This window comes from Pleurodeles waltl, chromosome 11, assembly GCF_031143425.1.
Source record: "Pleurodeles waltl isolate 20211129_DDA chromosome 11, aPleWal1.hap1.20221129, whole genome shotgun sequence".
NCBI classification, from domain to species: Eukaryota; Metazoa; Chordata; class Amphibia; order Caudata; family Salamandridae; genus Pleurodeles; species Pleurodeles waltl.
Window position 1 is genome coordinate 382,501,286 of NC_090450.1, and position 1,153,433 is coordinate 383,654,718.

The window sequence follows — 1,153,433 nt, forward strand, 5'->3', positions numbered from 1 at the left end:
GAGGGAGACAGTGTGCCTCTCCTCTTACTTTTCATCTATTCCTTGTATAGCTGTTATCATGCTGGGCAACAACTGTAAAAACAAGTGGACTATCAAGTAATGGATACCTAATGCACACAAGAACATTTATATGGTGAACTGAAGTGCCTGTGACGCTATTGCAGCTATATGGAAATTAAGCGCTCCAGTTCAGGAAGTTATTTATATGGAACTGTGCATTATGGGATTTGGAGTTTGGTTATTGAAGTCACATGACTGTGTATTTAAAAAGCAGTGGCTCACTCACACCTGCTCTTACTTACCTGTGAACAAGGCATGCTGTTGCTGAAACGCGTCAGGATTTTTTGTCTTGCTGCTCAGAAATGCTATTAAATGCTTGGATTTTAACATGGACTGGTGCCTGGGCTTTTCGTTTTTTGGAGATATTTTCTGTGGGATGCTTCGCCCCAGTAACCCAGGCCGCCCTGCAGGGTCTGTGGCCCCTTACGGAGCAGGAGGTGCCAATGATAGTTTTATGGAAGGGGCCCGACCCGCTCTCCTTCATGCAAACGAGGCATTTATCCGAGAAATATATTGTGATGGAGGTGAGCAAGGGATAGGAGGGAGACAGTGTGCCTCTCCTCTTACTTTTCATCTATTCCTTGTATAGCTGTTATCATGCTGGGCAACAACTGTAAATGCAAGTGGACTATCAAGTAATGGATACCTAATGCACACAAGAACATTTATATGGTGAACTGAAGTGCCTGTGACGCTATTGCAGCTATATGGAAATTAAGCGCTCCAGTTCAGGAAGTTATTTATATGGAATTGTGCATTATGGGAGTTGGAGTTTGGTTATTGAAGTCACATGACTGTGTATTTAAAAAGCAGTGGCTCACTCACACCTGCTCTTACTTACCTGTGAACAAGGCATGCTGTTGCCGAAACGCGTCAGGATTTTTTGTCTTGCTGCTCAGAAATGCTATTAAATGCTTGGATTTTAACATGGACTGGTGCCTGGGCTTTTCGTTTTTTTTAGATATTTTCTGTGGGATGCTTCGCCCCAGTAACCCAGGCCGCCCTGCAGGGTCTGTGGCCCCTTACGGAGCAGGAGGTGTCAATGATAGTTTTATGGAAGGGGCCCGACCCGCTCTCCTTGATGCAAACAAGGCATTTATCCGAGAAATATATTGTGATGGAGGTGAGCAAGGGATAGGAGGGAGACAGTGTGCCTCTCCTCTTACTTTTCATGTATTCCTTGTATAGCTGTTATCATGCTGGGCAACAACTGTAAAAGCAAGTGGACTATCAAGTAATGGATACCTAATGCACACAAGAACATTTATATGGTGAACTGAAGTGCCTGTGACGCTATTGCAGCTATATGGAAATTAAGCGCTCCAGTTCAGGAAGTTATTTATATGGAACTGTGCATTATGGGAGTTGGAGTTTGGTTATTGAAGTCACATGACTGTGTATTTAAAAAGCACTGGCTCACTCACACCTGCTCTTACTTACCTGTGAACAAGGCATGCTGTTGCCGAAACGCGTCAGGATTTTTTGTCTTGCTGCTCAGAAATGCTATTAAATGCTTGGATTTTAACATGGACTGGTGCCTGGGCTTTTCGTTTTTTGGAGATATTTTCTGTGGGATGCTTCGCCCCAGTAACCCAGGCCGCCCTGCAGGGTCTGTGGCCCCTTACGGAGAAGGAGGTGTCAATGATAGTTTTATGGAAGGGGCCCGACCCGCTCTGCTTCATGCAAACGAGGCATTTATCCGAGAAATATATTGTGATGGAGGTGAGCAAGGGATAGGAGGGAGACAGTGTGCCTCTCCTCTTACTTTTCATGTATTCCTTGTATAGCTGTTATCATGCTGGGCAACAACTGTAAAAGCAAGTGGACTATCAAGTAATGGATACCTAATGCACACAAGAACATTTATATGGTGAACTGAAGTGCCTGTGACGCTATTTCAGCTATATGGAAATTAAGCGCTCCAGTTCAGGAAGTTATTAATGGAACTGTGCATTATGGGAGTTGGAGTTTGGTTATTGAAGTCACATGACTGTGTATTTAAAAAGCACTGGCTCACTCACACCTGCTCTTACTTACCTGTGAACAAGGCATGCTTTTGCCGAAACGCGTCAGGATTTTTTGTCTTGCTGCTCAGAAATGCTATTAAATGCTTGGATTTTAACATGGACTGGTGCCTGGGCTTTTCGTTTTTTGGAGATATTTTCTGTGGGATGCTTCGCCCCAGTAACCCAGGCCGCCCTGCAGGGTCTGTGGCCCCTTACGGAGAAGGAGGTGTCAATGATAGTTTTATGGAAGGGGCCCGACCCGCTCTCCTTCATGCAAACGAGGCATTTATCCGAGAAATATATTGTGATGGAGGTGAGCAAGGGATAGGAGGGAGACAGTGTGCCTCTCCTCTTACTTTTCATTTATTCCTTGTATAGCTGTTATCATGCTGGGCAACAACTGTAAAAGCAAGTGGACTATCAAGTAATGGATACCTAATGCACACAAGAACATTTATATGGTGAACTGAAGTGCCTGTGACGCTCTTGCAGCTATATGGAAATTAAGTGCTCCAGTTCAGGAAGTTATTTATATGGAACTGTGCATTATGGGAGTTGGAGTTTGGTTATTGAAGTCACATGACTGTGTATTTAAAAAGCACTGGCTCACTCACACCTGCTCTTACTTACCTGTGAACAAGGCATGCTGTTGCCGAAACGCGTCAGGATTTTTTGTCTTGCTGCTCAGAAATGCTATTAAATGCTTGGATTTTAACATGGACTGGTGCCTGGGCTTTTCGTTTTTTTTAGATATTTTCTGTGGGATGCTTCGCCCCAGTAACCCAGGCCGCCCTGCAGGGTCTGTGGCCCCTTACGGAGCAGGAGGTGTCAATGATAGTTTTATGGAAGGGGCCCGACCCGCTCTCCTTGATGCAAACAAGGCATTTATCCGAGAAATATATTGTGATGGAGGTGAGCAAGGGATAAGAGGGAGACAGTGTGCCTCTCCTCTTACTTTTCATGTATTCCTTGTATAGCTGTTATCATGCTGGGCAACAACTGTAAAAGCAAGTGGACTATCAAGTAATGGATACCTAATGCACACAAGAACATTTATATGGTGAACTGAAGTGCCTGTGACGCTATTGCAGCTATATGGAAATTAAGCGCTCCAGTTCAGGAAGTTATTTATATGGAACTGTGCATTATGGGAGTTGCAGTTTGGTTATTGAAGTCACATGACTGTGTATTTAAAAAGCACTGGCTCACTCACACCTGCTCTTACTTACCTGTGAACAAGGCATGCTGTTGCCGAAACGCGTCAGGATTTTTTGTCTTGCTGCTCAGAAATGCTATTAAATGCTTGGATTTTAACATGGACTGGTGCCTGGGCTTTTCGTTTTTTGGAGATATTTTCTGTGGGATGCTTCGCCCCAGTAACCCAGGCCGCCCTGCAGGGTCTGTGGCCCCTTACGGAGAAGGAGGTGTCAATGATAGTTTTATGGAAGGGGCCCGACCCGCTCTGCTTCATGCAAACGAGGCATTTATCCGAGAAATATATTGTGATGGAGGTGAGCAAGGGATAGGAGGGAGACAGTGTGCCTCTCCTCTTACTTTTCATGTATTCCTTGTATAGCTGTTATCATGCTGGGCAACAACTGTAAAAGCAAGTGGACTATCAAGTAATGGATACCTAATGCACACAAGAACATTTATATGGTGAACTGAAGTGCCTGTGACGCTATTTCAGCTATATGGAAATTAAGCGCTCCAGTTCAGGAAGTTATTAATGGAACTGTGCATTATGGGAGTTGGAGTTTGGTTATTGAAGTCACATGACTGTGTATTTAAAAAGCACTGGCTCACTCACACCTGCTCTTACTTACCTGTGAACAAGGCATGCTTTTGCCGAAACGCGTCAGGATTTTTTGTCTTGCTGCTCAGAAATGCTATTAAATGCTTGGATTTTAACATGGACTGGTGCCTGGGCTTTTCGTTTTTTGGAGATATTTTCTGTGGGATGCTTCGCCCCAGTAACCCAGGCCGCCCTGCAGGGTCTGTGGCCCCTTACGGAGCAGGAGGTGCCAATGATAGTTTTATGGAAGGGGCCCGACCCGCTCTCCTTCATGCAAACGAGGCATTTATCCGAGAAATATATTGTGATGGAGGTGAGCAAGGGATAGGAGGGAGACAGTGTGCCTCTCCTCTTACTTTTCATCTATTCCTTGTATAGCTGTTATCATGCTGGGCAACAACTGTAAAAGCAAGTGGACTATCAAGTAATGGATACCTAATGCACACAAGAACATTTATATGGTGAACTGAAGTGCCTGTGACGCTATTGCAGCTATATGGAAATTAAGCGCTCCAGTTCAGGAAGTTATTTATATGGAATTGTGCATTATGGGAGTTGGAGTTTGGTTATTGAAGTCACATGACTGTGTATTTAAAAAGCACTGGCTCACTCACACCTGCTCTTACTTACCTGTGAACAAGGCATGCTGTTGCCGAAACGCGTCAGGATTTTTTGTCTTGCTGCTCAGAAATGCTATTAAATGCTTGGATTTTAACATGGACTGGTGCCTGGGCTTTTCGTTTTTTTTAGATATTTTCTGTGGGATGCTTCGCCCCAGTAACCCAGGCCGCCCTGCAGGGTCTGTGGCCCCTTACGGAGCAGGAGGTGTCAATGATAGTTTTATGGAAGGGGCCCGACCCGCTCTCCTTGATGCAAACAAGGCATTTATCCGAGAAATATATTGTGATGGAGGTGAGCAAGGGATAGGAGGGAGACAGTGTGCCTCTCCTCTTACTTTTCATGTATTCCTTGTATAGCTGTTATCATGCTGGGCAACAACTGTAAAAGCAAGTGGACTATCAAGTAATGGATACCTAATGCACACAAGAACATTTATATGGTGAACTGAAGTGCCTGTGACGCTATTGCAGCTATATGGAAATTAAGCGCTCCAGTTCAGGAAGTTATTTATATGGAACTGTGCATTATGGGAGTTGGAGTTTGGTTATTGAAGTCACATGACTGTGTATTTAAAAAGCACTGGCTCACTCACACCTGCTCTTACTTACCTGTGAACAAGGCATGCTGTTGCCGAAACGCGTCAGGATTTTTTGTCTTGCTGCTCAGAAATGCTATTAAATGCTTGGATTTTAACATGGACTGGTGCCTGGGCTTTTCGTTTTTTGGAGATATTTTCTGTGGGATGCTTCGCCCCAGTAACCCAGGCCGCCCTGCAGGGTCTGTGGCCCCTTACGGAGAAGGAGGTGTCAATGATAGTTTTATGGAAGGGGCCCGACCCGCTCTGCTTCATGCAAACGAGGCATTTATCCGAGAAATATATTGTGATGGAGGTGAGCAAGGGATAGGAGGGAGACAGTGTGCCTCTCCTTTTACTTTTCATGTATTCCTTGTATAGCTGTTATCATGCTGGGCAACAACTGTAAAAGCAAGTGGACTATCAAGTAATGGATACCTAATGCACACAAGAACATTTATATGGTGAACTGAAGTGCCTGTGACGCTATTTCAGCTATATGGAAATTAAGCGCTCCAGTTCAGGAAGTTATTTAATGGAACTGTGCATTATGGGAGTTGGAGTTTGGTTATTGAAGTCACATGACTGTGTATTTAAAAAGCACTGGCTCACTCACACCTGCTCTTACTTACCTGTGAACAAGGCATGCTTTTGCCGAAACGCGTCAGGATTTTTTGTCTTGCTGCTCAGAAATGCTATTAAATGCTTGGATTTTAACATGGACTGGTGCCTGGGCTTTTCGTTTTTTGGAGATATTTTCTGTGGGATGCTTCGCCCCAGTAACCCAGGCCGCCCTGCAGGGTCTGTGGCCCCTTACGGAGCAGGAGGTGTCAATGATAGTTTTATGGAAGGGGCCCAACCCGCTCTCCTTCATGCAAACGAGGCATTTATCCGAGAAATATATTGTGATGGAGGTGAGCAAGGGATAGGAGGGAGACAGTGTGCCTCTCCTCTTACTTTTCATGTATTCCTTGTATAGCTGTTATCATGCTGGGCAACAACTGTAAAAGCAAGTGGACTATCAAGTAATGGATACCTAATGCACACAAGAACATTTATATGGTGAACTGAAGTGCCTGTGACGCTATTGCAGCTATATGGAAATTAAGCGCTCCAGTTCAGGAAGTTATTTATATGGAACTGTGCATTATGGGAGTTGGAGTTTGGTTATTGAAGTCACATGACTGTGTATTTAAAAAGCACTGGCTCACTCACACCTGCTCTTACTTACCTGTGAACAAGGCATGCTGTTGCCGAAACGCGTCAGGATTTTTTGTCTTGCTGCTCAGAAATGCTTTTAAATGCTTGGATTTTAACATGGACTGGTGCCAGGGCTTTTCGTTTTTTGGAGATATTTTCTGTGGGTTGCTTCGCCCCAGTAACCCAGGCCGTCCTGCAGGGTCTGTGGCCCCTTACGGAGCAGGAGGTGTCAATGATAGTTTTATGGAAGGGGCCCGACCCGCTCTCCTTGATGCAAACAAGGCATTTATCCGAGAAATATATTGTGATGGAGGTGAGCAAGGGATAGGAGGGAGACAGTGAGCCTCTCCTCTTACTTTTCATCTATTCCTTGTATAGCTGTTATCATGCTGGGCAACAACTGTAAAAACAAGTGGACTATCAAGTAATGGATACCTAATGCACACAAGAACATTTATATGGTGAACTGAAGTGCCTGTGACGCTATTGCAGCTATATGGAAATTAAGCGCTCCAGTTCAGGAAGTTATTTATATGGAACTGTGCATTATGGGAGTTGGAGTTTGGTTATTGAAGTCACATGACTGTGTATTTAAAAAGCAGTGGCTCACTCACATCTGCTCTTACTTACCTGTGAACAAGGCATGTTGTTGCTGAAACGCGTCAGGATTTTTTGTCTTGCTGCTCAGAAATGCTATTAAATGCTTGGATTTTAACATGGACTGGTGCCTGGGCTTTTCGTTTTTTGGAGATATTTTCTGTGGGATGCTTCGCCCCAGTAACCCAGGCCGCCCTGCAGGGTCTGTGGACCCTTACGGAGCAGGAGGTGTCAATGATAGTTTTATGGAAGGGGCCCGACCCGCTCTCCTTGATGCAAACAAGGCATTTATCCGAGAAATATATTGTGATGGAGGTGAGCAAGGGATAGGAGGGAGACAGTGTGCCTCTCCTCTTACTTTTCATGTATTCCTTGTATAGCTGTTATCATGCTGGGCAACAACTGTAAAAGCAAGTGGACTATCAAGTAATGGATACCTAATGCACACAAGAACATTTATATGGTGAACTGAAGTGCCTGTGACGCTATTGCAGCTATATGGAAATTAAGCGCTCCAGTTCAGGAAGTTATTTATATGGAACTGTGCATTATGGGAGTTGGAGTTTGGTTATTGAAGTCACATGACTGTGTATTTAAAAAGCACTGGCTCACTCACACCTGCTCTTACGTACCTGTGAACAAGGCATGCTGTTGCCGAAACGCGTCAGGATTTTTTGTCTTGCTGCTCAGAAATGCTATTAAATGCTTGGATTTTAACATGGACTGGTGCCTGGGCTTTTCGTTTTTTGGAGATATTTTCTGTGGGATGCTTCGCCCCAGTAACCCAGGCCGCCCTGCAGGGTCTGTGGCCCCTTACAGAGCAGGAGGTGTCAATGATAGTTTTATGGAAGGGGCCCGACCCGCTCTCCTTAATGCAAACAAGGCATTTATCCGAGAAATATATTGTGATGGAGGTGAGCAAGGGATAGGAGGGAGACAGTGTGCCTCTCCTCTTACTTTTCATGTATTCCTTGTATAGCTGTTATCATGCTGGGCAACAACTGTAAAAGCAAGTGGACTATCAAGTAATGGATACCTATTGCACACAAGAACATTTATATGGTGAACTGAAGTGCCTGTGACGCTATTGCAGCTATATGGAAATTAAGCGCTCCAGTTCAGGAAGTTATTTATATGGAACTGTGCATTATGGGAGTTGGAGTTTGGTTATTGAAGTCACATGACTGTGTATTTAAAAAGCACTGGCTCACTCACACCTGCTCTTACTTACCTGTGAACAAGGCATGCTGTTGCCGAAACGTGTCAGGATTTTTTGTCTTGCTGCTCAGAAATGCTATTAAATGCTTGGATTTTAACATGGACTGGTGCCTGGGCTTTTCGTTTTTTGGAGATATTTTCTGTGGGATGCTTCGCCCCAGTAACCCAGGCCGCCCTGCAGGGTCTGTGGACCCTTACGGAGCAGGAGGTGTCAATGATAGTTTTATGGAAGGGGCCCGACCCGCTCTCCTTGATGCAAACAAGGCATTTATCCCAGAAATATATTGTGATGGAGGTGAGCAAGGGATAGGAGGGAGACAGTGTGCCTCTCCTCTTACTTTTCATGTATTCCTTGTATAGCTGTTATCATGCTGGGCAACAACTGTAAAAGCAAGTGGACTATCAAGTAATGGATACCTAATGCACACAACAACATTTATATGGTGAACTGAAGTGCCTGTGACGCTATTGCAGCTATATGGAAATTAAGCGCTCCAGTTCAGGAAGTTATTTATATGGAACTGTGCATTATGGGAGTTGGAGTTTGGTTATTGAAGTCACATGACTGTATTTAAAAAGCACTGGCTCACTCACATCTGCTCTTACGTACCTGTGAACAAGGCATGCTGTTGCCGAAACGCGTCAGGATTTTTTGTCTTGCTGCTCAGAAATGCTATTAAATGCTTGGATTTTAACCTGGACTGGTGCCTGGGCTTTTCGTTTTTTGGAGATATTTTCTGTGGGATGCTTCGCCCCAGTAACCCAGGCCGCCCTGCAGGGTCTGTGGCCCCTTATGGAGCAGGAGGTGCCAATGATAGTTTTATGGAAGGGGCCTGACCCGCTCTCCTTCATGCAAACGAGGCATTTATCCGAGAAATATATTGTGATGGAGGTGAGCAAGGGATAGGAGGGAGACAGTGTGCCTCTCCTCTTACTTTTCATCTATTCCTTGTATAGCTGTTATCATGCTGGGCAACAACTGTAAAAGCAAGTGGACTATCAAGTAATGGATACCTAATGCACACAAGAACATTTATATGGTGAACTGAAGTGCCTGTGACGCTATTGCAGCTATATGGAAATTAAGCGATCCAGTTCAGGAAGTTATTTATATGGAATTGTGCATTATGGGAGTTGGAGTTTGGTTATTGAAGTCACATGACTGTGTATTTAAAAAGCACTGGCTCACTCACACCTGCTCTTACTTACCTGTGAACAAGGCATGCTGTTGCCGAAACGCGTCAGGATTTTTTGTCTTGCTGCTCAGAAATGCTATTAAATGCTTGGATTTTAACATGGACTGGTGCCTGGGCTTTTCGTTTTTTGGAGATATTTTCTGTGGGATGCTTCGCCCCAGTAACCCAGGCCGCCCTGCAGGGTCTGTGGCCCCTTACGGAGCAGGAGGTGTCAATGATAGTTTTATGGAAGGGGCCCGACCCGCTCTCCTTGATGCAAACAAGGCATTTATCCCAGAAATATATTGTGATGGAGGTGAGCAAGGGATAGGAGGGAGACAGTGTGCCTCTCCTCTTACTTTTCATCTATTCCTTGTATAGCTGTTATCATGCTGGGCAACAACTGTAAAAGCAAGTGGACTATCAAGTAATGGATACCTAATGCACACAAGAACATTTATATGGTGAACTGAAGTGCCTGTGACGCTATTGCAGCTATATGGAAATTAAGCGCTCCAGTTCAGGAAGTTATTTATATGGAACTGTGCATTATGGGAGTTGGAGTTTGGTTATTGAAGTCACATGACTGTGTATTTAAAAAGCACTGGCTCACTCACACCTGCTCTTACTTACCTGTGAACAAGGCATGCTGTTGCCGAAATGCGTCAGGATTTTTTGTCTTGCTGCTCAGAAATGCTATTAAATGCTTGGATTTTAACATGGACTGCTGCCTGGGCTTTTCGTTTTTTTGGAGATATTTTCTGTGGGATGCTTCGCCCCAGTAACCCAGGCCGCCCTGCAGGGTCTGTGGCCCCTTACGGAGCAGGAGGTGTCAATGATAGTTTTATGGAAGGGGCCCGACCCGCTCTCCTTCATGCAAACGAGGCATTTATCCGAGAAATATATTGTGATGGAGGTGAGCAAGGGATAGGAGGGAGACAGTGTGCCTCTCCTCTTACTTTTCATGTATTCCTTGTATAGCTGTTATCATGCTGGGCAACAACTGTAAAAGCAAGTGGACTATCAAGTAATGGATACCTAATGCACACAAGAACATTTATATGGTGAACTGAAGTGCCTGTGACGCTATTGCAGCTATATGGAAATTAAGCGCTCCAGTTCAGGAAGTTATTTATATGGAACTGTGCATTATGGGAGTTGGAGTTTGGTTATTGAAGTCACATGACTGTGTATTTAAAAAGCACTGGCTCACTCACACCTGCTCTTACTTACCTGTGAACAAGGCATGCTGTTGCCGAAACGCGTCAGGATTTTTTGTCTTGCTGCTCAGAAATGCTATTAAATGCTTGGATTTTAACATGGACTGGTGCCTGGGCTTTTCGTTTTTTGGAGATATTTTCTGTGGGATGCTTCGCCCCAGTAACCCAGGCCGCCCTGCAGGGTCTGTGGCCCCTTACGGAGCAGGAGGTGTCAATGATAGTTTTATGGAAGGGCCCGACCCGCTCTCCTTGATGCAAACAAGGCATTTATCCGAGAAATATATTGTGATGGAGGTGAGCAAGGGATAGGAGGGAGACAGTGTGCCTCTCCTTTTACTTTTCATGTATTCCTTGTATAGCTGTTATCATGCTGGGCAACAACTGTAAAAGCAAGTGGACTATCAAGTAATGGATACCTAATGCACACAAGAACATTTATATGGTGAACTGAAGTGCCTGTGACGCTATTGCAGCTATATGGAAATTAAGCGCTCCAGTTCAGGAAGTTATTTATATGGAACTGTGTATTATGGGAGTTCGAGTTTGGTTATTGAAGTCACATGACTGTGTATTTAAAAAGCACTGGCTCACTCACACCTGCTCTTACTTACCTGTGATCAAGGCATGCTGTTGCCGAAACGCGTCAGGATTTTTTGTCTTGCTGCTCAGAAATGCTATTAAATGCTTGGATTTTAACATGGACTGGTGCCTGGGCTTTTCGTTTTTTGGAGATATTTTCTGTGGGATGCTTTGCCCCAGTAACCCAGGCCGCCCTGCAGGGTCTGTGGCCCCTTACCGAGCAGGAGGTGTCAATGATAGTTTTATGGAAGGGGCCCGACCCGCTCTCCTTCATGCAAACGAGGCATTTATCCGAGAAATATATTGTGATGGAAGTGAGCAAGCTATATGAAAATTAAGCGCTCCAGTTCAGGAAGTTATTTATATGGAACTGTGCATTATGGGAGTTGGAGTTTGGTTATTGAAGTCCCATGACTGTGTATTTAAAAAGCACTGGCTCACTCACACCTGCTCTTACTTACCTGTGAACAAGGCATGCTGTTGCCGAAACGCGTCAGGATTTTTTGTCTTGCTGCTCAGAAATGCTATTAAATGCTTGGATTTTAACATGGACTGGTGCCTGGGCTTTTCGTTTTTTGGAGATATTTTCTGTGGGATGCTTCGCCCCAGTAACCCAGGCCGCCCTGCAGGGTCTGTGGCCCCTTACGGAGCAGGAGGTGTCAATGATAGTTTTATGGAAGGGGCCCGACCCGCTCTCCTTGATGCAAACAAGGCATTTATCCCAGAAATATATTGTGATGGAGGTGAGCAAGGGATAGGAGGGAGACAGTGTGCCTCTCCTCTTACTTTTCATGTATTCCTTGTATAGCTGTTATCATGCTGGGCAACAACTGTAAAAGCAAGTGGACTATCAAGTAATGGATACCTAATGCACACAAGAACATTTATATGGTGAACTGAAGTGCCTGTGACGCTATTGCAGCTATATGGAAATTAAGCGCTCCAGTTCAGGAAGTTATTTATATGGAACTGTGCATTATGGGAGTTGGAGTTTGGTTATTGAAGTCACATGACTGTGTATTTAAAAAGCACTGGCTCACTCACACCTGCTCTTACTTACCTGTGAACAAGGCATGCTGTTGCCGAAACGCGTCAGGATTTTTTGTCTTGCTGCTCAGAAATGCTATTAAATGCTTGGATTTTAACATGGACTGGTGCCTGGGCTTTTCGTTTTTTGGAGATATTTTCTGTGGGATGCTTCGCCCCAGTAACCCAGGCCGCCCTGCAGGGTCTGTGGCCCCTTACGGAGCAGGAGGTGTCAATGATAGTTTTATGGAAGGGGCCCGACCCTCTCTCCTTCATGCAAACGAGGCATTTATCCGAGAAATATATTGTGATGGAGGTGAGCAAGGGATAGGAGGGAGACAGTGTGCCTCTCCTCTTACTTTTCATGTATTCCTTGTATAGCTGTTATCATGCTGGGCAACAACTGTAAAAGCAAGTGGACTATCAAGTAATGGATACCTAATGCACACAAGAACATTTATATGGTGAACTGAAGTGCCTGTGACGCTATTGCAGCTATATGGAAATTAAGCGCTCCAGTTCAGGAAGTTATTTATATGGAACTGTGCATTATGGGAGTTGGAGTTTGGTTATTGAAGTCACATGACTGTGTATTTAAAAAGCACTGGCTCACTCACACCTGCTCTTACTTACCTGTGAACAAGGCATGCTGTTGCCGAAACGCGTCAGGATTTTTTGTCTTGCTGCTCAGAAATGCTATTAAATGCTTGGATTTTAACATGGACTGGTGCCTGGGCTTTTCGTTTTTTGGAGATATTTTCTGTGGGATGCTTCGCCCCAGTAACCCAATGCGCCCTGCAGGGTCTGTGGCCCCTTACGGAGCAGGAGGTGTCAATGATACTTTTATGGAAGGGGCCCGACCCGCTCTCCTTGATGCAAACAAGGCATTTATCCGAGAAATATATTGTGATGGAGGTGAGCAAGGGATAGGAGGGAGACAGTGTGCCTCTCCTTTTACTTTTCATGTATTCCTTGTATAGCTGTTATCATGCTGGGCAACAACTGTAAAAGCAAGTGGACTATCAAGTAATGGATACCTAATGCACACAAGAACATTTATATGGTGAACTGAAGTGCCTGTGACGCTATTGCAGCTATATGGAAATTAAGCGCTCCAGTTCAGGAAGTTATTTATATGGAACTGTGTATTATGGGAGTTCGAGTTTGGTTATTGAAGTCACATGACTGTGTATTTAAAAAGCACTGGCTCACTCACACCTGCTCTTACTTACCTGTGATCAAGGCATGCTGTTGCCGAAACGCGTCAGGATTTTGTGTCTTGCTGCTCAGAAATGCTATTAAATGTTTGGATTTTAACCTGGACTGGTGCCTGGGCTTTTCGTTTTTTGGAGATATTTTCTGTGGGATGCTTCGCCCCAGTAACCCAGGCCGCCCTGCAGGGTCTGTGGCCCCTTACGGAGCAGGAGGTGTCAATGATAGTTTTATGGAAGGGGCCCAACCCGCTCTCCTTCATGCAAACGAGGCATTTATCCGAGAAATATATTGTGATGGAGGTGAGCAAGGGATAGGAGGGAGACAGTGTGCCTCTCCTCTTACTTTTCATGTATTCCTTGTATAGCTGTTATCATGCTGGGCAACAACTGTAAAAGCAAGTGGACTATCAAGTAATGGATACCTAATGCACACAAGAACATTTATATGGTGAACTGAAGTGCCTGTGACGCTATTGCAGCTATATGGAAATTAAGCGCTCCAGTTCAGGAAGTTATTTATATGGAACTGTGCATTATGGGAGTTGGAGTTTGGTTATTGAAGTCACATGACTGTGTATTTAAAAAGCACTGGCTCACTCACACCTGCTCTTACTTACCTGTGAACAAGGCATGCTGTTGCCGAAACGCGTCAGGATTTTTTGTCTTGCTGCTCAGAAATGCTATTAAATGCTTGGATTTTAACATGGACTGGTGTCTGGGCTTTTTGTTTTTTGGAGATATTTTCTGTGGGATGCTTCGCCCCAGTAACCCAGGCTGCCCTGCAGGGTCTGTGGCCCCCTACGGAGCAGGAGGTGTCAATGATAGTTTTATGGAAGGGGCCCGACCCGCTCTCCTTCATGCAAACGAGGCATTTATCCGAGAAATATATTGTGATGGAGGTGAGCAAGGGATAGGAGGGAGACAGTGTGCCTCTCCTCTTACTTTTCATGTATTCCTTGTATAGCTGTTATCATGCTGGGCAACAACTGTAAAAGCAAGTGGACTATCAAGTAATGGATACCTAATGCACACAAGAACATTTATATGGTGAACTGAAGTGCCTGTGACGCTATTGCAGCTATATGGAAATTAAGCGCTCCAGTTCAGGAAGTTATTTATATGGAACTGTGCATTATGGGAGTTGGAGTTTGGTTATTGAAGTCACATGACTGTGTATTTAAAAAGCACTGGCTCACTCACACCTGCTCTTACTTACCTGTGAACAAGGCATGCTGTTGCCGAAACGCGTCAGGATTTTTTGTCTTGCTGCTCAGAAATGCTATTAAATGCTTGGATTTTAACATGGACTCGTGCCTGGGCTTTTCGTTTTTTGGAGATATTTTCTGTGGGATGCTTCGCCCCAGTAACCCAGGCCGCCCTGCAGGGTCTGTGGCCCCTTACGGAGCAGGTGGTGTCAATGATAGTTTTATGGAAGGGGCCCGACCCGCTCTCCTTGATGCAAACAAGGCATTTATCCGAGAAATATATTGTGATGGAGGTGAGCAAGGGATAGGAGGGAGACAGAGTGCCTCTCCTTTTACTTTTCATGTATTCCTTGTATAGCTGTTATCATGCTGGGCAACAACTGTAAAAGCAAGTGGACTATCAAGTAATGGATACCTAATGCACACAAGAACATTTATATGGTGAACTGAAGTGCCTGTGACGCTATTGCAGCTATATGGAAATTAAGCGCTCCAGTTCAGGAAGTTATTTATATGGAACTGTGCATTATGGGAGTTCGAGTTTGGTTATTGAAGTCACATGACTGTGTATTTAAAAAGCACTGGCTCACTCACACCTGCTCTTACTTACCTGTGATCAAGGCATGCTGTTGCCGAAACGCGTCAGGATTTTTTGTCTTGCTGCTCAGAAATGCTATTAAATGCTTGGATTTTAACATGGACTGGTGCCTGAGCTTTTCGTTTTTTGGAGATATTTTCTGTGGGATGCTTCGCCCCAGTAACCCAGGCCGCCCTGCAGGGTCTGTGGCCCCTTACGGAGCAGGAGGTGTCAATGATAGTTTTATGGAAGGGGCCCGACCCGCTCTCCTTCATGCAAACGAGGCATTTATCCGAGAAATATATTGTGATGGAGGTGAGCAAGGGATAGGAGGGAGACAGTGTGCCTCTCCTCTTACTTTTCATGTATTCCTTGTATAGCTGTTATCATGCTGGGCAACAACTGTAAAAGCAAGTGGACTATCAAGTAATGGATACCTAATGCACACAAGAACATTTATATGGTGAACTGAAGTGCCTGTGACGCTATTGCAGCTATATGGAAATTAAGCGCTCCAGTTCAGGAAGTTATTTATATGGAACTGTGCATTATGGGAGTTGGAGTTTGGTTATTGAAGTCACATGACTGTGTATTTAAAAAGCACTGGCTCACTCACACCTGCTCTTACTTACCTGTGAACAATGCATGCTGTTGACGAAACGCGTCAGGATTTTTTGTCTTGCTGCTCAGAAATGCTATTAAATGCTTGGATTTTAACATGGACTGGTGTCTGGGCTTTTTGTTTTTTGGAGATATTTTCTGTGGGATGCTTCGCCCCAGTAACCCAGGCTGCCCTGCAGGGTCTGTGGCCCCCTACGGAGCAGGAGGTGTCAACGATAGTTTTATGGAAGGGGCCCGACCCGCTCTCCTTCATGCAAACGAGGCATTTATCCGAGAAATATATTGTGATGGAGGTGAGCAAGGGATAGGAGGGAGACAGTGTGCCTCTCCTCTTACTTTTCATGTATTCCTTGTATAGCTGTTATCATGCTGGGCAACAACTGTAAAAGCAAGTGGACTATCAAGTAATGGATACCTAATGCACACAAGAACATTTATATGGTGAACTGAAGTGCCTGTGACGCTATTGCAGCTATATGGAAATTAAGCGCTCCAGTTCAGGAAGTTATTTATATGGAACTGTGCATTATGGGAGTTGGAGTTTGGTTATTGAAGTCACATGACTGTGTATTTAAAAAGCACTGGCTCACTCACACCTGCTCTTACTTACCTGTGAACAAGGCATGCTGTTGCCGAAACGCGTCAGGATTTTTTGTCTTGCTGCTCAGAAATGCTATTAAATGCTTGGATTTTAACATGGACTGGTGCCTGGGCTTTTCGTTTTTTGGAGATATTTTCTGTGGGATGCTTCGCCCCAGTAACCCAGGCCGCCCTGCAGGGTCTGTGGCCCCTTACGGAGCAGGAGGTGTCAATGATAGTTTTATGGAAGGGGCCCGACCCGCTCTCCTTGATGCAAACAAGGCATTTATCCGAGAAATATATTGTGATGGAGGTGAGCAAGGGATAGGAGGGAGACAGTGTGCCTCTCCTCTTACTTTTCATGTATTCCTTGTATAGCTGTTATCATGCTGGGCAACAACTGTAAAAGCAAGTGGACTATCAAGTAATGGATACCTAATGCACACAAGAACATTTATATGGTGAACTGAAGTGCCTGTGACGCTATTGCAGCTATATGGAAATTAAGCGCTCCAGTTCAGGAAGTTATTTATATGGAACTGTGCATTATGGGAGTTGGAGTTTGGTTATTGAAGTCACATGACTGTGTATTTAAAAAGCACTGGCTCACTCACACCTGCTCTTACTTACCTGTGAACAAGGCATGCTGTTGCCGAAACGCGTCAGGATTTTTTGTCTTGCTGCTCAGAAATGCTATTAAATGCTAGGATTTTAACATGGACTGGTGCCTGGGCTTTTCGTTTTTTGGAGATATTTTCTGTGGGATGCTTCGCCCCAGTAACCCAGGCCGCCCTGCAGGGTCTGTGGCCCCTTACGGAGCAGGAGGTGTCAATGATAGTTTTATGGAAGGGGCCCGACCCGCTCTCCTTGATGCAAACAAGGCATTTATCCGAGAAATATATTGTGATGGAGGTGAGCAAGGGATAGGAGGGAGACAGTGTGCCTCTCCTTTTACTTTTCATGTATTCCTTGTATAGCTGTTATCATGCTGGGCAACAACTGTAAAAGCAAGTGGACTATCAAGTAATGGATACCTAATGCACACAAGAACATTTATATGGTGAACTGAAGTGCCTGTGACGCTATTGCAGCTATATGGAAATTAAGCGCTCCAGTTCAGGAAGTTATTTATATGGAACTGTGTATTATGGGAGTTCGAGTTTGGTTATTGAAGTCACATGACTGTGTATTTAAAAAGCACTGGCTCACTCACACCTGCTCTTACTTACCTGTGATCAAGGCATGCTGTTGCCGAAACGCGTCAGGATTTTGTGTCTTGCTGCTCAGAAATGCTATTAAATGTTTGGATTTTAACCTGGACTGGTGCCTGGGCTTTTCGTTTTTTGGAGATATTTTCTGTGGGATGCTTTGCCCCAGTAACCCAGGCCGCCCTGCAGGGTCTGTGGCCCCTTACGGAGCAGGAGGTGTCAATGATAGTTTTATGGAAGGGGCCCGACCCGCTCTCCTTCATGCAAACGAGGCATTTATCCGAGAAATATATTGTGATGGAGGTGAGCAAGGGATAGGAGGGAGACAGTGTGCCTCTCCTCTTACTTTTCATGTATTCCTTGTATAGCTGTTATCATGCTGGGCAACAACTGTAAAAGCAAGTGGACTATCAAGTAATGGATACCTAATGCACACAAGAACATTTATATGGTGAACTGAAGTGCCTGTGACGCTATTGCAGCTATATGGATATTAAGCGCTCCAGTTCAGGAAGTTATTTATATGGAACTGTGCATTATGGGAGTTGGAGTTTGGTTATTGAAGTCACATGACTGTGTATTTAAAAAGCACTGGCTCACTCACACCTGCTCTTACTTACCTGTGAACAAGGCATGCTGTTGCCGAAACGCGTCAGGATTTTTTGTCTTGCTGCTCAGAAATGCTATTAAATGCTTGGATTTTAACATGGACTGGTGTCTGGGCTTTTTGTTTTTTGGAGATATTTTCTGTGGGATGCTTCGCCCCAGTAACCCAGGCTGCCCTGCAGGGTCTGTGGCCCCCTACGGAGCAGGAGGTGTCAATGATAGTTTTATGGAAGGGGCCCGACCCGCTCTCCTTCATGCAAACGAGGCATTTATCCGAGAAATATATTGTGATGGAGGTGAGCAAGGGATAGGAGGGAGACAGTGTGCCTCTCCTCTTACTTTTCATGTATTCCTTGTACAGGGAGTGCAGAATTATTAGGCAAGTTGTATTTTTGAGGATTAATTTTATTATTGAACAACAACCATGTTCTCAATGAACCCAAAAAACTCATTAATATCAAAGCTGAATATTTTTGGAAGTAGTTTTTAGTTTGTTTTTAGTTTTAGCTATGTTAGGGGGATATCTGTGTGTGCAGGTGACTATTACTGTGCATAATTATTAGGCAACTTAACAAAAAAAAATATATACCCATTTCAATTATTTATTATTACCAGTGAAAGCAATATAACATCTCAACATTCACAAATATACATTTCTGACATTCAAAAACAAAACAAAAACAAATCAGTGACCAATATAGCCACCTTTCTTTGCAAGGACACTCAAAAGCCTGCCATCCATGGATTCTGTCAGTGTTTGGATCTGTTCACCATCAACATTGCGTGCAGCAGCAACCACAGCCTCCCAGACACTGTTCAGAGAGGTGTACTGTTTTCCCTCCTTGTAAATCTCACATTTGATGATGGACCACAGGTTCTCAATGGGGTTCAGATCAGTTGAACAAGGAGGCCATGTCATTAGATTTCCTTCTTTTATACCCTTTCTTGCCAGCCACGCTGTGGAGTACTTGGACGCGTGTGATAGAGCATTGTCCTGCATGAGAATCATGTTTTTCTTGAAGGATGCAGACTTCTTCCTGTACCACTGCTTGAAGAAGGTGTCTTCCAGGAACTGGCAGTAGGACTGGGAGTTGAGCTTGACTCCATCCTCAACCCGAAAAGGCCCCACAAGCTCATCTTTGATGATACCAGCCCAAACCAGTACTCCACCTCCACCTTGCTGGCGTCTGAGTCGGACTGGAGCTCTCTGCCCTTTACCAATCCAGCCACGGGCCCATCCATCTGGCCCATCAAGACTCACTCTCATTTCATCAGTCCATAAAACCTTAGAAAAATCAGTCTTGAGATATTTCTTGGCCCAGTCTTGACGTTTCAGCTTGTGTGTCTTGTTCAGTGGTGGTCGTCTTTCAGCCTTTCTTACCTTGGCCATGTCTCTGAGTATTGCACACCTTGTGCTTTTGGGCACTCCAGTGATGTTGCAGCTCTGAAATATGGCCAAACTGGTGGCAAGTGGCATCGTGGCAGCTGCACGCTTGACTTTTCTCAGTTCATGGGCAGTTATTTTGCGCCTTGGTTTTTCCACACGCTTCTTGCGACCCTGTTGACTATTTTGAATGAAACGCTTGATTGTTCGATGATCACGCTTCAGAAGCTTTGCAATTTTAAGAGTGCTGCATCCCTCTGCAAGATATCTCACTATTTTTGACTTTTCTGAGCCTGTCAAGTCCTTCTTTTGACCCATTTTGCCAAAGGAAAGGAAGTTGCCTAATAATTATGCACACCTGGTATAGGGTGTTGATGTCATTAGACCACACCCCTTCTCATTACAGAGATGCACATCACCTAATATGCTTAATTGGTAGTAGGTTTTCGAGCCTATACAGCTTGGAGTAAGACAACATGCATAAAGAGGATGATGTGGTCAAAATACTCATTTGCCTAATAATTCTGCACTCCCTGTATAGCTGTTATCATGCTGGGCAACAACTGTAAAAGCAAGTGGACTATCAAGTAATGGATACCTAATGCACACAAGAACATTTATATGGTGAACTGAAGTGCCTGTGACGCTATTGCAGCTATATGGAAATTAAGCGCTCCAGTTCAGGAAGTTATTTATATGGAACTGTGCATTATGGGAGTTGGAGTTTGGTTATTGAAGTCACATGACTGTGTATTTAAAAAGCACTGGCTCACTCACACCTGCTCTTACTTACCTGTGAACAAGGCATGCTGTTGCCGAAACGCGTCAGGATTTTTTGTCTTGCTGCTCAGAAATGCTATTAAATGCTTGGATTTTAACATGGACTGGTGCCTGGGCTTTTCGTTTTTTGGAGATATTTTCTGTGGGATGCTTCGCCCCAGTAACCCATGCCGCCCTGCAGGGTCTGTGGCCCCTTACGGAGCAGGAGGTGTCAATGATAGTTTTATGGAAGGGGCCCGACCCGCTCTCCTTGATGCAAACAAGGCATTTATCCGAGAAATATATTGTGATGGAGGTGAGCAAGGGATAGGAGGGAGACAGTGTGCCTCTCCTTTTACTTTTCATGTATTCCTTGTATAGCTGTTATCATGCTGGGCAACAACTGTAAAAGCAAGTGGACTATCAAGTAATGGATACCTAATGCACACAAGAACATTTATATGGTGAACTGAAGTGCCTGTGACGCTATTGCAGCTATATGGAAATTAAGCGCTCCAGTTCAGGAAGTTATTTATATGGAACTGTGTATTATGGGAGTTCGAGTTTGGTTATTGAAGTCACATGACTGTGTATTTAAAAAGCACTGGCTCACTCACACCTGCTCTTACTTACCTGTGATCAAAGCATGCTGTTGCCGAAACGCGTCAGGATTTTGTGTCTTGCTGCTCAGAAATGCTATTAAATGTTTGGATTTTAACCTGGACTGGTGCCTGGGCTTTTCGTTTTTTGGAGATATTTTCTGTGGGATGCTTTGCCCCAGTAACCCAGGCCGCCCTGCAGGGTCTGTGGCCACTTACGGAGCAGGAGGTGTCAATGATAGTTTTATGGAAGGGGCCCGACCCGCTCTCCTTCATGCAAACGAGGCATTTATCCGAGAAATATATTGTGATGGAGGTGAGCAAGGGATAGGAGGGAGACAGTGTGCCTCTCCTCTTACTTTTCATGTATTCCTTGTATAGCTGTTATCATGCTGGGCAACAACTGTAAAAGCAAGTGGACTATCAAGTAATGGATACCTAATGCACACAAGAACATTTATATGGTGAACTGAAGTGCCTGTGACGCTATTGCAGCTATATGGAAATTAAGCGCTCCAGTTCAGGAAGTTATTTATATGGAACTGTGCATTATGGGAGTTGGAGTTTGGTTATTGAAGTCACATGACTGTGTATTTAAAAAGCACTGGCTCACTCACACCTGCTCTTACTTACCTGTGAACAAGGCATGCTGTTGCCGAAACGCGTCAGGATTTTTTGTCTTGCTGCTCAGAAATGCTATTAAATGCTTGGATTTTAACATGGACTGGTGTCTGGGCTTTTTGTTTTTTGGAGATATTTTCTGTGGGATGCTTCGCCCCAGTAACCCAGGCTGCCCTGCAGGGTCTGTGGCCCCCTACGGAGCAGGAGGTGTCAATGATAGTTTTATGGAAGGGGCCCGACCCGCTCTCCTTCATGCAAACGAGGCATTTATCCGAGAAATATATTGTGATGGAGGTGAGCAAGGGATAGGAGGGAGACAGTGTGCCTCTCCTCTTACTTTTCATGTATTCCTTGTATAGCTGTTATCATGCTGGGCAACAACTGTAAAAGCAAGTGGACTATCAAGTAATGGATACCTAATGCACACAAGAACATTTATATGGTGAACTGAAGTGCCTGTGACGCTATTGCAGCTATATGGAAATTAAGCGCTCCAGTTCAGGAAGTTATTTATATGGAACTGTGCATTATGGGAGTTGGAGTTTGGTTATTGAAGTCACATGACTGTGTATTTAAAAAGCACTGGCTCACTCACACCTGCTCTTACTTACCTGTGAACAAGGCATGCTGTTGCCGAAACGCGTCAGGATTTTTTGTCATGCTGCTCAGAAATGCTATTAAATGCTTGGATTTTAACATGGACTGGTGCCTGGGCTTTTCGTTTTTTGGAGATATTTTCTGTGGGATGCTTCGCCCCAGTAACCCAGGCCGCCGTGCAGGGTCTGTGGCCCCTTACGGAGCAGGAGGTGTCAATGATAGTTTTATGGAAGGGGCCCGACCCGCTCTCCTTGATGCAAACAAGGCATTTATCCGAGAAATATATTGTGATGGAGGTGAGCAAGGGATAGGAGGGAGACAGTGTGCCTCTCCTTTTACTTTTCATGTATTCCTTGTATAGCTGTTATCATGCTGGGCAACAACTGTAAAAGCAAGTGGACTATCAAGTAATGGATACCTAATGCACACAAGAACATTTATATGGTGAACTGAAGTGCCTGTGACGCTATTGCAGCTATATGGAAATTAAGCGCTCCAGTTCAGGAAGTTATTTATATGGAACTGTGCATTATGGGAGTTGGAGTTTGGTTATTGAAGTCACATGACTGTGTATTTAAAAAGCACTGGCTCACTCACACCTGCTCTTACTTACCTGTGAACAAGGCATGCTGTTGCCGAAACGCGTCAGGATTTTTTGTCTTGCTGCTCAGAAATGCTATTAAATGCTTGGATTTTAACATGGACTGGTGCCTGGGCTTTTCGTTTTTTGGAGATATTTTCTGTGGGATGCTTCGCCCCAGTAACCCAGGCCGCCCTGCAGGGTCTGTGGCCCCTTACGGAGCAGGTGGTGTCAATGATAGTTTTATGGAAGGGGCCCGACCCGCTCTCCTTGATGCAAACAAGGCATTTATCCGAGAAATATATTGTGATGGAGGTGAGCAAGGGATAGGAGGGAGACAGAGTGCCTCTCCTTTTACTTTTCATGTATTCCTTGTATAGCTGTTATCATGCTGGGCAACAACTGTAAAAGCAAGTGGACTATCAAGTAATGGATACCTAATGCACACAAGAACATTTATATGGTGAACTGAAGTGCCTGTGACGCTATTGAAGCTATATGGAAATTAAGCGCTCCAGTTCAGGAAGTTATTTATATGGAACTGTGCATTATGGGAGTTCGAGTTTGGTTATTGAAGTCACATGACTGTGTATTTAAAAAGCACTGGCTCACTCACACCTGCTCTTACTTACCTGTGATCAAGGCATGCTGTTGCCGAAACGCGTCAGGATTTTTTGTCTTGCTGCTCAGAAATGCTATTAAATGCTTGGATTTTAACATGGACTGGTGCCTGAGCTTTTCGTTTTTTGGAGATATTTTCTGTGGGATGCTTCGCCCCAGTAACCCAGGCCGCCCTGCAGGGTCTGTGGCCCCTTACGGAGCAGGAGGTGTCAATGATAGTTTTATGGAAGGGGCCCGACCCGCTCTCCTTCATGCAAACGAGGCATTTATCCGAGAAATATATTGTGATGGAGGTGAGCAAGGGATAGGAGGGAGACAGTGTGCCTCTCCTCTTACTTTTCATGTATTCCTTGTATAGCTGTTATCATGCTGGGCAACAACTGTAAAAGCAAGTGGACTATCAAGTAATGGATACCTAATGCACACAAGAACATTTATATGGTGAACTGAAGTGCCTGTGATGCTATTGCAGCTATATGGAAATTAAGCGCTCCAGTTCAGGAAGTTATTTATATGGAACTGTGCATTATGGGAGTTGGAGTTTGGTTATTGAAGTCACATGACTGTGTATTTAAAAAGCACTGGCTCACTCACACCTGCTCTTACTTACCTGTGAACAATGCATGCTGTTGACGAAACGCGTCAGGATTTTTTGTCTTGCTGCTCAGAAATGCTATTAAATGCTTGGATTTTAACATGGACTGGTGTCTGGGCTTTTTGTTTTGTGGAGATATTTTCTGTGGGATGCTTCGCCCCAGTAACCCAGGCTGCCCTGCAGGGTCTGTGGCCCCCTACGGAGCAGGAGGTGTCAACGATAGTTTTATGGAAGGGGCCCGACCCGCTCTCCTTCATGCAAACGAGGCATTTATCCGAGAAATATATTGTGATGGAGGTGAGCAAGGGATAGGAGGGAGACAGTGTGCCTCTCCTCTTACTTTTCATGTATTCCTTGTATAGCTGTTATCATGCTGGGCAACAACTGTAAAAGCAAGTGGACTATCAAGTAATGGATACCTAATGCACACAAGAACATTTATATGGTGAACTGAAGTGCCTGTGACGCTATTGCAGCTATATGGAAATTAAGCGCTCCAGTTCAGGAAGTTATTTATATGGAACTGTGCATTATGGGAGTTGGAGTTTGGTTATTGAAGTCACATGACTGTGTATTTAAAAAGCACTGGCTCACTCACACCTGCTCTTACTTACCTGTGAACAAGGCATGCTGTTGCCGAAACGCGTCAGGATTTTTTGTCTTGCTGCTCAGAAATGCTATTAAATGCTTGGATTTTAACATGGACTGGTGCCTGGGCTTTTCGTTTTTTGGAGATATTTTCTGTGGGATGCTTCGCCCCAGTAACCCAGGCCGCCCTGCAGGGTCTGTGGCCCCTTACGGAGCAGGAGGTGTCAATGATAGTTTTATGGAAGGGGCCCGACCCGCTCTCCTTGATGCAAACAAGGCATTTATCCGAGAAATATATTGTGATGGAGGTGAGCAAGGGATAGGAGGGAGACAGTGTGCCTCTCCTCTTACTTTTCATGTATTCCTTGTATAGCTGTTATCATGCTGGGCAACAACTGTAAAAGCAAGTGGACTATCAAGTAATGGATACCTAATGCACACAAGAACATTTATATGGTGAACTGAAGTGCCTGTGACGCTATTGCAGCTATATGGAAATTAAGCGCTCCAGTTCAGGAAGTTATTTATATGGAACTGTGCATTATGGGAGTTGGAGTTTGGTTATTGAAGTCACATGACTGTGTATTTAAAAAGCACTGGCTCACTCACACCTGCTCTTACTTACCTGTGAACAAGGCATGCTGTTGCCGAAACGCGTCAGGATTTTTTGTCTTGCTGCTCAGAAATGCTATTAAATGCTTGGATTTTAACATGGACTGGTGCCTGGGCTTTTCGTTTTTTGGAGATATTTTCTGTGGGATGCTTCGCCCCAGTAACCCAGGCCGCCCTGCAGGGTCTGTGGCCCCTTACGGAGCAGGAGGTGTCAATGATAGTTTTATGGAAGGGGCCCGACCCGCTCTCCTTCATGCAAACGAGGCATTTATCCGAGAAATATATTGTGATGGAGGTGAGCAAGGGATAGGAGGGAGACAGTGTGCCTCTCCTCTCACTTTTCATGTATTCCTTGTATAGCTGTTATCATGCTGGACAACAACTGTAAAAGCAAGTGGACTATCAAGTAATGGATACCTAATGCACACAAGAACATTTATATGGTGAACTGAAGTGCCTGTGACGCTATTGCAGCTATATGGAAATTAAGCGCTCCAGTTCAGGAAGTTATTTATATGGAACTGTGCATTATGGGAGTTGGAGTTTGGTTATTGAAGTCACATGACTGTGTATTTAAAAAGCACTGGCTCACTCACACCTGCTCTTACTTACCTGTGAACAATGCATGCTGTTGACGAAACGCGTCAGGATTTTTTGTCTTGCTGCTCAGAAATGCTATTAAATGCTTGGATTTTAACATGGACTGGTGTCTGGGCTTTTTGTTTTTTGGAGATATTTTCTGTGGGATGCTTCGCCCCAGTAACCCAGGCTGCCCTGCAGGGTCTGTGGCCCCCTACGGAGCAGGAGGTGTCAATGATAGTTTTATGGAAGGGGCCCGACCCGCTCTCCTTCATGCAAACGAGGCATTTATCCGAGAAATATATTGTGATGGAGGTGAGCAAGGGATAGGAGGGAGACAGTGTGCCTCTCCTCTTACTTTTCATGTATTCCTTGTATAGCTGTTATCATGCTGGGCAACAACTGTAAAAGCAAGTGGACTATCAAGTAATGGATACCTAATGCACACAAGAACATTTATATGGTGAACTGAAGTGCCTGTGACGCTATTGCAGCTATATGGAAATTAAGCGCTCCAGTTCAGGAAGTTATTTATATGGAACTGTGCATTATGGGAGTTGGAGTTTGGTTATTGAAGTCACATGACTGTGTATTTAAAAAGCACTGGCTCACTCACACCTGCTCTTACTTACCTGTGAACAAGGCATGCTGTTGCCGAAACGCGTCAGGATTTTTTGTCTTGCCGCTCAGAAATGCTATTAAATGCTTGGATTTTAACATGGACTGGTGCCTGGGCTTTTCGTTTTTTGGAGATATTTTCTGTGGGATGCTTCGCCCCAGTAACCCAGGCCGCCCTGCAGGGTCTGTGGCCCCTTACGGAGCAGGAGGTGTCAATGATAGTTTTATGGAAGGGGCCCGACCCGCTCTCCTTCATGCAAACGAGGCATTTATCCGAGAAATATATTGTGATGGAGGTGAGCAAGGGATAGGAGGGAGACAGTGTGCCTCTCCTCTTACTTTTCATGTATTCCTGGTATAGCTGTTATCATGCTGGGCAACAACTGTAAAAGCAAGTGGACTATCAAGTAATGGATACCTAATGCACACAAGAACATTTATATGGTGAACTGAAGTGCCTGTGACGCTATTGCAGCTATATGGAAATTAAGCGCTCCAGTTCAGGAAGTTATTTATATGGAACTGTGCATTATGGGAGTTGGAGTTTGGTTATTGAAGTCACATGAATGTGTATTTAAAAAGCACTGGCTCACTCACACCTGCTCTTACTTACCTGTGAACAAGGCATGCTGTTGCCGAAACGCGTCAGGATTTTTTGTCTTGCTGCTCAGAAATGCTATTAAATGCTTGGATTTTAACATGGACTGGTGCCTGGGCTTTTCGTTTTTTGGAGATATTTTCTGTGGGATGCTTCGCCCCAGTAACCCAGGCCGCCCTGCAGGGTCTGTGGCCCCTTACGGAGCAGGAGGTGTCAATGATAGTTTTATGGAAGGGGCCCGACCCGCTCTCCTTCATGCAAACGAGGCATTTATCCGAGAAATATATTGTGATGGAGGTGAGCAAGGGATAGGAGGGAGACAGTGTGCCTCTCCTCTTACTTTTCATGTATTCCTGGTATAGCTGTTATCATGCTGGGCAACAACTGTAAAAGCAAGTGGACTATCAAGTAATGGATACCTAATGCACACAAGAACATTTATATGGTGAACTGAAGTGCCTGTGACGCTATTGCAGCTATATGGAAATTAAGCGCTCCAGTTCAGGAAGTTATTTATATGGAACTGTGCATTATGGGAGTTGGAGTTTGGTTATTGAAGTCACATGACTGTGTATTTAAAAAGCACTGGCTCACTCACACCTGCTCTTACTTACCTGTGAACAAGGCATGCTGTTGCCGAAACGCGTCAGGATTTTTTGTCTTGCCGCTCAGAAATGCTATTAAATGCTTGGATTTTAACATGGACTGGTGCCTGGGCTTTTCGTTTTTTGGAGATATTTTCTGTGGGATGCTTCGCCCCAGTAACCCAGGCCGCCCTGCAGGGTCTGTGGCCCCTTACGGAGCAGGAGGTGTCAATGATAGTTTTATGGAAGGGGCCCGACCCGCTCTCCTTCATGCAAACGAGGCATTTATCCGAGAAATATATTGTGATGGAGGTGAGCAAGGGATAGGAGGGAGACAGTGTGCCTCTCCTCTTACTTTTCATGTATTCCTGGTATAGCTGTTATCATGCTGGGCAACAACTGTAAAAGCAAGTGGACTATCAAGTAATGGATACCTAATGCACACAAGAACATTTATATGGTGAACTGAAGTGCCTGTGACGCTATTGCAGCTATATGGAAATTAAGCGCTCCAGTTCAGGAAGTTATTTATATGGAACTGTGCATTATGGGAGTTGGAGTTTGGTTATTGAAGTCACATGACTGTGTATTTAAAAAGCACTGGCTCACTCACACCTGCTCTTACTTACCTGTGAACAAGGCATGCTGTTGCCGAAACGCGTCAGGATTTTTTGTCTTGCCGCTCAGAAATGCTATTAAATGCTTGGATTTTAACATGGACTGGTGCCTGGGCTTTTCGTTTTTTGGAGATATTTTCTGTGGGATGCTTCGCCCCAGTAACCCAGGCCGCCCTGCAGGGTCTGTGGCCCCTTACGGAGCAGGAGGTGTCAATGATATTTTTATGGAAGGGGCCCGACCCGCTCTCCTTGATGCAAACAAGGCATTTATCCGAGAAATATATTGTGATGGAGGTGAGCAAGGGATAGGAGGGAGACAGTGTGCCTCTCCTTTTACTTTTCATGTATTCCTTGTATAGCTGTTATCATGCTGGGCAACAACTGTAAAAGCAAGTGGACTATCAAGTAATGGATACCTAATGCACACAAGAACATTTATATGGTGAACTGAAGTGCCTGTGACGCTATTGCAGCTATATGGAAATTAAGCGCTCCAGTTCAGGAAGTTATTTATATGGAACTGTGCATTATGGGAGTTCGAGTTTGGTTATTGAAGTCACATGACTGTGTATTTAAAAAGCACTGGCTCACTCACACCTGCTCTTACTTACCTGTGATCAAGGCATGCTGTTGCCGAAACGCGTCAGGATTTTTTGTCTTGCTGCTCAGAAATGCTATTAAATGCTTGGATTTTAACATGGACTGGTGCCTGGGCTTTTCGTTTTTTGGAGATATTTTCTGTGGGATGCTTCGCCCCAGTAACCGAGGCCGCCCTGCAGGGTCTGTGGCCCCTTACGGAGCAGGAGGTGTCAATGATAGTTTTATGGAAGGGGCCCGACCCGCTCTCCTTCATGCAAACGAGGCATTTATCCGAGAAATATATTGTGATGGAGGTGAGCAAGGGATAGGAGGGAGACAGTGTGCCTCTCCTCTTACTTTTCATGTATTCCTTGTATAGCTGTTATCATGCTGGGCAACAACTGTAAAAGCAAGTGGACTATCAAGTAATGGATACCTAATGCACACAAGAACATTTATATGGTGAACTGAAGTGCCTGTGACGCTATTCCAGCTATATGGAAATTAAGCGCTCCAGTTCAGGAAGTTATTTATATGGAACTGTGCATTATGGGAGTTGGAGTTTGGTTATTGAAGTCACATGACTGTGTATTTAAAAAGCACTGGCTCACTCACACCTGCTCTTACTTACCTGTGAACAAGGCATGCTGTTGCCGAAACGCGTCAGGATTTTTTGTCTTGCTGCTCAGAAATGCTATTAAATGCTTGGATTTTAACATGGACTGGTGCCTGGGCTTTTCGTTTTTTGGAGATATTTTCTGTGGGATGCTTCGCCCCAGTAACCCAGGCCGCCCTGCAGGGTCTGTGGCCCCTTACGGAGCAGGAGGTGTCAATGATAGTTTTATGGAAGGGGCCCGACCCGCTCTCCTTGATGCAAACAAGGAATTTATCCGATAAATATATTGTGATGGAGGTGAGCAAGGGATAGGAGGGAGACAGTGTGCCTCTCCTTTTACTTTTCATGTATTCCTTGTATAGCTGTTATCATGCTGGGCAACAACTGTAAAAGCAAGTGGACTGTCAAGTAATGGATACCTAATGCACACAAGAACATTTATATGGTGAACTGAAGTGCCTGTGACGCTATTGCAGCCATATGGAAATTAAGCGCTCCAGTTCAGGAAGTTATTTATATGGAACTGTGTATTATGGGAGTTCGAGTTTGGTTATTGAAGTCACATGACTGTGTATTTAAAAAGCACTGGCTCACTCACACCTGCTCTTACTTACCTGTGATCAAGGCATGCTGTTGCCGAAACGCGTCAGGATTTTTTGTCTTGCTGCTCAGAAATGCTATTAAATGCTTGGATTTTAACATGGACTGGTGCCTGGGCTTTTCGTTTTTTGGAGGAATTTTCTGTGGGATGCTTTGCCCCAGTAACCCAGGCCGCCCTGCAGGGTCTGTGGCCCCTTACGGAGCAGGAGGTGTCAATGATAGTTTTATGGAAGGGGCCCGACCCGCTCTCCTTCATGCAAACGAGGCATTTATCCGACAAATATATTGTGATGGAGGTGAGCAAGGGATAGGAGGGAGACAGTGTGCCTCTCCTCTTACTTTTCATGTATTCCTTGTATAGCTGTTATCATGCTGGGCAACAACTGTAAAAGCAAGTGGACTATCAAGTAATGGATACCTAATGCACACAAGAACATTTATATGGTGAACTGAAGTGCCTGTGACGCTATTGCAGCTATATGGAAATTAAGCGCTCCAGTTCAGGAAGTTATTTATATGGAACTGTGCATTATGGGAGTTGGAGTTTGGTTACTGAAGTCACATGACTGTGTATTTAAAAAGCACTGGCTCACTCACACCTGCTCTTACTTACCTGTGAACAAGGCATGCTGTTGCCGAAACGCGTCAGGATTTTTTGTCTTGCTGCTCAGAAATGCTATTAAATGCTTGGATTTTAACATGGACTGGTGCCTGGGCTTTTCGTTTTTTGGAGATATTTTCTGTGGGATGCTTCGCCCCAGTAACCCAGGCCGCCCTGCAGGGTCTGTGGCCCCTTACGGAGCAGGAGGTGTCAATGATAGTTTTATGGAAGGGGCCCGACCCGCTCTCCTTCATGCAAATGAGGCATTTATCCGAGAAATATATTGTGATGGAGGTGAGCAAGGGATAGGAGGGAGACAGTGTGCCTCTCCTCTTACTTTTCATGTATTCCTTGTATAGCTGTTATCATGCTGGGCAACAACTGTAAAAGCAAGTGGACTATCAAGTAATGGATACCTAATGCACACAAGAACATTTATATGGTGAACTGAAGTGCCTGTGACGCTATTGCAGCTATATGGAAATTAAGCGCTCCAGTTCAGGAAGTTATTTATATGGAACTGTGCATTATGGGAGTTGGAGTTTGGTTATTGAAGTCACATGACTGTGTATTTAAAAAGCACTGGCTCACTCACACCTGCTCTTACTTACCTGTGAACAAGGCATGCTGTTGCCGAAACGCGTCAGGATTTTTTGTCTTGCTGCTCAGAAATGCTATTAAATGCTTGGATTTTAACATGGACTGGTGCCTGGGCTTTTCGTTTTTTGGAGATATTTTCTGTGGGATGCTTCGCCCCAGTAACCCAGGCCGCCCTGCACGGTCTGTGGCCCCTTACGGAGCAGGAGGTGTCAATGATAGTTTTATGGAAGGGGCCCGACCCGCTCTCCTTCATGCAAACGAGGCATTTATCCGAGAAATATATTGTGATGGAAGTGAGCAAGCTATATGGAAATTAAGCGCTCCAGTTCAGGAAGTTATTTATATGGAACTGTGCATTATGGGAGTTGGAGTTTGGTTATTGAAGTCACATGACTGTGTATTTAAAAAGCACTGGCTCACTCACACCTGCTCTTACTTACCTGTGAACAATGCATGCTGTTGACGAAACGCGTCAGGATTTTTTGTCTTGCTGCTCAGAAATGCTATTAAATGCTTGGATTTTAACATGGACTGGTGTCTGGGCTTTTTGTTTTTTGGAGATATTTTCTGTGGGATGCTTCGCCCCAGTAACCCAGGCTGCCCTGCAGGGTCTGTGGCCCCCTACGGAGCAGGAGGTGTCAATGATAGTTTTATGGAAGGGGCCCGACCCGCTCTCCTTCATGCAAACGAGGCATTTATCCGAGAAATATATTGTGATGGAGGTGAGCAAGGGATAGGAGGGAGACAGTGTGCCTCTCCTCTTACTTTTCATGTATTCCTTGTATAGCTGTTATCATGCTGGGCAACAACTGTAAAAGCAAGTGGACTATCAAGTAATGGATACCTAATGCACACAAGAACATTTATATGGTGAACTGAAGTGCCTGTGACGCTATTGCAGCTATATGGAAATTAAGCGCTCCAGTTCAGGAAGTTATTTATATGGAACTGTGCATTATGGGAGTTGGAGTTTGGTTATTGAAGTCACATGACTGTGTATTTAAAAAGCACTGGCTCACTCACACCTGCTCTTACTTACCTGTGAACAAGGCATGCTGTTGCCGAAACGCGTCAGGATTTTTTGTCTTGCTGCTCAGAAATGCTATTAAATGCTTGGATTTTAACATGGACTGGTGCCTGGGCTTTTCGTTTTTTGGCGATATTTTCTGTGGGATGCTTCGCCCCAGTAACCCAGGCCGCCCTGCAGGGTCTGTGGCCCCTTACGGAGCAGGAGGTGTCAATGATAGTTTTATGGAAGGGGCCCGACCCGCTCTCCTTAATGCAAACAAGGCATTTATCCGAGAAATATATTGTGATGGAGGTGAGCAAGGGATAGGAGGGAGACAGTGTGCCTCTCCTCTTACTTTTCATGTATTCCTTGTATAGCTGTTATAATGCTGGGCAACAACTGTAAAAGCAAGTGGACTATCAAGTAATGGATACCTATTGCACACAAGAACATTTATATGGTGAACTGAAGTGCCTGTGACGCTATTGCAGCTATATGGAAATTAAGCGCTCCAGTTCAGGAAGTTATTTATATGGAACTGTGCATTATGGGAGTTGGAGTTTGGTTATTGAAGTCACATGACTGTGTATTTAAAAAGCACTGGCTCACTCACACCTGCTCTTACTTACCTGTGAACAAGGCATGCTGTTGCCGAAACGCGTCAGTATTTTTTGTCTTGCTGCTCAGAAATGCTATTAAATGCTTGGATTTTAACATGGACTGGTGCCTGGGCTTTTCGTTTTTTGGAGATATTTTCTGTGGGATGCTTCGCCCCAGTAACCCAGGCCGCCCTGCAGGGTCTGTGGCCCCTTACGGGGCAGGAGGTGTCAATGATAGTTTTATGGAAGGGGCCCGACCCGCTCTCCTTCATGCAAACGAGGCATTTATCCGAGAAATATATTGTGATGGAGGTGAGCAAGGGATAGGAGGGAGACAGTGTGCCTCTCCTCTTACTTTTCATGTATTCCTTGTATAGCTGTTATCATGCTGGGCAACAACTGTAAAAGCAAGTGGACTATCAAGTAATGGATACCTAATGCACACAAGAACATTTATATGGTGAACTGAAGTGCCTGTGACGCTATTGCAGCTATATGGAAATTAAGCGCTCCAGTTCAGGAAGTTATTTATATGGAACTGTGCATTATGGGAGTTGGAGTTTGGTTATTGAAGTCACATGACTGTGTATTTAAAAAGCACTGGCTCACTCACACCTGCTCTTACTTACCTGTGAACAAGGCATGCTGTTGCCGAAACGCGTCAGGATTTTTTGTCTTGCGGCTCAGAAATGCTATTAAATGCTAGGATTTTAACATGGACTGGTGCCTGGGCTTTTCGTTTTTTGGAGATATTTTCTGTGGGATGCTTCGCCCCAGTAACCCAGGCCGCCCTGCAGAGTCTGTGGCCCCTTACGGAGCAGGAGGTGTCAATGATAGTTTTATGGAAGGGGCCCGACCCGCTCTCCTTCATGCAAACGAGGCATTTATCCGAGAAATATATTGTGATGGAAGTGAGCAAGGGATAGGAGGGAGACAGTGTGCCTCTCCTCTTACTTTTCATGTATTCCTTGTATAGCTGTTATCATGCTGGGCAACAACTGTAAAAGCAAGTGGACTATCAAGTAATGGATACCTAATGCACACAAGAACATTTATATGGTGAACTGAAGTGCCTGTGACGCTATTGCAGCTATATGGAAATTAAGCGCTCCAGTTCAGGAAGTTATTTATATGGAACTGTGCATTATGGGAGTTGGAGTTTGGTTATTGAAGTCACATGACTGTGTATTTAAAAAGCACTGGCTCACTCACACCTGCTCTTACTTACCTGTGAACAATGCATGCTGTTGACGAAACGCGTCAGGATTTTTTGTCTTGCTGCTCAGAAATGCTATTAAATGCTTGGATTTTAACATGGACTGGTGTCTGGGCTTTTTGTTTTTTGGAGATATTTTCTGTGGGATGCTTCGCCCCAGTAACCCAGGCTGCCCTGCAGGGTCTGTGGCCCCCTACGGAGCAGGAGGTGTCAACGATAGTTTTATGGAAGGGGCCCGACCCGCTCTCCTTCATGCAAACGAGGCATTTATCCGAGAAATATATTGTGATGGAGGTGAGCAAGGGATAGGAGGGAGACAGTGTGCCTCTCCTCTTACTTTTCATGTATTCCTTGTATAGCTGTTATCATGCTGGGCAACAACTGTAAAAGCAAGTGGACTATCAAGTAATGGATACCTAATGCACACAAGAACATTTATATGGTGAACTGAAGTGCCTGTGACGCTATTGCAGCTATATGGAAATTAAGCGCTCCAGTTCAGGAAGTTATTTATATGGAACTGTGCATTATGGGAGTTGGAGTTTGGTTATTGAAGTCACATGACTGTGTATTTAAAAAGCACTGGCTCACTCACACCTGCTCTTACTTACCTGTGAACAAGGCATGCTGTTGCCGAAACGCGTCAGGATTTTTTGTCTTGCTGCTCAGAAATGCTATTAAATGCTTGGATTTTAACATGGACTGGTGCCTGGGCTTTTCGTTTTTTGGAGATATTTTCTGTGGGATGCTTCGCCCCAGTAACCCAGGCCGCCCTGCAGGGTCTGTGGCCCCTTACGGAGCAGGAGGTGTCAATGATAGTTTTATGGAAGGGGCCCGACCCGCTCTCCTTGATGCAAACAAGGCATTTATCCGAGAAATATATTGTGATGGAGGTGAGCAAGGGATAGGAGGGAGACAGTGTGCCTCTCCTCTTACTTTTCATGTATTCCTTGTATAGCTGTTATCATGCTGGGCAACAACTGTAAAAGCAAGTGGACTATCAAGTAATGGATACCTAATGCACACAAGAACATTTATATGGTGAACTGAAGTGCCTGTGACGCTATTGCAGCTATATGGAAATTAAGCGCTCCAGTTCAGGAAGTTATTTATATGGAACTGTGCATTATGGGAGTTGGAGTTTGGTTATTGAAGTCACATGACTGTGTATTTAAAAAGCACTGGCTCACTCACACCTGCTCTTACTTACCTGTGAACAAGGCATGCTGTTGCCGAAACGCGTCAGGATTTTTTGTCTTGCTGCTCAGAAATGCTATTAAATGCTTGGATTTTAACATGGACTGGTGCCTGGGCTTTTCGTTTTTTGGAGATATTTTCTGTGGGATGCTTCGCCCCAGTAACCCAGGCCGCCCTGCAGGGTCTGTGGCCCCTTACGGAGCAGGAGGTGTCAATGATAGTTTTATGGAAGGGGCCCGACCCGCTCTCCTTCATGCAAACGAGGCATTTATCCGAGAAATATATTGTGATGGAGGTGAGCAAGGGATAGGAGGGAGACAGTGTGCCTCTCCTCTTACTTTTCATGTATTCCTTGTATAGCTGTTATCATGCTGGACAACAACTGTAAAAGCAAGTGGACTATCAAGTAATGGATACCTAATGCACACAAGAACATTTATATGGTGAACTGAAGTGCCTGTGACGCTATTGCAGCTATATGGAAATTAAGCGCTCCAGTTCAGGAAGTTATTTATATGGAACTGTGCATTATGGGAGTTGGAGTTTGGTTATGGAAGTCACATGACTGTGTATTTAAAAAGCACTGGCTCACTCACACCTGCTCTTACTTACCTGTGAACAATGCATGCTGTTGACGAAACGCGTCAGGATTTTTTGTCTTGCTGCTCAGAAATGCTATTAAATGCTTGGATTTTAACATGGACTGGTGTCTGGGCTTTTTGTTTTTTGGAGATATTTTCTGTGGGATGCTTCGCCCCAGTAACCCAGGCTGCCCTGCAGGGTCTGTGGCCCCCTACGGAGCAGGAGGTGTCAATGATAGTTTTATGGAAGGGGCCCGACCCGCTCTCCTTCATGCAAACGAGGCATTTATCCGAGAAATATATTGTGATGGAGGTGAGCAAGGGATAGGAGGGAGACAGTGTGCCTCTCCTCTTACTTTTGATGTATTCCTTGTATAGCTGTTATCATGCTGGGCAACAACTGTAAAAGCAAGTGGACTATCAAGTAATGGATACCTAATGCACACAAGAACATTTATATGGTGAACTGAAGTGCCTGTGACGCTATTGCAGCTATATGGAAATTAAGCGCTCCAGTTCAGGAAGTTATTTATATGGAACTGTGCATTATGGGAGTTGGAGTTTGGTTATTGAAGTCACATGAATGTGTATTTAAAAAGCACTGGCTCACTCACACCTGCTCTTACTTACCTGTGAACAAGGCATGCTGTTGCCGAAACGCGTCAGGATTTTTTGTCTTGCTGCTCAGAAATGCTATTAAATGCTTGGATTTTAACATGGACTGGTGCCTGGGCTTTTCGTTTTTTGGAGATATTTTCTGTGGGATGCTTCGCCCCAGTAACCCAGGCCGCCCTGCAGGGTCTGTGGCCCCTTACGGAGCAGGAGGTGTCAATGATAGTTTTATGGAAGGGGCCCGACCCGCTCTCCTTCATGCAAACGAGGCATTTATCCGAGAAATATATTGTGATGGAGGTGAGCAAGGGATAGGAGGGAGACAGTGTGCCTCTCCTCTTACTTTTCATGTATTCCTGGTATAGCTGTTATCATGCTGGGCAACAACTGTAAAAGCAAGTGGACTATCAAGTAATGGATACCTAATGCACACAAGAACATTTATATGGTGAACTGAAGTGCCTGTGACGCTATTGCAGCTATATGGAAATTAAGCGCTCCAGTTCAAGAAGTTATTTATATGGAACTGTGCATTATGGGAGTTGGAGTTTGGTTATTGAAGTCACATGACTGTGTATTTAAAAAGCACTGGCTCACTCACACCTGCTCTTACTTACCTGTGAACAAGGCATGCTGTTGCCGAAACGCGTCAGGATTTTTTGTCTTGCTGCTCAGAAATGCTATTAAATGCTTGGATTTTAACATGGACTGGTGCCTGGGCTTTTCGTTTTTTGGAGATATTTTCTGTGGGATGCTTCGCCCCAGTAACCCAGGCCGCCCTGCAGGGTCTGTGGCCCCTTACCTAGCAGGAGGTGTCAATGATAGTTTTATGGAAGGGGCCCGACCCGCTCTCCTTCATGCAAACGAGGCATTTATCCGAGAAATATATTGTGATGGAGGTGAGCAAGGGATAGGAGGGAAACAGTGTGCCTCTCCTCTTACTTTTCATGTATTCCTTGTATAGCTGTTATCATGCTGGGCAACAACTGTAAAAGCAAGTGGACTATCAAGTAATGGATACCTAATGCACACAAGAACATTTATATGGTGAACTGAAGTGCCTGTGACGCTATTGCAGCTATATGGAAATTAAGCGCTCCAGTTCAGGAAGTTATTTATATGGAACTGTGCATTATGGGAGTTGAGGTTTGGTTATTGAAGTCACATGACTGTGTATTTAAAAAGCACTGGCTCACTCACACCTGCTCTTACTTACCTGTGAACAAGGAATGCTGTTGCCGAAACGCGTCAGGATTTTTTGTCTTGCTGCTCAGAAATGCTATTAAATGCTTGGATTTTAACATGGACTGGTGCCTGGGCTTTTCGTTTTTTGGAGATATTTTCTGTGGGATGCTTCGCCCCAGTAACCCAGGCTGCCCTGCAGGGTCTGTGGCCCTCTACGGAGCAGGAGGTGTCAATGATACTTTTATGGAAGGGGCCCGACCCGCTCTCCTTCATGCAAACGAGGCATTTATCCGAGAAATATATTGTGATGGAGGTGAGCAAGGGATAGGAGGGAGACAGTGTGCCTCTCCTCTTACTTTTCATGTATTCCTTGTATAGCTGTTATCATGCTGGGCAACAACTGTAAAAGCAAGTGGACTATCAAGTAATGGATACCTAATGCACACAAGAACATTTATATGGTGAACTGAAGTGCCTGTGACGCTATTGCAGCTATATGGAAATTAAGCGCTCCAGTTCAGGAAGTTATTTATATGGAACTGTGCATTATGGGAGTTGGAGTTTGGTTATTGAAGTCACATGACTGTGTATTTAAAAAGCACTGGCTCACTCACACCTGCTCTTACTTACCTGTGAACAAGGCATGCTGTTGCCGAAACGCGTCAGTATTTTTTGTCTTGCTGCTCAGAAATGCTATTAAATGCTTGGATTTTAACATGGACTGGTGCCTGGGCTTTTCGTTTTTTGGAGATATTTTCTGTGGGATGCTTCGCCCCAGTAACCCAGGCCGCCCTGCAGGGTCTGTGGCCCCTTACGGAGCAGGAGGTGTCAATGATAGTTTTATGGAAGGGGCCCGACCCGCTCTCCTTCATGCAAACGAGGCATTTATCCGAGAAATATATTGTGATGGAGGTGAGCAAGGGATAGGAGGGAGACAGTGTGCCTCTCCTCTTACTTTTCATGTATTCCTTGTATAGCTGTTATCATGCTGGGCAACAACTGTAAAAGCAAGTGGACTATCAAGTAATGGATACCTAATGCACACAAGAACATTTATATGGTGAACTGAAGTGCCTGTGACGCTATTGCAGCTATATGGAAATTAAGCGCTCCAGTTCAGGAAGTTATTTATATGGAACTGTGCATTATGGGAGTTGGAGTTTGGTTATTGAAGTCACATGACTGTGTATTTAAAAAGCACTGGCTCACTCACACCTGCTCTTACTTACCTGTGAACAAGGCATGCTGTTGCCGAAACGCGTCAGGATTTTTTGTCTTGCTGCTCAGAAATGCTATTAAATGCTTGGATTTTAACATGGACTGGTGCCTGGGCTTTTCGTTTTTTGGCGATATTTTCTGTGGGATGCTTCGCCCCAGTAACCCAGGCCGCCCTGCAGGGTCTGTGGCCCCTTACGGAGCAGGAGGTGTCAATGATAGTTTTATGGAAGGGGCCCGACCCGCTCTCCTTAATGCAAACAAGGCATTTATCCGAGAAATATATTGTGATGGAGGTGAGCAAGGGATAGGAGGGAGACAGTGTGCCTCTCCTCTTACTTTTCATGTATTCCTTGTATAGCTGTTATAATGCTGGGCAACAACTGTAAAAGCAAGTGGACTATCAAGTAATGGATACCTATTGCACACAAGAACATTTATATGGTGAACTGAAGTGCCTGTGACGCTATTGCAGCTATATGGAAATTAAGCGCTCCAGTTCAGGAAGTTATTTATATGGAACTGTGCATTATGGGAGTTGGAGTTTGGTTATTGAAGTCACATGACTGTGTATTTAAAAAGCACTGGCTCACTCACACCTGCTCTTACTTACCTGTGAACAAGGCATGCTGTTGCCGAAACGCGTCAGTATTTTTTGTCTTGCTGCTCAGAAATGCTATTAAATGCTTGGATTTTAACATGGACTGGTGCCTGGGCTTTTCGTTTTTTGGAGATATTTTCTGTGGGATGCTTCGCCCCAGTAACCCAGGCCGCCCTGCAGGGTCTGTGGCCCCTTACGGGGCAGGAGGTGTCAATGATAGTTTTATGGAAGGGGCCCGACCCGCTCTCCTTCATGCAAACGAGGCATTTATCCGAGAAATATATTGTGATGGAGGTGAGCAAGGGATAGGAGGGAGACAGTGTGCCTCTCCTCTTACTTTTCATGTATTCCTTGTATAGCTGTTATCATGCTGGGCAACAACTGTAAAAGCAAGTGGACTATCAAGTAATGGATACCTAATGCACACAAGAACATTTATATGGTGAACTGAAGTGCCTGTGACGCTATTGCAGCTATATGGAAATTAAGCGCTCCAGTTCAGGAAGTTATTTATATGGAACTGTGCATTATGGGAGTTGGAGTTTGGTTATTGAAGTCACATGACTGTGTATTTAAAAAGCACTGGCTCACTCACACCTGCTCTTACTTACCTGTGAACAAGGCATGCTGTTGCCGAAACGCGTCAGGATTTTTTGTCTTGCGGCTCAGAAATGCTATTAAATGCTAGGATTTTAACATGGACTGGTGCCTGGGCTTTTCGTTTTTTGGAGATATTTTCTGTGGGATGCTTCGCCCCAGTAACCCAGGCCGCCCTGCAGAGTCTGTGGCCCCTTACGGAGCAGGAGGTGTCAATGATAGTTTTATGGAAGGGGCCCGACCCGCTCTCCTTCATGCAAACGAGGCATTTATCCGAGAAATATATTGTGATGGAAGTGAGCAAGGGATAGGAGGGAGACAGTGTGCCTCTCCTCTTACTTTTCATGTATTCCTTGTATAGCTGTTATCATGCTGGGCAACAACTGTAAAAGCAAGTGGACTATCAAGTAATGGATACCTAATGCACACAAGAACATTTATATGGTGAACTGAAGTGCCTGTGACGCTATTGCAGCTATATGGAAATTAAGCGCTCCAGTTCAGGAAGTTATTTATATGGAACTGTGCATTATGGGAGTTGGAGTTTGGTTATTGAAGTCACATGACTGTGTATTTAAAAAGCACTGGCTCACTCACACCTGCTCTTACTTACCTGTGAACAATGCATGCTGTTGACGAAACGCGTCAGGATTTTTTGTCTTGCTGCTCAGAAATGCTATTAAATGCTTGGATTTTAACATGGACTGGTGTCTGGGCTTTTTGTTTTTTGGAGATATTTTCTGTGGGATGCTTCGCCCCAGTAACCCAGGCTGCCCTGCAGGGTCTGTGGCCCCCTACGGAGCAGGAGGTGTCAACGATAGTTTTATGGAAGGGGCCCGACCCGCTCTCCTTCATGCAAACGAGGCATTTATCCGAGAAATATATTGTGATGGAGGTGAGCAAGGGATAGGAGGGAGACAGTGTGCCTCTCCTCTTACTTTTCATGTATTCCTTGTATAGCTGTTATCATGCTGGGCAACAACTGTAAAAGCAAGTGGACTATCAAGTAATGGATACCTAATGCACACAAGAACATTTATATGGTGAACTGAAGTGCCTGTGACGCTATTGCAGCTATATGGAAATTAAGCGCTCCAGTTCAGGAAGTTATTTATATGGAACTGTGCATTATGGGAGTTGGAGTTTGGTTATTGAAGTCACATGACTGTGTATTTAAAAAGCACTGGCTCACTCACACCTGCTCTTACTTACCTGTGAACAAGGCATGCTGTTGCCGAAACGCGTCAGGATTTTTTGTCTTGCTGCTCAGAAATGCTATTAAATGCTTGGATTTTAACATGGACTGGTGCCTGGGCTTTTCGTTTTTTGGAGATATTTTCTGTGGGATGCTTCGCCCCAGTAACCCAGGCCGCCCTGCAGGGTCTGTGGCCCCTTACGGAGCAGGAGGTGTCAATGATAGTTTTATGGAAGGGGCCCGACCCGCTCTCCTTGATGCAAACAAGGCATTTATCCGAGAAATATATTGTGATGGAGGTGAGCAAGGGATAGGAGGGAGACAGTGTGCCTCTCCTCTTACTTTTCATGTATTCCTTGTATAGCTGTTATCATGCTGGGCAACAACTGTAAAAGCAAGTGGACTATCAAGTAATGGATACCTAATGCACACAAGAACATTTATATGGTGAACTGAAGTGCCTGTGACGCTATTGCAGCTATATGGAAATTAAGCGCTCCAGTTCAGGAAGTTATTTATATGGAACTGTGCATTATGGGAGTTGGAGTTTGGTTATTGAAGTCACATGACTGTGTATTTAAAAAGCACTGGCTCACTCACACCTGCTCTTACTTACCTGTGAACAAGGCATGCTGTTGCCGAAACGCGTCAGGATTTTTTGTCTTGCTGCTCAGAAATGCTATTAAATGCTTGGATTTTAACATGGACTGGTGCCTGGGCTTTTCGTTTTTTGGAGATATTTTCTGTGGGATGCTTCGCCCCAGTAACCCAGGCCGCCCTGCAGGGTCTGTGGCCCCTTACGGAGCAGGAGGTGTCAATGATAGTTTTATGGAAGGGGCCCGACCCGCTCTCCTTCATGCAAACGAGGCATTTATCCGAGAAATATATTGTGATGGAGGTGAGCAAGGGATAGGAGGGAGACAGTGTGCCTCTCCTCTTACTTTTCATGTATTCCTTGTATAGCTGTTATCATGCTGGACAACAACTGTAAAAGCAAGTGGACTATCAAGTAATGGATACCTAATGCACACAAGAACATTTATATGGTGAACTGAAGTGCCTGTGACGCTATTGCAGCTATATGGAAATTAAGCGCTCCAGTTCAGGAAGTTATTTATATGGAACTGTGCATTATGGGAGTTGGAGTTTGGTTATGGAAGTCACATGACTGTGTATTTAAAAAGCACTGGCTCACTCACACCTGCTCTTACTTACCTGTGAACAATGCATGCTGTTGACGAAACGCGTCAGGATTTTTTGTCTTGCTGCTCAGAAATGCTATTAAATGCTTGGATTTTAACATGGACTGGTGTCTGGGCTTTTTGTTTTTTGGAGATATTTTCTGTGGGATGCTTCGCCCCAGTAACCCAGGCTGCCCTGCAGGGTCTGTGGCCCCCTACGGAGCAGGAGGTGTCAATGATAGTTTTATGGAAGGGGCCCGACCCGCTCTCCTTCATGCAAACGAGGCATTTATCCGAGAAATATATTGTGATGGAGGTGAGCAAGGGATAGGAGGGAGACAGTGTGCCTCTCCTCTTACTTTTGATGTATTCCTTGTATAGCTGTTATCATGCTGGGCAACAACTGTAAAAGCAAGTGGACTATCAAGTAATGGATACCTAATGCACACAAGAACATTTATATGGTGAACTGAAGTGCCTGTGACGCTATTGCAGCTATATGGAAATTAAGCGCTCCAGTTCAGGAAGTTATTTATATGGAACTGTGCATTATGGGAGTTGGAGTTTGGTTATTGAAGTCACATGAATGTGTATTTAAAAAGCACTGGCTCACTCACACCTGCTCTTACTTACCTGTGAACAAGGCATGCTGTTGCCGAAACGCGTCAGGATTTTTTGTCTTGCTGCTCAGAAATGCTATTAAATGCTTGGATTTTAACATGGACTGGTGCCTGGGCTTTTCGTTTTTTGGAGATATTTTCTGTGGGATGCTTCGCCCCAGTAACCCAGGCCGCCCTGCAGGGTCTGTGGCCCCTTACGGAGCAGGAGGTGTCAATGATAGTTTTATGGAAGGGGCCCGACCCGCTCTCCTTCATGCAAACGAGGCATTTATCCGAGAAATATATTGTGATGGAGGTGAGCAAGGGATAGGAGGGAGACAGTGTGCCTCTCCTCTTACTTTTCATGTATTCCTGGTATAGCTGTTATCATGCTGGGCAACAACTGTAAAAGCAAGTGGACTATCAAGTAATGGATACCTAATGCACACAAGAACATTTATATGGTGAACTGAAGTGCCTGTGACGCTATTGCAGCTATATGGAAATTAAGCGCTCCAGTTCAAGAAGTTATTTATATGGAACTGTGCATTATGGGAGTTGGAGTTTGGTTATTGAAGTCACATGACTGTGTATTTAAAAAGCACTGGCTCACTCACACCTGCTCTTACTTACCTGTGAACAAGGCATGCTGTTGCCGAAACGCGTCAGGATTTTTTGTCTTGCTGCTCAGAAATGCTATTAAATGCTTGGATTTTAACATGGACTGGTGCCTGGGCTTTTCGTTTTTTGGAGATATTTTCTGTGGGATGCTTCGCCCCAGTAACCCAGGCCGCCCTGCAGGGTCTGTGGCCCCTTACCTAGCAGGAGGTGTCAATGATAGTTTTATGGAAGGGGCCCGACCCGCTCTCCTTCATGCAAACGAGGCATTTATCCGAGAAATATATTGTGATGGAGGTGAGCAAGGGATAGGAGGGAAACAGTGTGCCTCTCCTCTTACTTTTCATGTATTCCTTGTATAGCTGTTATCATGCTGGGCAACAACTGTAAAAGCAAGTGGACTATCAAGTAATGGATACCTAATGCACACAAGAACATTTATATGGTGAACTGAAGTGCCTGTGACGCTATTGCAGCTATATGGAAATTAAGCGCTCCAGTTCAGGAAGTTATTTATATGGAACTGTGCATTATGGGAGTTGAGGTTTGGTTATTGAAGTCACATGACTGTGTATTTAAAAAGCACTGGCTCACTCACACCTGCTCTTACTTACCTGTGAACAAGGAATGCTGTTGCCGAAACGCGTCAGGATTTTTTGTCTTGCTGCTCAGAAATGCTATTAAATGCTTGGATTTTAACATGGACTGGTGCCTGGGCTTTTCGTTTTTTGGAGATATTTTCTGTGGGATGCTTCGCCCCAGTAACCCAGGCTGCCCTGCAGGGTCTGTGGCCCTCTACGGAGCAGGAGGTGTCAATGATACTTTTATGGAAGGGGCCCGACCCGCTCTCCTTCATGCAAACGAGGCATTTATCCGAGAAATATATTGTGATGGAGGTGAGCAAGGGATAGGAGGGAGACAGTGTGCCTCTCCTCTTACTTTTCATGTATTCCTTGTATAGCTGTTATCATGCTGGGCAACAACTGTAAAAGCAAGTGGACTATCAAGTAATGGATACCTAATGCACACAAGAACATTTATATGGTGAACTGAAGTGCCTGTGACGCTATTGCAGCTATATGGAAATTAAGCGCTCCAGTTCAGGAAGTTATTTATATGGAACTGTGCATTATGGGAGTTGGAGTTTGGTTATTGAAGTCACATGACTGTGTATTTAAAAAGCACTGGCTCACTCACACCTGCTCTTACTTACCTGTGAACAAGGCATGCTGTTGCCGAAACGCGTCAGTATTTTTTGTCTTGCTGCTCAGAAATGCTATTAAATGCTTGGATTTTAACATGGACTGGTGCCTGGGCTTTTCGTTTTTTGGAGATATTTTCTGTGGGATGCTTCGCCCCAGTAACCCAGGCCGCCCTGCAGGGTCTGTGGCCCCTTACGGAGCAGGAGGTGTCAATGATAGTTTTATGGAAGGGGCCCGACCCGCTCTCCTTCATGCAAACGAGGCATTTATCCGAGAAATATATTGTGATGGAGGTGAGCAAGGGATAGGAGGGAGACAGTGTGCCTCTCCTCTTACTTTTCATGTATTCCTTGTATAGCTGTTATCATGCTGGGCAACAACTGTAAAAGCAAGTGGACTATCAAGTAATGGATACCTAATGCACACAAGAACATTTATATGGTGAACTGAAGTACCTGTGACGCTATTGCAGCTATATGGAAATTAAGCGCTCCAGTTCAGGAAGTTATTTATATGGAACTGTGCATTATGGGAGTTGGAGTTTGGTTATTGAAGTCACATGACTGTGTATTTAAAAAGCACTGGCTCACTCACACCTGCTCTTACTTACCTGTGAACAAGGCATGCTGTTGATGAAACGCGTCAGGATTTTTTGTCTTGCTGCTCAGAAATGCTATTAAATGCTTGGATTTTAACATGGACTGGTGCCTGGGCTTTTCGTTTTTTGGAGATATTTTCTGTGGGATGCTTCGCCCCAGTAACCCAGGCCGCCCTGCAGGGTCTGTGGCCCCTTACGGAGCAGGAGGTGTCAATGATAGTTTTATGGAAGGGGCCCGACCCGCTCTCCTTCATGCAAACGAGGCATTTATCCGAGAAATATATTGTGATGGAGGTGAGCAAGGGATAGGAGGGAGACAGTGTGCCTCTCCTCTTACTTTTCATGTATTCCTTGTATAGCTGTTATCATGCTGGGCAACAACTGTAAAAGCAAGTGGACTATCAAGTAATGGATACCTAATGCACACAAGAACATTTATATGGTGAACTGAAGTGCCTGTGACGCTATTGCAGCTATATGGAAATTAAGCGCTCCAGTTCAGGAAGTTATTTATATGGAACTGTGCATTATGGGAGTTGGAGTTTTGTTATTGAAGTCACATGACTGTGTATTTAAAAAGCACTGGCTCACTCACACCTGCTCTTACTTACCTGTGAACAAGGCATGCTGTTGCCGAAACGCGTCAGGATTTTTTGTCTTGCTGCTCAGAAATGCTATTAAATGCTTGGATTTTAACATGGACTGGTACCTGGGCTTTTCGTTTTTTGGAGATATTTTCTGTGGGATGCTTCGCCCCAGTAACCCAGGCCGCCCTGCAGGGTCTGTGGCCCCTTACGGAGCAGGAGGTGTCAATGATAGTTTTATGGTAGGGGCCCGACCCTCTCTCCTTCATGCAAACGAGGCATTTATCCGAGAAATATATTGTGATGGAGGTGAGCAAGGGATAGGAGGGAGACAGTGTGCCTCTCCTCTTACTTTTCATCTATTCCTTGTATAGCTGTTATCATGCTGGGCAACAACTGTAAAAGCAAGTGGACTATCAAGTAATGGATACCTAATGCACACAAGAACATTTATATGGTGAACTGAAGTGCCTGTGACGCTATTGCAGCTATATGGAAATTAAGCGCTCCAGTTCAGGAAGTTATTTATATGGAACTGTGCATTATGGGAGTTGGAGTTTGGTTATTGAAGTCACATGACTGTGTATTTAAAAAGCACTGGCTCACTCACACCTGCTCTTACTTACCTGTGAACAAGGCATGCTGTTGACGAAACGCATCAGGATTTTTTGTCTTGCTGCTCAGAAATGCTATTAAATGCTTGGATTTTAACATGGACTGGTGCCTGGGCTTTTCGTTTTTTGGAGATATTTTCTGTGGGATGCTTCGCCCCAGTAACCCAGGCCGCCCTGCAGGGTCTGTGGCCCCTTACGGAGCAGGTGGTGTCAATGATAGTTTTATGGAAGGGGCCCGACCCGCTCTCCTTGATGCAAACAAGGCATTTATCCGAGAAATATATTGTGATGGAGGTGAGCAAGGGATAGGAGGGAGACAGAGTGCCTCTCCTTTTACTTTTCATGTATTCCTTGTATAGCTGTTATCATGCTGGGCAACAACTGTAAAAGCAAGTGGACTATCAAGTAATGGATACCTAATGCACACAAGAACATTTATATGGTGAACTGAAGTGCCTGTGACGCTATTGCAGCTATATGGAAATTAAGCGCTCCAGTTCAGGAAGTTATTTATATGGAACTGTGCATTATGGGAGTTCGAGTTTGGTTATTGAAGTCACATGACTGTGTATTTAAAAAGCACTGGCTCACTCACACCTGCTCTTACTTACCTGTGATCAAGGCATGCTGTTGCCGAAACGCGTCAGGATTTTTTGTCTTGCTGCTCAGAAATGCTATTAAATGCTTGGATTTTAACATGGACTGGTGCCTGGGCTTTTCGTTTTTTGGAGATATTTTCTGTGGGATGCTTCGCCCCAGTAACCCAGGCCGCCCTGCAGGGTCTGTGGCCCCTTACGGAGCAAGAGGTGTCAATGATAGTTTTATGGAAGGGGCCTGACCCGCTCTCCTTCATGCAAACGAGGCATTTATCCGAGAAATATATTGTGATGGAGGTGAGCAAGGGATAGGAGGGAGACAGTGTGCCTCTCCTCTTACTTTTCATGTATTCCTTGTATAGCTGTTATCATGCTGGGCAACAACTGTAAAAGCAAGTGGACTATCAAGTAATGGATACCTAATGCACACAAGAACATTTATATGGTGAACTGAAGTGCCTGTGACGCTATTGCAGCTATATGGAAATTAAGCGCTCCAGTTCAGGAAGTTATTTATATGGAACTGTGCATTATGGGAGTTGGAGTTTGGTTATTGAAGTCACATGACTGTGTATTTAAAAAGCACTGGCTCACTCACACCTGCTCTTACTTACCTGTGAACAATGCATGCTGTTGACGAAACGCGTCAGGATTTTTTGTCTTGCTGCTCAGAAATGCTATTAAATGCTTGGATTTTAACATGGACTGGTGTCTGGGCTTTTTGTTTTTTGGAGATATTTTCTGTGGGATGCTTCGCCCCAGTAACCCAGGCTGCCCTGCAGGGTCTGTGGCCCCCTACGGAGCAGGAGGTGTCAACGATAGTTTTATGGAAGGGGCCCGACCCGCTCTCCTTCATGCAAACGAGGCATTTATCCGAGAAATATATTGTGATGGAGGTGAGCAAGGGATAGGAGGGAGACAGTGTGCCTCTCCTCTTACTTTTCATGTATTCCTTGTATAGCTGTTATCATGCTGGGCAACAACTGTAAAAGCAAGTGGACTATCAAGTAATGGATACCTAATGCACACAAGAACATTTATATGGTGAACTGAAGTGCCTGTGACGCTATTGCAGCTATATGGAAATTAAGCGCTCCAGTTCAGGAAGTTATTTATATGGAACTGTGCATTATGGGAGTTGGAGTTTGGTTATTGAAGTCACATGACTGTATATTTAAAAAGCACTGGCTCACTCACACCTGCTCTTACTTACCTGTGAACAAGGCATGCTGTTGCCGAAACGCGTCAGGATTTTTTGTCTTGCTGCTCAGAAATGCTATTAAATGCTTGGATTTTAACATGGACTGGTGCCTGGGCTTTTCGGTTTTTGGAGATATTTTCTGTGGGATGCTTCGCCCCAGTAACCCAGGCCGCCCTGCAGGGTCTGTGGCCCCTTACGGAGCAGGAGGTGTCAATGATAGTTTTATGGAAGGGGCCCGACCCGCTCTCCTTGATGCAAACAAGGCATTTATCCGAGAAATATATTGTGATGGAGGTGAGCAAGGGATAGGAGGGAGACAGTGTGCCTCTCCTCTTACTTTTCATGTATTCCTTGTATAGCTGTTATCATGCTGGGCAACAACTGTAAAAGCAAGTGGACTATCAAGTAATAGATACCTAATGCACACAAGAACATTTATATGGTGAACTGAAGTGCCTGTGACGCTATTGCAGCTATATGGAAATTAAGCGCTCCAGTTCAGGAAGTTATTTACATGGAACTGTGCATTATGGGAGTTGGAGTTTGGTTATTGAAGTCACATGACTGTGTATTTAAAAAGCACTGGCTCACTCACACCTGCTCTTACTTACCTGTGAACAAGGCATGCTGTTGCCGAAACGCGTCAGGATTTTTTGTCTTGCTGCTCAGAAATGCTATTAAATGCTTGGATTTTAACATGGACTGGTGCCTGGGCTTTTCGTTTTTTGGAGATATTTTCTGTGGGATGCTTCGCCCCAGTAACCCAGGCCGCCCTGCAGGGTCTGTGGCCCCTTACGGAGCAGGAGGTGTCAATGATAGTTTTATGGAAGGGGCCCGACCCGCTCTCCTTCATGCAAACGAGGCATTTATCCGAGAAATATATTGTGATGGAGGTGAGCAAGGGATAGGAGGGAGACAGTGTGCCTCTCCTCTTACTTTTCATGTATTCCTGGTATAGCTGTTATCATGCTGGGCAACAACTGTAAAAGCAAGTGGACTATCAAGTAATGGATACCTAATGCACACAAGAACATTTATATGGTGAACTGAAGTGCCTGTGACGCTATTGCAGCTATATGGAAATTAAGCGCTCCAGTTCAAGAAGTTATTTATATGGAACTGTGCATTATGGGAGTTGGAGTTTGGTTATTGAAGTCACATGACTGTGTATTTAAAAAGCACTGGCTCACTCACACCTGCTCTTACTTACCTGTGAACAAGGCATGCTGTTGCCGAAACGCGTCAGGATTTATTGTCTTGCTGCTCAGAAATGCTATTAAATGCTTGGATTTTAACATGGACTGGTGCCTGGGCTTTTCGTTTTTTGGAGATATTTTCTGTGGGATGCTTCGCCCCAGTAACCCAGGCCGCCCTGCAGGGTCTGTGGCCCCTTACCTAGCAGGAGGTGTCAATGATAGTTTTATGGAAGGGGCCCGACCCGCTCTCCTTCATGCAAACGAGGCATTTATCCGAGAAATATATTGTGATGGAGGTGAGCAAGGGATAGGAGGGAAACAGTGTGCCTCTCCTCTTACTTTTCATGTATTCCTTGTATAGCTGTTATCATGCTGGGCAACAACTGTAAAAGCAAGTGGACTATCAAGTAATGGATACCTAATGCACACAAGAACATTTATATGGTGAACTGAAGTGCCTGTGACGCTATTGCAGCTATATGGAAATTAAGCGCTCCAGTTCAGGAAGTTATTTATATGGAACTATGCATTATGGGAGTTGGAGTTTGGTTATTGAAGTCACATGACTGTGTATTTAAAAAGCACTGGCTCACTCACACCTGCTCTTACTTACCTGTGAACAAGGCATGCTGTTGCCGAAACGCGTCTGGATTTTTTGTCTTGCTGCTCAGAAATGCTATTAAATGCTTGGATTTTAACATGGACTGGTGCCTGGGCTTTTCGTTTTTTGGAGATATTTTCTGTGGGATGCTTCGCCCCAGTAACCCAGGCCGCCCTGCAGGGTCTGTGGCCCCTTACAGAGCAGGAGGTGTCAATGATAGTTTTATGGAAGGGGCCCGACCCGCTCTCCTTGATGCAAACAAGGCATTTATCCGAGAAATATATTGTGATGGAGGTGAGCAAGGGATAGGAGGGAGACAGTGTGCCTCTCCTCTTACTTTTCATGTATTCCTTGTATAGCTGTTATCATGCTGGGCAACAACTGTAAAAGCAAGTGGACTATCAAGTAATGGATACCTAATGCACACAAGAACATTTATATGGTGAACTGAAGTACCTGTGACGCTATTGCAGCTATATGGAAATTAAGCGCTCCAGTTCAGGAAGTTATTTATATGGAACTGTGCATTATGGGAGTTGGAGTTTGGTTATTGAAGTCACATGACTGTGTATTTAAAAAGCACTGGCTCACTCACACCTGCTCTTACTTACCTGTGAACAAGGCATGCTGTTGCCGAAACGCGTCAGGATTTTTTGTCTTGCTGCTCAGAAATGCTATTAAATGCTTGGATTTTAACATGGACCGGTGCCTGGGCTTTTCGTTTTTTGGAGATATTTTCTGTGGGATGCTTCGCCCCAGTAACCCAGGCCGCCCTGCAGGGTCTGTGGCCCCTTACGGAGCAGGAGGTGTCAATGATAGTTTTATGGAAGGGGCCCGACCCTCTCTCCTTCATGCAAACGAGGCATTTATCCGAGAAATATATTGTGATGGAGGTGAGCAAGGGATAGGAGGGAGACAGTGTGCCTCTCCTCTTACATTTCATGTATTCCTTGTATAGCTGTTATCATGCTGGGCAACAACTGTAAAAGTAAGTGGACTATCAAGTAATGGATACCTAATGCACACAAGAACATTTATATGGTGAACTGAAGTGCCTGTGACGCTATTGCAGCTATATGGAAATTAAGCGCTCCAGTTCAGGAAGTTATTTATATGGAACTGTGCATTATGGGAGTTGGAGTTTGGTTATTGAAGTCACATGACTGTGTATTTAAAAAGCACTGGCTCACTCACACCTGCTCTTACTTACCTGTGAACAAGGCATGCTGTTGCAGAAACGCGTCTGGATTTTTTGTCTTGCTGCTCAGAAATGCTATTAAATGCTTGGATTTTAACATGGACTGGTGCCTGGGCTTTTCGTTTTTTGGAGATATTTTCTGTGGGATGCTTCGCCCCAGTAACCCAGGCCGCCCTGCAGGGTCTGTGGACCCTTACGGAGCAGGAGGTGTCAATGATAGTTTTATTGAAGGGGCCCGACCCGCTCTCCTTGATGCAAACAAGGCATTTATCCGAGAAATATATTGTGATGGAGGTGAGCAAGGGATAGGAGGGAGACAGTGTGCCTCTCCTCTTACTTTTCATGTATTCCTTGTATAGCTGTTATCATGCTGGGCAACAACTGTAAAAGCAAGTGGACTATCAAGTAATGGATACCTAATGCACACAAGAACATTTATATGGTGAACTGAAGTGCCTGTGACGCTATTGCAGCTATATGGAAATTAAGCGCTCCAGTTCAGGAAGTTATTTATATGGAACTGTGCATTATGGGAGTTGGAGTTTGGTTATTGAAGTCACATGACTGTGTATTTAAAAAGCACTGGCTCACTCACACCTGCTCTTACTTACCTGTGAACAAGGCATGCTGTTACCGAAACGCGTCAGGATTTTTTGTCTTGCTGCTCAGAAATACTATTAAATGCTTGGATTTTAACATGGACTGGTGCCTGGGCTTTTCGTTTTTTGGAGATATTTTCTGTGGGATGCTTCGCCCCAGTAACCCAGGCCGCCCTGCAGGGTCTGTGGCCCCTTACGGAGCAGGAGGTGTCAATGATAGTTTTATGGAAGGGGCCCGACCCGCTCTCCTTCATGCAAACGAGGCATTTATCCGAGAAATATATTGTGATGGAGGTGAGCAAGGGATAGGAGGGAGACAGTGTGCCTCTCCTCTTACTTTTCATGTATTCCTGGTATAGCTGTTATCATGCTGGGCAACAACTGTAAAAGCAAGTGGACTATCAAGTAATGGATACCTAATGCACACAAGAACATTTATATGGTGAACTGAAGTGCCTGTGACGCTATTGCAGCTATATGGAAATTAAGCGCTCCAGTTCAAGAAGTTATTTATATGGAACTGTGCATTATGGGAGTTGGAGTTTGGTTATTGAAGTCACATGACTGTGTATTTAAAAAGCACTGGCTCACTCACACCTGCTCTTACTTACCTGTGAACAAGGCATGCTGTTGCCGAAACGCGTCAGGATTTATTGTCTTGCTGCTCAGAAATGCTATTAAATGCTTGGATTTTAACATGGACTGGTGCCTGGGCTTTTCGTTTTTTGGAGATATTTTCTGTGGGATGCTTCGCCCCAGTAACCCAGGCCGCCCTGCAGGGTCTGTGGCCCCTTACCTAGCAGGAGGTGTCAATGATAGTTTTATGGAAGGGGCCCGACCCGCTCTCCTTCATGCAAACGAGGCATTTATCCGAGAAATATATTGTGATGGAGGTGAGCAAGGGATAGGAGGGAAACAGTGTGCCTCTCCTCTTACTTTTCATGTATTCCTTGTATAGCTGTTATCATGCTGGGCAACAACTGTAAAAGCAAGTGGACTATCAAGTAATGGATACCTAATGCACACAAGAACATTTATATGGTGAACTGAAGTGCCTGTGACGCTATTGCAGCTATATGGAAATTAAGCGCTCCAGTTCAGGAAGTTATTTATATGGAACTGTGCATTATGGGAGTTGGAGTTTGGTTATTGAAGTCACATGACTGTGTATTTAAAAAGCACTGGCTCACTCACACCTGCTCTTACTTACCTGTGAACAAGGCATGCTGTTGCCGAAACGCGTCTGGATTTTTTGTCTTGCTGCTCAGAAATGCTATTAAATGCTTGGATTTTAACATGGACTGGTGCCTGGGCTTTTCGTTTTTTGGAGATATTTTCTGTGGGATGCTTCGCCCCAGTAACCCAGGCCGCCCTGCAGGGTCTGTGGCCCCTTACAGAGCAGGAGGTGTCAATGATAGTTTTATGGAAGGGGCCCGACCCGCTCTCCTTGATGCAAACAAGGCATTTATCCGAGAAATATATTGTGATGGAGGTGAGCAAGGGATAGGAGGGAGACAGTGTGCCTCTCCTCTTACTTTTCATGTATTCCTTGTATAGCTGTTATCATGCTGGGCAACAACTGTAAAAGCAAGTGGACTATCAAGTAATGGATACCTAATGCACACAAGAACATTTATATGGTGAACTGAAGTACCTGTGACGCTATTGCAGCTATATGGAAATTAAGCGCTCCAGTTCAGGAAGTTATTTATATGGAACTGTGCATTATGGGAGTTGGAGTTTGGTTATTGAAGTCACATGACTGTGTATTTAAAAAGCACTGGCTCACTCACACCTGCTCTTACTTACCTGTGAACAAGGCATGCTGTTGCCGAAACGCGTCAGGATTTTTTGTCTTGCTGCTCAGAAATGCTATTAAATGCTTGGATTTTAACATGGACCGGTGCCTGGGCTTTTCGTTTTTTGGAGATATTTTCTGTGGGATGCTTCGCCCCAGTAACCCAGGCCGCCCTGCAGGGTCTGTGGCCCCTTACGGAGCAGGAGGTGTCAATGATAGTTTTATGGAAGGGGCCCGACCCTCTCTCCTTCATGCAAACGAGGCATTTATCCGAGAAATATATTGTGATGGAGGTGAGCAAGGGATAGGAGGGAGACAGTGTGCCTCTCCTCTTACTTTTCATGTATTCCTTGTATAGCTGTTATCATGCTGGGCAACAACTGTAAAAGTAAGTGGACTATCAAGTAATGGATACCTAATGCACACAAGAACATTTATATGGTGAACTGAAGTGCCTGTGACGCTATTGCAGCTATATGGAAATTAAGCGCTCCAGTTCAGGAAGTTATTTATATGGAACTGTGCATTATGGGAGTTGGAATTTGGTTATTGAAGTCACATGACTGTGTATTTAAAAAGCACTGGCTCACTCACACCTGCTCTTACTTACCTGTGAACAAGGCATGCTGTTGCAGAAACGCGTCTGGATTTTTTGTCTTGCTGCTCAGAAATGCTATTAAATGCTTGGATTTTAACATGGACTGGTGCCTGGGCTTTTCGTTTTTTGGAGATATTTTCTGTGGGATGCTTCGCCCCAGTAACCCAGGCCGCCCTGCAGGGTCTGTGGACCCTTACGGAGCAGGAGGTGTCAATGATAGTTTTATTGAAGGGGCCCGACCCGCTCTCCTTGATGCAAACAAGGCATTTATCCGAGAAATATATTGTGATGGAGGTGAGCAAGGGATAGGAGGGAGACAGTGTGCCTCTCCTCTTACTTTTCATGTATTCCTTGTATAGCTGTTATCATGCTGGGCAACAACTGTAAAAGCAAGTGGACTATCAAGTAATGGATACCTAATGCACACAAGAACATTTATATGGTGAACTGAAGTGCCTGTGACGCTATTGCAGCTATATGGAAATTAAGCGCTCCAGTTCAGGAAGTTATTTATATGGAACTGTGCATTATGGGAGTTGGAGTTTGGTTATTGAAGTCACATGACTGTGTATTTAAAAAGCACTGGCTCACTCACACCTGCTCTTACTTACCTGTGAACAAGGCATGCTGTTACCGAAACGCGTCAGGATTTTTTGTCTTGCTGCTCAGAAATACTATTAAATGCTTGGATTTTAACATGGACTGGTGCCTGGGCTTTTCGTTTTTTGGAGATATTTTCTGTGGGATGCTTCGCCCCAGTAACCCAGGCCGCCCTGCAGGGTCTGTGGCTCCTTACTGAGCAGGAGGTGTCAATGATAGTTTTATGGAAGGGGCCCGACCCGCTCTCCTTGATGCAAACAAGGCATTTATCCGAGAAATATATTGTGATGGAGGTGAGCAAGGGATAGGAGGGAGAAAGTGTGCCTCTCCTCTTACTTTTCATGTATTCCTTCTATAGCTGTTATCATGCTGGGCAACAACTGTAAAAGCAAGTGGACTATCAAGTAATGGATACCTAATGCACACAAGAACATTTATATGGTGAACTGAAGTGACTGTGACGCTATTGCAGCTATATGGAAATTAAGTGCTCCAGTTCAGGAAGTTATTTATATGGAACTGTGCATTATAGGAGTTGGAGTTTGGTTATTGAAGTCACATGACTGGGTATTTAAAAAGCACTGGCTCACTCACACCTGCTCTTACTTACCTGTGAACAAGGCATGCTGTTGCCGAAACGCGTCAGGATTTTTTGTCTTGCTGCTCAGAAATGCTATTAAATGCTTGGATTTTAACATGGACTGGTGCCTGGGCTTTTCGTTTTTTGGAGATATTTTCTGTGGGATGCTTCGCCCCAGTAACACAGGCCGCCCTGCAGGGTGTGTGGCCCCTTACGGAGCAGGAGGTGTCAATGATAGTTTTATGGAAGGGGCCCGACCCGCTCTCCTTCAGACAAACAAGGCATTTATCCGAGAAATATATTGTGATGGAGGTGAGCAAGGGATAGGAGGGAGACAGTGTGCCTCTCCTCTTACTTTTCATGTATTCCTTGTATAGCTGTTATCATGCTGGGCAACAACTGTAAAAGCAAGTGGACTATCAAGTAATGGATACCTAATGCACACAAGAACATTTATATGGTGAACTGAAGTGCCTGTGACGCTATTGCAGCTATATGGAAATTAAGCGCTCCAGTTCAGGAAGTTATTTATATGGAACTGTGCATTATGGGAGTTGGAGTTTGGTTATTGAAGTCACATGACTGTGTATTTAAAAAGCACTGGCTCACTCACACCTGCTCTTACTTACCTGTGAACAAGGCATGCTGTTGCCAAAACGAGTCAGGATTTTTTGTCTTGCTGCTCAGAAATGCTATTAAATGCTTGGATTTTAACATGGACTGGTGCCTGGGCTTTTCGTTTTTTGGAGATATTTTCTGTGGGATGCTTCGCCCCAGTAACCCAGGCCGCCCTGCAGGGTCTGTGGCCCCTTACGGAGCAGGAGGTGTCAATGATAGTTTTATGGAAGGGGCCCGACCCGCTCTCCTTAATGCAAACAAGGCATTTATCCGAGAAATATATTGTGATGGAGGTGAGCAAGGGATAGGAGGGAGACAGTGTGCCTCTCCTCTTACTTTTCATGTATTCCTTGTATAGCTGTTATCATGCTGGGCAACAACTGTAAAAGCAAGTGGACTATCAAGTAATGGATACCTATTGCACACAAGAACATTTATATGGTGAACTGAAGTGCCTGTGACGCTATTGCAGCTATATGGAAATTAAGCGCTCCAGTTCAGGAAGTTATTTATATGGAACTGTGCATTATGGGAGTTGGAGTTTGGTTATTGAAGTCACATGACTGTGTATTTAAAAAGCACTAGCTCACTCACACCTGCTCTTACTTACCTGTGAACAAGGCATGCTGTTGCTGAAAAGCGTCAGGATTTTTTGTCTTGCTGCTCAGAAATGCTATTAAATGCTTGGATTTTAACATGGACTGGTGCCTGGGCTTTTCGTTTTTTGGAGATATTTTCTGTGGGATGCTTCGCCCCAGTAACCCAGGCCGCCATGCAGGGTCTGTGGCCCCTTACGGAGCAGGAGGTGTCAATGATAGTTTTATGGAAGGGGCCCGACCCTCTCTCCTTCATGCAAACGAGGCATTTATCCGAGAAATATATTGTGATGGAGGTGAGCAAGGGATAGGAGGGAGACAGTGTGCCTCTCCTCTTACTTTTCATGTATTCCTTGTATAGCTGTTATCATGCTGGGCAACAACTGTAAAAGCAAGTGGACTATCAAGTAATGGATACCTAATGCACACAAGAACATTTATATGGTGAACTGAAGTGCCTGTGACGCTATTGCAGCTATATGGAAATTAAGCGCTCCAGTTCAGGAAGTTATTTATATGGAACTGTGCATTATGGGAGTTGGAGTTTGGTTATTGAAGTCACATGACTGTGTATTTAAAAAGCACTGGCTCACTCACACCTGCTCTTACTTACCTGTGAACAAGGCATGCTGTTGCCGAAACGCGTCCGGAGTTTTTTGTCTTGCTGCTCAGAAATGCTATTAAATGCTTGGATTTTAACATGGACTGGTACCTGGGCTTTTCGTTTTTTGGAGATATTTTCTGTGGGATGCTTCGCCCCAGTAACCCAGGCCGCCCTGCAGGGTCTGTGGCCCCTTACGGAGCAGGAGGTGTCAATGATAGTTTTATGGAAGGGGCCCGACCCTCTCTCCTTCATGCAAACGAGGCATTTATCCGAGAAATATATTGTGATGGAGGTGAGCAAGGGATAGGAGGGAGACAGTGTGCCTCTCCTCTTACTTTTCATGTATTCCTTGTATAGCTGTTATCATGCTGGGCAACAACTGTAAAAGCAAGTGGACTATCAAGTAATGGATACCTAATGCACACAAGAACATTTATATGGTGAACTGAAGTGCCTGTGACGCTATTGCAGCTATATGGAAATTAAGCGCTCCAGTTCAGGAAGTTATTTATATGGAACTGTGCATTATGGGAGTTGGAGTTTGGTTATTGAAGTCACATGACTGTGTATTTAAAAAGCACTGGCTCACTCACACCTGCTCTTACTTACCTGTGAACAAGGCATGCTGTTACCGAAACGCGTCAGGATTTTTTGTCTTGCTGCTCAGAAATGCTATTAAATGCTTGGATTTTAACATGGACTGGTGCCTGGGCTTTTCGTTTTTTGGAGATATTTTCTGTGGGATGCTTCGCCCCAGTAACCCAGGCCGCCCTGCAGGGTCTGTGGCCCCTTACTGAGCAGGAGGTGTCAATGATAGTTTTATGGAAGGGGCCCGACCCGCTCTCCTTGATGCAAACAAGGCATTTATCCGAGAAATATATTGTGATGGAGGTGAGCAAGGGATAGGAGGGAGAAAGTGTGCCTCTCCTCTTACTTTTCATGTATTCCTTGTATAGCTGTTATCATGCTGGGCAACAACTGTAAAAGCAAGTGGACTATCAAGTAATGGATACCTAATGCACACAAGAACATTTATATGGTGAACTGAAGTGCCTGTGACGCTATTGCAGCTATATGGAAATTAAGTGCTCCAGTTCAGGAAGTTATTTATATGGAACTGTGCATTATGGGAGTTGGAGTTTGGTTATTGAAGTCACATGACTGGGTATTTAAAAAGCACTGGCTCACTCACACCTGCTCTTACTTACCTGTGAACAAGGCATGCTGTTGCCGAAACGCGTCAGGATTTTTTGTCTTGCTGCTCAGAAATGCTATTAAATGCTTGGATTTTAACATGGACTGGTGCCTGGGCTTTTCGTTTTTTGGAGATATTTTCTGTGGGATGCTTCGCCCCAGTAACACAGGCCGCCCTGCAGGGTGTGTGGCCCCTTACGGAGCAGGAGGTGTCAATGATAGTTTTATGGAAGGGGCCCGACCCGCTCTCCTTCAGACAAACAAGGCATTTATCCGAGAAATATATTGTGATGGAGGTGAGCAAGGGATAGGAGGGAGACAGTGTGCCTCTCCTCTTACTTTTCATGTATTCCTTGTATAGCTGTTATCATGCTGGGCAACAACTGTAAAAGCAAGTGGACTATCAAGTAATGGATACCTAATGCACACAAGAACATTTATATGGTGAACTGAAGTGCCTGTGACGCTATTGCAGCTATATGGAAATTAAGCGCTCCAGTTCAGGAAGTTATTTATATGGAACTGTGCATTATGGGAGTTGGAGTTTGGTTATTGAAGTCACATGACTGTGTATTTAAAAAGCACTGGCTCACTCACACCTGCTCTTACTTACCTGTGAACAAGGCATGCTGTTGCCAAAACGAGTCAGGATTTTTTGTCTTGCTGCTCAGAAATGCTATTAAATGCTTGGATTTTAACATGGACTGGTGCCTGGGCTTTTCGTTTTTTGGAGATATTTTCTGTGGGATGCTTCGCCCCAGTAACCCAGGCCGCCCTGCAGGGTCTGTGGCCCCTTACGGAGCAGGAGGTGTCAATGATAGTTTTATGGAAGGGGCCCGACCCGCTCTCCTTAATGCAAACAAGGCATTTATCCGAGAAATATATTGTGATGGAGGTGAGCAAGGGATAGGAGGGAGACAGTGTGCCTCTCCTCTTACTTTTCATGTATTCCTTGTATAGCTGTTATCATGCTGGGCAACAACTGTAAAAGCAAGTGGACTATCAAGTAATGGATACCTATTGCACACAAGAACATTTATATGGTGAACTGAAGTGCCTGTGACGCTATTGCAGCTATATGGAAATTAAGCGCTCCAGTTCAGGAAGTTATTTATATGGAACTGTGCATTATGGGAGTTGGAGTTTGGTTATTGAAGTCACATGACTGTGTATTTAAAAAGCACTAGCTCACTCACACCTGCTCTTACTTACCTGTGAAAAAGGCATGCTGTTGCTGAAAAGCGTCAGGATTTTTTGTCTTGCTGCTCAGAAATGCTATTAAATGCTTGGATTTTAACATGGACTGGTGCCTGGGCTTTTCGTTTTTTGGAGATATTTTCTGTGGGATGCTTCGCCCCGGTAACCCAGGCCGCCATGCAGGGTCTGTGGCCCCTTACGGAGCAGGAGGTGTCAATTATAGTTTTATGGAAGGGGCCCGACCCGCTCTCCTTCATGCAAACAAGGCATTTATCCGAGAAATATATTGTGATGGAGGTGAGCAAGGGATAGGAGGGAGACAGTGTGCCTCTCCTCTTACTTTTCATGTATTCCTTGTATAGCTGTTATCATGCTGGGCAACAACTGTAAAAGCAAGTGGACTATCAAGTAATGGATACCTAATGCACACAAGAACATTTATATGGTGAACTGAAGTGCCTGTGACGCTATTGCAGCTATATGGAAATTAAGCGCTCCAGTTCAGGAAGTTATTTATATGGAACTGTGCATTATGGGAGTTGGAGTTTGGTTATTGAAGTCACATGACTGGGTATTTAAAAAGCACTGGCTCACTCACACCTGCTCTTACTTACCTGTGAACAAGGCATGCTGTTGCCGAAACGCGTCAGGATTTTTTGTCTTGCTGCTCAGAAATGCTATTAAATGCTTGGATTTTAACATGGACTGGTGCCTGGGCTTTTCGTTTTTTGGAGATATTTTCTGTGGGATGCTTCGCCCCAGTAACACAGGCCGCCCTGCAGGGTGTGTGGCCCCTTACGGAGCAGGAGGTGTCAATGATAGTTTTATGGAAGGGGCCCGACCCGCTCTCCTTCAGACAAACAAGGCATTTATCCGAGAAATATATTGTGATGGAGGTGAGCAAGGGATAGGAGGGAGACAGTGTGCCTCTCCTCTTACTTTTCATGTATTCCTTGTATAGCTGTTATCATGCTGGGCAACAACTGTAAAAGCAAGTGGACTATCAAGTAATGGATACCTAATGCACACAAGAACATTTATATGGTGAACTGAAGTGCCTGTGACGCTATTGCAGCTATATGGAAATTAAGCGCTCCAGTTCAGGAAGTTATTTATATGGAACTGTGCATTATGGGAGTTGGAGTTTGGTTATTGAAGTCACATGACTGTGTATTTAAAAAGCACTGGCTCACTCACACCTGCTCTTACTTACCTGTGAACAAGGCATGCTGTTGCCAAAACGAGTCAGGATTTTTTGTCTTGCTGCTCAGAAATGCTATTAAATGCTTGGATTTTAACATGGACTGGTGCCTGGGCTTTTCGTTTTTTGGAGATATTTTCTGTGGGATGCTTCGCCCCAGTAACCCAGGCCGCCCTGCAGGGTCTGTGGCCCCTTACGGAGCAGGAGGTGTCAATGATAGTTTTATGGAAGGGGCCCGACCCGCTCTCCTTAATGCAAACAAGGCATTTATCCGAGAAATATATTGTGATGGAGGTGAGCAAGGGATAGGAGGGAGACAGTGTGCCTCTCCTCTTACTTTTCATGTATTCCTTGTATAGCTGTTATCATGCTGGGCAACAACTGTAAAAGCAAGTGGACTATCAAGTAATGGATACCTATTGCACACAAGAACATTTATATGGTGAACTGAAGTGCCTGTGACGCTATTGCAGCTATATGGAAATTAAGCGCTCCAGTTCAGGAAGTTATTTATATGGAACTGTGCATTATGGGAGTTGGAGTTTGGTTATTGAAGTCACATGACTGTGTATTTAAAAAGCACTAGCTCACTCACACCTGCTCTTACTTACCTGTGAAAAAGGCATGCTGTTGCTGAAAAGCGTCAGGATTTTTTGTCTTGCTGCTCAGAAATGCTATTAAATGCTTGGATTTTAACATGGACTGGTGCCTGGGCTTTTCGTTTTTTGGAGATATTTTCTGTGGGATGCTTCGCCCCGGTAACCCAGGCCGCCATGCAGGGTCTGTGGCCCCTTACGGAGCAGGAGGTGTCAATTATAGTTTTATGGAAGGGGCCCGACCCGCTCTCCTTCATGCAAACAAGGCATTTATCCGAGAAATATATTGTGATGGAGGTGAGCAAGGGATAGGAGGGAGACAGTGTGCCTCTCCTCTTACTTTTCATGTATTCCTTGTATAGCTGTTATCATGCTGGGCAACAACTGTAAAAGCAAGTGGACTATCAAGTAATGGATACCTAATGCACACAAGAACATTTATATGGTGAACTGAAGTGCCTGTGACGCTATTGCAGCTATATGGAAATTAAGCGCTCCAGTTCAGGAAGTTATTTATATGGAACTGTGCATTATGGGAGTTGAAGTTTGGTTATTGAAGTCACATGACTGTGTATTTAAAAACCACTGGCTCACTCACACCTGCTCTTACTTACCTGTGAACAAGGCATGCTGTTGCCGAAACGCGTCAGGATTTTTTGTCTTGCTGCTCAGAAATGCTATTAAATGCTTGGGTTTTAACATGGACTGGTGCCTGGGCTTTTCGTTTTTTGGAGATATTTTCTGTGGGATGCTTCGCCCCAGTAACCCAGGCCGCCCTGCAGGGTCTGTGGCCCCTTACGGAGCAGGAGGTGTCAATGATAGTTTTATGGAAGGGGCCCGACCCTCTCTCCTTCATGCAAACGAGGCATTTATCCGAGAAATATATTGTGATGGAGGTGAGCAAGGGATAGGAGGGAGACAGTGTGCCTCTCCTCTTACTTTTCATGTATTCCTTGTATAGCTGTTATCATGCTGGGCAACAACTGTAAAAGCAAGTGGACTATCAAGTAATGGATACCTAATGCACACAAGAACATTTATATGGTGAACTGAAGTGCCTGTGACGCTATTGCAGCTATATGGAAATTAAGCGCTCCAGTTCAGGAAGTTATTTATATGGAACTGTGCATTATGGGAGTTGGAGTTTGGTTATTGAAGTCACATGACTGTGTATTTAAAAAGCACTGGCTCACTCACACCTGCTCTTACTTACCTGTGAACAAGGCATGCTGTTGCCGAAACGCGTCAGGAGTTTTTTGTCTTGCTGCTCAGAAATGCTATTAAATGCTTGGATTTTAACATGGACTGGTACCTGGGCTTTTCGTTTTTTGGAGATATTTTCTGTGGGATGCTTCGCCCCAGTAACCCAGGCCGCCCTGCAGGGTCTGTGGCCCCTTACGGAGCAGGAGGTGTCAATGATAGTTTTATGGAAGGGGCCCGACCCTCTCTCCTTCATGCAAACGAGGCATTTATCCGAGAAATATATTGTGATGGAGGTGAGCAAGGGATAGGAGGGAGACAGTGTGCCTCTCCTCTTACTTTTCATGTATTCCTTGTATAGCTGTTATCATGCTGGGCAACAACTGTAAAAGCAAGTGGACTATCAAGTAATGGATACCTAATGCACACAAGAACATTTATATAGTGAACTGAAGTGCCTGTGACGCTATTGCAGCTATATGGAAATTAAGCGCTCCAGTTCAGGAAGTTATTTATATGGAACTGTGCATTATGGGAGTTGGAGTTTGGTTATTGAAGTCACATGACTGTGTATTTAAAAAGCACTGGCTCACTCACACCTGCTCTTACTTACCTGTGAACAAGGCATGCTGTTACCGAAACGCGTCAGGCTTTTTTGTCTTGCTGCTCAGAAATGCTATTAAATGCTTGGATTTTAACATGGACTGGTGCCTGGGCTTTTCGTTTTTTGGAGATATTTTCTGTGGGATGCTTCGCCCCAGTAACCCAGGCCGCCCTGCAGGGTCTGTGGCCCCTTACTGAGCAGGAGGTGTCAATGATAGTTTTATGGAAGGGGCCCGACCCGCTCTCCTTGATGCAAACAAGGCATTTATCCGAGAAATATATTGTGATGGAGGTGAGCAAGGGATAGGAGGGAGAAAGTGTGCCTCTCCTCTTACTTTTCATGTATTCCTTGTATAGCTGTTATCATGCTGGGCAACAACTGTAAAAGCAAGTGGACTATCAAGTAATGGATACCTAATGCACACAAGAACATTTATATGGTGAACTGAAGTGCCTGTGACGCTATTGCAGCTATATGGAAATTAAGCGCTCCAGTTCAGGAAGTTATTTATATGGAACTGTGCATTATGGGAGTTGGAGTTTGGTTATTGAAGTCACATGACTGTGTATTTAAAAAGCACTGGCTCACTCACACCTGCTCTTACTTACCTGTGAACAAGGCATGCTGTTGCCGAAACGCGTCTGGACATTTTGTCTTGCTGCTCAGAAATGCTATTAAATGCTTGGATTTTAACATGGACTGGTGCCTGGGCTTTTCGTTTTTTGGAGATATTTTCTGTGGGATGCTTCGCCCCAGTAACCCAGGCCGCCCTGCAGGGTCTGTGGCCCCTTACGGAGCAGGAGGTGTCAATGATAGTTTTATGGAAAGGGCCCGACCCGCTCTCCTTGATGCAAACAAGGCATTTATCCGAGAAATATATTGTGATGGAGGTGAGCAAGGGATAGGAGGGAGACAGTGTGCCTCTCCTCTTACTTTTCATGTATTCCTTGTATAGCTGTTATCATGCTGGGCAACAACTGTAAAAGCAAGTGGACTATCAAGTAATGGATACCTAATGCACACAAGAACATTTATATGGTGAACTGAAGTGCCTGTGACGCTATTGCAGCTATATGGAAATTAAGCGCTCCAGTTCAGGAAGTTATTTATATGGAACTGTGCATTATGGGAGTTGGAGTTTGGTTATTGAAGTCACATGACTGTGTATTTAAAAAGCACTGGCTCACTCACACCTGCTCTTACTTACCTGTGAACAAGGCATGCTGTTGCCGAAACGCGTCAGGATTTTTTGTCTTGCTGCTCAGAAATGCTATTAAATGCTTGGATTTTAACATGGACTGGTGCCTGGGCTTTTCGTTTTTTTGAGATATTTTCTGTGGGATGCTTCGCCCCAGTAACCCAGGCCGCCCTGCAGGGTCTGTGGCCCCTTACTGAGCAGGAGGTGTCAATGATAGTTTTATGGAAGGGGCCCGACCCGCTCTCCTTGATGCAAACAAGGCATTTTCCGAGAAATATATTGTGATGGAGGTGAGCAAGGGATAGGAGGGAGACAGTGTGCCTCTCCTCTTACTTTTCATGTATTCCTTGTATAGCTGTTATCATGCTGGGCAACAACTGTAAAAGCAAGTGGACTATCAAGTAATGGATACCTAATGCACACAAGAACATTTATATGGTGAACTGAAGTGCCTGTGACGCTATTGCAGCTATATGGAAATTAAGCGCTCCAGTTCAGGAAGTTATTTATATGGAACTGTGCATTATGGGAGTTGGAGTTTGGTTATTGAAGTCACATGACTGTGTATTTAAAAAGCACTGGCTCTCTCACACCTGCTCTTACTTACCTGTGAACAAGGCATGCTGTTGCCGAAACGCGTCTGGACTTTTTGTCTTGCTGCTCAGAAATGCTATTAAATGCTTGGATTTTAACATGGACTGGTGCCTGGGCTTTTCGTTTTTTGGAGATATTTTCTGTGGGATGCTTCGCCCCAGTAACCCAGGCCGCCCTGCAGGGTCTGTGGCCCCTTACGGAGCAGGAGGTGTCAATGATAGTTTTATGGAAAGGGCCCGACCCGCTCTCCTTGATGCAAACAAGGCATTTATCCGAGAAATATATTGTGATGGAGGTGAGCAAGGGATAGGAGGGAGACAGTGTGCCTCTCCTCTTACTTTTTATGTATTCCTTGTATAGCTGTTATCATGCTGGGCAACAACTGTAAAAGCAAGTGGACTATCAAGTAATGGATACCTAATGCACACAAGAACATTTATATGGTGAACTGAAGTGCCTGTGACGCTATTGCAGCTATATGGAAATTAAGCGCTCCAGTTCAGGAAGTTATTTATATGGAACTGTGCATTATGGGAGTTGGAGTTTGGTTATTGAAGTCACATGACTGTGTATTTAAAAAGCACTGGCTCACTCACACCTGCTCTTACTTACCTGTGAACAAGGCATGCTGTTGCCGAAACGCGTCAGGATTTTTTGTCTTGCTGCTCAGAAATGCTATTAAATGCTTGGATTTTAACATGGACTGGTGCCTGGGCTTTTCGTTTTTTGGAGATATTTTCTGTGGGATGCTTCGCCCCAGTAACCCAGGCCTCCCTGCAGGGTCTGTGGCCCCTTACGGAGCAGGAGGTGTCAATGATAGTTTTATGGAAGGGGCCCGACCCTCTCTCCTTCACGCAAACGAGGCATTTATCCGAGAAATATATTGTGATGGAGGTGAGCAATGGATAGGAGGGAGACAGTGTGCCTCTCCTCTTACTTTTCATGTATTCCTTGTATAGCTGTTATCATGCTGGGCAACAACTGTAAAAGCAAGTGGACTATCAAGTAATGGATACCTAATGCACACAAGAACATTTATATGGTGAACTGAAGTGCCTGTGACGCTATTGCAGCTATATGGAAATTAAGCGCTCCAGTTCAGGAAGTTATTTATATGGAACTGTGCATTATGGGAGTTGGAGTTTGGTTATTGAAGTCACATGACTGTGTATTTAAAAAGCACTGGCTCACTCACACCTGCTCTTACTTACCTGTGAACAAGGCATGCTGTTGCCGAAACGCGTCAGGAGTTTTTTGTCTTGCTGCTCAGAAATGCTATTAAATGCTTGGATTTTAACATGGACTGGTACCTGGGCTTTTCGTTTTTTGGAGATATTTTCTGTGGGATGCTTCGCCCCAGTAACCCAGGCCGCCCTGCAGGGTCTGTGGCCCCTTACGGAGCAGGAGGTGTCAATGATAGTTTTATGGAAGGGGCCCGACCCTCTCTCCTTCATGCAAACGAGGCATTTATCCGAGAAATATATTGTGATGGAGGTGAGCAAGGGATAGGAGGGAGACAGTGTGCCTCTCCTCTTACTTTTCATGTATTCCTTGTATAGCTGTTATCATGCTGGGCAACAACTGTAAAAGCAAGTGGACTATCAAGTAATGGATACCTAATGCACACAAGAACATTTATATGGTGAACTGAAGTGCCTGTGACGCTATTGCAGCTATATGGAAATTAAGCGCTCCAGTTCAGGAAGTTATTTATATGGAACTGTGCATTATGGGAGTTGGAGTTTGGTTATTGAAGTCACATGACTGTGTATTTAAAAAGCACTGGCTCACTCACACCTGCTCTTACTTACCTGTGAACAAGGCATGCTGTTACCGAAACGCGTCAGGATTTTTTGTCTTGCTGCTCAGAAATGCTATTAAATGCTTGGATTTTAACATGGACTGGTGCCTGGGCTTTTCGTTTTTTGGAGATATTTTCTGTGGGATGCTTCGCCCCAGTAACCCAGGCCGCCCTGCAGGGTCTGTGGCCCCTTACTGAGCAGGAGGTGTCAATGATAGTTTTATGGAAGGGGCCCGACCCGCTCTCCTTGATGCAAACAAGGCATTTATCCGAGAAATATATTGTGATGGAGGTGAGCAAGGGATAGGAGGGAGAAAGTGTGCCTCTCCTCTTACTTTTCATGTATTCCTTGTATAGCTGTTATCATGCTGGGCAACAACTGTAAAAGCAAGTGGACTATCAAGTAATGGATACCTAATGCACACAAGAACATTTATATGGTGAACTGAAGTGCCTGTGACGCTATTGCAGCTATATGGAAATTAAGCGCTCCAGTTCAGGAAGTTATTTATATGGAACTGTGCATTATGGGAGTTGGAGTTTGGTTATTGAAGTCACATGACTGTGTATTTAAAAAGCATTGGCTCACTCACACCTGCTCTTACTTACCTGTGAACAAGGCATGCTGTTGCCGAAACGCGTCTGGACATTTTGTCTTGCTGCTCAGAAATGCTATAAAATGCTTGGATTTTAACATGGACTGGTGCCTGGGCTTTTCGTTTTTTGGAGATATTTTCTGTGGAATGCTTCGCCCCAGTAACCCAGGCCGCCCTGCAGGGTCTGTGGCCCCTTACGGAGCAGGAGGTGTCAATGATAGTTTTATGGAAAGGGCCCGACCCGCTCTCCTTGATGCAAACAAGGCATTTATCCGAGAAATATATTGTGATGGAGGTGAGCAAGGGATAGGAGGGAGACAGTGTGCCTCTCCTCTTACTTTTCATGTATTCCTTGTATAGCTGTTATCATGCTGGGCAACAACTGTAAAAGCAAGTGGACTATCAAGTAATGGATACCTAATGCACACAAGAACATTTATATGGTGAACTGAAGTGCCTGTGACGCTATTGCAGCTATATGGAAATTAAGCGCTCCAGTTCAGGAAGTTATTTATATGGAACTGTGCATTATGGGAGTTGGAGTTTGGTTATTGAAGTCACATGACTGTGTATTTAAAAAGCACTGGCTCACTCACACCTGCTCTTACTTACCTGTGAACAAGGCATGCTGTTGCCGAAACGCGTCAGGATTTTTTGTCTTGCTGCTCAGAAATGCTATTAAATGCTTGGATTTTAACATGGACTGGTGCCTGGGCTTTTCGTTTTTTGGAGATATTTTCTGTGGGATGCTTCGCCCCAGTAACCCAGGCTGCCCTGCAGGGTCTGTGGCCCCTTACTGAGCAGGAGGTGTCAATGATAGTTTTATGGAAGGGGCCCGACCCGCTCTCCTTGATGCAAACAAGGCATTTATCCGAGAAATATATTGTGATGGAGGTGAGCAAGGGATAGGAGGGAGACAGTGTGCCTCTCCTCTTACTTTTCATGTATTCCTTGTATAGCTGTTATCATGCTGGGCAACAACTGTAAAAGCAAGTGGACTATCAAGTAATGGATACCTAATGCACACAAGAACATTTATATGGTGAACTGAAGTGCCTGTGACGCTATTGCAGCTATATGGAAATTAAGCGCTCCAGTTCAGGAAGTTATTTATATGGAACTGTGCATTATGGGAGTTGGAGTTTGGTTATTGAAGTCACATGACTGTGTATTTAAAAAGCACTGGCTCACTCACACCTGCTCTTACTTACCTGTGAACAAGGCATGCTGTTGCCGAAACGCGTCTGGACTTTTTGTCTTGCTGCTCAGAAATGCTATTAAATGCTTGGATTTTAACATGGACTGGTGCCTGGGCTTTTCGTTTTTTGGAGATATTTTCTGTGGGATGCTTCGCCCCAGTAACCCAGGCCGCCCTGCAGGGTCTGTGGCCCCTTACGGAGCAGGAGGTGTCAATGATAGTTTTATGGAAAGGGCCCGACCCGCTCTCCTTGATGCAAACAAGGCATTTATCCGAGAAATATATTGTGATGGAGGTGAGCAAGGGATAGGAGGGAGACAGTGTGCCTCTCCTCTTACTTTTCATGTATTCCTTGTATAGCTGTTATCATGCTGGGCAACAACTGTAAAAGCAAGTGGACTATCAAGTAATGGATACCTAATGCACACAAGAACATTTATATGGTGAACTGAAGTGCCTGTGACGCTATTGCAGCTATATGGAAATTAAGCGCTCCAGTTCAGGAAGTTATTTATATGGAACTGTGCATTATGGGAGTTGGAGTTTGGTTATTGAAGTCACATGACTGTGTATTTAAAAAGCACTGGCTCACTCACACCTGCTCTTACTTACCTGTGAACAAGGCATGCTGTTGCCGAAACGCGTCAGGAGTTTTTTGTCTTGCTGCTCAGAAATGCTATTAAATGCTTGGATTTTAACATGGACTGGTGCCTGGGCTTTTCGTTTTTTGGAGATATTTTCTGTGGGATGCTTCGCCCCAGTAACCCAGGCCGCCCTGCAGGGTCTGTGGCCCCTTACGGAGCAGGAGGTGTCAATGATAGTTTTATGGAAGGGGCCCGACCCTCTCTCCTTCACGCAAACGAGGCATTTATCCGAGAAATATATTGTGATGGAGGTGAGCAAGGGATAGGAGGGAGACAGTGTGCCTCTCCTCTTACTTTTCATCTATTCCTTGTATAGCTGTTATCATGCTGGGCAACAACTGTAAAAGCAAGTGGACTATCAAGTAATGGATACCTAATGCACACAAGAACATTTATATGGTGAACTGAAGTGCCTGTGACGCTATTGCAGCTATATGGAAATTAAGCGCTCCAGTTCAGGAAGTTATTTATATGGAACTGTGCATTATGGGAGTTGGAGTTTGGTTATTGAAGTCACATGACTGTGTATTTAAAAAGCACTGGCTCACTCACACCTGCTCTTACTTACCTGTGAACAAGGCATGCTGTTGCCGAAACGCGTCAGGATTTTTTGTCTTGCTGCTCAGAAATGCTATTAAATGCTTGGATTTTAACATGGACTGGTGCCTGGGCTTTTCGTTTTTTGGAGATATTTTCTGTGGGATGCTTCGCCCCAGTAACCCAGGCCGCCCTGCAGGGTCTATCGCCCCTTACGGAGCAGGAGGTGTCAATGATAGTTTTATGGAAGGGGCCCGACCCGCTCTCCTTCATGCAAACGAGGCATTTATCCGATAAATATATTGTGATGGAGGTGAGCAAGGGATAGGAGGGAGACAGTGTGCCTCTCCTCTTACTTTTCATGTATTCCTTGTATAGCTGTTATCATGCTGGGCAACAACTGTAAAAGCAAGTGGACTATCAAGTAATGGATACCTAATGCACACAAGAACATTTATATGGTGAACTGAAGTGCCTGTGACGCTATTGCAGCTGTATGGAAATTAAGCGCTCCAGTTCAGGAAGTTATTTATATGGAACTGTGCATTATGGGAGTTGGAGTTTGGTTATTGAAGTCACATGACTGTGTATTTAAAAAGCACTGGCTCACTCACACCTGCTCTTACTTACCTGTGAACAAGGCATGCTGTTGCCAAAACGAGTCAGGATTTTTTGTCTTGCTGCTCAGAAATGCTATTAAATGCTTGGATTTTAACATGGACTGGTGCCTGGGCTTTTCGTTTTTTGGAGATATTTTCTGTGGGATGCTTCGCCCCAGTAACCCAGGCCGCCCTGCAGGGTCTGTGGCCCCTTACGGAGCAGGAGGTGTCAATGATAGTTTTATGGAAGGGGCCCGACCCGCTCTCCTTAATGCAAACAAGGCATTTATCCGAGAAATATATTGTGATGGAGGTGAGCAAGGGATAGGAGGGAGACAGTGTGCCTCTCCTCTTACTTTTCATGTATTCCTTGTATAGCTGTTATCATGCTGGGCAACAACTGTAAAAGCAAGTGGACTATCAAGTAATGGATACCTATTGCACACAAGAACATTTATATGGTGAACTGAAGTGCCTGTGACGCTATTGCAGCTATATGGAAATTAAGCGCTCCAGTTCAGGAAGTTATTTATATGGAACTGTGCATTATGGGAGTTGGAGTTTGGTTATTGAAGTCACATGACTGTGTATTTAAAAAGCACTAGCTCACTCACACCTGCTCTTACTTACCTGTGAAAAAGGCATGCTGTTGCTGAAAAGCGTCAGGGTTTTTTGTCTTGCTGCTCAGAAATGCTATTAAATGCTTGGATTTTAACATGGACTGGTGCCTGGGCTTTTCGTTTTTTGGAGATATTTTCTGTGGGATGCTTCGCCCTGGTAACCCAGGCCGCCATGCAGGGTCTGTGGCCCCTTACGGAGCAGGAGGTGTCAATTATAGTTTTATGGAAGGGGCCCGACCCGCTCTCCTTCATGCAAACAAGGCATTTATCCGAGAAATATATTGTGATGGAGGTGAGCAAGGGATAGGAGGGAGACAGTGTGCCTCTCCTCTTACTTTTCATGTATTCCTTGTATAGCTGTTATCATGCTGGGCAACAACTGTAAAAGCAAGTGGACTATCAAGTAATGGATACCTAATGCACACAAGAACATTTATATGGTGAACTGAAGTGCCTGTGACGCTATTGCAGCTATATGGAAATTAAGCGCTCCAGTTCAGGAAGTTATTTATATGGAACTGTGCATTATGGGAGTTGAAGTTTGGTTATTGAAGTCACATGACTGTGTATTTAAAAACCACTGGCTCACTCACACCTGCTCTTACTTACCTGTGAACAAGGCATGCTGTTGCCGAAACGCGTCAGGATTTTTTGTCTTGCTGCTCAGAAATGCTATTAAATGCTTGGATTTTAACATGGACTGGTGCCTGGGCTTTTCGTTTTTTGGAGATATTTTCTGTGGGATGCTTCGCCCCAGTAACCCAGGCCGCCCTGCAGGGTCTGTGGCCCCTTACGGAGCAGGAGGTGTCAATGATAGTTTTATGGAAGGGGCCCGACCCTCTCTCCTTCATGCAAACGAGGCATTTATCCGAGAAATATATTGTGATGGAGGTGAGCAAGGGATAGGAGGGAGACAGTGTGCCTCTCCTCTTACTTTTCATGTATTCCTTGTATAGCTGTTATCATGCTGGGCAACAACTGTAAAAGCAAGTGGACTATCAAGTAATGGATACCTAATGCACACAAGAACATTTATATGGTGAACTGAAGTGCCTGTGACGCTATTGCAGCTATATGGAAATTAAGCGCTCCAGTTCAGGAAGTTATTTATATGGAACTGTGCATTATGGGAGTTGGAGTTTGGTTATTGAAGTCACATGACTGTGTATTTAAAAAGCACTGGCTCACTCACACCTGCTCTTACTTACCTGTGAACAAGGCATGCTGTTGCCGAAACGCGTCAGGAGTTTTTTGTCTTGCTGCTCAGAAATGCTATTAAATGCTTGGATTTTAACATGGACTGGTACCTGGGCTTTTCGTTTTTTGGAGATATTTTCTGTGGGATGCTTTGCCCCAGTAACCCAGGCCGCCCTGCAGGGTCTGTGGCCCCTTACGGAGCAGGAGGTGTCAATGATAGTTTTATGGAAGGGGCCCGACCCTCTCTCCTTCATGCAAACGAGGCATTTATCCGAGAAATATATTGTGATGGAGGTGAGCAAGGGATAGGAGGGAGACAGTGTGCCTCTCCTCTTACTTTTCATGTATTCCTTGTATAGCTGTTATCATGCTGGGCAACAACTGTAAAAGCAAGTGGACTATCAAGTAATGGATACCTAATGCACACAAGAACATTTATATAGTGAACTGAAGTGCCTGTGACGCTATTGCAGCTATATGGAAATTAAGCGCTCCAGTTCAGGAAGTTATTTATATGGAACTGTGCATTATGGGAGTTGGAGTTTGGTTATTGAAGTCACATGACTGTGTATTTAAAAAGCACTGGCTCACTCACACCTGCTCTTACTTACCTGTGAACAAGGCATGCTGTTACCGAAACGCGTCAGGCTTTTTTGTCTTGCTGCTCAGAAATGCTATTAAATGCTTGGATTTTAACATGGACTGGTGCCTGGGCTTTTCGTTTTTTGGAGATATTTTCTGTGGGATGCTTCGCCCCAGTAACCCAGGCCGCCCTGCAGGGTCTGTGGCCCCTTACTGAGCAGGAGGTGTCAATGATAGTTTTATGGAAGGGGCCCGACCCGCTCTCCTTGATGCAAACAAGGCATTTATCCGAGAAATATATTGTGATGGAGGTGAGCAAGGGATAGGAGGGAGAAAGTGTGCCTCTCCTCTTACTTTTCATGTATTCCTTGTATAGCTGTTATCATGCTGGGCAACAACTGTAAAAGCAAGTGGACTATCAAGTAATGGATACCTAATGCACACAAGAACATTTATATGGTGAACTGAAGTGCCTGTGACGCTATTGCAGCTATATGGAAATTAAGCGCTCCAGTTCAGGAAGTTATTTATATGGAACTGTGCATTATGGGAGTTGGAGTTTGGTTATTGAAGTCACATGACTGTGTATTTAAAAAGCACTGGCTCACTCACACCTGCTCTTACTTACCTGTGAACAAGGCATGCTGTTGCCGAAACGCGTCTGGACATTTTGTCTTGCTGCTCAGAAATGCTATTAAATGCTTGGATTTTAACATGGACTGGTGCCTGGGCTTTTCGTTTTTTGGAGATATTTTCTGTGGGATGCTTCGCCCCAGTAACCCAGGCCGCCCTGCAGGGTCTGTGGCCCCTTACGGAGCAGGAGGTGTCAATGATAGTTTTATGGAAAGGGCCCGACCCGCTCTCCTTGATGCAAACAAGGCATTTATCCGAGAAATATATTGTGATGGAGGTGAGCAAGGGATAGGAGGGAGACAGTGTGCCTCTCCTCTTACTTTTCATGTATTCCTTGTATAGCTGTTATCATGCTGGGCAACAACTGTAAAAGCAAGTGGACTATCAAGTAATGGATACCTAATGCACACAAGAACATTTATATGGTGAACTGAAGTGCCTGTGACGCTATTGCAGCTATATGGAAATTAAGCGCTCCAGTTCAGGAAGTTATTTATATGGAACTGTGCATTATGGGAGTTGGAGTTTGGTTATTGAAGTCACATGACTGTGTATTTAAAAAGCACTGGCTCACTCACACCTGCTCTTACTTACCTGTGAACAAGGCATGCTGTTGCCGAAACGCGTCAGGATTTTTTGTCTTGCTGCTCAGAAATGCTATTAAATGCTTGGATTTTAACATGGACTGGTGCCTGGGCTTTTCGTTTTTTGGAGATATTTTCTGTGGGATGCTTCGCCCCAGTAACCCAGGCCGCCCTGCAGGGTCTGTGGCCCCTTACTGAGCAGGAGGTGTCAATGATAGTTTTATGGAAGGGGCCCGACCCGCTCTCCTTGATGCAAACAAGGCATTTATCCGAGAAATATATTGTGATGGAGGTGAGCAAGGGATAGGAGGGAGACAGTGTGCCTCTCCTCTTACTTTTCATGTATTCCTTGTATAGCTGTTATCATGCTGGGCAACAACTGTAAAAGCAAGTGGACTATCAAGTAATGGATACCTAATGCACACAAGAACATTTATATGGTGAACTGAAGTGCCTGTGACGCTATTGCAGCTATATGGAAATTAAGCGCTCCAGTTCAGGAAGTTATTTATATGGAACTGTGCATTATGGGAGTTGGAGTTTGGTTATTGAAGTCACATGACTGTGTATTTAAAAAGCACTGGCTCTCTCACACCTGCTCTTACTTACCTGTGAACAAGGCATGCTGTTGCCGAAACGCGTCTGGACTTTTTGTCTTGCTGCTCAGAAATGCTATTAAATGCTTGGATTTTAACATGGACTGGTGCCTGGGCTTTTCGTTTTTTGGAGATATTTTCTGTGGGATGCTTCGCCCCAGTAACCCAGGCCGCCCTGCAGGGTCTGTGGCCCCTTACGGAGCAGGAGGTGTCAATGATAGTTTTATGGAAAGGGCCCGACCCGCTCTCCTTGATGCAAACAAGGCATTTATCCGAGAAATATATTGTGATGGAGGTGAGCAAGGGATAGGAGGGAGACAGTGTGCCTCTCCTCTTACTTTTTATGTATTCCTTGTATAGCTGTTATCATGCTGGGCAACAACTGTAAAAGCAAGTGGACTATCAAGTAATGGATACCTAATGCACACAAGAACATTTATATGGTGAACTGAAGTGCCTGTGACGCTATTGCAGCTATATGGAAATTAAGCGCTCCAGTTCAGGAAGTTATTTATATGGAACTGTGCATTATGGGAGTTGGAGTTTGGTTATTGAAGTCACATGACTGTGTATTTAAAAAGCACTGGCTCACTCACACCTGCTCTTACTTACCTGTGAACAAGGCATGCTGTTGCCGAAACGCGTCAGGATTTTTTGTCTTGCTGCTCAGAAATGCTATTAAATGCTTGGATTTTAACATGGACTGGTGCCTGGGCTTTTCGTTTTTTGGAGATATTTTCTGTGGGATGCTTCGCCCCAGTAACCCAGGCCTCCCTGCAGGGTCTGTGGCCCCTTACGGAGCAGGAGGTGTCAATGATAGTTTTATGGAAGGGGCCCGACCCTCTCTCCTTCACGCAAACGAGGCATTTATCCGAGAAATATATTGTGATGGAGGTGAGCAATGGATAGGAGGGAGACAGTGTGCCTCTCCTCTTACTTTTCATGTATTCCTTGTATAGCTGTTATCATGCTGGGCAACAACTGTAAAAGCAAGTGGACTATCAAGTAATGGATACCTAATGCACACAAGAACATTTATATGGTGAACTGAAGTGCCTGTGACGCTATTGCAGCTATATGGAAATTAAGCGCTCCAGTTCAGGAAGTTATTTATATGGAACTGTGCATTATGGGAGTTGGAGTTTGGTTATTGAAGTCACATGACTGTGTATTTAAAAAGCACTGGCTCACTCACACCTGCTCTTACTTACCTGTGAACAAGGCATGCTGTTGCCGAAACGCGTCAGGAGTTTTTTGTCTTGCTGCTCAGAAATGCTATTAAATGCTTGGATTTTAACATGGACTGGTACCTGGGCTTTTCGTTTTTTGGAGATATTTTCTGTGGGATGCTTCGCCCCAGTAACCCAGGCCGCCCTGCAGGGTCTGTGGCCCCTTACGGAGCAGGAGGTGTCAATGATAGTTTTATGGAAGGGGCCCGACCCTCTCTCCTTCATGCAAACGAGGCATTTATCCGAGAAATATATTGTGATGGAGGTGAGCAAGGGATAGGAGGGAGACAGTGTGCCTCTCCTCTTACTTTTCATGTATTCCTTGTATAGCTGTTATCATGCTGGGCAACAACTGTAAAAGCAAGTGGACTATCAAGTAATGGATACCTAATGCACACAAGAACATTTATATGGTGAACTGAAGTGCCTGTGACGCTATTGCAGCTATATGGAAATTAAGCGCTCCAGTTCAGGAAGTTATTTATATGGAACTGTGCATTATGGGAGTTGGAGTTTGGTTATTGAAGTCACATGACTGTGTATTTAAAAAGCACTGGCTCACTCACACCTGCTCTTACTTACCTGTGAACAAGGCATGCTGTTACCGAAACGCGTCAGGATTTTTTGTCTTGCTGCTCAGAAATGCTATTAAATGCTTGGATTTTAACATGGACTGGTGCCTGGGCTTTTCGTTTTTTGGAGATATTTTCTGTGGGATGCTTCGCCCCAGTAACCCAGGCCGCCCTGCAGGGTCTGTGGCCCCTTACTGAGCAGGAGGTGTCAATGATAGTTTTATGGAAGGGGCCCGACCCGCTCTCCTTGATGCAAACAAGGCATTTATCCGAGAAATATATTGTGATGGAGGTGAGCAAGGGATAGGAGGGAGAAAGTGTGCCTCTCCTCTTACTTTTCATGTATTCCTTGTATAGCTGTTATCATGCTGGGCAACAACTGTAAAAGCAAGTGGACTATCAAGTAATGGATACCTAATGCACACAAGAACATTTATATGGTGAACTGAAGTGCCTGTGACGCTATTGCAGCTATATGGAAATTAAGCGCTCCAGTTCAGGAAGTTATTTATATGGAACTGTGCATTATGGGAGTTGGAGTTTGGTTATTGAAGTCACATGACTGTGTATTTAAAAAGCACTGGCTCACTCACACCTGCTCTTACTTACCTGTGAACAAGGCATGCTGTTGCCGAAACGCGTCTGGACATTTTGTCTTGCTGCTCAGAAATGCTATTAAATGCTTGGATTTTAACATGGACTGGTGCCTGGGCTTTTCGTTTTTTGGAGATATTTTCTGTGGAATGCTTCGCCCCAGTAACCCAGGCCGCCCTGCAGGGTCTGTGGCCCCTTACGGAGCAGGAGGTGTCAATGATAGTTTTATGGAAAGGGCCCGACCCGCTCTCCTTGATGCAAACAAGGCATTTATCCGAGAAATATATTGTGATGGAGGTGAGCAAGGGATAGGAGGGAGACAGTGTGCCTCTCCTCTTACTTTTCATGTATTCCTTGTATAGCTGTTATCATGCTGGGCAACAACTGTAAAAGCAAGTGGACTATCAAGTAATGGATACCTAATGCACACAAGAACATTTATATGGTGAACTGAAGTGCCTGTGACGCTATTGCAGCTATATGGAAATTAAGCGCTCCAGTTCAGGAAGTTATTTATATGGAACTGTGCATTATGGGAGTTGGAGTTTGGTTATTGAAGTCACATGACTGTGTATTTAAAAAGCACTGGCTCACTCACACCTGCTCTTACTTACCTGTGAACAAGGCATGCTGTTGCCGAAACGCGTCAGGATTTTTTGTCTTGCTGCTCAGAAATGCTATTAAATGCTTGGATTTTAACATGGACTGGTGCCTGGGCTTTTCGTTTTTTGGAGATATTTTCTGTGGGATGCTTCGCCCCAGTAACCCAGGCTGCCCTGCAGGGTCTGTGGCCCCTTACTGAGCAGGAGGTGTCAATGATAGTTTTATGGAAGGGGCCCGACCCGCTCTCCTTGATGCAAACAAGGCATTTATCCGAGAAAAATATTGTGATGGAGGTGAGCAAGGGATAGGAGGGAGACAGTGTGCCTCTCCTCTTACTTTTCATGTATTCCTTGTATAGCTGTTATCATGCTGGGCAACAACTGTAAAAGCAAGTGGACTATCAAGTAATGGATACCTAATGCACACAAGAACATTTATATGGTGAACTGAAGTGCCTGTGACGCTATTGCAGCTATATGGAAATTAAGCGCTCCAGTTCAGGAAGTTATTTATATGGAACTGTGCATTATGGGAGTTGGAGTTTGGTTATTGAAGTCACATGACTGTGTATTTAAAAAGCACTGGCTCACTCACACCTGCTCTTACTTACCTGTGAACAAGGCATGCTGTTGCCGAAACGCGTCTGGACTTTTTGTCTTGCTGCTCAGAAATGCTATTAAATGCTTGGATTTTAACATGGACTGGTGCCTGGGCTTTTCGTTTTTTGGAGATATTTTCTGTGGGATGCTTCGCCCCAGTAACCCAGGCCGCCCTGCAGGGTCTGTGGCCCCTTACGGAGCAGGAGGTGTCAATGATAGTTTTATGGAAAGGGCCCGACCCGCTCTCCTTGATGCAAACAAGGCATTTATCCGAGAAATATATTGTGATGGAGGTGAGCAAGGGATAGGAGGGAGACAGTGTGCCTCTCCTCTTACTTTTCATGTATTCCTTGTATAGCTGTTATCATGCTGGGCAACAACTGTAAAAGCAAGTGGACTATCAAGTAATGGATACCTAATGCACACAAGAACATTTATATGGTGAACTGAAGTGCCTGTGACGCTATTGCAGCTATATGGAAATTAAGCGCTCCAGTTCAGGAAGTTATTTATATGGAACTGTGCATTATGGGAGTTGGAGTTTGGTTATTGAAGTCACATGACTGTGTATTTAAAAAGCACTGGCTCACTCACACCTGCTCTTACTTACCTGTGAACAAGGCATGCTGTTGCCGAAACGCGTCAGGAGTTTTTTGTCTTGCTGCTCAGAAATGCTATTAAATGCTTGGATTTTAACATGGACTGGTGCCTGGGCTTTTCGTTTTTTGGAGATATTTTCTGTGGGATGCTTCGCCCCAGTAACCCAGGCCGCCCTGCAGGGTCTGTGGCCCCTTACGGAGCAGGAGGTGTCAATGATAGTTTTATGGAAGGGGCCCGACCCTCTCTCCTTCACGCAAACGAGGCATTTATCCGAGAAATATATTGTGATGGAGGTGAGCAAGGGATAGGAGGGAGACAGTGTGCCTCTCCTCTTACTTTTCATCTATTCCTTGTATAGCTGTTATCATGCTGGGCAACAACTGTAAAAGCAAGTGGACTATCAAGTAATGGATACCTAATGCACACAAGAACATTTATATGGTGAACTGAAGTACCTGTGACGCTATTGCAGCTATATGGAAATTAAGCGCTCCAGTTCAGGAAGTTATTTATATGGAACTGTGCATTATGGGAGTTGGAGTTTGGTTATTGAAGTCACATGACTGTGTATTTAAAAAGCACTGGCTCACTCACACCTGCTCTTACTTACCTGTGAACAAGGCATGCTGTTGCCGAAACGCGTCAGGATTTTTTGTCTTGCTGCTCAGAAATGCTATTAAATGCTTGGATTTTAACATGGACCGGTGCCTGGGCTTTTCGTTTTTTGGAGATATTTTCTGTGGGATGCTTCGCCCCAGTAACCCAGGCCGCCCTGCAGGGTCTGTGGCCCCTTACGGAGCAGGAGGTGTCAATGATAGTTATATGGAAGGGGCCCGACCCTCTCTCCTTCATGCAAACGAGGCATTTATCCGAGAAATATATTGTGATGGAGGTGAGCAAGGGATAGGAGGGAGACAGTGTGCCTCTCCTCTTACTTTTCATGTATTCCTTGTATAGCTGTTATCATGCTGGGCAACAACTGTAAAAGCAAGTGGACTATCAAGTAATGGATACCTAATGCACACAAGAACATTTATATGGTGAACTGAAGTGCCTGTGACGCTATTGCAGCTATATGGAAATTAAGCGCTCCAGTTCAGGAAGTTATTTATATGGAACTGTGCATTATGGGAGTTGGAGTTTGGTTATTGAAGTCACATGACTGTGTATTTAAAAAGCACTGGCTCACTCACACCTGCTCTTACTTACCTGTGAACAAGGCATGCTGTTGCCGAAACGCGTCTGGATTTTTTGTCTTGCTGCTCAGAAATGCTATTAAATGCTTGGATTTTAACATGGACTGGTGCCTGGGCTTTTCGTTTTTTGGAGATATTTTCTGTGGGATGCTTCGCCCCAGTAACCCAGGCCGCCCTGCAGGGTCTGTGGACCCTTACGGAGCAGGAGGTGTCAATGATAGTTTTATTGAAGGGGCCCGACCCGCTCTCCTTGATGCAAACAAGGCATTTATCCGAGAAATATATTGTGATGGAGGTGAGCAAGGGATAGGAGGGAGACAGTGTGCCTCTCCTCTTACTTTTCATGTATTCCTTGTATAGCTGTTATCATGCTGGGCAACAACTGTAAAAGCAAGTGGACTATCAAGTAATGGATACCTAATGCACACAAGAACATTTATATGGTGAACTGAAGTGCCTGTGACGCTATTGCAGCTATATGGAAATTAAGCGCTCCAGTTCAGGAAGTTATTTATATGGAACTGTGCATTATGGGAGTTGGAGTTTGGTTATTGAAGTCACATGACTGTGTATTTAAAAAGCACTGGCTCACTCACACCTGCTCTTACTTACCTGTGAACAAGGCATGCTGTTGCCGAAACGCGTCAGGATTTTTTGTCTTGCTGCTCAGAAATGCTATTAAATGCTTGGATTTTAACATGGACTGGTGCCTGGGCTTTTCGTTTTTTGGAGATATTTTCTGTGGGATGCTTCGCCCCAGTAACCCAGGCCGCCCTGCAGGGTCTGTGGCCCCTTACTGAGCAGGAGGTGTCAATGATAGTTTTATGGAACGGGCCCGACCCGCTCTCCTTGATGCAAACAAGGCATTTATCCGAGAAATATATTGTGATGGAGGTGAGCAAGGGATAGGAGGGAGAAAGTGTGCCTCTCCTCTTACTTTTCATGTATTCCTTCTATAGCTGTTATCATGCTGGGCAACAACTGTAAAAGCAAGTGGACTATCAAGTAATGGATACCTAATGCACACAAGAACATTTATATGGTGAACTGAAGTGCCTGTGACGCTATTGCAGCTATATGGAAATTAAGTGCTCCAGTTCAGGAAGTTATTTATATGGAACTGTGCATTATGGGAGTTGGAGTTTGGTTATTGAAGTCACATGACTGGGTATTTAAAAATCACTGGCTCACTCACACCTGCTCTTACTTACCTGTGAACAAGGCATGCTGTTGCCGAAACGCGTCAGGATTTTTTGTCTTGCTGCTCAGAAATGCTATTAAATGCTTGGATTTTAACATGGACTGGTGCCTGGGCTTTTCGTTTTTTGGAGATATTTTCTGTGGGATGCTTCGCCCCAGTAACACAGGCCGCCCTGCAGGGTGTGTGGCCCCTTACGGAGCAGGAGGTGTCAATGATAGTTTTATGGAAGGGGCCCGACCCGCTCTCCTTCAGACAAACAAGGCATTTATCCGAGAAATATATTGTGATGGAGGTGAGCAAGGGATAGGAGGGAGACAGTGTGCCTCTCCTCTTACTTTTCATGTATTCCTTGTATAGCTGTTATCATGCTGGGCAACAACTGTAAAAGCAAGTGGACTATCAAGTAATGGATACCTAATGCACACAAGAACATTTATATGGTGAACTGAAGTGCCTGTGACGCTATTGCAGCTATATGGAAATTAAGCGCTCCAGTTCAGGAAGTTATTTATATGGAACTGTGCATTATGGGAGTTGGAGTTTGGTTATTGAAGTCACATGACTGTGTATTTAAAAAGCACTGGCTCACTCACACCTGCTCTTACTTACCTGTGAACAAGGCATGCTGTTGCCAAAACGCGTCAGGATTTTTTGTCTTGCTGCTCAGAAATGCTATTAAATGCTTGGATTTTAACATGGACTGGTGCCTGGGCTTTTCGTTTTTTGGAGATATTTTCTGTGGGATGCTTCGCCCCAGTAACCCAGGCCGCCCTGCAGGGTCTGTGGCCCCTTACGGAGCAGGAGGTGTCAATGATAGTTTTATGGAAGGGGCCCGACCCGCTCTCCTTAATGCAAACAAGGCATTTATCCGAGAAATATATTGTGATGGAGGTGAGCAAGGGATAGGAGGGAGACAGTGTGCCTCTCCTCTTACTTTTCATGTATTCCTTGTATAGCTGTTATCATGCTGGGCAACAACTGTAAAAGCAAGTGGACTATCAAGTAATGGATACCTATTGCACACAAGAACATTTATATGGTGAACTGAAGTGCCTGTGACGCTATTGCAGCTATATGGAAATTAAGCGCTCCAGTTCAGGAAGTTATTTATATGGAACTGTGCATTATGGGAGTTGGAGTTTGGTTATTGAAGTCACATGACTGTGTATTTAAAAAGCACTAGCTCACTCACACCTGCTCTTACTTACCTGTGAACAAGGCATGCTGTTGCTGAAAAGCGTCAGGATTTTTTGTCTTGCTGCTCAGAAATGCTATTAAATGCTTGGATTTTAACATGGACTGGTGCCTGGGCTTTTCGTTTTTTGGAGATATTTTCTGTGGGATGGTTCGCCCCAGTAACCCAGGCCGCCATGCAGGGTCTGTGGCCCCTTACGGAGCAGGAGGTGTCAATGATAGTTTTATGGAAGGGGCCCGACCCTCTCTCCTTCACGCAAACGAGGCATTTATCCGAGAAATATATTGTGATGGAGGTGAGCAAGGGATAGGAGGGAGACAGTGTGCCTCTCCTCTTACTTTTCATCTATTCCTTGTATAGCTGTTATCATGCTGGGCAACAACTGTAAAAGCAAGTGGACTATCAAGTAATGGATACCTAATGCACACAAGAACATTTATATGGTGAACTGAAGTGCCTGTGACGCTATTGCAGCTATATGGAAATTAAGCGCTCCAGTTCAGGAAGTTATTTATATGGAACTGTGCATTATGGGAGTTGGAGTTTGGTTATTGAAGTCACATGACTGTGTATTTAAAAAGCACTGGCTCACTCACACCTGCTCTTACTTACCTGTGAACAAGGCATGCTGTTGCCGAAACGCGTCAGGATTTTTTGTCTTGCTGCTCAGAAATGCTATTAAATGCTTGGATTTTAACATGGACTGGTGCCTGGGCTTTTCGTTTTTTGGAGATATTTTCTGTGGGATGCTTCGCCCCAGTAACCCAGGCCGCCCTGCAGGGTCTATGGCCCCTTACGGAGCAGGAGGTGTCAATGATAGTTTTATGGAAGGGGCCCGACCCGCTCTCCTTCATGCAAACGAGGCATTTATCCGATAAATATATTGTGATGGAGGTGAGCAAGGGATAGGAGGGAGACAGTGTGCCTCTCCTCTTACTTTTCATGTATTCCTTGTATAGCTGTTATCATGCTGGGCAACAACTGTAAAAGCAAGTGGACTATCAAGTAATGGATACCTAATGCACTCAAGAACATTTATATGGTGAACTGAAGTGCCTGTGACGCTATTGCAGCTATATGGAAATTAAGCGCTCCAGTTCAGGAAGTTATTTATATGGAACTGTGCATTATGGGAGTTGGAGTTTGGTTATTGAAGTCACATGACTGTGTATTTAAAAAGCACTGGCTCACTCACACCTGCTCTTACTTACCTGTGAACAAGGCATGCTGTTGCCGAAACGCGTCAGGATTTTTTGTCTTGCTGCTCAGAAATGCTATTAAATGCTTGGATTTTAACATGGACTGGTGCCTGGGCTTTTCGTTTTTTGGAGATATTTTCTGTGGGATGCTTCGCCCCAGTAACCCAGGCCGCCCTGCAGGGTCTGTGGCCCCTTACGGAGCAGGAGGTGTCAATGATAGTTTTATGGAAGGGGCCCAACCCGCTCTCCTTCATGCAAACGAGGCATTTATCCGAGAAATACATTGTGATGGAGGTGAGCAAGGGATAGGAGGGAGACAGTGTGCCTCTCCTCTTACTTTTCATGTATTCCTTGTATAGCTGTTATCATGCTGGGCAACAACTGTAAAAGCAAGTGGACTATCAAGTAATGGATACCTAATGCACACAAGAACATTTATATGGTGAACTGAAGTGCCTGTGACGCTATTGCAGCTGTATGGAAATTAAGCGCTCCAGTTCAGGAAGTTATTTATATGGAACTGTGCATTATGGGAGTTGGAGTTTGGTTATTGAAGTCACATGACTGTGTATTTAAAAACCACTGGCTCACTCACACCTGCTCTTACTTACCTGTGAACAAGGCATGCTGTTGCCGAAACGCGTCAGGATTTTTTGTCTTGCTTCTCAGAAATGCTATTAAATGCTTGGATTTTAACATGGACTGGTGCCTGGGCTTTTCGTTTTTTGGAGATATTTTCTGTGGGATGCTTCGCCCCAGTAACCCAGGCCGCCCTGCAGGGTCTGTGGCCCCTTACGGAGCAGGAGGTGTCAATGATAGTTTTATGGAAGGGGCCCGACCCGCTCTCCTTCATGCAAACGAGGCATTTATCCGAGAAATATATTGTGATGGAGGTGAGCAAGGGATAGGAGGGAGACAGTGTGCCTCTCCTCTTACTTTTCATGTATTCCTTGTATAGCTGTTATCATGCTGGGCAACAACTGTAAAAGCAAGTGGACTATCAAGTAATGGATACCTAATGCACACAAGAACATTTATATGGTGAACTGAAGTACCTGTGACGCTATTGCAGCTATATGGAAATTAAGCGCTCCAGTTCAGGAAGTTATTTATATGGAACTGTGCATTATGGGAGTTGGAGTTTGGTTATTGAAGTCACATGACTGTGTATTTAAAAAGCACTGCCTCACTCACACCTGCTCTTACTTACCTGTGAACAAGGCATGCTGTTGACGAAACGCGTCAGGATTTTTTGTCTTGCTGCTCAGAAATGCTATTAAATGCTTGGATTTTAACATGGACTGGTGCCTGGGCTTTTCGTTTTTTGGAGATATTTTCTGTGGGATGCTTCGCCCCAGTAACCCAGGCCGCCCTGCAGGGTCTGTGGCCTCTTACGGAGCAGGAGGTGTCAATGATAGTTTTATGGAAGGGGCCCGACCCGCTCTCCTTCATGCAAACGAGGCATTTATCCGAGAAATATATTGTGATGGAGGTGAGCAAGGGATAGGAGGGAGACAGTGTGCCTCTCCTCTTACTTTTCATGTATTCCTTGTATAGCTGTTATCATGCTGGGCAACAACTGTAAAAGCAAGTGGACTATCAAGTAATGGATACCTAATGCACACAAGAACATTTATATGGTGAACTGAAGTGCCTGTGACGCTATTGCAGCTATATGGAAATTAAGCGCTCCAGTTCAGGAAGTTATTTATATGGAACTGTGCATTATGGGAGTTGGAGTTTGGTTATTGAAGTCACATGACTGTGTATTTAAAAAGCACTGGCTCACTCACACCTGCTCTTACTTACCTGTGAACAAGGCATGCTGTTGCCGAAACGCGTCAGGATTTTTTGTCTTGCTGCTCAGAAATGCTATTAAATGCTTGGATTTTAACATGGACTGGTACCTGGGCTTTTCGTTTTTTGGAGATATTTTCTGTGGGATGCTTCGCCCCAGTAACCCAGGCCGCCATGCAGGGTCTGTGGCCCCTTACGGAGCAGGAGGTGTCAATGATAGTTTTATGGAAGGGGCCCGACCCTCTCTCCTTCATGCAAACGAGGCATTTATCCGAGAAATATATTGTGATGGAGGTGAGCAAGGGATAGGAGGGAGACAGTGTGCCTCTCCTCTTACTTTTCATCTATTCCTTGTATAGCTGTTATCATGCTGGGCAACAACTGTAAAAGCAAGTGGACTATCAAGTAATGGATACCTAATGCACACAAGAACATTTATATGGTGAACTGAAGTGCCTGTGACGCTATTGCAGCTATATGGAAATTAAGCGCTCCAGTTCAGGAAGTTATTTATATGGAACTGTGCATTATGGGAGTTGGAGTTTGGTTATTGAAGTCACATGACTGTGTATTTAAAAAGCACTGGCTCACTCACACCTGCTCTTACTTACCTGTGAACAAGGCATGCTGTTGCCGAAACGCGTCTGGATTTTTTGTCTTGCTGCTCAGAAATGCTATTAAATGCTTGGATTTTAACATGGACTGGTGCCTGGGCTTTTCGTTTTTTGGAGATATTTTCTGTGGGATGCTTCGCCCCAGTAACCCAGGCCGCCCTGCAGGGTCTGTGGCCCCTTACAGAGCAGGAGGTGTCAATGATAGTTTTATGGAAGGGGCCCGACCCGCTCTCCTTGATGCAAACAAGGCATTTATCCGAGAAATATATTGTGATGGAGGTGAGCAAGGGATAGGAGGGAGACAGTGTGCCTCTCCTCTTACTTTTCATGTATTCCTTGTATAGCTGTTATCATGCTGGGCAACAACTGTAAAAGCAAGTGGACTATCAAGTAATGGATACCTAATGCACACAAGAACATTTATATGGTGAACTGAAGTACCTGTGACGCTATTGCAGCTATATGGAAATTAAGCGCTCCAGTTCAGGAAGTTATTTATATGGAACTGTGCATTATGGGAGTTGGAGTTTGGTTATTGAAGTCACATGACTGTGTATTTAAAAAGCACTGGCTCACTCACACCTGCTCTTACTTACCTGTGAACAAGGCATGCTGTTGCCGAAACGCGTCAGGATTTTTTGTCTTGCTGCTCAGAAATGCTATTAAATGCTTGGATTTTAACATGGACCGGTGCCTGGGCTTTTCGTTTTTTGGAGATATTTTCTGTGGGATGCTTCGCCCCAGTAACCCAGGCCGCCCTGCAGGGTCTGTGGCCCCTTACGGAGCAGGAGGTGTCAATGATAGTTTTATGGAAGGGGCCCGACCCTCTCTCCTTCATGCAAACGAGGCATTTATCCGAGAAATATATTGTGATGGAGGTGAGCAAGGGATAGGAGGGAGACAGTGTGCCTCTCCTCTTACTTTTCATGTATTCCTTGTATAGCTGTTATCATGCTGGGCAACAACTGTAAAAGCAAGTGGACTATCAAGTAATGGATACCTAATGCACACAAGAACATTTATATGGTGAACTGAAGTGCCTGTGACGCTATTGCAGCTATATGGAAATTAAGCGCTCCAGTTCAGGAAGTTATTTATATGGAACTGTGCATTATGGGAGTTGGAGTTTGGTTATTGAAGTCACATGACTGTGTATTTAAAAAGCACTGGCTCACTCACACCTGCTCTTACTTACCTGTGAACAAGGCATGCTGTTGCCGAAACGCGTCAGGATTTTTTGTCTTGCTGCTCAGAAATGCTATTAAATGCTTGGATTTTAACATGGACTGGTGCCTGGGCTTTTCGTTTTTTGGAGATATTTTCTGTGGGATGCTTCGCCCCAGTAACCCAGGCCGCCCTGCAGGGTCTGTGGCCCCTTACTGAGCAGGAGGTGTCAATGATAGTTTTATGGAACGGGCCCGACCCGCTCTCCTTGATGCAAACAAGGCATTTATCCGAGAAATATATTGTGATGGAGGTGAGCAAGGGATAGGAGGGAGAAAGTGTGCCTCTCCTCTTACTTTTCATGTATTCCTTCTATAGCTGTTATCATGCTGGGCAACAACTGTAAAAGCAAGTGGACTATCAAGTAATGGATACCTAATGCACACAAGAACATTTATATGGTGAACTGAAGTGCCTGTGACGCTATTGCAGCTATATGGAAATTAAGTGCTCCAGTTCAGGAAGTTATTTATATGGAACTGTGCATTATGGGAGTTGGAGTTTGGTTATTGAAGTCACATGACTGGGTATTTAAAAATCACTGGCTCACTCACACCTGCTCTTACTTACCTGTGAACAAGGCATGCTGTTGCCGAAACGCGTCAGGATTTTTTGTCTTGCTGCTCAGAAATGCTATTAAATGCTTGGATTTTAACATGGACTGGTGCCTGGGCTTTTCGTTTTTTGGAGATATTTTCTGTGGGATGCTTCGCCCCAGTAACACAGGCCGCCCTGCAGGGTGTGTGGCCCCTTACGGAGCAGGAGGTGTCAATGATAGTTTTATGGAAGGGGCCCGACCCGCTCTCCTTCAGACAAACAAGGCATTTATCCGAGAAATATATTGTGATGGAGGTGAGCAAGGGATAGGAGGGAGACAGTGTGCCTCTCCTCTTACTTTTCATGTATTCCTTGTATAGCTGTTATCATGCTGGGCAACAACTGTAAAAGCAAGTGGACTATCAAGTAATGGATACCTAATGCACACAAGAACATTTATATGGTGAACTGAAGTGCCTGTGACGCTATTGCAGCTATATGGAAATTAAGCGCTCCAGTTCAGGAAGTTATTTATATGGAACTGTGCATTATGGGAGTTGGAGTTTAGTTATTGAAGTCACATGACTGTGTATTTAAAAAGCACTGGCTCACTCACACCTGCTCTTACTTACCTGTGAACAAGGCATGCTGTTGCCAAAACGCGTCAGGATTTTTTGTCTTGCTGCTCAGAAATGCTATTAAATGCTTGGATTTTAACATGGACTGGTGCCTGGGCTTTTCGTTTTTTGGAGATATTTTCTGTGGGATGCTTCGCCCCAGTAACCCAGGCCGCCCTGCAGGGTCTGTGGCCCCTTACGGAGCAGGAGGTGTCAATGATAGTTTTATGGAAGGGGCCCGACCCGCTCTCCTTAATGCAAACAAGGCATTTATCCGAGAAATATATTGTGATGGAGGTGAGCAAGGGATAGGAGGGAGACAGTGTGCCTCTCCTCTTACTTTTCATGTATTCCTTGTATAGCTGTTATCATGCTGGGCAACAACTGTAAAAGCAAGTGGACTATCAAGTAATGGATACCTATTGCACACAAGAACATTTATATGGTGAACTGAAGTGCCTGTGACGCTATTGCAGCTATATGGAAATTAAGCGCTCCAGTTCAGGAAGTTATTTATATGGAACTGTGCATTATGGGAGTTGGAGTTTGGTTATTGAAGTCACATGACTGTGTATTTAAAAAGCACTAGCTCACTCACACCTGCTCTTACTTACCTGTGAACAAGGCATGCTGTTGCTGAAAAGCGTCAGGATTTTTTGTCTTGCTGCTCAGAAATGCTATTAAATGCTTGGATTTTAACATGGACTGGTGCCTGGGCTTTTCGTTTTTTGGAGATATTTTCTGTGGGATGGTTCGCCCCAGTAACCCAGGCCGCCATGCAGGGTCTGTGGCCCCTTACGGAGCAGGAGGTGTCAATGATAGTTTTATGGAAGGGGCCCGACCCTCTCTCCTTCACGCAAACGAGGCATTTATCCGAGAAATATATTGTGATGGAGGTGAGCAAGGGATAGGAGGGAGACAGTGTGCCTCTCCTCTTACTTTTCATCTATTCCTTGTATAGCTGTTATCATGCTGGGCAACAACTGTAAAAGCAAGTGGACTATCAAGTAATGGATACCTAATGCACACAAGAACATTTATATGGTGAACTGAAGTGCCTGTGACGCTATTGCAGCTATATGGAAATTAAGCGCTCCAGTTCAGGAAGTTATTTATATGGAACTGTGCATTATGGGAGTTGGAGTTTGGTTATTGAAGTCACATGACTGTGTATTTAAAAAGCACTGGCTCACTCACACCTGCTCTTACTTACCTGTGAACAAGGCATGCTGTTGCCGAAACGCGTCAGGATTTTTTGTCTTGCTGCTCAGAAATGCTATTAAATGCTTGGATTTTAACATGGACTGGTGCCTGGGCTTTTCGTTTTTTGGAGATATTTTCTGTGGGATGCTTCGCCCCAGTAACCCAGGCCGCCCTGCAGGGTCTATGGCCCCTTACGGAGCAGGAGGTGTCAATGATAGTTTTATGGAAGGGGCCCGACCCGCTCTCCTTCATGCAAACGAGGCATTTATCCGATAAATATATTGTGATGGAGGTGAGCAAGGGATAGGAGGGAGACAGTGTGCCTCTCCTCTTACTTTTCATGTATTCCTTGTATAGCTGTTATCATGCTGGGCAACAACTGTAAAAGCAAGTGGACTATCAAGTAATGGATACCTAATGCACTCAAGAACATTTATATGGTGAACTGAAGTGCCTGTGACGCTATTGCAGCTATATGGAAATTAAGCGCTCCAGTTCAGGAAGTTATTTATATGGAACTGTGCATTATGGGAGTTGGAGTTTGGTTATTGAAGTCACATGACTGTGTATTTAAAAAGCACTGGCTCACTCACACCTGCTCTTACTTACCTGTGAACAAGGCATGCTGTTGCCGAAACGCGTCAGGATTTTTTGTCTTGCTGCTCAGAAATGCTATTAAATGCTTGGATTTTAACATGGACTGGTGCCTGGGCTTTTCGTTTTTTGGAGATATTTTCTGTGGGATGCTTCGCCCCAGTAACCCAGGCCGCCCTGCAGGGTCTGTGGCCCCTTACGGAGCAGGAGGTGTCAATGATAGTTTTATGGAAGGGGCCCAACCCGCTCTCCTTCATGCAAACGAGGCATTTATCCGAGAAATACATTGTGATGGAGGTGAGCAAGGGATAGGAGGGAGACAGTGTGCCTCTCCTCTTACTTTTCATGTATTCCTTGTATAGCTGTTATCATGCTGGGCAACAACTGTAAAAGCAAGTGGACTATCAAGTAATGGATACCTAATGCACACAAGAACATTTATATGGTGAACTGAAGTGCCTGTGACGCTATTGCAGCTGTATGGAAATTAAGCGCTCCAGTTCAGGAAGTTATTTATATGGAACTGTGCATTATGGGAGTTGGAGTTTGGTTATTGAAGTCACATGACTGTGTATTTAAAAACCACTGGCTCACTCACACCTGCTCTTACTTACCTGTGAACAAGGCATGCTGTTGCCGAAACGCGTCAGGATTTTTTGTCTTGCTTCTCAGAAATGCTATTAAATGCTTGGATTTTAACATGGACTGGTGCCTGGGCTTTTCGTTTTTTGGAGATATTTTCTGTGGGATGCTTCGCCCCAGTAACCCAGGCCGCCCTGCAGGGTCTGTGGCCCCTTACGGAGCAGGAGGTGTCAATGATAGTTTTATGGAAGGGGCCCGACCCGCTCTCCTTCATGCAAACGAGGCATTTATCCGAGAAATATATTGTGATGGAGGTGAGCAAGGGATAGGAGGGAGACAGTGTGCCTCTCCTCTTACTTTTCATGTATTCCTTGTATAGCTGTTATCATGCTGGGCAACAACTGTAAAAGCAAGTGGACTATCAAGTAATGGATACCTAATGCACACAAGAACATTTATATGGTGAACTGAAGTACCTGTGACGCTATTGCAGCTATATGGAAATTAAGCGCTCCAGTTCAGGAAGTTATTTATATGGAACTATGCATTATGGGAGTTGGAGTTTGGTTATTGAAGTCACATGACTGTGTATTTAAAAAGCACTGCCTCACTCACACCTGCTCTTACTTACCTGTGAACAAGGCATGCTGTTGACGAAACGCGTCAGGATTTTTTGTCTTGCTGCTCAGAAATGCTATTAAATGCTTGGATTTTAACATGGACTGGTGCCTGGGCTTTTCGTTTTTTGGAGATATTTTCTGTGGGATGCTTCGCCCCAGTAACCCAGGCCGCCCTGCAGGGTCTGTGGCCTCTTACGGAGCAGGAGGTGTCAATGATAGTTTTATGGAAGGGGCCCGACCCGCTCTCCTTCATGCAAACGAGGCATTTATCCGAGAAATATATTGTGATGGAGGTGAGCAAGGGATAGGAGGGAGACAGTGTGCCTCTCCTCTTACTTTTCATGTATTCCTTGTATAGCTGTTATCATGCTGGGCAACAACTGTAAAAGCAAGTGGACTATCAAGTAATGGATACCTAATGCACACAAGAACATTTATATGGTGAACTGAAGTGCCTGTGACGCTATTGCAGCTATATGGAAATTAAGCGCTCCAGTTCAGGAAGTTATTTATATGGAACTGTGCATTATGGGAGTTGGAGTTTGGTTATTGAAGTCACATGACTGTGTATTTAAAAAGCACTGGCTCACTCACACCTGCTCTTACTTACCTGTGAACAAGGCATGCTGTTGCCGAAACGCGTCAGGATTTTTTGTCTTGCTGCTCAGAAATGCTATTAAATGCTTGGATTTTAACATGGACTGGTACCTGGGCTTTTCGTTTTTTGGAGATATTTTCTGTGGGATGCTTCGCCCCAGTAACCCAGGCCGCCATGCAGGGTCTGTGGCCCCTTACGGAGCAGGAGGTGTCAATGATAGTTTTATGGAAGGGGCCCGACCCTCTCTCCTTCATGCAAACGAGGCATTTATCCGAGAAATATATTGTGATGGAGGTGAGCAAGGGATAGGAGGGAGACAGTGTGCCTCTCCTCTTACTTTTCATCTATTCCTTGTATAGCTGTTATCATGCTGGGCAACAACTGTAAAAGCAAGTGGACTATCAAGTAATGGATACCTAATGCACACAAGAACATTTATATGGTGAACTGAAGTGCCTGTGACGCTATTGCAGCTATATGGAAATTAAGCGCTCCAGTTCAGGAAGTTATTTATATGGAACTGTGCATTATGGGAGTTGGAGTTTGGTTATTGAAGTCACATGACTGTGTATTTAAAAAGCACTGGCTCACTCACACCTGCTCTTACTTACCTGTGAACAAGGCATGCTGTTGCCGAAACGCGTCTGGATTTTTTGTCTTGCTGCTCAGAAATGCTATTAAATGCTTGGATTTTAACATGGACTGGTGCCTGGGCTTTTCGTTTTTTGGAGATATTTTCTGTGGGATGCTTCGCCCCAGTAACCCAGGCCGCCCTGCAGGGTCTGTGGCCCCTTACAGAGCAGGAGGTGTCAATGATAGTTTTATGGAAGGGGCCCGACCCGCTCTCCTTGATGCAAACAAGGCATTTATCCGAGAAATATATTGTGATGGAGGTGAGCAAGGGATAGGAGGGAGACAGTGTGCCTCTCCTCTTACTTTTCATGTATTCCTTGTATAGCTGTTATCATGCTGGGCAACAACTGTAAAAGCAAGTGGACTATCAAGTAATGGATACCTAATGCACACAAGAACATTTATATGGTGAACTGAAGTACCTGTGACGCTATTGCAGCTATATGGAAATTAAGCGCTCCAGTTCAGGAAGTTATTTATATGGAACTGTGCATTATGGGAGTTGGAGTTTGGTTATTGAAGTCACATGACTGTGTATTTAAAAAGCACTGGCTCACTCACACCTGCTCTTACTTACCTGTGAACAAGGCATGCTGTTGCCGAAACGCGTCAGGATTTTTTGTCTTGCTGCTCAGAAATGCTATTAAATGCTTGGATTTTAACATGGACCGGTGCCTGGGCTTTTCGTTTTTTTGAGATATTTTCTGTGGGATGCTTCGCCCCAGTAACCCAGGCCGCCCTGCAGGGTCTGTGGCCCCTTACGGAGCAGGAGGTGTCAATGATAGTTTTATGGAAGGGGCCCGACCCTCTCTCCTTCATGCAAACGAGGCATTTATCCGAGAAATATATTGTGATGGAGGTGAGCAAGGGATAGGAGGGAGACAGTGTGCCTCTCCTCTTACTTTTCATGTATTCCTTGTATAGCTGTTATCATGCTGGGCAACAACTGTAAAAGCAAGTGGACTATCAAGTAATGGATACCTAATGCACACAAGAACATTTATATGGTGAACTGAAGTGCCTGTGACGCTATTGCAGCTATATGGAAATTAAGCGCTCCAGTTCAGGAAGTTATTTATATGGAACTGTGCATTATGGGAGTTGGAGTTTGGTTATTGAAGTCACATGACTGTGTATTTAAAAAGCACTGGCTCACTCACACCTGCTCTTACTTACCTGTGAACAAGGCATGCTGTTGCCGAAACGCGTCTGGATTTTTTGTCTTGCTGCTCAGAAATGCTATTAAATGCTTGGATTTTAACATGGACTGGTGCCTGGGCTTTTCGTTTTTTGGAGATATTTTCTGTGGGATGCTTCGCCCCAGTAACCCAGGCCGCCCTGCAGGGTCTGTGGACCCTTACGGAGCAGGAGGTGTCAATGATAGTTTTATTGAAGGGGCCCGACCCGCTCTTCTTGATGCAAACAAGGCATTTATCCGAGAAATATATTGTGATGGAGGTGAGCAAGGGATAGGAGGGAGACAGTGTGCCTCTCCTCTTACTTTTCATGTATTCCTTGTATAGCTGTTATCATGCTGGGCAACAACTGTAAAAGCAAGTGGACTATCAAGTAATGGATACCTAATGCACACAAGAACATTTATATGGTGAACTGAAGTGCCTGTGACGCTATTGCAGCTATATGGAAATTAAGCGCTCCAGTTCAGGAAGTTATTTATATGGAACTGTGCATTATGGGAGTTGGAGTTTGGTTATTGAAGTCACATGACTGTGTATTTAAAAAGCACTGGCTCACTCACACCTGCTCTTACTTACCTGTGAACAAGGCATGCTGTTGCCGAAACGCGTCAGGATTTTTTGTCTTGCTGCTCAGAAATGCTATTAAATGCTTGGATTTTAACATGGACTGGTGCCTGGGCTTTTCGTTTTTTGGAGATATTTTCTGTGGGATGCTTCGCCCCAGTAACCCAGGCCGCCCTGCAGGGTCTGTGGCCCCTTACTGAGCAGGAGGTGTCAATGATAGTTTTATGGAACGGGCCCGACCCGCTCTCCTTGATGCAAACAAGGCATTTATCCGAGAAATATATTGTGATGGAGGTGAGCAAGGGATAGGAGGGAGAAAGTGTGCCTCTCCTCTTACTTTTCATGTATTCCTTCTATAGCTGTTATCATGCTGGGCAACAACTGTAAAAGCAAGTGGACTATCAAGTAATGGATACCTAATGCACACAAGAACATTTATATGGTGAACTGAAGTGCCTGTGACGCTATTGCAGCTATATGGAAATTAAGTGCTCCAGTTCAGGAAGTTATTTATATGGAACTGTGCATTATGGGAGTTGGAGTTTGGTTATTGAAGTCACATGACTGGGTATTTAAAAAGCACTGGCTCACTCACACCTGCTCTTACTTACCTGTGAACAAGGCATGCTGTTGCCGAAACGCGTCAGGATTTTTTGTCTTGCTGCTCAGAAATGCTATTAAATGCTTGGATTTTAACATGGACTGGTGCCTGGGCTTTTCGTTTTTTGGAGATATTTTCTGTGGGATGCTTCGCCCCAGTAACACAGGCCGCCCTGCAGGGTGTGTGGCCCCTTACGGAGCAGGAGGTGTCAATGATAGTTTTATGGAAGGGGCCCGACCCGCTCTCCTTCAGACAAACAAGGCATTTATCCGAGAAATATATTGTGATGGAGGTGAGCAAGGGATAGGAGGGAGACAGTGTGCCTCTCCTCTTACTTTTCATGTATTCCTTGTATAGCTGTTATCATGCTGGGCAACAACTGTAAAAGCAAGTGGACTATCAAGTAATGGATACCTAATGCACACAAGAACATTTATATGGTGAACTGAAGTGCCTGTGACGCTATTGCAGCTATATGGAAATTAAGCGCTCCAGTTCAGGAAGTTATTTATATGGAACTGTGCATTATGGGAGTTGGAGTTTGGTTATTGAAGTCACATGACTGTGTATTTAAAAAGCACTGGCTCACTCACACCTGCTCTTACTTACCTGTGAACAAGGCATGCTGTTGCCAAAACGCGTCAGGATTTTTTGTCTTGCTGCTCAGAAATGCTATTAAATGCTTGGATTTTAACATGGACTGGTGCCTGGGCTTTTCGTTTTTTGGAGATATTTTCTGTGGGATGGTTCGCCCCAGTAACCCAGGCCGCCATGCAGGGTCTGTGGCCCCTTACGGAGCAGGAGGTGTCAATTATAGTTTTATGGAAGGGGCCCGACCCGCTCTCCTTCATGCAAACAAGGCATTTATCCGAGAAATATATTGTGATGGAGGTGAGCAAGGGATAGGAGGGAGACAGTGTGCCTCTCCTCTTACTTTTCATGTATTCCTTGTATAGCTGTTATCATGCTGGGCAACAACTGTAAAAGCAAGTGGACTATCAAGTAATGGATACCTAATGCACACAAGAACATTTATATGGTGAACTGAAGTGCCTGTGACGCTATTGCAGCTATATGGAAATTAAGCGCTCCAGTTCAGGAAGTTATTTATATGGAACTGTGCATTATGGGAGTTGAAGTTTGGTGATTGAAGTCACATGACTGTGTATTTAAAAAGCACTGGCTCACTCACACCTGCTCTTACTTACCTGTGAACAAGGCATGCTGTTGCCGAAACGCGTCAGGATTTTTTGTCTTGCTGCTCAGAAATGCTATTAAATGCTTGGATTTTAACATGGACTGGTGCCTGGGCTTTTCGTTTTTTGGAGATATTTTCTGTGGGATGCTTCGCCCCAGTAACCCAGGCCGCCCTGCAGGGTCTGTGGCCCCTTACGGAGCAGGAGGTGTCAATGATAGTTTTATGGAAGGGGCCCGACCCTCTCTCCTTCATGCAAACGAGGCATTTATCCGAGAAATATATTGTGATGGAGGTGAGCAAGGGATAGGAGGGAGACAGTGTGCCTCTCCTCTTACTTTTCATGTATTCCTTGTATAGCTGTTATCATGCTGGGCAACAACTGTAAAAGCAAGTGGACTATCAAGTAATGGATACCTAATGCACACAAGAACATTTATATGGTGAACTGAAGTGCCTGTGACGCTATTGCAGCTATATGGAAATTAAGCGCTCCAGTTCAGGAAGTTATTTATATGGAACTGTGCATTATGGGAGTTGGAGTTTGGTTATTGAAGTCACATGACTGTGTATTTAAAAAGCACTGGCTCACTCACACCTGCTCTTACTTACCTGTGAACAAGGCATGCTGTTGCCGAAACGCGTCAGGAGTTTTTTGTCTTGCTGCTCAGAAATGCTATTAAATGCTTGGATTTTAACATGGACTGGTACCTGGGCTTTTCGTTTTTTGGAGATATTTTCTGTGGGATGCTTCGCCCCAGTAACCCAGGCCGCCCTGCAGGGTCTGTGGCCCCTTACGGAGCAGGAGGTGTCAATGATAGTTTTATGGAAGGGGCCCGACCCTCTCTCCTTCATGCAAACGAGGCATTTATCCGAGAAATATATTGTGATGGAGGTGAGAAAGGGATAGGAGGGAGACAGTGTGCCTCTCCTCTTACTTTTCATCTATTCCTTGTATAGCTGTTATCATGCTGGGCAACAACTGTAAAAGCAAGTGGACTATCAAGTAATGGATACCTAATGCACACAAGAACATTTATATGGTGAACTGAAGTGCCTGTGACGCTATTGCAGCTATATGGAAATTAAGCGCTCCAGTTCAGGAAGTTATTTATATGGAACTGTGCATTATGGGAGTTGGAGTTTGGTTATTGAAGTCACATGACTGTGTATTTAAAAAGCACTGGCTCACTCACACCTGCTCTTACTTACCTGTGAACAAGGCATGCTGTTGCCGAAACGCGTCAGGATTTTTTGTCTTGCTGCTCAGAAATGCTATTAAATGCTTGGATTTTAACATGGACTGGTACCTGAGCTTTTCGTTTTTTGGAGATATTTTCTGTGGGATGCTTCGCCCCAGTAACCCAGGCCGCCATGCAGGGTCTGTGGCCCCTTACGGAGCAGGAGGTGTCAATGATAGTTTTATGGAAGGGGCCCGACCCTCTCTCCTTCATGCAAACGAGGCATTTATCCGAGAAATATATTGTGATGGAGGTGAGCAAGGGATAGGAGGGAGACAGTGTGCCTCTCCTCTTACTTTTCATCTATTCCTTGTATAGCTGTTATCATGCTGGGCAACAACTGTAAAAGCAAGTGGACTATCAAGTAATGGATACCTAATGCACACAAGAACATTTATATGGTGAACTGAAGTGCCTGTGACGCTATTGCAGCTATATGGAAATTAAGCGCTCCAGTTCAGGAAGTTATTTATATGGAACTGTGCATTATGGGAGTTGGAGTTTGGTTATTGAAGTCACATGACTGTGTATTTAAAAAGCACTGGCTCACTCACACCTGCTCTTACTTACCTGTGAACAAGGCATGCTGTTGCCGAAACGCGTCTGGATTTTTTGTCTTGCTGCTCAGAAATGCTATTAAATGCTTGGATTTTAACATGGACTGGTGCCTGGGCTTTTCGTTTTTTGGAGATATTTTCTGTGGGATGCTTCGCCCCAGTAACCCAGGCCGCCCTGCAGGGTCTGTGGCCCCTTACAGAGCAGGAGGTGTCAATGATAGTTTTATGGAAGGGGCCCGACCCGCTCTCCTTGATGCAAACAAGGCATTTATCCGAGAAATATATTGTGATGGAGGTGAGCAAGGGATAGGAGGGAGACAGTGTGCCTCTCCTCTTACTTTTCATGTATTCCTTGTATAGCTGTTATCATGCTGGGCAACAACTGTAAAAGCAAGTGGACTATCAAGTAATGGATACCTAATGCACACAAGAACATTTATATGGTGAACTGAAGTACCTGTGACGCTATTGCAGCTATATGGAAATTAAGCGCTCCAGTTCAGGAAGTTATTTATATGGAACTGTGCATTATGGGAGTTGGAGTTTGGTTATTGAAGTCACATGACTGTGTATTTAAAAAGCACTGGCTCACTCACACCTGCTCTTACTTACCTGTGAACAAGGCATGCTGTTGCCGAAACGCGTCAGGATTTTTTGTCTTGCTGCTCAGAAATGCTATTAAATGCTTGGATTTTAACATGGACCGGTGCCTGGGCTTTTCGTTTTTTGGAGATATTTTCTGTGGGATGCTTCGCCCCAGTAACCCAGGCCGCCCTGCAGGGTCTGTGGCCCCTTACGGAGCAGGAGGTGTCAATGATAGTTTTATGGAAGGGGCCCGACCCTCTCTCCTTCATGCAAACGAGGCATTTATCCGAGAAATATATTGTGATGGAGGTGAGCAAGGGATAGGAGGGAGACAGTGTGCCTCTCCTCTTACTTTTCATGTATTCCTTGTATAGCTGTTATCATGCTGGGCAACAACTGTAAAAGCAAGTGGACTATCAAGTAATGGATACCTAATGCACACAAGAACATTTATATGGTGAACTGAAGTGCCTGTGACGCTATTGCAGCTATATGGAAATTAAGCGCTCCAGTTCAGGAAGTTATTTATATGGAACTGTGCATTATGGGAGTTGGAGTTTGGTTATTGAAGTCACATGACTGTGTATTTAAAAAGCACTGGCTCACTCACACCTGCTCTTACTTACCTGTGAACAAGGCATGCTGTTGCCGAAACGCGTCTGGATTTTTTGTCTTGCTGCTCAGAAATGCTATTAAATGCTTGGATTTTAACATGGACTGGTGCCTGGGCTTTTCGTTTTTTGGAGATATTTTCTGTGGGATGCTTCGCCCCAGTAACCCAGGCCGCCCTGCAGGGTCTGTGGACCCTTACGGAGCAGGAGGTGTCAATGATAGTTTTATTGAAGGGGCCCGACCCGCTCTCCTTGATGCAAACAAGGCATTTATCCGAGAAATATATTGTGATGGAGGTGAGCAAGGGATAGGAGGGAGACAGTGTGCCTCTCCTCTTACTTTTCATGTATTCCTTGTATAGCTGTTATCATGCTGGGCAACAACTGTAAAAGCAAGTGGACTATCAAGTAATGGATACCTAATGCACACAAGAACATTTATATGGTGAACTGAAGTGCCTGTGACGCTATTGCAGCTATATGGAAATTAAGCGCTCCAGTTCAGGAAGTTATTTATATGGAACTGTGCATTATGGGAGTTGGAGTTTGGTTATTGAAGTCACATGACTGTGTATTTAAAAAGCACTGGCTCACTCACACCTGCTCTTACTTACCTGTAACAAGGCATGCTGTTGCCGAAACGCGTCAGGATTTTTTGTCTTGCTGCTCAGAAATGCTATTAAATGCTTGGATTTTAACATGGACTGGTGCCTGGGCTTTTCGTTTTTTGGAGATATTTTCTGTGGGATGCTTCGCCCCAGTAACCCAGGCCGCCCTGCAGGGTCTGTGGCCCCTTACTGAGCAGGAGGTGTCAATGATAGTTTTATGGAACGGGCCCGACCCGCTCTCCTTGATGCAAACAAGGCATTTATCCGAGAAATATATTGTGATGGAGGTGAGCAAGGGATAGGAGGGAGAAAGTGTGCCTCTCCTCTTACTTTTCATGTATTCCTTCTATAGCTGTTATCATGCTGGGCAACAACTGTAAAAGCAAGTGGACTATCAAGTAATGGATACCTAATGCACACAAGAACATTTATATGGTGAACTGAAGTGCCTGTGACGCTATTGCAGCTATATGGAAATTAAGTGCTCCAGTTCAGGAAGTTATTTATATGGAACTGTGCATTATGGGAGTTGGAGTTTGGTTATTGAAGTCACATGACTGGGTATTTAAAAAGCACTGGCTCACTCACACCTGCTCTTACTTACCTGTGAACAAGGCATGCTGTTGCCGAAACGCGTCAGGATTTTTTGTCTTGCTGCTCAGAAATGCTATTAAATGCTTGGATTTTAACATGGACTGGTGCCTGGGCTTTTCGTTTTTTGGAGATATTTTCTGTGGGATGCTTCGCCCCAGTAACACAGGCCGCCCTGCAGGGTGTGTGGCCCCTTACGGAGCAGGAGGTGTCAATGATAGTTTTATGGAAGGGGCCCGACCCGCTCTCCTTCAGACAAACAAGGCATTTATCCGAGAAATATATTGTGATGGAGGTGAGCAAGGGATAGGAGGGAGACAGTGTGCCTCTCCTCTTACTTTTCATGTATTCCTTGTATAGCTGTTATCATGCTGGGCAACAACTGTAAAAGCAAGTGGACTATCAAGTAATGGATACCTAATGCACACAAGAACATTTATATGGTGAACTGAAGTGCCTGTGACGCTATTGCAGCTATATGGAAATTAAGCGCTCCAGTTCAGGAAGTTATTTATATGGAACTGTGCATTATGGGAGTTGGAGTTTGGTTATTGAAGTCACATGACTGTGTATTTAAAAAGCACTGGCTCACTCACACCTGCTCTTACTTACCTGTGAACAAGGCATGCTGTTGCCAAAACGCGTCAGGATTTTTTGTCTTGCTGCTCAGAAATGCTATTAAATGCTTGGATTTTAACATGGACTGGTGCCTGGGCTTTTCGTTTTTTGGAGATATTTTCTGTGGGATGCTTCGCCCCAGTAACCCAGGCCTCCCTGCAGGGTCTGTGGCCCCTTACGGAGCAGGAGGTGTCAATGATAGTTTTATGGAAGGGGCCCGACCCGCTCTCCTTAATGCAAACAAGGCATTTATCCGAGAAATATATTGTGATGGAGGTGAGCAAGGGATAGGAGGGAGACAGTGTGCCTCTCCTCTTACTTTTCATGTATTCCTTGTATAGCTGTTATCATGCTGGGCAACAACTGTAAAAGCAAGTGGACTATCAAGTAATGGATACCTATTGCACACAAGAACATTTATATGGTGAACTGAAGTGCCTGTGACGCTATTGCAGCTATATGGAAATTAAGCGCTCCAGTTCAGGAAGTTATTTATATGGAACTGTGCATTATGGGAGTTGGAGTTTGGTTATTGAAGTCACATGACTGTGTATTTAAAAAGCACTAGCTCACTCACACCTGCTCTTACTTACCTGTGAACAAGGCATGCTGTTGCTGAAAAGCGTCAGGATTTTTTGTCTTGCTGCTCAGAAATGCTATTAAATGCTTGGATTTTAACATGGACTGGTGCCTGGGCTTTTCGTTTTTTGGAGATATTTTCTGTGGGATGGTTCGCCCCAGTAACCCAGGCCGCCATGCAGGGTCTGTGGCCCCTTACGGAGCAGGAGGTGTCAATTATAGTTTTATGGAAGGGGCCCGACCCGCTCTCCTTCATGCAAACAAGGCATTTATCCTAGAAATATATTGTGATGGAGGTGAGCAAGGGATAGGAGGGAGACAGTGTGCCTCTCCTCTTACTTTTCATGTATTCCTTGTATAGCTGTTATCATGCTGGGCAACAACTGTAAAAGCAAGTGGACTATCAAGTAATGGATACCTAATGCACACAAGAACATTTATATGGTGAACTGAAGTGCCTGTGACGCTATTGCAGCTATATGGAAATTAAGCGCTCCAGTTCAGGAAGTTATTTATATGGAACTGTGCATTATGGGAGTTGAAGTTTGGTTATTGAAGTCACATGACTGTGTATTTAAAAAGCACTGGCTCACTCACACCTGCTCTTACTTACCTGTGAACAAGGCATGCTGTTGCCGAAACGCGTCAGGATTTTTTGTCTTGCTGCTCAGAAATGCTATTAAATGCTTGGATTTTAACATGGACTGGTGCCTGGGCTTTTCGTTTTTTGGAGATATTTTCTGTGGGATGCTTCGCCCCAGTAACCCAGGCCGCCCTGCAGGGTCTGTGGCCCCTTACGGAGCAGGAGGTGTCAATGATAGTTTTATGGAAGGGGCCCGACCCTCTCTCCTTCATGCAAACGAGGCATTTATCCGAGAAATATATTGTGATGGAGGTGAGCAAGGGATAGGAGGGAGACAGTGTGCCTCTCCTCTTACTTTTCATGTATTCCTTGTATAGCTGTTATCATGCTGGGCAACAACTGTAAAAGCAAGTGGACTATCAAGTAATGGATACCTAATGCACACAAGAACATTTATATGGTGAACTGAAGTACCTGTGACGCTATTGCAGCTATATGGAAATTAAGCGCTCCAGTTCAGGAAGTTATTTATATGGAACTGTGCATTATGGGAGTTGGAGTTTGGTTATTGAAGTCACATGACTGTGTATTTAAAAAGCACTGCCTCACTCACACCTGCTCTTACTTACCTGTGAACAAGGCATGCTGTTGACGAAACGCGTCAGGATTTTTTGTCTTGCTGCTCAGAAATGCTATTAAATGCTTGGATTTTAACATGGACTGGTGCCTGGGCTTTTCGTTTTTTGGAGATATTTTCTGTGGGATGCTTCGCCCCAGTAACCCAGGCCGCCCTGCAGGGTCTGTGGCCTCTTACGGAGCAGGAGGTGTCAATGATAGTTTTATGGAAGGGGCCCGACCCGCTCTCCTTCATGCAAACGAGGCATTTATCCGAGAAATATATTGTGATGGAGGTGAGCAAGGGATAGGAGGGAGACAGTGTGCCTCTCCTCTTACTTTTCATGTATTCCTTGTATAGCTGTTATCATGCTGGGCAACAACTGTAAAAGCAAGTGGACTATCAAGTAATGGATACCTAATGCACACAAGAACATTTATATGGTGAACTGAAGTGCCTGTGACGCTATTGCAGCTATATGGAAATTAAGCGCTCCAGTTCAGGAAGTTATTTATATGGAACTGTGCATTATGGGAGTTGGAGTTTGGTTATTGAAGTCACATGACTGTGTATTTAAAAAGCACTGGCTCACTCACACCTGCTCTTACTTACCTGTGAACAAGGCATGCTGTTGCCGAAACGCGTCAGGATTTTTTGTCTTGCTGCTCAGAAATGCTATTAAATGCTTGGATTTTAACATGGACTGGTACCTGGGCTTTTCGTTTTTTGGAGATATTTTCTGTGGGATGCTTCGCCCCAGTAACCCAGGCCGCCATGCAGGGTCTGTGGCCCCTTACGGAGCAGGAGGTGTCAATGATAGTTTTATGGAAGGGGCCCGGCCCTCTCTCCTTCATGCAAACGAGGCATTTATCCGAGAAATATATTGTGATGGAGGAGAGCAAGGGATAGGAGGGAGACAGTGTGCCTCTCCTCTTACTTTTCATCTATTCCTTGTATAGCTGTTATCATGCTGGGCAACAACTGTAAAAGCAAGTGGACTATCAAGTAATGGATACCTAATGCACACAAGAACATTTATATGGTGAACTGAAGTGCCTGTGACGCTATTGCAGCTATATGGAAATTAAGCGCTCCAGTTCAGGAAGTTATTTATATGGAACTGTGCATTATGGGAGTTGGAGTTTGGTTATTGAAGTCACATGACTGTGTATTTAAAAAGCACTGGCTCACTCACACCTGCTCTTACTTACCTGTGAACAAGGCATGCTGTTGCCGAAACGCGTCTGGATTTTTTGTCTTGCTGCTCAGAAATGCTATTAAATGCTTGGATTTTAACATGGACTGGTGCCTGGGCTTTTCGTTTTTTGGAGATATTTTCTGTGGGATGCTTCGCCCCAGTAACCCAGGCCGCCCTGCAGGGTCTGTGGCCCCTTACAGAGCAGGAGGTGTCAATGATAGTTTTATGGAAGGGGCCCGACCCGCTCTCCTTGATGCAAACAAGGCATTTATCCGAGAAATATATTGTGATGGAGGTGAGCAAGGGATAGGAGGGAGACAGTGTGCCTCTCCTCTTACTTTTCATGTATTCCTTGTATAGCTGTTATCATGCTGGGCAACAACTGTAAAAGCAAGTGGACTATCAAGTAATGGATACCTAATGCACACAAGAACATTTATATGGTGAACTGAAGTACCTGTGACGCTATTGCAGCTATATGGAAATTAAGCGCTCCAGTTCAGGAAGTTATTTATATGGAACTGTGCATTATGGGAGTTGGAGTTTGGTTATTGAAGTCACATGACTGTGTATTTAAAAAGCACTGGCTCACTCACACCTGCTCTTACTTACCTGTGAACAAGGCATGCTGTTGCCGAAACGCGTCAGGATTTTTTGTCTTGCTGCTCAGAAATGCTATTAAATGCTTGGATTTTAACATGGACCGGTGCCTGGGCTTTTCGTTTTTTGGAGATATTTTCTGTGGGATGCTTCGCCCCAGTAACCCAGGCCGCCCTGCAGGGTCTGTGGCCCCTTACGGAGCAGGAGGTGTCAATGATAGTTTTATGGAAGGGGCCCGACCCTCTCTCCTTCATGCAAACGAGGCATTTATCCGAGAAATATATTGTGATGGAGGTGAGCAAGGGATAGGAGGGAGACAGTGTGCCTCTCCTCTTACTTTTCATGTATTCCTTGTATAGCTGTTATCATGCTGGGCAACAACTGTAAAAGCAAGTGGACTATCAAGTAATGGATACCTATTGCACACAAGAACATTTATATGGTGAACTGAAGTGCCTGTGACGCTATTGCAGCTATATGGAAATTAAGCGCTCCAGTTCAGGAAGTTATTTATATGGAACTGTGCATTATGGGAGTTGGAGTTTGGTTATTGAAGTCACATGACTGTGTATTTAAAAAGCACTAGCTCACTCACACCTGCTCTTACTTACCTGTGAACAAGGCATGCTGTTGCTGAAAAGCGTCAGGATTTTTTGTCTTGCTGCTCAGAAATGCTATTAAATGCTTGGATTTTAACATGGACTGGTGCCTGGGCTTTTCGTTTTTTGGAGATATTTTCTGTGGGATGGTTCGCCCCAGTAACCCAGGCCGCCATGCAGGGTCTGTGGCCCCTTACGGAGCAGGAGGTGTCAATTATAGTTTTATGGAAGGGGCCCGACCCGCTCTCCTTCATGCAAACAAGGCATTTATCCGAGAAATATATTGTGATGGAGGTGAGCAAGGGATAGGAGGGAGACAGTGTGCCTCTCCTCTTACTTTTCATGTATTCCTTGTATAGCTGTTATCATGCTGGGCAACAACTGTAAAAGCAAGTGGACTATCAAGTAATGGATACCTAATGCACACAAGAACATTTATATGGTGAACTGAAGTGCCTGTGACGCTATTGCAGCTATATGGAAATTAAGCGCTCCAGTTCAGGAAGTTATTTATATGGAACTGTGCATTATGGGAGTTGAAGTTTGGTGATTGAAGTCACATGACTGTGTATTTAAAAAGCACTGGCTCACTCACACCTGCTCTTACTTACCTGTGAACAAGGCATGCTGTTGCCGAAACGCGTCAGGATTTTTTGTCTTGCTGCTCAGAAATGCTATTAAATGCTTGGATTTTAACATGGACTGGTGCCTGGGCTTTTCGTTTTTTGGAGATATTTTCTGTGGGATGCTTCGCCCCAGTAACCCAGGCCGCCCTGCAGGGTCTGTGGCCCCTTACGGAGCAGGAGGTGTCAATGATAGTTTTATGGAAGGGGCCCGACCCTCTCTCCTTCATGCAAACGAGGCATTTATCCGAGAAATATATTGTGATGGAGGTGAGCAAGGGATAGGAGGGAGACAGTGTGCCTCTCCTCTTACTTTTCATGTATTCCTTGTATAGCTGTTATCATGCTGGGCAACAACTGTAAAAGCAAGTGGACTATCAAGTAATGGATACCTAATGCACACAAGAACATTTATATGGTGAACTGAAGTGCCTGTGACGCTATTGCAGCTATATGGAAATTAAGCGCTCCAGTTCAGGAAGTTATTTATATGGAACTGTGCATTATGGGAGTTGGAGTTTGGTTATTGAAGTCACATGACTGTGTATTTAAAAAGCACTGGCTCACTCACACCTGCTCTTACTTACCTGTGAACAAGGCATGCTGTTGCCGAAACGCGTCAGGAGTTTTTTGTCTTGCTGCTCAGAAATGCTATTAAATGCTTGGATTTTAACATGGACTGGTACCTGGGCTTTTCGTTTTTTGGAGATATTTTCTGTGGGATGCTTCACCCCAGTAACCCAGGCCGCCCTGCAGGGTCTGTGGCCCCTTACGGAGCAGGAGGTGTCAATGATAGTTTTATGGAAGGGGCCCGACCCTCTCTCCTTCATGCAAACGAGGCATTTATCCGAGAAATATATTGTGATGGAGGTGAGCAAGGGATAGGAGGGAGACAGTGTGCCTCTCCTCTTACTTTTCATCTATTCCTTGTATAGCTGTTATCATGCTGGGCAACAACTGTAAAAGCAAGTGGACTATCAAGTAATGGATACCTAATGCACACAAGAACATTTATATGGTGAACTGAAGTGCCTGTGACGCTATTGCAGCTATATGGAAATTAAGCGCTCCAGTTCAGGAAGTTATTTATATGGAACTGTGCATTATGGGAGTTGGAGTTTGGTTATTGAAGTCACATGACTGTGTATTTAAAAAGCACTGGCTCACTCACACCTGCTCTTACTTACCTGTGAACAAGGCATGCTGTTGCCGAAACGCGTCAGGATTTTTTGTCTTGCTGCTCAGAAATGCTATTAAATGCTTGGATTTTAACATGGACTGGTACCTGAGCTTTTCGTTTTTTGGAGATATTTTCTGTGGGATGCTTCGCCCCAGTAACCCAGGCCGCCATGCAGGGTCTGTGGCCCCTTACGGAGCAGGAGGTGTCAATGATAGTTTTATGGAAGGGGCCCGACCCTCTCTCCTTCATGCAAACGAGGCATTTATCCGAGAAATATATTGTGATGGAGGTGAGCAAGGGATAGGAGGGAGACAGTGTGCCTCTCCTCTTACTTTTCATCTATTCCTTGTATAGCTGTTATCATGCTGGGCAACAACTGTAAAAGCAAGTGGACTATCAAGTAATGGATACCTAATGCACACAAGAACATTTATATGGTGAACTGAAGTGCCTGTGACGCTATTGCAGCTATATGGAAATTAAGCGCTCCAGTTCAGGAAGTTATTTATATGGAACTGTGCATTATGGGAGTTGGAGTTTGGTTATTGAAGTCACATGACTGTGTATTTAAAAAGCACTGGCTCACTCACACCTGCTCTTACTTACCTGTGAACAAGGCATGCTGTTGCCGAAACGCGTCTGGATTTTTTGTCTTGCTGCTCAGAAATGCTATTAAATGCTTGGATTTTAACATGGACTGGTGCCTGGGCTTTTCGTTTTTTGGAGATATTTTCTGTGGGATGCTTCGCCCCAGTAACCCAGGCCGCCCTGCAGGGTCTGTGGCCCCTTACAGAGCAGGAGGTGTCAATGATAGTTTTATGGAAGGGGCCCGACCCGCTCTCCTTGATGCAAACAAGGCATTTATCCGAGAAATATATTGTGATGGAGGTGAGCAAGGGATAGGAGGGAGACAGTGTGCCTCTCCTCTTACTTTTCATGTATTCCTTGTATAGCTGTTATCATGCTGGGCAACAACTGTAAAAGCAAGTGGACTATCAAGTAATGGATACCTAATGCACACAAGAACATTTATATGGTGAACTGAAGTACCTGTGACGCTATTGCAGCTATATGGAAATTAAGCGCTCCAGTTCAGGAAGTTATTTATATGGAACTGTGCATTATGGGAGTTGGAGTTTGGTTATTGAAGTCACATGACTGTGTATTTAAAAAGCACTGGCTCACTCACACCTGCTCTTACTTACCTGTGAACAAGGCATGCTGTTGCCGAAACGCGTCAGGATTTTTTGTCTTGCTGCTCAGAAATGCTATTAAATGCTTGGATTTTAACATGGACCGGTGCCTGGGCTTTTCGTTTTTTGGAGATATTTTCTGTGGGATGCTTCGCCCCAGTAACCCAGGCCGCCCTGCAGGGTCTGTGGCCCCTTACGGAGCAGGAGGTGTCAATGATAGTTTTATGGAAGGGGCCCGACCCTCTCTCCTTCATGCAAACGAGGCATTTATCCGAGAAATATATTGTGATGGAGGTGAGCAAGGGATAGGAGGGAGACAGTGTGCCTCTCCTCTTACTTTTCATGTATTCCTTGTATAGCTGTTATCATGCTGGGCAACAACTGTAAAAGCAAGTGGACTATCAAGTAATGGATACCTAATGCACACAAGAACATTTATATGGTGAACTGAAGTGCCTGTGACGCTATTGCAGCTATATGGAAATTAAGCGCTCCAGTTCAGGAAGTTATTTATATGGAACTGTGCATTATGGGAGTTGGAGTTTGGTTATTGAAGTCACATGACTGTGTATTTAAAAAGCACTGGCTCACTCACACCTGCTCTTACTTACCTGTGAACAAGGCATGCTGTTGCCGAAACGCGTCTGGATTTTTTGTCTTGCTGCTCAGAAATGCTATTAAATGCTTGGATTTTAACATGGACTGGTGCCTGGGCTTTTCGTTTTTTGGAGATATTTTCTGTGGGATGCTTCGCCCCAGTAACCCAGGCCGCCCTGCAGGGTCTGTGGACCCTTACGGAGCAGGAGGTGTCAATGATAGTTTTATTGAAGGGGCCCGACCCGCTCTCCTTGATGCAAACAAGGCATTTATCCGAGAAATATATTGTGATGGAGGTGAGCAAGGGATAGGAGGGAGACAGTGTGCCTCTCCTCTTACTTTTCATGTATTCCTTGTATAGCTGTTATCATGCTGGGCAACAACTGTAAAAGCAAGTGGACTATCAAGTAATGGATACCTAATGCACACAAGAACATTTATATGGTGAACTGAAGTGCCTGTGACGCTATTGCAGCTATATGGAAATTAAGCGCTCCAGTTCAGGAAGTTATTTATATGGAACTGTGCATTATGGGAGTTGGAGTTTGGTTATTGAAGTCACATGACTGTGTATTTAAAAAGCACTGGCTCACTCACACCTGCTCTTACTTACCTGTAACAAGGCATGCTGTTGCCGAAACGCGTCAGGATTTTTTGTCTTGCTGCTCAGAAATGCTATTAAATGCTTGGATTTTAACATGGACTGGTGCCTGGGCTTTTCGTTTTTTGGAGATATTTTCTGTGGGATGCTTCGCCCCAGTAACCCAGGCCGCCCTGCAGGGTCTGTGGCCCCTTACTGAGCAGGAGGTGTCAATGATAGTTTTATGGAACGGGCCCGACCCGCTCTCCTTGATGCAAACAAGGCATTTATCCGAGAAATATATTGTGATGGAGGTGAGCAAGGGATAGGAGGGAGAAAGTGTGCCTCTCCTCTTACTTTTCATGTATTCCTTCTATAGCTGTTATCATGCTGGGCAACAACTGTAAAAGCAAGTGGACTATCAAGTAATGGATACCTAATGCACACAAGAACATTTATATGGTGAACTGAAGTGCCTGTGACGCTATTGCAGCTATATGGAAATTAAGTGCTCCAGTTCAGGAAGTTATTTATATGGAACTGTGCATTATGGGAGTTGGAGTTTGGTTATTGAAGTCACATGACTGGGTATTTAAAAAGCACTGGCTCACTCACACCTGCTCTTACTTACCTGTGAACAAGGCATGCTGTTGCCGAAACGCGTCAGGATTTTTTGTCTTGCTGCTCAGAAATGCTATTAAATGCTTGGATTTTAACATGGACTGGTGCCTGGGCTTTTCGTTTTTTGGAGATATTTTCTGTGGGATGCTTCGCCCCAGTAACACAGGCCGCCCTGCAGGGTGTGTGGCCCCTTACGGAGCAGGAGGTGTCAATGATAGTTTTATGGAAGGGGCCCGACCCGCTCTCCTTCAGACAAACAAGGCATTTATCCGAGAAATATATTGTGATGGAGGTGAGCAAGGGATAGGAGGGAGACAGTGTGCCTCTCCTCTTACTTTTCATGTATTCCTTGTATAGCTGTTATCATGCTGGGCAACAACTGTAAAAGCAAGTGGACTATCAAGTAATGGATACCTAATGCACACAAGAACATTTATATGGTGAACTGAAGTGCCTGTGACGCTATTGCAGCTATATGGAAATTAAGCGCTCCAGTTCAGGAAGTTATTTATATGGAACTGTGCATTATGGGAGTTGGAGTTTGGTTATTGAAGTCACATGACTGTGTATTTAAAAAGCACTGGCTCACTCACACCTGCTCTTACTTACCTGTGAACAAGGCATGCTGTTGCCAAAACGCGTCAGGATTTTTTGTCTTGCTGCTCAGAAATGCTATTAAATGCTTGGATTTTAACATGGACTGGTGCCTGGGCTTTTCGTTTTTTGGAGATATTTTCTGTGGGATGCTTCGCCCCAGTAACCCAGGCCGCCCTGCAGGGTCTGTGGCCCCTTACGGAGCAGGAGGTGTCAATGATAGTTTTATGGAAGGGGCCCAACCCGCTCTCCTTAATGCAAACAAGGCATTTATCCGAGAAATATATTGTGATGGAGGTGAGCAAGGGATAGGAGGGAGACAGTGTGCCTCTCCTCTTACTTTTCATGTATTCCTTGTATAGCTGTTATCATGCTGGGCAACAACTGTAAAAGCAAGTGGACTATCAAGTAATGGATACCTATTGCACACAAGAACATTTATATGGTGAACTGAAGTGCCTGTGACGCTATTGCAGCTATATGGAAATTAAGCGCTCCAGTTCAGGAAGTTATTTATATGGAACTGTGCATTATGGGAGTTGGAGTTTGGTTATTGAAGTCACATGACTGTGTATTTAAAAAGCACTAGCTCACTCACACCTGCTCTTACTTACCTGTGAACAAGGCATGCTGTTGCTGAAAAGCGTCAGGATTTTTTGTCTTGCTGCTCAGAAATGCTATTAAATGCTTGGATTTTAACATGGACTGGTGCCTGGGCTTTTCGTTTTTTGGAGATATTTTCTGTGGGATGGTTCGCCCCAGTAACCCAGGCCGCCATGCAGGGTCTGTGGCCCCTTACGGAGCAGGAGGTGTCAATTATAGTTTTATGGAAGGGGCCCGACCCGCTCTCCTTCATGCAAACAAGGCATTTATCCTAGAAATATATTGTGATGGAGGTGAGCAAGGGATAGGAGGGAGACAGTGTGCCTCTCCTCTTACTTTTCATGTATTCCTTGTATAGCTGTTATCATGCTGGGCAACAACTGTAAAAGCAAGTGGACTATCAAGTAATGGATACCTAATGCACACAAGAACATTTATATGGTGAACTGAAGTGCCTGTGACGCTATTGCAGCTATATGGAAATTAAGCGCTCCAGTTCAGGAAGTTATTTATATGGAACTGTGCATTATGGGAGTTGAAGTTTGGTTATTGAAGTCACATGACTGTGTATTTAAAAAGCACTGGCTCACTCACACCTGCTCTTACTTACCTGTGAACAAGGCATGCTGTTGCCGAAACGCGTCAGGATTTTTTGTCTTGCTGCTCAGAAATGCTATTAAATGCTTGGATTTTAACATGGACTGGTGCCTGGGCTTTTCGTTTTTTGGAGATATTTTCTGTGGGATGCTTCGCCCCAGTAACCCAGGCCGCCCTGCAGGGTCTGTGGCCCCTTACGGAGCAGGAGGTGTCAATGATAGTTTTATGGAAGGGGCCCGACCCTCTCTCCTTCATGCAAACGAGGCATTTATCCGAGAAATATATTGTGATGGAGGTGAGCAAGGGATAGGAGGGAGACAGTGTGCCTCTCCTCTTACTTTTCATGTATTCCTTGTATAGCTGTTATCATGCTGGGCAACAACTGTAAAAGCAAGTGGACTATCAAGTAATGGATACCTAATGCACACAAGAACATTTATATGGTGAACTGAAGTGCCTGTGACGCTATTGCAGCTATATGGAAATTAAGCGCTCCAGTTCAGGAAGTTATTTATATGGAACTGTGCATTATGGGAGTTGGAGTTTGGTTATTGAAGTCACATGACTGTGTATTTAAAAAGCACTGGCTCACTCACACCTGATCTTACTTACCTGTGAACAAGGCATGCTGTTGCCGAAACGCGTCTGGACATTTTGTCTTGCTGCTCAGAAATGCTATTAAATGCTTGGATTTTAACATGGACTGGTGCCTGGGCTTTTCGTTTTTTGGAGAGATTTTCTGTGGGATGCTTCGCCCCAGTAACCCAGGCCGCCCTGCAGGGTCTGTGGCCCCTTACGGAGCAGGAGGTGTCAATGATAGTTTTATGGAAAGGGCCCGACCCGCTCTCCTTGATGCAAACAAGGCATTTATCCGAGAAATATATTGTGATGGAGGTGAGCAAGGGATAGGAGGGAGACAGTGTGCCTCTCCTCTTACTTTTCATGTATTCCTTGTATAGCTGTTATCATGCTGGGCAACAACTGTAAAAGCAAGTGGACTATCAAGTAATGGATACCTAATGCACACAAGAACATTTATATGGTGAACTGAAGTGCCTGTGACGCTATTGCAGCTATATGGAAATTAAGCGCTCCAGTTCAGGAAGTTATTTATATGGAACTGTGCATTATGGGAGTTGAAGTTTGGTTATTGAAGTCACATGACTGTGTATTTAAAAAGCACTGGCTCACTCACACCTGCTCTTACTTACCTGTGAACAAGGCATGCTGTTGCCGAAACGCGTCAGGATTTTTTGTCTTGCTGCTCAGAAATGCTATTAAATGCTTGGATTTTAACATGGACTGGTGCCTGGGCTTTTCGTTTTTTGGAGATATTTTCTGTGGGATGCTTCGCCCCAGTAACCCAGGCCGCCCTGCAGGGTCTGTGGCCCCTTACGGAGCAGGAGGTGTCAATTATAGTTTTATGGAAGGGGCCCGACCCTCTCTCCTTCACGCAAACGAGGCATTTATCCGAGAAATATATTGTGATGGAGGTGAGCAAGGGATAGGAGGGAGACAGTGTGCCTCTCCTCTTACTTTTCATGTATTCCTTGTATAGCTGTTATCATGCTGGGCAACAACTGTAAAAGCAAGTGGACTATCAAGTAATGGATACCTAATGCACACAAGAACATTTATATGGTGAACTGAAGTGCCTGTGACGCTATTGCAGCTATATGGAAATTAAGCGCTCCAGTTCAGGAAGTTATTTATATGGAACTGTGCATTATGGGAGTTGGAGTTTGGTTATTGAAGTCACATGACTGTGTATTTAAAAAGCACTGGCTCACTCACACCTGCTCTTACTTACCTGTGAACAAGGCATGCTGTTGCCGAAACGCGTCAGGAGTTTTTTGTCTTGCTGCTCAGAAATGCTATTAAATGCTTGGATTTTAACATGGACTGGTACCTGGGCTTTTCGTTTTTTGGAGATATTTTCTGTGGGATGCTTCGCCCCAGTGACCCAGGCCGCCCTGCAGGGTCTGTGGCCCCTTACGGAGCAGGAGGTGTCAATGATAGTTTTATGGAAGGGGCCCGACCCTCTCTCCTTCATGCAAACGAGGCATTTTTCCGAGAAATATATTGTGATGGAGGTGAGCAAGGGATAGGAGGGAGACAGTGTGCCTCTCCTCTTACTTTTCATCTATTCCTTGTATAGCTGTTATCATGCTGGGCAACAACTGTAAAAGCAAGTGGACTATCAAGTAATGGATACCTAATGCACACAAGAACATTTATATGGTGAACTGAAGTGCCTGTGACGCTATTGCAGCTATATGGAAATTAAGCGCTCCAGTTCAGGAAGTTATTTATATGGAACTGTGCATTATGGGAGTTGGAGTTTGGTTATTGAAGTCACATGACTGTGTATTTAAAAAGCACTGGCTCACTCACACCTGATCTTACTTACCTGTGAACAAGGCATGCTGTTGCCGAAACGCGTCTGGACATTTTGTCTTGCTGCTCAGAAATGCTATTAAATGCTTGGATTTTAACATGGACTGGTGCCTGGGCTTTTCGTTTTTTGGAGAGATTTTCTGTGGGATGCTTCGCCCCAGTAACCCAGGCCGCCCTGCAGGGTCTGTGGCCCCTTACGGAGCAGGAGGTGTCAATGATAGTTTTATGGAAAGGGCCCGACCCGCTCTCCTTGATGCAAACAAGGCATTTATCCGAGAAATATATTGTGATGGAGGTGAGCAAGGGATAGGAGGGAGACAGTGTGCCTCTCCTCTTACTTTTCATGTATTCCTTGTATAGCTGTTATCATGCTGGGCAACAACTGTAAAAGCAAGTGGACTATCAAGTAATGGATACCTAATGCACACAAGAACATTTATATGGTGAACTGAAGTGCCTGTGACGCTATTGCAGCTATATGGAAATTAAGCGCTCCAGTTCAGGAAGTTATTTATATGGAACTGTGCATTATGGGAGTTGAAGTTTGGTTATTGAAGTCACATGACTGTGTATTTAAAAAGCACTGGCTCACTCACACCTGCTCTTACTTACCTGTGAACAAGGCATGCTGTTGCCGAAACGCGTCAGGATTTTTTGTCTTGATGCTCAGAAATGCTATTAAATGCTTGGATTTTAACATGGACTGGTGCCTGGGCTTTTCGTTTTTTGGAGATATTTTCTGTGGGATGCTTCGCCCCAGTATCCCAGGCCGCCCTGCAGGGTCTGTGGCCCCTTACGGAGCAGGAGGTGTCAATGATAGTTTTATGGAAGGGGCCCGACCCTCTCTCCTTCACGCAAACGAGGCATTTATCCGAGAAATATATTGTGATGGAGGTGAGCAAGGGATAGGAGGGAGACAGTGTGCCTCTCCTCTTACTTTTCATGTATTCCTTGTATAGCTGTTATCATGCTGGGCAACAACTGTAAAAGCAAGTGGACTATCAAGTAATGGATACCTAATGCACACAAGAACATTTATATGGTGAACTGAAGTGCCTGTGACGCTATTGCAGCTATATGGAAATTAAGCGCTCCAGTTCAGGAAGTTATTTATATGGAACTGTGCATTATGGGAGTTGGAGTTTGGTTATTGAAGTCACATGACTGTGTATTTAAAAAGCACTGGCTCACTCACACCTGCTCTTACTTACCTGTGAACAAGGCATGCTGTTGCCGAAACGCGTCAGGAGTTTTTTGTCTTGCTGCTCAGAAATGCTATTAAATGCTTGGATTTTAACATGGACTGGTACCTGGGCTTTTCGTTTTTTGGAGATATTTTCTGTGGGATGCTTCGCCCCAGTAACCCAGGCCGCCCTGCAGGGTCTGTGGCCCCTTACGGAGCAGGAGGTGTCAATGATAGTTTTATGGAAGGGGCCCGACCCTCTCTCCTTCATGCAAACGAGGCATTTATCCGAGAAATATATTGTGATGGAGGTGAGCAAGGGATAGGAGGGAGACAGTGTGCCTCTCCTCTTACTTTTCATGTATTCCTTGTATAGCTGTTATCATGCTGGGCAACAACTGTAAAAGCAAGTGGACTATCAAGTAATGGATACCTAATGCACACAAGAACATTTATATGGTGAACTGAAGTACCTGTGACGCTATTGCAGCTATATGGAAATTAAGCGCTCCAGTTCAGGAAGTTATTTATATGGAACTGTGCATTATGGGAGTTGGAGTTTGGTTATTGAAGTCACATGACTGTGTATTTAAAAAGCACTGGCTCACTCACACCTGCTCTTACTTACCTGTGAACAAGGCATGCTGTTGCCGAAACGCGTCTGGACTTTTTGTCTTGCTGCTCAGAAATGCTATTAAATGCTTGGATTTTAACATGGACTGGTGCCTGGGCTTTTCGTTTTTTGGAGATATTTTCTGTGGGATGCTTCGCCCCAGTAACCCAGGCCGCCCTGCAGGGTCTGTGGCCCCTTACGGAGCAGGAGGTGTCAATGATAGTTTTATGGAAAGGGCCCGACCCGCTCTCCTTGATGCAAACAAGGCATTTATCCGAGAAATATATTGTGATGGAGGTGAGCAAGGGATAGGAGGGAGACAGTGTGCCTCTCCTCTTACTTTTCATGTATTCCTTGTATAGCTGTTATCATGCTGGGCAACAACTGTAAAAGCAAGTGGACTATCAAGTAATGGATACCTAATGCACACAAGAACATTTATATGGTGAACTGAAGTGCCTGTGACGCTATTGCAGCTATATGGAAATTAAGCGCTCCAGTTCAGGAAGTTATTTATATGGAACTGTGCATTATGGGAGTTGGAGTTTGGTTATTGAAGTCACATGACTGTGTATTTAAAAAGCACTGGCTCACTCACACCTGCTCTTACTTACCTGTGAACAAGGCATGCTGTTGCCGAAACGCGTCAGGATTTTTTGTCTTGCTACTCAGAAATGCTATTAAATGCTTGGATTTTAACATGGACTGGTGCCTGGGCTTTTCGTTTTTTGGAGATATTTTCTGTGGGATGCTTCGCCCCAGTAACCCAGGCCGCCCTGCAGGGTCTGTGGCCCCTTACGGAGCAGGAGGTGTCAATGATAGTTTTATGGAAGGGGCCCGACCCGCTCTCCTTGATGCAAACAAGGCATTTATCCGAGAAATATATTGTGATGGAGGTGAGCAAGGGATAGGAGGGAGACAGTGTGCCTCTCCTCTTACTTTTCATGTATTCCTTGTATAGCTGTTATCATGCTGGGCAACAACTGTAAAAGCAAGTGGACTATCAAGTAATGGATACCTAATGCACACAAGAACATTTATATGGTGAACTGAAGTGCCTGTGACGCTATTGCAGCTATATGGAAATTAAGCGCTCCAGTTCAGGAAGTTATTTATATGGAACTGTGCATTATGGGAGTTGAAGTTTGGTTATTGAAGTCACATGACTGTGTATTTAAACAGCACTGGCTCACTCACACCTGCTCTTACTTACCTGTGAACAAGGCATGCTGTTGCTGAAACGCGTCAGGATTTTTTGTTTTGCTGCTCAGAAATGCTATCAAATGCTTGGATCTTAACATGGACTGGTGCCTGGGCTTTTCGTTTTTTGGAGATATTTTCTGTGGGATGCTTCGCCCCAGTAACCCAGGCCGCCCTGCAGGGTCTGTGGCCCCTTACGGAGCAGGAGGTGTCAATGATAGTTTTATGGAAGGGGCCCGACCCGCTCTCCTTCATGCAAACGAGGCATTTATGCGAGAAATATATTGTGATGGAGGTGAGCAAGGGATAGGAGGGAGACAGTGTGCCTCTCCTCTTACTTTTCATCTATTCCTTGTATAGCTGTTATCATGCTGGGCAACAACTGTAAAAGCAAGTGGACTATCAAGTAATGGATACCTAATGCACACAAGAACATTTATATGGTGAACTGAAGTGCCTGTGACGCTTTGCAGCTATATGGAAATTAAGCGCTCCAGTTCAGGAAGTTATTTATATGGAATTGTGCATTATGGGAGCGGGAGTTTGGTTATTGAAGTCACATGACTGTGTATTTAAAAAGCACTGGCTCACTCACACCTGCTCTTACTTACCTGTGAACAAGGCATGCTGTTGCCGAAACGCGTCAGGATTTTTTGTCTTGCTGCTCAGAAATGCTATTAAATGCTTGGATTTTAACATGGACTGGTGCCTGGGCTTTTTGTTTTTTGGAGATATTTTCTGTGGGATGCTTCGCCCCAGTAACCCAGGCCGCCCTGCAGGGTCTGTGGCCCCTTACGGAGCAGGAGGTGTCAATGATAGTTTTATGGAAGGGGCCCGACCCGCTCTCCTTGATGCAAACAAGGCATTTATCCGAGAAATATATTGTGATGGAGGTGAGCAAGGGATAGGAGGGAGACAGTGTGCCTCTCCTCTTACTTTTCATGTGTTCCTTGTATAGCTGTTATCATGCTGGGCAACAACTGTAAAAGCAAGTGGACTATCAAGTAATGGATACCTAATGCACACAAGAACATTTATATGGTGAACTGAAGTGCCTGTGACGCTATTGCAGCTATATGGAAATTAAGCACTCCAGTTCAGGAAGTTATTTATATGGAACTGTGCATTATGGGAGTTGGAGTTTGGTTATTGAAGTCACATGACTGTGTATTTAAAAAGCACTGGCTCACTCACACCTGCTCTTACTTACCTGTGAACAAGGCATGCTGTTGCCGAAACGCGTCAGGATTTTTTGTCTTGCTGCTCAGAAATGCTATTAAATGCTTGGATTTTAACATGGACTGGTGCCTGGGCTTTTCGTTTTTTGGAGATATTTTCTGTGGGATGCTTCGCCCCAGTAACCCAGGCCGCCCTGCAGGGTCTGTGGCCCCTTACGGAGCAGGAGGTGTCAATGATAGTTTTATGGAAGGGGCCCGACCCGCTCTCCTTCATGCAAACGAGGCATTTATCCGAGAAATATATTGTGATGGAGGTGAGCAAGGGATAGGAGGGAGACAGTGTGAATCTCCTCTTACTTTTCATGTATTCCTTGTATAGCTGTTATCATGCTGGGCAACAACTGTAAAAGCAAGTGGACTATCAAGTAATGGATACCTAATGCACACAAGAACATTTATATGGTGAACTGAAGTGCCTGTGACGCTATTGCAGCTATATGGAAATTAAGCGCTCCAGTTCAGGAAGTTATTTAATGGAACTGTGCATTATGGGAGTTGGAGTTTGGTTATTGAAGTCACATGACTGTGTATTTAAAAAGCACTGGCTCACTCACACCTGCTCTTACTTACCTGTGAACAAGGCATGCTGTTGCTGAAACGCGTCAGGATTTTTTGTCTTGCTGCTCAGAAATGCTATTAAATGCTTGGATTTTAACATGGACTGGTACCTGGGCTTTTCGTTTTTTGGAGATATTTTCTGTGGGATGCTTCGCCCCAGTAACCCAGGCCGCCCTGCAGGGTCTGTGGACCCTTACGGAGCAGGAGGTCTCAATGATAGTTTTATGGAAGGGGCCCGACCCGCTCTCCTTGATGCAAACAAGGCATTTATCCGAGAAATATATTGTGATGGAGGTGAGCAAGGGATAGGAGGGAGACAGTGTGCCTCTCCTCTTACTTTTGATGTATTCCTTGTATAGCTGTTATCATGCTGGGCAACAACTGTAAAAGCAAGTGGACTATCAAGTAATGGATACCTAATGCACACAAGAACATTTATATGGTGAACTGAAGTGCCTGTGACGCTATTGCAGCTATATGGAAATTAAGCGCTCCAGTTCAGGAAGTGATTTATATGGAACTGTGCATTATGGGAGTTGGAGTTTGGTTATTGAAGTCACATGACTGTGTATTTAAAAAGCACTGGCTCACTCACACCTGCTCTTACTTACCTGTGAACAAGGCATGCTGTTGCTGAAACGCGTCATGATTTTTTGTCTTGCTGCTCAGAAATGCTATTAAATGCTTGGATTTTAACATGGACTGGTGCCTGGGCTTTTCGTTTTTTGGAGATATTTTCTGTGGGATGCTTCGCCCCAGTAACCCAGGCCGCCCTGCAGGGTCTGTGGCCCCTTACGGAGCAGGAGGTGTCAATGATAGTTTTATGGAAGGGGCCCGACCCGCTCTCCTTCATGCAAACGAGGCATTTATCCGAGAAATATATTGTGATGGAGGTGAGCAAGGGATAGGAGGGAGACAGTGTGCCTCTCCTCTTACTTTTCATCTATTCCTTGTATAGCTGTTATCATGCTGGGCAACAACTGTAAAAACAAGTGGACTATCAAGTAATGGATACCTAATGCACACAAGAACATTTATATGGTGAACTGAAGTGCCTGTGACGCTATTGCAGCTATATGGAAATTAAGCGCTCCAGTTCAGGAAGTTATTTATATGGAACTGTGCATTATGGGAGTTGGAGTTTGGTTATTGAAGTCACATGACTGTGTATTTAAAAAGCAATGGCTCACTCACACCTGCTCTCACTTACCTGTGAACAAGGCATGCTGTTGCCGAAACGCGTCAGGATTTTTTGTCTTGCTGCTCAGAAATGCTATTAAATGCTTGGATTTTAACATGGACTGGTGCCTGGGCTTTTCGTTTTTTGGAGATATTTTCTGTGGGATGCTTCGCCCCAGTAACCCAGGCCGCCTGCAGGGTCTGTGGCCCCTTACGGAGCAGGAGGTGTCAATGAGAGTTTTATGGAAGGGGCCCGACCCGCTCTCCTTCATGCAAACAAGGCATTTATCCGAGAAATATATTGTGATGGAGGTGAGCAAGGGATAGGAGGGAGACAGTATGCCTCTCCTCTTACTTTTCATGTATTCCTTATATAGCTGTTATCATGCTGGGCAACAACTGTAAAAGCAAGTGGACTATCAAGTAATGGATACCTAATGCACACAAGAACATTTATATGGTGAACTGAAGTGCCTGTGACGCTATTGCAGCTATATGGAAATTAAGCGCTCCAGTTCAGGAAGTTATTTATATGGAACTGTGCATTATGGGAGTTGGAGTTTGGTTATTGAAGTCACATGACTGTGTATTTAAAAAGCAATGGCTCACTCACACCTGCTCTCACTTACCTGTGAACAAGGCATGCTGTTGCCGAAACGCGTCAGGATTTTTTGTCTTGCTGCTCAGAAATGCTATTAAATGCTTGGATTTTAACATGGACTGGTGCCTGGGCTTTTCGTTTTTTGGAGATATTTTCTGTGGGATGCTTCGCCCCAGTAACCCAGGCCGCCTGCAGGGTCTGTGGCCCCTTACGGAGCAGGAGGTGTCAATGATAGTTTTATGGAAGGGGCCCGACCCGCTCTCCTTCATGCAAACAAGGCATTTATCCGAGAAATATATTGTGATGGAGGTGAGCAAGGGATAGGAGGGAGACAGTGTGCCTCTCCTCTTACTTTTCATGTATTCCTTATATAGCTGTTATCATGCTGGGCAACAACTGTAAAAGCAAGTGGACTATCAAGTAATGGATACCTAATGCACACAAGAACATTTATATGGTGAACTGAAGTGCCTGTGACGCTATTGCAGCTATATGGAAATTAAGCGCTCCAGTTCAGGAAGTTATTTAAATGGAACTGTGCATTATGGGAGTTGGAGTTTGGTTATTGAAGTCACATGACTGTGTATTTAAAAAGCACTGGCTCACTCACACCTGCTCTTACTTACCTGTGAACAAGGCATGCTGTTGCTGAAACGCGTCAGGATTTTTTGTTTTGCTGCTCAGAAATGCTATTAAATGCTTAGATTTTAACATGGACTGGTGCCTGGGCTTTTCGTTTTTTGGAGATATTTTCTGTGGGATGCTTCGCCCCAGTAACCCAGGCCGCCCTGCAGGGTCTGTGGCCCCTTACGGAGCAGGAGGTGTCAATGATAGTTTTATGGAAGGGGCCCGACCCGCTCTCCTTCACGCAAACAAGGCATTTATCCGAGAAATATATTGTGATGGAGGTGAGCAAGGGATAGGAGGGAGACAGTGTGCCTCTCCTCTTACTTTTCATGTATTCCTTGTATAGCTGTTATCATGCTGGGCAACAACTGTAAAAGCAAGTGGACTATCAAGTAATGGATACCTAATGCACACAAGAACATTTATATGGTGAACTGAAGTGCCTGTGACGCTATTGCAGCTATATGGAAATTAAGCGCTCCAGTTCAGGAAGTTATTTAAATGGAACTGTGCATTATGGGAGTTGAAGTTTGGTTATTGAATTCACATGACTGTGTATTTAAAAAGCACTGGCTCACTCACACCTGCTCTTACTTACCTGTGAACAAGGCATGCTGTTGCCGAAACGCGTCCGGATTTTTTGTCTTGCTGCTCAGAAATGCTATTAAATGCTTGGATTTTAACATGGACTGGTGCCTGGGCTTTTCGTTTTTTGGAGATATTTTCTGTGGGATGCTTCGCCCCAGTAACCCAGGCCGCCCTGCAGGGTCTGTGGTCCCTTACGGAGCAGGAGGTGTCAATGATAGTTTTATGGAAGGGGTCCGACCCGCTCTCCTTGATGCAAACAAGGCATTTATCCAAGAAATATATTGTGATGGAGGTGAGCAAGGGATAGGAGGGAGACAGTGTGCCTCTCCTCTTACTTTTCATGTATTCCTTGTATAGCTGTTATCATGCTGGGCAACAACTGTAAAAGCAAGTGGACTATCAAGTAATGGATATCTAATGTACAAAAGAACATTTATATGGTGAACTGAAGTGCCTGTGACGCTATTGCAGCTATATGGAAATTAAGCGCTCCAGTTCGGGAAGTTATTTATATGGAACTGTGCATTATGGGAGTTGGAGTTTGGTTATTGAAGTCACATGACTGTGTATTTAAAAAGCACTGGCTCACTCACACCTGCTCTTACTTACCTGTGAACAAGGCATGCTGTTGCTGAAACGCGTCAGGATTTTTTGTCTTGCTGCTCAGAAATGCTATTAAATGCTTGGATTTTAACATGGACTGGTGCCTGGGCTTTTCGTTTTTTGGAGATATTTTCTGTGGGATGCTTCGCCCCAGTAACCCAGGCCGCCCTGCAGGGTCTGTGGCCCCTTACGGAGCAGGAGGTGTCAATGATAGTTTTATGGAAGGGGCCCGACCCGCTCTCCTTCATGCAAACGAGGCATTTATCCGAGAAATATATTGTGATGGAGGTGAGCAAGGGATAGGAGGGAGACAGTGTGCCTCTCCTCTTACTTTTCATCTATTCCTTGTATAGCTGTTATCATGCTGGGCAACAACTGTAAAAGCAAGTGGACTATCAAGTAATGGATACCTAATGCACACAAGAACATTTATATGGTGAACTGAAGTGCCTGTGACGCTCTTGCAGCTATATGGAAATTAAGTGCTCCAGTTCAGGAAGTTATTTATATGGAACTGTGCATTATGGGAGTTGGAGTTTGGTTATTGAAGTCACATGACTGTGTATTTAAAAAGCACTGGCTCACTCACACCTGCTCTTACTTACCTGTGAACAAGGCATGCTGTTGCCGAAACGCGTCAGGATTTTTTGTCTTGCTGCTCAGAAATGCTATTAAATGCTTGGATTTTAACATGGACTGGTGCCTGGGCTTTTCGTTTTTTGGAGATATTTTCTGTGGGATGCTTCGCCCCAGTAACCCAGGCCGCCTGCAGGGTCTGTGGCCCCTTACGGAGCAGGAGGTGTCAATGATAGTTTTATGGAAGGGGCCCGACCCGCTCTCCTTCATGCAAACAAGGCATTTATCCGAGAAATATATTGTGATGGAGGTGAGCAAGGGATAGGAGGGAGACAGTGTGCCTCTCCTCTTACTTTTCATGTATTCCTTATATAGCTGTTATCATGCTGGGCAACAACTGTAAAAGCAAGTGGACTATCAAGTAATGGATACCTAATGCACACAAGAACATTTATATGGTGAACTGAAGTGCCTGTGACGCTCTTGCAGCTATATGGAAATTAAGTGCTCCAGTTCAGGAAGTTATTTATATGGAACTGTGCATTATGGGAGTTGGAGTTTGGTTATTGAAGTCACATGACTGTGTATTTAAAAAGCACTGGCTCACTCACACCTGCTCTTACTTACCTGTGAACAAGGCATGCTGTTGCCGAAACGCGTCAGGATTTTTTGTCTTGCTGCTCAGAAATGCTATTAAATGCTTGGATTTTAACATGAACTGGTGCCTGGGCTTTTCGCTTTTTGGAGATATTTTCTGTGGGATACTTCGCCCCAGTAACCCAGGCCGCCCTGCAGGGTCTGTGGCCCCTTACGGAGCAGGAGGTGTCAATGATAGTTTTATGGAAGGGGCCCGACCCGCTCTCCTTAATGCAAACAAGGCATTTATCCGAGAAATATATTGTGATGGAGGTGAGCAAGGGATAGGAGGGAGACAGTGTGCCTCTCCTCTTACTTTTCATGTATTCCTTGTATAGCTGTTATCATGCTGGGCAACAACTGTAAAAGCAAGTGGACTATCAAGTAATGGATACCTATTGCACACAAGAACATTTATATGGTGAACTGAAGTGCCTGTGACGCTATTGCAGCTATATGGAAATTAAGCGCTCCAGTTCAGGAAGTTATTTATATGGAACTGTGCATTATGGGAGTTGGAGTTTGGTTATTGAAGTCACATGACTGTGTATTTAAACAGCACTGGCTCACTCACACCTGCTCTTACTTACCTGTGAACAAGGCATGCTGTTGCTGAAACGCGTCAGGATTTTTTGTTTTGCTGCTCAGAAATGCTATCAAATGCTTGGATTTTAACATGGACTGGTGCCTGGGCTTTCCGTTTTTTGGAGATATTTTCTGTGGGATGCTTCGCCCCAGTAACCCAGGCCGCCCTGCAGGGTCTGTGGCCCCTTACGGAGCAGGAGGTGTCAATGATAGTTTTATGGAAGGGGCCCGACCCGCTCTCCTTCACGCAAACAAGGCATTTATCCGAGAAATATATTGTGATGGAGGTGAGCAAGGGATAGGAGGGAGACAGTGTGCCTCTCCTCTTACTTTTCATGTATTCCTTGTATAGCTGTTATCATGCTGGGCAACAACTGTAAAAGCAAGTGGACTATCAAGTAATGGATACCTAATGCACACAAGAACATTTATATGGTGAACTGAAGTGCCTGTGACGCTATTGCAGCTATATGGAAATTAAGCGCTCCAGTTCAGGAAGTTATTTATATGGAACTGTGCATTATGGGAGTTGAAGTTTGGTTATTGAAGTCACATGACTGTGTATTTAAAAAGCACTGGCTCACTCACACCTGCTCTTACGTACCTGTGAACAAGGCATGCTGTTGCCGAAACGCGTCAGGATTTTTTGTCTTGCTGCTCAGAAATGCTATTAAATGCTTGGATTTTAACATGGACTGGTGCCTGGGCTTTTCGTTTTTTGGAGATATTTTCTGTGGGATGCTTCGCCCCAGTAACCCAGGCCGCCCTGCAGGGTCTGTGGCCCCTTACGGAGCAGGAGGTGTCAATGATAGTTTTATGGAAGGGGCCCGACCCGCTCTCCTTAATGTAAACAAGGCATTTCTCCGAGAAATATATTGTGATGGAGGTGAGCAAGGGATAGGAGGGAGACAGTGTGCCTCTCCTCTTACTTTTCATGTATTCCTTGTATAGCTGTTATCATGCTGGGCAACAACTGTAAAAGCAAGTGGACTATCAAGTAATGGATACCTATTGCACACAAGAACATTTATATGGTGAACTGAAGTGCCTGTGACGCTATTGCAGCTATATGGAAATTAAGCGTTCCAGTTCAGGAAGTTATTTATATGGAACTGTGCAGTATGGGAGTTGGAGTTTGGTTATTGAAGTCACATGACTGTGTATTTAAAAAGCACTGGCTCACTCACACCTGCTCTTACTTACCTGTGAACAAGGCATGCTGTTGCTGAAACACGTCAGGATTTTTTGTCTTGCTGCTCAGAAATGCTATTAAATGCTTGGATTTTAACATGGACTGGTGCCTGGGCTTTTCGTTTTTTGGAGATATTTTCTGTGGGATGCTTCGCCCCAGTAACCCAGGCCGCCCTGCAGGGTCTGTGGCCCCTTACGGAGCAGGAGGTGTCAATGATAGTTTTATGGAAGGGGCCCGACCCGCTCTCCTTCATGCAAACGAGGCATTTATCTGAGAAATATACTGTGATGGAGGTGAGCAAGGGATAGGAGGGAGACAGTGTGCCTCTCCTCTTACTTTTCATCTATTCCTTGTATAGCTGTTATCATGCTGGGCAACAACTGTAAAAGCAAGTGGACTATCAAGTAATGGATACCTAATGCACACAAGAACATTTATATGGTGAACTGAAGTGCCTGTGACGCTATTGCAGCTATATGGAAATTAAGCGCTCCAGTTCAGGAAGTTATTTATATGGAACTGTGCATTATGGGAGTTGGAGTTTGGTTATTGAAGTCACATGACTGTGTATTTAAAAAGCACTGGCTCACTCACACCTGCTCTTACTTACCTGTGAACAAGGCATGCTGTTGCTGAAACGCGTCAGGATTTTTTGTCTTGCTGCTCAGAAATGCTATTAAATGCTTGGATTTTAACATGGACTGGTGCCTGGGCTTTTCGTTTTTTGGAGATATTTTCTGTGGGATGCTTCGCCCCAGTAACCCAGGCCGCCCTGCAGGGTCTGTGGCCCCTTACGGAGCAGGAGGTGTCAATGATAGTTTTATGGAAGGGGCCCGACCCGCTCTCCTTCATGCAAACGAGGCATTTATCCGAGAAATATATTGTGATGGAGGTGAGCAAGGGATAGGAGGGAGACAGTGTGCCTCTCCTCTTACTTTTCATCTATTCCTTGTATAGCTGTTATCATGCTGGGCAACAACTGTAAAAGCAAGTGGACTATCAAGTAATGGATACCTAATGCACACAAGAACATTTATATGGTGAACTGAAGTGCCTGTGACGCTATTGCAGCTATATGGAAATTAAGCGCTCCAGTTCAGGAAGTTATTTATATGGAATTGTGCATTATGGGAGTTGGAGTTTGGTTATTGAAGTCACATGACTGTGTATTTAAAAAGCACTGGCTCACACACACCTGCTCTTACTTACCTGTGAACAAGGCATGCTGTTGCCGAAACGCGTCAGGATTTTTTGTCTTGCTGCTCAGAAATGCTATTAAATGCTTGGATTTTAACATGGACTGGTGCCTGGGCTTTTCGTTTTTTGGAGATATTTTCTGTGGGATGCTTCGCCCCAGTAACCCAGGCCGCCCTGCAGGGTCTGTGGCCCCTTACGGAGCAGGAGGTGTCAATGATAGTTTTATGGAAGGGGCCCGACCCGCTCTCCTTCATGCAAACGAGGCATTTATGCGAGAAATATATTGTGATGGAGGTGAGCAAGGGATAGGAGGGAGACAGTGTGCCTCTCCTCTTACTTTTCATCTATTCCTTGTATAGCTGTTATCATGCTGGGCAACAACTGTAAAAGCAAGTGGACTATCAAGTAATGGATACCTAATGCACACAAGAACATTTATATGGTGAACTGAAGTGCCTGTGACGCTTTGCAGCTATATGGAAATTAAGCGCTCCAGTTCAGGAAGTTATTTATATGGAATTGTGCATTATGGGAGCGGGAGTTTGGTTATTGAAGTCACATGACTGTGTATTTAAAAAGCACTGGCTCACTCACACCTGCTCTTACTTACCTGTGAACAAGGCATGCTGTTGCCGAAACGCGTCAGGATTTTTTGTCTTGCTGCTCAGAAATGCTATTAAATGCTTGGATTTTAACATGGACTGGTGCCTGGGCTTTTTGTTTTTTGGAGATATTTTCTGTGGGATGCTTCGCCCCAGTAACCCAGGCCGCCCTGCAGGGTCTGTGGCCCCTTACGGAGCAGGAGGTGTCAATGATAGTTTTATGGAAGGGGCCCGACCCGCTCTCCTTGATGCAAACAAGGCATTTATCCGAGAAATATATTGTGATGGAGGTGAGCAAGGGATAGGAGGGAGACAGTGTGCCTCTCCTCTTACTTTTCATGTGTTCCTTGTATAGCTGTTATCATGCTGGGCAACAACTGTAAAAGCAAGTGGACTATCAAGTAATGGATACCTAATGCACACAAGAACATTTATATGGTGAACTGAAGTGCCTGTGACGCTATTGCAGCTATATGGAAATTAAGCACTCCAGTTCAGGAAGTTATTTATATGGAACTGTGCATTATGGGAGTTGGAGTTTGGTTATTGAAGTCACATGACTGTGTATTTAAAAAGCACTGGCTCACTCACACCTGCTCTTACTTACCTGTGAACAAGGCATGCTGTTGCCGAAACGCGTCAGGATTTTTTGTCTTGCTGCTCAGAAATGCTATTAAATGCTTGGATTTTAACATGGACTGGTGCCTGGGCTTTTCGTTTTTTGGAGATATTTTCTGTGGGATGCTTCGCCCCAGTAACCCAGGCCGCCCTGCAGGGTCTGTGGCCCCTTACGGAGCAGGAGGTGTCAATGATAGTTTTATGGAAGGGGCCCGACCCGCTCTCCTTCATGCAAACAAGGCATTTATCCGAGAAATATATTGTGATGGAGGTGAGCAAGGGATAGGAGGGAGACAGTGTGAATCTCCTCTTACTTTTCATGTATTCCTTGTATAGCTGTTATCATGCTGGGCAACAACTGTAAAAGCAAGTGGACTATCAAGTAATGGATACCTAATGCACACAAGAACATTTATATGGTGAACTGAAGTGCCTGTGACGCTATTGCAGCTATATGGAAATTAAGCGCTCCAGTTCAGGAAGTTATTTAATGGAACTGTGCATTATGGGAGTTGGAGTTTGGTTATTGAAGTCACATGACTGTGTATTTAAAAAGCACTGGCTCACTCACACCTGCTCTTACTTACCTGTGAACAAGGCATGCTGTTGCTGAAACGCGTCAGGATTTTTTGTCTTGCTGCTCAGAAATGCTATTAAATGCTTGGATTTTAACATGGACTGGTACCTGGGCTTTTCGTTTTTTGGAGATATTTTCTGTGGGATGCTTCGCCCCAGTAACCCAGGCCGCCCTGCAGGGTCTGTGGACCCTTACGGAGCAGGAGGTCTCAATGATAGTTTTATGGAAGGGGCCCGACCCGCTCTCCTTGATGCAAACAAGGCATTTATCCGAGAAATATATTGTGATGGAGGTGAGCAAGGGATAGAAGGGAGACAGTGTGCCTCTCCTCTTACTTTTCATGTATTCCTTGTATAGCTGTTATCATGCTGGGCAACAACTGTAAAAGCAAGTGGACTATCAAGTAATGGATACCTAATGCACACAAGAACATTTATATGGTGAACTGAAGTGCCTGTGACGCTATTGCAGCTATATGGAAATTAAGCGCTCCAGTTCAGGAAGTTATTTATATGGAACTGTGCATTATGGGAGTTGGAGTTTGGTTATTGAAGTCACATGACTGTGTATTTAAAAAGCACTGGCTCACTCACACCTGCTCTTACTTACCTGTGAACAAGGCATGCTGTTGCTGAAACGCGTCATGATTTTTTGTCTTGCTGCTCAGAAATGCTATTAAATGCTTGGATTTTAACATGGACTGGTGCCTGGGCTTTTCGTTTTTTGGAGATATTTTCTGTGGGATGCTTCGCCCCAGTAACCCAGGCCGCCCTGCAGGGTCTGTGGCCCCTTACGGAGCAGGAGGTGTCAATGATAGTTTTATGGAAGGGGCCCGACCCGCTCTCCTTCATGCAAACGAGGCATTTATCCGAGAAATATATTGTGATGGAGGTGAGCAAGGGATAGGAGGGAGACAGTGTGCCTCTCCTCTTACTTTTCATCTATTCCTTGTATAGCTGTTATCATGCTGGGCAACAACTGTAAAAACAAGTGGACTATCAAGTAATGGATACCTAATGCACACAAGAACATTTATATGGTGAACTGAAGTGCCTGTGACGCTATTGCAGCTATATGGAAATTAAGCGCTCCAGTTCAGGAAGTTATTTATATGGAACTGTGCATTATGGGAGTTGGAGTTTGGTTATTGAAGTCACATGACTGTGTATTTAAAAAGCACTGGCTCACTCACACCTGCTCTTACTTACCTGTGAACAAGGCATGCTGTTGCCGAAACGCGTCAGGATTTTTTGTCTTGCTGCTCAGAAATGCTATTAAATGCTTGGATTTTAACATGGACTGGTGCCTGGGCTTTTCGTTTTTTGGAGATATTTTCTGTGGGATGCTTCGCCCCAGTAACCCAGGCCGCCCTGCAGGGTCTGTGGCCCCTTACGGAGCAGGAGGTGTCAATGATAGTTTTATGGAAGGGGCCCGACCCGCTCTCCTTCATGCAAACGAGGCATTTATCCGAGAAATATATTGTGATGGAGGTGAGCAAGGGATAGGAGGGAGACAGTGTGAATCTCCTCTTACTTTTCATGTATTCCTTGTATAGCTGTTATCATGCTGGGCAACAACTGTAAAAGCAAGTGGACTATCAAGTAATGGATACCTAATGCACACAAGAACATTTATATGGTGAACTGAAGTGCCTGTGACGCTATTGCAGCTATATGGAAATTAAGCGCTCCAGTTCAGGAAGTTATTTAATGGAACTGTGCATTATGGGAGTTGGAGTTTGGTTATTGAAGTCACATGACTGTGTATTTAAAAAGCACTGGCTCACTCACACCTGCTCTTACTTACCTGTGAACAAGGCATGCTGTTGCTGAAACGCGTCAGGATTTTTTGTCTTGCTGCTCAGAAATGCTATTAAATGCTTGGATTTTAACATGGACTGGTACCTGGGCTTTTCGTTTTTTGGAGATATTTTCTGTGGGATGCTTTGCCCCAGTAACCCAGGCCGCCCTGCAGGGTCTGTGGACCCTTACGGAGCAGGAGGTCTCAATGATAGTTTTATGGAAGGGGCCCGACCCGCTCTCCTTGATGCAAACAAGGCATTTATCCGAGAAATATATTGTGATGGAGGTGAGCAAGGGATAGGAGGGAGACAGTGTGCCTCTCCTCTTACTTTTCATGTATTCCTTGTATAGCTGTTATCATGCTGGGCAACAACTGTAAAAGCAAGTGGACTATCAAGTAATGGATACCTAATGCACACAAGAACATTTATATGGTGAACTGAAGTGCCTGTGACGCTATTGCAGCTATATGGAAATTAAGCGCTCCAGTTCAGGAAGTTATTTATATGGAGCTGTGCATTATGGGAGTTGGAGTTTGGTTATTGAAGTCACATGACTGTGTATTTAAAAAGCACTGGCTCACTCACACCTGCTCTTACTTACCTGTGAACAAGGCATGCTGTTGCTGAAACGCGTCATGATTTTTTGTCTTGCTGCTCAGAAATGCTATTAAATGCTTGGATTTTAACATGGACTGGTGCCTGGGCTTTTCGTTTTTTGGAGATATTTTCTGTGGGATGCTTCGCCCCAGTAACCCAGGCCGCCCTGCAGGGTCTGTGGCCCCTTACGGAGCAGGAGGTGTCAATGATAGTTTTATGGAAGGGGCCCGACCCGCTCTCCTTCATGCAAACGAGGCATTTATCCGAGAAATATATTGTGATGGAGGTGAGCAAGGGATAGGAGGGAGACAGTGTGCCTCTCCTCTTACTTTTCATCTATTCCTTGTATAGCTGTTATCATGCTGGGCAACAACTGTAAAAGCAAGTGGACTATCAAGTAATGGATACCTAATGCACACAAGAACATTTATATGGTGAACTGAAGTGCCTGTGACGCTATTGCAGCTATATGGAAATTAAGCGCTCCAGTTCAGGAAGTTATTTATATGGAACTGTGCATTATGGGAGTTGGAGTTTGGTTATTGAAGTCACATGACTGTGTATTTAAAAAGCAATGGCTCACTCACACCTGCTCTCACTTACCTGTGAACAAGGCATGCTGTTGCCGAAACGCGTCAGGATTTTTTGTCTTGCTGCTCAGAAATGCTATTAAATGCTTGGATTTTAACATGGACTGGTGCCTGGGCTTTTCGTTTTTTGGAGATATTTTCTGTGGGATGCTTCGCCCCAGTAACCCAGGCCGCCTGCAGGGTCTGTGGCCCCTTACGGAGCAGGAGGTGTCAATGAGAGTTTTATGGAAGGGGCCCGACCCGCTCTCCTTCATGCAAACAAGGCATTTATCCGAGAAATATATTGTGATGGAGGTGAGCAAGGGATAGGAGGGAGACAGTATGCCTCTCCTCTTACTTTTCATGTATTCCTTATATAGCTGTTATCATGCTGGGCAACAACTGTAAAAGCAAGTGGACTATCAAGTAATGGATACCTAATGCACACAAGAACATTTATATGGTGAACTGAAGTGCCTGTGACGCTATTGCAGCTATATGGAAATTAAGCGCTCCAGTTCAGGAAGTTATTTATATGGAACTGTGCATTATGGGAGTTGGAGTTTGGTTATTGAAGTCACATGACTGTGTATTTAAAAAGCAATGGCTCACTCACACCTGCTCTCACTTACCTGTGAACAAGGCATGCTGTTGCCGAAACGCGTCAGGATTTTTTGTCTTGCTGCTCAGAAATGCTATTAAATGCTTGGATTTTAACATGGACTGGTGCCTGGGCTTTTCGTTTTTTGGAGATATTTTCTGTGGGATGCTTCGCCCCAGTAACCCAGGCCGCCTGCAGGGTCTGTGGCCCCTTACGGAGCAGGAGGTGTCAATGATAGTTTTATGGAAGGGGCCCGACCCGCTCTCCTTCATGCAAACAAGGCATTTATCCGAGAAATATATTGTGATGGAGGTGAGCAAGGGATAGGAGGGAGACAGTGTGCCTCTCCTCTTACTTTTCATCTATTCCTTGTATAGCTGTTATCATGCTGGGCAACAACTGTAAAAGCAAGTGGACTATCAAGTAATGGGTACCTAATGCACACAAGAACATTTATATGGTGAACTGAAGTGCCTGTGACGCTCTTGCAGCTATATGGAAATTAAGTGCTCCAGTTCAGGAAGTTATTTATATGGAACTGTGCATTATGGGAGTTGGAGTTTGGTTATTGAAGTCACATGACTGTGTATTTAAAAAGCAATGGCTCACTCACACCTGCTCTCACTTACCTGTGAACAAGGCATGCTGTTGCCGAAACGCGTCAGGATTTTTTGTCTTGCTGCTCAGAATTGCTATTAAATGCTTGGATTTTAACATGGACTGGTGCCTGGGCTTTTCGTTTTTTGGAGATATTTTCTGTGGGATGCTTCGCCCCAGTAACCCAGGCCGCCTGCAGGGTCTGTGGCCCCTTACGGAGCAGGAGGTGTCAATGAGAGTTTTATGGAAGGGGCCCGACCCGCTCTCCTTCATGCAAACAAGGCATTTATCCGAGAAATATATTGTGATGGAGGTGAGCAAGGGATAGGAGGGAGACAGTATGCCTCTCCTCTTACTTTTCATGTATTCCTTATATAGCTGTTATCATGCTGGGCAACAACTGTAAAAGCAAGTGGACTATCAAGTAATGGATACCTAATGCACACAAGAACATTTATATGGTGAACTGAAGTGCCTGTGACGCTATTGCAGCTATATGGAAATTAAGCGCTCCAGTTCAGGAAGTTATTTAAATGGAACTGTGCATTATGGGAGTTGGAGTTTGGTTATTGAAGTCACATGACTGTGTATTTAAAAAGCACTGGCTCACTCACACCTGCTCTTACTTACCTGTGAACAAGGCATGCTGTTGCTGAAACGCGTCAGGATTTTTTGTTTTGCTGCTCAGAAATGCTATTAAATGCTTAGATTTTAACATGGACTGGTGCCTGGGCTTTTCGTTTTTTGGAGATATTTTCTGTGGGATGCTTCGCCCCAGTAACCCAGGCCGCCCTGCAGGGTCTGTGGCCCCTTACGGAGCAGGAGGTGTCAATGATAGTTTTATGGAAGGGGCCCGACCCGCTCTCCTTCACGCAAACAAGGCATTTATCCGAGAAATATATTGTGATGGAGGTGAGCAAGGGATAGGAGGGAGACAGTGTGCCTCTCCTCTTACTTTTCATGTATTCCTTGTATAGCTGTTATCATGCTGGGCAACAACTGTAAAAGCAAGTGGACTATCAAGTAATGGATACCTAATGCACACAAGAACATTTATATGGTGAACTGAAGTGCCTGTGACGCTATTGCAGCTATATGGAAATTAAGCGCTCCAGTTCAGGAAGTTATTTAAATGGAACTGTGCATTATGGGAGTTGAAGTTTGGTTATTGAATTCACATGACTGTGTATTTAAAAAGCACTGGCTCACTCACACCTGCTCTTACTTACCTGTGAACAAGGCATGCTGTTGCCGAAACGCGTCCGGATTTTTTGTCTTGCTGCTCAGAAATGCTATTAAATGCTTGGATTTTAACATGGACTGGTGCCTGGGCTTTTCGTTTTTTGGAGATATTTTCTGTGGGATGCTTCGCCCCAGTAACCCAGGCCGCCCTGCAGGGTCTGTGGTCCCTTACGGAGCAGGAGGTGTCAATGATAGTTTTATGGAAGGGGTCCGACCCGCTCTCCTTGATGCAAACAAGGCATTTATCCAAGAAATATATTGTGATGGAGGTGAGCAAGGGATAGGAGGGAGACAGTGTGCCTCTCCTCTTACTTTTCATGTATTCCTTGTATAGCTGTTATCATGCTGGGCAACAACTGTAAAAGCAAGTGGACTATCAAGTAATGGATATCTAATGTACAAAAGAACATTTATATGGTGAACTGAAGTGCCTGTGACGCTATTGCAGCTATATGGAAATTAAGCGCTCCAGTTCGGGAAGTTATTTATATGGAACTGTGCATTATGGGAGTTGGAGTTTGGTTATTGAAGTCACATGACTGTGTATTTAAAAAGCACTGGCTCACTCACACCTGCTCTTACTTACCTGTGAACAAGGCATGCTGTTGCTGAAACGCGTCAGGATTTTTTGTCTTGCTGCTCAGAAATGCTATTAAATGCTTGGATTTTAACATGGACTGGTGCCTGGGCTTTTCGTTTTTTGGAGATATTTTCTGTGGGATGCTTCGCCCCAGTAACCCAGGCCGCCCTGCAGGGTCTGTGGCCCCTTACGGAGCAGGAGGTGTCAATGATAGTTTTATGGAAGGGGCCCGACCCGCTCTCCTTCATGCAAACGAGGCATTTATCCGAGAAATATATTGTGATGGAGGTGAGCAAGGGATAGGAGGGAGACAGTGTGCCTCTCCTCTTACTTTTCATCTATTCCTTGTATAGCTGTTATCATGCTGGGCAACAACTGTAAAAGCAAGTGGACTATCAAGTAATGGATACCTAATGCACACAAGAACATTTATATGGTGAACTGAAGTGCCTGTGACGCTCTTGCAGCTATATGGAAATTAAGTGCTCCAGTTCAGGAAGTTATTTATATGGAACTGTGCATTATGGGAGTTGGAGTTTGGTTATTGAAGTCACATGACTGTGTATTTAAAAAGCACTGGCTCACTCACACCTGCTCTTACTTACCTGTGAACAAGGCATGCTGTTGCCGAAACGCGTCAGGATTTTTTGTCTTGCTGCTCAGAAATGCTATTAAATGCTTGGATTTTAACATGGACTGGTGCCTGGGCTTTTCGTTTTTTGGAGATATTTTCTGTGGGATGCTTCGCCCCAGTAACCCAGGCCGCCTGCAGGGTCTGTGGCCCCTTACGGAGCAGGAGGTGTCAATGATAGTTTTATGGAAGGGGCCCGACCCGCTCTCCTTCATGCAAACAAGGCATTTATCCGAGAAATATATTGTGATAGAGGTGAGCAAGGGATAGGAGGGAGACAGTGTGCCTCTCCTCTTACTTTTCATGTATTCCTTATATAGCTGTTATCATGCTGGGCAACAACTGTAAAAGCAAGTGGACTATCAAGTAATGGATACCTAATGCACACAAGAACATTTATATGGTGAACTGAAGTGCCTGTGACGCTCTTGCAGCTATATGGAAATTAAGTGCTCCAGTTCAGGAAGTTATTTATATGGAACTGTGCATTATGGGAGTTGGAGTTTGGTTATTGAAGTCACATGACTGTGTATTTAAAAAGCACTGGCTCACTCACACCTGCTCTTACTTACCTGTGAACAAGGCATGCTGTTGCCGAAACGCGTCAGGATTTTTTGTCTTGCTGCTCAGAAATGCTATTAAATGCTTGGATTTTAACATGAACTGGTGCCTGGGCTTTTCGCTTTTTGGAGATATTTTCTGTGGGATACTTCGCCCCAGTAACCCAGGCCGCCCTGCAGGGTCTGTGGCCCCTTACGGAGCAGGAGGTGTCAATGATAGTTTTATGGAAGGGGCCCGACCCGCTCTCCTTAATGCAAACAAGGCATTTATCCGAGAAATATATTGTGATGGAGGTGAGCAAGGGATAGGAGGGAGACAGTGTGCCTCTCCTCTTACTTTTCATGTATTCCTTGTATAGCTGTTATCATGCTGGGCAACAACTGTAAAAGCAAGTGGACTATCAAGTAATGGATACCTATTGCACACAAGAACATTTATATGGTGAACTGAAGTGCCTGTGACGCTATTGCAGCTATATGGAAATTAAGCGCTCCAGTTCAGGAAGTTATTTATATGGAACTGTGCATTATGGGAGTTGGAGTTTGGTTATTGAAGTCACATGACTGTGTATTTAAACAGCACTGGCTCACTCACACCTGCTCTTACTTACCTGTGAACAAGGCATGCTGTTGCTGAAACGCGTCAGGATTTTTTGTTTTGCTGCTCAGAAATGCTATCAAATGCTTGGATTTTAACATGGACTGGTGCCTGGGCTTTCCGTTTTTTGGAGATATTTTCTGTGGGATGCTTCGCCCCAGTAACCCAGGCCGCCCTGCAGGGTCTGTGGCCCCTTACGGAGCAGGAGGTGTCAATGATAGTTTTATGGAAGGGGCCCGACCCGCTCTCCTTCACGCAAACAAGGCATTTATCCGAGAAATATATTGTGATGGAGGTGAGCAAGGGATAGGAGGGAGACAGTGTGCCTCTCCTCTTACTTTTCATGTATTCCTTGTATAGCTGTTATCATGCTGGGCAACAACTGTAAAAGCAAGTGGACTATCAAGTAATGGATACCTAATGCACACAAGAACATTTATATGGTGAACTGAAGTGCCTGTGACGCTATTGCAGCTATATGGAAATTAAGCGCTCCAGTTCAGGAAGTTATTTATATGGAACTGTGCATTATGGGAGTTGAAGTTTGGTTATTGAAGTCACATGACTGTGTATTTAAAAAGCACTGGCTCACTCACACCTGCTCTTACGTACCTGTGAACAAGGCATGCTGTTGCCGAAACGCGTCAGGATTTTTTGTCTTGCTGCTCAGAAATGCTATTAAATGCTTGGATTTTAACATGGACTGGTGCCTGGGCTTTTCGTTTTTTGGAGATATTTTCTGTGGGATGCTTCGCCCCAGTAACCCAGGCCGCCCTGCAGGGTCTGTGGCCCCTTACGGAGCAGGAGGTGTCAATGATAGTTTTATGGAAGGGGCCCGACCCGCTCTCCTTAATGTAAACAAGGCATTTCTCCGAGAAATATATTGTGATGGAGGTGAGCAAGGGATAGGAGGGAGACAGTGTGCCTCTCCTCTTACTTTTCATGTATTCCTTGTATAGCTGTTATCATGCTGGGCAACAACTGTAAAAGCAAGTGGACTATCAAGTAATGGATACCTATTGCACACAAGAACATTTATATGGTGAACTGAAGTGCCTGTGACGCTATTGCAGCTATATGGAAATTAAGCGTTCCAGTTCAGGAAGTTATTTATATGGAACTGTGCAGTATGGGAGTTGGAGTTTGGTTATTGAAGTCACATGACTGTGTATTTAAAAAGCACTGGCTCACTCACACCTGCTCTTACTTACCTGTGAACAAGGCATGCTGTTGCTGAAACACGTCAGGATTTTTTGTCTTGCTGCTCAGAAATGCTATTAAATGCTTGGATTTTAACATGGACTGGTGCCTGGGCTTTTCGTTTTTTGGAGATATTTTCTGTGGGATGCTTCGCCCCAGTAACCCAGGCCGCCCTGCAGGGTCTGTGGCCCCTTACGGAGCAGGAGGTGTCAATGATAGTTTTATGGAAGGGGCCCGACCCGCTCTCCTTCATGCAAACGAGGCATTTATCTGAGAAATATACTGTGATGGAGGTGAGCAAGGGATAGGAGGGAGACAGTGTGCCTCTCCTCTTACTTTTCATCTATTCCTTGTATAGCTGTTATCATGCTGGGCAACAACTGTAAAAGCAAGTGGACTATCAAGTAATGGATACCTAATGCACACAAGAACATTTATATGGTGAACTGAAGTGCCTGTGACGCTATTGCAGCTATATGGAAATTAAGCGCTCCAGTTCAGGAAGTTATTTATATGGAACTGTGCATTATGGGAGTTGGAGTTTGGTTATTGAAGTCACATGACTGTGTATTTAAAAAGCACTGGCTCACTCACACCTGCTCTTACTTACCTGTGAACAAGGCATGCTGTTGCTGAAACGCGTCAGGATTTTTTGTCTTGCTGCTCAGAAATGCAATTAAATGCTTGGATTTTAACATGGACTGGTGCCTGGGCTTTTCGTTTTTTGGAGATATTTTCTGTGGGATGCTTCGCCCCAGTAACCCAGGCCGCCCTGCAGGGTCTGTGGCCCCTTACGGAGCAGGAGGTGTCAATGATAGTTTTATGGAAGGGGCCCGACCCGCTCTCCTTCATGCAAACGAGGCATTTATCCGAGAAACATATTGTGATGGAGGTGAGCAAGGGATAGGAGGGAGACAGTGTGCCTCTCCTCTTACTTTTCATCTATTCCTTGTATAGCTGTTATCATGCTGGGCAACAACTGTAAAAGCAAGTGGACTATCAAGTAATGGATACCTAATGCACACAAGAACATTTATATGGTGAACTGAAGTGCCTGTGACGCTATTGCAGCTATATGGAAATTAAGCGCTCCAGTTCAGGAAGTTATTTATATGGAATTGTGCATTATGGGAGTTGGAGTTTGGTTATTGAAGTCACATGACTGTGTATTTAAAAAGCACTGGCTCACACACACCTGCTCTTACTTACCTGTGAACAAGGCATGCTGTTGCCGAAACGCGTCAGGATTTTTTGTCTTGCTGCTCAGAAATGCTATTAAATGCTTGGATTTTAACATGGACTGGTGCCTGGGCTTTTCGTTTTTTGGAGATATTTTCTGTGGGATGCTTCGCCCCAGTAACCCAGGCCGCCCTGCAGGGTCTGTGGCCCCTTACGGAGCAGGAGGTGTCAATGATAGTTTTATGGAAGGGGCCCGACCCGCTCTCCTTCATGCAAACGAGGCATTTATGCGAGAAATATATTGTGATGGAGGTGAGCAAGGGATAGGAGGGAGACAGTGTGCCTCTCCTCTTACTTTTCATCTATTCCTTGTATAGCTGTTATCATGCTGGGCAACAACTGTAAAAGCAAGTGGACTATCAAGTAATGGATACCTAATGCACACAAGAACATTTATATGGTGAACTGAAGTGCCTGTGACGCTTTGCAGCTATATGGAAATTAAGCGCTCCAGTTCAGGAAGTTATTTATATGGAATTGTGCATTATGGGAGCGGGAGTTTGGTTATTGAAGTCACATGACTGTGTATTTAAAAAGCACTGGCTCACTCACACCTGCTCTTACTTACCTGTGAACAAGGCATGCTGTTGCCGAAACGCGTCAGGATTTTTTGTCTTGCTGCTCAGAAATGCTATTAAATGCTTGGATTTTAACATGGACTGGTGCCTGGGCTTTTTGTTTTTTGGAGATATTTTCTGTGGGATGCTTCGCCCCAGTAACCCAGGCCGCCCTGCAGGGTCTGTGGCCCCTTACGGAGCAGGAGGTGTCAATGATAGTTTTATGGAAGGGGCCCGACCCGCTCTCCTTGATGCAAACAAGGCATTTATCCGAGAAATATATTGTGATGGAGGTGAGCAAGGGATAGGAGGGAGACAGTGTGCCTCTCCTCTTACTTTTCATGTGTTCCTTGTATAGCTGTTATCATGCTGGGCAACAACTGTAAAAGCAAGTGGACTATCAAGTAATGGATACCTAATGCACACAAGAACATTTATATGGTGAACTGAAGTGCCTGTGACGCTATTGCAGCTATATGGAAATTAAGCACTCCAGTTCAGGAAGTTATTTATATGGAACTGTGCATTATGGGAGTTGGAGTTTGGTTATTGAAGTCACATGACTGTGTATTTAAAAAGCACTGGCTCACTCACACCTGCTCTTACTTACCTGTGAACAAGGCATGCTGTTGCCGAAACGCGTCAGGATTTTTTGTCTTGCTGCTCAGAAATGCTATTAAATGCTTGGATTTTAACATGGACTGGTGCCTGGGCTTTTCGTTTTTTGGAGATATTTTCTGTGGGATGCTTCGCCCCAGTAACCCAGGCCGCCCTGCAGGGTCTGTGGCCCCTTACGGAGCAGGAGGTGTCAATGATAGTTTTATGGAAGGGGCCCGACCCGCTCTCCTTCATGCAAACAAGGCATTTATCCGAGAAATATATTGTGATGGAGGTGAGCAAGGGATAGGAGGGAGACAGTGTGAATCTCCTCTTACTTTTCATGTATTCCTTGTATAGCTGTTATCATGCTGGGCAACAACTGTAAAAGCAAGTGGACTATCAAGTAATGGATACCTAATGCACACAAGAACATTTATATGGTGAACTGAAGTGCCTGTGACGCTATTGCAGCTATATGGAAATTAAGCGCTCCAGTTCAGGAAGTTATTTAATGGAACTGTGCATTATGGGAGTTGGAGTTTGGTTATTGAAGTCACATGACTGTGTATTTAAAAAGCACTGGCTCACTCACACCTGCTCTTACTTACCTGTGAACAAGGCATGCTGTTGCTGAAACGCGTCAGGATTTTTTGTCTTGCTGCTCAGAAATGCTATTAAATGCTTGGATTTTAACATGGACTGGTACCTGGGCTTTTCGTTTTTTGGAGATATTTTCTGTGGGATGCTTCGCCCCAGTAACCCAGGCCGCCCTGCAGGGTCTGTGGACCCTTACGGAGCAGGAGGTCTCAATGATAGTTTTATGGAAGGGGCCCGACCCGCTCTCCTTGATGCAAACAAGGCATTTATCCGAGAAATATATTGTGATGGAGGTGAGCAAGGGATAGAAGGGAGACAGTGTGCCTCTCCTCTTACTTTTCATGTATTCCTTGTATAGCTGTTATCATGCTGGGCAACAACTGTAAAAGCAAGTGGACTATCAAGTAATGGATACCTAATGCACACAAGAACATTTATATGGTGAACTGAAGTGCCTGTGACGCTATTGCAGCTATATGGAAATTAAGCGCTCCAGTTCAGGAAGTTATTTATATGGAACTGTGCATTATGGGAGTTGGAGTTTGGTTATTGAAGTCACATGACTGTGTATTTAAAAAGCACTGGCTCACTCACACCTGCTCTTACTTACCTGTGAACAAGGCATGCTGTTGCTGAAACGCGTCATGATTTTTTGTCTTGCTGCTCAGAAATGCTATTAAATGCTTGGATTTTAACATGGACTGGTGCCTGGGCTTTTCGTTTTTTGGAGATATTTTCTGTGGGATGCTTCGCCCCAGTAACCCAGGCCGCCCTGCAGGGTCTGTGGCCCCTTACGGAGCAGGAGGTGTCAATGATAGTTTTATGGAAGGGGCCCGACCCGCTCTCCTTCATGCAAACGAGGCATTTATCCGAGAAATATATTGTGATGGAGGTGAGCAAGGGATAGGAGGGAGACAGTGTGCCTCTCCTCTTACTTTTCATCTATTCCTTGTATAGCTGTTATCATGCTGGGCAACAACTGTAAAAACAAGTGGACTATCAAGTAATGGATACCTAATGCACACAAGAACATTTATATGGTGAACTGAAGTGCCTGTGACGCTATTGCAGCTATATGGAAATTAAGCGCTCCAGTTCAGGAAGTTATTTATATGGAACTGTGCATTATGGGAGTTGGAGTTTGGTTATTGAAGTCACATGACTGTGTATTTAAAAAGCACTGGCTCACTCACACCTGCTCTTACTTACCTGTGAACAAGGCATGCTGTTGCCGAAACGCGTCAGGATTTTTTGTCTTGCTGCTCAGAAATGCTATTAAATGCTTGGATTTTAACATGGACTGGTGCCTGGGCTTTTCGTTTTTTGGAGATATTTTCTGTGGGATGCTTCGCCCCAGTAACCCAGGCCGCCCTGCAGGGTCTGTGGCCCCTTACGGAGCAGGAGGTGTCAATGATAGTTTTATGGAAGGGGCCCGACCCGCTCTCCTTCATGCAAACGAGGCATTTATCCGAGAAATATATTGTGATGGAGGTGAGCAAGGGATAGGAGGGAGACAGTGTGAATCTCCTCTTACTTTTCATGTATTCCTTGTATAGCTGTTATCATGCTGGGCAACAACTGTAAAAGCAAGTGGACTATCAAGTAATGGATACCTAATGCACACAAGAACATTTATATGGTGAACTGAAGTGCCTGTGACGCTATTGCAGCTATATGGAAATTAAGCGCTCCAGTTCAGGAAGTTATTTAATGGAACTGTGCATTATGGGAGTTGGAGTTTGGTTATTGAAGTCACATGACTGTGTATTTAAAAAGCACTGGCTCACTCACACCTGCTCTTACTTACCTGTGAACAAGGCATGCTGTTGCTGAAACGCGTCAGGATTTTTTGTCTTGCTGCTCAGAAATGCTATTAAATGCTTGGATTTTAACATGGACTGGTACCTGGGCTTTTCGTTTTTTGGAGATATTTTCTGTGGGATGCTTCGCCCCAGTAACCCAGGCCGCCCTGCAGGGTCTGTGGACCCTTACGGAGCAGGAGGTCTCAATGATAGTTTTATGGAAGGGGCCCGACCCGCTCTCCTTGATGCAAACAAGGCATTTATCCGAGAAATATATTGTGATGGAGGTGAGCAAGGGATAGGAGGGAGACAGTGTGCCTCTCCTCTTACTTTTCATGTATTCCTTGTATAGCTGTTATCATGCTGGGCAACAACTGTAAAAGCAAGTGGACTATCAAGTAATGGATACCTAATGCACACAAGAACATTTATATGGTGAACTGAAGTGCCTGTGACGCTATTGCAGCTATATGGAAATTAAGCGCTCCAGTTCAGGAAGTTATTTATATGGAACTGTGCATTATGGGAGTTGGAGTTTGGTTATTGAAGTCACATGACTGTGTATTTAAAAAGCACTGGCTCACTCACACCTGCTCTTACTTACCTGTGAACAAGGCATGCTGTTGCTGAAACGCGTCATGATTTTTTGTCTTGCTGCTCAGAAATGCTATTAAATGCTTGGATTTTAACATGGACTGGTGCCTGGGCTTTTCGTTTTTTGGAGATATTTTCTGTGGGATGCTTCGCCCCAGTAACCCAGGCCGCCCTGCAGGGTCTGTGGCCCCTTACGGAGCAGGAGGTGTCAATGATAGTTTTATGGAAGGGGCCCGACCCGCTCTCCTTCATGCAAACGAGGCATTTATCCGAGAAATATATTGTGATGGAGGTGAGCAAGGGATAGGAGGGAGACAGTGTGCCTCTCCTCTTACTTTTCATCTATTCCTTGTATAGCTGTTATCATGCTGGGCAACAACTGTAAAAGCAAGTGGACTATCAAGTAATGGATACCTAATGCACACAAGAACATTTATATGGTGAACTGAAGTGCCTGTGACGCTATTGCAGCTATATGGAAATTAAGCGCTCCAGTTCAGGAAGTTATTTATATGGAACTGTGCATTATGGGAGTTGGAGTTTGGTTATTGAAGTCACATGACTGTGTATTTAAAAAGCAATGGCTCACTCACACCTGCTCTCACTTACCTGTGAACAAGGCATGCTGTTGCCGAAACGCGTCAGGATTTTTTGTCTTGCTGCTCAGAAATGCTATTAAATGCTTGGATTTTAACATGGACTGGTGCCTGGGCTTTTCGTTTTTTGGAGATATTTTCTGTGGGATGCTTCGCCCCAGTAACCCAGGCCGCCTGCAGGGTCTGTGGCCCCTTACGGAGCAGGAGGTGTCAATGAGAGTTTTATGGAAGGGGCCCGACCCGCTCTCCTTCATGCAAACAAGGCATTTATCCGAGAAATATATTGTGATGGAGGTGAGCAAGGGATAGGAGGGAGACAGTATGCCTCTCCTCTTACTTTTCATGTATTCCTTATATAGCTGTTATCATGCTGGGCAACAACTGTAAAAGCAAGTGGACTATCAAGTAATGGATACCTAATGCACACAAGAACATTTATATGGTGAACTGAAGTGCCTGTGACGCTATTGCAGCTATATGGAAATTAAGCGCTCCAGTTCAGGAAGTTATTTATATGGAACTGTGCATTATGGGAGTTGGAGTTTGGTTATTGAAGTCACATGACTGTGTATTTAAAAAGCAATGGCTCACTCACACCTGCTCTCACTTACCTGTGAACAAGGCATGCTGTTGCCGAAACGCGTCAGGATTTTTTGTCTTGCTGCTCAGAAATGCTATTAAATGCTTGGATTTTAACATGGACTGGTGCCTGGGCTTTTCGTTTTTTGGAGATATTTTCTGTGGGATGCTTCGCCCCAGTAACCCAGGCCGCCTGCAGGGTCTGTGGCCCCTTACGGAGCAGGAGGTGTCAATGATAGTTTTATGGAAGGGGCCCGACCCGCTCTCCTTCATGCAAACAAGGCATTTATCCGAGAAATATATTGTGATGGAGGTGAGCAAGGGATAGGAGGGAGACAGTGTGCCTCTCCTCTTACTTTTCATCTATTCCTTGTATAGCTGTTATCATGCTGGGCAACAACTGTAAAAGCAAGTGGACTATCAAGTAATGGGTACCTAATGCACACAAGAACATTTATATGGTGAACTGAAGTGCCTGTGACGCTCTTGCAGCTATATGGAAATTAAGTGCTCCAGTTCAGGAAGTTATTTATATGGAACTGTGCATTATGGGAGTTGGAGTTTGGTTATTGAAGTCACATGACTGTGTATTTAAAAAGCAATGGCTCACTCACACCTGCTCTCACTTACCTGTGAACAAGGCATGCTGTTGCCGAAACGCGTCAGGATTTTTTGTCTTGCTGCTCAGAATTGCTATTAAATGCTTGGATTTTAACATGGACTGGTGCCTGGGCTTTTCGTTTTTTGGAGATATTTTCTGTGGGATGCTTCGCCCCAGTAACCCAGGCCGCCTGCAGGGTCTGTGGCCCCTTACGGAGCAGGAGGTGTCAATGAGAGTTTTATGGAAGGGGCCCGACCCGCTCTCCTTCATGCAAACAAGGCATTTATCCGAGAAATATATTGTGATGGAGGTGAGCAAGGGATAGGAGGGAGACAGTATGCCTCTCCTCTTACTTTTCATGTATTCCTTATATAGCTGTTATCATGCTGGGCAACAACTGTAAAAGCAAGTGGACTATCAAGTAATGGATACCTAATGCACACAAGAACATTTATATGGTGAACTGAAGTGCCTGTGACGCTATTGCAGCTATATGGAAATTAAGCGCTCCAGTTCGGGAAGTTATTTATATGGAACTGTGCATTATGGGAGTTGGAGTTTGGTTATTGAAGTCACATGACTGTGTATTTAAAAAGCACTGGCTCACTCACACCTGCTCTCACTTACCTGTGAACAAGGCATGCTGTTGCTGAAACGCGTCAGGATTTTTTGTCTTGCTGCTCAGAAATGCTATTAAATGCTTGGATTTTAACATGGACTGGTGCCTGGGCTTTTCGTTTTTAGGAGATATTTTCTGTGGGATACTTCGCCCCAGTAACCCAGGCCGCCCTGCAGGGTCTGTGGCCCCTTACGGAGCAGGAGGTGTCAATGATAGTTTTATGGAAGGGGCCCGACCCGCTCTCCTTAATGCAAACAAGGCATTTATCCGAGAAATATATTGTGATGGAGGTGAGCAAGGGATAGGAGGGAGACAGTATGCCTCTCCTCTTACTTTTCATGTATTCCTTATATAGCTGTTATCATGCTGGGCAACAACTGTAAAAGCAAGTGGACTATCAAGTAATGGATACCTATTGCACACAAGAACATTTATATGGTGAACTGAAGTGCCTGTGACGCTATTGCAGCTATATGGAAATTAAGCGCTCCAGTTCAGGAAGTTATTTATATGGAACTGTGCATTATGGGAGTTGGAGTTTGGTTATTGAAGTCACATGACTGTGTATTTAAAAAGCACTGGCTCACTCACACCTGCTCTTACTTACCTGTGAACAAGGCATGCTGTTGCTGAAACGCGTCAGGATTTTTTGTTTTGCTGCTCAGAAATGCTATTAAATGCTTAGATTTTAACATGGACTGGTGCCTGGGCTTTTCGTTTTTTGGAGATATTTTCTGTGGGATGCTTCGCCCCAGTAACCCAGGCCGCCCTGCAGGGTCTGTGGCCCCTTACGGAGCAGGAGGTGTCAATGATAGTTTTATGGAAGGGGCCCGACCCGCTCTCCTTCACGCAAACAAGGCATTTATCCGAGAAATATATTGTGATGGAGGTGAGCAAGTGATAGGAGGGAGACAGTGTGCCTCTCCTCTTACTTTTCATGTATTCCTTGTATAGCTGTTATCATGCTGGGCAACAACTGTAAAAGCAAGTGGACTATCAAGTAATGGATACCTAATGCACACAAGAACATTTATATGGTGAACTGAAGTGCCTGTGACGCTATTGCAGCTATATGGAAATTAAGCGCTCCAGTTCAGGAAGTTATTTAAATGGAACTGTGCATTATGGGAGTTGAAGTTTGGTTATTGAAGTCACATGACTGTGTATTTAAAAAGCACTGGCTCACTCACACCTGCTCTTACTTACCTGTGAACAAGGCATGCTGTTGCCGAAACGCGTCCGGATTTTTTGTCTTGCTGCTCAGAAATGCTATTAAATGCTTGGATTTTAACATGGACTGGTGCCTGGGCTTTTCGTTTTTTGGAGATATTTTCTGTGGGATGCTTCGCCCCAGTAACCCAGGCCGCCCTGCAGGGTCTGTGGCCCCTTACGGAGCAGGAGGTGTCAATGATAGTTTTATGGAAGGGGTCCGACCCGCTCTCCTTGATGCAAACAAGGCATTTATCCAAGAAATATATTGTGATGGAGGTGAGCAAGGGATAGGAGGGAGACAGTGTGCCTCTCCTCTTACTTTTCATGTATTCCTTGTATAGCTGTTATCATGCTGGGCAACAACTGTAAAAGCAAGTGGACTATCAAGTAATGGATATCTAATGTACAAAAGAACATTTATATGGTGAACTGAAGTGCCTGTGACGCTATTGCAGCTATATGGAAATTAAGCGCTCCAGTTCGGGAAGTTATTTATATGGAACTGTGCATTATGGGAGTTGGAGTTTGGTTATTGAAGTCACATGACTGTGTATTTAAAAAGCACTGGCTCACTCACACCTGCTCTTACTTACCTGTGAACAAGGCATGCTGTTGCTGAAACGCGTCAGGATTTTTTGTCTTGCTGCTCAGAAATGCTATTAAATGCTTGGATTTTAACATGGACTGGTGCCTGGGCTTTTCGTTTTTTGGAGATATTTTCTGTGGGATGCTTCGCCCCAGTAACCCAGGCCGCCCTGCAGGGTCTGTGGCCCCTTACGGAGCAGGAGGTGTCAATGATAGTTTTATGGAAGGGGCCCGACCCGCTCTCCTTCATGCAAACGAGGCATTTATCCGAGAAATATATTGTGATGGAGGTGAGCAAGGGATAGGAGGGAGACAGTGTGCCTCTCCTCTTACTTTTCATCTATTCCTTGTATAGCTGTTATCATGCTGGGCAACAACTGTAAAAGCAAGTGGACTATCAAGTAATGGATACCTAATGCACACAAGAACATTTATATGGTGAACTGAAGTGCCTGTGACGCTATTGCAGCTATATGGAAATTAAGCGCTCCAGTTCAGGAAGTTATTTATATGGAACTGTGCATTATGGGAGTTGGAGTTTGGTTATTGAAGTCACATGACTGTGTATTTAAAAAGCACTGGCTCACTCACACCTGCTCTTACTTACCTGTGAACAAGGCATGCTGTTGCCGAAACGCGTCAGGATTTTTTGTCTTGCTGCTCAGAAATGCTATTAAATGCTTGGATTTTAACATGGACTGGTGCCTGGGCTTTTTGTTTTTTGGAGAAATTTTCTGTGGGATACTTCGCCCCAGTAACCCAGGCCGCCCTGCAGGGTCTGTGGCCCCTTACGGAGCAGGAGGTGTCAATGATAGTTTTATGGAAGGGGCCCGACCCGCTCTCCTTCATGCAAACGAGGCATTTATCCGAGAAATATATTGTGATGGAGGTGAGCAAGGGATAGGAGGGAGACAGTGTGCCACTCCTCTTACTTTTCATGTATTCCTTGTATAGCTGTTATCATGCTGGGCAACAACTGTAAAAGCAAGTGGACTATCAAGTAATGGATACCTAATGTACAAAAGAACATTTATATGGTGAACTGAAGTGCCTGTGACGCTATTGCAGCTATATGGAAATTAAGCGCTCCAGTTCGGGAAGTTATTTATATGGAACTGTGCATTATGGGAGTTGGAGTTTGGTTATTGAAGTCACATGACTGTGTATTTAAAAAGCACTGGCTCACTCACACCTGCTCTTACGTACCTGTGAACAAGGCATGCTGTTGCCGAAACGCGTCAGGATTTTTTGTCTTGCTGCTCAGAAATGCTATTAAATGCTTGGATTTTAACATGGACTGGTGCCTGGGCTTTTCGTTTTTTGGAGATATTTTCTGTGGGATGCTTCGCCCCAGTAACCCAGGCCGCCCTGCAGGGTCTGTGGCCCCTTACGGAGCAGGAGGTGTCAATGATAGTTTTATGGAAGGGGCCCGACCCGCTCTCCTTAATGTAAACAAGGCATTTATCCGAGAAATATATTGTGATGGAGGTGAGCAAGGGATAGGAGGGAGACAGTGTGCCTCTCCTCTTACTTTTCATGTATTCCTTGTATAGCTGTTATCATGCTGGGCAACAACTGTAAAAGCAAGTGGACTATCAAGTAATGGATACCTATTGCACACAAGAACATTTATATGGTGAACTGAAGTGCCTGTGACGCTATTGCAGCTATATGGAAATTAAGCGTTCCAGTTCAGGAAGTTATTTATATGGAACTGTGCATTATGGGAGTTGGAGTTTGGTTATTGAAGTCACATGACTGTGTATTTAAAAAGCACTGGCTCACTCACACCTGCTCTTACTTACCTGTGAACAAGGCATGCTGTTGCTGAAACGCGTCAGGATTTTTTGTCTTGCTGCTCAGAAATGCTATTAAATGCTTGGATTTTAACATGGACTGGTGCCTGGGCTTTTCGTTTTTTGGAGATATTTTCTGTGGGATGCTTCGCCCCAGTAACCCAGGCCGCCCTGCAGGGTCTGTGGCCCCTTACGGAGCAGGAGGTGTCAATGATAGTTTTATGGAAGGGGCCCGACCCGCTCTCCTTCATGCAAACGAGGCATTTATCCGAGAAATATATTGTGATGGAGATGAGCAAGGGATAGGAGGGAGACAGTGTGCCTCTCCTCTTACTTTTCATCTATTCATTGTATAGCTGTTATCATGCTGGGCAACAACTGTAAAAGCAAGTGGACTATCAAGTAATGGATACCTAATGCACACAAGAACATTTATATGGTGAACTGAAGTGCCTGTGACGCTATTGCAGCTATATGGAAATTAAGCGCTCCAGTTCAGGAAGTTATTTATATGGAACTGTGCATTATGGGAGTTGGAGTTTGGTTATTGAAGTCACATGACTGTGTATTTAAAAAGCAATGGCTCACTCACACCTGCTCTCACTTACCTGTGAACAAGGCATGCTGTTGCCGAAACGCGTCAGGATTTTTTGTCTTGCTGCTCAGAAATGCTATTAAATGCTTGGATTTTAACATGGACTGGTGCCTGGGCTTTTCTTTTTTTGGAGATATTTTCTGTGGGATGCTTCGCCCCAGTAACCCAGGCCGCCTGCAGGGTCTGTGGCCCCTTACGGAGCAGGAGGTGTCAATGATAGTTTTATGGAAGGGGCCCGACCCGCTCTCCTTCATGCAAACAAGGCATTTATCCGAGAAATATATTGTGATGGAGGTGAGCAAGGGATACGAGGGAGACAGTGTGCCTCTCCTCTTACTTTTCATGTATTCCTTGTATAGCTGTTATCATGCTGGGCAACAACTGTAAAAGCAAGTGGACTATCAAGTAATGGATACCTAATGCACACAAGAACATTTATGTGGTGAACTGAAGTGCCTGTGACGCCATTGCAGCTATATGGAAATTAAGCGCTCCAGTTCAGGAAGTTATTTATATGGAACTGTGCATTATGGGAGTTGAAGTTTGGTTATTGAAGTCACATGACTGTGTATTTAAAAAGCACTGGCTCACTCACACCTGCTCTTACTTACCTGTGAACAAGGCATGCTGTTGCCGAAACGCGTCAGGATTTTTTGTCTTGCTGCTCAGAAATGCTATTAAATGCTTGGATTTTAACATGGACTGGTGCCTGGGCTTTTTGTTTTTTGGAGATATTTTCTGTGGGATGCTTCGCCCCAGTAACCCAGGCCGCCCTGCAGGGTCTGTGGCCCCTTACGGAGCAGGAGGTGTCAATGATAGTTTTATGGAAGGGGCCCGACCCGCTCTCCTTGATGCAAACAAGGCATTTATCCGAGAAATATATTGTGATGGAGGTGAGCAAGGGATAGGAGGGAGACAGTGTGCCTCTCCTCTTACTTTTCATGTATTCCTTGTATAGCTGTTATCATGCTGGGCAACAACTGTAAAAGCAAGTGGACTATCAAGTAATGGATACCTAATGCACACAAGAACATTTATATGGTGAACTGAAGTGCCTGTGACGCTATTGCAGCTATATGGAAATTAAGCGCTCCAGATCAGGAAGTTATTTATATGGAACTGTGCATTATGGGAGTTGGAGTTTGGTTATTGAAGTCACATGACTGTGTATTTAAAAAGCACTGGCTCACTCACACCTGCTCTTACTTACCTGTGAACAAGGCATGCTGTTGCCGAAACGCGTCAGGATTTTTTGTCTTGCTGCTCAGAAATGCTATTAAATGCTTGGATTTTAACATGGACTGGTGCCTGGGCTTTTCGTTTTTTGGAGATATTTTCTGTGGGATGCTTCGCCCCAGTAACCCAGGCCGCCCTGCAGGGTCTGTGGCCCCTTACGGAGCAGGAGGTGTCAATGATAGTTTTATGGAAGGGGCCCGACCCGCTCTCCTTCATGCAAACGAGGCATTTATCCGAGAAATATATTGTGATGGAGGTGAGCAAGGGATAGGAGGGAGACAGTGTGAATCTCCTCTTACTTTTCATCTATTCCTTGTATAGCTGTTATCATGCTGGGCAACAACTGTAAAAGCAAGTGGACTATCAAGTAATGGGTACCTAATGCACACAAGAACATTTATATGGTGAACTGAAGTGCCTGTGACGCTCTTGCAGCTATATGGAAATTAAGTGCTCCAGTTCAGGAAGTTATTTATATGGAACTGTGCATTATGGGAGTTGGAGTTTGGTTATTGAAGTCACATGACTGTGTATTTAAAAAGCAATGGCTCACTCACACCTGCTCTCACTTACCTGTGAACAAGGCATGCTGTTGCCGAAACGCGTCAGGATTTTTTGTCTTGCTGCTCAGAATTGCTATTAAATGCTTGGATTTTAACATGGACTGGTGCCTGGGCTTTTCGTTTTTTGGAGATATTTTCTGTGGGATGCTTCGCCCCAGTAACCCAGGCCGCCTGCAGGGTCTGTGGCCCCTTACGGAGCAGGAGGTGTCAATGAGAGTTTTATGGAAGGGGCCCGACCCGCTCTCCTTCATGCAAACAAGGCATTTATCCGAGAAATATATTGTGATGGAGGTGAGCAAGGGATAGGAGGGAGACAGTATGCCTCTCCTCTTACTTTTCATGTATTCCTTATATAGCTGTTATCATGCTGGGCAACAACTGTAAAAGCAAGTGGACTATCAAGTAATGGATACCTAATGCACACAAGAACATTTATATGGTGAACTGAAGTGCCTGTGACGCTATTGCAGCTATATGGAAATTAAGCGCTCCAGTTCAGGAAGTTATTTAAATGGAACTGTGCATTATGGGAGTTGGAGTTTGGTTATTGAAGTCACATGACTGTGTATTTAAAAAGCACTGGCTCACTCACACCTGCTCTTACTTACCTGTGAACAAGGCATGCTGTTGCTGAAACGCGTCAGGATTTTTTGTTTTGCTGCTCAGAAATGCTATTAAATGCTTAGATTTTAACATGGACTGGTGCCTGGGCTTTTCGTTTTTTGGAGATATTTTCTGTGGGATGCTTCGCCCCAGTAACCCAGGCCGCCCTGCAGGGTCTGTGGCCCCTTACGGAGCAGGAGGTGTCAATGATAGTTTTATGGAAGGGGCCCGACCCGCTCTCCTTCACGCAAACAAGGCATTTATCCGAGAAATATATTGTGATGGAGGTGAGCAAGGGATAGGAGGGAGACAGTGTGCCTCTCCTCTTACTTTTCATGTATTCCTTGTATAGCTGTTATCATGCTGGGCAACAACTGTAAAAGCAAGTGGACTATCAAGTAATGGATACCTAATGCACACAAGAACATTTATATGGTGAACTGAAGTGCCTGTGACGCTATTGCAGCTATATGGAAATTAAGCGCTCCAGTTCAGGAAGTTATTTAAATGGAACTGTGCATTATGGGAGTTGAAGTTTGGTTATTGAATTCACATGACTGTGTATTTAAAAAGCACTGGCTCACTCACACCTGCTCTTACTTACCTGTGAACAAGGCATGCTGTTGCCGAAACGCGTCCGGATTTTTTGTCTTGCTGCTCAGAAATGCTATTAAATGCTTGGATTTTAACATGGACTGGTGCCTGGGCTTTTCGTTTTTTGGAGATATTTTCTGTGGGATGCTTCGCCCCAGTAACCCAGGCCGCCCTGCAGGGTCTGTGGTCCCTTACGGAGCAGGAGGTGTCAATGATAGTTTTATGGAAGGGGTCCGACCCGCTCTCCTTGATGCAAACAAGGCATTTATCCAAGAAATATATTGTGATGGAGGTGAGCAAGGGATAGGAGGGAGACAGTGTGCCTCTCCTCTTACTTTTCATGTATTCCTTGTATAGCTGTTATCATGCTGGGCAACAACTGTAAAAGCAAGTGGACTATCAAGTAATGGATATCTAATGTACAAAAGAACATTTATATGGTGAACTGAAGTGCCTGTGACGCTATTGCAGCTATATGGAAATTAAGCGCTCCAGTTCGGGAAGTTATTTATATGGAACTGTGCATTATGGGAGTTGGAGTTTGGTTATTGAAGTCACATGACTGTGTATTTAAAAAGCACTGGCTCACTCACACCTGCTCTTACTTACCTGTGAACAAGGCATGCTGTTGCTGAAACGCGTCAGGATTTTTTGTCTTGCTGCTCAGAAATGCTATTAAATGCTTGGATTTTAACATGGACTGGTGCCTGGGCTTTTCGTTTTTTGGAGATATTTTCTGTGGGATGCTTCGCCCCAGTAACCCAGGCCGCCCTGCAGGGTCTGTGGCCCCTTACGGAGCAGGAGGTGTCAATGATAGTTTTATGGAAGGGGCCCGACCCGCTCTCCTTCATGCAAACGAGGCATTTATCCGAGAAATATATTGTGATGGAGGTGAGCAAGGGATAGGAGGGAGACAGTGTGCCTCTCCTCTTACTTTTCATCTATTCCTTGTATAGCTGTTATCATGCTGGGCAACAACTGTAAAAGCAAGTGGACTATCAAGTAATGGATACCTAATGCACACAAGAACATTTATATGGTGAACTGAAGTGCCTGTGACGCTCTTGCAGCTATATGGAAATTAAGTGCTCCAGTTCAGGAAGTTATTTATATGGAACTGTGCATTATGGGAGTTGGAGTTTGGTTATTGAAGTCACATGACTGTGTATTTAAAAAGCACTGGCTCACTCACACCTGCTCTTACTTACCTGTGAACAAGGCATGCTGTTGCCGAAACGCGTCAGGATTTTTTGTCTTGCTGCTCAGAAATGCTATTAAATGCTTGGATTTTAACATGGACTGGTGCCTGGGCTTTTCGTTTTTTGGAGATATTTTCTGTGGGATGCTTCGCCCCAGTAACCCAGGCCGCCTGCAGGGTCTGTGGCCCCTTACGGAGCAGGAGGTGTCAATGATAGTTTTATGGAAGGGGCCCGACCCGCTCTCCTTCATGCAAACAAGGCATTTATCCGAGAAATATATTGTGATGGAGGTGAGCAAGGGATAGGAGGGAGACAGTGTGCCTCTCCTCTTACTTTTCATGTATTCCTTATATAGCTGTTATCATGCTGGGCAACAACTGTAAAAGCAAGTGGACTATCAAGTAATGGATACCTAATGCACACAAGAACATTTATATGGTGAACTGAAGTGCCTGTGACGCTCTTGCAGCTATATGGAAATTAAGTGCTCCAGTTCAGGAAGTTATTTATATGGAACTGTGCATTATGGGAGTTGGAGTTTGGTTATTGAAGTCACATGACTGTGTATTTAAAAAGCACTGGCTCACTCACACCTGCTCTTACTTACCTGTGAACAAGGCATGCTGTTGCCGAAACGCGTCAGGATTTTTTGTCTTGCTGCTCAGAAATGCTATTAAATGCTTGGATTTTAACATGAACTGGTGCCTGGGCTTTTCGCTTTTTGGAGATATTTTCTGTGGGATACTTCGCCCCAGTAACCCAGGCCGCCCTGCAGGGTCTGTGGCCCCTTACGGAGCAGGAGGTGTCAATGATAGTTTTATGGAAGGGGCCCGACCCGCTCTCCTTAATGCAAACAAGGCATTTATCCGAGAAATATATTGTGATGGAGGTGAGCAAGGGATAGGAGGGAGACAGTGTGCCTCTCCTCTTACTTTTCATGTATTCCTTGTATAGCTGTTATCATGCTGGGCAACAACTGTAAAAGCAAGTGGACTATCAAGTAATGGATACCTATTGCACACAAGAACATTTATATGGTGAACTGAAGTGCCTGTGACGCTATTGCAGCTATATGGAAATTAAGCGCTCCAGTTCAGGAAGTTATTTATATGGAACTGTGCATTATGGGAGTTGGAGTTTGGTTATTGAAGTCACATGACTGTGTATTTAAACAGCACTGGCTCACTCACACCTGCTCTTACTTACCTGTGAACAAGGCATGCTGTTGCTGAAACGCGTCAGGATTTTTTGTTTTGCTGCTCAGAAATGCTATCAAATGCTTGGATTTTAACATGGACTGGTGCCTGGGCTTTCCGTTTTTTGGAGATATTTTCTGTGGGATGCTTCGCCCCAGTAACCCAGGCCGCCCTGCAGGGTCTGTGGCCCCTTACGGAGCAGGAGGTGTCAATGATAGTTTTATGGAAGGGGCCCGACCCGCTCTCCTTCACGCAAACAAGGCATTTATCCGAGAAATATATTGTGATGGAGGTGAGCAAGGGATAGGAGGGAGACAGTGTGCCTCTCCTCTTACTTTTCATGTATTCCTTGTATAGCTGTTATCATGCTGGGCAACAACTGTAAAAGCAAGTGGACTATCAAGTAATGGATACCTAATGCACACAAGAACATTTATATGGTGAACTGAAGTGCCTGTGACGCTATTGCAGCTATATGGAAATTAAGCGCTCCAGTTCAGGAAGTTATTTATATGGAACTGTGCATTATGGGAGTTGAAGTTTGGTTATTGAAGTCACATGACTGTGTATTTAAAAAGCACTGGCTCACTCACACCTGCTCTTACGTACCTGTGAACAAGGCATGCTGTTGCCGAAACGCGTCAGGATTTTTTGTCTTGCTGCTCAGAAATGCTATTAAATGCTTGGATTTTAACATGGACTGGTGCCTGGGCTTTTCGTTTTTTGGAGATATTTTCTGTGGGATGCTTCGCCCCAGTAACCCAGGCCGCCCTGCAGGGTCTGTGGCCCCTTACGGAGCAGGAGGTGTCAATGATAGTTTTATGGAAGGGGCCCGACCCGCTCTCCTTAATGTAAACAAGGCATTTCTCCGAGAAATATATTGTGATGGAGGTGAGCAAGGGATAGGAGGGAGACAGTGTGCCTCTCCTCTTACTTTTCATGTATTCCTTGTATAGCTGTTATCATGCTGGGCAACAACTGTAAAAGCAAGTGGACTATCAAGTAATGGATACCTATTGCACACAAGAACATTTATATGGTGAACTGAAGTGCCTGTGACGCTATTGCAGCTATATGGAAATTAAGCGTTCCAGTTCAGGAAGTTATTTATATGGAACTGTGCAGTATGGGAGTTGGAGTTTGGTTATTGAAGTCACATGACTGTGTATTTAAAAAGCACTGGCTCACTCACACCTGCTCTTACTTACCTGTGAACAAGGCATGCTGTTGCTGAAACACGTCAGGATTTTTTGTCTTGCTGCTCAGAAATGCTATTAAATGCTTGGATTTTAACATGGACTGGTGCCTGGGCTTTTCGTTTTTTGGAGATATTTTCTGTGGGATGCTTCGCCCCAGTAACCCAGGCCGCCCTGCAGGGTCTGTGGCCCCTTACGGAGCAGGAGGTGTCAATGATAGTTTTATGGAAGGGGCCCGACCCGCTCTCCTTCATGCAAACGAGGCATTTATCTGAGAAATATACTGTGATGGAGGTGAGCAAGGGATAGGAGGGAGACAGTGTGCCTCTCCTCTTACTTTTCATCTATTCCTTGTATAGCTGTTATCATGCTGGGCAACAACTGTAAAAGCAAGTGGACTATCAAGTAATGGATACCTAATGCACACAAGAACATTTATATGGTGAACTGAAGTGCCTGTGACGCTATTGCAGCTATATGGAAATTAAGCGCTCCAGTTCAGGAAGTTATTTATATGGAACTGTGCATTATGGGAGTTGGAGTTTGGTTATTGAAGTCACATGACTGTGTATTTAAAAAGCACTGGCTCACTCACACCTGCTCTTACTTACCTGTGAACAAGGCATGCTGTTGCTGAAACGCGTCAGGATTTTTTGTCTTGCTGCTCAGAAATGCAATTAAATGCTTGGATTTTAACATGGACTGGTGCCTGGGCTTTTCGTTTTTTGGAGATATTTTCTGTGGGATGCTTCGCCCCAGTAACCCAGGCCGCCCTGCAGGGTCTGTGGCCCCTTACGGAGCAGGAGGTGTCAATGATAGTTTTATGGAAGGGGCCCGACCCGCTCTCCTTCATGCAAACGAGGCATTTATCCGAGAAACATATTGTGATGGAGGTGAGCAAGGGATAGGAGGGAGACAGTGTGCCTCTCCTCTTACTTTTCATCTATTCCTTGTATAGCTGTTATCATGCTGGGCAACAACTGTAAAAGCAAGTGGACTATCAAGTAATGGATACCTAATGCACACAAGAACATTTATATGGTGAACTGAAGTGCCTGTGACGCTATTGCAGCTATATGGAAATTAAGCGCTCCAGTTCAGGAAGTTATTTATATGGAATTGTGCATTATGGGAGTTGGAGTTTGGTTATTGAAGTCACATGACTGTGTATTTAAAAAGCACTGGCTCACACACACCTGCTCTTACTTACCTGTGAACAAGGCATGCTGTTGCCGAAACGCGTCAGGATTTTTTGTCTTGCTGCTCAGAAATGCTATTAAATGCTTGGATTTTAACATGGACTGGTGCCTGGGCTTTTCGTTTTTTGGAGATATTTTCTGTGGGATGCTTCGCCCCAGTAACCCAGGCCGCCCTGCAGGGTCTGTGGCCCCTTACGGAGCAGGAGGTGTCAATGATAGTTTTATGGAAGGGGCCCGACCCGCTCTCCTTCATGCAAACGAGGCATTTATGCGAGAAATATATTGTGATGGAGGTGAGCAAGGGATAGGAGGGAGACAGTGTGCCTCTCCTCTTACTTTTCATCTATTCCTTGTATAGCTGTTATCATGCTGGGCAACAACTGTAAAAGCAAGTGGACTATCAAGTAATGGATACCTAATGCACACAAGAACATTTATATGGTGAACTGAAGTGCCTGTGACGCTTTGCAGCTATATGGAAATTAAGCGCTCCAGTTCAGGAAGTTATTTATATGGAATTGTGCATTATGGGAGCGGGAGTTTGGTTATTGAAGTCACATGACTGTGTATTTAAAAAGCACTGGCTCACTCACACCTGCTCTTACTTACCTGTGAACAAGGCATGCTGTTGCCGAAACGCGTCAGGATTTTTTGTCTTGCTGCTCAGAAATGCTATTAAATGCTTGGATTTTAACATGGACTGGTGCCTGGGCTTTTTGTTTTTTGGAGATATTTTCTGTGGGATGCTTCGCCCCAGTAACCCAGGCCGCCCTGCAGGGTCTGTGGCCCCTTACGGAGCAGGAGGTGTCAATGATAGTTTTATGGAAGGGGCCCGACCCGCTCTCCTTGATGCAAACAAGGCATTTATCCGAGAAATATATTGTGATGGAGGTGAGCAAGGGATAGGAGGGAGACAGTGTGCCTCTCCTCTTACTTTTCATGTGTTCCTTGTATAGCTGTTATCATGCTGGGCAACAACTGTAAAAGCAAGTGGACTATCAAGTAATGGATACCTAATGCACACAAGAACATTTATATGGTGAACTGAAGTGCCTGTGACGCTATTGCAGCTATATGGAAATTAAGCACTCCAGTTCAGGAAGTTATTTATATGGAACTGTGCATTATGGGAGTTGGAGTTTGGTTATTGAAGTCACATGACTGTGTATTTAAAAAGCACTGGCTCACTCACACCTGCTCTTACTTACCTGTGAACAAGGCATGCTGTTGCCGAAACGCGTCAGGATTTTTTGTCTTGCTGCTCAGAAATGCTATTAAATGCTTGGATTTTAACATGGACTGGTGCCTGGGCTTTTCGTTTTTTGGAGATATTTTCTGTGGGATGCTTCGCCCCAGTAACCCAGGCCGCCCTGCAGGGTCTGTGGCCCCTTACGGAGCAGGAGGTGTCAATGATAGTTTTATGGAAGGGGCCCGACCCGCTCTCCTTCATGCAAACAAGGCATTTATCCGAGAAATATATTGTGATGGAGGTGAGCAAGGGATAGGAGGGAGACAGTGTGAATCTCCTCTTACTTTTCATGTATTCCTTGTATAGCTGTTATCATGCTGGGCAACAACTGTAAAAGCAAGTGGACTATCAAGTAATGGATACCTAATGCACACAAGAACATTTATATGGTGAACTGAAGTGCCTGTGACGCTATTGCAGCTATATGGAAATTAAGCGCTCCAGTTCAGGAAGTTATTTAATGGAACTGTGCATTATGGGAGTTGGAGTTTGGTTATTGAAGTCACATGACTGTGTATTTAAAAAGCACTGGCTCACTCACACCTGCTCTTACTTACCTGTGAACAAGGCATGCTGTTGCTGAAACGCGTCAGGATTTTTTGTCTTGCTGCTCAGAAATGCTATTAAATGCTTGGATTTTAACATGGACTGGTACCTGGGCTTTTCGTTTTTTGGAGATATTTTCTGTGGGATGCTTCGCCCCAGTAACCCAGGCCGCCCTGCAGGGTCTGTGGACCCTTACGGAGCAGGAGGTCTCAATGATAGTTTTATGGAAGGGGCCCGACCCGCTCTCCTTGATGCAAACAAGGCATTTATCCGAGAAATATATTGTGATGGAGGTGAGCAAGGGATAGAAGGGAGACAGTGTGCCTCTCCTCTTACTTTTCATGTATTCCTTGTATAGCTGTTATCATGCTGGGCAACAACTGTAAAAGCAAGTGGACTATCAAGTAATGGATACCTAATGCACACAAGAACATTTATATGGTGAACTGAAGTGCCTGTGACGCTATTGCAGCTATATGGAAATTAAGCGCTCCAGTTCAGGAAGTTATTTATATGGAACTGTGCATTATGGGAGTTGGAGTTTGGTTATTGAAGTCACATGACTGTGTATTTAAAAAGCACTGGCTCACTCACACCTGCTCTTACTTACCTGTGAACAAGGCATGCTGTTGCTGAAACGCGTCATGATTTTTTGTCTTGCTGCTCAGAAATGCTATTAAATGCTTGGATTTTAACATGGACTGGTGCCTGGGCTTTTCGTTTTTTGGAGATATTTTCTGTGGGATGCTTCGCCCCAGTAACCCAGGCCGCCCTGCAGGGTCTGTGGCCCCTTACGGAGCAGGAGGTGTCAATGATAGTTTTATGGAAGGGGCCCGACCCGCTCTCCTTCATGCAAACGAGGCATTTATCCGAGAAATATATTGTGATGGAGGTGAGCAAGGGATAGGAGGGAGACAGTGTGCCTCTCCTCTTACTTTTCATCTATTCCTTGTATAGCTGTTATCATGCTGGGCAACAACTGTAAAAACAAGTGGACTATCAAGTAATGGATACCTAATGCACACAAGAACATTTATATGGTGAACTGAAGTGCCTGTGACGCTATTGCAGCTATATGGAAATTAAGCGCTCCAGTTCAGGAAGTTATTTATATGGAACTGTGCATTATGGGAGTTGGAGTTTGGTTATTGAAGTCACATGACTGTGTATTTAAAAAGCACTGGCTCACTCACACCTGCTCTTACTTACCTGTGAACAAGGCATGCTGTTGCCGAAACGCGTCAGGATTTTTTGTCTTGCTGCTCAGAAATGCTATTAAATGCTTGGATTTTAACATGGACTGGTGCCTGGGCTTTTCGTTTTTTGGAGATATTTTCTGTGGGATGCTTCGCCCCAGTAACCCAGGCCGCCCTGCAGGGTCTGTGGCCCCTTACGGAGCAGGAGGTGTCAATGATAGTTTTATGGAAGGGGCCCGACCCGCTCTCCTTCATGCAAACGAGGCATTTATCCGAGAAATATATTGTGATGGAGGTGAGCAAGGGATAGGAGGGAGACAGTGTGAATCTCCTCTTACTTTTCATGTATTCCTTGTATAGCTGTTATCATGCTGGGCAACAACTGTAAAAGCAAGTGGACTATCAAGTAATGGATACCTAATGCACACAAGAACATTTATATGGTGAACTGAAGTGCCTGTGACGCTATTGCAGCTATATGGAAATTAAGCGCTCCAGTTCAGGAAGTTATTTAATGGAACTGTGCATTATGGGAGTTGGAGTTTGGTTATTGAAGTCACATGACTGTGTATTTAAAAAGCACTGGCTCACTCACACCTGCTCTTACTTACCTGTGAACAAGGCATGCTGTTGCTGAAACGCGTCAGGATTTTTTGTCTTGCTGCTCAGAAATGCTATTAAATGCTTGGATTTTAACATGGACTGGTACCTGGGCTTTTCGTTTTTTGGAGATATTTTCTGTGGGATGCTTCGCCCCAGTAACCCAGGCCGCCCTGCAGGGTCTGTGGACCCTTACGGAGCAGGAGGTCTCAATGATAGTTTTATGGAAGGGGCCCGACCCGCTCTCCTTGATGCAAACAAGGCATTTATCCGAGAAATATATTGTGATGGAGGTGAGCAAGGGATAGGAGGGAGACAGTGTGCCTCTCCTCTTACTTTTCATGTATTCCTTGTATAGCTGTTATCATGCTGGGCAACAACTGTAAAAGCAAGTGGACTATCAAGTAATGGATACCTAATGCACACAAGAACATTTATATGGTGAACTGAAGTGCCTGTGACGCTATTGCAGCTATATGGAAATTAAGCGCTCCAGTTCAGGAAGTTATTTATATGGAACTGTGCATTATGGGAGTTGGAGTTTGGTTATTGAAGTCACATGACTGTGTATTTAAAAAGCACTGGCTCACTCACACCTGCTCTTACTTACCTGTGAACAAGGCATGCTGTTGCTGAAACGCGTCATGATTTTTTGTCTTGCTGCTCAGAAATGCTATTAAATGCTTGGATTTTAACATGGACTGGTGCCTGGGCTTTTCGTTTTTTGGAGATATTTTCTGTGGGATGCTTCGCCCCAGTAACCCAGGCCGCCCTGCAGGGTCTGTGGCCCCTTACGGAGCAGGAGGTGTCAATGATAGTTTTATGGAAGGGGCCCGACCCGCTCTCCTTCATGCAAACGAGGCATTTATCCGAGAAATATATTGTGATGGAGGTGAGCAAGGGATAGGAGGGAGACAGTGTGCCTCTCCTCTTACTTTTCATCTATTCCTTGTATAGCTGTTATCATGCTGGGCAACAACTGTAAAAGCAAGTGGACTATCAAGTAATGGATACCTAATGCACACAAGAACATTTATATGGTGAACTGAAGTGCCTGTGACGCTATTGCAGCTATATGGAAATTAAGCGCTCCAGTTCAGGAAGTTATTTATATGGAACTGTGCATTATGGGAGTTGGAGTTTGGTTATTGAAGTCACATGACTGTGTATTTAAAAAGCAATGGCTCACTCACACCTGCTCTCACTTACCTGTGAACAAGGCATGCTGTTGCCGAAACGCGTCAGGATTTTTTGTCTTGCTGCTCAGAAATGCTATTAAATGCTTGGATTTTAACATGGACTGGTGCCTGGGCTTTTCGTTTTTTGGAGATATTTTCTGTGGGATGCTTCGCCCCAGTAACCCAGGCCGCCTGCAGGGTCTGTGGCCCCTTACGGAGCAGGAGGTGTCAATGAGAGTTTTATGGAAGGGGCCCGACCCGCTCTCCTTCATGCAAACAAGGCATTTATCCGAGAAATATATTGTGATGGAGGTGAGCAAGGGATAGGAGGGAGACAGTATGCCTCTCCTCTTACTTTTCATGTATTCCTTATATAGCTGTTATCATGCTGGGCAACAACTGTAAAAGCAAGTGGACTATCAAGTAATGGATACCTAATGCACACAAGAACATTTATATGGTGAACTGAAGTGCCTGTGACGCTATTGCAGCTATATGGAAATTAAGCGCTCCAGTTCAGGAAGTTATTTATATGGAACTGTGCATTATGGGAGTTGGAGTTTGGTTATTGAAGTCACATGACTGTGTATTTAAAAAGCAATGGCTCACTCACACCTGCTCTCACTTACCTGTGAACAAGGCATGCTGTTGCCGAAACGCGTCAGGATTTTTTGTCTTGCTGCTCAGAAATGCTATTAAATGCTTGGATTTTAACATGGACTGGTGCCTGGGCTTTTCGTTTTTTGGAGATATTTTCTGTGGGATGCTTCGCCCCAGTAACCCAGGCCGCCTGCAGGGTCTGTGGCCCCTTACGGAGCAGGAGGTGTCAATGATAGTTTTATGGAAGGGGCCCGACCCGCTCTCCTTCATGCAAACAAGGCATTTATCCGAGAAATATATTGTGATGGAGGTGAGCAAGGGATAGGAGGGAGACAGTGTGCCTCTCCTCTTACTTTTCATCTATTCCTTGTATAGCTGTTATCATGCTGGGCAACAACTGTAAAAGCAAGTGGACTATCAAGTAATGGGTACCTAATGCACACAAGAACATTTATATGGTGAACTGAAGTGCCTGTGACGCTCTTGCAGCTATATGGAAATTAAGTGCTCCAGTTCAGGAAGTTATTTATATGGAACTGTGCATTATGGGAGTTGGAGTTTGGTTATTGAAGTCACATGACTGTGTATTTAAAAAGCAATGGCTCACTCACACCTGCTCTCACTTACCTGTGAACAAGGCATGCTGTTGCCGAAACGCGTCAGGATTTTTTGTCTTGCTGCTCAGAATTGCTATTAAATGCTTGGATTTTAACATGGACTGGTGCCTGGGCTTTTCGTTTTTTGGAGATATTTTCTGTGGGATGCTTCGCCCCAGTAACCCAGGCCGCCTGCAGGGTCTGTGGCCCCTTACGGAGCAGGAGGTGTCAATGAGAGTTTTATGGAAGGGGCCCGACCCGCTCTCCTTCATGCAAACAAGGCATTTATCCGAGAAATATATTGTGATGGAGGTGAGCAAGGGATAGGAGGGAGACAGTATGCCTCTCCTCTTACTTTTCATGTATTCCTTATATAGCTGTTATCATGCTGGGCAACAACTGTAAAAGCAAGTGGACTATCAAGTAATGGATACCTAATGCACACAAGAACATTTATATGGTGAACTGAAGTGCCTGTGACGCTATTGCAGCTATATGGAAATTAAGCGCTCCAGTTCGGGAAGTTATTTATATGGAACTGTGCATTATGGGAGTTGGAGTTTGGTTATTGAAGTCACATGACTGTGTATTTAAAAAGCACTGGCTCACTCACACCTGCTCTCACTTACCTGTGAACAAGGCATGCTGTTGCTGAAACGCGTCAGGATTTTTTGTCTTGCTGCTCAGAAATGCTATTAAATGCTTGGATTTTAACATGGACTGGTGCCTGGGCTTTTCGTTTTTAGGAGATATTTTCTGTGGGATACTTCGCCCCAGTAACCCAGGCCGCCCTGCAGGGTCTGTGGCCCCTTACGGAGCAGGAGGTGTCAATGATAGTTTTATGGAAGGGGCCCGACCCGCTCTCCTTAATGCAAACAAGGCATTTATCCGAGAAATATATTGTGATGGAGGTGAGCAAGGGATAGGAGGGAGACAGTATGCCTCTCCTCTTACTTTTCATGTATTCCTTATATAGCTGTTATCATGCTGGGCAACAACTGTAAAAGCAAGTGGACTATCAAGTAATGGATACCTATTGCACACAAGAACATTTATATGGTGAACTGAAGTGCCTGTGACGCTATTGCAGCTATATGGAAATTAAGCGCTCCAGTTCAGGAAGTTATTTATATGGAACTGTGCATTATGGGAGTTGGAGTTTGGTTATTGAAGTCACATGACTGTGTATTTAAAAAGCACTGGCTCACTCACACCTGCTCTTACTTACCTGTGAACAAGGCATGCTGTTGCTGAAACGCGTCAGGATTTTTTGTTTTGCTGCTCAGAAATGCTATTAAATGCTTAGATTTTAACATGGACTGGTGCCTGGGCTTTTCGTTTTTTGGAGATATTTTCTGTGGGATGCTTCGCCCCAGTAACCCAGGCCGCCCTGCAGGGTCTGTGGCCCCTTACGGAGCAGGAGGTGTCAATGATAGTTTTATGGAAGGGGCCCGACCCGCTCTCCTTCACGCAAACAAGGCATTTATCCGAGAAATATATTGTGATGGAGGTGAGCAAGTGATAGGAGGGAGACAGTGTGCCTCTCCTCTTACTTTTCATGTATTCCTTGTATAGCTGTTATCATGCTGGGCAACAACTGTAAAAGCAAGTGGACTATCAAGTAATGGATACCTAATGCACACAAGAACATTTATATGGTGAACTGAAGTGCCTGTGACGCTATTGCAGCTATATGGAAATTAAGCGCTCCAGTTCAGGAAGTTATTTAAATGGAACTGTGCATTATGGGAGTTGAAGTTTGGTTATTGAAGTCACATGACTGTGTATTTAAAAAGCACTGGCTCACTCACACCTGCTCTTACTTACCTGTGAACAAGGCATGCTGTTGCCGAAACGCGTCCGGATTTTTTGTCTTGCTGCTCAGAAATGCTATTAAATGCTTGGATTTTAACATGGACTGGTGCCTGGGCTTTTCGTTTTTTGGAGATATTTTCTGTGGGATGCTTCGCCCCAGTAACCCAGGCCGCCCTGCAGGGTCTGTGGCCCCTTACGGAGCAGGAGGTGTCAATGATAGTTTTATGGAAGGGGTCCGACCCGCTCTCCTTGATGCAAACAAGGCATTTATCCAAGAAATATATTGTGATGGAGGTGAGCAAGGGATAGGAGGGAGACAGTGTGCCTCTCCTCTTACTTTTCATGTATTCCTTGTATAGCTGTTATCATGCTGGGCAACAACTGTAAAAGCAAGTGGACTATCAAGTAATGGATATCTAATGTACAAAAGAACATTTATATGGTGAACTGAAGTGCCTGTGACGCTATTGCAGCTATATGGAAATTAAGCGCTCCAGTTCGGGAAGTTATTTATATGGAACTGTGCATTATGGGAGTTGGAGTTTGGTTATTGAAGTCACATGACTGTGTATTTAAAAAGCACTGGCTCACTCACACCTGCTCTTACTTACCTGTGAACAAGGCATGCTGTTGCTGAAACGCGTCAGGATTTTTTGTCTTGCTGCTCAGAAATGCTATTAAATGCTTGGATTTTAACATGGACTGGTGCCTGGGCTTTTCGTTTTTTGGAGATATTTTCTGTGGGATGCTTCGCCCCAGTAACCCAGGCCGCCCTGCAGGGTCTGTGGCCCCTTACGGAGCAGGAGGTGTCAATGATAGTTTTATGGAAGGGGCCCGACCCGCTCTCCTTCATGCAAACGAGGCATTTATCCGAGAAATATATTGTGATGGAGGTGAGCAAGGGATAGGAGGGAGACAGTGTGCCTCTCCTCTTACTTTTCATCTATTCCTTGTATAGCTGTTATCATGCTGGGCAACAACTGTAAAAGCAAGTGGACTATCAAGTAATGGATACCTAATGCACACAAGAACATTTATATGGTGAACTGAAGTGCCTGTGACGCTATTGCAGCTATATGGAAATTAAGCGCTCCAGTTCAGGAAGTTATTTATATGGAACTGTGCATTATGGGAGTTGGAGTTTGGTTATTGAAGTCACATGACTGTGTATTTAAAAAGCACTGGCTCACTCACACCTGCTCTTACTTACCTGTGAACAAGGCATGCTGTTGCCGAAACGCGTCAGGATTTTTTGTCTTGCTGCTCAGAAATGCTATTAAATGCTTGGATTTTAACATGGACTGGTGCCTGGGCTTTTTGTTTTTTGGAGAAATTTTCTGTGGGATACTTCGCCCCAGTAACCCAGGCCGCCCTGCAGGGTCTGTGGCCCCTTACGGAGCAGGAGGTGTCAATGATAGTTTTATGGAAGGGGCCCGACCCGCTCTCCTTCATGCAAACGAGGCATTTATCCGAGAAATATATTGTGATGGAGGTGAGCAAGGGATAGGAGGGAGACAGTGTGCCACTCCTCTTACTTTTCATGTATTCCTTGTATAGCTGTTATCATGCTGGGCAACAACTGTAAAAGCAAGTGGACTATCAAGTAATGGATACCTAATGTACAAAAGAACATTTATATGGTGAACTGAAGTGCCTGTGACGCTATTGCAGCTATATGGAAATTAAGCGCTCCAGTTCGGGAAGTTATTTATATGGAACTGTGCATTATGGGAGTTGGAGTTTGGTTATTGAAGTCACATGACTGTGTATTTAAAAAGCACTGGCTCACTCACACCTGCTCTTACGTACCTGTGAACAAGGCATGCTGTTGCCGAAACGCGTCAGGATTTTTTGTCTTGCTGCTCAGAAATGCTATTAAATGCTTGGATTTTAACATGGACTGGTGCCTGGGCTTTTCGTTTTTTGGAGATATTTTCTGTGGGATGCTTCGCCCCAGTAACCCAGGCCGCCCTGCAGGGTCTGTGGCCCCTTACGGAGCAGGAGGTGTCAATGATAGTTTTATGGAAGGGGCCCGACCCGCTCTCCTTAATGTAAACAAGGCATTTATCCGAGAAATATATTGTGATGGAGGTGAGCAAGGGATAGGAGGGAGACAGTGTGCCTCTCCTCTTACTTTTCATGTATTCCTTGTATAGCTGTTATCATGCTGGGCAACAACTGTAAAAGCAAGTGGACTATCAAGTAATGGATACCTATTGCACACAAGAACATTTATATGGTGAACTGAAGTGCCTGTGACGCTATTGCAGCTATATGGAAATTAAGCGTTCCAGTTCAGGAAGTTATTTATATGGAACTGTGCATTATGGGAGTTGGAGTTTGGTTATTGAAGTCACATGACTGTGTATTTAAAAAGCACTGGCTCACTCACACCTGCTCTTACTTACCTGTGAACAAGGCATGCTGTTGCTGAAACGCGTCAGGATTTTTTGTCTTGCTGCTCAGAAATGCTATTAAATGCTTGGATTTTAACATGGACTGGTGCCTGGGCTTTTCGTTTTTTGGAGATATTTTCTGTGGGATGCTTCGCCCCAGTAACCCAGGCCGCCCTGCAGGGTCTGTGGCCCCTTACGGAGCAGGAGGTGTCAATGATAGTTTTATGGAAGGGGCCCGACCCGCTCTCCTTCATGCAAACGAGGCATTTATCCGAGAAATATATTGTGATGGAGATGAGCAAGGGATAGGAGGGAGACAGTGTGCCTCTCCTCTTACTTTTCATCTATTCATTGTATAGCTGTTATCATGCTGGGCAACAACTGTAAAAGCAAGTGGACTATCAAGTAATGGATACCTAATGCACACAAGAACATTTATATGGTGAACTGAAGTGCCTGTGACGCTATTGCAGCTATATGGAAATTAAGCGCTCCAGTTCAGGAAGTTATTTATATGGAACTGTGCATTATGGGAGTTGGAGTTTGGTTATTGAAGTCACATGACTGTGTATTTAAAAAGCAATGGCTCACTCACACCTGCTCTCACTTACCTGTGAACAAGGCATGCTGTTGCCGAAACGCGTCAGGATTTTTTGTCTTGCTGCTCAGAAATGCTATTAAATGCTTGGATTTTAACATGGACTGGTGCCTGGGCTTTTCTTTTTTTGGAGATATTTTCTGTGGGATGCTTCGCCCCAGTAACCCAGGCCGCCTGCAGGGTCTGTGGCCCCTTACGGAGCAGGAGGTGTCAATGATAGTTTTATGGAAGGGGCCCGACCCGCTCTCCTTCATGCAAACAAGGCATTTATCCGAGAAATATATTGTGATGGAGGTGAGCAAGGGATACGAGGGAGACAGTGTGCCTCTCCTCTTACTTTTCATGTATTCCTTGTATAGCTGTTATCATGCTGGGCAACAACTGTAAAAGCAAGTGGACTATCAAGTAATGGATACCTAATGCACACAAGAACATTTATGTGGTGAACTGAAGTGCCTGTGACGCCATTGCAGCTATATGGAAATTAAGCGCTCCAGTTCAGGAAGTTATTTATATGGAACTGTGCATTATGGGAGTTGAAGTTTGGTTATTGAAGTCACATGACTGTGTATTTAAAAAGCACTGGCTCACTCACACCTGCTCTTACTTACCTGTGAACAAGGCATGCTGTTGCCGAAACGCGTCAGGATTTTTTGTCTTGCTGCTCAGAAATGCTATTAAATGCTTGGATTTTAACATGGACTGGTGCCTGGGCTTTTTGTTTTTTGGAGATATTTTCTGTGGGATGCTTCGCCCCAGTAACCCAGGCCGCCCTGCAGGGTCTGTGGCCCCTTACGGAGCAGGAGGTGTCAATGATAGTTTTATGGAAGGGGCCCGACCCGCTCTCCTTGATGCAAACAAGGCATTTATCCGAGAAATATATTGTGATGGAGGTGAGCAAGGGATAGGAGGGAGACAGTGTGCCTCTCCTCTTACTTTTCATGTATTCCTTGTATAGCTGTTATCATGCTGGGCAACAACTGTAAAAGCAAGTGGACTATCAAGTAATGGATACCTAATGCACACAAGAACATTTATATGGTGAACTGAAGTGCCTGTGACGCTATTGCAGCTATATGGAAATTAAGCGCTCCAGATCAGGAAGTTATTTATATGGAACTGTGCATTATGGGAGTTGGAGTTTGGTTATTGAAGTCACATGACTGTGTATTTAAAAAGCACTGGCTCACTCACACCTGCTCTTACTTACCTGTGAACAAGGCATGCTGTTGCCGAAACACGTCAGGATTTTTTGTCTTGCTGCTCAGAAATGCTATTAAATGCTTGGATTTTAACATGGACTGGTGCCTGGGCTTTTCGTTTTTTGGAGATATTTTCTGTGGGATGCTTCGCCCCAGTAACCCAGGCCGCCCTGCAGGGTCTGTGGCCCCTTACGGAGCAGGAGGTGTCAATGATAGTTTTATAGTAGGGGCCCGACCCGCTCTCCTTGATGCAAACAAGGCATTTATCCGAGAAATATATTGTGATGGAGGTGAGCAAGGGATAGGAGGGAGACAGTGTGCCTCTCCTCTTACTTTTCATGTATTCCTTGTATAGCTGTTATCATGCTGGGCAACAACTGTAAAAGCAAGTGGACTATCAAGTAATGGATACCTAATGCACACAAGAACATTTATATGGTGAACTGAAGTGCCTGTGACGCTATTGCTGCTATATGGAAATTAAGCGCTCCAGTTCAGGAAGTTATTTATATGGAACTGTGCATTATGGGAGTTGGAGTTTGGTTATTGAAGTCACATGACTGTGTATTTAAAAAGCACTGGCTCACTCACACCTGTTCTTACTTACCTGTGAACAAGGCATGCTGTTGCTGAAACGCGTCAGGATTTTTTGTCTTACTGCTCAGAAATGCTATTAAATGCTTGGATTTTAACATGGACTGGTGCCTGGGCTTTTAGTTTTTTGGAGATATTTTCTGTGGGATGCTTCGCCCCAGTAAACCAGGCCGCCCTGCAGGGTGTGTGGCCCCTTACGGAGCAGGAGGTGTCAATGATAGTTTTATGGAAGGGGCCCGACCCGCTCTCCTTCATGCAAACGAGGCATTTATCCGAGAAATATATTGTGATGGAGGTGAGCAAGGGATAGGAGGGAGACAGTGTGCCTCTCCTCTTACTTTTCATCTATTCCTTGTATAGCTGTTATCATGCTGGGCAACAACTGTAAAAGTAAGTGGACTATCAAGTAATGGATACCTAACGCACACAAGAACATTTATATGGTGAACTGAAGTGCCTGTGACGCTATTGCAGCTATATGGAAATTAAGCGCTCCAGTTCAGGAAGTTATTTATATGGAATTGTGCATTATGGGAGTTGGAGTTTGGTTATTGAAGTCACATGACTGTGTATTTAAAAAGCACTGGCTCACTCACACCTGCTCTTACTTACCTGTGAACAAGGCATGCTGTTGCCGAAACACGTCAGGATTTTTTGTCTTGCTGCTCAGAAATGCTATAAATGCTTGGATTTTAACATGGACTGGTGCCTGGGCTTTTCGTTTTTTGGAGATATTTTCTGTGGGATGCTTTGCCCCAGTAACCCAGGCCGCCCTGCAGGGTCTGTGGCCCCTTACGGAGCAGGAGGTGTCAATGATAGTTTTATGGAAGGGGCCCGACCCACTCTCCTTCATGCAAACGAGCCATTTATGCGAGAAATATATTGTGATGGAGGTGAGCAAGGGATAGGAGGGAGACAGTGTGCCTCTCCTCTTACTTTTCATCTATTCCTTGTATAGCTGTTATCATGCTGGGCAACAACTGCAAAAGCAAGTGGACTATCAAGTAATGGATACCTAATGCACACAAGAACATTTATAAGGTGAACTGAAGTGCCTGTGACGCTATTGCAGCTATATGGAAATTAAGCGCTCCAGTTCAGGAAGTTATTTATATGGAATTGTGCATTATGGGAGCGGGAGTTTGGTTATTGAAGTCACATGACTGTGTATTTAAAAAGCACTGGCTCACTCACACCTGCTCTTACTTACCTGTGAACAAGGCATGCTGTTGCCGAAACGCGTCAGGATTTTTTGTCTTGCTGCTCAGAAATCCTATTAAATGCTTGGATTTTAACATGGACTGGTGCCTGGGCTTTTTGTTTTTTGGAGATATTTTCTGTGGGATGCTTCGCCCCAGTAACCCAGGCCGCCCTGCAGGGTCTGTGGCCCCTTACGGAGCAGGAGGTGTCAATGATAGTTTTATGGAAGGGGCCCGACCCGCTCTCCTTGATGCAAACAAGTCATTTATCCGAGAAATATATTGTGATGGAGGTGAGCAAGGGATAGGAGGGAGACAGTGTGCCTCTCCTCTTACTTTTCATCTATTCCTTGTATAGCTGTTATCATGCTGGGCAACAACTGTAAAAGCAAGTGGACTATCAAGTAATGGATACCTAATGCACACAAGAACATTTATATGGTGAACTGAAGTGCCTGTGACGCTATTGCAGCTATATGGAAATTAAGCGCTCCAGATCAGGAAGTTATTTATATGGAACTGTGCATTATGGGAGTTGGAGTTTGGTTATTGAAGTCACATGACTGTGTATTTAAAAAGCACTGGCTCACTCACACCTGCTCTTACTTACCTGTGAACAAGGCATGCTGTTGCCGAAACACGTCAGGATTTTTTGTCTTGCTGCTCAGAAATGCTATTAAATGCTTGGATTTTAACATGGACTGGTGCCTGGGCGTTTCGTTTTTTGGAGATATTTTCTGTGGGATGCTTCGCCCCAGTAACCCAGGCCGCCCTGCAGGGTCTGTGGCCCCTTACGGAGCAGGAGGTGTCAATGATAGTTTTATGGAAGGGGCCCGACCCGCTCTCCTTGATGCAAACAAGGCATTTATCCGAGAAATATATTGTGATGGAGGTGAGCAAGGGATAGGAGGGAGACAGTGTGCCTCTCCTCTTACTTTTCATGTATTCCTTGTATAGCTGTTATCATGCTGGGCAACAACTGTAAAAGCAAGTGGACTATCAAGTAATGGATACCTAATGCACACAAGAACATTTATATGGTGAACTGAAGTGCCTGTGACGCTATTGCAGCTATATGGAAATTAAGCGCTCCAGTTCAGGAAGTTATTTATATGGAACTGTGCATTATGGGAGTTGGAGTTTGGTTATTGAAGTCACATGACTGTGTATTTAAAAAGCACTGGCTCACTCACACCTGCTCTTACGTACCTGTGAACAAGGCATGCTGTTGCCGAAACGCGTCAGGATTTTTTGTCTTGCTGCTCAGAAATGCTATTAAATGCTTGGATTTTAACATGGACTGGTGCCTGGGCTTTTCGTTTTTTGGAGATATTTTCTGTGGGATGCTTCGCCCCAGTAACCCAGGCCGCCCTGCAGGGTCTGTGGCCCCTTACGGAGCAGGAGGTGTCAATGATAGTTTTATGGAAGGGGCCCGACCCGCTCTCCTTAATGCAAACATGGCATTTATCCGAGAAATATATTGTGATGGAGGTGAGCAAGGGATAGGAGGGAGACAGTGTGCCTCTCCTCTTACTTTTCATGTATTCCTTGTATAGCTGTTATCATGCTGGGCAACAACTGTAAAAGCAAGTGGACTATCAAGTAATGGATACCTATTGCACACAAGAACATTTATATGGTGAACTGAAGTGCCTGTGACGCTATTGCAGCTATATGGAAATTAAGCGCTCCAGTTCAGGAAGTTATTTATATGGAACTGAGCATTATGGGAGTTGGAGTTTGGTTATTGAAGTCACATGACTGTGTATTTAAAAAGCACTGGCTCACTCACACCTGTTCTTACTTACCTGTGAACAAGGCATGCTGTTGCTGAAACGCGTCAGGATTTTTTGTCTTGCTGCTCAGAAATGCTATTAAATGCTTGGATTTTAACATGGACTGGTGCCTGGGCTTTTCGTTTTTTGGAGATATTTTCTGTGGGATGCTTCGCCCCAGTAAACCAGGCCGCCCTGCAGGGTGTGTGGCCCCTTACGGAGCAGGAGGTGTCAATGATAGTTTTATGGAAGGGGCCCGACCCGCTCTCCTTCATGCAAACGAGGCATTTATCCGAGAAATATATTGTGATGGAGGTGAGCAAGGGATAGGAGGGAGACAGTGTGCCTCTCCTCTTACTTTTCATCTATTCCTTGTATAGCTGTTATCATGCTGGGCAACAACTGTAAAAGCAAGTGGACTATCAAGTAATGGATACCTAATGCACACAAGAACATTTATAAGGTGAACTGAAGTGCCTGTGACGCTATTGCAGCTATATGGAAATTAAGCGCTCCAGTTCAGGAAGTTATTTATATGGAATTGTGCATTATGGGAGCGGGAGTTTGGTTATTGAAGTCACATGACTGTGTATTTAAAAAGCACTGGCTCACTCACACCTGCTCTTACTTACCTGTGAACAAGGCATGCTGTTGCCGAAACGCGTCAGGATTTTTTGTCTTGCTGCTCAGAAATCCTATTAAATGCTTGGATTTTAACATGGACTGGTGCCTGGGCTTTTTGTTTTTTGGAGATATTTTCTGTGGGATGCTTCGCCCCAGTAACCCAGGCCGCCCTGCAGGGTCTGTGGCCCCTTACGGAGCAGGAGGTGTCAATGATAGTTTTATGGAAGGGGCCCGACCCGCTCTCCTTGATGCAAACAAGTCATTTATCCGAGAAATATATTGTGATGGAGGTGAGCAAGGGATAGGAGGGAGACAGTGTGCCTCTCCTCTTACTTTTCATGTATTCCTTGTATAGCTGTTATCATGCTGGGCAACAACTGTAAAAGCAAGTGGACTATCAAGTAATGGATACCTAATGCACACAAGAACATTTATATGGTGAACTGAAGTGCCTGTGACGCTATTGCAGCTATATGGAAATTAAGCGCTCCAGATCAGGAAGTTATTTATATGGAACTGTGCATTATGGGAGTTGGAGTTTGGTTATTGAAGTCACATGACTGTGTATTTAAAAAGCACTGGCTCACTCACACCTGCTCTTACTTACCTGTGAACAAGGCATGCTGTTGCCGAAACACGTCAGGATTTTTTGTCTTGCTGCTCAGAAATGCTATTAAATGCTTGGATTTTAACATGGACTGGTGCCTGGGCATTTCGTTTTTTGGAGATATTTTCTGTGGGATGCTTCGCCCCAGTAACCCAGGCCGCCCTGCAGGGTCTGTGGCCCCTTACGGAGCAGGAGGTGTCAATGATAGTTTTATGGAAGGGGCCCGACCCGCTCTCCTTGATGCAAACAAGGCATTTATCCGAGAAATATATTGTGATGGAGGTGAGCAAGGGATAGGAGGGAGACAGTGTGCCTCTCCTCTTACTTTTCATGTATTCCTTGTATAGCTGTTATCATGCTGGGCAACAACTGTAAAAGCAAGTGGACTATCAAGTAATGGATACCTAATGCACACAAGAACATTTATATGGTGAACTGAAGTGCCTGTGACGAAATTGCAGCTATATGGAAATTAAGCGCTCCAGTTCAGGAAGTTATTTATATGGAACTGTGCATTATGGGAGTTGGAGTTTGGTTATTGAAGTCACATGACTGTGTATTTAAAAAGCACTGGCTCACTCACACCTGCTCTTACGTACCTGTGAACAAGGCATGCTGTTGCCGAAACGCGTCAGGATTTTTTGTCTTGCTGCTCAGAAATGCTATTAAATGCTTGGATTTTAACATGGACTGGTGCCTGGGCTTTTCGTTTTTTGGAGATATTTTCTGTGGGATGCTTCGCCCCAGTAACCCAGGCCGCCCTGCAGGGTCTGTGGCCCCTTACAGAGCAGGAGGTGTCAATGATAGTTTTATGGAAGGGGCCCGACCCGCTCTCCTTAATGCAAACATGGCATTTATCCGAGAAATATATTGTGATGGAGGTGAGCAAGGGATAGGAGGGAGACAGTGTGCCTCTCCTCTTACTTTTCATGTATTCCTTGTATACCTGTTATCATGCTGGGCAACAACTGTAAAAGCAAGTGGACTATCAAGTAATGGATACCTATTGCACACAAGAACATTTATATGGTGAACTGAAGTGCCTGTGACGCTATTGCAGCTATATGGAAATTAAGCGCTCCAGTTCAGGAAGTTATTTATATGGAACTGTGCATTATGGGAGTTGAAGTTTGGTTATTGAAGTCACATGACTGTGTATTTAAAAAGCACTGGCTCACTCACACCTGCTCTTACTTACCTGTGAACAAGGCATGCTGTTGCCGAAACGCGTCAGGATTTTTTGTCTTGCTGCTCAGAAATGCTATTAAATGCTTGGATTTTAACATGGACTGGTGCCTGGGCTTTTTGTTTTTTGGAGATATTTTCTGTGGGATGCTTCGCCCCAGTAACCCAGGCCGCCCTGCAGGGTCTGTGGCCCCTTACGGAGCAGGAGGTGTCAATGATAGTTTTATGGAAGGGGCCCGACCCGCTCTCCTTGATGCAAACAAGGCATTTATCCGAGAAATATATTGTGATGGAGGTGAGCAAGGGATAGGAGGGAGACAGTGTGCCTCTCCTCTTACTTTTCATGTATTCCTTGTATAGCTGTTATCATGCTGGGCAACAACTGTAAAAGCAAGTGGACTATCAAGTAATGGATACCTAATGCACACAAGAACATTTATATGGTGAACTGAAGTGCCTGTGACGCTATTGCAGCTATATGGAAATTAAGCGCTCCAGATCAGGAAGTTATTTATATGGAACTGTGCATTATGGGAGTTGGAGTTTGGTTATTGAAGTCACATGACTGTGTATTTAAAAAGCACTGGCTCACTCACACCTGCTCTTACTTACCTGTGAACAAGGCATGCTGTTGCCGAAACACGTCAGGATTTTTTGTCTTGCTGCTCAGAAATGCTATTAAATGCTTGGATTTTAACATGGACTGGTGCCTGGGCTTTTCGTTTTTTGGAGATATTTTCTGTGGGATGCTTCGCCCCAGTAACCCAGGCCGCCCTGCAGGGTCTGTGGCCCCTTACGGAGCAGGAGGTGTCAATGATAGTTTTATAGTAGGGGCCTGACCCGCTCTCCTTGATGCAAACAAGGCATTTATCCGAGAAATATATTGTGATGGAGGTGAGCAAGGGATAGGAGGGAGACAGTGTGCCTCTCCTCTTACTTTTCATGTATTCCTTGTATAGCTGTTATCATGCTGGGCAACAACTGTAAAAGCAAGTGGACTATCAAGTAATGGATACCTAATGCACACAAGAACATTTATATGGTGAACTGAAGTGCCTGTGACGCTATTGCTGCTATATGGAAATTAAGCGCTCCAGTTCAGGAAGTTATTTATATGGAACTGTGCATTATGGGAGTTGGAGTTTGGTTATTGAAGTCACATGACTGTGTATTTAAAAAGCACTGGCTCACTCACACCTGTTCTTACTTACCTGTGAACAAGGCATGCTGTTGCTGAAACGCGTCAGGATTTTTTGTCTTGCTGCTCAGAAATGCTATTAAATGCTTGGATTTTAACATGGACTGGTGCCTGGGCTTTTAGTTTTTTGGAGATATTTTCTGTGGGATGCTTCGCCCCAGTAAACCAGGCCGCCCTGCAGGGTGTGTGGCCCCTTACGGAGCAGGAGGTGTCAATGATAGTTTTATGGAAGGGGCCCGACCCGCTCTCCTTCATGCAAACGAGGCATTTATCCGAGAAATATATTGTGATGGAGGTGAGCAAGGGATAGGAGGGAGACAGTGTGCCTCTCCTCTTACTTTTCATCTATTCCTTGTATAGCTGTTATCATGCTGGGCAACAACTGTAAAAGTAAGTGGACTATCAAGTAATGGATACCTAACGCACACAAGAACATTTATATGGTGAACTGAAGTGCCTGTGACGCTATTGCAGCTATATGGAAATTAAGCGCTCCAGTTCAGGAAGTTATTTATATGGAATTGTGCATTATGGGAGTTGGAGTTTGGTTATTGAAGTCACATGACTGTGTATTTAAAAAGCACTGGCTCACTCACACCTGCTCTTACTTACCTGTGAACAAGGCATGCTGTTGCCGAAACACGTCAGGATTTTTTGTCTTGCTGCTCAGAAATGCTATAAATGCTTGGATTTTAACATGGACTGGTGCCTGGGCTTTTCGTTTTTTGGAGATATTTTCTGTGGGATGCTTTGCCCCAGTAACCCAGGCCGCCCTGCAGGGTCTGTGGCCCCTTACGGAGCAGGAGGTGTCAATGATAGTTTTATGGAAGGGGCCCGACCCACTCTCCTTCATGCAAACGAGCCATTTATGCGAGAAATATATTGTGATGGAGGTGAGCAAGGGATAGGAGGGAGACAGTGTGCCTCTCCTCTTACTTTTCATCTATTCCTTGTATAGCTGTTATCATGCTGGGCAACAACTGCAAAAGCAAGTGGACTATCAAGTAATGGATACCTAATGCACACAAGAACATTTATAAGGTGAACTGAAGTGCCTGTGACGCTATTGCAGCTATATGGAAATTAAGCGCTCCAGTTCAGGAAGTTATTTATATGGAATTGTGCATTATGGGAGCGGGAGTTTGGTTATTGAAGTCACATGACTGTGTATTTAAAAAGCACTGGCTCACTCACACCTGCTCTTACTTACCTGTGAACAAGGCATGCTGTTGCCGAAACGCGTCAGGATTTTTTGTCTTGCTGCTCAGAAATCCTATTAAATGCTTGGATTTTAACATGGACTGGTGCCTGGGCTTTTTGTTTTTTGGAGATATTTTCTGTGGGATGCTTCGCCCCAGTAACCCAGGCCGCCCTGCAGGGTCTGTGGCCCCTTACGGAGCAGGAGGTGTCAATGATAGTTTTATGGAAGGGGCCCGACCCGCTCTCCTTGATGCAAACAAGTCATTTATCCGAGAAATATATTGTGATGGAGGTGAGCAAGGGATAGGAGGGAGACAGTGTGCCTCTCCTCTTACTTTTCATCTATTCCTTGTATAGCTGTTATCATGCTGGGCAACAACTGTAAAAGCAAGTGGACTATCAAGTAATGGATACCTAATGCACACAAGAACATTTATATGGTGAACTGAAGTGCCTGTGACGCTATTGCAGCTATATGGAAATTAAGCGCTCCAGATCAGGAAGTTATTTATATGGAACTGTGCATTATGGGAGTTGGAGTTTGGTTATTGAAGTCACATGACTGTGTATTTAAAAAGCACTGGCTCACTCACACCTGCTCTTACTTACCTGTGAACAAGGCATGCTGTTGCCGAAACACGTCAGGATTTTTTGTCTTGCTGCTCAGAAATGCTATTAAATGCTTGGATTTTAACATGGACTGGTGCCTGGGCGTTTCGTTTTTTGGAGATATTTTCTGTGGGATGCTTCGCCCCAGTAACCCAGGCCGCCCTGCAGGGTCTGTGGCCCCTTACGGAGCAGGAGGTGTCAATGATAGTTTTATGGAAGGGGCCCGACCCGCTCTCCTTGATGCAAACAAGGCATTTATCCGAGAAATATATTGTGATGGAGGTGAGCAAGGGATAGGAGGGAGACAGTGTGCCTCTCCTCTTACTTTTCATGTATTCCTTGTATAGCTGTTATCATGCTGGGCAACAACTGTAAAAGCAAGTGGACTATCAAGTAATGGATACCTAATGCACACAAGAACATTTATATGGTGAACTGAAGTGCCTGTGACGCTATTGCAGCTATATGGAAATTAAGCGCTCCAGTTCAGGAAGTTATTTATATGGAACTGTGCATTATGGGAGTTGGAGTTTGGTTATTGAAGTCACATGACTGTGTATTTAAAAAGCACTGGCTCACTCACACCTGCTCTTACGTACCTGTGAACAAGGCATGCTGTTGCCGAAACGTGTCAGGATTTTTTGTCTTGCTGCTCAGAAATGCTATTAAATGCTTGGATTTTAACATGGACTGGTGCCTGGGCTTTTCGTTTTTTGGAGATATTTTCTGTGGGATGCTTCGCCCCAGTAACCCAGGCCGCCCTGCAGGGTCTGTGGCCCCTTACGGAGCAGGAGGTGTCAATGATAGTTTTATGGAAGGGGCCCGACCCGCTCTCCTTAATGCAAACATGGCATTTATCCGAGAAATATATTGTGATGGAGGTGAGCAAGGGATAGGAGGGAGACAGTGTGCCTCTCCTCTTACTTTTCATGTATTCCTTGTATAGCTGTTATCATGCTGGGCAACAACTGTAAAAGCAAGTGGACTATCAAGTAATGGATACCTATTGCACACAAGAACATTTATATGGTGAACTGAAGTGCCTGTGACGCTATTGCAGCTATATGGAAATTAAGCGCTCCAGTTCAGGAAGTTATTTATATGGAACTGAGCATTATGGGAGTTGGAGTTTGGTTATTGAAGTCACATGACTGTGTATTTAAAAAGCACTGGCTCACTCACACCTGTTCTTACTTACCTGTGAACAAGGCATGCTGTTGCTGAAACGCGTCAGGATTTTTTGTCTTGCTGCTCAGAAATGCTATTAAATGCTTGGATTTTAACATGGACTGGTGCCTGGGCTTTTCGTTTTTTGGAGATATTTTCTGTGGGATGCTTCGCCCCAGTAAACCAGGCCGCCCTGCAGGGTGTGTGGCCCCTTACGGAGCAGGAGGTGTCAATGATAGTTTTATGGAAGGGGCCCGACCCGCTCTCCTTCATGCAAACGAGGCATTTATCCGAGAAATATATTGTGATGGAGGTGAGCAAGGGATAGGAGGGAGACAGTGTGCCTCTCCTCTTACTTTTCATCTATTCCTTGTATAGCTGTTATCATGCTGGGCAACAACTGTAAAAGCAAGTGGACTATCAAGTAATGGATACCTAATGCACACAAGAACATTTATAAGGTGAACTGAAGTGCCTGTGACGCTATTGCAGCTATATGGAAATTAAGCGCTCCAGTTCAGGAAGTTATTTATATGGAATTGTGCATTATGGGAGCGGGAGTTTGGTTATTGAAGTCACATGACTGTGTATTTAAAAAGCACTGGCTCACTCACACCTGCTCTTACTTACCTGTGAACAAGGCATGCTGTTGCCGAAACGCGTCAGGATTTTTTGTCTTGCTGCTCAGAAATCCTATTAAATGCTTGGATTTTAACATGGACTGGTGCCTGGGCTTTTTGTTTTTTGGAGATATTTTCTGTGGGATGCTTCGCCCCAGTAACCCAGGCCGCCCTGCAGGGTCTGTGGCCCCTTACGGAGCAGGAGGTGTCAATGATAGTTTTATGGAAGGGGCCCGACCCGCTCTCCTTGATGCAAACAAGTCATTTATCCGAGAAATATATTGTGATGGAGGTGAGCAAGGGATAGGAGGGAGACAGTGTGCCTCTCCTCTTACTTTTCATGTATTCCTTGTATAGCTGTTATCATGCTGGGCAACAACTGTAAAAGCAAGTGGACTATCAAGTAATGGATACCTAATGCACACAAGAACATTTATATGGTGAACTGAAGTGCCTGTGACGCTATTGCAGCTATATGGAAATTAAGCGCTCCAGATCAGGAAGTTATTTATATGGAACTGTGCATTATGGGAGTTGGAGTTTGGTTATTGAAGTCACATGACTGTGTATTTAAAAAGCACTGGCTCACTCACACCTGCTCTTACTTACCTGTGAACAAGGCATGCTGTTGCCGAAACACGTCAGGATTTTTTGTCTTGCTGCTCAGAAATGCTATTAAATGCTTGGATTTTAACATGGACTGGTGCCTGGGCGTTTCGTTTTTTGGAGATATTTTCTGTGGGATGCTTCGCCCCAGTAACCCAGGCCGCCCTGCAGGGTCTGTGGCCCCTTACGGAGCAGGAGGTGTCAATGATAGTTTTATGGAAGGTGCCCGACCCGCTCTCCTTGATGCAAACAAAGCATTTATCCGAGAAATATATTGTGATGGAGGTGAGCAAGGGATAGGAGGGAGACAGTGTGCCTCTCCTCTTACTTTTCATGTATTCCTTGTATAGCTGTTATCATGCTGGGCAACAACTGTAAAAGCAAGTGGACTATCAAGTAATGGATACCTAATGCACACAAGAACATTTATATGGTGAACTGAAGTGCCTGTGACGAAATTGCAGCTATATGGAAATTAAGCGCTCCAGTTCAGGAAGTTATTTATATGGAACTGTGCATTATGGGAGTTGGAGTTTGGTTATTGAAGTCACATGACTGTGTATTTAAAAAGCACTGGCTCACTCACACCTGCTCTTACGTACCTGTGAACAAGGCATGCTGTTGCCGAAACGCGTCAGGATTTTTTGTCTTGCTGCTCAGAAATGCTATTAAATGCTTGGATTTTAACATGGACTGGTGCCTGGGCTTTTCGTTTTTTGGAGATATTTTCTGTGGGATGCTTCGCCCCAGTAACCCAGGCCGCCCTGCAGGGTCTGTGGCCCCTTACAGAGCAGGAGGTGTCAATGATAGTTTTATGGAAGGGGCCCGACCCGCTCTCCTTAATGCAAACATGGCATTTATCCGAGAAATATATTGTGATGGAGGTGAGCAAGGGATAGGAGGGAGACAGTGTGCCTCTCCTCTTACTTTTCATGTATTCCTTGTATACCTGTTATCATGCTGGGCAACAACTGTAAAAGCAAGTGGACTATCAAGTAATGGATACCTATTGCACACAAGAACATTTATATGGTGAACTGAAGTGCCTGTGACGCTATTGCAGCTATATGGAAATTAAGCGCTCCAGTTCAGGAAGTTATTTATATGGAACTGTGCATTATGGGAGTTGAAGTTTGGTTATTGAAGTCACATGACTGTGTATTTAAAAAGCACTGGCTCACTCACACCTGCTCTTACTTACCTGTGAACAAGGCATGCTGTTGCCGAAACGCGTCAGGATTTTTTGTCTTGCTGCTCAGAAATGCTATTAAATGCTTGGATTTTAACATGGACTGGTGCCTGGGCTTTTTGTTTTTTGGAGATATTTTCTGTGGGATGCTTCGCCCCAGTAACCCAGGCCGCCCTGCAGGGTCTGTGGCCCCTTACGGAGCAGGAGGTGTCAATGATAGTTTTATGGAACGGGCCCGACCCGCTCTCCTTGATGCAAACAAGGCATTTATCCGAGAAATATATTGTGATGGAGGTGAGCAAGGGATAGGAGGGAGACAGTGTGCCTCTCCTCTTACTTTTCATGTATTCCTTGTATAGCTGTTATCATGCTGGGCAACAACTGTAAAAGCAAGTGGACTATCAAGTAATGGATACCTAATGCACACAAGAACATTTATATGGTGAACTGAAGTGCCTGTGACGCTATTGCAGCTATATGGAAATTAAGCGCTCCAGATCAGGAAGTTATTTATATGGAACTGTGCATTATGGGAGTTGGAGTTTGGTTATTGAAGTCACATGACTGTGTATTTAAAAAGCACTGGCTCACTCACACCTGCTCTTACTTACCTGTGAACAAGGCATGCTGTTGCCGAAACACGTCAGGATTTTTTGTCTTGCTGCTCAGAAATGCTATTAAATGCTTGGATTTTAACATGGACTGGTGCCTGGGCTTTTCGTTTTTTGGAGATATTTTCTGTGGGATGCTTCGCCCCAGTAACCCAGGCCGCCCTGCAGGGTCTGTGGCCCCTTACGGAGCAGGAGGTGTCAATGATAGTTTTATAGTAGGGGCCTGACCCGCTCTCCTTGATGCAAACAAGGCATTTATCCGAGAAATATATTGTGATGGAGGTGAGCAAGGGATAGGAGGGAGACAGTGTGCCTCTCCTCTTACTTTTCATGTATTCCTTGTATAGCTGTTATCATGCTGGGCAACAACTGTAAAAGCAAGTGGACTATCAAGTAATGGATACCTAATGCACACAAGAACATTTATATGGTGAACTGAAGTGCCTGTGACGCTATTGCTGCTATATGGAAATTAAGCGCTCCAGTTCAGGAAGTTATTTATATGGAACTGTGCATTATGGGAGTTGGAGTTTGGTTATTGAAGTCACATGACTGTGTATTTAAAAAGCACTGGCTCACTCACACCTGTTCTTACTTACCTGTGAACAAGGCATGCTGTTGCTGAAACGCGTCAGGATTTTTTGTCTTGCTGCTCAGAAATGCTATTAAATGCTTGGATTTTAACATGGACTGGTGCCTGGGCTTTTAGTTTTTTGGAGATATTTTCTGTGGGATGCTTCGCCCCAGTAAACCAGGCCGCCCTGCAGGGTGTGTGGCCCCTTACGGAGCAGGAGGTGTCAATGATAGTTTTATGGAAGGGGCCCGACCCGCTCTCCTTCATGCAAACGAGGCATTTATCCGAGAAATATATTGTGATGGAGGTGAGCAAGGGATAGGAGGGAGACAGTGTGCCTCTCCTCTTACTTTTCATCTATTCCTTGTATAGCTGTTATCATGCTGGGCAACAACTGTAAAAGTAAGTGGACTATCAAGTAATGGATACCTAACGCACACAAGAACATTTATATGGTGAACTGAAGTGCCTGTGACGCTATTGCAGCTATATGGAAATTAAGCGCTCCAGTTCAGGAAGTTATTTATATGGAATTGTGCATTATGGGAGTTGGAGTTTGGTTATTGAAGTCACATGACTGTGTATTTAAAAAGCACTGGCTCACTCACACCTGCTCTTACTTACCTGTGAACAAGGCATGCTGTTGCCGAAACACGTCAGGATTTTTTGTCTTGCTGCTCAGAAATGCTATAAATGCTTGGATTTTAACATGGACTGGTGCCTGGGCTTTTCGTTTTTTGGAGATATTTTCTGTGGGATGCTTTGCCCCAGTAACCCAGGCCGCCCTGCAGGGTCTGTGGCCCCTTACGGAGCAGGAGGTGTCAATGATAGTTTTATGGAAGGGGCCCGACCCACTCTCCTTCATGCAAACGAGCCATTTATGCGAGAAATATATTGTGATGGAGGTGAGCAAGGGATAGGAGGGAGACAGTGTGCCTCTCCTCTTACTTTTCATCTATTCCTTGTATAGCTGTTATCATGCTGGGCAACAACTGCAAAAGCAAGTGGACTATCAAGTAATGGATACCTAATGCACACAAGAACATTTATAAGGTGAACTGAAGTGCCTGTGACGCTATTGCAGCTATATGGAAATTAAGCGCTCCAGTTCAGGAAGTTATTTATATGGAATTGTGCATTATGGGAGCGGGAGTTTGGTTATTGAAGTCACATGACTGTGTATTTAAAAAGCACTGGCTCACTCACACCTGCTCTTACTTACCTGTGAACAAGGCATGCTGTTGCCGAAACGCGTCAGGATTTTTTGTCTTGCTGCTCAGAAATCCTATTAAATGCTTGGATTTTAACATGGACTGGTGCCTGGGCTTTTTGTTTTTTGGAGATATTTTCTGTGGGATGCTTCGCCCCAGTAACCCAGGCCGCCCTGCAGGGTCTGTGGCCCCTTACGGAGCAGGAGGTGTCAATGATAGTTTTATGGAAGGGGCCCGACCCGCTCTCCTTGATGCAAACAAGTCATTTATCCGAGAAATATATTGTGATGGAGGTGAGCAAGGGATAGGAGGGAGACAGTGTGCCTCTCCTCTTACTTTTCATCTATTCCTTGTATAGCTGTTATCATGCTGGGCAACAACTGTAAAAGCAAGTGGACTATCAAGTAATGGATACCTAATGCACACAAGAACATTTATATGGTGAACTGAAGTGCCTGTGACGCTATTGCAGCTATATGGAAATTAAGCGCTCCAGATCAGGAAGTTATTTATATGGAACTGTGCATTATGGGAGTTGGAGTTTGGTTATTGAAGTCACATGACTGTGTATTTAAAAAGCACTGGCTCACTCACACCTGCTCTTACTTACCTGTGAACAAGGCATGCTGTTGCCGAAACACGTCAGGATTTTTTGTCTTGCTGCTCAGAAATGCTATTAAATGCTTGGATTTTAACATGGACTGGTGCCTGGGCGTTTCGTTTTTTGGAGATATTTTCTGTGGGATGCTTCGCCCCAGTAACCCAGGCCGCCCTGCAGGGTCTGTGGCCCCTTACGGAGCAGGAGGTGTCAATGATAGTTTTATGGAAGGGGCCCGACCCGCTCTCCTTGATGCAAACAAGGCATTTATCCGAGAAATATATTGTGATGGAGGTGAGCAAGGGATAGGAGGGAGACAGTGTGCCTCTCCTCTTACTTTTCATGTATTCCTTGTATAGCTGTTATCATGCTGGGCAACAACTGTAAAAGCAAGTGGACTATCAAGTAATGGATACCTAATGCACACAAGAACATTTATATGGTGAACTGAAGTGCCTGTGACGCTATTGCAGCTATATGGAAATTAAGCGCTCCAGTTCAGGAAGTTATTTATATGGAACTGTGCATTATGGGAGTTGGAGTTTGGTTATTGAAGTCACATGACTGTGTATTTAAAAAGCACTGGCTCACTCACACCTGCTCTTACGTACCTGTGAACAAGGCATGCTGTTGCCGAAACGCGTCAGGATTTTTTGTCTTGCTGCTCAGAAATGCTATTAAATGCTTGGATTTTAACATGGACTGGTGCCTGGGCTTTTCGTTTTTTGGAGATATTTTCTGTGGGATGCTTCGCCCCAGTAACCCAGGCCGCCCTGCAGGGTCTGTGGCCCCTTACGGAGCAGGAGGTGTCAATGATAGTTTTATGGAAGGGGCCCGACCCGCTCTCCTTAATGCAAACATGGCATTTATCCGAGAAATATATTGTGATGGAGGTGAGCAAGGGATAGGAGGGAGACAGTGTGCCTCTCCTCTTACTTTTCATGTATTCCTTGTATAGCTGTTATCATGCTGGGCAACAACTGTAAAAGCAAGTGGACTATCAAGTAATGGATACCTATTGCACACAAGAACATTTATATGGTGAACTGAAGTGCCTGTGACGCTATTGCAGCTATATGGAAATTAAGCGCTCCAGTTCAGGAAGTTATTTATATGGAACTGAGCATTATGGGAGTTGGAGTTTGGTTATTGAAGTCACATGACTGTGTATTTAAAAAGCACTGGCTCACTCACACCTGTTCTTACTTACCTGTGAACAAGGCATGCTGTTGCTGAAACGCGTCAGGATTTTTTGTCTTGCTGCTCAGAAATGCTATTAAATGCTTGGATTTTAACATGGACTGGTGCCTGGGCTTTTCGTTTTTTGGAGATATTTTCTGTGGGATGCTTCGCCCCAGTAAACCAGGCCGCCCTGCAGGGTGTGTGGCCCCTTACGGAGCAGGAGGTGTCAATGATAGTTTTATGGAAGGGGCCCGACCCGCTCTCCTTCATGCAAACGAGGCATTTATCCGAGAAATATATTGTGATGGAGGTGAGCAAGGGATAGGAGGGAGACAGTGTGCCTCTCCTCTTACTTTTCATCTATTCCTTGTATAGCTGTTATCATGCTGGGCAACAACTGTAAAAGCAAGTGGACTATCAAGTAATGGATACCTAATGCACACAAGAACATTTATAAGGTGAACTGAAGTGCCTGTGACGCTATTGCAGCTATATGGAAATTAAGCGCTCCAGTTCAGGAAGTTATTTATATGGAATTGTGCATTATGGGAGCGGGAGTTTGGTTATTGAAGTCACATGACTGTGTATTTAAAAAGCACTGGCTCACTCACACCTGCTCTTACTTACCTGTGAACAAGGCATGCTGTTGCCGAAACGCGTCAGGATTTTTTGTCTTGCTGCTCAGAAATCCTATTAAATGCTTGGATTTTAACATGGACTGGTGCCTGGGCTTTTTGTTTTTTGGAGATATTTTCTGTGGGATGCTTCGCCCCAGTAACCCAGGCCGCCCTGCAGGGTCTGTGGCCCCTTACGGAGCAGGAGGTGTCAATGATAGTTTTATGGAAGGGGCCCGACCCGCTCTCCTTGATGCAAACAAGTCATTTATCCGAGAAATATATTGTGATGGAGGTGAGCAAGGGATAGGAGGGAGACAGTGTGCCTCTCCTCTTACTTTTCATGTATTCCTTGTATAGCTGTTATCATGCTGGGCAACAACTGTAAAAGCAAGTGGACTATCAAGTAATGGATACCTAATGCACACAAGAACATTTATATGGTGAACTGAAGTGCCTGTGACGCTATTGCAGCTATATGGAAATTAAGCGCTCCAGATCAGGAAGTTATTTATATGGAACTGTGCATTATGGGAGTTGGAGTTTGGTTATTGAAGTCACATGACTGTGTATTTAAAAAGCACTGGCTCACTCACACCTGCTCTTACTTACCTGTGAACAAGGCATGCTGTTGCCGAAACACGTCAGGATTTTTTGTCTTGCTGCTCAGAAATGCTATTAAATGCTTGGATTTTAACATGGACTGGTGCCTGGGCGTTTCGTTTTTTGGAGATATTTTCTGTGGGATGCTTCGCCCCAGTAACCCAGGCCGCCCTGCAGGGTCTGTGGCCCCTTACGGAGCAGGAGGTGTCAATGATAGTTTTATGGAAGGGGCCCGACCCGCTCTCCTTGATGCAAACAAAGCATTTATCCGAGAAATATATTGTGATGGAGGTGAGCAAGGGATAGGAGGGAGACAGTGTGCCTCTCCTCTTACTTTTCATGTATTCCTTGTATAGCTGTTATCATGCTGGGCAACAACTGTAAAAGCAAGTGGACTATCAAGTAATGGATACCTAATGCACACAAGAACATTTATATGGTGAACTGAAGTGCCTGTGACGAAATTGCAGCTATATGGAAATTAAGCGCTCCAGTTCAGGAAGTTATTTATATGGAACTGTGCATTATGGGAGTTGGAGTTTGGTTATTGAAGTCACATGACTGTGTATTTAAAAAGCACTGGCTCACTCACACCTGCTCTTACGTACCTGTGAACAAGGCATGCTGTTGCCGAAACGCGTCAGGATTTTTTGTCTTGCTGCTCAGAAATGCTATTAAATGCTTGGATTTTAACATGGACTGGTGCCTGGGCTTTTCGTTTTTTGGAGATATTTTCTGTGGGATGCTTCGCCCCAGTAACCCAGGCCGCCCTGCAGGGTCTGTGGCCCCTTACAGAGCAGGAGGTGTCAATGATAGTTTTATGGAAGGGGCCCGACCCGCTCTCCTTAATGCAAACATGGCATTTATCCGAGAAATATATTGTGATGGAGGTGAGCAAGGGATAGGAGGGAGACAGTGTGCCTCTCCTCTTACTTTTCATGTATTCCTTGTATAGCTGTTATCATGCTGGGCAACAACTGTAAAAGCAAGTGGACTATCAAGTAATGGATACCTATTGCACACAAGAACATTTATATGGTGAACTGAAGTGCCTGTGACGCTATTGCAGCTATATGGAAATTAAGCGCTCCAGTTCAGGAAGTTATTTATATGGAACTGAGCATTATGGGAGTTGGAGTTTGGTTATTGAAGTCACATGACTGTGTATTTAAAAAGCACTGGCTCACTCACACCTGTTCTTACTTACCTGTGAACAAGGCATGCTGTTGCTGAAACGCGTCAGGATTTTTTGTCTTGCTGCTCAGAAATGCTATTAAATGCTTGGATTTTAACATGGACTGGTGCCTGGGCTTTTCGTTTTTTGGAGATATTTTCTGTGGGATGCTTCGCCCCAGTAAACCAGGCCGCCCTGCAGGGTGTGTGGCCCCTTACGGAGCAGGAGGTGTCAATGATAGTTTTATGGAAGGGGCCCGACCCGCTCTCCTTCATGCAAACGAGGCATTTATCCGAGAAATATATTGTGATGGAGGTGAGCAAGGGATAGGAGGGAGACAGTGTGCCTCTCCTCTTACTTTTCATCTATTCCTTGTATAGCTGTTATCATGCTGGGCAACAACTGTAAAAGTAAGTGGACTATCAAGTAATGGATACCTAATGCACACAAGAACATTTATGTGGTGAACTGAAGTGCCTGTGACGCTATTGCAGCTATATGGAAATTAAGCGCTCCAGTTCAGGAAGTTATTTATATGGAACTGTGCATTATGGGAGTTGGAGTTTGGTTATTGAAGTCACATGACTGTGTATTTAAAAAGCACTGGCTCACTCACACCTGCTCTTACTTACCTGTGAACAAGGCATGCTGTTGCTGAAACGCGTCATGATTTTTTGTCTTGCTGCTCAGAAATGCTATTAAATGCTTGGATTTTAACATGGACTGGTGCCTGGGCTTTTCGTTTTTTGGAGATATTTTCTGTGGGATGCTTCGCCCCAGTAACCCAGGCCGCCCTGCAGGGTCTGTGGCCCCTTACGGAGCAGGAGGTGTCAATGATAGTTTTATGGAAGGGGCCCGACCCGCTCTCCTTCATGCAAACGAGGCATTTATGCGAGAAATATATTGTGATGGAGGTGAGCAAGGGATAGGAGGGAGACAGTGTGTCTCTCCTCTTACTTTTCATCTATTCCTTGTATAGCTGTTATCATGCTGGGCAACAACTGTAAAAGCAAGTGGACTATCAAGTAATGGATACCTAATGCACACAAGAACATTTATATGGTGAACTGAAGTGCCTGTGACGCTATTGCAGCTATATGGAAATTAAGCGCTCCAGATCAGGAAGTTATTTATATGGAACTGTGCATTATGGGAGTTGGAGTTTGGTTATTGAAGTCACATGACTGTGTATTTAAAAAGCACTGGCTCACTCACACCTGCTCTTACTTACCTGTGAACAAGGCATGCTGTTGCCGAAACACGTCAGGATTTTTTGTCTTGCTGCTCAGAAATGCTATTAAATGCTTGGATTTTAACATGGACTGGTGCCTGGGCGTTTCGTTTTTTGGAGATATTTTCTGTGGGATGCTTCGCCCCAGTAACCCAGGCCACCCTGCAGGGTCTGTGGCCCCTTACGGAGCAGGAGGTGTCAATGATAGTTTTATGGAAGGGGCCCGACCCGCTCTCCTTGATGCAAACAAGGCATTTATCCGAGAAATATATTGTGATGGAGGTGAGCAAGGGATAGGAGGGAGACAGTGTGCCTCTCCTCTTACTTTTCATGTATTCCTTGTATAGCTGTTATCATGCTGGGCAACAACTGTAAAAGCAAGTGGACTATCAAGTAATGGATACCTAATGCACACAAGAACATTTATATGGTGAACTGAAGTGCCTGTGACGAAATTGCAGCTATATGGAAATTAAGCGCTCCAGTTCAGGAAGTTATTTATATGGAACTGTGCATTATGGGAGTTGGAGTTTGGTTATTGAAGTCACATGACTGTGTATTTAAAAAGCACTGGCTCACTCACACCTGCTCTTACGTACCTGTGAACAAGGCATGCTGTTGCCGAAACGCGTCAGGATTTTTTGTCTTGCTGCTCAGAAATGCTATTAAATGCTTGGATTTTAACATGGACTGGTGCCTGGGCTTTTCGTTTTTTGGAGATATTTTCTGTGGGATGCTTCGCCCCAGTAACCCAGGCCGCCCTGCAGGGTCTGTGGCCCCTTACGGAGCAGGAGGTGTCAATGATAGTTTTATGGAAGGGGCCCGACCCGCTCTCCTTAATGCAAACATGGCATTTATCCGAGAAATATATTGTGATGGAGGTGAGCAAGGGATAGGAGGGAGACAGTGTGCCTCTCCTCTTACTTTTCATGTATTCCTTGTATAGCTGTTATCATGCTGGGCAACAACTGTAAAAGCAAGCGGACTATCAAGTAATGGATACCTATTGCACACAAGAACATTTATATGGTGAACTGAAGTGCCTGTGACGCTATTGCAGCTATATGGAAATTAAGCGCTCCAGTTCAGGAAGTTATTTATATGGAACTGAGCATTATGGGAGTTGGAGTTTGGTTATTGAAGTCACATGACTGTGTATTTAAAAAGCACTGGCTCACTCACACCTGTTCTTACTTACCTGTGAACAAGGCATGCTGTTGCTGAAACGCGTCAGGATTTTTTGTCTTGCTGCTCAGAAATGCTATTAAATGCTTGGATTTTAACATGGACTGGTGCCTGGGCTTTTCGTTTTTTGGAGATATTTTCTGTGGGATGCTTCGCCCCAGTAAACCAGGCCGCCCTGCAGGGTGTGTGGCCCCTTACGGAGCAGGAGGTGTCAATGATAGTTTTATGGAAGGGGCCCGACCCGCTCTCCTTCATGCAAACGAGGCATTTATCCGAGAAATATATTGTGATGGAGGTGAGCAAGGGATAGGAGGGAGACAGTGTGCCTCTCCTCTTACTTTTCATCTATTCCTTGTATAGCTGTTATCATGCTGGGCAACAACTGTAAAAGTAAGTGGACTATCAAGTAATGGATACCTAATGCACACAAGAACATTTATGTGGTGAACTGAAGTGCCTGTGACGCTATTGCAGCTATATGGAAATTAAGCGCTCCAGTTCAGGAAGTTATTTATATGGAACTGTGCATTATGGGAGTTGGAGTTTGGTTATTGAAGTCACATGACTGTGTATTTAAAAAGCACTGGCTCACTCACACCTGCTCTTACTTACCTGTGAACAAGGCATGCTGTTGCTGAAACGCGTCATGATTTTTTGTCTTGCTGCTCAGAAATGCTATTAAATGCTTGGATTTTAACATGGACTGGTGCCTGGGCTTTTCGTTTTTTGGAGATATTTTCTGTGGGATGCTTCGCCCCAGTAACCCAGGCCGCCCTGCAGGGTGTGTGGCCCCTTACGGAGCAGGAGGTGTCAATGATAGTTTTATGGAAGGGGCCCGACCCGCTCTCCTTCATGCAAACGAGGCATTTATGCGAGAAATATATTGTGATGGAGGTGAGCAAGGGATAGGAGGGAGACAGTGTGTCTCTCCTCTTACTTTTCATCTATTCCTTGTATAGCTGTTATCATGCTGGGCAACAACTGTAAAAGCAAGTGGACTATCAAGTAATGGATACCTAATGCACACAAGAACATTTATATGGTGAACTGAAGTGCCTGTGACGCTATTGCAGCTATATGGAAATTAAGCGCTCCAGTTCAGGAAGTTATTTATATGGAATTGTGTATTATGGGAGTGGGAGTTTGGTTATTGAAGTCACATGACTGTGTATTTAAAAAGCACTGGCTCACTCACACCTGCTCTTACTTACCTGTGAACAAGGCATGCTGTTGCCGAAACGCGTCAGGATTTTTTGTCTTGCTGCTCAGAAATGCTATTAAATGCTTGGATTTTAACATGGACTGGTGCCTGGGCTTTTCGTTTTTTGGAGATATTTTCTGTGGGGTGCTTCGCCCCAGTAACCCAGGCCGCCCTGCAGGGTCTGTGGCCCCTTACGGAGCAGGAGGTGTCAATGATAGTTTTATGGAAGGGGCCCGACCCGCTCTCCTTGATGCAAACAAGGCATTTATCCGAGAAATATATTGTGATGGAGGTGAGCAAGGGATAGGAGGGAGACAGTGTGCCTCTCCTCTTACTTTTCATGTATTCCTTGTATAGCTGTTATCATGCTGGGCAACAACTGTAAAAGCAAGTGGACTATCAAGTAATGGATACCTAATGCACACAAGAACATTTATATGGTGAACTGAAGTGCCTGTGACGCTATTGCAGCTATATGGAAATTAAGCGCTCCAGTTCAGGAAGTTATTTAATGGAACTGTGCATTATGGGAGTTGGAGTTTGGTTATTGAAGTCACATGACTGTGTATTTAAAAAGCACTGGCTCACTCACACCTGCTGTTACTTACCTGTGAACAAGGCATGCTGTTGCTGAAACGCGTCAGGATTTTTTGTCTTGCTGCTCAGAAATGCTATTAAATGCTTGGATTTTAACATGGACTGGTGCCTGGGCTTTTCGTTTTTTGGAGATATTTTCTGTGGGATGCTTCGCCCCAGTAACCCAGGCCACCCTGCAGGGTCTGTGGACCCTTACGGAGCAGGAGGTGTCAATGATAGTTTTATGGAAGGGGCCCGACCCGCTCTCCTTGATGCAAACAAGGCATTTATCCGAGAAATATATTGTGATGGAGGTGAGCAAGGGATAGGAGGGAGACAGTGTGCCTCTCCTCTTACTTTTCATGTATTCCTTGTATAGCTGTTATCATGCTGGGCAACAACTGTAAAAGCAAGTGGACTTTCAAGTAATGGATACCTATTGCACACAAGAACATTTATATGGTGAACTGAAGTGCCTGTGACGCTATTGCAGCTATATGGAAATTAAGCGCTCCAGTTCAGGAAGTTATTTATATGGAACTGTGCATTATGGGAGTTGGAGTTTGGTTATTGAAGTCACATGACTGTGTATTTAAAAAGCACTGGCTCACTCACACCTGCTCTTACTTACCTGTGAACAAGGCATGCTGTTGCTGAAACGCGTCAGGATTTTTTGTTTTGCTGCTCAGAAATGCTATTAAATGCTTGGATTTTAACATGGACTGGTGCCTGGGCTTTTCGTTTTTTGGAGATATTTTCTGTGGGATGCTTCGCCCCAGTAACCCAGGCCGCCCTGCAGGGTCTGTGGCCCCTTACGGAGCAGGAGGTGTCAATGATAGTTTTATGGAAGGGGCCCGACCCGCTCTCCTTCATGCAAACAAGGCATTTATCCGAGAAATATATTGTGATGGAGGTGAGCAAGGGATAGGAGGGAGACAGTGTGCCTCTCCTCTTACTTTTCATCTATTCCTTGTATAGCTGTTATCATGCTGGGCAACAACTGTAAAAGCAAGTGGACTATCAAGTAATGGATACCTAATGCACACAAGAACATTTATATGGTGAACTGAAGTGCCTGTGACGCTATTGCAGCTATATGGAAATTAAGCGCTCCAGTTCGGGAAGTTATTTATATGGAACTGTGCATTATGGGAGTTGGAGTTTGGTTATTGAAGTCACATGACTGTGTATTTAAAAAGCAGTGGCTCACTCACACCTGCTCTTACGTACCTGTGAACAAGGCATGCTGTTGCCGAAACGCGTCAGGATTTTTTGTCTTGCTGCTCAGAAATGCTATTAAATGCTTGGATTTTAACATGGACTGGTGCCTGGGCTTTTCGTTTTTTGGAGATATTTTCTGTGGGATGCTTCGCCCCAGTAACCCAGGCCACCCTGCAGGGTCTGTGGCCCCTTACGGAGCAGGAGGTGTCAATGATAGTTTTATGGAAGGGGCCCGACCCGCTCTCCTTAATGTAAACAAGGCATTTATCCGAGAAATATATTGTGATGGAGGTGAGCAAGGGATAGGAGGGAGACAGTGTGCCTCTCCTCTTACTTTTCATGTATTCCTTGTATAGCTGTTATCATGCTGGGCAACAACTGTAAAAGCAAGTGGACTATCAAGTAATGGATACCTATTGCACACAAGAACATTTATATGGTGAACTGAAGTGCCTGTGACGCTATTGCAGCTATATGGAAATTAAGCGTTCCAGTTCAGGAAGTTATTTATATGGAACTGTGCATTATGGGAGTTGGAGTTTGGTTATTGAAGTCACATGACTGTGTATTTAAAAAGCACTGGCTCACTCACACCTGCTCTTACTTACCTGTGAACAAGGCATGCTGTTGCTGAAACACGTCAGGATTTTTTGTCTGGCTGCTCAGAAATGCTATTAAATGCTTGGATTTTAACATGGACTGGTGCCTGGGCTTTTCGTTTTTTGGAGATATTTTCTGTGGGATGCTTCGCCCCAGTAACCCAGGCCGCCCTGCAGGGTCTGTGGCCCCTTACGGAGCAGGAGGTGTCAATGATAGTTTTATGGAAGGGGCCCGACCCGCTCTCCTTCATGCAAACGAGGCATTTATCCGAGAAATATACTGTGATGGAGGTGAGCAAGGGATAGGAGGGAGACAGTGTGCCTCTCCTCTTACTTTTCATCTATTCCTTGTATAGCTGTTATCATGCTGGGCAACAACTGTAAAAGCAAGTGGACTATCAAGTAATGGATACCTAATGCACACAAGAACATTTATATGGTGAACTGAAGTGCCTGTGACGCTATTGCAGCTATATGGAAATTAAGCGCTCCAGTTCAGGAAGTTATTTATATGGAACTGTGCATTATGGGAGTTGGAGTTTGGTTATTGAAGTCACATGACTGTGTATTTAAAAAGCACTGGCTCACTCACACCTGCTCTTACTTACCTGTGAACAAGGCATGCTGTTGCTGAAACGCGTCATGATTTTTTGTCTTGCTGCTTAGAAATGCTATTAAATGCTTGGATTTTAACATGGACTGGTGCCTGGGCTTTTCGTTTTTTGGAGATATTTTCTGTGGGATGCTTCGCCCCAGTAACCCAGGCCGAACTGCAGGGTCTGTGGCCCCTTACGGAGCAGGAGGTGTCAATGATAGTTTTATGGAAGGGGCCCGACCCGCTCTCCTTCATGCAAACGAGGCATTTATGCGAGAAATATATTGTGATGGAGGTGAGCAAGGGATAGGAGGGAGACAGTGTGTCTCTCCTCTTACTTTTCATCTATTCCTTGTATAGCTGTTATCATGCTGGGCAACAACTGTAAAAGCAAGTGGACTATCAAGTAATGGATACCTAATGCACACAAGAACATTTATATGGTGAACTGAAGTGCCTGTGACGCTATTGCAGCTATATGGAAATTAAGCGCTCCAGTTCAGGAAGTTATTTATATGGAATTGTGTATTATGGGAGTGGGAGTTTGGTTATTGAAGTCACATGACTGTGTATTTAAAAAGCACTGGCTCACTCACACCTGCTCTTACTTACCTGTGAACAAGGCATGCTGTTGCCGAAACGCGTCAGGATTTTTTGTCTTGCTGCTCAGAAATGCTATTAAATGCTTGGATTTTAACATGGACTGGTGCCTGGGCTTTTCGTTTTTTGGAGATATTTTCTGTGGGATGCTTCGCCCCAGTAACCCAGGCCGCCCTGCAGGGTCTGTGGCCCCTTACGGAGCAGGAGGTGTCAATGATAGTTTTATGGAAGGGGCCCGACCCGCTCTCCTTGATGCAAACAAGGCATTTATCCGAGAAATATATTGTGATGGAGGTGAGCAAGGGATAGGAGGGAGACAGTGTGCCTCTCCTCTTACTTTTCATGTATTCCTTGTATAGCTGTTATCATGCTGGGCAACAACTGTAAAAGCAAGTGGACTATCAAGTAATGGATACCTAATGCACACAAGAACATTTATATGGTGAACTGAAGTGCCTGTGACGCTATTGCAGCTATATGGAAATTAAGCGCTCCAGTTCAGGAAGTTATTTAATGGAACTGTGCATTATGGGAGTTGGAGTTTGGTTATTGAAGTCACATGACTGTGTATTTAAAAAGCACTGGCTCACTCACACCTGCTCTTACTTACCTGTGAACAAGGCATGCTGTTGCTGAAACGCGTCAGGATTTTTTGTCTTGCTGCTCAGAAATGCTATTAAATGCTTGGATTTTAACATGGACTGGTGCCTGGGCTTTTCGTTTTTTGGAGATATTTTCTGTGGGATGCTTCGCCCCAGTAACCCAGGCCGCCCTGCAGGGTCTGTGGACCCTTACGGAGCAGGAGGTGTCAATGATAGTTTTATGGAAGGGGCCCGACCCGCTCTCCTTGATGCAAACAAGGCATTTATCCGAGAAATATATTGTGATGGAGGTGAGCAAGGGATAGGAGGGAGACAGTGTGCCTCTCCTCTTACTTTTCATGTATTCCTTGTATAGCTGTTATCATGCTGGGCAACAACTGTAAAAGCAAGTGGACTATCAAGTAATGGATACCTAATGCACACAAGAACATTTATATGGTGAACTGAAGTGCCTGTGACGCTATTGCAGCTATATGGAAATTAAGCGCTCCAGTTCAGGAAGTTATTTATATGGAACTGTGCATTATGGGAGTTGGAGTTTGGTTATTGAAGTCACATGACTGTGTATTTAAAAAGCACTGGCTCACTCACACCTGCTCTTACGTACCTGTGAACAAGGCATGCTGTTGCTGAAACGCGTCAGGATTTTTTGTCTTGCTGCTCAGAAATGCTATTAAATGCTTGGATTTTAACATGGACTGGTGCCTGGGCTTTTCGTTTTTTGGAGATATTTTCTGTGGGATGCTTCGCCCCAGTAACCCAGGCCGCCCTGCAGGGTCTGTGGCCCCTTACGGAGCAGGAGGTGTCAATGATAGTTTTATGGAAGGGGCCCGACCCGCTCTCCTTCATGCAAACAAGGCATTTATCCGAGAAATATATTGTGATGGAGGTGAGCAAGGGATAGGAGGGAGACAGTGTGCCTCTCCTCTTACTTTTCATGTATTCCTTGTATAACTGTTATCATGCTGGGCAACAACTGTAAAAGCAAGTGGACTATCAAGTAATGGATACCTAATGCACACAAGAACATTTATATGGTGAACTGAAGTGCCTGTGACGCTATTGCAGCTATATGGAAATTAAGCGCTCCAGTTCAGGAAGTTATTTATATGGAACTGTGCATTATGGGAGTTGAAGTTTGGTTATTGAAGTCACATGACTGTGTATTTAAAAAGCACTGGCTCACTCACACCTGCTCTTACTTACCTGTGAACAAGGCATGCTGTTGCCGAAACGCGTCAGGAATTTTTGTCTTGCTGCTCAGAAATGCTATTAAATGCTTGGATTTTAACATGGACTGGTGCCTGGGCTTTTCGTTTTTTGGAGATATTTTCTGTGGGATGCTTCGCCCCAGTAACCCAGGCCGCCCTGCAGGGTCTGTGGCCCCTTACGGAGCAGGAGGTGTCAATGATAGTTTTATGGAAGGGGCCCGACCCGCTCTCCTTGATGCAAACAAGACATTTATCCGAGAAATATATTGTGATGGAGGTGAGCAAGGGATAGGAGGGAGACAGTGTGCCTCTCCTCTTACTTTTCATCTATTCCTTGTATAGCTGTTATCATGCTGGGCAACAACTGTAAAAGCAAGTGGACTATCAAGTAATGGATACCTAATGCACACAAGAACATTTATATGGTGAACTGAAGTGCCTGTGACGCTATTGCAGCTATATGGAAATTAAGCGCTCCAGTTCGGGAAGTTATTTATATGGAACTGTGCATTATGGGAGTTGGAGTTTGGTTATTGAAGTCACATGACTGTGTATTTAAAAAGCAGTGGCTCACTCACACCTGCTCTTACGTACCTGTGAACAAGGCATGCTGTTGCCGAAACGCGTCAGGATTTTTTGTCTTGCTGCTCAGAAATGCTATTAAATGCTTGGATTTTAACATGGACTGGTGCCTGGGCTTTTCGTTTTTTGGAGATATTTTCTGTGGGATGCTTCGCCCCAGTAACCCAGGCCGCCCTGCAGGGTCTGTGGCCCCTTACGGAGCAGGAGGTGTCAATGATAGTTTTATGGAAGGGGCCCGACCCGCTCTCCTTAATGTAAACAAGGCATTTATCCGAGAAATATATTGTGATGGAGGTGAGCAAGGGATAGGAGGGAGACAGTGTGCCTCTCCTCTTACTTTTCATGTATTCCTTGTATAGCTGTTATCATGCTGGGCAACAACTGTAAAAGCAAGTGGACTATCAAGTAATGGATACCTATTGCACACAAGAACATTTATATGGTGAACTGAAGTGCCTGTGACGCTATTGCAGCTATATGGAAATTAAGCGTTCCAGTTCAGGAAGTTATTTATATGGAACTGTGCATTATGGGAGTTGGAGTTTGGTTATTGAAGTCACATGACTGTGTATTTAAAAAGCACTGGCTCACTCACACCTGCTCTTACTTACCTGTGAACAAGGCATGCTGTTGCTGAAACGCGTCAGGATTTTTTGTCTTGCTGCTCAGAAATGCTATTAAATGCTTGGATTTTAACATGGACTGGTGCCTGGGCTTTTCGTTTTTTGGAGATATTTTCTGTGGGATGCTTCGCCCCAATAACCCAGGCCACCCTGCAGGGTCTGTGTCCCCTTACGGAGCAGGAGGTGTCAATGATAGTTTTATGGAAGGGGCCCGACCCGCTCTCCTTAATGTAAACAAGGCATTTATCCGAGAAATATATTGTGATGGAGGTGAGCAAGGGATAGGAGGGAGACAGTGTGCCTCTCCTCTTACTTTTCATGTATTCCTTGTATAGCTGTTATCATGCTGGGCAACAACTGTAAAAGCAAGTGGACTATCAAGTAATGGATACCTATTGCACACAAGAACATTTATATGGTGAACTGAAGTGCCTGTGACACTATTGCAGCTATATGGAAATTAAGCGTTCCAGTTCAGGAAGTTATTTATATGGAACTGTGCATTATGGGAGTTGGAGTTTGGTTATTGAAGTCACATGACTGTGTATTTAAAAAGCACTGGCTCACTCACACCTGCTCTTACTTACCTGTGAACAAGGCATGCTGTTGCTGAAACACGTCAGGATTTTTTGTCTTGCTGCTCAGAAATGCTATTAAATGCTTGGATTTTAACATGGACTGGTGCCTGGGCTTTTCGTTTTTTGGAGATATTTTCTGTGGGATGCTTCGCCCCAGTAACCCAGGCCGCCCTGCAGGGTCTGTGGCCCCTTACGGAGCAGGAGGTGTCAATGATAGTTTTATGGAAGGGGCCCGACCCGCTCTCCTTCATGCAAACGAGGCATTTATCCGAGAAATATACTGTGATGGAGGTGAGCAAGGGATAGGAGGGAGACAGTGTGCCTCTCCTCTTACTTTTCATCTATTCCTTGTATAGCTGTTATCATGCTGAGCAACAACTGTAAAAGCAAGTGGACTATCAAGTAATGGATACCTAATGCACACAAGAACATTTATATGGTGAACTGAAGTGCCTGTGACGCTATTGCTGCTATATGGAAATTAAGCGCTCCAGTTCAGGAAGTTATTTATATGGAACTGTGCATTATGGGAGTTGGAGTTTGGTTATTGAAGTCACATGACTGTGTATTTAAAAAGCACTGGCTCACTCACACCTGCTCTTACTTACCTGTGAACAAGGCATGCTGTTGCTGAAACGCGTCAGGATTTTTTGTCTTGCTGCTCAGAAATGCTATTAAATGCTTGGATTTTAACATGGACTGGTGCCTGGGCTTTTCGTTTTTTGGAGATATTTTCTGTGGGATGCTTCGCCCCAGTAACCCAGGCCGCCCTGCAGGGTCTGTGGCCCCTTACGGAGCAGGAGGTGTCAATGATAGTTTTATGGAAGGGGCCCGACCCGCTCTCCTTCATGCAAACGAGGCATTTATCCGAGAAATATATTGCGATGGAGGTGAGCAAGGGATAGGAGGGAGACAGTGTGCCTCTCCTCTTACTTTTCATCTATTCCTTGTATAGCTGTTATCATGCTGGGCAACAACTGTAAAAGCAAGTGGACTATCAAGTAATGGATACCTAATGCACACAATAACATTTATATGGTGAACTGAAGTGCCTGTGACGCTATTGCAGCTATATGGAAATTAAGCGCTCCAGTTCAGGAAGTTATTTATATGGAACTGTGCATTATGGGAGTTGGAGTTTGGTTATTGAAGTCACATGACTGTGTATTTAAAAAGCAATGGCTCACTCACACCTGCTCTCACTTACCTGTGAACAAGGCATGCTGTTGCCGAAACGCGTCAGGATTTTTTGTCTTGCTGCTCAGAAATGCTATTAAATGCTTGGATTTTAACATGGACTGGTGCCTGGGCTTTTCTTTTTTTGGAGATATTTTCTGTGGGATGCTTCGCCCCAGTAACCCAGGCCGCCTGCAGGGTCTGTGGCCCCTTACGGAGCAGGAGGTGTCAATGATAGTTTTATGGAAGGGGCCCGACCCGCTCTCCTTCATGCAAACAAGGCATTTATCCGAGAAATATATTGTGATGGAGGTGAGCAAGGGATACGAGGGAGACAGTGTGCCTCTCCTCTTACTTTTCATGTATTCCTTGTATAGCTGTTATCATGCTGGGCAACAACTGTAAAAGCAAGTGGACTATCAAGTAATGGATACCTAATGCACACAAGAACATTTATATGGTGAACTGAAGTGCCTGTGACGCTATTGCAGCTATATGGAAATTAAGCGCTCCAGTTCAGGAAGTTATTTATATGGAACTGTGCATTATGGGAGTTGAAGTTTGGTTATTGAAGTCACATGACTGTGTATTTAAAAAGCACTGGCTCACTCACACCTGCTCTTACTTACCTGTGAACAAGGCATGCTGTTGCCGAAACGCGTCAGGATTTTTTGTCTTGCTGCTCAGAAATGCTATTAAATGCTTGGATTTTAACATGGACTGGTGCCTGGGCTTTTCGTTTTTTGGAGATATTTTCTGTGGGATGCTTCGCCCCAGTAAACCAGGCCGCCCTGCAGGGTGTGTGGCCCCTTACGGAGCAGGAGGTGTCAATGATAGTTTTATGGAAGGGGCCAGACCCGCTCTCCTTCATGCAAACGAGGCATTTATCCGAGAAATATATTGTGATGGAGGTGAGCAAGGGATAGGAGGGAGACAGTGTGCCTCTCCTCTTACTTTTCATCTATTCCTTGTATAGCTGTTATCATGCTGGGCAACAACTGTAAAAGTAAGTGGACTATCAAGTAATGGATACCTAATGCACACAAGAACATTTATATGGTGAACTGAAGTGCCTGTGACGCTATTGCAGCTATATGGAAATTAAGCGCTCCAGTTCAGGAAGTTATTTATATGGAACTGTGCATTATGGGAGTTGGAGTTTGGTTATTGAAGTCACATGACTGTGTATTTAAAAAGCACTGGCTCACTCACACCTGCTCTTACTTACCTGTGAACAAGGCATGCTGTTGCTGAAACGCGTCAGGATTTTTTGTCTTGCTGCTCAGAAATGCTATTAAATGCTTGGATTTTAACATGGACTGGTGCCTGGGCTTTTCGTTTTTTGGAGATATTTTCTGTGGGATGCTTCGCCCCAGTAACCCAGGCCGCCCTGCAGGGTCTGTGGCCCCTTACGGAGCAGGAGGTGTCAATGATAGTTTTATGGAAGGGGCCCGACCCGCTCTCCTTGATGCAAACAAGGCATTTATCCGAGAAATATATTGTGATGGAGGTGAGCAAGGGATAGGAGGGAGACAGTGTGCCTCTCCTCTTACTTTTCATGTATTCCTTGTATAGCTGTTATCATGCTGGGCAACAACTGTAAAAGCAAGTGGACTATCAAGTAATGGATACCTATTGCACACAAGAACATTTATATGGTGAACTGAAGTGCCTGTGACGCTATTGCAGCTATATGGAAATTAAGTGGTCCAGTTCAGGAAGTTATTTATATGGAACTGTGCATTATGGGAGTTGGAGTTTGGTTATTGAAGTCACATGACTGTGTATTTAAAAAGCACTGGCTCACTCACACCTGCTCTTACGTACCTGTGAACAAGGCATGCTGTTGCCGAAACGCGTCAGGATTTTTTGTCTTGCTGCTCAGAAATGCTATTAAATGCTTGGATTTTAACATGGACTGGTGCCTGGGCTTTTCGTTTTTTGGAGATATTTTCTGTGGGATGCTTTGCCCCAGTAACCCAGGCCGCCCTGCAGGGTCTGTGGCCCCTTACAGAGCAGGAGGTGTCAATGATAGTTTTATGGAAGGGGCCCGACCCGCTCTCCTTAATGCAAACATGGCATTTATCCGAGAAATATATTGTGATGGAGGTGAGCAAGGGATAGGAGGGAGACAGTGTGCCTATCCTCTTACTTTTCATGTATTCCTTGTATAGCTGTTATCATGCTGGGCAACAACTGTAAAAGCAAGTGGACTATCAAGTAATGGATACCTATTGCACACAAGAACATTTATATGGTGAACTGAAGTGCCTGTGACGCTATTGCAGCTATATGGAAATTAAGCGCTCCAGTTCAGGAAGTTATTTATATGGAACTGAGCATTATGGGAGTTGGAGTTTGGTTATTGAAGTCACATGACTGTGTATTTAAAAAGCACTGGCTCACTCACACCTGCTCTTACTTACCTGTGAACAAGGCATGCTGTTGCTGAAACGCGTCAGGATTTTTTGTCTTGCTGCTCAGAAATGCTATTAAATGCTTGGATTTTAACATGGACTGGTGCCTGGGCTTTTCGTTTTTTGGAGATATTTTCTGTGGGATGCTTCGCCCCAGTAACCCAGGCCGCCCTGCAGGGTCTGTGGCCCCTTACGGAGCAGGAGGTGTCAATGATAGTTTTATGGAAGGGGCCCGACCCGCTCTCCTTCATGCAAACGAGGCATTTATGCGAGAAATATATTGTGATGGAGGTGAGCAAGGGATAGGAGGGAGACAGTGTGCCTCTCCTCTTACTTTTCATGTATTCCTTGTATAGCTGTTATCATGCTGGGCAACAACTGTAAAAGCAAGTGGACTATCAAGTAATGGATACCTAATGCACACAAGAACATTTATATGGTGAACTGAAGTGCCTGTGACGCTATTGCAGCTATATGGAAATTAAGCGCTCCAGTTCAGGAAGTTATTTATATGGAACTGTGCATTATGGGAGTTGGAGTTTGGTTATTGAAGTCACATGACTGTGTATTTAAAAAGCACTGGCTCACTCACACCTGCTCTTACTTACCTGTGAACAAGGCATGCTGTTGCCGAAACGAGTCAGGATTTTTTGTCTTGCTGCTCAGAAATGCTATTAAATGCTTGGATTTTAACATGGACTGGTGCCTGGGCTTTTCGTTTTTTGGAGATATTTTCTGTGGGATGCTTCGCCCCAGTAACCCAGGCCGCCCTGCAGGGTCTGTGGCCCCTTACGGAGCAGGAGGTGTCAATGATAGTTTTATGGAAGGGGCCCGACCCGCTCTCCTTCATGCAAACGAGGCATTTATCCGAGAAATATATTGTGATGGAGGTGAGCAAGGGATAGGAGGGAGACAGTGTGCCTCTCCTCTTACTTTTCATCTATTCCTTGTATAGCTGTTATCATGCTGGGCAACAACTGTAAAAGCAAGTGGACTATCAAGTAATGGATACCTAATGCACACAAGAACATTTATATGGTGAACTGAAGTGCCTGTGACGATATTGCAGCTATATGGAAATTAAGCGCTCCAGTTCAGGAAGTTATTTATATGGAACTGTGCATTATGGGAGTTAGAGTTTGGTTATTGAAGTCACATGACTGTGTATTTAAAAAGCACTGGCTCACTCACACCTGCTCTTACTTACCTGTGAACAAGGCATGCTGTTGCCGAAACGCGTCAGGATTTTTTGTCTTGCTGCTCAAAAATGCTATTAAATGCTTGGATTTTAACATGGACTGGTGCCTGGGCTTTTTGTTTTTTGGAGATATTTTCTGTGGGATGCTTCACCCCAGTAACCCAGGCCGCCCTGCAGGGTCTGTGGCCCCTTACGGAGCAGGAGGTGTCAATGATAGTTTTATGGAAGGGGCCCGACCCGCTTTCCTTGATGCAAACAAGGCATTTATCCGAGAAATATATTGTGATGGAGGTGAGCAAGGGATAGGAGGGAGACAGTGTGCCTCTCCTCCTACTTTTCATGTATTCCTTGTATAGCTGTTATCATGCTGGGCAACAACTGTAAAAGCAAGTGGACTATCAAGTAATGGATACCTAATGCACACAAGAACATTTATATGGTGAACTGAAGTGCCTGTGACGCTATTGCAGCTATATGGAAATTAAGCGCTCCAGATCAGGAAGTTATTTATATGGAACTGTGCATTATGGGAGTTGGAGTTTGGTTATTGAAGTCACATGACTGTGTATTTAAAAAGCACTGGCTCACTCACACCTGCTCTTACTTACCTGTGAACAAGGCATGCTGTTGCCGAAACACGTCAGGATTTTTTGTCTTGCTGCTCAGAAATGCTATTAAATGCTTGGATTTTAACATGGACTGGTGCCTGGGCTTTTCGTTTTTTGGAGATATTTTCTGTGGGATGCTTTGCCCCAGTAACCCAGGCCGCCCTGCAGGGTCTGTGGCCCCTTACAGAGCAGGAGGTGTCAATGATAGTTTTATGGAAGGGGCCCGACCCGCTCTCCTTGATGCAAACAAGGCATTTATCCGAGAAATATATTGTGATGGAGGTGAGCAAGGGATAGGAGGGAGACAGTGTGCCTCTCCTCTTACTTTTCATGTATTCCTTGTATAGCTGTTATCATGCTGGGCAACAACTGTAAAAGCAAGTGGACTATCAAGTAATGGATACCTAATGCACACAAGAACATTTATATGGTGAACTGAAGTGCCTGTGACGCTATTGCAGCTATATGGAAATTAAGCGCTCCAGATCAGGAAGTTATTTATATGGAACTGTGCATTATGGGAGTTGGAGTTTGGTTATTGAAGTCACATGACTGTGTATTTAAAAAGCACTGGCTCACTCACACCTGCTCTTACTTACCTGTGAACAAGGCATGCTGTTGCCGAAACACGTCAGGATTTTTTGTCTTGCTGCTCAGAAATGCTATTAAATGCTTGGATTTTAACATGGACTGGTGCCTGGGCTTTTCGTTTTTTGGAGATATTTTCTGTGGGATGCTTCGCCCCAGTAACCCAGGCCGCCCTGCAGGGTGTGTGGCCCCTTACGGAGCAGGAGGTGTCAATGATAGTTTTATGGAAGGGGCCCGACCCGCTCTCCTTCATGCAAACGAGGCATTTATCCGAGAAATATATTGTGATGGAGGTGAGCAAGGGATAGGAGGGAGACAGTGTGCCTCTCCTCTTACTTTTCATGTATTCCTTGTATAGCTGTTATCATGCTGGGCAACAACTGTAAAAGCAAGTGGACTATCAAGTAATGGATACCTATTGCACACAAGAACATTTATATGGTGAACTGAAGTGCCTGTGACGCTATTGCAGCTATATGGAAATTAAGCGCTCCAGTTCAGGAAGTTATTTATATGGAACTGTGCATTATGGGAGTTGGAGTTTGGTTATTGAAGTCACATGACTGTGTATTTAAAAAGCACTGGCTCACTCACACCTGCTCTTACGTACCTGTGAACAAGGCATGCTGTTGCCGAAACGCGTCAGGATTTTTTGTCTTGCTGCTCAGAAATGCTATTAAATGCTTGGATTTTAACATGGACTGGTGCCTGGGCTTTTCGTTTTTTGGAGATATTTTCTGTGGGATGCTTCGCCCCAGTAACCCAGGCCGCCCTGCAGGGTCTGTGGCCCCTTACAGAGCAGGAGGTGTCAATGATAGTTTTATGGAAGTGGCCCGACCCGCTCTCCTTAATGCAAACATGGCATTTATCCGAGAAATATATTGTGATGGAGGTGAGCAAGGGATAGGAGGGAGACAGTGTGCCTCTCCTCTTACTTTTCATGTATTCCTTGTATAGCTGTTATCATGCTGGGCAACAACTGTAAAAGCAAGTGGACTATCAAGTAATGGATACCTATTGCACACAAGAACATTTATATGGTGAACTGAAGTGCCTGTGACGCTATTGCAGCTATATGGAAATTAAGCGCTCCAGTTCAGGAAGTTATTTAAATGGAACTGAGCATTATGGGAGTTGGAGTTTGGTTATTGAAGTCACATGACTGTGTATTTAAAAAGCACTGGCTCACTCACACCTGTTCTTACTTACCTGTGAACAAGGCATGCTGTTGCTGAAACGCGTCAGGATTTTTTGTCTTGCTGCTCAGAAATGCTATTAAATGCTTGGATTTTAACATGGACTGGTGCCTGGGCTTTTCGTTTTTTGGAGATATTTTCTGTGGGATGCTTCGCCCCAGTAAACCAGGCCGCCCTGCAGGGTGTGTGGCCCCTTACGGAGCAGGAGGTGTCAATGATAGTTTTATGGAAGGTTCCCGACCCGCTCTCCTTCATGCAAACGAGGCATTTATCCGAGAAATATATTGTGATGGAGGTGAGCAAGGGATAGGAGGGAGACAGTGTGCCTCTCCTCTTACTTTTCATCTATTCCTTGTATAGCTGTTATCATGCTGGGCAACAACTGTAAAAGTAAGTGGACTATCAAGTAATGGATACCTAATGCACACAAGAACATTTATATGGTGAACTGAAGTGCCTGTGACGCTATTGCAGCTATATGGAAATTAAGCGCTCCAGTTCAGGAAGTTATTTATATGGAACTGTGCATTATGGGAGTTTGAGTTTGGTTATTGAAGTCACATGACTGTGTATTTAAAAAGCACTGGCTCACTCACACCTGCTCTTACTTACCTGTGAACAAGGCATGCTGTTGCTGAAACGCATCAGGATTTTTCGTCTTGCTGCTCAGAAATGCTATTAAATGCTTGGATTTTAACATGGACTGGTGCCTGGGCTTTTCGTTTTTTGGAGATATTTTCTGTGGGATGCTTCGCCCCAGTAACCCAGGCCGCCCTGCAGGGTCTGTGGCCCCTTACGGAGCAGGAGGTGTCAATGATAGTTTTATGGCAGGGGCCCGACCCGCTCTCCTTGATGCAAACAAGGCATTTATCCGAGAAATATATTGTGATGGAGGTGAGCAAGGGATAGGAGGGAGACAGTGTGCCTCTCCTCTTACTTTTCATGTATTCCTTGTATAGCTGTTATCATGCTGGGCAACAACTGTAAAAGCAAGTGGACTATCAAGTAATGGATACCTAATGCACACAAGAACATTTATATGGTGAACTGAAGTGCCTGTGACGCTATTGCAGCTATATGGAAATTAAGCGCTCCAGATCAGGAAGTTATTTATATGGAACTGTGCATTATGGGAGTTGGAGTTTGGTTATTGAAGTCACATGACTGTGTATTTAAAAAGCACTGGCTCACTCACACCTGCTCTTACTTACCTGTGAACAAGGCATGCTGTTGCCGAAACACGTCAGGATTTTTTGTCTTGCTGCTCAGAAATGCTATTAAATGCTTGGATTTTAACATGGACTGGTGCCTGGGCTTTTCGTTTTTTGGAGATATTTTCTGTGGGATGCTTCGCCCCAGTAACCCAGGCCGCCCTGCAGGGTCTGTGGCCCCTTACGGAGCAGGAGGTGTCAATGATAGTTTTATGGAAGGGGCCCGACCCGCTCTCCTTGATGCAAACAAGGCATTTATCCGAGAAATATATTGTGATGGAGGTGAGCAAGGGATAGGAGGGAGACAGTGTGCCTCTCCTCTTACTTTTCATGTATTCCTTGTATAGCTGTTATCATGCTGGGCAACAACTGTAAAAGCAAGTGGACTATCAAGTAATGGATACCTAATGCACACAAGAACATTTATATGGTGAACTGAAGTGCCTGTGACGCTATTGCAGCTATATGGAAATTAAGCGCTCCAGTTCAGGAAGTTATTTATATGGAACTGTGCATTATGGGAGTTGGAGTTTGGTTATTGAAGTCACATGACTGTGTATTTAAAAAGCACTGGCTCACTCACACCTCCTCTTACGTACCTGTGAACAAGGCATGCTGTTGCCGAAACGCGTCAGGATTTTTTGTCTTGCTGCTCAGAAATGCTATTAAATGCTTGGATTTTAACATGGACTGGTGCCTGGGCTTTTCGTTTTTTGGAGATATTTTCTGTGGGATGCTTCGCCCCAGTAACTCAGGCCGCCCTGCAGGGTCTGTGGCCCCTTCCGGAGCAGGAGGTGTCAATGATAGTTTTATGGAAGGGGCCCGACCCGCTCTCCTTAATGCAAACATGGCATTTATCCGAGAAATATATTGTGATGGAGGTGAGCAAGGGATAGGAGGGAGACAGTGTGCCTCTCCTCTTACTTTTCATGTATTGCTTGTATAGCTGTTATCATGCTGGGCAACAACTGTAAAAGCAAGTGGACTATCAAGTAATGGATACCTATTGCACACAAGAACATTTATATGGTGAACTGAAGTGCCTGTGACGCTATTGCAGCTATATGGAAATTAAGCGCTCCAGTTCAGGAAGTTATTTATATGGAACTGAGCATTATGGGAGTTGGAGTTTGGTTATTGAAGTCACATGACTGTGTATTTAAAAAGCACTGGCTCACTCACACCTGTTCTTACTTACCTGTGAACAAGGCATGCTGTTGCTGAAACGCGTCAGGATTTTTTGTCTTGCTGCTCAGAAATGCTATTAAATGCTTGGATTTTAACATGGACTGGTGCCTGGGCTTTTCGTTTTTTGGAGATATTTTCTGTGGGATGCTTCGCCCCAGTAACCCAGGCCGCCCTGCAGGGTCTGTGGCCCCTTACGGAGCAGGAGGTGTCAATGATAGTTTTATGGAAGGGGCCCGACCCGCTCTCCTTGATGCAAACAAGGCATTTATCCGAGAAATATATTGTGATGGAGGTGAGCAAGGGATAGGAGGGAGATAGTGTGCCTCTCCTCTTACTTTTCATGTATTGCTTGTATAGCTGTTATCATGCTGGGCAACAACTGTAAAAGCAAGTGGACTATCAAGTAATGGATACCTATTGCACACAAGAACATTTATATGGTGAACTGAAGTGCCTGTGACGCTATTGCAGCTATATGGAAATTAAGCGCTCCAGTTCAGGAAGTTATTTAAATGGAACTGAGCATTATGGGAGTTGGAGTTTGGTTATTGAAGTCACATGACTGTGTATTTAAAAAGCACTGGCTCACTCACACCTGTTCTTACTTACCTGTGAACAAAGCATGCTGTTGCTGAAACGCGTCAGGATTTTTTGTCTTGCTGCTCAGAAATGCTATTAAATGCTTGGATTTTAACATGGACTGGTGCCTGGGCTTTTCGTTTTTTGGAGATATTTTCTGTGGGATGCTTCGCCCCAGTAACCCAGGCCGCCCTGCAGGGTCTGTGGCCCCTTACGGAGCAGGAGGTGTCAATGATAGTTTTATGGAAGGGGCCCGACCCGCTCTCCTTGATGCAAACAAGGCATTTATCCGAGAAATATATTGTGATGGAGGTGAGCAAGGGATAGGAGGGAGACAGTGTGCCTCTCCTCTTACTTTTCATGTATTGCTTGTATAGCTGTTATCATGCTGGGCAACAACTGTAAAAGCAAGTGGACTATCAAGTAATGGATACCTATTGCACACAAGAACATTTATATGGTGAACTGAAGTGCCTGTGACGCTATTGCAGCTATATGGAAATTAAGCGCTCCAGTTCAGGAAGTTATTTATATGGAACTGTGCATTATGGGAGTTGGAGTTTGGTTATTGAAGTCACATGACTGTGTATTTAAAAAGCACTGGCTCACTCACACCTGCTCTTACGTACCTGTGAACAAGGCATGCTGTTGCCGAAACGCGTCAGGATTTTTTGTCTTGCTGCTCAGAAATGCTATTAAATGCTTGGATTTTAACATGGACTGGTGCCTGGGCTTTTCGTTTTTTGGAGATATTTTCTGTGGGATGCTTCGCCCCAGTAACCCAGGCCGCCCTGCAGGGTCTGTGGCCCCTTACAGAGCAGGAGGTGTCAATGATAGTTTTATGGAAGTGGCCCGACCCGCTCTCCTTAATGCAAACATGGCATTTATCCGAGAAATATATTGTGATGGAGGTGAGCAAGGGATAGGAGGGAGACAGCGTGCCTCTCCTCTTACTTTTCATGTATTCCTTGTATAGCTGTTATCATGCTGGGCAACAACTGTAAAAGCAAGTGGACTATCAAGTAATGGATACCTATTGCACACAAGAACATTTATATGGTGAACTGAAGTGCCTGTGACGCTATTGCAGCTATATGGAAATTAAGCGCTCCAGTTCAGGAAGTTATTTAAATGGAACTGAGCATTATGGGAGTTGGAGTTTGGTTATTGAAGTCACATGACTGTGTATTTAAAAAGCACTGGCTCACTCACACCTGTTCTTACTTACCTGTGAACAAGGCATGCTGTTGCTGAAACGCGTCAGGATTTTTTGTCTTGCTGCTCAGAAATGCTATTAAATGCTTGGATTTTAACATGGACTGGTGCCTGGGCTTTTCGTTTTTTGGAGATATTTTCTGTGGGATGCTTCGCCCCAGTAAACCAGGCCGCCCTGCAGGGTGTGTGGCCCCTTACGGAGCAGGAGGTGTCAATGATAGTTTTATGGAAGGGGCCCGACCCGCTCTCCTTCATGCAAACGAGGCATTTATCCGAGAAATATATTGTGATGAAGGTGAGCAAGGGATAGGAGGGAGACAGTGTGCCTCTCCTCTTACTTTTCATCTATTCCTTGTATAGCTGTTATCATGCTGGGCAACAACTGTAAAAGTAAGTGGACTATCAAGTAATGGATACCTAATGCACACAAGAACATTTATATGGTGAACTGAAGTGCCTGTGACGCTATTGCAGCTATATGGAAATTAAGCGCTCCAGTTCAGGAAGTTATTTATATGGAACTGTGCATTATGGGAGTTTGAGTTTGGTTATTGAAGTCACATGACTGTGTATTTAAAAAGCACTGGCTCACTCACACCTGCTCTTACTTACCTGTGAACAAGGCATGCTGTTGCTGAAACGCATCAGGATTTTTTGTCTTGCTGCTCAGAAATGCTATTAAATGCTTGGATTTTAACATGGACTGGTGCCTGGGCTTTTCGTTTTTTGGAGATATTTTCTGTGGGATGCTTCGCCCCAGTAACCCAGGCCGCCCTGCAGGGTCTGTGGCCCCTTACGGAGCAGGAGGTGTCAATGATAGTTTTATGGAAGGGGCCCGACCCGCTCTCCTTGATGCAAACAAGGCATTTATCCGAGAAATATATTGTGATGGAGGTGAGCAAGGGATAGGAGGGAGACAGTGTGCCTCTCCTCTTACTTTTCATGTATTCCTTGTATAGCTGTTATCATGCTGGGCAACAACTGTAAAAGCAAGTGGACTATCAAGTAATGGATACCTAATGCACACAAGAACATTTATATGGTGAACTGAAGTGCCTGTGACGCTATTGCAGCTATATGGAAATTAAGCGCTCCAGATCAGGAAGTTATTTATATGGAACTGTGCATTATGGGAGTTGGAGTTTGGTTATTGAAGTCACATGACTGTGTATTTAAAAAGCACTGGCTCACTCACACCTGCTCTTACTTACCTGTGAACAAGGCATGCTGTTGCCGAAACACGTCAGGATTTTTTGTCTTGCTGCTCAGAAATGCTATTAAATGCTAGGATTTTAACATGGACTGGTGCCTGGGCTTTTCGTTTTTTGGAGATATTTTCTGTGGGATGCTTCGCCCCAGTAACCCAGGCCGCCCTGCAGGGTCTGTGGCCCCTTACGGAGCAGGAGGTGTCAATGATAGTTTTATGGAAGGGGCCCGACCCGCTCTCCTTGATGCAAACAAGGCATTTATCCGAGAAATATATTGTGATGGAGGTGAGCAAGGGATAGGAGGGAGACAGTGTGCCTCTCCTCTTACTTTTCATGTATTCCTTGTATAGCTGTTATCATGCTGGGCAACAACTGTAAAAGCAAGAGGACTATCAAGTAATGGATACCTAATGCACACAAGAACATTTATATGGTGAACTGAAGTGCCTGTGACGCTATTGCAGCTATATGGAAATTAAGCGCTCCAGTTCAGGAAGTTATTTATATGGAACTGTGCATTATGGGAGTTGGAGTTTGGTTATTGAAGTCACATGACTGTGTATTTAAAAAGCACTGGCTCACTCACACCTCCTCTTACGTACCTGTGAACAAGGCATGCTGTTGCCGAAACGCGTCAGGATTTTTTGTCTTGCTGCTCAGAAATGCTATTAAATGCTTGGATTTTAACATGGACTGGTGCCTGGGCTTTTCGTTTTTTGGAGATATTTTCTGTGGGATGCTTCGCCCCAGTAACCCAGGCCGCCCTGCAGGGTCTGTGGCCCCTTCCGGAGCAGGAGGTGTCAATGATAGTTTTATGGAAGGGGCCCGACCCGCTCTCCTTAATGCAAACATGGCATTTATCCGAGAAATATATTGTGATGGAGGTGAGCAAGGGATAGGAGGGAGACAGTGTGCCTCTCCTCTTACTTTTCATGTATTGCTTGTATAGCTGTTATCATGCTGGGCAACAACTGTAAAAGCAAGTGGACTATCAAGTAATGGATACCTATTGCACACAAGAACATTTATATGGTGAACTGAAGTGCCTGTGACGCTATTGCAGCTATATGGAAATTAAGCGCTCCAGTTCAGGAAGTTATTTATATGGAACTGAGCATTATGGGAGTTGGAGTTTGGTTATTGAAGTCACATGACTGTGTATTTAAAAAGCACTGGCTCACTCACACCTGTTCTTACTTACCTGTGAACAAGGCATGCTGTTGCTGAAACGCGTCAGGATTTTTTGTCTTGCTGCTCAGAAATGCTATTAAATGCTTGGATTTTAACATGGACTGGTGCCTGGGCTTTTCGTTTTTTGGAGATATTTTCTGTGGGATGCTTCGCCCCAGTAAACCAGGCCGCCCTGCAGGGTGTGTGGCCCCTTACGGAGCAGGAGGTGTCAATGATAGTTTTATGGAAGGGGCCCGACCCGCTCTCCTTCATGCAAACGAGGCATTTATCCGAGAAATATATTGTGATGGAGGTGAGCAAGGGATAGGAGGGAGACAGTGTGCCTCTCCTCTTACTTTTCATCTATTCCTTGTATAGCTGTTATCATGCTGGGCAACAACTGTAAAAGTAAGTGGACTATCAAGTAATGGATACCTAATGCACACAAGAACATTTATATGGTGAACTGAAGTGCCTGTGACGCTATTGCAGCTATATGGAAATTAAGCGCTCCAGTTCAGGAAGTTATTTATATGGAACTGTGCATTATGGAAGTTGGAGTTTGGTTATTGAAGTCACATGACTGTGTATTTAAAAAGCACTGGCTCACTCACACCTGCTCTTACTTACCTGTGAACAAGGCATGCTGTTGCTGAAACGCGTCATGATTTTTTGTCTTGCTGCTCAGAAATGCTATTAAATGCTTGGATTTTAACATGGACTGGTGCCTGGGCTTTTCGTTTTTTGGAGATATTTTCTGTGGGATGCTTCGCCCCAGTAACCCAGGCCGCCCTGCAGGGTCTGTGGCCCCTTACGGAGCAGGAGGTGTCAATGATAGTTTTATGGAAGGGGCCCGACCCACTCTCCTTCATGCAAACGAGGCATTTATGCGAGAAATATATTGTGATGGAGGTGAGCAAGGAATAGGAGGGAGACAGTGTGCCTCTCCTCTTACTTTTCATCTATTCCTTGTATAGCTGTTATCATGCTGGGCAACAACTGTAAAAGCAAGTGGACTATCAAGTAATGGATACCTAATGCACACAAGAACATTTATATGGTGAACTGAAGTGCCTGTGACGCTATTGCAGCTATATGGAAATTAAGCGCTCTAGTTCAGGAAGTTATTTATATGGAATTGTGCATTATGGGAGTGGGAGTTTGGTTATTGAAGTCACATGACTGTGTATTTAAAAAGCACTGGCTCACTCACACCTGCTCTTACTTACCTGTGAACAAGGCATGCTGTTGCCGAAACGCGTCAGGATTTTTTGTCTTGCTGCTCAGAAATGCTATTAAATTCTTGGATTTTAACATGGACTGGTGCCTGGGCTTTTCGTTTTTTGGAGATATTTTCTGTGGGATGCTTCGCCCGAGTAACCCAGGCCGCCCTGCAGGGTCTGTGGCCCCTTACGGAGCAGGAGGTGTCAATGATAGTTTTATGGAAGGGGCCCGACCCGCTCTCCTTGATGCAAACAAGGCATATATCCGAGAAATATATTGTGATGGAGGTGAGCAAGGGATAGTAGGGAGACAGTGTGCCTCTCCTCTTACTTTTCATGTATTCCTTGTATAGCTGTTATCATGCTGGGCAACAACTGTAAAAGCAAGTGGACTATCAAGTAATGGATACCTAATGCACACAAGAACATTTATATGGTGAACTGAAGTGCCTGTGACGCTATTGCAGCTATATGGAAATTAAGCGCTCCAGTTCAGGAAGTTATTTATATGGAACTGTGCATTATGGGAGTTGGAGTTTGGTTATTGAAGTCACATGACTGTGTATTTAAAAAGCACTGGCTCACTCACACCTGCTCTTACTTACCTGTGAACAAGGCATGCTGTTGCCGAAACGCGTCAGGATTTTTTGTCTTGCTGCTCAGAAATGCTATTAAATGCTTGGATTTTAACATGGACTGGTGCCTGGGCTTTTCGTTTTTTTGAGATATTTTCTGTGGGATGCTTCGCCCCAGTAACCCAGGCTGCCCTGCAGGGTCTGTGGCCCCTTACGGAGCAGGAGGTGTCAATGATAGTTTTATGGAAGGGGCCCGACCCGCTCTCCTTCATGCAAACGAGGCATTTATCCGAGAAATATATTGTGATGGAGGTGAGCAAGGGATAGGAGGGAGACAGTGTGCCTCTCCTCTTACTTTTCATGTATTCCTTGTATAGCTGTTATCATGCTGGGCAACAACTGTAAAAGCAAGTGGACTATCAAGTAATGGATACCTAATGCACACAAGAACATTTATATGGTGAACTGAAGTGCCTGTGACGCTATTGCAGCTATATGGAAATTAAGCGCTCCAGTTCAGGAAGTTATTTATATGGAACTGTGCATTATGGGAGTTGGAGTTTGGTTATTGAAGTCACATGACTGTGTATTTAAAAAGCACTGGCTCACTCACACCTCCTCTTACGTACCTGTGAACAAGGCATGCTGTTGCCGAAACGCGTCAGGATTTTTTGTCTTGCTGCTCAGAAATGCTATTAAATGCTTGGATTTTAACATGGACTGGTGGCTGGGCTTTTCGTTTTTTGGAGATATTTTCTGTGGGATGCTTCGCCCCAGTAACCCAGGCCGCCCTGCAGGGTCTGTGGCCCCTTCCGGAGCAGGAGGTGTCAATGATAGTTTTATGGAAGGGGCCCGACCCGCTCTCCTTAATGCAAACATGGCATTTATCCGAGAAATATATTGTGATGGAGGTGAGCAAGGGATAGGAGGGAGACAGTGTGCCTCTCCTCTTACTTTTCATGTATTGCTTGTATAGCTGTTATCATGCTGGGCAACAACTGTAAAAGCAAGTGGACTATCAAGTAATGGATACCTATTGCACACAAGAACATTTATATGGTGAACTGAAGTGCCTGTGACGCTATTGCAGCTATATGGAAATTAAGCGCTCCAGTTCAGGAAGTTATTTATATGGAACTGAGCATTATGGGAGTTGGAGTTTGGTTATTGAAGTCACATGACTGTGTATTTAAAAAGCACTGGCTCACTCACACCTGTTCTTACTTACCTGTGAACAAGGCATGCTGTTGCTGAAACGCGTCAGGATTTTTTGTCTTGCTGCTCAGAAATGCTATTAAATGCTTGGATTTTAACATGGACTGGTGCCTGGGCTTTTCGTTTTTTGGAGATATTTTCTGTGGGATGCTTCGCCCCAGTAAACCAGGCCGCCCTGCAGGGTGTGTGGCCCCTTACGGAGCAGGAGGTGTCAATGATAGTTTTATGGAAGGGGCCCGACCCGCTCTCCTTCATGCAAACGAGGCATTTATCCGAGAAATATATTGTGATGGAGATGAGCAAGGGATAGGAGGGAGACAGTGTGCCTCTCCTCTTACTTTTCATCTATTCCTTGTATAGCTGTTATCATGCTGGGCAACAACTGTAAAAGCAAGTGGACTATCAAGTAATGGATACCTAATGCACACAAGAACATTTATATGGTGAACTGAAGTGCCTGTGACGCTATTGCAGCTATATGGAAATTAAGCGCTCCAGTTCAGGAAGTTATTTATATGGAATTGTGCATTATGGGAGTGGGAGTTTGGTTATTGAAGTCACATGACTGTGTATTTAAAAAGCACTGGCTCACTCACACCTGCTCTTACTTACCTGTGAACAAGGCATGCTGTTGCCGAAACGCGTCAGGATTTTTTGTCTTGCTGCTCAGAAATGCTATTAAATTCTTGGATTTTAACATGGACTGGTGCCTGGGCTTTTCGTTTTTTGGAGATATTTTCTGTGGGATGCTTCGCCCCAGTAACCCAGGCCGCCCTGCAGGGTCTGTGGCCCCTTACGGAGCAGGAGGTGTCAATGATAGTTTTATGGAAGGGGCCCGACCCGCTCTCCTTGATGCAAACAAGGCATATATCCGAGAAATATATTGTGATGGAGGTGAGCAAGGGATAGTAGGGAGACAGTGTGCCTCTCCTCTTACTTTTCATGTATTCCTTGTATAGCTGTTATCATGCTGGGCAACAACTGTAAAAGCAAGTGGACTATCAAGTAATGGATACCTAATGCACACAAGAACATTTATATGGTGAACTGAAGTGCCTGTGACGCTATTGCAGCTATATGGAAATTAAGCGCTCCAGTTCAGGAAGTTATTTATATGGAACTGTGCATTATGGGAGTTGGAGTTTGGTTATTGAAGTCACATGACTGTGTATTTAAAAAGCACTGGCTCACTCACACCTGCTCTTACTTACCTGTGAACAAGGCATGCTGTTGCCGAAACGCGTCAGGATTTTTTGTCTTGCTGCTCAGAAATGCTATTAAATGCTTGGATTTTAACATGGACTGGTGCCTGGGCTTTTCGTTTTTTTGAGATATTTTCTGTGGGATGCTTCGCCCCAGTAACCCAGGCCGCCCTGCAGGGTCTGTGGCCCCTTACGGAGCAGGAGGTGTCAATGATAGTTTTATGGAAGGGGCCCGACCCGCTCTCCTTCATGCAAACGAGGCATTTATCCGAGAAATATATTGTGATGGAGGTGAGCAAGGGATAGGAGGGAGACAGTGTGCCTCTCCTCTTACTTTTCATGTATTCCTTGTATAGCTGTTATCATGCTGGGCAACAACTGTAAAAGCAAGTGGACTATCAAGTAATGGATACCTAATGCACACAAGAACATTTATATGGTGAACTGAAGTGCCTGTGACGCTATTGCAGCTATATGGAAATTAAGCGCTCCAGTTCAGGAAGTTATTTATATGGAACTGTGCATTATGGGAGTTGGAGTTTGGTTATTGAAGTCACATGACTGTGTATTTAAAAAGCACTGGCTCACTCACACCTCCTCTTACGTACCTGTGAACAAGGCATGCTGTTGCCGAAACGCGTCAGGATTTTTTGTCTTGCTGCTCAGAAATGCTATTAAATGCTTGGATTTTAACATGGACTGGTGCCTGGGCTTTTCGTTTTTTGGAGATATTTTCTGTGGGATGCTTCGCCCCAGTAACCCAGGCCGCCCTGCAGGGTCTGTGGCCCCTTCCGGAGCAGGAGGTGTCAATGATAGTTTTATGGAAGGGGCCCGACCCGCTCTCCTTAATGCAAACATGGCATTTATCCGAGAAATATATTGTGATGGAGGTGAGCAAGGGATAGGAGGGAGACAGTGTGCCTCTCCTCTTACTTTTCATGTATTGCTTGTATAGCTGTTATCATGCTGGGCAACAACTGTAAAAGCAAGTGGACTATCAAGTAATGGATACCTATTGCACACAAGAACATTTATATGGTGAACTGAAGTGCCTGTGACGCTATTGCAGCTATATGGAATTTAAGCGCTCCAGTTCAGGAAGTTATTTATATGGAACTGAGCATTATGGGAGTTGGAGTTTGGTTATTGAAGTCACATGACTGTGTATTTAAAAAGCACTGGCTCACTCACACCTGTTCTTACTTACCTGTGAACAAGGCATGCTGTTGCTGAAACGCGTCAGGATTTTTTGTCTTGCTGCTCAGAAATGCTATTAAATGCTTGGATTTTAACATGGACTGGTGCCTGGGCTTTTCGTTTTTTGGAGATATTTTCTGTGGGATGCTTCGCCCCAGTAAACCAGGCCGCCCTGCAGGGTGTGTGGCCCCTTACGGAGCAGGAGGTGTCAATGATAGTTTTATGGAAGGGGCCCGACCCGCTCTCCTTCATGCAAACGAGGCATTTATCCGAGAAATATATTGTGATGGAGGTGAGCAAGGGATAGGAGGGAGACAGTGTGCCTCTCCTCTTACTTTTCATCTATTCCTTGTATAGCTGTTATCATGCTGGGCAACAACTGTAAAAGTAAGTGGACTATCAAGTAATGGATACCTAATGCACACAAGAACATTTATATGGTGAACTGAAGTGCCTGTGACGCTATTGCAGCTATATGGAAATTAAGCGCTCCAGTTCAGGAAGTTATTTATATGGAACTGTGCATTATGGAAGTTGGAGTTTGGTTATTGAAGTCACATGACTGTGTATTTAAAAAGCACTGGCTCACTCACACCTGCTCTTACTTACCTGTGAACAAGGCATGCTGTTGCTGAAACGCGTCATGATTTTTTGTCTTGCTGCTCAGAAATGCTATTAAATGCTTGGATTTTAACATGGACTGGTGCCTGGGCTTTTCATTTTTTGGAGATATTTTCTGTGGGATGCTTCGCCCCAGTAACCCAGGCCGCCCTGCAGGGTCTGTGGCCCCTTACGGAGCAGGAGGTGTCAATGATAGTTTTATGGAAGGGGCCCGACCCGCTCTCCTTCATGCAAACGAGGCATTTATGCGAGAAATATATTGTGATGGAGGTGAGCAAGGGATAGGAGGGAGACAGTGTGCCTCTCCTCTTACTTTTCATCTATTCCTTGTATAGCTGTTATCATGCTGGGCAACAACTGTAAAAGCAAGTGGACTCTCAAGTAATGGATACCTAATGCACACAAGAACATTTATATGGTGAACTGAAGTGCCTGTGACGCTATTGCAGCTATATGGAAATTAAGCGCTCCAGTTCAGGAAGTTATTTATATGGAACTGTGCATTATGGGAGTTGGAGTTTGGTTATTGAAGTCACATGACTGTGTATTTAAAAAGCACTGGCTCATTCACACCTGCTCTTACTTACCTGTGAACAAGGCATGCTGTTGCCGAAACGCGTCAGGATTTTTTGTCTTGCTGCTCAGAAATGCTATTAAATGCTTGGATTTTAACATGGACTGGTGCCTGGGCTTTTCGTTTTTTGGAGATATTTTCTGTGGGATGCTTCGCCCCAGTAACCCAGGCCGCCCTGCAGGGTCTGTGGCCCCTTACGGAGCAGGAGGTGTCAATGATAGTTTTATGGAAGGGGCCCGACCCGCTCTCCTTAATGCAAACAAGGCATTTATCCGAGAAATATATTGTGATGGAGGTGAGCAAGGGATAGGAGGGAGACAGTGTGCCTCTCCTCTTACTTTTCATGTATTCCTTGTATAGCTGTTATCATGCTGGGCAACAACTGTAAAAGCAAGTGGACTATCAAGTAATGGATACCTAATGCACACAAGAACATTTATATGGTGAACTGAAGTGCCTGTGACGCTATTGCAGCTATATGGAAATTAAGCGCTCCAGTTCAGGAAGTTATTTATATGGAACTGTGCATTATGGGAGTTGGAGTTTGGTTATTGAAGTCACATGACTGTGTATTTAAAAAGCACTGGCTCACTCACACCTGCTCTTACTTACCTGTGAACAAGGCATGCTGTTGCCGAAACGCGTCAGGATTTTTTGTCTTGCTGCTCAGAAATGCTATTAAATGCTTGGATTTTAACATGGACTGGTGCCTGGGCTTTTCGTTTTTTGGAGATATTTTCTGTGGGATGCTTCGCCCCAGTAACCCAGGACGCCCTGCAGGGTCTGTGGCCCCTTACGGAGCAGGAGGTGTCAATGATAGTTTTATGGAAGGGGCCCGACCCGCTCTCCTTAATGCAAACAAGGCATTTACCCGAGAAATATATTGTGATGGAGGTGAGCAAGGGATAGGAGGGAGACAGTGTGCCTCTCCTCTTACTTTTCATGTATTCCTTGTATAGCTGTTATCATGCTGGGCAACAACTGTAAAAGCAAGTGGACTATCAAGTAATGGATACCTATTGCACACAAGAACATTTATATGGTGAACTGAAGTGCCTGTGACGCTATTGCAGCTATATGGAAATTAAGCGCTCCAGTTCAGGAAGTTATTTATATGGAATTGTGCATTATGGGAGTTGGAGTTTGGTTATTGAAGTCACATGACTGTATTTAAAAAGCACTGGCTCACTCACACCTGCTCTTACTTACCTGTGAACAAGGCATGCTGTTGCCGAACCGCGTCAGGATTTTTTGTCTTGCTGCTCAGAAATGCTATTAAATGCTTGGATTTTAACATGGACTGGTGCCTGGGCTTTTCGCTTTTTGGAGATATTTTCTGTGGGATGCTTCGCCCCAGTAACCCAGGCCGCCCTGCAGGGTCTGTGGCCCCTTACGGAGCAGGAGGTGTCAATGATAGTTTTATGGAAGGGGCCCGACCCGCTCTCCTTAATGCAAACAAGGCATTTATCCGAGAAATATATTGTGATGGAGGTGAGCAAGGGATAGGAGGGAGACAGTGTGCCTCTCCTCTTACTTTTCATGTATTCCTTGTATAGCTGTTATCATGCTGGGCAACAACTGTAAAAGCAAGTGGACTATCAAGTAATGGATACCTATTGCACACAAGAACATTTATATGGTGAACTGAAGTGCCTGTGACGCTATTGCAGCTATATGGAAATTAAGCGCTCCAGTTCAGGAAGTTATTTATATGGAACTGTGCATTATGGGAGTTGGAGTTTGGTTATTGAAGTCACATGACTGTGTATTTAAAAAGCACTGGCTCACTCACACCTGCTCTTACGTACCTGTGAACAAGGCATGCTGTTGCCGAAACGCGTCAGGATTTTTTGTCTTGCTGCTCAGAAATGCTATTAAATGCTTGGATTTTAACATGGACTGGTGCCTGGGCTTTTCGTTTTTTGGAGATATTTTCTGTGGGATGCTTCGCCCCAGTAACCCAGGCCGCCCTGCAGGGTCTGTGGCCCCTTACGGAGCAGGAGGTGTCAATGATAGTTTTATGGAAGGGGCCCGACCCGCTCTCCTTAATGCAAACAAGGCATTTATCCGAGAAATATATTGTGATGGAGGTGAGCAAGGGATAGGAGGGAGACAGTGTGCCTCTCCTCTTACTTTTCATGTATTCCTTGTATAGCTGTTATCATGCTGGGCAACAACTGTAAAAGCAAGTGGACTATCAAGTAATGGATACCTATTGCACACAAGAACATTTATATGGTGAACTGAAGTGCCTGTGACGCTATTGCAGCTATATGGAAATTAAGCGCTCCAGTTCAGGAAGTTATTTATATGGAACTGTGCATTATGGGAGTTGGAGTTTGGTTATTGAAGTCACATGACTGTGTATTTAAAAAGCACTGGCTAACTCACACCTGCTATTACTTACCTGTGAACAAGGCATGCTGTTGACGAAACGCGTCAGGATTTTTTGTCTTGCTGCTCAGAAATGCTATTAAATGCTTGGATTTTAACATGGACTGGTGCCTGGGCTTTTCGTTTTTTGGAGGTATTTTCTGTGGGATGCTTCGCCCCAGTAACCCAGGCCGCCCTGCAGGGTCTGTGGCCCCTTACGGAGCAGGAGGTGTCAATGATAGTTTTATGGAAGGGGCCCGACCCGCTCTCCTTCATGCAAACGAGGCATTTATCCGAGAAATATATTGTGATGGAGGTGAGCAAGGGATAGGAGGGAGACAGTGTGCCTCTACTCTTACTTTTCATCTATTCCTTGTATAGCTGTTATCATGCTGGGCAACAACTGTAAAAACAAGTGGACTATCAAGTAATGGATACCTAATGCACACAAGAACATTTATATGGTGAACTGAAGTGCCTGTGACGCTATTGCAGCTATATGGAAATTAAGCGCTCCAGTTCAGGAAGTTATTTATATGGAACTGTGCATTATGGGAGTTGGAGTTTGGTTATTGAAGTCACATGACTGTGTATTTAAAAAGCAGTGGCTCACTCACACCTGCTCTTACTTACCTGTGAACAAGGCATGCTGTTGCTGAAACGCGTCAGGATTTTTTGTCTTGCTGCTCAGAAATGCTATTAAATGCTTGGATTTTAACATGGACTGGTGCCTGGGCTTTTCGTTTTTTGGAGATATTTTCTGTGGGATGCTTCGCCCCAGTAACCCAGGCCGCCCTGCAGGGTCTGTGGCCCCTTACGGAGCAGTAGGTGCCAATGATAGTTTTATGGAAGGGGCCCGACCCGCTCTCCTTCATGCAAACGAGGCATTTATCCGAGAAATATATTGTGATGGAGGTGAGCAAGGGATAGGAGGGAGACAGTGTGCCTCTCCTCTTACTTTTCATCTATTCCTTGTATAGCTGTTATCATGCTGGGCAACAACTGTAAATGCAAGTGGACTATCAAGTAATGGATACCTAATGCACACAAGAACATTTATACGGTGAACTGAAGTGCCTGTGACGCTATTGCAGCTATATGGAAATTAAGCGCTCCAGTTCAGGAAGTTATTTATATGGAATTGTGCATTATGGGAGTTGGAGTTTGGTTATTGAAGTCACATGACTGTGTATTTAAAAAGCACTGGCTCACTCACACCTGCTCTTACTTACCTGTGAACAAGGCATGCTGTTGCCGAAACGCGTCAGGATTTTTTGTCTTGCTGCTCAGAAATGCTATTAAATGCTTGGATTTTAACATGGACTGGTGCCTGGGCTTTTCGTTTTTTTTAGATATTTTCTGTGGGATGCTTCGCCCCAGTAACCCAGGCCGCCCTGCAGGGTCTGTGGCCCCTTACGGAGCAGGAGGTGTCAATGATAGTTTTATGGAAGGGGCCCGACCCGCTCTCCTTGATGCAAACAAGGCATTTATCCGAGAAATATATTGTGATGGAGGTGAGCAAGGGATAGGAGGGAGACAGTGTGCCTCTCCTCTTACTTTTCATGTATTCCTTGTATAGCTGTTATCATGCTGGGCAACAACTGTAAAAGCAAGTGGACTATCAAGTAATGGATACCTAATGCACACAAGAACATTTATATGGTGAACTGAAGTGCCTGTGACGCTATTGCAGCTATATGGAAATTAAGCGCTCCAGTTCAGGAAGTTATTTATATGGAACTGTGCATTATGGGAGTTGGAGTTTGGTTATAGAAGTCACATGACTGTGTATTTAAAAAGCACTGGCTCACTCACACCTGCTCTTACTTACCTGTGAACAAGGCATGCTGTGTCCGAAACGCGTCAGGATTTTTTGTCTTGCTGCTCAGAAATGCTATTAAATGCTTGGATTTTAACATGGACTGGTGCCTGGGCTTTTCGTTTTTTGGAGATATTTTCTGTGGGATGCTTCGCCCCAGTAACCCAGGCCGCCCTGCAGGGTCTGTGGCCCCTTACGGAGAAGGAGGTGTCAATGATAGTTTTATGGAAGGGGCCCGACCCGCTCTGCTTCATGCAAACGAGGCATTTATCCGAGAAATATATTGTGATGGAGGTGAGCAAGGGATAGGAGGGAGACAGTGTGCCTCTCCTCTTACTTTTCATGTATTCCTTGTATAGCTGTTATCATGCTGGGCAACAAATGTAAAAGCAAGTGGACTATCAAGTAATGGATACCTAATGCACACAAGAACATTTATATGGTGAACTGAAGTGCCTGTGACGCTATTTCAGCTATATGGAAATTAAGCGCTCCAGATCAGGAAGTTATTGATGGAACTGTGCATTATGGGAGTTGGAGTTTGGTTATTGAAGTCACATGACTGTGTATTTAAAAAGCACTGGCTCACTCACACCTGCTCTTACTTACCTGTGAACAAGGCATGCTTTTGCCGAAACGCGTCAGGATTTTTTGTCTTGCTGCTCAGAAATGCTATTAAATGCTTGGATTTTAACATGGACTGGTGCCTGGGCTTTTCGTTTTTTGGAGATATTTTCTGTGGGATGCTTCGCCCCAGTAACCCAGGCCGCCCTGCAGGGTCTGTGGCCCCTTACGGAGCAGGAGGTGCCAATGATAGTTTTATGGAAGGGGCCCGACCCGCTCTCCTTGATGCAAACGAGGCATTTATCCGAGAAATATATTGTGATGGAGGTGAGCAAGGGATAGGAGGGAGACAGTGTGCCTCTCCTCTTACTTTTCATCTATTCTTTGTATAGCTGTTATCATGCTGGGCAACAACTGTAAAAGCAAGTGGACTATCAAGTAATGGATACCTAATGCACACAAGAACATTTATATGGTGAACTGAAGTGCCTGTGACGCTATTGCAGCTATATGGAAATTAAGCGCTCCAGTTCAGGAAGTTATTTATATGGAATTCTGCATTATGGGAGTTGGAGTTTGGTTATTGAAGTCACATGACTGTGTATTTAAAAAGCACTGGCTCACTCACACCTGCTCTTACTTACCTGTGAACAAGGCATGCTGTTGCCGAAACGCGTCAGGATTTTTTGTCTTGCTGCTCAGAAATGCTATTAAATGCTTGGATTTTAACATGGACTGGTGCCTGGGCTTTTCGTTTTTTTTAGATATTTTCTGTGGGATGCTTCGCCCCAGTAACCCAGGCCGCCCTGCAGGGTCTGTGGCCCCTTACGGAGCAGGAGGTGTCAATGATAGTTTTATGGAAGGGGCCCGACCCGCTCTCCTTGATGCAAACAAGGCATTTATCCGAGAAATATATTGTGATGGAGGTGAGCAAGGGATAGGAGGGAGACAGTGTGCCTCTCCTCTTACTTTTCATGTATTCCTTGTATAGCTGTTATCATGCTGGGCAACAACTGTAAAAGCAAGTGGACTATCAAGTAATGGATACCTAATGCACACAAGAACATTTATATGGTGAACTGAAGTGCCTGTGACGCTATTGCAGCTATATGGAAATTAAGCGCTCCAGTTCAGGAAGTTATTTATATGGAACTGTGCATTATGGGAGTTGGAGTTTGGTTATTGAAGTCACATGACTGTGTATTTAAAAAGCACTGGCTCACTCACACCTGCTCTTACGTACCTGTGAACAAGGCATGCTGTTGCCGAAACGCGTCAGGATTTTTTGTCTTGCTGCTCAGAAATGCTATTAAATGCTTGGATTTTAACATGGACTGGTGCCTGGGCTTTTCGTTTTTTGGAGATATTTTCTGTGGGATGCTTCGCCCCAGTAACCCAGGCCGCCCTGCAGGGTCTGTGGCCCCTTACGGAGCAGGAGGTGTCAATGATAGTTTTATGGAAGGGGCCCGACCCGCTCTCCTTAATGCAAACAAGGCATTTATCCGAGAAATATATTGTGATGGAGGTGAGCAAGGGACAGGAGGGAGACAGTGTGCCTCTCCTCTTACTTTTCATGTATTCCTTGTATAGCTGTTATCATGCTGGGCAACAACTGTAAAAGCAAGTGGACTATCAAGTAATGGATACCTATTGCACACAAGAACATTTATATGGTGAACTGAAGTGCCTGTGACGCTATTGCAGCTATATGGAAATTAAGCGCTCCAGTTCAGGAAGTTATTTATATGGAACTGTGCATTATGGGAGTTGGAGTTTGGTTTTTGAAGTCACATGACTGTGTATTTAAAAAGCACTGGCTCACTCACACCTGCTCTTACTTACCTGTGAACAAGGCATGCTGTTGACGAAACGCGTCAGGATTTTTTGTCTTGCTGCTCAGAAATGCTATTAAATGCTTGGATTTTAACATGGACTGGTGCCTGTGCTTTTAGTTTTTTGGAGATATTTTCTGTGGGATTCTTCGCCCCAGTAACCCAGGCCGCCCTGCAGGGTCTGTGGCCCCTTACGGAGCAGGAGGTGTCAATGATAGTTTTATGGAAGGGGCCCGACCCGCTCTCCTTCATGCAAACGAGGCATTTATCCGAGAAATATATTGTGATGGAGGTGAGCAAGGGATAGGAGGGAGACAGTGTGCCTCTCCTCTTACTTTTCATCTATTCCTTGTATAGCTGTTATCATGCTGGGCAACAACTGTAAAAACAAGTGGACTATCAAGTAATGGATACCTAATGCACACAAGAACATTTATATGGTGAACTGAAGTGCCTGTGACGCTATTGCAGCTATATGGAAATTAAGCGCTCCAGTTCAGGAAGTTATTTATATGGAACTGTGCATTATGGGAGTTGGAGTTTGGTTATTGAAGTCACATGACTGTGTATTTAAAAAGCAGTGGCTCACTCACACCTGCTCTTACTTACCTGTGAACAAGGCATGCTGTTGCTGAAACGCGTCAGGATTTTTTGTCTTGCTGCTCAGAAATGCTATTAAATGCTTGGATTTTAACATGGACTGGTGCCTGGGCTTTTCGTTTTTTGGAGATATTTTCTGTGGGATGCTTCGCCCCAGTAACCCAGGCCGCCCTGCAGGGTCTGTGGACCCTTACGGAGAAGGAGGTGTCAATGATAGTTTTATGGAAGGGGCCCGACCCGCTCTCCTTGATGCAAACAAGGCATTTATCCGAGAAATATATTGTGATGGAGGTGAGCAAGGGATAGGAGGGAGACAGTGTGCCTCTCCTCTTACTTTTCATGTATTCCTTGTATAGCTGTTATCATGCTGGGCAACAACTGTAAAAGCAAGTGGACTATCAAGTAATGGATACCTAATGCACACAAGAACATTTATATGGTGAACTGAAGTGCCTGTGACGCTATTGCAGCTATATGGAAATTAAGCGCTCCAGTTCAGGAAGTTATTTATATGGAACTGTGCATTATGGGAGTTGGAGTTTGGTTATTGAAGTCACATGACTGTGTATTTAAAAAGCACTGGCTCACTCACACCTGCTCTTACGTACCTGTGAACAAGGCATGCTGTTGCCGAAACGCGTCAGGATTTTTTGTCTTGCTGCTCAGAAATGCTATTAAATGCTTGGATTTTAACATGGACTGGTGCCTGGGCTTTTCGTTTTTTGGAGATATTTTCTGTGGGATGCTTCGCCCCAGTAACCCAGGACGCCCTGCAGGGTCTGTGGCCCCTTACGGAGCAGGAGGTGTCAATGATAGTTTTATGGAAGGGGCCCGACCCGCTCTCCTTAATGCAAACAAGGCATTTATCCGAGAAATATATTGTGATGGAGGTGAGCAAGGGATAGGAGGGAGACAGTGTGCCTCTCCTCTTACTTTTCATGTATTCCTTGTATAGCTGTTATCATGCTGGGCAACAACTGTAAAAGCAAGTGGACTATCAAGTAATGGATACCTATTGCACACAAGAACATTTATATGGTGAACTGAAGTGCCTGTGACGCTATTGCAGCTATATGGAAATTAAGCGCTCCAGTTCAGGAAGTTATTTATATGGAACTGTGCATTATGGGAGTTGGAGTTTGGTTATTGAAGTCACATGACTGTATTTAAAAAGCACTGGCTCACTCACACCTGCTCTTACTTACCTGTGAACAAGGCATGCTGTTGCCGAAACGCGTCAGGATTTTTTGTCTTGCTGCTCAGAAATGCGATTAAATGCTTGGATTTTAACATGGACTGGTGCCTGGGCTTTTCGCTTTTTGGAGATATTTTCTGTGGGATGCTTCGCCCCAGTAACCCAGGCCGCCCTGCAGGGTATGTGGCCCCTTACGGAGCAGGAGGTGTCAATGATAGTTTTATGGAAGGGGCCCGACCCGCTCTTCTTTAATGCAAACGAGGCATTTATCCGAAAAATATATTGTGATGGAGGTGAGCAAGGGATAGGAGGGAGACAGTGTGCCTCTCCTCTTACTTTTCATCTATTCCTTGTATAGCTGTTATCATGCTGGGCAACAACTGTAAAAACAAGTGGACTATCAAGTAATGGATACCTAATGCACACAAGAACATTTATATGGTGAACTGAAGTGCCTGTGACGCTATTGCAGCTATATGGAAATTAAGCGCTCCAGTTCAGGAAGTTATTTATATGGAACTGTGCATTATGGGAGTTGGAGTTTGGTTATTGAAGTCACATGACTGTGTATTTAAAAAGCAGTGGCTCACTCACACCTGCTCTTACTTACCTGTGAACAAGGCATGCTGTTGCTGAAACGCGTCAGGATTTTTTGTCTTGCTGCTCAGAAATGCTATAAATGCTTGGATTTTAACATGGACTGGTGCCTGGGCTTTTCGTTTTTTGGAGATATTTTCTGTGGGATGCTTCGCCCCAGTAACCCAGGCCGCCCTGCAGGGTCTGTGGCCCCTTACGGAGCAGGAGGTGCCAATGATAGTTTTATGGAAGGGGCCCGACCCGCTCTCCTTCATGCAAACGAGGCATTTATCCGAGAAATATATTGTGATGGAGGTGAGCAAGGGATAGGAGGGAGACAGTGTGCCTCTCCTCTTACTTTTCATCTATTCCTTGTATAGCTGTTATCATGCTGGGCAACAACTGTAAAAGCAAGTGGACTATCAAGTAATGGATACCTAATGCACACAAGAACATTTATATGGTGAACTGAAGTGCCTGTGACGCTATTGCAGCTATATGGAAATTAAGCGCTCCAGTTCAGGAAGTTATTTATATGGAACTGTGCATTATGGGAGTTGGAGTTTGGTTATTGAAGTCACATGACTGTGTATTTAAAAAGCACTGGCTCACTCACACCTGCTCTTACGTACCTGTGAACAAGGCATGCTGTTGCCGAAACGCGTCAGGATTTTTTGTCTTGCTGCTCAGAAATGCTATTAAATGCTTGGATTTTAACATGGACTGGTGCCTGGGCTTTTCGTTTTTTGGAGATATTTTCTGTGGGATGCTTCGCCCCAGTAACCCAGGCCGCCCTGCAGGGTCTGTGGCCCCTTACGGAGCAGGAGGTGTCAATGATAGTTTTATGGAAGGGGCCCGACCCGCTCTCCTTAATGCAAACAAGGCATTTATCCGAGAAATATATTGTGATGGAGGTGAGCAAGGGATAGGAGGGAGACAGTGTGCCTCTCCTCTTACTTTTCATGTATTCCTTGTATAGCTGTTATCATGCTGGGCAACAACTGTAAAAGCAAGTGGACTATCAAGTAATGGATACCTATTGCACACAAGAACATTTATATGGTGAACTGAAGTGCCTGTGACGCTATTGCAGCTATATGGAAATTAAGCGCTCCAGTTCAGGAAGTTATTTATATGGAACTGTGCATTATGGGAGTTGGAGTTTGGTTATTGAAGTCACATGACTGTGTATTTAAAAAGCACTGGCTCACTCACACCTGCTCTTACTTACCTGTGAACAAGGCATGCTGTTGACGAAACGCGTCAGGATTTTTTGTCTTGCTGCTCAGAAATGCTATTAAATGCTTGGATTTTAACATGGACTGGTGCCTGGGCTTTTCGTTTTTTGGAGATATTTTCTGTGGGATGCTTCGCCCCAGTAACCCAGGCCGCCCTGCCGGGTCTGTGGCCCCTTACGGAGCAGGAGGTGTCAATGATAGTTTTATGGAAGGGGCCCGACCCGCTCTCCTTCATGCAAACGAGGCATTTATCCGAGAAATATATTGTGATGGAGGAGAGCAAGGGATAGGAGGGAGACAGTGTGCCTCTCCTCTTACTTTTCATCTATTCCTTGTATAGCTGTTATCATGCTGGGCAACAACTGTAAAAACAAGTGGACTATCAAGTAATGGATACCTAATGCACACAAGAACATTTATATGGTGAACTGAAGTGCCTGTGACGCTATTGCAGCTATATGGAAATTAAGCGCTCCAGTTCAGGAAGTTATTTATATGGAACTGTGCATTATGGGATTTGGAGTTTGGTTATTGAAGTCACATGACTGTGTATTTAAAAAGCAGTGGCTCACTCACACCTGCTCTTACTTACCTGTGAACAAGGCATGCTGTTGCTGAAACGCGTCAGGATTTTTTGTCTTGCTGCTCAGAAATGCTATTAAATGCTTGGATTTTAACATGGACTGGTGCCTGGGCTTTTCGTTTTTTGGAGATATTTTCTGTGGGATGCTTCGCCCCAGTAACCCAGGCCGCCCTGCAGGGTCTGTGGCCCCTTACGGAGCAGGAGGTGCCAATGATAGTTTTATGGAAGGGGCCCGACCCGCTCTCCTTCATGCCAACGAGGCATTTATCCGAGAAATATATTGTGATGGAGGTGAGCAAGGGATAGGAGGGAGACAGTGTGCCTCTCCTCTTACTTTTCATCTATTCCTTGTATAGCTGTTATCATGCTGGGCAACAACTGTAAAAGCAAGTGGACTATCAAGTAATGGATACCTAATGCACACAAGAACATTTATATGGTGAACTGAAGTGCCTGTGACGCTCTTGCAGCTATATGGAAATTAAGTGCTCCAGTTCAGGAAGTTATTTATATGGAACTGTGCATTATGGGAGTTGGAGTTTGGTTATTGAAGTCACATGACTGTGTATTTAAAAAGCACTGGCTCACTCACACCTGCTCTTACTTACCTGTGAACAAGGCATGCTGTTGCCGAAACGCGTCAGGATTTTTTGTCTTGCTGCTCAGAAATGCTATTAAATGCTTGGATTTTAACATGGACTGGTGCCTGGGCTTTTCGTTTTTTTTAGATATTTTCTGTGGGATGCTTCGCCCCAGTAACCCAGGCCGCCCTGCAGGGTCTGTGGCCTCTTACGGAGCAGGAGGTGTCAATGATAGTTTTATGGAAGGGGCCCGACCCGCTCTCCTTGATGCAAACAAGGCATTTATCCGAGAAATATATTGTGATGGAGGTGAGCAAGGGATAGGAGGGAGACAGTGTGCCTCTCCTCTTACTTTTCATGTATTCCTTGTATAGCTGTTATCATGCTGGGCAACAACTGTAAAAGCAAGTGGACTATCAAGTAATGGATACCTAATGCACACAAGAACATTTATATGGTGAACTGAAGTGCCTGTGACGCTATTGCAGCTATATGGAAATTAAGCGCTCCAGTTCAGGAAGTTATTTATATGGAACTGTGCATTATGGGAGTTGCAGTTTGGTTATTGAAGTCACATGACTGTGTATTTAAAAAGCACTGGCTCACTCACACCTGCTCTTACTTACCTGTGAACAAGGCATGCTGTTGCCGAAACGCGTCAGGATTTTTTGTCTTGCTGCTCAGAAATGCTATTAAATGCTTGGATTTTAACATGGACTGGTGCCTGGGCTTTTCGTTTTTTGGAGATATTTTCTGTGGGATGCTTCGCCCCAGTAACCCAGGCCGCCCTGCAGGGTCTGTGGCCCCTTACGGAGAAGGAGGTGTCAATGATAGTTTTATGGAAGGGGCCCGACCCGCTCTGCTTCATGCAAACGAGGCATTTATCCGAGAAATATATTGTGATGGAGGTGAGCAAGGGATAGGAGGGAGACAGTGTGCCTCTCCTCTTACTTTTCATGTATTCCTTGTATAGCTGTTATCATGCTGGGCAACAACTGTAAAAGCAAGTGGACTATCAAGTAATGGATACCTAATGCACACAAGAACATTTATATGGTGAACTGAAGTGCCTGTGACGCTATTTCAGCTATATGGAAATTAAGCGCTCCAGTTCAGGAAGTTATTAATGGAACTGTGCATTATGGGAGTTGGAGTTTGGTTATTGAAGTCACATGACTGTGTATTTAAAAAGCACTGGCTCACTCACACCTGCTCTTACTTACCTGTGAACAAGGCATGCTTTTGCCGAAACGCGTCAGGATTTTTTGTCTTGCTGCTCAGAAATGCTATTAAATGCTTGGATTTTAACATGGACTGGTGCCTGGGCTTTTCGTTTTTTGGAGATATTTTCTGTGGGATGCTTCGCCCCAGTAACCCAGGCCGCCCTGCAGGGTCTGTGGCCCCTTACGGAGCAGGAGGTGCCAATGATAGTTTTATGGAAGGGGCCCGACCCGCTCTCCTTCATGCAAACGAGGCATTTATCCGAGAAATATATTGTGATGGAGGTGAGCAAGGGATAGGAGGGAGACAGTGTGCCTCTCCTCTTACTTTTCATCTATTCCTTGTATAGCTGTTATCATGCTGGGCAACAACTGTAAAAGCAAGTGGACTATCAAGTAATGGATACCTAATGCACACAAGAACATTTATATGGTGAACTGAAGTGCCTGTGACGCTCTTGCAGCTATATGGAAATTAAGTGCTCCAGTTCAGGAAGTTATTTATATGGAACTGTGCATTATGGGAGTTGGAGTTTGGTTATTGAAGTCACATGACTGTGTATTTAAAAAGCACTGGCTCACTCACACCTGCTCTTACTTACCTGTGAACAAGGCATGCTGTTGCCGAAACGCGTCAGGATTTTTTGTCTTGCTGCTCAGAAATGCTATTAAATGCTTGGATTTTAACATGGACTGGTGCCTGGGCTTTTCGTTTTTTTTAGATATTTTCTGTGGGATGCTTCGCCCCAGTAACCCAGGCCGCCCTGCAGGGTCTGTGGCCCCTTACGGAGCAGGAGGTGTCAATGATAGTTTTATGGAAGGGGCCCGACCCGCTCTCCTTGATGCAAACAAGGCATTTATCCGAGAAATATATTGTGATGGAGGTGAGCAAGGGATAGGAGGGAGACAGTGTGCCTCTCCTCTTACTTTTCATGTATTTCTTGTATAGCTGTTATCATGCTGGGCAACAACTGTAAAAGCAAGTGGACTATCAAGTAATGGATACCTAATGCACACAAGAACATTTATATGGTGAACTGAAGTGCCTGTGACGCTATTGCAGCTATATGGAAATTAAGCGCTCCAGTTCAGGAAGTTATTTATATGGAACTGTGCATTATGGGAGTTGCAGTTTGGTTATTGAAGTCACATGACTGTGTATTTAAAAAGCACTGGCTCACTCACACCTGCTCTTACTTACCTGTGAACAAGGCATGCTGTTGCCGAAACGCGTCAGGATTTTTTGTCTTGCTGCTCAGAAATGCTATTAAATGCTTGGATTTTAACATGGACTGGTGCCTGGGCTTTTCGTTTTTTGGAGATATTTTCTGTGGGATGCTTCGCCCCAGTAACCCAGGCCGCCCTGCAGGGTCTGTGGCCCCTTACGGAGAAGGAGGTGTCAATGATAGTTTTATGGAAGGGGCCCGACCCGCTCTGCTTCATGCAAACGAGGCATTTATCCGAGAAATATATTGTGATGGAGGTGAGCAAGGGATAGGAGGGAGACAGTGTGCCTCTCCTCTTACTTTTCATGTATTCCTTGTATAGCTGTTATCATGCTGGGCAACAACTGTAAAAGCAAGTGGACTATCAAGTAATGGATACCTAATGCACACAAGAACATTTATATGGTGAACTGAAGTGCCTGTGACGCTATTTCAGCTATATGGAAATTAAGCGCTCCAGTTCAGGAAGTTATTAATGGAACTGTGCATTATGGGAGTTGGAGTTTGGTTATTGAAGTCACATGACTGTGTATTTAAAAAGCACTGGCTCACTCACACCTGCTCTTACTTACCTGTGAACAAGGCATGCTTTTGCCGAAATGCGTCAGGATTTTTTGTCTTGCTGCTCAGAAATGCTATTAAATGCTTGGATTTTAACATGGACTGGTGCCTGGGCTTTTCGTTTTTTGGAGATATTTTCTGTGGGATGCTTCGCCCCAGTAACCCAGGCCGCCCTGCAGGGTCTGTGGCCCCTTACGGAGCAGGAGGTGCCAATGATAGTTTTATGGAAGGGGCCCGACCCGCTCTCCTTCATGCAAACGAGGCATTTATCCGAGAAATATATTGTGATGGAGGTGAGCAAGGGATAGGAGGGAGACAGTGTGCCTCTCCTCTTACTTTTCATCTATTCCTTGTATAGCTGTTATCATGCTGGGCAACAACTGTAAAAGCAAGTGGACTATCAAGTAATGGATACCTAATGCACACAAGAACATTTATATGGTGAACTGAAGTGCCTGTGACGCTATTGCAGCTATATGGAAATTAAGCGCTCCAGTTCAGGAAGTTATTTATATGGAATTGTGCATTATGGGAGTTGGAGTTTGGTTATTGAAGTCACATGACTGTGTATTTAAAAAGCACTGGCTCACTCACACCTGCTCTTACTTACCTGTGAACAAGGCATGCTGTTGCCGAAACGCGTCAGGATTTTTTGTCTTGCTGCTCAGAAATGCTATTAAATGCTTGGATTTTAACATGGACTGGTGCCTGGGCTTTTCGTTTTTTTTAGATATTTTCTGTGGGATGCTTCGCCCCAGTAACCCAGGCCGCCCTGCAGGGTCTGTGGCCCCTTACGGAGCAGGAGGTGTCAATGATAGTTTTATGGAAGGGGCCCGACCCGCTCTCCTTGATGCAAACAAGGCATTTATCCGAGAAATATATTGTGATGGAGGTGAGCAAGGGATAGGAGGGAGACAGTGTGCCTCTCCTCTTACTTTTCATGTATTCCTTGTATAGCTGTTATCATGCTGGGCAACAACTGTAAAAGCAAGTGGACTATCAAGTAATGGATACCTAATGCACACAAGAACATTTATATGGTGAACTGAAGTGCCTGTGACGCTATTGCAGCTATATGGAAATTAAGCGCTCCAGTTCAGGAAGTTATTTATATGGAACTGTGCATTATGGGAGTTGGAGTTTGGTTATTGAAGTCACATGACTGTGTATTTAAAAAGCACTGGCTCACTCACACCTGCTCTTACTTACCTGTGAACAAGGCATGCTGTTGCCGAAACGCGTCAGGATTTTTTGTCTTGCTGCTCAGAAATGCTATTAAATGCTTGGATTTTAACATGGACTGGTGCCTGGGCTTTTCGTTTTTTGGAGATATTTTCTGTGGGATGCTTCGCCCCAGTAACCCAGGCCGCCCTGCAGGGTCTGTGGCCCCTTACGGAGAAGGAGGTGTCAATGATAGTTTTATGGAAGGGGCCCGACCCGCTCTGCTTCATGCAAACGAGGCATTTATCCGAGAAATATATTGTGATGGAGGTGAGCAAGGGATAGGAGGGAGACAGTGTGCCTCTCCTTTTACTTTTCATGTATTCCTTGTATAGCTGTTATCATGCTGGGCAACAACTGTAAAAGCAAGTGGACTATCAAGTAATGGATACCTAATGCACACAAGAACATTTATATGGTGAACTGAAGTGCCTGTGACGCTATTTCAGCTATATGGAAATTAAGCGCTCCAGTTCAGGAAGTTATTTAATGGAACTGTGCATTATGGGAGTTGGAGTTTGGTTATTGAAGTCACATGACTGTGTATTTAAAAAGCATTGGCTCACTCACACCTGCTCTTACTTACCTGTGAACAAGGCATGCTTTTGCCGAAACGCGTCAGGATTTTTTGTCTTGCTGCTCAGAAATGCTATTAAATGCTTGGATTTTAACATGGACTGGTGCCTGGGCTTTTCGTTTTTTGGAGATATTTTCTGTGGGATGCTTCGCCCCAGTAACCCAGGCCGCCCTGCAGGGTCTGTGGCCCCTTACGGAGCAGGAGGTGTCAATGATAGTTTTATGGAAGGGGCCCAACCCGCTCTCCTTCATGCAAACGAGGCATTTATCCGAGAAATATATTGTGATGGAGGTGTGCAAGGGATAGGAGGGAGACAGTGTGCCTCTCCTCTTACTTTTCATGTATTCCTTGTATAGCTGTTATCATGCTGGGCAACAACTGTAAAAGCAAGTGGACTATCAAGTAATGGATACCTAATGCACACAAGAACATTTATATGGTGAACTGAAGTGCCTGTGACGCTATTGCAGCTATATGGAAATTAAGCGCTCCAGTTCAGGAAGTTATTTATATGGAACTGTGCATTATGGGAGTTGGAGTTTGGTTATTGAAGTCACATGACTGTGTATTTAAAAAGCACTGGCTCACTCACACCTGCTCTTACTTACCTGTGAACAAGGCATGCTGTTGCCGAAACGCGTCAGGATTTTTTGTCTTGCTGCTCAGAAATGCTTTTAAATGCTTGGATTTTAACATGGACTGGTGCCAGGGCTTTTCGTTTTTTGGAGATATTTTCTGTGGGTTGCTTCGCCCCAGTAACCCAGGCCGTCCTGCAGGGTCTGTGGCCCCTTACGGAGCAGGAGGTGTCAATGATAGTTTTATGGAAGGGGCCCGACCCGCTCTCCTTGATGCAAACAAGGCATTTATCCGAGAAATATATTGTGATGGAGGTGAGCAAGGGATAGGAGGGAGACAGTGTGCCTCTCCTCTTACTTTTCATCTATTCCTTGTATAGCTGTTATCATGCTGGGCAACAACTGTAAAAACAAGTGGACTATCAAGTAATGGATACCTAATGCACACAAGAACATTTATATGGTGAACTGAAGTGCCTGTGACGCTATTGCAGCTATATGGAAATTAAGCGCTCCAGTTCAGGAAGTTATTTATATGGAACTGTGCATTATGGGAGTTGGAGTTTGGTTATTGAAGTCACATGACTGTGTATTTAAAAAGCAGTGGCTCACTCACATCTGCTCTTACTTACCTGTGAACAAGGCATGTTGTTGCTGAAACGCGTCAGGATTTTTTGTCTTGCTGCTCAGAAATGCTATTAAATGCTTGGATTTTAACATGGACTGGTGCCTGGGCTTTTCGTTTTTTGGAGATATTTTCTGTGGGATGCTTCGCCCCAGTAACCCAGGCCGCCCTGCAGGGTCTGTGGACCCTTACGGAGCAGGAGGTGTCAATGATAGTTTTATGGAAGGGGCCCGACCCGCTCTCCTTGATGCAAACAAGGCATTTATCCGAGAAATATATTGTGATGGAGGTGAGCAAGGGATAGGAGGGAGACAGTGTGCCTCTCCTCTTACTTTTCATGTATTCCTTGTATAGCTGTTATCATGCTGGGCAACAACTGTAAAAGCAAGTGGACTATCAAGTAATGGATACCTAATGCACACAAGAACATTTATATGGTGAACTGAAGTGCCTGTGACGCTATTGCAGCTATATGGAAATTAAGCGCTCCAGTTCAGGAAGTTATTTATATGGAACTGTGCATTATGGGAGTTGGAGTTTGGTTATTGAAGTCACATGACTGTGTATTTAAAAAGCACTGGCTCACTCACACCTGCTCTTACGTACCTGTGAACAAGGCATGCTGTTGCCGAAACGCGTCAGGATTTTTTGTCTTGCTGCTCAGAAATGCTATTAAATGCTTGGATTTTAACATGGACTGGTGCCTGGGCTTTTCGTTTTTTGGAGATATTTTCTGTGGGATGCTTCGCCCCAGTAACCCAGGCCGCCCTGCAGGGTCTGTGGCCCCTTACAGAGCAGGAGGTGTCAATGATAGTTTTATGGAAGGGGCCCGACCCGCTCTCCTTAATGCAAACAAGGCATTTATCCAAGAAATATATTGTGATGGAGGTGAGCAAGGGATAGGAGGGAGACAGTGTGCCTCTCCTCTTACTTTTCATGTATTCCTTGTATAGCTGTTATCATGCTGGGCAACAACTGTAAAAGCAAGTGGACTATCAAGTAATGGATACCTATTGCACACAAGAACATTTATATGGTGAACTGAAGTGCCTGTGACGCTATTGCAGCTATATGGAAATTAAGCGCTCCAGTTCAGGAAGTTATTTATATGGAACTGTGCATTATGGGAGTTGGAGTTTGGTTATTGAAGTCACATGACTGTGTATTTAAAAAGCACTGGCTCACTCACACCTGCTCTTACTTACCTGTGAACAAGGCATGCTGTTGCCGAAACGCGTCAGGATTTTTTGTCTTGCTGCTCAGAAATGCTATTAAATGCTTGGATTTTAACATGGACTGGTGCCTGGGCTTTTCGTTTTTTGGAGATATTTTCTGTGGGATGCTTCGCCCCAGTAACCCAGGCCGCCCTGCAGGGTCTGTGGCCCCTTACAGAGCAGGAGGTGTCAATGATAGTTTTATGGAAGGGGCCCGACCCGCTCTCCTTAATGCAAACAAGGCATTTATCCGAGAAATATATTGTGATGGAGGTGAGCAAGGGATAGGAGGGAGACAGTGTGCCTCTCCTCTTACTTTTCATGTATTCCTTGTATAGCTGTTATCATGCTGGGCAACAACTGTAAAAGCAAGTGGACTATCAAGTAATGGATACCTATTGCACACAAGAACATTTATATGGTGAACTGAAGTGCCTGTGACGCTATTGCAGCTATATGGAAATTAAGCGCTCCAGTTCAGGAAGTTATTTATATGGAACTGTGCATTATGGGAGTTGGAGTTTGGTTATTGAAGTCACATGACTGTGTATTTAAAAAGCACTGGCTCACTCACACCTGCTCTTACTTACCTGTGAACAAGGCATGCTGTTGCCGAAACGTGTCAGGATTTTTTGTCTTGCTGCTCAGAAATGCTATTAAATGCTTGGATTTTAACATGGACTGGTGCCTGGGCTTTTCGTTTTTTGGAGATATTTTCTGTGGGATGCTTCGCCCCAGTAACCCAGGCCGCCCTGCAGGGTCTGTGGACCCTTACGGAGCAGGAGGTGTCAATGATAGTTTTATGGAAGGGGCCCGACCCGCTCTCCTTGATGCAAACAAGGCATTTATCCCAGAAATATATTGTGATGGAGGTGAGCAAGGGATAGGAGGGAGACAGTGTGCCTCTCCTCTTACTTTTCATGTATTCCTTGTATAGCTGTTATCATGCTGGGCAACAACTGTAAAAGCAAGTGGACTATCAAGTAATGGATACCTAATGCACACAACAACATTTATATGGTGAACTGAAGTGCCTGTGACGCTATTGCAGCTATATGGAAATTAAGCGCTCCAGTTCAGGAAGTTATTTATATGGAACTGTGCATTATGGGAGTTGGAGTTTGGTTATTGAAGTCACATGACTGTATTTAAAAAGCACTGGCTCACTCACACCTGCTCTTACGTACCTGTGAACAAGGCATGCAGTTGCCGAAACGCGTCAGGATTTTTTGTCTTGCTGCTCAGAAATGCTATTAAATGCTTGGATTTTAACCTGGACTGCTGCCTGGGCTTTTCGTTTTTTGGAGATATTTTCTGTGGGATGCTTCGCCCCAGTAACCCAGGCCGCCCTGCAGGGTCTGTGGCCCCTTACGGAGCAGGAGGTGTCAATGATAGTTTTATGGAAGGGGCCCGACCCGCTCTCCTTCATGCAAACGAGGCATTTATCCGAGAAATATATTGTGATGGAGGTGAGCAAGGGATAGGAGGGAGACAGTGTGCCTCTCCTCTTACTTTTCATGTATTCCTTGTATAGCTGTTATCATGCTGGGCAACAACTGTAAAAGCAAGTGGACTATCAAGTAATGGATACCTAATGCACACAACAACATTTATATGGTGAACTGAAGTGCCTGTGACGCTATTGCAGCTATATGGAAATTAAGCGCTCCAGTTCAGGAAGTTATTTATATGGAACTGTGCATTATGGGAGTTGGAGTTTGGTTATTGAAGTCACATGACTGTATTTAAAAAGCACTGGCTCACTCACACCTGCTCTTACGTACCTGTGAACAAGGCATGCAGTTGCCGAAACGCGTCAGGATTTTTTGTCTTGCTGCTCAGAAATGCTATTAAATGCTTGGATTTTAACCTGGACTGCTGCCTGGGCTTTTCGTTTTTTGGAGATATTTTCTGTGGGATGCTTCGCCCCAGTAACCCAGGCCGCCCTGCAGGGTCTGTGGCCCCTTACGGAGCAGGAGGTGTCAATGATAGTTTTATGGAAGGGGCCCGACCCGCTCTCCTTCATGCAAACGAGGCATTTATCCGAGAAATATATTGTGATGGAGGTGAGCAAGGGATAGGAGGGAGACAGTGTGCCTCTCCTCTTACTTTTCATGTATTCCTTGTATAGCTGTTATCATGCTGGGCAACAACTGTAAAAGCAAGTGGACTATCAAGTAATGGATACCTAATGCACACAAGAACATTTATATGGTGAACTGAAGTGCCTGTGACGCTATTGCAGCTATATGGAAATTAAGCGCTCCAGTTCAGGAAGTTATTTATATGGAACTGTGCATTATGGGAGTTGGAGTTTGGTTATTGAAGTCACATGACTGTGTATTTAAAAAGCACTGGCTCACTCACACCTGCTCTTACTTACCTGTGAACAAGGCATGCTGTTGCCGAAACGCGTCAGGATTTTTTGTCTTGCTGCTCAGAAATGCTATTAAATGCTTGGATTTTAACATGGACTGGTGCCTGGGCTTTTCGTTTTTTGGAGATATTTTCTGTGGGATGCTTCGCCCCAGTAACCCAGGCCGCCCTGCAGGGTCTGTGGCCCCTTACGGAGCAGGAGGTGTCAATGATAGTTTTATGGAAGGGGCCCGACCCGCTCTCCTTGATGCAAACAAGGCATTTATCCGAGAAATATATTGTGATGGAGGTGAGCAAGGGATAGGAGGGAGACAGTGTGCCTCTCCTTTTACTTTTCATGTATTCCTTGTATAGCTGTTATCATGCTGGGCAACAACTGTAAAAGCAAGTGGACTATCAAGTAATGGATACCTAATGCACACAAGAACATTTATATGGTGAACTGAAGTGCCTGTGACGCTATTGCAGCTATATGGAAATTAAGCGCTCCAGTTCAGGAAGTTATTTATATGGAACTGTGTATTATGGGAGTTCGAGTTTGGTTATTGAAGTCACATGACTGTGTATTTAAAAAGCACTGGCTCACTCACACCTGCTCTTACTTACCTGTGATCAAGGCATGCTGTTGCCGAAACGCGTCAGGATTTTTTGTCTTGCTGCTCAGAAATGCTATTAAATGCTTGGATTTTAACATGGACTGGTGCCTGGGCTTTTCGTTTTTTGGAGATATTTTCTGTGGGATGCTTTGCCCCAGTAACCCAGGCCGCCCTGCAGGGTCTGTGGCCCCTTACCGAGCAGGAGGTGTCAATGATAGTTTTATGGAAGGGGCCCGACCCGCTCTCCTTCATGCAAACGAGGCATTTATCCGAGAAATATATTGTGATGGAAGTGAGCAAGCTATATGAAAATTAAGCGCTCCAGTTCAGGAAGTTATTTATATGGAACTGTGCATTATGGGAGTTGGAGTTTGGTTATTGAAGTCCCATGACTGTGTATTTAAAAAGCACTGGCTCACTCACACCTGCTCTTACTTACCTGTGAACAAGGCATGCTGTTGCCGAAACGCGTCAGGATTTTTTGTCTTGCTGCTCAGAAATGCTATTAAATGCTTGGATTTTAACATGGACTGGTGCCTGGGCTTTTCGTTTTTTGGAGATATTTTCTGTGGGATGCTTCGCCCCAGTAACCCAGGCCGCCCTGCAGGGTCTGTGGCCCCTTACGGAGCAGGAGGTGTCAATGATAGTTTTATGGAAGGGGCCCGACCCGCTCTCCTTGATGCAAACAAGGCATTTATCCCAGAAATATATTGTGATGGAGGTGAGCAAGGGATAGGAGGGAGACAGTGTGCCTCTCCTCTTACTTTTCATGTATTCCTTGTATAGCTGTTATCATGCTGGGCAACAACTGTAAAAGCAAGTGGACTATCAAGTAATGGATACCTAATGCACACAAGAACATTTATATGGTGAACTGAAGTGCCTGTGACGCTATTGCAGCTATATGGAAATTAAGCGCTCCAGTTCAGGAAGTTATTTATATGGAACTGTGCATTATGGGAGTTGGAGTTTGGTTATTGAAGTCACATGACTGTGTATTTAAAAAGCACTGGCTCACTCACACCTGCTCTTACTTACCTGTGAACAAGGCATGCTGTTGCCGAAACGCGTCAGGATTTTTTGTCTTGCTGCTCAGAAATGCTATTAAATGTTTGGATTTTAACATGGACTGGTGCCTGGGCTTTTCGTTTTTTGGAGATATTTTCTGTGGGATGCTTCGCCCCAGTAACCCAGGCCGCCCTGCAGGGTCTGTGGCCCCTTACGGAGCAGGAGGTGTCAATGATAGTTTTATGGAAGGGGCCCGACCCTCTCTCCTTCATGCAAACGAGGCATTTATCCGAGAAATATATTGTGATGGAGGTGAGCAAGGGATAGGAGGGAGACAGTGTGCCTCTCCTCTTACTTTTCATGTATTCCTTGTATAGCTGTTATCATGCTGGGCAACAACTGTAAAAGCAAGTGGACTATCAAGTAATGGATACCTAATGCACACAAGAACATTTATATGGTGAACTGAAGTGCCTGTGACGCTATTGCAGCTATATGGAAATTAAGCGCTCCAGTTCAGGAAGTTATTTATATGGAACTGTGCATTATGGGAGTTGGAGTTTGGTTATTGAAGTCACATGACTGTGTATTTAAAAAGCACTGGCTCACTCACACCTGCTCTTACTTACCTGTGAACAAGGCATGCTGTTGCCGAAACGCGTCAGGATTTTTTGTGTTGCTGCTCAGAAATGCTATTAAATGCTTGGATTTTAACATGGACTGGTGCCTGGGCTTTTCGTTTTTTGGAGATATTTTCTGTGGGATGCTTCGCCCCAGTAACCCAATGCGCCCTGCAGGGTCTGTGGCCCCTTACGGAGCAGGAGGTGTCAATGATAGTTTTATGGAAGGGGCCCGACCCGCTCTCCTTGATGCAAACAAGGCATTTATCCGAGAAATATATTGTGATGGAGGTGAGCAAGGGATAGGAGGGAGACAGTGTGCCTCTCCTTTTACTTTTCATGTATTCCTTGTATAGCTGTTATCATGCTGGGCAACAACTGTAAAAGCAAGTGGACTATCAAGTAATGGATACCTAATGCACACAAGAACATTTATATGGTGAACTGAAGTGCCTGTGACGCTATTGCAGCTATATGGAAATTAAGCGCTCCAGTTCAGGAAGTTATTTATATGGAACTGTGTATTATGGGAGTTCGAGTTTGGTTATTGAAGTCACATGACTGTGTATTTAAAAAGCACTGGCTCACTCACACCTGCTCTTACTTACCTGTGATCAAGGCATGCTGTTGCCGAAACGCGTCAGGATTTTGTGTCTTGCTGCTCAGAAATGCTATTAAATGTTTGGATTTTAACCTGGACTGGTGCCTGGGCTTTTCGTTTTTTGGAGATATTTTCTGTGGGATGCTTTGCCCCAGTAACCCAGGCCGCCCTGCAGGGTCTGTGGCCCCTTACGGAGCAGGAGGTGTCAATGATAGTTTTATGGAAGGGGCCCGACCCGCTCTCCTTCATGCAAACGAGGCATTTATCCGAGAAATATATTGTGATGGAGGTGAGCAAGGGATAGGAGGGAGACAGTGTGCCTCTCCTCTTACTTTTCATGTATTCCTTGTATAGCTGTTATCATGCTGGGCAACAACTGTAAAAGCAAGTGGACTATCAAGTAATGGATACCTAATGCACACAAGAACATTTATATGGTGAACTGAAGTGCCTGTGACGCTATTGCAGCTATATGGAAATTAAGCGCTCCAGTTCAGGAAGTTATTTATATGGAACTGTGCATTATGGGAGTTGGAGTTTGGTTATTGAAGTCACATGACTGTGTATTTAAAAAGCACTGGCTCACTCACACCTGCTCTTACTTACCTGTGAACAAGGCATGCTGTTGCCGAAACGCGTCAGGATTTTTTGTCTTGCTGCTCAGAAATGCTATTAAATGCTTGGATTTTAACATGGACTGGTGTCTGGGCTTTTTGTTTTTTGGAGATATTTTCTGTGGGATGCTTCGCCCCAGTAACCCAGGCTGCCCTGCAGGGTCTGTGGCCCCCTACGGAGCAGGAGGTGTCAATGATAGTTTTATGGAAGGGGCCCGACCCGCTCTCCTTCATGCAAACGAGGCATTTATCCGAGAAATATATTGTGATGGAGGTGAGCAAGGGATAGGAGGGAGACAGTGTGCCTCTCCTCTTACTTTTCATGTATTCCTTGTATAGCTGTTATCATGCTGGGCAACAACTGTAAAAGCAAGTGGACTATCAAGTAATGGATACCTAATGCACACAAGAACATTTATATGGTGAACTGAAGTGCCTGTGACGCTATTGCAGCTATATGGAAATTAAGCGCTCCAGTTCAGGAAGTTATTTATATGGAACTGTGCATTATGGGAGTTGGAGTTTGGTTATTGAAGTCACATGACTGTATTTAAAAAGCACTGGCTCACTCACACCTGCTCTTACGTACCTGTGAACAAGGCATGCAGTTGCCGAAACGCGTCAGGATTTTTTGTCTTGCTGCTCAGAAATGCTATTAAATGCTTGGATTTTAACCTGGACTGGTGCCTGGGCTTTTCGTTTTTTGGAGATATTTTCTGTGGGATGCTTCGCCCCAGTAACCCAGGCCGCCCTGCAGGGTCTGTGGCCCCTTATGGAGCAGGAGGTGCCAATGATAGTTTTATGGAAGGGGCCTGACCCGCTCTCCTTCATGCAAACGAGGCATTTATCCGAGAAATATATTGTGATGGAGGTGAGCAAGGGATAGGAGGGAGACAGTGTGCCTCTCCTCTTACTTTTCATCTATTCCTTGTATAGCTGTTATCATGCTGGGCAACAACTGTAAAAGCAAGTGGAGTATCAAGTAATGGATACCTAATGCACACAAGAACATTTATATGGTGAACTGAAGTGCCTGTGACGCTATTGCAGCTATATGGAAATTAAGCGATCCAGTTCAGGAAGTTATTTATATGGAATTGTGCATTATGGGAGTTGGAGTTTGGTTATTGAAGTCACATGACTGTGTATTTAAAAAGCACTGGCTCACTCACACCTGCTCTTACTTACCTGTGAACAAGGCATGCTGTTGCCGAAACGCGTCAGGATTTTTTGTCTTGCTGCTCAGAAATGCTATTAAATGCTTGGATTTTAACATGGACTGCTGCCTGGGCTTTTCGTTTTTTGGAGATATTTTCTGTGGGATGCTTCGCCCCAGTAACCCAGGCCGCCCTGCAGGGTCTGTGGCCCCTTACGGAGCAGGAGGTGTCAATGATAGTTTTATGGAAGGGGCCCGACCCGCTCTCCTTCATGCAAACGAGGCATTTATCCGAGAAATATATTGTGATGGAGGTGAGCAAGGGATAGGAGGGAGACAGTGTGCCTCTCCTCTTACTTTTCATGTATTCCTTGTATAGCTGTTATCATGCTGGGCAACAACTGTAAAAGCAAGTGGACTATCAAGTAATGGATACCTAATGCACACAAGAACATTTATATGGTGAACTGAAGTGCCTGTGACGCTATTGCAGCTATATGGAAATTAAGCGCTCCAGTTCAGGAAGTTATTTATATGGAACTGTGCATTATGGGAGTTGGAGTTTGGTTATTGAAGTCACATGACTGTGTATTTAAAAAGCACTGGCTCACTCACACCTGCTCTTACTTACCTGTGAACAAGGCATGCTGTTGCCGAAACGCGTCAGGATTTTTTGTCTTGCTGCTCAGAAATGCTATTAAATGCTTGGATTTTAACATGGACTGGTGCCTGGGCTTTTCGTTTTTTGGAGATATTTTCTGTGGGATGCTTCGCCCCAGTAACCCAGGCCGCCCTGCAGGGTCTGTGGCCCCTTACGGAGCAGGAGGTGTCAATGATAGTTTTATGGAAGGGGCCCGACCCGCTCTCCTTGATGCAAACAAGGCATTTATCCGAGAAATATATTGTGATGGAGGTGAGCAAGGGATAGGAGGGAGACAGTGTGCCTCTCCTTTTACTTTTCATGTATTCCTTGTATAGCTGTTATCATGCTGGGCAACAACTGTAAAAGCAAGTGGACTATCAAGTAATGGATACCTAATGCACACAAGAACATTTATATGGTGAACTGAAGTGCCTGTGACGCTATTGCAGCTATATGGAAATTAAGCGCTCCAGTTCAGGAAGTTATTTATATGGAACTGTGTATTATGGGAGTTCGAGTTTGGTTATTGAAGTCACATGACTGTGTATTTAAAAAGCACTGGCTCACTCACACCTGCTCTTACTTACCTGTGATCAAGGCATGCTGTTGCCGAAACGCGTCAGGATTTTTTGTCTTGCTGCTCAGAAATGCTATTAAATGCTTGGATTTTAACATGGACTGGTGCCTGGGCTTTTCGTTTTTTGGAGATATTTTCTGTGGGATGCTTTGCCCCAGTAACCCAGGCCGCCCTGCAGGGTCTGTGGCCCCTTACCGAGCAGGAGGTGTCAATGATAGTTTTATGGAAGGGGCCCGACCCGCTCTCCTTCATGCAAACGAGGCATTTATCCGAGAAATATATTGTGATGGAAGTGAGCAAGCTATATGAAAATTAAGCGCTCCAGTTCAGGAAGTTATTTATATGGAACTGTGCATTATGGGAGTTGGAGTTTGGTTATTAAAGTCCCATGACTGTGTATTTAAAAAGCACTGGCTCACTCACACCTGCTCTTACTTACCTGTGAACAAGGCATGCTGTTGCCGAAACGCGTCAGGATTTTTTGTCTTGCTGCTCAGAAATGCTATTAAATGCTTGGATTTTAACATGGACTGGTGCCTGGGCTTTTCGTTTTTTGGAGATATTTTCTATGGGATGCTTCGCCCCAGTAACCCAGGCCGCCCTGCAGGGTCTGTGGCCCCTTACGGAGCAGGAGGTGTCAATGATAGTTTTATGGAAGGGGCCCGACCCGCTCTCCTTGATGCAAACAAGGCATTTATCCCAGAAATATATTGTGATGGAGGTGAGCAAGGGATAGGAGGGAGACAGTGTGCCTCTCCTCTTACTTTTCATGTATTCCTTGTATAGCTGTTATCATGCTGGGCAACAACTGTAAAAGCAAGTGGACTATCAAGTAATGGATACCTAATGCACACAAGAACATTTATATGGTGAACTGAAGTGCCTGTGACGCTATTGCAGCTATATGGAAATTAAGCGCTCCAGTTCAGGAAGTAATTTATATGGAACTGTGCATTATGGGAGTTGGAATTTGGTTATTGAAGTCACATGACTGTGTATTTAAAAAGCACTGGCTCACTCACACCTGCTCTTACTTACCTGTGAACAAGGCATGCTGTTGCCGAAACGCGTCAGGATTTTTTGTCTTGCTGCTCAGAAATGCTATTAAATGCTTGGATTTTAACATGGACTGGTGCCTGGGCTTTTCGTTTTTTGGAGATATTTTCTGTGGGATGCTTCGCCCCAGTAACCCAGGCCGCCCTGCAGGGTCTGTGGCCCCTTACGGAGCAGGAGGTGTCAATGATAGTTTTATGGAAGGGGCCCGACCCTCTCTCCTTCATGCAAACGAGGCATTTATCCGAGAAATATATTGTGATGGAGGTGAGCAAGGGATAGGAGGGAGACAGTGTGCCTCTCCTTTTACTTTTCATGTATTCCTTGTATAGCTGTTATCATGCTGGGCAACAACTGTAAAAGCAAGTGGACTATCAAGTAATGGATACCTAATGCACACAAGAACATTTATATGGTGAACTGAAGTGCCTGTGACGCTATTGCAGCTATATGGAAATTAAGCGCTCCAGTTCAGGAAGTTATTTATATGGAACTGTGCATTATGGGAGTTGGAGTTTGGTTATTGAAGTCACATGACTGTGTATTTAAAAAGCACTGGCTCACTCACACCTGCTCTTACTTACCTGTGAACAAGGCATGCTGTTGCCGAAACGCGTCAGGATTTTTTGTCTTGCTGCTCAGAAATGCTATTAAATGCTTGGATTTTAACATGGACTGGTGCCTGGGCTTTTCGTTTTTTGGAGATATTTTCTGTGGGATGCTTCGCCCCAGTAACCCAATGCGCCCTGCAGGGTCTGTGGCCCCTTACGGAGCAGGAGGTGTCAATGATAGTTTTATGGAAGGGGCCCGACCCGCTCTGCTTCATGCAAACGAGGCATTTATCCGAGAAATATATTGTGATGGAGGTGAGCAAGGGATAGGAGGGAGACAGTGTGCCTCTCCTTTTACTTTTCATGTATTCCTTGTATAGCTGTTATCATGCTGGGCAACAACTGTAAAAGCAAGTGGACTATCAAGTAATGGATACCTAATGCACACAAGAACATTTATATGGTGAACTGAAGTGCCTGTGACGCTATTGCAGCTATATGGAAATTAAGCGCTCCAGTTCAGGAAGTTATTTATATGGAACTGTGTATTATGGGAGTTCGAGTTTGGTTATTGAAGTCACATGACTGTGTATTTAAAAAGCACTGGCTCACTCACACCTGCTCTTACTTACCTGTGATCAAGGCATGCTGTTGCCGAAACGCGTCAGGATTTTGTGTCTTGCTGCTCAGAAATGCTATTAAATGTTTGGATTTTAACCTGGACTGGTGCCTGGGCTTTTCGTTTTTTGGAGATATTTTCTGTGGGATGCTTTGCCCCAGTAACCCAGGCCGCCCTGCAGGGTCTGTGGCCCCTTACGGAGCAGGAGGTGTCAATGATAGTTTTATGGAAGGGGCCCGACCCGCTCTCCTTCATGCAAACGAGGCATTTATCCGAGAAATATATTGTGATGGAGGTGAGCAAGGGATAGGAGGGAGACAGTGTGCCTCTCCTCTTACTTTTCATGTATTCCTTGTATAGCTGTTATCATGCTGGGCAACAACTGTAAAAGCAAGTGGACTATCAAGTAATGGATACCTAATGCACACAAGAACATTTATATGGTGAACTGAAGTGCCTGTGACGCTATTGCAGCTATATGGAAATTAAGCGCTCCAGTTCAGGAAGTTATTTATATGGAACTGTGCATTATGGGAGTTGGAGTTTGGTTATTGAAGTCACATGACTGTGTATTTAAAAAGCACTGGCTCACTCACACCTGCTCTTACTTACCTGTGAACAAGGCATGCTGTTGCCGAAACGCGTCAGGATTTTTTGTCTTGCTGCTCAGAAATGCTATTAAATGCTTGGATTTTAACATGGACTGGTGTCTGGGCTTTTTGTTTTTTGGAGATATTTTCTGTGGGATGCTTCGCCCCAGTAACCCAGGCTGCCCTGCAGGGTCTGTGGCCCCCTACGGAGCAGGAGGTGTCAATGATAGTTTTATGGAAGGGGCCCGACCCGCTCTCCTTCATGCAAACGAGGCATTTATCCGAGAAATATATTGTGATGGAGGTGAGCAAGGGATAGGAGGGAGACAGTGTGCCTCTCCTCTTACTTTTCATGTATTCCTTGTATAGCTGTTATCATGCTGGGCAACAACTGTAAAAGCAAGTGGACTATCAAGTAATGGATACCTAATGCACACAAGAACATTTATATGGTGAACTGAAGTGCCTGTGACGCTATTGCAGCTATATGGAAATTAAGCGCTCCAGTTCAGGAAGTTATTTATATGGAACTGTGCATTATGGGAGTTGGAGTTTGGTTATTGAAGTCACATGACTGTGTATTTAAAAAGCACTGGCTCACTCACACCTGCTCTTACTTACCTGTGAACAAGGCATGCTGTTGCCGAAACGCGTCAGGATTTTTTGTCTTGCTGCTCAGAAATGCTATTAAATGCTTGGATTTTAACATGGACTGGTGCCTGGGCTTTTCGTTTTTTGGAGATATTTTCTGTGGGATGCTTCGCCCCAGTAACCCAGGCCGCCCTGCAGGGTCTGTGGCCCCTTACGAAGCAGGAGGTGTCAATGATAGTTTTATGGAAGGGGCCCGACCCGCTCTCCTTCATGCAAACGAGGCATTTATCCGAGAAATATATTGTGATGGAGGTGAGCAAGCTATATGGAAATTAAGCGCTCCAGTTCAGGAAGTTATTTATATGGAACTGTGCATTATGGGAGTTGGAGTTTGGTTATTGAAGTCACATGACTGTGTATTTAAAAAGCACTGGCTCACTCACACCTGCTCTTACTTACCTGTGAACAAGGCATGCTGTTGCCGAAACGCGTCAGGATTTTTTGTCTTGCTGCTCAGAAATGCTATTAAATGCTTGGATTTTAACATGGACTGGTGCCTGGGCTTTTCGTTTTTTGGAGATATTTTCTGTGGGATGCTTCGCCCCAGTAACCCATTCCGCCCTGCAGGGTCTGTGGCCCCTTACGGAGCAGGAGGTGTCAATGATAGTTTTATGGAAGGGGCCCGACCCGCTCTCCTTGATGCAAACAAGGCATTTATCCGAGAAATATATTGTGATGGAGGTGAGCAAGGGATAGGAGGGAGACAGTTTGCCTCTCCTTTTACTTTTCATGTATTCCTTGTATAGCTGTTATGCTGGGCAACAACTGTAAAAGCAAGTGGACTATCAAGTAATGGATACCTAATGCACACAAGAACATTTATATGGTGAACTGAAGTGCCTGTGACGCTATTGCAGCTATATGGAAATTAAGCGCTCCAGTTCAGGAAGTTATTTATATGGAACTGTGTATTATGGGAGTTCGAGTTTGGTTATTGAAGTCACATGACTGTGTATTTAAAAAGCACTGGCTCACTCACACCTGCTCTTACTTACCTGTGATCAAGGCATGCTGTTGCCGAAACGCGTCAGGATTTTGTGTCTTGCTGCTCAGAAATGCTATTAAATGTTTGGATTTTAACCTGGACTGGTGCCTGGGCTTTTCGTTTTTTGGAGATATTTTCTGTGGGATGCTTTGCCCCAGTAACCCAGGCCGCCCTGCAGGGTCTGTGGCCCCTTACGGAGCAGGAGGTGTCAATGATAGTTTTATGGAAGGGGCCCGACCCGCTCTCCTTCATGCAAACGAGGCATTTATCCGAGAAATATATTGTGATGGAGGTGAGCAAGGGATAGGAGGGAGACAGTGTGCCTCTCCTCTTACTTTTCATGTATTCCTTGTATAGCTGTTATCATGCTGGGCAACAACTGTAAAAGCAAGTGGACTATCAAGTAATGGATACCTAATGCACACAAGAACATTTATATGGTGAACTGAAGTGCCTGTGACGCTATTGCAGCTATATGGAAATTAAGCGCTCCAGTTCAGGAAGTTATTTATATGGAACTGTGCATTATGGGAGTTGGAGTTTGGTTATTGAAGTCACATGACTGTGTATTTAAAAAGCACTGGCTCACTCACACCTGCTCTTACTTACCTGTGAACAAGGCATGCTGTTGCCGAAACGCGTCAGGATTTTTTGTCTTGCTGCTCAGAAATGCTATTAAATGCTTGGATTTTAACATGGACTGGTGTCTGGGCTTTTTGTTTTTTGGAGATATTTTCTGTGGGATGCTTCGCCCCAGTAACCCAGGCTGCCCTGCAGGGTCTGTGGCCCCCTACGGAGCAGGAGGTGTCAATGATAGTTTTATGGAAGGGGCCCGACCCGCTCTCCTTCATGCAAACGAGGCATTTATCCGAGAAATATATTGTGATGGAGGTGAGCAAGGGATAGGAGGGAGACAGTGTGCCTCTCCTCTTACTTTTCATGTATTCCTTGTATAGCTGTTATCATGCTGGGCAACAACTGTAAAAGCAAGTGGACTATCAAGTAATGGATACCTAATGCACACAAGAACATTTATATGGTGAACTGAAGTGCCTGTGACGCTATTGCAGCTATATGGAAATTAAGCGCTCCAGTTCAGGAAGTTATTTATATGGAACTGTGCATTATGGGAGTTGGAGTTTGGTTATTGAAGTCACATGACTGTGTATTTAAAAAGCACTGGCTCACTCACACCTGCTCTTACTTACCTGTGAACAAGGCATGCTGTTGCCGAAATGCGTCAGGATTTTTTGTCTTGCTGCTCAGAAATGCTATTAAATGCTTGGATTTTAACATGGACTGGTGCCTGGGCTTTTCGTTTTTTGGAGATATTTTCTGTGGGATGCTTCGCCCCAGTAACCCATGCCGCCCTGCAGGGTCTGTGGCCCCTTACGGAGCAGGAGGTGTCAATGATAGTTTTATGGAAGGGGCCCGACCCGCTCTCCTTGATGCAAACAAGGCATTTATCCGAGAAATATATTGTGATGGAGGTGAGCAAGGGATAGGAGGGAGACAGTGTGCCTCTCCTTTTACTTTTCATGTATTCCTTGTATAGCTGTTATCATGCTGGGCAACAACTGTAAAAGCAAGTGGACTATCAAGTAATGGATACCTAATGCACACAAGAACATTTATATGGTGAACTGAAGTGCCTGTGACGCTATTGCAGCTATATGGAAATTAAGCGCTCCAGTTCAGGAAGTTATTTATATGGAACTGTGTATTATGGGAGTTCGAGTTTGGTTATTGAAGTCACATGACTGTGTATTTAAAAAGCACTGGCTCACTCACACCTGCTCTTACTTACCTGTGATCAAGGCATGCTGTTGCCGAAACGCGTCAGGATTTTGTGTCTTGCTGCTCAGAAATGCTATTAAATGTTTGGATTTTAACCTGGACTGGTGCCTGGGCTTTTCGTTTTTTGGAGATATTTTCTGTGGGATGCTTTGCCCCAGTAACCCAGGCCGCCCTGCAGGGTCTGTGGCCCCTTACGGAGCAGGAGGTGTCAATGATAGTTTTATGGAAGGGGCCCGACCCGCTCTCCTTCATGCAAACGAGGCATTTATCCGAGAAATATATTGTGATGGAGGTGAGCAAGGGATAGGAGGGAGACAGTGTGCCTCTCCTCTTACTTTTCATGTATTCCTTGTATAGCTGTTATCATGCTGGGCAACAACTGTAAAAGCAAGTGGACTATCAAGTAATGGATACCTAATGCACACAAGAACATTTATATGGTGAACTGAAGTGCCTGTGACGCTATTGCAGCTATATGGAAATTAAGCGCTCCAGTTCAGGAAGTTATTTATATGGAACTGTGCATTATGGGAGTTGGAGTTTGGTTATTGAAGTCACATGACTGTGTATTTAAAAAGCACTGGCTCACTCACACCTGCTCTTACTTACCTGTGAACAAGGTATGCTGTTGCCGAAACGCGTCAGGATTTTTTGTCTTGCTGCTCAGAAATGCTATTAAATGCTTGGATTTTAACATGGACTGGTGTCTGGGCTTTTTGTTTTTTGGAGATATTTTCTGTGGGATGCTTCGCCCCAGTAACCCAGGCTGCCCTGCAGGGTCTGTGGCCCCCTACGGAGCAGGAGGTGTCAATGATAGTTTTATGGAAGGGGCCCGACCCGCTCTCCTTCATGCAAACGAGGCATTTATCCGAGAAATATATTGTGATGGAGGTGAGCAAGGGATAGGAGGGAGACAGTGTGCCTCTCCTCTTACTTTTCATGTATTCCTTGTATAGCTGTTATCATGCTGGGCAACAACTGTAAAAGCAAGTGGACTATCAAGTAATGGATACCTAATGCACACAAGAACATTTATATGGTGAACTGAAGTGCCTGTGACGCTATTGCAGCTATATGGAAATTAAGCGCTCCAGTTCAGGAAGTTATTTATATGGAACTGTGCATTATGGGAGTTGGAGTTTGGTTATTGAAGTCACATGACTGTGTATTTAAAAAGCACTGGCTCACTCACACCTGCTCTTACTTACCTGTGAACAAGGCATGCTGTTGCCGAAACGCGTCAGGATTTTTTGTCTTGCTGCTCAGAAATGCTATTAAATGCTTGGATTTTAACATGGACTGGTGCCTGGGCTTTTCGTTTTTTGGAGATATTTTCTGTGGGATGCTTCGCCCCAGTAACCCAGGCCGCCCTGCAGGGTCTGTGGCCCCTTACGGAGCAGGAGGTGTCAATGATAGTTTTATGGAAGGGGCCCGACCCGCTCTCCTTCATGCAAACGAGGCATTTATCCGAGAAATATATTGTGATGGAGGTGAGCAAGCTATATGGAAATTAAGCGCTCCAGTTCAGGAAGTTATTTATATGGAACTGTGCATTATGGGAGTTGGAGTTTGGTTATTGAAGTCACATGACTGTGTATTTAAAAAGCACTGGCTCACTCACACCTGCTCTTACTTACCTGTGAACAAGGCATGCTGTTGCCGAAACGCGTCAGGATTTTTTGTCTTGCTGCTCAGAAATGCTATTAAATGCTTGGATTTTAACATGGACTGGTGCCTGGGCTTTTCGTTTTTTGGAGATATTTTCTGTGGGATGCTTCGCCCCAGTAACCCAGGCCGCCCTGCAGGGTCTGTGGCCCCTTACGGAGCAGGAGGTGTCAATGATAGTTTTATGGAAGGGGCCCGACCCGCTCTCCTTGATGCAAACAAGGCATTTATCCGAGAAATATATTGTGATGGAGGTGAGCAAGGGATAGGAGGGAGACAGTGTGCCTCTCCTTTTACTTTTCATGTATTCCTTGTATAGCTGTTATCATGCTGGGCAACAACTGTAAAAGCAAGTGGACTATCAAGTAATGGATACCTAATGCACACAAGAACATTTATATGGTGAACTGAAGTGCCTGTGACGCTATTGCAGCTATATGGAAATTAAGCGCTCCAGTTCAGGAAGTTATTTATATGGAACTGTGCATTATGGGAGTTCGAGTTTGGTTATTGAAGTCACATGACTGTGTATTTAAAAAGCACTGGCTCACTCACACCTGCTCTTACTTACCTGTGATCAAGGCATGCTGTTGCCGAAACGCGTCAGGATTTTTTGTCTTGCTGCTCAGAAATGCTATTAAATGCTTGGATTTTAACATGGACTGGTACCTGGGCTTTTCATTTTTTGGAGATATTTTCTATGGGATGCTTCGCCCGAGTAACCCAGGCCGCCCTGCAGGGTCTGTGGCCCCTTACGGAGCAGGAGGTGTCAATGATAGTTTTATGGAAGGGGCCCGACCCGCTCTCCTTCATGCAAACGAGGCATTTATCCGAGAAATATATTGTGATGGAGGTGAGCAAGGGATAGGAGGGAGACAGTGTGCCTCTCCTCTTACTTTTCATGTATTCCTTGTATAGCTGTTATCATGCTGGGCAACAACTGTAAAAGCAAGTGGACTATCAAGTAATGGATACCTAATGCACACAAGAACATTTATATGGTGAACTGAAGTGCCTGTGACGCTATTGCAGCTATATGGAAATTAAGCGCTCCAGTTCAGGAAGTTATTTATATGGAACTGTGCATTATGGGAGTTGGAGTTTGGTTATTGAAGTCACATGACTGTGTATTTAAAAAGCACTGGCTCACTCACACCTGCTCTTACTTACCTGTGAACAAGGCATGCTGTTGCCGAAACGCGTCAGGATTTTTTGTCTTGCTGCTCAGAAATGCTATTAAATGCTTGGATTTTAACATGGACTGGTGCCTGGGCTTTTCGTTTTTTGGAGATATTTTCTGTGGGATGCTTCGCCCCAGTAACCCAGGCCGCCCTGCAGGGTCTGTGGCCCCTTACGGAGCAGGTGGTGTCAATGATAGTTTTATGGAAGGGGCCCGACCCGCTCTCCTTGATGCAAACAAGGCATTTATCCGAGAAATATATTGTGATGGAGGTGAGCAAGGGATAGGAGGGAGACAGAGTGCCTCTCCTTTTACTTTTCATGTATTCCTTGTATAGCTGTTATCATGCTGGGCAACAACTGTAAAAGCAAGTGGACTATCAAGTAATGGATACCTAATGCACACAAGAACATTTATATGGTGAACTGAAGTGCCTGTGACGCTATTGCAGCTATATGGAAATTAAGCGCTCCAGTTCAGGAAGTTATTTATATGGAACTGTGCATTATGGGAGTTCGAGTTTGGTTATTGAAGTCACATGACTGTGTATTTAAAAAGCACTGGCTCACTCACACCTGCTCTTACTTACCTGTGATCAAGGCATGCTGTTGCCGAAACGCGTCAGGATTTTTTGTCTTGCTGCTCAGAAATGCTATTAAATGCTTGGATTTTAACATGGACTGGTGCCTGAGCTTTTCGTTTTTTGGAGATATTTTCTGTGGGATGCTTCGCCCCAGTAACCCAGGCCGCCCTGCAGGGTCTGTGGCCCCTTACGGAGCAGGAGGTGTCAATGATAGTTTTATGGAAGGGGCCCGACCCGCTCTCCTTCATGCAAACGAGGCATTTATCCGAGAAATATATTGTGATGGAGGTGAGCAAGGGATAGGAGGGAGACAGTGTGCCTCTCCTCTTACTTTTCATGTATTCCTTGTATAGCTGTTATCATGCTGGGCAACAACTGTAAAAGCAAGTGGACTATCAAGTAATGGATACCTAATGCACACAAGAACATTTATATGGTGAACTGAAGTGCCTGTGACGCTATTGCAGCTATATGGAAATTAAGCGCTCCAGTTCAGGAAGTTATTTATATGGAACTGTGCATTATGGGAGTTGGAGTTTGGTTATTGAAGTCACATGACTGTGTATTTAAAAAGCACTGGCTCACTCACACCTGCTCTTACTTACCTGTGAACAATGCATGCTGTTGACGAAACGCGTCAGGATTTTTTGTCTTGCTGCTCAGAAATGCTATTAAATGCTTGGATTTTAACATGGACTGGTGTCTGGGCTTTTTGTTTTTTGGAGATATTTTCTGTGGGATGCTTCGCCCCAGTAACCCAGGCTGCCCTGCAGGGTCTGTGGCCCCCTACGGAGCAGGAGGTGTCAACGATAGTTTTATGGAAGGGGCCCGACCCGCTCTCCTTCATGCAAACGAGGCATTTATCCGAGAAATATATTGTGATGGAGGTGAGCAAGGGATAGGAGGGAGACAGTGTGCCTCTCCTCTTACTTTTCATGTATTCCTTGTATAGCTGTTATCATGCTGGGCAACAACTGTAAAAGCAAGTGGACTATCAAGTAATGGATACCTAATGCACACAAGAACATTTATATGGTGAACTGAAGTGCCTGTGACGCTATTGCAGCTATATGGAAATTAAGCGCTCCAGTTCAGGAAGTTATTTATATGGAACTGTGCATTATGGGAGTTGGAGTTTGGTTATTGAAGTCACATGACTGTGTATTTAAAAAGCACTGGCTCACTCACACCTGCTCTTACTTACCTGTGAACAAGGCATGCTGTTGCCGAAACGCGTCAGGATTTTTTGTCTTGCTGCTCAGAAATGCTATTAAATGCTTGGATTTTAACATGGACTGGTGCCTGGGCTTTTCGTTTTTTGGAGATATTTTCTGTGGGATGCTTCGCCCCAGTAACCCAGGCCGCCCTGCAGGGTCTGTGGCCCCTTACGGAGCAGGAGGTGTCAATGATAGTTTTATGGAAGGGGCCCGACCCGCTCTCCTTGATGCAAACAAGGCATTTATCCGAGAAATATATTGTGATGGAGGTGAGCAAGGGATAGGAGGGAGACAGTGTGCCTCTCCTCTTACTTTTCATGTATTCCTTGTATAGCTGTTATCATGCTGGGCAACAACTGTAAAAGCAAGTGGACTATCAAGTAATGGATACCTAATGCACACAAGAACATTTATATGGTGAACTGAAGTGCCTGTGACGCTATTGCAGCTATATGGAAATTAAGCGCTCCAGTTCAGGAAGTTATTTATATGGAACTGTGCATTATGGGAGTTGGAGTTTGGTTATTGAAGTCACATGACTGTGTATTTAAAAAGCACTGGCTCACTCACACCTGCTCTTACTTACCTGTGAACAAGGCATGCTGTTGCCGAAACGCGTCAGGATTTTTTGTCTTGCTGCTCAGAAATGCTATTAAATGCTTGGATTTTAACATGGACTGGTGCCTGGGCTTTTCGTTTTTTGGAGATATTTTCTGTGGGATGCTTCGCCCCAGTAACGCAGGCCGCCCTGCAGGGTCTGTGGCCCCTTACGGAGCAGGAGGTGTCAATGATAGTTTTATGGAAGGGGCCCGACCCGCTCTCCTTGATGCAAACAAGGCATTTATCCGAGAAATATATTGTGATGGAGGTGAGCAAGGGATAGGAGGGAGACAGTGTGCCTCTCCTTTTACTTTTCATGTATTCCTTGTATAGCTGTTATCATGCTGGGCAACAACTGTAAAAGCAAGTGGACTATCAAGTAATGGATACCTAATGCACACAAGAACATTTATATGGTGAACTGAAGTGCCTGTGACGCTATTGCAGCTATATGGAAATTAAGCGCTCCAGTTCAGGAAGTTATTTATATGGAACTGTGTATTATGGGAGTTCGAGTTTGGTTATTGAAGTCACATGACTGTGTATTTAAAAAGCACTGGCTCACTCACACCTGCTCTTACTTACCTGTGATCAAGGCATGCTGTTGCCGAAACGCGTCAGGATTTTGTGTCTTGCTGCTCAGAAATGCTATTAAATGTTTGGATTTTAACCTGGACTGGTGCCTGGGCTTTTCGTTTTTTGGAGATATTTTCTGTGGGATGCTTTGCCCCAGTAACCCAGGCCGCCCTGCAGGGTCTGTGGCCCCTTACGGAGCAGGAGGTGTCAATGATAGTTTTATGGAAGGGGCCCGACCCGCTCTCCTTCATGCAAACGAGGCATTTATCCGAGAAATATATTGTGATGGAGGTGAGCAAGGGATAGGAGGGAGACAGTGTGCCTCTCCTCTTACTTTTCATGTATTCCTTGTATAGCTGTTATCATGCTGGGCAACAACTGTAAAAGCAAGTGGACTATCAAGTAATGGATACCTAATGCACACAAGAACATTTATATGGTGAACTGAAGTGCCTGTGACGCTATTGCAGCTATATGGAAATTAAGCGCTCCAGTTCAGGAAGTTATTTATATGGAACTGTGCATTATGGGAGTTGGTGTTTGGTTATTGAAGTCACATGACTGTGTATTTAAAAAGCACTGGCTCACTCACACCTGCTCTTACTTACCTGTGAACAAGGCATGCTGTTGCCGAAACGCGTCAGGATTTTTTGTCTTGCTGCTCAGAAATGCTATTAAATGCTTGGATTTTAACATGGACTGGTGTCTGGGCTTTTTGTTTTTTGGAGATATTTTCTGTGGGATGCTTCGCCCCAGTAACCCAGGCTGCCCTGCAGGGTCTGTGGCCCCCTACGGAGCAGGAGGTGTCAATGATAGTTTTATGGAAGGGGCCCGACCCGCTCTCCTTCATGCAAACGAGGCATTTATCCGAGAAATATATTGTGATGGAGGTGAGCAAGGGATAGGAGGGAGACAGTGTGCCTCTCCTCTTACTTTTCATGTATTCCTTGTATAGCTGTTATCATGCTGGGCAACAACTGTAAAAGCAAGTGGACTATCAAGTAATGGATACCTAATGCACACAAGAACATTTATATGGTGAACTGAAGTGCCTGTGACGCTATTGCAGCTATATGGAAATTAAGCGCTCCAGTTCAGGAAGTTATTTATATGGAACTGTGCATTATGGGAGTTGGAGTTTGGTTATTGAAGTCACATGACTGTGTATTTAAAAAGCACTGGCTCACTCACACCTGCTCTTACTTACCTGTGAACAAGGCATGCTGTTGCCGAAACGCGTCAGGATTTTTTGTCTTGCTGCTCAGAAATGCTATTAAATGCTTGGATTTTAACATGGACTGGTGCCTGGGCTTTTCGTTTTTTGGAGATATTTTCTGTGGGATGCTTCGCCCCAGTAACCCATGCCGCCCTGCAGGGTCTGTGGCCCCTTACGGAGCAGGAGGTGTCAATGATAGTTTTATGGAAGGGGCCCGACCCGCTCTCCTTGATGCAAACAAGGCATTTATCCGAGAAATATATTGTGATGGAGGTGAGCAAGGGATAGGAGGGAGACAGTGTGCCTCTCCTCTTACTTTTCATGTATTCCTTGTATAGCTGTTATCATGCTGGGCAACAACTGTAAAAGCAAGTGGACTATCAAGTAATGGATACCTAATGCACACAAGAACATTTATATGGTGAACTGAAGTGCCTGTGACGCTATTGCAGCTATATGGAAATTAAGCGCTCCAGTTCAGGAAGTTATTTATATGGAACTGTGCATTATGGGAGTTGGAGTTTGGTTATTGAAGTCACATGACTGTGTATTTAAAAAGCACTGGCTCACTCACACCTGCTCTTACTTACCTGTGAACAAGGCATGCTGTTGCCGAAACGCGTCAGGATTTTTTGTCTTGCTGCTCAGAAATGCTATTAAATGCTTGGATTTTAACATGGACTGGTGTCTGGGCTTTTTGTTTTTTGGAGATATTTTCTGTGGGATGCTTCGCCCCAGTAACCCAGGCTGCCCTGCAGGGTCTGTGGCCCCCTACGGAGCAGGAGGTGTCAATGATAGTTTTATGGAAGGGGCCCGACCCGCTCTCCTTCATGCAAACGAGGCATTTATCCGAGAAATATATTGTGATGGAGGTGAGCAAGGGATAGGAGGGAGACAGTGTGCCTCTCCTCTTACTTTTCATGTATTCCTTGTATAGCTGTTATCATGCTGGGCAACAACTGTAAAAGCAAGTGGACTATCAAGTAATGGATACCTAATGCACACAAGAACATTTATATGGTGAACTGAAGTGCCTGTGACGCTATTGCAGCTATATGGAAATTAAGCGCTCCAGTTCAGGAAGTTATTTATATGGAACTGTGCATTATGGGAGTTGGAGTTTGGTTATTGAAGTCACATGACTGTGTATTTAAAAAGCACTGGATCACTCACACCTGCTCTTACTTACCTGTGAACAAGGCATGCTGTTGCCGAAACGCGTCAGGATTTTTTGTCTTGCTGCTCAGAAATGCTATTAAATGCTTGGATTTTAACATGGACTGGTGCCTGGGCTTTTCGTTTTTTGGAGATATTTTCTGTGGGATGCTTCGCCCCAGTAACCCAGGCCGCCCTGCAGGGTCTGTGGCCCCTTACGGAGCAGGAGGTGTCAATGATAGTTTTATGGAAGGGGCCCGACCCGCTCTCCTTCATGCAAACGAGGCATTTATCCGAGAAATATATTGTGATGGAGGTGAGCAAGCTATATGGAAATTAAGCGCTCCAGTTCAGGAAGTTATTTATATGGAACTGTGCATTATGGGAGTTGGAGTTTGGTTATTGAAGTCACATGACTGTGTATTTAAAAAGCACTGGCTCACTCACACCTGCTCTTACTTACCTGTGAACAAGGCATGCTGTTGCCGAAACGCGTCAGGATTTTTTGTCTTGCTGCTCAGAAATGCTATTAAATGCTTGGATTTTAACATGGACTGGTGCCTGGGCTTTTCGTTTTTTGGAGATATTTTCTGTGGGATGCTTCGCCCCAGTAACCCAGGCCGCCGTGCAGGGTCTGTGGCCCCTTACGGAGCAGGAGGTGTCAATGATAGTTTTATGGAAGGGGCCCGACCCGCTCTCCTTGATGCAAACAAGGCATTTATCCGAGAAATATATTGTGATGGAGGTGAGCAAGGGATAGGAGGGAGACAGTGTGCCTCTCCTTTTACTTTTCATGTATTCCTTGTATAGCTGTTATCATGCTGGGCAACAACTGTAAAAGCAAGTGGACTATCAAGTAATGGATACCTAATGCACACAAGAACATTTATATGGTGAACTGAAGTGCCTGTGACGCTATTGCAGCTATATGGAAATTAAGCGCTCCAGTTCAGGAAGTTATTTATATGGAACTGTGCATTATGGGAGTTCGAGTTTGGTTATTGAAGTCACATGACTGTGTATTTAAAAAGCACTGGCTCACTCACACCTGCTCTTACTTACCTGTGATCAAGGCATGCTGTTGCCGAAACGCGTCAGGATTTTTTGTCTTGCTGCTCAGAAATGCTATTAAATGCTTGGATTTTAACATGGACTGGTACCTGGGCTTTTCATTTTTTGGAGATATTTTCTATGGGATGCTTCGCCCCAGTAACCCAGGCCGCCCTGCAGGGTCTGTGGCCCCTTACGGAGCAGGAGGTGTCAATGATAGTTTTATGGAAGGGGCCCGACCCGCTCTCCTTCATGCAAACGAGGCATTTATCCGAGAAATATATTGTGATGGAGGTGAGCAAGGGATAGGAGGGAGACAGTGTGCCTCTCCTCTTACTTTTCATCTATTCCTTGTATAGCTGTTATCATGCTGGGCAACAACTGTAAAAGCAAGTGGACTATCAAGTAATGGATACCTAATGCACACAAGAACATTTATATGGTGAACTGAAGTGCCTGTGACGCTATTGCAGCTATATGGAAATTAAGCGCTCCAGTTCAGGAAGTTATTTATATGGAACTGTGCATTATGGGAGTTGGAGTTTGGTTACTGAAGTCACATGACTGTGCATTTAAAAAGCACTGGCTCACTCACACCTGCTCTTACTTACCTGTGAACAAGGCATGCTGTTGCCGAAACGCGTCAGGATTTTTTGTCTTGCTGCTCAGAAATGCTATTAAATGCTTGGATTTTAACATGGACTGGTGCCTGGGCTTTTCGTTTTTTGGAGATATTTTCTGTGGGATGCTTCGCCCCAGTAACCCAGGCCGCCCTGCACGGTCTGTGGCCCCTTACGGAGCAGGAGGTGTCAATGATAGTTTTATGGAAGGGGCCCGACCCGCTCTCCTTCATGCAAACGAGGCATTTATCCGAGAAAGATATTGTGATGGAAGTGAGCAAGCTATATGGAAATTAAGCGCTCCAGTTCAGGAAGTTATTTATATGGAACTGTGCATTATGGGAGTTGGAGTTTGGTTATTGAAGTCACATGACTGTGTATTTAAAAAGCACTGGCTCACTCACACCTGCTCTTACTTACCTGTGAGCAATGCATGCTGTTGACGAAACGCGTCAGGATTTTTTGTCTTGCTGCTCAGAAATGCTATTAAATGCTTGGATTTTAACATGGACTGGTGCCTGGGCTTTTCGTTTTTTGGAGATATTTTCTGTGGGATGCTTCGCCCCAGTAACCCAGGCCGCCCTGCAGGGTCTGTGGCCCCTTACGGAGCAGGAGGTGTCAATGATAGTTTTATGGAAGGGGCCCGACCCGCTCTCCTTGATGCAAACAAGGCATTTATCCGAGAAATATATTGTGATGGAGGTGAGCAAGGGATAGGAGGGAGACAGTGTGCCTCTCCTCTTACTTTTCATGTATTCCTTGTATAGCTGTTATCATGCTGGGCAACAACTGTAAAAGCAAGTGGACTATCAAGTAATGGATACCTAATGCACACAAGAACATTTATATGGTGAACTGAAGTGCCTGTGACGCTATTGCAGCTATATGGAAATTAAGCGCTCCAGTTCAGGAAGTTATTTATATGGAACTGTGCATTATGGGAGTTGGAGTTTGGTTATTGAAGTCACATGACTGTGTATTTAAAAAGCACTGGCTCACTCACACCTGCTCTTACTTACCTGTGAACAAGGCATGCTGTTGCCGAAACGCGTCAGGATTTTTTGTCTTGCTGCTCAGAAATGCTATTAAATGCTTGGATTTTAACATGGACTGGTGCCTGGGCTTTTCGTTTTTTGGAGATATTTTCTGTGGGATGCTTCGCCCCAGTAACCCAGGCCGCCCTGCAGGGTCTGTGGCCCCTTACGGAGCAGGAGGTGTCAATGATAGTTTTATGGAAGGGGCCCGACCCGCTCTCCTTCATGCAAACGAGGCATTTATCCGAGAAATATATTGTGATGGAGGTGAGCAAGGGATAGGAGGGAGACAGTGTGCCTCTCCTCTCACTTTTCATGTATTCCTTGTATAGCTGTTATCATGCTGGACAACAACTGTAAAAGCAAGTGGACTATCAAGTAATGGATACCTAATGCACACAAGAACATTTATATGGTGAACTGAAGTGCCTGTGACGCTATTGCAGCTATATGGAAATTAAGCGCTCCAGTTCAGGAAGTTATTTATATGGAACTGTGCATTATGGGAGTTGGAGTTTGGTTATTGAAGTCACATGACTGTGTATTTAAAAAGCACTGGCTCACTCACACCTGCTCTTACTTACCTGTGAACAAGGCATGCTGTTGACGAAACGCGTCAGGATTTTTTGTCTTGCTGCTCAGAAATGCTATTAAATGCTTGGATTTTAACATGGACTGGTGTCTGGGCTTTTTGTTTTTTGGAGATATTTTCTGTGGGATGCTTCGCCCCAGTAACCCAGGCTGCCCTGCAGGGTCTGTGGCCCCCTACGGAGCAGGAGGTGTCAATGATAGTTTTATGGAAGGGGCCCGACCCGCTCTCCTTCATGCAAACGAGGCATTTATCCGAGAAATATATTGTGATGGAGGTGAGCAAGGGATAGGAGGGAGACAGTGTGCCTCTCCTCTTACTTTTCATGTATTCCTTGTATAGCTGTTATCATGCTGGGCAACAACTGTAAAAGCAAGTGGACTATCAAGTAATGGATACCTAATGCACACAAGAACATTTATATGGTGAACTGAAGTGCCTGTGACGCTATTGCAGCTATATGGAAATTAAGCGCTCCAGTTCAGGAAGTTATTTATATGGAACTGTGCATTATGGGAGTTGGAGTTTGGTTATTGAAGTCACATGAATGTGTATTTAAAAAGCACTGGCTCACTCACACCTGCTCTTACTTACCTGTGAACAAGGCATGCTGTTGCCGAAACGCGTCAGGATTTTTTGTCTTGCTGCTCAGAAATGCTATTAAATGCTTGGATTTTAACATGGACTGGTGCCTGGGCTTTTCGTTTTTTGGAGATATTTTCTGTGGGATGCTTCGCCCCAGTAACCCAGGCCGCCCTGCAGGGTCTGTGGCCCCTTACGGAGCAGGAGGTGTCAATGATAGTTTTATGGAAGGGGCCCGACCCGCTCTCCTTCATGCAAACGAGGCATTTATCCGAGAAATATATTGTGATGGAGGTGAGCAAGGGATAGGAGGGAGACAGTGTGCCTCTCCTCTTACTTTTCATGTATTCCTGGTATAGCTGTTATCATGCTGGGCAACAACTGTAAAAGCAAGTGGACTATCAAGTAATGGATACCTAATGCACACAAGAACATTTATATGGTGAACTGAAGTGCCTGTGACGCTATTGCAGCTATATGGAAATTAAGCGCTCCAGTTCAGGAAGTTATTTATATGGAACTGTGCATTATGGGAGTTGGAGTTTGGTTATTGAAGTCACATGACTGTGTATTTAAAAAGCACTGGCTCACTCACACCTGCTCTTACTTACCTGTGAACAAGGCATGCTGTTGCCGAAACGCGTCAGGATTTTTTGTCTTGCTGCTCAGAAATGCTATTAAATGCTTGGATTTTAACATGGACTGGTGCCTGGGCTTTTCGTTTTTTGGAGATATTTTCTGTGGGATGCTTCGCCCCAGTAACCCAATGCGCCCTGCAGGGTCTGTGGCCCCTTACGGAGCAGGAGGTGTCAATGATAGTTTTATGGAAGGGGCCCGACCCGCTCTGCTTCATGCAAACGAGGCATTTATCCGAGAAATATATTGTGATGGAGGTGAGCAAGGGATAGGAGGGAGACAGTGTGCCTCTCCTTTTACTTTTCATGTATTCCTTGTATAGCTGTTATCATGCTGGGCAACAACTGTAAAAGCAAGTGGACTATCAAGTAATGGATACCTAATGCACACAAGAACATTTATATGGTGAACTGAAGTGCCTGTGACGCTATTGCAGCTATATGGAAATTAAGCGCTCCAGTTCAGGAAGTTATTTATATGGAACTGTGTATTATGGGAGTTCGAGTTTGGTTATTGAAGTCACATGACTGTGTATTTAAAAAGCACTGGCTCACTCACACCTGCTCTTACTTACCTGTGATCAAGGCATGCTGTTGCCGAAACGCGTCAGGATTTTGTGTCTTGCTGCTCAGAAATGCTATTAAATGTTTGGATTTTAACCTGGACTGGTGCCTGGGCTTTTCGTTTTTTGGAGATATTTTCTGTGGGATGCTTTGCCCCAGTAACCCAGGCCGCCCTGCAGGGTCTGTGGCCCCTTACGGAGCAGGAGGTGTCAATGATAGTTTTATGGAAGGGGCCCGACCCGCTCTCCTTCATGCAAACGAGGCATTTATCCGAGAAATATATTGTGATGGAGGTGAGCAAGGGATAGGAGGGAGACAGTGTGCCTCTCCTCTTACTTTTCATGTATTCCTTGTATAGCTGTTATCATGCTGGGCAACAACTGTAAAAGCAAGTGGACTATCAAGTAATGGATACCTAATGCACACAAGAACATTTATATGGTGAACTGAAGTGCCTGTGACGCTATTGCAGCTATATGGAAATTAAGCGCTCCAGTTCAGGAAGTTATTTATATGGAACTGTGCATTATGGGAGTTGGAGTTTGGTTATTGAAGTCACATGACTGTGTATTTAAAAAGCACTGGCTCACTCACACCTGCTCTTACTTACCTGTGAACAAGGCATGCTGTTGCCGAAACGCGTCAGGATTTTTTGTCTTGCTGCTCAGAAATGCTATTAAATGCTTGGATTTTAACATGGACTGGTGTCTGGGCTTTTTGTTTTTTGGAGATATTTTCTGTGGGATGCTTCGCCCCAGTAACCCAGGCTGCCCTGCAGGGTCTGTGGCCCCCTACGGAGCAGGAGGTGTCAATGATAGTTTTATGGAAGGGGCCCGACCCGCTCTCCTTCATGCAAACGAGGCATTTATCCGAGAAATATATTGTGATGGAGGTGAGCAAGGGATAGGAGGGAGACAGTGTGCCTCTCCTCTTACTTTTCATGTATTCCTTGTATAGCTGTTATCATGCTGGGCAACAACTGTAAAAGCAAGTGGACTATCAAGTAATGGATACCTAATGCACACAAGAACATTTATATGGTGAACTGAAGTGCCTGTGACGCTATTGCAGCTATATGGAAATTAAGCGCTCCAGTTCAGGAAGTTATTTATATGGAACTGTGCATTATGGGAGTTGGAGTTTGGTTATTGAAGTCACATGACTGTGTATTTAAAAAGCACTGGCTCACTCACACCTGCTCTTACTTACCTGTGAACAAGGCATGCTGTTGCCGAAACGCGTCAGGATTTTTTGTCTTGCTGCTCAGAAATGCTATTAAATGCTTGGATTTTAACATGGACTGGTGCCTGGGCTTTTCGTTTTTTGGAGATATTTTCTGTGGGATGCTTCGCCCCAGTAACCCAGGCCGCCCTGCAGGGTCTGTGGCCCCTTACGAAGCAGGAGGTGTCAATGATAGTTTTATGGAAGGGGCCCGACCCGCTCTCCTTCATGCAAACGAGGCATTTATCCGAGAAATATATTGTGATGGAGGTGAGCAAGCTATATGGAAATTAAGCGCTCCAGTTCAGGAAGTTATTTATATGGAACTGTGCATTATGGGAGTTGGAGTTTGGTTATTGAAGTCACATGACTGTGTATTTAAAAAGCACTGGCTCACTCACACCTGCTCTTACTTACCTGTGAACAAGGCATGCTGTTGCCGAAACGCGTCAGGATTTTTTGTCTTGCTGCTCAGAAATGCTATTAAATGCTTGGATTTTAACATGGACTGGTGCCTGGGCTTTTCGTTTTTTGGAGATATTTTCTGTGGGATGCTTCGCCCCAGTAACCCATTCCGCCCTGCAGGGTCTGTGGCCCCTTACGGAGCAGGAGGTGTCAATGATAGTTTTATGGAAGGGGCCCGACCCGCTCTCCTTGATGCAAACAAGGCATTTATCCGAGAAATATATTGTGATGGAGGTGAGCAAGGGATAGGAGGGAGACAGTGTGCCTCTCCTTTTACTTTTCATGTATTCCTTGTATAGCTGTTATCATGCTGGGCAACAACTGTAAAAGCAAGTGGACTATCAAGTAATGGATACCTAATGCACACAAGAACATTTATATGGTGAACTGAAGTGCCTGTGACGCTATTGCAGCTATATGGAAATTAAGCGCTCCAGTTCAGGAAGTTATTTATATGGAACTGTGTATTATGGGAGTTCGAGTTTGGTTATTGAAGTCACATGACTGTGTATTTAAAAAGCACTGGCTCACTCACACCTGCTCTTACTTACCTGTGATCAAGGCATGCTGTTGCCGAAACGCGTCAGGATTTTGTGTCTTGCTGCTCAGAAATGCTATTAAATGTTTGGATTTTAACCTGGACTGGTGCCTGGGCTTTTCGTTTTTTGGAGATATTTTCTGTGGGATGCTTTGCCCCAGTAACCCAGGCCGCCCTGCAGGGTCTGTGGCCCCTTACGGAGCAGGAGGTGTCAATGATAGTTTTATGGAAGGGGCCCGACCCGCTCTCCTTCATGCAAACGAGGCATTTATCCGAGAAATATATTGTGATGGAGGTGAGCAAGGGATAGGAGGGAGACAGTGTGCCTCTCCTCTTACTTTTCATGTATTCCTTGTATAGCTGTTATCATGCTGGGCAACAACTGTAAAAGCAAGTGGACTATCAAGTAATGGATACCTAATGCACACAAGAACATTTATATGGTGAACTGAAGTGCCTGTGACGCTATTGCAGCTATATGGAAATTAAGCGCTCCAGTTCAGGAAGTTATTTATATGGAACTGTGCATTATGGGAGTTGGAGTTTGGTTATTGAAGTCACATGACTGTGTATTTAAAAAGCACTGGCTCACTCACACCTGCTCTTACTTACCTGTGAACAAGGCATGCTGTTGCCGAAACGCGTCAGGATTTTTTGTCTTGCTGCTCAGAAATGCTATTAAATGCTTGGATTTTAACATGGACTGGTGTCTGGGCTTTTTGTTTTTTGGAGATATTTTCTGTGGGATGCTTCGCCCCAGTAACCCAGGCTGCCCTGCAGGGTCTGTGGCCCCCTACGGAGCAGGAGGTGTCAATGATAGTTTTATGGAAGGGGCCCGACCCGCTCTCCTTCATGCAAACGAGGCATTTATCCGAGAAATATATTGTGATGGAGGTGAGCAAGGGATAGGAGGGAGACAGTGTGCCTCTCCTCTTACTTTTCATGTATTCCTTGTATAGCTGTTATCATGCTGGGCAACAACTGTAAAAGCAAGTGGACTATCAAGTAATGGATACCTAATGCACACAAGAACATTTATATGGTGAACTGAAGTGCCTGTGACGCTATTGCAGCTATATGGAAATTAAGCGCTCCAGTTCAGGAAGTTATTTATATGGAACTGTGCATTATGGGAGTTGGAGTTTGGTTATTGAAGTCACATGACTGTGTATTTAAAAAGCACTGGCTCACTCACACCTGCTCTTACTTACCTGTGAACAAGGCATGCTGTTGCCGAAACGCGTCAGGATTTTTTGTCTTGCTGCTCAGAAATGCTATTAAATGCTTGGATTTTAACATGGACTGGTGCCTGGGCTTTTCGTTTTTTGGAGATATTTTCTGTGGGATGCTTCGCCCCAGTAACCCAGGCCGCCCTGCAGGGTCTGTGGCCCCTTACGAAGCAGGAGGTGTCAATGATAGTTTTATGGAAGGGGCCCGACCCGCTCTCCTTCATGCAAACGAGGCATTTATCCGAGAAATATATTGTGATGGAGGTGAGCAAGCTATATGGAAATTAAGCGCTCCAGTTCAGGAAGTTATTTATATGGAACTGTGCATTATGGGAGTTGGAGTTTGGTTATTGAAGTCACATGACTGTGTATTTAAAAAGCACTGGCTCACTCACACCTGCTCTTACTTACCTGTGAACAAGGCATGCTGTTGCCGAAACGCGTCAGGATTTTTTGTCTTGCTGCTCAGAAATGCTATTAAATGCTTGGATTTTAACATGGACTGGTGCCTGGGCTTTTCGTTTTTTGGAGATATTTTCTGTGGGATGCTTCGCCCCAGTAACCCATTCCGCCCTGCAGGGTCTGTGGCCCCTTACGGAGCAGGAGGTGTCAATGATAGTTTTATGGAAGGGGCCCGACCCGCTCTCCTTGATGCAAACAAGGCATTTATCCGAGAAATATATTGTGATGGAGGTGAGCAAGGGATAGGAGGGAGACAGTTTGCCTCTCCTTTTACTTTTCATGTATTCCTTGTATAGCTGTTATGCTGGGCAACAACTGTAAAAGCAAGTGGACTATCAAGTAATGGATACCTAATGCACACAAGAACATTTATATGGTGAACTGAAGTGCCTGTGACGCTATTGCAGCTATATGGAAATTAAGCGCTCCAGTTCAGGAAGTTATTTATATGGAACTGTGTATTATGGGAGTTCGAGTTTGGTTATTGAAGTCACATGACTGTGTATTTAAAAAGCACTGGCTCACTCACACCTGCTCTTACTTACCTGTGATCAAGGCATGCTGTTGCCGAAACGCGTCAGGATTTTGTGTCTTGCTGCTCAGAAATGCTATTAAATGTTTGGATTTTAACCTGGACTGGTGCCTGGGCTTTTCGTTTTTTGGAGATATTTTCTGTGGGATGCTTTGCCCCAGTAACCCAGGCCGCCCTGCAGGGTCTGTGGCCCCTTACGGAGCAGGAGGTGTCAATGATAGTTTTATGGAAGGGGCCCGACCCGCTCTCCTTCATGCAAACGAGGCATTTATCCGAGAAATATATTGTGATGGAGGTGAGCAAGGGATAGGAGGGAGACAGTGTGCCTCTCCTCTTACTTTTCATGTATTCCTTGTATAGCTGTTATCATGCTGGGCAACAACTGTAAAAGCAAGTGGACTATCAAGTAATGGATACCTAATGCACACAAGAACATTTATATGGTGAACTGAAGTGCCTGTGACGCTATTGCAGCTATATGGAAATTAAGCGCTCCAGTTCAGGAAGTTATTTATATGGAACTGTGCATTATGGGAGTTGGAGTTTGGTTATTGAAGTCACATGACTGTGTATTTAAAAAGCACTGGCTCACTCACACCTGCTCTTACTTACCTGTGAACAAGGCATGCTGTTGCCGAAACGCGTCAGGATTTTTTGTCTTGCTGCTCAGAAATGCTATTAAATGCTTGGATTTTAACATGGACTGGTGTCTGGGCTTTTTGTTTTTTGGAGATATTTTCTGTGGGATGCTTCGCCCCAGTAACCCAGGCTGCCCTGCAGGGTCTGTGGCCCCCTACGGAGCAGGAGGTGTCAATGATAGTTTTATGGAAGGGGCCCGACCCGCTCTCCTTCATGCAAACGAGGCATTTATCCGAGAAATATATTGTGATGGAGGTGAGCAAGGGATAGGAGGGAGACAGTGTGCCTCTCCTCTTACTTTTCATGTATTCCTTGTATAGCTGTTATCATGCTGGGCAACAACTGTAAAAGCAAGTGGACTATCAAGTAATGGATACCTAATGCACACAAGAACATTTATATGGTGAACTGAAGTGCCTGTGACGCTATTGCAGCTATATGGAAATTAAGCGCTCCAGTTCAGGAAGTTATTTATATGGAACTGTGCATTATGGGAGTTGGAGTTTGGTTATTGAAGTCACATGACTGTGTATTTAAAAAGCACTGGCTCACTCACACCTGCTCTTACTTACCTGTGAACAAGGCATGCTGTTGCCGAAATGCGTCAGGATTTTTTGTCTTGCTGCTCAGAAATGCTATTAAATGCTTGGATTTTAACATGGACTGGTGCCTGGGCTTTTCGTTTTTTGGAGATATTTTCTGTGGGATGCTTCGCCCCAGTAACCCATGCCGCCCTGCAGGGTCTGTGGCCCCTTACGGAGCAGGAGGTGTCAATGATAGTTTTATGGAAGGGGCCCGACCCGCTCTCCTTGATGCAAACAAGGCATTTATCCGAGAAATATATTGTGATGGAGGTGAGCAAGGGATAGGAGGGAGACAGTGTGCCTCTCCTTTTACTTTTCATGTATTCCTTGTATAGCTGTTATCATGCTGGGCAACAACTGTAAAAGCAAGTGGACTATCAAGTAATGGATACCTAATGCACACAAGAACATTTATATGGTGAACTGAAGTGCCTGTGACGCTATTGCAGCTATATGGAAATTAAGCGCTCCAGTTCAGGAAGTTATTTATATGGAACTGTGTATTATGGGAGTTCGAGTTTGGTTATTGAAGTCACATGACTGTGTATTTAAAAAGCACTGGCTCACTCACACCTGCTCTTACTTACCTGTGATCAAGGCATGCTGTTGCCGAAACGCGTCAGGATTTTGTGTCTTGCTGCTCAGAAATGCTATTAAATGTTTGGATTTTAACCTGGACTGGTGCCTGGGCTTTTCGTTTTTTGGAGATATTTTCTGTGGGATGCTTTGCCCCAGTAACCCAGGCCGCCCTGCAGGGTCTGTGGCCCCTTACGGAGCAGGAGGTGTCAATGATAGTTTTATGGAAGGGGCCCGACCCGCTCTCCTTCATGCAAACGAGGCATTTATCCGAGAAATATATTGTGATGGAGGTGAGCAAGGGATAGGAGGGAGACAGTGTGCCTCTCCTCTTACTTTTCATGTATTCCTTGTATAGCTGTTATCATGCTGGGCAACAACTGTAAAAGCAAGTGGACTATCAAGTAATGGATACCTAATGCACACAAGAACATTTATATGGTGAACTGAAGTGCCTGTGACGCTATTGCAGCTATATGGAAATTAAGCGCTCCAGTTCAGGAAGTTATTTATATGGAACTGTGCATTATGGGAGTTGGAGTTTGGTTATTGAAGTCACATGACTGTGTATTTAAAAAGCACTGGCTCACTCACACCTGCTCTTACTTACCTGTGAACAAGGTATGCTGTTGCCGAAACGCGTCAGGATTTTTTGTCTTGCTGCTCAGAAATGCTATTAAATGCTTGGATTTTAACATGGACTGGTGTCTGGGCTTTTTGTTTTTTGGAGATATTTTCTGTGGGATGCTTCGCCCCAGTAACCCAGGCTGCCCTGCAGGGTCTGTGGCCCCCTACGGAGCAGGAGGTGTCAATGATAGTTTTATGGAAGGGGCCCGACCCGCTCTCCTTCATGCAAACGAGGCATTTATCCGAGAAATATATTGTGATGGAGGTGAGCAAGGGATAGGAGGGAGACAGTGTGCCTCTCCTCTTACTTTTCATGTATTCCTTGTATAGCTGTTATCATGCTGGGCAACAACTGTAAAAGCAAGTGGACTATCAAGTAATGGATACCTAATGCACACAAGAACATTTATATGGTGAACTGAAGTGCCTGTGACGCTATTGCAGCTATATGGAAATTAAGCGCTCCAGTTCAGGAAGTTATTTATATGGAACTGTGCATTATGGGAGTTGGAGTTTGGTTATTGAAGTCACATGACTGTGTATTTAAAAAGCACTGGCTCACTCACACCTGCTCTTACTTACCTGTGAACAAGGCATGCTGTTGCCGAAACGCGTCAGGATTTTTTGTCTTGCTGCTCAGAAATGCTATTAAATGCTTGGATTTTAACATGGACTGGTGCCTGGGCTTTTCGTTTTTTGGAGATATTTTCTGTGGGATGCTTCGCCCCAGTAACCCAGGCCGCCCTGCAGGGTCTGTGGCCCCTTACGGAGCAGGAGGTGTCAATGATAGTTTTATGGAAGGGGCCCGACCCGCTCTCCTTCATGCAAACGAGGCATTTATCCGAGAAATATATTGTGATGGAGGTGAGCAAGCTATATGGAAATTAAGCGCTCCAGTTCAGGAAGTTATTTATATGGAACTGTGCATTATGGGAGTTGGAGTTTGGTTATTGAAGTCACATGACTGTGTATTTAAAAAGCACTGGCTCACTCACACCTGCTCTTACTTACCTGTGAACAAGGCATGCTGTTGCCGAAACGCGTCAGGATTTTTTGTCTTGCTGCTCAGAAATGCTATTAAATGCTTGGATTTTAACATGGACTGGTGCCTGGGCTTTTCGTTTTTTGGAGATATTTTCTGTGGGATGCTTCGCCCCAGTAACCCAGGCCGCCCTGCAGGGTCTGTGGCCCCTTACGGAGCAGGAGGTGTCAATGATAGTTTTATGGAAGGGGCCCGACCCGCTCTCCTTGATGCAAACAAGGCATTTATCCGAGAAATATATTGTGATGGAGGTGAGCAAGGGATAGGAGGGAGACAGTGTGCCTCTCCTTTTACTTTTCATGTATTCCTTGTATAGCTGTTATCATGCTGGGCAACAACTGTAAAAGCAAGTGGACTATCAAGTAATGGATACCTAATGCACACAAGAACATTTATATGGTGAACTGAAGTGCCTGTGACGCTATTGCAGCTATATGGAAATTAAGCGCTCCAGTTCAGGAAGTTATTTATATGGAACTGTGCATTATGGGAGTTCGAGTTTGGTTATTGAAGTCACATGACTGTGTATTTAAAAAGCACTGGCTCACTCACACCTGCTCTTACTTACCTGTGATCAAGGCATGCTGTTGCCGAAACGCGTCAGGATTTTTTGTCTTGCTGCTCAGAAATGCTATTAAATGCTTGGATTTTAACATGGACTGGTACCTGGGCTTTTCATTTTTTGGAGATATTTTCTATGGGATGCTTCGCCCCAGTAACCCAGGCCGCCCTGCAGGGTCTGTGGCCCCTTACGGAGCAGGAGGTGTCAATGATAGTTTTATGGAAGGGGCCCGACCCGCTCTCCTTCATGCAAACGAGGCATTTATCCGAGAAATATATTGTGATGGAGGTGAGCAAGGGATAGGAGGGAGACAGTGTGCCTCTCCTCTTACTTTTCATGTATTCCTTGTATAGCTGTTATCATGCTGGGCAACAACTGTAAAAGCAAGTGGACTATCAAGTAATGGATACCTAATGCACACAAGAACATTTATATGGTGAACTGAAGTGCCTGTGACGCTATTGCAGCTATATGGAAATTAAGCGCTCCAGTTCAGGAAGTTATTTATATGGAACTGTGCATTATGGGAGTTGGAGTTTGGTTATTGAAGTCACATGACTGTGTATTTAAAAAGCACTGGCTCACTCACACCTGCTCTTACTTACCTGTGAACAAGGCATGCTGTTGCCGAAACGCGTCAGGATTTTTTGTCTTGCTGCTCAGAAATGCTATTAAATGCTTGGATTTTAACATGGACTGGTGCCTGGGCTTTTCGTTTTTTGGAGATATTTTCTGTGGGATGCTTCGCCCCAGTAACCCAGGCCGCCCTGCAGGGTCTGTGGCCCCTTACGGAGCAGGTGGTGTCAATGATAGTTTTATGGAAGGGGCCCGACCCGCTCTCCTTGATGCAAACAAGGCATTTATCCGAGAAATATATTGTGATGGAGGTGAGCAAGGGATAGGAGGGAGACAGAGTGCCTCTCCTTTTACTTTTCATGTATTCCTTGTATAGCTGTTATCATGCTGGGCAACAACTGTAAAAGCAAGTGGACTATCAAGTAATGGATACCTAATGCACACAAGAACATTTATATGGTGAACTGAAGTGCCTGTGACGCTATTGCAGCTATATGGAAATTAAGCGCTCCAGTTCAGGAAGTTATTTATATGGAACTGTGCATTATGGGAGTTCGAGTTTGGTTATTGAAGTCACATGACTGTGTATTTAAAAAGCACTGGCTCACTCACACCTGCTCTTACTTACCTGTGATCAAGGCATGCTGTTGCCGAAACGCGTCAGGATTTTTTGTCTTGCTGCTCAGAAATGCTATTAAATGCTTGGATTTTAACATGGACTGGTGCCTGAGCTTTTCGTTTTTTGGAGATATTTTCTATGGGATGCTTCGCCCCAGTAACCCAGGCCGCCCTGCAGGGTCTGTGGCCCCTTACGGAGCAGGAGGTGTCAATGATAGTTTTATGGAAGGGGCCCGACCCGCTCTCCTTCATGCAAACGAGGCATTTATCCGAGAAATATATTGTGATGGAGGTGAGCAAGGGATAGGAGGGAGACAGTGTGCCTCTCCTCTTACTTTTCATGTATTCCTTGTATAGCTGTTATCATGCTGGGCAACAACTGTAAAAGCAAGTGGACTATCAAGTAATGGATACCTAATGCACACAAGAACATTTATATGGTGAACTGAAGTGCCTGTGACGCTATTGCAGCTATATGGAAATTAAGCGCTCCAGTTCAGGAAGTTATTTATATGGAACTGTGCATTATGGGAGTTGGAGTTTGGTTATTGAAGTCACATGACTGTGTATTTAAAAAGCACTGGCTCACTCACACCTGCTCTTACTTACCTGTGAACAATGCATGCTGTTGACGAAACGCGTCAGGATTTTTTGTCTTGCTGCTCAGAAATGCTATTAAATGCTTGGATTTTAACATGGACTGGTGTCTGGGCTTTTTGTTTTTTGGAGATATTTTCTGTGGGATGCTTCGCCCCAGTAACCCAGGCTGCCCTGCAGGGTCTGTGGCCCCCTACGGAGCAGGAGGTGTCAACGATAGTTTTATGGAAGGGGCCCGACCCGCTCTCCTTCATGCAAACGAGGCATTTATCCGAGAAATATATTGTGATGGAGGTGAGCAAGGGATAGGAGGGAGACAGTGTGCCTCTCCTCTTACTTTTCATGTATTCCTTGTATAGCTGTTATCATGCTGGGCAACAACTGTAAAAGCAAGTGGACTATCAAGTAATGGATACCTAATGCACACAAGAACATTTATATGGTGAACTGAAGTGCCTGTGACGCTATTGCAGCTATATGGAAATTAAGCGCTCCAGTTCAGGAAGTTATTTATATGGAACTGTGCATTATGGGAGTTGGAGTTTGGTTATTGAAGTCACATGACTGTGTATTTAAAAAGCACTGGCTCACTCACACCTGCTCTTACTTACCTGTGAACAAGGCATGCTGTTGCCGAAACGCGTCAGGATTTTTTGTCTTGCTGCTCAGAAATGCTATTAAATGCTTGGATTTTAACATGGACTGGTGCCTGGGCTTTTCGTTTTTTGGAGATATTTTCTGTGGGATGCTTCGCCCCAGTAACCCAGGCCGCCCTGCAGGGTCTGTGGCCCCTTACGGAGCAGGAGGTGTCAATGATAGTTTTATGGAAGGGGCCCGACCCGCTCTCCTTGATGCAAACAAGGCATTTATCCGAGAAATATATTGTGATGGAGGTGAGCAAGGGATAGGAGGGAGACAGTGTGCCTCTCCTCTTACTTTTCATGTATTCCTTGTATAGCTGTTATCATGCTGGGCAACAACTGTAAAAGCAAGTGGACTATCAAGTAATGGATACCTAATGCACACAAGAACATTTATATGGTGAACTGAAGTGCCTGTGACGCTATTGCAGCTATATGGAAATTAAGCGCTCCAGTTCAGGAAGTTATTTATATGGAACTGTGCATTATGGGAGTTGGAGTTTGGTTATTGAAGTCACATGACTGTGTATTTAAAAAGCACTGGCTCACTCACACCTGCTCTTACTTACCTGTGAACAAGGCATGCTGTTGCCGAAACGCGTCAGGATTTTTTGTCTTGCTGCTCAGAAATGCTATTAAATGCTTGGATTTTAACATGGACTGGTGCCTGGGCTTTTCGTTTTTTGGAGATATTTTCTGTGGGATGCTTCGCCCCAGTAACGCAGGCCGCCCTGCAGGGTCTGTGGCCCCTTACGGAGCAGGAGGTGTCAATGATAGTTTTATGGAAGGGGCCCGACCCGCTCTCCTTGATGCAAACAAGGCATTTATCCGAGAAATATATTGTGATGGAGGTGAGCAAGGGATAGGAGGGAGACAGTGTGCCTCTCCTTTTACTTTTCATGTATTCCTTGTATAGCTGTTATCATGCTGGGCAACAACTGTAAAAGCAAGTGGACTATCAAGTAATGGATACCTAATGCACACAAGAACATTTATATGGTGAACTGAAGTGCCTGTGACGCTATTGCAGCTATATGGAAATTAAGCGCTCCAGTTCAGGAAGTTATTTATATGGAACTGTGTATTATGGGAGTTCGAGTTTGGTTATTGAAGTCACATGACTGTGTATTTAAAAAGCACTGGCTCACTCACACCTGCTCTTACTTACCTGTGATCAAGGCATGCTGTTGCCGAAACGCGTCAGGATTTTGTGTCTTGCTGCTCAGAAATGCTATTAAATGTTTGGATTTTAACCTGGACTGGTGCCTGGGCTTTTCGTTTTTTGGAGATATTTTCTGTGGGATGCTTTGCCCCAGTAACCCAGGCCGCCCTGCAGGGTCTGTGGCCCCTTACGGAGCAGGAGGTGTCAATGATAGTTTTATGGAAGGGGCCCGACCCGCTCTCCTTCATGCAAACGAGGCATTTATCCGAGAAATATATTGTGATGGAGGTGAGCAAGGGATAGGAGGGAGACAGTGTGCCTCTCCTCTTACTTTTCATGTATTCCTTGTATAGCTGTTATCATGCTGGGCAACAACTGTAAAAGCAAGTGGACTATCAAGTAATGGATACCTAATGCACACAAGAACATTTATATGGTGAACTGAAGTGCCTGTGACGCTATTGCAGCTATATGGAAATTAAGCGCTTCAGTTCAGGAAGTTATTTATATGGAACTGTGCATTATGGGAGTTGGAGTTTGGTTATTGAAGTCACATGACTGTGTATTTAAAAAGCACTGGCTCACTCACACCTGATCTTACTTACCTGTGAACAAGGCATGCTGTTGCCGAAACGCGTCAGGATTTTTTGTCTTGCTGCTCAGAAATGCTATTAAATGCTTGGATTTTAACATGGACTGGTGCCTGGGCTTTTCGTTTTTTGGAGATATTTTCTGTGGGATGCTTCGCCCCAGTAACCCATGCCGCCCTGCAGGGTCTGTGGCCCCTTACGGAGCAGGAGGTGTCAATGATAGTTTTATGGAAGGGGCCCGACCCGCTCTCCTTGATGCAAACAAGGCATTTATCCGAGAAATATATTGTGATGGAGGTGAGCAAGGGATAGGAGGGAGACAGTGTGCCTCTCCTCTTACTTTTCATGTATTCCTTGTATAGCTGTTATCATGCTGGGCAACAACTGTAAAAGCAAGTGGACTATCAAGTAATGGATACCTAATGCACACAAGAACATTTATATGGTGAACTGAAGTGCCTGTGACGCTATTGCAGCTATATGGAAATTAAGCGCTCCAGTTCAGGAAGTTATTTATATGGAACTGTGCATTATGGGAGTTGGAGTTTGGTTATTGAAGTCACATGACTGTGTATTTAAAAAGCACTGGCTCACTCACACCTGCTCTTACTTACCTGTGAACAAGGCATGCTGTTGCCGAAACGCGTCAGGATTTTTTGTCTTGCTGCTCAGAAATGCTATTAAATGCTTGGATTTTAACATGGACTGGTGTCTGGGCTTTTTGTTTTTTGGAGATATTTTCTGTGGGATGCTTCGCCCCAGTAACCCAGGCTGCCCTGCAGGGTCTGTGGCCCCCTACGGAGCAGGAGGTGTCAATGATAGTTTTATGGAAGGGGCCCGACCCGCTCTCCTTCATGCAAACGAGGCATTTATCCGAGAAATATATTGTGATGGAGGTGAGCAAGGGATAGGAGGGAGACAGTGTGCCTCTCCTCTTACTTTTCATGTATTCCTTGTATAGCTGTTATCATGCTGGGCAACAACTGTAAAAGCAAGTGGACTATCAAGTAATGGATACCTAATGCACACAAGAACATTTATATGGTGAACTGAAGTGCCTGTGACGCTATTGCAGCTATATGGAAATTAAGCGCTCCAGTTCAGGAAGTTATTTATATGGAACTGTGCATTATGGGAGTTGGAGTTTGGTTATTGAAGTCACATGACTGTGTATTTAAAAAGCACTGGATCACTCACACCTGCTCTTACTTACCTGTGAACAAGGCATGCTGTTGCCGAAACGCGTCAGGATTTTTTGTCTTGCTGCTCAGAAATGCTATTAAATGCTTGGATTTTAACATGGACTGGTGCCTGGGCTTTTCGTTTTTTGGAGATATTTTCTGTGGGATGCTTCGCCCCAGTAACCCAGGCCGCCCTGCAGGGTCTGTGGCCCCTTACGGAGCAGGAGGTGTCAATGATAGTTTTATGGAAGGGGCCCGACCCGCTCTCCTTCATGCAAACGAGGCATTTATCCGAGAAATATATTGTGATGGAGGTGAGCAAGCTATATGGAAATTAAGCGCTCCAGTTCAGGAAGTTATTTATATGGAACTGTGCATTATGGGAGTTGGAGTTTGGTTATTGAAGTCACATGACTGTGTATTTAAAAAGCACTGGCTCACTCACACCTGCTCTTACTTACCTGTGAACAAGGCATGCTGTTGCCGAAACGCGTCAGGATTTTTTGTCTTGCTGCTCAGAAATGCTATTAAATGCTTGGATTTTAACATGGACTGGTGCCTGGGCTTTTCGTTTTTTGGAGATATTTTCTGTGGGATGCTTCGCCCCAGTAACCCAGGCCGCCGTGCAGGGTCTGTGGCCCCTTACGGAGCAGGAGGTGTCAATGATAGTTTTATGGAAGGGGCCCGACCCGCTCTCCTTGATGCAAACAAGGCATTTATCCGAGAAATATATTGTGATGGAGGTGAGCAAGGGATAGGAGGGAGACAGTGTGCCTCTCCTTTTACTTTTCATGTATTCCTTGTATAGCTGTTATCATGCTGGGCAACAACTGTAAAAGCAAGTGGACTATCAAGTAATGGATACCTAATGCACACAAGAACATTTATATGGTGAACTGAAGTGCCTGTGACGCTATTGCAGCTATATGGAAATTAAGCGCTCCAGTTCAGGAAGTTATTTATATGGAACTGTGCATTATGGGAGTTCGAGTTTGGTTATTGAAGTCACATGACTGTGTATTTAAAAAGCACTGGCTCACTCACACCTGCTCTTACTTACCTGTGATCAAGGCATGCTGTTGCCGAAACGCGTCAGGATTTTTTGTCTTGCTGCTCAGAAATGCTATTAAATGCTTGGATTTTAACATGGACTGGTACCTGGGCTTTTCATTTTTTGGAGATATTTTCTATGGGATGCTTCGCCCCAGTAACCCAGGCCGCCCTGCAGGGTCTGTGGCCCCTTACGGAGCAGGAGGTGTCAATGATAGTTTTATGGAAGGGGCCCGACCCGCTCTCCTTCATGCAAACGAGGCATTTATCCGAGAAATATATTGTGATGGAGGTGAGCAAGGGATAGGAGGGAGACAGTGTGCCTCTCCTCTTACTTTTCATCTATTCCTTGTATAGCTGTTATCATGCTGGGTAACAACTGTAAAAGCAAGTGGACTATCAAGTAATGGATACCTAATGCACACAAGAACATTTATATGGTGAACTGAAGTGCCTGTGACGCTATTGCAGCTATATGGAAATTAAGCGCTCCAGTTCAGGAAGTTATTTATATGGAACTGTGCATTATGGGAGTTGGAGTTTGGTTACTGAAGTCACATGACTGTGCATTTAAAAAGCACTGGCTCACTCACACCTGCTCTTACTTACCTGTGAACAAGGCATGCTGTTGCCGAAACGCGTCAGGATTTTTTGTCTTGCTGCTCAGAAATGCTATTAAATGCTTGGATTTTAACATGGACTGGTGCCTGGGCTTTTCGTTTTTTGGAGATATTTTCTGTGGGATGCTTCGCCCCAGTAACCCAGGCCGCCCTGCACGGTCTGTGGCCCCTTACGGAGCAGGAGGTGTCAATGATAGTTTTATGGAAGGGGCCCGACCCGCTCTCCTTCATGCAAACGAGGCATTTATCCGAGAAAGATATTGTGATGGAAGTGAGCAAGCTATATGGAAATTAAGCGCTCCAGTTCAGGAAGTTATTTATATGGAACTGTGCATTATGGGAGTTGGAGTTTGGTTATTGAAGTCACATGACTGTGTATTTAAAAAGCACTGGCTCACTCACACCTGCTCTTACTTACCTGTGAACAATGCATGCTGTTGACGAAACGCGTCAGGATTTTTTGTCTTGCTGCTCAGAAATGCTATTAAATGCTTGGATTTTAACATGGACTGGTGCCTGGGCTTTTCGTTTTTTGGAGATATTTTCTGTGGGATGCTTCGCCCCAGTAACCCAGGCCGCCCTGCAGGGTCTGTGGCCCCTTACGGAGCAGGAGGTGTCAATGATAGTTTTATGGAAGGGGCCCGACCCGCTCTCCTTGATGCAAACAAGGCATTTATCCGAGAAATATATTGTGATGGAGGTGAGCAAGGGATAGGAGGGAGACAGTGTGCCTCTCCTCTTACTTTTCATGTATTCCTTGTATAGCTGTTATCATGCTGGGCAACAACTGTAAAAGCAAGTGGACTATCAAGTAATGGATACCTAATGCACACAAGAACATTTATATGGTGAACTGAAGTGCCTGTGACGCTATTGCAGCTATATGGAAATTAAGCGCTCCAGTTCAGGAAGTTATTTATATGGAACTGTGCATTATGGGAGTTGGAGTTTGGTTATTGAAGTCACATGACTGTGTATTTAAAAAGCACTGGCTCACTCACACCTGCTCTTACTTACCTGTGAACAAGGCATGCTGTTGCCGAAACGCGTCAGGATTTTTTGTCTTGCTGCTCAGAAATGCTATTAAATGCTTGGATTTTAACATGGACTGGTGCCTGGGCTTTTCGTTTTTTGGAGATATTTTCTGTGGGATGCTTCGCCCCAGTAACCCAGGCCGCCCTGCAGGGTCTGTGGCCCCTTACGGAGCAGGAGGTGTCAATGATAGTTTTATGGAAGGGGCCCGACCCGCTCTCCTTCATGCAAACGAGGCATTTATCCGAGAAATATATTGTGATGGAGGTGAGCAAGGGATAGGAGGGAGACAGTGTGCCTCTCCTCTCACTTTTCATGTATTCCTTGTATAGCTGTTATCATGCTGGACAACAACTGTAAAAGCAAGTGGACTATCAAGTAATGGATACCTAATGCACACAAGAACATTTATATGGTGAACTGAAGTGCCTGTGACGCTATTGCAGCTATATGGAAATTAAGCGCTCCAGTTCAGGAAGTTATTTATATGGAACTGTGCATTATGGGAGTTGGAGTTTGGTTATTGAAGTCACATGACTGTGTATTTAAAAAGCACTGGCTCACTCACACCTGCTCTTACTTACCTGTGAACAAGGCATGCTGTTGACGAAACGCGTCAGGATTTTTTGTCTTGCTGCTCAGAAATGCTATTAAATGCTTGGATTTTAACATGGACTGGTGTCTGGGCTTTTTGTTTTTTGGAGATATTTTCTGTGGGATGCTTCGCCCCAGTAACCCAGGCTGCCCTGCAGGGTCTGTGGCCCCCTACGGAGCAGGAGGTGTCAATGATAGTTTTATGGAAGGGGCCCGACCCGCTCTCCTTCATGCAAACGAGGCATTTATCCGAGAAATATATTGTGATGGAGGTGAGCAAGGGATAGGAGGGAGACAGTGTGCCTCTCCTCTTACTTTTCATGTATTCCTTGTATAGCTGTTATCATGCTGGGCAACAACTGTAAAAGCAAGTGGACTATCAAGTAATGGATACCTAATGCACACAAGAACATTTATATGGTGAACTGAAGTGCCTGTGACGCTATTGCAGCTATATGGAAATTAAGCGCTCCAGTTCAGGAAGTTATTTATATGGAACTGTGCATTATGGGAGTTGGAGTTTGGTTATTGAAGTCACATGAATGTGTATTTAAAAAGCACTGGCTCACTCACACCTGCTCTTACTTACCTGTGAACAAGGCATGCTGTTGCCGAAACGCGTCAGGATTTTTTGTCTTGCTGCTCAGAAATGCTATTAAATGCTTGGATTTTAACATGGACTGGTGCCTGGGCTTTTCGTTTTTTGGAGATATTTTCTGTGGGATGCTTCGCCCCAGTAACCCAGGCCGCCCTGCAGGGTCTGTGGCCCCTTACGGAGCAGGAGGTGTCAATGATAGTTTTATGGAAGGGGCCCGACCCGCTCTCCTTCATGCAAACGAGGCATTTATCCGAGAAATATATTGTGATGGAGGTGAGCAAGGGATAGGAGGGAGACAGTGTGCCTCTCCTCTTACTTTTCATGTATTCCTGGTATAGCTGTTATCATGCTGGGCAACAACTGTAAAAGCAAGTGGACTATCAAGTAATGGATACCTAATGCACACAAGAACATTTATATGGTGAACTGAAGTGCCTGTGACGCTATTGCAGCTATATGGAAATTAAGCGCTCCAGTTCAGGAAGTTATTTATATGGAACTGTGCATTATGGGAGTTGGAGTTTGGTTATTGAAGTCACATGACTGTGTATTTAAAAAGCACTGGCTCACTCACACCTGCTCTTACTTACCTGTGAACAAGGCATGCTGTTGCCGAAACGCGTCAGGATTTTTTGTCTTGCCGCTCAGAAATGCTATTAAATGCTTGGATTTTAACATGGACTGGTGCCTGGGCTTTTCGTTTTTTGGAGATATTTTCTGTGGGATGCTTCGCCCCAGTAACCCAGGCCGCCCTGCAGGGTCTGTGGCCCCTTACGGAGCAGGAGGTGTCAATGATAGTTTTATGGAAGGGGCCCGACCCGCTCTCCTTGATGCAAACAAGGCATTTATCCGAGAAATATATTGTGATGGAGGTGAGCAAGGGATAGGAGGGAGACAGTGTGCCTCTCCTTTTACTTTTCATGTATTCCTTGTATAGCTGTTATCATGCTGGGCAACAACTGTAAAAGCAAGTGGACTATCAAGTAATGGATACCTAATGCACACAAGAACATTTATATGGTGAACTGAAGTGCCTGTGACGCTATTGCAGCTATATGGAAATTAAGCGCTCCAGTTCAGGAAGTTATTTATATGGAACTGTGCATTATGGGAGTTCGAGTTTGGTTATTGAAGTCACATGACTGTGTATTTAAAAAGCACTGGCTCACTCACACCTGCTCTTACTTACCTGTGATCAAGGCATGCTGTTGCCGAAACGCGTCAGGATTTTTTGTCTTGCTGCTCAGAAATGCTATTAAATGCTTGGATTTTAACATGGACTGGTGCCTGGGCTTTTCGTTTTTTGGAGATATTTTCTGTGGGATGCTTCGCCCCAGTAACCGAGGCCGCCCTGCAGGGTCTGTGGCCCCTTACGGAGCAGGAGGTGTCAATGATAGTTTTATGGAAGGGGCCCGACCCGCTCTCCTTCATGCAAACAAGGCATTTATCCGAGAAATATATTGTGATGGAGGTGAGCAAGGGATAGGAGGGAGACAGTGTGCCTCTCCTCTTACTTTTCATGTATTCCTTGTATAGCTGTTATCATGCTGGGCAACAACTGTAAAAGCAAGTGGACTATCAAGTAATGGATACCTAATGCACACAAGAACATTTATATGGTGAACTGAAGTGCCTGTGACGCTATTCCAGCTATATGGAAATTAAGCGCTCCAGTTCAGGAAGTTATTTATATGGAACTGTGCATTATGGGAGTTGGAGTTTGGTTATTGAAGTCACATGACTGTGTATTTAAAAAGCACTGGCTCACTCACACCTGCTCTTACTTACCTGTGAACAAGGCATGCTGTTGCCGAAACGCGTCAGGATTTTTTGTCTTGCTGCTCAGAAATGCTATTAAATGCTTGGATTTTAACATGGACTGGTGCCTGGGCTTTTCGTTTTTTGGAGATATTTTCTGTGGGATGCTTCGCCCCAGTAACCCAGGCCGCCCTGCAGGGTCTGTGGCCCCTTACGGAGCAGGAGGTGTCAATGATAGTTTTATGGAAGGGGCCCGACCCGCTCTCCTTGATGCAAACAAGGCATTTATCCGATAAATATATTGTGATGGAGGTGAGCAAGGGATAGGAGGGAGACAGTGTGCCTCTCCTTTTACTTTTCATGTATTCCTTGTATAGCTGTTATCATGCTGGGCAACAACTGTAAAAGCAAGTGGACTGTCAAGTAATGGATACCTAATGCACACAAGAACATTTATATGGTGAACTGAAGTGCCTGTGACGCTATTGCAGCCATATGGAAATTAAGCGCTCCAGTTCAGGAAGTTATTTATATGGAACTGTGTATTGTGGGAGTTCGAGTTTGGTTATTGAAGTCACATGACTGTGTATTTAAAAAGCACTGGCTCACTCACACCTGCTCTTACTTACCTGTGATCAAGGCATGCTGTTGCCGAAACGCGTCAGGATTTTTTGTCTTGCTGCTCAGAAATGCTATTAAATGCTTGGATTTTAACATGGACTGGTGCCTGGGCTTTTCGTTTTTTGGAGGAATTTTCTGTGGGATGCTTTGCCCCAGTAACCCAGGCCGCCCTGCAGGGTCTGTGGCCCCTTACGGAGCAGGAGGTGTCAATGATAGTTTTATGGAAGGGGCCCGACCCGCTCTCCTTCATGCAAACGAGGCATTTATCCGAGAAATATATTGTGATGGAGGTGAGCAAGGGATAGGAGGGAGACAGTGTGCCTCTCCTCTTACTTTTCATGTATTCCTTGTATAGCTGTTATCATGCTGGGCAACAACTGTAAAAGCAAGTGGACTATCAAGTAATGGATACCTAATGCACACAAGAACATTTATATGGTGAACTGAAGTGCCTGTGACGCTATTGCAGCTATATGGAAATTAAGCGCTCCAGTTCAGGAAGTTATTTATATGGAACTGTGCATTATGGGAGTTGGAGTTTGGTTACTGAAGTCACATGACTGTGCATTTAAAAAGCACTGGCTCACTCACACCTGCTCTTACTTACCTGTGAACAAGGCATGCTGTTGCCGAAACGCGTCAGGATTTTTTGTCTTGCTGCTCAGAAATGCTATTAAATGCTTGGATTTTAACATGGACTGGTGCCTGGGCTTTTCGTTTTTTGGAGATATTTTCTGTGGGATGCTTCGCCCCAGTAACCCAGGCCGCCCTGCAGGGTCTGTGGCCCCTTACGGAGCAGGAGGTGTCAATGATAGTTTTATGGAAGGGGCCCGACCCGCTCTCCTTCATGCAAATGAGGCATTTATCCGAGAAATATATTGTGATGGAGGTGAGCAAGGGATAGGAGGGAGACAGTGTGCCTCTCCTCTTACTTTTCATGTATTCCTTGTATAGCTGTTATCATGCTGGGCAACAACTGTAAAAGCAAGTGGACTATCAAGTAATGGATACCTAATGCACACAAGAACATTTATATGGTGAACTGAAGTGCCTGTGACGCTATTGCAGCTATATGGAAATTAAGCGCTCCAGTTCAGGAAGTTATTTATATGGAACTGTGCATTATGGGAGTTGGAGTTTGGTTATTGAAGTCACATGACTGTGTATTTAAAAAGCACTGGCTCACTCACACCTGCTCTTACTTACCTGTGAACAAGGCATGCTGTTGCCGAAACGCGTCAGGATTTTTTGTCTTGCTGCTCAGAAATGCTATTAAATGCTTGGATTTTAACATGGACTGGTGCCTGGGCTTTTCGTTTTTTGGAGATATTTTCTGTGGGATGCTTCGCCCCAGTAACCCAGGCCGCCCTGCACGGTCTGTGGCCCCTTACGGAGCAGGAGGTGTCAATGATAGTTTTATGGAAGGGGCCCGACCCGCTCTCCTTCATGCAAACGAGGCATTTATCCGAGAAAGATATTGTGATGGAAGTGAGCAAGCTATATGGAAATTAAGCGCTCCAGTTCAGGAAGTTATTTATATGGAACTGTGCATTATGGGAGTTGGAGTTTGGTTATTGAAGTCACATGACTGTGTATTTAAAAAGCACTGGCTCACTCACACCTGCTCTTACTTACCTGTGAACAATGCATGCTGTTGACGAAACGCGTCAGGATTTTTTGTCTTGCTGCTCAGAAATGCTATTAAATGCTTGGATTTTAACATGGACTGGTGTCTGGGCTTTTTGTTTTTTGGAGATATTTTCTGTGGGATGCTTCGCCCCAGTAACCCAGGCTGCCCTGCAGGGTCTGTGGCCCCCTACGGAGCAGGAGGTGTCAACGATAGTTTTATGGAAGGGGCCCGACCCGCTCTCCTTCATGCAAACGAGGCATTTATCCGAGAAATATATTGTGATGGAGGTGAGCAAGGGATAGGAGGGAGACAGTGTGCCTCTCCTCTTACTTTTCATGTATTCCTTGTATAGCTGTTATCATGCTGGGCAACAACTGTAAAAGCAAGTGGACTATCAAGTAATGGATACCTAATGCACACAAGAACATTTATATGGTGAACTGAAGTGCCTGTGACGCTATTGCAGCTATATGGAAATTAAGCGCTCCAGTTCAGGAAGTTATTTATATGGAACTGTGCATTATGGGAGTTGGAGTTTGGTTATTGAAGTCACATGACTGTGTATTTAAAAAGCACTGGCTCACTCACACCTGCTCTTACTTACCTGTGAACAAGGCATGCTGTTGCCGAAACGCGTCAGGATTTTTTGTCTTGCTGCTCAGAAATGCTATTAAATGCTTGGATTTTAACATGGACTGGTGCCTGGGCTTTTCGTTTTTTGGAGATATTTTCTGTGGGATGCTTCGCCCCAGTAACCCAGGCCGCCCTGCAGGGTCTGTGGCCCCTTACGGAGCAGGAGGTGTCAATGATAGTTTTATGGAAGGGGCCCGACCCGCTCTCCTTGATGCAAACAAGGCATTTATCCGAGAAATATATTGTGATGGAGGTGAGCAAGGGATAGGAGGGAGACAGTGTGCCTCTCCTCTTACTTTTCATGTATTCCTTGTATAGCTGTTATCATGCTGGGCAACAACTGTAAAAGCAAGTGGACTATCAAGTAATGGATACCTAATGCACACAAGAACATTTATATGGTGAACTGAAGTGCCTGTGACGCTATTGCAGCTATATGGAAATTAAGCGCTCCAGTTCAGGAAGTTATTTATATGGAACTGTGCATTATGGGAGTTGGAGTTTGGTTATTGAAGTCACATGACTGTGTATTTAAAAAGCACTGGCTCACTCACACCTGCTCTTACTTACCTGTGAACAAGGCATGCTGTTGCCGAAACGCGTCAGGATTTTTTGTCTTGCTGCTCAGAAATGCTATTAAATGCTTGGATTTTAACATGGACTGGTGCCTGGGCTTTTCGTTTTTTGGAGATATTTTCTGTGGGATGCTTCGCCCCAGTAACCCAGGCCGCCCTGCAGGGTCTGTGGCCCCTTACGGAGCAGGAGGTGTCAATGATAGTTTTATGGAAGGGGCCCGACCCGCTCTCCTTCATACAAACGAGGCATTTATCCGAGAAATATATTGTGATGGAGGTGAGCAAGGGATAGGAGGGAGACAGTGTGCCTCTCCTCTTACTTTTCATGTATTCCTTGTATAGCTGTTATCATGCTGGACAACAACTGTAAAAGCAAGTGGACTATCAAGTAATGGATACCTAATGCACACAAGAACATTTATATGGTGAACTGAAGTGCCTGTGACGCTATTGCAGCTATATGGAAATTAAGCGCTCCAGTTCAGGAAGTTATTTATATGGAACTGTGCATTATGGGAGTTGGAGTTTGGTTATGGAAGTCACATGACTGTGTATTTAAAAAGCACTGGCTCACTCACACCTGCTCTTACTTACCTGTGAACAATGCATGCTGTTGACGAAACGCGTCAGGATTTTTTGTCTTGCTGCTCAGAAATGCTATTAAATGCTTGGATTTTAACATGGACTGGTGTCTGGGCTTTTTGTTTTTTGGAGATATTTTCTGTGGGATGCTTCGCCCCAGTAACCCAGGCTGCCCTGCAGGGTCTGTGGCCCCCTACGGAGCAGGAGGTGTCATTGATAGTTTTATGGAAGGGGCCCGACCCGCTCTCCTTCATGCAAACGAGGCATTTATCCGAGAAATATATTGTGATGGAGGTGAGCAAGGGATAGGAGGGAGACAGTGTGCCTCTCCTCTTACTTTTCATGTATTCCTTGTATAGCTGTTATCATGCTGGGCAACAACTGTAAAAGCAAGTGGACTATCAAGTAATGGATACCTAATGCACACAAGAACATTTATATGGTGAACTGAAGTGCCTGTGACGCTATTGCAGCTATATGGAAATTAAGCGCTCCAGTTCAGGAAGTTATTTATATGGAACTGTGCATTATGGGAGTTGGAGTTTGGTTATTGAAGTCACATGAATGTGTATTTAAAAAGCACTGGCTCACTCACACCTGCTCTTACTTACCTGTGAACAAGGCATGCTGTTGATGAAACGCGTCAGGATTTTTTGTCTTGCTGCTCAGAAATGCTATTAAATGCTTGGATTTTAACATGGACTGGTGCCTGGGCTTTTCGTTTTTTGGAGATATTTTCTGTGGGATGCTTCGCCCCAGTAACCCAGGCCGCCCTGCAGGGTCTGTGGCCCCTTACGGAGCAGGAGGTGTCAATGATAGTTTTATGGAAGGGGCCCGACCCGCTCTCCTTCATGCAAACGAGGCATTTATCCGAGAAATATATTGTGATGGAGGTGAGCAAGGGATAGGAGGGAGACAGTGTGCCTCTCCTCTTACTTTTCATGTATTCCTTGTATAGCTGTTATCATGCTGGGCAACAACTGTAAAAGCAAGTGGACTATCAAGTAATGGATACCTAATGCACACAAGAACATTTATATGGTGAACTGAAGTGCCTGTGACGCTATTGCAGCTATATGGAAATTAAGCGCTCCAGTTCAGGAAGTTATTTATATGGAACTGTGCATTATGGGAGTTGGAGTTTTGTTATTGAAGTCACATGACTGTGTATTTAAAAAGCACTGGCTCACTCACACCTGCTCTTACTTACCTGTGAACAAGGCATGCTGTTGCCGAAACGCGTCAGGATTTTTTGTCTTGCTGCTCAGAAATGCTATTAAATGCTTGGATTTTAACATGGACTGGTACCTGGGCTTTTCGTTTTTTGGAGATATTTTCTGTGGGATGCTTCGCCCCAGTAACCCAGGCCGCCCTGCAGGGTCTGTGGCCCCTTACGGAGCAGGAGGTGTCAATGATAGTTTTATGGTAGGGGCCCGACCCTCTCTCCTTCATGCAAACGAGGCATTTATCCGAGAAATATATTGTGATGGAGGTGAGCAAGGGATAGGAGGGAGACAGTGTGCCTCTCCTCTTACTTTTCATCTATTCCTTGTATAGCTGTTATCATGCTGGGCAACAACTGTAAAAGCAAGTGGACTATCAAGTAATGGATACCTAATGCACACAAGAACATTTATATGGTGAACTGAAGTGCCTGTGACGCTATTGCAGCTATATGGAAATTAAGCGCTCCAGTTCAGGAAGTTATTTATATGGAACTGTGCATTATGGGAGTTGGAGTTTGGTTATTGAAGTCACATGACTGTGTATTTAAAAAGCACTGGCTCACTCACACCTGCTCTTACTTACCTGTGAACAAGGCATGCTGTTGACGAAACGCGTCAGGATTTTTTGCCTTGCTGCTCAGAAATGCTATTAAATGCTTGGATTTTAACATGGACTGGTGCCTGGGCTTTTCGTTTTTTGGAGATATTTTCTGTGGGATGCTTCGCCCCAGTAACCCAGGCCGCCCTGCAGGGTCTGTGGCCCCTTACGGAGCAGGTGGTGTCAATGATAGTTTTATGGAAGGGGCCCGACCCGCTCTCCTTGATGCAAACAAGGCATTTATCCGAGAAATATATTGTGATGGAGGTGAGCAAGGGATAGGAGGGAGACAGAGTGCCTCTCCTTTTACTTTTCATGTATTCCTTGTATAGCTGTTATCATGCTGGGCAACAACTGTAAAAGCAAGTGGACTATCAAGTAATGGATACCTAATGCACACAAGAACATTTATATGGTGAACTGAAGTGCCTGTGACGCTATTGCAGCTATATGGAAATTAAGCGCTCCAGTTCAGGAAGTTATTTATATGGAACTGTGCATTATGGGAGTTCGAGTTTGGTTATTGAAGTCACATGACTGTGTATTTAAAAAGCACTGGCTCACTCACACCTGCTCTTACTTACCTGTGATCAAGGCATGCTGTTGCCGAAACGCGTCAGGATTTTTTGTCTTGCTGCTCAGAAATGCTATTAAATGCTTGGATTTTAACATGGACTGGTGCCTGGGCTTTTCGTTTTTTGGAGATATTTTCTGTGGGATGCTTCGCCCCAGTAACCCAGGCCGCCCTGCAGGGTCTGTGGCCCCTTACGGAGCAGGAGGTGTCAATGATAGTTTTATGGAAGGGGCCTGACCCGCTCTCCTTCATGCAAACGAGGCATTTATCCGAGAAATATATTGTGATGGAGGTGAGCAAGGGATAGGAGGGAGACAGTGTGCCTCTCCTCTTACTTTTCATGTATTCCTTGTATAGCTGTTATCATGCTGGGCAACAACTGTAAAAGCAAGTGGACTATCAAGTAATGGATACCTAATGCACACAAGAACATTTATATGGTGAACTGAAGTGCCTGTGACGCTATTGCAGCTATATGGAAATTAAGCGCTCCAGTTCAGGAAGTTATTTATATGGAACTGTGCATTATGGGAGTTGGAGTTTGGTTATTGAAGTCACATGACTGTATATTTAAAAAGCACTGGCTCACTCACACCTGCTCTTACTTACCTGTGAACAAGGCATGCTGTTGCCGAAACGCGTCAGGATTTTTTGTCTTGCTGCTCAGAAATGCTATTAAATGCTTGGATTTTAACATGGACTGGTGCCTGGGCTTTTCGGTTTTTGGAGATATTTTCTGTGGGATGCTTCGCCCCAGTAACCCAGGCCGCCCTGCAGGGTCTGTGGCCCCTTACGGAGCAGGAGGTGTCAATGATAGTTTTATGGAAGGGGCCCGACCCGCTCTCCTTGATGCAAACAAGGCATTTATCCGAGAAATATATTGTGATGGAGGTGAGCAAGGGATAGGAGGGAGACAGTGTGCCTCTCCTCTTACTTTTCATGTATTCCTTGTATAGCTGTTATCATGCTGGGCAACAACTGTAAAAGCAAGTGGACTATCAAGTAATAGATACCTAATGCACACAAGAACATTTATATGGTGAACTGAAGTGCCTGTGACGCTATTGCAGCTATATGGAAATTAAGCGCTCCAGTTCAGGAAGTTATTTACATGGAACTGTGCATTATGGGAGTTGGAGTTTGGTTATTGAAGTCACATGACTGTGTATTTAAAAAGCACTGGCTCACTCACACCTGCTCTTACTTACCTGTGAACAAGGCATGCTGTTGCCGAAACGCGTCAGGATTTTTTGTCTTGCTGCTCAGAAATGCTATTAAATGCTTGGATTTTAACATGGACTGGTGCCTGGGCTTTTCGTTTTTTGGAGATATTTTCTGTGGGATGCTTCGCCCCAGTAACCCAGGCCGCCCTGCAGGGTCTGTGGCCCCTTACGGAGCAGGAGGTGTCAATGATAGTTTTATGGAAGGGGCCCGACCCGCTCTCCTTCATGCAAACGAGGCATTTATCCGAGAAATATATTGTGATGGAGGTGAGCAAGGGATAGGAGGGAGACAGTGTGCCTCTCCTCTTACTTTTCATGTATTCCTGGTATAGCTGTTATCATGCTGGGCAACAACTGTAAAAGCAAGTGGACTATCAAGTAATGGATACCTAATGCACACAAGAACATTTATATGGTGAACTGAAGTGCCTGTGACGCTATTGCAGCTATATGGAAATTAAGCGCTCCAGTTCAAGAAGTTATTTATATGGAACTGTGCATTATGGGAGTTGGAGTTTGGTTATTGAAGTCACATGACTGTGTATTTAAAAAGCACTGGCTCACTCACACCTGCTCTTACTTACCTGTGAACAAGGCATGCTGTTGCCGAAACGCGTCAGGATTTATTGTCTTGCTGCTCAGAAATGCTATTAAATGCTTGGATTTTAACATGGACTGGTGCCTGGGCTTTTCGTTTTTTGGAGATATTTTCTGTGGGATGCTTCGCCCCAGTAACCCAGGCCGCCCTGCAGGGTCTGTGGCCCCTTACCTAGCAGGAGGTGTCAATGATAGTTTTATGGAAGGGGCCCGACCCGCTCTCCTTCATGCAAACGAGGCATTTATCCGAGAAATATATTGTGATGGAGGTGAGCAAGGGATAGGAGGGAAACAGTGTGCCTCTCCTCTTACTTTTCATGTATTCCTTGTATAGCTGTTATCATGCTGGGCAACAACTGTAAAAGCAAGTGGACTATCAAGTAATGGATACCTAATGCACACAAGAACATTTATATGGTGAACTGAAGTGCCTGTGACGCTATTGCAGCTATATGGAAATTAAGCGCTCCAGTTCAGGAAGTTATTTATATGGAACTGTGCATTATGGGAGTTGGAGTTTGGTTATTGAAGTCACATGACTATGTATTTAAAAAGCACTGGCTCACTCACACCTGCTCTTACTTACCTGTGAACAAGGCATGCTGTTGCCGAAACGCGTCAGGATTTTTTGTCTTGCTGCTCAGAAATGCTATTAAATGCTTGGATTTTAACATGGACTGGTGCCTGGGCTTTTCGTTTTTTGGAGATATTTTCTGTGGGATGCTTCGCCCCAGTAACCCAGGCCGCCCTGCAGGGTCTGTGGCCCCTTACGGAGCAGGAGGTGTCAATGATAGTTTTATGGAAGGGGCCCGACCCGCTCTCCTTCATGCAAACGAGGCATTTATCCGAGAAATATATTGTGATGGAGGTGAGCAAGGGATAGGAGGGAGACAGTGTGCCTCTCCTCTTACTTTTCATGTATTCCTTGTATAGCTGTTATCATGCTGGGCAACAACTGTAAAAGCAAGTGGACTATCAAGTAATGGATACCTAATGCACACAAGAACATTTATATGGTGAACTGAAGTACCTGTGACGCTATTGCAGCTATATGGAAATTAAGCGCTCCAGTTCAGGAAGTTATTTATATGGAACTGTGCATTATGGGAGTTGGAGTTTGGTTATTGAAGTCACATGACTGTGTATTTAAAAAGCACTGGCTCACTCACACCTGCTCTTACTTACCTGTGAACAAGGCATGCTGTTGCAGAAACGCGTCTGGATTTTTTGTCTTGCTGCTCAGAAATGCTATTAAATGCTTGGATTTTAACATGGACTGGTGCCTGGGCTTTTCGTTTTTTGGAGATATTTTCTGTGGGATGCTTCGCCCCAGTAACCCAGGCCGCCCTGCAGGGTCTGTGGACCCTTACGGAGCAGGAGGTGTCAATGATAGTTTTATTGAAGGGGCCCGACCCGCTCTCCTTGATGCAAACAAGGCATTTATCCGAGAAATATATTGTGATGGAGGTGAGCAAGGGATAGGAGGGAGACAGTGTGCCTCTCCTCTTACTTTTCATGTATTCCTTGTATAGCTGTTATCATGCTGGGCAACAACTGTAAAAGCAAGTGGACTATCAAGTAATGGATACCTAATGCACACAAGAACATTTATATGGTGAACTGAAGTGCCTGTGACGCTATTGCAGCTATATGGAAATTAAGCGCTCCAGTTCAGGAAGTTATTTATATGGAACTGTGCATTATGGGAGTTGGAGTTTGGTTATTGAAGTCACATGACTGTGTATTTAAAAAGCACTGGCTCACTCACACCTGCTCTTACTTACCTGTGAACAAGGCATGCTGTTACCGAAACGCGTCAGGATTTTTTGTCTTGCTGCTCAGAAATACTATTAAATGCTTGGATTTTAACATGGACTGGTGCCTGGGCTTTTCGTTTTTTGGAGATATTTTCTGTGGGATGCTTCGCCCCAGTAACCCAGGCCGCCCTGCAGGGTCTGTGGCTCCTTACTGAGCAGGAGGTGTCAATGATAGTTTTATGGAAGGGGCCCGACCCGCTCTCCTTGATGCAAACAAGGCATTTATCCGAGAAATATATTGTGATGGAGGTGAGCAAGGGATAGGAGGGAGAAAGTGTGCCTCTCCTCTTACTTTTCATGTATTCCTTCTATAGCTGTTATCATGCTGGGCAACAACTGTAAAAGCAAGTGGACTATCAAGTAATGGATACCTAATGCACACAAGAACATTTATATGGTGAACTGAAGTGACTGTGACGCTATTGCAGCTATATGGAAATTAAGTGCTCCAGTTCAGGAAGTTATTTATATGGAACTGTGCATTATGGGAGTTGGAGTTTGGTTATTGAAGTCACATGACTGGGTATTTAAAAAGCACTGGCTCACTCACACCTGCTCTTACTTACCTGTGAACAAGGCATGCTGTTGCCGAAACGCGTCAGGATTTTTTGTCTTGCTGCTCAGAAATGCTATTAAATGCTTGGATTTTAACATGGACTGGTGCCTGGGCTTTTCGTTTTTTGGAGATATTTTCTGTGGGATGCTTCGCCCCAGTAACACAGGCCGCCCTGCAGGGTGTGTGGCCCCTTACGGAGCAGGAGGTGTCAATGATAGTTTTATGGAAGGGGCCCGACCCGCTCTCCTTCAGACAAACAAGGCATTTATCCGAGAAATATATTGTGATGGAGGTGAGCAAGGGATAGGAGGGAGACAGTGTGCCTCTCCTCTTACTTTTCATGTATTCCTTGTATAGCTGTTATCATGCTGGGCAACAACTGTAAAAGCAAGTGGACTATCAAGTAATGGATACCTAATGCACACAAGAACATTTATATGGTGAACTGAAGTGCCTGTGACGCTATTGCAGCTATATGGAAATTAAGCGCTCCAGTTCAGGAAGTTATTTATATGGAACTGTGCATTATGGGAGTTGGAGTTTGGTTATTGAAGTCACATGACTGTGTATTTAAAAAGCACTGGCTCACTCACACCTGCTCTTACTTACCTGTGAACAAGGCATGCTGTTGCCAAAACGAGTCAGGATTTTTTGTCTTGCTGCTCAGAAATGCTATTAAATGCTTGGATTTTAACATGGACTGGTGCCTGGGCTTTTCGTTTTTTGGAGATATTTTCTGTGGGATGCTTCGCCCCAGTAACCCAGGCCGCCCTGCAGGGTCTGTGGCCCCTTACGGAGCAGGAGGTGTCAATGATAGTTTTATGGAAGGGGCCCGACCCGCTCTCCTTAATGCAAACAAGGCATTTATCCGAGAAATATATTGTGATGGAGGTGAGCAAGGGATAGGAGGGAGACAGTGTGACTCTCCTCTTACTTTTCATGTATTCCTTGTATAGCTGTTATCATGCTGGGCAACAACTGTAAAAGCAAGTGGACTATCAAGTAATGGATACCTATTGCACACAAGAACATTTATATGGTGAACTGAAGTGCCTGTGACGCTATTGCAGCTATATGGAAATTAAGCGCTCCAGTTCAGGAAGTTATTTATATGGAACTGTGCATTATGGGAGTTGGAGTTTGGTTATTGAAGTCACATGACTGTGTATTTAAAAAGCACTAGCTCACTCACACCTGCTCTTACTTACCTGTGAACAAGGCATGCTGTTGCTGAAAAGCGTCAGGATTTTTTGTCTTGCTGCTCAGAAATGCTATTAAATGCTTGGATTTTAACATGGACTGGTGCCTGGGCTTTTCGTTTTTTGGAGATATTTTCTGTGGGATGCTTCGCCCCAGTAACCCAGGCCGCCATGCAGGGTCTGTGGCCCCTTACGGAGCAGGAGGTGTCAATTATAGTTTTATGGAAGGGGCCCGACCCGCTCTCCTTCATGCAAACAAGGCATTTATCCGAGAAATATATTGTGATGGAGGTGAGCAAGGGATAGGAGGGAGACAGTGTGCCTCTCCTCTTACTTTTCATGTATTCCTTGTATAGCTGTTATCATGCTGGGCAACAACTGTAAAAGCAAGTGGACTATCAAGTAATGGATACCTAATGCACACAAGAACATTTATATGGTGAACTGAAGTGCCTGTGACGCTATTGCAGCTATATGGAAATTAAGCGCTCCAGTTCAGGAAGTTATTTATATGGAACTGTGCATTATGGGAGTTGGAGTTTGGTTATTGAAGTCACATGACTGTGTATTTAAAAAGCACTGGCTCACTCACACCTGCTCTTACTTACCTGTGAACAAGGCATGCTGTTACCGAAACGCGTCAGGATTTTTTGTCTTGCTGCTCAGAAATGCTATTAAATGCTTGGATTTTAACATTGACTGGTGCCTGGGCTTTTCGTTTTTTGGAGATATTTTCTGTGGGATGCTTCGCCCCAGTAACCCAGGCCGCCCTGCAGGGTCTGTGGCCCCTTACTGAGCAGGAGGTGTCAATGATAGTTTTATGGAAGGGGCCCGACCCGCTCTCCTTGATGCAAACAAGGCATTTATCCGAGAAATATATTGTGATGGAGGTGAGCAAGGGATAGGAGGGAGAAAGTGTGCCTCTCCTCTTACTTTTCATGTATTCCTTGTATAGCTGTTATCATGCTGGGCAACAACTGTAAAAGCAAGTGGACTATCAAGTAATGGCTACCTAATGCACACAAGAACATTTATATGGTGAACTGAAGTGCCTGTGACGCTATTGCAGCTATATGGAAATTAAGTGCTCCAGTTCAGGAAGTTATTTATATGGAACTGTGCATTATGGGAGTTGGAGTTTGGTTATTGAAGTCACATGACTGGGTATTTAAAAAGCACTGGCTCACTCACACCTGCTCTTACTTACCTGTGAACAAGGCATGCTGTTGCCGAAACGCGTCAGGATTTTTTGTCTTGCTGCTCAGAAATGCTATTAAATGCTTGGATTTTAACATGGACTGGTGCCTGGGCTTTTCGTTTTTTGGAGATATTTTCTGTGGGATGCTTCGCCCCAGTAACACAGGCCGCCCTGCAGGGTGTGTGGCCCCTTACGGAGCAGGAGGTGTCAATGATAGTTTTATGGAAGGGGCCCGACCCGCTCTCCTTCAGACAAACAAGGCATTTATCCGAGAAATATATTGTGATGGAGGTGAGCAAGGGATAGGAGGGAGACAGTGTGCCTCTCCTCTTACTTTTCATGTATTCCTTGTATAGCTGTTATCATGCTGGGCAACAACTGTAAAAGCAAGTGGACTATCAAGTAATGGATACCTAATGCACACAAGAACATTTATATGGTGAACTGAAGTGCCTGTGACGCTATTGCAGCTATATGGAAATTAAGCGCTCCAGTTCAGGAAGTTATTTATATGGAACTGTGCATTATGGGAGTTGGAGTTTGGTTATTGAAGTCACATGACTGTGTATTTAAAAAGCACTGGCTCACTCACACCTGCTCTTACTTACCTGTGAACAAGGCATGCTGTTGCCAAAACGAGTCAGGATTTTTTGTCTTGCTGCTCAGAAATGCTATTAAATGCTTGGATTTTAACATGGACTGGTGCCTGGGCTTTTCGTTTTTTGGAGATATTTTCTGTGGGATGCTTCGCCCCAGTAACCCAGGCCGCCCTGCAGGGTCTGTGGCCCCTTACGGAGCAGGAGGTGTCAATGATAGTTTTATGGAAGGGGCCCAACCCGCTCTCCTTAATGCAAACAAGGCAATTATCCGAGAAATATATTGTGATGGAGGTGAGCAAGGGATAGGAGGGAGACAGTGTGCCTCTCCTCTTACTTTTCATGTATTCCTTGTATAGCTGTTATCATGCTGGGCAACAACTGTAAAAGCAAGTGGACTATCAAGTAATGGATACCTAATGCACACAAGAACATTTATATGGTGAACTGAAGTGCCTGTGACGCTATTGCAGCTATATGGAAATTAAGCGCTCCAGTTCAGGAAGTTATTTATATGGAACTGTGCATTATGGGAGTTGAAGTTTGGTTATTGAAGTCACATGACTGTGTATTTAAAAACCACTGGCTCACTCACACCTGCTCTTACTTACCTGTGAACAAGGCATGCTGTTGCCGAAACGCGTCAGGATTTTTTGTCTTGCTGCTCAGAAATGCTATTAAATGCTTGGATTTTAACATGGACTGGTGCCTGGGCTTTTCGTTTTTTGGAGATATTTTCTGTGGGATGCTTCGCCCCAGTAACCCAGGCCGCCCTGCAGGGTCTGTGGCCCCTTACGGAGCAGGAGGTGTCAATGATAGTTTTATGGAAGGGGCCCGACCCTCTCTCCTTCATGCAAACGAGGCATTTATCCGAGAAATATATTGTGATGGAGGTGAGCAAGGGATAGGAGGGAGACAGTGTGCCTCTCCTCTTACTTTTCATGTATTCCTTGTATAGCTGTTATCATGCTGGGCAACAACTGTAAAAGCAAGTGGACTATCAAGTAATGGATACCTAATGCACACAAGAACATTTATATGGTGAACTGAAGTGCCTGTGACGCTATTGCAGCTATATGGAAATTAAGCGCTCCAGTTCAGGAAGTTATTTATATGGAACTGTGCATTATGGGAGTTGGAGTTTGGTTATTGAAGTCACATGACTGTGTATTTAAAAAGCACTGGCTCACTCACACCTGCTCTTACTTACCTGTGAACAAGGCATGCTGTTGCCGAAACGCGTCAGGAGTTTTTTGTCTTGCTGCTCAGAAATGCTATTAAATGCTTGGATTTTAACATGGACTGGTACCTGGGCTTTTCGTTTTTTGGAGATATTTTCTGTGGGATGCTTCGCCCCAGTAACCCAAGCCGCCCTGCAGGGTCTGTGGCCCCTTACGGAGCAGGAGGTGTCAATGATAGTTTTATGGAAGGGGCCCGACCCTCTCTCCTTCATGCAAACGAGGCATTTATCCGAGAAATATATTGTGATGGAGGTGAGCAAGGGATAGGAGGGAGACAGTGTGCCTCTCCTCTTACTTTTCATGTATTCCTTGTATAGCTGTTATCATGCTGGGCAACAACTGTAAAAGCAAGTGGACTATCAAGTAATGGATACCTAATGCACACAAGAACATTTATATAGTGAACTGAAGTGCCTGTGACGCTATTGCAGCTATATGGAAATTAAGCGCTCCAGTTCAGGAAGTTATTTATATGGAACTGTGCATTATGGGAGTTGGAGTTTGGTTATTGAAGTCACATGACTGTGTATTTAAAAAGCACTGGCTCACTCACACCTGCTCTTACTTACCTGTGAACAAGGCATGCTGTTACCGAAACGCGTCAGGCTTTTTTGTCTTGCTGCTCAGAAATGCTATTAAATGCTTGGATTTTAACATGGACTGGTGCCTGGGCTTTTCGTTTTTTGGAGATATTTTCTGTGGGATGCTTCGCCCCAGTAACCCAGGCCGCCCTGCAGGGTCTGTGGCCCCTTACTGAGCAGGAGGTGTCAATGATAGTTTTATGGAAGGGGCCCGACCCGCTCTCCTTGATGCAAACAAGGCATTTATCCGAGAAATATATTGTGATGGAGGTGAGCAAGGGATAGGAGGGAGAAAGTGTGCCTCTCCTCTTACTTTTCATGTATTCCTTGTATAGCTGTTATCATGCTGGGCAACAACTGTAAAAGCAAGTGGACTATCAAGTAATGGATACCTAATGCACACAAGAACATTTATATGGTGAACTGAAGTGCCTGTGACGCTATTGCAGCTATATGGAAATTAAGCGCTCCAGTTCAGGAAGTTATTTATATGGAACTGTGCATTATGGGAGTTGGAGTTTGGTTATTGAAGTCACATGACTGTGTATTTAAAAAGCACTGGCTCACTCACACCTGCTCTTACTTACCTGTGAACAAGGCATGCTGTTGCCGAAACGCGTCTGGACATTTTGTCTTGCTGCTCAGAAATGCTATTAAATGCTTGGATTTTAACATGGACTGGTGCCTGGGCTTTTCGTTTTTTGGAGATATTTTCTGTGGGATGCTTCGCCCCAGTAACCCAGGCCGCCCTGCAGGGTCTGTGGCCCCTTACGGAGCAGGAGGTGTCAATGATAGTTTTATGGAAAGGGCCCGACCCGCTCTCCTTGATGCAAACAAGGCATTTATCCGAGAAATATATTGTGATGGAGGTGAGCAAGGGATAGGAGGGAGACAGTGTGCCTCTCCTCTTACTTTTCATGTATTCCTTGTATAGCTGTTATCATGCTGGGCAACAACTGTAAAAGCAAGTGGACTATCAAGTAATGGATACCTAATGCACACAAGAACATTTATATGGTGAACTGAAGTGCCTGTGACGCTATTGCAGCTATATGGAAATTAAGCGCTCCAGTTCAGGAAGTTATTTATATGGAACTGTGCATTATGGGAGTTGGAGTTTGGTTATTGAAGTCACATGACTGTGTATTTAAAAAGCACTGGCTCACTCACACCTGCTCTTACTTACCTGTGAACAAGGCATGCTGTTGCCGAAACGCGTCTGGACTTTTTGTCTTGCTGCTCAGAAATGCTATTAAATGCTTGGATTTTAACATGGACTGGTGCCTGGGCTTTTCGTTTTTTGGAGATATTTTCTGTGGGATGCTTCGCCCCAGTAACCCAGGCCGCCCTGCAGGGTCTGTGGCCCCTTACGGAGCAGGAGGTGTCAATGATAGTTTTATGGAAAGGGCCCGACCCGCTCTCCTTGATGCAAACAAGGCATTTATCCGAGAAATATATTGTGATGGAGGTGAGCAAGGGATAGGAGGGAGACAGTGTGCCTCTCCTCTTACTTTTTATGTATTCCTTGTATAGCTGTTATCATGCTGGGCAACAACTGTAAAAGCAAGTGGACTATCAAGTAATGGATACCTAATGCACACAAGAACATTTATATGGTGAACTGAAGTGCCTGTGACGCTATTGCAGCTATATGGAAATTAAGCGCTCCAGTTCAGGAAGTTATTTATATGGAACTGTGCATTATGGGAGTTGGAGTTTTGTTATTGAAGTCACATGACTGTGTATTTAAAAAGCACTGGCTCACTCACACCTGCTCTTACTTACCTGTGAACAAGGCATGCTGTTGCCGAAACGCGTCAGGATTTTTTGTCTTGCTGCTCAGAAATGCTATTAAATGCTTGGATTTTAACATGGACTGGTGCCTGGGCTTTTCGTTTTTTGGAGATATTTTCTGTGGGATGCTTCGCCCCAGTAACCCAGGCCTCCCTGCAGGGTCTGTGGCCCCTTACGGAGCAGGAGGTGTCAATGATAGTTTTATGGAAGGGGCCCGACCCTCTCTCCTTCACGCAAACGAGGCATTTATCCGAGAAATATATTGTGATGGAGGTGAGCAATGGATAGGAGGGAGACAGTGTGCCTCTCCTCTTACTTTTCATGTATTCCTTGTATAGCTGTTATCATGCTGGGCAACAACTGTAAAAGCAAGTGGACTATCAAGTAATGGATACCTAATGCACACAAGAACATTTATATGGTGAACTGAAGTGCCTGTGACGCTATTGCAGCTATATGGAAATTAAGCGCTCCAGTTCAGGAAGTTATTTATATGGAACTGTGCATTATGGGAGTTGGAGTTTGGTTATTGAAGTCACATGACTGTGTATTTAAAAAGCACTGGCTCACTCACACCTGCTCTTACTTACCTGTGAACAAGGCATGCTGTTGCCGAAACGCGTCTGGACTTTTTGTCTTGCTGCTCAGAAATGCTATTAAATGCTTGGATTTTAACATGGACTGGTGCCTGGGCTTTTCGTTTTTTGGAGATATTTTCTGTGGGATGCTTCGCCCCAGTAACCCAGGCCGCCCTGCAGGGTCTGTGGCCCCTTACGGAGCAGTAGGTGTCAATGATAGTTTTATGGAAAGGGCCCGACCCGCTCTCCTTAATGCAAACAAGGCATTTATCCGAGAAATATATTGTGATGGAGGTGAGCAAGGGATAGGAGGGAGACAGTGTGCCTCTCCTCTTACTTTTCATGTATTCCTTGTATAGCTGTTATCATGCTGGGCAACAACTGTAAAAGCAAGTGGACTATCAAGTAATGGATACCTAATGCACACAAGAACATTTATATGGTGAACTGAAGTGCCTGTGACGCTATTGCAGCTATATGGAAATTAAGCGCTCCAGTTCAGGAAGTTATTTATATGGAACTGTGCATTATGGGAGTTGGAGTTTGGTTATTGAAGTCACATGACTGTGTATTTAAAAAGCACTGGCTCACTCACACCTGCTCTTACTTACCTGTGAACAAGGCATGCTGTTGCCGAAACGCGTCAGGAGTTTTTTGTCTTGCTGCTCAGAAATGCTATTAAATGCTTGGATTTTAACATGGACTGGTGCCTGGGCTTTTCGTTTTTTGGAGATATTTTCTGTGGGATGCTTCGCCCCAGTAACCCAGGCCGCCCTGCAGGGTCTGTGGCCCCTTACGGAGCAGGAGGTGTCAATGATAGTTTTATGGAAGGGGCCCGACCCTCTCTCCTTCACGCAAACGAGGCATTTATCCGAGAAATATATTGTGATGGAGGTGAGCAAGGGATAGGAGGGAGACAGTGTGCCTCTCCTCTTACTTTTCATCTATTCCTTGTATAGCTGTTCTCATGCTGGGCAACAACTGTAAAAGCAAGTGGACTATCAAGTAATGGATACCTAATGCACACAAGAACATTTATATGGTGAACTGAAGTGCCTGTGACGCTATTGCAGCTATATGGAAATTAAGCGCTCCAGTTCAGGAAGTTATTTATATGGAACTGTGCATTATGGGAGTTGGAGTTTGGTTATTGAAGTCACATGACTGTGTATTTAAAAAGCACTGGCTCACTCACACCTGCTCTTACTTACCTGTGAACAAGGCATGCTGTTGCCGAAACGCGTCAGGATTTTTTGTCTTGCTGCTCAGAAATGCTATTAAATGCTTGGATTTTAACATGGACTGGTGCCTGGGCTTTTCGTTTTTTGGAGATATTTTCTGTGGGATGCTTCGCCCCAGTAACCCAGGCCGCCCTGCAGGGTCTATGGCCCCTTACGGAGCAGGAGGTGTCAATGATAGTTTTATGGAAGGGGCCCGACCCGCTCTCCTTCATGCAAACGAGGCATTTATCCGATAAATATATTGTGATGGAGGTGAGCAAGGGATAGGAGGGAGACAGTGTGCCTCTCCTCTTACTTTTCATGTATTCCTTGTATAGCTGTTATCATGCTGGGCAACAACTGTAAAAGCAAGTGGACTATCAAGTAATGGATACCTAATGCACTCAAGAACATTTATATGGTGAACTGAAGTGCCTGTGACACTATTGCAGCTATATGGAAATTAAGCGCTCCAGTTCAGGAAGTTATTTATATGGAACTGTGCATTATGGGAGTTGGAGTTTGGTTATTGAAGTCACATGACTGTGTATTTAAAAAGCACTGGCTCACTCACACCTGCTCTTACTTACCTGTGAACAAGGCATGCTGTTGCCGAAACGCGTCAGGATTTTTTGTCTTGCTGCTCAGAAATGCTATTAAATGCTTGGATTTTAACATGGACTGGTGCCTGGGCTTTTCGTTTTTTGGAGATATTTTCTGTGGGATGCTTCGCCCCAGTAACCCAGGCCGCCCTGCAGGGTCTGTGGCCCCTTACGGAGCAGGAGGTGTCAATGATAGTTTTATGGAAGGGGCCCAACCCGCTCTCCTTCATGCAAACGAGGCATTTATCCGAGAAATACATTGTGATGGAGGTGAGCAAGGGATAGGAGGGAGACAGTGTGCCTCTCCTCTTACTTTTCATGTATTCCTTGTATAGCTGTTATCATGCTGGGCAACAACTGTAAAAGCAAGTGGACTATCAAGTAATGGATACCTAATGCACACAAGAACATTTATATGGTGAACTGAAGTGCCTGTGACGCTATTGCAGCTGTATGGAAATTAAGCGCTCCAGTTCAGGAAGTTATTTATATGGAACTGTGCATTATGGGAGTTGGAGTTTGGTTATTGAAGTCACATGACTGTGTATTTAAAAACCACTGGCTCACTCACACCTGCTCTTACTTACCTGTGAACAAGGCATGCTGTTGCCGAAACGCGTCAGGATTTTTTGTCTTGCTTCTCAGAAATGCTATTAAATGCTTGGATTTTAACATGGACTGGTGCCTGGGCTTTTCGTTTTTTGGAGATATTTTCTGTGGGATGCTTCGCCCCAGTAACCCAGGCCGCCCTGCAGGGTCTGTGGCCCCTTACGGAGCAGGAGGTGTCAATGATAGTTTTATGGAAGGGGCCCGACCCGCTCTCCTTCATGCAAACGAGGCATTTATCCGAGAAATATATTGTGATGGAGGTGAGCAAGGGATAGGAGGGAGACAGTGTGCCTCTCCTCTTACTTTTCATGTATTCCTTGTATAGCTGTTATCATGCTGGGCAACAACTGTAAAAGCAAGTGGACTATCAAGTAATGGATACCTAATGCACACAAGAACATTTATATGGTGAACTGAAGTACCTGTGACGCTATTGCAGCTATATGGAAATTAAGCGCTCCAGTTCAGGAAGTTATTTATATGGAACTGTGCATTATGGGAGTTGGAGTTTGGTTATTGAAGTCACATGACTGTGTATTTAAAAAGCACTGGCTCACTCACACCTGCTCTTACTTACCTGTGAACAAGGCATGCTGTTGACGAAACGCGTCAGGATTTTTTGTCTTGCTGCTCAGAAATGCTATTAAATGCTTGGATTTTAACATGGACTGGTGCCTGGGCTTTTCGTTTTTTGGAGATATTTTCTGTGGGATGCTTCGCCCCAGTAACCCAGGCCGCCCTGCAGGGTCTGTGGCCTCTTACGGAGCAGGAGGTGTCAATGATAGTTTTATGGAAGGGGCCCGACCCGCTCTCCTTCATGCAAACGAGGCATTTATCCGAGAAATATATTGTGATGGAGGTGAGCAAGGGATAGGAGGGAGACAGTGTGCCTCTCCTCTTACTTTTCATGTATTCCTTGTATAGCTGTTATCATGCTGGGCAACAACTGTAAAAGCAAGTGGACTATCAAGTAATGGATACCTAATGCACACAAGAACATTTATATGGTGAACTGAAGTGCCTGTGACGCTATTGCAGCTATATGGAAATTAAGCGCTCCAGTTCAGGAAGTTATTTATATGGAACTGTGCATTATGGGAGTTGGAGTTTGGTTATTGAAGTCACATGACTGTGTATTTAAAAAGCACTGGCTCACTCACACCTGCTCTTACTTACCTGTGAACAAGGCATGCTGTTGCCGAAACGCGTCAGGATTTTTTGTCTTGCTGCTCAGAAATGCTATTAAATGCTTGGATTTTAACATGGACTGGTACCTGGGCTTTTCGTTTTTTGGAGATATTTTCTGTGGGATGCTTCGCCCCAGTAACCCAGGCCGCCATGCAGGGTCTGTGGCCCCTTACGGAGCAGGAGGTGTCAATGATAGTTTTATGGAAGGGGCCCGACCCTCTCTCCTTCATGCAAACGAGGCATTTATCCGAGAAATATATTGTGATGGAGGTGAGCAAGGGATAGGAGGGAGACAGTGTGCCTCTCCTCTTACTTTTCATCTATTCCTTGTATAGCTGTTATCATGCTGGGCAACAACTGTAAAAGCAAGTGGACTATCAAGTAATGGATACCTAATGCACACAAGAACATTTATATGGTGAACTGAAGTGCCTGTGACGCTATTGCAGCTATATGGAAATTAAGCGCTCCAGTTCAGGAAGTTATTTATATGGAACTGTGCATTATGGGAGTTGGAGTTTGGTTATTGAAGTCACATGACTGTGTATTTAAAAAGCACTGGCTCACTCACACCTGCTCTTACTTACCTGTGAACAAGGCATGCTGTTGCCGAAACGCGTCTGGATTTTTTGTCTTGCTGCTCAGAAATGCTATTAAATGCTTGGATTTTAACATGGACTGGTGCCTGGGCTTTTCGTTTTTTGGAGATATTTTCTGTGGGATGCTTCGCCCCAGTAACCCAGGCCGCCCTGCAGGGTCTGTGGCCCCTTACAGAGCAGGAGGTGTCAATGATAGTTTTATGGAAGGGGCCCGACCCGCTCTCCTTGATGCAAACAAGGCATTTATCCGAGAAATATATTGTGATGGAGGTGAGCAAGGGATAGGAGGGAGACAGTGTGCCTCTCCTCTTACTTTTCATGTATTCCTTGTATAGCTGTTATCATGCTGGGCAACAACTGTAAAAGCAAGTGGACTATCAAGTAATGGATACCTAATGCACACAACAACATTTATATGGTGAACTGAAGTACCTGTGACGCTATTGCAGCTATATGGAAATTAAGCGCTCCAGTTCAGGAAGTTATTTATATGGAACTGTGCATTATGGGAGTTGGAGTTTGGTTATTGAAGTCACATGACTGTGTATTTAAAAAGCACTGGCTCACTCACACCTGCTCTTACTTACCTGTGAACAAGGCATGCTGTTGCCGAAACGCGTCAGGATTTTTTGTCTTGCTGCTCAGAAATGCTATTAAATGCTTGGATTTTAACATGGACCGGTGCCTGGGCTTTTCGTTTTTTGGAGATATTTTCTGTGGGATGCTTCGCCCCAGTAACCCAGGCCGCCCTGCAGGGTCTGTGGCCCCTTACGGAGCAGGAGGTGTCAATGATAGTTTTATGGAAGGGGCCCGACCCTCTCTCCTTCATGCAAACGAGGCATTTATCCGAGAAATATATTGTGATGGAGGTGAGCAAGGGATAGGAGGGAGACAGTGTGCCTCTCCTCTTACTTTTCATGTATTCCTTGTATAGCTGTTATCATGCTGGGCAACAACTGTAAAAGCAAGTGGACTATCAAGTAATGGATACCTAATGCACACAAGAACATTTATATGGTGAACTGAAGTGCCTGTGACGCTATTGCAGCTATATGGAAATTAAGCGCTCCAGTTCAGGAAGTTATTTATATGGAACTGTGCATTATGGGAGTTGGAGTTTGGTTATTGAAGTCACATGACTGTGTATTTAAAAAGCACTGGCTCACTCACACCTGCTCTTACTTACCTGTGAACAAGGCATGCTGTTGCCGAAACGCGTCAGGATTTTTTGTCTTGCTGCTCAGAAATGCTATTAAATGCTTGGATTTTAACATGGACTGGTGCCTGGGCTTTTCGTTTTTTGGAGATATTTTCTGTGGGATGCTTCGCCCCAGTAACCCAGGCCGCCCTGCAGGGTCTGTGGCCCCTTACGGAGCAGGAGGTGTCAATGATAGTTTTATGGAAGGGGCCCGACCCGCTCTCCTTGATGCAAACAAGGCATTTATCCGAGAAATATATTGTGATGGAGGTGAGCAAGGGATAGGAGGGAGACAGTGTGCCTCTCCTCTTACTTTTCATGTATTCCTTGTATAGCTGTTATCATGCTGGGCAACAACTGTAAAAGCAAGTGGACTATCAAGTAATGGATACCTAATGCACACAAGAACATTTATATGGTGAACTGAAGTGCCTGTGACGCTATTGCAGCTATATGGAAATTAAGCGCTCCAGTTCAGGAAGTTATTTATATGGAACTGTGCATTATGGGAGTTGGAGTTTGGTTATTGAAGTCACATGACTGTGTATTTAAAAAGCACTGGCTCACTCACACCTGCTCTTACTTACCTGTGAACAAGGCATGCTGTTGCCGAAACGCGTCTGGATTTTTTGTCTTGCTGCTCAGAAATGCTATTAAATGCTTGGATTTTAACATGGACTGGTGCCTGGGCTTTTCGTTTTTTGGAGATATTTTCTGTGGGATGCTTCGCCCCAGTAACCCAGGCCGCCCTGCAGGGTCTGTGGACCCTTACGGAGCAGGAGGTGTCAATGATAGTTTTATTGAAGGGGCCCGACCCGCTCTCCTTGATGCAAACAAGGCATTTATCCGAGAAATATATTGTGATGGAGGTGAGCAAGGGATAGGAGGGAGACAGTGTGCCTCTCCTCTTACTTTTCATGTATTCCTTGTATAGCTGTTATCATGCTGGGCAACAACTGTAAAAGCAAGTGGACTATCAAGTAATGGATACCTAATGCACACAAGAACATTTATATGGTGAACTGAAGTGCCTGTGACGCTATTGCAGCTATATGGAAATTAAGCGCTCCAGTTCAGGAAGTTATTTATATGGAACTGTGCATTATGGGAGTTGGAGTTTGGTTATTGAAGTCACATGACTGTGTATTTAAAAAGCACTGGCTCACTCACACCTGCTCTTACTTACCTGTGAACAAGGCATGCTGTTGCCGAAACGCGTCAGGATTTTTTGTCTTGCTGCTCAGAAATGCTATTAAATGCTTGGATTTTAACATGGACTGGTGCCTGGGCTTTTCGTTTTTTGGAGATATTTTCTGTGGGATGCTTCGCCCCAGTAACCCAGGCCGCCCTGCAGGGTCTGTGGCCCCTTACTGAGCAGGAGGTGTCAATGATAGTTTTATGGAACGGGCCCGACCCGCTCTCCTTGATGCAAACAAGGCATTTATCCGAGAAATATATTGTGATGGAGGTGAGCAAGGGATAGGAGGGAGAAAGTGTGCCTCTCCTCTTACTTTTCATGTATTCCTTCTATAGCTGTTATCATGCTGGGCAACAACTGTAAAAGCAAGTGGACTATCAAGTAATGGATACCTAATGCACACAAGAACATTTATATGGTGAACTGAAGTGCCTGTGACGCTATTGCAGCTATAAGAAATTAAGTGCTCCAGTTCAGGAAGTTATTTATATGGAACTGTGCATTATGGGAGTTGGAGTTTGGTTATTGAAGTCACATGACTGGGTATTTAAAAAGCACTGGCTCACTCACACCTGCTCTTACTTACCTGTGAACAAGGCATGCTGTTGCCGAAACGCGTCAGGATTTTTTGTCTTGCTGCTCAGAAATGCTATTAAATGCTTGGATTTTAACATGGACTGGTGCCTGGGCTTTTCGTTTTTTGGAGATATTTTCTGTGGGATGCTTCGCCCCAGTAACACAGGCCGCCCTGCAGGGTGTGTGGCCCCTTACGGAGCAGGAGGTGTCAATGATAGTTTTATGGAAGGGGCCGACCCGCTCTCCTTCAGACAAACAAGGCATTTATCCGAGAAATATATTGTGATGGAGGTGAGCAAGGGATAGGAGGGAGACAGTGTGCCTCTCCTCTTACTTTTCATGTATTCCTTGTATAGCTGTTATCATGCTGGGCAACAACTGTAAAAGCAAGTGGACTATCAAGTAATGGATACCTAATGCACACAAGAACATTTATATGGTGAACTGAAGTGCCTGTGACGCTATTGCAGCTATATGGAAATTAAGCGCTCCAGTTCAGGAAGTTATTTATATGGAACTGTGCATTATGGGAGTTGGAGTTTGGTTATTGAAGTCACATGACTGTGTATTTAAAAAGCACTGGCTCACTCACACCTGCTCTTACTTACCTGTGAACAAGGCATGCTGTTGCCAAAACGCGTCAGGATTTTTTGTCTTGCTGCTCAGAAATGCTATTAAATGCTTGGATTTTAACATGGACTGGTGCCTGGGCTTTTCGTTTTTTGGAGATATTTTCTGTGGGATGCTTCGCCCCAGTAACCCAGGCCGCCCTGCAGGGTCTGTGGCCCCTTACGGAGCAGGAGGTGTCAATGATAGTTTTATGGAAGGGGCCCGACCCGCTCTCCTTAATGCAAACAAGGCATTTATCCGAGAAATATATTGTGATGGAGGTGAGCAAGGGATAGGAGGGAGACAGTGGGCCTCTCCTCTTACTTTTCATGTATTCCTTGTATAGCTGTTATCATGCTGGGCAACAACTGTAAAAGCAAGTGGACTATCAAGTAATGGATACCTATTGCACACAAGAACATTTATATGGTGAACTGAAGTGCCTGTGACGCTATTGCAGCTATATGGAAATTAAGCGCTCCAGTTCAGGAAGTTATTTATATGGAACTGTGCATTATGGGAGTTGGAGTTTGGTTATTGAAGTCACATGACTGTGTATTTAAAAAGCACTAGCTCACTCACACCTGCTCTTACTTACCTGTGAACAAGGCATGCTGTTGCTGAAAAGCGTCAGGATTTTTTGTCTTGCTGCTCAGAAATGCTATTAAATGCTTGGATTTTAACATGGACTGGTGCCTGGGCTTTTCGTTTTTTGGAGATATTTTCTGTGGGATGGTTCGCCCCAGTAACCCAGGCCGCCATGCAGGGTCTGTGGCCCCTTACGGAGCAGGAGGTGTCAATTATAGTTTTATGGAAGGGGCCCGACCCGCTCTCCTTCATGCAAACAAGGCATTTATCCGAGAAATATATTGTGATGGAGGTGAGCAAGGGATAGGAGGGAGACAGTGTGCCTCTCCTCTTACTTTTCATGTATTCCTTGTATAGCTGTTATCATGCTGGGCAACAACTGTAAAAGCAAGTGGACTATCAAGTAATGGATACCTAATGCACACAAGAACATTTATATGGTGAACTGAAGTGCCTGTGACGCTATTGCAGCTATATGGAAATTAAGCGCTCCAGTTCAGGAAGTTATTTATATGGAACTGTGCATTATGGGAGTTGAAGTTTGGTTATTGAAGTCACATGACTGTGTATTTAAAAAGCACTGGCTCACTCACACCTGCTCTTACTTACCTGTGAACAAGGCATGCTGTTGCCGAAACGCGTCAGGATTTTTTGTCTTGCTGCTCAGAAATGCTATTAAATGCTTGGATTTTAACATGGACTGGTGCCTGGGCTTTTCGTTTTTTGGAGATATTTTCTGTGGGATGCTTCGCCCCAGTAACCCAGGCCGCCCTGCAGGGTCTGTGGCCCCTTACGGAGCAGGAGGTGTCAATGATAGTTTTATGGAAGGGGCCCGACCCTCTCTCCTTCATGCAAACGAGGCATTTATCCGAGAAATATATTGTGATGGAGGTGAGCAAGGGATAGGAGGGAGACAGTGTGCCTCTCCTCTTACTTTACATGTATTCCTTGTATAGCTGTTATCATGCTGGGCAACAACTGTAAAAGCAAGTGGACTATCAAGTAATGGATACCTAATGCACACAAGAACATTTATATGGTGAACTGAAGTGCCTGTGACGCTATTGCAGCTATATGGAAATTAAGCGCTCCAGTTCAGGAAGTTATTTATATGGAACTGTGCATTATGGGAGTTGGAGTTTGGTTATTGAAGTCACATGACTGTGTATTTAAAAAGCACTGGCTCACTCACACCTGCTCTTACTTACCTGTGAACAAGGCATGCTGTTGCCGAAACGCGTCAGGAGTTTTTTGTCTTGCTGCTCAGAAATGCTATTAAATGCTTGGATTTTAACATGGACTGGTACCTGGGCTTTTCGTTTTTTGGAGATATTTTCTGTGGGATGCTTCGCCCCAGTAACCCAGGCCGCCCTGCAGGGTCTGTGGCCCCTTACGGAGCAGGAGGTGTCAATGATAGTTTTATGGAAGGGGCCCGACCCTCTCTCCTTCATGCAAACGAGGCATTTATCCGAGAAATATATTGTGATGGAGGTGAGCAAGGGATAGGAGGGAGACAGTGTGCCTCTCCTCTTACTTTTCATCTATTCCTTGTATAGCTGTTATCATGCTGGGCAACAACTGTAAAAGCAAGTGGACTATCAAGTAATGGATACCTAATGCACACAAGAACATTTATATGGTGAACTGAAGTGCCTGTGACGCTATTGCAGCTATATGGAAATTAAGCGCTCCAGTTCAGGAAGTTATTTATATGGAACTGTGCATTATGGGAGTTGGAGTTTGGTTATTGAAGTCACATGACTGTGTATTTAAAAAGCACTGGCTCACTCACACCTGCTCTTACTTACCTGTGAACAAGGCATGCTGTTGCCGAAACGCGTCAGGATTTTTTGTCTTGCTGCTCAGAAATGCTATTAAATGCTTGGATTTTAACATGGACTGGTACCTGGGCTTTTCGTTTTTTGGAGATATTTTCTGTGGGATGCTTCGCCCCAGTAACCCAGGCCGCCATGCAGGGTCTGTGGCCCCTTACGGAGCAGGAGGTGTCAATGATAGTTTTATGGAAGGGGCCCGACCCTCTCTCCTTCATGCAAACGAGGCATTTATCCGAGAAATATATTGTGATGGAGGTGAGCAAGGGATAGGAGGGAGACAGTGTGCCTCTCCTCTTACTTTTCATCTATTCCTTGTATAGCTGTTATCATGCTGGGCAACAACTGTAAAAGCAAGTGGACTATCAAGTAATGGATACCTAATGCACACAAGAACATTTATATGGTGAACTGAAGTGCCTGTGACGCTATTGCAGCTATATGGAAATTAAGCGCTCCAGTTCAGGAAGTTATTTATATGGAACTGTGCATTATGGGAGTTGGAGTTTGGTTATTGAAGTCACATGACTGTGTATTTAAAAAGCACTGGCTCACTCACACCTGCTCTTACTTACCTGTGAACAAGGCATGCTGTTGCCGAAACGCGTCTGGATTTTTTGTCTTGCTGCTCAGAAATGCTATTAAATGCTTGGATTTTAACATGGACTGGTGCCTGGGCTTTTCGTTTTTTGGAGATATTTTCTGTGGGATGCTTCGCCCCAGTAACCCAGGCCGCCCTGCAGGGTCTGTGGCCCCTTACAGAGCAGGAGGTGTCAATGATAGTTTTATGGAAGGGGCCCGACCCGCTCTCCTTGATGCAAACAAGGCATTTATCCGAGAAATATATTGTGATGGAGGTGAGCAAGGGATAGGAGGGAGACAGTGTGCCTCTCCTCTTACTTTTCATGTATTCCTTGTATAGCTGTTATCATGCTGGGCAACAACTGTAAAAGCAAGTGGACTATCAAGTAATGGATACCTAATGCACACAAGAACATTTATATGGTGAACTGAAGTACCTGTGACGCTATTGCAGCTATATGGAAATTAAGCGCTCCAGTTCAGGAAGTTATTTATATGGAACTGTGCATTATGGGAGTTGGAGTTTGGTTATTGAAGTCACATGACTGTGTATTTAAAAAGCACTGGCTCACTCACACCTGCTCTTACTTACCTGTGAACAAGGCATGCTGTTGCCGAAACGCGTCAGGATTTTTTGTCTTGCTGCTCAGAAATGCTATTAAATGCTTGGATTTTAACATGGACCGGTGCCTGGGCTTTTCGTTTTTTGGAGATATTTTCTGTGGGATGCTTCGCCCCAGTAACCCAGGCCGCCCTGCAGGGTCTGTGGCCCCTTACGGAGCAGGAGGTGTCAATGATAGTTTTATGGAAGGGGCCCGACCCTCTCTCCTTCATGCAAACGAGGCATTTATCCGAGAAATATATTGTGATGGAGGTGAGCAAGGGATAGGAGGGAGACAGTGTGCCTCTCCTCTTACTTTTCATGTATTCCTTGTATAGCTGTTATCATGCTGGGCAACAACTGTAAAAGCAAGTGGACTATCAAGTAATGGATACCTAATGCACACAAGAACATTTATATGGTGAACTGAAGTGCCTGTGACGCTATTGCAGCTATATGGAAATTAAGCGCTCCAGTTCAGGAAGTTATCTATATGGAACTGTGCATTATGGGAGTTGGAGTTTGGTTATTGAAGTCACATGACTGTGTATTTAAAAAGCACTGGCTCACTCACACCTGCTCTTACTTACCTGTGAACAAGGCATGCTGTTGCCGAAACGCGTCTGGATTTTTTGTCTTGCTGCTCAGAAATGCTATTAAATGCTTGGATTTTAACATGGACTGGTGCCTGGGCTTTTCGTTTTTTGGAGATATTTTCTGTGGGATGCTTCGCCCCAGTAACCCAGGCCGCCCTGCAGGGTCTGTGGACCCTTACGGAGCAGGAGGTGTCAATGATAGTTTTATTGAAGGGGCCCGACCCGCTCTCCTTGATGCAAACAAGGCATTTATCCGAGAAATATATTGTGATGGAGGTGAGCAAGGGATAGGAGGGAGACAGTGTGCCTCTCCTCTTACTTTTCATGTATTCCTTGTATAGCTGTTATCATGCTGGGCAACAACTGTAAAAGCAAGTGGACTATCAAGTAATGGATACCTAATGCACACAAGAACATTTATATGGTGAACTGAAGTGCCTGTGACGCTATTGCAGCTATATGGAAATTAAGCGCTCCAGTTCAGGAAGTTATTTATATGGAACTGTGCATTATGGGAGTTGGAGTTTGGTTATTGAAGTCACATGACTGTGTATTTAAAAAGCACTGGCTCACTCACACCTGCTCTTACTTACCTGTGAACAAGGCATGCTGTTGCCGAAACGCGTCAGGATTTTTTGTCTTGCTGCTCAGAAATGCTATTAAATGCTTGGATTTTAACATGGACTGGTGCCTGGGCTTTTCGTTTTTTGGAGATATTTTCTGTGGGATGCTTCGCCCCAGTAACCCAGGCCGCCCTGCAGGGTCTGTGGCCCCTTACTGAGCAGGAGGTGTCAATGATAGTTTTATGGAACGGGCCCGACCCGCTCTCCTTGATGCAAACAAGGCATTTATCCGAGAAATATATTGTGATGGAGGTGAGCAAGGGATAGGAGGGAGAAAGTGTGCCTCTCCTCTTACTTTTCATGTATTCCTTCTATAGCTGTTATCATGCTGGGCAACAACTGTAAAAGCAAGTGGACTATCAAGTAATGGATACCTAATGCACACAAGAACATTTATATGGTGAACTGAAGTGCCTGTGACGCTATTGCAGCTATATGGAAATTAAGTGCTCCAGTTCAGGAAGTTATTTATATGGAACTGTGCATTATAGGAGTTGGAGTTTGGTTATTGAAGTCACATGACTGGGTATTTAAAAAGCACTGGCTCACTCACACCTGCTCTTACTTACCTGTGAACAAGGCATGCTGTTGCCGAAACGCGTCAGGATTTTTTGTCTTGCTGCTCAGAAATGCTATTAAATGCTTGGATTTTAACATGGACTGGTGCCTGGGCTTTTCGTTTTTTGGAGATATTTTCTGTGGGATGCTTCGCCCCAGTAACACAGGCCGCCCTGCAGGGTGTGTGGCCCCTTACGGAGCAGGAGGTGTCAATGATAGTTTTATGGAAGGGGCCCGACCCGCTCTCCTTCAGACAAACAAGGCATTTATCCGAGAAATATATTGTGATGGAGGTGAGCAAGGGATAGGAGGGAGACAGTGTGCCTCTCCTCTTACTTTTCATGTATTCCTTGTATAGCTGTTATCATGCTGGGCAACAACTGTAAAAGCAAGTGGACTATCAAGTAATGGATACCTAATGCACACAAGAACATTTATATGGTGAACTGAAGTGCCTGTGACGCTATTGCAGCTATATGGAAATTAAGCGCTCCAGTTCAGGAAGTTATTTATATGGAACTGTGCATTATGGGAGTTGGAGTTTGGTTATTGAAGTCACATGACTGTGTATTTAAAAAGCACTGGCTCACTCACACCTGCTCTTACTTACCTGTGAACAAGGCATGCTGTTGCCAAAACGCGTCAGGATTTTTTGTCTTGCTGCTCAGAAATGCTATTAAATGCTTGGATTTTAACATGGACTGGTGCCTGGGCTTTTCGTTTTTTGGAGATATTTTCTGTGGGATGCTTCGCCCCAGTAACCCAGGCCGCCCTGCAGGGTCTGTGGCCCCTTACGGAGCAGGAGGTGTCAATGATAGTTTTATTGAAGGGGCCCGACCCGCTCTCCTTAATGCAAACAAGGCATTTATCCGAGAAATATATTGTGATGGAGGTGAGCAAGGGATAGGAGGGAGACAGTGTGCCTCTCCTCTTACTTTTCATGTATTCCTTGTATAGCTGTTATCATGCTGGGCAACAACTGTAAAAGCAAGTGGACTATCAAGTAATGGATACCTATTGCACACAAGAACATTTATATGGTGAACTGAAGTGCCTGTGACGCTATTGCAGCTATATGGAAATTAAGCGCTCCAGTTCAGGAAGTTATTTATATGGAACTGTGCATTATGGGAGTTGGAGTTTGGTTATTGAAGTCACATGACTGTGTATTTAAAAAGCACTAGCTCACTCACACCTGCTCTTACTTACCTGTGAACAAGGCATGCTGTTGCTGAAAAGCGTCAGGATTTTTTGTCTTGCTGCTCAGAAATGCTATTAAATGCTTGGATTTTAACATGGACTGGTGCCTGGGCTTTTCGTTTTTTGGAGATATTTTCTGTGGGATGGTTCGCCCCAGTAACCCAGGCCGCCATGCAGGGTCTGTGGCCCCTTACGGAGGAGGAGGTGTCAATTATAGTTTTATGGAAGGGGCCCGACCCGCTCTCCTTCATGCAAACAAGGCATTTATCCGAAAAATATATTGTGATGGAGGTGAGCAAGGGATAGGAGGGAGACAGTGTGCCTCTCCTCTTACTTTTCATGTATTCCTTGTATAGCTGTTATCATGCTGGGCAACAACTGTAAAAGCAAGTGGACTATCAAGTAATGGATACCTAATGCACACAAGAACATTTATATGGTGAACTGAAGTGCCTGTGACGCTATTGCAGCTATATGGAAATTAAGCGCTCCAGTTCAGGAAGTTATTTATATGGAACTGTGCATTATGGGAGTTGAAGTTTGGTTATTGAAGTCACATGACTGTGTATTTAAAAAGCACTGGCTCACTCACACCTGCTCTTACTTACCTGTGAACAAGGCATGCTGTTGCCGAAACGCGTCAGGATTTTTTGTCTTGCTGCTCAGAAATGCTATTAAATGCTTGGATTTTAACATGGACTGGTGCCTGGGCTTTTCGTTTTTTGGAGATATTTTCTGTGGGATGCTTCGCCCCAGTAACCCAGGCCGCCCTGCAGGGTCTGTGGCCCCTTACGGAGCAGGAGGTGTCAATGATAGTTTTATGGAAGGGGCCCGACCCTCTCTCCTTCATGCAAACGAGGCATTTATCCGAGAAATATATTGTGATGGAGGTGAGCAAGGGATAGGAGGGAGACAGTGTGCCTCTCCTCTTACTTTTCATGTATTCCTTGTATAGCTGTTATCATGCTGGGCAACAACTGTAAAAGCAAGTGGACTATCAAGTAATGGATACCTAATGCACACAAGAACATTTATATGGTGAACTGAAGTGCCTGTGACGCTATTGCAGCTATATGGAAATTAAGCGCTCCAGTTCAGGAAGTTATTTATATGGAACTGTGCATTATGGGAGTTGGAGTTTGGTTATTGAAGTCACATGACTGTGTATTTAAAAAGCACTGGCTCACTCACACCTGCTCTTACTTACCTGTGAACAAGGCATGCTGTTGCCGAAACGCGTCAGGAGTTTTTTGTCTTGCTGCTCAGAAATGCTATTAAATGCTTGGATTTTAACATGGACTGGTACCTGGGCTTTTCGTTTTTTGGAGATATTTTCTGTGGGATGCTTCGCCCCAGTAACCCAGGCCGCCCTGCAGGGTCTGTGGCCCCTTACGGAGCAGGAGGTGTCAATGATAGTTTTATGGAAGGGGCCCGACCCTCTCTCCTTCATGCAAACGAGGCATTTATCCGAGAAATATATTGTGATGGAGGTGAGCAAGGGATAGGAGGGAGACAGTGTGCCTCTCCTCTTACTTTTCATCTATTCCTTGTATAGCTGTTATCATGCTGGGCAACAACTGTAAAAGCAAGTGGACTATCAAGTAATGGATACCTAATGCACACAAGAACATTTATATGGTGAACTGAAGTGCCTGTGACGCTATTGCAGCTATATGGAAATTAAGCGCTCCAGTTCAGGAAGTTATTTATATGGAACTGTGCATTATGGGAGTTGGAGTTTGGTTATTGAAGTCACATGACTGTGTATTTAAAAAGCACTGGCTCACTCACACCTGATCTTACTTACCTGTGAACAAGGCATGCTGTTGCCGAAACGCGTCTGGACATTTTGTCTTGCTGCTCAGAAATGCTATTAAATGCTTGGATTTTAACATGGACTGGTGCCTGGGCTTTTCGTTTTTTGGAGAGATTTTCTGTGGGATGCTTCGCCCCAGTAACCCAGGCCGCCCTGCAGGGTCTGTGGCCCCTTACGGAGCAGGAGGTGTCAATGATAGTTTTATGGAAAGGGCCCGACCCGCTCTCCTTGATGCAAACAAGGCATTTATCCGAGAAATATATTGTGATGGAGGTGAGCAAGGGATAGGAGGGAGACAGTGTGCCTCTCCTCTTACTTTTCATGTATTCCTTGTATAGCTGTTATCATGCTGGGCAACAACTGTAAAAGCAAGTGGACTATCAAGTAATGGATACCTAATGCACACAAGAACATTTATATGGTGAACTGAAGTGCCTGTGACGCTATTGCAGCTATATGGAAATTAAGCGCTCCAGTTCAGGAAGTTATTTATATGGAACTGTGCATTATGGGAGTTGAAGTTTGGTTATTGAAGTCACATGACTGTGTATTTAAAAAGCACTGGCTCACTCACACCTGCTCTTACTTACCTGTGAACAAGGCATGCTGTTGCCGAAACGCGTCAGGATTTTTTGTCTTGCTGCTCAGAAATGCTATTAAATGCTTGGATTTTAACATGGACTGGTGCCTGGGCTTTTCGTTTTTTGGAGATATTTTCTGTGGGATGCTTCGCCCCAGTAACCCAGGCCGCCCTGCAGGGTCTGTGGCCCCTTACGGAGCAGGAGGTGTCAATGATAGTTTTATGGAAGGGGCCCGACCCTCTCTCCTTCACGCAAACGAGGCATTTATCCGAGAAATATATTGTGATGGAGGTGAGCAAGGGATAGGAGGGAGACAGTGTGCCTCTCCTCTTACTTTTCATGTATTCCTTGTATAGCTGTTATCATGCTGGGCAACAACTGTAAAAGCAAGTGGACTATCAAGTAATGGATACCTAATGCACACAAGAACATTTATATGGTGAACTGAAGTGCCTGTGACGCTATTGCAGCTATATGGAAATTAAGCGCTCCAGTTCAGGAAGTTATTTATATGGAACTGTGCATTATGGGAGTTGGAGTTTGGTTATTGAAGTCACATGACTGTGTATTTAAAAAGCACTGGCTCACTCACACCTGCTCTTACTTACCTGTGAACAAGGCATGCTGTTGCCGAAACGCGTCAGGAGTTTTTTGTCTTGCTGCTCAGAAATGCTATTAAATGCTTGGATTTTAACATGGACTGGTACCTGGGCTTTTCGTTTTTTGGAGATATTTTCTGTGGGATGCTTCGCCCCAGTAACCCAGGCCGCCCTGCAGGGTCTGTGGCCCCTTACGGAGCAGGAGGTGTCAATGATAGTTTTATGGAAGGGGCCCGACCCTCTCTCCTTCATGCAAACGAGGCATTTTTCCGAGAAATATATTGTGATGGAGGTGAGCAAGGGATAGGAGGGAGACAGTGTGCCTCTCCTCTTACTTTTCATCTATTCCTTGTATAGCTGTTATCATGCTGGGCAACAACTGTAAAAGCAAGTGGACTATCAAGTAATGGATACCTAATGCACACAAGAACATTTATATGGTGAACTGAAGTGCCTGTGACGCTATTGCAGCTATATGGAAATTAAGCGCTCCAGTTCAGGAAGTTATTTATATGGAACTGTGCATTATGGGAGTTGGAGTTTGGTTATTGAAGTCACATGACTGTGTATTTAAAAAGCACTGGCTCACTCACACCTGATCTTACTTACCTGTGAACAAGGCATGCTGTTGCCGAAACGCGTCTGGACATTTTGTCTTGCTGCTCAGAAATGCTATTAAATGCTTGGATTTTAACATGGACTGGTGCCTGGGCTTTTCGTTTTTTGGAGAGATTTTCTGTGGGATGCTTCGCCCCAGTAACCCAGGCCGCCCTGCAGGGTCTGTGGCCCCTTACGGAGCAGGAGGTGTCAATGATAGTTTTATGGAAAGGGCCCGACCCGCTCTCCTTAATGCAAACAAGGCATTTATCCGAGAAATATATTGTGATGGAGGTGAGCAAGGGATAGGAGGGAGACAGTGTGCCTCTCCTCTTACTTTTCATGTATTCCTTGTATAGCTGTTATCATGCTGGGCAACAACTGTAAAAGCAAGTGGACTATCAAGTAATGGATACCTAATGCACACAAGAACATTTATATGGTGAACTGAAGTGCCTGTGACGCTATTGCAGCTATATGGAAATTAAGCGCTCCAGTTCAGGAAGTTATTTATATGGAACTGTGCATTATGGGAGTTGAAGTTTGGTTATTGAAGTCACATGACTGTGTATTTAAAAAGCACTGGCTCACTCACACCTGCTCTTACTTACCTGTGAACAAGGCATGCTGTTGCCGAAACGCGTCAGGATTTTTTGTCTTGCTGCTCAGAAATGCTATTAAATGCTTGGATTTTAACATGGACTGGTGCCTGGGCTTTTCGTTTTTTGGAGATATTTTCTGTGGGATGCTTCGCCCCAGTAACCCAGGCCGCCCTGCAGGGTCTGTGGCCCCTTACGGAGCAGGAGGTGTCAATGATAGTTTTATGGAAGGGGCCCGACCCTCTCTCCTTCACGCAAACGAGGCATTTATCCGAGAAATATATTGTGATGGAGGTGAGCAAGGGATAGGAGGGAGACAGTGTGCCTCTCCTCTTACTTTTCATGTATTCCTTGTATAGCTGTTATCATGCTGGGCAACAACTGTAAAAGCAAGTGGACTATCAAGTAATGGATACCTAATGCACACAAGAACATTTATATGGTGAACTGAAGTGCCTGTGACGCTATTGCAGCTATATGGAAATTAAGCGCTCCAGTTCAGGAAGTTATTTATATGGAACTGTGCATTATGGGAGTTGGAGTTTGGTTATTGAAGTCACATGACTGTGTATTTAAAAAGCACTGGCTCACTCACACCTGCTCTTACTTACCTGTGAACAAGGCATGCTGTTGCCGAAACGCGTCAGGAGTTTTTTGTCTTGCTGCTCAGAAATGCTATTAAATGCTTGGATTTTAACATGGACTGGTACCTGGGCTTTTCGTTTTTTGGAGATATTTTCTGTGGGATGCTTCGCCCCAGTAACCCAGGCCGCCCTGCAGGGTCTGTGGCCCCTTACGGAGCAGGAGGTGTCAATGATAGTTTTATGGAAGGGGCCCGACCCTCTCTCCTTCATGCAAACGAGGCATTTATCCGAGAAATATATTGTGATGGAGGTGAGCAAGGGATAGGAGGGAGACAGTGTGCCTCTCCTCTTACTTTTCATGTATTCCTTGTATAGCTGTTATCATGCTGGGCAACAACTGTAAAAGCAAGTGGACTATCAAGTAATGGATACCTAATGCACACAAGAACATTTATATGGTGAACTGAAGTGCCTGTGACGCTATTGCAGCTATATGGAAATTAAGCGCTCCAGTTCAGGAAGTTATTTATATGGAACTGTGCTTTATGGGAGTTGGAGTTTGGTTATTGAAGTCACATGACTGTGTATTTAAAAAGCACTGGCTCACTCACACCTGCTCTTACTTACCTGTGAACAAGGCATGCTGTTGCCGAAACGCGTCTGGACTTTTTGTCTTGCTGCTCAGAAATGCTATTAAATGCTTGGATTTTAACATGGACTGGTGCCTGGGCTTTTCGTTTTTTGGAGATATTTTCTGTGGGATGCTTCGCCCCAGTAACCCAGGCCGCCCTGCAGGGTCTGTGGCCCCTTACGGAGCAGGAGGTGTCAATGATAGTTTTATGGAAAGGGCCCGACCCGCTCTCCTTGATGCAAACAAGGCATTTATCCGAGAAATATATTGTGATGGAGGTGAGCAAGGGATAGGAGGGAGACAGTGTGCCTCTCCTCTTACTTTTCATGTATTCCTTGTATAGCTGTTATCATGCTGGGCAACAACTGTAAAAGCAAGTGGACTATCAAGTAATGGATACCTAATGCACACAAGAACATTTATATGGTGAACTGAAGTGCCTGTGACGCTATTGCAGCTATATGGAAATTAAGCGCTCCAGTTCAGGAAGTTATTTATATGGAACTGTGCATTATGGGAGTTGGAGTTTGGTTATTGAAGTCACATGACTGTGTATTTAAAAAGCACTGGCTCACTCACACCTGCTCTTACTTACCTGTGAACAAGGCATGCTGTTGCCGAAACGCGTCAGGATTTTTTGTCTTGCTACTCAGAAATGCTATTAAATGCTTGGATTTTAACATGGACTGGTGCCTGGGCTTTTCGTTTTTTGGAGATATTTTCTGTGGGATGCTTCGCCCCAGTAACCCAGGCCGCCCTGCAGGGTCTGTGGCCCCTTACGGAGCAGGAGGTGTCAATGATAGTTTTATGGAAGGGGCCCGACCCGCTCTCCTTCATGCAAACGAGGCATTTTTCCGAGAAATACATTGTGATGGAGGTGAGCAAGGGATAGGAGGGAGACAGTGTGCCTCTCCTCTTACTTTTCATGTATTCCTTGTATAGCTGTTATCATGCTGGGCAACAACTGTAAAAGCAAGTGGACTATCAAGTAATGGATACCTAATGCACACAAGAACATTTATATGGTGAACTGAAGTGCCTGTGACGCTATTGCAGCTATATGGAAATTAAGCGCTCCAGTTCAGGAAGTTATTTATATGGAACTGTGCATTATGGGAGTTGGAGTTTGGTTATTGAAGTCACATGACTGTGTATTTAAAAAGCACTGGCTCACTCACACCTGCTCTTACTTACCTGTGAACAAGGCATGCTGTTGCCGAAACGCGTCAGGATTTTTTGTCTTGCTGCTCAGAAATGCTATTAAATGCTTGGATTTTAACATGGACTGGTGCCTGGGCTTTTCGTTTTTTGGAGATATTTTCTGTGGGATGCTTCGCCCCAGTAACCCAGGCCGCCCTGCAGGGTCTGTGGCCCCTTACGGAGCAGGAGGTGTCAATGATAGTTTTATGGAAGGGGCCCGACCCGCTCTCCTTCATGCAAACGAGGCATTTATCCGAGAAATATATTGTGATGGAGGTGAGCAAGGGATAGGAGGGAGACAGTGTGCCTCTCCTCTTACTTTTCATGTATTCCTTGTATAGCTGTTATCATGCTGGGCAACAACTGTAAAAGCAAGTGGACTATCAAGTAATGGATACCTAATGCACACAAGAACATTTATATGGTGAACTGAAGTGCCTGTGACGCTATTGCAGCTATATGGAAATTAAGCGCTCCAGTTCAGGAAGTTATTTATATGGAACTGCGCATTATGGGAGTTGGAGTTTGGTTATTGAAGTCACATGACTGTGTATTTAAAAAGCACTGGCTCACTCACACCTGCTCTTACTTACCTGTGAACAAGGCATGCTGTTGCCGAAACGCGTCAGGATTTTTTGTCTTGCTGCTCAGAAATGCTATTAAATGCTTGGATTTTAACATGGACTGGTGCCTGGGCTTTTCGTTTTTTGGAGATATTTTCTGTGGGATGCTTCGCCCCAGTAACCCAGGCCGCCCTGCAGGGTCTGTGGCCCCTTACGGAGCAGGAGGTGTCAATGATAGTTTTATGGAAGGGGCCCGACCCGCTCTCCTTCATGCAAACGAGGCATTTATCCGAGAAATACATTGTGATGGAGGTGAGCAAGGGATAGGAGGGAGACAGTGTGCCTTTCCTCTTACTTTTCATGTATTCCTTGTATAGCTGTTATCATGCTGGGCAACAACTGTTAAAGCAAGTGGACTATCAAGTAATGGATACCTAATGCACACAAGAACATTTATATGGTGAACTGAAGTGCCTGTGACGCTATTGCAGCTATATGGAAATTAAGCGCTCCAGTTCAGGAAGTTATTTATATGGAACTGTGCATTATGGGAGTTGGAGTTTGGTTATTGAAGTCACATGACTGTGTATTTAAAAAGCACTGGCTCACTCACACCTGCTCTTACTTACCTGTGAACAAGGCATGCTGTTGCCGAAACGCGTCAGGATTTTTTGTCTTGCTGCTCAGAAATGCTATTAAATGCTTGGATTTTAACATGGACTGGTGCCTGGGCTTTTCGTTTTTTGAAGATATTTTCTGTGGGATGCTTCGCCCCAGTAACCCAGGCCGCCCTGCAGGGTCTGTGGCCCCTTACGGAGCAGGAGGTGTCAATGATAGTTTTATGGAAGGGGCCCGACCCGCTCTCCTTGATGCAAACAAGGCATTTATCCGAGAAATATATTGTGATGGAGGTGAGCAAGGAATAGGAGGGAGACAGTGTGCCTCTCCTCTTACTTTTCATGTATTCCTTGTATAGCTGTTATCATGCTGGGCAACAACTGTAAAAGCAAGTGGACTATCAAGTAATGGATACCTAATGCACACAAGAACATTTATATGGTGAACTTAAGTGCCTGTGACGCTATTGCAGCTATATGGAAATTAAGTGCTCCAGTTCAGGAAGTTATTTATATGGAACTGTGCATTATGGGAGTTGGAGTTTGGTTATTGAAGTCACATGACTGTGTATTTAAAAAGCACTGGCTCACTCACACCTGATCTTACTTACCTGTGAACAAGGCATGCTGTTGCCGAAACGCGTCTGGACATTTTGTCTTGCTGCTCAGAAATGCTATTAAATGCTTGGATTTTAACATGGACTGGTGCCTGGGCTTTTCGTTTTTTGGAGAGATTTTCTGTGGGATGCTTCGCCCCAGTAACCCAGGCCGCCCTGCAGGGTCTGTGGCCCCTTACGGAGCAGGAGGTGTCAATGATAGTTTTATGGAAAGGGCCCGACCCGCTCTCCTTGATGCAAACAAGGCATTTATCCGAGAAATATATTGTGATGGAGGTGTGCAAGGGATAGGAGGGAGACAGTGTGCCTCTCCTCTTACTTTTCATGTATTCCTTGTATAGCTGTTATCATGCTGGGCAACAACTGTAAAAGCAAGTGGACTATCAAGTAATGGATACCTAATGCACACAAGAACATTTATATGGTGAACTGAAGTGCCTGTGACGCTATTGCAGCTATATGGAAATTAAGCGCTCCAGTTCAGGAAGTTATTTATATGGAACTGTGCATTATGGGAGTTGAAGTTTGGTTATTGAAGTCACATGACTGTGTATTTAAAAAGCACTGGCTCACTCACACCTGCTCTTACTTACCTGTGAACAAGGCATGCTGTTGCCGAAACGCGTCAGGATTTTTTGTCTTGCTGCTCAGAAATGCTATTAAATGCTTGGATTTTAACATGGACTGGTGCCTGGGCTTTTCGTTTTTTGGAGATATTTTCTGTGGGATGCTTCGCCCCAGTAACCCAGGCCGCCCTGCAGGGTCTGTGGCCCCTTACGGAGCAGGAGGTGTCAATGATAGTTTTATGGAAGGGGCCCGACCCTCTCTCCTTCACGCAAACGAGGCATTTATCCGAGAAATATATTGTGATGGAGGTGAGCAAGGGATAGGAGGGAGACAGTGTGCCTCTCCTCTTACTTTTCATGTATTCCTTGTATAGCTGTTATCATGCTGGGCAACAACTGTAAAAGCAAGTGGACTATCAAGTAATGGATACCTAATGCACACAAGAACATTTATATGGTGAACTGAAGTGCCTGTGACGCTATTGCAGCTATATGGAAATTAAGCGCTCCAGTTCAGGAAGTTATTTATATGGAACTGTGCATTATGGGAGTTGGAGTTTGGTTATTGAAGTCACATGACTGTGTATTTAAAAAGCACTGGCTCACTCACACCTGCTCTTACTTACCTGTGAACAAGGCATGCTGTTGCCGAAACGCGTCAGGAGTTTTTTGTCTTGCTGCTCAGAAATGCTATTAAATGCTTGGATTTTAACATGGACTGGTACCTGGGCTTTTCGTTTTTTGGAGATATTTTCTGTGGGATGCTTCGCCCCAGTAACCCAGGCCGCCCTGCAGGGTCTGTGGCCCCTTACGGAGCAGGAGGTGTCAATGATAGTTTTATGGAAGGGGCCCGACCCTCTCTCCTTCATGCAAACGAGGCATTTTTCCGAGAAATATATTGTGATGGAGGTGAGCAAGGGATAGGAGGGAGACAGTGTGCCTCTCCTCTTACTTTTCATCTATTCCTTGTATAGCTGTTATCATGCTGGGCAACAACTGTAAAAGCAAGTGGACTATCAAGTAATGGATACCTAATGCACACAAGAACATTTATATGGTGAACTGAAGTGCCTGTGACGCTATTGCAGCTATATGGAAATTAAGCGCTCCAGTTCAGGAAGTTATTTATATGGAACTGTGCATTATGGGAGTTGGAGTTTGGTTATTGAAGTCACATGACTGTGTAATTAAAAAGCACTGGCTCACTCACACCTGATCTTACTTACCTGTGAACAAGGCATGCTGTTGCCGAAACGCGTCTGGACATTTTGTCTTGCTGCTCAGAAATGCTATTAAATGCTTGGATTTTAACATGGACTGGTGCCTGGGCTTTTCGTTTTTTGGAGAGATTTTCTGTGGGATGCTTCGCCCCAGTAACCCAGGCCGCCCTGCAGGGTCTGTGGCCCCTTACGGAGCAGGAGGTGTCAATGATAGTTTTATGGAAAGGGCCCGACCCGCTCTCCTTGATGCAAACAAGGCATTTATCCGAGAAATATATTGTGATGGAGGTGAGCAAGGGATAGGAGGGAGACAGTGTGCCTCTCCTCTTACTTTTCATGTATTCCTTGTATAGCTGTTATCATGCTGGGCAACAACTGTAAAAGCAAGTGGACTATCAAGTAATGGATACCTAATGCACACAAGAACATTTATATGGTGAACTGAAGTGCCTGTGACGCTATTGCAGCTATATGGAAATTAAGCGCTCCAGTTCAGGAAGTTATTTATATGGAACTGTGCATTATGGGAGTTGAAGTTTGGTTATTGAAGTCACATGACTGTGTATTTAAAAAGCACTGGCTCACTCACACCTGCTCTTACTTACCTGTGAACAAGGCGTGCTGTTGCCGAAACGCGTCAGGATTTTTTGTCTTGCTGCTCAGAAATGCTATTAAATGCTTGGATTTTAACATGGACTGGTGCCTGGGCTTTTCGTTTTTTGGAGATATTTTCTGTGGGATGCTTCGCCCCAGTAACCCAGGCCGCCCTGCAGGGTCTGTGGCCCCTTACGGAGCAGGAGGTGTCAATGATAGTTTTATGGAAGGGGCCCGACCCTCTCTCCTTCACGCAAACGAGGCATTTATCCGAGAAATATATTGTGATGGAGGTGAGCAAGGGATAGGAGGGAGACAGTGTGCCTCTCCTCTTACTTTTCATGTATTCCTTGTATAGCTGTTATCATGCTGGGCAACAACTGTAAAAGCAAGTGGACTATCAAGTAATGGATACCTAATGCACACAAGAACATTTATATGGTGAACTGAAGTGCCTGTGACGCTATTGCAGCTATATGGAAATTAAGCGCTCCAGTTCAGGAAGTTATTTATATGGAACTGTGCATTATGGGAGTTGGAGTTTGGTTATTGAAGTCACATGACTGTGTATTTAAAAAGCACTGGCTCACTCACACCTGCTCTTACTTACCTGTGAACAAGGCATGCTGTTGCCGAAACGCGTCAGGAGTTTTTTGTCTTGCTGCTCAGAAATGCTATTAAATGCTTGGATTTTAACATGGACTGGTACCTGGGCTTTTCGTTTTTTGGAGATATTTTCTGTGGGATGCTTCGCCCCAGTAACCCAGGCCGCCCTGCAGGGTCTGTGGCCCCTTACGGAGCAGGAGGTGTCAATGATAGTTTTATGGAAGGGGCCCGACCCTCTCTCCTTCATGCAAACGAGGCATTTTTCCGAGAAATATATTGTGATGGAGGTGAGCAAGGGATAGGAGGGAGACAGTGTGCCTCTCCTCTTACTTTTCATCTATTCCTTGTATAGCTGTTATCATGCTGGGCAACAACTGTAAAAGCAAGTGGACTATCAAGTAATGGATACCTAATGCACACAAGAACATTTATATGGTGAACTGAAGTGCCTGTGACGCTATTGCAGCTATATGGAAATTAAGCGCTCCAGTTCAGGAAGTTATTTATATGGAACTGTGCATTATGGGAGTTGGAGTTTGGTTATTGAAGTCACATGACTGTGTATTTAAAAAGCACTGGCTCACTCACACCTGATCTTACTTACCTGTGAACAAGGCATGCTGTTGCCGAAACGCGTCTGGACATTTTGTCTTGCTGCTCAGAAATGCTATTAAATGCTTGGATTTTAACATGGACTGGTGCCTGGGCTTTTCGTTTTTTGGAGAGATTTTCTGTGGGATGCTTCGCCCCAGTAACCCAGGCCGCCCTGCAGGGTCTGTGGCCCCTTACGGAGCAGGAGGTGTCAATGATAGTTTTATGGAAAGGGCCCGACCCGCTCTCCTTGATGCAAACAAGGCATTTATCCGAGAAATATATTGTGATGGAGGTGAGCAAGGGATAGGAGGGAGACAGTGTGCCTCTCCTCTTACTTTTCATGTATTCCTTGTATAGCTGTTATCATGCTGGGCAACAACTGTAAAAGCAAGTGGACTATCAAGTAATGGATACCTAATGCACACAAGAACATTTATATGGTGAACTGAAGTGCCTGTGACGCTATTGCAGCTATATGGAAATTAAGCGCTCCAGTTCAGGAAGTTATTTATATGGAACTGTGCATTATGGGAGTTGAAGTTTGGTTATTGAAGTCACATGACTGTGTATTTAAAAAGCACTGGCTCACTCACACCTGCTCTTACTTACCTGTGAACAAGGCATGCTGTTGCCGAAACGCGTCAGGATTTTTTGTCTTGCTGCTCAGAAATGCTATTAAATGCTTGGATTTTAACATGGACTGGTGCCTGGGCTTTTCGTTTTTTGGAGATATTTTCTGTGGGATGCTTCGCCCCAGTAACCCAGGCCGCCCTGCAGGGTCTGTGGCCCCTTACGGAGCAGGAGGTGTCAATGATAGTTTTATGGAAGGGGCCCGACCCTCTCTCCTTCACGCAAACGAGGCATTTATCCGAGAAATATATTGTGATGGAGGTGAGCAAGGGATAGGAGGGAGACAGTGTGCCTCTCCTCTTACTTTTCATGTATTCCTTGTATAGCTGTTATCATGCTGGGCAACAACTGTAAAAGCAAGTGGACTATCAAGTAATGGATACCTAATGCACACAAGAACATTTATATGGTGAACTGAAGTGCCTGTGACGCTATTGCAGCTATATGGAAATTAAGCGCTCCAGTTCAGGAAGTTATTTATATGGAACTGTGCATTATGGGAGTTGGAGTTTGGTTATTGAAGTCACATGACTGTGTATTTAAAAAGCACTGGCTCACTCACACCTGCTCTTACTTACCTGTGAACAAGGCATGCTGTTGCCGAAACGCGTCAGGAGTTTTTTGTCTTGCTGCTCAGAAATGCTATTAAATGCTTGGATTTTAACATGGACTGGTACCTGGGCTTTTCGTTTTTTGGAGATATTTTCTGTGGGATGCTTCGCCCCAGTAACCCAGGCCGCCCTGCAGGGTCTGTGGCCCCTTACGGAGCAGGAGGTGTCAATGATAGTTTTATGGAAGGGGCCCGACCCTCTCTCCTTCATGCAAACGAGGCATTTATCCGAGAAATATATTGTGATGGAGGTGAGCAAGGGATAGGAGGGAGACAGTGTGCCTCTCCTCTTACTTTTCATGTATTCCTTGTATAGCTGTTATCATGCTGGGCAACAACTGTAAAAGCAAGTGGACTATCAAGTAATGGATACCTAATGCACACAAGAACATTTATATGGTGAACTGAAGTGCCTGTGACGCTATTGCAGCTATATGGAAATTAAGCGCTCCAGTTCAGGAAGTTATTTATATGGAACTGTGCATTATGGGAGTTGGAGTTTGGTTATTGAAGTCACATGACTGTGTATTTAAAAAGCACTGGCTCACTCACACCTGCTCTTACTTACCTGTGAACAAGGCATGCTGTTGCCGAAACGCGTCTGGACTTTTTGTCTTGCTGCTCAGAAATGCTATTAAATGCTTGGATTTTAACATGGACTGGTGCCTGGGCTTTTCGTTTTTTGGAGATATTTTCTGTGGGATGCTTCGCCCCAGTAACCCAGGCCGCCCTGCAGGGTCTGTGGCCCCTTACGGAGCAGGAGGTGTCAATGATAGTTTTATGGAAAGGGCCCGACGCGCTCTCCTTGATGCAAACAAGGCATTTAGCCAAGAAATATATTGTGATGGAGGTGAGCAAGGGATAGGAGGGAGACAGTGTGCCTCTCCTCTAACTTTTCATGTATTCCTTGTATAGCTGTTATCATGCTGGGCAACAACTGTAAAAGCAAGTGGACTATCAAGTAATGGATACCTAATGCACACAAGAACATTTATATGGTGAACTGAAGTGCCTGTGACGCTATTGCAGCTATATGGAAATTAAGCGCTCCAGTTCAGGAAGTTATTTATATGGAACTGTGCATTATGGGAGTTGGAGTTTGGTTATTGAAGTCACATGACTGTGTATTTAAAAAGCACTGGCTCACTCACACCTGCTCTTACTTACCTGTGAACAAGGCATGCTGTTGCCGAAACGCGTCAGGATTTTTTGTCTTGCTACTCAGAAATGCTATTAAATGCTTGGATTTTAACATGGACTGGTGCCTGGGCTTTTCGTTTTTTGGAGATATTTTCTGTGGGATGCTTCGCCCCAGTAACCCAGGCCGCCCTGCAGGGTCTGTGGCCCCTTACGGAGCAGGAGGTGTCAATGATAGTTTTATGGAAGGGGCCCGACCCGCTCTCCTTCATGCAAACGAGGCATTTATCCGAGAAATACATTGTGATGGAGGTGAGCAAGGGATAGGAGGGAGACAGTGTGCCTCTCCTCTTACTTTTCATGTATTCCTTGTATAGCTGTTATCATGCTGGGCAACAACTGTAAAAGCAAGTGGACTATCAAGTAATGGATACCTAATGCACACAAGAACATTTATATGGTGAACTGAAGTGCCTGTGACGCTATTGCAGCTATATGGAAATTAAGCGCTCCAGTTCAGGAAGTTATTTATATGGAACTGTGCATTATGGGAGTTGGAGTTTGGTTATTGAAGTCACATGACTGTGTATTTAAAAAGCACTGGCTCACTCACACCTGCTCTTACTTACCTGTGAACAAGGCATGCTGTTGCCGAAACGCGTCAGGATTTTTTGTCTTGCTGCTCAGAAATGCTATTAAATGCTTGGATTTTAACATGGACTGGTGCCTGGGCTTTTCGTTTTTTGGAGATATTTTCTGTGGGATGCTTCGCCCCAGTAACCCAGGCCGCCCTGCAGGGTCTGTGGCCCCTTACGGAGCAGGAGGTGTCAATGATAGTTTTATGGAAGGGGCCCGACCCGCTCTCCTTCATGCAAACAAGGCATTTATCCGAGAAATATATTGTGATGGAGGTGAGCAAGGGATAGGAGGGAGACAGTGTGCCTCTCCTCTTACTTTTCATGTATTCCTTGTATAGCTGTTATCATGCTGGGCAACAACTGTAAAAGCAAGTGGACTATCAAGTAATGGATACCTAATGCACACAAGAACATTTATATGGTGAACTGAAGTGCCTGTGACGCTATTGCAGCTATATGGAAATTAAGCGCTCCAGTTCAGGAAGTTATTTATATGGAACTGTGCATTATGGGAGTTGGAGTTTGGTTATTGAAGTCACATGACTGTGTATTTAAAAAGCACTGGCTCACTCACACCTGCTCTTACTTACCTGTGAACAAGGCATGCTGTTGCCGAAACGCGTCAGGATTTTTTGTCTTGCTGCTCAGAAATGCTATTAAATGCTTGGATTTTAACATGGACTGGTGCCTGGGCTTTTCGTTTTTTGGAGATATTTTCTGTGGGATGCTTCGCCCCAGTAACCCAGGCCGCCCTGCAGGGTCTGTGGCCCCTTACGGAGCAGGAGGTGTCAATGATAGTTTTATGGAAGGGGCCCGACCCGCTCTCCTTCATGCAAACAAGGCATTTATCCGAGAAATATATTGTGATGGAGGTGAGCAAGGGATAGGAGGGAGACAGTGTGCCTCTCCTCTTACTTTTCATGTATTCCTTGTATAGCTGTTATCATGCTGGGCAACAACTGTAAAAGCAAGTGGACTATCAAGTAATGGATACCTAATGCACACAAGAACATTTATATGGTGAACTGAAGTGCCTGTGACGCTATTGCAGCTATATGGAAATTAAGCGCTCCAGTTCAGGAAGTTATTTATATGGAACTGTGCATTATGGGAGTTGGAGTTTGGTTATTGAAGTCACATGACTGTGTATTTAAAAAGCACTGGCTCACTCACACCTGCTCTTACTTACCTGTGAACAAGGCATGCTGTTGCCGAAACGCGTCAGGATTTTTTGTCTTGCTGCTCAGAAATGCTATTAAATGCTTGGATTTTAACATGGACTGGTGCCTGGGCTTTTCGTTTTTTGGAGATATTTTCTGTGGGATGCTTCGCCCCAGTAACCCAGGCCGCCCTGCAGGGTCTGTGGCCCCTTACGGAGCAGGAGGTGTCAATGATAGTTTTATGGAAGGGGCCCGACCCGCTCTCCTTCATGCAAACGAGGCATTTATCCGAGAAATATATTGTGATGGAGGTGAGCAAGGGATAGGAGGGAGACAGTGTGCCTCTCCTCTTACTTTTCATGTATTCCTTGTATAGCTGTTATCATGCTGGGCAACAACTGTAAAAGCAAGTGGACTATCAAGTAATGGATACCTAATGCACACAAGAACATTTATATGGTGAACTGAAGTGCCTGTGACGCTATTGCAGCTATATGGAAATTAAGCGCTCCAGTTCAGGAAGTTATTTATATGGAACTGCGCATTATGGGAGTTGGAGTTTGGTTATTGAAGTCACATGACTGTGTATTTAAAAAGCACTGGCTCACTCACACCTGCTCTTACTTACCTGTGAACAAGGCATGCTGTTGCCGAAACGCGTCAGGATTTTTTGTCTTGCTGCTCAGAAATGCTATTAAATGCTTGGATTTTAACATGGACTGGTGCATGGGCTTTTCGTTTTTTGGAGATATTTTCTGTGGGATGCTTCGCCCCAGTAACCCAGGCCGCCCTGCAGGGTCTGTGGCCCCTTACGGAGCAGGAGGTGTCAATGATAGTTTTATGGAAGGGGCCCGACCCGCTCTCCTTCATGCAAACGAGGCATTTATCCGAGAAATACATTGTGATGGAGGTGAGCAAGGGATAGGAGGGAGACAGTGTGCCTCTCCTCTTACTTTTCATGTATTCCTTGTATAGCTGTTATCATGCTGGGCAACAACTGTAAAAGCAAGTGGACTATCAAGTAATGGATACCTAATGCACACAAGAACATTTATATGGTGAACTGAAGTGCCTGTGACGCTATTGCAGCTATATGGAAATTAAGCGCTCCAGTTCAGGAAGTTATTTATATGGAACTGTGCATTATGGGAGTTGGAGTTTGGTTATTGAAGTCACATGACTGTGTATTTAAAAAGCACTGGCTCACTCACACCTGCTCTTACTTACCTGTGAACAAGGCATGCTGTTGCCGAAACGCGTCAGGAGTTTTTTGTCTTGCTGCTCAGAAATGCTATTAAATGCTTGGATTTTAACATGGACTGGTACCTGGGCTTTTCGTTTTTTGGAGATATTTTCTGTGGGATGCTTCGCCCCAGTAACCCAGGCCGCCCTGCAGGGTCTGTGGCCCCTTACGGAGCAGGAGGTGTCAATGATAGTTTTATGGAAGGGGCCCGACCCTCTCTCCTTCATGCAAACGAGGCATTTTTCCGAGAAATATATTGTGATGGAGGTGAGCAAGGGATAGGAGGGAGACAGTGTGCCTCTCCTCTTACTTTTCATCTATTCCTTGTATAGCTGTTATCATGCTGGGCAACAACTGTAAAAGCAAGTGGACTATCAAGTAATGGATACCTAATGCACACAAGAACATTTATATGGTGAACTGAAGTGCCTGTGACGCTATTGCAGCTATATGGAAATTAAGCGCTCCAGTTCAGGAAGTTATTTATATGGAACTGTGCATTATGGGAGTTGGAGTTTGGTTATTGAAGTCACATGACTGTGTATTTAAAAAGCACTGGCTCACTCACACCTGATCTTACTTACCTGTGAACAAGGCATGCTGTTGCCGAAACGCGTCTGGACATTTTGTCTTGCTGCTCAGAAATGCTATTAAATGCTTGGATTTTAACATGGACTGGTGCCTGGGCTTTTCGTTTTTTGGAGAGATTTTCTGTGGGATGCTTCGCCCCAGTAACCCAGGCCGCCCTGCAGGGTCTGTGGCCCCTTACGGAGCAGGAGGTGTCAATGATAGTTTTATGGAAAGGGCCCGACCCGCTCTCCTTGATGCAAACAAGGCATTTATCCGAGAAATATATTGTGATGGAGGTGAGCAAGGGATAGGAGGGAGACAGTGTGCCTCTCCTCTTACTTTTCATGTATTCCTTGTATAGCTGTTATCATGCTGGGCAACAACTGTAAAAGCAAGTGGACTATCAAGTAATGGATACCTAATGCACACAAGAACATTTATATGGTGAACTGAAGTGCCTGTGACGCTATTGCAGCTATATGGAAATTAAGCGCTCCAGTTCAGGAAGTTATTTATATGGAACTGTGCATTATGGGAGTTGAAGTTTGGTTATTGAAGTCACATGACTGTGTATTTAAAAAGCACTGGCTCACTCACACCTGCTCTTACTTACCTGTGAACAAGGCATGCTGTTGCCGAAACGCGTCAGGATTTTTTGTCTTGCTGCTCAGAAATGCTATTAAATGCTTGGATTTTAACATGGACTGGTGCCTGGGCTTTTCGTTTTTTGGAGATATTTTCTGTGGGATGCTTCGCCCCAGTAACCCAGGCCGCCCTGCAGGGTCTGTGGCCCCTTACGGAGCAGGAGGTGTCAATGATAGTTTTATGGAAGGGGCCCGACCCTCTCTCCTTCACGCAAACGAGGCATTTATCCGAGAAATATATTGTGATGGAGGTGAGCAAGGGATAGGAGGGAGACAGTGTGCCTCTCCTCTTACTTTTCATGTATTCCTTGTATAGCTGTTATCATGCTGGGCAACAACTGTAAAAGCAAGTGGACTATCAAGTAATGGATACCTAATGCACACAAGAACATTTATATGGTGAACTGAAGTGCCTGTGACGCTATTGCAGCTATATGGAAATTAAGCGCTCCAGTTCAGGAAGTTATTTATATGGAACTGTGCATTATGGGAGTTGGAGTTTGGTTATTGAAGTCACATGACTGTGTATTTAAAAAGCACTGGCTCACTCACACCTGCTCTTACTTACCTGTGAACAAGGCATGCTGTTGCCGAAACGCGTCAGGAGTTTTTTGTCTTGCTGCTCAGAAATGCTATTAAATGCTTGGATTTTAACATGGACTGGTACCTGGGCTTTTCGTTTTTTGGAGATATTTTCTGTGGGATGCTTCGCCCCAGTAACCCAGGCCGCCCTGCAGGGTCTGTGGCCCCTTACGGAGCAGGAGGTGTCAATGATAGTTTTATGGAAGGGGCCCGACCCTCTCTCCTTCATGCAAACGAGGCATTTATCCGAGAAATATATTGTGATGGAGGTGAGCAAGGGATAGGAGGGAGACAGTGTGCCTCTCCTCTTACTTTTCATGTATTCCTTGTATAGCTGTTATCATGCTGGGCAACAACTGTAAAAGCAAGTGGACTATCAAGTAATGGATACCTAATGCACACAAGAACATTTATATGGTGAACTGAAGTGCCTGTGACGCTATTGCAGCTATATGGAAATTAAGCGCTCCAGTTCAGGAAGTTATTTATATGGAACTGTGCATTATGGGAGTTGGAGTTTGGTTATTGAAGTCACATGACTGTGTATTTAAAAAGCACTGGCTCACTCACACCTGCTCTTACTTACCTGTGAACAAGGCATGCTGTTGCCGAAACGCGTCTGGACTTTTTGTCTTGCTGCTCAGAAATGCTATTAAATGCTTGGATTTTAACATGGACTGGTGCCTGGGCTTTTCGTTTTTTTGAGATATTTTCTGTGGGATGCTTCGCCCCAGTAACCCAGGCCGCCCTGCAGGGTCTGTGGCCCCTTACGGAGCAGGAGGTGTCAATGATAGTTTTATGGAAAGGGCCCGACCCGCTCTCCTTGATGCAAACAAGGCATTTATCCGAGAAATATATTGTGATGGAGGTGAGCAAGGGATAGGAGGGAGACAGTGTGCCTCTCCTCTTACTTTTCATGTATTCCTTGTATAGCTGTTATCATGCTGGGCAACAACTGTAAAAGCAAGTGGACTATCAAGTAATGGATACCTAATGCACACAAGAACATTTATATGGTGAACTGAAGTGCCTGTGACGCTATTGCAGCTATATGGAAATTAAGCGCTCCAGTTCAGGAAGTTATTTATATGGAACTGTGCATTATGGGAGTTGGAGTTTGGTTATTGAAGTCACATGACTGTGTATTTAAAAAGCACTGGCTCACTCACACCTGCTCTTACTTACCTGTGAACAAGGCATGCTGTTGCCGAAACGCGTCAGGATTTTTTGTCTTGCTACTCAGAAATGCTATTAAATGCTTGGATTTTAACATGGACTGGTGCCTGGGCTTTTCGTTTTTTGGAGATATTTTCTGTGGGATGCTTCGCCCCAGTAACCCAGGCCGCCCTGCAGGGTCTGTGGCCCCTTACGGAGCAGGAGGTGTCAATGATAGTTTTATGGAAGGGGCCCGACCCGCTCTCCTTCATGCAAACGAGGCATTTATCCGAGAAATACATTGTGATGGAGGTGAGCAAGGGATAGGAGGGAGACAGTGTGCCTCTCCTCTTACTTTTCATGTATTCCTTGTATAGCTGTTATCATGCTGGGCAACAACTGTAAAAGCAAGTGGACTATCAAGTAATGGATACCTAATGCACACAAGAACATTTATATGGTGAACTGAAGTGCCTGTGACGCTATTGCAGCTATATGGAAATTAAGCGCTCCAGTTCAGGAAGTTATTTATATGGAACTGTGCATTATGGGAGTTGGAGTTTGGTTATTGAAGTCACATGACTGTGTATTTAAAAAGCACTGGCTCACTCACACCTGCTCTTACTTACCTGTGAACAAGGCATGCTGTTGCCGAAACGCGTCAGGATTTTTTGTCTTGCTGCTCAGAAATGCTATTAAATGCTTGGATTTTAACATGGACTGGTGCCTGGGCTTTTCGTTTTTTGGAGATATTTTCTGTGGGATGCTTCGCCCCAGTAACCCAGGCCGCCCTGCAGGGTCTGTGGCCCCTTACGGAGCAGGAGGTGTCAATGATAGTTTTATGGAAGGGGCCCGACCCGCTCTCCTTCATGCAAACAAGGCATTTATCCGAGAAATATATTGTGATGGAGGTGAGCAAGGGATAGGAGGGAGACAGTGTGCCTCTCCTCTTACTTTTCATGTATTCCTTGTATAGCTGTTATCATGCTGGGCAACAACTGTAAAAGCAAGTGGACTATCAAGTAATGGATACCTAATGCACACAAGAACATTTATATGGTGAACTGAAGTGCCTGTGACGCTATTGCAGCTATATGGAAATTAAGCGCTCCAGTTCAGGAAGTTATTTATATGGAACTGTGCATTATGGGAGTTGGAGTTTGGTTATTGAAGTCACATGACTGTGTATTTAAAAAGCACTGGCTCACTCACACCTGCTCTTACTTACCTGTGAACAAGGCATGCTGTTGCCGAAACGCGTCAGGATTTTTTGTCTTGCTGCTCAGAAATGCTATTAAATGCTTGGATTTTAACATGGACTGGTGCCTGGGCTTTTCGTTTTTTGGAGATATTTTCTGTGGGATGCTTCGCCCCAGTAACCCAGGCCGCCCTGCAGGGTCTGTGGCCCCTTACGGAGCAGGAGGTGTCAATGATAGTTTTATGGAAGGGGCCCGACCCGCTCTCCTTCATGCAAACAAGGCATTTATCCGAGAAATATATTGTGATGGAGGTGAGCAAGGGATAGGAGGGAGACAGTGTGCCTCTCCTCTTACTTTTCATGTATTCCTTGTATAGCTGTTATCATGCTGGGCAACAACTGTAAAAGCAAGTGGACTATCAAGTAATGGATACCTAATGCACACAAGAACATTTATATGGTGAACTGAAGTGCCTGTGACGCTATTGCAGCTATATGGAAATTAAGCGCTCCAGTTCAGGAAGTTATTTATATGGAACTGTGCATTATGGGAGTTGGAGTTTGGTTATTGAAGTCACATGACTGTGTATTTAAAAAGCACTGGCTCACTCACACCTGCTCTTACTTACCTGTGAACAAGGCATGCTGTTGCCGAAACGCGTCAGGATTTTTTGTCTTGCTGCTCAGAAATGCTATTAAATGCTTGGATTTTAACATGGACTGGTGCCTGGGCTTTTCGTTTTTTGGAGATATTTTCTGTGGGATGCTTCGCCCCAGTAACCCAGGCCGCCCTGCAGGGTCTGTGGCCCCTTACGGAGCAGGAGGTGTCAATGATAGTTTTATGGAAGGGGCCCGACCCGCTCTCCTTCATGCAAACGAGGCATTTATCCGAGAAATATATTGTGATGGAGGTGAGCAAGGGATAGGAGGGAGACAGTGTGCCTCTCCTCTTACTTTTCATGTATTCCTTGTATAGCTGTTATCATGCTGGGCAACAACTGTAAAAGCAAGTGGACTATCAAGTAATGGATACCTAATGCACACAAGAACATTTATATGGTGAACTGAAGTGCCTGTGACGCTATTGCAGCTATATGGAAATTAAGCGCTCCAGTTCAGGAAGTTATTTATATGGAACTGCGCATTATGGGAGTTGGAGTTTGGTTATTGAAGTCACATGACTGTGTATTTAAAAAGCACTGGCTCACTCACACCTGCTCTTACTTACCTGTGAACAAGGCATGCTGTTGCCGAAACGCGTCAGGATTTTTTGTCTTGCTGCTCAGAAATGCTATTAAATGCTTGGATTTTAACATGGACTGGTGCCTGGGCTTTTCGTTTTTTGGAGATATTTTCTGTGGGATGCTTCGCCCCAGTAACCCAGGCCGCCCTGCAGGGTCTGTGGCCCCTTACGGAGCAGGAGGTGTCAATGATAGTTTTATGGAAGGGGCCCGACCCGCTCTCCTTCATGCAAACGAGGCATTTATCCGAGAAATACATTGTGATGGAGGTGAGCAAGGGATAGGAGGGAGACAGTGTGCCTCTCCTCTTACTTTTCATGTATTCCTTGTATAGCTGTTATCATGCTGGGCAACAACTGTTAAAGCAAGTGGACTATCAAGTAATGGATACCTAATGCACACAAGAACATTTATATGGTGAACTGAAGTGCCTGTGACGCTATTGCAGCTATATGGAAATTAAGCGCTCCAGTTCAGGAAGTTATTTATATGGAACTGTGCATTATGGGAGTTGGAGTTTGGTTATTGAAGTCACATGACTGTGTATTTAAAAAGCACTGGCTCACTCACACCTGCTCTTACTTACCTGTGAACAAGGCATGCTGTTGCCGAAACGCGTCAGGATTTTTTGTCTTGCTGCTCAGAAATGCTATTAAATGCTTGGATTTTAACATGGACTGGTGCCTGGGCTTTTAGTTTTTTGAAGATATTTTCTGTGGGATGCTTCGCCCCAGTAACCCAGGCCGCCCTGCAGGGTCTGTGGCCCCTTACGGAGCAGGAGGTGTCAATGATAGTTTTATGGAAGGGGCCCGACCCGCTCTCCTTGATGCAAACAAGGCATTTATCCGAGAAATATATTGTGATGGAGGTGAGCAAGGAATAGGAGGGAGACAGTGTGCCTCTCCTCTTACTTTTCATGTATTCCTTGTATAGCTGTTATCATGCTGGGCAACAACTGTAAAAGCAAGTGGACTATCAAGTAATGGATACCTAATGCACACAAGAACATTTATATGGTGAACTTAAGTGCCTGTGACGCTATTGCAGCTATATGGAAATTAAGTGCTCCAGTTCAGGAAGTTATTTATATGGAACTGTGCATTATGGGAGTTGGAGTTTGGTTATTGAAGTCACATGACTGTGTATTTAAAAAGCACTGGCTCACTCACACCTGCTCTTACTTACCTGTGAACAAGGCATGCTGTTGCCGAAACGCGTCAGGATTTTTTGTCTTGCTGCTGAGAAATGCTATTAAATGCTTGGATTTTAACATGGACTGGTGCCTGGGCTTTTCGTTTTTTGGAGATATTTTCTGTGGGATGCTTCGCCCCAGTAACCCAGGCCGCCCTGCAGGGTCTGTGGCCCCTTACGGAGCAGGAGGTGTCAATGATAGTTTTATGGAAGGGGCCCGACCCGCTCTCCTTCATGCAAACAAGGCATTTATCCGAGAAATATATTGTGATGGAGGTGAGCAAGGGATAGGAGGGAGACAGTGTGCCTCTCCTCTTACTTTTCATGTATTCCTTGTATAGCTGTTATCATGCTGGGCAACAACTGTAAAAGCAAGTGGACTATCAAGTAATGGATACCTAATGCACACAAGAACATTTATATGGTGAACTGAAGTGCCTGTGACGCTATTGCAGCTATATGGAAATTAAGCGCTCCAGTTCAGGAAGTTATTTATATGGAACTGTGCATTATGGGAGTTGGAGTTTGGTTATTGAAGTCACATGACTGTGTATTTAAAAAGCACTGGCTCACTCACACCTGCTCTTACTTACCTGTGAACAAGGCATGCTGTTGCCGAAACGCGTCAGGATTTTTTGTCTTGCTGCTCAGAAATGCTATTAAATGCTCGGATTTTAACATGGACTGGTGCCTGGGCTTTTCGTTTTTTGGAGATATTTTCTGTGGGATGCTTCGCCCCAGTAACCCAGGCCGCCCTGCAGGGTCTGTGGCCCCTTACGGAGCAGGAGGTGTCAATGATATATATATATATATATATATATATATATATATATATATATATATATATATATATATATATATAAAATGTGTTTTTAATTGTTCAGGAGGAGGTGAAAATACCCATTGCCCCTTTGATACTTCAGTTGCGCTCACATGACTTCAACATACTGCATGTAATGCAGGCGGTTAGACATCCACTTGTGTTATTTTGTTTTAGGTACTCATTAAGTGAAAGAATCAATGTTACTAGTATGTCATGCATCATTATTATTATTACACTAATATATGTTTAGTATGAATATCAATACACCTTAGTAGAAGTATGTTATCACAGAACTAACTCACTCTACCTCCCAACAAAAACACTAATGTTGTATATCTATGATATAATTTACATTTCAGCACAAAGTAATTCTTCTGTTAATGTCTAGGTGTTTTCCATAATTGAACATGACTAAATTACGTGTATGTACTCTATAGACCTATGAAGAAATACACAACCAGGGGTATGGAATTACCGTAGACTGATGCCCAGCACATATTGTTTGGGGGCAAGGAAAACACGTTTTCGTATTTATTTTGTCCTTGTGAAACGTAGGCCTCAACCCCCCTGCATCAAAAACCCTTTGGTTGCTAGTTAGCAGTACCACGATCGGTAAAGGGCATTGTCTGCAGTTAAGGTAATGTTTGCCCAAATGTTAATGCTATTTGAACTTGTATTAATTGTTCAATAATGCAAAGCCTTTATTATTAGGATGAGCGCACTAAGAAAATGTGAGCTCTGACTGAAAGCAAAATCTTCTATTCCTGCCTTCAAAATATGTTCACAAAAAATGTATCGAGGAAAGAAACATTTTGCTAAACTACTATGAAATTTTAGTTGCCATTTCTTTGAAGGATCGTTTAGTGAAATGTGTGGATGCATGGTAGTATTTCCAAAATGTATATTCATAATGGAAAAATCAATGTAACTATTTTCAGCAAAGTTATCAGAAACCTGAAAATAAACAAGCATTGGCAAAAGCAAAAATATTTTTTCGGTCCTCTAAAAGCACACATTGCCACAGTAGTTCCCGGCACGAACAAAACTACTTTGTGCCAATATACTTCTTATGGAAAACCGGAATGGTGTCACTTACAGTGAAGCCAGTCGATAAATTGAGAGACAGAGTTCAAATAACAAAAGGTCTTATATAACCACTTAGGGGCAGAATTCTTAAAGAAAATCACAAAAGTGCACCCATGGTATCAGTCCTTGCATTAGCGCAGATTTACAGCTTTTATGAATGAGCAAGCATGTACAGGAGCAGACCAGAAAATCGGACTACTAGACAATATTTGTAAACATCATTTTAGCAGGAGAAAATATGCATGTGTTTTTACAGGACAAGTAGATTGATGACACAAACTGTCCCATGGACGAGTAGACATTTTATAAAATTTCACACTCATGACAACATATTGTTAACTGCTGCAAATAAATCCTCTGTTCCCTCAAGACAAAGTTTGTTCATTGTAAGAATTTTGAAAATCTTTGCATGGATGAAATATTTTTAAATGTAATCCCTACATAAGAAAGTTCTTATTTGTTGTACACTATCCACAGCTGTACAGTAAAACTCCCCTCTGAGGATCTTAACCTAACAAGTAATAAAGGGGCACATGTACGTACCATGTTTCCTGTCGCAAACGGCCCGATTCGCAGAATCAGACTGTTTGCAACAGAAAAAAACATTTTGGTATGTACAGAGCCTATTTTGCGATTCGGTAATCTATTTACTGAATCGCAAAATAGGTTTGTGAGTCGCAGTTAGGAAGGGGCGTTCCCTTCCTAATTGCGAGTCGCAGTGCAGTGTAGGATTGTTTTGTGACTGTGAATGCAGTCACAAAACAATCGCACTTAGCACCAGTTTCAAACTGGTGCTAACCCATTCACAAACGGGAAAGGGGCCCCATGTGACCCCTTCCCCTTTGTGAATGGCAATGAAAATATTTTTTCGGAGCAGGCAGTGGTCCCATGGACCACTGTTTGCTCTGACAAAATGAAAAGAAAACTTTTCTTTTTTGTTTTTGAAATGCATTTTGTTTTCCTTTAAGGAAAACGGGCTGCATTAAAAAAAAAAAAAAAACTGCTTTAGCTAAAAGCAGTCACAGGCATGGTCTGCTGACCCCAGCAGGCCACCATCCCTGTGAGTGCCGCCATTCCCAAAGGGGTCGCAAATTGCGACCTACCCCATGAATATTCATGAGGTAGGTAATTTGCGACCCCATTGGGAATTGCAAACAGTGTAAAGTACACTGTTGTACATCCGGTTTTGCGACTCACAGTTTGCGAATCACAAAACCGGATCTTTGTACACGTGGCCCCAAGTCTTCTTATGTGTGATGACCTAACACTTGAACTTAAATTTTCTACAGTGTGTAAGCATGTTACAGCCATGCCTTGTCTACTTGCAAGCCTTCCCCATACTTAGTCTACTGCCAAATGTTAGTGTAGTAATTGCAGAAGTGGTCACATATTTCAGGCCAGTGTATCACTTTCTTACAATCCTCCCACAAATATCTTGTTACAATAATGCTAAACAATGTATCCAGATCCGTCCAAAGCAGCCCCTCGATGGCTATTATTCTATTTAACTCTGTACATTTTTATGTATGCTGAGAGACTATGGCCCTCATTATGACCTCCGCCAATGCAGCCACACTCCTGCCGCGGCCATTGGGAGATCCCCGCTGGGCGGTGGGCGGAAACATAGTTTGGCCAAGGGATATTGGCCGCAACACAGGAGCCGGCTCCAAATGGAGCCGGCGGTGTTGCGGCTGTGCGATGGGTGCAGTTGCACCCGTCGCAATTTTCACTGTTTGCATAGCAGACAGTGAAAAGCTGCACAGGGCCCTGTCAGGGGGCCCATGCACTGCCCATGCCAGTGGCATGGGCAGTGCAGGGGCCCCCAGGGGCCCCGTGACTCCCCGTACCGCCAGCATTTTCCTGGCGGTTCAAACCACCAGGAAAAGGCTGGCGGTAGGGGACTCGTAATCCCCTGGGCAGCGCTGCCCTGGCGGATTAAAACCGCCAGGGCCATTGTGGTGGGAAACCGCCGGCCCCGGCGGTGCGACCGCAGGGCTTTCGTCGCGGTTGTAATGCCCAGTGAAGCACCCCCAGCCTGTTGGCAGTGCTTCCTCCGAAACAGCCCTGGCGGTCTTGGACCGCCAGGGTTTTAATGAGGGCCAATGTCTTGTAATCTCCAGCTGTGTGTTTCTATTGCTGAGCACCTCCTTCCACAACTTGATGTTATGGGTTGTGTGATGTGCATACGTGGACATATCCCATAATAAACTGTGCAACCCCTCAAGCCCCTTGCCAATACACCCTTTCATTCCATTTGATATCTGTTCGTACTTCTGTTCATGTTTTTTTTTTTTTTTTTTTTTCACTTCCTCATCCTCATCCATCAAATGCCATGCTAGGGCGCGGCTTCCACATTCCATCTCTGCCTGCTGCTGTGCAGTCCGCTCAGAGTATTTGGTCCCTGTGGTGGTGCCCTCAGGCTGTAGTGTATTTCCTATCCTGCCTATCAAAATGTCCTCAAGCAAAATCAATGTGTTTTTTCCTGTGACTGTGCCCTCGCCACAGGAAGAGAGCTTGGGAAGCCCCTATTATCTATAATTGTTCCTTCCTCCAATCTTTCCTGCCCCTGCCACCCCACACACACACTGTGCAGGACACCATCCTTCAGTTCAGGCATTGTTTTATTTTTATCTTATCTTCCACATATAGAACAGCGCCTGATTCAAGCAACATATGCTACTAGAATGTAGGCGGCATTGTAAAGCACAAAACATGTCCGCAAAGACACAGTAACTGTACTGTCAGATTCCTTGCAATGTCGAAATACACCCTCTTTGAAGAGGCCCTTACCAGAATAGAACAGACGTTCAAAACTGAAAAGTATGGAAAACAACAGAATGCTACAATGTGATAAATGGCAACATGCAAAACACAGGAACAATAAAACAATCTACTTAATCCTCCCGCCACCCACCTCTTGTACCCAGGGCCCGGAGGCCCCCTGGGCACCCGGCATCCAGGAGAGTGGTTCACAGAAGAACCAAACCGAGGAGGTGACAGGCAAATCAGCAGCGCACTACCCTGCCTGCTGTACCGGGGCAGACCACTACTGTCCCCCTGGCCAGATTTCCCCCACAGCCCCTCCAGCTGGGGACATAACAGTCACAACCCCTCCGGCTGTGACCAGAGACCACCCCACTGGGCATCCCGGAAAACACGCGCCTCAGCCCCACCGGCTTACCGCTTCACTGTTACAGTCCCTCAGGCCACAACCCTGGACAAGCCTTCGAGCTGTCCCGAAAACCACACAGCAGCCCCACAGGCTACACACATCTATAAAAACATGACACCTGCTCGCATCCCCAGAGCAGAGGAAACAAACACCAGTATTAGCCCAGAAAGAAAGGAGTAAGGAATTGATAAGTGAAGAGGGAAAGCAGCACACAACCCCAGAATCTGACACGTAGTGGACGGCCAGCAATGGAAAAGCAGGAGTAGCCACCTGGACAGGGGTGGCACCAGGGGCATGCCAGTGAAGGCAGAGCAAAAAAAGAGCTGGAGACAAAAAGAAATACTCAGGGGGAGGAAGATGGGAAAAATCTGAGCAAATACGGAATCTATGTAAGCAACTTCACCCCTTATCACTCCACTCCCCACTGAGTGGGACACAGCCAAAGCATATAAGCAAAACTAGAGGGGACCAGGAAGTGACAGAGACTCACCACAGCACCCTTCCCAGGGAGGGTCACTCTGAGCATGGCAGAGAAACCCACAAGAGCCGGGGTGCCCCAAAACAGCTGGGAGCCAGGCAGGTGAGACCGTCAATCCAAGCACCGCATTCTGCACCAAGATGTTGAAGCTTCCTTTAGCTCAGGAACAAACCAGAGACCAGCCAGCCTCAAGGTACAAGCAAAAATATTTAATAATACGTGCATGGAGACTGGCTTGATAGGCCAAGTCCAAGCAGTCTGAATTGCAGAACTCAAATACAATCTTTTATGCAAGAAAACCACAAAAGGGTGAAAATACATCACCCAATCAGAACAACTGAAAGATAATTTCTTCATCAAGTACATGGTGTGATGTTGATCAGGAGATGCATGGTATTACACATTTATTAGGCATCTATCAAATCACAGTAGAATAACATTTCATGGTGACAGCGTGATACAAGATGACCACAAGTGTGACCTTCACATTTCTCAGACGGTTGGACTTTCCAAGGCATCATCAAACCAGTTTCTTCATAACCTCTCCTCAGACCTATGTGGACATCCAGATGTCTGTCTGTTGCTGGGCGAATGAAGCAATGCATGTCGCATGAGCTGTCTCTTTTAAGCAAGCCTTGCATTACAACCTGCCTGTCAGGGTTTATTTATTGAAGGTCATTCAACCTTTTGCATATGTTTTTTAGGCCTGTACATCATTGAGTATCGCAGGATGAGGTCAGGCCTGGGGGAATATTAAAATGAATTCCTATAAGGATTGCCCCTCTGCTGGACTACTGCTCTGCCCGGCTGTGCTGACCTGCTGCATGCTGCCCTCCTTGCCTTGGTGAGAAGGACTGAACCTGCAACTCTCCAACCCAGAATCCCTGAGTGACTCCAAGGGCCAGCTGTCAGGTCCCCTAATCTAAGGTCTCAGGGACATAAAAGACTTCCATCCAACCCAACACTGCAACTGGACTCTGCCAGCTGTGAGCATGACCTCCCAAGTGGTGCCACTCCAGTGCCGGGCCCTTGGAGGTAGATCTCCAGCAGAACCACTGTATCAATGCGGGAACATAACCGGCACATCCCTGCTGTTGTGTGGATAAAATCAGTGCATTGCATTCGGAGCCAGCACTGCTGTGTTTCTCTCAGTGTAAGATCCCTGCATCTCCATCGAATACAGCCTCGACAATGATGCCGATCTCTGCATCACAGCCACTGTGCTCATCGGAATCAACACATTGCCTCGATGTCGATGAAGCTGGCATCCACACCCAAATCTCACCTCAGCGCAGGTGCATCACCACTGCTGCATAGGAAACTTCGAGGCATCTCCTCTACTGCGTAGGGAGAATCAAGTCATCTCCTCAACAGCATGGTTCGGAACCAGTGCAAGGCTCACACACTAGGATTTAAGGTACTTTGGTTCAGCCTGTAGCTGGCCTGCACTCCATAGCGGTCAGCCTGAACTTCGTCCCTCTCCAGTGTGACCAGATAGGCCCATTTGGTGTTTTTTTGCTTCTAAGCGCTTTCCTACAGTTTATTCTTTAAAAAATCATAACTCAAGTTCTACTTATTGCATTTTGGACATTGTTGGCTTGTTCTATTTTTAAATTAAGTGCTTTTTTTTATTCAGGTGTGAGATCTTTTTGTGTGTTTTTTTTTCACTGTTTTACTGTTTGAAGTGTTGCACAAATACTTTCCACATTGCCTCTTAAGTTAAGACTGACTGCTCTTTGCCAAGCTACCAGAGGGTGAGCACAGGTTAATATAGGGTGTGACTTACCCTGTCTGAGACTGTGGTTCCTGCTTGATCAGGGTGCATACCTCTGTCAACCAGAAACCCCATTTCTAACAAAGAGCATACAGTGGAGTGCAATAGAGTGGAGTAGTGTATAGTGGAGAGTCCTTAACTGGATTGGAATACAGTGGAGTGGGGTAGAGTGGAATAGTGTACCGTGTGGCACCGAATAGCATAGTGGCAGAGACTGGATTGGCATTCAGTGGGATATAGTACAGTGGGGTAGCATACAGTGAAATAGCATACAGTGGAGTAGTGCAGAGATAAATAGTATATAGTGGAGTGGTGTACTCTATAGTGGCATACACTGAAGTGGCATAGTGCACAATGGAGATGCGTAGAGTGGAGTGGTGTATAGTGGAGTGGGGTACAGTGGACTACTGTACAGTGGGAGAGCATCCAGTGGAGTTGACAGTGGCATAGGGTCAAGTAGCATACAGCTGAAAGGCATAGAGTGTAGTTGGGCACAGTGGAATAGTGTATAGTGGAATGGTACAGAGGGAAGTGGGGTACAATGGAGTGGTGTAGAGTGGAATAGCATACAGTGGAGTTTTGAAGAGTATAGTGGGGTAGAGTGGAGTCGTGTAACATAGAATAGCATGTTCAATGTAATGGCAAAGTGACTGTATGCCATTGCAGTCTACCCTACTACACTCTATCCCACTCCACTCTACAACATTCCACTCTTGGGTATGCTACTCTACAGCACTCCATTCTATGCTTTTCTAATGTATGCCACTACACTGTACCTTACTCCACTGTATGCTGCTCCACTCAATGATAGGGCACTCTACACTACTCCACTGTATGCTATTACACTCTACCACATTCCATTCTATGCCACTCCATCCTTTGCCACCCCATTGTACGCTGTTCTACTATATGCCACTCCACTACATGGCACTCCACTCTACAACACTCTACTGTAAGTTATTTCACAGTACACAAATCCAGTTCATGCCACTCCACTCTATGCTAATTCACTCTGTCGCGTAGGCTCTCATTATCCTAATGAGACTACTGGATTTTTGGGGCGGCAAGATCGTTCACAGTGTGGGGGACTAAGTCTGACCCACGGCTAAGGACCCTTGTCACCCCAAATCCGGGTTGAGCTCCGGCTAACTAGCAGTGCCTTATCTCTCCCAAAGGGAAGAGACAATTGGGCAGCCGAGCGCATGACATCTTAGTGCTTCCCAGGGAAGTCGTGGTCACTCAGGTCACAACCAGTTCTCTCATACACAGTGTGGTCTCATATATAAATGACAAAGGCAGTTTGAGTTTTAAAGATTGGTTTAATAAAACGACTGCATTTTAGATAACAAGGCGTGAGCCGCAATAACCAGAACCATACAACACAGTAGGATAGAAATAGTAACAAGGAGAGTGAAACATAAGAATAATGCTATCATAGTGCAACTAGAGTACGTTCCCTCTCTAAGTTATATTTTGAGCACAGCATGTGAAGCTCTAAGCCTGCCTTTCAGGTTCCCCCGGGAGGACATCGAATACTCATACCTGAGCAAAGGCCTGTGATCTGGATCAGCATCTGCAACAGGGCAGTCAGCATCTAGTTGTGGGTTCCTGGTCGGAATCTCTCTCTTACGTGTACCAGGACTGGGAAGTGTTTTTATAACTAACACGCCGGTGTTCTAAGAAACGTCCCTACGTAAGAATGTGTACTTTCTACAAACCCTAAAGACTAAACTTCTACCACGTCTATCGGCAATGTACCAGACTGTATCCTTGACTGAAGCACAGAGCGAGCAAGAATGTATTGTTTGAGAACTTCAGTGCTGAAGTAAGCTAAACAGTGTGATAGAAGAAAATAAAACAAGACAGTGAAACTGGTTATTGTAAAATAACAGTGCTGGGCTAAATAAAATGCATCTAGGGCACAGTGCACAGAGGCCTAATACTTTAAGCAAACATGCAGAAAGCTACATTTAAAATAGCTACACTACAACTCTACCCTACTCTACTGTATGCCACTCCAGTGTATGCCACTACAGTGTATGCCCCTCAACTGTGTGCTACTCCACTGTACACTATTCAACTCTACAGCACTGCCATGTACGCCACTCCAATTTATGCTATTCCACTGTATGCCACTCTACCTGACTCCAGATATGCTTCCACTTTATGGCATTCCACTGTACTCTAATCCAATGTATCTCACTCATCTGTATACTATTCCACTCAAACCCACTCCACTGAACTCCAGTCAAGTCAAAGACACTCCACTAAATTCAACTCCACTGTACACTCTCCAATGTATGCCACTCCAGTCCACACCGCTCCATTGTATGCTATTTCATTAGATTTCACTCCACAACACACCACTTTGCACAGTTGCACTGTATGCAAATCGACTGTATGCCGCTCCGCTCAAAGGCACTGTATGCCACTACACTCTACAATACTATATGCAACTCCACTACAGCACATTGTACCATTCTCTAGTCCACTTTACTTCACTCCACTAAACTACACTTTATTTCTGTTCTTCACTCTATGCCACTACTCTGTACTCCACTCTATGACAGTTTCACACACTCTACAAGGCATGCCACTAGGCTGTATGACATGCCACTCCTCTCTAATCTATAACACTTTATTTCAGTGTACGCTAAGCCACTACAGTATACTACACTTCACAGCATTGTACTATACGAGCCGCCACTCCACTATATGACACTTTAGTCCACTCTGCGCTACACCACTACACTTGACTACACTGTATGACAGTTTAGCCCACTGTACTCCACTTTACAACACTCCAATGTACGCCACTCCACACTACAACACTCTTCTGTACTCTATAAAACTGCAGTCTACATCACCCTACTACACTTGATGCCAGTATAAGACACGGTACTAGACTATATGCCTCTAGACTGCACTGTACAACACTACTCCATTCTTGCCATTCTACGACACTCTATTCAAGTCTATGCCACACAACAACACTACATGACACTTGAAACTACAGTTGACTATCCCCCACTGTACAACACTCAACTGTACTGTAAAACATGCCACTCCATGTAAAACACACCACTACACTCTATATACTCCACTATATGACACACCGCGCTACACCACTGGATACTTTTTTACTCCACTATATGCAGTGTCACTCCCCCGATGTATTTCACTCCACAACACTAGATTCTATGATACTACACTGCATGACACTGTCCTTTACTATACTCTACGACACTGTTCTCAATTAAATAACACTTGATTGATTTGCTAAAGCAGCTTCCTCTCTGTGAGAGCAATTGTTTCCTCTGTCTCCCTGCCTGCATCTCCATGGACAGGAAGACAAAGGAAACCTCTGCTCCCAATGAGGGAGAGCTGTTTGACAGCTCTCCCTCACTACGAGCTGAGTGTTTGCTGTGGCTTGGTGGCAGCTATAAAGCTGCCGCCAAGCCACAGCATTGTCCTGGGGATGGGCACCCCAGGACATCGCAATAGCCGGCCCAGGTGGGTGGTGGTCCCCAGGGCCATCAGTGGCTCCTCAAAGGGGGCCATGTAGCCCCCCTCCTACTAAAACAGCCCCGGGGAGGTGGTGGTACCTGGGGCTGCAAGGTCTAGAAACGGGCCCTCTTTTCTTTTTTAATTTTTGCCCCAGACAAATCTAGTTCCGGGGACTATTGGGGGGCCCCAGCACACAATTTCTGAAATGCCCCAGGGAGATTTTGGTCCTCAGGGCTACAGGGGTGGCAGGGGGCCCACCTGCATTACTTTAGTGTTTGGGCCCGTGGGAGGTAGCAGTCCCGGGGCTGCAGAGGGGGTGGGCAGCCCCCCACAGTCCCCACCTTGGCCCCTTTTGTTTTTTTTTACACTTTTACACTCTGAAGCCAAGTCCCAAGATGGCTGCCAACACTTCCTGGTATGAAGTGTTGGCAGCCGATCAGAGCTGTGCATTTGCCTTGCATGAGCTCTTAATCTTCGAAAAGTTGTAGCTCCCAGAGATATACACATTTGTTTTCCTTTAATATATCAAAAACTACTAAACGGATTTACACTAAATAAGCAAAAGCACAATCTGTGTACCGAAAGCTAACCTGCCAAATTTGGTGTAATTCCGTTCAGTAGTTCGGGCCTGTAGTTGTGTTCAACAATCCGATGGGAATTATCATGGGAAACACAACTTTTTGACCCCCTCTTTTTCACGGCCCCGCTTGATGGATCACCCCCATATTTTCAGTGTGTAACAAGAGTCGCTGGCACATTTTGTTTTGCAAAATGTTGTGAAGATTCATCAAACAGTGCCAAAGATATAGGCAAGTAAAATAAATAAAATTCTATGGAAACATGGTCCCAACTATACCTAGTGGTGATGGCCACTGGGTAATATATATATGTATGTGTATATATATATATATATATATATATATATTCACCACCAATTTGAAGAACAGAACACCAGCACTCTGCTTGTTTGTATCAGCTGATGCGTTTCAACCATTACGGTCTTCTTCTTAGCCCAGAAAAAAATCTGGGCTTAGAAACCGCAATAGTTGAAACGCATCAGCCGATACAATGTTACTAACAAAGGATAAGATGGCTACTAAATAAACTTTGGAGACAAGAGTTGTTGGGAGTGCCAGCGTTCTGTTCTTCAAATTGGTGGTGAATATTGAGCATCGATCCCGCTTGGCGAAGGTCAGGAGGGAATGCAGGGACTGTTCTGTGAAATATATATATATATAGAGAGAGAGAGAAAGAGAGAGAGAGAGAGCGAGAGAGATAACTTCAAAGTCCTGCTTCTCATGCGCTTCCAAAGAATCAAGGGCAGCACTCCTGGTGGTAGCGGCAAGTTTATTTTGCAATTGATCAGGCAGAAAACAACGTCAATGCATTTCAGCCGTACCTGGCCTTGTTCACAACGTTGACTTTCAGAAGTTACACACATTTAAACTCCCTCACAGGACTTTAAATATTAGAATGCCTAGGCACTGGCATTGTGGCGTGCACACCCGGCGTTCAGGAGTCGGCTAAAGATGCACAAACATATATATATATATATATAATATATATATACAAAACCTAGTGACGGTCACCACTAGGTAGTTATAGTTGAGGCCACGTTTCTAAACAAAAAGCGTTTTTTTACTTGACTGTATCTTTGGCACTGCTAGACGTATCTTCATGAAACCTTCCCAAAAAAAACAGTACTGTCAGTTGCTGCCTGGAAAGTTTTGGGAGGATTCATGGGGGGGGGGTGAGAAAAAAGGGGGTCACAAAACACGTTTTCCCCAATAATTTGCCCATAGGGATTTTGAACAGCAATAGCGACAAAACTACTGGATGGAATTACACCAAATTCTCGGCCCCTGCTTGACGGATCACCCTGAAATTTTCCGTGCACAACAAGAACCACGGCCCACTTTTTTGGAAAATTTCATCGAACAGTGACAAAAATATAGGCAAGTCAAAAAATGCTTTTTCTATGGAAACATGGTCCTAGCTATACCTAGTGGCGACGGCCACTAGGTAATATATGTATGTGTGTGTGTGTGTGTGTGTATATATATATATATATATATGTATATATATATATATATATATTTTGTTTTTTTCAGAGTCCTGCTTCTCATGCATTTCAAAGCAACATATTCGGCACTCCTGGTGGTAGCAGCAGTTTATGTTGCTATTGATCAGGCAGAACACAACGTCAAACCGTTTTGGCCGTACTTAGCCATGTTCACAACACTGACTTTCAGAAGTTACACACATGACTTAAACCCCCAGTGCTGCAGCCAAGCCACAGCAAACACTTCAGATTTTGATAGCGGGACCTTTAAAGCAGGTCCCACTGTGAAAATCCTAAGTTTCATCTCTGTCCTCTGCACGCGTGTAGGGGACAGCAATGAAATGCTTTAGCAAGCACGGAGCTGATGTCAAGGCAGCTCCATGCTTGCTGAAGCATTGGCACTGCGAGGGAAGTCTTAAGGCTTTCCCCGCACTACTAGGTAGCCGTATTAAAAAAATAAAAGTAGGGACCATGGAGGAACCTTTGAGAGCTCCCTCGCGGTCCCACATAGCCCGCAAAGGGCTTTTGATTATTTAATTTTTTTAATTAAAAAATAAAAGAAAAAAAAAGAAAAAATAGGGACCGTGGGGGAGACCTTAAGGGCTCCCTCTTGGGCCGTGAAAGCCCATAAAGGGCTAAAAAAAAAATAGATGGACTAAATACACTTTTTTTTAATAAAAAAAATTATACTTTAAAAATAATATTAAATAGGTTTTTTGTTGAATCCAACAAAAATATCTCATTTTAAGCATATGAGATATTAAAGCCTAAAAACTCTCTCTCTCACTTTCTCTCTTTCTGTCTTTATTTCAATCAATTTCTCCCACTCACACACCCACTTAGACACTTAGGCAACCACTCACAGACCCACTCAGACAGTCACGGACGGCTGCCCACTGGGGCTGCTGCTGCTGGCAGTGGTGCTGGTGGCGGTGCAGGCAGTGGTGGGGGGAGGCTCCAGCCCTTCCCCTGCAGCCTCGGACGGCTGCCCACTCGGGCTGCTGCTGCTGGCAGTGGTGTTGGTGGCGGGGATGCCAGTGGTGGGGGGAGGCTCCAGCCCTTCCCCTGCAGCCTCGGATGGCTGAACCGCCATGGTTAGTGGTGGGGGCTCAGAATCACCTCCAGCTACAGGCCTCCTGTTCTTCCTGCCTGCAGCTGCAGGCCCCTTGCCCTTCCCCTTGGCAGCTGGTGGTGCCTCCTTGCACTTCCCATTGGCAGCTGCTGAAGGCACACTGTCAGTGTTGATGGCTGGTTCCCTGGAGCCTCTCCCAGCTGCAGTAGCTGCAGACACTACTGTGGCTGTGGACTGGGTGGCTGAGGTGCTCGCCTGGGTTCTGACCACCCTGGCCCGATGTGAAGGACGGGGGTGGAGGGGTAGCGAAGACGTTAATGGCAGAGAGGAAAAGCTTCTTAGGGACATTGGGGTGGGAAGAGGGTGAAGGTTTGGGAGTGGAGGAAGAGGGAGTAGTTGTTGGAGGTGTGCTGTGTTTGGGTGCAGGTGCATGGGCTGGATGCTGTTGTGAGGTGGATGGCTGTTGGGTGCCTGAGTGCTTGCACTTGTGTACTTTGGGAGGAGGGGGCACAGACATAGTGGGAGAGGACACAGGGGACGTGTGCATAGATGTGGGGGTGGTGACTGCCACTGAGGAGTGTGTAGTGTTGGCGTGATGGTGATGGGGTAGTGGATGAGGATGTAGTGCATGCAGGTGTGAGTGGAGACGCTACTGGGAGGGTGGTAGACGAGGAGGAGGAGAGGGACACAGTGGAGGCAATGGATGTTGGTATGCCTGCATCTGGATGGTGTTTGTGTGAGTGCTTGTGGGATGATGTGTGGTGCTTGTGTTTGCCTGAGCCACTCCTATGTGTTGCCTTGGGTGCGTGCTGGTCTGCCTGTATGCTTGGGATAGGTTGGGGTTGAGGGGAATGGGACTGGGTAGAGGAAGTTGGAGGGGGGAGGCTAGAGACAGGGACCATGGCTGCCATCAGGGAGGAGGCCAGAGCCTGGATCTATCTCTGTTGGGCTGCCATGCCTGACTGAATGCCCTCCAGGAATGCATTAGTTTGTTGCAAATGGGCTGCCAGCCCCTGGATGGCATTCACTATGGTTGACCGCCCAACAGAGATGGATCGCATGAGGTCAATAGTCTCCTCACTAAGGGCAGCAGGGCTAACTGGGCCAGGGCCTGAGGTGCCTGGGCGAAGGAGATGCCCACCCTCCTGGGTGAGCGGGCATGGGAGACTCGCTCAGGGGCTGCAGGGAGGGCGGTACTGGTACAGGGGCAGTGGCTGTACCTGTAGTTGGAGTGGGCATAGAGGTGTCCACCACCAGCAGGGAGATTCTACCGAAGGAGGTATCACTGTCCGAACGGTCCCCCTCCTGTCTCCGCCGTGGTGCTCCCCTCGCCCTCAATCCCACTGGTGCCCTCACCGTCGGTGGATTCGCCATCCTGGGCCCTGTGGGATGCAGCTCCCTCAGTTGCCAGTTCCTCTGCTCCTCTGCCAGATGATGCTAATGCACATAAGGACAGGGTGACAAAACAAAAAGAGGGGAATAGACAAAAGATACACTTGGTCAATGGCAACAACAACACCACTGTTGCCGTACACCACACACACACACACACACACACGGAACAGCCCTACGCCCTAGGCAAAGCACTACCAGTCACAGTGCTAGTCACCAGGTCTTGAACAAGAATACCTAACGCCAATAGCAGCATACCTGACACTCACAGACCCCTGCCCAGTAGTGGATGCCTACTGGCTTGGTAGGCGGTGGTGTTCATCAGCCCCTGCCCAACCTGAGACCTACACTGTAATGTCCGGCCTGGCCCACCCAGAGACCAACCCACCATGCACAAGTAGTATATTGGGAAATTGTACTCACCCTCCTGTGGCTGTTTTGATGCCCTCAAGCGCCCATCTAGCTCCGGATAGGCCACTGCCAGTATGCGGGCCATCAGGGGGGTCAGGGTTCGACGGGCACCACTTCCTCGTTGGGAGGCTAGCCACAGCTGGGCATCCGCCGTCTTCCTTGCTCAATGTCTCAGGTCCTCCCACTGTTTCTGACAGTGGGTGCCCCAACTGCCATAGACCCCCGGGGTCTGCATGTCCTTGGCGATGCCACTCCATATACCTTTTTTCTGATGGGCGCTGACCTGCAGAAAATAAAACATAGAAAAAGGTATCAGTCATACCGTCCAGCCTGTTACGCTCATGGCCCACCATAGCCCTCACATCCCCTTATGCACAGACACTGCCCACCATACATGCAGCACGCTGCCCAGAACCCTTCCACCAACCCCCCCTTCATGAGGCCCTCACACACAGCACTCCATGCATCCATGCCCCTTGCATCGTGCTCACAGTGTACTCACCTGTTGGTCTGGAGGCCCATACAGCATTCAGTACTGGAGTAGGACCCCATCCACCAGTCTCTCCAACTCCGCAGCGTTGAAGGCAGGGGGCCTCTACCCAGTGATACAAGCCATGGTAGGTTCCAGACACAGGTCACAGCAGCACTTGCAGTGTGGCTCCTCTCCTGTTGAAGGTCAGGTAGCAAGTGAGTGAACAGATAGAAAATGGCGGTCACATCCGCAGCGGTGCGTACCATCACAGCTGGCGTACATCACCATTGGCCACTGTAACCCATAGGGCCCAATGACAACCAATGAGGAGTTGCACGGCGGTACTCGACCGCCTCCCGCAACGGCATACAACGTCAGCGGAATTACGTCATTTCCACATGTCCATCCACACAGGACAGGTGGATGCAATTTCGGGGGGGGGGGCAGGCCATGGCACCTAACTGCGTCACAGTACACATAAGCACCATTTGGGCCCATCCAACAACATACTGTTACAGTCACAACATGCAATGCAGTTAGTGTTTGGAAATGTGGTATACTGACCAGCTGCTCCCTGTTTTGCCTCCTAGTTTACAACTGCTGCAGATGAATAGGAGATGGAGACATCCCCCCCCGAATACAGACCCCTGGTGGACTTGGCAACAATGGAGGACAGGCACATCATCCTTACCTATAGACTGGACAAGGCCACAATCAAAGAGCTGTGTGCCCAATTGGAGCCTGAGCTGATATCTGCTATCCGTCAGCCCACTGGGATCCCCCCTCTTGTGCAAGTCCTATCTGTGCTCCATTTTTTGGCAACTGGCTCCTTCCAAGTGACAGTGGGCTTGGCAGCAGGAATATCTCAGCCAATGTTCTCATTAGTGCTGACCAGAGTGTTGTCTGCCCTGATTAAACACATGCGCAGCTACATTGTTTTCCCCCAGGTGGAGGATTTGGCCACAGTGAAAGCTGACTTCTATGCAATGGGACATATCCCCAACATTATTGCGGCTATTGATGGTACACATATTGAATTTGTCGTCGTCCCCCAAGAAATTAGCAGGTCTTCAGAAATCAAAAGAGCTTTCACTCGATGAATGTGCAGATAGTGTGCCTGGCGGACCAGTACATCTCCCATGTCACTGCAAAGTATCCTGGCTCTGTGCAGATGCCTATATCCTGAGGAATAGCAGCATCCCATATGTGATGGCTCAACTCCTGAGGCAATGGGTGTGGCTAATAGGTGAGCCCTGGTTCCCACCCAGTGGATGTTGGTGTATGGGTATGGTGTGGGCCCTAAGGGTTAGTGTGTGGCTAACAGTTGTCCCTCGATATTTGCAGGTGACTCTGGTTACCCCAACCTCTCATGGCTACTGACCCTTGTGAGGAATCCCAGGACAAGAGCAGAGGAATGTTACAATGAGGCACATGGGCGAACAAGGAGAATAATAGAGAGGACATTCGGCCTCCTGAAGGCCAGGTTTCGTTGCCTCCATCTAACAGGTGGATCCCTGTACTACTCACCCAAGAAGGTGTGCCAGATAATAATGGCATGCTGCATGTTGCATAACCTTGCCTTGAGACACAAGGTGCCTTTTCTGCAAGAGGATGAGGCTGGAGATTTGTGTGTGGCAGTAGTGGACCCTGTAGACAGTGAAGATGAGGAGGCAGAGGATGAGGACAACAGAACAGCTATTATATGACAGTACGTCCAGTGACACACAGGTAAGACACTGTAACTTTGCTTTGCATTGGCAGTTTTGTATTTGACATTGTACATGGCAGGCAGATTCTCCCAATTCTATGGCCACTTACTGTACCCTTTGGCATCTCTATTTTCAGATATCTGTGCCCCATTCTGGCACCTCGTGTGTTGACTGCAGCCAACTACAGGTCATTCCTATATATACATTACTGTACAGTTGTATTGCAGTGTTTAAACCTTGTTAAACGAATACATAGTTAAACCATTTGGCATACTCCATACTTGTATTTTTTCAAAGGGTGTTAATTTAAGTGCTAATAAGTAGAGGGGTATGTGCAATGGGCTGGGGTGATGGTGGAGGAAAGTCCAGGATAGAGTCCAATCTATTTGTATCACAGGTGCATTGTCCAAGAGGGGAATAGGAAGGGGAGCAGGGTAACAGAGTGGGACACAAGGGTGACAATCAGGAGTGTCTTTTTTCCTGGGGGGGGTCTTGGCAATGTTCTCTGGCTTCTGTCTGGATCGCAGGGACCATTTGCTGGGTGGTTCTCCTGGGGGGTGCTGGTGGCCTGTTGTTCCTGTGGCAGGGCCTCCTGTCAACTAGCGGCAGCGGAGGTGGAGGGCTGTTCATCGGTAGTGTCAGGGGCCCTGTGGTGTGCCACTGCCTCCCTCATGGTGTTGGCCATGTCTGCCAGCAACCCTGCAATGGTGACCAGGGTGGTGTGGATGTCCTTCAGGTCCTCCCTGATCCCCAGGTACCGTCCGTCCTGCAGCCGCTAGGTCTCCTGCAACTTGTCCAGTATCTAGCCCATCGTCTTCGGGGAATGGTGGTATGCTCCCAGGATGTTGATGAGTGCCTTGTGGAGAGTCGGTTCCCTGGGCCTGTCCTACCCCTGTCGCACAGCAGTCCTCCCAGCTTCCCTGTTGTCCTGTGCCTCTGTCGCCTGAACAGTGTGCCCACTGCCACTGACCCCAGGTCCCTGATCATCCTGTGCTTGTGGGTTGCCTGGGGTCCCTGTAGTGGAGGACACACTGCTGATTGACGTGTCCTGGGGACAGAGGTATGGGCCCGCTGGGTGGGTGCGGTGGCATTTCCTGACGGGGGAGGCTCTGTGGTGGTATGGGACTGTGCCTGGGTACCCTGGGTGTACGGAGATCTCTAATGAGCCAGGTTGGTCATCCAGATCCAGGCGACCAGAGGTGCTGTCAGCACTGAGGGCCTCTTCTGTGGGGGGATTGGATGTTGCTAGCACCTCGTCTTCGGTGACGTTATGTGGGGGATTGTGGGGATGTAAATGCTGTGTTATTGTTTCTGCGTATGACATCTTGTGCATGGGTGTGTTGCCCTGTATAGTTGTGATTGCCCTGTCAGCTTTGCCTTGAGTGAGTAGTGATTTTATGGGCTAGATGATTCTCTCTAATGTGCATGCTTATAGTGATGGGTGTCCATCCAGGGCTGTGAGTGATGTCCATGCATTGGTGGTGCATGCAGGGCTTGGTATTGGGATGGGTGGGTTGTGATGGTGGGGTGTATGTGAGTTAGTGGAGTGATGGGGGTGAGGGTAGGGGTGGGGGTATGTGAAGGCATGCAGGTGGGGGTGATAGTAATAGAGATTTGACTTACCAGAGTCCAGTCCTCCTGCAACTCCTGCCAGGCCCTCAGGATGCAGTATTGCCAAGACTTGCTCCTCCTATGTTGTTAGTTGTAGGGGAGGCGGTGGGGGTCCACCGCCAGTCCTATGTACAGCTATCTGGTGTCTTGCTAACACGGAACGCACCTTCCCCCATAGGTCGTTCCACCTCTTCCTGATGTCTTCCCTTGTTCTGGGGTGCTGTCCCATGGCATTGACCCTGTCCACGATTCTCCGCCATATCTCCATCTTCCTAGCAATGGATGTCTGCTGCACCTGTGATCCGAATAGCTGTGGCTCTGATTTCCTTCATCATGACCCTTAGTTCCTCCTCTGACAACCTGGGGTGTCTTTGTGGTGCCATGTGTGTAGTGTGTGTGGTGTGTGTGAGGGTGTGTTGGGTGATGTGTTGGGGTGTGTGTTGTAAGGTTTGTGGATGGTGTATGGGTGATGGTGTTCTGTGGCTCTGGTTCTGTGGGTGCTCTTGGTATGTCTCTCAGTTGTCAATTTTTTTGAGTCATAAAGGGTTGTGGGTAATGTGTGTGTGTGTGTTTTATAGTGGTGTGGGTGTGGTGTGTGTACGCGTGTCAGGTGTGTGTAGTTTGAATTGTCCAATGTAGTGTTGTTTTGTTAGTGTGTGTATTTTGAGCACGGCGGTATGTACCACCAATGGTTTACCACAGTTGAATGTCCGTCGTGGTGATTTGTGAGTCATAATACTGTGGGCGTAGTTCTGTTGGCGTAACTGTGTGGGTTTGGATACTGTCAGTTTATCACTGACCTTTGGGCTGGCGGACTTGTGTGTGTGTCTGTATAGTGACGGATTGCTATGTGTGGGTCATAATACAGGTAGCGGGAAACCGCTGCGGCGGCGGTATGTTGGCGGCAGTTGGCATGGCGGTAAGCGATACTTACCGCCAATGTCATAATGAGGGCCTATGTTAAAAAAACATAGAAATTCACTGAAAAAAACAAAGGTTACAGGGACGTTATAGTTAGAAAATAGAATTTAAAAAAACCCATAGAAATTCACTTAAAAAACAAAGGTTACAGGGAATTTATAGTTAGGCTCCCATTTTAAACGTACAAACCCATAGAAATTCATCAGTTATAGTTAGAGTTACCTCAAGTAACCATAACTCGTGCCCTAAGGTAACTATAACTCACACCCTTGCCATGCACTGCTAATTAACCCACACATTACGGCACTGATGACATCTTTGATAACATCATTCATGATAACAGTTCCCTTAGGGCACAAGTTATAGTCACTTGAGGTAATCTATGGTTTTGTACGTTTAGAAAGTGAGCCTATCTATACACTCCCTGTCACCTTTTGTTTTTTTAAGTGAAAAAAAAAAATATATATATATATATATATATATTTTTTTTTTTTTTTCCCAGTGGATGTTGTCACTGCGTAGTTATAGTTAGTTAAGTCATAGGAAATGCATTTTTTGGATTGGTAATAACTTTGCGCCATTAGACGAATCTCCACGAAGCTTAAAACAAGTTGCTGTTTTTTTTACTAGTGTGTGCTTGTTAAGTTTCTGGGTGATCCATGAAGTGAGGGCCAAGAAAAAAGAGGAGACCAAAAATGAGAAATCACAATGTGTGTTCCTTAGACTTATTTAGGCAGGGCTACAGGAAAAACAGCTGAACAGAATTACACGAAATTTGGCAGGAAGCTAGATGCTGGTCTGCAGATTGAGCCTTTTGAGATTTGGTGTAAATCCATTTAGCAGTTTCTGAGAATTCAGGGCTAGAAAAGAACTGTAAATCTGCATGGTTGGGTCCGTGAGAGCCTCACGAAAGTCGTATGGAAGCGCCAGTTTAAAATTAGGGCATTCTGATTGGCCCAAGGAACTTATTTTCCCTATTCCCATCTTGCTGCTGCAGAAGTCAGACTCCTAAGGGAGTGAGCGCTCTGTTTGGCTGCAAGAAACATGAAATAAATGTTTGCTGCACTCATTACAAAACTTGGGGACTTAGGCCCATATTTACACACACACACATTGCTCACAACCCTTTATGAACAACAATATTCACCACAAGACTAACACGAAGACCACTGAGACAACTATACATACACACCACAAACACCCATCCATCCGTCACACACCCCACATCCCACTCCCCACCACATCATTCAACACCCTCTGCACAACACACACTACATAACACCCATGTCCCCACTAAGGCACCCCCGTTTCACTGATGAGGTGTTGCAGGTCATGTTGGAGTAAATAGTCAGGTAGAGCCACAGCTGTTTGGAGCACAGGTACAGCAAATATCCACTGCAAGGAAGATCGTGGACAGTGTGAACGCCGTGGGACAGCATCCAAGAACAAGGGACTAGATCAGGAAGAGGTGGAACGATCTACGGGGAAAGGTACATTCCATAGCAGCAAGGCACCAGCTTGCCATCCAGAGGACTGGCGGTAGATCCCCACCTCCTCCCCCACAGCTCACAGCATGGGAGGAGAAAGTCTTGGCAATACTGCATCCTGAGGGACTCACTGGGGTACCCAGAGGACTGGACACAGGTGAGTCAATATTTCCTACTTATCATCCCCCATAACTGCATGCCATCACACCGCCTCACCCTCACTCCCATCACTCCACTACATCCCGCACCCTGCACCTACACATCTGACTAACCCCAATGCCAAGCCCTGCATGCTTTACCAATGCATTGTCAGCCCTCCCAGCCCTGCATGTACACCCATCACCAAAGCATGCACAGCATGGAGAACCAACAATCCCACAATACATCACCATACACAAACAAAGGTGGCAGGGCAACAGCAACAATAGAGGGGAAGCTAGGGATGTACAATATGTCACAGACATGAAGCATAATACATCACTTATAGCCCCACAGGTGCCCCAGCCAATGTCAGTGGTGTGGAGGTGCCGCGAATATCCAGTCCCCCAACAGAAGATGCCCCCAGTGATGACAGTAGCTCTGGATTTCATGATCTGGATGAACTACCTGGCCCTTCAGGGACCACTGGTCAGTCAGCCACCACAGCCCACTCACAGTCCACCACAAAGCCTTCCCCATCAGTATCCAGCACCACAGAACCCACCCAATGTCCCCACACCTCTGTCCCCAGGACACGTCAATCAGCAGTGTGCCCACCTGTACAGGGACCCCAGTCCACATCTCACCCCCAAGACAATCAGGGACCTGGGGTCAGTGGCAGTGGGCAGAGGCACAGGGGAACAGGGACACTGGGAGGACCGCTGTGCACCAGGGGGAGGACATGCCCCGGGATCCGACTCTCCAGGAGGCACTCACTAATGTCCTGGGGGCTTTCCAACAATCCCAGGACAACATGGGACAAATACTTATCAACGTACAGGAAAACAAGCGGCTGCAGGAGGAACACCACCAGGAGATCAGGGAGGATTTGCAGGCCCTCACCACCATGGTCTCCATTGCGGGGTGCTGGCAGATACGCCAACATCATGAGCGAATGGACAGCACACCAGCTGGCCCCTACCACTAGCCAGTCTACTGACCAGCCCTCCACTTCTGCTGCAACTAGTGGGCTGGAGGCCCTACCACAGGACCCACAGGCCACCAGCACCCCTCCTCCTGCAGAAGGTGAACCACCCCGCAAACATTCCCTGCGACCCAGATAGAAGCCAGAGACACTTGCCAAGACCAAGACCACCGCCAGGTCCTCCTGAATGTCCCCATTGTGTCCCACCCTGTCACCTTGTCCACTTTGAACTGCCTTTGCACCCCTTCCTATGGCCCCTTGAACACTGGACCTGTGCTACAAACAGACTGGAACAATACCCTGGACTTTCCTCTATCATCACCTTATTCCATTGCACTTTTCTGCCAATTATTTGAACTACAATAAACACCCTTCAACACAACTTGAGTGATAGTGTTTTATGTGATGAAAATGTGCATTTATGGAAACAGTCACATCTTGTGCAAATGAACTGAACACTGTGATAGCATACAATTAATGACCTGTAGCTGGCTGTAGGCATCACATCAGTACACAGTTGTTATATCACCAACATCTGCAAAATGAGAAGCCGTAGGTGATAGTAAGTTGAGATGCAAAGGAAGTGAATGCCATCCTGCTTATAGCCACACAGAAAACATCAATATTCAAAGGAATGGTCAATTACACTGTCTCAGCTCTATGTCACTGGAGGTATTGATGTATAACTGATTTTCTGTTGTCCACAACCTCATCTTCTGCCTCCTCATCCTCACTGTCCTCAGGGTCTACTGCTGCCACAGGGGCAGTCTCCTCCTCCTGTAGTTGAGGCACATGTTGTCTGAGGGCCAGGTTGTGCAACATGCAAGATGCCACTACTGTCTGGCAGACCTTCTCAGGTAAGTAGTACAGGGATCAGATGGCGGCATCTGAACCTGGCCTTCAGGAGGCCGAAGGTCCTTTCAATAATTCTCCTGGTTCGCCCATGTGCATCATTATAATGATTCTCAGGTTTTGGTAGCCAGAGTCAGCTGCAAGTATTGAGGGACAAACATTAGCCTTACACAATGGTTTGGGGTTAACACCAGAAGGCATACACTGACATACATTGGGTGGGGAGTTAGGCTCACCAATTAGCCTAGCCACACCCTGTGCCTCTGTAGCTGTGCCATCACATTTGGGATGCTGCTATTCCTCAGGACGAAGGCGTCATGCACTGACCCAGGATACTTGGCAGTGATGTGGGAGATTTACTGGTCCGCCAGGCACACCATTTGCACATTGAGTGAGTGAAAACTCTTCCGATTTCTGAACACCTGTTCATTCTGGGGGGGGGACAAATGCAATATGTGTACTGTCAATCACCCCAATAATATTGGGTATATGTCCCATTGCATAGAATCCTGCCTTCACAGTGGCCAAATCTTCCACCTGGGGAAAGCAATGTAGCTGCACATGTGTTTGACCAAGGCAGAGAAAACCCTTGCAAGCACGATTGAGAACATTGGCTGTGACATTCCTGCTGCCAAGCCCACTGTCACTTGGAAAGAACCAGTTGACAGGAAATGGAGCACTGATAGAACCTGCACAAGAGAGGGGATCCCAGTGAAATGTCGGAAAGCTGATATCAGATCAGGCTCCAGCTGGGCACACAGCTCTGTGATTGTGGCCCTGTCCAGTCTATAGGTGAGTATTATGTGCCTGTTCTCCAGTGTAGCCAAGTCCACAAGGGGTCTGTACATGGGGTCTTGTCTCCTCCTCCTATTCATCCACAGTGGTAGGTATCTAAGGGACACAAGAGTGAGTAGGCTGTCACAATTTGAACAATGCAACCACTACCTCAGTGTACATTGAGCATTGATGTGATGGGACAATGGGAATGTCAATGTATGTGTAAATTGTAGCAATGATGCAGTTATGGATTATCTGAATGTAGTCCACCACCATTAAATGGCGACCGCCTGTCCTGTATCTAGGGACAGGTGGAAGTGAGGTAACTCCGCCAACGTTGGGCGTTATAGCGGAGGGCTTTCTTGCACCACCGTGCAATTCCTCATTGGCTAATAGTGGACTCTATGGAGTACGATGGCCAATGGTGATCTGCGGCGGCAGTGACGGTGTACACCGCCGCAGACGTGACCACCATTTTCTATCTAAATCCTCACTTGATTCCTGACTTTCCACAGGACAACACCAACACAAGTGTGCTGCTGTGACCTGTGTCTGGATCCTGCCAGGGCCCATGTGACCGGGGAAAGGGCCCCTGCCTTCACTTCGGAGGAGTTGGAGAACTTGGTGGATGGGGTCCTACCATAGTATGGACAGCTGTATGGGCCTCCAGACCAACAGATGAGTACACCTTGGGCACGCTGCATTTGACAAGTTTGCATGGAGATGTGTGTGCAAGCATTGTGTCTTTTGGGGGGGTGGTATGTCTGGTGGTAGCATACACGATGGGCGCTGGGTGATGTGTGTGCCAATGAGGATGGAAATGGGATTTGTGGGCCATATATGTGACAGGCTGGATTGCATGTGTAATGGTGTCCTCCTGTCTGTGTTTCCTCTGCAGGTCTGCGCCCATCAGAAGTGATTATGGCGTGCCATCACCAAGGACGTGCAGACCCTGGGGGTGTACAGCAGGCAGAGCACTCACTATAGGAAAAGGTACGAGGACCTGGGACACTGAGCCCGGAAGACTGCGGAGGCCCAGCTGGGGATGGCCTCCCCACAAGGGCGGGGTGCCCGTCAGAACCTGTCCCCCCTGATGGCCCGCATACTGGCGGTGGCCTACCCAGAGCTGGATGGGCACTTGAGGGCATCACAGCAGCCACAAGGGGGTGAGTACAGTGGACGTTACAACTATAATTGGTAGGTGGCTTGGGATCCTGGTGGTGGGTTTCAGTTAGTGAGTGCCCCTTAATGCCAGCTCAGACACTGCAGTGTGATCCAGCTTAAGGGTAATGGATGTATTGCAAAACCAGGTAACCTAGCTAGGTTGCATTCCATTTCAGACAGGGCTTAGTGGCTCCCAGAAGGGGTGCAGTTGGCGGTGGTTGGCTCTCATCTTGCTGTGGTACCTATCCAATGGAATGCCAGTGCGATGCATGGTGCTCAATCCTGATCCCTGTGTGTGACGGTAATATGTATGCCATCTGTGGTGTTGTTGCTGTAATTGACCCAGTGCTCCCTTTCTCCATCCCCCTCTTTTTTCTTCTGTCATCCTGTCCATGTGTGCATTAGCATCATCTGGCGGAGGAGCAGGAGCACTGGCGACAGAGGGAGCTGCATCCCACAGGACCCAGGAGGCAGAGTCCACAGACACAGAGGGAACCAATGTGACGCAGGCCGATGGGAGCACCACGGTGGAGACAGGAGGTGACAACACTGACTCTGATTCCTCCTCCAACAGAAGTTCCCTGGTGGTGGCAGACACCTCTGGGACCACCCCAGCTACAGGTACAGTTGCCACCCCGTACCAGCACCGCCCTCCCAGTAGCCACTCACAGAGTTGTCCGTGCCCGCTCACCCAGGAGGGTGGGCATCTTCTTTGCCCCAGGCCCTGCCCCAGTCAGCCCTGTTGCCCTCAGTGAGGAGGCCATTGACCTCCTGAGATCCAATCTGTAGGGCAGTCAACCATTGTGAATGCGATCAAGGGACTGCACCCAAGTCCAGCAGACATACACCTCCAACAACCACTCCCTCAACCTCCACTCCCATCCCTCCTCCCTCATCCCGCCCCACCGTCCCTAAGAAGCTTTACCTTGCCCAACTTGACCTCTACCCTTCCCCTCCACCCCCCGTCCTGCCTGTAAGAGCAGGGTCACAACGACCCAGCCCAGCACCTTAGCCAAACAGTCCACGGGGACAGTGGAGGCACCTCCTGGTCGTGGAGGCAAGAAAGGAAAGGATCCCACTCCACCACCCAAGAGAGGGAAGGATCCCACTCCACCACCCAAGAAAGGGAAGGTTGCCACTCCACTACCCAAGAAAGAGAAGGTTCCCACTCCACCAACTAAGAGAGGCTAGAGGCCCCCCTCCAACAGCAGTGAGAAAGGAGCCCTCACCTCCAGCAGAGGCTGGCAGGGGTTCCCCTCCAACAGCAATGGGCAAGGAGCCTTCACCTCCAGCAGAGGCTGGCAGGGGTTCCCCTCCACCAGCAGTGGGCAAGGAGCCCTCACCCCCAGCAGAGGCTAGCAGGGCTTACCCTCCAACAGAAATGGGCAAGCAGCCCTCACCTCCAGCCAGCAGAGGCTGGCAGGGTTTCCCCTCCAACAGCAGTGGGCAAGGAGCCCTCACCTCCAGGTGGGACAGAGCAGCCCTCACCTCCAGCTGGGACACATCAGCCCTAACCTCCAGTTGGGACACAGCAGCCCTCACCTCCAGCAGAGGGCATGTAGCCCACCCTCCAGGGACTGTTGTACAAGGAGCCCCCTCCAGAACCAGTGGGCAAGTTCCCCACCTCAGGGACTGTGACCTAGCACTCCCCAGCAAAGGATAATGGGCATGGAGCCCCCTCCAGAACCAGTGGGCAAGTTCCCCACCTCAGATACTGAGAGCTTGCACTCCCCAGCAAACGATAATGGGCATGGTGCCCCCTCCAGAACCAGTAGGCAAGTTCCCTACTTCAGCTGAGGTGCCCCCCCTTCTCCCTGAGGTGCCTGGCCATTTCCAACATGATTCTCCTGCACAGTGTAGTGAAGATTTTGTCAGGGAACAAGTTGGGGCTTGGACTGTGCCCTGTGCCCATGTGGGCCTTTTGTAATGTGGACTGGCCATTGGCCCTTTCTGAACATTTACTCACATTTATCTGATCACATGGACAATATGGTGGCTGTTGGCATCAAATTACAATATCAGTGATAGCTAAATGTTGTCCTTGCATTATTATGACGTGGGTCCTGTGATATTGTTTTTCCTCTGCAGCTGGTTGTGTGTATGGTGTGTGTGTGGATGGTGTGTGTTATGCGTGTGTGTCACTCTCCTTTTCCTCCCTCCCTCTCTTGTGTGTTAGGTGGCTAAAATCACCGTTGTCGTCTTCGTCGGCATTGGTGTTCCATGTGGAGTATGGCGTAGAGGAGTATTGGGAATACTTGAAGTTCCGGTTCCATGGCGGCGTTGATCTTCTCTGTATCTCTGATGGTGAGTCTTTTGTCTTTCGTCTTCTGTGTTCTGTTTCCGCCAGGCTTTTGATGGTGTTGGTACCGCCCCGGAAATCATAGCGGTTTGTTATGTCATAATATGGTGGGCAGTACCTTCTCTTCCATCTGGCTGTTGATGGCTGCTGCCGTGGGACAGTGGTGTTAACACCCTGGCGGTTGGTGTGGTACATTGGCTGTCTATGGGAGTTATCACCTCCACGGTCATAATTTGGCAGTAATTACTGCCACTTTAATAGTGACCGCCATTGTCATAATGACCGCCAAAGTCTGTTCCCAGGAAGCGGGAGCATTGAAAATGCTCCCACTAGCTGGCAGCATACTTATGATCTGTTTCGCTACTCGCACTGATGAGGGCAGGGAAAGAGATCAAATATTGCTCCTACCTGGAGGAAGCAGCATAAATACCTGCTCCCTTTAGGCAGGAGCATTGCTGGCTCCTGCACCATGCAGGGAGCTTGTTGGGGCTGCGGGGTCTTAGGGCTGCCCCTGCAGCTCCCAGTGTGTGTATGGTGTGTGCCCTTGATGGGGACCAGGGCCCCCACCTTTAAATAATGTGGAACCTGAGGATGGGGTGCCCGGGGCCATAATAGGCTCAGGGAGGGGGCCATGTGGCCTGCCTCCCCTCTAAACAAAATAGAGCCCTGGAGGATGGGGTTCCAAGGGCCTTATGAGGCTCAGGGAGGGGACAATGCAGCCCACCTCCCTTTTTAAAAATTTAAAAGCAAGTTTGTCTCCCTGCATGTAGGAAAGTACCCTCTTTTTGGCATGTTACCCCCAATTTCTGCCTGATGTCAGTGTGTTTTTGACAGTGTCACTGGGATCCTGCTAGTCAGGACCCCAGTGCTTATGGTTTGTGGCCTACTTGTCAGTATGTTTCACTGTTTTCCTCAGTATGCTTTACTGTGTCACTGGGATCCTGCTAACCAGGACCCCAGTGCTTATGCTTTTTCTGGTTCCACATTTTTCCTTGCATACTGGTAACCCAGTATTTCACTCCAAATTGGCATACTGGTCCCCTATTATAAGTCCCTAGTATATGGTACCTAGGTGCCCAGGGCATTGGGTTTCCAGGGGATCCTTATGGGCTTCTACAGAACTGCCATTGCAGCCTTTGTGAAATAGTGCATGCACGTTTTCACAGCCATTTTCACTGCACCAGGTCACTTATAAGTCACCTATATCTCAGGCCTTCAGACCCTGAAGGCTGGGTGCAAATTACCTATGTGTGAGGGCACCCCTACACTAGCAGAGGTGCCCCCACATTGTCCAGGCCCATTTTCTCAGACTTTGTGAATACAGGGACTCCATTTTAAGTGTGCACTGTACATAGGTCAATACCTATGCACAGCTTAACAATGGTAACTCTGAATATGGCCATGTAAGGTGTCTAACAACTGGGTATTGTACCCCAATACTGATTCCAGTATTGGTTGCACAATTCCATACACTCTGGGTGCTCCACAGTAGACCCACACTACTGCCATACCAGCCTTCTGACGTTTTCGCTGCAGCCCCAGCTGCTGCCACCTCACAGACAGGCTTCTGCCCTCCTGGGGCTTGGGCAGCTCAATCCCAGGAAGGCAGAACAATGCATTTCCTTTACACCCTCTCCCTTTGGAAATAGGTGTTACATGCATGGGTGGGGTATCCTCCCAGAGCCTCTGGAAATGCTCTGAAGGGCACAGATGGTGCCCTTCTTGCATAATCCAGTCTACATTGGGTCAGGGACCCCCAGTCCCTGCTCTGGCACGAAACTGGACAAAGGAAAGGGGGGTGACCACTCCCCTGTCCATCACCACCCCAGGGGTGTTGCCCACAGCTCCTCCACAGTGTCCCTGGGTTTTGCCATCTTGGATTCCAAGTTGGTGGGGCACTCTGGGAGCATATGAATGTCCAGTGTCAGCAGGTGACATCACAGACCCCTCCTGATAGGTGCTTACCCGGTTGGGTGACCAATCCCCCTCTCAGGGCTATTTAGGGTCTCTCCTCTGGGTGTTTCTTCAGATTCGGATTCCAAGACTCCAGCAGGAATCCTCTGCATCCTTTACTTCATCTTCTACCAACGGATCAACCGATGACTGCTCCAGGAACTCTACAAAACTGCAACAAAGAAGCAAAGACGACTTCTTCAACATTGTATCTTCAGCTCCTACCAGCAACTGCAACAGTTTCCAGGTTGTGCATCCTCTGAGGACTGTCTGTATTCAACCTGCACCAGAAGAACCAAAGGAATCTCCCGTGGAGTGACAGAGTCACTTCCCTGCTTCAGCAGGCACCTCTCTGCAGCGATGATCGGTGGCTTGGGTCTCCTCACCAGACAACAGGTGTGGATCCAGCAACACGGGTGGTGGACTAAAGTGACTCTGGCAGTCCCAACGTCCTGCTGTCCAATTTTGGTGGAAGTAAGAGCTTGCCACCCCTCTGTGCACAGTGTGAATTGCAGTTGCCAAGGCTTGTGTGCAGTTGTCAAGGCTTGTGTGTGACCTTCCAAGAAGTTCTTCGTGCACAGCACAGCTTAGGCTCATAGCACTCCATCCAGCGACGCACAGTTCCTGAGTGGTTCTCCAGTGGCGTTGGGATCCTTTGCGGCGTGCTGTATGGGCCTCCTTTTACACCTCCTTTGTCCCTGTGCTGTGGGACTTCTGTGCATGCTGCCTGGTCTTCTGAGAGCTCTTTGAGTTGCTGAGAGCCCCCTCTGTCTCCCCCTCCTGGGTAGAGGCCACCGGGTCCCTCCTGGTCCACGGCAGCGCCATTTTCCGCTAACAGTTTTGCGTGTGCCAAGGCTTGATGGTGGAATCCAGTGACACAAACCAGACTGCATTCATCCACCCGGCTTGGGACATCTTCTGCACCAACAAGGAACCCACATCAGTCTTCTGTGGTGCAATACTGACTTTGTCTTCTCACTGGTGGTTCTTCTTTTGCACCTTCATCCGGGTTAGCAGGGGCTACTGTTCTCCCTGGACTCTTCAGTACTTCTTGGACTTGGTCCCCTTCTTCCAGAGGTATTCAGGTCCAGGAATCCATAGTTGGTGTCTTGCAGTCTGTTCTGGTTCTTGCATTATCTTCTATCACAACTTCTAGTGTGTTTTAGGAAACTTGTTGTGTTTTATTCCTGCTTTCCGGGGCTCTCGGATGGGGCACATTACTTACCTTTGGTGTTTTCTTACACTCCCAGTGCCCCTCTACACACTACTCTTGCCTAGGTGGGAAACCAACTTGTGCATTCCACTATTTTAGTATATGGTTTGTGTTTCCCCTAGGCCCATTGCAACCTATTGTGATTTTCACTATTTGCACTGTTTTCCTACTGTGTTCTGGTTACTAGTGTATATATTGTGTAATTTACTTACCTCCTAAGGGAGTATAGTCTGAAAAGTATTTTTGGCATTGTGTGACAAAAATAAAGTGCCTTTATTTATGTAACACTGAGTATTGACTTTCATGTGTGTAAGTACTGTGTGACTATAGTGGCATTGCAAGAGCTTTGCATGTCTCCTAGTTCACCCTTGGCTGCTCTGCCTACAGCTACCTCTAGACAGCCTGGCTTCTAGACACTGACTACATTTCGCTAATAAAGGATAACTGGACCTGGTATAAGGTGTAAGTATCTTTGGTGCCCACCACAAACCAGGCCAGCCTCCTACACTACATTTGTACGTTAAAAAGCTATCTGAAATCCTAGATGGAGGTGGTGACTGCATTATTAATTTATTGGAGCACAATCTCTCCCGTAGTGACTGTCCAAGATGAGTAGGTTGTTTGCTGTCCTTCCAAGGTTTGACAGCAGAGTCCACAGTTCTCCCTTTTAATTGCTGTAGAGTATACAAAGGTGCTAAATCACCTACAAGCTCTGCCTGTTTGGCCCTGCCCCTTTCATGTTAGTAGTATGCAATGATGTTCCTCCCGTTTTCCAGGCTGATAGACAGCTCAACTTACCAAGGGGACCGAGGGCGTTTCCCACAGATTTTTATGGCACATTCTTGATGCAGAGGAATTTGAGGACATCTCCACTAAACAACTTTAAAGCCTCACCATACAGTGCTATCAAATACATGTCTACACCAAATGAACTATAACTTGCTAATCTACCTACATATAATTATATACATAGTGTTATTAAAGCTTCAATAAGGGGGTCATTACGACCGTGCGGAAGACCGCCTGTGCAGGCGGTTTGCTGCTCGGCGTATTATGACTGTTGGCTGCTCTCCGTCGTTATTCCGACGGAGAGCCGCCAACAGCCATACTTGCGGTCGGCGGGGAAGTGGAGGTTGCTCCACCTCCACGCCACGCCACGCCAACAGAACACCGCCCAGCGAATAACGTCCTGTGATTCGCTGTGGCGGTGTTCTGTTGGCGGTGTGGTGTTGGTGGAGCTGCCCCCCTGGCTCCCGTCCCCTCCCGGAGGATCAACGGACCAGGTAAGTCGATCGTCCGTTAGGGGAGGGGGGTGGGGGGGTGTTGGGTGTTGTGTGCGTGTGTGTATGTAGAGGGGGTGTGTGAGTGGGTGTCTACTTGCGGGGGTGTTGTGCGTATGGGAATGAGTGCGTGTATGGCTGTGGGTATGTCTGTATGGATGTGTGCGTGTAATTGTGAATGTGGGTGTGCGTGTCTGACTGTGTGTGTGGATGTAGGCATGTATGTTGGGGTGTGTGCGTGTGTGTGTTGGTGGTGCCTGCATGCGTGTCGGTGTGTGAGTAATGGTATGTTGGGGGGTCGGGTGGGGAGGGGGGCCCTGCCACCTTTGTGGGGTGGCAGGTGTGGTGGGGGTGTAGGGGAGGGAGTCAGTGTGGGGGTGGGGGGTGGGGGAGACCCCTATCAGTACCAGGGAAGGAATTCCCTGGCACTGATAGTGCTTACCGCCATGGATTTCATGGCGGTTGAAACCACTGGAAATCCACGGCGGTAAGCCAGGTCTAAATACCACCGGCGGTATACTGATGGCTGCTGGGCTGGAGACCCAGGTCTCCAGCCCGGCAGGCGGGGCGGAGAACCGGCGGATGACCATGGCGGTAACCGCCATGGTCATAATATACCAAGGTAAGACCGCCAGCTTGTTGGTGGTCTTACCGCCGGTTCCCCGCCATCCGCCAGGGTTGTAATGACCCCCTTAGTGTTATAAGAAATGGGCATACTGACATAGTACTGATGATGCCATACGAAATAGTTTAGACACTGCATGTAAGAGGGGCGAGTTATAGTTCATGTGGTGTGTAAACATTTTTGATAGCACTATATCATGAGGTTTTAAAGTTATACTATTGTTTGGACGTGGTAGAAGATAAAATGCATAGTTATAACTATGATTGTGCACTTTGTAACGGTTGTTGAATTTATAATAAATACCATATTACTAACTATAACTAAGCTTCAACTCATGTTTCCTTTGTGAATATATATATATATATATATATATATATATATATATATATATATATATATATATAGACACTAATGGCAGTCGCCACTAGGAAGTTTTATTTAGGACCTAGTTTCTATAGAAAATATAGAAAAAGCGTTTTTGTTTTGCTAATAACTTTGGCACTGTTTGATGAATCTTCCCCAAAGTTTCCAAGAAAATACAACACTGACTTCAGCGTCTTTCTGGAAAGTTTGGGGATGACCTGTCAAGCAGGGGCCAAGAAAAAGGGGGGTCCCAAAATGCTTTTTCCCCATTCATTTTTCCATAGGGATTTTGAACAGCAATAGGGCCAAACTACTGGACGGATTTACACCAAATTTGGCAGAAAGGTAGCTCTTGGTCCAGAAAGCAACCTTTTTTTTTATTTGGTGTAAATCCGTTCATTAGTTTTAGAGGAATTAAAGAAAATCCTAATATTTATATACAGGGACGGGAAGGCTTCGCAAACCCTCCCAGTCACGTGCTGAGATCTGATTAGATGCCAACACTTCTATAAGGAAGTGTTGGCAGTAGTATAAGGGGATACCTTCCATCAAACTATTTTTCACAGTTGCCACGCCCCATGATGACATAAGCAGTGACATAAGTAGTGACATAAGCAGTGACGTGTATGACCTGCCCATGGGTTGTCAATCAATCACTGTGCCTGTCATATGTCTGTGTGATTGACAGCCCTAAGAGCCTTTGTGTGGTTGTGTGCCCAGACATGTTCAGGTTGTCAAAGGGTTGTGAAAAATTTAAGCCCTAACAGTTTCCATAGTGTGTGGACCTATCAAGGTAAATATGGCTGTGTTAAGGTATGTGTAAAATTAAAGCCCTAACATTTTGCGCAGTGTGTGAGTCTAATAGGGGTTTGTTGGGGCATGTTAAGAACTGTGCTGGCTGTCTTTTTTTTATAGATGTTTATAACGCCAGTTATCATAGGACCATCAAAATGGCTCCCTTGGAGGTAACAGCGGATAATTTGTTAATGGTATGGAGAAGTGTACGGGAGTCATTTTGCAGCGCAGGTCAAGAAACCTCCTTTAAAAGAAGGGGATCATGTCAGGGTTTCAAAGTTGAAGGGTGTCTTTACCAAAGGCTACCAACAGACATTTAGCGATGAGATATTTAAGTGGAAAGTGTAGAGTTTAAAGAAGGGGTGTATATTTACAAGTTGAAGGACTACGATGGGGAAAAGTTAGCGGGCTTCTTTTACAACGAAGAGTTGCAAAAGGTGCCCTACGATCTGGACAGGGTGTACAGGGTTGAAAAGGTTCTGAAAAGGAAAGGCAGCGGAGCTAAGAGCCAGGCGCTGGTGAAATGGCGGGGGTGGCCCGAGCAATTTAACAGTTGGGTTTTGGACAGCTCGCTGCAAGGTGTGTGAGGTTGCGCTGTATACGTTGAGATGGAGACCGCACCTTTTTATATTACGCTACTGTCCAACGCCTCGAAGGACATGTTCCCCGACAATCAGATTTCTAATTATACAGTGAAACTGGCTAAACTGGTGGACCTGAAAGGGTCCTGGGAGGTGGCCCGAACAGAGATACAGTACCCTAGAACGTGGAATACATTTACAAAGCACAAAGCTAAATTTAATATAAAGCGTGAGCAGGATCCTGTGAGCATCCACGTCGGATTTCCTCACGGCTATTACCCAACCGTTACATTGGTCATCGACCCCATCAACAAATCTATAAGTAGCATTGAAACGTATGCAAATATATATCTAGTGTCGGATAACGTTAGAAGAAAAGTGTTTCTGAAAGCTCCGGAGCTCAGTACAGTATTTAACTGTTGGGGTAAATTACATAGGGTTTTAGGGACCGTACAACATGTGAAAAGACAGGTTGATCCAGACTCTACGTGCCCCGATATTAACGGAGGCTTTTATACACTATACGTGTATAGCGACATCGCCAAACCTCAGAGGCTAGGGGATAGTTATTCGCCATTGTTGAGATGGGTCCCGGTGAAGGAAGAAAATAACACAATGGTTAATATACAACATCACACACTCGACTACGTGGCAGTTTCTAAAAACTATTTTGACACTATAACCATCATGGTCTACGACGATCAGTCAGAGCCTGTGGTCTTTAAATACGGGAAAGTTATTGTCAAGCTTCATTTAAGGCTGCGCCGTGACAGTGACTATTAGACAGTAGCAATGGTCGTTGTTAAAACATACAGGGACCTCTCTATGTACAGCTCGATATTTCAAACTTTCAATCCTTCGGCGGTTGTCGGCGTTACTGACGATAGTGGAAGGAATGTTGAGTTCCGCAGAAGCACGTAGGAACTGCTCCCATCCTCTAGGAGGGTTTTGGGTCGATAGAGTTTTGTTGTGTGTGAGACCTCTGACCAGATCGTACATGTGTGATCCAGCAACCGGTTATCCCTTGTAAACGAGTTTACCTCGCTCGTTCCAAGAGGTCAGATCTTTAGTAGCAATCGTTTTACTGAGCAGTATTTGCGCCCCCCCTCTATACCTCTGACTCATATTTTTTAAAAGGTCTTCGACAAAGGCATCCGTGGGGGCTGGGGGTCCTGGGTCTTGAGGCTCTATAGGGTCTGCTGGCAGCTGTTCTGTGTAGGGTGAATGTAGAGTCAGTTTCTTTTTTTCTGCGTTCCATTGTTTGTAATACTGTAAAAAGTTTTGAAGGGCTCCTGAGTAAAGCCCCGCTTTGTCTTGTGGTTTTAAATCAGTTTTCGGTTCAAAATGGCTTTGATCTCAGCATCGACATGCTGCATCTTTTTTCTGCGTATGTCCCAGACGTCGGTTGTAGAAGGGCCCAACTGTTCAAGCTGTTGGCGTCGTACAAGATACATTTTTTGGCCGTGCTCCATCAGGTCCTCAACAGGAGACCGGTAATTAGTGATATAGCTATACCCAACAGCGACCCTATAAAACCTCCAGACTGTTTGACCAGTTTCTTTTTAGAAAGGAGCAACGCCTTCTTATTGCTGAGCTTCCTAATAATGTGGTGCTTCTTCTTCAGCACGAGGAACTGTCTCGTTGATATCGGGACATTACCTTTTAGGGTGTTTAGGGCTATTTCTGAAATGGCAGCCACTAAATCGTCCGAAGCAACGCACAGGATGGCCTTTTTTTTTCAGGGGGCTGCCCGTGACCAGCAGTTTTAGGACGTCTAAATTACGCCGTAGCCGTGCAGACATGGTAGCGATTAGAGTGTAAATGTTATAAAAGTCTTTTTAATGGGTCTTTTTATAGGCTTTGGGGACTGTTTTAGGTGTGTAAGCGACTGGGAAGTCAGGTGGGAAAATACCGGAGCGTAGTCTGTACTCTTCTAGAGTATTGGGTTTTAAATCTACCAGTAAGTAACGGTGGGGTTTTGCGGTAGCATCGTTAAACGCTTTCATAAAAAACTGTGTGTTTCCGGGGTACATCTGTTTAGCTATAATTGATATCTGAAACTTGTCACAGGGGTTTTTAAACAAGACCAGATATGAGGCGTTGAGAGTTATAGAACGGCTGCTCTTACCCTTGTAAAACAAGTTCTGCACGATGTAGCATATGCTTAGATAACGATGATGTGAATATTGAGTAAAAGCCCTCTCGATCTCAGGATGGTCCCTGCCTTCGTGCACGAGATCGTCCACAATGACCATGTTAATAAGGTGCTTAGGTAACATGTCGTCGTCGTTGAGATTACTGGGGATGCCTTCTATAAATCTGGGCCCATATTTATACTTTTTGACGCGAAATTGCGCTAACGCAGTTTTGCGCCAAAAAAATTAGCGCCGGCTAACGGCATTCTGAAGCGCCATGCGGGCGCCGTATTTATTGAATGGCGTTAGCCGGCGTTAGCCGACCGGCGCTGCCTGGTGTGCGTGAAAAAAAACCACGTACACCAGGCAGCGCCGGCGTAGGGAAAAATGGCGTTTGGGCGTCCAAAAATGGGGCAAGTCAGGCTGAGGCAAAAAAATCGTCTTAACCCGATTTGTGCCATTTTTTTACGACGCCCATCCCCCATTGAAATGACTCCTGTCTTAGCAAAGACAGGAGTCATGCCCCCTTGCCCAATGGCCATGCCCAGGGGACTTCTGTCCCCTGGGCATGGTCATTGGGCATAGTGGCATGTAGGGGGGCACAAATCAGGCCCCCCTATGCCACAAAAAAAAAAATAATAATACTTACCTGGACTTACCTTAATGTCCCTGGGGTGGGTCCCTCCATCCTTGGGTGTCCTCCTGGGGTGGGCAAGGGTGGCAGGGGGTGTCCCTGGGGGCAGGGGAGGGCACCTCTGGGCTCATTCTGAGCCCACAGGTCCCTTAACGCCTGCCCTGACCCAGGCGCTAAAATCCGGCGCAAATGCAGGTTTTTTAGACCCGCCCACTCCCGGGCGTCATTTTTGCCCGGGAGTATAAATACGACGCATATGCATCGGAGTCATTTTTTAAGACGGGAACGCCTATCTTGCATATCATTAACGCAAGGAAGGTGTTCACGCAAAAAAATGACGCTAATTCCATGAACTTTGGCGCTAGACGCGTCTAACGCCAAAGTATAAATATGGTGTTAGTTTTGCGTCGAATTTGCGTCTAAAAAAACGACGCAAATTCGGCGCAAACGGAGTATAAATATGCCCCCTGATGTGCAGAAACTTTAGGGATAGTTCAGTGTAAAGATCTTGCTAGCAGGAATAAAGCAATACAATGTTGTTAGGGATCTGAGATAAAACACAGAGCATTTTCTAACAGTTTCTTTATAAAATAACTTTTACCGCTATTCGAGGGACCTGCTAAAACGCAGGAGAATGGGTGTTGCAGCCTGGTTTCCATAGCGGTTGGGTGTTTGCCCCTCTAATGTCTTTTAATAACCGTATTAATAAGTGTTTTGTAGTCATCGGTCAGGACCCTTTTATCAAACACTACTCGTAGGGTTTTATATAACGGCTGTGTTGTAATTTCCCATTTTTTCTTGGATCTCACTATGCTGGGGTGATTTAGGACTATCGCTTTATTATTGTCGTGATCGTTTGATGCGTAGTACTTGTGCACCAGACCCTTCAAACTGTCAAAATGTATTTTAACTGTATTGCTTACGTTTAAAGTGATACCTTTGACTTTCATGCAAACCCTGTTCTTGGAGGTTTTGTAACTGTAGGTCTTGGGTACTCAGGAGGTGTACTCGAGTATGTATTCATCCTTTTTGAGCTCGCTGGTCAAATCACCAAGATAATCACTTAGCGCAGGATCCTTATCACCCTCTTTACTAACAAAAATAACAGAGTCAGTGTTGTGGTACAAACAGCGGTCCTGAAGCTTATCCAGCAACCTGTAAAGCTCTAGACGAGTGTGAGTGGTTGTGAAGCACGCTATGAAAATGTTTATATTGTTACAAGTTGCGGGTACTCTTTGGCATATTTCCAGCATAGAACGGCTGTCTCATCGTCGATAAATTCGCAATTGGACACATCGTAAGAAGGAGCAAATAGATACTTAAAGAGATCGTCTGGATCTGTGACAATGGATGTGTTTGACAAGTTAGTATGCTGTGCGAATTTTCCCCATAAAGAACTGAGAAAGAGCTTAGCTAACTGTCGTCTGGCGGGGTTAACCTTAATGAACTCCGGTCTCAGCGTAATACCCTTGTGATCGTGGTAATCGGCAATGTACTTTTGCTTTGAGGCCTCATCGACGCACCAGTCAGGATACCCTGATGCCTCCTGTTTGTCTCTGACAAACAAGCTGATGTACTCAGAAAAGAGCTGGTTTGTTGTGTGAGGAAAGTGCCAAATTTCCAGTATTTTACAGAGGCGGTACCCTTTCTCAAGGGCCTTTTGTACCTCGATGGTACACCACGTCCCCTCCAGGAGCCTTTGCTCATCACTCTGTCTACACTCGCTAGTCTGTTTACTTTCAACGCATGTTCGACATAGGGGGAACATTAGCTTACTGTCGACTCTGTACGGAAGCACCGGGAAGTAAAGCTTTCACATAGGGTGGATTTGACACGTAACGAGACCAAAGTACTCGTCTAGGGACTTAAAGTTCCTATATATGATCTTAGGATGCCCCACCGGGTACAACTGCACCTCGTTCACATACAGATACAGACTGGTGAAGTCAAAGTACTGTATTTTCTCACCCTCACCAGCGACCCTGTACAGCTGTATGGTGTTTGGACGACCTCCGAATAAGGCGTCGTGGGGTTCCAACGGTGCTGGTAACTGACGGCTCTTAATGAAAGCGCTGAGTTCCACATCTCTTGCTAAATCGTCTAACCACTCGTGCTCCTAGAGGGTTCTCAGAACAAAGCCGCTGTTTTCAATATACTGTGCCTTCGCCAGAGTACGACGATGCAGATGTTCAAACGTGGTGCCCTGCAACCTGTTAAACTCATGGGGTTTGTAACAACGAGGACACTCATGGTAAAAGCAATCGTTGAACTCAAAGGAGGTTGGTACTCCGTTAATTAACACATACCCGTCTAGGTAGTAACGGCTCAATCGGTATTCACCACCTTGCAACGCGTGTTGAATTAAGATGTTCTCTTTCTCCAAGACGTACATGAGCCACTGAATAGACTGGGTGGTGTAACGTTTCTGTTTACCATTATAGAGGTCAGGGGGTACTAGAGCTATGGTTTCAGGTTTTAAAAACATGTGCTGATAAATAGACATGCATATGGAAGCCAATGTAATGTTCTTAAATGGGTCTAGGTATTCCACGATTTCTTTCCTCTTAAGGGATTTGGTTTTGATAACCCTGAACCGTTTCGTCATCTCCACCACAACGTCTCTGAAAAGGTTGCACGCTTTTCACAACATCATTACATCCGCCTGACAATAAGCTTTAAATTCCGATTGAAAATTAAACTGATTTTCACGATTCTCATCGTACCATTGTAGAAAGCTCTCTTTTTCAGACGGCATCCTGTACTCAATGCCATAACTGTTGGGCGGAGGCATAGGACCAATGTAATTCTGATTAGCACATCTGTTAAAAAAGTGCAGGAAATATCCTTTACAGCCTTCAAAACCAAAGGCTTTTGGCAACTTACTCAACTTCATGGTTAGAAAATTCAAGGTGTCTGTGAACCTAATTTCAAAAGGTACAACCTTTAGCAGCATCAGTTTGGAGCCCTGCGTGATGAGCTCTAGGGCCATCTTTTCATGAATCAGGTCCTGGAGAATAAAGAACAAATTGTATGCTTTCGAGTTGTGAGCCAGCATGGTATACTCGTAGTATTTCGGCTGCATGAGCATGTTGAGGAAATCATTCACGCACGACCTGCCTTCAAACTCCCAGTTTTCATCGGCTGTTAGCTGATGAGCATAAATGTAGTTAGGCTGGTGCACACCTGTCTCCTGCGTACACTCTATATCGAATGCGATATAGTCTTCTGTTTTTTTCTGGGGTAAGCCTTCGAGCATGTAACACTTGTATGCGGTTCCGGCTATAAAATACGCTTTACACCTGGGAAACTGCATTCCTTTACAATTGTGTTTGGAGGCCTTGTAGCGCCCGCAAGTCCAGCAGTCCGATTTACGTTCACACTGTGCGGCGCTGACATGTACGTTCAAACAGTCTTGCAACCTACAAAACATCTTACATGTCGAACAGTTAACCTTTTGAGAGGCGTCATCGACGCACCCGTCACTCTGACACATTTTACAGTGCATTTCACACTGGTGTCTGGTCCTGTTGTTGTATATGTGGTTGCAATGCTCGCACAGGTACTTGGCTCCTAGAAAACCCTTCAGGTTCAAGATACCGTAAACGTGGTTATCATGATGGAGCACATAAACGGTCTTGTTTTTCACACACTCATCGGTAGTGAAGTACTTACAAGAACCGCTGTGGTATAAAACTTTTACCGTAACGGAAAAATGATTCTCAAAAAGTCCCAGGTCCCCAAAACCAGCCAGTCTGTCGGGCTGTATTCAGAGCGCCTCGTGGGCGTCCGCCACCATAGACAAAATTACGTGGTCTGGGGTAGCTCTGTCCATCAACAAACCTGTGATGCTCGCCGCCAGGCACATATTGGTAGCTCCGGTGTTAAAGTCGAGCAACCACCAATATTTCTTGCCGATGATTTTACTATACATGATGCTCTTTAAGGTTCTAGAAGCACCACCCTCACGACCCCTAACAATGAGGGCGATGATTCTGAAGGTCCCGTAAGCCAACAATTCAGCGTTGCTCTGTAAAAGCTTAGACAGGTTTTCTAGAAACGTCACAGCGTCAAACACATCTCGAGACGAACGTCTGGTGAACAGAGGACTGTTGAGACCCTTCCCCTGAAAACGCAGCTGGAAGAAATCGTTAGGCCCCACATCGTGTAACAATCGTTCTATGAGCGTTTGTACAGCCTGGTGGATAGCTATAACACCCTGATCAGACGAGTTCATACGATCTAGGTTAACAAACCTAAACTCCTCATAATGCTCTGTAGCTTTAAACCGCTCTACGTTGTGACTATAACGTCTCACGCTCTCTAGAAACATTATATCGGAAGTCCAAGGTTGAGGATCTATACTAGAGGGGGGACTCTCTGGAGGGTCATTTTGGGGGGTCAGACCATTGTTTAGGGAGCCTGTATTGTTTAGCCTCCGCACTGTGCATATTCTGGCTTTCTTTAATTTACTTAATAAAAGCCGCCGCTGTTTGGTGCTATCAGCCCACTTTTGCTTCTTAATGCAAGCTGCTTTTAGGGAGTCTCCCACCGCCGATTTGAACGATCTCAGTGACACACTCTGGAGCTGAACCCTCTGAGGACAATACTATAGGTCCCTCCGATGTATCTTTTAAGTGTTTGGGGTCTTTGAGTCGTCCTACCTGTCGCAGAGGGGGTTTGAAGTTTGTGACTGTCCCTGTGTTCTCCATGAAATGTATCTTTTCTGAACATGAAGGGTGTGTTTTAGACGCTGCTGGCAATGTCTTTGGAACTTGAAGGTGTTCTATATGATTTTTAGTTTTGATAGTGCGTAAGAAACGCAGGGCTTTAGTTAGTACAGCCCCTACCTTTTTGTTATATTTGGGACCCCTGAATGTTGAACCATTGCCCATAGAACGCTTCTCGGTCCTAGTCACGCCGGCATCACCCCTCTGTCCCTAGCGGCTGCTCCACAGGCCTGGATAACCTCCTTCTACACCGCTCCAGCCTCTGGATTACCTCTCTCGGAACGACCCTCAGGGGTCGCTTCCCTTCTCCAACATGCCTCGGTTTTAACGCTTTTAGCTTTCTGACAACCCCTTGGATGTCTTTAATGTATGTCTCTAGTACATTCTTAGGGTGTAAAATATCAAGTTTAGGGATGTCTGCTGTCTTACTGTTAACCATGCCATTGTGTAGATTGGGACCAAGTGTCCCAGTGTGAACACCCTGAGACTTCAGAGATCTGAGAGTCGCTAAAAGACGTGTCAAAACTATGGTTTTGACCTTCGCTCCAACCTATGCTACTATAGGGGTATGTTGAGGCTGGTGACATTATTATTACCCTCGACACGGGCTGGTAGGGTCAAATGCTCCAGGAGGTGTGGGAGGTGACAACAGGTATTAGAAACTTAATTGGTTATCGTTGTAACCCAAGGCTGCTATGGTGTAGGCTTTGTAGGGACTGTGGACCTGTGTTTGCCCTTGTTCGTGGTCTACAACGTACGTGGCTACTTTTGGGGTTTCAGAACTCTCCGGACCACCCTCCAACCCTTTGAGAAGGTCAATACATTGGAAGTAAGAGGTCTGCTCTTCCTGGTCTGTTTCAGAATCGCCACCCTCGGGTTCTTGATCGTTATTTATATATGGTTTTGGGGATACTCCCCCGGGAAGGACGTAGGTATTATCAGCAACAGCTGTTGAACAATTAGAGAGTCCCTGGTTCTGTGCGTTTGCCTCAATGGTTATGTCCTTTTTTAACAATGAGTCTAGAGGATCTGTTTGTAGAACCGTCAGCGTATGCTTCTGCCTCCTACACTTCCGGGAAAGTTTGTTCACTTTTGGTTGTACTTCTGGTTAGAGACCCCCTTCAAAGGGTTTACAATGTCCTTGTTGATGTATGACGGCGCTTGGTAGCGCACGTTCTTCGGAACCCTTAGAGGGTTGCTGAAGTGTGAAACATGTAGGAGTGTTTAAAGGGTCTTGTGTAGGCATCACACGGATAACAGTGTTGTTGCTGCATGATGTACCTGGTTCATTTAGAGTTGCGTCGCTCTCAACGCTAGCCGGTACCAGGACGTTTTGAAGCTTCATGGTGATATCCTCGAGCAGTGTCACCGTACGTTTACGCTTACGCCGGTCCCCTTCAGCGTTCTCTTGCAACGTCACTTATGATTACCACACCCTATCTACATGCACAGCACTTCTAACTTTTTACAAAACATTTTTACAACCCTTACAATATACCCGATTAGTAACCTGTTGAGAGATAAAGATGTTAGGGTTGTTTTTAACTCTACAGTTGTGAAAGACAAACCTGTTTTGTTCCCTAGAGGCTTTCCTTTCTTTGCGGATGGCCCTTCGTCAGTCGCCTTGTACTTTCTTTTCTGACTCTTCTTTTTTGCGACGGGGTCTACCTTTAAAGGTCCTACGCGGTCCAGGTACACTTCCATGGCGACTGTAAAGGAGGAAAAAAAAGACATCAGCGCAGCGTTTACAATATAATAACAGGTCTGGTTCCAATAGACCGTCTGGGGGTTTCAACCTTGACTACTCTAATGTTAACATAACATTTGCAACAAATCCCTATTTTATTTAGCTGCAAGAGTTGTAATAGGCGACACTGTGTTTACGGCGTCTTGAGTGTCTAGGATTTGCTGCAGAGCATCCACAGCATCCACAGCAACCTGTACTTCGGCGTTGTAACCTGTAAAGACATTTTAGAAAAAATACCAAATAAAGCACCTAGGGTAAAACACTGAGGGTTGCTGATTGGTCTCTAAGCTATAAAGCTCTACATACTTGTACCTTGTTGGAAGGCTTCAGTTTGTTGAAATGTCCAAGCTCGTTCTGGGATATCCTACGTACAGACCAGACATATTGACATTAAAATAATATCTAACGAGAGCCGTAGGTTTTAGGTCTCAACACACTTTGACAACCCATCATTTATAAAAACCTAGGCACTAGTCATGAGTAAAACAAGCTATAAACAATAACCGTACATAGGGCTATGCTGTTAAGTAAAACATTTTAAAAATAGAAACATCAGAACCCAAACGAGTCGTGTTACAACATTTGCGCAGAATTTCAACATTTATTTTGACCGGCTCTAAACATGGTTTACAGCATTGAAAATTGAAAATGCCCTCAAAACTTTTACAACATTACGCAACTTGCAAGCGCTAGCTAAAGTTGCAAAAGCGGTTGTAATGCATTAGAAAAAGACCACATGCGCATTTCATATTAACATTGCACAATACACTTCACACCATTAATTAAATATCACAAACACGTGTTTCACAAGTCTCAGGGACACCATCACTTTTCAACAGGGGCAATTTACAAGTATTAAAACAAACTGATGGGTAGTTTGAAAACTGCGCAGAATACAACGCTACAAAACAACAAGGGTTGCACTACTTAGAAATTTTTTTAGCACATTGGTACTTACGCCATAAGCAGGCCTTAACATTATTAACCCTAAACAACGTATTTTTTATACATTTAGACGTTTACAACACGCATAAAATACACACTTGGGAACAGTAAGGGTATAGGAGAGTCAGAGAACAAACATTGTGGTTCATATTGTAATATTTAGGATTAGCAACACAATTTTTCAATATTGTAACACAGCGGCAGATTACTAATATTACCCATTCCCATTTTAGGGTTAAAATATGGACGGTGTACGAAACATAAAAACACATTTCTCTGCAAAAACGTCTGTAATGCACCCTCTCCCACAACACTACCAGATAACAACAAAATAAGGGCAACACCATTTAAAAAACGATTAATTTAATTTAATCAGACTCTGATCCAAAGCTGGTCTGTATTTTTGGGTGGCTTTTAAAAAGTGCTACTGGCACCCTAATGTATTTTATTTAAACATATGTTTTTTTTTGTTTTGTTTTTTATTTTATTTTATTTTTTTTTAAAAATCATGTGTTTATTTAATAATGTTTTTATTTTATTTTATTGTTAAAAACAAAAGAAAAACAAAAACAAAAAAACATGTGTTGATTTAAACACAGCGCGATCGTACGCACTGTGTTTATTTAGCCCCAATGTTCGACATAGAGAGACAATGCTTTTAAACATCATCGCTCTAACCTTAAAGGGGATAGTCCAGCCCCTTGCACTACCGTGTGGCAAGGGGCAGGGCCATACCCACAGACAACCCAAACCGGGCTGGAAACTTTTTCCAGGGCGGTGGCCATGTTTTTTAGCTTGACGCCGCCCTGTATGTTGCAGGGAGCCCTCCTGGAGGGCACTGGACTAGTGCCGACCATCCACCCCCACCACTCCCCCGGACAGCAGCAGGTAGGAGACAGCCGCTTCGCATGAGAGCGAAGCGGTGACTCCATACATTATTCTAATAGCAACAGGGCCATTGTGGTCCCGCTGCTGTATTTTTACGGGACCGCGAGGGTCCCGTTGCTATTAGAATAATGTCTAAAGCCGCTGCTTCGCTTTCATGCGAGGCAACAGCTTTAGACATTATTCTAATAGCAACGGGGCCCTCGTGATCCCACTGCTGTATTTTTACAGGACCGCAATAGTCCTGTTGCTATTAGAATAATGTCTAAAGCCGCCACTTCGCTTTCATGCGAGACAACAGCTTCAGACATTATTCTAATAGCAACGGGGCCCGCGAGGGTTCGATACTATTAGAATAATGTAAGGAGCCGTCGCATTGCTCCTAGAGCTCCAGGAGCATGCAACGGCTCCTTACATTATTCTAATAGCAATGGGACCATCGCAGTCCCGCTGCTGGGGTATTTTTATTTAAAAAGCTTCAGGGGGGTCACCGCCTTTCTCAGAGGTGAGGCTATGGTCCCCTGAGGCTTTTTAAATAAAAGTACAGCAGTTGGCACCAATGCGCTTCCACTGCTGTTGTATTTTGATTTAAAAAAGCATAAGGGAGCACGACGGTGGCTCCCTTATGCTTTATTAAATAAAAATACGACAGCAGTTAGGTCAAGGTCTTCTGAGGCACCATGATTTGAAGTCCATAGCATCTATACCTTTCCTGAGTAATACAGACCAATTGTCCCTTAAACTGCTTAAAAAAACATACACAATTGTTCTCTCCCAGTTGGTATGTTACAATATGCCAGCCCTTTCCCACGCCAAACACTAGTACAATCATTTAACAATGCCAGTGCATGCAGGTTTGTCCTGTTGTAATAAGCATCATGAAACATAATTCCACATTCCCCCCAACCCACAAAGTCCTGTTCTATACAGACTGCTCTCTGAAGTATATTAATTAAATAAAAGTCATAACCTGCGCAAAAACCTAAATATAAAAATGCATTGTAAATATGTGGCAGTTACTTACCTGTAGTATCTGCTGTTCTCCCCCTACGTTCTGGGCTACGTCCTTCTGGGCCATGTTAGGTGTCTTGGGGGTAGGGTCCTGGAATAACTCTGCGCTGGGTGTAACTCCAATTTGGTGGGGACTTAAAATTGTCCAAGATGGGTCTGGGCCCAGAGTTACTGGGGTTTTTCTATATCTATAACGACTGTTAATTATTCGCATATAATGCTTTAGAGAGTGTCCGGTTAACCATGCTATGGGAATAGTGGTGCCTGTCAGAGAGTCATATCAAAGGGTGTCTTGTGACACAAACCTCACAACCTCTGGTCATAAATTCCAACCTTCCTTGACATTTTGACAGCTCTGGGACCCTTCAGGTTCATTTGTGTAGATTTGATGCTTTGACAAATACTCTCTGATTTAAATCATCCTCAGGCATTGTGTTTGTTACAACTGTTTACGTAAGACTTTCAAGGGTCCATTCAAAGTTTTCAGCTCGACCGCCGTGGAGTGTCTCTGACATGTTGGGACTGATTTACAGCTACCTCCCACAGTCTGTTTGTTGTAGCTGTTTCCACTAGGCTTTCAAAGGTCCATTCAAAGTTTTCAGCTCTACAGCCATGGAGTGTCTCTGACATGTTGGGACTGATTTACAGCTACCTCCGACAGTCTGTTTGTTGTAGCTGTTTACACTAGGCTTTCAAGGGGACCAATCAAAGTTTTCAGCTTGACAGATGTGAAGTGTCTCTGACATGTTAGGACTGATTTACAGCTGCCTACGACAGTCTGTTTGTTGTAGCTGTTTGCATGGTGATTTGACACTATTGTTTGACTCTGCCCTTTCCTAACTCTGTGTTACTCATTCTGTGACACTTGATAGGAAGCTTTGACAGGTTTGTGCATTTTGTTTATGGGTTCCTTTTTAAACCAGCCCACTTCTTTTTTTTTTTAACTCCCAATGCCAGTCCCCACCTCCGTGTTAGTCAGTCCTGAGGCATTGTGCCCATTCACACATACCCTTTGCTCTGCTGAGACAGCCAACACAGCTCTTAACATGCCCCAACAAACCCCTGTTAGACTCACACACTGCGCAAAATGTTAGGGCTTTAATTTTACACATACCTTAACACAGCCATACTTACCTTGATAGATCCACACACTACGCAAACTGTTAGGGCTTTAATTTTTCACAACCCTTTGACAACCTGAACATGTCCGGGCACACAACCACACGAAGGCTCTTAGGGCTGTCAATCACACAGACACATGACAGGCACGGTGATTGATTGACAACCTAGGGGCAGGTCATACATGTCACTGCTTACGTCACTGCTTACGTCATCACGGGGCGTGGCACCTATCAAAAATAGTTTGATGGAAGGTATCCCCTTATACTACTGTTGGCACTCTGCTTCAGCTGTGTCATAGAAAGAAGTGTACAAAATAAATAAAGGGTCCAGGGTACCGTCACTAGGGGCCAGGGTAGAGTCAGCTCTGGTGCTGGGGTCCCAAAGGGACCTCCAGAGTGAAAAAGTTTGTTTTAATTTTTGCGGTGAATCATGGAGGATCAGCGGATCTGGTGAAAATGTTTAAAAACACAAAGCCCTGCACTTCCTAATTCTGAAGCTACTGAGTGGGCCAAGTCCTGGGGGCATTGCTAGGTATTAGTGTGAGGGGGGTTGCTTGGTCCCCCCCACAGCCCCGGGGACCCCCATCTACCTGGACTTTCATCCAAATCAATGTGTAGGTGGTGCACGGCACCCCGCAGCCACCTTACCAGGGATTCATTACAAATCTGTGCGGGGGGTTGTGCAACCCCCTGAAGCCCTGGGGACCCCCATCTCCATGAAGCTGTATTTAAATAACATGGGGGGACTGTGCAGCCACCACGCAGCCCCAAGGTCCACCACCTCCCAGGGCTATATTTAAATAGAGTGCAGGGGCTGTGCGGACCCCCCGCAGCTCCGGGGACCACCACCTCCCTGGGTCTATAATAAAAAGAATGATAGGAGGTCAGTTTCAGATCCCCGCAGACCTTGGGACTACCACTTCCCTGGGGCTATACTTGTTGGAGGGGGGCAGCATTGCCCCCCTCGAGGAGTTACAGATGGCCCTGGGGACCGCCACCCCTTAGGTCGGCTCCTGCTATGTCCCGGGGTTCTCACCTCAGGACAAAGCTGTTTGCTCATGCTTGGTGGGAGATTTGACAGTTCCGACCAAGCAAAAGTAAGTCTGCTTTCTGCAAGAGAGGGCCATCAAACAGCTCTCCCTTGCAGAAAGCAGAGTTTTCATCTGTCTTCCCATGACAGATTAAAAAAATGCTCCTGTATGCAGGGAGCTGCTAATAGGGAACCCATGCTGGCTCTAGCAGAATGTAAGGAGCAGGCAAGGACCAAGGCGGCCTTGTGGCTCTCCCCACGATCCTGTCACTCTCTCTCTCCCTCTCTTCCATCACATAATGGGATGGGAGAGAGAGAAAGAGATTGTCATTGCATGGTCTCTCCATGCAATGACTTCAAAGTGTTAGACTAGCAAGATGTTTGGTACAAAGGTTATAAGCAAGTTTTGATGCACTCCAGAACAGTATCTCTTCTGGCCTACTGGTAAAGGTCTTGGTCAGCTACACAGTAGGTGGAAGGTTCATACTCCGGTGTTACAAGTGCCTCTGTTTATTTATTAGTGTTTTGAGTTTCAAATGTTCCTTGTGATGGGAAATGTATGTCCTTTTGCATTCAGATTCTTTTGGTTGAATGTCAATGTTTGTATTCTGCAACTGGAGTCTCTTGTTGCCTAGTGGTTAAGGTCTCAGACCCCTATACCGAAGTTTGAAGGTTCACCCCAAGTGTGTCTCTGATCACTTATCTGCTTTAAATAGTTAAGGTGCATACTGAAAGGTGATCTCACTCTTTTTAATTGCCAAATACTTTTTTCTTTTCAATGTGTCCAGAAATATCTCATTCTAGGTTTATCATTCATCAAAGCCTAAAAAACTCTCCATCTCTCTCTCTTTTTCAATCTATTTCTCCCACTCACACACCCAGTCAGACCCTTACACACCCACTCACAGTCACACTCAGACACTCACACACAGAACCATTCACACCCTCAGGCACCCACTCACAGCCACACTCAGACACTCACGCACTCACAGACCCACTCAGACTCTCACACACCCACTCACAGACCCACTGAAACTCTCATGCACCCACTCACAGACCTATACAGACACTGACGCACCCACTCACAGACCCACTCAGGCTCTAACACACCTACTCAAAGATCCACTGAAACCCTCACAAACCAACTCACAGACCCACTCAGACGCTCTTGTACCCACTCACACACACACTGTGATGCTCATGTACCCACTCAAATACCCACTCAGACCCTCACGTACCCACTCACAGACCAACTTAGACACACATGCACCCAGTCACAGACCCACTCACACCCTCACACACCTAGTCACTGACCCTCTCAGACACTGACACACCCACTCACAGACCCACTCAGAAGGTCACATATCCACTCACAGAACCACTCAGACCCTCACACACCCTCTCTCACACCTGGGCAAACACTCTCACACTCAGAGACATCCTTTCACACCTATTCTCACACCCAAAGAGACAGACCCTTTGGCCTTGCATGGTGCGGAGTTGGGTGGTTATAGGGGGATGGCTGCAGGGCCTGCTTTCAGGCCAGGCTCTGCAGCCAACCCCACTTCACACAGCTGAAGGCCTTGCACATTAGTGATTGGATTAACGTATAGTAATTACAATTACTTTACATTAGAGAAATCATAAAATCCATTGAAAGAAAACAAAGGTTACAGGGATATTATAGTTAGGAAATAGAATTTAAAAAAACATAGAAATTCATTTAGAAAACCAAAGGTTACAGGGATGTTATAGTTAGGCTCACATTTTACATGTACCAAACATAGAAATTCACCTGTTATAGTTAGAGATATTTCAAATAACTATAATCGTGCCCTATGGTAACTATAACCCGCGCCCTCGCCATGCACTGCTAATTACATCACTCATGACATCTTTGATAACATCATTGATAAAAATCAATGTAACAATTGCAGTAAAATTACTTAGCTGAAAACTGTGCATGGAGGGGGCGCGAGTTAAAGTTACCTTAGGGTACGAGGATTCTCAAAGCCTCCCAGTAGTGTCTAACACCCAAAAGCTTCCTGGGTGGCTGTGAGTACTGAGGGCCAAAAAACATAAAATGCTCTTCAGTTTCTTTTCTTTGGGGGCAAAAATGACAAAAAAGTTGAGGAGCCTAGCTTGTCCCATTTAGCTGTTAGGGGTCTTAATGGTAGGGACATGTGCCTGAATTGGAGGTACAGCTGCTTAGCAATGGGTGAATAGATTTCGTCCATAAAATCTTCGTAGGATGGGGAGCATTTGCTATTTAAATAATGCCCAGTCAACTTCTCCGTTGTTCAACCAGGTCTGTTCCAGAACATAGTTCCAGTAAGCTCTCTTCACTGTCTGTCTAGCCCCCTTTGGGGCCACTGCTAGCGAAATCCAAAGATCTATCATTTTCAGTTTCTCACACTGCATCTTAATGTTTTTTCACCAGGGCGAGTCTAACTGTGTATCACAGGAAATTAGATTGCTTAGAGGATCCCTATAATGTGTCAACTCCTCAATTGACCACAGCCTCACACAGTACAATAAGGGTTTTAGTGGCACCACCAGATTTTTAGGGTTGGGAGCCAAATCCAGACTCAATGGAACCAGGAGGGGGTGCCCTTTGGTAATTTGAGAAAACCCTTGTTAAAGTAATACTCAACTGTTAAAAGGGCGGGGAATCTGCAGAACCCTATATCTGTGCCCCATAAGTGGCTGCAATAGAGCAGTAGCTTTGTAAATCTGGAGGACGGAGACACTGCACCTCCACCAGTTGCCCAGTGTTTCCTACTGATTTGGTATGCTCTCTGTTTAAGAAGATTTTTACTCCTTTCCATCTGATGGGCCCAGGTCATTGCTTCGGACAACCACAACCCTAGATAGTCGAAGTGTTTGAGCTGTTTGATTATGAAGCCATCAATTGCCATTCTCCCCCTAAATGACTTGTGGGTGTTTATCCCCTTAAATTTTGTTTTTGATGGGTTAATTTCATGACCCTTCATTTTCCAATAGGCCGAGAAGGAGTCCAATTCTGCCTGGAGCCCCATAGGAGTTCTAGAAATAAGGAAGGTGTCATCAGCGAACATTAATATCGGTAGTGCAGTTCCAGCCAGCTTGGAAGCATCATGCATACATTGGGAGAGCCATTTGACTGCCCTATTAATATAGAGGCTAAAGAGTGTTGGGGCCTGTACGCAACTTTGCTTGACTCCCCGGCAGATGGGAATTGCTTCTGTTAAGTCCCCACCCATATTCCACCTCACGTTAGCGTAAGTATTTGTGTGGAGAACTCTTAAGATCTGTATTAGATCATGTGATACCCCATAAGCTTTCTGTGTCTTCCACAAGCTATCTCTTGGGACCAGGTCAAAGGCTGACCTTAGGTCTATGAAGGCAACATACAAATGATCCCTCTTCAGAGTAACATACTTCCAGCACAGCAGCTTGAATAGGAAAACTTGGACAAGGGTGCTGATGTTGTACCTAAAACCTGCCTGAGCATCCTCAAGGATGTGATTATCTGTAGCCCAGGATTGTAATTTGGCCAAGACCTGTCTACAAAAATATTTTAGGGAGTTATCCAACAAACTTATATGTCTACATTTAGAGGGTAAGTCCCTTCTTCCTTTCTTGAAGATTGGTACGATAACAGCACCCAGCTAGGTAGACAGGATTTTCTTACCCTTCATGATAGCACTGCTCAGTGCATTAAGATACAGAGTCACACAGCTGGCTGTGATAGCAAGAGATCACCAGGGATGCCATCCAGCCCAAGAGCCTTTTCCTTCTTCATTTTCTTTAAAGCTAAGATAGTTTCAGTAAGGGAAAACTATGGGCACTCTGTCTCTTCGTTGGTCACCTTCGCTAGAGAATTAGAAATGGCAACTGGTCGTACCCAGCTATCCCTCTCAGAGAACTTCTCGACTGCACTCCCAGTCTGTTCTTTCCCCCTCTCACTATTCAGGGCCCTGAAGTGCTCAACCCAACCACCAGATTGCACTACAGTTTCTAGGTGATTATCTATTGTCTTTGTGCTAGCCTTGGTTAGAACAGCCTTATAGTTTTTCCTTGCGTCTGTTATTTGCTACTTGATACCAAGAAAACCATCCTGGGGCAATTTTGAAGAGGGATCCTCTTTTCCTAACCTTGGTGAACAAGGGCCTTAATCGCTCCATTAGCTGGCAGTGCACCAAGACCATGTCACGCTTATATCCACTCAAGTCTGTTACCTCAACTAGGTTAACCACGAAGAGTTCATAAATTTGGGTTTGGATATCTATGTTATCCACAACTTTTGCACATTTAACATTCCTTCTACCATTAACTGTTTCTAACAAACTCATATTGTAAATTGGAGATGTTACATCTTGTAAACATGACAGGAGCAAATTTAGCACCTAAGGCGTTGTGGTCACTATCTACTCTAGGAATAACAGCCATGTCGGCCAAGGAAGGCCACATATCCTGATCCACCAAAAGATAATCAATATGAGTTTTCACAATACCTCTTTTAAAGGTCGGCTGTTGGGGTGAGTCAGAGCTAGTGTTACCATTAGCAATACTTATGCTGTTCTCTATGATCAGAGCTTCCATTTGCCATGCAACTGCACTTGTTTTTTCTATAGTTTGATCTGGCTCCTAAGTCCCAACCGAGGACACCCTCTGTCCTCTTCCGAGACTCCTATTACAATCACCTGTGATGAATTTTAAGATGCCAGCTGTAAAGCATTAGAGAGAAGAACCACTGTGGGGGAGCATATGTTTAAGGGAACGATCTAATGTAAGCATTAATTATAACAATGTATCTCACCCCTATGAGGGGGGTGTTACTTTTACTTCTACCCCCAGTAAGTCTTTGGTCCCCATTGTGATTAATTTCACTAGTGAAAAAAGATCTAGTTTCAGCCAAATGAGAAGGCTCCCAGAGGCTCTTCCCGAAACGGAAGGAACTGCATTAGCAGCAAAAATAATTTAACCACTTCTATAACTCGAGCCACTGCCCACATCTCCTGGATGAATATCATCTGGTGGTGATCTATAAACTCTCCCCACTCTGGGTCTGTGAGCTTTGCTCGCCACCTGTCACATTGCAAGATAGTACTCTAATGAGAGTTTCACCATTTGGTCCGCTATCAGTCCCAAGCCGTACGCTGATGTCCCCCTGGACTACCAAAGTAGGGTTTGTCTTGGTTATTGAGGCAATGCTCCTAATACCATCTCTCGTAGCACTTTCCACTAGATCCTGTGGGGGCGCTTCTCCACTTCACTTAGTCGTCACCCCATGGACAAATAGTAGAAGCAAGATATGGCCTTGTACCTCTCTGCTGTCAATCGACCCCTGCTAGATTGGAGCACTCATCCATTGTGAAGGTGCGGTGTGAGTAAGCTAAGGATTTACAAACTACTTTTGTCAGAGGTTCCCCAAGGGAGTTAGGGGCACTGAGTTTAGGCCTGACTTGAGAGCTTATGTTGGGCCTAAATCTAAGCTCCATGGCTACCAGCTCCTCTGCCAATTTACGGCTCTTAAGTTTTAACCCTATGTAATCCTGTTGGGATCCAGTTAGACTACAGCAGGTGGCATGTTTGATATTGTCCCTAATTATAGAAGTACACCCCCTAGCATAGCGAAGCCAATGAATTGCTTTAGTGGCACAGAAATCTTGTGTTTTTCTAGCTCCACACGGGGGTCTAGGGACATTTATCAGGTAAATGTCACCAGTCAAATGCGTAGCCTCATTGATGGTATTTGGGCCTTGATTCCCATAAGGATTCTGGCCTCTCTGACTGGGGGGCTGTACACTGTGCTGCTTAAGAATGTATCTCCCCTCAACAAGTTCACCTCTTAAAAAGCTAAAGGTGATTGCGGGTACTTTACTGGGGTAGCCTTCCTTGCCGACGGCTGGACCTATGCCCATTTCAAGCTGGGGGTTTATAAAATAAGGTTGGCTACTGTGCTGGACAGTTAATTTAACTTCACTTACTTTGGTGTATAGGTTTTCTACCATTACAGAGAGTTTGGCCACCTTTTCGCCTAGTTCGGTAGCCAGTCTGCTCATTTACTCCCACAAGCCCTGTATCTCTCCCCTTAATAACTAAAGCTGTGTCAGGGGCTCCCCAATCATAGCATGGGTAACTTTTGTCAAAGCTACAGACTTTACCAGGTCGGTTGACAATTGGCTAACAACTGTCATTGATTCTTCAGAGGCTAGAGGAGCAAAATGGTTGGAACATTCAATATTAATCACAGGTGTACTTCCCACCTGTGTTTGCACCTTGCAAGAGTCCTGGTTAGCTACTGGTGTACTGTCTTTTAATAGCTCTTCACAAGAAGTGGGGCTGGCAATGTACCTTAGGCCTGCCACAATACCACCACCTTCAGAAGTTTTTAAAAATAAGATTGGATACCCTTAGGTGGCGAGACTCTCTTCCTCTTACACTGGGGAAAATCCAATGTATTTGTTGCCAGTAGGCCACTTCCACTATTAAATTATCTATTTCGTTCAAGGGGCAGTTTTCTGCACAGTGCCTAGGAATCTTACTTATACCGACTGCCCCCAGGGGTTTCTCCATAGCTTTACCCTAGCCCATAATGGTTGACAATAGGGATAAAAGATATAGGAGTGATAATAAAAGGAAAAAAAGAAGAAAAAAAGACAAACAAAAATAAGAAAAACAACAAACACTTTCAATTGCAGAGTCTAGAAGTGCTGGCTGGCCACTCAAAAATGGCTGCAACCAATGTGTTTCCAGCATAGGAATGGAGAATAGTGTATTGCAGCCTTGCCCCGGGTGCAGACTCTTATAGGCAATGCCGTAAGAGGTGTTAATTAAAATTGACCTGCAGATCTGGTGTAATATAGCACTAAGTCAGTACTTCATGCCTTGCATAATATTCCAGTGTGTTGGCATTGTATTGCCATGCCACTAAAAGCTGGCTAACCCAAGATATTCAACAATGTTGGGAATCAGAAATAACTTGTATTAATAGGCATTGTGAGAACAGTATAGGCACCTCTGCAAAATGGTGCCTTTTTAATATCCGGGACCCCACTGACCTTAGCTGCATGGATCGTATTTCATGGCGATGGTGGCCAAGGGCAAGATTGTGGAGGGTAGGTCTGGTACCAGAGCTCAGAGACTGGAAGCATGATATGGTGCATTTTGGTGGAAAAAGTTGTCTATAAAGGTAGAGCGGCCCAACTAAATGATCCAAAATATCGGGGAAATGGAGTGACCACCGAGGTAGTGTATGTGCCTCCACTGATTCTGCTGGTCAAGATGCATTGTGTGTGGCTCACTCTGGTTTTCACAATGTCAGGTGAGATGTGGAGGGGGAGGTAGGGAAATGGGGATTCCTCATGGCTGAAGGGATTCTGTTTCTATTGGATTTTGACTCAGTGCTGCATTGTGATGTGTCATTTGTCATGACATTTTTTGTATGTTTTGCTTGCAATAAAAATAATTAAAAAAAGAATTAGAAAAAATGTGCTTCATTTGTGTTTTCCTAACTGTGGATATATTTTAAGTATTTGCACAGACCAATTACAGGTATTTAAATGTTGTTATGTGTTAGAAAAAACTGACATCCTACAGCCTTTCTAATTAGTCGCGCTGTAGCCCAGCAAGATTTTCAGATAGTCGAATTTACAAAATCCTCTAACTTCTCAGCCAGAGAAAGAAATGTAAACACACATCTCTATGTTAAAACAATAAGTAGCAATTTGCCAGAAGACATAGCCTGATATTTTACCTGTCTTTGAAGAAACTGAAAATGTGACAAGATAAAAACAAAATTTAAAGGCATCTTTATTGCTCATTCACTTTCTGAACTCCAGCATGGTTATTTTGGGGGTGCCACAGCACCTCCTGCTCCCCAGTTCCAGCGCCTGTGAAAAAAACATGATCACATCTGAGCAGGGCATGTACGTCATCTGCACATACCTTGTATATGTTCCTAGGTGGTATTCTGTCGGGACAGATATTGCTTACAAAGCAGAGGGTGAGTGCGTCAATGCTGCAAATCCACTGTAAAGTCTGTTCAGCATTCAATTTGGGGTAATGTACTTAACTGCAACACTTTGGTAAATGTGAGGGAATTGGCTAAAATGCAACTAAAGAGGTGTCAGTGTCATAGAACTCACTGAAGCTAGTGAATGGGAAAATGCCACATTAGTAGTGTACGCAAGTGCTTATGGCAAATGTACATATTCCAGGGGTACCAATGAAGTTACCATTGAATGTGCTTCCAGGTTGATCATGAAGCTTAATTTGGATATATGTTTATGAAGAAAAAGTGCATGCCAGTAACATAGGCAATAGTGCCCCCCAGATTATGTGAGCCCTCGGCAGCCCAGAGAGTAAGGACAGATCAGGTTGGTAAGCGTAGGTGGCTTGTGGTGTGCAATTTCATATTTGAATCTGCTGTTTGTGTGTGTACCTGTTAACCTAGTTTCTCTTTCTCAAAACTGTACTAAAGTGACAAAAGACAAACCCCCTCCCAAAAAATAAAAAAAAGGTAAATTCAAATCTCTTGTGTAAAAGCTAAAAGCTGTTTAATCTGTACTGGGTTTTGTGTGATAACATTTTTAGTGGTTAGGTTGTCCGATGGCCTTAGGATTTAGTGCTTGGCTTCCCACAGGTTCCCAGGACTAGGGCTCCTTTTGGCTCTATGGCTTAGGTCATGGTCTCTCTTTGGTTCCTAGGGCTAGAGTTCCTATTGGTTAAGGATTAGGGCGTGGGCTCATATTGACTCGTAGGACTAGGGTTCGAATTGGCCCAAGTTCCCTGATCACTAGCTTTATTTAATCTGTGGGCTTAGGGCATTCAGGCCCGGAATACAAGTAAAGGTTGTAAGGTTAAGGGTGCTGTCTGTTTGGGTCTGTTAGGGTTTGGAAAAGGCCTGGGGCCAGAAACTCTGCATCTTCACCATACAAACGTCAAGTAAGCAGCCACTTAACAAAATCTGTATCCGTCATTATTCCCCAGATACTACCTATATTAAAAGCACACCCCTCATATACATTCACTGATTTACTATAGCTACTACTACACTACACCCATCAACTATACAACCTCTATATAACCTATTCAAATGTAAAATCAATCGCTACACCTACATTACACCTCTTAAAAACAGCACACCAACTTTAAAGCCACAACCCATAGAATTGACAAATGCAATGTTATTTGCCTGAAGGAAACTCAAAATCAAATGAAGGGACAAACCTATGACCATTTGGCTCCCTGATTGTACCTTTCCCCCCAGGACATTTAACACACAATGCAAACCAACAAACAACAATTACAACACGACAGCCCACACAATGACCTCAATGCACTTTAACTTGAAGAAGAAAGAAACAAAACATTTACAGTGCTTACTCATCAATGCAAGATCCACAATAACAGTTGCTTCAAAGTTTTTAACCTACTCACACAAACCACACCAGACCTCACCTTCATTCCAGAAAGACTTTGCACCCACATGTCACAAAGCCATTCCACCAGATTTTCATGTCGTCAACAAAAATTGTATCAATGAAATTGAAAAGACCTGCCCATCATCCATAAAAAAAACAATAAAAATATCACAAATTCAAATTCACAACATGGACATCTTTGATGATAAGATGTCACCTCGCTCCACTTCCTCTTAATATACAGACCACAACCCAATAATATATTCTTTAAAGATGCCTTACTAGATACAGTGACCGCCCAAACCTATACATTCTAAAAGGCCGCAACATATGTTTTGACAAGGAATATCTAACCACAACCATAGATATCACAACTAACCATGAAGCATTCAATCTCCAGCAAACTGTGTCTGGCCCAACTCACTCTCACTGGACACTCTCTAGATGTCATATTTTCACCCTTAGAACACACCTCAGTTACAGACAACACCCCAGTAAGCTGTAGTGACCACAACATAATCACTTTCAAGATCAGCACACCTATCAATAATACCACTTCAAAGACACCAAAAACCAACAACAAATGCTCATACAGAAAATAGAAAACACTAGACAACCACAAACTCAACATCCCCGTCTTGAAAGTACCCCAATAAACATGTGACTAAAAGACATACACACTTCATAAAATGAAAAGACAAAAGAATCCTACACCTTCTAGCTCCACAAGATTCTAGCAGAATTCTGCAATGCTGAGTGCCAAAACACAGAAAAACACAGTCCAAGATTTCTGAGAGAAAATCTCTGTGGAATTGATCTAAAAAAATTAAAAAAAATTGAAATTTATCTTAAGGCAAACACAAACAACACCACACCAACACATGATCCAACCAACATAGAAAAAGACAAACACAATCATCCATCACTACATACTTTCAATACCATCTCAGAAAAAAGATTTCCTTAGCATTCCCCATGAAGGCAGACCATCAGGTTCATTTTCAGATGGCCTGTGCAAGGGTGGTAGCTAGATGCTTTCTTAACAGGTACCTGGAACTAGATTCATTCCTACCTGAGCAGAAACCCCCATACGATTGACCACTCTTCAGAAAGAAACCTTGTCCCATCCAACCAGAAAAAACCTACAGGGCTATTCAAAATTGACCAATCTTAGGAAAATTATTTGAAAGAGCAGTGTTTACTGAGCTTTCAAACTTTATGTCAGATCAACAGTCTGGCTTCAGATCAGACAGAGGCACAGAGTCACCAATAATATCTGTTTGGGATGATCTAAAACTCATAGTTGGCAAAAGCAGAGTGGCCACTGTATTGCTTTTGGATTTATCAGCGTATCTGACACTATCCACTACCACACACTGCTCCAGAGACTAAATCATCTTGGAGTATGTGACCATGCTCTAGAATGGGTTACTTCTTATCTCAGAGACAAAGTTTAGTTTATTTACCAACTTTCAGATCAGCTGTCCATACCAAGCACTATGACATTCCACAAGGGACCATCTTATCTCTTCTATTATTCAACATCTACCTAACCCCTTTATCAAACCTGATTAAATCATTCAATCCCATCCATTACAACTACGTCATATGGCTGAAGCAACCTGAGGCCCCTACAAACAACATAGAGAGAAGTCAGAAACCTAGGGTTAACCATGTATTCAGACCTATCCTGGATACATGTTAACATCACAAAGAGTGCCTTCTATGCAATGGAAACACTGTGCCACATCTTCCCATACCTTGGATGCCAAAAGAAACAGCAGGCCATCCTCAAACTCATAACCTCCAATCTTGACATACATTAATAGCCTTTACTTTGGTCCACCCAGATTCATTATATGCAAAATATAACAAATCTAAAATGCTCCCACAATACATATTCTCCGTCTTCACTGAAGAGATGGCATGCCTCCAGTCCAAATGATGCTTAAATTAGAAGGACAATGTTCTAGGTTCTCAGGACTGTTCACAGAGATTTTCCAAGGAAAATAACCTCTGGACCTATAAGTTATTCATGCAATACAAACAAAACAGCACCACTTACCATCATACTACATTACAATTAGAAATCCATAGGAGGGACTGCTTTCTCAGTACAAGCTGCCAAGCACTGGAACTCACTACCCGCCAATATTCAAAGCATCCAAGAACATACACACTTCAGGAGACAGTTGAAAACACAGCTATTTCCAAGTTAGTTACAGAAGTTCAATCTTCAAGCTTACAACCCATAAATAGGGAACAAACTAACCAGCAAACTACTTTCTACACACAGGTAAGGTAAAAAGAGCTGACCTATGGGTCACCTAGGTATTGTTTGGATACGTCAATGCATTTTTTGATTTCTGTTACACACTAATACTAACAAAAAACTGTTGTTGGAAGCCAACTATAAGTTACACCCCTTATAGTCACAGAAGATGTATCTGCTACAGGGCTTGTCCATTGCCAGTACTGTACCAGCCAATAAACCAGCCATCACCAAATAAACAGGCATGGAATAACTGAGGAGATCTACCACATAATACTGGTCAAACAGAAGATTTTAATCTAGTCCATCATGTCACATCCAATATAACTATACACTATAACCAATTCTTTAATCTCAGAATGGCACTCAGATATGGGAAATAATAACAAAGCCCTTCACAGCAGATCTCTACACTCTTTTTCTCTCTCCAAGCACGTTATCTCAGAACCAAAACTATAAACAGAATTTCAGTGGACAACCCAGTGCAGTAAGCACCTAAGTAGATTATGATCATAAGAAATACCATAAAAGCATCTGCAGTGCTGCTCAAAGCTGCCAACATACTGAAAAGCATAAACTGCCCATATATCACTCTCATGCACCAAACTGCTAAGCGATGTCTCCCAGAACACAATTACCGCACTTTGGTGGTCATTATGGATGACATGGAAACACATCCCACAAAGGACTACAAAACAAAACAACAACACATTCTACATGGCTTAGCTCGCCCTCAAGTAGATCAGTGCGTCAGTGCCCACAGGGGAACTAAGTGCTATGTAAATGCTGCAAATACAAGACAATACAATAAAGTACAATACAATACAATAACATTTTAGCATGTATGTGTGGTGAGTGTTTCCTAATAAGACTGGGGATGCACAAATGCTGAAGCATACATTCACAGTGAAGCTTGAGCTTGGAATGAAGAGCTTTCAGGATGATTCTAAATCAAGGCTGGCAAATAGTGAGAATGAAGATGGGAGATGGAAATGAATTGTGGCTACACTTTACTCATGTCTGCTGCATCTGATGTTGAAATGAACGAAAACAAAACTATTTTGAAGGGGTGTTTATTTGTGGATGGTGATTTGCATAGAACAAAGTGAAGAGTAGGGGTTTATGATGGGGATAAATTAAGTGTCATGGATGGTACACTTTATCGAGACGAAAATGTGTTTTAATGGATGATGTCAGGGCAACATTGGCAAAGATATCCTATGCTGGACACTTTGAAATAATTAAAACGTAATAAAGACTTAGGGAAGACTTTTGCTTGCTGCATCTTGCCCAACAATTCTAGTGGTCTGTGAGGTTGATCTTATAATATCCAATGATCTTTTAGGGCCAACAGGAATACTAAAATTAACCCAGTAAAGATTTGGTTTTAGTGATCTATTTGGTACCTTGAGGACTCTTCCATAGTAACGTGATACTGCCAGACCATTACTTAAAGTAGCCTGATTCTGTTTCTACAACAAGTGGATTACAATATAAACGTTTATGGTAAGGTAGGGTATCTTACGTTTGTTTTGCTTTCCAATTGTAACCAACTGATGTAGCGGAAGCAGAAATGTATCTGCAGTCAGTGGCAGATATACACTCTGTGTTAATGTTGAACATTTCAAAAGAATGCCTTAACAACATGTGCAGAAGTGGCTAATATGTGGATATGTAATATTTAGATACACCTGGGGTGGATAAGCAGGATTAAGAGAGGGGCGAGTGTAAAGTTTTCCTGAGGGCACCTAGTGTGCAAAAACAAACAAAACAAATATTGTGTGCGACAGAAAGAAATTTGCAATACAGCAAAAACAATGGTAAGTGATATGCTGAAGATGACATTTTGCGAGAAATGTGAAGAAAGGATTATCCAATTGTTCAGAGAGTAGACACAACGTTGTGTAATATAGCCTTAGAACCCGACGTAGCGGGCTCTACCGGCTATTAAAGGCCCGCTCCCCGCGTTAAATGCCCGAGCCGAAGGCGAGGGCATTTAACAAGGGAGAGGGACTTTAATAGCCGGTAGAGCCCGCTACGGCGGGTTCAAAGGCTATTAGAACATTCTGCCACACAGGGCAGAATGTTCTATTAAAACAAAAAATGTTCACGGAGCCCGAGGGCATTAAAATCCCCTCGGGCTCCGTGAGGCTTTGTTCACAGCTGTTGCGAACATTGGAATGTTGGCGCTGCGGGCTTTTACCGGCCTGTAAAAGCCCGCAGCACTTCATTGTTTTCAATGGAGCCCCAAGCATTCCAATGTTCTAATCTGATTTATCATATAGAATGGAAGGTCTTAACAATGAAAATAGTTTCCATTGTTGAAGGTCTTGTTAGAGGGACGGACATTTGTACAAGTAAAGAGTAACTGGAAAAGATGTATGCAGAAGAGATGGAGATGCTGGGATGAAGAAAGGTTAATGGACAATGTAACACCGATTACCGATTATGCTTCAGCAAATTCACTTTTTCTGATGCCATTTTATCTGATACCAACAGGTCATCGGGGTAAAACGGTGTATAATATAACCTCTGAAACACTTGGCATTGTGCTGAGTTGACGTTCAAGTTAAACCAACACGTCTTGATGTAGTAGGAGCAGCAGTGCATGGCTTTGTTTCTGAGTTTGTGTGTCAGTTCATGCGAAGGCTCTCCTCGACCAGGATGATGCCAGTCCTGAAACTGGATTGTATATGTACACTGCACATAGTTGCTGGATACGTAAGGCAAGAACCATCTACTTAAGGTGCATTTGGCACACCCACAGCTATCTAAAGGTATAAAACGGGCACTTATGTTTTGCTAGGAGGTTAGAGAAAGGAATGTTTTCATGAAATATTTATTGATTTGAAAATTTTATAGCAACATCACACTTTAAAAAAAGAAATACAAAGAAGTTCTGGGCGCTTTCATTCAAATATAGCACAGCGTTACAAATATGATGCAGCAGTACATTAGCAACAGGCAAAATAGTTCATGATTTTATTTTACAAAATTGTGCTTTGCATTAGTCTGTGGTTTACTTTATAAATGTAATCAATCTCGTTAGTCTCTGCTTCTAAGCACTCTTGCTTTTGTCACTGCATTTTGAATTGATTGGTCAGTTTGATTACACACCCATCGCCTCAAAACATGTAAGAGAACACATTTTACTACCATAAGTGACACAATCCATTAGATATGAACCTCCGATTTAAGATTTTACCTTGGCTGAAGTTGCTATCAGTTAAATGCCAATTTTTGTCTTAGGCAACTATTTCAAGCTATGCCTGTTTGACAAACACATGCAAAAACATTGCATTGTTTTCGCATTTTTAACAAATACCTCATGTAAAAAATCTTCTTAATGTGAGCTACGTTAATGGTGGAATTGTCAAACAATTTCCTGATTGGACAGCTATGGGTGCAGGAACTTGGGAATTTTGTCAGCGTGAACCAAAAAGCTAATTTGCTGACTGCAAGGCTTTTCTCATTGTGATCACAAACTGCGTAGAAAACGTCTTAAGGCAAATACACCCACTTTTTAATGATTTTTTAGTTTATGTTGTCTCCTACACATATCCACAAGTATTGGTGATGTATATCTGTATTAGTGTCAGAGATCTTACTCTGAATTACCTAGATTCATAGACCGATGGAAGCAAGTAAGATATGCATCTAGGTTTAATCCTATGCTTGGTATAGGTGTCTACTTTTATTGTATTCACAAAGAATTCCAAGAGAACTCCAGAAAAATCTATGACATTTGTAGATCTCTAGGAAGGCTGACATTTGTGAAAGGTACTGATACAGATTTTCTTCTTGGGGAAAATCTGCATCAGCAAATCATACCTTTTGCGTTTACAGAATTAGTTATTTTCCCCTGCAGAAAAACCATTTTTAATTGTCAGACAATCCTTCTCCTGAATCCTAATTATACATAGAGGTGTTCTATTCCCTTTCTCAGTCTGGGAGGCATTAACTTCAGCTAGTCACATACGTACATGTGCATACCTGTCAAGAAAGTGATAAAGCACTTGCAGGAAGTATTTTAATACTCAAGAACTAGAAACATGTGAATTTAGGGGAGGATGCAACTCTGAAATGCCCTTTGTCCTGCCCCTAACTGTAAATTTAGGGCACTGAAACAATCCCCTATACTAGTTAGTGCATTTTCCACAATTGAAAGCTGACTCTACAATTGTAAAATGTCACAAATCATAATTCTGTTACTATTGCAGTCTTAGCCACAACGTACATACACACAAGAGTTTGTGAAATGAGGAATACATAGTTTAAACAATGTATTGGACTGTATCCTTTTCTATATCTACTGACAGATTTATAAAACCATGTCCTATGTGACTGATTTCATATTTACTTATATTAAGAAAGCTATGCCACAATGCTGCCTATTTTCTACAATAGGCCTCTGCGTTTTACATGAATGTGTAAATTTTTGGAGAACACGCTATATTTATCTGCTATTTGCTTGTCACAAATGCTAAATGTTGTGTTGACCTCATAGTTGTATTGTGCTAGTGCAATAGCATCTTTCTGATAAGAATTTGCCTGACAGTGTTTCGCATTTCTAGACCTGCCTTGTTGGGAGTAATTAGGAAATGGCAAACACAAAAGTATTACATATGTTTTTCCCAAGACTGAGGTCGAAAACTGAGTGCAGAATACTGTTTTACTGTTTCAAGTATTTTCAAGGTAGCAAGGGACATGGGAATCCCTTTTACATGTACAGTCTTCAACTTCAATCTTGAATACACTCAACATATAGAGTCTGTAAAAAAAGCTCAATAAGCAGCATCGTAGATATTAACAAAGAAACCTATACACTGACAGAATTGAGCCTAAACAGGCTCTATGCAAGTGGTTCTATTACATGCCATCAAAGTGGCACAAAACATCAACATAGAAGCAATGCATGCATGTAATGCTCTCCCAGCAGCATCAAACTGTGTGTGCTGCATGGCCACTGTACTAGAAAGGATGCTTTCTGCGGGAAGCTAGAGTTGCAAGTAGCTGAAACTACAAATATTCTGTGCTACCGGAATTACTTTCCCTAGATATTGTTTACAAGGGACGCCTGTGCTTGCTTGGTAGACTCTGCTGATCTTGATCTCATCCCTCGCTTCTAGACCACCGATCTGGTAAAACGTCCACCACCCATTAAAGAAAAAAAATTCTATAAGGAAAATCGTAAAACGAAAGACTGTAGATATTCACAAATCACAGATATATAAAACCAGTAAGCTAACTCTCTGAACCTGGATTTTAGCTCAATGTGTGCAAAATGACAGATTAAATGTGTGCACTAAATATATATACACACACACACGCAAACATATATTTTTTAAGGAGATTTTGTCATTGTATTTATACATTTTTTGTTACAAAGTTACAGATATCTGTATGATTTTGGAAGTGCTTTGGGAGCTACTTCGTTTCTAGAATTGGAGGAGCTCTCATCATCAGGGTAAGCATTGAATTCCTTTAATTTACTTTAAAGATAAGCAAACTGCCAGTAGCTCAAGAACTAGGTACTGTGCATCAGCACTTTCTGCACAACATGCTCTGTTGTTTTTATGACCTATTTTCAATTCTGCTTTTTGTTGCATCAGTCCTTGAATGTCGACTTTTGCACATTATCCCATAGGCATGATGTTTGTTTCCATTCTCGTCATAGCACTTGTGTGTCTTGTTTTTACTGATGCGTATAGAGAGTGACCACTTCAGAATACTCCAAATATCTCCACATCAAACACTGTTTTTCTTTCTAGCGTCCTTTAAGGGACATAAGGCTCTCCTCTCCCACTACTCATTATGTTACAAAAAAAAACAAGTCTGAGTAACGTTGGTCTGACCAGTGCTCCTCGGGGTCAGAAAACATGGATGCTACACTAATCCAGACTCTTCAGGGTGAGTACAAAATTGAACTGAAACTGTGTTTCTGCAAAATATGGCCAGTGGTATATTACTCTGGATATTTTACAACAGCTGTGATGTGAAAAGTGAAAATTAAAATAAATATTGTTTTGAAAAAAGGCCTGGATAATGCAGATTTCCTGAAAGTGATTTATAAAGTATATTTACGCAAAATCATTAGGCCAGACCAATGTTTGTAAAATAAAACAAAACAAAGCAAAACTAACTTTCTATGCCAAGTCTGTTTCTGAGACATTGAGAAGTAAATAAAGTATGTCTCTGTCCTAGTGCAAACTATATAGGGAATCTGACCGAACTAGGAGGCACATTCAAAAGACAGTTTGACTCATAGTATTCAATCTGAACATTATTTTGTGGAAAATATAGAGTAATGACCACACCCAAGCGTAATTTTATAGATGATTTACAAAAATCAAAGTCCCCAGTGGAAGACTTAGGGGGTCATTACGGCCTCGGCGGTCTTGGAAAAAGACCGCCGAGGCCGCGGGAGACAGAATACCGCCATTGCCGGCGGTATTCCTGTCTCCCTATTATGACATTTCCGCTGGGCCAGCGGACGGTAACACTGTTGCCGTCCACTGGCCCAGCGGAAATGTCACATCAACATTGCAGCCGGCTCGTAATAGAGCCGGCGGCAATGCTGATGTGCAGCGGGTGCAGTAGCACCCGTCGCGCATTTCACTGCCCGAAATTCGGGCAGTGAAATGCGCGACGGGCTATGCCTGGGGGCCCCTGCACTGCCCATGCCAAGTGCATGGGCAGTGCAGGGGCCCCCATGGGCACCCCAAGTCCCCTTACCGCCAGCCTTTCAATGGCAGTGTGTACCGCCACGGACAGGCTGGCGGTCGGGGACTCATAATCCCCAGGGCAGCGGTGCTTCCACCGCTGCCCTGTGGATTATGACCGCCAGGCGGAATCCTGGTGGTATATTGGAGGGGCCGGCGGTATGGCCGTGGCAATTCCGCCACAGTCATAATTGCTGGCGGAACACCGCCAGCCTGTTGGTGGTGTTACCGCCAACTTACCGCCGCCCGCCAGGGTCGTAATGACCCCCTTAGTTATCTGTTCCTATCACATGCAAGTGCTTATCATCCTTCCAAAAAGCCTCAGAAATTCACAACATTGTTCACATAATAATGTTGTTAGTAGAATCCCCCAAAGAGGAGACAGACCCTCTCTGCTCGATTTCCCATTTGAGACCAGCAGTGTCTGGACATGATTGAAAGTCTGAGCTTAACTCCAACTTGTACAAGGTTTTAGCAAAACACTAAATAGACCAGACACTGTTCCTACTGTGAAAGAGAGCGGGGATGCTCCTACAAATCGAAGACTGACATACCGTTGTATTCATTGTAGGAACAAAACATCCACAAACTTCAAAGAAAGCTGATTCTATGCCAGAAGTGGTTGGCTGGTGTTCATGCCAACATTATCCACTTTGACTTTGTAATTCTTACAAGTACACAGGATTGTTGATGCTGAACTGGCAGGCATTCCTCCAAAAACTAATGTCTTTGTTGCTTTCTTCTTCCTCATCCTATTCCCTACACACAATATGGAGGTCCTCTTTTAACCAAAGGGAGAAGAACCTGCTTACTGGCAACAGCTATAATTGCTACAGGACTATACATATAGGGGGTTATTACAACTTTGGAGGAAGTGTTAATCCGTCCCAAAAGTGACGGTAAAGTGACGGATATACCACCAGCCGTATTAAGAGTCCATTATATCCTATGGAAGTCGTAATACCGCTGGTGGTATATCCGTCACATTTGGGACGGATTAACACCTCCTCCAAAGTTGTAATAACCCCCATAGTGTCAATGCACTAAACAAATGGCATTAACAACACTTCGAAGCCTACCCTAGATTATAATGAGATGAGGCACAAATTCAATCTCAACTAAAAGCCACAAACATATACAACAGTTTTCTGGGTAACATGCAAAGCAGTTGACGTTCCTTCGATTTGAGCATTTTACTACCACAAAAAAGACCATATGTCAAAAATTATTAATTTATCTTTGTAATACCTAAAGTAAGCTTAGGAATACCAGCACAAGCTGCCATGCACAATATAACTCCACACCCACTCAATATGGCCAATCCAGGTGACCCCCCAATAATTTGAAGTAAGTGGAAAAAAGTATTTAATAACTATGTGGCTGTATGTGGTCCAAATTTGGGTATGAAAGGGGAAGGTAGAACTCCTTCTACACTGTTTAGTGACTGAAGGGCAGGAAATATTAGAACACTTACCGGAGTAAAGTGGGGAGGACTCAAGAGGGTTGAATGCATTTGAAATCTACATGAAGAAATTAGATAATCACTTTCTACCAAGGCTAAGCACAATTGTAGAAAGATACCAATTTAGGAAGAGGTTTCAGAAGGATGCGGAGACAGTAAAAGAATATGTCTCTGCTCCTAAAAAAGTAATGGCTACATGTACATTTGGCGCAGCACCAGTTGCACAAATACATAACCAATTTTTATTAACCTGCAATATAGACATAATTGGTGAACTATGGTTGAAAGACGACCCTCCTCTGAGTGAAGGTGTTATTGTGATGAAACAAGTAGAACATATGCTGTTCTGTGTGAAAGAAATAAAGATTGAATGTAAAAGTAAAATGAGTGATGAAAACGGAGAAGTGAATGTGGTCAAAGAAACAAAAGATTACACTAAGTCAAGTGAGTGAGTGATGTGTGGCATCACTGGACACATGGCTAACTGGAAAGTGTGTCCTGCACGGAAAGCCACATGCAATAGGTGAGGGAAAAGAGGACATTTCATGGCTTGTGGCAAATGTCAGAAATGTCTCAAGACAAAATAACAGTCAAAAGGTCTCAGAGGTGTGTGAGGAGATAGTGCAACAGATAAGCAATTCCCATGTAGATAATTCCAAGGATGTTATAAAGAATAATTATGTAGAAATTGAAGTGCTATTTGATTCATGTTCCTGGCTGACAATAATATCTGGAAAGATTTTTAAGGAAGGATTTGAGAGCAAAGTCCATTTACATGAAATGGACATGCAACTGGGAGGGTATGGAGGCCAACTCATCAGTATGAAAGGATATTTCCACAGGAAAAGTAAGTACAAGGGTAAGAGGCACACTCAAAAACATATGTGTCTGTAAGGGGGACAAAATCTTGGGATGGCCTGTGCAAAAAGACTTAAGTGTATATTAAGACCCTAATGCATATCTACAAATTCAGATACAGACAGTACAAGATTACACAGATTTTGTAAGTTCCTTGATGTTTTCTGTGATAAACCTGGCTGTCTCAAAACAAATGGTCATAGGTTTAAGCTAAAAGAATGTGCTGCACCCATAGTCTCGAAGTTTAGGATAGATGCAGTAAGGGAAGAATTGGAAAATCTGTGCAACCAAAATATCATAGGACTGGTTGAAGCCACTGAAAGGCTTGCATCAATAGTAGTGGTAATAAGGTAGATAATAAAATACGATTGAAAGTTGATCTGAGGGCCCTATATAAAGAAGTGATTGTTGAGAGATTTCCATTACCCAGTATTTCAGAAATGTGCACTACACTTGCGGGTGAAACATTTTCTTAACATTTGACCTTGGCTGTGCATATTATCAAGTGCATCTACACTCGGACTCTCAAGACCTCACTGCCTTCAATTTAAATGTATACCCTTTGGGTTAGTGTCACCAGCATACGTCTTCCAAGGAGCCATGACCTCCAGGTTGAGCCCCATACCTGATGTTCTTTATGATCAGGAAGGTTTATTAGTTTGTAGCAACACAAGATCAGAACATGATGAAAGAGTTAATTCAGTTTTAGACAAATGTAGAGAGTACAGACTAACAGTGAAAGCAGCAAAATGCAAGTTTGTGTGTGAACAAATTACATAACTAGGAAATAAAGTCAGTGGTGGGGGAATAGAACCAGAAAAAGACCTTGTGAATACAATCTTAAAGTTGGCTGCTCCTAAGAATAGGGAAGAACTTTAATAATTTTGGTATGACTGAATGTTATAGTAAATTCATCAAGAATCCTACAAGTAGGATTTTCCAGATGAGGACACTGTTACAGACCAATGTAGCTCTCAAATGGGGTAAAGAGCATGACAAGGAATTTCAGAACATACAAAACAGTTTGAATAATGCACCCAAGTTAGGATTGTTTGTTCCTGGGAACAAAATCCTAAAAAACCAAAGATGCAAGCTCAAAAGGGCTTGGTGCAGTATTGTCCCAAGAAGCCAAAAGAGGAGAGAACACTATAGCATTTGCCTCCAGACCACTACGGGTGCGGAACTACATTACTCAGTAATTGAGAAAGAAGCCTTAGATGTATTTTGGGCTGTGAAGAAGTTTAGGATTTTTGTTTGGGGTAAGATCTTAAACATATGAAATGACCACAAACCACTTAAAGAAGTTTTTGAAAGAAAAGGCCTAGATTCCATCCCTAGCTCCATCAGAAGAGGGTCATTACTTTGTACAAATGCACTTTTAATGCAGATTATCTACAGGGATGAAAAACATAGCAGCTGTCAGTCAGCAGCTGACTGTCCTTTAAGGTTGGTAGATGGTGAAGCCCAAATAGAAAGTCAAGTGGGTTTAAGGGAAGATAATGAAACAGCCACAGTAAGTGTGTATGCAGTAAATGATGCTGGAATTACAGAAACTGATTGGAGAGAAGTACTGGAGAAAGATGAAGTTTTACTCAAAGTGAGACAGTTTATTATAAATGGGTGGACTCGTTTGGAATGTCATGGCTCTACATAACCAACTACAAATGTTAGTGTAGGATCTTGTAACAGTGAGATGGGAGATCCAGAACCCACAATCCTGTGTCTCCCAAGCTCTGTTACCACTAGAGGAATATGCCACTCTCCAAGTCACAACAGCACCCAGGGGAAAGGGGAAATGGATGAAAAAACAACATATGATAATTCAGAGCCCGCACAGGATGTCCACTTGAGACCTGTGTGGGTAATGGAAGCTCCTATACAGCAGTAGATCTGAAAAACACAGAAAATAAATCTTGTTGCTCTATCTCAGTCTTTCTCGCTACTAGAAGTTGGTGGAATATGCACTGAGTAGGAAACAACTATTAACTCTTACCCAGAATTCCCTCTTTCTTCACTAAAAGAAACCAAGTACACTTAAGGATGGTGATTCCTAAGGAGGCAATATGAACGTTTTCTTAAAAATATGTATATATAATTATAATAGACATATAGATTTGAAGACCGCCATTCCTCCCTCGTGCCAACCCCTCCCAATAACAACTATCTTATGAAGCGCTTGCACTGTGGAATTACTTAATTCCCAAAGGCTATATAACAAGAGAAATGAGAAACTGATTTGCAAAATATCAATATCTAAAAAGAGTTAAAAAGTCCGAAAATAAAAAAATAAGGAAGTTTAATTACTCAAAATAGTTTTGGGGGAGATGAGTTTGTAAAAAAAAAAAAGAAGCCTTTTCATAAATATAGAGTCTCTTCCTTTTTTTTGGTTCTATTATGTACAACAGATTTTACAAGATCCAAGACTGAAGATCCGCAAAACAAATTCCACAATGGAACCAAAGAAAAGATGGTAAGTATATTCTTGATTTATGTAGGAGCTTGCATCTTACCTCAATTTTGTAACGAGTGGATGTTGTTGAAATGTCTCTCACTTGTATTTTGCAGGAGAAGATGGTTAAGAAAACGCTGACCTGAAGTAGGAGATACCACGAAAATGCCCAGGAAACATGTGAGGACTCCTCCAGAACATGAAGAAAGATAAGCAGAGAAAAGAAGCCAGCCAGGAATTCAGGTAAGCGCCATGTTTTTTTGTGTTCAAAATTCATCAATTGCAGGCTATGGTGGGCTACCCAGTAAATTTTTATAAGCTTGCACTCGGGAGCTCATAGCGCATTCAATGAGGCAACTGGGCGGTGGGACTGACGTGGAGGACAGGAAAATAACTAGACTGTATCGTCTGTGCTGTCCTGTCTCGTCCCAAGGGCCATGTTGACTGTGTCACGAGCCCGAAAGAGGGAAGCGCAGCAGCAGTTCTGACAGGGGCATTGATTTGAATAAGATCAAACCATTTTGTTTGATCAGAGATGTGTTATCAGAAATGCAAGGATGTTTATTCAGAGGCACCAATACAGGAAAAAATACAGGAAAAATCTCTTGAAAAAGCAGCACATGAAGGACACTTTGGTGACTGTGAAATGGAAGAAAGACTCAGATTATATTTCTGGTGGCCAAGAACGGACATCCAAATAGAGAGACTAATCAGAGATTGCATGGTCTGCAACAAGTGATATTATTCTCATCAGAAGGAAACCTCTGATACATCTCCAAAAACTTCAAGAGCAACATTGGAATGATATTGCCATAGACTTTGTAGTCCCACTGACAGGAAAAGTTCACACCCCGTAGATAATAGTTTTGATAGATTTATTCTTCTGGTGGCCAGAAGTAAAAATTATTTCTGACATTGGCTTTAGGAGCATCATAACATTTCAAGAGGAAACATTTGTGAGGGAACTTTACCATCCTGTTTTCTGTCTAATAATGGGGTACATTTTTTTTCAAAAGAGATTCAAGAGTATTTAAAGAATAATGTAATTAAACATCACTTATATGCTTGTTATCATCCTGAATCTAATGGGACAGTAGAAAGATTTCGAAAGCATTAAAAGAAGGGTTTTAGCTTGCCACAGTCATTGTCATATGCCGGAAAGAGCAGTATTTAGGAGGGTGGAAGTTTTCACCTCACACCACACCAAAGGACGTACAGAACTCTTTTTGAACTACTGAGGGAAAGGAGAATTAATTTAAAATTAGTCCCTGCCCAGATGAAATGGCAGAAGGGCGGGATAGATGTTAACACTAGACAATCCTGGAGAGAAAGAGAATTAAGGCTTCAAAGTTTATAGAAAAGGAGGTATTATCAAGACCATCAAGCAGAGTTGCTTCATCTGAAAGTAGGTGACTGGGCACAAATCAAGTGCCCTGTTGGAAATATCAAGTGGTTGAAATTCTCAATAGCCATAAGAGTAAAGAAACAGTTTCCCAATGCTGTAAAAACATAGGATGGGAGTAGATGGAATTTAGGGAGAGCAGTTAAGCATGATAACTAGAGCAGTGAGTAGTGACGTCAAGTTTCCGAAGCCAATGATTAACTCTAACCAAAACAGTGAATTTAAAAAAAGTAGTGACAGTAAAAAGATGAGTGATGGGATGAATGGAATTTCCTCAGAAGATATACTGTACAGGGAAAGAACATGGCCATCCCAGCCACCTAGACACTTAAAAGGCTATGTCAACATTTAGTTTTAAAAAAAAACTACACACACACACACACATATATATATATATATATATATATATATATATATATATATATATATATATATATAAAAAATAAGTTTGTGATTCTACTCTAAATCTATTCTCATTTAATCTCTATTGAGTGATACTGTATTATAGTTGTTCTAATCTGCAAAATTTTATTTTTTGCCTGTCTTGTATCTTGTAAAACAGACTTTTGACATAGTTCCTGGCCGTTCAGATTATATCATCCAGTTACTTTTTATACCAGTCATTTCTAGCTATACCCGTTTTCTTTAGTTTTGTATAAGAGGAAGATGTGTGGTATCTTCTCATACTACTACGCTTTTCCCCTTCTTTTCTTCCTACTTCCCATTCAGAAATATGTAAAACCTTCTTATCTCTGGCATAGAATGTTGTGAGGGGGATCTGACAGTTTGAGTCAGAATTAATGGTGACTGTTCCTGTCATGCTGTGGCTAGGGTGTTTCTCCAATAAAACCTGCAGTATTGTTTCATCTGTGCTTTCTCGTGGTGATTTGCTCTCCGAGCTCACTCCTTGTGCTGGAGTTGGTGCATTGGACAAGAAGTTTAAATGTACAGTTTTGTTTATTGAATCTCCTCATGACAGCTGCCGTAAATCTACAAAACTCCGTAAGTGCCATTGAGTTTAATATCTCAATGCACAGAAATCCAGTTCTACAAGTGTTACACTAAATATTACTAAAATATAAACTAATATACTTCCACACAAGGGAATCTTTCAAGCCATAAGCATTGCCCAACACACAACCGTGCATTTTGTACAGCATACTCAAATTATGCAAAAACAGAAAAATAAAATTATATTTTAACTACGCACATTTTGAGTTCATGCTATCACTGCTCACAGTCAAAGCTGCTACAGTACGAAAAACATAGCTGAACAAGCATTGACGTTCTCTTCACAGACAGATTTTTGTTCGTTAACAGATGTTTATAGGAGATCTAGTGCTAATTTTGTTCCTCATTGATCCTAAGAGTTAACTTTACTGATGCAGTAAAAACAATAATTACCAAGGCAACACTCATATTTGACAGCCCATATATACTCACAGTATACAGGAAGGCAGAGTCCAGGGGAACTGCAGTGTTTCATCCTTAGGTGATTTAGGCTATTTTTAAAAAATGTAGCACTCCCTGAGTTGCAAGAATAATACGCACAGAGCACCTACAATTCTTTGCTTAAAGATTCACCTTCCAACAGAGTCATGTGCATGTGTTCCACTGCGCAGAGAAACCAGGGCCATACTTTTGAGTGTTGGAGATCAATATCTGACCATGGACCACTTAAAAATTTCACAAAAATGTCACGATTTTTGTTTGGAGTGATACAGGCCATGAAAATACCTCATAACTACCCACGAAAATGTCAGTGCTTTGGAAAGAACTAAGTACTCACAAAAAAAGGGAACTGCCTAGAGCATTACACAGCGCAAAATTACCAACCCTGCAAAAGCTCATTAACAAAAAAAATAAAATCCTCATTGACCAATTCAAACAGTCCTTCATATTACCCCATCTCATTAACTAATTTGCAATACTTTTTTAACTGAGGGCTGGATATCTACATTTATTTGTGAAAGTACAAGATCGGGCTCAGGTGAGGGCTTCAGGAGACAAGAGCAATAATCCATTAAGGCTGATGCAACACCAGACACAAAAAACACTAGGGAACTCATTTACAAGAATCTGACGCATCGGCCTGATGCATCAGATTTTTTGTGCTGCCCTGCGATCATTTAACAACATCATGGATGCATTGTATTTACAATACAGAGCTCCACGGTACACGTTTTTATAGATGCATCAGAAAGTCTGACAAATATGACAAATCTGTGGAGCTAAACTCACGCATTGCTGGACTAGCATCAAAAAACTTACGTTACTCCAGCAATGTGAGGTGGCCCTCGTTGAGAAAAGCCCTGTGTCAATTTTATGCCTACTCTGAGCAGGCGGTAAAATCTGACTCAGTGAAGTTGCAGAATGACGCATTGAAATGTTAATTTCACTCTGTCAGTTCTGCGTGGCTTTTCTTGTGGAAACGTCTACCTTGCATACATTATACTTGCCACAGGTATAATGCGATGCTAGAGTTAGAGGGTAGAGCTCTGCTAGCGCCACCGTTGTGTCAAAAACAAATGATGCAATGGTCTCATTGTTAATAACTTGAAATATGTAGAACATTCACCTTGTAAGGTATGAAACAATTACTTTGACAGCCTGTTAACTACCCAATTCTCACCTAGCATGATACCTGAGTGCCCCAACATCTGCCAAGAACCATTCCACAATCTTATTAATTTAAACGTAGCTCCTAGATAAAAATGGAAACTAAAGCATAATGGGGGTCAGTACCGCCGTCAGAACACCGCACCGCGGTCGAAAGACCGCGGCGGTGATTCTGACATTTGCCCTGGGCTGGCGGGCGGCCGCCAAAAGACCGCCCGCCAGCCCAGGGCAAATCGACCTTCCCACTAGGATGCCGGCTCAGAATTGAGCCGGCGGAGTGGGAAGGTGCGACGGGTGTAGTTGCACCCGTCGCGTATTTCAGTGTCTGCTGGGCAGACACTGAAATACTTTTTGGGGCCCTCTTACGGGGGCCCCTGCCGTGCCCATGCCATTGGCATGGGCACGGCAGGGGCCCCCAAGGGCCCCGCGGCACCCCCTACCGCCATCCTGTTCATGGCGGGAGAGCCGCAATGAACAGGATGGCGGTAGGGGGTGTCAGAATCCCCATGGTGGCGGAGCGCACTCCGCCGCCATGGAGGATTCAGACGGGCAGCGGAAAGTCGGCGGTACACCGCCGACTTTCCGTTTCTGGCCGCGGCTGAACCACCGCGGTCAGAATGCCCAGCGGTGCACCGCCAGCCTGTTGGCGGTGCTACCGCCGACCTCCGCCATGGCGGTAATTACCGCCATGGTCAGAATGACCCCCAATGTGTTGTATAGGGAGTACGACTATCATACCATTGGAATCCAACATAAGGAACACTCTCACTAGGATGCATTCATATTACTGAAGCGGTACTTGAAGCACTGATGGGCAGCGAAATAATGGAGCTTGTCATGAGGCTCTTCAATGGTCAAGGCCACAGAGAATGGCCTCAACATCGATTGTAGACCCATCAAAGAGAAGCTGAGAGTACAGCCATCAGGAAGCTGTTATAGAGACCTAGGCTTACTGGGCAAACGGCGTACAATCAGTGGAACAGAAAGCCTAAAAGGTTAAAAATGTATTGATGTCTAAACTTCCTATCATGAACAGGATGAGATGGTGTAATAACCATATCCAGCTATTATCCTTCTCCCTCTCCTGCTCTTGATTTCAGCTCCTTAAAAATCCAGATGTATTCAGGGTTCTAAGGTTCAAGAATATGCAAACTGTAGGGTCATGGAAAAGGGAAGGCTTCGGTACTCACGGAGAACAGAGGAGACATCTGTAAGGGGAAAAAACTCCATAATGCCACACCAAGAAATGAACAAGTGTCATCTCCGTGATACCCACCCTTAGTGGAAAGCATCCAGTACCATGAGGCTATATGGGTTTTTCAGTGAACATTCTGAACTACTAAAGAACTCAAGTTCTCCTTTGGCCCTGACATTCCATTATTAATTGAATTAGATACGTCTGGGCTTTGGCATGAACTGACTGCATGTAATTAGCAAGTACTAAATACACTGCATTACATAGAGACTGCCTGTGATGAGGAATCGGGTTTATGTCTAGAGCCAGTAAACATATTTCTTCAGACACTCTTCAATACGTATTAATCATACAGAAAACAATATTGATCAGAAGCCATGTTGTCATAAAAACATGAAGGGAAATTAAATAATTGGTCATTATAACGTTCCAGTATGGTCTGCAAATGTTAAAACCGTTAGCACAGGAGCGTGGATTGTTTTTCCCTTTTCCAAAACATTTGAAGATGATGTTACTCGCTGCAGTTCCAAAATCTACAGCTTCTTTAAAATGTTCTGTACGTTTCTGGCAGTACATTTCATTGCAGGTTGCCCAATATTTATCGCTTGCAGGCTTTCTCATTAAATCGGTGGATTGTGACGCAGCCATGATAGGATACAGGCCGAGGCATGGCTGCTACTCCGGTGATAATGCCAGATGCTGGATCGTAGCACAGTATTGTGTCTGTGGCCTCTCCATTCTCTCCTCTCCCACCCAAAATGAAGATTTTTCCATTGCATACTGACATGCCACAGTTTTCCTGTTGAAAAGAGGAGAAAATGACATATGACTCACAGGTTTCACTGCATCTAAATGTTAAGAACCTCATGTGCATTTAAAATGTATATTAACTTGTCACAGAAACATACTTAGCGCACAAGCCTATTTAGGTGTACTAGATTTAAGGTTGACTCACTGAATACAATTGAAAGAACAAACAAGCGTGGCTCGATGAAACCTCAAAGCTTTGGATGACGGAACCACAAATGCTTTTATCACAAATGCCTTTGGAACGTGGTTTAAGCAACAAATGTGTTGTTACGTCACATTCCTTTACCATGCAAGTTGTTTCAACGACATGCCATAGGGAAGCACTAGACTTTGTAATGATCCACACTCCAGCCCAACTCCGTTCTGTGCACAGTTGGAAATGTGTTGGAAGGGGCGGCTCCTCCTCTATGGCAGAGGAGCGTCATCCCTCCCCCTGTGTTTTATTTGTAAACTGTCAGGCCATGGGGGTGATGAGCAGTGAGGGGAAAGCACAGAGCACTCCCCTCAGTGCGCATGTATGTTTGGCTGGCCGTCTCGAGCCGTCCAAACACATGCGCACAAGGGCTCTCTCCAATCCGGCACTATGCTTCCGGGTTGGAGAGATCAAGCGAAAGATCCCAGACTGCATTATAGCGCCCAGCCAGGGCACTCCAGCCAAACATAACGCTGCTTTGAGCAGCATCATGATTGGCCGCAGGGCAGGCTGGGAGCCTGCAGTGCAACGGAGAGCGGCGGAGAGGCTGAGGTAAGGTTTTTTTATTTTTTATTCCCCCACCCCGCCCCACCACTTTTCCAACTTGCCAGCAGTGACTGTGTATTGGATTTTAAATCCAACACTAGTCCATCTATACGTTACCAAAAGCAAGCCTTGCATGGTTCAAGAATGCGTAAAAGGCACATTCATTGGTGAGACTGCGTTCTAAAGGCTCTGCGTGGTAAAGGCTGTTTCCTACAGATTTAGCTTTTCTTTAACCCCTGAAAATCTCACCCCTCCTTATTGCTGTATGCTTATGAAATTACTTAGAGTAAAATGAAGCGTTCCCATCCCCCAAGAAAATCCATTTTCACTGGTAATTGCAGCTATTGCTTGCAGCTATTACTTGGGAAAAATTGTACTTTCCACATTTTGGGCCAGATGTAGCAAACGATTGCGACTCGCAAACGGGCCGAATCGCAATTTGCGACAGTGCAAAATCGGAAATGGGATGCAAAAAGCCCATTTCCGACTCGCAAAAAGCGATGGGACCCGTTTGCGAGTCGCATCCGTTGCGACCCCATTTTGCGACCCACAAATTGCAAGTCGCAATTTGCGAGTCGCAACCCATATGCAATTGCAACTCGCAAATTGCGACTAGTCGCAAAAAGCCCAGTTTGCATGTCCCATTTACCACTAACTCAGAGCAGGTGGTAACCATTACCAAAGTATAAAAGGGGACCCAAAAGGCATCTGGGTTACTCAAGATTGCGGAAATATACCGGATAGCAGTGAGGAGGAGAGTCTACGCAGCCCAGCAGAGGAGGAGGAGGGGCCACAGACAGGAGAAGATATATAAAACCAGGCAGACTCTTTTTCAGCAAACTGAAGAGGAGATCTATGACAAATACCGCCTTAGCAGCGCAGCCATTCTAGAATTAATAGATTTACTGAAACCACAGCTAGAACACAAGACTCTGCGTGGCTGCACCATCCCTACGCATGTGCAAGTACTATGCGCACTGCACCTCTTGGCCTCAGGGAGCTATCAGGGGGTCATTGCCGTGGCAGGTGGGGTATCCCAAAGTGAAGTGTCAAGGTTCCTCAGGGCATTCCTAGATGCCTTAGTCACGCACATGTCTCACTTCATATACTTACCAAGGAATGAGGCAGAAATTAACAGCACCAAGCTGGACTTTTACCGCATTGCCCACTTTCCTCATGTCATAGGGTGTGTAGATGGGACACACATTCAAATATGCCCCCCTGCTAATCTGGAACACATTTTCCGCAACAGGAAGTGTACCCACTCACTCAACATACAGGTTGTTTGTGATGCCCATTATGTCATCACGGACATCGTAGCTAAGTTTCCTGGCAGTACCCATGACTCATACATTTTTAGGCATAGTGGGATACATCAACGCCTGGAACGTGGGGAATTTGGAGACGGTTACCTCCTAGATAGAGCCACAGACACTTGCAGACATACACACAGGTCACTGTGCACGACAATCTGGACTTCCTAACCGTGTACTTTTGTGCCCAACAGGTGACAGTGCATATGCTCTCAGGCCTTGGATCATGACTCCGTTTTTAACACCCAGAACTGAATCTGAGAGGCAATACAACAGTGCGCATAAGAGGACCAGGAACCTGATCGAGCGCACCTTCGGACTGCTGAAGGCAAGATTCAGATGCCTCCACCGCAGTGGAGGCACCCTCCAATACACCCCCATTACCGCTTTCAAAATTGTGGTCGCATGCGCCATCCTCCACAACATAGCCACCCGACGTGGGCTACCTCTCACCCCTGCAGACCCAGATCCTGATGATGAAGAGCAAGAACAACCACATCGCCATCATGGGGATAGGAGTCTAGCTAATCAAGGCAGACTGAGACGGGACCACATTGCAACGCAATATTTTGGACGGTACGTGTCAACTCCCACCATGCTCACCTATTAACCATTTGTTAAGTGGAACAAAAATAACTGTTTTATTAATGTCATGAAGAAACTATATACAAGTTGAAATTGTCCATGGGCAGGAAATGCCAACCAGTCATGTGGCACATTAACGCGATGTGCCACATTAATCTGTCCTGGCTGTTATCTATGATCTCCTGCCTCCTCCCAGGTGTATTTGTTAACTTCCTGGCTGTGATGTCATCATCATGTGCCAGGAAGTGTTTCCAGAGTGTTCTGGTATGCTTTCTGGAGTGTTCTGCTGCACCTGCAAGCAATTTTGAAGGTAATCGCAATTTGCGACACCCACTCGCTAATTGCGAGTTCGTTTTTGCACACTCGCAAACAGCGACCTCGTAAACTGCGGACTCGCACACAGCGTTGCGAGTCCGGCTGCGAGTCGCAAAATCGGATCGCTTTTTTTTCTGACATTCCAATTTGCGACTCGCATTTTGCGAGTCGCATCAACTTGCAAAATGCGAGTCGCAATTTTTATTTTTGCTACATCTGGCCCTTTGTGTTTGTACCTGATTCACAAAGGTAAACTTACACTTTTGTGTCAATTTACAATTGTTTACTATTGACAAAGGTATTTTTTTTACTAGTAGTATCTTTACAGCTGCGGAGCCTCTGTACATAGAAGATAGGACTGCCATATTTTTTTATGTGTGGAGACTCTGAAATTGTAATGATACTACTAGTAGAATACCTTTGTGAATAGCAAACAATTGTAACTATACACAAAAGTGTAGGTTTACCTTTGTGAATTAGGCCCCTTGTTTTTTATTTGGTTTTTAAGCATAGGAAGTATCTGTATTGACAGCCAGCCTTTTATACAACTTCTATGCACAAGGTGTATTTTCTCACATGGGACCAATGGTATACATGTATCAGTATAATTTTTGATTTGACACCCTTTGTATCCTCCAATGTTACTGTTTGTGTTCTAAAACATCATCTGTATCCATGAAATGTATACTGTCTGTGAAACTTGGCACTGTTCAATGTCTCCACAAGGTCATTAAAATACTACAAGACAGGCATTTGTTTGTCATAGTCCTGCTCAATTCCCAAGGGGATGATGAATTTTTGCAAGCTGCTGATCCTTTTACAGCCTGCTGAACTCCTAGGGGGAAACGCCCTAAGGCTTTAAAACCCCTTTGCAAAAATCCTTTTTGTATTTTACATAATGAATTGATTCTTTAATCTATTTTTTTTCCATCTTTGTTTCATTTAGTTATTGTTTATCTCAGCATATTGTGATTTTGGACTGCCCACCTACAGCAATACACCTTACCCCACCACTTACAGGAAAAGGCAGCGGTTTGAGGTGGTGAGAAGTCTAAAGCATTGTGTGTGGTAGGTGTGATTTTATTCCCTAGTTCCAAATGTTAGTCAGCCCCTTCTGTCCTACTCTAAGCAATGCTCCACCGTAATGAAGACTGCACACGTAGGAGGGACTTCTCCATGGGGAAATAGAAGCAATGTGACTTCACAAAAAAGGTTTAAGTTAAAACAATCTACAAACATAGTCTTGGTCAAAGACCTTGTGTGTGGTAACGGCACGTTCATTATTTAGACTACGTTCTAGAGGCATGTGTGATAAAACCATGGGCAGTTCCTTCATACAACAAAATCTGTAATTAATTCTATTACTGGCGTAGCAACCAAGTATTTCAAGTCCATGCATGACGAGCTGTTTCAGTGCAGGCTTTTTCTTTGCATCCAGGGACTTATACACCTGATATTGTTATGGAATATTCTGAACTGCATCCCAGAATGACTGCATCCCAGAAAGAAGAAAACAGGACTTGAGTGGCCAGTCATGGATGAAAAACCTGGAGGGATGTGCTGGCATTAGTGTAGATTCATATGATGATACTAAATGGCATCTCATTTGAGATACTTTCTTTATTGCACCATAAAACAGGTAACAGTGAGAATGGCCAGAAAGGTGGGAACAAGGTTCTGCTATAGTTCTGTTTTCACATGGAAGTTGAAGGTGAAGGGCTTTGAGAATCAACCTTTTTTTGGATATCCAATTTGAATAATAGCTGTGATATAAGTGGAATGGAGAAAGCATAAAGAAGAATGTTATGTTATGTTAATAGTTTATAGAGTGCACAAATACCATTTGGCTTGTTGGTGCTATATGTCCACACAGGGTATTAAAGAAAAGAACAATAAATCCTCATTAGCAAAGGAATGAAAAAGCCAGGTTTTAAGTTGTTTCCTAAATATTAAAAGATTTTGCTGACATCTGAGCATCTCTCTAGTGACGTAGTATAAGCCTGGATGTAAAGCTTCAGCATTTAATTTTGTTTTTTGATTTTGACTTTATTAAGTGTAGATTTTTTCAAACATCGATGACTCCTTCAAAGTCTTCTGAAAGAAGTTTGCCTAAGTCATCTACGGACAAGTAGAAGGGAACACTGAGCAGATCTGTCCTTCTAAAATGGTCACAATAATTGGAAAGTTATCAACAAGCAAGCCTACTTTTTAGGTAGCAGGAAAGGAAAAAATGTATGGTGGTCAATATTCTTCAAACAGGTTTCTAGAGGGTGATGGGCTCATGGTTTGCTAAATCGGCAAAAACAGGTGAAAGCTGCAGGATTTAAAGACAGATGAGGCAGTTAGGGAGAAGGCAATGGTGAGAGGTGCAGTTACAGAGATGAAGATTAGAATCCATCTGAATAGCATAGCAGTTAGGGAACAAGGTCTTCATCCTTACCATCTCAACTAATATCACTCTATTTTACTGTCCTAGATAGATTTGCCCCTCATCTTTGGGGACAACACCTCACCATGGACTGACACATGGTGGCCTGCAGAGCTAGTCACACCTCCTGCCCCAACAGACTATGCTTGCAACCTCAGCATCATCCTGGACAGCAAGTTATCCATGAAGAAACAGGTTGACGCAGTCTAATCCGCCTGCTGTAAACAGGCCTGTTTTTCAGAATTTGCAGAATCATAGTAATTAAAATAATTTAAGTCCATTTAGAATTAATGTACACAAATGTAAATGAGGGCAGATTACACTGTAAAGAAACACAGTCGCTTTGAAGTTCTCAAGTACTAAATTTGGTCTACATCTCCTCTCTACAGTCACATTTTTCAAGATAGAATGAAGATAAATGGATCTTCCATCCGTAGCGGACTGGATGAAGGACAACTGTCTCAAACTCAACACCAAAAAAACTGAAGTCCTCATCTTTGTAAACAACACCTGGCTATGGACTGACATATGTGGCCCGCAGAGCTCAGCACAGCTCCCGCCCCAACAGACCATGTCTTCAACTTCGGTATCATCCTGGATAGCAAGCTATCCATGAAGAAGCAAGTAAATGCAGTCTCATCCACCTGCTTCCATGTCCTTTGTATTCTCCGCAAGACGATCAGGTGGCTCCTAGCAAACACCAGAAGGACCATCACACAGGTCCTCATCCTCAGCAGACTGGGCTACTGAAACATGCTCTATGTAGGAATCACGGAATGCCTCCTGAAGAGACTCCACACAATACAGAACTTGGCGACAAGATTCATACTTGACCTCCCCATAAGGACCCACATATCACCCCATTTCAAGAAACTAAACTGGTCCCCGATTCAGAAGAGATGGCAGTTCAAGATGCTAAACCAGGCTTAAAAGGCCCTGCACAAAGAAGGACCAGCATATATCAACAAAAGCCTGAACTTCCACCAAATGACTCAACAACTCTGATCAGCTTCCCTTCCCCTCGCAGACACCCTATGGGTCCGTCGAGCCAACATTGGAGGATGCTCCTTCTCAGACCTGGCAGCCAAGGCTTGGAACAACTTCCCCCTTCACCTCAGGACCGCACCATCACTCCGGCGATTCAGAAGAGAAATAAAAACCTGGATGTTCGAATGATCATACTTCCATGCAGCAGCATACAGCTCCACACCTCAAGACCCTCACAAGCGATTTGCAGAGCTTTATAAATGTTTGATTAATTGATTATGAGTGTGCCTACAGGTGTCTTAGTCACAATGCTAGCAGAGTCACACAAGATGGAATATTTTAAAAAATAAGGTAAGAATTCCTGCTCAATGGTGTAAGCTGTAGGAAGGATGCATAAAAACAAGATAATAAATAGACAGATACCAACAAGTTAAGATGCTTTCCCATTGTTATGTAATATTTTGTCAGCCACTCTGTGATCTAAATAGGCATGGCTATTCTGCCTGTAAGATGCCACTTTAATCACATATCAAAATCCGATACAGGATGCTAACCATTTTGCAAAAGAAATTATGGCAGTCATGCCTGGAGCATTTTTGATGCCTGGTTAGCAGACGAGCGACATTTCATAGCCTATGTTTTAGCAATGTAAAGTCACATCCTAAAGCAACGACTGTTTAGTGTCTCTTCTGCAGAACTAATTGTGAGGCCTGGAGAAAAAAATACAAGAATGTCTGTAAGAAGCGTAGTAACCCCTAAGCAGTGTATGCAAAGAACCCCTTTGCCTTGTGGAGCATGTTAAGAGCACTGAACCACACCATAAGGCTGTTCTGGTACAGGAAAGTTGTTACTAAGGCGAAATTCAGTGTTTAAATAAATTGACTCAAGGAGGTTATGAACGAGAATTTTAGATGGTGAATAATGAAAGAGAGCTCATAATTCTTGGTGGGGAGGTGGAGACCCTCGAAAATCATTGAGTTTGAAAAAATATTTAATAGACATTTATCCTTTGGAGCTTACTGTGCTTTCGGAACATTTAAAAACACTCTTTTTTTTAATTAAAAAAACACGGTTCAACAAGTTCAGAGAAACACCATGGCTTGTGGCACTGGATGAGAGGCAGGAAAACTAGGCATCATAAGAAAATAGTCATATTTATGCAATAAGGCATCTTTTCCAATGTCAATGTCCTTTTTAGCCAATCTGTTTTAGAATTATTGTGCAATTTCTCTCCACTTAATTGGGAGAACCTCTACTACTTTAATTTGAGTCAAAGATTACAGGCTACACCTGGTGTAAAAAAGTGTGTGATATGGCTCCCGGGATCCTTATGATTTTGATCAAACTATATATGAGAAGATTTAAGGTCCATAACAAAGTAGCCATTCTATGTAGAATTTAGTAGACCAAGAGAAGGTTAGAAGTTTTGTAATCGTATATTACTTGTTCACACTTTAACTCTCATACTCTGATAGGTAGTATCCCCTGAAGCAGAGCTGCAACTCTTTTCCATCTTCTAAGCTAATATTTTCCTTGTGCTACTGGTCTGGTTAAGAGTAGCAGAGGAAATAGAATTGGATTTGTAAAGTAATCTCAGAAAGAAAATAAGTCTTCCTGTTATCTGTGCAAGTGCTGGGATCTGCAATAAAAAAAGCATCTGTGGAGATATTGCCATGTCATAGTTTGGGGAAGTTTGATCCCAGGATTATGCTAAACTATGCCATCTGTTAGGGGGGTTCATGATGATGCCACTTCGTCACAGAAAGATTCCACCCTAAAAAGGTTCCATCCCGAAAATCTTCCCAAAAACTATGAGTCAACGTTCTTTATGATCATGTAGATTCTTTGACCCTGATGGGCTGCTTTTTGCCAGCATCTTTGTTTTCTGCTTCCTGCACACAGTTGCAAGTGTCTTATTAAACCACCCCTTATGAGACATGGATGTTTATGCATGAGGAACAGTGTCTGCCACTAAGGTGAAGGTTCTTAAACGTCACAGGGTGTTTTGACATTTAACATGGTGCTTGTGTTGAGGATAGTTTTAGAAGTCAATGGGAGTATAAGTATTTTTTTTGCAATTTTGACATTTTGAGGAGGACAATTTTTGCATGGGTGTTGCCAAAAAAAGAAGTGACTTTGAGTTTATGTTAAGTGATTGTCTGATTGTCTCAGACAACAATTGGTGCTTGCAAATCAAATAAGTATAATAATACACGAGAGCACTGCTGTATCAGAGCACATCTTTTTATCTTTAGTATATTAGAAAGATGCTACAAGTCTTTTTTAAAGGGTCTGTTGATATCGCAGTGGAACATTTATTTGAAAAATAGTGAATAGTGCATTCTTGAACAACGTTCATTAAGAAACACAGGCTGAATGGAATTAAGGAAACACTTGAGACAAAATGATGATCATCAATGGCGTGGTCATTTCCTTTTCAAATTGATACTATGCAGGAGAAACTACAAACACAAAGAAAAAAAGAGAAGAGGGGTGGGCTAACATTGCGCTGTGGGAAACACAATCTACAAGCAGTGTCTCAGATAATGCCAAAGTAAGCCCATATTGTCCCCCCCTAGCTGGATCTCCAACAACAGGGCCGCCACTAACAGAAGTGTCACTTGGACACTAAGCAAACGTGGCTTTGATGGGTGAGGCTAGATTTGAAAGGTGCTCTCTGTCCAGCTGGTGCTCTGACTTCTCAAGTTCTTGTTTCACGCATCAAGAGGATCTCGAGCAACCAGCTGGGAGGGTGGGCCAGCAGTCAGAAACCATGCTGCAAATAGCGGCAGTTGCCAATATTAATAACACACTCCAAGCTATGGCTAAAGCGGCATGCATGCCTACATGCAGATAAGCTGGAAGGGCAAATCTCCATCTTGCAAACGATTGCTACGTTAATCACAAAATTGATGGTAAATTGGATGCCTTAAAAAATGTAATCACCAGAGCTCAAGACTCAGTTTGAAATGAATCAAAGCAAGAGTTGTGTGCTTGTGGGCCAATAACAGAAAAACTGTCATCTCTACCATCTGTAATAACTATATTGATCGATGAATTGAAAAAGTTGCCCACTTTCAGAACAACAGCAATGACCTGCCTCACTACCAAAGCCAAGGAGCCTGGAATTCTACCATGAAGATAATCTTGCCAGTCAGCAAGGAGATACAGGTGGATGAAGATTCACCTCAAATAACTCAGATAGTAGAAAGGATGTGTCGCCGCTTCCCCCGGGGATCATCCCAGGACCGAAAAGACCCCACTCCTGCTTGGCAGTACCTGGAACCAGTCTAGTCTTGTGCAGGGAACTTTTCATTTAAAAAACAATGGTTCAACAGATAATTTGTTGTCACCAGAGGACTTGAAGCCGCCCCTGTCAAGGAAAAACAAGAAAAGATTAAGGAAATTAAATAAAGACAAGAACAACAGAAGATCAACTCTCTGTCAATGGCTAAGAGCAGAACCTATGGAGGTGCCAAAAGATAAAGAGGATGGCAAATCCACACAAGTGGCAAACAGTGCCAATTGGGGCGGCCTCGCTCAAAGGCAAACATCAAAGCCCATTGAAGCATCAAAAGGGTCCGCAACGCCAGGAGAAGCCAGTGTTCCAACAAATTCGTGAGGAACATTTTTTGAAATTTTTGAAACTCATCCAACTCAGATAACACATCTGAAGGAAATGAGCCTTGCGGCCACCTCAGGCTCTCAGCAGGGCTGCAAACAATGCAATCAACATAAAAAATTGAGGGCCCGGGAGATGAAGGGCACCAGGAAGGCACAGGTGAGTCAACCATCTACCAGGTGCTGCAATCTGCTCTCTCATCAAAACTGGAGGTCCCAACAGGCGGGACCGAGAACCAAGGGGATGGCAGACTGGACATGGAGTCTGCCCGTTTATAAACAGAGCAATCAAATGGGCAGGGGAACTCTCGGAAGGCTCCTGCAGGAGTGGCTATGCCCCAGAAGCAGAGGAAAACAAATTTGGAACAGATCAATCAATAATCAACTGCTCAGAATATGTATCACGGGGAACATGGGATATCCTTAATATTGGAAATTTCCTGAAACTATGTGCAAATATACCAGGTTTGGAACAAATTATGTTCTTACGATATTGAAGGTGTAGCCTTCCTTCCTCCTGGGATAAGAAAGACCAACGAGCATACCAAAATCACCTTCAAAATGCCCAACCATAGTTAACGCATTAAGGAAAAGCAAGAAGCAGTTTGAATGATGGGGCAAAAAACTTGCTGATCCTGCAGTACCTAAGTTTCCCACCTGCTTTCTGAAACCAGATACCTGTTTAAATGAAATAACTGGCCAGGAGAGTAAATTAAAAAACAGGAATGAACTTGTAAGTGGATCAGTTCTAAAGGGCACCACAAGGGGCAGCGACACCCCGGAAATGGAGAAGAAATCAATAATCATGGTAAATAGACCTGGTGAAGGCCGGCTGTGCATATCCCAGCAGCGCGCTCCAATTGGGTGTGCATGTTTCCAAGTGCAATAAATTCTCATCCTTAGCCCAGGATCCCAAAATAGTAAAAACAGTAAAAAAACAAACTGGAGTCCCCCACCTGAAAATAAGCTTGTGGCACATAAGAGGGATAACTGACTGTACAGCCAAGGAAAAAATTATCACTGTGACATTATCGCTCTTCAAGAAACATGGGTTATAAACACCTCCCCTTGGCTAGATTTCACATCATCTGAATCCTCAAAAATGGCCTCACAAGTCTGGGGGCACTCCTCAGGTGGGGTGTCTATCTATGTAAAGAATGAGTTAGTGGCAACAACTAAGGTACTAAATGCACAAAGGGGGGGATTACATTATTGTTAAAATAACCCTAACCTGTAGTGGGCGTACAAGCTCAAGCCAATCCCTCATTGTAGGAAGCATATATTTACACCCCTCCATGTCAAGAAGGGATTTATCCCTGATGTTACTACTACCAATTTTACGAGATCTCTGCACATCATATCCTGATGATATGTGGATTATGGGTGACTTTAACAGCAATTTAATGTAAGAGGATCTGAACAACAGCCTTGTAGGACTCATTGATGAGATCTGGGACATTCAGCCACTCAATGCATAATATGAAAGGAGCATTAAGCAAGGTAAAGAGCTTGCAGTGCAATTAAATTAATTGGGCCTTTAAATCATAAATGGCAGAGTAGTACCAGACATTCCTGCGGCCTTTACACATGCCTCTGCCTTTAGAATGCCACCCAAGATATCTGGGTGTCCCTGGCCTACTTCCATCCTTTAGGTAATTTTGAGGTACGCATGACTTTGGCCAGCGACCATACTATTCTCACTTGTGAATTCACAACTCTGCGACCCTGCTGCCCTAATGCAATCCTTATTGGAACGTAAGATTACTTTGATCAATAGGGTGAGGTGGAACATGGAAAATCAAGAGGAATACAGACCGTGTGTGGATGATTTCCTCGAGGTGATCTTGGCTGAGGGCAAGGAATATTCTAACTCAAACCTCTATGGGCGCCTGGCCACATTCTTAAAGGAGATAGATAACTCGCACACAAGAAATGCCAGCTGTAAGGAATCACTCCAGTTGACCTCCATAAAAACATGTAAAGATAAAATACGGGCCCTAAAACAGCAACTAAATAAAGACCTTAAAGTCCAGGAGTCACAACAAGGGTGAGAACAAGTGGTTGCAACTCCAGATCACCACATTAAGGAAAAAATATAGGAAGGCCCTCCATACACAGAAAGAAAAGAGGAGGAAGTAAGAAAATGGGTTGACTCACACAGTTACTCAAATCAAAGAACCAAAGGAAATTCTGGAGGTGGATAAACAAAGACCTTACCCCAAAATCTTTGGCAAAGGGTGGCAATGTCGCCCCATCCAACTGGGAACTGTATGTCTGAAACTTATATAGGAAACATGCGGAAGACATCATCACAAAGGAAAATAAAAGCGAGGATTCCGGCAAGACTTTGGAACTGCCCCCAAGATCACCTAGAGCTGCGGCCGGCAACCCACTAATAATCAGCCCAGCGGAAGTAACGAAGGCAATCAAAGCAATGTGCCCAAGAGGCGCTCCTGGTCTAAGTGGCATCCTGGCTGCAGTATACAAATGGGCTCCATGAGATGGACCTCAGTTGTGGCCCCTCCTTCAACAATATTTGCTGGGTTCAGCCATTCCTGAGTCATGGTGCTGCTCACTTTCAGTACTGCTACACAAAAAGGGTCCCCGGTCATCTTCACCAAATTACAGATTAATTGCGCTCCTTGACGTAGAAGGGAAGTGTTTTGCCAGTACTTTAAACATCGAGCTCCATGCCTGGGCAGAAAGTAGCAACTTAATCCCATTTAGCCAAACAGGTTTTCAAAGGGGTTGCCACATCGAGGATAATCTCTTTTGCCTGGCACACTTGAGTGACGTAACTATGGCCGCAAAGGGAAAGGCTCTATATGCAGACTTCGTAGATTTTCAAACTGCTTTTGACACCATTTCAAGATCGCGGCTCTGGACAAAATTCCAGGCCTGGGCAATCCCAACTAACTTACTAAATACCATGATTGCACTTTATACAGATACATGGGTTAAAATAAAGGTCAGACCCAGATGGACCACACCAGCAAAAATCATGGCAAATAAGTGCTCAAAACAAGAATGTTTATTGGCACCATTGTTCATTAATTTATATCTGGCTTACCTGCCAAACCACCTAGAAAGGACAAGGGCTTTTCCACCAAAAATTGAAGGCACTAAAATACAATCACTAAAATATGCAGATGACATTGTGCTTCTTGATTAGACACCTATCGGGCTGTAGTGACTCTTTAATGCAGTCTACTGCCAAAATAACAGCCTGAAGACAAATGTTACAAAAGGAAAAGTTTTGATAATTTCACCCAACATGAAAAAGCGTGGGTCCTGGTCTGTTGAGGCGAGCACCGTGGAAGTTGTGGAAGTCTATAAATACCTAGGGGTTTGGCTGGACCATAGGGGTCACACTTCAGCTCATAACTGCGTTAAGCAGACATCTGCAAATTCATTGGAGTGGGCCTTCCATAAATTACAGAGGTCATTGGTGAACCTCGATTTAAGGCCATTGCTAAAGGGCTGTAAACCACTCCCAACTATAACACATGGTGCAATTGTATACAGACAGAGAATGGCCAACTAGCATGTAGGATGCAATCTATTTGCTATCGGAGAGTTTATTCCCTTCCTAACTGCACAGCACACACCAAAAATCGTCAGGAGTTGTGTTTGATTTCCCAGCATTGGGCCCTTAAAGTAAAAATGTTAATATCCTGTGAGGAAACAAAACAGGCAAAAGAAATTATGCTAAAAGTATAATCTGGGAAACAATAAACAACCCTCAATGTAATTGGTTCACATTTTTCAACCATGCATTGGATACCCTCAAGGCTCGGGAGATCTGGTTAAGTGGCCTTCCAGTGCCAATAGTTTTGAGATTGATAACTAGGCAAGCAAAGTTAATCTTAAGGGACCAGGACTCCAATTCAGTCAAGAAACTGGCTCATGGCAGGAGGTAATGAGATTGCGTCTGGGGCAAATTCCACTAAAAATGTTGGTAGGGCCAGAGAAATTCAGAAGCTCAGGACACGCATTGCAGATTTTGCACTGTGCAGGGGGAATTATTAATCCATATCCTTTGTGTATGCGAAAAGCTTCTCCTCCTCAGAGTTTTCTGGCTGCGCCCAATATGGCGCACACTGCACATCTGTACTTGCAGTGCGGCTGTGGAAGCATGCTTGAAAAGTGAGTCCTCACAGTTGTCAGCCAGATTTAGGAAGTTTTTGAGACCAGTTTGGGTTGTACCATTAAATGCACCAGACAATATACCTCACACTTTTGACTAGACTCGTGTCTGCCTCTGGGATTTCCTAGAGACCTGACGCTCAGACTGAGACCTGTCTGATACCCAATTCAGGGGCCAAAGCTGCACTTTAGACTCCTTATTTTTAGCTTTATTAATATTGATCCACTTTTTGAAGTTATTATCTTTTTAAATTCTTCTTGCATGTCATGATTGGCTTGGGATACTGGCCACTTAGGCCTACGCAATCATTGCTTTAATCGTGGTCACAAAAAAAGAAAATATATGCTTCATTGATTTTACTGTAATGGTTTTAAATAACTGCACAATAAAGAAGTATCTATCTAACCATTTTTGAACAAGGTTCATTAAGAAACTCAGGCTGAACGGAATTAAGGAAACACTTGAGACAAAATGATGTTCATCAAGGGCTTGGTAATTTCCTTTCCAAATTCATGCCATGCTGGTGCTGGTCTACGTTATGATCTTTCTGTTTGAAGTCCATGAGAGCTATCAGGGTAAGAAAGAAAGGCCCCTTCAGTATAAACATCTCTCTTACAGGGTTGACGTGTAAAGAATATTACGAGAGTGCCGGTTTTGATAGAGAGGGGCATCAGTAAACAACAATAGGTTGCAGTGATTGTGAAAGGCAAGAAGAGGAGATGGTACAGGGTTGTCACAGTTGCCTTTATTCAAAGAGCAACTGAACCATGTGATCAAACATAATCTTGTCTCATGTCCTTCCTTACAACAAGGGCATAATACACACTGTTCATCCACGTTACTCTCGGTGGTGACTTAGGGCCAGATGTAGCAAAGGTTTTTCCCCATTCTTTGTCTATGGAAAAAAGTGTTCGTACATATGGCCCTTAATTCCTTCTCAGCGTCATAATTTGAAAGAAGAAGTACAACTTTTCTTTACAGATAAGAAAAATTAAGGTAAAAATATGATATATAATGAGAACCAGAAGGTGCTAGCACAGCGGACGCGTGCAGTGGGCGCGCCAGGAGCATGCCCGTCTGCACCCGCCCACGCCTGGACCATGCCCAGTGCCAGTCCCCCTGCCCCTCGCACCTCCCACGCCGCCAGACGCCACTACACCACTTCAGAACTCCTCAACCCCGGCCGCCCCACCGCCTTTATCCAGGCCTCCCCAGGCACCACCAGGGACCTTTTTCCTGCCACACGTGCCACTTTACCTGCGCTCAAGCCACCAAGTACCACAACAACGCCACCCACCTCAACCACCTCAGCTGCATCCTCATCAACACCCACTCCGTCCACAAGCACGCCATCGAACTCTGGGACCTGCTCACATCAACCTCCCCAGACATCGCCTTCTTCACCGAAACCTGGGTGAACTCCTCATTGGAACCAGACATCGCCATAGCCATCCCTGAGGGCTACAAGATCACTCGTAGAGACCGTACCAATAAACCAGGAGGAGGAATCGCCATAGTCCACAGAAGCGCCATCAGGATCTCAACCGACACCCACAACGCCCTAGATGCCGCAGAAAACCTGCACTTCCAGATATACATCAACGCCAACACCACCCTGAGAGGAACCCTCGTCTAAAGACCCCGGGCCCCCGCTCTAAATTCTGCGACGCCATCGCCGACACTATCAGCTCCCACGCCCACACCTCCACACACTACATGCTCCTCGGCGACCTGAATTTCCACCTGGAGAACACCAGCGACAGCAACTCCTCAGCCCTACTGGACAACCTTGCCAACCTCGGCCTCAAGCAACTGGTAACCTCACCCACCCACTCAGCTGGTCACACACTCAACGCAATCTTCTCCTCCAGCAGCCATGCCACCTTCACTCACACCACCAAACTCCATTGGACCGACCACCGTTGTGTTCATTTTTCCTTCCTGAAACCCACCACCAACAGCATCGGATCCCTCAACCGCAAGTGGAACAAGATCCCCAAGGACCAATTGATCTCCAATCTCACCCACACCCTACCACCCAAAACCAACGACCCCAACACCGCCGCCCTCAACCTCAAACAATGGCTCGATGACTGCGCCAACACCCTCGCTCCACTCAAGAAAACCACTATCACCTGCACCAACAAGAAAGCTCCCTGGTTCACCGCAGACCTTCAGGCCTCCAAACAAGAATGCCGGAAAGCCGAGAACAATCAGAAAGTAACCACACCGCCCTCAAATCAGCCATCCGCAAACATCACAAGCTCATCAGGACCACCAAAAGAACAAATTGACAACAACGCACACAACAGCAAGGAGCTATTCAGCATCATCAAGGAACTCACCAACCCCAAGTCCTGCTCCGCCGACCCACCCCACTCGCAAGACCTCTGCAACTCCCTCGCCACCTTCTTTCACCGCAAGATCACAGACATCCATGCAAGCTTCGCACCGCCGTCCCCCACCACCACCACTGCCAAGGTCAAGCCCAACGCACCCTGTCACACGAATGTACTGAGCGCCTGGACCCCCACCAACAATGAGGAAACCACCAAGACCATGAGTACCATCCACTCTGGCTCTCCCGCTGACCCCTGCCCTCACCACGTCTTCAATAAAGCCAGCCAAATTATCGCTCCCATTCCGGACCATCATCAACAGCTCCTTCGAGACCGCCATCTTCCCGGAGAGCTGGAAACACGCCAAAGTCAACGCCCTGCTCAAAAAGCCGACCCCGAAGACCTAAAAAACTACCGACCTATCTCCCTACTCCCCTTCCCTCCGAAGGTCATCGAGAAGATAGTCAACACACAACTTTCCCGCTTCCTGGAGGACAACGGCCTACTCAACATCTCCTAGTCCGGATTCCGCAAGAACCATAGCACCGAGACCACCTTTATCGCCTGCACTGACGACATCAGGAGCAGGCTCGACAAAGGTGAAACCGTTGCCCTCATCCTCCTTGACCTTTTTGCAGCCTTTGACACCGTCTGTCACCGCACCTTTCGCACATGCCTCTTCGACACCGGAATTCGCCACAGAGCCCTGGACTGGCTCACCTACGTCCTCTCTGGAAGAACCCAAAGAGCCCGCCTTCCTGTCTAAGGCCACCAAGACCATTTGCGGAGTTCCCCAGGGATCCTCACTCAGTCCCACCCTCTTCAATGTCTACATGGCTCTGGTCACCAACCACGGCCTCAGCATCGTCTCCTATGCAGACGACAATCAGCTCATCCTCTCTCTCATGAAGAACCACGCAACCGCTAATAACAACCTCCACACCGGACTCCATGCCATCACCAACTGGATGAAAGCAAGCCGCCTCAAGCTGAACTCGGAGAAGACCGAGATCATCATCTTCGGACCCAACAGATCAGCAAGGGACGACTCCTGGTGGTCTGCCACTCTGAGGTCGGCCCCAATGCCCACCACCCATGCACGAAACCTCAGCTTCATACTGGACTCTTCGCTCTCTATGACCCAGCAAGTCAACGCCATCTTGTCCTCATGCTTCAACGCCCTTTGCATGCTCCGCAAGACCTTCAGATGGATTACCGTGGAAACCAGAAGAACGGTCACCCACGCCCTCATCAGCAGCAGACTGGACTACGGCAACCCCCTCTATGTGGGAACAACGGCCAAGCTCCAGAAGAAACTCCAGCGCATCCAGAACGCCTCAGCACGACTCATCCTCAACCTCCCTCACCACAAACACATCTCAGCCCACCTCAGAAACCTCCACTGGCTACCCGTCAACAAAAGGATCGTCTTCAAACTCCTAATCCACGTTCACAAAGCTCTCCACGATGCCGGACCGACCTACCTTAACGAGCGTCTCAACTTCCACATCCCGACATGCCAGCTTCGCTCCGCCAACCTCGCCCTCGCAACCTTCCCCCGCATACACCGTACCACAACCGGCGGCAGATCACCTTGCCGCCAAAACCTGGAACTCCCTCCCCGTCAACCAACGTCTGACCCAAGACCTCCTGTCCTTGAGGAAGCACCTCAAGACCTGGCTCTTCGAGCAGTAGCACCCCCCCCCCAGCGCCTTGAGACCCTTCCGGGTGAGTAGTGCCCTTAACAAATTGCTGATTGATTGATTCTGGGGCTATAACAGGAACTATACGTTTTTAATTTGGCTTATGCTATAGGTTCTAGCTATTCTGTAGAACAGCCCCTGTGGCCAATGTTATAATAAGGAGCTGTGCTTGGGAACTTTGGAACTGTCAGATCTGTAAATTTCTGCAATGAACCTTACCCTTGTTGGATTCAGATTTGTATTAGTGATACAGGGTCAGATAACAGTGGGCTGAGGCATCCACTTCTGAGTTTCCAACACCAGAAATAACTCAAACAGCCCCTAGGCCCCAAAACTGCACATCCAAAATATCAATGACCTCCGGCCAGTGAAGTCACTGGTGCAGATCGTGGTCCTCCAGAGGTACGATGTTCAGCTCACTGACCCGAGAGCCAGTCACAATTTTTCAGTTCAGAACTAAGTTCGCTGAACTTCGACAATAAATATGGATCATGTGGATTGTTATGTTTTCAACAGGGGAATTGCAGTAGTTAGCTGGCACACACTAGGTTGATTAATGAGGTAACCACACTTAGAATCATATATTGACATTTTCAGATTACAATTAACATATTATGGTGATGAAGGCATCCATCGGACTTGGGGCACTCACTGACTTCAACGACTTCACAAGTTTGTACTGTGACTTACACATCAATTTTAGGACCTGACTGGAACTTAAAAAGTTATCTCCAGAACCGTACTGACTATAACAATGAACCGTACTGACTATAACAATGATTCGACTGCTGCACAATGCAGACACACTCTTTTAAGATAGAAGAACCAAACCTCACACCAGAATGTTGAAAGACCACTTCTTGTTCCTTATGGGAATAAGGACATACGGGCACCCTCATGCTAAAAGTAGGTAAGGGTCAGTGGAGACACACCAGCTTTTGGGGAAATGAGACATTGGAACTCCTTAAACCACATGATGCAGATGTTTAACTTTATTTGTTTTGTCATTGCAACAAATGTGACATCTGCACAAACCAGTGTGGCATTCTGAAGTTCAGTGCTCTCCTCAAGTAGAATACATTTCATACAGAAATTGTACAATCTTATTACACCCAAGTTGTAGTCCTCGGCTGCTGCCTGTGTTCCGAGGAAGAATGCTAGCACTGGGAAAATTCAGATACCCCTCTTCCTTCAATATAGTGAGGGTGGCTACGTGCCATGCTGTAAGTTCTGTGGGGCATGAAATGCAGCCCTATACCCCTTCGGAAGAAGAGTACATTTAGGACCGAAGAAATGTTTCCCACCTTGATAGCCTTTTCAAAAGTTCTCTCTCAAACAAGCGGAACTGAGTTTCAAGAGGCTCCCTGACTTTTTAAAGAAAATACCATAAGAACAGTTCCATACCTTTCCACTGCAAGGCCAGTTTCATTGTATACTCTCAAAGGCAAGGTGTTTCCAGTACCATCACCCAAGATAAATACAATTATGACCACAGCAGTGATGCAGTGATTATGTACTTTTTACAATTAATTCATATAAGCAAAATAATACACAACTACCTCCTCTTCAGGCAAACAACACATAAACATACTTTTTATGTAATTAGACTGTGTGATGGGACCCATTTTCTGTTTAGCGCTGAACTTGTTCAAATTATAGGGGTCATTATGACCCCAGCGGTCGGCTGTAATATGGAGGAAAGTACTGCCAACAGGCTGGCGGTACTTTTCTCCATATTATGACATTGGCAGTTTTGCTGAAGCCAAACCGCCAATGTACCACACTGACCGCCACAGCAGTAACGGCCTTTGGGCTGGAGAAAACAATCTCCAGCCCGGCGGCCGTCACTTGCGGGATTACGACCCTGACTACCACCATGGATTTCGTGGCTTCCTTACCACCACGAAAACCATGGCAGTAGGCACTATCAGTGACAGGGAATTCCTTCCCTGTCACTGTTAGGGGTCTCCCCCACCCCTCTCCCCCTCCACAGGTTCCCCCCAACCCCTTCCTCTCCAGACCCCCTTCATACATGCCCCTCCCTTCACACATGCACACACGCATACAAACACCCATTACCACATACATCCATGCATGCATTCATCCATTCCCACACACATCCACACACACTTACATACATACACACATACACACATTCACACTACTCAAATTAGACACACTCACACACCCAAACATGCACCCACACGCAACACACACCCGCATAAACGCACGCACAGACATACACACACACACCCACACACACACAACACCCCGCCCCCCTACCCTGTCAGAGCACCCACTTACCTGTGTCCAGTGGGTCCTCCGGCCGGTGCCGGGACGGGGTTCTGCTTCCAGCAGCATGGACCGCCAGCAGAACACCGCCAGGCCGTATTATCCTCATAATACGGCTGGCGGCTGTCTACTGGCGTGGCACTGCTGCTGGCAGCAGCGCCTCCTTTACACCATCTGCCAGCATGGCCACAGCTGGATTTCCGCCACCGTTCTGACGCAAATCCAGCTATGGTCATAATTTGGCGGATGCTGATAGCCGTGGCGACGGTCTTTTGGCGCCCGTCACCGCGGCAGTAGGTGGTTTTTACCACCGGGGTCATAATGACCCCCTATGTCTCTTACAGCCAAATATATTCTTATGAGTGTCTATCCCACATGTTTCGCATTGTCAACTTTGTCAAGACCCAGCATGTCCCAAAGTAGAAGAGAATCATCATCGCTTTATACAAGGTTGGCTTTTTTTTGGCAGGTGACAGAGTAACAAGGGCTTCATCGAGCTCAAGTAGACCCTATATCATAATAGTGATTCAATGAATCTTTATGTACTGGTACTATTGCTGAACATGTTCTCACATGCCACAGCCATGTTGCTTTATTGTAAATGTTCTAAGAGTGGTATCAAGCTTCTAATTCAAACTAACCACTGTGATGTTGATCAATCACAGGGGAACAGACACCCAAGCCAAAGTGTGTGAAAGTGATGTGTTGACTAGATAATTAATAAAGGCCTGATTTTGAGTTTGGCAGACAGGTAACTATGTTGCAAACACAACAAAGTACCCTGTCCCCCAAATTCTCGGTCCTCCCACCTAGAGACAGGCGGGCCATCAGCTTTTTATCAGTAGAATACCTATTTGCTCTGTTGACTGAAAGCTTCCTCTGACGGCCCCTACTCATACAATTTTGGAAGGATGGTGTAATGACCTCTTTTTTCTGTCACCACCCGTTAACAGCTGGTGGGGAGGGACAGAAAAAACAAGGGAGAAGCCTTCCTGGATGTGGCAGTCATTATTATTTTGTTTTTCAGAAACAAACTTCCACTTTGGAAGTTTCTCAAAAAACAAAAAAGTGAAATGTTTGGTGAACAGCCATCAAAAAGGACAGTGGCTGTCCACTAAATGTTTTGTACCTTGAAGGGAATCACCATGACAGTGGTTCCTTGCAAGGTACAAAGAAGACTGCTGGCATCTCTAGATTAGGTGGATAGTAATCCGTCAGGCTGGTGTAGGTAATGTCCTCCTCCACACTGATGGACAGACTACTGTCCGTCAAGCCTAAATCAGGCCTTTAGTTAGTATCTAGCTCCATCTCTAATTCTGAATAACCTTGTAAGTATATCCATGCTCCACTGACGGCCCCTGCAAAGACGTATCTGCAGAAGCCAAAGGGTGCAGTCCATGTGTCACCAAATCTGCTCATATCTCCAGCTGTGAGTTAATGTTTTAGTTCGGTCCCATCGTACAATGCCAGTAGGTTTCTCCCCCAAAAGGGTACATATAAATAGGGATATGCCCCTGTAAAATTAATCAACTTTCAGCGCAGCCAGTCACTTACAGCCTGGTTTAAAGGCATATTAACCACATTCACTTTGAACAAGGATACAGTTTGGGTGTCTCAAATATCATAACACAGATCTGATGACTGAAAATTAAAAAAACAGATTCAATATCTCCATCAGACGAGAATGACTGTCCTATTCATTATGGAGGTGACACAGAGCTAGACAGAAACTATGGAAGGGACATGATGGCACACCTTTACCAAACCATGCAATCAACTTACGTTCTAACAGGGTCAGTAGTTTGATTGCTGTAGCACAGCATTCATATGTAGCCCAGTGGATCGATGTTAACAGACAGAGAATGCAGCTCTGAGGAATAAGAAATATTAAGGAGACTTGGATGTCTGACAGATCTTTTCTAGCTTTTATATGAATCATTAGGATAGGTTATGGGAGTATCATGGAGTATGAGGTGTGGGTTTAATTTTCTTGATGCACAGTGATGGAGGCTATTCAATTGTCTAAGGTGGCAAGTAATCATGGTCAGCTGGCGGGAATAGATTGACAAATCAGGACATTTGCAGGTAAAAGCTGGCATGACGGGCAATATCAAGTCAATACTGTTTACCCATATTGTGGATGGCGACTGTAATGTGAGAAGTATAGCTGAGTGAGGGTGAACGATTTACAACAAGAGTTGCTCACAGTTTTGGGGAACTGGCTGTTTGGAAAGATAGAATCACCTGGGTGAGTTGTGAGTCCATTGTTGGCAGAGTGAGTCTCACTGACTGAAAACCCTACAACTGCCAAGATGAACTTCCACAATCAGATGGAAGCTGTAGCAGCTTGGATGGAGGAGAGCTGCCTCAAGCTCAACTCAGACAAGACCGAAATCCTTTTCCTGCGACCCTCCACATCTGCCTGGGACAACTCCCGGTGGCCTGCAACACTCGGCACCCTCCACCCCAACCAACCACGCACGCAACCCCGGCTTCGTTCTGGATTCATCTCTTACAATGACCCACCAAACCAACTCTGTTGCATCCTCCTGTTTCCACACACTCTGACTTCTCCAGAAAATGTTCAAATGTCTCCCAAACGACTGCTGCAAAACCTTAACCCATGACCTGGTCACTAGCAGGCGCAACTGTGACAACGCCCTCTATGCTGGCACATGCAGAGGAATATGAAGAAACTACAGCACATACAGAACGCCTCCGCCAGACTCATCCTGAGCATCCCCCACCACAAACACATGACAATTCACCTGAAAGACCTCCACTGGTTCCCTATAGAGAAAAGGATCAACTTCAAACTCCTGACCTACGCATACAAGGCTCTCCACGACTTAGGACCTACCAACCTAAACCTCCGCATTGCCTTTTATTCCCCCGCCAGACCTCTCCGTTCCGCTCAACAGGCACTGGCCACCGTACCCCGCATATGGAAGACCTTGGCTGGAGGAAAATCCTTCACCTATCTTGTGGCAAAGAGCTGGGACACCATGCCTCTTCACCTCAGGCAGTCGCCATTGTTACCTCAATTCAAGAAGGGCCTTAAAACCTGGCTCTTCAACTGAATCACAGTGGGCCAAACCCCCACAGCGTCTTGAGACCCTTACGGGTGAGTAGTTGCGATTTACAAAAGCAGATTGAATTGAATTGAATGTTTATGAACAGAATAATCACTGATGAGCATCAAAAGGGCATGGTAAAGGTAATGGGGTTTTGAGTGACGTTATGGATCAGGACTGAGAGTGGGTGATTGTGTGTGTCTGGCATTTCGAGAAAACATTCAGGGGCTTATTTACGGTGTTGTGATGCAAGGCAGCACAGCAAGTTACCTACATCACAAGGAAAGGGCAGGAATGCACCATATCTATGGAATTCTGTTAATTCCTTTCCTTTTCCCCTGCAACTGTGCCATTTTTGTAGTCCATCGCCAATGCAGGCACCCTTGCACCATGGTGCAAAGGTGTCTGCATTCATGCAGGTCTGTTTTTGTGCAAGAAGGGACACCTTACTGCACAAAAATAATCCCCTGAGTCATTTTCCTCTTTCTATGTGTGCTGCAAAATGCAGCACACATAGAAAGAGGAAAAACAAGGAGAAAAAGATATTTCTCTTTGTTGTGCCTCCCCTGTGGAGGTATAAGGTTTTGGCGCATCCCCACGTTTACAAGGTCTTGTAAATATGGGGATGCACCAAAGCCCATGGGTGTTGCATGGGAACACCCATCATAACACCCATGGAACTCCTACCCAGGGCCGAGAGGCCCAACGCAGAAACCTGCATTGCGCTATTCCAGATTTATGAGGCCACTCAAAGCCAAACAAAGAGAGCCTTGCATTACTACTTGGGCCTCAGTGTACACCTTGTTCTCTATTCTGTTGAAGACATTTCCTCTATAACACCTTGCCACCAACAATGCAAACTCTTCCAATAGTCGTAGAAGGTTAGCATTGTTGGTTCTGTCCATTAGTGGTGTATACAGATATATCCATTAGAGGTGGATGTGGTATGTATTCATATTCGATGCAGTGCCTATCAATGATAGCAATTCAGTTCAAGGTACATTTCTGACATAAATGAGAAAAAAACTGCACTTATCCCAAAACAAGTGTTATGCAGTCAGGAAAACGTGAAAATAGCCATTAGTTAGAAGCAGTGGAATTTCCTAAGGCCCTGTTGCTCCAGTTTGCCTCAGATTGTATCTCTGATATTTTGCTGAGGTTGTTGTAACTTGGAATGTCTGCTGTTGAAACACCTGATGGAGCTGATCCTGTAATCTTGTTCCTGCTGCATGGCGCCTGCCTATTGAGTGTCTGAAGTTTGGTCTACATTGCTGAAAAGCCCTTAAGACTTTATTGTTGCCAGGTGTTTAATTTTTTACAGCATCCCGTCTAACTTAGGAGAGAAAAGATGCTCAAAGCATATCATTGTGCTAAGTAAATGCACCTGGGCTTCGGCTGTGAACAGATGTGGCTGCTGCCAGAAAGGGATGGTGGGGCAGGGAGCGGATCGAGGGAAGGGGGATGGAGGGAGGCCGGTGCTTGCCTTGCTCCCCTCCCCACCTAATCAAGATGCTTCTCTCATGCTGTTATACAGCATGAGAGAAGCGTTGGGATAGGCCTGAGCAGGCTGAAGTGCCGCTCACTGAGGGAGTGGGAGCCTGGGCTTGGTCTCCACCGGCTGTGCAACACAGCCTGTGGAGAGTTCTAAGTGCGCATGTTGGTTTGGCCGGCTTCAGATGGCCGGCCAAACTGACATGTGTACTTTACAGTGCACCTAGCACTCCTCTTAACCCCTGCTGATGTGGATATGCTGGCCCTGCCCCGCCCTACCTAAGCAGAAAAATACAATGATAATAAAATGTCTTTATTTCAATTTTATTTTTCTGCTGCCTTTCAGCAAGTGGACACACTCCTCCGCCTTAGTGGAGGGGCCACCCCTGGCTGTGAAGTCAGATATCCTACAGTCTGCCTGGAATAAATTTGTCAGCAGGCAGTTTGCCATTTCTAAGGTTCAGTGAATGTCAGCATTAGAAATAAAGTTACATTTCTGATTTATATCCTGAGCTATGTTCCTATCAAGTACAGGAGGATGGCAAGCAGTCTGATGTTTGCAGTCCCACTGCCAATCTAGACTCTGCTATGTCCACAAGTCACTCTTCTTGTTGAGTGGAGGTTTAGTTGTGCCCACTCCATTTAAGGCAGGCTTATGCTGTCTCAACAAACATTGAGTCCAGCTGAGCAGACCCCTAAACATAAATAGAATCTTGTGGGTCAGCCTTAAGCGAAAGTCTATTCTGAGAAGATAAATGTATTAGTTACACATTCAACCCTTCTTAATGGAGGGAAATAGGTTGATAATTAGTCCAAGTAATTTTGTCCTCCCCTTTTGTATTTTTTTGCTCTCTTTCCTCCTGTCTCCAAATCAGTTTGAGCCGTGGTTAAGGCTGCCTTTACAGGTATCTAAAGGTTTTATCTCTTCAGTAACATGTCTTATAATCATCCGAGGGATTTTGCCATCCGTCCGAGATGACTAGCAGGAATGCATGACAGTGTTTCAAATCCTAGGGCTGGCTGGGTGCCAACGCCTGATAACCAGTACTTAATTTGTGCCGGTGGTTTCCGGTGCTTGGCACTGGCACTTAATTGTCAACACTGGCACTTCTGACAGCCTGCCAGGTGGTAGCACTGTTTGTGTAATGTATACACAAGCACAACAGCTGTTTATGAATACATTACACATTAAAAAATACTACTACCAGCGTTTCAAGCTATTACTATAGCTCTGGGAGCCTGGAATATTCTGATTTGTCACACTTCTATAAGTTGGATGGTAAGTATTTGGTTGTACTGTAATTGGCAGCACCAGGGGAAATGGGTAGTGCCAGCTGCAGGGGCCTCCTGATAAGGGCTCTGGCACTTTAAAAAAAATAAATTAAGTACTGTTGATAACTATGGCCCTCATTACGAGTCTAACGGCCAGACCCGCAGTGGTGGTCTCACTGCCGACAGGCCGGCAATGAAGACCGCCAAATTACGAGTTCTGAAGTTTGGCCTAAGACAAACTGCTGATATGCTGCCCATCCCATTGCTTTTCCGCCGTCCGCCGGGCTGGAGGTGAGCACCTCTGGCCCAGCCGACACCATAATACCGCTAGCGGTATTACGACATGGAAGATCGCCAGCATTTTTCTGCATTCCTGCCTCTGGGATACTCCAGCACACACGTCCACATACCAACACACATGCACCCACTTACTCCCACAAACACCCGCCCACTCACCCATGCACTTGCGTCATACACCCCTATTCACACTAACATACATACACAAACACCGCACTCAAACACGCATTCAACCCCTCCCCCTTGTATCGCATACAGGCACTCACCCAATCTCCCTGTCCACTGACACACACGCACCCGCTCTCCCCGTTCACTCAAACAAACATGCACCCCCTCCCCGTCCATTCACACACTCACCCCTTCCCCATCCACTTACATACACACGCACACGCATACACACATTCACCCCTTCCATCTGCTCCATTTCACTCACGCACTCAATTGCTCACAAACACGCACTCACCCCATCCACAAACACTGACACATCCCCCTCACCCCATCCACAATCACTCACATACACAGACACACACCCACAAAACACTCCACACACATTCAAGACATTCACACACGCACTCAAATAAGCACGCCCCTTGAGTCAGACGATCTAATTACCTCATCCGTCGAGGAGGTCGTCTGGGAGAGAACGGGTCCCAGCACTTCTCCTGCCGGCAGTGCCCCGCCATCAGGACCCCGCCAGGCCGTATTACATGTTGTAATATGGCGTGCAGCATCCTTTTCACCACTGACTGCCAGCACAACTGGTGTCTGAATTCCGCCCAGTCTCGGGCAGAATTCCAAAATCAGTCGTAATAGGGCGGTCTTAAGACCGCCAGCACTAGCGGTCTTACTAAAAGACCGCTGAAGTCATAATGAGGGCCTATATGTTGGCCTGGTGACAGACAGGGGTGGCTCAAAGGAACATGCTAAGCAAGACACAATGGGGACTGTGAGGATAAACTGAGTGCACTAGAATGGAAGACAGCATGAGAGCAAGTAAAATTGGTATAGCCGAATGCAAGGTTTAAGCTCAGACTGCTACACTTTTTGCATACGCCCTACAAACTAACCAAGATCTACCCGATAGGCAGGCAACCTGTTTGTGGTGCAAAATGCTCACTGCAGATTTGTTACACATGGCCTGGGCGTGCAACGTGTGATTGATCCTGAACCAGATCAATCACATAACGGGGCTGGAGCTGGACGGCTCAGTAAAACTACGCTTATTAGGACTGGTACCACAATGGAAACTCTCAAAAATACAGACCCACATGGTGGTGCTGGGACTGGCCCTGACACAATGACTAACTGTGATACATTGGGTGGTGACTACAGTGCTGCAACCCAAACTCTGGGTAACTGATCTGCAGGAATGGGGACTGCAGATGAACAACATATAAAGCTCACATGTAGGGATGAGAAAGTGGCTGAAGATTTGATGTGCTTGGGGACCACAATTGACAGAATATCTGAGATGCATAGTCTCTCTGAGACACCTCACTGATAAGGAAAGTGAGACAGGGGTGCAGTTGATGTTTCTCAGTTGACAGTGACGATGCCGACAGTGGATGGCTTCGGGCAATGCCCACTGGATGTATGGAAATGGTATTGTGTATGAGGTACATGCCTGCCTAAATGGAACAGATTGTTATATATATTAATATTTCTTCCCTGCGCTTTGGGGCTGGCATAGTCTTCCAATCAGTGACTAAGGGCCTGATTTAGATCTTGGTGGAGGGAATACTACATCACAAACATGACCGATATCCCGTCCACTGTATTATGATCTCCATAGGATATTATGGGATCATAATACAGCAAACGGGAGATCGATCACGTTTGTGACGGAGTACTCCCTTTGCCACGTTCTAAATTAGGCCCTAAGTGTTTAATGGGTGAATAGCTTCATCCTGGTAATACCCAAAGACATCTCTGGTGAAAAAGAAATCTGAGAACAGATCTGTGTCGTCGATTGGCACACAAAGAGACACAAAAAAAGGTCTGAAATCGGCTATAATAACAAGTCCATGTTCAGCACTGCCCACAGATAAAGCATATATTTAATTTACTGTGTAAGCAGAGGGTGGGATCATGGTACAGAGATAAAGAAGAATGGTGTTCCTCGCTGAAGAAGTATGTCATGAATAAAAGGCGCCTTGCAAATTCATTGAGGCCCACTCTTTATGGCACTTGCATTGCTTCCGATTTTTGCCAACCATAGCCGTTTAATGTTAGAATCTGAAAAAGAATTGGTACTCCATACCAATAAAAGAACAAAGTGCTCCAGCAACAAATGTGTGCAGCTGAGGTCCATTGATCCATTGCTCACCTTCCACTCCCATCAATCACATTCTCTATGCTCTTCTTAGCCACCTTGCTGGGTCAAAGTCAATCAGGAGCACATCTACTGTAAGTGGATCACCTCAGCAACACTTGTGCAAAGCTGAGGTGATGATGCCCACCACTGAGCCTCGAACCACAGTGAGTCAGCGTGCCCTAGGCCATTCCTATTGCCTAACTACATTTCTGTTCATCTACACCCCTCCCTGTGGAACAGGAGAACTTAACCATCACTCACACTTCCAGTTAAGCAGTTTGTTTAGCTAAGGACAGACAGACACATGGGGATCAACTGAATGAGCCTTACAGAGTCTGGCAAGATCTTAAGGGCCAGAATCTCTGGGCCCCTCACCCTACACAGCACAGCGCAACAACACCCCTGAAAACACATTAAAACCATCTCCCACACTCACTCATGTCACAAGCAATGTATCTACATAACCCACATCTCCAAACTGAACAACCTCATTAAAATTCCTCTCACTGCTGCCTACATCCAAAACATTGAACAGTCACACCATGTTTTGCTCACCTTCATGTGCTCAGCAATCTGACATAGCTGATCACATAAAAACAATGGCCCTGGTGCCTTTTTCATTACTAAAACCTTGCTCATTCCAGCTTCCTCTCACAACCTCAGTGACCTACTTCCTCAAATTGATCCCATCCAGCAAATCGTTTGCCTGCTATGATACTTGACTATCATGGCGTAACTATCATCTGGCATAAATATTGGGTTCTGAATATTGTTTACAAACATACTGCCAAACTGTAGTTACTCAATGAAAATATACACCCAATGGAGCAATATTTTGGTAAACAATGTTTAGGCCACGATATTTATGTCAGACGATATTTCCGTATCAATATTTTGATATTTGAACGATTAGCTAAACTGTCTAGAAGGAAGAGTCACAATCAACTATTCAACAGCATGATCCTCACACCCAAGCAGCCTTTCCCCTACCACCATGCAGACCATCACACTTCCTCTCATCCACTGATCACTGAGGTGGTCATTACAACCCTGGCGGACGGTGTTAAAGCGGCGGTAAGACCGCCAACAGGCCGGCGGTAAAAAAAATTGGAATTATGACTGTGGCGGAAACCGCCAACAAAGACAGCCACTTCAACACTCAGACCGCCACGGCGGTATAAACAAACAGCGCGGCAGTCACCGCCAACAGACAGGTGGAAGACAATGTACCGCCCACAGTATCACAACCTACCAATCCGCCACCTTTTCCGGGGCGGATTCACCGCGGATAAAAACACAGCAGAAACAGCCATTTCAAAGGGAAAACGCTCACCTCTACACACCCCACGAGGAAGGAGGGCACCATGGAGCCGGAACTCCATATTCTGCCAGCGCTAGTCTTCCTGCTCCTCTACGAGGATCATCAACGCCGGCGGCGAAGACCATAGTGAGTACTGCACCTACGACATAGGGGAGGGGGAAGGCAAAAACACAGGGACACACACAACCAACATCCCAACCCCCACCCCGACCCTCACCCACTACAACACACACACCAATGCATATCCATACATTACAGTAACACCCCCCAACCCCCCGGGAAGAATGCAAAGACAAAAGGAATTGAGTGGAACCATTGTAATATATCAAAATACAGTAAGCAAATATATACATATATATATATACACAATAAACAAAATATACACCACGATTAGTAGTGCAGGTATTGCACCATTCATACTCCATGGACCACTGGGCCCAAAATGCATGGGCGAGGCCCACACAAGATACCCGATCCAAACGGAGAGAACACTGCAGGGGCATCAGATAGAAATACAACAGGCACCTCAGGGGGAAGGGAAGGGGGGTCACCTCAGCCAGATGAGTGCAGCACGCCAGATCCACGAGGGGGCTCCATGCCCATTGATGTATCCTGGGGAGTGCAAAGCCACAGTCTCTCAAGTCTCTACAGTGGGTGGGTTGCCCACTGTTCAATCCTGGGGAGTGCAAAGCCACAGTCTCTCAAGTCTCTACAGTGGGTGGGTTGCCCACTGTTCAATCCTGGGGAGTGCAAAGCCACAGTCTCTCAAGTCTCTACAGTGGGTGGCTTGCCCACTGCCATATCTTGGGGAGTGCAAAGCCACAGTCTCTCAAGTCTATACAGTGGGTGGGTTGCCCACTGTAACATCCTGGGGAGTGCAAAGCCACAGTCTCTCAAGTCTATACAGTGGGTGGGTTGCCCACTGTAACATCCTGGGGAGTGCAAAGCCACAGTCTCTCAAGTCTATACAGTGGGTGGTTTGCCCACTGTAACATCCTGGGGAGTGCAAAGCCACAGTCTCTCAAGTCTATACAGTGGGTGGGTTGCCCACTGTAACATCCTGGGGAGTGCAAAGCCACAGTCTCTCAAGTGGATGCTGTTCTCCACTGGTTCTGGAGGGGGACTGGTGCCCAGAGTGCTTCATCCTGCCAAGTATAGACGGAGTGGATGCTGTTCTCCACTGGTTCTGGAGGGGGACTGGTGCCCAGAGTGCTTCATCCTGCCAAGGACAGACGGAGAGGATGCTGTTCTCCACTGGTTCTGGAGGGGGACTGGTGCCCAGAGTGCTTCATCCTGCCAAGGAGAGACGGAGTGGATGCTGTTCTCCACTGGTTCTGGAGGGGGACTGGTGCCCAGAGTGCAGCACACACCCCGTGACGGTCCCAGTTGCGTCACTGCCCCTGCCGCTAATGGGCTAGCGGTGCTTTCCATGGCGGTCTTTGCCCTGTTCAGCGGTTCTTGGCCTGTTCAGCGGTGCTTGAGTTGCCAGTGTCAGACCTGTTCAGCAGTGCTTTCCATGGCGGTCTTTGCCCTGTACAGCGGTCCTTGGCCTGTTCAGCGGTGCTTGAGTTTCCAGTGTCAGACCTGTTGAGCGGTGCTTTCCATGGCGGGCTTTGCCCTGTTCAGCGGTCCTTGGCCTGTTCAGCGGTGCTTGAGTTGCCAGTGTCAGACCTGTTCAGCGGTGCTTTCCATGGCGGTCTTTGCCCTGTTCATCGGTCCTTGGCCTGTTCAGCGGTGCTTGAGTTGCCAGTGTCAGACCTGTTCAGCGGTGCTTTCCATGGCGGTCTTTGCCCTGTTCAGCGGTCCTTGCCAAGGTGGTCCTTCATTGCCCAGCAGGGCTGTGGCTGGCGGTCCTTCATGGGTCAGCTGGGCTGTGGCTTGCGGGGCCCTCCTGGCCAGCTGGGCTGTGGCTGGCGGTGGCCTCCTGGGCAGTGACTCTGGCGGTGGCCTCCTTGACAGTGACGATGGCCTCCTGGCCAGTGACTCTGGGGCTGGCGTGGCCTTCTGGTCAGTGACGATGGGGCTGGCGGAGGCCTCCTGGGTAGTGACTCTGGCGGTGGCCTCCTGGGGAGTGACTCTGGCGGTGGCCTCCTGGGCTGTGACGATGGCGGTGGCCTCCTGGGCAGTGACTCTGGGGCTGGCGGTGGCCTCCTGGCCAGTGACTCTGGCGGTGGCCTCCTGGCCAGTGACTCTGGGGCTGGGGGTGGCCTCCTGGGCAGTGACTCTGGGGCTGGCGGTGCCTCCTGGCCAGTGAAGATGGGGCTGGCGGTGGCCTCCTGGGCAGTGACTCTGGCGGTGGCCTCCTGGCCAGTGACTTTGGGGCTGGCGGTGGCCTCCTGGGCAGTAACGATGAGGCTGGCGGTGGCCTCCTGGCCAGTGACTCTGTGGCTGGCGGTAGCCTCCTGGCCAGTGACGATGGGGCTGGCGGTGGCCTCCTGGCCAGTGACTCTGGGGCTGGCGGTGGCCTCCTGGCCAGTGACGATGGGGCTGCCGGTGGCCTCCTGGGTAATGACTCTGGCGGAGGCCTCCTGGCCAGTGACTCTGGGGCTGGCAGTGGCCTCCTGGGCAGTAACAATGAGGCTGGCGGTGGCCTCCTGGGCAGCGGGGATGATGGCGGTCTTCTCCGCTGTTCTGCTCCTCTCAGAGTTTGGAGATTTCTTCTGCCCCTTCCCCACCTTGGGAGGAGTCACAGCTGAGTCAACACTCCCCCCGGGACCCCTGTGAGCGGCTTTGCTGGCTGGAGTCTTCCCCCTCTCCTGCTGGGCACTGTCCAACTTCTGGTGCTTCACAGGGGGGGGACTGCTTGTGCTGTGGCTCCGTGCCACACTGGCTGGCCTGGTGGCCGGTGCACTCCACATATCTGTAACAACAGGCACCACAATTACCGGAGATATTTTGGCTGAGGTGCTAGTACGGGACCTATGAGTTGGTCGGGGTGGGGGGAAATAGGTTAAGGGTGGACAGGAACATTTTTGGAAGACACTAGGACAGGTAGCTGGAGGGGGTTTGGGAGTGGAGGAAGAGGTTGTGGTTGTAGGAGGTGTAACTTTTGTGGATTTGGGTGCAGGTGCATGGGCTGGAGGCTGTCGTGAGGTAGATGGCTGTTGGGTGGGTGTGTGCCTGCATTTGTGTATCTTCGGAGGGGGCGTCACAAACACACTGGGAGAGGACACAGTGGACGTGGAAATGGTAGTGGTGGTGGTGACTGCACGTGAGCGGGTGTGGTGGTGGGTGTGCTGGTGCAGGACGTAGTGGCTGTAGTGGTAGTGCATGCAAGTGTGAGTGTAGACAAGACTGGGAGGGAGGAGGGAGACGAGGAGGAGGGGGACACAGTGGAGGCAGTGGATGTTGGTGTGTCTGTATGTGTGTGATGCTTGCATGAATGCCTGTGGGATGTGTGGTGCTTATGTTTGCCTGAGCGTCCCTTGTGTGGTGACGTGTGTGCAGGCTGGTCTGATGGTGTGCTTGGGATAGGCTGGGGTACAGGGGATTGGGTCTGGGTGGAGGAAGTTGGAGGGGGGAGACTAGACACAGGGACAACGGCTGCCATCAGTGCTGAGGCCAGAGTTTGCAGGGTTTGATGAAGGGCAGCCTGACCAGAATGAATGCCCTCCACTCCAGGAATGCATTTGTGTGTTGCAACACCCTGGATGGCATTCAAAATGGTAGACTGCCCAACAGTGAGGGACCTGAGGAGGTCAATGGCCTCCTCACTGAGGGCAGCAGAGGTGACAGGGGCAGGGGCTGAGGTGCCTGGGGCGAAGGTGATGCCCACCCTCCTGGGTGAGCGGGCACGGGGCGAAGGCTGAGGGGCTGCTGGGAGGGCGGTGCTGGTAGGGGGGGTGGCAGCTGTACCTGTAGAAGTGGGGGGCACAGGTGTTGCTGCCACCACAAGGGAGCTCCCATCGGAGGACGAGTCCGTGTCGCTGGTTGCAGATCCTGTAACTGCCGTGGTGCTCCCCTTGCCTTCCGTCCCACTGGTGTATTCTGAGTCCGTGGTGTGGCCCTCCCTGGCCATGTGGTGCCACATGTGGAGTGACTCCGGTGCCACTATACCTCCGCCTGATGATGCTAATGCACACAAGAACAGGCAGACCACAAAAAGGGGGGGGCGACAAAAGAAAGACAGGTTGAGTGCATGGCTTACCACTACCATTGGCGGACAATACAGACACAGCAGCCCCCTGCACTACCTCGCGCAGTTGGGCTCTAAAGATGCAATTCCTGGGAAATGGCCTACATGGCTATGGCCGACATCTGCACACATAGATGATACAGGGGCATGAATACCTGTACTTGGCACTCTACAGAGGTGGGGTGGGGTGCCACATGGCCTGCCTTACGGAGGGGCCTAGCCTATGAAACTCACCCTGGCCTAGGGAAACCCACAGCCCTCCTCCTCCACCCAGACACCTTCACTGCATGCAAAGTCCACTGAATGATAGTGTACTCACCCCCTTGTGTCTGCTGTGATGCCCTCAAGCGCCCATCCAACTCAGGGTAGGCCACTGCCAGGATCCGGAACATCAGGGGGGTCATGGTTCGACCGGCACCCCTCCCACGTTGGGAGGCCATCCCCAGCTGAGCCTCTGCCGTCTTCTTGCTCCAGCGGTGAATGTCCTCCCATCTTTTCCGGCAGTGGGTGCTCCGTCTGTGGTGGAATCCCAGGGTCCGGACGTCCTTGGCGATGGCATGCCAAATATCCTTCTTCTGGTGGGCGCTGACCTACATGACATGTACAGGGGAAGAAGAGAAGTCATTACCAACTGCACCCTCAAAGTGAGTGGCCCCCATCCCTACCCTTGCCATGTGGCACATGCATTCACAGTCCTTCATGCACGCAGAACTGTGCCCCCTTCCTTCTTACACCCAGCTCTCTCCACACAGGCATAGCCCATACAACATGCTCCCTGTGTACTTACCTGTTGGTCTGGAGGACCGTAGAGTAGCGGGTACTGGGGGAGGACCCCGTCGACGAGCTTCTCCAACTCCTCTGCAGTGAAGGCAGGGGCTCTTTCCCCAGACGCACAAGCCATTGTCTCTTCCAGACCGAGGTCACAGCAGCACTTGCAGTGTAGGTCCTCTCCTGTCGAAGATCAGGCATCGAGTGATTCAACAGATAGAAAGTGGCGGTCTCGTCCGTGGCGGTGACGTCCGCGGCGGTGCGTACCATCACCGCCGGCGTACATCGTCATTGGCTCCCGGGACCCATAGGGTCCAATGTTAACCAATGCAGCATTGCGCCCTGGTCTTCGACCGCCTACCGCGACGGTGTACAACGCCAGCGCAGTTACCTCACATCCCACTGTCCCACTTTAGAGGTCAGGCTGCCGGCATTTCAGAAGCCCACATGGCCTAATTACCAACTGCATCACACATACCTAGGCCTTGTCTCACAACACAAATACAGGCCACATTTTGTGTATGAATGGTGTTCTGTGTAGACTGTGGGTACATACCTCTGAGTTGTTTGACTCTGTGGTCGCTGTTGTCCTTCATAGGCACCGTCCGCTGGGATATGTGAGGAGATGGCAGAATCCTCCGGTGTACCAACCGCTGGTGGACCTGTCGACAATGGAGGAAAGAAGTTTGATCATCACCTACAGGTTTGACCGTGCAACAATCCAGGAACTGTGTACCCAGTTGGAGCCTGACCTGATGTCAGCAATCCGCCATCCCACAGGAATCCCCCCTCAAGTGCAGGTGCTATCAGTGCTCCATTTCCTGGCACATGGGTCATTTCAAACAACAGTGGCCATGGCATCAGGGATGTCCCAGCCTATGTTTTCCAACGTGTTGTCCAGAATGTTGTCTGCCCTTCTGAAACACATGCGGAGCTATATCGTTTTCCCTCAGGTGGAGGACTTGCCTACAGTGAAAGGTGACTTCTATGCCCTTGGACATATCCCCAACATCATAGGTGCCATTGATGGGACCCATGTAGCTCTGGTCCCCCCCGCCCCCACAGGAGTGAACAGGTGTACAGGAACTGGAAGAGTTATCATTCCATGAATGTACAGATGGTATGTTTGGCAGACCAGTACATCTCCCAGGTAAATGCTATGTTCCCTGGCTCTGTGCATGACGCCTACATCCTGCGGAATAGCAGCATCCCTTATGTGATGGGGCAACTCCAGAGGCACCGGGTGTGGCTATTAGGGGACTCTGGTTACCCCAACCTGTCATGGCTACTGACCCCAGTGAGGAATCCCAGGACCAGGGCAGAGGAATGCTACAATGAGGCCCATGGGCGGACTAGGAGGGTGATCGAACGCACCTTCGGCCTCCTGAAGGCCAGGTTCAGGTGCCTCCATATGACAGGTGGTTCCCTATTCTACTCACCAAAGAAGGTGTGCCAGATCATCGTGGCCTGCTGTATGCTTCACAACTTGGCTTTGCGACGATAGGTGCCTTTTCTGCAGGAGGATGGTCCAGATGGCGGTGTTGTGGCAGCTGTGGAGCCTGTGGACAGTGATGAGGAGGAAGCAGAGCAAGAAGACATTGACAACAGGGACTCAGTCATCCAGCAATATTTCCAGTGACACACAGGTGAGAAAACATTCCTGCCTACTACAAGTACTTTAACACTTTTACCTCTATCCTGTCTGTCGATTTCAACCAGTATATGGTCACTGAGTAGTACATTTCCCTTACGGTTTCACAGGTGTGGTTTCCAACGTGTGTCATCTGCTTAGATTCCTCATGGACTTGAGATGTGTGACATAGGTATGTTGACATTACATTTGAAAAAGCATTTTGTCACTGTCATTGCTAATACACAATTTTTAAATCACAGACTGATTCGAGATTGTTTTGTGCTTCAAGGGTGTTTATTGAAGTGCTCAATATTGGAGGGGGTTGTAAAATGGTGAGGGGTGATGGTGGAGGAATGTCCATGGCAGAGTCCAGTCTATTAGTCTCACAGGTGCATTGCCCATATGGGCATAGGAAGTGGAGCTGGGGCAGTTCCAATATGGACAGGGTTACAAAGTGGGACAGTGGTTTGACACAATCAGGGTGGTCTCATTTCTTGGCGGGGGTCTTGGCATCGTGCTCTGTCTTGTTCCTGGATCTCAGGGACTGCTTGGGGGGTGGTTCTCCATCTGCAGGGGGGGGTGCTGGTGTTGTGGTCCTGTGGCGGTGCCTCCTGTCCACTAGTGCCGGCGAGAAGGTGGTGGGCAGTTCATCGTCCATGATAGTGTCAGGGGCCCCTTGTAGTGCCACAGTGTCCCTCCTGGTGTTAAGTATTTCCTTCAGCACCCCTACTATGGTGCCCAGGGCAGAGCTGATGGTTCTGAGTTCCTCCCTGAACCTCAAATACTGTTCCTCCTGCATGCTCTGGGTCTCCTGAAACTTGTCCAGGACCGTTGCCATCGTCTCCTAGGAGTGGTGGTATGCTCCCATGATGGAGGAGAGGGCCTCATGGAGAGTGGGTTCCCTGGGCCTGTCCCCCCCGTCGCATGGCAGCCCTCCCAGTTCCCCTGTGTTCCTGGGCCTCCGTCCCCTGGACCGTGTGCCCACTGCCACTGCCCCCAGGTCCCTGTTGTTGTTGGGGTGGTGGGTTATCCTGCGTTCCCTGTAGTGGTGGACACACAGCTGATTGACGTGTCCTGGGGACGAAGGTATGGGCCCGCTGGGTGGGTGCTGTGCTGGTGTTACCGGAGGGTGGAAGGTCTGTGGTGGGCTGTGCCTGTGTGAGGGGAACCGACTGTCCTGAGGCCCACGATGGTCCGAGCTGGTCATCTGGATCCAGTTGGACAGAGCTGCTGTCATCACTGTGGGCCTCTTCTGTGGGTGGGGTGGAGATGTCTGGGCCCTCCTGTCTGGTGACGTTGGATAGTGGTCCTGCGGGGGTGTAAAAGCATGATTATTGCATCTGTGTGTGTCATGGTGTGCAATGGGTGGGTGACCGTGTACCCCAGTGCTAGCATTCCTGTGTGGGGGCTTGTGTGATGATGGTTGAGGGGGGTGTTATGGGTATGTGCAGTGGGCATGCTTTAGTGATGGGTGTCCATGCTTTGTTGTGTCATGCAGGGCTTGGTGTTGGGATGTGTGGTTTGTGTTATTAGTACATTTGTGAGGAGTTGGAGTGATAGGGGAGGAGGCGAGGGTGGGGGTCTGTGATAGCATGCAGGTAGGGTGGGGGATATGATAGTTAAAGGTTTGACTTACCAGAGTCCATTCCTCCACCGACTCCTGCGAGGCCCTCAGAATGCAGAATCTCCAAGACCTGCTCCTCCCATGTTGTTAGCTGTGGGTGAGGAGGTGGGGGTCCGCCGCCAGTCCACTGTACCGCCAGGTGGTGTCTTGAGACCACGGAACACACCTTCCCCCGTAGGTCGTTCCACCTCTTCCTGATGTCGTCCCTATTTCTTGGGTGCTGTCCCACTGTGTTGACCCTGTCGACTATTCTTCGCCATAGCTCCATCTTCCTGGCTATGGAGGTGTGCTGCACCTGTGATCCGAATAGCTGTGGCTCTACCCGGACCATTTCCTCCACCATGACCCTGAGCTCCTCCTCCGAGAACCTGGGGTGTCTTTGCCGTGCCATGGGGTGGTGTGGGTGATGTGTGGGGTGGTGTGTGTGGTGATAAGTGTGGTGATATGTAGTGGTGTGTGGTGTTTTGTGCGTGGAAGTTGTGTGGGTGATGGTGTTGAGTGCCTGTGGCTGCTAGTTTGTGGATGGTGGTGTCTCTCTCTGGCCTTCTTTCGGAAATATTTGGTCGTAGGGGTTTGTGGGTGATGTGTGTGTGTGTGTTTTATACTGTATTGAGTGTGTGGGAGTGGTGTGTATATGTGTATCAGGTGTGTGTATTTGGAATTGTCCAATGTGGCGGTGTTTTGTATGAGTGTGTGTATTTTGAGCACGGCGGTGTGTACCGCCAATGGAATACCGCAGTTGAAAGACTGCCGCGTGGATTCGTGGGTCGTGATAGCATGGACGTATTTCTGTTGGCGTGACAGTGGAGGTTTTGTTTTCGCCAGTTTATCACTGACCTTTGGTGTGGCGGACTTGTGTGGGTGTCTGAATTTTGTCGGATTTCGAGATGTGGGTCTTAATAGCTGTGGCGGAATTCTGCGGCAGCGGCGGTGTGTTGGCGGTCTTCTGCAGGGCGGTAAGCGGCTTTTACTGCCAATGTTGTAATGACCCCCTAAGTCTTCAATCAGCATTACAAAGCAAAATATCAAAACTTTTCACAGTAGTTTCCATTAGCTTTGGAAGCACCAGCTTTGTTTGTGTCTCCAACCCCTAAGTGAAAGATCTACAATGATTTTGAAGCATGTCCTTTTTGACCTCAACACATACACCAATATTTCAAAGCTCATCACGTAGCCAACCTAGAGCACAGAAAATGCCCTGGCCATTGACTGCATTTTTATGGTAATTATTAGATGCCTTTTCCCCTCCCCCAGGCCCTTGATTGAACCTACCTTGCAACCATCGCAATTGACTTAATATATACCAATCCATTACCTCAAGATCAACAAAACATGGTAATGACAATGAGCAGATTCACTCAAAACACATTGGACAAGTACTTATCAGTCCAGGCAACCTCATTTGACTCTAGAACTGATGTTGAGACCCTCCTACCGATCCTAAGCATTACCATCTCATGGTTTTGCTACTGCCATGGGCGAACCTGCTGAAACCTATAAATCATGTGTGGCTGAGATTTTATGGCTCAATCATGCAATTGGCCACACATGGTTTCAAATATTTTGATTTGCACTTAAAAAGTCTATACTTAAACTGCATGTGGTTCTCAACAGAACAGTCAGTAGATGTGTGGAAATATTGAAATCTGCACACTGAGCAGACGATTCTTTATTAACAAGCCTTGATCAGTAAACTGGCTTCTAGCATTATATGGAATCACATCACTATAACCATATGAATATATCTCACCTTTAGAATGAGGATTGTACTATTAGCAACAATAACTGCATGGTAGATCAACTCTAGTAATGTGCAAGTGGGCTTACCCTGTAAACTCGATGGACTATCACAGGAGACTCTGACACAATTATTTGTGTTTATCTATCTTATGTTAGATGAAGGACATACAGTCTACATCACATCACCACTTTGGGTAAGAAAAAATAAAGGACCTGGAGAGTTTTTAGCTAACGCGGCCTGTAATATTTTCCTGTAAATTTCAATTTGTGTATTTTATATATTTTTTGGACTTCTTTATTGTTTCATTGTATTGAACGGTTTACATGAATATTTGTTTTAGGTCTACCCTCGCTTTTAAGATGTGTTTTTGTGGTAATTATATTAACTTGTACCCACAAGTGCATATTTATTTTTATTTGAACATATTGTTACCGAAAGAGAACCCTTTCTGAGTACAGCAGACATAATCTCGTATGAAATGCTGTTACAGAAATGCCAAGCCATCGTCTATAAAGAGGTCATCAATAGCTAATGCAACATCAAACACAAGGAAGAAGAAGAAAAGTACACAACTATCATAAAACTTCACAAATATTAATTATAAATCAACTTTTCATGGGGGCATTTTTGGGTTCACGTTTGCAAGATGACAAGGATATGCACTGAAATCTATTCTTCTATTTCAAAATATTCTATTATCCTTAAATGATAAATTGATCTCAACCTATAAGAAACAACTGGCTAGATTTACATGTTCTGCATTATTCTGCCATCTAGTGATTGGATCCAGAAATAAACTAAACAGTAAAACAAAGCGTTTGTTTATGGGAATTTAATGTAGGAGGTATCAGTATGGCCCATTACGATGTCGAGCATAAGCCTACATTGCCCCAGTAAATAACTCCATCTTCAGATAATTTTTTTGCTTATTTTACAAACATTCACAGAGATCTTTTAGTGTTTGGAGGGTCGACTGAAGGTCAAGAAGAGTTTAAGTTGCAAAACTGTTGTTACAGGTTAACTAGTTTATTTTGCAGTTTTTACCTATTCTGGATTCACAAACTGTGTAAAGATTATGCAGCAGTATTTTCACTATAAAGGAGAGTATGAAGTGTGAGTAGTTTCAAATAAATTTAAATTATCTGACCTACTTGTAGTTCTCGAGATGTATGTAGTTCTACATAGGTAAAGCTATGTACAGATGCAGCTGAGCAAATGTCATGAATCAAACATTTCCAATTGTTGAGTTTTTCTGCTTGTGTTTGTTGCCTACATATAGTATATAACCACCTTTCTGGCTTTAGAAATAAGTAGAGCTCTTTATTTATGCATACTTGGATTTTGCAAGAATGGCAGTACCTGAATGGTGTCATTCCCATGAAAATGAGACACAAACTTTGGAATGCTTTTTTGGGGTTTGATGTCATAACTAAATTATCTCTATGAATCTGTAAATAAGGTTCTTTCTTTTATTGTTGGTTCTTGAGTGTCCCTAACTGTACGTAAGGATGTACTGTGCTATTAGAATAGCTGCATTTAATGTTGAATTTTTAAGCATTGCCTAATGCATTGGTTCAAATACAGTCACTTTTGTGTTCCCTCCAGCAATCTCTATGAAAGTGGTGGGGTAAACTGCTGTTTTCCACTGACTTTCCTTGGTTGCTGTGTGATTACAGACACATTTACTGGTACCTAGGCAAATGTTATTTATAGTCTAGTAAACACATCACCTATAGGATGAACATTGTCCACTTTGTTGCATAAAACACTACAGTGTTGCTGGTTTCTTGCCTTTATAATCACTTCCCCATCCTAAAATTCTGTACACGGTTTAAGTGCTGAAATCTGACTTCAAGGGTAATGCTGCTATGGTAAACATATTTGTGATCCGGGTGACAAACATTACCCCTTCCCCATTGTCAGTAGTGTGGAAAATGCCACAGCTGCTGCACATTTTACTGTTGTTAGGTGTGAATTGCATGTCTATTGAGTCAACTGCGGCGTTACTTATATCATGCTCATAGGTGGGACTCTACGCCTGCTGATAATCATTGAATCAATTAAACCCGTATGCAAATGCCCTATGAATTTAATGATAGTGCATCCCCCACCAATTGTGGGAGCAAGGATGTAAAGTTCTGGCATTTTGCGTCATCACTGACAACAAATAAACTGATGTTTGCTATTCCCCATGTTTTGAAGGTGCCTTTGACAACTCTGTGACCTTAATCTTGCTAGTGTGAAACGTCTGTCCACAGCACCAAGCATCAATATCTGTATTATTTCTCCTGGCAAAAGGTGCACAATTAATTGTATGTAGTATTGCATTTAACAGTGCCAAATGTATTGAGCAAGTTTAGAAATTCTGTAAGATAGTAATTCTTGTGAAAATTATCGTTTTGAGAATATGGAAGACCAGCAAACTCCTTACCTAGGATGAACAGATTATTGATTAGTGTCCGTGTATGTATGTATCTTTTTTGTTCTCAGCATATTCTGAACAATAGTACAAATCTGCAATTGAGTAACAAGTTTAAAACAATGCTTTGGTCCCTGTAGGTTAATTCACAATAATAGAAAAAACTCTTTCTATTAAAAGTATTTATAACATTCAACAAATAAAATACATTTATTGTTCAATACAGTAGTTACCACATATACGAGTCTTGTCACATTAAAATACACACTAATACATACACTGCTATCACTACAAGCAGCAAGTTCAAGACAACAATCATCATACTGCAGAACAGATTTTTCAAAAGCTTTAGTTTCAATAGATGCTCTTCCACCTACCAGGTAAGCAACCATGAGTGTCAAGTATATAAAAACAATTGATGCTTGATTGGTAATAGCATGGTGAGCAATTATTTGCTATGGATTGTAGCTAATTAAATACCCCTGCATTACTATCACAAACCCATTATTGAATTTTATCTGATCCTATTCGGCATGATAGGCTCTAACAGGAAGGATTTCAAGTATGCTTGAATTTGTGGTACGGGACACAGCATGCTTTAGGTTACATTCAGATTAAACAGGATTCAAAGCAATATTTTGCACTCATCCAAGGTATAAACTCACCTGTGAATTCCTGTGCAATATAATATAGGGAAATAAGTGCAATGATGTCAGCTATTGATTTAAATGCCAAGCTTCAACCATAGGGGTACCAGCAGACAACCAGATCCCAGCTGCCCGCGTGACCTTACTACAACTTTCAATTATTTGCAGCTCTTGGCTTCCACATAGGTTCACAGTTCTACCCCATGGATTGCTGCTGCCTTCATACTATATGCTTGCAAAAATTATACTTAGGCCCTCGTTATGAGTCTGGCGGTTATGAGTAGTGGCGGTCCGACTGCCACATTACAACCGTGGCAAAGCCACCAAAAGGTTGCAGCTAGCTGGCAGACTGGAGGTCTCGGCGACTGTAATCCACCAGTGCAGCGCTGCAAGCAGTGCTGCCCTCTGGCTTCCGAGTCCCCATACAACCAGCCTTTTGATGGCAGTTCCACTGCCATGGAAAGGCTTGGGAAATGGGGGTGTCGGGGCCCCTGGGGAACCCTGCACTGCCTATGCACTTGACATGGGCAGAGCAGGGGCCCCCATGCACAGCCCTAATTATGGGCAGTAGAGTGCACAATGGAGGCTGCTGCACCCGCCGCACCACCACATTGCCTTCGGCTCGATTACGAGGCAGCTGCAATGTTAAGGCCCTGTTTACCGCCAGGCTGGCGGGTGGAAACGCTCTTTCTGCCAGCTGGCCCTGTCGTGAACTCCAAGTATGGCCGGCGGTCTCTTGGTGGTATGAGTTTGGCAGGCAGCGGAGGCCATGCACCAAACTCCTAATGAGGGCCTTAGTGTCTGGCTGCTAATTTTTTGCTTACATATTAAGATTGGCCCTCTGGATTGTCTTAGTATTCGAGCAGCCTCTCACACTGCATGACCCAATTTAACATTAAGTGAAAACGAATACCTTGGTAGTAGGATTGTGAACATATTAATGCAGATGGCTAATAACAGCAAACTATCTTATTGTAGGAAAGCTCTTTAAGACCTTAACTTTAGATACATTAGATACATTAATAGCCAACTTCTTAATCCTAACGTTCTTTGTGAAGCTGATAATTAATTTATGCATAGACAGTTCCTTGCTGTTAAGGAAAGCAGAGAAGCATCATCTGCATAGGAAAGGTTCAGTGTTTTAGGGTGTATCTAGATTGAACCATCCCAAGTGCTCTATAACATTATTAGAGAACAAGCTGAAGAGTGCCGTTCCTCTTTCAATAATCAGAAGATCAGGGAGAGTATAATCAAGCATAAGAGATGAGTGATGACACAAAGTCATCATTGTTTGTTTGCGTTTAACAATACATTTATACATTAACTAAAACATGCTCAACCATTACTTATATGTGTGCATGAGTTATTTTAAACTTAGACTTAGTGAAACAGGTGATTTATATGTTTTCGATTTAGCTATGGTTGGTATATATGCATCTTAACATTGACATGAGTGGCCTAAGGTACCTGACTCCATTTTAAGGTCAAAGTTGTATATTTGCTTGGTGTGTATACCTTTCTTTTTGTTTCAGACACCAGAGTCAGTGTGTTCTCATTAAAACTTATTTTTTGCTAGCTTGCTATGTGAAGGCCGTATTTGTTGAAATTAATTGGTTGTAGGACGATTCTCAGCCCCTGCACGGACTGGGAGGCAGAGGAGGTGGACACTCTGTTGCGAGATATCGTGAAGGCAATGATGGACGAATCTGGCACTGTATTATTCGTGCGAAGGAGGCCGACACCAAGTACAGCAGGAACAGTGATTTTTGATTTGTTCTTTCTCAATGGGAACTGTGGAATGTATCTTTTTGACTTAGTGTTATGTTTTAACTGTGTAAAAATGTTTTGGTTAGTAAGAGAGTTGACCCGTCCATATTTGCAGGTACACACCCCCTTTCTTGATACTTCTGTTCCCTGTAGCGGTCGTGCTCGTGCTTATACCCAACATTTCCAGAGCGCAGTGTCTATTGTGAAGCTTTCACACGTCACACAGAGACAATTTGCAGCTGTTTCTAAAAATATGAGCAGTACGGTGACTTATATGATGGAAAAGCACAGAGAGCAGCGGTTGTCATCTTGCGTGGAACAGCAGAGCAGTGTGGAAGAGGAGAGCAGCAGTTTAGCATTCCTCTTCCACAGCAGTGTGTGGGGTTACAGACGGTCAAAAGTTGCGAAGCAAGTGGCGGCGGGGATACATGGGCATATAAGCAGCAGCAGAGCCTTTAAAGAATGTACTTTTCCCGGCAGAGCACTAATCGCACTGATTACCAGGGATCGTGTCCGAGCATGACGCTCGTCATTACCTCGGTTTGTGCTTAAAATAGAAACACTTATTTGTTTGACATGGGATGTTTTACATCTTGTAATGTCTGTGCTCTGGGGATTGTTTGTGTTTACTAGCAAGCAGCTGATGCAGTTCTGGGGCCACCCATTCCACTCCTGGGGTTGATACTGCAAAAGATAAAGATCAGCCTGCTCACACACACCCCTGCATTATATCGCTGCACTGTGAGACACTTCCTAAAAGAGAAAGTTTTTCAACATGAACTTAAAACCATTCCTACCCTGCCCTGGTAACAATGCTGTCTGAAACTAAGAGGCAAGTAAGTTTTCATGTGCACTATGTATGTGAACTACATACCTACAGAGAGAGCTACATTATTGTCTATTACATTAAAAATTAGATGTGTATATACACCTCCTATTTTGAACTCATGTTTTTGAAGGTACTTCCTATGCGATAATGAAAAAAATGCTGAAATAAAATATTTGCCAAACGTCACAAAATGTAGGTAAGTTCTGGTTTCACTTTGTACAAATCAGCCACTAAATAGGTTTTTTATTTGTTTCTTCTTTTTTTACCTCAAATGTTAATGTTTTGTTTTAACCTCTTTGTGCATAATTTGCACATTGCTTATGAAGCACTGGAGATATATGCATGCTGTTTCTTTCCCTCTTCCCATCTTGTTTGTCCAAGTTTATACTGAGAGGGAAAGTTAAATATCTCAGATTGTTAGACTGATTGTTAATTTTGTTCCTACGATTATCTAAGAATGCCAAAGGAATTTGCTTTGATGCACAGTACAATTTGTATAGCCAGTTTGGCATGGGACCGAGAGAAAGGAGGAAAATGAGCATATTGGCTGTTGCCTGAATCGTGAAATACAGCAACAATCAGTATGAAGTGGGAACGTCAGATCTTCATGCCCCAGTGTCACTGCATCTTACTGCCCCAATGGAAGCTAAGCATATGCACAGCACTAATTGTAGCATTTTGTTTTGGGGGCACCTGTTCGCTCTTTTTATATACTGTGCGTGAGCCACTTCTAGTACCAGCGGTGTCCCTACCATTCGTGCAGCAAGTGCAGTGCCACTGAGTCTCATTGCACAATATAAATTGTAGGAGTGAACGTAACTTGCACAATTTGCTATAAAAGAATTACAGCAAGATCACACAAGATTATGCAGATTACACAAGAAGTGTAACCAAGCATGTAGCACTATTTTCGCAGCAAAACAAATGCACCCTCATGTCCAAAATGGACCTGTGGATGCATTTGTGCTAAGAAATATTGTTAAATGCAAGAAAACACAAATAACGGCATGAGCAGCTGCTCACCAAAATTGCTCTTGATGTAGGATTTTTCTCCAATGTACTCCCAACATTAAGTGCTATTTTCTTAGCACATAATACACACTTGCATCCCAAATAGATCAGAGGATGTATTTTGCGCTTAGAAGATAGCGCTAAATGTAAAAGAACGCAAACACTAGCACAAGCTGGCACTTTGTAAATTAGCTGTTTAGCTTTCCATTTTCTCCTTAAATTACTCTTAATTACTTAAGCAAATGTAATTGAGTAATTAGCGCGTATTTCACATCTCAAGAGTATCACAAGATTAATGCAGAATTACTGAAATTACTCGGATTATTCTAGCGTAATTAAAATGTCACCAGGGTCTTGTAAATTGCTGTATTTCACTACCCAACAGAAGTCAAAGGAGCTAGTTTCCTTGCTTGCACCAGGGCTCATGGCATCCTTGCTATGGTATTTGCTAATGCTACTCTGCATCCTTGTCGTTCTAACAATATGCATCAACCCGAGCTACTTGTCACTTCTTGCATTGATGGAGGATTGTATTTTTTGGATTTGCTCAGTACCTCGCACAGACAACAATATAATTCTTACAAGTCACTGCAACACCACTGTCTAAGCATGAATGAACCCTTCGTCTACTTCTTGGTTCATTTATGCTTCTCTTTCACTTAAAATAAGGTTGTACATTTGTTTCATAACGAACACAGTTTTTCTTTACAGATGTAGAAGTAACAATAGATTTTAGTGTGTATGATTTTAGAATCTCTGTACAGTACATACATTACAAAATGAATGGGGTTTGGAAATACAAACCACACACATTTTCACTTCAACAGTTTTAAATATATCACGTCCCTTTATCAACTATACTCTAGTCCATGTAATGTTCAAGATTGACTAGGGGGTGTAGAGAACACTTTCACAAAAGTAAGGGTCCACACTGAGTTACATTTTAAAAGAGATCTTGATACTAGCAATCTTCAAGCCTTGGACCTGCAAACTACACATCTCTGCAATGGCAGAATAATACTTTTATTCGGTATGAAAAAAATTAATCCATTACAATAAATAATCTCCAATACATTTGTTAAAATTAGCAATAAAACCATAAATAATAAGAACACCCATCAGAAATAAAAACATATGTAACCACATGCATAGAAACAATAAAATAAAAAGATTCATTCAAAAAACTCTACATTGTTACGCCAAGTAATAGCTTCCTTCAGGAATGACCCCAGCCCCTTCCACACCAATACATCTGAGGCCATCTGCAGCCACATAAAAGCAGGACGATATTGCACAAAACCCTTAGGCCTTAGGAGAGGTAATAAAAAACGAGTTCTGAATGGTGCATAAAAAACACAAAACAAAGTAAAATGGGGCAAGGTCTGTTGGGACACCCCATCACAGGGGCAGGGTCTAATACATTTGTCCCCATACTGACCTAACGAGAAACACAGGGAAGCACAGGTTACTTCTGATGATCCTCAAACGGAAACGGGTTATGAGAGACCTTTCCCTCACATCTTTTATCTCTAAGAGATAGCGCTCAGGGCCTACCCACATCTTTAACATAATGAAATCCCTGATCGATTTTTTCCCTAAGGCCTCCCCCTCCCTCCTATTCTTCTGGATTCTTAAAAAAATCTCCTTAACCCATTTCTTACCACACTTGGTCAGGCCTTCAGGATGATCAACCAAATCAGGCCGCCCCAAATCACGAGCCATCTTCCTTATGTGCATCAACCAGGGAATATTCTTTACATTGTCACAAGCCAGACAATCCTTTAAGATATCCCTATTCAGAGTGGCATGTTCGTTAGTCCAAATTGAGATCCATAGCAGAAGGGGAGCCAACTGAATAGTGTCCTGGACAAACTCAAGCTCCAACTCCAGATGAAGGCTAAAACCAGGGATATTTTGTCCAACTCCCAATAGCCTTCTACAGAACCGGTTTTCTTCCACCGTAAGGGCTCGGGAGTCCCCATACCCCCAAAGTGCAGCACCATACAGCAGGACGGGGAGGCATTTCCGCCTATAAATTTCAAGCAAAGGCTTGATGGGTTTACTACCTACCCTAACAGCAAAGTCAAAAGTTGTGCCAACTGCTGCATGAAAAAACGCACCCCTTCTGGCAATACAAGGTTTCCAAGATCCTTTCTCATCAAAAATAATCCCTAGGTATGGAAACTCATGGACCCTACTAATAATTTGATCCTCCACCCTTAGCTCCCCCACCCTACTCAGGGGTTTTCCGCACACCATAAAATGAGATTTCTTAAAATTGACCTCTAAACCCAAAGCTGACATAAAGGAGGCATAAGCTCTAACTAATTCCCGGTGACCATTCATAGTATGGGCCATGAGGACTGCGTCATCCGCGTACGTTAGCACAGGGATATCAGTACCATTCACCTTTGGAACATCCCTACAATGTTTCATCAGAAAATCAGACAATCCATTTGTATATAGAAGGAACAAAGTAGGAGCCAGAACACACCCCTGGCGCACACCCCTTGAGAACTTAAAGGCCTCTGAGCATTCCCCATTCGACCCCACCATCACATTTGCAACCGTCCCAGAATGTAGATATCGAAGCAACTCTACAATATTAGGATCCAGCCCTAACTGATTTAATCGTTACCATAATATAGACCGGTTCACCTTATCAAAGGCACAGCTAAGATCCATAAAAGCAAGATAGAGCGTACCTTTCCTAGCCTGCGTGTATTTGCCGATCAACATCAGTAGGTTGAGACATTGGTCTCGCGTGCCAAGGCCTTCCCTGAAACCATACAGGTCCCGGCTTAAGATATCATTCCCTATCATCCAGGACTCCATACGCCTTAAAATAATCCGTCCCAGAATCTTCACCGAAGAGTCCAGTAGAGAAATAGGGCTGTAGGACTTAGGATCATTTTGGTCGCCCTTTTTAAACACTGGGACAATACATGCCAGTCTCCAAGAGGCAGGGGTACCCACAGTAACTGCTGCATTAAGGACATTTAAGAGAACAGGTGCCCATAACTGGGGGTTCGCTTTATACAAGTCCATAGGGATTGAATCCGGGCCCGGAGCTTTATTGCTCGCACTACTCTGTATCGCATCCATAACCTCCTGGAGCGAGAACCTAATTGCTAGGTTAGGAGCCATCTCATACTCGTTCTCCCGGTTATTTCTTAGTGGAGAACCCTCAAAAATACTACAAAAGTGAATTATCCATGCTTCCGGAGCGATGTTACAGCCAAGGCCCTCAGTTGTATCTGTTCCAAAGGAACCTCTATTTACCACTTTCCAAAACAGGCCAGGATCCTTCAGAGCTATGGCACGTTCTAATTCTTCCCAGGCTTTATCTTTATGTTTTATCTTGCTATCCCTCAGGGCCCTCTTATATTTCAGTCTAGCTTCTTTTACGAGGACCCAATCTCTAGGGTGTTTCTTAGTGGCCATCCTCAGGTTTGCCCTTGCAACATAGCAGGCCTTATCGTACCAACCACAATTACGTTTGCTAGGTTGGCTGCTTACTGAGAAACTCTTGTTATTGCATTCATAACAGTTTTAGGATTAGGAGCCTCTATCAAGAGTGTGTCCATAAATAAATGTAAATGTTCCCCCACCACCCTTTCTACCACTTTTAGGGAATCCACTTGCTTCCACCCAAGCCGCCTACGCTGGTCCTTTATCTCCACTACTACCGGCCTACCTCATCCTAAATTACGTAGGGCCCCAGGGAGTTTAAAGGATACTATAAGGGGATTATGATCACTGAAACTCTCACCCATCACCTCCCCCCCAGTCACCAGGTCTTTCAAAGTTGGAGACATAAAAATATAGTCAATAGTGGATTCAGATCCTCTTCCCACATAGGTTGGGAGTTGATGAGTGCCAACGGCTTCTATATCACACACATTCAGAAGGCCCATCTTCCTGAGTTCCTTAATTAGAACCCTGCCTCTGGAGTCCTGCAGACCATCCACTGAATAATCCTCGCAGTCAAAAATAAAGGGATTAACCACAGTACTGAGCCCCCCCAATTTAGCATTAAAGTCTCCAGAGACAATAACACAGAATTCTAACCCCATCTCCTTCATTCTGAGTTTCAAAACCTGAAGAACGGAAAACAGGGCCCCAATTTGGCATCCCACATCCCACACAGCGTTATAAAAGTTAACCAGTAAAATATTAAAATTATTAGAGAAAATTACTCATACCAGCAATATACCTTGGTGATTGCAGTTAATTTGAAAAGCACCCACTATCTTAGAGAGGCGGATTAGGGTAACCAAGCCACCTTTTGAGCGGCCACCAAGAGACTTCACAGCTGGAATTGCAAATCTGTGGTACCCATCCCACACAGACAACCCCTCTGACCAGGTTTCCTGAAGCATGATCACATCAAAATTAGTCACACACCTAATCCACGCCTGATCAGATAATTTAGCATCATAGCCCGCAATATTCCATGAGATAAGTTTACACTGTGGGGGCACCTCTTCTTGTATAGCCAAGGTCTTGGCGCATTGTCAGTCCACCCCTTCCAAGGATGCAATGGCAGAAGCATACCTGTGTTTCTGTGTCCCTTTTTATCTGCAGATTACCAAACTTTTTGGTTTAGTAGGTCCAAGCACTTTTTTTTGTTTATAACAATGCACTATGTATTATTTTTGCTCATTATGTTGCGACCAGGTGCGGACTGACCTATAGGGCAATCAGACAGTGCCTCATGGGCTGGTCTAACAGGTCAAGCTGTGGGCCAGTTTTTGGTCTGCTTGTGGACTTATTTTTTTCCAGTTTTTACTGTTGATTTCCCTGATATTAAAACAAATATTGCCTGCAGGAAGTTCAAATCCATGTAGTATTCCATACCATTAAAAACATGTATACAGCATGTCTTTCCAAGTTCAACACTACCCCAATTTGCAGACATTCCAGTTTTGTAGCTTTAACATTCACTAATGTGGTCCACTTTTGTTGTCGTGCCTGGGCATATTTCCTCTCCCAGTCCGACTCTGGTTGTGACTCACCATAGGAACAACTGTGGATCGTACAGTGCTGCAGTGCTCCTATCTTCTCATTACCAGCCCATTCATAATAAAGTACACTGTAGTTTTTGTTATGCAACATATGACCATTATTCAGTGCATGCTGTAAACTAGTCACATTCAGGTGTCTTACTAAGTACAAAATGTGGGTGTGGGCTTATGATGGGAAGTGATTCAGAGCTCAGGGGTTGAGGCAGAATGCAGTGCCACTTTTTCACGGTGCCTGTCAGTGGCTCCAAAAGGTGTTCATACTACATGCACCTCTGATCTTTAGCCTTTATACATGCCACAGAGAGCAATGGCCACATTTATACAAATTGTAACAGTGGGAAAATGTGTGGAGGAGTTACATAACTAAATACAAAATAAGACATCACCAAACGCAAACACAATGCAGTGAATACAGCAGGTGATTGGGTAGGTGGTGTTTGATGAATGTTGAAGTACAGAAGATCAATGAAAGTATGTGCAGGAAAGAGTGAAAAGATGGTGCTGAAGAGGAAAGAGATAATGTGAGATATGAATATAGAAGATTTCCGAAAGATTTGAGGAGAATAAGGGTGCAAGTGTCTAACAGAGTGAGGGACTGCTGACAGAATTGGTGTAATGAGCAGAAATTTTCAGTTTACATTATCACAACATAATCATTGTTAATCATTTATTTGATACAGCTAAAAAGCACTGGCGAAGCCAATAAGTCTGGTGTGCTTTAGGCATAGGTTCATTGTTGTGTAATGTCTAGGTGTAGTAACAGAAAACTCTGAATTCACCAGAATATTGGTTAGGTTGACCGCTGTGTGAAGCACATGATTCTGGTTCCTTTGTTTTCAGTCATACCCCTCGGAAAGGATTCTCAGTTATACGTCTTTGGCCATGCCCCTTTTAGAGATCCCTCACAAATTTCAATCCACTTAAAGCACTGCTGCATATGTTCAATGCTGTAAGGACTCCCTGTAAACTGGCATTACACGGAATGGTACCTGCATATTGTCTGTAACTTCCCCAACGGCCCACAAAGTGTGTGCACTTATTCTCAATTCCTCCACGCATGTACACGCAGGAACACAGGATCAAACAATCCCTCTACATACCGATGGTGGGAAAGTACCTTTTGTGATATACCACATTCTCTATTATTATGGTATGGTCTCGGGAACCTGGGGTGACTTTAGTCTCTCTGGCCTCTAGAGTGATGTTTCAATATGAAGAATTTACTCTTGGGTTTACAATATGATGCTGCATCTTTGGTGCAATGTCAAAGGGGTTTGACAGTCTGCTGCCCATTTCTTACGGGGTTGTCAAAGTCTGTCAGCCTTATTTTGCAGTGCTATCATCTATTGTACTACAAGTAAAATGCACCTTTAGAGAAATAACCTATTTAAAAAAAATAAAGACTCTTTATCACATTTTTTGCAGGCCACTTGCTGTATCATTTCATGTGGGATCGTCTAAAGGATTGTATCTGGCTCAGTCCTTCATTTGAAATTCCTAGCTCTCCCAGCTCTACCACTTGTCGACTTAACATAACATAACATAACTTGTGAAGTATGAGTGCCAGGAAAAAGCTGCATCACAGAAGGTTTAACACACAATGCAGGTTTATAAGCCTGTTTAGCATAATTAATGCTAGTAAATAAACATTTCTAGATAAAAGTCTGGGTGACCGTTATCTATCTGAACCAGAAGTGTGATGTGTTATCCTTAATCAAAGTTTTAATACAATTCTAAAGGGGGCTGAGTTCCCCTACACTTGGTTGGGAGCTCAGGTAGTCCCTGTCTTTAAAAAAAGTGACAAAGGGGATCCATCAAATTATAGGCCTATAAACCTGGTTTACATCTCACATAAATTGTTCTGCATGCACTTGCTAGGGAGGTTAAAAGAGTGGATGCACAAGAATAAGATATAATTGACCCTACAAGCTGGATTTAGAGAAGGCACGTGTACCTTCGATCAAATATCTAGATTCTTATGAATTTTATGGAAGTACGTGCTCATTAAAAGAAAGCACATGGTATTCCTAGACTTAAAAGTTGCTTTTGATTGTATGCCCAGAGGTTTTTTACTCTCTTGTGAGAGACTGGGGCTGGAAGTCAATGTAGCTAAAACAAAATGTATGACTTTCAACCCCCACAGATCGTTTAAAGGGTGGGTCAAACTGGGCAATATTTAGTTGGATCAAGTCAAACAACTTGATTACCTAGGGGTTAGGTTGACATATACAATACCAGGGACACCACAAATAACCAAGAGTCAGCTGACACTCCAACATGTAAGATCTGCTTTATCTAAAAAGTTGAAAACCTCAAATTTCAGGCCAATTTTACTGGCAACTGAAATTTATCGGCAAAGGGAATTGGGGCTGCATTGTGTGTTGCAGAACTGTGGGGCTTGAACAGTATTGGAGTAATAGAAAGGGTCAAGAAAGTTTTTATGAGATCTGTGCTTGCACTTTGCGGAAATGCGCCCCTAATTCCCATAAGATTGGATCTCGGCTTAAAAATCATCGCTCATGTGGTGGCATTTCCGCCCCTAGCTTTCTGGGTCAGAAAATGGACTAATGACTTCCCACATTTCGTAAGATAACTAAATTGGACTCCAAAGGGAACATACCATGGTTAAAATATGTCAAGCAATGGCTAACCACACTAGAGATGACTGAATTGTGGCCTAACCCAGAGCATATTCAGAAAAAATCTCTAGCTTCTTTGAAAATAGATACCAGGATTACATCATTGACCACTGGCTAGGCCGCACTAATATATGGGTGCTGTCCAGCAGATTCAAGGAATTCAAGGATAAAGTTATTGGAGGAGTTTTTTTTATCAAATTGAGTCCCCACAGGCAAAATCTCTGATTTTGGGATTTAGATATGGCATTTTATCAATAAATACATGTAGTGAATGGCAGGTAGTAATATTTCTCTAATTTGTCCTGGTTGTTTGTCCAACCAAGAAACCATGAATTATTTCTTGTTTTTTGTCCTAAATACACCGCTATCAGGAAAACATGGCTAGTTCCGGCCTGCTGCATTTTATTAGTAAAACACCTAAAGGATGCTGTTAGAATCTTTAAGAGCGACAGTATGGTCTTGATAGTATTTGCTCTACCTAGGTATTTGTTGCACGCCTGGTGGCAAAGACAGAAAAACAGGATTTAAAATTGCAATAATGTGAATTTGTTTATATATTGCCTCAATGGTTTCTGGTCCCCTTGCATCATTGAGGGGAATAACACAGTTTTAAGGAATCAGTCAAAATCAGAGAGTTTCTCTCACAAATTTGATTTTGGTTAAAATACATGAACCTGCACTTTAAGGCTCAGATAGAATCATTGAGAGACGATTTACTGCTGGTTGTTAATTCTTAAATCTGTGATTGAGTTGTAGTGAGGGGAAATTATTTGACTAGAGGGGCTGGTTTTACATGAGGTTCATTATTTATTAGTACACTCACACTTTTGAGTCAAATTGATGGATGATGACTGTAACCTGAAGTATAATGTTGTATGCATTTGCAGAATTTAATTGCCTGGATTATATTCAAACACAGTGTATTCAAGTGACTGTTGATTTATGTTTACCTGATTAACTTTGAAACTGTATCTTTACTAATTTGTTAATAAATCTTCATGATTTGCAATATTACTCTTCTCTGCTGTTCCTTGTGGGGAACATTTTGCTTCACTGTCATTGATATATTGTTGAATATATGATTTGGCCTCAGTTTGAGGTAAAGGTCCATCCCCGTGGACGTAGAGGAGATTCAAGTTTGAACTAAGTCTGCGCAGTGGAAACATAAGCCTTATCTGTTGGAGGGTAGAAGAAGATGGTTCTCATTGAGGCGTGGATAGTTAGAATTTGTCCCAAAATCTGTTATAATCTGCCCCAGACTCATCCGCTTCCGGGCGGTTCTTGTGGTTTAGTTTGGAGAACTGATGGTGTTCCGGGATTCCTGAGCAGATGCAGTATTCTAGGAGTTGCTAGTTGTGCATCCCTGATTGTGTTGTCAAGCATTGCTGTGTTTGTGGGTTTTGATAAGTTAGTGTGCTGTGTGGTGCTGTGTCCTGTTTGAGTTCAGGAAGGCTCCTTGTTGTCTTGAGATTGGTGATGCTACCTTATGTATTTTGCTTGCTCTTTTGAAAAGAAACGCTTTTGCTGCAAGAGTTGAAGTTGTTATAGGACTCGGCCAAGTCTAAGGGCTGATTCACAAATGGCCTCTGCACTTGTACTAGAGGCCCTGCAGGCGTGGCGGGCAGTATCACACTTGTCATGGGGGAATGCACTCATGGCTGGACTCCACAAAGGGAAAATGCAGTATGGAGGTCCTACCAAGAGTGTGGGACTCCTATTACAATTGCGGGACCCCCAGCCACAAATGCAGGGTGTCCCCTGCCACTAGTGCGGGGCCCTCTGTGAATCAGGCCCCAAGTTCCTGGAATTATTATTCAGCATGTTATGTTGTAACTTGTCTGTTAAGGGTTGTGGTGTTGCTTTTTACTGTCCCTCACTGCCTGGGTTTGCCGGGTGGTGACAGACATAAAAAATAGCTACATGTCTGCCCATCCTAACTAGACGGGCGGACATGTAGCCATAGGGGTGGCTATGGCAGTGATGGAGCAGTCACCACCGTAGCCAAACCTATGGTCCACCTGCAATTAAATCAGGTGTGTGAACCATCATGTTTGCGGTGTGTATACTCCATCATCTTTGCATCAGAGTATACATACATTGCCAACATATAAATCAGGCCCTAACTTTTTGAAAACTAAGTTTCCCCAACAGGAGGTTAATTGGCTAAAAATGTCAAGAACTACTTGCGTTCAAAGAGTCACTGCATGCCCCTACTTTGAACGGCTTATGCTATATTTTTGTCAGCAAAGTGGCGTAAAAAATCCAGAGTTATGAAATCTCAGTAACTTCTTGTCATAGTATGTTCTCGGGGTGCTTCCAGAGATTAGTTTACACATCCTGCAGACTGTGATTTGTTGGCGGTCCAAGCCTTTTTTGAAATCCTGTGATACGCTAAGTATTGCACTGAGGATTTGGAAGCCAGACAAAAGAATATTAAGGAGAAATTTATGCTGGCTCAGACAAAGTTAGCCCAGAAGGAGGTTTGGAGTGGTCCATACCCGGCTAAATCTGGCTAAAGACCTTCAAGTGGATTCCAATAGAAACCAGAAGAACGGTCACCCATGCCCTCATCAGCAGCAGACTGGACTATGGCAACGCATTCTACGCAGGGACCACTGCCAAGCTTCAGAGAAAACTCCAGCGCATCCAGAACGCCGCTGTACGTCTCATCCTCAACCTCCTTCGCCACAAGCACATCTCCGCCCACGTCAGATACCTACACTGGCCGCTCATCAACAAAAGGATCATCTTCAAAATCCTAATCCACGCTCACAAAGCCCTCCATGACACCGGACCGGCCTACCTCAACGAACGAATCAACTTCCACATCCCGACCCGCCAGCTCCGCTCCGCCAACCTCGCCCTCGCAACAGTCCCCTGCATCCAACGCACCATCTCCGGCGGAGATCCTTCTCCCACCTTGCTGCCAAAACCTGGAATTCCCTCCCCACCAACGTACGCAAGACCCAGGACCTCCTAACTTTCAGAAAGCACCTCAAAACAAGGCTCTTCAAGCAGTAACACCCACCTCCCCACAACCCCAGCGCCTTGAGACCCTATCTGGTGAGTAGCGCGAGTAAGAAATTTGATTGATTGATTGATTGAAAGTTCTAGCTGTGGTAATGGAAGGCGAGGAGGTGAATATCAAGGTGGTAGTAAGATGATGCAGCGTGGGAATGGTGTCCCACTCAGTAGAGGATGAGGCGTGCCTGTTGATTCAAATTAGAGAATGAACCCACTGCTTAACTGAAGAAATCCATGCCATGTCATTATTGTTATAGGTGGGCCATTGGAAGCGTGAGTGCTGATCGAATCCAAATCGAATACAGTTTGATCGCCAATGGCCTAATATGAATGCTATGCCAGCTTGAAATATGCAAATTCAAAGACATCCTAATCCTAACATGCCCCAAGCCCACTTGATGTAGCACATTCTGAATACTCCAAGATTTAATGTGATTGCAAGTGTCCGACCTCTACAGAATCCCTTCCTGAGTCTGAAGACTTTCCAACAGTTCCTGGTCTTCAACACTTTCGGAGATCAAGGAGGTCATTCTGACCCCGGCGGTCATGGACCGCCGGGGCCAGGGTTGGCGGGAGCACCGCCAACAGGCTGGTGATGCCCCGCAGGGCATTCTGACCGTGGCGGTTTGGCCGCGGTCAGAAGTGGAAAACCGGCGGTCTCCCGCCGGTTTTCCGCTGCCCAATGGGGATTCTGACACCCCATACCGCCATCCTGTTCCTGGCGGCTCTGCCGCTAGGAACAGGATGGCGGTATGGGGTGTCGTGGGGCCCCTGGGGGCCCCTGCAGTGCCCAAGCCAATGGCATGGGCACTGCAGGGGCCCCCGTAAGAGGGCCCCACTTTGAATTTCACTGTCTGCATTGCAGACAGTGAAATTCGCGACGGGTGCAACTGCACCCGTCGCACCTTCCCACTCCGCCGGCTCCATTCAGAGCCGGCGTCCTCGTGGGAAGGTTGTTTTCAACTGGGCTGGCGGGCGGCCTTTTGGCGGTCGCCCGCCAGCCCAGTGGAAAACCCAGAATCACCGCAGCGGTCTGACGACCGCGGTGCGGTGTTCTGGAGGGGGTACTTTGGCGGGCGGCCTCCGCCGCCCGCCAAGGTAAGAATCACCCCCCAAGTGTCTGACCAATGACAATGCCTGAGAGGGGAGGAAGATTGTGTGCTTGGCACAGTCTTGGAGGTAGACCAGAGTGGCCCATATGTAGAAGAAGAGGTGAATGGACACCCAGTGTCCTTTTTTATTGACACTGGTGCTACCAGTTCTACAGTAAGTACAGTGAAAGTTCCACACCTATCCCTCTTGGAAAAACAAGGTCAAGTTGTAGGTGTTTGAAACAGACAGATAGTGAATCCTGTTTCCGTCAATGTCGTTGTGAAAATAGGCCCTCTTGAAGAGGATGACCAAGTTGTGATATGTGACTATAGCCTACATAATCTGTTTGTGTAAACTCAACTGTGTGATTTACTGTACACCAGATGGTGTTGAGTTTCAAACATGTGATGAAGATGCTGATTTTAATTCAAGTGCTCAGATGTCTGTTGTTGAGCTATTCCCTGTTTTGAAAGAGGACTTGCCTTCAGACTTAAAAGACTCTGTAAAGAAGGAAGTATAAGATTATCCGGCCAAGGTGTTGAACTTGTAAGGATTACTATTAAACATAATGCTGAATTCCCCTGAATGCCCCCAAAAAATCTCTCACCAGAACAGGTGCCTAGAGTTACCCCTGCAATTGAATACATGTTGGGGCAGGGCATTTTAAAAGAGATTTTAGGCAGTCTCTGTAATTCCCTGATCATGGGGATACAGATACATAACAAAAGTGGCTGGTACTATAGGACCTGCGAAAGATTAAAAATACTGTTGTCCATTGTTGTCCTGGGGTACAGAATCAAGCTGTACTACTGTTACAGATTCCCTGTGATGCTGAGTAGTTCACGTTCATCTACCTGTTCCAAGCATTCTTTTCCTTTCTATTGCATGAAGACATTGAGTTCCTGTTCACATTCCAGTTATAAAATAAAGGCAAGGTGCTGAGTTCCTCAAGGGGATACAGAGAGCACCTCAATCTTCAACCAGATATTAAAAAAGTATCTGGAGACCCTACAGCTGCCATGTAACTTAGTTTTCATCCAATATATCAATCACCTATTGGTGGCATCAACAATACAAGAGGTGTTCAGGCAAGATACCAGAGCCATGCTAAATCACTTAGCTGAAAATCTACATAAGGTGCCCAAACTGCAGAACTGCCAGAAAGAAGTACTGTATTTAGAACATCACATTGAGAAATGAGCAAGAAAAGTGTCTCAAGAGATCATTTCTGCCATATTGCAAATGAAACCCTACCAAACATCAGAGAAAAGCCAGGATGTTCCTGGGAATGGTGAACTACTGTCGTCAGTGAACTTACAACTTTTCTCTAGTGGCTAAACTCTACAAAAGCTTACACACAAAAATGTGTCAGATCTGCTACCATGATACGAAAAGCCTTCCTCGAGCTGAGAGAGAATCTCTTCCATGCCCCTGCTGTAGGAATGCCAGAAGACGAGAAACCATTTGTTTTGTATTGTTCTGAGATGGTAGGGTGCTCCCTATCAGTGCTAACTCAAATCCATGGACATTTCAAATGCCCTGTTGCCTACTTTTCAGCCATTCTTGGTGGTGACCACAATTGGTGTCAGCATTCAACAATGTGAGCGGATCGTTATGGGTTACCCTCTCACAGTCATGGTCTCCCACTCTGTTGAGATCTTACCGACTTATACTCAAACTCAACACATGACCATCAATAGAGCGACCAAGTATGTACATGTTATCCTTGTTAAACAGAACATTACCTTGTGGAGGCGCTCATGTCTCAGTTCTGCCATAGTGTTGCCTTTACCTGTTGCTGATGAAAATGATGACGGTTTAAAGCATGATTGGCTCGATGTGACATAATTGTGTACCAAGCCAAGACCAGGTAATCAGAAAGGGGGGAAATACTCTGGAAGAGTCTGATTATATGTTGTTTGTGGACAACTCTTATTTAAGAGAAGAAAGAGGGATTTTTAAAGCAACATTTTGAAAGCAGCATTTGCTGTTTACACTTTAGACAGTGTAGTGAAAGCCTCCTCTTTGTGTAATGTAACCTCTGTACAGGTGGCTGGCCTGGTCATTCTTACTGGAGGCTGCCGTGTCTCTGACAATCTAAGAGTTACTCTTTAAACCAACAGTCAGTACAGATTTGGCGTGGTCCATGATTTTGGGCAGTTGTGGTCCCAGAAGGGTTTCATGACCTCATCTGCCCCCCCATTAGGAATGGGCATTGTGCTATAGGACCTCTTCATGCATTGCAAATGCCGGTTGACGTAGCCATTATAAAGTATGCAGCACAATAGAGCGGAAATTATTTTGTGAACACTGTCAACCGCTATGTGGATGAGACAGCCAGGTATTAAGCTCAAAGGTCTTGCTCATTGGATAATTTTCAAATGAATCTGAGTATGACACATCTATGAATCTTTTGTTGACTTTTGGTGACACGTGGGAAGAGGTGAAGAGATTGCGAAAAGTAGCACAGAGTGTGAACAGGAGAGGTGGATCAAATCAGGATGGAAAAGAATGAGGATTAGGTTTGGGTCTCTGTAGATGGTTGTCCTGTGTTACCTGACTCTATGCTGCCCTTTGTGGCATGTTATTTAAATTATGCTACCCACATAGACCGGGATGCAATCGTTCATCTCTACTGCACATATTGGTTTAACCCCAGGTTCCGTGTAATTGCAGCTGAGTTATGTCACAGGTGTGGTACATGCCAACAGCTGAATACAGGAAGGAGATCTCTAGTTCTTACAAGTAACATAGGGATAACAGGTGATCCCTTTAATCACATGCAGCTCACTTTTGCTGAGATGCCTGTCTGTAAGGGGCTCTACTACATTTTGGCAGTGGAATGTCTCTTTTCCTGATGGGTGGAGGGTTATCACACGAGAAGAACTGACAGTATTAGTGTAGTCAATCTATTGCTGAGAGAGTTGATTCTGAAGTTTGGAATACAGGTTTCTCTTGAGTCAGATGATGGCAGTGACTTTAAGAATGAGTGTTGCAATTGCTGTGTGCAGAAATGCAGGTGGATCAGAGGTTTCATAGCAGTTACTGGCCTGAAGCTTTTGGTTATTGTGGAGCAGATTAATGGGACGCTGAAATGCTGTCTTGCTATTGTGTGTTCATCCACATCTGGAAATGACCTTCCACTGAGTGTTTATGAGTCTGATAAGCTTTCTGGATCAGAGGACAGGACTGTTCCCCTAAGAAATTCTCACTGATAGTGCCATGAGACTTCCTGTTGTGCCTGCTACATGGTTCTTTGACTACTGTAATGGCCTGGCTTATGTGGTGCGTTCTGTCTGTCACCAGGTTGAGTTGGCCACTCCCATTTGAAGGAAAGAACAGTTCAATAACCTTTGTCCTTGTGACTGGGTTCTTGTAAGAAGCACATGAGGAAGCTCTTCTTGGATCCTTCATTGTGTGGTCTGTACCAGGTGAATTTCATCACAACCATTGCTGTTAAATGTGGAGGCCTTCCGAATTGGAGTCATGCCTCGCACACCAAGAGAATGAGACAAGCTGGTGACAACAACAACTGAGTTACAGAGTCAAACTCCAGTACAACCTGAGTGTTTAGAGTGAGAGGAATTGTGTGCGAGAGTGTCTCAAAGATAACCTGAGATTACTGCAGAGCCTATTGTAAATGACCCAAGAGTAGCCGTAGTGAAAGAAGCTGAAGGAACTATAAGTGCACACTTTGAGCTTGAAGAAGGGGAAAGCAGTTTGTTCCGAGGGGGATCCAGAAACGAGGCATAGCCTAAGAAGGATAAGAGATTGAGAGCTACTGTGTTCTAAGAACGCATTCCTGAAACCATCAGTCAAGAGACAGACACATATGAGCAAAGTAAAAGAGAACAGCCAGTAAACAGGAGATCAAAGAGAACAAGGGTGCCTAATCGAAGGTACCCAGCTCTTGAACTGACAAACTTTCCTGAGAGTGACGCTGACTTAAGGACACATGAGACTGAAACTCGAATTAACATTCTTTAAAAAAAGGCTTGATCTGAGCTGTAACAGTGAAGATTAAATGATTTATGTTTTGACTGAACAGAATTTAACTGATGATTTCTGACGACTGAACTGTCATACTGAACTTGTCGAACTTCTTAGGGCCGAAGCTCCTGTAAAAAGACTAAGGAGCATATTTACAAGCCCTTTGTGTCCCTTAACGCCGCCGTAGCGTCATTTTTTTTAATGCTAGGGTAGCGCTATCTAGTCCCCCACCCTGCTCAATTTTTGTAAACCTGTTTGCCACATATTACCTGTACCAGGTATAATGTATGCAAGGTGGGGCATTCTCCCGCTGTTTACAAGATTTCACTCAGCCATTCTAGTGTCCTTTTTAATGCCTGCTCAGGGCAGGCGTTAAAGTGATGCTAGGCTATTTCCTATGTGTCTCCCCGAGCTTGATGGACTGTTTGGCGCTAGTCCAGCAAAGCGCCACAATAGCGTAAAAAATGTTGATGCTATTGTGCTAACATGCACAATGGTACGCTGTATTGTAAATACAGTGCTACCATTGTGCCATTAGGGGCGTAAGGTGACGCAAAGAAACTGGCGCATCGGAGCCATTGCACCAGTTCCTTGTAAATATGCCCCTAAGCATATCGTTTTAGAAGAAGCTGACGTATGGTTAGCGTCTACTTCTGAAGTAACTGACTTTGATGTATTCTGCTTGAATTAATTAACGGTAGCAGACTTGTGCAAGCAGAAGTAACAAAGTTGTGCCTTTTCCTTTCTGAGTAAAGAGGAACCACAGTGATTCTTTCATTGAATCTCATTACAGCACTAGTGATTGTTGTATCAATGGTTTCTATTATTCTTCTGATTGCTGTATTAGTACTTTTGACTTACCCTGCTGAGGATGCGCCTATCCAAGCTAAATCTTAAACTAATCTTACTCACACAGAAGAGCACCAAACGTTTAATTAAGAGCATCTGCATAGGAAAGAGTAAGAGCATACATTTTCTAATAACATTTTATTCAAGCAGCTGCGTAGTTATTCACAACTAATAGATGCTAAAGGGTGCTATGTTTGTACATATTTGCAACCATCTGTTGCTGGTGGTGTGAACTACCACCAGTGCTTAATTTGGGGAGGTGGTTGCAGGTGGGGGCACTGACACTTATTTGTGGGGACAGTCACTTATTTTCCCACACAAGATATTTACTGAAGTGCAAGAGAGGGAAAAAAAACACAGATCGGACAGACAGAGGAAGAACAACATGGCAAATCCATCACAAATAGACAGCAGGAACCTGCAAGAGCAAGAAAGGGGGTAGGCGTGTCTGATAGAGGAGTAAAAGTACAAGGCCTTGGTGTTTGGTGCGCCAACATTTAATTGCTCCAGCCACCGGCTTCTGAGCAGAGCTCTGGGCACCTGCACTCTTTCACAAACTAAGCACTAACTACCTCCATGTTCCACTACCTTATCACATAGCGTGTAGCATTCTCTTGAGTCTGTTTTATGAACAAGGTAGGCTTTTATGGGAGAATTGGAGGCAAAAAGGGACGCATCCAAGAACACATCAGAGCCATCAGGAATTACAACTCTGGTTATCCTCTTGCTGTACATTTTAACTCACAACATGACAAATCAAACATTCTAAACATTAGATTACATGGCATAACCCAAGTCACCACCCCGCTCAGACTGGGTGATAGGACTAAAGAACTGCGAAAATGTGAAGCTAAATGGATACTCAAACTACGGGCTGTAGAAAAAGGCTTAAATATCAATAGGGAACTCCATGTGTTCCTGACCTAGAAACGCTCCAGAGTGGAGCTAATTATATGGATATTTCTCTGTTATGATTTGTATCTCTTCTCATTTTGTGGGATGCAAACATTTTTGATAACTGACTTTCCTTGATTGTATTTATGATTACAATACAACATCACATTGTAACTACTCATAATGCTGTAATGGAATATTTTCAGTATTGTATTTCTTGACATCTGTATGCTTCCTGGTTACTCCTGACCAAGTAACTATAATATGGGACTTTATTTATGTACGATGCAACATCTATTTTTTGCTGTAAATCTTCCTCTTACCACTACACTTAAGGATGCAGAAATTCTACTACGAAACACATGTGTGTTTGATTTTTTGTATACTTCCTGAATCTGTACCTGATATTTGCATTTTTATATACATTGAAGTTATTCTATATCACAGGCTGTTGGTCACATACACCATGTCTCTCGCAATATTCTTGGTAATAGATTAACTATTTATTACATTTATTCTGTGTAGTCCGTTTGCAGGTTCAGCGTCACTTACTATCAGCCGGTACTTCACTTGCGGCATTCTTTCGTTGTGGGTTACTCCATTACTTTGGAAGCACCTCTTACTACTTGACTTTGAAGAATGATTTCCTGGTATTCCTAACTATGAGGAGTTCCAAGTTCCAATCAGCTCCAAGTTGCTATTTTATATCTGCTTTACACTTCCTCTACTTACCAAAGTTCATCTATACACCACATGACCTATTATTTAGTTGTACAAGTCGGCACTTCCCTCTCAACACTTTAACGTAATTTATACCTATATAGGAGCTCCGTTTTCTTTTAAATATGGCCACCGCTCCAGCCCTTACTTTCTGGGTTCCTTCTACGCGCCAGATACAACCAAGTTTAGTTTTTGCTAGTCCTTCCGTCATTTCTGTGACTTCAGCTGCTATTTAGACACCACGCAGCCCGGGCGCTGCCAGAACTGTTTAGAACCTCTTGAATTGGGAGGTGCGCGCCCAATACAACCCTAAGGTAAGAGACTGCTCACTGTAGGACCTAAAAGCCAGTTTTAGCGGCTTTGCTGCATAAGCCCATTAATGGCTTATCACTTGATTCACAAGAGTGTTGACACATGTGGAACTTCGGCACTCATATGCATACCTTCTTCGGGGAACAGCCCGAGTCCTTAACACTATCTATAGTTCAGAATCTCCTACTCTGTTTACTCCATTACGCCATTGCCGATAAACAAAGCTTCCCAGGACTCTTTAACTAGTTGTTACGACCTGTTTGGGTTCCACCCTTTTGGGTCACGTTACATGTAAAATAATTTTGGGAAATATTCAATATAATTTCTCTGACACCTTAATTTTATCCTAAATTGGATACATATGGATCATATAATACGGTTATATGACGGAACCCCGAATTTTAAACTACTACTAACCTTAAAAACGAGGTCGGAACACCGACCTCGTCTTTACTACTAATGATTTTACCATGAATGCCTTAACAACGATATTTCGTTGTAAAGGCATTCCTGATAAAATCATTAGCAATAGGCACCATTCACCCTACATCCGTCACCCCAACCCCCCCAACCCCACCCCAAAACCTAAAACCCCCTGACCCCCCACCCACTCCCCAAAACCAAAAACGCCCCACCCCCCCAACCCCACCCTAAAACCTAAAACCCCCTGACCCCCCCACCCACTCCCCAAAACCAAAAACGCCCCACCCCCCAACCCCACCCTAAAACCTAAAACCCCCTGACCCTCCACCCACTCCCCAAAACCAAAAACGCCCCACCCCCCCAACCCCACCCTAAAACCTAAAACCCCCGACCCCCCACCCCCTCCCCAAAACCAAAAACGCCCCACCCCCCCAACCCCAGCCCAAAACCTAAAACCCCCAACCCCCCACCCCCTCCCCAAAACCAAAAAAGCCCCACCCCCCCAACCCCACCCCAAAACCTAAAACCCCCTGACCCCCCACCCCCTCCCCAAAACCTAAAACCCCCCACTTACCGGAGTCGTCACCTTGTCATCTGCGTCGTCCTCCTCAGCCGACTCCCTTGTTTGTACCTTAACCATGCATGTTCGTTGTTCAGGACATGCGTGGTTAAGGCACAAAATAACGAAGTCGTGGTTAAAGAAAGCGTTGTTCCGCTTTCGTTAACCAGGACTTGGTTATAAAAAATTCGGCATAAAGGATGTTTACCATGTAATACTACTACTTGTTCATGTACCTGCTACATTATTCCGGCACTCAAACACATAACCCCATTTTTTGTAGGACTTACCAAGGTCACCTGATTCTTCGCTCTTAGATGACTCCTCTTTTTCCTGTACACACAGTACATACTGACCCATGGTGGTTTTCTACTCTATGTTACCGAAACAACATACTTCCTTTGCTCACCTAATCAGGATATAGGTACTTTTAACAGTAGGTATTTACCGGTATGTACTTTTTCATTAAGTTTACTTACCTTCACTTCCCACTCTCATTTGGGCTCTTTGCTCTGTTTCCGCTACAGCTCCCTTACTCCTTATTTTCTAGCTGGATAACTTGTTTACTCGTCTCCAGTCTATGTAGGTTCCATATTTCGGAATTTTATCTACTTCCACACATGCCAGTTATATCCACACACTTGGTTTCTTAACTATCCATATTTAACCTATGGGGTGCTGCTCTCTTCGAACACATTGTGTGTCTTTGGCTGCACAACATGGACATTTGGAATTAGTTTACTCTCTTACCTTCTTCACCTTATCACAACTTTTACTGTACTCACAGTTTTACATTTACATCTCTCCACAATTATATAATCAGTCACTTCTGTCATGTCTGCAACTTCTCATGTCTTATATAATCTCTACATGTGCCTTTTTTATGTACTGACGCAAAGTTAAAACTTATGTATACCATGTTTCTTACAGCCTTGAGAAAGTCACTGTGTGACGAAACATGTGTTGGCTGTGCTTGAACATACACAAAACTGTTAAAAGCTATCACTATACATGGCCTTTGAAGAATCCGACTATTGATCCAAATAAATATTTTTCTGGAACACGAAGAAGAGTGCTGTGGTCTTATCTGTTTTCTGGAGGCAAAAAGGGAACAGATTGCAAGAGATTCAATGAATAGTAAGGCTACTAGTTGGGAAAAGAAAGAACAGGAATTAAAAGATGCAGGAATACACCGTAGATTGAGTGGGGCTATGGAAAAGGAAGGGAAGCTATGTTTCATAAGATCGAAACAAAGGGTTAAAAACCTACTAGAAGTAGAATGGAGTGAGTATGTACCAGGAGTAGAGATGCAGTCCTTTTTCCTGCCCTGAAGAATTATATGCATCTGTTTTTAGACACTGCTAGAATATATTTAGAAATTATTTTGAGTTTCTCCACTTTATAGGATATCTCAACTTTGATGTCAAGGACTTGAAATTCTTCCCTGTGCCTTTTGTGTGCCATTCGACCCTTCCAAGCTCTGATCTTCAAAGACCTCTTAATCATACTTAGAAGGTTGTTTTACGTCTGCCAACTTCTACATCAGAGCGTGCCGAGTCCTGCACTGTTTCTTTCTTTCTTTCTTTCTTTCTTTCTTTCTTTCTTTCTTTCTTTCTTTCTTTCTTTCTTTCTTTCTTTCTTTCTTTCTTTCTTTCTTTCTTTTTATTACTTTAGCAACACAAAAGGATAATGGACAGAGTGCTGAAACTTTTCAAATACTCACCCCCAGTCACATATCTGGGTTTAATCCATTGCTCTTTTGCGCACCATGTCACCCCAGTTTAAGTCTTGACCCTGACCCCGATGGGAACAGTTCAGCCCAAACTGCAAGGCCAGGTCCTCCATGGATTGAAAACAAGCATCTTGGTGCCGGTTTTAGGGTATCACCCTTTATCAGCCAGGCTAGTTCGAATCCAGTGGCACAGTGAGCAATGGACCCGCGTCTGGGCATACCCCTCCCACTTAGGGCAACTTTAGAAACACAAAAGCATGATGGACAGAGTGCTGAAACTTTTCAAACATTCTCCCCCAGTCACAGATCTCGGTTTAGCCCATCGTTCTTTTGCTCACCATGCCACCCCAGTTTAGACCCAGCCATATGCAAATCAGTCTTGAGCCTGTCTGCCATGGGAACAATCTAGCCCGAACTACCAGGCCAGGTCCTACCTGGACCGGAAACAAGTATCCTGGGACCGGATTAAGGGTATCACCCTTCATCAGCCAGGCTAGTTTAAATCCGGTGGCACAGTGAGCAGGGGACCCAAGTCTGGGCATACTTTTCCCACTTAGGGCACCTTTAGCAGCACAAAGAGATGCTAGGCGGAGTGGCAAAACTTTTAAAACACTCACCCCCAGTCACAGATCTGGGTTTAATCCATTGTTCTTTTGCTCACCATGCCACCCCAGTTTAGAACCTGCAAATTTGCACATTTTCAATGGCAGTCCAGGCATAATTTAAAAAGGGTATTATCTGTACATTATCCACACAGAATAGCAGTCAAGGAACCAATGGAAATCAATAGCCCCTGAAAGATGCGTTTTGTGACCTAATTCTCCTACGGTTCCCCTATAGTTCCCCAGCCTGGCTATTTTGAAACAATTGTCAATCAATTCCTTGCTACTTCTTTTGCTAACAAATGCAACTTGATGCTGTCTGGTTTCTATTTCCAATTAAGACTGTTGATCCGCAGTGCACCTTCTTGATTTTATCTCACTGACGGCAAAAATAACCTAAAGATGGAGACTATGTATTTGTATGAATGCACATCATGTGAATTCCAGAAATCTGTGTGTATGTTGTATAAACATGTATTCCATCATTACAAGCTGCTCACCTGTCTGCTGAAAGTGTTCTGCACATGGATCCAGTAATCCTCAGCAGGGTCGTAGCAGTAGATGGCCTTAGTCAGCCCTCCTGCCACATAGATCAAGTTGTTCAGAGACACGGCTGTAATGCACCTCTTAGCAATAGGGATGGAAGCACGAAGTAACCAAGTATTGCTATCGGGGTCGTAGCACTGTACCTGCAAACAAAGGTCCTGATTAGAACATGGATATTCTATACACTGTACAGAGAAGACCTACATGGCAAAGAATCCAAGTTACTTCCTTGTCATATTGGCTTCCACAGAAAGCCTTAATCGTTAACAATGGGATTTTAATCTGGGTTTTCACTGGAATGCTGTCACAACAGTGGTTACCTGAAGTGGTTAATCACTGCTGTGAATTCATCTGAGGAAGTGCTTGCTTTCCCTCTATTCTGCTGCCTTTCCCAGGTCTCCATAGGGGTGAGCACGGCAGTACAAAGGAATTTGGCAGTCACACTTGACCCAGGTAGCTACAGGTTTACCTGAGGGAGACGGTGGAACAAGGGTGGTGCCTTTTCATCCACTAACACGACTATGGAACCTACGCACAAACATTTTAATGCATGGCACAAAAAGAAGATCACTGTTGAGGAGAAGAGGGAAGCAAAATAGGCAAATACACCATGTTGTATTATGACATGCCTCCTGGAGAGGCATTGCCTGGATATTTTCAGTAGTGTAGATCTCATCAGGCCCACCATGAGAGATTTGCATCTGTGGTGACAAGCAGCTCTCACAGCCCAGTGTTGCCTCTCCACAGCCTTTAGCATAGAGGGAAAGGATTCCACAGAGTGTGGTTGCGGTGAGTAGCAGGAGCCCACATATTCATTTTTTGCATTTGGGTGGACAGGGAGGTTCTGTAGCGGGTGGTGGGGTGGGTGGCAGGAGGTCACTTATACATTTTTAAAATTTAAGGGTGGGAAAGGTTATTGAGGGTGGTGGGGAGGGTGACGGCTGGCAGGTTTTTTAACATTTTTATAATACTTGCTGCATATGTCAACCCCATTACTCCTCTGCCCCTGCATAGATGTTAGAAGCAGGGTTAGATAATTTTGGGAGGAATAGACAATATAAAATTACAGATGCGTAAAATTTGAATAATGGGGATGTTATTTATGTTAAGGCTTTGAGTGATATCAAAGCCAACTTGTGCTTCGCTCTTGTTGTCTATTTGATGTCACACCCCAATATTCATAGTGCCCATCTATAATTCCAGATGCTCTTATAGAGAGCCATCAGCATGGATAACTGGATTCTAAATCTAGAAATTTGCTGGTATAATGTAGCAACAGGGGTTAACAGAACGTGTTACCCACTGTGCTACATCATAAAGGAATTCCAGGATGCTCTGAAAGGCCTCTCCTGTGGGCATTATCGAAAATTTGAGTTTGCTCTGGAAATCTTTTGACGCATTCACCATCTTCAGATTCTTTTTTCTTTCCTTGATTTGACAGTATTCTTTTTAGTCGAGTTTGTAAATACACCTCTACTGGTGGAAGTGGGTGCGTCGCATGTGAATCCAGAACATTCTTCAAGCTGCAAAACTACTCCTACAGGTAAGAAACCATTTCATTTTGCAGGGTGAATCTTTTCTGAATTCATCTGCTGTGTATCAAATGCAGAGTTGTTTTTCCTCAAGGGGGTAGGTTGACTTCTTTAGAGTGAGTATTTATAAACAAATACTTAGACACACTTCTGCTTCCCTGTTGATTTGACTGTTATTAGACCTGGGGTCTCTAGCTGGACGTTTTTTGTACCCTATCCAAATAGGAACCCTCACTCTAGTCAGGGTAAAGGAGCCATACAGCTAAGGTAACCCTGCCCACTCTTTTGGCAGCTTGGCACAAGAAGTCAGGCTTATCTCAGAGGCAATGTGTAAAGTACTTGTGCACACAACACACATACACAAACAGTAACACAGTGAAAACACCTCAAGAGTAATCCACACCAGTTAAGAAAAAAAGCCAATATTTATCTGAGTAAAGCAAGACCAAAACAACAAAAATCCAACATACACAATTAAAGATATCACTTTTTAAAGGTTGAAATGAGTCTTAATACATAGGAATCAATGATTATACCTTTTTAGAACAAAGTACCTGGGCTGCATCAAAAACAAAGACGCTGCGGACTGCAGGGGAGGTGACATGCGGAATAGCAAAGCGATGCATCAGTTCCTTACTGCAAAGAAGGTGATGCGCCAATTCTTTCCTGTGGAGGAGAGGCTATGCCTCAATTCCATACTGGTAGGGGAGGTGATGCATTGATTCTTTCCTTGCAGGAAAGGCGATGCGCTGACTTCTATACACGCAGCCTCGGTTCCTTACTGCAGTGTGGATCAATGAGAAATTGATGCCCCTGGGACGATGTATGGAAAATCCAGACGTGCTGTGTTGATGGAACGGCGGTAAAACAGGTGCTGCGTCGATTGTGCAGCTGCGAGACAGATGCTGCATCGATCCTCCAGCCATGGGACAGCTGCTTTTTGATTTATTTTTCCACTGCAGAGCGTCAGAGCGTGGATTTTCTCCTTCAGGTCACCAGCTTACACTTTCAAGGGCCCAGGGACTGGAGTTGGCACCACTTGGCAAGTCAGGACTCTCAGCAGAAGAGCCCAGGCACTGGTAGATGAAGTCTTTGATGTCCCTGTGACTTCTTATCATGAGGCAAGCTCAGTTCAAGCCCTTGGAGAACCTTGGAAAGCAGTATGTAGAAAGCAAAGTCCAGTCCTTCCACTCCCAGGACAGAAGCAGCAAGCAGCAGGCCAGCAAAACAAAGCAACAGGCAGAGTGACAGTCCCTCCTAAGGCATCCAGCTCTTCTTCCTGGCAGAATGTCCTCAGTCCTGAAGTGTTCTAGCCTTGTGGGGTCAGAGGTCCAGTACTTATACCCATTTCTGCCTTTGAACTAGGCAAACTTCAAAGAAAAGTATTTGTAGAGCACAAGACCCTGCCTTTCCTGCCCTGGCCCCAGACACACTCCAGGGGGTTAGAGACTGTTTTTTGTAAGGACAGGCACAGTACCATTCAGGTGCAATAGTCAGCTCCTCCCACCACTCTAGCTCAGAAAGACCCATCAGGATGTGCAGGGCACTTCACCTCCATTTGTGTGACTGTCTAAGGTGAATTCACAAACAGTCCAACTGTCATCCTGACCCAGATGTGTATTCCACAGACAGGCAGAGGCACCGAATGGTTAAGCAAGAAAATGCCCACTTTCTAAAAGTGGTATTTTCAAACTTCCAATTTAAAAACGAACTTCACCAAAAGATGTATTTTAAAAATTGTGAGTTCGGAGACCCCAAACTCCAGATAGATATCTGCTCCCAATGGTAAATTACACTTAAAAGATATTTCAAGGCAATCCCCATGTTAAGCTATGGGATAGATAGGCTTTGCAATAGTGAAAAACAAATTTGGTACATGTTCTACCTTTTAAATACCCTGCACCTTGCCCATGGGGCTGCCGTAGGCCTACCTTAGGGGTGACTCATATGTAATAAAAGGGGTGGTTTGGGCCTGGCAAGTGAGTGCACTTGTCAGGTCGACAGGGCAGTGTAAATCTGCACCTAAAGGCACTGCAATGGCAGGCCTGAGACATATTTGCAGGGCTACTCATATGGGTAGCACAATCAGTGCTGCAGGCCTACTAGTAGCATTTGATTTACAGGCCCTGGGCACACATGGTGCACTATACTGGGGACTTACCAGCAAATCAAATCTGCCAATCATGGATAAACCATTCACCAATACCATTTAGACAGAGAGCACTTGCACTTTAGCACTGGTCTGTACTCATAAAGTGCCCAGAGTCTTAAAGCCAGCAAAAATGAAATGCAGCACAGCCAAAAATAGGCAGTCAAAGGCAAAAAGATTGGCGATGACCGTGCAAAAAGGGACATTTCCAACAACTATCCACACAGTAGTGTTGTGAAGGTATGTACCGATGCCCATGTGGCACATGCACAAATGGCTTCTAATGCTACACTGTCTACGAAGGCAAGTGTTGCTCCTTGTTTCCTCCTTAATTTGTTTTTGGCATTTCTGTAAGGGTTACTCCCCTTATCTTGTGACAATATTGTATTGTTTGCAATATTCATCTTGTGATGGTTCCTCTGCTGACTGGAAGTCCCTTCCTTGCATGGGCATACGATACAAAGAATTGTTATTGTTTCTTGATGTCCTTTGTTCTTTCTAAATAATACATAATTGCACTTTGGACATTTAGGGGGTCATTACAACCTCGGCGGTCTGAGGTTGCGGGTGCCAGAATACCGCCATTGCTGGCGGTATGGCTGGCTCCCTATTTTGACATTTCCGCTGGGCCAGCGGAAATGTCACATCAACATTGCTGCCGGCTCGTAATTGAGCCAGTGGCAATGCTGATGTGCAGCGGGTGCAGTAGCACCCGTCGCGCATTTCATTGCCCGAAATTCGGGCAATGAAATGCGCGACGGGGCTCTGCTTGGGGGCCCCCTGAGTCCCCTTACCTCCAGCCTCTTCTTGGCGGTGCAAACCACCAGAAACAGGCTGGCGGTAGGGGAGTCATAATCCCCAGGGCAGCGCTGCTTGCAGCGCTGCCCTGGCGGATTAGCACCGCCGGGGCTAAATTGGCGGTATACCGCCGGCCCCGGCGGTGCGACCGCGGCTCTACCGCCGCGGTCCAAATACGCAGGGAGGTACCGCCAGCCTGTTGGTGGTGCTCCCGTCGTTTTGGCCCTGGAGGTCATAATACCACCAGGGTCATAATGACCCCCTTAGAGTGTGCAATGCTCTCTCAGCCTAGGTTTTAGGCAGCTGCAAAAAAAGCTGGCAGGTGCATAGCATGGTTAACATGGAATTTTGATACCATCTTTGTTAAGAATCTTGTTTTTTACTAATAACTTTGTCTATATGTATCCATAGGCATGGTTCCTTATTGGTAAGCACATGTATCTCACTTACCCTCTTTAGGGAGGTGATAGCAATGAGCAATGTGGTTTTGAGGGTTAGAAAAGTTGTGCATTTTCCAATGGTCTGAAGGGTGATGTTTTCAGTTGGGTGAGTACTAAATTCAGGTTCCATGTAAGCACTGGCGTGCTTCTTGGGGATGCTACTTTTTTGCTCCTTCCAGGAAGCACTTTACCCCCAGTGTGGTAGAGAAACTTCCACCTAGTATGCCTCTTGTGTACACTACAGTGGCTGCTAAGTGGACCTTGATAGAGGCTTATGAAAGCTGTTTGTCAGTAGATGCATCAGGTATCAAATGCCTGTGGCCTCTCATGTCCAGTCTCCGTGTTTTCCAGGCCTGTTACACAATTGTTGGAATCTCTTACGTTTGTTGCTGTAACATTTCCTTGTTGGTGATTGCCTCGCTTCCATTAGAATCTCTATCGCCCTTCTTGGCAACTTGAGGTGGCCACATTTTAAGTCTTCAGGAGCTAGGTTGCCAGTTTGAGGGTGCCTTACCTGTACCCCTGTATCGTAAATAGGTTTCTGTGTGTTGGAGGTGGAATGCAATGCCCTTGGGATATTTCCATGAGGTCTCAAAACCATGTCTGTTGAGACCATTGTGGGTCTATCAGGATCAGGTGGACTTGCTCTTGCCAACACTTTTAGAACACCTTTGTTAATACTTGAATCAATGGAAAAGCATAAGAAAATCTCCTGGACCATTTTATCAACATTGTTTTCGCTCGTGACTCTGAGTGGTAGAACCTGGATGCAAAGATATGTAATTTCACATTCTTGAGTGTTGCAAATATGACTACGTATAGTGTCTGCCAGTTATGCAAACTCTGCCTTGACACTTTTTGTTTTAGTTCCCATTCATGTGTGGTGTTTGCTTTTCTGCTTAGCCTATCCGCTTCTGTATTTTCTTTCATAGTAGGTGTATTGCCACTACTCATAACTTGTTCATTATCGCCCATCTCCATATATCCTGAGCAAAGGTTGAAAGCTGGTAGGATCTTGTTCTGCCTTGTTTATTCAAGTAGTGCATTGTTGCTGTGTTGTCTGTTGAATTAAAACTGTCCTCTGCGTTTCTGGAAGGCCTTTAGTGCCAGACATAAAATCTTCAGCTCCAGCACAGTTATGTGTTGCACTGCTTCCTTGGGGTTCCAGAGTCCTCTAATGTTCAGCTTGTCTATGTGAGCTCCCCATCCTATGTGGGATGCATCCGTTGTGATGGTCAATGAAGGAGTTGGTGGTTTGAGTGATTTCTCACTGTTAAGTTTTTTAGGTTCCACCATCTCTCTAAACATTGTCTGTAGTAACACAACTGTTAGGAATCCCCAAGGTGCCTCCTGCGTTATCTGTCAGCATCACCAGGGATTAGGGTTAAATCATATCTCTGTTCTTGGTTAAACATTCATGTATCTAAGTAAACATAATGTGCTGTGTTACACAATTGGTTTTATCAATGCTTGTTTTACCAATGCTTGTTTGCTAATGTGAGCAGGTGTAGACATGTGCTTCTAATTGGGTATGGTGTAGACATGTGCTTCTAATTGGGTGTGGTGACTCATCCACATGTGGAAACTCAACTGCCTTCCTGATTGGCTTTACATAGCAGAGTGAAGCATGCCTCCCTGCTTGGCTTTGTTTTGCTTCCTGTTGTAGTCATTGTTGTTCATCTAACTTTATCCTCTTTATCTTTTAAACTAAAAAGGTCTTTGAGCCCAGCTGTTTCTCACCATTGGTTGGCTTCATTGTCACTCTCATTGCCTTGCTTCTCATTGGTCAGTGCATTGCAGTTTCACTTCCTCCCCTGGTGTGTCTCTTTGATGGAGCATGATCCAAGTACTGATTAATGTCTTGATTTGTGTTCTTCCACTGCTCACGCATGAATTCAGGTGCTTTTCCTTTTGTTGTTATCTGCCCTGTCATCGTTGCTCCCTTGTCATTGTTGCATGCAGGCTCCCACTGCCCAGCGTTATTGTTTGCCCTCTCACGTCATTGTTGCTTGGTATGCTTTTATTCAGACACCAGTGAGCATAGTGTTTTTTTTTTTACACACTTTCCCTTCTGTCTGTTCTGCTATTAACCTATTACACTTTCCATTGTGGAACTTGACTTTTTTCCCCTTTTATAAATCTTGATGTACAAGTCCTACTCTAAAAAGTGAGGTTAGTTTACGTAAAATGTCTGCTATCACACACGGATATGACAAGCACGAAGACAAAACAAAATTCTAAATTTATGTCAGCTCTTGATCTGTCCAGGAGAACCATGTCCATGCTCTACTGGTTTTCCATTCTGCAGGTGAAAGTGCTGGAGTATACCAGGAATGTTTGTGTCTTATTTTGCTACGCAAAGAAGTGAGGCATTAATAGTAGCTGTTGTCTAAGTAGGTCAAGCTGCCAGTTGCTAAGGGGGAGACAGATTCGAGTTTTATCTTTATTGCCTACTGCTGTTAGAGAAAGCACATCTGTTGGCCCACCACCGCTCCTTGTAAATTACAAAAGTTCACTAGCACCCTTTTCTCAACCATATTCATCACACACCCGTTCCTCTTTCCTTGATACTCTTTCCCCTCGCCCTCTTCTTCGGACTCCAGACTTGCCATGAGTTCTGCCAGTGTCGGAGGGGCCAGCATAGTAGGTCAGTGTGGATCAGTGACAGAGTTCAGCAGAGTGCCTCTAAAGTACATCTTCTAAAAAGTTGATTTTCCTCTCACTATTTTATAAAACAAAAAACTGTACAGACAACATTGGCAACTGTGCAGTCTTCACATAATTAAAATACGCTTTCCTCCAGCAATCTTATTCAACACAAAGTTTAAAGATTTTAGGGCCAGATGTAGGAAAAACCAATTTTGCGACTCTGACCGACTCGCAAATTGCAAGTTGCAAAATCGGATGCAGAATGGTGTCTCGCAAAGACCCACTTCATCAATATTCATGAGGTGGGTCGCATTTTGCGACCCCATAGCGAGTCCCTGCACTCACAGGGATGGTGGCCAGCTGTGGTCAGCAGACCTCCATGTCTGTGACTGCTTTATAAATAAAGCAGTTTTTGTTTTCATTTTGCAGCCCGTTTTCCTTAAAGGAAACGAGTTGCAAAATGAAAAATAAACCGAAACCATTTGGTTTCGTTTTTTTCAGAGTAGGCAGTGGTCCATAGGACCACTGCCTACTCTGAAAAAATATTTTTGTCGACATTCACAAAGGGGAAGGGGTCCCATGGGGACCCTTTCCCTTTTGCGAATGAGTTACCACCAGTGTGACACTGGTGGTAACTGCGAGTTTGTTCGCGGTCACAAAGCAACTCTGAATTGCGATGCGAGTCGCAAATAGGAAAGGAACACACCTTCCTATTTGCGAGTCGCATTCCCAAATTGCAAGTCGGTACCGACTCGCAATTTGGGAATGAGCATCGCGTTCGGCCATTTGCATGCCGCAAACTGCGATTTTTGCAGTTTGCGACATGCAAACGGCTTACTACATCTGGCCCTTAATTCTGTCAGGCTAACAGTGACTTACAGGTTTCATTGTCCGTAGAAGTTAAAACGAGCATTGACAGAGCCAATCGATTGCACCTACACAAAAGCTATTGGCTTTGTCAATATTTTGTTTAGCCTAGTTTTGAGGCGCGCATCTTTTCTGCAGTCACATGCTGTGCATTATTCCATCTAGTGGTTGGGTCCAGAAAGTCTCTTTGAAGTGTCTTTTTCTTTTTCTTTTGTGGGCATTGTTGACCATTTGAGTTTAAACCTCTCCTTGTGTGATGTCAGACATATGTCACGAAATCCCTCGACGCAGTTGCCATCTTCCAATTCTTTTTTCCCCTGTTGGGTCTGGAAGCCTAGTAGAGAGTAGCAGAGCCGAGGAAGAAGGAATTGTGAAAAAAACTGTATTTCCATTGAGTATCATCATCTTGGAGGGAACAGGATTGGCAACGACTGATAGAACGTAGGACACAGAAACAACACAGAGAAAACACCAAAGATCACTGAGTGACACCAAGATAATAAGACTGACACAAGACTGACTGACACAAGAAGACCACAAGGACATAGAATGATAAAGGGGCATGGAGCACACCCCTTTTGAATTTTGCCTCAAGGTCCACCGCAAGTGCACACAGAAGGACATGCACGAGGGTTGTAACCTGTGCCTCCCTTAGGACAACAGCACAGAGGACTGCGCAGGGTGCACAGAGTGTTGGTGTGCGACGGTATTGGCCTCAGAGCCAAGACCAATACCATAGCACTGTTCCTGCTGGTCAGCCCAGCTGGAACGTCATATTTCTTGAAGTGCAGATTTTCCTTTATTTCCAACTCAAGAGCAAACGCCTTACTCCCAAATATAGTTTATTTAACCACTAGCTCAGATTTCTGATGTTTGGCTCTTTAATGCAGCAGTTTAAGTATTCCAGATGGTTGCTTTACAATCCCTACGTACTAACTTTCCTGAAACAATTCATCATTTTTTGTAAGGGTCTATTTGCAGATTATTTTATGACATTTCTCACGCACTCTGTTTCATCACTGTAGTCAAAAGCACTTTTGAGTGCAGTAACCTTATTCTAGGTTTCCTCCACAGACCGTTTAACACTATTCCTTGGAATTCAGAACACTTTTTCATAAAGGCTCGCACTACCTTTAACTGCAATTAAACATAAAAACATATAATCAACCTTTCACTCGAATACTTACATGATTAAACAATAAATTATTAGGCGCTGATTTTATGGTTCACACATTCGAGATTCAATAGGACAAATGCTTGTTTTTCATGCCTTTAGTACATGCAAAATGGCCACCCCTTTTTGAAAAAAATGTTATACTATCTCTTCCTTCTTCTGGGTCTTGCGGGTCACACCTGCTGAGTGTCTCTTCTTCCTTTCAATGTGCATGTCTCTGTTAGTGTATTACTAAGCTATCTTCATGCAAGATCATTAACAATTAATTCCCTTTATTTGTTCCAGATCTCAACATCAGACCTATTAAGTGTCTGTCATTGCTTTTACTGTATTTCACCTTCTTGGTCTGTATTTTATTTTTAGGGTAGCTCTGCCTTTTTCAGAATACTGTAACTTTATTTACAGAAAGCAAGAAAAGTCTTAAATTATTGCTTAATCAAATTATTTGTATAAAACATATAAAAATACATTCAACAACATTCTCCAAGCAATAGCAGGTTTTACATATTGAAAACACATTTGTGCTAAAGAATGGGCATTTCAACAACAGTGTTTGGATAAAATAGACTTCACGTCTCCATTTCTAATTCATTTGCGCTCATTTAGGCTTATTATCAGTGGTCGCCATGTTTGCCCTAGATACGTCTTTCCACAAGGGTATTTTTATAACGTATGTCGCATTGTGGCTGTTGCCTGTGAAGCATCCATGTATCAGAATTTCTTCACTTGAGACTTAAAGATTAAAATACACCAACAGGTTCATTGATCTGGCTCTTGTATCAGCAAAAGGAAGAATTACTATGGTATGCAAGGCCCTTACAGCCCCTTGGCTGAAATATCTAAAGTAAAAAAAAGATGACCACTGCCAAAAATAATCCCCTAAATAAAATATATAAAAACAGAGGGGAGGGTGTTCAATATACGGGAAACGATTTTAAAAGTGGTAGAATCAAAACAAGCATTGGCAAAGCAAATAGGTCTCTGCAATGGGTGACCTACTGCCTTTGGAAATGGGATGGGGTGGGGGTGGTGAACAGGAAGGTGGGTAGGGGTGGGGAATGGGATGGCAGGTGGGGGTGTGAGAAACCAGCAGCTCACGTCCTTTGCTGGTGCAGTGGTGAGGGCGGAGAACAGATGGGGCAGCGCACCATATATTTTACACAGTGGTAATTGTTGATGTTGCTGTAAAATTTGAAAGTAGACTGTGCAAGAATAGCTTGCGCATTTAGTTTAGCTATAAAAAAATACGGGATCCTTTGCCCTCAAAAGACGACATGGCGTTTTTAGATTAAAACAGAAGGTGAAAGGAGACCAGAGGGTTGCGTTATCCAACTCCATCCATTTTGTCAAATTTTCTACTTAACAAGATGCAGTACAATAAAATATCAACATCAGTGCTGGTCCAGTATATGGGAAGCAGCGAATTTACAAAGTGTCTACAAAGTGAAGTGAAAGTTCTAGAAGTGCCACTTTAGCTACATGTAAGCATGTATAAATAAACCAACCATTATAACTTCGAACAAGACGTAACTAGCACTCCACTTTTATCCAGCGTAACCTGCGGTATCACTTGTAAATCATATGCTTGCAAGATTTAAACGATATGATGTTTTAATTCAGGCCTTAGACTAATGGAATGTATTAAAACAATATTGAATTTCTAATTATTAATGATTTAAATATGTGTGCAAAAATAGAGAACTGCAGTTACACGTTATAGCGATTGAAAAGCATCAGTGGGGTCTTTTGTCATTTAAAATGAATGTAACATGCATATTATTGAAGCATTATTAGTTATGAATTATTAGGTTTGCATAATAACAGTGTGTTTCTTAAAACTTATTGATTAAATGTACTGCTTTCATTCACTTGTGTTAGCCTAACTGAAGCCTACTAGCTATGTATTTCGTGATTGTGCAGGAAATGCAGATTCATTTTTTCATAATGTGAGCTTTCTTTCAGACTTCATTCCCATGAGAAAACTAGCTTTGGTAAGAGGCCCTATTGTTTAGACACAGAGAGAAAGTGTAACTGTATCCTTGAAACCAGAACACCCTGAATAGATAGACTAATAAACTATACAAATGTTTCAATCCTGTATGGAGCTTTCAATCCTGTGTGGCGCTACATGGATGGATGAGGTTCCCATGACAGACCTGGGAATGGAAGTAAATGTTTCAACTTGGAGTAGTGTGATCAATTACTATTGGATGATGCCCCTTCAATGTAATATGGGCTGCTTTTTGGAGCGAATCAAATTGCTTTATGATCTTTAATAAACTGATGACCAGTTGGACTTAGGTCAGATGTCAGATCTCTGGCAATTCTAAACCTTGGCTGATGAAGAATCCATTAATGCTGAGCCCCCTGGAGTGTATTCTCCCAAAAGCTGAACCCTTTGGAGTGGTATCTTCCTCTTTGCTTGCTCCTTAGAGATGCCCCACTGAGATTTAGAGGATCTTTCCTATCCCCCTTTAGAAGACTCTTGACCGAGCTTCTGATATGCTGATGCTTTACCTTTTTACCTATCTTTTGCCCACCTTAGTTAGTACCTTGTTGCCTGAGATTTCTCTTTCCCAAATTCTTTTTGCCTTCTTTGTTCTTTTTGCCTTTTGCCTCCATGTGTTCCACCCCAAACATGTTAATCCAAATAGTGCTTAGTTTTATTAGTTTTATTAATGTTAGTTCACCTGAATCTATATTGTCACCTTGGACAGCCCCTGGTGATACTGTGTCTTTATAACTTTGTCTTGAGAGTAATTTACATGACTTTGAGCTTGGGTTTGTAATAAATCCCTTAGCTTTATTTCTGACTGGAGTTTTTCTTGTATGGTCAAATGGGTTATACTGTTTAACTTAATTGGTCTGTATTGAAATTAAATTGAATGGTTCTATCACACCCTGTCGTAGGGACCAAAGGTCCGTCAGCCTCAATAAGCATTGAAACCTTAGAAGGATGAAAATGCTCCAGCACAGATTAGGTGGCATTAATGCCTTTCAACGTTCCATTCAAGCCTTTATGATGGGCATTTTTAAAACTGATCCATGTTGTTGGTTTTATACGTAGACAACTATTGCTGCTAAGAGTACTTATCTAAATGTGAAAGCAAAGTCTGACGTTTGTAACATAAGATTATATTTAATTACATCTTGGACTGATGCTTTTAAGGGAATCTGGATGAACAGCAACAAAACACTGTTAAACCATTTGCATTTTTCAAGTTAACATTCTCTATTTATAAGTTGTCTAACTTTTATAAGAAGAGCCTCAAAACTTGGCTGTTCTCTGCACCTAATGACTAGTGTCATGGATGAACCTAATTCTCACCTCTCGTCTGCATCGAACTACTCAATCAGGACATGTACATGAACTTAGCGCCAGGATGCTCAGAATGAGAGGTAGTGCTCTTTATGAGTTCCTATTTCATTCATTCATAAGGGGCATCTATTTCTAAGGACATATGAGATAACCAAACTCTGATATCTCAGAGGTTAAACCACTAGAATGTGTGCCCATGAATTGGGGTGTAAAAGCTGCACCCTTGCTGACTTAGCAAGCTTGCCTCAAGTGACAACTTGCTGAATGTATTTAATGACATCTCCAATAGAAGTGAATATCAGAGAGTAACAAGCCGATGAAGACTACTGTCATTGATATTTGATGTAACTCGCAAATAACAAATTGAAGCAGTGAAAGAGGGGAGAATGCCTGACCAATCTATGACCGGAGCAGTGGGTACTAGTCATAATTTTGTCCGTTTTGTTAATGTAGGCAGCAAATAGATTTTTGTGTTGAGTACCCAATTCTTGTGGGCAACCATGTGCTGATCTCCCACTGACAACTCTCTTGGTGATCTATGCTCATGAGATCTACAAACTTTTTCATCACATTTTTCCACAGAAGATATATTTGATAACATTGTCCCAAAGGCAAAGTCTCAGTGCCACTTTGGACACCAGAAGGGATCAGGTGCTGCTCTGTTTCTTAATTTAATACACTGTGGTCATGTTGCCTACTACCGCTACCTTGTTGTAAAATACCTTGTGAAATATTTTAATGCAAGATCCACTGCTGTCAATTCAAACAAACCTATATGCTGTTGGGCTATCATCTCTGTCCACTTACCATGAATGGACAATCCAGTCATGCACAGCCCCACCCTTGCAGTGCATGTGGTGGTGGTCACCTGAAGCTCAGAGTCTGCCCTTCAATAAATGTTTTTTGTTCTACCACTTAACTCTGAGCTGCTTATTGGGTGCCACAAATTCTAGATTCTACTAGACCCCAATCCTTTGAGATGACACATATGTAATCTTTCATTTAGAACAATTGCCTCCAGTAACTTCATCGCTTCTCACTATCAAACCTGGTTAGTTGCAGTGTTTGGACAAAATAACATTTTAAGAATTACTGAGTTGCAGAAATATTGAGTTATAAATATTGTGACAATGAAATTTAGTGAGCAAAAATATAATTGACAAAAACATTGAAGTTTTAAGGTAAAAATATAGTTTTTTAAGTTTCTCAATGTTTTAAATAATATTTTAATTGTGTATATTTTATATGTTTGTATAATTGTTGTTAATGTTTTTAAATATAGTTTGTCATTTTAAGTTATTTATATTTTGAATTAAATTGTAAAATAGTAATTTACAGCATTGCAGTGGGTTCTGAAGTTTGTAGGGGAGCAGGGTGGGATGTTAATTACCTAAAATTATTTGATATATTTTTTTAATTAATATAAATTTTGCATTTCAATATTAAGTATGTAAATTGTGCAAATAATATTTTTCAAAGTTATATTTTAGGTGCAGGTTGTAGGGTTTGTAAGGTTATAGGGTGGTAAGTTAATTAACTGATAAATTATTAATTATGTATTTCTTTCATAATTCATTAATTGTTGACTAATTTCGTAAATTGTGTAAATATAATAATTTTAAAATGTAGAGATATGTTTAATGTGCTGCTACAGTGTGGGAATTTAATGAAAGAATTATTAAATAACTTGTTCTTATATTAATTATTAAAAAATTGATTATTTAATTGTTTAATATCTTTTATGTATATATTTTATGTTAATAGTTTTATAATTGTATGAAATTAATACTTGTATTAAAATAAGGTATGTGTTTGAAGTTAAGTGCTTTCCCTACTTTTGCACAGACTGGAGTGGGAATAGTAGATGTTAACCCTCCTGTGTACAGTGGGAATAGTACATTTTCTCCCTTCTGAGCTTAACGCTTTCCCTACTGTTTCACAGACTGGAGTGGTAATAGTAAACGGTACCCCTCAACAGTCCAACACTTTCCTTCCTGTTGCACCAAGAGTAAATTTTACCCCTCCTGTGTCCAACGCTTTCCCTACAGTTGCACCGATTAGAGGGGGAAAAGTAAATTTAACCCCACCTGAGTCCAATGTTTTCCCTACTGTTGCATAGACTTGAGTGGGAATAGTAAATATTCCCCCTTCTAAGATTAACGCTTTCCCTACTGTTTCACAGATTGGAGTGGAAATAGTAAATGTCACCCCTCCACAGTCCAACACTTTCCTTACTGTAGCACCAACTAGAGTGGGAAGAGTAAATGTTACCCCTCCTGTGTCCAACGCTTTGCCTACTGTTGCACCGACTGGAGTGGGAATAGTAAGTTTAACTCCACCTGAGTCCTATGTTTTCCCTACTGTTGCAGAGACTTGAGTGGGAATAGTAAATGTTACTCTTCCTTAGTCCAACGCTTTCCTACTGTTGCACCGACTGGAGTGGGACTAGTACATTTTATCCCTCCTGATTTCAATGCTTTATTCATCATCATCATCATCATCTCAGATCGCCTGAGATAATAATACGATATTTAGAACGAAGGTCAGATATAAGATTGTGCAGGAGATCTATGGTAGCTGACTGATAATTTGAAGGGCCTGGTCTATTGTAGATGTTAATACATAACACAGGAGTGCCCGAGTTTTGCTGTATTTCTATTGCCAATCTCCTTGACTTTTCCCACCTCAGTCATCTTAACCCAGGTACATAAACCCCCTATTGCCCTGCCCGTAGAAGACTGCATGGCATTTTTAGTGAAAGAGCAAAAACCTTGCCTGTACACACAATCCGTGGCCCATGTTTCCTGGAACATGCTTATAGAGAAGGATTCAACATAAGCCCCCCACTCGGGATCAGCTAATTTATTCTTGATACCTGCCACATTCCAAGACAAGAGTTTCCCTGTGACATGCATAGTACTGCAAGAAGCTTCACAAAAACCAACATCCAATACTGGGTTGGAGTTCACAATAGCAATTCTAGGTTGATCCCTTAAAGTGTTCACACCCAAGCTTAGCAAAGGTCTTTGAAGTGACAAGGCCTGAGAATCATGACTAGCACTGGATTTGCAAGGACTAGGGGAGCATAGAATAAGATTGGATGGCTGTCTTTTAGATTCAGACCTCCTCAAGTATATTTATTGTACCCTGGTGTATGATATTAGCTGACATTTTATGGGTTTAGAGGTGTTGTCTTTTATACTATTGGAGTAAGAAACATCTTATATTTATACTGCTATGGTTTTAACTTCTTCTCTAAAAAGTTTTACCACTTATTTTATTGTGTTTTTTTATATTCTCTTTTATATGTATTGTACTTTTATGGTATGTTTCTCTTACCGAAATAAAGCAAATGATGATGATGATGACAATGCTATATTTATTGTAGCACGGACTAGAGTGGGAATATTAAATGGTACTCCTCTTGAATCCAACGCTTTCCCTACTGTTGCAGAGACTGGAGTAGGAATAGTAAGTTTTACCCCTCCTGAGTCCAAAGCTTTCCCTACTGTTCCACAGACTGGAGTGGGAATATTATATGTATTATTCCTAGAAATGTATAGTTTTGTTTATATTGCTTAAAATTATATTATTATTATATTCCTGTGCATTTTAAATTGTATTTTTAATAAGTAATGTTTGTAATCTATAATATATTTTTAGTAAAAAACGATTATTTTATTTGTTACAGCTTTTAATTTATTGTGTGTATATATATATATATATATATATATATATATATATATATATATATGAGAAAACAAACTGGTCCTGCTTCTGGCGCGCTCTTTCATGTTGGTGCAGGTGTGAGGAATGGACCATTTCCTCTCATGAATCCAAAAACAAACAGTTGCAAGCAACTTCACCACCGCACTCCAGGAGGAATTTATTTCTTTTTATTGCAGTCAGGATTAAATCACCATCCTTCACCACTGACGCGTTTCGACCTACTGGTCTTGATCACAGTAACTTAGTCCTATCTCCATGTCCCCTATTTATAGTGTCTCTCCTATGACCCCTATTGGTGCATTGTGGGACATGTAGTCTATTAAAAATAAATTAAATGTTGTGCATTATAAACCAAGCTCCCCACCACCACAGAACGTGCCCTACGCTACACAAATTGTCTAAATGAATATGTGCAAAGAATATCACTATTCACAACAAACATTATGTCCATTTCTATTTTGTTGGTACTATTAACCTTGCTTAATACAATTACCTCTGTGGTTGCTATATGTACCTGATAATAGATTGGTGCACTTATCTATTATTGTTTTCATACTTTCTCATATACATCCTAAATTTACCTCATTTTCTCCTTGATATTTATCTATAAATATCCTCTATCCACACATCCACAGGTAATCTTATCTAATAACTGTTAGCAAGAGCGTTATATATCCTCAACCTACAGATGATAATGTAATTCTTCATCCCCATTCAGACCCCTCGGGCTTTTGGTTTTGAGCTGTATTATGAACCGTGACTCCAAATGTCTCAGTTGTAACTCTCTATCTCCTCCCCTTTCATTTCTCTCTACCCTCGCAATACCAAAAAATCTCATGTCTGTCCATTTAGCTCCATCATGAGTCATAAGGTGTTTTGCAATAGCATAGGTTGTATCCTTATTTTGAACGGCTCTAATGTGTTCCAAAATGCGTTTTTTCAAAGGACAAATTGTACTGCCCACATAACGCAGACCACATGTGCATTGAATCACATATACCACATAATTGGAATTACATGTGATCTTTTTGTTGATAGTCATCTTGTTGCCACCAGAGTCCTCGAATTCCTTCACATTCATCCCAATGCGACATGCTTTGCACTTCTTACAGCAGACAAAACCATTTGTTTGGCTCGAGAGCCAGTTTGACTGTTCTTTGATCTGAAAGTGACTATTAACCAACAGGTCCTGTAGAGATGGTACTTTTTTATAAGTAACCATAGGTTTCTCCCCAACCAACTTTCCCACCTCTGGGTCCTTCCTTATAATGTACCAATATTTCCTCAGAATTTTCGAGATTAAATAGCTCTCCTTGGTGTATGTCATTACAAATCTAATAGTTATGTCTTCCTGAGGTTTTTTCATCATTGTTTTGTTCAATATATTATCTCTGGTTCGAGCTCTTGCTTTTAGTTCCCCAGCTCTAATATCTTTGTATTTGTATTTTCTTTGAAGAAATCTCTGTCTCGTTTCGATGAATTTTTGTTCCATTTCACTTTTCATGGAACAATTACGTTTTATTCTGACAAATTCTCCATAGGGTATACTCTTTTTCAATGACATTGGATGGAAGCTCTCTCCATGCAAGATGCTGTTAGTTGACGTTTCCTTCCGGAATAGAGTTGTCTGAATCCGATTGTTCTCTACATACACCATCACATCCAAGAACTGGACCCGTTCTTCACTTATATTATATGTGAATTGGAGGCCCATATCATTTTGATTTAGTTTTACAAAGTATTGCAGGAATTCATTTTCTGTCCCATTCCAAATGATGAAAAGATCATCTATAAATCTTAACCAGATCACAGCTTTCTCCGCTAGTTTCTCATTCTCACCTCCCCAGGCTATCTGTTTCTCCCACCGGCCCATGGTCAAGTTGGCATAACTCGGTGAGAAGGAAATGCCCATTGCTGTCCCGCGGATTTGGGCAAAGATTTGATGATTGAATAGGAATATATTATTGTTCAGACACAATTCTATCATCTTCAACAGCATTTGAGAGTGTTTTAACAGACTAATGTCACGTTGTTGTAAAAAATATTGCACTGCTTTCAGTCCAATCTTGTGGTTAATAGATGTATAGAGAGATACCACGTCAATAGTGACCAGTTTATAGCCTTCTTCCCATCCAATGTCAGCAAGAATCCTCAGGAAATCACCAGTATCCTTAATATAAGAACTCAAATTTTGTACTAACGGTGCCAGAAAGAAATCCACATACGTAGAAATATTTTCATACAGTGCTCCGCAACTCGAGACAATTGGACGCCATGGGGGATTTTTTAAGCTCTTGTGTATCTTCGGGAGGAAGTATATTGTAGGAAGTGTCGGATTTTCATTTCTAAGGAATGTTTTTTCATCATCATTTAACAAACCAGCCTCATGCCACGAGTCCAGATATCTATTCAACTCAAAGATCAAATCATTTATGGGATTTCTTTGCAGTTTCAGATAGTGATTTTTATCATTTAATTGACGGTATGCCTCCTGCATGTACTGCTGCTTTTCCATAATCACTATGGGGGTCATTCTGACCCCGGCGGTCCAGGGTCGGCGGGAGCACCGCCGACAGGCCGGAGGTGCCCCGCAGGGCATTCTGACCGCAGCGCTTCGGCCGCGGTCAGAAGAGGCAAACCGGCGGTCTCCCGCCGGTTTACCGCTGCCCTTTGAATCCCCCATGGCGGCGCAGCTTGCTGCGCCGCCATGGGGGATTCTGACACCCCCTACCGCCATCCTGTTCCTGGCGGTTCGCCTGCCAGGAACAGGATGGCGGTAGGGGGTGCCACGGGGCCTCTGGGGGCCCCTGCCGTGCCCATGCCAATGGCATGGGCACGGCAGGGGCCCCCGTAAGAGGGCCCCGCAAAGTATTTTAGTGTCTGCTAAGCAGACACTGAAATACGCGACGGGTGCAAACTGCACCCGTCGCACCCCTGCAACTCCGCCGGCTCAATTCTGAGCCGGCGTCCTCGTTGCAGGGGCATTTCCTCTGGGCCGGCGGGCGCTCTTTTGGAGAGCGCCCGCCGGCCCAGAGGAAATGTCTAAATGGCCGCCGCGGTCTTTTGACCGCGGTGCGGTCATTCAGCGGCGGTAGCTTGGCGGGCGGCTCCCGCCGCCCGCCAACATTAGAATCAGGCCCTATGTTCCCACCTTTGTCGGCTGGTTTAATTTCCAAGTTGTTATTCTCCATGAGTGCCTTCAGTGCCTGCCGTTCTCGTATAGTGATATTTTCACTTTTATTATTCTTGATTTTAACCATCTTCTCAAGATCCTCGATTACCAAATCATGAAATATATCCATTCTATTACCTGGTGATAAAGCTGGACAGAATTTAGATCTGGGCTTAAAGTCTGTCCGACAATGTTTAGATGTTTCAATCCGCAGCTCCTCTAATATCTGTGTCTCTGTGAGCTGATCGTCTTCAAGATTGTGCATCAAATCAAATGCAGTTTTAATATCAGATTTTTGTTGAATGGTCAGACTGGGGCTAGTCGCACCCCCATCATTATTGGTCACTTTTTAGGTGTACTCTTTGCAAAGAATTTCGCCAATTTTAGTTTGCGTACATATTTATATAAATCCACTCTGGTTTCTACATAGTCATAATGTTTTTCGGGACAGAACGTTAATCCCCTATTTAATAGAGTTCTCTCATCTTGTGTCAATTCATGGTTGGAGAGATTAACTATTAAGTATATATATATATATATATATATATATATATATATATATGGAAAATGTCACTTACCTAGTGTACATCTGTTTGTGGCATGTAGTGTTGCAGATTCACAAGCTTTGCATAAGTTTGCCATCTAGTGTTGGTCTCGGAGTGTTACAAGTTGTTTTTTTTTCGAAGAAGCTTTTCAAATCACAAGATCGAATGTCTCCTCCTCTTGGTGATAGTGCACATGGGCATCGAATCCTTTGTTTGATTGTTTTCCCGCAGGAGGGTAAAGGAAGGAGTGAAGAAATGTATATGTGTATATATATATATATAGTAAGTAAAGAAGATGTCCATGCACTGTATACACATATTTACATAATAAAGTACCACAACGGCTACAGGCTTCCGTGAAGGAGGGAGGGCGCATGTAAATCTGCAGCACTACATGCCACAAACAGATGTTTTCTAGGTAAGTGTCATTTTTAGTTTGATGGCATGTGCAGCTGCAGATATACATGTTTTGCATGGACTGAAAAGCCATCCACTCCTAAAATAAGCGGTGGATAGCCTGTAGGAGTTGGAGTAGTTTGAAATAGTGTTTTAAGCACTGCTTGACCAACATTTGCTTGTCGGCGAGACAACACATCCACACAATAGAGTTTTGTAAATGTGCATGGTGTAGACCATGTGGCTACTTTGCATATGTCTGCCATTGGTATATTTCCTAAGAATGCCATTGAAGCTCCTTTCTTTCTAGTAGAATGTGCTTTAGGAGTTACTAATAGTTGCCTTTCAGATTCGAGATAGCAAGTTTGAATACACTTTACTATCCCTCTGGCTGATCCTTGTTTTCAAATGGGATTACCCGTATGAGGCTGTTGAAAAGCCACAAAAAGTTGTTTCGATTTTCTGAAATCCTTTGTTCTGTATATATATATATATATATATAGTACATAAGAGCTCTTTTAACGTCAAGAATGTGCAATGAGATCTTTCAGCAACTGAATCGGACTGTGGAAAGAAGACTGGCAATTCCACTGACTGATTGATGTGAAATGGTGAAACCACTTTGGGTAGAAATTTTGGATTTCTCCTGAGTACTATTTTGTGCTTGTGAATTTGGAAGAAAGGTTCTTCAAAGTGAATGCTTGACTTTCACTAACTCTTCTTAAGGAAGTAATTGCTACCAAGAAAGCAACTTTCCAAATTGAAATTGAAATTGAAGAGCGCAAGAATGCATGGGTTCAAATGGTGGACCCATAAGCCTTGTAAGCATAATGTTAAGATTCCAAGCCAGAGCTTGTGAAGCTCTAGGTGGAATTACTCTTTTAAGCCCCTCCATAAAAGCTTTTTAGACAGGAATTCTGAACAAAGAAGTGTGCTGTCTGTTTTTGAGGTAGGCTGATATTGCTGGTAAATGAATTATAATAGATGAATTTGCAAGATATGCTTTTTGTAAATAAAGCAAATAACATACAAAATCCTACACTGATGGTTTGAGTGGATTAATGTTTTTGAGTTGACAGTAACATTTAAAACATTTCCATTTAGCTGCATAGCATTGCCTATTTGTAGGTTTACGTGCCTCCTTCAGAATGTCCATACATTCTGATGGAAGTTGTAGATATGCAAACTCTATGGCCTCAGGAGCCAAATCGCCAGGTTGAGAATACTGAGATTGGGATGCCTGATCTGACCTTTGTTTTGAGTCAATAGGTCTGTTCTGTTTGGGAGTTTGTGATGTGGTACTACAGGCAGATCCAACAGTGTTGTGTACCAGTGTTCATGTGCCAAGGTGGGAGCTATGAGTATCATAGTAAGAGAGGTGTGACGAATCTTGTTGACCAGAAATTGAATTAGTAGGGGGGGGAGCGTAAGCAAATATCCCTGATCAATTGATCCATAGAGCATTGCCCCTGGATTGAGGGTGTGGGTACGTGGACGCGAAGTTTGGGCATTTTACATTTTTGCTTGTTGCGAAAAGGTCTATGTCTGGTGTTCCCCACATGTGAAAGTAGTGTTGAATTACTTGTGGGTGAATCTCCTATTTGTGTATTTGTTGCTGAGTCCTGCTTAAGAGGTCCGCTAGTTGGTTGTGTATCCCTGGGATGTACGCTGCTAATAGGTGAATGCCATTGTGAATCTCCCATTTCCAAATTGTCTGTGCTAAAAGGGACAATTGAGATGAATGTGTGCCCCCTGTTTCTGTAGATAATACATTGTTGTCATGTTGTCTGTCCTTATTAACACTGTTTTGTGTGTGATCTGTGGTTGGAATGCTTTGGTTGCTAGGAACACTACCAGAAATTCCAAGTGGTTTATGTGGTAAGTCTGCTGGTTTGAGTCCCTTTCTCCCTGTATTGTAAGATTGTTGAGATGGACTCCCCAACCTGTCATTGATGCATCCGTGGTGTTTATGGTCTGTGGCACAGGGTCCTGAAATGGCCACCACTTTGATAAGTTGGTGTGATTCCACCATTGCAGAGTTGTAAGTGTGGCTGTCCAACAACACTAGAACATGAAGTTGACCCTGTGTCTGAGACCATTGTTGTGACAGACACTGTTGCAGGGGTCTCATGTTTAGACGAACACTGGGCACTATTGATATGCAGGATGCCATCATTCCCAAGAGTTTCATGATAAATCTTACTGTGTAAGTTTGATTGTATTGCAGTTGAGATATGAGCCTGTAGAACGCTTGAATTCTTTGTGGGTTTGGGTAGGCTAATGCTAACTTAGTGCTGAGAATTGGTCCCAGATCTGGTTGTATTTGACCTAGCTGAAGTTGAGTCTTCTGGTAATTGATTGTAAACCCTAGACTGTGTTGGTTATTGATTGTGTATTGTGTGTGATGTTGACAAGTTTGAATGGTACTGGCTTTTATTTGCCAGTTGTCTAGATAGGGAAAGGCTTATATTTACTGACTTCTGAAGTCTGCTGCAACCACTGATGGGCATTAGATAAATACCCTTGGTGCTGTTGTTACTTTAAAGGGTAGCATTTTGAATTGGTAGTGCTTGCCTGCTATTAAAAACCTTAAGTATTTGCGGTGTGCTGGATGTAAAAGAATATGGAAGTAAGCATCTTTTAGATCTAATGTTGTCATGTAGTCTCGTTTTTGTAAGAAGGGGATAACATCCCGTAGAGTGACCATGTGGAAATGCTCTGAGAGAATGTACTGATTGAGAGGTCTGAGTTTGAGAATTGGTCTGAGAGTGCCACCTTTTTTTGGTATGAGGAAGTATAGAGAATATACTCATGTTCCTTGTTGATTGATGGGTACTACCTCTGTTGCACCTTTGAGCAGAACAGATTCTACTTCTTGTTTTAGCAGAACAATGTGTTCTGGAGAGAGCCTGTGTGAACGAGGGGAAATGTTTGGTGGAGCAGAGATGAGTTCTAGGCAATAACCATTGTGGATAATTGACAATACCCATTGGTATGATGTAATTTGTTGCCAATGATGGTGGAAATGTTGTAGTCTTCCTCCCACAGGAGATGTGTGCTGTGTGGGGATGCAAAGAAAGTCACTGCTTTGATGAGGTCAAGGCACCTCTTGTGTCAGTGGATTTGCCCCTGCCTCTGAAATTGTGTCCTCTATAGAAATCCCTGAAAGATCCCCTAGAATAATACTTTTGTCCCTTTTTTTGTTGGGAAGTAGAGGCCTCTGATGTTTGAAGCCCCCTCTGAATTGGGGCTTATGAAAAGTGCCCCGAAAAGCTGTTGTGTACAGGACACCCATGGCATTTGCAGTATTGGAGTCCTTTTTTATTTTTTCAATGGTGGTATCCACTCCAGGCCCATATTGTTGTTGTTTATTGTATGGCATATTAAGGACCGCTTGCTGTATCTCAGGTTTGAATCCTGAGGACCGTAACCAAGCATGCCTTCTGATCATCAGGCTAGTATTTATTCGCTTAGCTGCTGTGTCAGCTGCGTCTAGGGCAGATCTAATCTGATTGTTGGCAATTACTTGTCCTTCGGCCACAGCCTGCTGTGCCCTTTTTTGGTGGTCTGTAGGCAGATATTAAAGGAACTCCTGCATTTCGTCTCAATGGGCCCTGTCATACCAGGCTAAAAGAGCTTGGGACTTGGCAATTCTCCACTCCACTCCCCTTTGGACTGACTATTTGCCCTTTTCCTACCTGAACTGACCACAATGGAATCAGGTGGCAATTGTTGTGTTATAAAAATTGGATCTGATAGTGCAGCTTTATATTTTTTATCCACCCTAGGTGTTAGCACCCTAGCTTTTGCCGGCTCTTTAACAATGTTATTAGCATGTTTTAGCATGCCTGGTAGCATTAGCAAACATTGATACTGTTTGTGTATAGAGGATAGGGTGTTGAATAGGAAATCATCCTCTATGGGCTTGGAGTGCAGCTGCACATTGTGGTATGTGGCTGCTCTAGCAATGACCTGATTATAGGCCGTGGTGTCTTCAGATGGAAATGGCCTTGTGGGATTCAGATCAGGGTCATCAGGTGGAATTGGGTCAGAATCGTATATATCCCATGGGTCTATATTATAGGGATTGTCACCCATATAATCCCCATGTAAGGAGACAGGAAATTGTGCAAAAAACTGTGTGGGTGAAGGTGGTGGTGGTGGAGTGTCAGGTGGCACAAAGTAGGAAGGAAAGGCAAATGCGGTGGAGAAGGCTGATGCACTGACTTTGGCTTATCCTTGTGCTTAAATATTTTCGCCAGTGAAGGCCCAGATTCCAAACCTTCTTGAAATGACAGTTTCCTCTTGGTTACAGGAGGAGGAGAGGCAAGAATTTTCCCTGTCTCCTTTTGGATTTGGATTTTCCTCTGTTTATGGTCCATGACCTCAAGAATGGGCCTAATGTCTGTTGACTCCTCTGAAGATGGAACATGTTTGCTTCCCACAAATGTATGCTCCGAAAGCGTTTGTTCTGTCAACTTCGTTGTCATCTCTAGTTATCGCGCTCTTCGATCCCGCAGAGTCTTCTTGGATCAGTATGATCAGCACGCTATGCAGGTTTCCTTCTTATGATCTGGAGAGAGGCAGAGGTTGCACACAAGGGTTGGTCGGTGTAGGGGAACTTGGCGTGGCACAGAGGACAGAATCAAAATGGAGTCTGATCCGTGAGCCTGTGACGCAGTAGGCCCAAGAAGGCCTGACGCTACAATCGGATTGAGTGTAGTTAGAAAAACGCGTTTGAAAACTATACCAACGTTGAAGGAAAAGATAGAGAAGGTCAGATAGTACCGAACCGAGATCTACTGGAGCGAGAGGGAACACGTCCGAACCTGACAGCGGAAAGAAACCAATCTAACAAAGGACTTAATGCCCATGTGTACTATTACTGAGAGGAGGAGTCACACGATCTTGTGAATCGAAAAGGTTCTTGGAAGAAAAAAAACTTGTAACACTCCGAGCCCAACACTAGATGGCGAACTTTGCAGCTACACATGCCATCGAACATATATATGTTTGTGTATATATATATATATATATATAAATAAATGTGTGTGTGTGTGTCTTATATTATTAAATTAAAAAATAGTAAATTATAATATAAATTAAAATTATTTTAACAAAAGTTTTACATTAAATATGTGTAAACATACTCACATACGTATACATATGTGTGTATGTGTGTTTGTTTTAATAAGTATATATTTATATATTTTTATATTATTTAAATATATTTAATTGCCATATTACTGTTACATGTTAATATATTTAATGTTTACTATTTTTAATTGTATATATTTTAAAAAACAATATTTTGTATATATTTTTCGATATTAGTGTAAAACAACATTTTTCTCGATATTTTTTCATTTTCAATTATAAGCATAGATTAACAATATTTTTGTGCTCGATATTTAGGGTTTTGATATTTTGTTAGTGAACAGGTAGTTGCACTCAGATGTTTAACCCGTTAAGTGTGACGCCCGCACTACCTCCCTGGTGCAGGCCACGACCAGTGGCCGACACCAGAGAGGGGGTTAAAAAATCCTCCAGTGCAATGCACTGGAGGATTTTTGTTTTTTTTGGGCTCGGAAACGAGGAACAACTTCTGTGTCTCCCCCCGCCCCCCACCCCTCTGTGGCGCAAGACGCACGGATGTCACATTTTTCTCCACCGGAGCAGAAGAGGAGCAGATAAGCGTCCTCTCCCTACTCCGGTGGGGAAAAAAAGGCCAAAACTCCCCAGATGCCAGGGAGGCATCGATCGAAAGGGGAGACTCTTCCCTTTTCATCAATGCCTCCCTGGCACCATTTCCTGGCCATGGATCCCAGCGCGGCTGCGATCCATGGCCAGGAAACGCCCCTAGGCACCAGGGATCTTCTTTGGGGGGGTCGGCCCCCTTGTAAATGGGCTGCCCCCTCCCGTGCGGGCAGTAATAAAAAAAATAAGTTGGGGTTGCTTTGGGGGGCGATCGCGCCCCCAGATTAAAAAGAAAATAGATGATTTTTTTAAAATGGCGGGGTCGGCCCTCTGAACACAGACCGACCCCTGGGGAATGACAAAAGATTCTAGTTTTCCCTGGTGGGGTGATCGGGCCCCCCCAGGGAATATAAAAAAAAAAAAAAATAGAAAATGTTGGGGGTCAACCCTTAGGCTGACCCTCTATGGGGCCATTTTATTTTTACACATGTGTGCTTTGCCAAGGAAAAGCATACATGTATGAAAAAAATAAGTGAAGTAGAGAGTTACTCTCTCTCTCTCTCTCTCAGTCTCTCTCTCTCTATATATATATATATGTATATATATATATATATATATATACATATATATATATATATATATATACATATATATATATATATATAACAAATCTTTCTAGATATGTGTGTGTATATATATATGTATATTCTTCCTTTTTCATTTGCGTCGGTCTGCGCCCATACGGCAGACAGAGACGGGATCGCGAATCCCTTAAATATGCATCCTCATGTTTTCTTCCATAGAAAAAACGTCTCTGTCACTCAATGTCATCATCCAAAATCAGTTCATTCTGGCAAATCTACAAATCGCCCAACGCGTTTCGGGAGTCCAAGCTCACTTGATCACTAGCAATCAAGCCATAAAGTAGCAGAGATAGTTTATTGTCCTGCTGAAAAGGATATACATTTATATGTATTTAGCTGAGTGGATTAGTGAAGGCAAGCGTTACCTGCACTTTAAGACAAATGATATGCGAGGGGGACTATGGAGATATTAGGGGCACTTTTGCTGGGTGGTACTGAGGGAATTAGAAAAGGAGGTAATGGGAGGCAGAGCACCACAAATGACTGTCGCACTGGGTGCCACCAGCACTAAAGGCTGTGATGATGGGTATGTGGTAAGGTGAAGTAATACGTGCTAACTACAATTCAGGATGAGAGCAATTCCCCATCACAGTTTGGGGTCAGATGGCCGAAGTCCACAAGCCCATCTGTATACTTGATTACAATAAGTACATGGGCGGAGTGGACAAGAATGACCAGGTTCTTCAACCATACAATACGTGTCGTAAAACTCGCACTTGGTACAAGAAACTGTTTACCCACCTGATTCAGATGGCAAAATATAATGCGTATGTTGTTTACCGTCAGACAACCACAGGAAGACTCATGACTTTCCTTGACTTCCAGTTGTCTGTAATTGAAAGCCTCACTACTGTTACAGAAGCTGCAGCAGCCTCCACATAATATGTTCTGGAGGATGTGGCAAGGCTGCAGGATCGACACTTTGCTGATCGCATTCCTAAAACACCCAAAAAGGATCGTCCATGTTGTCGCTGTAAAGTGTGCTTGAAGCATGGAAAGTGGCAGGAGAGTCGGTATTACTGTCCCCAGTGTCCATCACAACCAGGCCTCTGTATCCCTACTTGCTTTACGTTGTATCATACTAAAGCAAAGTTCTGGGAAATTGACTGAGGTTGAGCTGCCGTTGGGTAACCCTTTCAGTGGTAGTGCATGAATACCGAACGTCCATGGGCCACTGCTTTGTTAGGCAAGGAGCCACAGAATTTTACTTTATCTACTTCATCATGGACTTCCTTATCGACTACTTGAGAGCTAAATCCACTGTCAGAAGGTGGTAGGTGTTCTGTTCAATTAACGTGCATTATATTCCCCCACTGCATATAAAAGTGGACAGAACATATGCCACATTGTCACAAAGTACCCTTTCTTCACCAGCATGTCTACCTTAGTTTCACCCGTAGATATGCTCAATCAGTCAGAGGAATCGCTTTGTGCGACATCCTTGGACACCCCCAACTTGCATCCACAAACTAGTATAGGTTCACTTGGCAATTATACAGGATTAGTCAGGACTCTGATGAGAACAGAGACATGAATGGGTAAGGAAAGCTTATGATAGGTGTGCCTTCACAGGGATATTGCACAGGTAGAAGGCAGATAGTAAAGGTAGTACAGATGTACATCATCTACACCTATGGATTCAAACCCATTGGTGCCATCCCAGCACTGAAGGAGAATGACTTGTATAGGTCAGTGTTTGACCTGCTTTTCATGTTCATCCTCTATCAGAACTTAGTAGATGTTCAGTTTGCTGTATAAGTGCATTACAGTCACATCACTGTACATAATGTTGGCTGGGACATATGCTACGTTCTCATGGATTCCCCTGTATGCCAAACACTAACCTTTTTCATAGCCTAATACCCAGCATGTCTCCCTTAGTTTCAAAGGTAGATATGCTCACTCAGTTCGAGGAATCACTTTGTACGCTTCAGACACCCCCAACTTGCATCCACAAACTGGAAGGAGTTGGATTTAGCACAGTGAGTGTGTTAACGGCGCATGAAAAACATGTCTTCCTGAGCCTCCGGTGGCTGTCAAGAGAGTCAATAGTAAAGGTTTGTTACGCAGCATTTGGTAATGTTAAGGAAGAAGGAGGCAGTTACTTGACAGGTGGGAAAATTTAGTCAAACTTATTCCATTCTGTGGCGTGTGAATGTTATGGGCCCTTGTCTGGCAGCGGTAAGTTAATGTGAGTGCAGTGATTGGTTGGATTGGGCCCGTGGCTGGCGGTATCAAAGGGTTGTTTGTTGTACGTGAATGGCGTGTGAATGGACCATAAACAGATTGGTGCCTGGATGCGGCTTTATGGCCCACCTTCAGAAGGCTTGGTTTCAATATTCAGATACTTTGATAAGTATTCATGCTTTGAAACCATAATTTCTGGAGGTGCTGAAACCAACCAGTGTGAGTGGTGGGTTAACTTTAACAAACTAGTACCAGGGGAGTCCAAGGATGCAGGACTTGCGTGGCTCGCACCAGTTTTCCTTCACCCAGAATCCCCTTGAAATCACAAAATGTGCTTAAAAAACACATTTGCCTTGCATTTCAATGAGCAGATGTCCAGGGATCTGCAGGCAGCCACAAATTTTCTACCACTCAGCGTTCCACTAAGTCTCCAGTGAAAAACTGCCTCACTTTAGTGAGTGGGCAAGTGACCACAACAGGGAAATACCCAAAACGGATTGTGGAGACAATAAAATTACCTACCACAAAACAGCCTTGTTTTTTAAGACAGTCACCTAAGTATTTGGTCCTAGGCTCGGCAGCCATATAGGGAAACCTACCAACCGCAGACATTTCTGGAAACTAGACACCCAAGGCAGTCCATAAGTATGGCGTGTTTGGATTTCACAAAGTTTTCTTATCCCGAATACCCTGCAAAAGTGAAACGTTGATTAAAACCACTATTTTTCCTTTCTTTTTTATCACAGAAACTACATGAAGGTGCAGGGATCCTCAAAATTCCTACCACCCAGTGTTTCTCCACTTGTCCTGATATAAACACAACCCCACTTGTGTGCTTGTGCCTAGTGCCTGCGTCAGGAATGGATCATGCAAGGACTACTATTGACCCTTGTGAGGAAAAAGTGTTTTTTTTGCCACATTTTGAGGTTTGCAAAGGATTCTGGGTATCAGAACCTGGTGAGAGTCCCACAAGTTACCCCATGCTGGATTCCCTTAGGTGTCTAGTTTTCAAAACTGCACAGGTTTGGTAGGTTTCCCTAGGATGTGCGGTTGAGCTACAGGCCAAAATCCACAGCCAGGCACTTTGTAAAAAACAGCTCTGATTTCTTTTGGAAAATGTGATGTGTCCACATTGTGTTTTGGGGCATTTCCTGTCGCGGGCACTAGGCCTACCCACACAAGTGAGGTACCATTTGTATCGGGAGACTTGGGGGGAACGCTGGGTAGGAGGAAATGTGTGGCTCCTCTCAGATTCCAGAACTTTCTGTCACCGAAATGGGAGGAAAAAGTGTTTGTTTGCCAAATTTTGAGGTTTGCAAAGGATTCTGTGTATCAGAACCTGGTGAGAACCCCACAAGTCACCCCATGTTGCATTGCCCTAGGTGTCTAGTTTTCAAAAATGCACAGGTTTGGTAGGTTTCCCTACGTGGTGGCTGAGCTACAGGCCAAAATCCACAGCTAGGCATTTTGTAAAAAACAGCTCTGATTTCTTTTGGAAAATGTGATGTGTCCACATTGTGTTTTGGGGCATTTCTTGTTGCGGGCACTAGGCCTACCCACACAAGTGAGGTACCATTTTTATCGGGAGACTTGGGGGAATGCTGGGTAGGAGGAAATATGTGGCTCCTCTTAGATTCCAGAACTTCCTGTCACCGAAATGTGAGAAAAAACTGTTTTTTTGCCACATTTTGAGGTTTGCAAAGGATTCCTGGTAACAGAACCTGGTGAGAGCCCCACAACTCACCCCATGTTGGATTCCCCTAGGTGTCTAGTTTTAAAAAATGAACATGTTTGGTAGGTTTCCCTAGGTGGCAGCTGAGCTACAGGCCAAAATCCACAGCTAGGCACTTTGTAAAAAACAGCTCTGATTTCTTTTAGAAAATGTGATGTGTCCATGTTGTGTTTTGGGGCATTTCCTGTCGGGCGCACTAGGCCTACCCACAGAAGTGAGGTACCATTTTTATCGGGAGACTTGGGGGAACGCTGGGTAGGAGGAAATTTGCGGCTCCTCTCAGATTCCAGAACTTTCTGTCACCGAAATGGGAGGAAAGAGTTTGTTTTTTTTGGCCAAATTCTGAGGTTTGCACAGGATTCTGGGTAACAGAACCTGGTGAGAGCCCCACAAGTCACCCCATCTTGGATTCCCCTAGGTGTATAGTTTTCAAAATTGCAAAGGTTTGGTAGGTTTCCCTAGGTGGCGGCTGAGCTACAGGCCAAAATCCAGAGCTAGGCACTTTGTAAAAAACAGCTCTGATTTCTTTTGGTAAATGTGATGTGTCCACGTTGTGTTTTGGGGCATTTCCTGTCACGGGCACTAGGCCTACCCACACAAGTGAGGTACCATTTTTATCGGGAGACTTAGGGAAATGCTGGGTAGGAGGAAATGTGTGGCTCCTCTCAGATCCCAGAACTTTCTGTCGCCGAAATGGGAGGTAAAAGTGGTTTTTTTTGCCAAATTTTGAGGTTTGCAAACGATTCTAGGTAACAGAACCTGGTGAGAGCCCCACAAGTCACCTCATGTTGGATTCTCCTAGCTGTCTAGTTTGTAAAAATGCACAGGTTTGGTAGGTTTCCCTAGGTGGCGGCTGAGCTACAGGCCAAAATACACAGCTAGGTACTTTGTAAAAAACAGCTCTGATTTCTTTTGGAAAATGTGATGTGTCCACGTTGTGTTTTGGTGTATTTCCTGTCACGGGCACTAGGCCTACCCACACAAGCGAGGTACCATTTTTATCAGGAGACTTAAGGAGATGCTGGGTAGGAGGAAATGTGTGGCTCCTCTCAGATTCCAGAATTTTCTGTCACCGAAATTTGAGGAAAAAGTGTTTTTTTTTGCCAAATTTTGAAGTTTGCAATGGATTTTGGGTATCAGAACCTGGTGAGAGCCCTGCCCCACAAGTCTCCCCATGTTGGATTCCCCTAGGTGTCTAGTTTTAAAAAATGCACAGGTTTGGTAGGTTTCCCTAGGTGGCGGCTGAGCTACAGGCCAAAATCCACAGCTAGGCACTTTGTAAAAAACAGCTCTGATTTCCTTTGGAAAATGTGAGGTGTCCATGTTTTTAGGGCATTTTCTGTTGGGGGCACTAGGCCTACCCACAGAAGTGAGGTACCGTTTTTATCGGGAGACTTGGGGGAACACTGGGTAGGAGGAAATGTGTGGCTCCTCTCAGATTCCAGAACTTTCTTTCACCGAAATGGGAGGAAAAAGTTTTGTTTTTTGCTAAATTCTAAGGTTTGGAAAGGATTCTGGGTAACAGAACCTGGTGAGAACCCCACAAGTCACCCCATGTTGGATTCCCCTAGGTGTATAGTTTTCAAAAATACACAGGTTTGGTAGGTTTCCCTACGTGGTGGCTGAGCTACAGGCCAAAATCCACAGCTAGGCACTTTGTAAAAAACAGCTCTGATTTCTTTTGGAAAATGTGATGTGTCCACGTTATGTTTTGGGGCATTTCTTGTCGTGGGCACTAGGCCTACCCACACAAGTGAGGTACCATTTTTATCGGGAGACTTGGGGGAATGCTGGGTAGGAGGAAATGTGTGGCTCCTCTCAGATTCCAGAACTTTCTGTCACGGAAATGTGAGAAAAAACAGTTTTTTTGCCAAGGTTTGAGGTTTGCAAAGGATTCCTGGTAACAGAACCTGGTGAGAGCCCCACAAGTCACCACATCTTGGATTCACCTAGGTGTCTAGTGTTAAAAAATGCACAGGTTTGGTAGGTTTCCCTAGGTGGTGGCTGAGCTACAGGCCAAAATCCACAGTTAGGCACTTTGTAAAAAACAGCTCTGATTTCTTTTGGAAAATGTGATGTGTCCTCCTTGTGTTTTGCTGCATTTCCTGTCATGGGCACTAGGTCTACCCACACAAGTGAGGTGCCATTTTTATCGGGAGACTTGGGGGAATGCTGGGTAGGAGGAAATGTGTGGCTCCTCTCAGATTCCAGAACTTTCTGTCACAGAAATGTGAGGAAAAGTGTTTTTTTTGCCAAATGTTGAGGTTTGCAAAGGATTCTGGGTAACAGCACAGGGTGAGAGCTCCACAAGTCACCCCATCTTGGATTCTCCTAGCTGTCTAGTTTTAGAAAATGCACAGGTTTGGCAGGTTTCACTAGGTGGCGGTTGAGCTGGAGGCCAAAATCCACAGTTAGGCACTTTGTGAAAAACAGCTCTGATTTTTTGGGAAAAATATGATGTGTCCACGTTGTGTTTTGGGGCATTTCCTCTTGCGGGCACTAGGCCTACCCACACAAGTGAGGTACCATTTTTATCAGGAGACTTGGGGGAACACAGAATAGCAAAGCAAGTGTTATTGCTCCTTGCCTTTCTCTACATTTGTTCCTTCCAAATGTAAAACAGTGTGTAAAAAAAGACGTCTATTTGAGAAATGGCCTGTAATTCACATGCTAGTATGGGCACCTCGGAATTCAGTGATGTGCAAATAACCACTGCTTCTGAACACCTTATCTTGTGCCCATTTTGGAAATACAAAGGTTTTCTTGATACCTATTTTTCACTCTTTATATTCCAGCAAATTAATTGCTGTATACCCGGTATAGAATAAAAACCTATTGCAAGGTGCAGCTCGCTTATTCACTCTGGGTACCTAGGGTACTTGATGAACCTACAAGCCATATATATCCCCACAACCAGAAGAGTCCAGCAGACGTAACGGTATATTGCTTTAAAAAATCTGACATCACAGGAAAAAGTTACAGAGTAAAACATGAAGAAAAATGGCTGTTGTTTTCAGCTCAATTTCATAATTTTTTTATTTCAGCTGTTATTTTCTGTAGGAAAACCTTGTAGGATCTACACAAATGACCCCTTGCTGAATTCAGAATTTTGTTTATTTTTCAACAATATTTAGCTTTCCGGGATCCAGTATTGGTTTCACACCCATTTCTGTCACTAACTGGAAGGAGGCTGAAAACACAAAAAATAGTAAAAATGGGATATGTCTCAGTAAAATGCCAAAATTGTGTTGAAAAATGTGATTTTCTCATTTAAGTCTGCCTGTTCCTGAAAGCTGGGAAGCTGGTGATATAGCACCACAAATCCTTTGTTGATGCCATTTTCAGGGAAAAAACACAAACCTTCTTTGGCAGCCTTTTTTCCATTTTATTTGAAAAAACGATTTTTTTGCTGTATTTTGGCTAATTTCTTGGTCTCCTCCAGGGGAAACCACAAACTCTGTGTATCTTTAGAATCCCTAGGATGTTGGAAAAAAAGGACGCAAATTTGGCATGGATAGCTGATGTGGAAAAAAGTTATGAAGGCCGATGCGCAAACTACACCAAATAGCCAACAAAGGGCTTAGCACTGGGGGGGAAAAGGCCAAGCAGCCAAGAGGTTAAGAACCACAATTCTCTGCTTGTTGATTGATATGACTTGGCTGCAACCAACTTGAGGATGAACCCTACAATGTTCTGAATCGGTTGAGACTGTAATTGAGACTTCTTTACATTGACTGAAAACCCCAAGTCACTCAGCAATTGGTTGGCTTACACCTGAGTTCTTGCACTATGCAACTATTCTCTCTTTTGCCAATAAGCCTTCTATATATGAGTACATAAATATTCTGACTATGCAGGTGTGCTGACACAACAGATAGGCATGTTATGAACACCCTCAGTGCCTACTTGGTGCTGAAAGGCAGTACTGTGAAAAGCTAATGATTACCACTTACCTGAGGTAATGTCGATATGCTGGATACACTAGGATGAGAAGTAGGCGGTATTCAATGAAGTCCTAAAGTGTTATAATCAAGAAATGTATTGTTGTAACATATTTGTGCCAAAGATGTAAATAAAGATGGGTCATAGAGTGCTGACATTCATGGGAATGAGAATCTGTATTGTGAATGTGATTGCTTTTGTGCCTATAGCATTATCTCACTTGCATTCTTAGCTATTAAGGTAGCAAACCCTTCCAGGCGCAAAAGTGGATGGTCTTTGTCCTATCTTTGTGGTGGGTGATTTAAAGGTAACTTCCACCGGTGTGGAAACAATCTCAGCCTTCCCCTGCCAGTTGTGCGATTGGGCGCATGTAAGTAAAAACACTGTTTCGAGGCAGAGGTTGCTTTCCCCTGTGGATCTCTGCCTATATTGTTAAGGCTGATTGAATTGCTGCTTCTTAGTCTGTTAATAAGTCCGATGGTTTTGATAGGCCTGTCTTTGGCCTGTAGATGGCCTGCATGCCTGACTTTCTTTATACTGTGGGAACCACTCCTGCAAAGGTGGTTTCTTTATTTTTTCAAGATTTTATCCACTTTCAACCCCAGTAAATGCTCACCATCTAAAAGCATTCTGTATTCCTTTGCAGCAATGACTTTGCATTCATTTGCCTACAGGATGTAACTGCTTCTTGTAATACACAGTGTATTCCTAAATTTGAATAGCTCTTTCTCTGGTGTATGAGATCTGCTCCGGTTATTTTAGAGAATATTTTCAGTATACTCCTAGTAAAACGTATTAAAGCAGCTCAACAGTATTTGTGATTTTGCAGTGCGCTAATTCATGGCAAGCCACACAGCCACTCTTTTAAGTTCCTTGTCAGAAGAAGTTCCATCCCCTTTCTCTACACGAATGTTCTCTTACGAGCCATGTGTACTGCCACTGATTCCTGTGGAACCTGACCCTGAATGTACATTGGGTCTTGTGCGGCCAGTGTAAATTTCCATTTTATTAGTTCACCATTCCTGATTTCAACAGAATCTTTCAAATTCTCCTATTTTTATTTCATTATACTCGTTAACATGCAGAGATATTCTCATATGGTGGTGACGCTTTAGTAGGATCAAGATCTAGTTAATTCTCCTGCATGAATCCATTTTGTACATCTTTTCCCGACACCATCCCACAATCCCAATATGCACCCTACTGATCTTGTTTCACACCTTTCTGTTCTGAATTAACTTTGCAAATTGCAGTAAAGGAACTACACTTTCTTGTTCCCAGGTCTTCTTCTAGGTGATCAAATCTGTTCAGAGATCTCCTGATATGGCCTTGTCAAAAGTCAGCTTTCTCTTTTTTCTCATGTGTTGCACCAAATGGGGGTACTTAGCTGCAATAATATCAACTGTTTAAGAGTTAATATGAACTGTACGCTGGTACACAACAACTCAGCAAACCATGTTGGTGCTGTGTATTGTAAAACGCCCTCTTTCTCTACTCATTATCAATCCTTGTTTGTTTGTCAAAAGGGTTTGAAAGTTTAGAGTTGAAACTGAACTTGCAGTTTTTGTGCCCTTTTTCAAAGTCAAAGATCTTCAAATATTGCCATGATGCTTCATGGCTGACGGTCTTCTTGAAGTCAATCATCTTTCTCTGTATTGAAAGAAGGTAGAAGTTGCATCTTCATTTTATAGCTGATCCTTGCTTTGATGCTAAGACTTCTTTCAAGACTGATCGTCTAAAGGTTCGTTCTTAAATTGTCTTTGAGAACTCTTGTAGTGAGTATTTTTCTTTTCGACCCAATGGTGTTGATACATGCTGTTATACCAACTTTGGTGCAGTGCTTAGCCAAACAAGTGTAGGCTGTAGGTGGACAGCTAAGGATCACAATTCTCCAAGGTTGGAATTTTCAGCTTAGAAAGGGGGATTGACTATGATCATCTTTTTCCAAATCAATAATAACGCTTAGTTCCATATCTCGCCCCGTTTTGCTGTCTTGGTAACATCGTCACATTCTTCTTTAAGAGTTCCTTGCAGTGGCTTGGTAAAGTCTCAGTAGGCCATTATGGCATAGTGTGCCTGTTTCTCTGGTGCAGAATAGTTTTATTGAAACATATTTTTATTTGATTTAGACCTGGATTCATCATGATTCCTAAGCAAGCACATGCTCCCGACCTCATAAAGGTCTGCCCAAGAGAATTTAGAGTTACACTCAGGATTGAATTTAAAAGTTGTGTGTTTCCTTGACCACCGCCACTCAATCAATGTCAAGTAACCTGCCTCTGCAATTTCGGTCTCAAACCTTTTCGTATTTCATTATTCTGCTACCCTCCTGTTTCAGTGAGCGTTATTGGTCTGCTGAGTGTTTTCTCCCAGTGTGCAGATTTAACCCAGAGTAAACAACCACATGCCGTATTGCACACAAAAAAACAAGGTGAGGCCTTAGTCCTGGTATATTTATTGTGAGTTTCAGGGAAGGGATCATGAGTAATTTAATGCACTTCTGAAACGGGAACAAAATCTTTGAAAGAAATCAAGTTGTCATATTACAAAACCAACATTTGATGGTAGCAGAATGTACATCTTGCATGATCTACAATTTCACAAACTGCAAAACAGTCATTACCAAAAAATAAACTTTCTTACCTGCTCATACTGTATTGTAAATGTATTTATAAAGCACTCACTACCCCGATGAGGCGCGGAAGCACTTTTCAATGAGTAGCCAGCTACTCCCAAACTCAAAAGGATTAGTGGTGGTTTAGTATAGGGAAATATGATTTTATTTGAACGGTGGAAATGTGAGTCTGGTAGCTGGATTAAGTAGAATAATTATGGAAAAGAAGAGGGAAGAATATAGAAAGTGTTAATTGGCACATCATAGTAGTAAGATGGCATCTGGGATGAGTAAAAGGAGAGTTGGAGGAGGGAAGAGACTGTAGAGAGAGATCACAGTAGTAAAAAGAGGTTTGGGATGAGTCAAAGGAGGAATACAAGGGGGGACAATTTAGAAGGGTTGTTTGGTAGATATTAGAAGTAAAATGAGGTTTAGGGTGAGCCAGGAGGGACAGAGGAGGTAAGAGTCTAGAAAGGGTTATTATCCACAGTAGTAGAATGAGGTTTGGGATGAGACAGAGAGTGGAGCTAGAGGACAGATTGGAAGAGGCATAGAGTGAGACATAGTAGTGCATCTGAGAGAGTGAAAGTTGTTTTTTGCGTCTACAGTAGGAGTAAAGTAAAAATATATATATATGTACATGACTACATAGAAAGGGTATATATATATATAAGGAAGATAATATATATTGAGATTTAAAGTTGTATTGAATAAATGCAGACTTTCAAGTGTTGCAGTAGTTGAAGGTAATTTATTTATGTATTTTTTAAAACAATGTTTTTTTATTTATTCTTTTTTTAAATTTTATCGTTTTCTCAGAATTTCAATAGTGATGTGCTTGTCGATAAAATAGTTATGATAATATTTATCTATTGTCATAGATGAATAAAAGATAGACCCATAAGCATCTAATCGAACAATTTATATAAAAAACTATCCATTGATCTATAAACATGTTAAGCATAGAATAATATATTTATTTAGCCATACGTAATATGTACATTTGTTCAGCAAACCTAAAGTGTATCTATATATTTTAAAAACCATAGTTATTACACATACTTGTACAAAGAAATACACACACACACATATATATATGTGTGACTGCACTCTATACCTCCATCAAACATGAGTATGGTATTCAAGCATGTTGTAATTTTTTGGGTACTCGTAAAATTTAATTCCTTCAACACACCAACATGCTAGTTAGCATGTTAAGCTTCTGTCTCACCCACAATGCCTTTCTATTTGATAATCAATATTATCTGCAAAAACAAGGGACTGCAATGGGAGCTTCATTTGCTCCCACGTACGCTAACCTTTATATGGGCTGGTGGGAGAAGGAGATAGCTTGGTCTGACTCCAATAGTAAATATATGGAACAAGTGATACTATGGGTCAGATATATTGATGATCTTTTTCTTATTTGGGATGGTGATGAAGGTTCCCTCAAACAATATGTCAGCATTTTGAACAACGAGTTTAACATTCATTTAGATTTAAAATATAGTGCCCAAACTATAGAATTTCTTGATGTCCAGATTTCTGTACAAAAGGATGGTTTACAGACAACCATCTTCCGCAAACCAACAGCCTGCAATTCTATCCTGCATGGTAATAGCGGCCATCCAAAAGCTTTGAAATGGAGCATTCCATATAGTCAATTCTTACGGGCTCGTAGAATCTGCTCTAACGATGAATGCTTCAATACTGAAATTGTCACTATGACTCAGAGATTTCTGGAGAGAGGGTACCCCTTGAAGATTCTCAAAGATGCCCATTTGAGGGTCTTGAGTATGTCCAGAGAAAAACTGCTCTTTAAATCTGGTAGTATCAATAATCAAGATCAAAATGAGGGATCGTCACCTAGATTGTTTCTGGAATTAAATTCCCAACATTCACATTTAAATAACATCATTAAAAAAAAGTGGCATGTTTTGAGACATGATTCTGCCATAAAGGACAGTATAGGTCCTCATCCACATATTACATATCGTAAAACTCAATCATTGGGTGACCATCTCACCAGAAGTTTATTTCAGAGTCCCAAAGCTAATGTGTCTTGGCTAGCTAAGAAAAGTCTGGGCTTTTGGAAATGTGGACATTGTAAATCTTGTTTATATGCACAAAACACTCACACATATACCACCTTTGAAGGGAAAATCTGTGATATAATAGACCGTATCACATGCGAAACTGAATACGTCGTATATGTCATTGAATGTGGTTGTCACAAAAAATATGTAGGCAGTACCATTCACACATTGAAAGTCAGGTTCTTACAACATGTTAGAGCTATCAAGAATCATGATCCATCTTACCCCTTAGCTAAACATTTTTGGGATGTACATGAAGGTAATTGCAGCTCTTTAATATTCTATGGTGTTAAAACCATTGCTGCCCATCCCCGAGGAGGGAACAGAACTGCGCATTTGAGACAAACTGAGTCGAAAATGATTTTACTTCTAGGCACAGAACACCCCTGGGGTCACAATTTGGACGCAGAGCTTCATGTCTATCTGTGAGACTTTTGATCTCTTTTTATATATATATATTTATATATATATATTTTTTCTAGTAGAAAATATGAAATTCATTTGATTTTTTAAATATTGCTTTTTAGGATCCCTTATTGGTTTATGACATTTCCGGATTGTAATTTAGTTTATTTTGTTATTTTAATTTTTATATATTAATTCACTTTAGGGTGTTACACTCATCTAATTTATCTTTATACTGTAATATATGCCCCTGGGGGAGGCTAGCGGTGTGTATATATATTTTCCTGTTGCTGAATTTGTTGGGTTTGTTTGCAATTTTCTAATTAATGATAGGTTTGCCTATGATATGGATATATTAACTTTTTTCCATTTTAGAATATATTAACATTCAGAGGATTAGGATTAATTTAATGAATTGTATTATGATCTATTTAAAATGAAATTTGATATTGTTATTAAGAGTAATGGAGATATTTATATAAATTGTACAGAATTTTGGTTATTAATATCTATTTATATATTTGTCCGTCCTGGACATGACTTTTATTGGTATCTCCCTCTTAGAATTGATTGAATGTATTCTATCTATTTAGTCACCTATTTATAGCTTGTATATAGATTGAATATATTGTAATTAATTGACAGTATATATATTTATATATTTATTTATTTATATATCAGGCTTTTAAAACTATTAGGTAAAAAGTGGATAATATGTTGATATTAAAAGTAAAAAGGAAAAAGGAAGAGAAAAAGAGAAAAAACCTCATATATAGGACATTCCTTTCCTTGTATTTAACAATCATCAATTGTGATTATAATTACTTTTCATGTATTTATAGGCGACCAGACCATATATGTGATATTGCAGTACAACATGAAAGAAATATATAATGTCATATTTGAAGTCTTTATCCCAATCAGAGCACAGGATTAGCAGTCTTTTATTTTCAAACATAGAATTGCCACGTTACAAAATGGCCGCTCTGTTTGTACTTCTCTTGAGTTATGCAGTTAACAACAAAGAAGGACCATATGGTTTAAATAGTTGAGTGTAAAAATGGTTGCCAATGTCCTGTTGAAGGCTTCGGCCGAAACGCGTAGACATTTGGTTGGGACAGCGTGTGTTTGTTTATGGTGGGCACATTATTGATTTTCTTTTTGTGCCTGTGTACCACTTTTTGCGGGTCGAATTTACCTGCATTTAAATTCTTTTCAATAAATAGCAGCCGATGAAATTATTTGTTAGTGGTTTTTGACTATTTTTACGAGCCTGTCTTTGGATGATGTGCAGCCCTTGGTGTGCGATTATAATGCACCAGTTTTCTTGAATACATCTATATATATATATATATATATATATATATATATATATATATATATATATATAAAATATCAAATAATTTTTTTTTACCTACACAGGGATATGCTGCACATTAGTATTTGCGTATGGTGGTTATGTAGGAAAGATTCAACTCTTGAGTAGCCTTCTTAAGATAAGATAGTTATCTGTGTATCTTATATTTTGGGGTAATGAATTCCATAGTTTGGCTGCTTGAACAGAGAAAGAAGTACCACCTATTGCCTTTTTCCTGTATGTTGGGGTTTTGAGGCGAGGTGCCAATCTTGAGCGGAGGTTTCTTTGTTGAATGTATGTGGTGACTTTATTCCTGATAAAAAGCAGTCCTGTTCCAGGTATTGTTTTGTGATTGATACAAACCAGCTTGAAAGTGGGTCTTCTGGCAACTGGTAACCAATGAAGGGCCATCAAGGCAGGTGAGATGTAGGCTTGTGGCTTTACATGAAGGAGTAGTCTGGCAGCAGAAATCTGAATCTGATGTAGTCTTTCATAGTTGATAGAGTTTAGACAGCACAAGAGAGATTGTAGCATGGACACTGTGTGGAAATTTCAGGTGGGGGAAGATGCGTCACAGAGTTTTCATGATGATGAAACGTGATCTTGCTAATTTGACTCCTTGAGCATTCATTATTAATTTGGAGTTCATGGTAATTCCAAAGTTTCTTACTTCCTTAGCTACTTTGGGAGATGGCCCCAGATCGTCAGGCCAGGCGCAGAGTGGGTCATAATTTTTCCAATCACCACATGCAAGTATTTCCGTTTTAGAAGCATTCAATTTGAGATGGCTCCATGTCATCCCCTGATCAACGGCTCTGAGGCAACTGAAGATTTTTGTGATTCCAAAGTCTTTGGAGCTTTACATTTTAATGAGTATTTGTGTACCATGTGCATAGTTGTAGCAGTTGAGCTGAAATTCATTGATCATTGCCGGTCACAACTTCATGTAGATGTTGAAAAGCAAGGGTGAGATGATTGAGCACTGAGGGACCCCTGCTTTTGTGAAGTACGGGGGAGTATGGATGGCATTTGTTTTGTTTTGAAGGTAGGATGTGATCCAGTTGAGAGCCATTCCCCCGATATCGGCTTCGTAGAGTCTTTGTATTAGGTTGCATGGTCAACTGTGTCAAAGGCAGCTGAGAGGTTCAAAAGAAGTAGTGCAGCAACCCCATTGGGGTCTATTGTTTTTCAAGGTCTTCTCAGAAGGCAATGGGGGCAGATTCTGTGTCTCTTTGTGGGTGGAATACAGTTTGGTGGTCTGAAAGTATGGAGTTATCTTCAAAGAACTGCAACATTTGGACGTATGCTGCTCCATCAGTTTGCCCAGGAAAGGTCCATTTGTAATTGGTCTGTTGTTGTTGGGGTTATGCGGGTCCAGGTTTGATTCTCTAATAATGGGTGTATGTAGGCCTTTTTTAGGTCTTCTGGAAAGATTATCGTAGTTAAAGAATTATTGATGATTCTTCTTACTGGTGTGGCTGCAGAGTTAGATAAATGATTATGTTACTTAGCCTGTAAGCATCTGTTTGTGGCATGTAGTGCTGTAGATTCACATGCCCTGCATACGTCTGCCATCTAGTGTTTGTTCCGGAGTGGTGCAAGTTGTTTTTCTTTGAACAAGTGTTCCAAGTCACGAAATCGAGTGACTCCTCAACTCGGTGATATTGCACATGGCCATCGATTCCTTTGATAGACTGTTTTCCCACAGGGGGGTGAAAAAGGAGTGGAAGGAAGGAAAGTGTACAAAAAGGATGTCCATGCAATTTATCAATAAATATGTACAAATATATGCAGGAGTATAGTAACTGCAAGAGCCACAGGTGTACGGGGAGCAGGGAGGGTGCATACAGGGTTAGTAACATAATCCGTTAGATGGCATGTGTGGCTGTAGATACACATGCTCTCCATAGACTGTAAAGCAGTCCCTCCATAAAAGCAGTGGCTAGCCTGTAGGAGTTGCAGTTGACTGAAAAAGTGTTCACAACACAGCCTGACCCACATTAGTTTGGTGGCAAGCTAGCTTATCCATACAGTAGTGTTTGGTGAATGTATTTGGTGTTGACCAAGTAGCTGCCTTACAGATGTCAGCTATAGGATAGTTTCCAAGAAAGGCCATAGTAGCATCTTTTGCCCTGGTGGAATGTGCTCCAGGTTTAAAAGGTAATGGTCTTTTAGCTTTAGCATAATGAGTCTGAATACATTTAACTATCCATCTAGCTATGCCAGATTTGGATATTGGGCTGTCGTGTGAGGTGGTTACTCCTAGTAAGCCTAAACTCTTGGTCCTATCCATGCAGAACATGAGTGCTCTTTTAACATATAGAGTGAGGAGAGCCCTTTCTGCAACAGAGTCAGGTTGCAGAAAGAAGACAGTAGTTTCATAGACTGATTTATTTGAAACTGTGAAACCACTTTAGGGAGGAACTTAGGTTTAGTACGAAGGACTACCTTATCTCTATGAATTTGGAAGAACAGTTCTTCCAAGGTTATTGCCTGGAGCTCACTGACACGCCTGGGTGAGGTAATGGCAACTAAGAAAGCGCCATTCCAGGAAAGGTATTTTAGAGGACATGAATAAAGTGGCTCAAAGGGAGGACGATGGTGCAGGGGGTATCCTGGGTGGAATTATTCTTTTAAGGTCTTATATGAAAGTTTTAATTACTGTGTTTTTTAACAAAGATATATGTTGTCTGTTCTGTAGATATACAGCTATAGCTGCGAAATGTAGGCATATGGAAGTGTAGGCTAGATTTGCTTTCTGTAAATGGAGCAAATAACAAATGATCTCTTGAACAGTAGCCTTCATAGGGTCAATACGTTTGGGCTGACAGTAACAAGTAAAATGTTTACATTTTGCTGCATAACAGGCTCTAGTTGTAGGTCTACAGGCTTTCCTGAGAATATCAATATATTCCGCAGGCAATCCTAGGTAACCAAACTTTATGACATCAGGATTTATATGACAAGGTTGAGTGACTTGGGGTCTGGATGTCTGATTTGTCCTTGATGTTGGGTGAGAAGGTCCGGCCTGTTGTGGAGCTTCTTGTGGAGGACTACTGTGAGGTCTAGAAGTGTTGTGAAAAATGGCTGACGCACCCAAGTGGGAGCCTCTATGATCATGGTGAGAGATGTTTGCATGATCCTCCGAACTAGAAATGGAATGAGAGGGAGAGGTGGAAAAGCATAAGCAAATATCCCTGACCAGTTTATCCACAGAGCGTTGCCCTTGGACAGAGGGTGTGGATAACTGGAGGTGAAGCGTGGGCATTTTGCATTTCTGCTGTGGCGAAAAGATCTATCTGAGGAGTTCCTCACTTGACAAAGTAAGGTTAAAAGACTTGTGGGTGGAATTCCCACTCGTGAACTTGTTGCTACATCCTCCTGAGCAGGTCTGCAAAGTCGTTGTCTATCCCTGGGAGATACTCTGCCACAATGTGAATGTGGTGGTGGAGAGCCCACCTCCAAATTGTCTCAGACAGTTGTGACAGTTGGGACGACCATGCGACCCCCTCAACTCAGTTTCTGCAAATAGTAAACGGCTGTCATGTTGTCCGTGTGGACTAAGACAACCTTGTGAGATAGGTGACGGAAAAATGCTTTGAGGGTTAGAAACACTGCTTGAAGCACTAGGTAACTGATTTATATTGAATGGTGACTGGGATCCCAGAGGCCCTGTACTGTGAAGTCTTGATGGTGAGCGCCCCAGCCAGTCAGTGATGCGCCTGTGGTCAGAATAACCTGAGGAACAGGGTTCAGAAAAGGTTGTCCCTTCAAAAGGTTGGTGGTGTTCCACCATTACAGAGAGCAGTGAGTATGTCGGTCTAACAATATTAGGTCTTCCAGGTGACCCTGTGACTGACACCACTGACGAGGCAGACACTGCTATCGTGGACACATGAAATCCGGCCTGGGGAACGATGGCAATGAAAGATGCCAACATTCCCAACAGCCACATAATGGTCCTGATGGTGTAAGTATAATTCTCCTTAAATTAAGAGAGAAGAGATTGAAAACTCTGGACATGGGCCAGGTTGGGGTTTGCTAACCCTAACTCTGCATTCAGGATGGCGATTGAAGATAGAACTTGGAGAAGTTCAGGGTGAAACCCAGTGTGTTAAGAAGGTCCACTGCCAATTGGGTGTGATGTTGGCACTGTTGTAATGTATTGGCTTTGAAGAGTCTGTAGTCTAGATAGGGGAACACGTGGATGTTCTGCCTTCTGGGGTGTGCGGCAACTACTGCTAAACACTTTGTGAAGACTATGGGAGTAGGAGTGACCCCGAAAAGCAGGACCTTGAACTGGTAAAGTTTGTCTGCAATAACAAACCTTAGGTATTTTTTGGTATGCAGGGAAAATGGGAAAATTAAGGTAAGCGTCCTTTAGATCTAAGGCTGTCATAAAGTCACCTTGCTGTAAAACAGGGATAACATCCTGAAGGGTAACCATGTGAAAGTGTTCTGACAGAATGTATTTGTTTAATGGTGACAATAGGCCTGAGAGAACTGTCCTTATTGGAAATCAGGAAGTATAAGGAGTATACTCCTGTCCCTTGGTGTTGTAGTGGAAAGGGAACTATGGCCCCTTTGAGAAGAAAGGATTGGACCTCTTGCTTGAGAAGGGTTAGGTGTTCCTGAGATAGCCTGTGACTGCAACGGGAAATTCTGGGAGGAGTGGTAATGAGCTCCAGACAATAACTATGTTGGATAATAATGGAGGGGACCCATTGGCCCATGGTAATAGTGTCCCAATATGAATAAAAGTGTTGTAGTCTTCCCCCAACAGGTGTTGGGTGAGCAGGGGGGTGGGGAGATGGAAGTAGTCACTGCTGTGCAGTAGAGGAATGGTGTCTGAGGTGGGACTCTTTCCTCGTCCCTTAATAATGTGTTGCCTCTATAGAAGCCTCTGTAGAAGCACCTAGAACAGGTAGTTTGAGGCTGTTTGGGGTGTGATGTAGACGCCTCAGATGAGGTGGTCTTGAAAGAGCCTCTAAGCCTGGAGTGACAAAAAGTGCCTCTGTGTGGTGGACTGAGGGGCACCATAGCTTTTTTTGTCTGTGTCCTTTTTGAGCTTTTCAAAGGTAGTGTCCACTTGAGGCCCAAAAACATGCTCCTTATCTGAGGGCACATTAAAGACTGCTTGCTGGAACTCTGGTTTGAAAACAGAGTAGCGCAGTCAAGCGTGCATTCGGAGAAGGGCGCTGATGTTAATGGCGGGTTCAGCTGTGTCAGAGTCCGTGGCACAGCGAATAGAGTAATTAGAAATTGTCTGCCCCTCAGCAACTGCTGTCTTCTTTTTCGGTGCTCATCTGGTAACAACTGGAGGAGCTACTACATTTCGTCCGGTCGTACCTGGCCAACAATGCTTGTGAGTTGGCAATACCCCAATGATTGGTTGCCTGTGCATCAACCCTTTTGCCCGCATCATCAATTTTCTTACTCTCCTTTTCAGGTGGGGGAGAGTCTCCAGTGGCCTGGCTGTTAGCACGTTTTCGGTCTGTGGTAGCAACAATTGAGTCATGGGGGCTTGAGACCTAATGTATATAGGGTCAGAAGGAGCAGATTTTTATTTGTTGTCAACTCTAGAAGTAATAATCCTAGAGTGGACAGGCTCCTTAAAGGTTCCATCTCGTGTGACAAAGCATGACAGGGAGCACTGGGAGGAACTGAATATGCCTATGTGTAGAAGTAAGGGTTTCGAAGAGGAAGTCCTGTTCGATACTGTCTCCATGAAATTGTACTTTATGAAAAGCAGCAGTACGTGCCAGTACTTGTTGGTAAGACGTAGTGCCCTCTGGTGGTGAGGGGTGTGCAGGTTAGAGGGGATAGGGTCAGGATCATAAGTATCCCAAGGGTCTGGGTCCTGTTGTGGCCCACCTAAATCCCCCCAACAAATAAAGGGAAACCCTGCAGAGTATAAACTCCTTGTGTAGGTGAAGCAGGAGAATGAGGAGGTGAGAGAGGTGGAGGGGAAAAAGGAGGGGGAGGAGGTGGAGAAGGTGGAGGAGGAGGTGGAGGAAGAGGTGATGGAGAAGGCCTACGAGGAGGACCAGTGGCTGGGTACTTTGTTCTCTCTGGAAACAAAGCTTCCTTTTCAAAAGTACAGGTAATGATGCAATTATACTTCCTGTCCCCTACTGAATTTTAAAGGGGCGCTGATGAGCGGCCACAGTCTCCGGTATAGGTTCCACAGGAGAAGGGGTAGCAGAAGACTGACCCAACTCCCTCTGCTCTGACGATCTTGGCTTCGTGTGTTTCTGCACCGAAGATTTTGGTCAGTGCGATTTGGTCAACACTGAAGTGGAGGATGGAGGTGTGTAGCTTGGAGCCAAAGCTCGGATTGAGATGGAGATGATCTCTTGGTTCAATGAAAGGGAGGTCGAAGCTGAGGACGCTGCCTTGGCCTTGGTAGATGTTTTCGGGGCCGAGTGGCAGTGGCGGACCGGAGACCTCGACAAGGGGCCTTTCAAGAGTCTTTTGGTGGGGAGGAGGGCTCACAGTACTCACAGGTTGCACAGAGGTGATGTTGTGGCTTTCAATGTCCGATTAGACATCAGAGTCCGCAGACTCCTGAATGGAGAGGGCCTCCTCCTCCTGTGCAGGCTCCTCATGTGCGTGATCCTCCCCAAAGATGTCCGGGGTGTCATCTGGAGTCTTGTGCGCCATTTCCAATTGACATGCTCTTTGGTCCCGAAGCGTCTTCTTCAAACGGAAAGGTTTGCAGGCGTCACAGGTAGCCTCTTGATAATCAGGGGAGAGGCAGAGATTAAACAGCGGATGCTGGTCGGTGTGTGGAAATTTTGCTTGGCACTGAGGGCAGAAGTGGAAAGGAGTCTGTTCCATCAGGTTGGCCTGTCCGTCAGTGCTGCGGGGAAGATAGGCCTGAGTTGGGCATAGACACCCCAAAGGGTGCGCGGTCGGTGCCCGAACAGACGAGTCGAGACAAGCGCTAAAGTGGAAGAAGCGTGAGTGAGAACAATACCACCGGAAGAAGGTAAAGAAGATGAAAGATTTTGAACCAGAGCGAGTCGCAAGACGGAGCAGAGACACACACGTCCGAACCTGACGGCAGTGAGAAAATAATCTAACAAAGGAGTCCATGCCCATGCCCAATATCACTGAGAGGAGGAGTCACTCAATTTCTGACTCAGAACACTTCTTCGAAGAAAAGCAATTTGCACCAATCCAGACCCAACACTAAATGGCAGGTGTATTCACAGCACGTGTTTCTATAGCCACAAATGTCATCGAACAGCATGTTCCTTAACATGTGTGGTTGACAAGGGCCTGAGTGCTTTGACCAGATTCATAAATTCACTTTTTGATATTTATTTGAAGTAATGCAGAGGGTGGGTGAGGTTACTATTGGAGGGGATTTTTAAATGGGTTGGTGCTGATGCTTTTCCTTTGCTTTCAATCCAACGTGTCTGCTTTGGTTGTGTAATGATTTGCCAATTTGTCTGTGAATTATTTAGTGATGGAATTAGTTCCTTCCATGCATTTAGGTTAAGGAAATTCGGTGAGAATTTTATAAAATGCTTTATTTGAACATTTAGTATTTTGAAGTCTGTCTGAATAGTACCGTTTGTTAGCTGTTCTGATTGTTGATTTGTATATTCTGTTAAGTTTGCATAGGTAAAGTTTATTTTGATGGCTGTTTGTTTCGAGCCAGGTTTGTTGCAGCCTTCTGATTTGGTGTGTTATCTTTTTTAATTCTGTATCGCTCCAAGGTGCTTGTTTTCTTTTGTCCTGTTTTGTTGTGTTGTCCTTAGTGGCATTAGGATATCATAAGCTTCCTGTACCCACTCATAAAGTTTTTGAACTGAATGTATTGTGTCTAGATCTGTGTTGACTGTTAGGTGTGTTTCTAAGGATTCAAAATTGAGTTTGTTCCATGTTCGATCGGTGGTTGCATGTAAGATGGTCTTGGGTGTGTTGATTTGTGGTGTTTTATGTTGGAAAGCTACCAAATGGTGGTCTGACCATGTGACTGGATTTGCAAAAATGACATTTAGGATGTGTCCAGCTATATGTGTGTGTTTGTGTATGATCTGATGTAGGTTCAGTGTGACTAGGTCAGTGATGATAGTTTTTGGATGGGGCACATTGGATTTGTCAAACCAAATGCTTAGGTCACCAAGAATGCAGTTTGGAGTGTAGTGTTATAAGGTTTGAAACTGCTTCTAGAAATGTGTCTGAGAATGTTGCATTGGTAGGTGGTGGTCTGTAAAGGATGAGGGAGTAACAGGAGGAAGTTGGTATATGGTTGCATCGAGTGATGAGGGCCTCACAGCCTTGTATGAAAATTTCAGTTTTGGTGAGATTTATTGTTTGATTGAATATAATAGCTAGTACACCTCCTCTTTTGCCTATACGATTTTGTGTGATAATTTGAAAGCCTGGAAAATGGCTTTATGCAACACTGGAGCCATGTTATCTCCCAACCATGATTCAGTTATGAAGAATAAGTTGGGTTGTGTGTCAGTGAGAAGGTTGTAGATGTTGTGCTTGTTTTTAGACAATGGTCATGCATTTTTAGGAGGCAGTTTAGAGACTGTGTTTTGGTGGTCGTATGACTTGTTTGTAGAAGAGTGAGCAGTATATTTTGAACTTATTGCAGGTGTGTCATTAGTGCAGGTATTAATTGTATAAGGGTCCCAATAGGGTTATTTTTCTTTATTGTATTCCTTGCTAAGCAGGCTTAGTAGGCATTTTTTTAGGTCTGTGTGTCTGTGGTGGAGATGGTGTTTGAGAGTGGGATGGTGAGTTGTATTGTTTTTTGTAGAGTAGTCTTGATGTTTAACCCCTTCGCTGCCAGGCCTTTTCCCCCTCCTGTGCCGAGCCTTTTTTTGGCTATTTGGGGCAGTTCGCGCTTAGGCCCTCATAACTTTTTGTCCACATAAGCTATCCACGCCAAATTTGCGTCCATTTTTTCCAACATCCTTGGGATTCTAATGGTACCCAGAGTTTGTGGTTTCCCCTGGAGGAGACCAAGAAATTAGACAAAATACAGTGAAAATTTCGTTTTTTTTTTAAAAATGGGAAAAAGTGGCTGCAGATGAAGGCTTGTGTTTTTTCCCCTGAAAATGGCATCAACAAAGGCTTTGCGGTGCTAAAATCACCAGCTTCCCAGCTTTCAGGAACAGGCAGACTTGAATCAGAAAACCCAATTTTTCAACACATATTTGGCATTTTACTGGGACATACCCCATTTTCACAATTTTTTGTGCGTTCAGCCTTCTTCCAGTCAGTGACAGAAATGGGAGTGAAAACAATGCAGGATCGCAGAGACCTAAACATTTCTGAAAAGTAGACAAAATTCTGAATTCAGCAAGGGGTCATTTGTGTAGATCCTACAAGGGTTTCCTACAGAAAATAACAACTGAAAAAGAAAAATATTGAAATTGAGGTGAAAAAAACACCACTTTTTCTCTACGTTTTACTTTGTAACTGTTTTCTGCAATGTCATATTTTTGAAAGCAATATACCGTTACGTCTGCTGGACTCCTCTGGTTGCGGGATATATAGGGCTTGTAGGTTCATCAAGAACCCTAGGTACCCAGAGCCAATAAATGAGCTGCACCCTGCAGTGCGTTTTCACTCTATACCGGGTATACAGCAATTCATTTGCTGAAATATAAAGAGTGAAAAATAGCTATCAAGAAAACCTTTGTATTTCCAAAAAGGGCACAAGATAAGGTGTTGAGAAGCAGTGGATATTTGCACATCTCTGAATTCCGGGGTGACCATACTAGCATGTGAATTACAGGGCATTTCTCAAATAGATGTCTTTTTTACACACTCTCTTATATTTGGAAGGAAAAAATGTAGAGAAAGACAAGGGGCATTAACACTTGTTTTGCTAATCTATGTTCCCCCAAGTCTCCCGATAAAAATGATACTTCACTTGTATGGGTAGGCCTAGCGTCCGCGACAGGAAACGCCCCAAAACGCAACGTGGACACATCACATTTTTTTTAAAGAAAAACCTGTCGATTTTGGCCTCTAGCCCAGCCGGCACCTAGGGGAACCTACCAAACCTGTGCATTTTTAAAAACTAGAGACCTAGGGGAATCCAAGATGGGGTGACTTGTGGGGCTCTGACCAGGTTCTGTTACCCAGAATCCTTTGCAAACCTCAAAATTTGGCTAAAAAAACACATTTTCCTCACATTTTGGTGACAGAAAGTTCTGGAATCAGAGAGGAGCCACAAATTTGATTTCACCCAGCATTCCCCCAAGTCTCCCGATATAAATGATACTTCACTTGTATGGGTAGGCCTAGCGTCCGCAACAGGAAACGCCCCAAAACGCAACGTGGACACATCACATTTTTTTTAAAGAAAACAGAGGCGTTTTTTGCAAAGTGCCTACCTGTAGATTTTGGCCTCTAGCCCAGCCGGCACCTAGGGAAACCTACCAAACCTGTGCATTTTTTAAAACTAGAGACCTAGGGGAATCCAAGATGGGGTGACTTGTGGGGCTCTGGCCAGGTTCTGTTACCCAGAATCCTTTGCAAACCTCAAAATTTGGCTAAAAAAACACATTTTCCTCACATTTTGGTGACAGAAAGTTCTGGAATCAGAGAGGAGCCACAAATTTCCTTTCACCCAGCGTTCCCCCAAGTCTCCCGATAAAAATGATACCTCACTTGTGTGGGTAGGCCTAGCGCCCGCCACAGGAAATGCCCCAAAACACAACGTGGACACATCACATTTTTTGAAAGAAAACAGAGGTGTTTTTTGCAAAGTGCCTACCTGTAGATTTTGGCCTCTAGCTCAGCCGGCACCTAGGGAAACCTACCAAACCTGTGCATTTAAGAAAACTAGAGACCTAGGGGAATCCAAGATGGGGTGACTTGTGGGGCTCTGACCAGGTTCTGTTACCCAGAATCCTTTGCAAACCTCAAAATTTGGCTAAAAAAACACATTTTCCTCACATTTTGGTGACAGAAAGTTCTGGAATCAGAGAGGAGCCACAAATTCCCTTCCACCCAGCGTTCCCCCAAGTCTCCCGATAAAAATGATACCTCACTTGTGTGGGTAGGCCTAGCGCCCGCCACAGGAAATGGCCCAAAACACAACGTGGACACTTCACATTTTTTCATAGAAAACAGTGCCTACCTGTGGATTTTGGCCTCTAGCTCAGCCGGCACCTGGGGAAACCTAGCAAACCAGTGCATTTTTGAAAACTAGAAACCCAGGGGAATCCAAGATGGGGTGACTTGTGGGGCTCTGACCAGGTTCTGTTACCCAGAATCCTTTGCAAACCTCAAAATGTGGCTAAAAAATGATACCACACTTGTGTGGGTAGGCCTAGCGCCCGCAACAGGAAATGGCCCAAAACACAACGTGGACACATCACATTTTTTCATAGAAAACAGTGCCTACCTGTGCATTTTGGCTTCTAGCTCAGCCGGCCCCAGCGGGGGCAGAAATGGCCTAAAATAAATTTGCCCCCCAACCCCCCCCTGGGAGCGACCCTTGCCTACGGGGTCACTCCCCCTGCGTGACATTGGCAACAAAAAAAAAAATCCCTGGTGCCTAGTGGTTTCTGCCCCTTGGGGGCAGATTGACCTAAAACCGGCCAATCTGCCCCCAAGGGGGGCAGAAATGGTCTAAATACAATTTGACCCCCAGGGGACCGACCCTTGCCTAATGGGTCGCCCCCAATCTCTGAAAAAACAAACAAACAACAAAAACACACAAAAAAAAAATGTGCCCTGGCGCCTAGAGGTTTCTGCCCCCCCGGGGGCAGATCGGCCTAATAACAATAGGCCGATCTGCCCCCAGGGGGGGCAGAAATGGGCTAAAATAAATTTCCCACCCCCCAACCCCCCCCCCCCCCCGGGAGCGACCCTTGCCTACGGGGTCGCTCCCCCTGCGTGCCATTGGCACAAAAAAAAAATCCCCGGTGCCTAGTGGTTTCTGCCCTTTGGAGGCAGATTGACCTAAAATCGGCCAATCTGCCCCCAAGGGGGCAGAAATGGTCTAAATACAATTTGCCCCCCAGGGGAGCGACTCTTGCCTAATGGGTCGCTCCCCATCTCTGAAAAAACAAACAAACAAAAAAATACACAAAAAAAAAATTGCCCTGGCGCCTAGAAGTTTCTGCCCCCCCTGGGGTCAGATCGGCCTAATAACAATAGGCCGATCTGCCCCCAGGGGGGGCAGAAGTGTCCTAAAATAAATTCCCCCCCCCACTCCCCCAACCCCCCACGGGAGCGAGCCTTGCCTACGGGGTCGCTCCCCCTGCGTGACATTGGCGCCAAAAAAAAAATCCCCAGTGCCTAGTGGTTTCTGCCCCCTTGGGGGCAGATTGACCAAAAATCGGCCAATCTGCCCCCAAGGGGAGCGACCCTTGCCTAATGGGTCGCTCCCCATCTCTAAAAAACAAACAAAAAAAAATAATAATAATTTGCCCTGGCGCCTAAAGGTTTCTGCCCCCCCGGGGGCAGATCGGCCTAATACCAATAGGCCGATCTGCCCCCAGGGGGGGGCAGAAATGGCCTAAAATAAATTTGCCCCCCCACACCCACCGGGGAGCGACCCTTGCCTACAAGGTCGCTCCCCTTGCGTGACGACGCTGAAATAAAGATCCCTGGTGCCTAGTGGTTTCTGCCCCCAAAGCGGGCAGGAATGGCCTAAATACAATTTACCCCTCCAGGGGAGCGACCCTTGCCTAAGGAGTCGCTCCCCATCTCTAAAAAAACAAACAGACAAAAAAAAAATTGCCCTGGCGCCTAGAGGTTTCTGCCCCCCCTGGGGGCAGATCGGCCTAATAACAATAGGCCGATCTGCCACCAGGGTTGGCAGAAATGGCCTAAAATAAATTTGCCTCCCACCCCCCCTGGGGAGCGACCCTTGCCTACAAGGTCGCTCCCCTCGCGTGACGGCGCAAAAAAAAGATCCCTGGTGCCTAGTGGTTTCTGCCCCCCTTGGGGGCAGATTGACCTAAAATCGGCCGATCTGCCACCAAAGCGGGCAGAAATGGCCTAAATACAATTTGCCCCTCCAGGGGAGCAACCCTTGTCCAAGGGGTCGCTCAGCATCTGTAAAATAAAAAAATAAAAATAAAAATCCCTGGTGCCTAGTGGTTTCTGCCCCAGCCTAATCAAAATAGGCTGATCTACCCCCCAGGGGGGCAGAAATGGCCTAAAATAATTCCCCCCCCGCCAGGAAGCGACCCTTGCCTAAGGGGTCGCTCCCCTTTTACGTAAAAAAAAAAAAACTCCCTGGTGTCTAGTGGTTTGGGGCAGATTGGCCTCATCAAAATAGGCCAATGGCCTAAATATAATTTTGCCCCCTAGGGGAGCGACCCGTGCCTAAGGGGTCGCTTCCCACCTAAAACAGACCCAAAACAAAAACAAACAAAAAAATGATCCCTGGTGCCTAGAGGTTTCTGCCCCCAGGGGTGCAGAAAAGGCCTTCCCAAAAAAATGCCCCCCCCCCGGAGCAACCCTTGCCCAAGGGGTCGCTCCCTTATGTCAATATCCCAAAAAAAAATCCCTGGTGTCTAGTCGGGTTTCAAAAGCCGGATTGCAAGCAATCCGGCTTTTGAAACCCTAGGAGAGACTTCAAAGGGAAGGAAATAAATTTCCTTCCCTTTGAAGCCTCCCCGGGCCTCCCCCACGTGATTGAAAGAGAAATGCTGAGACCCTGTGACTAATCAGCGCGCGCTCACAGGGGGGGTGGTGGGGTTGGGGGTGGAAGGGGAAGGGCTTCCCCTTCCATCCCTTACTTTGGGGAGGTGGGGGGAAGCACACAGAGGGAGCGAGAGCGCTCCCTCTGGGCTGTGTGCCGAGGACGTAGTGGTTATGTCCTCGGCACAGCAGCACTGTGCCGAAGGACGTAACCACTACGTCCTCGGCACAGAAGGGGTTAATAGATATGGAGATACGAGGTTGTGAAGAATGGCATGTTGTTTATTTTGTTTGCCTCTGTTTAGAGTGGACGGTGTATGAGTTAGGGGTGATGGTGGAGCATGTGGGTCACATTTTAAGGCTCTAAAGTGTGCAATGGATGAGAGGCGGGTAAATGAGAATTGTTGTGTTTGTGTATTTGTGGATGGTAAAGAAAGAAACTTTGGGAGTAAAGATGGTTTAGGATGTGTAACCATAAGGGTGGGATTGGGTGTACGTTTCTAATTTGTGAAAGAAAGTTATGAAACTGTGTGTGTGTGACATTTTGATGTACTGGTGTGTGTCTTATATTTTATTTTTGTGGAATAGTGAGAGGGGGTGTTGGTGGGGTGGTTTTCTGAGAAGGAATTGTATGTAAAGTAACGCCGGTTAGTGGAATTTGAATGGTAAACGGGGTGGTGATGTGTTTTGGAAATTAGTGTATGTGGTGTGTAAGAGGAGATGAACACGAGTTATGAGTGTCTGTATTAGATTTGATCACTTGAAGAGGTGAGGTAATATATGTGGTGAAGAGGAGTGTAAGGATGGTTTGGTTGTGTGTTTTTGGTAAAAGGAGGAGAGTGTTGGTGGATGATGTGATAGAAGGCTGAGTATAGATTTGGTGGTGACAGAAAGGGGTCTGTTAGAAGGAAGGTGTTTTATGTAAATAGGGAGTGTGTGCCTGGGTGCATTAATGTTAAGTATCATTTGCATTTGTGTTGTGTTTGTGATGTGTGGATTTGTTAGTGGCATAGGACAGAGTGGTATTTTGTCTGAGAATTAAGGTGTTATAGTGTGGTAGCTGGGGTAGGAGGGTGTATTGGTGTGGTTCTTGTGGGGTTTTGTAGTGGTTGTTGAGACATTACAGTGTAGATAGTGTTTATTTGTGGTAAGTGAGTAGTGTGCATTTGTTGACAGAATGTTAATATGTTTGTGGATGTGGACGCCTTAAGGTGGTGGCTGGTGAATGGCAAAATAGGCAGCATCTCTGGCTCTAGGCCCGAACAAGCACAAACAGGCAACTCCCCTTGTCCTCTCTGCCCTTAGCCTTGACGCCCGGGCTGAGGCTCTCTGAACCCTAGGCTTAAATTGTTTTATTGGCCAATCAGAACCCTAGCCCTAAACCCTAGAGCCAATGGGAGACCTGGCCCTATTAACTAACCACAGCCCTAACCCTATTAGCTAATCAAAACTCAAACACTAAGTCCTAAGTCCAATAGAACCCCTTTCCATAGGAGCCAACCAGATCTCTAGTACTAACAGGCGATCAGAACTAAAACCCTAAGCCCTTTGACCAATGGAAACCCTAGCCCTAGCAACCAATCAGAACCCTAGCCTTAACAGCCAATCAGAAGTCAAACCTTACGCCCTTATTCCAATAGAAATCCTAGCCCTAGCAACCACTCAGAGCACAGATGCAACAACCAGTAAAAACATATAAAAAGGACAAGTAACCTTAAGCAGAGGCTGCTGGGCAGGGGGCAGGGAGGTGCTCCTGAATTCAGAATCTCCTGCCTGGGATACCGACAGACTCAATCCACACTGTTTAGCTTCCTATTCAGCTCTGCAGGTAAGGCCTAATTCTGAAGCCACAAAAATACTGTTTTTGGCAAACCTAAACGAATCACTTTTCAAGGCAAAAACGAGTGCTATATACACTTTCCAAACACAGTTTAAACCATAAAGCAGATTAAGGAGTCTCTTAAACATGCTCTGGTTAGCTTCTGAAGTGTGTTTTGACTTTTTACCTTGTTGAGAGGGGGGCCTTAGTACATTATAGGGGAAAAAATAGGAGAGAAGTTTAAACAGACATAGGTAGAACCACACAGCAGTTTTTAAAGTACACAATGCATAGACACCAATAAGTCAATTTAAACAGTAAAAGGTAGGGGCAAAAGCACTTTTAAAATCTCAAGAGTACACAAATTCTGTGTTCTTACCACCTTCCTTGTTTTTTGCTCACTGGGCTGTTATGGCACAGAGAAGCTAGGGTCACAAAATGGAGGTATAACATCATATGAACCAAGCAAATCAAAATTCCACCACGCACAAAAAAAGAGGGAGCGACTCAGGAGAGAAAGAAAATGGAGGGAAGTCCAGGGGGATATGAAAGAGAATGGTGAGAGGAGCTTTGAGAGGAAAGAAGGAAGTTAGAGAATTGTAGAGTGAAGATGAGAAGGGAGCATAATGAAAAATAGCAATGCTGGAGTGTAGTGACATTGAGGAAAATGTGTGATTCATGCGGAGTTGTGGAAATGTCCAGTGATAATTGGTAGATTGTCTTTAAAATGTGCCATCTGACTCTGGCTTTTTTAATATGGCTTTGAAGGAGAAATCTGCTCCCCCATAAAGTAGATTTTAAAACCTTAAAAGATTATGAGCAATGGTCAAATGTATATACACCTTTACCAGCTGATCAACTGAGAAACACCATCTAAACTGAAAGCATAAATGTAGCAATGTAGACCAGGGAAACCTGTTTGCGATGGGATAGGTCGACTTGAAAAGGCATCTTGCCATGACTTTTCAAATCTAACCTATTTTAGCCAAAGTACTTGGAAAAATGGCTCCGGAAAGTGCCACTTGTCTCCTTGAAAGGACTGGTTTGCTCCCTGCCTTTGCTCACTCTTGCTTAGTTAGACTCAAAGACCTCTCCAATTTCCAAATTCAGTTTAAAACCTGAATGAGAGACAAGATTTGTTCATCAAAGGTATGAGATATCAATTGGCTTTCGCATGCCTCATTCAGGTGTATCATGGAGCATGGGCGAACGTAGCAACATTACATATCTTACCTTATCCGAGCAGGTGTTGTCATCAGGACCACCACCAATAACAAACAGTTTGCTCACGCAGCTGGTTACCGCTGGGGAACTGACTGCCTCCTTCAAAGGGGCTACTTCTGTCCAACGATTTGAAAATGAATCATAGCACTCCACACTGCTCAGTCGATTCTGTCCATCGTATCCTCCAACCACATACACCTTGAGAAAAAACAGAAACACAGGTCAGACAGTTCTCAACTCAATATACTCAATGTGTTCGGGCAAATACATAATAGCTTGGATTCTTGTAAATGCAGGTATATTTTAACCACGTAAACCTTGAAAAATGAACCTTCACAGATTTGTAACTCCAGCAGCCCCCTCCCCACCTTTGTCTTGTAACAATAACCTCGCAGGGCCTCTGAGAAATAGAATCTAACATTAGGTAAGACGAAGTATGCGATAAGTGGTTCTGGAAAATGGACAAGAAAGACAAAACAAAGGATAGCTTTTTCAGCTGGTACATTTCGGGTGATTCCGTACAATATTTAGTATGGGGAATAATAATGTTTTGCAATCCTCTTACTCTGTCCTTCACACAATATACTCCACTGTGCGCGTGCCTCAAGAAAATGTTTGCAGATTGTTGGTTCTATTGTTGGAGGGGAAAATTCAGATTTAGGTACTGGTCAACGAAACAGTTATCAAGACAAATTTTTAATTCTATTTGCTGTGTCCAGATTCTTACTTAGAACATGAAGTAGCAAGGAGCTGGAACTGGTAAGCCTGAGCATGCACGAAGAGTGTCAACATGTAGCATAGGATTTGTAGTGCATGATGCCAATAAAAAGTTCTTTGGTGATAGCATGGCATTGCGGGCTATTCTGAAATACGAAAATGTAACAGCTGTCTGTTTAAACTCCACATCAATCGAGACATGTTCTGTAGAGGGTTCCCTCCCATCCAAGCATGTTAGCAGTTTTTTAACAATTTCAATAACTTATTTGCAGTACATAACGTAACCAGCAGAATACCCTAGAGTGTGGCGGACATGGTACTAGTACCCTACCTGCCAAATTCTGGGTCCGCCTGCACTATTTTGAGTTAAACAAATCGCCAGTTTTCTCCAGACGAAGTAAAACTTACCAGTCGGCGCAAACCTTGATTTGACTGCCTGCGAAAGTACGGGCCATAGGGGGTAAGCAATCCGACCATTTGCCTTTTGAGATCAGATGGCTTTTTTTGTTTGTCCTAGTGGTGAGGAAGGAGTAAAAAAAAATGACATCCACTCCGTGGGCGAAAACTCCTTTGGAAGTGTGTTTTTGGAAGTCTGTTTCATTTTGCGGACCCTTTGTAGAAGTAGATTATCTAAGAATAACAAGCGTTTCCAAAACCATTCTCTTCTTTGGACTTATTACCTTTGTAGATAGTGCTTGCTGATGGGGCGCAGCATCGGGAAAAAAAACAAAATGCTTTCTGCTGATGCTGTGCAGCACTGAGAAAAAATGAGAAAATAAAAATAAAAGCAGCAATGACGCGGCCACTGTCATTCCGCTGGTGTGCAGGCCCTCGCATGCGTCATGACATGGGCACATTTTCTTTGCTTTTTTTGTTTACTTATCCAAGATGGTGGACATCACTTGAATCGGAAAATATAAAATTAAATGTATTTGGTGTGTACATGCTTTCTGTAATGTGGAGTAGCCTAGCAGAGAACAGCAGCCGCTACAGCCTGAAAAAATAAAATAATCTCTAAAAAAATAAAGTAGTCAGCACAGGGTGTAGCAGTAGTGGAGGAGCTAATGGGGAAAGGAACATGGGCAGAGGGGAGATTGTCAGAACCCCGTTCAGAGGGCCATGGGGCAAGAAGGAGGTAATGGGCCAAACCAGGTGTTTGAGGCCTTTTACTCATGATGTCCCAGGACCTGAACTACTGTGGATCGTGAGCAAGCCCTTCAGCACTTGACTCTCAGTGGCAGCGCGAGTCAGGCAGTCCACGACTTTTTGGGGTATTAGGTACACAGGGGCTGAACACAGGCTTACAACTCAAAATATGTGCAGCAATAAATGATTGTCTAGTCAAATACTTGCTTTTAGGAAAAATGGGAGTGTTCATATATACAACCACAAAGTAAAATACGACATTGACAAACAATACACACAGTCCCCTGAGGTCAGGAATCTAGTGTTTCATAGGTCGGCTCTGGGTCCCACTCCTCTCTATCTAGTTACAGTAGTTATTACCCATTCACTAAAGGTGACATTCAGGTTAAGCCCCACTAGTAATCCGAATCTCAGGAGTCTCACTCTGATGCTCAAATAAAGCCAAAAATGTTCCAGCGCTGCAGTGCTATCTGGAAAGCAAGTTGCCTCAGGGTCGTTTGGCCCAAAAATCAGTCTTACCTACACTAGCAGGATTCAACCGACTGCAGACTCTGAGCATGCCATCTTTGCAGAAGATGAAGCTGCTGCAGATACCTCAAGTAAGTCTTTAACAAGCAGCTCAGGAGTGCTGCAGTTGAGTGTCCTTGAGTTCCTCACATGTCAACAGTGGCTGGGGGATTTTTCTATGCTCCTCCGATGCTTGGTAAGTTCCTCTGGTTCCTTACCACAGATGGAAGGGGGGAGGGTGATGATCCTGGTGCTGATCCTCAGTCATAGTGTGGGCCTGCTTGGGCCACCACAGCAGCCTTCTTCCTCTGTCGAGGTCTAGACCATTCCACGATTCTTGCTTTATAACGGTGCCCCCCCTGGCATTGGGGGGCACACAGGCTATGGCCTGATTGGCACTGCAATAATTTTCATAGTGGCCCCACTTGGCATACAGATCCATTGACTAGATATTGAACACTAATATTGGCCCGATCAGCACAGCAGATATCTTCACAATGGGCTCACCTGGCATAAGGGATCACCGACTTGGAACTGCACACAGGCGTTGACCTGTTTGGAGCAGCCACCATCATGGCTCACTTCACGGCGGCCATCCTCTGGCACACCAGGTCAGCTAGCTTTTCCCTGCACATGGGCAACACCCGATCAATACAGCAGCTGTCTCCTCACATCTGGCTATGTGATCCACTCTCTACGGTCCTTTCAATGGACCTTGCTCTCTCCAACACTCTCCTCTCCTTACAGGGCACACTGGTCTTGAAAAGCATCCGGGCGCCGGTGCTCCAGGCTCGAAGGGCAAGTTGTCTTGAATTCCGTGGGTGATGTCCCAGCTGCGAGACTAGCAGGTCTTGGCCCCCAGTCCTGGTCACAGGCAGAAATCTTACAGAGTTTTGCCTCCTCATATAGCCCATTTTTGGAGTCTCAAGCTTCCCTTCCTATAGTCCATTTCCAAACATCAAATGTGATTTAGAGTCTGAGTCTTCTAAGTTTATGTTAGGGGTTTGCTTTCTTTTGAAGTGCCCTCTCCTCTGTTCTCTCTTCCTACAGAAAGTAATCTCTCACAAGAGTGACACCAAATCTCGCAGCCCTGAAACCCAGGTCATGGGTTTTACTCGAGGTTCGCACCTGAATGTCAGCCACAGCACTATTTGTGTCAAAAGGTTATCCAAGGGCCTCCGATCTGTTCTTTATGATTCTCATTTCAGCCTCATCTCCTTTCTGAGTTGTGCCCAAGCCCTTCCCAAGAGACCTCTCACTGAATCAAAGATCACCACTTGAAGTGTACAAAGAACCTGGCTCTCCCTTCCTCCAGTGTAACCCACCCTGCATACAGGAATGCAGTAATTAGCAAGTCTGTCAGGGGGGATTCCTCTACCTACCTCTCCTTATGTTCCTCCAGTCAGACCTGGGTCTCTCAAAACTGAACTTACAACCTTGCAAGTATAGTACTAGTAACAGGCACACATAGACACAGCCCATACATATAGTATGCATGCATGGCACAACAATACATTCTTTATGTACTGTACTATTCACAGGCACACATAAACCCAGCATATGCACAGAGCATACACACACTGCACATCACTACACACCAACTTTCTACTGATCACTGCATGGTTTGCTGCCATCACCGTCCTTGCGCTCTTTAAGTCCCGGTAAAGGCAGTAGCCTTTCACCACTATGAAGGTAGCACTTTGGACACCTGGCCAGTTCCAAAAAAGACATCAATATGTGAGACAGGCCTATGCTATGGTCCATGCTCACCCATGACAACAAAAATTAGCATCATGGATATTAGTCCAGTTGGGGTACTCAGGCAAGGGATGCATGTCTATCACTATGGGAAGGACTTTCCGTCCCAACAGAGACAAAACAAAAATAAAGCTGGGTGGGGAGAGGAGTTTTTAAACATATGCAGTAGGCATTAACAGCATAATGTAAGAAAAAGTAAGACATTTGCAGAAGCCAATTGTGAAAGACAGTGCCACTTAAAAAGACCAATATTTGAAGAGGGCTAAACGAAAGCCCCTGTATGAATATACATGTATCTTTATTCTGAATGTTTTGAAAACATTAGGCAGGCAATAAATATTAAGCTGTCTATAAGCCAGACCTAACATCATATTGGTTTGTTCGCTCCACAACAGATTTTAGGGATTGAGAGAGGATCACAATGTAGATGCAACTGTTAATATGATATAAGCACACATTAACTCACTTTAACATTGACATAGCCTGCCATCTGAGCACTGAGATTTTATGGAAAAGTTGTAAACGCCACCAATGCCTTCTTCTGGCAACTCAAAGGTGATAATTGCAGGGCATTAATGTGGCAGAGTTCAAAACCACTGGCAAAGCCAATAGGTCTTGCCTTTGGGACCTACTGGCTTTGGCAACACTTTTAGCAAAATATACACAATTTTCTGTTTACACAGTGCATATTTTATGTAGGCAAACACTTTGGATTGGTTAAAATGAGTAAATTATCCTTGTTTTAGTGCAATTTTGTATTGTAATTGGTTTTACTATTTTGGCAAAACTGAAAGTCTTGGCTCTACAAACCTGAGTTTTGGGGTTTTCCAATGCTTGTGTTTTACATGTGAACTGAGTTGCATTTAAGTGTCCGCGTAAGTTCTGGCTGTGTGAGGGTGTTCATAATGGGGTACTATTGTGAGCTCTGGAGCTAAGCTGAAGGCAATGTAACTCAATGGGCCATAAAAGTGTTCATACTTCATGCTCATCCAATCCTTGGCCTCTTTCCATTATGCACACAGTGATGATCACATATATACCCCTTGTAATTACCTTCTAATTATTTACAACAAAATCATTGTTATTACTCATTTGTATCAAACTCATTTATGCTAACAACTACTTGCAAGCCAATAGGTCTTGCTTGCTTAGACATATGTTGTTGTGTGATATATTTGGGGGTAACAGCAGAAACCTCACAAAAAGCCACCTAAATGCTGGTCAGCCAACATTTTGTGTATAACACAGGATTGTTTTTCACAGGTTTTAGGCCACGCCCTAAATTACTTAGGCCATCTCTCTTTTAGAGACCCCACTACCACCTTTTGCATCTCACATAAAGCACTGTGGTCCACAATGGGCTTTTCCCTATAGACAGCTGAAAGCTGTCTCATACGTAAGGCCTAAAAATTAAGATGTTGTAAGGTGTGGAGTCCTAGTAGTCAAATCTAAAACCTGTGGAGCAGAAAGAGGGAGTGACTGTATTGCTCCTACGTGGCACTAACCCTGCATCATCTCTGGAAGGGAAAGAGCGCAGCTGGTGTTAATTGTCGGGAGGGAGTTGTGTACTGCAGAGAAAAAAGCTGAGGGCCTCACCTACACTGTGACACCACATGCTGTGATTGTAGGTCCTGTGGCTCTCAGTGCCACTCTGTCTTTTTCCAAGTGGATCTGCCATAATTGCTCTTGGATGAAGTTGTTCCAAAAGTCGTGCCAGTCATTTGCTCGCTGGTGAAGCAGATCCAAATATTCTCAGCTTCTCTGGGAGTCACGATTTTGTAGGCATGTGACAACACACATGCATATGCCTACAAAATGATGCAAAAGGTTAACAACAAATGGGTTTCTTCAGATTAATTAGTATCCTGTAGGAGATTGGAGTATTAGTTGAGGGGGGAGAGACCGCACCTCAAATACAATCACAATCCTTTTCAAGGTGAACCACAAAAGTCACTAAATAAACCATCCAACAAGAAAAACTGGAGACATGAATTTTCATCGGACACAAGGACCAGTTTCTTTCCGGTGGAAAGTTTACCTTCTGACTACAAACCTTTCCTGGACAAAAAGTGGCTGTTGACGAGTCGTTGGCAGGGCAGGCTGCAAGCTGGATCCAACGCAGGACTTGTCAATGGTGGGTTGCTGAAGAACACGGTCCGTGGTATAGTCGTTGATACATTCAAGAAAGGTCCAAGTGGGTGAAATCAGAAGTCTCTACTTAGGCAAGCCTCAATGTTGATGGGTTGCTGCTCGATGTCAGCCCCTTTGGAGCACTCTATGTTCAGACTCTTAGAAACATTTCTGGAAGCCAGCTCTCCTTCAGTGGGGAAAAACAGAAAACTGAGGCCGACTGGCAATTCAATGTCTACAGCTTCAATGGCTATCCCAGTCTCCATTGGTTCTCTAGACAGAAAGCTGGCCAAAAAATGTCAAAGATCCAGTATTTGCAATGTGGACAGGAGGGGTACATGTTAATACCAGCCAAGGGTCCGGAACCTGGGGGGAACTACCTGGTGGTTAGGATTCACTCCAACAGAGGCCAGCAGGAGGGTTCAGTCCATTTGGAACTAGTCAGCTGGGCAGTTGCAGGGGCCTCTGGAAGCTTGTTGTGTTCCTATAGTTCAAACAGGAGGTCAGCCAAAGGACCCTTTGAGTCACTTTTGGGGCCATGGGTTCAAGGCAAGCAAGTCTAGTCTTTCTTCAGGTTCTTCAGATACCAGGGCAGCTTTTCGCCTGATTCTCCACAGGTCCAGGAATGTTCTCTGGAGGGTACTGGGAATGCCACATTTATGCCCAGTGCCAGTCTGTAGGTAGTGAAAAGTCCTGGATACTCCATAGCCAATAGAGTATAAGTTTCCAGGGTGACCCTACCCACATTTCAAATACTTCCTATGTGTTTTACTATTAGCTATCCCACAGAGCCACTCACTACCAAAATCTAACATGGCAGTTTCTTTCTTTCCTATTCAGAGATGCCTGTGCCCACCCAGAAGTGTGGCTATGGTAATTGGCAAACCCTCCTTGCGGTCACTCAAAACCAATTCTGGGAAAGTTCCACCCTCCCAAGAGGTTTGGAGCCAAGCTGTCTAAGAAGACAAAGGGAGGCAGGCCTAGAGGAGGTGAGCTATGCCTGCCAATGACAGAGTAGGCATCTATTGAAGCTCAGGAACGGGCTGAGTACAGCTCCCAGCCTACCCTGCTGAAGGACAACTCCCCCACCCTTTGTCTACTCTCTGGGTGCAATCCACGCCTCACCACAGGGGAACAATCAGCCGTTACATGACACTGGAAACTGGAAGAAAGGCCTTTTTGGCTTATGCAGGAAAATGACAACTTTCTAAAAGAGTAATTTCAAAAACAGTAATATAAAAATCAAGGTGACCGTTAAGTTGAGTTCGAATTACTATTAAAAGAAATCCCACATCCAGTTTTCTAGCTACTTCCAAATGAAAGTTAGCACGCACTTAGTGTAATAGTATAAACTAGTGTTAGCCTATGGGCAAGGCCACCTTGCCACAGTGAACAAGCATTTGCAATGCAATAGGTCTCGCATTTGCATGAGTTATAGCTATTGGCGTTATAAATGCATAACTGGACTTTTCTTGCCACATAAATTGGTCAACACTGCAACATAATTTGGTGCTATCTGTCACATAATTCCAGTGGCCCTCCATAGAACTAAAGAGCTTCCATTTTCTGTGGAGAGTCTTGCCCTGGTGACCACTGCAGAGGGTCTTGCCCTGATGACCTTTGAACATTTCTTAGATTGTTTTTAGTACTGTTTTCTTGTGAATGTTCACATATGTTAATGGACGTGAGGACAGGAACCTGTGTCACCAGATGTAATGTATGCAGCCTTACCTTCATTTTTTTGTGAAATGGAAAAGCACATGATGACTAATCTTGTTTTTTAAAACTATTGTGGTATTTTAAAAGGAAAGTGCCGTACCATTGAAGGACGTGCTCCAACCAGTGCTTGTGCATTTCCCACATCGCTGTTGACTTTCAAGCAATACAATTTGTGTTGTTGTGCAAAACAAACTTGATACTTGTGTTTGCGTTATGCTTAAAGCAATAGAGTAAGCCTGACTATAACCTGGGATGTTAAAGCAGCCAAAACTGAACCCCAGGAAACACATTCAGTCTCACAAGCAACAAAGTCACATGCCCATATGTCTTTGTTGTTTATTGCTTCCTAACAAATATTGTAAAACTTACCAAAACTGCATTTCAGCACTTTACCATGTGGAAAACTTTAAAAGCTATTTCTGGGCACACTTCTTTGCGACCTCTAGAGAGGATTGATACTGCCTTCTTTTTTTTCTTCAAATAAAGTTTCTTAGTAAATGCATTTTAAATCCGTAATCTCGTGCTCTTGCAGTCTCAGAGTGCAGCGCTAAGCCAGCAACCATCAGCTGAGGTTGTATAAAACTTAATAACCAGGGAGATGACATACCATGTAAAAGTGGCTACTGCAGTCGTACTACCACCAAAACAAACACATTTTGAGGGAGTTGCTCCTGCTCAGTGCATGTTATGAGTGCCTTGATAAGCCAGCAACCATCAGCCGATGTTGTATAAAACGTAATAACCCGGGAGATGAAGCACGATGTTAAAGCACCTACTGTGGTCATACTACCACAAAAACAAACACACTTATAGGGAAGTGCTCGATGCATATTCAGAGTGCCTTGAAAATCCATGCCAAGGAACGCGGGAGCCAGACAGTGGAGAGAGGGTGCAGATATCCGACAAAGCCCAAAAGTGACCAGGATAACAGCCTGATTTATAGCCTTGTTTACAACTAAGCTAAATGGAAAGAAAGAATGCTCTGCAAATGAAAAGGGAAGCTTCCTTGTATTTACCTCCTTTGGGTTCCCATTATCTCGAGGGAAGATCTCAGATCACGCTACCAACAGCCCTCATAGTCCTTGGGCTCGACAGGCCGGGGATGCTCTGTAATTCACGCAGGGCGGAGTAAGGCAGAGGGCAGGAATGCCAGGGGCACTCTTCATTTGAAGCAGTCGTGAAGTGGCAAAGTAAGGGAAACAAGCATTTGGAATGCAATGGTGTCGTGTTTGCTCAGTTAGAGCTCATAGCATTGTAAATTACTGACTGGACTTTCATTGCCACACAGACTTAAAATAACAAGAGGAAGAGAGCGAGCGCAAGCTGGCCCTGGAAAAGCCCCCCTCTGATGTTGGTTTATGTTTACAGAGGGAGCTGGTGGGAAGGAGGGACTGAACACACACCGACAGTGCAAGGCAAACAGGCCAATACTGAAAGAAAAAGTCCCTTACAGAAGAGATAAGAAGGACACAGTGTAATTACACAGTACTTTGTGCTGCTCCCAAAGTGAAAAAAGGTAGGACAAAGAGGCAGAACTGACCACTAGCAAGCAAGGATTTTTGATGGACACTGCAACTAACAAATCAAAACGCTGGAACTCACTCTATTGTATACTTTAGTATACAGCAGGCCTGAACGCTAACGCTCGACCCAAAAATGATTTGGAGGTTTGCCCTGTTTTTTAAATACCATGCACCCCGCCCTGTGGACATTTAGGGACTACCTTAGGGGGGGACATTTAAGTATTAAAAAGCAATGTTTAGCTCTGGCAAAAGGTTTACTTTGTCAGTTCGAAATGGCGGTTTAAAACTGCACACCCAGGCTGCAGTGGCAGGGGACGGGAGATATGCTTTACCGTTCTATTTTTAGTGGATGGCACAATGAGTACTGCAGCCTACTAGTAGTATTTAATTTACATGCTCTTGGTAAAGGTAGTACCATATACTAGGGACTTATAACTAAATTAAATGGGTCATGTCAATCAGATGTACAACACTTTTACCAGGTTTAGAGAGGAAAGCACATGCACTGCTGGTTAGCAGGAATGAAGCACACATATGGCCAACAAAAATAGGTTCAGCAAAAGAGGGCAAAACATTTGGTGGAATGCCACAAAAAGATAGTGATCTCCAATATTTTCCAATAATCGTTCAAGGGGGCTTAGTTACACGGTGGAGCAGCCTATCATTTGAAAAGACATTATTTGATAGTTGGTGGTTCTGGTGAAGGTGTAGTGCATATAAAAAGTAATAAAGTGACAGGTGCACAGAAGACAAATGCAGTAGTCACTAGTGCAGTTCTTTTAATCCTTGACATCCATCAATGTTCAGAAGTATAGTGTCAGAATATTGCATTCATGACCAAGAAAACTGTGGGCGTTTCAACCCTCACAAATAATTTAGGAAGGGTCTTTCTCAGGACAAGACAACAGTGTCTCTGATGGCCAGTACCAAAGCATCTAACCTGTTTTATCAGTCATTAGTAAGTCTGTGGTGAATAACCATTGCACCTCAAAACAATCCTTCCTGGGCAAGGTCTTTGATATCTCCCTGAATACCTAGTCTGATACTGTACCACAAAATTAGGCTAGTATTTGTTTATTTATATTTACCAATCTGAGATGGCTGGTAATTAAAAAGTAGCACCAAAAGTGCCTTAAAAAAACCTTTATGTATGCTGCTCAAAGGTGTTCTTGAGTTTTCTTTTTTCACACTAGCACACATAAGAGATGTTCAGTGTCTGACTGGTCAGTCAATGAGATTTTTTTTCCAGAGTCAGGGGACATCTGTGGTGAGACCCGTTAAAAACAAAGAAATTGAGGCAAGTGTGTGGGGGAAGTACATGAGAGAGAAACACAGAATGGAGAGAGGCACATGCTGGAGCACACAGGGGAAAGAAGGATGGAGCTGGAAAACACATGCACTCTCATGGATAGCTTAAGCAAAAAGAAAAAAGTAGTTCCCTAAAGGTGAATGTGGAAGGACAGAACCCAGTCAATAAGAGAGGTGGTGCAGAGGCAATGCTCCAGGGTAGAGACAAACACCAAATGGACAGGCTAAAACAAATAAAGCTAATGGATAGAGAGCAAGTAAATAAGAGAGATAGTAAAGCCAACCAATGATAAGCAAAGGGCAAGATGCAAACACCGCAATGTTCTTGGTAAGCCCACTATGTGTTTTGCAACCAAAGAGCTTGCGCTGTCTGGTGTGCTCGACCTAAGAATCAACTTCAAAGAGTTTTTCTGCTCCTGGTACAGAGCCCTTTTAAGACATAGGCCCTCATTACAAACCTGGCGGTTGGTGTTAAAGCGGCAGTAATTCCGCCAACAGGCCGGCGGTAAAGAAAATGGGATTTGGACCCTGGCAATTACCGCCATCCAACACCGCCACTTTAACACACTGACCGTCAGGGCGGTAACAGCTGCTGGGCTGGAGACTTCGGTCTCCACCCCAGCAACGGTCACATCCCCACCCTCGGGATTACGACCCCGCCTACCACCATGGTTTTCGTAGTTTTTGTACCGCCACGAAAACCGCAGCAGTAGGCACTATCCGTGCCAGGGAATCCCTTCCCTGGCACTGATAGGGGTCTCATCCCCCCACCTCCTCCCCAGAGTCCTCCCCCACCCTCCCTCACCTGCTCCTGCCCACGCACATACACACACCCACAAGTGCACCCATATACACATATGCACACACGCATACCCACCTCCACCCACACATGCACACATACATACACACACACCACACACTAACATACCTTGTCACACGCATGCATCCACAACACTCAAAATCACTAATTCGCGCATCCATCCAACGCGACTCACACCCGCAAGCACGCATCCCAAAACATACACCCCCCCCCCCCACATACACACAACACCCCCCACCACCCTCTCCGGTCGGAGGGGTCCTCTGGCTGGAGACGGTCCGTGGTGCTGCTGTCAGCAGCAGCGTCCACCAGCAAAACACCGCCAGGCCGTATCATTGCTCATGATACGGTCAGCAGTGTTTTGCTGGCATGGGAGTGCTGCTGTCAGCAGCAACGTCCACCAGCAAAACACCACCAGGCCGTATCATTGCTCATGATACGGTCAGCGGTGTTTTGCTGGCATGGCGGTGCTGCTGTCAGCAATGCCGCCTGGCGGAATACCGTTGGTGGTCATGATACGTGTTGCCGGCTGGTCGCCACGGCGGCGGTATGTTGGCGGCCGTCGCCGTGGCGGTAGGCGGTCAATACTGCCAGTGTTGTAATAAGGGCCATAATTCTCAGTATGTATTGGTGCTACCTCTGCTCTTAAATCGACACTATTGATATAGTAGACAACAAAAGCATTACATCATAGCAAATAGATAAGCTCTTATGAAAGAAATGTTCCTTTAAGCACATTAAAGTTGATAATTTGCAGGGAACACACAACGCCGAAATCCAGTTCAAGCACGTCATAACATGCATTCACAGTTTCAAATTGGATTCATAAGGTGGAGGAAAAGATTTTGGTGTCAGGATTGTCACCACCGTGCACGGCTCTATGTAATGGGCCTTTTAGAGGTAATCTGCCCCCCTTTTCTGTCCACACCCTAAAGAGGTGCCTACTATTGTGCTCATGTAGCAGTAATTCTGAATACAAAAACTTGCTTATTGAAGCAGTTACCCGAGTCTTGAACGAATTACTTTAATGTTAGTGGTTGCATGGTTCTATTTATTACCAAGGTGTTGCACACAACCTCAGAATAGCAACGGTATTACAACACTGTGCTTACCTTTCCCAGCAGGACTGCCATTTTGTGACGCCATCTGCCTTTGTTTAAAGAGGCAACTCGGATCCAAATGTTAAGCTGGGAGTTGTAAATCCAGACATCGCGGCTGTTGATCCTGCCCCCTGCAATTAGAGTATCGAGTATTACTTTTTAAATTTGAAAGACTGTAGCATGTATTCAAACTAACCCACAAGCAATTATAACATAAAATCTAGAAAAAACTATGTCTACAACAAACATAAGATTTAAACTGCTCGCTGAGATGCATTACAGAAAATGTGATCTAAAATGGACAAAGCAAACAAGTAGTCATTGTTTGCTTAGAAAATGAGGATATTACCCAAATGAGGGCTTGGACGGATCCTTTGGGAGCTTCATTATCATAATTTGCTAATTTTGCATCAGCTTCTGCCACTCACAGACAGGTCTGTCAGACGACAAGAAAAGGACAGCAGGACCAGATAAAATGGGTAAGGGGCATTTGTAAATATTTAGGGGGCCCCAGGTGGGTGAGGGTGTTCAATAAAGTGAATGTGGTTACTTGGCCTAAACAGTATTCTGTAGATGGGATCAAGCCTATACACCTAATCAGCCCTGTCCATGTTTTCTCTTCTGCAGGCATTCCATTGTTAGAAATAACTGCTGAACTAGGTAGGTGGAAAACTACAAGATTAGGAAGGATACAATTCAACATAGGGGTATAACTTAGTTAAAAGCAGGGTATTTATTTCTGTTGGATAATAAGACACTGAATTGTAGGCGCTGGAGGTAGGGGTGTGGGGCGGGTGGTGTCTGCAGTACTTGCAAAATAACCATGCTAGAGTTTAGGAGATAAAGGTGCATTAAAGGTGCCTTTAAATGTTTTATGTTTTTTATTTTTGCCACAGAGGTTAATGACAGGCTATGTCTTCTGATACTTGTTCTTTTACCATGGTAATTGGGGTTTACTTTTCTTTCTCTAACTGCAAAGTTAAAGGATTTTGCAAATACACAAATTGAAGCAAAGGTCCTCCTTAAGAAATGCAGCCAGTTTGAAACGTTTACACTAGTGGATAGTTCCTGCAGGGTTTTAACATCATTAGCCAGGGTCAGGGCCTCAGAAAGTTAACAGTGATTTGAGCTAAATCCATCCGAAACCAACTTCTAGTTCTGTGAGTACAAGGGAAATTTCGGAATAACATGAAGAACAACAAGAACACATTATAGTATCAGAGAATGATGTGGAGAATTACATCAGACTATTTACACTGAAAATGACGGTTCATTTCGAGTCACAAGGCAGTTTTCAAATAAACACTTTTTATACAGTGATGGATCGACTCCAGAAACAATTGAGATACTGTGGTAGAGCCTACACGGAGCTGATTGAAACATATGGCTTACAGAAGCACCTGGAATAGAAAACAAAGCACAGAGCGCACAGAAAGAGGCAGGTTACAAAGGAGATGACAGATACAGTCAACGTGCTTTTGTGCATACTTTTGTCTGCGTGAGTGAGCAAGTAAAAGCCAGATCTGTTGGCTTTGCCAATGCTTTTTGTCACTGTTTTTGCAGTCTTTACATTTTACCAGTTCCATCCCCAGTTAGCATGGGGAGGGCGTGTTTAGATCAGGATTTTGAATAGTATAAAAAAAGATAAATGAGCAGTCCAATTTGAAATGGTTATAGATGTATAGGTTATGGTTCCTTATGGAAATTGGGTATAGGGCTGAGCCTATATTATGAGTAGGCATTGAACAATGTTGTAGTAGGGTACTGGTCCCTAGGAAGGATTTGAGGAGGGACATATGTATGTAGCTTTCTTTATCAAAAGGGGATTTGAACTCTCCCAGGCAAATCTGATCGCAAGAGGTGGTTAATCAGCGCAATAATCAAGCAAACGATTAATAAAACAACTTTTGCTGCCAGATGAGAGATATGAGAATATTACTTATCTGTAATCAAATGTGTTTAGAATATTTGAGATCACCTAGTTGAAACTCGCAATGCCTCATTACACAAATGCCGCCTAAGATTCTAGTAATTTATCTCCTCAAAATAGGTGTACAGGAAATAACAGTTTCTGTCTGTAGCATGTGTAGTTCTCAAATTTTGCACTTACTGAAAAGCAGTGCCCAATCTCACATGACCAAGGCGAATGGAAATTACAAGTAACTGCGATAAATTACGTTTGTTTTTAAAGCTGTTTGCCTCCTGACTGACGATTTTTGTTTTTGGATGAATGTTGGCACACTATTGTTTTATGAATGCGTGAAGAAATGACCACATTGCTAACTTGCAACTATTTAGAAGTGGGATTTTGCTCTAGAAAGCACTAGCCCCTCCCTTTTTATTCTGTGTAGAGTGTACCAGTGGGATATATGTAAGCAGTCTATGTGAACAGTCATAGCCATTTGCTAGATCTATAGGGGTATGGCGCCTTTAGAAATCGTTTAACCAAGATGTGTGAGGCAAAGGAAACAAATATTTTATTTTATTTTGCGTAAATGTTTGGTTCAATCTGTATTGTACTTGAGTGCTTGCTTGACATCCAAAGAATACAGTGCTCTTTCTGCTTTGCTTGTAGGATTTTAAAGACTGTCAGGAGCTCAGTAGTTAGAGGTGAATAGGAGATGCAACCTTTGGAAGGAATTGTGATGTGCATCTGGGACTATCTTGTATTTCTGGGATTGAATAAATAGTCCTTTTACTGATATCACCTGGAGTTCGCTAACGCTACCTACAATGAAGTGATTGATACCAGAAATTCAACTTTCCCTATAAAGGCTTGCAGTGACCGAGTGAAAGGTTTCAAATGGGAGACACATACCATTTGTTAGAACAATAGTGAGATCTCAAACAGACACAATGAGTGTTTTATGGGGATAATCCTTCATAACCCTGCCATATTCAATGACAGGGATTTTGCAAAGAGAAATGTACTGTCTGTTTTGTAAACAGATGATTATTTTAGATACATGTTCTCTAATAGAAGCATAGGCTAGATAACGATATGGTAATATGTGTGGAGGAGTTGAGGTGAACGTAGATACAGAAGCAGTAGATTGTTCACAGAAACGAAAAAGTGTTTCGGCTTTGCCATTTGGCATGTTTCCGGTTTTGGGTGTTTGCTTTATCAAGAATGTTCATACAGTCATAAAGTTCAAGTGAACACATTCTATGGCCCCAGGGGCCAAACTGCTGTATTGCGTGTCTGGATTTCTGTGGTAAATTTGCCTATTGAGTACTGTCAACAAGTTTAGCAACACTTTCAGCTTGCAGTGCAGTTCCAGCAAGATTTCGAGCAACTAGGAGTAATATACCTTGGCTCATGCTGGTGCGACTAAGATCATTTTTATGGCACGTTGCATTGTTCGCATACTGCTGAGATACATGAAAGACAGAAAACTGTCTGCAAATATCCCTAACCAATTTATTCATAGAGCATTCCCTTAAGATTGGGGTTATGGAAACCTAGATGTGACGTGTATGAATATCTTGTTTTGATTAATTTCCCGCTTATGTGTGTTTTCATTGTGGCAGGCTGAGCAAGTCTGACCATGCAATACGTTCTGCCAGGAGAATTAAGTGACACTGTGTCCAATGCCACATCGTTCATGTGATGTGAGACAAGACTAGGGACCGCGAGCCTTCGCTGTTTTTAAATGTGTCATGGTTCATGGTTGGCATGTTGTCGTTGTGTATCAGCAAAGTCTTGCCTTGCAAATCAGTTTGGAAAGCCTTCACAGCTAGAAATGATGCTTTGAGATACGCGTATTGATGTGAACTAGTTGTTCTGCATTGCCCCATTTCTCCAAGACTTTTAAATGAGACAGATGTGCTCGCCATCCCAGAAGGGTGATGTCCGTTAAGTGACTCATTCTCACTGTCAGAAACAGTTTCGCTTGAAAATTTGGAATTCGTTTCTGAAATGGCTATAGTATACGTTGGCCAAAATTGAGAAGTTGCAGTGGATGTAATTGCACTTTATGACATTGTTGCGAACACTCACTGATGAGCTTGGGACAATGTTGTTTTTATATGAGACAGACATTACTGAGCTGTCTTCTCTTTCATCAGACAATTCTCAAGATAAGGGGACGCTTGAACACCCTCGCAGTGAAAGTGCACCGTCGCCTTTGCACAACATTTTGCACACTGCAGATTTCATACCGAATGGTAAAACTATGCACTGATAAAATCTTGCACTCACCATCCACTCATGGCACTTGTAATGATTAAGTAGCATTGTGACATGAAAACAGACATCCTTAAGGGCGAATCCCACTATGAAGTCACCTCTTTCTAGAAGCGGGATCACTTCCTACAACACTGTTATCATGTATGGTTTTTAGGAAGGTTTTTACGATTCGAAGGTCTAAGATGGAATGTTGTATGCCATCCATATCTGTTTTAAGGAGGTACAACACAGTACACTCCCAGGCCTCCTTAGTGTAATGGTGCCTATCTGCTGTCTCTTCCATTCCAGGGAGTAGTACCTTATCCTTTGCATGAGGTGACTTGTCATCAAGTGGAATACACACAGAGCCTCTGACTGAATGCTGAGGAAACAGCATGTGGATGTGAGACTTTGCAGCAGCCTTTGCCGTTAACCCAGAAATCCTCCCCTCTGAAACGATTTACATTGTGGTTATAGTTAAAGTTGCATGAAGTGCCTTAAAAGGCTTGTCAGTTTGGAGGTGCAACGTGCAGTTTGTTGATGGCATAAATGCTAAAAGACGCCCACAGACTTGGCTGTCAGTATTTGTTTTAGTTTTTAAGGTGTGCGAAAGCACTTTTAGGAGCCAAAATTACATTTGGGTACGAAAACACTTTTAGGTGCACAACCACATTTACAGGGAAATCAACATTTTGGTGCAATTCCTCTGTGTGCAACGTAAGGAAGATGGTGGAAACATGTTAGGGTAAAAAACGCATTCAGGTACAACATTCCACAGAAATGCAACATTAATTACACTCCAGACAAAGTCTTTTGGTGAAAAATCAATCAGAGAGAAAATGTAGTAATTATCTTTGAGGCAGCACATTGAGATGCAACAACAGCATGATAGTGAAAAACATTTAGCAGCACAAATGACGTTTAGGTTTAAAATCACTTTTAGGTGAACAGTCGCCCTTGGAGTAAAGTAAGAAGTATTGTGGTTCCACATTTTGGTGCAAAATTACATTAAGGTGTAGTAAGAGGTATTGTGGTTCCACATTTTGGTGCAAAATTACATTAATGTGTAAACTACCTTTGATGTAACATCAGCAAGATTGTGAAAACATTTAAGCATTTAACATTTCGCATCAAGGTGCAAAAGAACACTTAGTTGCTGTTGGTGAAGCACCAACAGTAGTGATACACTTTAAGGAGCATAAATGTGCCCTTATTTCACTTCATAGATGTTTCGCTTCAGTGTTTCATGTGCTGCAAGGAGAAGCACTCATTTAGAAGGCGAACTAATGCACCAGTGGTGTAACATAAAATGATGGAGTTCCAATGCAGAATATTGGGAGGGGCTCAAAGACTTGATATGTCATACATGTTCCTCGGCTTTGAGCTGAATGGAGGGCGATCCGAAGGGTTAGGCCACCCTGCACCTCAAGAGATGTGGTGGTCCAAGTTATCCCCTGCAATACAGCTATTGGCTAAAAACACGAGGATGAGAGTGAAATAATCTACTGGCCTGATATAAAAAGCGAATGACATTTTCTTCAAACAATGGATGAAGGCTCTGTCCGAAAGCTCCTCTCTGTGTAGGTTTTGGTGTTGATGGCAGGTTCTGTCAACACTTAAACCTGTATGGAGCCAAAATCATGCGCCAGTGGCTGTGTCCCACATTTTAACATTTGTCAAACGTTTGCTGAAAATTTATTCAAATGTTTTTAAAATTACTCTTAAAGATGATAAAGCTGGAAGAGCCACGTCGGTTAAAATTGGACCCTAAGGAGAGCATGCACGCAAACGGCAAGTATGAATGTAAAATCAGAAAGAAATGCAAACCAAAAGTAAAATAAAATTCGTTCTAAAATGGACGTGCTGGGATGGAAAAGTCCTCTGCATGGTAAAAGACCTGTACCCCTGCTCTGAGTGCCCAACTGTACTGTTGTCTGGATCCCTAATGCTGTTTTTGTTTCTGACAGGCATACAAGCATCATGCACGTGCACAAAGACCTGTCTCACAGACAGCCGTCTTGTTGACCATGGAGGGTGCCCAAAGCACTACCCTCATACTGGTGGAAGGCTACAACCTTCACCAAAAGTTAAGCAGCACAGTCACAGTCGTGACAGTATAGCATGAAGTGAACAATAGGAGTGAACAGTTCCTTCTTACTCTGTGTCACCGGAGTGAGCCCTACAGGCTCATTCCTCTTTTTGAAGTTTTGCTGTTGTGTGCATAACTCACCCTCGGTCTACAACAGGGACAGTTGCGTAGCACAGGAGTAATGACTGCGCTCAATGTATGTGTGCCAAGGAAGGGCACCGAACAGGGTTAGAGCAGTAGTGTGCAGTGTATGCGTGGTCAGTCCATATACCGGGTATGTATGCCTGCGAGGAATACAATATATGAGAGATTTATTGTCGTGCAGTGCACAAAAAAGTATGTGCTGGGATGGTGTGTGCTTGTCAGAAGTACAATACATGCAGGGTGAAGTGCTGTGAGGCGTGCACATGGTGAGTGTGTGTGCTGGCTGTCTGTGTGTTTGCACATAGCACACCCTGATACAATACACAAAAGCTACAGTACTGATAAGTACAAACTTAAGGTGTGTGCTGAACCTATTTGTGTATTGCTCAGGATGATTAATCTATGGGAGCGTGGGGACAGACTCCTTTTTAACACATTCCTTTCTTATTTTTTTCCACTGAACTAGCATTAATTTTTTTCCTACTAGGGGTGGGGCTACAGTGCTCTTTCCCAGAAAAGATAGGCTGGGTCAACCTCTAGAAGCTGAGGCAGTGTAAACCATACTGCACATGTCATACTGTCCGGTGTTTTCACTGTGGCCAGCCTAACATGCGCAGTTCACTATCCAGAAGCAATGCAACAAGGGAGGTGACACAGTAGAGACACAGCCCCATCATTCTCTGATGGAGCGTTGTCTTTGCCTGACCCTGCCAACCATGGCACTGCTCTTATGCTGTTTAGTATTATAAGCAGCATGCAAGGGAGCAGTACTTGGATTGGCTGGGCTGCTTGGGGCTCATCTTGTGTGGGACCAGCATGCACACAACAGGCGCTGGACGGCATGGATAAGGCTGAGCTGATGCTGCCCTGGCTGTACTGTAAAGATGGTAGCTCCGGGGTAGGTATTTTAGCACCAGCCGTAGTGGAGTAACAAAGGCCCTGCAGCCCCTGCGTAGTGGGTGGCCCTGAGCTCCGGGAGGCCCCATCAGCACTGAACAGTGTGCCCAGGCGGCAGGCTTCTGACTGGGTCCAGGTGGAAAGAGGCCCCTTCCAGGTACTTTGCAGAGGGCCCCCTCAACATTAGTTACGCCACTGGGCGGCAGTCAAGTGTCCTGTCGGGCCTGCCAGGAGCAGTGATTGCAGGGCGAGGTGGTGGGTTTCAACTACCAATCCAAGAAGCTGGCACTCAGTATCCTTTGACAATGTGCAGGGAGCAGATGGGAGGAAAGCAGTAGGCATCTGGTGGCTGCTTGGCCTTGCCGCCAGGAAATACCAAACCTTCAGACAGGCCTACCTACATTGGGGATGTGGTTCTTTTCACTTAAACAGCAGAAGCTAGTACTGCTGATCATGTCTTGGAATATAAAGAAAATGCAATGCCTAAGTTAACACACGTTGCAAACTTTCAGCAACATTCTTTATTTGGAATGGCAGGGTTGTTGTGTTTCAAGTGGAGGGTCTTGCTGATTTGTCTTGTTGCCCAATGTCTTTCAGGTGACCTCATTATGTAGTTGGGCTCTGGAGGGATTCTATTTGAATGGTGCAGCTGGAAGGCTAACTCTCTCATTAAGGTAAGGTAGGTGTACATGTATGTACTGTTGTAGGTTTATTTTCTTGCTCCGCACCAGTGGGATCTATTGGATTATAGCCATGTTGCTGCTGCTATTATGCAGTGCTGTAACATTGATGCTGCTGTTTGGTAGGTTGTCTATCTCGTAGGTGTGTATAGCAACTGGTATGTGATATGCTGCATAGCAGGGCATTTCAAATCACTTAACCAGCGCTGCTTCTGAGATAGCTTTATGTGCCCTGCACAAGTGCAGGGTAGCTTGTTAATGTGACTACTGTATTTTATTTTGTCAGGCTTATGTCTGTGCTTAAATGTAGTGTCACCGTAGGACCCTATCACAACTTGGGCCAGCTGATTCAGTTCTGTTATGCTTAGTGTGTTATTTGCACAACTGAATGACATAGTGTGGAATCTCAATCCATCTAACCGTCGCATGTCCAACGCTCAAATTAATTCATACACGCTCCACCACTTTCAGAATTTGCCAACCGCCCCTGGTATTGCTTCATTCCTGTGAGCTGGGTGGGACACACACTGGAGGAAGGGAGAAAGAGGCTCCTCCTTTACACTTTAAAAGGGTGCTCCTTGTTCAGTGATAATAATAATAATAATAATAATAATAATAATAATAATAGCTTTATGCTGTCTTTGAGGCCATCAAAGCATAAAAAATACATACATAGCAGGATTTAAAAAACATAAGATAAAAAGATACAGGCTGGCTTAATAACTTAATATATATATATACAATGATTAAAACATGACAAGAAAAAAATACATCCCTTTACCTCATACCTTCTAATTTCTACATCCTAAAGTAGTTAATAGCAAAAAATAAAGAATTTATTTCAGTGAGCGATGTCGTATACGCTAAGCGGTCACAAGGAACTTGCTAACCACGAGGATTACAAATTTCGAAGTTATCACTCTTTAGGATCCAAATAGCTGTAGAACACTGACTCAATCCCAAGTCTTGACAGGTTGCACAAATCCATTTTGACCTTGGGGTAGTATAAGCAGGGCAAAAAAACATAAAATGTTCAATGGTTTGAGTGCAGCCAAGACAAGCTCAGCAGAGATCAGTAGATGAGGGGTACCCCAGCTTTTCGTTAAGGATAACCGCGGGAGCCTTCCAAAACGGAAGCGTGCATAGAGACCCTTTCCCAATAAGTCAGGAATCAGATCGAGGTATTGTTCATACTGGGGATACCACTTGAAATCAGTGAATGAATTGGTCAACCGGCCATAAGACATACAACGGATCAGGTTACTTTTTACGTGGGACCAATATACTGTCTTCAAGAGGATCTTATCAGATCTCTCCAGATTGTGTGGCTCTTCCCAAAACCTTTGTAGACCCAGGGTACAGAACCAATTAGATACGTGCTTAACCCATGGTATAGTGGCCGCTTCTGGCCTCCTTAGTAAATCAAGTGCTGAATCTCTATATACTATAAGTTCCAGGACAGTCCAAATCCTTTCCCAAAGGTCTTAAAGCTATCAAGTCAGCTATACGGTTGAAACCTAGGTCCAAAAAACATAGGGATCAAAGGAGTACTATGGGGGCACACAAGTACAACCCTGGCAAAGTTGTTTTCTCCTACTACTAGTCTTTTACTCTAAAAAAAAACCCCATAGTTCAGCACCATAGGCGGCAGCACCCTGCGCCTTTGCCAGGTAGATTTTAATAGCTGGAGATACAGCTTTAGATAAAGAATTCCTGTAAAAGTGCAGGATAGCAGCCGCTCTGTGCTGAAGAAGCCCCGTACTTTTACTGATTTGTTCCTCCCAATGCAACTTATTTGATAACCTCACACCGAGTAATCTATGGTCTGGACTCTCCTCAATAGGGCCCCATCCAAGGTGATGGTGCATATCCGACAAGAGCCGGGGGTGAACACCATCAATTTTGTTTTATTAGCATACCATGGTCGTCACAGAAGGACTTGAATCTATCCACAAGGATTTGGAGGCCCATAGGGGTCTTGGAGCTAAGAAGAGAATCATCAGCAAACAATAGCATAGGGATCTTCTGCTCGTTCAGAGTGGTAGCATCATTAGAACATGAGGACAAAATTTGTACCACTTTGTTAATAAATAAAGTGAATAGTATAGGAGCCAAGACGCAGCCCTGGCGTACTCCCCTCCGTATGGGGATTTTGTCTGTCAGTTCTCCTTGGTCGCCCCACCTCACTTGTGCATACGTGTTAGCATGTAGCCGCTGTAAAAGAAAAACTAGATTGGTGGGAACGCCCATCTGAAGTAATGCTTCCCAAAGCTTTTCTCTGGAAACCAGATCGAAAGCAGATCTATGGTCCACGAAAACAACTATTGTTTAGTGGGAACCACATGTTTCCAGCACAGAAGAGTCAGTCTAAAAACGTGATCTATCGTGCTAGTTTTGGAACGAAAGCCCACTTGCAGCATGGAAAGGGCCTGATGGTCTTGAACCCAGCTAGTTAACCTCACTAGCAGTTGTTTGGCAAACATTTTCTGCAGGTTATCAATCAAACTGATAGGTCTGTAGTTGGCAGGGGAATTTGCGTTGCCCTTTTTGAAGATGGGAATTATTTCAGCTCCCTTCCAGGTGCTAGGGATTGCACCACCGGCAGCGATTCTATTTGAAATCAAATTAATGTACCAGGACCAAATAGTTATTTCTGATTTATATAAATCACCTGGTATCTTATCAGGCCTGGGTGCTTTTCCTGATTTTGAGGAATTCATTGCGGTTTTAGTTTCTTCTATGGAGAAGACAAGTGGTTCAAAACAATCACCCAGGCTAACCAGCCGTGGGGTAATCAAATCATGTGCTGGAAAATGTCCAGCTGAGGGATTATGAGGGGCAGCATAGAGTTGGGTAAAGTGGTCTACCCAAATCTCAGGTTGAATAAGGTTCCTTATTCATCTCCTGCCCCCTCCTTGCCCTCTGGACAATAATTCCCAAAACATCACATTATTGTTGTTTTCCGTAGCAAGAATCAAACCCTGCCATATAGAGTCTTCCCATAACTTTTTTGCTAACGTTTGAGCCTTCTTATATGATTGCCTAGCTGGTTGAATCTCTACTAGGGAGCCTGTCTTAATAGCATCTTTTAGTTCAGATATGGCCCTGCTGCAGTCCTCATTGAACCATCATCTATCACCCTTGGGAAGGTCGTCACCTAATTTAGCACTAACCTTTTTGTCGAAGAACCTCTGCAATCCCTTCAACATTTCTTGATGAATATCCAAAATAGGGATGTTGTCAATTTCATAATCCTCATAGATTGCCAGCTCGTCAATAAACAATTTATAAATCCCAATTATCGAATACGAACTAGACAGAAACTTGGGCCAGGAGACCCTAGCGTAATTATTATTCAACAATGGGGAGGGAACCACTGTATGTTGTGTATTCAGAGTTCTCCTAAAAGTATCCCCGTCCATGGATAGTAGCAAGGGATTGTGGTCACTTTCACATCGAGATTCTACCTTCATGTCCTTTAGTAGAGGCCAAAATCTGACATCAAGTAAAAAATAATCTATTACACTTGAGGACATCCCTCGTTTAAAGGTAGGTGCCATGTTTAAATCTGAGGGTGTACGTCCATTGCAAGCCCTGAGTCCATACTTTAAGCATAGCGTAGCTAGCTGGAGGGCTACGCGGGAACGAGTGCATGGGTGAATGTTCGTTAGCTGTGGGATTCCCCACATTTCATCTTCCTCATCTGTTAATCCAGTAAACATATGGGAGGGTTCAAAGGTACAGTTTAAATCTCCTGCTATTATTAAATAGAACGGGGGATGTATAGTTCTGTCAACTGTATCAAAGTTTGAGATCCAAAGCCCCTTGGAGCAGATCTAGCGTATACATTAATGACAATCATTTTAAATTCCAGATGAAAAATAAATTGAACTCCCATTAAATCCACTGAATCTGTTTTTAGCAAAAGATGTTCACATTGCAAATCCTTATTAATGAGCATTAGTAATCCCCCTTTGGCACGGCCTTGGCCCTTCTCTGGTAGCTGAGCGGGAATATTATAAGAAAAAAACCTGTCAATATAAATTTGCCCATCAGCCCAGGTCTCTTGGAACAAACAAATGTGGAAATTATTAATAAAGGTAGCCCTCTACGAGTCCCCCAGCTTCTTACGAAGACCGGCTACGTTCCATGTTAGAATTAAAAGCTTGGGGTTGACTATGTCATTACTGTAAGCGGGGCTGGATCCCTCTTCCATACAATTGTCCCCAATGATAGCACCAGACTGCACTTCCTGATTGCTATTTAGTCAATCAATAGCATCCAGGGAGTGAAAAGAGTTGTGATCCACAGGGGGTTCGCATCCCAGGGCCGGGGCTAACTCACTAATGTTCCTTCCTGTACAAGTGCAGGGTAGTTTTAAGGAGAGGTTAATACCAACCCTTCCAATGATCCGCAAATCACATGTTCGGATTACAAACTCCATGAGTTGGGCCACCATAGCTTTTTTAATAAAGCAAACAGAGATATAATCATGATTTAGCCCTGGTTGACTGTGTCTTCCCACCTCAAGGATGTCAGAGCGGATAACCGAGAGGCAATCGCATCTAAAGCGTAGCCAGTGGATGACCTTATTGGTCAAAGACTCATGATCCTCGGGGGAACCAGGTGGCAATTTGAGAACATTAATCATGTAAACAGTACTATCTCTACTTGTTTGGCCCGAATGTTGTGTCTGTCGTGCCTGCCGTGGAATGCCAGTCAGGGGCATACCTAATCCAATGGGGATCCCTTGAAGGCCAGCTGCTCCACCTGAACCTCAGGATGCGGCAGCCCCCTCGAGTACACCTTCCACGGGGCAAGGCAGTATCGCAGTGTGAGCACCCCCCCCTGGCACCCCTAATATTGGAAGCTCCAGTATGCTTCTGCCATGACCTTGCGAATTCTGGCTGGTTGCTCTCAGCATGGGACAAGAGGGGATCGAGTAGAAGAGGATTCATAGCTACCTTGGCGGGAGGAATAACTAATTGTAGTCCTAACTTGGGCACAGTTGTTCCCCCACCCATTCCCACCTTCTTTTTAGTTGTCTGGCAGCTACAACCATATTTTGGCACCAGATTCTCTCTCAACAGCCCCATTAGAGATACAACCAAGGTCTTAACTTCGTCCACCTTTTGTAAAACAAGGGCTAAAGTAACGTTCTCATGAGGAATTTGCAAGCCATCAGAAACGTGGACATTATTTCGCTGAATATTATTCTCAATGACATCTTCATGCAGGACATGTGTTACACAGGCAGGCAAATCTCCCTCTTCCTTCAATAGCCCAAATCGATTAGTACACAGGATATTAGGAATCACCACAATCTCTGGGCTTAGTGGGGGGGGATTAGCCCTGATACCCATGGAAAGAAAATCCGAATGGCTGAGTGGAGCGTCAGGAGTGCTGCAGGGAATTGCTTGCTCTCATATGCATAGTTTTACACTTGGGGGCAAGAGAAGCCTCACTTTGAGAAGTCAAGAGTGAGGAATGTGTTGTTGGTGTCTTCCTCTTCCTGGCGAAAATTTCCAGTAATTTTCCCTGCCCCTAGAATTTCGCTTTTTTTTGTAGGTGGATGAGAATTGCTTTTCAAAATTTCATCAACCTCCTTGAATAGCAAGTCAATTTCATCCAAGGGATTAATTCCTTTACTAGTTGCGGGACTCGTTAGGTTTTTAGTGAGTTTTTTTCAATTTCTTAGTGCCATTCTGGCGGGCTGAAACATCCACAGCTTTGCGTTTTCCAATTGCTAGGTGCTGACAGTATACAGATCACAAAATTCAAGAAATAATAGAGATTGTCCAGTACACTTGTTTTTTATAAAAGGGAAGTAATAAAACTTGTCCAGCCTCTTTCGCTTGGTGAAAAACCTGACACCGCCACGGACTGATCTAGCGGCCTAATTGTTTAAATAAGGTGTTCAGCACTCAAAATATCGCTTTAACAATCACAGGGCAGAAAGGGCCCAATGTCGTACCTTAGAACCCAGAGGGGGGGCCCAGCCCAGCCTCAGACAGGCTCTGACGGGCGCAGACGGGCCCGCCCTTGGCCCGGGCGCGTCCCTGCGCAGCGGGGATGCGCGGCGCGCTTTATAGTGCCTGCGTTGTTGTAGTAGTCCCCAGGTGTGAGGCAGCACCAGTGGAGCCTGGGACTTGGAGTCCCACCAGGCAAGGAGGAGAAAGCAGCAACTGTGGTCGGCAATGCGCGGCGCGCTTTATAGCACCCCCGTTGTTGTAGTAGTCACCAGGTGTGAGGCAGCACCAGTGGAGCCTGGGACTTGGAGTCCCACCAGGCACGGAGGAGAAAGCAGCAACTGTGGTCGGCAATGAGCGGCGCGCTTTATAGCGCCCGCGTTGTTGTAGTAGTCCCCAGGTGTGAGGCAGCACCATTGGAGCCTGGGACTTGGAGTCCCACCAGGCAAGGAGGAGAAAGCAGCAACTGTGGTCGGCAATGCGTGGCGCGCTTTATAGTGCCCTCGTTGTTGTAGTAGTCTCCAGGTGTGAGGCAGCACCAGTGGAGCCTGGGACTTGGAGTCCCACCAGGCAAGGAGGCGAAATCAGATTCAGTGATTTATCACAAGGTAGGGTCCTGGACATATCTCAGGAAGGAGATGGGCTTATTGATAAGGAAAGCATAAAGAGAAGGGCTGGCAGCAGAGGAGTAACCGTTTGAAGCATGTATCACTGTGGCTGACATCCAGGTGTGAACTGTGGTCACTCTGATGAGCTGTGCTGTGGGTCCATCAATTTTGGAGTCTTTCTGCTGTGATAGACAGCCTTTCAAGAGGGAAGAACAGAAGGATAAATGTACACTTCAATGAAGCAGAACCACAACATATAACTTCAAAGATTCAGATCCTACATCAAATTTGGTATCTGGAAAAGGACTGTTTGAAGTGGAGGTTGATACCCCAAAATTTGTCATTTGCTAAGCAGCTGATGGGGTTTGTGAGAAGGGCAAACTTTGCAAGACATCTATCTGCAACCAGGACTGAAAGACAAGGCCTGCTAGTCTCCCTGCTCGGTGAGGGGACATCACCCAGGGAAACCAAGACGACCTTCTCCCGAGCCTGAACCACTGGCACTTGCCTGCTTGCCCTGACTAGTGGAGTAGCCTAATTGTGGCTTTACCCCTACATGTTACAGAAGTGACGCAAAGATGTAATCCGCACCATATATTCTGTGTGACTTAACATTATTAATGTAAATTGAAGCATCAAACTAAATTATTGAATGTGCATTCACTGTAGAAATTAGAGTTCATTTATACGTGTGAGTTCTAATGTGTAACTTTAACATGAAAATTTGTAGATCTCATTCACAGTTACACTTCTATTTTGAAATATCATACTTACTTTTGTATATTACATTTGTAATCATGAATTCATGTATTCATGTTTTGCATTTATTCTGACATTATGCTTGCAGTTATAACTGAGTTTTGAAAGTGGACACTGACAATGATTTGCTAAGTTAGCATGAATAGGCCTTCACTTTAACGTGAAAAGTATTTTCCATGCTCTGCATGTTCTTCTTTTGTGGGTTTGCATTTGTGATGTCTTAGCTAGAGATAGGAAATTGTGTATTAAAGAGGGAGAGGCCTGTGAAGAGAAATTTTGGCATGGAATGGACGATTTAATGAGCAGAAGAAACCCCCTATTCATCGCATATCTGAAATGGAGATACTCAAGGTCAACCTGGTCATTGGAGCTCTCTGGGTTGGGAGATTCGTCCAGTGCTGCAAGTGCACTTTGTGAGAAAGAGAATTAATTGGGCTTTTGGTGACATGTTGAGAGCTACAGATGCTCCTGGAACTTTACATCTTAAGTTAGTGTTCACATCGTTGAGAGTTGCAGCAAATTCCTTTAGACTTGGGGAGGTGCAGGCCTCTCACACCCTCTTGCCCTTATAGTGCAAAGCTTCATGCTAACACTGGTTTCTTTATTTCTGAAGAGTTCTACTGGAGTCTTTATGTTGCTGACACCTACCTAGCTCTATCCCCAAAACCCTTGAGGCCTTATCCTACTTAGTTTAGAACCTAGCTAGATTTCCTTATTTCTGTTTATGTTTAGGAGGAGCAATTCAAAAGGCATGTCAATTCTTATTTCTTGGTATTTGTATTGCTATGACTGTAATCCTCGTGTGCTTTATGCTATGGCGACTGAAATTATTCCAGAGTTTCAGCTTGCTGGTTCTGATTTTGTAACTTTACTATTTGATTTTAATATGGATCTATATTGGATTGATTACTAATTTGTAATGAACCAACTAAACTTCAATATTGACTCCTGGTCGTCTTTGTGTGGCCAAATTGGCTTCATGAACTTAAATTTGTGAATTTATTGCTAACTCCTTAGCCTACCAGTATGCTGCAAGATTCAATAGATGGAGATCACCGTCTGCTTCCATAGGCCCCCTCTCAGATGGTAGCTTGTTGGGTGGTCAGTTACTGTGGCTGGGAGTTAGGGTTCTCCATTATAGATTTGCCCAAACCCAGTCCAAGCCCTTAAAGCCCATGGTTCAAGTTGGAGGACTGATGGAGTGCCAGCCGTTCAGGAGAGAGTTGTAACAGTGGAGGAGTGAATATTAATAAGGTCACATGTTGTAATGGCTTATGTGTTGCTTGCAGTGTTTGCAGAGATTGTGTGGTGTGATGCAGTAATATTTAAGTTGTTCTGTGAGTCTGGCCTTTGATGCAGAGAAGTTGAAGCTGTTATCTGGCTCGACATAGCCTAAGTTCCTGGGATAGTGATAAGTTATTGGTGTCAAAGACACTGTGTTGCATTTGTCTGCTAAGTTTGGTGGTGCTTGTCGTGAGATGTCGTTGGCAGCACAATTTAGTTAGGGACATTTATCTATGCATGAAAGTAAGGTGTGGTTAGCATGGTGAAATCCTAGTGCACAGGGAGAAGCTACACCAATACAGGTGATTCCAGGCTGGTTGAGGTTTCATTGGAGTAAAAGTCTGAGATGGTAGCAAAGAGTCATTCCAAACCATTTCTTGTGTGATTTGTTACTTCAATTTCTTTAGTGGAGCAGGCAAAGGGCCTCATTATGACTTTAGCAGTCCTAAAAGTGGACTGCCAAAGCCGCGAGGAAGATGCCACCATCATACTGGTGGCATTCCCCCCAAGCGTATTGCATTGTTCCCTCCGGGCTCACTGGCGGAAACATTGCAATACTCATTCCTGCCAGGCTGACTGGCGGGAACAGTGCTAGAATATTGGCCTCAGCTCCCTTAAGGGAGCCAGGGCCAATAGTCCAAGCACTCCAGCACCCTCGAAATGCACACATACAACGATGCTGGGCATGAGGGCCCCTGCACTGCCCATTGCATAGGCATGGGCATGCAGGCCCCCCCCGCAGCCCCCAGCACTGGCTTTCTGCCAGCCTTATCATGGGGGCGTCTCTGCCATGCAAAGGCTGGGAGGAAAGAGGGTTGTAATCAGCCAGGCGGTGCTGAATTCAGCGCCGCCCTGGCTGGTTACAACTCCAACCAACATCACCACGTCAGAAACCATGTTCCCGATGGGGATGGCGGTTCCCTGGTGGGTCTGCCCTCCAGGGTCTTAATGTGGTGGTCGGACTGCCACAGTTGCAGCAGTCTGACCATCACCGTGAGGCTGGCAGTCCTGGGACCGCCAGACTTGTAATGAGGCCCAATGTTATATGTTGCAATTGTCTTGCGTTTTGTCAATCGTGTTTAGTGTTGGAAAGAGTGCATTCATGAAAAAATTGCAAAGGAGGATGAGCCGCTATGAGGAGTGAGACTGTGCCGCTCTTATATCGGTCAGTTGGTGTTGAGCTGCACTTGTATTGGAAGACTACATCAAAGAGTGTTGAGCTGCTACTGGCTGTTATTGTTAAATGAGAACAGTGGGTGAAGAGTTAATTCTTAATTCGAAACTGATTTCAAATTGTGATTGCTGAAAATATTATTGAAAAATGAAATTTCTTAAGGCAATACGAGATCTTGTGAAGGGAGATGTTTGAAAAGGGGAGGAGGCACCACCCCAAGATACACCAGTTCATTATATGGTCATTAATGTGGGCCATCAAACAAGTATTTGGATAAATAAATGACATAAGATCACAGAGAAAGAAGGTGCATTGAGGTTCCCATGCTATGGCACATTTAATTTGAGAATTATTGAAAATTTAAGGAGAGTATTGTACGAGATAAAACCACAACCTAGACCCGCACAGTATGAAGCATTAATGCTTGGGAATCTGCAGCCCATGCTTGGCAGAGAGAAAGATATCAGTGAAGGGTCCAAAAGGCAATGCATACGTGTGCAGATGTTAGATGGAATGTGGAACAAAAGAGATGGAGGACTGATATGACAGAGGGAGCTAGATTGTACCAAGCACTGATGAGTGAAGTGATAGATAAGGAGAAAGAGAATAGAAAGACATGGAAACTGAAAGAGGAGAAGACAAAGGACACAGAGAATTTAGATAAAGATAGTGATAGAAAATCTAGAGATTACATTTTAGATGTGTTGCTATCAGCAGGTCTACCCCCATATAATGAGCCCCAACTTGGAGGTATGAGTGGTGCAGTTCCAGATGGAAATCCAGAAGAATCATCTGCACCTGTAAATATGGGAGTAAATGTGAGTCCAAACCTGATGGGACGGAGTCCCGAGAGTAATACCCCTTTTAACCCTACTGTTCATAGTGCCCCAGATGCAAATCCTTTCCAGTCACTATTGGTCCCAGAGGGCTATTATATAGACCTGAGTCATCAGGGGCTGCAACACATGTTTTGACGGTTCCTACTAGAATGAATTTGTCAAATGCTGTACTTCTAGTCCTCGGAGAGGGAGGGATTGTAACATACCCCTTTGATTCAGACAAAGGTGACTATTTCAAATGGCACTTCTGGACCTTCAGTAGCGAATTAAGCAGGAACTTCCTCTATAAGAGAACCAGCCCAAAGATCATAACTTTTTGACATATCCTTTTGGAACTCACCTCCGAGTATTAACCATAGTACCCCCAGAGAAGAGATACAGTCTTATGCCTCTGCAACACCGATTGGTCTCAATGCTAAATAAAATGAGGAGTGGCTTAGAAATGTAATCAAGACTTCGGGAGGGGTCCTGGCCCTGGAACACATGTATAGATATCTCAGTTTGTGGACAGAATGTAAATTGGCTATAGAATGGCCGGACAAGAAGCCACCAAGAAATCCAGTGACAAATGTTTGGTCACCAATAGTGATGAAAATATTTCAGCAGGGGCTGGCTTTCTTGAAAGGGAAGGTACCAGTTAAAGATATTGATTTGGTCAAGATTGACAGGATAAACCATGATCCTAAGGAGTCAGTTCCTGCTTTTTATGAGAGATTTTTGTTGGTGTTTATGCAGCATAGTGAAACAGAGACTCTTGAGGCGAAGGACATGGGAATTTTTATGTCTACGTTTGTGACCGGATTGAGATCTGAGATTAGTTTGATGATTTGGCAGTATTTGATATGTTGGCGGAATAAATTGATTGATGAAATTTTAAAGTATGTGAAATACTGCAGTGATGAATTGGAGATGAAGCAGAAGAGACTTAAAAAGAAATTGATGGTGGCTCAATTGAAAGCTGCACAGTGAGGAGGAGGACAGAGTCAGCCTTTTGTAGGGAATGTTGGTCCTATGCAAGGAGTGTATCAGCAGGGAATGCCAGTGATGCAAGGTGGAAACAAATTCCCACAAGAAAGTACAGGACGTGGTGTTCTGATTAATCTGAATACTGGAAATGATGTAGCCATTTTGATAAAGATGAATCCTTGTAATTACCTCAATAAATTGTGGCATTTGGAAATGAGAATGCCATCTAAATCCTCAAAATTCAGGGCTTACAAAACCACACCCCTTGCAGTCACAAAATGTACAGAAACAGAGAATTAAATTTTTTAATGTGCCCCGACCTCAGTGATGCAGGTTCAACAAGCCCCAATGTCACAGAAAAATATAAATGGTTGAATTTGAGTCAGGTCCTGAATCTGAACCACAATTCTTCCCAAAATCAGGGTGAACTCCAACAGTTCCTTACGTTTGAAGTGTTTGAAGACTATGGTTCTGAGCTGCCCGAAGATTGCGTACTTGGCAGAGTCTTAGAGTTAGATCAGAATGGTCCATTCGTAGATGGTGAGGTGAATGGCCACCCAGTATCATTTCCTACACCCTCTACTGTTAGGACAGTGGAGGTTTCAGACCTATTCCTCTCAGGAAAAATAATCAATCAAGTAATTTATAATGCGCGCTACTCACCCGTCAGGGTCTCAAGGCGCTAGGGGGTGGGGGAGCTACTGGTCGAATAGCCATGTCTTTAGGCGTTTCCTGAAAGTCAGGAGGTCCTGGGTCTGGTGTAGGTGGAGCGGTAGGGAGTTCCAGTTCTTGGCGGCGAGGTGAGAGAAGGATCTTCCTCCGGCAGTGGTGAGGCAAATGCGGGGGACGGAGGCGAGGCCGAGGCTGGCGTAGCGGAACTGGCGTGCAGGAGTGTGGAAGGTGAGTCTGTCGTTGAGGTAGGCCGGACCTGTGTTGTGGAGGGCTTTGTGTGCGTGGGTGAGTAGTTTGAAGGTAATCCTCTTCGATACGGGTAGCCAGTGTAGGTCTCTGAAGTGGGCAGAGATGTGGTCGCGGCGTGGGACATCGAGGATGAGTCGGGCGGAGGCGTTTTGGATGCACTGCATTTTCGTTTGTAGTTTGGCCGTGGTTCCTACATGGAGTGCGTTGCCATAGTCCAGTCGGCTGATGACCAGGGCGTGGGTGACTGTCTTTCTGGTTTCGATGGGAATCCACTTGAAAATCTTGCGGAGCATGTGAAGGGTGTTGTAGCAGGAAGAGAAGACTGCGTTGACCTGCTGAGTCATGCTGAGTGCTGAGTCCAAGATGATTCCCAGGTTTTGTACTTGGGTGGTGGGTGTGGGTGCAGCTCCTAGGGATGTAGGCCACCAGGAGTCGTTCCAAGCGGAGGGGTTGCTGCTGAAGATGAGGATCTCTGTTTTGTCTGTGTTTAACTTGAGGCGGCTTGATTCCATCCAGTTGCCGATGGCGTGAAGTCCATTGTGAAGGTTGTTTCTTGCGGTTGTAGGGTCTTTCGTGAGGGAGATGATCAGCTGGGTGTCGTCTGCGTACTATGTTGATGTGGTGGGATCGTGCGATGTTGGCGAGAGGAGCCATGTAAACGTTGTAAAGTGTTGGGCTGAGGGAGGATCCCTGGGGGATGCCACAGATGGTTTTGGAGGATTCGGACAAGTAAGGCGGAAGGCGGACTCTGCGTTCTGCCAGAGAGGAATGAAGAGATCCAGTCGAGGGCCTTGCCGCGGATCCCAGCGTTGTGGAGGTGTGTTCGAAGGGTGTGGTGACAAACAGTGTCGAAGGCTGCGGAGAGGTCAATGGAGGATGAGTGCTGCAGTTTCGCCTTCGTCGAGCATGGTCCTGATTTCATCTATATCAGCAATGAGTGCGGTCTCAGTGCTGTGGTTCTTGCGAAATCCGGATTGGGAGGTATCGAGCGCTTTGCTGTTTTCCAGGAAGCAGGATAGTTGGCTGTTCACGATTTTCTCAATGACCTTCGCTGGGAAGTGGAGGAGGGAGATGGGCCGGTAGTTTTTGGGGACATCTGGGTCCCCCTTGGGTTTCTTCAACAGGGCGTTGACATCAGCGTGTTTCCAGCTCTCAGGGAAGGTGGCTGTCTCGAAGGAGCTTATGATGGTGGCGCAGGGGTGGGGGGCGATGATGTCGCTGGCTTTGTTGAAGATCTGGTGTGGGCAGGGGTGCGAGGGGGAGCCGGAGTGGATGGAGGCCATGGTGTTGATGGTGTCTTCATTGTTGACGTGGGTCCAGGAGCATAGAGGGTTGATGTTGCTTGGTGCATTGGGTTCGTGGCTGTCTGTGGTTGGCTGGTGGGTCTGGGGTTTGAAGCTGTTGTGGATGTCTTCGATCTTTCGACAGAATTAAGGGGCGAGGGAGTTGAAGAGCTCCTGTGATGGCGGGGGTTCGTAGGAGCAGGGCCTGGGGTTGGAGAGTTCTTTGATGATGCCGAAGAGCTCTCTGTTGTTGTGAGCGTTGGTGTCTATGCGGCTTTTGTAGTAGGTTCTTTTGGTGGTGCGGATCAGCTGGTGATGTTTGCGGATGGCAGTCTTGAGGGCGATGTGGTTGGATTCTGTGGGTACAAGGCGCCAGGTCTTCTCCATTCTTCGGCATTCCCGTTTAGAGGCCTGTAGGTCAGGGGTGAACCAGCTGGCCTTGGATCTGTGGTGGATGTCCGAGGGTTGTTTGAGTGGCACAAGAGTGTTGGCGCAGTCATCTATCCATTGATACAGGTTGTAGGAGTTGCAAATAAACAAATGACAAACCCCCAGAAGAAGTTCTTGTCAAAAGAGGGTCCTTTGAAGAGAATCACCAATTTGGGATATATGATTCTAGTCCAGTGAGACTCTTCAGAAGAGACCTCTTGTGCAAGCTGAACTGTACCATCTATTGCACACTGAGAGGTGTTGAGTTGCAAACTCATGACAAGAACATTGCCTTTGAAATGGCAAGAGATGGTCTTTATGTTGCACTGATCTCCATAATGACAAGTGATGAGTTACCGCCGGATATTAGCGAGACAGAGTATCTAGAAGTCAGGGACTTTTCAGCAAACGACATAGGTCTCATCTAAGGTGCTGAACCTGTCTGCATTAAAGTGAAACCAAATGTTGAGAACTTAAGGGCACAACAGTACAATTTGACCCCTGAAATGATTGCGAGGACTACTCCAGTGATTGAATCTATGATACAGAAAGGCATTTTGAAGGAGATAATGGAAACCCCATGTAACTCACCTTACCGAAGCCTACTGGTAAATACTGCATTGTCCATTATTTCAGAAAAATAAACTCAATTTTTATCCCATGTTGTCCCGTGGTACTGAATCCAGCTACAATTATATTAAATTTCATGTTAGGCTGAGTGGTTCTCCATTATCAATTTGTGCTAGGCCTCCTTTTTCATACAATTGCACGAGGACAGTCCATTCCTTTTGACTTCCAGTTTTAGAAGCGTGTTTTGGCATGGTGCCAGTTCCACAAGGTTACACTGAGAGTCCCTCGATTTTTAATCCAATTCCTAAGAATCTGGAGTTCTCATCCATGTCCTGTAGCTCAGTCCTAGTGCAGTATACCGATGATCTTTTGGCGCCGTTGGATACAAAGGAAGCTTGTAAGCAAGACACCATTGCCCTGTTGAACTTCCTGGCTGAGAATGGACATAAAGTGCCCCTGAGTAAATTGTGATACTGTCAAAAGCAGGTACAGTATCTTGGATATCACATTGAGAAAGGTGCAAGGAAGGCGACACCAAAAAGGATTTCAGTAATCCTGAAAATGAATCTGTCAAGTACTCAGAGTGAAGTCAGGGAATGGTGGGCTACTCTTGCCAGCGGATACCCAATTGTTCCCTAGTGGCCAAGCCTTTATAGAGGCTGACACACAAGGGTGTATCTGATCCGGTACCCTGAAAAATGATTGCTTGACTTCTTTCCTAGAGCTGAGAGAAAGTCCCTGTCATGCCCCAGCACTGGGAATGCCTGATTACAACAAATCATGTGCTCTCTTTTGAAGTGAGAGGGAAGGCTGCGCTCTCTCAGTGCTTACACAGATGCATGGGAATTCACGGAGGCCTGTGGCCTATTTCTCTGCTACTCTTGACCCCGTAGAAGCAGCGCTGCCAGGCTGCCTCAAAGCAGTGGCAGCTGTGGGTGTCATCATTGAGAAATGTGAGAATACTGTGTGGAGGGCTGTTGTTGACCCATACCCAACATTTCACAAATATCAGGTTAACACGCTATGAACACATTTATTTGGCCGCAGAGAATGTGAATGTTAAGCATTGTGCTACTTTGAACCCTGCTAAACTGTAGCCCATTCCTGAAGAAGAGGGAGAAGTAGAGCATGACTGACTAGATGTCACTGAACTATGCACCGAGCCAAGACCAGTCATTCGAGATGAGCCACTATCTGAGTCTGACTTCATACTACTTGTTGATGGGTCATGTCTTAGAGACCATGGAGGAAATCTGAGAGCTGCCTATGCGGTTTATACAGCCTTAGGGTTAGTTGAAGTCTCCTGGCTTTATGGGGTACTCTCTGCACAAGTGGCTGAATTAGTCGCTCATACCAGAGCATTCTGTGTCTCTGAACAGCAGAGAGTGATGATTTTCACTGATAGTCCGCATGTCTTTGGTATGGTACCGGAGCTATGGGCCACCCCTTATCACTATATTCTAATGGCTGTACATTACACGCATTTACGGCGACCCCGCATCGACTACTTACACGGACTGTCCATGCACTCAGCCTCATGTCTGTCATCTAATGCGTATTTTTTAAAAGGGATATAGGGGGTGATTTTAACCTTGGCGGACGGCGGAGGCCGTCCGCCAAGGTACCGCCGCCAAATGACCGCACCGTGGTCAAAAGACCGCGGCGGCCATTGAAACATTTCCTCTGGGCCGGCGGGCGCTCTCCAAAAGAGCGCCCGCTGGCCCAGAGGAAATGCCCCTGCAACGAGGACGCCGGCTCAGAATTGAGCCGGCGTAGTTGCAGGGGTGCGACGGGTGCAGTTGCACCCGTCGCGTATTTCAGTGTCTGCAAAGCAGACACTGAAATACTTTTTGGGGCCCTCTTACGGGAGCCCGTGCAGTGCCCATGCCATTGGCATGGGCACTGCAGGGGCCCCCAGGGGCCCCGCGGCACCCCCTACCGCCATCCTGTTCATGTCGGGTTTCCCGCCATGAACAGGATGGCGGTAGGTGGTGTCTGAATCCTCATGGCGGCGGAGCGCGCTCCGCTGCCATAGAGGATTCACTGGGGCAGCGGTAAACCGGCGGGAGACCGCCGGTTTACCCTTTCTGACCGCGGCTGAACCGCCGCGGTCAGAATGCCCTCGGGAGCACCGCCAGCCTGTTGGCGGTGCTCCCGTGGTTGGTGACCCTGGCGGTCACCGGCCGCCAGGGTCAGAATGACCCCCATAATGTGTTTGTAGTTTTAGCACTTACGGATCACATACCAACCAATCCCACAGCTAAACATTTCAGGACATTGCCCCAGAGCAGATCATACTGCTAATGTGTAAGGTGACTTAGGATTCAAGCACTGGAGGCACTCCAGCCAATCATAGTGCGTCATACAGAAGTAATTGGCTGTGGAGTCTGCACATGCTTTGTGTGATCCACCCTTTTACGGCAGCGAATACCATCCCTCCTGCATGGAGATGCATTGCATGTATTCATTTCTTGGGACTTTGCAAGAACAGCACCGCCTCCCAGAGCATCAGAGCAGGGAGAGGAGAGCTGGAGAGTGTACAAGGAAGAACAGGATGGGGGATAAAGCAGGAGAGGGTGGGGAGCTGGGAGGGGAGAAGAAGATCAGGGCAGTCAGAGGCAGGGATGGTTGGCCAGGGTAGTGGCGCGTGCCTCCTGATTAAGTCCTGCACTCTGGGTCAGCTGGCTGCTTAGTTCTGGCTGTTACCTTTTTGTATGAGCAGTCTTCTATCCCTTGGGCCCTCTCTGATAGATCCTGCTACCTCCTGGCCACCTTCTGAAACCATGACCACTCGCATGCTGTTCTGGGCAGTAAACATGAACCCCTCCGGCTCCGGGAATGGCAATGTGTCTGACGGGATTGTCAAGCACTTCGGCATCTCTCCAGTGGGGACCCGCTGCGTGCAGACCAACATGCAGAGGAGCACAGGTGAGGGCGAGCTGGGGACAAGCCTGGTCTCTCAGATTGCAGTAAAGACCAGCTGCATGACGCCACCCCCTGCAGCCCATACCTTCCTCAGCACCCTAATGAAAAGCAAGGGGCCTGACTATTACACTACATAAAACAGACGCTGGGGAACAAAAGCACTATTTTAAGTTCAGAAAGACAAAGACTGCCTTTATAAAGGATGCCCCCTCCTCCCTCCCCTAACTGCCCCCACCTGCAGAGCCTGGTCACTCATTCACAAAAAGGCCTTTTTCAAACATCTCCTCTCACTGTCAGCTTAATTTCAGCACCGCAGCCCAGGATGGTGGCAGGTCTCCTGAAATAGAGACCAGCCTGTTCCCCACTTCCCCCCAATCCACAGACTGCCACCAGCTGATCTGGCTGGGCATCGCTAGAGTGCATGAGCTTGGAGCTTCTGTGGACAAGAGGAGCTGAGACCAGACACCTCAACGCAAAGGCTCTCTGTAGGATGTGGAGTTTTTCCCCTTGGGGGATTTTTTGCCCCTCAAGCTAGGCCACTCCTGCCCAGAAAGGGGCAATTATTCTCTTTAACCTTATGCATCCCTATCTGAGTCCTGTCACCCCTTTGAAAACATCATACCTGCACTGTTTATGTTTATGTATTAGTTTCTGCTGTAAATGTACTTGGTGAAGAAAAATGTACAGCGCTGTATACATTAGTGGTTCATAAATGACCAATACTCCAAGCAGTTAAACCACTTGTGCAACCACACTTTATACTTTTGTCAGACGACGGAAGCATTCTTCTAACACACGAAATGTGGAGTATGGCAAAGCTCAAGTTTATCCTTCTCTCAGCAGTGCAGAACCTACTTCCATCCACAGTCCGTTGAAAGTTAGCGGTGGGCGGAAATCCACAGAATCTTGCTGAGTTTTTAAGTAACTCTGCAGAATTCCACAGGTAAACCCGTAAGTTCCACCCACCCCTAGTCAAAATTGAAACTGATGCAAGAGAGTTTCATCCTGTGGTGGCGAATGAGTCAGAGTCAGCCTCTGACGAACAACCTAGTACTGTGAGAAAACGAGAGGTAGCTGGAGACAACTGGCCAAGAATACAGGAGAGAGAGAGCGAATGAGCCTGCCAAGAGGACGTGTACCTGAAACTATTACAGAGGATAATGAGGATTCTGGCTTGAGTGACAGTGAGGATGAAGGATTCCCAATAAGGAGTTCAAAAAGAGCAAGGGTACCCTGCCGGAGGTACTCTTCATCTGAATGGACATACTTTGCTGCTAATGCCGGAGAGAGTTAATTTTTGTACTTTGAAAATAACAATCTAAACACAATTGAACCTCCTTGAACTGACCTTTGTGTGGCTGTACTGTGTTTTGAAATTACTTTGCCACTGAATTGACTGACTTGATGTGTTATTACTGTGACTTCTGAGCTGTGTACGTATTAAGAGACTTTAGATTCATTTTGGTAGAGAATTAAGAAGATTACCAAGGCCCAAGGCAGCTGAAGGAACGTAAGTGAGTCAATTAGAAGAAAACAGAATAGGGCTAAGGAAGTGTAACAAAGATTTTGTAAATAAATCATAATATTTACTGGACTTATCTTTCCCATTTGCATAGCTGAACCCAATAGAGAAGACTCTGCTACTGCTATTTTCCACCAAACTGTCTGGTTTTAGAGAAGTTGTGGAAACTAATAACCCAAGTAGACGTAGATACATATTAGTAGGCACAATAATAGTTGTAGTTGTCATTTTTAATTGTTTGGTTTGCTTGTAGGATTATGCCAACATACATTTAGTTCAGAGGAGGACAAGCCCAAAGTAAATTTCAAACACTCACACCCTGCCGATAAGAGTTTGTATTTGCTTGATGACAAAGAACTACATGTAGATTTATCTTGAGGAGACTATTCTTTAAATGCTTATATTAAACTGCTTTATGAATATGAGGACACTATGAACACAAAGGACTGTTAAGTCTGTATGTCGTTACCCTCATATGTTGCAGAAGGTATCACTTATGACCACATACCTTTAACATATGGTGAAACTTGTAGTCTTTTGTTGAGTCTTATCTATGAACAGGGCTCCTGCCAATATGGGTTTCCAAACTATGATTTAGTCCTTTCAGATGTTTCCTTGTTTTAACATTTGAACATACATCCTTTCACCAAAATCACTAATGCAGCTAAAAGGTATTTTACATCTACCATGACACTAGATAATGCCTATGCTCATAGTTGTAGCTAATAACTTGTAAACTGACAGAAGTGGAGAAGAAATGTTTTAATCTGGTGGAAGATAGGAGGAGAGAGGTAGAAGTTGGAGCAACAAATCTAACTATGATACCTAAGTAGACAAAAGAAGAGATTGATCATCAAGCAGCAGGAAATCAAGCCACATTAAATTTAGACTGGCAAAATAAAGGAAAATTGTGTGTGTAGACTGACAAGAATAAATATGGCATTCTATTTGTGGGAAAGAGTGAATGCAACCACACTTTTGAAATTAGAGGAAAATGGGAACTATTTTTAGATCCTGTGATTCATTCAGTTTATTTTATTTGTGGACAATATACCTATTTCTGGGCTTATCAAGGCTGTGGACACCAACTGCGTGCACAGATCTTTCAGGATTTGTTATAACAACCTAAGATTCAGGCTGATTCACCAACCAATATACCTCCCAACATTTCTTGGACATCTCAATTGACTTAGATTTGTGGTATATTGCTCTCGGATTTTTCCTTAATTGCCACTCAATCGTATTATTTTTCCCTACTCCTACATGGGGTCCTCACTTAAGATTTTCTTACATAAAGCATGCTTACACGCATTTCTTTCTCACTTCACCTGATGGGGTTATCAAACATGATATTGGCATTTTGGGCCAAGCAAGTCGGCATATTAAATACCGACGTTCATGTGCACATGTGCCTTTTGCAAGGAATACATAGTACATTGGAAACACACATGTTACACCACTTAGGGTGCGTTTGGCACGGTTTTTGGTTCAGTCACTCATGACCATTAGTTCTCCTGTTATCATATAACAATTTTGACTGTATTCCTTTACTGTATGTCTACTTCACAGCCTCGAGGATGTCTTGTTGACAAAACAAGTGTTGGCTGTTGTATCTCTGGATTTGCATCGGATTAATACAATCTGTTGACATATACTCATGTGCAGTCTGAACCATGATTGCTTTAAAACCATGAGGAATGGACCTTTATGATCATTTTTGAGTGCCTTGGCATAAGAATATATGCCTATTTCTAACTGCCCCAAAAATGGTATGGTACATGCTAAATACAGCAATGGCATCTAAGTATGCTGCACTAAAAGCTTCCAAACCTTGGAGGACTGTATTCACCAGCCTCTGGAAACCAAAGGGCATAACTGTGAATTGGTAATGCCCTCCTATGGTAGAAAGTGCAGTTTTTGCTTTAGCATCCTCTTGATCTGCCAATACCCTGCAGTCAGATCAAAGGTGCTTAGATACTTGGCATCTGCCCTGGGTATAGGGTGAGCATCAGTTTTGGTTACAGTATTAAGTCCTCTATAGTCCACACAAAACTGCATTTCTCTATTTCCTTCTTTGAAATGAGGTTTGGGAACAAGCCCTACTGGGCTGGCCCAGGGGCTATCAGAGGGCTAAATAACTCTTAAGTCTAACATTTTCTGCACCTCCGATTAAATACAGTCTCTGACATGGTCAGGCTGCCTATAAATCTTACTTTTGACAGGCAAACTGTCTCCAGTATCAATTGTATGTTCACACCAGGTAGTTTTACCGGGTATGAGGGAAAAGAGGTCAGGAAATTGCCCAATGAGGTTTTCGCAGTCCTCCCTCTGCTCTGCTGCGAGGCAGCCTGCAAGCACCACTCCTTCCACTAAGCCAGTGGTTCCCAAACTGTGCGCCGCGGCTCCCTGGTGCGTCGTCAAAACTAGCCAGGGGCGCCGCACACAGTCTGGAAACCACTCGGAGGTGCTTTAAATCGGTAGCTTTTCCTCGTGGTATTGGAAAAAAATACCCTGCATTAATTATTCTGACCAGCGGAGGGCGCCAAAGTACCATTAATAATATCCCTGTAACAAAAATTGTTTCCAATAAATGGTTTTCAGCAACGTGAAGGAGAGAATAAAGAAGACAAACGGTAAATAGTGTAGGTACAGGTACAGGCTGGGATTACGTTCCCCCACCCGCCCAAAAAAGTAACATAACGGGGAGCCGTGGCCAACACGGCCAATAGGTCAAAGGAGCCGGGGATCAAAAAAGTTTGGGAACCACTGCACTAAGCCATCAGCTGTCAGTGTTGGAGAAGAGGTCAGGGAGAGGGTCACTCTCTTCCTCCTGCCCCTCATCCGTGGCCATGAGTAGGGTTAAATCAACCCTATCATAGTAAGGTTTAAGGCGGTTGACATGAAGTACCTTCAGGGGACATCTGGCAGTGCCCAGGTCCACCAGGTAGGTGACCTCACCTTTCTTCTGCACAATGAGATGGGGTCCACTCCATTTGTCCTAGAGTGCTCTTGGGGCCACAGGCTCCAATGTCCACACCTTCTGTCCTGGGTGGTACTCTGTCAGGACAGCCTTCTGGTCATGTCACTGCTGTTGGAGCTCTTGGCTGGCCTGAAAGTTTTTAGTGCCCTTTTTCATGTACTCAGCCATTCTGGATCTTAGGCCAAGTACATAGTCCACAATGTCTTGTTTAGGGGGCTTCAATGGTTGCTCCCACCTCTCTTTCACAAGAGCAAGGGGACACCTAACAGGGTGACCAAAGAGGAGTTCAAAGGGGCTGTAGCCTACTCCTTTCTGGGGTACCTCCCTGTAGGCAAAAAGGAGGCATAGCAAGAGGACATCCCATCTCCTTCTGAGTTTTTCAGAGAGTCCCATGATCATGCCTTTGAGAGTTTTATTAAACCTCTCAACCCATCCATTTGTTTGTGGATGATAAGGGTTGGTGAATTTGTATGTTACACCACACACCTTCCACATAGCTTTGAGATATGGAGACATGAAGATACTACCTCTGTCTGATACAACTTCCTTAGGGAAACCCACCCTGGAAAATATTCCCAGGAGGGCCTTTGCCACTACAGGTGCTGTAGTGGTCCTTAAGGAGATAGCTTCTGGATACCTTGTGGCATGGTCCACTACCACAAGGATGAACCTATTGCCAGAAGCTGTTGGAGGGACAAGGTTGTCAACACTCTCAACCCCTACCCTCTCAAAGGGCACCCCAACCACTGGCAGTGGGATTAAGGGGGGCTTTGGGGTGCCACCAGTCTTGCCACTGGCTTGGCAGGTCACACATGAGCGAGAAAACTCTTTAGTGTCCTCTGACATATGAGGCCAGTGAAAAAGAGGAACAAGCCTGTCCCATGTTTTACTTTGCCCCAAATGTCCAGCCAATGGAATGCCATCTGCCAGAGCTAGGAGGAATTCCCTATACTGTAAAGGGATGACCAGTCTCTTGGTGGCACCATGTTTAGGGTCCCTTGCCTCAGTATAGAGGAGAGTATTCTCCCAGTAAACTCCGTGGGCATCACTGACATCCCCATTTTTCTGCTGAGACCCTCTAGTGTGGGCCAGGTCTGCTGTGCCACACTCAGTTTCTCCCTGGCAGGCCCCCCTGCACCCAAAAACTCAGCTGTGTCAGCTTCAAGCTCCTCTGGTGTAGGTTCTGCACAGGGAGTAGACTCCTCCTCATCAAAAGGGGAATCTTCTGGAGAGGGAGGGACAGTGGACAAGGGTTTGCCCTTCCTACCCCTAGTTTTTGGGAGCACTTGGTCCATTGTTCTAGGATCCAAGTTTCCCTGTCATCTTTGCTTCTTGAGCTGAGCCCTAGTAAGAGCAAAGATATGCTTTGGAATGCCCACCATTTCTGCATGGGCCTCCAACTCCACTTCAGCCCAAGCTGAAGTCTCCATATCATTCCCTAAGAGACACTCTACAGGTAAGTCAGGGGATCCTACAAATGTCTTTGGACCAGTAAACCCCCTCTCCCCCAGTTGAGATTCACATCAGCCATGAGGTGGTTAACAGTGTTATTATGGGCATCTGTCACTTGGTACTGATGACCAAGTAGGTGTTGCTCAGGAGCTACCAGTTTCTCCATCACCATAGTGACACTGGCACCTGTAGGCCTCAACCTGAACACCATTTATGAGGGGTAGTTGATTGTACTTATCCATATTAAGGGGACAAGCAACCAAGGTGGCAAGGTCAATGCCACCATCAGAGACTAAAACAGCCTCAGTGGTTTCCCTAACTATACCAACACCCACTACATTACCAAAGGTGAGCCCAGCTACACCCTTTGATTGGCTATTAGTAGTGTTTTCCCACCACCACTGCTATTACTAGGGGCACTAGTGGAAGCAGTGGGGGTTGTGGTGGTGGGAGGCTTGGTGTTTCTCTTTGGACAACTGTGGTCACTTGCCCAATGGCCTTTACTTTTACATAAATAACACCATGGCTTTTTCTGATCATCTGAAGAGGATTTGGACCCGCCTCCTCCAGAAGATTTCTGTGGGCCTGATGAAGACTCTGAAGATTTTTTATCTCTGTCCCCACCCTTGTCATGAGACTTACCATCCTTCTTCTTGCTGTCCTTGTCACCCCTTGTATGAGCTTTTCTGCTCACCCTTGTTCTAATCCATTTGTCTGCCTTCTTTCCCAATTCTTGGGGAAAGGTCAGATCTGAGTCCACAAGATACTGGTGAAACAAATCAGACACACAATTGTTCAATATATGCTCTCTCAGAATTACGTTATACAGGCTTTCATAGTCAGTCACCTTACTGCCATTTAACCAACCTTCTAGGGCCTTCACTGAACAGTATACAAAGTCTTTCAAATCCTGTGAAGACTCCTTTCTGGGCTCTCTGAACTTTATTCTATATTGTTCAGTGGTTAAGCCCAGACCATCCAAGAGTGCACTTTAGAGAATGTGGTAGTTGTCTGAGTCATCCTCCCTGAAAAATAAGGAGTCTGTCTCTCCCCTTGCCAGTGAAAGACAACCACAGGATAGCAGCTCACTGTGCTGGAGGGACCCTCTCAACTTTACTGGCCCTCTCAAGTGCAGCACACCACTTATAAATGTCATCCCCATCCTTGGAAGGGGGAATAACCTTGTGCAGATTTCTGGAATCAAATGTAGGTTCCCTAAAACTAGAGTTCCTGAAATTACTGCTGCTGCCACCATGGGGAACTAACCCCAACCCCTGCCTTTCCCTGTCTAAGGCCAACTGTTGCTTCTTTAGCCTCAGACTGGCCTCCTCTAACCTCCACTTTCTGAGTTCCCTATCTAGGGACTGGTCCTCAGGGTTAGATGTGTGTGACAACCCTGAGACAGAACTGACATTGGAATTGGCAGAGGCAGATCTTTCCCTAACTTGAGTCACCCTAGTTACCTGGCCTCTAGGTGTGAAAGGAGCCCTACCTGTGTGTGACCCCTTCCCACTCCCAGCTACACTAGGGGGTTTGTTGATGGACCCTCCCCAGGATTATCAGAATGCTCTCCTGAGTCCGTCTGGTTGGAATCTTCCTCTACCTCTCCCTCTGACTGTACCTGACCAGTGCTAAGGGTTACTGTTGCAAACCGGGAAGGCAACCTCTTACCTCCACCAAATTTGGACAGCTGGACCTTAGGACAGTCTGGGTCGAAGGGGTCCACCACCTGTGTTCCAGGGAGCACGCTCGTCGTCAGGAGAGGAGTCCCAGAGAACCGGTCATCGTCTTGGAAGGTGCCTGCTGGAGCAGGGAAGTGACTCCGACATGGGAGATTCCTTTGGTTCTTCTGGTGCAGGGTGAAGGCAGAGAGTTCTCAGAGCATGCACACCTTGGAAACTGTTGCAGTTGCTTGCTGGAGCTGAAGTTGCAGGGTCACAGTAGCCTTTCTGGATACTTTGTTGCAGTTACAGCGGTTCCTGGAGCAGTCTGCAGTTGATCCGACGGTCAGAAGCTGAAGCAGAGGATGCAGAGGATTCCTGGTGGAAACTTGCAAGCTGAGTCTGAAGAGGAACCCAAAGGAGAGACCCTAAATAGACCTGAGAGGGGGACTGGCTACCTAACCAGGCATGTACCTATCAGGAGGGGTCTCTGATGTCACCTGCTGGCACTGGCCACTCAGAGATCTCCAGAGTGTCACTACACCATGGAAAACAAGATGGGTAACACCAGGGACTCACTGGAGAAGCTCTGGGCACCACCCCTGGGGTGGTGATGGATGGGAGAGTGGTCACTCCCCTTTCCTTTGTCCAGTTTTGCGCCAGAGCAGGGACTGGGGGTCCCTCAACCGGTGTACACTCGATTATGCAAGAAGGGCACCATCTGTGCCCTTCAAAGCATTTCCAGAGGCTATGTTTAGGAGGAGTAATTCAAATTTTTACAATGAATGTCAATTCTTATTTCTCAGTGTCTGTATTGCTCTGACTGTAATCCTTGTATGCTTTATGCTATTGAGACCAAATTTATTGTGGCGTTTCCATTTGTCGATTCTGATTTTATACCTTTAAAGTTTGATTTTGATATGCAACTAAATTGCATTAATTTATAACTTGTACTAAATCTAGAAAATTTCAATACTGATTCCTGGTCCTCCTTGGGTTGCCATATTGGCTTCACTAACTTGAATTTGTAAATTTATTGCTAACTCCTTTGCCTCCCAGTACACTGCAGGATCGATCAGATGGAGACCACTGTCCGCTTCCATATGTACCTCTCACTAGTGTACCCTTTGAAGAAGAGGAGAGTGTTTGGCGGAAGCGGGGTACAGTGGGGAGCCCTACCATGAGGACTCTCTGTGTGAGGAATGAGAATTCGGCTGTGCTTAGATTGGGTCATAGCCTGTGTGCAAGATTGTTTTCGGTGAACCCCATATGGAAGGAAAGCACCACCGTAGACTGAGCCATGCATAGAGCACTGTACGGGGAGTACCAAGCCCATGATGTGTGGTGACCTCGTATACCAGAGGGAACCACCGTTGAAGTAACTGTGTGACCAGCATGCCAGGGTTCGTGAACACATTAGTGGCAACCCTGTATGCCAGGAGGGGCCGCCCTGGGGTGGGCGACTGAACTGGAGGCGTCTACATTGTGTCTGAAGGTACTGCAGCAACCCTATATGGCAAGATGAGCTGCTGGTACTAGGTTACTAAAGATTTCAGGTCGTCGCCTGGGACTCAAATGAGGGTTGTGACCAGTGATCAAACCTGCACAACGAGGTCTGTCCTGACTATGTGTGTGTATAAATATATATATATATATATGTGTATGTATGTGTATATGTTGTTTCTGTGCTTGGCATGTTTGTGGATCATTGCATGGCTCCTGGTTTTTGGGTTGTTATACTAGATATCTATGATTTTCTGCTCTCATTTTTCATCACTCTTATGTCATGTCTCTATCAATCCATCCTCCATTCTCACTCTGACTCATCCCAAATCCCTTCGACCACTTTCATCTCCTAAATATCTCTGCCTAAGCTCTTCCCTCCACCTCCACATCTAACTCACCAAACCTCACTCTACCTCTGTGACCTCCCACACAACCCTACTAAATTCTCCTGCATTCATCTCACCCTGCTACTATGCTCTCCCTAACCCTTCCACATACTCTTCCCCCCTCCGCCCCCCTTCATTCATCCCAAGCCTTTGGATTGAGTAAATGAAGGATATACTCCCAATTAACACTTCTGGATTTCTTTCCTCCTCCACCCCTCCATTACTCCAGTCAATCTAACTAACAAACTCTCATATCCGCGGCTCAAATTAACTCATAATAATACTAAAACTGTACTCATTATTAAATGATACTAATCCATCACTAATTCTTGTTGGGTTCCGGAGTAGCGTGCTACTCATCGAAAAGCGCTTCGACGCCTCGTCAGGGGTAGTAAGCACTATATAAATACGATTACAATACAATACAATACAATACATTGCATCCTCACTGGGCTCTAGTCGGGAGGCGAAGGATAAAATTCCTATCTGACCCCCCCAGCTGGGGAGAAATTCACTTACTATGTCTTCACAAGTTGGAAGTTGCTCCAATAACTGTCAGCGCCGCTCATGAGAGGGAGGTTGAACCTTTCAGGTGCTGCAGCTTGTACCACAAGCAGCCGACTTCTCCAAGCAGAATCACAACTCATAAGTGCCTGCGCTCAGGGCACCTGCTAAAATGCAGATAAGACTTGAACTAGGCCTGTGGGTCCCAAGGGGATACGCTGCTGAAGATGTTGCAACTTTTAAATATTTTTTAAGAGACAAGGGGGAGCATTTAAGTACAGCCTACTAGTGAGCATTCCCTGGATGCAACCACCACTGAATGGGGAATAATCCTGACCACACTACGTGGAAGATGGTGGGACAGCGATTTGCCTGACAAACACTAGAGTCCCTACCTCAATAGGATTGCATTATTGCTTATTGTTGTACTTATACCTTTGCATCTGTAGAATTAAAAATAAAATACATATTTTTGTTAAACAAGCAAATATTTGATTGGACATTGATTTATGGACGTCCTGTGCGTACTTCAAGTTATAAGTTGTGTTCTCCTACCTATATCTACACTCCCATGCGTTAACATGTGTTATTTACTGCACTTTTTGCAGTATTAATTGCTGTCACAGATACATTATTGCTATAAAATAAAGGGAGAGTTTTTGTGCACATGCAGGCCAGACAAAAATGTCATAAGTGAGTGTGCACTTTTAATGGTCTAAAATGCGGATTTTTTTTAACTTGAAATGGAAAAATTACTCATGAATGAACATCCACAAAATAAAAATGCTCTCCGTTTCGTGATATGTTGCTTTACACCACAAAACTCCTAAGTACAGTAACCTAAAAACATTTGGCCAATATGGCGAGCAGCAGTTGTGAGGATTTTTATATGTTTTACTGTGGCTCAAACCCTTATACACCCATTTTCATTTTCAACTATCTGCATTGTACATCTACTACCACATACTCTGCACATCAACATCCTATATGTCTACTTGAACCTCCACCTAAAGCTCCAAGACCCCACAATAACCTTGCTCCTATCTGACCCACTATATCATATTTAATGACACACTCTACCCCACATTTTACAACACCTAACATGCCATCAACACAACTTTACCACCATCTGACACGAGTACTCACAAAATATATCACCGCCTATTCCATATTTAATTACCTACCTCACAATTTAGGCCGAACACAGGTGTCACCTACATACAACCCACCTTCTACACCACCTATGAAACTAATCTATATGCTCTACAATACCCCTAGGCCCCACTCTCTGCATCAACTACACCTTATACTTCCCTGTGCACAACCCCCTACACGGTAGACACTACACTTACCCCATCAGTGCATGTTGCCCTCCCCCCACTTCTTCTCCCTTATTTAGATCCCTGATTAGATCTAATACAGATAGAAACTCATCCCTACAGTCCCCTCCTATTGTGCTTTAATTTTCCCATCTAATGACCCAGACCATCATTTAACACCACCCACACCTCAACCTATATTCTACACAACCACCTTCACTCTATACGTCCTACGCTCTACATACTACCAATAATTACACCTCACAGATACAATACCTTAGACTTACAAAACCAAATACACATTTTATATGATCACATACACCCCACAGTACCAGTGACAACACCACCAGCTGCACTCTACATCACCAACTGCACCTCTATCATATTCATATTACACCAGCGACATACAGTATACAAATGCTACATGCACTTCATACAATACCCTATGTATAACCACATATACACACCTACACTGCCACATTTACATGTTCTTTTAAAACGTGCAATGGAAGTAAGTGCTTTATTTTCCTTTTTATATCTGGTGATTCACATGTTATAAAATGTTTGTTAGCCAAAACGGGGCTTACAGTATTCCTTGCAGTACTTTGATATAACTATCATTCGAGGATAGCCAACTAAATAAGGCCACACAGCAGAGAGATAATAGATAACAGCTGCCATTCACATACATGCCAGCGTCATTGAAAAGAAAAGTGGGAGATTTCTAGAAAAAAATTGAGAGAATGTATTTCTCCCACTGACTTCTAATGGGGCCTGCATCGGGTTACTGTTATGTATGGGATTTGCAAGTCTGGTGCTGCAGGATCGGATATTAGATACACAAAAGTACGTTTTTTAGGGGCGAGCCCAAAGCACTCCGTCCTGTGTTGTAATCTCTCTTTGGGCTTGAACCACACCCAGTCACGTCAGTCTCTTTCATTGGTTCGGGGGCTTGCCTGTTAAAATCTGCTTGCTTTCATTAGTGAAAGGCATGCATAAGTCATGCCTTTTCCAGTGTTTAGCCCTCCTCGAGCGCAGCTTGCAAGTACTGAAAACACACGTTTTCCAATCAGTTTCTGGACTACTTTTTCTTTTTTTTCGCAGCCCGATCTTGCTGGGCAGAAGTCGAGCGCTTCGCATGACATCGACCCTGTTACATAGTTAATTGCACTTTTGCCGCTTACCTAGATAATTGCACTTTTGCCGGTTACATGGATAATTGCACTTTTGCTGATAGGTTTCACTACGACTTTTATTTGCACTGATAGTGGCCGTCAGCTCGCTTATGTGAAAACTTTTACTTTTCAGTCTATATGGCAAGAAAGGTCCAGTCAGGTATGTGAAACTATTGTATTTTCATTTTCAATCTATGTGGCAAGAAAAGTCTGGTTACGAGTTCACAATGATAATTGCTCTAGCTCAAGCAAACGAGACCCATTGCATTGCAAATGCTTGTTTCCTTACCTGTCAGGAGCACGGAGAAAGCGCTATGTCAGGCAACGAGAGCGTGATGCAATTGCTGTGCACTGGCCTGCAGAAGCAGTTTATTGGCAGTGCATTTTCTGAGTTACGAAAGACCAGGCCCTGTCAGCTGAAGCCTGCAGAGGAATAAGGTTTTTACATGCAGGAAAGGGGAGGCAGGAGACTAGCCTTGAAATCGCTAGTCTCCCACCTTAATCGGAAGGGTTGGCATGCATGCATTCACATTGACGTTTATCTGTTCTGAAATCAAGAATCAGGAAAATGCAACTGACTCAGCTATCAGGCTAATCTCCACACAGAGTTGAGGGTGAGAACAAGCATGAGAAACATTTGCTGATCTGATGGTGGATATGAACATGTATTTGTGAGTAAGATCAAATACCTGGTGTGTTTTGCACAAGAAAACCAGCCCCTTTTCACCATATTCTGCTTCCTGCCATTTGTATGTCACACTAGAGAAGCAAAGGCTGTCCTTCAACATCAGTGTTTTCAATATCCTTACCAGGGCAACTCTTGTGAAACTTAAAGCCAGATTTCATCTCTTGTACCATTGATGTTTTTCCTTACACCAGTGTTTTCTCCATGGCTCTGATGGTCTACAAAACATCTCCCCCTTATCCACCTACCAGGTTCTTCTGTTCTGATGTTCTGCTCCTACCAGAGCTGTATGTGCTGTATGTGAGAGACTCTTGCACTGCTGTTGTACTAATTGTATGGGGATGTCTACCCCACACTGCTGTTGCCTATGCAGTTCAGGTTCTGTATGTGAAGGTAACCAGTAATGCCATTGTTTGTGCAGTGCTGCATCTCCCCAGTGCACTGGGACATTTTCTACTGAGGCTGCCAATGTTTCACCTGCATTGTTATGAAGTTTGAAAATAACATTTCAATATCCATGATCCAATAAAAATGGCTCTGTCAATACTTGTTTTTTCACTTGCCATAACTTTATGCTAAACAGTACTCAATGCCAATGCCGTATTAAATTCCTTTACAATTGAACTATTCGGTTCATATAGAAAGAGAGCATAGTGAAAACAGAATGTCCAGACTGCCGTAGACCACTAGCTCCAATGCCGAGTAGACAGACTCCACCTTGCACTCTCCTGAGGTTAATAATAAAACTAAATGACTCTAAGTTAGTGTGAGCAATTACCATCTGCCGTAAAAATCATCAACTTAGTTGAATTTCAGCCGGCAAAAAACTGCTGGAATTAAACAAAAAGAAATGCCTACTATTTACCACACCAAAATCTACATGTTATTCCCAAAAAAGTCATATCAGGTAATAATTATTGCATCTGATAAATTCTGAACATCTCAGAGTTGTATTTTTATCAGATAAGATCATTATCATGCACTCTTAATTAAGACCTTAGCTGAGATTGGATTAAGTAGTCATTGTTTTGGAGCACATACACACAACTGTAAAGTATGAACCCCTCAACAAAAGTAAGGGCAGAAGTTGAATAGATTAATGGTTCTGTTCTAGCCTGGACTCTATCTCCAATTCTTAACTCTGATTAATCTGTTCTTTCTCTGCTCCAAGAGGTCAGGAGACTCACATCAAATATTTAGATTCATTACAGTGCAACCGATGGTCACACATTCAGTCTCGGAGACTAACTTAAAGTTTCAAAGTTTAAAACAGAGGATCAATACGAATCTTCACTCCGGCCACTCTAAATTAACACAAATACACTTTCATATGCTTAAATGCTTCTATATGCTTCTATACGTCTCTCATGTCGGACATAAAATGATTATAAAGAATATTTCTAAAATACTATGACAAAAACATCCTTTCAAAACGATGATTAAATGTGGCATACATGAAACATTACATTCATCTGAGCACCTCACTCATATGCAATTCAGTGCACTACGTTTAAATAGAAAACATTTCTCACATTACACAGGAAAATAATCATGCTTTCATTTCATGTTTTAAAAGACATAAAGGCACAGCCAAATAATGTTCTCTCAATCTGGCCTCTGATGACTTTTAGAGTCATCATAAACCCACTTCATTCTTGAATGAGACTCCTAGTTGTTTTAAACAACTTTCGCCTAGACTCCTCCAAACTGACTATCCTCCATCTTAACCTGAGCTCTCCTTCTCTTTCTAACTTTTTGAATTTTCATTCTCTGAAAAACCATGTATCCAACCAACCGCACTAGTCCCACTACTGAAATATTCAACAATGGTCTCAGCACAAAGCCAATAATTCCACTTCCCAAATTTCCAAACTATCTGGTTTTAGCGGAAAATCCATTCCCAATCGCTTCTCCGGCACCAGTTGCCTCCAACTCTTTCAAATCATTAGTCAACCCAGAAATATTCCAGATATACTTCTACAACTCGTTACTCTTATTTGGATAATAGGTACAGCCTTGTTGGACCTTCCGCATCCAACAGATTTGCCCTTTTTTGCAAGCAACAAATCTAGTGCAAGTCAATTTTGCAATACCACTAATCTTATAGCTACCATCTCTGTGTTTACCAACAACAATGCTTTGCAGTGCTAGTAACTAACGTATGCACTACTGTAGACACCTTTCTGATCCTCAAGTCATTCAGAATCAGTCACACTGACAGAATCAACACTCCAAAGACATCCCCTACCATTTCAGCAGCACTTGCTCCTTTCATCTAGCTCTATATTTCATCTTCCACTCAGGAGCTTTAAGATGTCCCACATGATAGATCTTTGGAAACACTATAGCTAGATAACACATACCATTCCAACCTTTTGGCAGCTTAAAATATGCATGCTGTCCACAAATAAAATACACTCCAGGGATCATAGGATCATTTCCATCCAAAAATAATTAACTTTTTCCCCTGACATCAAAAACATGTTCACAGTCACTCTTCCCTATAAACAATGGATCTAAATAACTTTAATCATTGTGTATACACAGTTTCCCTTTATGCTGCCAGTCTAAAGTCAAAGCTGGTAAATTTCCATGCACTTGATGTTCTATTTCTTTCTGCTACCGTTTGTGTTGTGCTCTAAGATCTTTATCTGTTTTCAATTTGGCTTCTAATTCCCTCCTTCTTTCTTCTATAAAATCCAGAAAGTTATTTTCTACCTCAGTCATTGAACAGATCAAATTATGTCTAAGTGCATATGCAGTGCCTAAAAGCTTTAATTATGCAAAATATTTCCCTGCAATTTCTGCATCCTTAAAATAAGGATTCTTATTCAGATGCTTAAACAAGGGAACTTCTGGCAACACTAGGTCATAATTTGAAAATAATATTGAAAACATCCCTCATTATCAAATATACTCAATAGCAAATTTCAAGAAATACCATATGTTAACGGAATGTGGTAAGTGATACCCTCAGATACAGAAGAGGGTGACTGTGTACAGACAGCAGTTTTGTTACATCTATTGTATTGCTATATTCATATAGCAGTTTAAAATATACATTGGCTGAATAATCTCTAGACTCATCTAAATGTAATGTTTCTCATTTAACATATAATGATTATCATCCTTAGGACTATGAGTTAACAGGGAAATGCTAGAGTATAACTTCTTCTCTTCAGAACGTGAACAGAAAAACGTCCCTATTAACAACACTACTAATATTACAAAGGAAAAAAGTAATAAAGCAACTATTATGTATTAACATATGATTTACCTCCAGTTTGTCTTTATAATCAGATCGATTATCAGATAAGAACAGCGGCAGCAAAATATTATTTGCTGATTTCATCAATGCAAACAGCAAAGAGAGTTCAAAAGTTCAAAGTTCATTGATTAACACAACAGCATGCAATCTTTGTGAGTCTTCCCTAGCCCTACCCTGTGTTCTTTTGAGTGACAACCCTCTTTCTTCTTCTACTAGGGCCTAGGAAATCTTCCAAATTTGTGACTCCGGTCAATGTAAAAGTCTCTAGTGTACTCACAAACTAAACTCATAGATGACAACAAAAATTCAAGTCACAGTTCAACCACAAAGTTCAGTTCATGGCGGTTCAGCCAAACCTGTATATTGATCCCAATATTCCCAGAACTTTTTATTTGTGACTGTGTTATCTGCAAAATAGGTCTACTCCAGTGAAGAATACCTATGAGTAGGTACTCTTGTTCTTTCGCTTATGACAGAATTCTTGCTTTCTTCAATGATTCTTGATGGCACATGTTCTTTAGGCAAACTCACTTTTCCCCAGTCTTGTCTTCTGGGCCAAAGGTCTCCAGCTTCCACTCGTTTTCTTCCAGCACTCATTCCTTCTCCAGGATCTGATTCGGAGTCTGACTTGTTCACTACAGGACAGGACTCTATGGTTTCTGTTTCAGAGTCAATCATGAATTGTTCAAGACCCTCTTCAGCATGCTCGGGTGCTGTTTCAGGCTCAGTTTGGTTCTTGGCAGCTTGAGTAGCCTGCCCGTGTTGTCTCTCTTGCACCGCTGGTTCTTCCGGTACAGGCAATGTCATATCAGGGGGACATTTAACTCTGCGAGTATGGGAAGCGTGTATACAGTTGGGGAGACCTCCACATTTCACAGCAGTAGTCGTAACCAGGATCACCAGATATGGCCCACACCAACGGGGTCCCAGACACGTCTTCCTAACAGGCTTCTTCAGCAAGACCCAGTCTTCAGGACTGAGGTCATGGCACTGTTCTTGTTTCGGGGAGCTTCAGGACTGAGGTCATGGCACTGTTCTTGTTTCGGGGGTGGAGGTTTTGACTGCTCCAATCTGGTGAGACACAGAATGCACCACATTAGCTAGTCCCTTGCAATAGTCTAGGACCATATCATCTGTTATATTCATAGGTGCATTCGCAGGAATCACCGGCAGTCTCATCACCCTTCCCATCTGGATTTTGTCAAGGGCAGTCCAGACTTTCGATCAGGTACACCCCGAGGACTCAAGACCCATCAACACAAGGGGAAAAGCATTAGGCCATTTCGAAGCTGTCGAAGCACACACTTTTGTCAGTCTTGACTTCAGCATGCCATTCACCTGCTTCACAATAACCGAAGCCTCAGGTCTATAACTACAATGCAATAGCTGCTCCATTTGCAATACTGCACATAGTTTCAGGACTTCATTGTTAAAATGAGTTCCTCGATCTGATTCCAAAGGGGTCGGAAAGCCAAATCTGGGTATGGGTTTCCTCAACAGAAGTTTGGATACAGTAAAACTATAGTTTCTTTCAGTTGGGTAGGCTTTGACCCAATAGGAAAAGATGCATAGAACGGCCAAAACATACCTCTATCCATTGCACACAGGCATTTCAATGAAATCCATCTGTATCCTGTTAAAAGGCCGTCCTGACCTTGCTATGTGACCCAATGTGACTGCAGTTCTCTTTCTAACATTGTTCTGTTGACATGCAACACACCTGTGACACAACGCTTGAGCCATAAATCTGAATTTAGGACTGAACCTAGTCAGTCTAAACAACGTAACCATAGCATCTCTACCAATATGAGCCATACCTTGGAAATGTCTAGCCATGGGAGGTAACAAGCTATTTGGCAATACTGGTCATCCATCCATTGAAACCCAAAGTCATAATCTCTTGTAACACAACCTGTTATAACCCAAATCTGTTGTTCCTCTTCAGACACTTCCTTTTGAAGCCTTTTCACCTCATTGCAAGTATCAGCTGTTGTCAACAAGAGGTTAAAGTTAGTCTCATCCATTCCCTCTTTTGTGAATTCACCATTAAATGTACAAGCATTATGAGTGCAGTACTTAGCAACCTCATCGGCCTACCTATTGCCCAAAGTCATATGATCATCTCCAGAACGATGGGCAGGGCACTCGACCACAGCGACTTGTTCAGAACTGTAGAGTATTAAGGAGGTTTCTCAGTTGTTCGCCATTCCAGATCGGAGATCCAGAGGACATCATAGGCCCTCACTGAGGCCACCGTTGTCCGAAGTCATCAACAACACCACAGACGCATTGAACGTTGGTAAAAATTGTCACTTTCAATTCATCGGAAATGCAACATGCTCAAGTAAGAGCAATCAATTTGGCTACTCAGGCAGAGAATATTCCTTGAAGTCAGGAAGCTTCAACATCTCTAGAAAGGGTATAGACAGCATAGGCTGCTCTGAAACTTCCTCCACTTTCTCTCAAGCATGAACCATCAACATAGATAATCAGATTTGAGTAATGGCTCGTTTTGTATGTCTGGTACCGGCTTGGTGCACAGTTCAGTATTATCAAGACAATCGTGGTTCCGTTCACAAACTTCAATGGTTCCTTGACCCACTAATGACCCACTATTGGCAATAGAGTATCAAGAGTTAAAATCCTGCAATATTTGATTGTCACATTCTCTGCAGCCAAGATCACTTGCTCATATTTAGTAAGTTGACAGCGTGTTAGGTGTTGGGTCCTTGTTCTAGTCAATAAGAGTTCTACTGAGTGGGAAACGTACACAGTTAATGGGTGACTCATAACAATATTTTCCCACCTTTCTATACTTTTGCTGACCACAGCTACTTATTTGAGAGATCTAGGCAATGCAGAAGCAACAAGATCTAATATGGCAGAAAAATATGTCACTGGTTTTTTAGCATTTCCTTTTGTTTGAGTCAGCACTGAGAGAGCGCAACCCTTCCTCTCACTGTAGAAAAGTGCATACGATTTGTTATAATTGGGCATCCCCAGAGCTGGGGCACCAGAGAGATACTACTCCCTCAGCTCTAGGAACGTGACAAGGCAATCACTGTCCCACGGTACCGGATTAGACACATCCTTATGTGTCAGCCTCTGCAAAGGCTTAGCCACCAGGGAAACGTTAGGTATCCACTGCCTACAGTAGTCCACCATTCCAAACAACATGCTGACTTCCCTTTATGTAGCTGGCAGACGCATTTACAGTATGGCTGAAATTCTCTCTTGTGACACTTTTCTCACTCCTTTCTCAATGTGGTGTCCCAGATACTGGACCTCTTTTTTTTGTCAATATTGTACCTTTCCTGGGGATACTTAGGCCCTCATTACAACCCTGGTGGTCGGTGGAATAGTGGAGGTATTACCGCCAACAGGCTGGTGGTACCTACCTCCACTATTAGGACATTGGCGGTTTGGCCAAAGCCAAAACGCCAATTTACCACACCGACCTCCAAGGCGGTAATGACCGCCGGGCTGGAGACTTCAGTCCCCAGCACGGCGGCCATCACTAGACCGCCCATGGCATTATGACCCTGCCCATTGCCATGGTTTCAGTGGTTTCGGTACCGCCACTGAAACCATGGCGGTAGGCACTATCAGTGCCAGGGAATTCCTTCCCTGGCACTGATAGGGGTCTCCCCCGCTCCCTCCCCCTCACCAGAATCCTCCACCACCCTTCCCCTCCCTCTCCTGACCCACGCATTCATACATTCATACACACTCACAGCAACACTCACGAACATACATCCAGGCACACACGCATTCTCATGACACAACATGCACGTACACTCACACCCACTCATGCACACACGCATTACACACGCATACACGCATTCACACACAGTCACACATCTCCCCACTCACGCACACAACACCCCCCACCCCCCTCTCCTGTCGGAGGTTCTCCAAGTTACCTGCTTGCAGGGGGTCCTCCGGCAGGAGACAGGACACTGCGCTGCTTCCAGCAGCAGCGTCCGCCAGCAAAACACCGCCAGGCTGTATCATGGAACATGATACGGTAGGCGGTGTTTTGCTGGCGTGGCACTGTTTCTGGCAGTAGCGCCACCTTACCGCTGTCCACTGCCATGACCGTTGGCGGAATTCTGCCAGCCTTCTGGCGGTATTCCATCTACGGTCATAATGCCATGGACAGTAGGTAACCACGGCGACGGTATGTTGGCGGCCGTCGCCGTGGCGGTAGTCATAATGAGGGCCTTTATGTCCATTCTCAGCTAAGAGGTTCAGTAATTGTCAACACCAGGGCAGTGCGCGCTCTATTGGCGACTAGAATGCAAAAACCCAGCACTCTCAAAACAACGTAATTTATGCATTGTGCTGATATGTTGTTGTTTAACCTTTTGCATTGCAGAGTTCAATCCTGAAGACTTATTTTTAATGTGCTTACAAATTCTGTTCATTTGCAATGTATTGCTGCAGGCTTTCAGAGCGTGTTAGGGTGTGGTCCCTTTCCAGGGCCTTCTAGAGACTTTCCCTGCAACATGCCTGGGTGTGGTTGTGGGCTGGGCCACGACTCTATAAAAAGAAGCCAGCCCAGCTCCAAGAGCTCACTATTCAGAGGTCCCGGTGCAGAGCAGTAGCTACTTCCTGAGCTCCTGTCCCGGTGGCCTATTTGATCTTCCAGACATCTGACTTTCATTCTTCATTTGGAGATCCTTGTTCTGGGCGGTAAGACGGTGGTTGGGCTGGCCTCACAACGCCGTTATTGAGAACTCTCATGTTCTTGGGCCTAATTCTTTTATGATTTGACAGAGTACTTTGCGCGTGTGAAATATGCGCTTGAGTGTTTGTGGCATGTGCAGGGTGACTTGCGAATCGGCAAGACGCGCGATTCGTTTCATGATAATTTAATCTTGTTATTCATTGCACGCTATCATTTCTTGACAGTTGCATGGTGGCTTAAGAATCGGCAAGACGCGCAGTTTGTTTTATGGTGTTTTAACTTTGTTGTTCATTGCGCGCTACCATTTCTTGACATTTACATGGTGGCTTACGAATCGGCAAGACACGCGATTCGTTTTATGGTGTTTTAACTTTGTTGTTCATTGCGCGCTACCATTTCTTGACATTTACATGGTGGCTTAAGAATCGGCAAAAGACGCGCTATTCGTTTCATTGTAGTTTGATCTTGTTATTCATTGTGAGCTGTTATTTCTTGGCATTTACATTGTGGTTTATGAATCTGCAAGACGCGCGATTCGTTTAATGATGATTTAACTTTGATATTCATTGCGTACTACCATTTCTTGGCTTTTTACATGGTGACACTCGAATCTGCAAGACGCACGCTTCTCTCCTCGAGTTTAATTCATGTTGTTTATTGTATGCCACTATTCTAAGATATTTATCATGTAATATTCGAGTTGACAAGTTATGTGATTTGTTTTTCCTGAATCCATATTCTGTTATTCATGGTGCACAATCCTTTTATGGTGTTTACTATATATATATATATATATATATATATATATATATATATATATATATATATATATATATATATATATATGTATATATATATATATATATAAATCTACAATATGTGCAATTTGTGTTGAAACATTTTAAGAGTACACAGAAGATCAGAGTTTCTAGATGCAATATTGTATGGTCCTAGTATGCATTCTTAAAAAAGGATTTATATGACTGGTTTAAAATTTAGTCAGAATGTTTTTCTGATTCTAATGTAAAGGAAAGTACTTGAATAAGAACGTTTTCATTTAATCCATCTTGATTCCCTTACAGGTATCCGGTCATCTTGAAATTTAGTCATTTTAAACTTAATTCTTAGATTGTTCATGTTTTCAGAATAACTATGCTTAGAATCATAGTCTAGTATTGATTTCAGGAGAAATAATTTTCATATTGTGTGTTCTAACCTTTTTCTTGCTACAGGTCTCCTTCCCAGCTGTTTCCCTTCCTAATCCCCTCTTCCCCTCTTGAACTCTCTTAGCCTCTGTGATTTATCTAACATCTATCTTGGAGCTGTTCAGTGGTGGACGTGTTGGGAATGTGCGCAGACCCCGAGGATCTGGTGACTCTGACAGTAATGCAATGGAATTCTGTTTGCAAGCTTCTTGAGTATTCAACGCCACCATTAGGTCATGGATGTACTGAATCAGGACTGAACTGCAAGGCACAACCAAAGATTCTATGGTTTTCTTTAGTATCTGGTTGAAAATCAATGGAGATTCAGTATGCCCTAGTGGATCTTAGCACCATGCCAAAATCCTGTTTCCGAGCCGAAATGCAAAGAGGTATTAGCTATCCTCATGCAGTGGTATCAAAGAACACAAGTCAATGACAGTGACCCACTCAGCCTCACATGGAATCTGAAACACTACTACAGCTGGATTCAGTATCACAGGGCAACAAGGTACAACAACGTTGTTTATTTTCCTAAGTTCCTGCACAATTCTGTACTTGTCACTAAGTTTCTGAATATATAATGGGAGAATTACAAAGACTTCCCATTACCTCCTTCAGAATTCCCTGCTGTATATATTCCAGCAATTGTTTCAGGGGTAAAATTGTACTATGGGGTTCTCAGGAATTCAGCATGAGGTTTAACAGTTATTCGGACAGGTTCTACACCTTTTATCAATCTGATACTTTTCCCGGGAAATCCCACACTTCATGTTTGACAGTTTCTTTCATCCTGGTTCTGAATCTCAATTCTACCTGGGATACAAAAAATAACACTTTTCAGCTTTGATAGCAAATCTCTTCCCAGGAGATTCACTGGGCTGCGATCACACGCTATAGACTTTTGCTTGTCCTCAAAAGATCCTCACTGTGACTGAAGCACTTTCTTGAACTGTCATTTGTTCACTCTCCACACCAACAACTTGGACTGTTTTTTTACTTCTACTTTTCTTAGATTAGAAAGGGTAGCACCAGTGATGAATAGGAATGACACGGGATGGCCATCCACTTCACTACATATAAATGGTCCACACTGGCCTACCTCTAAGGCTGCACCAATTATGCAGTCTTCCTCCCCTCACAGGCACTGTCAGGCTGACTGATCTGAGCCATTTCCTTCTTTGGAATCAAACAAGGGAAATTGTTAAAATGGATTATTATCCTGTGTCTGATTCACATTCTTCCTCAAACCCTGATTCATACTCTGTCACAACCTAACAGCATTTTGCTGTGGCACTGGAGGTTGAAGTACTTGCATTATTGGGGCTTGGGGCACATTAACATTTTGGCTCCTGGGTCGTTGAACACCCTGCATCTGATTGAGATTATTATTCTGAGAAGGCACAAACCTTGCGTTTTGGACCTGGTTAGCTGGATTCAAATGATATTCCCGCCTCAATTGTCCCAGCCTATTCCGGATATGACAAGGTGATGATCTTTTTAGATTATTTAAATCCATTCCTGTACTTGGTTCTATAGGAACTCCTCAACCTCTACCTTTCATTGGATTTGTGGAAGTTGGTATACCCCTTGAATTATACCAACATTATTTACAGCTATGGACATGTGGCTAGATCTTTGAGCTGCTTTCATTTGAGAGTCCATCAGTTTTTCTTTAAGCTTTTTATGCTTCATCTCCATCTCATCATGGCAGTATTTTGCACAGCGCAAAATGTTGTCAATAGAATTATTCTGCCAACAAATCAGATGTTGCTGGATCATCATACTTATCTCTGGCCTCAGCCCTGTCACAAACCGCAACACAAAATGTCCCATATCCTGAGCCTCGAAGGTCTCCACACACCTATACTGTTTGAATGCCTGTAACAACCTTTCATACTAAGTATGGTTCCACTCCATTGACTCTTGAGTCGTCCTGTCAATCTTGACCCAATCAACATCTTGTGGAGGCAGCTTCCTTTTCAGGAATGCCATGACCTCCTGATATTTCTTCATTAGCAGCAGTGAAGGACCCCTGCTTATTGCATTAGAAGTTGATTCCATCTCTGGCCATCAAACAGCTATTTTACAGTCAGTCCACACGTCACTCAGAGAAACAATGTCAAATAACATAGTCAAATCAACCAACAACACATGCGAAACATTTACAAACCTTTCAACCTGATGATACCATTCCACTGGCGTCTCTCATAAATTTGGAAAATCATTGGTAAATGACACAAGGGCACTTCTGCTCCACAGCACATGAACATAACCTCCACCAGGCACTTCTGTCAGGAGGAAGGCTTTAACACCTCCTTCTGATCCATTTGAAGGCAGTTCACCTGAAGGTTCCAGTGAACGGAGGGCTGTCAGTGCCCTAAACACAGAGGACGACATGGCAAGCCCGAAGCCGTCCAACCGGCCCCCAGGGGCATGCCAGAGAGCATCTCACCCTGAAGTCACTATAACTTCCGTGAGGAGATCGGAGAGATTAACGCCAGAGAAGAGGAGGAGAGGGCGCGAGATCAGGAGACACCGGAGACTGGCGAGAGAAGAGACGAGGTGAGGAGCAAAAGGAAGGAGAGCCAAAAAGAGTGCTTCGAGGATGTGAACAGAGAGGGAAAAAGACAGATTGGGCGGAGCTTGGAGGAGAAGGGGATGAGAGATGGAGCAGCACCCTGAAGGAGACTACAGGTGCCACGCTCCAGCCTCGTTTTAGAAGGAACATGGCTAGACAAGGTGACGCTCTCTGACACAACCCTGGGAAGAAAGGAAGGCAAAACTTGATTATACCTAAAGATGCAGCCCAGAGGAAAACCCCTATAATCGGATTGTTGTTTAAAATGAATTCCACAGATAATTGACTCTTAAATAAAAAGGGGTTAAGTCATTGAACAGCGTGGAGTAGTTTCATATTTATCATAAAAAGCCAGAAACCTCCAGGACACGATAATACCTTACAGTTCCGTTACCTCCTTCTTTTGCACCCATTTAGTCTCCCACTTATGTAATTCATTTTATTTTCTAATGTTCTGAATTTGTTCTTTGATCTGAGTTTTCAATCCTGTAGTTCTCATGTCAGCAATATCTTTCTCACTGAAACACACTCAATAGGTTCTCTGCAAAGTCCTAGTCTTGTTTAGGTCTACCTCATATCTGAGCCAATTCTGCCAATTTATCATGAACTTAGCCTGTTCGCTTAGTGATATCCTTCCACATAAATGCAAGTTCATCCTTTTGCTAAGGCTGCAATTGTTCTAAGCTAAGATTTTCAACAATCATGGCATCTAATTCTATTGTCAGCCTTGCTACATCCAAAGTCCTTTCTTTCGGGGTTGAAGGAATTGCTCCCTGACTCAGTTTTGTGATTGTACTCTCTCTAGATGGAGTACTTCCATTAAAGAATTGTACCCATCTCCTTCACATTGATGGATCAAGTCACCATGGGAACCCTAGGTGTGGAATAATTTCCCTGAGCACCATTCCCTAAATTGAGAGGTGGTTCCCACACAGGAGTAGTATGTGTGGGCATCTTCTGATAAGTACCTATTGAGATGCATCCCAACATATTCAGAGTTGTATCTGCACTTGGTCCACATGGAGTAATAGTGTGTGTTGACATTAAAGGGACAAAGTCCCTAGTATCCGGACTATTTAGAACTCTGGTTCATCCTCCAACATTATAAGGTACAGCCAAATTGTACATATTTTTCCTGAAGCTTTCAGATATACACATAGGAACTGCTCTGCCAACAGTAACTGAAACTATGAGAGCATCAACAGTACTCACGGTGGGATCAACTGGAATGCACTCTCTTAAACCTTTGCTTCTTGGTTCACAAGGCAGAATAACTGGAATGGATCCCTCAGGACTAGAGCCATCTTAGCGGGGGCAGTAGGAAAGATAATTATGCCACTGACACCAGTACCATTCCAACCCCTTCACTTCTGACTTCATTATACCGGGATGGACGTTCAGACAGTAACACATCTAAAGGACTGTCTCCAGAATCATCCTCTCTGTCTAGACTCATGGCATCATGCTCTTTTGGTTTCTTCTCCCTTTGTTTTTGAATCATTTTCTTTTCCCCTTCTCCCTCATCCACATCGGTAGCCAAAGTTGAGTACAGCTCAACCCCCTTCTATCATGTTGGCTCTCCACCTTTTCTGCTCAGCATCCCATCTAGCATCTGCTATGTATGTATAGCTTTCTTAGCTCTACCCTGGTATTTCTCCTTTTCTCAAGCATAAGCAGCTCACTGTGCAGGTCTAGGAGGTGGCTTAATTTTGTACAGTACCCTCCTCCAATTCTCAACAATCTGCAATTTAAATGTCTCATACAGGGAGTGCAGAATTATTAGGCAAATGAGTATTTTGACCACATCATCCTCTTTATGCATGTTGTCTTACTCCAAGCTGTATAGGCTCGAAAGCCTACTACCAATTAAGCATATTAGGTGATGTGCATCTCTGTAATGAGAAGGGGTGTGGTCTAATGACATCAACACCCTATATCAGGTGTGCATAATTATTAGGCAACTTCCTTTCCTTTGGCAAAATGGGTCAAAAGAAGGACTTGACAGGCTCAGAAAAGTCAAAAATAGTGAGATATCTTGCAGAGGGATGCAGCACTCTTAAAATTGCAAAGCTTCTGAAGCGTGATCATCGAACAATCAAGCGTTTCATTCAAAATAGTCAACAGGGTCGCAAGAAGCGTGTGGAAAAACCAAGGCGCAAAATAACTACCCATGAACTGAGAAAAGTCAAGCGTGCAGCTGCCACGATGCCACTTGCCACCAGTTTGGCCATATTTCAGAGCTGCAACATCACTGGAGTGCCCAAAAGCACAAGGTGTGCAATACTCAGAGACATGGCCAAGGTAAGAAAGGCTGAAAGACGACCACCACTGAACAAGACACACAAGCTGTAACGTCAAGACTGGGCCAAGAAATATCTCAAGACTGATTTTTCTAAGGTTTTATGGACTGATGAAATGAGAGTGAGTCTTGATGGGCCAGATGGATGGGCCCGTGGCTGGATTGGTAAAGGGCAGAGAGCTCCAGTCCGACTCAGACGCCAGCAAGGTGGAGGTGGAGTACTGGTTTGGGCAGGTATCATCAAAGATGAGCTTGTGGGGCCTTTTCGGGTTGAGGATGGAGTCAAGCTCAACTCCCAGTCCTACTGCCAGTTCCTGGAAGACACCTTCTTCAAGCAGTGGTACAGGAAGAAGCCTGCATCCTTCAAGAAAAACACGATTTTCATGCAGGGCAATGCTCCATCACACGCGTCCAAGTACTCCACAGCGTGGCTGGCAAGAAAGGGTATAAAAGAAGGAAATCTAATGACATGGCCTCCTTGTTCACCTGATCTGAACCCCATTGAGAACCTGTGGTCCATCATCAAATGTGAGATTTACAAGGAGGGAAAACAGTACACCTCTCTGAACAGTGTCTGGGAGGCTGTGGTTGCTGCTGCACGCAATGTTGATGGTGAACAGATCAAAACACTGACAGAATCCATGGATGGCAGGCTTTTGAGTGTCCTTGCAAAGAAAGGTGGCTATATTGGTCACTGATTTGTTTTTGTTTGTTTTTGAATGTCAGAAATGTATATTTGTGAATGTTGAGATGTTATATTGGTTTCACTGGTAATAATAAATAATTAAAATGGGTATATATTTGTTTTTTGTTAAGTTGCCTAATAATTATGCACAGTAATAGTCACCTGCACACACAGATATCCCCCTAACATAGCTAAAACTAAAAACAAACTATAAACTACTTCCAAAAATATTCAGCTTTGATATTAATGAGTTTTTTGGGTTCATTGAGAACATGGTTGTTGTTCAATAATTAAATTAATCCTCAAAAATACAACTTGCCTAATAATTCTGCACTCCCTGTAATGTGGAAATCTCAATTGACCATCCTTTTCTGTGATCTTGTACCACTGACTAATCCAAACAAGCCCTACGTTAATCACCATATAACGCCTGGTGTACCTTTGGGCGACGCTACTTCACCTCTTCTACTGGGATTATGAACATCACCTCTGAACAAGTCTTGTATAACTTTAAAGCATTTCATTTCTCAAAAATTTCCACAAAGCTTCAATTCTATCCAAAACAATGCTGCATCCACAATCCCTTGCTCTACCACAACTACCAATCCCAGCGCAGCACCATATAAAGTTGTCCACCAATAGCAGCGCGGTTCCACACAACTGACCTATAGCAGTACTGCATACTGTGACATAGATCTCGCTCCTCGCAGCAGTTCCCTTCCTTTACAATCTTCACGTACACTCGCTCTGCAATATCACATAAATATATCATATACAAACCCTTTGTCTATTAAGCGAAAGAATGAACAGCTTCAAACACACAAGAAAGTTTCCAATCACTTCTAATGAAACCTCGACCTGCAGAGTGTCATCTAGATCAGTACAGCTTCACTATACGCAATACGTTCCACTATACCAATCACCTCACATTCACACAAAGTAAGTCCCTATCTGAAATGTGCCATTGACGACGTCTCACAACGAACACAACATTTTTGCTGACAATATAATATGACGTCTTTTACACCTTTTAAGTTATCCCGCGATCTTAGGCCACGTCGGCCGATAACCATTTGAACTCCTTTACAAATCACCACACTCACACAACATACAAAACATCTCCGCAAGACACCATCAAACCTCACAATCACCGCAACTTAGACATGAACTACTACAATCTGCAATCCTAGTAATACTCAGTTGTCTGCGGCCAGTACAGCTCTCCTCCAAGTCACTGCAATACCACCAAATTCCAAATCTGGATAGGGGCATCAACGGTTGGGCACTGTGGACTAACTATGCTACAACATGGTTACAGTTGTCCTCATTTCGGAAAGAGACCCATCATCATCGCTACCATCTGATCTAGCCTGGAATCTATCTCCAATTCTTAACTCTGATGAATCTTTTCTTTCTCTGTTCTGAGAGGTGGTGAGCCTCACATCAAATTATTTCAAATGATTACAGTGAAACCAATGGTCACACATTCAATCTTGGAGACCAACGTAAAGTTTCAAAGGGCTACAAGTACGTAGCATTTTGCACATCGCAAACAGCAAATTGGGCTGTTTGCGATGTGCAAAATGCACTTTGGCATGTTCAAACTCATTTTTGCGATTCGGTAAACTATTTACCGAATCGCAAAAAGGGATTTTGAGTCACAATTAGGAAGTGGTATTCCTTTCCTAATTGCGAGTCGCAGTCCCATGTATGATTGTTTTGTGACTGCAAATGCGGTCGCAAAACAATCGCAGTTAGCACCCGTGTCACACTGGTGCTAACCCATTCGCAAGTGGAAGGGGTCCCCATGGGACTGTGAATGGCAGTAAAAACTTTTTTTCAGAGCAGGTAGTGGTCCTACGGACCGCTGCCTGCTATGAAAAAATGAAATGAAAATGTTTCATTTTTTTTGGTTTTTGAAATGCATCGTGTTTTCCTTTAAGGAAAACGGGCTGCATTTAAAAAAAAACTGCTTTATTTAAAAGCAGTCACAGACATGGTATTCTGCTGTCTACAGCAGGCCACCATCCCTGTGAGGGTGGCCATTACCAAGGGGGTCGCAAATTGCGACCTACCTCATAAATATTCATGAGGTAGGGCATTTGCGACCCCCTTGAGAATCGCAAATAGTGTCATTGACACTGTTCAACATGAGGTTTTGCAACTCGCAAAATGTGAGTCGCAAAATAATTCTTTCATACATGTAGCCCTAAATTCCTAACTATTCTAATATTAGAGGGGTTTCAGAAAAAAGGTCAGAATAACATAACTTCTGTAGAAGATTCAGTCAAGAGAGGTGGGTGCAGCATAAAGACGCTAAATGTTTAAGAATTAGAGGTCTGCACCTCAGAGTGGTCAGCTCTGCACAGAGGAATAAGGGGGTCTTAGTCTTTCACCCTGTAGACCACACTTACACCTCAATCCTTCCAAATATGATATCATTACCAAACTCTTCCACTGACATACAAAATTGTAAATTAGCATTTAATTGGCAATAGTATCTCCTTTAAGTCTCTTCTACGTGGTCTGGGTGCACCCTCGCGCTCTGGAATTTGAAAGTGATAACTGCCAATTAAGGATACTCCTTTCAACATTGCAGGGCTTCTCTCAGGCTCTCATCTCTCACGCACATTAGGCCCCTTATTAACTTCAATGCCTGCAGCTTCAGAAAAACAGGCAAAAAACAAACTTCACATTGAAGGTTAGAACGCTCCGGCCAAGCTAAATAAACATGAATACACTTTCAGTTGAAATGCATCTAAATGTCTCTCATGTAGAATATAAAATGATTATAAAGAACGATATTTCTAAAATACTATGAGATAAACATCCTTTCAAAATGATGATTAAATGTGGCATACATGAAACATTATATTAATAAGCATCCCTTCATTTAATATTTTAAGAGACATAATGGCACAGCCAAATTATGCTCCCTCAGTTCATTAATTAAAAATGAATGTTCTCAACCCAAGAATGATGGCTTAACACCTGATACAAAAGATGGATCGCTGAATAGCAAGTTGTAGTTCAAACTCTAAAAAGACAGACTCCCTCACTCTCAATAACCACTAAAACTGCAATAGCAGTCGATCAAAGAGAGTTGGCATTCATGCATTTTAAATAAGTAAACCATAGAATTTTATCAGGCTGCATTTAATGCTGCAACTTCAAACTGATTTAGACAGATTCTTTTAAAAAATCAAGAACATGTTAGCATTTTTTTGAATGAGAGACAAAGATTTTGCTTTGTTGGCTCATTTGGTGAAGATATATAAAACCACCAATCAATCGTTTAATCTTAATTACCTGAAACCAGGATGTCATTACGAAGTGAACACACAGCATACTCAGATTTGGTGAACTCTGGAAGTTTTGCCAAAGACTTCCATTCGCCTGTAACGGGGTCATAGCATTCAGTATATGGCAGGTTAAAGCCCCCAACTCGCTCACAGCCTCCGACAACCACTATCACCTCTGAATACCCAGTCGACCTAAAAAAGAAACCAAACAACCAACAATAAGACATCAACATCATTACATCTAAGAGTCAGAACATAAGTGCAATTCAATGCAGCATAGAATTTGTTTTTATTTTGACACAGGAAGCGTATGGGATCTGGTTAACATATCTGATATCGGTTATAGCCTAGAGTTGGAGAGCAGTTCTTTGGATGCACAAAGAAATGCACAAATAAATGTGAGTAAATTGTACCTTTACATTATGCAATATCAACACATTCAAGAACCAGTAAGTAGTAACAACAGCTGTACTGGAGGCAAATGATGTACAAACTACTGATTACCCCCCATTTAGGCCCGGTTCTCGGACTTCTGGGGCCCTGGGTAGAAGGGGAATGTGTGAGGCCCCTCTTATGTGCATACAACATGAAATCACAGGCATTGACATCACAGGAAGTGTCATCAATTGACTATTGTTGAGCGACTTTACAAAAAGCAACTTTCATGGTTTGGATATCAGTAAAACAATAAAAACAAATATTAAAATTAATAAAATAGGTACATATATATTATATTTTGATTAACTATAAAAACATTATATTAGTCACACTGGATGGAAAGGCTTGGTCTGGGTCTCGCCAAAACTTATATGTTTATTCAAATGTTAACAAATTTTCCAATGTTCCAAATTAGTGCATCAGATCTACATGTGTTTATGCTGAATTTATATAGCGCAAGCCTAGCCGAACGCTGTGAAGCGCTGTAAGGGTAAAAGACACAGTCAACAAATAATAGGAGGAATAGATGGTTTGTGGACAGTAACTGCATTATCATGTAGTTTTTTTAAACCTTTGAGTATTCATCTGTTAACTGTGTTTGGGCTGTCCGGAATGGTATGGGGGTATCATTCCAGCTACTTGTTGCATAGAAGGGAAAGGCCTTTTGCTTGCTTTTCTCTTTTTAGCACATCTTATTCTGTCTGAAGGTGCCCTTGCTGCAGGTATATAGAGACCCACAGGAGATGGCAAGCTTGTCATCAAAGAAGGCAGTTGCATAGTGCAAACATAGCCAAAAGGCAGCAGAGCACTGTGCAGAGTCAATGACAAGCATAAAGTCAAGGTGTCATAGGAAAGGTAGCTGGCTGTTGACTGTAAATCCATTGTGATGGCTTTGCAGATGATGCAGCTAGGTTTGAAGATCGTGCAGACATGTAGAATGCCCTTAAGGGAAGGGCAGTGTGGATTAAAATTCCAAGATGGTTTCCCAGATACCCTGGTCAAGATCAAGGATATGAAAGAGAGACATGAAAGCAAATACAACAGTTGAAAACAGCTTGACATATATATTACCCATCACCCAAGTCACTGTAAAATACTAGAAACTACCACAATACAACCATATGAAGGCTAAAATGGATTAATGCCATGCACCATGAGTTATGGGTGCAACACAAATCAAAGTCCTCTGAATTCTTTACATGTTTTAATACTAATAATAAGCATACACTTACATGATTCCAGAGAGAATTTCATTTGGTAAATTAGCAGGAAGCAGATTCCATTAACATATTTCAAATACAACTTATTTCATTTGATTTCTCATAATTTTGAACAGCACCTGGAAAGCACATGTTCAATACAATTAAATAATGCTATCAGCCTGGCCCACTGACCTGCTCATAACCTTGGGCCTTGCATTGCTGGACTATGGCTGCAAGGCACAAGGGAGGGAGGTCAGGCCTCAGTGGCTGTATCTGGTCAGTACTGTACCACCCTGGACAGTATTTTCATGTCTAAACAAGAGCAAAGAAAATCTCAACAGAATTTCTTGGGATATAACAATATGTACCAAAAATGCCTTGCTCATCAACTAGGTATAATCTCTCATATTGGAAGTGCACAAAATATAAAGACAAATGGTGGAAGCAGAGGTCTTCAACCTGGGGATGGGGGGAGCGCCACACCCACCCCCTCAGGTATGCCTCAACTGATCTCAGGGAGACACCATACTCAGCAGTTGCTGAGATTAGTTGAAGAATTCAACTGATCACTATTTTGTGTACTTTAGTGTGTAGCCCTAAGTGGGATGGGTATGCCAGATGTGGAACCCGTGCACACTGTGTCACTGGAACCAAACTATATCTGGATGATGAACCCTAACTATGGCAACCCAGTCTTGCATTGCTTGTGTTCTGTTCACGGACATCCTGGCCTGGAAGTTCGGTCTTGTCTGTTTCCATTGGAGTAAGGTCAATCTGATTTTCACACGGCTGGGTGTAAACTAAGGTGGCATGACGTGCAAAATAATGATGGACAGGGATGCAGGCTGAATAATGACCAGCTGCTGAGATTAATGTAAGCATTCCATCCATCACCTCTTATATACTTTTTTGTGGACAGTAAAGTATAGCCATAATTTGGGCGCTTACTGCACTGCCCTTCAGAGAGGCCTCTTGCCATGAGCTTTGCACCCATACATTTTAAGTAGGGAACTAGGATATTTGACAGCTCTTCTCAGTTTATGATGGAAATAAACATCTTGTTCTAAAGCTGGACAGTGCTCATAAAAGAGTAAAAATCCCCTAGGAGGGGGCAGCCCCTTTGTCCTGCCATTAAAATTTCTGACACCCCAGTTGTGGTCTAGTGGACTAGCTGGAAATATGGAACCAGGGCACACCATTTTTAAACCTGGCCTCCCATTTGGCCAAATAGACTGCTCTTGGGCACCCACTTTTCTAAATTTATTGCAAGGGCAACTATAAGTGTGGGATTGTGCGGCGTGGTGTTTTTTCATAATTATAGATTTGCCACATTTGCTTCATAATCCACTTCTGCTGCATAATCTGCAGATTTTAACAAAAACATTTTGATTGTAGATCAAACGGTTCAAACGTTACTAAAAATGCAGCAACACGTGTTTCCACACAGTCAAAGACCCTTTTCAAAGCTTGCCTTGTCAATGTTCTGTTCCCTATTGGTATGTGTGGAGGTTAAACTGGTGCTAATGAGGTGCAACAATGCCCAGGTGGTGGTAACAAGTGAAGTAAGCACTGGCAAAGCCAATAGGTCTGGCCTATGGAAGAGCTATTGGCTCTGCCAATTTTAGCTAGGGGTGGGTGAAATATTATGTTCTGCTGGCGGAATTGGCAGAACTTTGCCTACTCCACTTTACGCTTGTAATGCAGAGTTCTGGCAAAATTCCACCAATTGCCGTGTGGCAGAATTGTTTCTTTCACGTGGCTCCAAAACAGTAAGTTGGTGAACTTGAGCGAGTTTTGCTGTTCCCTAGCACAATTTTCGGTTGCTAGGAGGATGTCGGTCAAGATTCTTCGAATGCAGGCAGTCGCAACTGTTCACGTTCAGAAGGCTGCTGCTTGAGTAGAAAATCGACTTGAGCTGCATAAAATTACCTCAAATAGCTGCGTCTTCTGGCACATCATGTGGTGCCATCTAGAGTAATTTTGCAGCATTTAACGAGCTCCAGGTGCTAAATCACAGCACAACATGCCTATTTCCAACTGCTGGTGAAACTCTGCCAAGTCTTGCTGAGTTTTAACTCCGCAGAATTCCGTGGAGTCAAATTCTGTGAGTTCCACCCGACCTTAGTTTCAGCCATGTGGTACACCAAGGTGGCTGATGTTGAGCATGGTTAAAAGTTAGTGGTGTAGAAGACAGTGTTGTAAAGTGGAGTGGCATAGAGTGGAGTGGTGAAGAGTGGAGTAGAGTGGTGAAGAGTGGCAAAGAGTGGATTCGAGTGGTGAAGAGGGGCATAGAGTGGCAAAGAGGAAGTACAGTGTCATAGAGTGGAGTGGAGGGGCACAGAATTGAGTGTCATAGAGTGAAGTGTTCTAAAGTTGAGTGGCACAGATAGCGTATAGTAGTGTATCGTAAAATTAAGTGGCATAAAGTCTTAGAGTTGAGTGGTGCAGATTGGAGTAGAGTGGAGTATAGAGTGGAGTGGAGGGGTGCAGAGTGGAGTGTTCTAAAGTGGAGTTTTGCAGAGTGGCATATGGCACAGTAGAGTGGTGTGGAGTGGCATAGAGTGGTGCTGAGTCATAGAGTGGAGTCGAGTAGAGTGGAGTGCCATAGAGTGGCGTAGAGTCACCTAGAGTGAAGTGGTGTATAGTGGCATAGAGTAGAGTAGTGTTGTAGAGTGAAGTGTAGTAGAGTGGGGTAGAATGCCATAGAGTGGAGTGTCATAGGCTGCAGTGGAGTGTCCTAGAGTTGAATGGTGTACAGTGTCATAGAGTCGAGTGGCGTAGAGTGTCAGAGTGGATGGATGTAGGGTTGTGGGGCACAGAGTGGAGTGCAGTGTCCTAGAATGGCATGGCATGGAGTTTCACTAAGTGGCATAGAGTGGAGTGGAGTGTCTTAGAGAGACGTAGAGTAAAAATGCATAGTGAAATGGAGTGTGGTGGAGTGTCATGAGTGACAAAGAGTGGAGTGGTATAGACTGTTGCAGAGTGGAGTGGCATAATATGGAGTATGTATGACGAGGTAATGCACTGCCATTAGACCACACATTTTCAATTTAGTCTGTAAGATTGGGGGGGTGGTGTTAGCTTCAGTCTTAACCACGCTGGCAAATAATGTTACAACTTATTATGTGACAAGCAGAGTGCATGAGAGGGGCCTAAAAGGCAGTGGAAAAGAGGAGGACTGCGGATTGGTAGGCGTACTAAGTGAGAGAAAACCTAATATTTTGTAAAATTACTAACATTTTTCCTAGTGAAATCCGACAGCTACCTCACCATACTCGACTGAAAGCCCCTGCAGCCACCTTTTTATCAGGTAATACATTTATTAGGGGGGATGTAATGCCCCAAACACCCCTCTGGTGCCATGTATCTGACAGTTTAAGTGATAAAACTATACAGCGCACAAACAATATTGTGTGGAAATTGCATCACCTAGTGTACTGATTTGTTCTGATCGTATTAAAGTATTTGTTACCACCACACTTCTGAATTTCAAAACAATATTCTTCATTTCTGCCTTCCTAGTTCTGATATATTTTAAATATTTGCACAGTTCATTTATAGACATTTAAATTTTGTGTGTTAGAAAAAAACTTTTCATTCCCAACACCAATGACATTGTTACATAAATCCTCTCACTTGGAAGTCAGAGAAAGAAAATTTAACACCCAGCTCCCCAGAAAGATATGGCCTGACATTTGACCTCTGTCTTTGAACGCCCAGCAAAAAGAACACATAATTTAAAGGCCTGGTTACAGAAAGTGAGAACCTGTGGAAGAATACAAGGAGCAATGGTAAACAATCTTAACTCCTCGGAAGAGACAAAAACATGATGGACAGCCTAAAACAAATGAAGTTAGCAAATTGAAAGTTAGAAAATTAAATGTGAGTTAAAAACCACAAAGCCAGTGGTCTGCATTCTCAGGGAAGCTTTCAGAATGCCCACAAGAAGTATTTTCACAACCTCTGCCCTAAAACTGAAAATGTAGTAAAGTGACACTATCATAAAATGAGCTGCATTAGGCTACATAATTTGCCTTTTTTACAGCATAATTTACTCAACCCTGTTGAATAACTTGGCCCTCAAGTGCAGCATAATTTCAGTGGCCCTGCCTATTACTCTGCTGCTCTCTTTTTTGCAAGATTCGAAGTATTTTATTCAATGTAAAAACTGCTAGTCAGCGTGATTTAAAAAAAGGAATGAGTAGTCAGTCAGTCAATCATTCTTTATTCAGCATTTGCCATGGAAACACGTAACAACACATTTACATTTAAATACACTTAGAATTCTGATAGCATATAGCTCCACAATAAAACCTAATAGTGTTATAAAAGTTTTGAGCTAAAAGTACAAAAATCTTAAAAATAAAATAAAACCCTAAAAGAGCATACCCTTTCTTGCTCACTAGAAACTTGACGTTGTTGTAGACTCAGAAGGTGACCATAAAGCAATTATTTAAAAAAAATCAACCCTTTCATAACGTTTCCTAATAGCTAAATCAGATTTAATAAAATCTAAAATGGAGAGGCAGGATTTAATTGATGACAATGTTTGTATATAGGTTATTGCTTCCTTATAATGCCTAACCTTTGCCCTACACAGTATTGACAATATAAAATCTGATCTCGGATCAGCATATAAAGGGCAAAATAATATAAAGTGACTTGTGCTCTGCTTTAATTTTGTGTCACAAGGGCATTGGGGGCACCTCTCTGTGCCAAGTACCCTGTTTGGGAAACGCGAATTAAAAAATGGATTAGACTTAACCTGAACAAGGTTAAAAGTAAGAGTACTGCTGAACTTTTTAACCAGGCTTAATAGGGCTCCATGGCATCTGTAGTTGAGATCTGGCAATATGGATCAAAAGACCTCAAATTAAGCGCATCCTGGAGTCTCAAGGTCAGTCTAAGCTCTCTAAAGCATGATTTTATGACTTCTTTTGCGTTACTCAGTAAAGATCTGGGGTCTGTAAACATTGTTTCAAGCCCCAACTTTTGAAAGGACTTTTTTAAGTAGGACAACCATGGGATCCTATATGAGTCGGCCAGTTGTAAGCAGTCAGTCAGACAGTCCTGGACCAAAGTAGCCTCTGGATTTCACCATCATCTAATCCACAATAGAAGTGGAGATACAGCAATCGAATCCTTTAAGTACTGCAACCCCAGTTCCTCAGGGCAAATAATATTTGCTACATTTTTAGGTACAGAGAGTAGTCTATGTACAAATTTGTTCTCGATACGTTGCAAGGGATCAACTTTGCCATGACCCCACAAACTCGCCCCATACGTGGTTCCCGTTAAACATTTAGTATTATAACGAGTCACCATCTGTGGTATAGGTTTATGACTCAATTTATGGGTCGAAACGGAAAATCACCTCAATATTCCTTTCCAGCTGTTGGGACTTAACCCTTATATGGGAGTTCCATAGGAGGGAGGAGTTTAGAGGCATGCCCAAATAAAAGAAGTACTTCACCTTATTGAGAATTTGGCCACCCATTCTAAATTGTTTAGACTTTGTGTTCAAGGGGCAACATGTTATCACATAAGATTTAGCAAAATTTAACTTCAAGTCAAGGTCCTGTATGAAAGATAAAAAGAGATCTAACAAGCCTTGAAGGCCATTTGTAATACGCACAATTAATACAGCATCATCTGCATATAATAAAACTGGAAGCTGTCTCAGACCCATCTTAGGGTAATATTTCCTACGGCTAAGTAAAAAATCTTAAAGCTCGTTTATGTATAGTAGATATAACAAAGGAGCTAGGATATATCCCTGTCTTACTCCTCGTTTGGAGGGAATTGGGTGAGTTCTCTCTCCGTTTGGGCCATACCTAATGGTCACGCAAAGGTCCGTGTGTAAGTGTTTGATTAAGTTTAACAGCTTTGGATCAACACCCAAAGATTACATTTTCTGCCAAAGCTTCCTCCTCCGTCTCATTACCAAGTCGAAAACACTAGAAAGGTCAACTAATGCCATATGAATGGCTCCTTTTTGAACTGTTACATATTTACTGCAGCTGAGCTGTAGATTTAAAACTTTGTCTATTGTACTTAGAGATGGCCTAAAACCATAATGAATAGGGGAGAGGATATTTCCCTCTATTACCCACTTCTCCAGTTGTGAAAGAATGACTCTTTCCTAGAATTTTGGCAGTGAAATCTATAAGGGAAATAGGCCTATAGCACATTGGATCCTGCTTATTTCCTTTCTTAAAAATTGGTAGTATAATGGCCATTTTTCAAGAAGGAGGGAAATGGGACATTGTCACACTTCTCAAAACATTTGTGACTAGGGACCCCCACAGATGTGGCAGAGTTTTGAATAAATCCACAGGGACTCCATCTGGCCCCAGTGCTTTTCCTGCCTTGGAACGATTAATTGCTGTTAAGACCTCCTGTACATCATTGGGGGATCTAATGATACTGGGTTTAATTCCACACTGTTTGAGTTTGAACCATCAATAACAACATGGGGTTGTTCGTTTTCCTCTTGAAAGACCTTTTCATAATGTTGTACCCAGACATCCTCTGCAATCAAACAGGCATCACATTCAATGTTTTGCTCAGAGAACGATGGGTGATTTATCACCCCCCAAAACTTAGAGCTATCCTTCAGTTGGGTAGTAGCCATAAGATCAGACCAAGCCTTGGTTCTAATGTCTAATGCTGCTTTAGACTGGCTCCTAGCCCTTTTAATTTGATCACAAGAGTGTGGAACCTCTTTTAGAGCTTTTTTAAGGTTAAGATGGGCAGCCATACATGCAGAATTAAACCAACGCTGTGCTGCTGGGACTGGTCTTGTCCTGTCAGTAACCAAGACCATAGAAATGGCACTGCACAACTGCTCATATTCCTGCAATATAAGCTCATTATTTGGTCTAACAGCTAAGCAAATATTGATCGATTCTAGCTTCCCTTTATACATCTTCTGATTAAAGCCAAATTGGTCAACCTTTTCCCATTTAATGTGCATACCCTTATTTCTATTAAAATGTAAGCTGCTACTTCTGTTCCTTTTCTTAGCGTTTAATTCAGCATTATAAGCTAGATTAACACATAAGGGTTGCGGTCACTGGCGCAATGGGCGATTATGTTAGAATTGAGAATTAGATAGGAGTCAGCAGAACTAATAAAGATACAATCTATAAAACTCGATTTAGTGTTTCCTGTGACTGTGGGGATTTTCTGTGAGCTCTGTGAGCTTGACTCACTGGTGAACATAAAATCAATTAATAAAAGAATTCAGCGTATCCCATGCTTCTGAATGTCTAAAATGAGTTGATGTTTCACGGCCCTCTGGAACAAAACTGCACCATTTTGTGTCTGCTACGTGACATACATACATATTAAAATCTCCTAGCCAGAGCGTAATGACATCGGTATCTTGAAGCAGGGTAGAAGAATCACGAAAGTCCATTACCTCCTCAAGAATTTTCTTTAGGGAACCATAAGGGGCATTATTGTAAAAATAAATTATTAATAGGATAGCTTTACTACCCACAGTCATTAATAAAACAATAATGAAATGAGGAGAGGTCCATTTTAATAATGCCCTTGTCCTGTGTAAATTCAGTGAGATGAGGACCGCAAGACCCCCACTGGCCCTTCCTACTGTGGATGGGATCGCCGGTTGGTGTAAGGTTAGAAAACCATCCAGATACAAGGGGTCAGTCGACCAAGTCTCCTGAAGGCAAATAATATAAGAAGACACAACATTTAACCAGTCTGAATTTTGTAATTTAACCCAGACTCCCGCGATGTTCCAGCTAATTAAGGATAAAGATTTAGTGCTTGTTCTGGGGTTTGTTTCTTCCAGTAAAGGGGGCACAGCAAGGACCCAAAGCGGTAGGATCGGGACAGTCATCTCTCCATATTGGGTAGTTAATTCTTGAATTACTTCTCCTCCTAGATTCCCTAGGGCTTCCCTACCATGCAGGGGTTCTTTGCCATTCAGTCGTTTTCATCCAATAAGTTCAAAGGCTCATAACGATTTGCAGTAGAAACACTGACCTGTACTAGAGGATCTGGCTTATTTTGTAGCACCTTTAAGTTAACCGAGGATAGAACAGATGGGTCATAGAAGTGACTAAGCGGATGCACCTTGATTTCTCCGATCGACCCTTCTGGGTGGCTCAAAATCCCCACCAAACGTCTCACCATCCTAGGGTCTTTAAAATTTAACAGGGGCCGTGGTCAAGATGGCGGAGCGCTAAGACGTTCCTTACTGCGCTCCGCCGCTTCGGCCTGAAGTAGTGACCTTTGACCAGCCTGGGGGAGGCCTGGAGGCTTCCCCCGTGTAGTGCGGCTTTCCCTGGGTGTCCCAACCGCAGCGGTGCCGGTCGGAGCCGGGTTCTGCCGCGTCGGCGGGAGGAGCGGGGCTCGGCCTGACAGCCTGGGCGCAGCCGCAGCGCGGCGTGGGGCGCTGCCTGAGGAGCGAGACGGGCATTCTCCCTGGGGTCCCCTGGAGCCGGGGCCCTGGGGTTTGAGAGTTTGGGAGCCCTCCTGGGGCCCTCTGATGACCGGAACGTGCTGAGGGGCCTGGCGCTGGATGCTGGTGGCGCCTGAGCGCGAAAGGGGTTTCTGGAGCCCATCTAGACTGGCGGTGACCGGTGGAGACTTCATTATTGGGAGCCCTGGACTGAGGTTGGTGAGCTGCGAGAGTTGGTGGACGGCCGGGACTTGGTTCCTGGACTTTTGGGTTGTACACCCCAACATCTGAAATTTTGCCTGGGCTGGCCTGCAGTTCTGTGCCTGGGTGAACGGAGAGGCCCGTGGTGCCTGGTGGCGGCTGGAAGCTGTGCCCTGGTGTCGTTCCGAAGGGAGTGGTGCACTATGACCGGCTTTGGTAAAGTGATTTTGGTGGTCCCACGGAGTTGAGCTGGTGAGTTGAGATCAGTCCGGCGCGCCATGGCGACATCAAAGCCCAAACGCAAGCGCTCAGTGCGGGACATGTTGGCAGGGGTGCTTCCACGCCGGGGCCTGTGATGGAGGACTTACCTGAGACGAGGGCCTTGGAAAGTCGAATTGAGACGGAGCCAGAGGAGAAATCTTCAGTGACGAAGGGTTTTCTGACCTCCCTGTTTGAGTCGCTTCGGGGGGACATACAGGAGCTGCGAAGGGACATCTCACGGGAGGTAAAGAAGATAAGAGGAGAAGTCGCCTCCCTGGGTGAACGGGTATCGCAGCTAGAAGATAGTGAGATCCCTCGTGGCGAAGAGGTTGCGGGCCTGCAACAGGAGGTAGTCCGCCTCCGAGAACAACAGGACCTCCTCCAGATGGCGGTTGAGGACTTGGAAAATCGCTTGAGGAGACAAAATATCTGTATCCGGGGGGCCCCGGTGGGCGCCGAAAAGGGGGACATTGGGGGCTACGTGATGGATTTGTTTCGCTCCCTGCTTGGCACGGAAGAGACACAGGAGGTAGTCTTGGACCGCGTGCATCGTGCTGGGCGCGCAGGGGCCCCTGGAGACCGCCCCCCAGACATTTTGGCCTGTATCCACAATTTTGTCCTCAAAGAAAAGATTCTACAGCGGGCCAAGATGGGTCTTTCGAGGGCATGAGCTCCAGCTCTTTCAGGATCTATCAGTGCGGACTCTGCAGAGGCGGAGGGAGTTCAGGCCGATCACGGATCACTTGAGGGCACATAATGTGTCCTATTCTGGGGGCCACCCGTTTTGCCTGGTCTTTCACTGGGAGGAGCAGCTTCGGCAGGTGAAATCAGTCGCGGAGGCTGGTCGTGTCCTGGGCCTTGAGGACCCAGGCCGGGAGTCGAGTGAGGGGGCGGCTCTATCGGTGGGGGGCCCCCCTCGATGGCGGACCCCCCTCGGTGGCGGAGAAGAGAGAAGAAGAGGAAGTTGCAGCGCCCGGTGGCATTGGAGCAGCGCTCGGAGAGAGAAGCCGCCTTGAGCAGCGTGGCGGCTGGCACGTCGGCCTAGTCTGGGTGCCCGGGGGCGCCTGGCAGTACTGTGAACCACAGTTGTCATAATATGTTGATGTTTGCAGAGGGTCGGGCGGCGGGGGCAATGGATCGAGTTACTGATAGTATGGAACTTACTGCCCCGTGTAGATTTTGCCTCACGAGGATGGACGACCGAGGACTTTTGTGTCACATGTACCCATTGTGCTGTTTGTTTTTTTGCTGTTGGTTTTCACTGTGATGCTGGTCTTCTGAGAAGGCATCTCTAGGCCTGCTTGCACTAGGCGGTCTAGATGTTCCTGTGAAAGGTAGTCCCAGGCTGTGCTCTTGTCTCCCTGGCATGGTTTTTCAGTCTAGGTTATGACCATCAAATGTATAAGCTTAAATGTTAGGGGGTTAAATAACCCTACTAAGAGGCTAGCTATTCTCTCAGCCTTAGAGAGATCTGGAAGTCATGTATGCCTCCTGCAAGAGACGCACCTTGTCCTTAAGGATACCTTCCGTATGCATTCCAAGTGGTTTCCCAGGCAGTTTTGGTCCTCCCTGCCGTCAAAGCATGCAGGGGTGGCGATACTTTTCTCACGCACATTCCCCGGGGAAGTAATATCCAAAGCGCATGAGGTCCCAGGGAGGCTCTTGTTCTTGCAGATCCGATTAGGGGGTTTCACTCTCATGATCGCTTCCCTATATGCACCCAATTCCCGTCAGGAGGCCTTCTTGAAACAGTCTTTGACACCGATTTTGCAGTCCCCGGACTGTGCCATACTGCTGGGAGGTGATTTTAATTTGGTAATGGATGGGGACCTGGATTGCTCAGGTCAACGGTATGGTCAGACTCGGTCCTTGTCGGATGCTGGGCGGCAGTGGCTTAAGGAGTGTGGGCTGGTGGATGTGTGGAGGAGGGTGCACCCCACGTTGAGGGATTACTCCTTCTACTCACTGGCAATCAAAACATACGCTAGACTAGACCTCTTCCTGGCATTCCAGGAGCTTCTCCCCAGGGTTAGAGACCCGGCGATTGAGCCGCGGGCCTTGTCGGATCATGCTCCGATAACAGTCGAGATTCAAACAAACATGGAAAGGATTGGTCCATCAGGATGGCAATTTGGAGATTCAATGCTTCAGAATGGAGAAATGGTTGAGGCGATCCGAAGGGCTATAATAGATTACCTTAGCTTTAATGACAACGGGACAACAAGCATTGCAACACTGTGGGAGGCGTTGAAGGCTGTCCTGAGGGGTGAGGTGATGTTGCTCTCTTCTAGGGATAACAAGGCGAGGACCCGACTCCGGGGGGATCTGGAGCAGCGGGTGAGGTTGTTGGAGTGCTCACATAAGCATACCGGCGCTCCTAGAATATGGCGAGAGCTAGAGAGGGTCCGGAAGCAGCTGAGCCGGTTGGATTGGGACAGGGCAGAGTATGCGGTAGTCCGACTCAAGCAAAAGTATTATGTAGGAAGCAATAAGGCCGGCAAGCTACTGGCGCATAGGTTGAGAGCACAGCGCGCAGCGTCTTTGATAAAAATGGTAAGACCCCCTTAGGGGGCGGAGGCACGTACGAGCGACCAAATAGCGCAGGCTTTTGCGGAACTCTATCGAAGTCTGTATATGGCTGAGATGCCCGGTGACGTAGCCCCAGAATCCTTCTTAGAGGGCATAGCAATCACACCTTTGTCGGCGACGGACTCTGCCTCGCTAGATCATCCTATAAGGGCTGAGGAGGTTATATCTGCGATTGCTCGCTTGCAGATTGGGAAGTCACCTGGCCCTGATGGCTTTTCTGCGCTTTTCTATAAATCCTTCTGTGCAGAACTTGTTCCCGTCCTTGTGGGACTTTTTAACTCTTTTCGGCAGACGGGTGTGCTTTCGCCTAGTATGTTAGATGCCACTATTGTAGTTATTCCGAAACCGGGGAAGGATCCAGAGGAATGCGCTTCGTATAGGCCGATCTCCCTCCTGAATATTGATGCCAAACTGTTTACCGGTATTTTGGCACACCGTCTGAATTATTACATGCCGGGGCTTGTGGACCCCGACCAATCGGGATTTATACTTCATAGGCAGTGCAGCGACAATACCAAGCGATTGCTTCATCTCTTGGATAAAACGGAGCGTTCCCGTAAGGCAGCGCTCTTCCTGTCAGTTGACGCTGAGAAGGCCTTTGATAGGGTCCATTGGCCATACCTGTTCAGGGTGCTCGAACTCTATGGATTGGGCTCAGGTTTTTTAACATGGTTTCGATGTATTCATCAAGAACCTAGGGCAGCGGTCCGGGTCAATGGGACTCTTTCTTTGCCTTTCACTGTCCAAAGAGGTACCAGGCAGAGGTGCCCTCTTTCGCCCCTTTTGTTCGCGCTTTATATGGAGCCACTGGCGCAGAGGCTCCGGGACAATCCTCTGATCAAGGGCATGAGGTTCGGGGGGGATAAGCACCTCATCTCGCTGTATGCGGACTATGTTATTTTTACTTTGGCGGAGCCCGTGAACTCACTACCGACACTAATGGGTGTTATTGAGGAATTTGGGCGGGTTTCGGGGTTCTGTATGAACATGCTTAAATCGCAGGCCCTGGGCCGGTTTATCCCTGCGGAGCATGAAAGGGACTTGAGCGCCGGTTTCTATTTCACATGGTCCCCCTCGGGGCTCCCATACCTGGGGATTGAGCTGGGTGCCACGGTTGCCAGTACGGTAAGGTTAAACTATTCAAAATTAATGCGGGAGGTGCAGCGTGACTTGGAATTATGGGGAGGCTTAAACTTTCTTGGTTGGGTAGGGTTGCGGCGGTGAAGATGACCATTCTGCCGCGTAAACTTTATTTGTTCCAGGTGCTCCCGCTGGAACCGCCCCGAGGACGATAGCATCCCTCCAAACAGCGGTCTTAAGATTTATTTGGGACGGGAAGGAGGCACGGGTATCACGGCAGGCTCTGTACCGTCCTAAGAGGGAGGGGGGGCTGGCGGTCCCATGCCTCCTTCGATACTTTCAAGCAGCACAGATACGCTTTCTTTTGGAATGGAGCCGGCCAGCCTCGGAGAAGCATTGGTGTTTCATGGATCAAGCAGTGGCGGGCTCTCACATATGGAAGGAACCTTGGCTTAGGCGCCGTCATAGGGCGCAGGGGCTATATATATCCCCGATCACAGAGGTTACGATGAGAGTGTGGGATCGGGTGGCCGGCAGAGCGGGCCTGATGATTTTCCCGTCCCCGCTGACTCCACTGGGCGCAAACCCTGACTTTGGCCCGGGCTTACAGCCGGAGGCATTGCGTCGGTGGTATGAGGGGGGATGCAAAAGGGGAGGAAACTTATTCGACGAGCATGGGGTTATCCCCTTTGATCGGCTCAGGGAGCAATATGGCCTGACTGAAGCCGATAGGATGATGTACTATCAAGTAAGACACTGGGCACTGCTCCCGGCCAATAGGATATTAATCGACAGGACGTTAACCCCATTTGAAAAATGGATTCTAATGAAAAAGGACGATAAGCGCGTTGTCTCAGAACTCTATGCCCTCCTGCGGGGAGAGACCCGTCCAATCAAAACTAGGGGTCAATTGAGATGGGAGAAGGAGCTTGAGAGGGAACTATCGGAGGATGAGTGGGAGAGTGTTTTTTATAGGGTGCATCATACAGCATATAATGCAGCAGGTGCAGAGACAGCTTACAAGGTAGCCTACTACTGGAGGGTAAATCTGGATTTGTAACACATGATATTAGAGCCTGAGATCGTTTGATTAACATATATCCAACCAGCAGTGGGGAAACATAGTTGTGTTCACTGTATTATCTTTTTTCTTGTTTTTTCTTTCATTGTTTTGCATATAATATGCTAACGAGGCGCCTGTTCGCAATATAGTGATGTAGTATAGGTATAAGTGCGATGTTCTAAAATTGAAAACTTAATAAACAGATTTGATCTATCAAATTTAACACAACACAGTCTCCCTCAGCCGATTTCCTTGAAGGCCAACCCAGTTCACTCTACGTGCAAAAAGAATCATATTATTTAGGTCAACAAGATAGCCTGTTTTGACAATCAGACAGTGTGCGGCCTTACTTTTCAGGGCAGTTGTATCCTCTTTAGTACCCTCTGTCAGGAGGGGCACGTTTTCCAGTACCAGGACAAACGGCTGGCTTTCAGGAGGTAGGTGTAGAACCCCTTCTGAGTTAGCATTTCTAGTAAGGTGAGAAAGATTCTTTTGGCGCTCAGAACAGGGCCAGGTCTAATTTCCTAGAGTTCTGGATTGATCTAGTTGTGGACACTAGCACAAGAACGAACTGTGTGTAAACCAGGCACCACAGAGCCTTGGGTGTTGCCTATTCATTTTCGCTCTAGAAAGGACTTCCAAACTGTGCATGTCACATTGCAAGGGTAACTCTGGGATGAATGACTTCCCATGTATTAATGGCTCAGAGTTGATTGTCTTAGGGACTAAACTAGCCAAGTTTGCATGACAGCATTCAATTTTTTCAGAAGTCAGTTTGGTAAGTTTCTCCTCCAGAGTTATACAAAACGCTTTCAATATATAATCAATTTTATTGCAAAATTCATTTAAAATACCCTTTCCATTTTAAAAACCCTTCACCATATCCTCAATCATTTGGGCATCCTTAGTTTCATTTGTAAGTGTGAAAAGAGTGCGTCCCTTTTTCTTTACTGTAGTCGACTGCTTCTTTTGGTCCCGCCCTTCTTTTCTTCAGTGGCAGAGAAGCCACAGGGGAGGGATCTGTTGTTGAGGTCTTCAGCAGATCCCTTATAAGGCTCCCGTCCTGCAGGGTGGAAAACAAGGGGTGAACTTATGAACCATTCTGGATAAAATCTCTGACCTGTAAATTCCACAGTAAAGGCTCTGGTGCAGAAGACTTAATTAAAACTTGAGGTTCCAGAGGGGGCCTCTGTGTCAATTTCTGGATTGCCCCAATCTTGACCTTGATTTGCTCTAGTTCAGACTCTATAGCCCCCATGACAGATGATAAATAGTTTGTGATGGATGGGCAGAAGGACCCGGTCTACAGTTCTCATTTTGCACTATTGTCTTCCTCTTCCCCATTCTGCGGGACTGCGGCACAGGTTTTTTAGCCGCTGGCCCGCCTCCTCCTCCACTCCCACGGTGTAGTCTAGGGCTTGTGGTCCTGCCCCCATGTCACCGTGCTACAGCAAGGCATCCCACGCTGCAGGACTGTGGCACAATTTTTCTAGCAGCCTGGTCCCGCCTCCTCCTCCACTCCAGCTGAGCAATCTCGGGCGTGTGGTCCTGTCCCCGTGTGACTGTGCTACAGCAAAGCGTTCTGTGCTGCAGGACTGCGGCGCAGGTTGTGTAGCCGCCTAGTCCCCGACTCCTCCTCCACTCGTGCTGAGTAGTCTCGGGTTTATGGTCCTACCCCTGTGTCACTGTACTATAGCAAAGCGTCCCATGTTGTAGGACTGCGGCACAGGTTTTGTAGCCACCTGGTCCCTGCCTCCTCCTCCTCCTCCACTCCCGCCGAGTAGTCTGGGGCTTGTGGTCCTGCCCCCGTATCACCATGCTACAGCAAAGCATCAAGGGATAAGTATTACCTTGGAGGAGAGAGGTGCCCAGTCACATGGTATAGTCACATGTACGGCTCCTCCTTAGTTAAAGGGGCAGGGCCACGGTCTCTGACGAGCACTGAGGGGGAGTGAGCAGCACTCCTCCTCAGTGAGCATGTATGTTTGGCCAGCCGTCTCAGGTCGGCCAAACATACATGCGCAGTAGGCTCTTTTCAGCCCAGCAACACAGTTGCCAGGCTGGAGAAAGCAGGCACAGGCTCCCATTCTGCCTGGGAGTGCCCTGGCTTGCCGCTTGCAGAAAGGGGGCCGCTGGTGATCTGGGCCCCCCTGCCCTAGGCAACTCTGAAGATAAATCCTGGAATAAACTTTTAATTGAAATGAGTGACTTGCTCATGCCACTTAAAGATAGGTTGGACAAATAAGAAGGGGAGGTTGGGAAGGTCATTGCCTTATGTCAGAAGCTACCCTTGCCTACTTTGGTCTCGAACTGTTCAGCAGGCACGTTACAAAATGGGCAAGGTCATATTACAACACTGCAGGTTGTAGATACTGTACTTGGTAATAAATGAAGGGGGCCAGCCAGAGGGCCTCAGATATCGGGCAACTAAGGGAGGAGTGCGGAGTAGGACAAACCACAAGGCGGTGTACGACTTCTTGCGAAAAGCTGCATGGCCCAGCAGTGGGTAATTCCAGACCTAGTATGATTCCCACAAAGAGCACCTCACTGCAGCCTCACAACAGAGAGGAGACTGGTCCTATTGCTAAGCCCCCCCTTGGGTGAACCAACTACCATTGATTTACCACCAGCCTATTGCCCTTATGTAACTATTATGGTAAATGTGCCGCCTTTGCAGCCAAGTCAGATTGAATCCCTTGAGACTCTGAAGAATAAAGTTATGCATTCACCTGATAGAGCACATCAAATTCTTTTAACAAGGAGATTGGGTTGGGTTGGCCCTTTAGTGAAAAATTTTGGGGGTGATTGTGCAATTGTTAATTTTTGGAGCCCTAGATTTGTGAGGGAAATTCTATCCAAGGCAGTATCATGCTCACTATGTGGCACTTCTCTGTTGCTGTTGCCCTTGGGTTTCTTTTATCGACACCTGCAATCCCCGCAATCCCTGGCCCATTCCTGCATTGAGTCATTCACCATTCCGTCTGTGCCCACAAGTAATAGGTATCAGGTTTTGGGCTTGCTATCAACTAATGAATGACAAAGCCATAGCGGTCAGGAGGATAATGAAGTGGAGGGGTTTACTCCTGAGGGGCCTATAAGGGGTATAATGACTAGTGGTCATGGAAGGGCCCCCACAGTTTCCCCGGGGATGTCAGTACGTCATGTATCACTAGCATTGTTGGGGAAGCAATAGAGGGGAATTCGCCCACCACTAGTTTTCTAGAGGTGCTATCTGGGGGCAGGGAGCATAAGAAGTGTATGGATGGGAGCTATAAAATTGCCATGTGGAGTGTGGGAGGCCTCGGCAACAAGTTAGGGACAGAGGAGTGGTATAATATTGTTAACGATCTTGATATCATCTGTACCCAGGATACGTGGTGCCTTATCCCCATACATGTACAAGGATTTACCTCACACTTCTTGTGTGCCACTTCTTCTCAGTCAGGGAGGGCTAAGGGTGAGCTTCAGGTACTTACTTCAAACAAAATGCCTGTAGTAGTTAAAAAGTCCTCTTGGGTGGGTCATAACTCTCAATTGCTGTGGCTAACTTCTAGGACTATGGGGTTAATCAGTTTTTACAATAATGTCTTCAATTCAACTCATAGCGGAGTAGCCTACGCATTGGATCATGGCCTGCATAAATTCTTGCGCCCAATCCATTCAACCTTCATTATATTATGGGCTGGAGATTTTAATATTCAGACCTGTTTTGCCCCAGCATCCCATGTCTGTAGGCTCAATAGTCAGGATGGGATGGGCTATGATGACTTTTGCCACAACGACTATGAAGATGTTCTAAATTCAATTTTATCTAAATATTATTAATGGGGAAGTGATCTCATCCTTCAGGGGTAATAACTTCTCATCTGTTATAGATTACGTCTTAGTGGTTTCATCCGCCAATAAAGTGACACCCCTTATATTGTACAATCCTCATTGAGTGGCTATGGCCCCATTATCTTCCCGTCCTTACTCTGGGGCCCAAAGTGAGGGTCTTATACTACAACGAACCAGGTTGATGCATATAGGGCTAATGGGATTAAAATAGAGAGATATTGACCCAGATGGCCTATTACAGAACATTGTGCTGGGGAGTCTCTATAAGCTTAATTATTGTTTACAAGATAAAATTTACCCTAAAAGGTTGCTTAGCTGTTTTGAACATTAAGGTTCTTTTGACATGTCAATCAAAAGAGTGGAAGTCTGAGCTGAAAAGAGGGTGGTTTGATAATGCATGTACAAAAGCTCTGATGGAACTTAAGTCAGCTCTACATAACTCTCCCGGAGGCCCTGTGGCTATTAGCACATTACGCAATAAATATAGGGAGGCCCTGGAGAGAAGGAAGAAGTTGTTGCTGGAGGAAGCTTGGTCAAAATTAGCCTTGGCTGCAGAAACGGAAGATAATTAACTGTTCTGGGAAACAGTTAATGAACCTTTTTTCTCCAATTAGGCATCCCCTGAGATAGATTCCAGTGTTCCCTTCTCAGCTTGAGAGGCCCTTTTCTCAGAAGTTTTTAAACATATGAGGGGGGTTGCTGACATAGCTGGGTTTGAGGAACTGAGGTATGAGAACCCCATCCATCTAAATATTACCATTGATGAGGGTCTTCTGGCACTCTATGCTAGGGCTGGGGGCAGGGCCATCACGGTCCTGATGGGGTACCTGTGTATGTTTTTAAATCAACTATTAACCTCTGGGGTCCAATCCTTACCAGGGTGTTTAATACGGTTCTGGCCAAAGAGATTCCATTATCCTGGACCTTCTCTATCAGTGTAGCAATATGTAAAAAGCGAGCTAAATTAGACCATAAAAATTACCAGCCAATATCGCTATTGGACTTGTCTATGAAAATATTAAGCAGGATTTTATTGGCAAGGCTTGATGAGTGGGTACTGGATAATAACATTCTATCACCTATCCAATTCAGTAAAGGACTAGGAACCATTCAGCAATGTGTAAACATAGACTTGCTGATAGGGAGAAATATGAGGGCTAAATCAGGGGCTTTGTACCTCTGTCTTGTTGATTTCAGCAGTGCCTTCGACCTAGTAGAGCATGCTATTTTGTGGCCTACATTGCTGGAATTGGGTGCTCTGAAGGAAACTATAGGCTTTCTGATCCACCTGTATGAAAATCTAACATGCACAGTCCATTTGGTCTAAGGGGAGAATGTACTCCTTCTTTCAAGGTTGGAGAGGTATTCGCCAAGGTTGTGTTCTCGCCAGTTGCTATTCTCTTTATTTATTAATGGGGTGGATAACTCCTTGCCGACCATTCAAGCAGGGCACCTATACCTGTGTTTTTATATGCAGATTATTCCATCCTGATTTCTAGAACTCTGCTGGGACTCCAGAAACTAACAAATGGCTTTGAGGAATTCTAACTTTAAAGGGTATGATGATTAATAAATCAAAAACATTTACGATGGTTTGCGGGCAAAAGTCCCAGAAATATAGCAGCATTTTTATACAGAACACACCAATTGCTACCGTTAGTTCCTTTAGTTATCTGGGGGTCCAGGGAACAGCACATTTCCACAGGCAGAAACAAAATGTGTAGGAGCTCATGTGGCATCTTCAGATTTGCTAGCACAATAGGTCATTGTCCTATAAGAGCAATGGTGGACATCTATAGGGCCAGAGTCTTCCCTGAGGCCGCATATGGGTCTGGGGCACAGGAATACACTTAAAGCACTCATCTGCAAATGGAGGAAAATAGTTTTTTTAAACGGTTGTTATGTTTACCTACCTCAGCATCTAATTGGATTACACATCAGGAGGTGGGTCTACAGTATTTGGAGGATGTGCTGCAGATGAGCCCCGTTTCTTTTGCACAGCATCTGAGCCAAATATGACACTGCCTTTACTAAACAAAGTATTTTAGATTGTTTAAATTTGGATAATGCCTCTTGTATCCCCTGGCTTGCTACATTGATTCTTCCTTCAATACCATGTTCAACATATCTATTAAATAGGACCAGGAACGAGTTTTGACACTTTAAAAAAAAAATGAATTAAGGATACGTTCCTGCAATATAGGTTGGACAGCAGGAGAGCCACTGAAATTATGAAATCTACAGTTGGTGTATATACGTCCCTTTCTCTTGAGGAAAGCTATAAAGATTATTTATCTAGTGTAGTGGTCTTCAAACTTTTTTATGCCGCGCCCCCCCCCAGTTGAAAAATAAAAATCACTGGGGCCCCCTTCAGAATTTTTCACAATTATTTTTAGAAAGATGGCAATGTTTAAATAGGTCTAAACCTATTTAAACATTGCAGTTAAGTAATGTTACCTTTTTAAAACTGCAATAACATGCTTCTGCTTAAAACAAAGGCATGTTATCTGTATAATATTTCTTTTGGACAGAGTTTGGCGCCCCCCCGTGGGATCACTTGAGGCCCCCCAAGGGGGGCCCGTCCCCCAGTTTGAAGACCTCTGATCTAGTGTCACTAATATGCAGCACCGATTTGTCTTGATCAGATATAGGCTGGGAATGGTGCATCACATAGTAGCATTCCCTAAAATGAGGTCTTGTCCTACTGAAACAGTTTGTTACCCTTGTGATGGGTTCAGCAAACAGAGGACCTTGCACTTTATGCTGTTCCGTACATTTTATGTACAACTTAGCATCTCTTATCTTAAACCTTTTCTTATTGCCCAGAATATAAGAACATCAAGCTGCATTGGAATTTTTATCTGATTTAAATAATCCTCACCTGTGTTATAATGTGGTGCTATATATTTTAAATGCTATTTATGTAAGGAAAAGTCCTATTTATTAGATATGTATTGACCTGATATGAGCAACTGCATGTGATGTGCTCTGTTTTTATTTGTTTGAATTATTTATGAATGTTGATATTGCGACTAAGGCTTATGTATAATGATTTATTTATGTATTTTTATGCTACTCTGTATTTTCCAAATAAAGTTTACAAACCGAAACAGAATTGACTAATGATTGTAAATTTCGAGCAGCAAATAATATCTGTGTCTGAGATATTCTTATTGATGTTATGTATTATTCTTCTTGAATGCTTAGTTTTATAAAAGTTAGTTCGCCTGAATCTATTTTGATGCCTTAGGCAACCCTTGGTGATTACGTATCTTTATAGCTGGGTTTTGCACAATGTCTTTATGATTTTGAGAGTGTGGTTGTAATAAATGACTGGTGTTTTTTTTTCCATGGCTACGTTGGTCACAGTGTCTAAATTGATTGGGTGTTTGTTGAAATTTTGTTGATGGTCCACCACACTAGATTCTGGGTCCAAAGGTCCGTCGACCTCGGTGAGCATTTGATTCCTGCGAAGGATGAAAAACGTGTCCACAGATGTAGCACAGACTGATGGATTCGCTACAAGAGGGGGAACCATATTTTTGTATAGTGCTAGGGAGTTAGGATTAATCCCATGTTATTGCCCAGTCCATAAATTGCCCACCCTGTAACTCGTCCCGTGGTCCATTCCAAAGATGATGAAGTTCCAGCGCAGCATCTACACGTGACGTGTTGAGGGAATATAAATAGGGTTTGGTTCTTGCTATGCTTTTCACTTGAAGTTTACGGTGAAGTGTGATGTTGTGAAGTCTTTTGCGTAGTCTTTGTACTCAAAGTGATTGTGATGCTTTGTGCCAAAAAATGTCCGTGGTTGTTGTGGTTGACGGCTCCGTCGTGGCCTAAGATCCCAGGATAACAAACAAGTGTATTGTCTGCAGTGAGGTACTTGTCATGAGACATCATTGACCGTGTCAAAAGTTTTTCGTTGAGTGAGTGTGAGTTGTTGGTTGGAATTTAGTGAATACTGAGTGCACATGGAGGAGCTATCTCAACCAGAGTGAGAATTGCTGGTCATGTTTCACTCGTTATATAATTGTAAAAGCTACAGTCGGAAGAGTAGCATGTACAACTTTTGAAGTGTTTGAATTCCTACCCATAGTGGACAGACAGACTTGTTTTTTGCTCGCAATATTTTGAATTTAGGGTGTGAATGAGCTATTGTTACAGAGACAATTGCGAAACGACTGCAGCTGCTGAGAGAAGTGAGCGTGATGTAATTTTGTGCTGCGCTGGTATAGGTCGGTTAGTGTGAAGCAGCGCTTATATTGATGGACAGAATCACGTTGCTATTGGTTGAGAACAGCTTGCAAAAAGGATTGTGGGACTGAAATTACTACCTGATTCGTCTGAAAATCACTGTGGGTAATTTAATTTGTGCAAAAATGAAATTTTTCAAAGCATTAAGAAGTTCACTAAGAGGAGATGTGTTTGTTAGAAGTGAGAGAAGGTGCAACATTCCCACTCAAGAAACCCCGGCCAATCATGTGGCATCATTAAAAGGAGTTTCTACATGCCTAAGGCTTGAACAATGATGTGAAATGAAGGAGAAAGAGGGTGCATTAGCTTTTCCTTGTTTTAGAACATTCAATTTAAGAGTATTAGGCAATTTGAGGAGGATAATGTATGAGTCAACGCCACCTCCAAGACCTACACAATTTGAAGCCCTTCGTATTTGGGAACTTATTGCAAGACAGAGAACAATGATGACATTCCAGAATAGAATGCAGAAGGCAATTAAGACATTAGCGGAAGCTAGATGGGATGCAGAACAAAAAATGTGGAGAGCAGACATATTAGACGGAGTGAGAATGTTTCCAGCTATTACAGAGGAAGGTGATGGGAGTATAAAACCTAAGACTCTAAGGAAAAAGACAGCAAAGGCAAAGTAAACAGCATAAGTTGAGGGCACAGAGATTGTGGCATAAGAGAGTGATTCAGTAGATGAGTTCCTAAATCACCTTTTGATTATTTGTCCCCCACCATATCATTCAGTTGAGGCAGAAACGAGTAGTGAACCACTACAGAATGTAGACCCAAATGTGCGAACTACTCCAGTTGTAGAGATCCCAAATCATATAGTTCCAAGTACACCTGCAAATTCAGTGACTCAAGTGCATGTGGTTTATTCACCAGTTCCGACTGTTAATGCAGCCCAGTCCATTTCACGTCCAGGGGTATTTCAAGCAGTGTCGAGCACAATTATGAATCAGGTAATGTCAAGTCCTAATGAAAATTAGATAATACAGACATCTAATATGATTACGCCTGTGCAGAATTTTAATCAATAATAATGCCTATGTTTACAGCAGTGCAGACAATGTTAGATGTTAACCCGAATCAAACAGGACAGACTTTCAACACCATTTTAACAGGTCAAAGTGCTGGAATGTCAGTTCCACAGAGACAGACAAATCTTATGGGTCCCGATGCACTAATGGTTCCTGTGACTATAGGTCCTGTTGTTCCCTTGTATGCTTCAGGTAATTCTGGGAGTAATACCCATTCAGTGAATGTTTTGCATTTCTTGCTGGAATCTGTATCTGCTGGAATATCACCAATTGGTATGCAGAGATCCGTTCTTTTCAACAATTCAGGGATGGAGAGATCAGCTTCTTTTGGTCCACCTTTGACTGTTACACGAATTTCAGAACCTAAACAGATGTTAAAACAGGCAGGACCATTTCTTGAAGCAAGGTTTCCACAGAAAGCCCTGCTCCTTACATACTCACACCAGATCAGATTATGAATGTACATTGCAGTACCCTGCAAGATGTGCTCTGAAGAAATAACATCAGTTTGCACGGTCTTTCAGCACAACGGTTAACGGGCTGGTTAAACAATCTGAGCCAGCATGGTGCAACAGGTGCAACAAATGGTAACATTAGATCAGAAGCCATACCAGCGCGAGACAGGACAGTGATTATGTCTAGAATTAAATTAGAATTAAATGAAATAATTTTGGGAACATGAGACACACAGCAATTGGAAACATTCACAGAAGCTGAACTGCGATTCATGTATAAAGATATTACTAACTGAGCAAGACAGGCATATGAATAGACATTATTCTCAAGGAATCACCCGGAATGAGAATCCACATCATGAAATTAATTACATACATTCAAACAAGGGGAGCATTGGATAAGTGGGAAGGCAGATGGGCAAAGAAAAGAGATTAGAAGATAGTAAAGCAGAATTTGTCTCTGGAAGGAGCAAATCAAGCTGAGGCCAATGTTAAGATGATGCCTATGAGAGAAATACCAGGTGGAGGTTATGTCTATGTACCCTGGAGGAGAAGTAATATATTGTCATTCACTAATGATTACCCAAGATTAAGAGAGAAGCCAGTGGAGTGGTACAAACAGACAGAAAGGTTTGTGAAAGCTTCAAAATGCCTGTGGGAAGATTTGAGTACATTGTTTGACATTGTGGTACCAGCTGACTTGTAGGTCAGAGTGGAAATTTGGTTGATACTCCAGTCATTGAAGAAAACAAATCCTTGTCATACTTGGGTAAACCTTGGTCAATGGCGGAGGCAATGTCCCTATAATAATGTGAATAATTTTGTACATAATGCTAGAGTCACTCAGACTCAAGGTAATAATCAGGTTCAAATTCAGACAGTCCAAAGACCCTGAATTCCAAATGTACAAGTGTCCCCGGGACAACAAATGCAGGTACCACAAGGCCCGATGACACAGCAGCAGGTAATTGTTTCTCAGCAAAACATGCGCCAGATGGCGAATGCAAACATAAATCAAATAGCATCACAATTTCCCTTATTTTATTTAAGTGATGAGGAATTATTAGAGACCTTTCCCAGTGATAGTTCCTATGATGAGGATTGCATGTTAGCTGCATCCTTAGAGGTAGATCAACATGGTCCCTATGTAAATGCCAACATTATTCGACACAATGTGTCATTCTTGTTTGAAGCTGGAGCTGCATGTTCAACTGTCAGACAGCAGAAGTGCCAGACTTACCCCTATCAGGAAGGAGACTTCAGGTAGCAGGGGTACCAAATAAGCAGTTGACAAATCCTGTTACAGAACATGTTCCAGTAAAGATAGGTCCATTTAAAGTTAAGCACAAATTTGTGGTTTGTGATTCAAGTCCAGTAAACCTGTTAGAACGTGAGCTGCTGTGTGAGCTAAACTGTTCAATTATCTGCACACCTAAAGTAACAGAAGCCCAAACACATGAGGAAAAAGATTTCCTTTGTAAAATTGTAGAACAGTTCCCCACTTGTCTCGCTGTATCCAGTGATGACATGTAATGACTCGCCCGAAGAATTTCAGGACAGTTTTTTCTGAGGTTTTGAGTTTTTTCAGGAAAGTATATAGGACTTATAAAAGGAGTTGATCCAGTCAAAATAACAGTGAATCAAATGCAGTGTATCCGAGGATACCACCATCCAATATGACACCCAAGACAATCGCAGGAATACCACCCTTGCTTGAGAGACTGATTGAGCAAGGAATTTTAAAGGAAATTTTTGGAATCCCTTGTAATTCCCCTATTTTAGGATTGCGGAAGCCCAATGGAAAATACTTCATAGTTCAGGATTTGAGAAAAGTGAACATGATTGTCGTTCCAAGTTGTCCTGTGATACTGAATCCAGCAGTGATTTTATTTGAAATCCCGTGTGAAGCAGAGTGGTTTACAGTCATTGATTTGTACCAGGCATTTCTTCTCTATTCCTTTGCATGAAGACAGCCACTTCCTCTTTGCCTTTAAATTTGGCAGTCATATTTTAACATGGTGCCGTACACCAAAGTATGCAGAATTGCTTTCAAATTTTAATCAGATATTGTAGAAGAATTTGGAAACCCTTAAAATGCACTATCATTCAGTCTTAGTGCAATACACTTACAACCTTTTGGTTGTGTCAAATACCACAGTAGTATGCAGAAGAGATATCGCAGCTCTCCTGAATCATTTAGGATTAAATGGACATAAAGTTTATCCAGCACAGTTGCAGAACTGCAAAAAAGAAGTTTGATTTTTGGTCATTGCTAAGAGAAAGGTACAAGGAAGGTGTCACAAGAGAGAATTTCAGCAATCATGCAGATGAATCCCCTAGTTACCCAGAGGGAAGTCAGAATGTTTCTGGGAATGGTTGGCTACTGCTGACAATGGTTCAAATTTTCTCCCTTTTGTCCAAGCCCTTAAAAAGGCTTACACACAAGGATGTGTCTGATCAGGTACCATCTGATGGCGAATGCATACGTGGCCTCACTGAGCTGAGAGGAAGCTTGTGCCGACCACCAGCTCTGGCAATGCCCGACTGCAATAAATGTTTTTCTTTGTTTTGCTGTGAGAGGGTTAGATGTACTCTCTCTGCTTTTACACAGCTACATGGAAATGAAAACAAGCCTGTAGCATATTTTTCAGCCACAGTTGATCTTGTAGCTGCAGCATTGCCCGTTTTTTTTAGAGCCGTGGTAGCCCTTAGAGTCAGCATAGAACACTGTGAAGGCATTGTTATGGGGCATCCACTGAACATTTTTATACCCTTTTCAGTGGATATTTTGTTAACCCGCACCAAGACTCAATACCTGACCAATGCACATTTGAACCGTTATGAGCAAGTTATATTGGGCTCTAATTCAAAGAGATGCAATCTATTAAATGTAGCTACCCTTTTGACAAATCCAGTTGAAAATGCAATTGACCACGAAGATGAGGATGAGCATGACTGTGTCAATGTAACTGAACTGTGCAGCAAACCATGACCCCAATATTCAAGGTGTCCCCTTGGATGAAAAAGGACAACATACCTGATGCTTTCCTGCCTGCCATCATTGTGGCTGGGGTGGGACTTCGTCCTCCACCCTTCAAAGAACTCCAGAGGGCGAGCCCCTTATAAGCCTCCTGTCACGCGCTATTAAAGTGCAGAATTTCTCCTGCAGCCTGGGACAACATACCTGCTGCTTTCATTCATGCCATTGTCACGGCTGGGGTGGGACTTTGTCACCCAGCCTTCAGAGCACTCCAGAGGGGGAGACCCTTACAAACCTCTTGTGACGCACTATTAAAGCACAGACTTTCTCCCAAGCAAAGAGCAGGCCAAGAGCAGGCTCATCTGCGCCCACCTGTGGCCAGACGAGGCTGGGCCACCCCTCTTGGCCCTGCTTTCTTTTACAAGTTAAAACCACTCTATGATGTCGGGACTACTGATCTGTGAGTAACCCTTATTTTTCTATAATTTTGCAATACAATGGGGAAAAGGAATGCTACTGAGCCCAGCAGGGGGACTGGAAAGGAACCTAAATTAAATATAAAACATGTTGCAGAGAATTGTACACTAGCTGAAATTGGCACTTTAATTGAAGAGTTTGAAGAGCTATTATGTCAGGGCAAAGTCAAAGTGGGGAGTAAGTGTGCTGAATCCAAAATAACATACTTTTTATCAAATGATGCTCACAAATCTGCTGAGTGTCCTTCAAAAGTATCTCAGGAGTCAGAAGCTCAAATTATTCATTATAGTGCATCTTCGCCTTCATACCAACCCAGCCCTTATTCCCCTCTTCATAGCACGTCCCAAGGAGATGGCCAGTTGGATAACCACTTAGCTTCCACCCCAATAGTGCCTGCTCAAATCGTTATGCCCTCCTGTTCGACCTACCCTCTTATTCGCCAAAACAGCTTACTTGCAGAATATCATCACCAATCCAGAACAATAAAACTCTGTCTGAGGGATCATATTCTAAATCAGGTGATCAAGGAGCTCTGGGCAAGTTAGTTGTGCTCATTACCATGTTATTGAATGATATCACAGATATGAAGGCTCCCATCAAGTCAACTAATGCAAAAGTCCAGGAACTAAGTGAAACAAAGGCAAATTCTATGATAGTGTAGTGGATCCTATTTAGTTTTGATGGGAATCAGGAGTTTAGCTTAGCCTTTGACTTGCAGGGCTGTGCCCCTGTTACCTAGTGACTTTTAACCTACTTAGTTTTTTCTGTTTTAGCACATTTATTTAATTATATCTTCCAAAATGTCTGCCATGTTTATAGTTAAGAAAATGAAGATAAATGAGATACGTAGGTATTCACATCATGTACTTTCCCACTTTCGTGTGACAGTAACATAATGTACCTTTTCAGGGAATTGTTTATGTAATTGTCGCCCCAAGCATACTTTCTTATCTATGTTTGGGAACATACCTGTGTCAGGGGTCCCACAAGATCTGTATAAATACATCTCACACAGACAAGATAATCAGAGGGATTCCTACCAGATGCCATCAAAGCTATCTATGCTACACGTCCCCCTGATGCTGACCCGATCTTTGTGTCACCACTGAGTCTGATCTAGAGAACTCATTCCTAGGTAACAAGGGTTGTGAGGCTCTTCTAGTGGACATGGTACTGGCAGATTAGGTTTAACACACCTAGCTCTCTTTCGGTTGGAGATTAGGTTCATCATGTTAGGATAGTAGGGCCTATTTCACATCTATTTCATATTACATGTTATTGCAAGATGGTTGGGGTCTTTGTATTCATGACTCTTGTTTTTACCATTCTGTTTCTTGCATTGTTCATTATCCTAATCATTGCAGCCCATACAATTTACAGTAGATTGCAGTTTTGTTAATAAAACCTACTGAAAACCTCACTGTAGCTCTTTCATTGCCTCTATGTGAACCAGACATATTGTTCATGTGAGAAAAGGGTCATTTCTGTTTAACCACGACCTCCCTGAGATGTTGCACTCTTGAGTCCATGCTTAAAGGCTGCCACAAATCACCTTTTACTGTTTGGGTTTTTTATGAGGTACTGCTTGTGAGACTGGAGGGTTGGGCCGACAGTTGTGACTTTTTGGAGGACTGGCCTAGTCACCTACAAACAAAAGTGCTATCATCCTTAAACCAGCAGTCTTGCCTAGAGCAAGAGTCAAACTTTGACAATAGAACCTACATCTGCATTAGAAGGCCCACAAAAATTAACTTACTGCTGTTATGCCTGCGGGCAACCTGCCCTTGCAACAGGGACAGAAAGACCAGTGTCTAGCCCCCTTTTGGAGCTATTCCAGTCAGTGGAATCCATACCTTCTAACGATGCTGGTCCAAATCCCGCTACTCACCATAAGATTCCCGGTCCAGCTAACAGATATGTTTCACAGTAAGGAATATACCATACCTTGTCACCTCCTCACGGCATCCAAACCAGGCCTACACTTAGCCTCACCTCAGTCCCTCTGACATCAACAGGATCATCGACAACAACAAATATCACCCTACCACAGCCAGCATTATAAAAGCATTTATATTCAAGTAGCCTTCCCAATCATGGCACAGTGTTTAAGAGAAATGTGCCAAAACTTAAATTGAGCGAAAGAGAGTCTGTTGAATCCCTTGTGAATAAAGTGACTCACTGGATCAGACACAAAAGGAAATATCTATCAATAGTTCACTCTGAGATAATTATGGCTGAACGTATAATGATTCCTACAGCGGATTGGGATGCAATAAGGGACCTTTCATTAATTAATGGGTTACTGGCAATGGAAACACGCTCCTATCCAGCCTTAGGATCCAAAATCCAATTCAGAAGTATTAAGGGGTTTCACTTGTTGTATATGCACCCTCTGTCATCTACAAAATGTTTGGCCTCCCTATCTACAGCTGGTCCAAATGTGAGCGAGAGAGTCCAAAAATCAACATGGCCAACTAACTCTCTTATTCCAGAGAGGTCCTGCTTGAACAAATTGGACTGGCTAAGGGAAGGGCCTGCTTCCAGACTCGTAACCCACAATTATAGTATCCAAGGTTTGTTTCCAGCTGTAAACCCTGTGAATATGAAAACTAGAGTCACACTGCTTATGGTGCATCCTCTATTACGGAACAACACTTAATTACCTTAAAGCCATTTTTGTCTGTTTCGTCCTATGATCCTTTAATTCCCTAACTTACTGATGGCATACTTTTCTGTGAATCCATCTGTAATCATACGTTTATGGAAATTACAGATATTAATCAATCAGGCAATTGCTGTAATGAAAGTATTTTTTTAATTATTTCCTGGAATATTGCTGGCATGAGAGGGAAATTGTTAAATCCTGACTGGGGAAAATTCATTAACAGGTTTGATATTGTATTTATTCAGGAAACATGGTCTCTGGAGAATGTTTTTAGGCAAGGGTGTTCTAATTTCAGCATAGAAGCGGTTCCTTGAAGGGCAGGACGTCCATATGGCCACCTTCTAATATGGATTAAAATCATGCCATGTGTTTTTGCCAAAAGACTAGATAGACATAGCAATGATATCTTGGGTATACAAATCAGCAGACAGAATGGGTACAAGCTTAATGAATTTAAAATCTATAGTCGATCTGTGGGCAAGAACAAAGACTCACCTACCTTAAAACTTCTAGCCCTACTCCTTAATGAGTCTACAGACAATGTCCCAGCTCTGGTTGCAGGAAATTTCAACACTAGCTCAGAGCCTCATCGAAAGGCCTGTCAATGGGCACAGAATCCTCAATCTACAACAATACTGATGCTTGCTAATAATAGAAAGGCGATAAAGTGGCCCAAGCTTAGTCTTAACCATGATATACTTACACAAATTTATATCACGTTTAACACTATAATGGGCCCCTATGAGAAAACTCCACTAAATGAAATCCCTCTGGGTAACCTTCATACTGCTCTGTTAAATGTTCTACATACCCTATGCACTAAAACTGAGAGGGTTTTTAGGCAGGGGTGGGTCCTTCCTGGTATACTAGGTAGTGCCATTGTGTTAAGGATTTCTTTCTAAATACCAATAAACTGGCAATCGTGATTTAATCAGACAACATCGTGCAGGATACAAAAATAGTAGCAACACTTCCAAACAGGAATGAATAGGTTTAGGGTGGCTGGCCCTGATCGATGGCCCTTAACAACAAAGATTATCGCCTTTTTTGGCAGATTTGCTCTCAAGGGGACACTGTTACCAACAGTTCCACTGAATGTATGGTTCAACCTCAGCAATGGGTAGATCATTTTCCAAGCCTATATGCTGCACCATTTTTATCAGCTTCCCCGAATAAACTATCTTATCCAGTTTTGTATAATGTAGCTGGCAGCAGAGAAGGTAATTTTATTTGATTCAATTTGAATAAGACTGTAGCGGCTATCAATTCCTGGTAAGGCACCTGGACCAGGTACAGTCACAGGGGACCTTTTTTGTCCATAGCCCAATGTCTGGGGGCCCTACATCAATGCCCTCTCTAATAAGAAATTGGAAGGTGGTGATATACCCAAATCCAGGCAGGCTGCAGAAATAATTCCAATCTTTAAGAAGGGGACTTTCCTAGGTAATTACAGGCCCATAAGCCTGATTGATAACCTTCAAAAGGTTTTCTGCCACCAGATCTTATGGAGGGTCCAGGACTGGATGGATGAGAAGAGGATTCTTTCCCCCTACCAAGCAGGGTTTCGTTTGAAAGTGAGCACCATCGATCAGGTGTTTTAATTAAATCTTTTGAGATGGAACTTCTTGAAATACCACTGGTGCATTGCTTTTGTTGATTTGATGGCTGCCTTTGATATGTCCTGTCATCTGTCCTTTCTAATATGGGTATTGAATCTTATCTCTTACATGTCTATATAATGACCTGGTGGATCACTTACTAAAAGCCATTCATGACTGCCCTGTGGGGGGGTTCGCTAGACCTGTTCTATTATTAGCAGATGATACTGTACTACTCTCCCATATTCCAAGGGGTTTGCAGAACTTATTGGCTTGCTTTGTGGAGTACTGCAAATCTAGAGGTTTAGAAGTTAACACTTCTAAAACCAAGATCATGTTGTTAAATTTGCATAAATATTTTAATCTGGGGTTCCTTAAGTGTAGTACAGAACTATAGTAGGTGAACCAATTTGATTATTTGGGGGTAAGGTTTGATACATTCTCTATTTGGAAGGCTCACATTCTAAAATCTGAACTCACCTTGCTTCATGGCACAACCCCAGTCACTAAACAGTTCAAAGCTTCTACTCCTAAATCTGTGTCTGCAGTTATTGAAATTTATAGAGCCATGGTGCAGTCAGCAGCCCCATATGGGGCAGAGGCATGGGGAGTGGAGAACATGCAAGGGCTGTCAGCTAAAGAAAATTGCTTCATCAAATCATTGTTCTGTTTACCAAAAATTACATCATCTGCCCCCTTGTTCTTTGACACCGTCCTTAAAAGAATAGGGGACCTCGCAAAGTTGAGACCATTTTTATATTGGTTCTGATTATGGTCCACTCCTGAACTGGCCATCTATAGGCCTCCTATGAGTAAGTATCACACCTAGTGAATAGTTTTTCTATCCCTTGGGTGAAACAAATAAAAACTTATCCTAACTTGTTAGGCCTGAACATACTTTGGTCAAGCCCATCTCAAATTAACCGCAACTCCAAGCTCATCACAAAGAGAAAAACTGGGCTAATGTAGTGGAGTCACACTATGGCAGCGGTAAGCCAGGCGGTCTGCTCAAGGAATTTATGATCTTCAAACCTGTTCCCGCATTTGAATCATACATGGATGCATTTGTTCCACTTTTAACACGTACCCTGCTAATCAAATTCAGACTTGGTACCTTGGTGGTAAATAAATGTACGCACAAGTGGGATCCTGCTAGCAATAAAACACAGAATTGTCCATTTTGTACTGATTGTTTTAAGGATGTCGAACATTTACTTTTTTTCTGGTCAACTTATACCAAACCTAGGAGGTCCTGGTAAAGGCTTTATGCATTTCTCTAGATATAAGGCATTATACCGAAGCCTACAGACTTTTTAGTTTAGGTTGCAGCACCTCGATGGCCTTTAACCTTGGATGCTACCTTGTAGCAGTGAGGCTCATAAAGCTAAAAGGGTTTTATTGTAGTTGTTTAGATGATGCTTTGCTTGATAATCGAGGTGTAGGATTGTTCTTATTAAAAAAATGTAATAATTAGTTTACATTTCTTGATTGATGTTTTAATCTTTACATTGCTTGCAATAAATGGCGGTCAGTTTTAATTGTCTTTTCTTTTTCTAATTTTTTGGGCATTGTTATATATACACTACTTGATTGATTATTACCTTTATAACTGCTATATGCCAATTGCTCTCATTATCCCACAAAGCAACCATAAGTGAATATCTCTGGCTGCCCTGATGTATTTAGGATTTGCACTATGCACTAGCACTAGCACTTTGTCTTATATTATTACATTATTATTGTTTTAATTATGTATTTCATGGTTTATGGGCTTTGTTCCCAAAATAAACAATTTTGACTGACTGACTGAGCCACGTTCGCTGAGGGCTCCTGTTTAAGAGATTCTGATGGTCCTCTGAGAGCAGGTTATGCAGCTTGCATTAGAGTGATAGAGACCTCCTGGCTTTGAGGAGTCTTTTCTGCCCAAGTAGCCAACTTGATTGCTCTTTACTGGAGCATGCTGTGTTTCTGAACAGCTCAAAGGGACCATTTTCACTAATAGCCAATATGGGTTTGGTGTCGTTCATGACTTTGGACAGTTGTGGTCCCAAAGAGGCTTCATGACCTCTTCTGGATCTCTTATCCGAAACGGTGACAAAGTTTATCCATTGTAGAAAGCATTACAGTTACCTGTGAAAATTGCAGTAGTAAAATGTGCTGTTCACCAAAAGTCAAATGATTATGTATCCTTGGGCAATACCTATGCAGACAAAGTAGTGAGGTATTGTGCCCTGCATTGCACTCCCTTTAATGAGGAATGAAGTTATAGAAATTCTAAGAGACAAGTCAAGTTGTCTTCATGACAGTCATTGATACTTGGGAAAACGTTGAAAGAATGCAGGAAGAAGTAACAGAGGAAGAAAAACAGGGTCAAGTTAGAGCACAATGTGTCCATGGGAATGAGGATGATATTTGGGTGTCGAGTGATGATAAACCAGTATTGCCAAATAGATTATTGTCCCCGATTGGAAGGTATTACCATGGACAGGCTCATTTTGGTAGAGTTGCGATGATCAGAACATTCATGCAAACATGGTACAACCCCAGATTTAGATTGTTTGCTGAAGCAATGTGTCACAGATGTGTAAAATGTCAGCAGATGAATCTAGGGAAACACACAGTTGTATTATTGAGCCATACAGGCAGATCAGAAGGACCATTCAACTGAATGCAGCTTGATTTCATGTATATTTTGGTTGTGGTTTGTGTATTATCCCACTGGTTTGAGACTTACCCAACTCGAAGGAATGATAGACTGACAGTTGCAAAGCTGCAATTGAGAGAGTTGATACCTCAATTCGGTTTTCTGACTTCTCTGTAATCAGACCCAGGAACTAATTTCAACAGTAAGATCTTTAAATTATTGTGTGCAGCATTACATGTTGTGCAAAGATTGCATTTCAGTTACAAACTAGAAGCTTCAGGACTGATAGAGCAGATAAATGGAACACTGAAGTCTCGACTGGCGAAAGTCTGTGCGTCAAATGTATTGCTTCTTGTCCTGATGAGTATGCGCAGCCCACCTGGCAGGAAGGCTTGTCACCACATGAGATCATCATGGGGCACACTATGCAATTGCCAGCAGTGCCTGGAAATGCTCTTGTGAACATTACAGATGACTTAGGACTGGATTATTGCAAAGGACTAGCTGATGTGGTGCATTCTTTATCTCGCCAGGTTGGAGAAGCAACTGCACAACTGCAACAAGAACTTTGTCACGACCTGAGTCCTGGCTAATGGGTGTTGGTGATAAAGCATGTAAGAAAGACATGCTTAGAACCGCGTTAGAAAGACCTTACCAGGTTTTTCTAGTGACAACAACAGCTTTGAAGTGTGCTGGTCTTTCAAACTGGATCCATGAAAGCCACATGCGCAAAGTTCCATATCTTCTGGATGAAACAGCGCCTGTTCCCAAAAGGTTCAGTTACAGTGAGAAGGAGAGTCCAGGTTAGCCAAACTGGGGGACTGGACAAGTGGTTAATGCAGAGCATGCACGGTCTGGTGAAATTCTGAGCGAGTCAACAGCAGTTTAAGGTACAGAAGGGTTGAGACAGAGTCAGGTGACGCCTGCTAGCTCAGATCATGTAGAAACCACAGTTGTGCCAGAGAAAAGAGTTGTACCCAAAGATCAGTAGCCTGAGAAAAGCCCAGAGCTAGTGATAAAAGTGCCTTCTACCATTGCTGAAGTAACTAAAGAATCAGATCAAAGTGACAGTGAAAGAGTGCTAAGTCGAAGATACTCTGCTCCCGAATGGATTTATTTCCCAACTGATGACTGGGAGAAGGAGTTTGTTGCATTTTGTGTTAAAAATTCAACTTCAGCTTAACATTTTGGAACTTGAAATTGCTTTGGAACTGACCTTTGAAATCTCATTGCAGCTTGCTGAACAAAGACATTATTTGATGGGGGTGCTTATTAGTGATTATCAGATGCTTTATTATTAGACGTTTGAACTTTTAGTAGAAGCTTTCGGCTTTTTGTAAATAAGAGAGGCTCTTGATTTTTGGATTTGTTTTTTTAAGAAACTGTTTTTGATTTGTTTTGCTCAAACCAAGAAAAGCCTGTAAGTGAAATAATTAAAATCTGCTTTTGCATTTTTTATTTTAGATAAAAGAACATGATGTGGCCTGAGTCTGGACAAGCCATGAAAACCGATCCAAGTAAGAGGGGTAAATGTAAGTTTGTGCGTATTTTAGCAATAATTTGTGCCATTGTGATCATTTTGATGATTGTTGGTTGAGTTTGCCTGTTAAGAATGAGATTGAGAAAACATCTGTCAGAAGTGCCCCGAATTTAGAAGATTCATTCATAGATCAAGATTATCTGTATGAAGATGAGAGACTATTACACACTGATAGTTCTAAGGGAGATTTGACATCAAATTAGTCTGTTACTAACTCTATTGTAGGAGCGGGAGTACTATCAATATTTCTATTCTAATTATGACTTAGTATTTTCTTTCATAAAGCACCTGAGTAGCATTGCTAAGGTGAAAACCATTGACACTGTGGGAGGATTTTTGGACCTACTCTGACATTTAGAATAGTATATGCCCACAAGAATACTTTGACCTGCATAAAAGACCAGTAGAGAAAGAGTTTATTGGAAAAGTTTAGGAAAGAAGGAAGGCAAAGAAGGACAAATTGAAAAAGGGAGTTGTAGTATTGGATTGGGAGAGAGACTCCACACGTACCACAGTAAAGAATAGTCAATGATTCTTAACCTTAGATTGGCAACATGTGGGGAATTATGTGTACATAGACCAACTTCAAAGACAGGCACTCATTTTGTAGGTACCAGTAAATGTAGACATGTTTTTGTGTTTAGAAGGACACATACCTTTCTGTTAAATGGCACGGATCCCGCCATACCAGGTGTTTATTTCATATGTGGGAAAAAGGCCTAATAAAGCTGTTGAAAGGCTGGTATGGAACATGTTACCTGGGAGTAGTTTTTCTGAAAAAGTTTCATGTGGACAATATTAATGATCCAGTCTGGGACAAGAAATCAAACTCCAGAGTTAAAAGATGAGCAAGTGCCTCCAAGGTAGTGGGTGATATTTTTCATGCCGATATTTCATCATTGGGAGTTATCTTGAATGATCTCAAATTTAGAGAAGTTATCAACAATAGTAGACAAACTATCTACTGACACACCAGGAGCTATGTTGTTAATAGACACGGAGATGGTTGCTGTGAGAACAATGGTTTTCCAAAATTGTCTTGCATTAGACATTCTGCTTGCAAAGGACAGCAGAGTCTGTAAAAAGTTACATGCGCAACATTGTTGCACACATATAGCTGACAATAGCAAGGAAATAAGAAAGTACATTGCAAACATGACTTATTTGAAAAGAGATTTGAAAGAGCTGACAGCCACTGGTGCATGGGAAGCTACTGGAAGTGCTGTATTTCAAAGTTCGACTTAGGTGCCTTTTGAATCAAATCACGTTAGAAGGGTAAAATTGGTGCTAAAATGTCATTCAGACTCTAGGCTAACACGGTATATAGAAATAATATTGAATTTCTTGTGATAAATGAGTTTAAAAAATATGAGCAAAGTGAGAAAAATGCATTGCTATGTTATACTTAAAGAAATGCAATAACAAGCTTTTTCATTTGAAATGAAATGTATTATACATACTGACAGAATATTATTAATGCTGAATTTATATGTTTTCATATTATATGTGTTTTACTAAAACATATTAATTAAATGCTTTTCACACTTTTTATTCTGTTAGCATAAGTTAGGCCTTCAGAGCTTGTACTTTGCAATTATGTAAATGGATTGAATTATTTGTTCAAAACATGAAGTCTTCTTTCAGATTTCGTTCCCATGAGAAGCAAGGTTCTTTTGTAATAGACCCATTGTTTAAATGTTGAAGGATTCATTCTTTGGCCCTTGAGAAAGAAGATTTCAGGAACATGGACTGAGATCATGTTATTGTGTCAATTTGGAGTCTTTTAATTATCCGTCATTGGTTGATGCCTACTCAACGTGACATAAGCTGATATATTTGGTGAATCAAATTGGTTTGTGTAATTTCAAATACCCATGGACATTGGAACTTTATTAAGTCTTGAGGAGACTTCAGCATCTTGCAGAGAGATCCTGATGCTTGCAGATGCCTTGCTGATTTTGATGCTTTGCTGATGAAGATTCCCTGAATGCTAAATGCTGAACCCTTGGAGAAGTATCTTCCTCTCTGCCATTTGCCCTTATCCTTGAAATGCCCTTTTTAGACTTAGTAATCATTTTATTTTGCCCTTTCAGAAGACTCGGGTCTGAGCTTCTGATATGCTGACGCTTTCTCTTTTTATCTAGTTTTTGCCTAACTTGGTGTTCCGCAGTCTGAGGTTATCTTTATCCAAATTATTTTTGCCCTTTTGGCACTTTATGTAATTTGTCTGCATGTGTTCCTCCCCAAACATGTATTTCCCTGATTTGGGTAGCTGAAGGTTGACCTGAACCCGGCCAAAGATTATTGACTCTGCTAAACTTGAATTGACTAATGATTGTAAATTCTGAACAATGAATAATTTCTATGTCTCAGATATTCTTATTGATGTTATGTATTATTATTATTGAATGCTTAATTTTCTTTATGTTAGTTCACCTGAATCTATTTGGATGCCTTGGGCAACCCTTGGTGATTATGTATCCTTATAACTTGGTTTTGTACACTGTCTTCATTACTTTGAGCTTGTGGTTGTAATAAATCTTTTAACTTTATTCCTGATTGGAGAAGTTCTTCTGTGGCCATATTCGTCATGGTGTCTAAATTGATAGGGAGTTGTTGAAATTTTGTTGATGGTTCACCACAATCCTTTCTGGGTTGACCTCAGTGAGTTTTTGATTCCTGCAAAGGATGAAAAATGCATTCACAAATCTAAAGGAATCATAGTCTGACCTTATATAGTGCACAGCTCCGTTGTCAGGTCTTATTTTATATGGCAGCACCACCTCTGGACCAACCTAAAAAATGTTGTCAAGCAGAAATCTTTCTTTATTGGTGAAAGTGCTCTGTGGCCCAATAATTTTCTTAGCCTGCTCTGCTACTCTTGGAAAGTCTGGGTATTCCCCAGCTTCAGATCCCACCTATAACAAATCCAAAGTGAAAGGCATGATTAAAAAGGATGTGGAGGCAGTGCCAGCTCTAGAGTTTTTGTGGTCTCCGGCACGATGGGAATCTGTTAGGCTTCTCTAATTTGCATAAAGTGTCACATGAAGGATGTGCTATCAACTGGCTGTTGTTGAAGGGACTTTGCAAGAAGCAACTTGGTGTAGATATCAGTCAAACAATAGAAAAATAACACAAATAAATAACTTCAAGTTCTTTTAAGTGGAAATTCTTTATATTAGTCACACTGGGTGGAAATGCTTGGCAAAGGTCTCTCAAAAACAATGTCTTTAATCAAATGTTAACAGATGGGTTCCAAGTTAGTGCATTATGTATATGTGGCTTATTTATATAGCATGAACCTAGCCGAAAGGCTGCAGAGCGATGTACAGGGTCAAAGAGAAAGTCAAAATGTGATAGGAGTAGATGGTGGACTGTTACTATATCACAATACAGTGTAGTATTCTGATGTTTCTTTAACTGCTGCTGATCCCGGCATCCCAATGGGTATGGGATATTGTTTTACATTCTTAGTGTGTAGATGAGAAAGGCTTTTAAACTTGTTTTGTTTTTCTTTTTAACACTTCTTCCATCTGAAGGTGTCCTTGCTGTGGGTCTGCAGGGAGCCACTGGAGATGGTGAGCTTGTTGTCCACGTAGCCAGGACCGCCACTCATATGTATGTGGCATTTCAATAGTGTGTATCTAGCCACAATGCAGCAGAGTGCAGTACAGAGTCAAAGAAATGCACAAAGTCAAAGAGTAATAGGAGAGGTAGATGGTTTTTGACTTATAATACTTATTCTATTATTCTATTAATTTAATTCTATCAAACACATCACCCAAGTCACCGTAAAGTACTAGAAACTACCAGAATACACTCATATGTTGACTAAAAGGGTCTGATGACATGTACACTGAGACATGGCTACTAGACACTCATCAACGCCCTCTCAAGCCTTTAGAAGTTCTGATACTAATTATTAGTATATACTTACATGGTGCCAGAATACATTTCCTTCTGTAAAGTAGCGTGATGCAGGTTCAATTAACAGGTTTGAGATATATCTCCTTTCACCTGCATATGATGATTTCTCCCGATTTAGCATATCACCTGCACAGTACCGGCTCGCAGGTCACTTAAGGGTTGGGGTGGCGGGCGAGGGGGAATAAACATTTATTTAATGTTAAAAAAAAAAACAAAAAAAAAAACAACACTTACCTTTCCTCCCTGCCGTGCCAGTCCTCTCCATCACCGGATGCTGCAGACACAGGCTCCTAGCATACTGCCTGAGACGGCCAGCCAAACATACATGCGCAGTGAGGGGAAGTGCTTAGCACTGCTCCACGCTGCTCTTCACCCCCGTGGCCCCGCCCATTTACCAGAAAACGATCATAAACAAAGTTTATGATAGTTTTCTGGTAAAGGTTTTGCAGCTGCCACTGCTGGCAGGGGGCAACACTCCTCTGGCCAAATGGAGGAGCCACCACTGCACCTGCATAGCTCACATCTCAAATGCAATTAAATGATGGTGTGTGCCGTCCTCATTGGAAATTCAATAAAAACAATTATAAAGAAAAAATAAGTTGGTTCAGGTTCAACAAGAATTGTCTTTAAGGAGAGTGCTCCCTTAAGGATGGCAGTTCAAATGTTGGATACAGTTGAGGCTAACATAATGGGGGTAATAGTTACACATGTAATTGATTCATAGATGTTGCAGTATATTGACATCAGTTGGAGGTCTTATTAGAAATTGAAGATTACAGTTATATGATGCCAAATATCAAGATGTAAAAAGGACATGCATTAAGCCAGCATGGTACGGAAAGCTCTACAACAAGTACAATTTTCTTCCAAATCATAATTATTCAAGTATTTGTAGGTTACTTGTAATATGGCAAGATGTATGGTCCAGGTGTTAAGTAGCTTTCAAACCATGTGCTGACACGGCATAAGCACATGTGCTTAAAAGAGCTAGGCAAATTTTAAGTTCTGTTTAAAACATCAAAAAATGTGCGCAGGAGTACAAAGACATCTAATGCCATAATAAAAGCTTCAGAAATAAAATATCTACTAAAGAAAACCATTCACCTGCGAGGCCGAGTCCTTGGCGACATCATTTCGTTCCCAAGGATGTGGTAACGTCTTGCTTCATGAAGCAGCTGATAACAATCTGGAGAATTTTGGATGAGCTGGTCTACCTCCACAGTCTGGACAAAATAGTTGGGATGCAACAACGGCAGTCTCACGTGCATCATCAGTTCTGGCAGCATGGGCCTTCTCACATCAACATGGTGGTAGACCCAGCGCATGACTGCTTCAAACACCATCTCCTCCTTGCTGATAACCAAATCATCACTGCTAATATAATCAATAAGCTCGGCCTTACCAAGCTCTAAAAACTCCTCATGTTGAGACACAATCTCAAAGGTTTGCTGAGCAAAGTTCCTACATTTGGTGAAAAGAGTTTTTAGCGAATGAGTATCAGCAAATATCTGGATACCTAGGCAGTTGCAAGGATCAAGTTGCTCTTCAAGAAATTTGGCACAGGCATCTCGTAGGACACCAGTCTGAAAAAGGCTGGATGTCTCAAAGAGATATTGCACGTTGTCTGTGGTGATTTTTACTTTCCCTGTGTAGACGTACTGCAGAAAGCAGTCCATGGCTTCCGCGAAAATCCCATTGATTTCCACCAACATCTCCCTGCTTTCTCTGTGATCATTGCAGAACATGGCTCTGAAATAGCTACTGCAGGCTGAAAGGACCGCTCGGTGACAAGGGAATTCTCGTCCCTCTACGCAGATAATAACGTCAGTAAATAGGCGACTGTCCCGGAACTCGTTGAAAGTATAAAGGATGCTCTCTGCATGAGACGACCCTGAGGAAAATTCAAAAACTTCATGGCATGTCAGTGGCTTTGCCTCCATTTCAAAAACTTTGCGCTTGGTTGCTGGAGAGTCACGGACTCCGCCATTTTCTCTGTTAAGTCTTCGGCCCAGAATGAGCACCATTTTAAGATGTGGTAAACACTAGATTATTCAGATAAACTCCAATACTTCCACTGAGCAAAACTGTAGAAAAAAAGAGAAGAGATGTAAATATTCAATTAATCAAGTTAGATGTGGGTCAGGTACCAAGAACACATTTTTAAAATGTTGGTACTATCTTGTTACATCAACGTTCTGTTGCAACAAATCTGCCTAACAATAGGCTCAAACTGGAACCTGGATGAGGGCATTGCCAGGGACCTAAAGGTGTTCCATGTCAGGAACGAGAAGTTCATGCCCTATTGTTTATTTCTTTGGATTCTGCTACTTGCACTCTTGTTGAGTGGCTTAAAATTTTGTTTTTTTTTCAGTGGAATAATATAGTCTTTGATGTTTGTAAAACGGAGATGAGTATTTGGGTTTATTTCCTTCTTCGTCACATTTTTGGAATTGAAAGAAACGTCCTGCAATCATTTCCTCCCACACCATGCTTGCACTTTTTACTTCAGTTTTGAATGTTTTGCACTTTGTAATTTTAGCTCAATTTAGACCATCTCCTACTTCTCCTCTCATATTTCAGCAACAGTAATGTTAATTTAGATTTTTCGTGTTTTTCAATGTTTAGCTCAATTCAGACCCTCTGTTTTTCCCTCTTATATTACAGCAACAGTAATGCTATTTTGCAATTTCCTCACGCCTTATGGAAACTAAAACCCTGAAAGAGAAACATTAATTTAAAAAAAGATGTCTGCTGTTCTATTGCCAAGCCTTGAAAGTACAACTGAAATCTAAGGTCTTCATGAGCTTCTCCCCCCTGGTATGGAATACTGATACTTTTTAGAAGAGCACTCTATGATTATCTTAAAAGGTATCAAGAAAGGAAGGAAGTAGTCTTTTTTTCCTATTATAAGGGAGCCGAGACAGGAATACTTCAATTTCGACATATGGTCCTTCAGCGGACTGGCTCATTGGGTGAAGATCTTCCCACTGCACCTGATGTGACTAGGCAGCACTATGAACCCAGAGGAGCAACAAGGTGTGTCTATGCAGGATGGTTCAAGAGTTTGAAGCCCTATGCACTACACCATGCTTGGTGACTACAGTCATCTGATTTCTTTCTCATTTTCCAATGGATTTTTTTACTTGCTCATGGGTGGACCCCAGTTCTCTGTGCACTGCTCAATGGGGCTTACCCCGAATTTGGAGGACTTTTCCAAACAAGATGCCACTTATAGAGCTGAAACAGAGGGAAGCCCGGATTAAAAATTACTTTTTTGCAACTCGGAGGCCTTCTTCCTCCATGGGAAAGGGGAAGGTAAGTGACAGAGTCGATCACTGTTCTACCAACATGTCTCAGGATCCATCATTAATATGCTACTTACTGAGCTGTACATGCAGTCACCAGAGTCAGTGATCAAAAGGTATCCTTCAGTGATGGGAGCTTGGTTTGGAGGCGCTGAATGGAATGGTGGGACAGACAGAAGGAAAGATGGGGGTAATTGAAAACCGAATGTCAAAATCAGAGAGCCTCATATAGAGTGAAATGGAGACTCTGGCAAGGCATAGTGAATTTAGAGACTGTAGCCTTCAATTATGAGTGTTGTGGTCTGAAGACGGCAACACTCGCGGTGGCAGTCTTACTGCCACGGGCCCAGCGGTAAAGACCACCCTATTATGATACAGCCCCCCACTCACTCAAGCACTTCCTGACACACACCCCCACCCGTCCACATACATTCACACCCCACCCCCTTCCACATACTTACACCCCCTCTGCATACTTACACACCCCCACCCCCTCCGCATACTTACACCCCATCACCCCCACTTTTGGTTGGTCCATCTACCTGTCTGCGTGATGTGGTTGCCTGGGAGGGGATGGGTATCCACGGTTCTACCGCCAGCACCGCACTGCAGTGCAGGGACCACCGTGCCCTATTACGTCTCGTAGTATGGCAGGCGGAGTCCTTGCGGCTTGGCGGTGCTGGCAGTTGAACTGCCTCTTATCTGCCATCAGTCAAGCCGTGATGTCGATTTCTGCCTGTCAATGGGCGAAAATTAATTGGTGAGTTATTTACAGCAGTTTTCAGACCTTTTGTTTGCGGTCTTTTGGCATCTGCGCTGACAGCCAATGTCATAATGAGGGTCTATGTGTCCTATGAGTCGCCTGGAACGTGAATGAAAATACTGTATAACGCAACCTGAGCTGTGTAAAAGTGACAGTCCTGGGCATTACCCCCGCTACCTGAGCATGAGGATGCCAGAATATTGATATTGCCTTTGAGGTCCATAAGATACACAGAACTGGAACTAAAGGGTTGGGAAGGGGAATACTTCTTTGGCTAGTGCCAAGTTAGTAGAAGTGGGCTCCTCATACCACCATGAGGTAGTGAAGTGTGCAGCCTCCGAAAATCAGGAAATTGATCTTCAGAGGCTATAGGTCTGTGTGTTCTTGGACCTGAGACACACAGGGCCTCTCTTTGCTACTTTGCTGAAATCCCTAAACACAAGTGGAAAACCCATAAGCAGCATGTTTTTGTGACTGCAAAAAACTTCACATCCCAGATGGAAGGGACTGGAACAAGTCGTGTCTCTGCAGAATAGTGTTATAATCTTGTCGTATGAAGTACCAACTAGTTGCCTTTAGAGGCTGAGGGACTATTTGGGTACTTCTTATGCATATCTTGAAGCGTGGTTTCCTTGGGCTCTTCTATCCTACCTCTATAATGACAGTGTTACACCCTGAGTTTAATCAGAGAAGGAAAGTGTTTGATTAATCGACTGGTGTTCTGTATTGATCGGATGGAAAGTTGCTCTAAAGAATCATAGTGGTTTACTATTTCTAGTTCAAATGGCGGAAGTGCATTATAAAAAGGATTTAAACTAAAAGCAGACATTCTAAGTGTGTGCTTTACCACGGCCCAGAAACCCTGACTTCTGGGTATGCTCTGAGAGTTGGACATCAATTGGTTTCAGCTTCATCGCATTTCGATAATACTGTAAAACATAACAAGACAGTACTTTATTGATGCTCTTTTATGACCTCAACATCGTTGTTAAACATTTGGAGCAATGAGTCTCTATAGCTGAATGTATGTTCTGTGTGATATGGGTACATAGACCTTCCTCTTTGAGGAAAGGTTACTTAATGATGGTAAAAAAAGTTTTTTATTTTAATTTATTGATCCCATCTTCATAGTATTTGCAGCTGAACCTTTTAAACAGAATACCACTTTTTATTCAAAACAGACCAGAATTTTTTTATTTCAAGCTTTGTTGAGTCCCGAACTCAATACGGATCAGGATGGGAGCCGGTGCTCTCTCTCGCTGGCTCAGCACACTTTTTTGAGATAAAAACACAACACATAAGTCATATGTCAGAGCTCGACTATGGCAACGCACTCTATGCTGGCACCACAACAAAAACAACAGAAAGCTGCAACTTATCCAAAACACCACCGCCAGACTCGTCCTGAACCTCTCCCGCCAGTAACATTTCTCTCAGCACTCGAGGACCCTCCACTGGCTTCCGATGGAGAAATGAATCATCTTCAAGATACTCTCCCACGCCTACAAAGCCATTCACAACATTGGACAGGCCTACCTAAATCACTGCAACTCCTTCCACAACCCTGCCAGACCCATCTGCTCTGCCCAGCAGGCACTGGCCACCATCCCACACATATGGAAAACCACAGTTGGAGGAAGGTCCTTCACCTACCTCGCAGCAAAGAGCTGGAACAACCTACCCATGCACCTCAGACAAAGCCCATCGCTCACCATCTTCAGGAATAACCTCAAGACGTGGCTCTTCGGATGAGGCTCTCTCCATCCTCCTGCCTTTAGACTCTCAAGGGTGACTAGTTGCGATCTACAAAACTAATTGATTGAGTGCTTCATATGTTTCCTCCAAACAAATCTGATCAGGTCAACTATTCGGGTCAATCTCAAATGACCACACTCAATGGATAAGAGATCTAATACCGATGGACAGGAAATCCAATATCTATTTTCCCAATGGCAAGAACGACAAGAAACGAGGATGTCATTTCCACTAATATCTTATTGTCAAAAGTATATAAATTAGGTTGTATACACAGGTCGCCATTACATCAACATACTGTGAAAGCTACAAGCAATTGTTAATGAAAAACACAGTTGAAAAATAAACAACAGAATCAAATGTTATACTATCATCCAGGTAGAAACTACAGAGTTGTCTTAAAAAAAAAAAAAAATGAAGCCGGCTGCAAAGTAATAAAGGCCAACAGAAAAGCTCACAGAACACATCCAGTGCATTGGCTCCAAGTAAAATCCTTGATGACCTTTATCATACTCTCTTCATCGTAGCACTCCAAGCACTGCAATCTCTCTACTTCCTGAGTTTAGTCACAAGCATCAAACAGCCCCCCAAGTCCATGGATACAAAAGCCATAATTTGAGGCAGATAGTGGTCTAGTGAATGGATCAAGTTCCCAAAAAGCATCTACGTGCATCTTGATCTCCCTTTTTTGCAGATCTCTGCTTTTGGCTTGGGTATAAGCAGTAGAAAAACAATGATAAAATATGCCTTCCTATCACAACTTGCGATTACACTTTTCTTTACCAGAGACAAGTCATTCATTCAACTCTTACTTTTCCAAAGGTTCAGGCCTCAAAGTAATAATTAAAACTGAGGTCACTTTGGTGTGAATGTCTGCTTTTTATCTGTTTAATCGAATGTGTCCTCTATGGTACAGAGACTGAGGGGGTCATTCTGACCTTGGCGGACGGCGGAGGCCGTCCGCCAAGGTACCGCCGTCAGAACACCGCACCGCGGTTGAAAGACCGCGGCGGTGATTCTGACATTTGCCCTGGGCTGGCGGGCGGCCGACAAAAGACCGCCCGCCAGCCCAGGGCAAATCAACCTTCCCACTAGGATGCCGGCTCAGAATTGAGCCGGCGGAGTGGGAAGGTGCGACAGGTGCAGTTGCACCCGTCGCGTATTTCAGTGTCTGCTGGGCAGACACTGAAATACTTTTTGGGGCCCTCTTACGGGGGCCTCTGCCGTGCCCATGCCATTGGCATGGGCCCGGCAGGGGCCCCCAGGGGCCCCGCGGCACCCCCTACCGCCATCCTGTTCATGGCGGGAGAGCCGCCATGAACAGGATGGCGGTAGGGGGTGTCAGAATCCCCATGGCGGCGGAGCGCGCTCCGCCGCCATGGAGGATTCAGACGGGCAGCGGAAAGTCGGCGGTACACCGCTGACTTTCCGTTTCTGGCCGCGGCTGAACCGCCGCGGTCAGAATGCCCAGCGGTGCACCGCCAGCCTGTTGGCGGTGCTACCGCCGACCTCCGCCATGGCGGTAATTACCGCCATGGTCAGAATGACCCCCTGAGTCTTTTTGCAAGTTAAAATGTATTTTGCAACATTAAGACCTAAAAAAAGACACAGTCTGTGTTCCATAGAACAGATAAAAAGCAGACATTCACACCAAAGTGACTGTTTTAATTATTTCTTTGGGGTCTGAAAACTGTAATCACAAGTTGTGATAGGAAGGCGTATTTGATTATTGTTTAGAATAGTAGCGCTCACTACTAGAGATAATGATCTTAAACGTAATACGAATGTAGAGAAAATATTGGTCTAAGTGGTTAATGGAGTATGTATCTAACATGTATGTTATCAATAGTTGCCTCGGGTCATTACAATTCTCTCTAGCCACCAAGCCAAATGAATATGGGTCCATAGTCCTCCCAAACCCTAACAACACTAATGTTGTGCACTGCACATATCAACCCCTTTCAAAATGTTGGTCATAGGAATCCAATGAAGCTACCTAAATCTAGAACCAGGAGATGCTCAGGTGTAAACAAACACAGAAAGTGCTTGGAGGTGACTGGAAGTGAAATCCATGTCAAATCGGTCTTTTTGCTTTGGCAAAAACCCTTTGGTAAGTGTTAAGACAGTGGATGGTCGAGTGCAGTGATCACCAGGCTGCAGTATCTATTTTTAAATATTTGTATTTTATTCTTTTTGTTTTTTAAAGTCCTTGTCAATCAACCAATATGCCTAGCTAAAGATGAACCAGAAAACTGGGCAGTGAACACATGGAAAGTACTGTTGAGAACTACATCAATTGCATCAAAAAAATAATATCCATGCATGGATCCTGAATGGACATGGGGCAGTCACGTTCATACATATGAATGCCATACGTGAGAGATAAGTGCAATTTGGATGCAGTTAGAAGCCATTATAGAGATCTCTCCTCACTGGATTGTGAGCATGCTTTGTAAGCGCTAAACAGTTTAGACTGACTGGTGTGTTCTAAATTTACTCTACAAATCAAAAAAGGTGAAAGAAAAAGAAAGGTACAACAATGTAAGGAAAAAACAAATGTAATTATATCAAAAATATTTTAAACCACTAAACAAGGTTCCACAACAAACACAACAAAAAATATATACAGAGTCAATAGTGTTAGAATATAAAGACGATGGACCCACAGTATAAATAGCTATAATCACACAGGGTCCATTTAAATACAAAGCAACCAGTCATATTCAATTACCGTTCAAAAAGTGTTGATGGTGTATCGACCCCTTGTGGTTTATAGGGTCATCATCAGGACTTTTGATTAATGGAGCTTATATGAATATTAGGGCCAGAATATATATTCCTCCACAGGGAATAAATCTTGTATCATGAACAATACTTCAGTCTAGACTCCAAAAGGCTAGTCAATCATATCGCTTATAAATCCAATCAACAATGCGTGCATGCTTCAACCAAAGAGACGGCAAAGAAATCTGACTTTGGTGTTGGAATCGCTATGGATACTGCTTCATTCACTGCTGTTTGGTAGCTGTGAGATAGCCTCCATTGTCAGGGGAACCCAAGAGACGGACCACAGGGATTTACGGGAGAGTCAAAGCAGTAAGTTGCCAGACTTCTGCAGAAGCAGTAGTGGGCCACTTGAAGTAAGGGTATAGAAGGGTGGGTCAGGATTTGTATCAGGAGGAAAAGACACAGAAGGCGTGCTAACCACCAGGGAGGTTAGGCAGAGGTGGTATTTTCAAAGAGGCACTTGGAAAGCCAGAGAATCACCAATTGTAATTGTGCTGCAAAGTAGTATTGCTCATAATTAGGAGCTCCAAGTCCATCCATCTCTGTGGGTTGCCCCATGGCACCCTATGAAGGGCTTTGCACCAGATCAGGCCTCCCAGCAGTAACTTTAGTGCAAGGTAAAAAGCGACTGGCAGTTTGACAAGGAGGATAGTTAAGTGGTACAAGAGATGCTGAAGAATAACCATTTTTATGAGAGCTATTCTTCCAATGAACAAGAGCGGCAGAGATTTCCAGAATGCAATTTGGCTATGGAGTGTCATCATTGTTCTGGTAAGATTTCCATCAAGCTGGCCGGGTTTCCTCCTGGTATATCCTAGATGGCAAGATATCGGAACATGTGGGGTTGCCATCTGAGTGGACACCCACTAATATTGAGCCCAGTTTCGTCTGATCCACCATAGAGAGGAAGGAGCAAAAGATTTTACCCAGTTGACCTGATGGGCCAAGATTTTAGCGATGGGGGGAAGGGTGGTAGCAATATTGGCCTGGTCAACTGCCATATCACAGGTATATATCAGAATGTAGTCAGTATATAAGGAAGCATCATAGGACTTATCCAAAATTAACACAGCAACGGAGCAGAAAGAATCAATTAATCAGTCAATCAAGTATTTGTAAAGAGCGGCATGCCACCTGTGAGGGCATTCAGGCGCTTGGAATAGGTCTCAATCAAAAAGCCAGGCTTTGAGCCCTTTCCTGAATTCAGTCAGAGAGGGGGCGGTGTGAAGGGGAGGGTGTTCTAGGACTTGGTGGCGAGAAAGGAGAAGGAGCGACCTTTGTTGCAGCAGCAGCGGGTGATCTGTGCGAGGGAATGGTGTGCGGAGGAGAGGTTTGTGCAGGGGTGGTAGAAGTGCAGGCGCTGGTTCAGGGAGGCAGGTCCTTTGTCGTGGAGGGCTTTGTACACGTGGATGAGGAGCATGAAGTGGCATCTCTTCTGGACCGGGAGCCAGTGGATGGCTTTCAGGTGCTGGGAGATGTGGACTCTCTTGGGCAGGTCGAGAACCAGTCTGGCTGCAATGTCCTGTATTGTTTGGAGCTTTTGCATGAGTTCCGTGTTGACACCTGCATAGAGTGTGTTGCCATAATCTGATAATGAGAGCATGAGTAACTGTCTTTCTTGTGTTGATGGGGAGCCACTTGAAAGATTTTCTGAGTATGCAAAGCGTGTGGAAGCAGGCTGAGGCAACAGAGTTGGCCTGATGTCTCATGGAGAGTTTGCTATCTAGGATGATGCCGAGGTTGCGGGTGTGAAGAAGGAGGAAGGCAGCAGGCAGCCCTATTTATTTGGTACCTCCGTGAATTCCTATCACCTCCAACAAAAGTCTGTCCATTGTGGGACCCGTACCAACAGTACTCTGGACAGACTATAGCCTTCTAGCAGATAGAAGCAGTGTGGCCAGCTCAAATGCTAATTCAAGATCAAGGACTATGCATGCAGCTTAAGCCATGGGTCCGAACTGGATTGTGAGCATGCTTTGTAAGCGCTAAACAGTTTAGACTGACTGGTGTGTTCTAAATTTACTCTACAAATCAAAAAAGGTGAAAGAAAAAGAAAGGTACAACAATGTAAGGAAAAAACAAATGTAATTATATCAAAAATATTTTAAACCACTAAACAAGGTTCCACAACAAACACAACAAAAAATATATACAGAGTCAATAGTGTTAGAATATAAAGACGATGGACCCACAGTATAAATAGCTATAATCACACAGGGTCCATTTAAATACAAAGCAACCAGTCATATTCAATTACCGTTCAAAAAGTGTTGATGGTGTATCGACCCCTTGTGGTTTATAGGGTCATCATCAGGACTTTTGATTAATGGAGCTTATATGAATATTAGGGCCAGAATATATATTCCTCCACAGGGAATAAATCTTGTATCATGAACAATACTTCAGTGTAGACTCCAAAAGGCTAGTCAATCATATCGCTTATAAATCCAATCAACAATGCGTGCATGCTTCAACCAAAGAGACGGCAAAGAAATCTGACTTTGGTGTTGGAATCGCTATGGATACTGCTTCATTCACTGCTGTTTGGTAGCTGTGAGATAGCCTCCATTGTCAGGGGAACCCAAGAGACGGACCACAGGGATTTACGGGAGAGTCAAAGCAGTAAGTTGCCAGACTTCTGCAGAAGCAGTAGTGGGCCACTTGAAGTAAGGGTATAGAAGGGTGGGTCAGGATTTGTATCAGGAGGAAAAGACACAGAAGGCGTGCTAACCACCAGGGAGGTTAAGCAGAGGTGGTATTTTCAAAGAGGCACTTGGAAAGCCAGAGAATCACCAATTGTAATTGTGCTGCAAAGTAGTATTGCTCATAATTAGGAGCTCCAAGTCCATCCATCTCTGTGGGTTGCCCCATGGCACCCTATGAAGGGCTTTGCACCAGATCAGGCCTCCCAGCAGTAACTTTAGTGCAAGGTAAAAAGCGACTGGCAGTTTGACAAGGAGGATAGTTAAGTGGTACAAGAGATGCTGAAGAATAACCATTTTTATGAGAGCTATTCTTCCAATGAACAAGAGCGGCAGAGATTTCCAGAATGCAATTTGGCTATGGAGTGTCATCATTGTTCTGGTAAGATTTCCATCAAGCTGGCCGGGTTTCCTCCTGGTATATCCTAGATGGCAAGATATCGGAACATGTGGGGTTGCCATCTGAGTGGACACCCACTAATATTGAGCCCAGTTTCGTCTGATCCACCATAGAGAGGAAGGAGCAAAAGATTTTACCCAGTTGACCTGATGGGCCAAGATTTTAGCGATGGGGGGAAGGGTGGTAGCAATATTGGCCTGGTCAACTGCCATATCACAGGTATATATCAGAATGTAGTCAGTATAAAAGGAAGCATCATAGGACTTATCCAAAATTAACACAGCAACGGAGCAGAAAGAATCAATTAATCAGTCAATCAAGTATTTGTAAAGAGCGGCATGCCACCTGTGAGGGCATTCAGGCGCTTGGAATAGGTCTCAATCAAAAAGCCAGGCTTTGAGCCCTTTCCTGAATTCAGTCAGAGAGGGGGCGGTGTGAAGGGGAGGGTGTTCTAGGACTTGGTGGCGAGAAAGGAGAAGGAGCGACCTTTGTTGCAGCAGCAGCGGGTGATCTGTGCGAGGGAATGGTGTGCGGAGGAGAGGTTTGTGCAGGGGTGGTAGAAGTGCAGGCGCTGGTTCAGGGAGGCAGGTCCTTTGTCGTGGAGGGCTTTGTACACGTGGATGAGGAGCATGAAGTGGCATCTCTTCTGGACCGGGAGCCAGTGGATGGCTTTCAGGTGCTGGGAGATGTGGACTCTCTTGGGCAGGTCGAGAACCAGTCTGGCTGCAATGTCCTGTATTGTTTGGAGCTTTTGCATGAGTTCCGTGTTGACACCTGCATAGAGTGTGTTGCCATAATCTGATAATGAGAGCATGAGTAACTGTCTTTCTTGTGTTGATGGGGAGCCACTTGAAAGATTTTCTGAGTATGCAAAGCGTGTGGAAGCAGGCTGAGGCAACAGAGTTGGCCTGATGTCTCATGGAGAGTTTGCTATCTAGGATGATGCCGAGGTTGCAGGTGTGAAGAAGGAGGAAGGCAGCAGGCAGCCCTATTTATTTGGTACCTCCGTGAATTCCTATCACCTCCAACAAAAGTCTGTCCATTGTGGGACCCGTACCAACAGTACTCTGGACAGACTATAGCCTTCTAGCAGATAGAAGCAGTGTGGCCAGCTCAAATGCTAATTCAAGATCAAGGACTATGCATGCAGCTTAAGCCATGGGTCCGAACTGGCCTCCACAATCTTGAAAAGCCAGTGAATTCTAAGTGACATGTTCAGACTGGGCTCAAAACTGTTCTGATCTGTGGTATCAGTCGCTCTACCAATATCTTGCTAAAGGTTTTGTAGTCTATGTTGAGAATTGTTAACGGCATATACGAGGAGAGATCAGATTCTTCTCTGCCCGGCTTTGGGACAGAAAAAAGCAGGGCCGCCATCAAAGATTTTGGAAGGAGTCCATCCTCCAAAACACCTGCATATAGTTGCTCCAAACGCGGGGACAGGAGGGGAGCAAATGTACAACAGAACTCTAATGGGAGTATGTTCGAGCCTCGGGCTTTATTAGTAGCCATAAATAGTATGGCTGCTGTTATTTCATCTCACGAAATAAGGAGGCCCAGATCATGGCTATGCTCCAGAGTGATCCCAGGAAATGAGATATCAGACAAAAAGGCATATGTCACCTCTTGGGGTGAAGGTGGCATAGCCCCATAAGGAGTCATGTAATAATCTACGAAAGTGTTGCATATTTCTGCTAGAGTATGTGGGTATGCACCCTGTAGGAGTCGTATTCGTATGGAAGGGAAGGGGTGGTGGGGTGATTCTTGCTTGATGAGCCAAGCAAGGAGGGCGCCTAATTTGTCAGCCTCTCTGACACATTTGCTCAAGTAGTTCGGAATATTTTGTATGGGCAGCCAAGAGTGCCAGTTGGTGGGTAATGTCCCTGATTGCCCTACTCTCAAACGGGGGCACGGACTGCTCAGTAGCGTGCAGATCTTTGTCTAGTACTCCCTGATACCCCACCACTGTCGCCATGCTGGGCCCTTGGATTTTAACTTTGAATGGATCTCACTCCAAGGCTTGAGTAGAGGCCAGACTGTGGTTGCGGCGAAGTACTCAATTATGTTGTCAGAGATAGTGGAACAGACTACCAGGCCGCCAATAAGGAGGGATGGAGCTTCCATAAGGTAATGGGGGATGTGATTCATCCCAACTGAACCCTGCAACCAGAAGATTATGGTTGGAATCTGTCCTACTCCAGTATTCAGCATGTGTAAACAAGGAACGTTTAAAAGTGGTGCAGACAATCCTGTTCTCCTGTCTAGTTTTCCCTCCACCAAGATGTATCTCTCATCCTTATCCAGGACAGTTTTGTCCAGTAAAAACGGGACCCATGCACTTACCAAAATTAAAGTACCCTAGGAGTAAGCGGAGCAGTTGGTAGAAAAGAGCTAATCTCGCCATCGTTTTTTAGGCAGGCTACTTGCGGGTCAGTCATATCAGTGCCCTGTAGGAGTGCTATTTGTTTCCCACAGCCCCTAAGGTAATTGTGTATAGCATAACACTTACTTGCTGAGCACATCCCGCTAATATTCCACATAAGGAGATTATAGTCAAAGGCTGGCATTGCAATAATGTGATGAAGGCAGTGAGGGTCAGCAGTGAGGGTGTTACATTGTGAGAAGGACGTATAGTGTGGTGCTCCGATAAGGGTTCCCTACAAACATAATTTGAAAAGGCCTGCAGGGAAAAATATTTTAAAAACATGAACAGAAATACAAAGGGCAGGGAGCAGTCATTCCCCCATCCAAACTATATAGGAACAGTGTGAGTCATCTTGCCTGAGCTTAGGCTAGGGTAGGTATCGGCAAGTTAGCTATAACAGGCCCATGCAATTTGAGTTCAGGTTCAGGGAAGGTTGCATTGAAACAAGACATTGGGTTCGGAGCCGCCAATTACCAGAAGAAGAGTTCAGCAAGGAGAGGGGCAAGCAAACAGTACGCAGGACGGTCAATAAATTGTGAGCCCAGGCAACAGTACAGGGAGTGCAGAATTATTAGGCAAGTTGTATTTTTGAGGATTAATTTTATTATTGAACAACAACCATGTTCTCAATGAACCCAAAAAACTCATTAATATCAAAGCTGAATATTTTTGGAAGTAGTTTTTAGTTTGTTTTTAGTTTTAGCTATGTTAGGGGGATATCTGTGTGTGCAGGTGACTATTACTGTGCATAATTATTAGGCAACTTAACAAAAAACAAATATATACCCATTTCAATTATTTATTATTACCAGTGAAACCAATATAACATCTCAACATTCACAAATATACATTTCTGACATTCAAAAACAAAACAAAAACAAATCAGTGACCAATATAGCCACCTTTCTTTGCAAGGACACTCAAAAGCCTGCCATCCATGGATTCTGTCAGTGTTTTGATCTGTTCACCATCAACATTGCGTGCAGCAGCAACCACAGCCTCCCAGACACTGTTCAGAGAGGTGTACTGTTTTCCCTCCTTGTAAATCTCACATTTGATGATGGACCACAGGTTCTCAATGGGGTTCAGATCAGGTGAACAAGGAGGCCATGTCATTAGATTTCCTTCTTTTATACCCTTTCTTGCCAGCCACGCTGTGGAGTACTTGGACGCGTGTGATGGAGCATTGTCCTGCATGAAAATCATGTTTTTCTTGAAGGATGCAGACTTCTTCCTGTACCACTGCTTGAAGAAGGTGTCTTCCAGGAACTGGCAGTAGGACTGGGTGTTGAGCTTGACTCCATCCTCAACCCGAAAAGGCCCCACAAGCTCATCTTTGATGATACCAGCCCAAACCAGTACTCCACCTCCACCTTGCTGGCGTCTGAGTCGGACTGGAGCTCTCTGCCCTTTACCAATCCAGCCACGGGCCCATCCATCTGGCCCATCAAGACTCACTCTCATTTCATCAGTCCATAAAACCTTAGAAAAATCAGTCTTGAGATATTTCTTAGCCCAGTCTTGACGTGTCTTGTTCAGTGGTGGTCGTCTTTCAGCCTTTCTTACCTTGGCCATGTCTCTGAGTATTGCAAACCTTGTGCTTTTGGGCACTCCAGTGATGTTGCAGCTCTGAAATATGGCCAAACTGGTGGCAAGTGGCATCGTGGCAGCTGCACGCTTGACTTTTCTCAGTTCATGGGCAGTTATTTTGCGCCTTGGTTTTTCCACACGCTTCTTGCGACCCTGTTGACTATTTTGAATGAAACGCTTGATTGTTCGATGATCACGCTTCAGAAGCTTTGCAATTTTAAGAGTGCTGCATTCCTCTGCAAGATATCTCACTATTTTTGACTTTTCTGAGCCTGTCAAGTCCTTCTTTTGACCCATTTTGCCAAAGGAAAGGAAGTTGCCTAATAATTATGCACACCTGATATAGGGTGTTGATGTCATTAGACCACACCCCTTCTCATTACAGAGATGCACATCACCTAATATGCTTAATTGGTAGAAGGCTTTCGAGCCTATACAGCTTGGAGTAAGACAACATGCATAAAGAGGATGATGTGGTCAAAATACTCATTTGCCTAATAATTCTGCACTCCCTGTATACCCCAGAGGACAAGGCCAGAGACATCTGAGATTGGGATCTATACGTCCTCATGGTCTCAGCAGGCAACGCTCAAAAGGGGCATCACAGTTCACAGTAATTCATCGGCAGTAAGGGGCGTAACATGTGGCTGGATCACCAAATATGCCGGGGAATGCAGGCAATGCAGATAGGTTACTGTCTCTCAAAGATCCTATCTTGTCAAGAATGTGTGGGGAACCATAATTGCATAGGGATACCACTGCCTTCAAGGACGAGCACCTATCATCATCCATTAGTGGCTCAGAGGGCACTGAGACTCCAGTAGTGGTGCCAGTCATTCTTCAGGTGGGTTGTCGACATCTTCTTCGCTGGATCATCTGCTTCTCACCCAGTCCAATGACTCCACTGGATCATCAAAGAAGTATGTTTTATGCTTAGCTATGAGTCATAGGTGGGCTGGAAATGAAGCATCTAGGAAAGAACCAGCGTGCAGAAATTGCACCTGATGCCTGTGCAGAAAGCTCATTGGCGCTGCATTGCTATATTGTAGACTGGAAATAACAAGTATTTTTAAGTTCCAGTGAGGCCAGTCGATGTGCCTCAAGCAGAATGTTGTCACAATTGATGTAGTGAAGCAATTTAGCGACCATCAGGCAGGGCGTTGATTTAAGAGGGGGTCGCCATGTCGGGACGTAATGTGTCGTCTAAAATAGTGGTTTCCAACCTTTTGATTTCTGTGGACCCCCACTTTATCACTACTGGAACCGGGGGACCCCCACTGAATTAATATTGGAATCCGGGGACCTCGGGCTAAACATAGTTGCTGATTTGAACTGCAAAACAAAACACAAAAGATATAGAAACAAGCATTCCATTAAACACATACGCAGATGATAATACTTTTTATTTAATTTGCAAACAAATAAAATTAAAAAAATATACATTTTAATTTTAACAAGAAGGTTGGAGCTTTTCTAAATTCAATTGGAGCCACACATCAAAAGGAATGGCACACAGTCCTTGTCTCACCCTCCTTGGAGGCAATCACATATGATCTGGGTGTTAGATAGGTTCATAAATCAATTCAGCATTGAAATAAAAAATCTTCTGCCTTGTCTTCTTCTCCAACTTCTCCACTCCTGCTTTGATTCAAATGTTTTCTGATTCCCCAAGCTTGGTCATGAACCATTCCCTACATGTGCAAAACCATAACAACACTTCGAGGAAAAACATGTTGCAGTATTTTGAATCCATCATTGGATTGTCGAAGAGTGCACAGCGTGTAATTTACGACAACACATGATGCAAGTACACATTTAGCAACCGCACTGTTGCAAGTTGTTTTTGTTCGTAGAATCTTTTCGAGTCACGAGATCGAGTGACTCCTCCTCTCGGTGATACTAAGCATAGGCATTGAGTCCATTGTTAGGTTGTTGTCCCGTAGGCGGGATAGGTAAGCAGTATATATATCGAAAGCAAGGAAATTAGATATCCATGCAGTGCATATACATATATACAATACTTATATACAGATATCTACTGAGTAACATTTTCTGTCCAATGGCATGTGAGGCTGTAAATACCCATGCTTTGCATAGACTGTAAAGCAGTTCCCTTCAAGTAAGCGGTGGCTAGCCTGTAGGCTTTGAGTAGCTTGAAAAAGTGTCCTGAGCACAGCTTGGCCAACATTAGCTTGTTTCTGTGCTAAAACGTCTACACAATAGTGTTTAGTAAATTTATGTGGTGTAGACTAAGCAGCAACCTTACAAGTGTCTGCTATTGGAATGTTACCTAAAAAGCCATTTTTTCTTGTGGAATGTTCTCTGGGAGTACTAGGAAACTGCCTTCTGGCTTTAAGACAGCAAGTTTGAATACACTTAACTATCCATCTGGCTATGCCAGTTTTTGAAACTTGATTGCCTTTATGAGGCATGGAAAATGCTACAAAGAGCTGTTTAGATTTCCTAAAGTTTTTAGTCCTATCAATGTAATACATAAGAGACCTTTTAACATCTAGTGTGTGAAAAGCTGACAGACTGATTAATGTGAAATGGTTAAACTTCTTTTGGAAGGAATTTAGGGTTTGTCATAAGAACTACCCTATCTTTATGTAACTGGAAGAATGGTTCTTCTAAAGTTGAAGCCTGTATTTCACTTGCACGTCTTAGAGAAGTGATAGCTACTAAAAAGGAACATTAAGGTTCAATGATGGCACTGGGGGAACCATCCATGAAGGCTTTGATAACTGGAATCTTGAATAAAGAGATATTTTGTCTATTTTGGAGGTAAGCAGCTAAAGCTGTTAAATGGAGTCTAATAGATGAGTATGCCAGGTTTGCCTTTTGTAAATGTAGGAGATAACAATGTCCTGAATTGCGGCTTTGAGTGGTTTATGTGTATAGGTTGACAGTAGCAGATAAAAAGTTTCTATTTTGCAGCATAACACTGTCTAGTTGTAGGTTTACATGCCTCTCTAAGAATTTCCATACATTCTGAGGGAAGATTCAGATAACTAAACTCTAAGACTTCAGGAGCCATATCGCAAGATTGAGTGTTCTGGGGTCTGGATGTCTGATTTGATCTTGCCTTTGAGTGAGAAGGTTGAGGCTGTTGGGGAGTTTCTCGTGAGGAACTACAGACAGATCCAACAGTGTTGTGAATCAAGGTTGACTTGCCCATGTGGGTGCTACCAGGATCATGGTAAGTGACGTTTATCTCATTTTGCGAACTAGGGATGGAATGAGTGGGAGAGGTGGAAAACCATAAGCAAATATCCCTGATCAATTCATCCATAGTTCCTTCCCTTAGACTGAGGGTGTGGGTATCTGGACGCAAAGTTTTGGCATTTTGAATTTTCTGCGGTGGCAAAGAGGTCTATTTGTGGTGTTCTCCACCTTTGAAAGTATTGGTGAAGTACTTTTGGGTGAAGTTCCTATTCGTGGACTTGCTGCTGCATCCTGCTGAGGAGGTCTGCAAACTGGTCGCCCATTCCTGGAAGATATTCTGCAGTAAGTGAATGCGGTGGTGAATTACCCTTTTTCAAATTGTCTGAGCAAGAAGGGACAATTGAGAAAAATATGTCCCTCCCTCTTTTTGTAGATAATACGTGGGTGTCATGTTGTCTGTGTTGGTGTGAGAAGTGTGTTGGATGGGATCCCACATATCTTGTAGTGTGAGGCTGTTGAGGTGAGCTCCCCAACCTGTCTGTGATGCATCAGTGGTAAGAGTGACTTGAGGCACAAAGTCTTGAAAGGGCTGCCCTTGGAAAGGTTGGTGGGATTCCACCAATGCAGAGAGCAGTGAGTCTGGCAGTCCAACAACACTAGATCTTGGAGATGACCCTGTGACTGAGACCACTGACAAGATAGATACTGTTGTAAGGGACGCATGTGTAGTCTGGCATGGGGGACGATGTCAATGCAGGACACCATCATCCCTAGTAACTGCATCATTGTTCTCCCTGTGTAATTGTGGTTTTCTTGTAGTTGGGAGAGAAAAGTTTGAATTTGAGAGACAGACCCTCTAGAGGTGGACGCCCATCCACTACCTTTATTATTTGCACCTCTTTAGGAAGCTCTATTATAGTAATGGGTGCCTTACTTGGTTTGGGAGTTGGAAAGCTCAGTAGATGATGATTTGAAGACTCCCTTGAATTTTGGGAGTAACAAATTACCCATTTGTGGTGCGGTGAGTAGGGCCCCCATTGCCTTTGCTGTTTCAGAATCCTTCTTGAGCTTTTCTATGGTGGTGTCAACCTTTTGCCCAAACAAGTGTTCCCTGTCAAAAGGTATGTTGAGAACTTCCAGCTGAATTTCTGGCTTGAAGCCTGAACATCTAAGCCAAGCATGTGTTTTAACAATAATACTGGTATTAATACCACATGCTTTGGTATCAGCTGCATCAGTGACAAACCTAATAAACTAGTTTAAAATAGTTTGGCCTTCAGAAAACATTTCCTGTCCCCTTTTGCAATGCTCCTCTGGCAGGTACTGGAGAAGATCCTCCATCTCGTCCCAGTGGGCCCTATCGTACTATGCTAAAAGCGCCCGTGAATTAGAGATACGCCAATGACTGGTAGCTTGTGCAGCCACTCTTTTCCCTGATTCATCTAGTTTTTTGCTCTCCTTACCAGGGGGAGAAGCATCTCCTGTTGATTGCCTGTTAGTACGTTTCCATGCTGTGCTGACAACTATAGAGTGAGGAGGTATTTGTGATCTAATAAATATGGGGTCTGTAGGTGCTGCCTTATATTTTTTATCGACCCTAGCGTACCGACTCTTGACCTAATCGGCTCTTTAAAAATGTCTGTGGCAAGTCTAAGAATACCTGATAACATAGGCAAAAACTTTCTTTTTTTTGGGTGGTAGTCAGTGTATTGAAGAGAAAATTCTCTTCAATATGGTCAGTGTGCATTTGTATGTTGTGATAGTCAGCTGCCTGTGCGATGACCTGCTGATATGAAGTTGCATCTTCAGGAGGTGAAGGGCGTACAGGGTATAAATCAAGGTCATTTGGTAATATGGGATCTGGACCGTATGAATCCCATGGGTCAAGATCATGTGGAATGTCCCCTGAATCATCTCCCTGAGGTGGTGGTGAGCCTTGTGGAGAAACTTGTGGCTCAACAATAGGTGGAGGAGATTGGGAGGTGGTGGAGGAGTAGGGGGAAGTACAGGGGAGTGAGGTGGAGATGGCTGAGGTCAAACTGAAGCCTTGTTTTTGTAGATCTTTTTAGGAGGAGGAACAGTGTCCAAGGTCTAATAAAAGTAAGTCTCCTCTTTATTGGGACGGGGAAGAAGCAATAATTCTTCCTGTTCCCTTTTAGATGTGGAGCTGGTGCTGACGAACGTCCATTATTTCAAGGATTGGCTCCACTCGTGAAGCTGCTTCCGAGGAATAGGTGGAGTCTCTGGAAGAAAGAATCTTTGGTTCAGAAGTTTTCGGAGTGGAAACTTTGTGACGGCTCGAAGATGTCAGCTCCGAAGCAGATGTGAAAGGCTTCTTAATCATAGCCGAAACGCTCAGATCGAAAGGTTTGCTCGATCCCGAGACTGTGTGAGATGCTGCCGAGCTAGAAGTTGATGCCGAAGATGACTTAGTCTAGGCTATGTTTGGTGCTGAGCCAGAAAGCGGGGCATCCGAAAGCAACTTTCAGATCCAACCATGGCCCGAAGGCAGTGGTGAACCAACAAATTGTTTGTGGGGCTTCTTTAGAGTCTTTATATGAGAGGTCAGGGGTGATATACATAAGGGTTGCGCTGAGGTGAGAGGCTGACTTTCGATGTCAGATTTAGCCGTCCGACTACAAATCTTCTATGGAGAAAGCATCCAACTGGTTGACCTCCTCTTGTGCAGGCTATTCCCCAAAAATATCAGGAGTGTCATCCGGTGTCTTCGACGACATCTCCAATTGAAGCCCTCTTTGGTCTTGGAGAGTCATTTTTGGATAAAAAATACCATCAGGCATCATAGTTTTCTTCTTTTTGATCCAGGCACAAACACAAGTTACACACCAGGTGTTGGTTGGTGTGTGGGAATTTCAAACGGCATCAAGGGCAAAACCGAAATGGAGTCTGTTCCATCAGCCCTGTATATCCCGACACGATGTGGAGGAGTAGGCCCGAGAGGGGCGCTGGTGCCCCAAAGGGTGGTAAGCCGACCCCTGACATAGGACTTCGGATTGATTATGTTAGATTGTGAAAACGCAACTGAAATACAATACCGTGGTTGAAATAAAGATGGAAAAGAAGAGTTCGGAATAGACCAAGCTGAGGAATACCAGAGCAAGAGGAAGACACGTCCGAACCCGACGGCAGAGAGAAAACAATTTAACAAAGGACTTGATGCCCATGTGCAGTATCACCAAGAGGAGGAGCCACCCTATCTTGTGATTCGAAAAGATTCTTCGAACAAAAACAACTTGCAACACTCCGAGCCCAACACTAGATGGCGGACTTATGCAAAGTATGTGTATCTACAGCCACACATGCCATTGAACATGTATTTTTCCGAAAAGCTGTTCAATGTGCTATCATTAAAGCTGTGGATTCTGCCTAAACGTTAAACAGAGAGTGAAAGTTATTTAAATAAAGGGCCCTCCAATCAATCTGACACAGTCATAGTATAGCAAAATCCTGAAAGCCTTGTTTTTCATAGGATATTCAACATCCTCAGTATGTCATAATGCAGTATTCTTCTACAATCTGCGTTGGGTTCAATGCATTGTATTTCCAGCATGCCACTAGCTCTATTCACCTTCTAACTTACCGACCTCTTCTTCTCCCTATCCTAGTGCTCCTACAAATCCTATCCCATCAACCTTTGTGTGCCAGTTTCCCCAAGGCTCAGACTCTGGAGTGGCTTTCATCTCTTCAAACCATACATGGTCTCTTTCAGGTAGATGATCTCCTCCTTTGGAGGCTTGTACCGTCTGACTCTTGATGAGAACAAAATCATCATTCCACCTGAAGTGCAGGGTTTTCACAGATATGAGGGTGTTATTTCAGGGCCAGGGCTAAGAATGCTTAAAACAGAAATGAATACCACCAGTTCTCATTCAGGAGTCGGACATCATTTGTACTGTACACAAAGATTAAAAGATTCCCTTTACACAACACACTCCTATCACCCAGAAAAGGATGGGAAGATGGCTCAGGATGAAAGATTAAGACCTAGCACTGGGCGATGGACCAAAAGAAGTAGATCCTCTTGGTGTTTTACCTACTACAAAGAGGATTTCAATTTGCACCATCACTACTGAAGTCCAGCAGCCTTGGGAAAGAGAAAAGTCCTGATTTAGATCTTGGCAGTAACGGTCCTGCCATCGGTTTTCCATCTGAAAACCCATCTGCCACCAAGACAGTCCGCCTACCCTATTTAGATGTCAGCAGGACTATAGGCGAAAGACCGATGACGGTCCCCCATCACCACCAAGAATCTCTACCTGGGTCGACGGCACCATGGGCTAAAGCAAATAGTGGCGAGACTCAAGCCCCTTTCGCCGCCAAGCCAATCACGATTTGCATTTCTGCCAACGCAACTGTGGCAGCTAAACCTCCACACCCAAGTTGGTGGATTAGGAGGCATAGAAGGATGAAACTCACTCTTTTCCACTTTTCCCATTTCCTGCCACCATGAACCCAGTCATAGTAGTCCTGCTGTTGCTCCTGGACCACAATCAAAACGGACACCGATGTTGGCGCAATAGAAGGAAAGTCACTGTTTTACCTGTCATCCTCAGAATTGTCGCTGTACAGAAGCACTGAACTTGAGTTTATTTAACAAAGGTTTGCAAACAACAGTACAGTGATGTGCCATGCATATGTCTTTAATGCTGTACTTAGAAAAATGTCTATAAACACATCCTGAGAAATTAGCAACACCCACCAATCCAGTACTAACTGCCTTCATGGCAATGGACACTTTTAACATAAGTCACAGCAATCCCAAATAAAAATGTGACCATAAAGGTGTGTACAATAATGTCCTCTAAACTACCATAACATATACATTAACAGTATACCCAATAGGAACTACTCAAATCGATGATACTGTAGCAATTGCTTTACAAAATGCAACAAGTGGGTATACATAGAATGTACAACCAATCTTACCTCTAACTGCAAACATGTCAAAGATGTATGACGGTCATATGTACCCCTGATGTGTGCTACTTATGACAAACATGAGATACCATTTAACTCTAAAGTGTTCTGTTACCTGTGTAATGCATACATGTATATTATTGACACATCATGTCAAAACAAACACACCTGAATCCTCCAGCCAAAATAACAGAAGCACATATAATTTTGGTGTTAGTGTCCGGTAACATGTTGAATGCTTGCACCAAAATTAATACAGTATGTCCATCACAAATTTACAGCACTAACATATGCATTAAAAAAATAACTAAAATATACAACCTGTGCTTGTAACTGTCACAAATGAGAGTAAGTGCATGGCACACATATTAGCAGAAATACTATCATCAGCAAACAATTTGTAAAAACCAAGAAATAAGGCCAGGACAAAGATATGCTAAAAATACAAATATTTTATATAAATTAGATAATTCTCTCATGAGTAAAACAAAAATCAGTGCAAGAAATAAACAAAGGCACTAGGCCATTACTTGACAGTATGGATTGCATGCTCACAACTTACCTCTGCCAAAACAAACCTCTTCTGGAAGGGGAGTCTATGTGGCAGATAGCAGGCACCTCAATGATCTTACTCTGGGGGGGTCCTTGGGTTTAGGAGGGGTAGGTTTGGTTTAGGGAGGTAAGGGTTGGAATTTGGAAGGGGTGGGTTGGGATTTGGCAGGGGTACAAAGAATTTTGGGTGGGGTGATCTGAGGTTTGGGAAGGGTGGTCTAGGATGAGGAAGGGACAGAGCAAACATAAGGTCCTCCATGGGGAAAAAGGTAGGTTGACTGGGACAGAGTAGGGGTTGGGAGGTAGAGGGAATGTCAGTGGCTGTTGTGCATGTGTTTGTTGATGGTGGGGGTACCTGAGGGTCTGGTGTATGTGGTGTAAGTTCTGCTTAATGTTTTTACTGGGTGTCTGTTGTGTGCGTGAGTGTGGGCATTTGTGTTCCGTATGTGTCTGTGTGTGGATGTGTGTCTTGTGGGGGTGGTGTGTGTGGGTGTGGTGTCTGTGGGTGTGCTGGTGCATGTGTGTGTCATGGTGGGTGTGGTGACTGGGGGTGTGCTGGTGGTGTGTGTGGGTGTTTGTGTAGTGGCGTGTGTGGAGTCGGCTGGTAGTGAGTGCAGATGTCTTTCATAGTGGGTGTGGTGTCTGCATGTGTGCTAGTGGTGAGTGTGGGTGTTTGAGTTGTAGTGGGTGTGGTGTCTGTGGGTATGCTTGTGGTGGTGGTGGTGAGGTGTGTGATGTCTGCATGTGTGTGTCTTTGTTTCTTGTTGTGAAGGTGTGAGTATGTGCTGCTTGTGGGTGTTGGAGTGGGTGCATGTGCTCTGGATAAGGCTGGAAAAGGGATTTGGGATGGGGTTGGAATTGGGGCACGAGGTGGGGGTGGGTGGGAGGCTGCGGTCAATGAGGAAGCCAGACCCTGGAATGACCGTTGTAGGCCAGACAGGGCACTGTGAATGGCATCCAGGTAAGCCACATCTGAGTATTTTGACCAGCAAGCCCCTGGATGGCATTCAGTACTGCAGTCTGGCCTACAGCGATAGTCCTTACAAGATGCTATGCTATGGGATTTATAAAGGACTTGGTGATCCATAGGCATCCCAGTGCTAGTTGAGAAAGGGCATATTGCTGAGGTCAGAGGTGCCACCTAGCAGATCAGAACTTAAAAAGCCAGGTCTTGAGTTGCTTACAGAAGCAGAGCTCCTTGTCTATGGATCAGATAGTCAGAGGGAGGGAATTCCAAAGTTTGGTCACGTTAAAGCAGAAAGACCATCCTCCACTTCTGGCTATTCTAACGAAGGGAACAGTGGCCAAGTGAGAGTATGTAGATCCGAGTAACCTTTTAGGGATACAGGGGGTAACCAACTGGCGTCGAATGGGCGGTACCTGCACATGTAAAGATCTGTGAGCAATGCACAAGCCTTAAATTCAATTCTTTGGGCCGCTGGGAGCCAGTGGAGGTCCACCAGGCCTTGTCTGGCAGATTAGTGTCTAGGAATACCCAGCAGCATGCGCGCACCTGCATTCTGCACAACTTGTATTTTATAAATGACCACTTTGGGAGCACCTAGGTAAAGAAAGTTGCCATAATCCATTTGGAAAATAATCAAAGCCAGCCTTGTCGAGGACTTGAGGAGGAGGGGCAGAATCTTCTCCAACATGTGCAGGATTTTGATGCAGCTCGCAGAAGGTTTTGTCACCTGGGTTTCCATGGACAAGGATGTCTCTAGCCAAACTTCAAGACTTTTGATTACTATTGTAGGAGGCGGAGAAAGCAGAGACATGCCAGCCAGCCCAAGGCCCGTTGAGGAACAGGATTACTCCCAAGAATCATAAACTCAGTTTTTGCACTGTTCAGCTTCGGGCAGGATTTGTTCATCCAGCTGGCTACTATTTCCATGCATGGTTCCAAAGTAGGAGCTACCATGTGTGAGTCGGGGACAAGCGAAATAACCAGCTGGGTGTCATCTGTGTAGGAAACAACTGAAATCCAAAAAATGGTTACAATATCAGCCAGAGATTGCATATACACGTTGAACAGCATAGGGCTAAGAGATAAGCCCTGCGGGACCCCGCACGTTACCGGCCAAATATCTGAGGAACAGACCATGTCAAAAAACTGGAAGGATCTGTCCTTCAGGAAGGAGCTTAGCCAGCTTAGGGCTTTCCCTTAAACACAGACTTTGAGAATCCTGTTCAGGAGAATGCCATGGTCCATGGTATCAAAGGCCGCACTGAGAGCAAGGAGAATGATGGCGGCCAAACCTCCTTGGTCAAGTCTCATTTTGGCATCCTCTACCCCTGCTAAAAGTGTTTTTTTTGTACTATGTTTAGGTCGGAAACTGGTTTGAGTATGGTGTACAAAGAAGTATGCCTCAATAAAATTGGAAAGATGATTATTAAAATATTTTTCTGTTACTTTGGTTATGCCCGGGAGCATGAATATTGTGTGCCAGCTACCCAAGCATGCAACATTCAGATTAAGCTTTTTCAAAATAGCTTTAACCATGGTGTGCTTTCAGGACTGTGGAACCACTCCTTTCTCCAAGGAGAGATTAACCATATTAAGACGGTGTAGGAAAAAGGATTTCTTCTTCTGACTAGAATTCTGGGAGGAGAGGGATCGAGTGGGGAGCCCAATTTTATTTTGCTAAATAAATCAAAAAAGTTTCCAAAGTAAGATGGGGACAGGAAGGTTAGGCAAGGTGGTCTGATTACGGTTAGTCAAGGAGATGAAAGTGGGCTTTTTTCCACCTTTTGGAAGGAGGAGTAAATTTCAGAAATATTAGATGCAAAATAGATGGCAAGGGTGTTACCCCTGTCATTTGAGGGTTCCGCAAGTGATCCATTAGGGCAGGATTCCAGTAGAGCTTCAGTGATTTTAAACACCCCCCTGAAGGAGCTAACAGCTTTGTTGATTCTTGTCTCGTAATAAATGGCTTGAGCAGATCTGGTTTCTGCATGGCAGGACCTAACTGTCTCCCAGTATTGTAATTTCTCTTGTCCCCTGTAGTCCTTTCCCCAGTCCCTTTTAGCCTTCTTACAATTTGTTTTAATAGTTTAAGATGGGGGGAGTACGAAGGAACCAACTTATTTTTGACTTTCTGTAGGACTGTTTTCTTAGGGATTTTATGATCAAGTGAGTGGTTTATCCAGTCTGTGTTCTTCCTGTTGGCCACCTGAGGATCGGAGACCAGGAAGGGTATGGAATTTCTGAGTGTACATATCCAATTTTCATCATTTAAGTGGGACTAGCGCCGGTCTTCCTAGACCGCTGCTGTAGGGAGCGATTTCCAACCTGGTGTTATAAGAAGTATAGGGATCAGAGAGTGATCGATCCATAAAATGGGTAATGGATCTAGAGCCTGAAGTTAGGAGATATTAGTAATAATGACATCTAATATATGTCCTTTTACATGAGTGGGACTTTCTTAGTTGCCTGGCTAGCAAGGACCTCAGGTAATAATTGAGCAAAATGACCTGCCGATCCAGGGGGGCTGGTATTTCAGAACTCCAGTGAATGTGTATGTATGGGACAACGTAATAGAAAATGCGACTTTCACATTAATGAGTGGGAGTGAATCAATTTGGCACCTGGGATTGAACTTGAATATAATAGCTAGCCCACCACCCTTCGTACCCTCTCTATCTTTACATAACATGTAGTACTTGGACGGTAGGGACTTGACAATATCAGGTCCTGACTACTCATGGAGCCAGGTTTCTGTGAGAAAGACCATCTCAGGATTTGCTGCTTGTAAAAACAGTGCTTACATTTCAAGTTGCCCTTCATTGGGTCAATGGAACGGCAGCATTTATCATTGCAGGCCCCTCTTAAACGCATGTTCCCCGGGTCGGACCCAGCCTGTCCCAGATGTAAAACACCAGCAGCACAGTTCTATCACATGGTCTGGGAGTGCCCGCGGTTACGGGGGGAATGGGAAGGGGTGGTCACAGCCTTAGCGGAAATCACGGGGCTCAACCTGGACACGAATCCCAAATCCTGTCTACTCGGATTAAGGACAAGGACGAAAAGAAATAAACACTTGCACAGGTTTGTAGATCTAGCGTATGCAATGTACAAAAGATTGATAGCAACGAACTGGAAGGCTCGCAACGCGCCTGACTTAAAAGTCTGGCTTGCTCTTACGCTACGTTGGGCTCGAGCTGAGCATCAGGTATTAACAAACTTAGCTCGTAGGGGACTGCGACAGGCGGGCTGCGAGGCCTGGGGCGTCTTAGTGTCTAGGCTAGAAGCCAAAAATGATGAAAGACCCCCCTGAATCACAGATAGCTGTATCCACCTGGAAGGCCGTGGGCCCCGCCCCCGGCAGAAAGGCAATACTACACCTGGGGACGCATACATATCCATCATCAATGCCTCGCCAACACTGATAGCTTAGCAGCCCATCCCCCCATGCAAGCATGCCACAGCACCAAAAGGCCTGCATACTCAACCAATAGACACCAGCGCTAAGATCTACTGTGCCATAACCCTCCGCCTTGTCCCCCCCCCTGTTTCCTCTGCCCCCCGACCTCACCCGTGTGGACACGAGGGCCCCTGTCGCCAATGGCAATAGAACCACATTGCAGCTGAAAGCTTTGCCCTACGGGGTGGCAACCTCGGAAGTGATGGGCAGAGTTAGCGGACCGGGAAGTGCACTAAAGTTCTTAGAAGTTTGTTATATATATTGACCTTAATATGGGAGAGCCAGACGACAGATTGTAACCAATGACAATTTGCTATCAATGACTTTGTATGCCAGAAAATGTATGGCTTTCGTTTTGAAAAATCAATAAAAACATGTTTAAAAAAAAAAAAAATCATTGCAGGCCCCTCTGAGCTTGAGTAATTGCTGTCTAGAGTAGGCCCTGGTATGGGAGTTGGAAGGGGAAGGGTTTCTGGCCCCTGGCCCCTTTCAGGCATGGACGGGCGCAGACGGGCTTGCCTTTGGTGCACCAGCAGCAAGCCTGCTGCATGAGTTCACTGCGCACCCTCTGCCCTGCCTTCATTATATGTGTTCCAAGTCCAATCACTAGAGCGCCGACCTGCTTGGCAACTTTAACGTTGAAGACTCTATGGTAATGTGCCCGTGCATGATGCTTTTCCCCCGGTAGTTACCGGTACAAAAATCCTAAGTAGCCATAGAAATCCGCTAAATGAATGCATAAACGTTCTTTAAAAGCGTCACAATTTTAAAAGCATCATAGATAAAAAAACATCCAACAGAGCTATTGTACTTCTGCCTCATGCTGCAAAAAGCCCTTTCTCAACAGCCTGCCCGATGACCTGGCTTTATTATATCTGTTCAGAGATTAACACCCTCCTGAATGATCGCAGCATGGGTGACCAAGGCAGGGTGGAGGTCCCTGCAGCGAAGGTGACGCCACTTTTTCAAGGGAGTGACTACGGCCAAATGGGGAGGCAAGAAGGAGCGTGGAGATTGGAACGCGGGTGATAGACAATGATGCAGATGGAGTAGTTGCACTAGGGTCCGCCACCACGAGGGATTGGTCATCTGCGGAGGCCTCCGAAGATGATGAGTCACACGTGGCCTCCGCGCCAGTCCCCTCAACCTCACTGGCACTGTGTCCCTCTGTGGTGTCTGCACCAGGGCCAGAGTGCCCAGCTCCTTCTCCACCACCATGGCCACTGTAGCCTTCACCTGGATACATTCCTAAACCACTGCAGTACAGAGCAAAAACGTTTCAACATATTCAAAAGAGACATATTTTGGGTCAGATATTGTTTCATCAAGATAGGAAACACCATTTATGTGATGGAACCTTCCATCTGAAATTGCCATTTCAAGTATCACTTTGCTCACCATCATTGCTTTCGCATCTGGACATAACTAAGAAGACTTACATGCATTTTGGCTATGTGTAACTATGTCACCAACATGTACGTATTCCTGTCTGTTTCAATCAATACATTCTGGCATGAAAAGTCATGTTGGTTGACACAGGCTGGCTCACACCACATTTGGGAAGGACTGGGGCTTCATGACAACCTGCTACTGTCTACATGAAATTAATTGAATTGTAGTATTGAAACATTTCTCAAACAGATTTCAGATAAGTAATGATGCCATTGCATGCATGTATTCAGTCCTTTTGGTGGTGTTGCTCATGATCATATTTTCATTGTACTAACTTACCAATGTACAGTCTGAAACTACAACTTTCTCACATGTGCTTACTATGCCTTGTTAAGGTCTACATTACCTACTCACATCTGTGATGGAGCATTTCACCTGACCCAATCCTCAAATGAGGCATGTTTGATACATATGTCTCTCATAACATGGAGAAAACGCAGGTACCTCTTTTTCCGCACACTGCTATTTGTCTGCTGTAGATAGTATTTGGCTTGTGATGAGGAATCTATTGACAAACTCTGACACAAAAATACATTCCAAACATAGCATCAGACCCCGTCTGAAAAACGTACACCCCCAGAAATGCTCATCTGCGTTGGATGTGCGTGATCCATCATGTTGATGCTAAACTACATTGCTGTAAATGAAAAAGGTCTAACAACAAGAATAACTACATACAATACCTCACTCTCTTGATGCTGCTGTTGGGCTCTCAACATCCCATTAAGTTCTGTGTTTGGCACCGCAGGAATGCAGGCTATTAGGGGGTTCAGGCTGTGGCACACACACTTGTCTTACTGGGAGGCCTGGCTGAGCTGGACTTGTTCTGACTTTCTAGTCCAGCAACAGAGGCCCTCTTACCTCTTTTTGCAATGCAGGCTGCACCACGTGAAGACCCCCAAGGTCCACACCTTCTTCACAATGGCCTTCCACAAACCATGCTTCTAATGGGCATTGACCTGTATGGATGAGAACAAATGACAAGTGGTTTTGATTGATTTTGGTTGTCTGTAGTGCAGTCACACAATTTAGTAGCAGTTCTCACAAGCATTCCCAGAACAGACCGTGCAGGTTATCTGCAAACATTTCAAGGTTCCTTAGAAACACTAATTTGCAGCGACCTGTAGAGCAGCCTCACATTTTTTTACCTCATGTTACCAATACAGGACACACACACCATCTAAGCCAGGGATAGGGAACATGTCATGTAGTGAGACCCACTCCAGATAAGTCTAGCTCACTGTGAGCTACCTACTAAAGGCTAAACAACCTGTACATTATATACACATAACCACATGCACAGCTGCATTGGCTTAAAGCCTAACCTTCCAAGTGTCAGATACTATGGTTTAAACCACATACAGTGACTAAGACCAGTACGGGAGGACTGCCATGTGTCAGTGAGAGCATGGTTTGGGTGATGTATGAACAAGGGTGTGTAGTAATGGGATGTACTTGTATGGCTGATTGTGTGCTTGTGTCATTTAGACTGGCAGCACAGGCAAAAACCTTTCCCATATGTGGCACCATGACATGAGTAAAACAAACAGCTACTCCAATTTCCAAATATGGCCTGTACATTCATTTGACCGAACAGCATCAGACAACCCCAGAACTCTGAAAATTCTACTTGGCTTTCAAATACCTACCATTTTGACCTGGGCTGTATGTTTCCACTAGTGGTACTGTGCCTACTAGCCACTGTAAGTAAGGGGCCTGGATTTTGTTTCATTAAACCTGGAATTGTGAGCAACATGCACTAAAAACTCAGCTAATTCTTACAGTTGGCATTTCATTTCAATGCCCAGACATTTCTAACATCCTCAAACAACACCCTGTACCACTTTACTACTGTCAATGGAATGACTTTTAAGAGTTTTCATATTGTGAACTACTGTAGATTGTGTATTGTCTGTGTAATGGTTTTAAACTATCGGCACACTGTTAAATAAATAAAAGAAAATACAAACACCCAGTACCCAGCTAAATCATTCAGTTCACTACCCTGCCATCACAACATGTCAGTCATGAACAAAAAGGGACCAAATAGCCTGTGGACAAAGAGGGATCAAGTTCCTTTGGCAAACATTTCCCATTCAAACATGTACCTGTTCCTCTCGTGTCCCATACAGCTGGCTATACAGGGACAGGACCTCCCTGGTGAGGATCTCCAGCTCCTCATAGGAGAAGGAAGGAGCCCTGTCACCTAATTTGCCCGGCATCCTGGCTCCCATAGGTCAGTAACAGCAGCAAAAAATTGAGGAGGTCCTGTTGGCTGCAGTGTTAGGAGGCAAGTGAGATTTTTTTCAATACTCGCGTACAAGTACAAGGCAGACATGATACATAACGGAGATCAACACAACTATTGCTTTTTGTGTGTAGCCATTGCATATTTTAGCCTATGGCAGGAACTGACTGTTCCACTTACTATGCTGTCAACGTCTGCAGACGGCTGTCGGGTTGCCAATTTCCTGACTGCAAGGTCAGGTAGCTGCCAGTTCAAGGTTTGAAGCTGTGTATTTTTAAATTGCTAGTGCTTCACCAGCACTCAAAATGGAGGCTAGTGTCTATAAAAATGACAGATAAAAACAACAGTGTTTTTGGCAAGATATGACACATCAAAAAGTGAACCATGATTGGGTTTGACATTGAATGTGCTGCAGGGGAAGTAATACCTCAGTTGACAGTATTTTGTAAAAATAATTAAGTGTATATCATACATTTTAAATGTATTCTTTGCACATAATTAAAAATAGACATATAAAAAAGTGAGCTTTGAAGTTAAAAAAATCTGATAACAATATGTGTACATGTATGACACAATGACATTCCTAATGTTACCAAGACTTAAGATGTGTGTTGATCATTTAAGCGTGGTGTGACCATTTAAGCTGATATTTTTTTTTCCATACATGCAGACTTTTGAGCCCAGGCATGGGTAGGAGACGACGGCCTCAGGCCTTCAGGCCATTTCCAGACCTTGCCAACATGGAGGAAAGGGATGTAATTTTGAAGTTTTGGTTAAATAGGCAAACTATCCTGGATTTGTGTCACCAGCTGGAGCCTGATCTCCTGCCTCACAATATGAATACAACAGCAATAACACAAATAGTGAAACTCATGGCAGTACTTCATTTTGTGGCCAATGGCTCTTTTCAATATATTGTGGCAATATCTGGAGGCATGTTCCAACCAATTTTCAGTAGTGTGCTACAAGAGGTCCTTTCTCAATTCTGAAACACATCAACAGCTACATCGAGTTCACACAAAAACAGGATCTGGCCAATGTGAAGCGAGATTTTTATTCTTTGGGTAGGCTACAACAAGTGGTTGGAGCAATAGATGGAACGCATATTGCCTTGGTGCCACCACACGCAAGGAAACAGGCCTACCGCAACCGGAAGAACTTCCATGCCATCAGTGTGCAAGTTGTCTACTTACCGGATTTATACATCTCAAATGTGTGTGCCTGCTTTCCTGGGTCAACACGATTCATTTGTACTACGAAACAGCACCATACCCCTGCAAATGTCACAACTTGGACCTGAGAGGGCCTGACTTATTGGTAAGTACAATATGACTTGATGATCATTTGCCTGAATCCTAGTTTAGGAAGGTCCAATGGCTTGATATGATATTAATCAACTGATATATTGCGTCCATGTAGGAGACTCAGCTTATCCTGACAGACCATGGTTGTTAGCACTGCTGATGAATCCAACAACACCATGGGAAGTCCACTTCAGTGAGGCCCAAGGAAGAACACAGAGTGGAGTGGGCTTTTGGGCTTCTTAAGGCCAGGTTTAGATGCCTGGACAAGACAGGTGGAGCCTTCCTCTACTCACCCGATTAGGTGTCCCAAATCAAAGCTGCCTGCTGCAAGCTCCACAACATCACCCTGCATCGGAACATCCCCATCATCGCAGAGGATGGAGACCATGAAGAGCCACCGGGTGAGGATGCTGATATGCCCAATGAAGATGACAGTGGTGAAGAAGGAATTGACCTACTTCAAGTTGTCATTTGGCAACTTCTTCAACTGAGTGCAAGTGTACATTTATATACTGTAACCTCAAATGTCAGACTAACTTGTGACATAGGGAACATATCAGTCTGCAATGGTAATTTGGTAGGAATGATCAGTTCAGAAAAGTCCAAAGTAATACTTTTTGTGGATCAGAGTTTCCCACCATTGACTACTGTGGGTATTGGCATCAATTAACTTTTCTTGTGCTGAGTATCTGTGTCCTCCATATGTTGGTGTTGGTAAATTACAAAGTGAGCGTGTTGATCCTGACACAGACACTTAATTGGGATGCACAGAGCTTGTATAGAGACATCTTGCACTGTGACGGAATTGAAGTTCTTGAGATTGTATCAAACCTGGTTTCTCTGGGATGTTGCTATCAAGACAATATGTGCCATTTAACTTGGTCAAATCACATGCATATGTCATGCCACAGCATACTGTTCTTCCTTCAAATTAGTTAAATCTTCAATTTGTGTTAGCGTATGTAGCTATTGATGTGTACCTCATAGTTGATAGAACTTTTTTTATCACACTACCGAATGTTAGCTATGCTATTGCACCAGATACTGCCACAGTGTCATGTATTGGTCATGTTGTCTCAAATTGTGTTACTGCCATGGTGAAGACTATTGGTGTTATTGATGTGCAATTCTTATTGTGAGGGCAGGATGTATGGCTCCAGCTGAGGTCATGCATTAATGATAGTTTGCCTATTTAACTTGGTTTCATGTAATATCCCTTTCTTCCATGGTGTCACGGTTGTAGAGTATCCACCTCTGTATGGCCCAGACTATTGGAGTTATGCATGGCTTGTGAAACAGGTCTGATTTCCAGACTTGTTACCTGCATATGTATGACACTAATACATTGGGATTCTGATTTGTTTGGTTTGAATGAAATTGGTAACACATTACCTCTTTGTCATTTCTAATATTCCTTTGCAACTAATTGTTCAAAAGATTTGACAAAATGATGGTGGAAGACAGACATGAAAAATGAAATGCCACAGTGACTGCAACAACAGTCTTGTAGTTTGTGTCCATATCATTTATTTGCATGACACAAAGGAACAGAAAAGTGTTTTAAACAATGAGAAAATGAACTAAAAAAAAGTCCATCAGCGGGTAAAAGTATAGTAGTAGAGGCAAAAATATTCTGGAGTCCAATGTACAAAATACAACTTTCCTCAAAAAAGGTAAATGTGTTCCTTAAATAGTCCATCGAGTGAATGGTAGACACACACTGGAGGAAATTAGGATCTGCGTGTCCTGGAGGTGGTGGTGAAGGTCTTGCCATACTCTCCGGGGAGGAGAGGGGGGAGTCCAGGTGCAGGGACTTGGGTGCGAGGAGCAGGCTCATCATGTAGCAGGGTCTCCCTGTCTGTGGCTGATGTATGTGTATTTTGTCCAGATGTAGAAGGACCACAGACAGGGGTTGATGATACTAGAAAAGCCCTACACATATGACGGTAGATGTCAAAAACCACCCCAGTCAGGGAGCTCAATTTTGTCGTTGTGATTACGTATTTGTAATATGAGCTCCCTCTGCACCTCCTTGATCTCCCGGAGGTCAGTTACAACCTGGCTCATCAAGTCTTGGGACTATTGTATTGCTCCCAAGACTTGGTCAATTGTGGTCTGGCTGACAAAGATGCCAGTAGCCTCACTTTACTGGCCCAAATATTCCTCCCCAAGACCTCTACCCTAACTACCCTGTGCCCTGGAGGTAGTGTGCCCCATCCCACTGGGTCCTGGCACAACTGGAAGCAGCGTAGGTGTTATCTCAACATCAGCCAGGACTGGGGGGCATAAGACCGGTATGTAGTTCCTTGGTACACAGGAACAGTAGGCATCCTGATGTGGTTGCAACAATGGGAGATGTAGGTGTGGGCTGAGTGTGACTCACTGGAGCTGTCTGGTCAGACAGGCAAGATGGACCAGGTGGCTCCTAATCATTTGGACTTACAGGAGTGGAGTCCTCACTGCAAGCTTGATCGTGGTCTGAAGTTGAGGTGTCTTGAGAAGCAGACCGTGGTCCCCTGGCCTGGGGGTTGGACCTGAGAAGAAAGCAGGTTTTAAAATCTGGTTTGTACTTCATAGGTGTCTTTAGCTACAAATGGGGCAACCTAAAAAAGTACAATTAAACTGACAGAATGATTAGGCCTTTGTGTGATTGTCATTGGTTTACACATGCAGGCTGATTTACACAGATGACAACTCCAGTGATGATGTAGAGATGTCCTGAAATACAAAATGTTATTTTTGAATTGGACATTACATGTATCTGACATTCAATCCAACAAAGTAGTGAGTAGATTAGAGCACGGGACCATTCTAAGGACTAGCAGGCTAAAACAACATTGGACTACTTCAACATAATAGTAAAACCACCATTGGTCATCACTTGGACAGTGCAAAGTAAATTGTGTGTGACAACTATTTATGTTCAACATGCACATCACAAGGTAGGAAATCGTAGATTCAACAGACTATGAATTAGGTCACTTACATCACTTTAATGTAGCAATAAGAAGGAACACAACAACTGACATTTTCATCCATAGCATGACATGGTGACAGTCAAATGCACATGTTATTGAGATGTGTGCACATATGGAAGTAAAGGAAAGGAGAGCAACATTACATTGCACCACTATTTTGCAGATACAAAAACAGGGCACCGTGGTAGTTGTAGTCATCTGTTGACACCACAGTCAATAATAGTTGTTAAAAAGTGAGTTACACATATCTATTTCAATAAGTATGCTGGAGATGAACACACTATTATAACATGTACACACATATGGGTATGATGTGAATCAGTGAAAATACTACTTACAAGCAGTGTACCTTCATGTGCAAATGGACGGGGTTTGGACCTATTTTTGGGGGAACAACAACATGCATTGATGGAAAGCAAGGGATTAAGCAAATGCAAGGGACGATCCGTGGAGTACAACACACAATCTGACTAAACATATGTTGTTAAAAAGGGAGATACAACTATGATGCTAGTAATTGGTATGAAACAATATAATTTTTGGAGTCAAGTTTAGCTTTATCTGTTTTGATAAGGGTGTTGAACCATTCTAAACGTCTAATTCAAGGACAGAACTCCATTTGTGACTGTTGAGATATTGCTAAGTGCAACCTACCAGTCTCCACTCCACCAGGGATTCCTGTCAAGCCTTTAGGGTGTAGGATCTGCAAGACCTTTTTCTCCCAGGGAAAGAGTTGTAAGAGGGACTGGGAGAACCACCACCAGTTTTCTGGGCCTCCAGGTGTTACTTGGAGGTCAGGGAATGTATTCTACCCCACAGGTCTTTTTCCTCTTCCTAACTCCCTTCTGTGTGCGCAGGTTGTTAACTACAGCATTTACTCTGTCAACTATTTTGGCCCACATTTGCCTTTTCAGAGAGGAAAGAATCGACGCACAGCCTCACTTGCAAGTAAGGAATCGATGCATCACTTGCTTTTCTGATGCATCACCTCTCCTGGGGCTTTATTTTTGAGGCACACCAGGTTTTTTGTGCTAAAACAAATCATTCATTGATTCCTATTGACTGAGACTCTTTTAACTGAAAAAATGTATATCTTTTCTTGCGTATATTGGATTTTTTCTGTTTTGGTCTTGTTTTACTCAAATAAATATTGGCTACTTTTCTAAACTGGTATTGAGTACATTTGTGGTGTTTTCACTGTGTTACTGTGTGTGGGTACAAATACATTCCACATTGCTTCTGAAATAAGCCTGACTGCTTGAGTCAAGCCACAAAGGGGGTGAGCAGGGGTTATTTTAGGTGTGTGACTCCTTTACCCTGACTAGAGTGAGGGTCCCTACTTGGATAGGGTGTAAACAGACAGCCAACTAGAGACCCAATTTCTAGCAGAGTGGAACAGAGTTGAGTGGCACAGAGAGGCATAGAGTGTTGAAGATTGACACAGAATGGAGTGGAGTGACTAGAGTGGTGTAGACTAGATTGGCACAGAGTACAGTGCTACAGAGTGGCATTGTGAGGAGTGGAGAGTGTGGAGTGGCATACAGAGGAGTGACAAGAGTGGACTGGCATGGAGTAGAGTTCCACAGAATAGAGTGGATTGGCATAAAGTGGAGTGGCTTAAAGTTGCGTAGAGTCAAAAGGCATAGAGTAGAATGCCACAGAGTAGAGTAGTGTATTATGGTGTAGAGTGGAGCGGAGTGGCTTAGATGGAGCAGCACAGAGTAGAGTGTATAGGATAGTAAAGTTGTGGGTGTAACTGAAGCCTTGATAGAGATGGAAGACATGGAAAAGCAGCATAAATATGAAGCTGTATGCCTTTGTTAAAAGTAGGAGAGCACACTGCACGTTGAGAAATAACATGAAAAACGTATAAAAGAAATAGTGAGATGCAAAAGAGATGAGGAAGAAAAAGGACAAGGAAGAACACATCCACTTCATCCATGCTCCAGGGAGGACCTAACACAAGAAAGGAAGGAAAGCCTACGAGAGTTAAGCAATTGAATGATTGCAAATGAGAGTGGCAATGACAACAACTAATAGTATGCTGTGGGTGGGTTGTAATCCCACTGAATTTTAAGCAATATGTGTTGCAGCACAGAGCATGTGCTGTGTGGGCATGACCTACACAAGTTCAGACATGGATCTTCTTTTATGCCTTTTGCCTATTCACTGGTTGCAAATTTGCAGCTTTAATTTAATTCATCTTGTAGTTTTGCCAGTTCCGTTTCCTTAGGCTAAGGTCTAGGCAAAGGTTTGGTTGTAGCTGCAGCATTTTTTAATGGTTAGTGACCACTCCCCAGGCATATATGGCCATAAATGTAATCTCTTTAGCACCGCCCTTGATTTATCTTCAGTTAAGAGAACAATTATTTCACAGACGTCCTTCCAAAAATCTAACACTTTTTAGCAATACATTAACAAACAACTTACATGTGAGTCAGATAACCCGTTTTTAAATTTTTTTAGGCGGGTACGGTAAAAGGGAAACGTTGTTTTGCTCGGATGATATGCACTGGAATAGAAGCTAATATGTTCTTTCACTTCATATCAGGGTAGACACTGCTATTCAAACTTTTACCCGAGAGATTCTTGGTGCTGCAGGGCAATCTTAAGTCTGTTCCTGAAGATTTCCTAGAAAAATGCCAAGTTGTTGGCAGCATAGAGGTCCATATTTTGTTTTCCTGCGGGATAGGTATGCCCAGATCTAGGCCCAGTGGCTTGTGGGGTCAGAGGACTCAAGGCGTACCGTAATGAGGAGAGCTGACAAGGCTAAAGCAAATCTGTGGTTGCTGCCATCCCTGTGCAGGGTGGATGTGTTTACGCAGCTTGGGATGTGCTATTCCTTTTTGAAGAGGATAGCGAGTGATTGGGTTAAAACTGATTTTAATATAGCTGTTCCCTATCTTTAGTGGCACAGTGAATAATGATACAAAGGAATGCTTGCTACCGTAATTAACTGTGTCTGAGATTAATTCAAGAGATTCTAGTCAGCATGATTATGTTTTTCTCTTGAATAACACTGGCTTGCCCATCTAGAGAGATCAGGTTCTCACAACGTCTGTTAGATTTTTAGATAAAATTTCCTTGGATTCCACTTTTATTTGGTTCGGTGAAAATATCTAGGCACAAGTATATTGCTAACATTAATGAGATGATACCATGCAAAACAAAAAAAAAAAAAATTATACCTTCACTCTTCCTCTAAAGGTAGAAACGTAAATTATTTTAACCAGATATGCTGAAAAAACGGCCAAGCATCATCATTACGTGACCCAAACAATTCGTTTTCACAAAACAAAATTTTAAAGTGCTCTAAGCGATGATAGACACGCGATGTACCATCACTGTATTTTTACCGGCTCTGGTTCCTGGTACTGTTGCCAACGCCTTGCACATGCTAGCCCAGAGCGACAGCTCTTGGCTGACTTCAAACAGGAATCACCTGCTCCAAAGCCTCGCCCCCTTCCTATGGAAATTATAAACCGAAGCAGAGTGAAGAAACACTTTTTATGCACATGGTGGCGGGCAGTCTATTTACTCATCTGGGGCTGGATGGTGATTAGGTCTCGCCCGCATGAGCATGCACTAGCACATGCGCTCTAGCTTGTGAGGCTCTTGTGTGTAGTAATGGGCTTGGAACCTGCCCATTGCTGACCATTTGTTGACATGATAGTCACTCTTCTTTGCTGTCTTCTAATTGGGCAGGAATTGCAATGCGTCACTTCCTTTTCTTTCCTTGGCGCACAGAGGAAGCACAAATTAATTATGCTTGATTAGTGTCCCTCTGCTGCCCAACAGTTGCTCGCGCTGTGACTCAGATATTATTTCATCTGAAAATAGGTGCTGTGATGCAGTCAATGCTGGCCACTTCATAGCGCTTTTTAACCTTCTTCCACCCCGTCCTGGTTTCTTCTTCCCTTCCCACATACCCTGTCTCTACTTATTCTCCCGACAGAATGAAAAAAAAATATGACTTGTACAGCACTGACTGCTTAACTGAGCTTTCTCAAATCATTCACTTATGTACCCCTAGCTGCCCCTCTGTTACTCACCCCCATCCGCCTTCCGTTACCCACCGCCACCCAACTGCCAAAGCCAATAACTCGCTCCTTGGAAAGACCTATTTGCTTTGCTAATGCATGTTTTTCCCATGTGATGAGCAAAAAAACTTAATCCGGAATGGCGAAAATTGTAATTTCTAGGCTCATCCTATGGTGTGCTTTGATTATGATGTTTTTTCAGACCTTGAGAAATCTGAAAATGGGAGATCCGTAACAAAGGCACACAAAGCAGCTAATCATATGGTGGGGCACACTGAGCTGAAAGGCTCTCTCAGATGTAAGAATGCATCATCAGGTGCTGGCCAAGCACAGATGCATGAGAGAGAGACATTATGAAAAAGAGCATAGTTCAAAAATGCCCCCCAATCAGAAAGTACATGCTGATAATGAGACCTAGAATTTGTGATGCTGATGTATTTATTTTTCTTGATGTATTTTCCTTCTTAGTGTCTTGCAAAAGTACAAGTTCCCAATGAGTTCCAGTGTAGAGATGGAGCCCGTTGTTCATTTTGCCCCGCAAAACACTAAGGGCCTGATTTAGATCCTGGTGAGACAAATATCCTCTTCCCCACCTTATTACGATCCCATGATTTCCTACGGAGATCGTAATAAGGCAAGTATTCCCTCTGCCAAGATCTAAATCAAGCACTATGATAACAATTCCCACTTCAGGCAGGCGAGGGTAAAATATGGCTCACTAGGTCATATAAACCCATTTAACAGGCAGCAGGTGGTCAAATGCCTGGATCAAACACTTTGTTGGAGAGAACTGGGATCAGGTAGTTTGGAAGAGCAGATACTTCAGCTTTTGCTAAAAGAGAGCAATAGAACGATAGATGAATGGAAAGTCGCTAGTAGAACCGTCAGACTTGAATGGAAACAAGTTTCTCCTCTCTGGAATTGACTTAGGCCTGAGGAGCCCTGAAAAGCAACCAGTTAGCACTCTAGGGTTTGTGACAGAACATTAAGAAGCAGAAATATGTATAGACAGTGCTTTCAATGAGAAAACATAAGTACAGCTACTCTTCAAATTGAGCTAGGGGTGTGGCTAGTGAGCTGAGCTATATGCAGGGCTAGAGTGGGACATAATTTAAAGACACCTCTGCCACGTGTTGAACATTTATTTTGCGCTTGCATTGTCCTTGTTAGTAGTTTCTAGTTTCCCATATGTGCAGATTCCTTCTGCACATGTGGCAGTACACATACAGAATAATTAATAGACAGGTTGCTGCTATGACCCACTAAAGTATGTATGCAGCCCATTGCACTTAAAATGATCTTGACCTATGCTGTGTGGTCTTTGGCCAGAAATGTGTGCACGCAGCTTAGCACTGTGATTTAAAGCCATCCTTGCCTGATCTGGAGCCATTGCTGTGATTTAGGCCAGCATTGTGCAATATCAGTGCACCAATGTACTATCTTGTGCCAGTGATGTGGGGTCTTGGTTCAGCCCTGCCTGACCTTTCCTCTTCCATTTCAGATCTTTGCTCGGTGCCCTGTTCCCTACAGAGACACAGACTATGAAAAGATCATGATCAGCTCACAAAGACAAGCATTTAGTTCTTAATGGCATGCATGCAAAAATGCCTTAAGTAGGTGGGAGACTTTTACCTTACAATTATATTGTAACTTTCTGACCCTTTTTCCATTTGGAAATTGAAATGTATATCTTTAAAACTACACTTTAGGTATGCCCCATACCTGCGATGTATATGACAGCGTCTGTAAAGTAAGTGACCATGGTCCTTTCACGTACCTTTACTACATGGAAGGAGACTGAGGGAAGGCTCCAGTCCAGCAGCTTCAGCACATAACACATGGAAATATGATTGAGGACTCAAATATTCAAGACAGACTGAGTCGTGGTGTCTTCCGGCATGAAAGAAATCTCAGCACACAACTCACAAAATGCAATTTCTTTTTAGGTTAGCAATTTAACATAGGTGTGCTGCCCACCGAGAATGGGCAGCCTAAGAAAAGATCTCTCTGGGTACAATGGACGGATTCTGCAAGTCTCTCTGTCGGCTGGACATGTCTTGGAAAAAATCAGAATTCATCCATTGCTCCTCATACAGATTCATACAATGGCAATATATAGAGCAAATGATCCGTCCCTTATAACCTATTGCACCCCTCTTCCGCAGTCATACCAGATTCTATTCATTGCCATCCCTTTCCCACTCTCCCACCCACACCTATGCAGTACCACTAATCTTCTATCACCTTAACTTGAGACAACAGAAAACAATAATAAAAGAGAAAAAAGTCACAGGTCTATCTTTCTTCAGCTCCTTACTGAAAATTTACCCTAGCTAATCCCTTTTCATTTCTAGGCTTGGCCAGGGACAACTTTAGCTATCTCATAAGCCTTAAGAAATCAAAATGCATGCTTAAATACAAATTAAAAAAACATACATATGTACAGGGGCTTTTACTCAACCGTCTTCATTCATGGGTCTGTTCAACTATCATTCACACTCTGCTTCCACTCACCACAAAATAAAGCATGGGTAAAGGGTCAGCCTTCGAAAGTCATTGGGCATTTTGCATTGTGAGTGACAGCATTTTTTCTGATTACATTGGCAAATTTGCCTTAAGAAGTGAAATTCAATGACAGGCTGCTGAGTCAATACTTTACTTTGGCAGTGCGCTTTTTCTTTCCACTTTTTATCATTTATTTCAGTCATTGTGGGTGTTTAGCAGTTAATAGGGACATGCACCACTTAACAGTTTGTATACCATTACCCATCAGACCAACTATCACAAATATTTTGGTGGTGCAATGACAAATGCAGTGCTTAGACCCCCAAACCACTAATAACACACAATGACCCTTGTCGGTTAGCCCTGGGACTTCCTTTAAAAAACACAAAGAACATTATGTTATGTCAATGGCAAGACTAATGAAACTTACTAATGATGAATTAATAATGTACTAATGTTATGAATTTGTATTAGCATATTATAATTAAGAGTTATGTATAGGTTTTGCTAAATTAATCACTAGGCCTTAGTAGGTGAGGGTCTGGGCCTTGCTGCCTGGTCTCATATTAAACTATGTTTTTCTAACATGCAATGTGCTGCTTTCCTGAAGGACACGAAACTGTACTTTTCCAGAAGCTAGAGAGATGTGTGTGTAGCAGTAGTAAATTCTTTCTCATGGGACCCGACTTGCTCAAGGAGACATTCTTGCTAAATCCAACAGTGTAATTCATAACAGGTGCAAGGCTGCCTAGACTAGGAGAAGACAATGGGACTACTGACTGGAGCATAAAGTGTAACTTTTCTTACCTGACATTCCACCCGATGAAGACGTCAATAACATGGGCCAATCAACTGCATGAGAACTGTGTTTTGTGGAAAATTCTAGCAAGGTGTGTGAAGAATTATTGGACAGAGATAAGGATGCACCAAAATTGATCCAATAGGGAATTAAGGGCTAGTTCGACTGTTTGATATAACCACAAGAACTGAGAAGAAATCAGCTATTACTGGACATTCCATCAAGCCATACACTGCCATTATTCTTTGAGACTTTGCTGTTTATTCTTCTGATATCTTAACTATCCACTATTAAATCCTTACCTGATACTTACTTCTCCTCCTTATGAGGGAAGAGCCTTATTCTTAGCTATGCCATACTGAGACTTTGCCCTGTCCTGTCTTTGCTGATGCCGAATTGACTGATGTCCTGAGGACGAAGACTGATGCTGCTTGCTGATTCGTTGGAGGGGTAACTATCTGATGATAATTGTAATTGTCTGTTTGCCTTTTCTTTCTAGGTACCAACTGCTCTTTTGATAGAGGCCATAGCTAGATGTTTTCCAAATTTGTGATTGCTAAATTGTTTTGCATGAAGCCCAACATGCTGATGCTAATTCGAGGTTAGTTGAGGTGTTCACAAATATTTGACGCAAATAGGCAAATGGCTGAGTTCTTGCTTTGTTGAACCTTGTACTCTGAGACTTTGCTAAACTGCTTTTTATTAGTGATGTGTTAAGGCTTAATGAATATACACTATGTGTGGATTAACTGTGTTCAAATTATGTATTGGAAGAGTTAATAATGAGATTGATTGCTAATGGAATTAACGAAGATGACTATTAGATTGTAATCAATAGGGAATAAATATCCTAACATTTAACTAGATTTGTGTGGTTATTCTTATTAAATGTTATTGATTATCCTGTTGATTAGGTATTGCGAACAGTGATTGAGTTATTGATATATTGATTTGTGATGTGAAAAAGATATCTCGTACTGGGAAGTCTCCAAATGTGGTCAAAAGGTTCATCGGCCTAGGCGTGTCTCCTTGTAAGTTTACTTATCAAGGTTCTGAAGCGCTATCACACCCTAATTATGCAACAGTCCTGGTACTAGCTAGCAGGACCTTTGCTGATTAACACGGCCCTTTAGTACAAGCAGGCAGCTCTCTTTTGCATGAGAAGCTCCTACTTTAAATAAGATACTGCTCACTTCTCACCGCCGACAATCAATCTCGAATCAGCAATCCACTGCCTGCTAGAGGTGGGACCTCTTGCATCAAACATTAACAACTTTTTGTACCTGTTTTGAAATGTTTGGTGAAGATAATAGAAGTTGATAAATGTGATATAGAGGCGATGCTTTAGGATTTTTCCCATTCAAATTTGCAAATGTGATTCTTCAACGGTAACTCAAAAAGGAAACAAAAGTTTGCAAAATTAATACCCCTCTAGGGCGAGCTTCAGTTTACTATCTTTTGAGTGAATGGTACAACTCAATTCAGCAGTTTAAGATGAATCACATTCATAGACCACAGTTGTAGCTAGCTGCCAAATAAATTAAGCCACAAGATGGCATCGATGCTCAATACAAAAAGATGAAACAACATCAATACAAACCCGTAAAATTCCATAAACATACTTGTATATTGTGGTTAAAATACACCAGAGGTGAGGAAATTCCCAAGAAAGAAATACACAATTCAAATATTATTGTGAGAAGAAACCAGACGTAAATATCAAGGCATTTACAGATGACATCGCACATGAACAACGGTTTATGTTATAATATTATTCTATCATATTTCCCTCACTGTGCACAGTGGAGGGGGAATCTCTGTGCTACCTACGCTAAGTCCTCTTAAATTTCAACCTTTGATTTAGTAAGATTTATTTCTCAAGTGATCATCTTGGCATTTAACTACAACTATATATATTCACTTCTTGATACCAATTTAGGTAGGCTTCATCAATTCTAGATTGAGTGAAGGAAATTTATTTTGGAGCAACAACCGTAGGTTATCTATCAAGTAAATTAATAAATATTTGCTATATTTTGCTGTGTGATATTTCATAATACCTCAATACAGCTGCAAGCAAAGACAAAAGTTCCATTGTGGGGATGTGTACCCTGCTGAAACTTTGAAATTAAACTTTCATTACACTCAAACAAATATTTAATTGAAAACAGAAACAGGTGGTATATACAAGCCTGTCAGACCTGTTGTAGCATGAGAACCTCGTTCAAAATTAAAACAATGTCTTGGGCCCCACTGAGGCAACCACCCGGGGCTGCAAAAGACCTTGATACACGCCTGCTAGGGCTTTGTGGTAAGCAGCTAATGTTTTAATGGGCTGGCCCAAGTGTCATCTTAAGGTTCTTTGAAGGCCCGGGCAAGACATATTTTTGGGACCCCTGTAAGGAACAAACTTGAATTTTAGTACCTATTTCCTGATAATTTGTGCCCTCTGTGAGGCCAAACAATAATTAAATATATGTTAAACTTTAAAATGGCCACACAACAAATATATCTTGCCCGAGACCCCAAAATCCTTAAGGTGAATTGGGAAGAGAGGCTGAGTCAGGAGTAGAGGAAGACAAAGAGAGAGAGAGGTTCAGAGAGCAAGGGAAATATAATAGACAGAGGTAAAATAGAGAGACAGTTCACTTTCTCAGGGCGGCTCTTAGAAAGTGGAAGAGCTGGGCATCTGTCCACTTTGCCCACGAGGTAACATGTCTCTGGCTGGCCCAACTCACATCTTCTGCAAAGCAAGAAAGAACTCTCGCCCGCAGACAAGGCAGCTTTTCTTAGCAGAACTCCTAACATTTGTGCTATGGGTCAGTAACCTTGATTTACAGGACTTGCTTCATGCTATAGTTTGACCAAACAGGGATAATATTGCAAGTCACAAGAAATTAAGTGGCCACATAGAGTAACAAGGAAAACAGTGGAGTTCCTTTACAAGTTTAGAAACACTGATGCCAATTACATTACCCTTTAAACATGTCAGAGTGTATTTTATGCCTTATAATACAAGGTCACTCCATTACCTTGATGCTATAAAAGCTTAATTCATTGGTCTCTAGCTTCTTTAATGAAACAGAAGGGTTGTAGATATGTAGAATAAATATTAACTCTGTAGTGTGTAATTAAATACACCAATATGGAGCTATTGATCTGTAACAAAACATTCTATAATCAGTTTAAGGTACTTTTTCTAATGGTTGTAGTTGACAATGTGTCCTAACACATAGAGCACAGTTTCCCAAACTGTGGGTAATGACCCACTAGTGTTGCAAGCATGTTTTAGGTGGGTCATGAAAGTTCAAGCAATGAATAAAGATTAATAAAGACGTCTTTAAATGCTTAATTTAGCTTGTCAAATTTGCCAGCTTCAAGACAAAGGTCAATTGTCCAGCACCGTCATCTGACAAATTGCTGCTTATGCTTTTTAACATGGGAACTGGTATTTTCAAACTCCTCTCACTTTGCAGTCAGATAAAGAAAAATAAAGTGAATTATGTGACAGAGTTGCTGGGTACCGGAAGTATGAAAAGAAAGGCGATAGGTATAACACACAACAAAATGTACACATAAGTAAATGAACTGTACACATTCAGCAGTTGGAAAAGCAAAAATTAAGCACATTTTTGTAATTCTGAAGTGTGATGAAGCAAAGATTTTAATAGGATCTAAACAAACAAATCAAGATACTTTACTTGGTGATGCACAAATTAAAAACATTCACTAAAATCCTATCTCTACACATTATCATTTGTGTGCAATATAGTTTTATTAGTAAATGTGTATGTCTGTGCAAAGTTACGGACCCTTTCAATAGAAAACGTGCTGTCTGTAAATTACAGTGTGCTACCACATAATGCGTTATTTACATTACAAATATCACCTGCCTCATGTCCATTACAGCTGGGTGGGTTACGAAAGATTGTAATTCTAACAACTGGGCTGTTGTTCTGAAAAGCACTGACGTAGAGAGCTACACGATTTAGTGAAATGAACTTCAGTTGCACAAAAATGAAACATGCTCCAATAACTGTCTTCTTTCAGCTTGTGACTGTACACTGCAGGCAAACAGATCAAAAGTGCAGAAAAGCTTAAACAACAGCTGTAATTCTGGTCTGTAAACTGCTTTCATACCGTCTGAGAAAAACATTGTGTCATCATGAATTAGCTTTAATAAGTTATTCCGGTTGTGCAGCTATGCTTTTTTCATATTACAGAAGACTACTGATATCACAACTGTAATAAAAACAGAGATAGGTTTTATATAGGGATTATTGGCTACCTTTTGTCAAATGGTCATATATTGCCATTTAAGGGCTCTGATAACATTGTACTCTACAAGCCCGAAGGGCGAATGGTTTGTAAATGTCACTACAATCCAAAATAGCAATTTAATACTATATCACTTGTTACTCAATATGTATCTTTATATATAATAATGTGCGTCATTCAGTGCAATTAACATGAAAATGTGTTTTTCCAGACATAGTTTGCTGTAGGTAGTAAAATAAAGAGAACAAATATATGTAGTTAAAAATGTAGGGTTTTAGAAACAACACAATTTCCTTTGTTAAATACAACCACACTGTCTCAAAAGGGTCTTTCATTGCACTTAAATTGTTCAGGTTTGATTATCTTTCATGAAGGGCATGTTTGTTCAAACAAGCACTGGCAAAGTCAAAAAAGCATTGCCTCTTTGACCTATTAGCTTTAGTTATATAAAAACAAGTTTTTTAAAGGAACACAATGGGATGTCTGGTAGCAACAGAGGGGTGGGTTTGTGGAGTGGATACTGTAGAAGTCAATGCAAAGGGACAATGGGGAATGGAGGAGTTTGAGTTGGGGGACATAAAAAATAAAATGCAAAAAAAGCTGTATTCGGGTAAGTAATGGACAAACTAGTTTGGGTAAGGGGCAACCACATGGAGTGCGGGGGATGTTTACGGTGAAATGCAGCACACAAGGGGAAGAGAGACAGCAGGAAAACATATGCACTCTCTTTAAGTGCCGACAGCAAAAGGAAAAAAGTAGTTCTCTGAATGTGAGCAGTGGAAGGATACAAGTTATCCAATGACCAGTGGGGTAAAGAAGCCATAATGCAGGGGAGGGACAAACACAAGAAGAGAAAAAAATGAATAAAAAGCAAGCAATTGATAGCAAAAAAAAACTCGGACTATGTTTCTTTTAGGACAAAATACATGTTTCAAAGGAATGATGAAATAACTGTAAAATATGGAAAATATCTCACAGATGTGGTAGAATCCCTGTGAACTATGGCTTTTAAAACCACTGCTTTTTTAAACAATAAAAGAAGCCAAACACACAATATATAGAAAAATCCCATTCTCTATCAGAAGCAAACGCATCAAGTACTTAAAGATTAGGACCTATCTTTAGTTTGGTGGATGGCACTCTACCATCAGAGTAGTGGAGGACATTGCATCCACCACTCCAACAGACTATTGTCTGCCAAATTTAGAGATCACCACTGACCTACAGGGGACCTCCGTACCTTGACGGTTCCTGCCAAGGAACAAAAGGTTTGGAGGTCTGCTGCCAGACATTAGTCAAATGTTTGTCTTTCAAAACCAAACTCCCAATGTGGGATAGCTTAAATTGAAGGACTGGCAACATCTTCTAATGCAGATGTCTTGGTAGGTAGATATTAGCCCCTTGGGTGCCCAGAACATACCGGTTACATCCTTGTTTGCACCGCTCGGGAGCGGAGGATGTAACCGTTACGTCCTGCTATGGACCTAGCGCTCCCCCCGATGACCAAGGACCCACCTTCCATGGGCAGGGATGGAAGAAGAATCACTTCCCCTTCCACCACTGCCCCCCAAGCCCCCCAGTGACGTCCGATGACATCAGCACTGGAACGCACACTGACCTTATCAAAGGCTGCCACCACCACTGTGGAAGCTCAGCTTTCTCTTCCGATCACGTGGTGGAGGCGGGAGAGGCATCAAAGGAAAGGAAAAGCCTTTCCTTTCCTTTGATGTCTCTCTGAGTATTTCTGCTGCCCGACTGTGAGGTGATCGGGCAGCAGAAATGCCCACTAGACACAAGGGATTTTTTTTTTTGTTATAGACAAGAGAGGAGCGACCCCTTGGGCAAGGGTCGCTCCCCAGGGGGGCAAAATATTTTGAGGCCATTTCTGCCCCCCCCCCCCATGGGGGCAGATCGGCCTATTCTAATTAGGCCAATCTGCCCTCAAAAGGCCAGAAACCATTAGACACCAGGTATATTTATTTTTTTGTATAAATTTCACGCAAGGGGAGCAACCACTTAGGCAAGGGTCTTTCCCCTGTGGGGAAAATTTATTTTAGGCCACTTCTTCCCCCCTTGGGGGGCCAATCGGCCTATTTTTATTAGGTCAATCTGCGCTCAAGGGGGGCAGAAACCACTTAGGCAACAGAGATGTTTTTCTTTTGCGCCAATTTCACGCAAGGGGAGCGACCCCTTAGGCAAGGGTCATTCCCCTGGGGGGCAAAGTTATTTTAGGCCCTCCCCCCCTTTGAGGGAAGACCAGTCTATTTCTATTAGGCTGATCCGCCCCTGGGGAGGTGGCAGAAACCACTTAGGCACCAGGGATTGGTGTGTGTGTGTGTTTTGTTTGGGGGCCAGCCCCTTGGGCAAGGGTCGCTCCCCATGGGGGCACATTACTGTTGGGGGCAGATCAGCATATTTTTGTAAAGCCCATCTGCCCCCAAGGGGGGCAGAAAGCACACGAGAAAGACCAGGGATTTTTTTTTAATCAAAAAAAGAGGGTGGGGGTGGGGCCATAACCCCACCCCAAATAAGTGGGGACAAAGTTGTTTTGCCCACCGATACACCCACCCCAACTGAAGGGGTAACTTAACAGTCTTTCATTCTCTCCCCCGGCACACTAAAACATCTTATCCCACGGCAAGCAAGAGGACATTCGATTATTTGGGGTTTTGGTTTTACATTTAGGCCATGAGCTTGTCTAACTCTCACAATCGTCCCACTTGGAATGGTGAGGGCTGCAGTTTTTGGAATTTGGGACGCTGCCACATAGAAAAATCTACACGATCTAGACACATCTGAAAACATCTGGGTGAGTCCAGCGTGAGTCCAGGGTGGTGTGCTTCACATGCACCCGCACCATTTTCTTACCCACAATGCCCTGCAAACCTCCAACTTTGCTGGAAATCACAATTTTTCCCACATTTTTGTGATGGAACCTTTCAGAATCTGCAGGAATCCACAAAATTCCTACCACTCAGCATTGTTGCATCTATACCAATAACAATTCTGCCCCACTTGTCAGCCTAAAAACATTTTTTTTCACACTGCCCTTTTGGACCCGCTTTGGTTCCCCCTCAATTTTGACATGTTTTTGTCTCTTCCCTATCACAGGCACTTGGCCTACCTACACAAGTGAGGTATCATTTTTACCGGGAGACTGAGGGGAACGTTGGGTGGTAAGAAATGTGTCCCGGTGCGGTAATCCCACACAGAAATGTGGGAAAATGTGATTTCTTTAGCTAAATTTGAGGTTTGCTGAGGACTCCGGGAAAGAAAACATTGGCGGATCCACGCAAGCCACACCTCTCTAGACTCCCTTGGGAGTCTAGGTTTCAGAAATGTTTGGGTTTGGTAGGTTTCACTATATGGCTGCTGAGCCCAGGACCACAAACGTAGGTGCCTCCCGCTCACCCCCAAAAAACAGGTTGTTTTGTATTTGATAATTTTGGAGTGTCCACATAGTATTTTGGGGCATTTCCTGTCGCGGGCACTAGGCCTACACACACAAGTGAGGTACCATTTTTATCAGGAGACTTGGGGGAGTGCTGGGTGGAAGGAAATTAGTGGCTCCTCTTAGATTCCAGATCTTTCTATCACCAAAATGAGAGGAAAAGGTGTTTGTTTACCAAATTTTTAGGTTTGCAAAGGATTCTGGGTAACAGAACCTGGTGAGAGCCCTACAAGTCACCCTATCTTGGATTCCCCTAGGTGTCTTGTTTTCAAAATGCACAGGTTTGGTAGGTTTCCCTAGGTGCCGGCTGAGCTAGAGGCCAAAATCCACAGCTAGGCACTTTGCAAAAAACACGTCAGATTTCAATGTAAAAATGTGATGTGTCCATGTTGCGTTTCCAGTCGCGGGCACTAGGACTACCCACACAAGTGAGGTACCATTTTTAACAGGAGACTTGGGGGAACACAGAATAGAAGAACAAGTGTTATTGCCCCTTGTCTTTCTCTACATTTTTTCCTTCCAAATGTAAGACAGTGGGTAAAAAAGACATCTATTTGAGAAATGCCCTGTAATTCACATGCTAATATGGGGATCCCGGAATTCAGAGATGTGCTTCTCAACACCTTATCTTGTGCCCATTTTGGAAATACAAAGGTTTACTTGATACCTATTTTTCACTCTTTATATTTCACCAAATGAATTGCTGTATACCAGGTATACAATGAAAACCCATTGCAAGGTACAGCTCATTTATTGGCTCTGGCTACCTATGGTTCTTGATGGCCTTACATGTTCCCGCAACCAGAAGAGTCCAGCAGACGTAACAGTATATTGTTTTCAAAAATCTGACATTGCAGGAAAAAGTTACAGAGTAAAACGTGTAGAAAAATGGCTGTTATTTTCACCTCCATTTCAATTTTTTTTTATTTCAGCTGTTATTTTCTGTAGGAAAACCTTGGAGGATCTACACAAATGACCCCTTGCTGAATTCAGAATTTTGGCTACTTTTCAGAAATGCTTAGCTTTCCGGGACCCAGCATTGGTTTCACACCCATTTCTGCCAGAAACTGGAAGGAAACTAAAAGCACAAAAAATAGTAAAAATGGGGTATGTCACAGTAAAATGTAAATATTGTGTTGAAAAGTGTGGGTTTCTGATTCAAGCCTGTCTTTTCCTGCAAGCTGAAGATAGTGAATTTAGCACCACAAACCCTTTGTTAATGCCATTTTCAGGGGGAAAAAACACAAGCCTTCTTCTGCAGCCCTTTTTCCCCATTTTTGTTTTAAACGAAATTGTAGCTGTATTTTGTCTAATTTCTTGGTCTCCTCCAGGGGAACCGACAAACTCTGGGTAGCTCTAGAATCCCTAGCATGTTGAAAAAAAGGACACAAATTTGGCCTGGGTAGCTTATGTGGACAAAATCTTATGAGGGTCTAAGCGTGAACTGCCCCAAATAGCCAAAAAAGGCCTTGCACCTGAGGGGGGAATAGGCCTGGCAGCAAAGGGGTTAAGTGAATGTTGTCAGTACTTCAGTATTTTGGAAGATACATGTGCGTGGATGTCAATACCCCAAAATGCTATGGGGAAGAACAAGTGGCATCACAACCCTTTCTCCTCAATGACATCAGAGGAAGTGACATCATATGACCTGTGGCTGTGACCCTTCCTAGGAAGCGATGTCACAGGTCCTTAACCTTGATCACATTACAATAACTGACATTGCTAAAGTTCCATATTAACAGCATAATGAGTATAATAACACCATAAAACTACCAGCAGATGTCACTAGAGGTGTGTGTGTGGTAACACCTATCTATTTTTTTGTGAATTCCTTAGTCCTACACATATTGAGAGACACAATATGGATCAAAAGGGCTCCCAAATAAAAGTTCAGTTTTCTATAAGTGAGTTCCCTTGTCTCTTTGAGACTAGCCATGTTTTCTGATTGCCTCTTGACATATAGAGGGGGAGGAAGCAAACGTTGACACCGTTTTCCTCTGTCACCTTGAACCTACTTCCACATTAGGAAATCAGGTCCATTTATTTATAGATAATATCATAACACGACACAGATAAATATCTATTATAGATGCCACTTATTTTTTAATTAGGATGCTGACATGATATGCCATAGGAATATTAATCAGTGATCTTTGCATTACATATACGTTTTCATTTGAAGAGGGGATATAGTGCAACAAAGTGCAGAACAGCACCAGGAACCTAAACTATTGATACCGTAAACTGTCATGATCTAATAGTTCCACAAGTGTACACCTCAACAATCAATGTATTGATAAATGATAGAAAGAGGTGAAAAAAAGATCTGAAAATCATTGGTAGTTATTTCCACTTGTATTAATTAATATGGACAATATCAACTATGTTATTACCGTAAAGTGAATCCTTATTAATAATACATTTGGAGTTATGTTCTTTTACAAGGCAGTATCACAAAGGTGAAGGTTTTATTGAAATACATCATTTTTCATGTATTCCTAATGATTAAATATGATACATTATTTTAAAAAAGTATTTTCTTTTTTATTTCATATTTGTATTTAAACATTAAAGTGTACATTACACTGCCAAATTTAAATGTTTTACAAAACCTACATGTTAATTTTAAGATCCATTTGAGAGCTGTAGAAAGTACAGTGCTCGTCAAGACAATATTTCCCTTCTGTTCATGGCACTGATTTTGCCCCTATGAGGGCACAGGGGATCACAAATGCAGTGCCACCTGCGACCCATTGAAGCCTCGAGATGACATCATTGTATATGTGTACTAGACAGTATTGCTGTCAAATTTCTAATTGGAAACAATACCTTGTTGTATGTCAGTGGCCTGTGTAGCAGAACCAGAGAAAATGATGCATTTTTTTAATGTTTGGCGTGGAGACAGCTTTTGTTGCACAAAACTAACGTTTTCCCCAAAAGTTATAAAAATATATGCATAAATACATACATTGGCTTTTGTTAAGCTATCTTTATTCTTAAGGCTGTTCAGATGTCACTCACATTTTGTTTTATCCACTACAGCATAAAGCACTAGGCAATGGGTCAGCAAGCTTCATCCATTGACTGTCTTGCATTGTGAGTAAAGGCACCTGGGCACAGGTGCCTAAAAGGAATGCAAGTCCGTGCCAGGGCAGCTGAGTTTGGACTGGCAGGCCATTGATTTATTTTTACAATTTTTGCCATGTTTATGCCCACTGCGTGTGGTCGCAAAAAATACTTTCTAAAAAAATGAACAAGGCTAGAACTACTGGCTTTGCCAAATGCTTGTTTAATACATTAACTGAATGTAATGACTATTCTTTCCCACAACAGATCAGGGAGCGCAAAAGGTATTTGTGCATTCAATGCTGTGATTAGCTAAACAATTTTACTCAAAGTTTGTTTTTGTCATTCCAGGATGATTCACCATTGAGGTTTCTGTGTTGTAAATTCATTGCTACGGACTTCCAGAGCCGTCCAGCCTATGTAATTAGCTGCCTGATTTAACAAAACATACTCTGTTTAGGCATCTGTTCCTTTTATTTTTTGATGATTATTGCCTAACAACTATGCTCTGTGTGGACCGTTTAATGTTTTTTTACTTTCTTTTCTTTAGGGTCGAACCTTCGAGTGCATATATGCCTCTCGCTTGCGAGACTCTGTTGTGTTCGGTAAAGGGCTTGGCGCCTGCTGTTGCTCACCATTTGTTGGTTTGCATGGCACTCTTATTTACAGCCTCATAATTCATTAAGGCATTGCTGGCATCATTTCCGTTTCTCTGTGTGGAGGAGGGCTCAAGCACTAATTTATTCAACTTAATAATTATTGCCCGTCCACTGTTCCCGACGTGATCAAGGTACTATTTGTTGTTTTTAACTTCAAGTACCTTGCAGACAGAAGGCTTGTGACTGGCAAAAACGTGCTTAGCAGGCACAAAATTGCCAAGTTTTATTCTTTAAAGCCAACTTTATTTTATTTTGTCAAGTCGTCTTTTCTCGGTTTATCCTCATGTTTTCTTTAGTTTTTGCTCGTGGGCGCTGTTGTCAAAAGATGACAATTAACGTGTTCGGAATATGCGAGTCCTATTGGATTGAAAATGCTTGGTTTGTTTTGTGGCTGGGTTTTGCGATGAAGGCGTGCATGCACTCTGTGCTAATCAGAAGGTTGTTCTTGCTCTGGTAGTCAGCTAGGCAATTAGTGTCTGTACGTTTACCTCACCTCGCAGGGTGCACCTTGCGTGTTTTCGTGCCCTCTCCTGATGCAGATCATGACAGTTGCAAGATATTATTATTATCTATAAACACGTTCGTAGTTCCTGGACCAGGGGCCCACCACGGGGCTGGGAAACAACAGCACGCCACCTCCCATGGAAGCCCTCGGAACACCTTATGGGCTGAGTCACGCTATTGATGTCAAGTTTACTTCAAACAGCTTGGGGCCTCTTGGTTAACAGTTGTTCCCGTCAAGGCCAGACTTCCTTGAAGGTCTGTGAGGCTGTGCTGCACACGTTAACAGTTTATTTGACAGGTCTTATTAGACAAAGGCTCAACTATCGCCTTTAGTGTAGAACCCCCAAAACATACAAGATACAAGATAGCTGTAGGGTTTGATTCTTCAGATGTGTTTACAAACTACGGATGAGGTTTCTTCGTTTAGAAATGACTGGATTCGGATTCTCTGATCCTGTTTTAGTAAGTGCTTTGTGTTCAAGATCATATATTGGGGGGGGGGGAATACATTTCCTTACAGCTTTTTTCCGACCACCAAACAGTATTAGCATTCTATTTGATAATCTTCGGCCAGCACCCTAAAATTGCCACTGATTTGTTTGCTGACCCATCACTGGTTCATGTGAAACAAACATTTCTGAAAACTTTCTACAGGATATGCATTTCAAGCATTTGAATTTAACTGAATTATACCTTTACCTCCCAGGGAACTGAAGTCAGTGCTTAATTTGTAAATAAAAAGGTACTGGTGCCCAAAGTACTTCTCTTAAACACGCTGCTGCAATTAAATGTGTGAACACGGAATACTGAGGCGGCGTAATCCTGAAGCCATCTCGGGCCTCTTTAATCCATATAAAGCCACTCCCTACCCCTTCAACTCACTCTTGCAGCTTTCTACTTTCTCCCTTTGTGACGCTTTTTCGTTTTTCCCCTTCTCCGTCTTTACCATATGTGTCTTTTGCTCGCAGCAAATGCTTGAGGCAGAAGAATAAGCCTCGGCCCTCAAAAATAAGTGACGGTGCACAGCACCGGAAACAAGCACAAATTAAGCACTGACTGAAGGGTTGCTTGCCTTAAGGCAGCCTGAGAATCCGAAAGAGGCCTAACCTCGATTTAAATTGTGCATGTGGAAAGAGTTCTAGGAATATCTATGAATGTATTTATAATACGTGGGATTCTGCAATCCCTGTAAAAATGCATATCTCTAATTTCTTTATAATCAGCGCTTTGTGACCCACTCAGTCACCGATTATAAATAATACATTATTACTGCCTGTAATAAGTTACTGGAGTCGAGTTTTGACATTCCAGTGCCTGCTGCCAGCAGCCGAGGTCAGTGCTTAACAGGTCAAGAAGCAGCTGTTCAAAGCAGCGAAATTATTTTTCTATTTGAGTTACTCAGATGAGTATAGAAAAGTTAGAATCTGTCTACATGTTTCTACACATTCTGAGTCACTGCAGATTTATTTTTTTAACAGACTTGTATTGAATTGTTTTCAATACTTTTTTGCAACACATATCAACAGGTTTTTGATGTGGTTAATTTTGCAATAGAGGTTCTATTTTTCTTCTTCATGTTTTCAAACATGCTTTCTATTTCTGAAAGACCTACACAACAAGGTTTTATTTGGTTTGTGGGAAAGGTGATAGTGTGACCATCTATTATATGGGATAAAGTAGCCCCTGCTGTACATGATAAGGATATTGCAACTCACCTCATACTTCCATTTTGTCCATTAAAATGTGTGCCTTCAAAGAGATCCTTGGCTAGACGAGTGCCAGTGAAGGATATTTAGTCTTGTGCTGGCAGGCTACCTGCGTATTAATCCTGACTAGAGTCTGGTTGCATATTTGTGGCTCTGCGAAGCATCCTGAACGTAAGAGATGGTATGGATTATAATGGGGCACTATCAGGGACTAGCACCAGGAGATTTTTTGTTAGGGCATTACATTTGAGACTTATAGAAGGTCATCATTGTCTTATCTAAATAGTTGATTTGTTGCTTTCACAATAATCACATAACTATACAAAGCTATGTCATCCATAATAAAAGAATTACCAAACATTACAGAAAACCATTCAAAATCTATTTACCTAAAATTATACCCTAAGACAATCATATCAATAAGAACAATTTTATAATAAATCGAGTTTTAAAGGTTTCATAAGTGTTGTCATTGTTTTTCCCTATTACAAACGCAATCAAGTGATATTATATCTTTAAACAACATACCCCGATAGGCTCCTTCTTACTGCAGCGGCATACATTTGATCAAGCGTTTTAAAGACTTCAGAGCGTAAACTGCAAGTACACGTATTCTCTTCTTTCTCGCTGTAACATTAGTGATCAACTGATAAAACTTGAATCTCTCGAAATCCAATTAACAGGTGTGTACGACTATTTGTGATAATTCTGGGCCCTTTCAAGCTTCGCACATTTCACAGACTTTGGCAATGTTGAACACTTAACATTAATTCACTAGCACTGTAATAAGTATTAAATCATATGCATTGCTTTTCACACTAAGTCAAAGGGTAATTTGGTGATAAGGTCTGTTGTTAAGCATATGCACCAAATACTCTATAGCCCACTCACTTACAGCAGCTGGCACAAGGGTTTGTGGCCAATTTGCACAGTCGTTTCACAACATATTAGTTTTAATACCTTTCAATTTTTTTGATGGAAAAGATGCCCAAAAATGACAGATCAGCAACTAAAGAACTCTCACTCACACAGGTCTGGGTTAGTTCCACACAAACCGTGAAGGATGATGTTGCACATGAAAGCCTAACACTATTGTCTACAATTTACCTTCTAATTTATCAAGCACGAGCCTTTCACAAGGCAGTCAGGCTGAGAACCTGTAATATCACCCACGATTTTTTTTTTCAGCCTTTGGCCAGAAGAGGCAATCAAGTTGGTTTTCTTCACCTCTTAAGCACTGGCTTAGCATCTCTCAGTTTTCAGAAGAGCAAAAGTACAGGTCAATCTCATCTGCATAAGTGAGTTATTGAATGAATTCTAGGAGTGGTGAGGACCAGATATTGAATAGAAATTTCAGACCGTGTCAAACTAGTAAACCGATTACTATGTAAAACCCTTAGCATAAGGAACAAGATGTTACCTGTCACTGCCCATTGTTCCAGTACGAACAGGACTTCTCTAGCAACTGGGAGAAGTGCTTATGGTTACAGCTAGCAGGCCCAGGTAACTCAGGAAAACCCTTCTATTAATAGAAAAACACGCTGACTAGACAGAGACATAAGAGAATGAAAAGAAAACTACAACAATACAGAAGCTAAACCATTCAGCCAATCAGTAAATTGACCAACTGAAGCAAACAAAAAGGCAACATAAAATGATCCAAATACACAGTATAATATTCTGCATATATGCTTTCGTTTTCAAGAAACTAGTTATTTCCAGGTCACAGACAAAAAAGTTATGGAAAACATTGGTACAAATGTTACCCAAAGCACACAGTAAAGAAGAGACCAAAAGGCATGCGCTTAGGGTCCTTCAGCAGACTCAGAAAATGTCTAGATCTTAGACTTGGCAAAGCGTGACAAAGAACACCGAGATTTCAACAATACTGACATGCCTAAAACAAAGCACATCATATGCGAGTCTAGCTAAGGAAAACTAGTGCCTCAAAAGGGGCAGCACATTCCGAATTTGATTTCACTGCATGAGGAGTTGTTTGAAGAAACACACTAGCAACGATATTCTGCAGTCTTTCCCAATAGATGTTTCTGGAAGTAAACTGCAGGACCTGTCCGGCAAACTTTCAGTCTGGACTTTCCTTGCCACCTCATCCACATAAGGGGTGTACATCATTTTTATTACCTGAGCTTTGTCTTACATAGATATCAATGACCGGACTACCTGTCCTAGATGCGGTTCCCATTTTTCATAACGACGCAGAGAGGGTAATTTTCTTTTGTGAGACTTGTTTTCAAGCCGATGTGTCTAGTGAGGACACTGAAACTGGATGTGTGCCACCTCTTTTTCTCTCGCTACAAGTCTAATTGGCTAACTACCAACCATATTGTCTGCGAGTACAGACCTCAGTACTTTTTCACTGGTGAGTAAAAGGACACAGGGGGCCTTACATACCACATGTAACTTTCATAGTTTTGCGGTTGCGAGAATTACGGGTGGTATGTGAGGAAAACTATGTTGCTTGGCACATTCCTAATCCCATTGACTACTGGCTGTAGGGTGAGGGTATTGAAGTGAGAAGAAACTGATTTATCCTACTATTAGATATACAGATAAATAGTTCTAAAATGTTTTTGTTTAATTGTTTTGTGAAGCAAAACAAATGACTGTCATACTCATCTCAATTTAATTCAAAGTAATGGCTTACCTGTTTTTGACCAACAAATAAACACCGTAAACGTTAGTTACAGTTGTTAAAAATTATTATTCCTTTCAACTCTATTTCACCCTCGTAGGCAAGAGATAAAACGGATAGGAATGTGGGAATCAGCAAAGGAAACAGTAGATAAGAGAAAATATTTGTTTGACCTCATACATGGATATTCCTCTACTGTAGCAGAAGCCTCATTGGTCTGCAGGCAGACACTATGGAGCAAGATATTATGTGAGCCCCAAACATTTTATAGTGAATCCATAGAAACTCAACCAATTCGAAAGTACTGATTACTCTCGTTTTGTATGCCTCCCATAAAAGTTGGAGAGGCATCTACCTGGATATACATGTACAATACGGATTGCCCTACAGGACCATTCAAAGTCCACTGTGATACAAAGTGACAGTTTGTAAAATGAATGGTCTAGGAATGAAATGTGCCTGTTTCACGTTTATTCACAATTTGCTATGCATTTATCATTAACAAAGCAATTTAGCAAATAATGTTTGCATTCCACTTGCAAGATAGTGGTTAGACATGCGTCCCCAGCTCTCAATGTAAAGCTTTATCATGGGTCGTCTTGCTAGGATAAGTGTCCAAATCTGCTTTCTATGCCAGACTGTAGACATCATCTTTGTGCAAATGACATGTTGTAGTTCTTCAAATATCATCTTTGAAGTTGGACTTTTTTTTGCAAAGACATAAACAATAAGTGAAAACATTAAGGACAACCACAGTATGGTCTATAGGAATTCCCAAAACCATCCAAACATCTTCTAGATCGAAGTAATGAACCAATGTAACAGGACTAGGCCATTTCAGTTATTTTGAGTTGAATTATATACTTGTAAAAAAAGGTTTATAGCATTTTATGTTTCAGATGGCAAACAGAACCATGCAGAGACATTAAACGGTTTCTTTTATTTGTTGTTTTCCCCCTTTCAGTTGGATCATTTATGGGTTGTGAGTGGTACCTAACGTTTTGGCATGTACAAGACCAAATGTAAATATTGGGGCCCATTCAATTCAAGTCCCTAAGCTCCTGTGTTTTAGGAATGTGTTATACCCTGAAGACTGAAGAGCCTCTTTTCTGAAGATAAATGAAACCATTGAGGGCTACAACAGGGGCTTGGTGGAAGGGAGTAAGAAAGGGAAATTTGAGGCTGTCTTAAAAGGAATGTTCACTGTACCAGACACAGACTTTTCCTGACTTGCCAAATACCAATTAGGCTTGTGTTCACACTGCAGGAATGACCTTCCAACTTTCATATAGTGGATAGTATTCAACATAATCTGGACAAAGGTAACAATCGTCTCTCCTCCCTTCTTGATCTTTCTGCGAATTTTGGTCCCACTGTCCATAGAAGTCTATTTTGGACCCTGGAATGCTATACTGATTTTGGGTAAAGTGAGTGAAATGGTATACATTAAGTTTTAAACAACAACTACAAACCTTCTAAAATATTGCCATCTTGGATAACAGGCACCTTTCTTCAGTTCCACTCTACAAACTTTTAATTTGAGCTATTGTTACCAAAACAAATGTTAACAAGTTCCATCTAGGCTAGTTTGTTGCCAACATGGTGACTGCACTCCATCAAGACAAAAGAGGGGGGAGAGGGACTGGGAGGTTAATGGTTCAGTGTACAGTCTTCCAATAATGACAGTCACAAAAAAGTAAAAGGGTACACTGTTCCAAGATACGGAAAAGTTCCAGGGGACCTAGTGCCTCAGGAGCAAGAGCCCTCATGCATCACAATGGATGACTGGCTTCATCATCGGGAATGCTCCTCGCCAGGCCGGCGCTGCAATGCCGGACGGGCTCCCTGAAAGGGAGCTCTAAGCCGTACTGCTCTTATAGTGACTGGTGGGTTCAAACTATATAGAGATGGATACCTTAATCCAGACACCAGCACAAACAGGAGAGAACAAAAAAACTTTACAATTGGTTATTCATCTCAAAAACACATCATAAATTTAATCAGTACGTATGAGATGAAGCCCAAGACCAAAACCAAAGTGAAAGTAAAGGGTTGAGTGATGATGCTCAATTACTCTCAAAGAACAAACAACATAAGATGACTATAACTGTTATGGTACCTCTGATCATGGGTCAACATGTTTCGCGTCTAGTGGTCCAGCCGGATCCGTCGACGCTTCATCAGGACCAAAAAGAAAATAGCAACTTCTCCAAATAACACAACAAAAAAATAAACCCAAAAGTGGGGTTAAGACACAGTCACTTACTTTAAGTCAACTGGCTAAGTCAAAAAAGGTTGCCCTAGAAAGCAAGAATGTACAAACATCAATAATACCCAACCTGTGGTGATAGAAGTGCACTTGTGAAAAAAGTGTGTAGTGAGTAATCACAAAATAAATTAAAAAATTAGGCTTACCATCCCCAAATTTGAGATGAAGCTCCTTGGGAAACGCATGCCAAGGACTAAGGCTGGCACTGTTCATAATAATCATAAACACAGTGGAATATTATCACAAAAATACATTTTAAAACAGATTAACAACCATTCTTGCTTCATCTTATCATGTGTAGATATATAAGTGTTCATAAGGACTGGGAACCTCAGGCACTTTGAAAAATATATATAATACGTTTCTGTATCTAGATAGATACAGTGTACCCTTTTACTTTTTGTGACTGCACTCCATCAACATTGGCACAGGCAAAACCAATGGAATTAATTCGGACACTGAATTACAACTGGATGTCCACGGCAGAGAGTACAGTTGGCTACATACAACCTAAAAGCCCATCAGAAAATGAGGCACCCCAAACCAACCAGTTCTTTTCACATAGCAGCCCAGTACTTAGGCATATTGCACGCTGATTCAGGCAGCACAGTGGCCTTGGGTGAGCAACACTATTGCCTTTAGACATTAACTTTTACTCTGCCGACAGACTCAATATTGTCATGAGAAAGCTCATCCACAAGACAGCCATCATCATATATCTTATGTTACTTATCCTCTAAGCCAAGATTAATTACCAACTGAGATGTCTCTCCCAAAAGAGCGACCTCACCATCTAGGAGGACTAAAGAAGACCCAGAAACAGATGCTCACGTCTTGAAATATTCAAATTTTAAAACCAAATTTGCTCAGAGGCAATCGTTCACTGGGACAGCAGCTGAAATCCAGAATCCAATGTCAATAAGTTGAGATTCCACCTGCAACCAAAACTTCCTGCGAGAGCAACATAAGCTGTCAACCATGAAACTATTTTTACTGTGTGCTTCATTTCTTCGGATGTTTATACCAGACTGAAGTTGCCAGTCTTCTTTTCCTGTCTACTCTTTCTTGAACAGCCACTCCCTTGCTCTGATCACACTTACGCTCAAAATATTATCGGTATGGATTTGCTCTCCTCACCCATCCAACATGTTATATAAATCGCTCTTATATTCTAAGGGGTGGATCAAGCTACATAAAACTAACAAACAGGAAAAAACGAAAACTTTTTCTTGCATCTCCAGCTTCACAAATTGAAGAGTTTGTTGTCCTCTACACATATTTTAATGTTTGATTTTCTTGTCACCTGATTCGCACTTTCAGTAGTAAAATAAAAGCAAGCCTCTGGCGAGGCCTTGATGTTCATACTCTAGCTGTTTAAAACAAAGAACCCGGACGGTTGTTTTCATAAGGATGCGTTTCTTAGAATACGCCTGAGGCCATAAAGTATTTTCAAGGTGTACCAAATACGCTTGAGTACAGTGATTGCAGGTTTACAGTTTCAAGCTTTAAAATCATTATTTTATCCTCCAACTTTTCAAAAAAATATTCCAGCACCGCAAACACGACTTGTCTTTTGAAGTGAACTCAGCAAAGTGCCAAATGCCACCAAAATATCTCAAAGCCTTGTGTACAGCCTCCTCCTTTTACACCTGGTTTCTTCACAGATCATCTACCTCATGCGGAGGCTGAAGGACGCGAACACAACCAGACAGACAAACCGCGCCAACCTCCAAGTCTCGGCCCTTGGGGCGGTAAACACAAAGCAGAACATTTGTGGCAGAAAACTGGTGCGCTTTTGAACCAGTCACCTTATCTCAAAAGCACAGTAATTACGTTCGTTCCTCCCTGGAGGCTAACTGCTGTCTCTTAACTGACTCTTATTTATTCATCCACAAAATAGCTGTCAGTTAAATGCAGCTGAGCGCCTTCTCCCGCCCTTTCTCTCTCTAAATTTAAAACTCCCCTCTGAAAATACAGAATAGGTAAGGTGAAATACCATAAACCGACGCTGATTCACACAGTCTATATGTATTTTTATTGGACGTGTGCAGAAGGCCGTTGGTGATAATTAATGTTTTAAACTCAAATTGTACATTGCATTGTCAGCGCATTGAGAACTTGTTTGCTGGATCTTGCGCAGGGCACTGACTGAGCCTGTCCGTATCTTATTCTAGCTCTCCCTTGGCCTGTACGTTTGAAATTTTACAGTTGAACGCAGCCACAGAGATGGGCTAGTATTCGCTGCCTTACATCCACCTAGCATCTTACTTTACACAAATCCTGTCTTCCCTCTTCAGGAAAGCACATCGAATAATTGTATTCAAAAGAGCACATCCATTGCCCCATCTTTCACTCTTAGACAGTCTGCACAGGACTCCTGCCCTTTTGCTGTGGTTCGGATTGGCTCATGATGCTTGCATATTGCTAGATGCTGCTTGGCGCTCTGGCCCATTCCTCTTTGAACTGAGTTAATTATGTTAAAGCACGCTCTTACAAAAGGTTTCGTGGGTCTGTGAGCCATAAAGGACACTTCTGAAAAAGATAATCAAACAAGTGACTATTGAGGGTTTTGCTTAAGGGGAGATGATGTGAGGTTTGTCTTAGGTCTAGAGGTCGTTGATCCCACAACGTGACTCCTATTAGTTTAAAGGCACAACCGACATCTGAGTTTTTTTCAGTCACAGGAATGTAAAGCATATATTTTCCTTCAGAACGTATGGGGACGGCCGGCTTGTGGGATTCTTTTAGGCTAGTTAGGTATTAAGAGAATTAGGGCCAGATGTACCAAAGGGTTTTTCCCATTCTGTGTCAATGGGAAAATGTGTTCATACATATGGCCCTTAGTCAGTAAGAGGCCCCCAGTAATAAGAATGAGATATAAGGATTTAAACGGAATTCTCTGTTTAATCGGTGGGCAATAGAGGTGTCTGTGCGCTTCAGATACATGATCAAATTTCTTCGGCAGCGGAACAGAAGGACTGTTGCATTCTGTACTTTCTTCAGCAAAACAGTTGAAAGGCCTATGTAGAGAGTATTCCAGTAGACCACTTTAGATAAAACGCGAGTACAGACAATATTGTAATGCGTATTTTCAGATAAATACTGTAATTGTTACCCAATTAACCATCTGACTGGGTCCCCTGCTAATCCTATTTTTGATTACCAGCTGATTTTCAGACACTTATCCTCGTGAAAAAGGACCGACATTTGCTTCTCCAATATCTACCTGCTGACCAGTCCTTTTCTGCTGCCATTCTCCTCCTCAAGTCTCCTCCTCAAGTCAAAAGGAGGTTCTTACACCTGATCTCTATTCTTAGACAAAATAGTTAGGCCACTATGATAAGCAGATATCTGGCTTAATGTGAGCCTCAATGTTAGGGACTTCTGTATGTCCTAAAGCTCTTGATGTTGAAAGTACATAAAACATGACTACACAGCTAAAAGAGGAGCCCAGGCATGTGGGTGACATAAAGAGCCTAGCAAATCTTTGATGCCTCCAGTAGCCCAAGCAGTTTAGTCTAATGGTGCAGTAGAGTAGAAGGAAAATGTTACTTACCCAGTAAGCATCTGTTTGTGGTATGTAGTGCTGTAAATGTGTTATTCTTTGAAGAAGTCTTTCGAGTCACAAGGTTCTGTGACTCGATGGCCGGAAGGAATCCATGACCAAACGGAGCACCATTAAAGTGTCAAACCAGAGCACATGAGCACACATCCGAACCCCACAGTGGTAAGAAAACAATCTAACAATGGAGTAGATGACCATATGCATTAACAGCAAGAGGTGTCACAGTACCTCATGACTCGAAAGACTTCTTCAAAGAAAAACAACTTGCACACACCCAGGCCCAACCCTTGATGGCAGAAGTATGCACAATATGTGAATCTACAGCCACACATGCCTCAAACATATTATTTTAAGTAAGCCACAGAGCAGAGGGCCAGTGGGGAAAAAACCTATAAAGATTTGCTTTGTTTTTCTCTCCCCAGGCAACAGGTCATCAGGCTATATTGAGAACTTGGCTTGAGAGGTGAATTTTACTCCAACCTGTGCACTGAAAAGAACAAAGACCCTTGGGCCTTTTAACTTTGTGGGCCAGTAAGGCCAATGTATACCTTAAGTGTTGCATAGGTTTGAGCCCTGCTTTGCCCTCATTGGATCATTGAAAGTTGCACCCAATCCGTTCCTCGGGGTTTCGCATGCTTCACCAGGCAAGGGGAGGGAGAGCAGCAGTGGTTGCCCACCAGTTCCCGCTATTTGTTCCTGCGCCTGATCCCCCCACAGCCTTGCCTCCACTCCCCCTGTGCCTCATTCATTCTGTCCTTTTAGGGGGGATGTGGGGAGAGGTCCTGGCCTCATGGTCTCCTGAGCCCATGGGCCTTCGCTTGTCCTGGTCGGTGCCTGGCCCTCACGCTGTGCTAGTCTCGGTCCCGGAAGTGACCTACACCAACCGGACTTGCATGCACTGTTTTCCTAGGCCACCCGGTTATCAGACTATATTGAGAACTCACTCACTATGTGGTGCGAGTTCCACTCCAACTCGTGCACAGAAAAGCAGAAAGACACTTGAGTCATTTGGTTGTAAAAAAAAGTATGTTTTATTTTGTAACATGGCTGTTACAGAGTGATACTGTAACATATGTTTTACCCCAGGCCAGAGACACGTTGTGTCCTCAAACCAGTACCAACCACCCACCCCAGAGTACTGCACAGATAAAAATACCCGCTTTCTTTGCACAGGCACCAAGGATACATATGTGTTTTAATCAATCAATCAGGGAATTTTTAAAGAGCACTACTCACCCGTGAGGGTCTCAAGGCATTGGGGGGGGGGGGCTGCTACTGCTTGAACAACCATGTCTTGAGATGTCTCCTGATGGTAAGGAGGTCATTTATCTTATACAGGTGGGTGGGAAGAGTGTTCCACATCTTGCTGGCGAGGTGTGAGAATGATCTGCCGCTGGTGGTTGTTCTGTGGATGCGTGGGATGGTGGCGAGGACAAGGTTGGCGGAGCGAAGCTGTTTGGTCGGGGTGTAGAAGGAGAGCCGTCTGTTGAGGTATTCTGGTCCGGTGTTGTGCAGTGCCTTGTGAGCATGGGTGAGGAGTTTGAAGGGGATTCTCTTGTTGACTAGGAGCTAATGCAGGTCTCTCAGGTGGGCTGTGATGTGGCAGGAAATGTCCAGGATGAGGCATGCAGAGGCGTTCTCGATGCGTTGCAGTCTCTTCTGGAGTTTGGCCGTGGTTCCTGCGTAGAGGGCATTGCTGTAGTCCAGTTTGCTGCTTGCCAGGGCTTGGGTGACTGTTCTTCTGGTTTCAGTGGGCATCCATTTGTAGATCTCCCAAAGCATGCAGAGGGTGTTGAAGCATGAGAAGATGGTGTTGACTTGCTGGGTCATAAATAGTGAATTTTCCAGGATGAATCCTAGGTTGCATGCGTGGTCGTAGGGTGTAGGTGCCGTTCCCAGTGTGGCACTCCACCAGGAGTCATCCCATGCGGAGGGGATGGAGCCGAAGATGAGGAACTCAGTCTTGTCGGAATTCAGTTTCAGGCAGCTGTTCTTCATCCATTCGGAGATGGCCTTCATTCCTTCGTGGAGGTTGGTCTTGGCGGTGTCCTTGGTGAGGGAGAGGATCAGCTGGGTGTCATCGGCATATGAGATGATGTTGAGGTTGTGAGATCGGGTGATGTTAGCGAGCGGAGCCATGTAGACGTTGAAGAGGGTCAGGCTGAGGGATTAACCCTGGGGTACGCTGCAGGTGATTTTGGTGGCTTTAGAGCAGAATGGAGGGAGACAGACTCTCAGAGTTCTGCCAGTGGGAAAGGAGGTGATCCGGTCCAGGGCTCTGTTGCGGATTCCTGCATCGCTGAGGCGTGTGCGTAGGGTGTGGTGGCAGAGGGTGTAAAATGCGGCTAAGAGGTCCAGGAGGATGAGGGCTGCGGTATTGCTGTTGTCCAGTATGGTTCTGATATTGTCGGTGGCAGCGATGAGAGCAGTTTCAGTGCTGTGGTTGCTGCGGAATCCGGATTGGGATGGGTCCAGAGTGTTGTTCTCCTGGACGACACGGGTCAGTTGTTTGTTGACAATTTTCTCTATGACTTTTGCCAGGACGGGAAGCAGGGAGATGGGCCAGAAGTTCTTGAGGTCCTTTGGGTCCGCCATAGGTTTCCTGAGGAGGGCACTGATCTCAGCATGTTTCTAGCTCTCCAGAAGGTGGCAGACTTGAAGGAACTGTTGCTGATCTTCCGGAGTTGGGGTGCGATGACAGAGCTTGCTTTGTTGAAGATGTGGTGAGGACAGGGGTCGGATGGTGAGCCGGAGTGGATGGTGTTTATGATTTCGATGGTGTCGTTGATGTTGTCCTGGGTCCAGGAGAGCGGGAAGCTGGTGGGTGGCGAGTCTGTGGTGTCGGTGGTTGACGGGGGGGGGTCTGAGTACTGAAGCTGTCATGGATGTCTGCGATCTTGCGGTGGAAGAAGGTGGCTAGGGAGTACTAGAAGTCTTGTGATGGCGGGATGTCATTGACGTTGGAGCCGGGGTTGGAGAGCTCCTCTTATGACATAAGCTGGCATCTAAATAGGAAGTGGTAGTTAGTACAAAACTGTTAGACCCAACAGCCTTAGGGTGGTCAGCCCCAAACTTTTTGCCTGCCTCCCTCCACTTTTCTGACACTGTTTGTGCTGGTTTTAGGACTCTGCACACTTTACCACTGCTGTCCAGTGCTAAAAAGCATATGCTCTCTCCTCCAAACATGGTAACATTGGTTCCTACCCAACTGGCATATTTAATTTACCTGTAAGTCCCTAGTAAAGTTTATTACATGTGCCCAAGGCCTGTAAAATAAATGCTACTAGTGGGTCTGCGACAAATAAACAGGGTAACCCAATATTCCCCACATAACTGGGTAATCTAAACTGTAAAGCACATAATGTTCATGGGGAAATGTGGGCGATTTACTTGCATGTAAAGCGTGGTTTGGTATTCTGCTGCCTTCTAGTGTTGTTTAGCATTTTATTAATGTGGGTTATTTATTGTGTTGTAAAGAAACAAGTATTGTGATTTAATCCACTTTGACACATTGTCCTGAGGAGGGTCTCATGGACGGTTTGAGCCTTTGGAGACTGAAACGTCGACCTTATACTCTACATGATGCAATTCTTCGAATGAGCTGCTGGGGTCCCTTAGGAGTGATTTCTGATTGTTTGAAAGACTGCATATAAGACTCAAACCTTTTGTCGTTGGAGAGTCAGGAGGGTTGGTTCTCTTCTTCTGATCCTTGGATGTAAAGGGATTGTGGTCTAGAGGGGTCACCAGTGCATTTGTATAAAAACACAAAACATCTCTTTGCTGCTTTGCTATATTGATGGATATATTATTAGTGAATATATAAAAATTCTTAATTTTCACAGAAACAAATTACACACTGTTTGAAGATTTATTCATTTATGGAAATTGATCTATGGTTAATTACAACATTAATAGTATTTAATATCGTTGAATTATTTGTATGCAAATGATTACTCCATAAACCTTGTGTGTTTTACTAGTGGGCCTGCAGCACTGATTGTGCCACCCACATAAGTAGCCCTTAAACCATGTTTCAGGCCATTGCAAGGTCTGTGTGTGCAGTTTCACTGCCACTTCGACTTGGCATTTAAAACTACTTGCCAAGCCTTAAACCCCCATTTTTCTACATATTAGTCACCCCTACGGTAGGCCCTATCTAACCCATAGGGCAGAGTGTTATGTAGGTAAAAGGCAGGACATGTTCTAATGTGTTTTACATGTCACTGTAGTGAAAACTCATACATTTGTTTTCCACTACTGTGAGGCCTGCTCCTCTCATAGACTAGCATTAGAATTGCGTTCATAAACCTTTGAGTGGCAGATTCTGATCTGGAAGGAGTAACCCTCTCATGTTTAGTATTGCCAGAATGGTAACTGAAAAATCCTGCTTACTTGTGAAGTTGGATTTAATATTGCTATTTTAGAAAAGCCACTTTTAGAAAGTAGGCATTTCTCTGCACGTACTGCCATCTGTGCCTTACAGCCTGTCCCCACTTCACATCTGGTCTTTGCTGGTTGACAGCTTCCCTTGTGCATTCCACCCAGACAACCACAACACAGGACACTCATTCACATCTGCAGTCATCTGCTTACTGAATAGGTCTTCCTGGGCCAGAAAGGTGGAGGGTTTACACTTACATTTCAAAGGCCAGTGGCCGGCCCTCACACAAAGGACTGATAACCCCCCCCCCACGGGGATCCTGGCAGACAGGACTGGGATGAAAGGGGAACTTTTGCACTTCAAACCACTCTTTGAAGTTTCCCCCACTCCAAAGGCATTTTTGCTTATATAAACCGGGTCTCTGCCCCCCCCCAAATCAGACACTTCTGGCCCTACACCTGCACTCTGTCAGAGGAACTGCCTGGCTTCCCAAATAACTCATCTGCACTGCTTTTTTGAGAAGGACTGCTGAACAGCAGTCAGGATGGGGAGCTGCTGTCAGCCAAAGAAAAGAAACAGGCGAAGCAAGAAGATGAACGAGCAGGACAGGTGAAAGTAGCAAAAAGACAAGAATGGAAAAAAGGAGAGGGCACGAACAAGCAGGATAGATCAAGGAAGAAAGTAAAATGGGAGTGAAAGAATTAAGATGGGAGATACCAAATCAGACACTTCTGGACCTACACCTGCACTCTGTTAGAGGAACTGCCTGGCTGCCCAAAGAAGTCATCTGGGCTGCTTTGCTGAGAAGGACTGCTGCCCTGCTTGTTGCCCTGCTGGCCTTTGACTCTGCTGGAAGGACTCACTCTGCCTTCCTCCTGAAGTGCTCTCTAAGGGCTTGGATTGAGCTTGCCTCCTGTTTCTGAAAACATCTTCAAGAAAATTCTCGTGCGTCAAAAATCGACACAACGCCTGCAGAAATTGACACAAAGCCTGCACCGCGGCGGGAAAATTGCTGCACCACTGACCAGAACAACGCAGCACTAACTTCCCGATGGAAAATTCAACGCAGCGCCTGCTTTGCGACAGAAAATGTGATGCAACACCTACCAGATTGGTGCAGGCCTGCTCCTTCTACCTGCACATCACGGATTTTCAACGCATCATCACTGGGTGTAAAAATATCCCCACATCACAGTGAGGAAGCTAGACTGTGCACCTGAAAAACGACTCAACCCCTTGCAGCATTGAAAGAAACAATGCATAGTCTGTGCCACGCCGGAAAATCCAGCGCAACGCCTTTTTTTCCATGCATCTCCTCCTCTGCGGTCTCTGCATTGTTTCTTTTGATGCATCCCAGGTACTGTGTGTTACATAGAAACATCTATTGATTTCTAAGGATTGAGACTCTTTTAAACCTTTAAAAGTGATATTTCAACATGTGCTTATTAGATTTTTGTCGTTTGACCTTATTTTATTTGGATAAATAATATATATTTTTCTGAACCTGTATGGTGTATTTTTGTGGTGTTTTCACTGACTTACTGCATGAGTTATTGCACAAATACTTTACACATTGCCCTATAAATTAAGCCTACCAGAGGGGGGTGCACAGGATAATTTGGATTGTGTTGTGACTTACCCTGACTAGGACTGTGGTCCATACTTGGACAAGGGTATATACCTCTGCCAACTAAAGACCCAATTTCTAACAAAAACTGTTCAAGTTCTGGACACAAATAAATTAATAGGACACAAAAGAAAGTTAGCAACAATTTCACATTATTTCGGGGAGAAAAGAGTGTGACTTTTAGAAGGCAGTGACTAGAATCACCTTCATGAGAAACGAAAACCTTTTTGTCACTAAAACCATGAGAGATGCTGACAAACAGGTCCATCTCCAGCCATGTACAATATTGATTCCAGATTACCTAACCTGTTCCTCTGTGTTCAGTAGAATTCTAAGTAACTAGTGAATTAGAGATTCTGGAATTGAGTTGTCTTCTTGTAAGATAGAAGTCTCCTTCCTTCCCAAAGTGAACTATATAGACCTTCCCCTTGGTGAAGCCCTAGGTTTGCAGTAGAGGAACCGTTGTATGCCTTAGTTTAAGCCCATGGCGACCGTCCATTCAGCACCAGGGTTGTCAGGCATGAGCATTTATCCTGTCAGATTTTTAAGAGTCCATACACAATGAAATGTTGGCCCAAATTAATATGTAGCACTTCATATTGCCCTCCTGCCATTTAAAAATGTCCATCTAAGACTCAAAAGGATGTTAACATGGGAACATGGAATGAGTGACATGGCATTACTGTCAGTACTGCCTTCTACCCTTCTGAGAGAATCTCAGCTGCACAGATACATGACACATCAATGCAGGTAGCTGTTGTAGGAAAGTACCATCTTTCTTGGCATGTTACCCCCAATTTTACATGTATGTCAGTATGCTTTTACCTGTCTCACTGGGATCCTGCTAGCCAGGACCCCAGTGCTCATAGTTTGTGGCCTAAATGTGTATGCCTGTGTAGTGCCTGACTGTGTCACTGAGGCTCTGCTAATCAGAACCTCATTGCTCATGCTCTCTCTGCCTTTAAGTTTCTCACTATAGGCTAGTGACTACATTTACAAATTTCAATTGGCATACTGGACCCCCCTTAAAAGTCCCCAGTATATGGTACCTAGATACCCAGGGCATTGGGGTTCCAGGAGATCCATATGGGCTGCAGCATTTCTTTTGCCACCCATAGGAAGCTCAGACAAACCCTTACACAGGACTGCCATTGCAGCCTGTGTGAAATAACGCACATGTTATTTCACAGCCATTTTCACTGCACTTAAGTAACTTATAAGTCACCTATATGTCTAACCTTCACTTGTTGAAGGTTAGGTGCAAAGTTACTAAGTGTGAGGGCACCCTTGCACTAGCAAAGGTGCCCCCACATAGTTCAGGGCCATTTCCCCGGACTTTGTGAGTGCGGGGACACCATTACACACGTGCACTACATATAGGTCAATACCTATATGTAGCTTCACAATGGTAACTCCAAATATGGCCATGTAACATGTCTAAGATCATGGAATTGTCCCCCCATTCCAAATCTGGTATTGGGGAGCCAATTCCATGCATCCTGGGGGCTCCACTATGGACCCCAAGAACTGCCAAACCAGCTCTCTGAGGTTTGTACTGCAGCTACCGCTGCTGCCACCTCACAGACAGGGTTCTGCCCTCCTGGGGTCTGGGCAGCCCAGTCCCAGAAAGGCAGAACAAAGCATTTCCTCTGAGAGCAGGGTGTTACACCCTCTCCCTTTGGAAATAGGTGTTACAGGCGGCTGGGGAGGGGTAGCCTCCCCCAGCCTCTAGAAATGTTTTGAAGGGCACAGATGGTGCCCTCCTTGCATAAGCCAGTCTACACCGGTTTAGGGAACCCCAGTCCCTGCTCTGGCGCGAAACTGAACAAAGGAAAGGGGAGTGACCACTCCCCTGTCCATCACCACCCCAGGGTTGGTCCCCAGAGCTCCTCTAGTGTGTCTCAGACCGCTGCCATCTTGTTTTCAGAGGTGTGGGGACACTCTGGAGGCCTCTGAGTGGCCAATGCCAACAGGTGACGTCAGAGACCCCTCCTGATAGGTGCATACCTGGGTAGGTAGCCAAACCTCCTCTCAGGGCTATTTAGGGTCTCTCCTGTGGGCTTCTCTTCAGATTATGACTTGCAAGAATCCACCAGGACTCCTCTGCACTTCTCTCTTCGACTTCTGCCAAGGATCGACCACTGACTGCTCCAGGATGCCTGCAAAACTGCAACAAAGTAGCCAGAAGACTACCAGCGACATTGTAGCACCTAATCCTGCTGGCTTTCTCAACTTTTTCCTGGTGGTGCATGCTCTGGGGGCTGCCTGCCTTCACCCTGCACTGGAAGCCACAAAGAAATCTCCTGTGGGTCGTCTGAATCTTCCCCCTGCTCCAGCAGGCACCAAACTACAGCCTCACCGGTACTCTGGGTCTCCTCTCATCCTGACGAGCATGGCCTCTGGAACACAGGTGGTGGACCCAAGAGACCCCGACTGTCCAATGGTCCAACTGCCCGAATTTGGATGAGATAAGTCCTTGCCTTCCCTCCCCAGACAGTAATCCTGTGCACTGTGTGATCTGCAGCTACAAGGGCTTCTGTGCACAGTTCCAAGAAATCCTGCATGCACAGCCGAGCCTAGGTCCCCAGCACTCCTTCATGCGATGCTCAGCTCCCTGAGTTGACCTCCGGTGTCGTGGAACCTCTCTTTGCAGTGTTGAGACGACCGCCATGTTCAGTCTTCTTGAACCCATGTTCCAGGACTCCTGTGGGTGCTTCCCTCCTTCCAGTGGGCTTTCTACGTTGCTGAGGGCTGACTCTGTCTCCCCTCCTGAGTGGTGACATCCTGGTCCTTTCTGGGCCCGGGCAGCACCCTTTTTCTTCAACTGTGACTCTTGCAGGTAGCAAGGCTTGTTTGCAGTACTTTGCTGAGGAAACCACCCTGCATCCACCAGCACACCGTGGGACATTTTCTGCACAAAGCAGAACCTCCCACCTCATTTCGTTGGTGCATAACCAGCATCTTCTTCCAACTGGTGTCAGTCATTTTGCACCTTCATCCGGGGTTTAGTGGGCTCCTGCCCCCCCGAACACTTTAGCGACTCTTGGACTTGGTCCCCCTCCTTTACAGATCTTCAGGTCCAGGAATCTGTCTTCAGTGCTTTGCAGTCTGGTGTGGTCCTTGCGAAATCCTCTATCACGACTTTAGTGTGTTTTAGGGGAAATAGTAGTACTTTACGCGTGCTTTCCTGGGTCCTGGGGTGGGGTCTCCTTTACACCCTTGGTGTTTTCTTACACTCCCAGCGACCCTCTACACACTACACTTGTCTAGGGGTGCATTTGTGGTTCGCATTTCACTTACTTAGCATATGGCTTGTGTTGCCCCTAGGCCTATTGCATTCTATTGTGTTTTACAGTGTTTGCACTACTTTCTGACTGTTTTACTTACCTGATTTGGTTATTTGTGTATATTTTGTGTATGTTACTTACCTTACGAAGGGAGTATATCCTCTGAGATATTTTTAGCACATTTTCACTAAACTAAAGTACCTTTATTTTTTGTAACCATGACGATTGTCTTTCTTTTGATATAGTACCTATATGATATAAGTGGTATTGCATAAGCTTTGCATGTCTCCTAGTTAAGCCTTGGCTGCTCTGCTATAGCTACCTCTATCAGCCTAAGCTGCTAGAACACTACTACACTCTTCTAATAAGGGATAACTGGAACTGGTATAAGGTGTAAGTACTATTGGTACACACTACAAACCAGGCCAGCCTCCTACAGCTGTACCAGGGCCTCTGATGCACACTAGCCTCATCACTCACCCATCTCATACTCCGGTTAGTAATCAGCGCCATAGGCAGGCCTGTGACAGGGAGACCCCGTGCTGAACAGCAGTCAGCATGGGGAGCTGCTGCTGACCGAAGAAAAGAGATAGGCAAAGCAAGAAGATGAACGCGCAGGACAGATGGAAGTAGCAGAAAGACAAGAATGGAAAAAAGGAGAGGGCACAAACAAGCAGGAGAGATCGAGGAAGAAATTAAAATGAGAGTGAAAGATTTAAGATGGGAGACAGGAGTATGTTTAATATTATAGAAAGAAAGGTGAAAGCAGGGAAGAGACACGTGTGATGAGAGGGAGTGAAATTGATTATGCTGTAGAAATAAGGGAAAGAACAAACAAGGCATTGTAATATGAGCCTGGACCAGTTTGCCAAGTGAGAACTCCTACTGGTGTGCACTGATAAAAAACTGAAAACTCCAATATGGTTAGCTCTTGATTGCCATTCCACTATTCTTCTATTCTCACTGTCTTCTTCAGTGTTTGCATGAATGTTTCTGCTTCAAAATGACTAGAGGTCAGCCTTGGGTAATTCAGCTGTGCTTACTCCATAGCCGCTTTGGGCATTAATGAAGATCTCTTTTGTAAAACGGGGCTGTTGTTAGCCATGTGTTTGGAATTCCTTGAAAAGCTATAACCTTTGCTAATTTGGATATGACTCTTTGGTTGCAGTGGTACTCATATCACACTTTCTGCTGTTTAACAGCAGGAGCCTTGGTTAACTACAGGTAGATATGGGTGTGTGGACTAGGTGGAGGCCAAAGCAGATGTCTCTGTCTGAGCTCCTACCCTTCTTTGGCTGAAATCCATCATCATTCCGGGTGCCTGAGATCGTCTACACCTGTTGCGGTGCTGCATCCCCATCGCCCCCATGTTGCCTGATGCAGTGAGGTCTGCAATGTGGTGTGATCGATCTACCAGGGGAATGGGGAATTTCCCATCAGGCCGACCCCATGGAGTGGCTCCCAATGTCAGAATGCCCTAAGTGAGGCCTCCCTGGGGTGCAGATGGACAGAGGTATCTCCAAGGGTCCAGGCCACCTCCTAGTGATAACTTTGGCATTGCGGTGCCGTCGGACCCTGCCTACTGTCACAGACGAGTTGGGTACAGCGATGTTGAGCGGGGCCCACTGCGGCCAATTCAACTGGGAGCAGTAAGCAGTATGGAGTCTAAGTTCCCTGAAGGTCCCTGCCAGAAAGTAAGGAGCAGTGTTGTAGGGCTGGGGGCCTGTCCTGTGCTCCAGTTGGAGTGTTAGGCCTGGGGAGAGTCCAGGCCCTTGCGTGCTGGGCCCTGCTTGGCGATTGGCCCCAGACAAAGAAGTTTGTGCAGTTGACACTGTGCTGTGAGCTGTGAGCCTGTGGTGGTTGGCCCAAGTGGGGGAGGTTTCTCTACTTGCCCGTGGGGCTTTGAGAGAGTTGAGGCCTGCCCAGGGGCCAGGACTGGAAAGTGGAGTAGCAGCAAGAGTAGACAACCCACTGGAGTACCGGGTGCGACATGGTGCGCTGGTGTGACACTTGGCGCCTTGGGCCTGGGTGGCTGAAGGGGCCCCATGCTTGCAATCAGAAACTTGGTGACTACTGTACTGGAACCGAGATGTCTCCCGCTACAGGTGAAGGGGGCAGGATGGGGCCGTGGCTGACTAGAGTCCTGGAGATGCATTGGCCAGCAAGTAGGGGCCTGATTTATTGGCAGCCTTGGGTGCGATTGGGAGGGGGTGACGCCATTGTGGGCTGCCTAACCTCAAAGCCATCCTTGACAAATATTCTGGCCAGTTTGAACGGATCTTGAGGCTATTCTGGACTCAAAAAACACCCAGGAATCTAAAATAGACGGGGTCTACCTGGAATGCTGGTCTGCTCCATGCGGATCATCAGTGGTAGGCGGAGAGGATGGATGACACCGAGCCCTCCTTGACTACAAAGCACCCAATGCTGCAAGATCTACAAACTCATCTGCAGGGGATGAGGGCTGACATCATCTCCTTCTAACAAAAAGCAATGGATGCAGAAGGGAGCTTGACGCACAATAATGTCTGCTTCTTGGGCTTCCCTGAGCACTCTGAGGACCCGAACATGGAACTTTTCCTTAGAAAAACTGATCAATGTCTACAGTTTTGTGTCGTATGGTGTCTAAATAGTTTTTGCTAAAGAGTGCACACTGCCTGGTGGGAAGTCCTCCTTTGCTGGGGGATCAGCTGCGGCCAGTGATAGCAAAGCTATTGAATTAACAAGACAGGGACATGATTCTCAAGTTCTTCTGAACGAAAGGCCACTGGCAGCTCGAGGGCAATACCATCACTGCGTATCTAGATTTCACTGCGGAGGTGCAGCTTGCCACAATTCTTATAAAGGGGTCAAATAGCAATTGCGGAGCTTAGGGGTGAAATATGTTCTTCTGTTGCCTGCTGAGCAGGGCGATTGATGGGTATTCCACTTCTTTCTAATTCTCAAGAATAACTCTGGTTGCACCCCAAGTGTCTGGAGGAGTGGCCTGCGATGGACTAGGGCCCCAAGGACTGGTTAGACCAGAGGTCGAACTTCAGGCATTCTGGAGAATGCGCAACAGGCCTAAGACTGAACAGGCAGCTAAGGAACGTGCACAAGAGGTGGAGGAGGTGTTGCAGCAGGCCCACACCCCTCTGCAATGTTGCATTCGTACTGAGCCTCCAACAACAGTTTGGACACCAATGAAACTACTGTATCCGTCAGTAATGAACCCCACGGCCCGGAGCTGACACCACGATTGGCAGATGATCTGTTATGATAAACCCTGACTCACAGGTGGTAAGCCTCGCACATACTTCCATGGGCCGGTCAAACTATTGGGGATTAAAGGGGGTTGAGGGTGATGGGAGGTGGCCACCTAGTTCACTACAGCTTGAGGGCCCAATATCATTGACTATAGTTTACCACACCCCTGTTCACTGTAATGGACTTGAGTTCTACACTTATTCTATTGTTCTTTTCCATTTGTTGCATTTATGTGGTGAGGCATTAGGGGTTTTCTCGGCCAAGAGGATGGGGGAGGGTTATTGTTTTTGCTGTTAGTATGGTATTGGAGCTGCACATGCATGCTTGCCTGGCTGTCATTCACACTATGGATATTCATTTACATGCTGGGGGGGAGGGAGGGAAAACCCACTATGAGGGGCTGACACACACTTGGGACACGACCTCCTCACTCTGAATGGCACTACACACTCTGCATGGGTAAACTTGAGAGGGCTGCGACTCCTGCATACAAACTCTTGACATGGATGTGCGGGCATGGCCACTCGAGTCAAGCAGTACCACATTCATACTTATCCTAAACGAGATGCAACTATGCAGCCTTCATGAAAGAGATGCACTTGACTTAAATGAAACTGCACAGACAAAATGGAGAGGCCAGGTTTATGCCACCACAGCCTTAGCATTTGCTAAAGAGGTTCTAGTCTGGATAGTCCCAGGAGTTCAATTTGTAGAGGAGTCACATAGGGTAGACCCAGAGGACAGATATGCAGTGGTGAAGTGATGTTTGGACCGCAGGCCTCTTGCAATGTAAGTTATTTACAATCCCAATACCGGTCATTCCACTTTCATGAACCTGCTGACGCCAGCTCTTTTACAAGATCCACATACTCCTACCATTTGGGGTGGGGATTTTAACTGCTTGTGAGGTATTAATATGGACCGCTCAGTCCCATGTCGGAGGGAGCCACCTGTTGCAGGACCATGCGTCACTTTCATGAATGGTTGACTAGTCGTAGAGTGTGTGATATGTGATGCCTCCAGCATTTGGAGAGTAGTGAGTTCTCTTTTGACTCCTCGGTGCACAATGTCCCACCCAACTTATAGCGGGCCCTGGCCTCAAAGCTGCTGGAGCTCTATAATGAAGAGTGGGTATCTTCCAGAAACACTCCATGAAGCTCTAATAGTGGTGCTTTCCAAACCAGGTGAGGACCCGCTGGATGTTCGCTCTTACTGCCCGCTATTATTATTGAATCCTGACTACTAGATCTTGGGGAAGGTTCTCTCAAATAGATTCCTCCCCATTGTTGGTAGGTTGGTCCACACTGAACAGAACAGGTTTATTTCTGGCCATAACACCTTCATTCATATTAATATCCATCTGCTTCTTCGTCGGGTGACAGCTAACCTGAAGAGTACAGAGCTGCAGGGGGAGATATCGCTTGATATCAAAAAAGCGTTCAATACCCGGGAATGTGACTATTTATTTGCAAACCTGAAGGAGATGCATGTGAGTACAGGATACCTTGGCTGGATCCGGGCCCTATATGGGCAGCCGTTGGCGAGAGTTAAGACAGGGCAACTGATATCTGACAGTTGCGATATTCAATGGGGCATCAGACATGGTTGCCCTTTTCACCATTGATCTTTGCCTAGGCCATAGAACCGCTAGCTTGTAAACTACACATGCAGGTGCAGCAGTGGGAGATTGAGGCGCAGGGGTTCATCATATGGTCTCCTTGTATGTTGATGAAGCTCTAGTCCACTTGCACGACGTCGGTGACTCGCTCCCAGTGCTGATGGAACAGTTGGATGATTTTCGGACAGTGTCGGGCCTCACAGTGAACTGGGCCAAGTCCTGCCTGTTCCCCCTACACTCGATTCCTGAGCACGATAGGGGGGGTCCCCAATCCCAGCTCCTGTGGCAGTTTGACACCTTCACATACCTGGGTATACAGATTTACCACACTGATAATGATCTCACTGATGTTTTGGGGTTGGTTTGAAGATCCATACCATCCTGGATGTCGCTCCCGTAATCTCCGCTGGGAGGCAATTTCCAAGATGCTTGTACTACCATGGCTCTTATACTTTTTTGCAGTCTTTCCACTTGCTCTTCCCATGCGTTTTTTTCACTGATATGAACACGTTTTTTACTGGAACTTATATGGGCTACGGGTAGGCGGCGAGTAGCTCTTGAGAAACTATACAGGCTGCCACATGAAGGTGGTCTCTGTGAACCCAATTATGAACTATACTATGTGGCAGCTCAGTTGCAGTCATGGAGGTTTGGCGCCTCCCGGAGGGGTTACACATCTATACTTAGTTGCCAACTCCCGCCTTCCCAGGCGAGACGTGCCATATGTGGGTCGCCCTGCGCTGCTGGCAGAAATACGTCCATGGTAAGAGAGACCACCCATGCACTCACCTTTGATCCTTGTTTGACATATAACAGCTCTATAGGGTGTTGGTAGTCATCACGACCTAGCATGCTGGAGGGAGGCGGGATTAGTACACATGGGAGACCTATTTTTTGAGGGAAGTCTGTAGTCCTTCCAGGAGCTCACTGATGCATAGGGTTTACAGTTGGGACAATTTCTAAAGTACAATGCTGTATATTATGCAATCACCTTGTATTGGAGCAGGGGCACACTGAGCCTTCCGGTGCATTGCCTCTCTACACGATGCTGTCTTATGGTGGCAAGCGCAAAGTTATAATGGTCTTTTACACAGTCTTGCTGGCTCACTGGCAAACGCTAACATTAAATTCAACAACCACTGGATGCTGGCCCTTCAGACGCACTTCTTGGACACACAGTGGGCCCAGGCCCTGCAGCAGGTTAAGTGGGTCTCCTGTAAAATGTGCTTTTGCTTCATCCAATTTAATTATCTGCACCAAACATATCTCACATGGTACCACACTGCACGCATTTATTCCACCACTCCTTCTGGATGCCCTAGATGCTAGATGTGTGATGCAGGCTTTCTCCATATGGTGTGGGAGTGTCCAGTGATGAGGCGGATGTGGGTAGAGATTGCTAGGACTACACCTGCACTGGCTGATTGTATACTTTTGGCCACCCCAGAATCTTGTTTTTTGGGCATTAGACCCAGGGCCAAGGGTGATAAATATATTTCATAGATTAACTGACTTCACAGTTATCCTATACAAGCGGCAAATAGCAATGGTGTGGAAGACCCCGGCTGCCCTGGATGTGCAGGGCTAGGTCCATATGTTGTTAAAGTGGTAAGGACCAAGGAAGACGTTCTAGCTGATCCCGCAGGTAGGTGGCTCTGGATAGAAGGTGAAGGCCTGTGATTCATAGATTCAGAACCTGGAAGTGAAGAACGACATGAGACCCCCTGAGGCACCATGTAACACACCTCTTCATGTCTTCCTTCCCCCAATTAGGCACTTGGGCTTTTAGTATTGAGGTATTGCGATCGCAACAGTCTTCAGGGAAGGGGGGGGTGACATCTCGGTATGGTGAGTTGATATGGATAAGTTGTGAGTGTGATTAGTAAACAGCTAGGGGCCAATGGGGTACCCTAGAATTGACTACCCTCTACATGGCACTTGTTGGTTATGGATGTGGTGGTATCTGATGGGTTGAGACTACATGCACACTCTAATGTTGCATATTCAATATTGGGGGCGGGACGGGTGTGTTAATGTGACTCCATTGGGTTTTTTCTTGTGTTGTATATTGTAAAACCAATAAAGAAATAGAAAAAAATACAGGTCGCTCCTCTCTTGTTTTATAGGCTATACTGCAAATTGTCTGAAAGATATTGCTCAGCAAGTTGAAGCAGAAAAGATGTATTACCTGAGGTGTATGTCTCTATAGTGGGAATCAAGTAAGTAGGGCTCAGTTTGGGACGGGAGCTCCTTATTATTTCTAGAAAGGGTACACCTATCCATTCTAACCCAAGGGGAGAAGCCCGAGTCCCTGCATCATTTTGTGACCCCGAACACAAGCCGTTTGCAACTGCAATCACTATGCTGTCGCATAAACTTACAATGTGACTTTTAAGGGTGATGTAGAATGCCCTTAGCAACATTCTTTTCATCGCAGTGGCCTTTAGAGTTCTGATCTGCAGAAGGGTCCTGCCACCATTTACACATTCATTTCTTAACAAGATGAGAATCTCTCCAAATAGGTTGGCACAGGCAAGGTCATTTAAACTCTGCAGGTGGCCTACCTTCCTGTCAGGTCAGCAGAGGTTGCGTCCTCTGCTCCTTTGAGAGTGGTTTGCACACGATATTACAAGATTCCTGTCTGCCTGATGGAGATTTCACTGCTACCAGAGCCTCTACCAGTGCGCCAAAGCAAAAATCTATTTTTGAAAAACAAAAAAATGGCTCTGTGACATCACAACCCGTGTGAAGGGTTACCACAAACAGAACGCACTAAGGTTCTGCTGGTCTAATACAAAAAGTGTATTTCCCCACCTCTGTGGGGAGCGTAAAGTTTGCATGGTAGCAAAGGATTTTTCATTATGGCACGTGCCAAATGACCGCCTGAGCAGTGTGTACTATGACTTTGTTTTAACCCCTTCGCTGCCAGGCCTTTTGCATCTCCTGTGCCAGGCCTTTTTTTGGCTATTTGGGGCAGTTCGCGCTTAGGCCCTCATAACTTTTTATCCTCATAAGCTAGCCAAGCCAAATTTGCGTCCTTTTTATCCAACATCCTAGGGATTCTAGAGGTACCCAGACTTTGTGGGTTGCCCTGAAGGAGGCCAAGAAATTAGCCAAAATACAGTGAAAAGTTTGTTTTTTTAAACAAAATGGAAAAAATGGCTGCAGAAGAAGGCTTGTGGTTCTTTCCCTGAAAATGGCATCAACAAAGGGTTTGCGGTGCTAAAATCACCAGCTTCCCAGCTTTCAGGAACAGGCAAACTTGAATCAGAAAACCCAATTTTGCAACACAAAATTTGCATTTTACTGGGACATACCCCATTTTTACAATTGTTTGTGCTTTCAGCCTCCTGCCAGTCAGTGACAGAAATGGGCGTGAAACCAATGCTGGATCCCAGAAACCTAAACATTTCTGAAATGAAGACACAATTCTGAATTCAGCAAGGGGTCATTTGTGTAGATCCTTCAAGGGTTTCCTACAGAAAATAACAACTGAAAAAGAAAAATATTGAAATTGAGGTGAAAAAAACTGCAATTTTTCTCTACGTTTTACTCTGTAACTTTTTCCTGCAATGTTAGATTTTTTAAAGCAAGATACCGTTACGTCTGCTGGACTCTTCTGGTTGCGGGGATATATAGGGCTTGTAGGTTCATCAAGAACCCTAGGTACCCAGAGCCAATAAATGAGCTGCACCCTGCAGTGCGTTTTCATTCGATGCCGGGTATACAGCAATTCATTTGCTGAAATATAAAAAGTGAAAAATAGCTATCAAGAAAACCTTTGTATTTCCAAAATGAACACAAGATAAGGTGTTGAGGAGCAGTGGTTATTTGCACATCTCTGAATTCCGGGGTGACCATACTAGCATGTGAATTACAGGGCATTTCTCAAATAGACGTCTTTTTTACACACTCTTTTATATTTGGAAGGAAAAAATGTAGGGAAAGACAAGGGGCAATAACACTTGTTTTGCTATTCTATGTTCCCCCAAGTCTCCCGATAAAAATGATACCTCACTTGTGTGGGTAGGCCTAGCGCCCGCGACAGGAAATGCCCCAAAAAACAACGTGGACACATCACATTTTTTTAAAGAAAACAGAGGTGTTTTTTGCAAAGTGCCTACCTGTAGATTTTGCCTCTTAGCTCAGCCTGCACCTAGGGAAACCTACCAAACCTGTGCATTTTTTAAAACTAGAGACCTAGGGGAATCTAAGATGGGGTGACTTGTGGGGCTCTGACCAGGTTCAGTTACCCAGAATCCTTTGCAAACCTCAGAATTTGGCCCAAAAAAACACGTTTTCCTCACATTTCGGTGACAGAAAGTTCTGAAATCTGAGAGGGGCCACAAATTTCCTTCCACCCAGCGTTCCCCCAAGTCTCCCGATAGATGATACCTCACTTGTGTGGGTAGGCTTAGCGCCCGTGACAGGAAATGCCCCAAAACACAACGTGGACACATCACAATTTTTGACAGAAAACAGAGGTGTTTTTTGCAAAGTGCCTACCTGTAGATTTTGCCTCTTAGCTCAGCCTGCACCTAGGGAAACCTACCAAACCTGTGCATTTTTTTAAACTAGAGACCTAGGGGAATCTAAGATGGGGTGACTTGTGGGGCTCTGACCAGGTTCAGTTACCCAGAATCCTTTGCAAACCTCAGAATTTGGCCCAAAAAAACACGTTTTCCTCACATTTCGGTGACAGAAAGTTCTGAAATCTGAGAGGGGCCACAAATTTCCTTCCACCCAGCGTTCCCCCAAGTCTCCCGATAGATGATACCTCACTTGTGTGGGTAGGCTTAGCGCCCGTGACAGGAAATGCCCCAAAACACAACGTGGACACATCACAATTTTTGACAGAAAACAGAGGTGTTTTTTGCAAAGTGCCTACCTGTAGATTTTGGCCTCTAGTTCAGCCGGCACCTAGGGAAACCTACCAAACCTGTGCATTTTAGAAAACTAGAGACCTAGGGGAATCCAAGATGGGGTGACTTGTGGGGCTCTGACCAGGTTCTGTTACCCAGAATCCTTTGCAAACATCAAAATTTTGCCAAAAAAACACTTTTTCCTCTCATTTCGGTGACAGAAAGTTCTGGAATCTGAGAGGAGCCACAAATTTCCTTTCACCCAGCGTTCCCCCAAGTCTCCCGATAAAAATGGTACCTCACTTGTGTGGGTAGGCCTAGCGCCCACGAAAGGAAATGGCCCAAAACACAATGTGGACATATCACATTTTTTCACAGAAAACAGAGGTGTTTTTTGCAAAGTGCCTACCTGTGGATTTTGGCCTCTAGCTCAGCCGGCCCCGGGGGTGCAGAAATGGCCTAAAATAAATTTGGGAACCGGTGCCTTGGACGAGGTCACCTCGTCCAAGGCACCTGAGAGGTTAAAAACAATATCATTGATGATACACGTTAACACTCAGAGCTTTAACTTTAAAAATGCACTCAATACATTTGATTTGCTAAGTGGAAATTGCAGTATTTACTTGTGCATATACTTTTATCGATTCAGTATGATTAAAATGATATCACGTGTAGCTATTTTAAGTACAGTTAACAGTTTCAAAGTGAATTGTAATTTACAAAAAGTAATATCACCAGCCTTTAATATTTCTAAGTGTGAGTATATTTATGTATTTGTTGTTTTTGCATAGATTTCATGCAGTATGAAAAACTCTTCAGAACGTTAATAGAGATGGCAAAGAAGCCAAGTAATTCGGTGATACGACACTGTACAAATAACAGAGCCTGTTACCCAAACACACGTGTTTTTGAGAAGACCTGGAATACTAAGATTTAGAAACAGGTACAGAAATAAAAGGGAACAGGGGATACGGTGTTAGGTACTTCACCAGGATAGTATTGCCTGGAGCAAAGAACAAATAAAGACTGACGTAAGCAACAAATTAAAACACTTACTCAAGGATTACAAAGATGACTCACCCACTCGTCTGAAATCAGAATCAACTTAAAACAAACTTTCATTAATGAAATCAGCCCCATACATCTAACACCATTACTGTCCACGAAAGCCTTTCAAGACAAAGTTCTGCCCCATATGCTAATGGATCTACCAACACCCATGTGGAAATAACGGACGCAGGACAGTTGAGAGGTCAGTTCAGCCACCCCCCAAATCAACAGACCTGGCAGAGAACCCTAAAATACTTCACCTCCACACTGGACTGTTGGCCAGTTATCATAAACCTATCCCTAATGGGAAAACAACTGTAGAGAAAACCCCATGTCGGGATGGAGAAAGGCTCCATGCATGACTCTGGAGAGTGTGTGTTTTGCCTGAAGTTTCCCATAGCAAGCTGTAGTGTTTTGACCCTCACCTCAGCATACATGATCAGAGAGAGCCCAGACAGCTGATGTGAAATGGAGGACTATTACAAACGGTCTAGGGTTCTTTGTATTGGGCCAGGTGGGACAATTTATAAGAGGAGGTAGGGGGTCCCTCTGAAGCTACATAGTTCTCCCATGCCCTTCCCTGGCCCACTATTCTCTGAAAGTGCTACTCTAACACGCTAACAGGTAGTTGAGTGGGACAGCATGCATATCTTTTGTGCCTTTGTTTTAGGTTTGTAAAGCACATAATGTTCATGGAGGAATTATTTGCATACAAATATTTCAGCAATATTAAATACAGTTAATGTAATTAACCATAGATCAAATTCCATAAATGAATAAATCTTCAAATAGCATGTAATATTTTTCCAGGAAAATGAAGTATTTTTATATATTCACTAATAATATATCCATCAATATACCAAAGCAATAAAGAGATGTTTTTGTGTTTTTATACAAATGCACAGGTGATCCCTCTAGTCCACAATCCCTTTACATATAAGGGACAGGAGGAGAGCACCAACACTCCTGACTCTCCAGCAACAAAAGGTTTGAGTCCTATGAGCAGTCTTTCAAACAATCTGAAATCACTCCTAAGGGACTCCAGCAGCTCATGCGAAGAATTGTGTCATGGAGAGTATAAGGTCGACGTTTTGGTCTCCCAAGGCTCAAACCATCTATGAGACCATCCTCAGGACAATGTGTCAAAGTGAATTAAATCACAATAATTGTTGCTCTACAACACAATAAACAACCCACATTAATAAAATGATAAACAACACTAAAAGGCAGCAGAATACCAATCCACGCTGTACATGCAAATGAATCGCCCACTTACAAGGCACCCCAAAAAAATAGCCTACATAAACCTCAGTGTAAAATGTGCATTTTTCACATCGTCTTAACATGCAGCACCAAATTTATATACACATATTTATATATGGAAAATGTTACTTGCCCTGTGTACATCTGTTCGTGGCATGTAGTGCTGCAGATTCACATGCTATGCATAGCTCTTCCGACATCTAGTTTTGGGCTCGGAGTGTTACAACTTGTTTTTCTTTGAAGAAGTCTTTTCGGAGTCACAGGATCGAGTGATTCCTCCTCTCGGTTACAGTGCGCATGGGCATCGACTCCATTGTTAGATTGTTTTCCCGCAAAAGGTGAAGGAAGGAGCGATAGAGTATAAGAATATAAAGAGATGTCCATGCAAGTGTAAATGTATCTACATATGTACAAATTATAAACTTAAACGACTACAGTCTTCTGGGGAGGAGGGAAGGTGCATGTGAATCTGCAGCACTACATGCCACGAACAGATGTACACTGGGTAAGTGACATTTTCCGTTCAATGAAATGTGTAGCTGCAGATGCACATGCTATTCATAGACTACAAAGCAGTCCATCCTCCCCAAAAATAGCGGTGGCTAGCCTGTAGGATTTGAAGTTGTTTGAAATAATGTTCTTAAGACAGCTTGGCCTACAGTGGCTTGTTGCTGTGAGAAAACATCAACACAATAGTGTTTTGTAAAGGTATGAGGAGAAGACCATGTGGCAGCTTTACATATATCAGCCATTGGTATGTTTCCTAAAAATGCCATTGACGCACCTTTCTTTCTTGTAGAATGTGCTCTAGAAGTGATCAAAAGGTGTCTTTTTGCTTTGATGTAGCATGTTTGTATGCATCTAACTATCCATCTTGCTAAGCCTTGTTAAAATATAGGATTGCCTTTATGTGGTTGTTGGAAAGCAACGAAAAGTTGTTTTATTTTCCTAAAATCTTTAGTTCGATCTATATAGTACATAAGAGCTCTTTCGAGATCTAGAATATGAAGAGCTCTTTCTGCAACTGAGTCTGGCTGTGGAAAGAAGACTGGCAATTCCACTGTTGGGTTGATGTGAAAAGAAGATACTACTTTTGGCCGAAATTTTGGATTTACTTTATGTTTGTGTACTTGGAAAAAAGGTTCCTCAATAGTGAACGCTTGTATTTCACTAACTCTTCGTAATGAAGTAATAGCGACAAGGAAGGCAACCTTCCATGTTAAAAGCTGAATTTGACAAGAGTGCTTGGGTTCAAAAGGTGGGCCCATGAGTCTGGTAAGTACAATATTTAGATTCCAAGAAGGAACAGGTGGTGTCCTAGGTGGAATAATGTGTTTTAATCCTTCCATGAAAGCTTTAATAACAGTGACTCTGAATAGAGAAGTGTGTTGAAAAGTTTGGAAGTGTGCAGATATTGCAGTAAGGTGGATTTTGATGGATGAGAAAGCTAAATTAGATTTTTGCAAATGAAGAGGGTAGCATACAATATTTTGTATAGATGCTGTAAATGGATCAGTATTTTTAGAATGACAGTAGTAAACAAATCTTTTCCATTTGTTAGCATAACATTGTCTGGTAGTAGGTTTACGTGCCTGTTTAAGCACTTCCATACATTCTAATGGAAGTTTTAGGTAAGTAAATTCTATGACTTCAGGAGCTAAATCGCTAACTTGAGAGCATTGGGGTGTGGGTGTCTGATTTGACCTTTGTTCTGTGTTAACAAATCTGGTCTGTTTGGTAGTTTGGAATGAGGTAGTACAGACAGGTCTAAGAGTGTTGCGTACCAATACTGACATGCTCATGTTGGGGCTGTGAGTATCATGGTGAGTGATGTTTGACGTAGTTTGCTGACCAGAAAGGGAAGGAGTGGGAGAGGGGGAAAAGCGTAAGCAAATATTCCTGACCAATTGATCCATAGAGCATTGCCCTTGGATAGGGGATGTAGGTGTCTGGATGCAAAGTTGTGGCATTTTGAGTTTTTGCTTGTTGCAAATAGATCTATTTCTGGTGTTCCCCACTTTTGAAAGTACTTTTGAAGTACTTGTGGGTGAATCTTCCATTTGTGAGTGTGTTGGTGATTCCTGCGTAGGAGATCTGCCAGCTAATTGTCTATCCCTGGAATGTATTCTGCTAATAAGTGAATGTGATTGTGACTTGCCCATTTCCATATTGTTTGGGCTAGTAGGGACAGTTGTGATGAATGTGTCCTGCCCTGTTTGTTGAGATAATACATCGTCGTCATGTTGTCTGTTTTTATTAGAACAGTCTTCTGTTTGAGAAGAGGTTGAAACGCTATTAGGGCAAGAAATACAGCTAATAATTCTAGGCGGTTTATGTGAAGCTGTTTCTGTTTGGGATCCCATTTCCCTTGAATGGTATGATTGTTGAGATGAGCTCCCAAACCTATCATTGATGTGCCTGTTGTGATTATGGTGTGAGCACAGGGTCTCAAAAGGGTCTTCATTAGATTGCTGAGATTCCACCATTGAAGGGACATATGTGTTTGGCGGTCCATCAACACTAGATCTTGAAGTTGACCGTGTGCCTGAGACCACTGTTGTGAGAGGCACTGTTGTAAGGGCCTCATGTTTAGTCTTGCATGTGAAACTATGGCTATGCAAGATGCCATCATCCCTAAAAATGTCATGATAAAACTTACAGTATATTGTTGATTTGGCTGTATGTGTGGAATGAGATTTTGGAAAGCTTGTATCCTTTGTGTATTTGGATATGCTAGGGCTTTTCGAGTATTTAAAATAGCACCTAGGGTAAGGTGCTGGTTGAAGGTGTGATTTTTGGTAATTGAGAGTGAACCCTAGTGTATGCAGGGTTTGTATCACATACTGAGTGTGTTTTTGGCATTGTGTAAAATTGCTTGATTTTATTAGCCAATCGTCTAGATATGGAAAGACGTGAATGTGTTGTCTTCTTAAGTAGGCTGCTACTACTGCTAGACATTTTGTGAACACCCTTGGAGCTGTTGTTATGCCGAATGACAAAACTTTGAACTGGTAATGTTTTCCTGCTATGACGAACCTTAGGTATTTTCTGTGAGCTGGATGGATGGGTATATAGAAATACGCATCTTTGAGGTCTAAAGCAGTAATGTAATCTTGTTTTTGAAGTAGTGGAATGACATGCTGCAGAGTTACCATTTGAACATTTTCTGACAGAATGTATAGACTGAGAGGGCTGAGGCCCAAGATGGGCCTGAGGGTGCCTTCTTTTTTAGGAAAGCGGAAGTATAGTGAGTATACTCCTGTTCCTTGAGAATGTGGAACTAATTCTATTGCTTGTTTTAATATTAGAGATTGTACCTCTTGTAGTAACAGAAGATTGTGCTCTAGGGACAATTTGTGGTAATGTGGTGGAATGTCTGGAGGGGTGGAAATCAATTCTAGGCAATAGCCATTGCAGATAATTGATAGTACCCAATTGTCTGTGATGATATTTTGCCAAAGAGAGTGGAATTGCAGTAGTCTTCACCCCCACAGAAGATGTGTGGGGTGGAGGGGTGGGAAGGAAGTCACTGCTTGGATGGTGTAGTGGCTTGCTTTGAGGCTTGGAAATTGCCTCTGTTTCTAAAATATTGTCCTCTGCAGGACCCTCTAAATCCCCCACTTTGATATTGTGTTTGTTGTCCCTGCTTTGCCCGGGAGGGGGAAGCTTCAGAGAATTGTGGATTAAATCCTCCTCTAAACAGAGGCTTGTGAAAGGAGCCTCTATATGGTGTGGTATATAGTGCCCCCATTGCCTTTGCAGTATCTGAGTCTTTTCTCAGTTTTTCTATAGTGGTTTCTACTTCAGGCCCAAATAAATGCTTTTTATCAAAAGGCATGTTAAGTACTGCCTGTTGATTTTCTGGTTTAAAACCAGAGGAGCGTAGCCATGCATGCCTTCTAATTGTAATGGCAGTATTAACACTCCTTGCGGCTGTATCAGCAGCATCGAGGGCAGACCTTATTTGATTATTACTTATAGCCTGTCCCTCTTCTACAACCTACTGTGCCCTCTTTTGATGCTCTTTTGGGAGGTGCTGTATGAGTTCTTGCATCTCATCCCAATGGGCTCTATCATAGCTGGCAAGAAGTGCTTGCGAATTTGCAATTCGCCGTTGGTTGGCCACCTGTGTGGCTATTCTCTTGCCAGCAGCATCAAACTTTCTGCTTTCTTTATCAGGAGGAGGGGCATCTCCTGATGACTGGCTGTTAGCTCTTTTTCTAGCCGCACTGACTACTACTGAATCTGGAGGGACCTGATGTAGTCTGGATCTGTAGGGGCAGGCTTGTATTTTATGTCAATTCTAGGGGTAATCACTCTAGCTTTGACAGGCTCATTAAAAATGTGGTCCGCATGTTTGACAATTCCAGGCAACATTGGGAGACAGTGGTATCTAGAATGAGAAGAACGGAGTGTTGAATAAAAAATCTTCTTCCAGGGGTTCAGAGTGCATAAGCACCCCATAGTATTCAGCTGCTCTAGAAACTACTTGAGTGTAGGCAGTAGTGTCTCCTGGTGGATAAGGCTTGGTTGGGTATAGATCAGGATCATTGTCTGGAATGGGATCAGGATCATACAGATCCCAAGGGTCCACTTTATCTCCATGCGAGTATAGTGAGTGTGTTGGAGAAGGCAATGGTGGTGGACTATTTTGAAGAGGTTAAAAAGAAAGCTGTGGAGAGTGAGGAGGAGAGACAAGGAGAGGTGGTGGTTTCTCCTTCAGTTTCTGAACCTTTGCTGGTGGTTGAACAGAGTCTAGTTCCTCTTGAAAGGCCAGCTTTCTTTTAGTTTTTAAAGGAGGTGTTGTTAGAATTCTGCCAGACTCCTTATGTATATGGATTCTCGATTGTCTTTCATCCATCAAATCAAATCAAATCAAATCATTAGCATTTATAAAGCGCGCTACTCACCCGTGCAGGTCTCAAGGCGCAAGGGACAAAGGGGGTGGTTATCGCTGCTCGAACAGCCAGGTCTTTAGGAGTCTCCGGAAAGCGGAGTGGTCCTGGGTGGTCCTGAGGCTGGTGGGGAGGGAGTTCCAGGTCTTGGCCGCCAGGAAGGAGAAAGATCTCCCACCCGCCGTGGAGCGTCGGATGCGAGGGACGGCGGCGAGTGCGAGGCCAGAGGAGGGGGCGGGTGGGGACGTAGAAGTTGAGCCGTCTGTTGAGGTATTCCGGTCCCTTGTCGTGGAGGGCTTTGTGTGCGTGGGTGAGAAGTCGGAAGGTGATCCTTTTGCTGACTGGGAGCCAATGCAGGTGTCTCAGGTGTGCGGAGATGTGGCTGTTGCGGGGTACGTCGAGGATGAGGCGGGCTGAGGCGTTTTGAATGCGTTGCAGGCGATTTTGGAGTTTGGCGGTGGTCCCAGCGTAGAGGGTGTTGCCGTAGTCCAGGCGGCTCGTGACGAGGGCGTGGGTCACGGTAACCTCCAATATTGGCTCAATCTCAGTCTCTTCTTCAGAAAGTTTGTGATGTTCTTGCATGGGTTTTGAGATTTGCTTAAGTTTACTCGAAAGTCCTTGTTCCTCTGTGTATGAGGATTTTTTCGGTTCCGACGTTTGAATCTTTCTCGGTCCCGCAAAAGAAGTCGGCTGTTTTGGTTCCGAAGCAGGACGTCAAATTTTTGACTCCGAACAGTGAGGATGCTTACTGGAGTCCGAGGTGGACGTTTTAACCGACTTGCTCGACTCCGAAGTAGACGGAGGAGTGGCCTTTTTCGGCACCGATCCGGAAGGTCGGTCGCCAACAGTCTTTTTTAGGGCCGAACCATGGCCTTCCAGCAGTGGTGTACCCAAGGCCTTTAATTGCTGTTTTTTATACATGGGTGTAGAGGCAGACGTACTCACCTGCTGGCCAGCAGTGATGGGTCTATCATCTTCCGATTCTTGCTCGGAGTCGCTGTCCTGGATGGAGACTGCTGTCTGCGCCTGCTCTTCCTCCATGACGTCAAGACATTCAGTGCTTTTCTACGCCATTTCTAGTCTTCGGGCCCTGCAATCTCTTAAGGTCTTCTTCGATCAAAATGATCGACAGGCTTCTCAATCTTCTTCTCGATGGTCCGGAGAAAGGCACAAATTACAAACCAGATGTTGGTCTGTATATGGGTACTTTGCGGGGCACCAAGGGCAAAATTGAAATGGAGTACGATCCATCAGGCTTCCACGCGGTAGACCTGAACAGGCCAGAGTCGGGCGCATGCGCCCCGAAGGCCAAAATGAAGATTCCAACAGTACTACCGGTTGGATGCAAGATGGAAAACGCAATCGAAACAATACCGACGATTAAATAGGTTTTCTAAGGTTTTCCGATTCGAAATCTCGGAGCGAGAGGAAACACGTCTGAACCCGACAGCGGAAAGAAAACAACCTAATAATGGAGTCAATGCCCATGCGCACTGTAAACGAGAGGAGGTGTAACTTGATCCTGTGACTCCGAAAATACTTCTTCGAAGAAAAACAACTTGTAACACTCCGAGCCCAACACCTGATGTCGGAAGAGCTAAGCATAGCATGTGTATCTGCAGCTAAACATGCCATCGAACATATATATATATACTAACATGCATACACACATACATAAACACATACATAAAATCAAATCAAATCACCCGCCAGTGCTCCTCAAACAACTTACAAAAGGTAAATACCTCCAAGCAAAGTGAACCAACTTGTTTTAAGTTTGTCATGCTTGGAGAAACCCAGCTCCACTGCACCTTCCTGCTCACACTCTGGACAAACACCATAGCTGGACCAGCCTGCATGGAAATAAATGTGCAGACCTGTGCTAAACCGGTAATGGTAGGTAATTGTAACAAAACTGATCTGCTGAAATGCACCAAGCCTATCTGCAAGTTGGGTACAAAGATGAAGCACAAAGTTCAGTAAGCCAAGATTTCCTGACCAGAAGCTTGCAATACCACACAAAGCATGTCTACTTTGGGACCAGAATAAAATGTAAGCTTATCTTGATCACATTCAAAGTCCTTTACCAACTGAATGTGAGTACCTCAGATCATCCCTAATTTCTCTAGTGGCAACAAAATCTGAGAAACCTAGAGAGATTAAAACTCAAACAAAATAATATCAGTGAAACACACACGCCTGCTACTCAATCTTCTTCCTAAGCAAACCCCACGTTTTGAAATCTACCAGTTGAACTGAGATGGTCAGATGATCTTCTATTATTCCATAAAAAATTAAAAAGGTAGCTCTTTGAACTTAATTTTAACTAATACCGTTGTAGATTGTATAGCCTCTATTTTCACATGTGTTTTCTTCAGCTCTCCTTGGGCTGCAAGTGTTTCTCTCCTTGCCCTACTTTTCCTCAAGCTACAATCTGAACATAATTTCCCCTTACCACCAAATCTGGCTTCCTTTATTGTTTTCATCCATTGTCCTATAACACATTTACCAATTTTAGATTTCCTGCCTCAATCTTTTTAATCCCTACCAAACACCTTAGATGTTTCTCTTCATTCTGCTTGTAAATGATCTCCTCTTGCACTTCTCTTCCTTGCTTGAATCAACCCTATTTGTCACAAGAAGATGTTCTTGGTGATGTGGTGTCTGTTCTTGTTTAGGTCTGGCCTAGAGAAGCAGCTTTAGCTGTCTTGACAGCTTATTGTAATCTCAAAGTTATTATATCATATTCTTAGTAAGACTACATAACAAGGGCGTTGATTCAGCCTCCTGCAGCCTTTGTTTGTTGGACTGCCAATATCACAGTATTTCAGCCCAAAGTATAACACACATACAGTGAGTCGGTCCACAGCATCCATTGTCTCAATTTCTAGTGTCAGTCCCATTTTGGATCAACCCAAACAACAGCAATTTGGTAATTGTGATGTCTGTCATTTTAATCTACACCTTTTGCCCCTTTTCATGTGCTTCTGCTTTTAGGAGGGGATCACAATGAAAAATATATTTTCACCGTATCACTAGTAGTGAGGCCTAAGACTCTGCCAATAGACTGTTTGTGAGTACAGGTCAGGTGTTCTGCAACTGGGCAAACGCTTTGGTGAGCGTGACGCAGAAGCAGAGCCGTCAGCAGACGCAGCGCCGGGTGGCGATCGGTGAGGTGCAGTGAGAGTGATGTGCGCCGTATAGAGAGGTGTGCGCTGTCGAGAGACGCCAGAGGCCAGGCGAGGCAAAGCGAGGCCTATTCTACCATTACTGCTGGATGGTGGTCAGAACCCAGGAAGGAGGCGCCCCATCAGGAGACATGCAATACCGGGAGGCGCCATTGAAGAGACGTCGGGAGAGGCGAGGTGAGACGAGGTGAGGCGGGGGATGGGAGTGGAGATGGTTACGTGGTACCGCTTGTCCTCAACCTCCTTTTTGCTGCTCTTTCTCTGGGCTACTATCAGGACTAACAGCAGCAGCTTGCAGTCTAACAGCCTGGTGCCCAGTGAGTAGTGGCACAAAGACGTGAGGGGCAGAAGAAAAAACTGGTTGGTGTATGGTGGAAAGATAAAACCCCCCACAGTGCCCTGTAGTGCCTCTTGGGCAAAAACGTTGCCTTTGCCTAGGAGGATGGAGGAGGTAGGAAGGAGGAGGGCAGGCGAGGGAAGGAGAGAGAGAAGGAGAAGGGGTAGGGAGGCAAAGAGGGGGTAAGGAAAAGTGACCCATACGCATGCAGATTGCCTCTGTCTGAACCTATGTAGCCTGTAGCTCTCAATACCACCCACTGCACCCTCTGCTCTTAGTCCCTAGTCCTGGACCCTGTGACCCTGTGATTGCCTCTGGATCTGCACCTGTTTCTATAAGTGGTACAGCAGCAGTATTTAGTAGTTCTGTAGCAGCTGCTGTGAGATGCGAAAAAAGCTGCACTTGTCTGGTGTTTAATGGAAGTTCGGGACTCCGACAAGGAGCGCAGCCAAGGATAAGGATGATGGCTAAACATTTTCGAAGGAGCAGTACTTTTCTTAGTCATGCATGTAAAAAGACTAAGTCAAACCCCTTAAGGAACAATAGCATGCCTCACCTGAATATAAAAAGTATAAATTCTATTTTGCCTTTCGTTCTAAAGGAGCCATTTGAAGAATCAGTCCCTAACGACTGCATTGATTTATCAGCTCACAGTGCTAATGATAGGGGGAAGGAGGTGGTCTCTACCCATAGGAGAGGGGTTTTGGAGACTCAAATGCTTCCTCAAATGCTTCCCCAGGAAAATCAACTGCAAATTTCGACAACAAATGTGGAGGGTGTTGTGGGAACTAAAGTGGGAGCAGAGGATTTTACTCTTCCTGATATTGATTTGAACTACGCACATGGAACAAAATCTCTTTCGACAGTCATCCAAAGATTCATCTGGACAGTAACCTCAGACTCAGTACACCAGGTCTAAGGCTGTTTAGTAGTACGCCTTCTGACCATTCTCTTTCCCCACAACTATCCTCCCTGATGCCAGATCTTATGTGCTCTTTGAATCTACAGAGTGCCCCCCCAGAGCAAAATCTAATATTTTCTGAGTCTTTTAAGTGTCTTGAAAGAATCTTGTCCTCAATCCTGGTTCTTCTAGAAAAATCAATCACCAATTCTGATCATACCTAAGACTTATTATTATCTATATTGAAAACCTCTATAGATCAAAAGGACCTTAAATTTGGACCTGATGGGAAATCTGGTAGGGCTACTAAGGTTGCTCCCCTAAAGACAGGGTGTCAAGACTCACAATCGTTTTTGTGCTCGTCAACCCCCTGCGTGTCCGTGATTCCACCTTCTTGGCTTTCCTGTTCTGATCAGGGTACGCAGATGGGAAAGCCACGAGTCCATTGGGATTCTTTAAACACACAGGATCCTTCCACGCAAGAGAGTATTGTCTATTCTCTTGAATATATTTTTTCTACTCCTTCCCCTACAAGTGATATGGCCCTTATGGATCTTGAACCTGCTATGTCAAAAAATGTGTCAAATCTTCCAGTGACCCATTTTCCCACTTTCTTGCCTGAAATACAGGGAGTGCAGAATTATTAGGCAAATGAGTATTTTGACCACATCATCCTCTTTATGCATGTTGTCTTACTCCAAGCTGTATAGGCTCGAAAGCCTACTACCAATTAAGCATATTAGGTGATGTGCATCTCTGTAATGAGAAGGGGTGTGGTCTAATGACATCAACACCCTATATCAGGTGTGCATAATTATTAGGCAACTTCCTTTCCTTTGGCAAAATGGGTCAAAAGAAGGACTTGACAGGCTCCGAAAAGTCAAAAATAGTGAGATATCTTGCAGAGGTATGCAGCACTCTTAAAATTGCAAAGCTTCTGAAGCGTGATCATCGAACAATCAAGCGTTTCATTCAAAATAGTCAACAGGGTCGCAAGAAGCGTGTGGAAAAACCAAGGCGCAAAATAACTGCCCATGAACTGAGAAAAGTCAAGCGTGCAGCTGCCACGATGCCACTTGCCACCAGTTTGGCCATATTTCAGAGCTGCAACATCACTGGAGTGCCCAAAAGCACAAGGTGTGCAATACTCAGAGACATGGCCAAGGTAAGAAAGGCTGAAAGACGACCACCACTGAACAAGACACACAAGCTGAAACGTCAAGACTGGGCCAATAAATATCTCAAGACTGATTTTTCTAAGGTTTTATGGACAGATGAAATGAGAGTGAGTCTTGATGGGCCAGATGGATGGGCCCGTGGCTGGATTGGTAAAGGGCAGAGAGCTCCAGTCCGACTCAGACGCCAGCAAGGTGGAGGTGGAGTACTGGTTTGGGCTGGTATCATCAAAGATGAGCTTGTGGGGCCTTTTCGGGTTGAGGATGGAGTCAAGCTCAACTCCCAGTCCTACTGCCAGTTCCTGGAAGACACCTTCTTCAAGCAGTGGTACAGGAAGAAGTCTGCATCCTTCAAGAAAAACATGATTTTCATGCAGGACAATGCTCCATCACACGCGTCCAAGTACTCCACAGCGTGGCTGGCAAGAAAGGGTATAAAAGAAGGAAATCTAATGACATGGCCTCCTTGTTCACCTGATCTGAACCCCATTGAGAACCTGTGGTCCATCATCAAATGTGAGATTTACAAGGAGGGAAAACAGTACACCTCTCTGAACAGTGTCTGGGAGGCTGTGGTTGCTGCTGCACGCAATGTTGATGGTGAACAGATCAAAACACTGACAGAATCCATGGATGGCAGGCTTTTGAGTGTCCTTGCAAAGAAAGGTGGCTATATTGGTCACTGATTTGTTTTTGTTTTGTTTTTGAATGTCAGAAATGTATATTTGTGAATGTTGAGATGTTATATTGGTTTCACTGGTAATAATAAATAATTGAAATGGGTATTTGTTTTTTTTTTGTTAAGTTGCCTAATAATTATGCACAGTAATAGTCACCTGCACACACAGATATCCCCCTAACATAGCTAAAACTAAAAACAAACTAAAAACTACTTCCAAAAATATTCAGCTTTGATATTAATGAGTTTTTTGGGTTCATTGAGAACATGGTTGTTGTTCAATAATAAAATTAATCCTCAAAAATACAACTTGCCTAATAATTCTGCACTCCCTGTATACCCCGATACATCATCGGCAGAGCAAGAAGGCATCCTGCCTGTAAAATCTCCAAAAAATAAGATTTTAGGAAAAAAAACAATACTAAAGGGGAAAAATGGAGAAAAAAAGAGAATCTCTAATAAGAATCCATGAAGGGTTAAGTTTGAGGTTAAGGGCCAAATTGGGGCCTCCTCCCAGCAAGAAGAACATGAATTGGTACAGAGGTTGGAGAGACCCAAGGTGGTGAGAACAGGCCGGTCATCCAATTTCACGAGGAGAACAAGACTTTACTACACCCCCGGAGGTGCAACAGACTCCCTCCCCTGACCCTATGAGTCTGTTACCTAGCTTAAAATCATGCAATATTGTTATATTCAATTAAGGTTACCAGAGGGGATTGCTTTAAGGAATGTTGTGTGCGGTGGGATGTGGAAGCCGGGGGGGAGGTCTATGGAATGTGGGAGCGCAAGAGGTTCATTGTACGGTTGATCTTAAGAAGATGTAGACGTGTTTACCTGTGGTCAATAAACTTTTAAAGTGTACCTGGTTCCTGAGTAGTTTGAAACTCAACAATTGGCGACGACCGCGGAGAGGACCTTTCTGTGTGTGGTGTCTTGCTGGATGCTGTTTTCACGTTCCTGGTTTCCTGTAATTTTTCGGAAGGACGCTCTTTACGGACGCTGGATTGCCGCTTGGTGAAACACGCTGGTAGACGCGGCAAACAACTGACTACTTACTGGGCAAGTACATTGAGTATGCCCATTTGATTTTTTTGTTTTCTTCGTCAGCCACTGCGTATTTTTACAAGGAGCGGTTGTAGTTGCCTAGCAACAACAACCTCGAAAGAACGTGAGCTCTTTTGTAAACGCTCAGCCCCGAGGAAGCGCGTGTTCGCTTCGTAAGACGCACACAGCATATACACGCTGCATTCGGTCTTCTTCCTGTTTGGAGGCCTGAATGTTGCTTAGCAACGGAATAAATTATCTGTGTGAGCGCGTTGGGAAGGACGTTCACTGCTGGAGTATTTTGAAATGCTTGGTGTATTGAAATCACCTAAGTGAATGGTAAAACGACAGACGACATTAATGTATACCATTTGCTAGTACCCTTGAACTCTGGTTGAGCTCTAAAGACTACGTTTTGAATCCTGTAAACCGGCTACTTTGAGTGATATTATTTTTTGTACTTTCCTTCTTAAATAAATATGCAATTCGATCCTCCTGCAAAATTTTTACTACTAAAAGGGGACCCACCTATACCGTGGTCTAGGTGGAAGGAGTAGTTTTTAACGTTTTTAAAAGCTATTGACGAAGATGGTATGTCACAAGAAAGAAAGAAGAACATTTTGTTACATTGTTTAGGTTCAGAAGGGCAACTTATTTTCAGGACATTACCACCAGTGAACATTCAAGATGAAGAGATTGATGTTTTCAAAGATGCCCTATGTAAACTGGAGAATAGATTTAAACCAACCACAAGTATAGCGTTGAATAGATTTAAATTTTATACTAGAACTCAACAAGATGGTGAAACATTTGATGATTTTTTTATAGGATTGCGCAGTCTATCCGTGCACTGTAATTTTGGGCCCATCACTGACGAGATGATCAGGGATCAGATCATCGTGCATGTGAGAAGCAGAAGAATTCAGGAGCAATTATGGGTGATCCAAAATTACAGGACGTAATCAAAATGGCAAAAACATTGGAACTATCAGAAAAGTGGATGAAGACGGTACAGGACACAGAAAAAAGTAAAATAACGGACTGGGATGTGGTTGGAGCTGTTGGGAACAATAATGTCTCATATAGAGTCACATCGCGGAGCACTACAGGAATTAAGAAAGATGAAAGGAATAAGAAAACTGATTGGTGTCTTGTTATAGATGTGGTAGTTTAAATCACATTGCAAATTCCTCATTTTGTCCTGCTATTGGGAAAGAATGCAACAAATGTGGCAAACTAGGGCACTTTGCGAGAGTATGTAGAGAGGCCAAAAGTGGCGAGGGTAGAGAGAAAAAGAAGATCTCATGTGTGCAGGAAGAGAGAGAAAAGGGGATTGTCTTGTCTGTCAAGAATGATCTTATTGACAAAGCTGGGAGGGAGCTGAAACAGCCCAAGTGTACTGTACTTATTGAAGGTCAGGAATTAGAACTTATGGCTGATTCTGGTTCCCCTTGGACAATCATCACATGTGATTATTTTGTTGAGAAATTAATTTTTTTGGGAGTGTATCAGATTTGGCTCCATCAGATATTATGGCAGAGGGATTTGATGGTACAGCGATTAATGTTGTGGGGTACATGAAAACTACTGTGAGTTTTAAAGAACGTACTGCTGAAATCAAAATGTATGTAGCTGAAAAAGGGGTCAATGTCTTGGGGTGGAGAGACCAAGCAGAATTGGGGATAATTGTGAATCCTAGAGCTGTTGAACCTGTGATGTTGGTGGGGGATGGTGATAAGACAGATTGGATTTCTTCCAAATTCACACATGTGTTTTCTGAAACCCTGGGTAAATTGAAAAATTACAGCCATAAGATTAGACTGAAAGAGAATGCTAGACCGATGGTACAAAAATTAAGGAATGTTCCCATTGGTGTGCGTGAGGAGCTGAAGGGTATTTTGGAAGATATGGTTAAGGATGATGTTATTGAAGAGGTGGAATCCTCTGAGTGGGTTTCACCCATCGTCTTAGCTCGTAAACCGGATAAATCCTTGAGACTCTGTGTGGATTTGAGGGCATTAAATGCTAGTATTATAGTCAACTGCCATCCTTTACCCAACATTAATGAAGTGGTAAGCATGCTCGATGGAGCAAAGATTTTTTCTACGTTAGATTTGAGGTCGGCGTATCACCAGATTGAACTCACGGAAGATTCTCGTCACCTACCTGCATTTATTACTCCACAAGGATTATACCAGTTTAAACGTATGCCCTTTGGATTAGCGTCGGCGGCTTCTGTTTTTCAGAGGGCTATGTTCATAATGTTTAAAGGTATGGACAAATTTGTTAAATGTTTTCAAGATGATGTGTTGGTCTATTCAAAAAATGAAGAGGAACACAAAGACCATCTACTTAAAGTATGTGATGTGTTCAATAGGAATGGGCTAACCTTGAAATTCAAGAAGTGTTGTTTCTTTGCTCAATCTGTTGATTACCTGGGACATACTGTTTCTGGTAATGGTGTGGTACCAAAAAGCTCTCTGGTTAAAGCCATTACTGATGCACCAACGCCAGATAATCGTGAAAAACTTTTGTCTTTTGCTGGGTTATGTGAATACTATAGCAAATTCATTGAGAATTTTGCAACAAAAATGAAACCTCTAAGGGAGTTAACCCGGAAAAATGTGGAGTTTGTTTGGTCAGAAAGGCAGGAGTGTGCATTTGAATCTATCAAAAAGGAAATTGCATGTGCACCTACCTTTATGCCTTTCGATATCAGAACTCAATGCGTTGTTACAGTAGATGCCAGTATGTATGGTGTGGAGGGTGTATTGTCTCAAAGACGTGGCAGAGATGAGTGGAATGTTGCATTTGCCTCTCTCACTTTGAATGATGCTGAGAGGAGGTATGCGGTCATCGAGAAGGAGTTGGTGGCATGTGTTTGGGCTATTGAGCACTTTCGTAACTATATATGGGGTTCGCGATTTGTGCTTCGCACTGATCATAAACCTTTGGTGGGCATTCTGTCTCCAGGTGGTGGATGGAATGCTACAGCCCGTATTGCAAGGTTAGTCTCGAGACTGCAGGAGTTCTCCTACCAAGTGGAATATGTGCCCGGGAAAAGTAATTCTGTGGCCGATTGTCTATCACGACTTCCTCAAGAGATTGCAGGCAACTTAGATGGAGATTCAACGGGTGATTCGGACATAGTGTCTGTTGTGTCTGAGTTAATTGCGGATGAATTTAATGCGATTAAGGAGAAAGAATGGTTTGAAAAGGATCAGGAGGATTTAATGTTGCAGGAGGTCAAGGCTTATGTGAGTTCGGGTTGGCCAAAAAAAGAAAGACTCCTAGAGGAAGTGACTCCTTTCTTTAAAGTGAGAAATTAGTTGGAAATTGAGAATGGCCTGATATTTAAGGAAGGGAAGTGTATTCCCCCTAGAGGCGTGCAATCCATAATTTTAAAATTGGCTCATGTGGGACATCCGGGTATGTCATCCATGAAAAGGCTGATCCGCTCCTCTTTTTGGTGGCCAGGCATGGATAAAATGGCAGAGAGGACAGTTAGGGAGTGTGGTGTATGTGTAAATGCTGAGAGAATGTTGAGGACGGTACCAGCACCTTTGCGTCCTGTTCCGTGGCCTGATTCTCCGTGGCAAAAGTTGGGATTGGATATTTCAGGTCCTTTCTTGTTTTTGCCACATGAGGCGAGGTTTGACATAGTATTAGTGGACTATCATTCCAAGTGGCCAGAAGTCAAATTGGTGTCACAGGTCACCACGGCGGTGGTCATTGAGTTTTTACAAGAAGTATTTGCTAAGGAGGGTATCCTGAGATTCATGTATCAGATAATGGTGTTCAGTTGGTGTCGAAGGGGATGCAGAGCTTCCTTAAACACTATAACATCAAACATGTAACTACTTCGTTATATGAACCACATGAGAATGGTCAGGTTGAGAGGTTAAATCGTGTTCTAAAGGAGTGCATTAATTGGGCAAGGAGTTTTGGAGGATCTTGGAAGGAGAAAGTGAGAGAAAAGTTATGGTATTACCGTATCACTCCTCATAGCACCACTGGTGTTAGTCCGTTTAGATTATTAAGAGGTAGAGATCCAGTGTCCAAACTTTCTCCCTGGTGGTTTCAGAAGAAATGTGTCAAAGAATCTGATGGGTTGGATCTTGAGGAAATTAAGGATTGTGTGAGAGTAAAACAAGACAAGAGTAAGGAGTCGTATGATACCAAGTGGAAAGTGAGAGAGCCAACATTTTGTGTAGGTGATTGGGTTAGAGTGAAGAAACCCGGTCTGGTAAGGAAGGGTTTACCAAGGTTTGGAAAAGCCATGAAAGTTGTAAAGGTGTTTAATAAGAGAGTGATAACACAAGATGGCAGAGTTTGGAATTTTGACAGACTAGCCAGGTGCTCGTCTGAGCATGATGATGTGTTGTGCGGAGATCCTACCGGGTCGGGACATTTGTTGTCTGAGAGGTTGCTAGAACCCACTCGTGAGGGTGTAAATGAGCATGGGGCAAGAAGTATGGTTAGTGAGAGTGAAGATAATGAACCGTTTGGAGGCAGGGACAGTTGTATGTGATGTAGCATGGGTGAGGGTGTGCGAGAGGATTCCATAGCCACAATAGTTAAATTTGAAGGCCGCACTAGGCAAAGATCTTCACGATTGACTGAGTTTGTGTAAAAGGGGAAAATAAATATACCCCTACATTTACTTAATATTGTTATATTTTGTACTTAAGATTTACTTAAGATTGTTATATTTTGTACTTAAGATTGTTATATATATATATTTTTTTTTTTTATTAAGGGGGGAAATGTGTTATATTCAGTTAAGGTTACCGGAGGGGATTGCCTTAAGGAATGTTGTGTGCGGTGGAATGTGGAAGCCGGGGGGAGGTCTATGGAATGTGGGAGCGCGAGAGGTTCATTGTACGGTTGATCTTAAGAAGATGTAGACGTGTTTACCTGTGGTCAATAAACTTTTAAAGCGTACCTGGTTCCTGAGTAGTTTGAAACTCAACAAATATCTCTATCTGCAATGTAAATGCAAATGTAGCGGCAGTAAACTGTATTTCAGATCCACACAAAGGAAGGGAAGAATATAACATGGAGGAAGTATCTCAAGGCAAGATAGAGACCCCTGAATGTCTAGAGTTCTCTGTTTTATTCCATTCAAATTTAATCTTAAATCGCTTTATATTTTAATTTCTTGCCTTACAGATATTGACAAGCTAAAGTTTATTGAAAGCTGTGATATTTCTTGTGTTTATCTTGAGCCTAGTATAGCGGCGATAAAGACAAAAGCCTGGTTTGTTTCTAAAACTGTTTTAAATTTGATTTTAGTTAATTGCGAGCCGTTACAGTGTAGAGGTATAGATGTGGTTACAATTTGATGTTAGGGAGCTCACCGTAATCGGATACAGCCCCTCTTTGCCCGAGGTGCGAATGGTACTAACTTGTATCAAAGATCTGCTTATAATGCTCCCTCCCGGGAAATGTAAAAATGTATGTTGCCCATGGTGAAACAGTGGTGAAGATTAATGCCCCCCCACATTTTTCAGGTCCCAAAAAGGAAAATTGGAGTTGGTTGGCGGGAGCTTTAAATAACACTCTAAACTGCACCCAGGTAAAGGGTACATCCCCACAACCCTGTTACTAACCAGAGTTTCTCCATGGTCTCTTGGAATGCTGCAGGTTTAGGGAACCTTTCTGAAAAATTTGATCTTATTTGTTCTATACATGTGGACGTAATTTGCATTCAGGAGACCTGGAGCGAATCGGATTTCACCTGTTCTGGGTATTTGGTCCTAAGTACAAAGGCACAGCCCTCAAAGAAAGGGCCTGCAAAAGTAGATATTGCTATGCTTTTATGTAATAAATATAAATGGGAATATGTTAGTCTGCCTGTCCCCTGAAATTTCTTCCAGATAGTGAGAGTGCATCCAATTTTGGAGAATGGCAGAAAAACGTCCCTGCTTATTGTTAACGCTTATATCCCTCCAGATAAGGCATTTGATAGAGATTTATTGTTCATGCTTATAATGGGAGATTTAAATTGTAAAATTTCCAATTTATCCCTTTCTATTTTTGGGGACTTAGAGAGGGAAACTGCCTTAAATATTCAGCCGATCTTATTTCTCCCTAGAATCAGGACGGATAAAAGGGGCTACACATTATTGAAAGTCTTGAGGGACCTATGCTGCATTATCCTAAATGGGCATTTCCATTCTGACTATCCAGCAGCTTACACACATAAATCTCCACAGAGTAGTTCAATTATTGATTACATGTTAGCCTCTTACAATATTGCCCAATCAGTGGAGGATATGCGAGTTATGAATACGTCTTTTAGTGATCATAAAATTTGCATTCTTTCATTAAAAATGCAGTTCTTCCCCATTGATTCCTTGAATCCTTAGGGCAAGATTATTAGCTTTTGTGGGAAAACAGGTAGGTTTTTTAGACCCCCGCAAAAATGTATTTTGTAAACAAAGCTCTTGAATGCTTAGTGAGAGATGGAGGTGAATGGAATGTGGATCAACTAAATTATTTCTCTAAATGTATTAATTACATAACCCAAAGCGTTACGTATCAACGTCCTAAGCCTCCACAAAAGAAAGTAAGGCAATCCATTTTATTGTTAAATAGAGAAATTAATAAATTTGTAAGGAGACAGCATGAATCGGAGTCCAAGGACAGTAGGAAGAGAATATCCTTATTGAAAAGAAGAAGAGCACATGTGAAGTTAGGTATAAGGAGGGAAGAGGCGGAGCAGATGTGGATAGCAGTGAGGGAAGCAGCTGCGACAAAAAATTCCCGTAAATTTTGGGCAATTATTTCTAAAGGCTGTGGAAAGCGTAAATCACCCAGCACCGCCCCAATAGCAGAGGCCGATTGGAAGAATTACATATTGCCCCTTTATGCAGGAAATGAGGTGAGAGAGCCACGGGAAATAGATTGGAGTAAAAGTAACAGATCTGAAAAGAACTGTTGGGGTCCACCCTCCGTGACTGAAATTGAGGGGTTTATTAGGTCAAGGAGGAATTCAGGAGCAATGGGCCCAGATGAGGTCCTGATGGCCTTAATCAAACTAGAACCTCTGCTTTGGGCAAAAATTCTTCACCAGGTTTTTCGTGCCTGCTACTTAAAAAGTAGAGTTCCTGACTCCTGGACAGGGAGTGTCATAGTCCCATTATATAAAAAGTATCATAAATGTCTGCCCATAAACTACCACCAAATCATACTATTGGATGCAAACGGCAAAATATTCGCAAAAAGTATATTAGCACACCTAGCATCTTGGGTCGAGGATAACAAGATACTTCCTCTGGAACAAGCAGGATTCAGAAAGGAACATAGTACTCTGGATAATATTTTATTGTTGCACACTATAAATGAAAAATATGTTCAGATAAGGGGGGGAACAGTATATGCAGCGTTTATAGATTCTCTACGGCCTTTGACAGAGTGGAGAGGAAAACACTGTGGAAAAAACTATATGAGCTAGGTGTTCCCCTAAAACTGCTACGCTTGGTTATAGTTTTGCACTCCTCTACTTGGTGTAAAATTCTGTTAGGAGGAGAACAGGGCTTGTCAGCTAAATTTCCTATAAAAAATGGCTTGAAGCAAAGCTGCTTGTTGGCACCATTGTTATTTTCCTTATATATTTATGATCTGCCCAGTGTCTTGCAAAATGCGGACGGTTTTTAACCTAAAATTGGAGGATATCCACTGTCTTGTCTTCTATATGGAGATGATATAGTTGTGATTGACCTTACGCCAAAAGGCTTAAATCAGTGACTGGCAGCGTAAAACCTATATTCCGCACAGCATCATCTGGAGATTAACCAATCTAAATCCCAAGTAATATGTTTCCTTGGGAAAAAACTGGGTAAAAAAAGTAACTTCTCCTGGTTCTTGGGCCAACACAAGGTAGAGCGGGTAAAATATTATTGCTTCTTGGGGAAATTTATTTCTTCTTCACTCAGTGACAGAGACCACATGCGTAATAATGCCTCTAAGGCCTTATCTCAAGCACAAGGTTTAGTTGCCTTTTTTACAGCAGTTGGCTGGTGTCACTTTCATCATTTATTAACAGCTTATTAAATAAAGATCCTGGCCACTCTCTTGTACGTTTTAGAGGGCACAGAGATCTCTAATTGGAATTTTCTGGACAAGATGGAAGGGCAGATATTAAGACGCCTTGCTTTCTGTAATAACTTGGCCTCAGTGGCAACTTTAAGGCTTGAATTTGGTATTAAGAACATTTTTGTATTGGGTCTTGTGGCTGTGGTTAGGAGGGCTTATAGTTTAGCCCATAGTAAAGAATTTACCCTAAGAAACGTAGCTGATACAGAAATGTTTAGTAGACTAAAAGAAAAATCTAAGTTTTAAAAAAATTATAATCGCTCTTTACAGTTGCTTGAGCTAAATCAAACTTTGATTCTATCGTCTCCGCCCACCACTTTTACATTCATTTTAAAATAAGTGTCTTGGTCGAAAGGTTTCTCTTCACACTTACAGTTCTGCAGCAGTAAGAGGAGACTGACCAGGTTAACTGAATCAGTAATTTTTAAACAACCTCAGCCCTATCTTGCCTGGAATCTTCCTCATGGGATAAGGCTCCTGTACCTTTTGCTGAGATTAGATAGATTGCCTCTTAGAGATTTAACCTCTAAGTGGGATGGATCTGATAATAATTGTGATCTCTGTCAACTGGGTGTACAGAACTGTAAGCATGTTCTATTTGCTTGTCCGGCTTTAGCCATGGCCAGGAAAAAACAATGGCTGAAGCCCCTTTATCTGTATTTCAATATTCGTTCTGCTGAAGAAGCCTTGAAAGCTGTACTTAATCCTCCCAATGAATTATTTTTTTTTAGAATTTTTATTTTTTTTCAGTCTTTCTGAAATGTTTTTGAGTCTTTCTGCATTGGTGATAATTATGATGGTCGAAAATGAATTTTTTGGGCCCGATTTGAGGATTATGTTAAGATCTTTTGGTGCTTTATAATGTCTTCCCGTGATGCTAAGGGTTGATTGTCCAGGATCATACTGAGAAGTTTCCTTAGGGTACCACGCTACACTGTTTGAGGCACTTTGTGTTTTTTCTCTCTTTTGTATATTAATGTTTTACTCTTAAGAGGCTAGTTTGAATAATTTGAACAATTTTAGATTTGCTTCTGCGATATATTATGTGAGTATTGTATTTGTATAATTCTATATCCTTTTATTTTCCCTTGGAATTTTATAATGAATATTTTTATGCTGCTCTATGCTACCTTTAGGAATTGGTTTAGTATGTGGACTTTCTCAAAGTTCCAATTCATGAAATAAATAAAACTTGAAACTTGACTCTGATACTGCCCCCAACATACATCTGCCTCACTATCTTTGACACACATACACTTCACAGACATGTCTGGGTCTCAGCTAGAGGTGGCCTGTGTTTAAGGGTGGGGGGGCCACCTACCCACCTTTTTCTCAACATGAAGAGTGTCTGTCATGCTGAGCAAAGATCAGTCTGACAAGACAGTCTTTTTGTTAAGGTCAGGTAGCCAGGACCTGTACATGCGCTAAATGCACAGGTGGCTGGCTGCCTGAGCTGAACTTTGTTGGGCTGACGATGTCACAGCCCTGTGGGCGTGACCTCCTGAGTCCGGCAAAGTGTTTGGTGGTCCTCCCGTCCAACAAGGGGCAGCACCACTGTTAGCCTAGAATCTGGGTGCTTCAGTTTTAATCCCTGAAGTGGCCTGGTCCGAGTGTCCATCATGAAGCCTCATCACAGATCTGTGACTGGGGGTGAATGATTGATTCTGCATTCGGTCCATCATTTGTGTTTGTTTGCTTTTGTCGCCCTAAGTGCACCGGGTATGCCACTGGATTCAGGCTAGCATGGCTAATGAAGGGTGATACTCTGAACCCGGTCCCAGGATGCTTGCTTTCGGTCCAGGGAGGTCCTGGCCTGGCAGTTCGAGCTGGACCGTTCCTATGGGGAACAGGGTCAAGTATGATTTGCAAATGGCTGGGTCCAAACTGGGGTGGCATGGTGAGCAAAATAATTGACGGATTAAACCCAGATCTGTGACTCAAGGTGAGTGTTTGATTGGTTCTGCATTCCATCCATCATTTGTGTTTGTTTGCTTTTGTCGCCTTAAGTGAGCCAGGTATGCCCAGATGTGTGTCCCAGGCTCACTATGCCACTGCATTCAAGCTAGCCTGGCTGATGAAGGGTGATATCCTGAAACTGGTCCCAGGATGCTTGTTTCTGGTAAAGGGAGGACCTGGCCCTGGCAGTTTGGGCTGGACTGTTCTCATAGGAAACAGGGTCAAGGCTGATTTGCATATGGCTGGGTCCAAACTTGGGTGACATGGTAAGCAAAAAAATTGATGGATTAAACTCAGATCTGTGACTGGGGGTGAATGTTTGACTGGATCTGTATTCCGTCCACTATTTGTGTTTGTTTGCTTTTGTCATCACAGAGTGAAATATGGTCACCAGTCTAACTGACCCCATCCCACTCTGTGACGCGTGAGGGACTGATGCCTCCTCTTATTGGCGGACCCATAACAAGGTCAGCCAATGAAAGGACAAGGCAGCCCCAAACCTCCACTGAAGCTTCTCCCCCACCATCCAATGTCACTGCCAGAGGCCCAGTAAGTTTTATGTTTTTTAAATGTTTGGTGCTTGTATGTATGTATGTATGTAGGAATGTATGTGTGTAGTAATTGGGTGTGTGTATGTGCTTGTGCATACATGGGTGCGAGTGTACATGTGCACCTCTTCCCACTCAAATTACTTGCTGCCACTGACTGTAGCATAGGGGGCTGCAGCATTTAGTGCTCTGGACTGCTGCTGTGTACCCAGACTGTATACCATAACGATGTAAAGCTCTGTAACAAGCAATGAAGTGATGTCTGTCCTGATGGTATACAATTTTGGGGGCATCAGCATGTAATCCATCAGTGATGTAACATAAGCCCCCGCATGTCCCCGTGGTGTGGGGGGACCTGAGCTCCAGGAAGCGCCCTCAGCACAGCCAGCACTTCGCATAGGGGTGGGGGCCTCTACTGGCCAGGTCCTGATTGGGTCTAGGGGAAAGGGGGCTCTCCATGTGCTTTGCAGAGAGGGCCCTCAAGTTTCGTTATGCCACTGTGATCCACAGCCCTCTCTTGCAATGCAGCTACAGAAGTTTCCTAGTACTGGAACTTCACAGGTGTGCTTGCCTCACCTTTCCAGATTTTCTTCATGATTACAAAATGTAAATGTACCCCCCCCAACGCAACTTACAAAGAACAGTTGTTTTTTTCTACGAAAAGGTTTTACTTTGCCGAATTTATAGACCCCGAATCGTCCCTCCAAAAGCTGTAGAGGACCCTTTGTTGTAATTATCCGAAAAGCAATAACAGTAGCTCTTTGAACATCCTTCAATGAAGAATTCCATTTAAAGCATCCACCCAGCTTCTTTGCATACAATACACGTCAGCTAAAATAGAATAATTCTGAATGCTGGCTAATTCAAATACGCAATTCCATACATCCATCTGGTCATATTTGCGTCAATGGTAATATTGTTACATTTAACTTTTCAGGTTCCTCCCAGACAGAGTAATGCACGTAAAGTGTGATGAAGACGTGTTGAATTTAGGGGACTGTTCAGTAGATGTACACATTTCTATTTATGCAAATGCATGGCCCCGTTGAGATTTATAATAAGTATGTTTAAATACTGCAGAAAAACGGGCATTAAACCCATTTCTGACATTCTCTTTGCTGTTTCTGGACTGTTCAAAACAAGGGTCCCCTTGCCAAATGTTATCAAGGCTTTATTTTCTCCCATGTTTAACACAGTGCGCTCTTGTTTAATAAGAATGGACGCAAAGCATAATTCAGATGCTGACTAGAGGCTGGATTTGATTAGTTGATAAACACAGTCTGTGTCTTATCAGCGGGATTTGGGTCCAATCAACGCCTCGTCCTGTTTCACTTTCTTTCTCTGTGCCTCGTTCCGTACCTGTTTTACAAACGCTTTTCAAATATTTGCTCCTTTCGACCTTTCTACTTATACATCTTATGTCCCTTCTCTTTTAAAAGGTACTTTTTTCCCCTACTTTCGCATTACACATTCCGTCTCACTTCCACAAGCTGTTTAGGTCAAAGCTTACCAGACAGCACAGCTGTCTGTTTTGCTAAAGGCAACTTGGGGAGAATTGGAAAGCTTCCTTGGGAATGCATTCCACTCATTGCGTACTAGTGGTTTTGTGGTTTGTAACTCACATTTGCTTGCTTTCTATTTGCTGGTTTTATTTGTTTTAGGCTTTGCTTTGTAAAGAGCATTCCTTATTTACTGTATTTTTCCAGGTGCTCCATTTCTGTAAACAGGCCTTTAAATCTTGCTCTTATCTTGGCACATTTGCTGTGCATTCAGACAGAGGCTTGGTTCTTTGAGGGAGCTTGGTGTTTACTTTTCTTTCTCTGACATCAAAGTGACAGGATTTATGTGACAATCTTGCAGTGAAAGGCTTTTTTGCCTAGCACACAACAAAGTTTAAGTATCTGTAATGAACTGTGCACACATTTCAGAACATATCTGAATTAGTAAAGCACCAAAAAAGAATTTTTTTTTGTAATTCTGAAGTGAGGTGAAAACAAATATTTTAATATGATCAAAACACATCAATACACTAAGACATGACATTTCCACACATTATTGTTTGAGTGCTGTATACATTTATCAGTTAAACTATATGTCTGTGCAAATCTAATGGTCATTTCAGTTGAAAATGTGTTGTCTCTTATGGTAGTGCGTTACCACACAATGCATACTCCATTTTATGCCACTCCACTCGACGCCTCTCTACTCCACTGTGCACAACTCTACTTTATGCCAATACACTCTATGCCACTCTGCACCACTGTAGTCTTTGCCACTGTCCTCTACACTCCTCCAGTCCAGGCCACTCCTCTCTACTCTGCACCACTCCACTCTATACCACTCCAGACCACACTACTTTGTAACATTGCACTCTATGCCACTGCACTCTTCTATGCCAATGCCCTCTACACTGTACTACTCCACCCTATGCCATTGCACTCTACACCACTGTAATATACTCTGCATCACTGCACTCTACTCCACCCTACTTTCTACCCTACTCCACTCCACTCCACCCTATGCTGCACGTCTATACTCTACATCACTTCACTCTACTCTGAAACAATGTATTGTATGCCACTGCACTTTATGCCACTCTATTCCACTCTGCACCACTTCACTCTAAGCACTGCACTCTAGGCCACTCTACTCTGCACCACTCTACTTTATGCCACTGCACTCTACGCCACTCTACTTAAAACCACTGTACTCTATGCCAATGCACTCTACACCACTCTACTCAAAACCAATGCACTTGACGCCACTTCACTCTAAGCCAATCTACTCTCCACCACTGCACTCTATGCCACTATTTTCTACTCTGCAATGCTCTACCCTACATCACTGCATTTTGCGTTACTCAATTCTACACCATTTCATTCTACGTCCACTGCCTACTACGCTACTCTATATGACTGCACCACTGTACTCTATAGCACACTACTCTACTCTGAACCACTCTACACGATGCCACTGCAACTCTACACTTCTCTGCTCTACACCACTGCACTCTACACTATACTCTGCAACACCTTACTCTCTGCCACTAACTCTATGCCACTCTACTCTGCACCACTGCAATCTACAACATTGCAATATACTCTGCATCACTGTACTCTACACTACCCTATTGCACTCTACACCGATGCACTCTGCTGCACTCCACTTTACGCCTCTGTACTACAATATTCTATGCCACTCTACTGCACTCTATGCTAATGCACTCTGCAGCACTCCACTCTACTTTGCACCACTATATTATATGCCAGTCTACTCTATGCCTCTGCACTCTACGACAATGCACTCTACGACACACTAATCTCCACCCCTCTATGCAGCTGCACTCTCCTCTGCCCCACTGAACTCTATGCCGCTGTATTGTATGCCACTGCACTCTATGCCACTCTGCTCTACACCACTGCACTCTATGCCAATGCACTTTAGGCCAATCTAGCCTACTCTACGTCACTACATTCTATGATGCTCCAAAACACCACTCTACAGCACTCTATGATACTCAAGTCTACGACACTCTATGCCATCTCATGCCACTCTATGCTACTCTCCTCTGTACCACAAATGTTTAGCCATGCTGAACAGTAGCCACACTGGTGTACAACATAGCTAAAACCCACTGGGAAAGACAATAGCTCTTGCATAGACAAGATCGATTGCCTTTGTCAATGCTTATTTTACCTTCTCTCTGCCTCCATTCCACTTTGTTCTACTCAGCACCACTGTACTCTATACCACTCTGTTCTACACCACTGCAATCTATGACACTCTACTCTGCAACACCTCACTCTCTGCCTCTGAACTCTAAGCCTTACTTCTCTGCACCACTGCACTCTACTCCGCACCACTCTACGCAACTCTATGCCAATGCACTCTGCAACACTCCACTCTACACCACTGCACTCTATGCTGCACCACTCTACTCTATGTCAATTCACTCTACACCACTCCACACTACTGCACTCTATGACACTCTTCTCTGCACCACTCGATGCCACTGCACTCTACACTACTGTACTCTATGCCACTGCACTTTGTCACTCTACTCTACACCACTGCACTCTATGCCAATGAACCCTACGCCACAGCAGTCTAGGTCAATCTGTTCTACACTACGCCACTGAATTCCATGATGCTGCGACATTCCACTCTACGACACTTCACTCTATGACACGCTACGACACTCAATGCCATCTCATGTCACTCTTTGCTGCTCAACACCACTCTCCTCTATGCCACAAAATGTAAGCCATGCTGAACAGCAGCCACACTGGTGGCTCTTGTTAATTTTATTCCCTTTGCTTTCCCCTTTTTTCCCTTTGCTTTGGTCTTTTATTCTCTCACATGTGTTCGCTTTTCACTTTCCACTTTCTTCTCTTTGTCCTTTCTGGTGCTCTCTTCCTACTAGTCCTTTAGGCTAACTCACTTCCCTCCTATTACACAATAACCTGCACAGCTGACCAGTAGCTCATTGGTCTAATTAGCATTAGGTAAAACTAGCACCTGCTATAACCAGCACTTAGTCAGCAAATATGGTGTTGGACACTATGGGCCTGATTACAACTTTGGAGGAGGTGTTAATCCGTCCCAAATGTGACGGATATACCACCAGCCGTATTACGAGTTCCATAGGATATAATGGACTCATAATATGGCTGGTGGTATATCCGTCACTTTTGGGACGGATTAACACCTCCTCCAAAGTTGTAATCAGGCCCTATGAGCTTTATCACAAGTGTGGCATTCTTGAGACTGACACACTCGCGGTGGCGGTCAGACCGCTACCAAAGTGGTGGTCCGACCACCATATTCCAACTGTGGCAGAGCCGCCACTGTTGGACCGCCGCCACCATCAGGTTGCCACCAGCCATCAGCCTGGCTGTGCCGGCGGTCTTAATCCGCCAGGGCACTGGGGATTATGAGTCCCCTCTCCGCTGGCTTTTGCATGGCGGTTCCACCGCCATGCAAAGGCTGGCAGAGATGGGGTGCCCCCATGGACAGCCCCGTCGTGCTTTTTAGTGCCTGAGTTACAGGCAGTGAAAAGTGCGACGGGTGCTGTGGCACTCAATGCACCATAACATTGCCGCCGGCTTGATTATGAGCCGGTGTCAAGGTTGTGGCCTGTTTCCCACTGGGCCAGTGGGAAACTCATAATAGGGCCAGTGGGTGGGAAACCGAAGTGACAGTTTACCGACCCAAAGAGTTTTGCGGGCGGTGGAGACTCTTAATAAGGCCAATATGACAGAAAGGATTGGCAAAGCCATTGGATCCGGCCTCGGTGTGCCAATACGTACTAATGTATCTTTACTCCGCAAACTTCCTGTGCTGCATGGCACAAGTCTGTGAATAAAAACACCGGAGGCATAGGAGCCACAGAAAGAGAGAGACTGCATAGAGACAAAGAAAAACGACTTTGTGTACATTTAAGCATGTCTTTGCAAGGTCACAATGGTGCCAGACGTGATTATGTGCCTTACTCTTGGCTTAAGTGTGACTTAATGCTGATAGAAAATGCTTTGTGAATCAAGCCTGGATTTGCAGGCATAACATGTTAAGTCTAGATTAAGAGACAATGATGCCACAAACCCGGGTAGAAGGTGGTGTCTGAAAAGAGCTAAGTTACAATCTGCATTTTCCTGGCCAATAATATGCTTCTGGCCTGGAATCAATCCTTCAGAAAATCACTGGGGCGGCTGTGCTGAACCCCCTGGAAAATAGGTTTCTGCTGATTGGTTACACTGAACTGCTCTAAAGATACAAGGCACCAGCAGCTGGTATACAAGGGAATGCACTGCATTATGCCAAATGGGAGGCTGGTGTGTTGGCTGACAGTGGGAGTGAGGCGGGCCTGCGAGTCAACTGAAGTAGTATACACTCCGTCAATGTATAAGTAAATTGGGTACAATGGATATTCAGCTGCCGAGCTACTAGGAACCGCAAGTTCTTGAGACCGGGAGACGGGACGAGAGGCTACCCACCATACAAGGAGGACTTGAAAGTCACCATCTTGGCTGTTAATAACAAACATCCGCACTGCAATTGGAATTTCAGCCACGCCTAAGAAACTTATCTCTCCAACTCTGGTTCCAAACCCTCAAGGTCTATATTCCTAACGTTATAAGAGGAAGGGGGCACAGCAATTTTGAGTGACATGCAAGGACACATCAGATAAGCTAGTGTGATAACCCAACTCCAATCAGGATATGCCACTGAAACAGGGGCAGAGAGTTCTGAAGCGATCCTGCAGATAGAAGGCCCCTGCCCAAACCCCAGTGTCTGGAAAGATAGTGGGATCTATGATAGGATGTTCTTGGTTGTTTTAAATGCTCCTTTTAGAAACTGAGGGCCCGATTTAGAGTTCGGGCGATGGGTTACTCCATCACAAATGTGACAGATATCCCACCCGCCATATTATGATTCCATTCTATCCTATCGACACCGTAAAATGGCAGACGGGATTTCCGTCTTGTCTGATGGTGTAACTCGTCTGCCAAACTCTAAGTCAGGCCCTGAGTCTTAGCATCTCACAACTGTTTTTTAGTTGATACTGGCATGCACAATTTGGACAGTTGGGCTCTGTACTTCTACTACCTCCCCCCAGATGACACCTCTTTTGGACAGCCAACTACTTTTGTGGAGATTTACAAGCATTCGTAACCAACCGCCGCAGGACTATAGCCCTAGTATACACCCGGAAACCTACAAAACAGGACAATATGTCCAAATCATCACGACAATTGATGTTCACAGAAGCCATATCAGGGAAGATGTCCAAGAAAGGCACTGACTAGGAAGCACTACTGGCAAAATCAAAGCAGGATGCAAAAATGAAAGAACTTACAGTGCTCCGGATGCCTAGGGAAGCGATGGAGAGTAAAACTGTGAAAACAGCTATTGACATACTGTCTATCAGGGCTGACCATGCCTCTTTTAAAACCCATATGGAGCAGACTGAGGACAGATTGTACCTGGTGGAACATAAAAATGTAGCCTCCTTCAACTGGGAACAAGATAACTGATTCTTGCAATGTAAAGTAACGGAGCTGGAGGATAGAAACTTCACGGACAATCTTCACTTCTCTGGTAGCCAGGAGCAGATGTAAGGCACAAATATCTTTACTTTCTTGACACAGTTTATCCCAGAGCTTAAGAAACGTACAGTTACGTTCCAGGAGACCCATAGACAAAGACAGACTGCACTAGATAATCACCAGCTTCTTGACGTACCAAGAGGTTCAGCAAATCATTCAAGCACCCAACGGCCACTGCTCTTTCATACATGACAGTATGAAAATCACACAAGACTTTTCACATGATACCCTTCAGCTTAGGAAGAGATTCCTTAACATCCGAATACAATTCAAGAAACTGGACATGAGATTTGTCCTTTTTAGACCCTGCTATCATGCATGGTTGTATGGGACAACAAAATCACAGGATTTGATGACCCTGGCCAGCTGGAAGGCTGAGTGGACACCCTGGATGAAAGAGAGACGGATAGAGCTTAAATAGGAGGCACGCACTGAACACTGGATCACTAGTCCAATATGAGGACTCGCAAATGAAAGAACTGAGCCACTTGGAGGAAGTCACTAAGCAATGGCCTGGGGATACCAGACAAAAGCAGGCACTGAAACACCAACAGCAGAGGGACAAGTCTAGATCACGTTGAAGCCTTTCTCCTATTACAGGACCTTGATTATTCTCTCACTTAAGAAGATGTTTTGTTTGTTATGACTGCTGAAATTAATGTCTAGGGTCAGGGGTATACTTTTAGGGGACAGGGACTACACTCTTAAACACCAGAATATATGCATCACAACATCTGCATCGTTTTTTCAGTCCCATGTAGTCCATATGCATCCACGGTGACTGCAAACCATAACATGCATTTCCTATTCAGAAATAACAGCCTGGGCGACAACCCCAGCATGACAGAACTGCAACATTTGGCACGGGATGGGGGTACAAAATGGCATACATCAATTGCAGCAAGGTCTCTGTACTAGGTCTTTTACTAACCCGAACACAGCATATGTTCACTCTGTGATATCCGGAGACACCCCCATAGCATCTGATAGTTGTACAACCCAGCAATATTACCACGGGCTCGCATACACAGCCAGAGGAAGTTGAGGGTGGGCTTCCTGGGGAGCTAGCTACCACCTGGCACAGCTCTTAGAGTGTTAGTTAAATAAACTCTGACATGTGTGTCAAGCATCACTGGTACCTACGTAAGTGAAACAGGACAGGGCATACTTTTCAGCTCTTATATACAAATAGTACTTAATCAGCATCCTTCAGTAGTAGACAAAAAGCATGTATGGTATGTTACTTTATGCTATGTTGATTTGTAAAGTGCACTAAACACCCGAAAGGATATCCCGGTGCTTGGTCAAGGTGTGTAGGTGTGTGGTCCCAAGGTGTTTATATGAAGAGCCAGGTCTTCAGGGATGTGTGATGGAACATCGCATACGTATTTTATGTATGCCTTTACAACACGGACTCTACAACGACCGTGTCTTTACCGCACATGCCTTTACCACGCATACCTTTACAACGCAAAAGCATGTTTGTGAAGGAACATGTGTGGTAAATTCTCTCCTGCCCCCTACACCTGACACCATACTCCACCAGCTCAAACCCTTAAAACTGCCCCTTCCACCCCCTGCCTTGAGCCCTAACCTCCACCCTACCCTGCCCTGTCAAAAAACAGACCCTGTCCTATAAACTACCCCCACCCTATACTCTAAAACCTGCTCTCTCCTGAAAACTACCCTGACCTAAACCCTAAAACCTATCCTGCTCTGTCCTAAAAACTATCCTGACCCCTCCACCCCACCCTAAAAGCTACCTGCCCTGTCCTAACATCTACCCCGACACCGCCCTAAACCGTAAAACCTATCCTGTCCTAAAAACTAACCCATCCTAAAAACTACCCCGACCCCTCTGCCCTTAAACCTATAACCTACCCCACCCTATCCTAAAAACTACCCCGACCCCTCCACCCTAAACCCTAAAAGCTACCCTGCCCTGACCTAAAACCTACCCGGCCCTGCCCTTAAAACTACCCCCACCCTAAACTCTAAAACCTGCCCTGTTCTAAAACCTACCATGACCTGTCCTAAAAACTATCCAGAACCCCCCTTCCCGCCTAAACCCTAAAACTTACCCTGTCCTAAAAACGACCCCACCCTGTCCTGAAAACTACCTTGACCCCGCCCCTAGGTTAAACACTAAAATATACCCGAATCTGTCCTAAAAGCGGACCCAACATCCCTCCCTAAACCTTAAAACCTACCCTGTCCTAATAACTCCTCCTCCGCTGCCCTTAAACCTAAAAGCTACCCTGCCCTGTCCTAAAACCTACCCCGCCCTGTCCTAAAAATGACCCCGAAACCCCATCCCACCCTAATCCCTAAAACATACCCTGTCCTAAAAACTACCCCACTCTGTCCTAAAAACTACACCGACCACCCGCCCCCACCCTAAACCCTTAAACATAACCTGCCCTGTCCTAAAAACCAACCCTGACCCCGTCCCCACCCTAAACCCTAAAAGCTACCCAGCCCTGTCCTAAAATCTACCCTGCCCTGTCCTGTCCTAAAAACTACCCGAACCCCCTGCCCTAAACCCTGCTATGTCCTGAAAACTACCCAACCCCGATCCGCCATAATCCCTAAAACCTACCCTGTCCTAAAAAATACCCCACCTTGTCTTTAAAACTTCTATGACCACCCTAAAACATACCATGTCCTGTCCTAAAAAATACCCGCCCCCACCCTAACCCCGACTCCCTGCCCTAAACCCTAGAACCTATCCTGTTCTAAAAACTAACCCACAGTGTCCTAACTACCCCGATCCCCGCACCCACCCTGAACACTAAAACTTGCCTCACCCTGTCCTAAAAACTACCCCAACCCCCTGCATTTGCCCTAAACCCTAAAAGCTACCCTGCCCTAAAACCTACCCCGCCCTGTCCTAAAAACTACCCCACTCCTGCCCTAAACCCTAAAACCTACCCTCTCCTCAAACCCCGCCCTGTCCTAAAAACTACCCCAACGCCCCCATCCAGCCGTAAACCCTAAAACCTATCCTGCCCTATCTTAAAAACTACCCCACCCTAAATCCTAAAAGCTACCTTGCCCTGAGCTACAACCTACCCCGCCCTGTCCTAAAAACTATCCTGACCTACCGCCCTAAAACATACCCTGTCTTGAAAATGACCCCGACCCCCCCACCCTGCACCCTAAAACCCACCCCACCCTGCCCTAACAACTACCCGATTACCCGCCCCTGCCCTAAACTAAAATACCTACCCTGTCCTAAAACCTTCCCCGCCCTATCCTAAAAACAACCTCGACCACCCGCCCCCACCCTGAGCACTAAAACCTACCCCACCCTGTCCTAAAAACTACCCCGAACCCCCATTCGCCCTAAACCCTAAAAGGTACCCTGCCCTGTCCTAAAACCTACCCCGTCCTGTCCTAAAACTACCCCGACCGCCCACCCTAAAACCTACCCTGTCCCAAAACCCCACCCTGTCTAAAAAACTACCCCAACCCCGCCCCACACTAAAACCTACCTTGCCCTATCCTAAAAACTACCCCACCATATCCTAAAAATGACTCTGCCCTAAATCCTAAAAGCTACCTTGCCCTGTCCTAAAACCTACCCCGCCCTGTCCTAAAAACTACTTCAACCACCCCCCAACCCTAAAACCTACCCTGTCCTAAAAACTACCCCGACCCCCCACCATCAACCCTAAAATCCACCCTGCCCTGTCCTAAAAACTACCACGACCCCACCCTCCCCGTCCTAAGAACTACCCCTCACTCTGCCCCACTTACTTCTCTCTCCTCTGGTCGCTGCTCCTTCCTGTTCTGCCCCGACTGCTCTCTCTGCCGTTACCTCACATTTGCGTGGTAAAGGCATGCGCGCTAAATGCATGTGTAGTAAACGCCTACGCGTGGTAATGGCGGCGTGGTCAATGCATAGCGTTGCATTGACCGCGTTGTTAGTGATGTTTCCCGTCTTCAGCTTCTTGAGGAACACAATAAGTGAGGAGGAAGCTCAGATGTGTTGAGGGAGGTCGTTTTATGTCTTGGGTGCTATGTAGGAGAATGAGTGCCCTCCAGTTTTGCTTTTGCGGATGTGCAGAGTGTGCGCGAGTAAGAGTGAGGCAGAGCACAGGTGTCTGGTGGGTTGGTGACGGTGTATGTGGCTGTTCCAGTTTTCTGGTCCTGTTTTGTGTTGGGCTTTGTATGTGTGCGTGAAAAGTTTGAATTGGCTGCACTTGTGAAAGGGGAGCCAGTGAAGCTTCCGGAGGTGCAGTGTGATGTAGGAGGTAGAGTATGAGTCTTATGGCTACTTTGTGGGTGACCTGAAGTTTCTGCAGGAGTTGTTTGGAGATTCTGGCATAGAGTATGTTTCTGCAGTTCATCCTGCTGATGATGAGCAATTGTGACTGTTCATCTGGTGTTCTGAGGCAAACGTTTGAAGATCTTTTGCAACATGCATAGGATGTGGAAGCAGAAGTTTACATACTGCGTTGACTTGAGCTGTCATCTTAGAGGATCCCTTGATTTCTTGTGTGGTCTGTGGTTAGCCCTAGCTCCAATGGCCACCAGGTGGAATCCTACAGAAAGGTTTTGTTGCCGAAGACCAATACTTCTGTCTTGTCAGAGTTGAGCTTCAGGCAACTGGCTTGCATCCAATTTCTACCATGGTCATGAAGTTGATGAAGTTGGTTCTGGCAGTGTTTGTATTGTCCGGTGGGTGTCATCAGCACAGGAGTAGACGGTGATGTCTTGTGATAGGATGATGTTGGTGAGAGGTGTCATGTATATGTTGAAAAGAGTGGGGCTGAGGGACGATCCCTGCGGGGTACCACATATCAGTTTCTTGGTCTCTGATGTGAAGGGCAGCAGCATGACCCTTTGGTTTCTTCCAGTGAGGAAGGAAAAAATCCATTTGAAAGTGGATTCTTGTATGCCAATCTTGTGTAGTCTTCTGGTGATGGTATTGTGGGAAACAGTGTTGTATGCCACATAGAGGTCGAACAGGATGAAGGCCGTTGTTTCTCCTCGGTCCAGGATGTTTTGAATGTCGTTGGTGGCCACGATGGGTGCTGTTTTGGTGCTGTGGTTCTTTCTGAATCCTGACTGTGTGTTGTCTAGAAGATGGTGAAGTTTGAGGTTGGTTGTGAGTTGTTTGTTAATGACCTTCTCAATCACTTTGGCTTGATAGGGGAGCAGGGAGATGGGTCAGTTGATTCAGGTCTGTCATGGGGTTCTTGAGGGGGGGAGTTGATTTCTGCAAGTTTCCATTCATCCAGGAAAGTGGTGGATGTGATGGAGACGTTGATGATGTGGGTGAGAGTAATAGGGACTGGTTATGTGGTGGGGGCATGGGTCTCTTTGGAGCCCCTGAGTAGATGGTCTGCATGACTGCTACTGTGTTGTTTCTGGTGAGGGTTGTCCAATTGGTCAGTTAGCCGTCTGGGTTTGTGGTGGGTAGGTTAGTGATGTGTTCTCAGGGTTGGTTTGTCATGCACAGTTGCCATAGATGGTTGAGAGTTTGCTGTGGAAGAAGTTGGATAGGTTGTCACAGAATTGTTGGGAGTCAGCAATGTTGTTGGCAGGGGCAAAGTGAAATACTTGAGGATTAAGAAGATCTCCTTGCAGCTTTTGGAACTTCTTTCAATTCAGTACATTAATGCTTTTTTCTTAGGGTCTCTAACTTGCTAGTGATAGCATCTGCAGCCTTGTTGGGGGTGCCATAGCTGGCTCTCCATTTCCTTCCTACCTGTTTACAGTGTTGTCTGGTGTCTCAGAGGTCTCTTGTGTACCAGCTTGCCTGCTTGTTTAATATACTATGCTTGTTGAGTTTGATGGGTGAGAGGGAGTCCGCACAGTTCTTGATCCAGTTGTTGAAGTTCTGACGACCTTGTCGAGGTTGTCTGTGGGGCTAGACTGATCACTGGTGAGGACACTGAGCCAGTCTGCTTCTGTGATTTTGCTGCAGCTTGGAGTGCTGAACCTGGTAGCAGTGTTGACTTGAGGAACGTTGATTGGGAATTGAATAATGGAGTGGTCAGTCCATGTGACCTATGTGACAGGTTTGTATTTGATGATGTCACTTGTGGTGAAGATGGGGTCAAGTGTGTGTCCTGCTGCGTGTGTTGTTTCTGGGACGAGCTGGGTGAGTCTGATGTTGCTCAAGCTTTCGAGGAGTGGTGTGGAGTAGGGGTCGTTTCTGTCTACCAGGTGAAATTCACTGAGGAGAATGTAGGCTCTGGAGTCGATGGTGAGTGGAGCAACAGTCAATGACGAGATTGTTAAAGGTGGCTCAAGGTCCTGATGGTTGGTAGGCAAGTGTTCAGTTCAGGGTGAATTTTTCAGAGATTTGCAGCTTGAAGTACAGGTGTTCCGGGAACAGGGTAGCATTCTATGTGGATGTTAAACACTTGGTGGCTACCTTGCAGATGATAACGAGTCTGTCTCCTAGCTTGTGAAAGAAGTCCTGTTGGGCGATCTTGTAGACTGCTGGGATTGCTGTAGTGATGTCGGGAGCTGATGAGGGGTTGAGCCAGGTATCTCTGATGAAGAGGATGTCACTGTATTGCTATTCAAAAGGTCCCATGTTTCAGTTCTGTGTTTGCTGAGTGATCGTGTGTTGAGAAGCATGCGTACGAGTGAAAGTTGACATGCGGATTTGCTAAAGCACGTGGTTTAACAGTGGGAGTGTAGGCATTGGTGCTTGTGTGGTGTGTGTGTGTGTTGGGAGGGGGTGTTGAGGGCATTGTTAGTATCTGTGTGAGAGGGTGTGGGTGGGTGGGCGGCTGCTGGATAACCGGCAGTGGGTACAGGTGAGAGCTCCTACTGTGGTGTGAGGTGTGGGGCGGCAGCAGTTGAGGGAACCGCATCTGGGGTCTAGCGACCTAAGGAGTGATGCAGAGTATTGCTGGCCTAAGACTGTACCTTAACATTGTTTCTTTGAATGCAAATCGACTGACACATTTTCTTAAGCTGAAGAAAATTTCAAATTACCTTCATACATTGCACCCAGATATTGCCCTTGTTCAGAAAAAACTCCTATCAGACAGTGAAAGTCAAAAATTACACAGAGATTGGGTAGGCATGGAGTACCATGTCTCGAAACAGCCCCCCATACCCGATTATCCCATCTTCCACCAAACCTTATTGTAAGGGTGGAGTAGCCATCCTTATCAGAAAAAAAGTCTCAGTTAAAGTACATAAAAATGGACTGACTCAGTCGCCCACTACATCATACTCAATTAACAATGCAGACACACACACACTCCTCCTAGGGTCCATTTATGGCCCCCTAAAGCATAAAAGAGATACTTTCATGGACTTACCTTGTATTCTGCTACAACATTTTGCTTTGAGGAGGTTGGAATGTACAACCAGAACCACATTTAGACAAATCGCACAATCTAAGATCATATAGCATTTCATATAGCATACTGGACAGCGATATCCTTCGAGATCTTCAGACAGATTTCTCTCTCCGTGATCTGTGAAGACTGTGGCATCCCACTGAAAGAGGATACACCTTTACGCCACTCCCCCACTGGACAAGTTCCCTTTACTATTTTCTGACTTCGACGCCACTACTGACAACGATAGATGACACCATCATCAGACCTAACAGAGTGACAGATCACAAAATGATTTGAATGAAACTACTGGGGCCACCGGAGGAACGCAGACTCAAGGCAATGCTACACACATACTTAGAGGAGAATGGAGAAACAAATACATCAGCGCAAATGGCATGAACGGCAAGGAAAGGAAGCGTGTGGATGGAATTAATGAGGGACTCGATCAATTGTAATACGAGAGTATATAACATAACCCGCCTGGAAGCTCAGGTCAAACTGCAAACGGTCAGATTAAATAATGCATGCACACTGTCCTCCATGCATGACCTGATGCAGGAAAAACAGGAATTAAACCAACTTTGTACATCTCAGGCTGAAAAGGCTTTATTTCAATTATGGCAGAGCCACTATGAACAAGGAGAAACACCATGGAGGCTTTCAGCATGTCAGTTGAGAAGGCAAGAAACAGACAATCCCTGCGATCAGAGACGGGGAAGGACAGATGACAACTCACTCATTAGAAATTCTACCAAAAGGTCTACACAGCTGACTGTCAAGGCTCTAATCAAGAGGAGGAAAACTGTTGACGAAAAGCAGAGCCTTGATCAAGAAATATCAGAGGCAGAGATAAAACAGGTAATTAAGGATCTCCCATACAACAAAACACTGGGACTGGACTGTTATCCGGTGGAATACTATTGACTTAACTAAAATCTTCTAGTATCCCTACTGTGCAAAATATTCCAGGAAATAAAAGATTGCAAACCACCCAGCAAGAAAGGAACCAGGCCAAGATTACAATATTTGTAAAACCAAGCAAAGACCATCTAGATTGCGCTATTTAGCCAATTTCCCTCCTGAACACAGGCATGAAGATACTTGCAAGACTATTAGCCAATCACCTTAAACAAGTATTACCCATTTTGATACAGAAGGCTCAGACGGGGGTTGTATGACATTGCTCATCTGCATCCCAGTTAAGAACACTAGCCCAGATACTTTGGCTTGTGAAGGACAATGTTGATGAAAAGGTAGTACTTTCGTTGGATGCAGAGACAGGAGTTCAACAGGAGCAGTGGCTATACCTGTTCTATGTATAAAGACTCTTTGGTCTCCAGGACTAGTCCTTGAAAACAGTTGAAGGGCTATGCACAAACACCACAGTGGTAGTGGGTTGCAATGGACACACATTCACAGACTCTGAAATATACAGAGGAACGAGGAGGTGTGTCCAGTGTTTCCACTGCTGCTTTTCCTAGCACTAGAACCACTAGCAATAGCCATTTGACAAAACAGAGACAAGGAAGGCATTTGGACTAAAGCCAGGGAATTGCAAACTCTCTTATACACAGATCAATCAATCAATCAATCAATCAATCAGGGATTTGTAGAGCGCGGCTACTCACCCCTGAGGGTCTCAAGGCGCTGGGAGAGGTGGGGGGGGGCTGCTGAGGATCAGTCAAAGAGCCAGGTCTTGAGGTCCTTCCTGAACTGTGACAGGGTGGGGGATTGCCTAAGGTGGATGGGGATCTTCCTCCTGCTGTGGTTTTCCGGATACAGGGGACATTGGGGAGGGCCTGGTCGGCGGAGCGGAGTTGTCTGGCGGGAGTGAAGAAGGCGAGTCTGTGATTGAGGTAGGCTGGTCCCACATCGTGTAGGGCTTTGTAGGCATGGGTCAGGAGCTTGAAGGTGATTCTCTTGTCGATAGGCAGCAAGTGTAGGTCTCTCAGAAGGGCGTAGGTGTGGCTGTGTCATCGGGCATTCTTGATGAGACGGGTGGAGGCGTTTTAGATGCGTTGTAGTCTTTTCCAGGTCATTGCGGTGGTTCCGGCATAGAGTGCATTGCCATATTCGAGGTGGCTGCTGACGAGGGCCTGGGTGACTGCCCTTCTGGCTTCGGTGGGGATCCACTTGTAGAGTTTTAGAAGCATGCGCAGGGTCTGGATGCAACCCGATGAGATGGAGTTCACCTGTCAGTCAATTGAGAATGATGAGTCTAAGATAATGCCGAAGTTGCAGGAGAGGTTGGTAGGGGTGGGGGTGTTTACAATGGCAGTGGGCCACCAGGACTCAATCCAGGCGGAGGGTGTAGAGCCGAGGATGAGGACTTCTGTTTTGACTGAGTTCAGTTTGAGGCAACTATCTTTCATCCAGGCGGCAACTGCTTTCATTCCTTTGTGGAATTTGTTCTTGGTGGTGGTCGGGTTGTTGGTGAGGGAGACTATCAGTTGGTTGTCATTGGCGTAGGAGACGATGTTGAGTGTGTGGCTTCTGATGATGGTGGCTAGTGGGGGTCATGTAGAAGTTGAAGAGGGTGGGACTCAGCGAGGATCCTTTGGGGGACGCCACAACTGATCTTGGTGGCTTCCGAGAGAACGGGGTGGGAGTCGGACCTTCTGTGTTCTGCTGGTGAGGAACAAGGAGAGCCATTGCAGTGCTGAGTCTCGGACGCCGGCATCATAGAGACAGGTGCGTAGCGTGTTGTGCGAGACTATGTCGAAAGTGGCAGAAAGGTCCAGGAGGATGAGGGCGACGGTCTTGCCTTGGTCGAGTAGGGTGCGGATGTTGTCTGTGGTGGTGAGGAGGGCAGTCTCTGTGCTATGGTTGCTTCTGAATCCTGACTGAGAGGGGTCCAGGATGTTGTTGGCTTCCAGGAAGGTGGTGAGTTGTTTGTTGACTGCCTTCTCAATGACTTTGGGCGGAAAGGGGAGCAGGGAGTTGGGCCGGTAGTTCTTGAGGTCTGTCGGGTCAGTGGGATTTTTCAGTAGAGGATTGATCTCAGCGTGTTTCCAAATCTCTGGGAAGGTGGCAGTTTCGAAGGAGCGGTTGATGGTATCCCGGAGTTTGGGTGCAATGATGTTGCTGGCTTTGTTGAAGATGTGGTGAGGGCAGGGGTCGGTGGGTGCTCCTGAGTGGACGGTTGCCATGATGTTGCAGGTCTCATTGTTGGTGATGTTGTTCCAGCAGAGCAGGGTGGGGAGGCATGGTGAGAGTCGTGGGGGGGCCCTGGGTGGTGAAGCTATCATAAATGTCTGCGATCTTGCAATGGAAGTAGTTGGTGAGGTATTCGCAGAGTTCTTTCGACGGGGGGGATGTCGGTGGAGTTGGAGTTGGGGGTTGGTGAACTCTCTGATAACATAGAAAAGTTCCTGTCTGTTGTGAGAGTTTTTATTGATGCGTTGCTGCAGGGCGAGTGTTTAGGTGTTCCTAATGAGCTGGTGGTGATGTTTGACAAAGTTTTTGAAGGTTTTGTGATTTGCTGGACTCTTGTCGGTGCTCCATTTCCTCTCTAGACATCTGCAGACCTGCTTAAATTCTTTGAGTGCGGGGTGAATCAGTTTGCTTTCTTGACTGTGCCTCTGTAGTGGGGTGTCTTGAGGGGGCGAGGGTGTTGGCGCAGTCGGTGATCCATTCGTGGAGGTTTGGTGCAGCAGTGTTGACGTCATCGTCGGCCTGGGGGGTGTTAGTTGAGGGTGGCAGTGAGCTGGGCTTCAGTGACCTTGTTCCAATTTCTGCGGGGAAGTTGGGGAGCGTGGTGGCGATGGGTTTGTTGAAGGTGAAGTGAATGCAGCAATGGCCGGTCCATTGGAGTTCCTTGGTGTGGCTGACGGAGACATGTTTACTGGTGGAGAACATGGGGTTCAGTGTGTGACCGGCCGAGTGAGTGGGTGCGGTGATGAGTTGCTTGAGTCCGAGGTTGGCGAGGTTTTCGATCAGGGTGGTGGAGTTGTTGTCATTTGATGATATACAGGTTACACTTTCCAACCAAAGATGATCTATAGCGCACCTTCTACAGTGTATCTCAAAGTTTCCAGTCTTCTCTGGATATAAAACTAAATGGAGCAAGTTTGAAGTGCTACATTTACACATATTCTTCAACACTAGCTTCAATAATGGAGCAATTTTTGCATTGGAGGCAGACTAATATGAAATACTTGGGTGTCCTCAAAAATACAGTGCTAGCCAATATGGTTGAGGACAACCTCAAACCCCTGATCTGTAAGATCAAGATGGATATACAAAGATGGTCTGCACTCAACCTGTCCCTACGGGGTAGACCGCAGGTGTATAAGATGAACATTATGCCATGTATCAATTACTTATTTTCAATGTTACTTCCATACCTACTTGTAAACGTGATCAAAAAACTTATGACCACAATGAAATAATTCATCTGGGTGGAGTGAATACCCCAACTAAAAATAGATAAACTGGCAGCTGCAATGGAGGGTGGCAGTCTGTGGCTCCCACATATAGAATAGTACTGACTTGGCCAACAACTGGCTCCAATACTTTATATGCTGCATGCAACCCTCAACATGCCACTTATAGGTTTCCCTGGAGAGAACGCTCTGGAAGGCTGCATGTCCTTTATAACTGTGCGTGAGGAAATGGGTTGTTGGTAACCTGTGCCTAACTCTGGTAGCTTGCCACAAAAGCAGTCAGGCTTAATTTGGATGCAATGTGATAAATATTTATGCAGCACACAAAAAGCAATAAAGTGAAGCGACAAAACAAAAAACATCTCACACTAATTTAGAAACATATAGTAAAATTTACCAAAACAATAAAGAAACAATCAGTAGAATCGAGGAAAGTAATTTCAAAGTTTTAGTTAAGTATAACACCTAAAAGCACAAAGCACCATTTGCAGTAAACTGGTTGTGCTAAAAAGGGAGAATGTCACAATTTCAAGCCAACCATGATGGAGTGCGGGCCAGATCCTAGGATAAGGTTAGTCCCACTGAAAAAGTTTCCTTCTCCAAGTCTGGCACGAAGAGTCCAGTTTGCGGTGGAGGAGGCAACGAGGAGCAGGAGAGCATTGCTGATGGCCATCGCTATAAGTCAAATAACAGGCCAGTCGCCACGGATGGTCATCTCTGTAGCTTGAAGATCCAGTCAGGCATTGTGGACAGTTGTTGCTGGAGTTTTGCGTTAGCATTCACCACAGGCTGTCAATGCTGAAACACTAAGTGGGGATCTCAAGTTGCTGGTCATCGCTGGCGGTTGCTGTAGCACAGTCGGGTCCACTGGTGCTTTGCACTGACAGTTGTCACAGGCGGCACGATCTTGGTGCAAACGGTCCCATTTGAGTTTTCAATAATCCCAAAGCTTCAGGATTTCTCCTTCTTCTTCAGAAAAGTGCACTTGGATGTCAACGAAGGACCCAGGACCTAGGGACACACTGTTTGGGAATCAGGGTCTCACTCTTGCAGAGGCCAGCAGAGCTCGAGGAGGTCCAGTTGCAAATCCAGGCAGGTCCAGTAGCTGCAGGTCAACTGGCCAATAACAAGGAGGTCTCTGGAACTTGTTATGTCCCTTGAGCTATGAACAGGAGGTAGGTCAACTGACCCTCGGAGTCACTTCAGGTAGCCTGAGATGAGGAAAGCAGGTCTAGTCTTTCTTCTCAGACCACAGGGCAGGCCTCAGACAGCAGGGCAGTCCTTCCTCTGTAGTATCCACAGGTCCAGAAGGGTACTAAAGAGTGGGTCTGAGGATCCTAATGTTATACCTGGTGCCAGCTTTGAAGTGGAAGAAACTTCTAGTTTTCTATCACAGATAGAGATGGAATTTCCTTCCTCCCTGCCCTAGGCCCAGGCCACGTAGAGGCATAAAAGGTTAGTGGGAAGTCCTTTGTGTGTGGGCTATCAGCCTTTTTGAAGTGCAAGTGGGGCTGTGCACAGCTCTACCTCTCCCATGCTGGCAGGATGGCTCATCCTGCCAAGAACCAGCCCAATTGTTTTGAGTGACTGCCTGGTTGGAATACACAAAAGCCACATACACCTAGTCATGTGAAGTAGGAACAGGCTGCAGGCACAAAATGGTTAAGACATGAAAATCCCAACTTTTTAAAAAGTGGCACTTTCAGAACTGAGACTTAAAATCCAATTTTCCCATTAAAGAGGGTTTAAAATTACGAGCTCTTAGACACCAAATATGATATCCTTATGCCAAACATACATTATCCCTCATTAAAGGTAATAAAGTAACCCAATGTTATCTTATGAGAGAGGTAGGCCTCGAAGTAGTGAAAACAAAATTGTGAGTTTTTCACTACCAGGTCATGTAAAACTTAATCGTACATGTCAAAGTTTCTAAATGCAGTACACCATGCCCCAGAGGCTGTTTCGGGCCTATCTTAGGAGCACTCTAGCACTGGTTAGCAGTAGTAAAGTACACAGAGTCCTAAAAGCCAAAATAAACGGGTTCAGAAAACAGGAGGAGTGAAGGCAAAACGTTTGGGTGTGACCTTGCAGAGAGGGACAAGTCCAATACCACTATATAAGGGCACGCTGTCACTGACACACACTAATCCCATTCTACAAACCACAGTATATGGTTGGGAACGGGGGCATGCAATATTCAAAAAGACTCAAACCTACACAAGAAAGACCCCATTTGGGGTAACCGTAAGCAATGCATCGGGTTAGTAAACCTACTTGGAAGACCTTCATTGATAAAGGTATTCACATTATTGACCAAATCGTACAATAAGTCAGGCTGAAAATCTTTACAGAGGCAAATAACACATTTGAATTGCCCGATTATCTTTTCTAGGATTTCAAGAGTATTTACCATTGCATACACATGTGCATTTACACACATGTGAGAACAATGACAGCCCCTCAATCTCAATGTACTTATACAAATAGGGGGTGTTTAAGGAGTGATGTCGGGCCTATACTGAACAATTAGTGACTATGGTTTTTCATGTCCCTAATCACAACATCTAAAGGAATTGTAAACCAGGTGACTGCACACTGACTTCACTAAGGAAGACTGGAGGGACTGACTCTCTTGTCATTACTAAAAACTGAGAGAAGCCCACTTAAAATTCAGTTATTTTAAGATAATTCATAAGTGGCACTGGACTCCCAAGAGACTCCATCATATACGCTTATAGCCTGGTGAAAAATGCTGGAGGTGTAAAGGCCCAGGGTGTGATATAGTGCATATTCCTTGATAGGATATTGGAGGGAGGAGTAGGTCTAAATGCAGAAAATGCAATGTAGATTAACAAGCCGAGCAGCCCTTCTTCATGATATCACAGACTACCAAGCAATCACACACCAGATGATGTGGTGGTTTGCAACCGCACTTGCAATAGCCAAGCTATGCAAACCACACTAACGAGGAACTCTCCGTAGTCCAGACATTCAATCATGGGTATGAGTACATGACATGAACGCGTATGAACAAGTGATTTACCGTTTAAAGACCAATTAGCCAAATTCAACCTTTGCTGGGGCAACTTCATGGCAGACCATTTGAGATTAAATGAGGGAATGTCCAAGCACTTTGACAGGTTCCCTCTGAGGCACAAAACTCCAATGGAGGAACTGTTTGGCTATATGCTGATCTTTCATGGAACCTTCTTGTGTTCTCATTTTTCATTCTTCATTAAGATTTGAATTTTAAGAACAAGGGGGGACCAGGGAGGAAGGAAGGAAATGAACGTTAAAGGAAAAATCACAAATAGGATGGTGCATAGTGTCTTGTGAAACATGTATAGTACAAATGCACAACTGGGAAGACAAAATGCCACCAGTACTTACTAGGGATGCTTTTGTAATAGAACGTGGATGTCCCTGTGGATACCGTAGTAGCTGTTTTGTTATGAATGATATGACTTACAATATGTACTTTGTAATTCAGCATGCACATTCTGAAGGATTAATGTGTATATTGCTTGTTAAAATGCAGATTTGTTTCAAACAATTAAAATAAAGAATTGATAAAAAAAAAGACTAAGACACAACTCATAGTAAAAGCTTTTTGAGTAGGTCTTTAAATGTATTTTAGAAAATACTGGCATGATGCGTCACATATTATATATACACGCACCTGTGACTCAGGAACACTTCAAGTCATCTTTTGAATACTTTGTGCCCTAAAGTCCTGGCCTAGTCAGAAAGAATCTGTCTCGAAAGTCTATTGTAATTTCTAAAGTGAGTTTATCACACTTTTGGGGATCATATAAAAAGAAAGGGCCTTGGGTCAGCCTACTTTCACCATAGCTCAGTTGAAGAGTCCATCCATTTTTAGGCAAGCCCACAGGACAGCTAAGAAAATGGGAGGCTGGGGAGACACTTTCAGTCACTGGCATGCAGACAATCTAGGTTGCATTTTCTTGTCAATGAGTGGCAGCATTTTGCTGCTTAACCTCCGTATCCACGTTGGGAAAGTGTGGTAGTAACACATACAATTAAATGTCAAAACAAAGTTAGTATGTGATAGATCTTTATTGGCCACAGTCATCGACCACTCTCTACAACTGTCGCTTCTTGAATCGCCCGAGGTGTCTGTCCACAGTGACATGTAGAATGACCGAGATCATCACAACATCTCCCTTCTCTATATAAAATGATACGAGCAATTAGGATAAATCTTAACATATACCATTTATTTTTTTTAAAGATAAAGCAAAAGACAAATGAATGTAAATACACTTCAAACTACATAAACTTACACGTCACAATATCTAGCAGGTTTCTAAACAATTCTTTTACTTCTGTGACTCATTAGTTCTCTATTGCTCCCTTTCTAACCACTTTTGTTTTTTGATTCTTATTAACCATGATTTTTTAGTCACAGTAGTCTCTTCAATAACATCAGGAATTTTCATGTCACTTTCATAATCTCCCACAATTTTCACCAATCTGCTTTTATTTCACCATTCATGACCTTTGATGCGTACCGTGTTCTTGGAAACCGCATCTACTCTCTCTGGACTTCTGAATTTGGACAACCCCTTACCCACATGAGGGGGATCTTTTACTCGTACCCAGTCACCTAATTTAATTTCAGTACTTTCTACCCTTACCTTATGCTTTGCATCATATTTATCTTTCACTTTATTTTGAAACTCCTGAACACGCGGTCTTGTGATCTGATCTAAAGACTTGACACTATCAAGATTAGCCTTGACTTCTTTCAACCAACAACACAGCTTAGAGGCCCAAGCACGACCTCTCATCATTTCAAACTGACTCACTCCCATAACCGTCTTTGGAGAGGAGAGATGTGACCACAACATGCCCTCCACTGCTTCATTCACTTTCATTTTGTTTTGAATTGACCGTTGTATGCACTCAACTCGCGTTGGATTCATTTTTCCACCAGACCATTTACTTGTGGATGATACAGACCTACCTGTTTGTGTTGAATGGCATACCTTCCCAAGAATTATTTTATTTCTCTGGAGACAAATTGTACCCCATTGTCTGATACTATTTCCTTAGGAACTCCTTCCCTGGCAAAGAATCTCTTCAAGCTATTAATAACAGCATTAGTATTAGGTTCCTCCATAAACTCTATTTACCGCCATTTGCTATAGTAGTCCACCACCACAAACACAAACCTGAATCTTCTTGCTAGAATACTAAAAGGACCAACAAAATCAATGGCCAATTTAATCCAAGGTTCCACAGGCAAAATACTCAGTGACAAAGGTGTTCGCTGAGTTTTCAACACTTTGGGGGTCATTACAACTTTGGCGGGCGGCAAGCGCGCCCGCCAAGTTGTAACCGCTGGGCGGCCGCCAATGCAGCCGCACTCACGCGATGCCCATTTTGACATCCCCGCTGGGCCGGCGGGCGGAAACCGAGTTTCCACCCGCTGGCCCAGCGGGGATGTGGGCCGCAACATGGAGCTGGAAATGGAGCCAGCGGTGTTGCGGCCGTGCGACAGGTGCAGTTGCACCCGTCGCGCTTTTCACTGTCTGCATAGCAGACAGTGAAAAGCTGCATGGGGCCCCCAGGGGCCCGCAACTCCCCGTACCGCCATCCTTTTCCTGGCGGTTCAAACCGCCAGGAAAAGGATGGCGGTCGGGGACTCGTAATCCCATGGGCAGCGCTGCAAGCAGCGCTGCTCTGGCGGATTACTACCGCCGCGGTCGTAATCCCCCAGGAAGCACCGCCAGCCTGTTGGTGGTGCTTCCGTCATTTTAGCCCTGGCAGTCTTGTACCGCCAGGGTCAAAATGACCCCCTCTGTCACTATTTGCACAGATCACACAACTTCTCACACACGTAACTATTTCAAGATCCATTCCTGGCCACCAGTAACACTCTCTTATCTTCCTCTTAGTAATGGTTTGTCCTAGATGTCCTTTATGGGCAAACGCAATAATCTTGTCTCTTAAGCCTCTAAGTGGAATTAATTTATGGTTCCTCATCAACATACCATTGTTCTTGACCGATGCTTCATCTGCCACCTAGAACCTTAGTGTAAGCTTGTAACCTTGTGGGTAGTGAACTTTCCTTAGGCCAACCATGGGTCACATTGTTCCTTATACATACAACATCTTCATCTTTCAACATTTCTTCGTCTCCGTAAAAGTGTTCCCATCACACACATCCACAACAGCAATCAAACACTCTTCATCCTCCTCATCCACAAATTCTGTTTCGATGTCCGATCTGAATGGTGAACAAGACAAATAGTCAGCCCTGATGTTTTTTCCACCAGGAATATAATCCACTATGAAATCATAATGTAATAGTTTTTAACTCAGTCTAGCAATTCTCGGAGTATGTTCTTTGATAACTTCTCCACTAAGGATGTTCACTAAAGATTTCGGATCAGTCTTAAGTGTGAACCTTTTCCCCCAAATGTAGTTCTTGAATCACTCTACAGCCCAACAACAAGCCAGTAACTCCTTTTCTATCACATAGAAAAGCTTTTTGTTAACTCTCAAAGAGTGAAACGCAAAGCCTATAGTCTGTTCCTTATTATTTTTGTCCTCTTGGGATAATGTTGCCCCCAAACCATTGTTGCTAGCGTCAACTCTGACAACGCAACGTTTAGCAGGATCAAATGGCACTAAAAGTCCTGCCTCAACTATGTCATTTTTAAGTGCTCTAAACGCTTCCTCACCCTTAGCCCTACCACATTGGGAACGAGTAGCTGGCAAGAAGTGTGAGGTAAATCCTTGCATATGGACCGGTGAAACACACCATGTTTCTTGAATACATATCAGGTCAAGCTTGTTGATGATATTACCCCACTTCTCTGTCTCAATCTTACTCCGTAGACCTTGGACATTCTATGTAGCAATGATGGCGCTCGTTAATATTTCTAATAAACTCATTATCGCCATTCCTTGCTTTTATTTGGCTATTGGTACTTTAAAGATTTCTGATTAATTCTCTATGGGAGTTATTAGTACAGGCCTCGGAGTCCGACCGTTCTGTCCCCTGGGTCTCTGTGGGGACAGTACTATGGCCAGTAAACTTTATCTTTCAGTGAATCCCACCATATTGCCCCACTCGTTAAACTATTCACGTGTCCCTTATACTTTTGTCAATTCTTATCTTAAAGTGTACTCAAGGCCTGATATCTATTGCTTAATGGGACTGGGAGGCTATGGTAAAAAATGTTAATTGGCTCAGAAAAGTGATGTATTTGGGGGGGGGGTGCCCTGATTATGCAGGTTGCAAATGTCAATAAAATGCACCCAAAGGGATGAATGATGCAGTATTAGCATGGTGTGGGTGGAAGGTAGCCCTAAACAGAATGTCCCTCACAAGTCTAGGGCTCCCTAAAGTTAATAATTATACAATTTCCCCCAAACTCTTTCACTAAAGGATCCACCCAGGTTACTCATCGAGTTAGGATGATCTGGTGGGCACTATCTATTGTAAATAAGTTATTTTGGACTAACCAATGCAATACTTTGTTCTTCAGAGTCCCTTGGGGTTCATTCTGACCTGGACGTAAAGGAGGAACATTGGCCATGATAATTACATAGGGGCTGCACTCTGGTGGTAGATTAATAGTTGAAGGATACTTCCTCACTTGCAACGGGGCTGGTGCAGTGCATGTTGAGTTCAAAATGTGGCCTGGCTGTGGCATACTAAATGCTTTAGAAATTATAGTGGATCTTGAGCCATCCGGGAACAAGCTGTGCGGCTTCTTACTAATAATTATACACTGTCCACTGGGTTGGCCTTCGCCATAGGCCACCCTTCACTCTTCTATAGTATTTTGCCTCCACCTATGGCTCAGGACTAAACCAACTTCATCTATAGGCTCTATGCCCAGCGCTATAACTATGGGACCTGACTTGTTTGTGCAACATTCTGTACAACAAGTTGTATGGGGGATAGGAGCCACCAAGGGCATAGAAAGTTTCTGACACATAGCAATTAGTTTCCCAACCTCCGCTTCGATTTTATCCAATTTGTCTCTAAGTGGTTTGACCAGATAATTAAAGGCAGATATAAGGTTATTTTGGTAAATGGGTTCAGCATTAGCTGCCATTACAGGGCCCAGTTCGCTATTAGCCCCTTTTCTGCATTGGTTCCTCCTTTTAACAATGGGTGAGTGATTAACTGATATAGGGTAGCAGTAACTGTATCCATACACCCTGTGTGGTCATTACCATTCCTTATGTCCTCCTATTCTAGAGTGCGATTAGTATCAGTTACCAGGTCTATTGGTCTGGGGGGGTTGCAGACCAATAGACCTGGTAACTGAGTGTACCTTCACTCGATCCAACTGCCCCCAGAGATAGACGGCTTTCAGCAAGATCAATTTCCTTGGAACTAACTCCCACCGCCCGTACGGAAAATGAATCAATTGTTGAACAGCGTGGTTCAGAATCTACCTTCTGAGCTATAGTTTTCCGTTTAGTTTTAAAATATATATTAACACCCACATCAATAATTCAGTTTGCAGCTGCAAAGGGGCAGGCATCCAATATAGGGAAACAATAATAGCACACTTAAATGTCTCACATACTTGCCCGGCAAACCTTATGGTCATACACCGTTTTATAAACAGCCTAATCAAACATTAATGGATCCTAAGGACAAGAAAGTAGGCCCAGCCAAGCCTCGTTTGCCCGCGGACGAGTGCAGAGGGGACTGCTCTTGGCCCGGTCTTTGACCAGGCACGCGCCCGGGCGCGTTCCGCACAGCAGAAAGTTTGAGTCAAGTTTATGCGCCTTCGGGCACTGCAGAGCGTTGTAGGCGGCCTCCTCCCGCCGGTATGCCTGGCAGGTGTTGTCTGTTTGAGCCCTTCACCCCATGTGGCCAGGAGCAGAGTGTTGCGCGCACTGTATAGTGCAAGTCAAGTTTATGTGCCTTTGGGCGCTGCAGAGCATTGTAGACAGCCTCCTCCTGCTGGTATGCCTGAGAGGTGTGGTCTGTTTGAGCCCTTCGCCCCCTGTGGCCAAGAGCAGACTGTTGCGCGCAGCAGAAAGCACAAGTCAAGTTTATGTGCCTTCGGGCGCTGCAGAGCGTTGTAGGCAGCCTCCTCCCGCAGGTATGCCTGGGAGGTGTGGTCCCTTTGAGCCCTTCGGCCCCTGTGGCCAAGAGCAGAGTGTTGCGTGCAGCGGAAAGCGCGAGTCAAGTTTATGAGCCTTTGGGCACTGGAGAGCATCGTAGGTGGCCTCCTTCTGCCGGTATGCCAGGGAGGTGTGGTCCGTTTGAGCCCTTCACCCCCTGTGGGCAAAAGCAGAGTGTTGCACGGAGCTAGAAGCGCAAGTCAAGTTTATGTGCCTTTGGGCGCTGATGAGCGTCATAGGCGGCCTCCGCTCGCTGGTATGCCTGGGAGGTGTGGTCTGTGTGAGCGCTTCGCCCCCTGTGGCCAAGAGCAGAGTATTATAAAGGTCAATGCAATTAGATTCACCACTTTGGAACACTAGTATAACATCTTTCTTGGTGTTCACCTCATCACTTGAACTTTCATTTGCATCAAGTTCTTCAATCACATTCACTTTATCAGATTTTCTCCCACTTTGACATACTTTGGCAAAGTGTCCTAATTTTCCACATATGCTACACTTCACATTTTTGGCTGGACATGGGGGAGTGCTGTTACCATGTCTAGGATTACCACATTTGAAACATATGTTCCTTCTGTTGAAAAATTGCTCTTTATCTTTGTTCTGTGATCTCTTGGTTTGTTCTTTAACGTATGCACTGGAGTTCCCTTTATTTGTGACTGCACTTACTGCAATGTGTTCTTTTTGTGAAAATTCCTAGCATGCTTTGTGGAAAATTGCTATACTTTTTACAATTTTGATTGTTTCTGTCAAAGAAGGATTTGTTAATGTAAGCAGATTTTCTTGAACTTTCTTATCCCAACAGTGTACTACAATTTGATCACAAACGAGTTGAGCATTAAAGTTTTCAAACTCAGATTCCGAAGCAAGCGTGCGTAACACTGCTACACACCTGTCAATTGATTCATCTTGATGTTATGCTCGTGTGAAAAATGTATGTCTATTTACTATCAAATTTGGTTGGACATCAAACTGCTTTTCTAGTTTTCATAAAGCAAGTTAATACTCATCAATATCATCTTCTTCACCGCCCGTTAATTTCTAGGTTGGTCAATGTTCATAGACAGATTGACCTTCAAACCTCAAACTGTGCTCCAATAAAAATCTTTTCCTTTCTTGGCCATATCTGTTACCACCAATACCTCCTAAATATTTAGTAAAGGCCCTATACCAACTTTGTCAAGGTGTTGTTGGATCTCCAGGTGTCTGTAAAAAATGGTGGTGGAGCTGACACTCTGCATGATGTAAAAAGGAAATGGAAAAAAAACACATTTGAACAACACTTGTCAGCTTGGGAACTGAACACTGTATAAAACAAATATTCAATAGTAGTGTGCAGATCCGTACTCAGTTGAAAAGTTTAAATGTAACTAGCGATCAGCAATTTAAATATTGACAATCAAGCATGCGGATTGCTGTAGGTTCCTCAGTGCAATTCACAACCTGAACCGTAGCGTGCCAGCAATTTGAATACTGAAAGTCAAGCATGCGGATTGCTGTAAATTTCTCGATGCAATCCACAACCTGAAACATAGCGTGCAGATCACTCGGAAGAACTGAACAGTTCTCCCAAAATATGGCTGCCGCACATACTGTATGTGTTATATGTGTTTGAACGTGAACATTTCAGTGCGCATGAGGGTGAATGTGCGTGAAAGCCTCACAGCAGTTGCAGAGTACAGCTGAACACGTTGGAGAGCGGAGTGAAATGTAACGACCATTGAAATGTGGAACGAGTTAAATAAATAGCCCTGACAGTTCTTTATCAGAACGTTAAATTAATCCTTGGTCGAGGCGTAAAATCGGAAAACAATGTAACTGGCCTGAATGTATGCAGAATATCCTGTAAATCCGTCACGACCTTCCATCAGACATCGCCCCTCGGGTTCCGGAAACGCTGCACGTGGGTTCTTGACTGTGGCCAGTTTGTCAATTTTGTGGTAGTAACACATACAATTAAATATCAAAACAAAGTTAGTATATGATAGATCTTTATTGGCCACAGTCATCGACCGCTCTCCACAAGTGTCACTTCTGGAATTTTCTCGAGGTGTCTCTCAGCATTCAACATTCCACATTCCACAGTGACATGCAGAATGACCGAGATCACCACACAAAGCATAAGCAATAAGAGGAAAAGAAGTATGTCTGCTCCTGAGTCACTCACTGTTCTGTACCTACGTCATGCATCATGACAGCCTGAAAGTTTAGAAAAAAACACTTTCAATGTCTGTTCGCTTAACATAACTACACTTAGCAAGCAATTGAGTTTTCCATTCCAAAGTGATGTGAGGGCAGGATAGTCTGATACTTTTAGCAGCACTGTCTGTAGAAGTGCCTCTGATGGTCGCCTTCAGTTTGTCAAACAAAGCACACAGTTTTGTTGCATGTCATCATCATGTTAACCATCAGTTCCTACTACATCTCATGCACTTTCCCATGTGGTATTCATCCCGAAAAAAATAAGTCTGGTTGAATGGAAGAGTGAGGACGTTGCATTAAAGTTTATGAATGGAGCTGGACTGTAACATCCGAGGAACCGCTTTTTTGTGCATGTGCAGTAAATTGCTCAACTTGACTGAGGTTAAGAGCCCTCTTCTTTAGCATTTGCATAATAATCAGCTAGAACAGAGTGTATTTCTAGTATAAATAAATGGAAATAATTAAACCAGTTGTTTGTTTAAGCTTAACAAATAAATGATCTACATAAGTATGTAAATGTTGTTTTAACATATTTTTGTACATTGGATTACAATTATAAACCAGTCTTTTGATAGTGGCCCTCATTAAGACATTGGCGGTAAGTCCCCCTTACCACCATGCCGACTGCTGCCAACATACCACGGCCACGCCGGTATACCGCTACCCATATTATGACCCACACATACCAATCCATCACTATACAGACACAAACACAAGTCTGCTAGCCCAAAGGTCAGTGATAAAATGGCAATAGCAAAACCCACACCGTTACGCCAACAGAACTACGCCCACTGCATTATGACCCACGAATCACCGCAGCGGACATTCAACCATGGTAAACCACTAACGGCACATACCACTGCGCTCAAAATACACACACACATACAAAACAACACCACATTGGACAATTCACTACACACATCTAACACTCATACACACACCACATCCACACTACTATAAAACACACACCCACACTACCCAAAACCCTTTACGACACAAAGAAATTGACAACTGAGAGAGAGACACACCAAGAGCACCCACAGAACCAGAGCCACAGAACACCGTCACCCATACACCATCCATGCATCTCACAGCACACACCCCAACACATCACCCCACACACCCTCACACACACCACACACATTACACCCATGGCACCACAAAGACACACCAGGTTCTCAGAGGAGGAGCTAAGGGTCATGGTGGAGGAAATCATCCGGGTAGAGCCACAGCTATTCGGATCACAGGTGCAGCAGACATCCATTGCAGGGAAGATGGAGCTATGGCGGAGAATCATGGATAGGGTCAACGCCGTGGGACAGCACCCCAGAACAAGGATGACATCAGGAAGAGGTGAAACGACCTATGGGGGAAGGTGCGTTCTGTGGTTGCAAGACACCAGATAGCTGTACAGAGGAGTGGCGATGGACCCCCACCTCCTCCCCCACAACTAACAACTTGGGAGGAGCAAGTCAGGGCAATACTGCATCCTGAGGGCCTGGCAGGAGTAGAAGGACGACTGGACTCTGGTAATTCAACTCTTTACTCCTTTCACCCCCCCCCTACCTGCCTGCCATCACATACCCCCACCCTTACCCTCACCCCATCACCCCACCACCTCACATACGCCCCACCATCACAACCCACCCATCCCAGTACCTAGCACTGCATGCACCACCAATGCATGGACATCACTCACATCCCTGCATGGACACCCATCACCACAGCATGCACGGTAGAGAAAGCCATCTAGACCATAAAATAACTACTCACACAAGGCAAAGCTGACAGGCCAATCACAACCATACAGGGCAACACACCCATGCACAAGATGTCACACGCAGAAACATTAACACTGCATTTACATCCCAACAGGTCCCACACCCAACGTCACCGGAAAGGAGGTGCCAGCAACAACCAGTCCCCCCCGAAGAGGGGTCCACAGTGATGACAGCAGCTCTGCTCGCCTGGATCTGGATGACCTACCTGGCCCATCAGAGACCTCTGGACAGTTGGTTACCCAGCCACAGTCCCATACCACCACAGAGCCTCCGCCCTCAGGAAACACCGCCACAGCACCCACCCAGCGGGCCCATACGTCTGTCCCCAGGACACGTCAATCAGCAGTGTGTCCACCACTACAGGGACCCCAGGCAACCCCACAAACACAGGACGATCAGGGACCTAGGGTTAGTGGCAGTAGGCACACGGTTCGGGGACAGAGGCACAGGACAACAGGGAAGCTGGGAGGACTGCTGTGCAACAGAGGGAGGACAGGCCCAGGGAACCGACTCTCCACAAGGCACTCACCAACATCCTTGCAGCATACCACCATTCAAAGGAGACGATGGGTCAGATACTGGACAAGTTGCAGGAGACCCAGCGGCTGCAGGAGGGACAGTACCTGGGGATCCGGGAGGACCTGAGGGACATCCACACCACCCTCGTCACCATTGCAGGGATGCTGGCAGACATGGCCAACACCATGAGGGAGGCAGTGGCACACCAACGGGACCCTGACACTAGCCACACCGATGAACAGCCTTCCAACTCCGCTGATGCTAGTGGACAGGAGGCCCGCCACAGGAACAACAGGCCACTAGCACCCCTCCCCCTGCAGAATGAGAACAACCCCGCAAACGGTCCCTGCGATCCAGGCAGAAGCCAGTGAACATTGCCAAGACCCCCACCAGGAAATAAGACTCTCTTGATTGTCACCCTGGTGTCCCACTCTGTCACCCTGTCCACCTTGAACTGCCATTGCACCACTTCCTATGCCCCCTTGGACAATGCACCTGTGATACAAATAGACTGGACTCTATCCTGGACTCTCCTCCACCATCACCCAAGCCCACTGCACATCCCCATTACATTTTCAGCAATTAAATTAACACCCTTTGAAAAAAATCAAGTATGTAATATGTCACGATTTAAGTATGCATTCCTTTAACAATCTGTAGACATTGCAAGTAGACTGTACAGTAATGTATACATAGGTATGACCTATACTGTGCTGCAGTCAATACACCAGGAGCCAGAGTAGGCACAAATATCTGTCAATAGACATGTCAAAGGGTACAGTGAGTGGCCATGGTAGTGGGAACAGCAGCCTGCCAGTGAAAATTTACAACACAATACTGCAATGGAAGTTGAAGTTACAGTGTCTTACCTGTGTGTCACTGGAAGTACTGTCGAATTATAGATGTTCTGTTGTTCACATCCTCATCCTCTGCCTCCTCTTCGTCACTTTCCACAGGCTCCAACGCTGTAACACACCCATCTCCAGCCTCATCCTCCTGCAGAAAAGGCACCTGGCGTCTCAAGGCAAGGTTGTGCAACATGCAACATGCCTTTATAATCTGGCACACCTTCTTGGGTGAGTAACACCTGTTAGATGGAGGCACCGAAACCTGGCCTTCAGGAGGCCAAAGGTTCACTCTATAATTCATCTTGTCTACCCATGTGCCTCATTGTAATGTTCCTCTGCCCTTGTCCTGGCATTCCTCACTGGGGTCAGTAGCCATGAGAGGTTGGGGTAACCAGAGTCACCTGCAAATATCGAGGGATACCTGTTAGCCCGACACTCACCCATAGGACCAACCCGACACCCATATACCAACATACACTGGGTGGGGACCATGGGCTCACCTATTAGCCACACCCTGTGCCTCTGGAGTTGAGCCATCACATATGGGATGCTGCTATTCCTCAGGATATAGGCATCATGCACAGGCCCAGGATACTTTGCATTTACATGGGAGATGTACTGGTCCGCCTGGCAAAGTGTCTGAACATTCATCGAGTGAAAGCTCTTTCAATTTCTGAACACACCTGTTCATTTCTCCGGGGTTGGGGGGGCAAAGGCAATATGCGTACCATCAATTGCCCCAACAATGTTGGGGATATGTCCCATTGCATAGAAGTCAGCTTTCACTGTGGCTAAATCCTCCACCTCGGGGAATACGATGTAGCTGCGCATGTGTTTCATCAGGGCAGACAACACTCTGGTCAGCACTATTGAGAACATTGGCTGGGGCATTCTTGCTGCCATGGCCACTGTCACTTGGAAGGAGCCACTTGCCAAGAAATGGAACACAGATAGGACTTGCACAAGAGGGGGGATCCCAGTGGGCCTACTGATAGCTGAGATCAGGTCTGGCTCCAATTGGGCACACAGTTCTTGGATTGTGGCCCTATCAAGTCTGTAGGTGAGGATAATGTGCCTGTCCTCCATTGTTGCCAAGTCCACCAGGGTCCTGTACACGGGGGATGTTTCCATCTCCTAATCATCCTCAGCGGTTGTAATCTAGGGGGCAAAACAATGAGCATCTGATCAGTTTTCAACATTTCCTCAATGTACAATGCATTGCATGTTGTGACAGAAACAGTATGTTGTTGTTTAGTCCCAAAATGTGCTTATGTCTGCTGTGATGCAGTTAGGTGCCATGGCCTGCCCCCCCCCCCCTGAAATGGTGGATGCCTGTCCTGTGTTGAGGGACAGGTGGAAATGAGGTAATGCCGCTGACGTTGTGCGCCGTTGCAGGAGGCGGTCGAGGACCGCCGTGCAACTCCTCATTGGTTATCATTGGGCCCTATGAGTTACAGCAGCCAAAGGTGATGTACGCCGGTGGTGATGGTACGCACCGCCGTGGACGTGACTGCCATTTTCTATCTGTTCACTCACTTGCTATCTGACCTTCAACAGGAGAGGAGCTACACTGCAAGTGCTGCTGTGACCTGTGCCTGGAACCGACCATGGCTCCAGTCACTAGGGAAAGGGCAGCCTTCACCGCTGCGGAGTTGGAGAGACTGGTGGATGAGGTCCTACCCCAGTACCAATTGCTTTATGGGCCTCCAGACCAACAGGTGAGTACACTGTGTGCACGATGCATGGGGCATGAAAGCATGGAGTGCTGTGTGTGAAGGCCTCGTGTAAGGGGTGGGTGGTTGAGGGGTCCTGGGCAGCGTGCTGCATGTAGGGTGGGCAGTGTATGTGCGTAAGGGGATGGGAGGGATATGGTGCGCCATGGGTGTAATAGACCGGAAGGTATGACTGATCCCTTTTTTCTATTTTCATTTTCTGCAGGTAGGCGCCCATCAGAAAAAGGGTATATGGCGTGCCATCGTCAAGGACGTTCGGACCCTGAGGGTCTACGGCAGTGGCAGCACCCACTGCCCCAAACGGTGGGAGGACCTGAGACGCTGGGCAAGGAAGACGGCATAGGCCCACCTGGGGATGGCCTCCCAACAAGGAAGGGGTGCCCGTCGAACCCTGACCCCCTGATGTTCCACATACTGGCGGTGGCCTATCCGGAGCTGGATGGGCGGTTGAGAGCACCACAGCAGCCACAAGGGGGTGAGTACAATTTCCAAATCTGCAAATTGCACGTGGTGGGGTGGTCTCTGGGTGGGGGATGTGCGCCTGTGGGTACCCCTAGGCCACGCCGGACTTTGCAGGGTAGGTTCCATGTTGGGCAGGGGCTGGTGCACTCCACCCCAAAACATGCTAGTGGGCATCTACTACTGGGCAGGGATCTGTGGGTCTCAGGTATGCTGCTATTGGCATTAGGTATTACTGTCCATGACTGGTAGTGCATCACCTAGTGCGTAGGGCTGTCCCCTGTGTGTTGTGTACGCCAACGGTGGTGTTGTTGCTGGCACTGACCAAGTGCATCCTGTCTCTCCCCCCCCCCTTTTTAGGGTTGAGCCTGCGTTGCATGCGCTCGCGCATGCGTATCGCAGCGAGGCGCTTTTGTATTTAGAAAAGGGCTCGGAGCCCTGTCAACTTCACGTCAGTGTTTTTTATTGGTTCGTGGGCTTGCCTAATAAAATCTGCTTGCTTTCATTGGTCGGAGGCAAGCATAAGTCATGCCTTTTCCAGTGGCTAGCCCTCCTCGAGCGCAGCAACCAAGTACAGAAAACATGCGAGGCTCGCTGTTTTTCATCGGGCTCGTGGACTTCTTTTTCTCTAATTTACGAGCGCTATCTCGCTTAGCAGAAGTCGAGCGCTTTACATAGTTAATTTCACTTTTTCGGGTTGTGTACACAAATGCACTTTTGCCCGATAGGTGAAAAGTCGGGTTAGGAGTTTACAACGCGATCAGCTCTAACATGAGCAAATGCGAGACCCGTTGCATTGTAAATGCTTGTTTGTTTTGTCACCCTGTCCTTCTGTGCATTAGCATAATCTGGCGGAGGAGCAGAGGCACCGGCGAGGGAGGGAGCTGCATCCCACATGGCCCTGGGGGCCGAATCCACGACCGTGAGGGCACCAGTGGAATGGAGGGCGAGCGGAGCACCACAGCGGAGTCTGGAGGGGACAGTTCAGACAGTGATACCTCCTCCGATGGAAGCTACCTGCTGGTGGCAGACACCTCTGTTACCACCCCAACTACAGGTACAGTCGCCACCCCCCGTACCAGCATCGCCCTCCCAGCAGCCCCTCAGTGAGTTTCCCGTGCCCGCTCACCCAGGAGGGTGGGCATCTCCTTTTCCCCAGGCACCTCAGGCCCTGCCCCAGTTAGCCCTGCTGCCCTGAGTGAGGAGGCTATTGACCTCCTGCGATCCATCTCTGTTCGGCAGTCAACCATAGTGAATGCCATCCAGGGGCTGGCAGGGCATTTGCAACATACAAATGCATTCCTGGAGGGCATTCACTCTGGTGTGGAGGGCCAACAGAGATCATTCCAGGCTCTGACCTCCTCCGTGATGGCAGCCATTTTCCCTGTCTCTAGCCTCCCCCCTCCAACTTCCTCTACCTAGTCCCATTCCCCTGAACCCCAGCCTATCCCAAGCACACAATCAGACCAGCAAGCACCCAAGACAATACACAGGAGTGGCTCAGGCAAACACAAGCACCACACATCATCACACAGGCACTCACACAAATACCATCCAGAAGCAGACATACCAACATCCACTGCCTCCACTGTGTCCCCTTCCTCATCCACCTCCCTCCCAGTAGCGTCTACACTCACACCTGCATGCACTACATCCTCATCCACTCCCACCATCATGCCTATCAGTACACGCCCCTCACTGGCAGTCACCATCCCCACATCCATGCACACGTCCCCTGTGCCCTCTCCCACTGTCTGTGCCCCCTCCTCCCAAAGTACACAAACACAAGCACTCAGATACCCAACAGCCATCCACCTCACAACAGCATCCAGCCCATGCACCTGCATCCAAACACAGCAGACAGACACCTCCTACAACCACTCCCTCTTCCTCCACTCCCAAACCTTCACCCTCTTCCCACCCAAGTGTCCCTAAGAAGCTTTTGCTCTCCACCCTTGACCTCTTCCCTACCCCTACCCCTCCCCCCGTCCTTCACTTCGGGCCAGGGTGGGCAGAACCAAGGCCAGCACCTCAGCCGCCCAGTCCACGGACACTGTAGTTTTGGCAGCTACTGCAGGTGTGAGAGGCTCCAAGGAGACACCTATGAGCACTGGCAGTGTGCCTGCACCAGCTGCCAAGGGCAAGGGCAAGGAACAACCACCAGCTGCCAAGGGGAAGAAGGCACCACCAGCTGCCAAGGGCAAGGAGGCACCACCAGCTGCCAAGGGCAAGGAGGCACCACCAGCTGCCAAGGGCAAGGGCAAAGGGCCTGCTCCTGCAGGCAGGAGTGACAGGAAGCCTGGTGCTGTGACAGGATCTGAGCCCCCACCACCAACCCTGGCGATTCAGCCGTCTGAGGCTGCCGGGGAAGGGCTGGAGCCCCCCCCCACCACTGGCAGCACCACCACCAGCACCACTGGCAGCAGCAGCCCCAGTGGGCAGCCGTCCAAGGCTGCAGGGGAAGGGCTGGAGCCTCCCTCCACCACTGCCAGCACTGCCACTAGCACCAGCACTGCCACCACTGTGCAGTGTCGCCGCCGGCGGATGGACTATAGTCCTGCCTCCATGGACTGTCAAGCATCCTGCTCACAGCAAATCTCGTGGGTATGATACCCAGGTGAGAGACTGTGACCTTGCACTCCCCATGTGCTGCATCACTGGGCACAAAGCCCCCTCCAGAACCAGTGGAAGAAGCACACCGGGCACAAGGCCCTCTCCAAAACCAGTGGAAGAATGCATCCACTCACCCCCTCCTTGCCAGGATGAAGCACACTGGGCACGAGGCCCTCTTCAGAACCAGTGGAAGAAGGCATCAACTCACCCCCCCCCATGCCAGGATGAAGCACACTGGGCACAAAGCCCCCTCCAGACCAGTGAAAGAAGGCATCCACTCACCCCCTCCTTGCCAGGATGAAGCACACTTGGCCCCAAGCCCCCTCCAGAACCAATGGAAGAAGGCATCCACTCACCCACTCCTTGCCAGGATGAAGCACACTGGGCACAAAGCCCCCTCCAGAACCAGTGGAAGAAGTCACCCACTTGAGAGACTGTGGCCATGCACTCCCCAGGACAAAGCAGTGGGCAAACCACCCACTTGAAAGACTATGGCCTTGCACTCCCCAGGAGCAAGCAGTGGGCAAACCACCTGCTTGAGAGACTGTGGCCTTGCACTCCCCAGGACCAATCAGTGGGCAAACCACCCACTTGAGAGAATGTGGCTTTGCACTCCCCAGGACCAAGCAGTGGGCAAACCACCCACTTGAGAGACTGTGGCCTTGCACTCCCCAGGAGCAAGCAGTGGGCAAACCACCCACTTGAGAGACTGTGGCTTTGCACTCCCCAGGACAGAGCAGAGGGCTTGTAGCCCCCTCCAGGAGCAGTGGCGTTATACCATCTTCCGGCTGAGGTGCCACTCCTTCCCTTCCCCCTGATGTGCCTGTGTATTTTCGACCTGATGCCCCAGCAGTGTTCTCTCCATGTGGAGGCAGGAGTCAAGTGGGGCCTTGGCCTATGTGATATGGCCCTGTGGCCCACGGACATTATGGACTGGGCAGTGTCCCTATATTTGTATATCTGTAAATACTGTTTTGATTTTTGAGGACGTATTTCTAGTATTTTATCTTATTACACTCTTTTTACTCTATTTTAGTTGTCCTTGCATTATTCCTGAGGGGTACGGGTGAATATGTTATGTCACTGCATCTGTTTGGGTGTATGGTGTTGGGGGTGGGGGTGTTGTGTGTTGTGTGTGTGTGTCACTCTCTTTTTCCTCCCCCCTCTCCTGTGTGCTAGGCAGCAGTACTCACCGTGGTCGTCGTCGCCGGCGTTGGTAATCCTGGAGGAGGTAGACCAGCATGGGGAACACGTGTAGTTTAGGCTCCATGGCGTAGTGGTTGTTTCCTGAGTCTCCATAGGTGAGTCCTTTGCCTTCTGTGTACTGTTTCCGTCATGCTTTTGATGTGGTTGGTACTGTCCTGGAAAAGGTGGCGGATGGGCCAGTTGTAATATTGTGGGCGGTACATTGTCTTCTGCCTGGCTGTTGGCGGTTACCGCTGCGGTGCTTGTTGCTACCGCCGTGGCGGTCGGTGTGTTAAAGTGGCTGTCTGTGTTGGCGGTTTATCACCGACCGCCAGGGTTGTAATGAGGGCCAATATTTCTTCAAAACATATTTTTTAAACTAATTACATTTTTGCACTACATTTTTGTAACTAATCTTTGCGGATCTATAGACCTAATAGTAACCCAAGAGTGCTGACAATGGTGTATTCACAAAGCTAGATAAAGCTGGCTTACATGACATGGAAAAGAATGTTTTTCCTGCTTCTAGGTTTGTTGTTGAACAGCGTGAGTGCCGTGCTTAATTTGAGCAGGTGGCTGCTGAGAAACAACAACACTTATTTTTGGGGACTAGCACTTATTTTTCTGCATTTGATAGTTACTGAGAAAAAGAGTAGGAAACACACGCATTGTAAAAACGGAGGATGCAAAAAACTGAAAACCGTCAAAAAGAGACTGGGGAACGTGCAACAGTGAGATAAAGTCGTGGGGTGTGTCTGGCAGTGTAATAAAGGTGAATCATGAGGTGAATTTAAGCCTATGCAGTCTTGGTATTTTGCCCTCTGATGTTTAATTCCACCGGCATGTGCTCTGGGCACAGATTTGGGCATCTGCACTTTCTTTTTCACATATTGAGCTCTGCCTGAGGGTAACTTATTCTCTATAGTAGAGGGTGAAGCAGCAGTGCAGTTATCAGCGAGGGAGTAGCCAGAAAATTAAAATACCCCCACTCTGAACCATATTCTGAATTCTGAAAGCAATGTGGCCAGATGGTGTCTTTTAAATCTCAGTTCTCAAAGAATGTGGTCATCATACCTTCTCTACATCCATCTCCGGACTCTTTATACTTCACCACACATCCATTCAACCATACTGCCTCCTCTTAATCCATCCTTCCTTCCTCCAGACATCCTTCTATACATCCATCCACTCCTTTGATCCTTCTCTTCTTCCATCTGTACTTTTCTCCTTTAATCCCTCATCGCTTTCAGTCCACCCATACTTTTCTTCATCCTTCCTTCTCTCATACATCTTTTTCTCCAATCACCTGTGAATTCTACACTCCATCCATTCATCTCTCATCCAATTATCCTTCTCTCCATCCATCCTTTTCTCCTTCACACCTTACTGCTTCCATTGTAGGTAGAAGCGTTCTCTAATTTGCTAAAAACGTCTTGTGAGCATTCTGAAAGCTTTCCTGAGAATGCATTCCGCTGACCACTGGCTTTGTAGTTTGTAACTCACATTTGCTTGGTTTCTATTTGATGGCCTCATTTGTTTTAAGCTGTCCAGCTTGAGTTTGTCTATTCAATGGAGCATCCCCTGTGTACTGTAAATCTTGTCCTTATCTTGTCTCATTTACTGTGCAAAGACAGAGATCAAATGTCAGGCTCTCTCTTCCAAGGAGCTTGGTGTTTACATTTCTTTCTCTGACTTCAAAGTGAGAGACTTTGGGGGTTATTACAACTTTGGAGGAGGTGTTAATCCGTCCCAAATGTGACGGATATACCACCAGCCGTATTACGAGTTCCATAGGATATAATGGACTCGTAATACGGCTGGTGGTATATCCGTCACTTTACCGTCACTTTTGGGACGGATTAACACCTCCTCCAAAGTCGTAATAACCCCCTTTATGTGACAATCTTGCTCTGAAAGGAAAGGCTTATTTCTAGCACACAGCAAAAATGAACTGTGCTGTTATTTCAGAATATATCTGAATTAGGAAAGTACAAATTAAGTTTCTTTGTAATTCTGAAGTGTGGTTGAAACAAATATTTGAATACGATCAAAACATATCAATTCACTAGGTGGTGACATTCCCACACATTATCGTTTGTGCGCTGTAAAACTGTACATCCATGCAAATTTAATGGTAATTTCAACTGAAAATGTGTTGCCTGTAATGACAGTGAGCTACCAAATTATGTATACTCCACTGCCCTTTACACCACTCCACTCTCTAACACTTTACTCCACTCAATCTACACTATGCCACTCCATTCTACGACACTCAACCCTGACATGCCACTCCATTCTACGAGACTCTATGTCACTCCACTCCAGGACATGCCGCGCCACGCCACGCCACTCTATGACATGCCACACCATTCCACAGCACTCTGTGCCACTCCACACCACTCAACCCACTCAACACCACTCCAGGCTCCCTCAAGCTACTCTAGTCTACCTCAATCCACTTCACTCCACTCCAGTTTACTCCAATCTATCACACTCCACTCTACCCCAATGTATCCCACCCCACTCTACTCAACTCCAATCTACCCCACTCAAATGTGCCCTACTCCACTCCACTCGATCTACCACAGTCCATTCTAGCACTCTCCACTCAGTCTACCCCAATCTACCCCACTCCACTTCAATCTACCCCACTACACTCTACCCCAATCTAACCCACTTAACTTCAGTCTACATTATTCCATTCCAGTCTACTCCACTCTTTTCCAGTCCACTCAATCTACCACAAACTACCCCACTCCAATCTACACCAGTCTACTCAACTTCACTCCAATCTACCCCACTCCACCTCAATCCACCCGACTCCAATATACCTCACTCCAATCTACCATACTTCAATCTACCCCCTCCACGCTCCACTCTAATCTACCATACTCCATTTCAATCAACCCTGATCTACACCAACACCACTCCAATCTAACACAAACTACCCAACTCCAGTATACCACTATCAATCCCCCTCCATTCTATCCCACTCTACTCCAATATACCCCACTGCAATCCACCCAATCCACCCCATTTCACTCCATTCTTCCCCATTCCACTCTCCCCCAATCTCTCCCACTTCAATCCAATCTGTCCAACTACAGTCTACTCCAATCTAGCCCACTCCACTCCATCCCAATCTACTCCAATACACCCCAGTACACCCCACTCCAATGCACCCACCTCATCCAACTCCACCCCAATCTACCCCACTCCAGTCTACCCTACCACAATCTATCCCACTCCAGCCCCAATCTACCCTAAACTATCACACTTCACTCAACCCAGTCTACACCACTCCAATCTACCCCACTCCACCCCAATCTATCACACGTACCTCTATACCAATCTACACCACTCCATTCTACCCTACACAACTCAGATCTACCCTACCCTACTCCACTCCAATCTATCTCAATCTACCCCAGTCCACCCACTCCACTCAAATCTACCTCACTCCACCCCATCTTCCCCAGTCCACCCCAATCAACAGCAATCCACACCAATCTATCCCACTCCAATCTGCTCAACCATACCCATGCCAATCTAACCCATCCCAATCCAATCTACCCCACTCCACTCCGCTCCACTACACTCAAATCCACCCCTCCCAACTCCAATCTAACTCACTCTGCTTCAATCTGCCCCACTCCACTCAAATCAACCCTACTCAAATTCAATCTACCCCAAACTACTCCACGCTGATCCAGTCTATCCCAATCTACTCCACAAAAACCTACCCCACTCCACTTCAATCTACTCAAACCAACCCCACTCCACTCCAATGTATTTCACTCCAATCTACCCCACTCCATTCCCTCCAATCTACCAAAGTCCACTCAATTTAATCCATTCTACCCACTCCACTCCAAACTACTCCACTCCACTCCAATCTACCCCAATCTACCCTACTCCAATCCACCACAGTCTACCCCACTCCAATCTACCCACTCCACTCCAATCTCAACTTCACTCTATCCCACTCCACTTCTCTTCAATTTACCCCACTCCATTCCAATCTACCCCAATCCAGCCACTCCAATCTAACCCCACTGCAATGTATCCCACTACACTCTACCTCAATCAACCCCACTCTAGTCTACCCCACTTTACCCCACTCCACCCTAGGCCACTAACTTTAAGCCATACTGAACAACAGACACATTAGTGTACAGCATGGCTAAAATACATTGCCAAAGCCATTGGATCTTGTATAGACAAGACCTATTGGCTTTGCCAATGCTTTTTTCTTTCTTTTTCTTTCCACGCTCTCCTTTTGCACGCGTTTCTCTAATCCATCATGCTATTGTCTGACAGTAGTTTTTATGAAGTTCCGTTTTGGAGTTTTTGGAGACCAATCATGATTAAAAGTCAAAGGCCCAATAAACAGCTATTAAAAATGCTATGCTACATGCACATTTCCCAGTGCCTCCAACCCCTGCTCAAGCTGCTAAAGAGGAGGGTTCCTGATGACCCTGGTTATCAGCTTTGCTGTCAGTGAAAGGTAGAAGCCAGTGTTCGAGCACTCCTCAGCAAACAGCTTCCTGTGCATGTATTGTGATATTCTTGTGCTTTTCCACCAGCCTGCCAAGTATTTGGACCTTATGAGGTACATTTACACATATCTACAGTAATTATTGTAATAGAAATGGACACCCTCACACAGAACAGTGGCAATAAGATCTAGTGCCAGCCAATTAAATGTGTTGATGGGATGCAGCAGACAAAACACATACATCAAATAAACAGTCTGATAAAATTCTAGAAATGATCATGATGCCTCATATTGTACTTTCCTGACAGAAACAAGCACACATATAGGCAATGAATTGAGTATTTTCAATAGGGAAAATTAATTAATGACTCCAAATTGCCAACACGTAGTAGAAAGTTTTAATGAACAGGCAGTTGTAGTAGGTGTGATCAGAGCTGTCAGTCTTTCATAATACAGCAAATTAAAATATATAAAAATAATATAAGGAGGGAGGGCCAAGTGCTGCAGATGATCTAGTTGCTTTGCCAGTGCTTGTTTTACTATGATATTTCTGCAGCGTTTTTTAAAGCAATTTTTTGAATATCAATCAGTTTGTTCTATGTAACAATTTCCCTGTGGGAGGATTTGGGTGTACTATACAATATGGCTGTAGGAATTATTGTGCAGTACATTCCTTAGTACCGTTTGTGGTCCAGTCAGACTCGCTTACTGAACCATAAGCTCAACATTGGGTAGCTGTGGCTGCAATCAGTAAGGCTTGGCAAAAGAACATAGTGTAAAACATTTAACAACACCAAACAAAATAAGAAAGTCACACAACATGAAAGAAAACGGACACCAATTTATAAAAATAGACTATATTCGTATGAATTTTTAGAGATCTTAGGGCCAGATGTAGGTAGGTTTCATTTTGCGAGTTGCAAATTGCGAGTCCCAGCGACTCGCAATTTGCAACTCGCAAAATGAAATGCAGAAAGGTGTCTCAGACACCTCCTGTGACTCGCTATGGGGTCGCAAAGACCCACCTCATGAATATTAATGAGGTAGGTCGCAGTTTGCGACCCCATAGCGAGTCTAGGCACTCATAGGGATGGTGGCCTGCTGGAGACAGCAGACCACCATGTCTGTGACTGCTTTTAAATAAAGCAGTTTTTTTTTCTTTTTGCAGCCCGTTTTCCTTAAAGGAAAACGAGCTGCAAAAAGAAAAAATACCGAAATCATTTAGTTTCGTTTTTTTCAGAGTAGGCAGTGGTCCATAGGACCACTGCCTGCTCTGAAAAATACTTTTATGTGGCATTCACAAAGGGGAAGGGGTCCCATGGGGACCCCTTCCCTTTTGCGAATGAGTTACCATCCACTTCAAGTGGATGGTAACTGCGAGTTGGTTTGCGACCGCTTTCGCGGTCACAAAGCACCTCTACATCGCGATGCGGTCGCAAATTGGAAGGGAACACCCCTTCCTATTTGCGAGTCGGAATCACATTTTGCGAGTCGGTACCGACTCGCAAAATGTGACTCTGCATCGCGTAAGGCCTTTTGCGCCTCGCAAACTGCGTTTTTTGCCATTTGCGAGGCGCAAAAGGCTTCCTACATCTGGCCCTTAATGAGCAAAATCCACTGGAGAGTTCCGGAGACACAGATTTTAGAAGATATTATCAATTTTAAATGCAAGCGCAAAAAAGCTTTGGTCAACAAAAAGTTTATAAACTTTTGAAAAGTTTGGAAATGTTAGTATGACTACTCCAGCCTGGGTTTGGCTACCAATTCCGACTTGACAGAGGTCTGCGGGGTCAGAGTGGACACTTTGGACAGTTATCTGGCCACCAGAGCATTTTTAGGGCAAGTTCCAGACTTTACAGGATGACTGCCATAGACATCAATGGAGCTGTTCTGATGCTGAGGGTAGAGGCAAAAGATGCTTGAAGGATGCTCTGGGGGTGTGTGTCCAAGATGGAGCTGGGAGGGCAGCGCCATCGCGGAGCTTCGCCACCACCGTTGAGAAATTAAGCTGAAGTGGGGTGAACTAGGCCATGTCGGGCCCCCTAAAGGCATAAAAACTGATGCCGACAACAGAGGCGGTCTCATACTTTTACCCCAGCCATCGAAAGACAAGCATCAAGGAAGGGCTACCTCGGGCCCAAACTGCATGTCCCAAGATGGTGGCCGCCGGGATCAAGACAGTTAACAGCACCCACCCCGGGCCCACTAGACTGCGCAGTACGTTTCCACTATTGCAGTGGCAACTCCCAACGAGCATTGCGGACCAGCCGCACATGACCGCTACTGAGGAGGCGCTTACTGACTACCAGGCAGAGCGCACCGGGCGGCAGAACAGGGAGGTGGCAGTGTCCGCTTAGTGCTGGATCGGAGTGGCTGCTTTATTAACCTGCAGGATCAGCTCTTGTCCTGCCCACGCACTAGAAGCACTGGGCCTGTTTTTTTGCGGCCCTAATTATATACTGCGGGCATTGCAACTTGGACAAGCCACACACACACAAGTATACAGAGGACTGGTGTATTCTAGGTGGCAATTCACAGGGGCGAGGGAGTGTCTCATCCAACACCTGCAAAACTTTGAACCTCAGAGAGGCACATTCCCCTGGCATCCCTGGCAGCGAAAAGATAGTACTGCTGTCCCCTGGCACAGTCTGAGCTGCACATAGCAACGCACCTGCAGGTATTCCACAGATATTTCGTAGACGTCTGCAGCAGCACCGTATCACTCAGCCCTTGTGCTCACACACTTCTGTTGCCCTATTGCTCATGTATGCTGCCTACCTAGCACTACCTGCCTGGGACTACCACACTGTGTCCCTGAACACTGCTTTCTCGCTGCCCCTGCACTTTAATGGGAGACTGTGTGCACCCTACCAAGAAACAGAAAAGTATGCATTGCCCTCTTGACTGTGCTGACCACAAACCACCACTTTTGTGCTGACTTCGGCCTACATCTATACCCTCTGTTTATACCAGACACTACTGCGTTGCTACGAAGTGGCGCAAAAGTGCATAACGCTTACTACTGAACACATCTTACCATTAGACTAGAGAGCGCCGGCTGCAATGAATATGGCAGCCCCACACATGCACAAAAAAGACAATTCTATTAAGGATCTACTCAACAAACCCTCTAGTAAAATAGCAACACCCACTGAAGAAGCTCCACTACTGCCACCCTCTCAGCCAGATGATGCTCCTGCTACTCAGAGGAACGAGGATGACCCAGTCACTCTGGCCTTCTTAGAAGCACTATTTGGTAACATATGTGCTGTGGGCCCTCAAAAAGGAAAGGCAACTGACATCAAAGACATTAAGCATGACATGGGGGAACTGCTCCAGAGAGTCGATACTCTTGAAGAGACTGGTGATGCCTGCAAGGAACAACTGGACACCTATTGGCGCAAGTTACTAGAACAACACGAACACTGAAATGCGTCTCCAACTGGAAGACCTCAAAAACTGTTGAAAAAGGGCCTGTATCAGAATTAAAGGAGTCCCTCTTCAAGCAGTCACTGGCAGTCTGGAAGACTAAGTTTGCCAGCTTTTTCACCACGTGGCCTCAGGGCTCATGCCCCAGGACATCATACTCGACCACACTCACAGAGCTGCTCGACCATCACCCTACAACGTTGACATATGCTAAGGCCAGTAACAGGTTGCTGCAGAAAAAGGGAGTCAGATATCGTTGGGCGGCACCCCTTTTGTTTTACCTTCATTTGGAGTAATGAAACACGGATCATATGCACCCCAGAAGAAGCAGCAGCCCTGCTGGACGCTGGGAACCCCCCAAAAACTCCGAGACTTACACCTCCTCACCGCAAACTCCATCTTGCCCATCACAGGCTCCAAGGTGCTCCACAAGACCAAAGACGAAGGGTACTACCCGACCTACCGCTCTGGAGAGTAACAATGAGAGGGCAGCCCTTCTCCACCAACTCCTGACTGCACGCAAACAGCTTAAAGCACTTGATATGGATATAGCAGAATTTATCCTTCTTAGTACCAAGCAGAAATACTACACAGGGGGTAATAAATAAGGACACCTCCTGGCCCAGCGTCTGCGGGTCCAGGTTGTCAAACAGCGGGAGTCTGAACTTGAGGGACCACAAGGGGTCAATCTCTTCCAAGCTGACCATATAGCACAAGCCTTTGAACGCTTCTATACCCCGCTCTACAAGGCTGACTCCTTGGAGGAGGCTAATGCCTCCTCTTATTTGGATCAAGCTCTGTTGGACCAAATTAGATCACACAATGCCGCCCATTTAGATCAAGATATCCAGATAGATGAGGTACTAACAGCAATTTTACGTCTGCAGACTGGCAAAGCACCAGGGCAGGATGGCTGCACCTCTGTGTTTTACAAGGTTTTTCCCCCCTCGTTGGCTCCCACCAACATTCGTCTATACAATTCATTCAGTACCACAGGCTCACTGACTAACACCATGAAACTGGCCACCATCACAGTTATACCTAAACCAGGCAAGGATCTTTAAAAGTGCTCCTCATATTGCCCCATATCATTATTGAACGAGGATGCTAACATCTTCACTGCAATGCTATCGAAGTGTCTTGCCCCATATGTGGAATCTGGTGGACTCAGATCAAACAGGCTTAATCCCAGAGCGAGGTTGCAGTGACAACACTAAACGGATTTGTCACTTAATAGATAAAACTCAACGTTTACGAATACCTGCACTTTTGTTGCCAGAGGACGCTGAGAACGTATTAGACCGGGTGCACTGGCCATACATGCAACTGGTGCTTCATAAAGTGGGCCTTGGGCAGCTGTTTCAAAGATGGATCTGGTGCAGCTCCACAGGTTCCCAAGCGGCTTTTTGTCTCAATGGCTTAACCTCCTCACTATTTAATATTGCATGGGTACACAACATAGATGCCCAAAATCAACACTTCTTTTTGCCCTGTATATGGAGCCCTTCGCTGAGCGTGTCTGCAGAAACCCTGCGATAACTGGTATTGCGATGGGAGGGAGGGACCAGTAACCTGCACTAATCAATCAATCAATCAAAAGATTTATAAAGCGCGCTATGTAGCCGTTAGGGTTTCGAGGCGCTGGGGGGGGGGGGGTGGTGCTGCTAACGTTCGAAGAGCCATGTCTTGAGGAGTCTCCTGAAGGTGAGGAGGTCCTGGGTCTGGCAAAGAGAGGTGGGGAGAGAGTTCCAGGTCTTGGCGGCGAGGTAGGAGAAGGATCTGCCGCCAGAGGTCTTGCGCTGGATTCGGGGGACGATGGCGTGGGCGAGGTTGGCAGAGCGTAGTTGACGTGAGGGAACGTAGAAGTTGAGTCTGGAGTTCAGGTAGGTGGGTCCGGTGTTGTGGAGTGCCTTGTGTGCGTGGGTGAGGAGTTTAAAGGTGATCCTCTTTTCCACGGGGAGCCAGTGGAGGTTCTTCAGGTGGGGGGAGATGTGATCTCGGCGGGGTACGTCGAGGATCAGGCGGGCGGCTGCGTTCTGGATGCGTTGGAGTCGTTTGATGTCTTTCGTTGGGATGCCTGTGTAGAGTGCGTTGCCGTAGTCGAGTCGGCTACTGACGAGGGCTTGGGTCACCGTCTTTCTGGTTCCTGTTGGAATCCACTTGAAAATCCTGCGGAGCATGCGGAGGGTGTTGAAACAGGAAGAGGAGACAGCATTGACCTGTTTGGACATGGTGAGAGTGGAGTCAAGGATGAAGCCCAGGTTTCGTGCGTGGCTGGCAGGGGTGGGTGGCGGGACGAGGGCGGTGGGCCACCAGGAGTCGTTCCAGGCCGAGGGGGTGCGTCCGAGGATGAGGACTTCCGTCTTGTCGGAGTTGAGTTTCAGGCGGCTGTTGCTCATCCGCTCGGCGATGGATTTCAGTCCCTCGTGGAGGTTGGTTTTGGCGGTGAGAGGATCTTTGGTCAGGGAGAGGACGAGTTGGGTGTCGTCGGTGTAGGAGATGATGTTGAGGTTGTGTTGGCGGGCCAGTTGTGCGAGGGGGGCCATGTAGACGTTGAACAACGTTGGGCTGAGTGAGGAGCCTTGGGGGACGCCGCAGATGAGGTTGGTGACTTTGGTGCGGAAGGGTGAGAGTCGGACTCTCTGAGTTCTGTCGGAGAGAAAGGATGAGATCCAGTTGAGGGCTTTGTCTTGGATGCCGGCCTCGTGGAGACGGTTTAGTAGGGTGCGGTGGCAGACTGTATCGAAAGCGGCTGATAGGTCTAAGAGGATCAGGGCTGAGGTTTCGCCGTTGTCCATTTGTTGTCTGATATCATCTGTGGCGGCGGATGGAGTTGTCTTCTAGGAAGTGGGCGAGTTGTGCGTTGACGATCTTCTCGATGACTTTCGCTGGGAAAGGGAGGAGGGAGATCGGACGGAAGTTTTTGAGATCGTTGAGGTCAGCCTTGGGTTTCTTGAGGAGGGGTTGGATTTCTGCGTGCTTCCAGCTGTCCGGGAAGGTAGCGGTGTCGAAGGAGAGGTTGATGATCTTGCTGAGTTTGGGGGCGATGGTGGCGTCGGCTTTGTTGAACACGTGATGTGGGCAGGGGTCAGCGGGGGATCCTGAGTGAATGGAGTTCATGGTTTTTCGTGTTTCGGCGTCATCTACTTGAGTCCAGGTGGTGATGCGGTAGGCGTGGGAGGAGTTTCTGGGGGTGGGGTCCGGCGGAGGTGAGGTGTTGAAGCTGTCGTGGATGGTTGCGATTTTCTGGTAAAAGAAGGTGGAGAGCTCGTCGCAGAGTTCCTGGGAAGGAGGGACGTCGTTGACGTTGGCGTTGGAAAGTTCTTTCACGATGCAGAAGAGTTCTTTGCAGTCGTGAGCGTTGTTATTGAGGCGTTCTGTGAAGTGGGAGCGCTTGGCGAGTCGGATCAGTTGGTGGTGTCTGCGGTTGGCTTCCTTGAGGGCGGCAAGTTTGTCGGGTGTACGCTCGAGGATCCATTTTTTCTTGAGTTTCTGGCAGGTGCATTTGGAGGTGGTCAGTTCGTCTGTGAACCAGGCTGGTTTTTTCTTATCTTGGTTGGCGGTGGGTCTCTTGAGTGGAGCTAGGATGTTGGAGCAGTTGAGGATCCATTGATGGAGGTTGATGGTGGCGGAGTCCGGGTCGGTGGGGTCGGGTGGTGGGTTTTTGGCGAGGGTGCTGGCTAGTTGTTCTTCGGTGACTTTTCCCCAACGGCGGTGAGGCGGTAGAGGGGTGCAGTGGTGTTCGGTGTTTTTCTTGAAGGTGAAGTGTACGCAGTGATGGTCAGTCCAATGGAGTTCGGAGGTGTGGCTGAAAGAGATGTGGTTGCTTGAAGTGAAGAGTGGGTCAAGGGTGTGTCCTGCGATGTGGGTGGGGGTGTTGACCAGTTGACGGAGTCCGAGGTTGGTGGTCAGCGATGCGGTGTTGGCGTCATTGTTGTTCTCCAGGTGGAAATTGAGATCTCCCAGGAGGATGTAGTCTGGAGAGGCGAGGGCTTGGGTGCTTGCGAGGTCGGTGACGGTGTCGCTGAACTATACACAGATGATGTTATGGTGGTCCTGACACAGGCCCTTCAATCACTGCTTCAACTAGGAACTGAATTAGAAGTTTTGGGAAAGCCTCCGAGTTCAAGGTTAATTTACAGAAATCACAAATTCTTAAGCTTGCGGTTCCCAAACCTGATCAACTGATGTTCATGTGCCTCTTCCCCTTCACTTAGGCCTCACAGGGGGTGACATATTTAGGCCTCCAAATTTGCTCCACGCGGATACGGACTAATGAGACAAACTACAACACCCTTTTCACCAACACTCGATCCACTTTACTCACCTGGAAGCGTTACACCCTCTCATGGCTGCCTAAAATCCTATACATTATGCAGACTCTCAGCCACGACCACCACAGTCCTGAACCAAATTACAACACCTCCTTGACAAATACGTTTGGGCAAGTTAGAAGGCCCACATAGCCAAACAACAGGCTGATCTTCACCCAGTTGAGGGAGGCCTGGGAATCCCTCACCTTACCCACTATTACCAAGAGGCACAGTTGCGCTATTTGGAGGAATGGGCTAGGCCATACTCAGAAAAGCACTGGTGTTTTATTGATCAAGCAGTTGCAGGCTTCGATTCATAGCTAGAAAGTGCCCTGGTTGCCTAAATCTCTCAGAATCCCTGGAGCCCTTATAGGTGTCTGGGATAAGGTACAATTCTCAAAGCGGCTATCCACTCTAATCTTCCCTCAAAACCCCATCATCAGGAATTCTGAGTTTCTCCAGCTCATCAAGGAAACACATACATTCAATTGAACAAGCCAACTGCAAGCATATATGAGACTTATTTAATCAAACAGGGCTCATGACATTTACTCAATTGCAACAGGAACATGGCCTACCCTCTTCAGTATATTGGCAATATGTTGCAATCCAACACTGGATCACACAGCCTAGCATTTATCCACATGCTACCCACCCCCTATTACTGTTTGAACAATGGCTCTTTACTAGACAGACAGATAAATATGCATACTCTCTGATATCTATATTTTTAAACAAGGCATAGACCCCTTTCAAATCAAAGCACAACTCTGCTGGGAACATGAATGTGGGAGCCCCTTTACACCTAGAGAATAGACAGACATCCAGAAGAGGGCTTGTACCTGAGCCAGTAGTGCCTCTGGCAAGGAAACACTTATCAAGCTGGCGCACTATTAGTATGACACTCCGGCGCGATTAGCCCATTGGAAACTGGATGGAATGCACATTGTTGGAGGGGGTGTAGACAAACAGGAACCCTAACTCATCTCTTTGGTGCTGTCCTAAGCTCCACCAATTTTGGACAGACATCCTTACAGCCATTGACCAAATATATGACACGGAACTTCCTAGATGTCCGAGTTATATCTTACTGGGCCTTCCTGATGCTCTCACTTATCCTTTGAAATCTACAAAAGGACGTGTCATTACCCTGGCTCTCTGTGCAGCCAAACAGACCTTGCTAGTGCACTGGGGAACTGCTAAAATACCAATATATTTACATTGGCTTCATAAACTTTGGGACCTCTTACGCATGGAAAAGCTGCAACAATCAAACATAAGTTGCCCCCGTGTCATAAGATGTGTGAACCCTGTCTTCAATACCTCTCACAAAAAGTCAGGTAATTAACCTGTCCACTTGCGCACACTCCACCTCGCCACAGCAGAACACCCAACTGACTGAGCATTTAAAGGTGACACCATCTATCTGTTCCCTTTGCACTCATATGAACCCTTCCTTAGTGTTAGTGGAGATATCCAGCTTCGACAAGGAAGCTGGTCACCTTTTCCTCCTGCTTCTTCCTAGGAGCACCTTCTCCTTTCCCATACCCTCTCTCTTCCTTATTCGTGTTTTATTTGTTTCTCATCGGCTGTTGGATGTAGGTGAGTGGTTTTGTATTCCCCCTTTAAAACGAATAGAACAGATTTAAGCTTAAAGGAAGCTCCAGAAGTGGCGCAGTTGACAGGTGTGTCTTTGTGGTTTCTCATCTGTCCACGGGTGAAGTGGGGGCAAACCTAGCCACAGAGTTTGGGGTCCCTCGAATTCCTCTACATTGCAGTAGCAAGTGGGCTGAGGCTGGGCTACTGGTCACTCTGCACTGTGGGTGGGGTGAAACCCTTAGGTGGGGGTTAGTGTCCCTTGGGTGCGACAAATCCAGACTTGGGTAGCAATTCCGGGTCAAGCAGACTTGGGCGCAACTTTTGTCTATCTCAGATTTGTCCATTTGGGTGCCTGGCGACTGATAGCAGCAAAACTTCGGCAGTGGCTACCAATTTGTCAGTTTGGGCTTCTTCAGCTCTTGTGTCACTGAAGCTGGTTCCAGGAGATCAGCTGACTGATCTTTGGATTCACTGCTTTGATCTGGGGCCCGGGAATCAAATTTTCCCTGAGCCAGGAACTGCAGGCACAGTCTAATCTTCACTAGCCCAAAGTGCAGCAGGTGCAGTCCTTCCAAAGTTGTAGTCTCTCACGGTGCGATTTCAAGGGCAGCTTAGCAGTCCTTCTTCGGTCCTCTCACCAAAGTCAATGTGATCTCTGGGGCAGGGTGCCAGAGGTGACATATACATCCTAGGAAAGTGCCCTGAGGAGCCATGCAGTCACTAGCCAATGGGTTACTGGGTAGCCTTCTACCTAGTGACCACGTTCCTGTGATGTGTGGCACCCGGCTATCCCAGAGTGCAACATTCTTGTTTTTTTCAAGATGGCACTAACCTTCCTTGGTTGTCAGGAGCTTGGTAGCCCACCTTTGCAGTGTGGCTACCAGAGGGCTAAACGTTCATGGTAGAAACAGTTTGGGGGCGAGTTTTCCCTCTCTGGCCCTGTCTCTACTTTGCCTGCAGGAACAAAGGCATCCTGCTCAGGGGTGTTAGCACTGCTTCCCTCACAAAGGCAGCTTCCCCTTCGGACCACACCTTTTGGGCTAACACCCTGAGTGACCATCCTGGGGGATTCGTTCAAATGTCTCCCCAGGGGGTCTGAAAGTTGTCTGTGTGCCAAGGCTTTTGAGAGGCCACGGGGCTAGCTGGAGTACAGAGTTGCAACTTTATAAAAGTTCCTAAACTTTAATTCAAATATTTAATTTTACCTGGGCAACATGTTGGGTTTAATGCCATGATTAACTTGATACTTTACATGACCGAGCTAGAGTAGCGGGTCTGAGCTTCACCCACGGGAGCCGCAGAAAGCATCGAATAAGCCGGTTTCTTCCCTATTGAGCGGAGTGATTTCGGCCTTACTGGTCTCGGTGGTGCTGGAGTTCCTCTTTTTCTGGGTGCTCTTTTAGGGGTCGACGTGTTGGTACTCAGGGTTCCAGTGGTTTTTGGCAGTGAGTGTACTCCACAACATCAGAGCTGCTCAGCGCGCCTTGCTGAGATGTGGGAGCAACTATGGTAAAGTCATGAAAAATGTTGCTGGAAACAGGAGGCTGAGGGAAGGACACTATCAAGGATGCTACTTCGTCAGCAAGGGCAGGACAGGTTTTGGTGGGGCTGCTTCAAACGAAGCGAGAGGGATATGGCTGACTAAGGCAGCAGCTGCAGAGCCTATGGAAGCTGAAAGTCAGTGGCTGGAGGGTAAGGCTACATTTGGGGAGTCAGGAGGAGCTCCAGGGGCGTACAAGGGCTTCAACGTGGGCAGGCAGGCTCTGGGTGAAGAGGCATTTGGCAAAAGGTATTGATTATGGTCAAAGACTTTATTGTTAAGTGAATCTGGCCACCGAGCTGTTGTTGGTAAAGGGAATGGTAGTCTTCAGATTAAGCAGTTAACAGGGTTTAGCCCACGGTGCACTAAGAAGCCTGTTAACAAACACCCACCTAGGGAGGCCCCAGCATTAAGAGACAGAAACAGTGACACAGCTACTGGAAGCTCTAGAGTAACACACTCATTAAGTCTTATTTTATGGTAACTGCAATGAGCAGCGTAGGGACTTCAGGGGGGGATGGGAAGGTGGCGAATCAGAATAAGAGTGAGGGATATAGGACTCAAGGTCAGGCAGGAGTGGAAGTGGAAGAAGTGATGGAAGGTACCCCTACAATACACCAAGACATATTAAATGCAAAAAGATTTGCACCATTGGAGAAAATAAATAAAAGTCCTCACACGAGTTATTTAGGGTCACCATTGTGGGGGGAATCCAATAAAGGATTGTAGGAGGCTGGCCTGGCTTGTTGTGGGAACCAAAGGTACTTACACCTTGTGCCAGATCCAGTTATCCCTTATTAGTGGAATATAGGTGTTTCTAGCAGCTTAGGCTGATAGAAGGTAGCTATGGCAAAGCAGCTTAGGCTGAACTAGGAGACATGCAAAGCTCCTACTATACCACTTATATCATATGCACAATATCATAAGAAAACACAATATACAGCGTTACTAAAAATAAAAGTACTTTATTTTTATGACAATATGCCACAAGTATCTCCGTGAGTACCCTCAGTAAAAAGGTAAGTAATATACACAAGTTATATGTACACAAACCACAAATAGGTAAGTAAGAGTCAGAAAAGTAATGCAAACAGTGTAGAATTACAATAGGTTGCAATAGGCAAGCATAGGTCTAGGGGCAACACAAACCATATACTCCAAAAGTGGTATGCGAATCACGAATGGACCCCAGACCTATGGGAGCTTGTAGAGGTAAGCTGGGACTGTAAGAAAACAGTCAGGGTTTCCAAGATACCCCACCCCAAGACCCTGAAAAGTAGGAGTAAAGTACACCTACTACCCCAAGAGAGCACAATAGTCGCGATAGGGGGATTCTGCAAGAACAACAAACACCAGCAGTGCACTGACAACGGATTCACGGACCTGAGGACCTGCACGCAAGGGGACCAAGACCAAGTCCAATAGTCGTGACAGTGTCCGGGGGGTGGGGGGGGGGGGCAGGAGCCCAGGAAACCCCAGATGAAGGTGCGAGGAAGCTGCCTCCGGATGGAAGAAGCTTGGAATTCTGCAAGAACGAAGAGGACTAGGAACTTCTCCTTTGGAAGGAAGATGTCCCACATTGCGATGAAGGTTGCAGAAGTGTTCCCACGCAGAAATAGCACAAACAAGCCTTGCTAGCTGCAAGGGTCGCGGTAGAGGTTTTTGGGTGCTGCTGAGGACCAGAAAGGACCAGGATGTCGCCCCTTGGAGGAGGAGACAGAGGGGGCGCTCAGCAACTCAGAGAGCCCTCACAGAAGCAGGCAGCACCCGCAGAAGTACCTGAACAGGCACTGGGAGGATTTGTGAACCGGAGTCCATGCAGAGTTACAAAAGAGGGTCCCACGACGTAGGAGGCCACCTCAGCGGGTTGAGCACTGCAGGACAGAGTGCTGGGGAGCCAGGCTAGGCTGTGCACGAAGGAAATCCTGGAAGAGTGCACAGGAGCCGGAACAGCTGCAAATCACACGGTACACAGGTTTGCAGTCTAGCGTGGGGAGGCAAGGACTTACCTCCACCAAACTTGGACTGAAGGGCCACTGGACTGTGGGAGACACTTGGGTAGAGTTCCTGTGTTCCAGGGACCACGCTCGTCAGGATGAGAGGGGACCCAGAGGACCAGTGATGCAGTCTTTTGGTGCCTGCGTTAGCAGGGGAAAGATTCCGTCGACCCACGGGAGATTTCTTCTGTGCTTCTGATGCAGGATGAAGGCAGGCGACCCCCAGAGCATGCACCACCAGGAAACAGTCGAGAAAGCTGGCAGGATGAGGCGCTACAATGTTGCTGGTAGTCGTCTTGCTACTTTGTTGCGGTTTTGCAGGCGTCCTGGAGCAGTCAGCGGTCGATCCTTGATAGAAGTCGAAGATGGGAGATGCAGAGGAACTCTGGTGAGCTCTTGCATTCGTTATCTGAAGAATTCCCCAAAGCAGAGACCCTAAATAGCCAGAAAAGGAGGTTTGGCTACCAAGGAAGGAGGGTAGGCTACCAAGAGAGGTAAGGGCCTATCAGAGGGAGTCTCTGACGTCACTTGCTGGCACTGGCCACTCAGAGCAGTCCAGTGTGCCCCCAACACCTCTGTTTCCAAGATGGCAGAGGTCTGGGACACACTGGAGGAGCTCTGGGCACCTCCCCTGGGAGGTACTGGTCAGGGGAGTGGTCACTCCCCTATCCTTTGTCCAGTTTCGCGCCAGAGCAGGGCTGGGGGATCCCTGGACTGGTGTAGACTGGCTTATGCAGAGATGGGCACCACCTGTGCCCATCAAAGCACTTCCAGAGGCTGGAGGAGGCTACTCCTCCCCAGCCCTTCACACCTATTTCCAAAGGGAGAGGGTGTAACACCCTCTCTCAGAGGAAATCATTTGTTCTGCCTTCCTGGGCCAGGGCTGCCTGGACCCCAGAAGGGCAGAATCCTGTTTGAGGGGTTGGCGGCAGCAGCAGCTGCAGTGAAAACCCCGGAAAGGCAGTTTGGCAGTACCTGGGTTCTGTGCTAGAGACCCGGGGGATCATGGAATTGTCCCCCCAATACCAGAATAGTATTGGGGGGACAATTCCATGATCTTAGACATTTTACATGGCCATGTTCGGAGTTACCATTGTGATGCTGTACATAGGTAGTGACCTATGTATAGTGCACGCGTGTAATGGTGTCCCCGCACTCACAAAGTCCGGGCAATTTGCCCTGAACGATGTGGGGGCACCTTGGCTAGTGCCAGGGTGCCCACACACTAAGTAACTTTGCACCCAACCTTCACCAGGTGAAGGTTAGACATGTAGGTGACTTATAAGTTACTTATGTGCAGTGGTAAATGGCTGTGAAATAACGTGGACGTTATTTCACGCAGGCTGCAGTGGCAGGCCTGTGTAAGAATTGTCTAAGCTCCCTATGGGTGGCAAAAGAAATGCTGCAGCCCATATGGATCTCCTGGAACCCCAATACCCTGGGTACCTAAGTACCACATACAAGGGAATTATATGGGTGTACCAGTGTGCCAATGAGAATTGGTAAATGTATTCACTAGCCTGCAGTGACAAACTTAGAAAGCAGAGAGAGCATAAACCTTGAGGTTCTAGTTAGCAGAGCCTCAGTGATACAGTTAGGCTCCATACAGGGCACATACTATGAGCACTGGGGCCCTGCCTGACCTGACAGGGTCCCAGTGACACAAGGACTAAAACAACATACATACAGTGAAATATGGGGGTAACATGCCAGGCAAGATGGTACTTTCCTACACAACCCCCCCCCCCCCACCCAAACGAAGGAAAAGGATTAAGACTAGCCATGACCTGATGAGGCTTCATTGTCTAAGTGGAAATATCTGGAGAGTCCATCTGCATTGAAGTGGGTACTCCCAGGTCTATGTTCCACTGTATAGTCCATTCCCTGTAGAGATATGGACCACCTCAACAATTTAGGGTTTTCACCTTTCATTTCTTTTAGCCAAGTAGAGATTTGTGGTCTGTCTGAACAATAAAGTGAGTGCCAAACAGGTATGGCCTCAACTTTTTCAGTGTTCAGACCACAGCAAAGGCCTCCCTCTCTGTGGCAAACCAACACTTTTCTCTAGGGGTCAACCTTCTGCTGATAAAAGCAACTGGTTGATACTGGCGCTCAGAATTCAGTTGTGATAAGACTGCCCCTATCCCTAATTCAGATGCATCAGTTTGAACAATTCATTTTTTGGAGTAACATGGGCTTTTAGGACAGGTGCAGAGCACATGGCCCGTTTGAGCTCCTCAAAAGCTTTCTGACAGCTAGCTGTCCATAATACCATTTTAGGCATTTCCTTACTTGTGAGATCATTAAGAGGGGCTGCTATGGAGCCATAATTTTCAATGAATCTCCTGTAATACCCTGTGAGTCCTAAAAAGGCTCTCAGCTGGGTCTGAGTTGTAGGGGGAACCCAATCCATGATTGTCTGGATTTTCCCCTGTAGTGGTGCACTCTGTTCTCCACCTACCAGGTGGCCCAGATAAACCACTTTCCCCTGCCCTATCTGGCACTTTGAGGCCTTGATAGTGAGGCCTGCCTTTTGCAGGGCCTCCAAAACTTTCCAAAGGTGGACCAGGTGCTCATCCCAGGTTGAGCTAAATACAGCAATATCATCAAGATATGCTGCACTGAAAACCTCCAACCCTTGCAGGACTGTGTTCGCCAACCTCTGAAAAGTGGAAGGTGCATTTTTCAAACCAAAGGGCATCACTGTGAATTGGTAGTGCCCTCCTATAGTTGAAAATGCAGTCTTTGGTTTAGCATCTTCTGCCCAATACCCTGCAGTCAGATCAAAAGTGCTAAGATACTTGGCAGAAGCCAGTGTATCAATGAGCTCATCTGTCCTGGGTATCAGGTGAGCATCAATTTTTGTTACCTGATTGAGACCTCTGTAGTCTACACAAAACCTCATCTCCCTCTTTCCATCTTTGGTGTGAGGTTTTGGTACAAGCACCAGTGGGCTGCCCATGGGCTTTCAGAAGGTTCAATCACTCCCAGATCCAACATTTTCTGCACCTCTTGTTTAATGCAGTCTCTGACATGGTCAGACTGTCTAGAAATTTTACTTTTGACAGGCAGGCTGTCTCCAGTATCAATTGTGTGTTCACACCAGGATGTTGTACCTGGTACAATTGAAAAGAGTTCCTAAAATTGTCCAAGGAGATTGATGCAGTTGTCTTTCTGTTCTGCAGTCAGACAACCTGCTAAAAATACTCCTTCCACTAAGGCATCTGCTTCAGTGGTGGAAAAGAGATCAGGGAGAGGGTCACTCTCTTCTTCCTGTCCCTCATCTGTTGCCATGAGCAGGGTGAGATCAGCCCTGTTATAGTAGGGTTTCAGGCGGTTGACATGAATCACCCGAAGGGGACTCCTGGCAGTGCCCCGGTCTACCAAATAGGTAACCTCACCCTTTTTCTCAACTATTAGATGGGGTCCACTCCATTTGTCCTGGAGCGCTCTTGGGGCCACAGGCTCCAATACCCACACCTTCTGTCCTGGTTGGTACTGGAACAGAACAGCCTTCTGGTCATGCCATTGCTTTTGCAGCTCCTGGCTGGCCTGAAGGTTTTTACTGGCTTTTTTCATGTACTTAGCCATTCTGGATCTTAGGCCAAGTACATAATCTACTATGTCCTGTTTAGGAGCTTTTAAAGGTTGTTCCCAACCCTCCTTCACAAGAGTGAGCGGACTTCTTACAGGGTGCCCAAAGAGGAGTTCAAAGGGGCTGAAGCCCACTCCTTTCTGGGGTACCTCCCTGTAAGCAAAAAGGAGGCAAGGTAACAGGACATCCCATCTCCTCCTGAGTTTTTCAGGGAGTCCCATTATCATACCTTTGAGAGCTTTACTAAACCTCGCTACCAGTCCATTAGTCTGTGGATGGTAAGTAGTGGAGAACTTGTAGGTAACACCACACTCCTTCCACATTGCTTTCAAGTATGCAGACATGAAGTTGCTACCCCTGTCTGATACTACCTCTTTAGGAAAACCCACTCTGGAAAAGATTCCCAGGAGGGCCTTTGCCACTGCAGGAGCTGTAGTGGTCCTTAGAGGAATTGCTTCAGGGTATCTTGTGGCATGGTCCACAACCACCAAGATAAACCTATTGCCTGAAGCAGTAGGAGGGTCAAGGGGGTCAACTATGTCAACCCCTACCCTTTCAAAGGGCACCCCAACCACTGGAAGTAGAATTAGAGGGGCCTTTGGAGTGCCACCAGTCTTGCCACTGGTTTGGCAGGTCACACAAGACTTGCAAAAAATCTTTGGTGTCCTCTGACATCCTAGGCCAGTGAAACAAGGGGACAAGTCTTTCTCAAGTTTTTATCTGGCCCAAATGCCCAGCCAAAGGAATGTCATGTGCAAGAGTGAGAAGAAACTCTCTGTACTGCAGGGGAATTACCAATCTCCTGGCTGTTCCAGGTTTTGGGTCCCTTGCCTCTGTGTACAAGAGGTTATCTTCCCAGTATACTCTATGACTGTCACTGACATCCCCATTTTGCTGTTTGACAGCTTGCTGGCTGAGACCGTCTAATGTGGGACAGGTTTGCTGTGCCGCACTCAGCTCTTCCCTGGCAGGCCCCCCTCCACCCAAAAGCTCAGCAGTGTCTGCTGCCAGCTCATCTGGTGAAGATTCTGCACAGGGAGGAAATTCCTCTTCCTCAGAAGGGGAATCATCTGTAGAGGGAGGGATAGTGGGTAGGGATTTACTTTTGCTACCCCTAGCTTTAGGGAGCACTTGGTCCATTGTTCCAGGATCCAGGTTACCCTGTCCTTTTTGCTTTTTGGCCTGAGCCCTGGTTAAAGCAAAAATATGCCCAGGAATGCCCAGCATTGCTGCATGAGCCTCCAACTCCACTTCTGCCCAAGCAGATGTCTCTAAATCATTCCCTAGTAGACAGTGTACAGGTAAATCTGAGGCAACCACAACTTTCTTTGGACCAGTAACCCCCCCTCCCCCTCCCCCCAGTTGAGATTCACCACAGCCATGGGGTGGCTAAGAGTGTTGTTATGAGCGTCTGTCACTTGGTACTGCTGACCAAGTAGCTGTTGTTCAGGGTGGACCAGTTTTTCTATCACCATAGTTACACTGGCTCATGTGTCCCTGTAGGCCTGAACCTCAACACCATTTATTAGGGTACGTTCCTTGTACTTATCCATATTAAGGGGACAAGCAACCAAGGTGGCCAAATCAATGGCACCTTCAGAGACTAAAACAGCCTCTGTGGTCTCCCTAACAAGACCAACCCCAACTACATTGCCAATAGTGAGCCCAGCTACACCCTTGGATTGGCTATTAGTAGGTTTCCCACCACCACTGCTATTACTAGGGGCACTAGAATTTGCAGCAGGGGTTGTGGTGGTGGGAGGTTTGGTGTTTTTCTTTGGACAACTGGAATCAGTATCCCAATGGCCTTTGACTTTACACAAATAACACCAAGGCTTTTTAGGTTGATTATTGGAAGAGGATTTGGACCCACCACCCCCAGAGGATTTTTGTGGGCCTGATGAAGACTCAGAATGTTTACTTTTGTCCCCACCCTTGTCAAAAGACTTACCATCCTTCTTCTTGCCATCCTTGTCACCCCCTGTATGAACTTTTCTGTTCACTCTTGTTCTGACCCCCTTGTCTGCCTTCTTTCCCAATTCTTGGAGAGAGGTCAGATCCGAGTCCACTAGGTATTAATGCAACAAGTCAGACATACAGTTATTCAGAATATGCTCTCTCAGAATAAGATAATACAGGCTTTCATAGTCAGATACCTTACTGCCATGTAACCACCCTTCCAAGGCCTTCACTGAACAGTCCACAAAATCTGTCCAGTCTTGAGGACTCTTTTCTGGTGTCTCTGAACTTAATCCTGTATTGTTCAGTGGTTAAGCCAAATCCATCCAAGAGTGCATCCTTCAATACTGTGTAGTTGTTAGCGTCACTTTCTCTAACAGTAACGAGCCTATCCCTACCCTTTCCAGTGAAAGATAGCCACAAAATAGCAGCCCACTGCCTTTGAGGGACCAACTGTACCATACAGGCCCTCTCAAGTGCAGCAAACCACTTGTTGATGTCATCCCCCTCCTTGTAAGGGGGGACTATCTTGTGCAGATTCCTGGAATCTTGCTCTCTAATAGGTTTGCTATCAGAAATACTGCTGCTGCCACCATGGGGTCCTAACCCCATCCTCTGTCTTTCCTTCTCAATGTCTAGGGATTCCCTATCTAAGGCCAGCTGTTGCTGTTGCTGTTTAAGCTTCAGTCTGGTCTCTTCAACCCTCAACATTTTGAATTCCCTTTCTAACAAGTTATCCTCAGGGTGGGTGGGTTGGTAATGCTTTGACACAGATGACAAATTGGAAACTTCAGAGGGGGACCTGTCCCTAACTGTCTGGACCCTGGTAACCTGGCCTCTAGAAATAAAGGATACCCTACTGTGATGGAAACCTTTATCACTACCAGCATTACTAGGTGCCCTGCTAGGGGGCAGACCCCTCCCCAGCTTCCTCAGGGGGATCCTCTGAATCAGAATGGGAAGCTTCTACTAACCTCTCATTGGATGGGCCAGGCTGGTTCTGGTCATCCACCATAAGCATGTTATACAGAAACTCTTTTGTAGGGTTCTTTCCTATAACTAAACCTCTCTCTAAGCAGAGACTCCTTAAGCTCTTGTAGTTCAAAATGTCATAAGTAGCATTGACATTTTTGAGAGTAGAATTTACCACAGACATGACAGTAAAAGGCTTAGAGATAGGGAGAAGAGAGAAAAAGTTTTAGAATGTTTGAAAGCACAGAGAAAAAACTTTTTCTAACTTTTAGAAAACTTTTAGAAGTTTTAAGAATAGAAAAGCAAACTTTTTGGGTTAAGTGTACATACACTGAACTGTTTGGTATATGATTCTCTTATGAAAAGTACAAAATGACAAAGTGGTAAAGCAGTTACAAGTACTTATCCCACCGCTGCACCACCAATGTAGGAGGCTGGCCTTGCTTGTAGTGGGTACCAAAGGTACTTACACCTTGTGCCAGGTCCAGTTATCCCTTATTAGTAGAATAGAGGTGTTTCTAGCAGCTTAGGCTGATAGAAGGTAGCTATGGCAAAGCAGCGTAGGCTGAACTAGGAGACATGCAAAGCTCCTACTATACCACTTATATCATATGCAGAATATCATAAGAAAACACAATATACAGAGTTACAAAAAAAAAAAGGTACTTTATTTTTATGACAATATGCCACAAGTATCTCAGTGAGTACCCTCAGTAAGAAGGTAAGTAATATACACAAGTTATATGTACACAAACCACAAATAGGTACGTAAGAGTCAGAAAAGTAATGCAAACAGTGTAGAATTACAATAGGTTGCAATAGGCAAGCATAGGTCTAGGGGCAACACAAACCATATGCTCCAAAAGTGGGATGCGAATCACGAATGGACCCCAGACCTATGGGAGCTTGTAGAGGGTCGCTGGGACTGTAATAAAACAGTCAAGGTGTCCAAGATACCCCACCCCAAGACCCTGAAAAGTAGGAGTAAAGTACTCCTACTACCCCAAAAGCGCACAATAGCCATGATAGGGGGATTCTGCAAGAACAACCAACACCAGCAGTGCACTGACAATGGATTTCCGGACCTGAGGACCTGCAAGGCAAGGGGACCAAGACCAAGTCCAATAGTCGCGACAGTGTCCAGGGGGGGCAGGAGCCCAGGAAACCCCAGATGAAAGTGCGAAGAGGCTGCCTCCGGATGGAAGAAGCTTGGAATTCTGCAAGAACGAAGAGGACTAGGAACTTCTCCTTTGGAAGGAAGATGTCCTGCGTCGCGATGAAGGTTGCAGAAGTGTTCCCACGCAGAAATACCGCAAACAAGCCTTGCTAGCTGCAAGGGTCGCGGTAGAGGTATTTGGGTGCTGCTGAGGACCAGGAAGGACCAGGATGTCGCCCCGTGGTGGAGGAGACAGAGGGGGCGCTCAGCAACTCAGAGAGTCCTCACAGAAGCAGGCAGCACCCGCAGAAGTACCTGAACAGGCACTGGGAAGATTTGTGAACCGGAGTCCATGCAGAGTTACAAAAGAGGGTCCCACGACATCGGAGGCCAACTCAGCGGGTTGAGCACTGCAGGACGGAGTGCTGGGGACCCAGGCTAGGCTGTGCACAAAGGAAATCCTGGAAGAGTGCACAGAAGCCGGTGCTGCTGCAAATCACACAGTACACAGGTTTGCAGTCTAGCGTGGGGAGGCAAAGACTTACCTCCACCAAACTTGGACTGAAGGGCCACTGGACTGTGGGAGTCACTTGGGTAGAGTTCCTGTGTTCAAGGGACCAGGCTCATCAGGATGAGAGGGGACCCAGAGGACCAGTGATGCAGTCTTTTGCTGCCTGCATTAGCAGGGGGAAGATTCAGTTGACCCACAGGAGATTTCTTCTGTGCTTCTGGTGCAGGGTGAAGGCAGGCGACCCCCAGAGCATGCACCACCAGGAAACAGTCGGGAAAGCCGGCAGGATGAGGCGCTACAATGTTGCTGGTAGTCGTCTTGCTACTTTGTTGCGGTTTTGCAGGCGTCCTGGAGCAGTCAGCGGTCGATCCTTGGTAGAAGTCGAAGAGGGAGATGCAGAGGAACTCTGGTGAGCTCTTGCATTCGTTATCTGAAGAATTACCCAAAGCAGAGACCCTAAATAGCCAGAAAAGGAGGTTTGGCTACCAAGGAAAGAGGGTTGGCTACCAAGAGAGGTAAGGCCTATCAGAGGGAGTCTCTGATGTCACCTGCTGGCACTGGCCACTCAAAGCAGTCCAGTGTGCCCCCAACACCTCTGTTTCCAAGATGGCAGAGGCCTGGGACACACTGAAGGAGCTCTGGGCACCTCCCCTGGGAGGTACTGGTCAGGGGAGTGGTCACTCCCCTTTCCTTTGTCCAGTTTTGCGCCAGAGCAGGGCTGGGGGATCCCTGGACCGGTGTAGACTGGCTTATGCAGAGATGGGCACCATCTGTACCCATCAAAGCATTTCCAGAGCCAGGGGGAGGCGACTCCTCCCCAGCCCTTCACACCGATTTCCAAAGGGAGAGGGTGTAACACCCTCTCTCAGAGGAAATCATTTGTTCTGCCTTCCTGGGCCAGGGCTGCCTGGACCCCAGAAGGGCAGAATCCTGTTTGAGGGGTTGGCGGCAGCAGCAGCTGCAGTGAAAACCCTGGAAAGGCAGTTTGGCAGTACCTGGGTTCTGTGCTAGAGACCCGGGGGATCATGGAATTGTCCCCCCAGTACCAGAATGGTATTGGAGTGACAATTCCATGATCTTAGACATGTTACATGGCCATGTTCGGAGTTACCATTGTGATGCTATACATAGGTAGTGACCTATGTATAGTGCACACGTGTAATGGTGTCCCCGCACTCACAAAGTCCGGGAATTTGCCCTGAATGATGTGTGGGCACCTTGGCTAGTGCCAGGGTGCCCACACACTAAGTAACTTTGCACCCAACTTTCACCAGGTGAAGGTTAGACATATAGGTGACTTATAAGTTACTTATGTGCAGTGGTAAATGGCTGTGAAATAACGTGGACGTTATTTCACGCAGGCTGCAGTGGCAGGCCTGTGTAAGAATTGTCTGAGCTCTCTCTGGGTGGCAAAAGAAATGCCGCTGCTCATAGGGATCTCCTGGAACACCAATACCTTGGGTACCTAAGTACCATACACAAGGGAATTATATGGGTGTACCAGTGTGCCAATGGGAATTGGTAAATTTAGTCACTAGCCTGCAGTGACAAATTTAGAAAGCAGAGAGAGCATAAACACTGAGGTTCTGGTTAGCAGAGCCTCAGTGATACAGTTAGGCACCACACAGGGAACACATACAGGGTACATACTATGAGCACTGGGGCCCTGCCTGGCAGGGTCCCAGTGACACAAGGACTAAAACAACATACATACAGTGAAATATGGGGGTAACATGCCAGGCAAGATGGTACTTTCCTACAAGGATTATGGGTGAAAAGGGAGATATGTCAAAGAATAATTCCCTTTCAATTTTATGCTGGAAAGTAAATGGGTTACCTGTTAGAAGAAAGCAGCGCCTGTTGCTTCAGTATTTGAGAGAGAGTAAGAGCCAAGTCATCCTGCTGCAAGAGACCCACTTACTAAGGTCCGGGGGTATGAGTCTTCTCATTAAGCAAAGGGGAGTAGAGAAAGCAGTGGCCACTGATCAGCAATACTGTATGAAGGGGATTGCCATAATGGTCAAGGCGAATGCTGGGATAGAAGTGGTGAGATATAAGGCAGACAAAGGGAGGCGCTGAATAGTAGCAGAGATTAAAGTCTAGCAAAGTTGGTATGTCATAGCTAGCTACTACAGCCCCAATGTGGATGAGGTTTCCACACAGAGTACCCTGTTTGCCACATTGCTAGAATTTGAAGCCCCGATTATTATAGGTGGGGACTTTAATATCCTACTGAATAACAACGTAGATAGGTCATTGGCACACATGCAGATTAGTTCTCCAAAGATGAGGACCTATCTTCTGTCTCTGTTGGAAAATTAGAACCTCTGTGATGTGTGGCGCAGGGTAAAGGGAAAATGTAGACTTTATACCTTCTATAGTAAGAAGAACAGCCATTACTCGAGAATCAACTGTATTTTGTAGATAAGGAAGAGGAAGAAAAAATCACGGATACAGAATATCTCCCGATCCACATATCTGATCATGCAACTTTGGTATTAAAAATACGATTGCCAGCAAATTCAATGATAAGAAAGTGGACGGTAAATAGAAGATTATTTCTCCAACAGGGGTTTATGCATTAGATTGAGGTAGGTTCAGGGGACTTTTTTAGGTGGAATATGGCTTCTGTCCCTATTCATCTGGTATGGGATGCATTTTAGGTCTGGTTGAGGGGGGGGCGCTGAAGAGCTCCTCAATTGCTTGGAGTAGGAGAGAAAGGAGGGAGGTCACTGGTGGAAGGAGAGATCATTATGGTGGAGACTGAACTAAAATCATCACATGTTCAGGAGGAGATCAGAAATATCCTGGAAGGGAAGCTGGAGGAACTGCAACTGAAGTTTAAGTTGAAGTTGGAGGGGAAAGTTCAACAGCAGTGGGAGGTGAGTAAGCTGAGGGAGTATAAGCAGTGTGAAAGTTGTGGAACGCTGCTGGCATGGAAGGTTAGAATGGATAGAATGCAAAATTGTGTTAGGAAAATCAGGGATGAGGAAGGGGACAGGGTCTTAGCGGACTCGGAAGGGATTGAAAGGGCGTTTTACAAGTTATATGAAGATCTTTATTCTGAAACACTTGAGGTAGAGGAGGATAATTGGTTACTGGATAAGGATTTACCAAAGCTTTCCTCTGAGCAGCAGGAACTCCCGAGTAAGGAAATTACAGGGAACAAAATTTTGACAGCGATTAAAAAACTAGAGAGGGGGGGAAAGCAGCAGTTCTGGATGGGATCCCAAATGGGTTATATATATATTGATGTCAGAGGTAGTGATTCCAGGCTGTCTGGAACTATTTAATGCAGTTCTAGGAGAGGATATCCTTTACTGCCATGGGATGAGGCAGTCATGGCATTAATTTGGCAAGAATCCCATGCAGTGCCAGTCATATCGTCCGATTTTGCAATTTTCACAAGCATCTTTGTAGCTCATTTGTGCAAGGTCATGGGAGCCTAATTAATGAAGATCAGAAGGGTTTTCTACCTGAAAGGCAGATGAGAGATCTTACTCATAATTTAATAGGATCAATAGATCTGGCTATCACTCAATGGGCCCTTTAACCGTAGGTACTCTTGATGCGGCCAAAGCTTTTGACTGTGCCAATTGGAAATTCCTGGCTGGCACATTAAAGAGATTTGGAATTGGAGATGAATTCCGGAATGTCTTGAGCAAGATTTACAATGCTCCACTGGCCCAGATCTTAGTTAACTGTAGTTTTACTTCCCCAGTTAATATAGGTAGGTAGACCATGCAGGGTTGCCCCTTGTCTCCAATTCTTTTTGACCTTTGTATTGAACACCTGGCAAAAAGTTTGAGGTCTAACAGTGGAATCAAGCCATTCACAGTCTGCACCTTTTCTAGAAAGATAGCCTCGTATTCAGACGATTTGATGTTGTATACCTCAAACACAGAAGAGGCTCTACCGTGTCTGATAAATATTTGGATTAAATAATTTGGAACGTTGTGAGGCTACGAAACAAATGATAGCAAAACTGAGATAATGGTTTGGAATCAGGACCATCAGGCAGTTCACGTCTCAAATTAATTGATGTATTTGAGATAGCAATATTACATAACCTTGAGAAGGTTCCAGCGGTGAATGTGGAGAGGGTCTTTAAAGAGGTAGATATGATTCTAAAAAGTAGAAGACACTTCCCTTACTTTGTATGAGTAAGTAAACGTGGTTGAAATGTCTATTTTACCCAAGGTTTCATATATCTTTGACAACATACTGCTAGACTTTGATAAGGGAGTGCTTATGAAAATACAGGGAAGAATTACATCTTTTATTTGGGCCAATAAGGGGGTCAGACTCTTTTGGAAGAAGCTGAGAGAAGGAGAACAGGGAAAGGAGGGTTGCAGACTTTTAACTGTATTGCTGGATATACCAACTAAAGAACAGTAGGATGCTTATGATCCGCCCAGACTGCTCATTGGTAGGTCTTATGTATACCGTGATGTTGAATGACCTGCCTGAGATGGCTTTCATGTATAACTTTTGAGCTCCCAAATTCTTCAAGAAAGTTTGGTAGAAGTGCTTGAAGGCAGTGGCAAAAATGTGGTAAATGGTTTGGTCTCTTTTGGGGATACCATACTATAGCAGATAGTCACTAATGTGGGACTCACCAGGGACTCCAGTGTGCTTTTTAGATAGTCTGACAAGACCCCTGAGGGAGGCCGACATACTGTGTTAGGGGCAGGTGGTAGAAAGGGGCCAGGTCCTGGCTTAGGATACCTGGCAAGAATTGACTGATGGAAACTTTTCTAGGTTTAAGTTCTACCAGATATCTGCATGTCTTAAAAACCATGGGACGATTGCTGGTGAGGGAAACTAAATGGAGAAGTGTAGGAAAGTATCATCTTTCTTGGCATGTTACCCCCAATTCCTGCCTGTTTGTCAGTGTGTTTTACTGTCTCACTGAGATCATGCTAGTCAGGACCCCAGTGCTCCTAGTCTGTGGCCTATATGTCAGTATGTTTTACTGTTTTGTCAGTATGCTTGACTGTGTCACTGGAGTCCTGCTACCCAGAACTCCAGTGCTCATGCTCGCTGTTTCTAAATTTGTCACTATAGTCTAGTGACCCCATATTTCACTCCAAATTGGCATACTGGACCCCCCTTATAAGTCCCTAGTATATGGTACCTAGGTACGCAGGGCACTGAGGTTCCAGGAGATCCTTATGGGCTGCAGCATTTCTTTTGCCACCCATAAGGAGCTCATGCAAACAATTCTTCAGGACTGCCATTGCAGCTTGAGTGAAATAGTGCATGCACTAATTCACAGCGTTTTTTACTGCACCAGGTAACTTATAAGTCACATATATGTCTAACCTCCAGTACCTGAAGGCTAGGTGCAAAGTTACTGTGTGCTGCACTAGCAGAGGTGCACCCACGTTGTCCAGGACCAATTTCCAGGACTTTGTGAGCGCAGGGACACCATTATAAGCATGCACTACATAAATGTCAATACATATATGTAGCTTCACAATGGTAATCCTGAATATGGCCATGTAAGGTATCTAAGATTGAGAAACTGTACCCCCAATCTGATTCTGGTATTGGGGGCCAAGTAAATGCACTCTGGGAGCTCCACCATGGACACCGAGTACTCTCAAACCAGCTCTCTGAGGTTTCCACTGCAGCCCCAGCTTCTGCCACCTCACAGACAGGCCTCTGCCCTCCTTGAGCATCTCAATCCCAGGAAGGCAGAACAATGCATTTCATTTGGGACAGGGCTGTTACACCCTCTCCCTTTGGAAATAGGTGTTCCAGGCATGGAAGGGGTATCCTCCAAGAGTTTCTGGAAATGCTCTGAAGGGCACAAACCGTGCCCTCCTTGCATAATCCGGTCTACACCAGTTCAGGGAACCACAGTCCCTCCTATGGTGTGAAACTGGACAAAGGAAAGGGGAGTGACCACTCCCCTGTCTATCACCACCCCAGGGGTGGTGGCCAGAGCTCCTCCACAGTGTCCCTGGGTTCTGCCACCTTGTTTTCAGGATGGTCAGGGAACTCTGGGAGCATCTGAGTGGCCAGTGCCAGCAGGTGATGTCAGAGACCCCTCCTGATAGGTGCTTACCAAGTTAGGTGACCAATCCCTCTCTAAGGGCTATTTAGGGTCTCTCCTCTGGGTGTTTCCTCAGATTTGTTTTTGCAATATTCCAGCAGGACTCCTCTGCAACCTCTGCTTCACCTTCTATCGATCAACCGCAGCACTGCTCCAGGAACTTGACAACATCCAAGAAGGCTACTGCAACTCTGTAACTTCAGCTCCTGCCAGCAACTGACACAGTTTCCAGGTTGTGCACGCTCCGAGGGCTGAATCTCTTCATTCTGCACCAGAAGGACCGAAGGAATCTCCAGTGGAATGACAGAGTCACTTCCCTGCTTCAGCAGGCACCTCTCTGCTGCAATGACCGGTACTCTGGGTCCTCTCTCCTGATGACGAGCGTGGATCCTAGAACACAGGTGGTGGACCGAAGTGACCCAGACTGTCCAAAGGTCCAACTGTCCAAATTTGGTGGAGGTAAAAGCTTGCCTTGATGAGCCAGACAGTACCCCATGCACCTCAGCTCCTAGCGTTTCTGTATGCTTCTCCAAGGAATCCTTTGTGCACAGCGTAGCCCAGGTCCCCAGCACTCTATCCTGCGTCGCTCAGATCCCTGAGTTGTTCTCCGGCGGCGTGGGATCCCTTTGTGTAGTGCTGTGACAACTGCGATTTGCAACTCCTTTTACCCTGTGTCCTGGGACTCCTGTGGGTGCTGCCTGGTCTTCTGAGGGCTCTCTGAAGTGCTGAGAGCCCCCTCTGTCTCCTCAGACTGAGTTGAGACCCCCAGTTCCCTCCTGGGTCCAGGTAGCACCTTCTCCCGCCAAAAGTGTCTTTTTTGTGAGCCAAGGCTTGTAGACGGAATGCAATGATGAAAACCAGCCTGCATTCTTCTACTCAGCGTGGGACAAGCAGGAACCCGCAGCTGTCTTCTTTGGTGCATTTCTGACTTTTTCTTCTAACCAGAGAATCCACTTTTGCACCTTCATCCGGGTTAGCAGGGGCTCCTGTTAGTCCTGGACTCTTCAGCTGGTCATGGACTTGGTCTCCTCTCTCCACAGTTCTTCAGGTCCAGGAATCCATTGTTGGTGTCTTGCAGTCTTGCTTGTTTTTTGCATAATTCTTTATCACAACCTCTAGTGTGTTCTGAGGAAACTTGCTGTACTTTACTCCTGCTTTCCTGGGCTCTGGGTTGGGGTACTTTACTTACCTTTGGTGTTTTCTTACACTCCCTGTGCCCCTCTACAAACTACTCCTGCCTAGGTGCGGAACCGACTTTCGCATTCCATTATTTTAGTATATGGTTGTGTTGCCCCTAGGCCCATTCTAGCCTATGGTGATTTTCACTATTTGCACTATTTTATGACTGTGTACTTACCTGATTTTGGTTACTGGTGTATATTTTGTGTATAATACTTAACTCCTATGGGAGTACGGGCTCTAAGATATTTTTGGCCTTGTGCCACTAAAATAAAGTACCTTTATTTTTGGTAACATCGAGTATTGTCTTTCTTGTGTGTAAGTACTGTGTGACTACAGTGGTATTGCAAGAGCTTTGCATGTCTCCTAGTTCTGCCTTGGCTGCTCTGCCTACAGCTACCTCTAGACGGCCTGGCTTCTAGACACTAACTACATTCCTCTAATAAGGGATAACTGGACCTGGTATAAGGTGTAAGTACCTGTGGTACCAACTACAAACCAGGCCAGCCTCCTACAAGAAGGATCTTCAGGATCTGAAACCAAGAAAGAATGAGGTATCATGCTAGTATGGATACATGATGGTGGCAGCAAAAGAAAGCCTGCAACATCCTCAACTGGTCTGGGAAGGATACTTGCTAAGTGCTGAGATGGAAGAGCTATGGCAAGTATCTATAAACATGCTTTATTCAGTGATTAAATCTGTTGCTCTAAGGAGAAACCACTTCTTCACTTTGCACAGAGTCTATTAGACCCCGAAGAAACTGGACAAGATAATAAGTGATGGGGAATTTAAATATAAGTGGTGTAGCTCCTGTGAGGCATGGTACATTCATATGTTCCAACAACTGCCCCACCCTGGAAGAATTTTGGAGGATGGTGGGTAAGACAATTTCTGACATCCTGGGACAGGAGGTGGAGGTAAGACCCACTTTGGTCACTTATGGTTTGGTGCAGCAAGGATCTGTTTCTGGGAGCCTATCAAACGTTCAAAGCTTTTTCATATTTTACTTAATTCTTCTGGCAAGGAGAAAGCTATGTAAACTGTGGTGTCAACCTTTACCCCCAACTGGGCAGGAGTGGTGGAACTCAGTGAGATATTTTAGGGAATTGGATAACAAGGCCAATTGGGATAGGAATAAGGCAGAATCTGGGTCATTCTTGAACTTGTCCGAATCGGATGGATGTTTATGATGTCCGATGAATATACCTTTTGGTCAGCTTTTTGTATGCTTCAGATGTATGAGGTAGGGCAGTGTCTCGGCTTTCACGCTGACTGAAAACGGACCCAGTTACAAGCAAGAGAGGTGGATGGTTGAAGAGGGTGATGTTTCATCGAGGTGCTATGAGGACTAAAAAGAAAAAAAAGATACTTTACATGACCCAGTTAGGAGTTAGCCAAGTTGGGCTGCCAACCGGTAACCCTGCGTTAGCCAATAGGGCTACTAATTTATCCACAGCAAAAAGACAATTTGGAAGTGTTGCTGTTAAGACGTACAAAAAGCATATGTCCTACTTAACAATATACAGCTTCCTGCAATAGGGCTCTATTGGCCTCCTTAGGAAATCAATTATTAAGGGAAAAGGTGTCTATGCCTTTGGTGTGAATGGCAAAGTCGAGCTGGCACTGTAAATACTGTCCTTCCAGTCTGCAGTGGCAGGCTGGGAGCCATTTTGTACTTAGTCACACATTTGGTGGCACAAGCAGTGCTGCAGGCATGAGTGGACACTCTGCCTTACATGCCCTGGGTACCATATACTAGGAACTTATAAGTAAGTCAGTCCTTGCTAATTGGGTGTAGCCAATTCAACATGCAATTTATTTAGGGTCAGAACACTGACACTGAGGTCTGGTTAGCAGGCCTCAGTGCACTCACAAGAGTTGAAAAACAAGCAGCATCAGTCATCAGCTAAGTGGAAGAACCTGGTAAGGCCATCCGCATTGGCATGGTCAATCCCAAGACTATGTTCCACTGTAAAGTCCATACCTTGTAGGGAAGTGGACCACCTCAACAGTTTAGGGTCCTCACCTCTCATCAGCCATATGAGAGGCCTGTTGTCAGTCTGAACTGTAAAGTGTGCACCAAACAAGCTTGTTCAGGGACCAAACCACAGCAAAGTTTTCCTCAAAATCGCACTCGAATGCTGCTCTCTGAAGAGGAGTCATCTGCTTATTAAGGCAACTGATTGATTTTGACCCCAGTCATTCAGCTGTGATAGCAGTGCCTCAATCCCATGTTCTGAAGCATTAGTGTGGACAACAAATTCTTTACTAATGTCATGTGCCTTTCGGATAGGTGCTAAGCACAGAGCTTTCTTAAGGGTGTCAAAAACCTTTTGACATGAGTCAGCCCATATGACCTTTCTTGGCTGTTTTTGGAGGTTATCCCTGTTAAAGGTGCCACTATGGTAACATATAATTTTACAAACCTCATATAGTACCCAGTCAGGCCTAAAAAGGCTCTGACGTGGGTCTGAGTCTTTGGAGGTTCCCTGGCCAGAATTGTTTGGATTTTGAGTTGAAGAGGTTGTATGTGGTCGCCACCTACTTGGTGACCCAAGTACACTACAGACCCTTGCCATATCTGGCACTTACATGCCTTTTTTAAATATATTTCCTTACCAGTAGTCTGAAGCACATTACACAGTATAGTGCAGTATCATTATTATGAAATCCCTATGCAATGAGTGTGTACATATAGCTACATCACATTCCTGTCCAATAGTAATGCAAAGCAATGTATAACAAGTAAATCACTAGCGGTCACAAAGACTATCAATTATATCTGCCACATAACAACCTGGGACTATTGTAAACATCCCCAACAAACAGCATGTAAGTACTGCATGGTATAACTGATAAAGACAGAGGCCCACATTACAACCCTGGTGGTAAATCCCGCTTACCGCTGTGCAGAAGACCGCCAACATACCGCTTCGGCCGTGGAATTCCGCTACAGGTATTACGACCCACAGCCCGGAATCCGCCACAATACAGACACCCACACAAGTCCGCCACACCAAAGGTCAGTGATAAACTAGTGATACCAAAACCGACACCGTCACGCCAACAAGAATACGCCCACACTATCACGACCCACGAATCAACGCAGTGGTCTTTCAACTGCGGTAATCCATTGGCGGTACACACTGCTGCACTCAAAATACAAACACATATACAAAACACAACCACATTGGACAATTCGAAATACACACACCTGATACACATACCACACACCACACACCCAATCCAATATAAAACACACACCCACATTACCCACAAACCTTTACTACCAGAAATTTGAAAGCAGGCCAGAGAGAGACACTACCTAAAACAACACCAGCATTCACAGACAAACAACACCATCACTTACACAACATCCACGCACCTCAAACAACACACACCAACTAGTGGATGGGGTCCTCCCCCAGAAGACGCAACTGTACGGTCCTCCAGACAAACAGGTGAGTGCACTCTGAGCATGCTGCATGGGCAATACCTGTTTTGAGTGGTGTGGATGGAAGATACATGGGTGGGGGGCTGAGGCCTGCATGTGCGGATGGGGAGTGTATGTGCGTCAGGGCAAGGGTGGGAACTGGGGGGCAATGAGTATGACGGTCCGGACAGGTAAGTCATTTCCCTTCCCCCTATACCATTCCTCTATGTCAGTGCCCACAAGAAGAAGGGTATTTGGCGTGCCATCACCAAGGACGTCCGGATCCTGGGGGTCTACAACAGATGGAGCACCTACTGCCGTAAAAGATGGGAGGATCTGCGCCGCTGGAGCAAGAAGTCGGCAAAGGCCCAGCTGGGGATGGTCTCCCTACGTGGGAGGGGTGCCTGTCGCACCATGACCCCCTGATGCTCCGGATCCTGGCGGTGGCGTATCCGGAGTTGGATGGGCGCTTGAGAGCATCACAGCAGCCACAAGGGGGTGAGTACACTCTCATTCAGCTGACTCTCCGCGCATTACGAGGTGTCTGGGTGGGGGAGGTTGGCAGTGGGTTCCCCTAGGCCAGAGCGAACTTGGTAGGCAAGGTCCCTTGTGAGGCAGGCCATGTGGCACCCCAATCCCACCAGTGGTAAGAGCCATCTACTCCTAGTCAGGCTCCTGTGACTTCCAGGTGTGAAGCAATTGGTCTTAGGCCTTGTACCCCATGGGCATGTGAAATTTCTAGGAACTGTTAGTGCATGGCGTAGTGCAGAGGGCTGCTCCCTGTAGTGGTGTTGCATGCACTGAACATGCCTTCCCCCCCCTTTTTGTGGTCTCCCTGTTCTTCTGTGCAATAGGATCATCAGGCGGAGGAGCATTGCCACCGGAGCAAGAGAGAGCTGCAACACACTTGGCCCTGGAGGGCGAAACAACGGAGTTCTGAAGCCACCAGTGGGACGGAGGGCGACAGGAGCTCCACGGCAGGGACATGAGCAGACAGCAGTGACAGCGACTCCTCCTCTGATGGAAGCTCCCTTGCGGTGGCGGGCACCTCTGTGCCCACCGCATCAACAGGTATCAACAGCTGCCATCCCCCCTACCAGCACCTCCCTCCCAGCAGCCCCTCAGCATGTGTCCCGTGCCCGCTCACCCAGGAGGGTGGGCATCTCCTTCGCCCCAGGCACCTCAGGCCCTGCCCCAATCAGCCCTGCTGCCCTCGGTGCGGAGACTCTTGACCTCCTGAGATCCTGATATCCCTCATTGTTGGGCAATCTGACATTGTGAATGCCATCCAGGGTGTAGAGAGGCATTTGCAACAAACAAATGCATACCTGGAGGGCATTCATTCTGGGCAGGCAGCCCAACAGAGAGCATTTCAGACTCTGGCCTCAGCACTGATGGCAGCCATTATCCCTGTGTCCAGCCTCCCCCCTCCAACTTCCTCAACCCAGACCCAATCCCCTGTACCTCTGCCTATCCCAAGCACACCATCAGACCAGCATGCACACTCATCAACACACAAGAGTGTACATGGCAAACATAAGCACCACACATCCCACAGGCACTCACACAAGCACCATCCCCATGCAGACACAGCAACATCCACTGTCTCCACTGTGTCCCCCTCCTCCACGTCCTCCTCTTCCCTCCCTGTCTCGTCTCCACTCACACCTGCATGCACTACATCCTCAGCCACTGCCTCCATCACCAGCACGCCAATCACCACACACCGCTCACGTGCACTCACCACCCCCACTACCATTCACACATCCCCAGTGTCCTCTCCCAGGGCGTCAGTGAGCCCTCCTCCCAAAGTACACAAACGCAGGCACACACACCCCCAACAGCCATCCACCTCACAACAGCGTCCGGCCCATGCACCTTCACCCAAATTCAGCAGACATACACCTCCTACAACCTCTAACTCTACCTCCACTCCCAAACCCCCTCCATCTTCCCATCCTAGTGTGTCTAAAAAACTCTTCCTGTCTAACATTGACCTCTTCCCTACACACACCCCCTTCCTTCCCCTAGGGCCAGGCTTTCCAGGTCCTAGCCCAGCACCTCAGTCACCACATCCCCAGGCACAGTGGTGCCAGCAACTGAGGGGTCATGGAGTGCGCCACCCATCAGGGCTGCCAGTGTGCCACGTAGCGAGGGCAAGGGCATTCCGGCACCTGCCAAGGTGAAAAAGGTGCCCACATCCCAGAGGGAGAAGTCGAAAGTACCAGCCACCAAGGGCTCAGCAAAAACCAAAGGGGATTGTGGCAAGACAACTGCGGCACCATCAAAGCTGGGAAAGGGCCAAAAGCTGAAGAGCAGGTCAGGAGAGGGCATGGTGGCACCGACTGAGGGAGCAGTGTCACACTTTCTGTCCACTACCACGCCAACCTGTACGGAGGCGAACACCGCTAGCTGCCCCGCCACCACAACTGCCACCTGTTCTACCACCACCTGCTCCGCCACCTGCACTGCCCCAACACGTCTACAGCCTCAACGATAGTCCCCAGCCTCTTCCCCAGTGGGCAGCCTTCCGAGGCTACAGGAGACGTCCTGCTGTGTCCCTCAGCAGGTGCTGACCCATGCACCGCCGCCAGCACCGCCGCAAGCACCACCGCGACAGACACCGCCGCAAGCACCGCCACGTGCACCGCCCCAGCACGTCTACAGCCTCAGCGACAGTCCTCAGCCTCTTCCCCAGTGGGCAGCTGTCTGAGGTTGCAGAAGTCGTCCTTCTGTGTCCCTGAGCAGGTGCTGAGCCATGCTCCGCCACCAGAACCGCCGCAACAGACACCGCCGCAGCACCGCCGCGACAGACACCACCGCAAGCACCACGACCGGCCCCGCGGCATCCTCAGACACAGGCACCACCACTGATATGGCTACCATCCCCAGTGGTCAGTCATCTGAGGCTGGAGGAGAGTTCCTGGATCCTGGGCAGCATCCATGAGACATTTCTTCCATCACTGTTTGCAGCTGCAGGTAGAAGGCGCAGCCGCAGCAGTGTGGGGTATGTCGCTGCCTCCATGGCGTATCATGCTACCTGAACCTCGCAAATCTTGTGGCACGCACACCCAGGTGGGGGAATTGTACTGGCCACACTGCACGTGGAGCACTTTGGGCACCATGCCCCCTCCAGAACCAGTGGAGAGATACATCCACTACCTCATTCTTGGCAGGATGAAGCACTCTGGGCACAAAGCCCCCTCAAGATCCAGTGGAGTATCACATCCACTACCTCAGTCCTTGGCAGGGTGAAGCACTCTGGGCACCAGTCCCCCTCCAGAACCAGTGGAGAATGACATCTACTACCTCAGTCCTTGGCAGGATGAAGCACTCTGGGCACAAAGCCCCCTCCAGAAGCAGTGGAGTATCACATCCACTATCTCAGTCCTTGGCAGGATGAAGCACCCTGGGCACAAAGCCCCCTCCAGAACCAGTGGAGTATCACATCCACTATCTCAGTCCTTGGCAGGATGAAGCACTCTGGGCACCAGGCCCCCTCCAGAACCAGTGGAGTATCACATCCACTACCTCAGTCCTTGGCAGGATGAAGCACTCTGGAACAAAGCCCCCTCCAGAACCAGTGGAGTATCACATCCACTACCTCAGTCCTTGGCAGGATGAAGCACTTTGGGCACCAGGCCCCCTCCAGAACCAGTGGAGGCTGTTATCCACTTGAGAGACTGTGGCTTTGCACTCCCCAGGATAAAGAAGTGGGCAACCCACCTACTGGAGAGACTTGAGAGACTGTGGCTTTGCACTCCCCAGGATACAGCAGTGGGCAATCCACCCACTGGAGCGACTTGAGAGACTGTGGCTTTGCACTCCCCAGGATACAGCAGTGGGCAACCCACCCACTGGAGAGACTTGAGAGACTGTGGCTTTGCACTCCCCAGGATACAGCAGTGGGCAACCCACCCACTGGAGAGGCTTGAGAGACTGTGGCTTTGCACTCCCCAGGATCCAGGATACAGCAATGGGCATGGAGCCCCTTCGTGCAGCAGTGGCGTCGTGCATTCATCAGGCTGAGGTGCCCCCCTCCCCCTGAGGTGCCTGTATATTTTCGATCTGATGCCCCAGCAGTGTTCTCTCCGTTTCCAGTCAGGTATTATGGGTGGGCCTCGCCCAAGTATGGTCCACGGACAATGATTGGTACACTATCTGGATTTGTGTAGTTGGTGTACATATTTGTATATACTGAATTTGGAGTTTTGACTAATGGATTTTAAATGATTACAATCGTTACAATCATTTCCTTTTGTCCTTGCGTTCTTCCAGGGGGTGGGGAGGTGTATATGTAATGTTGCTGCATGTATTTGTGTGTATGTTGTTGTGGGTGAGGGTGGGGGTGTTGCATGTTGTGTGTCACTCTCTTTCCTCCCCCCTCCCCTGTGTTGTAGGTGCAGTACTCACCGTAGTCGCCGCCGTTCGTACTCCTGGTAGAAGAGGAGGTAAACCAACATGGGTAACACCTGAAGTTCGGGCTCCTTGGCATCCTGGTTCCTCATTGGGTGTCGAGAGGTGAGTGTTTTCCCTTCTGTGTTCTGTTTCCACCGTGCTTTTGATAGCGTTGGTTCCGCCCCGGAAAAGGAGGCGGATAGGCCTCTTGTAATACAGTGGGCGGTACTTTTGTCTTCCGCCAGTCTGTTGGTGGTGCCCGCCGCGCTGTTTGTTTCTACCGCCGTGGCGGTCGGAGTGTTAAAGTGGCTGTCTATGTTGGCGGTTTCCACCACAGTCGAAATCCCATTTATTTTCCGCAGGCCTGTTTGCGGTATTACCACTGCTTTAACACTAACTGCCAGGGTTGTAATGAGGGCCAGAGTGTATAAAAAGAAAAAGAAACATTGTATAGAACACCCTTCCCTCCCTCCTGAGGCCCTCCCCTCGAAGCTTTCATTTGGTATCGTAGTATACACCAAGAAGTTGTTCCCAGCGCTGTTCACAGTTCTGTTGTTAGAAAATATTTTGAATGTTGTTTTTCCACACATGTTCAGGAGCACATACCTATTCTATTAGGACCATTCTACTCACCCCACCCTCTCCACCCCCCTCTTATGAGCAGTTCTCCCATGAGACCCCAGCAATGCTTGTGTCATTGAGCCCCAGACTAACAGGGCATCTGTCGCCTTCACATTTCTGCATGTTTCTCTCATATGCACTTCTTCTGCCCATAGCACTTACTTACCTTGATAGTCAGCCCTGTCTGTTGAAGGACTTAAAGCATTTCCTTGATGTAGACCAGGCAATCCTCCCAGGTAGAACTAAAGACAGCAATATCATCCTGATATGCTGCACTAAAGCTTTCCAAGCCTGAAAGTTTTCTATTCACCAACCTCTGAAAGGTGACAGGTGCATTTTGTTCAAACCAAAGGGCATCACCTTGAACTGAAAAAGACCTTGTGGGGTTGGAAAAGCAGACCTCTCATTGGCTCCTGGTGTGAGGGCTATCTGCCAGTAACCTGAAGTCAGGTCAAAGGTGCTCAGGTGTTTGGCAGCCCCAATTTATCAATGAGCTCTTCAGTTCTGGATATCGGGTGAGCATCAGTCTTGGTGAGTGCATTTAAACCTCTGTAGTCCACACAAAATCTCATCTGCGGTCTCCCTCCTTTTGAGTTGGGTTTAGGCACCAGAACCACTGGGCAGGCCCACGGACTACTAGAGAGCTCAATTCCCCCAACTCTAGTGTTTTAGCACCTCAGCTTTAAATCTAGCCTTAGCCTGGTCTTAAGCTAGCCTTAGCCTGGTCTGACAATCTGTCAATTTTACTTTAGACAGGTAAACTGTCACCTGTGTCCACATCAATTGTGCACCATGTTGTAAGACCTGGGGACAAGGCATACAGTCCAGCAAACTGTCAAAGCAAGTTGTAACAGTCTCTTTGTTACTGTCTTGTCAGAGTGGAAGAGCGAACTGCTCCCTCCACTGAACCATCATTGACATTGGTTGACATCAGGTCTGAGAGATGTTCACGTTCTTCCTCTTCTTCACCATCTGACACAATAAGCAATGTGAGATCTACTCTGTCAAGATGCAACTTGAGCCTATTCACATGTGTATCACCTTATGAGGGTTCCTTGCGTACCTAAGACCACCAAGTATGTGACTTTCCCCTTCTTTTTCAAGATGGGGTACGGCTCAGTGACTTTGTATTGGACAGAACTGGGCACCATAGGCTATTACACCCACATCAATTGGCCAGGTTGTTATTCAACCATGGTAGACTTTTGGTCATACCAGTGCTTGATGAGCTTCTGGCTGGCCTCCAAGTTCTTTTGCCTTTTTCATGTATTCTGACATCCTGGAATGACGTCCTAACACATAATCTAGGATGTCCTGTTCGGCTCCCTGAGAGGTTTGTGCTGTCCTTCTCTGACCCAACCTAAGGGACACCTGACAGTGTGTCCAAAGAGTAGCTCAAAGGGACTGCAACTTACTCCTTTCTGAGGAACTTCCCTGTAGGCAAACAAGAAGCATGGGAAAAGAATATCCCATCTTCTCCTGAGTTTCTCAAGTACACCCAGTATTATGCCCTTCATTGTCTTGTTAAATCTTTCAACAAGACTATTTGCTTGGGGATGGTAAAGTGTTTAGGTTTCAGATAGGGAGACATAAAAGTAGTCACTCTGAGATTCTCTTCGTAGGAAATCCAACCCTGATAAATAATCCCAAGTAGGGCTCTAGCTACTGCGGGGACAGTGGCTGTCCTAAGGGGTATGGCCTCTGGATATCTGGTAGCATGGTCCACAACCATCGGGATAAACCTATAAACCATAGGCAGTAGGTGAATCTAGGGGACAAACAATATCAATCCCCACCCTCTCAAAGAGGCCCCCACCACAGGAAGTGATATCAGGGGAGCCTCTGGCTTGCCACCTGCCTCGCCACTGGCTTGGCAGGTAACATAGAAGAGAGAAACTCTTTACAAACATCTGGGGCCAGTAAAAGTGATTGGCAAGCTGTCCTAGGTTTTGGTCTGTCCCAGATGCCTTCTAAGGGGATATCATAGGCCAGGTTAAGGAGGAATTCTCTCTACTGTTGGGGGACCTCTACTCTCCTGGTTGCCCCTGGTTTTGGGTCCCCTCCCTCAATGTACAGAATTCCATCCTCCTAGTATACCTTATGGGTACCACTGACATCACCTTCCTCCTGTTTGATAGGCAACTGCCTCAGGCCCCCAGAAGTGGGACAAATCTTCTGTTCCTACCTCTCTGGAGGGACCATCTGCTCCTTGAAGTTCTGCCAAGTAAGGCAAGTCTCTCAAGGCAGCACCCTCCTCTGCAGAAACCAGGCCCACGCCCTGGGGGTTAGGCTCCTTCTGGTTCTGGGGACTTTTGGAAGATGCCTTCCTAGGCTTCCTGCCCTTACTCTTATATTAGGGGTTTGGCGGTTTGGCCCACTGTTTCAGGACCCACAGTCCCTTGACTTTTCCTCAAGGCTTTCTGTGCTCTACTAAAACCCACTCAGGGAGACCCAGCATTACTGCGTCCTTCTCTCCACCTCTGCTCAGGCAGAACTTTCAAGGTTGTTGCCTAATAGACACTCCACTGGGATGGTAGGGGACACAGCTACTTTCACAGGGCCAATAACCCCTCCCCACTCAATGTCTACCACAGCTCTGCAATGTTACTTTGTTACATTGTCAGAGTTGACTATTTCATGTACCTCAACAGGTAGAATCTGGCTTGGGGAAACCAACTTAGCCATAACCATGGTTATGCTGGCACCTGTATCCCTCAAAGCCAGAAGTTCTATTCCACTTATTTTTGGCCACTGCTTGTACTTTACCATACTGGGAGGCCAGTGTGCCAAAGGATCAATTTCCTCACCACCCAGGGAAACTAAAGTGGTTTCAGGGTACCCCATGCAACCCCCAGAGACAACTTCCACCCCAATCTCTACACTGGCAACATCATTGGGAGTGTCACTAGTGGGTGACTTTTTAGTGCAGGCCGAATAACCCTTCTTATGTCCTGACTGTCTACAGTCATAGAATCCCCAAGCCTTTGAAAGGTCATAATCCTTTCCCTGATACACCCTCCCCTGTGATTGGTATGTGGCTCGGGGCTCCCCCCTTTTTTTGGGGCCTCTTTGGGCTTCTGACTTTTTAAACATGCCCCCATCTTTCCCCTAAATGGTGCCTGTCTTCCCTTTTGTGTTCACCATCTGATGACGTTTTGGGCACCCTACTATGGACCCACTCATCAGATATCTTCCCCAGCTCTCGAGGACTAGATCACTTAGAATATACCAGGTGCTGTTGTAACTTCTCTGAGGTACAATTGGTAAGTATGTGCTCTTTAACCATTAACCTGTACATGCTTTCCCAGGTATCCACCTTGTTAACCTTGATACAGCCATCAAGTGACTTAACAGACACACCTACAAAATCAACCCATGTCTGTGTTGTTCCCTTTTTTGTGCTCCTACATGTTTGTCTATACTCCTCTGGGGTGAGACCAAAGAGCTCAATGAGTGTCTCTGTCATACAGGTATTAGACTCTGACACCTCATCCTCAAGTTTCAGCAGCCTATCTCTCCCTAATGTCAGTATGAGTTCCCAAAGTAAGGATCCACAATTGTGTGCGCCCACTCTTTCCATCCTAAGAGCTCTCTCATAGGATGCCAGAAACGTATCTATGTCATACTCCTCTATATATTTTGGAACAATGCCCTTTGGAAAACCTGGGATCATAGGCATGCTCTGCAGTTACCTCTGCCTCTTTGTTGCTTCCACCATGTCCTTGGGGTTTAATCCCCAGCTTGACATTTTTCTCATCTAGGGCCAGTCATTTTTCTTCTAGGACCAGCTTCCTCTCCCGTAGCTCCAAGAGGCTCAAATGGGCCTGTAGGTCCTTTGGTCTCCTCACTAATGTGGAGCTCCTCTCACTCCCAAGACTTCAAGAATTTGTGGGGATCAAACTCTCCTGGTCCCCCTCTGTTTTAAAGGGATCATTGCCATTATCCTCATCCCCACTCTCAGGGGTAATTTCATCCTCTAGCAGAGTCTGGGCTTTCTAGCAAAACCTTGCCACAACTTTACAACTTTTGACACTTTTTAACTTTTTCTTCTTGAAGCAGGTGCATTTGGCATCTCAGTTCTTAGCAATTTTCTGAAACTTTATCTCAGCGTCGACTTGGCAAACTCAGTTGGTAACTGACTTATTAGTTGCCTGGTACAGCTACATACAAGTTCAGTATCCTAGCACTAGGCACCAATTTGAGGATTTGGGTGTATTATATCATAATGCTGTGTGCCTTATTGTGCAGCACACTCTCAATTACTATCTTGGGTCCAGTTAGGCTTGTTTACCTAACCTTAAGCTCAACCCTGGGTAGCTCTGGCTGCAAGAAGTAAGTCTTGGCAAAGGAACTTGTTGTAAAGCACCAAACAACGAAATAAGAAAATCACACAACACAAAAGAAATTGGACAAAATTTTATAAAAATAGATTATATTTTTATGGATTTTAAGACACCTTAAAGAAAAAAAAACACCGAATGGGTCCAGAGATCCAGATTTTAGAAGATATTGTCACTTTTAAATGCATCCGCGAACAAACCTTGGTCAACAAAAAGTTTGTAAACTTTTTAAAAGTTTGGAAAATTAGTTTGACTTCCCCAGCAGGACAACGGCCATAGACAAAAATGGAGTAGAACTGATGCTGAGGATACAGGCTAAAAAATGGTCTGAGGATGCTCTGGTTGTGGAGCAGTGGAGTGGGGTGTCTTTGTGGTTGCTCTTTGGTCCACGGTTGATGGGCGAACTTTGCCACAGGGACCGGGTTACCCCGAAGTCCTCCACGTTGAAGTAGCAGGCCAGCCGATGCTGGGTTACTGGTCACTCTGCACCGTGGTTGGGGTGAAATCCTTCAGTGGGGGCTAGTGTCTCTTGGGGGTGACGAATAAGGACCTGGATAGCACTCCTGGATCAAGCAGACTCAGGTGCAACTTTTGTTTATCTTGGATTTGTCCTTTTGGGTGCCCAAAGACTGGTAGTGGCAAAACCTCTGCTGCGGCAACCAACTTGTTGGTTTGGGCTTCTTCAGCACTTGTGTCCATGAAGCTGGTTCCAGGAGATCAGTTAACTGATCCTCGGAGTGACAACTTTTAAGCTGCACATATTGATCAAACCTGACACCTCATTGAAATGTTAAGGGTTTAAATGCCTGCATAATTAGATGGCAACAAACTTTTTTTAATATGCCACTATCAATTTGTCTCTACAAAAACATTCCTGGTTGTGGTCCCACAGCATTTTTCTACTCTGTAGTATTACACCAACCATTTATAAGTGATTTACTCAGAACTTCATGAAAAATAGGTGGAAACATAAAACAGTTTTGAACAAAATCCAGGATTTGTTTTCCTCCTTAGTCCCAGGTTAACAAAATCCACAAAAATGTTATCTGTTTAATTCCGTTTCGAGGTGCAGCTGATTCATGCATCTGCACTGCACTGAAAATAGAAAATGTGGCTGAAGAAATAACGCATTAGAGACACATTCATTGTATACATGTATGTACAATTAGGGGAGACTCCTCCATTAGGGTTGAGGAGCGTCGCCCCCCCGCAAGCAGCAACAGCTGTAGAACTTTTACTATAAAATAATAATAAACAATGTTTATTATTGTTTTATAGTAAAATGGGCGCTGCCTTGGGGCTTTGACGGGGTCGAGGGGGGAGAGTACACATGTATGTTTAGCCTGTCGTCTCGGGCAGACCAAACACACATGCGCACTGGGCTCTCGCCAACCCAGCAAAGCAGGCACTGAGCTGCTGGGTTGGGGACAGCAGGCAGAGACTTTTAGTCTGTCACAAATTACCCTGGCTGGGCTCTTCATCCAATCCTAACACTGCTTTTATGGTGAAAGCAGCATGAAAGCAGCATTAGGATTGGATGCAGGGCAGGCTGGGAGCCTGTGCCTACAGTCCAGTTGAGGAGCGGATGGGAGCGGCGCGGCACACAAAGGTAATTGTTAGACCTGGGAGCTTTTTGGCATTTCTCCCGTCTATTTGCTTTCTGACCTCCTGTTTTTATGGTATACTGAACTCTGTTTCTGCTGGTTCATTGTCTCTGCGTACTTTTCCACTGCTGATCAGTGCTAAAGTGCAAGTGCTCCCCATATGAATGGTATTGGTGAATGGTTTATCCATAATTGGCATATTTGATTTACTGGTAAGTCCTTAATAAAGTGCACCAGAGGTACCCAGGGCCTGTAACTCAAATGCTACTAGTGGGCCTGCAGCACTGATTGTGCCCCCCACATAAGTAGCCCTGTAAACATCTCTGACCTGCCACTGCATTGTCTCTATGTGCAGTATTGCACTGCCAAGTGACTTGCCAGGCCCCAATCTTCCCTTTTACTACATGTAAGCCACCCCCTTAAGGTGGGTCCTAGGTAGTCCCAAGGGCAGGGTGCAGTGTATGTTAAAGATGGGACATGTACTGATGTGTTTTAAATGTCCTAACAGTGAAATCCTGCCAAATTCATTTTTCACTGTTGCAAGGCCTATCTCTCTCATAGGCTAACATGGGGGCTGCCTTTAATTATCCTTAAAATGCAGTTTCCCTTTGAGAGCAGATAGGAATCTGGAGTTTGGGGGTCTCTGAACTCACGATTTAAAAATAAATATTTTGGTTTTTTAATTGTTTGTTTGAAAATGCCACTGTTAGAAAGTGGGCATTTTCTTGCTTAAACTATTCTGTGCCTCTGCCTGCTTGTGTATTCCACGCCTGGGTCAGACTGACAGTTGGGCTGTTGTGAATTCCCTCTAGACAGTTACCCAAAGGGAGCTGGAGTGGAGCCTGCATATCCTGATGGGCCATCTGGGCTAGAGTGGAGGAAGGAGTGGTCACGTACACCTGAAAGGGCTGTGCCTGTCCTCACACAATGCAATCTCCAACCCTCTGGAGTGTGTCTGGGGCCAGACGTGGGCTAGGCAGGATCTTGTGGACAACAGAGACTTTCCTTTGAAGTATGCCTACTTCAAAGGCAGAAAGGGGTATAAGTAGAGGATCCAAAACCCCAGAATTCTACAATCTTCCTGGATCAAGAGGAACCTCTGCCAAGGAGAAGAGGTGAAGAGCTGGAGGAGGAGTACTTCCCCTTTGCTGTGTTAGTTTGCTAGGTTGGCCTGCAGTTGCTGCTTCTGCCTTAAAAGAGAGCAAAGGGTGAACTTTGCTGTGTCTCCTGTTTGAGAGAGTTCTCTAAGGGCTTGGAGTAGAGCTTGCCTCCTGTTGGAAGTCTCAGGGACACCAAAAACTTCAGTTACATCTGCCTACAGTACTGGGAACTGTATGTTTTGTGCTGTTCAGGAAGAAAAACCATTGCAACACCGCCAACTACGCTGCTGGTCTGCACCATGACCTGCCGACACTGCATGGAGCAGCGCTGCCGGCTTCGCACCACAACCACGGTCTCACCTACGCTGCCATCTGACACTGCCACTGAGCCACTGCTTGCCCCATGACCTGTGGGCCCCGGACTCTGGCATCCCCTTGTTCACACCGGAGCCTGGGCATCCCCAATGACACCACTCCTGCTAACACCTGTGCTGCTGTCTGCACCGTGGCCTGTGGACACTGCTCGTGAGGTACACCAAGCACCGTCCTGTCCCACACCGCAGGCCTGGTCCACTGGCGCCTGCACCATTGACTCCAGTGTTGTCACCAGGAATCCCTGTCTGCACCGCGACCCGTGGACGCCGCACGAAGTCTGTCCCAAGCCACCCCGCCAACTTGGGCCTACCGACGACAGCCCTTCAGCAATGACAACGCCGCTGCCTGCACCGTGACCTGGTGACACCGCACATCACACCGTCCCGCTTCATACCACAGCCCTGGTCTCACCAACACCGATGAATGCCGTCACCGAGCCACTGCCTGCACCGTGACCTGTGGGCACCACACGTCGCATTGTCCCACTTCACACCGCAGCCCTGACGCCATCTACGCCAGCGCTCCTGGCTTCATCAGCCCGGAGTCTGAGCCCCACGCGGGTGACTTCAAGGACCCACCAACCTCCGGAACCGACACCGGTACGCCGCTCTCCGGATCTCATCGCGAGAATCACGATGTCCTGCAATTCCAAAGGTACTGTTTGCGGGTCTTCCCGACACCGTAGCTGGCCCACGATACTGCAGCCAGCCTGAACTATTGGTTTTGTTGATTACGACACTGTGATAGCCCCAGGTGGAGCTATCGACTTCAAGGAACTGTCTTTTTAAGTAACTTTTGCAGAATTCATATATTTCTTACTGTATGTTGGATTTTTATTGTATTTGGTCTTGTTTTATATAGATAGATATTGGCTATTTTTCTAAAACTGGTGTGGTGTCCTTTTGTAGTGTTTCCACCTATTACTGTGTTATACGCAAATGCTTTACACATTGCTTCTGAGATAAGCCTGACTGCTCGTGTAAAGCTACCAAGGGGGTGAACAGGGGTTATGTGAGTGGGTATCTCCCTTATCCTAACTAGAGTGAAGGTCCCTACTTGGTTAGAGTGCAAACCGACCGCGAACTAGAAACACCATTTCTAACAGTAAGTTTTTTTTTAAATTGCATTATTTAATTTATGTTTGTCAAGCCCCTGCCATGCGCTGCGCTGCCCCGCCCCTTTTCCGTCCCCCAAGCGGCTCCTGTGTACAATTAATAGGTTCATCTCTTTAAAGAGCCAGCATCTGAGGTGCCTCGAATCTTTCATATTGCACATCAAGTCAAAGGTGACTGCTTCTGTCATGCAACTCTCAACCTTAGGTATTGTTGGAGACACTGAACAGAATTAACCCACAGTTGTGTCCGCTCAATGCCCAGAGAAATAAGGTGCTGATGATCACAACATTCAGTAGGTTTACCCTACATCGTGGTTACCAGCAGAGGTGAAAAAGTAATTAAAGGCTCGAGCCAGATGCCTGATTCTGGGTCAGTCCAAGGTCCTCTGAGACTCTCGGGTCACAAACAAGCTTTCTGATGGCCTCTGCACCCACTGCATCTCTTCCCACTGGCACGCTTTCACATCATTCTTTAAAGCCACTGGGTATAGCAATGGGAGAAGCTGGGTAGCACCATGACCTCAGTGCATTTTTGATTACAGAATACTCAAAATGCAAACATCCTCTAGCATTGACCAGCCCACCTCTGACACACTCAAGGATGACCTCAGCCACAGGCTTCCTGAAATACCTGGAAGGTGGTGTCTAACACAGGAAAAGGGAATGCAGGGCCTGCTTTATTACCTCTGTACTAGATATGGCATTTCCAATGATGCCGTCCTTAAAGCTTTAGTCAGTGTACGCAAAAGGATTTTTCATCACTTCAGAAGCTTTCATGTGCCAAATGGAGGAGGTGAGAGAAAGAGGAGGGTGGCAGAAAGAAAGTAGCATGTAGTGCAGTGGTGCTGAATATTTTAGAGTGGCGTAGAGTGGAGTGGCGCAGAGTGGAGTGATGCACAGTAGGGTGCATAGAGTGTAGTGGTGTAGAGTGAATCGGTGTAGAGTGCAGTAGAGTGCAGAGCAGAGTGCAGTGGCATAGAGTACAGTGGTGTAGAGTAGCCTAGAGTTCAGTGGCTGAGAGTGCAATCTTGCAGAGTAGAGTGTCGTAGAGTACGATGGCATAGAGTGCAGTGGTGTAGAAAGCTGCAGAGTAGAGTGCTGTAGAGAGCAGTAGCATACAGTACAGTGGTGCAGAGTAGAATAGAATGGCAGAGAGTATAATGATGTAGAGCACATTGGTGTAGAGGGGCGTAGAGTGCAGTAGCTTAGAGTAGAGTGTTGCAGATTAGATTACAGTGGCATGGAGTGAAGTGGTGCAGATTAGTTGGGGTAGAGTGCGCTGGTGTAGAGTAGAGTGGCGCAGAGAAGAGTGGTGTATAATGGTGTAGCATAGAGTGGAGTGGTGTACAGTGCAGTGGCATAGAGTGCAGTGGAGTAGAGTAGATTGTAGTGCCATAGCGTGGAGTGGTGCAGGATAGAGTGGGGTGGCATAGGGTGGAGTGGAGTGGTATAGATTAGTGCCAAAAAAGTGATGCCATAAAGTGCACTGGCCTAGCGTGGAGTGGTGCAGAGTAGAGTAGTGCAGCGTAGAGTGAAGTGGTGTAGAATGCAGTGGTGCAAGGTGCAATGGTCCATAGTACAGTGGAGTGCGTTGTCAGAGTAGAGTGGTGCAGAGTACAGTAGAAAGGTGTTGAGTTAGGTGTCATAGCCTGCATTGTCAGAGTGCAGAGGTGCACAGTAGACTAGAGGGGCACGGAGTGGATATGCATGGAGTGCAGTGGCATAGAGTGCACTGACGGAGTGCATTGGCATAGAGTACATCGGCACAGAGTAGCGTAGAGAAGAGTGGTGCAGTGCCATAGAATGCAGTGGGGCAGAGTGGAGCAGTGCAAACTAGAGTAATATAGAGTTCAGTGGCACAGAGTACAGTGGTGCATAGTAGAATGGAGTGGCATACAGTTTCATGACGTAGAGTGCAATGGTGTAAAGTGCATTGGCACAGAGTGCAGTAGAGTAGAGTAGACTGTTGTACAGTACAATATAGTGGCCTACAGTGCAGTGACAATGAGTGTATTGGTTTTGAGTAAAGTGGCATGGCATGGAGTGAATTGGCATAGAGTGCAGTGGTGAGGAGTGCAGTAGAGTATAGTGTTGAGTGGAGTGGTGCAGGGTAGACTGCAGGGGCAAACAGTGGAGTGGCATAGAGTAGAACAGCGCAGAGTAAAACAGAGTAGTGTAGAGTGCAGTGGTATACAGTAGGTTGTTTCAGAATGCATTGTTTTTAAGTATAGTGGTGTAGAGTGCATTGGCACAGAGTGCAGTGGATAGAGTACAGGGCCAGCACAGAGAAGAGTGGCGCAGAATAGAATAGAGTGGCACAGAGTGGAGTGGTGCAGCAGCACTCATTACTGTGGTGTAGGGTGGACTGGTGCAGAGTGGAGAGCCACAGAGTGAAGTGGCAGAATGCAGTGGCATAGGGTAGAGTGCTACAGAGTGCAGTTTCTTAGAGTGTGTTGGTACAGAGTAGGTGAAAGTTGCCTAGAGTAGATTGGTGTAAAGTGCAGTGGAGTAGAGTGGAGCAATGCAGAGCAGAGTGGTGCAGAGTGCAGTGGTGTGCAGTGCATTGCCATAGATTGCAGTAGAGTGGCATAGAGCAGACTGGTGCGGAGCAGAATGCAGGGATGCAGATTAGAGTGGCGTAAAGTTCAATGCAGAGAGGGCAGTGTTGCAGAGTAGAGTGTCATGGTGCAGGGTAGGGTGCAGTGGCATAGAGTGGTGTGAAGCAGAGTAGAGTGGTGCTGAGTGTAGTGGTGTAGAGTGCATTTGCATAGTGTTGCGCAGAGTTAAGTGGGGCAGAGTAGAGTGCAGTGGCATAGTGTTGCAGAATAGAGTATAGTGGTGAAACATGCAGTGGCATAGTGTATTGGTTTTGAGTTAAGTGGCATACAGTGCATTGACGTAGAGCACAGTGACAGTGTAGAGTGGTCAAATGTAGAGTTGCGTGATGCAGAGTAGAGTGGTATAGAGTGTAGTGGCATAGAGTGCATTGGCATAGTTTTGCGCAGAGTTAAGCAGTGAGAGTGTTGTAGAGTATAGTGGCGAACAGTCCAGTGGTGTAGAAAGTATTGGTTTTGACTAAAGTGTCATAGAGTGGAGTGGTGTAGAGGGCAGTGACATAGAGTAGACTGGTCAACAGCAGAGTGGAGTGGTGCAGGGTAGACTGCAGTGGCATAGAGTGGATTGGCGTAGAATGGAATAGCGCAGTGTGGAATAGAGTGGCATAGAGTGCAGTATCATAGAGTAGATTGTTTCATAGTAGAGTAGAATGTCGGAGAGTGCAGTGGTGGTGTAGAGTGGATTAAAGTGGCTTAGAGTGGACTGGCATAGAGTGCAGGGGTGTACAGAGTAGTGATGCAGAGTAGAGTGGGGTACAGTGTGGTGGCATACAGTACATTGAAGTAGAGTGGCGTAAAGTAGAGTGGTGTAAAGTAGAGTGCAGTGGAATAAAGTGCAGTTGTGCAGGATACAATAGTGTAAAGTTCAGTGGAGGAGAGTTCATTGTTGCAGAGTAGAGTGGTGTGGCGTAAAATGAAGTGATGCAGAGTGGAGTGGTGCAGGGTAGAGTGCAGTAGCATAGGAAAGAGTGAGGCATAGTAGAGTGCAAGGGTGTAGTGGCGTACAGTGCATTGGTATGGAGCAGAGTAGAGTGGAGCAGAGTAGAGTGCAGTGGCACAGCCTAGAGTGATGTAGAATGCAGTGGGACAGTAGACTGGAGTACAAATGCAGTGGTTTATAGTAAAGTGGAGTAGAGTGCGTTGCTGTAAAGTGCAGGGTGTAGAGTACAGTGGTTCAGAATAGAGTGGCACACAGTAGAGTGGTGTAGAGAGCAGTGGTGTAGAGTACAGAAGCGCAGAGTAGAACAGATTGGAGTAGAGTGCAAGTTACATAGAGTACAAAGGTATAGAGTGCAGTGAGGTATAATAGTGGCCTAGAGTGCAGTGGTGCAGACTAGATTGGCATAGAGTGCATTGGTTTTGAGTAAAGTGGTGTAGGATGCATTGGCAAAGATTGCAGTGGTTAGAGTACAGTGCAGTGGCACAGAGAAGGATAGAGTGGCACAGAGTGGAGAAGTGCAGAGTGGATTATTTCAAAGAATAGTGAAGTGGTGCAGAGTAGAGTGCAGTGGCATATAGTGCGATGGCATAAAGTAGAGTGGTGTAAAATAGAGTGGTACTGAGTAAAGTAGAGTGATGTAGAGTGGATTGGCATACAATGCACTGGCGTAGAGTGGAGTGGTACAGAGTAGTGTGTATTGGCTTTGAGTGCAGTGGCATAGAGTGCAGTGTTGCAGAGTAGAGTGGCATAGACTGGAGTGGTGCAAAGTAGAGTGGAGGGACAGAGACTGGAGTCGTGTAGAGTGCATTGGCAAGATTTCAGTGGTGTACTATACAGTGGTTCAGCGTAGAGTGGTGCAGAGCAGAATGGCATAGAGAGCAGTAGCGCAGAGTACAGTGGTGCAAAGTAGAACAGAGTACAGTATAGTGCAGTTACATAGAGTACAATGGTGTAGAGTGCAGTGGCATAGAATGTTGTAGAGTATAGTATAGTGGCATAGAGTGCAGTGGTTCAGAGTAGACTGGCCGTAGAGTGCACTGATTTTGAGTAAAGTGGAGTAGAGTGCACTGGCATAGAGTGCAGTGATCAGAGTACTGTGCAGTGGCACAGAATAGAATAGAGTGGCATGAAGTAGAGTGACAGAGTGGATTGTTCCAGAGTAAAGTGAAGTGACATTGAGTGAAGTAGTACAGGGTAGAGTGGAGTGGCATAGAGTGCAGTGTTGCAGAGTAGAGTGGCACGGATTGGAGCAGTGTAGAGTGGAGTGGTGCAGAGTAGAGTGGAGTGACGGAGACTGGAGTGATGTAGAGTGCAGTGGTGAAGAGTGCAGTGGTACATAGTAGAGTAGAGTGGAATAGAATGCATTGGCATAGAGTTCAGTGATGCAGAGTATAGTAGAGAGAAGTGGAGTGGCATAGTGTGAAGCGTGAGTAGAATACAGTGGCATGGAGTGGTGCAGAGTAGAGTGGAGTGGCGTAAAGTGGAGTATGCATGGTGTGGTAGCGCACTGCCATTACAGACAGCACATCTTCAACTGAAATAATGATTACGTTTCTGCAGACATACAGGCTTACTGATAAAGGTATACAGCGCAAAAGGATAATGTGTGGAATATCATCATCTAATGTACTGATTTGTTTTGTTCTTATTCAAATATTTGTTTTCACAACACCTCAGAATTACCAGAATTACTCCCAAACGCCAGTATGATTGTCACATAAATCCTCTCACTTTGAAGTCGTAGAAAGAAAAGTAAACATCAAACTCCCATGGAATACAGATTCTTACACTTGACATCTATCTTTGAATGTACAGCAAATATGATAAGAACAAAGATTTAAAGGCCTGTTTACAGTAAGGGAGCACTCGCAAGGATACAGTAAATAACATGAGCCATGGAAGGGAGGGAGGAACTTAAGCTGGACAGATAAAACAAATAAAGAAGCAAACAGAAAGCAAGAAAATATATGTTACAAACCACAAAGCCAGTGGTAAGAAATGGGCGGGATGCATTCTGAGGGAAGCTTTCTGATTGGTCCCAAGATGTCATTAGTAAATCAGACAGCTGCACTGTCTGGTAGGATTCAACCTAAAAGGAGGAACGAGACAGAGAAAGAGAGCGAGACCTAGAGTAGCTGTCCGAAAGTGGTAAAGTGGGGTCTGAAAAAAGAAAATGAGTTAAAGAGAGAAAGAGATAAAGACCTAAACAGTGAGACAGAGCGAGAGAAACTGGGGGAGCGAGGAGGGTAGCTACGTGAGTAAGTGAAAGTGACTGAGGGGGGTGATTGAAGTTTTACATAGATTCGAAATACTCCCAATCTTGTAAAAAAAAAAAAAAGAAGAACAGACAAACAAGTACAAAATGTGATTGCTTAGGAGTACACAAATTGGCCAAAAGGGAGGCTGGGATTTAAAAAACATGTGTCTGGATCCACGTTTCCAATTAGTCCTCAACCAGGATGCCAGTGATTTTGGTGGTGATGACGATGTTTGTGTTTTGTACTTCTATTGACATTAATATGTAACATGCAATGTACTGGGTGTATTTTTCTCGTTTAGATTGCACATAGCTAATGTAAGCCACATTTTGAAATGGTTAACATCTGGGATTGCTTTCGTAAAATGTCTTTTTTTTCTCAGGAGAAATCGACTCCACATGTAATCTTGATGTGCCCTTGGTGTTCTGTTCTCATATGTAATGTTTTCTTTTACACAGTTCTTGTAGCGAGTATTAACAAGTTGTTGCGGTGCACCTGCAGGGCACAGCCCAGTCTATTGTCTCTCTTTATGTTGCTGATAACTGTTAGTTTGAAGGACCTTTAGAGTATGCTCATTGTGTAGTAGTCAGATAAAAATGTGTTTGTGTTATACGCTTGTCCTTAGCCTGATTGGTCTTTTGTCTGGGAATCATTTGTATGTGTATCAAGTGTTATAACTGTGTGATTTAAACTAATGCAATGTAGGCACAGATTCAGATGGCTTTTTCCTTGGTTTTAGAGCAGATGCTTTCCAGATGTCTTTACAGCAGAACATTATTTCCCCGATTTCTTAGCAGAAATTTCCCAGAGTAGGGTGCCCTCTTTATGGGAAAACTGATTTTATCTTATTTTCTTTTGAGACGATTTTACAATAGTTTGTCTTTGCTTTTATGACTCTGAATTGCACTGAACTATACAGTGACCTTTTCATTTAGGTATTGATTACAATTAATTTGATGATTTCAGTTTGTACCTCTGCTAATGGTCTAATAAATGTTTATGGTTGGGAGAAAGGAGAAGGAAGCTAGGTGGATACAGGAGGTGGAGACCCAGAAAGGGACTAGGGTGTCCGCCAACAACGATATTGCAGAGACCTTTGCCTACTACTATAGGGACTTCTATAGGGCAAGATTACTAGAAAATGTCGACCACATCACTGAGTATCTAGACAATATAGACGTTCCTGCCTTGGAAGCGGAGGGGTGGGAAGAGTTGGAGGGAGATATCACTTTAGAAGAGGTCACAGCCGCCTTGACAAGGCTTAGACCAGGCAAAATCTCGGGACCGAATGGGTTTCCGACTGAGTTTTTTAAGAACTTCTGCGATATCCTGGCTCCCCATCTCTTAAATATGTTTTTGGAGGTCTGAGTACAAGGAGCTCTCCCCCCTGACTTAAGAAGAGCTGAGATGGTAGTGATATATAAGGAGGGGAGGCCCAAGTGGATGCGTGTATCATATAGACCGATTTCCCTTCTGAACGTGAAAGTGAAAGTCCTGGCCACAGCATTAGCAACTCGCCTACTAAGCGTTATTTCTCCGCTAGTTCACATGGACCAGACCGGCTTCATGACGGGACATTCTATGAGACATAATCTGCAGCGAGCGCATGTTTGGCTGACTACCATAATGGACAGCGTGGACCCCCATTTATTTTTAGCCTTGGATGCAGAGAAAGCATTTGATGCAGTGCATTGGCCTTTTCTGGAAACTATCCTAAAATATTTGGATTTGGTCCTAGATATAGGGAGTGGGTGCGACCCCCTGTATGCAGGTAAGCTGGGTTTCCGACAGGGGAGGGGGGTGTTGTGTGTATGTGTGTGGGTGTGTGTGCATGAATGTGTGAGTGTGTGCGTGAATCCAAATGTGTGTCAAGTGTTGTTTGCGTGCTTGTATGCATGTGTGAGAATGCGTGTATGAATGGAAATTTGAATGCGTGTCTGCATGTAAGTGTGAATGTGTGTACGGATGTGTGCGAAAATGAATGGATGCATGCGTGTATGAATGCTTGTATGCCTGTGTGAGTGTGTGAATGCATGGTGCGTGTTTGCAGTGTGTGCGTGTATGGGGGTGGGGGATTGGAAGGGGGCGCTTGGATGGGGGGGGTGGGGGCATCTGGGGAGTGTTAGGGGAGGAGTGTGTTCCTCCTACCAGTGACAGGGAAGGAGTTCCCTGTCACTGGTATGGCCTACCGCCATGGTTTTCGTGGTGTTATGAACGCCACGAAAACCATGGCAGTAGGCAGGGTCAAAATGCCACCGGCGGTACATTAGTGGCCACCGGGCTGGAGATTGTTATCTCCGGCCCGGAGGCTGCTACCGCCATGGCGGTCGGTGTGGTATATTGGCGGGTTGGCTGATGTGGCCGTATGTACTGCCAGCCTGTTGGCGGTACTACCGCCATATTAACACCGACCACTGGGGTCATAATGACCCCCAAAATCCTTTAAGAACATAAACAATATGTTGAGAAATGACATGAGGATACCTATTTGTGAGGTTGAGGATGCACCTCCAGAATGCACACCCGAACATCATATGACTACCAATGCTGGTTACACACTTGTATTTGGATCAAACAAAAGAATAGGATCACAAAGACTAAAGGGTCCCTACAATTCCCCCCACGTGGTACATTTAAATTGAGAATCTAAGACGAATGTTGCATGAGATGACGCTCCCACCAAGACCTGCTCAATATGAGGCAGTGAATGCATGGGAGTGTGCTGTACATGAAAAAGAGAAGGAAATACATACAACTCAAGACAGAAACAAAGTCCATAGGCAGATGTAGGTAGACTGGGATGCAGAACAGCAGCTTGCACACTATTAATCTGCTTGTAATTGAAATAATCATTCACGCTAGTGCAAGTCGGTCTGGGAGCCTACTTGGGGAGCAAGAAGTGTGGCAGCGAGGTGGCTGTGGGTAGGACACAGAGCGTGGAGACCAGGGCTGCAAGTAAGCCTCTCACAAGGGCAGGAGGGGCAGGCATTTGAAGCCCCCTGTGTCTCCAGAGTCCCCGAACTCCAGAGCGGCTAATTTATAGCCTTTTGGAGCATTCAACCTGGACTGCTTCGGATCACATTAGACTGGACATAAGCGGTTGCAGCTGCCACGGTGGTGCTACATTCCATGGGGTGCTGCTGCGCTCATGCCTGCTTTTGCATGTGTTTTTGTGTACCTATTGTGCCCTGACCGCCAATGGTAGAGACTGCTGATGACTTGGTGGTCGCTGGGAGCCAGGCTGGGGTCAGGCTGTTCTACATTCTGCATTATCTGGCAGATGAGCTCTAGGCGCAGGCAGTTTTCTACAGTGAACGGAGGCAACTGTCATTCTGCTGGTGCGGCTGTTCTGGTAGCGAAGCTTGCTGTCTATCAGTCATTCTGCCATTTGTTCTTCTTCTGGCCCGTAACTCGGCTCCCAACTCACACTTATCTTTATGTATCCTTTAAAGCCAATGTTGATCTTTAGATTTTCTCGGGGGACTACGGACCTCTGCAACAAACCTGGTACTGTTTGATTTGTTTGAACATCAGGCTTGAATTTGCATGCTAGCGAGTTAGTAGGATGCACTAGGAATTGAGTAACACACAGGAACAAAAGGATTAATGGTCTATAAAGAAAAAGAAACTGAAAAAAAACTGATGGTACAGGTGGGCCAGAAGGGGAGGCAAGTGTGCACAATACCAAAGTTAAGGCATACACACTGACAGAGGTGCATTAAAGTGGATATGTGCATGTGCCTTGGAGTTATGGTGATCTGTTAATATTTACGAATCAGTTTCCCAAAAGTGTGAGAAAATCCAGATCTGGGGTACACTTAAGTGGAGGGGTTTGTGAAGGTTTCAAAAGTGCGTTAGGTGGACCGAAATGCTTTCTATGAAATTGTGATCCCTAACGATCTGTGAGCAGAGTGCAATGTGGCCGTAGTCTGATCACATGCTGAACCACCAAATATACTCAGACTCATGTGTCTTCTCCCCCTGTTATGGACAAGCGTAACCAGGTAATTGCTTACTTGAAAATGAAAGTTCTGCAGAAAGAGGTTTATCAGAACTACCCAAAAGTTTAAAGAGTTTGTGCATGTCTATTATAAGAGGCTAATGAAAGTTTTTAGGCAGCATAGTGGTATCGAAAATCCAGAAAGGAAAAGTCTTAATCGTTTCTTGACACTGTTCCTTCTTGCGTTGTGTCACACACAGCAGAATGTGATGTGTTGGCAATCAAAATCCCTTGATGAGATTTTAAGATATGCTAAATATTGCAAAGATATGCAAAATATTGCAGTGATGACCTGGAGGCGAAGCAGAAAATTAAGAAGAAATACATGTTGGCACAGACTAAATTGGCACAGAGGGTGTCAGAGTGGTCCCTTTGTGATAAGTTCCTGGATGAATTCTGCTCTTGAAGCTGGCACAAGAATGCAAGGAGTTGGTTACCAAGGCAGTGGTCAGATGATGCAGGCTAGGAATTTTGTTTCGCAAGGCAGAGGCCAAGGGATGGTGGTTGATCAAAACGCAGAGATGGACATTAACATGTTGAAAAAGACTACTTCATGGCTCTTTATACTTTTATTTCTTAAGATTAGGATCTGCAACAAGATACACTTAAAATTATACAATTAAGAATAATCAATACATGTTTAAAATCTTTTTCAAAAATGAACATTTTTGAAAAAAACAATTTCATTAATGGAATTAAAAAACAAACATGTTGCTTTTTTTGTTGCACGTACACCATATTTCAGAAACTAAGTGCAAAGTAGGGCAAGTAAATAAAACCTGGTCAAAATTTTTCTCCGACATCATACATAAATCACATAATCTCTCTTCAGCGGTATACCAACCCAAGCACCGGTGACCATTTTTATAGGTAAAATGTTCATATACAACAACATACAAAAGCAGTAAACTTCATGACTTCAATTCCAAGACAAATATGGTTAAGACTAAAACTCAATGCATAAAGAAACAACAGCATTCATCTTCTTCTTTCCCATACAAGCTAACATATCTACTCTCATAGAGCTACTCCTAATCCGAGTTTTCAAAAAAGTCTTTAAATTTGGCGCAAGATTTCTCCGTTAAATCTCTCATGAATTGAAATGCATAAGTGCTTGTTTAAACTTCAAAGTGTAAATAGCCCTAAAAAGTGGGCTCATTAATGTGCAAAAGCCGAGCAACCCAACAGATAGTAGTAGCCATCCCCATTAAGTAAGAACTTGGCAAGCCCATCTCTAATCGCAACCCTTCAATCAGTGCCAGAGAATTTAAATTATAGATTTTCTTAAACGTTTTTCCTCTATTTTATGCATAAAATTCCAATGTTATGTATCAATTATTAATATAACAAATAACAGTGTAGGTGGAATTTCAGCCCGATAAACAGTGAGGAACTGTTTAAAATGCGGATCCTGGATCCCTATAAAGTGATAGAAGAGCATTTACAGGGGCGTGTACCTTACTTAAAATAGCCGAGATACGTTCACTCTCTTTTAAATTGGCAGAAACTATTTTCCTTAAATAAGGGTACGAGTCAACTACTTCCATCTCTTGGCTCCCCAGCAACCATTTTTTAGCTCCTAATCTTTTTTGCAATTTTTACCTCAGGAAGTCAGTACTTTACTTTTTAGTGTATAGATTATCAAGGAATGACTATATACATATTTTTGTAAAATGTCTAAACACCTTTTCAGAGCCTTAGAAGTAATCTGCTTATAAGAGGAAAGCTATGTTACAGGGAAACCATTTCGGAGTGGCCCCTCCTGCTTCCTTTAACAACAGGCATGTATATATGTGTATATATATATATATATATATATATATGAATAAAAGCAATGAGGCTAATAAACAGCCGTGCTTGAAACCATTTCCAATTGGAATTTTTTGGGAAAGACCACGATCACCCCAAGCACGACATGACACCACGTGGAGGAATATAATGTTATTATAAAACTGAGTAAGGGATCTGGTATACTCAGGGTATGATGCTTACTCCACAGGACTGTCTACATGGTCAAAGCTGTTGAAAATAATTATAAAAGCTGTTTGGACGTACCCACTCTGCATTGCAACATATTTCTCAAAAAGCATGTGAAAGGCAGTGATATTGTCTAGGGATGAGATATTTGATCTAAAACCAGCTAGTTTCATGGGGATAATATTGGTGTCATCCGCCCAACTTTCTAACTGGTTGAGAACACTCTTAGCAAATACTTTACAGATAGAATAGAGTAGTGATATCTGACTATAATTACAAGGTTGCTTATCTGGACCTTTCTTATGAAGGGAAAGGGTAATACTCCCCTTCCAAAAAGTAGGAACAGAGTCAGTTGAATAGCAAAGTTTAAACAAAGAGGCTCAATATCTTGCCCATAGGTCTTCTTCCAATTTTATAATTATGATGGGTATTTGGTCAGGTCTTCTACAACCCAAGGCTCTGGCACTATGTATGATGTTCCTTATATAGACTTCAGTAGGGAAATATAAATCTATTCCCTATTCCATGTCATAGTTGTAAGAAGGTGGGTCACTGGAAACAATTATGTAGTCAGAATCCAAATCAAACTCAAAATGACGCTCAAATGCCAAACATGAATGTGATGCAAATGCAGAATATGCAAGTTTATAGACCGTATAATGTCAGCAAGCCTAAATGATGCAACAAAACATGGCAAGACCAAGGTATAATTCAAATTCAATACAAAGGTTAAGCAGAACCCATTCATGAGTCCCGAAAGCCACCAACACATGGGTTTTTGATTATCCTATCGAACTGGATGCTGATCACTCACAATAATGGCGTCTGAGAGGGTAGGAGGATTGCATGCTTGGCGCACTTCTAGAAGTAGACCAGAGTGGGTCATATGTAGACAGAGAGGTGAATGGCTACCCTGTGTAATTCTTGATTGATACTGGAACTACAGGCTCTAAAGTTAGAATCGCAGAGGCACCTAACCTACCCCTTTTAGGAAGGCAATTTCAAGTTGTAGACATTTCCAAAAGACAGACCACAAATCCAGTTTCAGTTAAGGTCCCTGTGAAAACAGGGCCTCTTGAGGAAAAATGTTAGTTAGTACTATGTGATCAAAGTCCAGCTAATGGATTGGGCAGGGATTTACTCTGAATTAGCTGTGTGATCTACTGCACACCAGACAGTGTTCAGCTTCATACACATGATGAAGATGTAGACTTTAAATTGAAAACCCAAGAGTCAACTGTTGGGTTATTCCCAATCCTAATAAGAGAAGACTTATCTCCTGACCTAAGAGATTCCTTGGAAGAGGAAGTCTTGGATTTTACGGGCAAAGGTATTGGCCTGATCAAAATGTTGAACATGTGAAAATAATCATAAAATCCAATGCAGACTATCCCTGGACGCCTCAATACAACCTCTCCCTTGAGGCAGTGACAAGGAATTCTAAAGGAAATAGGGAGTCCCTGCAATTCACCTGTGATGGGTTTTCAGAAACCAAATAATAGGTGGAGGATTGTTCAAGATTTCAGAAAGGTGGACAAAAATGTTGTCCCATGTTGCCCTGTGGTACTGTATCCTACTGTGATATTCTTCCAAATCCCCTGTGACACTGAGTGGTTTTCAGTCACTTATCTGCGTCAAGCATGATTTTCCATTCCTCTAGACGAGGAGAATCAGTTATTTTTTCCGTTCCCGTTTTTGGATAAAATTCTGGCATGGTGCCAAATCGCAGAGGGCTATAAAGAAAGCCCTCAATCTTTAATCAGCTACTGTAGAAAAATCTGGAGACCTTGTATTTGCCCTGCAACTCGCTCCTAGTCCAGTACATCAATGACCTACTGGTGATGTCAATATCACATGAAGCATGCAGGCGGAACACCACTGATTTGTTGACCCATTTGGCAGAGAATAGACTCAATGTGTTCCTTACACAATTTGAGTACTGCCAGAGGAGGTTCTGTATTTGAGACATCACATTGAGAAATAAGGTAAGAATGTGTCAGGAGACAGAATCTCTACAATTCTGAGAACGAACCACCTTGTGACACAAAGAGAAGTCAAGTTTCTGGGAGTTGTGGGCTAATGTCATCAGTGGATTCCCAACTATTCCCTAGTGTTGAGGTCTCCACACAAACCTACACACAATGATGTCCCTGATTGGCTATCATGGGACAACAAATGCATAAGTGTTTTCTTACAACTGAGGGAGTAACTATGCCATGCCCCGGTTCTAGGAATGCCTGATTATGAAAAATATTTCATACTCTATTGTTGTGAACGCAAAGGATGTGCTTTATCTGTGTTGACAGGCTCATTGTGAATCCAAAAGGCCATTTGACTACTTTTTTGCTACTCTTGATCCGGTAGGTGCACCACTGCCAGGATGCCTAGAGGTGATGTATGTAGTGGTTGTTGTCATTCAGCAGTGGAAGGGCACTGTTATGGGCTACCCCCTTATTGCAATAGTTCCACACTCAGACAGGTTTTTGTTGACCTGCATTCAAACCCAACACCTGACAAACAGCAGGCTTGCTAGTTATGAGAAGATGATTTGGCTGCAGGCGCTTCTTTAAGCGGTGCAACACCTAAAACCATGCTACACTTTTGCCACTTTCATTGACTGATTAAGATGGTGATGGGGTTGATCATGACTGTCTAGATGTATGAACCTTTGAAATATGTTGACTTTTTTTCTGTTTGTTCACTGCTCTTTCTTGAGCGATGGACATGAAATTCTTCAAGCAGCCTAAGCTGTGTGTACCTTAGAAGGTGTAAGGGAAGCCTGTGATTTGTGCAATGTAAACTCCACACAGGTTGCTGACTTGTTTGCTCTTACTACAGTATACTGTGTCTCTAACAGTTTGAAAGTTACCATTGATACTGATAGTCAGTACGGTTTGGTGTGATCCATGATTTTGGACAGCTGCAGTCCCAGAGGGGTTTCATGGTTTCTTCTGGCTCCCCCATACAAAGCGGAAATTATGTAATGAATGTATTAGATTCATTGCAATTGCCTAGAAAATGAGTTGGTGTCAAATGTGCAGCCCACAAGAGTGAGTGGTATTTTGTGAATGCTGGCAACCGCTAAGTGGATGAGATGGCAAGGTACTGCGCTCTTGAGTCCTGTACATTCAATTGAGCATACTCATGTGAAACTGAAAGTGATGTTGTTTCCTACATATTGTTAACCACTACTGACACCTGGGAAGAGCTGAAGTATATTCAAGAAGAAGCCCCAGAGCCCAAAAAGGAGACATTGGCTAGATTAGGGTTTGTGAAGAATTAGGATGAGGGTTGGCTTTTAACAGACCGGAGACCAGTACCACCGAATGCCATGTTGTCTCCCAAGGTAAGGCATTTCCACAGACTTAGGGAGAAATGCCATGGTCCGTCTCCTCAAGACTTACTGGTTTAATCCTCATTTCAGTATCATTGCAGAGAATTTATGTCACAGATGTGTTACCTGCCATCAACTAAATATGGCCAGGAAGACAATTGTGACAGCGAGTCACACAGTCACACAGGAAGATCAGGAAATACCTTTAATCAGATGCAACTGGGTTTTGTGGAGAAGTCCCGATGCATCGGACTCCAGTATATCCTGGTGACAGTCTGTCTCTTTTCACATTAGATGGAAGACTACCCGACCAGGGGGTGTAGTCTGACAGTGGCCAAATTATTACTGAGAAAGTTGATACCTCGAGTCGGTCTACCAGTTTCTCTGGAACCAGACTGAGGCAGCCATTTTAAGAAAGGGGATATGGGAATGCTGTGTGCAGCACTCCAGGTTGAACTGATGCTCTGCTGTAGTTACAGGCCTGAGGCGGCTTGGATTGTGGAGCAAGTAAACAGGATGCTGAATTCTCTACCGACCAAGGTGTGTGCGTCCACTTCCTTTAAATTACCAAATGCCCTTCTCCTGGTTCCGATGAGCCTCCGAAGCACTGACTCGAGAACACATGAGACTGAGAATCAGCAAAGAGTTTTAAAAAAAAACATGATTAGTGCTACCATAGTGAAGATTCAACTGATTTTTTTATTTACTGAATTCAAATAACAAATTAACAAAAACTGAAGATTTATTTTCTCTATCCTGAGTACAGTATGAAATCATTTGGCCCAGGCTTCAGTAGAAGAGTAAAGTTGTCATTTTAGAAGATCCTGTTGTAGGTTCTAATCAACTGAATTCATAGGCATATTAAAAGAACTGAAAAACATGCTGATTTGCACAGTAGATGCAAGTGCAATTTAGATGTTTAATTTCCTCTTTTTCTTTTCTTTCTGACCTGAGGGAAACCATGGTGTTGAATACAATAAACAGATGTAGAATGGCTGTAATAATGGCAGCAAGTGCCTTAGTTAATACTATTTATTGGCATATTAGTGGTTCTTAACTCTTCTGTGGAGCATGCTTCCATCAAAACTAAACCTGATTTAGTTTATTTAGAGGAGCAAAGTAGATTCTATATGAATATATTACATACAGACGTCTCAGAGGCAAACGTTTTTGCGAATGTGTTGTTTCAGTTATATTGCTTAAAGGGATGTTATTTTATACCTATTTACCCGCCTCAATTGCAGCTGCTGTCTTATCACCATTTGCCATTGACCTATGCTTTTACATGTACTATATTCATAAACGTCTTCTAGTGTCATGCACATGTTGACAATTATTTCTCAGATTACAATCTGTCTACATATAATTTACCTATATTATTATTAATTTATTAATAAATTATTATTATTTACCTATAATTAGGGTGAATAGTAATACCCTAATTGGGGTTTTGCATTTTTGGATAGGCGTAGAGTCCGTTGTTTGAATGTTTCCTTATATGAGAAGTGACACACAAATGAATCCTAATGACTTGATTAGTTCTAAAGCTTGATATAATTGAGCAGGGTTGAGAATGCTTTTTTAGAAGAAGTAAAGGAGCGGAGATGGAAGACTGAAGGAGAAGACAGGAACAAGGAAATGAAAAGTTGGAGAAAGTAAGAAGAAGCAGTGAAGAACTTAGGGGTTCATCCATAACCAATGTTTGGAGTGGAAGAAGAAAGGTACTTTTGTATTGTAAGGGAGAAGGAGCAAGTTCAAAATCCAGAATTTGATTCATAGAAGAGCTAAATATAGTGTTTCACAAGTAGTAGGTGAATCTTTTGGTGCTATCAGTCCTTCTGCAGCTATAGTTTTGAATGTGAATGATTTAAAGATTACAAAGCTGCCTATATTGGATGATCATTTCGCTGCTAATGCCACTGGTGCTTGTAGGAGGCTGGCCTGGTTTGTAGTGGGTACCTTGGGTACTTACACCTTATACCAGGTCCAGTTATCCCTTAATACTGAAGTATTAGTGTTCTAGCAGCTTAGGCTGTTAGCGGTAGCTATAGCAGAGCAGCTTAGGCTGAACTAGGAGACATGCAAAGCTCATGCAATACCACTTATAGTCACACAGTACTTATACACAATACTCAGTGTTACCAAGGTAGTTTATTTGGGTAACACAGCACCAAAAATATCTTCGAGACAATACTCCTTCTGGATGTAAGTATTATACACAATATATACACTAGACACCAGAATTAGACAAGTAAATAGTCATAGAACAGTGCAAACAATAGGAAAAGCTATAGAATGCAAAGGGAGAAAATAGGTCTAGGGGCAACACAAACCATATACTAAGAAAGTGGAATGCAAATCACGAATTCCCCCTAGACAAGTGTAGTGTGTGCAGAATCACTAGGAGAGTAAGAATACAGTAAAGGTACGTAAATTACCCCAACCCAGAGCCCAGAAAAGCAGGAGTAAAGAACTGTAAGTTTCCTTAGGACACACTACACCTCGTGATATGGATTATTGTAACCAACCAAGTCTGCAAACAACAACTGCTGGATTCCTGGACCTGAAGACCTGCAAAAGAAGGGGACCAAGTCCAGAAGTCGCAAGAAGTTCCAGGAAGGACAGGAGCCCCTGCCAACCCAGAAGAGGGTGCTAAAGAAGAGTCCCTGGTTAATCGAAGACTGCAGAAATGCACCCTAGGAAGATGCCAGCGGGTTCCTGCATGATGCAAAAGATGTCCCACGACGTGAAGATGGATGCAGACGTGATTCCATGTTGGAAGTCACCAACAAGCCTTGGTTACGACAAATATCAGTTTTGCGTCAAAATGGCGCTGGCTGGACCCAGGAGGGACCTGGGCCTGAACTCTGTGTGAGGAGGAAGAGGGGGCTCTCAGCACTTCAGAGCTGCCTCAGGATGCCAGGCAGCACCCACGGGGTTCCCAGGACACTGAGACAAAGGAGGTGCAAAACACGGTTGGTGCAGCACAACAAAGGAAGGTTCGACGATGCCGGAGGACAACTCAGCAAGTTGAGCGTCGCTGGATGGAGTGCGGGGGACCTGGGCCAGGCTGTGCACAAAGGAATTTTGCAAATAGTGCACAAAGGCCTCAGCAGGTGAAGAAGACGCAGTACACAGGGGTACCGTCGCTCTCAGGGAAGGCAAGGTCTTACCTCCTCCACATTGTGTCAGCAGGACCTCAGGACAGTGTATGTCGATGGGGTCCACCCTCTGTGTCCTTAGGAGCATTCTCGTTGCTGTGAGACGAGTCCAAGGCTACCGGTCGTCGTCTTGGAATGTGCCTGCGTGAGCAGGAGAGTGACTCCGTCACCCGACGGGAGATTTCTTTGGTCCTTCTGGTGCAGGGTGAAGACAGGGAGTCCTCAGAGCGTGCACACCATGGAAACTGTTGCAGTTGCTGGCTGGAGCTGAAGTTGCAGAGGAAAAGTATCCCTTGTGGATACTTTGTTGCTGTTACAGTGGTTCCTGGAGCAGGCTGCGGGTGATCCCAGGTCAGAGGATGAAGTAGTAGTTGCTAAGGATTCCTGAAGGAAACTTGCAAGCAGAATCTGATGAGAACCCACAGGAGAGACCCTAAATAGCCCTGAGAGGGGGATTGGCTACCTTATCAGGTATGGACCTATCAGGAGGGGTCTCTGATGTCACCTGCTGGCACTGGCCACTCAGAGCCCTCCAGAGTGCCTCACACCTTTCAAAGCAAGATGGCTAAAGTTTGGGACAACAGTCAAAATGGGGAGCACCCTGTCTTCCATTCCAGCATTTGTGACCCCGAGGCATCATGGTAAATGCAGTCATTAGCACGAATTTGAATAGAGTTTTGAAAGTTTTTCACCATAAGTTGGTGCAGCGAGTGCCTTCTTGAGTGGTACTTAAACCTGTGAATACTTTCAAGGCGGCATTTCAAGCAACCCCGCCAGCTACACGTTGCTCTTCGCTGATGACGGCCAAATAGCCAGAAACACGTGTCCGAAGATACGGCACTCGCCGCACCAACTTATGGTGAAAAACGTTCAAAACTCTATTCAAATTCGTGCTAATGACTGCATTTACCATGAGGCCTTGGGGTCACAAATGCTGGAATGGAAGACAGGGTGCTCCCCATTTTGACTGTTCTAAAGTTTGGGACACACTGGAGGAGCTCTGGGCACCACCCCTAGGGTGGTGATGGACAGGGGAGGGGTCACTCCCCTTTCCTTTGTCCAGTTTCGCGCCAGAGCAGGGGAGAAGGGGTCCCTGAACCAGTGTAGACTGGCTTATGCAAGGAGGGCACCATCTCTGCCCTTCAAAGCATTACCAGAGGCTGGGGGAGGCTACCCCTCCCCAGCCTGTAACACCTATTTCCAAAGGGAGAGGGTGTAACACTCTGCTCTCAGAGGAAATGCTTTGTTCTGCCTTCCTGGGACTGAGCTGCTCAGACCCCAGGAGGGCAGAACCCTGTCTGTGAGGTGGCAGCAGCTGTAGCTGCAGTGCAAGCCACGCAGAGCTGGTTTCGCAGTACTGGGGGTCCATGGTGGAGCTCCCAGGATGCATGGAATTGGCTCCCCAATACCGGATTTGGAATGGGGGGACAATTCCATGATCTTAGACATGTTACATGGCCATATTCTGAGTTACCATTGTGAAGCTACATATAGGTATTGACCTATATGTTGTGCATGCGTGGAATGGCGTCCCCGCACTCACAAAGTCCCGGGAAATGGCCCTGTACTATGCGGGGGCACCTTTGCTAGTGCAAGGGTGCACTCACACTTAGTAACTTTGCACCTAACCTTCAGCAAGTGAAGGTTAGACATAAAGGTGACTTATAAGTTACTTAAGTGCAATGAAAATGGCTGTGAAATAATGTGTGTGTTATTTCACGCAGGCTGCGAAGGCAGGCCTGGGCAAGGGTTTGTCTGAGCTCCCTATGGGTGGCAAAAGAAATCCTGCAGCCCATATGGGTCTCCTGGAACCCCAGGGTACCTAGGTACCATATACTAGGGACTTATAAGGGGGGTCCAGTGTGGCAATTGAAATTGGTAAATGAAGTCACTAGCCTATAGTGAAAAATTTAAAAGCAGAGAGAGCATAAGCACTGAGGTTCTAGTTAGCAGAGCCTCATTGACACCGTCAAGCACTACTGACAACACATACATTAGGCCACAAACTATGAGCACTGGGGTCCTGGCTAGCAGGATCCCAGTGAGATAGGCAAAACACACTGATACACACTCACAAACAGGACAAAAGTGGGGGTAACCATGCTAGAAAGAGGCTACTTTCTCACAGTGCTTTATCTACTAATACCTCTAACCTTGTGATAAAAAGGCAATGATTCTGCAAAATAGGCTTGCTTTAAATATCTTACTTGCGAACGAGAGTTGAGTTTTCCACATGTTAGCCATTCTGCAGAACTGCACGAACATTTCTAACATAAGTAACATAATTTACAAGTTTGTCACTAATATTTAAGATATATCCAGAGATTCGATGCATTTGGAGGAGATGGGTGGCTGGGAAGCAATAGGGAAAGGATTTTCTAAGATTCATGAGTGGTTTAGTAGTACTGGTAGTGGATTGCTGGGAAAGATTTTACCCCCATACTAATCACTGCAATTTCAGTGGCATGCTTATTTCTTTTTAAGAGAGAAGTGAAAATGATTACTGGAAAGGGTGGGTCAAACTGCAATGAGTAAAGGCAGCTCCCTGACTCAAAAAGGAAAAATAGGAATCGCACAACGTGCAGTTGGATGAGTTGCCAAGTCCCATGAATGACAAAATTAAAGATTTTAAGGAATCCAGGCTCAAGCTGCAAATGTCAACAACAGCTGTGTAAATGAAAGGTTTTAGAAAGAAACATGGTTGTAAAGTTTGATGATTTACTGAGTAATCAAAGAAAGGGATTTGATGGCATATAAAAATAAAATAAAATAACTTTTTCGTACTTGTATTGAGATTGACATGTTGCATGCAAATGTACTGAGTGTGCATTTTTCACGTTTACATTGACCATAGCTAATGAAGACCACATTTTAAACTGGCGAATATCTGGTTGCCATCTAGCTTTCCTAATGTATCTTTTTATTTCTGAAGAAGCTGACTCCACAAATGTTATCTCGATGTCCCCTTGGTGTTCTGTTCTCATGTGAGATATTTTCTTTTACGCAATTCTTGTAAAATGCACTAACAAGCCGTTGCGTTACATAGCAGAGCGCAACTTGGACCACTGTATCTCATTATGTTGCAGATAACTGTTAGTTTGAAGGACGTTTAGAGTTGGCTCATTGTGTAGTAGCTCGAGAAAAATAATGAGTTTGTATTATCTGTGTGTGCCTTAACCTGATAAGTCCTTTGTTTAGGAATCACGCGTAGGTGTATCAAGCGTTATAACCGTCATTTAAAATAATGCAATGTAGAAAGGGATTCAGATGCCTTTTCACTTGCCTTTACAGCAGATGCATTCCAGAGGTCTTCAGGGCAGAACACTTATTTCCTAACTTCCAAAACCTTTTTTGCCTGAGCATTAGTTTAGAGCAGATCCTTTTCAGATGCCTTTTTGGCAGAACCATTTTTTATGATTTCTTAGCAGAACCTTTTTCCCTGATCTATCAGAGTAGGGTGTTCTATTTATGGGAGAACTAATGTTACCTATCTTTCTTTTGAGACAACCTTATAATAGTTTGTCTTTGCTTTTATGATTTTGAATTGCACTGTTTGTCTTTCTTGAGGAGCCAAATGTGCTTAATGTCACTGAAATGTATTGAATTTTGGGACTAAACATTTATCTGAGAATGTTTTCTGAACCTGAATTTGCAGGTGGCAAATCACTCTACCATTGGCAAAGCCAAAGGGTTGCCCTTCCCAGGGAAATGTTACTGTGTTGTGTGGTGGGGTATCCAGCTTTATTCCCAGCATATTTAGGTGAAGTACTAAAACTGAGATTAGATGTCAAGTATCATAATTTCAAGGCTAAAATATACCCACAGGACTAGGTCCTGGATACTTGGCCTCAGTCACAGCAAATTCTGATATTTACAGTAGATGTTTCAAATTTGAAGATTATTTCATTTCATTTGGATACAAGAGTTGTTCTTTTTCTACACATGTCTATCAAAATACTACAAGAGGTGGTAAAGGGATTAGAACTCAAATACAGCACGAATAATAATCACATTCGATAAACTCAATCTCCAACTGAGTTATATCTTTTAAGAAGACCTTATGTTAGAGGAGGGGGATTTGAAATGAAATCCCCAAAATGCGGTTCATGAGTCACAGTTCTCCCATTCCCCCTCAAAGGTCATCTGATGTCTCTGCATGCAATGCGTCGTGTGAAGTTACAATGGAAAGATGGTCACCTTACATCATGCCCCTGGCTACAATTCCCTGTGCAGTTCTCTTGCCACTGGAAATACAAGCCATAAACCAAACCAGCTTTGACTGCAATTAGTACAATAAAAATATTACGAATGCTAAGGAATGCTCACAAAAAATGTATATGAAAGGTCCTTTAGAAATTACACATGCGCTACTACATCATCAAGTAGCAATAGTGGCAAACAAATGTTTGCCCCCTCCTTCAACCTCAATATTTGCATTTCTAGAGTGATTTTGCATTTTTTAAATAACAACCTTCCCTTTACCTTTCTCCAATAAAGCATAGTGTTGTGAATAGGGATGGGCGGACCTTGCGGAGTCCTACCACGCAGAATTCCGCAAAGTGGTTAAAAAACTCTGCGAGCTCCGTGGAATTCCGCCAGTGGGTGGATTTGCTCGGTGCACCTATTCCTGGTACGTTTTTCATGTTCGGGAGCGAGATTTGCTTTCTTTCGTTGCGAATATCATGTGAACGGCACCACGTGGTTCACATGGGAATACCCATTTTGTTTTCTCTGTGCATGGTGCTGGGCCTAATTTTAATACACCATTAATCTTTCCACCCCCACTCTTTTCTAAATTATCAACCCCTCATTTTCCTTTATTTCATCAGTGTGTGTCTTTGTGCATTTTATGTGCATTTTTTTGACTTTTTTAATACATTTTGTTTTGCCTTTCCCTTCAGTTTCTTTATATTGTTTTCTTTCGTCCTTCCTTGTATTTCTTCCCCTTTCTTTTTTCCACCCAGCTCCTTGGCAGAGGGAGTGGCAGCACCGATGGGGCTGTTAGCCACTTACCTTGTGTGGGTCGACACCACAAAGGGGTGCAGCCCTGCCCCATTTTCACAGAGGCAGAGGTGGCAGCACTTGTCTTTTTTGTGAAGCGCCTCCTCCCCTCAACGCTGGCAGCAGGCAGCAGTCTGGGAGCGGTTAACCCCTTCAGGAGTGTTGACTGCTGTGGGGAAGGGTGTGCTGGTTGGTTCGTCAGCATACTGGGTTCCAGCACACCAGTTTATGTACCGCTGGGAGGACATGATCAACAGTGAACAACCCTGCTGAGCATCAAGGTGTCGGGCTGGGTGAGTATTAGCTATTTATTTGTTGTGTGTGTTCCATAATACTATTTTTTTTCTACTAGCAGTGCTGACCCTCAGAGGTAAGTTAAGTTTATGTTACGATGAATATTATGTGATCCAGTTTGAGCTATTCAGGTGCTCAGTCAGCGCTTCCCAATTATAGTCATCTGCGCCGTGTTTGGGCTGATTATTTAAGAAGCTATGCAGACAGGCTCCTCCTGCAATTAAGAATAAGACAGTGGTAATAGTAACAAGAAATATCAGTGAGTTAACATTCCCTTCTCTGTGCCTTTCTTTATGTAGCTTATGCAGTCCCTCCCAATCGCAACCACCCAGTAATGTGAAGTATGATATCCTCATAGTATGTATGCACTGAAAAAAAATGGAGGCTGAGTCGCCCAATCAAAGGTGGTTGAGAAGCAAAGACTGACTTCCTCTTGCCTGTACCAGCTTTATTCTGCTTTGTTACTAAGCTTAGCTTTCCCTTCTCCCCTTACATATCTTGTGGACTGGAACTTGAATACTAAGAGGACAGATTTTTAGAACAGGTACTCAACCGACAAGACCGTATGCCCAAGTCATCTTTTCTACTATGTTTGTGAAGGTTTTCTTTGCCTTGCTCATGCCCATTGCATTTGCCAACCAAGATCTCACCAAAGGTTCTCCTGGATTGACCAAAGTTTTCCACCACTTTATTCCACTTCAGTGACTTAGCTCTGCCCCGCCATTACAAAACCTTTGTGGTTAATCTGTCTACCTGGATTTTCTAACAACCTACAACATTTCTAAAGTGAATGATAGAAGAAGACAGAATCGTAGTGATCTAGTGTGGTTGTACTTTGTTGGAATCTAAAATGTGCAATGTTTCTTCCAGCCGCACCGACCACCAGTGTAGGGGTCAGCTGCAGCACCAGTGTGCCGGACCCTGCAGCGGTCAGAGTGGGAGAATCGGCAGCAGCAGGGACAGACGTTGGTAAGTCATATTTCTCTTGCTCATTGACAATTACAAGAATACTCACTGCAAGGGTGTTGCTTGTGAAGCTCCTGGTTTAGCAGCTACAGCGGGGTTGAGTTCTTATTGGCCTCTTCTCTCTGTATATCAGCAGACAAAAGCTCATAATGAACGGACACTACAAATGATGGCTTGATGGAAATGCAAAGGATGGATGGCTAAAAGAAAGAATGGGCAAAATGGTATATAAGTGAAAGGATGTGAGAGTGAAAGGAAAGGCTGTGTAGTTAAGTGATAGGAGATGCATGGGTGGGTGAAAGGATGGATGAAAGGGGGAAAGGATGCCTCAGTGGGTAAAGGGTGGATGGGTAAAAGGATGCTTGGGTTTGGGATGGGTGGATGGTAATGAACGATGTGTAGGTAAATGGATGGATAGGTGAAAGCAGGATGGTTGAAAGGGTTGATACTGGATAGGTGAGCGTATGGATAGGCAGGTGGGTATATGGATGGCTGGAATGGTGAAAGACTTAAATGGTGGATATCAAAGGGTGAATACAATAGATGAATGAAAAGATTAATGTATAATTGCTTGGATCAAGAAATAAGGAAGCTCTTCTGGAGAGGGACGTGTCTATTCACCTACTTCGCTTGGTTTGCTTGGTTATCAAAGCTTAGGTTCAAAGCGGGGGTATTTTAATGTTCTGTCTTCTCCTTTAACTCGCTGTAGTTGAAGCAAGGCAGATATGTATCCTCCCACCCATCATCATACCACGCTTTCCTTTAGAAACCCATGCTACTATGACGTAACTGAGGCATGGATCAATTCAGCACTACAATAGTGTTGTCTGTGCAGTGTGCATCTGCTTCACTTAATGCAGCATTTGCAAAGTTGTCAACGCATTGCAAACTTAAAAGGTGTGTTTCCCTTCCCTCATAGTGCCAATTCTGTCACCTCCTAATACTTCAGCCCTTTATTCTTTCCAAGGTTTTGCCCCAGCCACCCAAAAAAATAAAATAAATGGCAGGTGGCACATTTATGTACAAGCGAGTACTTTTTCATGGCTTCCATAATGGATTCATGCCAGTTCAAGTTTTACCCTTTTGACATTCGTCAACTACAGTGAGGCATGTGTAAGTAAACAAATAGCCCTGTGACCTGTTATCAGCCACATCAAATTCCAATGGCCCTAAGGGACCAGCAATTTATTCCTACTGTGCCATTCTACTTAAAAAATTATGCACAGAGCACTGTTTATAATTTGTCATTTTCCTTTTTCTTTCCTGCTATATCTACTCCTGGTGGACATCCAACTAGCCCAAAAAAAAAGCAGCCCAGCTGCAGCGGCTGGAGGGCATCCGCAATAAATATTGGCGGCTGGTGGCCCTTCAGGAGGAGTACGGGGCCCAGGCAGTGCCAACATGCCCACTGGTCCTAGTTCCTCCAACTGCTCGCCAGTGCCTCCTGCCTCCCAGCGGCACCATCATCGCAGTCGCCAGCTGGCATCAGCCCATCCCCATACCACCAGTGCTGCCCCCTCACGATTGGACTGCAACTTCCAACGCCATATCCTGCAACACTTTGTGCGCATGGACTGTCGGGTGGCACACATCGGGGCAACCCTGGAAGATCTACAGACCTGCGTGGAGAACGCCCTCTACTGACTCGTTTTAATTTCTTTGTATTGGAGGGACGCTTAGGGGGTCATTCTGACCCTGGCGGTCGGTGATAAAGCGGCGGCCAACCCGCCAACAGGCCGGCGGTCAAAAAAATGCAATTCTGACCCTGGCGGGAACCGCCAACACAGCCCACCGCATTAACACTCCGACCGCCACGGCGGAACAAACAAACAGCGCGGCGGTCACCGCCAACAGCCAGGCGGCAGACAATGTACCGCCCACCCTATCACGACCCACCAATCCGCCACCTTTTCCGGGGCGGGAGCACCGCCGATAAAAACACAGCGGAAACAGACATTTCCAATGGAAAACGCTCACCTCGAGACACTCCACGCGGAATCCGGACAGCATGGAACCCGAATTGAACATCATACCTGCTCTCGTCTACCTGCTCATCTACCACGAGTACGAACTCCGGCGCAGACGTCAACGGTGAGTACTGCACCTACGACACACGGGAGGGGGGAGGAAGAAAGGTTACGGGCATACACATATGCGACCCCCCCACCCCCCCAATATGTACACACCAATGCAGAGCAGGAAGTCACAGTGACACCACACAAACACCCTTTAAAAATACAATGACACAACCAAATTTTGAATAAATTTTCATGTTCAAAAAAAGCACCTGGAAATAATTGAGCAACCGTGAAAAATATTTACAAAAACCAAAAATATATACACATCAGTGTATCACTGAAGTAACAAGTCCTGCACATCCTACGAATCTAACATGTCCGTGGGCCAAGGTTCTGCCAAACAAGGGCAAAGCCCACACACGAGACCTGAGTCCTTTGGAGAGAACACTGCAGGGGCATCCGATGTCAAAACTACAGGCACCTCAGGGGGAAGGGAAAGGGGGGCCACCACAGCCACATGAGTCCACAACGCCAGATCCACGAGGAGCCACCATGCCCACTGTACCATCCTGGGGAGTGCAAAGCCACAGTCTCTCAAGTCTCTGCAGTGGGTGGGTTGCCCACTGTACCATCCTGGGGAGTGCAAAGCCACAGTCTCTCAAGTCTCTACAGTGGGTGGGTTGCCCACTGTACCATCCTGGGGAGTGCAAAGCCACAGTCTCTCAAGTCTCTGCAGTGGGTGGGTTGCCCACTGTACCATCATGGGGAGTGCAAAGCCACAGTCTCTCAAGTCTCTACAGTGGGTGGGTTGCCCACTGGACCATCCTGGGGAGTGCAAAGCCACAGTCTCTCAATGTCTCTACAGTGGGTGGGTTGCCCACTGGACCATCCTGGGGAGTGCAAAGCCACAGTCTCTCAGGTGGATTACAGAGTCCACTGGTCAAGGAGGAGGCATGGTGGGCACAGTGAACTATAAACAGTGCCTGAGACGGCGGGACCCAGCGCAGCGGTGCATAACATGGCGATGTCCAGCGGAGCGGTGCTTGACAGGAAGGGTCCAGCGGAGCGGTGCTTGACAGGAAGGGCCCAGCGGAGCGGTGCTTGAGACGGCGGGGCCCAGCGGAGCAGTGCTTGACAGGAAGGGCCCAGCGGAGCGGTGCTTGAGACGGCGGGGCCCAGCGGAGCGGTGCTTGACAGGAAGGGCCCAGCGGAGCGGTGCTTGAGACGGCGGGGCCCAGCGGAGCGGTGCTTGACAGGAAGGGCCCAGCGGAGCGGTGCTTGAGACGGCGGGGCCCTGTTCAGCGGTACCTGTCTTCACGGCGGGGCCCTCTTCAGCGGTACCTGTCTTCACGGCGGGGCCCTCTTCAGCGGTACCTGTCTTCACGGCGGGGCCCTCTTCAGCGGTGCTCTTCTGCACGGCGGGGCCCTGTTCAGCGGTACCTGTCTTCACGGCGGGGCCCTCTTCAGCGGTACCTGTCTTCACGGCGGGGCCCTCTTCAGCGGTACCTGTCTTCACGGCGGGGCCCTCTTCAGCGGTGCTCTTCTGCACGGCGGGGCCCTGTTCAGCGGTACCTGTCTTCACGGCGGGGCCCTCTTCAGCGGTACCTGTCTTCACGGCGGGGCCCTCTTCAGCGGTGCTCTTCTGCACGGCGGGGCCCTGTTCAGCGGTACCTGCCTTCACGGCGGGGCCCTCTTCAGCGGTACCTGTCTTCACGGCGTGGCCCTCTTCAGCGGTGCTCTTCTGCACGGCGGGGCCCTGTTCAGCGGTACCTGTCTTCACGGCGGGGCCCTCTTCAGCGGTACCTGTCTTCACGGCGGGGCCCTCTTCAGCGGTGCTCTTGCAGTATGTCAAGGGAGTCGTACCTGGCCTGGACACCCTGCTCAGTCGCCCTCCGACTGTGCTGTGTCAGGCCCCTTCGGGGAGTGAGTCCTGGGCCCTTTGGTGTCGTCCCTTGCAGCCGGGATGGGGCTTGTGGGGCCCTCCTGCTCCGCGCTCCTGGTGGTTGTCCTCTCCGCCCTGCTATCCTTCCGCTCCTTAGATGGGGCTCTCGGGCCCTTGCCTCCCCTGGCTGCTGTGGCCGGTGAAGTGGCCGGAGTCACCTCCTTGGGGGCAGCCGTCTCTGTCCGCTCACGGCGGCCCTTCAATTTCCGGGTCCTCTTGCCTGGGGGGGGGGCTGGCTGTCCCCTTGCTGCTCACCGAAGTGTTACTGCCGCCAAAGGGTGGACTCCACATGCCATACACCACTTGCACTGTAGTAGTTGGGCTGGTGGTGGCTGAGGTGCCCTTGGGACTTTTCCCAGTTGGAGGGGGTGGGTCGGGGGAGGGAAAGAGGTCAAAACTGGAGAGGTAATTTTTCTTGGGACCATGGTAAGGGGTAGGAGTAGTGGTGAGAGAAGTGGAGGAAGAGGATGTGGTTGTATGAGAGCCAGGTGTGCTGTCCTTGGGTGCAGGTGACTGGGACGTAGGCTGTGGTGAGGTGGTTGGCTGTTGTTTGGGTGTCTGCCTGCGTTTATGTGTCTTGGAAGAGGGGGTGACAGACACAGTGGGAGAGGACACAGGGGACGTGTAAATGCCAGTGGGGGTGGTGACTGCAGGTGTGAGGACTGTAGTGGAGGGTTTGCTGGTGGTGGAAGAACTGGCTGATGTTGGGGTGCATGCAGGTGTGAGTGTAGACGTCACAGGGAGGGAGGAGGGAGACGAGGAGGATGGGGACACAGAGGTGGTAGTGACTGTTGATATGTCTGCATCTGTGTGTTGCTTGGGTGAATGCTTGTGTTTTCTGTGGTGCTTATGTTTGGATGAGCTGGCCTTGGGTGTTGAGGTGTGTGCAGGCTGGTCTGATGGTGTGGATGGGATAGGTTGAGGTACAGGAGACAGAGAAAGGGTGGAGGCAGATAGAAGAGGGAGACTGGAGACAGGGACAATGGCTGCCGTCAGTGCTGAGGCCAGAGCAGTGAACGCTCGTTGATGGGCAGCCTGACCCGAATGAATGCCCTCCAGGTAGGCATTGCTCCGATGCACCTCCCTTTCCACCCCCTGGATGGCATTCAGAAGGGTAGTTTGCCCAACAATGAGCGTCCTCACCAGGTCAATGAGCTCCGCACTGAGGGCAGCAGGGGTAACAGAGGCAGGGGCTGAGGTGCCTGGGGCGAAGGAGACGCGCGCCTTCCTGGCCGAGCGGCCACGGAGCGAAGACTGAGGGGCTGCTGGGAGGGCGGTGCTGGTGCGCTGGGTGGCGGCTGTACCTATTGTTGCGGGGGGCACAGATGGTGCCGCCCCCGCTAGGGAGCTCCCAAACGAGGACGTGTCCGTGTCGCTGGTGTCTCCACCGGCCCCCGTTGTGGTGCTCCCCTCGCCCTCCGGATCACTGGTGCCCTCGGTGTCTGTGTCAGTGCCCACCGGGGCCTGGTGACCTGCAGCTCCCTCCTGCTCCAACGCCAAATCTCCTCCGCCGGATGATGCTAAAACACAAGAAGACAAAGAATTAGGGTGGGGGGAGAAATTAAACAAAGTTGAGTGCATGCCTTAGCAATACCCTTTGCGGAGAGGACAGACACAGGTGCCTCGTGCACTAAGTCGCGAACTTGGGGTACACTACTCAGTACTTCTGACTAGGCAAACAGGTCTAGGGACAACACACGCGCACAGGGGTGATGCTGGAGCATGGGTAGCTGCACTTGGCACCCTACAGAGGTGGGGGGCGGGGGCACAGGGCCATGCCTAAGGGAGCGGACTACACTACAGAGAGCGCCCGGGCCTAATGTCACCCACAGCCCTCCTCCCCCCCCCAGACGCCTCCAATGCGCATAAAGATAGGAGAATGTGCAGATACTCACCCCCTTGTGTCTGCTGTGCTGTCCTCAAGCGCCCATCCAAATTAGGGTAGGCCACCGCCAAGATCCGGGACATCAGGGGGGTCATGGTGCGACTGGCACCCCTCCTAGGTCGGGAGGCCATCCCCAGCAGTGTTTCTGCGGTCTTCCTCGTTCCGCGGCGGATGTCCTCCCACCTCTTGCGGCAGTGGGTGCCCCGTCTGTTGTGGACCCCCAAGTTCCGGACTTCCTCGGCGATGGCACGCCAAATATCGATTTTCTGGTGGGCGCTCACCTGTTTGACATGTACAGGGTGGGAAAGAGAAACCGTCACATATCTGCATGTTTGGAGTACATGCCCCCCCCTCCCCAACCTTGTCATGGTTCCCATTCTCTCATCTGTCGTGCGTTGCACTCCCCATTCCCTCCACACCCCACCAACTTACACCCCCCCCCCTCCACACAGGCATAACCCATTCAATGTGCACTGAGTGTACTCACCTGTTGGTCTGGAGGACCGTAGAGTTGCGCATACTGGGGGAGGACCCCGTCCACGAGCTTCTCCAACTCTTCTGAACTGAAGGCGGGGGCCCTTTCACCAGTAGCAGCAGCCATCGTCACTTCCAGACCGAGTTCACAGCAGCACTTGCAGTATAGGTCCTCTCCTGTGGATGATCAGGTCTCGAATGATTGAGCTGATAGAAAATGGCGGTCACGCCCGCGGCGGTGCGTACCGCGGCGGGGCGTCCCGCGACCGCCGGCGCACATCGTCATTGGCTCCTGAAACCCATAGGCTTCAATGTTAACCAATGCGTCTTCGCACAGCGGTCTTCGACCGCCTACCGCCACGGTGTGCCCCGCCAGCGCAGTGACCTCACATCCCATTGTCCCACTTCACAGGTCAGGCATCGGCCATTTCAAGGGCCCACATGGCTTAATTTCTAATGCGTCACACAGGCCTAGGCCTTGCAATGGCACACATACAAACATATCAAACCATACATTTACCTGTACTGTGCAAGCTGTGTTGTACGTACCTGTGAGTGGATTGACTCTGTACTCCATATTCTCCTTCCTAGGCACCGTCCGCTGGGACTAGCGATGAGAAGGAGGAATCCTCGCGTGTACCGGCCGCTGGTGGACCTGTCGACAATGGAAGAACGCCATATAATACTACGATACCGACTTGACCGTGCCTCCATCCATGAACTGTGTGCCCAGCTGGAGCCAGCCCTGATGTCCCCCATCCGCCAACCCACAGGAATTCCCCCTCTTGTGCAGGTTCTGTCAGTCCTCCATTTCTTTGCAACTGGCTCATTCCAGACAACAGTGGCCATGTCATCTGGGATGTCTCAGCCTATGTTTTCCAAGATCTTATCCAGAGTGTTGTCTGCCCTGATGAAACTCATGCGGAGCTACATCATTTTCCCAGAGGAGGGTGATTTGCCTACAGTGAAAGCTGATTTCTATGCCCTTGGACACATCCCCAACATCATTGGTGCAATTGATGGAACCAATGTGGCTTTAGTCCCCCCAAATGACGATGAACAGGTGTACAGGAACAGGAAGAATTACCATTCAATGAATATCCAGGTGGTCTGTTTGGCTGACCAGTACATCTCCCATGTGAATGCCAAGTTCCCTGGGTCAGTGCATGACGCGTATGTGATGCGAAATAGCAGCATTCCCTATGTGATGGAACAGCTACAGAGACAGCGTGTGTGGCTAATAGGTGACTCTGGTTACCCCAACCTGCCGTGGCTATTGACCCCAGTGAGGAATCCCAGGACCAGGGCAGAGGAACGGTACAATGAGGCCCATGGGCGTACTAGGAGGGTGATTGAGCGAACCTTTGGGCTCCTGAAGGCCAGATTTAGGTGCCTGCATATGACAGGTGGATCCCTAATGTACTCACCAAAGAAGGTGTGCCATATCATCGTGGCGTGCTGTATGCTCCACAACCTGGCTTTGCGATGCCAGGTGCCTTTCCTGCAGGAGGATGGTCCAGATGGTGGTGTTGTAGAAGCCGTGGAGCCTGTGGAGAGTGAAGAGGAGGAAGACTCTGAGGACGACACAGACAATAGGGACAGAGTGATACAACAGTATTTCCAGTAACACCCAGGTAAGAATCACCCACGCCATTTCACAATTGCTTATAGCCTCCTGCATCTGTACTTTCTGTAGTTCCCCACAGATGTTTTTCATTAATTTTTGCCTTTCCCTTCCCTTCTCAGTGCTGTCTGACTCAGTACCTGACTTCTGCTTGGTTCGCACATGAAATACAGCGTATTGACATTGGTATGTTGTCATGACTAATTGACAGAACAGAAATTGAACAGTAATATGTAATACATTTGTTAATAATACAGCATGACTCAAAACAGATTTGTGTGCAAAATGTGATTTATTTACAGTGCTAGATATCGGTACATGTGATTCTAAGGGTGATGGGTGGGGTGGAGGAATATCCATGGCAGAGTCCAGTTCTCAGTCTCACAGGTGCATTGTTCTTTTGCCTGTGGAAGGATGGAGCATAGGCAGTTCATGGTTGGACAGGGTGGCAATGTGGGACAGTGGGAAGACTTGAGGGGGTATGTCCTGCTGGCGGGGGTCTTGACATCCTACTCTGTCTTTTTTTTTGGTCTCAGGCTCCTCTTACGGGGTGGTTGTTCTTCAGCAGGAGGTGGGGTTCTGGGGGGCTGTCGAGGTGTTGGGACCTCCTGTCCACTAGCGCCGGCGGAGGTGGTAGGCTGTTCCTGGTCCGGCCTAGTGACAGGGGCCCTGTGTGGTGCACCATGGTCCCGCAACGCGTCCTCTATCCTGTGGAGGGCCAGGACGATGGTCCCCATTGCGGTCCCGATGATTCTCAGCTCCTCCCTGAACCCCATGTAGCGTTCTTCCTGCTGTGCCTGGATCTCAGTGAACCTGGCCAGTACCGTCGCCATCGTTTCTTGGGAGTGGTGGTATGCCCCCATGATGGTGGTGAGGGCCTCTTGGAGAGTGGGTTCCCTGGGCCTCTCCTCCCCCCCTGTCGCACAGCAGCCCTCCGAGCTGCCCGGTTTCCCCCGGCCTCTGTCCCCTGGCCGGTGTGCCCGCTACCACTGCCCCCAGGTCCCTGTTGTTGTTGGGGTGTTGGGTTAGCCTGGGTGCCCTGTAGTGGCGGACACACCGCTGATTGAGCTGTCCTAGAGACAGAGGCATGGGCCCGCTGGGTGGGAGCTGTGCTGGTGTTGGCAGAGGGGGTCGGGTCTGGTGTGGCCTGTGGCTGCCTGAGGGGAACCGACTGCCCAGAGGTCCCCGATGGTCCGGGCTGGTCATCAGGTTCACTGTCGACAGAGCTGCTATCCTCAGTGTGGGCCTGTTCCGGGGGTGGGATGGACACTTCTGGACCCTCCTGGCTGGTGTGTTGTCGTTCGGGTCCTGCATGGGGTAAGAGAGTTTGGTTATTGTTTCTGTGTGTGCAATAGCGTGCGTGTTATGGGTGCCCTTGTCCCCCAGTGCAGGCATTCCCTTGAGGGAGGTGTTGTGAGGGTAGTTAGGGGGGGGGGGGTAGTGCAGTGGTCATGCTTAGGTGATGGGTGCCCATGATTTGTGTTGGCATGCAGGAGTTGGTGTTGGGATGGGTGGGTTGTGCTGGTGAGACATTGTCAGGGAGGATGTGTGCTGGGGGTTGGGGGTGAGGGTGGGGGTGTGGGTTGGCATGCTGGTGGGGTGGGGGGGATATAGTAGTTGAGATTGGACTTACCAGAGTCCATATCTCCGGCTACTCCTGCGAGGCCCTGAGGATGCAGGATGTTCAAGACGTCTTGCTCCCACAATGTGAATTCGGGAGGGGTGGGTGGGGGTCCGCCGCCAGTCTTCTGGACCGCGATGTTGTGCCTGGAGACCATCGATCGGACCTTCCCCCGTAGGTCGTTCCATCTTTTGCGTATGTCCTCCCTATTCCTGGGATGCTGTCCCACCGCGTTGACCCTGTCCACGATCCGCTGCCATAGCTCCGCCTTCCTAGCTATACTGGTGTGCTGCACCTGCGAGCCGAAGAGCTGGGGTTCCACTCTTAGGATTTCCTCCACCATGACCCGGAGTTCTTGGTCCGAAAAGCGTGGGTGCCTTTGGGGTGTCATGGGGTGGTGTGGGTGTGGTGTGGGGTGGTGTATGTGATGATAAGTATGTTGGTGAGTGGTGCTTTGTGCTACTATGTGGTGTGTGTGATGGTGTAGTGTGCCTCAGTGTGTCTTGCTTTGGATTGTCTGCTGTGTCTCTCTCTCCTTCTCTCAGTAATTCTGGTCGCAGGGGTTTGTGGGTGATGTGGGTGTGTGTTTTATAGTTGGTTGATTGTGTGGGAGTGGTGTGTGTATGTGTATCAGGTGTGTGTATTTCAAATTGTCCAATGTGGCTGTGTTTTGGTGATGTGTGTGTATTCTGACCGCGGCGGTGTGTACCGCCAATGGAATACCGCGTTTGAATGACCGCCGTGTGGATTCGTGGGTCGTAATGGCATGGGCGTATTTCTGTTGGCGTGACGGTGGAGGTTTGGTCATCTCCAGTTTATCGCTGCCCGCTGATGTGGCGGCCTGCAGTGGAGGACGGAATTTTGGAGGTTTGGCCGTTGTGGGTCAGAATGACCGTGGCGGTTAACCGCGGCCGCGGCGGTGTTATGACGGTCTTCTGACCGGCGGTAAGGGCCTTTTACCGCCGAGGTCAGAATGACCCCCTTATTGTGGGTGGAGAGGGTGGGAGTGGGTTTTGCACTTTGGACTTTTGTTATGGACTTGTGTTTATTTTGTTGGACTTCTGGAGACAGGGCCATTTGGTTTGGTAAAAGGGTGGGCCTGTTTTGAGTGGAAAGGGTGGGTTTTCTATTTGTAAAAAAATAAAAGGGGATAATTTATTTTACTTCATTTATGCCTCAAATCTTTATTTTTGTGTTTTAGTTTGCACTGCTGTCTTTTAATGTAGCTGTTTTGTAAATCTGCTTAAAAAAGTATGTTATTTATTTATAGCCTTGCTCTACTGCCCTCTGTAACTATATTGATCACTAGGGGATGATTGAATTGCCTATTTTGCTGACAAACACGTAGATGCACACAAACATTATCTTCTTCAGTAGTAAATTACTAACTAAACAAGTTCACTTCAATTCAGCATTTTTCTGAGGTGGCCTCTCATCTTAACTTAAGATGGGTAGTAGTAGTAGCAGGCTAGTGTGCTAACAGGGAACACACAAGGTGGCACTCACACCTAGGCGAACTCCAACTACAGGACTAATCAAAGGCTTATCCACCACTGTCAATTAGACTGAAAGAAAACAAAGTTAATGGGTTATATATTACATCATAAATTTAGAAAGACTGAGACTAGACTACCAGGATGAAAGTAGAAACTCAACAAAGAAGACCTGATATGATAATATAAACTAGCAATATCCACTACTTCTGAGCAATAGGGAGCTGGTATTTAATGAAAACTAAACTTAGGAAATGAAATCCTTGAGTCAGGAGAAGTGGGCTCAGAGTCAGGAGTGGTTGGACAAGGTTAGGTCTTTACATAACACAAACCACAAGGCCTGAATGATGATGCTAATGGGGCAGGTGTGGAATATTGCTCAGGTAATAGAAGGTCATGCAGTGAGTTGGTGTCTCTTTCACCACACCCACCCCAGCAAGTGTGTGATCTATTTATGGTGTAAAATTAAGTCACACCAATTAATCACACAGCCTGAGGGGGGAGGATTAGGGACTTGATGAATGGCTGGGAAAGGGGATTTGAGGAAAGGTGTGACAAACACAAACACCACACAAAAGAAACAACAACAATATTCATCGGGGAGCTGAGCAGCACACCATCATCAATATGTTGTGGAAGGAAATAATGGAAGGATAAGTATGACACAGTTCAGTTAAACTGACTGCAAACAGCTCTTTAGCCCCAGAGAAACTTAAGATAGTATATCTCTAATTGTTCTGTCTTTTAGGTTTGAAAAATACAAATAATGGAGAATTGAAATTAACTAACCCAGTTCTAAAAATTATGATTGTTAAAAAAAAAAGTGATACTGTACTGCCAAATTGGGCAGTGCATCTCCATTCTTCTCAGAACGTCTATCACTCATGGGTACCTGGCTGAACCTGTCTGGAAGGTAAGCTTCAGTGTTGAGATTTTACCAAGTTTTGTTTGCGCAGGAGGCGACTAGGAGAAGCCCTGCGTATTGAAAAACAGTAATTGTATTGTAGAGTGAATGAGAAGGACAAAAGGAAGCAAGGTAAGCTTCATCAGGAGTCATGAGTGTACCAAGAAGACTCAGAGGCAGAGCAAGAACATAAAGAAGAGTATCACATTTGAGTCAGCAAAGCAACAAATACACACTCAGCAGCAGTTCCCAAATCAATGCACCTCTCTCCAGTCCACAAAGCTGAGTGATTTTGAGGCCTCAGGGTCTTGGCCATCATCATGGTTTCTCTTTGAAGTCTATAACTTTCTCCTTATAGCTGCTGAGGTAGTCCCTCCCAGAGTCCTTCCATCATTGTCCTCTGGATTGAGAAGTCTGTTCCAGTTTCACACTGAGTAAGGTAGATCTGTGAAAGTGCACTGCTGTTGAAGAACAAATAGAGAAACAGAATTGGAGTGTATTGTGAACATTTGTGTTTGGTTACTAAAGTGACTGATCTGATCTCTGAGGAACCAGAAAAAAGGAGTGGATCCCGCAGGAAAATTTTGCTAAGTTTAAAGGCCAATCACTTTCAGGAAAAATTGATCGCCCCTCAGCCCCCAAACATTGAAATCATCAAAATCAAGTTTACAAATTTGTTGAACTCTCTCACGTCAGCCACCCCATACATCATCAATCATCATTCACGCCATAGATCACCACTCATTGGTGCAATGGTTATCAGTTACCTCTGATCCAAGCACGGTGGTAGATACAAAATATTATCTTCTCTTTGGTGGTAGCTACACATTGGAATTTGGCATTGGCAGTCTTTTAATCAATCATCTTTTGGGGTAGTCCTGCTAAGTGATGTAAAAAGGGATAGGATGTAAAAAAAAAAGGATAAGCAATGGCATGTGAGAGAGGCAGGCATTGTCTTGAATGTCCTGAATGTGGGAGCTTCTTCACTGCATACGAGTCCAACTCCAATACGGCCATATATGTGACTATTATAAATGGTGGGGCTGCATAAATCCAACACAAACAATGTTCCACTAGATATTTTTTGCAAAGAAATATAGAAAGAAAGAAGTTCTTCTGCAAATAATTGAAAATGTTCTGTGGTGGCACTGGCATACTCAGTCTGCGAAGTAGAGTTTGTCAATAAACTCTGGCGGTTCACCTAGAGGTTGGTCAGCAAACACACTTTATTCTAACCAATCATGCCCTGTGGTGTTTCTGAAACAGTGTAATCAGGTGATATGAAATGCTGGATCATTTTGATCATGGTTAATTTATCCACGTTTTGAGGTGAGAGACTGGTCCTTCTTTTTGTAACAACTGCAACAGCTGCACTGAACACACATTCAGCTGACGCACTGGCTACACGACAAGCCAGATACTTTATTGCCAGCCTGCTAAGCTCTGGCCACTGGTACATATCCCCATACCAATAGACCAATTAGTTTTGATGAACATATACCTCTTTTGGGTCACACAAATACTCCTGGGTCATCCTCTGAACTGATGCCACTTGCTCGACCACTTGCAACCAAGCCAATGCAGAGGTCTGGTCCGATTCTTCTGATGCTGTTGTTGCCGGCATTTTTGTTGCTGGTGTTGGCTGCTGTTAGACAAGACTGCCCTCTCTGGAAGTTGAAGGTGGCATCCCAGAACTGCAGAGTGGGACGCTAAGTTCTAGCCGTTTTTCTTTTACTTCTCCGGCTTGCTCAACAATCCACCTCTTGTATTTTGAAACGTCCCCTTCAAAAAAAGGAATGAAAGTGGGAAGATTTTGTTTTGTTGCGTGGATCAAGTAGGGTGGCACCGATGTACTCTCTGGACTTAATGTCATTTTGCAGCCTTGCTTTACAAATCAAGCGATAGCTTAGGCTCTCAACCAAGGCATGCGCTTCTGAGTTTTCGTTCACACCTTCAAGTGCAAACCTTTCAGACATCTTCTTCAGCTGCTCCTGTAGAAGATACAACGGAATAGCTTGGACCACTGTACAATCTTCTTGCTAACTTCCCACGTGAAAACATTACAAGGGAGCAGCATCTGTGACAGGCATTTGACTAGGCCCCATTTGTCCACATCCATGGTCATAGCTTTCCCAATTGCATCCCCTCCTTTTAGAATGACAAGTCAATGATCAGGGCTTTAACTGGTACTTTGTTACCACAGTGATTAATCTGCAACTTCTTCCAGACTTTAAAAGAATAGCTGAAATGTGTGCAGATTTGTCTGCAGGTGATCAGTAGGTTGCTGAGTATGTCTTCTTTTTTGAGAAAGTCTTACACAACCAGACTGATGCAGAGCGCCAAACACTGGACCCTGAAATAGCTACCATCTGTCATGGGCTTGACTATGTTACTGCCTTTGTTCATGGCAACAAATCCAGTTTGGAGACCTCTGGGTCGCAGCCATTCAGACACCTTGCTATTAAATTTGTCCAAGATGTTTGCAGCTATATGTGATTTCTCCACGGTGAACATAGCTACTGTTGCATGCTCGTGAATGCTCTTAAAAATGTCGTCAGGGCCAAGACCTGTAGATAGCTTTTGCTTTACCCTCACAAAAGAAATCCTGTTTGCAGCGATGCACATGTAATCAGTAGCCTGACGCTGGTCCACATGTCTGTCGTCAGGTGGATAGTGTGGACAACACTTTGCTGCAAAGCTTGTCCAACAAATTGCAGCACATCGTGATGCAGCGCTGGAACAGCAACTCTGGCAAAAACGATCTGACTTGGAACCTTCCGTTTCGGGCAGATGGCTGCCACAAACTCTAAGAATCCCACTCCTTCCATGAAAGAAAAAGGGATGAGGTCCAGCGCTTACATTTTGCAAGCTTCCCATTGTACAAACATGTCATTGAAAGTTTGCGGTCGTAGAGCCCCTCCAGCATAAACATGCTCGTAATAGTAGCCTGGATTTTCTTCTTTTGTGGGGTGATTGACGCAGGCGAATTTTAAGATGCAGATGGTGGTAGACTCAATTAGCGTTGTGGTGCAGTCACCATATGCCATGGTGTCTCCATCTGACTCGGAGTCTTCCTGTGCTATTGTGAGGTTGTGGAGGCGGGTAATTCTGGAGCTCTGCCGGGGGCAGGGCTGCTTTGCGTGAGAATATCACCCTCTTCTTCCTCACCTTCCACTGTGATTTGACCAGTTGTAGCAGCCGTTTCCTGGCTCTCCTCACCTTCACCTAACCACGTTCAGCAATTTTTTAAGGTGTTCCTCCCACCAGATTGCGTGATTTTTTCATATGGGTAATTTGGCCTCCAGTACCTTAATTAGAACCAGGATCACATTGACAAACACTTGCGTGGCAACTGGAGCATATAGCAATGTTCTCCTCCTGTTTTCTAATCGTAAAAAAATCCCAAACTGGGGAGAAGTTCTTTCTTACTGGGCCACTGCCAATGCCTGACGAGGAACTGGAGGTAGGTGGGAATGTTGATTGCCTCATTGCAGGGCATACTTCTTCAGAGGTACGGGTTAGTGCAGGTCACTGCTAAGGCATTACAAATATGGGAGCTGCTGGTGATGCCTGTGCCACATCCCTCAGAGCAGGTTGGATAGTAACATCAAGCTCCTCTTTGCCAGTTTCTACAATGACTGGCCCATCATCAGCCTCCTCACCATCATCACCATCATTCACTTCCATGATTCTAAAGCTTCATGGAACTTTTCCTTTCCCTTGCCTCTCCTGGACTCTGCCGGTGTCTACTCAATGTCCCTATCATTGTCATCAGAAGTGGTGCTTGGAGAAGATGGTGAAGAAGTACCCTTCCTTTTTCTTGCTGGAGATCTGGGAGCCAAAAATTCTAAAAGAGGATGTTCTTTATCGGTAGGAAGCTCAACCTCCTGTTCTGCTCCAACTTCAGGAAGATCTACTATTGCTGGCTGCGGCTGCTGTTCACTTTGCTCAGTTTCCTGAAACGATTGGGTACTACTCTGCAAAAAGGACAAATCAAATTCAACGTCAAGTCTTGTTGGCGTCGCATTGATTGCAATGGCTGCTTAACTGATAGACATGGTCATGGGCTTAGGTTGGGATGGTGTCGTAGATGCAGGAGTGCTACTCCCAGGTTCCTCCCCAGAGGCCGGTGTAGCAGCACAAATCTCCCGAAAAAGGTTGGAGTCGGCACTCCACTGCTTCTTCTCAATGACCATTATCTTGGGAGCCACTTTCTTTGGAGCCATCCTAAAGCTTTCAGTTGGCATGGGCACTAAGCTGCACAAGCATAAGAGATTGGAGGACTAACTGTAAAGGCCTTCTCTTTGGCAATACTGTGGGTCATGTGAAGTCTCTTCTCTTGTGCAACTAAAAGCAACCAAGCAAGAAAAACATGTAGTTAGTGAAACGTGGCATTGCTGCAGGCTGAAATAATAGACAAATTCAACATTTGTGAGGTTGGTTACTTATGTAATAAATAACAATTTAATCAAACATTGTAAAGTCAAACCACACTACCAAACCATAAAATGTAATTTCAAGTCAGACAGCACAACATGCAGGTATAGCTCTTTACTTTATCTCTATCTGTTTTAAAGGAGACACCTATTTTACAGGTAGTCAGAGAGAGGTGCATAGTTAAATGAAATAATCCTTAAAAAACCTATCATGGCAAGGTGATCCAGCGGAAATGGAATAATTATATACCTAAAGGAACCGAATGCTGTAGTGCGGCTGAGCACCTTTGGTGGATGGATGGATGAATGGAAGTGGATGGATGGATCAAGTCAAAATGCGAAACTAATTAAATGAAATAATTTTGGTTTTTTTTAAAATAAAAAACAAGAAATTAAAAAATTAAAAGTAAAATTTAAATAAAAAACTAAAATGAAAAATGGAATTAAAATTCAAATAAAAAATAAAATAAACATTTAAAATAAACAAAATAAAAATGAAATCAGAAATTCAAAGAGAAAATTCAAATAAAAAAATCAAATGAACAATAATTGCTGATGTTTGTATGCAAGCCTATGGCAAAGGAACACTTGCTGCATGCACAAAGTAGCTCTCAGCCACATGGTCAAACAACGGCAAGGAGGCATGGCAAACAAAGCACTGCAAGCCTATGTCAAAGGGACACTGGCTGGATGCACAAAATGGCTGCCAGCCCCATGGTCAAACAACAACAAGGAGCAAGGATGCATGGGGAACAATGAACACAAGCAAGCTTATGGCAAAGACACAGTGGCTGGATGCACAAAATGGCCACCAGCCACATGGTCAAACAGCAACAACAGGGAGCAAGTATAACAAAGAACACATGAAAGCCTATGGCAAAGACACATTGGCTGGATGCACAAAATGGCTGCCAGCCACATGGTCAAACAACAACCGTGAACAAGGAGGCATTGAGAACAAAGAACACATGCAAGCCTATGGACATAGACTACGTAAAATGTCCCCTGGCAAAAAGACAAATGGTGGACAAGGTCAAAATACACACACACACACTGGCCATAAAGAGGCATGATGGTAACACTGAAGAAAACACTAACATTAATTCAGCAATGCAAAACATGAAAATTAAATGAGCTATAAATATTTCACATCCTCTTTTACCATCAAATATTACCCCACAACATATAGACTTTTTGCAACAAAAAAAAGAAATGCAAATTCTAGACAATATTTTTAATTTAATCCAATGCCATTCCTGCCCTAAATGAAGCTTTAAACAATATATATGACTTAAACATGTATTTCATGCACTGCTGACTACTGGTACTGGGTTTACTGGCTAGATGGTCCTTTGGAAATCTAGGCCACACAGTAAAATAATATTGCAAATGTTACAAACATGTAGAAAATGTACTAAGCTGAGCAACAATTTTCTTTTATAAAAGATGAAAAATCAATGAAATGCAAAATAAATAATAACTAGGCCCATCCTTAAACTCTAGGCCACCCACCACTATACATTTTTAAAATAAAATTAAAGTACAAAGAAATACTGGTGCATGCCAAAGCAAACAAACAACATCCTTATTCAATATTTTTTTTTTTACTTGCTTGTGTGAGTTCACAAAAACAAAGTCCTTCAGTTCAAAGGTATATCCAGGAAACAAAGAGAGTGATCCTTCCACCTCGAAATCCAAGTAAAAAGTGACCAGGAGATGGACAAAGCACAGGCATGAGCCTGCTGGACAGGAACAGGAAGTTAGCGTCCCTGGGGCACTTCCTTCCTGTTTGAAAAAAGAAAAAGGGCTTCTCACACTAAAAAACAACCTGAAGGGTCCCTTGGAGAAAAAAATCCACTCAAAAACCTTTTTGACTAGATTTAGAAAATCTGCTCCAGGTGCATTTGCGCTCCCGAGTTTTGGCCGTCATCACGGAGCGCGGGTAAACCAGAAGTATTGTGAGCTTGGCCGGAAACAGCACAAGTGAACGCAAAGTCTAGGGTGCTAGCAGCCCGAGATTAGCGTGGTGCTCGCAAGAGAGTGCAAAAACCAAATCACGCGGGTGCAAACGATCTCCGCTCTTTGCCGGACTACGGAAATTTGGGAACTCCGAATAGCACAAAGTGCCCGAATTATGCAAACTCCGCTGGCGTAGCGGAGTTCTATGTCTGGTCCTAGTTGCAAAGTAAACACACCAACATCTCTGTACATGGCAATGAGCAGTAAGGCAAAATGATATTCGCTTCTGAAAGAAGTGAACATAGGTCTTGGAAAAAAAATAGCTACTGATATTAAGGGCCAGATGTATCAAAGGGTTTTACCCATTCTATGTCTATGGGAAAATGTGTTCATACATATGGCACTAAGTAACTGACTTGCCTCTTAGTTCACTAATACCACTGTCATTAGAACGGGGTGGCAGGAAAGTTTCTAAATTGATGGTTAAAATGTCTTGCTTTAAATACATACTTGTCAATGCCGTATTTTAATCTGATGTACTACAGTGAAACGGTAATGGTTGTTAAAGAAACATACTTTTTAAAATTTTGAAGGGATTTTATTAATTTTTACACAATGTTTACTGCATGATTTACAAGCGAAACATTTTCATGGCTTGGCTCTTAAATGCGCACACAGAGCCAAGCCAAACTCTTGGATCGATTCTGCTCTCTCTGTTTTTTTTTAAGTCTCCCACATCCAGGGCTGAGCTGTGGTTATCATGTTTAACCCATATGTGGCATAGATTCTTATTACAGACAGAGCAACATTATAGTCTACTAAATCAAACATGTGCGGTTTTTGTACAGCATGCATCCTGAATTCACGTATTTGTAGGTGCTTGCATACGTTGTAAGCACTTGCCTAGGATCACCAAATTTGGCCAAGCAGGGAAATTGGGATTGAGCACAGGTTTTTTGGTTTCACTAGATAATGAGTACTAGCAAACATTTCCTCAGGGGCCAAAATGTTTGGTAGGTAGGGTGACTAAGGGCCACAGGATGATGCTCAGGTGATTGGGGGGGGTAGGCATAAGGGAAGTGGAGCATGTATGTCTAGTGGCTGAGTTGTACAGTACGAAATCCAAAAGTCTGGGATCGATACTGGCTTCCCCACTTGACCAAATTGTGTGATCCTACGCAACTGTTTTATTTCAGTTTGCCTCTTTTTCCTTCTTAAGCACATATAAGTGGACCTCGAGATAGGTCTTCAGTACGTGCACTTTACAGAACCTTGTTGTGTTTGATTTGATAAACTATAACGCTGTCCATGTGTAATTGCAACCCAGGCCACCAAGAGGGTGCATGTAACAACTGTTTGCCTCTTAGTTCATTCACTATTGCCATGGTTGTCAGGGTGGGGGAAAGCATGAATGATTCTAAATTTCTCTTTGAAACTTATCACTTTAAAAAAAAATACCTCTCACAGCACTGATATAATCTGATGTACTGTGTTGAAAAGCTTCTGAATGTTAATGAAATACAGTTTTTGAATTTCGAATACACTTTAAATATTTGTACATGTATGTTGCAGGAGATCTTTAAAAATGACGGTGTTCCTAAAGGAACCTTAGTTACTTCCTTTATTTAACTTCATCTAACCTGTAAATAAATGTTTGACTATTTATTTAATATCTTTCTGGATATTAGTTCAGAGTAAAGTAAACAGCAGCCCAGTGCTGCTGTTGACAGGGCCACATGTAAAGGTCAGGAGGGTCGCAAGCAGCACTGGGCCATACTTTAAGTAGCACTGCACTAGATGATCATCTTGTTCTGATATCAAAGGTTAATGCTTTGTCTTTAACTCTTGGAGACCGAGTTTACAGTGTGTGGCAGATGGAGACCACATTTTTTGCAGCTTTTCATAGCATAAACCTGTCACATGACCATAACAGCACTGTTCTATTTAGTTCAGTCAGTCAGTAAACTTTATTCGGCAAATGCCATAAAAGTGCAAACCAGAACACATATTACCAATCTATAAATAATATAGAACATGTTTAAAACTATAAAACGGTTTCTAAAAACACCATATAAACGTCCGATTTAAAAGCTCTAGACAAATAGCAGATAAATATGCTAAACATGATTAAAAAATAGCAAAAGCTCAAAAGTACAAATATTATCTTAGATAATAGACTTTCACTAAAATATTACGACTTTAAGATACAGTAGACCTTTTCCTAATACTTAAAGAAGCTATAACAAAGTCTAGTACATGGTGACAGGTTTGAATATCTGACAGTCTCTGGAAATATAATAAAGCTTCCTCATAGTGGATAGGTCTAAGGTGGCATAAAATCGGTAGAATAAAAGCCTTTCTGGGAGCAGCGTATAGAGGGCAAAAAAGAAAAAAATGCGAGGTACTCTGGTTTGTCTTGGAATCACAAGGACAGAATGGTAAATCCTTTTTCCAGAAACATGGTTCGGGGAAGGCTACCTTAAAATGAATTAGATTAAATCTAAAAAGTATTAAAATAGAAATTATTCTAGAACTTGAAAACCAGGTCAAATAGGGTTCAAGGCATGGGGCAGTCACAATCCGAGTATAGGGGTCAAAGGATTTCAGTTTCAGGGAACTATAAAATCTCAGCTCTGAGACGTGCTCAGAATAAGTTGCCTTCAGGACAGTCCTGGAATTTGTAGTTAACAAATAGGGTTCGTCAAACATATACCTGAGCCCTAGCTCCTCAAGGGAGTTTCGCAGAAACTTAAGCCAGGGAATCCTATTTGAATTGTCTAATTGCAGACAATCAGAAATGCAGTCTTGAACAAGTTTAGCCGCGGGGTTTAACCAGCATCTAATCCAAAATAGTAAGGGAGCAATAGAGACCCTGTCCTCCAAAAAAGGTGACCCATTTCTTTGTGGCAGATGATATTTGCTGTACATTTTGGAACCATCAATAATCTACGCAGGAATTTATTTTCAACGCTCTGAAGAGAGGGAATAGTATTATAGCCCCAAACTCCTGCCCCGTATAGGACTGCTTCAGCGCACTTGGAGTTACAGAGTGTTTTCATCTGTGCAGGGGGTCTGTGGCCTAGTTTGCTAGTAAAGCAAAAAATTGCTTCATTATTCCTAGTCAGCTGTTGCAGCTTGAAGTTAATATGTGTCTTCCAGGACAGAGAGGAACTCATATACAGGCCTAAATAACAAAACATTTTCACCTTATTTAAAATATGACCTCCCATAATAAATTGTTTAGACTTTGTGTTACGTGGCCCGCATGTCATAACAAAAGTCTTTGAATAATTTACTTTCAGATCAAGATTCAACATAAAATTGAGAAATAGGCCCAAAAGACCCTGTAAACCATTAGCGGTGCGAGCAATTAAAACTGCATTATCAGCATATAATAAAACTGGGAGTGATCTCTGGCCCATCTTTGGTACATCCTTTGCATGTTTTGCCAGCGAGTCATAGAGCCCATTTATGTAGATCAAAAAAAAGAAAGGGCGCTAAGATACATCCCTGTCTTACGCCCCTTGTTGACGGAATGGGAGAGGTTCTCTGCCCATGTAAACCAGTCTGAACAGAAACCGTTAAATCTGTGTGTAGCCGTTTAATAAGCTCCAAAAGGGACGTATCGCAGCCTAAAGCTCCTAAGATTTGCCATAGCTTCGACCTATTAACCATATCAAAGGCACTCGTTAGATCAATAAATGCCAAATGAATGGACTCTTTTTTGACTATCACATATTTACTGAGTATCAGATGCACATTTAAAACTTGCTCAACTGTACCTACACCGGGTCTAAAACCAAATTGAATAGGGGATAAAATCTGGGCCTCAGTCACCCAATCTTCTAAACGAGATAAGATTGCGCTGCCTAAAATCTTTGCCGTTGAGTCAATAAGGGAAATTGGTCTGTAACAGGAAGGATCTTGTCTGTTTCCTTTTTTAAAAATGGGAACAATAATAGCCGATTTCCATGAGATGGGTACATTACTATTTACCGCACTATTCAGCACATTTGTAACTAGCGGGCCCCAAAGGTCAATTTCAGGTTTAAAAAGGTCAACAGGAACCCCATCAGGGCCAGGAGCCTTTCCCTGCCTTGATCGATTAATGGCACATAAGACCTCATGGAGATCAAAGGTAATATCTAGGGCCTTACTGTTAGGATCTAAAATAGAATGTGCTATAGGATTATCTTCTATATACAGGTTCTCATTATTTTCTGGACAGAAAACTTTCCTAAAATGGGATACCCAGACGTTCTCGGCAATAAGGCAGTCGTCAACCTTAGTATTATTATCTGAAAAGTAAGGGTGGTTTATCACTTTCCAAAATTTAGTCGAATCCTTTAGCTCAGGGGCAGTCAAAAGTTCATCCCAGGCCTTAGACCTAATTTCCAATTTCCTTTTTTCAAGGGCAGCCTTGTAATCGGCTCTAGCTAGTTTAACTAGTTGGCGGGAGAAGGGAACTGCTTTAAGAGCAGCTTTAAGATTTTTGTGGGCAGATGAGCACTCAGAGTCAAACCATCTGTGGGCCACTGGCCCCTTCAAGGCCCTGTCCGCCACCAAAGCTCACAAAATATCAGTACTTAGAGATTCAAATTCACGAACTATACGTTCAGGATCTAGCTGCTGGGACAAACACATGTGAATAGAATCTGACTTACTTTTTACAATTTCATGATAAAAAAATTTAGGATCTATTTTGTCCCATTTTAAACGTAACCCACAATTTGAATTATAAATAGTAGTAACTCTCGAACTTTTATTCTTAGGAACCTGGTTGATTTTTAAATCCAAGTTAATACTAAGGGGATTATGGTCACTGGCACAGTGAGGCGTGATCTTAAAATCTTGAATTAGATAATAATCAGAGGAGCCAATAAGTATAAAATCAATAATGCTCCCCTTCAAATTCCCTGTGAAAGTTGGTATTTTACAGGCATCAGCAGCCAGTTTCTCTATAACGTGAACCAGATCAAACTTACAAATGAAAATATTTAGAGCGTCTCCTTCAGTGGTATGATTAAAATGAATTAATGACTCTCTACCCTCAGCAGGGAAAGCACACAAGTCCATATGTTCCTTGCTACACAGAGGAGTATTGAAATGGCCCACCCATAGAGTAATTAAATCTCTATTCTGCAAAACATTTGGTGAATCTATAAAGTCCGTTAACTCCTCCAGGTGACCCATAAGAAGACCCTGAGGGATATTATTATAAAAATTTAGAATTCAAATATATTTTTGTCCGCTAAAAGAAACTAAAACAACCATGAAGTAAGGGGAAGACCAAATTAAGGACACGTTCAAAAGCGGGAGATGAAAAGAAACAAGAACTAAGAGGCCGCCGCATGCTCTCCCCATTTGGGAGGTTATTGCCGGTTGACACAAAGAAGTAAAACCGTTCAGAAGGAACATATCCTTAGACCAGGCCTCCTGTAGACAAACTATGTCATAAGAAGAAATAAAGCTCCTCCAATCCAAATTGTAGGTTTTGGATCGCAACCCTGCTATATTCCAGCTAAGCAGGGTTAATGGTCTAGACCCGGAACATGGAGTTAGAGCTCTAGTATTTGTAGGAATTAATGAGTCCAATACTGGCATTTCTGTGACCCAAATACGTTCATTGTGAACATTCCCTGCTTTTGGTCTCTCCCTATTTGAAGAACAAGGGTAGACCAAGGCCATCAGTCAATCGTTTTTGTCAAGGTGGTTAAGACACGAAAACCGGTTGCTAGTGGGTACTTTTACCTGTAAATGGGACCTTTCTGGGTCAGGACTATAAGTACTTTGATTAGTAACAGTGCGTTTTGGTAAGAGCACGGGGTCATAAAATTGACACAGGGGATGTATTTGAATCCTATTACATGACCTATTACATTGTTCCGAGTTGGTCAAGAGATGGTCCACTGAACGAGGATTTGCAAAATTTAGAACAACATAATCTCCCTCCTCCATTTTCTTTGAATATCCAACCCTCCTCACTCCATAAGAATAAGAATAAGAATCTTGTCATTATGGTAAAAATTAGATTTAATGTTGGATTTCAACCAGTGACCAGCTTTCCTAATTAGGGAGTGGGTATCTTCTTGCTTGGAGCTCTCCAAAGGGGGAACATTTGAGAGAACCAAAACATACGGTTTGCAATCAGGAGGTAGATGTAGAGAATCTACGTGACTTGTAAATTTAATTGGTCCCATGTCTTGCAACCTAGAGGAGTGAGCTTCCCTTGACAGCCCCTGTAAGGGGTCGGCAGCTGAAATTTCTTGGCCAGGAACGGCCTGTAAATTTAGCGAAGGAATGCTTGCTCCTTGAGATACCAAAGTAAGAGGGAGGATAGTTTGATGAGCCGGTGCTTAACTATGAGATGATCCCGTACTTAATAATCCTGGCTTAGAAAAATTAGAAAAAATGCTGGTCACCTCATTACAAAAGCAGTCAAGCTTCCTAGTAATCAGAGTGGTAAGTTTCGCCTCTAAAGTAGCACAAAAAGATTTGACTGTTGAGTCTATAATGCTAGAAAAGTCTTCAGGGACATCCTTGTTCAGAAGACAATCAGGGGAGGAAACCAGGGAGACTGGGGCTTTAACACTTAGAGCCGAGAGGGTGGATAAACTCTTTTTAGGGCCCAAGACCTTTTTTATGTATTTGGTCTTTTTCCCGGCTTTCCTCTTCTTTGAAGGAGGAGAGTCGGCCTGGGAACAGGAGCTTTCCAGAGATGGAATAACTAGTGGAGTAGAAGAAATGATTTGGTCCGTGGGTGGGAGTATATCGTGGCCCAATTGACTAATACTCGAAGGCAGGGTCGGTGGTAAAGAACCAGTTCTTTGAGTAGTGGTTATGTGAACAATAGGTTCCAAAGGGGGGTGCTGTACAGTGCTTTGGACAGCCCCAATCCTTTCTTCTACTTGTTCTAATTCAGATTCAATAGCCCCCATCACAGAGGATAAATAACTAGTAATGGAGGACTGGAGAGAGCCGGGCCCGCTTTCCCCCTTTTGCACGTTGTTCTTTCTTTTCCCCATTATAAATAATGGACTCACACAGTACCTTTCACAGCTTCCGGGAGAAGATACTACAGGCGGGAGGAAGAGGCATTAGAGGGGGGGCCCAGCCCAGCCTCTTCCGGTCGATGACGGGCGAAGGACGGGCCCGCCCCTGGCCCGGGCTACGCCTGGGCGCCGCCCGCACGCGTCCCGCGAGGCAGGAGCGCAAGGTTGAGGTTAAAGGACTCCTGCCCTGTCAGCTGCTGCCGCCGCCCTCAAACGCGCGTCCCGCGAGGCGGGAGCGCAAGGTTGAAGTTAAAGGGCTCCTGCCCTGTCAGCTGCTGCTGCCGCCCACAAACGCGCGTCCCGCGAGGTGGGAGCGCAAGGTTGAAGTTAAAGGGCTCCTGCCCTGTCAGCTGCGCCGCCGCCCACAAACGCGCATCCTGCAAGGCGGGAGCGCAAAGTTGAAGTTAAAGGGCTCCTGCCCTGTCAGCTGCTGCCACCGCCCACAAACGCGCGTTCTATTTAGTTGTTTATAGTTATGTGCACACTTTCTCCTGAAACAATTGGGTGCGGGTTGTTCTTGAGCGATATGTTTTAACTATTATGATGCTTTAACTGGGTGGTTTGTTCGACAGGAGCAGAGTTGGCAGTTGCTAGGAGCGCTCCGTTGGTAATACGCATCCAGTTTTATGCCTCATGTTTACCTAATAGAGTGCTCCGTTGGTAATACACATCCAGTTTTAAGCCTCATGTTTACCTAATAGATCTGGAACTATAAAACAGCCCGAGTCCAGAGAAGTTCTTCATTACAAGCACTTCATGACAGACCCAATCTATGTAGCACATTTTATCGAAACAGCGAGATTAAATGTTCTCTTCCTGCATCTCGGATCGCTCCTTTCAGGCCAGCTCTCACTTGCACGCTCTACCACATGGAGTTCCCCAGGGCTCCTCTTTGAGCTCTAGCCTGTTTAATATCTACATCCAACCTTTGGCACAGCAGGGGTGTGGAATTCCTATAGGCCAACGTCCAGGGCATATTGTTTGGGGTCAAGGACAACAAGTTTTCATGTTTATTTTGTCCTTGGAACAAGTAGGCCCCAACCCTCTGCAGCACAAACCCTAAACCCTCTGGCTGCCAATTTATAGGAAAGGCATCTGTCTGCAGTTGAGGTAATATTTTTGTCCATATGTTAATGCTGTTTGAACTTGTATTTATGGTTCATTAATGCAAAGCCTTTATTATTAGGATGAGCGCTCTACATAAACATTGAAAGGTCACACTGCACTACTGACAGTGGTTCCAGTAAAAAAAAAAAGGGGTACACACGTTTGAAAAGTTTAACAATATGAGGCTACATACAATGCTACCACAATGCTCCTTGATTAGATGTAAATGTTTGCAGAAGCTTGTAAGCAAGATTGTGGATTCTTTGCATTCAAAATAAAATGTTCAGAAAAAATGCAAGAAGGGAAAACAATGTTTTGCTAAATTACTGTGAAATTTTAGGTACTATTTTCTTTGAAGCATCATTTAGTTAAATATGTTGATGCGTGCTATTATTTCCAAAAAATATTCATAATGGAAAATCAGTGTAACCATTTTCAACAAGATTATGGGATACATAAAAACAAACAAGCACTGGAAATGCCAACCGACCCAACATTGGCTGTCAGTCTTTTGGTTTTGTCAATGTGTGTCTTGTTTTGACATTGCTTTTGTAACACTTTATTGTTTTGGGAGCTGCCAGGCCCTCACCATTGCAACAAGCATTGGCAAAAAACAAAACAAAAGTTTTGGGGTCTCAAAAAGCACACATTGCCATATTAGTTTCTGGCACTGAACAAAAATGCTTTATGTGTCAACATGCTCCTTGTGGAAGAGCAGAATGTTTTCAATAACAGTAAAGCCAGCCGATAGATTAAGAGGGAAACAGAATGCTAATAAAAACAAAATGTCTTGGTTAACGTCTGGCCTAATTACGGGCCCAATTCTTAAAGATAGCCACAACAGTGCATTAGTAGCTTTTATGAAGCAAGAATTTACAGAAATATATCAGGAAATGGTACTCCTAGAAAATATTTGTGAACTATATTTTAGCATGAGCAAATATTCATGTACAGATTTGCTCATGCGAAAACCTACTGAGGGTTTACAAGTTCACTTTCCTTCCAACCACTTTTTTCCAACTCTGGAAGAACTTCTACTTCTGCCCTTGTCAGGAGTAAATTTTCAACCTTTCTCGTTATGGAAATAGATTAGAAAAGAGCTGGTGAAAATCCTTAAAACATGCAAGTTAGTAGGCTTGCACAGACTCACAGGCATTCCAGCCATGGAACTATTGCTTACTGCTTCCTCTGGCCCCTGTATGTAGATATGCGGAAAGGTGGCAAAATAAGGTGATTGCTATAGTAGGACTTGAAATTGCTAGTATTCAAGCCCTACTATAGTATTAGCCCTGGCATAATCAGAGGCCAATATCAGAGCTGTTACATAATAAGATTATTGCCATAATTTGTCGCCGCGCTACATGGCACCAAAGGGACAATTCGATTTTTTACAGGACAAATAGATTTAAGAAACGACCTGTCCCATGGGCAAGTAGATTTTTTATTAAATTCCACACCCCTGCACAAGTTGTGAACTCCCTGGGCTTCACGCTGGTGTCCTATGCAGATGACACCCAGCTTGTACTCTCCTTTTCCAGCAACCCTACACCTGCCATGGCTAATTTCAAGAGGGGTATGCTAGCCGTTGCTGAGTGGATGGATGCAAATTGCCTATTACTTAATTCCAGCAAAACTGAGATTTTCCTTTTAGGGAAAGATACCCACTCTTGGGGCGACAACTGGTAGCTCTTAGTTACCACCTCCTCCCCCCCCCCCAGCCTAAGCATGTGGTAAAAAAAATCTAGGTGTGTGGATAGACAACACATTACCTTTTGAAGCACAGGCAAAAACAGTGGTCGGCACGTGTTTTGGATTTAAGTGCAGGCTCAAACCTACTCTTCGATTTTTTGACCCTCCTACTCATCAAGTAATTATTCAGCCAGTCATTCTCTCACGGCTTCACTACTGTAACATCCTCTACCTTGTGCCAATAAGGCTGTGATCTGCAGACTTCAGCGGCCCAAAATGCAGCTGTTAGGCTGCTATTTTCATTTCCTAGGCACTGCTCGTTTTCCAGCCTCTTTCGTAATCTGCACTGGCTCCCTGCCGAGAAACATGTGCATTTTAAGACCTTGTGCACCACCCATAAAATACTTTTCTCACAGGGGCTCGTATTCTGACTAATTTAGTATCCCCCTACAGGCCCTTACAGCCACTGCGCTCTGCTGACCGCAATTTGCCCTCTGGCCCGCGTGTCAAGAGAGCCAGAGCGGGTGGCCGCTCTTTTCCTGCCGAGGCCCGGCCCAGCTTGGAATGCGCTCCCTCAGTTGATCAGGAGTGCTCATCAGAATCATTGGTCCTTCCGAAAACTGTTGCAGACCTGGCTGTTTTCCTCCTAGCCCTTTCTGCAGCATTTTTCTTCTTCTGCAGTCTGCTTGTTTAGGACTAGAGCTGGGATTCCTTTTTACTAAAGCATCAATGGGCTGTACAAGGCTGCCAAGTTTCCCAGGTCCATGTGGGATGTGCTGCTTCAGTCCAGGTTTTTTCCCTTGGAATTCTGGGACTTGAAGTCATGTTTTCTATTGGGATAAACAAGACTACAAGTCCCAGAATTCCAAGAAAATACCGGACTGGAGCAGCACATCACACATGGACATGGGACGCAGGGCTGGCTTTATAAATCCTTTTAACATAACGTAAGTACTGGTTTACACGATGTTGCGTCGAGGCCCGGATCGTAATCTGATTGTCCATGTTAATTAAATGTAGCCCTAGTTATTTGGCCACACATTCTCCGAGAAAGGTCGGCTCTCTCGTGCTTTCAGCCGACCTTTAGTTAGCACTTCCGTAACATTAAATATTCATTTTCTAAACTTGTTCACGTCTTAAACCTGGAAAACACACGATGATTTCCTCGAAATACTCCTAACCAAATACAATGCTGGAAATACGGACGGTGTAAAAGGAATGTGAATTTTTACGTGGTCTTCAAACTGATACTGTAAGGCTGCACATAGCATACCCATCATGCCCAAATTGGCGCACATTTCACACAAAAGATAACTTGAACTGCCGAAGCGCGCAGCACAACACGCACAGCACTAACAAATAAGACGTACCCTAACGCCCTCGTTTCCTGCCGGCTGCCAGGCACGCCCAGCGACAAGCAAAGGCCACCAGTCAGGATTCGAAGTGAGGCCGCCCTAGCCAATCACAGGACGCTACCGCAGTTGCTTCTCTTCTTGTGGCACCAAAATATCTAGTTTCTTTCTTTCCTTTCAGGTGTCTTTCCACCGCTTTATAAAAAGGTTACGATACCGGAAAAAAAAAGACGGGGGGCGGAGCTTTGTCGTGAGTGACGGACATATTTTGGTCAGACACTACGTACGTCACAGTAGAAATATTATTTTCCAAATTGGGTGCCTAAATTATTGACAACATGACGTCTGACTCTAAACGTGGATGGACCCTGTATGATACTGTGTTCACTAAGACGGACAAAGTGCTTCCGAATTTAAGCAAAGTTAAATTGCGCTTCTCGCCTGACCATTAGTCCCATTACCAAGAATTGGCAGTGAGGCTTTCCAATCCGTTTGGATTTACAAAATATCTCCTCTGCCCCAGAAAATCTTTACAAAAATCACAGGAAGGGTGCCAGTTGAGGTGAGGTTATGAGTAATGTAGATATATTTTATATTGTGTTAGAATCCCTCATTTAGGCATGAAAATGTGTTCTGTTAGTTCGGTCAACCCTGCTGTTGAATTATGCTAGAAGATCTGACCTGTGAGCCCAAATTACGAATCCCAACTGACCCGAACGCGTAGTCTTAATGAGGACACCGATAGCCTCAGCCTTCCCTTGCCAACCTAACGCATGCTGGGAGTAGTTACAGTCTGGGTTCATTTTTAAGTGAACCAGTTTGCTCGGTAAAGGTTCGTCAGGGCAAGAAGCTGTTATTGCTGATGACATGTATCACCTGCTCACTTTACTCACAGCATGTCCAGCAATTGAGTTTTACTAGTCCTGCGTTTTAAGGCAGTCTATGCCTCTCCCAGTTTAGCGAACCCCCGTATATCCCCCAAGGTGTTTTGCTTGCACCCCTACCCCTTCCGGTGTCAACACATAAGTCATTCTTGGTGCAAAAACATCACCAGTTTATTCGTCAAACACAAACGGTCAAACATAACAGTACGAAATCCTGATCCCCCAACCTAGCCCATCATTTTGTCCCTCATTCTTTGTGGGTCCAGTTCTGTTAGTTTAACTTTGCTCAGCACTTCTTGCCAGCGCCTAGAGCAAATAGCCCTTTTTCACAAAGTTATAGCACTTCTGGGGCTTCTAGGTTACACCATGCTGCCGAGTATTCTGGGCAGCCCGCCCCCTGTGTGTACCCAGGCTGCAAATGTAGTGTTCGCCCACTACTGACCGCTTGCTAACTGTTGGTCTGCTGCTGCCCGTGCCCCTGCCTTGAGTCATCCCAAGGGCATTCACTTGAGCGGCTTCTCCTTTGGCTATTGCGCTCCACCTGCTGTCCATCCGTGCTGGTTCCGCCACACTGCCCGTAGTTCTATGACCTCAAGTGGCTCCCCACTCGTTATCTCCTGTCCATTACTTGAAACATAGTTGCTTCAGGACCACATCTATGTTAAGCAGGAACAATCCCATGCCAACCCCTATTTGGTGAACCCCTTCCGGCTCATAGTAGCCTTGTGTTTTGAGATTGATTAGCCCATGCCTCACAAAGCCCCACCCATTTGCCTTGCATACTTTGGACTTGGTGATGTTCAGTTTCCTCCTAGACCTTTTAACTGCTGTGTTGTTGCCCACTCCCCTTCAATTGAAGTGGGGTATGATCTCCGACCAGATCAACTCTGCAGGACGAATGAACCTGGCAACTGGGTTATCATTGCCCTGAATAAATCCCTACACCCCATTTCAGCTAGGGTATTCCCTCCAAGATGTATTACTATGGCTTCTGGCCTCCCTTCAAGCCAGAGTCTGTGTTGCTCTGTGGCTAGCATGTGTTTCCAATGCATTCCAGGCTCGCCCATCCAGGATACCATTGTGTTGTACAGCCCCAAGCCCTCGTTCTCCTTTCATGCCAACATCCACCACTGCACCCTCGCAACAAAAGAGTAATCCAGGATCCACACCTGGTCCTTGAGGCCTGTTGTAGGGAAAGAACAATTCAGCTTAGATCAGGCCGGATATACCCCCGATATGTCTTGGAGGCACTGCAGCCGATCGTGTTGATGCAATTCCCATCGAGGCCGCTAACTGTTGCCATCATTGCGGCACCTATACGAAAGGAGTGTGGTGCAAATTCTTTTGGTGGAAGGCCTATGGCCCCAAATGGCCATTCTCAGGACTGCATTAAACTGGCAGCAGCTGAGGTAAGAGCCCTCCTCTCGACCTCGGAAAAGGGGCTGGTCGGCCGGGTCGCCACCCTCCAGGTAGCTGCACATGCAGCACATGGGACAACACCCTCTGTCCTCTAAGCAGTACAGGTGCGTGATCTTGCCTTTGCCCTCTTGGTCTGTTTTGGGTCTGGGTAGGTGGATAGTCATGGAGCCTTCGGCTATGCACAGATCCCTCCCTTTCAGGCACGATGACCCTGGATTGAATCTGGCATGGGCTACTAGTTCACTAACCCTGTAAGCCCCAAAGAATGCCAGCGAAAAGGCAGCTTTAAAGAGTACCACCTCACGAGTCTGACTACAAATGGTCTTAAGTCCTTTGAATAATACTTGCAAGGTGCCAAATCTTATCATGCACCTCCAATCTCTCTGTTTTGGCTGAAGATGCCCAACCCTTTAATGGCTGCCAGGCAGTAGAGGGTGTTGGCAGGGTCTCTGATCCTGGCCAGCTTTGTATAATAAGAAATTGCACTGATGTGAGTCTGTGCCTATGAACACATCTTTCCCCTTGAGAAGCCACAATTAATTTCAGGTTCGGCCTCTCCACTGGACAACTTGTCAAACCCGAGCATGCCAGATACCTCCTGGAAATTTCCTCCCCACTTATGGTATCTCGCAGCAGTCTTAGGGGCTAGGGCGTTTTCCACAAGCATGGTCAGGCTGGACTACCAGCGTCCAGAGGTCTTTAGGTATTGATGTTCTGACTGGGTTCGCGTGGGGAGCCAGCTCCCTGAAATGTTGCCACTGAAAATGAGACACCACATCAGCTACCAAAATTTTCGCCGTCGGGTATATGCCTGGCCCTGATCGCAATGTTAGCCCTGAGCTGGCAGCCCACCAGATGCCTCAACATATGCATTACTATCTGGCAATATGCTGCCCCTGAATCTAAGGCCTGTACCACGGCGCAGCAAACATATATTATCTTGTGGGACCCCGTCTGGCCATTTAAACCTGGCACCGCTTCAGGGGGGCCCTGCTGACTGACCATTTAAAAAAAATGCTGACCACTCCGGCCTCTGCATTTTCGCCGGCTTGGCCTTTTGCTTTTGGGTTCCCACCCCTTGTTAGGGGTTTGTCGCAGGCCCCTCATCGGTCTGGCTTCACCTCACCACCTGCACAAGTTCCGCATTGCACATAGGAACTCCAAAGGTATGTAGAACTCCATATGCCCCCAAGTATTTGCACTTTCCCATCCAGTGACCGTTTGGTGAAAAAGCAACCTTTCCAAAACAGATAAATAAATAACACCTAACTCCACTATACTAGCGCTCCGAAATACAACAGACTGACCCCACAAGACCAGCCCTACCACATACCAGATACCCATAGCACATATTAGTCCACATTTTGACAACATAGCGGCTCCCCATTTCTTTCCCTACCACTATAACATGGACTAGCCGCACCCTGTACCTCAAGCATAACGTATTTCAATAGACAGTTCATGCTTGAGTGATGCTCTTATGTTAAAATACTCATTGCTTTCGGATTGAAAGGTATGTTTAAGAGTTGTCACCCTTCTCCCAAATCCAAGAAGGCAGTCTTGATCTTCACCCTGGCAACAGAAAGTAATTTGACATTTGTAGATTTTGACTTTCATAGCCAAGAAGGGACTATTTTTGTCCTTCATCCTTAAAAAAGGACCAACAATTACTTTAATCCCCTAGAGCAATTCAGCCTTGAATATTATGCTCTGGGGACAATCTTTGTATGCTAAATAGAGTTATGTTTGATCTTTATCTCCAAAACACATGATATCCAAAATGAGGGCTTGTCTCCACTTTTATTTATATCACAATACACCACAGATGTCAGTATTGGCCTTTATACAGCAAAGAGACACAGCCTTGACCTTCATCATTCAGGAGACTATCTTGACTTTTACCCCAATAAGGCCAGCCTTGACCTTCATTCACCAGCAAGGGCACACTTTGACTTTTTCACCTAAGAGTGGCAGCTTTGATCCTTATAACATAAGGTGGTGCAGAATTTACACCAAAGAGGAAGCTAGCTCTAATTTTAAATTCGCTGAGAGGGTTATCTTTGACCTTCATATTCAGGGAAGGTGAGACATGACCTCAGCAGTAAACAGGGTCCTCCTTCACCATTACACCAAACAAAGCAATACCTGGGCCTTGAGAGTTTGACCATGTAGGTCACAAGATCTTGAACCATAGAAGGATCCAGGACCAGGCAATTGTGTACTTTTTAATACAAGGAAGATGACTCTTGAACCTCTTCTTCCAGTTCGAAACCTATATGACCGACCAGATTTCATATATTTTCTTCTGCTATTTGTGAAATAAGAAATTGCAATTGCTCTTCCCTTATCTACCCTCACCACAAAGTTGACTCTTTGTGGATTAGGACAGGCATTATAATCATGAATGTCTATATCAGAACGTTCAGAATTGGGCAGGGGTTGTGTGAAAGTGCTCTAAGCCTCATAATAGTAACACTTTATATTTAGATCAAAACAATGCAGTAGCAATATCCCTTCTCTCGCCCCTGCCTCACTGGAGCCGAGTCTGACCTTGCACAAAGGGTTAAGGGGATGCGTGTGAGACGGTATGGATGTTAATTTTGGAAGGGCATTTCATTTGCTTTAACGCTTCCTCCGTTCTTTGTTACGTTTCTCTCTCCTCGCACTTTCACCCTCCCCCTTTCTTCTCTCTCTTTCTCACACACACACACACACACACACACATACTGTGGCCTGCAGTGGATATTAATAACACTATTTCCTTTTGTCCTAGGACGTTAAATATAGCAGGCATCTGGATCTGGCCACTGTGGGTTTCTTATACCCGTTTGTGCTCACGTTTCATTGTATACAGCAGAAGACATGCAAACCCAAGGTATGTAGAGTGCCAAACATGCAAAATACATAATCAAAGCAGTACCTGCCATATTCGTCTTATACAAAAGGAGGGCTTAGCAAATCAGGCAGAACCAATGCCAAGTAGAAACATCTCAAGCCAGACCTCCATCTGGAGAAGTATATGTATGTTAGTCGATGCCAGGCAGAGCAGCCATGTTCTATACCCCCAGAGGACAGCTGTTTACTGTACTCACCCCCAAAGAAATTTCTCTTCACAGCCCATAGGACAGCACCAGGCACGTTTAGTCGCACCTCCGGTTAATACTTATATATTAAAAAACGTTCTCTTTTATGTTAAATATCACAACCACAGCACACACCAGTTGTTGCCACAAGATAGGTACTCACTCAGTGCCTCCCAGCCCCGTGATCCCTTCTGAAAGTAAGCTAATCTAGATCATGTATTCAAACATTGTCACACAGCTCACGGTCTCTTAAGTTTCCCAAGTCCACGAGTGAGGAGCCTGTCAATTCCAGCCGTATTATTTGTATTAATGTCCTAGTTTGACAATGGGATCAACAAACTACAAATCCCAGAATTACATAAAAAAATGGACTGAATGTGCTACTCATGTACGGCACAATGGCATTTAAGAGCTCTGATCCGGTGACCCCCACAAATAAAACCTACTCGTGTCGTGTGCTCATCACAGTTCCTTACAGATCTGAACCTCGCTTTCACAAATAGCCCCCAACGTATTTACATGTACTCCCCAACGATGAGTCTCCAACGGTATTTGTCCACTTTTTAACAATAACACTCCCCTGGTCACCATAATCACGCCAGCGCTTTCCTGTTCCTACCCCCCTCACGATAATAACGCCGGTTCAGAAACAAACCAGGTTCTGCCAGCCCCATCCTTTACCCCACTCTAGCCTAGGTCATGTACTCACTCAGTATCTCTATCCCGAATCTCCCCCCCCGGGTCCTTAGTGGCGTGCACAGGGGTACAGGTACGGCGCTGCTCCTTTACTCCTGAAAGTTCAAGGGTGTCTTTTTTTCGCTCTGTTCCCATCTGAACTGAAAACAAAGAGCTTCTGCAAACACATGACTTTCCACTTCCAAAACAAATGATGTCACTAGTTCTAGCCAATCAAAGTCCGCTGGGAAGGACTCCTTTACGCAACCAGCTCTAAAGAAACACTCATGTGTTTTCACCATTTAGCCGGTCTGTGGGCTGAGAAGGGTAGCTTACAGTTAGTTCATCGTTCTTCGCTTCACCACAGAGACCCAAAAAGTGATATCTACATCCGGCATCAGGGAAAGGGTTATCTACAGGAGGAAACACTTCAAAAGGAAAATACATTGTATAATGGCAGTTTAAAAAAAGCCGGCAGTAAGTGCGCGCGTTTTCCTGCCTACCTCTTTCTGTTTAACCAATGCAGAGACTTAAGCAGAGTTCTTAAATTTCCCCAGCTCTTTTGCGAACATCTGTTCAGATCTAGATTTTCCTTTCCTGTCGGGGACTCTTGACCCCAAGTTTATAACGGATAAACACACTACAAGCTATAGAAAATGCAATTAAAATGACGAACTGGATGAGGTGCTCACAAATGGTCTTGGGGACCTGGAGAGCTCTGCACAGTGGCCAAGCAGCTGAAAATGCATTTGTTACAAGCCACTTCAGGCAGAATGTAGTGGGATTTTAGGAAGAATAGCTCTGCCTTCAGTGATATTTTTTTGTTTGTGGTGCTGACATCACAAGGTCAAAAGTTCGTTTGACATAATTTCTGAAGGCATAATCTATGTGCTAATTACTCAGTGGAATTCCGCAGTTACCTAAAAAACAAGCATTGGTATGGCAAATAGGTCTCGCCCATGGCTTTGCCAATATGTTTTAGCCATAGTGTACATTAGTGTGGCAGTTTTTCAGTATGGCTTTAATCTAGTGGTGTAAAAGGGCGTGCAGTCAAGTATTGTACAGTTAAGTAGAGTGTAGTGTTATGGAGTGGCGTGATGTAGAGTGGTGAAGAGTTGAGTGGTATGGTGTGTTATGAAGTTGCATCTAGTGTTGTGGAGTGTTATGTATGGAGTAAAGCGTTGTATAGTGAAAGGGATTTGAGTTGAGTGGAATAGAGTGTTAGAGTGTATTATCGTGTTTTGTTTAGCACTACAGAGTTCCTGTGGAGTGGTATAGGGATGAGTGGCATCAACGGTGTTGTGTATATTGGAATAGAATGTTGTAGAGTGGTGTAGCGTGAAGTAGAATGTGAGAGTGGAGAAAAAGAGAGTGGAGTGGTATCGAGTGGCATAGTGTAGGAGAGTGGAGTGGTATATAGTGGAGTAGTGTGTTGTAAATTTGAGTATTGTGGCGTAGAATAGAGTGTTATATTTTGGAGATGTCTAGAGGATTATTGTGTTGCAGAATCTAGTCTCACTTTTAGGAAGTTTTAGCTTTGCCAGTGGTGTTTAGCGATGCTGTTCAGCATCCCCAGTACTGTGCAGTATTGCTTAGGAAGAATTTAAAAAGTGTAGATGACACAGCCGCTCATGTCATTTTGTAGCCATAAGCACCACACATATGTGCTCCTCCAAAATGACACAGGCTCTTAATTTTCTTTCTTTTTTAACTAAAAAGACATGTGGAAAGGTATTTTTTTTAAACAGGGTGGAAGTAACATGAGTAGCTGAATCAACAATGTGCGCGGAAGCAACCTGTGGACAGAGGGAGGAAGCAGCACTGGGCATGGGGAGAAAGAACATCAAGGGCATGGGTGGGCATTGATGGGGCCAGGAAAAGAACATGGATGAGAGATAAAGCAACATGAAGCTGTGGGAGAAGAACACAGGGAAGAAAGCAACATGGGAAAAAGCACACCAGAACAAGCGCATCATGGAGGAGGGCAGGGAGAAGCACACGGGCAAGAGAGAGCATCACAGAGCACTATTATTGTTGTTCTTAGCACGATCTACAATAAAACAGCAAAACATCAACAATAGTAATACCCATAATATCACTGATGCTGATAATACTATAGAATAGTATAGAATAATAATAAAGCACATTAGTAGTACTTAGCTATGAAAGTGCAATTTCATAAATTATTGCCTTTTTAAAGGAAACTGATTTTTTCTATTTGTTTTTTAAATATTAGGTATTACAAAATACTTTCATTAACTGTAGAAAATTGTTAAAAAGTCAAACTTGTTGGTTTTCTTATTCATTATTAACAAACTGTACTCTGCTGACTGGCAGAGAGCATTGTTCACACAACGCTGAGTGACCTGCTGTTACACTATGTCAGGCCGAGTACTACCCAGCGGAGACCATGGCTCTAAAGAGGTATTCATTTGTTATGTTTTGTAGATGGCAGGTGGTCACCTATGTTCAGGGCCACTGAAATTATGCAGCAGAAGAGGGCCAAATTATGCAGCTGAGTTGAGTAAATAATGCAGCAAGAAAAGACAAATTATGCAGCGTAATGCAGCACATTTCGATATAGTAGTACTACATTATTTGGTCATTTTGAAATTTGGTAACACTGTCTGGACCTTGGTTGCACCTCATTAGTACAATTTTAACGGCCAAATATAACAATAAGCAACAGAAATGTGACCAGCCCAGCTTTGCAAAGGGCCTTCCTCTGTGCAACAACACATGTCACCGCATTTTTATTAACTTTTGAACCGTTTGAGCTAGAAACAATTTTTTTGTTAAAGACTGCAGAGTATGCATCAGATGATGGATTATGTGCAAAAGAGGCAAAACCTCTAAATATGCCAAAATCGCTACAGCTGCACAATAGCATAATTCCAGTGGCCCTGAAATTTGGGTTGTACTGACATGTATATTTCTCCTTCTAGCCCAGACAAGGTGTTGAAGCGAACATAGAGACATTTGTTATGCTTGTTGTGTTTTTGAGGAGGCCTAGTGAGCAAAAACACTAGTGTCTGGAGCATAATTATACACTTTAACAGAGCTTCAATTAAAAAAAATATATAATGCGTGAAATAAGCAAAAATAAATCAGATCTGGTATCTGAATCAAACTTCGAGGTTGCTGGTAGCTGAGGCCTGTAAAGGCTGACAGAAGTTCTAGCATGGTATTTACTTTAGCTGACTGGTGGAGTCGAGGGTTTTGGTGAGATATAACTGGAACCAGTCCGGAGAGCAGCGTGTTCCTCCAGCGCCTGGACCTCGGAAACAGTGTCCCTCCCCTAGAGACAGCTACGCCCCTGCTCGATTTCACACAGAAATGACAACAGGCAGACTGGGGTGCAGTGAAGCGTAAGCATGCTTCTGCTGAGCAATCTTGCCATGCTGCGCTGTAAGGCGCAGTCACTATTAATCCATCTCCACATTAAATGCTCAGGGTTGGGTCAGCAATGCTGTGGTGTGTTGTCGCACTGGGGATTCCAAGAAAATGGCCCCAGTACAGCTTACAGCAGTCAGTAGCACCACAGTAAGCAGCACAGCACATTACACAGGAATAAAAAAACATGAAAGTTCATTATACTGTGATCACTTCTCTGAAGCGCAAAACAGAAAGCACAAAATTAGTCAATGTATTAAAATATGAACACAATCTAGTGGGAGACAAATAATCACCATTAGATTTTCTGAAACGATATAGGCCCTCATTACATCATTGGCGGTAACTGCCGCCTACCGCCACAACGATGGGCGCCAACATACCATCGCGGAATACTGCTGACGGTCATGGTGGCGGACGGCGGTAAGGTGGCGCTACTGTCAGCAGCACCGCCACGCCAGCAAAACACCACCGACCATATCATGAGCAATGATACGGCCTGGCGTTGTTTTGCTGGCAGACGCTGCTGCTGACAGCAGCACTGCGTCCCGTCTCCAGCCGGAGGACCCCCTGCAAGCAGGTAAGTCGGGTTCTCTGACAGGAGAGGGGGTTGGGGGTGTTGTGTGCGTGTGTGGGGGTGTTGTGGGGTGTGTGTATGTTTTGGTATGCGTGCATGCGGGTGTGAGTCGCGTTGTATGAGTGCGAGAATGACTGAATGTAAGTGTACGTTCATGTTGTGTGTAGTGAATGCGTGTGTGCGCCAAAGTATGTTGGTGTGTGTTGCGGTGTGTGGGAATGCATGTGTGCATGCGTGGGTGAATGTAGGTATGCATGTGTGTATGTCTGTGCATGTAGGTGTGTGTATGTTGGGGGAAGTCGGAAGGGTGAGGGGGAGGGTGGGGAAGGACTCTTGGGAGGGGAGCGGGGGAGACCCCTAACAGTGCCAGGGAAGGGATTCCCTAGCATCGATAGTGCCTACTGCCATGGTTTTCGTGGCCGTAAGATTACCACGAAAACCATGGCGGTTGGTGGGGTCATAATCCAGAGGGTGGGAATGTAACGGCCGCCCAGCGGCTGTTACCACCCTGGCGGTCGGTGTGTTAAAGTGGCTGTCTGTTTTAGTGGTTACTGCCGTGGTCATAATCCCTTTTTTTACCGCCAGGGTCATAATGAGGGCCTTAGTCTATTATGAATAATTGCATTATGTTATTATTATTATTATAAAAAAATAGCAGTGTTCAACAGAAAAAAGGCTCCCTGATATGAATGTCAAATATATCTGTACTCGAAATGTGTATCCGTATATAATGTGCTAAGGTGCCAGTTCCCAAATTGTCAAGTGACATCCATGGTATTTAAGACTTTGAATGGCTGATTATGGAGCAGTATTTGCACGCTATTCCTCAGCAATAGTCTTATGCCATGTGCAGTCCAGAGAAATTGACTTCATGTGTCTTTGTAATTCAAGGTTCATGTCTCGTGTGCTCATATACTACACACAGAAGGCATACATAAACTCCTCCTGCAAATTAACGGTGTCCAAACTGCAGCAGCTAAAGAGAGAGTGAGGGAGGGTTAAAAATGGAGAGAGATACACAGACAGAGGTAGGAGGGAGATAGAAAGGGGGTCGCTAAGAGAGATGATGAAATGGAGGGAGAGAGTGAAGGAGAGGTGTGAGCAAGCGTGCAAGGTAAGGGCTGGAAAAATAGTACAAATTAGAGATAGAAGGGATTGCAGCGGAAGGAGAGAGAGGGGGGCTGAATGAGTAAAAGGAGGAGAAAAATAAATAGGGAGCGTAGTACAGAGAACGAAAGGCAAGAGAAAAAATGTAAGTGATAACGTGAGACAGTAAGAGAGGAGAAGGAAAAAACGAGCAAGAGAGGGACAGCAGGGCACAGAGAGAGAGAACGAGAGAGAGAGCGCGAGACAAAGAGGGCACAGCAGGGGTAGCATGGTGCCTGGCCCCAGATTAACAGCATCAACCGTGCACAGCTGTGTTTAAAAGTGCCACATGCCCCACAAATGCAAATCCCCTTTCCTCGTGTAATCTGTTTAATGGTGCCCTAATGGTATTTGGCAGTCGTTCTGTCATCTCCGTTTGCTCACCGACTGACGGACGTGCCCTGGACTCCGTCCTTCACTTATATGAATATGTACACATTCAGCACACCCATACTGAGGCGTGATGTACATGCACAATCTGCTCCTGAGACGCAGCCTGCCCGCTCTTAGAACTGCAGTTTTTTCTTTCCCCGACTGTGGGGTATAGAGCCAGCAGACAATAACAACATGCAATCCTGGTCGAGTCCACCTTCAAGGGCTTTCGGCGCGCATGGGACAAATATAAAGTTGGAGCCATAGTGAATAGCAGAAAATATATAACAAACAACTGCAAAGGAAAAGAGAGAAGGCCTCGTCATTACGTCAATGACCTCATCACGCATGACGTGCGGCGGGCATTTTTAAATTAGGGGAATATACATGAAATATTTTAACGGTAGCGATTTTTTCCACGCCACGGCAGCGTGTAAAAAATTTGATATCAACATACTTGTGGTCTTGATTGGCTTTGCACAGCGGCACCAGGGGGTGGAAATAGGCACCCTCATAAAACAGCCTCTAACATTTGTACTCGGTCTTTGAATGCACAGCACATGTAACAAGAGAAGAACATGATTTAGAGCCTGTTAACAGAAACAGACTGGAGCCACTGAAAACATCCAGTGCTCTAGTCAAATGCTATTAGCCTTTGAAATAAGTAATCCCTAAACACGTTACACTGGCACAAGTGGAAGGGTACAAGTACTGGGACCATGATCCAGGGAAGTAGACAACTTTTGAAAAGGTGGGACAAAGAGCAAGGATTGACCATTCGCAAGCAAGATTTTTTAAGGACACTGAAACAAACCAGTAAAAAAGCAGAGCACCCACAAAGAAGTATAGAAGTATATTCTAAAGTATATACAAGAGGTCTCGAATGCTCGACCTAAAAACTGCTTGCGCTGATTTTTAGAGCCGGTAGCTTGTCCCTCATTGTTAAATCAGCATAAACGACACCACGCTGTGCACCAGAGGCACTACTTCTTTCTGCTGCTCGAGTAGATTTTCTACTCGAGCAACAGCTTTCTCAACAGAGCACAGCTTTCTCAATGAGAGCGGAAGAACGCAATACCATATGCATTTGCTCGACTTTGATAACAGCACGAAGAAAGGTCTTACAGCATCTGTTTAATGTGGGTTCCCCTGGAGGACACCAAGAAATAGCCAAAATACAGCGAAAATTTCATTTAAAAAAAAGACAAAATGGAAAAAAGGGCTTCTGAAGAAGACTTGTGTTTTGTTTCCGTTAAAATAGCATCAACAAAGGGTGTGTAGTGATAAAATCACCATCTTCCTAGCTTTCAGGAACAGGCAGACTTGAATCAGAAAACCAAATTTTTCAACACAATGTTGGCATTTTACTAGGACATACCCCATTTTTACTATTTTTTGTGCTTTTAGCCTCCTTCCAGTTAGGGACAGAAATGGGTATGAAACCAATGTTGGATTCCGGACAGCTAAACATTTCTGAACAGTGGACAAAATTCTGAATTCAACAAGGGGTCATTTGTGTAGATCCTACAAGGTTTTCCTACAGAAAATAATAGCTGAAATAAAAAACATATTGAAATTGAGCTGAAAAAACAGCAATTTTTCTCCAGATTTTACTGTGTAACCTTTTCCTGCGATGTCAGATTTTCGAACGCACTATACCGTTACATCTGCTGGACTCTTCTGGTTGCAGGGGTATATAGGGCTTGTAGGTTCATTAAGAACTCTAGGTACACAGAGCCAATAAAAGAGCTGCACCTTGCAGTGGGGTTTCATTGTATACTGGGTATACAGCAATTCATTTGGTGAAATATGAAGAGTGAAAAACAGGTATCAAGGAAACCGTTGTATTTCGAAAATGGGCACAAGATAAGGTGTTGAGAAGCAGTGGTTATTTGCACATCTCTGAATTCTGGGGTCCCCATACTAGCATGTGAATTACAGGGCATTTCTCAAATAGACTTTTTTTTGACACACTGCCTTACATTTGGAAGGAAAAAATTTAGAGAAAGACAAGGGGCAATAACACTTGTTCTTCAATTCTGTGTTCCCCCAAGTCTCCCGATAAAAATGGTATCCCACTTGTGTGGGTAGGCCTAATTCCTGAGACAGGAAAAGGCAACATGGACACATCACATTTTTACATTGAAATCTGACGTGTTTTTTGGAAAGTGCCTAGCTGTGGATTTTGGCCTCTAGCTCAGTCGGCACCTAGGGAAACCTACCAAACCTTTGTATTTTTGAAAAGTAGTCACATAGGGGAATCCAGGATGGGGTGACTTGTGGGGCTCTCACCAGGTTCTGTTACCCAGAATCCTTTACAAACCTCAAAATTTGGCAAAAAAGCACTTTTCCCTCACATTTCGGTGACCGAATGTTCTGGAGCCTGAGAGGAGCCACAAATTTCCTTCCATCTAGCATTCCCTCAAGTCTCCCAACAATTTTTTTACCTCACTTGTGTGGGTGGGCCTAGTGCTCGCGACAGGAAATGCCCCAAAACGCAACGTGGAGTCATCACATTGTCCCAAAGAAAAATGACCTGTTTTTTGCAAAGTGCCTAGCTGTGGATTTTGGCCTCTAGCTCATCCGGCACCTTGAAAAACCGCAAACCTGGATATTTCTGAAAACTAGACACCTAGAGGAACCCATAATGGGGTAACTTGTGGCGCTCTCACCAGGGTCTGCTACCCAGAATCCTTAGCAAACCTCAAAATTTGACAAAAAACACTTTATCTCACATTTCGGTGATAGAAAGTTATGGAATCTGAGGGGAGCTACAAATTTCCTTCCACCAAGCATTCCCCCAAGTCTCCCAGTAAAAATGGTACCTCACTTGTGTGGGTAGGCCTAGTGCCCTTGACAGGAAATGCCCCAAAACACAACGTGGACACATCACATTTTCCCAAAGAAAGCTGACCTGTTTTTTGGAAAGTGCCTAGCTGTGGATTGCGGCCTCTAGCTCATCCGGCACCTAGGAAAACCTAGCAAACCTGGACATTTCTGAAAACTAGACACCTAGGGGAACCCAGGATGGGGTAAGTTGTGGTGCTCTCACCAGGTTCTGTTACCCAAAATCTTTAGCAAACCTCAAAATTTGTCAAAAAAACACTTTTTCCTCACATTTCGGTGCTGCAAAGTTCTGGAATCTGAGGGGAGCCACAAACTTCAGTCCACCCAGCATTCTCCCCGGTCTCCTGATAAAAATGGTACCTCACTTATCTGGAAATGCCTAGTGCATGTTTTGCGGGGGGAACCTGCGTTTGTGGTCCTGGGCTTAGCAGCGATCTAGGGAAACCTACCAAACTCAAACATTTCTGAAAACTAGACACCCAAGGGAGTCCAGGGAGGTGCCACTTGTGTGGATCCCCCAGTGTTTTCTTACCCAGAATTCTCAGCAAACCTCAAATTTAGATTAAAAAAATCAAATTTTCCCATATTTCTGTTTGAGATCACAGCACCAGCACAAATTTCCTACCACCCAACGTTCACTTCAGTCTCCCTGTAAAAATGATACCTCACTTGTGTTGGTCGGCCAAGTGCCTGTGACAGGGAAGAGCCAAAAACATGTCGAAAATTAGGGAGAACCAAAGTGGGTCCAAAACGGCAGTTTGAAAAAAAATGGTTTTAGGCTGACAAGTGGAGCAGAATTTTTATCGGTATGGATGCTACAATACTAGCTGGTAGGAATCTTGTGGATTCCTGCAGATTCCGGAAGGTTCCATCACGAAAATGTGGGACAAATGTGTGATTTCAAGCAAAGTTAGAGGTTTGCAGGGCATTGTGGGTAAGAAAAGGGTGCATGTGAAGCACACCATCCTAGGCTCCCCCAGATGTTAGTTTTCAGATTTGTCTAGGTCTCGTAGATTTTTCTACATGGCAGTGTCCCAAAGTCCAAAAAGTGCTGCTATCACTATTCCAAGTGGGACGATTTTGAGAGTTAGACAAGCTCTCATGGCCCAAATGTAAAACTAAAACCCAAAATAATCAAATGTCCTCTTGCTTGCCTTTGGATAAGAACTGTTAGTGTGCAGGAGAGAGCTGAAAGACTGTTACCCCCTTCAGTTGGGGTGGGGGCATAAACATGCCCATAGTGGTTGGTAGCCACCACCCCACTATTTTTTATTTTTGTTAACTTCTCTGGCATCTAGGTAGCTTCCTGCCCCCCTAGGAATGGATAAGGGGTATTTTGCACCATCTGCCCACCAGTGGGCAGAACAACCTTGTCCCCACTTATTTGTGGCGGGGGTATGGCCATACCCCCAGCCTCTTTTTTTGAACAAGTTTCTTCCCTGGCCTCTGGTGGGCTTTATGCCCCCCTTGGGGACAGATGGGCCTTACCAGAATAGGCTGATCTTCCCCCAAAGGGGCAGAAATGGCCAACAGTAATGTACCCCCCATGGGGAGCGACCCTTGCCCAAGGGGCTGCCCCACCAAATGAAATACATACACACACACCAATCCCTGGTGCCTAAGTGGTTTCTGCCCCCCGGGGGCAGATGTGCCTAACAGAAATAGGCCTGTCCGCCCCCAAGGGGAGCAGAAATGGCCTAAAATAAATTTTCCCCCAGGGGTGCGACCCTTGCCAAAGGGGTCTCTCCCCTTCCGTGAAATTGTCGTAAAACAAAATAAATCCCTGGTGTCTAGTGGTTTCTGCCCCTTTGGGGGCAGATTGGCCTAAGAAAAATAGGCCGACTTCCCTAAAATAAAATTGCCCCCCCCCAGGGGAGCGACCCTTGCCTAAGGGGCCGCTCCCCATCTGTAAAAAAATTAAAATCTCTTGTGCCTAGTGGTTTCTGCCCCCCTTGGGGGCAGATCGGTCTAACTAAAATAGGCTGATCTGCTCCAAAGTGTGTCAGAAACAGCCTAAAATAAATTCCCACCCCCCCAGGGGAGCAACCCTTGCTTAAGGAGTCCATCCCCTTGGGGGAAATTGACCTAAAAAAATCCCTGGTGTCTAGTGGTTTCATCTAGTAAAAATAGGCTGATCTGCCCCCAAGAGGGGCAGAAAAGGCCTAAAGACAATTTGCCTCCCCGGAGGAGCGACCCTTGCCTATCAGTCTAATAACAATAATTTTATTGTGGATGGTCTAACTTTTTTTCTCTGTCCCAAAAGTAAGGGTCTTAAATAAAGAGCAAAATGCATAGCATGATGTGTTAAATGGTAGAGGCATATGTAACAAATGTGAACTCTTTTTGAACCTCAGCAGGCATCTGCATATATATCTAGCAGTCTGAAACATTAATTTTGTTATGGTATCAATCAATCAATCAATCAAAAGATTTATAAAGCGCGCTATGTACCCGTTAGGGGGGGGGGGTGCTGCTAACGTTCGAAGAGCCATGTCTTGAGGAGTCTCCTGAAGGTGAGGAGGTCCTGGGTCTGGCGAAGAGTGGTGGGGAGAGAGTTCCAGGTCTTGGCGGCGAGGTAGGAGAAGGATCTGCCGCCAGAGGTCTTGCGCTGGATTCGGGGGACGATGGCGAGGGCGAGGTTGGCAGAGCGTAGTTGACGTGAGGGAACGTAGAAGTTGAGTCTGGAGTTCAGGTAGGTGGGTCCGGTGTTGTGGAGTGCCTTGTGTGCGTGGGTGAGGAGTTTAAAGGTGATCCTCTTTTCCACGGGGAGCCAGTGGAGGTTCTTCAGGTGGGGGGAGATGTGACCTCGGCGGGGTACGTCGAGGATCAGGCAGGCGGCTGCGTTCTGGATGCGTTGGAGTCGTTTGATGTCTTTCGCTGGGATGCCTGTGTAGAGTGCGTTGCCGTAGTCGAGTCGGCTACTGACGAGGGCTTGGGTCACCGTCTTTCTGGTTCCTGTTGGAATCCACTTGAAAATCCTGCGGAGCATGCGGAGGGTGTTGAAACAGGAAGAGGAGACAGCGTTGACCTGTTTGGACATGGTGAGAGCGGAGTCGAGGATGAAGCCCAGGTTTCGTGCGTGGCTGGCTGGGGTGGGTGGCGGGCCGAGGGCGGTGGGCCACCAGGAGTCGTTCCAGGCCGAGGGGGTGCGTCCGAGGATGAGGACTTCCGTCTTGTCGGAGTTGAGTTTTAGGCGGCTGTTGCTCATCCACTTGGCAATGGATTTCAGTCCCTCGTGGAGGTTGGTTTTGGCGGTGAGAGGATCTTTGGTCAGGGAGAGGACGAGTTGGGTGTCGTCGGCGTAGGAGATGATGCTGAGGTTGTGTTGGCGGGCCAGTTGTGCGAGGGGGGCCATGTAGACGTTGAACAACGTTGGGCTGAGTGAGGAGCCTTGGGGGACGCCGCAGATGAGGTTGGTGGCTTTGGAGCGGAAGGGTGAGAGTCGGACTCTCTGAGTTCTGTCGGAGAGAAAGGATGAGTATGGTATGGGTTCATCATTTTTATTGCAACATTTTCCCTGTACTCAGCATGATGGTACTGGTACAAATCTATTGCGGGGGCAACAGTTGTTACAAATTGAACTTTCTGTTTACCAGTAGGGGATCATTATTTCATATATCACAATCCAAGAAAAAGGCTGAAACAGAGCAGAACGATAACAAGCATGACAAGGGAAGAGAAAAGTAATAGTTACTTATAGAGCTCCCTCTGATGTCTCTCCATAATTGTATATCCTTGTATTCAATACTGTTTTATTAAATTTTAACAACATGCTTGGTTTGGGACTTTTTACCTCCTCTGCAGACCACATTCTTCACAATCACCAGGTGTTGGAAATGGCCCTTTCTGCAGAGTTATCCCTAAATCTTTAGCCTTTCCCCTCCTATTTTTCTGACCCTCGTTTTGTTCACTATAGGACTCTGGGCACTTTACAACTGCTAATCAATGGTAAAGTGCATGTGCTCTCACCCCTACGACTTGGTATAATTGGAGTACACCTGTGTGGCTTATTTAATTAACCTATAAGTCTCTTGTAAAGTGGTATAACGGATACCCAGGGCCTGCAAATGAAATGCTGTTAGTGGGCCTGCAGCGCAGATTGTGCCACCCACAGAAGTAGCCTTTCAAACCTGTCTCAGGTCTGCCACTTCAGGGCCTGCGTACACAGTTTTCTGCCACATTGACTTGGCAAATCAAACTACTTGCCAAGGCCTACGCTCCCATTTTACTTCACCCAAGTCCCCACTAACGTAGGCCCTCGATAGCCCTATGGGCAGGATGCTCTGTATGTAAAAGGTAAGACATATGTCTTTATGTACTACATGTCCTAGTAGTGACAAACAGCCTATTTAGTTTCTCACTACTGTGAGTGCTGGTCCTCTCATAGGATTGTATTGGGAATGCCCTGACATATGTCTATGTGGTATCTTCTGATATATGAGGAATAATGTGGGTATGTTTAGTATGTTTGGAATGGTAGTGAGAATTCCTGCTTATTGGTGTAAGTCAAATTTTTTATTACCATTGTAGAAAGTTGTCATTTCTTTGTGCTTATAACGCTAGTGCTTTTGCAGCCTGACTCCAATCCATGTCAGGGGCAGAGTGACAGCTCCACTTGGTGCAAACCTTCCAGCCAACCATCACACAGGAAGTGCTGGGTGTGACAGAAGAGGCATCTACATATTGATAGTCTTCCTGTGCTGGGGAGGGTTGTTCACACCTTACATGTGATTAGGCTGTGTTCTGCCCTCACAGAATTAACTAATTATTCCCTACAGGTGTCTGGAGACACGGCTGTGCTCAAAGGGCTTTGTGCTTGACTTGAAAGGACTCTTTTGAAGTTACCTCTGAACAAAGGCTTTTTTGAGTATAAGTTGAAGTCTTTAGCCCGCTTATTTTAGAGCACTTTTGGAACGGGGACCTTACCTCTGCTAGAGGGACTGCTGGACTGCTGAAAGGACTCTTCTGGACTGCTATTCTTTTGTAGCTCTGCTGCCTGGTTTCTGCTGGGTGGCCCAAAGGACTCACCTGGATTGCTTTTCCGTATGTTGGCCTGCTACCTGCCTGTCCTTGACTTGGGGGTTGCCAAAGGACTGCTGCTTTGCAAGGAGGAACCGTTGTATAGACTGCCTGCCCTATGTTTTGGCCTACAGGTTACTATCCCCCTCTGGGCCCCAGGGGTCTGGTAGGTGGTCCTTGCTCTCTCAGGGGACCCCCCCCTTGCCATTGGGATCCTCGTGGGGGGCCCTGAAGTTGACACAGCCAGCCTACTAGGAAGCAGTGAATGGGGAGTGCTCCATGACAAACCTTGCTTCGTGTTCCTTAGCGCCCGGTGAACGCTTTATTTCTGCCCGTGCTTCAAGAAGAAGTCAAGTGCGGTGCAGGCCAGCTTTGTTGACTCCCCTTGTGGCTCCCCCCCCTGCCAGAGGATCGTTGTGGCCAACCCTCCAGGATCCGGGGCACCCAGGGAGACAACGGAAGGCACCCCCCAATTGAAGTTGACCACAAGCTCCCGCCCCACCCTACCAGCCTAAAGTGCCCACAGAGCTGGGATCTGCACCCGGGGTCAGGGGCACACAGCCCCTTTTCATGGGTGCCGCACCAGCCGATGCACAACAAACGACACAAAGGCTGCTGCTGGAAGGACCCCCCCCAGCTCCCTCGCCATGGAGCCTACCATAATATCCCTGAGGGGAGGGTCCTCACCATTCTTCCGGACCTGGCTGTGCCAACACTTTCGCTACCCAGGCTCCCCAAGGGAAGGGAGTCTACTACTGAGATTGGCCCCGGGGAGCTGAACTGCATTCTCCCTAGATGGAGCAGTGTACCCCCGCCCTGTGGGGCCATCATAATGGCCCCTACCATTGCAGCACAGCCAGCACAGCCCCAGCCAGAGTCCGGTACAGTACCCTTGGCCTGAGTGCAGCTGCATCTCTTGGTGCTTACCCTAAATGCGGGAAGGACCGAACAAGGCCTCCCCACAGGAGTCCCGTAGACGGTGCCTTCTACTTTTGAGGGGCATCCTAGGCGAATGTGTTTGGAGGGCATTTCTTGCTGTTCGGTTTGTGAGGAGGTCCCCAATCGCGGGAGAGGACCGCCATGAGGATTTTCCTTTACTTAGGGAGATTGTAGAGTACCATAGTAAGTTGAAAAGAAGCACAAGAGTGCTATGGCCTGAGGTTTCAGGGGGAATTCTTTGCGATTCACATGTTCCTACTCAGTATACACCATGTATACCTTCTAAAGGAAGCACAGACACACAGAAACCTTGTGTTGAAGGGGTTGTTGGTAATCCCTGCAGATAATGCATTTCACTATAGTATTTTTGCCGTCATTGGTTCTGCATTTTGTTGTGTGATCTGATTTATGTAATATGTCGTCCTTGCTATATTGGGCTGGCATATATATATATTTTTCAGGGTCTACCTGGTATGAAGTGGAAGGGTGTGTTTTATGACCTATGCAACCTGGGAAAGTTTCTGATATTTGCATTGATGATGGTGATCTGACAACTGCCTGCTTGGCAGAATACTGCAGAGTTATGTCATTTTCGGTCTAATGTTTTACGCAATATGGTTTATTTATTAAATAATCTGTTGTGGATTTTTCTTTGTGGTGTATTTATTGTGTCACTAGTGTGTGTGTGTTGTGCAAATGCTTTACATATTGCCTCTGAGATAAGCCTGACTGCTTGTGTCAAGCTTCCAAGGGGGTGAGCAGGAGTTATTTTAAGTGTGTAGCTCCCTTGCCCTGACTAGAGTGGTGGTTACTGCCTGGCTAAGGTGCCTACCCTAGCCTACCAGGAACCCCATTTCTAACACTAGGTCTCCAGAGGTTACCAGCACATGTGAGTCTCTGAGTCCAGTGTTTCATTCTGATGGTCTTCCTGGGCTGGGAGAGTGGGAGAGGAGGCCCACGTTACACTTCCATAGGCTGTGCTCTGCCCTGACACAAAAGGCTTGTTTACACCCTACTGATGTCTGGAGCCAGAGTATTGGAGGAGGGAAATTCTTGGCACTTGTTGGATTTGGCTGGAAACTTCTCCCTCCTTCTAGAAACTGGGCACCTGGAATACAAGTACAGGGGCTCTTGCCCCATGAGTTTTAGAGCACTTTTGGAACCAGGACTGTACCTCTGCCAGAAGGACTCCTGGCCTGATCAAAGAACTCATCTTGACTGTTTTTCTGTGGTTGGCCTGATATCTGCTGCTGCTGGGTGGGATAAAGGACCCGCTGGATTGCTTCTCTGCTTGTTGCCCTGCTGCCAGCTGCTCCTTGACCAGGGAGGCCCAGGTTCTGTTGGGCTGCCAGGAGGAACTGCCATTTTGGAGAACTTGCCCTGATGTGCTGGTCTGTCTCCGTTGCTCCAAACTGCAAGTGTTTTCCAGGGGCTTCTAACTGACTCCTGCTCCCACAGAGCCCCTGCACCTGCTTGATTGACATGGGGCTGAGACTGACAGAGCTCCCAAAAGGTAAATAGCGCATCGGGGAGCGCTTTATTGGCCTGCTGTGCCAGAGTACATCTATTACGCATGGTGAGCACTGGATTTGCCTGCATTTGCTGGGTATATTGGTAGCACACGAAGATCGCGTGAAGAGTAGTATCCCACAGTGTCACAAAGGGGATTTCCCCTCGTGGTTGCAGTGCATGTCGGGTGCCGTCACTAGGGAGGCCTCACTTTGCCCCAGCGGGAGCAGCGCCTGCAAGAAAGACCACAGGAGACAGCCTGCAGCCGCAATGAACAACCTGAGAGACCACAGGAGGCAGCCGGCGGCTGCAGTGCACCACAGGCTCCTTCCCTGCCTGCCTAAGCACCCACACCTCTGGTGCTTGCACTCTGGATCAGAGCATACAGCTCCTCTCCACGTGTGCCACACCAGCCATTGCACGAAGTCTGACAAGGGAAGGCTGCTGCTGGGAGAACCCTGTTCTCTCTCCACCCTGGGGGGAGTTCCCTCACAATTCTCCCTGTCAGACGCTGCACCGAGCCCACTGTGGAGCTCCTTCTGTGTTCCCACGTGTGAGTGGGGCTGAGGGAGACTGTGAATCCGTCCCTGGTGGCCTTCCACTATGGGGTAGACCTCTGGGTAGGACCTAGAGGTGAGCAGGATATCTACCCTATAATCCCTAAAAGGGGCAAAGGAGGTTCATGCCTCTGCCTCTCGTGGTGCATTCCAGGTGGATTGGAGGACGTTCAGTCACCTTAGGGCTCTCTAAGTCATCTAGTTGGCTTGTTATACCAGGGAACTCTATTGAAAGTACTTGACAGCTGTAAAAGGCACCTAGGTGCTTTAGGCTCAATATCTCTGTGTTGACTTACCGTATAATACATAGTAGGAGCCTAGGAGTGCTACATTTTCATGGTAATAATTGCAATGATTTATGTATTATCTCAACAGAGATGACTCATGGACAATGTGGTAACCAGTGTACTTAGAAGGACAACTAGTGATCCAAATGCCTTTTCTCTATACATATTTGCCTTACAAGCAATGCCCAGTAGTTTTGCATTATATTATTTTGAACCCAGTGACATGTATGTGTCTGCCCAGTAGTTGTGCATTATATTGTTTTGGCCCAATGATATATATGTGTCTGCACCTTAATTGGGATTCATATAGTGTATCCCAATAATATATATGTATAATATAGGAATCTATTTTTGATATAACCTTGTGTAGAGTCTCTTTTGTGGAGTATCTATCTTGTCACTGGTGAGAGTGTTGCGCAAACACTTTATATATGACCTCTGGGGAAAAGCCTGACTGCTGTGCACCAGCCTACCGGAGGTGAGCACGGGTTATCTTTGGGATGTAACTTACTTGCCATGACAAGAGTGGTGGGTTCTGCGTGGCCGAGGTGCATACCCTAGCCAGCCAGAAACCCCATTTCTAACAATTGATGTATAGGTTTTGGATGCAGGTTATATCTGGTATTGTTAGTTAGCACTGCTTGCGGTACATCGGATATGCGCTCTCTCTGTTCTTGACACACCAGTGCAGGCGTTCGCTTCACATAACTGGTGTGTATCCAGTTTTAATGTTCCTGACATTTCACAGCTGTGTTAGTAACCAGCAGGACCTGGGTGGGGCCCTTCCATCTCTGCAGACAACAATAATTTTGTTGGAAGGTTTTCATAAATACCCAGTCTGCAGGCTGGAGACTGTGTCCTTCAGGCGTGGATGATGCAGGCAGGCCATCTTTCACCTAATTGTACAAAAGATTCAGGACCTGATTTAGATCTTGGCAGTAACTGTCCCGCTGTAGACCTTTCGACTGGAAACCCGTCCGCCACCATGATGGTCCTCCTGCCGTATTTAGATGGTGGGAGTCCCATAAATGAAAGGCCGTATTTGAACCGCCATCCCTGCCAAGAAATAATGGCCACCGTCGATGGTGGGAGAGGGAAAAGGGGATGCTAACATGACCCCAGCCACCCTTCCCGCCATGCAGATTTGGATTTGCCTTACAGCCAAGAAAAAAGTGGAAGTCCTACTTCCATGTCTTAGTTGGCAGATTGGGGTAGGAGGGTGGAAGGGATGAAAACTCTCATTTTTTCCCCATACCCCTGTCTTCAACTGAATACTACTGAACACCTTACGTCACTGCTATCACTGACCTACGGAGAAAACACAACTTCCTCATCGCCGGACTCAAAGGTAGGGACACCGCATTGCCAGGGTACGTTGGGTGGCACTGCACAGGAGGTTGGGACCACTGCAGGCATATTAATGTCACAGTACATTTTTTCAAATCACTGTAAAATGCATATGTCATGGACACAAGTGGGTCAGGCAGGTATGGGGACACTGGTACACAACAAATATTGTATACATACATAACAGTCATTATGTATCCAGTATTCATTGGCAAATTAATGCAGACACCACAATGACAGTGCATTCACACCTGTCACCTGTGTCCATGTGTACACATTGCCAGGGGACCTGCACCTGTCATGTTGTGCGTCGAGTTGTATGTGTGAGCCAGTATGTGTACGTGTGTGTGCTTTGTGATTGGCTGGATGAGGGAGCTGGAGTTGGTGCTGTGGTTGTGTCAGTATGTGTGCCACCTGCATATGGCTGTGATGTTGTGTGAGTTGTGTTTCTATGTGCATCATTTAGGTGAGTGGTGTTGTGTGGTTGTCGTTTTTCATGGGGTGTAGTTGTGCTTGTGTGTGAGTGTGTTTGTGTTAATTAGTGTCTAGTTGTGTCGTGTCTGGATGTTGTGTCAATGCTGAATGTATATTGTGTTGTGGACATCCGTCAGTGTTTGTTTGCGGCATGTGCATGTTGTGCTGTGGTGTAATGGCAGTGGATAATGGTGCGTATGTGGTGTGTTGTGTGTTGTGCAGGGAGACACACATGACAAATGTAGAGTGTGTGTGTGTAAATTACCTCTATTCCACAGCCACTCCCGTAGCCTACTGTCCACTGGGTCCCACGATGTCCTCCCTCCATCTGAAAACCACCACCAGTCCACCGCTTGAAGAGCTGTAACATCTAAATACGGCAGGTGGAACACCGTTGACTTGGCGGTCTCTGTGGGTCTGCCCCTGACACCGCTTGGCAGTGCAACCGCCAAGATCAAAATCAGGTCCTCAGTCTTTTTGTAAGGGCAATGCAATAGTTTCTCAGCATTGCATCACCAATGTGCATGATAGCATTTCTTTGGGTAGCACCCCATATCGCTAACTATCTGCCAGTCACAATCTCATGAGAGCTCAATTTAGTGGTGGCTATCGAAGTACTTTGCATACTTAGAAGTGCTATAGGCAATGCATCTACCAAAGTCAGTTCAGTCTCTGCCCATGTCTTCACATTAATCTTTGCTTTAAATATACCATTCTTTTTCTCCACAGCTCCACCTGCTTGTAGATGGTACACACAATGAAACTTTTGCTTTATCTCCAGGGCCTTACAAACCCACTCCACCCCTTCATTCACAAAGTGTGGACCATTAATTGACAAAATCCTGCATCAGATCTCCGAATCTTGGAATCAGTTCCTTCAGCAAACACTTAACCACTGTCTGTGCATTGTTCATCTTTGTTACGTTGGTCTCAATCCAACCGGAGAACGTACACACCACCACCAGTGAATACCGAAATTTGTGTGTGGATGGAAACTTCACAAAGTCCATTTGTAAATTTTCAAAAGGCATCACAGAAGCTGGAAAGTGTCCTGATGTTTTAGGTGTCCCTTACCGCATTTGAACAGTCCACATGTAATGTGGTTCTTGCAGATGGCTCCACATTCTTTCAAAACTTCTTATCATACAAAAATTGTGAAAAATATCTACACATGGCATTGCATCCCAATTGTGCAAGACCATTACTAGTAAATGCCAAATTATACACCAAAGCATTAGGCAAACTAATCATTCCACTAGGTCTTATTCACATCCCATTAACCTTGGTACCTTTCTTTTGCCTTTCAACATTTTCTTCATCAGTTGAATTCTATTGTAACAAATGGGGATTCATGTTTATATTGCATTCTGCTTGTAAGGTTTGCTCTGGTATAGCCACATACATCGTACTTGGAACGTCCCTGCCAGTCGCATTGTTTAAACTTTGCACCTCTTCCCTTCAGTAGAGGGTCAAGGAGAAACAACTCAACACCACATGTGCACAGCCCCAGAAGAGGTTCCACACTTATCACATTGATCAGTGGGCATAAGGTAAATAGCATGTTAGGTCCTGGGCGCAAGATATGCCTGATGTTTATAGTTATACTGTATACGTTTAAAACGGGCATTGGAGCTTTCAGTGTGCACGACAAAATGGACCTTTTCACAGTCTCTTACAATGAGTGATTCACCCAGCATCTCATCTCTACTACTGTTTCTAATGCAGTTATAGCATAAGCTGCTCTAGTCTCTTCTGTGGGCAGTCTAAAACATGAACCATCCATCCATAAATCTGCATCTCTTTCAAATAAAGCTTTGTCATACATATCAATTCTGCCTTTAGTTTGTTGTTCTGTCACCAAAATATGATCATGGAAGTCTTTCATCTGATCCTTCACAGGCAAAGGCACCAACGTGGCTGGGCTCAAAGAAGTACAACAATGCAAAGTAGTAGTGTCAGCAGACAATAGAATCAGTTCATATCTAGTCAATCTGGCATTAGTTAAATGTTGCACGCATGTTTTATTCAGTAATATATCAACAGAATGGATGCCTCTGATGGTGATTATGCTGTTGGTTTGGAGTTGGAAGTTGAGTTTGAAGAAGTTGAGGAATGTTTATATTCCTAATTTCACTGTGAGAACAGCAGAAGTTCCAAACCTGCCCCTCTCGGGAAAGCAGATGCAAGTTGTGGGAGTTGCCGATAAACAAATCACAAACCCTATTTCCCAAAAGTTACCTGTAAAGATAGGGACGTTTGAGGAAGACCATCAATTTGAAGTGTGTAATTCTAGTCCTATAAACCTTCTAGGACAAGATTTATTGGGCAAGGTGAATTGCACTCTCTACTGTACGGGGGTGTTGTTGACTTTCAAACTCATGATAAAGATGTTGATTTGAAACTGGCAAGAGAGGGGACGGCTGTCAGTCTATATTGAACGGGTACAGGGGCAAGCACCCTGCCTCTGTCAGGTCGGATTTAAAGACATTTCCGGCTGACCAGCTGAGGACGCTTTATCCTGTTTGTTTAGATGCCTGTCGGGCTTAGTTAAACCTGCAAATGAGCTTACAAAGATGTTCCTCCTGTAACTATTTGTTCATCCCACACAGCAACTCGCTGCCTGCCACTGAGAGGAATGCATCTCTTGATTCTGAATCAGTGAGAAGTGAAGTTTCCACCATAAGCTGTGAGATAGGAAGCAACTTCTGCTTCTTCAACTTTAACTGACGCTTGCCACTATTCCACTGACAGTATCTGCTTAACTCTGCTGGAGCATGTTCCTGATACATTCTTTTTAATGAAAACTTGGATGTGTGAGGCCTCCCAGTCCGATGTTATTGTGGCACTACCTCGTAATTACTCCATAGTGAGAAGTAGTGGACAAACCAAAAATTGGATTGCCATTGTTTTTAAGGACATTTATAAATGTACAATCCAGGATCTACTAATCCCGGCTTGTGTTGCCATGTCCTTCTCGATTGGCCTCACACACACTGACAATATCTAGTGCACAAATCTGCCATCCCCCTGGATACGCGAGAACTGGTGTACACTTGTGCCAGTCATACTTGCGCCACACATTCTTAGAAGCGTGAATTTCTTTTATTTACAAGATTTAATTATACATCTAGAAGATGTCACTTGTAGTCCTGGCCGGGTCCCGATAGAGGATCTCAGGGCATTGAATCGGGATCTAATCAACTCTACTCCTACCCAAAAAGCAGGTCATCTTTTCAATTCTATCTTTTCAAATCTAAAACGTTTCGATGCTGATCAAGCTCCCTGAACAGTGGGGGACAGACCTCTGTCTAGGACCAGAAACTGGCTGAGGTTGAACGCCCAGACCCTCAACGTCCACCTGAGGAATACGATGCCGAGCCTAGCACAAGTGGCTGATTTAGATCAACATGTGGTTGATGACTGGATGCAGGACCCTCTGGACACTGTACTGCCAGTCAAATATAGTCATTCAGCGAGACTGTAGCTCCCTGCCTCTTGGTTTACTGTGGCTTTAAGGGCAGAGAAAAAGAAATGTAAGTGCCTGGAGAGGTCCTGGAGGCTCTTCTGTGATGAGGATAAGAAGCTTAAATACAAAATGGCACTAAAAAACTATCATATACTCTGTAGAGTTACTCAGGCCACGTTCTACTCAGACAAAACCTCTTCGGCCCAAAACTGCTCAAAAACTCTTTTCAGAGTAGCTAAGGAACTCTCTGACCCAAACATTTTATCCCTTTTGCTGACATTGTCCCAATTACAGTGTGAGGAGCTAGTGCACTTCTTTGTCAAAAAAGTAGCGAACATCCAGAATTCTCTGATGGCTGGCGGTATATAAGCATCTCAGTTGACCAGCAGCATGGCCAGGACTCCTTTACCTTGGCTGATGCACAGGCCTGGCAGAAATTGAATTCATGGGCCATGATGGGCCCTCCTCTGTTTCTGTCTCTATTCCAATCAATAAAATCAGGCTCTCCGCAAGATCCCTTTCCACCTGCCAAGTTGAGCATCTTAGTCCCTGATGTCGTTCTCATGCTGGTAGGATTCCTCAATTCCTTGTTACAGCGGGGTCATATTCCAAAGTCATGGAAGCATACCATGGTCCAGCCTCTCCGGAAGAAACCAAATCTGGACCCCACAAATTGGTCAAATTTTTTACCAATTTCCATGTTGCCCGTCCTATCTGAAATTGTGGCGAAACATATCAACAAACAAATCTCCACATTTGTTGAGTCCAAAAAATGTTTACATTCGTCTGAGTCAGGTTTCAGAGCAGGACACAGTTCCGTATCTGCTCTTTTAGGAGTCTCGGAACGCAGTAGGAGGCTATTGGGTAGGGTTGAGACGGCTGCACTGATTTGACTCGATCTCAACATGGCCCTCAATACTGTGTCGCATCACATTCTGCTAGAGAGACTGACTAACATGGGCCTTCAAGGGACAGTTTTGTCCTGGATGACTTTTTTAAAAGAACATACTTTCTAGGTTTTCTCGGCCAATGCCTCTTCGAAATCCCATGCCCTTGCCTCTGGAGTTCCTCAAGGATCAGCCCTAAGTCAGATGTTATTTAACAGCTATGTTCGTTCACTTGCGGACTTAGTGGAGAGCCATAGCCTTACTCTATTCTCATACATAGATGACATAAAATCATCTTCTCCCTGTCATCTGCTCAGGACCACAAACCAGAGTCCTTAAACTCATCCCTGGGTTTGATCTCTATATGGATGAACAGCAGTTTGCTCGAACTCAATAGCAACAAGACTGAGGTACTGGTGCTGGGCAGGAACCCTTTGTTGAGGGGACCACAGCTCTGGCCAGAAATGTTGGGTGCGGTTCAGGAGCCAGCCCCCAAGGTTAAGAACTTCGGCTTCTGGCTAGATGAGAAGCTGTCCATGGAGCCTCGGGTGTCTAAGGTTGCTTTGGTGTCCTGCAATGGCTGAGGAAATTCATTTAGCTGCTCTCATTTTTAACCCAAAGGACAGTCACCCAGGCCTTAATTCTTTCAGGACTAGACTATGGGAACGTCCTTTATCTATGGGTTTATAAGGCCTCCTTTAAGCGTTTGCAGGTAGTCTAGAACTCAGCTAATAGACTTCTCTACTGACTCCCAAAATGTTCTTTGGCATCAGTACTTCTCTGAGAGCTTCACTGGCTCACAGTGGAGAAGTGGATTCACTCCGAAGCTTTGTGCTACTTTCACAAGGTTAGGACAGGGATGGGCCCACAGTACCTCCAGGAACTGATGAGACCCTACCAGCCTGCCTGTTTGCTGCACTCAGGTTCATGTGCATTGTGTGCAGTGTCCACAGAGTCACACTGGTACATATGGGAGGTCAGTCCTTTTGTTCCTTCGGACCAAAGCTGTGGAATGACCTTCCACAACCCCTCAGAAACTGCACCTTATTGCCCATCTTTCGTAAACAGCTGAAGACTTGGATGTTCTGTTTTGGTGGTGTCCAGCAAGACACCGACCTGAAGCTAAAGCACCGGGAAACCCTGTGTGGGTATATCCGTTAATGACTGTTGAAGATTTGCCCACAGATTTTAGGGACACACTGAAGCCCAAAGTTTGGGTCTTTTTGAGTAAAGACATTAGTCTTATCAAAGGTGTCAAACCTGTTTGAATAACTATCAGATCAAACATTGAGTGCCTTAGAATGCCTCAGTACAATCTTACATCTGAGACCAAAGCTGGAATCACTCCTGTGATTGAGTCAATGAAACTACAAGGAATTCTGAAAGAAATAATGGAGATTCTGTGTAACTCACCCATTATGGGCCTGCAGAAGCCAAGCAGTAAATACCTTATCATGCAGAACCTGAGAAAAATTAATAATATTGGTGTCTCCTGTTGTCCTGTGGCACCGAAACCAGCTGTAATGTTAATCTAGACACCATGTGAGGGTGGATGGTTCAATGTTTGTCAACTTGTGCCAGGCTTTCTTTTCCATTCTATTGCCTGAAAAAAGCCAGTTCATCTTCTCCTTTTGATTTCAAAATAGGGTTTTGGCATGGTACTGAATCCCTCAGGGTATACAGAGAGACCCTCAATTTTTAATCATATCCTAAAGAAGAACTTTGAGTCCCTTAATGTGCCCTACAATTCGGTTCTTGTGCAATATGTTGAAAACCTTTTGGTTGTGTCAAATTCACAGGAGGCCTGTAGTCAGGATACTATTGATCTGCTAAACTACTTGGCTGAAAATGGATACAAGGTCTCCCTGAGTAAGCTACAGTACTGCCAGAAAGAAGTCCTATCCTTTGGACGTCATACTTAGACGGTAGCAAGGAATGTGTTGCAGGAGAGGATATGTGCCTTTTTGAAACTGAATCCACGTACTACTCAGAAAGAAGTTAAGATGTTTTTTGGAAATGGTGTAGGATGACAGATTACAACAAAGTTTTAGCACTCTTTTGCAGTGAGCAGGAGCCCTTACACAAATGCATAGGGATGCTCGAAGACCTGTGGCGTATTTTGTCTGCTTCCCTCGAGCCGTAGACGCAGGACTACCTGGCTGTCTTAGAGCTGTTGCAGCAGTATGTGTCAGTATTGAAAGGTGCAAGAGTATAATTATGAGCCATCTCTGACAGTGATAGTCCCTCATTCAGTGGAGATCCAACTGACCCGCACATGAACTCAGCATATGACAATTTCTTGCAAAGTATGAACAAGTTATATTGGCGGCCAAAAAGATTACTTTACAGAGGTGCTCCTCACCAAATCCTGCTACATTGTTACTATTACCTGAAAATGAAATGATTGATGGGGAGCTTGAGCATGATTGTCAGGATGTCATGGAATTGTGCACCAAGCTTAGACCTTATATTAAAGATGAACCTGTTGAGGAGCTGAATTATAAATTGTTCATAGACAGCTGCTGTCTGAGAGATGATGGAGGAAATCTGAGAGCTGCATATGCGGTCTGCACTTTTGAAAGTGTCTAGTGAAAGCTTCATGGCACTGTGTTGTTACTTCTGTACAGGTGGCTATGTAGTCACTCTTACAAGAGTTTGCAGTGTCTCAGACCAATTGAGGGTGACTATTTCCACCGATAGTCAGTATGGCTTCGGTGTCATCCATGAGCTTGTACAGTTGTGGTCACAAAGGGGATTTATGACATCTTCAGGGTCTACCTCAAGGATGGGGAATATGTTATTGTAATTTTAATTGTAATTGGATTTATATAACGCCTACTAGCCCTGGTGAGGCATTGAATTGTTTTATGGCATATAGCATGCTACTCCAGAATTCAAGGTTACAGGATTAGTGTTTTAAAGTGGAGAGGTTGTGATCTATGAAATGAGGTATCAGCTAATTGCAGATTTATCGTAAAAAGGACAGTGGCAGACAGGCACAAGATTGAGAGGAGGCTGTACTCCAAAACAAAAAGCATGCAGAAAATGGAAGATAAAGAGAAGGTCGCTTAGAAGAAAGAAAGGAGGCAGATAAAGTGGGAGGAAGTTGAGGTCAATTTTTCATGCAGGGCTTTAGGAGTATAGTGAGAAAAGACTTTCTGAGTTACAAAGCAACCGAAGAAAGTAGGCTGTAGAAAGAAACAGCTTTATATATAGAGCTCCATATCCTGGGCAGACAGTTTTAAATTTTAATTCCAGGCATACACATCATTTAAACATTAAAAGCCCTTGTCTGTTGTGTTCCAAGCTCAGGACAGCCCTTCAAACAGTTTGGTGTATCCCAACCGTGTTACAAGGTTTGTACACTGCACAAAGAGAGTTGGCACAAATCAAAGAAAGGGTCTAATTTAAAGATCTTCTGTAAATTAAAGTTTTTTTGTTCACTCACTGAAACATGAGTTATTTGACACTGGCTGAGAGTGTCCCGCCAATGCGCAGTCAGATTTATATCCTGTTTGTCACCTAATCCCACCCAAGTGTACCTTGTGTGTGTTTGTGAGGACAAAGGAGACAAGGCCCCTATAGAAATTCAATTAGGTCCTTCCTGTCACACTGCCACTTGGTAAATGTTGGGGATAGAAGGGGCTTCAGTCTGTTGTTCAAAGTGAGAAGGGTATTTCTTTTAATAAATATATAAGCAATTTTATTGTGTTAACATCTGTGAAAACGCAGCAGAAAAACAGAAACAAAAATACTTACATACCAGTGAGTAACCCTGTTTTGTAAATCAAATCAGTATCATCTGCAGTTGGCCACCCTCCCCAACAGAACATGATAATGTAGTTCACACAGGCAGCCCCCTGTACACCCGCCACCTCCCCCAGATTTTCTCAAATTTGTGGGGACAGCCCCGTGCTTCGTAGATTGGCTTTTCTAATTTAGAACACCAGTCCACTCCAGATCGCCACTTCGAGAGTGACGGTACCGTTGGGCCCCTCCAGAGCTGTGCAATATTTCTCTTGGCCACCAGACACGCGACTCCTATGAATATTCAGTCAGCCCTCAGCCCCCCAGCTCCTCCAGAAGGCCCAGCAGCATTACCCTCATATTCATTTTAATGGGACAGCCAAGGACCACTGAGAAATCCCGCTCCACCCACCCAAAAGGGATGTATCTCCAGACACTACCAGGCCACATGCAACATATGCACCTCAGTTGACCAGATCTCATACAGGTAGGGGGGTCCCTGGGTGAATATGTTAGAGTCTCCGTGGGGAATGGTACGACATATAGAAGTAGTTTATCTGAATCATTCTTAACCTGGCGGGAATGGCCAGCTCCCTTGGTGCTAGGTAGGCCTCCCGCCAGTCATTCTCGTCCAGCTCCCCCACCCAGGCTGCCCACGTGTCCCTCAACCGGGCGAGACCATCAGGTGTGTTAGTAAGCAAGGGTCGATAGATCTGGGTAATAGCCCCCCTCCCCAAACGCCCCGAGAGCAGCTTCGCCTCAAGAGGGCTGTGATCTGGGAGGGAGACTGGACGACAGGTGGATCCACAAGGCATTGCGCATCTGAAGGAAGCGAAAAAATTGGGAGCTGGATAGGGCATAATTCTCCCTCAGCTGCTGAAAGGACATCAAACTATCCCCAATGCAGACATCCCCCAAGTATGTAATTCCAATGGCATCTCAAGGTTGAAAACCCTCCAATCGGGATACCTCCTGCAACCATGTTCTCTGCCACAAAGGTGTCAGCTTGGTGAGGTGTCGGTCCCAGCCTGTCAACCGCAGTTCTGCCTGCCATTACTTCACCACCACCCACGTGCAGTCCGGGGCCCCCTGCGGGACTGGATCGTCATACAATACTCCCAACAGGCCCTCGAAGCCAAGGTAACTGAGCTCCAAGCGGTGTGCCGGGTCGTCCCAATGCCCAGTAAACCACTCAGGAGCGGCCAAGTAATAGATGTAGAGGTCCGGCACGTCCATTCCACACTTGTATGTTGATTTCCATGTGGAGCAAAAGGCCACCCATTGGCACCCCCCCATATAAAGGAGGTGAGGTTGGAGGTGAGGGATCGGAACCAGGCCCGGGGCACCAAGTAGGGAAGGTTTGTCAGGACGTACAAGTAGCAGAGGAGGCAGATCATTTTAAAAAGGGCGCTTCAATCCAATGGGTTCAGGGGCAACTGACCCCAGTGTGCCAAATCCTCCCTCATTACGCAGTACAGGGGCTGGAAATTCAGCTGCCATGCCAGATCCGGGAGTGGGGAGCGGGGAATCCCCAAGTATTTGAAGGCGTTGCGCCTTATCTGGATGTCTGGGTACCAGTTTGCTACCCGCACGGCGCCCCGCACCTCCACCAGCATCGACTTCCTGGGTTTTAAGCATAGCCCTGAGGCCTCACCATAGAATTTCAGGAGCTCAAGGAAGCGAGGGCCAGAGCGCCGGGGCCTACCCAGGAACACCAAGACATTGTCCATGTATAAGGACACCCTATCTTTGTGGCTAGTCCGCCACCTCCAGCCGTCAATCAGTCGGTCCCCACGGGGGTGCCAGGCCAGCGGTTCTACGGCTAGGGCAAACAGTAGGGGGGAAAGGAGGCATCCTTGATATGGCCCGTCTGATTGGAAAGGGATCTGAAAGGATGCCATTTATCCGCACCTGCGTTGAGGAGCTATGATACAGCAGACGGACCATGCTCCTAAATTTCGGGCCGAAGACCATCCGCATGAGGATCCCCTCTAAGAAGTTCCAAGCCAGGGTGTCGAAGGCCTTACTAAAGTCCACCAGGAGGAGTGCCAGCTCATCACCCAGCGATCCACCCGTGACGGCGGCACCTGAACCCGGCGAAGACAATGACACGTGCTCCTTCTTGCCATGAAGCCACACTGATTGGGATGCACCAGGTGGGGTAGAGTACGTACCAGCCGGGTCGCTAGGACCTTCGCGAATATCTTAATGTTCGCGTTGATTAGCGAGATGGGCCGGTAGGACGAGCATTGGTCCCGGGGCAGGTCTTCTTTGGGTATGACCACAATCGTGGCACAATCCTGGCCCGGGGTGAAGGAGCCATGACTGAGCACCTCCTCATACTTTTTGACCAGGGGAGATATCAGGTGCGATTGAAATTGCTTGTAGTATTCAACCACATATCCGTCAGGCCCTGCAGTTTTCCCAGATAGTAGTGCTGAGGTGGCTTCCCCACCTCCTCCTCTGACAGAGGTAGGTCCTGATCTGGCGCCAAGGACGACGGGAGAAGGGGCAGCAGAATGTCAGCCAGGATAGTGTTTTTACTGCTCCGCCGTGGGCTGAGGGACTCTGGTGTACAGGGACTCATAGTAGGAGGCGAAAGTGCGGGTGATTGCCAGCAGATCCTCCTGCGCTGCGCCCCCTGGTCCCTGATAAGGGGTACCACTCAGGCCGAGACATCGCTAGTTGCCAGCCAGTAAAGTGGTTTTACGATTTTGTTGCCCAGCTCATAGACTCTTTGGGTCGAGGCCTGCCAATGCTGTTGAGCCTCCGCAAGGGACACCTGCCTGAATTCCGCAAGTCGAAGCTCCAACTGCTGCCTCGAATCCTCCCCCCGGGTCGTCCAGCATGATGCTCCAGCTCCGCTATATCGACTTCCAGCTCGGTGATCCTCTGTGCCCACTGGGCCTCCCACCATCTGATGTACCCCTTAATACTACCTCTCAAGGTAGGTTTACTCGCCGCCCAGAGGGTCCCCGCTGAGGCCACCAAGCCCTGGTTCTCTCAGAAGTTGTACAATAGATTTTGGTCAATGAATTTGGCACATTAAGTAAGGATCTTTCAAATACCAGGCGCTGAAGCGCCACATGGGTTGCACATTCTGTGCTTCAGCGCCCCAACTCAAGAGGACCGGCGTGTGATCCGAGATACCATGGGCCAGGATCTGCACCGAAGTCAAGGCCAGGAGATCCACTGCAAGGAGCCATATTAGATCTATCCAAGCTTCTGCGTGGTGGGCCACTGACCGGTGGGTGAACGCCGTCGTCTGCAGGTGCCAGGCCTGCCATGCGTTACACATGCCAAAGGAGTCCGCCCAGTTCACCAGCATGTAGAGTCCGTGCGACGCCCCGTATGTGAGACAGCAGAAGTGTCTTGGATCTGGTCCAGGACTATGATAAAGTCCCCTCCCAGAATAGTAGTTCCCTGTGGTAGGGAAAGGAGCAAAGCGCGCAGCCCTGCCAGGGTGGGTCAAAGGAGCTGCGGAGGAAGATAGCATGAGATGAAGTTGACCCGTCGGGCGGCCCTCCACTCCAACATATCTCCCCTGGGGGTTGGTATGGACCCTATCCACCTGCATGAGTAACGTCTTATGAAGCATAAGGGCCACCCCCCTGGAGCCCCTAGAGAAACCATAGTGGTACACCCGGTCTTAACCGAAGCGCCCGAGAAACAAACACTGGGTTCCCACCAAGTGGGCCTCCTGGAAGAGGACGACCCCTGGGCGATATCTCTTTATGTAACGCAGGACCGTGGCTCTCTTGATGTGGGTCTAACAGACCGTTCACATTCCAGGAGAGTATCGTGGACATAGTACAGGTAGGGGTAATGGCATTGAATGCAACTCTGGTCCAACATCTGGCCGAGATGCCAAGAACCAGAGCTGTAGTAGACACTCCGGGGTAACGGGTCGGCCTACATGCGACTCACTGTGTGCGGGTCTAACCTGAAAAGAACAGAATTAGTACAAAAGCAACAACACATTGCAATTCCCCATGATCCCCCCCCAAACCCCCCCACCCCATACTTCTACCCCTGAAGCATCTGTCCCCCCTGTTCAACAGATTTGCAACGTAGTAAAGTACAACAACGACATTTTGGAGGGTCCTCAAGATGTAGCAGTGCTATGTTCACAGATGTGCAACCTTACCATCACCATGAACACAAAATAAGATCATTCCAGTCTCTCAAGTTACTGCTAATCCCCGGCCCGGGGGCCAGCCTCAGCCAAGTGCTCCAAACTAAGTCTCAGATTCTAGACCTCTCCCCTCCAGCCCCGGTCACCCTGAGGGAGTCGGAACATCCTCCGCCGAGGCAAACAGGGACGGGGGGGCTGTCAGGGCAGCGTCCAGTGCCACGTCTGCTGGCAGCTTGTGCAACAGAGAGGCCCCCGGCCCGCTGTACCACTCCCCTGCCACCACACGTGACCTCCAGGAGCGGGAGGGCTTCCTCCGCACGTAGTCCAGGAGGGGGGGCTTCCTCCGCACGTGGCCCGGGACGGGGGGCTCCACCCAGAGTTCCAGTTCCTTCCAGTGCCAGGGGCCTCGGGACAGGTCTCTCAGCCACCCACTCCCAGGCCTGCTCCGTGAGACAAAGTAGAACGTGTTGGACTGGAAAATAACTTTTAGGCAGGCGTGAAAAAGCATCATATAACACAAGTTCAGCACTCAAAGTTTCTGTTTGACTGCTTCGAAGGACCTGCGCTTTTGCTGCACCGCCCTGGAGTAGTCCGGAAAGGCCAGGATTTTGGAGTTCTGATAACAGAGGTCTTATTGATTCCTGGCTTCTCACGGAATTGCATTGTGGTCTCTGAAGTTCCGGATTCTCAGGATTATTCGTCGGGCGGCGTGCCCACTGGCGAGCGTGGTGCCAGCGATCAGTGAACCCGTTCTATGATAAAGGTGGGGGACAATTTCTCTGCAGGCATCCAGGTACGAAACCAAGCCTCAAGTGCCGCAGCCAGATCTGGAACGTCCGAAGCCTCTGACAGTCCCACCAAGCGCAGGTTATTGTGCCGGCTTATTTCTTGGCATCCTCTGCCTGCTCGTGCAGCTCCGCCACTGAGGAAGTAAGTCTCAAAACCTGGTGCTTGAGGGCAATCATCTCGTCTTCGGTTGTAGAGATACATTTCTCCATTTCGGAGGCTCTCCCTGTGACTACCATCAGGTCTTGCCGGATAAGGAAAAGGTCAACGCGGAGTTCGTCGACCTTGTGCCTTTAGCTTTTCGGGAGTCCTCGATTGCTTTAAGGATGGCACCAAGATCTGGTCGCTATGCCGCGGGCTCTGGGGAGGGACTAGCTGCTTCATTCGCACCATCCGACGCAGGGGTGGTGACTGTGTACTGATCCATCGTAGTCTGGGTCTGGGCGGGAGGCGCCGGCCTATGCCTGCCCATGGCTTAGCCGTCCGGCTCTGCAGGGCCATGGGTATGAAAAGCCGCAGGCCTGGCCGCGACCCCCGCCATCTGCTGGAGGAGACCTCAATGGCACGGGCCTCCGTCAGTCCCCACCACTCCACCACGCCGCCTCCACCTCAGCAGGTCTATGTGACCCTGCGTAACAGAAGGGGGTTCCAGGGGTCCAGGTCCATGGACCTCAAACCGGTGGGGGGAATGAGGAGGCAGAAGACAAGCCGCTCCTCACACAGAGTAGGATCCTGGAGCCTCCCCCCTACATTCTCAACCAGCCCCCATGTGCCTCACTGCCTCCAACTCTGTCCGCCTTGCCTGACTGTCTCACAGCCAAGGGCCTCAGTCCACAGGGCCCGGGGGTCTCCTGCCTCTTGCGTGCTGATCACAGAGGGGGGGGGGCCCTCCTTAAAACTACCAGCCTCCCCCCACCTTCCTCTCCTCCTCTGCTGTGATGGGGGGGCACTTCCTCCTGCACGCCTGCGTTAGCCACCCCACCTCACCTCCTGTCTGCTTCCGCTGCTGTGGCCTCCTTCAGCTTTCCTCGCCCCTCGGTGCCCTCCTCACGTGCCTCAGGCCCGGGCGTCTGCTGGGGCCTAGAGCAGGTCAGGCGGTGCCCGCCATCACAAGGTCAAGCAGGCTGGGCGGTTGTCGCACCTCTTCACCTGGCAGTTCACCGCAGCTGTCGGGTCCAAAGCATCCCTCTGGGCAGCTGCCCCTCCATCTCGGACGGGGAAGGTGAGACCTGGATGCCCCCGGCTCAGTGCCGGATTGCTGTTCAGGGCTGCCAATTCCCTAGGGCCCCTTACGCAGCGCCCGCCATTTCAAGGTCAGGCGGGCCTGTGGCAGGGTCTTCCTGCCGGCTCTGCCGGCCTCCCCTGTAACACTGGGAGGCTCCCCTCCACCCCTCGGTTTCTGTCTTTTCTGCCACAGCCCCTGGACCCTCCGGGGGGGTGCGGCATCGGGAGGATGAGGCTGGATGGCTGGCAGGCTGTGGAGCTCTACTGAAGCACAGTCGCCATGCTTGCTGCCTTGGCTACGCCCCCATGAGAAGGGTCTTTTAGGTAAAACCATCCTTTTGTAGCTTTCCTGATTAATGTCTTCGTGGCTGTTTATAGCCAGGTGCAGATAGTTTACATCTCTTTGTGCCTCTGTTGTGGGTGCTCCAGGCTAAAGATTACCCTGCTGTGAGGAACATCACCCCACACGAAGGCTGTGTCTACAGAACTGATACTTGAAACGGAAGCCATCCCAAACCAGTTCACTTGCTTGCTCCTCATTGTTTTCATCCTATTAGTGGCGATTACAGGACAGGTGTTCCCACAGGTCTGGGAGGCAGGTTTAATGGGAAACCGGCTGCAGTTGCTTATGCCATGCCCAAGGCTGAGGCAATATTAAAAAAAGCAAAAGCGCCAGATGCGACTGGAGGGGGATTCAGGGAATAGTGCTTATTAAACACAAAAGTCAGTGTTTTAAAGTGATATTTCACTTAAACTGCATTAAGGACCTTGTAGGCTGCCTTTGCTATCTAGGAATGAGGAATGTGTATAAAATCGTTTAAATGGGCTAAAAGGATTGAGATGGATTCAGGATGTAAAACATTATTGTTATCAAATACAAAGTGTTCTATAATTAGCTATAAATACAGGTGGTCAGGACAGGTCACGTTCTAAACTCTACATTTTTGTTAAATTAGGGAAATTAAGCAATATTCAGTTAGTCAGTCAGTCAGTCAAACAAACTTTATTTGACTTTCAACAAGCCATAAAAGTGTCAAGTAGTAACACATTTAGTAATAAATAATTAAGAGTAAGATAATAAGTAATAAAAAGGGAAAGGTAATAGAGCACATCCTTAATTCGTTCAAGTACAGATATATAAAACTTAGTGAATTTACACCGGTGCAAAATCAAATTTCCTTACAGTTTTTTCCCAAAAATAAGGAGTTTACCGGAGATTCCAAATGTTCAAATAAAATTAGTCTAGTACACCCATAGACTTCCTTACAGAGAGTACTGTACATAAAAAGTTTGCTAAAATTCCGCACATTTCAATAGAGGATAAAATCTGTAAGCTAAAATATGCGTCACGACACTGACGCAAATTAATCGATCTAAAAAAGGCAATAAGAGACGTTTTCTAGATATATCATCAAATTTACAAAGGAGGACCACGTGCATTGTAGATTGGGGAGCTTTCGCATCACGAGGACATGCTCTTAAAATTGTACTCCAGTCATTCATGGTCGGAAAAGTTACTAGCCGATGGAAGATATCTAAGCGGAATCTTGTGAGATATTCAGTTAAATAATTTGCCCAGGGTGCCACAAACCTGGCTAACTGAGGAGCCAGGATTAGAAATCAGAATCTCTGGTACAGCAGCCACAATTTAACCACATCAGCTCCCTGTAGCACACCAGACTACTATAAAAAAGTTAATGTTATGTTTCTTCCAAAAGCCCATTTTTACGTAGCAGTTGGCATAAGGGGCTACATGAGAGAAGTATTGTAAGAGCTAACTAATTTGTTGAATGAAGGAACAGGGTTCTAGTCTAATAAAAGGGTGTCCCGCTATTGGTCAGATGGGAAGCAGGGTTGGGTGCACTCATGTGGAACATCGATGCTGGAGGGTGCAAACAGGCCTGTTTTTCAAAATATGCAGAATCAAAGTAATTAAAATAATGTAAGTCCATTCAGAATTAATTTACACAAATGTATATGAGGGCAGGTCACACTGTACAGAAACACAATCTCTTTGCAGTTCTTGAGTACTAAATTTGGTCTGCCTCTCCTCCTTACAGTCACATTTTTCAAGATAGAAAGAAGATGAATGGATCTTCCATCTGTAGCAGACTGGATGAAGGACAACTGTCTGAAACTCAATACCAAAAAAATGGAAGTCCTCATCTTTGTGAACAACACCTCTCTATTGACTGACACATGAAGGCCCGCAGAGATCGGCATGGCTCCCGCTCCAACAGACCATGACCCCAACCTCAATATCATCCTGGATAGCAAGCTATCCATGAAAAATCAAGACATAGCAGACTCATCCACCTGCTTTCACACCCCATGCATGCTCAACAAGATCTTCAGGTGGCTCCTAGTAAACACCAGAAGGACCGTCACACAGGCCCTCATCACCAGCAGACTGGACTGCAGAAACATGCTCTACAAAGGAATTACAGCACTCCTCCTGGGGAGACTCCAGACAATATAGAACTCAGCAGTAAGACTCATACTCGACCTCCCCAGAAAGTCCCACATCACACCCCATCTCAAGAAACTACAGTAGGTCCCAATTCAGAAGAGACCCCAGTTCAAGATGCTGACCCACGCCTACAAGGCCCTGCACAATTAAGAACCAGCATACATTAACTAATGCCTGACCTTCCACCAACTGACCAAACACCTCTGATCTTTTTCCCTCTCAGACACCTCAGGGATCCGTTGAGCCAACAGCAGAGGACGGTCCTTCTCGCACCGGGCAGCCAAGGCTTGGAACAACCTCCCCCTGCACCTCAGGACCTCACCACCACTCCAGTCATTTAGAAGAGAACTAGAGACCTGGAAGTTTGAATGATCATAACTCCATACAACAGCATACAGGTCTGGCACCTCGAGATCCTTATGAGTGATTTGCTGCACTCTACAAATGTTTGATTGATAGATGGATCCCTGACTGGCTAGATAGATGGATTGATCTGTGAATGAACTGGTGAATGTTAGAACTGAAGAATGAACTGAGTGTGTGGATACATTAATTCATGAAAAAATAATTAAATGAGCAATTGCATGGCTGTGTTGTGAATGCATTAATAAATAGGGGCAGGGATGAATACATGGATGCATGAATAAACAAGATAATGAACAAATATGTGAAGGAATGTGATTGCATGCACTGGGCAGCATACTCTGGTTAGTGAAGAAGGATAGTCTCCATGTCATGACCACACAAACTTGCCAAATCAAATCAAAGAAATGCTTGAGAAAAGCAAAGAGATATCCTCAGTGGAGACACAGCAAAGCCCAAACTGGAAGAAGGTTTGCAGAGTAATCTTGCGCCTATTTCAAAGGAAGAATCAAGAAGAGAAGATCCAAGATGGCCATCGTGAGTCCTGAAGGTTAGTTACAGTTCTAGTCTTGCAATCAGTTGGTTGCTAGGTTACGAGCTCACCAGCTGGAAGGTTCGCACTTCAGCTGAGGTCTGACAGGAATCAGCTGTGTGGAGAGAGAGCGCGCTTCAGAGCAGAAACTCCTGTGAGATAAAATTACACTTGAAGACTATTTTACAGAAAACGTGATAAATATTGTCAAGGTTTATTCGAGGAGTTTGATAGTAGACCATTCCAGTGGAGGTTTGGCAAGGCTACAGAGTTTAATGTATGAATAAACCTTATGTTTACAAGGTTCCTGTTTAAGATACCAAAGTCAAAAGAGAAACAAACTTTAGCAAGCGAGTATTTACAAATACCAAGGTTATAAACGAAGGCCGAGTTTAACGGCGAAATGAATGTTAACAAGTAAGCATTTACAAATGCAACAGTAATAAACCAAAGTAGAGTTTAAAAGAGAAACAAATTTTAATAAACAAGCATTTACAAATACAAGTTATCGACAGATGTCGAAGTAAGAAAGAAGAAACAAACTTTAATAAACAATCATTTACAAATACAAGTATTGACAGAAGTCAAAATAAGACAGGAGAAACAAACTTTCACAAGCAAGAATTACCAATGCAATAAATGTAATTGAACTCTCTAATGTAAAGTAGAAACCAACTAACATCAGCTGATTTGGAGAACGCATTATCACCAACTGTATATATATATATATATATATATATATATATATATATATATATATATATATATATATATATATATATATATAGCAACATAAAACCAATCTCTAACAAAGGTTGAGAAGTTCTTCCAGAATCAGTAATAAACATTTTTAAGAAGAGTTTATCATTCATAGAGAGAAGCAAGGTTACAGAGAACTCAGGGTGAGTGAAGAAATAATAGAATTAAAGAGAATTAAGTGTTAAGAGTATAAAGTGTAAAACTGATGTTGTATGTCCCTAGTAATTGTGACTGTGACTCTTGCAGGTGCTGCATCCAATCTTAGACGTGAAGAGGCAGACTGAGTACTGACGTTCATCATCTCTGTGGCAGTCTCTATACAATCCCATTCCCCTTTCCCCCTCCGGGGTACTCAGCACAAAGGATTAAAATTCATTGTGAGAAGCTCGGGTCGGGACTGAGGAGTTATCTTCTGCTTCTGAGGAAATCAAAATGAAGTATCCTGATAGATTGAAGTGCCTTCACCCTAATTTTAGGGAAAAAACAGATTTCCTCCTGAGCAGAATGGCAGAAGGAATTGATATAAGAGCATTAGCCACCGTTTTGGAAGGGTTACAGAAACAATTAAATAACACCATAGAAGAAACAGTCCAAATAAAACAGCGAATAAATGAGTTAGGGAACACCGCTAAATCAAATGAATCTGTGTTTTCACAAATCCCTAGCCCTTCACAGTCTGCAGGTATATCCACTCAAGTAATTCATGCGGTTTCCCCTATAATTCCTTTGGCTCAACCCGAGCGCTTTGGTGGGGATCCAAATAAGGCGCAGATTTTTCTGACCCAATGCTCATTGCATTTTTTATGTAGACCAGTCATTTTTTCCGAAGACCAGTCCAAAGTGGCATTTATATTGTCTTATCTGACAGGTGATGCGGCTGCATGGTCCATGCCAATAATTTCCAGAAATGATCCTGTTTTATATAATTTCCAAAATTTCAAGGAAGATTTCTTAAGAATATTTGATTGGCGAACTGCAGCTCAAGCCACTGACAATGAACTATTGGAAATCAGGCAAGGTAATAAAGATCTAGTAGCCTATCTGGCTCATTTCAATAAACTCGTTGTAGAGACTGCCTGGCCGGAGTCAAAAAGAGACACCATATTTTATCGTGGACTGAGAGATGAATTGAAAGATGCCTTAGCACAAGTTCTAAATAGACCCACTGAAATTTCGGAGTTAATTGATCTTGTGTTACAGATTGACCACCGGTTAACCGAACGAAGAGCAGAAAAGAGAAGAGAATATCGACCATGTCCCCTGAGAATTGATCGTGTAAGAAATGATCATACGAGAGCTGGAGAAGGGATAACAATAGAAGAACCAATGGAAATTGGTTCCATCCGAGGTCCTTTATCTATGGAAGAAAAAGAGAAAAGAAGAGTGAATCAACTATGTTTATATTGTGGAGCATCTGGGCATTTTGTTAAAAACTGTCCCAAGAAACCCAAAGCTTTTCAGTCAGGAAAAGGCCAGCTTCATCAGTAGAGGGAGTTGCCCTGATGAAAGCAGAACCCAAGACAACTCCTTTAGGTCAACGAGTGGCAAATACCTTACAAACCGCAGCGCCACATTTGGTACAAACAGTATCAGTTAAGACCCTTGAGAAGGAAATTCAAGGGATCTCAGTTATGGTAGACTCTGGAGCTATGGGCAACTTCTGTGATATCAAATAAGCTCGTAAAATGGGTATTCGATTTATCAAGAAATCTACTTTGGAAGTAGTAAGAGCTGTGGATAGAACCAATCTTTCTTCAAGACCCATTTCCCATGAGACCGAACCAATTCAGATGCAAGGTTTTGGTGGGCATCAGGAGCAGATAATCTTTAATTTGATAGATGCTCCACAATTTCAACTCATTTTAGGTCTGCCCTGGCTTACAGAACATAATCCACAAATTTATTGGAGCAAAAGAACGATCAAGATGAATTCCTCTTACTGCAAAGAGAATTGCTTTCATGATGGAGTGGAAGTGTCCATCAAGTCCCAAGCGGCCTGTTTATCATCACACTCTTCAATGATCTTTGCACTAAAAACAACAGAAATCCCAAAAGAATATGAGGATTTAGGGGCCGTTTTTGATTAAAAGGAGGCTGAGAAGTTGCCACCACATCGACCCTACGACTGCAAAATTTAACTGGAGCCAGGTGCGATATTGCCATGTAGCAGAATATACGCATTGACCGAAGCAGAGAACCAACATTTAAAGGAGTATTTGGATCAATATCTTGCTAATGGTTTTATTCGTCCTTCTGAATCCCCAGTGTCATCCCCACTATTTTTCATACCAAAGAAGGATGGGGGTCTTCGAACTTGCATTGATTATCGAGCCCTCAATCAGGTTACCATCAAGAATCGATACCCACTGCCTTTAGTGTCAGTTTTATTAGATCAAATAAAGAATGCTAGAATCTACACCAAATTGGACCTGCGAGGAGCATATCATTTGATACGAGTGGCTTCAGGGAATGAATGGAAAACCGCTTTTTGGACTCGATACGGATTATTTGAATATCAAGTGATGCCTTACGGGTTATGCAATGCTCCCGCTGCTTTCCAGCATTTCGTTAATGATATATTACAAGAATTCCTCGACCGGATTGCCGTGGTTTATATAGATGCCAATTTAATCTTTTCTGACAATCTACAGGAGCACATTTCCCATGTTCGATCAATCCTCACAAGGTTGCAAGAAAACCATCTCTATGTAAAATTGGAGAAGTGTGCATTTCATGTGGAACGAGTTGAGTTCTTAGGATTCATTTTGTCACCAGAAGGAGTTAGTATGGATCCTACCAAGATAAAGACAGTGCAACACTGGCCTTCTCCTTGCAATGTCAAAGAGATCCAGAGTTTCTTGGGGTTCGCTAATTTTTATCGAAGATTCTTATCCAATTTTTCTCAAACAGTTACACCCATTACTCGATTGTTGAAGAAAGGAGTGAAGTTTAAGTGGACAAAAGAAGCTGAAAATGCTTTTAATTTTTTGAAGAATTCCTTCGTCTCAGCTCCAATCTTGCTCCACCCCAATCCGGATGAGCCATATTATGTGGAGGCAGATGCTTCAGATGTTGCCATAGGAGGTATCCTTTCCCAGTGTCATAAAGACACAGGTCAATTACATCCAGTGGCCTATTTCTCTCGAAAATTAACACCACCAGAGATAAATTATTCAATTGCGGATAAGGAGCTATTGGCAGTCAAAGAAACTTTTCGTGAGTGGTGGCACTACATTTTGGGAGCTAAGCATAAAGTGACCGTTTACACGGACCAACGAAATTTCAGTTTTTAAAATGAGCTCGAACTCTAACAGCTAGGCAACTGCGTTGGTCCCTATATTTTGCAGACTTTGATTTTGTTATCACTTTCATACCAGGAAAAGTAAATGGGGAGGCAGATGCTCTATCTCGAATTGATACTGGACTGGTGCAGTTAAAGAGCCTCCAGAAAAAGAACTGATTATTCCACAAGAGAAGTTCATATCTGCCATATTGTATGAAGATTTAACCAAAGAAATTCAAGAAAACTTAACATTCGAAGGAATGCTGAAGTGGTCCAAAGAAGGCCAAGGAAGAGAAATCAAAAATGGTTTGCCATACTTTAAAGGTGCACTGTATGTTCCGACTGTGGAGCTGCAAGAAAAAATTCTTCAAGCTTATCATGATGATCAATTGGCTGGACACAAAGGAATTAAAAAAACTCAAAATCTGATACAACGAGAATTTTGGTGGCCAAAAATAAAAAATCAGATAAGACAATATGTGTCAACTTGTGACAAATGTCAAAGAGGGAAATCAAATAGAACAGCTTCACAAGGTCTGTTAAGACCTTTGCCCACTGCACCCCATGCCTGGCATACTGTTACTATGGATCTTATAGTGGACCTCCCTAGTAGCCAAGGTTTTAACACTATCCTAGTTTTTGTAGACACTTTCACTAAAATGGCGCATTTCATTCCTTTGAAAGAAATCCCTCGAGCCCCACAGGTTGCACAGTTGTTTACACAACACATAGTAGGCGCCCATGGTATCCCAAAAATTCTAGTTTCAGACAGGGGGTCCCAATTTGTTTCTCGCTTTTGAAAGGCCTTTAGTAAAAGATTAGGAATTGATTCTCGTTACTCTACCAGTTACCATCCTGAAACCAATGGGCAAACAGAGAGAGTGAATCAAGAGTTAGAACAGTATTTAAGACTCAATTTATTTGATCAAGAGAAGGAATGGCCCGAGTTGATGTGGGCAGCTGAATTTGCTTACAATAATGCTGTTCATTCCACCACTGGGTTCACCCCCTTTTATCTGAACCATGGTAGATATCCTAATGTAACGTTGGGTAAAGAAAATGATTCAGTGCCTGCAGTAGAAGAGATGGTGAGGGATTTGCAGACCACGTTAGTTAGGGCTAGAAAAAATATCATTCAAGCAAAAGATTCATATAAGACTCAGGCTGATAGAAAAAGAAGAGAGAGCCCCATTTATTCGAAAGGAGACAAAGTTTGGTTATCCACTCGTCATTTACGCCTCAAAGGAAATTGCAAATTTCAGCCACGATTTATAGGCCCATTTAAAGTTGACAAGATGATCAATCCAGTGGCAGTTAAATTGCAGTTGCCAGCTCATCTAAAGATACATCCTGTTTTCCATGTCTCCTTGTTAAAGAACAGTCCTCCAAATTTACGTCAAAACTCCCCTCCAAGTCCTATCCAGATTAGCTCTGCAAAAGAGTATGAGGTCAATCAAATCTTAGATTCCAAAATCCGTAATGGCAAGCTTTATTATCTAATTGATTGGAAAGGTTATGGTCCAGAGGAACGATCCTGGGAGCCACACGAGTATGTACATGCTTCAAGATTAGTGAGAAACTTTCATAGAACCTACCCAAGCAAACCTAAATTGGAGAACTGTTCCTTGAGGGGGAGTACTGTCATGACCACACAAACTTGCCAAATCAAATCAAAGAAATGCTTGAGAAAAGCAAAGAGATATCCTCAGTGGAGACAGCAAAGCCCAAACTGGAAGAAGGTTTGCAGAGTAATCTTGCGCTTATTTCAAAGGAAGAATCAAGAAGAGAAGATCCAAGATGGCCGTTGTGAGTCCTGAAGGTTAGTTACAGTTCTAGTCTTGCAATCGGTTGGTTGCTAGATTACGAGCTCACCAGCTGGAAGCTTCGCACTTCAACTGAGGTCTGACAGGAATCAGCTGTGTGGAGAGAGAGCGCACTTCAGAGCAGAAACTCCTGTGAGGAAAAATTACACTTGAAGACTATTTTACAGAAAACGTGATAAATATTGTCAAAGTTTATTCAAGGAGTTTGATAGTAGACCGTTCCAGTGGAGGTTTGGCAAGGCTACAGAGTTTAATGTATGAATAAACCTTATGTTTACAAGGTCCCTGTTTAAGATACCAAAGTCAAAAGAGAAACAAACTTTAACAAGCGAGTATTTACAAATACCAAGGTTATAAACGAAGGCCGAGTTTAACGGAGAAATGAATGTTAACAAGTAAGCATTTACAAATGCAACAGTAATAAACCAAAGTAGAGTTTAAAAGACAAACAAACTTTAATAAACAAGCATTTACAAATACAAGTTATCGACAGATGTCGAAGTAAGAAAGGAGAAAACTAAATTTAATAAACAAGCATTTACAAATACAAGTTATCAACAGATGTCGAAATAAGAAAGAAGAAACGAACTTTAATAAACAATCATTTACAAATACAAGTATTGACAGAAGTCAAAATAAGACAGGAGAAACAAACTTTCACAAGCAAGAATTACCAATGCAATAAACGTAATTGAACTCTCTAATGTAAAGTGGAAACCAACTAACATCAGCTGATTTGGAGAACGCATTATCACCAACTGTATATATATATATATATATATATATATATATATATATAGCAACATAAAACCAATCTCTAACAAAGGTTGAGAAGTTCTTCCAGAATCAGTAATAAGCATTTTTAAGAAGAGCTTATCATTCATAGAGAGAAGCAAGGCTACAGAGAACTCAGGGTGAGTGAAGAAATAATAGAATTAAAGAGAATTAAGTGTTAAGAGTAGAAAGTGTAAAACTGATGTTGTATGTCCCTAGTAATTGCGACTGTGACTCTTGCAGGTGCTGCATCCAATCTTAGACGTGAAGAGGCAGACTGAGTACTGACGTTCATCATCTCTGTGGCAGTCGCTCTACAATCCCATTCCCCTTTCCCCCTCTGGGGTACTCAGCACGAAGGATTAAAATTCGTTGTGAGTAGCTCGGGTCGGGACTGAGGAGTTATTGTCTGCTTCTGAGGAAATCGAAGTGAAGTATCCTGACACTCCATAGATAAAAGACATTGTACAAAACCCTATCTTTCAGCAATACCCATCCACCAAGCCCAGCAGAAACCTGCTTAGTGGGTGGCAGCGCTCACCTGAGAGTTCATTCCATGTGTTCTGGTACAGATAGCCCTGGTTCAGGTAGTATGGGGCCACCCTCCAGTGCACCCCACCACAGGGGCATCACCAAGTGGCAAGGACTGTTACGTCATATAGGCTCTGGCCCCCAATTGCACCTGAGGATGGGAAAAATATGTATCCTGCATGTCTAGAGAAACTAATGAGTCCTTTGCTTCCATAAAACTGGAAAAAAGTGTGCTAATGAAAAGGTATTTTCTTAACTTAGTTGAAGAGGCATGTGCTACCAGGCTCTCCAGCTTGTGGTGAGAAGATAAGGGATGAGGTTGTTAGAAGTGTAACTGAACAGCAGCGTTGGATCAAATCAGGTTGTGTTAAGAATGAGGATGAGATCTGGATGTCGACAGTTGGAAGACCCTTGTTGCCTGAGAGTCTGTAGTCTCTGATAGCTAGACATTTCCATGGTGTCGCACAGATAGGGAGAGATACTATAGTAAGGTTGTTTCTACAGAATGGGTTCAATTCCTGGTTCAGGTTGATAGCTAAGAACTTATGCCACTAATGTGTTGTGTGCCAGCAGATGAAGTTAGCGTAGGGCACCCCTAATTTTGAGTCACATAGGGATAACAGGATAAAACTGGAATTTATTGAAATGCCTCTGCGTAACAGGCCAAGATATGTCCTGGTTATTGTGTGAATTTTCTCCCCATGAGTCAAGATATACCGACTAGGAGGAATGACAATCTTACAGTAGCAAACTTGTTGTTGAGAGTGTTGATACCCCATTTCAGGTTCCTGACTTATCTGGAGTCAGGCTGAGGGACTTCACTTCAATAATGTGGTCTTGAAATTGTTATGTCAAGAATTAACCCTGGACCAACGGTTGCACAGTAGTGACTGACCTGAGGCAACTGGAATTGTAAAACAGGTCAATGGAACTTTGAAGTCTTGACTAGTGAAAGTGTGTGTCCACATCTCTAAAGTGGCCTTATGCTTTGCCTTTGGTGCTGATGAGTCTCTGTAGTGCTCTGATCGGAGGATTAGACTGTCACCATGAAACCATCATGTGTCGAGCAATAAGAATGCCTGCTGTGACTGCGAATGCATTTTCAAATATCACAGATGCTATGATTCCCAACAACTGCATGGGATCGGCTGTTGTGGTGCTGTTGTGCGTTCTGTGTCTCACTAAGTCAGAGCTGCTATCGCTCTCCTGCACCAGGAGCAGTGCCTTGACCTTAGTCCCCGAGACTGAGACTTAGTGAAGAAGCATGTTTGAAAAACCCTTGCTGGAAAGGCCCTTTCCAAGTCATCCTTGTGACCAGCACAACCGTTAAGTGTCCGGGAGGCTACTTAACTAGGTTCATGCATCACATAGCCAATGTGTGGATTGTCCCGTTGATGATGGGACTTAGGGCAATCACTGAAGCACAGTCAGTACTGAGTGGATACCCTGAAGTACCACAAGGGGGCAGAGAGTGCGAACAACAGAGGAGTTGAGGTGAACTCTGACTCAGCATGGTTGAACCTGGAGCAAATTGAAGCACTTCACCTTTGGTACAGGTGGAGACTGATCCTGGCAAAAGACTGGAAAAGATGAATGGCCACCAAGACAGAGACTGAAGCCAAGTTTATCTGTTGAACGCATACCATGAAATGTCACAGAAAAAACTGATACCAGTGAATTGAATGGCAGTGAAGACAAACAGCCAGCAGTCAGGAGATCGAAAAGAACATGTGTACCTTGCAGGAGGTATCTAGCCCCTGAAGGGCCGCCCTATGTATTTGAAGACATTGACCAAGACTTTTATGATCTGGGTGGTAACAGTGCAGTGCCGACAGAGTCTTCATGAAACTGAACATGCCACAGCGATTCCTTTTTGACTTTCTCCTTTTTGACTTTGATTCCACAATTAAATAAGATAGACAACAAACTGTATTTCTGTTAACGCTTATGGAACTGAATTTTGATACTTCCCATGAACGTTGACCTTCTAATTAACTTTTGCTCATTGAATTAAGAATAATGCCTAGGGCAACGGCTGCAGAAGAGGGGTAGAGTTGTCATTCTAGAAAAAGACAGAGTAGGGATAGGGGTGATTCATGAAGACTGCTATATATAAGGCTAGCAACATTACATCATCAAAATCATTGTTGCGATTTGCACAAGTAGTAAAGTTACAGAGAAATTCTGTTTGCTGCTTATTCTACTTTAACAGTCTGGTTGCAGAGAAGCTATGAATATCTATAATCAAAGAAGTTTTAATCATTACTATCATAGTGTTGACTGCTTTGCTTATAGGATTTAGTTCCCCAGCTATTCCTACACCAACCACGTTTCTGCTCTAAAGAGAGATATAGATTGAATTTTAAATTGCTGAACAAGGGTGCACCAAAGTGGGACTCTAATGCATATTTTAGGATGCTTTATGAATACATTGACACCATTGATGCAGTGGTGGTTCCTTTCTATGAGTACCAGGGCTCCGCTCTGACCTCTATTTATTAACTTTAATTTTTTAAATAAAGAATTCTGGAATATATAGATTATGGGATCACTCGGCTCCTCACTCTAAGCAAGAGTAAGCCAGTCAAGACAGTTTGTATGGCACATTTGCTGGTATGCATGTGCCAGACGTCACAGGTTTAGCTGGGCTGACCTGGTTTCAGCCCTGGCTTCAGAGACCTGCCAGGCTGTAATGCCAGCGCTCTCCCTCCCACCCCAACTGGCGTAGGAAGACATTCAAACACCTGGGTTTTCGAATAAACACCTGCTTCAAGCTCCTGAATATCCAGTCGGTTGACAAGCCACCCTATACAAATAATATTATAATAGATATACAATAATAATAATAATAATAAATAATATTAATACAAATAATGATTGGCAATGCAGCTAGGCGCTTAAGGCTTAAGCCGTTTGCTGCCCATTACTGTATGTCAATCAATGAAGGGACACCCATTTACTAATGTCTCCCTTGAGATTGCACTGTGGCTTTCTGGAGAGCTACGGGTGGGTGAGAGTGCACATAATTAGCATCATCGTCAGTGACACTAATCACACAGTGTAAACAGATTTACAGCACATGTTTCAGGTAAATTGAATCGACTTCCTGATAAGCTGTGATCAGTGCCACTGGCAGTGTAGACACAAAAGTAAAGAGTAGGCTGTCCCGGGCTGGTGGCAGGTGGTATACAGAATGAAGACTGCTGAGAAGGTGGTGATCTGAGCTTTTCATTCACAGGTTCAGCTGCCTCAGCCTAATTAGCCTATACTGTCTGCTCTGTGTCCTCTTCTAGATTGCCACAGTGCCATCCAAGAAACCATGTTGATTGTTGCTTCCCCCTTCCCCATTCCAGCGGAAATTAAGTAAGTTTTCCATTGCTGTGATTGTCGGGCTGTCCTCAGTAAAAAATCTTCTGTGCGCTTTCCGTAATACTTGATATTGCAACTTTTTTCTGTATGAAGGGTTGCCTCGCTCAGCAATTACAGCTTAGAGGCCTCTGTACCTGGAATTTATAAAGGCAAAAAAGCAAACAAATAGACAAGGGAAGCCTAGCCTGGATTGGCACCCACATCCAAAACATGGGCGCAGCCTTAAAAATAGGTAGCATGTAAAATGTGCAACATATGTACAAAAGTATGGAAAGGACCTTAACATTCAATTAATTTAACATAATACGTCTGGCAGCGGTCTACTGATGTGGCGCTGCTGATGGTAGCAGCGCCACCTTAACGCCGTCCGCCAGCATGGCCACAGCCAGCTTTCCGCCCTTCTTGTGGCAGAAATCCGTCTGTGGTCATTATTTGGCAGATGTATGTTAGCCGCGGCGACGGTCTTTTGGCGGCCGTCGCTGCGGCGGTAGGTGGCACTTACCGCCAAAGTCATGATGTAGGCCTTAGTCTTTTCAGAAGTTCCAATGTACAAACACTGGAATTCCCACGCTAATGCACAGGAGATGGAAACCATTTGGAGTTTCTTTCAGCCTCCAACTAAGCTTTATACTGCTTACGCCCACAGACAGAATTTGGCCTGCTCCCTGACCACAATTGAAAAGAAATTCATCAATGAGTTGGGAGATACCAGAAGGGTGATTGAAGAGAGGGAGGAAATGGGAAGAGATTTGGGTAAAGAATAGTTGGTGAGTAAGGAAATTTAACACAAACAGTTGGAAAATCAACCCACATTAACTTTAAATTGACAACATAGAGGCTAGTTATATCTATATTGAGGATTAAATGTAGTACATGATAAGTTCATGGGAGAAAACGTGAACATACATTTGAGTTAGGGGGAAATACAGAATAGCTCACTAGAGGGAAAGATCCTGGTATTCCTGCGGTCTATTATGTGTGTGGCCTACATGCATATTTTGAACTACCCAGGAATCGGTCTTGTACCTGTTATTTAGAAGTATTATTTCAAAAAATCTGTTTTGTAGAAAACTTAAATGAGCATGAAGTGGGTTTCCCTGTCAATTGAAAGCGGAGTAGTGTTTTTGAAATAGTTAGAAATATTTTTGGAGCTATGATTCCCTCTGTAAGAGTTCTTATAAACGACGTCAAGATCTAGAAGCTATCTATCAAAGTTGACAGCAACTAGTACTGGTGGATCGTTGTTAGCGAATGACACTGAGATGGTAGCTATTAGGTGATATTTTGCTGTCAAACGAAGGCGGATTCTGTAAAATGTTGAAAATCCATCAGTGTTGCACTTACATACCGGATAAGCAAGAAGATAAGAGGCTTTGTAAAAAAAAAAATCACTGATTTGATACATGATGAAGGAATTAGAGGCTTCAGGTGCGTGGGAAGCGAACAGAAAGAGATTTGCCTCTGTTGGTAATTGGTTTAGTAATGTAGGTGGTGGACTTTTAGGCCCTATATGCAAGCTTTTTATAGTCATGCTATTTGCTAAGTTTGTTTGTTTACCATGTTCAGAGGGTTCAAATACACAAGAACAAAGGAATCAGTGGTTGGGGGAAAGGGAATGAAGAGAAAAAGGAATGATATAGAACGGGTGGGGAATCAGTGTACGTTTCACGATGAAATGAAGGAACTAGAGAATTCTAGGCTCCAGATGTTGAAGACAACCAATTTATGGGATGGTCTCAAGTAAGTTTCATTTGATCCGTGATGGCTATATTATCCACTAGAGGGAGGATTGCAGCACCATAATTTTAAACTTCACCTTCTATATATCATTTATATATATATATTTACATGTTATCCATATTTTCAACGTGTGTTTACTTTCATTAATCTGTGTGTACTATTCTAATAATTTAGTAAGTTGAAGGATAATAAATGTAACTATATTTACTGAATGTACTTATGTTTTAATAATATTTATTTGATTGCTAAGGATTAATAATACTGTAATGTGTTCCATTTTGATTCTCAAGTTAACTTAGCCTGACGCTTGGCCTTAGCTGAGAATTTCTCACTTCAAAGTTTATCAGTATGGTGTTTCTGTTTCCTCTGCCGGTGTGTTATCGGGTTCCTTGTTAGCTAGAGAAAGGTTTATTGGTATGTATTATCAGACTGATAGTGAGACCTGTGAAGAGAAAGCTGGCAACAGACATGAAAAGATGACAGTGTAAGGAGCCTCCTGCACCCGGCGTACTCGATAGATGAAACTCTCAAGGACAAGCAGATGTGTACCTAATTGGGTGGGAATGGGAATTTGGGGAGTCTACCGGGTCCCGGCAAATGCCGCCATGAGATGAGTCTGGAACCTTCAATTGTGTTCTATGTTTTGGGGTTTTCCCCTCAGTGAATAGTTTATGCTAGACACTCTTTTGTTTCCTCTGAACATCTACTGAGGTTCATGGAATGCTGACACATTTTTCCCTTTCTCTTTAGAAATCTCTTTTATATTTTATTTAGACAGTGTGGGTTTCTTTATGGACCACATTATTTGGATATTTTGTATACTTTGCATATTGTTTGTTACTATTCTGTATTGCATAGTTCTTAAATTTAGAATACCTAAATATTCTGGTAGTATTCAGATATTTTCTTAACCATTGCTAGATTTGCTTATTGATGACTGACTAATAACTAGAAAAATCCATCTTTATGGTTAAAATACACTCCTCCCAGTCTTGATGTTGAAGCCTCTTGGTTTCACTTCGTTTAAAATGTATCCCCAATGTTAGCTCCCTCTCAACACTTGAAGTCAAATCAAATCAAATCATTAACATTTATAAAGCGCGCTACTCACCCGTGCGGGTCTCAAGGCGCTAGGGGAAAAAGGGGGGGGTTATCGCTGTTCGAACAGCCAGGTCTTTAGGAGTCTCCGGAAAGCGGAGTGGTCCTGGGTGGTCCTGAGGCTGGTGGGGAGGGAGTTCCAGGTCTTGGCCGCCAGGAAGGAGAAAGATCTCCCACCTGCCGTGGAGCGGCGGATGCGAGGGACAGCAGCGAGTGCGAGGCCAGAGGAGCGGAGGAGGCGGGTGGGGACGTGGAAGCGGAGGCGTCTGTTGAGGTATTCCGGTCCCTTGTCGTAGAGGGCTTTGTGTGCGTGGGTGAGAAGTCGGAAGGTGATCCTTTTGCTGACAGGGAGCCAATGCAGGTGTCTCAGGTGTGCGAAGATGTGGCTGCTGCGGGGTATGTCGAGGATGAGGCGGGCCGAGGCGTTTTGAATGCGTTGCAGGCGATTTTGGAGTTTGGCTGTGGTCCCGGCGTAGAGGGTGTTGCCGTAGTCCAGGCGGCTCGTGACGAGGGCGTGGGTCACGGTTTTTCTGGTGTCGGCGGGGATCCAGCGGAAGATCTTGCGGAGTATGCGGAGGGTGAGGAAGCAGGCGGAGGACACGGCATTGACTTGCTTGGTCATGGTGAGAAGAGGGTCCAAGATGAAGCCGAGGTTGCGGGCGTGGTCTGTGGGGGTCGGTGCGGGGCCGAGGGTCGTGGGCCACCAGGAGTCGTCCCAGGCGGACGGGGTGTTGCCGAGGATGAGGACTTCCGTTTTTTCAGAGTTCAGCTTTAGGCGGCTGAGCCTCATCCAATCTGCGACGTCCTTCATACCCTCTTGTAGGTTGGTCTTGGCGCTGGCGGGGTCCTTGGTGAGGGAGAGTATAAGTTGGGTGTCGTCGGCGTAGGAGGTGATGATGATGTTGTGCTTGCGTACGATGTTGGCGAGGGGGCTCATGTAGACATTGAAGAGTGTCGGGCTGAGTGATGAGCCTTGGGGTACGCCGCAGATGATCTCGGTGGGTTCTGAGCGAAACGGAGGGAGGTAAACTCTTTGGGAACGGTTTGAGAGGAAGGAGGCGATCCAGTCCAGGGCCTGGCCTTGGATCCCGGTGGAGCGGAGGCGGGTGATTAGGGTGCGGTGACAGACGGTGTCAAAGGCAGCCGAGAGGTCGAGCAGAATGAGGGCGACTGTTTCACCGTTGTCCATCAGGGTTCTGATGTCGTCAGTGACTGAGATGAGTGCGGTTTCAGTGCTGTGATTGGTTCGGAATCCGGTTTGTGAGGGGTCGAGCAGGTTGTTGACGGTCTTCTCTATTACTTTGGCTGGGAAAGGCAGAAGAGAGATGGGGCAGAAGTTTTTTAGGTCGCTCGGGTCAGCCGTAGGTTTCTTTAGTAGGGCGTTGACTTCGGCGTGTTTCCAGCATTCGGGGAAGGTAGCAGAAGAAAAAGAAGAGTTGATGACGGTCTGGAGGTGCGGGGCGATGATGTCGTCAGCTTTGCGGGCAGGGGTCCGAAGGGGCGCCGGAGTGGATAGAGTTCATGATGGATTTGGTTTCTTCCGTGTTGACGTGGGACCAGTTGTTGAGGGTGATGGCCGTGGATGCCGGTTCGGTGGTGTATGGTTGGGTCTGGTGTCCGAAGCTGTCGTGGAGGTCGCTAATCTTGCGATGGAAGAAAGTGGCGAGGGATTCGCACAGATCCTGTGAGGGCGTGACGGCGTTGGCGCTGGGGTTGGAGAACTCCTTGACGATGCTGAAGAGTTCTCTGCTGTTGTGTCTGTTTTTGTCCAGTCTGTCGGTGAAAAAGTTCCTTTTGGCAGCGCGGATCAGGTGGTGGTGTTCGCGGGTAGCGTTCTTGAGGGCGGTCATGTTGTCAGCGGTGCGGTCCTTGCGCCAGGCTTTCTCAAGGGCGCGACAAGTTTTCTTTGATTCTTTGAGGGTGTCAGAGAACCAGAGAGGTTTTTTGGTGTTGGTCTGTCGATGCGTGCGTTTGAGGGGAGCAAGGATGTCTGCGCAGTTGGAGATCCAGTTTGTGAGGTTGAGGGCTGCGTCGTTGGGGTCGGTGGTGAGGGTGGGTTGGTTGGCGGCGAGTGCGGAGAAGAGTTGCTCTTCGGGGATCTTGTTCCACTGTCGACGAGGGATGGGTTGGGTGCGGAGGTGGCGGGTCTCGCGTCGGAATGTGAAGTGGACGCAGCTGTGGTCGGTCCAGTGTAGGGCGGAGGCGTGGCTGAAGAAGACGTGTTTGCTGGCGGAGAAGATGGGGTCAAGCGTGTGTCCGGCGATGTGGGTGGCGGTGTTCACCAGTTGTTTGAGGCCGAGGTTGGCGAGGTTGGCGAGCAGGGTGGTGGTGTTGGGGTCGTTGTTTTGTTCCAGATGGAAGTTGAGGTCACCTAGGAGGATGTAGTCCGGCGAGGGCGTGCGGGGAGATGAAGTAGGCGATGGCGTCGCTGAAAGGGGCGCGTGGCCCGGGAGGACGGTAGACGAGGGATCCTCTGAGGGTGGTCCTCGGATCGGTGCTGATCTGAAAATGCAGGTGTTCAGCGGCGAGAGGGGTGTCTTCGGTGGAGGTGGTGACGCTGATGGAGTCTTTGAAGACGATGGCGATACCACCTCCTACCTGGTTGGTGCGGTCTTTTCTGGAGATCTTGTAGCCTTCGGGGATGGCAGTGGCGATGTCAGGGGCCGAGGAGGCGTTCATCCAGGTCTCCGTGATGAAGGCGAAGTCCGGTGCTATGGAGTCCAGGAGGTCCCAGAGTTCAATGGCGTGTTTGTGGACGGAGCGAGCGTTGACTAGGATGCACTTGAGGTGGTTGATGGCGCGTGGGCTTGTGGTCGTGGTTGTTGCGTGGTGGAAGGTGCGTTTGCAGGAGTTGCAGGCGAAGGGTCCATGGGTGCGTTTGGGGTGAGCTTGGAAGCAGGTGTTGGAGCGTCCTGGGTTGAGGGCGTGGAGGGTGGTGGGGTCGTAGCGGGTCAGCGGGGCTTGGGAGAGCTGGGGACCAGGGTTCGTGGCGCTGGGCGCGGGCGGGCGCAGACGGGCTTGCCTCTGGCGCGCCTCCGGCGCGCCAGTGGCGCGGTCGCGCAGCGGCCGCCATATGAGGTAGGAGGGGGGGAGGGCTCAGGTGGGGGCGAATGGGAGCTGGGGGGCGGGGACGTGCAGGAGGTCGGTGCGGGAAAGCGCGAGGGAGGGGGGGACAGGTAGAGTGAGAAGAGCTGGGGGGGGGTTTAAGGGTGGAGGGGGGTGAGTGTTAGGAGGTTTAGGAGATAAGGGAGAAAGATAGGAGTAGGGTTGAGAAGATAGGGGAGGGGGGGTTGTAGAGGTGGGTGAGGGTGAGAGGTAGAGTGAGAGGATAGGAAGATAGGTAATAGAGGGGGTGGGGGAGGGGGGAGAGATAGAGAAATAGATAGAGAAAATAGATAGGGAAATCGATAGATAGGGAAATAGATAGAGAGATAGGAAGATAGGAGGAGGTGGAGAGTGAGGGAGTTAGATAGTGGGATAGAGAGATAGGTAGATAGGAGGAGTGAGGGAGGTAGATAGTGAACGGGTTAGATAGGAGAGATAGAGAGGGGGATGCGAGTGGGGGAGGGGGATGAGGCAGGAGCAGGAGGGCAGGCGCGGGGAGAAGAGGACGGAGGAGGCAGAAGAGCCGAAGACAAGAAGAACAGAAGACCAGAAGAACATAAGAACAGAAGACCGGAAGGAGAGAAGAAAGGAAGACCGGAAGAACACAGAAGAACATAGAAGAACACAGAAGAACACAGAAGAAGATACAGAAAAACGAAGAACAGAGGGCAGAAGACCACAGAAGAAGATGAGGAAGAAGAGAAGAAGAGTGAAGACGGGGGAAAGAAGAGTACAGAAGAAGATTACAGACGAGGAGCGAGGAGGAAGAACAGAAGAACAGAGAAGAAGAAAAGAAGAAAAGAAGCAGGAGAGAGGGTGAGTAGCGCGGGGCAGAACGAGGGGCTGGGAGGGGGGGGGTACTTACTGTGAGGTGGGTCTCAGGAACTCAGGAACCTGGAGGAGCTGCAGCGGCAGGGGGAGCGACCTACCCTTGGTGTCAAAGTCGACAACCAAAGGTCCATACGACCAGTGGGGGATATTGTTTGATGATTTCACCAAGAGTCTGAGGTTCAACTTCCCCTGCTCCATCACCTGTGTTACTGGAGTGAGGCCCAGAGGCTCACTCAAAGTCAAAGAAGAAACTTTATTTCGGCTACAAGAGCCATAAAAGCGCATAGCAGCAATAAATACAAATAAATACACAAGGTAATAAATATAACGATACATATAATGATAAAAAAATAGAATAAAGATAAAATACACTCACACAGTGCGATGGGACAGTCTTGTTGGAATCATTAGACAGATAAGAATTTCCTTCTGAAAAACCAGCTAGCTCAGAGGAACTTGGCAACGGCGATCACTAGCGTTGGCCTAGTGTCTGATATGAGGATTCGCAGGGCGATTTCAGAGCTGCGGACCCCCAGCAGTCTGCATGCCGGGGCCAGCCTTTTCCTACGTGAGGCGGTGTACGCGGGGCAGGCAAAAAGGACATGAGGGAGATTCTCGACAGGGGCTTTGCAGGCTGGACAGGCGGTTGATTCTTTGTTTGACCAGCGGCTGGTGAAAAGTCTTAATGGTAGCGTTCCAATGCGGAGCTGAAATTACAGTTTCCTTTCCATTGGGAACGTGATTATGTCCCAAAAAGCTTCATACTTGCATGTCTCTTTTAGGTTAACAAAATCACAAGATAATGTAGTGTGAAGTGCGGCCCCTATAGCTTCGTGATCTGCCATTTGCCAATATAGTTTCTTTAGTTCGCTTTTCGAGGGAAAGACGGCGGTGGTTGGTGAATTCCAGAGTTCACTGAGCCTGAGTGAGTAAAGTGACCCCTTGATGTATCATAGCCAGGGGATTCTGTGAAGATGATCAGCTTTTAAAATAACCTGCAGGGCTTCAGTAAAGGTTTCAAGCTCTGGGGTAGTCCAGAGCCGCCGCCAATACAGCAGAGGGCGTAGGCGGGCTTTATGACTGATGCGTTTTATGCCAAGATCCTTAAAAAGGGGGAACAGTGGAGTGCTTGGCGGAAGGGACACAAAGTTTCTCAGGAAGTTGTTCTCAGCAATGGTTATGTCTTGGATTTTGGCATAACCCCATAGTTCAGCCCCGTAAAGTGCTGAGGTCACAGTCTGGGCTTCGTATGTCTGTATTGCTGGATGAATTGGTTTTGTGTATGAGAGGTGGAAGTTTTTTGATAGTGCCCCTGTTGTTTGCTTTAGTTTTAAGGCTTGCTTTCCTATGTGTGATTTCCAAGACATGTTGTCAGTCAATGTTATACCCAGGTAGCTGAAAATGCCCACCTTCTCAAGTGTGCTGCACTCTAGTGTAAACTTCCCTCTAAAGGATCTATGGGGATTAAAGGTCATTAGTTTTGTTTTAGAGGCATTGATTTCATGTCCCTGCGTTGAAAAGAATTTCTCAAAGCACGTGAGGAGTTTCCTTAGTCCACTAGGGGTCTTGGATATCAGGAAAGTATCATCTGCAAAGAGCAAGACAGGGATTTTTTGTGTGCCAAGTGATGGTGCGTCAGCCTCCACTCTAAGCAGGGAAGGGACGATTTCATTGATATACAGAGAGAAGAGGGTCGGGGCAAGGACACACCCTTGCCGCACACCCCTTGATACATGGATTCTATCAGTTAGTTGCCCCTTATTGTCCCACCTAACTCGTGCATAGTTGTCCTTGTGGAGCCGTATCAATATTGCTAGGATATGCTCCGGGATTCCCATTCGGGAGAGAGTGTCCCATAGTTTGTTGCGAGGTACTAGGTCAAAAGCAGACTTTAGATCCACAAAAGCAACATAAAGGCTCCCTTTACCAATGAGCACTGTTTTCCAGTATAAAAATAGGAACCTGAGGACTTGATCAGTGGTAGATATTTTCTTCCGGAAACCGGCTTGGAGGGGACTAAGGATATCATGTTCAGTCATCCTGTCTTCGATCTTTCCCAAGAGGCAGTGGCAGAAGACTTTTTGCACACAGTCAATTAGATTAATTGGTCTGTAGTTGCAGGGGAGTGATCTGTCGCCCTTTTTAAAGATTGGGATAACAATAGCCCCTTTCCAGGACTCAGGGATAGGCGCCCCAGATGCTATTGCGTTCGCTATGATGGTGAGGTATCTTGACCAGGATGCTATGTCGGTTGAGAACAGATCTGCTGGGACACCATCCGAGCCAGGGGCCCTGCCGCGTTTTATGGTGCCTAGGGAATAAGTTATGTCACTTTGAGAGAACAGCTGGGGTACTTCAGTTGTGGGTGCTAAAGAAGTGTTTAGGCAGGGGTCCATGCAGACAGGAGTGGGGCTATCATGGTCATGGGAGTACAGCCTGCTAAAATGATCTACCCAGTCTTTCGGGGCGATGTTGGTTGTAATGTCCAATCCACTGCTTTCCGGGCCTCGCGCTGCCAGGGACCAGAACAGACTACAGTTCCTCTCGCACACAGCGTTACTAAGTGCTGTCCACCACTTATCGTCTTGGTCACGCTTGGCTTTGCGTATGGCTGACTTGTAGGACTTTCTAGCTAGGCGGATGGCGGCGGCATCCTTAGATTTAATAGCTTGGATTAAGCGCTTATTTAGGGACTGACACATTTTATTGAACCAGCGGTGCCTACCTATGGGTCTCTTACCATCATGGGCTGTGGATACTGAGAAGTGGGCTGCGATATCCCTGAAGCATGAGGTGTGGATTAAGCTTATTTCCTTATAGGGGATTGCGGGACCCACCTCTAGGTTCATTAATGTAGTCTTTAGGGTGTTATTGGCTGCGTTGATGAGTGCAGGCAGAGCCGCAACCTTGTCCCACTTTAAGTGTCGTTTGTCGTTAACCAGGCTAATACCCTCTGGTGCTGCTACTGAGGAGTTAATCGTGGGCGAGAGGTTGCCCAAGGCTAACGTGTGAACAGAGAGAGGATTATGATCACTTTCAGTTCTTTCAACGATCGTCATGTCGATGACTAGGGGCCATAATCTTATGTCAAATAGACAGTAGTCGATTCTGCTGGTTTGGTTGGTTTTGTTGAATGTGTGATGGCCTTTGGCGTCTGATTTGGTTCTGCCATTTAACGCCCTGAGCCCGAATTCCATGGTCAGTGACTTAACTTGGACTGCGACCTGCGTCCATCTTTTAATGTGTGGAATGGACAGGGCGGGGATAGACCAAGCTCGATCCTCCTCGTCTGTGCACCTGAGATCATCCCAGTCTAGAGGTTTGAATGCGACATTGAGGTCACCTGCCACAATGGTTTTATGATGGCGGGGACAGTTTTGCAAAAGGGCTGCCAGGACACAAAGGGTTTTGGAGACTTGACCCCCCCGACCCCTCGGGTGTAGATATTGAAAATGTTCACAACAGTGTCAGGCCCGAATGATAGACGAAGACCTAACAGGTCGGGAGAATCGGTGGGCAACTGTAATATATGACAGTTAAGTGATGATGTGATCCAAATAGTCAAGCCCCCTGATGGCCTGCCTCTAGTACTGGGCACGGCAGGAATGTAGAAGTTTGAATAGCCTGTTCGAAAAAGTGGATTGGTTGACCATGTCTCTCGAAGAAGACATATGTCATGTTCATCAATAAAAGGGGTGAAGGATGGAAGAGGGAGAATAGATTTCAACGTTCCATGAGACAAGTCGTGCCCCAGTGAGTGGTTGAACTATCCTGTCTAGTTGCCTGGTATTTACATGATTAGCTGCCAGAGATTGATTTGGCAGGTATGGTTGAGTGGGAAGAAGTAGATCAATGCCAATGTTGGTCAGTGAGACCTGGGGTGAGTGGTGATGTTCCTCTAGTGGAGCTGACCTGGCCCTGGTGAGGGAAGTGCTTGCAGGCTTGGCTATCGGTTCTTGATTTGGTGGGCAATATTCCTGCATGATGAAAGGTGCAGTATTGTCATATTAGCACAGTAAACTGTCAAAGGTCTTGGGGAATATGTCATGAATGGGAGAGAGAATACTTGCACTGGCAGTGTTAGGGATTGCAGCAGGCCTGGGGGTGATTGATATTAGTTGGTTGCGTGGTTTATCAGCGTAGATTTTAGATAAAGCTTCAAGTCAATCGTTCTCGCCAAGGGTAGATACATTTTTTTGCTGGGCAGTAGCTCGGGCAATCCCCGTAGTGCGTAGGTGGCCTAGGGTATTTGAACTGGATGCACAAATGTGCTGGTGGGCTTGTTCTAGCATCTAGGGCCACCAAATTGTCCACCTTGGTCCCGTCCTTGAGTGTCAGTTTTAAAATGTCAAAGTGTGTTCCCGGGTCTGGCCATCTTGCTACATTGATTATGTCCTCGCGTATTACAGAGCGACAGCCTCTTACATGGCGAATCCAATGGATTGCCTTGTTTTTAATAGAGTCTGCCCCTTCCTTATGTGTTGATGTGTTTAACTTGGGAATGTTGACCATTAGAACTACATTACCTGATTGAGACCAATCAATGACAGGCTGCGCAGAGTATCTTGGGGCAGTATTGCTCATGAGTTTGGGGATTTTGTGATGGTTGTCTAGTGTTTTCCCTGCGCCTAAACTTGTGCGAAGGAGGGTGGAGTACGTTCTTGGTCTTAGCACCGACTGGGAGGAGGCCATCACAGCTGGGTGCTGAAAGAATGGGCAGAGTCGTCATGGTGCCTGGTAGGGTTGGGCTTTGGGTAAGCGTCATGGTGGCCGTGCCATCTGCAAGAGTTAACTGTTTTACTATTGCAATTAAGGAGTTAACCATGAGCTTAAGTTCTAGTACTTCCTTTTTTTAAGTCTTGTATGCATTGAGTGTGCTGTGGGTTTATGTGGGCTGAGTGTGTGCTCGCGGCTGCTAGCCCATCCACCCTGATACCTGGGTCGATGTCATCATGTGATTCTAGGGTGTTAATTAACGGATTAAAGCGGTTGCTGCACTGGATTAAATCGTTAGAGCCCAGTGGTGGCTCCTGCACTAGAGATGGAGTAGTGTGGGTGATAAATTTCCTGCCCTTTCTCTGCCCTGTAGTGGCAGTGTCTTGTTGCCCACATTTCACAAAAATCTCAGCAATTTTCTTTGGGCCAGCCCTCCTATTGGTTGGGGAGTGCTCCCCCACAGTGCCGTTAGAATTATTTTCCTGAGGAGTAGTTAAAATTCTTTGCATTCTCCCAAAAGAGAGTCAATTCTGTCCATAACGCAGTTGCTAGCTGCATGCTTGTGTCTTTTTTGCTTAGCTTTTAGCACAGCCCCTGCCCAAGCCTCTATTGCTTTTCTTTTACACATCTGGGACGGTTATTGGTGATAAAATGTTCTACAGAGTATCAGTATAATGAAGCAACCTACGGGATGGCACAGTGTTGGCAATAGCGCATAGAGCTAAGATCAATGATGCCTACTTGAATGGTCAAATGTTAGGGGGGTGACCCAGGGCAGCCTCTTCACGGCCGTCCACGTCCCGCACAGCAAAAAGCCCCCACGCGCTTTATAGCGCTCGTTGGTGTCAAGTGGGTGCAGGTGAAAATGGCCGCCTCTTGGGGCCTCAAAGCAGCTTGGGATATGTAGTCTCTCTCGAGTCTGTAGCGCGTCCCGCGCAGCGAAGTGCCCCCACGTGCTTTATAGCGCTCGTTGGTGTCAAGTGGGTGCAGGTAAAAATGGCCGCCTCCTGGGGCCTCAAAGTAGCTTGGGATATGTAGTCCCTCTCGAGTCTTTAGCGCGCCCCGCGCAGCGAAGTGCCCCTACGTGCTTTATAGCGCTCGTTGGTGTCAAGTGGGTGCAGCTGAAAATGCCCGCCTCCTGTGGCCTCAAAGCAGCTTGGGATATGTAGTCCCTCTCGAGTCTTTAGCGCGTCCCGCGCAGCAAAGTGCCCCCACGCGCTTTATATCGCTCGTTGGTGTCAAGTGGGTGCAGGTGAAAATGGCCGCCTCCTGGGGCCTCAAAGCAGCTTGGGATATGTAGTCCCTCTCGAGTCTTTAGCGCGTCCCGCGCAGCGAAGTGCCCCCACGCGCTTTATAGCGCTCGTTGGTGTCAAGTGGGTGCAGGTGAAAATGGCCGCCTCCTGGGGCCTCAAAGCAGCTTGGGATATGTAGTCCCTCTCGAGTCTTTAGCGCGTCCCGCACAGCGAAGTGCCCCCACACGCTTTATAGCGCTCATTGGTGTCAAGTGGGTGCAGGTGCAGGTGAAAATGGTCGCGTCCTGGGGCCTCAAAGCAGCTTGGGATATGTAGTCCCTCTCGAGTCTTGAACTATTTTACTTTAGCACGGGTGTAAGGTATTCTGCTACATCCAGAGCTCTGGCCTTTACTGTATTAATCACGTTCTGCATCCTGATTCGGCACAGCAGAACCGCGTGTACCTCCTCGGCACTCAGGCATAATGTTTATCATTTGCGGCGGTTTTGAAGGTTGATTCGAGCACCAAAGAACGAAGCCACACAATGCCATTGAACACTTGAGCGATGGGTTCCTCCTTCCGTAAGCGTGGCCTCATGTCAATTAATTGCAAACATCCACAATGAACAAGGAGCACTCGTAGGTTCCAATTGTAATTTTATTATATCCAGAAGATGCGTTTCGGTGCATCAGCCTTTTTCAATCTGTTCGAGGATCCCTCCGCAGCTCGGGGCTCCCACTGCCTGAGGCTCGCTCGCTGTCCGAGGCTCCCACCGCAGCTCGTGGCTCCCACTGCCTGAGGCTCGCTCGCTGTCCGAGGCTCCCACTGCTCTTCCGGATTAAACACTGCAGGTGATTAATCTATATCACCCAGAGAGCCACAATGCCTCGGATACCCAGAGGCTCACTCACTATTAAATTTCTGCTACTGTGTGCTTAACTCACCTTTGACCTATATCAGTTTTGTGTGAGGTGCTGTGCAACGCAGAAGTGGTGTATCTGCGCTGGGTGTATGTGCACCCAGGAACGGTGAAATACAGGGATAGTGCAGTACTGAGCAGTGCTTGCACGGAGTATTAATGTGCTGGATGTTTATGTGCCTATGAGTCACACAGTACCTGACGGTGCTGTGTCATGTGTGCAAGATAAATGCATGTGCTGGTTGTACATGTACCTGTGAGCGGTACAATACAATACATAAATGATACTGTGCATGCATCTTAAAGGCATATGCTGAATGTATGTCTACTAGTGAATGTTACACTACCTTAAGGATACATTGCACACATATTAAATGCATATGCTGGATGTATGTGTGCCTATGAGTGGTACAGTACACAAAGGATATGGTACTGGGCAGTGTGCATGTTAAATGCATATGCTGGATGTATGTGTGCCTGTGTGTGGTACAGTACTTTGAGGATACAGTAATGTGCAGTACGTGTATGCTGTATACATGCACAGTGTATATGTGTGCCTTTGAATAGTACAATAAATGGGGGCCCTGGTTCCATTTTGGGAGACCTAGATCTGCACGATATGCATGTTGAAACGTGGAAGGAAGGTAGAGAGATTCCTCCCAGACAGATTAGTGGATTGATGCATTCCTGTAAGCTGGGTGGGGCACATTCTAGGGAGGGGAGAACCAGGTCTCCCCTGTACACTTCAAAGGATGCTTTTTGATTCAGTGATGTAGGAAAGTACCCCCTTTTTGTCATGTTACCCCCAATTTCTGCCTGATGTTAGTGTGTTTGACGGTGTCACTATGATCCTGATAACCAGGACCCCAGTGGTTACACTCTCTCTCCTCTAAATGTTATCACTGCATACTGGTAACCCTGTATTTCATCCCAAATTGGCATACTGGTTACCCCTTATAAGTCCCTAGTATATGGTACCTAGGTACCCAGGGCATTGGGGTTCCGGGGGATCCCTATGGGCTGCAGCATTTCTTTTGCCACCCATAGGGAGCCCATGCAAAGGTTTCTACAGGACTGCCATTGCAGTCTGTGTGAAGTGGTGCATGCACCCTCTCACAGCCATTTACACTGCACCAGGTCACTTATAAGACACCCTTATACCAGGCCTTCCAACCCTGAAGGCTGGGTGCAGCAGAGTACCTGTGTGCGAGGGCACCCCCTGCACAAGCCGAGGTGCCCTCATGTCATCCAGTACCTTTTTCCCGGACGCCATTTTACGCGTGCACTATACATAGGTCACTACCTATGTACAGCTTCACTATGGTAGCTCCGAATGTGCAATGTTTGGTATCAAACTTGTTGGAATCATACCCCAAGGTTTTTGCAAGCATTGGTTGTATGATTCCATGCACTCTGGGGGCTCCTTAGAGGATCCCCAGTACTGCCAGGACAGCCTTCTGAGGGTTTCCAGGCAGCCCAAGCTGCTGCCATGTCACAGACAGGTTTCTGCCTTCCTGTTCCTTGAGCAGCTGAAGCCCAAGAAGGCAGAACAAAGGATTGCCTTTCGGAGAGGGATGTTACACCATCTCCCCTTGGAAACAGGTGTTACAGGTTTGGGAGGGGTAGCTTCCCAGATCCTCTGGAAATGCTTTGAAGGGTACAGGTGGTCTACACCGGCTCAGGGACCTCCAGTCACTGCTCTGGCACGAAACTGGACAAAGGAAAGGGGATTGACCACTCCCCTGTCTATCACCACCACAGAGGTGGTGCTCAGAGCTCCTCCAGAGTGTTCCTGGGTTTTGCCATCTTGGATTCCAAGTTGGCAGGGCACTCTGGGAGCATCTGAGTGGCCAGTGCCAGCAGGTGACGTCAGAGCCCTCCCCTGATTTGTGATTACCTGTTAGGGCTATTTAGGGTCTCTCTCTTGGGTGGTTCTTCAGATTCAGATTGCAAGACTCCAGCAGGAATCCTCTGCATCCTTTACTTCACCTTTTTAACTAAACAAACTGCATTTGGATCCTCCAGGAACTCTACAACAGCAACAAAGAAGCAAAGACGACTTCTGCAACATTGTATTTTTCAGCTCCTGCCAGCAACTGCAACTGTTTCCCCGTCGTGCATCCTCAGAGGACAGCCACTGTTCAGCCTGCACCAGAAGAATGAAGGAATCTCCCTTGAAGTGAACGAGTCACTTCCCTGCTTCAGCAGACACCCCTCTGCAGTGATGACTGGTGGCTTGGGTCCCCTCTCCTGAAGAAGTGTGTGGATCCAGCAACACAGGTGGTGGACTGAAGTGGTTCAGACGGTCCTGAAGTCCAGCTGTCCAACTTTGGTGGAGGTAAGAGCTTGCCTCCCCAAGCAAGACAGTACCCCGTTCACTGCGTGTTTTGCAGTTGCCAAGGCTTGTTGGCATCCTTCCATGAAGTTCTTCATGCACCGTACATCTCTGGCCCCCAGCACTACTTCCTGTGACACACAGCCTCCTGCGGCGTGGGATCCCTTTGTGTAGTGCTGCATGGGCCTCCTTTTGCACCTTCTTTGTCCCCGTGCTGTGGGACTCCTGTGCATGCTGCATGGTCTTCTGAGGGCTCTCCGAGTTGCTGAGAGCCCTCTCTGTCTCTCCCTTCTGGGTAGAGGCCACTAGGTCCCTTCTGGTCCCTGGCAGCGCCATTTTCTGCTAACCGGAAGCTTTGCATGTGCCAAGGCTTGTTGGTGGAATCCAGCGACACAAACCAGACTGCAATCATCCATCCGGCGTGGGACATCATCTGCACCAACCAGGAACCTGCATTGGTCTTCTTGGGTGCAGTACTGACTGTTCTTCACCGGTGGTTCTTCTTCTTCACCTTCATCCGGGTTAGCAGGGGCTCCTGTTCTCCCTGGATTCTTCAGTGCTTCTTGGACTTGGTCCTCTTCTTCCACAGGTCTTCAGGTCCAGGAATCCTTTGTTCATGTCTTGCAGTCTCTTCTGGTTTTTGCAAAATCTTCTTTCAGGTGTTCTGGTGTGTACTGTGATTTACTCCTGCTTTCCTGGGCTCAGGGGTGGATTCTCTTACTTACCTTTGGTGTTTTCTAACACTCCCATCGCCCCTCTACACACTAAACTTGCCTAGGTGGGAAAGCAACTTTCTTATTCCAGTATTTTAGTATATGGGTTGTGTTCCCCCAGGCCCATTTCTAACTGTTGTGATTTTCACTATTTGCACTGTTTTCTATCTGTTTTTACAGCTATTTCTGCATTCTAGTGTATATATTATGTATATTACCTACCTCCTAAGGGAGTATAGTCTCTAAGGTATTTTTGGCATTTGAGTCACCAAAATAAAGTACTTTTATTTTTGTAACACAGAGTATTTTCTTTCATGTGTGTAAGTACTGTGTGACTATAGTGGTATTGCATGAGCTTTGCATGTCTCCTAGTTAGGCCCTGGCTGCTCATCCACACTACCACTAGAGAGCCTGGCCTCTAGACTCTGACTACATTTCACTAATAATGGATAACTGGACCTGGTATAAGGTGTAAGTACCTTAGGTGCCCACTGCAAACCAGGCCAGCCTCCTACAAGTGAGAGGTCACAAGGAAGAGGCCTGAGGACATCTCGGGAAGGAAATGGGGCTTATAAGAGAATTATAAAGAGTAGGTCGGGGGCTTGGGCGAACCTCTTAATGAACATCACTGTGACCGCGATTTGGATGTGAACTCTAGCCACTCCCATGGCCTGTGTTTAACTATCAGCTATGGAGACACCCCTGCTCTGACAGACTGCTTTTCAAAAGAAAAAGAGAGCAGAAGAGTGGGCACTTCAAAAGAAGTAGGGGCCAGATGTAGATAGGTAAAAGATAGCGACTCAGACATAGCGGCTCCATGCGAATCGCTATTTCTGACTCGCAAACCCAAATGACAGAAAGACTCGCCATTACAAATCGTGAGTCGCAGAGATGTCGCACAACATTTTGCGACCTCCGTTTTTAGCGAGGTCGCAATTTGTGACCTCGCTAAAAGCGAGATCGCAAATTGCGCGAAGGGTGTGGTCCTGGGTCGCAAATTGCCTGCAGGTGGAACAAAACAGTTGGAATACCCACTTCCTGGCTCTCGGTGATGACATCAGAACCAGGAAGTCACCAAATAGAACTGGGAGGAGGGAGGAGCACACCCAGCCCAAACTGCAGAGCCACATCCAGGTGAGAGGAGCTGCAGCAACAATGGAGAAGTAGACACCCAGTGCTGGCAGGAAGAGAACAATCAAGTACTCTGACAAGGAGTTGGATGTACTAACTGAGGAGTGCTGCCTGCACCATGACCAACTCTTTGGCAAGGCAACAATGAGTGTCCCTGACACCCAAAAAATAATAATATGGCAAGACATCCAGGACAAAATAAATGCCATTGGGTTAAGCCAGCGCACCCTGGATGAAATTAGGAAAAGGTGGTATGACCTTCGCTCCACGACCAAGGAGAGGGTTGCGGAGCGCATGAGGGAGATGCAGGGCACTGGAGGAGGCCCATGAACCGTTCCACCACCTACAGCACTGGAAACCATGGGGGAGACAACACTGGAGCGGGAGGCTGTACTGGGCATAGGAGATGTGGACAGTTCGGCACCTGGAACATCAAAAAGTAAGTACCAAAATATATGCTTTGACACCCACAAATGCACTATAACCACAATCCCAGTACACAGCAGCAGGCACCGCCAGACTAGCTCCATTCCAGTCTAGAAACCTCTAGAATAGTGCATTATGGGCAATATAGTACAGTAGTCCAAATATAGGCAAATGTTTATTATGAGGCAAAAAACAGATGTGCAGGACTGACAGTGTATCCCCTATGTCCCACAGGTCTCCCACAAGGCCCCCCCATCAGCACAAACATGCAGGGAGAGGAACATGGGCCAGACCCACAGGAGGAGGCTGCACTGACACAGCAAGGGACTGCTGGACAACACCACCCATGGAATTGCCACCGGACTCCATGGACGATCCTGCGCTGGATATGGAGGCAGCAGTGGTAGCACCAGGGCCAACGCCTATGGAGAGGCACACACAGCCATCATCAGGCGCAGTATGCAGACGCCGCCGCAGAGTGCAGTCTGTGCACAGTGAGGATGTCGCAGATGTTGAGTTTGCGGGACTTGAGGCATCCTTAGTACAGGGTCAGCGCCTGCAAAATAGACAGTTGAGGTCAATTAACTGGAACCTAACAAGACTGCAGACCACTGTGACCCATGGGCAGGCTAATGTAGACAACCAGTTCCAAACAATGAACACGCATCTGGGGAACCTGACTTAATCCATTAATTTATTGGTCAGGGAACTGGTGGCTGACAGGGCACAGGCACGGCGCAGGAAGCGCAACACTGCAGCCCGTTTCGACAGACTTGCAGCATCCATTGGGCGCCTGGCAACGAACACAACCTGCCTGTCAAGGCGCACTGTCAGCCTGCAGATAGAACTGGATCATTTTGCTGGTGATGTGGCACGGGGACTTGGCCGCATCAGCCATGCGTTTGATATCATGGAGACCACACAGGCTGCTCAACAATCAGCAGTGTGTCTGCCACTGATGCGTGTGTGCTGCGGAGTAGCAGTGCACGGCAGGGCTCAGGCGACCCACCTGGAGTGAGCCATGGTGACCGCAGTCGGAGGAGGCTGTGAACCACTGACATGTACTAGTACTGAGGCACATGAAAATAATGTGTCTGATTTGACTTTTTCCAATACCAGACTGTTGCATACTGCACATTTCTAACAACATTATTGTTTAGCAATAAAAAGGTTTTGTTTGTTTGACTACACAACTGGGCTATGTGTGTCTGACATTAGTGAGTGTGGTCACGGTTGCCAGGTACCTGCCAAAGTATTGGGTTGCTCCACATCCTCCGTGTCTGTGTCTTCAGGGGTGAGATGTAGCCCACGTCTGGTGGCAATGTTGTGTATGATGGCACAGGCGGCAACTATCTTGCATGCTGTTTCTTGGGCATACTGGAGTGCTCCTCCACTTTTGTGGAGGCATCAGAATCTTGCATTTAACAAGCCAAAGGTCCTCTCGACTACAGTTCTGGTCCGCCAATGTGCAATGTTGTATCGCCTCTCATTCTGATTGCCAGGTGTTAGGTATGGGGTGAGTATCCATGGTTTCAGGGCATATGCACTGTCACCTGTTTGACAAAAGAAGAACATTTTGCAGGGCATCACAGGGTTACACAGTGACCTGTATGTAAGGCTTCAGAGTGTAGTCACCAATACCTAATAGATATCCTTCTCCAAACTCCCCACGTGCTAGGCGTTGGTGTATCCCACTGTGCCTGAATATGTATGAGTCATGTGTATTCTGGATATTTAGCTACAATGTCAGTAATGACATTATGGGTGTCACATACCACCTGTATGTTAAGTGAGTGGGTACATTTCCTATTGCGGAAACCATTCCAGATTTGCAGGTGGGCAAATTTGAATATGTGTCCCGTCCACACACCCTATTACATGGGGGAAGTTGGCAATTCTGTAGAAGTCCAACTTGGTGCTGTTCATTTCTGCCTCATTCCTGGAAAGGTATATATATCTGGACATGTGTGCGAGCATGGCATCTAGGAAACGTCTGAAGAATCGTGAGAGGGCACTTTGGGATACCCCACCTGCCACTGCAATCACCCCCTGATGGCTACCCGAGGCCAAGAGGTGCAGTGAGCATAGCACTTGCACATGTGTGGGGATGGCGCTGCCGCGCATTGTCTGTTGTTCAAGCTGAGGTTTCAGCAGTTTAATAATCTTTAAGATAACAGCACTGCTCAGTCTATATTTGTCATAAATCTCCTCCTCAGTTTGTTGAAATAGTGTCTGCCTGGTTCGGTATATCCTCTCCTGTCTCTGCCTCCTCCTCCTCCTCTGCTGGGCAGCCTGGACTCTCCTCCTCCATGCAATCACGTACAGTTCAGCCATTTTGAGCAGCCCTGATGCCTTCTGGGTCTCCTTTTATACTTTGGTTCTGGTTACCACCTGCTCTGAATCGGTGGTAATCTGGGTGTGCAAAACGGGCTTTTTGCGACTAGTCGCAATTTGCGACTGGCTTTTGCATATGGTTTGTGACTCGCAATTTACGACTTCCTGATTGCGTGTCGCAGAATCAGGTCTCCAATTTTGCGAGTTGGTGCTGGGTTGCATCGCTGTTTGGTGATCGGAAATGGGATTTTTGCATCCCATTTCGGATTTTGCGGGGTCGCAAATAGCAGTTCGGGCCATTTGTGACTCGCAAAACTTTGCTACATCTGGCCCTAGGACCCTAATATAAAATGTCAAAGATTTAGACCCTAAATTACATTTGGTGTCTGGAAATTGACTATAAGAAGGGGTGGCTGAGTTGTCAAAAATTGTCACCTGCCAAGCAGCCAGATGGGCTGCATGAGGAAGGGAAGCTCTGCAAAACTTCTGCCTGTGAGCAGGGCATGGGGCGAAGGACTGCTAGTCTCCCAGCTGGTCTAGGGGTCATCACCCAAGGAATCCATGACTACCTCTCCAGGTGCCTGGAGCACCAGTACCTGCTTACTTGCCAAGACCTGTGTGCCCTGCGAAGAAGAGGAGACCGCTAAAGGTAGCGAGGTCAGTGAGGAGCCCTGCCGAGTGGACTCCTTGTGCAAGATGTGCGGAAACAACTGCTGCACCGATCAGGTTGTTGCCCATGTGCAGGACAGAGTCGGCAATCCCTGTATGCTGGGCCTCTGTGAACATAGCCATGTGTTGTGCTGCGTTACCGGGCTAGAGCCCATGTGCAGTTGCTAGGCGACAACCCCATATAGCAGAGAAAGACCGCTGTGCAGAAAGAGGCTGTAGCCTTGTGCAGTAGTGGAGCGGTGAGCCCATATGTCAGTAGGGGCTGCTGTAGGAAGAGTACTGTGTTAAAAGGGGTTGTAACCCTGTGTGGTAGTGAAGTGGCGACCCTTATGCCAGGAGGGGCCACCGTTGAAAGGATCACTGTGCTGACTAGGCCGAAGCATGTTGACTGTGAGTTGTGGTGACCCTGTATGTCAGAGGGGTCACCAGGAGCACCGAGGGTTGTAACTTGTCCTGCCCTGCTGAAGATGTTAGGACGCTGTGGGAGCACCATCACCCAGGTGAGGGACCCAGGACAGGATTTTCATAGTCACCCCACATCGGAAGCTGAACAAACACATACTTCGCAAAAGTAGCTGGAGGAAACCTCCAAGCACTTCAGGAGCTCGATCGTGAGTGGGAGATGCTGCACTTGCTGAGTGCAGCCACCTGGTCCATGTGCCGTGGACTTACCTGAACTTGGCTGCTGCAAGCCCTGTGGATGGGGAGCACTCAGGAACTCAGAACAGTTCACAATGGCCGGTGTGGGCAACACTGGTTTCAGGCCTGTCAACCAGGGTGGAACTTGCTGTTAGTAGTGATGCAGCACTGGAATGCTGTTTACTTTAATTAAGAATGAAAGTGGACTCTTGAGACTCGGACAGCTTAGTAGGGTATACCATGGATGTTACCAATACTGAATAGTGAATAACCAATATCACTAATGTTAGGAGGGAGTGGAGCAGGGAACAAGATTCAAACAGTAGAGCCCCAACCTCAAGGGGGTTTGTGTAGGTGTTTGTGTAGGTTCTATATTTCCTTTGTATGGGTACCATTAGGAAATAAAATACTTATCTTTCTTCATGAATGTGACTGTTTGACTGGAAAATAATTTATTGCTGTGGCTGCATGCATTTGAATTGTGAGTCTGTTTTCACTCCCTTGTATCCATACCTCCCCACCTAAGGAGCCTTGGACTGCTCAGACCACGCTTACCTTGAGAGTCAAGTGCAGAAGGGATACTTAGCCCATTTATTCAGAATCCATAGCGGGTTGGGCCCAGTAGCCCTTTTGTGCCCCATGGCTATTTGAAAGGGGTTCTGGCAAACCTATAATCCTGCTTCCACCTCTCCCGAAAAGTCAAACTTGCATCCCTCAATTAGCATTGCTCCAGTCAGTGCAAGTTTGGAGATGTGACAACACCATCTTTGAGAAGAGATGGGATAAACTTACATATCCAAGGTGAGAAGTGTACATGCTTTACATAGCTGACAAGTGGCCCCATGCCACGTGTGGCATTTTTAGGCAGTCTTCTTTCTTTAACAGCGTTTAGCATTATGGGACTTGTAGTTTTACATTTAAAATTATAGGTATGGGCTCAAATGTTCCAGCTTGTGAAGTGATATTAAAAAAACAGACATTTTTAAATAATAGGAGGAGTGACGGCAGATACAAGTTCATGAAGCTAAGCAGGTGCTTAAAAGAGGTAGTTGAAATAACACACATTCCTGCATATGTCCTTAAATTACTTTGGATTAGCTCCAGTCTGCTGGTGTTCCATTTATGGGAGACATTTAGCAAAATGAATTGCTTCTTTCTGAGACATTAACACTCCTTCCTTGCTAAGGTTTCCTCTAATCTACTTCAGGTGTAAGTATTGTTTGTAGGAACATCCTGGCCACAGAGAAGTCATTCCAAAACATTTTATGTGTGGAATGGGCCTCCGGCAGGGCTCTCCTGTCTGTCGTGTCCTCTCCCCCTCTAACATAAACATACTCTCTGGACAGTAAGTGGAACACTGACGTAGTAATCACAGACACGATGTTGGTCTTTAAAACCAGTCATATCTGGATATGTGTTACCTAGTTGCATTACAGTCTAAATAGTGTATTTTAATTTAATGGAGGGGTCTACCTCCCACATCTTAAGCATAACATTAACTGTTGATTACTCATCACTGACTCTTCCTTCTGGAGGAATGAACAACCCTTAACTCGGGGCTGGCTAAGTGGGACACTACCCCTTGCCCCTTTTGCTTTGCTTAGTTACAGCATGAGGCCCTGCACCTCTCAGCCACCCCACTGACTTCTACACAACATGACATGCCCACCCTCCAAACTGCCTGTTTCCTCCGGCTGGAACAGTTAGAGAGCAAAAGGCTGCTTTATTAGGATAGCTAAGCAGACTATTAAACTATAGTTACATTAATATTAATTTTTACAAAAACATGGAGGGAGGGGACAAAACTAACAGCCTAACTCCAGGACCACATTGATTTAACTGGGACGTTACTGAAGTGAGAAGGGACCCAACTGTCATCGTAACCCCATCCCTGCACCTAAACTGACCAATAAGGAACCCTACTGGTCAGGATCATGCCACCTGCCCGAAGAACCCCTGGTGTGAACACCTTTGGGTGCCACCACTGGGACCTCCAGTGGGTGTTAAATTGCAATTAACTAGACCATTTAGATAGCAAAAGGCTGCTTTATTAGGACAGGTAAGCAGACTATTAAACCATATTTACATTAACATTAATCAAAAAGCACTGCCTCACTAATACAAAGAACAATCCTATCCTCCCACCCTTAAACATCCCACCAACAATAAAACAGTTGCCCCATCCATCATTAAAATATTCCTTCCTCGCCATCCCCTTTATTTACATCAACTGACATTCACACTCAACCCAACCATCCCTCCCCTGTAGCCCTCTGCCATGCCCATCCTGCAAGGCCATCAACCCTTCCGGCCTTTCTAGCGCTCCTCCCTTTCTGCCACCAAGAAAAAGCCCTGTTGAGGCATTTTTCCTGCCCCACCCTTTTCTTTTAATTGGTATTCTGTTCTTCCTGAATGATAAAAAGGCTGTCGCCCCAGGAGCCTTAATGAACTCAACCACATAAGCATGCTGCAGAGGGCTGTCGACACAACAGCCTCTAGTACCAACCTCTTGACACTAATGCCCTGGGCAAAGTCTCCTTGATATCCAACAAATATAGCTTGTTCCCCATCAATGATAGATGGACCCAATCCAATCTAAAGAGCTCAAACTCCTCTTTGTTGATATCCATGTGCTCAATCCAGCTTATGCTCCTCGCCCTGCAGAAACTCAACATCTCCCTATTCACTTTCCTCCTGGCCTTTTCAATTGCAGAATATTTCCTCACACCACACCATACTGTTCGTGAGACCAGCGCTGTTCAGAAAACCTTTGTGCCTGCCCATGATTTCCCAAACAACTCTAAATCATACTTCATTGCTTTTAATAAACCTAGCCCCGACTCCTGCACCAATTAATTTCCCCCTTAGTGTAGAATCAATACATCTGGGCACATTATTACTGAAATCAAGTCTGACAACCAAGTAAGTAATTGCTCAAATTTTATGCCCACCAAGAAATATGAATATCATCAAATCAAAACCCCAAATTTTCTCCGCAAGGTCTCTTGTCAGCATGCTTCGCTGCTCATTTTATAAAAGAATGCCTCACTGCCATCATAACTTATCCAACTTCCTCGTGTATCTTAGACAACAGCTCGATGTCCATCTACTTAACTTTCGTACTTCCTGTCATGAGAAACCCAAACTGGCTGCCTCAGATGCTGTCCAATTCTAAATGAATGTGTCCTAAAGAGAGAAGCATCTTCCCCCATTGCCTTTGGTATCTTCCTCTTTACTGCCAGAACCTGCCCTGTTTGCCAGCCTGGTACCGTTTTCGTGCTTAAAAACAAAAACTTCACTGTCACTCCCCAACAATTTAAAATCATACCATGCATCCAGTGGGCACACCATACCCCCAATCCTGTGAAATAAAATCTCTGCACCCTTTCCTACTTGATCAGTTTTTGATTTCTCCAGAAATATATTCAACCGTGTTTCCATGGCAACCACATGTTCAACCTTCAACCCCCGGTACTAGAACTCCCAAAGAGCTCTTGTTCTAAATTGGCCAAAAACATGCAGGACATACTTAACCTGAACAATGTAACTTAAAAATTGGAATGACAACAATCCCTCAAACCATTGACAAACAATATCAACCTTTTCATGCCTATGGGCGCTCTAGAAAATTGTTGTCTCTTGTTTTCTTTTGGCCAACCTGCCAAAGTCCTCCTGCCTATCCTCCTGCCCAACTCACCTGCTGAGGACTCATAGCCCCAAACTAATTTAATATAGGAACTGTTGCAAATGGCCATTTTTGCAGGTTTATTCTCATACGTTTTGCCTCTTACCTCCTATTTTTGATCCTGGGCTGAATTTTGTTTTTGCTGGCTTTAGGACTCTGGACACTTTACCAAAGCTGACCAGTGCTAAAGTGCCAGTGCTCTCTGTGTAAATGGGATTGGTGATTGATTCATCCATGACTGGCATATATGATTTACTAGTAAGTCTCTACTATAGTGCACCATGTGTGACCAGGACCTGTAAATCAAATGCTACTAGTAGGCCTCCAGCACTGATTGTGCCACCCACAGGAGTAGCCCTGTAAACGTGTCTCAGATATGCCCCAGCAGTGACTGTGTGTGTAGATTTAAACTGCCATTTCGACCTAGCAAGTGCACCCACTTGCCAGGCCCAAACCTTGCCTTTTATTACAGGTAAATCATCCCTAACGTAGGCCCAAGGCAGCTCCATGAGCAGGGTGCAGTGTATTTTAAAGGCAGGACACGTACTGGTGTGTTTTACATGTTCTGATAGTGAAATACTGCTAAATGTGGTTTTCACCATTGCAAGGACTGTCTCTCCCATAAAGTAATATGTGGATTGCCATGAAATATCTTTTAAGAGTAATTTCCCATTGGGAGCAGATAGAGATGTGGAGTTTGGGGTCTCTGAACTCACAATTTGAAAAAATACATCTTTTGGTGAAGTTGGTTTACAAATTGTAAGTTTGAAAATGCCAAATGTGGGCATTTTTTGCTTTACCATTCTGTGCCTCTGCCTGCCTGTGGAATGCACGCCAGGGTCAGAATGACAGGTGGGTTGTTTGTGAATTCAATCTAGACAGTCACACAAAGGGAGCTGAGGTGTGCGCTGCATATCTTGATGGGTCTTCCTGAGCTAGAGTGGTGGGAGGAGCTGACGTTTGCACCTGAATAGGACTGTGCCTGTCCTTACATAAAGTAGTCTCTAACCCCCTGTAATGTGTCTGGGGCCTGGGCAGAAAAGACAGGATTTTGAGCACTACAAAGACTTTTTTTTAAAGTTTGCCTACTTCACAGGCAGAAATGGGTATAAGTACTGGGCCACTGAGGACATTCTGCCTGGAATAAGAGCCGGAATCTGTAGGAGGGACTGCCACTCTGCCTGTTGCTTTGTTGTGCTGGCCTGCTCTTTCTGCTACTGTCCTGGGAGTGAAAGGATGGACTTTGCTTTCTTCATCCTACTTCCAAAGATTTTCCAAGGGCTTGGACTGAGCTTGCCTACTGTTAAGAAGTCTCAGGGACATCAAAGACTTCATCGGCCAGCACCTGTGGTCTCTTGCTAAGAGTCCTGACTTGCCAAGTGGTGCCAAATACAGTTTCTGGGCCCCTTAGAATGAGTTCTGGTGTAACCAAGAAGAAACAAGAACATCGACTCCATTCACTTCGGAACCAGCACCGCTGTCTGACTCTGCCCCGCTGCCTCCACCAGAGCCGTGGTCCCTGCTGAGTGCAACAACAGTGACTGATGTAGTGCCTCTGAAGTCCCACCACAGCGTGAGTCTCAAGCGCCATGTCACCAACTCAAGTGTCAACAGGCTCCACCACCTGTGGCCCTGTGGTGTGATCACGACACCACAAAGTCAATGCCTCCCGTCTTGACCTGCTGGATTCCTCAACCCCACCTTGTCGTAAAGAACTGACACCTCGCCACCAACGCTACATCACCTATCCTGCAACCGTAAGGAACCGATGCCTCACCTCTCCTGCCTTGCAGTAAGGAACAAACACCTCACCTCCCAGGTAGCAGTAAAGAACCACCACACCAGCTCCAGTGATGCTCAGCTTCCCGACTCCATGCAACATCTTTGTTTCCTTGTTTTCCAAGGTACCTGGGGTCTGTGCAACTCTGTGACCAGCCCACACTCCCTCCCTCATGAGTGGCATCAAACTGTTAAGAACAACTCCTTCAAGACATCGTAAATGCCCCAGTTTGAGCTATTGTGTTTGTAAGTGCTATACTAAGATTTAATCTTTGAACATTTGTATCTTTGCTTGAGTATGTTGGATTTTGTGTTGTTTTGGTCTTGATTTACTTTTATAAATATTGGCTATTTTTCTACACTTGGGTGTAGAGAGAGAGGGAGAGAGAGAGAGTGTGTGTGTACACGTAAAAATACTTTACACACTGCCTCTGAAATACACCTGACTGCTTGAGTCAGGCTACCAAGGGGGAGATCAGGGGTTACTCTTAGCTGTGTGACTCCCTTACCCTGACCAGAGTGAACAGGGTGAAAGCCACTGCCAACTAGAGACCCCATTTCTAACAGAAAACTATCCCTGCTAGCTTTTCTGCAATGGTGAAAGTTGAAACCTTCTTATCTCTATTAGCCATGATGAACCTCACTGCACTATCTTTTCTGGCCTCAAGACCTTCTTCTCAATCTCTGTGTCTAGCCCCTCCTCGCAAACACCCCACCCATGCTCTCTGATATTAAGACCTTGTGTTCACTGCCTTGGATTTTTCCACCAATTTCAGGGCTCTTAATATGCTCTCTCCAAAACTTCTAAAGGAACCTGTGTCTTCAACCGATCTGCTCCAGGCACCAAACCACAGAATCTCGTCCACTATGAATGAGACAAAGCGGTTGTAATTTCATTGTCCTCACCTGGCACATGGTTGGCTCTAAAGACAATGTTAAGTATCAGACAACCTAGCATGAATCTCTGCAACAATTTCAATAGCTTCTTATTTTTTGCTTTCTGTCCATTGACCAAGTCCACTACTGTTCTGTTGTCTACATGGAAGGTAACTGTTTTGTTTGCCAGCCGTTTGCCCCATACCGAAAGGACCACCAAAAGAGGAAAGAACTCAAAGAAAGCTATGCTTCTACCTCCTTGTTTCCAGTGTATAGGCCACTTCTCCGCACACCATCGCCCGTCCTAGAAGAGACCAAAACCTTTTGAACCTGCTGCATAGGAGAAAATTTGTACCATTGAGTGAAAATCTTCATCCATGGACCACATAGAAACTCCATTAAAACCTCTCAGGAACATCAACCATACCTTCAAATCCACTGTAATCCTTAGTCTGTGATGTGGCAATCGTGCACCTGCCATAGCAAAGCCAAGTCTACGAAAAAATGCTCTACATGTTCAAACCACTGTACAAGCAAAATCGAGATGCCCTAGCCATTGTTGCAATTGCCACAGCTGCAGTTTGCTTGCTGCAATATCCTGCTCCAGCAAATTTACCAATTATTGAACTTTCTATTGAGGTAACCTTACCTCCATGTTCACAGTGTCACACTCAATCTCTAAAAAGACCAAACTTGTACTAGGCCCTAAGTTTTTCAAGGTGCTATTGGAACACCCATCTCGTCTGCCAGTGTCTTAAATTTGTTTAATTCAGTCAAACACGTCTCACCATCCTTTCCTCCAACGAACAAGAAATCATCCTAATAATAGGTGTAGGAAACTTGCACTCACCCCCACACATTTTTTGTCTGATATTGATGCTGACTTGACTGAGAATGTGCTGGGATCCTGCTAATCAGGCCCCAGCACCAGTGTTCTTTCCCTAAAAATGTATCATTGTTTGCACAATTGGCACACCTCTGGCACACAGATAGGTCCCATGTAAAAGGTACCAGTGGTACCAAGGGCCCTATGGCCAGGAAGGGTCCCTATGGACTGCAACATGTGTTGTGCCACCCTAAGCGACCCCTCACCAAACACATGCACACTGCCATTGCTGATTGTGTGAGTTGGCAGAGAGAAAAAGGCAAAGTCGAGATAGCATCCCCCTCAGGGTCCCATGCCCACAAAACACTGCCTGTGGCATAGGTCAGTCATCCCTCTAGCAGGCCTTACAGCCCTATGGCGGGGTGCACTATACCACAGGTAAGGGCATAGCTGCAGAAGCAATATGCCCCTACAGTGTCTAAGTCCATTCATAGACATTGTAAGTGCAGTGTGACCATATTAAGTATATGGTCTGGGAGTTTTTCATTACGAACTCCACAGTTCTATAATGGCTTCACTGAATACTGGGAAGTTTGGTATTAAACGTCTAAGTACAATAAAAACACACTGATGCCTGTGTTGGATTTATTCTAAAAAGCACACAGAGGGCATCTTAGAGATGACCCCTGTATTTTACCCAATCCTCTAGGGTAGGACAGACTGGTCTGGTCCAGCCTTCCACTAGCAGACACGTTTTTGACTCCATGGGGTGAGGGCCTTTGTGCTCGCTGAGGCCAGAAACAAAGTCTGCTCTCTGTGGAGGTGTTTCACACCTCCCCCCTGCAAGAAATGTAACACCTGGCGGTGAGCCTCAAAGGCTCAGGTCTCATGTTTCAGTGCCCCAGGGCACTCCAGCTAGTGGAGATGGCTGTTCATCGGACAAAGCCCCACTTTTGGCTGTAAGTTCGGCAGGAAACTTAGGACAAACAAGGAGGAGTGACCACTTCAGCTGGGACCACCCCTAAGGTGTCCAGCGACAAAGTGATCCCCTCCCTGCAGAATCCTCCATCTTGGTTTGGAGGACAGGGACCAATAGGGTTAGGAATGTGCTCCCTCCTTAAAGGCAGAGTGCACAAGAAGGGTGTAGCCACCCTCAGGGACAGTAGCCATTGGCTACTGCCCTCTGACCCCTGTAACGCCCCTACATCTTGTATTTAAGGGCTTTCCTGAAGCCAGCTCACCAGATTCCTGGTGACCTGACAAGAAGAAGGACTGCTTAGCTGAAATCCCCAGCAGAGAAGAAGGAAGACATCAACTGAATTGGCCCCAGCCCTACCATTCTGTCTCCTGTTTCAAAGAATCTGCTAAAGAGCAGCAACGCATCCAGCGGGACCAGCTACCTCTGCCAAGCTCCAGAGGACTGCCCTGAACCCAAAAGGACCAAGAACTCCCACGGTCAGCAGCCCTGTTCAAGAAGAAACCAACGACTAAGGACTCCAACCTCACTCCGAATGCGTCAGTCCTAACCATTCTGCACACGACACCCACGGCCTGTGTCAAGGTGGCCCAACCAGTTATAGAGGATCCCAAGGCGGTTCTGAGCAGGTGTCCACCCTAGGTTGACCTCCACAACGAGACCTGCAGAGGGAATCCCGAGGACCCCCCTGACCGCAAAGCACCGGACTAAGATATCTAATGCCTAAAGACACACTGGACCAGCAGCCTCCCAGGCAGGTCTTGGAGAACCCGACCTCCGGTGCAGCAGAGTTCAGCAGCCGGCCCTCCACCCTGTCTAGTCTGTGGTTTGCCAGAGACGACCCCCTGGACATCGCCTGCAGCCTCTGAGTGACCCCCGGGGTTCCCTCATAGACCAGCATTGGGAGCCAGTCATCCTGTTTGCACAATGCACCCAGCCGCCCCTGTGCCGCTGAAGGTGTGTGTTTGGGGCCTATTTGTGGCCCCGCCAGTGCTCCTCTATTCCCCCCTGGTCTCCCCTCCGAGCCGCGGGTACTTACCTGCAGGTAGGCTCGATTCCAAGTACCACTTTTCTCCATAGGAGCCCATGTTAAGTTTGCTCATCTTTGACCATTTCACCCAACCGGCCCGTGTTGCTGATGGTCGGTGTTTGGGGTTAACTTGAACCCCAACCTGTGGACTTCTTAACTGACAGAGACTGGAACTGTAAGTGTTGTACTTACCTGTAAAACTTTCTAACTTTTATTCCACCCAGGAACTGTTTCTGAAAATTGCACTGTGTCAAGTTTTAAAACAGATTGTTGCCAATATTTCAAAAACTGTATGATTTATCGATTCCAAACAAAGTACTGTTGATACATGTGTGAAATACGAATCTATTGAAGTACTTACCTGAAACTTGAATCTTGTGGTTCTAAAAATAAATTACGAAAATATATTTTTGATATATAAAAACCATTGGTCTGGAGTTGTCATTGAGTGTGTGCCTCTTCTATTGTCTGCGTATGTACAACAAAATGCTTTGCACTACCCTCTGATAGGCCTAACTGCTCGACCACACTGCCACAAAAGAGAGCATTAGTATTATCTACTTTAGCCCTCTTAATCCTCTGGGGAACCCCTGGACTCTATGCACACTATGGCCCTCATTATGACATTGGCGGTCTTGTCCGAAGTCCGCTGTGGTAACGGCCGCCAACAGACCACCTCTGAGGCGGTAATCCGCCCGCCAGATAATGACACACACATACACAAAACCGACAGAAACCATCCACAACCACAATCCTGCCAGACCCAACGGAGGCGAAAAACTGTCGGACCCACCACCCTCCCCGCTATGCCAGCAATTCACCACCCTCCAAATTATGGGCCACAAATCACCACAATGGACATTCACTGGCAGTCAACCCTTTGGCGGTGCAAACTGCTGCAGCGGATTGGGCTCCCAACATCACTAGAAGCCAAAAATGGCCAGATTAAAAAACCCACACCTGACACATATACACACAGCGTACACACCCACCAACAGCACTATAAAACACACCTGCACACAACCCACAATCCTTTGCAAACATGAAATGACTGCTACACCTTGCCAGGCCAAACCTTTAGAGAACTGCACACACACACACCACATCCATCTATATACCCGTCACGTATCACACACCACACACCCTACCTCAACACCTAACACCCTCTGCACAACACACACACTACACAATAGGCATGTCCCCTCAAAAGAACCCCTGTTTCACTGATGAGGTGTTGCGGGTGATGGTGGAAGAAATCGTCAGGGTAGAGCAACAGCTGTTTGGTGCACAGGTCCAGCAGGTCTCCATTGCCAGGAAGATGAAGCTAAATCTGAGGATCGTGGACAGGGTGAACTCCGTGGGACAATATCCACGCACAAGGGACGACATTCGAAAGAGGTGGAACAACCTGCGGGGAAAGATGCGTTCCTTTGCATCAAGGCACGAGGTCGCCATCATGAGGACTGGCGGTGTACCCCCACCTCCTTCCCCACAGTTGAAAGCATGAGAGGAGCAAGTCTTGGCAATCCTACATCCTGAGAGCCTAACTGGAGGGCTGGACTTACTATTACTACCCTACCGCCACCGATACTTGCATGGCATGTCACCCCCTCACCCTGACTCCCTACACTCCATCCCACACAATGCGCCACCTCAATAACCCCCCTGAAGTGTGTACCCCTGCATGCCCTACCACTGCAAGCACACTCCTCCCAGCTCTGCATGCACACACAACAGCAATACATGGGCAGCATGTAGCACTACCAATCCCACAATCCATTACCATACACTAACCAAAGGTGGTTGGACAACACCAAAACCTTCTGGAAATCCAGAACTGTGGAATTTGTGATAGAGAATGACTCTTAAAAAATCACTCACATCTACACAGGTGCCTCAGCCAATGTCCGTGGCAAGCAGGTGCCACGGCAACCCAGGCCTCCACAAGAAGATGCCCTCAGTGATGACAGCAACTCTGGATGTCCCGAGCTGGATGAAGTCCCTGGCCCATCTGGGACCACTGGTCAGTCAGCTGTCACAGCCAGTCCACCACAGCCCCCCCCCCCCCTACAACTCCAATACCACAGGAGCTAGCCAGCGTCCTGCAACCTCTGTCCCCAGGACATGGGATTAAAAACAGTATGCCCACCTGTACAGGGACCCGAGTCGACACCACACAGTCAAGATGGTGAAGGTCCTGGTGTAAGTGGGAGCCGGTACAACGTTTAGGGGACACAGGCTAGGGACAGTGGGAGGTCAGCTGTGCACCAGGGGGAGGCCAGGCCCAGGGAACCTACTGCCTAGGAGGCACTCACACATGCCAGGTGATCACCATCATGCAGGAGAACCAGCGGCTGCAGGGGGTACACCACCAGGAGGTAATGCAACAGTTGCAGGGCCTAAATGCCAACATGGCCTCCATTGTAGGGGTGCTGGGTGACATTGCCAACACCATGGGGAGAACAGAGCACACCAGTGGCCCACTTCCACTAGCCACTCCACTCAGCAGCCATCAACATCTGCTGCAGCTAATGGACAGTAGGACCTGCAACACCACCCACAGGCCACCAGCACCCCACCCCCTGCAGAACATGAACCACCTGCATACGTTTCCTGCGACCCAGACAGACACCAGAAATTGTTGCCAAGACCACCGCCAGGAAATGAGCCCTACCAGAATGTCCCCCTTGTGTGCCACTGAGTCACCTGGTTCACTTTGGACTGCCATTGCTCCTTTTCATATGGCCCCATGGACACTGGACCTGTGCTACAAAGCTACTGGGCCACTACACTGAAGTTTCCGTCCACCATTACCCCGCTCAATTGTACTATCCCTTCCTTTTTGTCACTTCAATAAACACCCTTGAACACAACTGGAGTATCTGTGCTTTATCATACAACAATTTGCAATATATTCAACTGCATTATCCTTTGCAAATGTCCTGTAATGTGTGAATCCATCTATCAAATGTGTTTAAGCAGTATGTAGTCATCACATCACTACACAGTTGTGACCACACCAACATCTACAAAAAGGGAAAGCATAAGTGACAGTCAATTGGAAAGTAAATGTATTGCTTGGCACAACACAGCAGGCACACAGCACATAACTGAAATGGAGATATGAACAAAAGTATAGTCCTGTCTGAGTGTCATTGGAAATATTGCTGTATGATGTGTCCTGTTGTCCACATCCTCCTCCTCCACATCGCTGTCTCCATAGTCCTTTGCTGCCACACGTGCATTGTCTTCCCCCTCCTCCTGCAGATAGGCAACATGGTGTCTGGGGGCCAAATTGTGCAGCATGCAGAAAGCCACCACTATCTGGCAGACCTTCTTAGGGGTGTAGCATAGGGATCCACCTGTCAAATGGAGGTACCAGAACCTGACTTCAGTAGACCAAATGTGCGTTCAACAACCCTTATGGTACGGCCATGTAATTCATTGTTCCGATTTTCTGCCCCTGTCCTCTGATTCCTCACTGGGGTCAACAGCCAGTACAGGTTTGGTTAGCAGGAGTCACCTGGAAGTAGTGAGGGACACACATCACTCATGTACAATGGCATGGAGTACAATTCCAGTTGGCATACACTGACATACATTGTGTGAAGACTCAAGCTCACCTTTGAGCCACACTCTGTGCCTCTGTAGTCGTGCCATCACCTGTGGGACGCTGCTATTCCTCAATACATAGGCATCATGCATAGATCCAGGAAACTTGGCAGTGATGTGGGAGATATATTGATCAGCAAGGCACACCATCTGGACATTTAGAGAGTGGTAACTCTTCCTATTCCTGTACACCTGTTCATTTGCCTAGGGAGGGACCAAGGCAATATGGGTCCCGTCGATGCCCCCAAACACATGTGGTATGTGTCTCATGGCGTAGAATGCAGCCTTCACAGTGGGCAAATCTTCACTCTAGGGGGATGAGATGTAGCTGCTCGTGTTTGAGCAAGGCAGCCAAAACCCTTCCAAGCACTATCGAAAACATTGGCTGTGACATTTCTGTAGCCAAGCCCACTGTCACCTGCAATTAACCACTTGCCAGGAAGTGGAGCACTGACAGTACATGTAGTGCAGGGGGTATTGCTGTAGTGCTACGGATAGCAGGAATCAGATCTGGCTCCAATTGTTGACACAGCTCAGTAATTGTGGTCCTGTCCAGACGATAGGCGAGTGTGATGTGTCGGTCCTCCAGTGTAGCCAAGTCCGCTAGGGGTCTGTACACAGGTGCTTGCGTCCTCCTCCTCCGCAGTGGTAGGTATCTAAGTGAACCAAACATGTGTGTGACTACAGGAAGTATGGACACACAATTTCACACTACACAGAGCATGTATGTATGTAGCAGACTGGAATTGTCTTTGTCTGTAGAATCGATACCAATGACGCACATTAAATTGTCCAAAATAAGTACCAGCATTAGGAAATGACAACCGCCTGTCCTGTATGCAGGGACAGGTGGAAGTGACCTCACTCCGCCGGCGTTTGGGAGAAGGAGGTCTGCAGTGCCGTGCAACTCCTCATTGGCTAACATGGAGCACAGCAACCAATGAAGATCAACGCCGGTGTGACCACCATTTTCTCTGTACCACTTCACTTGATTCCTGACTCTCTATGGTTCAACACCTCCACTGCGTGTGCTCCTGTGTCTGGAACCCGCAATGGCCCGTGCTACAGGGGAAAGGGTCACAGCCTTCACATCTGACGAGTTGTAGAAGCTTGTGGATGTGCCCTAACCCTGTATGGGCACTTGTATGGGCCTCCAGACCAACAGGTGTGTACATCATAGGTATGTTGGATGCGACATGGCTGCATGAAGCTGTATGTGTGTGCTGGCAGTGTATCATGGTGGGTTTGGCTGCATGCAATGTGTATGCAGAGGTACAGGTCATGTGTGTGCTTAATGTAGGATCTCTGCAGTATGTAAGCCATTTCTGCACAGAATGGAGTGTTGAGTTCATGGTTTCCTTCTGTCCATGATTCCTATGCAAGTCAGCGCCCATCAGAAGAAAGGGTTGTGTGCCATCGCCAAAGATGTGCAGACCCTGGGGGTCCATAGCCAGCAGAGCACCCACTGCAGGAAACGGTGGCAGGACCTGAGACGCTATGCCCGAAGACCGCAGAGGCCCAGCTGGGAACGGTCTCCCAACATGGAAGGGGTGCCCTTCGGACCCTGCCCCCCCCCCCCAATGGCCAGCATACTGGCGTTAGCCAACCCTGAGTTGGATCGGCAGCACAACAGCCACAAGGGGGTGAGTACACACTGTGTGGTATTTATTTTTGTTGCCTGCCATGGGGTTTGGGTGCCAAGTTCTAGTCAGTGGATACCCCAATATGCCGGTCTAGCTATTCTTGTGGGGTCCTGCTTAGCAATGTAGGGTGGTATGTATATTTGGTATTGGTAAGTAGCTAGCATACCATGGCAGACATGGCTTAGTGAGTCCCAGTAGGTGTGCAGATGGTAGTGTTTGGGTCCTTTACTGCTGTTGTACCCAAGTAATGGTTGTCATTGTGGTCCATACTGCATAGGGTTAGTCCCAGTGAGTGATTGTGATGTGTATGCCATATGTGCTATCCCTTTCTTTCTCCCCCACCCTCTCTCCTTTTCTCATCCTGTCCTTGTGTGATTGACATCAACTGGCAAAGGAGCAGGGGCATCGGCGAGTGGGGGAACTGCAGCCCACGGGACCGAGGAGGCGGAGTGTACAGATGCCGAGGGGACCTGTGGGTTGGAGGGTAAGGGCAGCACCACGGGGAGACTGGAGCAACAACATCTGACTCAGATTCCTCCTCCAATGGAAGTTTCCTGGTGGTGCTGGACCCCTCCGAGACCACCCCAGCTACTACATCTTCTGCCACACCCCGTATCAGCACCGCCCTCCCAGTAGCCCCCCACCCAGTTTCCCATGCCTGCTCACCTAGGAGGGTGGGCGTCTCCTTCGCCCCAGGCACCTCAGGCCCTGCCCCAGTCAGCCCTGTTGCCCTCACTGAGGAAGCTGTTGACATCCTGAGATCCATCTCTGTAGAACAGTCATACATAGTGAATGCCATCCAGGCACTGGCATCCCAGAAGCAGCAATGCAGTGCCTACCTGGAGGGCATTCACTGTGGCTTGGCTCTGGCCTCCTCTTTGACAGCAGCCAGTGTCCCTGGTTCTTCCACCCCCCCACTACCTGTTCCCAGCCTCAAAGCCCTCTCTCCCAACCCATCCCAAGCACACAGTCAGACAAGCATCAATCCAAAACAACAGACAGGACTCGCACAGACAAGCACAGGCACCACACTTCACTCCACAAGCACACACACACACACAAACAAAACACACAGAAGCACATGCAACAACAGCCACTGCCTCCACTGTCACCCTCTCCTCCCTCACAGTCACATCAACACTCACACCTGCATCCATTGCATCATCAGTCCCAGATCCTGCCACCAGTACAGCCTTTCCCACAGTCACCACAACAGCAGACACACAGACTAGCACTCCATTCACCACATGTGCAGTCACCATCATCACAAACCCATGCAGCACACCCAGCTCACTTGCAGACACCACAACAGCATAAATACACACGTCCTGTTTGTCCTTTCCCACCCTGTCTGTCTCCCCTCCAAATACACATAACCGCTCCCAATCAGACACTCAACAATCATCCACCTCGCAAACGCACACTGTCCATGCACCTGCACCCAAGTCCAGCACACCTAATCCTACTACAACCACTCCCTCTACCTCCACTCCCAAACCTCCTCCCACCACTCGCCCTATTGGAAGAAACCTAAGAATCTTTTCCTTTCCTGCCTTGACCTCTCCCCCCGTCCTGTCCGTAAGAGGAAGATCCCTCTCCCCCAGACCACTACATCCAGCTCCCATGCCACTCCTGTTCCTCCCCATGAAGCTTCACCTGCCACTAAGGGGCACAAGAGTGGCACTCCGGCCCCCCACCCCAAGCAACCCCTCCAAAGTGCAAGGACCTCCCTCCCAAGGAGCACCCCCATCCCACCCCCCTGCTCCCTGAGGTACCTGCCTACCATCAGCACGATTCCCTTGCCCAGTGGAGTGACTTTGGGTGTCAGGAGTCACGTTGGGCCTTTGACGTTGCCCTGTGGCATTATACTTCAATTGGACTGGCCCATGGCCCTTTCTGTAAATATTTATATTTTATTTTTTTGAGGTCGCTATACCCAATGTATTACAGTGGTTAGACTAAAGTTATGCATCCTGGCTTTCTTTGCTCCTCCTGGCTTATGTTGTTGTTGAATTGCTCTGCTGATAGTTCTGGGGGGGTGGTATGTGTATATGGTGTGTGTTGTGCGTGTGTCACTCTCCCCTCCCTCCTTGTGTGCTAGCCGGCTGTACTCACGGTTGTCCACTTCATCAGCATTGCTGCTCCTTGACTGCCATCGCGTGGTACAGCATCAGCAGGACTTCCAGTTCGGGTTCCATGGCGGCCGCGGACTCTCCTGTGTCCCTGGAGGTGAGTGTCACCTTTTATGATGTGTTTCCGCCAGGCTTTTGGTGGTGATGGTCCGTCCTCGTAAATCCTAGTGGTCTGCTATGTCATAATATGGTCGTTGTCTTCCTGCAGCCTGAAGATGGCCACCGCCGTGGTCAGTGGACGGACAGCACTGGCAGGTCGGGTGCTAAATTGTCTGTCTATGGGAGGGATCACCGCCATGGTCTCAATTTGGCAGTCTTCACCACCAGCTTGACGACGGTACTACCGCCATCGCTGGCGTGGTGGTCATCTGACTGCCAATGTCATAATGAGGGCCTATATCTCATTTTGATATAGCATATACAGAGCTGTTACTGAGGTGACAAGGGACCCAACTGTCATCATAGCCCCACCCGGACCTAAACTGACCACTAAGGGACCCTACTGGTCAGGACTGTGCCACCCGCCCGAAGAGCCCCAGGGGTGGACACCTGTGGGTACCACCACCGGGACCACCATTGTATCTCGCAGACACTCCAGAGACAGGTTGGCGCTTCATGTGGCTCCAGCTGTTAAATGCGTTGCACTTCGCTGTGTAACACAGGAACCCGGCAGGGCTTTGGCATCTTTTTTCTTAACGGAGAAACTTTTGAACCTTTTAGGAAGCTCTCCAGTGCAGGCCGGTCCATTGGAGTCTGCTTTCTGGTTTTCTTGCACGTATGTGCACTGCTCTGATTCCATTTGGAGAGAGTGACACTTCTGCAGGTACCGAAAGAGACGATTTGAAGGGGAGATGGGCCTTCCATGTGGCAATGGCCTTGCTCCAGGAAGACAACAGGTATATTTATTTTTATCCAACATAATTTACGAATTGGGTAGTTTCCAGTCTTCATGTTACCTGGGTCTTCATTGGTGGTGATACTTTTATTATTTAGGACTGGGCTAATCCTGATTGGGGCAGGTTTTTTAGAGAATGTGAATGTCTCCCTTTCACCATTCTGGTGTTATCATGGAAAGGAAAAGGAGCGATAAGAGAGGGGTCTCCAACTCTTAGTCTTATGAGGCTAGTGACAAAGGGGATAATACGGCTGCACACAAGGCAAAGTATTCAAGGACTCTGCCTCCCGCTAGCTCAGGCAGGGTGTCTGCAGTACATTTACAAGCTATGATTTATGAGGCCATAGCCAAGGCATTAGCAGGCAAACAGAGGAAGAAGGCTGATAAACATAAGGTTAAGAACCCTGCTACAGACTTCTTGAGTGATTCAGCCCCTGAGAAATTCTGTACAGTTAGGGGTAAACACATTATGAAGGAGAATCTTCCTCACTTTCTCCTCCATATCAGGTAAAGTATGGGTTTGAGCCACCTCAGCGTGAGGTGAATGCTGAGAGTTTTTCCTCAATATTTTAAATCTTCGTCAATAGTTCTTCCAGTACATCCAAAGTTCAAGGATCTGATGTTTAGGGACTGGAAGGAACCAAACCAAGTGCAAGTTGCTATATTCTATAAGGAAACCTATGCCTTGGAAGAGTGGCATCTGTGGTGTTATTTCACATTCTGTAAAGGTGAATTCCATACTGGTGCCCTTAATTGGTTGATCATCCTTTAATCCTGATGATTGCTCTCCCAATGATCTGGTGAATCTCAAAGTGGATAGTTGCATAAAGAAATGTTTTAGAGATGCTAATTTGTCATGGAGGGCTGCCACTTACATGGCATATATGTCACAGTCTCTATTGAAGGATTTTGAGGCCCTGCTGACACCATCAAGGACAGGGACGTGTCTGGAATCCTGTTAAAAATAGAGCACCAATCCAGATATCTAGCAGATGTATCTTTGGGTATGATCAAAACAGCAGCTATGACTTCTGCAATGTTGGCCATAAGACACTTAAGGTTTTTTGATTCTACAGGCTGACTTCACGGAGAAAACTTGTTTCTTAAAGATCACGTTTGAGGGGAGATTACTCTTCAGGGTTCAACTGGGGTATATGATAAAGACAAAAAAGACACTTGGGGGGTCATTACAACCTTGGCGGTCTTTTCGCAAGACCGCCAATGTACTGCCGTGCTGAAGACCGCCAGTGGTGGCGGTCTTCCTCGCCGCGTATTATGACCGCTGGCAGGCCGCCGTCCTTTTCCCGTACGGAAAGCTGCCAGCAGCCATACTGGTGGACGGCGGGAAAGTGGAGGTTGCTCAACCTCCACCGCCACGTCAACAGAACACCGCCCACTGAATCACGTCCCATGATTCGGTGTGGTGGTGCTCTGGTGGCGGAGCTGCCCCCATGGATCCCGTCCCCTCCCGGAGGATCAACGGACAAGGTAAGTTGATCATCCGTTAGGGAAGGGGTGGGGGGGTGTTGTGTGCGTGCATGGGGGTGCACGTGTGAGATTGTAGAGGGGTGAGTGAGTGAGTGTATGCATGCGGGGTGGTGCTGTGTGTATGGGAAATGTGTGCGGGTCGGACGGTGTGCATGTCTGTTTGTATGTGTGCGGGTATGTGTTGTCGGGTTGTATGTGTGCGTGTAGGGGTGTGTATATGTGCATGTTGGGGGTGTGTGCGTGTAGGGGTGTGTATATGTGCATGTTGGGGGTGCGTGCGTGTAGGGGTGTGTATATGTGCATGTTCGGGGTCGGGGTGGGGAGGGGGGTTGTGCCTCCTTTGGGGGCGGCAGGGGGGTGGCGGGGTGGGGGGAGGATTGGTGGGGGTTAGCAGGGGGTGGGGAAGACCCCTATCAGTGCCAGGGAAGGAATTCCCTGGGACTGATAGTGCCTACTGCCATGGATCTCATGGCGGTTCCCAACCACCGGAGATCCATGGCGGTATGCAGGGTCCTGATACCGTCGGCGGTCTAGTGACGACCGCCGGCCTGCAGACCGCAATTTCCAGCCCAGCGATCTTCACCGCCATGGCGGTCGGAATGGTGAAGTGGCGGATGACCGTCATAATTCCATTTTTTTTCCCGCCGGCCTGTTTGCGGTCTTACCGCCGCTTTACCACTGACCGCCAGGGTCGTAATGACCACCATAGTCCTATAAAGTGGCTTTTACGAGACAGTCCAAACCTTGGAATAAGGAATATAAAGATGCATCCAGGGCAGATACCAAGTCCTATTTATTGATGAGGCAATTGAATGGTTACACTGCAGCAGGTCATTCCTTTAGTGTCAGAAAAGGACTTCTTGACAACCATTGTTATGCAGGATTCTTACTTGCATGTGCCTATCCATCCTGTTGATCAAGGTTTCTAAAATTTGCAGTGGGGGTGTCACTTCCAATTCAAGGTCCTCCTGCTTGGTCTGAAGTCCGCCCCTTGAATGAGGACAAAGGTGTTAGCCCCATTGATGGAGGTACTTAATCAGCAAAGAACTGGTGTGCAACTGTATGTAGACGAGTGTCTAGTCCTCTAATCTCAACAACTGGCTTAAGAGCATGTCCACAAGCTGCTACATGTCCTGATAAGTAATGGATTCCAAATAAAGCACAAGCAACACCAGCTGATTCCGGATCAGGATCATTTATAGGAGCCAAATTGCATACAGATCTGGGAGTGGTTACTCCAACAGAGCTGAAGATTTCATACCATTTTACAAGGTTAAGGTGGCTGAGTGGATGAGAGTTCAAAAGAACTTATCAGAAATGTTTTTTTTCTGGTGCCCCGGTCAAGGTTACTTCTGAAGATTCTTATGCACTTCATTTTGTGCCATTAGTCACCAACAACTGTGAATGAGAGTTCTGATGTTGGAGCGAATAAGTCAGAATGGGCATGGTGGCTGGACCCGACAGACCTTGTGAAGGGAGTCTCTTTGTGCCCCCAGAAACCAATCATCATCACTATAGATATGAGAGGGGCTGGAGGGAATGGATAGGAAATTATCAAGTCCAGAGTGTATGGTCACATCCTCAGAGCAGCAGATCATCTAATAGGAGGGAGCTGGAGGCTGTCATGCTGGCCTTTCTGTCAATCTCCCACCTCCTGATTCAGAGCAATGTGGTAATCAGGACTGGCAATATGACCGCAAAATCTTGTACTAGTCATCAAGCTAAGGGTAAAAGTTCTCTCACTCTCATCAATATTGAATCCGTTCTTTATGTGGGCTCAAGCCACAATCTGCTCCTTGGGGGCGATATACACTCAGGGGAGTCAGAACACACAGACAGAGGTTGAGCAGGGAGATTCCATCCTCCCATGAATTTTGACTCTCTCCCAGCGTGTTCCATCAGATTTTCCAGAAGTGGGAATGTCCAAAGGTCAACTTGTTTGTAACAAATCTCATACGCTCCTCCCCTGCTTTTGTTCATGGATGTTGGACCTGGCCTTTTTGCAGTGTCATCCCCAAACATTTTGCCTCCTTCCTCCTATTTTTTTTCCTGACCAGTTTTTGTTGGCCTTAGGACTCTGGACACTTTACCACTGCTAACCGGTGCTAAAGTGCACATGCTCTTTGAATAAATCATATTGGTTATTGTCTTTTCCATTATTGGCATATTTGATTTACTAATAAGTCCCTAGTAAAGTGCACCAGAGGTGCACAGGGCCTGTAAATCAAATGTTATTAGTGGGCCTGCAGCTCTGATTGTGCTACCCACATGAGTAGCCCAGTAAACATGTCTCAGACCTGCCACTGCAGTGTCTGTGTGTGCAGTTTTAAACTGCAGTTTCGACCTGGCAAGTGTACCCACTTGCAGGCCCAAACCTTCCCTTTTTATACATGTAAGGCACCCCTAAGGTAAGCCCTAGGTAGCCCCATGGGCAGGGTGCAGTGTATGTTAAAGGTGGGACATATATGGATATATTTTACATGTTCTAACAGTGAAATGCTGCCAAATTTAGTTTTCACTGTTGCAGGGCCTATCTCCCTCATAGGTTAACATGAGGGCTGCCTTTAAATAACTTTTAAGTTCAGTTTCCCTTTGAGAGTAGATAGAGATGTGGAGTTGGGGGGGTCTCTGAACTCACAATTAAAAAATACATATTTTGGTAAAGTTGGTTTTTAAACTGTCTGTTTGAAAATGCCATTTTTAGAAAGTAGGCATTTTCTTGTTTAAACCATTTTGTGACTGCCTGTATTCCCTGTCTGGGTCGGACTGACAGTTGGGCCGTTTGTGAATCTCCACGAAGGGAGCTGAGGTGTAGCCTGTATATCCTGATGGGTCATCTGGGCTAGAGTGGAGGGAAGAGCTGACACTTACACCTGAATTGGCTGTGCCTTCCCTCACACAGTGCAGTCTTCAACCCCCTGATGTGTGTCCGGAGCCAGGCCTGGGCAAGGCAGGATCTTGTGAACAACAGAGACTTGCATTTGAAGTTTGCCTACTTCAAAGGCAGAAAGGGGTATAAGTAGTGGACCCCAAACCCCGAATTTTTAGATGACTTCTGGATTCAAGAGGAACCTCTGCCAAGGAGATGAGCTGGAGGAGGAGTGCTGTCCCATTGCCGTGACTGTGCTTTTCTGGGTTGGCCTGCAGTTGCTGCTTCTTCCTAAAAGAGGACAAATACTGGACTTTGTCGTATATTCCTGCTTGTGAAGTGACTCCAAGGGCTTGGACTGAGCTTGCCTCCTGTTTTCAAGTCTCAGGGCCATCAAAGACTCCCCTTCCAGCATCTGGACTCACTGCTGAGACTCCTGCCCTGCCAAGTAGTGCCCTATCCAGTCCCTGGGCCCTTGAAAGGTGAAGCTGGTAGAACAAGGACTGAAATCCATGCACAGGAAGCCATGTGGGGAAACATTTAGACGCACCACCTGCAATGCGGCTGTAAAAATGATGCGCCACCCACCTTGCGGCTGAAATAGACGCTCCATCTGCATGGCGGCTGGGAAATCAACACCTCACCTGCATCACGGCTGGAGAAATGACGCAACACTCGCTTGAGGCTGCTGAAAACAACGCAAACCCATCCAGTGCTGTTTTCCATTACCACGCGGCCGGATTTTGCATGCATCATCACTGTGAATCAATGTGAACCTGCACAGATCTGAAGTGCCCCGTCTGGAAATTGACGCATCACTGTCTTGCGGGAGAGAAAAACGATTCATCGCCTCCCCGAGAAGAAACAACACACAGCCTCACTTGTAAGGAATCGACGCATCGCTGACTTTTCCAACGCACGCTCATCTGTACGGCTTCATTTTTTACGCAAACCACGTACTTTGTGCAACAACAACTTTTCCATTGTTTTCTATGGAGTAAGACTCGTTTTACTTTAAAAATTCATAACTTGACTTGTGTATGTTGGATTTTTGTTGTTTCAGTCTTGTTTGATCTAGATACATATTGGCTATTATTCTAACCTGTTGTGGTGTCTATTCTGTAGTGTTTTCAATGTGTTACTGTGTGTGTTGGTTCAAATACTTTACACATTGCCTTTGAGATAAGCCTGCCTCCTTGTGCCAAGCTACCAAGGGGGTGAGCAGGGGTTTTCTTAAGTGAGTATCTCTCTTGTCCTGACTAGAGTGAGGATCCCTGCTTGGACAGAGTACAAACTGACTGCCAACCAGAGACCCCATTTCTAACATTGGTGATCAGCGGTGGGAATAGAACTTGTATTTGTACTTGACATACAGTGATTAACTGTACACTACTGTTTTCAATGCAGACTATTACGTGACCACATACTACTCGTTTTTGTTTTTTCTATTTTTGGACTTTCTTTACTTCCTTTTTTGTGTGATTTTGATCTTCTCATGGGAATTCCATGAACTACTTTGAAACTTTGCATTTTTTTGAGTACTCAACAACCTATCTCAATCTGGGGATGCACCAGCTGTGGCTCCAAAGCCTGTTTTCGAGTTGGAGAAGCTGGAAGAATATACAGTGGCCCAACTGAAACAGTTTTGCAAGGATCTTGCCTGCCCCCTCAGGAGCTCCACCAGGAAGGAGGAGCTGCAAAAGACATTGAGGACCTGGGTCGCAGCCAACAAGATAAGGGGTCACACAGAGGAGGAGAGTGAGGAGGTACATAGCAATCCGGGTGGTCTAGTGGATGTACCTGTTCTGTTGGTGGGAGGGTCTCCATGGCAGGTAGCAGTGTATCATCTAGAGGTCTGACTCCTGAGGAGTTGCAGGACAGACAGGCAGAGAGGGTGCACCAGTTTGAGCTAGAGAAGCTTAGGATGGAGAAGAGAAGGCTGGCCTTAGAGGAGAAAGAGAGTAAGTTTGCTTATGAGCTATGGTTGAGAAGGTTGGAAGTCATGAGAGCAGAGTCCAGTTCAGATTGTGGCAGCAAAAGTCTTATGTCCAGTATAGAAAACGTACACATCCCCAGAGAATTGGTCCCCAGCTTGAAGGAGTGGGTTAACATTACACCAGGAGGTTCAGGGGTATGAGGTAGCTCCATTGGTGCGCAAGGTCCCTCAGGTGGATTGGGGCACTGGCAAGGGGAGTCATATTCCTAGTGGTTGTGGGACACTCTGCTGGCTCTAGGTGAGAGTGACAGGGCGAGGGGTTCCCCCCAGGTAGAGGTCCTGATTGTGAGGTGTGGAGACACTCCAGAAGAGTGTGGGTTGAGTGTCAGGGACAGTCGGGTACTGTCTCACCAGTCTTGGGGGGCTGATGTGGAGTTCTTTTTCATGGCTGAGGCACTGAATTTTTGGGTGAAGGGTAGTTTGGTTAACTCATGTGAGGGGCTGTGTGATGTTATTGCTGGAGAGCATATGTCCAGTCCTTGTTTTCCAGAGCTACACCAACACCAGGTGGAATGTGAGTTCTCTGAACCCAGGGAACTGGCACTGAAGGCAGACCTCTGGGTAAGTACCAGAGGGTCTGAAGGAGCATTTGTGGGTGCTCCTGAAGGCAGTGGTCTAAGTATTTCCCAACCTGGTGAGGTGGGAAAGGCCTGTAGTATCCCAGATAGGTCCCAGTGTAATGAGATGGGGGAGGGATCCCTTGTCCGGTCTCCAAGGAGAGGGAATGGGAGTGGTCTGAGTCCCAGGATGCCTGAGATCCAGTCCCAGCACCCCAAGGAATGACCTTGGTGATACCATTTTGGAGCTGGGGGGATCCAGGCTATGCCAGATGGGCAGAGGTCAGCCACATTCTAGTGCAACCTGTAGGGAAGGTGTTTCCCTTGTGGGGGGTAGGTGTGCTCCCCAGGAAGTCGTGGATTGCCAGACAGGGGTCCAGTCTGTGGGTACAGACCCTAGGCTGGAGCAACAGGTGCAGGGGGTAGACTTCGACCTGTTTTTTTTTTTGGGGGGGGGATGTTGCCCAATCACCCCCCCCAGGTGTGACTTCCATGGTGGGGGGGTACACACCCTGGGTTGAAGGGCCAGGCTCAGAGTGCCCCCCTGACGTGGAGGGAGGGGTAACTGCTAACAGTGCCCCTACCATGTTGTCTTTTGGGGGTACCGCTTCAGGTGGGAGGGTGCAGAGCAGCAGAAGGTGGGGGAGGACTGCCTCGCCCCTAAAAGTGCAGATTCTGGAAAGGGGGACCAGTGCCAGGGAGCCATCCTTGCACTGCTGGGAGAATTGTGCAGGACTGCTTCTACAACTGCCCAGACAATTCTGGACTCTGGGGGTACTGCCCCTAGGGGTAGGGTACAAAGCCCCGGAAGGGAGGACCAATGTCAGGTTGCCATACCTGACCTGGTGGGAATGAGGGTGGACAAAGGGTGCCAGGCACCTGGACAAGGAGAAGAGCTGAAGAACTTGAGGAGGAGTACTGCCCCTTAGCATGTGACTGTGCTTTGCTGGGTTGGCCTGCAGTTGCTGCTTCTGCCTGAAAGAAGACAAAGACTGGACTTTGTGGTATATTCCTGTTTGTGAAGTGTCTTCAAGCTTTTGGACTATGCTTGCCTCCTGTTTTGAGGTCTCAGGGCCATTAAAGTTTCTTCTGCTAGCATCTGGACTCTCTGCTGAGATCCCTGCCCTGCCAAGTGGTGCCCTTTCTAGTCCCTGGGCCCTTGAAAGGATGAACCTGGTCGAACAAGGACTGAAATCCATGCACAAGAAACTGCGGGGAAATTTTGATGCACCACCTGCAATGCGGCTGTGAAAACGACGCGCCACCCGCCTTGCAGCTGAAATCAACTCCCCATCTGCATTGTGGCTTGAAAATTGACACCTCATCTGCATCACAGCTGGAGATACGCTGCAACACCCGCTTGCGTCTGCTGAAAACGACGCAAACCACACACAGTGTGGTTTTCCATCACTGGGCGGCCGTATTTCTCGCTGGGCGTCAAAATCAAAGTGAACTTCTGCAGATCTGAGGTGCCCCATCCGGAAATCGGTGCATCGCTCTCTTGTGGGAAAGAAAAACCACGCATTGCCTACCCAACCGAAGAAGTAACGACGCACGGCCTCACTTGCGAGTAAGGAATCGACATATCGCTGACTTTTCTGATGCACACTCGCCTGTGAGGCTTTATTTTTGACGCAAACTAAGTACTTTGTATAACAACAATGTTTCCATTGTTTTCTATGAAGTAAGACTCTTTTTACTTTAAAAATTCATAACTTGACTTGCTTGGTCTTGTTTGATTTAGATAAATATTGGCTATTTTTCTACTCTCGTGTGGTTTCCATTTTGTAGTGTTTTCACTGTGTTACTGTGTGTGTCTTTTAGAAAATGGGTGTTCAAAGAGGCAATTTCTGCCCTTGTCTGCTACTCTCCCTCAAATCCTTGCATTTTTCCAGACATGTTTCCTCCGGACTTTGTGCTTCTACCCTCAAAATCGAATAAGCTGCAATAACAGCCTTTAGGGCTCCATGGGGAAACTTCGAAGAGCAGCAGGGGGTGGTGCAAAGACCATATAAGGGGTTTAATAACATCCTTCTTTCATGCCCCTTTTCTTGTCCCACGTGGGATCTTCCTTTAGTTTTGCAAGCTCCGAAATGTATTCCCTTCAAGCCTCTTAATTAAATTGACATGAAGATACTTCATAGTGGGGTTGCCTTCTTAGGATATGTATAAGGCAATTCTGATCTATCGTGAGAGAGTGGCCAGGTTCTTATTAAGTTACTTCCTTGTTTGCCAACTTTGGTCCGGCTAAGAAAGGTCTGACCAAGAAGGATTTGAAGCTGTCTAATAATACACTGAGTAGATGGATCAGGATTTTGATTTCCCTGCCATATAAACAGTATGGTGTTCCCTCTTCCTTGGGTATACAAGAAAGATCAACAAGAGGAATGGTGCTGGCCCTGCCGGACCAAGACCCCCAGAACTCCTGAGGAGAGCTGTGCCCCTGCTGACTACTCCATGTGAGACAGAATGACTGGTAAGTGCAACTGGCTTGTTAGCTGCAGTGGTAGTGCCATGGGGAGCATTTCTGCAAAAGCTTTGCAGGAGCAGGAAGAGGCTGGGAAGTATCCAGGGTGACTTTCCTCTCCCATTGTTGGAATGGACTAGTCCCTTGCATGGTGATGGACGTGTACCCCTGCCCTGAGTGCCTTCAACTGTAATCACACCTAGATCCCTGATGCTGATTCCTGTTGTCATGGGTGAACACAAATCATGGGTGTGTGCCATAACATTGGCTTGTCTCATGGACTGCTGTCTTTTTGGACTGGGTGAGGGGTGACTAAATCGCTACTCCCATAGGGGTCAAGGGCTACTACTTTTGCCAGGAGTTAAGCAGCATGAGCGCAGTAGTAGCAGCATACGGTGAAGTGACCAGTAGAAGTGAACAGTCCTGTTTTACCTGTGTCACTGGAGTGAGACCTACAGGCTCTCTAATGCAAAGTTCTGTTGCTGTATGCCTAAACTAAGCTTGGCCTACATCAGGTTAGCAGGTAGTGCTGTGCAGTGCGTGTGTATATGTATGCACTGGGTGTATGTGTGCCTGTGGGCGGTACAGCGCATGAAAGAAGTAGTGCTGTGCAGTGTGAGTATGTAATATGAATGTGCCTGGATGTTTGTATACCTGTGAAAGGTACAATACATGAAGGATGTAGTGCTGTGTAGTGCATTTGTATTATATGCTTATGCTGGGTGTATATGTGTTTGTGAATATTACAATACATGGAAGATTCAGGATTCCATTTTAGGAGACCCATGGTTGACTGGAGGAGCATGAGGAGGTAGGGCAATCACTCCAGATGGATTTGTGGATTGCTGCATTCCTGTGAGCTGGGTGAGACACACTGGAGGAAGGGAGAGCCAGGCTCTTGACAATAGTACAAAGGTTGTTCTTTTATTCAGAGATAAGTCACTGGAGAAGTGCCTAAGCATATATCAGCAAGGAGATAGGGTCAGTAAGAAAACCATAATGAGTAGGGCGGGTGCCCTGAGGTAACTTTGTGATGCACATATCACTGTGGCTGATATCCAGGTGTGATCCTTTAGTCACTCCCTTGGCCTGTGTTGTGGGGCTCTCAGATTTAGAGTCGCTCATGTTATGACAGACTGGTTTCTGGAAAAGGGCAATGTAGAGGAGAGGGCACTTCAGTAGGAAACCGAATCACCAACATAAACTTCAAAGACTCGGACTCTAAATCAAATTTGGTGTCTGGAAAAAGACTATAATAAAGGGAGCTCGACACCCCCAACTTTGTCAAGTGGCAAGTCGGGCTGTATGAGGAAAGTGAACTCTGCATGCAAGACTTCTACGTGTGACTAGGACTGAAAGTCCTGTCAGTCTCCCAGATGGCCGAGGGGACATCACCCTGGAAATCCAACACGACCTGCTCCAGAAAACTGGAGCACCAGCCTCCTTGCCTAGACCAGTGTGCTCTGTGAGGAAGAGGAGAGCACTGGAGGGAACAAAGTCCCATACCATAGCAAATCCTTGTGCAAGGTGTGAGGGTTTGGCTATGCACTGATCAAGTCATAGCCCCTGTACAGACGTATGTCCTTGACCTCTTATGTCATGTGGGGTTGGTTGTGAAGATTACTGCCATGCCCATTGGGCCATTGCCTGTGTGCAGAGTGAGGTTGGTGACCCCATATGCCAGGTGGGACTGTCATGAAGATTACTGCTGTGCTGGTGGTACGAGCACTGTGCCAAAAGAAAGAGGAGTGTTGGTACTTGGATTCCAGATGTAGCTAGTCTAAAGGCATATTAAAGTATGTGGCTATATTTTTTAATAATAGTTTTTCTTGTGTCCTGACTCGTGGAGCACTTCTAGATAAACTGTCCCTCTATCCATATAGGGAGGTTTTGTGTAGTCTAACCAGTGGATGTTTTGCCACCCCCATGAGAGCAACTTCACCTAATTGAGGTAGACAGGAGTATGGGCTTTAGATTGTTGCATGCCACACCTACAGGCTTGAGGCACAAGGTGTACATGACCAGGTTATGTTGGGGCCTATGTATGTTTTACCCTGCACACCTATGGTAGTTCTCCAAGTTAATCAGAGTGGTCTGTAGTCTTGCTACTCACACTTGGTGTTTGAGTACCTGAAAGTGCAGCTATATAGGTATTACACTTGACACTCCCTTTTCTTCCGGGGGTGGGGGATGAGGTCTATATAGATCTATGTAGGGTCCCCTCCTTTCCCACACAATGTATACTATGTAGATGCAAGCACTATCAAGGTGTTGTGGTGCTTCACTTGATTAAATAAAATGCACCATACATGAGTTCCTTAGCGCTGTACATACAGTGCTGCTAAGATCAAAGTATTTGGTATTGGGTTTTTAATCTTTTGTAGCACAACATTCATGCTCTTTCTGTTGCCCTGCTGAAACCTGAAAGAAAAGGCTGAAATGTGTTGACTTTTATTCACGAGTAGTCAACAAGCTAAAGAGGAAGAATATGTGGAATCTACTTAACCAGCCTAATCATAGTGGATATATGACATATGCACTTTAGGCATCTGGTTAACTAGACTATCTTGGGAAGGATTTAGACATAAAAGGATTCAACTAGACAGCCTATTGTACTAATGAAGTATTATGAGATGTCTGTATTTTATATTCTGAATGTTGTATGTCTTGTTTTCTTATTACACTGCACTTATAAGCACCTAAATTGTGATTTTTGTTAAGAAACTGATTAAACCTGACCTCACTGCATAGGACTCTGTGTTAAATAGCACAAGTATTAAACATAGTTAATAGTATAATTTATGTTTAATAATAATTGAAGTGTTATTGTTGACAAATTAAACTGCTTGATCAATCCCTCACAAGTCATCTCTTTCTGTTAGGTTGAATGTGGCGCAAGACTTGAGAGGGGTATTTTGGAAATCACCCCCATGCTGATCGGGCCGTAATCCATGTAAAGAGTGAAGTCAGTGACTCTGTATGCCAGGTGGGGTCACAGGGAAGATTACTAGCATGCTGATCAGGCTGTAGCCTGTGTGCACAGTGAATGTGGTGACCCAGTATGCCTTGTAGTGCCGATTGGGCCATAGCACTTGTGCAGAGTGAAGTTGGCAACCCTGTATGCCAGGTGGGGCCTTTGTGTAGATTGCTGACGTGCCTATCGGGCTGTAGAATGTGTGCAGAGCGAGGATGGTGACCCCTCTGTATGCCATTTGGGGCCACCAGGAAAAAGGCAAGGAGCGTGGTCTGGTTGAGACTGCCATCGAGAGGAAGAGGCCACCGTGGTAGCCCGTCTGGACCCAAGCCCCAACGGAGGATCTGCACAAGTAACATTGAATTCCCTCACCTGTTGGGAGGATCCAAGGAAACATACCAGCATTGGAGGTGCAACGAAGACCCCTGGCTGCTGTCCCCATAGGACCACGTGTGAGGAACACAAGAATACCCGACTCTGGACCTGCTTGGCCTCATGTGCAGTACTCACTGGTGACAGCCGCTGCAGATAGAGGGTCGACGAGCAGGGTGTTTTCGAAGACTCTAATCATGCTGGGCGTGTCGGTGTGAGTAAAACTGATCAACGGGCCAGAAGGCCCCGGGGTTACTTGCCTTGCCTGTCAGTGCACATTGGCAGTGAAACACTTTGACTTTAGTTGAAGTCAGCTTGATACTTCTGAGACTCTGACTACTAGTGGGGCTTAACCTAGACAGAATGTTAGCAAGAGGGGAGTGGACCTCAGGATTCCATAATTGAAGCACTAGAGCCCTGTGTATTGTGTGTACATACCTTATGAAAATACAGCATGCAGTTTATGAATACTCTTTTTTTTCGTAAAAGCAAGTATTTGACTGGTCAATCATAGATTGCTTCTATTGAATGTATTTTGAGAGTCAGGTGCTGAAAGAGTACTTGGCCCATTTCCTCAGGATCCATAGTAGGTTGGGGCCAGGGACATCAGGAGTAAAAGGCCTTAACCCCCATGGTTGGACCCAGAAGACCCTTTCCAGGGACAATATTTAATTTAATGACTGTCTGCATGTCCATTGTTCTGTTAGTTTTTTCACTTCATTAGAGGCAGGGAATTGCTGACACTGGATCAAACGCTAAAAGTGTTAGGGGGTAGGCCTTCTGCAAAAGCGATAGCCTACTGCCTAAATTGGTAGGCTAACAAGTATCCCTCTTTCAGCTTTTCATTCTTGTAAGTCCATCACCTTTTTACATCAAATGGTATTATAGTAAGTACATGTTGGGAAGGAAATATGCCTTTTTTCCAAGTAAATCTTATGCCCCACTTCATGCCTAGTGTGTGATAGCACGAGCAAGTATTCGCTATAACCACCTCAAAACATGTCTTCTGGTTAAAACTTTATTGGGCTGATCATTGCCTGGTGATAGGACTGGATGTCGCTCCATTAGAGAGCTTCTAAAGTAAAGCTATGTGAGCCTGAGACTGCATGTATGCAGGCTATATATTCATGTATATATAACAAAGGCCAACCAGATAATTCCACCAGGACTGGGTATACATAGTAAACAGAACTGTGGTGCTGTGGGACTTTCCTAATACAGTGATCGTATGTAGTAAATAAATGATAACCACATCAAATTTATGCACTTAAAGACCAATCAATGACAGGTAAAAATATTCCATCAAAGTCTCAAATTTATTTAGATGTTTATATATTTTTGTTCATCATATTCACATAGGTGCAAGAAGGAATAATTATGACAATTATTCAGACAAGACAGTATGTGGAGACAGAAGAACAACACAATAAATACAAATTAAACAAGCAATGGCAAAACCAATAGGTCTCGCCTATGCAAGATATATTGGCTTTGCCAATCTGTACACCAGCGTGGCTGCTATTCAGCATGGCTAATAGTTAGTGGCATAGAGGAGAGCGGTGTGGAGTGTCGTAGAGTGGAAAGGCGAAAGGTGGAGTAGTGTTGTAGAGTGGATTAGCAGATAGTGTTGTAGAGTAGAGACATGTATAGTGGAATACAATGGAGTGGCATAGAGTAGTCTTTCCTGGTGTAGGGTGCATTAGTGTAGTGTTGCAGAGTATACTGGCATAGAGTGCCTGTGGAATTGAATTCATCATTACACACTGCAGTGTCATAGAATGCAGTGGCATAGAGTGGTCCATAATAGAGTGCAGTGGTGCATAGTGGAATGGCGCAGAGTAGAGTGACGCACAGTAAAGTATAGCGTAGAGTCACAGAGTAAAGTGCATTGGAGTAGAGTGTAGAGCAGTGACATGGAGTGCAGTGTTGCAGAGTGGTGTAGAGTACAGTGGTGTAAAGTGGAGTTCTGCAGAGTAGATTGGTGTGGCCTAGACTGGAGTGGTGTAGAGTACTGTGGCAAACAGTGCAGTGGTGTAGAGCAGAGTTGCAAAGAGTACATTAGCATAGAGTAGAGTGGTACAGGGTAGAGTAGAGAGGCATAGTGTGAAGTGGCGTAGAGTGGAGAGGTACAGAGTGCAGTGTTGTGGTGTAAAGTGGAGTTGTACAGGCGAGAGTGCAGCAGTAGGGAGTGGTGCGGATTGGCGTAGAGTGGAGTATTCATGGGGTGGTAACACACAGCCATTACAGACAACACATTTCCAATTGAAAGGACCGTTACATTTGCACAGACTTAAAGTTTTACTAATAAAATTATACTGTGCATGTATGAACATATGTGGAAATTGCATCACCTAATGTAATGATTTGTTTGATCATTTTAAAGTATTTGTTTCCAACACACTTCAGAAAACACAGTTCATTTAAATGTTGTGTGCTGGAAAAAAAAAAAACTTTCCTACCCCTGGTATCTAGCAAGATTGTGTCATAAACATTCTCATTGTAAAGTTAGAGAGAGAAAAGTAAACAAGTGCCCTCTGAAGACATTTGACCTTGGTCTTTGAATGCACAGCAAATGTTTCAAGATAAGGACAAGATTTACAGACCTGTTTACAGTAAGGGAGCACTTGGAAGGATACTGTAAATAAGGTTTGGGCAAGGTAAGGTACAAACTCAAGCTGGACAGCCTAAAACAAATAAAGCTGGCCAATGGGAAGCAAGAAGAAAGCCAATTTCAAGCAACAGGCATTATGCATTCCTAGGTCAGCTTTTTGAAGGTCCCCAAGATGTCTTTAGCAAACCAGACAGAGCAGCGACCTAAAAGCTGCACTGTGCAATATTCCTGGTTTCCTAACAGTTTCAGTCTCATAAGTCTTGCCCATCAATTCACAGGCTAACCTTGTATGAGGATATATTTATGAACCAAGATAACGTTTTGATCCGATAAATAATCAACATGTCTCTTCGGGACCAGTCATATGACTAGCAATTGCACCTGCAAGCTAAAGAAAAAATAGGCTTCGGTATGTCTGAATAGACTGTATATGTGCAAGCAACTGTCACTGCAACTTGATAGCGTCTCACTGAGGTTGGTAAGTATAATGCAACACACTGCTCAGAATGAAGTGAGAGATAGGTGCTGAGGCCTAATAAACCTCGAGTAAGCATACAATGTGACATGTATGGAAAAGTCACTGCATAGAATAGATGTGGAATACAAAGGGTGTCTGTGCGCATGGTGTAGTCCATTGAAGTCCTTGTGTGTGCTCCTTCAAAATGGTGGCTAGCTTCATATAACAGCTTTCCAAATTGCATGCTGAACCTGGAAGTCTGCAAGTTGGTATTCCTTTTCCTTCTATCCCAGGATAGTTGTTCCTGTGGCGAGGGGGGTTCCCCTTACCCCTTGAAGTAGCAAAGTAGCCACAACATCTCTGCCAGCGTGTTACCAGCCTTTCCCACTCTTCCTGCCAGTAATCTGTAGATTTGATCTGGCCTGGTGTCTGAAACCAATATACCTTCCTTCTGGGCCATGTTAGACCTGGTCAGGAGAGAGGATAGCGTGCCATGCCCTCAGCTTGCTGTGATCATGCAGTGCCCCTTGCCTTCCAGGATTGGATGGGTCCCCAGGTTTGAATGGTGCACACATGTTGATTGGTCATGACTGATTATGAGTTCTGGGTCCGCTGAAAAGTACTTTGTTCCACAATATCTCCACAGATGGAGAAGAAGCTGCACGCTGGTAAAGCTGAAAAGGAACATGAGCCAGGCATTTAGCCTGCTGGTTCTTCACTTCTTTCCAGACTAGGACTAAGGGCATGATTTAGATCTTGGCGGAATTGGTCCCGCCGTCGCTTTTCCATCGGAGAATCCAACTGCCAACTAGGCTGTCCGCCCGCTCTATTTAGATGCTGGCAGGGCCATAGACAAAAGTCTGTCGGTGACCTGCTATCACCACCAGAATTTTACACCCATGTCGACAGTGCCATAGGCAAAAGCAGCTGTCGGCGGGACTACATCCAGTTTTTCTGCCAGGGCAGTCACAATGTGTCTTCCCACCTACGTAACTGCAGCGGCTAACAATGGCAGCTGCTAACACTTAAAAGTGGTGGGGCGTAAAAGTTGGGTATGACTTTTATGTAACGAGTGAAGCGAGCAAGTTTAATGGACAAACATGGGGGTCCAAAGTGAGTCCTCCTCCCAAGAAAAAATAGAAAAAAGATTGCCAAACAGTGCATTTGAAAGCAAATTAATTTAGTGAGAAAGCAAGGTCTATAAAGCAGTGGGAACGTATAGTCTTGAAATACTAAACACTTGAAAAACGGCCTCATATCTTACTGCAGTAATACGTTCAACAGTTACTATAGTATGGAAATTGTACAGCATGGCAACTTCAGGCCCTTTAAAGTGTGTGCTTGCCCAGTGCCTTGCACTGCATGTATCATCAACTTTGGAGGAAAGTGCTCTAACCAGGCACCAGGAAGCACCCACAGGTGCTGGCTCCTGGCTGCAATCATACAGAAATATGTGCAGACTGAACTTTAAATGGGATGACAAAAGTGGGGGCTCTCTAAAAAGGAATATGTAAAATTAATTTCTGTGATTCCCATAGTGTGCGACCCGGCCTGTATTTTGGTTTCTCTCTGAGAAATATAACACAACAACTGACATACACCTAAAACCTATCAGTTCTATTGGCTTTGTCAATGGTTGATAGCTGTTGAAGACAAATGAACACCAATGATTAGTTATAAATTATTAACATTGGAAATGTTTTAATTCTGAAATTGTGAGACTGAATTTAATATTATTGAGGCTTAGGGAAGGAGTATGGCCTTCAGTTGTGTGCTTTATGTTAGATATGTATGCCTTTTTTCTCTTCACATCTCATCCATCTGCATATTTCCAACCTCCTCTCTTTCTTCTTCAGTACCCTCTTTTCCCTCTCCCCTGAATACACTCGCACCCATCTCCCTCATTTTACCACCCCAAACATACAGTGCACTCATTCACATTTAAGCACTTCATTTAATTTTGCTTTTCCCTTCTAAATATTTTGACTTGTACACACCCCTTCACACACGTTTGCATTGAATTTAATTTGCAACTGAAATACATATCCATTGTTCTGTGTGCTCTGCAGAAAGACCAGCCCACTGTCCGGCACTTTGCTTTGCTTTTAGCCTCAGCACCAGCGCTCTCAATCAGAGCCCCTCTAACACCTGCAACAAGTCAAAGTATGCACTATGCAAGAGTAATACAATGCACAGAAACACAGCATGATGAAACAGCTAACTCTCTTGAGTAATGCAACATCAAGTAAAACAAGAAATAAGAGGAACTTACACAATTTTAACATTCATTGTTCGCATATCAACCCATGTTTGTGACATTAATGTTAAGGACATGAAGATAGGGCCATTTTTAATGCCATACAGCAGATAACTCACAGTTTACTGTAAGTACATATTTCTCCCCTTGCACTTGACTCAGATATTTGGACCCATTTCGCGAGTGTAGGAAAGTACCATCTTTCTTGGCATGGTTACTCCGTTTTTCTGCATGATGTCAGTGTGCTTGGCTGTGTTAACTGGGATCCTGCTAACCAGGACCCCAGTGATTATGCTCTCTCTCCCAAAACTCTAGTTCACCCACAGTTGGCACACTGGTGCCCCCTTATGAGTCCCTAGTAAATGGTACCTAGGTACTCAGGGCATTGGGGTTCCAGGGGATCCCTATGGGCCTCAGCATATATTCTGCCACCCACAGGGAGCCCAGGCACAGGTTTCTGCAGGACTGCCATTGCATCCTGCGTGAAAAGGTGCAAGCACCATTTTTCACTACATCAGGTCACTTATAAGTCACCTCTATGGCAGGCCTTCTAGCCTAGAGGGCAGGGTGTAAAGTACTTGTGTGTGAGGGCACCCCTTTGTAGGAGCCTGGCCTGGCTTATAGTGGGTACCTTGTGGTACTTACACCTTGTGCAAGGTCCAGTTATCCCTTATTAGTAGAATAGAGGTGTTTCTAGCAGCTTAGGCTGTTAGAGGTAGCTATGGCAAAGCAGCTTAGGCTGAACTAGGAGACATGCAAAGCTCCTACTATACCACTTATATCATATAGCACAATATCATAAGAAAACACAATACTAAGCTCAGAGTTACTAAAAATAAAGGTACTTTATTTTAGTGACAATATGCCAAAAGTATATCAGAGGATACCCTCACGTAGGAGGTGAGTAATATACACAAATTATATGTACACAAACCCAAAACAGGTAAGTAACAGTAAGAAAGGTAGTGCAAACAATGTAGAATCACAATAGAATGCAATAGGTAAACATAGGCCTAGGGGCAACACAACCCATATACTCCAAAAGTTGAATGCGAATCACAAATGGACCCCAGGCCTATGGGAGGTTGTACACGGTCGCCGGGACTGTGAGAAAACAGTAAGGGTGTCCAAAATACCCCACCCCAAGACCCTGGAAAGTAGGAGTAAAGTTACCCTACTACCCCAGAAAGACAGTAAAGTCGAGATAGGGGATTCTGCAAGAACCACAAGCACCAGCAAAACACTGAAGATGGATTCCTGGACCTGAGGACCTGTAAAGGAAGGGGACAAAGTCCAAGAGTCACGCAAGTGTCCAGGGGGGGCAGGAGCCCACTAAATCCCGGATGAAGGTGCAAAAGGGCTGCCTCCGGGTGGAAGAAGCCAAAGATTCTGCAACAACGGAAGGTGCCAGGAACGTCCCCTTTGGTGAGAAGATGTCCCACGGCGTACTGGAGGTTGCAGAAGTGTTTCCACGCAGAAATACTGCAAACAAGCCTTGCTAGCTGCAAGAGTCGCGCTTGAGGATTATGGGTGTTGATTGGGCCCACGAAGGACCAGGATGTCGCCCCTTGGAGGAGGAGACAGAGGGGGCACATAGCAACTCAAGGAGCCCCCGCAGAAGCAGGCAGCACCCGCAGAAGTACCAGAACAGGCACTTAGAAGATCTGAGGACAGCGGTCAACTCAGAGTCACAAAGGAGGGTCCCACGACGTCGGAGTCCAACTCAGTGAGATGGGCAATGCAGGACAGAGTGCTGGGGACCCAGGCTAGGCTGTGCACAAAGGAAGTCCTGGAAAAGTGCACAGAAGCCGGAGCAGCTGCAAATCACGCAGTACACAGGTTTGCTGTCTGGCGTCGGGAGGCAAGGACTTACCTCCACCAAATTTGGACAGAAGGGCCACTGGACTGTGGGAGACACTTGGACCCAGCTCCTGTGTTCCAGGGATCACGCTCGTCAGGATGAGAGGGGACCCAGAGGACCGGTGATGCAGAAGGTTGGTGCCTGCGTTAGCAGGGGGAAGATTCCGTCAACCCATGGGAGATTTCTTCTTGGCTTCCAGTGCAGGGTGAAGGCAGACAGTCAGCGGTCGATCCTTGGCAGAAGTCGAAGACGGAAGTGCAGAGGAACTCTGGTGAGCTCTTACATTTGTTATCTGAGGAATAGCCCAGAGGAGAGACCCTAAATAGCCAAAAAAGTGGGTTTGGCTACTAAGAAAGGAGGCTTGGCTACTGAAAGAGGTAAGCACCTATCAGGAGGGGTCTCTGACGTCCTGCTGGCACTGGCACTCAGAGCTGTCCATTGTGCCCCAACACCTCTGAATCCAAGATGGCAGAGATCTGGGACACACTGGAGGAGCTCTGGGCACCTCCCCTGGAGGTGCAGGTCAGGGGAGTAGTCACTCCCCTGTCCTTTGTCCAGTTTTGCGCCAGAGAAGGGCTGGGGATCCCTGAACCGGTGTAGACTGGCTTATACAGAGATGGGCACCATCTGTGCCCATCAAAGCATTTCCAGAGGCTGGGGAAGGCTACTCCTCCCCTGCCCTTCACACCTATTTTCAAAGGGAGAGGGTGTAACACCCTCTCTCAGAGGAAATCCTTTGTTCTGCCTTCCTGGGAGCAGAATCCTGTCTGAGGGGTTGGCAGCAGCAGCAGCTGCAGCGGAGACCCCGGAAAGGCAGTTTGGCAGTACCCGGGTTCTGTGCTAGAGACCCGGGGATGCATGGAATTGTCCCCCCAATACCAGAATGGTATTGGGGTGACAATTCCATGGTCCTAGACATGTTACATGGCTATGTTCGGAGTTACCATTATGACGCTACATATAGGTAGTGACCAATATGTAGTGCACACGTGTAATGGTGTCCCTGCACTCACAAAGTCCAGGGAATTTGCCCTGAACAATGTGGGGGCACCATGGCTAGTGCCAGGGTACCCAAACACTAAGTAACTTTGCACCTAACCTTCACCAAGTGAGGGTTAGACATATAGGTGACTTATAAGTTACTTATGTGCTGTGAAAACGGCTGTGAAATAACGTGGAAGAATTGTCTGAGCTCCCTATGGGTGTCAAAAGAAATGCTGCAGCCCATAGGGATCTCCTGGAACCCCAATACCCTGGGTACCTAGGTACCATATACAAGGGAATTATAAGGGTGTTCCAGTGTGCCAATGAGAATTGGTAAAATTAGTCACTAGCCTGCAGTGACAATTTTTAAAGCACAGAGACCATAAACACTGAGGTTCTGGTTAGTAGAGCCTCAGTGATACAGTTAGGCAGCACACAGGGAGCACAAATAGGCCACAAACTTGTGAGCACTGGGGTCCTGGCTAGCAGGATCCCAGTGACACATATCAAACATACTGACAACATAGTGTTTTCACTATGAGCACAGGGCCCTGGTTAGCAGGAGCCCAGTGAGACAGTAAAAATACCCTGACATATACTCACAAACAGGCTAAAAGTGGGGGTAACAAGGCTAGAAAGAGGCTACCTTCCTACACCCTGCACTTGCAGAGATGCCCCCACGAACTCCAGGCCCATTTTCCTAGACTTTGTGATTGCGGGGACGCCATTTTACGCGTGTACTGGACATTGGTCAATACCTATGTCCAGCTACATAATGGTAACTCCGAACATAGGCATGATTAGTATCAAACATGTTGGAATCATACCCCAAAGGCTTTTGCAAGCATTGGTTGTATGATTCCAGGCACTTTGGGGGCTCCTTAGAGGACCCCTAGTATTGCCATTCCAGCCTTCTGAGGGTTTCCAGGCATCCCAAGTTGCTACCAACTCCCAGGCAGGTTTCCGCCCTCCTGTTGCTTGAGATGCTCGAGCCCGGAAGGCAGAACAAAGGATTTCCTTTGGGAGAGGGATGTTACACCCTCTCCCTTTAAAAATAGGTGTTACAGGCTTGGGAGAGGTAACCTACCCAAGGCACTGGAAATGCTTTGTGGGGCACATTTGGTGCCCTCCTTGCATAAACCAGTCTACACAGGTTCAGGGACCCCCAGTCCCTGCTCTGGGGCAAAACTGGACAAAGGAAAGGGGAGTGACCACTCCCCTGTCCATCACCACCCCAGGAGTGGTGCTCAGAGCTCCTCCAGAAGGTCCCTGGGTTTTGCTGTCTTGGATTCAAGGTTGGCAGGGAACTCTAGGAGCATCTGAGTAGCCAGTGCCAGCAGATGATGTCAGAGCCCCCTCCTGATAGGTGGTCACCCAGCTAGGTGACCAATCCCCCTTTGAGGGCTATTTATGGTCTCTCCTTTGGGTGATTCCTCAGATTCAGATTGCAAGACTCCAGCAGGAATCCTCTGCACCCTCCACCACGGCTTCTGACTGAAGAAACTGCATCTGGACTCTTCGGAACCCCACAAGCTGCAACAAAGAAGCAAGATGCGTTCTGCAACATTGTATCTCCGGCTTCTTCCAGCAACTGCAACATTTCCCCAGTCATGCATTCTTTGAGGACAGCCTGTCTTCACTCCCCTGCTTCTGCAGGCACCAACTGCGAAGGCGACCGGCTCCGTGGATTCCCCTCTCCTGCTGAGCTGCGTGGATCTGCATCACGGGTGGTGGACTGAAGTGGTCCCGACGGTCCTCTTTTCCAACTGTCCAATGTTGGTGGAGTTAAGACCTTGCCTTCCCATGCGAGACTGTACCCTCGTGCACTGCGTCCTTTGCAGCTGCCAGGGCTTGTTCGCATCCTTCCTTCAAGAGCTTCATATATCTTGAAGCACCAGCCCCCAGGAGTCTATCTTGTGACGCACAGCTCCCTAAGTGGTTCTCCGGCGGTGTGGGTTTCTCATAGTTCTGCATGGGCCTCTTCCGCAACTTTTATGTCCCCATTCTGTGGGACTCCTGTGTGCACTGCCTGGTCTTCTGTGGGTTCTCTGACGATGAGAGCCCCTTCTGGCTTCCCCTCCTGGGTAGAGTCCCCCTTTGTCCTTCCTGGTCCCCGGCAGCGACATTTTCCGCTAACTGCAAGCTTTGCTTGTGCCAAGGCTAGTTAGCTGGCTCCGACGAGGCAAACCCGGTTGCAAATCTACATCCAGAGTGGGACATCACCTGCACCCTCCGGGAACCCGACTTTGTCTTCTTGGGTACAGTGCTGACTTTTCTTCTTCACCGGTGGTTCAGCTTTTGCACCTTCATCTGGGTTGGTAGGGGCTCCTGCGCTTCCTGGATTCTTCTGTGCTTCTTGGACTTGGTCCCCTTTTTCCACAGGGCTTCTTGTCCAGGAATCCACTGTTGATGTCTTGCAGTCTCTTCTGTGTTTTGCAATATTCTTCTTTACTTCTCTGTGTGTGCTCTGGTAAACTTACTGTGATTTACTCCTGTTTTCCCGGTCGCTGGGGTGGGTTGTGGTACTTTCCTTTGGGCTTTCCTAGTACTCCCAGCTCCCCTCTATACACTACACTTGCCTAGGTGGGGGACTGACTTTCACATTCCACTTTCTTAGTATATGGTTTGTGCTCCCCCTAGGCCCATTTCTAACTATTGTGATTTTCACTAACTACACTGTTGCCTATTTCTGCATACTAGTGTATATAGTTTGTGTATTACTTACCTCCTAAGGGAGTGTAGTCTCTGGTATTTATGGTATTTGTATTACCAAAATAAAGTACCTTTATTTTTGTAACACTGGGTGTTTACTTTCATTTTTAAGTACTAAGTGTAACCACAGTGGTACTGCATGGGCTTTGCATGTCTCCTAGATAATCCTTGGCTGCTCATCCACAGCTACCTCTAGAGAGCCTGGCTTCTAGACACTGACTACACTACAGAAATAAGGGATACCTAGAACTGGTATAAGGTGTAAGTACTATAGGTACCCACGACACACCAGGCCAACCTCCTACCTCAAGGGCGCAAGAACCCTGCTTGTCGTTTGGAACAGTTGTAGAAGGAACAAATACAACAGTTCCACTTCTAAAAGAGCCACCGATCTGCAACCAGGGCCTAGAATGTCACATGGGGGAGGTTAGTGTGACAAGGGGTGTCAGTACAAAAATAAATAACACAAGATTAGCATTATAGCACTTTCCGTTACCGAAGACACAGCACTAAATCACATGTTCTTGCATCCACTCCTACTGCATGACGAATGGGGAAAGGGTGGGATCTATGCCTGTGGATGACTGCCCTCACACAGGGATGAAGACTCCCAAAGCCCACAATCATGATGCTAGAAGTGTCACTGGCCTATAGTGAATACTGTCATACACCACAATGGAAATGAAGTGCTTTAGAGCAGTCAGCCCTGCGTCATGCGTCACAGTGTAGAAAGTTGATCTACTGCTTGGCTTCTGTCTCGTGCTTCAAAGCAAGGCTGGGCATGCAGCCTGAGACAGACAGCCCAGACTTCACTACATCGATATGTTTAGAGATACTATTGTATCTATTAAATATTTTTTTATATGAATGTGAAGAAATTTCAGAGGGGCACAGCTCTAAACGAGAAACCGCCCCTGGCGGCTAAACCTCTACACTTGAGTTGGCAGAGAGGCAGGGATATAAGCTCGAAACTTACCTTTCTTCTTTTTTACTTCCCTTTCTGTCATGAACCCAATCGTATAAGTCCTTCCTGTGCTGCTGCTACTTGACCACCACGTCATAGAAATCAAAGGTGACTTTTTACCTGTTACCATCTGAATCTTCTGTTTAAATTAGCTCTAGACTCGTACATTCTTAAGTCACACTTATGAGCAATAGTATAATAATATGCACTGCATATGTGTGTAATGTGGTTGTCTAAGAAATGTAAAGAAACATTCCTGTATATTATTATATTTACATTTACAAATTTGGTGGAAGCTGCCTTCATGCTAATGGACACCTACACAAAAATTCATATTGATCCCAAAGTCAAAGTGTGTTCATACAGGTGTGTTTCAAATCAGATACATATGCATTTCACATTTTGGGAAAAACATAAATTTAATAAAATGTAGAAATTGCACCAGACAAGGCAAAAAATCTGTTCACAAGAAATGTAAGATCAACGTCACTTCTAAAATGACAGCATTTTATATGTATTAATTTCATATTTCCCCTTGTCTAGTGCATTTTTGGTATATCATTATATTTTATTTAACTCCAATTTTTTTAATGTGTAATGCATATGTTCGTTTGTATTACTGATCAATTTAAAATAAACACACCTGCATAAACAAGTAAACAGACGTTAAATGTTTAAGTTTGGTGTAAGTGTAAATGCTTACAACAAAATTACCATGTACATAACAAATGTTTATCACTAATGTATGCATTTTACAAATGTTATTTAAAAAAAGTGTGCTTACTCTCAGAAATTAAAGTAATTTCATGTATCACACATTTTCATAATTAACATTGTTAATACTCAATGACATGTAAAGAAATAATACTGTGAGGACAAACTTTGGGCCTTATTACGACCTTGGCAGATAAGATACTCCGTCACAAACATGACAGAGATGCGGTCCACCATATTACAAGTTCCGTTATATTCTGTGGAACTTGTAAAATAGCGGGCGAGATATCTGTCACGTTTGAGACGGAGTATCCCATCCGCCAATTCCATAATCAGGCCCTTTGTAAAAAGAAAGTTACTTTTATTCCCAAATGAGATACATCTCTATCAAAAGTTTTAATAAAAATAAAACAGTTCTTGAAAACAGAAATGATGCACTCCATCAACCTGTGGGTTTTTGGTGCAGAATTGGTCTCCTAAATACACTCCCAAGAGGTAACCTCCTCAGGAAGGGGCATCTGGTGGGCACCAAGCAAGAACCTCAAGGATCCTTTTTGGAAGGGGTGGGTTTGTGTTTCACAGGGGTCAGGGACAGGTAAGAAGTGAGGAGTATGGGTGTGAAGAGTGGGAGAGCATAGTGTTTGAGATGTATAGGGACCTGGAGTGGGTGATGTGTGTTCTGTTTTGTAGTTGCATGTGGGTCTGACATATGTTTGGGTGTGTGTTTCTTGGAAGGTTTTTGGGTTTGGTTGGGGTTGTGTGTGTGCTTTTGTGTAAGTGTGTTTGGATGAGTGTGCTGATGTTGTGGATGGTGTACTTGCTGTGCATGTGTGTGTTTTGCAGCTGCAGGTGCAGGTGTGTCTGGTGTATGTTTGGATGTGTGGGGTTTAGCAGGTGTTTCGTGTTCAGGTGAGTGTTTTGGTTTGGTGGATGTTGTTTTGTGTGCAGGTGGGTGTTTGTGTGAGTGTGTTTGGATGAGTGTGCTATTGAGGTGAATGTTGTGGGTGTGGTGGTGGTTGTGGGTGTGCTGGTCGTTGTGGTGATTGTGGGTGTGGTACTTGTATCTGTGGTGGCGGGTGTTGTGGTGGTGGTTGTGTTGCCTGTGGGTGTAGTGTCAGTAGTGTGTGTATGTTGGATATGTGATGTTTGTGTTTGTTTGTTTGTGTGGGTGTGCTGCTTGTGTCTGTTGGAGTGGGTGCCTGTAAAGAAGGGAGTGTGCTTGGGATTGGGGTGGGAATTGGGATTTGGGATGAGGAAGGGACCAGAGTTGGGGCACAATGTTGGTCTGGTTGGGGGGCTGCGGTCAGTGCAGAGGCTATTTTCGGAAGGGATCTTTGCATGCCAGACTTTGAACTATGAATGGCATCCAGAAGTGCAGCTATTTGTTGCATTTGGTAACTTAGGCCCTGGATGCCTTTCAGGATCGCAGTCTGGCCTATAGAGATGCTGTATAACAGGTCAATAATCTCTTCACTGATCGCCGCCGGGGAAACAGGGGCATGGGGGAGGTTAGACCCCATCCTTTTTAGGGGAGCAGGTTTAGCCAACCGGGAGCAGGAGCAAGAGGGAGGTTGTAGATGGGAATCTGGGTGACGGGCAAAGATGTAGATGGTAGGGTCTGCCACCACTAAGGACCTGTCGCTTGTGGAAGTCTTTAAAGATGATGATGGGCTGGTGGCCTCGGTTCCAGTCCCCTCATGGTCCTTGCCACTGTGTCTGTATTTGTCCGATGTCTCGCCACCTGACACACAGTGGCTAGCTGGCTGCCTGCCTTCATGGCCAATGTTTCCATTGCCTTTCCCTGAAGATACTGAAAAGACATGACATATACATTTTTATTGTATCTGTGCAAATCAAATTGCTAATGGTTTCTTTAAAAAAAACATTTAATAATTTTCATATTTCACCTGCTTCAAGGCGTTCAAACTTAGCTATACTTTACCATTACCTCAAGGTGAGGTAATCATCCAGGCTAGCTTGAATCGAGTTGCACAGTGAGCAAGGGACCCACGTCTTGGCATACCCTTCCCACTTAGGGCAGTTCGGACTGGACTGTTCCCATGGGGAACAAGGTCAAGACTGATTTGCATATGGCTGGGTCCAAACTGGGTTGGCAGGGTGGGCAAAAGTATTGATGGATTAAACCCAGATCTGTGACTGGGGGTGAATGTTTGATTGGTTCCGCATACCGTCCATCATTTGTGTTTGTTTCCTTTTGCCTCCATAAGTGCGCCGGGTATGCCCATACAGGGGTCCCTTGCTCACTGTGCCACTTGATTCAAGCTAGCCTGTCTGATGAACGGTGAAAGAGGCTGTAGCCTTGTGCAGTAGTGGAGCGGTGAGCCCATATGTCAGTAGGGGCTGCTGTAGGAAGAGTACTGTGTTAAAAGGGGTTGTAACCCTGTGTGGTAGTGAAGTGGCGACCCTTATGCCAGGAGGGGCCACCGTTGAAAGGATCACTGTGCTGACTAGGCCGAAGCCTGTTGACTGTGAGTTGTGGTGACCCTGTATGTCAGAGGGGTCACCAGGAGCACCGAGGGTTGTAACTTGTCCTGCCCTGCTGAAGATGTTAGGACGCTGTGGGAGCACCATCACCCAGGTGAGGGACCCAGGACAGGATTTTCATAGTCACCCCACATCGGAAGCTGAACAAACACATACTTCGCAAAAGTAGCTGGAGGAAACCTCCAAGCACTTCAGGAGCTCGATCGTGAGTGGGAAATGCTGCACTTGCTGAGTGCAGCCACCTGGTCCATGTGCCGTGGACTTACCTGAACTTGGCTGCTGCAAGCCCTGTGGATGGGGAGCACTCAGGAACTCAGAACAGTTCACAATGGCCGGTGTGGGCAACACTGGTTTCAGGCCTGTCAACCAGGGTGGAACTTGCTGTTAGTAGTGATGCAGCACTGGAATGCTGTTTACTTTAATTAAGAATGAAAGTGGACTCTTGAGACTCGGACAGCTTAGTAGGGTATACCATGGATGTTACCAATACTGAATAGTGAATAACCAATATCACTAATGTTAGGAGGGAGTGGAGCAGGGAACAAGATTCAAACAGTAGAGCCCCAACCTCAAGGGGGTTTGTGTAGGTGTTTGTGTAGGTTCTATATTTCCTTTGTATGGGTACCATTAGGAAATAAAATACTTATCTTTCTTCATGAACGTGACTGTTTGACTGGAAAATAATTTATTGCTGTGGCTGCATGCATTTGAATTGTGAGTCTGTTTTCACTCCCTTGTACCCATACCTCCCCACCTAAGGAGCCTTGGACTGCTCAGACCACGCTTACCTTGAGAGTCAAGTGCAGAAGGGATACTTAGCCCATTTATTCAGAATCCATAGCGGGTTGGGCCCAGTAGCCCTTTTGTGCCCCATGGCTATTTGAAAGGGGTTCTGGCAAACCTATAATCCTGCTTCCACCTCTCCCGAAAAGTCAAACTTGCATCCCTCAATTAGCATTGCTCCAGTCAGTGCAAGTTTGGAGATGTGACAACACCATCTTTGAGAAGAGATGGGATAAACTTACATATCCAAGGTGAGAAGTGTACATGCTTTGCATAGCTGACAAGTGGCCCCATGCCACGTGTGGCATTTTTAGGCAGTCTTCTTTCTTTAACAGCGTTTAGCATTATGGGACTTGTAGTTTTACATTTAAAATTATAGGTATGGGCTCAAATGTTCCAGCTTGTGAAGTGATATTAAAAAAACAGACATTTTTAAATAATAGGAGGAGTGACGGCAGATACAAGTTCATGAAGCTAAGCAGGTGCTTAAAAGAGGTAGTTGAAATAACACACATTCCTGCATATGTCCTTAAATTACTTTGGATTAGCTCCAGTCTGCTGGTGTTCCAGTTATGGGAGACATTTAGCAAAATGAATTGCTTCTTTCTGAGACATTAACACTCCTTCCTTGCTAAGGTTTCCTCTAATCTACTTCAGGTGTAAGTATTGTTTGTAGGAACATCCTGGCCACAGAGAAGTCATTCCAAAACATTTTATGTGTGGAATGGGCCTCCGACAGGGCTCTCCTTTCTGTCGTGTCCTCTCCACCTCTAACATAAACATACTCTCTGGACAGTAAGTGGAACACTGACGTAGTAATCACAGACACGATGTTGGTCTTTAAAACCAGTCATATCTGGATATGTGTTACCTAGTTGCATTACAGTCTAAATAGTGTATTTTAATTTAATGGAGGGGTCTACCTCCCACATCTTAAGCATAACATTAACTGTTGATTACTCATCACTGACTTTTCCTTCTGGAGGAATGAACAACCCTTAACTCGGGGCTGGCTAAGTGGGACACTACCCCTTGCCCCTTTTGCTTTGCTTAGTTACAGCATGAGGCCCTGCACCTCTCAGCCACCCCACTGACTTCTACACAACATGACATGCCCACCCTCCAAACTGCCTGTTTCCTCCGGCTGGAACAGTTAGAGAGCAAAAGGCTGCTTTATTAGGATAGCTAAGCAGACTATTAAACTATAGTTACATTAATATTAATTTTTACAAAAACATGGAGGGAGGGGACAAAACTAACAGCCTAACTCCAGGACCACATTGATTTAACTGGGACGTTACTGAAGTGAGAAGGGACCCAACTGTTATCGTAACCCCATCCCTGCACCTAAACTGACCAATAAGGAACCCTACTGGTCAGGATCATGCCACCTGCCCGAAGAACCCCTGGTGTGAACACCTTTGGGTGCCACCACTGGGACCTCCAGTGGGTGTTAAATTGCAATTAACTAGACCATTTAGATAGCAAAAGGCTGCTTTATTAGGACAGGTAAGCAGACTATTAAACCATATTTACATTAACATTAATCAAAAAGCACTGCCTCACTAATACAAAGAACAATCCTATCCTCCCACCCTTAAACATCCCACCAACAATAAAACAGTTGCCCCATCCATCATTAAAATATTCCTTCCTCGCCATCCCCTTTATTTACATCAACTGACATTCACACTCAACCCAACCATCCCTCCCCTGTAGCCCTCTGCCATGCCCATCCTGCAAGGCCCTCAACCCTTCCGGCCTTTCTAGCGCTCCTCCCTTTCTGCCACCAAGAAAAAGCCCTGTTGAGGCATTTTTCCTGCCCCACCCTTTTCTTTTCATTGGTATTCTGTTCTTCCTGAATGATAAAAAGGCTGTCGCCCCAGGAGCCTTAATGAACTCAACCACATAAGCATGCTGCAGAGGGCTGTCGACACAACAGCCTCTAGTACCAACCTCTTGACACTAATGCCCTGGGCAAAGTCTCCTTGATATCCAACAAATATAGCTTGTTCCCCATCAATGATAGATGGACCCAATCCAATCTAAAGAGCTCAAACTCCTCTTTGTTGATATCCATGTGCTCAATCCAGCTTATGCTCCTCGCCCTGCAGAAACTCAACATCTCCCTATTCACTTTCCTCCTGGCCTTTTCAATTGCAGAATATTTCCTCACACCACATCATACTGTTCGTGAGACCAGCGCTGTTCAGAAAACCTTTGTGCCTGCCCATGATTTCCCAAACAACTCTAAATCATACTTCATTGCTTTTAATAAACCTAGCCCCGACTCCTGCACCAATTAATTTCCCCCTTAGTGTAGAATCAATACATCTGGGCACATTATTACTGAAATCAAGTCTGACAACCAAGTAAGTAATTGCTCAAATTTTATGCCCACCAAGAAATATGAATATCATCAAATCAAAACCCCAAATTTTCTCCGCAAGGTCTCTTGTCAGCATGCTTCGCTGCTCATTTTATAAAAGAATGCCTCACTGCCATCATAACTTATCCAACTTCCTCGTGTATCTTAGACAACAGCTCGATGTCCATCTACTTAACTTTCGTACTTCCTGTCATGAGAAACCCAAACTGGCTGCCTCAGATGCTGTCCAATTCTAAATGAATGTGTCCTAAAGAGAGAAGCATCTTCCCCCATTGCCTTTGGTATCTTCCTCTTTACTGCCAGAACCTGCCCTGTTTGCCAGCCTGGTACCGTTTTCGTGCTTAAAAACAAAAACTTCACTGTCACTCCCCAACAATTTAAAATCATACCATGCATCCAGTGGGCACACCATACCCCCAATCCTGTGAAATAAAATCTCTGCACCCTTTCCTACTTGATCAGTTTTTGATTTCTCCAGAAATATATTCAACCGTGTTTCCATGGCAACCACATGTTCAACCTTCAACCCCCGGTACTAGAACTCCCAAAGAGCTCTTGATCTAAATGGGCCAAAAAACATGCAGGACATACTTAACCTGAACAATGTAACTTAAAAATTGGAATGACAACAATCCCTCAAACCATTGACAAACAATATCAACCTTTTCATGCCTATGGGTGCTCTAGAAAATTGTTGTCTCTTGTTTTCTTTTGGCCAACCTGCCAAAGTCCTCCTGCCTATCCTCCTGCCCAACTCACCTGCTGAGGACTCATAGCCCCAAACTAATTTAATATAGGAACTGTTGCCTCTTACCTCCTATTTTTGATCCTGGGCTGAATTTTGTTTTTGCTGGCTTTAGGACTCTAAACACTTTACCAAAGCTGACCAGTGCTAAAGTGCCAGTGCTCTCTGTGTAAATGGGATTGGTGATTGATTCATCCATGACTGGCATATATGATTTACTAGTAAGTCTCTAGTATAGTGCACCATGTGTGACCAGGACCTGTAAATCAAATGCTACTAGTAGGCCTCCAGCACTGATTGTGCCACCCACAGGAGTAGCCCTGTAAACGTGTCTCAGATATGCCACAGCAGTGACTGTGTGTGTAGATTTAAACTGCCATTTCGACCTAGCAAGTGCACCCACTTGCCAGGCCCAAACCTTGCCTTTTATTACAGGTAAATCATCCCTAACGTAGGCCCAAGGCAGCCCCATGAGCAGGGTGCAGTGTATTTTAAAGGCAGGACACGTACTGGTGTGTTTTACATGTTCTGATAGTGAAATACTGCTAAATGTGGTTTTCACCATTGCAAGGACTGTCTCTCCCATAAAGTAATATGTGGATTGCCATGAAATATCTTTTAAGAGTAATTTCCCATTGGGAGCAGATAGAGATGTGGAGTTTGGGGTCTCTGAACTCACAATTTGAAAAAATACATCTTTTGGTGAAGTTGGTTTACAAATTGTAAGTTTGAAAATGCCAAATGTGGGCATTTTTTGCTTTACCATTCTGTGCCTCTGCCTGCCTGTGGAATGCACGCCAGGGTCAGAATGACAGGTGGGTTGTTTGTGAATTCAATCTAGACAGTCACACAAAGGGAGCTGAGGTGTGCGCTGCATATCTTGATGGGTCTTCCTGAGCTAGAGTGGTGGGAGGAGCTGACGTTTGCACCTGAATAGGACTGTGCCTGTCCTAACATAAAGTAGTCTCTAACCCCCTGTAATGTGTCTGGGGCCTGGGCAGAAAAGACAGGATTTTGAGCACTACAAAGACTTTTTTTAAAAGTTTGCCTACTTCACAGGCAGAAATGGGTATAAGTACTGGGCCACTGAGGACATTCTGCCTGGAATAAGAGCCGGAATCTGTAGGAGGGACTGCCACTCTGCCTGTTGCTTTGTTGTGCTGGCCTGCTCTTTCTGCTACTGTCCTGGGAGTGAAAGGATGGACTTTGCTTTCTGCATCCTACTTCCAAAGATTTTCCAAGGGCTTGGACTGAGCTTGCCTACTGTTAAGAAGTCTCAGGGACATCAAAGACTTCATCTGCCAGCACCTGTGGTCTCTTGCTAAGAGTCCTGACTTGCCAAGTGGTGCCAAATACAGTTTCTGGGCCCCTTAGAATGAGTTCTGGTGTAACCAAGAAGAAACAAGAATATCGACTCCATTCACTTCGGAACCAGCACCGCTGTCTGACTCTGCCCCGCTGCCTCCACCAGAGCCGTGGTCCCTGCTGAGTGCAACAACAGTGACTGCTGTAGTGCCTCTGAAGTCCCACCACAGCGTGAGTCTCAAGCGCCATGTCACCAACTCAAGTGTCAACAGGCTCCACCACCTGTGGCCCTGTGGTGTGATCACGACACCACAAAGTCAATGCCTCCCGTCTTGACCTGCTGGATTCCTCAACCCCACCTTGTCGTAAAGAACTGACACCTCGCCACCAACGCTACATCACCTATCCTGCAACCGTAAGGAACCGATGCCTCACCTCTCCTGCCTTGCAGTAAGGAACAAACACCTCACCTCCCAGGTAGCAGTAAAGAACCACCACACCAGCTCCAGTGATGCTCAGCTTCCCGACTCCATGCAACATCTTTGTTTCCTTGTTTTCCAAGGTACCTGGGGTCTGTGCAACTCTGTGACCAGCCCACACTCCCTCCCTCATGAGTGGCATCAAACTGTTAAGAACAACTCCTTCAAGACATCGTAAATGCCCCAGTTTGAGCTATTGTGTTTGTAAGTGCTATACTAAGATTTAATCTTTGAACATTTGTATCTTTGCTTGAGTATGTTGGATTTTGTGTTGTTTTGGTCTTGATTTACTTTGATAAATATTGGCTATTTTTCTACACTTGGGTGTAGAGAGAGAGGGAGAGAGAGAGAGTGTGTGTGTACACGTAAAAATACTTTACACTCTGCCTCTGAAATACACCTGACTGCTTGAGTCAGGCTACCAAGGGGGAGATCAGGGGTTACTCTTAGCTGTGTGACTCCCTTACCCTGACCAGAGTGAACAGGGTGAAAGCCACTGCCAACTAGAGACCCCATTTCTAACAGAAAACTATCCCTGCTAGCTTTTCTGCAATGGTGAAAGTTGAAACCTTCTTATCTCTATTAGCCATGATGAACCTCACTGCACTATCTTTTCTGGCCTCAAGACCTTCTTCTCAATCTCTGTGTCTAGCCCCTCCTCGCAAACACCCCACCCATGTTCTCTGATATTAAGACCTTGTGTTCACTGCCTTGGATTTTTGCACCAATTTCAGGGCTCTTAATATGCTCTCTCCAAAACTTCTAAAGGAACCTGTGTCTTCAACCGATCTGCTCCAGGCACCAAACCACAGAATCTCTTCCACTATGAATGAGACAAAGCGGTTGTAATTTCATTGTCCTCACCTGGCACATGGTTGGCTCTAAAGACAATGTTAAGTATCAGACAACCTAGCATGAATCTCTGCAACAATTTCAATAGCTTCTTATTTTGTGCTTTCTGTCCATTGACCAAGTCCACTACTGTTCTGTTGTCTACATGGAAGGTAACTGTTTTGTTTGCCAGCCGTTTGCCCCATACCGAAAGGACCACCAAAAGAGGAAAGAACTCAAAGAAAGCTATGCTTCTACCTCCTTGTTTCCAGGGTATAGGCCACTTCTCCGCACACCATCGCCCGTCCTAGAAGAGACCAAAACCTTCTGAACCTGCTGCATAGGAGAAAATTTGTACCATTGAGTGAAAATCTTCATCCATGGACCACATAGAAACTCCATTAAAACCTCTCAGGAACATCAACCATACCTTCAAATCCACTGTAATCCTTAGTCTGTGATGTGGCAATCGTGCACCTGCCATAGCAAAGCCAAGTCTACGACAAAATGCTCTACATGTTCAAACCACTGTACAAGCAAAATCGAGATGCCCTAGCCATTGTTGCAATTGCCACAGCTGCAGTTTGCTTGCTGCCATATCCTGCTCCAGCAAATTTACCAATTATTGAACTTTCTATTGAGGTAACCTTACCTCCATGTTCACAGTGTCACACTCAATCTCTAAAAAGACCAAACTTGTACTAGGCCCTAAGTTTTTCAAGGTGCTATTGGAACACCCATCTCTTCTGCCAGTGCCTTAAAATTGTTTAATTCAGTCAAACACGTCTCACCATCCTTTCCTCCAACGAACAAGAAATCATCCTAATAATAGGTGTAGGAAACTTGCACTCACCCCCCCACACATTTTTTGTCTGATATTGATGCTGACTTGACTGAGAATGTGCTGGGATCCTGCTAATCAGGCCCCAGCACCAGTGTTCTTTCCCTAAAAATGTATCATTGTTTGCACAATTGGCACACCTCTGGCACACAGATAGGTCCCATGTAAAAGGTACCAGTGGTACCAAGGGCCCTATGGCCAGGAAGGGTCCCTATGGACTGCAATATGTGTTGTGCCACCCTAAGCGACCCCTCACCAAACACATGCACACTGCCATTGCTGATTGTGTGAGTTGGCATAGAGAAAAAGGCAAAGTCGACATAGCATCCCCCTCAGGGTCCCATGCCCACAAAACACTGCCTGTGGCATAGGTCAGTCATCCCTCTAGCAGGCCTTACAGCCCTATGGCGGGGTGCACTATACCACAGGTAAGGGCATAGCTGCAGAAGCAATATGCCCCTACAGTGTCTAAGTCCATTCATAGACATTGTAAGTGCAGTGTGACCATATTAAGTATATGGTCTGGGAGTTTTTTATTACGAACTCCACAGTTCCATAATGGCTTCACTGAATACTGGGAAGTTTGGTATTAAACGTCTAAGTACAATAAAAACACACTGATGCCAGTGTTGGATTTATTCTAAAAAGCACACAGAGGGCATCTTAGAGATGACCCCTGTATTTTACCCAATCCTCTAGTGTAGGACAGACTGGTCTGGTCCAGCCTTCCACTAGCAGACACGTTTTTGACTCCATGGGGTGAGGGCCTTTGTGCTCGCTGAGGCCAGAAACAAAGTCTTCTCTCTGTGGAGGTGTTTCACACCTCCCCCCTGCAAGAAATGTAACACCTGGCGGTGAGCCTCAAAGGCTCAGGTCTCATGTTTCAGTGCCCCAGGGCACTCCAGCTAGTGGAGATGGCTGTTCATCGGACAAAGCCCCACTTTTGGCTGTAAGTTCGGCAGGAAACTTAGGACAAACAAGGAGGAGTGACCACTTCAGCTGGGACCACCCCTAAGGTGTCCAGCGACAAAGTGATCCCCTCCCTGCAGAATCCTCCATCTTGGTTTGGAGGACAGGGACCAATAGGGTTAGGAATGTGCTCCCTCCTCAAAGGCAGAGTGAACAAGAAGGGTGTAGCCACCCTCAGGGACAGTAGCCATTGGCTACTGCCCTCTGACCCCTGTAACGCCCCTACATCTTGTATTTAAGGGCTTCCCTGAAGCCAGCTCACCAGATTCCTGGTGACCTGACAAGAAGAAGGACTGCTTAGCTGAAATCCCCAGCAGAGAAGAAGGAAGACATCAACTGAATTGGCCCCAGCCCTACCACCCTGTCTCCTGTTTCAAAGAATCTGCTAAAGAGCAGCAACGCATCCAGCGGGACCAGCTACCTCTGCCAAGCTCCAGAGGACTGCCCTGAACCCAAAAGGACCAAGAACTCCCACGGTCAGCAGCCCTGTTCAAGAAGAAACCAACGACTAAGGACTCCAACCTCACTCCGAATGCGTCAGTCCTAACCATTCTGCACACGACACCCACGGCCTGTGTCAAGGTGGCCCAACCAGTTATAGAGGATCCCAAGGCGGTTCTGAGCAGGTGTCCACCCTAGGTTGACCTCCACAACGAGACCTGCAGAGGAAATCCCGAGGACCCCCCTGACCGCAAAGCACCGGACTAAGATATCCAATGCCTAAAGACACACTGGACCAGCAGCCTCCCAGGCAGGTCTTGGAGAACCCGACCTCCGGTGCAGCAGAGTTCAGCAGCCGGCCCTCCACCCTGTCTAGTCTGTGGTTTGCCAGAGACGACCCCCTGGACATCGCCTGCAGCCTCTGAGTGACCCCCGGGGTTCCCTCATAGACCAGCATTGGGAGCCAGTCATCCTGTTTGCACAATGCACCCAGCCGCCCCTGTGCCGCTGAAGGTGTGTGTTTGGGGCCTATTTGTGGCCCCGCCAGTGCTCCTCTATTCCCCCCTGGTCTCCCCTCCGAGCCGCGGGTACTTACCTGCAGGTAGGCTCGATTCCAAGTACCACTTTTCTCCATAGGAGCCCATGTTAAGTTTGCTCATCTTTGACCATTTCACCCAACCGGCCCCGTGTTGCTGATGGTCGGTGTTTGGGGTTAACTTGAACCCCAACCTGTGGACTTCTTAACTGACAGAGACTGGAACTGTAAGTGTTGTACTTACCTGTAAAACTTTCTAACTTTTATTCCACCCAGGAACCGTTTCTGAAAATTGCACTGTGTCAAGTTTTAAAACAGATTGTTGCCAATATTTCAAAAACTGTATGATTTATCGATTCCAAACAAAGTACTGTTGATACATGTGTGAAATACGAATCTATTGAAGTACTTACCTGCAACTTGAATCTTGTGGTTCTAAAAATAAATTAAGAAAATATATTTTTGATATATAAAAACCATTGGTCTGGAGTTGTCATTGAGTGTGTGCCTCTTCTATTGTCTGCGTATGTACAACAAAATGCTTTGCACTACCCTCTGATAGGCCTAACTGCTCGACCACACTGCCACAAAAGAGAGCATTAGTATTATCTACTTTAGCCCTCTTAATCCTCTGGGGAACCCCTGGACTCTATGCACACTATGGCCCTCATTATGACATTGGCGGTCTTGTCCGAAGTCCGCTGTGGTAACGGCCGCCAACAGACCACCTCTGAGGCGGTAATCCGCCCGCCAGATAATGACACACACATACACAAAACCGACAGAAACCATCCACAACCACAATCCTGCCAGACCCAACGGAGGCGAAAAACTGTCGGACCCACCACCCTCCCCGCTATGCCAGCAATTCACCACCCTCCAAATTATGGGCCACGAATCACCACAATGGACATTCACTGGCAGTCAACCCTTTGGCGGTGCAAACTGCTGCAGCGGATTGGGCTCCCAACATCACTAGAAGCCAAAAATGGCCAGATTAAAAAACCCACACCTGACACATATACACACAGCGTACACACCCACCAACAGCACTATAAAACACACCTGCACACAACCCACAATCCTTTGCAAACATGAAATGACTGCTACACCTTGCCAGGCCAAACCTTTAGAGAACTGCACACACACACACCACATCCATCTATATACCCGTCACGTATCACACACCACACACCCTACCTCAACACCTAACACCCTCTGCACAACACACACACTACACAATAGGCATGTCCCCTCAAAAGAACCCCTGTTTCACTGATGAGGAGTTGCGGGTGATGGTGGAAGAAATCGTCAGGGTAGAGCAACAGCTGTTTGGTGCACAGGTCCAGCAGGTCTCCATTGCCAGGAAGATGAAGCTAAATCTGAGGATCGTGGACAGGGTGAACTCCGTGGGACAATATCCACGCACAAGGGACGACATTCGAAAGAGGTGGAACAACCTGCGGGGAAAGATGCGTTCCTTTGCATCAAGGCACGAGGTCGCCATCATGAGGACTGGCGGTGTACCCCCACCTCCTTCCCCACAGTTGAAAGCATGAGAGGAGCAAGTCTTGGCAATCCTACATCCTGAGAGCCTAACTGGAGGGCTGGACTTACTATTACTACCCTACCGCCACCGATACTTGCATGGCATGTCACCCCCTCACCCTGACTCCCTACACTCCATCCCACACAATGCGCCACCTCAATAACCCCCCTGAAGTGTGTACCCCTGCATGCCCTACCACTGCAAGCACACTCCTCCCAGCTCTGCATGCACACACAACAGCAATACATGGGCAGCATGTAGCACTACCAATCCCACAATCCATTACCATACACTAACCAAAGGTGGTTGGACAACACCAAAACCTTCTGGAAATCCAGAACTGCGGAATTTGTGATAGAGAATGACTCTTAAAAAATCACTCACATCTACACAGGTGCCTCAGCCAATGTCCGTGGCGAGCAGGTGCCACGGCAACCCAGGCCTCCACAAGAAGATGCCCTCAGTGATGACAGCAACTCTGGATGTCCCGAGCTGGATGAAGTCCCTGGCCCATCTGGGACCACTGGTCAGTCAGCTGTCACAGCCAGTCCACCACAGGCCCCCCCCCTACAACTCCAATACCACAGGAGCTAGCCAGCGTCCTGCAACCTCTGTCCCCAGGACATGGGATTAAAAACAGTATGCCCACCTGTACAGGGACCCGAGTCGAAACCACACAGTCAAGATGGTGAAGGTCCTGGTGTAAGTGGGAGCCGGTACAACGTTTAGGGGACACAGGCTAGGGACAGTGGGAGGTCATCTGTGCACCAGGGGGAGGCCAGGCCCAGGGAACCCACTGCCTAGGAGGCACTCACACATGCCAGGTGATCACCATCATGCAGGAGAACCAGCGGCTGCAGGGGGTACACCACCAGGAGGTAATGCAACAGTTGCAGGGCCTAAATGCCAACATGGCCTCCATTGTGGGGGTGCTGGGTGACATTGCCAACACCATGGGGAGAACAGAGCACACCAGTGGCCCACTTCCACTAGCCACTCCACTCAGCAGCCATCAACATCTGCTGCAGCTAATGGACAGTAGGACCTGCAACACCACCCACAGGCCACCAGCACCCCACCCCCTGCAGAACATGAACCACCTGCATACGTTTCCTGCGACCCAGACAGACACCAGAAATTGTTGCCAAGACCACCGCCAGGAAATGAGCCCTACCAGAATGTCCCCCTTGTGTGCCACTGAGTCACCTGGTTCACTTTGGACTGCCATTGCTCCTTTTCATATGGCCCCATGGACACTGGACCTGTGCTACAAAGCTACTGGGCCACTACACTGAAGTTCCCGTCCACCATTACCCCGCTCAATTGTACTATCCCTTCCTTTTTGTCACTTCAATAAACACCCTTGAACACAACTGGAGTATCTGTGCTTTATCATACAACAATTTGCAATATATTCAACTGCATTATCCTTTGCAAATGTCCTGTAATGTGTGAATCCATCTATCAAATGTGTTTAAGCAGTATGTAGTCATCACATCACTACACAGTTGTGACCACACCAACATCTACAAAAAGGGAAAGCATAAGTGACAGTCAATTGGAAAGTAAATGTATTGCTTGGCACAACACAGCAGGCACACAGCACATAACTGAAATGGAGATATGAACAAAAGTATAGTCCTGTCTGAGTGTCATTGGAAATATTGCTGTATTATGTGTCCTGTTGTCCACATCCTCCTCCTCCACATCGCTGTCTCCAGAGTCCTTTGCTGCCACACGTGCATTGTCTTCCCCCTCCTCCTGCAGGTAGGCAACATGGTGTCTGGGGGCCAAATTGTGCAGCATGCAGAAAGCCACCACTATCTGGCAGACCTTCTTAGGGGTGTAGCATAGGGATCCACCTGTCAAATGGAGGTACCAGAACCTGACTTCAGTAGACCAAATGTGCGTTCAACAACCCTTATGGTACGGCCATGTAAATCATTGTTCCGATTTTCTGCCCCTGTCCTCTGATTCCTCACTGGGGTCAACAGCCAGTACAGGTTTGGTTAGCAGTAGTCACCTGGAAGTAGTGAGGGACACACATCACTCATGTACAATGGCATGGAGTACAATTCCAGTTGGCATACACTGACATACATTGTGTGAAGACTCAAGCTCACCTTTGAGCCACACTCTGTGCCTCTGTAGTCGTGCCATCACCTGTGGGACGCTGCTATTCCTCAATACATAGGCATCATGCATAGATCCAGGAAACTTGGCAGTGATGTGGGAGATATATTGATCAGCAAGGCACACCATCTGGACATTTAGAGAGTGGCAACTCTTCCTATTCCTGTACACCTGTTCATTTGCCTAGGGAGGGACCAAGGCAATATGGGTCCCGTCGATGCCCCCAAACACATGTGGTATGTGTCTCATGGCGTAGGATGCAGCCTTCACAGTGGGCATATCTTCACTCTAGGGGGATGAGATGTAGCTGCTTGTGTTTGAGCAAGGCAGCCAAAACCCTTCCAAGCACTATCGAAAACATTGGCTGTGACATTTCTGTAGCCAAGCCCACTGTCACCTGCAATTAACCACTTGCCAGGAAGTGGAGCACTGACAGTACATGTAGTGCAGGGGGTATTGCTGTAGTGCTACGGATAGCAGGAATCAGATCTGGCTCCAATTGTTGACACAGCTCAGTAATTGTGGTCCTGTCCAGACGATAGGCGAGTGTGATGTGTCGGTCCTCCAGTGTAGCCAAGTCCGCTAGGGGTCTGTACACAGGTGCTTGCGTCCTCCTCCTCCGCAGTGGTAGGTATCTAAGTGAACCAAACATGTGTGTGACTACAGGAAGTATGGACACACAATTTCACACTACACAGAGCATGTATGTATGTAGCAGACTGGAATTGTCTTTGTCTGTAGAATCGATACCAATGACGCACATTAAATTGTCCAACATAAGTACCAGCATTAGGAAATGACAACCGCCTGTCCTGTATGCAGGGACAGGTGGAAGTGACCTCACTCCGCCGGCGTTTGGGAGAAGGAGGTCTGCAGTGCCGTGCAACTCCTCATTGGCTAACATGGAGCACAGCAACCAATGATGATCAACGCCGGTGTGACCACCATTTTCTCTGTACCACTTCACTTGATTCCTGACTCTCTATGGTTCAACACCTCCACTGCGTGTGCTCCTGTGTCTGGAACCCGCAATGGCCCGTGCTACAGGGGAAAGGGTCACAGCCTTCACATCTGACGAGTTGTAGAAGCTTGTGGATGTGCCCTAGCCCTGTATGGGCACTTGTATGGGCCTCCAGACCAACAGGTGTGTACATCATAGGTATGTTGGATGCGACATGGCTGCATGAAGCTGTATGTGTGTTCTGGCAGTGTATCATGGTGGGTTTGGCTGCATGCAATGTGTATGCAGAGGTACAGGTCATGTGTGTGCTTAATGTGGGATCTCTGCAGTATGTAAGCCATTTCTGCACAGAATGGAGTGTTGAGTTCATGGTTTCCTTCTGTCCATGATTCCTATGCAGGTCAGCGCCCATCAGAAGAAAGGGTTGTGTGCCATCGCCAAAGATGTGCAGACCCTGGGGGTCCATAGCCAGCAGAGCACCCACTGCAGGAAACGGTGGCAGGACCTGAGACGCTAGGCCCGAAGACCGCGGAGGCCCAGCTGGGAACGGTCTCCCAACATGGAAGGGGTGCCCTTCGGACCCTGCCCCCCCCAATGGCCAGCATACTGGCGTTAGCCAACCCTGAGTTGGATGGGCAGCACAACAGCCACAAGGGGGTGAGTACACACTGTGTGGTATTTATTTTTGTTGCCTGCCATGGGGTTTGGGTGCCAAGTTCTAGTCAGTGGATACCCCAATATGCCGGTCTAGCTATTCTTGTGGGGTCCTGCTTAGCAATGTAGGGTGGTATGTATATTTGGTATTGGTAAGTAGCTAGCATACCATGGCAGACATGGCTTAGTGAGTCCCAGTAGGTGTGCAGATGGTAGTGTTTGGGTCCTTTACTGCTGTTGTACCCAAGTAATGGTTGTCATTGTGGTCCATACTGCATAGGGTTAGTCCCAGTGAGTGATTGTGATGTGTATGCCATATGTGCTATCCCTTTCTTTCTCCCCCACCCTCTCTCCTTTTCTCATCCTGTCCTTGTGTGATTGACATCATCTGGCAAAGGAGCAGGGGCATCGGCGAGTGGGGGAACTGCAGCCCACGGGACCGAGGAGGCGGAGTGTACAGATGCCGAGGGGACCTGTGGGTTGGAGGGCAAGGGCAGCACCACGGGGAGACTGGAGCAACAACATCTGACTCAGATTCCTCCTCCAATGGAAGTTTCCTGGTGGTGCTGGACCCCTCCGAGACCACCCCAGCTACTACATCTTCTGCCACACCCCGTATCAGCACCGCCCTCCCAGTAGCCCCCCACCCAGTTTCCCATGCCTGCTCACCTAGGAGGGTGGGCGTCTCCTTCGCCCCAGGCACCTCAGGCCCTGCCCCAGTCAGCCCTGTTGCCCTCACTGAGGAAGCTGTTGACATCCTGAGATCCATCTCTGTAGAACAGTCATACATAGTGAATGCCATCCAGGCACTGGCATCCCAGAAGCAGCAATGCAGTGCCTACCTGGAGGGCATTCACTGTGGCTTGGCTCTGGCCTCCTCTTTGACAGCAGCCAGTGTCCCTGGTTCTTCCACCCCCCCACTACCTGTTCCCAGCCTCAAAGCCCTCTCTCCCAACCCATCCCAAGCACACAGTCAGACAAGCATGCATCCAAAACAACAGACACGACTCGCACAGACAAGCACAGGCACCACACTTCACTCCACAAGCACACACACACACACAAACAAAACACACAGAAGCACATGCAACAACAGCCACTGCCTCCACTGTCTCCCTCTCCTCCCTCACAGTCACATCAACACTCACACCTGCATCCATTGCATCATCAGTCCCAGATCCTGCCACCAGTACAGCCTTTCCCACAGTCACCACAACAGCAGACACACAGACTAGCACTCCATTCACCACATGTGCAGTCACCACCATCACAAACCCATGCAGCACACCCAGCTCACTTGCAGACACCACAACAGCATAAATACACACGTCCTGTTTGTCCTTTCCCACCCTGTCTGTCTCCCCTCCAAATACACATAACCGCTCCCAATCAGACACTCAACAATCATCCACCTCGCAAACGCACACTGTCCATGCACCTGCACCCAAGTCCAGCACACCTAATCCTACTACAACCACTCCCTCTACCTCCACTCCCAAACCTCCTCCCACCACTCGCCCTATTGGAAGAAACCTAAGAATCTTTTCCTTTCCTGCCTTGACCTCTCCCCCCGTCCTGTCCGTAAGAGGAAGATCCCTCTCCCCCAGACCACTACATCCAGCTCCCATGCCATTCCTGTTCCTCCCCATGAAGCTTCACCTGCCACTAAGGGGCACAAGAGTGGCACTCCGGCCCCCCACCCCAAGCAACCCCTCCAAAGTGCAAGGACCTCCCTCCCAAGGAGCACCCCCATCCCATCCCCCTGCTCCCTGAGGTACCTGCCTACCATCAGCACGATTCCCTTGCCCAGTGGAGTGACTTGGGGTGTCAGGAGTCACGTTGGGCCTTTGACGTTGCCCTGTGGCATTATACTTCAATTGGACTGGCCCATGGCCCTTTCTGTAAATATTTATATTTTATTTTTTTGAGGTCGCTATACCCAATGTATTACAGTGGTTAGACTAAAGTTATGCATCCTGGCTTTCTTTGCTCCTCCTGGCTTATGTTGTTGTTGAATTGCTCTGCTGATAGTTCTGGGGGGGTGGTATGTGTATATGGTGTGTGTTGTGCGTGTGTCACTCTTCCCTCCCTCCTTGTGTGCTAGGCGGCTGTACTCACGGTTGTCCACTTCATCCTTGACTGCCATCGCGTGGTACAGCATCAGCAGGACTTCCAGTTCGGGTTCCATGGCGGCCGCGGACTCTCCTGTGTCCCTGGAGGTGAGTGTCACCTTTTATGATGTGTTTCCGCCAGGCTTTTGGTGGTGATGGTCCGTCCTCGTAAATCCTAGTGGTCTGCTATGTCATAATATGGTCGTTGTCTTCCTGCAGTCTGAAGATGGCCACCGCCGTGGTCAGTGGACGGACAGCACTGGCAGGTCGGGTGCTAAATTGTCTGTCTATGGGAGGGATCACCGCCATGGTCTCAATTTGGCAGTCTTCACCACCAGCTTGACGACGGTACTACCGCCATCGCTGGCGTGGTGGTCATCTGACCGCCAATGTCATAATGAGGGCCTATATCTCATTTTGATATAGCATATACAGAGCTGTTACTGAGGTGACAAGGGACCCAACTGTCATCATAGCCCCACCCGGACCTAAACTGACCACTAAGGGACCCTACTGGTCAGGACTGTGCCACCCGCCCGAAGAGCCCCAGGGGTGGACACCTGTGGGTACCACCACCGGGACCACCATTGTATCTTGCAGACACTCCAGAGACAGGTTGGCGCTTCATGTGGCTCCAGCTGTTAAATGCGTTGCACTGCGCTGTGTAACACAGGAACCCGGCAGGGCTTTGGCATCTTTTTTCTTAACGGAGAAACTTTTGAACCTTTTAGGAAGCTCTCCAGTGCAGGCCGGCCCATTGGAGTCTGCTTTCTGGTTTTCTTGCACATATGTGCACTGCTCTGATTCCATTTGGAGAGAGTGACACCTCTGCAGGTACCGAAAGAGACGATTTGAAGGGGAGATGGGCCTTCCATGTGGCAATGGCCTTGCTCCAGGAAGACAACAGGTAGGAGGGCTGCATATTTTTATCCAACATAATTTACGAATTGGGTAGTTTCCAGTCTTCATGTTACCTGGGTCTTCATTGGTGGTGATACTTTTATTATTTAGGACTGGGCTAATCCTGATTGGGGCAGGTTTTTTAGAGAATGTGAATGTCTCCCTTTCACCATTCTGGTGTTATCATGGAAAGGAAAAGGAGCGATAAGAGAGGGGTCTCCAACTCTTAGTCTTATGAGGCTAGTGACAAAGGGGATAATACGGCTGCACACAAGGCAAAGTATTCAAGGACTCTGCCTCCCGCTAGCTCAGGCAGAGTGTCTGCAGTACATTTACAAGCTATGATTTATGAGGCCATAGCCAAGGCATTAGCAGGCAAACAGAGGAAGAAGGCTGATAAACATAAGGTTAAGAACCCTGCTACAGACTTCTTGAGTGATTCAGCCCCTGAGAAATTCTGTACAGTTAGGGGTAAACACATTATGAAGGAGAATCTTCCTCACTTTCTCCTCCATATCAGGTAAAGTATGGGTTTGAGCCACCTCAGCGTGAGGTGAATGCTGAGAGTTTTTCCTCAATATTTTAAATCTTCGTCAATAGTTCTTCCAGTACATCCAAAGTTCAAGGATCTGATGTTTAGGGACTGGAAGGAACCAAACCAAGTGCAAGTTGCTATATTCTATAAGGAAACCTATGCCTTGGAAGAGTGGCATCTGTGGTGTTATTTCACATTCTGTAAAGGTGAATTCCATACTGGTGCCCTTAATTGGTTGATCATCCTTTAATCCTGATGATTGCTCTCCCAATGATCTGGTGAATCTCAAAGTGGATAGTTGCATAAAGAAATGTTTTAGAGATGCTAATTTGTCATGGAGGGCTGCCACTTACATGGCATATATGTCACAGTCTCTATTGAAGGATTTTGAGGCCCTGCTGACACCATCAAGGACAGGGACGTGTCTGGAATCCTGTTAAAAATAGAGCACCAATCCAGATATCTAGCAGATGTATCTTTGGGTATGATCAAAACAGCAGCTATGACTTCTGCTTCTGCAATATTGGCCATAAGACACTTAAGGTTTTTTGATTCTACAGGCTGACTTCACGGAGAAAACTTGTTTCTTAAAGATCACGTTTGAGGGGAAATTATTCTTCAGGGTTCAACTGGGGTATATGATAAAGACAAAAAAGACACTTGGGGGGTCATTACAACCTTGGTGGTCTTTTCGCAAGACCGCCGAGGTACTGCCGTGCTGAAGACCGCCAGTGGTGGCGGTCTTCCTCGCCGCGTATTATGACCGCTGGCAGGCCGCCGTCCTTTTCCCGTACGGAAAGCTGCCAGCAGCCATACTGGCGGACGGCGGGAAAGTGGAGGTTGCTCAACCTCCACCGCCACGTCAACAGAACACCGCCCACTGAATCACGTCCCATGATTCGGTGTGGTGGTGCTCTGGTGGCGGAGCTGCCCCCATGGATCCCGTCCCCTCCCGGAGGATCAACGGACAAGGTAAGTTGATCATCCGTTAGGGAAGGGGTGGGGGGGTGTTGTGTGCGTGCATGGGGGTGCGCGTGTGAGATTGTAGAGGGGGTGAGTGAGTGAGTGTATGCATGCGGGGTGGTGCTGTGTGTATGGGAAATGTGTGCGGGTCGGACGGTGTGCATGTCTGTTTGTATGTGTGCGGGTATGTGTTGTCGGGTTGTATGTGTGCGTGTAGGGGTGTGTATATGTGCATGTTGGGGGTGTGTGCGTGTAGGGGTGTGTATATGTGCATGTTGGGGGTGCGTGCGTGTAGGGGTGTGTATATGTGCATGTTCAGGGTCGGGGTGGGGAGGGGGATTGTGCCACCTTTGGGGGCGGCAGGGGGTTGGCGGGGTGGGGGGAGGATTGGTGGGGGTTAGCAGGGGGTGGGGAAGACCCCTATCAGTGCCAGGGAAGGAATTCCCTGGGACTGATAGTGCCTACTGCCATGGATCTCATGGCGGTTCCCAACCACCGGAGATCCATGGCGGTATGCAGGGTCCTGATACCGTCGGCGGTCTAGTGACGACCGCCGGCCTGCAGACCGCAATTTCCAGCCCAGCGATCTTCACCGCCATGGCGGTCGGAATGGTGAAGTGGCGGATGACCGTCATAATTCAATTTTTTTTCTCGCCGGCCTGTTTGCGGTCTTACCGCAGCTTTACCACTGACCGCCAGGGTCGTAATGACCACCATAGTCCTATAAAGTGGCTTTTACGAGACAGTCCAAACCTTGGAATAAGGAATATAACGATGCATCCAGGGCAGATACCAAGTCCTATTTATTGATGAGGCAATTGAATGGTTACACTGCAGCAGGTCATTCCTTTAGTGTCAGAAAAGGACTTCTTGACAACCATTGTTATGCAGGAATCTTACTTGCATGTGCCTATCCATCCTGTTGATCAAGGTTTCTAAAATTTGCAGTGGGGGTGTCACTTCCAATTCAAGGTCCTCCTGCTTGGTCTGAAGTCCGCCCCTTGAATGAGGACAAAGGTGTTAGCCCCATTGATGGAGGTACTTAATCAGCAAAGAACTGGTGTGCAACTGTATGTAGACGAGTGTCTAGTCCTCTAATCTCAACAACTGGCTTAAGAGCATGTCCACAAGCTGCTACATGTCCTGATAAGTAATGGATTCCTAATAAAGCACAAGCAACACCAGCTGATTCCGGATCAGGATCATTTATAGGAGCCAAATTGCATACAGATCTGGGAGTGGTTACTCCAACAGAGCTGAAGATTTCATACCATTTTACAAGGTTAAGGTGGCTGAGTGGATGAGAGTTCAAAAGAACTTATCAGAAATGTTTTTTTTCTGGTGCCCCGGTCAAGGTTACTTCTGAAGATTCTTATGCACTTCATTTTGTGCCATTAGTCACCAACAACTGTGAATGAGAGTTCTGATGTTGGAGCGAATAAGTCAGAATGGGTATGGTGGCTGGACCCGACAGACCTTGTGAAGGGAGTCTCTTTGTGCCCCCAGAAAACAATCATCATCACTATAGATATGAGAGGGGCTGGAGGGAATGGATAGGAAATTATCAAGTCCAGAGTGTATGGTCACATCCTCAGAGCAGCAGATCATCTAATAGGAGGGAGCTGGAGGCTGTCATGCTGGCCTTTCTGTCAATCTCCCACCTCCTGATTCAGAGCAATGTGGTAATCAGGACTGGCAATATGACCGCAAAATCTTGTACTAGTCATCAAGCTAAGGGTAAAAGTTCTCTCACTCTCATCAATATTGAATCCGTTCTTTATGTGGGCTCAAGCCACAATCTGCTCCTTGGGGGCGATATACACTCAGGGGAGTCAGAACACACAGACAGAGGTTGAGCAGGGAGATTCCATCCTCCCATGAATTTTGACTCTCTCCCAGCGTGTTCCATCAGATTTTCCAGAAGTGGGAATGTCCAAAGGTCAACTTGTTTGTAACAAATCTCATACGCTCCTCCCCTGCTTTTGTTCATGGATTTTGGACCTGGCCTTTTTGCAGTGTCATCCCCAAACATTTTGCCTCCTTCCTCCTATTTTTTTTCCTCACCAGTTTTTGTTGGCCTTAGGACTCTGGACACTTTACCACTGCTAACCGGTGCTAAAGTGCACATGCTCTTTAAATAAATCATATTGGTTATTGTCTTTTCCATTATTGGCATATTTGATTTACTAGTAAGTCCCTAGTAAAGTGCACCAGAGGTGCACAGGGCCTGTAAATCAAATGTTATTAGTGGGCCTGCAGCTCTGATTGTGCTACCCACATGAGTAGCCCAGTAAACATGTCTCAGACCTGCCACTGCAGTGTCTGTGTGTGCAGTTTTAAACTGCAGTTTCGACCTGGCAAGTGTACCCACTTGCAGGCCCAAACCTTCCCTTTTTATACATGTAAGGCACCCCTAAGGTAAGCCCTAGGTAGCCCCATGGGCAGGGTGCAGTGTATGTTAAAGGTGGGACATATATGGATATATTTTACATGTTCTAACAGTGAAATGCTGCCAAATTTAGTTTTCACTGTTGCAGGGCCTATCTCCCTCATAGGTTAACATGAGGGCTGCCTTTAAATAACTTTTAAGTTCAGTTTCCCTTTGAGAGTAGATAGAGATGGTGAGTTGGGGGGGGGGTCTCTGAACTCACAATTAAAAAATACATATTTTGGTAAAGTTGGTTTTTAAATTGTCTGTTTGAAAATGCCATTTTTAGAAAGTAGGCATTTTCTTGTTTAAACCATTTTGTGACTCTGCCTGTATTCCCTGTCTGGGTCGGACTGACAGTTGGGCCGTTTGTGAATCTCCACGAAGGGAGCTGAGGTGTAGCCTGTATATCCTGATGGGTCATCTGGGCTAGAGTGGAGGGAAGAGCTGACACTTACACCTGAATGGGCTGTGCCTTCTCTCACACAGTGCAGTCTTCAACCCCCTGATGTGTGTCCGAAGCCAGGCCTGGGCAAGGCAGGATCTTGTGAACAACAGAGACTTGCCTTTGAAGTTTGCCTACTTCAAAGGCAGAAAGGGGTATAAGTAGTGGACCCCAAACCCCGAATTTTTAGATGACTTCTGGATTCAAGAGGAACCTCTGCCAAGGAGATGAGCTGGAGGAGGAGTGCTGTCCCATTGCCGTGACTGTGCTTTTCTGGGTTGGCCTGCAGTTGCTGCTTCTGCCTAAAAGAGGACAAATACTGGACTTTGTCGTATATTCCTGCTTGTGAAGTGACTCCAAGGGCTTGGACTGAGCTTGCCTCCTGTTTTCAAGTCTCAGGGCCATCAAAGACTCCCCTTCCAGCATCTGGACTCACTGCTGAGACTCCTGCCCTGCCAAGTAGTGCCCTATCCAGTCCCTGGGCCCTTGAAAGGTGAAGCTGGTAGAACAAGGACTGAAATCCATGCACAGGAAGCCATGTGGGGAAACATTTAGACGCACCACCTGCAATGCGGCTGTAAAAATGATGCGCCACCCACCTTGCGGCTGAAATAGACGCTCCATCTGCATGGCGGCTGGGAAATCAACACCTCACCTGCATCACGGCTGGAGAAATGACGCAACACTCGCTTGAGGCTGCTGAAAACAACGCAAACCCATCCAGTGCTGTTTTCCATTACCACGCGGCCAGATTTTGCATGCATCATCACTGTGAATCAATGTGAACCTGCACAGATCTGAAGTGCCCCGTCTGGAAATTGACGCATCACTGTCTTGCGGGAGAGAAAAACAATTCATCGCCTCCCCGAGAAGAAACAACACACAGCCTCACTTGTAAGGAATCGACGCATCGCTGACTTTTCCAACGCACGCTCGTCTGTACGGCTTCATTTTTTACGCAAACCACGTACTTTGTGCAACAACAACTTTTCCATTGTTTTCTATGGAGTAAGACTCGTTTTACTTTAAAAATTCATAACTTGACTTGTGTATGTTGGATTTTTGTTGTTTCAGTCTTGTTTGATCTAGATACATATTGGCTATTATTCTAACCTGTTGTGGTGTCTATTCTGTACGTTGGTTCAAATACTTTACACATTGCCTTTGAGATAAGCCTGCCTCCTTGTGCCAAGCTACCAAGGGGGTGAGCAGGGGTTTTCTTAAGTGAGTATCTCTCTTGTCCTGACTAGAGTGAGGATCCCTGCTTGGACAGAGTGCAAACTGACTGCCAACCAGAGACCCCATTTCTAACATTGGTGATCAGCGGTGGGAATAGAACTTGTATTTGTACTTGACATACAGTGATTAACTGTACACTACTGTTTTCAATGCAGACTATTACGTGACCACATACTACTCGTTTTTGTTTTTTCTATTTTTGGACTTTCTTTACTTCCTTTTTTGTGTGATTTTGATCTTCTCATGGGAATTCCCTGAACTACTTTGAAACTTTGCATTTTTTTGAGTACTCAACAACCTGTCTCAATCTGGGAATGCACCAGCTGTGGCTCCAAAGCCTGTTTTCGAGTTGGAGAAGCTGGAAGAATATACAGTGGCCCAACTGAAACAGTTTTGCAAGGATCTTGCCTGCCCCCTCAGGAGCTCAACCAGGAAGGAGGAGCTGCAAAAGACATTGAGGACCTGGGTCGCAGCCAACAAGATAAGGGGTCACACAGAGGAGGAGAGTGAGGAGGTACATAGCAATCCGGGTGGTCTAGTGGATGTACCTGTTCTGTCGGTGGGAGGGTCTCCATGGCAGGTAGCAGTGTATCATCTAGAGGTCTGACTCCTGAGGAGTTGCAGGACAGACAGGCAGAGAGGGTGCACCAGTTTGAGCTAGAGAAGCTTAGGATGGAGAAGAGAAGGCTGGCCTTAGAGGAGAAAGAGAGTAAGTTTGCTTATGAGCTATGGTTGAGAAGGTTGGAAGTCATGAGAGCAGAGTCCAGTTCAGATTGTGGCAGCAAAAGTCTTATGTCCAGTATAGAAAACGTACACATCCCCAGAGAATTGGTCCCCAGCTTGAAGGAGTGGGTTAACATTACACCAGGAGGTTCAGGGGTATGAGGTAGCTCCATTGGTGCGCAAGGTTCCTCAGGTGGATTGGGGAACTGGCAAGGGGAGTCATATTCCTAGTGGTGGTGGGACACTCTGCTGGCTCTAGGTGAGAGTGACAGGGAGAGGGGTTCCCCCCAGGTAGAGGTCCTGATTGAGGGGTGTGGAGACACTCCAGAAGAGTGTGGGTTGAGTGTCAGGGACAGTCGGGTACTGTCTCACCAGTCTTGGGGGGCTGATGTGGAGTTCTTTTTCATGGCTGAGGCACTGAATTTTTGGGTGAAGGGTAGTTTGGTTAACTCATGTGAGGGGCTGTGTGATGTTATTGCTGGAGAGCATATGTCCAGTCCTTGTTTTCCAGAGCTACACCAACACCAGGTGGAATGTGAGTTCTCTGAACCCAGGGAACTGGCACTGAAGGCAGACCTCTGGGTAAGTACCAGAGGGTCTGAAGGAGCATTTGTGGGTGCTCCTGAAGGCAGTGGTCTAAGTATTTCCCAATCTGGTGAGGTGGGAAAGGCCTGTAGTATCCCAGATAGGTCCCAGTGTAATGAGATGGGGGAGGGATCCCTTGTCCGGTCTCCAAGGAGAGGGAATGGGAGTGGGCTGAGTCCCAGGATGCCTGAGATCCAGTCCCAGCACCCCAAGGAATGACCTTGGTGATACCATTTTGGAGCTGGGGGGATCCAGGCTATGCCAGATGGGCAGAGGTCAGCCACATTCTAGTGCAACCTGTAGGGAAGGTGTTTCCCTTGTGGGGGGTAGGTGTGCTCCCCAGGAAGTCGTGGATTGCCAGACAGGGGTCCAGTCTGTGGGCACAGACCCTAGGCTGGAGCAACAGGTGCAGGGGGTAGACTTCGACCTGTTTTTTTTTGGGGGGGGGGATGTTGCCCAATCACCCCCCCCAGGTTTGACTTCCATGGTGGGGGGGTACACACCCTGGGTTGAAGGGCCAGGCTCAGGGTGCCCCCCTGACGTGGAGGGAGGGGTAACTGCTAACAGTGCCCCTACCATGTTGTCTTTTGGGGGTACCGCTTCAGGTGGGAGGGTGCAGAGCAGCAGAAGGTGGGGGAGGGCTGCCTCGCCCCTAAAAGTGCAGATCCTGGAAAGGGGGACCAGTGCCAGGGAGCCATCCTTGCACTGCTGGGAGAATTGTGCAGGACTACTTCTACAACTGCCCAGACAATTCTGGACTCTGGGGGTACTGCCCCGAGGGGTAGGGTACAAAGCCCCGGAAGGGAGGACCAATGTCAGGTTGCCATACCTGACCTGGTGGGAATGAGGGTGGACAAAGGGTGCCAGGCACCTGGACAAGGAGAAGAGCTGAAGAACTTGAGGAGGAGTACTGCCCCTTAGCATGTGACTGTGCTTTTCTGGGTTGGCCTGCAGTTGCTGCTTCTGCCTGAAAGAAGACAAAGACTGGACTTTGTGGTATATTCCTGTTTGTGAAGTGTCTTCAAGCTTTTGGACTATGCTTGCCTCCTGTTTTGAGGTCTCAGGGCCATTAAAGTTTCTTCTGCTAGCATCTGGACTCTCTGCTGAGACCCCTGCCCTGCCAAGTGGTGCCCTTTCTAGTCCCTGGGCCCTTGAAAGGATGAACCTGGTCGAACAAGGACTGAAATCCATGCACAAGAAACTGCGGGGAAATTTTGATGCACCACCTGCAATGCGGCTGTGAAAACGACGCGCCACCCGCCTTGCAGCTGAAATCGACTCCCCATCTGCATTGTGGCTTGAAAATTGACACCTCATCTGCATCACAGCTGGAGATACGCTGTAACACCCGCTTGCGTCTGCTGAAAACGACGCAAACCACACACAGTGTGGTTTTCCATCACTGGGCGGCCGTATTTCTCGCTGGGCGTCAAAATCAAAGTGAACTTCTGCAGATCTGAGGTGCCCCATCCGGAAATCGGTGCATCGCTCTCTTGTGGGAAAGAAAAACCACGCATTGCCTACCCAACCGAAGAAGTAACGACACACGGCCTCACTTGCGAGTAAGGAATCGACATATCGCTGACTTTTCTGATGCACACTCGCCTGTGAGGCTTTATTTTTGACGCAAACTAAGTACTTTGTATAACAACAATGTTTCCATTGTTTTCTATGAAGTAAGACTCTTTTTACTTTAAAAATTCATAACTTGACTTGCTTGGTCTTGTTTGATTTAGATAAATATTGGCTATTTTTCTACTCTCGTGTGGTTTCCATTTTGTAGTGTTTTCACTGTGTTACTGTGTGTGTCTTTTAGAAAATGGTGTTCAAAGAGGCAATTTCTGCCCTTGTCTGCTACTCTCCCTCAAATCCTTGCATTTTTCCAGACATGTTTCCTCCGGACTTTGTGCTTCTACCCTCAAAATCGAATAAGCTGCAATAACAGCCTTTAGGGCTCCATGGGGAAACTTCGAAGAGCAGCAGGGGGTGGTGCAAAGACCATATAAGGGGTTTAATAACATCCTTCTTTCATGCCCCTTTTCTTGTCCCACGTGGGATCTTCCTTTAGTTTTGCAAGCTCCGAAATGTATTCCCTTCAAGCCTCTTAATTAAATTGACATGAAGATACTTCATAGTGGGGTTGCCTTCTTAGGATATGTATAAGGCAATTCTGATCTATCGTGAGAGAGTGGCCAGGTTCTTATTAAGTTACTTCCTTGTTTGCCAACTTTGGTCCGGCTAAGAAAGGTCTGACCAAGAAGGATTTGAAGCTGTCTAATAATACACTGAGTAGATGGATCAGGATTTTGATTTCCCTGCCATATAAACAGTATGGTGTTCCCTCTTCCTTGGGTATACAAGAAAGATCAACAAGAGGAATGGTGCTGGCCCTGCCGGACCAAGACCCCCAGAACTCCTGAGGAGAGCTGTGCCCCTGCTGACTGCTCCATGTGAGACAGAATGACTGGTAAGTGCAACTGGCTTGTTAGCTGCAGTGGTAGTGCCATGGGGAGCATTTCTGCAAAAGCTTTGCAGGAGCAGGAAGAGGCTGGGCAGTATCCAGGGTGACTTTCCTCTCCCATTGTTGGAATGGACTAGTCCCTTGCATGGTGATGGACGTGTACCCCTGCCCTGAGTGCCTTCAACTGTAATCACACCTAGATCCCTGATGCTGATTCCTGTTGTCATGGGTGAACACAAATCATGGGTGTGTGCCATAACATTGGCTTGTCTCATGGACTGCTGTCTTTTTGGACTGGGTGAGGGGTGACTAAATCGCTACTCCCATAGGGGTCAAGGGCTACTTCTTTTGCCAGGAGTTAAGCAGCATGAGCGCAGTAGTAGCAGCATACGGTGAAGTGACCAGTAGAAGTGAACAGTCCTGTTTTACCTGTGTCACTGGAGTGAGACCTACAGGCTCTCTAATGCAAAGTTCTGTTGCTGTATGCCTAAACTAAGCTTGGCCTACATCAGGTTAGCAGGTAGTGCTGTGCAGTGCGTGTGTATATGTATGCACTGGGTGTATGTGTGCCTGTGGGCGGTACAGCGCATGAAAGAAGTAGTGCTGTGCAGTGTGAGTATGTAATATGAATGTGCCTGGATGTTTGTATACCTGTGAAAGGTACAATACATGAAGGATGTAGTGCTGTGTAGTGCATTTGTATTATATGCTTATGCTGGGTGTATATGTGTTTGTGAATATTACAATACATGGAAGATTCAGGATTCCATTTTAGGAGACCCATGGTTGACTGGAGGAGCATGAGGAGGTAGGGCAATCACTCCAGATGGATTTGTGGATTGCTGCATTCCTGTGAGCTGGGTGGGACACACTGGAGGAAGGGAGAGCCAGGCTCTTGACAATAGTACAAAGGTTGTTCTTTTATTCAGAGATAAGTCACTGGAGAAGTGCCTAAGCATATATCAGCAAGGAGATAGGGTCAGTAAGAAAACCATAATGAGTAGGGCGGGTGCCCTGAGGTAACTTTGTGATGCACATATCACTGTGGCTGATATCCAGGTGTGATCCTTTAGTCACTCCCTTGGCCTGTGTTGTGGGGCTCTCAGATTTAGAGTCGCTCATGTTATGACAGACTGGTTTCTGGAGAAAGGGCAATGTAGAGGAGAGGGCACTTCAGTAGGAAACCGAATCACCAACATAAACTTCAAAGACTCGGACTCTAAATCAAATTTGGTGTCTGGAAAAAGACTATAATAAAGGGAGCTCGACACCCCCAACTTTGTCAAGTGGCAAGTCGGGCTGTATGAGGAAAGTGAACTCTGCATGCAAGACTTCTACGTGTGACTAGGACTGAAAGTCCTGTCAGTCTCCCAGATGGCCGAGGGGACATCACCCTGGAAATCCAACACGACCTGCTCCAGAAAACTGGAGCACCAGCCTCCTTGCCTAGACCAGTGTGCTCTGTGAGGAAGAGGAGAGCACCGGAGGGAACAAAGTCCCATACCATAGCAAATCCTTGTGCAAGGTGTGAGGGTTTGGCTATGCACTGATCAAGTCATAGCCCCTGTACAGATGTATGTCCTGGACCTCTTATGTCATGTGGGGTTGGTTGTGAAGATTACTGCCATGCCCATTGGGCCATTGCCTGTGTGCAGAGTGAGGTTGGTGACCCTATATGCCAGGTGGGACTGTCATGAAGATTACTGCTGTGCTGGTGGTACGAGCACTGTGCCAAAAGAAAGAGGAGTGTTGGTACTTGGATTCCAGATGTAGCTAGTCTAAAGGCATATTAAAGTATGTGGCTATATTTTTTAATAATAGTTTTTCTTGTGTCCTGACTCGTGGAGCACTTCTAGATAAACTGTCCCTCTATCCATATAGGGAGGTTTTGTGTAGTCTAACCAGTGGATGTTTTGCCACCCCCATAAGAGCAACTTCACCTAATTGAGGTAGACAGGAGTATGGGCTTTAGATTGTTGCATGCCACACCTACAGGCTTGAGGCACAAGGTGTACATGACCAGGTTATGTTGGGGCCTATGTATGTTTTACCCTGCACACCTATGGTAGTTCTCCAAGTTAATCAGAGTGGTCTGTAGTCTTGCTACTCACACTTGGTGTTTGAGTACCTGAAAGTGCAGCTATATAGGTATTACACTTGACACTCCCTTTTCTTCCGGGGGTGGGGGATGAGGTCTATATAGATCTATGTAGGGTCCCCTCCTTTCCCACACAAGGTATACTATGTAGATGCAAGCACTATCAAGGTGTTGTGGTGCTTCACTTGATTAAATAAAATGCACCATACATGAGTTCCTTAGCGCTGTACATACAGTGCTGCTAAGATCAAAGTATTTGGTATTGGGTTTTTAATCTTTTGTAGCACAACATTCATGCTCTTTCTGTTGCCCTGCTGAAACCTGAAAGAAAAGGCTGAAATGTGTTGACTTTTATTCACGAGTAGTCAACAAGCTAAAGAGGAAGAATATGTGGAATCTACTTAACCAGCCTAATCATAGTGGATATATGACATATGCACTTTAGGCATCTGGTTAACTGGACTATCTTGGGAAGGATTTAGACATAAAAGGATTCAACTAGACAGCCTATTGTACTAATGAAGTATTATGAGATGTCTGTATTCTATATTCTGAATGTTGTATGTCTTGTTTTCTTATTACACTGCACTTATAAGCACCTAAATTGTGATTTTTGTTAAGAAACTGATTAAACCTGACCTCACTGCATAGGACTCTGTGTTAAATAGCACAAGTATTAAACATAGTTAATAGTATAATTTATGTTTAATAATAATTGAAGTGTTATTGTTGACAAATTAAACTGCTTGATCAATCCCTCACAAGTCATCTCTTTCTGTTAGGTTGAATGTGGCGCAAGACTTGAGAGGGGTATTTTGGAAATCACCCCCATGCTGATCGGGCCGTAATCCATGTAAAGAGTGAAGTCAGTGACTCTGTATGCCAGGTGGGGTCACAGGGAAGATTACTAGCATGCTGATCAGGCTGTAGCCTGTGTGCACAGTGAATGTGGTGACCCAGTATGCCTTGTAGTGCCGATTGGGCCATAGCACTTGTGCAGAGTGAAGTTGGCAACCCTGTATGCCAGGTGGGGCCTTTGTGTAGATTGCTGACGTGCCTATCGGGCTGTAGAATGTGTGCAGAGCGAGGATGGTGACCCCTCTGTATGCCATTTGGGGCCACCAGGAAAAAGGCAAGGAGCGTGGTCTGGTTGAGACTGCCATTGAGAGGAAGAGGCCACCGTGGTAGCCCGTCTGGACCCAAGCCCCAACGGAGGATCTGCACAAGTAACATTGAATTCCCTCACCTGTTGGGAGGATCCAAGGAAACATACCAGCATTGGAGGTGCAACGAAGACCCCTGGCTGCTGTCCCCATAGGACCACGTGTGAGGAACACAAGAATACCCGACTCTGGACCTGCTTGGCCTCATGTGCAGTACTCACTGGTGACAGCCGCTGCAGATAGAGGGTCGACGAGCAGGGTGTTTTCGAAGACTCTAATCATGCTGGGCGTGTCGGTGTGAGTAAAACTGATCAACGGGCCAGAAGGCCCCGGGGGTACTTGCCTTGCCTGTCAGTGCACATTGGCAGTGAAACACTTTGACTTTAGTTGAAGTCAGCTTGATACTTCTGAGACTCTGACTACTAGTGGGGCTTAACCTAGACAGAATGTTAGCAAGAGGGGAGTGGACCTCAGGATTCCATAATTGAAGCACTAGAGCCCTGTGTATTGTGTGTACATACCTTATGAAAATACAGCATGCAGTTTATGAATACTCTTTTTTTTTCGTAAAAGCAAGTATTTGACTGGTCAATCATAGATTGCTTCTATTGAATGTATTTTGAGAGTCAGGTGCTGAAAGAGTACTTGGCCCATTTCCTCAGGATCCATAGTAGGTTGGGCCCAGGGACATCAGGAGTAAAAGGACTTAACCCCCATGGTTGGTCCAGGGACAATATTTAATTTAATGACTGTCTGCATGTCCATTGTTCTGTTAGTTTTTTCACTTCATTAGAGGCAGGGAATTGCTGACACTGGATCAAACGCTAAAAGTGTTAGGGGGTAGGCCTTCTGCAAAAGCGATAGCCTACTGCCTAAATTGGTAGGCTAACAAGTATCCCTCTTTCAGCTTTTCATTCTTGTAAGTCCATCACCTTTTTACATCAAATGGTATTATAGTAAGTACATGTTGGGAAGGAAATATGCCTTTTTTCCAAGTAAATCTTATGCCCCACTTCATGCCTAGTGTGTGATAGCACGAGCAAGTATTCGCTATAACCACCTCAAAACATGTCTTCTGGTTAAAACTTTATTGGGCTGATCATTGCCTGGTGATAGGACTGGATGTCGCTCCATTAGAGAGCTTCTAAAGTAAAGCTATGTGAGCCTGAGACTGCATGTATGCAGGCTATATATTCATGTATATATAACAAAGGCCAACCAGATAATTCCACCAGGACTGGGTATACATAGTAAACAGAACTGTGGTGCTGTGGGACTTTCCTAATACAGTGATCGTATGTAGTAAATAAATGATAACCACATCAAATTTATGCACTTAAAGACCAATCAATGACAGGTAAAAATATTCCATCAAAGTCTCAAATTTATTTAGATGTTTATATATTTTTGTTCATCATATTCACATAGGTGCAAGAAGGAATAATTATGACAATTATTCAGACAAGACAGTATGTGGAGACAGAAGAACAACACAATAAATACAAATTAAACAAGCAATGGCAAAACCAATAGGTCTCGCCTATGCAAGATATATTGGCTTTGCCAATCTGTACACCAGCGTGGCTGCTATTCAGCATGGCTAATAGTTAGTGGCATAGAGGAGAGCGGTGTGGAGTGTCGTAGAATGGAAAGGCGAAAGGTGGAGTAGTGTTGTAGAGTGGATTAGCAGATAGTGTTGTAGCGTAGAGACATGTATAGTGGAATACAATGGAGTGGCATAGAGTAGTCTTTCCTGGTGTAGGGTGCATTAGTGTAGTGTTGCAGAGTATACTGGCATAGAGTGCCTGTGGAATTGAATTCATCATTACACACTGCAGTGTCATAGAATGCAGTGGCATAGAGTGGTCCATAATAGAGTGCAGTGGTGCATAGTGGAATGGCGCAGAGTAGAGTGACGCACAGTAAAGTATAGCGTAGAGTCACAGAGTAAAGTGCATTGGAGTAGAGTGTAGAGCAGTGACATGGAGTGCAGTGTTGCAGAGTGGTGTAGAGTACAGTGGTGTAAAGTGGAGTTCTGCAGAGTAGATTGGTGTGGCCTAGACTGGAGTGGTGCAGAGTACTGTGGCAAACAGTGCAGTGGTGTAGAGCAGAGTTGCAAAGAGTACATTAGCATAGAGTAGAGTGGTACAGGGTAGAGTAGAGAGGCATAGCGTGAAGTGGCGTAGAGTGGAGTGGTACAGAGTGCAGTGTTGTGGTGTAAAGTGGAGTTGTACAGGCGAGAGTGCAGCAGTAGGGAGTGGTGCGGAGTGGCGTAGAGTGGAGTATTCATGGGGTGGTAACACACTGCCATTACAGACAACACATTTCCAATTGAAAGGACCGTTACATTTGCACAGACTTAAAGTTTTACTAATAAAATTATACTGTGCATGTATGAACATATGTGGAAATTGCATCACCTAATGTAATGATTTGTTTGATCATTTTAAAGTATTTGTTTCCAACACACTTCAGAAAACACAGTTCATTTAAATGTTGTGTGCTGGAAAAAAAAAAACTTTCCTACCCCTGGTATCTAGCAAGATTGTGTCATAAACATTCTCATTGTAAAGTTAGAGAGAGAAAAGTAAACAAGTGCCCTCTGAAGACATTTGACCTTGGTCTTTGAATGCACAGCAAATGTTTCAAGATAAGGACAAGATTTACAGACCTGTTTACAGTAAGGGAGCACTTGGAAGGATACTGTAAATAAGGTTTGGGCAAGGTAAGGTACAAACTCAAGCTGGACAGCCTAAAACAAACAAAGCTGGCAAATGGAAAGCAAGAAGAAAGCCAATTTCAAGCAACAGGCATTATGCATTCCTAGGTCAGCTTTTTGAAGGTCCTCAAGATGTCTTTAGCAAACCAGACAGAGCAGCGACCTAAAAGCTGCACTGTGCAATATTCCTGGTTTCCTAACAGTTTCAGTCTCATAAGTCTTGCCCATCAATTCACAGGCTAACCTTGTATGAGGATATATTTATGAACCAAGATAACGTTTTGATCCGATAAATAATCAACATGTCTCTTCGGGACCAGTCATATGACTAGCAATTGCACCTGCAAGCTAAAGAAAAAATAGGCTTCGGTATGTCTGAATAGACTGTATATGTGCAAGCAACTGTCACTGCAACTTGATAGCGTCTCACTGAGGTTGGTAAGTATAATGCAACACACTGCTCAGAATGAAGTGAGAGATAGGTGCTGAGGCCTAATAAACCTCGAGTAAGCATACAATGTGACATGTATGGAAAAGTCACTGCATAGAATAGATGTGGAATACAAAGGGTGTCTGTGCGCATGGTGTAGTCCATTGAAGTCCTTGTGTGTGCTCCTTCAAAATGGTGGCTAGCTTCATATAACAGCTTTCCAAATTGCATGCTGAACCTGGAAGTCTGCAAGTTGGTATTCCTTTTCCTTCTATCCCAGGATAGTTGTTCCTGTGGCGAGGGGGGTTCCCCTTACCCCTTGAAGTAGCAAAGTAGCCACAACATCTCTGCCAGCGTGTTACCAGCCTTTCCCACTCTTCCTGCCAGTAATCTGTAGATTTGATCTGGCCTGGTGTCTGAAACCAATATACCTTCCTTCTGGGCCATGTTAGACCTGGTCAGGAGAGAGGATAGCGTGCCATGCCCTCAGCTTGCTGTGATCATGCAGTGCCCCTTGCCTTCCAGGATTGGATGGGTCCCCAGATTTGAATGGTGCACACATCTTGATTGGTCATGACTGATTATGAGTTCTGGGTCCGCTGAAAAGTACTTTGTTCCACAATATCTCCACAGATGGAGAAGAAGCTGCACGCTGGTAAAGCTGAAAAGGAACATGAGCCAGGCATTTAACCTGCTGGTTCTTCACTTCTTTCCAGACTAGGACTAAGGGCATGATTTAGATCTTGGCGGAATTGGTCCCGCCGTCGCTTTTCCATCGGAAAATCCAACTGCCAACTAGGCTGTCCGCCCGCTCTATTTAGATGCTGGCAGGGCCATAGACAAAAGTCTGTCGGTGACCTGCTATCACCACCAGAATTTTACACCCATGTCGACAGTGCCATAGGCAAAAGCAGCTGTCGGCGGGACTACATCCAGTTTTTCTGCCAGGGCAGTCACAATGTGTCTTCCCACCTACGTAACTGCAGCGGCTAACAATGGCAGCTGCTAACACTTAAAAGTGGTGGGGCGTAAAAGTTGGGTATGACTTTTATGTAACGAGTGAAGCGAGCAAGTTTAATGGACAAACATGGGGGTCCAAAGTGAGTCCTCCTCCCAAGAAAAAATAGAAAAAAGATTGCCAAACAGTGCATTTGAAAGCAAATTAATTTAGTGAGAAAGCAAGGTCTATAAAGCAGTGGGAACGTATAGTCTTGAAATACTAAACACTTGAAAAACGGCCTCATATCTTACTGCAGTAATACGTTCAACAGTTACTATAGTATGGAAATTGTACAGCATGGCAACTTCAGGCCCTTTAAAGTGTGTGCTTGCCCAGTGCCTTGCACTGCATGTATCATCAACTTTGGAGGAAAGTGCTCTAACCAGGCACCAGGAAGCACCCACAGGTGCTGGCTCCTGGCTGCAATCATACAGAAATATGTGCAGACTGAACTTTAAATGGGATGACAAAAGTGGGGGCTCTCTAAAAAGGAATATGTAAAATTAATTTCTGTGATTCCCATAGTGTGCGACCCGGCCTGTATTTTGGTTTCTCTCTGAGAAATATAACACAACAACTGACATACACCTAAAACCTATCAGTTCTATTGGCTTTGTCAATGGTTGATAGCTGTTGAAGACAAATGAACACCAATGATTAGATATAAATTATTAACATTGGAAATGTTTTAATTCTGAAATTGTGAGACTGAATTTAATATTATTGAGGCTTAGGGAAGGAGTATGGCCTTCAGTTGTGTGCTTTATGTTAGATATGTATGCCTTTTTTCTCTTCACATCTCATCCATCTGCATATTTCCAACCTCCTCTCTTTCTTCTTCAGTACCCTCTTTTCCCTCTCCCCTGAATGCACTCGCACCCATCTCCCTCATTTTACCACCCCAAACATACAGTGCACTCATTCACATTTAAGCACTTCATTTAATTTTGCTTTTCCCTTCTAAATATTTTGACTTGTACACACCCCTTCACACACGTTTGCATTGAATTTAATTTGCAACTGAAATACATATCCATTGTTCTGTGTGCTCTGCAGAAAGACCAGCCCACTGTCCGGCACTTTGCTTTGCTTTTAGCCTCAGCACCAGCGCTCTCAATCAGAGCCCCTCTAACACCTGCAACAAGTCAAAGTATGCACTATGCAAGAGTAATACAATGCACAGAAACACAGCATGATGAAACAGCTAACTCTCTTGAGTAATGCAACATCAAGTAAAACAAGAAATAAGAGGAACTTACACAATTTTAACATTCATTGTTCACATATCAACCCATGTTTGTGACATTAATGTTAAGGACATGAAGATAGGGCCATTTTTAATGCCATACAGCAGATAACTCACAGTTTACTGTAAGTACATATTTCTCCCCTTGCACTTGACTCAGATATTTGGACCCATTTCGCGAGTGTAGGAAAGTACCATCTTTCTTGGCATGGTTACTCCGTTTTTCTGCATGATGTCAGTGTGCTTGGCTGTGTTCACTGGGATCCTGCTAACCAGGACCCCAGTGATTATGCTCTCTCTCCCAAAACTCTATTTTACCCACAGTTGGCACACTGGTGCCCCCTTATGAGTCCCTAGTAAATGGTACCTAGGTACTCAGGGCATTGGGGTTCCAGGGGATCCCTATGGGCCTCAGCATATATTTTGCCACCCACAGGGAGCCCAGGCACAGGTTTCTGCAGGACTGCCATTGCATCCTGCGTGAAAAGGTGCAAGCACCATTTTTCACTACATCAGGTCACTTATAAGTCACCTCTATGGCAGGCCTTCTAGCCTAGAGGGCAGGGTGTAAAGTACTTGTGTGTGAGGGCACCCCTTTGTAGGAGGCTGGCCTGGCTTATAGTGGGTACCTTGTGGTACTTACACCTTGTGCAAGGTCCAGTTATCCCTTATTAGTAGAATAGAGGTGTTTCTAGCAGCTTAGGCTGTTAGAGGTAGCTATGGCAAAGCAGCTTAGGCTGAACTAGGAGACATGCAAAGCTCCTACTATACCACTTATATCATATAGCACAATATCATAAGAAAACACAATACTAAGCTCAGAGTTACTAAAAATAAAGGTACTTTATTTTAGTGACAATATGCCAAAAGTATATCAGAGGATACCCTCACGTAGGAGGTGAGTAATATACACAAATTATATGTACACAAACCCAAAACAGGTAAGTAACAGTAAGAAAGGTAGTGCAAACAATGTAGAATCACAATAGAATGCAATAGGTAAACATAGGCCTAGGGGCAACACAACCCATATACTCCAAAAGTTGAATGCGAATCACAAATGGACCCCAGGCCTATGGGAGGTTGTACACGGTCGCCGGGACTGTGAGAAAACAGTAAGGGTGTCCAAAATACCCCACCCCAAGACCCTGGAAAGTAGGAGTAAAGTTACCCTACTACCCCAGAAAGACAGTAAAGTCGAGATAGGGGATTCTGCAAGAACCACAAGCACCAGCAAAACACTGAAGATGGATTCCTGGACCTGAGGACCTGTAAAGGAAGGGGACAAAGTCCAAGAGTCACGCAAGTGTCCAGGGGGGACAGGAGCCCACTAAATCCCGGATGAAGGTGCAAAAGGGCTGCCTCCAGGTGGAAGAAGCCAAAGATTCTGCAACAACGGAAGGTGCCAGGAACTTCCCCTTTGGTGAGAAGATGTCCCACGGCGTACTGGAGGTTGCAGAAGTGTTTCCACGCAGAAATACTGCAAACAAGCCTTGCTAGCTGCAAGAGTTGCGCTTGAGGATTATGGGTGTTGATTGGGCCCACGAAGGACCAGGATGTCGTCCCTTGGAGGAGGAGACAGAGGGGGCACTCAGCAACTCAAGGAGCCCCCGCAGAAGCAGGCAGCACCCGCAGAAGTACCAGAACAGGCACTTAGAAGATCTGAGGACAGCGGTCAACTCAGAGTCACAAAGGAGGGTCCCACGACGTCGGAGTCCAACTCAGTGAGATGGGCAATGCAGGACAGAGTGCTGGGGACCCAGGCTAGGCTGTGCACAAAGGAAGTCCTGGAAAAGTGCACAGAAGCCGGAGCAGCTGCAAATCACGCAGTACACAGGTTTGCTGTCTGGCGTCGGGAGGCAAGGACTTACCTCCACCAAATTTGGACAGAAGGGCCACTGGACTGTGGGAGACACTTGGACCCAGCTCCTGTGTTCCAGGGATCACGCTCATCAGGATGAGAGGGGACCCAGAGGACCGGTGATGCAGAAGGTTGGTGCCTGCGTTAGCAGGGGGAAGATTCCGTCGACCCATGGGAGATTTCTTCTTGGCTTCCAGTGCAGGGTGAAGGCAGACAGTCAGCGGTCGATCCTTGGCAGAAGTCGAAGACGGAAGTGCAGAGGAACTCTGGTGAGCTCTTACATTTGTTATCTGAGGAATAGCCCAGAGGAGAGACCCTAAATAGCCAAAAAAGTGGGTTTGGCTACTAAGAAAGGAGGCTTGGCTACTGAAAGAGGTAAGCACCTATCAGGAGGGGTCTCTGATGTCCTGCTGGCACTGGCACTCAGAGCTGTCCATTGTGCCCCAACACCTCTGAATCCAAGATGGCAGAGATCTGGGACACACTGGAGGAGCTCTGGGCACCTCCCCCGGAGGTGCAGGTCAGGGGAGTAGTCACTCCCCTGTCCTTTGTCCAGTTTTGCGCCAGAGAAGGGCTGGGGATCCCTGAACCGGTGTAGACTGGCTTATACAGAGATGGGCACCATCTGTGCCCATCAAAGCATTTCCAGAGGCTGGGGAAGGCTACTCCTCCCCTGCCCTTCACACCTATTTTCAAAGGGAGAGGGTGTAACACCCTTTCTCAGAGGAAATCCTTTGTTCTGCCTTCCTGGGAGCAGAATCCTGTCTGAGGGGTTGGCAGCAGCAGCAGCTGCAGCGGAGACCCCGGAAAGGCAGTTTGGCAGTACCCGGGTTCTGTGCTAGAGACCCGGGGATGCATGGAATTGTCCCCCCAATACCAGAATGGTATTGGGTTGACAATTCCATGGTCCTAGACATGTTACATGGCTATGTTCGGAGTTACCATTGTGACGCTACATATAGGTAGTGACCAATATGTAGTGCACACGTGTAATGGTGTCCCTGCACTCACAAAGTCCAGGGAATTTGCCCTGAACAATGTGGGGGCACCATGGCTAGTGCCAGGGTACCCAAACACTAAGTAACTTTGCACCTAACCTTCACCAAGTGAGGGTTAGACATATAGGTGACTTATAAGTTACTTATGTGCTGTGAAAACGGCTGTGAAATAACGTGGAAGAATTGTCTGAGCTCCCTATGGGTGTCAAAAGAAATGCTGCAGCCCATAGGGATCTCCTGGAACCCCAATACCCTGGGTACCTAGGTACCATATACAAGGGAATTATAAGGGTGTTCCAGTGTGCCAATGAGAATTGGTAAAATTAGTCACTAGCCTGCAGTGACAATTTTTAAAGCACAGAGAGCATAAACACTGAGGTTCTGGTTAGTAGAGCCTCAGTGATACAGTTAGGCAGCACACAGGGAGCACAAATAGGCCACAAACTTGTGAGCACTGGGGTCCTGGCTAGCATGATCCCAGTGACACATATCAAACATACTGACAACATAGTGTTTTCACTATGAGCACAGGGCCCTGGTGAGCAGGAGCCCAGTGAGACAGTAAAAACACCCTGACATATACTCACAAACAGGCTAAAAGTGGGGGTAACAAGGCTAGAAAGAGGCTACCTTCCTACACCCTGCACTTGCAGAGATGCCCCCACGAACTCCAGGCCCATTTTCCTAGACTTTGTGATTGCGGGGACGCCATTTTACGCGTGTACTGGACATTGGTCAATACCTATGTCCAGCTACATAATGGTAACTCCGAACATAGGCATGATTAGTATCAAACATGTTGGAATCATACCCCAAAGGCTTTTGCAAGCATTGGTTGTATGATTCCAGGCACTTTGGGGGCTCCTTAGAGGACCCCTAGTATTGCCATTCCAGCCTTCTGAGGGTTTCCAGGCAGCCCAAGTTGCTACCAACTCCCAGGCAGGTTTCTGCCCTCCTGTTGCTTGAGATGCTCGAGCCCAGGAAGGCAGAACAAAGGATTTCCTTTGGGAGAGGGATGTTACACCCTCTCCCTTTAAAAATAGGTGTTACAGGCTTGGGAGAGGTAGCCTACCCAAGGCACTGGAAATGCTTTGTGGGGCACATTTGGTGCCCTCCTTGCATAAACCAGTCTACACAGGTTCAGGGACCCCCAGTCCCTGCTCTGGGGCAAAACTGGACAAAGGAAAGGGGAGTGACCACTCCCCTGTCCATCACCACCCCAGGAGTGGTGCTCAGAGCTCCTCCAGAAGGTCCCTGGGTTTTGCTGTCTTGGATTCAAGGTTGGCAGGGAACTCTAGGAGCATCTGAGTAGCCAGTGCCAGCAGGTGATGTCAGAGCCCCCTCCTGATAGGTGGTCACCCAGCTAGGTGACCAATCCCCCTTTGAGGGCTATTTATGGTCTCTCCTTTGGGTGATTCCTCAGATTCGGATTGCAAGACTCCAGCAGGAATCCTCTGCACCCTCCACCACGGCTTCTGACTGAAGAAACTGCATCTGGACTCTTCGGAACCCCACAAGCTGCAACAAAGAAGCAAGATGCGTTCTGCAACATTGTATCTCCGGCTTCTTCCAGCAACTGCAACATTTCCCCAGTCATGCATTCTCTGAGGACAGCCTGTCTTCACTCCCCTACTTCTGCAGGCACCAACTGCGAAGGCGACCGGCTCCGTGGATTCCCCTCTCCTGCTGAGCTGCGTGGATCTGCATCACGGGTGGTGGACTGAAGTGGTCCCGACGGTCCTCTTTTCCAACTGTCCAATGTTGGTGGAGTTAAGACCTTGCCTTCCCATGCGAGACTGTACCCTCGTGCACTGCGTCCTTTGCAGCTGCCAGGGCTTGTTCGCATCCTTCCTTCAAGAGCTTCATATATCTTGAAGCACCAGCCCCCAGGAGTCTATCTTGTGACGCACAGCTCCCTAAGTGGTTCTCCGGCGGTGTGGGTTTCTCGTAGTTCTGCATGGGCCTCTTCCGCAACTTTTATGTCCCCATTCTGTGGGACTCCTGTGTGCACTGCCTGGTCTTCTGTGGGTTCTCTGACGATGAGAGCCCCTTCTGACTTCCCCTCCTGGGTAGAGTCCCCCTTTGTCCTTCCTGGTCCCCGGCAGCGACATTTTCCGCTAACTGCAAGCTTTGCTTGTGCCAAGGCTAGTTAGCTGGCTCCGACGAGGCAAACCCGGTTGCAAATCTCCATCCAGAGTGGGACATCACCTGCACCCTCCGGGAACCCGACTTTGTCTTCTTGGGTACAGTGCTGACTTTTCTTCTTCACCGGTGGTTCAGCTTTTGCACCTTCATCTGGGTTGGTAGGGGCTCCTGCGCTTCCTGGATTCTTCTGTGCTTCTTGGACTTGGTCCCCTTTTTCCACAGGGCTTCTTGTCCAGGAATCCACTGTTGATGTCTTGCAGTCTCTTCTGTGTTTTGCAATATTCTTCTTTACTTCTCTGTGTGTGCTCTGGTAAACTTACTGTGATTTACTCCTGTTTTCCCGGTCGCTGGGGTGGGTTGTGGTACTTTCCTTTGGGCTTTCCTAGTACCCCCAGCTCCCCTCTATACACTACACTTGCCTAGGTGGGGGACTGACTTTCACATTCCACTTTCTTAGTATATGGTTTGTGCTCCCCCTAGGCCCATTTCTAACTATTGTGATTTTCACTAACTACACTGTTGCCTATTTCTGCATACTAGTGTATATAGTTTGTGTATTACTTACCTCCTAAGGGAGTGTAGTCTCTGGTATTTATGGTATTTGTATTACCAAAATAAAGTACCTTTATTTTTGTAACACTGGGTGTTTACTTTCATTTTTAAGTACTAAGTGTAACCACAGTGGTACTGCATGGGCTTTGCATGTCTCCTAGATAATCCTTGGCTGCTCATCCACAGCTACCTCTAGAGAGCCTGGCTTCTAGACACTGACTACACTACAGAAATAAGGGATACCTAGAACTGGTATAAGGTGTAAGTACTATAGGTACCCACGACACACCAGGCCAACCTCCTACCTCAAGGGCGCAAGAACCCTGCTTGTCGTTTGGAACAGTTGTAGAAGGAACAAATACAACAGTTCCACTTCTAAAAGAGCCACCGATCTGCAACCAGGGCCTAGAATGTCACATGGGGGAGGTTAGTGTGACAAGGGGTGTCAGTACAAAAATAAATAACACAAGATTAGCATTATAGCACTTTCCGTTACCGAAGACACAGCACTAAATCACATGTTCTTGCATCCACTCCTACTGCATGACGAATGGGGAAAGGGTGGGATCTATGCCTGTGGATGACTGCCCTCACACAGGGATGAAGACTCCCAAAGCCCACAATCATGATGCTAGAAGTGTCACTGGCCTATAGTGAATACTGTCATACACCACAATGGAAATGAAGTGCTTTAGAGCAGTCAGCCCTGCGTCATGCGTCACAGTGTAGAAAGTTGATCTACTGCTTGGCTTCTGTCTCGTGCTTCAAAGCAAGGCTGGGCATGCAGCCTGAGACAGACAGCCCAGACTTCACTACATCGATATGTTTAGAGATACTATTGTATCTATTAAATATTTTTTTATATGAATGTGAAGAAATTTCAGAGGGGCAAAGCTCTAAACGAGAAACCGCCCCTGGCGGCTAAACCTCTACACTTGAGTTGGCAGAGAGGCAGGGATATAAGCTCGAAACTTACCTTTCTTCTTTTTTACTTCCCTTTCTGTCATGAACTCAATCGTATAAGTCCTTCCTGTGCTGCTGCTACTTGACCACCACGTCATAGAAATCAAAGGTGACTTTTTACCTGTTACCATCTGAATCTTCTGTTTAAATTAGCTCTAGACTCGTACATTCTTAAGTCACACTTATGAGCAATAGTATAATAATATGCACTGCATATGTGTGTAATGTGGTTGTCTAAGAAATGTAAAGAAACATTCCTGTATATTATTATATTTACATTTACAAATTTGGTGGAAGCTGCCTTCATGCTAATGGACACCTACACAAAAATTCATATTGATCCCAAAGTCAAAGTGTGTTCATACAGGTGTGTTTCAAATCAGATACATATGCATTTCACATTTTGGGAAAAACATAAATTTAATAAAATGTAGAAATTGCACCAGACAAGGCAAAAAATCTGTTCACAAGAAATGTAAGATCAACGTCACTTCTAAAATGACAGCATTTTATATGTATTAATTTCATATTTCCCCTTGTCTAGTGCATTTTTGGTATATCATTATATTTTATTTAACTCCAATTTTTTTAATGTGTAATGCATATGTTCGTTTGTATTACTGATCAATTTAAAATAAACACACCTGCATAAACAAGTAAACAGACGTTAAATGTTTAAGTTTGGTGTAAGTGTAAATGCTTACAACAAAATTACCATGTACATAACAAATGTTTATCACTAATGTATGCATTTTACAAATGTTATTTAAAAAAAGTGTGCTTACTCTCAGAAATTAAAGTAATTTCATGTATCACACATTTTCATAATTAACATTGTTAATACTCAATGACATGTAAAGAAATAATACTGTGAGGACAAACTTTGGGCCTTATTACGACCTTGGCAGATAAGATACTCCGTCACAAACATGACAGAGATGCGGTCCACCATATTACAAGTTCCGTTATATTCTGTGGAACTTGTAAAATAGCGGGCGAGATATCTGTCACGTTTGAGACGGAGTATCCCATCCGCCAATTCCATAATCAGGCCCTTTGTAAAAAGAAAGTTACTTTTATTCCCAAATGAGATACATCTCTATCAAAAGTTTTAATAAAAATAAAACAGTTCTTGAAAACAGAAATGATGCACTCCATCAACCTGTGGGTTTTTGGTGCAGAATTGGTCTCCTAAATACACTCCCAAGAGGTAACCTCCTCAGGAAGGGGCATCTGGTGGGCACCAAGCAAGAACCTCAAGGATCCTTTTTGGAAGGGGTGGGTTTGTGTTTCACAGGGGTCAGGGACAGGTAAGAAGTGAGGAGTATGGGTGTGAAGAGTGGGAGAGCATAGTGTTTGAGATGTATAGGGACCTGGAGTGGGTGATGTGTGTTCTGTTTTGTAGTTGCATGTGGGTCTGACATATGTTTGGGTGTGTGTTTCTTGGAAGGTTTTTGGGTTTGGTTGGGGTTGTGTGTGTGCTTTTGTGTAAGTGTGTTTGGATGAGTGTGCTGATGTTGTGGATGGTGTACTTGCTGTGCATGTGTGTGTTTTGCAGCTGCAGGTGTGTCTGGTGTATGTTTGGATGTGTGGGGTTTAGCAGGTGTTTCGTGTTCAGGTGAGTGTTTTGGTTTGGTGGATGTTGTTTTGTGTGCAGGTGGGTGTTTGTGTGAGTGTGTTTGGATGAGTGTGCTATTGAGGTGAATGTTGTGGGTGTGGTGGTGGTTGTGGGTGTGCTGGTCGTTGTGGTGATTGTGGGTGTGGTACTTGTATCTGTGGTGGCGGGTGTTGTGGTGGTGGTTGTGTTGCCTGTGGGTGTAGTGTCAGTAGTGTGTGTATGTTGGATATGTGATGTTTGTGTTTGTTTGTTTGTGTGGGTGTGCTGCTTGTGTCTGTTGGAGTGGGTGCCTGTAAAGAAGGGAGTGTGCTTGGGATTGGGATGGGAATTGGGATTTGGGATGAGGAAGGGACCAGAGTTGGGGCACAATGTTGGTCTGGTTGGGGGGCTGCGGTCAGTGCAGAGGCTATTTTCGGAAGGGATCTTTGCATGCCAGACTTTGAACTATGAATGGCATCCAGAAGTGCAGCTATTTGTTGCATTTGGTAACTTAGGCCCTGGATGCCTTTCAGGATCGCAGTCTGGCCTATAGAGATGCTGTATAACAGGTCAATAATCTCTTCACTGATCGCCGCCGGGGAAACAGGGGCAGGGGGGAGGTTAGACCCCAGCCTTTTTAGGGGAGCAGGTTTAGCCAACCGGGAGCAGGAGCAAGAGGGAGGTTGTAGATGGGAATCTGGGTGACGGGCAAAGATGTAGATGGTAGGGTCTGCCACCACTAAGGACCTGTCGCTTGTGGAAGTCTTTAAAGATGATGATGGGCTGGTGGCCTCGGTTCCAGTCCCCTCATGGTCCTTGCCACTGTGTCTGTATTTGTCCGATGTCTCGCCACCTGACACACAGTGGCTAGCTGGCTGCCTGCCTTCATGGCCAATGTTTCCATTGCCTTTCCCTGAAGATACTGAAAAGACATATACATTTTTATTGTATCTGTGCAAATCAAATTGCTAATGGTTTCTTTAAAAAAAACATTTAATAATTTTCATATTTCACCTGCTTCAAGGCGTTCAAACTTAGCTATACTTTACCATTACCTCAAGGTGAGGTAATCATCCAGGCTAGCTTGAATCGAGTTGCACAGTGAGCAAGGGACCCACGTCTTGGCATACCCTTCCCACTTAGGGCAGTTCGGACTGGACTGTTCCCATGGGGAACAAGGTCAAGACTGATTTGCATATGGCTGGGTCCAAACTGGGTTGGCAGGGTGGGCAAAAGTATTGATGGATTAAACCCAGATCTGTGACTGGGGGTGAATGTTTGATTGGTTCCGCATACCGTCCATCATTTGTGTTTGTTTCCTTTTGCCTCCATAAGTGCGCCGGGTATGCCCATACAGGGGTCCCTTGCTCACTGTGCCACTTGATTCAAGCTAGCCTGTCTGATGAACGGTGATAACCTGAAACCGGTTCCAGGATGCTTGTTTCCGGTCCAGGGAGGACCTGGCCTGGTAGTTTGGGCTGGACTGTTCCCATGGGGAACAGGGTCAAGCCTGATTTGCATATGGCTGGGTCCAAACTGGGGTGGCATGGTGAGCAAAAGAACGATGGATTAAACCCATATCTGTGACTGGGAGTGAGTGTTTGAAAAGTTTCAACACTGTCCATCGTCCTTTTGTGTTGCTAAAGTTGCCCTAAGTGGGAAAGGTATGCCTAGACGTAGGTCCCTTGCTCACTGTGCCACTCGATTCAAGCTAGCCTGGCTGATGAAGGGTGATACCCTGAAACCGGTCCCAGGGTGCTTGTTTCCGGTCCAGGGAGGACCTGGCCTGGTAGTTTGGGCTGGACTGTTCCCATGGGGAACAGGGTCGAGACTGATTTGCATATGGCTGGGTCCAAACTCGGGTGGCATAGTGAGCAAAAGAATGATGGATTGAACCCAGATATGTGACTAGGAGTGAGTGTTTGAAAAGTTTCAACACTCCGTCCATCATCCTTTTGTTTTATCATCTTGACATACCATGGAACATAAAAAAGTTGGTTTTGGGTATCTGTTACTCTGTCACCAATGTGTACACATTCCTGTCTGTTTCATTCAGAAATGTATGCCTATCAAAATCATGTTTGAAAAACAGATTGGCTTATATGCACATTTGTGAAGGAGTAGGGCATCATGCCAATTTGCAAATTTTAACATAAATTGACTTGCATTTTTTAGTGAAAACATATTTGTTACATGTTTTACTGGACAAATGTTCCCATTGTTCTAATCTTTCTAGTCATTTTGTCTCACTTCTGTTTGTGTATGATACCAACTCACTGATTTGAGGTTTGGAACATCCACGGTGTTATGAGTCCATTTTATGCTATGTTACCTGTAATTGGGCCAGCGTAACCTCCTTCACAACTGTGATGGAGCATCACACCAGACACAATCATGAATTGTGACCTGTTTGATACAACTGCCCTTTATAACATCAGCAAATGAACATACCTTTTTTTCTTAGGCAGGCATGTGTCCACTCAAAATCGACCTTTGGTAGTGATCACAAATACAGTGGTATTTTTTTTTTTTTTAAATATACAAAACACGTCATGATACACCATGTTTACAACTTGCACCTTCCAGAACTCTTCTTGTGCATTTGACATGTGTCAACCTTTATGTTGATGCCATCATTTGTCAACCATTACAAAAAATTTGTATCTAACAATAATAACTCAAAAAATAACTTACCACTTGGGTGCCGCTGTTGCTGTATAGGCCACTGCAAGTATGCCGGCCATTTGGGGGGCCAGGTTGTGGCGTACACACTTCCCATGTTAGCAGGACTGGCCGAGCTGGACTTCTGCTGACTTCCTGGTCCAGCGTCGTAGGTCCTCCCACCTCTTGCGGCAATGGATGCTGCACTGATTGTAGAACCTCCGTGGTCTGCATGTTCTTCACGATGGCCTTCCAGATGCTTTTTTTCTGTTGGGCGCTGACCTGTACAGATACAGAAAATGAAAGAAACAAAGTTATTGTTTTGAGGTATTGTTTTTTTGTGTTAACTTGTTCTGTGCCTTGGACGAGGTGACCTCGTCCAAGGCACAGGAACTGGGGGGAGCGCTAGCGCGCCCCCCCTGTGCACCCCACCCACCCCCCCAAGGCGGGGATGGAAGAGTAAGCCCTTCCCCTTCCACCCCCCGCCCCCCCCCACCCCCCCTGTGACGTCAGCGCACGAGCGCGCACTGATTTGTCACAGGGTCTCCCCCAGCTTCCAGCGCGATTGAAAGAGAAATGCTCAGCAGTTCAATCACGTGGGGGAGGCCCGGAGAGGCTTCAAAGGGAAGGAAATGTATTTCCTTCCCTTTGAAGTCTCTCCCAAGGTTTCAAAAGCCGGATTGCTTGCAATCCGGCTTTTGAAACCCCACGAGCCACCAGGGATTTTTTTTTTTGTTGGCTATGGCATTTTTTGGGGAAGGCCTTTTCTGCCAGATCAGCCTATTATTAGGCCGATCTGCCCCTAGGGGGGGGCAGAAACCTCTAGGGCACCAGGGATAATTTTTTCTATTTGTTTTGTTTTTTGTTTTTTTTTAGGTGTGGAGCGACCCCTTAGGCAAGGGTCGCTCCCCTGGGGGGGGGGATTATTTTAGGCCATTTCTGCCCCCCTGGGGGGTAGATCAGCCTATTTTGATTAGGCCGGTCTGCCTCCAAGGAGGGCAGAAACCACTAGGCACCGGGGATTTTTTTGTTTTTTTTGTTTTTGTTTTACAGATGGGGAGCGACCCCTTGGACAAGGGTCGCTCCCCTAGAGGGGAAATTGTATTTAGGCCATTTCTGCCCCCTATGGGGGCAGATCGGCTGTTTTTTGCTACGCCAATCTGTCCCCAAGGGGGGCAGAAACCACTAGGCGCCGGGGATTTTATTTTTGGCGCCAATGTCACGCAGGGGGAGCGACCCTGTAGACAAGGGTCGCTCCGGGGGGGAGGGGGGAGTTGGGGGGGCAAATTTATTTTAGGCCATTTCTGCCACCCCTGGGGGCAGATCAGCTAGGCCGATCTGCCCCCAGGGGGGGCAGAAACCTCTAGGCGCCAGGGCAAAAAAAATGTTGTGTTTTTTTTTGTTTGTTTTTTTTGAGATGCGGAGCGACCCATTAGGCAAGGGTCGCTCCCCTGGGGGGCAAATTGTATTTAGACCATTTCTGCCCCCCTTGGGGGCAGAAACCACTAGGCACTGGGGATTTGTTTTTTGGCGCCAATGTCACGCAGGGGGAGCGACCCCGTAGGCAAGGGCCGCTCCGGGGGGGGGGGGGATTTATTTTATGCCGTTTCTGCCGGCTGAGCTAGAGGCCAAAATCCACAGGTAGGCACTTTGCAAAAAACACCTCTGTTTTCTGTGAAAAAATGTGTTGTGTCCACGATGTGTTTTGGCCCATTTCCTTTCGTGGGCGCTAGGCCTACCCACAGAAGTGATGCACCATTTTTATCGAGAGACTTAGGGGAACGCTGGGTGGAAGGAAATTTGTGGCTCCTCTCTGATTCCAGAACTTTATGTCACCAAAATGTGAGGAAATTGTGTTTTTTTAGCCAAATTTTGAGGTTTGCAAAGGATTCTGGGTAACAGAACCTGGTCAGAGCCCCACAAGTCACCCCATCTTGGATTCTCCTAGGTCTCTAGTTTTCAAAAATGCACAGGTTTGGTAGGTTTCCCTAGGTGCCGGCTGAGCTACCGGCCAAAATCTACAGGTAGGCACTGTTTTCTATGAAAAAATCTGATGTGTCCACGTTGTGTTTTGGGCCATTTCCTTTCGTGGGTGCTAGTCCTACCCACACAAGTGAGGTATCATTTTTATTGGGAGACTTGGGGAAACGCTGGGTGGAAAGAAATTTGTGGCTCCTCTGTGATTCCAGAACTTTCTGTCACCAAAATGTGAGGAAAATGTGTTTTTTTAGCCAAATTTTGAGGTTTGCAAAGGATTCTGGGTAACAGAACCTGGTCAGAGCCCCACAAGTCACCCCATCTTGGATTCCCCTAGGTCTCTAGTTTTCAAAAATGCACAGGTTTGGTAGGTTTCCCTAGGTGCCGGCTGAGCTAGAGGCCAAAATCTACAGGTAGGGACTTTGCAAAAAACACCTCTGTTTTCTTTCAAAAAATGTGATGTGTCCACATTGCGTTTTGGGGCATTTCCTGTCGCGGGCGCCAGGCCTACCCACACAAGTGAGGTATCATTTTTATCGGTAGACTTGGGGGAACGCTGGGTGGAAGGAAATTTGTGGCTCCTCTCTGATTCCAGAACTTCCTGTCACCAGAATGTGAGGAAAATGTGTTTTTTTAGCCAAATTTTGAGGTTTGCAAAGGATTCCTGGTAACAAAACCTGGTCAGAGCCCCACAAGTCACCCCATTTTGGATTCCCCTCTGTCTCTAGTTTTAAAAAATGCATAGGTTTGGTAGGTTTCCCTAGGTGCCGGCTGAGCTAGAGGCCAAAATCTACAGGTAGGCACTTTGCAAAAAACACCTCTGTTTTCTTTCAAAAAATGTGATGTGTCCACGTTGCGTTTTGGGGCATTTCCTGTCGCGGGTGCTAGGCCTACCCACACAAGTGAGGTATCATTTTTATCGGGAGACTTGGGGGAACGCTGGGTGGAAGGAAATTTGTGGCTCCTCTCTGATTCCAGAACTTTCTGTCACCAAAATGTGAGGAAAATGTGTTTTTCTAGCTACATTTTGAGGTTTGCAAAGGATTCTGGGTAACAGAACCTGGTCAGAGCCCCACAAGTCACCCCATATTGCATTCCCCTAGGTCTCTAGTTTTAAAAAATGCACAGGTTTGGTAGGTTTCCCTAGGTGCCGGCTGAGCTAGAGGCCAAAATCTACAGGTAGGCACTTTGCAAAAAACACCTCTGTTTTCTTTCAAAAAATGTGATGTGTCCACGTTGCGTTTTGGGGCATTTCCTGTCGCGGGTGCTAGGCCTACCCACACAAGTGAGGTATCATTTTTATCGGGAGACTTGGGGGAACGCTGGGTGGAAGGAAATTTGTGGCTCCTCTCTGATTCCAGAACTTTCTGTCACCAAAATGTGAGGAAAATGTGTTTTTCTAGCTACATTTTGAGGTTTGCAAAGGATTCTGGGTAACAGAACCTGGTCAGAGCTCCACAAGTCACCCCATATTGCATTCCCCTAGGTCTCTAGTTTTAAAAAATGCACAGGTTTGGTAGGTTTCCCTAGGTGCCGGCTGAGCTAGAGGCCAAAATCTACAGGTAGGCACTTTGCAAAAAACACCTCTGTTTTCTTTAAAAAAATGTGATGTGTCCACGTTGTGTTTTGGGGCATTTACTGTCGCGGGCGCTAGGCCTACCCACACAAGTGAGGTATAATTTTTATTGGGAGACTTGGGGGAACGCTGGGTAGAAGGAAATTTGTGGCTCCTCTCTGATTCCAGAACTTTCTGTCACCAAAATGTGAGGGAAATGTGTTTTTTTAGCAACATTTTGAGGTTTGCAAAGGATTCCTGGTAACAAAACCTGGTCAGAGCCCCACAAGTCACCCCATCTTGGATTCCCCTAGGTCTCTAGTTTTCAGAAATGCACAGGTTTGGTAGGTTTCCCTATGTGCCGGCTGAGCTAGAGGCCAAAATCTACAGGTAGGCACTTTGCAAAAAACACCTCTGTTTTCTTTCAAAAATGTGATGTGTCCACATTGCGTTTTGGGGCATTTCCTGTCGCGGGAGCCAGGCCTACCCACACAAGTGAGGTATCATTTTTATCGGGAGACTTGGGGGAACGCTGGGTGGAAGCAAATCTGTGTCTCCTCTCTGATTCCAGAACTTTCTGTCACCAAAATGTGAGGAAAATGTGTTTTTTTAGCCACATTTTGAGGTTTGCAAAGGATTCTGGGTAACAGAACCTGGTCAGAGACCCACAAGTCACCCCATCTTGGATTCCCCTAGATCTCTAGTTTTCAAAAATGCGCTGGTTTGGTAGGTTTCCCCAGGTGCCGGCTGAGCTACAGGCCAAAATCCACAGGTAGGCACTGTTTTCTATGAAAAAATGTGATGTGTCCACGTTGTGTTTTGGGCCATTTCCTTTCGTGGGCGCTAGTCCTACCCACACAAGTGAGGTATAATTTTTATTGGGAGACTTGGGGGAACGCTGGGTGGAAGGAAATGTGTGGCTCCTCTCTGATTCCAGAACTTTCTGTCACCAAAATGTGAGGAAAATGTGTTTTTTTAGCAACATTTTGAGGTTTGCAAAGGTTTCCTGGTAACAAAACCTGGTCAGAGCCCCACAAGTCACCCCATCTTGGATTCCCCTCTGTCTCTAGTTTTAAAAAATGCATAGGTTTGGTAGGTTTCCCTAGGTGCCGGCTGAGCTAGAGGCCAAAATCTACAGGTAGGCACTTTGCAAAAAACACCTGTTTTCTTTAAAAAAATGTGATGTGTCCACGTTGCGTTTTGGGGCATTTCCTGTCGCGGGTGCTAGGCCTACCCACACAAGTGAGGTATCATTTTTATCAGAAGACTTGGGGGAACGCTGGGTGGAAGGAAATTTGTGGCTCCTCTCTGATTCCAGAACTTTCTGTCACCAAAATGTGAGGAAAATGTGTTTTTTTAGCAACATTTTGAGGTTTGCAAAGGATTCCTGGTAACAAAACCTGGTCAGAGCCCCACAAGTCACCCCATCTTGGATTCCCCTCTGTCTCTAGTTTTAAAAAATGCATAGGTTTGGTAGGTTTCCCTAGGTGCCGGCTGAGCTAGAGGCCAAAATCTACAGGTAGGCACTTTGCAAAAAACACCTCTGTTTTCTTTCAAAAAATGTGATGTGTCCACGTTGCGTTTTGGGGCATTTCCTGTCGCGGGTGCTAGGCCTACCCACACAAGTGAGGTATCATTTTTATCAGGAGACTTGGGGGAACGCTGGGTGGAAGGAAATTTGTGGCTCCTCTCTGATTCCAGAACTTTCTGTCACCAAAATGTGAGGAAAATGTGTTTCTTTAGCAACATTTTGAGGTTTGCAAAGGATTCTGGGTAACAGAACCTGGTCAGAGCCCCACAAGTCACCCCATCTTGGATTCCCCTAGGTCTCTAGTTTTCAGAAATGCACAGGTTTGGTAGGTTTCCCTATGTGCCGGCTGAGCTAGAGGCCAAAATCTACAGGTAGGCACTTTGCAAAAAACACCTCTGTTTTCTTTCAAAAATGTGATGTGTCCACATTGCGTTTTGGGGCATTTCCTGTCGCGGGAGCCAGGCCTACCCACACAAGTGAGGTATCATTTTTATCGGGAGACTTGGGGGAACGCTGGGTGGAAGCAAATCTGTGTCTCCTCTCTGATTCCAGAACTTTCTGTCACCAAAATGTGAGGAAAATGTGTTTTTTTAGCCACATTTTGAGGTTTGCAAAGGATTCTGGGTAACAGAACCTGGTCAGAGCCCCACAAATCACCCCATCTTGGATTCCCCTAGATCTCTAGTTTTCAAAAATGCGCTGGTTTGGTAGGTTTCCCCAGGTGCCGGCTGAGCTACAGGCCAAAATCCACAGGTAGGCACTGTTTTCTATGAAAAAATGTGATGTGTCCACGTTGTGTTTTGGGCCATTTCCTTTCGTGGGCGCTAGTCCTACCCACACAAGTGAGGTATAATTTTTATTGGGAGACTTGGGGGAACGCTGGGTGGAAGGAAATGTGTGGCTCCTCTCTGATTCCAGAACTTTCTGTCACCAAAATGTGAGGAAAATGTGTTTTTTTAGCAACATTTTGAGGTTTGCAAAGGATTCCTGGTAACAAAACCTGGTCAGAGCCCCACAAGTCACCCCATCTTGGATTCCCCTCTGTCTCTAGTTTTAAAAAATGCATAGGTTTGGTAGGTTTCCCTAGGTGCCGGCTGAGCTAGAGGCCAAAATCTACAGGTAGGCACTTTGCAAAAAACACCTGTTTTCTTTAAAAAAATGTGATGTGTCCACGTTGCGTTTTGGGGCATTTCCTGTCGCGGGTGCTAGGCCTACCCACACAAGTGAGGTATCATTTTTATCAGGAGACTTGGGGGAACGCTGGGTGGAAGGAAATTTGTGGCTCCTCTCTGATTCCAGAACTTTCTGTCACCAAAATGTGAGGAAAATGTGTTTTTTTAGCAACATTTTGAGGTTTGCAAAGGATTCTGGGTAACAGAACCTGGTCAGAGCCCCACAAGTCACCCCATCTTGGATTCCCCTAGGTGTCTAGTTTTCAAAAATGCACAGGTTTGGTAGGTTTCACTATGTGCCGGCTGAGCTAGAGGCCAAAATCTACAGGTAGGCACTTTGCAAAAAACACCTCTGTTTTCTTTCAAAAATGTGATGTGTCCACATTGCGTTTTGGGGCATTTCCTGTCGCGGGCGCCAGGCCTACCCACACAAGTGAGGTATCATTTTTATCGGGAGAGTTGGGGGAACGCTGGGTGGAAGGAAATTTGTGTCTCCTCTCTGATTCCAGAACTTCCTGTCACCAGAATGTGAGGAAAATGTGTTTATGTTGCCAAATTTTGAGGTTTGCAAAGGATTCCTGGTAACAAAACCTGGTCAGAGCCCCACAAGTCACCCCATCTTGGATTCCCCTCTGTCTCTAGTTTTCAAAAATGCATAGGTTTGATAGATTTCCCTAGGTGCCGGCTGAGCTAGAGGCCAAAATCTACAGGTAGGCACTTTGCAAGAAACACCTCTGTTTTCCTTAAAAAAATGTGATGTGTCCACGTTGCGTTTTGGGGCATTTCCTGTCGCGGGTGCTAGGCCTACCCACACAAGTGAGGTATCATTTTTATCTGGAGACTTGGGGGAACGCTGGGTGGAAGGAAATTTGTGGCTCCTCTCTGATTCCAGAACTTTCTGTCACCAAAATGTGAGGAAAATGTGTTTTGTTAGCAACATTTTGAGGTTTGCAAAGGATTCCTGGTAACAAAACCTGGTCAGAGCCCCACAAGTCACCCCATCTTGGATTCCCCTCTGTCTCTAGTTTTCAAAAATGGATAGGTTTGGTAGGTTTCCCTAGGTGCCGGCTGAGCTAGAGGCCAAAATCTACAGGTAGGCACTTTGCAAAAAACACCTCTGTTTTCTTTCAAAAAATTTGATGTGTCCACGTTGCGTTTTGGGGCATTTCCTGTTGCGGGTGCTAGGCCTACCCACACAAGTGAGGTATCATTTTTATCGGGAGACTTGGGGGAACGCTGGGTGGAAGGAAATTTGTGGCTCCTCTCTGATTCCAGAACTTTCTGTCACCAAAATGTGAGGAAAATGTGTTTTTTTAGCAACATTTTGAGGTTTGCAAAGGATTCTGGGTAACAGAACCTGGTCAGAGCCCCACAAGTCACCCCATATTGCATTCCCCTAGGTCTCTAGTTTTTAAAAATGCAGAGGTTTGGTAGGTTTCCCTAGGTGCCGGCTGAGCTAGAGGCCAAAATCTACAGGTAGGCACTTTGCAAAAAACACCTCTGTTTTCTTTAAAAAAATGTGATGTGTCCACGTTGTGTTTTGGGGCATTTACTGTCGCGGGCGCTAGGCCTACCCACACAAGTGAGGTATAATTTTTATCGGGAGACTTGGGGGAACGCTGGGTGGAAGGAAATTTGTGTCTCCTCTCTGATTCCAGAACTTTCTGTCACCAAAATGTGAGGAAAATGAGTTTTTTTAGCCACATTTTGAGGTTTGCAAAGGATTCTGGGTAACAGAACCTGGTCAGAGCCCCACAAGTCACCCCATCTTGGATTCCCCTAGATCTCTAGTTTTCAAAAATGCGCTGGTTTGGTAGGTTTCCCAGGTGCCGGCTGAGCTACAGGCCAAAATCCACAGGTAGGCACTGTTTTCTATGAAAAAATGTGATGTGTCCACGTTGTGTTTTGGGCCATTTCCTTTCGTGGGCGCTAGTCCTACCCACACAAGTGAGGTATAATTTTTATTGGGAGACTTGGGGGAACGCTGGGTGGAAGGAAATTTGTGGCTCCTCTCTGATTCCAGAACTTTCTGTCACCAAAATGTGAGGAAATATGTTTTTTTAGCCATATTTTGAGGTTTGCAAAGGATTCTGGGTAACAGAACCTTGTCACAGCCCCACAAGTCACCCCATCTTGGATTCCCCTCTGTCTCTAGTTTTCAAAAATGCATAGGTTTGGTAGGTTTCCCTAGGTGCCGGCTGAGCTAGAGGCCAAAATCTACAGGTAGGCACTTTGCAAAAAACACCTCTGTTTTCTTTCAAAAAATGTGATGTGTCCACGTTGCGTTTTGTGGCATTTCCTGTCGCGGGTGCTAGGCCTACCCACACAAGTGAGGTATCATTTTTATCGGGAGCTTGGGGGAACGCTGGGTGGAAGGAAATTTGTGGCTCCTCTGTGATTCCAGAACTTTCTGTCACCAAAATGTGAGGAAAATTAATTTTTTTAGCAACATTTTGAGGTTTGCAAAGGATTCTGGGTAACAGAACCTGGTCAGAGCCCCACAAGTCACCCCATCTTGGATTCCCCTAGGTCTCTAGTTTTCAAAAATGCACAGGTTTGGTAGGTTTCCCTATGTGCCGGCTGAGCTAGAGGCCAAAATCTACAGCTAGGCACTTTGCAAAAAACACCTCTGTTTTCTTTAAAAAATGTGATGTGTCCACATTGCGTTTTGGGGCATTTCCTGTCGCGGGCGCCAGGCCTACCCACACAAGTGAGGTATGATTTTTATCGGGAGACGTGGGGGAACGCTGGGTGGAAGGAAATTTGTGGCTCCTCTCCTCTCTGATTCCAGAACTTCCTGTCACCAGAATGTGAAGAAAATGTGTTTTTTTAGCCAAATTTTGAGGTTTGCAAAGGATTCCTGGTAACAAAACCTGGTCAGAACCCCACAAGTCACCCCATCTTGGATTCCCCTCTGTCTCTAGTTTTCAAAAATGCATAGGTTTGATAGGTTTCCCTAGGTGCCGGCTGAGATAGAAGCCAAATCTACAGGTAGGCACTTTGCAAAAAACACCTCTGTTTTCTTTAAAAAAATTTGATGTGTCCACGTTGCGTTTTGGGGCATTTCCTGTCGCGGGTGCTAGGCCTACCCACACAAGTGAGGTATCATTTTTATCGGCAGACTTGGGGGAATGCTGGGTGGAAGGAAATTTGTGGCTCCTCTCTGATTCCAGAACTTTCTGTCACCAAAATGTGAGGAAAATGTGTTTTGTTAGCAACATTTTGAGGTTTGCAAAGGATTCCTGGTAACAAAACCTCGTCATAGCCCCACAAGTCACCCCATCTTGGATTCCCCTCTGTCTCTAGTTTTCAAAAATGCATAGGTTTGGTAGGTTTCCCTAGGTGCCGGCTAAGCTAGAGGCCAAAATCTACAGGTAGGCACTTTGCAAAAAACACCTCTGTTTTCTTTCAAAAAATGTGATGTGTCCACGTTGCGTTTTGGGGCATTTCCTGTCGCGGGTGCTAGGCCTACCCACACAAGTGAGGTATCATTTTTATCGGGAGACTTGGGGGAACGCTGGGTGGAAGGAAATTTGTGGCTCCTCTCTGATTCCAGAACTTTCTGTCACCAAAATGTGAGGAAAATGTGTTTTTTTAGCAACATTTTGAGGTTTGCAAAGGATTCTGGGTAACAGAACCTGGTCAGAGCCCCACAAGTCACCCCATATTGCATTCCCCTAGGTCTCTAGTTTTCAAAAATGCACAGGTTTGGTAGGTTTCCCTAGGTGCCGGCTGAGCTAGAGGCCAAAATCTACAGGTAGGCACTTTGCAAAAAACACCTCTGTTTTCTTTAAAAAAATGTGACGTGTCCACGTTGTGTTTTGGGGCATTTACTGTCGCGGGCGCTAGGCCTACCCACACAAGTGAGGTATCATTTTTATCGGGAGACTTGGGGGAACGCTGGGTGGAAGGAAATTTGTGTCTCCTCTCTGATTCCAGAACTTTCTTTCACCAAAATGTGAGGAAAATGTGTTTTTTTAGCCACATTTTGAGGTTTGCAAAGGATTCTGGGTAACAGAACCTGGTCAGAGCCCCACAAGTCACCCCATCTTGGATTCCCCTAGATCTCTAGTTTTAAAAAATGCGCTGGTTTCGTAGGTTTCCCCAGGTGCCGGCTGAGCTACAGGCCAAAATCAACAGGTAGGCACTGTTTTCTATGAAAAAATGTGATGTGTCCACGTTGTGTTTTGGGCCATTTCCTTTCGTGGGCGCTAGTCCTACCCACACAAGTGAGGTATAATTTTTATTGGGAGACTTGGGGGAACTCTGGGTGGAAGGAAATTTGTGGCTCCTCTCTGATTCCAGAACTTTCTGTCACCAAAATGTAAGGAAAATTTGTTTTTTTAGCAACATTTTGAGGTTTGCAAAGGATTCTGGGTAACAGAACCTGGTCAGAGCCCCACAAGTCACCCCATATTGCATTCCCCTAGGTCTCTAGTTTTTAAAAATGCACAGGTTTGGTAGGTTTCCCTAGGTGCCGGCTGAGCTAGAGGCCAAAATCTACAGGTAGGCACTTTGCAAAAAACACCTCTGTTTTCTTTCAAAAAATTTGATGTGTCCACGTTGCGTTTTGGGGCATTTCCTGTCGCGGGTGCTAGGCCTACCCACACAAGTGAGGTATCATTTTTATCGGGAGACTTGGGGGAACGCCGGGTGGAAGGAAATTTGTGGCTCCTCTCTGATTCCAGAACTTTCTGTCACCAAAATGTGAGGAAAATGTGTTTTTTTAGCAACATTTTGAGGTTTGCAAAGGATTCTGGGTAACAGAACCTGGTCAGAGCCCCACAAGTCACCCCATATTGCATTCCCCTAGGTCTCTAGTTTTTAAAAATGCACAGGTTTGGTAGGTTTCCCTAGGTGCCGGCTGAGCTAGAGGCCAAAATCTACAGGTAGGCACTTTGCAAAAAACACCTCTGTTTTCTTTAAAAAAATGTGATGTGTCCACGTTGTGTTTTGGGGCATTTACTGTCGCGGGCGCTAGGCCTACCCACACAAGTGAGGTATAATTTTTATCGGGAGACTTGGGGGAACGCTGGGTGGAAGGAAATTTGTGTCTCCTCTCTGATTCCAGAACTTTCTGTCACCAAAATGTGAGGAAAATGTGTTTTTTTAGCCACATTTTGAGGTTTGCAAAGGATTCTGGGTAACAGAACCTGGTCAGAGCCCCACAAGTCACCCCATCTTGGATTCCCCTAGATCTCTAGTTTTCAAAAATGCGCTGGTTTGGTAGGTTTCCCCACGTGCCGGCTGAGCTACAGGCCAAAATCCACAGGTAGGCACTGTTTTCTATGAAAAAATGTGATGTGTCCACGTTGTGTTTTGGGCCATTTCCTTTCGTGGGCGCTAGTCCTACCCACACAAGTGAGGTATAATTTTTATTGGGAGACTTGGGGGAACGCTGGGTGGAAGGAAATTTGTGGCTCCTCTCTGATTCCAGAACTTTCTGTCACCAAAATGTGAGGAAAATGTGTTTTTTTAGCCAAATTTTGAGGTTTGCAAAGGATTCTGGGTAACAGAACCTGGTCACAGCCCCACAAGTCACCCCATCTTGGATTCCCCTCTGTCTCTAGTTTTCAAAAATGCATAGGTTTGGTAGGTTTCCGTAGGTGCCGGCTGAGCTAGAGGCCAAAATCTACAGGTAGGCACTTTGCAAAAAACACCTCTGTTTTCTTTAAAAAAATGTGATGTGTCCACGTTGCGTTTTGTGGCATTTCCTGTCGCGGGTGCTAGGCCTACCCACACAAGTGAGGTATCATTTTTATCGGGAGCTTGGGGGAACGCTGGGTGGAAGGAAATTTGTGGCTCCTCTGTGATTCCAGAACTTTCTGTCACCAAAATGTGAGGAAAATTTATTTTTTTAGCAACATTTTGAGGTTTGCAAAGGATTCTGGGTAACAGAACCTGGTCAGAGCCCCACAAGTCACCCCATCTTGGATTCCCCTAGGTCTCTAGTTTTCAAAAATGCACAGGTTTGGTAGGTTTCCCTATGTGCCGGCTGAGCTAGAGGCCAAAATCTACAGCTAGGCACTTTGCAAAAAACACCTCTGTTTTCTTTAAAAAATGTGATGTGTCCACATTGCGTTTTGGGGCATTTCCTGTCGCGGGCGCCAGGCCTACCCACACAAGTGAGGTATGATTTTTATCGGGAGACGTGGGGGAACGCTGGGTGGAAGGAAATTTGAGCTCCTCTCCTCTCTGATTCCAGAACTTCCTGTCACCAGAATGTGAGGAAAATGTGTTTTTTTAGCCAAATTTTGAGGTTTGCAAAGGATTCCTGGTAACAAAACCTGGTCAGAGCCCCACAAGTCACCCCATCTTGGATTCCCCTCTGTCTCTAGTTTTAAAAAATGCATAGGTTTGATAGGTTTCCCTAGGTGCCGGCTGAGATAGAAGCCAAATCTACAGGTAGGCACTTTGCAAAAAACACCTCTGTTTTCTTTAAAAAAATTTGATGTGTCCACGTTGCGTTTTGGGGCATTTCCTGTCGCGGGTGCTAGGCCTACCCACACAAGTGAGGTATCATTTTTATCGGCAGACTTGGGGGAATGCTGGGTGGAAGGAAATTTGTGGCTCCTCTCTGATTCCAGAACTTTCTGTCACCAAAATGTGAGGAAAATGTGTTTTGTTAGCAACATTTTGAGGTTTGCAAAGGATTCCTGGTAACAAAACCTCGTCATAGCCCCACAAGTCACCCCATCTTGGATTCCCCTCTGTCTCTAGTTTTCAAAAATGCATAGGTTTGGTAGGTTTCCCTAGGTGCCGGCTAAGCTAGAGGCCAAAATCTACAGGTAGGCACTTTGCAAAAAACACCTCTGTTTTCTTTCAAAAAATGTGATGTGTCCACGTTGCGTTTTGGGGCATTTCCTGTCGCGGGTGCTAGGCCTACCCACACAAGTGAGGTATCATTTTTATCGGGAGACTTGGGGGAACGCTGGGTGGAAGGAAATTTGTGGCTCCTCTCTGATTCCAGAACTTTCTGTCACCAAAATGTGAGGAAAATGTGTTTTTTTAGCCACATTTTGAGGTTTGCAAAGGATTCTGGGTAACAGAACCTGGTCAGAGCCCCACAAGTCACCCCATATTGCATTCCCCTAGGTCTCTAGTTTTCAAAAATGCACAGGTTTGGTAGGTTTCCCTAGGTGCCGGCTGAGCTAGAGGCCAAAATCTACAGGTAGGCACTTTGCAAAAAACACCTCTGTTTTCTTTAAAAAAATGTGACGTGTCCACGTTGTGTTTTGGGGCATTTACTGTCGCGGGCGCTAGGCCTACCCACACAAGTGAGGTATCATTTTTATCGGGAGACTTGGGGGAACGCTGGGTGGAAGGAAATTTGTGTCTCCTCTCTGATTCCAGAACTTTCTTTCACCAAAATGTGAGGAAAATGTGTTTTTTTAGCCACATTTTGAGGTTTGCAAAGGATTCTGGGTAACAGAACCTGGTCAGAGCCCCACAAGTCACCCCATCTTGGATTCCCCTAGATCTCTAGTTTTAAAAAATGCGCTGGTTTCGTAGGTTTCCCCAGGTGCCGGCTGAGCTACAGGCCAAAATCAACAGGTAGGCACTGTTTTCTATGAAAAAATGTTATGTGTCCACGTTGTGTTTTGGGCCATTTCCTTTCGTGGGCGCTAGTCCTACCCACACAAGTGATGTATAATTTTTATTGGGAGACTTGGGGGAACTCTGGGTGGAAGGAAATTTGTGGCTCCTCTCTGATTCCAGAACTTTCTGTCACCAAAATGTGAGGAAAATGTGTTTCTTTAGCAACATTTTGAGGTTTGCAAAGGATTCTGGGTAACAGAACCTGGTCAGAGCCCCACAAGTCACCCCATCTTGGATTCCCCTAGGTCTCTAGTTTTCAAAAATCCACAGGTTTGGTAGGTTTCCCTATGTGCCGGCTGAGCTAGAGGCCAAAATCTACAGGTAGGCACTTTGCAAAAAACACCTCTGTTTTCTTTCAAAAATGTGATGTGTCCACATTGCGTTTTGGGGCATTTCCTGTCGCGGGAGCCAGGCCTACCCACACAAGTGAGGTATCATTTTTATCGGGAGACTTGGGGGAACGCTGGGTGGAAGCAAATTTGTGTCTCCTCTCTGATTCCAGAACTTTCTGTCACCAAAATGTGAGGAAAATGTGTTTTTTTAGCCACATTTTGAGGTTTGCAAAGGATTCTGGGTAACAGAACCTGGTCAGAGCCCCACAAGTCACCCCATCTTGGATTCCCCTAGATCTCTAGTTTTCAAAAATGCGCTGGTTTGGTAGGTTTCCCCAGGTGCCGGCTGAGCTACAGGCCAAAATCCACAGGTAGGCACTGTTTTCTATGAAAAAATGTGATGTGTCCACGTTGTGTTTTGGGCCATTTCCTTTCGTGGGCGCTAGTCCTACCCACACAAGTGAGGTATAATTTTTATTGGGAGACTTGGGGAACGCTGGGTGGAAGGAAATTTGTGGCTCCTCTCTGATTCCAGAACTTTCTGTCACCAAAATGTGAGGAAAATGTGTTTTTTTAGCCAAATTTTGAGGTTTGCAAAGGATTCTGGGTAACAGAACCTGGTCACAGCCCCACAAGTCACCCCATCTTGGATTCCCCTCTGTCTCTAGTTTTCAAAAATGCATAGGTTTGGTAGGTTTCCCTAGGTGCCGGCTGAGCTAGAGGCCAAAATCTACAGGTAGGCACTTTGCAAAAAACACCTCTGTTTTCTTTCAAAAAATGTGATGTGTCCACGTTGCGTTTTGTGGCATTTCCTGTCGCGGGTGCTAGGCCTACCCACACAAGTGAGGTATAATTTTTATCGGGAGCTTGGGGGAACGCTGGGTGGAAGGAAATTTGTGGCTCCTCTGTGATTCCAGAACTTTCTGTCACCAAAATGTGAGGAAAATTTGTTTTTTTAGCAACATTTTGAGGTTTGCAAAGGATTCTGGGTAACAGAACCTGGTCAGAGCCCCACAAGTCACCCCATCTTGGATTCCCCTAGGTCTCTAGTTTTCAAAAATGCACAGGTTTGGTAGGTTTCCCTATGTGCCGGCTGAGCTAGAGGCCAAAATCTACAGGTAGGCACTTTGCAAAAAACACCTCTGTTTTCTTTCAAAAATGTGATGTGTCCACATTGCGTTTTGGGGCATTTCCTGTCGCGGGCGCCAGGCCTACCCACACAAGTGAGGTATCATTTTTATCGGGAGACTTGGGGGAACGCTGGGTGGAAGGAAATTTGTGGCTCCTCTCCTCTCTGATTCCAGAACTTCCTGTCACCAGAATGTGAGGAAAATGTGTTTTTTTAGCCAAATTTTGAGGTTTGCAAAGGATTCCTGGTAACAAAACCTGGTCAGAGCCCCACAAGTCACCCCATCTTGGATTCCCCTCTGTCTCTAGTTTTCAAAAATGCATAGGTTTGATAGGTTTCCCTAGGTGCCGGCTGAGATAGAAGCCAAATCTACAGGTAGGCACTTTGCAAAAAACACCTCTGTTTTCTTTAAAAAAATGTGATGTGTCCACGTTGCGTTTTGGGGCATTTCCTGTCGCGGGTGCTAGGCCTACCCACACAAGTGAGGTATCATTTTTATCGGCAGACTTGGGGGAATGCTGGGTGGAAGGAAATTTGTGGCTCCTCTCTGATTCCAGAACTTTCTGTCACCAAAATGTGAGGAAAATGTGTTTTGTTAGCAACATTTTGAGGTTTGCAAAGGATTCCTGGTAACAAAACCTGGTCAGAGCCCCACAAGTCACCCCATCTTGGATTCCCCTCTGTCTCTAGTTTTCAAAAATGCATAGGTTTGGTAGGTTTCCCTAGGTGCCGGCTGAGCTAGAGGCCAAAATCTACAGGTAGGCACTTTGCAAAAAACACCTCTGTTTTCTTTCAAAAAATGTGATGTGTCCACGTTGCGTTTTGGGGCATTTCCTGTCGCGGGTGCTAGGCCTACCCACACAAGTGAGGTATAATTTTTATTGGGAGACTTGGGGGAACGCTGGGTGGAAGGAAATTTGTGGCTCCTCTCTGATTCCAGAACTTTCTGTCACCAAAATGTGAGGAAAATGTGATTTTTAGCAACATTTTGAGGTTTGCAAAGGATTCTGGGTAACAGAACCTGGTCAGAGCCCCACAAGTCACCCCATATTGCATTCCCCTAGGTCTCTAGTTTTCAAAAATGCACAGGTTTGGTAGGTTTCCCTAGGTGCCGGCTGAGCTAGAGGCCAAAATCTACAGGTAGGCACTTTGCAAAAAACACCTCTGTTTTCTTTAAAAAAATGTGACGTGTCCACGTTGTGTTTTGGGGCATTTACTGTCGCGGGCGCTAGGCCTACCCACACAAGTGAGGTATCATTTTTATCGGGAGACTTGGGGGAACGCTGGGTGTAAGGAAATTTGTGTCTCCTCTCTGATTCCAGAACTTTCTTTCACCAAAATGTGAGGAAAATGTGTTTTTTTAGCCACATTTTGAGGTTTGCAAAGGATTCTGGGTAACAGAACCTGGTCAGAGCCCCACAAGTCACCCCATCTTGGATTCCCCTAGATCTCTAGTTTTAAAAAATGCGCTGGTTTGGTAGGTTTCCCCAGGTGCCGGCTGAGCTACAGGCCAAAATCAACAGGTAGGCACTGTTTTCTATGAAAAAATGTGATGTGTCCACGTTGTGTTTTGGGCCATTTCCTTTCGTGGGCGCTAGTCCTACCCACACAAGTGAGGTATAATTTTTATTGGGAGACTTGGGGGAACTCTGGGTGGAAGGAAATTTGTGGCTCCTCTCTGATTCCAGAACTTTCTGTCACCAAAATGTGAGGAAAATGTGTTTTTTTAGCCAAATTTTGAGGTTTGCAAAGGATTCTGGGTAACAGAACCTGGTCACAGCCCCACAAGTCACCCCATCTTGGATTCCCCTCTGTCTCTAGTTTTCAAAAATGCATAGGTTTGGTAGGTTTCCCTAGATGCCGGCTGAGCTAGAGGCCAAAATCTACAGGTAGGCACTTTGCAAAAAACACCTCTGTTTTCTTTCAAAAAATGTGATGTGTCCACGTTGCGTTTTGTGGCATTTCCTGTCGCGGGTGCTAGGCCTACCCACACAAGTGAGGTAACATTTTTATCGGGAGCTTGGGGGAACGCTGGGTGGAAGGAAATTTGTGGCTGCTCTGTGATTCCAGAACTTTCTGTCACCAAAATGTGAGGAAAATGTGTTTTTTTAGCAACATTTTGAGGTTTGCAAAGGATTCTGGGTAACAGAACCTGGTCAGAGCCCCACAAGTCACCCCATCTTGGATTCCCCTAGGTCTCTAGTTTTCAAAAATGCACAGGTTTGGTAGGTTTCCCTATGTGCCGGCTGAGCTAGAGGCCAAAATCTACAGGTAGGCACTTTGCAAAAAACACCTCTGTTTTCTTTCAAAAATGTGATGTGTCCACATTGCGTTTTGGGGCATTTCCTGTCGCGGGCGCCAGGCCTACCCACACAAGTGAGGTATCATTTTTATCGGGAGACTTGGGGGAACGCTGAGTGGAAGGAAATTTGTGGCTCCTCTCTGATTCCAGAACTTCCTGTCACCAGAATGTGAGGAAAATGTGTTTTTTTAGCCAAATTTTGAGGTTTGCAAAGGATTCCTGGTAACAAAACCTGGTCAGAGCCCCACAAGTCACCCCATCTTGGATTCCCCTCTGTCTCTAGTTTTCAAAAATGCATAGGTTTGATAGGTTTCCCTAGGTGCCGGCTGAGCTAGAGGCCAAATCTACAGGTAGGCACTTTGCAAAAAACACCTCTGTTTTCTTTAAAAAAATGTGATGTGTCCACGTTGTGTTTTGGGGCATTTCCTGTCGCGGGTGCTAGGCCTACCCACACATGTGAGGTATCATTTTTATCGGGAGACTTGGGGGAATGCTGGGTGGAAGGAAATTTGTGGCTCCTCTCTGATTCCAGAACTTTCTGTCACCAAAATGTGAGGAAAATGTGTTTTTTTAGCAACATTTTGAGGTTTGCAAAGGATTCCTGGTAACAGAACCTGGTCAGAGCCCCACAAGTCACCCCATCTTGGATTCCCCTCTGTCTCTAGTTTTAAAAAATGCATAGGTTTGGTAGGTTTCCCTAGGTGCCGGCTGAGCTAGAGGCCAAAATCTACAGGTAGGCACTTTGCAAAAAACACCTCTGTTTTCTTTAAAAAAATGTGATGTGTCCAAGTTGCGTTTTGGGGCATTTCCTGTCGCGGGTGCTAGGCCTACCCACACAAGTGAGGTATCATTTTTATCAGGAGACTTGGGGGAATGCTGGGTGGAAGGAAATTTGTGGCTCCTCTCTGATTCCAGAACTTTCTGTCACCAAAATGTGAGGAAAATGTGTTTTTTTAGCAACATTTTGAGGGTTGCAAAGGATTCTGGGTAACAGAACCTGGTCAGAGCCCCACAAGTCACCGCATCTTGGATTCCCCTAGGTCTCTAGTTTTCAAAAATGCACAGGTTTGGTAGGTTTCCCTATGTGCCGGCTGAGCTAGAGGCCAAAATCTACAGGAGGCACTTTGCAAAAAACACCTCTGTTTTGTTTAAAAAATGTGATGTGTCCACATTGCGTTTTGGGGCATTTCCTGTCGCGGGCGCCAGGCCTACCCACACAAGTGAGGTATCATTTTTATCGGGAGACTTGGGGGAACGCTGGGTGGAAGGAAATTTGTGTCTCCTCTCTGATTCCAGAACTTCCTGTCACCAGAATGTGAGGAAAATGTGTATTTTTTAGCCAAATTTTGAGGTTTGCAAATGATTCCTGGTAACAAAACCTGGTCAGAGCCCCACAAGTCACCCCATCTTGGATTCCCCTCTCTCTAGTTTTCAAAAATGCATAGGTTTGATAGGTTTCCCTAGGTGCCGGTTGAGCTAGAGGCCAAAATCTACAGGTAGGCACTTTGCAAAAAACACCTCTGTTTTCTTTAAAAAAATGTGATGTGTCCACGTTGCGTTTTGGGGCATTTCCTGTCGCGGGTGCTAGGCCTACCCACACAAGTGAGGTATCATTTTTATCTGGAGACTTGGGGGAACGCTGGGTGGAAGGAAATTTGTGGCTCCTCTCTGATTCCAGAACTTTCTGTCACCAAAATGTGATGAAAATGTGTTTTGTTAGCAACATTTTGAGGTTTGCAAAGGATTCCTGGTAACAAAACCTGGTCAGAGCACCACAAGTCACCCCATCTTGGATTCCTCTCTGTCTCTAGTTTTCAAAAATGCATAGGTTTGGTAGGTTTCCCTAGGTGCCGGCTGAGCTAGAGGCCAAAATCTACAGGTAGGCACTTTGCAAAAAACACCTCTGTTTTCTTTTTAAAAATGTGATGTGTCCACTTTGTGTTTTGGGGCATTTACTGTCACGGGCGCTAGGCCTACACACACAAGTGAGGTATCATTTTTATCGGGAGACTTGGGGGAACGCTGGGTGGAAGGAAATTTGTGGCTCCTCTCTGATTCCAGAACTTTCTGTCACCAAAATGTAAGGAAAATGTGTTTTTTTAGCCAAATTTTGAGGTTTGCAAAGGATTCTGGATAACAGAACCTGGTCAGAGCCCCACAAGTCACCCCATATTGCATTCCCCTAGGTCTCTAGGGTCGCACAGGTTTGGTAGGTTTCCCTAGGTGCCGGCTGAGCTGGAGGCCAAAATCTACAGGTAGGCACTTTGCAAAAAACAACTCTGTTTTCTTTCAAAAAATGTGATGTGTCCACGTTGCGTTTTGGGGCATTTCCTGTTGCGGGTGCTAGGCCTACCCACACAAGTGAGGTATCATTTTTATCGGGAGACTTGGGGGAACGCTGGGTGGAAGGAAATTTGTGGCTCCTCTCTGATTCCAGAACTTTCTGTCACCAAAATGTGAGGAAAATGTGTTTTTTTAGCAACATTTTGAGGTTTGCAAAGGATTCCTGGTAACAAAACCTGGTCAGAGCCCCACAAGTCACCCCATCTTGGATTCCCCTCTGTCTCTAGTTTTAAAAAATGCATAGGTTTGGTAGGTTTCCCTAGGTGCCGGCTGAGCTAGAGGCCAAAATCTACAGGTAGGCACTTTGCAAAAAACACCTCTGTTTTCTTTCAAAAAATGTGATGTGTCCACGTTGCGTTTTGTGGCATTTCCTGTCGCGGGTGCTAGGCCTACCCACACAAGTGAGGTATAATTTTTATCGGGAGCTTGGGGGAACGCTGGGTGGAAGGAAATTTGTGGCTCCTCTGTGATTCCAGAACTTTCTGTCACCAAAATGTGAGGAAAATTTGTTTTTTTAGCAACATTTTGAGGTTTGCAAAGGATTCTGGGTAACAGAACCTGGTCAGAGCCCCACAAGTCACCCCATCTTGGATTCCCCTAGGTCTCTAGTTTTCAAAAATGCACAGGTTTGGTAGGTTTCCCTATGTGCCGGCTGAGCTAGAGGCCAAAATCTACAGGTAGGCACTTTGCAAAAAACACCTCTGTTTTCTTTCAAAAATGTGATGTGTCCACATTGCGTTTTGGGGCATTTCCTGTCACGGGCGCCAGGCCTACCCACACAAGTGAGGTATCATTTTTATCGGGAGACTTGGGGGAACGCTGGGTGGAAGGAAATTTGTGGCTCCTCTCCTCTCTGATTCCAGAACTTCCTGTCACCAGAATGTGAGGAAAATGTGTTTTTTTAGCCAAATTTTGAGGTTTGCAAAGGATTCCTGGTAACAAAACCTGGTCAGAGCCCCACAAGTCACCCCATCTTGGATTCCCCTCTGTCTCTAGTTTTCAAAAATGCATAGGTTTGATAGGTTTCCCTAGGTGCCGGCTGAGATAGAAGCCAAATCTACAGGTAGGCACTTTGCAAAAAACACCTCTGTTTTCTTTAAAAAAATGTGATGTGTCCACGTTGCGTTTTGGGGCATTTCCTGTCGCGGGTGCTAGGCCTACCCACACAAGTGAGGTATCATTTTTATCGGCAGACTTGGGGGAATGCTGGGTGGAAGGAAATTTGTGGCTCCTCTCTGATTCCAGAACTTTCTGTCACCAAAATGTGAGGAAAATGTGTTTTGTTAGCAACATTTTGAGGTTTGCAAAGGATTCCTGGTAACAAAACCTGGTCAGAGCCCCACAAGTCACCCCATCTTGGATTCCCCTCTGTCTCTAGTTTTCAAAAATGCATAGGTTTGGTAGGTTTCCCTAGGTGCCGGCTGAGCTAGAGGCCAAAATCTACAGGTAGGCACTTTGCAAAAAACACCTCTGTTTTCTTTCAAAAAATGTGATGTGTCCACGTTGCGTTTTGGGGCATTTCCTGTCGCGGGTGCTAGGCCTACCCACACAAGTGAGGTATCATTTTTATCAGGAGACTTGGGGGAATGCTGGGTGGAAGGAAATTTGTGGCTCCTCTCTGATTCCAGAACTTTCTGTCACCAAAATGTGAGGAAAATGTGTTTTTTTAGCAACATTTTGAGGGTTGCAAAGGATTCTGGGTAACAGAACCTGGTCAGAGCCCCACAAGTCACCGCATCTTGGATTCCCCTAGGTCTCTAGTTTTCAAAAATGCACAGGTTTGGTAGGTTTCCCTATGTGCCGGCTGAGCTAGAGGCCAAAATCTACAGGAGGCACTTTGCAAAAAACACCTCTGTTTTGTTTAAAAAATGTGATGTGTCCACATTGCGTTTTGGGGCATTTCCTGTCGCGGGCGCCAGGCCTACCCACACAAGTGAGGTATCATTTTTATCGGGAGACTTGGGGGAACGCTGGGTGGAAGGAAATTTGTGTCTCCTCTCTGATTCCAGAACTTCCTGTCACCAGAATGTGAGGAAAATGTGTATTTTTTAGCCAAATTTTGAGGTTTGCAAATGATTCCTGGTAACAAAACCTGGTCAGAGCCCCACAAGTCACCCCATCTTGGATTCCCCTCTCTCTAGTTTTCAAAAATGCATAGGTTTGATAGGTTTCCCTAGGTGCCGGTTGAGCTAGAGGCCAAAATCTACAGGTAGGCACTTTGCAAAAAACACCTCTGTTTTCTTTAAAAAAATGTGATGTGTCCACGTTGCGTTTTGGGGCATTTCCTGTCGCGGGTGCTAGGCCTACCCACACAAGTGAGGTATCATTTTTATCTGGAGACTTGGGGGAACGCTGGGTGGAAGGAAATTTGTGGCTCCTCTCTGATTCCAGAACTTTCTGTCACCAAAATGTGATGAAAATGTGTTTTGTTAGCAACATTTTGAGGTTTGCAAAGGATTCCTGGTAACAAAACCTGGTCAGAGCACCACAAGTCACCCCATCTTGGATTCCTCTCTGTCTCTAGTTTTCAAAAATGCATAGGTTTGGTAGGTTTCCCTAGGTGCCGGCTGAGCTAGAGGCCAAAATCTACAGGTAGGCACTTTGCAAAAAACACCTCTGTTTTCTTTTTAAAAATGTGATGTGTCCACTTTGTGTTTTGGGGCATTTACTGTCACGGGCGCTAGGCCTACACACACAAGTGAGGTATCATTTTTATCGGGAGACTTGGGGGAACGCTGGGTGGAAGGAAATTTGTGGCTCCTCTCTGATTCCAGAACTTTCTGTCACCAAAATGTAAGGAAAATGTGTTTTTTTAGCCAAATTTTGAGGTTTGCAAAGGATTCTGGGTAACAGAACCTGGTCAGAGCCCCACAAGTCACCCCATATTGCATTCCCCTAGGTCTCTAGGGTCGCACAGGTTTGGTAGGTTTCCCTAGGTGCCGGCTGAGCTGGAGGCCAAAATCTACAGGTAGGCACTTTGCAAAAAACAACTCTGTTTTCTTTCAAAAAATGTGATGTGTCCACGTTGCGTTTTGGGGCATTTCCTGTTGCGGGTGCTAGGCCTACCCACACAAGTGAGGTATCATTTTTATCGGGAGACTTGGGGGAACGCTGGGTGGAAGGAAATTTGTGGCTCCTCTCTGATTCCAGAACTTTCTGTCACCAAAATGTGAGGAAAATGTGTTTTTTTAGCAACATTTTGAGGTTTGCAAAGGATTCCTGGTAACAAAACCTGGTCAGAGCCCCACAAGTCACCCCATCTTGGATTCCCCTCTGTCTCTAGTTTTAAAAAATGCATAGGTTTGGTAGGTTTCCCTAGGTGCCGGCTGAGCTAGAGGCCAAAATCTACAGGTAGGCACTTTGCAAAAAACACCTCTGTTTTCTTTCAAAAAATGTGATGTGTCCACGTTGCGTTTTGTGGCATTTCCTGTCGCGGGTGCTAGGCCTACCCACACAAGTGAGGTATAATTTTTATCGGGAGCTTGGGGGAACGCTGGGTGGAAGGAAATTTGTGGCTCCTCTGTGATTCCAGAACTTTCTGTCACCAAAATGTGAGGAAAATTTGTTTTTTTAGCAACATTTTGAGGTTTGCAAAGGATTCTGGGTAACAGAACCTGGTCAGAGCCCCACAAGTCACCCCATCTTGGATTCCCCTAGGTCTCTAGTTTTCAAAAATGCACAGGTTTGGTAGGTTTCCCTATGTGCCGGCTGAGCTAGAGGCCAAAATCTACAGGTAGGCACTTTGCAAAAAACACCTCTGTTTTCTTTCAAAAATGTGATGTGTCCACATTGCGTTTTGGGGCATTTCCTGTCACGGGCGCCAGGCCTACCCACACAAGTGAGGTATCATTTTTATCGGGAGACTTGGGGGAACGCTGGGTGGAAGGAAATTTGTGGCTCCTCTCCTCTCTGATTCCAGAACTTCCTGTCACCAGAATGTGAGGAAAATGTGTTTTTTTAGCCAAATTTTGAGGTTTGCAAAGGATTCCTGGTAACAAAACCTGGTCAGAGCCCCACAAGTCACCCCATCTTGGATTCCCCTCTGTCTCTAGTTTTCAAAAATGCATAGGTTTGATAGGTTTCCCTAGGTGCCGGCTGAGATAGAAGCCAAATCTACAGGTAGGCACTTTGCAAAAAACACCTCTGTTTTCTTTTTAAAAATGTGATGTGTCCACTTTGTGTTTTGGGGCATTTACTGTCACGGGCGCTAGGCCTACACACACAAGTGAGGTATCATTTTTATCGGGAGACTTGGGGGAACGCTGGGTGGAAGGAAATTTGTGGCTCCTCTCTGATTCCAGAACTTTCTGTCACCAAAATGTAAGGAAAATGTGTTTTTTTAGCCAAATTTTGAGGTTTGCAAAGGATTCTGGGTAACAGAACCTGGTCAGAGCCCCACAAGTCACCCCATATTGCATTCCCCTAGGTCTCTAGGGTCGCACAGGTTTGGTAGGTTTCCCTAGGTGCCGGCTGAGCTGGAGGCCAAAATCTACAGGTAGGCACTTTGCAAAAAACAACTCTGTTTTCTTTAAAAAAATGTGATGTGTCCACGTTGCGTTTTGGGGCATTTCCTGTTGCGGGTGCTAGGCCTACCCACACAAGTGAGGTATCATTTTTATCGGGAGACTTGGGGGAACGCTGGGTGGAAGGAAATTTGTGGCTCCTCTCTGATTCCAGAACTTTCTGTCACCAAAATGTGAGGAAAATGTGTTTTTTTAGCAACATTTTGAGGTTTGCAAAGGATTCCTGGTAACAAAACCTGGTCAGAGCCCCACAAGTCACCCCATCTTGGATTCCCCTCTGTCTCTAGTTTTAAAAAATGCATAGGTTTGGTAGGTTTCCCTAGGTGCCGGCTGAGCTAGAGGCCAAAATCTACAGGTAGGCACTTTGCAAAAAACACCTCTGTTTTCTTTCAAAAAATGTGATGTGTCCACGTTGCGTTTTGTGGCATTTCCTGTCGCGGGTGCTAGGCCTACCCACACAAGTGAGGTATAATTTTTATCGGGAGCTTGGGGGAACGCTGGGTGGAAGGAAATTTGTGGCTCCTCTGTGATTCCAGAACTTTCTGTCACCAAAATGTGAGGAAAATTTGTTTTTTTAGCAACATTTTGAGGTTTGCAAAGGATTCTGGGTAACAGAACCTGGTCAGAGCCCCACAAGTCACCCCATCTTGGATTCCCCTAGGTCTCTAGTTTTCAAAAATGCACAGGTTTGGTAGGTTTCCCTATGTGCCGGCTGAGCTAGAGGCCAAAATCTACAGGTAGGCACTTTGCAAAAAACACCTCTGTTTTCTTTCAAAAATGTGATGTGTCCACATTGCGTTTTGGGGCATTTCCTGTCACGGGCGCCAGGCCTACCCACACAAGTGAGGTATCATTTTTATCGGGAGACTTGGGGGAACGCTGGGTGGAAGGAAATTTGTGGCTCCTCTCCTCTCTGATTCCAGAACTTCCTGTCACCAGAATGTGAGGAAAATGTGTTTTTTTAGCCAAATTTTGAGGTTTGCAAAGGATTCCTGGTAACAAAACCTGGTCAGAGCCCCACAAGTCACCCCATCTTGGATTCCCCTCTGTCTCTAGTTTTCAAAAATGCATAGGTTTGATAGGTTTCCCTAGGTGCCGGCTGAGATAGAAGCCAAATCTACAGGTAGGCACTTTGCAAAAAACACCTCTGTTTTCTTTAAAAAAATGTGATGTGTCCACGTTGCGTTTTGGGGCATTTCCTGTCGCGGGTGCTAGGCCTACCCACACAAGTGAGGTATCATTTTTATCGGCAGACTTGGGGGAATGCTGGGTGGAAGGAAATTTGTGGCTCCTCTCTGATTCCAGAACTTTCTGTCACCAAAATGTGAGGAAAATGTGTTTTGTTAGCAACATTTTGAGGTTTGCAAAGGATTCCTGGTAACAAAACCTGGTCAGAGCCCCACAAGTCACCCCATCTTGGATTCCCCTCTGTCTCTAGTTTTCAAAAATGCATAGGTTTGGTAGGTTTCCCTAGGTGCCGGCTGAGCTAGAGGCCAAAATCTACAGGTAGGCACTTTGCAAAAAACACCTCTGTTTTCTTTCAAAAAATGTGATGTGTCCACGTTGCGTTTTGGGGCATTTCCTGTCGCGGGTGCTAGGCCTACCCACACAAGTGAGGTATCATTTTTATCAGGAGACTTGGGGGAATGCTGGGTGGAAGGAAATTTGTGGCTCCTCTCTGATTCCAGAACTTTCTGTCACCAAAATGTGAGGAAAATGTGTTTTTTTAGCAACATTTTGAGGGTTGCAAAGGATTCTGGGTAACAGAACCTGGTCAGAGCCCCACAAGTCACCGCATCTTGGATTCCCCTAGGTCTCTAGTTTTCAAAAATGCACAGGTTTGGTAGGTTTCCCTATGTGCCGGCTGAGCTAGAGGCCAAAATCTACAGGAGGCACTTTGCAAAAAACACCTCTGTTTTGTTTAAAAAATGTGATGTGTCCACATTGCGTTTTGGGGCATTTCCTGTCGCGGGCGCCAGGCCTACCCACACAAGTGAGGTATCATTTTTATCGGGAGACTTGGGGGAACGCTGGGTGGAAGGAAATTTGTGTCTCCTCTCTGATTCCAGAACTTCCTGTCACCAGAATGTGAGGAAAATGTGTATTTTTTAGCCAAATTTTGAGGTTTGCAAATGATTCCTGGTAACAAAACCTGGTCAGAGCCCCACAAGTCACCCCATCTTGGATTCCCCTCTCTCTAGTTTTCAAAAATGCATAGGTTTGATAGGTTTCCCTAGGTGCCGGTTGAGCTAGAGGCCAAAATCTACAGGTAGGCACTTTGCAAAAAACACCTCTGTTTTCTTTAAAAAAATGTGATGTGTCCACGTTGCGTTTTGGGGCATTTCCTGTCGCGGGTGCTAGGCCTACCCACACAAGTGAGGTATCATTTTTATCTGGAGACTTGGGGGAACGCTGGGTGGAAGGAAATTTGTGGCTCCTCTCTGATTCCAGAACTTTCTGTCACCAAAATGTGATGAAAATGTGTTTTGTTAGCAACATTTTGAGGTTTGCAAAGGATTCCTGGTAACAAAACCTGGTCAGAGCACCACAAGTCACCCCATCTTGGATTCCTCTCTGTCTCTAGTTTTCAAAAATGCATAGGTTTGGTAGGTTTCCCTAGGTGCCGGCTGAGCTAGAGGCCAAAATCTACAGGTAGGCACTTTGCAAAAAACACCTCTGTTTTAATTTTAAAAATGTGATGTGTCCACTTTGTGTTTTGGGGCATTTACTGTCACGGGCGCTAGGCCTACACACACAAGTGAGGTATCATTTTTATCGGGAGACTTGGGGGAACGCTGGGTGGAAGGAAATTTGTGGCTCCTCTCTGATTCCAGAACTTTCTGTCACCAAAATGTAAGGAAAATGTGTTTTTTTAGCCAAATTTTGAGGTTTGCAAAGGATTCTGGGTAACAGAACCTGGTCAGAGCCCCACAAGTCACCCCATATTGCATTCCCCTAGGTCTCTAGGGTCGCACAGGTTTGGTAGGTTTCCCTAGGTGCCGGCTGAGCTGGAGGCCAAAATCTACAGGTAGGCACTTTGCAAAAAACAACTCTGTTTTCTTTCAAAAAATGTGATGTGTCCACGTTGCGTTTTGGGGCATTTCCTGTTGCGGGTGCTAGGCCTACCCACACAAGTGAGGTATCATTTTTATCGGGAGACTTGGGGGAACGCTGGGTGGAAGGAAATTTGTGGCTCCTCTCTGATTCCAGAACTTTCTGTCACCAAAATGTGAGGAAAATGTGTTTTTTTAGCAACATTTTGAGGTTTGCAAAGGATTCCTGGTAACAAAACCTGGTCAGAGCCCCACAAGTCACCCCATCTTGGATTCCCCTCTGTCTCTAGTTTTAAAAAATGCATAGGTTTGGTAGGTTTCCCTAGGTGCCGGCTGAGCTAGAGGCCAAAATCTACAGGTAGGCACTTTGCAAAAAACACCTCTGTTTTCTTTAAAAAAATGTGATGTGTCCACGTTGCGTTTTGGGGCATTTCCTGTCGCGGGTGCTAGGGCTACCCACACAAGTGAGGTATCATTTTTATCAGGAGACTTGGGGGAACGCTGGGTGGAAGGAAATTTGTGGCTCCTCTCTGATTCCAGAACTTTCTGTCACCAAAATGTGAGGAAAATGTGTTTCTTTAGCAACATTTTGAGGTTTGCAAAGGATTCTGGGTAACAGAACCTGGTCAGAGCCCCACAAGTCACCCCATCTTGGATTCCCCTAGGTCTCTAGTTTTCAAAAATCCACAGGTTTGGTAGGTTTCCCTATGTGCCGGCTGAGCTAGAGGCCAAAATCTACAGGTAGGCACTTTGCAAAAAACACCTCTGTTTTCTTTCAAAAATGTGATGTGTCCACATTGCGTTTTGGGGCATTTCCTGTCGCGGGAGCCAGGCCTACCCACACAAGTGAGGTATCATTTTTATCGGGAGACTTGGGGGAACGCTGGGTGGAAGCAAATTTGTGTCTCCTCTCTGATTCCAGAACTTTCTGTCACCAAAATGTGAGGAAAATGTGTTTTTTTAGCCACATTTTGAGGTTTGCAAAGAATTCTGGGTAACAGAACCTGGTCAGAGCCCCACAAGTCACCCCATCTTGGATTCCCCTAGATCTCTAGTTTTCAAAAATGTGCCGGTTTGGTAGGTTTCCCCAGGTGCCGGCTGAGCTACAGGCCAAAATCCACAGGTAGGCACTGTTTTCTATGAAAAAATGTGATGTGTCCACGTTGTGTTTTGGGCCATTTCCTTTCGTGGGCGCTAGTCCTACCCACACAAGTGAGGTATAATTTTTATTGGGAGACTTGGGGAACGCTGGGTGGAAGGAAATTTGTGGCTCCTCTCTGATTCCAGAACTTTCTGTCACCAAAATGTGAGGAAAATGTGTTTTTTTAGCCAAATTTTGAGGTTTGCAAAGGATTCTGGGTAACAGAACCTGGTCACAGCCCCACAAGTCACCCCATCTTGGATTCCCCTCTGTCTCTAGTTTTCAAAAATGCATAGGTTTGGTAGGTTTCCCTAGGTGCCGGCTGAGCTAGAGGCCAAAATCTACAGGTAGGCACTTTGCAAAAAACACCTCTGTTTTCTTTCAAAAAATGTGATGTGTCCACGTTGCGTTTTGTGGCATTTCCTGTCGCGGGTGCTAGGCCTACCCACACAAGTGAGGTATAATTTTTATCGGGAGCTTGGGGGAACGCTGGGTGGAAGGAAATTTGTGGCTCCTCTGTGATTCCAGAACTTTCTGTCACCAAAATGTGAGGAAAATTTGTTTTTTTAGCAACATTTTGAGGTTTGCAAAGGATTCTGGGTAACAGAACCTGGTCAGAGCCCCACAAGTCACCCCATCTTGGATTCCCCTAGGTCTCTAGTTTTCAAAAATGCACAGGTTTGGTAGGTTTCCCTATGTGCCGGCTGAGCTAGAGGCCAAAATCTACAGGTAGGCACTTTGCAAAAAACACCTCTGTTTTCTTTCAAAAATGTGATGTGTCCACATTGCGTTTTGGGGCATTTCCTGTCGCGGGCGCCAGGCCTACCCACACAAGTGAGGTATCATTTTTATCGGGAGACTTGGGGGAACGCTGGGTGGAAGGAAATTTGTGGCTCCTCTCCTCTCTGATTCCAGAACTTCCTGTCACCAGAATGTGAGGAAAATGTGTTTTTTTAGCCAAATTTTGAGGTTTGCAAAGGATTCCTGGTAACAAAACCTGGTCAGAGCCCCACAAGTCACCCCAGCTTGGATTCCCCTCTGTCTCTAGTTTTCAAAAATGCATAGGTTTGATAGGTTTCCCTAGGTGCCGGCTGAGATAGAAGCCAAATCTACAGGTAGGCACTTTGCAAAAAACACCTCTGTTTTCTTTAAAAAAATGTGATGTGTCCACGTTGCGTTTTGGGGCATTTCCTGTCGCGGGTGCTAGGCCTACCCACACAAGTGAGGTATCATTTTTATCGGCAGACTTGGGGGAATGCTGGGTGGAAGGAAATTTGTGGCTCCTCTCTGATTCCAGAACTTTCTGTCACCAAAATGTGAGGAAAATGTGTTTTGTTAGCAACATTTTGAGGTTTGCAAAGGATTCCTGGTAACAAAACCTGGTCAGAGCCCCACAAGTCACCCCATCTTGGATTCCCCTCTGTCTCTAGTTTTCAAAAATGCATAGGTTTGGTAGGTTTCCCTAGGTGCCGGCTGAGCTAGAGGCCAAAATCTACAGGTAGGCACTTTGCAAAAAACACCTCTGTTTTCTTTAAAAAAATGTGATGTGTCCACGTTGCGTTTTGGGGCATTTCCTGTCGCGGGTGCTAGGCCTACCCACACAAGTGAGGTATAATTTTTATTGGGAGACTTGGGGGAACGCTGGGTGGAAGGAAATTTGTGGCTCCTCTCTGATTCCAGAACTTTCTGTCACCAAAATGTGAGGAAAATTTGATTTTTAGCAACATTTTGAGGTTTGCAAAGGATTCTGGGTAACAGAACCTGGTCAGAGCCCCACAAGTCACCCCATATTGCATTCCCCTAGGTCTCTAGTTTTAAAAAATGCACAGGTTTGGTAGGTTTCCCTAGGTGCCGGCTGAGCTAGAGGCCAAAATCTACAGGTAGGCACTTTGCAAAAAACACCTCTGTTTTCTTTAAAAAAATGTGACGTGTCCACGTTGTGTTTTGGGGCATTTACTGTCGCGGGCGCTAGGCCTACCCACACAAGTGAGGTATCATTTTTATCGGGAGACTTGGGGGAACGCTGGGTGGAAGGAAATTTGTGTCTCCTCTCTGATTCCAGAACTTTCTTTCACCAAAATGTGAGGAAAATGTGTTTTTTTAGCCACATTTTGAGGTTTGCAAAGGATTCTGGGTAACAGAACCTGGTCAGAGCCCCACAAGTCACCCCATCTTGGATTCCCCTAGATCTCTAGTTTTAAAAAATGCGCTGGTTTCGTAGGTTTCCCCAGGTGCCGGCTGAGCTACAGGCCAAAATCAACAGGTAGGCACTGTTTTCTATGAAAAAATGTTATGTGTCCACGTTGTGTTTTGGGCCATTTCCTTTCGTGGGCGCTAGTCCTACCCACACAAGTGATGTATAATTTTTATTGGGAGACTTGGGGGAACTCTGGGTGGAAGGAAATTTGTGGCTCCTCTCTGATTCCAGAACTTTCTGTCACCAAAATGTGAGGAAAATGTGTTTCTTTAGCAACATTTTGAGGTTTGCAAAGGATTCTGGGTAACAGAACCTGGTCAGAGCCCCACAAGTCACCCCATCTTGGATTCCCCTAGGTCTCTAGTTTTCAAAAATCCACAGGTTTGGTAGGTTTCCCTATGTGCCGGCTGAGCTAGAGGCCAAAATCTACTGGTAGGCACTTTGCAAAAAACACCTCTGTTTTCTTTCAAAAATGTGATGTGTCCACATTGCGTTTTGGGGCATTTCCTGTCGCGGGAGCCAGGCCTACCCACACAAGTGAGGTATCATTTTTATCGGGAGACTTGGGGGAACGCTGGGTGGAAGCAAATTTGTGTCTCCTCTCTGATTCCAGAACTTTCTGTCACCAAAATGTGAGGAAAATGTGTTTTTTTAGCCACATTTTGAGGTTTGCAAAGGATTCTGGGTAACAGAACCTGGTCAGAGCCCCACAAGTCACCCCATCTTGGATTCCCCTAGATCTCTAGTTTTCAAAAATGCGCTGGTTTGGTAGGTTTCCCCAGGTGCCGGCTGAGCTACAGGCCAAAATCCACAGGTAGGCACTGTTTTCTATGAAAAAATGTGATGTGTCCACGTTGTGTTTTGGGCCATTTCCTTTCGTGGGCGCTAGTCCTACCCACACAAGTGAGGTATAATTTTTATTGGGAGACTTGGGGAACGCTGGGTGGAAGGAAATTTGTGGCTCCTCTCTGATTCCAGAACTTTCTGTCACCAAAATGTGAGGAAAATGTGTTTTTTTAGCCAAATTTTGAGGTTTGCAAAGGATTCTGGGTAACAGAACCTGGTCACAGCCCCACAAGTCACCCCATCTTGGATTCCCCTCTGTCTCTAGTTTTCAAAAATGCATAGGTTTGGTAGGTTTCCCTAGGTGCCGGCTGAGCTAGAGGCCAAAATCTACAGGTAGGCACTTTGCAAAAAACACCTCTGTTTTCTTTCAAAAAATGTGATGTGTCCACGTTGCGTTTTGTGGCATTTCCTGTCGCGGGTGCTAGGCCTACCCACACAAGTGAGGTATAATTTTTATCGGGAGCTTGGGGGAACGCTGGGTGGAAGGAAATTTGTGGCTCCTCTGTGATTCCAGAACTTTCTGTCACCAAAATGTGAGGAAAATTTGTTTTTTTAGCAACATTTTGAGGTTTGCAAAGGATTCTGGGTAACAGAACCTGGTCAGAGCCCCACAAGTCACCCCATCTTGGATTCCCCTAGGTCTCTAGTTTTCAAAAATGCACAGGTTTGGTAGGTTTCCCTATGTGCCGGCTGAGCTAGAGGCCAAAATCTACAGGTAGGCACTTTGCAAAAAACACCTCTGTTTTCTTTCAAAAATGTGATGTGTCCACATTGCGTTTTGGGGCATTTCCTGTCGCGGGCGCCAGGCCTACCCACACAAGTGAGGTATCATTTTTATCGGGAGACTTGGGGGAACGCTGGGTGGAAGGAAATTTGTGGCTCCTCTCCTCTCTGATTCCAGAACTTCCTGTCACCAGAATGTGAGGAAAATGTGTTTTTTTAGCCAAATTTTGAGGTTTGCAAAGGATTCCTGGTAACAAAACCTGGTCAGAGCCCCACAAGTCACCCCATCTTGGATTCCCCTCTGTCTCTAGTTTTCAAAAATGCATAGGTTTGATAGGTTTCCCTAGGTGCCGGCTGAGATAGAAGCCAAATCTACAGGTAGGCACTTTGCAAAAAACACCTCTGTTTTCTTTAAAAAAATGTGATGTGTCCACGTTGCGTTTTGGGGCATTTCCTGTCGCGGGTGCTAGGCCTACCCACACAAGTGAGGTATCATTTTTATCGGCAGACTTGGGGGAATGCTGGGTGGAAGGAAATTTGTGGCTCCTCTCTGATTCCAGAACTTTCTGTCACCAAAATGTGAGGAAAATGTGTTTTGTTAGCAACATTTTGAGGTTTGCAAAGGATTCCTGGTAACAAAACCTGGTCAGAGCCCCACAAGTCACCCCATCTTGGATTCCCCTCTGTCTCTAGTTTTCAAAAATGCATAGGTTTGGTAGGTTTCCCTAGGTGCCGGCTGAGCTAGAGGCCAAAATCTACAGGTAGGCACTTTGCAAAAAACACCTCTGTTTTCTTTCAAAAAATGTGATGTGTCCACGTTGCGTTTTGGGGCATTTCCTGTCGCGGGTGCTAGGCCTACCCACACAAGTGAGGTATAATTTTTATTGGGAGACTTGGGGGAACGCTGGGTGGAAGGAAATTTGTGGCTCCTCTCTGATTCCAGAACTTTCTGTCACCAAAATGTGAGGAAAATGTGATTTTTAGCAACATTTTGAGGTTTGCAAAGGATTCTGGGTAACAGAACCTGGTCAGAGCCCCACAAGTCACCCCATATTGCATTCCCCTAGGTCTCTAGTTTTCAAAAATGCACAGGTTTGGTAGGTTTCCCTAGGTGCCGGCTGAGCTAGAGGCCAAAATCTACAGGTAGGCACTTTGCAAAAAACACCTCTGTTTTCTTTAAAAAAATGTGACGTGTCCACGTTGTGTTTTGGGGCATTTACTGTCGCGGGCGCTAGGCCTACCCACACAAGTGAGGTATCATTTTTATCGGGAGACTTGGGGGAACGCTGGGTGGAAGGAAATTTGTGTCTCCTCTCTGATTCCAGAACTTTCTTTCACCAAAATGTGAGGAAAATGTGTTTTTTTAGCCACATTTTGAGGTTTGCAAAGGATTCTGGGTAACAGAACCTGGTCAGAGCCCCACAAGTCACCCCATCTTGGATTCCCCTAGATCTCTAGTTTTAAAAAATGCGCTGGTTTGGTAGGTTTCCCCAGGTGCCGGCTGAGCTACAGGCCAAAATCAACAGGTAGGCACTGTTTTCTATGAAAAAATGTGATGTGTCCACGTTGTGTTTTGGGCCATTTCCTTTCGTGGGCGCTAGTCCTACCCACACAAGTGAGGTATAATTTTTATTGGGAGACTTGGGGGAACTCTGGGTGGAAGGAAATTTGTGGCTCCTCTCTGATTCCAGAACTTTCTGTCACCAAAATGTGAGGAAAATGTGTTTTTTTAGCCAAATTTTGAGGTTTGCAAAGGATTCTGGGTAACAGAACCTGGTCACAGCCCCACAAGTCACCCCATCTTGGATTCCCCTCTGTCTCTAGTTTTCAAAAATGCATAGGTTTGGTAGGTTTCCCTAGATGCCGGCTGAGCTAGAGGCCAAAATCTACAGGTAGGCACTTTGCAAAAAACACCTCTGTTTTCTTTCAAAAAATGTGATGTGTCCACGTTGCGTTTTGTGGCATTTCCTGTCGCGGGTGCTAGGCCTACCCACACAAGTGAGGTATCATTTTTATCGGGAGCTTGGGGGAACGCTGGGTGGAAGGAAATTTGTGGCTGCTCTGTGATTCCAGAACTTTCTGTCACCAAAATGTGAGGAAAATGTGTTTTTTTAGCAACATTTTGAGGTTTGCAAAGGATTCTGGGTAACAGAACCTGGTCAGAGCCCCACAAGTCACCCCATCTTGGATTCCCCTAGGTCTCTAGTTTTCAAAAATGCACAGGTTTGGTAGGTTTCCCTATGTGCCGGCTGAGCTAGAGGCCAAAATCTACAGGTAGGCACTTTGCAAAAAACACCTCTGTTTTCTTTCAAAAATGTGATGTGTCCACATTGCGTTTTGGGGCATTTCCTGTCGCGGGCGCCAGGCCTACCCACACAAGTGAGGTATCATTTTTATCGGGAGACTTGGGGGAACGCTGGGTGGAAGGAAATTTGTGGCTCCTCTCTGATTCCAGAACTTCCTGTCACCAGAATGTGAGGAAAATGTGTTTTTTTAGCCAAATTTTGAGGTTTGCAAAGGATTCCTGGTAACAAAACCTGGTCAGAGCCCCACAAGTCACCCCATCTTGGATTCCCCTCTGTCTCTAGTTTTCAAAAATGCATAGGTTTGATAGGTTTCCCTAGGTGCCGGCTGAGCTAGAGGCCAAATCTACAGGTAGGCACTTTGCAAAAAACACCTCTGTTTTCTTTAAAAAAATGTGATGTGTCCACGTTGTGTTTTGGGGCATTTCCTGTCGCGGGTGCTAGGCCTACCCACACAAGTGAGGTATCATTTTTATCGGGAGACTTGGGGGAATGCTGGGTGGAAGGAAATTTGTGGCTCCTCTCTGATTCCAGAACTTTCTGTCACCAAAATGTGAGGAAAATGTGTTTTTTTAGCAACATTTTGAGGTTTGCAAAGGATTCCTGGTAACAGAACCTGGTCAGAGCCCCACAAGTCACCCCATCTTGGATTCCCCTCTGTCTCTAGTTTAAAAAAATGCATAGGTTTGGTAGGTTTCCCTAGGTGCCGGCTGAGCTAGAGGCCAAAATCTACAGGTAGGCACTTTGCAAAAAACACCTCTGTTTTCTTTAAAAAAATGTGATGTGTCCACGTTGCGTTTTGGGGCATTTCCTGTCGCGGGTGCTAGGCCTACCCACACAAGTGAGGTATCATTTTTATCAGGAGACTTGGGGGAATGCTGGGTGGAAGGAAATTTGTGGCTCCTCTCTGATTCCAGAACTTTCTGTCACCAAAATGTGAGGAAAATGTGTTTTTTTAGCAACATTTTGAGGGTTGCAAAGGATTCTGGGTAACAGAACCTGGTCAGATCCCCACAAGTCACCGCATCTTGGATTCCCCTAGGTCTCTAGTTTTCAAAAATGCACAGGTTTGGTAGGTTTCCCTATGTGCCGGCTGAGCTAGAGGCCAAAATCTACAGGAGGCACTTTGCAAAAAAAAACTCTGTTTTGTTTAAAAAATGTGATGTGTCCACATTGCGTTTTGGGGCATTTCCTGTCGCGGGCGCCAGGCCTACCCACACAAGTGAGGTATCATTTTTATCGGGAGACTTGGGGGAACGCTGGGTGGAAGGAAATTTGTGTCTCCTCTCTGATTCCAGAACTTCCTGTCACCAGAATGTGAGGAAAATGTGTATTTTTTAGCCAAATTTTGAGGTTTGCAAATGATTCCTGGTAACAAAACCTGGTCAGAGCCCCACAAGTCACCACATCTTGGATTCCCCTCTCTCTAGTTTTCAAAAATGCATAGGTTTGATAGGTTTCCCTAGGTGCCGGTTGAGCTAGAGGCCAAAATCTACAGGTAGGCACTTTGCAAAAAACACCTCTGTTTTCTTTAAAAAAATGTGATGTGTCCACGTTGCGTTTTGGGGCATTTCCTGTCGCGGGTGCTAGGCCTACCCACACAAGTGAGGTATCATTTTTATCTGGAGACTTGGGGGAACGCTGGGTGGAAGGAAATTTGTGGCTCCTCTCTGATTCCAGAACTTTCTGTCACCAAAATGTGATGAAAATGTGTTTTGTTAGCAACATTTTGAGGTTTGCAAAGGATTCCTGGTAACAAAACCTGGTCAGAGCACCACAAGTCACCCCATCTTGGATTCCTCTCTGTCTCTAGTTTTCAAAAATGCATAGGTTTGGTAGGTTTCCCTAGGTGCCGGCTGAGCTAGAGGCCAAAATCTACAGGTAGGCACTTTGCAAAAAACAACTCTGTTTTCTTTAAAAATATGTGATGTGTCCACGTTGCGTTTTGGGGCATTTCCTGTCGCGGGTGCTAGGCCTACCCACACAAGTGAGGTATTATTTTTATCGGGAGACTTGGGGGAATGCTGGGTGGAAGGAAATTTGTGGCTCCTCTCTGATTCCAGAACTTTCTGTCACCAAAATGTAAGGAAAATTTTTTTTTTAGCAACATTTTGAGGTTTGCAAAGGATTCTGGGTAACAGAACCTGGTCAGAGCCCCACAAGTCACCCCATATTGCATTCCCCTAGGTCTCTAGTTTTCAAAAATGCACAGGTTTGGTAGGTTTCCCTAGGTGCCGGCTGAGCTAGAGGCCAAAATCTACAGGTAGGCACTTTGCAAAAAACACCTCTGTTTTCTTTTTAAAAATGTGATGTTTCCACGTTGTGTTTTGGGGCATTTACTGTCACGGGCGCTAGGCCTACACCCACAAGTGAGGTATCATTTTTATCGGGAGACTTGGGGGAACGCTGGGTGGAAGGAAATTTGTGGCTCTCCTCAGATTCCAGAACTTTCTGTCACCGAAATGTGAGGAAAACATTTTTTTTTAGCCAAATTTTGAGGTTTGCAAAGGATTCTGGGTAACAGAACCTGGTCAGACCCCCACAAGTCACCCCATATTGCATTCCCCTAGGTCTTTAGGGTCGCACAGGTTTGGTAGGTTTCCCTAGGTGCCGGCTGAGCTGGAGGCCAAAATCTACAGGTAGGCACTTTGCAAAAAACACCTCTGTTTTCTTTCAAAAAATGTGATGTGTCCACGTTGCGTTTTGGGGCATTTCCTGTCGCGGGTGCTAGGCCTACCCACACAAGTGAGGTATCATTTTTATCGGGAGACTTGGGGGAACGCTGGGTGGAAGGAAATTTGTGGCTCCTCTCTGATTCCAGAACTTTCTGTCACCAAAATGTGAGGAAAATGTGTTTTTTTAGCAACATTTTGATGTTTGCAAAGGATTCTGGGTAACAGAACCTGGTCAGAGCCCCACAAGTCACCCCATATTGCATTCCCCTAGGTCTCTAGTTTTAAAAAATGCACAGGTTTGGTAGGTTTCCCTAGGTGCCGGCTGAGCTAGAGGCCAAAATCTACAGGTAGACACTTTGCAAAAAACACCTCTGTTTTCTTTAAAAAAATGTGACGTGTCCACGTTGTGTTTTGGGGCATTTACTGTCGCGGGCGCTAGGCCTACCCACACAAGTGAGGTATCATTTTTATCGGGAGACTTGGGGGAACGCTGGGTGGAAGGAAATTTGTGTCTCCTCTCTGATTCCAGAACTTTCTTTCACCAAAATGTGAGGAAAATGTGTTTTTTTAGCCACATTTTGAGGTTTGCAAAGGATTCTGGGTAACAGAAGCTGGTCAGAGCCCCACAAGTCACCCCATCTTGGATTCCCCTAGATCTCTAGTTTTCAAAAATGCGCTGGTTTGGTAGGTTTCCCCAGGTGCCGGCTGAGCTACAGGCCAAAATCAACAGGTAGGCACTGTTTTCTATGAAAAAATGTGATGTGTCCACGTTGTGTTTTGGGCCATTTCCTTTCGTGGGCGCTAGTCCTACCCACACAAGTGAGGTATAATTTTTATTGGGAGACTTGGGGAAACGCTGGGTGGAAGGAAATTTGTGGCTCCTCTCTGATTCCAGAACTTTCTGTCACCAAAATGTGAGGAAAATGTGTTTTTTTAGCCAAGTTTTGAGGTTTGCAAAGGATTCTGGGTAACAGAACCTGGTCACAGCCCCACAAGTCACCCCATCTTGGATTCCCCTCTGTCTCTAGTTTTCAAAAATGCATAGGTTTGGTTGGTTTCCCTAGATGCCGGCTGAGCTAGAGGCCAAAATCTACAGGTAGGCACTTTGCAAAAAACACCTCTGTTTTCTTTAAAAAAATGTGATGTGTCCACGTTGCGTTTTGTGGCATTTCCTGTCGCGGGTGCTAGGCCTACCCACACAAGTGAGGTATCAGTTTTTATCGGGAGACTTGGGGGAACGCTGGGTGGAAGGAAATTTGTGGCTCCTCTCTGATTCCAGAACTTCCTGTCACCAGAATGTGAGGAAAATGTGTTTTTTTAGCCAAATTTTGAGGTTTGCAAAGGATTCCTGGTAACAAAACCTGGTCAGAGCCCCACAAGTCACCCCATCTTGGATTCCCCTCTGTCTCTAGTTTTCAAAAATGCATAGGTTTGATAGGTTTCCCTAGGTGCCGGCTGAGCTAGAGGCCAAATCTACAGGTAGGCACTTTGCAAAAAACACCTCTGTTTTCTTTAAAAAAATGTGATGTGTCCACGTTGCGTTTTGGGGCATTTCCTGTCGCGGGTGCTAGCCCTACCCACACAAGTGAGGTATCATTTTTATCGGGAGACTTGGGGGAATGCTGGGTGGAAGGAAATTTGTGGCTCCTCTCTGATTCCAGAACTTTCTGTCACCAAAATGTGAGGAAAATGTGTTTTTTTAGCAACATTTTGAGGTTTGCAAAGGATTCCTGGTAACAAAACCTGGTCAGAGCCCCACAAGTCACCCCATCTTGGATTCCCCTCTGTCTCTAGTTTTAAAAAATGCATAGGTTTGGTAGGTTTCCCTAGGTGCCGGCTGAGCTAGAGGCCAAAATCTACAGGTAGGCACTTTGCAAAAAACACCTCTGTTTTCTTTAAAAAAATGTGATGTGTCCACGTTGCGTTTTGGGGCATTTCCTGTCGCGGGTGCTAGGCCTACCCACACAAGTGAGGTATCATTTTTATCAGGAGACTTGGGGGAATGCTGGGTGGAAGGAAATTTGTGGCTCCTCTCTGATTCCAGAACTTTCTGTCACCAAAATGTGAGGAAAATGTGTTTTTTTAGCAACATTTTGAGGGTTGCAAAGGATTCTGGGTAACAGAACCTGGTCAGAGCCCCACAAGTCACCACATCTTGGATTCCCCTAGGTCTCTAGTTTTCAAAAATGCACAGGTTTGGTAGGTTTCCCTATGTGCCGGCTGAGCTAGAGGCCAAAATCTACAGGAGGCACTTTGCAAAAAACACCTCTGTTTTGTTTAAAAAATGTGATGTGTCCACATTGCGTTTTGGGGCATTTCCTGTCGCGGGCGCCAGGCCTACCCACACAAGTGAGGTATCATTTTTATCGGGAGACTTGGGGGAACGCTGGGTGGAAGGAAATTTGTGTCTCCTCTCTGATTCCAGAACTTCCTGTCACCAGAATGTGAGGAAAATGTGTTTTTTTTAGCCACATTTTGAGGTTTGCAAAGGATTCCTGGTAACAAAACCTGGTCAGAGCCCCACAAGTCACCCCATCTTGGATTCCCCTCTGTCTCTAGTTTTAAAAAATGCATTGGTTTGGTAGGTTTCCCTAGGTGCCGGCTGAGCTAGAGGCCAAAATCTACAGGTAGGCACTTTGCAAAAAACACCTCTGTTTTCTTTAAAAAAATGTGATGTGTCCACGTTGCGTTTTGGGGCATTTCCTGTCGCGGGTGCTAGGCCTACCCACACAAGTGAGGTATCATTTTTATCAGGAGACTTGGGGGAATGCTGGGTGGAAGGAAATTTGTGGCTCCTCTCTGATTCCAGAACTTTCTGTCACCAAAATGTGAGGAAAATGTGTTTTTTTAGCAACATTTTGAGGGTTGCAAAGGATTCTGGGTAACAGAACCTGGTCAGAGCCCCACAAGTCACCACATCTTGGATTCCCCTAGGTCTCTAGTTTTAAAAAATGCACAGGTTTGGTAGGTTTCCCTATGTGCCGGCTGAGCTAGAGGCCAAAATCTACAGGAGGCACTTTGGAAAAAACACCTCTGTGTTGTTTAAAAAAATGTGATGTGTCCACGTTGCGTTTTGGGGCATTTCCTGTTGCGGGCGCTTGGCCTACCCACACAAGTGAGGTATCATTTTTATCGGGAGACTTGGGGGAACGCTGGGTGGAAGGAAATTTGTGGCTCCTCTCTGATTCCAGAACTTTCTGTCACCAAAATGTGAGGAAAATGTGTTTTTTTAGCAACATTTTGAGGTTTGCAAAGGATTCTGGGTAACAGAACCTGGTCAGAGCCCCACAAGTCACCCCATATTGCATTCCCCTAGGTCTCTAGTTTTTAAAAATGCACAGGTTTGGTAGGTTTCCCTAGGTGCCGGCTGAGCTAGAGGCCAAAATCTACAGGTAGGCACTTTGCAAAAAACACCTCTGTTTTCTTTAAAAAAATGTGATGTGTCCACGTTGTGTTTTGGGGCATTTACTGTCGCGGGCGCTAGGCCTACCCACACAAGTGAGGTATAATTTTTATCGGGAGACTTGGGGGAACGCTGGGTGGAAGGAAATTTGTGTCTCCTCTCTGATTCCAGAACTTTCTGTCACCAAAATGTGAGGAAAATGTGTTTTTTTAGCCACATTTTGAGGTTTGCAAAGGATTCTGGGTAACAGAACCTGGTCAGAGCCCCACAAGTCACCCCATCTTGGATTCCCCTAGATCTCTAGTTTTCAAAAATGCGCTGGTTTGGTAGGTTTCCCCAGGTGCCGGCTGAGCTACAGGCCAAAATCCACAGGTAGGCACTGTTTTCTATGAAAAAATGTGATGTGTCCACGTTGTGTTTTGGGCCATTTCCTTTCGTGGGCGCTAGTCCTACCCACACAAGTGAGGTATAATTTTTATTGGGAGACTTGGGGGAACGCTGGGTGGAAGGAAATTTGTGGCTCCTCTCTGATTCCAGAACTTTCTGTCACCAAAATGTGAGGAAAATGTGTTTTTTTAGCCAAATTTTGAGGTTTGCAAAGGATTCTGGGTAACAGAACCTGGTCACAGCCCCACAAGTCACCCCATCTTGTATTCCCCTCTGTCTCTAGTTTTCAAAAATGCATAGGTTTGGTAGGTTTCCCTAGGTGCCGGCTGAGCTAGAGGCCAAAATCTACAGGTAGGCACTTTGCAAAAAACACCTCTGTTTTCTTTCAAAAAATGTGATGTGTCCACGTTGCATTTTGTGGCATTTCCTGTCGCGGGTGCTAGGCCTACCCACACAAGTGAGGTATCATTTTTATCGGGAGCTTGGGGGAACGCTGGGTGAAAGGAAATTTGTGGCTCCTCTGTGATTCCAGAACTTTCTGTCACCAAAATGTGAGGAAAATTTATTTTTTTAGCAACATTTTGAGGTTTGCAAAGGATTCTGGGTAAGAGAACCTGGTCAGAGCCCCACAAGTCACCCCATCTTGGATTCCCCTAGGTCTCTAGTTTTAAAAAATGCACAGGTTTGGTAGGTTTCCCTATGTGCCGGCTGAGCTAGAGGCCAAAATCTACAGCTAGGCACTTTGCAAAAAACACCTCTGTTTTCTTTAAAAAATGTGATGTGTCCACATTGCGTTTTGGGGCATTTCCTGTCGCGGGCGCCAGGCCTACCCACACAAGTGAGGTATGATTTTTATCGGGAGACGTGGGGGAACGCTGGGTGGAAGGAAATTTGTGGCTCCTCTCCTCTCTGATTCCAGAACTTCCTGTCACCAGAATGTGAGGAAAATGTGTTTTTTTAGCCAAATTTTGAGGTTTGCAAAGGATTCCTGGTAACAAAACCTGGTCAGAGCCCCACAAGTCACCCCATCTTGGATTCCCCTCTGTCTCTAGTTTTCAAAAATGCATAGGTTTGATAGGTTTCCCTAGGTGCCGGCTGAGATAGAAGCCAAATCTACAGGTAGGCACTTTGCAAAAAACACCTCTGTTTTCTTTAAAAAAATTTGATGTGTCCACGTTGCGTTTTGGGGCATTTCCTGTCGCGGGTGCTAGGCCTACCCACACAAGTGAGGTATCATTTTTATCGGCAGACTTGGGGGAATGCTGGTTGGCAGGAAATTTGTGGCTCCTCTCTGATTCCAGAACTTTCTGTCACCAAAATGTGAGGAAAATGTGTTTTGTTAGCAACATTTTGAGGTTTGCAAAGGATTCCTGGTAACAAAACCTCGTCATAGCCCCACAAGTCACCCCATCTTGGATTCCCCTCTGTCTCTAGTTTTCAAAAATGCATAGGTTTGGTAGGTTTCCCTAGGTGCCGGCTAAGCTAGAGGCCAAAATCTACAGGTAGGCACTTTGCAAAAAACACCTCTGTTTTCTTTCAAAAAATGTGATGTGTCCACGTTGCGTTTTGGGGCATTTCCTGTCGCGGGTGCTAGGCCTACCCACACAAGTGAGGTATCATTTTTATCGGGAGACTTGGGGGAACGCTGGGTGGAAGGAAATTTGTGGCTCCTCTCTGATTCCAGAACTTTCTGTCACCAAAATGTGAGGAAAATGTGTTTTTTTAGCAACATTTTGAGGTTTGCAAAGGATTCTGGGTAACAGAACCTGGTCAGAGCCCCACAAGTCACCCCATATTGCATTCCCCTAGGTCTCTAGTTTTCAAAAATGCACAGGTTTGGTAGGTTTCCCTAGGTGCCGGCTGAGCTAGAGGCCAAAATCTACAGGTAGGCACTTTGCAAAAAACACCTCTGTTTTCTTTAAAAAAATGTGACGTGTCCACGTTGTGTTTTGGGGCATTTACTGTCGCGGGCGCTAGGCCTACCCACACAAGTGAGGTATCATTTTTATCGGGAGACTTGGGGGAACGCTGGGTGGAAGGAAATTTGTGTCTCCTCTCTGATTCCAGAACTTTCTTTCACCAAAATGTGAGGAAAATGTGTTTTTTTAGCCACATTTTGAGGTTTGCAAAGGATTCTGGGTAACAGAACCTGGTCAGAGCCCCACAAGTCACCCCATCTTGGATTCCCCTAGATCTCTAGTTTTAAAAAATGCGCTGGTTTCGTAGGTTTCCCCAGGTGCCGGCTGAGCTACAGGCCAAAATCAACAGGTAGGCACTGTTTTCTATGAAAAAATGTGATGTGTCCACGTTGTGTTTTGGGCCATTTCCTTTCGTGGGCGCTAGTCCTACCCACACAAGTGAGGTATAATTTTTATTGGGAGACTTGGGGGAACTCTGGGTGGAAGGAAATTTGTGGCTCCTCTCTGATTCCAGAACTTTCTGTCACCAAAATGTAAGGAAAATCTGTTTTTTTAGCAACATTTTGAGGTTTGCAAAGGATTCTGGGTAACAGAACCTGGTTAGAGCCCCACAAGTCACCCCATATTGCATTCCCCTAGGTCTCTAGTTTTTAAAAATGCACAGGTTTGGTAGGTTTCCCTAGGTGCCGGCTGAGCTAGAGGCCAAAATCTACAGGTAGGCACTTTGCAAAAAACACCTCTGTTTTCTTTCAAAAAATTTGATGTGTCCACGTTGCGTTTTGGGGCATTTCCTGTCGCGGGTGCTAGGCCTACCCACACAAGTGAGGTATCATTTTTATCGGGAGACTTGGGGGAACGCTGGGTGGAAGGAAATTTGTGGCTCCTCTCTGATTCCAGAACTTTCTGTCACCAAAATGTGAGGAAAATGTGTTTTTTTAGCAACATTTTGAGGTTTGCAAAGGATTCTGGGTAACAGAACCTGGTCAGAGCCCCACAAGTCACCCCATATTGCATTCCCCTAGGTCTCTAGTTTTTAAAAATGCACAGGTTTGGTAGGTTTCCCTAGGTGCCGGCTGAGCTAGAGGCCAAAATCTACAGGTAGGCACTTTGCAAAAAACACCTCTGTTTTCTTTAAAAAAATGTGATGTGTCCACGTTGTGTTTTGGGGCATTTACTGTCGCGGGCGCTAGGCCTACCCACACAAGTGAGGTATAATTTTTATCGGGAGACTTGGGGGAACGCTGGGTGGAAGGAAATTTGTGTCTCCTCTCTGATTCCAGAACTTTCTGTCACCAAAATGTGAGGAAAATGTGTTTTTTTAGCCACATTTTGAGGTTTGCAAAGGATTCTGGGTAACAGAACCTGGTCAGAGCCCCACAAGTCACCCCATCTTGGATTCCCCTAGATCTCTAGTTTTCAAAAATGCGCTGGTTTGGTAGGTTTCCCCAGGTGCCGGCTGAGCTACAGGCCAAAATCCACAGGTAGGCACTGTTTTCTATGAAAAAATGTGATGTGTCCACGTTGTGTTTTGGGCCATTTCCTTTCGTGGGCGCTAGTCCTACCCACACAAGTGAGGTATAATTTTTATTGGGAGACTTGGGGGAACGCTGGGTGGAAGGAAATTTGTGGCTCCTCTCTGATTCCAGAACTTTCTGTCACCAAAATGTGAGGAAAATGTGTTTTTTTAGCCAAATTTTGAGGTTTGCAAAGGATTCTGGGTAACAGAACCTGGTCACAGCCCCACAAGTCACCCCATCTTGGATTCCCCTCTGTCTCTAGTTTTCAAAAATGCATAGGTTTGGTAGGTTTCCCTAGGTGCCGGCTGAGCTAGAGGCCAAAATCTACAGGTAGGCACTTTGCAAAAAACACCTCTGTTTTCTTTCAAAAAATGTGATGTGTCCACGTTGCGTTTTGTGGCATTTCCTGTCGCGGGTGCTAGGCCTACCCACACAAGTGAGGTATCATTTTTATCGGGAGCTTGGGGGAACGCTGGGTGGAAGGAAATTTGTGGCTCCTCTGTGATTCCAGAACTTTCTGTCACCAAAATGTGAGGAAAATTTATTTTTTTAGCAACATTTTGAGGTTTGCAAAGGATTCTGGGTAACAGAACCTGGTCAGAGCCCCACAAGTCACCCCATCTTGGTTTCCCCTAGGTCTCTAGTTTTCAAAAATGCACAGGTTTGGTAGGTTTCCCTATGTGCCGGCTGAGCTAGAGGCCAAAATCTACAGCTAGGCACTTTGCAAAAAAACACCTCTGTTTTCTTTAAAAAATGTGATGTGTCCACATTGCGTTTTGGGGCATTTCCTGTCGCGGGCGCCAGGCCTACCCACACAAGTGAGGTATGATTTTTATCGGGAGACGTGGGGGAACGCTGGGTGGAAGGAAATTTGTGGCTCCTCTCCTCTCTGATTCCAGAACTTCCTGTCACCAGAATGTGAGGAAAATGTGTTTTTTTAGCCAAATTTTGAGGTTTGCAAAGGATTCCTGGTAACAAAACCTGGTCAGAGCCCCACAAGTCACCCCATCTTGGATTCCCCTCTGTCTCTAGTTTTCAAAAATGCATAGGTTTGATAGGTTTCCCTAGGTGCCGGCTGAGATAGAAGCCAAATCTACAGGTAGGCACTTTGCAAAAAACACCTCTGTTTTCTTTAAAAAAATTTGATGTGTCCACGTTGCGTTTTGGGGCATTTCCTGTCGCGGGTGCTAGGCCTACCCACACAAGTGAGGTATCATTTTTATCGGCAGACTTGGGGGAATGCTGGGTGGAAGGAAATTTGTGGCTCCTCTCTGATTCCAGAACTTTCTGTCACCAAAATGTGAGGAAAATGTGTTTTGTTAGCAACATTTTGAGGTTTGCAAAGGATTCCTGGTAACAAAACCTCGTCATAGCCCCACAAGTCACCCCATCTTGGATTCCCCTCTGTCTCTAGTTTTCAAAAATGCATAGGTTTGGTAGGTTTCCCTAGGTGCCGGCTAAGCTAGAGGCCAAAATCTACAGGTAGGCACTTTGCAAAAAACACCTCTGTTTTCTTTCAAAAAATGTGATGTGTCCACGTTGCGTTTTGGGGCATTTCCTGTCGCGGGTGCTAGGCCTACCCACACAAGTGAGGTATCATTTTTATCGGGAGACTTGGGGGAACGCTGGGTGGAAGGAAATTTGTGGCTCCTCTCTGATTCCAGAACTTTCTGTCACCAAAATGTGAGGAAAATGTGTTTTTTTAGCAACATTTTGAGGTTTGCAAAGGATTCTGGGTAACAGAACCTGGTCAGAGCCCCACAAGTCACCCCATATTGCATTCCCCTAGGTCTCTAGTTTTCAAAAATGCACAGGTTTGGTAGGTTTCCCTAGGTGCCGGCTGAGCTAGAGGCCAAAATCTACAGGTAGGCACTTTGCAAAAAACACCTCTGTTTTCTTTAAAAAAATGTGACGTGTCCACGTTGTGTTTTGGGGCATTTACTGTCGCGGGCGCTAGGCCTACCCACACAAGTGAGGTATCATTTTTATCGGGAGACGTGGGGGAACGCTGGGTGGAAGGAAATTTGTGGCTCCTCTCCTCTCTGATTCCAGAACTTCCTGTCACCAGAATGTGAGGAAAATGTGTTTTTTTAGCCAAATTTTGAGGTTTGCAAAGGATTCCTGGTAACAAAACCTGGTCAGAGCCCCACAAGTCACCCCATCTTGGATTCCCCTCTGTCTCTAGTTTTCAAAAATGCATAGGTTTGATAGGTTTCCCTAGGTGCCGGCTGAGATAGAAGCCAAATCTACAGGTAGGCACTTTGCAAAAAACACCTCTGTTTTCTTTAAAAAAATTTGATGTGTCCACGTTGCGTTTTGGGGCATTTCCTGTCGCGGGTGCTAGGCCTACCCACACAAGTGAGGTATCATTTTTATCGGCAGACTTGGGGGAATGCTGGGTGGAAGGAAATTTGTGGCTCCTCTCTGATTCCAGAACTTTCTGTCACCAAAATGTGAGGAAAATGTGTTTTGTTAGCAACATTTTGAGGTTTGCAAAGGATTCCTGGTAACAAAACCTCGTCATAGCCCCACAAGTCACCCCATCTTGGATTCCCCTCTGTCTCTAGTTTTCAAAAATGCATAGGTTTGGTAGGTTTCCCTAGGTGCCGGCTAAGCTAGAGGCCAAAATCTACAGGTAGGCACTTTGCAAAAAACACCTCTGTTTTCTTTCAAAAAATGTGATGTGTCCACGTTGCGTTTTGGGGCATTTCCTGTCGCGGGTGCTAGGCCTACCCACACAAGTGAGGTATCATTTTTATCGGGAGACTTGGGGGAACGCTGGGTGGAAGGAAATTTGTGGCTCCTCTCTGATTCCAGAACTTTCTGTCACCAAAATGTGAGGAAAATGTGTTTTTTTAGCAACATTTTGAGGTTTGCAAAGGATTCTGGGTAACAGAACCTGGTCAGAGCCCCACAAGTCACCCCATATTGCATTCCCCTAGGTCTCTAGTTTTCAAAAATGCACAGGTTTGGTAGGTTTCCCTAGGTGCCGGCTGAGCTAGAGGCCAAAATCTACAGGTAGGCACTTTGCAAAAAACACCTCTGTTTTCTTTAAAAAAATGTGACGTGTCCACGTTGTGTTTTGGGGCATTTACTGTCGCGGGCGCTAGGCCTACCCACACAAGTGAGGTATCATTTTTATCAGGAGACTTGGGGGAACGCTGGGTGGAAGGAAATTTGTGTCTCCTCTCTGATTCCAGAACTTTCTTTCACCAAAATGTGAGGAAAATGTGTTTTTTTAGCCACATTTTGAGGTTTGCAAAGGATTCTGGGTAACAGAACCTGGTCAGAGCCCCACAAGTCACCCCATCTTGGATTCCCCTAGATCTCTAGTTTTAAAAAATGCGCTGGTTTCGTAGGTTTCCCCAGGTGCCGGCTGAGCTACAGGCCAAAATCAACAGGTAGGCACTGTTTTCTATGAAAAAATGTGATGTGTCCACGTTGTGTTTTGGGCCATTTCCTTTTGTGGGCGCTAGTCCTACCCACACAAGTGAGGTATAATTTTTATTGGGAGACTTGGGGGAACTCTGGGTGGAAGGAAATTTGTGGCTCCTCTCTGATTCCAGAACTTTCTGTCACCAAAATGTAAGGAAAATTTGTTTTTTTAGCAACATTTTGTGGTTTGCAAAGGATTCTGGGTAACAGAACCTGGTCAGAGCCCCACAAGTCACCCCATATTGCATTCCCCTAGGTCTCTAGTTTTCAAAAATGCACAGGTTTGGTAGGTTTCCCTAGGTGCCGGCTGAGCTAGAGGCCAAAATCTACAGGTAGGCACTTTGCAAAAAACACCTCTGTTTTCTTTTTAAAAATGTGATGTGTCCACTTTGTGTTTTGGGGCATTTACTGTCACGGGCGCTAGGCCTACACACACAAGTGAGGTATAATTTTTATCGGGAGACTTGGGGGAACGCTGGGTGGAAGGAAATTTGTGGCTCCTCTCTGATTCCAGAACTTTCTGTCACCAAAATGTAAGGAAAATGTGTTTTTTTAGCCAAATTTTGAGGTTTGCAAAGGATTCTGGGTAACAGAACCTGGTCAGAGCCCCACAAGTCACCCCATATTGCATTCCCCTAGGTCTCTAGGGTCGCACAGGTTTGGTAGGTTTCCCTAGGTGCCGGCTGAGCTGGAGGCCAAAATCTACAGGTAGGCACTTTGCAAAAAACAACTCTGTTTTCTTTCAAAAAATGTGATGTGTCCACGTTGCGTTTTGGGGCATTTCCTGTTGCGGGTGCTAGGCCTAGCCACACAAGTGAGGTATCATTTTTATCGGGAGACTTGGGGGAACGCTGGGTGGAAGGAAATTTGTGGCTCCTCTCTGATTCCAGAACTTTCTGTCACCAAAATGTGAGGAAAATGTGTTTTTTTAGCAACATTTTGAGGTTTGCAAAGGATTCCTGGTAACAAAACCTGGTCAGAGCCCCACAAGTCACCCCATCTTGGATTCCCCTCTGTCTCTAGTTTTAAAAAATGCATAGGTTTGGTAGGTTTCCCTAGGTGCCGGCTGAGCTAGAGGCCAAAATCTACAGGTAGGCACTTTGCAAAAAACACCTCTGTTTTCTTTAAAAAAATGTGATGTGTCCACGTTGCGTTTTGGGGCATTTCCTGTCGCGGGTGCTAGGCCTACCCACACAAGTGAGGTATCATTTTTATCAGGAGACTTGGGGGAACGCTGGGTGGAAGGAAATTTGTGGCTCCTCTCTGATTCCAGAACTTTCTGTCACCAAAATGTGAGGAAAATGTGTTTCTTTAGCAACATTTTGAGGTTTGCAAAGGATTCTGGGTAACAGAACCTGGTCAGAGCCCCACAAGTCACCCCATCTTGGATTCCCCTAGATCTCTAGTTTTCAAAAATGCGCTGGTTTGGTAGGTTTCCCTAGGTGCCGGCTGAGCTAGAGGCCAAAATCTACAGGTAGGCACTTTGCAAAAAACACCTCTGTTTTCTTTCAAAAAATGTGATGTGTCCACGTTGCGTTTTGTGGCATTTCCTGTCGCGGGTGCTAGGCTTACCCACACAAGTGAGGTATCATTTTTATCGGGAGCTTGGGGGAACGCTGGGTGGAAGGAAATTTGTGGCTCCTCTGTGATTCCAGAACTTTCTGTCACCAAAATGTGAGGAAAATTTATTTTTTTAGCAACATTTTGAGGTTTGCAAAGGATTCTGGGTAACAGAACCTGGTCAGAGCCCCACAAGTCACCCCATCTTGGATTCCCCTAGGTCTCTAGTTTTCAAAAATGCACAGGTTTGGTAGGTTTCCCTATGTGCCGGCTGAGCTAGAGGCCAAAATCTACAGCTAGGCACTTTGCAAAAAAACACCTCTGTTTTCTTTAAAAAATGTGATGTGTCCACATTGCGTTTTGGGGCATTTCCTGTCGCGGGCGCCAGGCCTACCCACACAAGTGAGGTATGATTTTTATCGGGAGACGTGGGGGAACGCTGGGTGGAAGGAAATTTGTGGCTCCTCTCCTCTCTGATTCCAGAACTTCCTGTCACCAGAATGTGAGGAAAATGTGTTTTTTTAGCCAAATTTTGAGGTTTGCAAAGGATTCCTGGTAACAAAACCTGGTCAGAGCCCCACAAGTCACCCCATCTTGGATTCCCCTCTGTCTCTAGTTTTAAAAAATGCATAGGTTTGATAGGTTTCCCTAGGTGCCGGCTGAGATAGAAGCCAAATCTACAGGTAGGCACTTTGCAAAAAACACCTCTGTTTTCTTTAAAAAAATTTGATGTGTCCACGTTGCGTTTTGGGGCATTTCCTGTCGCGGGTGCTAGGCCTACCCACACAAGTGAGGTATCATTTTTATCGGCAGACTTGGGGGAATGCTGGGTGGAAGGAAATTTGTGGCTCCTCTCTGATTCCAGAACTTTCTGTCACCAAAATGTGAGGAAAATGTGTTTTGTTAGCAACATTTTGAGGTTTGCAAAGGATTCCTGGTAACAAAACCTCGTCATAGCCCCACAAGTCACCCCATCTTGGATTCCCCTCTGTCTCTAGTTTTCAAAAATGCATAGGTTTGGTAGGTTTCCCTAGGTGCCGGCTAAGCTAGAGGCCAAAATCTACAGGTAGGCACTTTGCAAAAAACACCTCTGTTTTCTTTCAAAAAATGTGATGTGTCCACGTTGCGTTTTGGGGCATTTCCTGTCGCGGGTGCTAGGCCTACCCACACAAGTGAGGTATCATTTTTATCGGGAGACTTGGGGGAACGCTGGGTGGAAGGAAATTTGTGGCTCCTCTCTGATTCCAGAACTTTCTGTCACCAAAATGTGAGGAAAATGTGTTTTTTTAGCAACATTTTGAGGTTTGCAAAGGATTCTGGGTAACAGAACCTGGTCAGAGCCCCACAAGTCACCCCATATTGCATTCCCCTAGGTCTCTAGTTTTCAAAAATGCACAGGTTTGGTAGGTTTCCCTAGGTGCCGGCTGAGCTAGAGGCCAAAATCTACAGGTAGGCACTTTGCAAAAAACACCTCTGTTTTCTTTAAAAAAATGTGACGTGTCCACGTTGTGTTTTGGGGCATTTACTGTCGCGGGCGCTAGGCCTACCCACACAAGTGAGGTATCATTTTTATCGGGAGACGTGGGGGAACGCTGGGTGGAAGGAAATTTGTGGCTCCTCTCCTCTCTGATTCCAGAACTTCCTGTCACCAGAATGTGAGGAAAATGTGTTTTTTTAGCCAAATTTTGAGGTTTGCAAAGGATTCCTGGTAACAAAACCTGGTCAGAGCCCCACAAGTCACCCCATCTTGGATTCCCCTCTGTCTCTAGTTTTCAAAAATGCATAGGTTTGATAGGTTTCCCTAGGTGCCGGCTGAGATAGAAGCCAAATCTACAGGTAGGCACTTTGCAAAAAACACCTCTGTTTTCTTTAAAAAAATTTGATGTGTCCACGTTGCGTTTTGGGGCATTTCCTGTCGCGGGTGCTAGGCCTACCCACACAAGTGAGGTATCATTTTTATCTGGAGACTTTGGGGGAACGCTGGGTGGAAGGAAATTTGTGGCTCCTCTCTGATTCCAGAACTTTCTGTCACCAAAATGTGAGGAAAATGTGTTTTGTTAGCAACATTTTGAGGTTTGCAAAGGATTCCTGGTAACAAAACCTCGTCATAGCCCCACAAGTCACCCCATCTTGGATTCCCCTCTGTCTCTAGTTTTCAAAAATGCATAGGTTTGGTAGGTTTCCCTAGGTGCCGGCTAAGCTAGAGGCCAAAATCTACAGGTAGGCACTTTGCAAAAAACACCTCTGTTTTCTTTCAAAAAATGTGATGTGTCCACGTTGCGTTTTGGGGCATTTCCTGTCGCGGGTGCTAGGCCTACCCACACAAGTGAGGTATCATTTTTATCGGGAGACTTGGGGGAACGCTGGGTGGAAGGAAATTTGTGGCTCCTCTCTGATTCCAGAACTTTCTGTCACCAAAATGTGAGGAAAATGTGTTTTTTTAGCAACATTTTGAGGTTTGCAAAGGATTCTGGGTAACAGAACCTGGTCAGAGCCCCACAAGTCACCCCATATTGCATTCCCCTAGGTCTCTAGTTTTCAAAAATGCACAGGTTTGGTAGGTTTCCCTAGGTGCCGGCTGAGCTAGAGGCCAAAATCTACAGGTAGGCACTTTGCAAAAAACACCTCTGTTTTCTTTAAAAAAATGTGACGTGTCCACGTTGTGTTTTGGGGCATTTACTGTCGCGGGCGCTAGGCCTACCCACACAAGTGAGGTATCATTTTTATCGGGAGACGTGGGGGAACGCTGGGTGGAAGGAAATTTGTGGCTCCTCTCCTCTCTGATTCCAGAACTTCCTGTCACCAGAATGTGAGGAAAATGTGTTTTTTTAGCCAAATTTTGAGGTTTGCAAAGGATTCCTGGTAACAAAACCTGGTCAGAGCCCCACAAGTCACCCCATCTTGGATTCCCCTCTGTCTCTAGTTTTCAAAAATGCATAGGTTTGATAGGTTTCCCTAGGTGCCGGCTGAGATAGAAGCCAAATCTACAGGTAGGCACTTTGCAAAAAACACCTCTGTTTTCTTTAAAAAAATTTGATGTGTCCACGTTGCGTTTTGGGGCATTTCCTGTCGCGGGTGCTAGGCCTACCCACACAAGTGAGGTATCATTTTTATCGGCAGACTTGGGGGAATGCTGGGTGGAAGGAAATTTGTGGCTCCTCTCTGATTCCAGAACTTTCTGTCACCAAAATGTGAGGAAAATGTGTTTTGTTAGCAACATTTTGAGGTTTGCAAAGGATTCCTGGTAACAAAACCTCGTCATAGCCCCACAAGTCACCCCATCTTGGATTCCCCTCTGTCTCTAGTTTTCAAAAATGCATAGGTTTGGTAGGTTTCCCTAGGTGCCGGCTAAGCTAGAGGCCAAAATCTACAGGTAGGCACTTTGCAAAAAACACCTCTGTTTTCTTTCAAAAAATGTGATGTGTCCACGTTGCGTTTTGGGGCATTTCCTGTCGCGGGTGCTAGGCCTACCCACACAAGTGAGGTATCATTTTTATCGGGAGACTTGGGGGAACGCTGGGTGGAAGGAAATTTGTGGCTCCTCTCTGATTCCAGAACTTTCTGTCACCAAAATGTGAGGAAAATGTGTTTTTTTAGCAACATTTTGAGATTTGCAAAGGATTCTGGGTAACAGAACCTGGTCAGAGCCCCACAAGTCACCCCATATTGCATTCCCCTAGGTCTCTAGTTTTCAAAAATGCACAGGTTTGGTAGGTTTCCCTAGGTGCCGGCTGAGCTAGAGGCCAAAATCTACAGGTAGGCACTTTGCAAAAAACACCTCTGTTTTCTTTAAAAAAATGTGACGTGTCCACGTTGTGTTTTGGGGCATTTACTGTCGCGGGCGCTAGGCCTACCCACACAAGTGAGGTATCATTTTTATCGGGAGACTTGGGGGAACGCTGGGTGGAAGGAAATTTGTGTCTCCTCTCTGATTCCAGAACTTTCTTTCACCAAAATGTGAGGAAAATGTGTTTTTTTAGCCACATTTTGAGGTTTGCAAAGGATTCTGGGTAACAGAACCTGGTCAGAGCCCCACAAGTCACCCCATCTTGGATTCCCCTAGATCTCTAGTTTTAAAAAATGCGCTGGTTTCGTAGGTTTCCCCAGGTGCCGGCTGAGCTACAGGCCAAAATCAACAGGTAGGCACTGTTTTCTATGAAAAAATGTGATGTGTCCACGTTGTGTTTTGGGCCATTTCCTTTTGTGGGCGCTAGTCCTACCCACACAAGTGAGGTATAATTTTTATTGGGAGACTTGGGGGAACTCTGGGTGGAAGGAAATTTGTGGCTCCTCTCTGATTCCAGAACTTTCTGTCACCAAAATGTAAGGAAAATTTGTTTTTTTAGCAACATTTTGAGGTTTGCAAAGGATTCTGGGTAACAGAACCTGGTCAGAGCCCCACAAGTCACCCCATATTGCATTCCCCTAGGTCTCTAGTTTTCAAAAATGCACAGGTTTGGTAGGTTTCCCTAGGTGCCGGCTGAGCTAGAGGCCAAAATCTACAGGTAGGCACTTTGCAAAAAACACCTCTGTTTTCTTTTTAAAAATGTGATGTGTCCACTTTGTGTTTTGGGGCATTTACTGTCACGGGCGCTAGGCCTACACACACAAGTGAGGTATAATTTTTATCGGGAGACTTGGGGGAACGCTGGGTGGAAGGAAATTTGTGGCTCCTCTCTGATTCCAGAACTTTCTGTCACCAAAATGTAAGGAAAATGTGTTTTTTTAGCCAAATTTTGAGGTTTGCAAAGGATTCTGGGTAACAGAACCTGGTCAGAGCCCCACAAGTCACCCCATATTGCATTCCCCTAGGTCTCTAGGGTCGCACAGGTTTGGTAGGTTTCCCTAGGTGCCGGCTGAGCTGGAGGCCAAAATCTACAGGTAGGCACTTTGCAAAAAACAACTCTGTTTTCTTTCAAAAAATGTGATGTGTCCACGTTGCGTTTTGGGGCATTTCCTGTTGCGGGTGCTAGGCCTAGCCACACAAGTGAGGTATCATTTTTATCGGGAGACTTGGGGGAACGCTGGGTGGAAGGAAATTTGTGGCTCCTCTCTGATTCCAGAACTTTCTGTCACCAAAATGTGAGGAAAATGTGTTTTTTTAGCAACATTTTGAGGTTTGCAAAGGATTCCTGGTAACAAAACCTGGTCAGAGCCCCACAAGTCACCCCATCTTGGATTCCCCTCTGTCTCTAGTTTTAAAAAATGCATAGGTTTGGTAGGTTTCCCTAGGTGCCGGCTGAGCTAGAGGCCAAAATCTACAGGTAGGCACTTTGCAAAAAACACCTCTGTTTTCTTTAAAAAAATGTGATGTGTCCACGTTGCGTTTTGGGGCATTTCCTGTCGCGGGTGCTAGGCCTACCCACACAAGTGAGGTATCATTTTTATCAGGAGACTTGGGGGAACGCTGGGTGGAAGGAAATTTGTGGCTCCTCTCTGATTCCAGAACTTTCTGTCACCAAAATGTGAGGAAAATGTGTTTCTTTAGCAACATTTTGAGGTTTGCAAAGGATTCTGGGTAACAGAACCTGGTCAGAGCCCCACAAGTCACCCCAACTTGGATTCCCCTAGGTCTCTAGTTTTCAAAAATCCACAGGTTTGGTAGGTTTCCCTATGTGCCGGCTGAGCTAGAGGCCAAAATCTACAGGTAGGCACTTTGCAAAAAACACCTCTGTTTTCTTTCAAAAATGTGATGTGTCCACATTGCGTTTTGGGGCATTTCCTGTCGCGGGAGCCAGGCCTACCCACACAAGTGAGGTATCATTTTTATCGGGAGACTTGGGGGAACGCTGGGTGGAAGCAAATTTGTGTCTCCTCTCGGATTCCAGAACTTTTTGTCACCAAAATGTGAGGAAAATGTGTTTTTTTAGCCACATTTTGAGGTTTGCAAAGGATTCTGGGTAACAGAACCTGGTCAGAGCCCCACAAGTCACCCCATCTTGGATTCCCCTAGATCTCTAGTTTTCAAAAATGCGCTGGTTTGGTAGGTTTCCCCAGGTGCCGGCTGAGCTACAGGCCAAAATCCACAGGTAGGCACTGTTTTCTATGAAAAAATGTGATGTGTCCACGTTGTGTTTTGGGCCATTTCCTTTCGTGGGCGCTAGTCCTACCCACACAAGTGAGGTATAATTTTTATGGGGAGACTTGGGGAACGCTGGGTGGAAGGAAATTTGTGGCTCCTCTCTGATTCCAGAACTTTCTGTCACCAAAATGTGAGGAAAATGTGTTTTTTTAGCCAAATTTTGAGGTTTGCAAAGGATTCTGGGTAACAGAACCTGGTCACAGCCCCACAAGTCACCCCATCTTGGATTCCCCTCTGTCTCTAGTTTTCAAAAATGCATAGGTTTGGTAGGTTTCCCTAGGTGCCGGCTGAGCTAGAGGCCAAAATCTACAGGTAGGCACTTTGCAAAAAACACCTCTGTTTTCTTTCAAAAAATGTGACGTGTCCACGTTGCGTTTTGTGGCATTTCCTGTCGCGGGTGCTAGGCCTACCCACACAAGTGAGGTATAATTTTTATCGGGAGCTTGGGGGAACGCTGGGTGGAAGGAAATTTGTGGCTCCTCTGTGATTCCAGAACTTTCTGTCACCAAAATGTGAGGAAAATGTGTTTTTTTAGCAACATTTTGAGGTTTGCAAAGGATTCTGGGTAACAGAACCTGGTCAGAGCCCCACAAGTCACCCCATCTTGGATTCCCCTAGGTCTCTAGTTTTCAAAAATGCACAGGTTTGGTAGGTTTCCCTATGTGCCGGCTGAGCTAGAGGCCAAAATCTACAGGTAGGCACTTTGCAAAAAACACCTCTGTTTTCTTTCAAAAATGTGATGTGTCCACATTGCGTTTTGGGGCATTTCCTGTCGCGGGCGCCAGGCCTACCCACACAAGTGAGGTATCATTTTTATCGGGAGACTTGGGGGAACGCTGGGTGGAAGGAAATTTGTGGCTCCTCTCCTCTCTGATTCCAGAACTTCCTGTCACCAGAATGTGAGGAAAATGTGTTTTTTTAGCCAAATTTTGAGGTTTGCAAAGGATTCCTGGTAACAAAACCTGGTCAGAGCCCCACAAGTCACCCCATCTTGGATTCCCCTCTGTCTCTAGTTTTTAAAAATGCATAGGTTTGATAGGTTTCCCTAGGTGCCGGCTGAGATAGAAGCCAAATCTACAGGTAGGCACTTTGCAAAAAACACCTCTGTTTTCTTTAAAAAAATGTGATGTGTCCACGTTGCGTTTTGGGGCATTTCCTGTCGCGGGTGCTAGGCCTACCCACACAAGTGAGGTATCATTTTTATCGGCAGACTTGGGGGAATGCTGGGTGGAAGGAAATTTGTGGCTCCTCTCTGATTCCAGAACTTTCTGTCACCAAAATGTGAGGAAAATGTGTTTTGTTAGCAACATTTTGAGGTTTGCAAAGGATTCCTGGTAACAAAACCTGGTCAGAGCCCCACAAGTCACCCCATCTTGGATTCCCCTCTGTCTCTAGTTTTCAAAAATGCATAGGTTTTGTAGGTTTCCCTAGGTGCCGGCTGAGCTAGAGGCCAAAATCTACAGGTAGGCACTTTGCAAAAAACACCTCTGTTTTCTTTCAAAAAATGTGATGTGTCCACGTTGCGTTTTGGGGCATTTCCTGTCGCGGGTGCTAGGCCTACCCACACAAGTGAGGTATAATTTTTATTGGGAGACTTGGGGGAACGCTGGGTGGAAGGAAATTTGTGGCTCCTCTCTGATTCCAGAACTTTCTGTCACCAAAATGTGAGGAAAATGTGATTTTTAGCAACATTTTGAGGTTTGCAAAGGATTCTGGGTAACAGAACCTGGTCAGAGCCCCACAAGTCACCCCATATTGCATTCCCCTAGGTCTCTAGTTTTCAAAAATGCACAGGTTTGGTAGGTTTCCCTAGGTGCCGGCTGAGCTAGAGGCCAAAATCTACAGGTAGGCACTTTGCAAAAAACACCTCTGTTTTCTTTAAAAAAATGTGACGTGTCCACGTTGTGTTTTGGGGCATTTACTGTCGCGGGCGCTAGGCCTACCCACACAAGTGAGGTATCATTTTTATCGGGAGACTTGGGGGAACGCTGGGTGGAAGGAAATTTGTGTCTCCTCTCTGATTCCAGAACTTTCTTTCACCAAAATGTGAGGAACATGTGTTTTTTTAGCCACATTTTGAGGTTTGCAAAGGATTCTGGGTAACAGAACCTGGTCAGAGCCCCACAAGTCACCCCATCTTGGATTCCCCTAGATCTCTAGTTTTAAAAAATGCGCTGGTTTGGTAGGTTTCCCCAGGTGCCGGCTGAGCTACAGGCCAAAATCAACAGGTAGGCACTGTTTTCTATGAAAAAATGTGATGTGTCCACGTTGTGTTTTGGGCCATTTCCTTTCGTGGGCGCTAGTCCTACCCACACAAGTGAGGTATAATTTTTATTGGGAGACTTGGGGGAACTCTGGGTGGAAGGAAATTTGTGGCTCCTCTCTGATTCCAGAACTTTCTGTCACCAAAATGTGAGGAAAATGTGTTTTTTTAGCCAAATTTTGAGGTTTGCAAAGGATTCTGGGTAACAGAACCTGGTCACAGCCCCACAAGTCACCCCATCTTGGATTCCCCTCTGTCTCTAGTTTTCAAAAATGCATAGGTTTGGTAGGTTTCCCTAGATGCCGGCTGAGCTAGAGGCCAAAATCTACAGGTAGGCACTTTGCAAAAAACACCTTTGTTTTCTTTCAAAAAATGTGATGTGTCCACGTTGCGTTTTGTGGCATTTCCTGTCGCGGGTGCTAGGCCTACCCACACAAGTGAGGTATCATTTTTATCGGGAGCTTGGGGGAACGCTGGGTGGAAGGAAATTTGTGGCTGCTCTGTGATTCCAGAACTTTCTGTCACCAAAATGTGAGGAAAATGTGTTTTTTTAGCAACATTTTGAGGTTTGCAAAGGATTCTGGGTAACAGAACCTGGTCAGAGCCCCACAAGTCACCCCATCTTGGATTCCCCTAGGTCTCTAGTTTTCAAAAATGCACAGGTTTGGTAGGTTTCCCTATGTGCCGGCTGAGCTAGAGGCCAAAATCTACAGGTAGGCACTTTGCAAAAAACACCTCTGTTTTCTTTCAAAAATGTGATGTGTCCACATTGCGTTTTGGGGCATTTCCTGTCGCGGGCGCCAGGCCTACCCACACAAGTGAGGTATCATTTTTATCGGGAGACTTGGGGGAACGCTGGGTGGAAGGAAATTTGTGGCTCCTCTCTGATTCCAGAACTTCCTGTCACCAGAATGTGAGGAAAATGTGTTTTTTTAGCCAAATTTTGAGGTTTGCAAAGGATTCCTGGTAACAAAACCTGGTCAGAGCCCCACAAGTCACCCCATCTTGGATTCCCCTCTGTCTCTAGTTTTCAAAAATGCATAGGTTTGATAGGTTTCCCTAGGTGCCGGCTGAGCTAGAGGCCAAATCTACAGGTAGGCACTTTGCAAAAAACACCTCTGTTTTCTTTAAAAAAATGTGATGTGTCCACGTTGTGTTTTGGGGCATTTCCTGTCGCGGGTGCTAGGCCTACCCACACAAGTGAGGTATCATTTTTATCGGGAGACTTGGGGGAATGCTGGGTGGAAGGAAATTTGTGGCTCCTCTCTGATTCCAGAACTTTCTGTCACCAAAATGTGAGGAAAATGTGTTTTTTTAGCAACATTTTGAGGTTTGCAAAGGATTCCTGGTAACAGAACCTGGTCAGAGCCCCACAAGTCACCCCATCTTGGATTCCCCTCTGTCTCTAGTTTTAAAAAATGCATAGGTTTGGTAGGTTTCCCTAGGTGCCGGCTGAGCTAGAGGCCAAAATCTACAGGTAGGCACTTTGCAAAAAACACCTCTGTTTTCTTTAAAAAAATGTGATGTGTCCACGTTGCGTTTTGGGGCATTTCCTGTCGCGGGTGCTAGGCCTACCCACACAAGTGAGGTATCATTTTTATCAGGAGACTTGGGGGAATGCTGGGTGGAAGGAAATTTGTGGCTCCTCTCTGATTCCAGAACTTTCTGTCACCAAAATGTGAGGAAAATGTGTTTTTTAGCAACATTTTGAGGGTTGCAAAGGATTCTGGGTAACAGAACCTGGTCAGAGCCCCACAAGTCACCGCATCTTGGATTCCCCTAGGTCTCTAGTTTTCAAAAATGCACAGGTTTGGTAGGTTTCCCTATGTGCCGGCTGAGCTAGAGGCCAAAATCTACAGGAGGCACTTTGCAAAAAACACCTCTGTTTTGTTTAAAAAATGTGATGTGTCCACATTGCGTTTTGGGGCATTTCCTGTCGCGGGCGCCAGGCCTACCCACACAAGTGAGGTATAATTTTTATTGGGAGACTTGGGGGAACGCTGGGTGGAAGGAAATTTGTGGCTCCTCTCTGATTCCAGAACTTTCTGTCACCAAAATGTGAGGAAAATGTGATTTTTAGCAACATTTTGAGGTTTGCAAAGGATTCTGGGTAACAGAACCTGGTCAGAGCCCCACAAGTCACCCCATATTGCATTCCCCTAGGTCTCTAGTTTTCAAAAATGCACAGGTTTGGTAGGTTTCCCTAGGTGCCGGCTGAGCTAGAGGCCAAAATCTACAGGTAGGCACTTTGCAAAAAACACCTCTGTTTTCTTTAAAAAAATGTGACGTGTCCACGTTGTGTTTTGGGGCATTTACTGTCGCGGGCGCTAGGCCTACCCACACAAGTGAGGTATCATTTTTATCGGGAGACTTGGGGGAACGCTGGGTGGAAGGAAATTTGTGTCTCCTCTCTGATTCCAGAACTTTCTTTCACCAAAATGTGAGGAACATGTGTTTTTTTAGCCACATTTTGAGGTTTGCAAAGGATTCTGGGTAACAGAACCTGGTCAGAGCCCCACAAGTCACCCCATCTTGGATTCCCCTAGATCTCTAGTTTTAAAAAATGCGCTGGTTTGGTAGGTTTCCCCAGGTGCCGGCTGAGCTACAGGCCAAAATCAACAGGTAGGCACTGTTTTCTATGAAAAAATGTGATGTGTCCACGTTGTGTTTTGGGCCATTTCCTTTCGTGGGCGCTAGTCCTACCCACACAAGTGAGGTATAATTTTTATTGGGAGACTTGGGGGAACTCTGGGTGGAAGGAAATTTGTGGCTCCTCTCTGATTCCAGAACTTTCTGTCACCAAAATGTGAGGAAAATGTGTTTTTTTAGCCAAATTTTGAGGTTTGCAAAGGATTCTGGGTAACAGAACCTGGTCACAGCCCCACAAGTCACCCCATCTTGGATTCCCCTCTGTCTCTAGTTTTCAAAAATGCATAGGTTTGGTAGGTTTCCCTAGATGCCGGCTGAGCTAGAGGCCAAAATCTACAGGTAGGCACTTTGCAAAAAACACCTTTGTTTTCTTTCAAAAAATGTGATGTGTCCACGTTGCGTTTTGTGGCATTTCCTGTCGCGGGTGCTAGGCCTACCCACACAAGTGAGGTATCATTTTTATCGGGAGCTTGGGGGAACGCTGGGTGGAAGGAAATTTGTGGCTGCTCTGTGATTCCAGAACTTTCTGTCACCAAAATGTGAGGAAAATGTGTTTTTTTAGCAACATTTTGAGGTTTGCAAAGGATTCTGGGTAACAGAACCTGGTCAGAGCCCCACAAGTCACCCCATCTTGGATTCCCCTAGGTCTCTAGTTTTCAAAAATGCACAGGTTTGGTAGGTTTCCCTATGTGCCGGCTGAGCTAGAGGCCAAAATCTACAGGTAGGCACTTTGCAAAAAACACCTCTGTTTTCTTTCAAAAATGTGATGTGTCCACATTGCGTTTTGGGGCATTTCCTGTCGCGGGCGCCAGGCCTACCCACACAAGTGAGGTATCATTTTTATCGGGAGACTTGGGGGAACGCTGGGTGGAAGGAAATTTGTGGCTCCTCTCTGATTCCAGAACTTCCTGTCACCAGAATGTGAGGAAAATGTGTTTTTTTAGCCAAATTTTGAGGTTTGCAAAGGATTCCTGGTAACAAAACCTGGTCAGAGCCCCACAAGTCACCCCATCTTGGATTCCCCTCTGTCTCTAGTTTTCAAAAATGCATAGGTTTGATAGGTTTCCCTAGGTGCCGGCTGAGCTAGAGGCCAAATCTACAGGTAGGCACTTTGCAAAAAACACCTCTGTTTTCTTTAAAAAAATGTGATGTGTCCACGTTGTGTTTTGGGGCATTTCCTGTCGCGGGTGCTAGGCCTACCCACACAAGTGAGGTATCATTTTTATCGGGAGACTTGGGGGAATGCTGGGTGGAAGGAAATTTGTGGCTCCTCTCTGATTCCAGAACTTTCTGTCACCAAAATGTGAGGAAAATGTGTTTTTTTAGCAACATTTTGAGGTTTGCAAAGGATTCCTGGTAACAGAACCTGGTCAGAGCCCCACAAGTCACCCCATCTTGGATTCCCCTCTGTCTCTAGTTTTAAAAAATGCATAGGTTTGGTAGGTTTCCCTAGGTGCCGGCTGAGCTAGAGGCCAAAATCTACAGGTAGGCACTTTGCAAAAAACACCCCTGTTTTCTTTAAAAAAATGTGATGTGTCCACGTTGCGTTTTGGGGCATTTCCTGTCGCGGGTGCTAGGCCTACCCACACAAGTGAGGTATCATTTTTATCAGGAGACTTGGGGGAATGCTGGGTGGAAGGAAATTTGTGGCTCCTCTCTGATTCCAGAACTTTCTGTCACCAAAATGTGAGGAAAATGTGTTTTTTAGCAACATTTTGAGGGTTGCAAAGGATTCTGGGTAACAGAACCTGGTCAGAGCCCCACAAGTCACCGCATCTTGGATTCCCCTAGGTCTCTAGTTTTCAAAAATGCACAGGTTTGGTAGGTTTCCCTATGTGCCGGCTGAGCTAGAGGCCAAAATCTACAGGAGGCACTTTGCAAAAAACACCTCTGTTTTGTTTAAAAAATGTGATGTGTCCACATTGCGTTTTGGGGCATTTCCTGTCGCGGGCGCCAGGCCTACTCACACAAGTGAGGTATCATTTTTATCGGGAGACTTGGGGGAACGCTGGGTGGAAGGAAATTTGTGTCTCCTCTCTGATTCCAGAACTTCCTGTCACCAGAATGTGAGGAAAATGTGTTTTTTTTAGCCAAATTTTGAGGTTTGCAAATGATTCCTGGTAACAAAACCTGGTCAGAGCCCCACAAGTCACCCCATCTTGGATTCCCCTCTCTCTAGTTTTCAAAAATGCATAGGTTTGATAGGTTTCCCTAGGTGCCGGTTGAGCTAGAGGCCAAAATCTACAGGTAGGCACTTTGCAAAAAACACCTCTGTTTTCTTTAAAAAAATGGGATGTGTCCACGTTGCGTTTTGGGGCATTTCCTGTCGCGGGTGCTAGGCCTACCCACACAAGTGAGGTATCATTTTTATCTGGAGACTTGGGGGAACGCTGGGTGGAAGGAAATTTGGGGCTCCTCTCTGATTCCAGAACTTTCTGTCACCAAAATGTGAGGAAAATGTGTTTTTTTAGCAACATTTTGAGGTTTGCAAAGGATTCCTGGTAACAGAACCTGGTCAGAGCCCCACAAGTCACCCCATCTTGGATTCCCCTCTGTCTCTAGTTTTAAAAAATGCATAGGTTTGGTAGGTTTCCCTAGGTGCCGGCTGAGCTAGAGGCCAAAATCTACAGGTAGGCACTTTGCAAAAAACACCTCTGTTTTCTTTAAAAAAATGTGATGTGTCCACGTTGCGTTTTGGGGCATTTCCTGTCGCGGGTGCTAGGCCTACCCACACAAGTGAGGTATCATTTTTATCAGGAGACTTGGGGGAATGCTGGGTGGAAGGAAATTTGTGGCTCCTCTCTGATTCCAGAACTTTCTGTCACCAAAATGTGAGGAAAATGTGTTTTTTAGCAACATTTTGAGGGTTGCAAAGGATTCTGGGTAACAGAACCTGGTCAGAGCCCCACAAGTCACCGCATCTTGGATTCCCCTAGGTCTCTAGTTTTCAAAAATGCACAGGTTTGGTAGGTTTCCCTATGTGCCGGCTGAGCTAGAGGCCAAAATCTACAGGAGGCACTTTGCAAAAAACACCTCTGTTTTGTTTAAAAAATGTGATGTGTCCACATTGCGTTTTGGGGCATTTCCTGTCGCGGGCGCCAGGCCTACCCACACAAGTGAGGTATCATTTTTATCGGGAGACTTGGGGGAACGCTGGGTGGAAGGAAATTTGTGTCTCCTCTCTGATTCCAGAACTTCCTGTCACCAAAATGTGATGAAAATGTGTTTTGTTAGCAACATTTTGAGGTTTGCAAAGGATTCCTGGTAACAAAACCTGGTCAGAGCACCACAAGTCACCTCATCTTGGATTCCTCTCTGTCTCTAGTTTTCAAAAATGCATAGGTTTGGTAGGTTTCCCTAGGTGCCGGCTGAGCTAGAGGCCAAAATCTACAGGTAGGCACTTTGCAAAAAACAACTCTGTTTTCTTTAAAAATATGTGATGTGTCCACGTTGCGTTTTGGGGCATTTCCTGTCGCGGGTGCTAGGCCTACCCACACAAGTGAGGTATTATTTTTATCGGGAGACTTGGGGGAACGCTGGGTGGAAGGAAATTTGTGGCTCCTCTCTGATTCCAGAACTTTCTGTCACCAAAATGTAAGGAAAATTTGTTTTTTTAGCAACATTTTGAGGTTTGCAAAGGATTCTGGGTAACAGAACCTGGTCAGAGCCCCACAAGTCACCCCATATTGCATTCCCCTAGGTCTCTAGTTTTCAAAAATGCACAGGTTTGGTAGGTTTCCCTAGGTGCCGGCTGAGCTAGAGGCCAAAATCTACAGGTAGGCACTTTGCAAAAAACACCTCTGTTTTCTTTTTAAAAATGTGATGTGTCCACGTTGTGTTTTGGGGCATTTACTGTCACGGGCGCTAGGCCTACACACACAAGTGAGGTATCATTTTTATCGGGAGACTTGGGGGAACGCTGGGTGGAAGGAAATTTGTGGCTCTCCTCAGATTCCAGAACTTTCTGTCACCGAAATGTGAGGAAAACATGTTTTTTTAGCCAAATTTTGAGGTTTGCAAAGGATTCTGGGTAACAGAACCTGGTCAGACCCCCACAAGTCACCCCATATTGCATTCCCCTAGGTCTCTAGGGTCGCACAGGTTTGGTAGGTTTCCCTAGGTGCCGGCTGAGCTGGAGGCCAAAATCTACAGGTAGGCACTTTGCAAAAAACACCTCTGTTTTCTTTAAAAAAATGTGATGTGTCCACGTTGCGTTTTGGGGCATTTCCTGTCGCGGGTGCTAGGCCTACCCACACAAGTGAGGTATCATTTTTATCGGGAGACTTGGGGGAACGCTGGGTGGAAGGAAATTTGTGGCTCCTCTCTGATTCCAGAACTTTCTGTCACCAAAATGTGAGGAAAATGTGTTTTTTTAGCAACATTTTGATGTTTGCAAAGGATTCTGGGTAACAGAACCTGGTCAGAGCCCCACAAGTCACCCCATATTGCATTCCCCTAGGTCTCTAGTTTTAAAAAATGCACAGGTTTGGTAGGTTTCCCTAGGTGCCGGCTGAGCTAGAGGCCAAAATCTACAGGTAGACACTTTGCAAAAAACACCTCTGTTTTCTTTAAAAAAATGTGACGTGTCCACGTTGTGTTTTGGGGCATTTACTGTCGTGGGCGCTAGGCCTACCCACACAAGTGAGGTATCATTTTTATCGGGAGACTTGGGGGAACGCTGGGTGGAAGGAAATTTGTGTCTCCTCTCTGATTCCAGAACTTTCTTTCACCAAAATGTGAGGAAAATGTGTTTTTTTAGCCACATTTTGAGGTTTGCAAAGGATTCTGGGTAACAGAAGCTGGTCAGAGCCCCACAAGTCACCCCATCTTGGATTCCCCTAGATCTCTAGTTTTCAAAAATGCGCTGGTTTGGTAGGTTTCCCCAGGTGCCGGCTGAGCTACAGGCCAAAATCAACAGGTAGGCACTGTTTTCTATGAAAAAATGTGATGTGTCCACGTTGTGTTTTGGGCCATTTCCTTTCGTGGGCGCTAGTCCTACCCACACAAGTGAGGTATAATTTTTATTGGGAGACTTGGGGAAACGCTGGGTGGAAGGAAATTTGTGGCTCCTCTCTGATTCCAGAACTTTCTGTCACCAAAATGTGAGGAAAATGTGTTTTTTTAGCCAAATTTTGAGGTTTGCAAAGGATTCTGGGTAACAGAACCTGGTCACAGCCCCACAAGTCACCCCATCTTGGATTCCCCTCTGTCTCTAGTTTTCAAAAATGCATAGGTTTGGTTGGTTTCCCTAGATGCCGGCTGAGCTAGAGGCCAAAATCTACAGGTAGGCACTTTGCAAAAAACACCTCTGTTTTCTTTAAAAAAATGTGATGTGTCCACGTTGCGTTTTGTGGCATTTCCTGTTGCGGGTGCTAGGCCTACCCACACAAGTGAGGTATCATTTTTATCGGGAGCTTGGGGGAACGCTGGGTGGAAGGAAATTTGTGGCTGCTCTGTGATTCCAGAACTTTCTGTCACCAAAATGTGAGGAAAATGTGTTTTTTTAGCAACATTTTGAGGTTTGCAAAGGATTCTGGGTAACAGAACCTGGTCAGAGCCCCACAAGTCACCCCATCTTGGATTCCCCTAGGTCTCTAGTTTTCAAAAATGCACAGGTTTGGTAGGTTTCCCTATGTGCCGGCTGAGCTAGAGGCCAAAATCTACAGGTAGGCACTTTGCAAAAAACACCTCTGTTTTCTTTCAAAAATGTGATGTGTCCACATTGCGTTTTGGGGCATTTCCTGTCGCGGGCGCCAGGCCTACCCACACAAGTGAGGTATCATTTTTATCGGGAGACTTGGGGGAACGCTGGGTGGAAGGAAATTTGTGGCTCCTCTCTGATTCCAGAACTTCCTGTCACCAGAATGTGAGGAAAATGTGTTTTTTTAGCCAAATTTTGAGGTTTGCAAAGGATTCCTGGTAACAAAACCTGGTCAGAGCCCCACAAGTCACCCCATCTTGGATTCCCCTCTGTCTCTAGTTTTCAAAAATGCATAGGTTTGATAGGTTTCCCTAGGTGCCGGCTGAGCTAGAGGCCAAAATCTACAGGTAGGCACTTTGCAAAAAACACCTCTGTTTTCTTTAAAAAAATGTGATGTGTCCACGTTGCGTTTTGGGGCATTTCCTGTCGCGGGTGCTAGGCCTACCCACACAAGTGAGGTATCATTTTTATCAGGAGACTTGGGGGAATGCTGGGTGGAAGGAAATTTGTGGCTCCTCTCTGATTCCAGAACTTTCTGTCACCAAAATGTGAGGAAAATGTGTTTTTTTAGCAACATTTTGAGGGTTGCAAAGGATTCTGGGTAACAGAACCTGGTCAGAGCCCCACAAGTCACCACATCTTGGATTCCCCTAGGTCTCTAGTTTTCAAAAATGCACAGGTTTGGTAGGTTTCCCTATGTGCCGGCTGAGCTAGAGGCCAAAATCTACAGGAGGCACTTTGCAAAAAACACCTCTGTTTTGTTTAAAAAATGTGATGTGTCCACATTGCGTTTTGGGGCATTTCCTGTCGCGGGCGCCAGGCCTACCCACACAAGTGAGGTATCATTTTTATCGGGAGACTTGGGGGAACGCTGGGTGGAAGGAAATTTGTGTCTCCTCTCTGATTCCAGAACTTCCTGTCACCAGAATGTGAGGAAAATTTGTTTTTTTTAGCCAAATTTTGAGGTTTGCAAAGGATTCCTGGTAACAAAACCTGGTCAGAGCCCCACAAGTCACCCCATCTTGGATTCCCCTCTGTCTCGTGTTCAAAAATGCAGAGGTTTGGTAGGTTTCCCTATGTGCCGGCTGAGCTAGAGGCCAAAATCTACAGGAGGCACTTTGCAAAAAACACCTCTGTTTTGTTTAAAAAATGTGATGTGTCCACATTGCGTTTTGGGGCATTTCCTGTCGCGGGCGCCAGGCCTACCCACACAAGTGAGGTATCATTTTTATCGGGAGACTTGGGGGAACGCTGGGTGGAAGGAAATTTGTGTCTCCTCTCTGATTCCAGAACTTCCTGTCACCAGAATGTGAGGAAAATGTGTTTTTTTTAGCCACATTTTGAGGTTTGCAAAGGATTCCTGGTAACAAAACCTGGTCAGAGCCCCACAAGTCACCCCATCTTGGATTCCCCTCTGTCTCTAGTTTTAAAAAATGCATTGGTTTGGTAGGTTTCCCTAGGTGCCGGCTGAGCTAGAGGCCAAAATCTACAGGTAGGCACTTTGCAAAAAACACCTCTGTTTTCTTTAAAAAAATGTGATGTGTCCACGTTGCGTTTTGTGGCATTTCCTGTCGCGGGTGCTAGGCCTACCCACACAAGTGAGGTATCATTTTTATCGGGAGCTTGGGGGAACGCTGGGTGGAAGGAAATTTGTGGCTGCTCTGTGATTCCAGAACTTTCTGTCACCAAAATGTGAGGAAAATGTGTTTTTTTAGCAACATTTTGAGGTTTGCAAAGGATTCTGGGTAACAGAACCTGGTCAGAGCCCCACAAGTCACCCCATCTTGGATTCCCCTAGGTCTCTAGTTTTCAAAAATGCACAGGTTTGGTGGGTTTCCCTATGTGCCGGCTGAGCTAGAGGCCAAAATCTACAGGTAGGCACTTTGCAAAAAACACCTCTGTTTTCTTTAAAAAATGTGATGTGTCCACATTGCGTTTTGGGGCATTTCCTGTCGCGGGCGCCAGGCCTACCCACACAAGTGAGGTATCATTTTTATCGGGAGACTTGGGGGAACGCTGGGTGGAAGGAAATTTGTGGCTCCTCTCTGATTCCAGAACTTCCTGTCACCAGAATGTGAGGAAAATGTGTTTTTTTAGCCAAATTTTGAGGTTTGCAAAGGATTCCTGGTAACAAAACCTGGTCAGAGCCCCACAAGTCACCCCATCTTGGATTCCCCTCTGTCTCTAGTTTTCAAAAATGCATAGGTTTGATAGGTTTCCCTAGGTGCCGGCTGAGCTAGAGGCCAAATCTACAGGTAGGCACTTTGCAAAAAACACCTCTGTTTTCTTTAAAAAAATGTGATGTGTCCACGTTGCGTTTTGGGGCATTTCCTGTCACGGGTGCTAGCCCTACCCACACAAGTGAGGTATCATTTTTATCGGGAGACTTGGGGGAATGCTGGGTGGAAGGAAATTTGTGGCTCCTCTCTGATTCCAGAACTTTCTGTCACCAAAATGTGAGGAAAATGTGTTTTTTTAGCAACATTTTGAGGTTTGCAAAGGATTCCTGGTAACAAAACCTGGTCAGAGCCCCACAAGTCACCCCATCTTGGATTCCCCTCTGTCTCTAGTTTTAAAAAATGCATAGGTTTGGTAGGTTTCCCTAGGTGCCGGCTGAGCTAGAGGCCAAAATCTACAGGTAGGCACTTTGCAAAAAACACCTCTGTTTTCTTTAAAAAAATGTGATGTGTCCACGTTGCGTTTTGGGGCATTTCCTGTCGCGGGTGCTAGGCCTACCCACACAAGTGAGGTATCATTTTTATCAGGAGACTTGGGGGAATGCTGGGTGGAAGGAAATTTGTGGCTCCTCTCTGATTCCAGAACTTTCTGTCACCAAAATGTGAGAAAAATGTGTTTTTTTAGCAACATTTTGAGGGTTGCAAAGGATTCTGGGTAACAGAACCTGGTCAGAGCCCCACAAGTCACCACATCTTGGATTCCCCTAGGTCTCTAGTTTTCAAAAATGCACAGGTTTGGTAGGTTTCCCTATGTGCCGGCTGAGCTAGAGGCCAAAATCTACAGGAGGCACTTTGCAAAAAACACCTCTGTTTTGTTTAAAAAATGTGATGTGTCCACATTGCGTTTTGGGGCATTTCCTGTCGCGGGCGCCAGGCCTACCCACACAAGTGAGGTATAATTTTTATCGGGAGACTTGGGGGAATGCTGGGTGGAAGGAAATTTGTGTCTCCTCTCTGATTCCAGAACTTCCTGTCACCAGAATGTGAGGAAAATTTGTTTTTTTTAGCCAAATTTTGAGGTTTGCAAAGGATTCCTGGTAACAAAACCTGGTCAGAGCCCCACAAGTCACCCCATCTTGGATTCCCCTCTGTCTCTAGTGTTCAAAAATGCAGAGGTTTGGTAGGTTTCCCTATGTGCCGGCTGAGCTAGAGGCCAAAATCTACAGGAGGCACTTTGCAAAAAACACCTCTGTTTTGTTTAAAAAATGTGATGTGTCCACATTGCGTTTTGGGGCATCTCCTGTCGCGGGCGCCAGGCCTACCCACACAAGTGAGGTATCATTTTTATCGGGAGACTTGGGGGAACGCTGGGTGGAAGGAAATTTGTGTCTCCTCTCTGATTCCAGAACTTCCTGTCACCAGAATGTGAGGAAAATGTGTTTTTTTTAGCCACATTTTGAGGTTTGCAAAGGATTCCTGGTAACAAAACCTGGTCAGAGCCCCACAAGTCACCCCATCTTGGATTCCCCTCTGTCTCTAGTTTTAAAAAATGCATTGGTTTGGTAGGTTTCCCTAGGTGCCGGCTGAGCTAGAGGCCAAAATCTACAGGTAGGCACTTTGCAAAAAACACCTCTGTTTTCTTTAAAAAAATGTGATGTGTCCACGTTGCGTTTTGGGGCATTTCCTGTCGCGGGTGCTAGGCCTACCCACACAAGTGAGGTATCATTTTTATCAGGAGACTTGGGGGAATGCTGGGTGGAAGGAAATTTGTGGCTCCTCTCTGATTCCAGAACTTTCTGTCACCAAAATGTGAGGAAAATGTGTTTTTTTAGCAACATTTTGAGGGTTGCAAAGGATTCTGGGTAACAGAACCTAGTCAGAGCCCCACAAGTCACCCCATCTTGGATTCCCCTAGGTCTCTAGTTTTCAAAAATGCACAGGTTTGGTAGGTTTCCCTATGTGCCGGCTGAGCTAGAGGCCAAAATCTACAGGAGGCACTTTGCAAAAAACACCTCTGTTTTGTTTAAAAAATGTGATGTGTCCACATTGCGTTTTGGGGCATTTCCTGTCGCGGGCGCCAGGCCTACCCACACAAGTGAGGTATCATTTTTATCGGGAGACTTGGGGGAATGCTGGGTGGAAGGAAATTTGTGTCTCCTCTCTGATTCCAGAACTTCCTGTCACCAGAATGTGAGGAAAATGTGTTTTTTTTAGCCAAATTTTGAGGTTTGCAAAGGATTCCTGGTAACAAAACCTGGTCAGAGCCCCACAAGTCACCCCATCTTGGATTCCCCTCTGTCTCTAGTGTTCAAAAATGCACAGGTTTGGTAGGTTTCCCTATGTGCCGGCTGAGCTAGAGGCCAAAATCTACAGGAGGCACTTTGCAAAAAACACCTCTGTTTTGTTTAAAAAATGTGATGTGTCCACGTTGCGTTTTGGGGCATTTCCTGTCGCGGGCGCCAGGCCTACCCACACAAGTGAGGTATCATTTTTATCGGGAGACTTGGGGGAACGCTGGGTGGAAGGAAATTTGTGGCTCCTCTCTGATTCCAGAACTTTCTGTCACCAAAATGTGAGGAAAATGTGTTTTGTTAGCAACATTTTGAGGTTTGCAAAGGATTCCTGGTAACAAAACCTGGTCAGAGCCCCACAAGTCACCCCATCTTGGATTCCCCTCTGTCTCTAGTTTTAAAAAATGCATAGGTTTGGTAGGTTTCCCTAGGTGCCGGCTGAGCTAGAGGCCAAAATCTACAGGTAGGCACTTTGCAAAAAACAGCTGTTTTCTTTAAAAAAATGTGATGTGTCCACATTGCGTTTTGGGGCATTTCCTGTCTCGGGCGCCAGGCCTACCCACACAAGTGAGGTATCATTTTTATCGGGAGACTTGGGGGAACGCTGGGTGGAAGGAAATTTGTGTCTCCTCTCTGATTCCAGAACTTCCTGTCACCAGAATGTGAGGAAAATGTGTTTTTGTTGCCAAATTTTGAGGTTTGCAAAGGATTCCTGGTAACAAAACCTGGTCAGAGCCCCACAAGTCACCCCATCTTGGATTCCCCTCTGTCTCTAGTTTTCAAAAATGCATAGGTTTGATAGATTTCCCTAGGTGCCGGCTGAGCTAGAGGCCAAAATCTACAGGTAGGCACTTTGCAAAAAACAGCTGTTTTCTTTAAAAAAATGGGATGTGTCCACGTTGCGTTTTGGGGCATTTCCTGTCGCGGGTGCTAGGCCTACCCACACAAGTGAGGTATCATTTTTATCAGGAGACTTGGGGGAACGCTGGGTGGAAGGAAATTTGTGGCTCCTCTCTGATTCCAGAACTTTCTGTCACCAAAATGTGAGGAAAATGTGTTTTTTTTAGCAACATTTTGAGGTTTGCAAAGGATTCCTGGTAACAAAACCTGGTCAGAGCCCCACAAGTCACCCCATCTTGGATTCCCCTCTGTCTCTAGTTTTAAAAAATGCATAGGTTTGGTAGGTTTCCCTAGGTGCCGGCTGAGCTAGAGGCCAAAATCTACAGGTAGGCACTTTGCAAAAAACAGCTGTTTTCTTTAAAAAAATGGGATGTGTCCACGTTGCGTTTTGGGGCATTTCCTGTCGCGGGTGCTAGGCCTACCCACACAAGTGAGGTATCATTTTTATCAGGAGACTTGGGGGAACGCTGGGTGGAAGGAAATTTGTGGCTCCTCTCTGATTCCAGAACTTTCTGTCACCAAAATGTGAGGAAAATGTGTTTTTTTAGCAACATTTTGAGGTTTGCAAAGGATTCTGGGTAACAGAACCTGGTCAGAGCCCCACAAGTCACCCCATCTTGGATTCCCCTAGGTCTCTAGTTTTCAAAAATGCACAGGTTTGGTAGGTTTCACTATGTGCCGGCTGAGCTAGAGGCCAAAATCTACAGGTAGGCACTTTGCAAAAAACACCTCTGTTTTCTTTCAAAAATGTGATGTGTCCACATTGCGTTTTGGGGCATTTCCTGTCGCGGGCGCCAGGCCTACCCACACAAGTGAGGTATCATTTTTATCGGGAGACTTGGGGGAACGCTGGGTGGAAGGAAATTTGTGTCTCCTCTCTGATTCCAGAACTTCCTGTCACCAGAATGTGAGGAAAATGTGTTTTTGTTGCCAAATTTTGAGGTTTGCAAAGGATTCCTGGTAACAAAACCTGGTCAGAGCCCCACAAGTCACCCCATCTTGGATTCCCCTCTGTCTCTAGTTTTCAAAAATGCATAGGTTTGATAGATTTCCCTAGGTGCCGGCTGAGCTAGAGGCCAAAATCTACAGGTAGGCACTTTGCAAAAAACACCTCTGTTTTCTTTAAAAAAAATGTGATGTGTCCACGTTGCGTTTTGGGGCATTTCCTGTCGCGGGTGCTAGGCCTACCCACACAAGTGAGGTATCATTTTTATCTGGAGACTTGGGAGAACGCTGGGTGGAAGGAAATTTGTGGCTCCTCTCTGATTCCAGAACTTTCTGTCACCAAAATGTGAGGAAAATGTGTTTTGTTAGCAACATTTTGAGGTTTGGAAAGGATTCCTGGTAACAAAACCTGGTCAGAGCCCCACAAGTCACCCCATCTTGGATTCCCCTCTGTCTCTAGTTTTCAAAAATGCATAGGTTTGGTAGGTTTCCCTAGGTGCCGGCTGAGCTAGAGGCCAAAATCTACAGGTAGGCACTTTGCAAAAAACAACTCTGTTTTCTTTAAAAAAATGTGATGTGTTCACGTTGCGTTTTGGGGCATTTCCTGTCGCGGGTGCTAGGCCTACCCACACAAGTGAGGTATCATTTTTATCGGGAGACTTGGGGTAACGCTGGGTGGAAGGAAATTTGTGGCTCCTCTCTGATTCCAGAACTTTCTGTCACCAAAATGTAAGGAAAATTTGTTTTTTTAGCAACATTTTGAGGTTTGCAAAGGATTCTGGGTAACAGAACCTGGTCAGAGCCCCACAAGTCACCCCATATTGCATTCCCCTAGGTCTCTAGTTTTCAAAAATGCACAGGTTTGGTAGGTTTCCCTAGGTGCCGGCTGAGCTAGAGGCCAAAATCTACAGGTAGGCACTTTGCAAAAAACACCTCTGTTTTCTTTTTAAAAATGTGATGTGTCCACTTTGTGTTTTGGGGCATTTACTGTCACGGGCGCTAGGCCTACACACACAAGTGAGGTATCATTTTTATCGGGAGACTTGGGGGAACGCTGGGTGGAAGGAAATTTGTGGCTCCTCTCTGATTCCAGAACTTTCTGTCACCAAAATGTAAGGAAAATGAGTTTTTTTAGCCAAATTTTGAGGTTTGCAAAGGATTCTGGGTAACAGAACCTGGTCAGAGCCCCACAAGTCACCCCATATTGCATTCCCCTAGGTCTCTAGGGTCGCACTGGTTTGGTAGGTTTCCCTAGGTGCCGGCTGAGCTGGAGGCCAAAATCTACAGGTAGGCACTTTGCAAAAAACAACTCTGTTTTCTTTAAAAAAAATGTGATGTGTCCACGTTGCGTTTTGGGGCATTTCCTGTCGCGGGTGCTAGGCCTACCCACACAAGTGAGGTATCATTTTTATCGGGAGACTTGGGGGAACGCTGGGTGGAAGGAAATTTGTGGCTCCTCTCTGATTCCAGAACTTTCTGTCACCAAAATGTAAGGAAAATGTGTTTTTTTAGCCACATTTTGAGGTTTGCAAAGGATTCTGGGTAACAGAACCTGGTCAGAGCCCCACAAGTCACCCCATCTTGGATTCCCCTAGATCTCTAGTTTTCAAAAATGCGCTGGTTTGATAGGTTTCCCCAGGTGCCGGCTGAGCTACAGGCCAAAATCCACAGGTAGGCACTGTTTTCTATGAAAAAATGTGATGTGTCCACGTTGTGTTTTGGGCCATTTCCTTTTGTGGGCGCTAGTCCTACCCACACAAGTGAGGTATAATTTTTATTGGGAGACTTGGGGGAACGCTGGGTGGAAGGAAATTTGTGGCTCCTCTCTGATTCCAGAACTTTCTGTCACCAAAATGTGAGGAAAATGTGTTTTTTTAGCAACATTTTGAGGTTTGCAAAGGATTCCTGGTAACAAAACCTGGTCAGAGCCCCACAAGTCACCCCATCTTGGATTCCCCTCTGTCTCTAGTTTTAAAAAATGCATAGGTTTGGTAGGTTTCCCTAGGTGCCGGCTGAGCTAGAGGCCAAAATCTACAGGTAGGCACTTTGCAAAAAACACCTCTGTTTTCTTTAAAAAAATGTGATGTGTCCACGTTGCGTTTTGGGGCATTTCCTGTCGCGGGTGCTAGGCCTACCCACACAAGTGAGGTATCATTTTTATCAGGAGACTTGGGGGAACGCTGGGTGGAAGGAAATTTGTGGCTCCTCTCTGATTCCAGAACTTTCTGTCACCAAAATGTGAGGAAAATGTGTTTCTTTAGCAACATTTTGAGGTTTGCAAAGGATTCTGGGTAACAGAACCTGGTCAGAGCCCCACAAGTCACCCCATCTTGGATTCCCCTAGGTCTCTAGTTTTCAAAAATCCACAGGTTTGGTAGGTTTCCCTATGTGCCGGCTGAGCTAGAGGCCAAAATCTACAGGTAGGCACTTTGCAAAAAACACCTCTGTTTTCTTTCAAAAATGTGATGTGTCCACATTGCGTTTTGGGGCATTTCCTGTCGCGGGAGCCAGGCCTACCCACACAAGTGAGGTATCATTTTTATCGGGAGACTTGGGGGAACGCTGGGTGGAAGCAAATTTGTGTCTCCTCTCTGATTCCAGAACTTTCTGTCACCAAAATGTGAGGAAAATGTGTTTTTTTAGCCACATTTTGAGGTTTGCAAAGGATTCTGGGTAACAGAACCTGGTCAGAGCCCCACAAGTCACCCCATCTTGGATTCCCCTAGATCTCTAGTTTTCAAAAATGCGCTGGTTTGGTAGGTTTCCCTAGGTGCCGGCTGAGCTACAGGCCAAAATCCACAGGTAGGCACTGTTTTCTATGAAAAAATTTGATGTGTCCACGTTGTGTTTTGGGCCATTTCCTTTCGTGGGCGCTAGTCCTACCCACACAAGTGAGGTATAATTTTTATTGGGAGACTTGGGGGAACGCTGGGTGGAAGGAAATTTGTGGCTCCTCTCTGATTCCAGAACTTTCTGTCACCAAAATGTGAGGAAAATGTGTTTTTTTAGCAACATTTTGAGGTTTGCAAAGGATTCCTGGTAACAAAACCTGGTCAGAGCCCCACAAGTCACCCCATCTTGGATTCCCCTCTGTCTCTAGTTTTAAAAAATGCATAGGTTTGGTAGGTTTCCCTAGGTGCCGGCTGAGCTAGAGGCCAAAATCTACAGGTAGGCACTTTGCAAAAAACACCTGTTTTCTTTAAAAAAATGTGATGTGTCCACGTTGCGTTTTGGGGCATTTCCTGTCGCGGGTGCTAGGCCTACCCACACAAGTGAGGTATCATTTTTATCAGGAGACTTGGGGGAACGCTGGGTGGAAGGAAATTTGTGGCTCCTCTCTGATTCCAGAACTTTCTGTCACCAAA

The 1,153,433-nt window shown here is 45.1% G+C and overlaps 1 protein-coding gene across 5 annotated transcripts; it reads right to left on the reverse strand.

Moving 5' to 3' along the window:
* Nucleotides 1-405,216: 405,216 nt before the first annotated feature.
* KLHL24 (kelch like family member 24) lies at nucleotides 405,217-917,441 on the reverse strand. 5 transcript variants are annotated; one of them, XM_069213702.1, is made up of 8 exons: nucleotides 917,288-917,415; nucleotides 688,702-688,799; nucleotides 658,687-659,666; nucleotides 616,914-617,098; nucleotides 559,997-560,115; nucleotides 547,266-547,454; nucleotides 489,086-489,274; nucleotides 405,217-419,899 (listed from the first exon to the last, which is right to left on the reverse strand). In XM_069213702.1, exons 3-8 carry the CDS (start codon nucleotides 659,604-659,606, stop codon nucleotides 419,699-419,701), a joined length of 1,803 nt encoding a protein of 600 aa, XP_069069803.1. In that variant the 5' UTR covers nucleotides 659,607-659,666; nucleotides 688,702-688,799; nucleotides 917,288-917,415; the 3' UTR covers nucleotides 405,217-419,698. The 5 variants fall into 5 exon arrangements, with proteins under 5 accessions (XP_069069803.1, XP_069069801.1, XP_069069802.1 ...); XM_069213700.1 differs by lacking the exon at nucleotides 688,702-688,799 and adding an exon at nucleotides 743,296-743,345 and having other exon boundaries at nucleotides 917,288-917,413; XM_069213701.1 differs by lacking the exon at nucleotides 688,702-688,799 and having other exon boundaries at nucleotides 917,288-917,441.
* Nucleotides 917,442-1,153,433: the final 235,992 nt, after the last annotated feature.

Coding starts and splice junctions, on each gene's coding strand:
- KLHL24 (XM_069213701.1), bottom strand. CDS start 659,606: ATGGTGCTCATTCTGGGCCGAAGACTTAACAGAGAAAATGGCGGAGTC. Junction 560,116..616,913: donor TAATGACATCCTGGTTTCAG/GTAATTAAGATT, acceptor CTCTAATTGCAG/GGGGCAGGATCAACAGCCGC. Junction 547,455..559,996: donor TGGCAGTCCTGCTGGGAAAG/GTAAGCACAGTG, acceptor TTTTTTCTCAAG/GTGTATGTGGTTGGAGGATA.